Raw genomic sequence first — 1,153,433 nt, 5'->3', positions numbered from 1 at the left:
CCTTCCAATAAATCCTTCACATGGCAAACAGAGGGATCTCTATGCAAACTGCAGTTATGTTCTACAAGGACCAAAACTCATACTGTGGTAGGCAGAATTCTAAGATGGCCCCAAAGATTCTTGTCCCCAAGAATATATGCCATATAGAATCCCTGCCCTTCCACGGTGGGCAAGACAGTGAGTATGATGGATTCACTCCTGTGATTAAGTTATATTGTATGACAAAGGTAAAGGGATTTTGCAAATGACACTAAAGTCTCAAATTAGTTGATTCTGGGTTAATCAAAATGATGATTATCCTGAGTGGACCTGACTTAATCAGGTGACTCCTAAAAAGGGACTGGGCTCTTTCTAAGGGAACAGATTTGAAGCACGAGAGAAATTCCCCTGCTCATTATGAAGAAGTCAGCTGCCTTGTTGTGGAAAGGGTCATGTGACAGGGAATAGTGAGTGGCCTCTGGTTGTTGAGGGCCTTACTATAAAAACCTGAATTCTGCTAACAACCAATGAGGTTGGACAAGGATCTTATGCTTCAGGGGAGATCATAGTTCTAGATGATCCCTTGATTTCAGCTTTGTGAGATCTGAACAAAGCACTTGGCCATACAGTGCTTAGTAGAATAAGCGCTTAGTCAACTTAGTCTGTTGACCCACCAAAGCTGTGAGGTAATAAATTTGGGTTGTTAAGCTACTAAATTTCTTACACTGTGATAGGAAACTAATAGACATTCAAACCCCTTCACCACCCAAAAAGACACAAGTGCATTGGTAAGTAATCCATTGGAATAATTCTTGATTTGTACATTTGATTCAGCAATTTGTTCTTCACAGTGTTGCACCTGGATGTAATTTATCACTTTATCCTTACAATCTTCACACTAGACTGCTTATTGTATTCCAGGAACTACTGAAGTGCGAAATGTGCTAGAAATATTACCTCATTTAATCCTCTTAACAAGCCTAGGAGGTTGATACTATTATTATCCCCATCTTACAGATGAGGGAGCTATGGTACAAAGAGCCTTTACTCTCAACCACAAAGTGTTGGGGCTGACAAGAAACTAATTCATTAGGAGCCATCACCCAACATTCATTTAGGGACTAAAGATAACACTCCTTTCTGGTAGGGAGGATGTGGTTGAAAGAGTGAAATTAAGAAAATGGGAACACCTGGAAAATGTGAATCTGAATATTTTCTTGTTTGGAATATTTAAGTTTTGTTTTTTTTTTTTTTCCCAAGTATATTTTTGATAAAACCTGAAACCTTTACTTTACCTCTAAGCCAATGCATGATGTGGTCTTTTCCTCTCTTACCAGCTATATTTCATGCTATGTAATTGATAGTTTGTGAACTCATAATTCAACAGTCAACACACATAGCAATTGCATATGAGTTATTCAAACCCTAGTTATAGTGACAAATCTCTGTATGTGGAACAGACATATATTGAACTCTTACTATGTGCTAAGTCAAAGAAATTCAAGAATGATTATGACACGGCCCCCACTCTCAAGCTGTCAAGTAGAAAGGATGAACATGTAAGTGCTTAGAGTACAGATTGATAAGCACAGGCTAGAGAAATATAAATATTTATAGAAAGAACATTGGCATTTAGCCCACTTACCTGTTTTAATGCAGAAAGAATATATAATGTGTATGATAGTGTGATAGTGTGATAATGTATTGATAGTATGATAATGTATTGATATTGGTTCATTAATTGTAACAAATGTACCATACTAATATGAGATGTGAGTAATAGGGGCACTGTGTGGAGGAACTCTGTAGTATCTTGGAACTTTGTAGTATCTTTGCAATTTTTCTATAAATCTGGAACTGTTCTAAAATTTTAGAAAATATTTTTAAAAACAAGTCAGAAAAATACTTTGATGTTATTTTTATTTCCTCCACTTTGAAGCTGTGAAAACAGAGACTCTGAAAAGCTTGAGGCTTACCAAGGTCAAATAGCAATTGAGAAGCAAGACTATGACCCGAGTCCGGTCTCATTGTACTTTAATGCTGACATTTGAGTTATTTTCCTAAAAAGAATCTCCCTTGAGAATCCACAAGTTCTAATAGAACAGCGAGAGTGCCCAATGGATGAGCTCATTTCTCTTGGATGCTGCCCCTCGTGTTTTAGGTGACAAAAGACATACGCTGAGCCTTAGGAATAGATGCTAGGAAATGCTAGGAAAGCCCAGCCAGAATAATTTATAAAAGAAATAAACATTTACAACAACAAAGCTCAGAGCATTTAAAGCATACTTCTTGCTATTAGCTGTTTGCAAAGACCATAAACTCCACGAGAACTCTGAAATGCAGACTGTGACTTATAACCCTGATAGTATTCCACACTGATTACATATTGGAGGTACTTAAGAATATTCATTGATTGAATACATCCATCCTAAGTACCATAATTGGTAAATCAAAGACTCAAACGGACAGCGAGAAAAAACAGACTGAAGTCCACAGATCACTTTTTCTATCAGCGATAACTCATGCTTCAATTCCGTTGGCCTCCTTGTCCCTTTCTCATACACTGAGGCAGTTTGCTGCCACATTATAAATAAAATCCACTTATAATTTTTCAGAAAATAATGCTTTTTTATTTTCTGTAAAAAGCCAGGAAATCAATTTTATTTTGTGCTTCAGAGCATCAAGGGCTCCTCTTGGGACACTGCCTGCTTGAAGTAGCTGCCCTCTCGATGCCTCTCTGGCCATTCCTGTAAAAAGGAGTAGCTTTTTCTGTGGATTCTATGAACAATCATTTTCTGATTGACCATTCTGTGCCAGGCTCCAGGGTGGGTACCAGAAATATAATGGTGAAAAAGACACAGCTTCTCCTTCACAAAAGGCAGCTTTTTGTAGGAAAAAAAGGGAAGTTGTGGGACAAACAGATAATCACAGGTGATGCACAAATAATGATATAAGTATCATCCTGACCAATGCCCTGGGGGGTGGGGGTCCTCTCTCTTCTGTGCCTGCGATGAAATGCAACTGAGAGACATAAGAGTCAGAAAAATGAAGAATTTTAAAAACTCATGTTTAATAATAAAAAAAGTCCTAAAACTGTAGGCCTACACCCATGTTTACAGTGGAGGAGGGAGCAGAACAGACATGTGGCTTCTGCAGAGAAGTAAACCCTGAAAAGACAGAGGGCAAAAGAATGATTGACCCACACACGTTCTGTTTCTTCTCTCTTCTTCACCAATCACGTCAGTACACGCTTCTCTCCTAGGACAGCGTGAGTGAGGCAATAGAGAGATGAGAACACCATTCCAGTGAGTGGAGAGTGAGGAGAGGACACGGAAGGGAAGATTAAGCAGAGCAAGCCACAGTGACATTGTGCTGAGAATGATGAATGGTAGTTAGAGAGGGGGATGGGGAGTAAGACCTCATCATACAATGCTTTTCGGTCATGTTAAGAATGTTTTCCCCTCATTTCCTAAATGTAACTATAACTTATGATTTGGGAACAGGGTGTACATCTATCTGATTTGCATTTTAAAAGTAGTTCTTTGATAAAAGAATAGAAAAATTTGACTTTTTCCCGTGGCCCAGTGAGAAATCATGGTGGTTTGTATCAGAGTGATGACTGTCAAGAGCAAGAACATTTGTCATATTTAAAAATTGGTTGTGGGGGAAATAGGAAGACTAGTTTATTGAATGTGGGAAGGGCAGTGAGGTCAAGGAAAGTACTGAGGATGACACCCAGGATTCTAGTCTACACAACAAGGTGCATGGGAGTTCCACTTACCAAAAGAGGGACCCTGGATGAGGAGTGGGCAGAAAGGTATGAACTTTGTTTCAAACTGTTTCATTGTAAGTGCCTTATAATATCCAGGGAAGATGGGAGGCAGGCAATGGGGTTATATGTATGCATCAGGATCTTGGAGGAGTGACTGTTGCTTCTTGTTATGACTAATTTTGGGTTTGCCTTGCCATCCCCTATATGGCTTCCCTGCTTTTTCATCACCTGTGTAACCAATCAATATATTGCATTTTCTTTGACCTGAGTATCTACAGTGGTATCTGTTTTCATGACTGGACCCTGACTGAGGGTCTAGTTTGAGCACAGTGGTGTCCCCACAAAAAAATGGAGAAAGCTGGAAAAAAAGACACTGAGAAAGTTCAAGAAGAGAATGAAAACCTGAAGTGTTTGGTGTCATAGGAAGCAAGAGAAAGTGCTATTTCACTATGGCAGTATACAAATATATTAAATGCTGATGAGGTATGAAAGTCTCCTGAACTTGATAACTTGGACACCACGTTAGCATTGACAGATCTGGTATAATGGTGAGTGTGGAAGTCAAACTTAGAGTGGGTAGAAGAAGGGCATGAAGAGAAGGCAAGAGGATGAACATATTCCTTCAACTATTGAGTAGTTTAATTATAAAAGGAGAGAAGGAGAGAGACTGAGATTGAGGGAGAGATGATGGAGAGAGAGAGAGAGGGAGAATGAGCAGGCTATGGTGTCTGTGAGGGTTTGTTTGGCTATTTGTGTTCAGTTTATTTCATTTAGTTTCGTTTATTGGTTTGATGGCTGATTCGTTTTGTTTGCTGCTGTGAAAAATTACCACAAACTAAATTAATTAATTACCAAACACTTAAACTAACAAACTACCACAAGTGTAAACAACACAAATTTATTTACATCTGACAAGGGTATCACCAGGCTAAGATCAAGGTGTCTACAGGGCTCTGCTTCTTTCTGGAGGCTCTAGGCAGAATTTGTTTCTTGCTTTTTCCAGCTTCAAGAGGCCACCCATATTCTCTGGCTCACAGTTCCCTTTCTCCATCTTCAAAGCCAGCAAATCCAAATGGAGTCCTTCTCACAATGTATCACCCTGGCCTCTTCTTCTGCCTTCCTTGTCCACTTTCAAGAACACTTGCAACACAGCATGCCTACCTGGATAATCCAGGACAAACTTTCTATTTCAAGGTGAGCTAATTACTAACTTGAATTCCAGTTGCCATGTAAACTAATACATTCACAGGTTTCAGAGATTAGAGTGTGAATATTTTGGGGGGACATTATTCTGCCTCTTACAAAAAAAAAAAAATATATGGGCCAGATATAAATGCTGCTGAGTTCTTAAAAGGAAGAGATTAGAAATACAAGAAAGAAGGTAATAACAGGGCGAGGTCCCCTTCATCTAAAAAGTAATCCAGTACCTACTAGGATACAATTTCTGAGCATAAGGTGTGAGGGGCAGGAATGCTCTCATTTGAAGCTTTCTCTTTTCTTCATGAAATGTGGAGTTAAGCCATTGCTTGAAGGAGAGAAGGTAGAGGGGTAGACTCTGGCCATCTGAGGGGAGTGGAGAAGGTACGGGGCCACCATGAGAAGTGAGAGAGACGGATACAGAAGCAGAAGTGTTCTGAATGTCAAATAGCAGATTCCAAACATCACAACCAGAATGATAATTTTCCATGATCCCTTTTAAGTTCAACATTTACTTTTTACATAAATCAACCTAAGTTATATTAAAGTTCATCTTAACTTTGTGAGTGGCTGATACGACAGTTACCTTTCTAGAGAAAGTTCAGTGGCATTGGAGGGACATAAATGATGCCACGTAATTATAAAAACTGAAATGAACAAAAGAAAGAAAGAAACAAATGTGCAGGAGAAGGAAGCCTAGAAAAAGGAAGACTGGAGTTTCATTTTTAATTTTTACTCTAAGCAACTCAGGTTCCAGAGATCTGAGCATCCTGAAATAGTACAGAAATGCTTTCTTTGGGAATCCAAGAGAAGGTGTCAGAATGGAAGCTTCCCTGGGGTCTCTCCTTATTTGTTCCCCAGCACTCTCCCTCCTCCCCCCGCTGAACTTTCCTGTTCTACCCTTCACTTTCAGAAGCGGTGAGGCCCCCACTGGCTGTGCTGGCTTGAAAGCTGTTACTGCAGTTCTTAATCATGGACATGAAATTTACCTAAAAACCCAAATCCGTAAAACAGGCTTGGCCTGCAATCCTCATAAATAGCACTGAACAATATAAGCTGCACGCTACTGAATCTTTCATCTAAGGGAGAATAAATTGTTTCAGTACCAGGACCCTGGAAAGAGAAGGGAGAAAAGAAGGTATTTGAACAGAAAGCTGACAAAAGTTCCTTTGATACAGTTCCCGCTGACACCCTGGGCAAGATGTTCCTTGTGTAAGATAGATCACAAAATGCATTAAGAGATATTATGCTGTACCCTCCAATTAGTATCACTGGACTCCCTTTGCTAGCTCACTGTCCAAAAAATTAATTTCATTGTTTCCAGAACTTTGAACAAACTCATATAATCCTTTAAGCAGATGTATGAGGCATTAAAAACCATAATCACATTACTTCAAAGCCATAATTTAAAAGTTTGGTCCTCGTTCTAGGTCTACCATTGATTTCTAAGAGAAACACACTTCAGATCTGATATAAGCCCTAATAAATTACCAGCTTTAAGCAAAATAAGTTTAGCTTCCCATAAAGAATAAAATGGGGTTTTATTGTGAGAAAAGGGGAAGACTAAATGATTGTAAATTTGTATTGTGTTTTTATAACCACTTGGGTTTGAAGTCAAATATAATTTGACATTTTATTGATATTTCCAGTGTTTAAAGCTGACAAGAAGTACATTAAATTTTACCATGTAAATCTGATATGACAATAAAAAGCCTTCCACACTTCTCCTTGGAATTGTTGCAGTAAAATGAAATAAGGAGTACTATCAAGAAAATGATTTTTTTTTCCCCTTCTGGAAAACTTTTTTTAAGAAAAGATGTCAGGGGGAGCAAGACAGCAGAGGAGTAGGAGACCTGGATTTCGTCTCCTCTCAGGAATTCAGCTGGATAGGGATCAAACCATTCTGAACACCTACGAACTCAACAGGAGATCGAAGAAAAGAAGAGCAACAATTCTCTGAACAGAAAACCGACCACTTTCTGGAAGGTAGGACGTGCGGAGAAGTGAATCTGAGGCGATATTCAGGAGGATAGACGGCGGGGGAGGGGGCCTACGTCAGCCGCTTCTGGCAAGTGATAGAGCTGCGGAGCACAAAATCGGAACTTTTAGAAGTTGGCTCCGCTGAGGGACGTCACTCTGGTAGCTAAGCTGGGGGTGGAAACCTCGTGGGACAGTGTGGTCTCGGGACCCTCGGAGTCACAGAAAGACCGGGGGTGCCTGAGTGTGGCAGAGCTCCCAGGTACCGGAGTGGGGAAGCGGGCTGCAGAGACAGAGCTGAGGCGCGGGCTCTCAGCTGGGGTTGCCATAAACTGTGATCCACGGCACAGTCGGGCCACTGCTCCTCCAGCAGGGACCCAACAAGCGGCAGATCTGGGGAGACTCCCCTTCCTCCCCCAGGAGGAGCGGCGTGGGAGCCCACTGCAGGGATCTGCTGGGTTTGGAGACTCCACACTGAGTCGGGTGCCAGAGATAGAAATGCGCGATCACAGGCCGGGTGAGCACGGAGTGTGGCTGGAGACCAGGGAGAAGGGAGTGACTGACTGCTTTTCTCTGGGGGCTCACTGAGGAGCGGGACCCCGAGTTCTCGGCTCCTCCAGGGCGGAGATTGGGAGACCACCATTTACACTCTCCGCCGCCAAAGCTGTACCAAAAGCTTGCAGGGAACAAAAGCTCCTGAGAGCAAACCCAAGCAGATTACTTAGCCTGGACCGGGCAAGGGCGGGGCAATTCTGCCTCTGGCAAAGACATTTGGGAACCACAGCAACAGGCCCCTCCCCCAGAAAATCAGCGAGAACAGCCAGCCAAGACCAAGTCTACCGATCAATGAGAACGGCAGAACTCCAGCGCTAGGGGAATACTGCACATAGAATCCATGGCTTTTTTACCATGATTCTGTAGTCTTTCAAAGTTAATTTTTTTTAACTGTCTTTTTTTTTTTTTAATTTTTCTTTTTCCCTTTTTCAACAAAAAGTACAAGAGGTAGTACTGACTGCCAGGGACCTACTCAATACGGACATTAGTACGATGTCGGATCTAGAGTTCAGAATCATCACTTTAAAGATACTAGCTGGTCTTGAAAAAAGCATGGAAGTTATTAGAGAACCCTCTCTGGAGAAATAAAAGAACTAAAATCTAACCCAGTCAAAATCAAAAAGGCTATTAATGAGGTGCAATCAAATATGGGGGTGCTAACTGCTAAGATAAATGAGGCAGAAGAGAGAATCAGTCATATAGAAGACCAAATGATGGAAAATAAAGAAGCTGAGAAAAAGAGAGATAAACAACTACTGGATCACGAGGGCAGAATTCAAGAGATAAGCGATACCATAAGATGAAACAACATTAGAATAATTGGGATCCCAGAAGAAGAAGAAAGAGAGAGAAGGGCAGAAGGTATATTGGAGCAAATTATAGCAGAGAACTTCCCTAATTTGGCGAAGGAAACAGGCATCAAAATCCAAGAAACACAGAGAACCCCGCACAAAATCAATAAAAATAGGTCAACACCCCAACATCTAATAGTAAAACTTACAAGTCTCAAAGACAAAGAGAAAATCCTGAAAGCAGCCCAGGAGGAGATCTGTAACCTACAATGGTAGAAACATTAGATTGGCAACAGACCTATCCACAGAGACATGGCAGGCCAGAAAGGGATGGCATGATATATTCAGAGCACTAAATAAGAAAAATATGCAGCCAAGAATACTATATCCAGCTAGGCTGTCACTGAAAATAGAAGGAGAGATAAAAAGCTTCCAGGACAAACAAACACTAAAGGAATTTGCAAAGACAAAACCAGCCCTACAAGAAATCTTGAAAGGGGTCCTCTAAGCAAAGAGAGAGCCTAAAAGTAACATAGACCAGAAAGGAACACACACAATATACAGTAATGATCACCTTACAGGCAATACAATGGCACTAAATTCACATCTTTCAATAGTTACCCTGAATGTAAATGGGCTAAATGCCCCAATCAAAAGACACAGGCTATCAGATTGGATTAAAAAACAAGACCCATTGATATGCTGTCTGCAAGAGACTCATTTTAGAACCAAAGACACCCCCAGATTGAAAGTGAGGGGGTGGAAAACCATTTACCATGCTAATGGACACCAAAAGAAAGCTGGGGTGGTAATTCTTATATCAGACAAATTAGATTTTAAACTGAAGACTGTAATAAGAGATGAGGAAGGACACTATATCCTACTTAAAGGGTCTATCCAACAAGAAGATCTAACAATTGTAAATATCTATGCCCCTAACATGGGAGCAGCCAATTATATAAGGCAATTAATAACAAAAGCAAAGAAACACATCGACAACAATACAATAAGAGTGGGGGATTTAACACCCTCCTCACTGAAATGGACAGATCGTCTAAGCAAAAGATCAACAAGGAAATAAAGACTTTAAAAGACACACTGGACCAAATGGACTTCACAGACATATTCAGAACATTCCATCCCAAAGCAACGGAATACACATTCTTCTCTAGTGCCCATGGAACATTCTCCAGAATCAATCACATCCTAGGTCATAAATCATGTCTCAACCAGTACCACAAGATTGGGATCATTCCCTGCCTATTTTCAGACCACAATGCTTTGAAACTAGAACTCAATCACAAGAGGAAAGTTGGAAAGGACTCAAATACATGGAAGCTAAAGAGCATCCTACTAAAGAATGAATGGGTCAACCAGGAAATTAAAGAAGAATTTAAAAAATTCATGGAAACCAATGAAAATGAAAGCATAACTATTCAAAATCTTGGGGATGCAGCCAAGGCAGTCCTAAGAGGAAAGTATATAGCAATACAAGGCTTTCTCAAGAAACAAGAAAGGTCTCAAGTACACAACCTAACCCTACACCTAAAGGAGCTGGAGAAAGAACAGCAAATAAAGCCTAAACCCAGCAGGAGAAGAGAAATAATAAAGATCAGAGCAGAAATCAATGAAATAGAAACCAAAAGAACAGTAGAACAGATCAACGAAACTAGGAGGTGGTTCTTTGAAAGAATTAACAAGATTGATAAACCCCTGGCCAGACTTATCAAAAATAAAAGAGAAATGGCCCAATCAACAAAATCATGAATGAAAGAGGAGAGATCACAACCAAACCAAAGAAATACAAACAATTATAAGAACATATTAGGAGCAACTCTATGCCAGCAAATTAGATAACCTGGAAGAAATGGATACATTCCTAGAGATGTATCAACGACCAAAACTGAACCAGGAAGAAATAGAAAACCTGAACAGACCTATAACCACTAAGGAAATTGAAGCAGTCATCAAAATCTCCCAACAAATGAAAGCCCAGGACCAGATGGCTTCCCAGGGGAATTCTACCAAACATTTAAAGAAGAATTAATACCTATTCTTCTGAAACTGTTCCAAAAAATAGAAATGGAAGGAATACTTCTGAACTCATTTTATGAGGCCAGCATTACCTTGATCCCAAAACCAGACAAAGACCCCATTAAGAAGGAGAATTACAGACCAATATCCCTGATGAACATGGATGCAAAAATTCTCACCAAAATACTAGCCAGATGGATCCAACAGTACATTAAAAGGATTATTCACCACGACCAAGTGGGATTTATCCCTGGGCTGCAAGGTTGGTTCAACATCCGCAAATCAATCAAAGTGATACAATACATTAACAAAAGAAAGAACAAAAACCATATGATCCTCTCAATAGATGCAGAAAAAGCATTTGATAAAGTACAGCATCCTTTCTTGATCAAAACTCTTCAGAGTATAGGCATAGAGGGTACATACCTCAATATCATAAAAGCCATCTATGAAAAACCCACAGCAAATATCATTCTCAATGGGGAAAAACTGAGAGCTTTCCCCCTAAGGTCAGGAACGTGGCAGGGATGTCCACTATCACCACTGCTATACAACATAGTATTAGAAGTCCTAGCCACAGCAATCAGACAACAAAAAGAAATAAAAGGCATCCAAATCGGCAAAGAAGAAGTCAAACTCTCACTCTTTGCAGATGATATGATACTTTATGTGGAAAACCCAAAAGACTCCACCGCAAAACTGCTAGAACTCATACAGGAATTCAGTAAAGTGGCAGGATATAAAATCAATGCACAGAAGTCAGTGGCATTCCTATACACCAACAACAAGACAGAAGAAAGAGAAATTAAGGAGTCGATCCCATTTACAATTGCCCCCCAAACCATAAGATACCTAGGAATAAATCTAACCAAAGAGACAAAGGATCTGTACTCAGAAAACTATAAAATACTCATGAAAGAAATTGAGGAAGACACAAAGAAATGGAAAAATGTTCCATGCTCATGGATTGGAAGAACAAATATTGTGAAGATGTCAATGCTACCTAGAGCAATCTACACATTCAATGCAATCCCCATCAAAATTCCACCAACTTTTTTCAAAGAAATGGAACAAATCATCCTAAAATTTCTATGGAACCAGAAAAGACCCCGAATAGCCAGAGGAATGTTGAAAAAGAAAAGCAAAGCTGGCGTCATCACAATTCCGGACTTCCAGCTCTATTACAAAGCTGTCATCATCAAGACAGTATGGTACTGGCACAAAAACAGACACATAGATCAATGGAACAGAATAGAAAGCCCAGAAATGGACCCTCAACTCTATGGTCAACTCATCTTTGACAAAGCAGGAAAGAATCTCCAATGGAAAAAAGACAGTCTCTTCAACAAATGGTGTTGGGAAAATTGGACAGCCACATGCAGAAGAATGAAACTGGACCATTTCCTTACACCACACACAGAAATAGACTCCAAATGGTTGAAAGACCTCAATGTGAGACAGGAGTCCATCAAAATCCTAAAGGAGAACACAGGCAGCAACCTCTTCGACCTCAGCCACAGCAACTTCTTCCTAGAAACATCGCCAAAGGCAAGGGAAGCAAGGGCAAAAATGAACTATTGGGACTTCATCAAGATAAAAAGCTTTTGCAAAGCAAAGGAAACAGTCAACAAAACCAAAAGACAACCGACAGAATGGGAGAAGATATTTGCAAATGACATATCAGATAAAGGGCTAGTATCCAAAATCTATAAAGAACTCATCAAACTCAACACCCAAAGAACAAAGAATCCAATCAAGAAATGGGCAGAAGACATGAACAGACATTTTTCCAAAGAAGACATCCAAATGGCCAACAGACACATGAAAAAGTGTTCAATATCGCTCGGCATCAGGGAAATCCAAATCAAAACCTCCATGAGATACCACCTCACACCAGTCAGAATGGCTAAAATTAACAAGTCAGGAAACGACAGATGTTGGCGGGGATGCGGAGAAAGGGGAACCCTCCTACACTGTTGGTGGGAATGCAAGCTGGTGCAGCCACTCTGAAAAACAGTATGGAGGTTCCTCAAAAAGTTGAAAATCGAGCTACCATATGATCCAGCAATTGCACTACTGGGTATTTACCCCAAAGATACAAAAGTAGTGATCCCAAAGGGTACGTGTACCCCGATGTTTATAGCAGCAATGTCCACAGTCACCAAACTGTGGAAAGAGCCAAGATGTCCATCGACAGATGAATGGATAAAGAAGAGGTGGTATATATATACAATGGAATATTATGCAGCCATCAAAAGGAATGAGTTCTTGCCATTTGCAATGAGGTGGATGGAACTGGAGGGTATTATGCTGAGCGAAATAAGTCAGAGAAAGACATGTATCATATGATCTCACTGATATGAGGAATTCTTAATCTCAGGAAACAAACTGAGGGTTGCTGGAGTGGGGGGTGGGGTGGGAGGGATGGGGTGACTGGGTGATAGACACTGGGGAGGGTATGTGCTCTGGTAAGCGCTGTGAATCGTGCAAGACTGTTGAATCTCAGATCTGTACCTCTGAAACAAATAATGCAATATATGTTAAGGGGAAAAAAAAAAAAAGAAGAAGATAGCAGGAGGGGAAGAATGAAGGGGGGGAAATGAAGGGGTAGACGAACCATGAGAGACAATGGACTCTGAAAAACAAACTGAGGGTTCTAGAGGGGAGGGGGGTGGGAGGATGGGTTAGCCTGGTGATGGGTATTGAGGAGGGCACGTTCTGCATGGAGCACTGGGTGTTATGCACAAACAATGAATCATGGAACACTACATCTAAAACTAATGATGTAATGTATGGGGATTAACATAACAATAAAAAATTAAAAAAAAAAAGAAAAGAAAAGATGTCAGGAGTGAAGATATCCTCTTTTTCTATTGGATTAGACTTTTCCTCCCAAGTGGTAACTCTCCTAACACTTTTGAGTAGGCCCCAAGATGGGCCTTATGCCTCTGATTCTATGGCTCTTCTGACAATAATGGTAAGTGATTCTAACAGTCTGTACCATTTTCCTAGGGCTGCTGTAACAAAGTAGCACAAACTGGGTGGGTTAAAACAACAGAGACTTCCAGCACAGTTCTGGAGCTAGAAGTCCAAAATAAAGATGTCATTTCCCATATTTTCACCATAAGCATCTTTGCTGTAGACATCTTTGCTGTAAGAATTTGTGCAGCAAACATGTTCATTGTATAACTAATTGGCCATAATGCAATTTTGCTACAGAAGATAAAAAAAATGACTGGTTGACTATTGGATTTGACAGTTTAGCTTCATCAACTGGTAACAATCTGTTTCATGTCTCCATTGGAATAGTGCTCCCGTTTTTCTATTATATAAATCTTAGCCCTTGTGATGGTCTATACAATGGCCTAGTTTTGAGCCTACATTTCCCACAGAACTTTGGAATGTCCATCAGTGGATATGTGGCCAAGAACAAACAACACCGTGGAAGGCTTTCACAACACAACACCAAGCCCAGTTACAAATATGAACCCTAATATTTGGAAAAGGAGACCTATCTTAATTAAGGAAGAAATTTCAGCAATAAATAAATAAATAAAGTGTGATGCCAAATAAGGAGACAAATGAACAGGTAAAAAAGAATGTATCATACTGAACAGAATAATGAGGGAAATACTTTGCAGACAAGTGCTTAGGTGCAATATACAAAATAAAGTCAGTTATTTGCACAGTATTGCCATGAATCTGTACTATACATTTTGAATGTACTCAAGTATTTTATACTTTGCAATAAAGTCTTTTTAATTTTGTTATTCATTTATGTCTCATTGTGTCATTTTTAGTGAATGCCCCCCTCTTATTTTTCATAATTTTATCTGTTTCAGCAAAATTGCCTTTTGGTCAATTAGTGACGTGGCAAAAAAAGTAAAGTAAAAAATAAAAAATAGAATAGAATAGAATAGAATAATTGCATCAGAAAATGCTTGTGGAGAAAATGCTTGTAGCAGAGATGCTTGAAGGAACACTATAGCCATGCTCTCTGCAAGCCCTGAATAGACCCTTCCTTGACTACTTTCAGCTTCTGATGGTTTGCTAGTAGTCTCTGGTGTTCCTCGGCTAGTAGCCACACAACTCCAATCTCTGCCTTGCTTGTCACATGGCACTCTCCCAGTGTGTGTCTGTCCTCACTCGGACATCTTTTTATGAGGACACCAGTCACACTGGAGTAGGGGTCCACCTTCATCTACTATGAGTTCACTTCAACTCATCACATCTGCAAAGATGCTTTTTCCAAACAAGACCACGTTCTGAGGTTCCAGGTATTGGGACCTCCAATCTTTCTTGGGGGGAAGGGGAGATGTAATTCAACGCTATCACAATCTTTATTTGACATTAACAACACGAAGGCATGCACTGTCACGGAGCACACAGATCTGGCTCACACAGTGGTCTCTACACTAAACATGTTATCATCAAGATGTTTCCAGTAAGTTATACATATTAAAAGCAGAATCTGGGTCTTATTGCACATGGTGTTCACATTCTATCTCACAACCACTCATTTGTTGCCACAGCAAAAATATCATTTGACATTGATGAAATTAAACATAAAGGCAGAATACAATATAATATAGTTACAGCAGAATCAGTCAGGACGTAAGACCTAGAAGGACTGAGCAGGATCAAAAATTGCACTTATGTCTAACTAAGTACAAAAGTCTTACTACAGCCTTTCCATCAAGAACAATAAATCCTCCATCCTGGATAGAGGACCCCCCCCCCAGTGAAATCTGATTTCTAGGCGAGTAACAAATTATCTTTCAGTATAAGTGTATTTCATGCAATATTTGTTTATCTGAACTCAACATTTAATTGGCTTCCTGTATTTGACCTTGCTAAATCTGGCAACACTATCCATGATGCTCTTACTGCCTATTAAGTGTTTTTCCAGCTATTTTTCTGGTGTCATGGTGAATTGTGGGTGACACAGTAAAGGGGCACATAGAAGAATAAGCATACACTAGGTTCACTCATCTTTTCCAATGTTTCACTACAAAAGTCTCACATTTACCAAGGTTGAGAATAGAAATACAAAAGTGTGTCTGTGTGAGCATGTGTGTGCATATATATATACACACACACACATTTATAATATGTGTATATGTATATGTATAATATGTGTATATTATGAATTTATACATTTACATAAATGTATGGCATGTGTATGTATATTGTACTGAACTGTGTCCGCCAAAATTCGTAAGTTGATTTGCCCCAGTGTGACTGTATATGGAGACAGGGCCTTTAAGGGGGTAATTCAGGCTAAATGAGATGTAAAGGTTGGGGCTCAAAAAAAAAAAATGGTTTGGGGCTCTAATCCCACAGGACTGGTATCCTTAGAGGAAGAGACCCTAGCGAGCTTTCTCTCCACACACACAGAAAGGAAAGACCATGTGCAAACGCAAAGAGAAGACAACCATGTGCAACTAGGAAGAAAAGTTTTCCCAGAAACCAACTTTGGTAGCACCTGATCTTGGACTTTCAGCTTCCAGATCTATAAGAAAGTAAACAACTGTGTTTAAGCTGCCCAGTCTGTAGTATTTTATTATGGCAGCCCAAGCAGACTAGCACTATATATAATTTTATACACACACACACATACATATAAATGTGTGTATGAGTAGATGGTTGTGTATGACCAAGAAAAAGTTCAGTATTGCTCTGAAACAAATGGATATTACCTATTTTATTTTCAACATTAGTAGTGGCCATCAGAAAGACTTCTGGGAATTTTTCAAAAAATTAGGTCTACATGCAATGTTTTAAGCTTAAAAAGTGCTTATTGATAATCAACAACATCAGTTTCTAATGTTTACTTGGAATTACCCATTTTCTGTATGGGTATTTCTTACAGTTGAGGACATGCCTTTTTGAATGCATTGCAAAATGTGAACATCATGATTTTGTCACCTTACTATGAATTTTGTGTTTACTTCACATGTGAAATCTATAATAATATACATTCAGTAGAGCCTTCACTGGAATAAATTGAAGAAGGATTCATTTGCACGTTTAACTGGAAGGACAAGATATAGAAATTTGATTCAGCAGCTCTATAGTGGTGGCTTAGGACCTACTTTCCTTCTGCTAGCCTCCCCCTGGTCATCAAAAAGTGGCTCTCCACAACACCTTGTAAGCATAGGCTTCTTGTTCTACAACCCAAGAGAGAGAGACATGGTGAGAAAAATCCCAAAGAATGAAAAAATCTTCCCTCCCCAGAAAACTTGAACAAACGTCACTCAAATCTTGATAGTCCATGTCTGTATACACTTCTGTGACTGAACCAACAACTATGGCTTAAGGATTGGATCATCTGATTAGTTTCAACCTGAGTCTAGTTCCTTGACTCATAGCCCTAGACACAGAAAAACATTCAGCTTTGCCCAAATGCAAGAGCTACATGGGTAAATAATGTGCCCTGGTAACCCACAGCTTTCCTGAGGAGACATACTGAATTGCTTTTATTTCCCAAGATTTTCTTATGAGATATGTCAAACAAAAAAAAATTGAGAGTTACATTATGAACATCTGTATACCCATCATGTAGACTGTACAACTGAAAATTTGTTATATTTGCTTTATGACATATCTAGCCATCTCTCCATTGCATTAGGTTTTGATGATCATATAAAGGTATTGGTGCTTACAAAATCCAACATATTTCTAAAGTCAATTACATTTGTATGAGCTTAGAATGCATTTGTTCTCAAACTCCTCTCACAAGCTAAGTGAAGTTTGATCATCAAGCCACACATTTTGCATTCAAAGCTCAGAATTTTAAACCTCTGGAGGAGTAGTTTTGGGCACTGAAGTTCTGATTCTAGTGAATCATGTTTGGATAATTCTCCTACAAATGGAAAGATTCACTGTAGATCTTGCCATTTACATCAATTTTCTTTGATTGTCAATTCAACATACCCGTGCTTTAAAAGGTGTCTAAACTTATTACAGCTTCCAATTTCTCAAAGTTCTACTTCTACAAAACTTGATCACTTTTACTGATTCCAATGGGTTTCGTACATTTGTTCTTCCAAAGCACAATTCAATTATCCCCTCCCTTCATAGTGCTCCCAGACTCCCACATTTAGCCCTAGGCTAATCTGTCCACCTTAGTGTAATTGTACATTTCTTTATGATAATATTTATCATGTCATAATTGCAATTATCTGCTTATGAGCCTGTCACCCTGACCACAGTATTTTTATTATCAAGCTCCAATTTTGTGGTTTCTGTCCCATAGTGGGAGATCTATAAAGATTTGTAGAATTCAGTTTAAATCAAGAGATATATCGGGGTGCCTGGGTGGCTCAATTGTTAAGCGTCTGCCTTGGGCTCAGGTCATGATCCCAGGGTCCTGGGATCGAGCCCAGTATTGGGCTCCCTGCTCCGCGGGAAGCCTGTTTCCCCCTCTCACTCTCCCCCTGCTTGTGTTCCTGCTCTCGCTGTGTCTCTCTCTATCAAATAAATAAAATAAAATCTTTAAAAAAAATAAAAAATAAAAATAAATAAATCAAGAGATATAAGTCGGACCTGGGATTTTTAAACACTAGAAAATAATAAGAACAATCACTTCACATGTAACTACTTCTAAAAACCCCCATTATATGCTTTAGAAATCAAAATCAGGGGGGTGCCTGGGCGGCTCAGTTGTTGGGTGTCTGCCTTTGGCTGGGGTCATGATCCCAGGGTCCTGAGATCAAGCCCTGCATTGGGCTCCCTACTCAGCGGGGAGACTGCTTCTCCCTCTCCCAATCCCCCTGCTTGTGTTCCCTCTCTCACTGTTTCTCTCTCTGTCAAATAAATAAATAAAATCTTAAAAAAAAAATCAAAATCAGTTCAGTAAGATATTAGGTTCTCTATTACAAATCACAATCTCCTTAGAATCATGTAAAAGAAAACCAACCTAGTTATTATAAGTTTTATTAAACCACAAATAGCATTGAGAATCATGGGTCAATATGGAAAAGTCTGGGCACTGAGCTAACATGCCAGGGTTCAAGTCCAGACTCTGCTCCCTTCTAGTTGTAAGACCTTGGGAAAATTTCTAAAACTTTCCCTGCTCAGTTTCCTCTTCTGTAAAATGGAGATAGTACGACTACCTATTTCCTTGGGTTGCTGTGAGTGTTAAATAAATTAATTCACATAAAATTTATAGTATCTTATACATAGTAAGTTCCTAGTGTGTTGTATTTTAAAAGATGTAGTAGACAGTATCTACTGTTTTAATAAAATCCAAACCTCCCCACTCTCATTTTTTTTTTCTTTTAACAAAATCCAGATTCATCCAAGTAGCTATAGAGATCCCTTGATCTCAGGATGGTAAGACTCCATCACAGCCCCAGGGACTAGACCATGCTGCTCTAATCTAGCCATGTTACTGTCCTAGTACTTTGTCTGTGATGGTATAGGAGTGGCCAGTGAAGGTTAAGTGGGAGACTCTGGATGGGGCATCTAGGACAAGTTTTTGTTTTGTTTCGTTTTGTTGTTGTTTTACTCATTAAAATGTATAGATATGACTAGCTTGGCCCTCTCTCTTTTTCCCCTTTTCTCTTCCTGTCTATATTGCCAAGGGAAGAAGCTACATGGTCACCAGGACAGAAGCCGACCCGCCAAGAAGGGCAGAGAAGACGGATGGAAAGAGTTTTCATTTGTGATGACATCACTGAGCTGCTGCAATAACATTAAATTATCTACCTCTAGACTTTTGAGTGAAGAATACCTGCTATGATTTAATTATCATCATTGAGGTTTTTGATACTCCTAGTTAAGACAATCCAATTGGCACCAACAATGCCATATAGCATACCGTGGTGTGGTACATAATAACAACACTCTCAGTGATGACAGAAAAACAATATAGCATACCATGGTATGGTACATGATAACAACACTCTCAGTGATGACAGAAAAACAATATAGCATACTGTGGTGTGGTACATAATAACAACACTCTCAGTGATGACAGAAAAAGCTAGAGTAGTAAATACCATGTTTTAAATGCTTTGTTAGAGGTTCATAGGCCACCATGAGTTTAGTCCCTGTACGAGTCCATTAACTTTCCCTCTTCTACAGATAAAAGTTGTATCATCGATCTTAAAAGACTGCTTTTTCTTAGCTTGGCCTTTAACTACAATGAACTAGGGAGGAGGAGAAAACAGATCACTTGGAACAGATTCCCACCCTCTACAGAAAAGATAAGTCTAACAGATAACCTTCTGTTTGAATATGCTACTTTAAACAATAGAAAATGTAGGGCATTGATATTTATGTTAGCCAATGACAGAGCCATAAAACAAATTTGAGGATATTCAACTTTGGAATTCATTCATTCATTCAACAAATGTTCATTAAATCTGTATCATTGCGAGGTACTATGAACAAGACAACACCATCTTTGTGCTCACTGGCCTTTTCTATTTGATGGGAGGAGAAATGCTTTTGAGGGTTTTTAATGTAAGGGAAAGGAAGATTAAGATTAGAGTGAATTATGTGGGAAGCCAAGGTAAGTTTGGAGATCATCTTTTTCCCACAGATGTGAAAGATGTGATCAGAAGACAAGTTGTTAGTATCAATGCCAATAGCAAGAAGGAAGTTTGAGTTTCTGGAAGGAATCAACTTTTGAACCAGGTTCCATTTATAGACTCAAAAGACCTTCACAGAATTTGCTTTCCACTCACCCCAATTATATACATTTGTCCTTTCTTTCAGTTCAGCTTCTTGAAGTGAGAAGTATAAATTCTAGCCAGATCCCCGGTCAAACCTTTAGAGAAGTCCCCTCTTGAAACCATAGGAGTTACTGAATATTGCATAGCTGCCATTCCCCTACATTGCCCCAAGGGGAGGGGGCTTTCCAATATCAGCATAAACCACAACTGTACGATTTATAGAATCTTTTCTTTCTTCAAATGCACTTATTCTAACATCACATTTTTAAAAGATTTTGTAAAAGAAAAATTGCACCCAATCAGTTTGAAAGCAAGGAAGACTTTATTCAAAACTATTGCCATGAGGGAGAGAGATGGAATTCACTTCTAAAGTTTATGCCTGGAGGCAAGCTGGTGGAAAAGTACGGGAGGTCATTAGCAGGGAGGTTGGGCTCTGTGATTAGGCCTGCTGTATTTGCTAATTGACCTTTATCAAAGTTAGGCTTCAACCCTTTCGAAAAGGCTGGAAAATAGGAGTGCTATCTCTCTAGATAATTACATTTCAAAGGAATGACTCCCTGGCTCCTGAGAAAGACATTTAGTAGAAGATTTACATCTCAAAGGGGCAAAGGAAGAATTTACAATTCTAAGTTTTCTAAAGTAAATGCTCTAGGAAATGGAGGGTTCAGTGGCCTACCATCAGAAAGAAAGCTGTCTAAAGTTGAGTCAGGCTGAGGGGAGCAACCATTAAGGATGTTTTTGTCAGTTTCTTGTCACCATCCCCTGAGATGGTAGCACCCAGCATTGCCCCATGGACGAACAGAAAGATACCTTTCACTGGGCAACTGCCCCAAATTGCTTTCAACCTTATGCATTTTTTGAAAACACTCACATCTCATCTTTTTTGCAAAGCTCCCACATCACTTTTTCCTTTTTTTAAAACAGAAATTTAAAGTGAAGTTGACTCAGAATGGAAGAAGAGATATCATTGCATATTTAAATATCCCAAAATAGTTGAAAACAGGTGGGGAAATCCATTAAAAGTCATCCCCTGAAGCCAGACTTCTCTCCAGCCTCCTCCTCCCATTCTCTCCAGTACTCTCCAATAGAAGTAACTTTCTCCCTTTTATCAACCCCTAGCGTTTAAAACAAACCGATGATTTTATGTTTAACAAGCTTTCTGCAGGATTAAATACTAAGCAGTTTCATATAGATTTCCTTGTTCACTATCCAGTCTCTTCATGCTTACTTTTCTTGTTGGCTAAAGACAAAGAATTCTGAAGGATCAGCACCCCTTGTTTTTCTATTAGGGCACACCCAAACTGTTGATTCCAACTTACCTTCTCATCTGTGGCTTCTGTCTTACTCTGCTTGCTCCCTTTTTATACCACTCGCTAATCCTCATTGTATTCTGATCTGGAAAGAATACGGAAATCTGTGCTTGACTCTAGTATGACTGACAGTTCTATGTGTAACTATTAGGAACCTCTCTATAAACTCAAGGAGCTGGAGTGTGTGATGAAAAGGAACTTCCACTAGTCCTAAAGAAATTTTCTGCTTCCCCTTTCAGAAAGGAGAAAAATCACAAATGTAACCTCTGGCAGGGTTAACATGCTACATACCCAGACTTTTTTCTTACAACATCTGCCTTCTGGCAATGCGATTCTCATCTGCATTTCTAAAGCAGCTCCTATTGGCTTTGACTACATTTCTAAAAATACTTAAGGTCTGTCTGCATTTATATTTGAATCCAGATAACTCTGTTTCTCCGAAGCCTTGCTTTCTGGAGGATAATGAAGGGCATATCCTCTTATAAAATAGTGGACAAAACATATATTAAGTTTCTGTAAAAACATACAAAAGTGCAGCCACAGCTGTTAGAGATCAGTATCTGGAGAAGGCTTTGATATGTTTGAGAAACATATTAACATGTTTCAAGGGGAACAGGTGTTAGTTTCACAAAGGATTCCTAAGAAATGAACTGATCAGAAGAAACAAAGCCATTTTCTTTTGGTCTCATAATGAGATGGATTTCACACACAGGCACACACACAATTGCTCAAGAACTATGGAACTGTTAAAGGAAATATACAAATAGAGTTGTAGCTAGGAACTTGTAAAAGAGAACATATGATAATGAAGATTTAACATGTGGCATGTCCTAGTCAGTTCTCCAGAGTATTCTCATCTAATCACAGACAGAGGTACTGAATCTTCTAGTACCCTCCAATGGAATTGCTCCAAAATGTAATTAAAGTATGCAGCATTAGCTTTCTGACAAAAGTCAGAATCTCTCCTTCAGGAAGAATGTGAAATCAATGCTGCCATTAGTTCTTGTGAGAGAATAATTGACATATATCTGTATCAATTAACATTGATGTATTGATGTGCGTATTATATAATCTAGGTACATAGATATATATTTACATATTCCAGCATGCCATAATCTCCCCTAAGCTTTTCTATCTCTTAGCTGATGTTTTGTGCATGTATTCTTTCCCCTAAGAAAAGATATTGAAGGTAAAGTGGCACCACATGCTGGGTTCACCTCAATGTGTTTCCATGTTCTCTATAATGACAACCCCGAGTCCTAACCATGTGAAGCCCTGGGCTCCAATTTTTCTCTCTCCAGCTGAAATTGTTGAAAGTTGTGTTGAGCTTTTCAGCATCTTGTTGCCTCCATCTTGATTTCTCAGCCTCTTGGTTCTATATCTGTTGGAGATCTTGGTCCTTTAAGCATTGGATTTCTTGTTGATTCTCTGATGCCTTCATACCTTCAGACATATTTTTTAAAATTCTATCCATAATTTATAGTTGATTTTGGCAGAGCACTTGCTCTGCTACAAGCTAATCTATCCTAGCTTAAAGCAGAGTTCATATGTTTGTTTTCACTGTAAAATTGCATAGCTCTAGTTTACATTTGATGTAAAGAAATATTCCTAGATCGCCCTTATTCATATACTCTAGGAATGGTCCCCTCAGCTTTGGTATCTTCTCTGATTGTTCCACACAGGGCCCAATTACATAATGCACTGGTTTCTTCCTAGAATCCCTATAGAATCATGGGAGAGAACCAAGCTTTTGGCCTGGCCCACTTCATTTCCAATTTAGTAGCAAGGGTCTAGATGTTCACATTGATCACAAAATGACCACACACACCCCCAACCTTCTTGCTTGGCCCTACACATGTACTGTTGTGATGTAGTCTTAAGGGAGGCTTCCGCAGATCTTATAAGAAGTTCTAAGCCTTATCCTTAAGAAGTCTTCTGAGTGAGGCAAGGGGACTAGACCTTATATTTCCATGTCACTCAGTCATTGAGTGTGGGCTGCCTCAGTAAGGAGGCAGGATCATGAGTGACCAGGTCCCTTCAGCAGAGGTAATCTCTTTAAGGGCTGGATCTGAAAATCCTTCTTTCCTGAAGAGAGATCTGGGTAGTGCATTGCAATATCAACCCACAAAAATACATGGCCAATGCCTCATGTTTCTTGGAACTCATAACCATCAAATTTTGAATTTTCAAAGTGACAGGGTGAAATGTTTTCAAGACCTATAGTCTCCTAAGACCATTAAGTATCTAGTACTCATTTCAGAAATGGAAGTTCCAGGGGCCTCAAGACCAACTGAATCCTACATTAACAATCAAATTCTTCCCTGCTGTGATTGATCTTTCCTATTACTCAGCATTTTTGAGTTGTTCATAAGATAATTCAATGGTCTTATTTGTAAACGGAATTCAGGAACTCATGCAGTTGTTTCCAGTGGGAGAACATCTGTTCTTCCTGGATTAAATTGTCCAGGTCTCTTATGAAATTTTGTTTTATACTTTCCCAATAGTTTCAAGGAGGTTTCTGGTACTTTATACATTTTCCTGCATAGAAATTTCAGAAATTGCTAGAGAATTTTGTATCCCCATTTGTAGTAACATTTACAGAGTGCATTCTTTTTTTTTTTTCTGTGTTCAAATGTTGCAAAATGCAACAACCTCATTACCTCATCACCTAATGAAGTTACTCATGTAAGCAATCCCTATGGCATGTTTTTTATTTATTTACTTTCTGCTATAGTGAAAAAGGGAAGAAGAGAAAGCCATGTGAATTTGGGAATGTAATTAGTCTTGGCATAGCCCTGGGTCATAGCCCTGGCTCACTGTGCATGCAATTAGAGATGTATAAATAAAGCTTGTATCCCCACACCCATGATAGTGCTATAAAACTAAGCCATCACATAAATTTGTCAAGACTGCTGTACATATAAACTACAAGCCTTGGCTTTACACCAACCAAATCACATCAGAAGTGTTTGCTTTAGTCTACTAATTAAGTTATATGGAAAGGCCAAATTCATCTGGGAGCAGCAAAACCAAAACCCCCCTAAGACATTATAAGGATGGCGTACAAGATAGCATAGCTTACATGCCTGTTTTCTCCTCTGCTCACATTCAACAAATCAAGGAGATTCCCATTGAGGCATGCAGAGAGCTCCCTCTAACAGATGTAGACAAGTGCATTAATAAATCATGGCCATCATTAAAATTCTTAAACCAATATTTTGTGATCAAACATGCTTCTTGTTATCGATTCTGGAGTTAGACAGAAATAGTGCATATACAGAACATTAACTAATGAAATCATTATAGTTGACTAGTTGCCAAAGATTACTAGGAACACAGTCATGGTTTAGAAGATAGGAGGGGAAGAATGAAGGGGGGAAAATCGGAGGGGGAGATGAACCATGAGAGACGATGGACTCTGAGAAACTAGCTGAGGGTTCTAGAGGGGAGGGGGGTAGGAGGATGGATTAGCCTGGTGATGGGTATTAAAGAGGGCACGTTCTGCATGGAGCACTGGGTGTTATACACAAACAATGAATCATGGAACACTACATCAAAAACTAATGATGTAATGTATGGTGATTAACATAACATAATAATAATTTAAAAAAAAGAAAACAGTCAAGAAATTTGACTTGCAAAGTGTCTGTGGAGCCATGTTGTGGCTAATAAATTTGTGCAGCTTCTGCTCACGTATGCTACCCTTAGGCACAGCAAGGTGGCCCTAATTGTTTTTCTGTTTGTGCATATGCTCTCTACTCTATCCCAACGTTTTTCAACTATGCCCACAAATTCATATGCTTGTATTTTCAGATTGTGCACAGCAAAGCCACTTAGGTATAAACTGGGATTTAAAGAGGCAGATGAAACTGTGTCATCCTAAGAGCTGCACAGTTTATAACAGATGCTGAGAGCTAAACTTTCCAACCAAACAGCATCAGAAAATTAGTAAGAGCCGCAAATATGATACCAATTACATCAGTGAGCTCTCCGATTCCAAGAGTAAATTTCCTGTAGGAGATGTTTAGGGATGTCACAGTGAAATCAATACTTAGCACCTTCTGAATCTTTTAGCTCACCAAATCCTTCTTAATTTTAATTGAGGTCAAAAATATTTTCTTTGTCTAGTCTAGCTTTAACTGCATTGGGGGGGCATATGTTTTAGAAAACTGTAAGGAAACATGATATGGACAAGAACTAAACACGCAGCACGTGCCAGCCACCTCTCCTCACTCATCCTATGCACACAGAAATTTTTTAAAACTCTGTTTAAATTAAAGATTTCCTGATACCTTTAAATATTTATGATGAGCACTTACAATATTAAGGGATTATTTGTCTCAATGCATTTTTTCCCTGGAAGGATGAGATCTTTGAAGGCTCTTAACAAAATGCTGTGATTCAGCCCCTCTCTGCCTCCACCTATTTGTCAAGTGAGCATGTAGTTAGAACCATGGCAAAGCAGGCATTATTTACTCAATAAACCTTAACAGCTTTATGGAAAAGCTCTAGATTCAGTTGTTATAAGAGAAAGGATGTTTATAGCATGACATCTTAGTGAATTCTGTCTTTGATGGACTTTGTTCTAACGGAATTCAAGTGTCCGTCTCCAGCAAAGGACTATTTCTGAAATAATGTGGTCATCAGTATAAACTGTCACTTTGTTTTCAAACTGCTTAAGGAAGTGAGGAAGAGATGATAGTTTTTGCTTTAATTTTAGAGTGACTTCTATGTCATGGTAGGCTAGATTTTGGCAGTTCTTTGATTAAGACATTACAAACCCTTTTAGAGCACCCCTTTCAAATTAAAAATTATACTCCTTTTCCAGGAACAAATAGAATCAGAAGAACATTAGGCCACAACGAAATGTACGCTCTTTTATCTTAAGCCAGCAGATGTTCAATACAGAAATGATCCTCTCCGTCTTTGTAAATGTCATCACAGTTACTATAGGCAAGTGCAGTCTTGCCCTAGCTGTGGGAAGACCAGTATATATTGTTCAGAGACCCAAGTTGGAGTAAATTAAAAAGATTGAAGTCTAAAGAGATTTCTTTTGTCTTGGATCTTAAAACTTATACCAGTCCCCTGTCTGAACAGATGTCAAATCTAGAATCACAGTCCATATCTCTATGCTAGATCACCTTGTCCTTATTCTGGAATCTGTCTAATTCTTATTTTTTTTCATTGCACAGAACAGGGGCTCTGTCTTTAAGTGAAAGTAGATAAAGTGTTGAGGCATCCCAACCTTGCTAACAAATTCTATCCTCTTCCTTTATTAGTTACCTCCTTAAAACAAATTGAAGGTGGGAGGGTATTGTGAGTAACTGAAGAGTATCAACAGGGAGAATTTGAATGTTGCAGAAAAGGGCAAGAAGTATGAGAAAGATGAGTGATCCCCCAAATAAAGCTAGGTGGCTAGTAGTAGATGCTTATTATAATTAGAACTTCATCATTTCACCCTTGCAATGAAACAGAGACAAAGAACATCTAAACCTTAATGTTGGGGAAAATTCAAAAAGATACATTTTCAGTGATGGGTGTTGGATTAATCATCTAATGGAAGAATTTTGACTCATATTATTAATGTTATACTTTGCTAGATAATAGAAAAATCTGAGTGTGAGCGTGATGCAGAAAATCTAGTTTTATCTCTTGCTAAGCAAATTTTTGATACAAGTCTTCCTTACAAATTCATTCATTATTCATTCACTGAAGAACATTTTTATTGAGTACTCGCCATGTGCCAACTGTTATTTGGGACACTGGGAATCATAATAGTGAACAGAGAATTTCCTGCCTTCTGTGAGTTTCTGGTTTTGTGGAGGAGAATAAAATAAACCCATATACAAATAGATTATTAAAAATTTTTGATACTGGTAAGTGCTGTGAAGGACCTCAAATGTGATTACTGATTAGAGCATAACTGGAAATGAGGCAGGGGAAATGCAATGTTATGTGACCAGGGAATATCTGTCTGAGGACGTGATCTTGGTGGTAAGACTGATAAGATAAAAAGATGAAGTCTTGGGGAAGAGTGTTCTAGGCACATGGAACAGCAAAGGACTTGATATAGGAATAAGGTCAGTGTGTTTGGAGGTGAGAAAAATGGCTAGTGTGGCTAGGCTATGATAGTATAGAAAGTGGCCTGAGAGAAACGTTAAGAGGCAGGTGGAAACCAAGGCATGAAAGGCCTTGTCTCCACAGTAAGGGTTGTAGATTTTATTCAAATGGGTTGCAGCTGAAACCCATTGGAGAATCTCACTTGCTCTTTAAAAAGAGCCTACTAGCAACTCTGTCCATAAATTATAGCGATATCAAGATTTGAAGCAGGAAGATCATTTATAACACTATTTTTGAAGTCCAGGAGAGATAACCAGGACGTGGACAAAAGTGATAGAAGAAATGGTTAAAAGCAGGCATATTCAAGATGTATGTTGGAATTAAAGCCATTGGGAAATTCTGGGTTTGAGGTGGGACATGTGGGAAAAGAGGAGCAATCAAATATAACTTATAGATTTTAGGTCTGCACGAAGCATCAGAGTTGGAAAGAAATATTACAAAGGAGAGATTGAAGGCCAGATGGCAAAGAAACTTGCTAAAAATCCCTTAGCTAGTTAATATTATAGCTGGGACTACTAGACCCCTCTGAGAACCTACTCCAGTCTACTTTCTGCCATGTCAGGTGGATGATTTCTCTCTCTTTCTTTTCCTTTAGGTAGATGGAAAACTCATTCCAGTAGGGTAAGTGAATGCGGCAATCATTTCATTTTCTTCTCTTTCTCTTGCACTTCGTTCATGTTTTATTCAATTTCCTATATTAAAATTAATCATTTTACAGCATCCAACTGTGACAATGTAAGAACAGAAAGTATTTACATCAACCTTGTGACAAAATACTGATTGATCTTGATTAAATTGATACCATAGAGCATCAGGGACACGGGAGTCTCATGTAGGGGGCTACTATATATAGTTATTTGCCCCAGAAGGGTGAGAATAAATTCTCCCTTAAAAAAATATATAGGGGCGCCTGGGTGACTCAGCTGGTTAAGCAATCGACTCTTAATTTCAGTTCAGGTCATGATCTCTGGGTTTTGAGATCCAGCCCTGCATCAGGCTCAGCACTGGGTATGGAGCCTCCTTGAGATTCTCTCTCTCCTTTTCCCTCTGTACCTCTCCTCTGCTTTGAAAATTATACATGGATATAGATATGCAACTTTAAAGTTGTTTACATTAATAAAACACAGTATTTTATCATTAAAACCTAAAATATATGAGTTTAATATATAGCCATTATATAATTTCCTTTTAGCCTTACTGAGATATAATTGACATACAACATTGTTTAAGTTTTAGGAGTATAATGTGATGCTTTTATACACATATATATTGCAAAATAATTACCACAATAAGTTTAGTTAAAACCTCTATCACTTCACATAATTACTGTGTGTGTATGTGTATGTGGTGAGAACATTTAAGTTCTACTCTCTTAGCAACTTTCAAGGATATAATACAGAATTGTCAGCTGTTTACCATACTGCACATTAGTTGCCCAGAAGTTATTTGCATTATAACTGGAAGTTTGTACCCTTTGGCCAACATTTCTCCATTTCCCGCATCTCCTTGCCACTGTAAACCACCATTCTACTCTCTATTTCCTTGGCTTTTTTAGATTCTACATGTCAGTGAGATCATATGGTATTTGCCATTCTCTGACTTATTTTACTTATCATTAATGCCTTCACGGTCCATCCTCTTACTGCAAATGTCAGAATTTCCTTCTCTTTAATGGCCAAATTATATACACACATACACACACACACATATATATGCTGATTAATATCACACACAATAAAATCTGCTCAACATAATATTTTCATTAATTGTCTGATACATATATGATAATTTCCCACTACCCTTTGGTTGCATTGTCTTTGATTATCTCTTCTCATATGGACATGATTGTAAAATATCATTTCTCTAGGAAGAATAGAAAGATAATTTAGTCTTTTCTCTCTCATGGTTTATCAAAACATTTTTTATTGTTATTGGTGGATTGAAAAAGGTGATTTTAGTTTCAAAACTCATGCCTTTTTTTAAGATTGTTATTAAACCTCTCCATATATGACTTATAAGATTTCAGATCACTTCAAATGTTCTTATGAGTGACTAAAATTAATCTTTAAAATGATCATAGTTGGGGGCACCTGGGTGGCTCAGTCACTTAAGTGTCTGCCTTAGGCTCAGGTCATGATCCTAGGGTCCTAGGATCGAGCCCCGCATCGGGCTCCCTGCTCAGCGGGGAGCTTGCTTCTCCCTCTCCCACTTCCCCTGCTTATGTTCTCTCTCTGGCTGTTCTCTCTCTGTCAAATAAATAAATAAAATCTTTAAAATAAATAAATAAATAAAATGATCATACTTATTAACCAGTTTGTCAATGACATTATTGTTGTCATAATATATTATACATTTTATTTAATCTTCATCTGTCAGTAATTTGCTTTAAATTAATAAGAAATGTAAGCCTTTTCCCAATGCATTTATATGATCTGCTCTTTTTTTTTTAATTTTATATTTATTTATTTTTTTAAAAGATTTTTACTTACTTATTTGACAGAGAAAGAGACAGCGAGAGGGGGAACACAAGCAGGGGGTTGTGAGAGGGAGAAGGCAGGCTCCCCACTGAGCAGGGAGCCCGATGTGGGGCTCGATCCCAGGACCCAGGGATCATGACCTGAGCTGAAGGCAGACACTTAATGACTGAGCCACCCAGGTGCCCCTTTATGAGCTACTCTTCTTCATTAACTAGATTATCAAAGAGTTCGAGAGCCTCTTCATTCATTTAATTATTCTGAACAATTTTTTTTTTTAAGATTTTATTTATTTATTTGAGACAGAGAGAATGAGAGAGACAGAGAGCACATGAGAGGGGGGAGGGTCAGAGGGAGAAGCAGGCTCCCTGCCGAGCAGGGAGCCCAATGCAGGACTCGATCCATGGACTCCAGGATCACGACCTGAGCGGAAGGCAGTCGCTTAACCAACTGAGCCACCCAGGCGCCCCTGTACAATTTTTCTAACTGAAAATACAGTATACACAAATGCAATGCAAACGCATTTGAAATTGTCATTATGTAGCAATGAACCATATAATTGCATAATGAAATAATTGTTATGCTACATACATTAATTTACTGATGAATATATGGACATTTTGTAAAGGTACACTTGTGTTTCCAGATCTTTCTCTGTGTTGCTAGTAATGTTGTGGGCTTTTTTGCCTCATCTACCAAAATTCTCTTCAGGACAAGATATGTCACATCAGCTTACTCAAGCTCTCATGTGTCGGGATGCACAAAACTTGTGAATACATACGAACATACTTACTTATATAGTATTTAGGTAGTTTCATGACTTATAAACACAACTGTTAATTATATTTCATGTGATTTCAATAAAAAGTATTAAGTAAGTTCTGCTTCTAATTACATGTTGTCTACCTTGTTGACTATGTCTTGTGATTATGAACTTTTGTTTTGATGGTCAATGAAAGGTCAGTCTATCACTTACACGTTAACATGTCTGAAGATTAGAAGAATGTTCCCCAGACTAGTTTCTGGCCTGTGTATTTCAAATCTTGTTTCTCTTTGACTGTGTATGTGCTTCTAGGGCCTGATATCAAAAAACATCATCGGGTGACGATAACCTCTGGCCTCTGGTGCACTCTAATGTCACACCAGAGGAACTGGTAGAATGGACAGTAGGAGTATTCCTGGAAGCCGTTCTTACATCAAGGCAGCAGTGTGATCTAGCACAATCTAATTAGCCGTAATGAAGCACAGGTAGCTGCAACCCTCCTCGATGTATCCACTAAACTAAAGCTAATTGTGTCTTCATCTCAACTTCCCTTGCTTAACCAGATCCCCAAAGGACTCATGAACACTCCAGAACCAACTGGTGGGAGCAGAAGGTAAAAGAGAGGGGAATCAGAGAGGAGAAAGACAGTGGTCTTAACCTATTATGGTTAAAATATCTTATCTTTGCAGATTTTATCAAAGAAGTATATGATCATGTAAATATGTGCCCAGTTCCCCTCCCAGGGTCTTGAAAAAAGTCCATGCAGTCAAAGACTCGCTTAAGCTCCGCTGGCTTCATGAGAAATTTAACTCTGCTTGTCTCAGCCACAATACTGAGAGCAAACACCTAGTGTTCTCAGACATAGAGCACATGCTTCCCAGCCCCTGCCTTAGAAAAGGCCATTACCTTCTCACAGTTTGGCCACAGGCTCTAGAACCTGCAATAGCCTCTTTCAATCCAAACTTGCCTCCCAAACTCCATTTCACTGCTACTAACATGACCATCCCAGGTCCTCAACTTAGAGACACTCAGAAACCCACAAAGGCTACATGTGTGTGTTTTCCATCTCTCTTCTACATGCGTTCTCGAAGTCTGTAAGTATGATAGCTACTAAGGACTCTTTTATGACATTTGAAAAAAGACCATTAAGAAGGCTATTAACTCATTGAACACATTTTCAGGACATTTTAAGTTGGTCTATATTGGAAAAATATGCTATTCAGCTTTTTTTAAAGATTTTATTTATATATTTGACAGAGAGAGAGAGAGCATGAGAGAGCACAAGCAGGGGGAGTGGGAGAGGGAGGAGCATGTGGGGCTCCCCCGAGCCAAAGGCAGATGCTTATCCGATGAGCCACCCAGGTGCCCCTGCTATTCAGTTTTTTTCAACAATGGTAAAGTATGGTAAATTATAAACTGCACTTAGACTTCCCCTTTCTTACAAACCTGTGTTTGTTAAAAGATACCATTAAAAAAAACAAAAAGGCAAGCCACATGCTGGGAAAAAATATTCACAATAAACATACCTGATAAAGCACATATATCCAAAATAGATGAAGACTATTAAAACTCAATAATAAGAATACAAACAACCCAATTGTTTAAAAGGAGAAAAAACATATTTGAACAAACACTTAACAAAAGCCGGTTTACAAATGGCCAATCAGCACATTAAAAAGACCAGTCAACTGGGAACTGCTAATTACAACCCCAATGAGATACTATACATACTTCACAGAATGGCTAACAGTAAAAATGATAATCAGTGCCAATAGGCAAGGATGTGGAGCAACTAGGACTCTCATACATTGTCACTGAGTGTGTAAAAGGATATAAACACTTTGGTCAAAAAAAATCTAGCAGTTCCCTATATACCTAAGCATGTCTATCCTATGGCCCAGCCATTCTCCTTCTAGGTATGTCCACACCAAGACTTTCACAAGGACATTCAAACAAAACAAAACCAAACCACCTTTGAAAATAACCAAAAGCTGCAAACAATCCAAATGCCTATCAGTGAGCGTAAACAAAGTATGATACATAATTGGTTACAATTCAGCAAGAAAAATCAATCAACTAATGATTCCTGCAATAACATGCATGAATCTGTTAAGCCAGTTTGTTGAGTGAATGAAGCCAGACACAAGAGTTGGCACACTAAGCTTCCATCTAAAGGAAGTTTAAGAACAGGCAGAATACTCAATTATGATAGAAATCAGAACAATAGTTGTCATGGAAGTGGTGGGTAGCAGTTGACTAAAAATGTGCATGAGGGAACTTTCGGGTGTGACAGGTATTTATTGCATTTTTATTTGGGTGGTGGTCACAAGGATGCATACATTTGTCACAACTTAAACTAAATGCCTAAGATCTGTGCTTTTTATTACATATGCAGTAATGCCTTAATACAGAACAAATGCATCTGGGGCTGGCCAGCCTAAAGAGGTCTTAGTCTCCTTGCATTCACCAACAAATGCATTGATGTCTTTGAGATAGGAGTCTGCTAGTAAGAGGAAAGACTTCAGTTTACATTTTCACAGGCACATAAATAGTAGGAAGTCTAGTATTTATTTTACAAGCTTAAATTTATAATGGTAAAATATTTGTCCTCTAAACTATGATATTTAGAGTGACACCTATCAACAATCCCGCAGTTCTGTTCTACTAGATTTTCTAATCTTCAAGGGGAAAAAAGGGAATAAATAACCACTAGGACACAGCATTATGAATCAGGACCTCATTATCTCTCCAGAAGGGATATCATGGGAAAGAACAAAAAAGAGAAAATGGCAGAGAAAAATTCACATCTTTAAAAATGTCACAAAAGACTAAAATACTCTTAAAGCCTTACACAACTATCTTACCTCAATAGCCAGGATTACTTTAATCAGAGGATTTCCTACTTTGTCATTATTATGAAGAATATATTAATGGAGGGGTCTCTGAGTTGCCAATCATATCCCCATTCCTTAAGAGATTTTACTTGTTATGGAATTGTCTTTACTTCTAGAAAAGCAATACTGGAGAATGCCATTTACAAATGCAAGTAAAATCAGACCTGCCCCTATAAAAATGGGAATTGATGGGCTCTAATTTTAAAAATTTATTTATTTATTTTGAGGGGGTCAGAGAGAGAGAGCTCAGCACAGGAGCAGGGGAAGGGGCAGAGGGAGAGAATTTCCAGCAGACTTCCCAACAGAGTGTGGAGCCTGACACAGGGCTCGATCTCACAACCCTGAGATCACGACCTGAGCCAAAACCGTCAGACGCTCAACCAGCTGAGCCACTCAGGCACCCCATGAGCTCTATATTTTAAAATTCCTCTCTGGACAGAAAAATCTAACTGAAATTAGTGATTCAGGCCTTGGTTTGCAAGCTGTTAACAAAACCATGAAAGAATAGAAGACTATTAACACTGATGTTTAGAGAAGCAATTCTAAGTTGCTTTTATATTTTGTTAGATTGATTAAAAAAATAAAAACGTTGGCATATATTCCCATATCTATTTCCAGAGAATTTCAGATCAATTTAAATTTATTTTATATTTTGCAAACATAACTTATATTTCTCTCTGACCACTAACCGAGAAACACAAAAATCTTGGTTTGTTTAATAGACAAAGACAACTGAAACCAGATCAGTGATTTATAAACTTCAGATTAAAAATTGTTACAAAAAGTCTCTTAAAATATTTATGAAAAAAAACTCTACATTCATCTGAGTTATTAATCAATATTTGTCATAAGAATTTGATTTTACTAGCCAAAACTTTGGAAATAGACTTCCATAATGTCATTGTCCAGTTCTAATGAGCTCAAACATATAGGAAAGACTGCGTAGTCCTTAAAAATGGGAGCATAGTTAAAGGCACTTTCTTCTTCTATAAATATATTTCATAAATAAATCTCAATAAATCTTTAAAATAAAATAAAACAGTGGGAAGGGGACTTACATTTATATTCTCTAAATGGGGATATTTGTGCATATTTTATTTATACTTATTTTGTAAATTATCTTTCATTTAAGGTCATCGTGTTGCTTTCCCCAGAAAATCAAAGTGCGCAGCAAACAAGAAAGCTTAAGACCATGCTGATTTAATATAAAATTTTTATGAAGCATCTACTAGGCAAAAAGAAAAAAAAGAATACTGACATTAGTGGAAAATATTAAATGATTCAAGATTATGCAAAATATCTCCTATATTCTTTTAAATCTTGCAAGTTAGATTCTTTTTGGTCATAGGATTCGGTCAAGAAATCACTGACTGTTCAAACAGCAACAAAGACCCCGTTGGTGTTGGTATTTAAGTATAACAGCTCCTGATGTGCGAGAAACAGATTCCTAAGACTGTCACCTGTGATGGATGGGCTGCAGTAGCACTGGAAGGTGAAGGACTCGCTTCCATAGTAATTTGGGGATGTAAACACCGTGAGGACACCGATAATTATAAGGATCGTGGAGAAGACGGACTTCATTCCAAAAGCAGTTGCTTTGTAAGTCGTAAAAACAAAGTGGTAAGCCACAAAAGGCAGAAGGTGCCCACAGTGGTGTTTAAAGAGATCCTTATCTCCTCCAGAAAGAGGGCAGATCAGGCTGCAATTCATGCGCAGGACACCAGGGGTCTGTGACAGCGTTGCGCAAGGACTAAGCATACAGTCTTAACAGGCCTCTTATGTTAAAGTTAGAGCTCTTAGAGTAGGTCACCGTACCCGAGGTCTGAGTTGAGGACACTGGAGGGACAAACCTGAGCACCTTGAATCCTACCTAGATGGTTCTGAACACAGGGAACTGGCAGAAGCAACCTTCATCTTCTTGCCTGCAGAAAACAGCCTTATTTCACCTGGAAGGTTTGCAAAAGACCACACATGAAGCAGCTTGCTTTCAAGATGATGCTTGTTCTACGCTGACACTACGCAAGGCCCTCAGATCAATAATCGTGGGCAGGTTTCGACATAATCTGAACAGGAAATTATAGTCCCTACTTGGAGCAAAAATCGCTTGCGCCCCAAAAGCACTGAAGAACCTGGCTGGTGTAGACAGGAAGGAACCAGAGGGACATGTGGGAGTGATCGAGGGTGAAGAGGGGAGAGTATTACATGGGAGCATTCTTCCGTGACTCGGGATTTCATGACACCTGGAGCCTGTGCTGTGGGAATGTTGGCTCGTATAGTAAATGAGTAGAGACCCTGAAACAGCCTTGGCAGAGTATGAGGAACGAAGGGGTCAGAAAGCATAGGGGGGTGGGATTAGAATGGATTACCATTACCCAAAAACAGAAACAAACACTTGGCAAAATTTTCTAGAACACTGACGTTTGTACCTATTCTCACTCACTGAAAGAAATCCAAAGAGGATTTTTGCTTTTAGAAAAAAAGCTGTTACCATACTAATATAGGTTTCTCATCAAAAAGAAGTAGTATAACATGAACTTTCAGAAAGTGGAGATACCTGTATATAAAAGGCAATTTATTATAGAAATTGGTTCCTGTGATTTGAGAGGCCAAAATGTCCCATACTGCAATTAGCAAACTGGAAAACCAGGAAAGCTGGTGGTAAAATTCAGTCTGAGTTCAAAGGCCTGAGAACCAGAAGCTCTGCTATCCTAGAGCAGGAAAAAGTGGACATCTCAGATCAAGAAGGAACAGAGAATTAGCCCTTCTTTTGCCTTCTCACTCCATTTGGGCTCTCAAAACAAAGTGGATGATGCCCACTCATTTTCGTTAGGGTGGATCTTTACTCAATCTACTGAATCAAATGCTCATGTCTTCCAGAAACACCGTTACAGACACACAGAAATAATGTGTTGCCAACTATCTGGGCATCCCTTAGCCAAATCAACATGACACATAAAATTAACCACCACAGTGGGGAAACACAGGCATCTAATATGGAAGATTTTAACAGATTGTGCATCTAGAATGTGTAAGAATTTAATGGGTAGAGATGAGAGGAGAATAGTCTAGTTGTTTCTCTCTTGCTTGGAGGCACAACAGAATGAACTCCACAATTCCAACATGGTTGTCATAAGTGATACAATTGATTAGTTCTTAAGTTAGAGAGCTGAATTTGGACCAAATTAGAAAGTGGTGGTGGTGGTTTTAGAAATTTATTCTCAAGCCGAAACAAATCTATCAAAGATTTTGGGGCAAGGAACAACAGTAGCAGAATGTTTGGGAAAATTCATTTGGCAATGATATATATTGAAAGGGTAGATCTTAGAGATAGGAAGAGTATAAAGTTAGCTTTTGGAAAAGTCCAGGCTTGAGGCATTCAGATCCTGAATTAGAATTGAAAGTGTGAAAAGTAGCAAAAAAAAAAAAAATTAAACCATACATTCATTTTAAATAAACTAGTTTCCAATGGACTATAACTATATTTAAGACACGGTGCAAGCTACTAAGGTACTGTAAGCTGTGCTCCAGATTTCACACAGATAAATCTATTTGTATCTAGATGTAGTTGGGTATATTGAGAGGTAATTTTTTTAAATGTATTTAGTGAGCTTTTATCCCTCATTGTGTAAAACAACCCTTCAAATTATATTTAGTGGTAAATGCATTATGACATTTATCCCTAATTCCCCTGCATTCATTCTCTAACCTTGAGGTAAATCCAATAGTGTCCTTCAATGCTCAGATCTGGAGATTTGGGATCCACTTAGAAACTGGAAATTCATGAAGCATTTTTATTCCGTGCTCATGGTAGTATATCAAGCAATTTTAAAGATCACCTTTCTGAAAGATGTATCAGTCTTAACATAAAGAAGCACCAAATAAGTGAAAATATACTAGCTCCAGGTTTTGAGAGTTCCTAAATTGCTCTGATTTTTTAGAGTAATTAATATTGGACCCAGACTACAAATGTTTGATAGGGGGTAAATGAATAGGCCAACTGATAAAAGGCAAGATAAGAAAACAAAGTATTATGGAATGGATGACCATGTTTTTTTAAGCCATGCCTTCCTTAAAACAATAAAGCAATTTGTTGTCTCGGAGTGCTCTGTGGTTCATTTTGATGGCATGAAATCTATAGTAATTGACACTTACTGATTTCAGGTCTGAAAGTCCTTATAAGCCAATGTCACCTCCGCTTCTTTTGTCATCTGCTCCTGTCTAAAAAGGAGTCCCCATACGTGGTCTGAGATCGTCATTCTTAGAAAGCCCTGCTTGTAAGGTTGGCCCTTGGCTGGACCTGAGAACTTGGCTTTGGGAGTTTTCCCCATCAAGAGCTAACTGATAAAAGTGGATCATATGCCAGGCTGTTTGTGGAAAAAATATGGGTTTTGATGAACACTTGCTTTATTTCTGGGAGTCTGGAATTTTGGTACATGCTAATCAAATGGTGCTTATGTGACCAGCCTCCAATAAAAAACAAAACATAACAACAACATCAACAAACAAAAACAAAAACAAAAAACCTTGGGTGCTTATTCTCTAATGGGATTTCCTGGGCAAAAACATCACACACATGTTGCTGTATTTTCACTGCTGGGGAGGAGTATGCTTTTGTGACCTTTCCCCAGGAGGGAAAGAACATAAGGAAGCCTGCACATGAATTTTTCCAGATTCTGCCTATGTTTTTTCCCTTTATGAAATGAATGCTTATACTGGCTACTACACTGTTATGATACATCTTAGCCATGAGTAAAACAATATGCTAAGTCCAAGAGTCCTTTCCAACCACTCTCCAAATGTGATTGTGGTCTGGTCTTAGAGACCCCCAACCCAGCCCCATTCTTCTCAAAGATTTCGTGAGTCTGGGCAAGAACATCCCATCATCTGTTTAAGTAAGAAATAGCACTTTTGCATCCAGTTGAAGATCAATTCCCCACTCCGCCTTTACCCCCCAGTGGAAAGATAGATACCTCCTAAAGAAAAATAAAACAACTTCAGCCAAAAGTACAGGATTTCTTTTTCTACCTATTTGGGAAGAATGCTATCATTGTTCGCACACAAATGTGTAATTGCTTCAATAATCTTCCTTGGCAATCTGCGGCCACGGTGTCTAGAGTTCATTATAGGCTGTGAAATTTCCTTTCATTTGTGTTCAGTGTGCTGCTTTTTGATTTCCCCTATTGAATGAGTGCCCTCTCGTTGTTCTGCGGCGGGAAAGGGTAAACAAAAATGCCACTGGCCTTCCTCAAACCATCCATCATGCTTTACCACCTGTATCATAATTTTTCCTTATGTTCAGTACTGCTGAATAGTACTCAGTTCCCTGCCCAGAGAAACCTACATTTCTCTTCTTCCCTGAATGGCATGACTCGAGATGTTATAAGCTTTTCTCAGGTCAGCGTTTGGGTGGCTTTAGCCTAAGCTTTTCGAACAAGTGTGAGTACTACCGGCAAACAAGCAAAGCATGAAACTTCCAAGGTTCCCTATTAAGGTTGAAACCACTTTCTACCTTTCTCTCTACCCCACATTGAACTGGAATCAATTTCTTTACCACAGACAACCTAAAACAGAGATCTCCCTCCAGAGCTCTCAGCACGAGTAACCAACAAAACACAGAAGTCCTTCATTTCTACTCCATTTTGCTACTCCCATGAGTAGAAGCTTATTACATTTTCTAAACAAAGGGTGGCTCTATTCAGTAATTGTCAAATGTCTATGTATCAGAAACTACTAGTAAATTTTAAAAATATACATTCTTAGGGGGTGCCTGGGTGGCTCATTTGGTTAAGTATCCAACTCTTGGTTTCAGCTCAGGTCATGATCAGGGTACTGAGATCAGGCTCCACACTCAGTGGGGAGTCTGCTTGAAGATTCTCTCCCTCTGCCCCTTCCTCCCCTCTCTCTCTGCCCCTTCCTCCCCTCTCTCTCTCTAATAAATAAATAAATCTTAAATATATATATATGTAATATATAAATATCTATATCTATTGATCTATCTATCTATCTATCTATCTCCACACACACACACACATTCTTAGGACACAGCCCCCTGAGATTCTGCCTTTGTAAATCTAAGGAGATCCAGGAATCCATATTTTTTAAGTTCCCCTGATAATGCTTTATACAGAGGGATATGATGAGAATATAAAAAATCTTAACTGTAATTTTGGAAAATGTCAGAAGAGCAACATTTCAATGTATTTTGCTCCCTATCACATGATTATCTAAAAGAGATAAATCAGAGAGACAGTGAGCAAGCTGATTGGCCATAGCTTTTAAACCCAAGAGCTTTCAACAATCTACATGCAGCAGAAAGACACAGGAAAAAGAAATGAACTGACCTTTTGGGGGAATTGTCTGTTCTTCTCCTTTCCCTCCCATTCTTCTGTGAATCTGCATAGATTTTCATAATCTTCTAGCCTCTAGAAGCAGTTTCTTTTTTTTCTTCCAAGCATCAGAGATAAACACAGTTTGGTGAGGCTTGGTGGTAAGAACCTGGAACAGCTGAGTCCTCTAAGGACTTAACCCAAGAAATAAAGAAGGGGCATAGAGAAATTAAATCTATTTGCCTGCTTGGTTGGTGGCTTTTATGATTAAGGAGAACATGCAATGCACAAAACTCTTAGGTAATTATCATGCGTAAAAATAGATCAGACTAATCCATCCTGGGCTACACATGATTTGATGAACATTTTTTATAAAATACTTCAGCTATATTGATTTGAGACCCTTAAAACACCAACACTTTATGAGTTGCTGGTGGTTCTTTAAATGGGGAGGAAGTCTGCTTTTTTCACTTTTCCACCTGGCCACCTAATGTGTCAAGACAGCTGCCCAGGATACACCTCATTTAATTGCAATTGTTGCGGATAAGTTTATGATTCTCTTGGAAATGGGGAGCCATCGTTTAGAGTCTTATTTGCTTCTCTCTCGGACACTCTTGGTAACTTTCACTTGTGCTTTGTTGTTTATTTTATTTTTCTCCTTATGCATGCCATAGTGGCACTTTTCTCTCTCATTCTCTCTAACATCTTTTTTTTTTTTTTTTCCCTTTCCCCACCAGCTAGCCTTCTGACTTTGCCTGCAGTATGAGGATAAGGGAAAGGGCTGGCTCGATCATTTGGTCCAGCTGCAGACCTGATTCAGATATTCATTGCATACTATCTGTGACATTGTGGTTTATAATAAATATATATTTGGTCTTTGTCTCCATTTCTGGCACAGATCTCCTGAAACTCTTGGAATTTCCCAAGGGCTGAGGGTGTTAAAGGTATCCTTTGCTATGTTAATGATGTGACTTTCAAAATGCACCTGAGGATGGGGGCCTGTTGCAGGGAGAACTAACCCTGTATTTAGAGGGTTGGAACTTTCAGTCCTACCCCCTGATTTCTGGGGGAGGGGAGAGAGGCTGAGGTTGAGTTTAATTACCAATGGCCAACGGTTTAATTAATCATGCCTATGAATGAAGCCTCCATAAAATCCCAGAAGGAAGAATTAGGAGAGCTTCATTAGGTGAACATGTGCAGAATCAGGGAGAGTGGAAACTTCAAGGAGAGCATGGTAACTGCCCCTCCCCATATATCTTGCCCTTGCATCTCTTCTATCTGGATGTTCCTGGGTTATATCCTTTTATGATAAACCAGTGATCTAGTAAGTAAAATGTTTCTGTGAGTTCTGTGGGAAACTCTAGCCAATTAAACAAACCCAAGGAGGTGGTTGTTGGAACCTCCAATCTATAACCAGTTGGTCAGAAGCACAGAGGACTTAACTGAACTTGCAACTGGTATCTGAAGTGGGGTGGGTAGGCAGTTTCCTAGGACTGAGCCCTAAACCCATGGGATTTGATGCTATGTCCAGGTAGATGGAGTCAGAATGGAATTCAGTTATAGGACACCCAGCTGACATTGGAGAATTGCTTGTTGGTGTGGGGAAACCCACCCCCACTCCCTCCTGCCACATGTTGGAATCCCTAAAGATTGTCTTCCAGCGTCTCTCTTTGCATTTCCAGGGTCAAGGAACTTAACTACTTCTCAGGTCACCAGGCACTACTAGTGGGCAAATCTAACTTTTTTTTTCTGTATGCTGAGCTCAAATATGCCTCATTAAAACTGCTGAGCTTTGGCCCTGGTTCTGCCCTATGCATAACAGAATTTGGGAGGATAATTAAATAAATGATTTGGCTAAGGTATAAAGTAATAAATTGGGGTTAAGATAAAGGATGGTGGGCACTTGGGTGAACTGAAATATGCATTTGCCTTTGAAAAGAGCTACCAGAACCAGTAATTATTGTGGAAATTGTGGTTCAGTGTCATCAGATCTTCCAATCCTTCCAAAAGACCAGGAGATTAGATCCTTATGTAAAAACTCCTAGCTTGTAAATAATGACAGTGACTCCAAATTTGAGACATTATGTAGGGTAACACTCTGAGCCAAATAAAATGAAATGGGTCTATTGGCTTTAACCAATGCCCTTTGCCCTAAATGCTCTACTTTTTTCATACAACGACTTTCACATTTTGGGAGAGAAAGCTCTTAGATTCTAACTTCTTTTTTTCCAAGCTAAATTTCTCTCTATTTCTTTAGATTATTCCTCTGTAATCTAATTTCTAGAACCCTCATTTTCACCGTGGTCCTTTTCAGTCCCTTTCCTGTTGACCAAAGTTTCTCAAAATGAACACGGGGACATTGAGTACTAGCAAGGGAATTGACATGTAACCTTCCCAACAGTGCATTAGACTTGACACCCATCTTGAAAGAATGTCTATTAAGTTGGCACTTCTCCCTTCTCCGAGTGGACATTTATAAGAATACATATACAGTTACACACACATTCATACATGCACACATACATAATGTGAGGCACACACACACCTCACAATTTCCAGTGAGATTATATCTTATAAGAATGACCTTAATTGTAATCTATTGAATTCATATTATCACTGATTATGTCATCTTCTGTTTGTACCTAACAAACCATCCATAACTTTAACAAGCATATCTCTATGTCTTTATTAAAGGCACGGTTAAAAGTTGACTATGCCAAATGCAAGGATAGAGGCTGGAGGCATAATATTAGTGACTAACTTACTTGCTGTTATTGTGCTATTAATCAGACACTTTCAAGGTGTTATAATGCAACCACATAACATAGGCCTAACTTGCCCAGCTCTTCTTTGAGGATACCATGGTTTGCTGAAGTCTGAATACTCATAATTTTTCTAGTCGTCTGGTCAGTATCTGCATCTTCAAAAGAAAACACAACTGCTCCCAGGACTATCCATCTCCTCTACCCATGGTCCTGCAGAGTCACATGCCACCATGGAGAAGCCCAGCCCAGGCTGTTTTCCAGCAGAACCTCATGCAAGAAGAAACACAATGTTTCCAAATGGCTTCAGTGGAATACATTGTGACGAACAAAGTCCCAGCAGTATCTCCACACTGGCCTTTCTGTCCCATAAGTAGGTCAAGGACATTCACTCTAAGAAAGCTGCAGTGGATATTTCCTTTGACTTCCATGGGTAGCTTCTTCTCTGCATTCTGGTCTCGGCTCAAATGTCACCTCCTCAAGAGACTGTTCCTATTATCCCATCTCTGCCACTTACAGGTCATGGGATCTTAGAAAGCTACCCAATGTCTCTGGGCTTTTGTTTCCTCCTCTGTAAGAGAAGGGCAAAAACACCACCTGCTTCACTGGATTTTTGTGGGGTTTAAATGATTTAATAAATGTAATTCCCTCAAAACAGTATCTTTGCATTTTGAACTCTATTACTATCATTATTGTTATTGTTATTTAAACACTTGCTGCCTTTCCTTACAGTCATTCTAACACATTTACCGATTTCCGTGTCTTCAAAGTATTATCCTGGTCACTGTTCACTTGGTAGTTTTCAGTAACCTTCAATCTGACAAGTAAATGCCATAAAAACACCCTTCCTGTCTCTGCATGAGTGCATCTCAGTTGGCTGGAATGGCGTCTGGCACAGAGTCATTACCGGACACTATCCACGGACAGAAGGAATGCCCACACAAAGGGATGAAAGGCAGTCTCCTCCAGAGTAGCCCCGGATCTCTCTTCCCTGGCGTAGGGAAACACCAAATACATTTCTAACTTTTTGTATTTGGGAAGCTTCTGGCCATTCTAGACTTTATGGGATCTCAGAGATGTATGTTACTAAATTTAGCCTCAGCACTCTTCATAATATTCATATCAGATCATAAGAGAGAGAAGGTACCAGAGTTACATTCAGAACTGAGGGCCATCAATCTAATTAACAGAGAAAAATCCAGAGAGTAGGACTTAGTGTATTGTAAAGCATTCAATAGCCCACAAAAGGAAACATGGAACGCCATTGTACTAACATAAACAGTGGGCTAGTTGAAGCCAGTGTGTCTGAAGAAAATCATCTAATGCTTGATTCACACACAAAAGGAAAGTAGGAAATAGGCTTTAAAGTATTCTAACTAAATTGTGTTATTTTATAAAATGGAGTGTTACGCAAATCTTAATAAAAGAATGTTAGATTCTTATGTATGTCTCCAGAAATATCCACTGGCATTTTTGAATAGGATATTCAGAATAGTTAATAAAATATATGGCTTTTTTGTGTAATGAAAATTACTAAAACATTAATATTTATTTTCTCCATTTGTCTGCATGCATGTATATTGCTTGTGTAAATAAATAGAAAAGGTCTTGAGGGTTACACAACAAGTTACAGTGGGGGTTATCTTTAGGGAGGAGCAGAGGAAATCAGAATTGCTTGAGGTGGTCTAAGTGGTCTCTGGTCTTATTTGTAATGTTAAGATGAAAATAAATGACAAATATATTCATGCCTTGTTTGATTGATAAATTTGATTTAAAAAGTAAAAACACACATTTTCCACATGTGGGGAAAATGCCCTCAAATACTGTTTGTGTATTAGACTTCGTATGGTTAATACAACTGTAATGCTTATCAATACTACTTAAATGAAGATAGTTTGGCACATATTATCCTGAATAAACTCATGCTGTATTGAAATGAGTGTGACTTACTTTTTCAAGGGCATATAAACATCTGTTTCTAAGTTATAAAATCTGCCAGTAAGCTGTTAGCACATTGAATGATGAGTATTTCTTCCCTATAGTCTATTTTTCTGCTCTTTCAAAAATGAACATCTTTTTGTTTTTCTACTGTCAGTTTGGGGGCTTCTCTCCCAGTGTCTAAAACCTCTCAAAGCTCATTCATGGTTTTGACATGAGCACTTCCATTAATTTTTGTCCAGAGCCTTGAGCCTTGAATTAACTTTGTATGGGTCTAAAGACATAAGTTCATTTGACTATGGCTGAAAAACAATGATTTCCTCTTATACCTTGGACTTATTTATTTATGTATTTAAGTAACGAGAAGCAATGCTTGTTCTATCTTTTCTAGATGGGACAAAAATATTTGGAGAAAACTGAAAAAATAGGAACTATAGGTTTGTCTCTTCTCTGTTAGGTGGCAAACACAGTTGCCTGACTTGTTGCAAAAGCCTCAGTTAATTTAGTCCTTTGGGCAACCCAGTTCTCTCTCAGATCTATACCTCTTTTTAGGTTTGGCCTTTTCTTCTATCTCATGCAGTTCCCATGTTTTTATTTTTATTTTTTTTAATCTTTAAAAATTTTTTTTTTAAAGATTTTATTTATTTTAGAGAGAGAGAATATGAGCATGAGTGGGGGGAGGGGCACAGGGAGAAGGAGAGAGAGGATCTTAAGTAGACTTCATGCTGAATGTGGAGCCTGATGCGGGGACTCAGTTTCACAACCCCGAGATCATGGCCTGAGCTGAAATCAAACATCGGCCAATTAATGGACTGAGTCACCCAGGCGCCCCTCTTCTGTTTTTAAATGGAGCTCACTGAGAGCGCCCTAAGATACCACATTGGTTTCCTTAGCTGACTTTCCCTTTCCTTGTTCATCTACTGGTGATGGCTTGTGTGGTCGGATTTTCAGTTTTTCAACTTCTATCCCTTTTGAGCCACATTCTTTCAGAGCCACTCATTACAAAACCCTTCCTTTTTTTTTTTTCTGTAAATTGTTTGAACTCTGGTCTACATTCCTTCGTTGCTATTATAAAATCCTCCTGATGTGGTCACTTTCTCCCAGGGTCCTCCTGCCCTCTAGAGCACCAGTGCCTTCTCCTTTGTTGGCCAGAATTCTATCCAGAGGGGCAGTGACGCTCACTGCTTCTTCCACCACTGACCTTGTCAGATGCTCAGCTCTGCGTCCAAAGAGACTTCTAGTTGGTGTCTGGATAATACCGGCACCACAGGATTTGGCAATGTTCGGGGTTCAGTTTTGTTTTGTTTTGTTTTTTTGGCCAGAAGCTCCCTTAGTAATCATCATCAGCGGTTTCATTCATCTCTCTACATTAAACCTCATCCAAACATCACACTATGTGTGGGGCCTGAGAATCCTGACTGCTACCTGTAAAGATTTTCCCTCCAACTGGAAAAAGCAAATGGGATTTTAAAAAGCTGGCTGTTTCTGTTCTTCTTAAGAAGAAGGATTTTTGTGTCTCTCCCAAGAGATAAGCTGCAATGTGTAAGAAAAACATGCAAAGCCTGAAAATTCCCTGTTAAGTGTCTCTTTTGCTTAGAAAGTATTTTTGCTATTTTCTCTATTTTTATTGAAAAATAAGGAAAAACAGCTGTAACAGAGACTGAGGTGTGTTCACTCTTCCTGTTATTTCCTTTTTAGTATTTAAAATTTTTTCCCAGCTTTATTGAGATATAATTGACATATAACATTGTATAAGGTTAAGGTATACAACATGTTGATTTTTTTTAACAATTTTACTTATTTATTTGAGAGGAAGTGAGAGCACCAGAGAGAGAGCAAGCATGAGTGGGGGGCAGAGGGAGAGGGGGAAGCGGGCTCCCCACTGAGCAGGGAACCAGATGCAGGGCTCCATCCCAGGACCCTGCAATCATGACCTGAGCTGAAGGCAGACGCTTAATGGACTGAGCCACCCAGGCGCCCCCAATGTGTTGACTTGATATACTTATATATTGCAAAATGATAACCACCACCATGTTAGCTATCCCCATTTCCTCTTGCTTCTAAGTGCATGGCTAGATCACATTTTCCAGGTGCCCTTGCAGTTAGGAGGGGTTGCGCAACTGGATTCTGGCCAATGGGGTGTAAGCAATGTGACCTGCATGATTTCAGGGTCTTGCTCCTATGAAACCTCCCACTTGGCCTTCGGCGCTCTCCTTTCTGTAGGCTTTGTCTGAATTCAGAGGATCATGTGGCTAGATCTCAGAGATGATGGTGGGGCAAAATGGGACCTGCCTCCCTGCAAGATGTCTGGAGCAGAATACTTACTCTGCCAGCTAACCCACTTCACTCCGGCACCCGCCTTCATAGTCCATGCAGACTGTACTTAGTGACTTTAAGCTATTAAATCCAGGTTGACCTTTTTAATCCGTGTGCTCTTGCTCTCTCTGTTGCATTTGTTCCCATTGACCACACCTTGCTTCATCAAGTTCTCCCCATCCTTGCATTTCCCTGCATTACCTTTTGTAGTTCTCATCTTGCCTCTCTAAAGGTTCTCTCCCTTCATTTTTCAGTGTGGATATTCATGAAGTTCCATCACCACCTACTTAGTACTCAGCACACTCTTCCCAGTATTTAATCCCATTTCTATCTTTCTCACTAACAATAACCCATTTCAAAATCTGGGGGCACCTGTGTGGCCCAGTTGGTTAAGTGACCGACTCTTGGTTTCAGCTCAGGTCAGGATCTCAGGGTTGTGAGATCAAGCCCTGCATCGGGCTCTGTGGCCCAGCAGGGAGTCTGCTCAAGATTCTCTCTATCCCTCTTCCCCTCCCCCACCTCTAAAATAAATAAATAAATCTTTTTAAAAAAAATGTGACCCCAGCTTCTCTCCACTTTATGTTTTTTCACAGCATGCTCTGTCTCCACCCTCTGTATTGACACGAGTGCTCTACCTACCCTTCTGCTCATGTGCTACATTAACACATGCTTCTCTCCTCACAGACTGGTTTCTCTGTCTTTGATTATCAATCTCCAGTTTTCCTCTCAAGGGAGTCAATCATCACTACTTCTCTGAAACCTTTCCTGTTCTTTCTGGGGCAGAACTGTGTGCATTCTCCTTTAGGATCTCACTGTAACTTCCACTTATCTCCATTATTAACATGTACCACAAATACTTTTCATGTTTACGTAGCCACCAAGGTTATAGATTCTTCAAAGGCAGGTTTCATGTCTTATTTATTTTTCTGTACCCCATTTTTCAGCAGAGCATCTGCCACATAACAAACAGCTAGAGAAGGCAAGTTGAAAAATCATGAAATGAGCCTATAATATACTACAACTTTTAGTATTTACTAAAATTTGGAGGGATTTCCTTTACTGGGCTACATGCAAGAATTACATAGACAACTCACCCAGCTTTTAGCCCTCTGTCATGAATGCTAAGGAGGAGTTGTTGTTGTTGTTGTTGTTGTTGTTGTTGTTGTTGTTGTTAGTCTGAAATGAGGTGGCTTGACTTAGTGGTTGTAGTCAATGGAGAGGGGTTTTACTTCTAGTCTGTACCATAGGCTTCAGTGGGACAATTGGGTTCACAGTGTTTGAGTGTTGAACCATTTATATTAACTTCCCAGGGACAGAGTTATTTTGGGTACATGGCTATATTCTATCTTTATAGTTCTCTTATCTCATTTGAGAATCACAGGCTGGTATATTGGTATATTCCTCAGAGGAGGGATGAATACAATAATCAACCAAGCAAACAAAGAGAAAACACTCAAAACAGCTTTATATGATAAAAGAAATCTATTTACCTTTAACTCACAGTAGAGACAAGAGGTCTGGAGAGCTCTATCTGGAGACTTGATAAGAGGAAATGTGACGTGCACACATGAGGCTGAATGAACAATAAAAGTAGAGAAATTTTAATTTATCCCGCTCCACAGCCACCCTCCTTGGTTTTAAGACAGGTAAAACACGAGCATGTTTCTTCTGTGTCTCTCTTTATAAAAAGAAGGAACAGAGCAAGAATGAATAGTTGAGGGAGATTCCAAAGTAAAAAATACAGTGATAACATCCATGTCATACAGTTGGTTAGCTTTGGATTGGAAGACACGCATCACAGTAGGAGATGGAAAGAGTTCAAGAACAGCATCTAATTGTACATCTTGATATGATCAATAACAGCAAAGATGGTGCCCCATGCATCCTGGTGTTCAACAAGCATTTACTGGATTCATAATAAGAACCATCTGTATGTTAGAATGAAGCCTATAAAGAAAATTACTCTCACTTCTTCCTCTACACTAAAATTTCCCAGCAAAATTTTAAGAGTATTTGTCATATGCACCTCTTTGTGGAATAACTTCCAACAGATTTCTGCTGGAATTCAACAAACATTTATTGAATGCCAGGTGCAAGTGAAGAATTTAAAAAGGCTGGGTTTGGAGTTGGCTTTTTGCAGCTTCAGAGACCTACCTCTGACAAGAATGAAATTCCTTTGGCATGTATCTCAAACCGCTTGTCAACGATAAAGAGAATTTCCTTGGTTAGGTGTGTCTGTATGTGTGTCCCAGGGAAATTCAGAGAGAAAAATGGATTCTTGGAAGATCTAGATTCAGTGGTCCAGGCTAAGATTTTCTATACAGGCAACTACTGTGCTTGCATCCTTGTTCTCCCCAGTTAATTCAAACAAATGTTGAGTAGAAACAGAGAGCTGGTTTGTTAACACTGAACATGGATGATAATGACTTCGGGATCAATACCTGCTGATTTTTTCTCTTTCTTCTCCCTAAACATACAGACGCTGCCCAATCAAAGGCAGGACAGTTACAAAAGGATTAATTTTCCATTTCCAAACACATGCGGCTGAACTTGAAACCAATTGTGTAAGCTACCTTAAACCCTTTTCTAGAAGGAAAAGGACAGTAAATTAATAAGTAAGGGGGCTGTATTTTCCTGCCTTCATGAGAATAGATTTCTGGGCTCCCTTCTTTCTGGAGAAATTGATGTGGTATGTTCTGCTGCTAACCCCATATTGTAAATAACATTTTGACTTTGAGCATCCTGGTGAAATATACTTAAAAATAAATCAGATGGGGCTCCAGGCAAAGATAAATTTGGAAGTGGGTACCTGCTATGGCTCTGCACTCTGTTGATATAGGGCTATGCTGCCCAAACTATATTCCTCTTTTGACCATAAAAAATAGAAATTTGTGTTTGCAAATTATTGCATGGACTTTTTCTTTTCCATTGCTACTTCATGCATGGCTTTCCTGGGGATGTCAATAGAATGGGTTAGCAAAATAAAGACAGATGGCAGGGAAATAATTCTGAAGTTTTTGCTTGTTTTTGTCTTTTTTTTTATTGCAATGCAACTATTATAGACACTCAAGTGCACTCATTCTTAACTAGAGACTTTGCCATTAGTTTTCTGCTCTCTCTAGAACCAGTTGCCTTTCCTTGCCCTAAGAAGAGCAAGATTTTTTATTAGGGAGTGGGTGAGCAGTCTGATTCTCTGTCACTCTTTCAGAATTTAAGGGAAATTAATGTAAACTGGGCATTCAAAGTGCAGGGGAGAAACCAAGGTGCCAGAGTATCTGGGTGTGGAAATGGATTACAAAAATGTCCTCACTTCTCTGTCCCTTTGCAAATGTGCACTTCCCAGCTCCTTTCACTGGGGGGTGGAGACTATTTCCCCAATCCTTGGGTCTGGGTTTTCTGACATACTTTGGTCCATAAAGTGCAATAGACAAGAGAGAGAGATAGTTATGAACCAGATCTCAACAGATCTTGTGGTCTAGGCTCTGCGCTGTACCAAAATGCTGCAACTACCATAAAAACATGTCAGAGCTACTCTGTTTAGAGTATGGGGTGATGTGGAAGAGAGCCCAGCTATGGCTGTCTCAGAGTAGCCAGAACAAGCCAACCTGAAAACATACGAGAGAACCCATCTAAGATCAGCAGAGCTGCCAGCAGTACTTACATGGCTGACAGCAGATGCCTGAGGGAGGGAGCCACAAACAGAAGAATCAGCACCTGAGCCAAGGCTGAAGCCCTAAGCTGTAGAATCAGGAGCTCATTAAATGTGGGTTGTTTGCAGCTATTGAGTTTTAGGGTATTTTGCTATGCAGGGATAGCTAACCAAAACATGTGCTATAATGAAAATCAAATTAGCTTTTGAGTTAGATCAGTTGGTGGTCAAATCCTGGCTACAGCATGCAAATGGTTAGCTTTGTTAAATTTTAACTTAGTTTCCTCATTTGAAAAGTAATAATAATACCTATATTTGTATTGTTTCTAAGGAACAGAAATTACACATGTAAAGCATTTGACTCTAAGCAGATGGTAGCTATTACAAGTAAAGAAAAATAATTAGGGGCGAGAAAGAAGAGAGAACAAGAGTCAGAGTGGTAAGAGAAGAGATGAGACAAGAATGAGAAGGGGAGAGGAAAGAGAGATGGGAGAAGGGGGAGAGGGAGGGAAATGGAAAGAGAAGTGGGGGAAGGGGGAGGGAGGTTGAAGAGTTTGGGATAATCTGGGGATAGAAAATTGAGATTGGAAGGCTGTCTTCAACTCCTTCCTTAAACCGAGCCCGTGGTTGTTGTCTGTATACATAGAAATTACACAGCCAGCACTATTGAGCCCATGGTCTCATTTAGGAACCATGCTAAGACCTTCAGAAACAATATTTCATTTCACCCTCAGTCTTCCCATTAGGTAGTTCTGATTGTTACCCCCATATTACAAATGAGCAAACCGAGGCTTGGAGGTTTAGGGACCTGTTCAAGTCCACACAGCTAGTGAGGGACAGGGCCACGCCACAAGGTGACACAGGGCTCTTACACTCCATGGAGTACACTTCTTTCCTAGGAAGGCTGCATTTAGTGGGTAATTTGAGTTTTACAAACCTATCATAAAGGACCAAGGAAAGACTCCCCTCTAATCAAAAAAGCTTTGTAAATCAGATATATCTTAAGTGCACATCAAGCTGTATAAACCAGATACATCCTTGAGAATGCATTCAGCAAGATGTTAGGTTCATCTTTTAAATATCTGGGAACCTAGGGGCTTTGTTGGTTCCCAATGACAATTCCTTTGTCTTCATCTTTCTCCCAGAATGAAAAAGAGACCCTTTTGTATTAGAAAGTTGGCAGGGTATAGATTTTGTAGCCATTAATTCAAGAACTAGAATTTTATATGAATCAGGTCAGGAGTCTGCATCAGATCTTAGAAACCAGTGACAAGATATTTTAACTAACAACACATTTGCTGTTTGACATCTTTCCTCAACTGGAAGAAGCATACTCTAAAATAAACTCAAGAGGCCCGAGGGATTTTGGGATTTTGCCTTCTCACATGTCGAATATGGAAGTAAGAGACGGAACATGTTATATTTCTAAGGCTTGACTTATTCCTGAGCTGTCATTGTCTTTACTGCACTGAACACATGACTCTCCTCATCATTACAGATTTCAGTGAAGAAATTTCTGACTCAAAATTTGTGTTGCAAAGGTCTACACATTGTTATAACACCAGACTGGCGAGGTTTTCAGGACATACATTTGCAAGTAATTTAAAAGCCAAGGTATCTCCCACTTTTTGAAAGTTTGTGCCACTTCGCTTTTACGAAAGACCTACATTAGTGGCTGATTTTGCTCACCATAAGAAATATGAAGAGTATTTTTGCTTTTATAAAAAAAGGTGAAATGCTTTTATAAAAAAAGGTGAAAATCAAAAATAGCATTTAGCATTGGTTTTGCAGTCAGCTCTTATGGAGGAGTTACCCCCACCCCCACCTGCAAGCAGCAGGAGTGGCCCCTTCAAGCTCCTTCCCCACAGAAAGACAGCATCTCAGAGTCCAGCCACCAGAGATTTGAACTGTGTCTGTGAGTGTCTGTGCTTTATCTCCAGATGTTTTGTGCTTCCATTAGCAAGATGTGTCCTAAGGAATCAGAAAAATCTAAGAGAGGTTATCTTTTTGGGTCTGGGAATATGCAAATATTTTTCCATATATATTACTGGTAATTTGTTTCCTCACTTTATGCCTCTTCAGCTTAGGAAAAGTTTCACAGGAACACTCTACTTTCAAAGAGCGGGGGAAACCTGCACACCTTTACCATGGAGTTTGATTTGTCAACTCAGGGAATGATTTGGGGGATCTCACATTTGGAAAATTGAGTCTTACTGCCTTCAAATGAGTTGTAATTCAGAATTGCAATGAAGCACCATGATTTCCAGCAGCTAAGAGAAATCTTGCGCTAGATAAAATTTCAAGTGACCCATCTTTGACAAAATCAAATGGGCTTACAAAATTATCTTCCAGAGCTTCTATGCATATTCCAGAGTATTCCCTCTGAGAGAAAGAGCTTCTAAGCATAGCAGGGTCTGAACTGATGGCAAAACCATTAAACCCACGATTGTAGTGGAACCAAAAGAGAAGGAAAAGTATTCTTCATGTTTTTTGGATACAACATTGAAATGTAGAAACTTAAGCTGTTGCAGTTACCTTTCTTATTTTTGTCTCAGGATGGTGTCCCCATTACTTACCTAAAAACTCTTCAACATTCAAAGTACCACAAACTTAAATACTTGATTTTTGTCTTTTAGGAAGATCTGACCAGCAGCTCCCTTTTTAAGCATTATTGATTTTTATACTCAACTTTACAACTAAGAAAATCTTTTAAAAATGAAGACACTCCTGAAAAGCCACAGTGAGACCTCTATTCATTTTGTTGACTTAAAGGCAGTACCCTGTTTAATAAAATGAGGAATCCTTTAAAGGGCAGTGACTGGGCCCAAACATATTAGACCACATGTCCCATTTAGAACAGAGGACATTTCTTGAGTCCCTACTATTCCCCAAGTTCTTTCACATCCATCTTATTCTCATTCAATTCTAATAACTGTCCACTGCAGTGGGTGTTCTCATCTCAGTCTCCATTTTACGCATGAGAAAATGGAAGGAAATGATTTGCATATGGATCTGTAGCCCGAAGGAAGTGCCAGTATAGAGATTCTGGCCCTTATCCATCTGAGCCTCAGTTTCCTGTTCCTTTCTGGGCAACAGGTTGCCTTTCTGAGAGTTTATGTTATTGAACATCCTCCTTCTCCCTGGAGAACTTAAGAAGTGATATGAATACTTGCTTGTTTCTTACAGGGCTACTTAAAAAATGTGTTTTATCCCCTCTATCTTCTACTTTTCTATCCTTTTGTCCTTGTTACTTCATCACCCAGATTTTCATACTGTCTGGATATGTGTTCTCCTATAAAAAAAAAACTGCATTCCCTCTATGCAAGCGATCTTCCCACCGCTCCCAGAAGCCCTAGGTTCTGCCTGTCACTTTTGAAGGCAGATAACAATCCAGAGACTATGTAAATAGTCCTGCACACAAAACAGGCCCAGGGAACCAGTGAACCATGAGTAAAATAAGAACAGCAATGAAGCTCAAAAATGCAGTTATTAATTCACGCCATCAGGATTATTGCTTTTTGTAAAGGTATTTTTAAAGATTTTATTTATTTATTTGAGAGAGAGAGAGAAACAGCATGAGAGGGGATAGGGTCAGAGGGAGAAGCAGACTCCCCGCTGAGCCTGGAGCCCAATGTGGGACTCGATCCCAGGACTCCGGGATCGTGACCTGAGCCGAAGGCAGCCGCTTAACCAACTGAGCCACCCAGACGCCCAACTTTTTGTAAAGGTATTTTTAATGAGCGGAGATAAACAAAGCTTTTAAAAATACACACCATTATAACTCTGGATCATTGATTTTTAGTGATTTCCCTGGGGCATATATTTGCTTATAAAAATTTTTTGGTAGGGGTGAGAAGTTTGTGTTACATAAACTGATAAGGGCAGAAAGGTCTTGGGCTTTCTTTGAGATAAGAGACATTTATAAGTTATGCATTTTTACTATGCAATTGTTATTACAAACTTTCCAAAGAAGACCTGAGCATAAGCATGAGTGTGTATTTTTTTATTTATTTATTTTTTATTTTAAAGATTTTATTTCTTTATTTGTGAGAGAGAATGAGAGAGAGCACATGAGAGGGGGGAGGGTCAGAGGGAGAAGCAGACTCCCTGCCGAGCAGGGAGCCCGATGCGGGACTCGATCCCGGGACTCCAGGATCATGACCTGAGCCGAAGGCAGTCGCTTAACCAACTGAACCACCCAGGCGCCCCGAGTGTGTATTTTTTTTTAACTACTCTAAATTCCCCAATGTGGGGAGAAGAAAACTGAATCCGAACATGGAAGACACAAGTCACTGTTGTGTCCGGCTGTGTGTATGCACACACATGCATGCAAAATGCTTGCTTGAAGACTTGCAATTCGATTTATACAAAACTCAATGTGGTTATCAGACCAGGTGAGTCCTCTGAGAGTTCAGGGAGAAATGTCTCATGGACATTAGTCTTGGATCTTTCTTGCAAAATGGTCTTTCAAGTGTATAGTCTTCCTGGTTTCCTTGTAGCATGTCTGTTCTAAAATATAACAACTTGCTTATAAACACAGCTTTTCATATTCTGCTAACCTTATCAGGACAACCAACATTTGTAACTAGAAGTTTGGACACCCTGTCTCAGGTCTCAAAGGGAATCAGACTCCTAAGGAGGTCTAACTCCAAATCTCATGATCTCTTTGTGCTCTGAACTAAAGTTTGAACAAGCACAATTGTGCAGGGTATGCATGAAGAGGTGCTTGAGAACCTGGATAAGACTTTCTATCTCTGGAGCAGAGAAAGTCCTTGATTCAGCATGTAAGCCCCGGCAAGACTGGGACCATATCCAGCTTATTCCCTACTGAATCTCCATTCCTTAGGACAATATCTAAGATACAGCCATTGTTTTAAAATGTTGGTTTTATTATTATTTGGGTATGGTGAGACCAAGACCGGGAGACAACTGCTACTGAAAATATGGTTTGTTACTCATAGTTGCAAGAGGAGTGGGCAAGCCATGCCATACAGGGCCGCAGGGCTGCTCAGGAAGCAGGAGGAGTGAGGGGGAAAGGGTGGGCAAAGCTTTATTATGGTTTTCATGGCAAGAAATGGGTGAGGCAAGGTAAGCTGGTTTAGGATTGACTAGTTTGAATAGTCAGCAGGTTCTAGGGCAGAGGTGCTGTCTGGAGTTGTCCGGTGTCTTGTACCTGGTTGACGAGGGGAGGGGAATATTGGCTTGGCTTGTGAGAGTTCGATAAAGGAGAAGATTGAGGAATATGGACTTTGGATCGGTCAGTTTGCATTTGAAGGGCACATTCTAAGGGCTGTAGTTTGCCATGTCTAGGAATCAGCTAGCCCTAGGAAAGGCTGTCCCTTCCTGGTCAGCAAGACCCTCAGAGGTCAAAGCATCATAAGATACAGAAAATAAAAAACAAGATTAGCACAGCCATACAATAAATATATATTCAGCGAATGCAAGAATAAATGAATGGCCGGTTGCTGCATCTCCGGGTTATAATCTTTGTTCACATCTTCTATGATCCCTCTGAAAATCAACAAATGATTGTGAAGAGAGCTGAGCACAGATTTGTCTCAAATTGTGCCACTCCAAATTTTACAGGGATCATTCAGGTGAGAGATCACATCCTGTCCAAGAGCAAATACGGAGCATATGGGTATGGCTGCCTCTAAAACTCAGAGTCCTTCCACTGCGTATTTTTTATATGTGCTGTGTTGACTTGGATGATTCATTTTTCTTCAAATCTCAGATCCCCATCTACTGAAGAACTTAGTCCCTTCTGCAAGTAAATGCTGGTGGTGTTGGGACAAAAACATAAGCAACCCACAATGTAAACTTTCAGGGAATGAATTTCAAGTAAATATTTCAAGAAATAAATGAAAGGGAAAGGTGCTTTAATTTTTGGAGGCCTTTAATGACTGCATGATACACAGTGAAACAACTAAATAGTTCCCTGTTAAGGGAACTTTATTCACATAAATAAATTCACAAGGACAGTTTAATAACATTTGCAATTAAAATTATTCTCCAGCGCTGGAAGGACGGCTTTCAATTACATGTAGATCATTGGATTCATTTAATTCATATGACTTGTAAATTTGAGAGTCTGTGCTTCTAAAAATAAAGCCATGAAATCCTTCCTGAATATACACAACTCCATTAACAACTTCCTTAATTAAAATTATCAACAGTAAATACATTTGATTACAGTTGCCTTATTTAATGTTCCATCTATTTTATATACTATCATATAGGAATTTCCAACTATTGCCTTCATCTTCATATATTTAGGTTTAATAGAACTTTATCCACGTTTAGCTTCTCTTTTTAATGGGAAAAAGTAATGCCCTGTATTTTACTCCCAAGCAATTACATCAAACAGAATCTTTCTCTTTTGTGATTGTTTCTCTACACCAAGTCAAGAGAGTCCATCAGATCTCTATGTCGGTTGTTTGGCGCCAAGCCTACACATAGAGAAAAGCTGTTCTGCCAGGACAAAAATACAGAAAGCCAGGGCTGGGGGGTCCTAGTGTGGTTGGATGATTTTACCCATTATCAAGGGTCAGAGATAGTGAACTCCATGAAATAGACAAGACAGAAAATTAATCCAGAAACAAAACCCAGGCAGTTGTGAAATCCACTTTAGTAGGTAGCTAAGGACAGGAAGGATGAAACAATGCCAGATGCCCAGGCAGACTTGCCCAGAGTCTGGGAGGAAGAATGAAGAGAGAATGGCACTAATGAATGAAAGCATGGTTTTGAAACTCTCAGCTGCATGGTTATAGTTGGATCTGCTATCAGAATGAGAGAGGAGATGTACAGTGGACAGCTTTGTTCTGACAGAGGCAGGGAAAAAAAAGGTTAATGTCACAGTGAAGTTTTTACCGCTATTTTGCAGCATTGCCAAAAAAGCAAAGTGACACATACCTGAGGTTGGAACAGCTAGGTTTGGTTTAAGAGTAATTTTATGTATAGTCCATTAGTCAAATTTGCGTATGTGGTCACGACCCATCAGCAGACACAGACTCCCTGGCATACTGGCAAGTGGAGACCTGAACTTTAAAATGACTAAAGTCATTAAAATGCTTTCCTAATTCTGTAAACAAACAAACAAACAAACAAAAACAAAACAAAAAACAAACAGAAAAACCTCCACAAAACCAAGTGAAAGTTTATGTATTCTCTATGTTTCTTTCAAGTAAATAATTTAATGTAATTAACAAGAGTCCTTCTTGAGATTAACCATGGGTGGTCCTGGGATTCTGGCATAGCTGGGCATATATGGATCAATTAGCACAAGTCCTTCTACATGAGGTCCAAGGAGCTTCCCAGAAAGAGATCCTCCTAGGAGCTACTATCTGAGGTTAATGACAGCAGGTGATGCTGAAGTAAGCTTAGTACTTGTCACATATACTGTTCTGTTTTCTAGCCACTGGGGAGATTTGCCAGGGGTAAAGAAAGAATAAAGAGAAAAGAGAAAATTCTAAAAGACTATCTCTCTAGATGTCCATGGGTCATTGATCTAAGTCCAACGTGAACAATACTGGTACTGCAGCTTCAGTAGCACTTTTGGGGGGTCCACATTCACACCAGAGCCTTTGGCATGCTGGTATAAGCAAGAGCGACTAAGGGTTAGGGGAAGACCTGATAAATGTGGTATTATAGACAACAAAAGAATTTTTCAGGGAGGAGTAGTTTTTAAACTTTATATAATCATAATACTATGTATATGTTGCATATAATTTATATAATATCACATACATGTGCCCACACACGCACATACACCACTAAAAGAGGTTAAATAAGAAGTGTGTATGCATGCAGGATTGCTATATTAGAGAGTAGGTGGAGAGGCATTTTCTCTACCATAACAGAAAAAAAGGTACAAGTAGATCATTCAGTGCCTGGAAAATTAGAATGTATAATAATAGAAGTATTCAGGTTTAATCAAATCTCAAATTATAAAAGGTAACAAGGAGACTCTAGAGGTCCTTGAGTTATAAAAACCTATTTTGAATTGGAGACAATATTTTTCTTTCAGGAAAATAAATGCCAAAATAAATTTACCTTCTTTGGGAAAATTTTTATTATTCTTATGATCTTGTTATCAGTTACCTTCCCTTCTTCCCACCTATAGAGCTAAAAGTCTTAGTGGACTCACTTCCTAAAATAGGCATTACATTTCACATTATCTAGTCAGGTAGGACATAAGTCTGAAAACTCATTGAGGAGTTTCTAGCCTCTGATACCAATGGAAATCAAGGTGTGTTAGGTCTATGATACAATAAATATAGCATCTGTTGTGAATCTAGAACTTAAGAGAAAATCTCTTGTGGGATGAGAGAAGTAGAACTTGATCATTTATGAAATATAGAACTTTTGGCCAAATTACCTCAAAATGGCATCAAGTATATCTTCTTCAAGGGAATTTCTTGATATTGTAATTACTAAGGGCAGATAATCAAAGTAAGTATGCCATAAATTTTTATCCCTTATTATTGAATTTCCTTTGAAGCAGTAAGAATATATTTTTTAAAGTTTAATGTTTATAGGATTCAATAGTAGTGTCAGGAAATAGTAAATTCATATAGAACTCACTTTCAAAGGGCTTATTACCCTAATTGAGTTAAGCTAATTAGACAGTTATAGATAGATGGTAGATAGATGGATAGATTGATAGATTAAAACAGAAATTAACATATAGTCTGTTCTAATAATTTTAAAGGCATTAGTATTTCAGGAATTAGTAAGTGGAAAAAATCTGAAAATCAAGGGTCCCTTATAATTCTATATGAATTTTCAAGTTAGCCAGTATTCAGAGATTTTGTTGAATCTATAGATCAGTTTGGGGACTATTCTTATCTTAACAATGCTAAGCTTTCTGATCCACAAACATGAATTATTTTCCCATTTATTTAGATTTTTTTATTTTTTCAACAATAGTTTTCAGAGTAAACTCCGGCTATTTTTTGCATTTTTTTGTTAAATTTATTGCTAAATATTTTATTCTATTTGATGCTATTTTGAATGGAAGTTTTTTCTCATTTTTTTCAAATTGTTCATTGTAAGTGCATAAAAATACAATTGAGTTTGGCATATTGATCTGGTATCCTGAAGTCTTGCTTAACTCACTTATTAGTTTTTGGAAAAAAACTTAGTGAATTCCTTAGGATTTCTTATATATAAGATCATGTCATCTGCAAATACAGATAGTTTTACTTCTTTCTTTCCAGCCTAGATGTGCTTTATTTCTTTTTCTTGCCTAATTGCCTAGAAAGAACCTTTAGTACAATTCTGAAAATTGTAGAAAAATGTTGAGAGCAGACATTCTTATCTTGTTTACTGATCTTAGGGAGAAAGCATCCAGTCTTTGACCATTAAATATGATGTTAGCTGTGGATTTTCATAGATGCCCTTCATCAGGTTAGGAAATTTCCTTCTATTCCTAGATTTTTATTATGAAGGGTGTTGGATTCCATCAGTTGCTTTTTATGCATCTATTGAGATGATCATGTGATTTATTGTTTGTTACTCTATAGATATGATGTATCATGTTAATTGATTTTCAGATGTTGAAATAATTTTGTGTTCCTGGGATAAATCCCACTTGGTCATTGTATATAATTCTTTTCATATGTTGCTGGATTCAGTTTGCTAAGATCTTGTTGTGGGATTTTGTATCCATATTCATAGGAGATATTGGTCTGCAATTTTCTTGTCATCTCTGTCTGGTTTTGCTATCAAGGAAATGCTGCCCTTATTAAATGAATTGGGAAGTGTTTATTCTCCTGCTATTTTTTTGGAAAAGTTTATGGAGAATTGGTGTTAATTCTTTGTTTGAAAGAATTTAGCAATCAAGCCATCTGGGCCTAGGCTTTTATTTGTGTGTAGTTTTTTTTTTTTTTAATACTAATTCAATCTCTTTATTTACTATAGATCTATTTTGTTGTTGTTGTTGTTGTTATAGATCTATTTAGATGGTCTTTTCTTGAGTAGGTTTTGGCAGTTTGTGTTATGTAGGAATTTGTTCATTTTATCTGAGTTCTATAATTTGTTTGCTTACAATGTTCATGGTATTTCTTTATAATCCTTTTTATTTTTGTAAGGTTGGTACTATTCTCTCCTCTTTTATTTCTGATTCTAGTAATTTGAGTCTTGTTTTTTGTTTGTTTGTTTTTTCTCCCCTTGGCCAATCTAAATAAGTTTGTCAATTTTGTTGATCTTTTCCAAGAATCAGCTTTTGGTTTCATTGATTTTTTTCAATTGTTTTTTCTATTCTCGGTTTCATTAATTTTTACGCTTTATTTCCTTTCTTTTGTAGATTTGAGCTTAGTTTTATTCCAACCCCCCCACACACTGTCTTAATGTAGAGGTTAGGTTACTTATTTAAAATCAGTTTTCTTCCTTAATATGGACATTTCCAACTCTAAATTTCCCTCTAGAAACTGCTTAGTTCTTAGTTCTTAGCTATATTCCGTAAGTTTTGGTATGTTGACTCTTCATTTCCATTTATCTCAAAATATTTTATGATTTCTCTTTTGATTTCTTCTATGACCCCTTGGTTAGTGAGGAGTGTGTTGTGTAATTTCTACATATTTCTGAGCCTCTCAATTTTCTTTCTCTGCTATTAATTTCTAATTTCATTCCACTGTAGTCTGAGAATGTACAGTTTAATATCCCTAGCCTTTTAAATTTATTGAGGTTTGTTTCATAGCCTAGTATATGGTCAATGTTCCATATGCATTTGAGAAGAATGGCTGTTGTTAGGTAAACTGTCCTATAGAGGTCTAAAAGGTCTAATCATGATATGGTTTAAGTCTAGCTTCTTGTTGACCCTCTATTTAGTTGTACTACCCATTATTGTAGGTGGGGTATTGAACTCTCCAGCTATTATTATTGTACTGTCTAGATCTCCCCTTATATAGGTCCTTTTTTGCTTCATGTATCTCAGTGCTCTTTTATTATACATTTATATTTAACCATTATTATAGCTTCTTGATTGGTTGACCCTTTTATCATTATGAAATGTCACTCTTTCTGTCCATCGACAGATGAATGGATAAAGAAGATGTGGTATATATATACAATGGAATATTATGCAGCCATCAAAAGGAATGAGATCTTGTCATTTACAACGATGTGGATGGAACTGGAGGGTATTATGTTGAGCAAAATAAGTCAGTCAGAGAAAGACATGTATCATATGACCTCACTGATATGAGGAATTCTTAATCTCAGGAAACAAACTGAGGATTGCTGGAGTGGGGGGTGGGGTGGGAGGGAGGGGGTGACTGGGTGATAGACACTGGGGAGGGTATGTGCTCTGGTAAGCACTGTGAATTGTGCAAGACTGTTGAATCTCAGATCTGTACCTCTGAAACAAATAATGCAATATATGTTAAGAAAAAAAAAGAAGAAGAAGAAGAAGGTAGCAGGAGGGGAAGAATGAAGGGGGAAAATCGGAGGGGTAGACGAACCATGAAAGACGATGGACTCTGAAAAACAAACTGAGGGTTCTAGAGGGGAGGGGGGTGGGAGGATGGGTTAGCCTGGTGATGGGTATTGAGGAGGGCACGTTCTGCATGGAGCACTGGGTGTTATGCACAAACAATGAATCATGGAACACTACATCTAAAACTAATGATGTAATGTAGGGGATTAACATAAGAATAAAAAAAATTTTAAATGAAATGTCACTCTTTCATCACTAATAACATTTTTTAAGTCTATGTTTTCTGACGTTAGTATAGCCACTGCACCTTTCTGTGGTTCTTGCTTCACGGTCTGATTCTGCTAGGGCTGCCATAAGGGAATACCATAGCCTGGGCAACTTAAACAGCAGAAATATATTTTCTCACAGTTCTGGAAGCTGGAAGTCCAAGATCAAGGTGCCAGAAGAGTTGGTTTCACAGGTAAGGCCTCTGTCCTTGGTTTACCGATGACCACCTTCTCATTGTACCCACATACAGCTATTCCTTTGTACATGCTCACTCCTGGTGTATCTTCTGATGTAAATAAACAGCCTTGCTTCCATAGAAATGGTGTCAGAATTCGGCATTCCCACTACATTTCTCTCCTTATCTCCACAAGGAGACACCAAGAGAGGAGGCATTTTAAGAAACCACAATGAATATGGGCCATTAGATGAGTTTAACAGTTGAAACAAGGGGGAGATGGGAACATGCATGAGACATTCATGGAAGATGATGAGATTACGGCAGCTGTATTTTTTTGGAGGGAGAACTTGAAGATAAGGGGAGAGTATGAGGGTCCTGAGTGTCAGGGTAAGAGCTTAGTTTGACATTCTGAAAGAAATACAAGAGCCTAAGCCCAGGAGTACAGTAATAAAGGAAGTTTTTTCAACTATCAAAATCCAGCTACTATAGCAATAGCTTGTGAACATTGTAACTATGGGCATCATTTCAACTTTTTATCCCAATCCTTCAATAATTAGCAGAGTATGGTGAAAGGTCATAGGTTAAGTGAATAATTTCCTGCACTCTTACATGTATAGACCAGATATCTCTATTATGTAGAGATATCTATAGAAATAATATACCTCTCATCCATGGCAGTGATCACAGATATAACTTCACATATATTGTGTGATTATTTGATTTCTATTTCCTCATAAGTAATAGCTCCACAGGTAGGAACTGTACATATGTTTGTTTGCCATTTATATCTCCAGTGTCTAACTCAGTGCCTGTGACATAGTACAAACTCAACAACATTCCTTGAATTAGTGGATGGATAGAGGAGGGACGGATGAATGCACAGAAGGTAGAAATTATTTTAAAGATAACCAATTATCTTAGTTTGGTACATGTCCAATTTGAGATATTTGTTACCTTTTTTCTATTGTCAAACTCAAAAAGGAAAAAAAAAATCCTGTATTCCTAGTCCATGAATTAAAAAAAAAAAAAAAAAAAAAAAAAAAACACCTGAAAAATATCTGTCTTCCTTTGCAGATAGTATAACTCTCTGGAGATTAGTGAAACTCACCAAATGAGAGCCCTTTGTGGGGACAGGTTGAGGTTCAAGTTATCAAATGAATTAACTATACTGGCTAGGGTCCTACAAAAACATTCTAAGGATGCTCACCTTTAAATAACCACTTTCATTCTAAATAAAATACAGATAACTTCCCCAGTGAAAAACTGCTGAGCACTGTTTTTCCAATTCATCAAAGCGTAAAGCTAGCCCATACACAAATCAATTCAGGGGGTGTGCAAAAGGGAGGAAAGAAGAATACCAAGACAAAAATATCCATTAAAAGTGCAAAGTGCAGTAATGATTAGGAGCCTATGCAAACTCAGCCTTCACAAATGGCAGCAACCAAATTTCTGAGTAATCCTCCTTAGAATAGGTCAAGGGAGAAAGGATTAGTTGAAGATGAATGGACAGTAATGTGGTCTGATCAATTGCCCTCAGTATGCTTCGGACATCCCACAGTGTCAAAGGAGCTTGGTCTGATTGGTTGTGCCAAGGGTTGTCTTGTCAGAAATTCAATTCACGTAAGTGAAGAAGCCAAACAAACTTATACTTCTCAAGGGCAAGCTTTGTTTGGAAACAGGAAGCAGGTACCCTGCAGTTTTCAAACAATGCATGGGATCTATCCCAATATCAATATTGCCAGTTTACTTGCATAAAATGGTCTCATTTAACAAGCCCCCACACTCTCCTGCTATCATTGGTCCAGTTTTAGGTGGGTTTTATCTTTTTTTTTTTTAAGATTTTATTTATTTATTTGACAGAGAGAGACACAGCGAGAGAGGGAACATAAGCAGGGGGAGTGGGAGAGGGAGCAGCAGGCTTCCCGCCAAGCAGGAGCCCATGCGGGGCTCGACCCCAGGACCCTGGGATCATGACCTGAGCTGAAGTAGGTGGGTTTTATCTTACTTAACATTGGCAGCCAAGTTAAGAAAAAAAAAATTGTCAGCCACGTTTTATGTCTCTTTTAAAATCTCATGGAGCCAATACCTCTTGTTAGAGAGGTATTAAAAATTTTTGAGACGCTGCTCACCACAGCCAGGTTGCTTCGGGCACAGACTCAGGGGACTAGTACTTAACAGGAGAAGAAGACATGCTTGGAAGGAGAGGGTTTCACTCCAGGGAGAGCAAATCCAGCTGCTGGTGTTGAGGGAGGTGTCACTCTGGCAGGCTAACCACAGAGCTCCAAGGTCATGGCACAAAATGAAGCAGTCCTGGCAGGAGTCATTTACCACAGAAGATGAGAGTAGGATCACAAAGAGGGATCCAACAGGAAAAGACACTCTTGAATCCCAAGAAACAGGCACTTAACCTTAAAGATGGGAGTCTTAACAAGCATTTTCCTTCCTTCCTCCATTCACTCATTCATTCAAAACTATTCTGTGACAGGCACCAGAGACATAATGAGTTAAATGGATATGGTTCTTGCTCTCACAGATCTTACTGTATCGTGAGAGAGACAGACATTTACATGATGAATACTCACATAGACACATTATCATGAACTGTGGTTTAATTCTAAGAATCGGAAGCTCATGGGACTAGAAATGTGAAATAAGAAGTCCAAAAGTAGCCTGGTGGTTCCAGTGAAGTCTCACTTTCCTGAGGAGACATGTGAACTAAGATCTGAAGAATTAGCAAGAGAATGGGGGTGAGGAAACATTCAAAGTTCTCAGGTGGGAGATAATTATATATTTGAGGAATTAAAAGAAGACCAGTACAGCTGAATCATAGAAAACAAGAGGGATATTGATAGAAGGGGATGAAAAGGAAGCAGAAACCAGTCACTGAAAATCTTGTGAATCCTGTTAAGAATTTGGTTTTTATTCTAAAAGCATTGGGAAGACATTGCATGCCTTAAATGAAATAACATAATTGGGTATATTTTTAAAAGAGGACTCTGATTGAGACATGGAGAAAGGATTGTGTGTCATGAAAGTGGAAGGAACAGGAATGAATGATGCTGGGGACCACTTGGGAAGATTTTTTAAAATTTGTTTTCTGGGGCGCCTGGGTGGCTCAGTTGTTTAAGCGACTGCCTTCGGCTCAGGTCATGATCCTGGAGTCCCGGGATCGAGTCCCGCATCGGGCTCCCTACTGAGCAGGGGGTCTGCTTCTCCCTCTGCCCTCTTCCCTCTCGTGCTCTCTGTCTCTCATTCTCTCTCTCTCAAATAAATAAATAAAATCTTTAAAAAAAAAAAAAAAGAAATGCAGACAGCTGCATTCAACCTCTCAGATTTTCATGTAATAAGTCTATAGTCGGGTAAGGGAACCCTCCATAGCAAGTAGTCTCCTTGCCCTCGAGGGTTCTCTCACACCGACTCTTGGCTTGTCCATTTGACTGGCTTTGCCTAATGAAGCATTAGTGTGAAGCAAACAAAGCCTTGAGAAGTGCTTACCACTGGGGCGTGCCATCTGGGAATGCTCCTTCTTGGAATACAGTTGCCAAAAATTAAAAAAACAGGAAACAACAAATGCTGGTGAGGATGCAGAGAAAGGGGAACCCTCTTATACTGTTGGTGGGAATGCAAGCTAGTACAGCCACTCTGGAAAATAGTATGGAGGTTCCTCAAGATGTTAAAAATAGAGCTACCCTATGACCCAGCAATTGCACTACTAGGTATTTACCCCAAGGATACAGATGTAGGGAAAAGAAGGGACACATGCACCCCAATGTTCATAGCAGCAAAGTCCACAATAGCTAAACTGTGGAAGGAGCCGAGATGTTTCATCCGTCAACAGGTGAATGGATAAAGAAGATGTGGTACATATATACGATGGAACACAATTCAGCCATCTGAAAGGATGAATACCCACCATTTGCATCGACATGTATGGCACTGGAGGGGATTATGCTAAGTGAAGTAAGTCAAGCAGAGAAAGACAATTATCATATGGTTTCACTCATATGTGGAACATAGGCAATAGCATGGAGGACCACAGAGGGAGGGAAATCTGAAGGGGGAGATATCAGAGAGGGAGATGAACCATGAGAGACTATGGGTACCAGGAAAAGAACTGAGGGTCTCAGAGGGGAGGGGGTTGGGGGAGGGGGGTAACAGGGTGATGGATATTAAGGAGGGCACATGTTGTGATATGCACTGGATGTTATACGTAACTAAAGAATCATTGAACTCTATATCAAAAACTAAATGATATACTATACAGTGGTTAACTGAACATAAAAAAAAAAAAAAAAAAAAAAGGAATACAGTTGCCAGTTGTAAAGAAGGCCAGGTAGCTATGTGGAGTTGTTCAAGGTAGAATGGAGACCCCTAGCTGGGGCTTTCAGCTAGCAGAGAATACCAGTGAGGGGGTCATTTTGGACCCATTAGACATCCCAGCACCTCTGCCAAGCCCACTTGAGACAGAACTGCCTGGTCAGCTCAGAGACTCATGAAAAAATAATGGGTTGTTTTTGTTTAAGCTACTAAGTTTTGGAGTGATGTGTTAGGCATTAACAGGGACTGTAAGATTCCCCATTTTAGTTTGCTCCTCTGGTGATTCTAACTCTACTGTTCCAGAATATATCAACCCATTTAACAATTGCCACCATCTTCTCCCCTTCTCTTCCCCCTCTTTGTTCTGCAACTCCCTACCTGGCAGCATCAGACATGAGAGGATCGAGCAGGAACCTGAAACCTTTCCTCACTCATGTGCGACGCTGGGTAACTGACTTAATTCTGGGAGCTTCAGAGGCCCCATCTCCACAGCCCAGGGACAAGAGTTCTATTGCAGGAAAAGGTGAGGTGATGTGTGTGGGATCTAGAATCTAGGAAAGGTTAGCTCCCTTTCTCCTGTCACTGGTTTATCGTTTTCCCTTGAAGTACTCCGCAGCACATTTATTTAAGCTACTCCTCATGTTTGGTAACATTCACTTTTATTGGCCTCATAGTCATCGACGCTCATACACAACAGGGTTTCTTATAGATTACTTACAAGGTGTGAAATAAGACTTCTGAGGTTTCTTCTTAGAAAACCATCTGTACTAAAATGCTATCTTGTAGTGAAGGGATCATTTTACTTTTTTTTAATTGTTTTAAATTTTATTGTTATGTTAATCATCATACATTACATCATTAGTTTTTGATGTAGGGTTCCATGATTCATTGTTTGCGTATAACACCCAGGGCTCCATTCAGTACATGCCCTCTTTAATACCCATCACCGTGAAGGGATCATTTTAGATGAAGGCAGGTGGGGTGGAGGACGCAGGGCGAGTGCTCTCCTACTCCCCTGCACCACCCCAGGAAAATTTCAAGCACTGTGGATTTTGCATAATAGAAAGCACTGGAAGACTTCTGGCTTCAGAGGCCCTGAGGGGAAGCCAAAGTTCCTATTATATTTCTAAGCTCTTCTTTTCTGCTTGAACAAGTAATGGCATCACTCACCTATACAAGCTATCAGTAGAAAATTCTGATACTCTCTCCCTCAGGACAAATCCAAAATAAACTGTCAGGAGCCTATAATGGTACCAGGCTCTGAAACAACTGGAGTCCCCAGGCATTTCTCAGGATGGATAAGGAACTTGTGAAACTCATTGTGTTCGCCTTCTCCTCTGAGCCCTCGGTGACCTGTTATTGGGGCCGATGGCTGGCTCCTCTGCTTCAGGGTTGCTCATGCAAGTGATTGGAGTTCAAGCACAAGCCACAACCTAATCAAGCCCAGGGCTGCTTGGCTGGGAATTCACTCTCCTAGCATGTGTGGCTGGCCTGGGTGATATGCATCATGGATATACTGGATGGCTCAGGGCCGATATTGGGGAATTTGGATTACTGGGAAAGTGGAGGAAATTTTTAGTCTTCGAAAAATCACTGGAAAGGAGCTCTGTGAAATCTGCTGGCAGCTTGCTACTTCATCATTTCACCCCATTCATTGGACCCATGCTCTTTTAATAGGCAAGAAGGCGACATGGCTGATATGAATTCCAGAAGGAGAAAGGTGTGCAAAATCGCCCTAGAGTCTGAACCACTTTTAAAATATTTTTTGTGTGTGTGAAATTTATTCTAGAGGTTGGTAAAGAAAAAAATTTTTTTCCAATAGTGCCTGGCTCCCAAATAGGCTAAAAGGTCCTATAGGATCAGAATTGCCACAATAGAGTAGAAATATTATCTATCGGGCACCTGGGTGGCTCAGTCGTTAAGCGTCTGCCTTCGGCTCAGGTCATGATCCCAGGGTCCTAGGATCGAGTCCCACATCGGGCTCCCTGCTCGGCGGGGTCCTGCTTCTCCCTCTCCCATTCCCCCTGCTTGTGTTCCTGCTCTCGCTATTTCTCTCTCTGTCAAATAAATAAATAAAATCTTTAAAAAAAAGAAAAAAGAAATATCTATCTTACCCAAAGTCTGTCTTTGGAATACTAAGGGATGGCTGCTAAGAGTAGTATCTTCTCTGCCTCCTCTGCTAACCCTTTAGTCACTGATTATTCATTCATTCATTCATTCATACAGCATCCACTATGTGTAGTGTAGACCCTGTTAGATGCTAGGATATAGAAATGAATATGCCATGGTCTCAATAAAATAAGCAACCTGGTAGCAAGTAAAGATACATAATAATGGACATTTATACAAGATAAGTGATCATTCCAAAAACAGAGTAATTCAGCCTGAAGGGGGTCAAAAGCATCCTCAGAGAGTGGATGACTCTTGATCTCAGTGCTGTAGGGTGAGTGGGAATTCCCTGGGAGGTAGTGATAGAGCTGGTCCTATCAGGAAAACATCCAAGTATCCTTTCTTTCTCTTCATAACCAGTGACGTGTCTCCATGGCTGATTCTCAGTCTGGAAGTGCATAGAATCTCCCATGGAGCCCAAATAAAACCAAACAAAACCAAATTCCTATTCTGCACAGGGGATGCTGTGATCCACTGTCCAAATCTGTCCTCAGGCTGCTGGTAGATGGTCTTCTCCTGCCAAGGTGAAAGATCCAGGTCTCATTTCCTCCCCAGGGCAGCATCGAATGACTGACCGACATGGGGGTATGAAGTCCCAGCTCCCTCACCCCAAATGTGTAGATCTCTGGGGGACATCTTAGCCTCATGACCCTTTAGATTAGCTGAGGCCTGTGCAGAAACTGAGGTGTAGTTTATCTTTCTCTGCCCAATCTCTCCCCTTTTCAGAAGTCATCTCTGCCTGAGAGTCAGCCTCCTGGGGAGCCCCACCTGTGACAAATGACCTCCTTCCACAGAAGTCTCAGTCCAGCAGGTCTCACAGAGCAGGGAGGTGTAGTTTCATGGAGGTCCACAGGCAGTTCTAATGCATATCTTTTGTTAAGAACCACAAACTTGCCTTCTTAAAATGAGATCTGAAGACCCCTTGCCACAGAATGGCTTTCAACAGCTTTATTAACTAGAGATTCCTAGACCTCCTTCCCGGGCCCTTTGAATTACAATTTCTGGGTAAAGGAGGACTGGGAATCTGCATTTTAACAAGTTCCTCCAAGTTCTTTATATGCACATTGCTTTAGAAAACACATAAGCTCATCTCAAGCATTTATGAATATATTTACCTTCTATTTTTTATTTTATTATTTTTAAGTAAGGCTTGAACGCACAACCCTGAGATCAAGACCTGAGCTGAGATCAAGAGTTGGACGCTTCACCACCCAGGTGCCCCATGTATTTATCTTTTAAGAATGTACTCACATACAGATGTGAGTACACATGAATCAGTAAGAGAAACACTGGTTACCCCTCAAGCTGCTTTACCCACCCATGCTCAGCATTTGGGTAATGACTGAGTGACCTCTGGCCACATGGCCAAAAAAAAAAGGACTTGCCCTTCAAGGAGATTCACTGGCATCTGAACATTTTTGTTTTATAACTCTAATGCACACTCTGACTTTGATCATTGCATTTCCCCGCCCTGGCATTCAGTCAATACCAAAGATAAGAGAACATCATTCAATGTATCCTAAACCTTTAAAATGGAAGCCTCCAGACATCATCAAGCATGATTTCTGGCAGCTCTTTCAGGCTGTCTTTCTGTCTCTCCTTTAATATGCTTTGCTAATCTAATTTAAAATTATTTCCAGCAATGTTGTCTCAATAGCCTGTCCTTGGTGGGCACTCCATGGTCTAAATGGGTTTTGAAGGTACTTTCCTCCTCACCTACATCTTTGCTCAATCTGTCGTCTTCTGAGCAGGGAGCCTGATGCAGGGCTCAATCCCAGGACCCTGAGATCATGACCTGAATCAAATGCTTAACCGATTGAACCACCCAGGCGCCCCTCGATAATCTGTCTTCTTTTTAAAAAGCAGACAAATGCTATTCTTTATGTTCCTTTCTCCTTCTAGTGTCGTTGTAAAGAAAGTACAGAAATAGTGACAATCTGGGGCTGTCGTCCTATAACCAAACAAAGGTGAATTAGCTCCTTGATGAGTTATAGATAGAGACCACGCTGAGTGGGGTTGTCACACAAAGGAAAATTTATTTGCAGCAGATAAGGAGATCACGGAATAACTTCTGAAGTCCTGACTCCCTGAGTGGGGGTGAGTCGGTTTCTTCTATTTAGGATTAGGATGAATATTCAGAAAGGGAAGCTTTGTCATCCCATGTAGAGGCAAGCATAAGGGTACACAGGAGTACTTAGAAAACAGGACTCAACAAGTATCCTATGTTATGCTAATGAAGTTTGTGTTCCTCCAACATTGTAATGAGGTAGAGGTCACTGTCAGACATCATGGTCCATCCCTGCAGGTATGAGTTGGTGGGCAAGCTCAAACTAATCTAGGCTGCAGAGCTCTTCCTGTTGTTTGCTTCTAAAAGAAAAGGTTAACTTCCTTGTGAAGACTGAGGGATTCAGTGGGGGGTCTTGCTGACAGTTTCAACCTCATTAACCCTATGGGGCCCGGTTTCAGTTAGGCATGCCCCTGGAATCAAACTTCCTGGATTCCAATCCTGGTTCTGCTCTTTGTTACCTGTATAATCTCGAGCTGGTTGCATCATCTCTCTTTGTCTAAGATAATATTACCTACCTCCTGGGGGTATTGTAAGAATCCAGTGAGTTAGGACAAAGAACTTTGGAACAGAGCCTAGTACTGAGAGGTGTGTTCAATCAGTTCCGGCTATCATTATCACAGATGTGGGCAAATGGGAACCAAGTTACACTTGACCACTTCCCATTCCTGGGCCCTGTTCTTATCTTTCAAAATTTACTCAAAATCAAACACATCAAATTAGTAAGAGGTGGGCAGAAAAGATTTGACCAGAGAGCTTTTTACAGAGACCAGTGGAGGCATGTCAGAGGAAAGTGCTTCACACCAAGAAGAGCCTGAGAACAAGTCAAAGTTAAGAGGTCTCATCCACCAAACTCAGATTTGACTCCCTTGCAGACAATTTTTTCACCTGAAGCACCACAGGTCAGGATAGATCTAGATCTGGATCCTCTTTTGCAAAAACTATCTGTGTGGCTGCTGGTAAGACATTTAACTTCCCTGAACCTCGGTTTTACCTTTAAATTCAAATTACTCATCCTCTCTTCACTGCATACTTGTAAAGGCAAATAAGAGGGAGTACACCAGTACTCGTCACAAAGTTGGTATTAATGAAGCATTAGGTAAATCCGGTGTATATTAAGATGGAGGGCATTGAAGACAGGGCAAGAAGCAGGGCACACTGACTAGGAATGCCAGGAAGTGGGGGCTTCCCGTTGGGCTGATGGGAGCCCTGGTGCTACAAAACCAGCATGGTCTATTTAACTTCTTTCCGTTTTGATACTCCCAGCAGTGGCTCCCTTAGGAGTAAATACTGATGGCTAAGAAATGTATTTGACAAGATGCAAGTCAGTGACAGTCACTCTTCCACACAGTAGGCAGCCCCAGGAACAAGCAACTATTCCCCAAGCCACAGTCCCTGGAAGGAATCATAGCAGATCTTATTTTTAAAGGTGAATTTCTGGGCGCCTGGGTGGCTCAGTCGTTAAGCGTCTGTCTTCGGCTCAGGTCATGATCCCAGGGTCCTGGGATCGAGTCCCACATCAGGCTCCCTGCTCGGCAGGAAGCCTGCGTCTCCCCCTCCCACTCCCCCTGCTTGTGTTCCTGCTCTCGCTATGTCTCTCTCTGTCAAATAAATAAATAAAATCTTTAAAAAAAAATAAAAAATAAAGGTGAATTTCTGACTGTTCACCCCTGCCTTGGATGCTATACACCATTGGGCTTTAATGAACAAAGGGAACCAGCCTCAAGGTCCCACGCACAGGACTCATTAAACAGACCCAAAGAGACACCAGAAGGTTGTTTTTTGCCCCCAGACATTTGCTCTCCTGGTTACCTATGGCCACAAGATGTTGGCATACCTTTCTCCTAGATCACTGATCTAGGAGATCTTTTGTCTTCAGAGATAAAGCAGCAAAGATAAAGAATGAACATATGTAAAAATAAAAGCAATAAAATATCACTAAATATCTGCTTTGTGTCAAGACCTTTACACTGTATCTTTACTTTTCACAATTTTATGTAGATCCTCTATTCCCAATTCCTCAGAGGAAGATGTTGTAAGTAGACTCAGAAATGTATAACAATTTGTCCTAGGTCACACAGCTAGTAAGTACTTGGCTGGGATTCAGAGGGTTTGGTCTTTTTTGCCTGGACTCAGGCTCATGTTCTTTCCATCCACCATGCTGCCCTTCCCCGAAAATCATTCAGGCTGATAATGATAATGGACAGGAAAGAGGGAGAATAGAGTTGCTCTCATTTCCAAGTAGCCCAAGAGTCTCGCTGCTTATGCTTACTTTGAGTTCACTGCTTCTGACTATAGATGCCCTGAGAATAAAAAAACAAATAAGGCCATTGCCCATGGACCATGTTTGGGATAGCGCTGCAGTGCTTCTGTGGTTACAAAGATTCAGAGAGATCTAGTAATGAAGTTGTCTCACTTGGCCCCTTGAGAGAAACAATTAACAACAATAAAAAAACCCAACAGATTTTAAGCCCCTCACTCCCTGTATATTTTAAGTCAAATATTTTCATCTTTTTTTTTCCAGAAAAAAGCAAGTCACCATTAAGCAAACATTTACTGAGCACATATTACATGCCAGTTACCATCCTAGCACTTGAGTTGTATCACTGAATGAAACAGATAAAGATATGTACCTTCAAAAAGCTTCTTTTGTCAAATACTCATAAATCCCAAGAAACGAGTCTTATGGAAGAGGCTACAGCAACTCATTCTCCTGAAGTGTGTTCCAGTTTTCAAGACATAGGGATAGCAAACATGTTCTATGTTTCCTCATTTCTGGGTGTCCACAGCAGAGTAAATCAGTACTTCGAGAGCTCTGCCAATGGAACCTTTTAACATCCAAATGTGACGTTTGGACCATTATGATGTGTTCAGCAAAAGAAGACAAAGAATAAAGTATGCTCAGAGGGAACTTTCTGGCAGCCAAGGTGAATTCAGTGGTACAAAATGACACCCACTCTGGGGTTCTTTTACACCTAGACCTGATGTGAGCGCACTTGTACACAGAGAACTGTGCTGTGATATAAAAAGGAACTGATGCAAGTTCGAGTTCCAACTCCGCCACTCTATGGTATGACCGTGGACAAATCAAGTGGCCTCTGTGAGCTTTTCTCATTTCCAAGGACAAATTGTGTCTACGTCATTGTGTATGTACATATGTGTATGTTTTGTGAATGTACATTTCTTTTTCTCTTAGAACCCAGTGAAAGAATGTATACAATTTCATACATTTGCATGTCTTTATATGCAAAGCAGTTATTATCACTAGCAATACCAGGATAAAGTTCCTCTCATCCTGCCATCTCTTTTTCTTCTCGTAATGAATTCAGTATTTTCTTTATATTCAGTTTCACATACTTGCCCTTTCTATTCCTGTTGCAGTAGTTCAGGTGCCCATAGTGTCATTCCTGAAATACTGTAAGAGCTGCCCAGCTCCCTAGTTTTACCTGGTCTAACTTCCAATCCTGTGTATTTCTGACAGATGAATCTACATTAAAATCATTCTTCCATTAGAAATCCAATTTTTCCAATGCTTCTTAATGTCCTGCACTATACATAAAATGAAGTCCAAATTGGCATTTTGGGTCTTAGTTTATTTTTCCAGGCTTATGTGTCTCTACTAGCCAGGCACTCCTATTCACTATTCTTGACTATGTCTCATAATCACTTACATCTCTTTGCTCAGACTACCTCCACTGAGCAGCATCCCACTTTCTCTCCACAGCTGTGAGTTATGCTTCGTCGAACATTCTCTGCTTACTCACCAACTGTCACTAGTGTCCACTACCGAGTCGGAGTTCATGAAAGTTTGTCAACTTGAAGACCAAATAAGATGCCCAGGCACAACTGACTGATGAGTGAATTGATTCACACCTCTCAGTGTAATTTCCTGGTGTTCTAGGAATTTCTGAGATTTTTGAGTGTTCCTAGAATTTCCAGTTCATTATTATGTCCACATAAAGAACTACAGTTCTACAACATTGTTAGCACCTGCCAAATTCTTTGGTGATATCATGAAACACACCAAGATGAATTCAATTTCCCGGACTCACAAATCTTTAGAATCCCCATCATTAAGCAACTAACTCTTTAGAAACCAGCAGTAATACTCAAAATTACCTAATTCTCTCATTTACTAAAACATAGTAATAAGGAATAAATACATTTATATATACCTTATCTTATTTTACTTTCACTCAAGCTCTGGGAATGGGGTATCATTTTGTCCTTACTTTGCAGGTAAGGAAATTGAGCCTTGTGATTAAAAATAAAAGTTATTCAAACTCACATAGCTTGTAGGAGTCAAGATTTGAACTCAAGTCTTTGTAATCCACAGCCTGTATAACTGTTCAACAAATGAGGTGATAAAAGGTGCATACCTAGGTATGATGACCTATTTAGGTTACACCGTCTCTTCCCTTGTCCCCTCTTATCAGCATTCTATAACACAATCAGAAATAATTTTCAAATACCAAACATTTTTCCTGCACTGATACCCCTTAGAGGCTTCCCATGGACTCCTGGATAATGTTCCAACTCCTTAGCGTGAGCTGTGGGGCCCTGGCTGGCATGAATACTGCCTGCCTGAACACCTCAGGACTCTCCCTCTTCAACCACTCATTCCACTAAATATGCACTGAAGATCCTGTCTTCCTCTGGATTCGGTTGCCCTTGGGGTTTACCCCAGGCTCAGTAGCTGGACAGTTTGTCATTATGGATCAGAAGAGTGGGCAACCTTGACCCCTCATCTTGTATTCAGGCCTAAGGGAGACTACTTTGAGACTGCAGCTTGGTCAGTGAGGTCAAACCCCTATTGTTTGAAAAAAAAAAAAATCACGGTTCAACAAAACACACCCTGAAAATACCTTCATCTATTCCTAAACTCTTCAGCTATTGGGGGAAAAAAAATGATTTTATTTGGCAGACATGCAGCACCTATCATGAAAGAAAAGCAAATGTGTGACAGGCTGTGAAATGGAAGGCAATATTGCCTCATTAGAGTTAATTTTAAGTTGGTTTTAAATGATGTTTTGTCATGCATCTAAATAACTTAAGTGGGTACCAGGAATGTGTTTACCATATGCTTGGAATACTTTTTCTTTTGCTCCCCTAAATATAACCCTTCTCAGGAATTGCAAAGGGGGGAAAAAAAGGCCTCCTTCCCTGTAGGAGGTTGTGAGTGTAATCAGGATTTTAATGACATTTCCCCCTGAGTCTGTCCTTGTCTATTTCCAGGAGCAACTCCGAGCCAGGGAACACTAGGAAAATCACTGTTTTGATGGTTTTTCTCTTCTTCTTTTAGGCTTGCCTCTCCCTTGGTACTGTTAGCTATCTTGCTGAAACCTCTACAAAAGATGCAATACGTGGAGTGGCCAAGAGTGGAGACACTTGGTGTCACACTGCTCTGGTTCTAATTCTGTCTCTGCCATCCAATAACCATGAAACCTTGGACAAGTCCAATGTTCTTTCTGTGATGCATTCTTTTTAAGCAGGTTCTGTGCCCAACGTGGGGTTCGAACTCATGACCCTGAGATTAAGAGTTGCATGCTCTACTGACTGAGCCCGCTAGGTGCCCCATATGATGTACTCTTTAATAACAACTTTATTAAGACAAAAGTCACATAGCATATAATTTTGGTTTTCAATATCTTGACAGAGCTATACAACCATCACCACAATCAATTTTGGAACATTTTTGTCACTTTCCCCCCAAAAAACCCTGTATCCACTTCCTGTTTCCTCCCACCTCTCCCTCTTGCCCCAGTATATTGGCAACCACCAATATACTGTTTCTGGAAATTTCACATAAATGAAATCAGACAATATGTAATCCTTTGTAATTGGCTTCATTCATTTATTTTCAAGGTCCATTTATGTTGTCATATTATCCGTACATCTTGCCTTTTTATTGCCAAAAAGTATTCCATTGTATGAGCACATTACATTTATTTATCCATTCATCAGTTTGGACATTTGGGTTGTTTCCACTTTTTGGCTGTTATGAATAATGCTGCTATGAATATTTATATGTAAGTTTTTGTGCGGACACATGTTTTCAGTTTTTGTGGGTCTATACCTAGGAGTGGAAATGCTGGGTCATATGGTAACCTTATGTTTAGTGTCCTGGGGAACTGCCAGACTGTTTTCTAAAACAATCACATCAATTCTCATCTGCAGTATGTGACCAAATAAGGTCACATTCACAGGTATTTGGGGTTAGGATTTCAACCTATCTTATTGTGGGACACAAACCCACAAAAAGTATATTTATGAACTAAATTAATGAACAAATATTGATACACTGTTATAACTAAGGTCCATCATTTGTTCAGATTTCTTATGCCCTAATATTCTAAGATGGTCCTCTGTTGGAATTTCTCTGATGTTGTTTTCATTATCAGACTTGGGTTATAGGTGTTAGGGAGAAGACCACTGAATATTCTGGGGTGGGAGAAAGACCATATAATGTCTTATTAAGGATACATACTATCAACATGATGACATCACTATTAATGTTAACCTTGATCACTTGATTGAAATAGTGTTTGGTTTCTACAACTATAAAGAAGGCACTCTTTTTCCCCCGCTTCTATACTGTACTCTTTGGAAGGAAGTCACTATGCAAAGCAGCCCACAGTTGACCTCAGGGAGTTTTTCTCACCTTTCATGCAAGAAATCTTTCAAATTTTCATCTGTAAATAGGGATAACAATACTAACTTACCAATTCAGAGTGGTGAGGTGAAGGTTTATGGATTAATTTATGTAGAGTCCTAAGAACAATTACTTGTACAGAGTAATCACTCAATAAACATCAACAATTATTACCATTATTATCATTATTGAAACCCTCACCCTTTGCCTTCTATTGTAATAGATTTGTACCTGTCTGTCCTCCCTTTGATACAATAATTTCCTTGCTTATAAATGCAACTCATTGTAATATTTCCATGATACCTAGCAATGGCACTATATTTCAAAGTCAATGCTCAGCTATAAAATATGTTTATATATAAAAAATATAAATATATAGATATAATTACTTAATAAATCCCTTTCTTGTCCCTACCCTCTTTAGCTTGGTGTAGGTATTCTGAAAGAGTATATCACATGGCTGACCTTGGATAGGTCATCATGCAGACTGAGGCAGCACTAGATGGGAGGGAGCCACTGTCCCAAAATATTCTGCATATGCCCACTGTTTCATCATTATAATTTATCTCCTTAGTGCCCTAAGAATTTTCATCTTCAGTTTCCAAGTTCGCTTTAATAAGGATTTCTTGGCTGAATAATCAGTCATAGGCACTCTGGGGATCATGAAGATGAGTTACAAATGGTCCTTGGTCCCTGCCCTCATTAACCTTACAATCTAATTGTGGAGACAGAAATAAATAACTCTAGGGGCACCTGGGTGGCTCAGTCGTTAAGCGTCTGCCTTCGTCTCAGGTCATGATACCAGGGTCCTGGGATCAAGCCCCGCATCGGGCTCCCTGCTCAACAGGGAGTCTGCTTTTCCCTCTCCCACTCCCCCTGCTTGTGTTCCCTGTCACACTGTCTCTCTCTCTGTCAAGTAAATAAAATCTTAAAAAAAAAGAAATATGTAATTGTAATGTGAGCCAGAACTGTCGCATAACTAAAGCTTTTTGACAATATGCAAAAGGAGTAATTAATTCTGATCGTGATTATCACAGAAGACTTCACAAATTCATTAACATTTGAGTTGACCTTCGAAAAATAAGTAAAATTTCAACAAGTAGAGAGAATATGAAAAGAAATCCTACCTTACAGAAACTGCATGAGCAGAAACATAAACATGAACCATGATAAGAGCAAATAATAGCTAGTATTTACTGATAAATCATTAATAAATGTTCTAATAACTTTTAGGCCCTTACATGGTTAAATCATTTAATCATCACTAAAGAAATTCCAAAAGATCAATACTATTCATATGATTATTCCTTAAGAGAGTAATAAACAGTGACTTGCTCTGACTATTCAATAGAATTTAGGGCATAGATGACAGGAGGTAAGATAGGGAGGATAGAGGGTAGGATGAGGCTGAAAGCTAAAGTGGAAACAGATTGTAAAGGGCTTTAAATGCCAGCTTATAAGGTCTGGGTTTTGGTTCTGAGGTCACTAAGGAGCCATTAAAAGATGTTGAATGACTTCATATGTTCCAACTGGTTTGTATTGTGAAGAAGAAAAATCCAAGGTTGGTGGAGAGAAACATGTCAGGTTTAGGTACTATAAATAAATTTAGAGGAACATATTATATCACAAAGACCTTGTTGAAAAGAAGACAAGGAAAGGAAAACTGAAAAGGTTTGTATTCTTATCACCTTAAGAATGAAATGAGCTCAACACTCAACATTTAAGCAAATAGAGCAAGTAGTGCAGAGGACCTACCCAACCCGGGGCTCACCTGCTTGCTGTTTTAGTCAAGGTGCTTTCTGCTTGTGTTACTGTTATAATGGGAAGAACAAAACAAAGCTACCATGTTCTGAAGGAAGAACAATGTGTGGTTCAGTTCAAACCACCATAGGGGAAGGACTAGAGGAGTTTGGAAGGAGTTGGTACCTTAAAAATGAATAAGAAATATCCTTTAGGTGTGGCTTAAAAATAAAAATGAACATATTAAACATGATTAGGAAGTTCTTGGTACTACAGACAAGTTGTGTCCTTTGCTGACTTGGTCATGGTCAGTTTATTTAACTATACCTCTGTAGGTCCGTGTGGCCTCATTTGTCCCCTGTGTAATGCCATTACACATTAAACAAGTTGATAAGGTAGAGAAATCCATGAAGGATGCAGGGTGGAAGAATTACTAGTTAGAAAGCTCATTTGGGCAGTAACATATAGAATAGACTGAAGGAGAGGATGGCCAAGTAAAGAAAATTTGGAGTGTTAGTCACTTATAAGAGATTAATAAACCAATGAGATTTTAAAGTCATCTCTTTGTAATTGTAGATATTACTGAAAGGAGTTTAGGCAATTTTCTCATTGCACTAGATAGACATAAATGTTTGATGTAGAAGACATCCCTTCTATTGAACAGCTAGTTCATTTATCTCCAGAACAGAGGGGAAACTGAGGCCCAGAGAGACAGATGGAATGTCAGGTCTGTAGGTGAGTTAGTGGAAGAATTGGGACCAAAACCAGTTCTACGATTTCCAAACTAGCCTGCTTTCCAAAACACCAGGTTCACCAGCTATCAGTCTGGAGGTCTGTGTGCCAGTTAAGGGAAGAATGAGGCAGGAAGGATCCAGGTACTTGAATAATGTGGAATCGAGACCCATAAAATAAATCAAAAGGAAGGGAGGAGATCACAGAAGATGAACTTGACTGACCTCACATTTTGTCAAGAGGTAGCCCCACTGAACCATCACTGAAACCAAGTTCAGCCTATGGGAAAGAATAAATGTAGATAGAATCATCTTTTTAAATAAAAACATATTTGTCTTGAGACCCTATCCTCTCCTAGCCACCAGGCATGGTCTAATATTTGAATTTTCTTTGAAGCCTTCTCTGAGCACCACTGATTTATATCCAGTCCCCTGAAGAAGAGTGAAATCTTCAGGGTGAACATTTTCCATAGATCAGACCTTAGAATCATTATCAAGATAAAAAACTATTCTGGACCAGTATGACACATATTATGTGGATAAGTAGGACGAAGAGGTAGATAAAATGTCTGTATCCATGATGATGATTTCTTTCTGTGTGAACTACAGATAGCTACATGACCTTTTTCTTTATCCATAAAATGCAAATGATGGTATAAACCTACTTTACTAGGCATTTATGAAGGCTTATGCCAACATGTTTCTAAAATTGAAAGCTCAATGTAAATAGCATTGCGCCGTGAGTTATTAATGTGCTCGAAAGTTCTTTCTGTAGATACATTAAAACATCTTTAATTCACCCTCAATTGATTTAAACTTTGTAAGAATTTCAGCAGAAGCTAGGCTGACGATTGTTTTATACTACTTGTTGTATTTTGCATATAAACATCATATATAGTTTTCGTAGAAAAACTGCAAAATTAGAGCCAGACTGTGCAAAGCGGGAAGGGGTAGTGGTTAAACAGCGTCCCCATCTCCCTCTCCTTCCACCCCCACCGACACTACCATTTATGAGCGGTTTTGCCCTGTATTTTAAGTGACACCTCTGTGCCTGGATCAGTTTTTTTTATTCCTGAAAAGAGAAAATCACAGCAGCCCATTCCCAAAGCTGTGCTGGGAATGAAAGTTCTCAGTTGCTGTAAGCTATAAAGTCCTGAGAATAATTCCTGGCCCAGAGTAAGTACTCAATAAACGTTAGTAACTGTTATTGCTACTTCTTTTTCTTACTGTAATGAGAGCCAATTTCTAGAAGTAAATTTCACATGTAACATATAAAGGATAACAATACAGTTTTAGAAATAAAAAAAATTAATTGGCACCTTTGAAGCCTTCTTCATCCCCCTGATTCCAGCCCTCTCTCTCCCAATGCCTGAGGGATAAGGGGCTATTCTGAGTTTTGGATCTGTTGTCTCCTTGTTACACTCCTTAACAGTCTTTCTTAACCACATTTGGTGTGTCCCAAAGCAGCATTCTATGACTAAAATCATATTGATATACTCGGTCACCAGTCTCCTCTTCCCACCCCCAACCCTATTGTTTTCCTTAAATCCATCTGTATTGATTTACAGAGGTGTAGACCATCCCTCCCCTCTGCCTTATCATATTCTATAGGAGACCCTTCAGATGGACAGTTTGATTGCTTCCAGTGTTTTGCTTCTTTTTTTCTCCTACATATGATGTTGCTATTAATATCCCAGTACATGTTTCCTTTTTACCAGTACAGAATTATTTCCAGGGTAAATTCCCGAGAGGATTGCTTTGCGGTAGCATATGTATCCAAACATGGACACTGGAATCACCTGGCATCGAAAGAGAGCACTGACCGTAGTTAGGCTTGGACAACAGTTAGAAACTGGAATTATCCCTGGGGTGTCTGTGTGACTCAATCCATTAAGCTTCTGCCTTTGGCTCAAGTCATGATCCCAGGGTCAGCACTGGGCTCCCTGCTCAGCGGGGAGCCTGCTTCTCCTTCTCCCTCTGCCCCCTCCTCCCCGCTCATGCTCTCTCTCTCTCTTTCTCTCAAATAAATACATATTGAAAAAAAGAAATTGGAACTATCCCAAGGAAAGCAGGAGATGTAGTCATGCCAACCCTTCTAGATAATGTCTTTTTAAAAACATTGCTTTCTGAAGTATTCCAATTTTCACTTCTATCTGCAAGATGCTTTTACTCTTAACCACACCTTGAATCAGCTTTGGTAAGTTAGTAAGAAAAACTTTTCTAGTAACTTGCTGATTTTCTAGGCTTTCAAATTTACTGGAATAAAATTGTTTTAAAAAATCACCTTACAATGCACAAACAATGAATCATGGAACACTACATCTAAAACTAATTATGTAATGTATGGGGATTAACATAACAATAAAAAATTTTTTAAAAATCACCTTACATTTTATTCCATTCAATTATCTTTAGATATGCCCTTTTTTTTTATTTCTGAAAAGAGAAAATCAGAGATTTTCTAATATTGTCTTCATGTCCAATTGTTTGGGGTTTTTTTGATCATTCACTTGCAAGAGATCAGTTCCTTGAGAGACAAACTGAAAATTTGACAAACATTTGTCTTTTTTTGATCTTCTCTATTGCAAGGCTATTTTTGAGGTTATTTGTTATTACTTATTTTCTTTTACTTTCTTTCAATTCATTTTGTTTTTATTCCAACTTTGTAAATTTAGTGCTTGGCTTATTAATTTAAATGTATCTTCTTTTCCAAAATACAGATTTAAGTGTTTAAGCCTATAAATTTCTCTCTAAGAACTGCTTTAATTTTATCTCATGATATTTTTTAGGTAGAGAATTCTTATTGTTCAGTTCTGAATTATCTAATTTATATTACTATTTTTTATTGGCTCATTAATTATTTAAGAATACCTTCTTTTAATTTTCAAAACTTTAGGGGCTCTACTACTATTTTTTATTACTGATTTTTAATCAGTAATGATTACATTTTTCATTTTTTTTTAACATACCACAATTTGGTGAGTCAGAAATTCAAAAAGGGCTCACAGGCAATTTTATGTTCCTAACAGCTTCCCTGTGATCACTGGGGTCATCCAATGGCTAAGTTAGGGAACTGCCTTCATGTGCCTGATGCGTTGCCATAATGTTCGTGAGTCTGGGTTCAGCCTGATCTCTATTTTCATGTAGTCTCAGAGCCTCTCCATGTGGTCTCTGCAGGAGCCTTGGGCTTCTCATAGCATGGTGGTCTCAGGGTGGTTGGACTTGTAAGGTGGCTCAGGGCTCTACAGACAAGTGCTCCAAGAGAATCTGTAAGACTTCTTATGACCTATTCTCAGAGGTCTAAGAACATCACTTCTAGATTCTATTGGTCAAGAACCTCACTAATGTCAGCCTAAATTCAGGAGGGAAGGGATTAAATTCTGCCTCCTGAATCCAAGAGTAGCAAAGAACTTTCGGCCATCCAAATTCTATCACACCTGTCACTGCATCCAACTCAAACTTCAAGACTTCTCAGAGACTTAGCATCAATACCATCAAATCTAATCATGACTTTTCATTTTCTGGTGGACAAACTAAAAAAGTAAGTCAGCTGATTCCCCCATACTGAAGATGCAGTGTGGCAGGTAGTAAATATAACCACAGAAAATGCTCCTCTTTGGGGAAAGGTAAGAATATGAGGCACAAAACAATCATGTGTCTAGTAATTCAGAAATCCTGCTGGGAAGGTATTGTGAATTGGAAATGGGAGAATTTCCTCCTTGTGGCTCCAGTTCTCTGCTCTGGGAGGGGTGCCTTGGCCAGTTTTTCTTCATGGCTTCATCTTTAGATCGGTGTTTCCTGATTCCTCATTTTTCATGATGACATTGACATGAATTTAGGAGAGCACGTCTACCTTCAAGACTTTATAGCTTTGTAGAGTCTGTCCTTGCTCATGAAAATATGGTGGTCTACAGGTGTTTTAACTCTTGATTAAATGTTTTTTTAGTCTGAGCTGTTTGGGGTGGGTTTTTTGTTGTTGTTGTTTTTGTTTTGTTTTGTTTTTTGTTTTTGGCAATGAAATCCCTCCAGCACTTAGATGGCTTCTGGTCTATTACATTCCAAGTTCTTGTGCCAATAACAAAATCCCAAGTTCTTTCTTAAATTCCCAGATAAGCTGTTTTTTCCTACTTCCTCATATCTTTGTTGAGTTTAGGGGTGGGTACTCATAGTGAAACTGAGTAGCTGACACTCTTAGGCCATACCATTAATCTGATATTTGCTGCAAGACTGGGTCTTAATAAGTATTTGTTGGACCAAGTTTCTGATCTACTGTCTATAAAGAGTAGGGTTGTTTGCTTGTTTGTCTGAAATGTAAAAGTCCCAAATTTCTGCATTTTTTTATATTCTTTCATATTTTTCCTTGCAAATATTTCCTGTGTTAATTTCTGTCTTAGAATACTTGGCCAAAAAGAAAAAGGAAAAAAAAAAAAAGGAAGTTGCCAACAGACACTAAAGATTTGGTTAACTCCAATCCCTTCTTCCGCTGGAGCTTTCAATTCCATAAGCATATGATCTGCTTCCCAAGTGTCAAAACCTCAGTTGTACCAAATGTTCTGCTACTGTAGTACATGGATCCAATTTTATAGCCTCTGATATGTTTCCTCCCTGTTCATGGAACAATCATTAAGCCAATGAGATCTACCCAAAGATCTCAATTTCTGTTAATACAGCATAAGTAATGGTAGGTACTGATATATGCAATTCCAAATACCCCAAAGCTAAATACAACAAAGGTTTAGGTCTCTCTTATACCTCAGTCTAATGCAGGTCAGTAGGTAAGTAGACTTTGCTTCACTCAATCATTCAGAGATCCTGAGGTCTAAGAACATCACTTTTAGATTCTACTGGTCAGGAACGTCTTCTATGCCATGGATCTGCCATTCTCAACATGAGCCTTCATCGTCATCCTGATATACTTTAGGTAACAGATGTATGTGTGTGTTTGGGGGCGTGGGTGGGTGAAGAATTTGGAGAGGGTACACCTAGTCATAACTGTCGTGGGCTGGATGTGACACATTCACTCACATTCCTCAGACAAGGACTACACAGGTCATCTCCTCTAGATAGATACAAGAGGGTTTGGGAAATTTGGTTTAGCTGTGTTCTTAGGGAAAGGAAACAGGGCGGTGAACATCTAGCCAATCTCCGCCATGAATTTGATGTGGGCATGTTAGTTGCCTATAGTAGAATAGTTCAGGGTACCAAGTCTGGCTCATAGCTAAAAATGAAAATGTATTTTACTTTCATCATTCTTTAAATAGTCTGAAATTATAGTTTTGACTCCCTCACGAATTAATGGTTTCATAAACTTTTTTTTTTTTTTTAAATCACCGGGTAGATTTTTTCCCTTTTCTTTTTATTAAATGATATTTTTATGTCATTGTGAGAAAAGAAAGTGACCTATATGATTTATGTTATTGGGAAATTAGTGAGGCCCACGTTTGGCCTAACATATGATCATCAAGAAATAAATATCACATGAACAATTGAAAACAAGGTAAATGAGAAAATGGGAAACTTAACAACCTCCAACTATTTTCCATCTCAGTTAAATTCAATTCAACCTCTCATAAAGCTCTGAGTAACCCAGTCTCTGTTCGCCTCCCCACACTCATCTCAGCCATTTTCCTCCTGCTTAACCATGAAGTTAGAGCCACACTGACCTCGTTTATTCCTGCCTTGGCTCTTTGCACTTGCTGTTCCTGTTGTCTCTAGATCTAGCCCCTGTTTGTCAGTTAGTTCTCACTCAAATGTCAGCCTCTGACAGCATCTCTTAGACCAACACTGGTGAACACATCACTGGCTTCATTCTTTCAGACCCTCCATCGCTGTCTGAAATTAAATTGTTAATTTGTTTGTACATTACTTGACCTCCCCAACTAAAATGTAATTCTGTGAGAGAGGGACTTTGCCTTTCTCCTTAAGGTTTTATTCCCCATGCTTACAAGAGTGCTGAGACTATAATAAACACTAAATACATATCTCTTAAATGAATGAACATGAATTATCTCACTTTCTCATTCATGCCTAACTCTAAGATGCAGAGGTTATGAAGTTGAATCATTCAGAAATTGCTATTATTCCCTTTCTCCCCTTCCCTGTCTCTCCTGTGCCTCTCTCTCTCCTTTTCCCCTCCTTCCCTTCCTTATTTGGGAAGGTTTTTCATGTTTAGGTGAGTTGTGCATTCAAAAATATATTTCTTAACATAAAACATTTGACTGGGATTTGGTGAATGACTTTCTTTATTCTTTATTTATGGTCCTTTTTCCAAATTTTATCTTCCTATGTATTTTTATTTTTTATTTTGGGAGGAGAATGGCAAGAAATGTCTCTGTTATAGTGAGTCATTTACTATGGTTTTCCAAAACTCTAGCAGAGGTTTTATCTGTGCCCTATCCTTCAAAAATGTTTTAAAAACAAAGAACAGTCTACATATGATCTTGGGGACAAATTGAAAGCTTTTTATGCAAATATATTTTTCAAGTGTTTTAGCCGCATTCATTTACATGGACTTGAAATCAGTCTTAATCTCTTTATGGAAGCTGAACTCAAGAATCTTCCCTCCATAACATAATATTGCATTTGCCTATGGTATTGGGTAAAAACAATTTGATTCACCCTAAAACCGACTTTTAAATTCAAGTTTCTATATCCTTAATTATCTCCCTGATTAGTTCAAGTGAATGTTTCGTTTTTATTAATTAAATTAATATGATACTAAATCCAGTTCACTCAGCATAGTATCTTTCAGAGAAGAGAGAGCTATAGTGTGTGTGTGTGTGTGTGTGTGTTTGTGTGTGATGGAGGTGGTGTAAGAGCTTTTTAGAGTGAAGAAAATAAAAATGAATCCAAACTATGAGCTGTGCTTTGTAAACATGTCTCATGAGCAAAGGCTGATGGCCCAGGGACATTATCTCGTTATTCTGGTCCCTTAGGAAACAGCAGGATTATTTTCAGGATAGTCTGTGCACAAAGGACCATGTACTGCCTTCAAACTGATGCTCATTAGGAATGAAAAGTGCCAAAGCAGTTTATGTATATCCCGAACCATGTCCTGGTTGGTCCCGCTTGCTCTGTCCCAGGCACACTCTCTTGAATTCTGGGAAAAGGTCAGTATACAAGCTCCCATGTGTTGCTCATAAAAAGCACCTCAGCTTAAGGAGTTGGTGGGTTGGGAGCTCCTAAGGATCTTTGTAGAACTCTCCTGCTTTCTGGAGAGAATAGCTATTCAATTAATGAGTGATTTCCTCTCATACCTATCCTGTGAAAAGTAATTAGGGAAGGGAGCTGGTCAGCTAGTACATAATTCAAATTTGAACAAAATAACAACCATTACTTTTAATACTAAGTGCTTAACTCTGTTCTTGACTCAGTGCTAGGAGTTTTAAACTCTTTAACTCCCTAATTCCCTATGAGGAATCTCTGGGGCTAAGTACTATTATTACCCCCGTTTTATACAAGGAAACTAAAGCTTAGGAAGGTTAAATCACTTGCCCACGTTTGTGTTGTTATTAAGTTGAAGCTCAAGATTCAGAAATCAGGCAGCATAACTCCAGGGACCATGCTTTTAAATGAGCAGTAATTGGATAGATGGATGGATGGGTGGATGGATGGATGGATGGATGGACAGTTGGATGGATGGATGATGAATGGTGATTGGATAGGTGGATAAATGGATGAGTTAGTTGTTAGATGGTGTCAAACAAAAGTAGGAGATTCAAATGCGTTTGCAAAGTTTTTGCATACTAAGCTGGTTTTAATGAAATTTAAAAAAATACTGATTTTTCTCTTAAGGGCCAGTTGAAACAATGTCTCCTACACAGCATCTGCATCTCATGGAAGTTTTGGACAGCCTAATCTCTCATTTGTATCTAGGAACTTGCTACACATGGAGTCACCTGTCCCAACTAAGAAGAGCTGGCGGTCTGTGCTGTTCATTCATTAGCACCATCTGAGTGCCAAATTGATATTTTACTTTATTTACTTGCCTCTCATTAGGAGCAAGGCCAGAGCACCATCCAGTTCTCAGATCAAAACACCCCAGAGTTTCCTCACATACAATTGCACATCATATAATGGTAAGGTTTGTTAAAATGCCACATGCTTGCAAAATTTTTCAATAATTGCTACAAATATTCACCAGAGGGGGGAATGTTTATTCATTTGCTTAATTTCTAATAACATTTTCTGCTATGGTAATATTTCCTTAGTCCCTCTTACATTTAATTTGGCATCTGAGCAGTTGAATTTATGCTTTTAAGCAAATGGTACGGGCGTTGAATGTTTAGCAGCTCATTCATGTTATTTGTTCATAGATTTGGTACCCATACAGCCTGTTGGCTGTGTTATTTTCTAATGAGAATTTTGGAAAATGCCTTGGAGGCTCATTACAATTTGAGCTTCTTTCTTTCCATTCAAATGAGCCCCATTTAAAAATATAGCATCTCTTACCACTGGTTGAGTGCTGGCTCTGGAGAACCCAGGCTCTTCTCTGGAGAACACAGGCTGCTGCTGGACCTGGGAATATCAGCCCTGTGTGTGATGCTAAAGCTCACCCTTCTAACCCAAGAAATTCTTTCTCCACTTTCTAGAGGTTCTTATGTAGCCACACATTTATATCTTGTATTTTTTAAATTTTACTGGGAAACTTCCTGATTTTCTTTTAGACCTTATTGAAGAATCATTAACAAATAAAAATGAAATATATTTAAGGTATTCATGTGATGATTTGATACACATATACATTGGGAAATGATTCCTAAAATTAAGTCGATTAATACATTCACCACCTCACACAGTTACCTTTTATTTATTTATTTATTTTTTTAATGAGAACGTTTACAATCTAATCTCTTAGTGAACTTCAAGTTAGTGAATTTCAAGTATGCAAAGTGTTAAGTATAGCCACCAGGCTGTACATGGGAGCCGCAGAACTTACTCCTCTTGGAACGATACACTGGTACCCTTCGAACAGCCTCTCCTCATTCCCCTCCCTGTATTTCATAATTCTTGTATGAACCGTGACAGTGTTTCCAGTATTCTAATGAAGGAACTGAGGCTCAGAGACATCAGGTGACATATCAACCATCATCCTGTTCAAAATGCTGGGCTCTACCTCCAAACACATATTCCCTGACTCAAATATCCCTTGCCCTCTCTCTACATCCTCCCAAGGCACACTAATATCTCTGGTATTATTCAACCTCACTCCATTGCACCCATGCAATAACTCTCACTAAACAGGTTTTACTGCTAAAAACGTGTCTCTCCAATGACTATCACCAGTTGTTTTTATTTCTGGGGGCTGTACCTTACAGGGTGAGTCTTAGCTATCTTCCACTTGAACTCCTTCAAGTATTAGGATATAAGATAAATAACATAATTTATTTCCTTTTTATCCCACAAATAAAACTCTTTCAATTCCTTCATCTGTGACTCTTCATCTAGCATAATTTATAGTTTGCCCAGCTGCCATGGCTACTCTTCTGTGATTAGAGTCCGATTTATGGGTAATCTGACCAGTATAGAGTAGAACAATATTAGCATCTTCCTATTTCTAGATACTCTGCTCTTGTTAATACTCCCCGAGGTGGAATTGTTTGTGTTTTGCTTTGTGTTTGTTCGGCAGAGCAGACGTGTGACATGGTTAACTCACATCACTTTCACTGTGGGCTGACTCCTCTAAGTCACTCTAATATCTTTTGCTAATGAGGCATTCCCCTCTCTACCTTGCATCTGTAAGGTTAGTGGCAATGGGGAGCCCAGGGCTTCCCCACGGACACAGAGGAATAGCGCACTGCAAGACATCACTCGGTTCCTCTGTGCAAGTCTGGAGTGTGAGGAAGTTATCACCTTATGGAATAAATTTTGACCAAGAAGATATGGGCACTGATGGACAAATCCCCACCCAAACTGTATGAGAAGCAGTTCATGCAGCTTTTCAGAAGATTGCTCTGCAATGCCAAGTAGTCAATTGCGCTGGTGCCCATTCAATAAATGGCTTCACCCTCCTGCCCTGTTCCCTCTCCTTTTGCTCACGTCTCCTTCTCTCTGATTTTGTTTCTTAATAAAATAAGGGTATATAAGCCTTGGACTCAGGCTTTATTTTCTGAGGAATCCAGGCACTCAGGCTAAGACCAATTAACAGAATGTTAATATCTCTCCCTTCAGTTGACTCTATTTTACGTTAAAAACACATTTTTAAGAGATTCTAATTCTTTTTTTAATTTTTTTTATTTTTTTAAAGATTTTATTTATTTATTTGAGAGAGACAAAGAGAGCGACAGAGAGCACAAGCAGGGAGGAGAGGAAGAAGCAGGCTCCCCACTGAGCAGGGAGCCCGATGTGGGACTCAGTCCCAGGATCCTGGGATCATGACCTGAGCTGAAGGCAGATGCTTAACCAAATGAGCCACCCAGGCACCCCAAGAGATTCCAGTTCTTTCATGGAGAATATCTGTTCTTATTCTTGTTGTCCTATTTTTCGTGCAGAAAGTAAAGCATTCTCAATTATATGGTAAGGCCTTGACCATAATGATACTAGCTGGAAGCTAAATAGTTTGGCTATTATTTTTAGTGTCAAGATGCCTTTCTAACCAAACCATACCTTTTTTGTGGAGGAAAGAGGAGAGTGGAGGGAAAGTAGTTCCGTAGAATTAGTACTTCTACTGAGTGAAGGTAGGAGGGAAATATTCTCACTGCAAGGATTCCGAATTAAAGAAGGTACATCCAGTAGGATTCAAAGACCCAAGGACTCTGCTCTGATAGGTATCATTTGTCATTCTTCTTCAGATTATACTTGCCAAACCCTCTCAACTTCCAGAAACTATTCTAATTTTCGTGAGAAAACTACATCATCAATGATCATTTGCAGTTTGAGAAAATGCATCTGATCAAAGACTGCTTAGTTATGTTAAAATTAAACTTTACAGCTTATGGAAACTAACCATTTGCCTAAAGAATGAAGGTGGAAGGAACCTTAAATATTTTCCAATTCTTGCTTCCCACTCACTTCTTAAATAAATGGAAATTGAGGTCCGGAGAGGTAGAACAGCCTGTTCTGGGTCACCAGGAAAAATTAACAGCAGAGCTTAGACCAGATTGCTAGACCCAAGGACTTTTTCACAACACTCATTTTTGAGCTTTAAAAGAGTAAGGGCTTTTTGTTCTATTCTGAGGAATTCCCACTGGGAATAGTCCATTAAACTGTGGAAATGTGGCTGAGAAGAAAACAGTTTGTAAAGCCTATTTTTTATATTTTCGCATTTTTTTAAGTCTCTTTTTAACCCTTGAATATAGGATTCCTCCCTTATTCTCAAATACCACAATCCATTTAACCCCCAGTCCTGACAAATGAAGCTTCAAGAATACATCCTGAACCTGAACACTCTCACCTTCTCCATCCCTAAACCATTGTCCAAAAACTTGTCATATCCTAAAATAGCTCTTAATTGGTCTCCTTTCTTTCTCTATTGCATCCTTCCTATACAGTATTATCTACACAGCCACCGGTGTGATCTTTCTAAACGTAAACCTGACCAGACCATTCGTTTTCTCAAAATCTCCCAATGGCTTCACATTGACATTCAAAGGTGGCCTCCGAGGCTCTAAATGGTCTGACCCTTGCTTACCTTTCCAATCTCGTTTTCTAGAACTTTCTCCTCACTCATTTTACAGTAGCCAGTTTGGCTGTTTAGTATTCCTCAAACAGACCAATCTTGTTCCCACTTCAGGATCGTTTTGCTTGGTGTTCCTTCTGCCCAGAATGGTCCTCTTCCAGATTTTCATTGTTTGTTCCCTTGCAACACTCAGGTATCTGCTCATGTCACTTCCATGTAGTCCTTTCCTGGCCACCTATCACCTCCTTCCTCCTCTCTATCTTCGGATGGTGCTCTTTATTATAGCAATTATCACTATCTGAAGTTAGATGGCAACATAGCTAAATACATACATTTTGTGTCTTGCTTACTGGAATGTAAACTCCAGAACTCAGGAAATTTGTATTGCTCATCTCAGTATCTGCAGCACCTAAAATGATGCCTAGTGCAGAGACGGTGCTGAATAAATGTTTATGGAATGAATGAATGCATGCATAAGGCTATAAATCTTTATTATCGAGAAGTCATTTTCTACAAACATATGCCATTATGATTTTACTTCCCATTCTCCAGCAGTTATCCTGTTAACTAACGAAGCAATTCACCATTAATAAAGAGTCAATCAAGAAAGCAAGTCTCCAGTTCAAGCTATTAGAGTGCATTGAATTATCCCATGCATTAGAATGCCTGGAACCTGAATGTCAAAGCCATTTGGCTGCTAGATATTTACTGCTTTTGGACTATAGAGATGGTTGTATTCAAATGATCTCATAATAGCAGAAGAGCTCCTAGATGGCCTATCATCAATTATGTTATTACTCTATACTCTGTGGGCAATATCTAATTGGTCCCTGCAGCATTGCTGGTTGAGAGCAGAGGCAACTGAAAAGACTTGGGGACAAACATCATCATGGGTGGTTTTAATGCACGAATGAAACCAGATTCAAAGAGCAAGCTTCCCTCTCTTTTAGAACTGCTGTGTCCAGCCTATTATATTCACTGGCCAAATACTACAGTGTATTCTCATCTATGTGTATTTTCTTCCTTAATTTAAGGAATTAGAATTTATCAGTAGGATGTTGAGTAATACACAGGTTTTCCAAATGTGCATTAAATGATACATTGTCAGAGGGTGGGCTTGGAAGAAATTTAGAGGTAATATAACATAGTGGATCATTGGAATCAGCCACAATAGGATTCAAGCCAAGGACCTGCACCTTCCTAGCTGTACATTTTGTGGGCAACTTAGTGAACTTGTCTGAGATTCACTGTCCTTATGTGGAAAATTGAGATGACAGTGGTACCCACCTCATAGAGTGCTGTGATGACTGGTAAAAGCAATGCACCAAAAGCAGTCAGTGCAATGCCTGAGAACACTGTATATATGTCATTTATCATTACCACTGCTTTGCTAAAGCGTCAATCAACAGGTATCTATTGAAGGACATACTGCATTCATATAATGTAATTGAGACTGCAGAGAATGAAACAGTGACTCTGCCTTATATGAGCTTATGATCACTTTGGTGAAACAAAGTGTGCCTTCTGTGTAAACGACAAAATGAAATGTCATGATTAAAAACTGCAGATATGGTAAAAGACCTAGTAATGGATGTACGGCGCAAGAGAAGATTTTTCAGCTAAGATGATCTGGTTTGCCTCACAATGAAGGATGAAATTCAAGGCGTACTGATAGAATGTGGAGATTCAGAAAGTTAAAAATGGAAGTAAAGAGATTTTTCTGTGGAAGAAATTATGCTATTTTCAAGTTCCCATTGTCTAGGTTCATTGCTGTTTATCTTGTGATAAATCCTGTCAAATACAGGCCCCCTAGAGACTTCCACTTTGGAAATACTTCGATAGCCTCATTCTGGTGCCAAAATATACCTGAGAACCAGGGAATTGTATTTATTCAAGGACATTATTTTACACCAATGTATCTAACTCCTTATTTTTACATAGCTCAAGATTCAAGTGTTCCCTACAGTTACTTGTTGTTCTTTGTATTATAGTCGTTAATTGAATGAATACAAAGAATGAAAAGTATTAGAGCCATGGGTAAGTAAGCTTATCTTCTGATGGGAAAAATGACCCTGCTTCTAGACAATGCAAAAGAAGTAAAAAGATGAGTGGATTAAATGCTTTCTCCCCAACATTTCTTCTATATGCACTTTTTTCCCTAGTTAAGGACACAAATTACATTGCATTATGATTGTTAAATATTTCGATAAAAAGTGGGACTCTGATACAAAATGACTGCTCTACACTGGAAATGGGACTTTTTACAGGGCTTTTATGGAGTGTGACCTCATTCCATTATTAATAATGCACTTTGTGAGTTTTCTTTCATCCATTGATCTTGCAGGAGCTTTGCTAACATTAATTAATCCTCTTGTCATCTCCATGAACAAGATAAGGCATTTCTTGAAAGGCTTGCTGAAGCCTTTGATGAACCTCAGGCAAAACTGCCTGATGCTGCTTGATGGATGTGTGGTGCCCAGGTGATGGTGAGGAGCGGACTTTCAAAAGAAAAGGGCTGCTTCAACTTTTCTGGCACAGGACCCTCCAACTCAGGAGCAATCTGACCACTTCCTCCATATACCCTTATTGGCTCAAATCTATCCCCATCTGTTTAGAGGGCACGGTGCCGAGGTAAGCCCTGGTCAGGTCCTTGTCGCTGATCTTGGGAGATGAGCACTTTCTGGGCAGTCTGTGTCCCCCTGCCACATTGCATCTGTTTTACCAGATGTCTCACCTCTGAGTCCATTGGTATGCCAGCCCTGTTGCTGTGTGTCTATTTACAGCACATCTGCTACTGTGTAAATGCCAAGCAACAAAGTAAATGGTAGGGCTCTATATGGGATGTGTGTGTGTGTGTGTGTGTATTTGTTGGGATGGGGGTTGGCAGACACCTAGAGAACAAGATGTGTAATGCACTTACAGAGCACTGCTCCCATCAGCTTTCTCATGGTGCTGTTTGCTGGAGGATACACCTGGGGAGCATTAAGACACCTGCCTTTAGCTGTCAAAATAGATGTCTCAAAGTATATTGCTTCCAGAATCAAATAGCACATAAGTCTTCTGCTCTAGAAGCGTGCACCACAAAGTTAAAAGGACTACAACATCTCCCCCAAATAGAAGAAATGCTAAGACATATTGGAGCTTTCCTTAATGGTTTCTCCATATCATCATTTACTCATTTATTCAACAAGTATGTGTCCCTGTAGTAGATGAATAAAGAGCTAGAGAGAGATCATACCGGGCCTTTCTCTACCAGGGAAAACTAGATGTCAGCATCTAAGATGAAAGAGTTGAGTGACCGCACAAGATGGTCAGTGGTAGGGGTCCAAGGGAGTGCTTTCTGTGGGTTCCAGGGCAAAGGCAATGACGCCTAATGGTGATGGGGAATTTCCATTCCACTTGCCCTACAAAGAAACAATGAAAGTAGTTTGGACATGGAGGAACGGTTCCAAAAATGGCACAAGGGAATGTAGGTCTGTGCTGTATTGTCTGTTTGGTAATTTATTTTAAAAACAAATGTGTAGGGGCGCCTGGGTGGCTCAGTTGGTTAAGCGACTGCCTTTGGCTCAGGTCATGATCCTGGAGTCCGGGGATCGAGTCCCGCATCAGGCTCCCTGCTCAGCGGGGAGTCTGGTTCTCCCTCTGATCCTCCCCCTCTCATGCTCTCTGTCTCCCATTCTCTCTCTCAGATAAATAAATAAAAAATCTTAAAAAATAAATAAATAAATAAAAATAAAAACAAATGTGTATAAACAGTGAAACATGTGTTTCACATTGTTCAACACTAGTCCTTACCCTAGGGTCAGTTAAATGAAACCTGCACTCTCAACAGAGATGTGTGTACCAGGGTACACCGGGGGGGGGGGGGGGGGTTTAACTAGCAAATGAACTACTGAAAGTGGGAACTGACACATCCAGATGTGGTTATTTGGCACTTCATATATCTTTGTCAAAATCCATACCAGAGAGTTTTTAAAATGAGCCAAGTGATGCCAGGAATTAAATTCTGTTAGAAAGATTACACCGGCTTTACCGACCTTTAAGAAGTTTAGGAAGCCAGCAACACTTGCAGTTCAGTGACAGAGTGTAACACTTGAGTTCTGAAGCCTTCTTGGCTTCACCTTCCCGTGCCTCCTCTATGGCCCTGCCACTTGACTCCATTACAATGCTAGCTGATTCTGCCGTCAGAGTTTATTGTATCCATGTTAGAAAAAGCTTTCTATGCAAGGTTCTTGTCAGGGTGCCTTGGGACAGAGGTAGGAATTTCCCCACCTATAGTACAAGTCATATTTTGTGCCAGTTTACTAATGCATGTTTGTACACTAGATTTGCTCTGTATCTTGCTTTCACTGTAATATACAAATTCAGACGAGGCATCTAGCCCTCCCAGCCCCACCCCAACTTTGAAGCTGAACTATAATTACTGAAATGACTTGATATTGGCTCCACAGTAAACTGGCTTACATGAGTTCTCTGATGTGAAGAAGGATTGGTCGTTGAATTTACAGCCAACAGGCAGAAGACATGAAGATGAACCTTAAAATATAAAACTCTATTACTCCCTACAAATCACGGTTTATAATTATTGACACTCAGGACAATTAAACAGCTATCATTAAATCAGCAGGCCTTGTGTACAATCCCTTTCTTCCTTCCCCCCATTAGATCTTGTTTATATGTCTGGTGTGAACATTTTATGCTATTCAGAGCCCTGAGTTCACTCTTTTCTTGATAAAAATTTATCTTCTAGCAAAGTCATGTCTGGTGTTCTGACATTTAGAATAGAAATGGACCGATTTCTGAAACAATAATGGTGCCCTTGTCCTTCTGATTCCTACCAACAGATAGTGTTTTAATAGATTCAGGCTACACTTGAGTTCTCCACACAACTCTTCCATTTAAATTTTAGTAATCTTTTATTTTTAAGAATGAAAAATTCAAATGAGGATCACAAGTGCTTCTAGCTTTATTTATAAGACTAAGTAAATTTGGTTTGGGATATATTGACTCCAGCTCATCAGTTCTAGGATTGTTTGTTTGTTTTCCTATTTCCCTCCCCATTTCACATGGGGCATTTTTAAATCCAAGGGAATTGGTGCAAAGGCTGAACCCAGGTGAAATGTTCCCATATACCAACTCCTCCAGTAATTCTCCTCATGTCTTAGAGAGTTCTGTGATCATACATTGATAACTTCATCTGTAGCGGAGATATTTAAATGAGTAAATGCATGAGAAACTGGTTTTCAATAATGTAAGTCATTTTTTTCTTTGTCTTGTTCACTTTTCACTTATTAAAAAAAAAAAAACCTGTGGCTCTTTTTCCATCACAAAATCATAGTACACACACACATTTACAAGACATTTTGTAGGGACATTAACTTTACGTGTATCATCACTGCAGTCTTGAACAAGACCTCATGGCTGTTATTAGCTATTTTGACAATAGGCCTGTTGAAAATGTCAATTTAGGTCCAGTTGAGGGACAACCATGATGATTTTTTGGTGTGTGGCATACAGTCTCAGAACATGTCACTTAAGAAAATCCCAAATTCACAGAAATGAGACACATCTAACACAGTTGTTGATTCCATTCTCAAAATGTTAATCTCTGAACAGTGGCTAATGTAGATGACAAATGTCTTTTTCAAGGTGACAATTTTGACAACTATCCTGGTCATGTTGAAATGGTAGTGGGAAGAAATATTAATAGAACATGCACTTAAGCTCCAGAAATGAAATGATCAGGACAAGTTAGCAGGGGAAAGCGAAAGAAACATGGGTCTTGGATTAAAAGACTTTCTCATTCCAGTCCCACCTGATGGAGCCTTAGTCTTCTCATCTCTAAAATAGGAATCAAAATAGCGGTCTTACAAAGTTGATCTGAGACAAAAATCAGACACAATATGTAGAGGACACTGTGGAATGGGTGCGCCTATTCTAAATCTTCTCTGGCAGGCTTCCTCGACTGTAGAGCTGGAAAACCCAAAGCTTTATTTCAGAGACTCCCTTGCATACAAGCGTCCAGCTGCAGTTTTGCATTCTGCCACATGGGCCCACGGGCATGAGATTTCGAAGGAAGAAGCAAGAAATGGGCATCAGCAGGCACACGGAAGAGACCGTGCAATAAGGAAGGAAATAGTGCGTGTTTCTTGTGGCCACAGTGATGAAGGCCCTCGTCATCTGATCTAGAGCACTGTAGGTTCCAAGAAGCAGCCTGGAGCCCAGTGGGGGCTTTCCAAGAACCCATTTCTTCTGGTTATTCTCCCTATCTGTGTCTCATCCAAGCATAATCACCTAATCCTCCTGGAAATTGTTAAGCTATTTAATGCCATCTGACAAATCCCTTCCTGTTTTAATTTATGGGAATTATTTATAAGGACTACAGATAAGATCTCTGAGACCATATCTGAAAAGTATTTTGAGAAAGATAAAGACATTAGCTGTTTCTGAAAGGAAGAATCATACCATACTTATATTTATTGATTAATTTCAAAATATAATAAGATCCTCTTAGGAAACAAAGCCTCTGAATCAGATTTTTTTTTTTTTAAGATTTTATTTATTTATTTGACAGAGAGAGAGAGCACAAGCAGGGTGAGTGGCAGGCAGAGGCAGAGGGAGAAGCAGGCTCCCCGCAAAGCAGGGGGAGCCCGATGCGGGACTCGATCCCAGGACCCTGGGATCATGACCTGAAGCAAAGGCAGTCGCTTAACCGACTGAGCCACCCAGGCGCCCTCTGAATCAGATTATTGAGCATCTATTATATGATCAGTACAGACATTTTAAGCATAAGGTCTATTTTCTGGGTAGACGCTAGAATAAAAATCTTACTAGGTATACCTGAAAGAGAATTCATAATTCATAGTAACTGTCATTTTTAGTTGTATGCCTTGTCAAGTGCCCTCACTCTCCTCCACCCTCCCTAATTCAGAGCTCATGTTTGGAGTTAAAATAAATATGTATGTACAAGATTATTTTAAAGTATCAATGTGCAAGAATTATAAAAGTGTACGTACTGACATTCAGTACAGATAATCTCTATAAGAAGTTGATTACTCAAGACTCTTTCAGTTGCAAGAGAGAGGATCAACTTGAAAGGAGATGAGAGTTAATTTGTTATTTTTTGCAACCAGGATATATAAGGGAAGATCTGGTTTCTGGCACAATGGGTATAGAAAACTCAGAGCTGATCTTCAGCCCTCTTCTTCCTATGTGTTTATTTCAATTCCGACTAATTATGGGGAAGATGATTTCTGCTAGTCTTTTATTCATATACTCCTAGAAACATAATCCTAAAAGCATGTTGCCTTTCCTTAAGCCCCAAACAAAATCTCCTTGGGAAAAGACCGCTTGCTAACCTGAAGCAGATGCCTACCCTGCAGCCGTCACTGTGGCCTGGATATGGCCTCTGGTACACCAGGTCTGCCTCCCACAGTGCTAGCAGCTTTGGGAACACTCATCGGGAGCCACATGATTGGAATGGGGCTAAAGAAATTCCCCAGAGAGAGAGAGTGCTAGACAGAAGAAAAACAAAAGTCCACTTTGGGGTGTTCTTTGATTTAAAAAAAAGCAAAAGGCATTCCTAGTGATCCTTTTTCTATAAATCGTAAAGTGCATCTCTAGTTGTTCCTGTATTCTGTGCCTTCTGTCTCTGTCTCCTATTCATCCTGACATGCAAATTTCCCTTCTCTGAATGAGATAGTCAAGATGCAACCATCTACTCTATTAAAAAAAAAATGTGTTTTATGAGGAACCACTACACAAAGGGACAACACACACTCTTAGATTGTATTCCAGCACCTTCGAAAGGCAGGGCAATATGACCTGGGAATATAGCTCTAGCATATAACATTGTCCAGCCCTTTACAATTGAAAGCAATTGAATGATCTCATTAAGTCTTCTTAATAACTCTTGCAGGTAGATGGTGATAATGATGGTGATGATTTTTAAGAATAGAGTATTATTATTTCTGTTTTACAGGTGAGACTGCACATAGCTAGCCGGACTCATATAGAGACTCTGAGTGGTAAAGAGAGGATTTTTATCGAGGTAAAGACATACCTCAATAACTTGGTATTTCCATTCTACTCAAAACAGAGCACTCAGGGGCTAAACTGTGGAAGATAAGTTGACTAGGTCATTTTAATGAATTCGGGAACGCCTTGAGAACTTCTGATGTGTGGCATGACTCTTTGGCGTAGGGCTTTGTGCTCAATCTAAAAAGGATGATATTGAGTGGAAAAATTCAAGGAACTACAAAACTGTTACATGAGACAGTATTGGAATTATCAGATTCCTAACGGTCGGGGGGTGGGGAGGAGGGAGGAGCCCTGAGTGTCTCTCTTCCTGGGTCTGCCATGTAAGAGCAATTACAGGAATCAACTCTTAAACACTGTCAGGGTCAGGAATCTGGAGCTCTTCACTGATGTCCCCGTCCTAGCTAGAAGCAGAACCTGCCCATTATCCTACTGAGAACGTCTTATCTTGTCCTTAGATCCCTGGAGGTAATTTTTCAGTGTAACACACAGTGTTATTTAGTGTGTGTATTTAGACATTATAATGCACCAAACTTGCAAAGTAAGTTGTTTTCCATTATTACTTTTTTAATGTCTAATGTCAGCTTTGCCACTAATAGCACTTTCCCTCTCCAGGGAGATCTAAGTGATTTTTGATCCCCTTAAAGCCTCTGTGTGGTAAGTCATGTTTACGACTTAAAAAAGAAAAAAGGCGGGGGGGGGGGGAGTCTTGCATTTGTGTTGTGCAAAATACTTTCAAACTGTCCCATTTCTGGGTTCTCACAACAACCCTGCAAGATATTCCGGGCAGGTATGGATATCTGAGTGGAAGAGATAGAGGAACTGAAACCCCATGGGGTAAATGATTTACTGAACTACCCCAATTCTTTAGGGCAAGTTAAGAGGGCAGTGAGATATCTCCCATCCCAGACCTAAGGGTTTTCTATAAGGCTAGTGGCTTTCAAATATATTTTTCTCATATATATATTTTTTAAAGATTTTATTTATTTATTTGAGAGAGAGAGAGACAGAGAGAGCAGGAGCAGGGCAGAGGGGGAGACGGAGAAGCAGACTCCCCGCTGAGCAGGGAGCCTGATGTGGGGCTCGATCCCAGGACCCTGGGATCATGATCTGAGCTGAAGGCAGAGGCTTAACAACTGAGACATCCAGGCACCCCTCAAATATATTTTTTAATCTTTTTTTTTTTTTTTCAGAGAAAATCAGGCATTTATATATTGATGCCCAAAATATAAAATAAACAATAGGGAATCTGCTTTATGGAAGTGAGCGGGCGGAGGCTAGCTTCATCATGGGAACCCCTGGAGCATCACAGCAAAAGGCCTGTCATGGACACAGTTTGAGAATCACAGAACTAACACAGGTTCCCATCTCCTCTTGTCTCTCCAGTCCTGTCCCGATGAGCATAGCTTCCCAAGTGGGGTGACACAAACACTTTTTAAAAATGTGCTAAAATACTGATTCCTTTCATCCACCAGAAGGGCCCAGGAAGCTTGAGCTGTCTGGGGCTGATCTTCTCTACCTCCAGATAATTTTCTAGGTGGGAAGCACTGCAGAAAGTTTAGTAGGAGTTTATTCATTTTATAACACCACAGGAAGGTCATCAGCCACACCCAGAACAGAGGAAATTTCAAAGAATTCAAGTCTTTCTACATAAAATTTGCAAGCAAAAAAGAAAAGTAAAGTGGGGAGGGGTTGTTACAGAGCAAAGCAAATAAATACAATGTTTAAATCCTCATTTGAGTAAGTTAGCTATAATACAAAGACATTATCAAAAACCAAAAGATAACAAGTGTTGGCAAGGATGTGGAGAAATTGAAACCCCTGTACGCTGTGGTTGGGATGTAACAGGCATGGGGTAGCCTCTTTAGAAAATGCTATGGAACGTCCTAAAGATACTAAATATAGAAAACCATAGACTCCAGTAATCCCACTTTGGGGTATAGATCCAAAAGAATTGAGAGCAGGATCTTAAAAAAGATGTCCTCTTCTGTGTTTACTGCAGCATTATTTACAATAGCCAAGATAGGGAAACAACCCAAGGATCCATCATTGGATGAGTGAATAAAGCAAATGTCACATATATGTACATGGAATACTATTCAGACTTAGGGAAGAAAAAAAAAAGAAATTCTGATGTATGTGACACCATGAATGAACCTGGAGGTTGATGCTTTGTGAAATAGGCCACATGCTAAGTGAAACAAGCCAGTCACAGACGAATGACTACTGCCCGATTCCACTTACAGGAGTTACTGAAAATAGTCAAACTCAGAGGCAGAACAGAATGGTGGTTGCTAAAGATTTAGGAGAGGAGAAAACGGTGAGTTGATGTTCGACAGGTATCAAGTTTCAGGTATACAAGATGAACAAGGTTTAGGTATCCTCTGTACAATGTAATTTTTACAGTTAACAATTTCGTATCATGCACTTAAACATTTAAGAGGGTAGATCTCATGTTAATGTTTCTACCACAATTTAAAGATCAAAAAGCTGCTTGATTCAGAGTATTAAAATGTTCATTTTTATTTAAAAAATGCTCTTATTAGATAATTGATGAAATGTGAACACAGTGCAGATATTAGTTGAAATATTTTCTAGTGAAAATAGTAATAATTAAAATTAAGTCAATGTTAGCAATTAGATAATGGTATTGGATTATTAGGAATCACTATCTCTTAGAACTATAATAAAGTTACATATCTGTATGATGACTATAATATATAATCTAAAATAGACAAAATAAGATTAGCTATATATTGTTAGTTGGTAAAGCTGGATAACAAACACATGAGGGTCTATTACATTAATCTCTATTTTTGAAATTTTCATCATAATATATTAAACAAAAATAAACACACTTTCTATGAAAAAGATAGGCACTGGGCACCTGGGTGGCTCAGTTGGTTAAGCGACTGCCTTGGGCTCAGGTCATGATCCTGGAGTCCTGGGATCGAGTCCCTCATTGGGCTCCCTGCTCAGCTGGGGGTCTGCTTTTCCCTCTGACCCTCTTCCCTCTCATGCTCTCTGTCTCTCATTCTCTCTCAAATAAATGAATAAAATCTTAAAAAAAAAAAGGCACCAATTGCCAACACAGCAATAGATCAATGAATTCACCAACAGTCAGCAAAGTATAATTTGCAGGTCCTAAGAAGACTCAGGATAGAGACCAGAAAGATATATATATATATATATATATACATACACACACATACCGAAGTAATAAACTACCTTTGTGACTGAAAACAAAGGTGGTAATGGCAGCAGAGTAGAGAGTTTTGGGAATCAAAGTTAATCAGAGAAAGTGCTTTGAAGAAATAAAATTGCAAATGGCTGTAAGTATAGTCTTATAATTAACAGTGCATACTCAGTTTGAAAGTTAACCATAAATTAAGAGGATTTTTTAAACCATTTTTTCCTCAAAAAGCAGTTTATCTTCCATGCTTTATTAAAATTATTCTCTATAGTCCCCCCACACACACACTTTAAGCGGTAACTTTGTTAGACAAGTCTCAGATTTTGCCCACTGTACCAAGAAATGAAAGCCATGATGCGGAATCAGAGCTGGGAGCAATGGTGTTGGGACAGGTTCAAATGAAGCCCATCACTTGAGTAAAAATTTATGGCCCTGTCTGTGCCGTGCTCTGCTGTGCATTTCAGTTCAGGGCCTAGAAGAGATTTGTCAAAGGAACCTAACAAGATGTATGGAAGTAGCAGGTAAGAGTTTTGAAAGCCTTTATAAACTAGAGTAAATCTTGAAACTTTGGGCTTAATCTCTGAAAGTTGGGCTTCTGGGTTTAAGTACAGGTTAACAGATGACATATTGTTCAGGGGAAATCAAAGTAAGGCACTTAGGAAAGCATGTCCCAAATAAAACTAAGAAGTCTCCATTACATGGTGCATGCACGCAGTGCCTCAGGGAAACAGACAGGTACATTTACTGGGATGCCAATCAGCACTGGGGATTGGAAAAAACTGGATCATGTGGGTTTTTTTTTTGTTGTGGTTGTTCCTGTTGTTGTTGTTGTTGTTTGTTTTTCAAGAAAGTGTCCTCTGTGGCTCACTCCCAGCCAATGGTTGCCGTGCTAAAAGCCAGGCTTTTGTGTACAGTTTTTCAGATTTTTTTAGGAAGAGCCAGAAATTTAAATGAGTATGTGAAATCTTCTGTTTACATAATGTTGGCAAGATGTCCAAATTTATTAAGTCTTTGTGGACATGCCTACCAAACAAAACCCAAATACAGGTCACGTTCTGTCTGAAGACAGCAGGTTATGCAAACTCTGGTCTATGTTCATTCATTTTTTAAATCCCTGTCCTCTGATTTTTTTCCCCATATTTAACTTGGTTCAGGACTAGCAGCAATATTTTTCCCACACTGCATTTGTTTTCTTGGACCTTTCCTGTTGTTTCAGACTTTTAAAAAAAGTCTCATTTCTGAATCCTTCTTCATTTTGTTTGTGGAATATTGTTGCAGAGAACATAAAAGAATGAAAATGAATGGGGAGGGAGTTGGTAGGAGAAACTGGGGACTAATCTGTAAGCTTCCTTTCCTTGGGCAGGTCAGAGCTTGGTGCTTAGGAAACCCACGTTAACAGTTTCACTTTTATGTGAACTGTCAAAGAATAAACAATAGGGTTCTCTAACCAGAGCTGAAAAAATTGTGAATCACTGTGTATAACTTAGACTTCTGACAAAAAAATAAATAAATAAACTAAACTGACTCTTCCATTGGTTAGCTATGCTGTACTCACAGATGATGGCACACAGGTATCTCTGATTTTATATTATTTTCATTGTTACTTTTTTTAGAGAATGAGTTTTTTGTTTTGTTTTGTTTTAAAGATTTTATTTATTTGACAGAGAGACACAGCGAGAGAGGGAACACAAGCAGGGGGCACAGGAGAGGGAGAAGCAGGCTTCCCGCCAAGCAGGGAGCCCGATACGGGGCTCGATTCCAGGACCCTGGGATCACGACCTGAGCCGAAGGCAGACACCCAACGACTGAGCCACCCAGGCGCCCCTTGTTTTGTTTTTTTAAGATTTTATTTATTTATTTGACAGAGAGAGGCACAGTGAGAGAGGGAACACAAGCAGGGGGAGTGGGAGAGGGAGAAGCAGGCTTCCCACGGAGCAGGGAGCCTGATGCGGGGCTCGATCCCAGGACCTTGGGACCATGACCTGAGCCGAAGGCAGACGCTCAACAACTGAGCCACCCAGGCGCCCCGGTATCTCTGATTTTAAACTGACCCAGTGAGGCAAGTAAGTGTAAGCATTTGGGAGGAAAGGTGGGAATACCATGGTGATTACTTATTGAGTCTTCCAGGCCACAGTGATATAAAGTGCGACACCCACAAATGCATAGGGGAGACAGGATGTTATGGAGAGACGGCTGGGCTGGGAGTTAGAAATTAGGATCCAGTCCCAGCTCCACTGCCAACAAGCTGTGAAAACCTCTTTCTGCTCCTGGTTCACTATTTATTTACTATTTATACCTTGCCAATTTCCAAAACAGATTAGAGGTGGCTTTCAATAAAAACCACTAATGTATCAGAACTCTTTTACAAGGTAATAACTTAAGATTTAAAAAAAGTACTTACTAAGCTAAGTGAATATAATGTAATGAGCACCCACTGCTGCTGTGAGCGCCACGGTAACAGAATAAAGCAGGAGACAAGTTACATCCCTGTCATCGTCTATGGGTCTCAGTTTTCTTACTTACAAAATGGGTGAGAAAAGAGAGTTGGATGAAATCACTTTTTAGGTCTTTCAATTGTTTCTGTTACAATGTGAAACATACATTTCCAAAAAGAATTCCTCACATTCTGCACAATCAAACACTAGCAGGGCTTATGGGAAAATTTGGGGTCAGGTACTTCACTCATACCTATGTAACTTTGTAACCAGAGAACAATAAGAATAAATAACAATGCTAATGAAAATACTGGTATGGTTTAAAAGAAATACAAAAATCCCAAGTGAACAGATATTGTAGTACTTAGAAGACTTTACCAGGGAGGGTCCTGAATATAGGTTCATGCAAAAAATTTCTATATAAAGAAAAGTTGGGACTTATGGGTTCAAGGACAGAATGCACACAGATCAGGTAAAATGTAAAAGTAGCATTTCAAGATGGAGCAGAAGCCATGGGACTCCATTCCTCAGCAGACTGCTCATGGACTTTCCGTTCAGTCACAGAGAAATCCATGACCAGGAACTGGTCAGTCTCCGATGACCTATATTTCTAAAAGGATGTCTGAGAATTTCTGTATTGGACAAGACATGACTGGAAAGCTTTAGTTACACAGAATATCAATTTGGGGAAGAGAAGGCCACAAAAGCCCATAAGGAAGGATATAGCCACAAGGAGGTTACAGTCTAAAATTGCAACCTAGAGGGCACCTGGGTGGTTCAGTCGTTAAGCGTCTGCCTTCGGCTCAGGTCATGGTCCCAGGGTCCTGGGATCGAGCCCCGCATCAGGCTCCCTGCTCCGTGGGAAGCCTGCTTCTCCCTCTCCCACTCCCCCTGCTGTGTTCCCTCTCTCGCTGTGTCTCTGTCAAATAAATAAATAAAATCTTTAAAAAATAAAATAAAATAAAATTGCAACCTAGAAAGGTTGTGAGAGAGAATGTAGGAGAATTTTGAAAAAAAATGGGGGGAGGCACGAAAAGACACTAGAATATGGAAGGGAAGATAGTGAATATGTGCACAGTGGATGTGGTAGCAAATTGAATCAGGAAATCTTGTTTGACCAAAAGAGAATTCATGGAAGCATTGAGAAAAGAAATGGACGGAATTATCCAGCCATCTCCATGTTGGGGGATAAAATTCCTTGAAATCAACCAGGGACAAATTTGCTCCCCAGGGGAATTTGGGAATGCCTGAAGTGGTTTTGGTTGCTCCAACCGGAGATGTGCTACCAGCATATCATGAAAAAATCCAGTTACACTACACACAGGATAGGCCCTGCCAACAATGAATTATCTGACCCAAAGTGTCAGGAGCGCCATCGTTGAGAATCCCTACTTTAAATAAAGATAGGGCCACTTTTGCAGTCTGGAATCAATGCTTTAAATATGATTAATAAGTTTTTTTTTTTAGGTAATTTTCCATACCCATTCTGCTTCCCATGACCTAAGTGGAAGTTGTACAGACTTTTTTCAATCCCTGGTGTGATGACCTTGAGACACATTATTCCCACCAACCTGATCCTTAAAGCCTTAAAATGAAGCTTGGCTCAACCCTGATCCATGTCTGAATGTCATTTAAAATGTTCCCATTTAGATTATTTTCTGCCCTATTCTATGATTTAGTTCTTTTGACTTTGAACAGATTGGTGTTTTGACATAGAGAAATGACCTTCCGGTCCTGATTATGACTCTTTCTCTTCCTTCAGTCTGAGCCTTTTCTGATGTCCTGAGTTTTATCACTCTCAAGTGGTATTCATGACAGTCAATTAAATAGGGGGGAAAACTCTCTAATTTTTGCATTTTCAGCATACAACCAAGTTTCTGAACATTTGATGGCCCCTTTGTGCTTCCTCAAGGTACTACCTTTATGCCGAACATAGTTTTAACTGCTAAAATTATGAAAATAGCCCTTAGGTTAGTAATACTTGGTTTGAAGAAGATGAAATGAATCAGAAGAAAACAAAGAACTAGAGTCAAAAGAATTGCTTCTATAAGAAAGCAGAAGAAATATGTTCTTACAATTATATGAGGAGAAAGATATCAGCACAAACAATTGACATTAACATTTATGTTTCTCTGGGATTTAGAACAAATTGCTGCATGGTTGAAGTTTAGTTAACCTAGAATCTTTAGTTTGGAAGTCAGTAGAGAACTCAATTGCACCTTTTGGGTGACCCTGTGTGCCCATAGTGGATCTGATTTGAATGGGACATTATTATAGAAAAATCTGCCCTTTTCCAACTGTTCCAAATGCCAGATGCATCTGAGGCTTCTCCTATAAGGGGACATTAATATCTTTTTCTGACATTTTTCCTCATGATTGACATTCACCAGAAATTTCTCCTCAGCCATTGGTTTCATTAACATTATTATTGCTTTTGGTTGGCACTCTTCCCTCTACCTAATCCTGTAAAAATCAGAAAGCATTTTTTAAAGATTTTATTTACTTATTTGAGAGAGAGAGAGCGAGTGAGAGCACAAGCTTGAGGGTGGGCTGGGAAGGGCAGAGGGAGAAGGAGAAGCAGGGAGCTAAGCAGGGAGCCTGACACGGGACTTGATCCCAGGACCACAGGATCATGACCTGAGCCAAAGGGCAGACGCTTAACTGACTGAGCCATCCAGGTGCCCCAGAAGGCATTTTTTTTTTTTTTTAAGATAAAACTCTCATTCTCATACACGTGCTTAACACACAAGAAGGCCATAGGAACACAGGCTACTGTAAATGGAACAGATGCCAAGAGAGTGTGTTCCCAGACTCTAGGCAGAGGAAGATGTTTACAGTTATAGACTATACTTCTCACTAATGTTCCAGAATAGGAGAGAAAGAGAACATGCTTCCACCTCTGTACAGTAAATGTCCCTCATTCTGAGGACAATAAAGGGCCATTTCATGGACATCATGTCTACCCTTTCTATAGCCTAAATGGAAAGCAGCAATACACAGTTAACTAAAGAGATGGCTAGAAAGTTTCACTAGAGCACAATGAAAGGAAATTATAGTAATTTCTTCACTGGTCTCTGAGAGTATGTGCATATGCGTGCAAACGCTTGCAAGTCCGTCTGTGTACAAAAATGAATGCATCTCACTTTTGTGTTCTTCACGGTGGATCCTGAATTTTAGGATTTATGAGCTGTCAGAATTTCAGTAAGTGAAAATGTCATCTTATTTCTAATGATATATTTGATTAAGCCATGCAGATATGTAATAGAGATTCTTCAGTTTATTGAGACCAATCAGTATGTCAAATTCTTTCTGTATTGGTAACTAGCATTTACAGAGCCTCCTATGGGCATCAGACACTATGCCAAGGGTTATACACATGTTATTTTATTTAATTCTCCTGTGGCCTAGAATTATGTGTTCACCAAATCATTCCTTTCAAGGGAAATATATTTTCCATCCCCCTTGAAGTTAGGTGGGGCCATGGGGACTGTTATGGTCAATAAAATGTGGGCAGGAGTAATGCACGCCATGTTCAGAGCTTTCCCTTCCTATCGGTCATGGACTCCTTTGCACGCATACTCTCTCTTTCTTTCCTCATTGGTTGACTGAATGGAGAAGGTCCAGGGGAGGATTCTGAGGCCTGTGAGAGCCACTAAGTGAAGACTGTGTGTACTCTGTGGAGGAAGGCCACTCAGGAAAGCTGGTGGGGATTAGAATAACTGATGAGTTTTTATGAGAAATAAATAAGGCTAAGCTATTAAGATTTCATTGCTGTTTCCGCAGCAGCTAAATTAGTTAACCTAATACAGTAATTGTTAACTGCAAAAAGAGTGCTGCTATAATAAAAAAACCTGAAATTTGTAGTTTTTGCCTTATAGGTCAGGTGATATGCAGAAAGGAGACGGATAAGAGAGGCTCAAAGGATGGGAACTCATGTCATTCATGGCAAAATATTTGGTATAACTATCTCCTGTCATAGCATAGAAGGTAAAGCACACACCTCCCAAGCCAGCAGCTAGTGTGTTGGATGCTATAACTGCTTTGGTAAGGCTTTGTAAGAAAGAGATGAACATGGGAAAAATCTGGCTGGTGTATGAGTAGAAATGAAATGGAATAGAGTCAGAAAGCAAGTGCCGTGTTTCTAGAAAAGCCACCTGCTTTAGACACAATAAGAGATGGGATATTAAAAGGTTTAAGTGTCAGTGGTCCACTAAAACTCAGATGAGTAAACTGTCTAAGGAAAACTATTAAATTAGGAACGTGGCTTCTCTTTCAAGTGTGGAAGCCACCATTTTCTTGAGAGAGAAAGGAATAATAATACACAAAGGACAAATAAAGGAAAATAAGTAAGGGAAAGGAAAAAATAGAAGAGACCTGAAACTAAGTCTAGAAGAGAATGTTAGTGGGGTTGTGGGCATGTGGAACTAATCGTAATCCAAAGACCTGTGTGGGCGACTAAAAACCACTAGTTTTTAGTAGAATGGCTAAATTTAGAAAGACTGACCATACTAAGTGCTGATGAAGATATGCAGGGACTAGAACTCTCATACACTGCTGTTGGTAATGTAAGATGGGCTAACTACCTTAGAAGTCACTTTGGAATTTCTTTAAAAAGTTAAACATAAACCTACCATCTGATCCAGCCATTCTGCCCCTAGGTATTTATCTAAGAGAAAAGAAGGCATGTGGCCATATAATGGCTTATAAGAAATGTTCATAAAAATGGAAACAACTTAAATGTCTATCAATGGATGAATGGATAAACAAGTATCAAATAAAAATGCTGAATAAAGAGGCTAGGTAATAAACAGTAAAAAAAAAAATCATATGCAGTATTATGGGTTGAATTGTGTCCTCCAAAATTCAGTAGTTGAAGTCCTACCGACAGTTAATTCAGAATGTGACCTTATTTGATACAGAAGTAATCAAGTTAAAGTAAGGTCATTAGGATGGATCCTAATCCAATATAGCCAGTATTCTTATAGGAAGAAAACACTTGGACACAGACTCAAATGGAAGAAAGACCACATGAAGACAAAGAGAAGACAAAGAGAAGATGGCAAAGTAAACCAGTGAATTCTCTGTGCTTTCCTTCTTTAAATTTTCCAAATGGCAGTATCACTGTGGTTAGCTTGTCTCTACTCTACCATCATATACCAGGTATGTGAAGAGGCAGGAAATAGCTTGTCTTTTAAAGTAATAGGGAGTAAACCAGGAACATCTGGGAGTAAACCAGGAACATCTATGATATGAAGAAAGTCACTCATCACCCAGAAATGCTGCTGGATGCAGTGACTTCATGGAGCTTTGGGGTGGTACTAAGAATGATCTAATGCATGGGAAGAGCACAGCTGAGACACTGTTCTAATCTCTCTACACCTTTAATCTCCTCTTGGGCTGAACTACCTTTGTACGTTGCCTTACAGGTAGTGAGACAATGTAACTCAGATATGGGTTAAGGAATATCAGTAAAATATTATATGGTCCTTCTAATAATGGCCTCCAAAAATCTCTTTTGGATCTCTTACAAAATTTCTCTCTTCTCCTCTCCTCCCTTCTCATCCCCTTCCCCTCTTCCACTTTGTCTAGACAGATAGGAGTTCTTCACCTGATCCCCTCTAGGACTCTGAGGGTGCCCAGAAGTTCTAGAATAGATGAAAGGAGCCCAGATCCCAGAGGCACTGCTTCAAAGAGCCAAGAAAAACTGCCCATTTGAATACATGCATACTGGAATTTATGGGAACAAGAAGTAAAATAACTTTCACTTGGGTTGGCCAAGAATTATCAGGGTTTGCTTGTTAATGAAGCAGCTGGTCTTACTCATACTGACTCACATGTTTCCAATCATCTACAAAAATGAATGAAGATTGAAGAAACTTTGATATTATGTCATTGTGCAAATACATAGAAAGGGGATCTTCCCGAGCCATGACAGAAATAGACATTTGATCTGTAAACAGGGTGTGCACACATGCACACACACATCCACAATTTGTATGAAATTCTTTCCGCAGCCATGTGACCCTGTGATGAATCACAGTGATTCAAATGAGTTGAGAATGAGGGAAAATCACCAACGTCAGAAAAACATTAGTTGACCCCTATCCTTGCCAATTTATAGCAAATATAATGGATTGTGAACATGAAAAAAAGGGGGAAAAGTCATCGTAATGTTAAATGGTAATTGCTATAGAATATGTCTGAATAGAAAAATTACTAATGAGGCAGCCCAGGTCTCAAACCAGCCATCCAAATGCCAAATATAACTGAAAGAGTGCTGCAGAGCGGGGACGCGGTGAAAACACAACCCCAGTGAACAGACTTGCAAGCCCATAAAGAGAGCTGAACGGGCGAAGTGGGTTACCTGGAGGCGGAAGCATTAGACAATCACAGTTCACAAAGTGCATTAACTTCTTAATGAGAAACCTAATACCGAGCTACTTGCCTAGTGATTATTTCCCAGGATGACTAATCACAGAGGGAATTAAAAAATGAAATACTTTAGAATTAGCATCATTTAGAAATCAAAGTGTACTTGTTGGGGGGGAGGTAACAACCAGACGATATTTTTTTTTTTTTGCCAGGAGTTTGCATAGATTTACAACTTTTCTTTGAATGTTGGAGTTGTATTCAATTTTACCGGCAGTATATTATGATCAGACAGGATTGGATTTTTTCTTTCTATTCAGGCATGATGAGGTGCTGACTATAGACACGAACAATAGGCAACTCATAACAAACAGGCCCCAACGTCACAGGAGAGAAGAAACAGAGGTCTATGATTGTACTTCTCATAAGTATTCAGCAAAGTCTGATTTAGTCATTGCAGAAGGACTAGTGTGTACGGTCTGTGCTTGCCTTTACAAGGTATTTCAGCCCTTACTAACGATATCATGAACAATCTTGTAGGGTTTTATTAGATCTTCCTCTCCCTCCCTCCCCACCCTCCCTCCCTCCCTTCCTTCTTTCCTTCTTAATAGATGCAGCATATATTGCAGTCGATCTTAAAAATACTTTACATGACTAGAGACATTGTGAACACTTTTTGTTTTGCAAAGATGAAAATCATCGTTTATATAGTTTATATAGTTCTAGAACAAGAGTAAACAACATATGACACACAGAAGCCCTAGAAAAAAAAACAAAACTTAAGAGACTTCTTCCCCCTCATCCCCAGTATCCTCCTCCCTTCCCACTCTCGTCCTCCATCCTGCCTTACTTTTCTCTACTCTCTCCTAACATGTCCTTTCTACTCCCATTCTCTGTCCTTGTCGTGCTTCCAGGGACACACCTAGGCAGTTTCTACTTCTTCTCATTAACTCCCAGAGAGATAGTAGGGGATTTTTTTTTCCTCTTTCAGTTTAACTCTTTTTTTGGATAAAGTTTTCTCAAAGCACCCCAGTCTAGGTCTCTCTTGACTTTCGATGGTCTTTTGATCATGTCTTCATAAGATACAGAGAACGTCTTCTCTTATACCCAGTATTGCTCTGTCTGCCCTCCTGGCCCTGCAGAGGTGACCAGTGTGGTAGATGGGCTTCGCTGTAGGCAAACCTGGGCTAAGTCCCAACTCTGCCATGAATTCCCTGTCCTCAGACAAATTCCCTCACCTCTGAACCTCCACTTACTCAGCTATACAACAAAGGCAATAATACCTCTTCCTCAACTAAATATCACATTACAGATCTCTCCATTACAGGATATAACACATGCAAATTACCTAATCACAGATTGTGGCATATTGTAGGCCCCCAATAAATATTAGCTTCTTGGCAACTCCAGCCTTTCTTCTTAATCTTGCTATTAAGAGCCAGCATACAGGTTTGTTCAATCTTTTTCTTTTTTTCTCCCTTAACTTCCTATTTAATCAGTTGGGGATTGTTCTCTCTGTGTTGTCGTAGATTTAGATAAAGACTCTTGCAGGCCCAGGATGGTTGGTAAAAACAACTTCCCTCTATTTGCCTAACAAGGATGAATGACTCTATCTTTGTGGTTTATGTTGAATGCCTGATAATGCATCTCCAAGAGAAGCACTTAGCAAGAATACTCATAAATATGGCTATAATGTTTATTCAAACTACTCTATTTGCAAGGCCAAGTATACAAATGAAGGATGAAAACAGACAAAATGTGTCACTAAACTTAGCCTGCACTGTTTGTGAGGTGGATAATAATAATACAGTGCGTTGTCTCTTACAGCCTGTGTTCCAAAGAGCTTTAGTTACAGAAGAAAGATTTATTGTAAGAATGAGAAATTTATTCTCTTCCATCTTAATGTGATATCTGCTGGTTGGGGAATGCAGGTCACAAAGATGTGTTGCTAAAAGTGCACTCTGTGGAAGGTCCTTTGCCTCTCCAACCTTGGTATTTGAATATTACATAAAGTCAATTTATATTCCTTAATCATACACAAACATTGCATCTCTTTCCCTTAGCACCATCACAATCATGTCCCATAGAAATGGAATAGAACTCAGAAGTTATTTACCATTAACAAGAGAAAATAAAAGAAGAGAATAGCTGTCTGATCACGAAAGAGCAACTCAACTTAATCTGTATCGATTACAGAGCTGGATGGAGGATAAATGGCTGAGACACAAGAAGGCTGATTTTGCCTCAACAGAAGGAAAGAAAGAAGGGAACGAACTAAAAATATTAACTACCCATTATGTATGAACAGCTGTATGTAAAATTTTCATATTTTATCTCATTTTTTTTTATCTTTAAAAGTTGCCATTTTACACTTGACAAAAAGAACAGACCAGAAATGGTTATGGGGCTTGTGGTGGCCACTCCGCTAGTCAAGAGCCTACCTTTATCTCCATTTATGATTGATTCTAAAACATTTCTCATTCTACCATTGTCTTTATAACCTCAGAGAACACTCTCACTCCTCGAGCTCCTGAAAAATTCAATCAGTGACTGAATGGATAAACACTCTCAATCACTAGAAACAGGTGCCTACAGCCTATAGGAGCAGAGCGTTGAAGAGAAGTTCCCCCAGTAGGTGGAGGCTGGACTTCCACTTCAGTTTAGTGTCTTTGAATATCTTTGTTTTTGTGTTCATCTCTCTTCTTGCTACCATTCTTGTAGTCAGCCTGTTGGATCTACCTCCCTTTTTAAACAGCAACAAGAGTAGTTGTTTTTACCCTGTTACTGATGTCTTGCAAAGTACTTTACAAACATGGCCGCATTTAGTCCTTAGCACTTACATCAAAGGTGGTTTCTTCGTCCCAATTTTTTTCAGTTAAGGAGAGTGGATTTCAGAGAAGGAAAGAAACTTGCTTGAGGACTTGCAGGTAAGACATTTGAAAGCTGGGATTCTAATCTAGATCTGTCAGACTTGAACAAAGGTTCACACTTTGACCGGCCTCAAAGATCTCAACATTCTTTGGAAAAAAAAAAATACAGTAGAAAAACAACAACATCAACATTTCCCATGTCAGGGATTTGCCTCAAAAAATTTCTTGTACAAGTTAACTTAGAGGATGACAGAAGTGCTGAACCTGGCCCTCCTGGTTTTCAGGCATGAGATTAGTTTCACATATTCTCCTAGTGCTTAGCTATCCACAAGAACTCTCCTTGTTCGTTTGTCAGCTTGCCCAGGCTTCTCTTTTTCTATTGGAAAATATAACAGGGAGTTAACACCCTGTATCTGTCCATCAAGCTAACAAATTGGTTAGAACTATCGAAGGAAAACAATGGACTTGTCTACCCCTATACACATCCTTATCACCCTCTTGATCTTTGAGGGAATGGGCATCATTGCTGCAATGCAACTTCATTTATATTTGGTTCCTTAATACATAAGTGAATGCATAAATACATGAATAAATAAATGAACAAATAAGTAAATAATCAGAACCCCAGAATATTTTCTTTGTTTTCATTCCAAAGCATGCATTGCAAAAAGGAAAGCCACAGGATGACTTGCATGCATGGAAACTTCGGCTTGATTCTTATACTCCCTAGGTTTGCAGAGAGAGGTGAGCCAACACACCACAGCTGGGGCTCAAGTAGGACAACATTTAAATAGGGATCTGGCTTTTTGCTGGGGGTCTTCATAGTCTGTTTCAACCCTCTTGCTGCCTTCATCTCATTTCAAACCAAAAAGTCTGGAAAGGGATCTTTCAGGTCTGCTCTTCTTGCTTTAGAAAAGAGTGGAGGTTGGTTCAAATCTAGCAAAGCTGTGCATCTGAAACATCTTTAAGACCTCATACTGGATGATTTTTCCATCTTACTTGTTGGCCTGCCAGTTAACCATTAACTATCTATTTGGGAATGAGCTAGTACTCTCTATTAAGTAAACTTGCTATAAATTAAATATATCTTCTCAGTTATTCCTATTGACTGATCTATCTACCCTCGCATCTCAGTCTATGTGTCCTAACTAGTAAACTAAAAAGTAACAGATGACACTCCTGCATTAGAATAATTCAAGGAGAATTCATTCACTAAAGAGACTATTTACAAATACATGGGTAGAGTTTAGGGAAATCACAGGGATAGTAACACCCTGCCCCACCTGTCACTTCTAGGCAAAAGGGGAGAAGGGAGGAAATGGTACTGAGAGCCCAACAGAGAGAGTGGGAAGGGAGTCCATGTGAGAAGCTGTGTTCTGCCAGAGGAAGGCTACCAACTACAGTCTCAAAAGAAGTGAGATGCATACCCAGTTTACACTCCCCTCTGATCTCCTCCTGAGCTCCTAATTGGACAGAAGACACAAGAGGCTGGAAGGCAAAGGAACTAGTTAATGTAATCCAAACAGATCAGCCTCTTGGAATAGAGTGGAAGATGAGGAAGACTGGAGAGTGAAGCCGGAGGGTCCAACAAGATGTGCATCACACCATGTCCTCAAACTCTACCCCCTAGTCCCACACACACCCCAGACACCTTTACTGAACTACTGTAACAAAGACATTTCTCCCCCCTCTACTACAGATTAGTATGATCTCACTCCCTAACTGCTTTTGTTTCACATGTGGCTGATTTCCCTATTAGATTATGCCCTCCTGCAAGGGCTGGAACTACATCTAATTTCTTGGAAAGTCTGGTGTTGGGATGGAGGAAGGCACGGACTGCTGAGGTCAGTGTAATGTAATGTGAGAAGCAAATCCCGTACCAACTTTACTTTGAGTGTGTAAATGAAATGTCAGTGGATTTAAGTAAACTGACTAAAGTCTCTCACAGGGAATGAAGTTGAGAAAACACTTAGACTTATTCCAGATTTTATGCATTTAGGTTTTGTGGCTTTAGTGTGCAATCAGGACATCTCTCTATAGATCTGTCTCTGAAACACACACAATTCGGGCATTCTCTCTCTGGGTTAAGATCATTTTGGAAAGGCAATGTTCATCTTCGACAAGAATTCACGTGGGGGAAATTTGATATTCTACACGAATGTAGCAGGACATAATACCCTGCCTTTTATTTTGAGTCTCCCTACCGTCTCACTCCCTCTAAATCACCGCGTAATCAATCTGAAGCAGCAACATGCAACAGCATTAAAATTAGGGATGTTTGGAGAGCGAATTAGTCTACTCACTCATTATTCTTGATTAATAGAAAATTATCCTAACATTTACTGTGCTAGTCATTTGTTATTTGGAAGTGATTAGCCACAAATAGCAGTTAAGAACGAGCCAGTTTTGTAGCTCCAGCCCCAGCTGTAATTATCCCCACAGAGCCTCTTCCTTCAAACAGGCCTTCCTCCCTCGAACAGAGCTCATACCCTTCCTGACGCCCCCCCTCCTCTCAGCCAGTGGGAAATCAGCGGCCTTGCTCCCATTCACCCCATTTATGAAGACCTGAAAATCGTCAGGGAAGGTTTCTGACCCGAAGCTGGGAAAGCTTGGGGTGCAAATGATTCTCTTTCCCAGATTTCCCCGTGACCTCTTTCCTACATCTTCAGCCTTCAGCCCATGTCGCATTCACTGACTTTGCTCCGAGAAGGAAGCTGAGGGCCCCAGGTCAGCCAGCCCCCCAGTAGCGCTGGTGGCCTCAGCAACTCCCACCCTCTTTCCTTACTTTCCCTTTGAAACACCCCTTACCTGGACATGTACTTTCTGTTCCTCAGGGTGTCCTCACAGTTACCAGTGCTCCTCTGGGCATTTCAGGTTCTTCACCTTGAATCTCCCACTTACACTTTCTTTCTCTGCACTTTGCTCCCATAGGGAACTAGCTTCACCTCCCTGGTGGTTACTTAAGAAAGAGCAAATGAACTACTTTGCCCTCAGGTGTTAACAATGACTGAAAATTGGCTTGCTATATCATCCTGATATATTTACATTTTGTCACTTTTAGGGCCCTACCACAGTAATTCTCAGTCCAACCCACTCATTAACATCATCTCAGGAGCTTTTTAAAACTTTCAATGCCCGGACCTCATGCCAGAGTTTCTCCCCATATGTAGGGTGGAGCCTGAACCTAAGAATGGGCTCTCTTGAAATTTCAGGGATTCGTTAACAAGATGATGAGAGAATTATTATTATCTGGTTCAGCTGGCCAACATAGTGCCCTTAAGGTCATTTTGTTAGGTGCTAGTTCTTTCTCCTCCTGAGTCTAACCCTCTTGCCTACTTTTACAACTCAACCAATTTTTAAAAACCTGTTCCAAAGGATCATTCAGAATAATGGTATTGCTGTACCCCATTCCAGAACTCTGCATTAGAATCTGCAGAGACCTGCATTTTAACAAATTCTTGTGACAGACCAACACACTCAAGTTTTAGAAGCATTCGTCGTGCTAGGCAGAGACAAGACCCAGACCTACCAAAATTAGAAGCGATTTGATACAGGGTTTGCCTTTTGTTGTTGTTGTTACTTTGCAGTGGATTATTGGTCCCAGGCATCAAAATATATACTCCAAATGCATCTTTGACTTACGTTAGAGGATATTTTAAGTAGGATACATTCCATGGATTGTTTGATATGACATTGTCCTACATCCAGTTATGTTTTATTCACCTCATCCTTTAACTCAGCATGCACCTAGCTCCATCTAACATGAGTCACTGCACAGCAATGAACACAGCCAGACTCACTTCCCTTAGGGAGCTTCGAGCTTAGTCTCCTCAGGGAGAATCAAGTGCACTCAACTACTGGGCAGAAGGTAATAGGTGATAAAGTCAAGACCTGGAACAAGAAGAAGCATGAGTGTATCCCAAAAGACCTCCCGTGAAGGAGATACTAGATAAATTGAGTTTGGAAGAATGGGCTAGTTTACCATGAGTGCTTTGGGCCCCAGACAGACTGATGATAACCGTGATGATCCTTGGCTCGTGCTGTTCCCTCCTGCCAAGGGACTTTAACATAGCCGGTCTTTCTAGTGAGTTCTTGTTTATCCTCCAGAGGCTTGCTCTCCTGCCATCTCTCCATGAAGTCTCCTTGCTGTCCTCGGGCTGAGCTCATCATCCTTCCTTTGTTCCACTACTGATTTTGTGGCTGGGGCTACGCTAGAAGCATCAGGCTCATCTTTTGGAGGAATGATTTATTCATATAACTGATTCCACTAGATCGTGACCTCTTGGTAGCAGAAAACATGACTTATTCACCTTTGACTGTCCAGCACTTAGCCGACCACCTGGCAGGTAGAAGGCATATAATACATGTTTGCTGATTTAACAATTATATTGCAGTGATTAACAGCCAAACTGACCAGTTTATATCCTGACTCTACAGCTTGATATATGTGAGACACTGGTAGTTATCTAATCTTTCTGTGTCTCAGTTGCCTTGTCAATAAAATGGGAAAAAAAATAATTTTCTAATACTATTTCAAATACTATTTTTAAGTAGTAAATATCACCAGTGCTGATATAAGGATACAATGAGTTAATACATGCAAAGTGTACAGGAGAGGGCCTGGGGCATTACTAACATTTTTATTAGTAGTAAAATTGAACAGATATCTCTTCCCTACATCATTCACCTTGGAATTCATTTTATTCTACTCTAGCAGGTAGAAGTGCTTGGGCAAGTGGCTAGTTATAAATGCATCTGTGACACCTTATTTTGATATAGGACTCCCATTCCCAGCACTTAAACCTTTTAGGGATATTGCCTTGCATCACTACGTGGCATTAGCAACTGACAGAGAGAGGTCCCAAGTATTGTTGCAAGTCACCCAGTGAGTCAACAGAACAGACAGACCAGACTTTACACGTTTAGATCAATGCCTCCTACTCCCCTACGAAGGACTGAGAGTTTTGCACAGCAGTTCCTAACTTCTAAACTACATGCTTCCCAAGCAGGTACAGCCCTGAGGTCAATTTCAACTTTCTACCCTAATGAATGCAGTTTCTCTCAACCTGGGATATTGTGCAAATTTTTACATTTTCCCTCTTCTATTGCTGAAGAAAAACTTTCAAGCAAACTATCCTAAGCTGTCTTGCGGAGGGTGCCAATCAGTCCACCAGCTTCAACATGTAGAGCAGTGGCCCTCCACCTGGGGTGGTTTTGCCCCAGTCTGGGGACTTTGGGCAATATCTGGAGACATGTTTTGTGATCACAGCTGGGGGATGCTACTGGCTTCTAGTGGGTACAAGCCAGGGATGCTGTTAAACAGCCTTCATGTACAGAACAGCCCTCACAACAAATAACTATGCTGCCCCAAATAGCAATAATGCCAAGCTCAAGAAACTGTGCTCCAGAGCCAGGTCACTACCTGAGCGTGGGTTTAAAGAAACGGTATACATTTTAAACGCCCCATATACTGGCTCGGTGTGTGGTAGTAAAACTCACAGGAAGAAAAGAGTAAACAGGGCGCCTGGGTGGCTCAGTTGGTTAAGCGACTGCCTTCGGCTCAGGTCATGATCCTGGAGTCCCGGGATCGAGTCCCGCATCAGGCTCCCTGCTTGGCAGGGAGCCTGCTTCTCCCTCTGACCCTCCTACCTCTCATGTGCTCTCTCTCTCATTCTCTCTGTCTCAAATAAATAAATAAAATCTTAAAAAAAAAAAAAAGAAAAGAGTAAACAAAGTGAAAGGTGAGGACGATACAGAAGGACAAAGAGACCTGCTTTGGACAATAGCATGGACTCCATTTTGTTTCTTCAAGATTTCTACATCCCAGCAACACATTTTGCTGTCTTTCTCTGGCAACGGAGAGGCTGCACAGTCATTTGACCGTTGGCTTCTATGGTAATGATACCCAGCAAGAACTGTGAGCCTTAAGAGCAGCTCTGTGGATTCTGTGGTCTGACCCACTGCCCTTCAATGAAGCTAAATTCCCTTTCTGACTCTCAGTTGGCAAGGATTGCGGTCCTGGGAGCAAAAGCCTCGTTTGGTTCATTTTACCTTCCAGTTTTCTTTAAAATTGCACACGTCATATTGGAGGGCGCCAGGTGAGAAGAAAAGGAGCAGGCATCAAATTGGATAAAATAATAAAGCAACTGGAGTCACAACCCCTCTCCTCCCCAGCTGCCTTCCTGCAATATTCACTTAGTTTTCTGTCTGTAAAGCAAAATCGTCAGATGGTCCCTAAACCATCCCAACTTAATATGCTTGTCACACTTTAGTAATTACTGGTGATAATTACAAATAAGCTATCCTATCTTTTTATGGGGAGATTATTTTAGCCTTCTGATCTCAGAGCCAATGAGTTGTACTAGAGTTATGTGGATACATTATTTGTGTTCATGCCTTGGTGCTTCAAAGGAGTTTGTCAAAAAGAAAAGATAGAATGTTTTATTTTTGCAGCTAATTCCTCCTCAATATCCCAAATGTATAATATTTAAGATTCGCCCAGTTTAAAAACTTATTCAACCTAAAATGAATTATTACTTCTCAGAGATATTCAAATTTGACTAGAATTTTGGTTTTAATACATCATTGAAGAAATGAATTTTCATAGATAAATTGTGATCTTTTTTCTATCAAGATATATTTTTGTCTTGTGATTTACCTAGTGTTCTTAATTCCACCTCATGGCTACATGTTCAGAGGTTTCATCTGCTGAAAGGTTTGCAGATGTTTAAATGTATTCCCTTCCTACAAGATCATTTTCCTGCCAAGTTACTGGGAGCAGCCTCAGTAGAGAGAACCATGAGCCAGCAGAGACTGGAGGCCATTGCAAATATTTCCCACTGTTATTAAAGGTTAACTCATTTGCTCCTCAATCTCTTTCAGATCCTAGGACCAAAAGCTGGAGCTGCTGAGTACCATCAGAGACACAAGACTAACAACCCTGCAACACACCAATTAAAAAAAGAAAGGCATTGTTTAAAACGTGGAGGCAACCTCTCTTTAGCAATGAATTTGGTTTGGGGTTCAAAAACCACTTAGACAAAGGATGCCTTAGTTAAAAATTTTGATGTATTATAAATGGAAAAGACCAGCTCATGTTTTCCTAATCAAAGAAACAAAATGATGGCTTCTAAAAGTGACCCTGTTAAAACTTAAACAGTTCATGTCTTCCTTTGCTCAAAATGATCCAGTAGCTTCCTAACACTTTCAGAGTAAGACAAAATAGGAGAGCTTATTGTGACCATCATCTCTCTGATCTCACAACCTACTAAACTTCCTCCTCACTTACTCCCTTCAGTGCTCACAGGTAGGCCCCTGCACTTATACCTGCTCTTCCCTCTGCCTAGAAGGCCCTTTCTCATTACCTGAAGTCCATTCCCTTCACTTTCCTGAAATTTCATCTTGTCACTGAGATTTTAACTAGACAACTAATCTTAAGTGAACCTCCAGCCATGACACTTCCTACCATACTTGACTCTTCTCTTAGCACTTATCACTATCATACTGTATATTTTAATTATTTATCTTGCTTATTTTATATTCCCCACATTTGCATATAAGCACTGTAAGGGCAACGGTCTGTGGGAATGGCTGGTGGAATGTATTCCAAGGACAGGGGAGGGGGTGTGTAGCCTCCAGCTGCCCCAGTCCAGCTCCTGAGTTAACTGGCGGTCAAGTCCTCTTGATGAAAGAAGTTCATCTAGAATGAACAAAGGACCAGGAAGCTGTTAAAAACTTTGATAGCTTCCCTTATCAATTCACAGATTCCCTTCCATGATCTTTTTTGTCTCTTTTGTGCCATTCATCTTACCACCTCTGCAACCTTACTTTCATTGATTCAATATGTAACCACTGGGTTCCCATTACCTCAGTTCCAGACAAGATGTCCATTAAATTATCTAGACCTTCATGTTATCTGAAAGAGAGAATTTGATGGGCCAACACTAGGATAAGGTGTCCCCTGTCTCTTGTGGCCAATCAATGGTAGCCAGAGGAAAGGGACCACGTAAGGCAATAACAGGGCTGCATGGGGTTCATGCCTACACATGTGGGGCAGAGTTTATTTCTTGGATTTTGAGGTATTTTCCAAACTCACCTTTATACTCTTTCATTAATATATAAACATAGAAGCAGCAAATAAAGACAAGTGTAATAGGAAACGGAGATGGCTCTTTCTACTCTGGCCTTGTTTAAATGAACAAAACCCTGTGTTACGAGAGAAAAATTCAATTCTGTATAGACACATCCTGCATGGTTACAATCTAAAGGAACCATAGCTATTACTGGCCACCAATTGTCAATGCCTTAAGAGAGTATTTTTCAACTTTTTATGTGTTCTCCCCTTCTCCTTTAACGCTCAGGAACTTCATGGACAGCCCCCATGGCATAGTAATAATTGTATTAGCCATCAAATGGGAAAATACATGGCAAGGAACTATTAAGATTTAAGTAAAATCTTTGAACAATTTTATGTTTCAGAAATCATAACAGTATCTATATACAGTTAAAAATATAGTATTTCTTTGTGTGAGACTTACTTCTTTTGTTAGCAGACATTGTTTTATAGATCTCTTACAATAGATCTGCTGGTCCTCAGGGTCCAGGGTGAATGGATTGGGAACTACAGGGCTATACCTACTACATTCAGACCTTCAAAAAATTTGTTCTATCCTTCATTGAACCAATTTAGTATTTGGTTCAATAAGTATTTACACACTTATTCTTTGCTGGGTACTAAGCTAGTGGCACACAAGATAGACACAGTCTCTGCCTCTAGTGACATATTTGGTTTGCCATCATTTGCTGGTCCTCTTAGGCCCTTGGGTGATAATAATAAGTAGTTGAGCACTTACTGAATAGCAAGTTCTGATTCCATCTCATTTAATCATTCACAAAATTGTTATGATGGGGAAACTATTATATTTCTGTTCTATAGAGAGGAGAGTGACGTGCAGAGCTGTCCAATAATTTGGTCAACATTTTAAATCTCATAAATGATGTAGTAGGGACTTAGACCTCCAGCACTCTTGAGGGAAGCAGGCAGTTATGTAAAGAGAATATTAAAATAGAATGTGATAAGTTTTCTAATACAGGATTTGACAAAGTTTTATGGGAGCTCATAGAATAGAGTGACAATCTGTCAGTATCTGCAATAGATAGGAGCAGGGAAAAGAGGACATTTGGAAACAGAAATGGGTTTGGGCTTAGTCCTTCCACAAATAATTTATACCAATTACTCAACCACTGAACTTTCTGTTGCTTTCATCAGAAAACTGGAAATAACAATACACACACCTTCATCTTTTGTTGTGGCAAGTACCTGATAAATGATCAATGTCAGATATATGCCAGGTACTATGTTTGAGAATTATAGAATCATATATGGAAGTTCTGCAACATAGTGCACACTCAATATTATTATTATCATTCTTTATTTTTTGTCTTTCCTAATCACCTCTGAATGTGTAGAAGTAAGAATTGGATAAAAACCTTCTCATCTATTTCAAGAACATGTATTTCATTTTGGTGTCTCTGAAAAAAGAGCAGTTTTGACTCATTTCTGTGTCATGGCTGTCTTTAGTTCACTGGTCTATAACAGTCATAAATATCACATTGGCTGGGTGCCCCAGAGTCATAAGAAGTAAGGGGCTAATTTTAGGTCTTGACTACTCTGTTGGCAACAGAAGTCTTAATTGGCAATCAATGTGTGTAAGGTCATTTAGGAAAGAATGAATGGGCTGTACGTGGACACTGGCAGCTCATACATTGGGATCATAGAGAACTTGTTCTGAGAATCTGGTCTAAGAGTATGTTTTACATTTCCTGCCACCTTGCTGAAAGGAGAGCTACATTTTTATAGAACAGGTGAACCACTCTGCCAATTGTGACATTGCCATCATCCCCAACTTTGTTATTTCTTACTAAAGGCATAGTGGGTTGAACCCTGAAAGAATTCTGGGTTCCAGGCTCAGCTCTGTGTGATTGGATAATTCATTAGCATCTCTGGGCTTCATTTTCTCTCTTCACAAATGGAAGAAATGTGTATTAGGGCTTACTTGATCTACGCTAGTTGAGAAAGCTTGTGTACAATGATGCATGGACAACTTTCTACATGTGGAAGATAGGCAGGACCTAGGCATACATTTATACTGGTATTTTCTTATTAATTAATTTTCCCTCATTTTCTATTTTTGGTCAGGGGGAGCTGCATTGTACTGAAGAAGAAGGGAAGGGGTTATAAACAAAAGGAGGCACATATAACTTGGTATGAAAATCTTTTAAGTGTTAGAGAAAATGAGAGGAGGGTACAGGACTTCAAGAGAACAAGGGATTTTGCTGATTGTGTTTTTGCTCCTATTTTTAATTAATTAATTGGCAAGTCTTCAAGAAACATATCTAGAGATCAAGACTAGGTGTTACAGGGAGGAAAACAGATCTCAGTCCCTTTCTTTCCTCAAGGGACTCAGATTCTATCTAGCTTGAGGAATGGAACAGAGCTGCCAAGGTAAACAAATAATTTCCTCCATGAGGCAGTGTATTCTCAAACCTGGTAAGTGACATGGACATTGAGTTCAGATGTAGGAGATATGGGGTGACAAGGGAAGGAGTCTGAGCAAGTCTAGACATTGGGGGAAAGTAAGTGTGATTTAATTTGTCAACACATGAGGAGAGGGAGCCTGCAGGCCTTCCAAGTTGAGGAGAAGATGAGCCAAGATGCACTATGAGATAATCATGACTGGATTCATAAGTCCTTGTTATGAAATAGTAGACAATGAGATGAAAAGGTGTGTATTAGTCACTTTGGGGATGATTTCTAACATCATATTGAAAGAAATTCAGCTGGAGGTCAATGAGAGTTATTTATGATTGTGGCTGCAACAGATGAGCCCTAGGTGTGAAGCCACAATGATGTGGCCTTCACCACGGACTCCTTCAACCCACCCTCTTTGCTCTCAATCGCCATCTAGACAAGGCTCATGAACATGACCAGAACTTGCCTTTAGGGGAGTTTGAAAGTAGGCCATTTGCCTTTGGCCCATTTACCAGGTCTACCAGATCGGTAGTGGCCTCTGAACACTGTCCCCTATCTCTGTCCTTTTTTACCTGTTGAGTTCCAACCAAACTTATCTGTCCTGAAGCTTCCATTTGGCCTCCCACTCTGTTTCTTAAGACTCTAGTTGGCTAAATTGTTAAAAAGATTGAGTGAATGGCTAGTAATAAATTGAAAAGCAAGAGACTCCCACACATTTTAGACACTGGATATCAGGTTTGATTCTGGTCACTATAGGTAGTTCCTTTGCACATATCCAAAGGAGTGATCCTAAGAGTGAGAAATTCCTGGAAGGCCAGGAGGAAATGAGAGAGTATACCATCTTTCAGCTTTACATGCAGCTGAACACAACTGGTGCTCTGATCATGTTGTATCAACTTGGAAATCTTTCCCACAAATGTCTCCCTATCAAAAATACTACTCTTTTTCAAAGGTCAACTAAAATATCACCACCCCTGAGAAACCTTCTCCAAACCTCCTTTATAAGAGTAACACCTAAAATTAATTGGCTGCTTGTTCTTCATACCATCTTTAATAAAAGTGTTTTTCTTATTATCTTCAATTTACAAATGAAAAAACCAAAGTTTAGAGCAGTTAAGGACTTGTTCAAAGTTACAGAATTAGTGAGTGGTTAGAGACATTAGGTCAAAACTCTTCACAACCAACTAATCCACTAAAATTTTATTTCTTCCCCCTCTATGCCTTCTTAAGCATTTTGTTTGTGTCTTTATTGTGATAACAACTAGCAGAGTCTGCTTTTGGTAAAGTGTATACTCCACAGTCTGCCTCAATAAATTATAAATTCCTTAAGTTTATTTATAAATTCCTCGTTTCATCATTTTATCACCCATAGCACCCAGTAAGTGTCTGATGAGAATAATGTGCTTAGCAAATTTTATTTGAATTATAGAAAACAAGTGAGAAGAAAGTGTGTTAGAAATGTCCTTAAAATTATTTGTGTTTTTATTTTGTCCACTTCTACCTGGTGTGTGTGTGTGTGTGTGTGTATTTATGTGAAGTTCAAGGAAAACTTGTCAGCCTAAGTTCATGTTGGATGTCTATTATTTTGCCTCTTGGGAATGGTGTAGAGGTGGGAAATATAGCAGAAATGGGTATAGGAAGCCACTCTTATTATTGTTCCCAGAGAACAAAGCCAATGAAATTTCTAATATGCATTCCTTACAGAAACCCCTCCACATTTATTATTTAGTGTAAATTGTTTGGTAATGATTTTTTTTTTCAGCTTTCTCCTTCCTGGCTTCAGCTTTTAGATAAAAAGCATTTCATATCCTTGGCTCTAGTAGCTCCCAGCAAGTGGTAGGGATTTTAGAGGAATTTTATCTTCTCTTTCTCTTTCACTAGTGGTGAGGACTATGCAGATGGGCTTTTTATGATCAAAAAATTCCTGGTCCAGGACCGAGGGAGTGGTGCTCTTCTTCAAAACTCAGTGAAGGAAAATCACCTTCAAAGGAGGTCTTAGGCCTTTTCTTGGCCCAAATTGCCAATACAGATAGGCACTTTGTAGGATCAAGCCCTGCGTCAGACACTATAGAGCAGACTCTTGGCTGGATGCTAAGGTGATTCCATGACATCCTTCAGCTGGAAAAGTTGTTCTGAATTTGCTTCTGGAAGTAAAATTTCCCCACTTGCCTTGGGAATTCTGACTCTTCTCTCCATTCCTTAAAAAACTATAGCATTATGCATGGCCCATTGTAGATTCTCAGATTAGTTGAAGCTACATTTTGTTTCTCCTTAGCAGGTAATCCATGTACCCAATGTGTGTCACCTTCCAGAGAGAGCAAAAGGGAGGCCAAACTCAGCTTTGTATTAGTGCTACACTCTGTCTCTGTCCAGTTCATGACTTATGCATCCTTGGCTCATGTATCATGGGCTAATAAGCAACAGGGAGATGGTTTAGTGCACAGATTTTTGGAAAAAATCCTAGCTCTGCAGTGTTAGCTCTATAGCATTAGACAAGTGCTCTGACCTCGTTGAGTCCACTTTCATAAGATGGGTATACAATAGTGCCTACCTCATGCAGTTTCTGTGAGGATTAAATGAAATGATAGCTATAAATCATGTAGCATAATACTTAGATAAATTTGAGTTGTTGCATAGTGTTTTTATTATAATAATCAAGTCTTCCCATTGCCATGTCCAAGTGAAGAGGTAGCATGGGCTGGATTCATTTCCTCATTTTACCACACATCAGATATGTAGGCTCAGACAAGTTTGCCAATATCAACAAAACTCAGTTTCCTCTCTTTCCATCTGTGAAATTAGGCTAATAATAGTAATTACTTCATTGGACAGTTGTAAGCATTTAGTACTAATGCAAATAAAATCCTTAGCACAGAGTTTGGCTCTCGTAATGCACTTAATAAATACTATCATTTAAAAATATAGTAGGAATATGAGCATTATTATTGTCATTGTTGTTATCAGTAAATTGTAGGCTTTCTGAAACAAGAATAAACTTCTCTGGAGCATTGATCCTCAGCTCTCCTTCACCATTCTAGCGGTTTCAGCCAACCCAGATGCTGAGCTCCTAAAGCAGCAAGACAGGTGGCATTATTTTGCCACTGGGAAAAAGACACCAATGCACCAGCAGAGTGGCCAGCCATTTGGCTACGAAGAATATTTTCATGGAAATTCACAACTGTGCTTCTCAGTCCTGGGACTTATTCTCCCTCCTCCCTTCCTCACTCACTGGGTACATGGGTATTCATTATTAGTAGTCAGAACTTTGATCCTAGGTTTAAATAATCTCCATTAATCTTTCTTCCCCAGAGTTTTTAGTTTCTCCTGGTGTCTTTCTCTACTTGAGTTTTGTTGGGGAGGACAGCTACCCTGCTCTGACTACAAGCCTGTTGTAGACCCCACTTGTTTGTTACATGCCACTTAGAAAGGAGAGGTTTGTACTCACTCTATCTGCTCCCTCCTATCCTGTTTGTCCCTCAACAAACTCCTGCTCCCAATGCACACACCCCCATATAACCCTCTTTTCTTAAATACCGTCTTCCCTGTATATTGTGACAGTAAGTTCTTTGGCTTTACATCCTGCCTCCTTGGTTGTTCCTTCTGTTTCTCTTGTGAGCTCCTCCTTCCAATCCTAGGGTGATTTCCTCAAAGTTCTACTTTTTTCTTCAAAAATATATGCCTTCTCCATGGTTCTGTAGGTCCACCCATTTTCTCCAGCCAGCATTCTGGGCAGTATCCCTGAATTCTTATTCTTGTTGATCAAAAATGAATCTCCCCACAAGAAATTATTAGGTTCTGTTGAGTTTCCAGTCTTATCATTTCTTGAATCCATAAACATTTCTCTTCCCTGCTTCCATGACCCCAGTTCAAGCCATCATATCACTTACTTGAATTACTGCAATAGCTTCTTAATGGGTCCCCTCATTGCCAAACTTGTTCCACATCCTTCATATTCATTGTCTGCATAGCTAAGATGATTGTTCTAGAATGTAAGTGTGATCATGTCAGAGCACCACATAAGACCTATAAATACTTTCCTTACCTCTCTAACCTTTATCTCTTCCAAACCCCATGCTCCAGCCATAATGGATGGTGTCCAGGTCCTAGCACACTAGGTAGTCTTTCCTATACATGCTATTTGCTCTTCTTGTAAAATATCCTTTTTCTCACCTTCACACAAAACATATCTACTCATCCTCTGAGTTTGGATGGAAAAGTGGCTTCCTCCAGAAAGCCTTCCCTATACACCCAAGTTTGGATCTGGTAACTCTCCTATGTGCTCATTGACTTGCCTCATGAGAACGTTGATCTATATTGTAATTGCCAATATACTTTCTGTGTCCTTCCCTATGTAATTATTCATGGCCAAAAGGCAAAGGAGAGCCATATCATTCATAGTCATCTACCCCCTCCCCCCACATTGTGACTGGTTCCTACTCAGTAAAGGAAGGAAAGAGGGAGAAAGAAAAGGAAGTGTTAGAAGGAACATAACCAACCTCACAAATAGGAAGAAGGGAGGGATGCTGAAACAACCTGCCAGCATGGAATACCTCCAAAGAAATAATTTATTGGAAGTAATTTATTGGTATCTAAGTGAGTTTTATGCCTGGAAATTCACTATTTCTTGGTTTACTTTATCACTGCCATGTTATGATTTTCTTTTTCCTGCTTGTGTTTAGTTGCCTATTGGCTTCTTTACTCCAAACAAATAAGTAGATTTGCAGTTGAAAAAGCTGAAATTTCAAAAGTACCCCTAAACAACATTAAATGCATTTTTGTTTACAGAAAGTAGCACGAGCCTTCCCCTGTCACAGTATTTGTATTCTTTGATGCTTTATTCAACACAACAGCACTGTCCAAACTCTAAACCAAATATTCCAATTATCCTGTGCTTATGTCTCAAAAAAACACTAACTCCTACCTGTTAAATTGCAATTATATCCTATTAGCATAAGTGTCTTAACTTTGAATCACTGTTTTCTCAGTCCCTAATTACAAAATTGGGGAGAAAAAAAATCCACCTAACAGAAAGCCGACAAGAAAATGAATTAGAATATAGCCATCCTCCAGAAATTAAAACAGATCATCACAAAGATGATCATTGACCAAAGTCAGTTGTTTTGGTATGTTTAATTTGAAAGAGGTTATGATGAATAGTGACCATTCTGATGATGACAATGATGACAACAAAGATGACGAGATTGGTGTCTGTGTTGTAAACTCCTGTAGCATGGGCAGCAGGCTCATAGGCCTTTTCATGGGGGTCATCTTATTTAATCACTATCATAAGCCCAAAGGGTAGATACTATTAGAATTATCATTTCTACTTTACAGGTAAGAAGACTAAGGTTTAAAAATGTTAATTCATTTGCCAAAGGCCCTGCAGTTAATTGAGTGGGTGGGCCAGAATTCAAGTTCAGACTCCTTAATACAAAAGACCTCTGCTTAACCTCATGCCAAGTGAGATTAATACTCCTAAGGCTTTACCACATTTTATTTAGGGTTCTCCACTTCAGCAGGCCATACTACTCACTTTCTGTTTGGGTATTTTGCCCACTATAAGAAAAGAAATTAGCAGTTTCCACTCATTGTTTTCTTTTTTATTATTATTATTATGTTATATTCATCACCATACATTACATCATTAGTTTTTGATGTAGTGTTCCATGATTCATTGTTTACGTATAACACCCAGTGCTCCATTCAGTACGTGCCCTCTTTAATACCCATCACCAGGCTAACCCATCCCCCCACCCCCTCCCCTCTAGAACCTTTAGTTTGTTTCTCAGAGTCCATCGTCTCTCATGGTTCATCTCCCCCTCTGATTTCCCGCCCTTCATTCTTCGCCTCCTGCTATCTTCTTCCTTTTTTTTAACATATAATGTATGATTTGTTTCAGAGGTACAGGTCTGTGATTCAACAGTCTTACACAATTCACAGTGCTCACCATAGCACATACCATCCCTGATGTCTATCATCCAGCCACCCCATCCCTCCCACTCCCCATCACTTCAGCAACTTTTTCCTGAGATTTTCTGAGATTTGTTTCCTGAGATTAAGAATTCCTCATATCAGTGAGATCATATGATACATGTCTTTCTCTGATTGACTTATTTCACTCAGCATAATACCCTCCAGTTCCATCCATGCCATTGTCAATGGCAAGATTTCATTCCTTTTGATGGCTTCATAATATTCCATTGTATACATATACCACATCTTCTTTATCCATTCATCTGTTGATGGGCATCTTGGCTCTTTCCACAGTTTGGCTATTGTGGACATTGCTGCTATAAACATCGGGTTGCATGTACCCCTTTGGATCACTACATTTGTATCTTTGGGGTAAATACCCAGTAGTGCAATTGCTGGGTCATACAGTAGCTCTATTTGCAACTTTTTGAGGAACCTCTGTACTGTTTTCCAGAGTGGCTGCACCAGCTTTGCAGGAGACTTTTAAGGCCCTGAGGACAGAGCCAATCCCATTTACAATTGCACCCAAATCCATAAGATACCTAGGAATAAATCTAACCAAAGAGGTAAAGAATCTGTACTCAGAAAACTATAAAATACTCATGAAAGATATTGAGGAAGACACAAAGAAATGGAAAACGTTCCATGCTCATAGATTGGAAGAACAAATATTGTGAAGATGTCAATGCTACCTAGAGCAATCTACACATTCAATGCAATCCCCATCAAAATACCATCCACTTTTTTCAAAAAAATGGAACAAATAATCCCAGAATTTGTATGGAACCAGAAAAGACCCTGAATAGCCAGAGGAATGTTGAAAAAGAAAAGCAAAGCTGGCGGCATCACAATTCCGGACTTCAAGCTCTATTACAAAGCTGTCATCATCAACACAGTATGGTACTGGCACAAAAACAGACACATAGATCAATGGAACAGAATAGAGAGCCCAGAAATGGACACTCAACTCTATGGTCAACTAATCTTCGGCAAAGCAGGAAAGAATGTCCAATGGAAAAAAGACGGTCTCTTCAACAAATGGTGTTGGGAAAACTGGACAGCCACATGCAGAAGAATGAAACCGGACCATTTCCTTACACTACACACAAAAATAGATTCAAAATGGTTGAAAGACCTCAATGTGAGACAGGAGTCCATCAAAATCCTAAAGGAGAACACAGGCAGCAACCTCTTCGACCTCAGCCACAGCAGCTTCTTCCTAGAAACGTCGCCAAAGGCAAGGGAAGCAAGGGCAAAAATGAACTATTGGGACTTCATCAAGATAAAAAGCTTTTGCACAGCAAAAGAAACAGTCAACAAAACCAAAAGACAACCGACAGAATGGGAGAAGATATTTGCAAATGACATATCAGATAAAGGGCTAGTATCCAAAATCTATAAAGAACTGATCAAACTCAACACCCAAAGAACAAAGAATCCAATCAAGAAATGGGCAGAAGACATGAACAGACATTTTTCCAAAGAAGACATCCAAATGGCCAACAGACACATGAAAAAGTGCTCAACATCGCTCGGCATCAGGGAAATCCAAATCAAAACCTCAATGAGATACCACCTCACACCAGTCAGAATGACTAGAATTAACAAGTCAGGAAATGACAAATGTTGGCGGGGATATGGAGAAAGGGGAACCCTCCTACACTGTTGGTGGGAATGCAAGCTGGTGCAGCCACTCTGGAAAACAGTATGGAGGTTCCTCAAAAAGTTGAAAATAGAGCTACCATACGATCCAGCAATTGCACTACTGGGTATTTACTCCATTCATTGTTTTCTTATCTCAAATATTAGAACTCTTCATTTAAAAATCCAAACATTATTTCTATCAGATGACATTTTTTTATTAAAAGCTTTTTTTTGAGAGAGAGAACACGCATGAGTGGGGGGAGGGGCAGAGGGAGAGGGAGAAGCAGATTCCTTGCTGAGCACTGAGCCTGACTCAGAGCTTGATCCCAGGACCCCAAGATCATGATCTGAAGTCAGATACTTAGCTGACTGAGCTTCCCAGGTGCCCCCAGATAGCATTTTTAATACATAATAAACATTCAGACTTTTAAAATATACTTCGGTATAATTTAGTGTTATGTACAAATTCTTAATTCGTATCAGCAAAGTCATAAATTCTCATCAGTCTTCTGCAAATTACATAAACTCTTTATGTCTCCTTATTCTGATTTGTGTAATACAATAATAATATCAAACTTATTGGGTTATTTTGAATGTTAACTGATACAATTTAAGTAAAGCATTTAGCACAGTTCCTAGAACATAGCAGGCACTCAGTAGAGGCCAACTGTTGTTATTATTAGAGTTTACAAACTAGGAACTCCTTTTACAATTTACCCTATATAGACTCAACCACTCCATAAAGTGACTTCAAAGCTAGAGAGCAGCTGTCGAAATAATTCCTTTTCGTAGCTTATCGTTTATCTCAACAAGCCACTGCAAGTTGTTTCTCTAGAAGATTAGTAAGTTTAAATAAAGGGTAAGTATGGCTTTGCTTTCCTAGTTTCTAATTAACTATAAAGGTCTACTTTTCTTTCTGCCTACCTTGCTTATTCACCCATATACCAGAGAGCAGAAAACCATGTGTAGACAAAAGCACCATGAATTCCATGACAATTTTTAAAGTTGAGTTTCTCAGTCATTTTTTTCTTTCTACATTTTTTATGCCTCATCTGCCAGAGGGTGCATGTCTATTTCTTATGCTTAATTTGCATAGTACTCACTCATGTTCCCACAAATACATAAGCTTCTGCCTTTTTGGATGCCTGGGGGTGCCAGAGTATGTCCAGGCTTCAGCATAGCTGGGTCCTGGCTTTAACTGATTTCATCAGAAAATGTGATGTACGAGTCCTGATTTCGGTAGCTGGTGCCCAGCTTCCCTGTTAGGCTGTTTTCACATGGATATTTGATGCCTACACAAAGTCAGAGGTGGTAATACTCATCTACGTTTTTCATACAGTGAGGCAGTTTGTGTCATCAGTCCTTGACAGTGTGCAACAAGAAGAGGTGGCGTGTCACTTCCAGGCTGGCGATGTGAGAAGCTCGTGCTCATACATCCCCGGCACTGTCTTACCTGCAACACTGAAAAAAGAGGCTGTGTACCCAGACGGCACAGCTCTTCTATGGGATATTTAATCAGATTGGGTGCATGAGTCACCACGTGGGGCATTGCTTGAAACGACAGTAGGCTTTGTGTGAGAGATGAATGCGGAATAAAATTTGTGATGTGCTATTCTAGTGATTTGGGGGATCTTGTTACTGTAACATAACCTTATCCTATCGTGCCTAAAACAAAGAATATCCGTCTTACGGTTTACAAATGCCGGAACAAGCAAGTGCTTCTCTCAGTATGTCTGGCAGTGTCTTAGCTAGGATTGTCACAGTCCCCTTTGAGTCACATGACCATTCCTGAAGCATCACAGTGACCGTTGATTGAGTAATCTGCTTGGCTCGTCCTGTGTCATGACCAACACCCTAGATGGAGAGGAGAGGAGCAGAATGTACCTGACATCATCACCTGGACTGAATAGGACTACTATGGAATGACAGAGGACTAGTTCTCTAAGGCATGCTCTATTGACAAAGTGGGGCACTGCTAGTTTCTGAGCCCCATCGCTGGCTGACATACCATAATCTTGCTATAATAATGTCATCGAGGGGAGCGATACATTTGCTTTTCCTAAAATGCTTACATGACAGACAGTTTGGCTTTTTACTTTTGTTGTCATCAAACACCTTACTAAAAAGGTAAACACACACAGTTGGGAGTGGAGAAAGTTGTTAAATAGGAGTTAGACCTAATCTTTTATTTCCTCCTATCAGCTTTATGTAATGTGTCACTTTCAATTTAGTTCAACAAACCCACACAGAGAACTTGCTGAGTAAAAGAGATTGTGCTAAATGCCATGGAGGATACAGGCCAGTGGGACAGAGCATGGGGATAGTCTGCCTAATATAAGGGGTAACCTTGGACAAGGAGTTCTGATTTTCAAAAGCAGGAAAAAGTGAAAGAATAAAGCAGCAATCAGAGTGGGCCTTGAGTGATTAGGAGGTTGTCTATAGTTAGAAAATGGATAAAATGGCATTGCAACGTCGGAGACCAGTATGAGGAAAGGAGAGAAAGTTTGTGTAGTTGCTGGGATGATGAATTCACAGTTCCAGAGGATTTAGGCATGGTCCTAACCATCCACATGGGGATGATTACGGAGAGTTTAATGAGAACTTTTGCAAGACACTAAGAAGGGCTAGCGAAATTCAGCAAAGGCTTGTGCAACATGCCATGGCTATCAATAGCAAGAAGCAGTTCAGACATGAGGAAGAAGTGGAAGAGGCAGTTACAAAACCTGGAGAAATTGACAGCTATAGGAGAAGGCCAACTGGCAGGAGTTTTGGCTTTTTGTAGGAGAATGGACCCTTGACAACATGAGTGGGAGGGGGCAAGAAGGGGCAAGAGGGGGCGAGAGGGGCCGAGAAGGGGGTGAGAGGGAGTGAGAGGGGGCGAGAGGCAGCAAGACAGAGTGAGACAGAGTGAGTGCCCAGGAAATAATGGAGCCAGCCTCCAGGCCACTTACCCTCTGATATTTTTCTGCTATCTCCTGTTGGCCAAATCCAGCTGGAAGTTCAGTTGAGATCAGCCTCTTGGGTCACAGAACAAGATGGCTAAGATGCAGATATGCAGGGACAAGCAGCACATTGCAGCCTGTAACGAGAGAAGGGAAGGCATTGGACTGAAATAAGGGGGCAGCCCGGGTATTCTAGGAGAGAAGCACGCTAGGTTTTATAACTCTGGAAAAAGCACAAGGGATTTATGCCACACAGTATTTCTGAAAAGCTCTCTTGGATGTCTAGTCACTTTCTGGAATATTATCAGCTGTAACACATTGAAAAAGACCCCAGAGTCGGGTGGTCTGTGTGGCAACCCTGGCATCCACCAACTTAAATTGGTGATTATAAGACAGAGTGTCTCGGTATGGACTCTGAGAAACAAACTGAGGGGTCTAGAGGGGAGGGGGTGGGGGATGGGCTAGCCCGGCGATGGGAATTAAGGAGGGCACGTTCTGCATGGAGCACTGGGTGTTCTGCGCAAACAATGAATCACGGAACACTACATCAAAAACTAATGTTGTAATGTATGGGGATTAACATAACATAATAAAAAAGAAAGAAAGAAAAAAAAAGACAGAGTGTCTCAGGTCTCTTAATACGCTAATGTACACCGGGAATCTGAAAACCTGAAGTATTTCCCAAATGCATTTGATTGTGCTACTTTTTTAATAAAATATCCCTTGGTACTATATAGAGCTCAGTGGTGCCAATTCAGGAATTATGACCTGGCATAAATTTGCTTATTCTGTTTTATTTCATGATGTATTTTATAGTTTTTCAACTGTATTTTAAATTACTGGACAGGAGGAAGGTACCTTCTAATCCTTTTCTCTTCTACAGCAAGTTGCTTATTGCTAGTGGATTGGAGGGGTGCTTGGTTGGCTCAGTGGGTAGAGCATGTGACTCTTGATCTCAGGGGTCATGAGTTTGAGCCCCACACTGGGTGTAGAGTTTACTTAAAAAAAAAAAAAAAGAAGAACCTACACATGTATATTATATAAGAATGTAGAGAGTCAAAGTAGGGAACTTAAACTCTCTGTAAGAGATACACAGGTATCTCTAGAGTGTAAGTAGGGGTGTTGTGGAAGAACAGTAGCCAGAGAGATGTGCTGTACTTTTGGAAAGATGGAGCCTCATGGAGGAATCAAGTTGGGAATAAAAGTTGAAAAGACCTTCAGAATGGTGTGGTAAGCAGACAGAGAAAATGTGGCCAGTTTGCCAAAGATGTAAGCAGTTCAATGGGACAAAGAATAAAAATGTCCCTGAGGATGAATGGAATTTATCCTCGCAAAGCCTGTGCCTTTTCATGTTTTACACTCCTCCTCCCATGGTCATTTATTTTTCATTCTTAAATGTGTATAAGTTGAGTGTTGTGTTCGGGGCATGTTTCCTGGAAAAAAAAAATCCCAACTGATGGAGATTCAATAATCATTTTCCACTGATTGAGGAGTGATGTAATAGTTGATCAGTACATCATTCAATTATTCAATGAAGAAATACTTAGGAAGTACCTCCTATTTACACGTTTTGTAAATGAAAAGAGTAAAACAGAATTTGCAGAAAGCCAGAAAAGTTCTCAAATGCATGATCCAGAAAGTCAGAGAGGAGAAAGACTTTTTGGAATATATATGGTTAAAAGAGGCCATGCATCTTCTGCATGCCCATGCCTTGTATGCGTATATATGCGGTGTGTGTGCATTGCACAAGCCAGCCTGTATCTCCTGTCCTCTTATCCCTCAGCCTGGTCCAACCCCAGCTATGGGCCAGTCAACAGCTCACCCAAAGGAGTCAGAGTTCTAGAAAGGCCATGTTAAGGGCAAAATGACAATGCATTTGGGTTATAGCAAAGAGTAAAATTCAGATTTGGAGAAGCTTTCTGCATTTTTTTTTTTTTTTTTTGGTAGGAGAGTGTAGGGGAGGATATTGCCTGGTGAGCATACAAGTTAAAAAATCATGTCATTGTTGGTGTATAGGAATGCCACTGATTTCTGTGCAAAAAAATCATGCCAATTTCACTAGAATTGCTTACAACCTTGACTCTGGTGAACTGTAAATGAGCATATTTTAAACTACCCTGTTAACATTATAGGTGGCTTCCTTAGAAACTGCACTGACCCTGAGATGACTGAAAATTTGGAGTAAAAGCTTTGATGTAGTTCATAAAATTGGATTCAAATGAAAAGGCTAATGTGTGGCCACTTGAGTATAACACAAAGAGCTTATCCCTGAATTCAGAAGATAAGGCAGGGGAAACGTGCCAGATGGAGTAACAACCAGGGCTATGGGCGGGAGAAGTGAAAGAGGAGGGTTTTGTTTTTCTTACGTCTGTTTTTCTCCTCACTAAGGAATAGAAGGTGGATGGCTTGATGTCTGAGGTAACGAAGTGTGTTTCATCAATTCAGAAATGGTCATCTGTTCATAGTTCAAATACAAACATCTCAGAAATCAGTGTGAGGTCTTACAATTCAGTAAGTAAATGGAAGGCCACAAAGTGGTGGTTGTCATTGCTTGGGTTTGTACAGACTTGGTCATAATTCCTGATGGCCTGACTAGATTCCCTGACACTTCGGTCAAAAAACCATTTAGGGATCATTTGAAGAAGGAATACATGGTTGTTATCTTCCTAACAACTAGTTATTGTCTGAAGACCTTCCACTGCTGCTTTCTGGTATTGCACCAGCACCTGAGTTTGCTGACTGGGCATTAGCAACATAGAAAAAATCTGGAAGATTTTAGTGGTGTGCTGTTAAGAAATGCTGAATCATCAACAGGATTAACACATTTAGGGTCACAAAGGAAGATACTGTATAGAAAAAAAATACAGATATTGATGACTCTGAGTCAGACAGTGATTCCTGGAGAGCTGGCAAAAATGGACAGACTTGCACAATGAGTTAATTTTGTTATTACTTGGAAGGTTTCAGGAAAAACAAGCTGGTATCTAGAAAGGAAGGCACGGGTCTGAAATTAATAGTGTTTAATGCTTTTGATAAAAAATGAGAAATTCAGCTGTTTAAGGTTATATCACTGGCAATGGTGAGCTTCAGACCCTTTGTGATAAATAATTTTTATGTGTTTGGTTATTTCTGCAACATATAGGTCAGCAATCTATCTTTTATTGCATGTCTCTTAGGGTAGAGTGATCTGAATAATTAAATCTTTACCTAACAGAAAAATAAAAACCTTTAAATATAGATGACCAATGGGAAATTAGTGAAAATGTATTAACATGACTCTAATTTAGTTAAGAGTGTAAATGGATCCTAATTTCACCTTTCAGTGATGACAACATCATTATGTACATAAGTTATTGTATATGCTTGGGGAAGCCACTCCTCTTCACTGGTCTTTAGTTTCCTCATCAGGGAAATAAGGAGAGGAAGAGTTCAATGGACAGTTTTAAGGTCATTTTATGTTTTGCGTGTCTAATGCTTTTACTGTGTTAAAAACATTAACACTTTAGGTTATAGGATAAAGCCATTACACTTCTGCCTCTACATGAAAACTCCAACCTAATGTGTATGGGTATTTTTTTTTTTTTTTTAAGATTTATTTGTTTATTTGAGAGAGAGGGAGAGAAAGAGATTGTGCAAGCGGGAGGGAGGGGAAAAGGGAGAGGGAAAGAGAGAATCTTAAGCAGGCTCCATGCCCAGCTCAGAGCTTGATGTGAGGCTCCATCTCAGGATCCTGAGATTATGACCTGAGCTGAAATCAAGAGCTGGAGACTTAACTGGTGAGTCACCCAGGCGCCCTCCAAAGTGTGTTTTTGGTGCAGTAGAAACAACAGCATAGCTAGGTTTGGCACCTAGGTGACCTTGGGCAATTCATCAGTTCTGGGTCAGGATTTCCTCATCTGTAAGAAGAGCATTCATGTGAAGGATCTGTGAAGCTCTAAACTACTATGATTTTTAATAACAGTAAGTTTAAGCACACAGGGTTTAGTGGTTCACTGGCAACAGGATCTCACAATCTTTGGCTTACTCTTATGGAAAACAATTCTAAAGTCAAATCTCAAGTGATTTTCTAAGCAAACTTCAACTGTAGCATACGTGTAGAGAGTTAAAACTTTTGCTATTGTGTAATCTACTGCCCTTTCAGTAGCTGCCCAACTGATGGACCTCTCCTACTGCCTGCATCAATAACCGGATCCGTTACTAACTACACATCAAGTGCCTGTTTTATGCAAGGTATGATTTTAGAAGCTGGCTTTCCTAACATAGAGGGACACAATCTGATCAATCTGTTCAAACTAAAGTTAGGGACTTCTACAAAATGTTGCAGGTTACTCTCTGTAGGGAAACAATTAGAAACAAAGATGACCCTTCTGGTAGCCTGATCTCCCCTTCCTCTGTGATTAGGAGTCCAATTAACAAGGCTAGTTTAGCAGTTATAGAATTACTTGCAGGTGCAAGTAATTGTGAAGATAATTATCAGCTGGCTCAGTTTTTTGCCTAGTCAGTAATAACCATATATATGTATTTTTAAGTTCCTCTTGTGGGACCATTTGAGGCAAAAAGTGTTATCTAAGTTCCCAGGATATTTGAAACCAACAAACAAAAAAGATTTAAATATAGATAGATAGATAGATAGATAGATAGATAGATAGATAGATAGATAACACCCAAACTTTCTATTGTGTTCAGATCAAAGGCACATTTAAAAAATTTCCACTAATTATCATTTCTCATTTTAAATTTTTTCTTCTCCAACCATATATAAATATTCTAAGTTATAATTCCATTAAATACCAATATTCCTGCTTCCATGTTTGAGTTTAATCATTTAGTATTCATGTGGCACATAGGATTTGTAAATCACTTAACAATAATTAATTTGTTGAAGAAAAACACAGATGGATATTTTGGTATTCAAATTATATTGCACCCTGGTATTTCCTTTAAATATGTATAAATATATATATAATGAAAATGTTTTTATAATTATGAAAATCACAGTGAGTTTTTTTTTTCAAACTGACTTCCTATTTCTGTCTTCCAAAACTCTATCATTCTACTCTTAATTGTGATGCATTTTGACAAATAAATATCAACAGTTCTTACTGTGTAAATTTCTTATTATCATAGACTTTGGTCTAAAAGCATTTTGATATAACCCTCCATCAAAGGGTTTAGTGTATATTTAAGCAAACTCTCTTGAATTAATAAATTAATAAATGAGTGCATTATTTTTTTCGAACACTTTCATTTCTATATTGCTTTATGTTCCTATGGGCTCTCCCTTCAAATCCCTGAACCACCCTTTCCTGATCAGTAATAATGTTATGTGTCCATCTGTTTCTGTCCCCTCCATCCTTTCTCTCTTTAAATACAGATATTTAGACTAAGAGAAAATAAATACTACTTAATGTTAGTTGATAAGATGCATAGAAGAAGAGAAAATACACACAAAATATTTGTTAAAAGACAAAAAGATTTTAAAAATTGAAGTAGATATCAGAGACATGGGGGGGGGTGCCCCTGGGTGGCACAGTCAATTAAGCACCTGACTCCTGATTTCGGCTCAGGTCATAATCTCAGGGTCCTGGGATCAGACCCCACATGGGGCTCCCCACTCAGTGCAGAGTCAGCTTGAGATTCTCTGCCTCTCCCTCTGCCCCTCTGGCTCCTACTCTTTCTCTCTCTCAAGTAAATAAATAAAATAAAATTAGTGGGGCCCCTGGGTGGCTCAGTCAGTTAAGCATCTGCCTTTGGCTCAGGTCATGATCCCAGCATCCTGGGATCGAGCCCCTAGTCGAGCTCCCTGCTCCTTACAGAGGAGCCTACTTCTCCCTCTCCCTCTGCCTGCAGCTCCCCCTGCTTGTGCTCTGTCTCTCTCTCTCTCTGTCAAATAAATAAATAAAAAATCTAAAAAAAAAAAAAAAAAAAAGAAATTACTGACGTGGGTTATATATTTCAAAATAAAGCCAGTAGATTTGATCAACCCTCCAAGACAATGGTTGAGAAAAAGGGAAAGGGATAACATTAGGAATATAAAAACGACATGACTGCTGATATATAAGCTACTTGAACAATTATAAATACTGAATGATATTTTATAAGGCTAAGCTAGGAAATCTAGAGGATCTATTCACAATAGAAGTTGGAAATCTAAATGGGTAAGTGTAAAGATAAATAAAGATGGTCATAGATTGAGCACAGTCCCCCAGAAGGAGCTAGACCCAGTTTGTGTTACCAGAGCCCTGCAACACACCTCCAATGATGACCTAATTGTTATATTATTTGAATTATAAGAACTAGGTAAAATACAAAAGTATCTCAATCAAAAACAAAATATGCCTGGAAACAAAATTAAACAAAGATAGTGTCTATGCATTCACACACATACACACATACACACACGCATGCACACGTAGGATGAATGGCAGAAAGTTTCACAGATTTTAGTAACATATGAATTCCTTTCAAGAAAAAAAAAAATCTTACAGAACCCCATTTTGATTTACATATTTTATATGTTGCTTATATATGTACAAAAAAAAGTAAAAGTCCATATTACTTACAGCTGTTTTACCTAAAACTCCAAAACAAATGCATACAAATTAAATGCATACTTTAAAAAAGAGTATAAAGTAATATATTCTTAGCCACTCAATGTCAGCCATTATATTAAGTGGGATAGTATTTGAAAGAAGAAATGTCTATTTTTTCTGTTTTTAAGTTGAATAAAACTGATAATGAGTATGCCTGTTCACATAAATATATCTTTTAAAGAATTACTAATTTCAGGGTTTGATTTACTAGTTACAAATCATCACAACTCATCATTTTCCAAAAACTGCTAATGAGCAATCTTGCACTCTTCAAACATGAATTTTAATTTTAATCAGGTGCCATATAGTAGATATGTCTAGTTCACTTGAAAATAAATTAGCATTGTGAAAATATTAAAGCAGGCATTAGCTATTTTACCTTTTATTGCTGAAATAGGAGTAGACAAAAACTTCATTACTTATTTATAATTTCATTTACTTTTACAAATCAATATCTATTAGGTAAAATTTACATGTTCTTTTCATTTCTGGTTGCATATCAGAATTATTTGTAAAGATTAAAAATATATATATATATTGATGTCCATACCCCAACTTTATAGACTCCAATTCATTTAATCTAGAGTGAGATCCAGAAATGTGTATAAAGTACCAAGGACTTCTAATCCCCACAGTGCACACACAGGTAACTTTAATAAATTATTAACAGGCACAGTTAAATTCTTCTGGGCTTCATCTGCCCATACTAATATGTTCTTTAAGAATGACCCAATTCTCTCACTTTTTTTTCTACCCCTTGTTGTCTGTGTACCTTGTGATTTTTTGCAATCAAATGCCCTACCACTGAACTAAACCCCCAAATCTTGTTATTCTTGTTTTTGACTTATCCTTGGTGAGAAATCCATCTTAAGCACAAAGACAAAGTAGGACATTGGACGCATATAAGTTCTCAGTTGTAGGGTGGTGACCCATATTTTCAAGATTATGCTTAGATGTGTATAAATTTAGAGTATCATCAAAATAGGACACAACATGCAAGTATTTTACCATGGAAATAAATCTACAGAATACTTGGGTCCTTGGATCTCAGTTTGAGAAATATGATTGGAAACCAAAATAATTTATAAATATGCACATAGTCTAGGTAACTAATATAAAATTGAATGCAACTATATTTCAAAAGATGAATGGCATATTATGATCAATAAGGATTTTTACCAGGAGGTACATATAGCTCACTATTAGGAAACCTATTAATATAATTCACAGTATTAATGATTTAAAAAGAAGGAACATAAGACAATCCAAATAATTTTAAAGCATTTTGATGAAATTCACCCATTCTTAGTAAACTAGCAATAGAAAAACTCCATTAACTTAATACAGAGTTTCTTCCTTAAATCTACAGCAAACCTCATATTTAATGGTGAAATATGAGAATCATTGAATTTAAATTAAATACAATATTTTAATTGCTTCAAACTATTATTAATAAAATAACAGTATTGTCGTTAAAATACAAACAAAAGGAAATGTGAGATAAGATTTTTGGAAATTAACAATATTTGTTTTCTACAAGTGATATTAACTATCACTCTAGAAAATCTAAGAGAATCATTTGAAAAGTTCTTTGAATAATGAAAGACTTGAATTTGGTAAGTTATCCAAATACAAGGGTAACACATGAAAATTAATAGTCTTCTTATATACCAGTAATAACAAATCAAGGAGCCTAATGGGGAAAAAAAGGAGTTCTTATTCATAATAAAACAAGAGCTATAAAATAACTAGACAGCTATAAAATAACTACTTAAAGAAATATTTAAGGTACCTAAAACAATAAAATGTAATCTTTGTTTCTGGCCAAGATAAAGTGGAACTGAACTTACCCAATTGCCTTAGCCAAATTAAAAACAAACAAACAAACAAAAAACAACTAGAAAACATATATAAAACAGATTTTTTTTTTAAGCATCGGAAAATAGGCAATGCAGGACAGAGACCTCCGGGAGAGGAACAACAGATGAGGTGAGAGCTACAATTGACCCTCAGCTTATACCTGGAGAGTGTTTCTAGGCTGAGGTGCTGGGAAGGGGAACCTGGGTGATTACTGGTGTCTTGGAGTTCAGTATGGATGCGGGTTTTCAAGGAGGCCTATACAGTGAAATTTATAAGGAAGAGTACTAGAGAGGAGAGAGAGAGAGCACTCCGAAGACACGCAGAGGCCTGACTTCCAAGTCTTCAGGTGAATACAGCTCAGAGCAGATGCATGGAGCAACCACTTAATGCTGGGGAAAGATCAGTAAAAAGCAGGCAATTGGGATTATGAGTATTAGAAACACGGATTGTTAGACACATGGTCTGCATTGACATTGATACTCATGATCCCCTGTTAGAGTAGGGAGCATACGGGATGCAGGTAATGAATGAAGTTCTGACCTAGGTCTGGTTCACAGTGGATCCACTGGGTCCACAGGCTAACTTGGTGAATATTTTCTTGGTCTCTTAATGTATATTTAGAATGGACATACTTGTAGTTGTCAGAATCCTAATGTCAGTTCCTAGACCTAGAATAAGAGCTATTGTATTGGGCTAGATTAAATAAATTTGAAATTCCCTCCCCATGAAAATAATAAATAAAAAACAATAATGCATTCTAAGTGAAATGACACATACAGTGTCACCTTTAAAGACAAAGAATGAAGGGTGATACTTCCTGTCAAATCTTCATTTAATTCACCATTCTGGCTCCTAAAATACGATATGGATCATACTATGGGATAGAAAGTTACTACAGAATTAACCAAGTATTAACTCCAATGGCAGACTGATCACAGCCTCCTGGATGTGGAATGTGGCCACTGACCTGGTGAATGCCTACTTCCCATTCCTATTAGCAAGGAGAATCAGAAGCAGCTTACCTTATGTGGGCATCATGCATTTATGATGTTAACAGGATTATGTTAACACTCTCAGCCTTTGTCATGATATTGTCAAAGATACTTGGATCATCTGCAAATTCTGCTGAACAGTACACTGCTCCACCATGTTGGGAACAGGACTCCAGTAAGACGAGAGGAGCAAGAAGTGGTAAATTGGAGGCTGTGGTCAAACATGCATGCTCTAGAGGCTGACATCAGTGGAGGTTTTAGGAATCTAGTGATCTAGGAGATGTGAGGACCTCCCCTTCACAGTAAGAGACAAGTTGTATTTTATAGCTCCCTATAGTTAAAAAAAAAAAAGGATAGGCTTCCTTAGGTTTTGAGGTAGCATATTCCACACTTGGAAACAACTTCCTCATTCATTTACTAGATGACATGTTAACTTTCCAGTGAGAATGAGGCTGAAAAAAATAAATGACTCCACACACACTGGCCCAGGTTATGATACAGGCAATCCTGCCATGTGGGCTGTATTATTACCCAGACCTTGATGTGTTAAGGGCAAAGATACCACTGGAGTTTATGGAAAGTCCAAAAAGAAGAATCACAACATAGATGTCTATGGTTTGAGAACAGGTCCACCTGCAGCAGAGAACTACACACTGTGGGAAAAGCATGAGGCATGCTATGAGTGCCCCACAGACATTGTTAGATCAATGATCTAACATGAGACATCAAGTGACACATGGCCAGAGCTGCCCATCAGATACTGGATTCTCCCAGACCAACCAATCATAGGTCAGGTGGGCCAAGCAGCAGTCTACTGTAATATGGAAAATAAAACTCCAGAATTAATAAGGTCACAGGATGTGACATCAATATACAAAAATTGTTTATTTCTGTGTACTGAAAATGAACATATAAGCACTGAAAAATTAAACAATTACAATCACTCAAAAGAAAGAAGTACTTGGGTGTAGATCTAACAAAATATGTACTTGTATGGTGAAAACAAAAACAAAAAAGATTGATCAAAGAAATCAAAGTTAAATAAATGGACAGACATACTGTATATATAACTTCTTCCGGGTTGCAATCCTCACACGGCAGAAAGAGGACTTACTAGCTTTCTGGCCTCTTCTTCAGAGAGCACTAATCCCATTCGTGAGGGCTGCACCCTCATGACCTAATTACCTCCTAAAGGCCCTACCCCCAAACACCATCATATTGGGATTAGGGTTTAAACATAATCTGGTGGGGGGGGAGCTCAAACATTCAATTCACTGCATGCATACATTCAAAACCACTTATACCTACTTCAATCATAAAAAAAAGTTGTTTGTGCATATATCTGAAGAAGGATGATGATTTACAGATTTGTTTATGTGCATTGTCCTTCTTCACATTTGGAAATTTTCTTCTGTCCCCAGGCCTGGCTTTCTGGGTATTTGGCAGGGAATCAGCTTCTAATGGACCACCTTTCTGTGACATAAACAGCATTGAATACGAGGTTTTACCAAAAGGAAAATAAAGATGGGGGAGAGAGGAAATCATTGTCTCATTAAGCAGATGATAACTGCAATTATTCACCAAGAATTATGAATCACAAATGAGGATTGCAAAGTCAATTGGGAAACAATTTGGTTATATATACTCTTATTAAACAGCCTAATGAAATCCGCTTTGCTTTAGAAACTTCCACTCTTGTTTTCATCAAATGCTTTGCAGAAGTGCAAATCTTGATAAATTATTCTTGTCTCCTGCAATGCAGGAAAAAGGAGCAATGTACTATAATAATCATGTTGATGTTGCAAGATCTTCTGATGGTAATAATATCACCACAGTTCAATTGCACAAGGTTTTTAGTTTTCTCACTCCAAACCATTATTTCATGTGGTTTCACAACACCATGTAATATCAGTCAAAGACAATATTCCATTGTAAATGTACAGCTAAGGAAAATGTAGTATAGAAAGGCATAATGATTACCCTAAGGTCATATATTCAGTTGCTGGAGTAGAATCTGGGTCTGCTTATTTCGTCTAAATCTTGCCCCTGAATCACAATACCTCCACCATCAACTTCAATGCCTTTAGTTTCACATAACTGGAAATTGAGCTCAAATTGACTTCAACATTAACAGAATTTACTGATTTATGTAAACAATAATTTCAAATGAAGGTAGGTAGATATGACAACTGGTTTGATCTAGGAGTTCAGAAATGTCACCTGATTTTTTTTCTCTCTTCACTCATTTCCTGCAGTGCCCTCCTCCATTTTCTGTCTTAAGAACGGCCCACACTGTCACAGCATAACTCTCAGCAGCTTCTCAGAGAGGAAGATAGTGGCAGGGAGAGAGAAGGAGACCCCATAACAAACATAAGCACAGACTTAATTCTGATGGGCCAACATAATTTAAATGCCCTCTCCATATCCAAGTGCTATGACTAAAGCAATATCATGTACTGAATGGCTTCAGTGTTTATGTCCATTTATTTACCTATTACCATGGCAAAGAGTTGAATTAATGCTGATTACAGGAGAACAATCAGAGCCCAGTTCTGAAGTCAGTATAGAATAAGTCATACCCAAATTCAAACCACATAGATGCTACGCAATGATGGGGGAGAGCATTCCCCAAAGGAAAATCTAAGTGATATTAGAAAATGCAAGTGGATGGAAACATGAGCTGGAAAGGGAATGAATGAATGTCTACTTTACCTCCAAATGTATCACTCACTGGACAAAATGAGCAGAGCCTGGAGGCTAATATACATGTATCTAGACCATGGAAGACACAGGCTAGAGCTGGGGATTAAGAGGGCTATAAATGTATATTAATTCTCATATAAACTTGAGATTTGAAATGGGATGGAGAATGGGAAGTTAGGCAAGAAGTAGCTTCAAATAAATCTATGAGGCCAGTGATACACGGTCAGTGATCATCCATGTTTTAACTACACCCACTTCCTCCTTATTTTGCTCCATTTTTGTGTCTCACAGCTTTCCCCTAATATTATGTTGTGTTGGTAGTTACAATGCTGACTACTGAACTTATCCAAAGCCACCTGGCTACAACCTCAGCTGTGTGATCTTATAAAAATAAATAGACTTCTCTGGGCCTCATTTTCCTCTTTTATAAAATTAGTGGTTTTCTAAAGTTAGTTATAAAACACTTCATCATTTCCAAGGTCCCTTCCAGTTTTAATAATCTAATAACCTCCCTGCTCTAGAGATGGGTTCACTAAGCTTGAACATTGTATTTGGTTCTGCATGTATTGGGGAGAAATGCAAGAAGGCTTGGGCTAGATATCTGTATTCCCCATTTTTTCATACTTTAGCCCCACTTGACTGGCTGGGGGGAAATTCAAGGATTCCTGTGCTTTTGAATTGACTGTGGTTTTCCTATTTCTATTGGTTGGAGGAAGATTCTTATAAATAGGTTTCCACTTTCTTACTTTCTTACAGGACTTTGTTTTCACGGCAGCATTTGGTAGCCGAACCCAACCATAGCTGCTGTTTTAACTGAAACTGCTTCGGGAATGATACCTGATGTTTACTTTAAAAAATTATTGGATTAACAATTAACTCATCACCTCCAACTTTGCATCTAATAATCCTTCGATAAATACAATTTGTATTTCTGTCCATGTAATGTTTGCAAAAGATTCCTAAAAATGGGATCAGCAGGTCAAAGAAAAAATAGAGATTTTATTTTGCTGGATGTTGCCACATTTCTGACCATAGGTATCACTTGGCATCCTTAGCAGCAAAGTATGAGAGTACCTGTTTCTCCAAAGCCTTGCAAACAGAGTATGCTGAAAATCTTTGGAATTCTGGTCAATAGGCAAGAAATTGCATGGCACTGAAGTTTTAATTTGCATTTCCTTATGTAAGTGAGGGTGAATGTACCTTCCTATGATTAAGAGTCATTTATGGGGCACCTGGGTGGCTCAGTTGTTAAGCATCTGTCTTCGGCTCAGGTCATGATCCCAGGGTCCTGAGATCGAGCCCCACATCAGGCTCCCTGCTCTGCCGGGAGCCTGCTTCTCCCTCTCCCACTCCCCCTGCTTGTGTTCCCTCTCTGTCTCTCTCTCTGTCAAATAAATAAATAAAATCTTTAAAAAAAAGTCATTTATAATTTTTCCTATGAATTCTATTCAGCTCTATAACCTGTCATGTTATGGTGTAGTTTAGGTTTTTCTTCTTTTTAGAAGGTCTTTAACTATTAACTTATGTCTGCAACAAAAGGTGCACCTATTTCCCCCAGAATGCCATTTGTCCTTCTGCTTTAATTATAGTGTATTTTTCTTGGAGATATTTTTTTTTCATTACAATGAAATCAAATTTACATTTACTTATTCAGAGAATACTTTAAATAAGGTGCTGAAGGAATGTCTCTCTTCAGAGGATATATTAAATCTGAGAAACTAGAAGGTAGGCTGACAAGACATCCAGGTTTACCCAGGACAAAGGGATTTCTTGGGAATGAGACTGTAAGTGCTAAAGTCATGGTAGTCCCAGGCAAGCCAAGGTGAGTTGGTCACTCTACCCAAAAGCCAAAATAAATTTTCCATCTGGGGAGGCCAGGAAAGAGTATTTGGGGTTCAGTGAACATCAAGAACAAAGCTTTAAAGCTGGAAAAAAAAAAAACAAAACAAAACTCAAATGTTTCCTAAGAAGTGCCATAGGGACACAGGAGAAGGAGCATAGCAGAGGGAGAGGACAGGAGCCTAATGAAATGATTAGATAGAAGGGTCTGATCATGAAAGATCATTACACCGTGGGCAAAGCGGGCGTAACTTGCATTTATTCTAAAAGCCTTGGGATGTTATTGACAGGCTTTAATACAAGAGTGGCATGATCTCTTCATGCCATTTGGAACTCATTCATCTGTCATTGATTGAGTGATGGCTTTTGGTTTAGTTTTTAATCTTGGCATCCCAATCTCTGTCTCAGAGAACCTTTATGTGCTGTACTGAATCTTTTCCTCCTCACTTCAACATACATGGGATCTCCCGCTGGGGTCTGCACAAAGAGTGATGAAAAATTCTTGCTGGATAAACAAACAGCAGAAGAATTGAAAAGGGGCCCATGTTCCCCTCATATCAATCCTCAAGGGAAACAACAGATGGGAAAGCTTTTAAAGGCCAGAAAAACCCTCTAATGTAATACATTGCCTTTAAATTTACAGTGCCTCTGTTTTCCTATGTCTCTTTTCTTAAGGCTCAAGGGGAAGTATTTTTAGGTTTACCTGATAACTAGATAGTTCCCATTTAATTGAACATTGTGAACTTTAAATATAAAAATAGAATGGTTTAATTATCCTTTTCCCATTCCTGTGTTCAAACATATTCTGTCAGACCACTCTTTTTGATCCCTTAACAATATATTAGGTAGATTCTGTGGCTTTACAATCGCTTTAGGTTATTAGAAAATGCACTCAGCCCAGACTGATTTAAGACTCCTGTCTCACATACAATTCAAATACCAACTCCTCCTTCCCTGCAACAGCCCCACTGCAGGGTATATGGGATGTGAATGGGATATGTCCTTTGTATCTTAGACCCTCACATTCCAACACCTTAGAGGGAAGGGAAGTTGCGTGGTCTGGTTCTCTGGTTCTGGAATACCTCATCTCTCTGTCTCTCCTCCCACCTCTAGGTCAAGCCCCTCTCTGTAGAGGCAGGGGAGTGAAGGGGATAGGAGAAAGGGAAGAGTGTCAGTGGCAGGAAGGTATCTATGGTCTTACTCCGAGTCAGGCTAATTCCATTTATTGCTGATGCTATCCACCCATATGGTGATTTTCTGCAAATATAGGAGTGGTTTTCATGAGGTGGAAGTTAAGTTTTACTCTGGCTCCTCCCTTGCTGACGACTCTAAGAGGAAGAGCTGTATCACCTTACAACCCTGAGATTTCCACACACCCAGTCCTCTCTTTCAGGAGCCACATGGGCAACCACATGGCTCTTGCCCTTACTCGATTCCAGGTTTTTTCACTTCCCTTGAAGGCACAAGTGACTGCCCAGATACTGTTTCACAGCCTACAGGTGCAGAGCTCTGGCATTCTCTCTGGCATCAACTCTCACCCATAGCCATTTGCTAACATCACTTAGGTTTCCCTTTGGAGAACAACCCCTCCTCCATCGTCATGCCGCACCTGTGGGGTTGGTTTGAATTTGGTAGGTTTTGCTCTACCTCTGCTCTAGACCTGAGATCTGACTGATCCAAGGCTATCAACCATAATTTAACTCTTTGCCATGAGAATTAGGTTGGGTGTGAGTCCCTATCCCCTTCTTCCTAAGCGCACCACCAAATGATTCCAGCTTGTTCTTGTTGATCCGAATAATTCTGCCTTCAAATATCTCCCGGTGAGAAGCAGTTCCTTATCTCTTTGAGGACTTGTCCCAACTCTAGGGAACAAGGGTCAGCCTCCAGCAAGAACCTAAGCCGCATTTCTACTCCTTCACAGTGCATGCAGACTCTGCACCTGAACAGCAGCAGGAAGGAAGCGACGTGCCAACGTACCCTTATGGTAGATACTCCAAGCTCTACTCCCTGGTAGAGTTTGGAGCCCCTCTCACTTGGCTTTGATAAAGAGAAATATCCCCATTCCCCATGGCGAAGAATCGTACTGTAGATTCTCTCTCCTCTTCTTAGTTCAGAGACAGGTATGGATGAAAAAGAGATGAGAAGCAACTAGGGCACAAAGGGATGGGGTGAAGTGAGATGCTAATGGAGATGATGCTAATCCATATGGCCCCTTCTCGTGAATCATGAGGATGGGAGGATGTAGCCCGTGTGCACACAGCCGGGCTAGCAGGGTGCAGGCTGGATTTCAGTCCTCATTAGCCTCTTGGCTGTGCACATTTGAATGATGAACAACCTATACAAAACAACTGTGGGCTGTGGTCCCAACACTTGCAGTGATAATCAGGGATAGCAGGGCTGGCTTGGCTACTGCTTAATAAATACTGAAGAAGGGGGCCTGCCCTCAACTGGTATTTGCTCTGTGTCAGCTCTGTCCTGAAAATGAAAGGCCAGAGAAAATTACCACCCAACTTCCTTCTGAATAAGTATAATTAAATCCTGTTGGACATTGTGCTCAGTGACTTGTACTGCTGCTGGAAAAACTGTTGTAAAATCATATCCAAGGGCAATTTGAAAGAGAAACTATTGCTTATAATGATTGAGAGGAACTACGCACTTAAGAAAACTAAACTATACTTTAAAGTTAAGTCACATTATCTTCATGTAACATACTCAAAACAGCAGGAACACATTTCAATTAAAAGAACCAAACTCCGGGAACCGAATATGAAATGCATTAAGAAAATCATGAAAAGAAAGAGTAGCTAGCCTTAAGCCTAATGAGAATTGGGATGTAGCCAAAATTCTCTTAGTATTTTTTGTTTGTTTGTTTGTTCATTTAAAAGAGGTTTTTTTTTTTTTTTTTCTTTTTCTTTTAAAAGAGCACAGATGGAAAGTTATTCGTATTCAGGACACTATCATTCAGGACACTCCATTGTTTACTTGTGTATATATTTATTCTTCCCATGTGTCTCCACTGTAAATAGCATTCTTCTCCCAGCCACAGGTCACTATTTTAACAGGTTCTAAATGTATCTGTGAATCTCTACATATTCTTGTAGAGCATGGCATTTGGGAGGTATCTTTAAGCTTTTGATTTTAATTATTTTTGAAATATTCTATTTATATAATTTTTATATTTTTCATTTCATGTATATTTTAAAACGTTCAATATATAATATTATAGAATTCTATTTATCAGTTTTTTAATTCTTAGCACCGTTTTTAAGATAATTCATTTTTATTATATGCATGATTGTGTGTATGTGATTTTTGCTTCTACTTGCAATACAATATTCCACATAATGATGGTCCTGTCTTTAAATAATGGGTTGCCTCCCACTCTAAATATTCTGATCCATGTCTCCTTATGAACCTGCATAAGACTTGGATTGCTCTGTCATAGGGTTCTGCACACTTAATTTGACTAAGCACTACCATCATGCTCTCTAGAATGGCCACACTGTTCTACACCCTCACCCCAGTGAATTATGGGCTCTCTCCTTTGCCAACAAATATCGCCTTTACACCTGGCTTGCCTCAACTCTGTCAAGGGGACATGCAGAAGACTGAACCTACTTAATGAATCTACTTACATGCATATTTCTGTGATCAGAGAGAAGAAACTGGGATGGAGATGGCTATAGGTGTGGATAGATACAGAGGGGATATTATAATTATTAATGAAGCTGTTGCAAATTGAATTGGCTAAATAGATGGTAAGTTGACAGCATGAAGAGAGCCCCATTGCCTTACTCCCTCTCTCTCTTTTTACATTCAAAGTAAGTTTCTGGGTTAACATTTAGAGGAGAAAATATCTCAAATGACTATGGAAAAAAAAACATTTTTATAATAACACAAAGACAGAAACCCCTCTGGAAAATTTGTTTTATATTTCTTTTCAGTTTTATATATATCTGCATCTTTATGTGGTGAGTTTTTTAAAAATTTTTATTATTGGGCACCTGGGTGGCTCAGTTAGTTAAGCGACTGCCTTCGGCTCAGGTCGTGATCCTGGAGTCCCGGGATTGAGTCCTGCATCGGGCTCCCTGCTCGGCAGGGAGTCTGCTTCTCCCTCTGACCCTCCCCCCTCTCATGCTCTCTCTCTCTCTCACTCACTTTCTCTCTCTCAAATAAATAAATAAAATCTAAAAAAAAATTTATTATTATTATGGTAAGAAAACATATAACATGAGATCTACCCTCTTAGCAATACCGCACTATACACTTAAAAATTGGTTAAGTGTAAGCACAGTGTTGTTGTACAGCAGCTTTCTAGAACTTTCTCATCTCACATGACTAAAATTTTACAGCAAGTGAACAGTAACTCCCCGTTCCCCACCACCCCAATCCTTAGCAACCCCCATTCCACTTTGTGCCTCCCTCTGACTCTTTTGAAACTCCTTTCTGAATATCACGGATATATATACACAGACTTCTTAATCTCAAAAGCACTTTTGAATTTATAATTTGAAGTTATGGTGATGATTATAAATCCCTGCAAATACAAATTTATTATAGTAGATTTAGAAACAAAAAAATAAAGAAGACTTATGTCACATATCACAACCTGATGTCTCCCTTGGTCCAAGAATAAGAATAACATGAATTCTTAACCTACATTCCAGCAATCCAGCTCAAATATTTGATATCGAGATGAATTTTTTTTTTTCCTAGGGAGAATATAATTTAAAATGGAAGATCAGGGAATCATGACAGGTCTTGGGGAGAAATCCTTAAATTTTACCTTATAGCATTGTTAGGAAACAGTCATTACAGAGGGGCAGGGGGGCAACTGAGAAAACCTACAAGGACTTGTACATTTTCCCTTTGGCATTACAAAGGGGAAAGGGATGTCAGCTAGTTTTAGTTTGAACTTCTCATGGAGAAAAACTAAATTATTTGTTTGTTTGTTTTAAAGATTTTACTTATTTGTCAGAGAGAGAGAGCTCATGTGCACACAGGAGCAGGGAAGTGGGGGAGGGGGGAGAGGGCAGAGGGAGAAGCAGGGTCCCCGCTGAGCAATGAGCCCAATGTGGGACTAGATCCCAGGACTCTGGGATCATGACCTGAGCCGAATGTAGATGCTTAACTGACTGAGCCACCTAGGCATTCCAAAAACTAAATTATTTGAACAACAACAAAAATTTGTTTTAGCTTTTTGAAGTCAGAGATCTATCGAGAAAGTGAGAATTTTTAGGGCCAACATTCCAGAAAGCAGGGAAGCCCAAAATGGTGAACCCAGCATTTGGTAATATTTCTCCCTTTGAACATATGCTGGTTTGAAAACAGCAAGTAAGTGGCTAAAAATCAAAGCATACAATGGGAGCTAAAATGATTGGCAGACTCATAGGTCTGGGTGTAAGAAGCCATCAAAAAGGAGGGGCTCTTGCTCACAAATTAGACTAACTGGGGACTTGAAAATCTGTGTTGTGAACTAGATACCAACTGGCTCCTGCAAAGACTGAAGTTTAGCTTTGAATCAGCTCAAATCCTGATTAAAAGGCCTCGCCTAGCAAAAGTCCTCCTTGTCTAGCATCCATTAAAAAAACAACAAAGAGTATCAGTGATAGTCCAGTCAGGAAGCAGAAACCATACAATGTAGGTTAATGGAAATGATTTCATATAAAGAACTTTTCAGTGGAAATTGAAGAACTGAAAGGCAAAAGGTAGGACACTAAAGTATCACAAGGTAGCAAATGCAGAAGCCGCTACCTTATTTACAACTGGAAGAACAAGAGAAAGAAGATGGAAATATTTCAGTGAAGCTTGGAAGAAAGGCCTCTTAGAGATAAAAATCAGGATATTAAGAAGGGATTGATGTGTGGCCGGTGGTGTCTCAGATCTTGCAGGAGGATTCTTGTCAGGCTAAGACCCAGACTTCTCTGATGGTAATCCTGCCTGGCTGGTGCTGGACTCTCTGAGCAGCCACATTAAGGCTGGTTCTTTGTTTGTCTGAAGAACTGGAAACTGGATTCCATCACTGCGAGTTTGTTTAACTCTGCTCTGGGGTAAAGAATCGCTGGGAAGATGATACTGATAGAAACAGGGAGCAGACAAGAAGCAAACTTGGAAGAAAAATCCCTTCTCCCTCCAACCTTCCAATTGCCCTCTCATGCCTTTATGGGCAAAGCCTCAGTGGAAGTCAGCAGGCAAATCAGAAATGTTTTTTGCAAATTCCCACCCTCAGAGCAGAGTACAGAATGGTGGGTTTGGGGCTTAGAAGAAAGAGCTCTTTAACGGTCATAGCAAGCATGTAAAGGAACATGACTGACCAAGAGAGGAGTGAAAAAAACAGACAATACAATAGAATCAGAAGGGATCCAGATATGTCAGTTGTCAAACAATTATTTTCAAATAATTGTGATTAATAATATGCTCAAGAAGTGAAAAGACAAGATGGCGAGAATTCTGGCCAAGAACTGGAAACTATAAAACCAAATCAAATGGAAGCTAAAAAGCATAATAACTGAAATTAAGAACTCAATGAGAGCTCAACTTATGATTAGCAAATAGAAGAATATAAAAGACCTTCACTTCCACCAAACGGTCAAGAAATAACAGAAAAAAAAATCACACTTTTCTTTAAAGCCATTGAGACCTGAGGGCAAAAATCATCTAAAAAACTGAACTCTAGAGTGACAAACCCTTCCTAGTGTTACCTAAGTGGTAGGTTCTTTCCCCACTCAGTATCATTCACCAAATAGCCAAATAACAAAATCTTGAGCTCATCTGGAGGGTTAGCACAGTGTCTGAACTGGATCAAATGGGTCAAAAACTGGGTCAGGAGGGCTTATTTGGAGCTTGTGGCTTCTGACATCTGGCCTTATTTTCTGATAGTAAGCAGCACCCCTAAGCTAGGTTATTTTGGCTTATTTGGAGCTTGTTGGTGAATCCCTGGAGACACTAGGTAAGTAATACAAAAGAGATTTTCATGCTTAGGGGCAGTTGCTAATGTTGGGGGAGGGCAGGGGAAAGGTAAGTCTATAACGAAATGAACTTTTTTTTTTTTAAGATTTTATTTGTTTATTTATTTATTTATTGAGCACAAGTTGGGGGAGGGGAAGACGGTGAGGAGAGAGAGAATCTCCAGCAGCCCGAATGTGGGGCTCAATCCCACTACCCCGAGGTCATGACCTGAGCCAAAATTAAGAGTCATATGCTTAACTGACTAAGCCACCCAGACACCCTACCAACTGAACTTTTAATGAACATGTATGTGTATTAGACTGTAGAATTTGAATCAAATGCAAAAATGATTCTGTCAAGTAATTCTCTTACAAGGAAACTTTTCAGGGGTAAGCAGATGTGGAGGCAAGGCTGCAAAGTAGAAATAGAACTTTTAATTTTCCAATCCAGAGTTTCAAATTCTCATAATCTCAAAATCTTGTTGCCATGTGGATTTACACTTGAATAACCTTAGAATCTCATGGTTCTGCAGTCCCACATTCCACAGTATTGCAGTATTAAAGTTTCAGGAATCACAGTCTTATGGTCTCACAATCTCCAAGCTTTGCAAGGTCATGGTCTCAAAATCAGGTGTCCTAAAGACCCTAAGGTCTAGACATCTAAAAATCTAGCAGTTTTGAAGTCTATCAAACTTGAAATCTCACAGTCTTGAGATCTAGAAAACTTAGAGTCTTTTGTCCCAAGGCACTTCTAGAAGTGTGCAACACATTTAAAGCACTTAATGCAGGGATAAAATTGGTCCAATGAGAAATGTAACCGGACCTCATTCAAATTCAATAATTTATAAGACTAACATTATCAGACTATGACAGTGCAACAAGTTGAGAGTTGGACTAATAAATAAAAGAGATATTTTTAGACTTACAATGCTCAACTTCTAAGACCTTGCAAAGGCTATTGGATGTTGAATGTAAAAGCTAAAAGCAATAAAAATCTATTATGGAGCTGATAACATATGGAATTTAAATATATGAAAACACGAGCATGAGGTATAGGAGCACTATCGTAGTACTGTTTACATATTATCTAAAGATAGGCTGAGAAAAGAAATATACATATAAACTCCAGAGAAACCACTAAAAATTAACACAAACTGTATAGTCAGAATGTTAATACACGAGATAAAGTGGAATTCAAAAACACACACAGCCAAAAATACACAGAACTTAAATAGAACAAATAGAAAACGAGTAACAAAATGGTAAACTTGAACCAATCATATCAATAATTATGTTAAATGCAAAGAGACTAATTATTTTATGTGAAAGGCAGAGATTATAAGACTGGAAGAAAAGACAAACTATAAAGGCAAAGATTCTTAGACTGCATAAAAAAGCAAATATACATAAAATATGACAGAAGTTGAAAGTGAATAAAAGAAAAAACATAAACTATGAAAGTACTAAGCATAAGAATTTGGATATACTTCAAGACAGAGTATTACCAGAGATAAAATGGAACATTTCAGAAAGCAGAAGTGTCAATTGATCAAGAAGGCATAACCAACTGAAGTGTGTATACATCTAATAGAGCTTTAAATACAAAAGGTAAAAGTTGCCAAACCAACAGAAGAAATAAGCCAATCTATATTATAAATAGAGCTGTAATATCTTTTCCTCTGTAATTGATAGAATAATAACTCAGTGAAAATACTGAAGTTTTGAATAACCCCATTAACTAAAATGAGGTAATTGCCATTCATAGATTACCTAACTCTGAAAAATAAACACTCTTTTTACATGGACATGAAATATTCACCTATAAAGACCAATAAAGAGCCATAAAACAAGTCTTAAAATTTTTCAGTTGATTAAACTACAATATTGAACATTGACTACAGTGAAATTAAATTAACACCCAAGAACAAAAGATCTCTAGAATATCTCCAAAACTGGAACGAAGCAACACACTCATACAAAGTCCATGAATAAAGAAGAAATAAAAAATAAAATTAGAAAGTGTTTTGGACTGAATGATGACAATACATCAAAATTTGTGAGATTCATTTGTAATAGTTCTTAGAGGAAAATTAGAGTTGTGATGATTATATCAGAAAATAGGAAAGAGCAGGATGCCTGGGTGGCTCAGTCGGTTAAGCGTCTGCCTTTGGCTCAGGTCATGATCTCAGGGTCCTGGGATTGAGTCCCGCATTGGGTTCCCTGCTCAGAGAGAAGTCTGCTTCTCCCTTTGCCCCTCCCACTGCTCATGCACACACACACTCTCTCTCTCTGATAAATAAATAAATAAATAAATAAATAAATAAATAAATAAATAAATAAATAAAATCTTTAAAAATAAAGAAAATAGGAAAGAGCTATGTTAAGTGATCTAAACTTCCACCTTAAGTTGGGGGAACAAGAAAAACAATTTAAACCTAAAATGAATAAATGAAAGGAAATACACTTTACAGCAGAAATCAATGATATGAGAGACAAACACCAGGTAAAATTAAAAAGCCAAGTTGTTTCTGTAAGAAGATGAATAAAATTGCTATCCTGTAGCTAACCTGGTTAACAAAAAAATAGAAAACATGAGTTAGTCAAAATCAGGAATAAAATATACATCACTACCCATTTTATAGCCATTTAAAGAAAAATAAGGTAATATTAAGAACAGCATTATGCCAATAAGTTTGACAACTCAGATGAAAGGAGAAAATGTCTTTCTTAAAAGCAGGTTTATTGACATATGACTGATACACAAAAAAACTGCACATCTTAAATATATAGGATTTGATGAGTTTGGACATATGCAAACACATGTGAAACTCTCTACAATCAAGGTATTAGACATACCCATCACTCAACGTTTTCCTGTGCTTCCTTGGGTTTTTTGTTTTTGTTGTTTTGTTTTTTGTAAGAATACAACATGAGATTTTCTCTTCAAAAGTGTTTTAGGTACACAACACAGTAATTTTAACTATACATGTTGTACAAGAGATCTCTAGAATTACTCATCTTGCATAACTGAAACTTTATATCCAGCATGTATGGATTTTTGGCATATTTTGCTTAGATTATCAGGCATTTTTGTAAGGTTTTATGCCTCCTAATATATTGACAGAAACGCTGAAACAGTAAACAAGTTTATTCATTTTTGTCTACAATCTCTCATTTATTCCTATGTCAAGTACAAGTTTGGCTCAAGAAAGCATTCAATAAAGATTTGAACTGGGTACCAAGTATTGAAATAGAAAGATATTTACATTTGTAGACTGGTCATAAGGGACATAGGGAAAGAGAGTTGACAGTTTTGAGGACCCAAAAAACATCTGGCACTGGGCAAGGTTGCTATGTCCGTCAAGTGTTTTGGAGTTTTGTAAGGATTGAAAGGCAACTGATTACTCACATCTGGAGTCAAAGGGGGAGTATAAACAGTACCAGGGCACTTGCATTGTAAAATGCTTTGTGGTTGTATCATGCACTCCCTGTTTCCTCTAATGATAGAAGGGTAACAGCATGGTAAAAAGGGTACCAGCATAACCTTTGAGATTTCCCTTCATCTGAATACCAATCCTCCCACAGACTGATGATGTAACCTCTCTCTACCTCTACTTCCTCGTCTATAAAACCATTACGTCATAGAGTGACAGGAAAAAATTGAGATAACATATATAAAATGCTTTTCACAGTGCTTGGCATCTAAAATATGCTCAAAATGTGCTATAGGTAAGTATCAGTACTAGATTAGTATTAGTATATCAAGTATAGCAGCAGAGGACACTAGTAGTGTGACCTCTAGCAAAGCATGTGACCCTCTCATGACACTGGCTTCCAGACAGAGTTGAGAAAGCTCATTAATGGGGAGCCTGGGTGGCTCAGTCAGTTAAGCATCTGCCTTTGGCTCAGATCATGATCTCAGGGTCCTGGGATCAAGCCAGGCATCTGGCTCCCTACTCAGTGGGGAGTCTTCTTCTCCCTCTGCCCCTTCCCCTCTTGTGCTCTCTCTCTCCCCCCGCCAAATAAATAAATACAATCTTAAAAAATTAAAAAAAGAAAGCTCATTAATATACACTGTAAAGTTTGGTTCACAAACCAAGATACTACTTTCTACTTTTGTCCATACTGCCTGCTGAGTAAAAGTAGCTTGCGTCAACTAGTATTCATCCATCCATCTGACCATTAATCCATTTTTTGAATAAGTATTTGCTGAATATTTGCTAAGGTAAATATCAAGAAGATAGGCATCAGCCAGAAGATAAAGCCTTTCTCTTATTTGGAAGAGAGGGAGAGGCTGTGGTCTCCTCAAGACCTTCAACAAATGGAAAAATGGATATAGCAGGTTGGAGACTATTTCACCTTCCTACTATTTATGATTATCAAAAAGTCAGAGAAGTTCATTGTAAGCATGAACATTAACAACAGCACTCTATCAAGGAAGGCAAGTGAAAATCTGTGAAATGACTGAATACCACTTGTCAAATGAGAAGTCAAAAACAAACAAACAAATTTTGGGCAGGTGCATAGGTTCTTTTTTTTCAGAGGAGGATTATTGGACAAAAATGCCAAGGTACATAAAATTCAAACTCAGGGATAGGTGGCATTTATTTTTAGATACTCTATGTAATTGATACTCTATATAATTGAGCTTCCTGATTCTTCTAAGTGTCTGAGCCATTGAAAACCCCGTAGATAGCACTAGGAGAGGCAGGCATAAATGTACTGACCACCAAGCACTCCTTGGTGCCCTGAGTATGTCTCCAACACATGGATCAGGAAAAATGCCTTCTTTTGTGATATCTTCCAGTCCTACTGATTTCAGATGACAACAACAAAAATCTATGAAATTTTTAATCTCAGAGGCTTACAGCTATTCCTGGTCCTCTTAGATAAAATAATCCAACGACCCAAGATTTTTGCTTGCCTCAGAGCTCTTCCATTATCTCTGAAGGCTTTCCTTGTAAGCACAAGAATTATGGTATCATATCAGGAATTATTTTCCCACATTGGTTCAGAATAAGGCTATGCAACTGCCCTGGGTTCTATGTTTTGCTAGTATTGATGATATTCCAGGAAAGCTTTTCTCTAGAATAGACTTTAAGCCACCTTTACACTCATTGTATTTACTGCCCAATTTGGGGCTTCAATATTTCCAGACTAAAAGATACTGAGATACCCAGAGGTATCAATTGAAGAGAAGATAGTGCCATAAATTCTTTATAAATGTGTAGCTGATTCTGCAATGCATACTTGGTCTTACCAGTTTTGAAAAAAAAATTTTCATCTTAACCTAGTTTTATTGAATAACTATTTTCAAAAAATAGGTAGAAGAGTAGCACTACTTTAAATTTTTCCCCTTTTCTTTTGTGCCCTGCTTAATAGAAGAGAGCTGTATTCTCATAATATCTGTTTCTGCATTCAATCTGTTGTGACTTATGTTATTTTGGCTGAAGTATATGAAGAAATTACAGCTTCACACAGATAAGTAACTGAGGATGAGAAGACCTTATAGGTCCTCCAAAAGATTTGAGGGACCCCAGGGTCCTCAGAGCACACTTGAGAGATGTTAATCTAACTTAACAGTGGGCAATGAGTCTTTACTAAGTTCAGAGATGAATTAAATAAACTCTGGCTGGGGAGGGAAATGAGTCAGAGAGAGAGAGTTAATTGTAAAATTCAGTTAATGTAAAAGCACTTTCCTCTTTATGGTGCTGTTTATAATCTGGGAGGAAAATGATGCCTCCATCTTGCCCCCTTCATCTAACCGTTTAGTGGTTTTCCTACTAAAGGTGCCAATGAACACACAACATCATTTATTGGACAACTATCCTTTTTAGGGCACAGTTTCCATAGTATCCTTTATAACACACTTTCCTCAGAGTGGGGCAAATCTGCTCTTTGATTATTTAGAGTCAAATACATTTGGTCATATTTTAAAATATATGTGAAACATTTTATCTGTTCCAACAGGTTGGTACATTTATGTGTGTGATACTTTAATTTTTAAAAAAATTATTTTTGCATTTTTTCATTAAGATACAATTGATGTAACATTTTATAAGTTTAGGGTATACAACATGCTGATTTGATACATTTATATATTGCACCTGATTACCACCATGGTGTTAGCTAACACCTCTATTATGTCACATACTTATCATTGCTTTTTTGTGGTGAGAAGAATTGACATCTAGTCTTTCAATAACTCCGAAGTTCATAATACAGTATTATTGACTATAACCACTTCACTGTGTATTAGATCTGCAAAGGTATTTATCTACCAGTTGTAAATTTGCACCCTTAAACATCTCCCAAATTCCTCCATTTCCCAGCCTCTGGTAACCACCATTCTACTCTCTGCTTCAAGGAGTTCAGCTTTTCTAATTCCACATAAGTGATATTACACAGTATTTGTCTCTCTGTCTGCCTTAGATCACCTGCATAATGCCCTCAAGTTCCATTCATGTTGTCACAAATGGCAAGATTTCCTTTTTTCTAATGGCTGAATAAAAGTTCATTATGTATGTGTGTGTGCACAAACACACACATACACACACACCCCATATTTTTATCCATTTATTTGTTGATAGGCACTCAGGTTGTTTCCATATATCTTGGCTATTGTGAATAATGCTGCAATAAGCATGGGAGTGCAGATATTCTTTTGATATCCTGTTTTCACTTCCTTTGGGTATACACCCAGAAGCGGGATTGCTGGATCTTACTGTAGTTGAATTTTTAATTTGATGCAGAATGTTCATACTGTTTTCTATAGTGGCTGAACCAATCTATATCCGTACAAACAGTGCATAAGTGTTCCCTTTTCTCCACATCGCCACTAATACTTAGCTCTTGTCTTCTTGAAGGTAGTCACTCTAACAGGTGTGAAGTGATATCTCATTGTGGGTTTTTTGTTTGTTTTTGTCAGCATTTTACTGATGATTAGTGATGTTAAGCACCTTTCCATGTATCTTTTAGTCATTTGAATGCCTTCTTTTGGAAAATGACTATTCAGTTCCTGTGCTCATTTTTTAAATGATTGGTTTTTTGTTATGAATTGTATGAGTTCTTTATATATTTGAGATATTAAATCCCTTATTGAATATATGGTTTGTAAATGTTTTCTTCCATTCTGTAGGTTGCCTTTTTATTTTATTGATTGTTTCTTTTGCTGTTCAGAAGCTTTTTAGTTTGATGAAGTCCCACTTGTTGATCTTTGCTTTTGTTGTCATATCCAAAAAATCATTGCCAAGACCAACGTCAGGGAGCTTCTCTATGTTTTCTTCTAGATATTTTATGGTATCAGGTCTTATGTCTAAAACTTTAATACATTTTAAGTTAATTTCTGTGAGTGTTGTGAGATAGGGATCCAATTTGATTTTTCTGCATGGGATTATCCCAGTTTTCCCAAAACCTTTTGTGAAAAGTTTAGTTGTTGGTTTGTTTGTTTGTTTATTACTTGTTGACATGGATGGAGTAGGGATGAGCTGTACTTTTCATCTACCCTCTGTTTCTACACCAAAGAAGAAGTTAGCATGGTAGAAATAAGCATAGTATTCAATAAGTATTGGTTGAATTGGAAGATTGAAGTGTTGGTTTGAGGATGAATCTACCCAAACATTCTTTCATGCCTAGTTTAAGCTTAAACCTTTGTCTGAAGTTTCCCTGTTATCTCTGAATGAGTCTAAATAATGTGGTGTCCAATCCTGCAACAGGGGTGAAGACTTCAGTTTCTGGTTCTTCTCTTTACACTCTGAAGTGTTGTGAGGTTTATTCTCTTTATATAGCCAGCAGCCTCAAGTTTGTGGATATAAAATAAATATAATAGTAACTCCCTAAGGACATCGGGAGCTAGAAATTTAGTATTTTGAAAATATTTGAAGGAGTTTTAAAAAGAGATATATGCAGAAAATATTAATAATAAAATTGAAAAAATAGATGAAACATTTCTAAATAGCACAGCTCCTTTGAGTGGGTTAGTTCAATCCCACTTCATTTAAAAATATATTTACCCTTTATTTTCAGAGCACTTAGTGGCAGTAAGTGCAACTTTCTTTATATAAAAGTAAAAATATTAACATAATTTCACTACATTTGAGGAGACCAAAGGACACTAATCAGTGCTACTGACTAGACTACAGGTAATACAAAATGATTTAGGGTATAGTGCTCCACAATACACCTGATGGCTTTTTTTGCTAAATGCATAAAAGGGTGCTAGTCTAAGTAAGACATATGTTCTAGCTTTTTAACTTGCTTATTTGTTAAAAATCCATTTATTGTTTTAAATTCACTGCTTCACTTAAAATCCTTGAATCTGTCTTTTCTGTATCTTCTTAATTGAATATTTGGACTATTACAATAATGATATTCTCATTTTTGGATTTCCTACCCACTATTATGGATGAAAGTTATAACCCATTCAGCTTCAAAACAAAATATCACACAAAATATCCTTCCAATGCATTTATTTACCTCTAGTAATAATGTTCCCCTACTCCCACAGTATCACTGATTTTTGAGGCAGAGGAATTGGCAAACATTTGGATAGATAAAATCTGGTTAAAAAAATATAAGGAAAGATCTGTTCACCCACAATGCCCCAAAAGGCATAAAATATAGGTAAATACAAATTTTGTTAATAGTATTCCAGATTTTCTGGAATCTTGACATATAATATGGAATTAACCTACTTAATCAGCCATCAACTATTTGCTGAGTTTCTACTATAGGTATGCCACTATATTGAAAATTGTAGAAATTATAATAAATCATAAGACTCTGTCCTTGAGGAACCTACAATATAGTAGAGGGGAAAAACACAATTTTTTTTCTTTTTTTTTTTTATTATGTTATGTTAATCACCATACAACATTAGTTTTTGATGTAGTGTTCCATGATTCATTGTTTGCATATAACACCCAGTGCTCCATTCAATACGTGCCCTCTTTAATACCCATCACTGGGCTAACCCATCCCCCCACCCCCCCTCCCCTCTAGAACCCTCAGCTTGTTTCTCAGAGTCCATAGTCTCTCATGGGAAATTGGAGGGGGAGACAAACCATGAGAGACTATGGACTCTGAGAAAAACATAAATATTTTAAAAGTTAAGAAAACAAAACAATATAAAAACCAAGAGTCACAAGACTACATTGCTTCTTTAAAGTACAAACTTGAAAAGGTGATATATTCCTTCCAATTCTTATCTCTATGATTAAGAATGAACAAATACAAGAGAAAATGCCTATTTCTGAGCTTTTAATTTTTTCTAAGGTTGTATTTCCTTGGACTTTTGTCTTCTCTAACTGTATAAAATTTAGATTCAATTACCACCTACATGCTAACAATTAATAAACATTTATTTTTACCTGTATTTCGGGCTTAATACAAGCCTCATCTCTTATCCATTTACAAAGTGCCAGCACCCAGTGGGGGCGTTTGGTGAATGAATTATCTTATAAATAAATGCATCAACTGCCATTTCCTTCATAATATTGATCAAAAAGAAAGAACTAGTGATGATTATGATGTAAGTATGATGTTTTGAGGAAGTCCCATAGAAGATCAAGAAAGAAACAAAAGAAGGGGACAAATCTATGTTAAACATTTGGGAAAAGCAGATTCAGGGAAAAGTTTAATACTACTCTATAGACAGATACCATTAAAGGAAAGGATTCTATGGAATGACTCAGAACTATATATACTGAGTGACTTTCATGTGCCATTGTGCTAGGCATGGGGACAATTTCTAAAGAATGAGCAGTCCTAAAAATGAATTTCTGATGAAAAGCTGATCATGAGAAAGATGATTACTCAGACACCTTCCTACTCTAAGATTATGTGACTTTCAAATCCTTCCTTGAATAAGAGGTCCTCATTACATGGAGAAAATGTTGTAGATGTCCAAGAACTAGAAATTCCACAACCCATCCTTCCTCAATAACCTATGACCTATACCAGAACAATGCCTCAAACAACATATAGATGTAAGACATGATCAATATCACTAAATTTCAATTGAGATAAATGTTATCTTACCGTAAGATTATTCACAATCAGTTCTTTCTTATCTGCATGAAGCTTCTCTGGAACAAAATGTTATCATTTTAAATCTTATATTTTGAATAAAATGAGTATTTATTGTGTAAAATTTGGAAAGTATAAAGAACGTAAACCATAAAAGGAAAAATATATAACATATATATTGAAAGGTTATGTGTAATTATAGCACCTCATTACAAACATATTTGTGTATTTTATTCATAAAATAAATAAAATGGTAATATTGCAATATATGTCATCTATCTTTGTGTAACAGGTTTTATGTATTGTTTCATACCTTTTTGGAAGTATAAATATTAATATTTTTCTACTCTATTAAGATTATTTACAAAATTACATCATATAGATATAACTTATTGACTCAATATAAGATAAAATATGACTTGTTCACTGAGACAACATTTAGGTTGTCTCATCATTTTCATAATGGAGAATAATGCTTGCATAAACATCTAAAAGCATTTAAACATATCTCTGTTGGTTTTATGATTAATTTCTAGATGGAGCATTGCAGGGTTAAAGGGTAGGAATGCTTCTAAGGATTTTGTCATGTCTTGGCAAATTGCTCTGGAAAAGAATAATCCTGTATTCCTTCCCACCCATTTTAAGATTGCTCCCTTCCTCATATCCCAAATAGGACTTTTTTTTTTCTCAAATTTGTCAGTGAAATGTTATTTTAGAATTTGTATTTGTCTAATTACCTGTATGGCTGACTAGATTTAAGTCTTGGCTAACTGATGCAGGCTTTGGTTTGTGATTTGTTTAGGACTTGTCTGTGATGTTCTATGCTCATTTTTAATCAGAGGATATTTCTCTTGCGTGTTTATAAGAGATATTGGAGGTTAAAGATATTAACTGTTTGCCTATCATGCAGACAGTGATTTTTCCCTTGTTGGCATTTGCTTTTCAATTTTATTCATAGCAATTTTAGATATCCTGACTTGTCATCATTTCACGAAGTGTGATGAAGATAGCAATATTTATTAATATTTACTATATGTAAGCCATCGTACCAGTTTAAAATATGCTCTATCTCTTTTACATTTTTTTTAAAGATTTTATTTATTTACTTGTCAGAGAGAGAGTGAGAAAGAGCACAAGCAGGGGGAGCGTCAGGCAGAGGGAGAAGCTGGCTCCTCCCTGAGCAAGGAGCCCAATGCGGGACTTGATCCCAGGACCCGGGGATCATGACCTGAGCTGAAGGCAGACACTTAACCGACTGAGCCACCAGGCGTCCCTATCTCTTTTATTCTTAAAAACTACATGAAATAAATATTAGTAGTGAAGAAACTAAGGTTTAGAAGGATTAAACAATCAACGTACAGTCAATAAGAGGCAGATCTGACTTTCTGAACAAGGTGTGTCTGAGGCTAGACCTCTTATTCTTGGACTCTACCTTCTAGCACCTCTCCTTATATATTACTGCAAAGACTTTCCCCACCCAGAAATCAGATAAACACTGATCTATATTTTCTTTTGGTTCTTTTGTGGCTTTATGTTTATTTTCAACTTCCAAAAATCTGGACTATGTTGTGAATTAGAGGTCTCCCTATTATTATGTGTATTTATAATTTGATAATCAGTATTTATTAGTTCCCTACTGATATGAAGTGATTTACCATTGTTTATTATCTGGTTAGTTGCCGTACTCCTACTAGGATCTGCAGCCTGGATATTGGTCTATGTTCTGGGAAAATAAAGTTTATCCAGAATGTGAACTAACAGCCATAATGACAGTGAAATATATTAATATATTAAAGTCCAAATCCCAAAAGAAATCAGTTGGAGACAGCCTGTTCTTTTAGAGACTGGCACCAACAATGAAGGGTTGACTCTATGGTTTTGGACTCTGAGAGGGTGAGTATAATCCCAGCATTTATTAGGTGCCTGGCATGGCATTGTTCCTCATAGTTCTATTCCTGATTTCTAAAGAACCTGACACCCAGTTTAACATGTTGAAAGAGAAATGCGGGGATTGGGTGAGCATGTGTTAGAACTCCTCTGATCCAGGGAGATAAAGTAAACTGGGAGAGATGAGGTTCTTCCATATTAACTAAATTATCTCAAGGGTCATTCTCACATGCTTACAGAAATCACCCATTTCTAAGGCAAGATCAAGTTCAACGGCTGTAACCAGAAGAGACAGAGGCAAGCCGGGCTTGTCAAAGGGAAGGCCAGAGTGTAAGGGGCTGGGGGGGTTCTGTGAGCCAGCCTGACCCATACTCTGACCCCTGCAAATAGCTCTTTTGCAGCTCCCTCAATTCCAGACCCTCCTTCAGGGATTGCTAACATAGAATGTGTTTATGCCCTTTTAACAAGCTATCGATTACTCCAAAAAAGCAGCAGATTTCAGAAGGAAAGCATGTTAATCTGAGTGGAGGGTGCATACATTTCATTGATCATTGTTCAGAGACGTACCTCGTTGGATAACAATTTAAGTCAAAAGTGTTATTTTATTCAATGGCTAAAATATGGCAGGGATATAACTGCAAGCTTATAGATAATAGACCAAACATGTTTAAGGGATTTAAATCATTGTCCTAATTAGGGAAGCAAGCATCTGTGAGGAGACAGACGGAAGAAGAGAGGGATGGATCCAGAGAAGGGCCGTCCTGTTCACAAGTGTAGGGCAAGCAGAGAGGATAAAAAAGAAGTGGCCGACGTCTGGGTAGCTACCGTCTGTGTAGCTAAGGGGCACACTGTGGAACTGGCCAAGCTGAGTCGGTAGAGCAAAAGGAAGGCATGGTTCCTGTTGAATGGATACCACTGACTTGGCTAATTCCTCCTCATTCTTGTATCTCAGTTTACTCATCATGGTTCTGGAAAGCTTGAGTTATGAATCATTCGTTCCTTCAGTGTTCTCATATGGAAACCTGACTGCCTACTTTTAGAAATGATCAGTAGAATGTAGTCTTTGAAGGGGGTAGCTCTGGAGCTCAATGATCCTCCGTTCAAATCTCAACATCATCATGTGCTAAATGCAACTTCGGCTCAAATACAATTGCTGTGTTTCAGTTTCTTCACCTGCACAATGAGGTTAGTAGTACTATAGTGCTAGTTCATCATGAGGACTAGATGAGTTAACATCATGAATACACATTAACACTTGGGGAAGCATCTGATAATTAATCATTGCTCAATAAATGTCGGCCACCATTATGACCATTCTTATAGCTCATTTTCTTGTTTGTATTCCCCACTAGCTCATGAAAGCCTGGTTTAGATGTTCATTACTGCAGGGCTTCTGAAACCTTAGCATGCATACAAATTCCTTGAGAACTTATTAAACACAGATTCTGTTTCAGCAGAAGCTGGGTAGGATCTAAGTTTCTGCTTTTCTAATATTTCTAATAAGCTCTCAGGCAATGAGCTGTCCATCTAGTTTGATTAACAACACAGTGAAAAAGAAAACCACTTAGCAGCTAGAAATGCAGGTCTTGGATGATTTGGTCAGCACCACAAACCAGTACACCCGTTTGCTTTGGTTCCCTGGAATAACTTTGTATCTATGTGAAGATGGAAGGATTGCCCATGTCACTTCCTCTCTTCATGCCTGAAATGGGTTCCAATAGATAGGTAAAGTTAGGGCCACTAGGAAAATAGAATCTTAAATCAGTTTATCTGTGCAGTGGATTTTTAGACTCCTGTTCCATCATCTACTTAAGCAATCAGGCTACCAGAGACCTTGGGGAAGATTGAGTTCACTCTACAAGGTGCATCCAGCCTGGTCTTTCTCATTTTTTTTTTTTCTGGTCTAGCAAATATATGGAGATTTGAGCAGTGGCTGAGAAGCTAGTTCTTTACCAGGGAAGTGGGACCCCTGCTTGCCATATATGTGGTCTTTTATGGGTCAAGGAGCATCTCCGGGCCTAGAGTCCATGTTTCTGCAGGCTCCTATTTGATGAGCTTGTATAAATGTATAGTTATATTGCTGTCTGCTTTATGGGACTAGGCAATACTGATTCTGCAATGATGGTAATCAAATCAGGTGTGTGCAGTACCTTACATAAATAGATACTTGCATTAATTGTACTTAAAAATAGCTGATTGGTTGCAATGGCAATGTACCATATAGGAACAGGAGTGAGTATAGCTGCCTTTGGCAAAGTCCTTCTGGAAGGTTTCCTTGATTGTTATAATCCTTAGCATCTTCTTTCTCTGAACTTATACCACAAAAATAATCTAAATAACTAAAATCTAGCATTTGATTACTTCTTTTTCATTGCTTTTTCCTACTGTTGTTTTCATTTTGTTGAAATCTGGTTTCCATGCCTGGACTGTAATTCCTGTGAATTAATAAGAGAGCCCTTGCCTATCTCACCCATCTATCAAAGTGCTCAGCATGGTGCTCGACACCCAAGGCATTCAGTGAAGAGCTGCTAAATCTTGGAAACTAGCTATTATCTTCCTTCTGGAAATTAACAGCAACTAGTTGATAAAGCAACTGAGACTGGAATCTCCAAATCTTTTCTGTCTTTAAATGAAAAGAAAGGCCTTCTAGAGTGTGCAGTGTAAATATTGAATCAGACCAACCTCAAAGGGAACTTTTCTGCCTAGGAAAGCCCAGCTACCTCAGGCTTCCTTCTCCAGAGATTCACAACTCTTTCTTAGCATATATGACATGTATAACATGACTGATGAAAAAGGAATTTTCATGGTCTTAGATGTTCGTTACTGCAGGGCTTCTGAAACCTTAGCATGCATACAAATTCCTTGAGAACTTATTAAACACAGATTCTGTTTCCCTGCAGTAATGAACATCTGAGAATTTGGTAAAACATACTGGACAAATTGCATGCTACGTGTGTGTGTGTGTGTGTGTGTGAGATAGAGAGAAAGAGAGAGAGAGAGGGAGAGAAGGAAGAAGGGGGGGGCAGAGAGTGAGAAAAGAGAAAGACAGTGGAAGAGACAGAAAGACAGTACCAGGAGTAGAAACTATATGTAGAAACTATATAACATGCATAGAAACTATATAAACTATATAACACATGTGGAAACTATTCTTACATGTATAATATAAATAGTTATATATCCATATATGATACATACATATATAACTTTTTTTCCCCTCATCCAAAGGGACCATATGTAAAGGTAGCGGTATGATTAATACATTCATTGATAGGAAGACTAGCCTGTACTTACAACACCAGTAAAGCAGGAATACCAAATAAATGAGGACAAAATGGAAACAATATGATAATACTTTCAAATGTCAAAATTGTCCTGGGGAAGCTTAAGTCTACATTGTTCTTATTTTAGTTTATTTTATAGATTAGTTTTATTTTTGTTTTGAATTACAAATGGCTGCATACCCTTCCCTGTACTTGAGGGGCCTGAAGATCTAAACAGAGTCCTGGGAAGGTGAGTGAATGTGGGTTAGCTGATGGGAGAAGTAAGAGGCATAAATATTTGTTCAGTCCCTGCATAATGAGTTTTCAGGCTGGGTCCCAATTTGTGATCTAATACTATCACATGTGATATGACACAAACCAGTTCATATTTTAGAGCCTTTTTAAAATTATCAGCACTTAAATGACAATAGCAGTTAAATGACAATAGCAAAAATGACAAAATCATCTATTTGCAAGAAAGTTTTGAGATCAAAACAGGGCAGAAGTCAAGAATTATGATTGTTCTGTACAAACAAAAGCCCTCGATGACTTGATGGAACGTGCGAGACTAGGGAAGGAGGCCATGAAAAGAACTTTGTGGTTTCCTACTTTAATTGTGGGAGGAGAACAATGTCATGACATTAAACAAAATAGAGGGCTCACTATAGAGAATTCAGAGAACTGTGCTGGGTTGCTGGTGATAGGTTATACCCAAGTAATAGTCTGAGCTCTCTACACAACACAAATCTTATATATCTTTATTCCTAGAAAACAGCCAATGATTACACACCATCCCTGCTACTTTGTAAAGCCTTTTGATTGCAGAGATTGTCTTATATGTATTTTTGTACTTGTCTAGGGGCAAGGCCTCAAAATGTGCAAGATTTGGTTGGGTTTGGGTATTTTCCCATTAGCTCAGATGCCAGTCCATTTTCACCTTTCTTTCTTCTTGATTCACTATCTTAGCATAGTGCTGGGGCTTCTCGTTTAGCCAAGAAGGAGCTATAGTCTCCTTTTCTAAAGGAGATCCTGTCTGTAAAACAGTTATATAATGCATAGTATATAGTAAGTGACATATTAACTATTACTACTTTTTTATAGAATCAAGTGCTAAAATTATAGGACTATGAATTTTCCTCTGAATAAGTTTTTGGCTGCTTATTATTTGGCGGCATTTTGAATCACATACTTTTGAATTTTTAGTATTGAGAGATTATATGGACCACCATGCTCACTTTTTAAGAGAAAAAAATATATAGCCAGAAAGTGATTTGACCAATATCACAGAGTAGTTTCCAAAGTATATATATGATTATGCTTGCTGAGAATAAACCAGGAAAAATAAATAAATCTTCTTTAAATTGTCCTTTGACTGTATTTTGCAGGATTGAATATGTAAATATCTGAAATTATAACCAACTTTACTGTTGCTATTTCTAAGGAAGTTCTTCATTAGCTAAATAAAAATTAAAAATCAAGCAAATGAAAAAGTGAATATGGAAAATCTCACCTCCATGATGTCCAAAAGGGTACTGATTTTGTAGATTCTCATTTAAAAAGCCAAAAATATTTTTAAAAGTTTAATTATCTGAATAATTATTGAATTTCCAAAACTATTTTGGAAGTGCAGATCTTAGTCTTCCTATGTTATATAAGCAAGGAAGACTTGGACAGTTTTAACTCTTTCATTCTTAAATGTCAATTATAAGGAGAGACTGCTGCCTGTTTGTAAATTCATAGCTAAAAATCGGTTTCAGTTTTGAAAAAACTTCAGCCACTCTATGGCAACTCCTTAGAGTTCCTTTTTTGTTATGTAATCATAATCATTATAATTAACATATTCAGGGTTTTCCCTTTGGAAAGCTAAAAGAAATCACAAAGAGACTAGCTATGTAGAGTTGACATGCCCTTAACAAAGTCACCATTAGGTGTTTTATTTGGAAAATGTGAATCAAATGAACAAAGTACAGGTTTAATTTTGTTTCATTAGATTGTGAAGAGACCAACATGAATTAATTAGTGTTAACTACAACACGCTTCACTAATATCCTGCCAAAACAAAGATTTCCTACAATGCCAAGATGAGAGACATGTTCGGGATGATAAGAGAGAAATGTAACCGGGTGGGTGCAATTATTATTACAATTATTGTTGCAAAGAGTTCTAATTGAAAGGGGATTTTGCATGGGGGGGGTGGTAATAAGCTCCCTTAAGATCCTGGGCTAGACATTTAATTTAGGTTTAATGGCATAATTTTATGTTAAATGGATGCAAATTAATTATTAAGGCATATTTATTGTGATTATTCATACAGGCAACAGCATTTCAAAATGACAAATAGGGACTTTTGAAGGGTAACCCAGCTACTCAGCCCCAGTTGGGTTGAAATGATAGCAAATTAAGAAGTTTTGGATATGGTAAGTGGCCATTTATGTGGTGAAGGAGAGCCTCTGTCCATATCAGAGATATGCCATTGGTAAGGCATTGCCTTCAGGTTATGGCTCTAGCCATTTAAACTTGAGCACCTCTTGTTAGTAGAACACCTATTGTATATATGATGAAATTTTTTAATGCTCTGAGGGTTGTTCTCACTCTCTGTATTGTAACATAAATCACAATAATGTTAGCAAATTAGTGGTAACATTTTGTCCTCCAGGCTTCCTAGAGAGCAAAGTACACATACCAGCGGAAGAAAGACAGGATGCAAACTACCCACAGTGCTAGACAATGTATACTTATGTGTATGCACAAACAGAAATTACACACTGCAGCGATTTCTAATGATTATCCTGTGCCTTGTAACTATATCCAACAAAGTAATGTCATTCAGCTCTTACATCTGGCAAGTGTTCTCTGTGATACGTCTAGCTGTCACTCAGAGCTGTCAATGACTTAAAATATTTAAGGTTGCAGAGAGAATTTATGCTCCCCCCACACACACACATCCCACACAAGTATACTAAACACACAAAGCTTTTAAATATTTCCTGATTGTTTTAGTATTTGTCTAACACATAACTCTTTGGGAGACATGGAAGATCTCCATGGCTTGGCCCCTGCTCTTGAGTTTCTAATGATAAATTCAGGGACACTTAAACACATTATTATAAAAAAAAATAATTGTATGCTAAGCATTTCCATGATGGGAGTTAACAGTCACCATTTACTTAGGCAGTTTGGAAAGTCATTAATGGAGCATTAAATTATAGGCATAGGAATTAGATAGGCAGAGGGATGAAAGGATGTTCCAGGGCAGGAAATGATAGCAAGGGTAGAGGGGAATCAAACATATTAATGAGACAGTGAATAGAAACAAATCTTCACATGGGGAAGTAATGGATAATAAGGTCAGATGGGTGGGGCTTAGACTTTGGAGATAGGAGGGACCAATGTATGAGGAATGATATTCATACTGTGACATTTTTTAAAAGGCTTTGTCCAATGTCTCATTTAGAGGAACAGCCACTTCCTAGGGGAAGTGAAGTTTTACTAAAGGTAAGGCATTGCCAAGACAGCTGAGCTTCCCAGGCACTGAGATCTCTTAAAATAAAATATCCAAAACAGTATGGAGGTTCCTCAAAAAGTTGAAAATAGAGCTACCACATGATCCAGCAATTGCACTACTGGGTATTTACCCCAAAGATACAAAAGTAGGGATCCGAAAGGGTACGTGCACCCCGATGTTTAGAGCAGCAATGTCCACAATAGCCAAACTGTGGAAAGAGCCAAGATGTCCATCGACAGATGAATGGATAAAGAAGAGGTGGTATATATATACAATGGAATATTATGCAGCCATCAAAAGGAATGAGATCTTGCCATTTGCAACGACGTGGATGGAACTGGAGGGTATTATGCTGAGTGAAATAAGTTAAACAGAGAAAGATATGTATCATATGACCTCACTGATATGAGGAATTCTTAATTTCAGTAAACAAACTGAGGGTTGCTGGAGTGGGGGGTGGGGTGGGAGGGATGGGGTGGCTGGGTGATAGACACTGGGGAGGGTATGTGCTCTAGTAAGCGCTGTGAATCGTGCAAGACTGTTGAATCTCAGATCTGTACCTCTGAAACAAATAATGCAATATATGTTAAAAAAAAAAAAGAAGAAGAAGACAAAGAAGGTAGCAGGAGGGGAAGAATGAAGGGGGGGAATCGGAGGGGTAGACGAACCATGAGAGATGATGGACTCTGAAAAACAAACTGAGGGGGTGCCTGGGTGGCTCAGTTGGTTAAGCGACTGCCTTCGGCTCAGGTCATGATCCTGGAGTCCCAGGATTGAGTCCCGCATCGGGCTCCCTGCTCGGCAGGGAGTCTGCTTCTCCCTCTGACCCTCCTCCCTCTCATGCTCTCTGTCTCTCATTCTCTCTCTCTCAAATAAATAAATAAAATCTTAAAAAAAAAAAACAAAAAACAAACTGAGGGTTCTAGAAGGGAGGGGGGTGGGAGGATGGGTTAGCCTGGTGATAGGTATTGAGGAGGGCACATTCTGCATGGAGCACTGGGTGTTATGCACAAACAATGAATCATGGAACACTACATCTAAAACTAACGATTTAATGTATGGGGATTAACATAACAATAATAATAACAATAAATAAATAAATAAATAATAAAATAAAATAAAATAAAATAAAAAATAAAATATAAAATAAAATAAAATAAAATAAAATAAATATCCAAGAGCTTTCCCTCTAAGCTTAGGAGTAAATTTCCAAACCTGAGCTCCCTAAAGAAGGTAGCAAAGTTATGCAAAATAAAAAGATTTTTTTTTCTTTTTAGCTACAAACCAATATAGTTTGTACCTCATTATAGAAAGAATTTATAAAGATCTGAGTTGATGCTGCTTGGATAATGGTAGGGAACTTCTAACATCACAGCACACCACCACCACTGCCCTTGCTTTACAAAACAATTATCAACATTGTAATTCTATCATTTGGACAATGGCCAACTGCATGAAACCATTTATGCCCACGGATGCTTATCATAATGAAACAAGTCTTTAGCACTAAGATCCTAAAAATTCTAAAAGATGAGATGGCCACCCTAAGGAAAGAGAACTCTATCTCCACAGCTGTGCACTCTTTAGAAAACTTTACAGAATGGGAAAATACTTTGCTTTACTCCTTTGGAAGTGTGAAAAAAATAATTAAACATTTATGGACATGTTAAATTCAGGGAAAAGTTAAAATATGTTAAAATAAATTTTAACATTCTGTTCTTTTTGTATGCTAAAATCCCATTCATTTTTACTTTGTTAGTTGAAGTAGTAGTTGTTGCTCTTTGCTTGCTTTCCCCCTACAAGGAAATAGGCAACATTAGACCAGTTTCAGATACTGAGTAGTATCTGACCTCTGTCACTTCAAACTTTGACAAACTTCAAGACTGTTCCTTTGTTCCACGTATACCTTCTTTCTTAGCTCAAACCTGTTTTCTATCTTCTTCCTCCGGTGGTCATGTTAGAAAAAAATATATTATTTTCTTTTTAAATAAAGGTTTACATTCCTTACTATCTGTTTGAAACTGATAAGTGGTTAACACTTTATGATCTCAAAAAGTGAAATAGGGGCACCTAGGTGGCTCAGTGGGTTAAGCATCTGTCTTTGGCTCAGGTCATGATCCCAGGGTCCTGGGATCCAGTCTCCTGTCCGGCTCCTTCCTCAGCAGGGAGTCTGTTTCTCACCTTCTGTCCCTCTGCCAGCTTGTGTGCTCTCTCTCTCACTCTCTCAAATAATAAAAATCCTTAATAAAAAAGTGAAATAATTGGCTATTTACCTCTGGAACTATCCACTTGTTTTGTTCCTCAGTTTCTCCCTCCTGGCTTACTTAGTTCTTAGTAGAAAAGGTATTTATTTCTGCCATTCTTATAACTAGCTTTTTAACCAAATGAATCATGGTTTAAGTATGTGCACCCCTGTGTGATATGTAAGCATGTTTCATATCCTCCTAGTCTTAAGACAGAAACTGACATCCACACACAGACTAGGTACCTGCCTAGAAACAATTCATTTTATTATTTATTATCACCCTTATTAAGAGGGGAAATGGGTTTTCCTATCCTCTGTTGTGCAAAGTGTAAGCTGACAGAGCCAGGAAATGGATGTGAATTCCCAGAATTGCCATGTGAAGGGCAGACAGGGGACACAGTCCCCATGTCTGCTGCTGTCCCCTTTCATTCTGGCTGTGGACTTCCTTTGGCTGTTTGCAGTCACAGAGGGTCAGAAGCTGAAGTTAGCTTTTCATTTCACTCACCATGACAAATGGGACCCGGTCAGGCTCACTGTATTCTGAATCCATTCCTGGTGGGTTTCTTCATTTTGTTCTTTGACCGAAAGCACAACTGGGAATATATATCTGTCAGGATACAATTCCACAGAGATGCTGAAAATTTAACCCTCAGTTAGAAATAGAACTGTAAGATAAATTAACAAAATCTATTTTATGATGTTAAAACCTGATTTTCCTCCTTTCAGAGAAATTGACCCGTCAGTCTATAAGCAGTATAGTTATGCCTAAAACCTCATGCCACTCAGATTGCTCTGGGTCTCTTCAACAGTAGTCCTCAGTCCATAATCCACTAATTTATACATGTTTTTTTTTCCTTCTGTGTATTCGCCATCCTTCTGCCTGTATTAGAAGCTATTCCAGGGGAAGTTGGGGTGCCTGGGTGGCTCTCAGTCGGTTAAGCATCTGCCTTTGGCTCAGGTCATGACCCCAGGGTCCTGAGATTGAGTCCCTGCATCAGACTCCCTGCTCATCAGGGAGTCTGCGTCTCCTTCACTTTCTCTCCCTCCCCCTGCTCATGCTCTCTCTCTCTCTCATGCTCTCTTTCTCTCTCAAATAAATAAAATCTTTAAAAAAACAGAAGCTATCCTAGAGTAAGTATTCTCTTAATTCACTGCCATATACCTTCTGATTCCCTCAGCCTTAACTCATTCCCCTTCATTCATCTTGTGAAAAACTTTTTTTTTTTTACTTCTCCATTCAATAAGCATCAATTGATCACCTCATTTCTTTTGTTTTCAAGTGACAGTATTTCTAGTTATTTACTTCTTCACATAACTGAAATTCACGGTATGGAATAATCTCATATATAGCTGCATCCAGGGTATTGGAGAGAGGGATAAAATAATCTTTTCTCTATCTCTCTCAATTCCATTTCTCCATGTGACTGCAGGCTCTGCTTGTTTGGGAGCATTGGCCTCAGTGTCTTATTAAAGATAGTTTTCTCCATTCAGGGAAGGAAAATAAACCCAAGACGTTCAGCTCCGGTGTTCTTAGAGCTTTGGACTCTAGAAGAAGAGAACATCTTTCCCAAAACTCAAGAGAGTTTGGAGCAGGCTTCTGATTAACCCGGCCTGGTTTTATGCCCATCACTAGATTTAAAAGTCCAAGATCAGACATACCAGAATCACATGCAACGATGCCTATGTGATTCTTGAAAGGCTTCTAGGCAATGCTCTGCAAATGAACCAGTCATTATATTAGTCACTGGCCATGCTGAGGTGAAAGATTCGTCTGGAAGGAAGTTGTAGCTAGCGAAGGAAACAGACCAAACCAAACCAAACCAAACACAATACAACAAAACACAGTTCTAACTTGGTGTGATAATTACTGAATATCCTTATACTCTGGGTGTTCTTAGAGCACAGATGTAGGCAAATCAGAGGAGGCATTACCTGAAGGAGTCCTGGGGGAGCTGAATCTTGCAGAATGCTTAGGGGTTGGGCAAGTAAAAACTGATGAGGGCATGTTGCAAATAATCATAAAAGCATGAAGAAAATACTGCAGGCAAGACTACCTGACACAGCCTAGGATCTGTTAGAAGTCCTGGGGATGAAGAGGAAGGAACAGGAGGAAAGAGAGGGAAATCATTAAAAGCTATAACATAACTCTATGCATACATTAGTAAATGTAAGTCTAGGAACAATAGGAAGAATGAACCCAGAGGTAGGGGAAGGGAGGGCAGGGAGAACTGTCTGAAGGCTGCTGTAGTGAGCTCAGTGAAGTCGCACAGGGAAGAAGAACAGCAGTAGGGAAGGGACCTGACCTGAAGAGCTATGCAGGACAAAACTGAAGGACAAATTGGATAGACTGGGAGAATGTTCAATATCATTTCCAGGTTTCTGCCCTAGATGAACAGAGGGATGACAGAATAGAATCAAGATCTGGAAGGCTGGAAAAGGAATAATATTAACCAATGATTTACTAGACATCTATCCTACAAGCCAGCTGGTCTTCCAGCAGTGTAGAAGTTCAAGGATCATTTGCTTGAGGTTAGTTATCTCATGTTTTCTTTTTTTTCTTTGTCTTCTGAAATGATGAAATTCCATGTTTCTGACCCACAAAAATCTCAGTTTCACCAGACCTAATTTAACCCAAAGGCCATGGTAAGGCCTCAAAATGCCATCTGAAATGGTGTGATCAGTAAGTGGATTGAATCCTGGGTCTGAGGGAGATCTTGGATTGAGACAGCCTGGCAAGGGGTTCCTGCTGACAAGAAAGAAGCAATGATATGCAGGAGCTCCAGGGTCTGACAAAAGAGCTCTGACGATATAGGTGAGCTTATACCCAAAGATGCAGAAGGGCACTGGTTGGCTACAAAAGCAATTAGAAAAATCTGGTTTCCCTTTAGATCCTACGAAGCTTTTGACTTTTACACAAGCAATTAGAAAATGTGAAGCCATCCACCTTTAAATTGTGGATTTACTTGTTAATTCACTCTACCCTGTCTACTATATATTCCTCTTTTCTCTCTTCAAAAACTCTTCTATCCAACTCAAAGCTTCTCAAAGCTTCAGTCTTCTGAAGGAAAAGTGAATATGAGGCATCCACCTCTAATTCAATTTTCTTTCAGAAATAAACACGCTTGAAATAAATATGCCAAGTCTATTGAACTTTTTTTCTCATTGTTTTTATCTCTGCCTCTCCCATTCTTCTATCTCCCTCTTGTTTTTTTTCTATATCAAGACATTTGCTTTCTTTACAGAATAAACAAACTGAAATCCTCACTGTCTGACATATTACTGACATTCTATAGAAAAAGCAGGCTGTAAGTCATGGAGCTGAGTTACCTCAAGGTAAGAGGAAAAGGAAACATTATAGGATGATATAGATCATTGTCACTGATTTCTGTCCATGGGGGCAGAGAATCATAAGGTTCACATGAAATACCATGTGAGCAAAGGCTGCACAGATAAGGCTAATCGTCAGGTGACATTCTCAGAGCTAAAACTAAGAACCGTAAGGCAAATCGGCATCCTTAGCCCCTACATCTAGGTAAAATCTCCCTCCAGACCTTGACTCCCTGATCCTCATTCTGACCTCTATTCTATTCATACTTAGTTCTTCTTGAGGTACCCACATGTGAGGCTCCTCAACCTTTCTCCCACTGATTATATCAACTGGTCCTTGCTTGACAATGTATATTCAGTAAGTTAAGTTCTAACGGGACATATGAAGAGAATGCTATGAGAGCACAGAGCAGAGAGATGCAGGGCTTTTAGGCCAGGGGAGACAAGGAAGATAAGGGACCTCAGCTAAGTTTGACAGAGACATGAAGTGTTACCTTGTTGGAAGATATGGTGGGACATCCCAGAACACTTGGAAAAACCCGGCATACTAAAGGAATTTAAGCAGGTTCATGCAGCTCCTGTAGAGAATGCCATCAGTGGTGGGAAACAGGCTGGAGAAAATCTCAAATAGAAGGTCTCAAATGTTGCTACCCATCAAAATCACCCTGGGAATTAACTAAGGGATCAATTCCTGGCGGGGTCCAGGAAATCTGATTCAGTGGGCCCAGTAATCTACATTTTTAACAAGCTCTTTCCCCATGGTATTGTTCTGGATTATGAGGAGTCTTGAATGTTGAGCAAAGACATTTGAAAGGGAACTTGAAAGATTCAGGGAGTCTTGTAGGGTCTTAAGTAGGAGAAGGACAGATCCAACTGATTGAGCACTTGACTAATTGGGGACTATTTAAAAGGCAATTGTAGTGATTCACTTATTGGATTATACACGATGGAGATTCTGTCATATCGTTGTTTTTTTTCAATCCCCCAAATCAGTGTTCTAAACTACATCATATCACAGCGACCCGAGATACTGACAAAAATTCCTGAGCTTTATTCCATACATACTAGATTATATCCTCAGGTTGGGACCCAGTGATCTACATTTTAATAAGTTCCTCAAGTGAGTTTTATGCACCACGCACAGCTAAGCATCTCCGGAGCATTTCAGAGTAACCTTGTGGGTACCTTTCAGACCAGCCCTTTAGGTGACTATGATGGGTTCTAATCTCAGTGCTTTCTAGCATCTCAAACACAGAAATCATAAAACACTGCATCATCCTTAAAGTAATATTTTGTCAGAGCAGGGGTTTTAGTATTTCCCAGAAGCACTTCCTTCCCATCTCCACAGCAGGTACAAAACAACACAAAACAAAAAGTCCTCACGCCAACTTTTCAGGTTCATACTGGAGGAAGAGCAGCTTCTAAAAGTCACATGGAAATAACCACAGATTAAGCTGTATCTTTGAAAAGAGTTGCCAATGCTTCTGTGAAGCTTAAAAAGCTTTTCCTTAAAAGAAATCAGGTAATTCGTTTTGAATTAAAGTTAAGCACTTGGCTTAGTTCTCTTTCATTTTTCTTCTTGTAAATCTCTGACTAAATTAATTAAGCTGGTGTTTAAATCTGGCAGCCAACCTGGCACAGGGTCAGGCAGCAAGAGGGGTGTCGGCAGTGAACTTAGAACAAAAGTCAGAATCTGCTGCTTGGAAAGAGGGGCCTGCTTTTCCCTTGTCCCTCTCCACGCCCCCAGTGAACACCTGACTGCCTGCCAAGAACCCCCATGCTGAATGCTCCAACCCTGAGTCCCACAGCTGACTTGTTTTCCCTTATATATAAGGGATGACAAATGCATGAACAATAAAAAGGAAGCTCAGAAATTTTCCACTCACAAGCTTGACAGCGTGAACAGTTGCCATTAATCCCATAATCCAAAACCGGACTAAGACAGAGCATTCAGGCCAAAGACAGCAGAGAGGTCTGCCCATAGCAGAAGTAGAGAAGTGGTCCTGAGATTTTATTCACACCAGGTATGATGGCTAATTTGTGTCAACCTGACTGGGCCAAGTGATGCCCAGAGAGATGGTAAACATGATTTCTGTGTGTGTATGTGAGGGTGTTTCAGGACGAGATTAGCATTTGAATCGGCAAACTGAGTAAAGAAGATTGCCCTCATCAGAGCAGGGTGGGCATCATCTAATCTGTTGAAGGATCGAATATAATAAAAAGGTAAAGGGAGGTAAATTTGCTCTTTTTGCTTAAGATGGAGCATCTATCTTCTGTCCTTGGACATTGGTGCTCCTGGTTCTTGGACCTTCAGACTGGGATTGGGAATATACCACCAACTCCCCTGGTTCTCGGGCCTTTGGACATGGACTGAATTACATTACCGGCATTTCTGGTTCTCCACGTCATGCAGGGCAAATTGTGGAACTTCTCAGTCTCTACAACATATAATAGTGCAAGCCAATTCTTATAATAAATCTCCTCTTGTGGATTTCTATCTATATATCCTTTTTAAAAGTTTTTATTTCAACTCCAGTTAGTTAACATACAGTGTAACTTTAGTTTCAAGTGTACAATATAGTGATTCAACATTTTCATATATCACCCAGTGCTCATAACAACAAGTGCATTCCTTAATCCCTATCACCTATTTAACCCATGCCCTCATCCACCTCCCCTCTGGTAACCATCAGTTTGTCTCTAGTTAAAAGTCTGTTTCTTGGTTTGTCTCTCTCTTTTTTCCCCCTATGCTAACTTGTTTTGTTTCTTAAATTCCACATGAGTGAAATCATATGGTATTTGTCTTTCTTTGACTAACTTATTGGCTTAACAATATTCTCTAGCTTTATCCATGTCATTGCAAATGGCAAGATTTCATTCTTTTTTTATCAGTCAAATTTTCTTTTTTATGGCTGAGTAAATGATATTATCTGATCAAGGGTTATTATCCAAAATATATAAAGAACTTATAAAACTCAAAACCTCCAAAATTAATAATCCAATCAAGAAATGGGCAGAAGATAAGAATAGACATTTTTCCAAAGAAGACATACAGATGGTTAACCACATGAAAACGTGTTCAACATCACTCATCATCAGGGAAATACAAATCAAAACTATAATGAGATATCACTTCACACCTATTAGAAATGGCTAAAAGCAACTATACAAAAAACAACAGGTGTGGGCAAGGATGTGGAGAAAGGGAAACCCTCATGCACTGTTGGTAGGAATGCAAGCTGGTGCAGCCACTCTGGAAAACAGTGTGGATGTTTGTCAAAAAGTTAAAAATAGAGCTACCCTGAGATTAAGAATTCCTCATATCAGTGAGAGAATATGAGGGTTGCGGGAGTGGTGGGGGGTGGGAGGGATGGGGTGGCTGGGTGACAGACATTGGGGAGAGTATGTGCTATGGTGAACGCTGTGAATTGTGCAAGACTGTTGAATCACAGATCTGTACCTCTGAAGCAAATAATACATTATATGTTAAAAAAAAAAAAAAAGAAGAAGATAGCAGGAGGGGAAGAATGAAGGGGGGAATCGGAGGGGGAGATGAACCATGAGAGGCTATGGACTCTGAGAAACAAACTGAGGGTTCTAGAGGGGAGGGGGGGGGATGGGTTAGCCTGGTGATGGGTATTAAAGAGGGCACGTTCTGCATGGAGCACTGGGTGTTATATGCAAACAATGAATCATGGAACACTACATCAAAAACTTATGATGTAATGTATGGTGATTAACATAAGATAATAAGACAAAAAATTAAAAAAAATAGAGCTACCCTACGACCCAGCAATTGTACTACTAGGTATTTACCCAAACACTACAAAAATACTAATTCAAAAGGATCGATGCACCCGATGTTTATAGCAGCATTAACTACAATAGCCAAATTATGGAAACAGCCCAAACGTCCATCGACTGAGAATAGATAAAGAAGAGGTGGTGTATATATATACACCAGATTTCTATATATATATCTTATTGGTGATCAAGTTAATTTCTCTTCCTTCCTACTTCCTCCCTTCTCATTGTCTTACAACTTTTCTCTCTCTCCCTTCCTCCTTTCTTCACTCTTGTCCTTCTATCCTTTCCTCCTTTCTTCCTCTTTACTTAAATTAGCCAAGCATCTACCCTGCAGGTGGCATGATAAATCAGTGGTGACAATAGAGGCAAAAATCCCTGCCCCCTTGGGGAGCTTGAATTCTAGTGAAGGAAATACATAAACCATTAGAAAATTAACAAACACAAATAATTAAAGATTGGGACACATGCTATAAAGTAACAGAACAGAATGCTGTGGGAGAGGATAACAGCGGGGACTTTCCATAGGGTGGAGATGGTGAGGAATATTTTCAAATGTTACCATGAGGCACCGGAAGGAGCCCAGAATGCAGAGGGGGTGTGTTCCTGGTGGAAAGGGGCAGTGGAAAAGGCTCCTGGGATGGTGCTCTGAAGATCTGAGTGCAACTTGTTTGTCTCTTGGAGGCCACGGTCTCCATCTTTTTTTCATTTCTTTTCAATAAGAAATCACATTTTTCTAAGAGTTCCAAGTGGAAATTTCACAGGGCTCTGTAAGGGAGAGGTTGCTTTCCAAATGAATTGTTTACGCTCTTTCCTTGTAAGTTTAAGACATGAGTGGCTTGAGCGCCTGAGGATCAAGGCACCAAACAACAACAACAACAAAATACCACTGGAAAAGGACTCAGTGTGAGCAAAGCTGTTCCCTTGTCATAATTAACCTTCATCATAAGCTCTCCGTTCAGCACAGTTCCTCCTAGAGTTCACTACTGGAGAGAGGAAGGCATCTTGTCATCTGCAGTAATTATATGGGTTCAGTTACTTGAGTCCCTGAAATTTGACCTGAAGATTAAAGCAATTTATTTTTTTATTTTTTTTTTAAAGATTTTATTTATTTGACAGAGAGAGAGAGAGAGCGAGAGCAGGAACACAAGCAGGGGGAGTAGGAGAGGGAGAAGCAGGCTTCCCGCCGAGCGGGGAGCCCGACGTGGGACTCGATCCCAGGACCCTGGGATCATGACCTGAGCCGAAGGCAGACGCTTAACGACTGAGCCACCCAGGCGCCCCGATTAAGGCAATTTAAAGCAAAATTTGTTTTGGTTCTAGAGTGGGACAGGCAGTGGGGGATGGGGGTGGGGGCTGCTCAATGTGAAACTGTGGCAGCTCTGAAATGCCAGATGGGCCCTGGTGGGGCAGAGACGGGGCTGACCCTTTGCCTGTCTGATTTGCGCCTGTCTCTGCAATGCAGGTGATGTGATTCGACACCAATTAGCAGGCATGCACAAAAGTCGTCCGTTTCCCCATTTCGCAGTAACCGTAGAGTATCATGCACCTCTTCAAATGTGACAAGCGGTACACAAGTCCTTGCCTTCGTTAATGCTCATCAGGGCTGACAGGCAGTGAGTTACGGAGAGATGCTGGAAAGGCAGAAAATGTGATTGGCCACACACAGCATCAGGGAGGACAAAAGCTCCTGATGTTTGGAGCAGGTGAAATAATCAGGCGCAATTTGAGTTTATCACTGCCCCGAAGCATGAACTCGGAAGGTGTCTGTAAACATCCTGTGCATCTCAGGGGACTTGTTGGACCAGGAAGAGGAAGATGCTTCCCAGAAGACTCCTGGCCTCCAGTTTCCTGTGTAAAGTCTGACATGTTAACTAATTTCCAGAGAACATGGAAGTTTGTAATCTTCCAGTGTTTCAAAAAATTGTGAGCATGCTCACAAACGAGAAACAAAAACTTAAGTGTGGCTTTGGTGGGCACCACTTTGTCATTTATATCTGTGTTTGTTTTAAATCATGACCCTCGATGCAAAAAAAAAAAATGAACTTGCCACATAGCAAATGTTCACCGTGCCCCTCACTGCCAGAACTGGCCTAAAACTCTGCTGTCTCATGCTTTTGCCAGCATAAGAACTAGGTGGATCCCATGTCCCCTAAGAGACCCAAAATTCTCAACCCAGAATTCTCTCGAATTCATATCTCTCTATGAAAATTTCTCTTTATGACTCGCATTTTATATTTACACTGGTCCTCTTTTTGTCCATGATCCAAAGAAAGAAAGAGACAAAGATCCACAGGATTTTTTAAGATACAGAAACCAGGTGTAAAAAAATATATATATATGATGTTTTTTTTTAAACTACATATCTGTATTTTCAGTTAAAGAAATGGGCTGAGAAATTATAGACCCAATGAGATCCTTCTCATTTTTCTTTTGTATACCTTGGAATTTGGGACTTTTTACAATTAGATTGGATATGCATGTATTGACAGTATAAACTTAGATGATACACATCAGTAGTATGGAGTACTCAGAAGCAGGAATGGGGCCTCCAAGTTTTTGTTAAGACTCCACGAAGATCCCAGAGAACCAACACCCAGGGGGACAAAGTGACTTACACATCTGACCAAAACCAGTTTGATGGTTTAAAATGATATAGGGGCTCCTGGGTGGCTCAGTCAAGTGTCTGCCTTCAGCTCAGGTCATGATCCCAGGGTCCTGGGATCGAGCCCCACATCGGACTCTCTGCTCGGCGGGAAGCCTGCTTCTCCCTCTCCTACTCCCCCTGCTTGTGATCCCTGAAATGCTGTGTCTCTCTCTGTCAAATAAATAAAAAATAAAATGATATAAATTAGTCAATGCATGTCTTCCTCAGTCCTTTCAATACTTACAGGAGAATGTCTAGCTCTTCTTCCAAGTAGGCTGAGAAATGACACGTCTCACCCGAGTCAGACCACAGCTGCATTCTGACTCTAAATTCAAACTCAGAAACTCAGTTGATACAGACAATATTTATGACCAATTGCCTAGAGGAAGTGCAATTCTGTCACCTCCCTCAATCAGCATTTCCTACGTGTGTGGGACATAATTTCCACAAGATGTCCTGTCCAGTGAAGAAGGAATTCTTTAGGGCGCCTGGGTGGCTCAGTTGTTAAGTGGCTGCCTTTGGCTCAGGTCATGATCCCAGAGTCCTGGGATCGAGGCCCACATCGGGCTCCCTGCTCAGCGGGAAGCCTGCTTCTCCCTCTCCCACTCCCCCTGCTTTTGTTCCTGCTCTTGCTATCTCTGTCTCTGTCAAATAAATAAATAAAATCTTAAAAAAAAAAAAAAAAAGGGAATTCTTTAGTCAACCAAGTTTGGCAAATGCTGCATACTCTATCCCCCCTCCGGAAATTCAGAACACACAACAAGGTACAAAGAGCTCTGAGAAGTCAAGAAGTTAAGAAAAATCTTTTCATTTATTAAACTAGAATTTTCCAAACTTCTTTGGTTAAAGAACCTGTTTTTGTGCAAAATCCAGTGTAACACACCCAGGGGGAACGCATGCCAGCTATTTCCAAATGTACTCCCCATTTACACCCAAAACCTTTTTCCCCAGACCCTGTGCTGTGCTCCATCCTCTGCAGCCCTGCAGTTCTTGATGTTTTCTATCACTTTCTAGCTATGCACTTTGAAACATGTTATTTCAATTAGTGGGGAAATCATCGTGAATTTTTTTTTTCTTACGTCAAGGATAGAAAGTCACTAAATTTGAGCTACAATTATGAACAAGCAGAATGCTGAATTCTTTCACGGACTACCTAAGATAAGCCTCAGAAGGATCCTATGAGGTGATCACTGTTATTCCCAATTAATGTTGAGGAAAAGAGCCCAAAGGAGCTCGTGCAGCCTCGCCCAAGATGGCACAGAGGGTAATTTCAGAGCTTGGATTCAAACCCAAGCAGCTTGACCCCTCAGGTCACACTTATAACCTCTGTATGATCACAATGTCTAAGAAAACCCACGAGGGACTGTCCTTAGTGTTTTCTCTACCAGAAATACTTTGATTCCTAAACACTCGTTATTTTAAATATTTTGTTGTTATAAAAAGGGTGTGTTTCCCTTTTCCCATTGGTGCCCAAATACCGACAGCCCCAGGTGTGGCTTAGCACATGTACAGAACTTCAAGGCATGTGTGTGTGGTGGACCAACCTTACACTGGCACCATATGATATTTTTACTCTTATTTTCCCCTTGCCTCATTTTACCTCATTTTGTTTCTTATCAGCTTTAATTCACTTTTTGTTATACTGCGCATATGTTATACAAATACAAGGTGACAAGACAGAAACATATTGCATCTCTAGCACTTCCTATATAACTTCTAAGTGCCACAGACCTTTTCTCTCCAGCTGCATCATCACAAAATATCATTATGAAAAGGAGCCAGGATTGAGTTTCAGTCATAAACATACTTTCTTTACTGGAGAGCTTTAACCCAGCCAGTCAATTAGCATACAGCGCATCACACAGGAGAAAATTTGTCAAGAGCCCAGTTTGTCATCCATAGGTAAGTAAAAGGTAGTTAATGTAAATTGCATTTCTAAAATTCATTCCACTTACAGTTCAGGAAGGACCTTGAGACTGCAATCTAAAGATTGCAATGAGAGTGAGTAACGTGGCAGCCACTCTCCATTTAAGTGAGCATCTTTCTCCAGAGAGCACTTCGCCGTTGTCCTATTTACTCCTCCTCGTTACGCTTGTTTGGTTGCTCTGGTGTGTTACAGGAGCACTGAAACCCGAGCAAACACTAGCGGCAGTTTCCCAGAGCACTGGCTTAAACTGTTAAGAGACCTGGCTCAAACCAAGCTCAAATATAAGTACTGATTGCCTGCGTGGGGAAAGGGCTCCATTTCAAAGATGGCTGACCCCGGGAGGAGCTGACTTCATACACCTGGGTAGTAGTGGTGTTGATGACCACCATGTGGCCCATCTGTTTCACTTACCGCGATAATGGAACGAAAGATCAGACTTAGTGTTCAAACATTTAACCAGGTGTTTTATCTTTTTTGAAGATTGTATTTATTTATTTATTTGAGAGAGAGAGAGCACAAGTGGGGTGAAGGGCGGAGGGAGAAGCAGACTCCCCGCTGAGCAGGGAGCCCCATGCAAGACTCAATCCTGGGACCCTGGGACCATGACCTGAGCCGAAGGCAGACACTTAACTGACTGAGCCACCCAGGCGCACCCCAGTTGTTTTAAAACAACAAAATAAGGGGCGCGCCTCGGTGGCTCAGTTAGACAACTGACTCTTGGTTTTGGCTCAGGTCATGATCTCAGGGTCGTGATCTCAGGGTCATTCAATCAAGCCCCCTTGCCGGGCTTTATGCTCAGCTTTGCTTGAGACTCTCCCTCTCCCTCTGCCCCTCCCCCCACGCTCTCTCTGTCTCTCTCTAAAATAAATGAATAAATCTTAAGAGAAACAAAATAACATTTTGTTTCATTGTAGAAAATTTAAAAATATAGAGATATACAAAATGAAGAAAATATACAGCACCAAAATGGTCTTCTGGGCCAGGGGAATGTGAGTGAATTATTTCTAGGCTTGGATTCATACACACATACAGGCACACTATACAATGTAGGCATGCGTGTATGTACACGTGTGTGTACACGTGTGTGCATGCATATGTGTGCATGTATATATGTGCGCACATGTGTGTATGGACACGTGTGTGCTTGTGTGTGCACGTATGTGTGTGCATGTGTGTATACATGTGTGTGCACGTGTATGTGTGTGCGTGTGTGTGTGTGCATGTGTGTGCGTGTGTGTGTGCATGTACTTTCACAAATCAAGCCCAGCAGCCAGGAAGGTAAACTCCCACTCAATTCCTATTTACCATCATCTGGTTTCTCGTTCTGCAGGAAAATTTTACTTTCCTGCCACCCTGCAGTCAGGGTTGACTGTGTCCCTTCTTGTCTTAGCCAATGAAACAGAAGGAAACTGAAATGAGAAAGGTAAGAGCCAGTGCACAATTCACCACATTCTCTCTTTTCTGTGTTCCATGACAGCTGCCTGTCAGCCTGCCCTTCAAAGTGACGACAGAGACAAAGCTGCCCCTCTGTGGACGTGTCACATAACTGGGAAATCAATCTTCTCGGGTAAAACCGCTATGGTTTGGGGACTGTTTGTTATCATAGCATAATCTAGCCTGTCCTGGTTGCCATACTACCTTCACAGAAACCAGTTGCAATCAACTTCAAATGCCCACGCCAAAGCTATAAAAGAGCACTTCTTAAGAAGATCAGACTAAAGACCACAAACATCTACACCAGAAATGGTGCTCAGTCATCAGTGCTTTAGATGGTTCTCTTAGAAGGACGTGGTTTAAGGTAGGATCTTGGTTTTTGCTTCACCTGTAATCTATCTTCGGGAGAGGTAAAGGTGATTCATTCTTATTACAGTACAGCAATATCCTGCCATGCATTAATAAGTGATATCACAAAAATTCATATAAGAGGTGATATTGCATTCTTGCAAGGGTAACTGAAATGATCAGGCCTCAGTCTGTCTTCCACGTTTCCCCTTTCCCACTCCATCATAAGAGAATATTTGACCTTTCCTGTCTGGGAATGGGCTGGGCAGCAGTTAGGACCTACTTGCCAATTAAATCTGATGTTGTACTATCATGAAGTTTGTGGGATTTCTTGTTTACTGAGATGCACCCAAGTTTATTCCAGATTGGGTTGTCTGACTTATTTGTCTCTGTTTCCCATTTTCTACCAGTCTACAATATTGTTGCTGGGAATTGTGCTATGGGAGAATTTATTAAGAGGCTCTCTGGGTATTCACATAATAAAACCCTCTTAAATAGAGCTTAAAGTTCGATAGTTTTATAGTGGACTTGATGCTGTTGTTATAATAAAATTTGACTGTAATGCACACCAAGTGGTTATAGGAATAAAAGTAACCCAGCCTAGGCTGATTATGTCATCCACCACCTGAGATCATTTTTAAGTGGAAACTGTAATACCAAGAATAATAATGATCATATAATAACATTTATTATGATGTGTTGTATTTGCTGTTAAAACATTATGTTCTGGTGAATGAGACGAGATGATGTTTTAGCGGCTAACTCAAAATCACACAGCTAGCATACGCTTTGAATACATATCTGTGTGACCCAGACCTGTCATCCTGTCTTAAACTGACCTTCAGCTATCCAAAGCAAGTTGAAATAACTCACAAATAAAAGAAGTATGTTTCTATGGTTTCAGAAAGCTCGTGGCATCTCCAGGCATAATAGTCTTTAACAAATACTTGATAAGATGGAAGAGAAGGGATAAGATGTTTCATTCACTTAATATACCAGTCAGAAAGTCATTAATTCCAAATCATTTCTTAAACACCTACTATATGCTAAAGACTATGCTAGGAACTGCAGATAAAATGCTTGACAGCAGATAGTATCCCTACGTGTATAGAATGTAGCCTCATGAAAGAGAAGCTAAATGTAAATAAATAAACGAACAAGCACATAGCTCAGTACTGCTTATGAGTTTGTAAAGGGAGTAAGCACAGCAGCGCCCGGGGCACCTCACATCGGGGTGGATGGATGTGGGTGAAGGCACACTTTAGGGAAGGTCCTGGCGAAACCTCTCCGAAGAGATGGCACTTGGACAGAGAGCTGAGGGAGAAAGAGCTAGCCACGAAGAGCCAGGTGAAATCAAACCTGCCAAAACAGCAGTCAGGGCCTGAAGCAGGAGGAAACCTTGAATGAGCATGAACCAGGGGGAGCAGGTGCATCAGATGAGTCAGAGGGGTCAACAGGACCCCATGATGTGGGGACTTCAGGCTGGTGGTATGAAGCATGATTTTCATTCTAAGGGCCATGGGCAGCTACTGACATTTTATGTGAATGTGAGATTAGTGTTCCCCAAGTTGAGAGGACAGCACCCAGCGGCATCCAGAGAACCTTCAGGAGTGTTTGACAAAGGCGCGGGGAAGCTAGTTATGGCCGATGAAATCAACCAGGTGATACCCGCCAGGTGTGTGGACAGGCCAGCGTTTCGAAGCTTCTTGCTCTATCCAAGTTCCCTCCCCTTCTCCCACCTCTTCTCACCAAGCAGATCTCTCCATGGTTTGCTGAATGCTCCCACGTGAGGCCTGTGCTAACTACCCCAGCCTTCAAATTGATCCCAAACACCCCAGAATGCTATCTTTGGATTCCTTGCTAGTCTAGTTTGCAGTTAATTTGAGTCACAGTGTTTGCATGCATCTGGCCTATATCAGTAATCTTTCATACAAACTAAAACTGTGTTAAATATTTAACAGTTGCACAGAAAAATATTTATAAGGATTCGTCCCCCTTAGCATAACTATTTACATCTCTCTATACACACATAAAATTTCACATTGTTGTAATCAGTGTTTACATAAAGTTGTGTGGCATTTTTTTATTTACATCTTTTGTAGGCATTTTTCATGCTTCTATAATTTTGATATTTATCATTTTTATGGGTGCATACTACTAACAGGTTCATGTATCATAGTTTAATTCTTGCTTAAGAAATAAATGTATTACCCATACATCTTCCTAGTCCAAATTGGTTCCTAGACCCTTCTCAGTATGTTTCTGGAGCACTTAGGACTTTTACAAACAAACGAAAAATTGAGGAAAAATGATATTTTAAAATGATTATATATTCATGACAGAGGTTTTTCTCCTTGATTTTTAAAATACTTTTTACAAAATGTGTCATACTCCATTAGCTTTTTTTTACAGATTTATTTATTTATTTATTTATTTATTTATTTGAGAGAGAGAGAAAGAGAGCACTAGTGGGAAGGGCAGAGGGAGGAGAGAGAATCTGAAAGAGACTGCATGCTGACCACAGAGCCCGACCTGAGCCAAAACCAAGAGTCGGACACTTAACTGACGGAGCCACCCAGCTGCCCCCCATTAATTTTTCTGACTTTATTTCTATAAACCACTACTCTGTCTTCGCCTATCTCTTTAATCTTAGCTTTTTCTTTGCTTCCATTTCCTTTAGACCGAAGGCCCAGGATGGTTAATACACTGTTTTACTCCCTCGTGCTTCTGTAATTTGAATCTTTTCCTCTAAGGCCTAGAGCTTGCTTAGACTTCTTCCTTCTGAAAAATAGACATGGTTTTTTGTTTTTGTTTTTTTGTTTGTTTTGGGGAGTTCCTTTGGGGGGATGGCTTGTACTTTAAAGAAAATGGAACATATGGAAAACTATAAAAAGGAAATATATACAAAGTTCTACCACTTCACTAAATTTATTTTTTCCATCTTTTATTTATTTAATTTTTTTTAAAGATTTCATTTATTTAATTCAATTAGCCAACATATAGTACATCATTAGTTTTTGATGTAGTGTTCAATGATTCATTAGTTGCATATAACTCCCAGTGTTCATCACATCACATGCCCTCCTTAATGCCTGTCAACCAACTTACCCCATCGCCCCACCCCCCTCCCTTTCCACAACCCTCAGTTTCTTTCCCGGAGTCGAGAGTCCCTCATGGTTTGTCTCCCTCTCTGAATTCTTCCCATTCAGTGTTCACTACACTAGACTTCATTTACTGGCAGAGATTCATCCTTTTCTCCGGACGTAAGTCCCACCTAGTTGTCATCATCGTAAGTTTACATCTCTCTCCCTCATGATGACTCAATAAGCATTGTTCCTATTATTACAATTTTTTCACAGCCAGCATTTTTAATGGCAACATAAATTTCCTTTGATCGGTGATGTTGTGGCTTTGTTAATCATTTTCCTTTTTTGTACTTTCTAAATTTGGGTAGCCTTCTTGTTAAAAATCAGTGCTTTGCCATGAAGTGGAGCTCATCCTTCAGGAGCCTTTGAACAGTGTTTCATCAACTGACGCTGTTTTCAGGTGTTTGCATTGAATTTATTAGACTGCATTTTCACCTTCTCCCAGCTCTTCCGTCTCTCCCATGCCCTTTCTACTTTCCCACATAGCTTGGAATTCCCTATGACAAGCATTTGATTTGATTTTCCCCTGGTTACAAGCACCTTCTAATCTGTCAGGAACGCTCATGCCTTACATTGCTTACCGCCGGAGTGATGCCTCGCAATGCATCAATGATTGTCAAATACATCACACACTCTCAAGATGAGCCCAGAGGGTGTTCATTCAGAGAGAGGGAGAGAGGGAGGAAGGCACACCTCCTCTGTGAGAGAGAGAAAGAACTATGGTAAAGGGACGTGGAAGGGCAGCTTTGGTTTCTAGGAGAAACAGTCTGCACTGAGAAATGCCTCCGAGGGAAATGGACTTCCATGATGGATCATTCCACGTTGATAAGGGAGACCTGGAAATGGCATTGGCTAAACACCAGGATCCGTTCAGTGCATTAATAAGGCAGCTTTCAGAATTCCCTTGTATAAAGAGGGCCATCAATACTGAAGAAGTCCAGAGGTACTGCGGCATTTTAGAGTAAGATGGATGCTCACCGAGGGGATGGGGTTTTTTTCATGCTGTTTCTCCTCTTCCTGCACACGACTGTCAAAACGTGGCAATACCCAGAAGTCTGAAATCCCACCTCACACTTGTAAATAATTGTATGATAATTTCATTGTGCTCAATGTGAAAAACATCAGTGGCTCATTCACACCAGTCAGCTTTCGAAGCTAACCTGACTTTGTGATGATAGAGCCTCCACGAAGCTCTTGAAGTCAAAACATTTTATTGCTTGAACAGATGTCCAAAGACCAACTGTATTGGATAGGAGATTTTTTTTTCTTGTTGCTGTACTATGTTAATAAACAACAGGCATTCATTTACTGTTCACTTATTTATTCATTTATATATACCCTACTACATATTCAACAAAGGATTTGAGGCAGTTTCTAGACTACTATTACAAAGCTTAGGAGGTGAAAAAATCAGTTTATTAATAGGGAAATTATATGTACTGTATAGAATATGAAATATTTCCTATAAGAACAATGCACATGTGACTGGCTAATTGTGTAACATCTGACAATTTAGAAGTAAGAAAAGTTTAAATACTTCCAATAACTGCCAGTGTCATGTATGAATTAATCTTTGTACCCTCATGAAACCCCATTAAAATATAAGAAAATAAATTTTAAAAATGCACTATAAATATGTAAAAGGAACAGACTAGGAGAGGAGAGTTCAACATGATTTTGGAATATAGGAAGCAGATGAAGGGATGAGATTTTGCTAAGAAACCTGAATGCTTGCACAGGGGGAAACCAGTAGAATGTAAGCCAATTGGAAGTCCAGAACTCTGGGCACCAACACCACTGAAGAAAACAGCGAAGCACTAGAGGGAAAATAAAGAGGGAGACGCTGATAGAAAAGTTGGAACCCTGGCCTATTACCAATTCCATCCAGCCAGGCAGCTATGCTTTCTCCACCCCAATGTGAGGTTTATTCTGTAAAACATGCAAGCCAGTGTGGTTCTGTTCTAGGGGACCCTTGACATGGGACATAATGGGAGAGCAATGATGTGATGAACACAACACTATTGAGTTGAAGTTACCCTAGCCACCACCCATAACTTTTTTTTAAACCCCCCCTCCGAGAATGCTGGCACTGACTCTCCCAACAATCACTACCTACCCTAAACTCTGGACCTGGACTTGGCTGCAGACAAAGCTTGTAGTTGTTCCATCTTTCCAAAAAAGAATCGGTAAGAGAAAAATTCAAAGATGCAGCCATTGGAATCCCCCCAGTGCAATTGTCAAGACTAACCAAATCACTCAACAATTTCTATTCATATAACAGAACTTCTAATCAGCTAGTTAGTGTCTGGTCTGCCATATAAATTGTAGAACCCCAGGGACAGAAGTAAGTTTCTAAAATATCCTAGAAAATAAACAAACAAGGTTACACACAAAAGAATAGGTATTAAAACAATATAGGATTTTTCAGTAGCAGTACTTGAAGCCAAATGAAAATGAAACAATACTTTCTTTTTTTAATTCAGTTAGTCAACATATAGTACCTCACTAGTTTTTGATGTAGTGTTCAATGATTATTTAGTTGCCTATAATACCTCATCACATCATGTGCCCTCCTCAGTGCCCATCACCCAGTTACCCCATCTCACCACCCACCTCCCTCAAAACTCTAAAGGAAAATTTATTTCTGATGTATGGCGCCATACCTGGCCAAATCATCAATCACATGTGAGAATAGCAAATTCCATTTTCAGAAATGCAAGGTCTCAAGATTCCCCCTCGTGTATCATTCTCAGAAAACCACTTGAAGTTGTGCCTCTCCAAAATGAGGGAATAGATCAAGAAAGACAAAATAGACCACTTCATCCGGGAAACATCAGATTAACCACAAGAAGGGTGAAAAACAATCTTAAGAGGCTAGATAGGCAGTTTAGAAAGCAACCAGTCTAGAGTAAAAGTGGAGGATGTCCTGGACACCAACAGTCTTACAAAACACCAACACCAGAAAAAGCCACCATGACACCAGCTAAAGTGAGACAAAACAGGGCCTCTTCATAACCTCCCATAAGCACAGACAAGACAAGCTCAAGGTGCAACCCACCAAATGCCAAAGCCCCCCCACCCCCAGCCTGTGGGAGTGACGTCTGCTTCTGTACCAACTACAGCTTTATCCTAGCCCTCATTTGCTTCCCTCAAAAATTACCTTGAGATACCAGATCATGGGATTGTCTCCACATCCAAAAAGCATCCCATTCAGAGTAAATATTTGCTTCCTTCAACTTGAAAAAAAAAAAAATCACCCAACCAAAGCCCAGATCCTTTAATAGATTCTTTGCAGCACCCTTTTACTGAGACTTCCCAGTTCCCCCGGTGCATGCTCTCCCTTGTTACAATGAGTAATAAACAAGACTCATTCAACTACCAGTGTGTTCAGGAGGAGCTTTGGCTGCAGGCATTGATATGATGGAGTTCTTTTGTCCACTGAAGCTTCCCAGACTGAATAGAGACATTCTCCATGTGAACAAGAATCACTTTTTTCTTAAAATAGGCATAGTGTGCCTTGGATGAGTTCTTCAGCTCCCATGACATGCCCAACACAGTTCAGGTACACTTGCTTCCTCCCCCATGACTAACAAGTGGGTTTTGGATTCAGATGATCAGATTTCAAATGTTGGCCCCACTGCTTACTGCTTCTCTAGTTACATAATCTCCCTGGGTCTCAGTTGCCAAAATCTCAGATAATTCCTGTTCCAGTTGCCATGAACACTGAAGAGACAAGGTTATACATAAAGGGCCAAACATAGTGCTTGACCCATTTCAGTTCTCAACAAACTGCTCATTACTTACATCACCCTTTTCCCCCAATGAAATTATTTTGCATGAAGGAATTTAAATTGTAGAAGAGAGCATTATTTTTTTTCTTGGGGTTTTTGTTTTTGTTTTTAAGATTTTATCCATTTATTTGACAGAGAGACACAGCAAGAGAGGGAAAACAAGCAGGGGGAGCGGGAGAGGGAGAAGAAGGCTTCCTGCCAAACAGGGAGCCCAAAGCGGGGCTCAATCCCATGACCCTGGGATCATGACCTGAGCCAAAGGCAGATGCTTAACAACTGAGCCAACCAGGCGCCCCGAAGAGAGCATTATTTTAAGGTCTTTTAAAAATGTCTAGCACAGGGGGGCGGAGCAAGATGGCGGAGGAGTAGGAGACCTGGATTTCGTCTCCTCTCAGGAATTCAGCTGGATAGGGATCAAACCATTCTGAACACCTACAAACTCAACAGGAGATCGAAGAAAAGAATAGCAACAACTCTCTCATCAGAAAAGCGACCACTTTCTGGAAGGTAGGACGTGCGGAGAAGTGAATCTGAGGCGATATTCGGGAGGATAGACGGCGGGGGAGGGGCCTTCGTAGGCCGCTTCTGGCAAGTGATAGAACCACGGAGCACAAAATCGGAACTTTTAAAAGTCTGCTCCGCCGAGGGACGTCACTCCGGTGGCTAAGCGGGGGGTAGAACCCTCCGGGACAGTGTGGTCTCAGGACCCTCGGGGTCACAGAAAGACCGGGGGTGCCTGAGTGTGGCAGAGCTCCCAGGTAACGGAGCAGGGAAGCCGGCTGCAGAGGCGGAGCCCAGGCGCGGGCTCTCAGCTCGGGGTGGCCATAAACCGTGATCCGCGGCACAGTCGGGCCCCTGCGCCTCCAGCAGGGACCCAACAAGCGGCAGATCCGGGGAGACTCACCTTCCTCCCCCGGGAGGAGCCGCTCAGGAGTGCACCACAGGGATCTGCTGGGTTTGCAGACTCCACCCGGGGTCGGGTGCCAGAGATAGAAACCCGCGGTCACAGGCCGGGTGAGCACGGAGTGTGGCCGGAGACCGGGGAGACGGGAGTGACTGACGGCTTTTCTCTGGGGGCTCACTGAGGAGCGGGGCCCCGAGTTCTCGGCTCCTCCAGGGCAGAGACTGGGAGGCCGCCATTTTCACTCTCTGCCTCCAAAGCTGTACGGAAAGCTCGCAGGGAACAAAAGCCCGGAGAGCAAACCCGAGCAGATTACTTAGCCGGGAGGGGGCAAGGGCGGGGCAATTCCGCCTCCAGCAGAGACATTTGGAAACCACGGCAACAGGCCCCTCCCCAGAAGATCAGCGAGAACAGCCAGCCAAGACCAAGTTTACCGATCAATGAGAACGGCAGAACGCCAGAGCTAGGGGAATAATGCACATAGAATTCATGGCTTTTTTACCATGATTCTTTAGTCTTTCAAAGTTAATTTTTTTTAACTTTTTTCTTTGTTTTTGAATTTTTCTTTTTCCCTTTTTCAACCAACATCTTATCAATCCCTTTTTTAAAAAACATTTTTATTTTTCATTTTTAGAGTCATATTCTATCCCTTCAGAGTAGTTACCCGTATTTTTGACATATATATATAAGTCCTCTCTTTAGAATTTTGAGATAGTTTCTTCTAACAGATTAAAATATACCCTAAATCTCTAGTATATGATTTTTTCTACTCCCCTGCCTGATCACATTCTCTCCCTTTTTTTTCCTTTTTTCTTTTTTTAAATCCTCTTCTTTCTTTTTTCAAACAACTTCTTATCAATTCCTTTTATAAAATTTTTTATAATTTCCATCTTTACAGTCATATTCCATCCATCATATCAACCCTTATTTTTGTAGATATATAAGTTTTTCTTTCTTTAACATTTTGGGAGGCACTTTCTTCTAACAGACCAAAATACACCCCAAATCTAGTGTGTGGCACTGATCTATATACCAGCCTGATCATATTTGATCACATTCTGGTTTTCTGTTGTTGTTGTTGTTTTGTTTTGTTTGTTTTTGTTTGTTTTTATCTTTATCTTTTTCTTTTTTTTCTTTTTCTTTTTTCTCTCTTTCCGTTTCTTTTTCCACTGCTTCAGGTCTTTTCTGATTGGTTTAGAGTATATTTTCTGGGGACGTGGTTACTCTGCTAGCATTTTGTTCTCTATTTAATCTATTCTCCTCTGCACAAAATGACAAGATGGAAAAAATCACCTCAACAAAAAGAACAAGAGGTAGTACCGACTGCCAGGGACCTACTCAATACGGACATTAGTACGATGACAGATCTAGAGTTCAGAATCATCACTTTAAAGATACTAGCTGGGCTTGAAAAAAATATGGAAGTTATTAGAGAAACCCTTTCTGGAGAAGTAAAAGAACTAAAATCTAACCAAGTAGAAATCAAAAAGGCTATTAATGAGGTGCAATCAAAAATGGGGGCGCTAACTGCTAGGATAAATGAGGCAGAAGAGAGAATCAGTCATATAGAAGACCAAATGATGGAAAATAAAGAAGCTGAGAAAAAGAGAGATAAACAACTACTGAATCACGAGGGCAGAATTCGAGAGATAAGCGATACCATAAGATGAAACAACATTAGAATAATTGGGATCCCAGAAGAAGAAAGAGAGAGAGGGGCAGAAGGTATAATGGAGCAAATTATAGCAGAGAACTTCCCTAATTTGGGGAAGGAAACAGGCATCAAAATCCAGGAAGCACAGAGAACCCCTCTCAAAATCAATAAAAATAGGTCAACACCCTGACATCTAATAGTAAAACTTACGAGTCTCAAAGACAAAGAGAAAATCCTGAAAGCAGCTTGGGAGAAGAGATGGCAGAAACATTAGATTGGCAACAGACCTATCCACAGAGACCTGGCAGGCCAGAAAGGATTGGCAGGATATATTCAGAGCACGAAATGAGAAAAATATGCAGCCAAGAATACTATATCCAGCTAGGCTGTCACTGAAAATTGAAGGAGAGATAAAAAGCTTCCAGGACAAACAAAAACTAAAGGAATTTGCAAACACAAAACCAGCCCTACAAGAAATATTGAAAGGGGTCCTCGAAGCAAAGAGAGACCCTAAAAGCAACATAGACCAGAAAGGAACACAGAAAATATACGGTAAAGTCACCTTACAGGCAATACAATGGCACTAAGTTCCTATCTTTCAATAGTTACCCTGAATGTAAATGGGTTAAATGTCCCAATCAAAAGACACAGGCTATCAGACTGGATTAAAAAACAAGACCCATAGATATGCTGTCTGCAAGAGACTCATTTTAGAACCAAAGACACCCCCAGATTGAAAGTGAGGGGGTGGAAAACCATTTACCATGCTAATGGACACCAAAAGAAAGCTGGGGTGGCAATCCTTATATCAGACAAATTAGATTTTAAACCAAAGACTGTAATAAGAGATGAGGAAGGACATTTAAAGGTTCTATCCAACAAGAAGATCTAACAATTGTAAATATCTATGCCCCTAACATGGGAGCAGCCAATTATATAAGGCAATTAACAAAAGCAAAGAAACACATCGACAACAATACAATAATAGTGGGGGACTTTAACACCGCCCTCACTGAAATGGACAGATCATCTAAGCAAAAGATCAACAAGGAAATAAAGACTTTAAAAGACACAATGGACCAAATGGACTTCACAGACATATTCAGAACATTCCATCCCAAAGCAACGGAATACACATTCTTCTCTAGTCCCCATGGAACATTCTCCAGAATCGATCACATCCTAGGTCATAAATCAGGTCTCAACCAGTACCAAAAGATTGGGATCATTCCCTGCCTATTTTCAGACCACAATGCTTTGAAACTAGAACTCAATCACAAGAGGAAAGTCGAAAAGAACTCAAATACATGGAGGCTAAAGAGCATCCTACTGAAGAATGAATGGGTCAACCAGAAAATTAAAGAAGAATTAAAAAAATACATGGAAACCAATGAAAATGAAAACACAACTATTCAAAATCTTTGGGATGCAGCAAAGGCAGTCCTAAGAGGAAAGTATATAGCAATACAAGCCTTTCTCAAGAAACAAGAAAGGTCTCAAGTACACAACCTAACCCTACACCTAAAGGAGCTGGAGAAAGAACAGCAAATAAAGCCTAAACCCAGCAGGAGAAGAGAAATAATAAAGACCAGAGCAGAAATCAATGAAATAGAAACTAAAAAAACAGTAGAACAGATCAACGAAACTTGGAGCTGGTTCTTTGAAAGAATTAACAAGATTGATAAACCCCTGGCCAGACTTATCAAAAATAAAAGAGAAATGACCCAAATCAACAAAATCATGAATGAAAGAGGAGAGATCACAACCAACAGCAAAGAAATACAATTATAAGAACATATTAGGAGCAACTCTATGCCAGCAAATTAGATAACCTGGAAGAAATGGATGCATTCCTAGAGATGTATCAATTACCAAAACTGAACCAGGAAGAAATAGAAAACCTGAACAGACCTATAACCACTAAGGAAATTCAAGCAGTCATCAAAAATCTCCCAAAAAACAAAAGCCCAGGGCCAGATGGCTTCCCAGGGGAATTCTACCAAACATTTCAAGAAGAATTTATACCTATTCTTCTGAAACTGTTCCAAAAAATAGAAATGGAAGGAAAACTCCCAAACTCATTTTATGAGGCCAGCATTACCTTGATCCCAAAACCAGACAAAGACCCCATCAAAAAGGAGAATTACAGACCAATATCCCTGATAAACATGGATGCAAAAATTCTCACCAAAATACTAGCCAATAGGATCCAACAGTACATTAAAAGGATTATTCACCACGACCAAGTGGGATTTATCCCTGGGCTGCAAGGTTGGTTCAACATCTGCAAATCAATCAATGTGATACAATACATTAACAAAAGAAAGAACAAGAATCATATGATCCTCTCAATAGATGCAGAAAAAGCTTTTGACAAAGTACAGCATCCTTTCTTGATCAAAACTTTTCAGAGTATAGGGATAGAGGGTACATACCTCAATATCATAAAAGCCATCTATGAAAAACCTACAGCGAATATCATTCTCAATGGGGAAAAACTGAGAGCTTTCCCCCTAAGGTCAGGAACGTGGCAGGGATGTCCACTATCACCACTGCTATACAACATAGTATAAGTCCTAGCCACAGCAATCAGACAACAAAAAGAAATAAAAGGCATCCAAATCGGCAAAGAAGAAGTCAAACTCTCACTCTTTGCAGATGATATGATACTTTATGTGGAAAACCCCAAAGACTCACCCCAAAACTGCTAGAACTCATACAGGAATTCAGTAAAGTGGCAGGATATAAAATCAATGCACAGAAATCAGTGGCATTCCTATACACCAACAAGACAAAAGAAAGAGAAATTAAGGAGTCGATCCATTTACAATTGCACCCAAAACCATAAGATACCTAGGAATAAATCTAACCAAAGAGACAAAGGATCTGTACTCAGAAAACTATAAAATACTCATGAAAGAAATTGAGGAAGACACAAAGAAATGGAAAAACGTTCCATGCTCATGGATTGGAAGAACAAATATTGTGAAGATGTCAATGCTACCTAGAGCAATCTACACATTCAATGCAATCCCCATCAAAATACCATCCACTTTTTTCAAAGAAATGGAACAAATCATCCTAAAATTTCTATGGAACCAGAAAAGACCCTGAATAGCCAGAGGAATGTTGAAAAAGAAAAGCAAAGCTGGCGGCATCACAATTCCGGACTTCCAGCTCTATTACAAAGCTGTCATCATCAAGACAGCATGGTACTGGCACAAAAACAGACACATAGATCAATGGAACAGAATAGAGAGTCCAGAAATGGACCCTCAACTCTATGGTCAACTCATCTTTGACAAAGCAGGAAAGAATGTCCAATGGAAAAAAGACAGTCTCTTCAACAAATGGTGTTGGGAAAATTGGATAGCCACATGCAGAAGAATGAAACTGGACCATTTCCTTACACCACACACAAAAATAGACTCCAAATGGTTGAAAGACCTCAATGTGAGACAGGAGTCCATCAAAATCCTAAAGGAGAACACAGGCAGCAACCTCTTTGACCTCAGCCACAGCAACTTCTTCCTAGAAACATCGCCAAAGGCAAGGGAAGCAAGAGCAAAAATGAACTATTGGGACTTCATCAAGATAAAAAGCTTTTGCAAAGCAAAGGAAACAGTCAACAAAACCAAAAGACAACCGACAGAATGGGAGAAGATATTTGCAAATGACATATCAGATAAAGGGCTAGTATCCAAAATCTATAAAGAACTCATCAAACTCAACACCCAAAGAACAAAGAATCCAATCAAGAAATGGGCAGAAGACATGAACAGACATTTTTCCAAAGAAGACATCCAAATGGCCAACAGACACATGAAAAAGTGCTCAATATCGCTCGGCATCAGGGAAATCCAAATCAAAACCTCAATGAGATACCACCTCACACCAGTCAGAATGGCTAAAATTAACCAGTCAGGAAACGACAGATGTTGGCGGGGATGCGGAGAAAGGGGAACCCTCCTACACTGTTGGTGGGAATGCAAGCTGGTGCAGCCACTCTGGAAAACAGTATGGAGGTTCCTCAAAAAGTTGAAAATAGAGCTACCATATGATCCAGCAATTGCACTACTGGGTATTTACCCCAAAGATACAAAAGTAGGGATCCGAAAGGGTACGTGCACCCCGATGTTTAGAGCAGCAATGTCCACAATAGCCAAACTGTGGAAAGAGCCAAGATGTCCATCGACAGATGAATGGATAAAGAAGAGGTGGTATATATATACAATGGAATATTATGCAGCCATCAAAAGGAATGAGATCTTGCCATTTGCAACGACGTGGATGGAACTGGAGGGTATTATGTTGAGCGAAATAAGTCAAACAGAGAAAGACATGTATCATATGATCTCACTGATATGAGGAATTCTTTTTTTTTTTTAAAGATTTTATTTATTTATTCATGAGAGACACAGAGAGAGAGGCAGAGGGAGAAGCAGGCTCCCAAGGAGCAGAGAGCCCGATGCGGGACTCGATCCCAGGACTCTGGGATCATGACCTGAGCCAAAGGCAGACGCTTAACCATCTGAGCCACCCAGGCGCCCTATGAGGAATTCTTAATCACAGGAAACAAACTGAGGGTTGCTGGAGTGGGGGGTGGGGTAGGAGGGATGGGGTGACTGGGTGATAGACACTGGGGAGGGTATGTGCTCTGGTAAGCGCTGTGAATTGTGCAAGACTGTTGAATCTCAGATCTGTACCTCTGAAACAAATAATGCAATATATGTTAAGAAAAAAAAAAAAAAGAAGAAGAAGGTAGCAGGAGGGGAAGAATGAAGTGGGGGAAATCGGAGGGCTAGAGGAACCATGAGAGATGATGGACTCTGAAAAACAAACTGAGGGTTCTAGAGGGGAGGGGGGTGGGAGGATTGGTTAGCCTAGTGGTGGGTATTTTGGAGGGCACATTCTGCATGGAGCACTGGGTGTTATGCACAATGAATCATGGAACACTACATCTAAAACTAATGATGTAATGTAGGGGATTAACATAAGAATAAAAAAAATGTCTAGCACATCGTAGGCTTTCAAACATGTTTTTGAATGAATGGGCTACAACTTATTTTGTATTTTTTTTCCCTGCAGAGTTGTCAATTCCATTTTTACAAAGTGAAAACGTACTAGACGTATTCAAAGTTTCCTTCTGGTGTATTTTTAGTTAGTGTGAATAAACATAATCTTGAGAGTGATTTTAAGTTCAGAATTTCTTTCACATGAAGGGCATATCTAGCATATCATCAACCACTGAGTTTTTTAGAGCAATGACATATCACTTAATAGTTTATATTGAAAAAACAGTGCTTTTGCCTAAGCCTGGAAAGATCTCCCACCCTGATGACATCCTAGAATCATTTTTTTTTAAAGATTTTATTTATTTATTTGAGACAGAGAGAATGAGAGAGACAGAGCACATGAGAGGGGGGAGGGTCAGAGGGAGAAGCAGGCTCCCTGCCGATCAGGGAGCCCGATGCGGGACTCGATCCAGGGACTCCAGGATCATGACCTGAGCCGAAGGCAGTCGCTTAACCAACTGAGCCACCCAGGCGCCCCCTAGAATCATTTTTAATGATGAAATTCCCAATGAGATTTTTCACAGGTCTTACCAGTAGGTGGAATATTTTCACACAAGCCCACCCACCAAAGTATCACTTGTTTCTAAATATATTTCTTATTTACTCTTTGAAAAGAATGCATCCATCTATCACTCTTTTGAGATTTGGGGAGGAAGATGCAAAAGTCAGCAAGATCCACCCCTGGCAACCATGATTTCGAACATATTGCAACAATCACATTTGACATTGCTAACAGTTTATCTGGCTCAACCTTAATTCTGATGTATTGACAAGTGAAAATCTGGCAATGCAAAGGCATGGTGGACAGATTCCCTAATGTTTCAAGAGCTCAGTAGAGCTTCCTTCAAACTATTTTAGCTTCAGTCTTTGCCTTCACTCTATCTTGGAACTCTACATTTCACAGGCTTTCAACTTTGTTTTGTTATTGTTATGCAACACCATGTCAGGAGGTAAAAGGATTTAAATTGATCTGTAGGTCTGTTTGTGTGTGTGTGTGTGTGTATATATATATATATATATGTATGTATATGTGTGTGTATGTGTTTACATTTTTATCTGTCAGAATAGCTCTAGTAAAATCTCAATGATGATTTTTTAAATCATGATTGATGTAATGTCTTGATTGAAATGTTACTTTTGATTTATGTATGAAAAAAAACAGCCAAATTAATCCACAGTGGTGGTTCTCAAACTTCTCCATGTATTAGAATAAGCTATTTAATTTTAGAAGTTCTGATGCTGAGGCTGCAGCCCATTCCAGTGAAATATCTGAGATTGGAAACTAGTCATCCATATTTTCTGAAACCCCTTGCCACATTGATTCCAATGTGTAGCCAAGTTTGGGGCCAGTCATCCAAACTGGCTACTTGTGGTACTGTGGGTTGACAGCACAGGTAATATCTGCAAGCTTGTCAGAAATGCAGTGTCCTTGGCTCCTTCCTAGACCTACGGATTCAGAATATGACCTGGACCAGTACTTCCCAAACTTTACTGTGCCTTCCAATAATCTTGGCATCTTTGTCAAAAGGAAGATTTGGATTCAGTTGTTAAGTTGTAGAGCCTGAGACTCTGCATTTCTAATAATCTAACAAGGATAATAATGCCTACAGCTATTGATCTGACAAGGATAATTATGGCTATGGCTATTAAGTAACTACTACGTACCAAACGATGAACTAAGAGGTGTTTTGGGTTTTTTTTTTTACAAGTTCTTTGTAGAACTATGATAATTTGTATTTAAAAAATAAATTGAGGTTTAGAGAGGTAAAAACATATGGCTCCAAGCTGCTCAGCTTACCCTATGTCAAAGACTCTCATCCTTCAGAGGGATTATAAGTCACCCAATGTGGTCACTATATGTATAAATTATGAAATATTCTGTTTCAGTGTGGTTGAGGTGAGGAGACCCAATAATCTGTTATCACCTCAAGAGACGGTCTGAGTCTCTTCCTAAGTTTCAAATAATGGCACCAAAGCAACAGGATAGAACTGTAAAGTGATCCTCCAAGAACATGCTAAATGAATCCAGAAGGATTTCTACTTAGTAACACTTTATTAGTATTGGTAATACACAGTTAACTGTATATACTTAAAGTAACAAGGCATTCTACTGAAATGAATTTTTCAAGGGATGAGCTTCTTAGATTTTTAATAAATGGCAAGACACCATCATTGTGCTTACCACTCTGAGACATTCAAAGTAAGTGTGATACACAGCACGTCCATGAAAACCACTTTTATAGGAGACAGATATAAACCCATAAAGTAGTTCAGTAATAACACAAGGTGGCATAGGGTAGATGCCAAATGAGCATAGAGGCAGTACTCATAATGATAGTAGCTACCACTTATTGAAGGACTATTTTGTGGCAGATGTTTTATATAAATTGCATCATTCAATCACTACAATCTATGTAAAGTTATAATTAATATTCCTATTTTACAGATAAGGTAAAGGAAGCTCAAGGAGTTATGTGATTTTTCCAAGGACTTACAGATAATAAATGCCAAACTGGGATTGTAAACCCAGGTCTGTGTGACTCCAAATGAAATTCTATTTCTTTTTTTTTTTTTAAAGATTTTATTTATTCATTTGACAGAGAGATACACAGTGAGAGAGGGAACACAAGCAGGGGGAGTGGGAGAGGGAGAAGCAGGCCTCCAGCTGAGCAGGGAGCCCGATGCGGGGCTCGATCCCAGGACCCTGGGGTCATGACCTGAGCTGAAGGCAGACGCCCAACCATCTGAGCCACCCAGGCGCCCCGAAATTCTATTTCTAGAATGCCTTATTGTCTCTCCTACACCATACTACCTCCTCCTATTCTTGGAGGTCAGTGAAGGAAAATATGCAGCAACAAAGAAAACTTTGTGGAGAGATTTTACATGAGCTGTTTTCATAAAGACTGCTGGGATTTAGATAAACAGAGAAGGGGCAGAAAGAGAAATTGAGCCAGGAAAAGAATGACCGGGGAGCAGTATCAGGAAGCAAGGGGGTATTCAAGTTTGATATGAATAGCCTGTTTGGGGAAGAAATATACGGGTGGAGTGCATAAGCTAAGTTCATTTTGAAGGACCTTAAAAATCAATCTCAAGGATATTGCAGTCAAATGCTCTACCACTGAGCTATACCCCCAATCTCAAGGATATTGGTCTAAGTACAATGTGGTCTCAGAAGTTTTCAGGAAAGGGAGAGAAATGACTGTGGAGTTTCCATAAAATGAATAAGGGAGGGGAGTGGGAGGATGGGTTAGCCTGGTGATGGGTATTAAAGAGGGCACGTTCTGCATTGAGCACTGGGTGTTATATGCAAACAATGAATCATGGAACACTACATCAAAAACTAATGATGTAATATATGGTGATTAACATAACAATAAAAAAGAAAAAAATGAATAAAATTCCAGTGTGATGGTTTATAGGGTGTGAAAGGAAGGAATTTGTGAAGTACTCTATTAAACCACATTGGAGCTTTGAGGAAATAGTAAGACAATCACATTTTCAGAGCAGAGGGCTTCTTTATGGAAATGGAAATATAAAACAGTAATGTCTCGATAGTTCCAAGTTGTAGAGATCAAAGGGATTTGGAATCTTCTCTAGTCAGTGGAAAACCATTATGAAAGTCAGTCTAGAAGAGACAGGAAGCAGAAAGACCTCTTAGAAAACAATGAAGTTTTAAATTGAGGTGTTGGCTGTGGAAATGAGAAGGAAGGTACAAATAATGGGAACCAAGGATCTATAGGAGATCAGGAGATAAAACGTGACTGACCGAACTTTGGTTTTTAGAGAGAGGTCCGAATGACCAGAAGATGATAATGCCTAGAGGACTGTGAGTTTTTTATCTATTTACTTGTATTTGAAATCTAGACTTTGAATTTGTAGTGTGGAGGAAACTCAATACCAAGTAGAATGTATTTTTCTTTCAAAAAATTCCATAGCAATAATAATAATAGTTTGTACATTTTCCTGTTTTTTTATTTATATATTTTATTTATTTTCATGTTCAAACAGCTCTTATATAAATCACCCCATTGAAATCTCACTTCTCTATAGAGAAAAGGTAGAAATTATCACCCACATTTTATTTGTGAGGAAAGTAAGGCAGAGAGGTTCAGGCATTCATTTGAGCTTACTTGGCATGTGAGTGGCCAAGCCAGGTCCCACATGTTGTGTCTTCAAGTCCAAGATCAGTCTCCTACAGCAAAGACAGCACATCTCAGCCAGGAGGAGGCAGGGCTAGATGGAATGAGCACACACATTTCTGTAGCGATGTGTCATTCCTTCAATTAGTCCATAAAACAGAAGACAATTCAGTAAAAGTAGGTAATGACTGTGCACATATAATTGTCATTAGATTTAAATTATAGAAGTACTGCTCATCAGTTTCCAGAAAAGGGAGAGGGCAGGAGAAGAGAAAGTTGGATAAAGGTGTGGGGTTTTTTCCTTTTCTTTTCGAAGTGCAAGCAATGTATGTCTAAATGTGGAATTGCTTTGCATGAATCACTGACCCTTTAATTACTGAGCTCCAAAGCTATTCATCTGTCTGATCAGAAGAAGTCCACTCCAAATGAAGGCTCTTGGAGTCAACAACTCTCAGATTCTGCTCAGGACCCATCTAAGGCACCCAGGCATGGAGGTCAATATCACTCAACACTTGAATTTTATTTAAACCTTCTCCAACTCCAACTGGGCAGGGAGGTGATGAACATTAAGACTGTATATGTCTCTGCTTACATCTAACATTGCTTTTCTGGAAGGAAACAAATAAACAAAACAATGGAATTCTGGAGACCTGGATACATCATCTATAAATTGCATACACCTGAGCAAATCATTTCATCATTCTGTTTCAGTTTCTCACCTGTCAATGGACAATGAAAGGCAATAATTTCTTAATCTATTTACTGATTTATTTCATGCACTAAAGACCTTACTGTATACCAAGGATTTTGTTTAGTGCTGAAGAGCAGCCGGGAATAACACAGATTCTAGCCTACACGAAGTTTAGAGATTATCAGGTGAAATTATTGTCAAGCTGATAATTATAAAAATAATCCTGTTTAATAATGCTAAGATCTCAATGCTTTAGTGAGGCTTTCTAGAGTGAAAGGATCTCTAAACATAGACAATATGATAAAAAATTAAGCAATTTTGTGGTGCCTGGGTGTTGCAGTCGGATAAGCACGTGACTCATGGTTTCTGCTCAGGTTGTGATCTCAGGGTTGTGAGATCAAGCCCAGAGTCAGGCTCTGCACTCAGCTCAGAGTCTGCTTAAGACTCTCTCTCCCTCTGCTCCTCCCCACTTCTCAAGTAAATAAATAAATCTTTAAAAAAATATATTAAAAATTAAGCAATTTTAAGGTCAGGGGAAGAAAGCTAAATTTTATTGAGCACTACTATTAGGTAGAATACTAGGATCTTTATATGTATATTCTGATTTAATTGTTTCCTCAAAGCACACATTATTTGCTATTATGTATGTTTTCCCATAAAAGAATAAAAGCTCAGAGAAATTAATTAACTTGCCCAGATTCATCATATTTTGGTACTTAAGAAGCCAAATTCTGGAGTTAGACTACATGGGTTCAAATCCTAGTTCTGTCTCTCTGTGAACCTGGAAAGTTATTTACATTTCCTATATCTCAGTTTTCTCATCCATAAATTGAGGATAATAACATTATCTGTATCATATGGCTGTTGTGAGAATTAAATGAGTTTGTTGTACCTGACAAAAAGAAAGTGTTATATAAATATTAACTTCTATATTATTTTTAATATTAGGTGGTTTGGCAGTTAATTTCATGCATCACCTTGGCAAGGCCATGGTGCCCATTTGCTTCATCAAACGTCAGACTAGATGTTGCTGTCTAGGTATTTTTTTAGATGTACTTAACATCTAAATCAGTAGACTTTCCATAAAGCAGATTACTCTCCATAATGTGGGTGGGCCTCACCCAATCAGTTCAAGGCCCTAACAGGAAACACTGAGTTTTCCTGATGGCAAAGGAATTCAGGCTCAAGACTGCAACATAGAAACCCTGCCTGAGTTTCCAGTCTGCTTGGCTTACTCCATGGATTTTGGACTTGCCAGTCCCCACAATAGGGACTATCTTCTTGGTTCGGTTTCTTTGGAGACCCTGATGAATACAGCCATACAGGCTGAATGTGAATCCCACTCAGATTGCCAAGGTTGGTGCAAAGTTTCAATGGACTTTCCTGTAGTTAAACCTGAAGATATTCAATTTGTGCTGCCCTCTTTTACCAATCTGGTTTTCAAAAAACGAACAAAGATTTTGATGAGTTTTCACTGAAAAAGGCAGTCAAGTCCAAAGAGACCTGACTATAGGTCTGTTCTCTTCATAGTCCAGAACGTTCCTTCCCCAAAGGCTTTGTACCGTGAATAGGGGCACATGTGACAAGTCGTATTTCTTTCATAATAGAGAGAAAAGTTTAAAATGAGATTCTAGACTTTCATTAGTTTTTCTGCTGCCCTAATTTCTTTTCCTCCTTTGCTTTCACACCAGCTGCAGACTTTAATTAAACTGTGGCAAGTCTGCTAAACTTGGCGGGCTTTCCAGAGAAAACAAGGGCATCTCCTCCCAGGGCAGATCTTTCCCTGAGTCCTCCAGCTTGCATTTATTTTCCCAACTGTCTGGATTGGTGGCTAGAAACCTTGCACGACCTCACATCTTGTTTCCTCCTCCCTTTGTTCTCTTCTACTTAGCGGATTTTGCAGAAGTTCCTAAGCTATGTATTACTGCCATGACTAAATCAAAGTAATATTTCATTGCTGTAATTATGGTAAATTACTACACTGGTTTGTCATTTTGATTCTTTATTTTAAAGCACCATTCATAGCCACAGGATAAAACCATCATATCTGTATTTATGGATTAAATTAATGCCTCTCTTTATTCCGGACAATGATAAAATGGAAGGTGAACAGGAAGCACAATCTTATTAGGCTGTAGACAATGACAAATATATTATGCCATCTCAAAATGCTCCTGAAACTCAGTGGCTATGTACACTGGGCTCTGCTTTCCACAACCGTCTTGGGATTACTAAACAGTGTGGTACAGATAGCTGAAACTCACGGGAAGCTCAGCACTGCTTATGTGGCAAGGTTTCTTAAATACACCAGTTTATTTATTTTTTATTTAAAAGACCAACATTTTCTTCTGCAAAGCTTATTTTGCAAGCTGCATCACTGGACTCTTTCCTTCCACCTTTATTTATATTTTATTTTATTTTATTTTATTTTATTTATTTTATTTTATTTTATTTATTTATTTATTGAAAGAGAGAGAGAGCCCAAGCAGAGGGGAAGGGAGAGAGAGAATCCCAAGTAGGCTCCACACCCAGCATGAGGCCCGACACGGGGCTCGATCTTACAACCTGAGCTGAAATCAAAAATCAGATGCTTAACTGAGCCATCCAGGTGCTCCAACTTCCACCTTTACATAATAGCAGACAGTTTATAGGAAAATTCTAGAAAATGTTTATGTAAAGATACTGCCACCTGAATAAATGAGAAGGTTCAATGACTAGACAAGTGACTCCTTCTGCTGAGGAGTGATAATACTGGAAACAGGGGTAAGGATACTGGGAAATGCTGAAGAAAAGGTTTTCAAACCCAAAGAGGTGAGATCAGGAGGTCCAGGAGGAAAGAATTGAATGAAACTTGAAATTAGTCTCATCCTAGCACCTAACCAGGATTTGCCTATCTCAAGTGATTGGGCATCAGCTTATCCATCCTGGTTAGGCACTGGATAGAAGTAATTTCAATAAATAGTCACTGGTATCTACCATGTGTCTGGCACTCAACTAGGCATCAGAATGTAGCTATAATTACACAAGAGAGAAATGGGGCCTGCCTGCATGATGTTTAAAGAAAGAAAAGAGACACATTAAATCAATACTTTAAATAGCTGATTGTATTTAGAATTTTTAGAAGTTCTATTAAAAAAATAAACAAAAAACCAACACAGGATATAGTTACCTGGCAAGGGAGATACCATGATCACAAAGGTGGTTTTTCAGGGTGAGTCTTATCCACTAGACTCCAAATGTGCTGACCTGTGATTTCCCCAAATGTGGGAAACTTCACTGCATAATTTGTGGTAGTAGGGGACTGCATTTTTGCTTTCCCCTGTTTAGTTCTGGCCAAGGAAAGAACGTTTCATTTTCTGTTTTGGTGTGGGTTTTTGTTTAAGCCTGAGCCCTTGTTGGGTCATTTTTGAAGAAAATTAATTTGTTTAGGAAGCTGAAAACAAACAAACACAGGATATTATGAGAGCACATCACAGGATGGGGGTTGTTTTGGCTGGTCAAAAAACTCAAAGAAAACCCCCCTGAGGAAGTGAATTTTCAAGCCTACAAATGAGTAAGGCTTCTCACAGACTGTTCCCTCTGCCTGGAACTCCTCCCTTCCCTACACATGGCCAAGGACCTAAGGTGGGAGGAAGCCTGATGAAAGCAAAGAGCAGTGAGCTTGGAGGACAGTGATGGAGGAGAACAGGGCCATGGGGTGAGGGGGTCAAGTGGGTCTTAGGAAGATTGTGCCAGGAACTCACACACCACATGAAGTTTGAATTTTATTTTCAGAACAAAGAGAAGCAACTTAAACATTTTAAGCCGAATGAATAACATGATGAATTTGCAATTTAAAAAGGTGCCCTCTTTTGAGAACAGGGCACTGGTAGAAGAGCAGGTTTGGGACAATTTGAAGATAACCTCATTGGCATCGAGAGCCTGCTATGTGACAAGCAGTGCAGTCTGTGTATAGTTAACTCTCTTAACCTTTGCCTCCACTCCGTGGGGCAAGGATTCAGGGCTGGTTTCATGGGCAAAGTCTCCACACTCAGCTCAGTCAAAAAGTGTCTGACACTCAGAAGGGCTCTGCACTGGGGGCTCAAGGCTCTGTGGTGTCTGTCTTGAAATTCCTAGTAATTTGATTATTAACTATATTTTGTAAGCAGAATTCAGTAGGACAATGGAGCATGCACGGGGCCTGGGAGCCTCAGCTCACAAATGGTCTTGCCACCCCAGCCTCTCTGCCTCAGCTGCCTGCTCCCAGCACCCTGGGCCCCACCAGACCTCCCCTACTCTATCCTGGCCCCATGACCACTGACATTCTCACCGCCCTGGGCAGTGACCCAATGGTGCTGGTCTGAAAAGACCTTCATCCCACCATCATCCATTGTCCGGGGCAGGGGCCGCCCCTCCTCCAGCATGTAGGATGGAGCTCAGGCTCATGGTGGCAGCCGTCCCTGCTCACTGCCTGGGGCTGGCAGCACCCCTGTGTGTTTGATGGATGACCTGTCAAGGACAATCTTCTCACTTACCCTGATTCAGGTAGCAGACATAGTTTAGATTTAGAACTCTGTCTAATGCCTGTTTATGAAATTCTGACCTATAGACAGATAGGATATATTCTAGATAGATAGATGGAGTTCTGAATCTAAATTATGTCTCATAAGAAAATCTGGAAGCCGATTCACGTGTCAAGGACCTTGGGGATCTTTTTGATGGGAATGATCACATTAATAACAAACATATGAACACTTTTTATATGGCAGACCTAAATCTAAGCTCATCACATGCACTATCTCAATATACTCTATAACTAACCTTAAAATCTGTTGTTACCTCCATTTGACAGATAAAGGGTCAAGTCCTAGAGAGTTAAGTAACTTGGCCGAGACAACATGGCTTCATTTGCAGAAATAAGATTTAATACAAATCAAGGTAAATTCCAGGCCACAGCTCATTACCAGCTTGGGCACCAGTTCCCAATCAGCCCAGCCTGCCCTTTTACCCAGTTGGGAAGAGCAAAGCCAGAGAGCCTAGAAATTTTCCTAAAGTTCTTAGAGGGTAATAATTGGACAATCAATACCAGAACCCTGTCTGTTTCTTAATGCAAAACTCTTTGCTTTATAAATGATAACATTGGAAGCCCTGCATAGCCATTGACCTCAGCTTTATCTGAGAGAATTTCTGCTAACAGGAGTTAAGAACCCACTTTGTCTGTGTCCACAGCATGTAGGGGTGCAAGGTGGAGCCCCTCTTCATTAGTTCACCTTGGGAGGAAGGAGGGCATCTGTAAACCGGCCAGTGAGTGGTACTTCCCAGAGTCCTCTGGGTCCAGAGCAAGTCCCCTGATGAGTGGGACAGCTGGGCTCTCCAGGAGTCTCGAGGCAATGCCCTGGCCCAGAAATTGCTGGATGAGTGTGATGTAGCTTTCCTTTCAAGGGCCATGTTGAGGTGAGTACACTGACGAGGAGCTTCTAACCTCTATGCCCTCGTATCGACCCCACCTTCATGTAGATAAGCAAGAATAAACACAAAACAAGTAAACATACAAAACAAATACAAAGGATATAGATCAGGGCTTATGGACCTGTAATAAGTTCCAAAAAGGCCCCATGAATACACCAACTCAACTTGTCATAATCATTCATTCATTCAGTGATTTTTAAAAATATGTATGTTTATGTATTGCCGTTCTACTAGGTATCACACCGTGTTCCGGGTGTTGAGGATTATAGCAGGAAACAGAGCAGAAAATGTAATGCTCTCCTGGATCTGATATTCTAGTTAGGAAGTGACATGATACTTAAATATATAATATGTCTATTGGTGATCAATATCATGGAGAAAAGTAAGCAGATAAACACAAAAAGGAATGCAGGGCAGCAAGCAAAGCACTATTTTCACAGGGGATCAGGGAAAGCTTATCTTTCTGTTCTATTTGGGCAAAACCCTGAAAGCAGTAAAGGGCCAAGCTACCTACTTAGCCAAGGGAAGAAAGCTCCAGAAAGCATTCCAGCAAAGGGCAAAACCCCTGAGGCAAAAGCTTGCTTATCATATGCAAGGAAGTGTAAGGAGGCCAGTGTGGCTGGAGCAGAATGAACAGGTGCAGGGGAAGAATGAGGCCAGACAGGTGATGGTTATGGGGCAGGGACATCACATAAAGCTTTGTAGGCCAAAGCAAGGACTTTGCCTTTAACTTCAAGATGGGAAACCACCTGAAGGTTTTGAACACAATGGTCGAGTGATCTGAACAGACTCACCCTGGCCACCGTGCTGGGGAGACACTGACCTAGGTTGGGAGGGGTGAAGGCAGAAGGTGGGGGATCCAGTTTAGAAATGAGGTGATGACCCAAATGAGAAATGACGGTCCACAGGGGTGGTGATGGAAGAGTTGAAAAGGAGGTAGGTTCGGGATCTATCTGAAGTCAGAGCCAACAGGATTTGCTATGGCTATGAGGAGTAGGAGGAAAAAGGTGATTGCCAGATTTTGGCGTGAGCCGTCAGTGGTGACAGGAATGGATTGTGAGAGTTCAGTGTCGGATGTGTTAAGCTTGAGGTGCCTATTAGATATCAAAAAGGAGATGTTGAGTAGACAAGTTTATATATAGTCTGTGGTTTGGGAGGGAACATCTTGGCTAGAAATAAAAATTTGTAGTTTTTAGCATATTGATGGTATTTAAAGTTGTACCACTGAATAAAATCACACAGGGAGAAATGTACTCAGAAAAAAAAACATAATTAAAATGTGAATACCATGCTGTATATATTATATACATTTAGGATATTATATGTATAATGTATATGATCTATGCATTAGTTTAAGAAATCGTATAATTATCTCTGCAAGGTAGGTAGTATTCATCTCATTTCACAAATGGGAAATGCAGGAAGGTCAAGTGGCTTACCTAAATTAATTCAAGTAGCAAATGACAAAATGGGACTCAGATCCAAGACACCACACTCCTTTAGTACAATGGCCTTGATGACTGTAGGCTCTGAACACCACAGTTTATCCTAAGTGTGTGTTCTTTTCTTTCCTGAGATTGGACGTATTCCTAGGCACCAGTCCCCTAAGGGCAAAGCATCCGAGAGAAGCTGCAAAAGGATAGTGATCATTGTTTTAACATCTTCAGCCCTCTTTACTGGCAGAATCTTCTCATTCAGTCTCCCGCCTGGCCAAGTATCCAGCAGGGACCTCAAGAAAGGAGGCCATCGGAACTGATTTTGTGGCAGAAGAAAAGGACCATAGAGTTTTATGCACAACCCAAACCTAAATGTTCCTACAGTTTGTAGCTGATGCCAAAAGGCCAGGCTTTGCCCTAGGGGCCTCTGTGAGCAGTGGGATGCAGGGCTGGTAGGAGAATGCCTCTGACCCCCTCAGGGCAGGGCCCCTTGGCAGCAGGGTGGCCTCCAGCCCAAGCTCTCCAAGGGTGGCTCCCTCTGCTTCCTAACCTGGACAGCCTGGTGGGATTCTTGTGTTTGGTTCAGTTCAACTTCCTCTCTCTCCTTCCTGAATGCACCAGTTTTTACAGTGTTCACAGATGTTAATTAATGTAGACCTCTCTTCCTGAACAGCCGGGGCATCTTTAGTGAAGTTATAGATTTTCTTTCTCAATTACTCTGGAGTCACCCCGAGGCTATTAATTTGTGCTATTAGCTGTGGGTGATTTCAAAATCCATATTGATAATGCTGAGGCTGTGGTGGCTGCCTGCTCCATGGGCTGTGAGTAAACAAGCCGTAGCCTCCTCTGTCACCTTTGTTGCAGCCCGAGTTTTCTGGGAGCCAAGCTGCTCGGGTCATTGTTACAGGAATCCTGTTCCACGGATGACTCGGAGACAACAGCTGGTTTTTATAATGTTTTAAAAAATAGCAATAGTCATAGTGACAATAATGATGTTAATATAATAAATTAACAATATTTTGTGGCTAATCAAATTAATTTGCATTGACTAATCATTGATTATTTATATCAGTTAGCAATAAAATAATTTTTTTTAAAGATTTTATTTATTTATTTGACAGAGAGATAGAGAACACAAGTAGGCAGAGAGAGAGGGAGAAGCAGACTCTCCACTGAGCAGGGAGCCTGACGTGGGGCTCGATCCCAGGACCCTGGGATCATGACCTGAGCCGAAGGCAGCCGCTTAACTGACTGAGCCACCCAGGCGCCCCAGCAATAAAATAATTTTAATAAACAACAATGACAGTCGCTTTTATGATAATTCACTTATGGAATAACTCCTACCTCCAAGGCATTGTACTAAGCAATTTTTTTTTTCATCAAATCCTCATACTTCTATAAGAGATGAGAGATGTGAAGTTAGAAAGTTTATGCAGTTTGTCCCATCACATAGTGGCCAGGGCTCCCACATGTGTCTAAGTCCCAAGCCAGCATTCTTGGGTTTAAATATTAGTCCTACAGACTGGCTGCTTCCCAAGAACTTGAAGGCACTTGTTAACATGCAGATGACCACACTCCTCTCTAGATTCATTCAGTCAGGACCTCTGTGGCAGGACCCCAAAATCTATAGTCGTAACAAGCTCTCCAAATGATACTCACATATGCGCACCTGGTAACCTCTGTTTAATGGCTTTTGGCCACCACATTTTATGAGTGGGGGACTCTTGGACCAGACTGCTTGACTATAAAGCACAAATTCATCACTTATTTCCTATACTTCATCGACAAAGTTACTTAATCTAAATTTTGCCTCAGTTTGTTCATCTCGTAAAGGAAGCATAATAATAGTACATATTTTAATATCTTGCTCAATACCCATGTTTTGAGCATTTACTGTGTGTTAGAATGAGATGAATTAACACGTATCATGTTTTTTTGACTGTGCCAGACTCACAGGGAGTATTCATTATCATCAATACACTAGTCTTTAGCATTGTGAATCAGAGACCACAGCTGCCTATGGGCTCAGAGCAAATGCCCTTGTATTTTTAATTCTTGAAGATAAAACTATAGTTTAAGTGTGGGCAGAGTAGATGCCTGTCACCTTGACAACTGAGCAGGATTGGCAATTCAAAGACCTCAGTTGGAACTTGTATTCTATCCCTTTCTCCTGTGACTATAATAAAGTCACATAACTCTTTTAACTCAGCTGTAAAATGGATTAATAGCACTTACCATGCACTACTGTGAGAAGACAGCAGACATGAAAGTGCCCATCTTGATCTTGATGGTGATTAAATGTGGCACGTGAGCAACTGTTGACTTCAAGAAGCACTAGACAGGGCTCCTCTCTCTGATAAATCTGTGCCTTCTCACCAAGCCAGGCCTGCTCTCCTCCTTAGGAATCCAGCATGAAGGATTTATTATTTGGGGTTAAGGTATTATTTCAGGTTAGAATGTAAATGCTACAGATATTTTACACAGAAGCACCTCCCCATTGAAATGAGCCAATAGCCAAGCATGGATATCAGGAAGGATCAGACATAGACTCTGCCTGATGTAGTTAACTAACATTAGAGAGGAATATCAGTGTAGACAGCATGCACAGCAGAGTGAGCGTAAACATGCTCCAACAGATGTTGCTCAGTAAATAAACATGCTCAAAGATTTTAAAGCAGAAATTTAAATGTCCTACTTTTCCCCTCCTTTGCTTCCTGAAGTTATCATTTTTATGTTTTTTTATTTATTTAAAGAATCCACATTTCAAGTGTTTGTGTTTTTCCTTTTGTTTTTTTGTTTTTAGGTTGGCATGGCTGGTGTGACGTTGACAAGTGAGACTAGAAAATCTAGAAGGAGGAAGTCAAAACCGCCCAGAAACTCTCCACATACAGATAAAAATACATCAGCCTGTTTCCTTCTGATTATTTTCTCTGATTGTATAATCTTTGCAATGTCAAGGTCTTTCTGATGTATAATGCTGCTTTCTTCTTTTTACACCCATTATTTGTATCATAAGCTTTCCTCATCTTTAGAAATCATTTAAACACAGCATTTTATTGACAGTCACAGGTTAGATGTGTCAAAATTTCCTCAAACAACCTACTCTTGTTTGAAATTTTAGTAACTTCAAATTTGCACTCATTGTAAAAATGGTTGCACTGAACATGATAATGTGTAAATCTTTGTCTTCATCTGCATTTCTAATTATAATATTTACTTCAGAAATCTTCCTCAAATAGGGCTCTCAAGTCCATTTCCTTAAGCCTACTGATACCCCAACATACTTTCCAAGAAGGTGGCCCCAATCTCTACTCCACCAGCAGTATGTTAAAGTGCCCAATTAATGAAACCTTCCAGAAACCGTCTTTTTACAAATGGTAAAAATGTTGAGATCATCATAAAACTCAAACCAGTCAATATGAAGTTAATCCAGCTTTACTATATATATACATATATATTTGCTGATTAGTAATCATGTACATTAACTGGTCTAATTTGAATCCCACCCACAGAATTTGGGATAGAAATAAATGACTAAGAATCAGACTGGAACAACTTCAAGTCCACATAGTGAGAGGATATCCAACCAACCTGATTTCTGTGTGTGTGTGTGTGTGATTCTCTGCTTCTCTCCTCATTCTCTATTCTGTTCACTATTCCACAAATATTTATTGAGCACCTACTAGAATCATCTGTTGATTCAATAAGTAATTACTGGACACAGGGCACCAACCAGATTATAAAACAACACAGGGCAAATAAGGCAAATAGGTCCTCAAGGAGCTTCCATCTAATTGAACAAATAATTACAAGTATCATAAATCCTAGGTGAGATAGAATGTCAAATCTATCTGGGATATGAAGGATGACTAGTCATGGGTTAGCTGCAATGTAGATATGAGGAAGGAACAGGACATACAAAGAACTTGAAAAAAGAAAGCAGGTGACATACTTGAGGGAACTAGAAGAATCCCAGTGTGGCTATAGCACTGAGGACAGGGGTGAAGCAGAGTGCCAGGTTTGGAGGAAGAGGATGTTGGCATAGGTCAGACTTCACAGACTATTTAAAACTCAACATTTTGGCTCCAGCACCAAACACGACAGAATGCTTGAAGTGTTTTATAAGAGAGAAATGAAATGATCAGATTTCAATCTCAAAAGACAACTCCAGCTTCTGTTTAGAGAATAAATTGAAGAAAGAAAAGAGTGCAAACCTAGTGGTCCTTTAGCAGGTTAATGCAATCCAGGAGAGAGATGATGATGGTTTGGACCCCAGGAGGTGGCAGCCATAATGGATGGAGATGGGTGATCTTAATATCAGTAATCATAGTGGCAAAGCTTTTTGCTATTTAATCCCTTACACAGCTGCTGAAAAATCTTTCCCCTTGTCCCTTCTCCCTTGCTCAGTGAGGATAAGGGATTGCTGATCACCGTTCATTCTGTAAGATCTTTTTCCACATAAGATCTACATTATAAAGTTTCTCTTGCTCTTTCTTTTCCTTAGGTCACATAATCACATTTCCTTTTATCTTAACTCTCAGGGTATACCAGTTCAAATTCTTTAAACTGTTTTTTAAAAAAAAAAAAAAAACTTTTAGGAGATGGTGGAAGGAAAGCCCCAAGCTTTAAAAGGTAAATGTGAATTTGTCATTTTCCCATACACAAGGGCACTCGTATGATATTTTCCTTGGTTACTGTAGAAACACTGCATATATTTAATAACCTAGTCATGAAATGCTAGAATTTTATGGTTTATAAAGCAATATTTCTATTCCACTTGCTACAATTCGATGAAAATATGATAGGACAGGACACAGTTGTCTACAAACGCACTTCCTCAGAGGCATGAATATAGGACTTTCCTCTGTTGGGCAAGGTGGGGAGCTCACAATGGTCACTTCTCTGGTGCATATCCAGTTGTAGCTATGGAGGTAGGAACAGTATTGAATCCTCACACACTTCCACTGGCTTGATCTTCAGTTTTTTGACCCATTTCTACTGATCACCTCATCTCACAGAAAGAGAAGTAAGGATTAAGGAGATACCTTATGTGACTTTATATAGCTCCTCAAAATAAAAGACCTATATATATTCAATGCATTATGAATCTGATTGTGTTTGCATTCATGATTTTTGCAAACATTGACTTAGCCCCTGAAGCTTCTTGTTTTCCAATTCTGCATTAGGACGGAATCCAGTATTAAACCCCTGAGCAAGATATTTTTGTTAGATCAGGAGAAATGGGAGACAGGTGGACTTCATTCATGATTTATCTTCCCAATGGTCAATTCCTTTCTCTTTTCCCAAATGGTCACTCTCTGAATCCTTTGCTGCATCTCATGCAGACACAGCCATACCTCTAAACAACTTCACAAATGGATTATGTTCCCCTTAGTTGCTTCTTGTTACCCTTCCATGACCTCCACCCAACAGCCATCTTTGCTTCTCTATTAATTGCATGCTCGCTTTGGGAGTTAGGAGAGAAGAATGCTACAGGAAAATCAAAGAGAGTGATGTATTTTCTGCTATTTGCCTCATGACCTTGTATGCTGCTCCCTTACTGGAGGCTTCTGTATTGTACTTCATGTTGCCTGTTATGTTACTTTTGATGGAAGTGCCAGGCTGAGAGTGACATTTTGCCTAAGTGTGTCAGCCAGTCAGGAGTAGCAAGAGGCTGCTTCCAGTAACTCCATGAAGACGCCTCAACCCTGACCTTTAATTGCTTTCACAGTCCTCAGCCCGGTCTCCCGTGATTTAAAACAATGATGAGATGGGTCCACGTTCAGGGAGGGTTTGTCAGGCTCAAGGAGTGCCCAGGCAAGTCTTATGTTCTCATTTCCTGATCTTGGCAATCTTTTCCAAGCTGAGCAATACAGGACGATGGAGCAGAAGTCAGATGGGGGTGGGGTGGGGGCGAGACCTGAGCTTCTCCAATATTCCTGCCTAGAGCATCCTTTATGCCTGTAATGATAAGGGGTGGGGGGCAGAGCGCTAGACCTGCAGCCATTTGTGCCACCTCTGGTGACCTGCATGAAAGCTTGAACTCTGCCTGGTCAGCCTCCCGGAGGAAACTCTTGTGTTTACTTATTTGTGATTTGTGAAATTGTACCCTTGGCAACCTGCTGGCTTTGGGGAGCAAGCGCACAATTGGAACAAGCCAGTAAGTCACTGTAAAGACCAGTATAGCAATCAACAGCTTCTGTCAGCAGGAACTGACTTAATGATCCCACTTCCTCCATAGCAATCAGGGCAGGGCTATTTACAAAGATGGGGCCTCCTCTGAGCCCCCAGAGGAGGGCAGTCAGGTTTTCTTCTCTTAAGACTCACAAATCCTCTTAGAGCAATTCTGTGCTCTTTGTCCTCCTGAGACTTCTTCCTGACAGCCTCGAGAGAAATTCCATTCCTGAGAATCTGGGAAAATCTCAGCAAAACCACTTTACTATAGAGCCTCCTGTGCCTAGCCCAGGGTGGTCATGGGGCAGGTGAACACATGAACCCTTTCTTGAATGAGGGTCTTCTGTGTAAAGGTAGAAATTATATCTCCTTTCGATCCTTGTCTCAAGGACTTTAAAAGGGCAGTCCCCATGGCCTTGTTAGCTGACAAGATGGAGCAGGGGAACCAGCCCCAATCAGGCCGTTGGCTTTGCAAATGAAGGAAAATAGCAAAGCTCTTGCCAGAGAAGGGTGGTTGGGGAATCTGTGACATTTTGAAAATGTGTCTTGCTGTGCTCTTTGTCTAAAAGACACTATGCAGAAGCTGCCTGATGATAAGTCCTCTTTATACTCTTAATACATAGTTTTTATTATGACTGTCGTTAGGGTTAAGGAACGGTAAAGACTCCTCTACTCTCTGCTTCAGCCTCCCCACCCTTTGCGCCCCCACCAGCCACAAACACATCTGGTCCCTTTCACTCTCCTTGTCAAAGTAGAGAACAAGGGGATCAAATATGTATTCATTTAGAATCGGGTCCACATTTAATTGAAATCTACACTTTCTACTTTATTGACTCTGTTACTTTAGGCATTTCATTGACATATGTGTTGGTCCTGGTGATTAATGAGTGGTGGCTCTCTGTTTTTGCTATTATAATTATGGATGCTACAGTCTCTGGGCCTCAGTTTCTTCATCTCTAAAACAGGTTAAAAATTTCCAAGAAGAACTAGTGTGAAGATTAAATGAAATAATACATTATGACTCTCTCTGACATCCCCACAGCTCAAGGCAAGGCATCCATCCCCTGTACCCTCATGGATCCCTCTACCCCAGTGGTAGCTTTCCGATTTTGACCAGAGTTGTCTGTATGTCTGTATACTTGTGAGCACGACCATGAGACTAAGCTCTTGAGGGCAGGTATATTAGTCAGTCTGGGCTTCTATAACAAAGATACCATAGACTGGGTGGCTTGAACAATATTTACCTCTCACAGTTCTGGAGGCTGAAAAATCTAAGATCATGGCACCAGTAGCTCTGATTCTGGTGAGAGCCCACCTCCTGGTTTGTGATGAGCATCTTGTCATTGTATCCTCACATGGCAGAGAGGAAACGCTCTGGTCCCTTCATCTCCCTGTAAAAGTACTAATCCCATTATGAGGGCTCCATCATCATGACCTAAACTAACTGTGATTGCCTCCCAAAGGCCCCGCTTCCAAATACCAACACTTTGGGGAATAGGTTTCAACATATGAATCCAGGGGGATACAACCATTCAGTCTATATCAGCAGGGAAATTGGCTTTTTCTAGATTGGACCCTCGGGGGTCAACAAAGTAATTAACAAGTATTCAAAAATACATATTGCATGGATGGGGGGGGATGGATGGACAGTTGGACAGATGGACAGGTGGAAGGGCCGGTAAGGTTTTGGGTGCTTAATATAATCTGAATAAAAACGGTAACATCCTTCCTCTTACTATTGCCCTCAGGATACTCTATTAGTATGCTCCTGACAGTGCTTCTTAGATAAGGCTCAATTTCTAGTCTCTTTTTTTCTCTTTCTTGTAGTCATCAGACTCAATATGTGTCTAATTCCTAATAGAAAGCTAATGGCAACTGGCTGACTAGGTAAGAAAAAAAAAAAAAGGCAATCTCACAGCCCCACTAGCACTAAATTGCTAATGACCAACACAGTTTAATATATTTTCCCATTTAGCGATATTTGCATTTTAATCAGTGACAGTTCCTTAACCAAAGGATGGGTATATAAAGTGGCTTTTCAGGATTCAGCATTTGCAAGCTGGATCTTTCTATAGTACCCACCAGTTACAACCACCACCCACCCAGCTATCCTAAGACATTTAAGTGTAATGTTAGTTATGAATGAGAATGCCCATGAATCTGCTTTATTCCCTCCTTGGTCAAAAAGAAGCCTGTCACCAAGCTGTAGTATATGCCCAACAACTTGAAATATACACTTATGAAGTGTATTTGGATTTCTTTTTTTCCATATAAGGTGAGGGCTGGAAGGAGAGCTCTTGCTGGCTGTTTTTTCCTGCAACCAAATAGCTGGTCCTCCTCTGATGGGTCCAGCCCCCAGCAGCACTGTCACTACAAACATGAGTGTAGCCAGACCCAGAATCAGACCATGGGGACTGACAACTAGAAGCTGACTTATGGGACATGAAGGTGGGATCATTGCAATCTAGACTTTCCTAGAAAGGGTGGCACATGGGTATCTCCTGCACCTGTATAGAGCTAAAAAGGCTGACTTTGCCCTCCAGAATTAGCCCCTCTAGAGACGAGTCTGGTCATGTGCAGCCAGCCATACATGAAGCTTAGGACACAAAGGCACTGTCCCATTCAGCAGACATCTCGGCAAAATCCACGTAACCAAGGGACGTTCCCGCTCCCAAGGATGTTGAGTAAGGGAAAGGGAGGTTTACTTTTGTGGCCACTAAAGTGATTTGCCCACAGTCACCCATTTATTAAAGACAGAGCAGCCCCATGTTCATGCCTTTAAAAATTGTATACACCATTTGTAAAAATCCTTTTTGAAAGGTATATTTGGTTACAACAAATCAATGTGGCAAGCAGGGTAGAGTCATCATTCCATCACATAGATAATGAAAATGAGGATCACAGTGGTTTAGTCACACAGAATTTTCTGGAGGACCTAGCACAAGAACTCAGTCATACCAACTCATACTCTGGTGGGCTCTTTATGTTTTTGCGTTTTCTTTGTTTTGTTGGCTGTTTGTTTTGGGGTATGATTTCACACAAAATACCCTCTCTCCCTTTTCTGTAGCAAGTGTAGGAGAGAGGCATGAGTCCCGAGCAGTCTCATCAGAACACATCCTTCCCTGCCAGCATGTAGCAGGTGATCTCGGGCATTCCAGGGGATGGCTCTGGGCCTTGGATTCTCCATCTTAAATATGGGGAGGGGATGTACTGCATAGTTTCTAAGAAACTTCCCAGCTGCCTTTGAAAAACGATCTTTCTTCGTATTTCTTGCCAGGCAATGGCCTGGCTGCCAATTCATTCACAGTCTGTCCACAGTCTTCCAGTTGCCCTGAGGTCCATTCCCACCTTTCTGTTCTCAGTGGTGAGGAGGACAGTCAGCTGTTCTGATCTCCTACCGTGATTTATGTTGATTTTTGCATCGGGTGATCACAGCCTCCTGTCAAGAAAATAGTGCAAGTGTCACGGTCCTTACCTGGAGGCCCTTTGGCACAATCATTTAGGATATGGGGTCTCGAGTGAGACAGACCCGAACCGCGTCCAAGGTTCACTAAAATCCCAGTAGTAGCCTATCAATAGTAGTCCTAGAGTGTACCAGTATTAGTATTCGGGAACTGGGACCTGGGGGGGGTTACCTGCTCCTCACCACCAGCCAGGGCTGGCTTGCTCTAACAGGACTACAGTATAGTGAGCCTGAAGCCAGAGGGCACCGGAAGAGGGACAGGAGGGGGCATATTCAACATTATAACTGTTACTAGATTGCATGATAATTTAGTATTGCAAATATACATTTTGTCTTTGTAATACACAAAAGAAGAGAAACAACTCTGCCAAATCGTTATGGCTTCTGGGGCTGCATTGCACACGCCAGATTTTGCAAAAGGGAAGGACTTCCCTGTGTTTCTCCTATGCAGATGTAGGGTTTCAAAACTGAGGAAGCCAAGTGGAGCTTTGGCACCGTGAGACCTGTACAAGTCCCTTAAACTCCCATGGCCCCAGTTTCCTCCCATCTGAAATGAAAACTTATCCTCCAGCCTCGGGGAACAGAGCAGGGGGTGGGAGAAGGGGGTCAGAGGGAAAGGGGTCCGCAGTGGTAGGCCCCACTGAATTGTCCCTCCTCCCTGTCCTGACTCCCCACCCAGCCTTCTGGCTGCCTTCACGCCCATCCCTGCCCAGGGAAGCCTCCCCGTTCCCTCTCCCCTAACGCTGGGCATTTGCTGTTGATAGCTGCCCTCACAGACCAGGCCCTGAGGATCTCGAGACCTGTTCCTTCTTCCCCAAAGGCAGGCGCCAGGGACGCCAGCCACTGAGCCTTGACCGGGCTCTCCCTGCATGTTTCTCTAGGCCTGGCTGCGAATAGCACACCTCATCTCCGAGATTTCTGACCTTTTCCCCATGTCTCCTTGCTGGCTGCCTCTGTCCTTTTTCAAAGCTTCCTATTGATGTTCGGCCCTAATAGAGAAAAGTAAACAAGAGATAGATAAAGGTTAACAATGCCCAATCAATGCTGCGGAGGGAGGCAGCCCAGGAAGGAACATATTGAAAGGCTAAATGTAAAGAGAGTTCTATTGACAATTTAATTGCATTTATTCTTTCCCCTTATATATTGAACTAATAACAGGGCTGCCTGATACCCTTTCATTTTAGCTACGGTGACTTCTTTTCTTTTTAACAGAAGAAAAGCTGACATGCAAATAGATGCAGTATCATTTTATTAATTTTTTTTTAAACTAATTCTTTCTCAGATATGCTTATAGACTGCCTATTTTCCATGGCATTCTAAGGATGGTATTCGAGGTGATTCTCCTAGCCCCTGTAATAAACTCCCCTACCTCTCATCGCTCCCTCTTTTTCTGTTAAAACTGACGTGCCTTGGGAAGCCCAATTCCCCTGCTGGCCTTCCTGGGAAGCATGTCCTGAGGCCCACCTTACAAGTGATGCCCCAGCCTCTGTCACCCCCTTCCCCCTGTCACGGCTCCCTCAGCGTCTGTGCTCCCTGAGTCCAGAACTTGCACCCAAACTCATGAGGTGAGCAAGGCAGATGTTAAATGGTCAATAGAAAAGTGAGGCTCAAAAGGATGATTTGCATTTCCTGGGGTCATACAAAATGTCACAAGGTTTGGAGTTAGATGTTCCTCTTCAGATCTACCTTCTATATTTTTCTACTGTATTATGCACTTCGTTTAGTTTCTTAAACAAAGAGCATGCAATGAACTAGTCGACAGTCAATAACTTAGCTATATCTAAAACACACACAGAGAAAGAGGGAGGAAAGGAAAGGAAAGGAAAGGAAAGGAAAGGAAAGGAAAGGAAAGGAAAGGAAAGGAAAGGAAAGGAAAGGAAAGGAAAGGAAAGGAAAGGAAAGGAAAGGAAAGGAAAGGAAAAGGAAAAGGAAAAGGAAAAGGAAAAGGAAAAGGAAAAGGAAAGGAGAGAAGATGAGAGGGAGGGAAGAAGGGAGAGAGGGAAGGAGGGACACCATGACAATAAATGAACCACTCATTGGCAGAATCCTATGGCTGAGGACAAACCTCTCTAATTGATTCCAATATTATTTTCTTCTTTATAATAATTTCTTTTGCCTCATTCCTTGTTTCCCACACTGCTGCATGTCTATAAAGCATTCTGAGAGTGAAAAATAAATATTATTTTTTTCTTCAGAAGACTCTAGTAGGAGGATGGCTCAACAACAACAACAAAGTCTATGATGATAATTCTTCCTTTACTACATCTTCGTATGATTGGGTTTCCTAACATTTGATTGACCAGTTTCAAATGACGAACACACATATGCGGCAAAAAATTAGGATGACGTGGACAGAAAACCTGTGCTTTTTAATACCTTTCCCATTATGAAGCTTGACCATCCATGTGGCTTGCAAATAGCACGAGTCATGTCTAGAACCCTCCTACCCCATGACGTGTATGGCATAAAGGCTGTATTTGAGCTGAGATGCTGCAGTCCAGCAACTGCATGGTTCTTTGCAAACATGGAGAGGAGGAAATCAAAGTCTTTCTTCCCTCCAGGGTAGGAAAGGAGGGCAGAGGGTGCCAACAACTGGGAACCGATCTATTCTCTAAGTTCTTCTCCATTTACATGCTGTAGGAAGAGAAACAGTAAAATACTGTTGCAGCAAAGAAAATTGCATCAATTTTTAATTATGCGCTTAATCATCCTCTTCCAGAAGGGCAAGCCGTCTTTCACGACAGTTTTACATATCTGAAGGCAGCACTGTGCACACACAGGGCAGGATGTTGGGTTTATTAGATGTCACAGATAATTCCAACTGACACTGATGGGCTGATTCAAGGGACAAGAGCCTTTTAAAGGGCGTGAGTGCCAGACGCCGAAGAGACACGCAATGCTTGGCCTCAGTATTTTTCTTCTTTTGTTGATTCACTCAGTTAATTTGCTAAGACTAATTCCATGAGGTATCACATTCCAAATGTCAGTGATACAGAGATGAAAGGTAGTACCTACTCTGTAAGAGCTCACAGTGTAATTATTGATGCAAACATCAATACATAACTTAAAAGTAAAAGCATTATTAATGGAGGCATGGGCCAGGCAGAGATGGTCTTGATCTAGAGCAAGTAACCATGAAGGTTTCTGCTTCCCAGAAAATATCTGGAAGGTTCTGAGCAGGGTTTGGAGGCACAGAGAGCAGTTGGGAAAATAGGCAATGTGGTATTGTGGGTTTGTGTGTGTGTGTCCCTTTAATGCATGCTTCGGAAGAAAAAGGGACGACCTCCAGTCAGAGAGAACAATTCCTACAGAAGCCTGTAGACATGTTTTAAAAAGGGAACATCACCATTCTAACTGGTGTGAGGTGGTATCTCAATGTGGGGTAGAATGGCAAAAATTTACAAGGCAAGAAACAACAAATGTTGGAGAGGATGTGGAGAAAGGGGAACCCTCTTACACTGTTGGTGAGAATGTAAGTTGGTTCAGCCACTCTGGAAAACAGTGTGGAGTTCCTCAAAAAATTAAAAATAGAGCTACCCTATGACCCAGCAATTGCACTACTGGGTATTTACCCCAAAGACACAGATGTAGTGAAAAGAAGGGCCATATGCACCCCAATGTTCATAGCAACAATGTCCGCAATAGCCAAACTGTGGAAAGAGCCGAGATGCCCTTCAACAGATGAATGGATAAAGAAGATGTGGTCCATATATACAATGGAATATTACTCAGCCATCAGAAAGGATGAATACCCAACTTTTACATCAACATGGATGGGACTGGAGGAGATTATGCTAAGTGAAATAAATCAAGCAGAGAAAGTCAATTATCATATGGCTTCACTTATTTGTGGAACATGAGGAATAGCAAGGAGGACATTAGGAGAAGGAAGGGAAAAATGAAGGGGGGGGATTCAGAGAGGGAGATGAATCACGAGAGATTATGGACTCAGAGAAACAAACTGAGAGTTTTGGAGGGGGGGTGGGGAAATGGGTTGGCCCATTGATGGGTATTAAGGAGGGCACATACTGCATGGAGCCCTGGGGGTTATACGCAGACAATGAATCATGGAACACTACATCAAAAACTAATGATGTCAAAAACTAATGATGTAATGCATGGTGATTAACATAACAAATAAAAAATTAAAAAAAAACAATGATGTACTGTATGGTGACTAACATAACATAATAAAAAAATTTTTAGTTTTTAAAATATTTTTGAAAATTAGAAAATAAAAATAAAAAATCAACAAGTATAAATAAATAAATAAATAAATAGGAACATTACACCTTTCCTGCTGGGGCTGACTGAAGGCAGATGTAATATGAAGATGCTGAATATTGTCCACAGTTCTTTCAACATAGAACATTTGTTTCTATAAAGCAGTGGAATGCAATAAGGTAAAATATAAGGAAAAGGCTGGGATCCTTGTGGTTAACTCTGGTCTGATTCCTGAAATGTGTCATTTTTTTTAAAAGCGCCTTAATCTTTTGTTGCTATTGCTCATAGGCTGGCTTTTTTTTTTTTTTCCATTGTGGCAAAATACATATAACACAAAATTACCATCTTGACTTCTTTTAAATGCAGAGTTCAGTGGCAGTAAGTACTTTCGTGGTATTGTGCTACCATCACAACCATCCATCCACTAAACTCTTTTCATCTTGCAAAACTTAAACTCTATCCGCTGAACAAAAGCCTGCCAAGTCCCTGGCAACCGCCATTCTAACCTCTTGCCTCTATGAACTTGACTATGGGACTCCTCTAATTACCTCACATAAGGGGATCATATACTAGTTGTCCTTTTGTGACTGACTTCTTTTGTTTAGCAGAGTGTCCTCAAGAGTCATCCATGTTGTAGCACATGTCAGAATCTCCTTCCTTATAAAGACAGGATGATATTTCAGTGTAAGGGGATACCACATCTTGTTTATCCATTGTTTATCCATCAGTGGATACTTGCACTGCTTCCACCTTTTGGTATTGTAAATAATGCCACTATAAACATGGGCGTACAAATATCTCTTTGAGACCATACGTTCCATTTTTTTTATATATATATGGAAGTGGAATTGGTGGATCTTAGGGGGTTTTGCTTTAACAGTGAAGGTTAGGGTGCAGCGAGGCAACTAATTCTGTCTTGTGGGGATCTTTGAACTCCAAGTGAGAAAGCATGGACTCTCATCAAATTTGTATCATTCACTTGATGTACAAGCTTGAGTAAGTCACTCTACCTTCTGTTAAAAAGGGAAGTTTGATTAAATATCATCGGAGCCCATCTTAGCGCTAACATTCCGCGGTTCCAGCCACGTGCCAGCTATGGCTCCAGTCTGACGGATGAAGGCAATGAACTTGGTTTACCCATGATGACCCACTGCACACCCACGCCCTGCCTTGTTCTTGGTGGGGAGGAAGGGCAGAGGCGACTGACTACTCATGAGGGTGGGGGCAGTGAGCAGTCCGGTTAGAAAAGCAAATTTAAATGTGCATCATTTAAATCACAATGCATTTTGTTTTCTGGTTATGGGCTAGTATTATGCACACGAGATCCTTCGCAGAGAGAGTTTATTAATTTGGAGTGAAGTTCTGGAGCAAAACCGCCTGGGTTTGAATCCTGGACTTCCACTTACTAGCTGTATGACCTTGGGAGAGTTGTTTAATGTCCCGTGCCTCAGTTTCCAGACTGTAAGTATAATATACATGCCATGGCATTGATGTGTTAAATAAAGCACCTAAAACAGAGCCTTTTCCTTGCCCATGATCTTTTCCTTGGCCTTGTTCATATTTATCTCCCTCCTTGGTAAATTTTGCTTCTTTACTTGGCAAATAGTAAGTGTTAGGAATTTATATTCTGGACCTCTCAGATTCTTTGCCCTCACTTTTATTTTGACCCTGTTTCTCATTCCTTTGCCCCCTTACACATGCCCCTCGTTCCTCCCATCCATGTTAATTTTCTTGATTTTATTCTTTTGCCCCCTCACCTCGCCACTCATTCTTCTCATTTATCCTAACACCTTCTGGTCTTTCTCTCATTTTCTTTAACTTTCTCTACTCCTGTATTGAGATAAGCTCCTCTCTGCAGGTAAAGCACTTAAGACTCTCAAACAAAATGAGGTCACAGATAAAAATGCTAGCTCCCATAAAGGCCCAGGGTACTCTGTGGGGCTCCTCTGGGGTCTTGAGGAAAGGAGAGGAGAAGCTTAATTTTAAATAGTTCCACCTGCTTCTCAAATCTCATATCAGTCAATTTTAGTTTATCAATTTATTCTCCTGAGTAAGAAATAAAATAAGGGTTTATTCAAGGATCCTTTCTTTTTTTCAAAAAGAATGATTTTATGACATAACAACAAGACCATTTTCAAACTTAAGAGCAATAGGTGTATTTTTCAAATAGCAGCTAACACCTATGATTATCCATGATCATCCACAAAATGTCTTTTTACGAGTGGTTTCTTCAATCAGTGTGTAAAGCAAAGGACCATTGTTACATTGGGTAGCTGTCTCTTAAGTCTCTTTAAGTCTAAAACAGAACCTCTTTTCCTTTCCTTTTTTTTTTAAACATTTCTTATATTTTGAATAAACTGGATTGTCTTGGAGAAAGTTGCACCTTCTGAATTTGCCTAATTATGTCCTCATAGTGTCATTCACTTGTCCCTCTATCCCCTGTGTTCCCTCCATGGCCTGCAGACTATTAGATCCCGGTTAAGCCATTTTGGCAAGAATGCCTCACAGGGAACGCTGTGTCTCGCAGGCTACAGCACGGGGAGGCACGCAACGTCCGTCTCCCTTCTGGTGACGCCAAGATTGATCGGTGGGTTCAGGTGGTGACAGCCGTATCTCTGCATTGTTCTGTGATTTGCCAGTGGAGCCTAGATTAGGTAATTTATTTCAAGTATCATGGGCAGTGCCTGTCTAACCTTCATGGAGACTCAATAAATACTAAATGACCAGGGTGGATAAACTAACACTCCCCTCCTGCCTGGAGCCCACTCTCCCGTTAGATATTAACAATGATGCTGTCATTTACCGAACAGGTGCACTTGCCAGGGACTACTCTAGACACTTTACAAATCTTAACCCATTTATTCTCACAACAGTCATCCACATTTTACAAATGAGAAACCTGAGGTACAAAGACGTTAATTAACTTGCCAAGTTCACATGGCTGAAACGTGAAAGCTCAAACTCACACAGGCTTCAAAAGCCCACTCTTAACCCCCCACCCAATTCCTGTCCAGGTCACGTCAAACCTCACTTTTCCCAAGAAGTCGTCCTTGACTGTTCCAGTCCTTTCTATACTTCATGTGACACAATGTAGCACCGAAATTATAGAATGTTCTAGAGTCTGTATTGCTATGCAGCGGATAACATACCCCACTTGAAAACATGATGTGTGGAGTCAGGAGGGGAAAGCTTATTTCAGGCTGTCACTTTCTAGCTCTTTCGAGCTCTTTGAAAGAGTTCTTGCTCTTTCTAGCAACTTAACTTCTGTGGGTCTAGTTTTCTGCCGTAACTGTATCTTTCTCTTGAAGTTCTTAAGAAGGTCCAATGAAGGACTATGTAACTTTAAGGCACTGTCCCAGTGTTTCAATCCTTTCATTAATTTGTTCATTCATTCATTCAATCCCTCTCTCCCTCCCTCTCTCTCTCTTTCATACACGTCCTCCCTATAATCAGACTGTAGAGTTATCAAACTCAGGGGCCACCTTGCCTCTTCCTTTTTTTCTCTCCAATAGCTTTCACAATTTTTCTTTGTTTACAACATTTGCTAGGACACCAATAGCTAAGCAGACTGTCTTTACCAACCACCAAAGCTTTATTTCCCAATGGACCCTCAGCCCACAGATGACTCAAGATTCCAACAGGTCTTCCAGCCCTGGAGAGCTGCCATGTCTGGCACTCCGAAGTGTTAAATAGAAGGCAAATAACACTATTTCTATCAAAGTCACATTGATTAAGATTCTACTGAGTTACATATTCAGACATGGGAAATGTGCTTCTCATTCAGAACCAGCATTGAGCAGCAGGATGAGGCTGGCAAGACCCTCTTTGGAGTCTACTTTTTTCACTCCTCTCCCCTCTGTATGTAGAATTCCCTTGATCCCTGGATATTCTTTGGGGTAAAACAACATTTTATTTGTGTATGTGCATGCATGTGTTACTGTAAAATGAGGTTTATGTTTTATTTATCTCTAGTGCAGATGAGCAATTTAATTGAGGTCTTCAGTTGACTATAATTTTACACAAGGCATTAACTCCAATAGGTGGAAGCCTTAGGCATGCCATTGGTGTTTGCGTCATATATGAAGAGAATTTGAGATAGACACATTCCAGAACTCATCAAAATGACTAAGAACCAGATAATGCCTATTCTACCTATCTATAAAGCAAGTCCATTCTTGATGTACAGATTGAGAAGTTCTGAGTAATTACTTCTCCGGTGAATCTTCAAGGATTGTCCATAAATTGAGCTCATTCTAGTCTGAAGTTTATTTGCTGCAGTGCAATCTGAATAAAGCTTATCAAGTTTATTATTTGGGTCTTCAGCTTGCCAAATGACACACCAAATTGTTGTGTCCACTAGAGACAATTTAATAAGATTTTATTGAGCATCTAGGCACAGTTGGTCATTTAAGCCAAGAAAGACACAAGCCACCTCTCTCTAGATGTTGCATATGCAGAACCATGAAGAAAAATGGGAATGGACAAATCTGAGTTCAAATCTCGGCACTGAAACTTACTAATTAAGAAATTATTTAACCTCTCCTACCTCAACTGTTTTCTCTGTAAAATAGAAATAATGAGTTGAATATCCCAGATACCCTGTTTTTTGAGTAACTTAAAAGACACAATATAAGAATCACTATGTTGTAACCTGAAACTAATTAACGTTGTGTGTCAAAAACACTAAAACAGAGAGAATGAGAGAGATGATGTAAGAAAGTGCGTGGCATATCATGGTCTCTCAACAAAGACAAATTTCCTTTTTGTCTATAATATACTGTACATTATGATAAGTTTCATAGCCTAAGTACAAAGTATCACAAGCCTATGGGAGGAGATTAATTTGGAGAGACATTTAATTGTCAGTCTATCATTACATCCAATGAGACCCTTATATATAATGCTTTTTAAAAATTTCACTTAACTTTATTTTCTAGAGTCCATTAACCTCTCAGTTTCAAATGTGTATAGAGTTTGATTTCAGAAAAATGCCTTCAAAGAAAAAAGTTTCTTTTTTTAACACAGAACTTTTTTTTTTTTTAAGATTTTATTTATTTATTTTTGTGTGAGAGAGAGAGCAGGAGTGGGGCAGGGGAGGGAGAAGCAGGCTCCCCACTGAGCAGGAAACCTGATGCTGGACTCAGTCCCAGGACCCTGAGATCAGGACCTGAGCTGAAGGCAGATGCTTAACCCACTGAGTCACCCATGCGCCCCAAGAAAAAAGTTTCTAATTGAGACTCTCGACCATGTCAAAGAATCTTATGTTTGCCCGTAAGATGGAGTTTTTCCTCTTGGCTTTCCATACCATTCTCTGTCCATTCCCTCTCTCAGCCAGATAGCCAGCTGTTGGGATCCATAGGCACTATTCCTAAACTTTACCATGTATCCCCCCATTCAAAACCTCTGCAACTTATTGGGCCAGCCATGTTTCAAAAAAAAAAAAATAAAAGAAAGAAACAAAAACAAAAACTCTCACTCAGAGATGCACACACACACAGTTCTCAGGTTTTTGTGGGGTGGGTTTGTTTCATTTTGGGAGCACTAACCATTAACTCAAACTCCTGGGCTCTTAGTTTCTGTTTACTATTTTGAAGAAAACATGGATCACCCCTATTTCCTTACTCATTCCTGCTTGTGTTTGGGGTTTTTTGTTGTTATTGCTTGATTTTTTTTTCTCTTCTGTTTTTCCTATTACTTTTGGATTAAATTCCCTCTCACTAAATACTTAAATACTCATTGTATGGTCTGAACTCTTCGGACATAACCAGACACTTTCCATATTCTCTTGTGTTTCAGCTAAGCTAATGGATGGCTGGTTGAAGTACACAGGAGCCCATACATCCAAGAAGAGGCTTCCACAAAGTCCACATGGATTCTCAGGGCCCAGACCACATTTCCAGAAAAAACCCACCCTCATCCTATCATGCACAACAATGTTTATTTGTTCCTTATAAAAAAAACAAGGTAAGTAAGTGAGAGAATATGTGGGTTCCCAGCAAATGCAAACATTCACTGGTCAACTGGGCAAGAAGAGAGATCCAAGCACATGGCTTATATAGGTTAAAAAATTTTGTTGGGCAGACCTGAATTGACACTTCAAATTGTATGCACTGAAGAACATATCTGTGTCTGAAGTAGGGTAACTTCGTTTCTCATTTAGCATGTAACCTGTGCTGCCTCCTATGTTTTCTTATCTTTTTATGACTATAAAACTTGCTTTTTGCATATAAGACCTTGTGACAAATAATTGAAAACACAAGTTTTTATGTTTTCCATTTTATATACTATTTGATTAGCTGTTGGTTTACAAACAGATACGCATTACAGGATTTAAAAATATCCTTCTTGGGTGCCCGGGTGGCTCTTGATTTTAGGTCAGATCATGATCTCAGGGTCCTGAGATTGCGTGGAACCTGCCTGGATTCTTTCTCTCCCTCTCCCTAACCCTCTGCCCTCTGCCCCCCATCCTCCTGCTTGTGCTTCCTCCCTTTCACTCACTCTAAAAAAAAAATCCTTCTTTGCCACTTTGTATATTGCTTGTATCCACCGGACTCTCAGCCAACAAGACCCTTGAGTATGGTCATCCCACCCCACACACCAGAAGAAACAACAAAGTACATAATTACCCAGAGAGTTATACATCTGCTTAGTGTATGTTGGTCTTCTCTCTGTGTCCATTCCTATCCATACAAAGACAGCCCAGATAAAGTAGGATTTCCTCGACATCCTTGAGCAGTAATATTCTGCTCTATAATTATTAGAATATTCTGCTCTATAATTATTAGAATAATTATCTGCAAACCTCAGGGGTAGAGTGAGGATTGAGGTAGAGTCTTTCTGTAAGCTAAAGATCACTATATAAATGTTAGAGTGTTGTCATTTTCTTTCCCACATTATTTTCACCTTTTTTTTTTATCAAACTCATGTCTTTTTTTTTTTTCTTTCAAAGGCTGAGATACTGAAGACTTATCCAATGCAGTTATGAATGCCTGCAAACACAGTCTATAGGCTTTGTAGTCTAAAAAATAAAATGTAGAGGCTTCTGGGGAAGATAGCAGAGTAGGAGGACCCTAGGCTCACTCCATTCCATAAATGCAACTAGATTACACTCACATCCATGTAAATAATCCAGAAAATGACCCAAAGATTGGCAGAATAAATTCCACAGATAAATGCAGAGAAGAAGCCACATCAAAATCAGTCAAGGGACTCACAAAATAAAAGGATGTAAAGTAGGACACCATATACCTAAAATGTGGGAAGGAGAGGAATAAAGAATGGGTTCAAACTTAAATGACCAACAACTGAAGATAGACTGCTATATACAGAAGATGTTATACGCAAACTGAATGGTAACCACAAATCAAAAATCAATGACAGATATGCAAAACAATAAAGAGAAAAGAATCCAGGTATATCACTAAAGAAAGCCAATTTATCGTGAGAGAAGAGAGCAAGGGAAGAAAGGAACAGAGAAGAATTTTAAAAACAACCACAAAACAAGTACCAAAATGGCAATAAATACATACCTATCAATAATTGCTTTGAATATAGGTGAACTAAATGCCCCCAATCAAAAGACATAGAGTGACAGAATGGATGAAAAAGAAAAAAAAAAAAAATAAGACCCACATATATGCGCTGTCTACAAGAGACTAATTTCATACATAAAGGCATATGCAGATTGAAAGTGAAGGGATAAAGAAGCATTTATCATGCAAGTGGATGTGAAAAGAATATTTATATCAAATATTTATCAAATATATCAAATATTATATCAAATATATCAAATATTTATATCAAACAGAATAGACTTTAAAACAAAGACTGTAACAACAGACAAAAAATGACACCATATAATCATTCAGGTGACAAGCCAAGGAGAAGATATAAACTGTAAATATTTATGCACCCAACATGAGTACCCAAATACTTAAGACAGTTAATAACAAACGTAAAGGAACTAATCACTAGTAATACAATAGTAGTAGTGGACTTAAACACCCCACTTATATCAATAGATCATCCAAACAGAAAATCAACAAGGAAACAGTGTCTTTGAATGACATATTAGACCAGATGGATTTAATAGATATATTCAGAACATTCCATCCTAAAATAGCAGAATACACATTGTTTTAAGTGCACAGGGAACATTCTCCAGAATAGATCACATATTAGGCCACAGAACAAGCCTCAACATAGTAAAAAATGTTGAAGTCATTCCATGTATCTTTTCTGACCACAGTGCTATGAAACTAGAAATCAACCACAAAAGAAACTCTGGGAAAAGCACAGATACATGGAGGTCAAATAACATGCTACTAAAGAATGAATGGGTCAACCAAGAAATCAGAAGTCAAAGAGTAAATAAAAAAATACATGGAGACAAATGAAAATGAAAACACAATGGTCCAAAATCTTTGGGATGAAGCAAAAGGTGTTCTAAGAGGGAAGTTTATAGCAAGACATGCCTACCTCAAGAAGCAAGAAAAATCTCAAATAAACAGTCTAACCTTATACATAAAGGAGCTAGAAAAAGAAGAACAACCAAACCAGAAACCAGTAGAAGGAAGGCAGTAATGAGGAGATTAGAGGAGAAATAAATGAAATAGAAACTAAAAAAAAAAAAACAAAAAACAAGTCAATAGAATCAGGAGCTAATTTACATAAGTTGCATTAGTGACCTCAGAAGTTGCCTTGTGCAAGTACATTCTCTTCTGTTGTATTTCATAATTGTGTTACCTTCCAGCAAGATTCTAAATGTGTACAGCACCATGTATGAAGAGTCAATAAGCCAAGAAGAAATACCCCTTTCTTACATATACTCTGCAATCACAGAAATGCAATGCTCATACTTGAGAAATATTTGATTGCTTAATAAAAAATGAGCATGCTGAAAAGACACATTGACATAGTCTATATAAAAGAAAACCAGAAAAAATATAAATATATATTGAATATTTCCATATACATGAAAATGTGTAACATATAAATATATAACTATATTACATGTGTTTTTATATATTTTTTAAACTTTTAATTTAAGCCAAGATCTAAGTGGAAGTAAACCATGACTTATCTACAATTCAGTATGTTGGGAAGAGGCAGTAAGGCTGAGATGAGTGTCCTTGGGGCCAGATGAAAAGGTCAAGGGAAACTCAGCTGATGATTATCCATCTTTCCCATGGACCATATCCGAGAGCCCTTACCTAACATGTTTAATCATGAAAAATGTATAGGCTGGAGAGAGTATAAGATGAATCGAAGCCTCTTTGTGAACATCCAAGATTGCTTCTACCTGGAAAAATGAGGAATCCTGAACTAAGGCAAAAGGGAGAAAAGGACTTGGGAGAGAGGACTAGGGGAAAAGTGTGCACGTTTCAGTTTTGCTATCCATTTCCATTGACTTGTGAATCTGTCATGGTGGATTTATGAGACCATTACAATACATGCCGTGAAGATGCATTATTATTTTTTAACCAACATTAAAGTTTAAGAACTGAATAAAAGCTTTGCTCCACGATCGACCAGATTCTCTCTCAGAACAAAGAAATGGAAGAACAAATCAGCAGCAAGATTTAGAGTCCATGGGGGACATATTTGACATTGTTTCTTTTGAGGGGGGCATTTTTATCTGTATGCTTCCCTGCACAGAGTTCAGAGAAGAAAGTGCTGCTCTAGATTTTATAGTTAACTGGTTTTAGGACATTTAAGTTCCAAACTGGGAAAATGACAAACTAAATCAGACTGCTAGTTAGCTGTCTTTGGATAGGATCCAGTTTGTACAGTACTGGCCTATTCAATGTCTTTAAAAATTGGAATTGTCAACTTTGAAAATCTGGCATTGTTATAGAAGTCTTTGGATTTTTTGTTTTATCCTAAAAATTCAAGAGATCTTTAATCCTGTGCAACAATTTGCTGAGTTGAGAAGAAGCTGTTTCCTTTAGCTCTCCTATGTTCTATGTTTATCATGGTCTGGTGGCTCTGTTGTCTCGTGGGCACTGAGATTTGCACACCAGCAGTCATTTAATATAGAGGAAGGTGTTTGGGCTCTTTTCCCAGGATTCTATTCAAAGAAACAAAACAAAACAAAGGACTGAGTGATCATATGTTTCAAGAAAAGTTGGAGACAGCTTATGTTTTCCTGGAAATATACAACACTCTTCCATATGTAGAGGTAGGCTAAAACATAATATAATTTAAGTCATCATTATATAATAAACCCAGACTGCTTCATTCATTTCTTGTTTAATAACAATAGGGACCAGGTATTCGACTCATGGATTTATGAAACATCTTCTAAGTTCTTATTTTTTTTGACATCTTCTAAGTTCTAATACTCCATTTATTCTACAGTAAATTCTAAGTGTGCTTTACCATTTTGACACAGGTAGCAAAATAATTCCCATGTGGGCTTACAGAAATGAAGAGCGGGAGAAGAGAAAATGGTGTTTTACACAGAGAAGAACACAAAACTACAGATAGAAAGCAAAGGCTAGAGCTCAGATCCCATAGGTTGAAGCCCAGGACTATTTCTGCTACAATTTCTCCCATTTCTGTTCTTTTCCAGATACATTAATCAATGGTGGAGTCATTACTGAGTGATTTAGATCTCCAAGCCTCCTTTCACTTAAAAAAAAAAAAAATACAAATTCTTAAAGTTCACAGGAAACTTCCCTTTCATTTTCTCAATGACTTTACAGTCTCCAATGATGGTGTAAAATTTTTCTCTCTTCTATAATCCCTTCTCAGATCCCTTTGGAATAGCCTTCTCTCTTCTAAGCTCTCAGAGTGTTAGTTTTTATTGTCACTGAAACTAGAAGTGAACATTTTCTCAGTTTAACAATAGGATATGCTTGCTTCCCAAGACACAAAGTAATTGTGTTTGGTGCAAAATTGCCTACTGCATTTTGACCATTAATGATTCATGATGCTTTCTATTCTACTGGCAAATGTTGAGTTTTATACTTCCCAGGGAAATCCAGGCTGGCTCCCTTTTTCCATCCTGGAGAAGTTACTTGAGCAAAACTCACAAGGGCTAGTGATTCATGAATTTCATAAGAGAGCAGAGGAGAGTGCATTTTAGGAGAGCAATATTTCAAGGAGCCCAAGGAAGACCCTCCAGAAAACATGTACCCACACTCACACACAGAGCAGAACTAAAGCTCAGAATGAGGCTCCCTTAAGAGAAGAAAACACAGAAAGTTTAGTGCTACAGGAACCAACTCTCAATCTTTTAATGTGTGTATTAAAGTGAAGTAATGCTTTATAAAACCAGGCAGAAGTGTTTTTGCTCTAAGAAACCCTTGTTTAAAGAACTCCTGACCCATAGATTCGATCTAGATGATCTGACTGTAATTATTCACACATTTCTCAAAAACCTAACACTAGGAATTAATGAATGCCAAATAGCCAGATTCATATCTGAATCTGCTAAAAGTCTGCCTTCATTTGGAGGAAGTCTGCAAGGTCAAATGGAGCCCAAAATGTTGGGATTTCTAAATAACAGAAAACATATGTTATCTTTTCTGGGAGGGGAAAATTAGCACAAGACCTGTGACTTCATTTACAACTTAAGTGGACAATTTCTGTTTCTTAAAATGAATATATTACCTACGTTAAGTAAATGATAGGTTTCAAAAGCTATGTGGAATGAAAAGAATGACTGTAATTATATGCAATGTATTTAGTAAATAAAAACCCATGAGTCCATAATAATAATAAAAAGAAAAAAATCATTTACTACCATTGGAGGTGACTATTATACCAATTCCATAATCTGAAAATTGGCAATTAAGAATGTGGAATAGGGGCGCCTGGGTGGCTCAGTCATTAAGCGTCTGCCTTTGGCTCAGGTCATGATCCCAGGGTCCTGGGATCGAGCCCCACATTGGGCTCCCTGCTCCGCGGGAAGCCTGCTTCTCCCTCCCCACTCCCCCTGTTTGTGTTCCCTCTCTCGCTGTGTCTCTCTCTGTCAAATAAATAAATAAAATCTTGAAAAAAAAAGAATGGAATAATTCATCAATCATATAAAGGGAACAAGATAATAATAAAATTGTTAGATAAAAAGTTGGTGGGGAATGGAATATTTGTACAGTTTCTAAGTATTACTCCAGAGATATATTTGATTTCTGTGGCTGCACAACAAATTACCACAAACTTAGTGGCTTTAAATGACACACAGTATGCAACATAGGGTCTCACAAGGCTGCAGTCGAGGTGAGAGCTGGGCCACGTTCCTCTGGAAGCCACCTGTAGTTCACTGTCAGGTGACCTTCTTAAAGACCTCTCACAACAAGGCAGCTTATTTCTTCAAAGACAGCAAAGAACTGGGGGGAGAGGGGGATGGGGGGTTGCTATTCAATGGCTATAGTCTCAGTTTTGCAAGATGAAAAATTTTTTAAAGATTTTATTTCTTTGACAGAGAGAGGGAACACAAGCAGGGGGAGAGGGAGAAGCAGGGACCCCCCCCCACCCTCACCTCCCAACACAGGACTCGATCCCAAGACCCTGGGATCATAACCTGAGCTGAGGGCAGCCGCTTAATGAGTGAGCCACCTAGGCACCCAGCAAGATGGAAATGTTGTAAAGATCTATTGTACAACAATGTGACTCCAGTTAACACTACTGAACTGAACACTTTAAAACAGTTAAGATGGTGAACTTATATCATCTGTTTTTTAGCATATTTTTAAACCCAAAAAGAAGGAAAACATAAAGCACCCTTTGATTCTGAGGATTAATACTGTAGAAGAAAACTACTACCTACCTTTATTAGATGTCCTGGCATTGTTAGCTCATACCAGTCTGGGTTGCAATCAACGGCTCAGGTTCTAAAATACTCTCAGTGGTGTTGACTCCATAGGGAGGGTTGTGGCTCCTACATTTTAAATAGTCAGAAATGCCAAGAGGTAGAAAAAGCTTCTCGGGGGAGGGATTTCTTAGCCACCGAGACTGTCCAAGAATAGGTGACACTATTTTAAACCAGTGCTTCTCGAAATTTCATACACAAAAGAATCACAGAGTCTTGCTAAGCGGCAGATTCCTATGCAGGACGTCTGGAGTGGGATCTGAGGTTCTGCAATTCTAACGCTCTCCCAGGTGATCTTGATGCTGCTGTTTGGAATCATGAGAGCTTAAAGAGATTCAAATAATTAACAAAGGTTAAACTGACTACGCAGTATTTATCAATTTCATGTAGTCATTAAAATCACCTGGTACTTCATTAATACCAATGTCCAGGCCCCAACCCTGGGGATGATGCTTTAGTTGCTCTTCAGTGGCAGTCTAGTATTTATGATTTTAATCTTCATTTTTATGACCAGCTAATTTGGGGAAATATTAGATGATCATTAAAATGGTTTTTGGTATTGGGGCGCCTGGGTGGCTCGGTCGCTTAAGCAACTGCCTTCGGCTCGGGTCTTGATCTCAGGGTCCTGGGATCGAGCCCCGCATTGGGCTCCCTGCTCCGCGGGAAGCCTGCTTCTCCCTCTCCCACTCCCCCTGCTTGTGTTCCCTCTCTCTCTGTCAAATAAATAAAATCTTTAAAAAAATAAAATAAAATAAAATAAATAATAAAATGAAATGGTTTTTGGTATTGACTTCCCCAAATTCTGCTTCTCCATATTTCTCCTACGGGCTAGCTGTCGACTAGGTTTTCAATAGATACCTCTCTCCACCACTGGCTTGGTGTGTTGTTTCAGCTGGGGACATTAGAATCTCTATTACATGGAATCACCCCCCCCACCTTTATTGCTAATAATCAAGAATAAGCACTCTACATATGAACCTGTTATCGTCATTTAGTTAGATGAGTTCATTAAGTGATAGACTTTCATTTTTATAACAACTCTGTGAGGTTTTCATTATTGTGCTCATTGTGTGGATTAGAAGACAGAAGTCTATAGAGATCAAGTGACTAGCTCAAGGTCATACAAAAGGACAAAGTTGTGGAGTGTGGATTAACTCTTATCTCAGTCCCGAACCTGGTCCCTCAGAAGCCAGAGGCCCCATCACCTCCGTGTGCTTGTAAGGTACAGAGCCTGCAGGTTGTTCACATCTTCGGCCCTTCTCTCCTTGATGTCTCCATTTACCTCGGCTTTCTGCATCCTGCTAGGACTTCACGCTCTGACTTTTGCATCTGCTCTCCCCAGTTCCCCTGGCACTGGACCCCTGATTGTATCCAGTGTCAGGTTCAGACTTGCTCTCTCCAGTATCTTCCACTGGTCTTCTTGAACATCCACATTCATCTCAGTCTGGAGGAAAAGCCAAACTGAGATGTAATGAGGCTCCTGATGCTAAGCTCTTCAGAACATCAGTCAACTATATTCCCTGAATTATTCTTCGCTCCAAACCAGCTGCTCTGTGCAGAGCCATGTGGGGGTTTGGTAGGGTAGGAAAATCTGCACTCATAGGTGGTTAATAGAGACTTCCTGATTCTTTTCTATTCCCCAGTGATAATTAGTATGAATTGTATGGAAATCATTTGCCTAACAGAACAGCAGTAGCCCAGAACAGTTCAGGGTACTTGCAGATGCAGGACTCCGCCCAAATAGCCATGAATTGTGTCATCATGGAGCTTCTGATTCTGTGAGGAAGATACTTTTATCTATTTTTTTAAAGATTTATGTATTGGGAACCTGGGTGGTTCAGTCCGTTAACCGTCTGCCTTCTGCTCAGGTCATGATCCCAAGCGTCCTGGGATCAAGTCCCGCATTCGAGCTCCTTGCTCAGCAGGGAGCCTGCTTCTTCCTCTCCCTCTGCTGCTTCCCCTGCTTGTGCTCTCTCTCAATGTCGCACTCTCTCTCAAATAAATAAATAAAATCTTTTAAAATTTTTTAAAAAATAAAGATTTATGTATTTATTTGAGAGAGAGAGCACTGTGCAAGTGGGGGAGGGGCAGAAGGAGAGGGAGAAGGAGAGAAGCAGACTCCCCTCTGAGCAGGGAGCATGAGGGGCTTGATCTCAGGACTCTGAGATCATGACCTGAGCCAAAATCAAGAGTCAGATGCTGAAGCAACTGAGCTACCCAAGCGCCCCAAGGAAGATACTTTTAATTAAATACTCAAAACAATCCATGTTTGACTACAAATAGTGATCAGGGCTGTGAAGAGAAGGAACACAAATGTTGGAATAAAGTCTCAGATGTGTGGTAGAAATCAGCAAAGATCTGATCAGGTTAATCTCATTTTCCCTTTTATTTTCTTTAATAGAGTTGTGGTGTTTATAGTTGTAAAAAGAGTTAACATTTATTGAGTACTTATTATGCACAACTGGTTTCTTATAAGTACTTGGTATGCTTTATCATATTATATCTGCACAGAAACCATATTAGCCTTCTAAAATAGCTACTCTCAATCCACTTGCATTTCTTCATTTGCGAGTTTGGGACAGAGTGCTTATGGAACCATAAACATCACACAGATAGGGAGCAATGGGTGCAGAATTGAACACAAGTCTATCTGACTCTAATGCTCAAGTTTTTAGCAATTGTTGATGGCTTACTGCCTCAGGAAAATACAGTAGATGTGGTGTACTGAGAGCTGGTCGTCTCGTGTCATAACCAGGTCCAGGATGTAGAGAGAGTGGCAAGAGCAATGTAAGAACAATCAGGTAGACTGCTAATTGGTTGAACACACAGACCCAAAGGAGATTTTTTGATGCGTGGCAAAAAGGAGGAAGGTTGGTAATAGCGTCTGCCTTGGGCTCTGTCCTTGGCCCTGTCTGAAACAGTTTGTCAGTTGACCTAGGAAAACATATGAAAGGGGAGGGTTCATCCCATGTGTGGACCAAAAATGCTGAATGGAGGAGAGAATAGTTTGGTTGACAAAATCAGTACTCACAAAAATTGCCACCAAGGTCTGCATCTCTTAATGTGAAATATAATGCGAATGAACGTGAAGTCTTGCCTTTTGCGTTCAGAGTATCAATGGTATAAATATAGAAATGGGGAAATGACACTCCACATTTTGACAGAGGAATTTTTCTGGGTGGGATACTCAAGATGTGGCAACAGTATAAGGTGACATGTAGAACCCTTAATGAGATCTGTGCTTCACTCTGAAATGTGTAAAATTTGGGAAAAGAATGTATAAAACAAAGGAAAGAGGAGACAGCATTGCTTTATCTGAGCTGACCATTTGGAAAGGGGAATTGCAGTATTCCACATGGTTTGGCACCTTTTAGTGAGGTTATATAGAGAACAATCGAGTCATCTAAAGGAGAGAAGCGGGATGTTAAATGCTTGGAGATAATTTCATATGAAGGGCAATCAAAACTTAAATTAATAAATAAAACTATGCTGTTGACTTCGGGGCAGATGAGACTCTGGGCTAGTTGACAAGCTGTCATTGGCACTTGGACCCTCCTGCAGACGTGGCGTGACTTCACGTTGGGGATTGTGGTGGGGGGGTTGATGAGACCACTGGGCACAAGAAGAGGAAACTATGAGAGAATAATTGTTCTTGGTCTCCATCTTACAGATGAGAAAACAGAGGTCTAGAGAGTTTCAGTAACCTTAGCCTGAGTTAAGGGCTTGACAAATATATCAAGAGAGAGGGAGAGCAGAGTAAGTGAAAGATTTTAGGGAAAGTTTCACAAAGCATATCAGAAGTTAGGATAGATAGGTACTCATTGACTTGGGGTGCCTGGGTGGCTCAGTTGGTTAAGCACTGGAATCTTGGTTTTGGTACAGGTCATGATCTCAGGGTTGTGAGATCAAACCCCACATCTGGCTCCGCACTGTGTGAGGAGTCTGGCTAAGATTCTCTCTCTCCCTCTGCCCCTCCCCACACTCATGTGCTCTCTCTCGCTCTCTCAAAAAAAAAAAAAAAAAAAAAAAGGCACTCATTGACAAAAATAATTATAGGTAAAAATGTATTGCTGCTATTTTACTGTGTCACCCACTTTCCATACTGGGTCTCATTTCATATTTCTAGCAATCCTTTCTCCATCTTAAAGACCAGAAGACCGAGTAACTTGTCTGTACATGGCTGAGACTCAGCCATATCTGGGTTAGACTCCAGAGCCCATGCTAAGAGCCAACCCCTCATTGCTCTAATAACAGAACAGGAGCATATCAGGAGGTTAGGGCAGAAAGGCAAGAGACACTGAGGCCAAGAAAAGAGAGGTATTTGCTCAAGGGAAGAAACCGGCAGACTCTAGTAAGGATTGGGCTGGAGACACAGTGGTCTGGATGGGGAGTGATAACATGGGGAATCATAAGTCACTAGAATAATCAGGAGTGTGGCAATTTCTGGAAAGCAATGGTTGTAACCAACTCCAGCTAATATTACCCTTCCCTGGGGTGGGGTCTTTAGCCATGACCTATCAATATCCTGAGACAAATGCCTCCTGGACAACCTCGTATCCATGCCCATTCAGGGCAATATCACTCTGCTTGAGAGGTGTTCTCACCTTCTTTTGCCTAAACACGTTGTCTACACTCAGTTTTTAATGAAAAAAGAAATCATTAAGGACTAACAGAGCACATAAAAAGTGCTTCCGACAGCAGGGCTATCATACCAATGTTGTGATTTGTATTGATGAAGTGTCTCCCTGCCCGAGCTTAACATAGTTTCTCCCTTGTAGACTTCACACATTTAGCACAAGAGACATTATCTTTCACCCTAGGTGATGGGGAAAGAAAAACCACCATGCATTCTAATGTGGGGCTTAGTTCTAGAGAAACTGAGCCTGACAGGATATAATCTGAGTCCTCAACATCAAAGACCAAACCCTGGAACAGATTCTGCTCCTCTAATCTTATATTCTACCCCCAACCTCCAGCTTGCAGCCTCTCTTACTTAAGCTGGAGGAATCATTTCGTTTTCCAAGTTCTTCATCCAGAAATGTAGTGAGGCCACTTCTGGAATGGGCCAGGGGCCTGTTAGTGGAAAAAGTGCCCCAAGCCTACCCTGATGGGTTCAGGCCACAGAGGTCTTTCTTCTCCTCTAAGCCCCAAGTGCCGCCTGAGTTCATTTCTTGCTCCTCGGCATCTTGCTGTGCACTGCTTTATTAAGAGGAATTTACTCTTCAATTTCCTGTAGTGACTTCAAATTCCCAAGGTTACCGCAGCCCCTTGCTTTATAGCAACAATTACACACCACTCCCTAAGGTCATAAAGGATTTGGAAATACATCCTCAGAGGAGCCTTCGGATGTCAGATGCCACCAGCTTGCAACAACATTAACTCTATCATTAGAAGCTCGGGTGTGAGAAGAGAAGGAGCCCAAAGAGAACAAGGAGAGGGTTCTTTAAATATCCTGGCCTGGTCTCCACACTCAGGGAGTGCTGTGAGTTGGGGGGAGCATGGTGCTGGTAATGAGCATTGGTTTTCTCTTGCAGGGGGCAGCTTGCCTGCAGGGGGTGGGGTTTCTCTCCCCTAGCCTCTGATCACAGAGCCACATAACTCTCCTCGCAGGGTGGTTATTTTAAATGTGTAACATTTTCAAAGTAACTTACTGTTGAGGCTCTTTTAATTTTCAGAGCCACTTGGCAGGGGGCCTGTATGGACCTTATTTTATGGTCTCCTAACAATGCGTACAGTGCAGCATCTCAAGGAATCACACCCTCCAAATGGGAGTTGAGGACAATGCTCCAGACCATCAGCAGCAAGTCCTGTGTTTTATAAAGAGGGAAACTGATGCTCAGAGAGAGTAATTTAGCTCACATGCTATCACACTGCAAGGAAACTGGGAGATACTTTTCTTATACTTTTATTGACCATAAATCCCACGTTCGTCACAGAAAGAAGAGCAATGCATTGACTCATCCCATAGGTTCTTTTTCTTTCTTTCTTTCTTTCTTTCTTTCTTTCTTTCTTTCTTTCTTTGAATCTGATGTATTCATTAATTCGGTTTGGCTTTATAACAACCCAAATTTGGGAGACTTATGAATAAAATAAATCTGGAGTGAGCAACCTCTGGTACTTGAATTAATTTAATTTAAGATGAAAATAAGATGTGTAATCCCCATTTATGACAATAGTTGGGGAAAAGCCAGGGCTCTGTTGAAGGGCTTAGTGGCAGCATCCCCAGAAAACATGAGATGAGAAAGTCACACCATGGATTGTAACATTCCACATGGCAACCTTGCTTTTCCCAGGCAAGAGGATTGAGAGAGAAAGGGAGCCCCCCTGATGACATGACTCAAAATCCCTACATACGTCTCTTTTGTTAGTATCAATTCCTCCTCTCAGTTTGGCTATGAAATAGTGGTTCCTAGAAATATCTATCAGTAGGTGAATACGTGTGTATTTCACATAGCTATTTTGTAAACAAGGAATATAATACTTTGTTTCTCTCCCTAGGTCTGATAATAATAGAGAACAAAGAGGGCCCAGCAATGAGTTGAGGTGTATATATCAGTGACTTTTGTATAAAAAAAGAGTCCCTTCTTGGGGCGCCTGGGTGGCTCAGTTGGTTAAGCGGCTGCCTTTGACTCAGGTCATGATCCCGGGGTCCTGGGATTGAGTCCCACATCGAGTCCCACATCGGGCTCCCCGCTCAGCAGGGAGTCTTCTTCTCCCTCTCCCTCTGCCTGCCTCTGCCCCTGCTTGTGCTCTCTGTCTCTGTGTCAAATAAAAATAAATAAAATCTTTAAAAAAAAAAAAAGAGTCCCTTCTGCAATCTAGATGAGGAAACTTTTGAAATCTAGATCCTGGTCAGAAACTTCACCAAAAAATTTACTTATTTATTTATTCAGCAAGAAGCTTTTAAGTAACTACTACAGGCATGGTATATGTATGTCTCAGTCTTTATGTCCAAATGGAAATGCAGAGACCCAAATCTGAGAGTGGTCATAAAAACACACAAGGGACATAGTCACAGCACAGTAGCTTCCAAGAAACTGAAGAATAAAAGTTTAGAAGAAGATAGGAAAAATGAACATCTGCTGAGCCCCTACTCTGACCAAGGTTTTGAACTGGATACTCTATTAACATCACACTATTTTCATTATGAATGGAATTTAAATTCAGTATGCCCTTTGATGCAGAAAAGTTTAATCACATAAAATAACTTTCCCATGGTCTCACCTCCAGAAGGTGGGTCTGGGGTTGGAATCCAGGTTTATCTGATTCCAAAGCCCAACACTTTCCATTATCTGCATGAATTGCTCATTGGTGCAAGACTATATATATATATATATATATACTAATACATTTCCCCAGAATGTCAAAATTACTTTTTATAAAGTCTGTCAAAGCAGGCTTAGTCTATAAGAGACAAGTTAAACTGAGTTCTGAATCAAGTGCATAGTAACTGATTTTATAGGGCAATGTCACATAGTGGTTACCAACCTGGGCTCTGAAATCCATCCTGTGATTTGGAGCCTGCTTTAACCCATTTGCGGTTGTGTGTAGCAAGCAAGCCTCTCCCCACTCTGAGTCTCAGGTTCTCCATTATATTAGTCAGAGTCCTGCTTAGAAACTTAATGGGAGTTCAATAAAGCGATTTTTTACAAAGGTGTAGGCAGGTTCCTGGAAACCACCAGGAAAGACTTGGTATCCCCAGCAAGTAACTACCAGGAGCTGCTACCTCCCCAGGGCTGCAGATGCTGATGGAGGGAGGATGTTTGAACCCTGGGAGCGAGAGAGAGCTGCGTGGAGAGGGCTGCCTGGCAGAAGATGCAGCCTTTGCATTCGAGATGTGCATCCATCCAAAGGCATGAGGGAGCTGGACAAGAAGTACCCCAACCTCGTTCTCACCCTTTCCTACAGTCATCTCCTAGTCCCTGCTGATGGAACTGAAATGGAAGGCAGAAAAAAAGGAATACCATTCACATTGGTTGCCCTCTCAAGTATTCCAGCAGGATGGGGAATAATGAATAGTGGATGCAAAAACAAGCAAGCACACATCCATCAAATGGGGATAATAGCAGAACTTACTCTGAAAGTTGTTGCCAAGACTACCTGAATTACCCCCAAGCTATATAGAAAGACTAACACTTGTCCCCATGTAGCTGCTAGAGACCAATATCTGTAACTTGTCTACCTTAAGGAGGGCCCAGACCCAATCTCAAGTCCAAAAAGGTGAACAAAATGGGCTCTATGATCTGCACAGCTCATATCTCCCTGGGACTTCCAGCACGTTCCCTGTAATGGTCTGCATTCGACAGAGTGGACTATGATTTCTTGAAATAATTGGTGCACTAGCTGACTTGAATTTTTCTCTCTCATGGGTTTCTCTGTGTAAATAAGAATCTACATGGTAAATCATAAAGGGCCAAAAAGCAAAGTGCAGGGACTCCCTATTTCAGACCCAGCTGTTTAAAGAACAGATCTCTTCTGGTTCACAGTGACCATCCCAGAGGAGGAGGCAGGGGCAGGACATTTTTAAAAGCAGCCTCCCCTTTCCAAGAACATGAATGCTGTGCAGGGGACAGCTTTAGCCAAAGGTCCTTCTGGATAACTTCAGCCAGTTATATGATGACCAAGCATCACAGTTTGCCTGGGATTGTCCTGTTTTATCACAGAAAGTCCCTCATCCTGCAACAGCTCCACCCATGCATCCCACCCCATCCCGCCCAGTCCAGGGCAAACCAGGACGCTTGGTCCCCCTAGATGATTTACGGAGTTCAGACTAGACCAGAGCCCTGTGCCTTGGTTCTTGCCTGGTGCTTAATTGCATCATTTGGGAATTTAAATGGTTGCATTTCTAAGCAATCATCTGTGTTTACCTCTGGGAATTCTGATGAGCGTATGCTAATAAATCAAAAAGTGGTCCCAAGGACAGAAACAAAAATTAAGAGGCAGCAAAAAACAAAACAGGGAGCGGATGCTATTACTCCTTTTAATTCATAAAGCACTGAATTCCTTCAAGAGACTGCTCAAAACACCAGTTTATCTGGTGAGCAAAGACTGGTATAGTGGCCACCAGAAGGCTGGGTGGGAAATATAGAGGATCTCAGACCCACTACTGACTGGGCCCAGTGACATCAAGGACTGCACATAATTGCTCAAGATGTTCCCATGGTATCTTGTAAGGAAGTTAGGCTTAATTCCTGGTGAATTAATGAATAAAGAATAAAGGAAAGAGAAAAGTACCTTCAATGGTACGACATTTTGAAAAGGGTCTTCAGAGTCATTATTTCTAGATGCTTCTGAACTTAAATTTAAGTAGGTTTTCTTGGCCAGCCTGCTCTCATCCAGACCCATCCAGAGCCTTGTCCCACATCTGCATCATCAGGCTGCATTGGATAGAGCTGTGTACTATGAGCATCGTACATCCAGTGTAAGCTCAGTGAAGCTCCAGTTATACTTATGATGTGGGGAAAAATCAAATATAGTCTATGATGATCCAAGCCTTTCCCCTTTCCTGAATTAGGTAAAGTATGGCTTCTTAGCCTTAATTTTTTTGAATTGCACCATCTGGAGGGGAACTCTGTCATGCCAGATCAATTATTGGGATTTTTATGGTTAGAAAATCAGGTGAAGGGGTGCCTGGGTGGCTCAGTCGTTAAGCGTCTGCCTTCGGCTCAGGTCATGATCTCAGGGTCCTGGGATCGAGCCCCACATCAGGCTCCCTGCTGGGCGGGAAGCCTGCTTCTCCCTCTCCCATTCCTCCTGCTTGTTCCCTCTCTTGCTGTCTCTCTCTCTCTCTCTTTCTTTCTCTCTCTCTCTGTCAATTAAATAAATAAATAAAATCTTAAAAAAAAAAAAAAAAGAAAAGAAAATCAGGTGAAAACTAAGAGGGTTGTTTTTTTGGAGAGTGATTCAGTAGAAGAGAGAGTGAAATGAGGAGTTTTCAGAGACCTGAAAGAAGCTATGCTTCACCTTCACAATATTCTAGAAATATAAATTAGAAAATGAATTAATTCATGATTAATTTTGTTGCATGAACTATGTTCTTTTAAACATGGCACCATTATGGGATAGAAGCATATGGGTCATGATCTTTAAATTCAAAATAATATTCTGTGTGATACTATTTTATACTACTGACAGAATATGGTAGGGGGCTGCCTGGGTGGCTCACTCAGTTAAGCCTCCGACTCTGTATTTTGCCTCAGGTCATGATCTCAGGGTCGTGAGATCGAGCCCCAGGCCAGGATCCACACCAGGCATGGAGCCTGCTTAAGATTTTCTCTCCCCCTCTCTCTCTGCCCTCCCTCTCTCTCTAAAAAAAATATGGCAGGAAAATAGGCTACTCCGGTGTATCAATAGCAATGCATAGCAGTTCTTTACATCAGTGAACACAACCTGCGCTAACACATATTCACATCTATGGAATGGCACACCATTGCGTTATATATTCTGCTCACATTCTAGCACCTAAAATTTTATATGCAATTACTGCATTGTCAAGCAAGTCTACAGTATAAACTAGTCTGGATAACAAAACAGTCTCATTAATTTAAAGTAAATTATGGCAATTTTGTTTAGTAGGAAATACAAAGAATAAAAAATCAGAAAGTCTGTGTGGAAATCCCAGCTGGGCCACTATTTTACTGTGTGAATTTGAGAACTTTCATTCACTGCTTTAGGCCTTAGCAACTGAGAGTTACAATACATCCAGTCTACACAGAGATTTGGGGGATAAGACTTGACCCAAACAAGCCCATTGAGAAAAATCTCAAAATCCTATATAAATGAACAGTTACTATTACATGCACTGCACGAATGGGGACTTGCTAAAAATCAGGAAGATACAAGTGTAATGTTTTAAACAGACTTTACTTTCAGTCTTCTCATGATGGTGCAGAAAGAACAGAGGTAAAGCAGGCCCTATAAACTGTAGGGGGGCAATTTGGTTCAATGGTAGTGCTTCTATTTTGGATTACCATCAAGGTGGTAAACATTAAATGCATTATTTGCATTTAAATTTCCTTGAAGCTTACCCTATAATGATTTAGAGACCATTTCCCGTGGCCTTTGTCAGCTTCTCCACACACCCTGGTCCAATCTTACCGGCACCCAAATACATTTACTGGAGCAACCGCTGCATGCAGTCTTGAGTCAGGCATGCCATGGCTCCCTATTTTTTGTGCCGTTAGCCTCAGAGTTAAACAGCCCTCGGAACACTGGCAGAGAACCCCAGCTGGTATCAGGAGGGAGCTGTCTCTTCTGCATTAAATCCCTGATTGCAAGATTTGTGGCTACCATGACAAGATGAAGGAGTTGCCGGCAGGAAGCTTTGGTGGTCCATGGGAGCACATTGTGGGATTAGGGATTAACTTCTTGAGCCTCTGGTTTTGCACCTATAATCGGAGGTATGGCTGTTTTGAGGACACCAAGAGATGCTTCATGTTTGGCATTTAGTATAACATGGAACACATAGCAACGTACCATGTACATATATCTTATCTATTATACTTTCTCATCCTTTAAGTCAGTTTCCACAGTTATAGAACTCTCAGAGAACTGGATTCCTTTCCTTCATGACTCTGACAATGCCTTGTCATTACACCTTCATGATTGTGATTACTTGCTTAAAAGCACGCTCATCACCTTATGTGCACAGCTTCCGAAGTTGCTTTTGTTTGGCTTTCGACTCCTGCCATCAGCACAATGCCTGGCACGTGGGAGATGCTCAATGCATATCTATTAAATAAACAAATACATGAGCTCCATGGGATTTATATTAATGATCACTGAGAAAATCGGCAAAAGTCATTATGAATCATCCACCAGGCCTAATTTTCCCATCCCAACATCTTCACCCACCCCACCATGTGGCTCTACACAGAACAGCTGGTTCTGATTGCAGAAGAGTTCAGGGAATATATTTTACTGCTGGCCCGAAGAGCCTGTCATCAGGAACCTCAATGCATCTTGATTTGCTTTTCCTCTGGACCGAGATGGCTGTGGATGTTCATAAAGACCAGAGGGAGAGACTGGAGCGAGTGAGTCTGACCTGACACTGGGCACATCATCTGCTCTTTTCTCCCCAACTTAACGTCTTCATTTGTCTTGGCTTCCCGTCTCCTGACCAGGACTTTACTTTTGCTACTACTCTCCCCAAGTCTTCTAGCCCTGAGCATCAACCCTGGTCCTGACCAGGGTGATGGATAGGTCGTCACATCTATACCAATGGTGTTGGAAGTCTAGTGGCTGAGGCAAAAGAATAAAGCAAAAACTAAAAAAAAAAAAAAAAAATCAGGAAAAATCAATAGCTAGTTTTATGGGAAATACAGAGAAGTAGCATGGTGGAAAACTGTGGAAGATCATCTAGTTACTGTTTCTCAAATTTGCCTGATCATAAATATTTCCTCATTAAAACACAGCTTCTAGACTTCCACCTAAGTCACAATGTCCAGAGAAAGATACTAGAGAGTTAGATTAATAAGAATACCAGGTGGTTCTTATAATCAGACAAAGTTGGGAAACCTTGCTTTATTTCGTTCAATATCTTCTAGTTACTTGAGAGCTCTTAGGTGTGTTCCATGGACCAACAACATCAACATTACCTGGGAACTTTTCAGAAATTCAGAATCTCAAGCCCCACCTCAGACCTCCTGAATCAGAATCTGCATTTTAAGATGACACTTAGGTGAGTCTGAGGGTCACTAATACGTGAGAAGCATTTGTCCAAGGTATCACACTTACTTATGGACGCTTTCAATGACAGAAAACACCCTACCTCTCAGGAAGGCTTTTTCCACCTCTTAGGACCTCTGACTGAAAATACAGGAGCCACTCCCATCTCTGAGAGTCTGCACCACTGACAACGTTTTAGGACCTGAGCCAAAGGTTGTAACACAGACTGGGTGGCCGCTGACATTTCCAGGATACCTAATGACAGTAGGTTATTTTTCCTCTTCTTGTGTTTCCTGTTATATTTCATGGGAGAAGCAGGACATGCCTGTATCATTTTATTATAAATTAAATGCATATTTCATATCCCAATATTATAACTTTACATAGACTTAAAAGTTACATGATAAACATATCACTTTTACTTTTCATAATTAAAAAATGAAATGTTTCAAAAATACAGGTAAGTTGAAGAATTTAAGTATAGTAAACACTCATACACCCCCACCCATTATATATTTTACTCACTTATCTTAAAATAAGTTACATTCATCAGACTAGTTAGCCCTTATACACTTGATCATGCATCTCCTCAAAGGGGACACTCTGCTACCTAGTACAGTGATTATACCTAAACAAAGTAAAGAGAATTCCCCAATATCATCATCGAGTACAGCACACGAATTTGTTTTCTTAATTTCCACAAAAACAAGTTTTTGTAGCTAAGTGTTTTTAACTAAGATCCAATTCAGTTTCACATATTGCATGTGGTTGTCTCCTATCTTTGGTCACATTAGATATAGAAAGGTGGTTCACAAGCTTTTAAGTCTAAGGACCCCTTTACACTCTTAAAAGTTATTGAGGACCCAAAGAGCCTTTTGTTTTAATGTTCGTTATATCTGCCATTGGTTAACATATTACAAATTTCAACTGAGGATTTTTAAATATTAATGCATTAATTCCCATAAAATAATAATAATAATCCCATTACACATCAACACAAATCATACTTTTTAATGAAAATCACTGTATTTTTCCAAGACAAAACAGAATGTAGTAAGAAGAGTGATATTACTTTACAGTTTACAAATCACTTCAAAGTTTGGAGTTTGGTCAAACAGAAGATGGCTAGATTCTCATATCTGCTTCTGTATTCTTTCTGTTGCAATATATTGTTTGGTTGAAATATAAAGAAGAAAACATGGCCTCATATAGACAATCATTTACAAAATGGAGAAGTCTTTTTTTTTTTTTTTAGAGAGAGAGAGAGCATGTGAGTGAGCAGGGGCAGGGAGGGGCAGGGGGGAGGGAAAGAGAGAATCTTAAACAGGCTCCATGTCCAACGTGAAGCCAGACTCGGGGCTTGATCTCATTACCCTGAGATCATGACCTGAGCCAAAATCAAGAGTTGGACACTTAATTGACTGAGCCACGTAGGCACCCCATGTATAAGTCTTTTAATAAATAGTCTTTTGAATAACTGTGGCTATTCTTCTTTGATATTATACCCAAACCAGAAAAGTAGTAGCTTATTATAGATTAGTTACAATGCAGAATCTGAAACCATATCAGTGAAATTTTACTGCTCTAGTATAATTGATTAGTCTATCTTGCATTTTATGCCTTTGAATAAAAAATATTGGTTCACTGGGTTATGCAGATATTCCAAATATTGAAACATTTCATTATAAAATATGAAACAAGTCACATATATTAATATCACCCCTGATCTCATCAGGAAAGTCTTCAAATTTTGTTAATATGTCAGGGTCATAGTGGCTTAAGCAAGTTTTCCAAATTTCAATATTCTTAAATTTTTCATTGGTAAAAAATACTATCCATTGCTTTCCATGAAGTGACATACTTACAACATTTACTTTTGAAAAGATGTCTGCCAAATACTCCAGCTGAATAATCTTAGTTTTTTTTTCTGCCAGTCATTCTTTCAAGTAAAAATAGTGTTCTTTGAAACAAGTGCCTAATTCAGATTGCAACTCAAACAATTGTACAAGTGTTTTTCCTGGAAGCAACCACAGTCTTTCACATGACAGTAGACATACTTTATGCGTTCCTAATATTTAGAAGTCATGTACTTGAGGTCTGAGATTTAATAAATTTATTATTTTTTCTGCTTTATCAGGACATTTTTAAATGAATGTCCCTCCTCCCTTTTGTTGACTATAATTGCATAGTAGTGGAACACATCATTATTCCAAGCATAGTCTGGTTCCACTGCCTGGATTTGTGTGACGGTGTTAAGAGTTTTATCCACTGTTGCTTTTTGCACTGGGAATGTAATATCAACAGAGTGAAAAAAAGCAAATAATGTCTTAGTAAAGTTGTGAAAATAGTTTTGACCTTGTGGACCCCAGAGGTCTACCAGCCACATCTTGAAAATTGCTATACTAATTTGTTCTCTGAGGAAATTTTTTCCCTTTCCCTGCCTCTTTCTCTCTCTTTTTCTCACTCTTATCATCTATCTATCTATCATTATCTATTTATCTTTTCATACAGTATAATTTTGTCTTGCCTTGATGTTCTGGCCTTCCTCCGTTCCTTCACAATGACCATTACAGGGTTTACTGAAAATATAAATCAGAATTAAATCATCTCTGTATCTGTAACAACCTGTAAGATCTCAATAATTCATTACACTTACGTCTGCTCTAAGGTAAAGTTTTACCAATAGTGATTCAATAATAGGAAATTTCTGTCAGTAACCTAAAATGAAAGACATGTTTGGAAACATAAAGTTTATACATTCTTATTATCTTTGTGTATCAGATCAGGTCCTTCTAAGAAAACAAAAGTACTATATATATTTAAAAGTGTATTTTAATTTAATAGAAGTAGATGGTGACTAAGGTTATGGAAAAACTGGAAAAAAAACCAACATATAAATCTGTAGGGAAATCCAGATTTTAGCCATGACAAAAAGCCATTGCCATTCCTAGGCTTAAGGGAAGAAGGAGGGTTACAGTGTTGTTCTGCCCCAGGGGCTGGAATAAGTTCAAGTCTTAAAAGTTAACGATCCAAAGCAGAAAGTACCTGTATAACCACCAAGAAAAAATGTTCAATAGATTGAATGGATCTGAGAGAAAACAGGCCAAGGATGGACACGCATTGACTTTGTTGTAATATTGCCACAGAAGAATTTAATTTTTTATTTTTTTTTCCCAAATCATTTTGTGGTAGTTGAGCAACTACTACTACGTGCTGACCCCTACTGTGGGCGGTGAGGATTAGTGGTGCACAAGAAAAAGGCATGACATGAAGCTGATGACCTAATGAGAAAAGACAGGCAAATAACCCTACAAATAAAAAGTAATATTAACCATGCAAAAATTTAAAATAAGATGATGTGACAGAGAGTGATTGTGTTGCCCTTATAGATCAGGCGTGGGGCAGGGGGTCACTGAGAAGGTGACACATCAACTGCAATATTGACAAGAGGGACCAGGCCTTGAAGACCTAAGGACATTATTTTTCAGGTCTTAAAGGCAGAAATAAGCTGGACATACCAGAACAGTAAGAAGGCCAATGTGGCTGTGAATCATGGATAGAATAGAAAGTAAGAATGAGAGTTGGGTGAAAGCCAGACTGGGTAGGGATTTATCAGTCTACAAACCTTTTCATTGCAAGGTTGTAGAGTTTCCTTTTATTCTAAATGCAATGAAATGTCATTGGAGGATTTTAACCACGGCCATCACATAATATGGCTTATTTTAAGAGTTTCTCTGGAGGGCAAGAATGGAAAGAGGGAGCTAAACTAGTCAGGGAACCAAGAGAAAATCCACTGAAATCATTAAGAATGGTCTCAAGAGTACAGATGGAAAAGAAGACAATGAGCCAGCCACAAAGAAGTTTATGAAGGAATGAGGGAATAAGGTAATTGAAGCAGGATATAGGGCAAGGTCTGATGGCATGAATTTCACAGAAGCAGTGGTTCTGAAGGAAGACAGAAGTGGTTTATAACTAGATGTCTTCATGCTCTGAGGTTCTTGGGTAAAAACATTGCTTCCCATGCAGCTTTCTCTAGAAGAGACTACTATTGCAATTTACAAGGGGACATCCAGATTTCTATTAGGGCAAGAAGGTGAAGAGAAAGTTTAGGGAAAGGGGGATGGTATAGGGTAATTCACAACTAATAGTTCTTAAATTAAAAGAGAATAGAAAGTTATTTTCTGGCAGAAATAAGAAGTAATTAGTAACTACAGAGAGCACTATGAGAAGGGGCTCCTCATGAATTAATAGTTTATTTGCTGTAAGGACAAAAGAGAACAGGGATATGAGGCATGATTAGATTAACCCCAGAAATGTCCTAGGAGGAGGTAGTAAGTAACCAGGTCAAGCTGGACAGCTAGTATTTCCTAATGCTCAGGGGGCATGACAAGCAAAAAGTGAGCCCAGGGCCTTTCGGGGTTGCTATATGGTGGCTGATATGGCAGAAAGCACAGTGTGGGCTGTGGGGTCTGATGTTGAGCATCGTCTCAACTCTGCAGGTCTCTGGTGGCCTTAATCACTGTCTCTCCTCACCAAGACATGTTCATGGGGCACAAGACTCTGAATGAGAATGCGCGTGTTTCAAACTCCTCGTGTGTAGACCCCTTTCTTAAGTGAAAGTTGATGTAAAGGCCCAAAACACGCTCAACCCTGAGACTCCAAGAGAGCTCAGGCCCACGGGGGTTGATGAGACATGCTTAGCACACCCCTGAACAGTGCAAACCCCAAACAAGTCACAAATACCAGATTCAGTGTTGGTGTTATTCACGCTGTTCTGGCTGACGTCTACAAACACGACGTACGTGGTAAAGCCTTACTAATTTGAATAATGAGACTAATATAACTCACTAACAAAACTAAATTACAGTCATTTTGTTAACAAAATGCAATTTTATTACTCTCAAGTAGGGAATGTGTTATAAACTGAGCTATAAATGGATATTATTAAGCTAAACAGGATAAGTTTATGTAAAATTACAACTCACAACAGGCCTACATAGCATGGTGATGTATCAGAAACATGTAAATCCTTTCGCATAAGGAAATCCTTGCTGTGGTTGAGAAATTGAAGGCAGAGCAAAAAATGTCTTTGATTGATTGAGGCCTTGGTTCTCAAAGCTAGTACTCGTAGTTTGAATTCTCCCTTATATATAAGACCCTGAAGAATCAAAGATAAAGAAATTATTTCAATATTTACTTGGAAAAAGTAAAGTGTACAAAATTATTGGAAATATCAAGTGAGTCTGGTTGGTAATAATCAGATGCCATTGTATATTTAGGTCTGGGCCCTTGATGATATTTGAACACAGATACTAAGTTAAACAGGTCAAGTAATTTATACGGGTGCAGGACTCCTCAAAAATTTAATATGCTAACCTAGAGCATCTGAACTTGAATATAATTAAAAAATAACCTGGCACATGATGTGATGAGCACCGGGTATTATACACAACTAATGAGTCATTGAACATAGTATCAAAAACAAATGATAGCCAACTATATGTTGGCTAACTGCATTTAAATTAAAAAAAATAATAACCTGGGGGATCATGCTAAGATCCAGATTCTGACTCTTTTGGTCTAAGGTGGGACCTGGGATTCTGAATTTTCCATGTGATGCCAGGGCTAAAGATTTGGGTACCATGTGTACCACTTTGAGAAGAAAAGTGCTACTGTGCACCCAGATCTTATGTGAGAAAATGGAATACCTATAGTGTAGCAGTTTTGATATGACATATTTTTTTTTTTGCAGGAAGACAGATTAGAGAGAAGCTAAAAGATTTTTTTTAGTCCCCAGTTTTCGTACATATGATTTACCTTTACTAAGTAGGAGGATCTTTTGATTTCAGCCCCTTCTCTGTTTTGCCATCTATACTTTTCCTAAGCACTCAGAAGGGGGACTTGCGTTATGGAGAATTAAGCAAGTTACACAGGAAAATCAAATGCAGAATTCTCCAAAAAAGTACTCCGATGTTGGCATGGGGGTCCTGTAATAGGCTTGTTTGACATTAGTTTTTAAAATAATGTATTTCGGGGCACCTGGGTGGCTGAGTTGGTTAAGCGCTGCCTTTGGCTCAGGTCATGATCCCGGAATCCTGGGATAGAGTTCCTCATCGGGCTCCTTCCTCAGAGGGGAGTCTGCTTCTCACCTGCCCCTCCGCCTGCTTGTGCACTCTCTCCCTCTCTCAAATAAATAAAATCATTAAAAAAATAAAATAGTGTATTTCCTTTAGGAAAATTAATTTTATTTCACTAATGCTGTTTAGTTAGTGACCTCATCTAAACATGTTCTTAGAAAATGACTTTGCTTCAGTTAAGAGTAAAGCCAGAAATTGCTCTTTGGATTCACAGACTTAGGGAATTTTAAGGTGAGCAGGTTATCAGAGTGCATATCATCTAAAATTCTTGCTTTTCAGATGAGGAAATAGAGATCCTGCTTTCACTCTGTGCCCAGTACCACCCAGGAAGGTTCTGGCAGAGTCAGGTTTAGTTCTCAGAACTTCAGTCTTTCTTTGAATTTTTAAAGGAACACGTGAGCCTCAGTGGCTCTGAATTTAAACTCAAATATTACTTATCTTGTGTACTTCTGGCTTATTAAAGTAGTTTCACTATGTTTGTAAGGGTGTCAGTCTAGAATACATGAGTCTTAACACTCCTACTCGTGACCTTTTCTTTAGTGTTTTTCAGAGGTTAGAAAATGTGTGCCTTTAACTGTGTTAGGATCAGTAGCTTTTTATTTTTTTTTAAGATTTTATTTATTTATTTGTCAGAGAGAGAGAAGCACAAGCAGGGGGGCAGCAGGCCAAGGAAGAAGCAGGCTCCCCGCTGAGCAGGGAGCCCGATGCGGAACTCGATTCCAGGACTCTGGGATCATGACCTGAGCTGAAGGCAGACGCTTAACCGACTGAGCCACCCAGGCGTCCTTAGGATAACTAGCTTGAAGGTTGAATGTCCAGTTGCTTCATCTTTCCTGGCCACGTTCATGTTTGGGATTTATAAGATCCTTCCTTTCCCAGATAGATTTAACCGAGTGGCCACTCCTTCCTAGAAAGAGATGTGTTTAGGGGAGTTGTAACACAGGTTCAGGACCAGAGACTTACACAGCCCCCAATTGTTGTCCACACAGGGGGCTGAATGTCCCCAGTAATCTGTGAAATATGCAGCAGGCACACTCTCCAGTTCCAGTCGCTCGCCACTTAGCCCCGGTGAGCTGGCTGGGCTCCCATTCAGGTAATTGCATCCTGTCTGCTCAAATTTCCTCTGCAATTTCAATCAGATATGTTATCCTCCTTAGCATGGCTGCCCAGAATGATAGTTCAGGATTCCCTTACAGCTGCTTAACAGCTGTTGTGTTCAACCCAAGAGGTGACTACGTTTCAGTAGTGGGCAAAATGATTCCTTGTTATTTCTTTTCGCCATCACAGAGGGATTCTGAGGCTTAATTAATTAAGATGTGTACAGCTTCCGAGATGCAAGGGACGATGGTAAAGAGGGCAGACATTCATTATTAAGCATTTTTAAAGAGTTCTGCACCTGCCTTCAGCTCGAAATGGAATCTGGAGATGATATGTTACTTGCACTACAATAACTCCTGTTTAAATTTAATAAGAAAATCATTATCAGAAACCGGCATTGGCTGAATTTAGAATTATACAACATATTTCCTCATCTTATCACTTTAAATGATTTTCAGTTCTGAAGAAGCAAACATCTTGGGGCACCTGGGTGGCTTAGTTGGTTAAGCATCTGCCTTGGGCTCAGGTCTGCTTCTCCCTCTCCCACTGCCTGCCACTCCCCCCTGCTTGTGTGCTCACTCTCTCTCTCTGACAAATAAATAAAATCTTTACAAAAATAAAAAAATAAAAACATCTCACTTAGAACTACATTAATAAACTTCCCATTGATGGTTCCACATTACTAACTGCAGATACTACAAAGGTATAGAAATTTTTTTTTTGTCCATATTTTCCCCAGTTTTGACACATGGCTTTCTATGCATGTACCTTGCTCATGAAAATATGCTGTATTTAACAAACTATCCCCAAACTTAAACCCATCATTTTATTACATCTCATGATTTTGTTGATCAGGAGTTTGGGAACAGCTCAGCTGGGGAATCCTTCTGCGCCACAGGATATTGACAAGGCTCACTTGTTAGTATTCAGCTGGTAGCTGGACTGCTCTGGACATCCCAGATTGCTTTATTTACATGCCCAGGTACTGGTCAGAGTCAGATGAAAGGCTAGGCTCTGCTGAGTCAATCTCCATTTAGTTTCTGGGCCTCTTCATTGGTCTCTCCAGAGGGGCAGTCAAGCTATTACATGGAGGCAAAGAACTTCAAGAGACTGAGACAGAGGCTGACAGTTCTCCCAAACGGTGGACCCAGAAAAGGTACAGTGTCACCTTAATTCTATTTTTTGGGTCAAAGCAGTCACAGTCCAGCCCAGATTCAAGAGGAGGGAAAATAGGTTTACCTCTTAATGAGAGGAATGTCAAAGAATTATGGTCATCTTGAATCTACCATACTGAACACACTGACAGTGCTCTTATCCATGGTAGTTTCAACAAAGAGACCGGAGTTTCCCACAAGGGACATCTTTACAATTCAACAACCAGATATAAGGACAGACTGGGTACCAACAACTTAGCTGTAACATTGGCCTAAAATACCTTTGGACATGTAGCAAAAGCAGATACTTTCTCAGCCTCGGCACCTAATAAAAGGTGCTAAGCACAATAATTCCTGTTTCTGCTCTCTAAAGGATACAGTAATGCCCCCCCCCAAACTATCATTTCAAATAAAATTGCAAATAGTTTTAATTATATCAAGTGCGTTTACACCTAGAATTCTCAAAAAGACTTGCAATGTAGATAGCTCAGATATGATTCCTTCTATTTTGTTGCTGAGGAACTTGAAGCAGAGAGAAGTAGTTGTGGTGCTGAAAAGTCTCCAGATACTGAGTGTAGAACCACTCAGTCCAGGACTTTATTGACTTCCCTCCAGTTCCTTCTCCCTGTTAAGATTTTGACTCACAATCGAAAAATCCTTAATGAGATTCAGGATTCCTGACTTCACTATAATGGAGATGTTTTTGCAAGAGGGTAAAGCAGTTCTCAAGTTAGAGCCACATGTTCACTGAGAAAGCTCTTAGTTGGAACTGCTGCCAGTGTACCAAGTTTCTTTCTTTCCCTGGGCATGGAGTACAAGAGTCTTCCATGGCTGAAGGATGTGTGGTTTGTTCCATTTGGCCAAAATGCAGCCAAAGATGTAAGACCATTCCAGTCCTCTGGATTTTCTCTTCCTTAAGGAAAATGCATCATCTGCCTTATTCTTGACCTTTTCTCTAATTCCTCAGATCTTTCTCAGTCTTGAAGACTCAACTCCGTTTTCCCAGCTGCTCTAGGGAGATGTCTCCCACTCTGAGTCCATATTTCACTCTTTCCCCTGAACTCAAAGAATTTTACAGTCCGATGTATGCATTATCAGAAATCAATTTCATGCATTCTTTCACTCATCAAAATGTTCTAAGCACCTTCTCTGTGTATTTTTCTAGGTTAGCTACCCTGGTAATATAAAACCAATCACATGTGGATCTTGCTTTAAAGAGCTAACAGCATTTCAGAGGAGGGTCCTAAAGAATCATGATATACCTTGCCCTGTGGTATAAGGGCGTCACATACATTATCTTATGGACACCTCACAACAATCTCTGAGGGCTTCATAGATGATGAAGCTGCAGCTCTGTGGTCCAAGATAATATTACTATTAAGCAGCAGAGACAGGACTTAAGCCCAGAACTGTCTAACTCCAGAAACAAAGCTCTTGGCCACTAGGCTCTAATGTCTTTGGATAATTGTATTATATACATGCACTTCCATGTATCTGTCTGTGTGTGTAGACATAGTTATTCAGGGAAATGTATGGTGACATTTATATTTCAAATGTCACATGAAGCATAAAAAATGCACAGGCAAGGTGCTATGAGACTTCAAATGGAAGCAAAATAATTTCATCTGAAATAAGATTTATGGCACTTGATCTGAACCTTATCAGGACAATAGTGAGTAGTTTGGTTTAACATGAGAAAGGGGTGGGTAAGCATGGTAGGTAAGAACACAGCAGGACAAACATATGAAAAATGTGCTAAGAAGTTTGAACTTAGTCATACAGTCATTGCTAAGTTTTTAAAGGTGTTTAATGTGGGTTGACAAGATCAGAGATGAACTCTTAGAGGATTAATCTGCCAGTCTGGGCAGCAGGATGCATTGGAGTAAGACCATGTCGGTGATATAAATTAAGCCTTGTCCTTTTAATTCCTTTTGAAAGTAATTATGAGTCTATTACAAAAGTCCAAGTAAACTAAAATTATAGCAGTCCGACTCTATTATATACCTAATCTTGGCTTGTTTGTTGATGGTTTTAAAAGTGCATTTCTTGAATTGTTAACTATGAATAATAAAAATAGTAACTGACATTTTTTCAGATACTTTCCTTCTTCCGTTAGACCTTCACATACATTATCCACTGAATTTTCTTTATTTTATTTTTTTTTAAGATTTTATTTATTTGTTTGACAGAGCGAGAGAGCACAAGCAGGGGGAGCTGGAGAAGGAGAGGGAGAAGCAAGCTCTCCGCTGAGCAGGGAGCCCGATGCGGGGCTCCATCCCAGGATGCTGGGATCATGACCTGAGCTGAAGGTAGACGCTTAACCATCTGAGCCACCCAGGCACCCTTATCCACTGAATTTTAAATGGGACACCGACTCCATAAAGCTCAGGATTGTAGGCTAGCAAAGTGCTGAAGATATAGTTGCTGTTCAAAATGTTTGGTTAATTTACTAATTAATCTGCAAGCAGCCATTCTCCCTCTATTCTCAGAGCAATTCTCCAAGATGCCTCCACTCGTAGTTATCAAAGCACAAATGATAATAGGCTCCAATAAACAAGGTATTATTAATATTCAAAACGAATCAAATTATTTAAGCACAATCATATAAGATATATGTTATTATGTGCAGTTTATACACAGGGAAACTGGAGGCAGATAAGGTTAAATATTTATCTGGGCTTATAAGGTTAAATATTATTGTCTGTTGGGGATGGATCTGGAATTCAAAGTCCAGCAGGCATGATGATTCTGGAGCCTGTGTATACTTACTCATCAAGCTCCCAAATCTAGATTTTCTAGTCTTGGTTCTTGAGTTTTAATGAGACAAGAGATCTTTTACTAAGGGCACAAGAAAGAAAAGCTATCTGCTTTCTAAAAATATTTTTGGACTCTCTAATCTAAATAGAGTTTGGCCATGCACATCTATATTTAGGATATAATTTAAAGACTGTCTACATTGCAAATCACAAGTTTAAACTTAACTGTGTTCTTCCAAGTTTAACATGTCTAATGGCAAAAGGGGAACTTGAAAACCAGTAGGTGGAAAGAATCCAAACTCCCTTATCCAAAATGAGACTCAATTTCTAAATCCCCAACAGGTTTTCCTCCTCCTAGCAGCTGGCTGCCAGGAACAGAGTGAGTTCACCACAGCCCTGCACAAGATTTAATGGGGTAATTAAAAAGTGCGCTGAGAATTTGGCCTGGGACTTGGTTCTGTTTTCGCTCTGCACATTTTGTGTTGGTGGAAGCAGTTTAGGCAATTCATCATTTGTGTTGGCAATGCCGGTGACATAAGTCAGTTCTTGGAATGCAGTAGGGGACAATGGTATGGTACTGAGTGGGTAGCCAAGGTTTGACAGCAACCTATAAAGGTTTTAGGGACCTTTTGGCTGTGGCTAGTGTTCCTCTCAAATAACTGTTAGCAGCAAGTGGCAGGGAAAAATGGTACCGCCATTCCCCAATCTGCCCAGACTTTGGGTTTTTGTTTTTGTTTTTTTGGCCTTTTTTTTTTTAACACATCCACATGTAGACTCTCACTTTAATAAGAAAGCTTCATATGATTTTACTGATCTGATAGAAGTGAGAAATAGTATCTTTAGAGTATGTGAATGAATAATTATGAGATAGATCTTCTTTTCAAATGTTGGACAGCATTTGTATTTCCTTTTCCATGAACTGTCTATTCATGCCATTGAGCAGAGATCCACAAACTGCTGTGCTGAGTTATGAAATGGGTGCCCACATATGATGATTGTGAAAGTATAAATGGGTTCGGCAATTTGTCAAGATTTGGTGAAAAATTTAAAGTGCTTGTTCCCAACAATGATACTCTTATGTATTCACCTTACAGATAAACTCACATATGTGCAACATGACATACTTCTAACATCTGCGTTGTAGCATTTTGGATAAGAATAAGATAGAAAACAACACAAATATTTGTTGATTCAACAGATGCCTGGTTGAGTAAATGATGGGAGGACCATCTACTTGCAGCCATGATGGTGTAATTAGCATAAGTTAGTTCCACAGTCATACTTATAGGACTGGACAAAATATATGAGGCGATATTCTTCATCAGTGGACCACAAACAGCACAAGACTGTGACCCCTGGAGAAGAGAGAGTAAATAGGCAAGGCCCACAGTGGTCCAGCCTTCTATTTGGGGAAAATTTCCTAACCATGGTACAGACAATGGGCATCCGTGCAGGCTGTGGCAATCCTTCTGAGTTGAGGGAACAGTGATCAGAATTTGGGGAACTGAAATGGCTGGAATTTGTATTGTGGGGTAGCATAAAACAGGGGAGCTATATTCACAGAAGGCCCCAAATAATCTACACAAAAGTTACATTTACATTTATACTGGCAAGGAACAATTGGGAATTGAAATTAAAATCAGTACTATTTACAAAAGCACACACACAAAAAAACAGGAAATACTTAAGTATTTCAATATGCCAAATATGTACAGTATTTTTATTCTGAGAACTACACAACACTGTTGAGACAAATCAGAGAATACATTAATAACATAGAGATCTACTGTATTAATGGATTGGATGGTTAATAGTGTTAAAGGGTCAATTCTTCCATAATTCATAAATAGATTCAATGTAACTCCAGTTATATAAACATGCTAAAATTTATGGGGAAAAACAAAGGACTAAAATAATCCAAACAGTTTTTATAATGAAGAATAAAGTTGGAAGTCTCACATTATCTGTTTACAAGATTGTTATAAAGATATGGTAATCAAGACAAAGATTAAAAAAACACGAAATAGTCCAGAAACAGACCACCACATATTGATTTTTGACAAAAGGGCTAAGACAGTTCAATCAAAAAATGGTTAAGTTTTTCAACAAATGATGCTGGAATAATTTGATATCCATATTTTTAAAAAGAAGAGAAAAACTGAGTCTGTAGCTCACACTAGTATAAAATTTAACTCAAAGTAAATTGTAGACCTAAATATAAAACCTAAATCCCTAAGACTTTTCACAATAACACAGGAGAAAATGCTTGTCACCTTGCATTAGACAAGTATTTCTTGGATAAGACACAAAGAGCATAAACCATAAGAGAAAAAATGTATATATTAAACCTCATCAAAATTAAAATTGAAGCTCTTGGAAAGACACTGTGAAGAAAATTAAAAGATAAGCTGTAGACTGGGAGAAAAATATTTGAAAAACACATTTGTATCCAATATACATAAAGAATGATCACACCTCAATAAATAGGCAAACAATCCAATTCAATTCAATGGGGAAAGGGAAGGATTTTCAGACAATAGTGCTAGATCAACTATACATCCATGATATAACAAGGGGGGAGTGGAATTGAATGTCATCTCATACCTTAGCAAAAATTAACTTGAAATGAGTCATAGACATAAAACCTCAATCAATAAAGCTTTTAGAAGAAAATATAGGAGGAAAATCTTTGCAACCTGAAGTAGGCAAAGATTTCTGAGAACACAAAAGAACAAACAAAAAACATTTTGATAGACTGAACTTCATCAAAATTAACATTCTTTGCTCTTTGAAAGACACTGTGGTAGACAGAATTATGACCCATGTACACACACACCAAAAAAGATCTCATGTCCAAATCTCCAGGATGATTGTGATATATTACTTTATAGGAAAAAGGGACTTTGTAGTTGCTAAATTGGATTACTATTAGATTACCAGCTAACCTTAAAATAAGTAGATTGACCTGGATGTCTGGGTAGACTGCCATGTAATCCCATGAACCCATAAAAGCTGAAGAGAAAGGCAGTAGGGAAAGTTGAAGAGATTTGAAGCATGAGAATGATTTAATGTTGCTGGCCAGAGGGAGCCACAGGTCCAGAAACAGGGACCTCAGTCCTACAACTACAAGGAACTGAATTCTGACAGCAACCTTAATGTGCTTAGAAGTACATTCTTCCCCTGAGCCTCTGGAAAGGAACACAGCCCTACTAACACCTTAGTTTTGGCCTCGAGAGACTGTGCAGAGAATCCAGCCACACAGCACCAGACTTATGCCCTACAGAGCAGTGAGATAATAAATAGGTGTTGTTTTCAGCCACTCTGTATATGATAATTTCTTACACAGCAATAGAAAACTTAACACAGACACCATTAAGAAAATGGAAAGGCAAGCCAGAGACTGGGAGAAAATATTTGCAACACATATATTAAGCAAAGGATTTGTATCAAGAATATATAAAGAACTCCTACAATTACATTAAAAAAAAACCAAATAACCCAATTTTAAACTTAGACAAGAGATTGGAACAGATAGTTCACAAAAGAAGATATATAAATGCCCAGTAAAACTGTGAAAACATATTCAACATCATGAGTCATTAAGATTCAAGTTATACACACATTGAGCTATTTTTGAACACCAATTAGAATGGCTATGATTTAAAAGATTAGCCATACCAAGAGTTGGAGATCATGGTGCAAGTGGAATACTTATATGTTATTGGTAGGAAAGCGAAGAAGTACACTTTGGAAAATTGCTTGGCAATTTCTTGAAAATGTGAACAGACAACTACCATGTGATTCTGCTATTCCATTTTTAGATATTTACCTCAGATAATTAAAAACATTTATCTATGCAAAGACTTGTATGCAAATATTCATGGCAGATTTATTTGTGATACCCAAAACTGGTGGAAAAAATACTGAATACCCGTGGAGAGTTGAATGGATTTCAATTTTGAAATTATGGTGTATCTATACAGTGGAATACTACTAAGCAATAAAAATGAATGGACTACTGGGGGCCTGGGTGGTTCACTTGATTAAGCATCTGACTTCAGCTCAGGTCATGATCTCAGGGTCCTGGGATTGATCCCCCAACAAGCTCCCCACTCATCAGGGAGTCTGCTTGTCTCTCTGCCCCTACTCCCACTCATATTCTCTCTCTCTCAAATAAATAAAATCTTTAAAATAAAAGGAATGGACTACTGATACATGCAGCAAAATGGTTTAGTCTCAAAGGCATGATGCTAAGTGAAAAAAGCCAGACAAAACATAGTACATAACATAAGATTATATTATATAAAATTATATAAAATGCAAATAAATCCATAGTGACAGAAGCAGGTCAGTGGTTGCCTGAGCATGGGGCTGGAGGGAGAGATGGTTGACAAACTGGCATGGGTTACAGAAAAATTTATTATCTTAATTGTAAAGTTGGTTTCATGGGTGTATACATATGTCAAAACTTATCAAGTTGTTCACTTTAAAATTTAAAATTTAAAATTATTGTACTTCAATTATGTCTCCATAAAGCTGTTTTAACAATGATATGGCCCACAAAGCCATCTTCCAGCCAGGGAGGCCTGGCTGTGGTCCAATGGTTTGAATTCTCAGATGTCATAATTATCATAAAAGTCAGAAGGACAGTCAGATAGTTAGGATTCTGTCCCAAAATGATCCAAGTCAGGGTACCTATGAGAGGCAGGTGGGGAAAGGAGGAATTTTCTTTCTCTGTCTCTATTGGTGATTTGAGGGAAATTGGCCTCCTGAAGAACCATATTGCTATGGTCAACTCCCTTAACCCATCTTGTTACAAGCCACTGAGTTATAATCAGTTTGCCAGCATTGGACCCAGCAAAGTCAAGGGGATTTCTCAGGTACAGGGCTCAGTTTCTTAGGATTCTAGAAGACTTTATATCTGGGCCCCCATTGTTATCAAGCATTGCATTTGAGTTTGTTAGTGGTGGCCAACAGGATTAACTATAGACAAATTTCAGGGACTCCTTTGGTTTAAAAGATAAAGGAAAACCCAGGAGAAATTTTCTAGCCAGTCCCAGAGCATCAGGATGACATTATCACATCTGTGAAAGAAAGAAAATTGTTCTAATCACATCTTTTGCATTTTTTATTCCTAGAGCCAACTTGGAGGCCTATCTATCTGGTGTTTCTGCCTTGTAGGGCTAGTTTCCAAGCTCAGGGCTCTCAGGAAGCATAGCTGATTGCTGGGCAGAAATCTAGGAATTGCCAGTAGGGGAGAATCTGGCTCCTCTTTGTAGAAGCACCCACAGCAGAGCAAAGCAGACTGACCTCCATCCCTCCTGCAATGTGCTTTGGCCCTAGCACAGACAACAGCCAGCTGCAGAGGCTTTGACCCTTTCTCCACTAGCAGAGTCAGTGCCCATTTGGGAAACAAGAAAGGATGTAATCTCTTCTCTGTCACAGGCAGCAAGATCAGTGAGCACCTCAGATGAGGGTCTTCACATGACGTCATTCCTGTTAGCCTCAAGACATCCCCCTTGCAATCCTTATTCTCCAGGAAAAGCATAGCATCTTGAGTAAGACAAGTCATTTAACCTTCCTTACAATGCAAGCTAGGTATCATCCTAAGTGTTTTATAGTTGGCAAAACAAAGGTTAAGGAATTCACCCAAGGCACCAGCCTAATAATTGTCCAATCTGTAATTTGAACACAGTTCTAGAAATATGTCAAACCCATGCACCTTCTACTCTATCAGCACCTTAGTAGATGACTCAACTTGTTTTAAGTGATTTTTATATGGTGATGCTTCCTTAGTTATAGAACTTCAGCAAACACGTTCACATTATTATCCCTGGCACCTTTGTAGGGCATTAGAATAGTAAAACGGCATCAAGGATTCACTATAGGAGTCCTTGGTGGATTCCTATAGTTTTGGGTTCTCAGTCCTTAGGTTAAGAACTCAATTTTTTTCCATCATCAGAAACTAATTTACTAGCTGCACAGGAATCTGATTGATATATAAGAGGTCTAATTCATTATTTAAAAGGCTAAGTAGTCCCAGAAGACAGATGGGAATGTTGGGCATAGCATCTCATCTATTCCACAAATATTGACTGTGCGTTAGGTGCTAGCAGGGTTCTAGATGCTTGGGATAAGACAGTACATATGATAAAGGCCTCCACTTTCATGGTGGTTACATCATCAGTCCTGATGATTTAAATTGCTAGTTGAGGGGGAAACAGTCATGCAAGCCATGGGATGTTCATCTTTGACTATGTAGAATTTGAAGTGTCTATGGGTTAATCAAGAGGACATTTTCAGCAGAGACAATGGCATGCTGGAGTTGGCTCATGCCAGGTCTGGAGAGCCAACTGTTAAATTTTCAGTTATTTTGTGAGCTGGTTGATGCCATGGTCCGTGTATTGATGCCATGGAAATTGGCAAACTTCAAATCAGAGTTCTTTCCTTTCTCTATGAGATCCAGTTGTTAAAGATTCGCTGGCACATCACTGGATAGAGAAGCAGAGGACTGGGTATGCAGACTGGGGGAAAGACTTTAACTTCCTTGGATTCTAGAGCCTGTAATTAAGTTCAGGGATTATTACCATACTACATACAGTAGTAAAAACCTTCAGGATAGATACAATAGCCTAGGGAAGAGTGATAAAAGCAGAAGATTGAGAAAAGTGCTTAAAACACAACCAGCAATGGTAAGGGTGGTGCAAAGAAAACAAATATCCCCAAAAGAGATTCATTAGGTTTGAAGCATCAGGAAGGAGATTCACAAGGGAAAGTGTACTAGGACATTTCCAGAAGGAAGCGTTCCACTTTGCTTTGTTAATCTTTTTAAACTGTTGTCCGAAGTTTAGCAAGTGTCCACTAGTTTTGGTAACTGAGTTGAGGTGAACTGGTGAAAAACTTGGACATTTTCAAGGAGGCATGGGGAATGAAGTCCAGTGCAGAAAGTGAATGTAGATGGGGACCAGGGTGGAGATAACAAGGAGACAGAACCAGAGAGCGCATGTCTGATAGTGGGGAGACCCTCCCTTCTGGAAAAAGGAGAGCCGAGTATTCTTTTCCAAGTTTCACCCCTTGGATATCATTTCCTCTTCCTAATGCAGGAAATGCCCTTCTGTTAGCACCTTCCTTCTTCACACAGAGGATGAAGAAGGTAACAGCTTTAGCTCTGTTAAGCAACCGCACTATCCTGAGATTGATGGCGCCCAAATCACTGAACCTGGAAGTTCAACTGCTTATCATTTAGGCTAGGTTTTTCTACAGATGGCTAATCTCATTTCCTGCATGTTGAATTTTTCCTAGCTTTCGGCTCAGAAGGTAATCTAAATTTCATGCTTAGGGAGTACCTTTCTCTTACCCATGAATATATGTTCCAAGAGGGAGTATTTTCTCTACTCATTTTTTTTAAATTTTATTATGTAATGTTAGTAATCATACAATACATCATTAGTTTTTGATGTGGTGAGCCACGATCCATTGTTTTTGTATAACACCCAGTGCTCCATGCAGTACGTGCCCTCCTTAATACCCATCACTGGGCTAACCAATTCCCCCTCCCACCTCCCCTCTAAAACCCTGTTTCTTTCTCAGAGTCCATAGTCTCTCATGGTTCATCTCTCCCTCCAATTCCCCCCCCCCATTTTTCCCTTCCTTCTCCTAGTGTCCTCCATGCTATTCCTTATGTTCCACAAATAAGTGAAACCATATGATAATTGACTTTCTCTGCTTGACTTATTTCACTTAACATAATCTCCTCCAGTCCCATCCATGTTGATGCAAAAGTTGGGTATGCATCCTTTCTGATAGCTGAGTAATATTCCATAGTATATATGGACCACATCTTCTTTATCCATTCATCTGCTGAAGGTCATCTCAGCTCTTTCCACAGTTTGGCTATTGCGGTCATTGCTGCTATGAACATTAGGGTGCATATGGCCCTTTTTTTCACTACATCTGTGTCTTTGTCGTAAATACCCAGGAGTGCAATTGCTGGGTCATAGGGTGGCTCTATTTTTAAATACTTGAGGAACATCCACACTGTTTTCCAAAGTGGCTGTACCAACTTGCATTCCCACCAATAGTGTAAGAGGGTTCCCCTTTCACTACAACCTCTCCAACATTTGTTGTTTCTTTCCCTGTCCATTTTTGCCATTCTAACTGCTGTAAGGTAGTATCTCAATGTGGTTTTGATTTGAATTTCCCTGATGGCTAACGATGATGAACATTTTTTCATGTGTCTGTTAGCCATTTGTATGTCTTCTTCAGAGAAGTGTCTGTTCATCTCTTCTGCCCACTTTTTGACTTGACTATTTGTTTTTTGGGTGTTGAGTTTGAGAAGTTCTTTATAGATCTTGGATACCAGCCCTTTATCTGTAGTGTCATTTGCAAATATCTTCTCCCATTCTGTGGGTTGCCTCTTTGTTTTGTTGACTGTTTCCTTTGCTGTGCAGAAGCTTTTTATCTTGATGAAGTCCCAAAAGTTCATTTTTGCTTTTGTTTCACTAGCTTTTGGAGATGTATCTTGAAAGAAATTGCTGTGGGCAATGTCAAAGAGGTTACTGCCTATGTTCTCCTCTAGGATTTTGATGGATTCCTGTCTCGCATTGAGGTCTTTCATCTACTTTGAGTTTATCTTTGTGAATGGTGTTAGAGAATGGTCGAGTTTCATTCTTCTGCATGTGGCTGTCCAATTTTCCCAGCACCATTTATTGAAGAGACTGTCTTTTTTCCACTGCATGTTTTTTCCTGCTTTGTCAAAGATTATTGGACCATAGAGTTGAGGGTCCATATCTGGGCTCTCTATTCTGTTCCATTGGTCTGTATGTCTGTTTTTGTGCCAGTACCATGCTGTCTTGGTGATCACTGCTTTGTAATATAGCTTGAAATCAGGCAACGTGATGCCCCCAGCTTTGTTTTTCTTTTTCAACATCTCCTTGGCAATTTGGGGTCTTTTCTGATTCCATACAAATTTTAGGATTGTTTGTTCCAGCACTTTGAAAAATGTCACTGGGATTTTGATCAGGATGGCATTGAAGGTATAGATTGCTCTGGGTAGCATAGACATTTTAACAATGCTTATTCTTCTGATCCATGAGCATGGAATATTTCTCCATCTTTTTGTGTCTTCTTCAATTTCTTTCATGAGTGTTTTGTAGTTCCTAGAGTATAGATCCTTTACCTCTTTGGTTAGGTTTATTCCCAGGTATCTTATGGTTTTTGGTGCTATTGTAAATGGAATCGTTTCTCTAATTTCTCTTTCTACAGTTGCATTGTTAGTGTATAAGAAAGCAATTGATTTCTGTGCATTGATTTTTGTATCCTGCCACATTACTGAATTGCTGTATGAGTTCTAGTAATTTGGGGGTGGAGTCTTTTGGGTTTTCCACATAAAGTATCATGTCGTCTGCAAAAAGAGAGAGTTTGACTTCTTCTTTGCCAATTTGAATACTTTTTATTTCTTTTTGTTGTTTGATTGCTGTTGCTAGGACTTCTAGTACTATGTTGAACAACAGTGGTGAGAGTGGGCATCCTTGACGTTTTTCTGATCTTAAGGGAAAGGCTCTCAGCTTTTCCCCATTGAGGATGATATTCGCTGTGGGTTTTTCATAGATGGATTTTATGAGCTTGAGGAATGTTCCCTCTATCCCTATACTCTGAAGAGTTTTAATCAGGAAAGTATGTTGTATTTTGTCAAATGCTTTTTCTGCATCAATTGAGAGGACCATATGGTTCTTCTCCCTCCTCTTATTAATGTGCTCTATCCCATTGATTGATTTGCGAATGTTGAACCACCCTTGCATCCCGGGGATAAATCCCACTTGGTCGTGGTGGATGATCCTTTTAATGTATTGTTGGATCCTATTAGCTAGGATTTTGTTGAGGATTTTGGAATCCATATTCATCAGGGATATCATTCTGAAATTCTCCTTTTTGATGGGGTCTTTGCCTGGTTTGGGGATTAAGGTAATGCTGGCCTCATAGAATGAGTTTGGAAGTTTTCCTTCTGTTTCTATTTTTTGAAACAGCTTCAGGAGAATAGGTATTATTTCTTCTTTGAATGTTCGGTAGAATTCCCCAGGGAATCCATCAGGCCCTGGACTCTTGTTTTTTGGGAGGTTTTTGATCACTGCTTCAATCTTGTTAGTGGTTATTGGCCTATTCAGATTGTCAATTTCTTCCTGTTTCAGAGTTGGCAGCTTATAGGTTTCCAGGAAGGCCTCCATTCCATCCAGATTGCTCAGTTTATTGGCATATAGTTGTTGATAATAATTTCTAATAATTGTTTCTATTTCCTTGGTGTTAGTCATGATCTCTCCCCTTTCATTCATAATTTTATTAATTTAGGTCCTTTCTCTTTTCTTTTGGATAAGTCTGGCCAGTGGTTTATCGATCTTATTAATTCTTTCAAAGAACCAACTTCTAGTTTCATTGATCTGATCTACTGTGTTTCTGGTTTCTAATTCATTGATCTCTGCTTTAATTTTAATTATTTCTCTTCTAATGCATGGTTTAGGCATCGTTTGTTGCTTTTTCTCTAGTTCTTTAAGGTGTAGAGTTAGTTGGTGAATTCGGGATTTTTCTATTTTTTTGAGTGAGGCTTGGATGGCTATGTATTTCCCCCTTAGGACCGCCTTTGCAGTATCCCATAGGTTTTGGACCGATGTGTTTTCATTCTCATTAGTTTCCATGAATTGTTTAAGTTCTTCTTTGATTTCCTAGTTGACCCAAACATTCTTGAGCAGAGTGGTCTTTAGCTTCCAAGTGTCTGAATTTCTGCCAAGCTTTTTCTTGTGATTGAGTTCCAGTTTTAAAGCATTGTGGTCTGAGAATATGCAGGGAATAATCTCAATCTTTTGGTATCAGTTGAGACCTGATTTGTGACCCAGTATGTGGTCTATTCTGGAGAAAGTTCCATGTGCGCTCGAGAAGAATGAGTATTCTGTTGTTTTAGGGTGGAATGTTCTGTAAATATCTATGAGGTCCATCTGGTCCAGTGTATCATTCAAAGCTCTTGTTTCCTTGTTGATTTTCTGCTTAGATGATCTGTCCATTGCTGAGAGTGGAGTATTGAGGTCTCCTACAATTAACATATTGTTATCAACATGACTCTTTATTTTGGTTAACATTTGCCTTATGTAGATGGCTGCTCCCATGTTGGGGGCATAGATATTTACAATTGTTAGATCTTCTTGTTGGATAGACCCTTTAAGAATGATATAGTGTCCTTCTGTGTTTCTAATTACAGACTTTAGTTTAAAATCTAATTTGTCTGATATAAGAATTGCTACCCCAGCTTTCTTTTGAGGTCCGCTGGCATGGAAGATAGATCTCCATCCCTTCACTTTCAGTCTGGATGTATCTTTAGGTTCAAAATGAGTCTCTTGTAGGCAGCATATGGATGGGTCCTGTCTTTTTATCCAATCTGCAACCCTGTGCCATTTTATGGGAGTGTTTAGGCCATTCACATTGGGAGTGATTATTGAAAGATATGAATTAATTGTCATCATGTTGCCTCTGAAGATGGTGTTTTTATAGATTGTCCCTGTAAATTTCTGTTGTAGATCACTCTTGGGGTCTTTCTCCTTTTATAGAACCCCCCTTAATATTTCTTGCAGGGCTGGCTTAGTGGTCACATATTCTTTCAGTTTCTGCCAGTCGTGGAAGCTCTGCATCTCTCCATCCATTCTAAATGAAAGCCTTGCTGGATAAAGTATTCTTAGCTGCATGTTCTTCTCATTTAGTACCCTGAATATGTCTTGCCAGGCCTTTCTGGCTTGCCAGGTCTCTGTGGATAGGTCTGACGTTATTCTGATGTTCCTCCCTCTGTACGTAAGGAATCTCTTCCCCCTAACTGCCGTTAAGATGGTTTCCTTGGTTCTAAGATTTGCAAGTTTTACTATTACATGCCGGGGCATTGGCCTGTGTTCCTTGATCTTGGGAGGGGTCCTCTCTGCCTCTAGGATGCGAATGTTTGTTTCATTCCCCAGATTAGGGAAGTTCTCAGATATGATTTGCTCAAATACATCTTCTAGTCCTCTCTCTCTCCACTCCCTCCGGGATTCCAATTATTCTGACATTGGAACGCTTCATGGTGTCACTTATTTCTCTGATTCTATTTTCATGGATTCTGAGTTGTTTTTACCTGGCCTCCTCTTTTCCCTTTTTATCTATTATATTGTCTTCCAGGTCTCTAATTCTTTCTTCTGCCTCAGTTACCTTAACTGTTAGATTAACTAGATTGGCTTGGATCTCATTGATAGCATTTTTTTTTTTACTTTTTTATTGTTAGGTTAATCACCATACATTACATCATTAGTTTTTGATGTAGTGTTCCATGATTCATTGTTTGTGCATAACACCCAGTGCTCCATGCAGAACATGCCCTCTTTAATACCCATCACCAGGCTAACCCATCCTCCCACCCCCTCCCCTCTAGAACCCTCAGTTTGTTTTTCAGAGGTCCATCGTTTCTCATGGTTTGTCTCCCCCTCCGATTTCCCCTCCCTTCATTCTTCCCCTCCTACTCATTGATAGCATTTTTAAGTTCTGCCAATTCAGCTTTCATTTCTGCCCTATGTTGCTATTAATTGATTTCTCCATTCTAGCCATTGTCTTCACAATTGTTAGCCTGAATTCCATCTCCGACATCTTGGTTATATCTGCATCCATTTGTAAATCTGCAGCATAAGTCATAATCTCTGAGTCTTTTCTGTTTTGGGGGCTCCTCCTCCTAGTCATTCTGTTGATGGGTGTTTGAGGGAATGTATAGAGTCCAAATTATTGACCAGAACCCAAGCAAGATGCACCTGTTTTCTTGGGACCTTAGGGTGCTGGCCTCTTGTTTTCCCAGCCTGTCTTCTGCAGGAGGGGCTTGCTGTGCTGTTACTCAGGCAACCCTGTTTGGGTGGAGTTGCCCTGCCCCCTGTGGCGGGGGATGGGCTCAGTGGGAATCAGTTTTGGGGGCTTTTGTTCTCTGGTGGCTTTCCACAGCTCTTCCGCGAGTCAGGGCAGAAGAGACCATTTCCAACCCTCTGTCTCAGAGCAGAGAGATTGCAGTCTATTCTTCAGTGAGCTCTCCAGGCCACCGTCTCCCTTTCTGTCCATGCTGCTATAAACTGCAGTGTCCTGGGTTGTGCGCCCCTCCGCAGCACCCCCAGTCCTGCCTCCAGGTCGGGGCACGTGTCTGCCCTTTGTGCTTCTAAAACCACCAGCCGCTTCCAGTTCGCGCACGCAACCCCACTGCTCCGGGTTTCCGCCCCAGGGGCTGCCCTAAAGTCCTTTCCTCACTGCTACTGGTCTGCAAGTCTGTGTCCTGTCCCCAGCGCACAAGGCTGTCACTCACCAGCGGTGTAGGATCCCCACGGCCAGGCACCCTCCTGCTGCCTTTTATCCTCTGATATCTGCCCGCAGAATCACTTCTCCCCGCTTCCTACCTCGAAACTAACTGCCTGCAATATTGTTTGTAGAGATCCAGATCTTCTTACATCTCAGGCTGGTTTCGTGGGTGCTCAGAGTGGTCTGGTAGATATCCAGCTCAATTCTGGGGAGCAGTTGAAATAGGGTCCCCTACTCATCTGCCATCTTTCCTTCCTCTCTACTCATTTTTAACTCATAAAAGATTCAAGTGGCTTGTGGGAGAGGAGGAAGAAGAAAAGAGCAGGAGACTTCCCTTGCCTGTTTTGTAACCGCCACGCTATCTGCATCTCTGAAAAGCTGCCTTATCTGCAGGTGCACTGAGAGGGAGGGTCAAACTCTGCACCAGGGTATCCCACATCTGGGTCTCAGCTGATGGGGTTGGGGATGGACAACTACTCAACACACGGTCATTTCAAAATCTGGACAGAGACAGGGACTTGCTGACTCAAAAAGATAAGCTGGAGTAATCAGATTCCCTTTCTCTGAAACTTCCCTAGGAGTCTTAGCTTGAATCCTTCCAGTTGCAGGAGCATAGGCTGGAAGAGAAAGTAAACACAGAGAAGCATTGGTGCAGGCAGGCCAAGGATATCAGAGGTGAGAGACCATGTGCTTCCTGAGAGACAGAGAGGGCGAGGCGACCACTGAGCCTCCTAAGAACTGGAGTTTAGAACTGGAAAGTCAGAAACCAAGAACAATGTCTGATTCAGAGATCATTTACCCAAGATCTCAGTTCATGACCAGAGTCCTAAATAACATAGATATGAGTTTTATCCAAGATACTATCTTTACATGATTGCCTCTTGATGCCCTCCACAAACATTTATTAAGAACTTCCTCTATTTTTAATTTTTAAATTTTTTGAGGAGCCTCCATACTGTTTTCCACAGTGGCTGCATGAGCTTGCGTTCCCACCAACAGTGCACGGGGTTCCTTTTGCTCCATATCTGCATCAACACTTGTTATTTCTTGTGTTTTTGATTTTAGCCATTCTGACAGGTGTGAGCTAGTATCTCATTGTGGTTTTAATTTGCATTTCCCTGATGATGAGTGATGTTGAGCATCTTTTCATGTGTCACTCATATGTGGAATTTAAGAAACAAAACAAATGAAAAAAGAAAAAAGAGACAAAAAAAAAAGAGAGAGAGACTCTTAAATACACAGAACAAACTGATGGTTACCAGAGGAGAGGAGGTGGGGGTGGATGGGTGAAATAGGTGAGGCGGAGTAAGAGTACACTTATCATGATGAGCACTGAGTAATGAATAGAATTGCTGAATCACTATCTTATACACCCAAAACTGACATAACACTGTATGTTAATTATACTCAAATAATAAAAAAGAACTTACTCGATAGCAAACATATAGAGCATTAGGCCCTAACTTCACTGGCCTCAAATAATTCTTAAAAATGGGAAAAAGGAAAAGAAAGCCTCTGTGCTAAGAGTTTTTTGGAAAAAGTAGAAAAGGAAAATTTGAAAAAGCAGCTGAAGTCACAATGTAAGGGTAGAACAAGACGGCAATAATTGAAGGTCAGTCTGATTTTCTATCAGCAAATTGAGGACAGCTCAGACTCCAAAAGCCAACCACAGGGTACCTGCAGCTTCTCTGTGTTTATAACCATTGGGTCATCATTTCAGACAGCACAGACCATTTAGTCCACTTGACAGACTGGTTAGTTTCTCTTTGGTACAAAACCATCATCTGAACACAACCAAGAGGAATATGTTGATTTGGCTTGGCTAATTCCTATAAAATGCAAACATTTTTTTCTTAATTGAGAGCCACAGTCCAAGACACAAGAATAATGCACAGGCCAGAGGCACCGAGATTAGCATTTGATAAATGGGAGCTAAGTGGGCTGCCATAATTAATTAGCTCCTACAATCCTCAAATAGTACCATGAAGTACATAGTTTATTATTTGCACTTTGAGATGAAAAGAAACAAAAGCTTAGTAATCTTAAGTCACTTGCTAAAGTCACCAGGCAGAGAAGGCCCAGTTTTGTTCCTGCAGTCCATTATTACACTGTGTAGAAGGTATCATCGACTTCTCACCCAAACGAACCCACACCATCAGCAATAGTGAGATGATCACAGTCTAAGTTACACATTCACCGATCACCCTCAGAGTAGCTATGGCCTACGGGAAGGACCGTTGTAAAGAATGACCTAGAAAAGGCTGGATGTAATTAAGCAAAAGATAACATATGAACAGCCCAGGAAATGTAGTCAATACTATTGTAATAATGACCGGTGGTCACTACACTTACCACGATGTGTTGTCTAATGCACAGAATATATGGAAGGAAATCACTGCTGTACACCTGAAACTAATATAACATTGTATGTCAACTATTTTCCAATAAAAAAAGACAATATATGAGTGGATATTCAGTTGTGTGAATGTATTCAGAGTTACTGAGCAAAAAATAGAAATACACCGAACTTCAAGCAATTGTTGGGAATGGTGAGATGGTCTTAATTAGGAATAATTGCACGAGGTAATATGGCAGTGTTTTCTCTGGCAAACAGAGTTGTTGGGAGACTTTTAATTAGCAAGAAAATCTCCCAAGTTGTGGCTTGTATCCCTTCCCGCCAGGCAAGTGCAATGTGAAAACAGTTTGTGCAGTGATGAAAGCACAGAGTTAAATAATGAACCAGGTCTCCAGTCCTTGGGAGGGAAGCAGGGCAGACATTCCAGGGATTCACTTAGTGTTGACTGGAGGGAGAGAAGAGAAAAAAACATAGAAGCCATTCACACACCAGATGTTCCCACTACACAATCACTTTCAAGAAAGCTCAGCTTGTATAGATGATAAGCATTCTTAAGTTTGGGGGCTCAGCAGCCACAGAAGAGAATTCCTTGTAGAGGGAGAGCTGCCCTCTGAGGCCCACTGCTGGGACAGGCCGTGGTACTCTAGTTTTGGGGCAGGAGGACTCCACTGTGCTGTGTATCCCCCTAGCCTCTGTGCTGGCTCACCGCTGGGGGCTGGGACTCTAGCACTCAGCTCTCCATGTTTGGTGGGGGAGGTCAGAGCACGTGCTTCTCCTGCTCCTTGAGATATTGAAGAAAGTCTAGGTGTCCTACATCTTATATCTGTGTGGGCACTTTGAATCCCAGGAATGGGGATGTCTTGTTTTGTGATCGGACCACCATAGGACAGTGTCTTAGGTTGGGTTTCCAAGAAGGAGAGCCTGAGACTGAGATTTGGGGCAGGTAATTTTTTAAGAGGGTGATCTAAGGCAATAGGATGAAAAGAGAAAAAGAATCAAGCAAGGATGTAGTCTCAGGTTGAGTTTAGTTTGGACTTGACCCCAGGGGGCTCAGGAGCATAAATGATACCATAGATGTGGCCCATCAATGTGGAGGGTTGGGGTGGTGCTTCCAGGAGGGCCGAGGATCCCTCTGGGGCAGGAGCAGCTGTGAGACATTAGCAGCCAACACTCACAGATGCTGGTACTCTACTGCAGGCAAAGAAATGCAAATACAGGTGTAGGGAGGAGCCAGGAAATTGCCTTCCAACTCATCTCATTGTGGTGGCAGCTCGGAGCCAGTATATTAAATTCATTACAGGATGAATGGGGTATCTCATTTGATACATACAATGACCTGATAAGATAAGCAGGGCAAACACAATTTCTCTTTGTCACCATCTCCTATTTCATAGAGGAGGAAATGTGCCCAGATAGACTGAATTACTAGCCTAAAGAAGCCAGATAATAGGAGATGAGTTGGAACTAGAATGTAAGACATCTGCCTTCAAGTTCTATGCCCTTTCTGCTGCGTCTGTCTCTTACCGCTCATGGGTAAAGGTGAGCAAAGTCAAATGGTGACAGCAAGCATAGCGGAGGTGTAGGAAGCAAATGCCATGGGGAGCAGGGACAGAGGAGCAGACCTGAGCTGGCTTCAGCAGGAAGCCTTGATGAGGGGGTCACATCTGGGCTGAGCCTTGTCTACGGTGGTTAGGATTTGGATGATGAAGGGACGAGAGCTTTGCAGGCTCAGGTAATCCAGAGACTAGAATGATCCAGGGGGCATCTGGAGTAGAGTATGTGAGTCCTTCTGGAGAGGGGCTGGATTTGCACAAGCAATGTTGGGCCCTGGGTGTGTGTGTGTGTGTGTGTGTGTGTGTGTGCTGGGAAGAGGGTCCTCAATCTCGGAAGCCCACCTTTGCTCTCATTCATCTCACAGTCTCTCCATGTACCATCCCACCCCTTCTCCAGCTTGTAAATTCAGTTGTAGTTTCTGAGTGTTCACTCCTGAATAACTGGCCCCAGACTGTGGAGAGTTGCATGAAATTGCTTTCCATGATCAGATGAAGCAGAAGAAAACTCTTTAAACTTAACACGCAGTTTCTATGAATTCATGATAGGATTTCATAGAATTAACATGGCCTAGAAGAGGTCAAAGTATCCAAATGCCCTGCTCTTACCTTAAATACTCCTACCCAAGAGTTCCCCAGAGTCTCAAGGAAAAATACAAAGGAAAACAAATTGCCACCTTCTTGTTCCTAAGGCCTGGGCCACAAACCTTAATGCAGAAGGTGTTGAGAAATCTGAATGATCCCTGTGGCCCAGCCTACACACTGAGGCGGCCTCCCCACCCATCTCCACGCCTGCTGCAAGCTCCTGGGAAATCCCAGGATAGAGTGGCTCAGTCTATTCCATGAAAATATGGAAAGCTGCAGGAATGCATAAAAAGAAAACTCTTTTTTGCTCTGGGATGGCCACATCATAGCAATACAATGACCCCAACAACTAGCAAAGGAGGCCTGCTCTGTGTCCTAGAATCTGAGCAATGGAATCACTCTCTCTCCTCCTTCAAAGAGAAGTGGGGATGCAGGTATTAGTGAAATGTCTTGTTAATAGACCACTAGGCTTGTGGGATTGAAGGACTTGTACAAGTTATGGTATCTAATAATAATAGCTTATAAAATGAAGACTAGAGAAACAAAGTCATAGAAGACAGCCCAGATTCACTTTAGAGAGCCAAAGGACTGGGACACTGGCCAGGTAAACTTTGATGGGGAAGGAAGAAATGGATCATGCGGCTTGGCATTGGATGCTGAGAGCCACTAGATGATGATCCCAACTTTTATTTTTTTCACTTAAACTGTGTGTGTGTGTGTGTGTGTGTTTAGGAATGGGCTTATGGTATGAGTTGAAATGATGACCCTTGAAAATATATATCCACCCAGAACCTGAGAACATGACAGGTCTCTCACTTGGAGAAGGGAATCTTTGCAGATAAAATTAAAAGTCTTTGGATGAAATAATCTTGGATTAACTGGGTATAGCCTAAATGTGATGACACGTCTCCTTATAGTAAAGAAGGGGAGATCACACAGAGGAGCCATATGAAGATGGGAGTAGGGGTCAGAGTGGTGCAGCTACAAGCTGAGGAACGCCAAGGATGACCAGCAGCCACCAGAATCTAGGAGAGAGGTTGGGAATGGAGTCTTCATTAGAACCTTCAGAAGGAACCAATGCTACCAACACCTTGATTTTGAACTTCTGGCCCTAGAACTGTGATGGAATAAATTTCAGCTGTTTTCAGCCCCCTGGTTTGTGGCAGTCTGTTCTAGCAACTCTAGGAGATTGTAACCTGTTAGGTGCTGTGCCCCAGGAGCCTCTTAGTAACAACATGTGGATGGATGAACCGCCAGACTGCTCCCAGCCCAGGGACCTCAGCTACCAGGGAGCAAGCCTATCAAGCAGCATTCTTTTTTTTTTTTTTTTAGCTTTTTTGGAACTATTTTATTTATTTTTTTAATTTTATTATGTTAGTCACCATACAATACATCATTAGTTTTTGATGTAGTGAGCCACGATCCATTGTTTTCGTATAACACCCAGTGCTCCATGCAGTACATGCCCTCCTTAATACCCATCACCGGGCTAACCAATCCCCCATCCCCCCTCCCCTCTAAAACCCTGTTTGTTTCTCAGGTCCATAGTCTCTCATGGTTCATCTCTCCCTCCAATTCCCCCCGCCCATTTTTCCCTTCCTTCTCCTAATGTCTTCCATGTTATTCCTTATGTTCCACAAATAAGTGAAACCATATGATAATTGACTTTCTCTGCTTGACTTATTTCACTTAAGCCAAGCAGCATTCTAATCTGCATTGAAACATGGGGGTTTCCAGAGTGCCCCAAGGCCAGGGACCCCACACAGATGCTTCTGCCTTTGGCCCATCAGCCAGCATCCCTGTTCAAAAACATCCCATTAAACCAGGCTTAAGCACATCTCAGGGCTCCTGGGAAATATGTTCAAATGACAAAGCTGTTCTTTTTGGCAAAGGTCTTTTATCAAGCGATACAGAGCATATTTTCAATCATTCCCATATCAAAATGAAGAGACAAACCCTGTTAGCGTGTGTTTGCTGAGAAAGAAAAAGCCAAACCAAAACAAACGTAAAATGCCACCGTTTGGTACACCCAGGACTAGCTGGGCTTCGAGCCTCCGTGAATCTGAGCAGTAGCTAGCGAAGTGTAATTCGATCTTTTTAACTTCATGATATATATTCATGTCAGTGGCTTTAAGATAAGGAAAAGACTTTGGTGAAAAATGAAACTTCTGATGAATAACTTGGAGGACATTGAGTAATATACAAATATTTCTTTCCCCTCAGTCAGAGAGATTCCAAATCCTGCTGGGCTTCCATCCCTGTCACTGCCATCCTTGTATAGGGAAAACAATAGGGAGGAGTAAAGAGAAGAAATCTGGGCACTTGGGGTAGGGAGGGGAGATGGAGAGACCAGGGAAAAGAAGGGGAGGAAAAACTCAGCATGTAGTAATTGAAAGATCCTGAAAGATGCAGGAAAATTGGCACATTGTTGATAATAACCATAATAACAAAGTTAATGATAGGCTGTCGGAAGGACCTCCTTGGTCTCAGATTTGTTAAAAAGAAAAGGAGCCGTTCAGCTGGCAAGCATGGCTGAGTTTAGCAATGCGACATTCATCCCCAGCAGCCCAGTCTGGGGCTGGCTGTTTGTCTCCCGCACCCTCCCAGCCTCCTTTCCCCCCTACAAAATTATTGGTATCGAGCCTCTTCTCTGAGACTTGACAAAAGAACAGGTGTAAACATTTATGGGATGGAGGGGGTGGTTTAGGGGTTGTGTTTTCTAAATTGTTTCCTGCAGAAGGGAGGAGAAGCAGCCCTGGCTTTGTCAGATGGGTTAGAGCAGGACACATCTGGCCCAGGGGGGCAAGGAGCATGCTTTGGTGGGTCTGAACCTTCCATTCCTGCTTCTGTCCTGGTAAGGAGTCTCTTTGCTCTGCCACACAGGTGTCCCAGGGAAACGCAGAGAAAGGGTGGGGTGGAGGAAATGCTCCTTTATGATGAACCTGTGATGCTCTAGATGTTTTCTATTTCACTTCCTTCACAAGAACAAAAGAGAAAATGAGGCTCAGGGAGGTTAGCGACTCACCCAAGACCACACAGCTAATAAATGAAGAAGCTAGCATTGAACCTGGATCCATAGCTCTTCAAAGCCAAGATCCTTGGGACAACATCGTGAGCCTGTGCCCACCAGTGGAGGCGGTGCCCTAGAGGAGTCTGGGATAGGATGGGAGCCCTTAATTCAGAGAGCTGAGTGGAAGAGACTCCATTCAAAAGAAGGACGTTTGTATGATACACCGATAAACACTCATAAAAAGCATATACTGTAAATGGAAAATTGTTTGGAGAACAAGACTCTTTTCCGAAGCTGGGGGATGGGGGATGGGGGGTGAGGGGTGGGGGGCGGGCATTTGAACCTGCTTGCCTTCCATTCCATGTCTTCTCCAGGTGATCTCACCCAGGCCCACAGCTTCCAGATTTCCAGTTCGGAGCCTCTAGCTAACCCCCTTATCAGAGCACCAGGTGGGTGCTAGAGGTCGGGCAAGAAATTGGGTCCTATGTTCCCTTCTGTTTAAAATGTTTTTCAGCAGCAGGCAATGCCTTCCCCAAGCTAAGTTCTTCATCCCACAGTTCATGCACAATCTCTTGCCATGTTTGATAACCACTCAGAACCTTAATTGGTGTTGTTTTGTTCCAACATTTGTTAACAACAGCAAATTATTTATGGATGGGACATTACCAGTAAAATTGCTAGGCAGAGAAGTTTCTCTACTTTTGTGAAAGAAATAAAAGAGTAGCAGAGAACAACATAAGAGCCATTTCCTTTGCCAAGAATCTTGAGTAATGATTTCCTGTATCTTTAATACTCATTGTGAAGGACCTAAGTAATTACAGTTTCTTTTTCCATTTATAAAGACCAATAAACCACGCTCGAGCAGATATTATGCCACCACAAGTCTCTTTTGAAGTTATTGTCCATCTTTGACCTATGAATGTTCCTATTTTAACTATGCTTAATAATTGGTATTGCAGAACATATCATTACATTTTTTAAAAGTTTATTTTAAGAGAACTTGAATAAAATACTCAGAAACCACTACATCTGGAAAACCGTTATGGACATTTAATGTGACTTTTACTTTCTTCTTTATTTTTTAAAAAATTATGAAATGAACATATACTCATCAGAAAAATTTGGAATAATATGGAAAATACAAACTTGTGTACAGATTAGAAGGTCCACATCTTTGTAAATCCAGATCTCTGATTTTTAAAAAAGAACTATTTATTTATTTTAGAGAGAGGGTGTGTGTGAGCTGGGGGAGGAGCAAAGGGAGGAGGAGAGAGAATCTCCAGCAGACTCCCCACTGAGCACAGAGCCCAGTGCAGGGCTGGATCCCAGGACCCCAAGATCATGACCTGAGCAGAAATCAAGAGTCAAACGCTTAACCGACTGAGCCACCCAGGCCCCCTACAAATCTCTAATATTTAAATTTGTTTTATAGTTGCCTTCCAAGTCCCTTTCCCACCATCCCTGCATTCCTATTCATCCTTCAGTTCTGCCATTTCCTCCACATTCAGAGTTCTATCAGTGTGCCAGGAGAACAGGGAAAGGAGGATTCTAGGTGGAAAAGAAAGGGTAAACCCCAACATTTGTAAATGTCATTTCCTTTGAGAATTCATCCTTCACTTTACCACCACCTTTCCTCTAGGGGGTGGTGATTATCCCACCCTACCTCTCTGTTACTTTTCTCTAAATGATCCAAGTACTCCCCCAAAGCATGACAGAAAATCAAATAAATACTTACAAGACTGTTCCTTAAATTGTAAGTTCCACCGGAGTAGGACGTGGCCCACAGATTCTTACCTGAAATTCCAGCACCTACAGCACCACGCACTTCATTCCTTGGTTTGTGCTCAATAAATGTTGGAAGAAGAGGGACTTTTAAAATGACTTGAAGGCTTATCCTCTGACCATCATCCATTCTGCCTTCATTCCCATCTTCTTATTTTCACGGGTGGCAGAGGAAGGAGGACTGTCTCCTAGTGTAGGGAGTCCCCGTGGGAGAGTAAATCCAAATGCCTCGAAATCTCACTTCAAAAGCCAGAGCAATACTTACAGGTTTATTTCCCCAGATAGTTTCCCTCACCTTTCGTTTTCTAAGACTGTCATAACAAGTACCCCAGGTGAGGTGGCTCACACAACAGAAATGTATTTTACCACAACTGTGGAGGCTAAAAGTCAGAGATCAGGGATCAGCTGTGTGGGTTTCTTCTGCGGCCCCTCTCCTTGCCTTATAGAAGGCTGCCTTCCCCCTGTGTCTTCACCTGGTCAGCTCTCTGTAAACTGTGTCCTAATTTCTTTTTCTTATAAGGATATCAATCAGATTGGACTTGTATATACCCAACAGCCTCATTTTAACTTACTCACTTCTTTAAGGCCCTACTTCCTAATATGGTCACATTCTGAGGTGCTAGAAGTTAGGGCTTATGAATTTCAGGGTGACACACTTCAGTCCATGGATCATGCAGTGAGCGTGTGACCTAAACTTTACCAATTGGGAAATTTATCTGGAACTTTGAATTTTCAGTAACATGAGGATAGAAGAGATAATTGGAGTTCATTCATTCCAGAGGAAACCTCTGGTAAGATACGATCTGCCAGGAACCCCTAGTAGGATACTGTCTGTGTTTCTTGCTCCCCACCCCTCCAAAGTTATCCTAGCTCCTGCCTCTTTCCAAGTTATGTTCTTCAAACTTGAGTTGATTCCATGGGCTTCTGATAACCTTCCCATAAATTCTTTTTGCTTGAATTAGCGAGGAGTGGTGACTATTTTCTGCAACCAAGAAACCTAATTGATATAATGTAATAAATATATTTTTAATTTTTTAAAAAATATTTATTTAAGAGAGAGAGTGTGTGTGTGCATGAGTGGGGGAAGGGACAGAGGGACAGGAAGAGAGAATCCCAAGCAGGCTCCCCACTTGAGCATGGAGCCCAACACGGGGCTTGATCCCAAGACCCTGAGATCATGACCTGAGCTGAAACCAACAGTTGGCCACCTGACTGAACTACCCAGGAGCCCCTTAGATAACTTTCTAAAAACCATCTAAGGCTTTGCTCACTGACCTCTGACTATGTGGGGGTTCACCACCCCAATGAGAGGCCCTCAGAAGACTACAAAGCTGATAGGGGGTCTCCATAAACAGTTTTCGGGCTCAGAGAATTGGGTTTCTATCCCTGGGTAAGGAATTAAAAAACAATTCAAGGGTGAATGGAATGTTGACACATCTCTGCCTTTATGCCCCCTCTGAATTTTAAGTTAGGGTGACCATACAACCTGGTTTGCTGAGACAGTCCTGCATCATGCTTGGTTTCCCAGAGTAATTATGACCAGTGCTCCATGCATGCCCAGCTATGTCCCAGTTTGTATAAAAACATGATATGGTCACCTCATATTAAGTGTGTTTTGAGTGTTAGCCTCAGTATCCAGAGCAGAATCTGTTGGAAAGCAAGTTCTCAATAAAAATTTTAATTTTTTTGAAGTTTTTATTTAAATTCTAGTTACATCAACATACAGTGTAATATTGGTTTTAGGAGTAGAATTCAGTGATCCATCACTTACATATAACACCCAGTGCTCATCACAAGTGCCCTCCTTAATACCCATCACCCATTTAACTTATACCCCTGCCCACCTCCACTCCAGGAACCATAAGAGACTATTAACTATAGAGCTCAATAAATACTTTTTAAATGAGTGAATGAACAAAAGGGATCTTGCCCCATTATCATCTATAGATGCACATTTAATTATTTATTTTTCTTCTACCTGATGTCACTTGTTGGATCTGTATCATTAAGCCAAGAAGTTTTGGAAGGACAGCAACTTGCTATGAGGAGCTCTTAGAGACACGTTTGGAAGCCTGCCATGTTCCTGTTAGCACCCATGGTAGTGGTGGCTGCCTCTTTAAAAGGAATGCATTGCAAGGCAAGGTGTGAAGCTCACCTGTTGTTGGAAAGTCTGCCAAGATCTAAGCTCCACTGGGCTCAGAATTCTTTCTCCCCCTACCTTCCCTCCCTACTGCCTAGATGAGGCTCCAACTTGATCAGTAGGCAACCAACATGCCACTAATTAGGAGGCACAAGGCATAGCAGAGGATGATTAGCTCATGATGAGCACACACTGCCTACAGTTGTCTTGTTACCATTATAAATAGATTAGAAATCTGGGGAGCATCTGTATTTTCCCCACACAGAGAAGAATCTGAAATTGACAGGTTGAAATGAGAATGTGTCAAGTAAAGCTTTGTAATTGACAAAGATTAACTTTATTTCTCTAGACTCATCTCTCTCATCTTCCTCCCTCAGTGCCCCTCCCACAAAATATCCCAGCTGCCAATGGAAGAAGCCCAGCAATTCTCTAATTGAACCACAAGATTTTGGAAGGTCAGTGCACGAAAACCAAGGAAGATAGATTAGTGACAAGAAAAACAATCCTGTTCTCTGTTGCTTCTTGTGTGGCCTCCTTTCTCTTTCCATCCACCATGTTTGGACATACTCTTAATTGCAGCCAGTTCCTGGAGTACTGACAGCAATAACCCTCTGCAAGGGAGAATAAGCAACAAAAGACTCTGCATCATAAGAAGGGGCTTCTGGGAGAGCCTCTGGGGAGGAGAAGTAGGACCTTAGTGGGGATAAATCCTTAGAGCCTAGCAGGCTTCAGCTCATCGGACACTTTGGGCACAGATATTTCAGCTCAAGAAGTCTCTATTCTTCCAGAAGCAGACCGCATACTTTCTCAGGAGCAAATTACTGAAGGCCCCACTTTATCTGGTTCATTTCTAATAGCTTCAAACAGTGCTGTCCCCCAGATACTGAGCCATAATGACAGATGGCATGCGTGCCTGTCATGATCTATTTTCTTGTCTTTGGGTGACATTTTGAAAAGAATCTGCATCTCATGCTCCCTCTCTGAAAGAGCTCTCCTTGAGCTGTGACCAGAGTTGAAGGCAAGAAACACATCCTTGGTACTTCAGATATATAAAATGTAGTGGCCAGACCCAAAAGTCGAAGGTACAGGAAAGGCTTTACTGGAGCTACGGCATCACCACCCCCCTTTATAATTTAAAAAAAAAAAAAAAAAAAAAGACACAAAGTCCTTAGACTAACCTCCCCAAGAATAGTGGAGGCCCCATTTATATACAGAAAGTCCCCGCCCAAGTTCTTACTCTGGTCCAATATGCTAATAAAGGGAAGAAAAAAAAACGCCTCCTCCTGATTGGCTGGAAGAGCCTCATCCTGATTAGTCGATATTGGCAGGCTTTGGTGGTTTTTGGAGTTAGGGTCTTCTGTTTTAAGTCCAGCTTGTATCTGGGGCAACATCTTGATTCTGCTCTGCAGGAGAAACTTTTTGACAATAACAGCCAATAGAAAGTGTTCCAGGTGCATGTTTTTCACCTGCGGATTGCTCCCATGGTCCCTAACTGTATCACAAGGAAAATTAGATCATTTATATTTAAAAAAAAAAAAAAGACAATAAAAGGAGCTGTGACCTTTGGGATTAAGGTGTAAATAGCTGATTTTAACCAAAATTCTCTTCTTTTTGAGGGGGAGTTGAGGAGGACGGTATGTCTCCCCAGGTAATTGTGATTCTTTCCCTGAAAGTACAGCCTTAGGTGAGAGTAGGTAAGAGACTGGTCAGATAATTTTTACAACTTGAGGCCAGGGGGTACAGAGAAAGGAGATCCAGCACAAAAGAACTTGGGCTTCTCAGGTTCAATTCATTATTTGTCAAGCCCTAGTTATTTTGTGTTTTTTTACCCAAATTATCTCATTTGATCTGGGTTCCAACCCTGTGAGGTAGATAGATGTCATTATTGTCAATTTATAGATAGGAAATTGGACCCTGATTATGTCATTATACCCCTCTGGGCCTCAGACAATGAAAAAGGAATGGAGTTTTATTGCAACTTTTCATCTCTGAAGAAATTGAACTCTAGCTGAGGCTCTCCTCCCATTTTTGTATACAACGTCCCATTGATGCCGCTCTGAATGAACCCCTATCTCATCATGATATATGGCCTGAGAACACAGAAGCAAAGAACATTTTAAAGGGCACTGTGCTACTGTAAAGTTAATGGCAATTAAACCAAGTTTAAGGGACATCAAGATGCAGTAGTACTCAGGAGGAAATTGTTGGGCTACATCTGGTCCCCTTTGGCAGTACCGTTGGATGAGACAAGAGAATTTGGCAGGATCTGGTGTGTGTGTCAGGATGAGGCATTCCCATTGCTTATGTTTGCTCTCTGGCCTTCTTCCCTCTGAACGAGGCCAGCTGCTTTAAAAGGCAAGCAGCATAGCATGGGAAGCTGGGGCCTGGCAGCTGTCTGTTGAGCAGCCTTCTTTCTGCCCAGTGAGGGAAGCAAGGGCATCAGGCCATGGGTTGCTAAACAAGTGGGTCAGCAGGGCAATGACATGTGGAGCGTGTGAGCCACTGGATGAGGAGGACACTTGGGAAGTTAGATTCTAAACCGCTCCAGACGCTCGAAATACAGGAGCCATCCTGGCATAAGCATCAGGCTGTCCACTGACGTTCTGTAACGTGTCGTTCAGTTTTGCCTTCATCAGGAGGGTATGTGGTGGGAAGAACACTGCCCTAATATCAATAAGATACGGGTTCCATCTTCAGCTCCCCACTCATTTGCTGTCTAACCTGAGGGAAGTCACTTCACTCTCTGCCTCTCAGTTGACCAGGCTATGGACAAAGAGAGGTCTCCTATGTACGCTCATCCTAGTCATCTAACAATTCTGGAATTGGCAATGTGCTCTTCGCACCTCTGTAAATCCAAAGTAGCCAGTGAGTCAGGCCATAAAGTGTTTGCCTTTTGCAAATAAGAAATCGTGGTCCAGAGTGACTGGCTGAAAGTCAGAGATCTCCTAATTCCTGGCTTAATATTCTTTCCAAGGCGCAATCCAACACCACCTTGACTCGCAGTGTGTTTTTGTTCCAGATAACTCAATCAGGTGGCTCTCTCAGAGCTGCAGCTGTTGCCCAGGAGGAAACGAGCCAATTTGGAAGTGGTTCTCATTTCTGCAGATGAAGGTGCCTTGTATCATGGTAACAGGAGCCAGGGGAGGTGCCCTTTCCCCAGTACTCTCCCTGAGTGATTTCAGTGGCGGATAGAGCAGTTATTCTCTAACTTCAACAGGAGAATCCTCAGAAGCTCTGCTTCAGGTGCTGATAGCTGGGCTCCACCCTGAGGACTTCTTCGGGCTTGCTTATTGGGTTTAGAATCTCCTGAGAGAAGACAATTCCGATGAGAAACCCCACAGAGAAATAACTACAAAGCCAGTCACACTCTCTGCCATCTGCCTTCGCCTGTCTGCTATGAGAAATCTGGCAGACCTGTGCTGGTGGAGGATGCCCAGGCTCTATTCCTAGCAAGGCTTAGCCCAAAGGAACCAGCTGACTAATGCTGTTTTACCACATATCTCACTTCCGTCCTTTTTAATCCGGTGGAGTGATTTTATCAACCCCGACATAAACGAACATGGGAAGGGCTCAGATCCCACTGGAAAGCAAAAACCATTGCATTTGGATAAATCACTTTTGATGTGGGATCAGAATATTAGACATATTACATTACTGGGGAAGCTCATTATAAACCCCTTCAAGATGTGCAGGCACTTTATGTTACGAACCACTAGTTAGATCAAAAAAAAAATGTTTCTTTTAGAGGTAACATAAATGACATCCTCAATATTTGAAGAAGTTAATTATATATTATAATTTTTAAAAGGTGAGTAGAACCCAAGAACAGTTACACCAAGAATAATACATAATTTTTAAATACATTCACAAATCAAAAGAAAAACCTTTGTTTCATCCTACATCTTAATCATTTGAGCTCAGAAAATATGATTCTGGAATGGTCAGCTAGCATCCAAAATATAGGAGTAAATTAATGACAAAAGTTCTCTTGTTTCTTGGGTTTCTGGGATCCATGGTAATTTATTACATAGTTTGAACACTAAAAAGATTAAAACATCTAACTTACAGCCCTTATTCTAAGTACTTAGTTCACGTTCCCTTATTATCTAATGTGAAGAGCCACTCACTCATTCTTCCAAATTCCTTACTCAGTGGTAGGCAAGAGAAGATCTTTTGCTGGTTTGATGCATCAAACAGCATTAAAAAAGTTAACAATAATAATAGTGAAAAAAAAATATACGTCTTCTTGGTTCCCTCTCCTCTTTTCATTTTCTCTGCTAAAGTCTTCAAGGCCTATATTGCAGTTCTATCTACCACTCAGTGCGATCTGATGCCACTCGAAGACCTTGTGGTTGCCAAACCTTCCACTCAGAAGTTCCTGGCCACAAATATTGGGGTGGGAAACTTGAATATGGGCCATCTAATGAAAGCTCCCCGCAGGACCACAGAAAATGAGTAAGTAGAGTAGACTGAACTATTGTTACTACTGTTCCCAACACATCATGCCCTCCCCTAGACCAGAATCCTATTGTCACACTGTTGTCATGTAACTTTGTGGTACCTTACACCAGAGGAGGCGGAGCCTATTTCCCTGGCCCACTGATGCTGGACGTGGCCACGTGGTTTCCTTTAGTCAACAGAATGGAGACAATGGTAAACAGGATGATCATTTTGAGCCAAGGCCTTACAGGCAAAGAGTATTCTGCTGGCCTCACTTGGAATTCTGTAATCCACCATGAAAGACCATGCCCTGGGTGGCATCTGGTCCCAGACTATGACAACTCATGAAGCAAGCCTGGACCCCCAACTGAAGCCAGCATCCCAACTAGTTCAGGAGAGCCAGGTCAGTTCAATGGAGTTCAAGCAAACCGCAACCAACCTGGAGATTCATGAGTAAAACATAAATATCTGGGTTATAAGCTATTTGTTCTGTTTCGGTTTTGGCCATGTAGCCTTATTGCCGCGATAGCTGACTGATAGCAATAGGTGAAGAAACCAGCCCAGAGAGAAAAATCTCAGCCAGGTATATAGCTTTGATGTACAAAAATACATTTATTTTCAACAATTTCAAAACCACTGTCTTTTTTTTTTTACAGTAGAAATATTCAAATGGAACAATAAAATCAAGAACAGTATATGTACATATACTGTATATATAGACATGACTCATGCATTTGTATTCCAGTATTTAGTACAAGTATTGCAACTGTCTGCCCCATTTAACCCTTGAAACAAAAAAGCAGGATCTCTAGAAGCACTCCTTTTCCTGATCTACGCTGTAGCCAGTCAGCCTTCTCTAGGTCACATTCTCTCAGGGTCTCACAAAGAAGGCGAACGATATCTCACAAAAATTAACAGGTACAAAATCCGGCCTTTCCTCCCATATATATATACAGTATATCATTTTGTAAAACAAGTGTACTCAGGCTGCGCCTGAAAAGAAAACAATGCTTACGGCATGGCTTAAAGTGACCCTAGGTAACAGAAGTGGTGTGTGCGAATGGGCGGAGGGGCCAGGGGGCTGGGAACGAGAAAGCTGGCTTGGAAAGCCGCTCACCCAGAGGCAAGAACTATCTTAAGGGAACTGAAGGCAGACATTTGACTTTAAGGAAGTTGTGTACATCTGACAAGCATATAGCACAGCTTTGCTAAAATCATCTTGGACTAATATCATGAAAGGCTAGCCCCTCTTTGGCCTGCAAGGGCTTACAGAGACTCATGATGTCGCAAATGCCCCATCCCTCCCAAGCGCTCTCACTCCTCCTGTGCCCAGATGCACTCACTAGGCCTCGCCCGAGGCCCAGGGGACTTTTCTGAGCTCAAAACAGCCCAAGAATTCTCCAGAAGGAATCCAACCAGAAAGCAGAAAAACGGTCCCTTTCTGACCCGCGGCCGAGCTTCTTTAGAGAAAACCCATTTTCTCAGGCTGATAAACATCCTCCACGCTTTCCTTTTGGAGGGGAAGCCTGTTGCCCCACCTGTGTCTCAGTTTGAAGTCTCTGGTGGGCTTCGTCTTGCAACTTCTTCCAGGTCACTGATGGCATAGAAAGCCCCCCATGTTCTAGGATGTCAGTCTACTCCTTCCTTAACGACTTGGCCCAAAGAAGCCCACCCCGCGCCCCTTTATATACATAAGTAGAAACCAGCTATGGCATGGACACAGAGATGCAAGAGTTAAGTGTGACAGACAACTGGAGAGCGTCCAGAACCCAACACGTCTAGCAGGCCTGGGGGTTGGTCAGCTCTGAGGGTGAGTGCATAAGCCAACACACACATCTTTCTTTTTTCTGTTTTCTTTTTTACTAAACATTAAATTATTTCTTAGGAAATAAAAAGCTATTTACATTGTAATTATATACAGTAAGCCATCTGTAGCCTCGCTATTGACATGCACGAGGCAGGGCCTCTTTCTCGTAAAGGTGTGCACGCTTTCTGCACCTACTTTCACTCCCCACCAACCCACCTCCTGTAGATCTAACTGGGAAATGGTCTGTGTTTTTTAGAGTGTGTGTGCTGGGGGGAGGGTGTGGGTGATGTTGCGGGGGCTGGAGGGGGGGACATGGGAGGTTAATGAGAAGCCAACTCAACTTAAAAAAAGAAAAAAAAATGAAGAGACCACGAGGAAAAGGAGTCCTCATATGGTCAGTGGCAGAATAAAGCAAGAAGGCCATGGGAAGATGCATCCTTTGCCCTTAGCACAAATACAGCCATTTATTCTTTTTGTCTCATTTTAATCAGCTAAGAATGCCTTTTGCCTCCCAAAGCTAAGCATCTGCCTGCTATTTATGAAGGGGCCCTTGGTAAACAAAAGGTAAAAAAGACATTTTCATTTTTTCCATAATAATAGTCATAGTAATCATCAAAAATAAAGTCAGAAAGATGGCTGACCACGTGGCTGGTTGGTATTAAACGCTAGTGCAGTTGGGGATCTCCTTTGTGCTTTCGCTGTTTGCAATGGTGGCAATGCCTCCTGCAGGGGAGAGAAGACAGACAGACAGACGGAACGAGGATGTCAGTTTCACAAGGGCAGGAATCTTGTCTATTTTATTCACTGCTACATACCAAGCCATCTTGAACGGGTGCTCGATAGGTATTTATTAAACGGGACACCTGGCTACTCTATACTACCAGCTCATTGGCTTCTGTCACCTATGTTTAAAGTGTCCGTTTCCCACAGCAGCACAGGAGGGGGGAGCAACGACTTGTCACCTTACACACCACTGATGACAACACTAAGAGCCAACATGCAGTGAACACGTCCTCTGCGGCAGGCACTGGGCTAATGACATACTCTCATTTCATTATCACCACAATTTTAGAAGGTAGGTACTATTATTCCCATTTCACAGATGAGGAATGTTCTAGAGCCCTCTTGCATGTGGTTATGAATTAGGACATCTAATGCTTTTGCTTCATAGAAGAAAGGAAAAATCCCAACGGTGATGGAGAGTTGGCTTCATCCCTCCCCCACTCTGACTCCAGCACTTTCCATCTTGGTCTATTTTTAAGGGAAGGGAAAAAAAAAAAAATCTGCCACTTTCATGTGGCCACAGGTGGCAGACAAATTTTAAAACTCGATTATGTCTCTGTAGCCAGCCGTTTCCCAACCCCCTCCAGTTTGACATGAGTTGACGGACAGGCCATGTGGGCTGACTGCCCTCACGTTTGGAGGATGGAGGACACAGGAGCTTGGTGATACCTGCACACATACCTATGACCCGGGTGTCCAGCTCTTTGTCCAGCAGTTCCTCGGGCTCGGTGAAGTCACTGAGTGTGATTTTGGGGGTGTTTTCACTTTGGCTCACTGACCCAATCATCTCCTGCTCCTTGTCGTGCTGGACTTGAGCATAGATGTTAATCCAGGGGATTTTCCTATAAAAATCAGATTATGATCACAGGGTATGCCAAACTTGGGCCACTGGGAGATTCTGGGCCATAAGGGGGAGGAATAAGCTATTTATAGGACAGGCCAAACGTCTGGGAAAGGGGTTGGTCACCCAGATATTGTAGCCGTGAGGCCAAGAAACACAAGGCCAAAGACCAGTTGTCCAGGGGAAGTGTAAACCACAGAACTCCCTGAAGAATGCACCTTCTTCTGGGGTAAACCAAACAGGTGTCAACAGAAGGGCAATGCTGCTAAGCAGGTATGCACTAAAACCCTTAAAATACTTATCCCTCACTAAGTTTTACAAGGAGCTGGACTTTGAGAGGCATAAGATTATATCACAGTGAAAAGACATCTTTTTCTAAGGTTGCATCAAGTTAATCAATTCACATTGGTTTCCTTTATGAAGAGCCAAGAAAAAAAAGGTTTCTAGCCATTGATCCTATCTTCAGAACACCACCTGTGGGCCAAAGATCTTAAATACTTGGATAGTCAGTTTCCTCATCTGCTCCATGGGAGTAACAATAGCTTCCTTGTAGGATTGTGTAAAGGATTAAGGCAAGGATTAAGAGAAGCTAAATAATCTCCTTCAAAGACACAAATGTTGTAGGTTTAGAAACAAGTCAGAAAGACTTAAGGTTGGACGAGCGGCTGGTTGAGACTGGAATTTTCTTAGAGGATTCATCTTCTGACCCCTCTCCATATCCCCTGACCCACTGGCTTCCAGGCCTGTAGCCTCCTGTGAATTCCTCTCACCGAATGCTTCTCAGATTTAATGTGCTTATTTCTCACCCGGGTTCTTGCTAATGTGCATTTGTGACTCGATAGGTCCAGACAGGATGGGGTGAAATAGTGCATTTCTGCCAAGCTCCCAGGTGACATTGAGGCTGCTGGTCTGAGCCTCAAACTTTGAGTTGCAAGAACCTAGTACATCAAACTCGTCCCCACCTTGGGGACTTGAAACCAGCTGTTCCCTCTAGAACACTCTTCTTTCTACTCTTCTAATGATGGTGTCCTTTTTGTCCTTCAGAACTTGGTTCTGAGAGACTTCTGACTACCCCACCTCTCCTGTGAAAAATATAGAATTATGGGACAGTGTTTATGAAATAAATGAATAGGGTGCTGGGTTTAGGGTGATGTAAGAGGCAAGTCTGCTGACTTTGTTTCCCATGTGTGCCGAATCTATATTCTCTGTCTTCTCTGCTGTAGATGCAATTTAGCACAGTGCTTGGCACATGGTTGATATTCAGTAAGTATTTGCTGAGTGAATGAACAGATGATCTCAAAACTTGTGCTCTTTCTACTTTCATATATTAGATTCTCAAACAAAAAGACCACAATTTTACCTCGGAATATTATCTCTAGAAGAGACCTCTCTTACCCCATTAAATGATGGGGAAATCAGATTAAAATCCAGACATTTCCTGAAGCTGATCACTGGCAATGATATTATTAAAACTTAAGGTATCTGACACTCACCCCAATCCAGAACATTCTGCGCATTTCTAAAGGAGAATCTCTCTGTTGCCCTACAACCAAGCAGTGGTGTTTTCAAGCTTCCACACTCCAACCCCAATGAGGTAGAGGATGGGAGCATTTAATGAGGTTTGCTTGTAGCTAATACATAAGATCCCAAAATAGGTAGGAAACATGGGTGGTTCCTACCACTCCTTTACATTCAGTTTTTGTTTCTTTAATGGTTTCTTTTCATACATTAAGAGAGGTGTCCTCGTGACTCCTACTGGTCTAAACCAGCTTAACATAATTTACAAGGACCCTACATGAATAGATTCTATGTGAGTCAGCAGACCGCAGGCTCTCTAAATATGTATAATTAAAAATTCATGCTGGCCCTTACTTTCCTCTTATCTAAATAGAAATGCAACCTAACGACTTAGATTTCTTCTAATCATAAAAGTACATATTACTCATGAGCGGTGGGATCAGCTGTAACATTTATTAGGTGCTGGAGGCGGTCAAATTCTCCTGATCCCACAAGTTTGTGTACTTCAGAACTGTAGCCAGAGTTCACGGCCTCCCCCTTGCTACCTCCCGAGTGATACCTGGGAGGATGTGGATAAATCTTCCCTTACAAAGATTGTTCACTTTATTTCAATCTCTAAACAACAGGCAGAAAATTCTTCAACATTTTTCAAAGATGGTTGGAAGGGATACAATTTTACGGCATCATGTGCACATTTTAAAAACTTGTCAAATTGCTTTTCATCTCTTAACACATGCACTCGAAGGATGGGAGAATATCAGACTAAGCCCCATTTTTGCAGGTAAGAAAGGTGGGAAAGAAAGAGATTTAGGGGCATCTCTTGGCTTACATATTCATATAGGTTTTAATAAGAGAAGGAAGATGGATCAACTGAGTCACCCATAAAAACTTCAGTTTCTGTTTGCTCCAGCTCTAAGTGTTAGGAGCCTGTGGGAGGAAATTTAGGTCTCTCTAAATTTCTCTGAAGCGAGTAGGCCTCAGACTGTGATGAAAGACTTGCTAAAAAAAAAAAAAAAAAAAAAAAAAAAAGGCTGGAAAAACATATAAAGGCTCAAAAGTTTTCTTGGATAGCCAGAAAAAAACCCAGATCTACAGTATAGAAAGAAAGTCTTGTTAGGCAGAATTTTCAGATAATAAAAGCCATATCATAATGATTTCTAATTACTTTGTCTAAAACTTCAGAAAATAACTATCCAAGAATAAGATCAAATGTGAGAAACAGGGTGATATTTACATAAAGGAAGCTTGGGGCTCACCATAGCTCTCTTCTCTTTTCCCTGTTAAGTGACCACTTGGGGCACTGAGATTGTTTTCAGTGCCTGGCACATAGTGGGCACTCAGTAAATGTTTGTTGGATGGATAAGTGGTTTAATGAGTTAATGCTGATGATTACACAGAGACAGTGTTGAGTCTGAAAACTCAGCGTGGCCAGTGATCTGGAAACAGATACACAACTGCCCTTTTTCTAGATGTACTGAATGTTTGCTAGCCAGGTGCAGGTATTTAAATTTAAATTAATTAAAGTTAAATACAATTTAAAATTCAGTTCCTCAGTCATACTAGTGGTTACTGCATTGGGCAGTATACATTACGGACATCGCAGAAAGTTCTATTGGTGATTAAAGAAACAAAGGAGCCTCTGGGAAGCACAGATAAGAACCTGACCTTTACTCATCAGCAAGCCCGGCACCCTCCAGAGAGCCATCAAGAGAGTTCCAGGTGATGGGGAGGGAAAAAAGACCAAAGAAATAAAAGAAGATCCAACAGGACCTCAACCAAAGGGCTTGAGCTTTGGGAAGAAAATTTCCAGAAACGGTAGCTAGAAAGGAAAAGGGAACGGATGATTGGTAAGTGTACTTAGCTGACTCTCCTGTTCATCCAGCCTGAGTGGTGTTTGTTCCCTGTGGGCCTTAGCTACACAGCTCACTGTCAGAGACACGGAAAGAGTTGGCTGATACTGGGGAACGACAGAGGTAGAATAATTCAGAGATGTCATTGCCTGGCAGAGATTCAAGAATTCCAATGTACACATTTAGAGATGCCTACATTAATAGGTTGACTGTCTAGGGAGTTTAGCAGCATTTATAAGAGAACAGAAAACTTCCTAAGTCACAGGATGTCTTGCCCTAGTTTGGAGATGCCTGACACAAATAGCTTTTTGCAGGACTTCTACTGCCCTTGTCCGGGGCAACCACGAGGTTCTAGAAGCCAAAAGGTGACAAATTTGGTTTAGTTTCTCTTCAAACTCCAGCAACCACTGGGCTTCCCCACAATCAAACCCTTGGATGAATGAAAGTGTGCTTTGCATGTAACTGCAGTATATCCACCAATGGGCCTTGCCTTGACTAGACCGTTTCTATATGGAATCTTTGTTCTCTACTTGTGATACAAAGGTTTGTGCCCATCTTCAAAGGCAACATGGGCAGGTGGGGTCGCATGTCTTGATCCAAAAGGATATGAATTCACACATTGGTCTATTAATTGAGTAGGAAGGTAAAACTCTGTCCTGATATGGAGGGTGTTGAAGGCTTCCCGCTAGTTTGGTGATGCTGAGATGAATATTGAGGAAAACCCATGTTCTGAAGCCTGAGCTACCCAAATAGAGGGCAGCGAATGAGGTCTGGGGGAGAGGGTGGAGCACAGCACCTTTACAACTGATGGCTTTCACAATCTAAAAGCATTACCTTCAGTATCTAGAAAGACTCCCAGGACCAAGTTTTGCTTTCAGAATGATTAATGATATTTTTACTTTAACCAGTCTTTGTATGAAGCACATTTCTGTGCCACTGATAGGATTTTTTGAGAGCCTACCATGTGCCGTGTTGGGACACAGAAGCCACCTTTGGACGTCATGTCCTCTGTTATCTAAAATAGCTTAGTGTTGTTGATTATTTAGTATGTACCAGGTATAGATGTTATTATATTTATGAGATGTTATTATATTTAAACTGCACAGTAAGAGGCGCCTGGGTGGCTCAGATGGTTAAGCGTCTGCCTTCAGCTCAGGTCATGATCCCAGGGTCCTGGGATCGAGCCCTGCATCGGGCTCCCTGCTCAGTGGGGAGTCTGCTTCTCCCTCTCCCTCTACTGTTCCCCCTGCTTGTGCTTTCTTGCTCTCTCTGTCAAATAAATAAATAAAATCTTAAAAAAAATAAATAAACTGCAAGTAAGCCTATTAAGTATTGTCTTCTCCATTTTACAGATAAAGAGATGAAGGCTTAGGGAGGCAGATTCAATTGCCCAAAGCTACAAATGCTAAGTTAAAACTGGGGGTCTGTCTCATTGCAGAGTTCATACTCTGCACTGGGACACCTCTTGGTAGAAGCTTATTCAAATAATGGTACAGAATTATTGACTTCAATTTCATGTTTTAATAAGAATGCTGTTGTGTCACCCCTCCTGTAGCCTTCAAACATAATTTCTGAATACATGTGAAGTTTAGTTTTCCTGATCAACTGCCCTTTAGAAACAGGAAAAAGAGGGAAAGGGTAAAGGTTGAATATTTTCAGCATGCAAATTTACACAGACCAGTAGCTGCAACACAAGATAGGAAAATGTGTGCGTGTGTGTGCGTGTGCGTGTGCGTGCATGCACGTGTGTGGGTCCATGTGTGCTCCAGATTTCAGCTGCATTTGGTCTACTTAACCACCCTAAATGGGTGGTAAGCTGTAGAAAAGATCTCCTGAATATCCAAGACCTTACTTTAGAAATTTAGGTGAGGTTTGAAAATTCTCTCCACTTCTCTTAAAGAGAATAAATTGATTTCATAGGCTATCCCTTATTTTCCTAACTCAATATACCTATAAATTGGATAGAGTTCAGATTCTTAAACCCATTTATTCCTTGACCCTCAACCATTCCTGCTTTCCCCCAATGCCAAACAGAGCTTCAAAGAGAATTAATTTCACCCATGTGGGATGAGTTTAGCAATGTTGGCTATAGGAAGAATCAGCTCCCAAGAATCCAGCTTCAATATCAAAATTGAGTGATAGTAGCACATACCTTTTAAACTTGTAGATTAGAAACACAGCCAGGCCAACAAACACCACTGACAAGAGCATAAGCATGGCCGAGCTGCTGTGCCCAGCACTGGAGTCCACCAACGGAGCTAGGAGGAAAAAGCAGATGGCTCACTTGGAAGCCACTAGATGGAGGGAGTTCCCATTGGAGAAAGGAGGCCGGCTGATGTCCCATCCTTATACCCAGTCTCCAACTGCCCTGTACTGTGTGCTCTCAGGAAGCTTGGTTTCAATGATGAAAATAGTATCCTCAATCACAGCTTCTTAGGACAAGTAAACTCCTCTGCTCTGCCTGGAGAAACTTACTGTTCTTGGTGTAAACTGAGTAATGTGTATCTAGCTAAGGGGAGTAGAGAAGAGGGGCTTGAGTGCTCTTTCTCTTAGAAGGCCTGAGTACCTGTCAACATAATTACAGGTGGCCCATTGGGAACTTTGGATTAAATACTGATGCAATGTTTCATTCTCTTCCTTTACACCATTCTGTGAAAACACTGCTGGGTGGGCACATTTAGAACCTCCCCAACTGAAAAGTCCTATATTAATAAGAGATATTTAGCAAATAGGCTCTCCTGGAGAGCCGATAGAGGATGCCCAATGGGACATACATTTTCAAATTCCTTTTACAAATCAATCACTAGAGCTGATCTCTGTATCAATTTAGATTTACCTGTTGTAAATCAAAAGGAGTTTTAAAGTTATCTCTTGTGGCCTCCCAACCAAGATTCATGGAATCGGAGAATTGTAGAAATTAAGACACCCTGAGGACTACCCACTATAATCCCGACTGTTGTGGATAAAAACAAATAAACAAACAAACAAACAAAAAACAATTAAGTCAAAGCCCAAGGAAATTGTAGATTTTCCCCCAAGGTCATCCAGAGATTCAATAGCAAAACCACTTCTAATGAAGTCTTCTTGCTACCTCAACAGGAAGCCCCAAGAAAGTTGTGATTAATCTTTCGTAACCATCACTACACACAAGAGCCCTGCCCACAAAGCTATTTTCAGGCCTTTGTGGAGAAGTGTCTGCTAATGATTTCCTCCCTTTTCTCCCCAGGATAATAGATCACCATCCCCATTTCCCCCTGGATCCCAGCAGGCACTCACCTAATGTCAGCTGTGTGACAAACACAATAACTTGAACCCCTGGCTTCAGCTCAAACTGCACCAAGTTTTGGTTTAGAGCATTAAACAGCATCTCTACAATCTGGAAAAAAAAAAAAGAGAGAGAGAGAGAGGTGCACAGGAAGACATGACATGAGACAGTCCTGCCTCGTGGAGCAAGAAACCAGGGTCAAGAGGCAAACAGTGACCAAGTTCAGTCAGGAGACAGGCTATTGGGACATCTTCATCAATCTGGTTCTCACAGGCCTCAGAGCCCTGCGAGGCCAAGGAAGTGGTTGGTGTTATTCGCTTACCCTGGAGAGCAGAGTGAGACAGAGAGAGGTATGTCCAAAGTCACTCAGTGAATTACAGTTGATAACAGACATCGATGTTTCATTCAATCCCTGGTTCAGTGCTTTTTCATCCATGCCTTTATAACTCACCGTAGCACAACCTATTGTGGTTTCCAATGAAAGGACATCAACCCATCATTAGTTCTTTAATCTAATGAAGTAACACACACAGGGTAGAGCGGCCCCTGCCAGGATGAAAGCCGGGATGTACATCCCCAACCCACTCCTCTGCTTTGTCTCTTTTGGAGACAATGGGAGGCAGACATCAAAGCGGCAGCGGCCTTCTTTTTATGGAATAATTTTTCCTCTTTACTTTACCCGTCAAGTCTCGGAACACATAACATCGATTTAATCACTCTGTAATTCCCACATGAAAGCTGGGGCCGACTTGGGCTATGGTCCCTAACTCTTATCTGGCTGTACGCGCCTTAATATCACAGCTGCTATTCATCACCGTAATTACCTATTTATCTAAACGGATGGATATTGTAGCTTCCAAATATAGTTCACACATGCCACTTGCTATTTCAGAATGAAGAGGTCTTGTAAAAGTGATGCGTGCATTGAGAAGCTGAATTTATTTCTGGCCAACTTGGGTGTGCAGCCCTGCACTGCGAGGATCGGCTTCATTTTCCAGAGGAATGGACTGTGATGGGTCTCTGCTGCCTAAGGATGACTGTGGACGGCCGTGGGGATGAGGTGGCAGCCAGGTGAGTATCGGAGGGACACGGAAGATGTCTGCACAATGACTGCCTTGTGTGGGAGCAGATGTGTGCTTCGTGTCGACGTTGAGAAGCCTCAAACTCACTTTTTTCTACCCCTCCTGACTTAGCGTCACAGGAAGGCAGGGAAGCGTGACGCAGAGCACAGCCCATGAGAGCCCAGCAGGAGCAGGGAGTGAGAGAGGGAGAACCAGCTCCTTGACTTCCGGGACGGCGTGCCCATCACAGGAACCACACGCCCATTCGATGAGGACGGTAAACCACAGTCCCTTTGGACATGCTGTTTCCTTAGCCAAAACGCAATGAAGCAATCCATCTCTCTCCACAGAAACACGTTTAAAAGCAGCTCATTTTCTCTCCTGAAGCAGAACTTAAATTGACCAGGATCTTTAAGGACAAGAAGCCTATTTTCCCAGAAACATACAGGGACACTCAGATCCCTCCTTCTCTCTCTCCTGTGTCCCCTTCCCCCTCACCCCCCAGGGGCAGGTCACTGGGCAGGAGACCTGAGGAAGTTGCGGGAACGCCAACTGCTGGAATGAGTGCTTCTGGGATGCCTTCCCTTCTTGTGTGCCGAATGCTCCAGTCTGCGTGCACCTGGGCATCTTCTGGGCAAGCCTGTTGTTTCTCACAGCCCTGGGTGCTGGACAGACGGACAGGCCGCTGGGCCAATGGGAGGAAACTCCCCTCCCCTTGTAGCAGGAGGTGAGGTTGTGTGCCCTTGGACTGGGAGGTGCAGGCAAGCACCCCCACCAAGCATTCCCTCACTTACTTGTTCCAGGTCCTCTTCGTTGCCTTTCCTCCGCTCAGTCAAGTTCTTGGGGGGAAGGATGAAGAGCTCTGCTGAAGTGGGGAGGCCAGGGAACACGGCCACCAGGATCTGGTCTTCCGGGACACCAGTCACCTGCAGAGAACACAGAGTGAAGCTGTGGGGGAGCCAGCCTCCCCGAGTCCATGACAAGGAGCAGAATACGCCCGGGGGTAAGGCTCACTTACACAAATGTGCTGCCTTACACGACCTGGGAGGCACGGGGCCCAGTATATACCCAGGCTTCCTTTCTGTTTCCCCATAGAGGGACTAGGATTGGTCTCGCTACCTCCCCTGGCTCTTACATACATTTTTACTGAAACTAAAATACTACAGTGATTTTCAAAATAGCATTTGCTAGGAACACTGTCTAAAGCCCCTCCCATATTTTCCATTTTTTCTGCACGGAGAGGACTAGAGCTTCTGGCAAAAGCATGAACGTACTGGCTGCCAGCAAGGAATAAGAGGTTACAAGCAAACGTGGGGAAATGCAAATTTAAAAAAGAACAAGACAAGCAGCACGATTTTCACTTACTAAAGCAGGATTTTTGTATTAAGTTAAAATTGCTAATATTGGTGAGGCTTCAGTTAAGAGGCTCTCTCATTTGTGGCTGGGCTCACTAAAAATCAATGCACATTGCCAATTTGCTTTTCAAAAGACTTACTTTAAGGCCATAAAAATATTCAGAGCCTTCATTCAGTAACTGTGACTTGGAGTGTTTGTCCTAAGGAAACGATCCAAAATATAGAAAAAACCACATACAGGAAGAAAAACATTATTTATAATAGCAAATAAAGGGGGAAAAACTGAAATATGCAAAAACTTAAGTAAATAATGGTATAATCACCCGATAGAATGTTATTTTACCATTACGATGATAATTAGTACAGTCAGCCAACATGGAAAAACACTTATGATAGCTGCATTCTGATCTATTTTCTTACATTCCTTTGGTTACAACCCTATAAAAATAAAAATGTGTAAGAGTAAAAAAGCAAAATAAAACACTAAAAGTTGTGTTAAGATGCTGAGATCATGACTGAATTTTTTTCTATTCAAAGGATTATATTGCTTTTTGATAAAAACTTAAAGGAAGCTTCTGTCTGGAGGTAAATTCCTAAAGCAAACAAGAGTCTGAGTCACCCCCCCACCCCTTGTAAAGAGTATGGTTATTCTTCCTTATGTGTCTCCTGAAGGTCTTTTATCCAGAACCCCTCCTCTTCTTCTGCCAATTCAAATAGGGTAGCTTCTGATTTGGCGGAAATACCTGCTTCCTCCAAGAAGTCTCCCCTGACTATCTCCACTTGCAGTGACCTCCTCCATGTTAGTCTCTCACACCAAGCACTCCCAGATACCATGTCTACCACATTTCAGGGACTTAGATCATCTTGGCTGTGACATAAATGTATCTGGCTGATATAATCTTTTCTCTGATAGGTTCTTATGAATGTTTACCCAAACATTCCTGGGGGTCTTTGTGGCTATCTCACTGTTCTGAAGATGCTTGCACAGAGTAGAGACTCAATAAACAGTTGCTGGATTGAATAGAAGTTGGGGAGTTGTTTCCCATCCACTTAGCTCTGATTCCCATTTGGGACTAGGCTCACAGATTGGAGTCCATTCTCAGGGACATGATAACAGTGAGAGCACCAACTTGCAGAGAACTAACAAGTAGCATTCAGAAGCCTGAAAAGTCCCCAAACACAGAGGATCCCTGGGAACTGGCTTTGCCAGATGCCTTGGTTTCCTGATGGAAGGCATGATCCCAAGTAGCTGAAAGTCTTGGTGCTCAAGTCCATGGGGCTAGAAGGTCTCATCCCTCATCCTAACCAGCCAGGGGAAGCAAGTCTCTGGAGACCATTCTGAAGGGAAAAGCACAGAGAAGCACCCAGTGGAGTGAAGGGGGTAAGGCTGTGAGCACCATTGTTAGGCTGACCCTTCATCCCAGGGAATAGTGGTCTCGGGGTGGGGGGGGAGGGGTCAGTCAGTTAGCAACCTTGGAGGGACTCTGGAGCTGTCTAGATTCACTTAATCCCATCCAAAGGGACACTTGAGAGACAGGTCCTCATGAGATTTAAGGCCCAGGCATCAACCGACATGGCTGATTATTATTATTTATTAGAATTATTATTATAATTACCAAGTCATTTATTAAAAAGCTAGTATGTTTTTAATAAACACAATCATGCAAAATATACACAATTCTGGATGTTTCACAGTCACAGGGCATATTAAGAGCCGTCACATTTCCATCCCTTTCTATGAATAATCTTTTTGTAAAAAGATTTAAGATGAAGATCGTCTGGTAGACAACTCCCCACAGGAATGCTCTCTTGAATCACTCTCTTTTCCTTCTTCTTCTTCTTTTTCTTTTCTGTCAGCTCCTTTTCCAGGTCCTTCTCTGGATCATCCTCCTCTGCCTTAGGGAGCATCAGTGTTCGTGTCTGCCCTGCCCCCCACCCCCTGGGGGTGGTCTAATCGCCTCCACAGTCTCAGGTCCCACATCTCTGCCTTCGTTCAGGGAACATCCACTTGACCTTCAGATCCATATTTTCAATTCCCCTGATTTTCTTCCCAACTGTTCCTCATGTGCTCCAAACTCACATAAAAAAAAAATCACATCGTTGGGGCGCCTGGGTAGCTCAGTCAGCTAAATGTCCAACTCTGGATTTCAGCTCAGGTCATGATCTCAGGGTCATGAGATTGAGCCCTGCATCAGGCTCCATGCTCAGCGGGGAGTCTGCTTGTCCCTCTCCCTCTGCCCCTCCCCGCCATTCGCTTGCTCTCAATCCCTCTCTCTCAAATAAATAGACAGATAGATAGATAGATAGATAGATAGATAGATAGATAGATAGATAAATAAATAAATAATAATCACACCATCACTGCTCCTCAAGCATGTTTCTCTGACATGGTCCAACAAAGGGTGAGGCCATATCCTCCCTGCTCTGGAATCAGAAAGCTTCTCTTCTTCTCATTCCCACTACATACATACTATTAGTCACCAATTCTACCATTCAACTTCCCAAGTAACCTTGGACTCTTTCTTCTTCGAGATCTTGTTACCTCTGGTCTGGAGAACTGCAGTAGTCTTTCAACTGGTCACTTTTTGTGAAATTTCTCCCCCACTCTATTCACTTCCCACCTCAGCAGCCCATCCTCTGTACTGTTACCAGAATGGGTGTCTGAATATAAATCTATTGTCAGCATTTTTTCCTTAAATTAAGAAAGCATTTTTCCAATTCCCAGTGCTTACTGGGTGTCTGTCGGACTTCTGCGAGCTTCTCTGATGCTTCATGAGCTGACCATCCTAGCTCAAGTCCAGCTGCACCGGCCTTACAACTTATAGAATACCTACACTAGACTCTGCCATTTCCCCAATATGTTGTGTTCTTTCAGTAGTCCATGGCTTTGCACACACTGTTCGTTCTATATGAAAGACACCATCCTCTTTCTGTTAACTGTCATGTATCCTTTAAAACTGAGCTCAAGTATTCCCTGCAAAGACTATTGTAATAGCTCACAAATATTTAATGAATCACAAATAACGTGCTAAGCCTGCATTCCCTGGATAGAGTGAATCATACTTTTCTCCATACTCCATGCTGGCCATGCCTCTGCCATAGAACTAGTCACATGTTAGACTCACCTCTACATTTGAAAACCCATGCTGCATTTTTCATTATGTTCTAGTGCCTTGTTCTGAGCAAAGGGTTAATAAAACCCTTTCAAAGCTTTCTAAGGCCAATCTGACCATGGGTTAACCCTAGAACTCTACCACCCTGATGGCATGTTCTGTTTTCTGGCCTGTAGCCTTCGGATTGTCATGTATAGTCAATGGTGGTCTTGTGAGTCTGAATACCTGGTTAAGAAACCCCCTTGGTGGGCAAAGAACAAGCCTAGTGAATGAGATTTGTATAGACTCAATGAGTGCTCCCTCCATTAGTTCATTAAAGGGGTCCAGCTCTTGTCTTAGAAAAATTCAGTATAAAGATAGGGCTCATTCTCATCCCTAAACACTGGTTCCTGTCTGTCTGTCTCTCCCCCCACCCCCCTTCCCTCCATCCTTCCTTCACCCTCCTCATTCTTATCTCTCTTTTGACAGAGAGATAATCCTTATATAACTGTAGGATGGTGCTTTTAACCCATGAAAATTTATTCTGGATAGACCATTTGGTTCTTTCCTTTACCTAATAACATGTAAGCAAAGATAAAGCCGACTTACTTTAACCAAAGCTCTCTTGATGACACTGCCAATATCTTGCCTCCACTCAGGAATGTCAGGGTTGTGGTAATCCAGGTTTGGAGAGAATGACAAGAGTTGGGACTGGAAATATTCTGCAAGGACAGAGGGTGTGTGAGTGGGGCGGAGAGAGGGGTGGCGGACTAGCAGATGCCATAATCACTGTGCTTGAGGGAAAGGGTCCACTCTTCCATGTGGCCTCAGCTAAAATCCCTTCCTCTTGGCGTGTTTCTTGGCTTCTGAAAGAAGGTGGGATTTGGTGACTGGAAGGGGATTTATGCTCCTACCATGTAGGAGTTCCTTGCGTCTTAAGCCCTTCTTCTGGCAAAAGAATATTACTTGAAATGAAAGATAAGTATGAAACCCCAGAAGAAGGAGGTTATTTGCTACTCGTGATACTATCATGCGAAGCCAATGATAAAGCTTTGACAAGCTGGGCTTGGTTGGAAGGGGGCCTTGCCACTTGTCCTCCCCTTGGTTCCTCTGACCTTCCTCCTAGAAACTATCTCAGAGGATCAGATCGAAATCCTGTGTGTAGGGTGTGGGTAATGTTCAGTTTCTTGACCCGGCTGGTGGGTACACACATCTGTTTACTTTGTGGTAAGTCATGAAACTAAACACTTGTGATGTGTGCACTCTTCTGCATTAAATTTACACTTCAGTAAAAATGTTTGCTTGAAAAAAGGTCCTCCAGGTACCTGATGAGAGAGCCAGAGTATCAAATTTGCAGAAATGTAGGAAAAGGTGCTCACCTGATGTGAGGCTGAAGAAATATGTTCTGAGTCAGAGGATCACATACCTTAGTACAACTTTTTTAGAAAGCCCCAGGTATAGTGGCAGTCTTTAGGGGCCTGGGGGAGGTTGTGTGGGATGGTGCTGGGAGCAAAACTTGATTTAAAATAAATTTAATAATTAGGAGTGTTTTTCCGGATTGGAACAGGATAGCGGCCTTATCCACTCTTCTTTCTATTTCTGCCCTCATATTCTTAGCCTTACTCTTGAGCCTTTGCAGCCAAGGATGCTAGAATTTTCCAACAATCGGAATATGTACTTCATCTCAGTAACTCAGCCTTTAGTTCTGCAGGGTCAGGGAACCATGGCTCCTCTTTTGAAATCACTGGTCCCCATGGTCACAGAGGGTCGGTGCTGCATACATATCATAGATACCTCAGCAGGACATCGGATCTAGATGCTTCTATGATAGTCTTTCTAGTTTAGCAAACTTCAACTTATGATATGTGTTTGTCTAATGAGACCCCATCAGGATGTGATACAGATACATCTTAGGGAATAACAGATGCTTGTCTATGCCCATGTGTGCCAGTTTCTCTTACAGCCTCAGTGTCTATTCAGGAACAAGGTAGAAAGTATGTTTGGAAAATTCTGGTTGACCTACATAATTTTCCCCTAGCCTGGGGAATTGCCAAAGCAGTCAGGGGTTGCCATGAGGGTAGGCAAAGGGGATTGGTTGGGCCGGAGGGAACATCACAGAACAACTTTCAGAGCTTACCGTGCACAGCAATGTCTTTTGTGTCCTGGATAAGGGCATTCCCAGCAGCCACCTGGACAGTGATGGTGTTGGTGCCTTCGGCCAGGAACGTGAAGGAAATGCTGCTGTCCAAGGTGATGAGGGGCTAAAAGACAGAAGGAGAAATAACTCATTTAGTCCTCTGTGGGATATCAGATTTGCTTCCTTTCTTACAAATCTCAGACTGTCACAAATCTGCATGGTATTTGTGTGTCCCCAAGGGATCCTAACTTGAAACAAGAAAAAAGAAAATGGCTTTTCATAGCTTTCAAAAACTGTGATTATATCCAGTATCCAGGAAGAGTATTAATATCCTTGAAATACACTGTAAAATGTAATCCCAAAAGATGAAGATAAGACTGGACACTCTGGATTTTGCAAGTCACTCTGTTCCTTCTCCTGGGGCAAAGTAGAAGCAACATTTGTAACCTATTCCAGCTGGCTCTGGGAATAGATCATTTATTTTTCTTCTCCTCCAATATTCTGTGTCACTTACATTTCTTCCTATATTCCACTGGACTACAAGACCTTTCACAGAGGTGGCCACATTTTATTTACTTCTGTCTCATCCATCCTGGCACATTACTTTCATATAGTAGAATATATATGTTAGTTGGATGCATGGTCCAATAACTGGCATTTTGCTTTATTATATCTGTGTTTTCCATTGCAAAGCATTTCTAACATTTTAAATAGGTTGGAAAATAATAAACATACATATCTGTGACCGTTTTAATTCTTTTTTTCTTTTTCTGCTTTATTTTCCTGATCACAACATATACAGGTTTCCCCCAAGGATAGAGAGAAACAGAATATATTACTTTCCTGAGGAGTAGGACCTTGATAAAAGCAGGTGCTTCTGGGATAGAAGAATGCAGATCCTGAGGTTGAAGAGTCATTATTCAGGGGTCATCTTAAGGCCTGTGCCCTTCCAAGTTCCTGTTGTTTGCAAGGTACGACATAACAGTAGGAAGCTGCTCTAAGGCAGCTCTTAAAGAGATGTTACAAGCACAGATGAGCAGACTCCCTCTCCTCTTTGTGTGTCAGGACAGCCATGGGATGGAGACCAAGAAGGTAACCGTTAGGGGAGGCACAGAGCAGCTCTTGAAGGGCGTGGGTATGGGCCAGCACTCAGGCACTCCTGACTGAACATGGCCTAGACGTGTGTGCCAGAGTCCTGCAGAGGCTCAAAGGTGTGGCTTTCAGACAGCGTCCCTACTGCAAGACTAGAATTGCTTTCTAGCTCAGACTTTCCAACTGGGCCTCTGAAACCTAATTTGATTTCTTCTGCTTTAAAATGCCAGAGTTAGGCTACCATTGTACCACAAGTATTATGCCAAGTGAAATAAGTCAGTCAGAGAAAGACAAATACCATGTGATTTCATTCATATGTGGAATTTAAGAAACAAAGCAAATGAGCAAAGAGAGGAAAAAGGGAGAGAGAGAGAGGCAGACCAAGACACAGACTCTTACCTGCAGAGAACCAACTGATGGTGACCAGAAGGGAGTGGGGGTGGCGGGAGGGTTGGGTGAAATAGATGATGGGGATGAAGGAGGGCACTTGCGGTGATGAGCACCGGGTGATGTATAGAAGTGTTGAATCACTGTATTGTACACCTGACACTAATATTACACGGTATGTTAACTAACCGGAATTTATTTATTTATTTATTTATTTAGATTTATTTATTTACTTATTTGAGAGAGAACATGAGCAGAGGGGAGGGGCAGAGGGAGAGGGAGAAGCAGGGTCCCCGCTGAGCAGGAAGCCAGATGTGGGGCTCAATCCCAGGACCCAGAGATCATGACCTCAGCTGAAGGCAGACGCTTAACCCACTGAGCCACCCAGGTGTCCCTAACTAACTGGAATTTAAATAAAAACTTTAAAAAATAAAATAAAATAAAATTCTGTAGCTCCCTTATTTTATGACCAGGCTGATAGCTGGAGTTGGGCAAGATGAGAGATATTGCATGTGACATACCTTCTTCTCTGCTACATGAAAGAAAGCAGTGAGTATAGAAAGGAGGGCACTTGTGTTGAGCACTGGGTGTTACAGGTAAGGGATGAATCAGTAAGTTCTACTCCTGAAACCAATATTACACTATATGTTAACTAACTAGAATTTAAATAAAAATTTGAAGAAAAAAAAGAAGAAAGAGAAAACAGTCTTCCCTTTAACTAAGGGCAGAACCCAGAGTTCAAGTATTCTTAAAGCTCAGTGACAGTACACACAAGGGTGTGGCCTTCTGAATTCAACAACGAATGAGTTGCAAATAGGTTCTGTGATGTACATCAACTCCCATGGGCTGATAGTGGCTGTTCAGTGTCCTGTGTTGAGAAGGAAGCTGAAGTCAAGTTGGGTTCAGCATACCAATGTTGGCCATAGCAATGGAATAATGTGCCACAGAATTGCCATTTCTAGTGTAATAAGAACAAAGACTTGAAATGCTGGCTTTATTCAGTTGCTATTGTAATAAATTACCTTGGGCAAAGTAGACCCGATTTTTAGCCTTAGTTCTTTATCTGTTACATGAAGGGTTTGTGTTGAAAGAGCTGTGAGCACTTACTCAGCAATCGGAATATACAGGATTGATAAATGGCTTGAGGCAAACTTTCTAGTCCCTACTGGTCAACCCATTCAATCTTATCTATTAGGAGACCTTCAGTTGCTTCATTACCTAGTCATATTCTTTGGAATGAAAATGAGATACCACTTATACCCAACAGAATAGCTAAATTTTCTTTAAAAATGATAATATAAAAGATGATTAAGGATGCAGAGCAACTGGAACTCTCATACATTTTTTGGTGGGATATGAAATGATACCACCACTTAGGAAAAAGTTTAGTTTTACAAGAAATTGCAATAATTTTTCCAAAGTAGATGTACCATTTTATATTTTATGACTTAGCAATTGCAGTCTTGAGAATTTAGTCAAGAGAAAAGAAAACATATGTCCACAAACCAACAAAAATGTTCATGGAAGCTTATTTGTAACAGCCCGAAACTGAAAACAGCCCAGGAATTCATCAATAGGAAAATGAATAAACAAGCCATAGTATATCCATACAATGAACACAAAAGAAAAAAAAAAGATACATACAATAGTATGGATAAATCCCAAAACTATAAGAAGCAAAACAAGCCTTACATAAAATAATTCATATGGTATAATCATATATATGAAGTTCTAGAACAGGCAAATCTAATCTATGATAGAAAAAAAAGAGTGGCTGATTTTGGGGATTGGGGTAAGTATTGACTGAGAAAGGGAATGAGAGAACTTTCTGGAGTGATGGTAATAAATATTTTGGTGTATATATGTATATATATATAGAGAGAGAGAGAGGGAGAGAGACAGAGAGAGAGAGAGAGAGAGACAGGAGTTTAGGTTACATGTGAATGCCTTTGTCAAAACTCAGGAAGTGCACACTTTGGATTTGTGCATTTCATTATTGATACCACCATGGGGAAAAAAGTGTAAGCAAATACTGAATCCTAGTCAATAATTTGCAAGCTGAAGCATTTAGCACAGAGTATATTGGTGTCTAAAATTTGAAATGGGTGAAAAAATTAAGATTAACTGATGGGTGGACAGAACAGACAGATAACCAGACATTTGATAAAACAAAAATAGTAAATGTTAATGGTAGACTACAGATGGTGGGTATATAGATATGCACTATAGAATTATTTCAACTTTAGTGTATGTTTGAAGTTTTCCATAATAAAATGTTGGGACAGAAAACATGAAAGAAATAATCAATGTGATTTTATTTTTCCTGATTCTATGAGTGACTCTCTCTGACCATGGCTATATTCCATTGTCCTCCATTTTAGTTCCCTGCCCTCAGCTGTCATCTTCCCACCTCTCACCAGCAGGCAGTTTTCTCCCTTGACAGTTGTCTCTTCATGAAACCTTCACTACTTCCATGTCATCTTCTTCAGCTCTTAGTGGTCCATGTGCCCCCCCCTCCTTTCTCTGCACTCTTGTAGCCTTAGACTTGGGTATTGGTACTCTGCCAGTCAAAGGAATCACTTTTTTTTTTTAAGATTTATTTATTTATTTGAGAAAGAGAGAGAGAACAGGGTAGGGAGGGGCTGAGGGAGAGGGAGAGAGAATCTCAAGCAGACTCCCCACTGAGCATGGAGCCCAATGCGAGGCTCCATCTCACAACCCCGAGATCCTGACCTGGGCTGAAATCAAGAGTTGGACACTTAACCAACCGAGCCACCCAGGCGTCCCTAAAGGCATCTCTTTTGAGAGGAGTGGAATTCTTCTTGTCCCTGCAGATTTGCTCTTCCCTCCATCTGGCTGCTTCCCTAGGAGATCCAGGAGCCAAACAAGGGTGCAGGGCTGCAGGACAAAGGGGATGCCATCTGTGGTGGGAGGGAGCGTGCCATCCTATCAGCCAGTCAGGGCTCTGAGTCACAGTAAATGCTGAATGGGAACACTTGGTCCCCAGGTGGCAGACCACAGGCTTCCATGCAAGAGACAGGAGCTAATTTTGTTTTCCAAATTGCCTTTGTTGTTCATCAACTGATATGGCATCATGGCTGATTTCACCTTCCTTGTAAAGCTGGAACACTCAACAGTATTCCTGAATTCTTTGTTGGCCACCAATACCTAGTGCATAATGCTAAATTAAATCAAGTATTTTAAGGTTCATTTACTAAATCTATTAGGCAAGCAGACACATTTATTAAGCCAGACCTCTGTTAATTCAAGCAAATTGGCCTTTCAGAGCTTTATAAATCCAACAGGCAGCTGATTGACTTCTCTGTCTCTGTACTTTGTCCAAGCTGCAGGGCCAGCCCATGGTGAGACTCCTTGGAATAATACTTTATTCCCTGCCTAGGTTGTGGGTTACATTCCTGCCCACAGAGAATCCCTTATGTGCAACAGGTCACATATTATCCACTGAGCCCAGAAAGATACTGACAAAGCTCTGGGTGACTACTTAGTTATGGGATTTCCACTTGACTAATGGAACAAGGAGCTTCAGGGAAATCTCTGAATGCAGCCTACACCAGTTCCCAGACGCTGTAAGTCAAGTTAATACTGAACATTATAAAACCTCCACAATCTAATTGTATCCCTTGCTAAAAGCTGCCATTCCCAAATTGGACAGACTATGCTATCACTATGCTTGCCTTACTTAAAGCCTTCAGCAGATTATACAGTTACATGTAAAAAAAGTGGAAAAGGCAAGATACATAATGGTGGATATACTATGATTAGAACTATGTAAAACAACCTGAAATATATATACAAAGACCAGAATGAAACAAAGCAAAAGGGTATCTACAGATGGGTTATGGCTTTGGGATTAATGTGAAAATTCATAGTTATGGGAAAAAATCCCCTCAAACCTTCACACACACACACACACACACACACACACTCAGACATATATCCAAAAGCTCATCAAAAGTTTAAAGTATCACTGTCCATGAATCTGGTTCTATCTTCTGTCATCCTATAATAAATATGAACTTCAAACAAAAATCATCATTTATGCCACTCAAAGCCACCTGTTATGTATCCCCCCTACCTTTCAGTTTTTTCTCTAAATTTCTGCCCAAATGAATCCTCTGTTTTGTCTGAATCTGTCTATACAGAACACAACCATGCCTTACCTTTCCATACAAATATCTTTCCCTTCCTTTGCCTCAATTCTACTGTTTTTTCAAAGCCAGGGTAAGACCAACTTCATCCATGAGTCACTCCATGATCAGCAAGGTGTGCATCCATCACCATCTAGGCTGCTTGACTGGGCCAGTAACATTACATTCCTACCACCATATCTTAGAGTACCTATAACTTCATATTCTCAAATGGATTATTTCTTAAAGGAAACAGATGGAATTTGCACTGATTTGTATTCCTCACAACATCTAGCACAAAATATGGGCCCTTGAAAAAGAGCCACAGAGCTACTGATGCAATTTCACATCTCCCCTGATAGGTCTGTAGGCATATGAGACTATTATTGGATTAGGAATGCTTGCTCTCTTCTATTTACTTATAGATCACAGTTGTTCACCATCACTGCATTTGTGTCCATCATGCCTTCTCACTTGGACTATAATCTTCTTGAAGGTAGGGACAATGTTGTATGTGCTCCTCTATTCCAGAGAGCACCAACTGAAGGGCTAGATATAAAGGCAGGGGTGAATTAATTCTTCTTGAGAACTTGATTTAATTCAACCATCTGGGTGAACCTGCCCAATTCTCTTAGTCACAACACACACAACACACACGTGTGCGCGCACACACACACACACACCCCATAAAACATTACTTTCCAAGATTATTAGCCTAAGTGTTTTCTCTGAAAAATGGGATAATTTCTCCATCAGTAATGTCCTAATGATTATATTAAATAATGTGTATGAAGAGCCTCCTACAAAGCAGAAGTAGGAATAAATGCTCAAAATTAGCTTTTATAGATCAGTTTGCTACTCAAAGGGAACTAAAATAGCTCCAAAATCAGAGTGCTCACCAGAACACTCAAAGACACTCATTAATTTGCTAGTCAAATATGGTGCTCATTGGGGCGCCTGGGTGGTTCAGTTGGTTAAGCAACTGCCTTCGGCTCAGGTCATGATCCTGGAGTCCCTGGATCGAGTCCCGCGTCGGGCTCCCTGCTCCCTCTGACCCTCCCCCCTCTCATGTGCTCTCTGTCTCTCTCATTCTCTCTGTCTCAAATAAATAAATAAAATCTTTAAAAAAAAAATATGGTGCTCATTGGATCAATTATTGGGCAATGAGGTCATCTTGATGTGTTTCTGGTATGGTGCTGGTAAAAAGCACTGAAAATACACCTTGTTCAACTGGACCAAATAACCATTCTTCGAGGTGGGAGAGAAACCTATAGAACCAAGTCAGATACACCATCGAGATGTAGATGCCATTGATGTAAATGATGAGCACGACAGTGACTAATATTTTCAAGTGCTTAGATTCTAAGCACATCTAAGTTACTAATATTTACTATTACTAATTACTACTTGATTACTATTAGTTACTAATAGTTATTGATGTTATTATTCTGACATTATAATGACCAAAACTGAGGTTCAGAGAAATTGCATGATTTGATTAAAGGCACACTGCAAAAAGAATCTGAGTCTGGACTGCAACCCAGATTTATCTTATTTCAAAACTACTCTATGCTGGGTATTTGTGCAGCACTTCATGCTCAAGCTTATAGATGGGAATTCCTAACTGAAGCAATATGTCAGGTCATCATCAAACCAAACCAAAACAAAACAAAAACAAACTATAATGCCATTCTGTAATTTAAAATTTCCTCACTTAATATGACATATTATAGATAAGCTAGATAGATATTTCAAATAATAATTCAGTGATGTTCATGGATTAGATATTAGTATCCTTGCTCTACCCAAAGAAAAAACACTGAGATTTAGATCAGGTGATTTGTTCAAGTGAACACAGATAATCATTAGAGAAATAGAAACTTGACTCTGCAGTCATTTTATCTACTTCTGTATTTATCAAAATTTATTGGGTACTAATCTAGTAAGGGTCTTAAAATTCAGGTCTTAGAATACTAAAGAAAAACAAAACAAAACACGGAAAGGGGAAAAATGGCACTGTAGAGAAATGCTGTGTCTCTGGCTCCTCGTGGGTTCTGAGTAAATCACTGTGTTGACAATGGCCAATAACTGCCCTCCTTGTGCACAGGAGCCTCAGTAAAGTTCAACAGGTAAATGAACACTTAACAGAAAAAAATTCCCTGGCTGGACAGCCAAAAGTTCTCAGCAGAGAAATGAACTTAAAATCCTGTTTCTAATTTTCTCCTCCCAAATGATTTTCTCTTTTTTCATTCACCATGTATGCATGCAGGATTTTAGGGTCTGTAACCTCTAGAAGACAAACACAGTGATGCAGCTAAAGCATCCTTGGGCTGGGGGTGGAGCATGGTAGCTGGGAGTCAGGAGACTGGGTTATACAATTAACCAGATGTTTGACCTTGGGATGCTCATCTCACACAGGGAGCTTTACTTCTCTAATATACCAAATGGGGATCTTAATAACCAACCTCTGTATCTCTTGTCCTGGTGAATAATAAATTCAGAAATGCAAAAGCATTGTAGCCTATACTAAGAAACTGACTTGAAAGTATACAGCATCAACAATTCAAACAGAAAAGGGTCCCTTGGGTCCATAAGTGTAGTTCTTTTGTCAACCCATCCTAACTCCCAGTTTTTATATCAAAATTAAAAGCATCCATTTAGTGAGTACCTAGTATGTGCCAGGGAGATATATAGCATCTCACTAGATTTCACAACAGCCAAAATGATACAGGCATTATTCTCTCCAGTTTGTGTTGAGTGAATTAAATTTTAGGTCAAATGACTTCCTCAGGTTCACACAGCCAGCAATGTTACTGTGACCCCAAGGTCCATGTTTTCACCACCATATCATGCTGCCTCCCTAAGAAAGAGCAGGGGTGAATCTTCTCCCACTCTTATCATGCAGGGGCTGAAGTTCTTTTTGGTCATCTCTAAACAAACAAAACCATCATTGTTCATTCTTTTTTTTTGAAGGAATTACTACACCAGAACTGAGAATTTATTTCCCCTTTCTTGAGATGTCCAGCATTTCTAAGTCTGATATGATATCTTTATTAAATTATTTTTTTAAAATGGAAGATCTCAGGGTGCCTGGGTGGCTCAGTCGGTTAATCATCTGACTCTTGATTTCAGCTCAGGTCATGATCTCAGGGTCATGGGATCAAGCCCCATGTCAGGCTCCACATTCAGCACCAAGTCTGCTTGTCCCTCTCCCTCTGCTCCTCCTCCTGCACATGCTCTCTCTCTCATAAATAAATGAATAAATAAATAAATAAGTAAATAAATAAATAAATAAATAAATAAAATCTTTTTAAAAGATGAAAGGTCTCTCTAAGATGAGCAATGCCAATCACATCAAGAATGGCCAAGGAAAATGTAAAGACAAAATCAAGAATAGAGAAAAACATTAAGCCCTTGCATTTAGGGACCCTCCGCCCAACTGCTCCCAGCTCCTCATATATATAAGTGTGGTCATTGCTGACACAACTGTCACCATCACCAGTAGCTGGGAGCAGGGAGGATGTGCCAAGTTCAGAGTCTGGCCCTCTGAGTTCCCTTCTTAGAGACTTGTCAGCATCGCCACGGTTCCCACAATGAACCTTGACCTTCGTAGATCACCTAGTAGGTCTTGGAGAAGGGTTCTTTACATGCATTGCCCCACTTGATTTTCACAGCCCTGCATTTAGAGAGAGAATTCACATTTCCAGATGGAGTCACTGGATCTCAGAGATGCTAAGTGAGTCCTTTAACATTATCTATGTTGTGAGTGGAAAGCCCAGGATTAAAAAAAAAAAATAGGGCAAATGAAGTTTTAAAAATATTGATTATGGAAGCAAGTTTGTAGAGCTTCTCAAGGTACTCTTTCTTCCTTAGGATTGTTTGAACTTTCCCTATTATAATAATGAACCCTGGTATAGAGACGTATGTGATATTCAATTATGTGGATTCATAGCTTTACTAAGTACTCCCTATTGCTCCCATCCCCGGTGCCCCCAACATCAACATGGCAGCTGGAGCATAGGAGAATTCAGTACAGATCTACTCAAACATGCATCAGAAAGGGCCAAACCTTCGTGCTATTGCCAAACCACCAGAAATAGGTAAGGGTCCCCAGCTGACTGGGCCACACAACTGCACTGATGTTGACCTCCTTATTTCTTATGGCGACAAATGGCACTCGGAGATGAACATGTTCCACAGGACCTGGGGGAACATGGGAAACAATGTCAGTTTTTCTGTTCCTGGAATAAACAAACTTTATCATACTCCCAGATTCTTAATCTTAACCCCTATTACCATAAACCATAATAAAACAAGGATCACAAACTCAGAAATGTTGAGATGTGTGCGTGTGGTTGTGTGTGTGCATGCTTGAAACAAAGCACCTGGTATAATAGGGAACTCAAATCAGGCTTCAGAATTTTTGAGTGACATCTGAAATTCATTTACATCTGATGTGCCCAACCATGAATGCTTATGAACCTCCAATCCAAGGACAAAACTAGTTGACTAGACACTTAGCCAATAAATAGGAAGAGAAAGAGCAGTCTCTTTCATTTCTGACAATTAGCCTATATTGTGATGTGGGGTCAGTGCATCACATGAAGGGCTCTTCCATTATCCTTGATGGTTAATTGGTTCCATCCTTTTCAACAATCCGCCATTGTGCCAGTCATCTGCAATACTCAGTGGGTGTCATTCAGAAGCTGGCAAGGCTGTTTTACAAAAGGAAAACGTGTCTCTCCCTAAATCAAAGGAGAAACAAAGGCCACATTCCCAAAGAATAAAAAAAAAACTGCTTGCAGAAAGGTGACCAAATTTCTCTTCTTTCCCCTCAGACAACTGATATAGCAGCAAGAGAACATACACGAGCAAACCCTACCCATAATAAATGAGGACTGTAATTTAATTCATTTCCAAAATAAAATGAGAAGAGGAAAGAAAATGCTGATGAGAAATATTAATGTGTCAGTGTCGCACTCTGGGATGGGGATGTTATTTTTCAACTCTGGGAGGGTTTTCTCCTCCCCACTCCTTCCTCCCCTCCTTTCCTTTTTCTCTCTTTCCCTTCTTTCCTTCTTCCTCCTTTCCCTTCCTTATATCTCTCCTACTTAACCAAATCCAATTAAAGTATTCTGATTAGCTGTTTATACTCTGCTAGTGCATAGTTTCCTAGTTTCCACTATGATAGAACTGATGTGCAAATGTGGCTAAAGGTCAAGACTGCAGTCCAAATGTCTCCTTAGTCTGGGGGCCTTGAGTTCTTCTCACAGGTGAGGCATTTTCCTGATCACTCAGCCTTCACTATTTACATCGTGGGTCACTTTGGGGACAGCTCAGCTTAAAGGGAAGACAACAGATGGCTTCTTCTCATTTCTGGTCTGGTTTAAACGTAGCTGTGTGATCTTTTCCTCCATCTTCCAGAGCCTTGACCCTACACAGACTATTTCCGCGTCCCCTGCCTTCCTTATAGGAATAAGAACATATGAATAGGATGTGTGGATGTTAAAAGTACAATTGCATTAGTTATGGGTTGGCACAATTTCTACCACCATCATCACCACCATTACTGTCTCCGTGTATCATTGGGTAGATGTCCCTCGAAAACAGTGGGAGTTTGTCTGAGTCTCACGGTGTTGTAGGTAAATTTATGTTGGGGGAGAAGGTGTTGGGACAAAGACTGATGTTTAAGTGAGGGGAGCAGCCTGGTCAGCTTGTCCCCGTCCACACTGTACTTTCCAGAACAAGCAACAAGTGTTCAAGAATCTGTGTATCTACTGCCTGAGAATACTCTGCCTACAGATTGACCTGACCATAGACAGATGACCCTCAAGGTTTCTCCCAGCAAATAATTTCTTCTAGCAAATCATTTCAACCTTGCTGCTTCAGAAACACATTTGCCTGAAGGGTTAATTATTTTCAATAAGAAAGTCTGCTCGATTATTTTTGTATGGTTTGACTGTTGGTGAAAATAAAAAAAGAAAAACACAAGGTATGAGAAAACACTGGCTCTTTTTGTGACTTTATTTACTCATTTGTAGGACTTTATCTGATTTATCTTTCTTTGTTGGTGGTGTTTTACTGATCCGTGGGGAAGAGAACGAGGCAGTAGGAAGGAGTGCCCGGCCAGCCATGTCCTGGCAGGGAGGCGAGAACTCTATGTCTTATGCTAACACCTCAGAGTCTTTCTCGGTGCCCAGATGCCGAGCTCATTCCTCCCCTGCTGGGAAAAGGGCCCTTTACCCTTAAAGTCAATGCTCCTGTTATTTCTCTCCCTCAAAACGCATGAAGCTCATTCCTCTGCCAGCTCTTCAGAACCCCAGGCCTTTCCACAGTTAAGTGACAATACTGCTAACAGCTTCTGGCCCTGGAAATTCTTCTCAGCTTTCTGTCACTCAGGGGCCTTGGCCCAGCCACACACTGTCAGGTACCTATGCCTAAAAAAATAAAAGGAGATCTCTTTCTCCCTAAACTTATGCCAAACAAAGGGATATGGCTTCCATGAATTGGCACGCCATCAAACATAATCACATTTATTCCAGCTTTAAGACAAGCATGTTTGGCTAAATAGAATCTCAAGGAACAACAACATGTAACAGCTTTTTAGGGCAAAGAACCTGAGCCAGAAGCTCCAGGCTTCAGCCTAGGGATGGACAGACCATAAACCAGGGAGAAGAGAGCTGAAGGGAACACAGCAAACTCCTCTAAGATCCTGTCAAATAGTGCTCTCTTTGATAAAAATCTAATAATCTGTGTGAGATTGGTTATTATGGGTGGCTAACAGCTACTTTTGTTAGCTAATGGCCCAAGGTGAGGCCAAGAGCAGTTTCCACTATAATAACTGTCTGGTAAATGCAGCCATGATTGATGTGGAGGGAATTGTGAGCGTGATAAAAGTTTCAAGGAACATTTCCTCCTTCATGCACATAACCCACAGTATAAATCGGTTCCTTGCTGTTGTATTTTTTGCCACTAAGATACACTGGTCTTTGCACCCTTCAGGCAGGTCCACTATTGGTGGAATTAGGAATATGGGTGGGGCAGGGGGTTGGGATAGAGGAAAGTAAAATTTCTCTCTTTGTCTTCATTTTTAAATGCAATGGAAGTGCCAGGCAGAAAGTTAGTGGGTAGTATTTAGTAATTACTGGAACAGGTCACATTCATCATGGGCCAAGCTGGGTGGTAAGTGGCATTGTATACTATGCAGGGAAATGTTAACATAGACCTGAAATTGCCATCCTTAAAAAGACTTGTGTGCAAGATTGGTCCTTGCTAGCATCTGGAAACTTGGCTTTGAGACTGTTTCCAGTCAACATATAAGTGATAAGAGTGGTTCAATACGCCTAGACTGTTTATGCCAATAATATGGTTTAATCTAAATATGTATTTCCCTTAGGATGTCTGGAATTCTGGCATATGCTAGGCAGAGGATGCCTACTTGACCAGTCCCCAATAAAACCATGGGTACCCTATGACCCAGCAATTGCACTACTGGGTATTTACCCCAAAGATACAGATGTAGTGAAAAGAAGGGGCACATGCACCCCAATGTTCATAGCAGCAATGTCCACAAAAGCCAAACTGTGGAATGAGCCCAGATGTCCTTCAACAGATGAATGGATATAGAAGATGTGGTCCATATATGCAATGGAATATTACTCAGCCATCGGAAAGGATGAATACCTACCATTTATATCAATATGGATGGAATTGGAGGGTGGTATGCTAACTGAAATAAGTCAATCAGAGAAACACAATTATCATATGGTTTCACTCATAAGTAGAATATACGGAATAGTGCAGAGGACCATAGGGGAGGGGAGGGAAAACTGAATGGGAAGAAATCAAAGAGGGAGACAAACCACATGCGACTCTTGACTCTGGGAAACAAACTGAGGGTTGCAGAAAGGGAGATGGGTGGGGGGATGGGATAACTGGGTGATGGGCATTAAAGAGGGCACGTGATATGATGAGCACTGGGTGTTGTAATCAACTGATGAATCATTGGACATTACATCAAAAACTAATGATGTAGTATAACTTGGCTAATTGAATTCAAATAAAAAATAATTAAAAAACAAAACAAAACACGGCTACTGAGTCTCTAAGGAGTTTCTCTGGTAAACAGTCCTTCTCACATGTTGCTAAAACTCCTTGCTGGAGGAATTACACATGTCTTGTGTGACACCATCGGGGGAGGACTCTTTGGAGGTCACAACTGGTTTCCTCCAGACTTTGCCCCATGGCTCTTTTCCCTTTGATGATCTTGCTATTTCCCCTGTAATAAATCATATTCTGAGTATGATTATACGTTGAGTTCTATGAGTCCTTTGAGTGAATCAACAAACATGACGGAGTGATCTTGGGGACACCTGAACCATACACATAATCCAATCTGATTCTCATAGCTTCCCTATAACATAAGTATTCAAGGGGCCTCTGGGTGGCTCAGTTGTTAAGCATCTGCCTCTGCCTCAGGTCATGATCCCAGGGTCCTGGGATCGAGCCCCGCATCAGGCTCCCTGCTCTACGGGAAGCCTGCTTCTCCCTCTCCCACTCCCCCTGCTTGTGTTCCCTCTCTCGCTGTGTTTCTCCCTGTCAAATAAATAAATAAAATCTTTAAAAAAAAAAAAACATAAGTATTCAAGATGAGGAATCAGAAGTTTGTAAAGAGTATGAAAGTTGACCAATATTATATGTTTAACAAAGGGATATGATCAGATTTCAAACAGAGGTCCCTTTGCTCTAAACCCTGGCTTATGAATACCTTGCACACCACTTGCCTGGGTTTTTGACCTGGTGCTTCTGGTGCAGAATGAGTAGAATTGGTGGAGTGTGGCCCATTTCTAGCAGCCCCTGCCCTCCCCCACCAGAATGTAAACTCTGCCAGGCCGAGGCCATATCTGTATTGTTGCTTCCCCAGGTCCTTGCAGAACACCTTACATATATATATTAAGAACTCAACAGACATTTGTTGAATAAATTAGTAAATAATTGGATGTTTTCTTTATATTTCCTACTTGTTGTTATAAGAGCCCCATGAGGCAAAGTACCAGTTAGAATTAAGCCATTTTAAAGTTGGAGTTCAGAAGACCCACAGAAGAAATAATTTATCTCATGGCCATGTAGCCTGGCATCTTTAGGGACAGAACTGATCTATAATCCAGGTGTCCTCCCTTGCACACCCCCTATCACTGTTGGTCCTTACGCTACTATTAGGATCAAAATGCTAGGAGACTAGGTGGCTTACGGTTTTCCAGAAACCTTTTAAACGTGGGTTGTTTATATAGGGGAATTTGTCATCACTGAGTTGGAGGTACTCTTTGTATTCATTTAGACTCTTTTAAATATACATTTCACCATAAGTAGCATATTACTCCCAAAACATCGTGGGGTATATACATTAGAACTACAGAATCCCTTACGCCCATGAATATCACTGATAAAGGCATAGGAAATCCATACCAGACCCATAACCATATGTTTTGACCCAACATTCTAAAATCATACCATTTAAGTTTTAGTTTACATGAATTCAGTCCCAGGATAGCGGATACACAAAACATATCCCGGACAAAGTACTTTGGAAGTTCAGCTGTTGTTTGCTTTGTACCAAGCAACAGTCAATAGTAATGAAATACGTTCTAGAACAACAAAAAAAAACTGGAGAGTCTTTACAATTGTTCATAACAGCAATGAACTTGCAGTAACCTTGTATGTAAGAATTAAGTTCTTTTGTGTGTTCAGGACTACATTTTTAAAAATCCAAACGTGTCTCTTTAATCCTTCTTTGGCTCTTCCAACGGAGATTAGAAACTTACTTTGATTTGGGCTGCCTTCACTTATCATAGCAGCTTGAAAGTGAACCTGTGGCCATGAGTCAGATGAGTTTCTTCTTCCTAGATCCTTAAGAGTCTCCAAAGCAAAGGGAAGGGACTTTGACATGAATGTGTGTCTGCATGGGTACACTTCCATCAGAACACAGTGGAACTGAAAAGAAGGGGCCAGCCTTTTGTTATCCCAACTTGCAAAATAATCTACTTCAGTATCAGAAAACTGAAACACGGATGAGCACACATCTCAGTCTTTCAATTTGGGTCATTATTTGGGGTAGTAGTCACACCAAATCTAGTCTCAGCTCCGCATCCCAGAAGTCTGTGGACAGTGGGAGTTATGTGCCCCGGGAAGGTACATAAGAAAGGAGGCGGTTCAGGCTACTTACAAACCACGTGCAGGAATAGGACAGCTGTGTCCGAGCCCAGGTTGTTCTCCGCATAGGCCATCACCTGGAAGATCCCCGCACTCTTGTACACGTGCTTGATGCCATCCTCAATGGGGCTGAAGTTAGCATAGGACACCGCGATTCCATCCCCAAAGTCAAGCTGGATGTTTGTCCTTTGGAGATCACCCTGAAGGAGGCAGGGGTTGGGGGGAGAAGGAAGGGGGAATAGCAGTCGGCCGGGGCTCATTCACATAGTCCGGTCTGACTCCTATTGGATGCTTTGTCCTGTGCCTTCAGCATCACCCTCTTGGGGACCCAGAACCTCTCCCAGGGGGCTGAAGCACCCTCCACACAATCATCAGACTCTTATCAGATATCCACTGGGCACTATAGGCAGGTATTATGGACCTGTTATCCCCGCATGCCCAAGCTTGGGACAGCCTGAGCTGGTTGAATGGGTGCTAGGGGATAGCGTAAAGCCTCTAGGGAGCTCTGGAGTGGGAAGGCCGAGAAATTCCCTGGCTCCCTCACACACTTGGTTAAATTATTCCTCTCCTGTGTCAAAATCATAACAATAGCAATAATAGTTAACAGCTAACACTTATAAAGTTTCTTTCCAGTTCCAAGTAATTAATCTCCTCACAACTTTATAATGCAGAAAGCATTACTTTCCCATTTTACAAATGGGGACAAAAAGAAATTAACTAAGTAGACCCAAGTCTCACAGCTAGTAGTGGAAGAGACAAGTTTTGAACCCAGGCAGTTGGGTTTCAACACTGATGATCTCAACTACATTGCTATAATTATAATTGTTCCTATGTTTTGAGATTTATTATGTTATAAGCATTTATGCTAATCACTTAACACATACTCTGTACACTTTCAAAATAACTCTGTGAGGTAGGATGATTATTCCCAGTCTAGACATGAATCCTGCATACGAATCAGAATTACATCTGTGCTCTGTTGACCTTGGATTTCCCTAAACCTGCCGAAGCCCCTCTTCCCCGAAGCCTTTTCCAACCATCCCACCTCACAGATATCTCTGCCTCTTGGAAGGCCAAGAGCCCCCTGGGTGCTGCCTGCTGGTGTAAGGGCATATGGGTTCAGGTGAGTGCATCTTCCCATCCCAAGTTGATGCTCGGCTTCTTAAGAGCTGATGTTGAACCCCACCCTTCCTTGTTCTTCTTCCCACTACACTGGGTCAATGACTTTGGATAAATGCAATTGAACCTGACCACAAAACAAGGATCCTGGATGAAAAAAGAAGCATCGACTCTCTCTATTTACAAAGATAGTTGATGGAATAAAAAGGGATATACGTCATTTTGGAATTACGAGCCAATCCTTCTGTCCAGTGAACGTGCACTGCTCACAGTTTCGTGTTCTGCCTCTTCCCCTGTGGCAACCCAGATGTGAGTGAAATATTGATACGTGCTCCCTTGCCCCCCACACAATGGTGACTACTCTTGAGTTTATGAATATAAATTGAAGTGGAAATGAACTGGAGGCAATTCAAATGGATAAGATCATGGCTCTTCTCATCCATTCAAGAGAAGGTTTTTATAATGCTGGTCCTGGAAACTCCCTAGTGGAAATGTGATAATGACCTGCTCTGGATCTTAAAGTCCTTTAATTCAAGTGCCCAGTGTGGGTGACGGCTGAAGAACCTGTCAACCCAGGATAAGGAACCTTCACTGTCCTGTTCAGTATGGGCCAGGTTTTAAAGGTTTCTAAAGTATTCACATTTGGGAAAAAAAAACTCCTGGCCTGCTTTGGTCTCTTTCCAAGATCTTTAGAGCACAGAGCAATTTGCATACAAATTTAGAGGGCTTTGTAAATCAGGCAAGCTTTCTTGCCCCACCACCTCAGCAAGGAGTGCCTGAAAAGCTCCCTGGTTTGGGAAAGAGATGAAATAGCTCATATAGGGAGCAGGAAGCATATGACAGAGCTATTTCCATCCTGGAATGAATGAATGCAGGCTGATTTTACTGCCCCGATTGCAAAAGACACAAAAAAGTGAAATAATGGAGCAACTAGCTGATGGAAAAGCAACTAATGTGACATTCTTTATACAAATAAGTTTAAAGGATGGCAATAATCCTCCCCCACACTCACACTTATACTTTTAAGACCCTTTGAAAGCCTTGTGGGCTTTTTTAATCAGGGCGGTTTAAGGGTTAGAATAAAGCAAAAGAGGCTCCAGGGAGCAATAGAAAAAAATATGAATTCCCTTCTTCTGGTGAAGTTTAGAGTATATGGTCTTCTGGTGATAAACATTCCTTCAACAAACCAGACCCTAAAGGGGGACCTCAAAGAATATATCCAGATCTGCATCTGCCCAGAGACAAGTGGGCCCCCTGTAGCCTGGGTCTGTGGTGTGGGATGAAGGGAAGAGGGTCCCTAAATATCTAAGCCTTCTTTTACCCTTTGTGTCTTCTCAGCATTGACTCTGAGACAGGGACCTGTGGGGACACATGATCTTTTTCTTCCCTCTCTAGAAACAGTGAGTTATGACCTCAGAGACCCAGGACAACACATACCTCCTCCATGAGGATGATGAAAGTCGCATTATGCCCCTGCTCTGCCACCAGGCGTCCATCGGTTGTCACCACATGGAGGCCTCGAGGGGCTTTTCCGGGACACATCTGGGCCTTGGCTGTGTACTTCTCCCTCAGCCCGTCCGTGCAGTTGTTGGACACAATCCGCCGGTACCTGAGGAGTATTGACAGCTGTCGGTGGTGTGGGGTGAGTGTGAGTGAGTGTGTGCATGCGTACACACGCACAGATTAGAAAAAAGAGTGCAAGAAAGCCAGAGGGAGAGATGTTTCACACAGCTGCTCCTAAAAACTGAGTCTCAAAGAAGACAGCCGTTTAAGAAGCCAAACAAACGCCGAGGACCTGCTATCCCTCCATCTGAGGAAGAGCAGCTCTTTAAACATTATTATTGATCCTACCTGGTGAGCCACGGATCAGATCAGTGTCTAAACCAGCCAAGAAAAATCAATGTCTGACTCACATGCAAGACGGAAGGAGGCAGAGTCACTGGACTAGTAGAGCAAGAAAAGCAAGTGCTCCTTTCTGTGAGGGAGGGACTTGTTTGTACTTCCCTATGGCCGTCTCCAGTTCTCTCTGTAGCTAGATGCAGCTAGAAGATCAGACTCCTAACTCTGATTCATCAGGTAGCCTCTTCCTGCCTTCCCTCTACCCCCAGGATATCAATCCATCCTTTCCTACCTACTAGTCCTGGCTCTGGAGCCACTGGGCTATTTTACAGCACATTTTCTCTCCTTACTAATATTTCACTTCCCATTCAACACAAATGCCAGATCAGAAGCACACATTTGAAGCTCCTATGCAATCCTGCTGAGGGAAAATTAGCTCAGAGAACGCATGGGAAACCTCCCCACAAAGCACTGTAGCCTTTTAGGACAAGGGCATCTTTGGGCATAGTGATGCCATATCATGTCACTTGACCACTGATCTGAGCACAGGAAGCTGAGCCAACAGCTTGTCCACTGTCCTGACCTGTAGGATAGACATCATTTCCACTATCTATAAAGCTGCATACAATCAACCTTCTGGTAAATCCACGTAATATAAATGCACCACCACCATCATTTTATCACATCTTCTTTTACCCTGTATGTCAGGAGTAATTAACCCAACCATCCATGTTACCTTCTTCTGATGGCCCTTCAGTTGAAAGCAGATGAAACAAAATCCTTTATGAATGATATTTATCTTCCACTATACCTGATATTTACCCTGGTCCTTTCTCCACTTCCCACCCCCCAAACCCTGCTGAACTACCAGCCCAACATCTCCATCCAAAGATCTCAGGAGGATGTTAGGCAAATGTTGTGTGTAGTTACTACCTCAGACAGAATTACAATATACCCCCTTGCAGATACACATTATTTTTAATTGCCAGCTGAGCTCATAATGGGTCTAGAGCTATTGCTGTCCAATATGCTAACCATTTTTTACCTGTGGCTATTGAGCACTTAAAATGTGGTTAGTTTTGCACGTTGAAATGACACTATTTTGGACATATTAGGTTATATAAAATATATTATTAAAATTAACTTTGCCTTTAAATTTTTCTTAATGTAGCTACTAGAAAATTTTGAATTACATATGTGGCTCATATTATATAGTTCTTTTAGTCAGCACTAGTCTACGTAATCAAACTTCTGTAATCAACTTATACTTTTTTGCTGACTTTAAGTCATTTACAAGATATTGAATTTTTACTTATGGCAGATATTTTGGTAGGTACCATATCCTACTGTGAACTGGATATCCTCTACTCTTTCTCTTCAATCTCAACTGGCCAGCTGGTTAACAATTTGTAATCTAAGCCAACATTTAAGCAACCTAGAGATACATGCAGACATTTGTAGTAAATCTTTTGAAAAAATACAAACTGTCTTTCCTTTTCATCTCCCTGATTTATTTGGTTGGCTCTTTGGGGTTCTGTTATATGTAGGTTGCTTAAAATTGGGTGTGCCTATAGGAGATGTTGTAATGCAACTCTATTCCAATTCTGTCCAAGGTATGTTCTGGCTTGGAATCTGGAGGCTTAGCTGATCACTTGTGACCATCATATTCCTCTTCCTCAAACTTCATAGCACTATGCTCTCTGATGCCATATCTCTTTAAGTTCATGCTGCTGGATCTGTAGTGTGAATGGCTTCAATCCCTGAACCAGACACTTACAATAAAATAACATCAAAAGTGCTTAAGCCCCATCTCAAGCCCCAGCAACAGTCCCCTAGAACCAAATACTGAGCTAAAAATTCTTGTTTTCCAGTAGCTCACACAACTCAGCACATCTCTTCCATCACTTTTTTTCTCTCTGTAGACATCACTTGGGTTGATGGTACCTACCAGTATTTTATATCCAGAGAAGGTAAAAGTACTGAGATGGTGAGTAACTGGTATGAAATGGCAGAAGATCCACTGGAAGAGTTGAGACAGGAGTCCAGAACACCTTCATCCTCTGCTACTCAAAGAGTAGTCCTGGGACCAGCAATGACAGCATTGCCTGGGGGCTTCTCAGAAATGAAGAACCTCTCAGACCCACCCCAGATCTACCAAATTAGAAGCTGCATTTGAACAAGATCACCAGGTGATTCACAGCACATTACAATTTGAAAGGTGCTGTCTCAGACCACCAATCCATTTTCCAAATCTCTTCTGGGCCATCGAGGTGGCAAAGGAGAGGGGAAGACAACAAGTCTTTAAGGCAATATTTTTTCAAGCACCTGAGTAACTGTATGTGAGCAGAGAGAGAAACACACACATAATCTGACAATTAAAGAAAGTGTAGCTTGACCTTCTTATTTCAGGAAGCCCTAGAATGGGACTTCTGAATTTTCAGTTTCAGTTTCCAGCATCAGTCTAGGAGAGCTTCAGTCCATCCAACCCTGGAGGGCACTGTAACACGTGCATACCATTTGTATTAGTTTATTTTTTCAGGGTCCCCAAAATAAGGTGGCATCTCTTTCCAGAAGAGAAGGCCTGACCAAAATAATAGCTATGGTCTGTCAGAGGCAAATGGAAAAAGGTACTGAAATCTAGTAATCACAAATCTCTTCAGATGTTTCCAAAAAAGCTAAAGAACTCCTCAGCTTTCCTCAGAAGCCACTTGTAAACAAACTCTCTATGGTCCAGCTTGCTTCAGCAGAAATGCTACCTTTGATACCAACCTAGGGAAACAGAAGAATAGCGATTGGAGTTTCTTCCGTTGTTTTACTTACCCGGTGCTGTTAAGGTAGCTTTGACCAAGGCTGCAGTCCTTTGATGGGGAGGCTGGGTTGTACCAGAAAGCTGGGACACACTGGCTCTCTCCATGTCTCTCATAGCCATAGTCACTGTTCAGAAAATGAACATTGCACACTGGTATAGATGCACAAATGCTCAAACACTCCCCCATACACACAAACACAAATACATCCCTACAGCCTTCCAAACAGCCTCAATGCATTTTTTCAAATATTCCCAGCAAGAGCAAATATTCGTACTTTGTGAATGGAGTTTTAGATTTAGAAATAATCCCAAATCATTAGAAATCCAGTGTAAAGAAGGAAAGGTGCATTATCAAATGAAGATTCCAGGTAAAAAAAAGGTATGGAAGTACATCCTATAGCAGGTACCCTGGCTGGAGGTGGGTGTCAGGGATGCTAGAAGTTTAAAAGCATCCTCTGGATTGCAGTGGAATTACTGACAGAAGTAGGTGACAATGACAACCAAGAAGATGATATTAAAGGTCAAGATTCATTTCTGGGTAAGAGTCCACAGATGTTATTCCAAAATTAATTTCATAGATTTTATTTTAATTTTTCCTACAAATTCTTTCTCAAACAAATACAGACATTTGCATTCATATAATACAAACAGCCATTCAAACGGTCCCAAATACATATAACACAGGTCCCCTGTTTCCTTACAACCAACAACACAAAACTGTGGTTCTTTTCCACGTTTTCATGAAAGCCTAGCTATGATAAAATAAAGAAATGCAGGTATGATTCCCTTCTCCTTCCCTCCATTTCAAAATGAGTGTAGAGAGGAGGGCCCCCATCTGAAATGCAAATGGTGTTTCCTTACTTCTTGGAGTTTCATAAGGCTCCCATATGCATAAATGTCAGGGTAGAAAAAGAGCAATAAAGTATTATTGCTCTTGAAACCAACCAGAGGTCAGTGAGGGTGGCTTCACTTGGCAGGAGAATTCATGTTTCTAAGTTAAGCATCCTGAAACCCACAGACCAGGCAGAACAATCTGGACATTTGAATATTGATCCATTGAGTTAATGAAACATAAAATAGCAAGGAAAGTCACTCTCTCCAGACCTACCCCTCCTTTCTTTTTCTGCTCCCATGTTCTTTGAGCCAAGATTTAATCAAAGCCCAATGAAAATGGAGGCAAATTTTGGTCTATGTGTGTGACTAGGGCAGAAATGGAAGGAAGATAGGAATACAAGTTCAATTCCACGTTTATTTATTACTCAATATGTGCACTGTCCTGGGAAAGAAGAGCAACAATCCTTGCCCTCAAGGACTTTTGAGTCTTTGGAGAGAGGGATACAACATGCCTCAAATCCAACCAAAGGACACAGACCATGAAGCAGAACATGATAATACACTATGAAGTGGTACAGTTAGGAAAGCACCAACTGATTATAGAAAATGTCCTCCCAGCATTACCACACCCTATCTCCTCAGCGTCTTCCTCTACACCAAACTCCTACCTGACCAGTCCAGACCAACTTTTCAACCCTCTTTGTCTCTGCATGTGAAGCCCTCTACCTTACCTGTGTCTGATAGTTTGCTAAGTATCCTTCTTCAATATCCAGGTCAGATGAGGCCTTCCCTGACTCCCCAGACAAAATCTTTGTGACCACAGCATGTTGGCAACTCTGAAGCTACAGAGACCTCTGTTTGTTTTGTTTGCCAATATAAGAGTTCAGACCAGTACTTAGGATGTTGGAGGTACTAAATATTTACTGGGTGAATGAATACTCCACTAATGTTTTAAAAATCACACTAATTATCTCATTGCATTGGGTCTATCCGTGCAGGGAGATGTGAGCCCATAGTTGACCTTCCTGTGTGGACCACAGAAAGCATCCCAAGTGCTCCAGGTTCCTGAGCTAGGAAGGTGGAACTCAAGACCAGCCTTGATATATCATGGCCATGTTTATATGAAACTGGAAGAAAAAGAAAAAGGGACATGTCTGTCAAGTGAATTTTTAGCCATGCCTCCTGATCAATGATTGGAGATCTCCCAGCCTGCAAGTTCACTGTGGACTCACTGTTGTGGAGGGTTGTAACTGCTCATGAGAATGGACTTAAAATTTCTGGAATTTTGCAAGCTCATTAATGGTTGTTAAACACAGCCATTCTCAAAACTTAAGTTATTTCAAATTTTAATGAAATAAATTCTATTTGAAAGGTAACAAACACTCAAACACACAGATTCCTCATGATTTTGTTGCATTTATTATTATAAAAATATTATGTTATATATAAAGCATTATGTATTATGATTTTACCTACGCTCCTGAGGTTATTTACCTTTATGTGCCTGTGTGGTAAAAAGACTATATAATGTTGTGCTACTGCACATCTCTTCTCAATTCTGTATTCACTGATGTTATGTTGGTAGCTTGAAATCGGCCACATTTAGGGATATTTATAGCAATCAGCAAATGCTACTAATAAGGGCTTATTTATTTGTTCCAAGAGAGCTGGTAGTTAAATATTTACCAACACAGCACTGAATATCTGATTTCTAAGCAGTGCTTACCTGCAGAAACATTTGGGCTGTGGTGTGTCTGCACTGCTTCTAGAAAATTCCCCAACTGCTATATGAGTTAAATCTATTGAATGTTCTGCTAACCCTAAGAAATATTAGTAATCTTTGAAGGAAGGATGCCCTCCTAAACAGCTTTGGGAAGGAAGTCTTAATGCTCTTTCCTAAATGTAACCATCTTTAGCAGTTCTGTTCAGCTCTGCTACCTGTTAGCGATGTAGTAATTAAAAAAGGTGCATCAGGCATGCTGTTTTGCCCCAAGAGAAAAAGCACCTCATTAATATTTAATAACATTAACGGAAACATCACTGACTGCCCCTAAGCTGTGGGCTTCTTCATTAACTTCTGCTAAATGTATATTAAAATCTCATACTGCCCAACCTATCCCCCAGCTCTGGAGTTCTCATGATTTCAACAAACAAGCAGTTCCAGCAGCTGCTCCAACTTCCTGGGGGAAAGGTATTTTTCTGTTGAATTGTGACATTTGGAGAGAATGTGCCAGAAAGTCTGATTTGCCTCGGGGAAGTATGCTGCCATAGCTTCTGCAAACACACAAGCAGTTTCCTTCCAGAAATAAGTCACCTCTGCATCTTTCTTGACTATAAAAGGGTTTAGAACTTCTAAAAGTTTAGGGAGAAACTTCTCCATTTCCAGATGTATGGCCTCCAAATCCCATTCAGGGAGAAGCCTTAGACCATCTAAAGAAGGAATAGACAAACTTCAGAAATCACAAAGCTTCTTCATATTAGAACTGGAAGGGATGCTTGTATTCGCTGGGTCTAATCCTCTTAGTTGGTAGATTGGGAGGGAGAAGCAAAAGAGGAGAAGTGTTCAAGATTTTACACAGCTGACAATGGCACATGGAGTTGATAATGGAGACTCCTGACCCTTGAATCAGCATTAGTACAATCTCAGGGGGCACCCACTTAATCGTCATAAGGGAGGACCCCCTGATCCCCAGGAATGACATTCTGAGACTCTTGGAGTCTGCCCAGAAGTCTTGGTCTCTGCTGGTGCAGCTGCTGGGGCTGTCCTACTCTCAGGCCACACACAGCCCTATCATTGCTTCACGGACCCCCAGTTCCTCCGTTCTCCCATTTGGCAGCTGAGATTCCAGAAACAGTCCTCCACAGGTGTTTCTGTCCCATTTTAGGAGACAGAATCGCCTGCTGGTTTGGGATCGGGCAGATAGAACTTTTTGGCAGGCGCAGAGTGAACACTCAACAAACTGGAGCAACCATAACAAAAACATCAATACAAACAATGGAATAATAATTAACATTGTCAGCATTTCGCTAGGGCATAAGCCTAAATATAGGCATAGAGAAAGATGATTACATTCGAACTATTTCAGAAACTGTTTGAATAATCCAACAAGCATCCCTCAAATATTTCTCCTTATCAAACCCCATGCTAGCCATCTGTCCTCATCCCTCTACTCATCAACAACTCATCCCTCAACTCATCCCTCTACTCATCAACAGTCTCATACATCTGCTTTTTTCTGCAGTGCTGCCCTTATTCCTTGTACTCGACAGCAAGTCTACACAGCTCCATCACCACCTCCTACAGGAAGGCTTCCATCATTACTCCTGTCTTCAACACTCTTTGCTCTATCTCTGGCACTTACAGGTAGGACCAGTGCTGTCTGAAAGAACCTTCTGTTCTACATCTATGCTATCCAATATGGTAACCACTAGCCACCTGTGACTACTAAACACCCAAATGTGGCTAGTGCAACTGAAGAACTGAATTTTTAATTTTATTTATTTTTAATGCAAATAACCACGTGTGACTGGTGACTACTACATTAGACAGCATAGGTCTGGATTATAGAATTTAGTCCCTAGTAATATTATTATTTGCTGTTACGCTTTCATTGAGTTTGAAACTCTGGTTCATACATCTTTGCTTTTCTACAATGCTAGTCTACAGAAAAAACATACATAATTGTGCTCTATATGCAGGATACTTACCGCTGGATGGATTTCAGACACACCTGCACTTAGTACTATAGCATCCCCCTATCTCTTCCCTCTCTCTTCTGCATTACCACATGATAAACTCATTGTGTGGATCTGGAACCATACTGCCCATGGAAGGAAACACTAAAACACACCAAGACTTAGGACTCTGGGTCAGAATATTATTATTTTGAAGGAGTTACTTAACCTCTCTGTGTCTCCATGTCTTCATCTATAAAATGACTACAATAACATATTCTCCTCCCAGAAGCTGGTTGAGAAGATTAAGTAAAATAATCCATCTAAAGACTTGGTGCATAGTAGGTATTCAGCAAAAGTTACTGCTGAGTGAGTGGTTGGATGAATAAGAAAATAATTTCTGGTTCAACCTGGTTCTCGCCGAACAAAGGTATTTGCATCTCTCAGATGGCAACTCCTTTCAAGGAGCCTCATATGACTTTAGAGCAGGACACTTAGGCTCCTTTTTCTGACTACCCACTAGTCCTTGACAAACTTAATTCTCAGGGAGGATTTATTCCTGGCCCTTCACCAGTGCCACAATGGAAGTGGCTCTCTAGAATACACATGAAGCTACTGAGTAGAAACATCACTATTTATGCAAAATTCATGCTTATTACTGACATGCACTCTGGATGGAAGGGTGAATATTATTCTACAAAAACGCTTCTGAGAATCTATAAAACCTTCCCTCTTCAAAAAAGGAAAGATACAGTGTGAAAATACCCTCCCTTTCTGGATCCAGGCTACACTCCTTAACTTTTTCACCAAAATCAAGACATTTAATCCATCCTCCTCAACCTCGCTTTACCAATCTGATTAAACTAGGTTACTCCCTCTCCCTGCTGCCTCTGACACTTAAAAGTTGCCTGAACCAATCAAATGAACATGACCTGATTTGGCTTAGGCAAACAACTAGGCAGAATGCGTATTATAATTACTTATACTAACTAAGCTGGGCTTTTCAGATTCTTTAGCTAATAATACTTCCTAGTAGGAAGGACCACTGAGAAGGACACAAGGCTATAAAATTGTTGCCACGCACCGATTTCCAGCAAGGACATTGGAGACAAACCATATTTGATGGAAAAACTATATTTTTACATCAATACCTATGCTTATTGAAGTTCACTTAAAAACAAAACAATCTCAAATGCTCAGTTCTACTGTCTATAAACACCACTATAGAAAGACAACAGAAATCCCAGAAATGAAACTGTCTCTTCCATACTCAAAAGTAGTGTAAAAGTACTTTTTAGGTCACATGATTATTTTTTGCTCTTGCTCTCAGATTCTGACCACTAACCCAGCCTCAAGTCTTGTATATTTGTTTATCCTACCTCTGACTCAAGTGGTTTTTATTATTATTATTATTCAGGTATAATTAACACAGTGTTCTATTAGTTTCAGGTGTACAATATAATGATTCAACAATTCTATACACTTCTCAGTGCTCATCAAGATAAGGGTACTCTTAATCCCCATCACCTATTTCACCCATCCCCCCACCCTGCCCTATGGCAACCACCAGTTTTTTCTCTATTTTTAAGAGTCTGGTTTTGTTTTGTTTTGTTTTTTCTTTCTGTTTGTTCATTTGTTTTGTTTCTTAAATTCCACATATGAGTGAAATCATATGGTATCTGTCTTTTTCTGACTGACTTATTGCACTTAGCATTATACCTTCTAGGCCCATCCACGTTGTTGCAAATGGCAAGATTTTATTCTTTTTTATGGTTGAGTAATATTCAGCTATACATATAAATATAGATATCCCCTATCTCTCTCTATATAGATATAGATACAGATGTAGATATATTCCCTATCTTCTCTATCCATTTAGCTATTGATGGCCATATTTGGGCTGCTTCTATATTTTGGCTATTGTAAATAATGCTGCGATAAACATAGGGGTGAATATATATTTTCAAATTAGTGTTTCTATTTTCTTCAGGTAAATATCCAATAGTGAAATTACTGGATCATATAGTAATTCTATTTTTAATTTTTTGAGGAACCTCCATACTGTCTTCTATATTCTTGAGATACAACTGACAGTAGAAAGACCACCACATAATACTTCAAATACCAGTCCCCCCTCCCCAAATTCTATAAAGTCTTCTTGAACACCATATACCTACTACAATTCCAGTACCAATGGTCAAACTACTTCATCTGGAATTGGGTTAAAGTTAATGGAACATTCCAGATTAATCCATATCAACAGCAGTTAACCTAGATCATTTGAGGATGAATTTTAATTTTAGAATAACTAAACTTGGGGAACTGTTTCTTATGAAACATAAGGGGAATCTAATAACAAAGACTTGTTTGATTTCTTAAGAAATGGCATGATATATAGGAGAGAACATAGGATTTAGCTAGACTTGCATTTGAACTCCAGATTTCTCCCAGTTATATGATCTTAGTCAAGTAACTTACATTCCAGATGTTCATTTTCTTCCCATTAAAATGCCATAGTAACAATGTTTATATTACAGAATGCTAGGTCCAGGTGGTACCTCTACCAATGCAAGTGTGGGAACCAAAGAATACCTTGCAAAGGCTTTTTATTTTTCCCTGCTTTATTCACAGATGCATTCTTTAAAAAAAAAAAAAAAGATTTTATTTATTTATTTGACAGAGAGAGTGAGAGAAAGAGAGCAAAAGCAGGGGGAGTGACAGAGGGAGAGGGAGAAGCAGACTCCCCACTGAGCAAGGAGCCTGATGCAGGACTCGATCTGAGGACCCCAGGATCATGACCTGAACCAAAAGCAGACACTTAACTGACTGAGCCACCCAGACACCCCTCAAAGATGCATTCTGATAGCAGTTCCCAAAGAAAGGCTCAGAAATATTTTAGGCAATGCCGCCAATAATGAGTGAATGGATTACACCCAAAGGTACAACTTTGTAGTTAGGGCTCATTTGGATGTATAAGCTCTGGTTTACTTGCTAAAAATACCAGGGGGACCACTTAACTCTGGGGTACAAGATTAACAACAGCAGCAAGAACAGCTACCATATGGATGCTTACATCACTAGGATGAATGCCTTATCTACATTAATGATGTAGATTAATTCACTTATTCCTCCCTAGCACCAATGAGATACATGATCTCTATTTGTATTTTATAGCCAAGAAGGTGAAATCATAGAGATTAAGAAAATTTCCCAAGGTCAAAACCTGAATATCAGAGCTGGGATTTTTTTTTTTTCCCAGACTAGTAAATGTTAGTGGAATTACTAAAAGAAAAATATCTATGTTACAATTCTTCTTTCTCCATTGTGAGGTTTCCCAACAGCAGGTAAGGATCTATTACAGCTCAGAGAGACACAGGAGAAAATGTAGCATGGCATGCAAAGACGGTGTGCCTCCATGGAGTCAGTCTGCAGAGGGACACAAGGAAGACTGAAACTCATATTCTGAATATTCAAGCTGACATCCATATGTCATGCAGCATAATTCTCAGGGGCCTACTGTATACATTGCTCTGACAATTTTGCTGAATTGTGGTTAATAATTGGAAATTAGTCTTCCCAAGTATGAAAATATCCTCTGTCTCCAAAGGGTCAGAAGTGTCACAGATAGGATGCTAACATTCAAATTAAATTCCATTTAGCGTATCCCATTTGAATGACTCTCACTGAGGTCAAGCTTTCCAAGGCATGAGTTCAGGGATGAAGAGTAGCTAGGGAGCAGCCATAGTCCTCTAGCTGGCTTGCAGTTACCAGTTATAGTCCTAGTAGAAAGTGGGGAACCAAAGAGGGCTTCCAGCACAAAGCAAGCTTCAGAAACAGGCTAGATGAAGTTGTTGGGCAGGGGCAGCTGTTCTGCACCCATGTGGATTTACTTCTGTTATTCAACACCAGAAAAGCCCAAATGCAACTCTGTCACTGCCCTGCCATGTTTATAGGCTGATGCCAGAGCCCTTAGCTTTGTCTTTTAACCTGGAATGGGTTATGGAAATATCTATATTGAACTTCAACTTTTGACTGTGATGTAGGGGAGGAATTTACCCAGCTGGGATCAGAATGGGATCACCAATGGGATCACCCATGCCCAGACTTGGGACATTTGTTGACTCTCCTAAAAGTAACAACATTCAGGAACATGGTGCAACTATTTAATTTACTATGGGCGAGGCACTGAAGCAAGTCTAAAGTTCCCGCCCTCATGGCACTTGCATTCTGTTGGGGAAAGACAGGTGGTAATAAAGCAATTAGAAAACATGATCACTCCATATGGTGACTAATACCAAGACCATGAAATCTGTGAGGTGTCACAGTGACAGGATATAGGTGAGATCAGGTGGTCTCAGAAAGCATTTCTGAGAAGCTGCTATTTTTGCTGAGATGTGAGTTACCTAGAGGTGCCAGCCATGCTGAGATCTGGAAGAAATCCTTACAGTTGCTGTTGTCTCTGTTAGGAATGAGTCTGGATTAATTAAGATACAGAAAGAAGACAGTGATGTGACTGCAAAATGGTGAATGAGGGGAGAATAGTAAGAAATTAAGGCACAATGGTAGCAGGCCATATCATGTAGAGTGGAGAAAGCCAAGGAAGGAAGATGGCATGATATTTTAAGGGAGAGAGGAAGCCACTGGAGTGTTTTAAGTGCAGGAGTGACAATATCGGATTTGGGTTTTTACAGTCAAATTTTGGTTACTGTGAGGAGGAGAGGTTTTAGGGCAAGCGAGGGTGAAAACAGAGAGACAATAGACTGTTTTAGTGTCCAGGCTGCAGTAGACACGGGCAGAGGTGCTTTGGGTTAGAATGTATTCTGGAGGGGCCTCTAGGTGGCTCAGTCAGTTAAGTGTCTGACTCCTGGTTTGGGTTCAGGTCATGATTTCAGGACTGTGGGATCAAGCCCCGCTTTGGGCTCCATGCTCAGCAGGGAGCCTGCTGGAGATTCACTCTCCTTTTCCACCTCCCTCTACCCCATCCCCCTGCTTGCTCTCTCGCTCTCTCCCTCTCTCAAATAACTAAATAAATAAATCTAAATGAATGAATGAATGAATGTGTTCTGGAGGTAAAGACTCACAAGGACTTGTGGATGGACTGGACCTGGCGGTAAGGGAAAAATCAAGCTCTCCTGGGATTTTTAGTTAAGGAACCGTGTGTTTTATTGAGTTTGGAAAAACCAGTCTGAAGAAGAGCTGAAAAACTCCCAGCAGTAAAGATTCAGGAAGAGTTGGGCGCCTGGGTGGCTCAGTTGGTTAAGCGACTGCCTTCGGCTCAGGTCATGATCCTGGAGTCCCTGGATTGAGTCCCGCATCGGGCTCCCTGCTCAGCAGGGAGTCTGCTTCTCCCTCTGACCCTCCCCCCTCTCATGTGCTCTCTCTCATTCCCTCTCTCTCAAATAAATAAATAAAATCTTTAAAAAAAAAAAAAGATTCAGGAAGAGCTCCCCCTTGGCCATCCTGAATCTGAAATCCCTACTAGCAATTCTAGGGGAGATGGCGGCTGAGTATGTACATGGACACACATGTCTCCATCCTAGAGGTCAGTGAGGTCAGAGCTGGAGGTAAATATTTGGAAATTTGTGAATCACTGCTTAATAGGTGAGATTTAAAGTTGTTCTTTGTGGTTGTTGTTAGAGGGAGAAAAAAAAATGATGAAAAGAGAGTTCACATGGAAAATCATGGTTTGAGCAATTGTGTCTGGAGGTAGCTGTCCATGGCGGCAGGCAGCTCTCCGAGCTGTCAGTGCCCCACCCAACCTCTCTGGTACTTTCCCAGAGCTGCTAACTGAAAATGAGAAGGTTTCCTTGGACACGCTGCTCTGATAGAACAGTGAGCTTCCCTGTGAAAATGTCTCCTCCTGTCCTCCTTCCAGGGATGCAGCCTTCCCATCTGGCCCAGGGACTGGAGCCATCAGGCCCACAGGCCAGCAAATACACCTCCCATCTGAGGGTCATGACTTCCTCCCTTACCTCCATCTTCACCCCCATCCCCCAACAGGTAAATGTCTGACTGAAATTGACAATGAGATGCCAAGGGACTCACCATTCAAAGTCCCAGTCGGCACAGACACAGGGTTCTGAGACCACTGTCCCTGAAGAGTCTCGGCCCAGGGCACACTGAGCTCCTGGCTTGCGTTTCTTGAATATTTTCCTTTCTCCCATGACGCAGGGCTCCCCCTTAGAAAGAAAGTCCATAGTGAGAGAGGCAGAAAAACACAAAGGAGATGAAATAAACCAGCTTCTCGATAAGAAACATTAGCCTTTTCATTCTCTTTTAGTCACTCTGTGTAGCAATCTCTTTCCCAGTAACCATTCAGGAGTCTCAAGGGAAAAAGGGCCAGTGTGTTACTACCATACCAGAGGAACATCATAGAGCTGTCCCAACACTACCCTTCACCCCACCTAGCCAATGATGTCTGCTTCATCTTGTTTCTTTCCTACCTTCAGAGACAATGCACCTTCAAAGAGAGCTCACAGATCTCCAAATTGCCCAAATGACCTCGGCATAAATTCTAGTGGAAAAGAACCCACTTCTGGCACAGTTTTAACACCATCTTCAGAGTAAAATTGAAGCTGGCCCCAAAAGTTCCCTCTCTCTGATAAACAACCATGCCCAAGTCCTTATTCCCAAGCAAGGGCAAAAAGAGGAGAAGCTGATACAAATTACATGAACCCAATGGTTCTGAGAATGCAGAAGTCTGCTTACGTTGCACAGCAACAAATATCTGCCATTTCTACTAGAGCCACTCACCCCCATCCCTCACCCTTTCTCTATGGTCCTGTTTTCAGTGCTCTTGGGGCTCTTACTGCAGGCTGGCCTGACAAATGTTCTCACCCTCTCCATTGGAAGGTGAGATGATGAAACCGTTGAAAGGTCTCTTAACTGTCTGGGCTTATTTCTCCACAGATAGAGCTAAAGTCCCAGCTTATCATTGTCACCTCACCCCTAGGCTACTTGGTGACCTCAATGGGTAGATTGGAATCCCAGGGTGCAAAAGGGTCCTGAAATACCATTTGTCCACGCTGGACCTGGATGTGTGGACTCCAACCCTTCCCCCCAAATCTACTATTATCTTTGAATGGCTCGTTACCTTCCACCTCCAAATAGGAAGGCCCAGAGATGACCAAACAGGGCTTGTGGAAGCTCCACCTCCTAGAAGCCAGTGTGCCCCTACCCTATGGTGTACCTGATTGAGCAGGTGCCAGGTCTGATAGTCCTCCCTGGTGCAGCGCCGGCTGAAGATAGATTTGTAGTCCACTTTCACCAACTGCCATTCAGAACGGAGGCTGAAGTGGCCAAAAACTCTAAGTGTTTAGGGGAGGCATGGGAGAGACAAGCAGAGAGAGGCCCCTAGTCAGTCACTAATGCACAAAGACTGGAGGGAGAGAGACTGAATTGCAGCCTGGACTCAACAGATTCTTCCAAAATGACGTCTTTGAAGGTCACCAAGGACAAAGTGCACCATTTTATAACTCCAGCCAATTGACATGGTATTCACAGTGGGTTTAAAACTAACCACTTTTTCAGTTGCAAAAGTAATATATGTGCTTTATAGGAAGCACTGAAAACACAGAAAGATATGAGGGAAAAAATTCACCCAGTAGTTCAAAATATTCCACCCAGATAGAACTGTTGTGCATATTTTGACTTGTAGCCTTCTTGTTTCACCTTAATGCAAGCACAGTTATTTTATCTACTGATATCTACTAACAGGGACTCAGTTTTCTCACCTGTAAAGTAAATTGTATGTATGTATGTTGGAGGGGGGTGGATTAGCTAATCTAAAGTATGGCTGCCAGTTCCAATATTCTGACTAAATCTCAGTGTGTTTTAGTTGAAATCTTCATTGCTTAATTCACATGAATATCATTCCTTCCCCCTTCCCTGAAAAATCATAGTAGCCTCATAAAAAGAACTCATATTTATGTATAGTAAAGAACCATACCATCTGTGTGACTTAGATAATCAATACCACCCTTTTCAAAGCCCAGAAGTTGATGGCCCTGTAAATATGAATGATCAATCGTTTCTAGAAAAATAGAAAAAATGACTGATCATCCATACTCCACTCGGGTATGGCATGTCTTGTAATTACAACGCAAGACATCTATCATAGTGCTATAAATGGGAGACCAATCACTCTGGGAACCTAAACCAATGGAAGTCTTTCAAGGCACTGGATGTCTTCCATGTGAGCAAAACTTAATCATGCTCCCAGCCCTGGATTCTCCTCTCCCCACAGCCAGCTCTTCCTATGGTGACACCAGGAGACTAACTCTCCTCAAGGGACAGTCCCTGCTGCTATCTGAAGGATGAGTTCAGATGCTTTGGGAGGGGTGAGAGCGGACTAAAACTGTGAAATAGACACAGAAATAGGATCATTTTGTGGATCGTACAACTTATATTACATCTTGGGAAATGCCCTTTAATGTTCTATCAGTTTAAAAGTTAAATACAATTTTTTAGAGTCTTGTCTAAAAGAAGATTAAACAGACTTTGAGGTGAATAAGTCATGGGGATAAAAGGCACAGGCCAGGGAATACAGTCAATGATACCATAATCGCACTGTATGGTGACAGATGGTAGCTACACTTGTCATGAGCGTAGCATACCGTATGGAGATGCTGAATCACTATGTTATACACCTGAAACTCATGCAAACTGTGTGCCAACTATACTAAAAGAACAAAACCAAAAACGTATGGTCTTTATAAGAATCTTAGCTCAGCACTGAGTAGCAGAAGCCATGGGGCTAGAATATTTTGGGTTGTGTGGCCAATAGCGTGTGAAGCAGAGTGAATGTAAGCACCTCCCCCCGGGTTCTCTCTGTTCTTCTTCATTCATGCTGTATTCAGTGGTCTCCAAACCCAATTCATCCATGCCAGTTTACCACTGAACTACTTCCACCTTTTAGTCTCAATTCATTTCATGGAGAAGTCAGGAGTCAGTTGCTTTTAAATCAACAAAGCAGTTATATCTTAAAATTTTCTACTTGTTTGAAGAGTTATATTGAAAGATCGTTGGAAGAAACAAACAAACAAAAACCAGTGGGAGGAGACTTGGATGAATGCCTTCTGTCTTTATCCAGCCCACCTAAATCCTCCCACATTCAAATGTTATCTCCTCTAGTCAGTCTTCCTTGATTGGAGTACTCTGAGTAGAAGAATTTTAGTGATGCCAAACCAAACACTTCCACTTACTCCAAATAGCTTACAGTTAAATTTCATGGATCACAAAACACATCATGTCCGATTAATCCCATTCCCTTCTATGAAAGGGTTACAAGGCAGATAGAAGGAAATATGAGGCACATGATTTACCTGGATATTAGCAAAGCATCTGACAGTGTTTGCCATAATAGTCTTGAAGAAAAGATGAAAAAATATGAGCCAGGTGCCAGTAAAATTATGTGACTGAACAGTACCTAATTAAAGCATTAAAATCAACCAGAAGGGAGGGTGTGAGTAGTCAGCTACAAGGTTCTGCTGTCTGCTCTTTCCTGTTCATCATTTTTATTAATGACTTGAAGACATGAAAATAATGGTCATCATTGGAAATCACATTTTCTGATGACACAAAGCTGGAAGAAACCGTCAATATGCTTGATGGCAGAATCAGGACCCAAAAAGGTCTTTCCACACTGAAGGGAGAGGCTGAGTCTACTAACATGTGGAGTCACAGAGAGAGATGTCAGGTCCTCCTGCTCACAATCACGTAAGTATTGAATAAATGAAATAATGCTTGATGCAATTCAGGTTAAATAATAATAGTAGTAGTGATAATTAATAATAATAATAATAATAATGTGGCAGCTTAAGACTTGTCATACACAATGTGATTAATATAAGTGAATGCTCCAGAGAAACCAAAAATATTTAAGATGATCTTAGAATGTATTAATTACTGCATTTTGTTTATTACCTAGAATGAAAGAGGCAATATCTGGGTCAATTTTACATTACTTAGATCACAAAGAAAAATTGTAGTTAGTTTGGGATGTCACCATTCAATCCCCTGAAATCTTAAATAAAAATATGCATTTGTTGGCCCATGTGTATTTATTATGGAGAAATTACATTTATTTTATCAGATTTGCAAAGGAGTTCACAGTTCCCTAAGCTTAAGGACCACTGAAAAACAGAGAACTAAGATGATGTACTGGATGGAATAGTGGCTCCCCCAAGGGACATGAATGTGTTCTATTCCCTGTAACCTGTGAATGTGACCTTACCTGGACCTTTGCAGACATAAGTAAGTTAAAGATCTTGAGATGAAATCATCCTGGATTATCAAGTTGGGCCCTAAGGACAGCATCCTTATAAGAGATACAAGAAGAGAGACACACAGAGAGGAGGAGGCCATGCGAAGAGGAAGGGAAGACTGGAGTTCGGTGGCCACAAGCCAAGGAACACTTGGAGCCCCCATAAGATGGACGTCTTCCCTTCCCACTAGAGGCAGTGCTGCCCTGCTGCCATCTTGATCTTGGACTCTGGCCTCCAGAACTGTTAGAAAATTAATTTCTAATTGTTTAGCCACCTAATTTGTGGTGATTTGTTAAGTCTATCTAGCCATGAAGTGGTGTGAAAACACTGCCTGGTTTTTGATATGTTAATATTTTTATATGTTAATATTTTTACTTGGGAGAGTGCTAGTCTGCTCTCCCATGTGATCACTTTCACATGCCATTTAAGCATCTAGTGTTAGGATTATGAGCTTTGCTCATTTTCACATTGGACCCCAACTAAGATCAGGGGAGCCCAACTAAAACCCCTTGGCAACTTTCGGACATTAATGTATTCCCCATCTCTCCATCCATTATCAGTTCTGGGAAGAAAAATGTTCATCATGGGCCCCCTTCTGTGGGGCATAAGCAACTGATACATGGTCTCTCTTTTGCATGTATCTGGGTTCTCTAATTCCGCTCAATACTGCATTCATTCACAGCTCTTCTGATTAGAGCCCATGGAAGCCAAGGAAATGACAGAAACGCAGCAAACTTAGCAGGAGATAAAATAAGGACTAATTTAAATTCAAGAATTTCTCATCCCTTTTCATAACTACTCTTAGAACAGATGTTAACATTCACAATAGGATTTGTGAAAGTGAGAATCCAGCAGAGAAACCAGGGTGACCATCATGAGAAACCATGCCTGTCACTTTGGGGTGATAAGCACCCATGAGATGGATTAGGGATAGAGAAAGCCAGACTACTTCTAATTAATAATAAAAGAATTTCCCCCAAAATATTTTCTCATCCATTGGAAATGTTTCTCTAAAGTTACAAAGCTCATCACCAATAAAGTAGGCAGAGCATACTCCTCCCACTTGTGGTATATTTTTGGGGAACAACGTGGTTTATACATCAATTTAATATGAAACCCAAGAGAGGTAGGGTGGAGGAACCAAAGACATGGAATATCTCTAAAAGGATAATGCAATTCACAGATCAGGTGCTACTTCTTTCAGAAAGTTTTCTGTGACTGTTCTAGCAACATGAGCTCTTTCCTCAGAAGCTCAAATGGTCCTATTATGTCTCTTCCAGAGGTTCTCCACTGTCTGCATCAGAATCACCTAGAGGGCTTGTTAAGTATAGATTGTCTCATACCCAGACTTGTATGTTTTGAGTGACTGATTATTTGCATTTCTAACAACTCCCTAGGTGATGTCGATGCTGGTCCCAGGACCATCCTTTTAAGAAACACACCTCTAGACCACTTATCTAGAATTTAATTCTCCTATCTTTGGACAAATTTGTGTCAACCAATTAGAAAGCTCCTTAAGGCTGGGAATGCTCCTTGTACTTTTTTGTATGCCATATGGCCTTTCAATGGTAGATGATTGACAAAGAATAGGTAATTAATTATTGAGGAACAAGGAATTTTAGAGTGTGGTTTCTTTCTCAAGTCTTTGGCAAAAAAAGGTAATTTCTAGCATGCCCAAATCCACTATCATCCAGAGTTCCACTTTCTTGCAATTACCAGGAAAACTATTTTGAGCCTCTTCTATGAAAATGCATTCTAGCCCCTCTTCTTTACTTCAAGTGTATTTTCACCAACATAACAAAACCTTATCATGTGAGATAATGTATGGGAAATCTTGAAAATTCCAATGGACAACAAATGTTCATTACCATCACCACCATATTGCTGGAACCCCCATAGACTCATACCCAAGGGCCTCCTCGTCAAGAGCTTTTGATAGATTTGGCTCAATATCCCTTTTTCAAGGTACATACTAACTCAAATGCAGCATGTGTGTGTGTATGTGTGTGTGTGTGTGTGTGTGAATTTGATACAGAGCCTTGGAGAAAGTAGATGCTTCCTACATAAATACAAATGACTGTCTGGAAACAGGTAGCCTTCCCTTTAGTTCCCTTGAAGAAGTTGCTCCCAACCACAGAACAAAATTAGTGAATTCTCTAAGCCATTTCTCAATATATGGATTTTCAGGAAAAATCAATTAAAATTTATTACTTCTCTTTTTCTTTTTCTTTTTCCCTTGCCACCTGGATTTTTTCATGAGAGTTTTTGGCTCCACTTAAGATTCACCTTCTTGGGCTATATAAACCTAAGAGACCATCTCTTTCTTTCTTTAAACTCCCCTGGTGCCAATAGTCTACACTACAAATGTGACTCCGGTCAGATAGCGTCCTCCCATGCTCTTGTGCTATTACTTGACTTCTAGCATACAGATGGTCTGGGCGTGGTGGCAAGAGTATGAGGCAAAGATGTAGAAGACATCTTTCCCTAGTCCTGGTCTGCCACTAAATTAGCTAGGTGACCTTGAGCAAATCACTTCCTCTCTCAAGCCTTTAGCTTCCTTACAGAAGATGACTTTAATCAGTGACACGTATACTCCAAGGATGGGTGCAAGAAACAGTCTAGGTGGAATGTGGCCCTTTCAAGATAATTTCCAAGAGTTTATTTTCTTTCACTCCTTATGTCTAACTCCAGGTGTACAAGCCACCTATCTCTGGTGACCCCATACACAAAGGATTTATTTATTAGAGTCATTCATCTTTGTCTCTACTGGCACTTCTTCTATATAACAGATGCTCATTAAATAGTTCTGGGTTGATTAATGGATAGAATTAATCTATCAAAGTCATTCACTTCTTCTAAAATTGGGGTAATAGCTTTATCTGCCCTTATTTCTGGGCCAAAGAACATGGTTGAGCTGCGTGTCCTTTGGGGTTTAGAAAGACAAAAACAATCTCAAGAGGGAAATAGCAGTGGCTTCTCTGTCTTTGTTATCCTGGACTGTGATAGGATTTCCACAAACAACTATGATTTTCTGGGACCCTAACTAACATACCCTGTCTAATCCACCATCCAGACTTGAGTGAGCTTTTGGGGGAGGGGAGTGATTAATCTGAGGGAGGGAAGTGGTCCACAAAAATAAAAAAAACTTCATTAGAATTCCATACACACCAAGGGTTAGCTACTCATTAATTAAATGATTTCAAAGGGGATCTTGGTATATAATTGCTATAATTTAGGTGGAAACAATGCCACACTAAATGTAATTAGAGGAGCAGGCTCTGTAAAGATCTTTTTCTCTTTATAGGGAAGCAACTCTGGGTCACCTGATTCTCCCCTGCATAGTTCTTTTTCCCCACCTCCAATTATACCAACCTTCATACATAGTTGTAAAAGCTGAGAGAAGTTTCTAAGAGATAGTGGTTGGTCACAGTCCTTCAGAGAGGAAAAGGACAAGGATTCATTACTAGAAAGTGACTAGAAATGTGCAAAAGAAAGAACAAATGGTGTGTGGGGAGTCAGATTAGGACTTTACTGAGGACTAATTTTTGAGAGAACATATGATCGAACTCAACTAGGATGATACTGTGTTGCCATCAACCTGCCCCAGAACCACCCTCCCTTTCCCTTATTTTCCTCAGGGACTCCTGCACCTGCATCTCAAGCTCTACTAATCACCAATTCCCCCACTTCTATCTGCATGAATAAAATCTTAAGAGAACAAGGCCAAAGCTGACTATATCAGTTCCTTCCTGACTTTCCTCTCCTGTGGCTGACTCAACTGAGTTCTCAGTCATCAGACTAGAAACCGAATTCAACACCTTGTTCTTGCCATTCTTTCATTCCTTCATTCTCTGTCTATCCCAATCTCATTCTAAATGCCACCTCCTCTTAGAAGCATTCCTTAGATATTTCAAGTCTAAGTGATCTCTCCTTCTTCTAAACTTTTGACTTCCTTTGTGAGTAGATGGTGACCTTGTCCTACAGAGGCAGAGGATTTTCCTCAGTTTCTCTAGCCCTCTGTTTCAGTGACACCATATTCTCTTTGACTTCCTCCTACTTCTCTAAGTGTACTTCTCACCCACCTCTTCTTCCTCCCATGTCTGACTGTTGTAACTTAAGCCTTCTTTTTCTCAGTTCCTACACTTGACCTTGGCAATCCTATTCATTTCAGCAATTTCAACCTCTATGTAGAAAACTCCCAAGGTACCTACTCTTGTCCTTGAACTCTCATAAGATCTAGTCATGAATATCATGTTAAAACCTTTGAATTTGATTCAAAAGCCACCCTGCAGTAGCCTCCATCTACCTTTGTAGTATTACCTCCTGCTACTCTCCAATGCTGCTTGTGGTCAAACAGAATTCTATTCCTTCCACCAAAAGCGGCATGATTTCCTAGTGTCTGCTTTTCCTCTGCTTGGAATGCTGTTCTGACATCTTATCTTGTCCAATTCCTACTCATTCTGCAAGTCTCAAGTCAAATAATAGGCAGGTGATGGGGAAAAAAATGGGTTAGAGTGAAAGAAGGGGAGGGAGAGCTTTTCAAATCTAAATATTTCATAGTGGCCATTTTGATTTCCTCTTTAAAAAACAAAACTACTCCTAAATAACCCAGGGTTTTATTTCCAAACGTATGAGGTTTTTTCTTTTATTTTCCTTATCATCATTCTATTTTTTTAAGTTTTTATCTAATTATAACATTCAGAGGGAACATGATCTCAATCATATCAGCTCTTTGGAATTAGTCCAGAATTTCCATGTGGCCCAGTGTATAGTCAATTAAAAAAATTAAATGTTTGCTTAAAAAATATATATTCTCTATTTGTTGAGTTGTCATATACGGATTTTTAAATAAAGCTTACTAATAGTATTATTCATCCAAATCATACCAACTTTTTGACTGCTTGGTCTATTGGTTTCCATGTGAAATTTATTAAAATATTCCCCTATGATATTGCAAATCTTCTATTTCTCCTTGAGTTTTCGTATGTTTTTGAATTACGTAATCATAACACTATACAGGTTTTGAGATTATTCTATCTTCTTAATGGATTATTCTTTTTAGTTTTAACTCAAATGCTAACTTTTCTATTATGTTCCCCCTGGTCGTCCCTCTTCCTGCATTCCTTTCCTTAGGAAGAAAAAATAAATATCTCTTTCCTCTGAATTCTGGTAGCATTGTTTCTATATTTTGCATAATACCCTTAGTACTTCCAATAGGGATCAAAATTCATATACTACATACATAAGTGTCTTAACCTCCTTGCTAGATTTTAAACTCTTGAAAGTTTGCAACTTACATATGCTGTGCCTTCCACATCATAAATGTTTATCATATATTTATTGTCTGAGAGCCAGTAGAATGAAGTAGTCAAACACAAAGGTATTGGCATCATACAGGGCAAGATGTGAGTGCCAATCCCAGATCTATAGAAAGTTCCTTACATGTATTAATTAGACTTCAGTTTCCTCATGTGCAAAATATGGATAATAACAGAACCTAACAGAGTTCTGAGGTTTAAATGTTTTTCATAATTATAGTGTTTTGTATAAATTAAGAAGTAAATAATTTTAAACTATTAATATTTTTATATAAAGTACCGAATTATGATAATTTACTTTATATCCTTTGTCAGATGCCTGAGAACTTTGTGGGCAGATAGTATGCCATATGTGTTTATATCCCCATGATCTCTACAAGACAGCAAACAGTAGGTACCCTAGGACAGGCAATGAAATAACAATAATAATAATTATAAATGCTAATAATAGTGATAATTTATCATACACTTATAATTTATTAACCACTTTGTATGGATTACCTCATTTCATTTATTATTTCCATTTAATAGAAAGGGAAACTAAGGCTCAAAGAAGTTAAGTAACTCATCCAAAAAGAATTATAGAGCAAGTAGGTGTTGGAACCAGTCCAACTTAGGCAGTTGCTACTAATATTATAACACAGTTTTAGCACTATACTTTTAGCAAGGCCCATACGCCTTTTTAAGTGTTTCATGATTCATTAGAAATCATTTGACTGCACAGTTTGGCACTGAGGTATGGGCATGGGGGTCCTCTTAGTACCAGCTCATTATAGGCTGCCTGCACAAAAGGCAGAAACCCCATGAAATATATAAACCTGAAAGCACAGTTGGAGGAAGGAAGAAAAGAGAAATCTGCAGAGAAGATGTATCCAGAGAGCTTCAATTATGACCCAATTTGTCTCAAGGTCTAAGCATCTACTATGTAGGCAATTATGTATTTGAACCCGAACCATGACCACCTTTATTGGCTCCTTCTCTAGCTGGGAGTCCACGGGGCATGGAAAAGGACAAACAGAATTATAAAGTCTTAGTCATCCAAGTGTCCTTGGGATGAACCATTGACCCAACCTCTTCACACGTTGGCTGGAGAAACAAAGTAGTAGTCTGCACAAGAACACAAAGAACTAGGACCCAAGTCTCCAGAAACCTAACTCTTCCTCCCACACTGACTGCTTTTCACGGGAAACCATTGCAGCATGCAGGCTGAGTCATGCTGTGCCATATATAACAGTAGTGCTATAAGTCATTACTTGGTGGAACTCAGAGTAGACTAGAGATAGTATCTGGGGCTATGGCAAAAAACGGAAGTCTTCGGCCAAGACTCACCTTCTACATTTTGCTGGCTTTTCCTTCAGGCTTCTATGTCTAAAGGATGCTCTGGATTTTCCAAACTCTAGCATGCCAATCTAGAACTACAGATATGTGCTCCAGCTTCTTTTAGGAAAGAGGATTTTCTTTGATTTGTTAAGATGTAGAATTTTCCTCTATACACTTTACTGAATCATATGAATCATCAGATTGACAGAGATAATGATGTCCCTGGTTTCTGGGGAAGTGAGCCTGCTTCTCTCCAAAAACAGCTTGGCTGTTCTCACTAAGATAGGTGAAGGTCAGAGATGCTAGGGTGATGGAGTCTAAGTTGAGCTTCGCAGGGGGCTGGCAAGCTGGAGGGTAGGCATAAACCTTCAATTGATAAATGAGGGAGAACTCCTGTGGGTCCCAGGGAAGAAGAATTCTCCCACTGGCCCAGGTACTACCTCCACATTGACATGTAGATATATGTGCGCCACATCAAAGCTTCTGCAATGACCTCGTCTGGCTACCTGCAATTTCCCCTATTGACACACTGGATTTATTTCTCATTCCTCTAAGTAAACAGTTAAACCTGCTGTGGATTCCGGTGAGTCACACACCATCTTCTCTGCCACCTCCGTCCAGGACTCAGAATTAGCCATTGCTAGGAAACCGCAAATCCCAGCTCAATCCTTTTACCCAGCCTTGACTCCTTTCACTGGCTGGATGTCATTAATTTGAGAGCAAATTATTAGAAAGCTGGAAAACAGTTCTGAAATGCCTGCAGATTTATGATGAAGTCATTTCACAAAAGGTCACAGGCAACCCTGCTATAATTAAATCTTTCATTAATTTTTAAAATACACAATAACTTACAAATGCATCATAAATTAACCAGATGACCTTGAAGAAATTATTTAGAGCACTACTTCATCAGAAACCATCATCTAGCAATTTCCTGAATTTTTATTTTATGAGTGGGATTTGTCTATTTTCCATTCTGGTCTTTGATCAGATTCCAGTAGCCTGTTTATTTGAAATGATTTTGTATTAATTCACTCAGAGCATTAGTTAGCACTGGGAAGTGATGGTGGATAGTTAGGCCTCTCCCTTCCTTTAGGTCATAGCCCCAAAAGTAGAGTAAGTGTGACCCACACAATCACCCAAATATACTTAAATGCAGCTCCTCTTTTTCATTACCTAGGAGATACTTTTTTTCTCATGTGTACATTTTGATAAATGATTTCCCTTTTCTCATTATAGAAAGTTAGAAAACTATAAAAATGTATAGATGAGAAAATAAAAGCCCCATTGGAGGTAACCACTCTTACTATTCCGTGAGGTTCCCTTCTACTCATTCACAGTGTTGTTCTTTCTCAGACTAGGATGTAAGCAATAATCAGAAACCACAGCCGGGGTTGGAATTGTTGGAAGTTAGAGGTTCCCTGAGGTTTATGGCAATCTCTGTCTCAATCTCTCTCTCTTTCCCCCCTTCATTCCCCCCACCATGTGTACCCACCACTACTACCACACCAATAAAAGCTCATAATTGGATTATAGAAAACAGATTCCATGAACGCTAGCCTGAAATAAACCTCACACAAAACTGATCTTTTTTCTGTAGGGTGTGGAAGAGGGTTTAAAACACAAACTTCCCTTCGGCAGAGCCCTTGACTATCTTGTGTATGCCTTAGCCCAGCTCCTAGAACTCTTAGAACAGTGTCTATTTTGTAGTGGGCATGCAAGGCACCCTGTTGAATAAAGAAGTAATAAATGTTCTTGTAATAGGGGCTTGATACATGTGGATCCCTGAGTCCTTTTCTAAATATCTAGTTCTCTCTGGAAGGCCAAGGCTCCCCATGCCTCCTCTTGTCTCCTTCTCCATGAGCCTTCCTCTCTGCTTCCATGGAAGGAGGTGCTGAGGACTAAATTCAAACCAAAGCAGAAAGGCATGTTCTGGGAAGGCCAGCCATCAGCATCCCACAGTTGTTGGTCTCCAGAAATTCAGGCCGCATCCTTGGCTACTGGTGTGTGTCCATGCCACCTGATTGTTTTCTCATTAGGGTGTAGATGGCTTAGCACTAAAGGAGGTCAGCAGCTGCAGTGGGATTGCACTGAGTGAAAGTGAGACAGGAGCCAGACCTTAATAGAAATAGTCAGGGGACCAGCAGCAAGGGATCCTGGGAGCAGAGCCCATCCCCACAGCATGATGCTCCAACCCTTGAGATGGTGGACAGAGGCAGGGATTAGAAGGTTTGAAAACAAGACCTGGAAGAGGCAGAGAGTGGAGGGGAGAGTAAGAAAGAAACTAAAAGGCAGTGGAACCAACAAGGCAAAGGGAAGAAAGCTGGGTTTTTGCAATGAATTTTAAGAATCATTCTATGTCCAAACAACTTTAATTCCTTTCTCAAAACTTAATAGGTTCCTTCAATGGGTTAGAAAGTTTGAAGTCCATAATAGTGGTTTAGAAACTCTGGTCTGTGAACCTGTGAATATTGAGTCAGGAGTTGGTGGAAAAAGGGGAATCTAAGTGATGGACACAAGAGGGAGAAGGTGGGCATTCAAGACAGGAGGAAATAGATGGAAATCAAAAGAACTGGAAGAAAGGAAAAGGAGTGCCACCTGGTTTTTCCATGGCATTATATTTCTCAGTCTCTTTCTTCATGTCAAGTCCTGAAGCAAGAGATAAAAGGAATCCTAGAAAGCATAAAATTCAGCCCTTGCCCTTAAATGTTTGCAGGGCAGTCCAATAGTATTATTCACTCACCATGTATCTGCTGTGCACCAATCGTGCACAAGCCTCCATGTTCAGGGCTCTGAAAGATGACCAATAAGACAGTTGCAAACCCTGTGAATCTCACAGACTGAAAAAGACTTCACACTCCCACTGCAGAGATGACCAATACATGAAACACTCAGAAAACAGTGCAAAAATAAAGACAATGGCAATTTGCCATGACCCAGCCATCCTACTTGTAGGTACATGGTTACGAGAATTCTATGTAGGCACTTGGAGGCATATGCAGAGATAGAATAGTACTGCTGAAAATAGTCCAAAACTAGAAACAACCTAAATGTCCACTGATAAGAGAATGGAGAAATAAACTGTGTGTATTCCTATCATGACAGAGTGCCATATAACATTAAAAGTGTCTGGACGAGATGGATATGCCCCAAGATAGATAATGTTGAGTGACAGACCCATGTAGGAGAATGATAGCACTTAGATAAATTATACACTTTAAAAACACATAAATCCATACTACATATATTTCTGTGGATAATTAAATACGTACTAAATGTATCAACACATGCACTAGAAGGATATGCATCAAATTCACGGCAGACCCTGATCTGTGTAGGGAGTAAGGGAAAAGGATCTGAAACGAAGCAATAATGGGAAGACTGATTCTCCTGGGATTCCCTGTATATTCATTTAAAAAAATCTGAAGCCAAAGTCATAGTGTGTTAAAAGTTATTAATTCCAGGTGGTTGGTACACTGGTGCTTATGAGATTATTCTTTGTACTTCATTACTGCATGTTTGAAACCCTCAAAGAGAACTGCAAGAAACAATATAGGTATGAAATTGTGGCTGTAGGATCTATAGTGGAAATCACAAACTGAAAATTTTACAGAAGCCAGAAGGGCAGCTTAAATGGACCATGAGGGAGCTGAAGCATGGGAGCAGACTCTTATACATCAGATGAGAGGTGGGGCCCAGAAGAGCATGCCCAGCCCAAAGTAGGCAGCTGCCTTGCAGTCCAGAAAATTGTTAGACTACGGGCATTTGGGTTCAGTGCTGCCAGATGTTTCCAACTTTGCAAATTTGGGCTCCATTTAAAAAAGTGCAGACCAAACTAAATACACCTGTGAGCCAAACCCTGCAGCTTAAGAAAGAAATTCAGTGAAAGGGAATGAGTAAGTGCTGAAGGAATTGAGGAGGGCTTCCCGAGAAAGAGGTGCCCTGACTGTGTGGTTAGGATAAGAAAGGAGGAAACTTCTTTTTTTTAAAAAAAAAAAGATTTTATTTATTTATTTGACAGAGAGAGAGACAGTGAGAGAGAGAACACAAGCAGGGGGAGTGGGAGAGGGAGAAGGCTTCCCGTGGAGCAGGGAGCCCGATGCGGGGCTCGATCCCAGGACCCTGGGATCATGACCTGAGCTGAAGGCAGATGCTTAACGACTGAGCCACCCAGGCGCCCCAAGAAAGGAGGAAACTTCTAAGGCACTCCAAATGATGTGCCTATTCAATCTTTCATAAAGGAGTGCGACTGGGCATGTAGGTTGTGAGTGGGGGAAGTTTGTAGAAACTGGGTCAAAAATTCAAATTATATTTGTAACAAGTCACAATACATTAAGCTCCATGTGCCCTCTCATTCAGGGTCCACAAATTACAACCTGTGGGACAAATCTGGCCTGCTCTCCATTCTGGAAGGCCTACAAGCTAACAATGGTTTTACATCTTAAATGGTTGGGGAAAGAAAAGCAAATGAAGAATGGTACTTTGTGACATGTAAAAATCTCATGCAATTCAAATTTCAGTGTCCACTGGTAAAGTTTTATGGGAACACACTGATGACCATTGATTTGCATACTGTGAGTGCCTATGGCTCCTTTCACCGTAGATCAGGAGTCAAGTAGGTGCACTCGAAGACCCTGTGTGGCCAGCAAAGTCAAAAATCTCTAGGGAAGATCTTTGTCGACCCCTTTCTAGGGGGCCAAAGTTCTTCCCTGCAAGTGACCCATTTCTTGCTTATTAGATGACGGAGGCTGCAAACATCTCTAATGTCCCCCTGTGGAGATTATTTCACGGATGTGGGAATTCCACATCCATGCCAGGAAAGCCAAGCTCAGAGGGAGAGCAGGTGAGGCTTCTAAGGTCACAGGGATGGTAATGGTACCCTGAGCACCCTCCCCGGAGTATGGAGCTCCAACACCCAAGCTCTTGGCCACCGCTCCATCCCACACAGCAGTTTGCTGATCAAAATAAGTCTTTTCCTTCCAGGCTACTGCCAGCCCAATGACATCCAAAGGCCCCTATGCGGGCACACACGCTGCTTTTGTGTTCCTTGGCACCAACAGCAGTGTGCTTTTGGGATGATGGAAGTCGGCTGACAATGTGAAGGATGTGAACCCAGCAGCCAGCCTGAGAGGCAATGACTTCAGAATTCCACTGGATTTACCGATTACTCGAATGACTTACTTTGGGCAAAGTGAAATTGGGCTCTTCCAGCAAACAACAGAGAATTGAAAAACAGATCAATGGAAGCAGCACCGGTTCATTTCCAATGACTTTATCGGATGCAGTTACCGGAGGCTAAACAATGCATTTATGCTCAGGGTTGGGTCTCTGGGTGGCGCTGAGGCTACATTTGAGGGCACATTCCCTGCTAAGCATGTGGCCACAGTCTCTTAAGTGGAAAGAAGGTCTTCATTTTTTTTAACCTCTGTATCTCCAGGGTTGGCATAATTTTCTAGGCAAAATGTTATCTCCCCCTCTTTACTATGGCTATTAGTTCTGCTGGTGGAACAATGGATCAGAGATTTATGCCAATTAGAATTGGATTTATCCAGGGAGTCAGCAAGGCAATTGGCCCTAGACAATTTGCTGTAAGCATCTCTAGCCTTCCTACCGCTCACTCTCCCCTCCACAGGCCAGGCACGGTCTACTGCTCCATGTCTGCTCACAATGCTCCCTCTCTCCTTCTTCTCTGCAGAGCCACAAAGCCTTTTCTAGCTATTGTATCTTCAATCCCTTCTTTGATATCCAGTGGCAACTACAATTTGCCCCATACCTTCCAACTCCATTGTTCTCCAGGTCTAGCACATGTTCGTCATATCTTTTCAAATAGGTTGCGTTTGAATAGGTCTGCTGTGACTTGGTGTCTGGAGCACAGCGGCCACCGCTCAAGACTTAGTGAATAACTAGCATCCCCGCACTCTTGCCCCACATACCACGCTCCTTTACTGAACAAACCTTGGCGAACTCTACTACCTTTCCTCCAATTTCAGCTCTGAGCCTGATGTTTGAAATTCACATCCCTTGCTCTCAGTCTGCCTCTTCCTGAACGTGTGAGAGGAGCACTGAATTTCTCTTGAGCCTCCATGTCCACAACTGCCCAGTGATAATGATCTGATGTACTTGGCAGGGTTGTTGTGAGAAATCTATGAAATCAAATTTGAGAAAGTGCTCAGATACCCGGCACAAAAGCGGGTGTTGGACAGACACAGGTTGGTAAGAAGATACTTCTGACTCCTGGCAAGAAGTGTCCACTTTCTTCCAGGAGGCAGGACTTCCCTCTTGGTTTCATTGTTTTTTTCCTCTGAGAGGCTGCCAGGTTCTCCCTAGCTCCTGTAGAAGATCAGCTAAATCACAGCCAGTTGGTTCAAATATTTCATATCAAGAAAGAACTTCAAATGTAGCTTTGAGGATGCAGGAAAGCAGTGGTTTTCCATCTGATTCCACATCTGAGACACACAAGAAAAGAGCTTTCCATAAAGGCTAATTTGGGGGCAAATAATAGACCAAAGAGGCCCGAGTGCTCCAGCAGCCCAGGCATCTCAGCAGCTAGAGAGCTACTGCCTGAGATGGCAATAGGCCCCCTGGCTTATCAGTCATCCGGCCCTGTTCTCAGCCTTAAGTACTAAGAATGGTCACATTTCACAATGAATTAGGCTAGACTAGATGGTTCCTGTCAAGGTTACCAAGGAGATGTTGAAATAATAACATCTGAAAAGACAGTGGAAAAAAGGGCAATGAAAGTAAGCAAATCTCATGCCTACAAGCCGGGGACTGTCTCTCCCACACAAATTCCCCTGTCGAGCTAGTGTTGGAAGGTACCCTGCTGCCCAAGCACTGGCCTCCAGGAGAAGTGGAAGCTGGGGGACTCCTGTGAAAGGTGGAGGAAACCAGGGATCACTCCCAGGAGGGTCCCCATTCTCTAGCTGCCCCGTTGTGCCCATGCATCATTCCACCCCTTGCCTCGTCATCCTCCATAGACATCTCTGCACACAGAAGGCTCTGACTCCCACCCAACCCCTAGGTCCCCATAACTTGCAACTACTGGATTCTGATCATAGCACTTCAGAGTCCAGGGAAGTCACTATAATCACAACCGTGGAAAGATTATTGGGGACCAGGCACTGGGGTGGCTCAGTCGGTTGAGCATCTGCCTTCGGCTCAGGTCATGATCCCAGGGTCCTGGGATCAAGTCCCTAGTTGGGCTCCCTGATCTGCAGGGAGTCTGCTTCTCCCTTTGCCCCTCCTCCCACTCATTCTCTCTCCCTAACAAACAAACAAACAAACAAACAAACAAACAAATAAATAAATAAAATCTTTTAAAAAAAGATTATTGGGGGACCATAAAATATACTTAACTCATTCACATATTCATTTAATCATTCAATACATACATGCCATGAAATCCTGAGTGCAAGCACAAAACTGATAAACATATGGCACCCAAAGGACAAAATATACAAAGACCCTCCCTCATAAAACTTAAAAGTCATGTATGTGTTTACACACATACACACATATATCTGTCTGTCTTAAAGGCAGATGAAGCTGGAGGAGGAAGTTACAAAAAATGCCATATTCATTAATATTTATTGTTGAAAGCAGTGCAAAGGGAAACTACCTAGGGCTAAGACAGCATATGGCAAGGGGGTCCCCAGTGTGACCTGATGGGCTAAAGAAGGTGTGCTAGAATAGCTGATCCTTGAGCTGTGACCTGAAAGATACCTAGAAGTTTGGTTGTTCAAGTGTGGAGTGCAAGCACCTTCTAGGCAGATATGCAGACAAAAATCTCGGGGCAGGAAGGCACCATTGGATCAGAGAAAGGTGGTCAGAGTGTGGGGGCCAGAAATGAGGTCCCGGTCATGTGGTCAGTGTAGATATTTGTAGGCCATTCAATGAGTTTAGATTTTATCCTAAAGGCAATGGACAGCCTTCTAGGGGTTTTGAGAAGAGGAGTGGAATTACCATATTTTCAATTTCAAGAACATCACTTTGGATAAGGTAAATTCCTAAACATAACCTAAGAACCCTCATGGTATCAATCCCTTGACACCCAGCCATGCACTCTTCCATGGCTCTTTGTTTTGTTTGTGTTCTTTGTCTTCAAATCAGTCATTTCTTTCAACAAATAATTACTGACTTCCTACAATGTGGCAATTCCCCTTTCAGGAGGAGTACTGAGGTCACAGTACTCAATACAATGATTAAAAATTTGTGCTTTCTTTGAGCTTACATTCTATTACCTATTAATTGGCTTTTCACTGGTAAACTGCTATTGAAATTTCAAGACCAACTCAACTGAACTTTTGTGTGTGTGTGAAGTCTTCACTTCCTTTTACTCATATCCCGGTTATACAACTAGGGTTCGTTGATGATTGGTGTATCTCCCTCACCCAACACATTGGCCTGAGTGTTCCTTATAGGTAAAAAGAATTGTATTTACCTCTTTAGTTCCCTCTAAGAGAGTCTGAAACATATTAGAAGCTTATTACACAATTTTCAATAATGAACTGTATATATTATTCAGAGCTCTCCAGAGAAACAGAACCAATAAGATATGTATATAGATTGGACCCTTGAATAATGCAGGGGTTAGGGGCATCAAGCTTCTGCATGGTTAAAAATCTGTATATTAGGGTGCCTGGGTGGTTCAGGTGGTTAAGTGTCTGCCTTCAGCTCGGGTCATGATCCCAGGGTCCTGGGATCGAGTCCCTCATCGGGCTCCCTGCTCAGCCAGGAGCCTGCTTCTCCTTCTGTTCCTCCTCCCTGCTCATGATCTCTCTCTCTCTCTCTTTCTCTCTCATGCTCTCTCTCTCTCAAATAAATAAAATCTAAAAAAATAAAAATCTGTATATTACTTTTGACTCCCCCAAAACTTAATAGTCTACAGTTGACTGGAAGTCTTACCGATAACATAAAGTCAATTAACAAATATTTTGCACGTTTTATGTATTATATACCATATTCTTACAATAACATCAGCTAGAGAAAAAAAAGGTCATAAGAAAGAGAAAATACATTTATAGTGCTGTACTGTATTTATTGAAAAAAAAATCTACATATAAGTGGACCCGTGCAGTTCAAACCTGTGTTGTTCAAATGTCAACTGTATGTGTGTGTGTGTGTGTGCGTGTGTATACATAAATATATCTAGATAGATAGATAGATAGATAGATAGATAGATAGATAGATAGATAGATGAAAAAAAAAGAATTTACCATAAGCAATTGGCTTACACAATTATGGAGGCTGACAAGTCCCAAGATCTGTGAGATGAGTCAGCAAGCCAGAAACCCAGGAGAGCTGATAGAGTAGTTGTAGGCTTGAAACCCAAGAAGAGTGGATTTCTTTAGTTGGAGTTAAATGCCAGGAAAAGGCATGCCCCTGTTCAAAGGCAGGCAGGCAGGGGGAATTCTCTCTTGCTCATGGGAAGGTCAGCCTTTCTGTTCTATTCATATTTCTAACTGATGGGATAAGCCCCACCTCCATTAGGGAGGGCAATCTGCTTTATGAGGTCTCCCAATTTAAATGTTAATCTATTTTTTTTTAAGATTTTATTTATTCATTTGACAGAGAGAGACATAGCGAGAGAGGGAACAAAAACAGGGGGAGTGTGAAAGGGAGAAGCAGGCTTCCCACAGAGCAGGGAGCCCGAAGTGGGGCTCGATCCCAGGACCCTGGGATTAAAACCTGAGCCAAAGGCAGACGCTTAATGACTGAGCCATCCAGGCACCCCGATTTAAATGTTAGTCTTATCCAAAAACACACTGGGGAGGGTAAGTACTACGGCGAGCGCTGTGAATTGTGTAAAACTGATGAATCACAGACCTGTACCCCTGAAACAAATAATACATTATATGTTAATAAAAAATAAATAAATAAAAACAACCTCACAGAAACAAGCAGAATAATGTTTAATCAAATATCTAGGTACCCTGTGGCCCCGACAAGCTGACGTATAAAATTAACTATCCTAAACTGATAAATATTTAAATCCACCAAATGAAGGTAACAAGAGAAGCCAATAAAACCTTAGTGAGAATGAGCTAGCCTTTCTTCCTCTCTGACCACAGCTGAGCTAGAATCAGGGTTAACCGTGAGGAGAAAAATACAGCATCAAATAGCCTACATGATGAGTGAGTTTTTGGTTAAACGGCAAGAGTAAGCCCGCTTATCCCCAAATGGGCCCCTTGCCCTCACAGTGCTTAGGGGATATATCAAGATTTTTGAACTCCTACTTCAATCCATGTCATTGTCATTCCATGAGGGAAAAGCTCTGGCTGGCCTTTTGGGTCACCTGATTTTAAAGTTGTTTTCAAACCTAAGGCAGAGACAGAAATTTCCTCTTGGCCATCTTTCCAGGGCTCACACTTGTGGCTGTCTAAACAGCCCTGCCAACATCTGGATCGTTTTCATACTAGAGAAACTCTGAATTTAATAAAAAGTTAAAAACAGGCAGCCTGAATTGCTTATACTTGGTTGGACAACTGCTTCCAAACTCATCTTAATTTCATGAAAGAACAAATACCTGTCTGTCCCAAATCCCATGTAAGAAAACTGTGCTCTACCTTGTTCCTTTTCTACTTACTAGCATTTAAAGTATCTTGCTAAAGAAGGTAGAAGGGGGCAGAAGCTTTGCCACTCTTGCGGAGTCTTAGTGGGGAGGAAAGGAAAACAGGAGTGCTATCTCGTCTTTTCAATAAATGGTTTGGCCCTGAGGTCAAGCTCCCTCGTATCCAAGTGACCAGCTAAACTCCATCTGAAGCTGAGAAAAAAGTTATTACCATTTAGGATTAGATGAACACAGAATTTAAACTGTAGCCTTAGACTTGCTAGGGAATGCTCAGTCATGTAGAGTTTGGTGTACACGGGACATTGTTCAAAATAATGCCCAAGAGAAGCATGCAATGAGCTTAAAGAGGGCCCATACAAGAAAATGCAGAATAAATCACATTATGGGATGAGGAGAAAGCTAAAAAGAAGAGGGACCAGTATGTGTCCTTCATACAAAAGCAAGGAGCACCTGATTTTAGAACCATATATATCTTCACTGCCCAAGATTCGAGGACCATGTCAGGTTTGACTGTGATGAGGAGCCACATCTGGTTTAATAAATTCAGGCAAACTATACAACCTTCTTGAACGTGTGTACCTTTGCCTTATGGAATTTAGAATTCAATACTTTAACTCCTTGATGGCCGTATCAGAGGAAGTCCTAGAAAAGTGGAAGGTTTTCTTTTTATAGCTAGTGACTAAGTGAAGGATAGGACATAATCTGCAAAAGTTAGCGCACGTCAGAGATCCTCATGAACAAAGATGGTCGTATACCCAGTATTTCACATGCTTCCCAGAATCTGTAAGAAAACATCTTAATCTCCTGGCAGAGTATTCTGGGTAAAATGACAGAGTCATTTGTATGTCACATTTATTTAATGCACAAGCACGCAAACTTTATGAAGACAGGAATTTCTGATTTGCCCATCTAGAACAGTCTCCACCACATAGGTCCCAACAATTTTTTTAACTTTTATTATTATTATTTTTTTATAGTATAACCTTACAAAGGTCTTGCCAGGACCCTAAATCCTTGGGATTTCTCTCTCAGTGTATCTCTGTGACCTATCCCTCTCTGTATATACATACATGTATATGTGTGTATGCAACCGTCCACACATACACTTGCATATACATATTTGTGATATATGTATATCTATATATTTACCAAATCATTTGTATTTTAGAAATAATATTTATATTATAATACTTGCTTTAAACATCTAGAACTTAGGCTACACACACACTATTGCTGTGTATCCACCAAATGATGAAGCTTTAGACTCAAAGCATTAATGATAATATGCTGTATCTTAAATACTGTTTATGCTTTTACAACACTTGCACACAACATTGTTAACTCTTAATAAAGCAATTTTTCAGCTTAACAATAAGAGTCTATTTGTTTAGGAACTTTAATTAGAAATGTGGTTGGTGAGACAATTCTGTGGAGGGGTTACTTTAGGAAAATGGGAAGAAATTACTGGACAAAACTCAAATTATAGCCTTACATCCTGAGCAACAAATTCTACGGGAAATGCTTGCTCACATTTTACAACAGAACTGCCCAGAGAAGTCTTGCCATAACACAGGTTCACATCTACAGACATCAGTTACTAATGCAACCCCTTGGGAGGATCAGAGCAGTTCTTCCTCGGGTTTGATATCTTATCTTTCCATTTTCAACCAGAGAGCTCTGGGGCCCAACCCTGCACCTAAAACATATCAAATGCTCAAAAATGAGTGTTCAGTCTTTAAAAGACAAGTTCACCACCCTTGGAGTTGTTTGGTTTTTGTTTTTTAGATTTTATTTATTTGAGAGAGAGAGAGAGAATGAGAGAGAGTGAGAGAGAGAGAGAGAGAGAGCATGAGACGGGAGGGTCAGAGGGAGAAGCAGACTCCCCGCCAAGCAGACAGCCCAATGCAGGACTCGATCCCGGAACTCCAGGATCATGACCAGAGCCAAAGGCAGTCGCCCAAACAACTGAGCCACCCAGGCGCCCCCACCCTTAGATTTAAGAGAAAATATTTCCCTGACAATTTAGAAAATTCAGAGAGAATTAAAGAAGAGAATTTAAAATCACTCTTTGTTACACTTGTCCTAAATGTTCTAAAGGCATTCTTGTGGAACCACTCAGGTTTTCTATTATAAATCTCTTTTTTTTTTTTTTTTAATAATGAGGACACTGGGAATCCTAGACTTTTTCTCTAGACAAGTCCTGTAGACATGAGACCCTTGCAGTGTTTCTGCTAATTTGCTAAAAAGGTGAAGATTTTTAGGATTTCAACATTTTAAAAAGAAGCAGAAGGAGTGATTTGATCTTAGAAATGAAGAAAAGAATTACCAGACAGGTAAGCCACGGCTACCGGATTGTACAGAATCCTCAATCTGAGGTGCCCTAAATCTGAGATGAGATTTTTGTCCATTTGTTTTGTCTTCCCCAATGTGTGTACCAGTTTTCATCACAGCTGAGTATTTTCTGTCACTCGGAAAGCCCAGAGGCCTTGCCAGTCAACACTTTGGATGTGAGAATGGATGTAGAGAGGTGGGCCATGGCAAAGTAGTCCAGTTGGGCGCCAGATTATGACATTTGGACAAAACTGCACAGCTGCGGTTGTAACAGATTATTTTAACTGATACTCTCGGGAAAAAGTAAAGCACAGAACTAGCCATTCGCCCTGTATTTGCCTCTTCCTCAGAGCCCATAAGTCTCATCCTGGAAAAGACGGATTCAAACTATAAAGACATTCATGAACGCAAAGTTTCAAAGAACCGCAGTGTTCCCTAGGGGAAGAAGACCACACTCTTCCCCCAAACCAGCAGAGAAGCATTCTGTGAGCCCCATCTGTGCCAACCCCACAACATGGTAGATTCCCTTAATATTGTGGAGCAACTCCCTTCATTCCATTCAGCGAAGATGAAGGTGTACAATGTTCTAGTCACTTCAAAGTGCGGGAGGCGAGGGTGGTATTGGCTGGTGGAGGGTTACCATGACTATCCTCCCATATTCCCCTACATATCCATGTGCACACAAAAACACATAGGCGATCAGCTTTTCAGAAATTAGAATTAGGCAGACTTTTAAAAACTAGTACCAACTTATTAAAATTTTCTTTAATATTCAGAAAGTACTTTGGGGATTTTTACAACTTTAAGATCATCTATTCTCGGTGTAAAGGAACATAGAAAATGTTCACAGAAAATTAATCTGAAGTAGAATGACAACTCTGTGTGTGGTGTGTGTGTGTGTGTGTGTGTGTGGCACAGACTCCAGGATTTTCCCTTAAAATATTCTCTTATTTCAGTATGTTGGCTGTTTTATTTCCTGTGACTGTCCCTGTCCCTCGCCCCCTACTGGACCATTTTGGAAAGAAAGAAGACGTGTCTAAAGACGGAAGCTTTCTGTTTGCTTGGATTTTGAATAAATGGAAATTTGTTAGAATATCTTAAATGCTGTTAGAAGCAACTGGTCACTTAAGAGCCTAGCTTCTCAGATGCTGTCAGTGGCCTTCTGAATTGGTGGGTACAAGAACACATATTTCCACTTTACAGATGAGGAAACTAGGGACCAGATTGGAATGCTTTGGGGTTCCCCGGGAAAAACCCGTGGCCTCAGTGGAGACAGAACCCAGGTCTCGGGCTCTTATTGGCCACAGCAAAATAAGTACTCACGTCATGATTTGGGTCTCCACTCCTGCCTCCACCAGAGCCCCGTCAACAAAGAGAGGAACCGAAGTGAAGCCATACTTGTCCCAGGAGTGGCCCTCGTCAAAACTCACCCTGGGTTAGAAACAAGTACAGGGAAGAGACAGCTGAAAACCAAACCACACTCCTTTGCAACCATTTTTCAGGTTATTAAATTCTCCTCTGTATCTCACTTTCTGGCAGTTTGAATTATCAATAGGCATTCATCTTCAACATCTCCCCATATTATTATGAGATTTGATCAAAACTGCATTTCCTGGCCCAGGCAGAGACAGCACCAGAGCTGCAGAAATATTTCAACATATTAGAATCAAACAACAACAACAACAAAAAACAACCCAAGAAGTAGGGCTTAGTGGATGGAGTGTCACGTTTCAAGTACTCCGAATGGAAGCGGAGGCTCAATTTACAGCACAATCAATCCGGTCCGTGGAGTTTCTGACACAGATAAATTGAGTAGTGCGGCGGGGGGGGTACCCTATGGGCGGGGAGGTGTGTGTCTTTCAGATCAAACTTTAAAAGAAGCCATTTCCTATTTGCTCAGAATGAATGTTAGGATCGTTTTCCCTCCCCAGTGCCACTTTCAGAGCTTTTAGAGATGAGTGCTGAGTGTCTAAGATGAACTGGGCAATACTGTGCCATCTTTCATCCAATGGTAAGAAAAGGTCCGGCCCTTTCTGGTTATAGCACCTGAAACTCTTTAAAGGGAAGGTTACTAGTGGAGGAGGCTGGGGCAATTTTGAGTGCTTGCTTCTTTCCCTTTCTTGATATTATCAAGTACCTGACCCTCCTTCTTCCCCAAGGCGGCTTCATTTGCTTCATTCCCTGTGATCCTTCTTGGCTAAATTAATAATTTCTTCTCTGACTCCATAACTCAGGATTCTCTGAGTTCAACTGTAGGAACTCTGTAGGCTTCTCCTCTTATAATGCTGGAGTGATGACTTCTTAATGGACTCTAAATCCACCAATTCAAAACTATAATCTTGGGAGTTCACTGGTCATGTATGTCTGGTTTGTTGAATGACTCCTTAACACCACCCATACATCTTTATTATAATGTTTCTTACCTGATATTTAATAAATAGAGGTCTGATTTTTCCACTAAACTGTGAGTTTTTTTAGGTCAAAGGCCATACTATTCATTTTTGCATTCCTAGTACCTAGCAGAAAAATGGGCACCTAGTTGGCACTATTTAATGTTAAATGAATAAATTAACAAAAGAAATAAAGAATGATTTACCACACTCTTCCAATCCATCCATTTTTTTGAAGCATGCTTTACGCTGGCATCCATGAACTGGATGCAGGAGTCCCTCTGCCCATTACTAGTCAACCTATTCAGTCCATTCTCTACATATTTACTTCTTTGTCTCTCTCACCCTCTCTGGCTCTTTCTCTTTCTCTCTGTCTTATACTTTCTTAACATTTTTTTTTTTAATTTGTGGTATACCTAAGTCTATCTTCACAAAAAAAGGAAAGCAGATAGTCTGACATTAAGTTTTTATGAGTTCACAAATTATCAGTGTATGTCTTAACTTTTTAAAAACAATTTTATTGAGTTATTTTTGACATGTAAAAATTGTACGTATTTACAGTGTACAACTTGATATTTTGATATATGTATACATTGTGAAAAGATCGCCACAATCAAGCTGGTCTTGATCAAACAGGGGTGGCAGGGTGGGGGCAGGAGGGAGAAATGAAGACACGTTGGTCAAAGGGTTCAAAGTTGCAGTTACGCAAGAGGAATGAATTCCAGGGATCTAATGTTCAACATGATGATGACAGTTAACAATACTGTCTTGACTTTTAAGAACTTGGTTATTTCACACTTTTTTTTTTTTTTTTAATAGGCTGAAGGTTACATAACCATCAAGCTGACCCAGAGAATATTGGGCAGATCTGAACTGCTTTTCTTGAAAATGAGTTTCTTATTTCAAAAGGGAAAACAAGAGCGTGATTGGGAATGGACTTCACCTTTCTTAACATGGACCTGCTTGGTTCTTAAAATAATCATAGTTGTTTTCGAGTATGCTGGGGCCACTAACCATTTAACTAGGAGAGAAGTCTAGGAGATAAGAAATCATTTGTTTGGTTTTCTCTTTGGGTGACTTAGGATAAACTGATTATTGTATTGATAGGAAGAAGCCAAAGTGAGTTGAAGGACTCTGTCCTTCTCAGAATTTCCTGACCACTGAAGGTCATTATTAGCACTAGCAGAGTAAATAGCAGTGGGTGCTACCGGCGTCCCAGGGGAGGAGGAGCCTTCATACCACTGCCATTGAGAACAAGGCAGAAGACAGTCATTGCTACTATGTACAATATGAAGACGAAACACCCACAGAGTAGACAAGGAGGGGCCATTACAGCCTTCTAGCTCTGAGATGGAGATGTCAAGGAAAAGCCACGCCCAAGATGGAAAGAAAAAGCGGGAGATAAGAGGCCTGTGGTATGAACTGATTTCATATGGAAGGGGAAGAAGCATGAGTTAGAAGGAAGAATGAGATCAGAAGAAAAACTAAGAAATGCCAAAACCCAGGTGGGAAAGCTAGCATATACAATAACTGAAGTCCAAGGAAGCCATTATAATCCATGCTTCCAAGCATAAGCAAGGGGACAGCTCTACAGAGCCAGGGTGAGGAATGGATCCTGCGGTTTTCATTTATGGTCAACATACCACTTGGAAACTCAGGACTGTGCCATGCAGGTGACTTTATGAGATTAGTAATTTCTAATACATGAATATTGTGAGCTGAGGTAATTATTAAAAACTAAACAAAATAAACTCTCTAAACAAACTCCCAAAAATATGACATGAGAAAACTTAATCTCTTAGGTATCAGAAATTTGGGTCTGGACAGCCTGTCATTTGTGAGAGCTAGTCTTTTTTGATTGCTAGGAGTTTTCTTTAATGCTCTGAAGTAACGATAGTGAATGGTTTCCCCAAGGGATGCACCTTCTTTCCCCCACTCAGTTCAGTAGCTCCTTAATGGCCAAGACAAAGGAATTGGGAATTCTTTATTAGGTCCACAGCTGAAAGTGAAATTGGTACTCAGAGAGGTAGATGTAAATAAAGTTCCAATGGACCTCCAAATAGTGGCAAGACAGGACTATAAGATCAAAATAAAATAAATTTCCTCAGTCAAATATTTATTGACACCTCTTATGTGCCTGGTCTGACGGTGGCCTCTGTTCAAAGGATCTAGTGGTGAACAGGAAAGGGAAGGCTGTAGCTTAAGCAGAACTTACATTCTAACTTGAGGAGATAAACGATATTCAGACAAATGGGTTGAAAAATATGAGTTGTAAAAGAAATCTGAGTTATAAATACTTGTCATGAAGACAATTAAAACAGAGTGATGTGATAGAGGGTGACTGCATAGCTACTTTGTATTGAAAATCTAAGAAAGTCCTCTTTTAAGAGGTGACATTTAAACTATGCAAAGACCCAGGTGAGAGCCATTTCCAACAGAGGGCAGATCTAGTGTGAAAGGAAGGTGCTGTGTGGGAAGGACAGAAAGACGGTCAGTGGCCTTAGGTTAGTGGGGAAGTAGATTAGTAGAAGGAAATGGAATCAAAAATATGGCTGGGCAGACCATGAAGGACCTTGTTTCCAGCTGAAATGAGAGAGATAGGATTTGATTTAAACCTTAAAACATAATTTTCATTTCTTTATAGTGAATGGATTGTCAGGTCTCAACATGGATACAAGGAGATGAACTAGGAGAAAGAGTAACAATTGTGAGACCATGTAAGAAAAGTGGTCTGGATAAACGTTACAGTAGTCTAGAAAGAAAGAGATGGAAAGGGTAATTTTAGAGGTGAAGTCAATAGGATTTGGTGATAGAATGTATACAGGTTGCTTGAACAAAAGAAAGAAATCATGAACATAGATTTTTACGGTTAAGCAGTTGAGATTGGGAAATGGGAAGAACAGGAGAAGCAAAGCCTTCTGCTTGTTTCTGTTTGGTCCACTTCAAGGTTTAGATGCTTTTTGGACTTCCATGTTGTGATGTACTGTCAAGGAGACCTTTGGATGGATGGATCCAAATTTCCAGGAAGTAATCAAAGTTGGGAATATAGATCTGGAAGTCGCTTTTAAGGTAGGACCAACTTAAAGCAGAATGTTTAATTAGAAAGAAAAAAAAAAAAAAAGCCCCACAGCGAGAGAAAGGAAAAGAGTAACTAATGATAAGCTCAAACTGAAAACAACTGGGGTCACTGTCAATCATAAAATAAGTGTGTTCTAGAAATGACACTATAGTGAGAGGTGATCAAGCCACTGTGAGTCTAGTATGTGTTCACAGATAGAAAACATGCATAATAGAAGAAATTATCCTACTAAATCCTAAATACTATGTTTAGTTACAATCCTTGTAGAGAAACTGACAATCAATGTGATTAAAGTTAAAAAAAAGGTTGTTCTAGAAACAGGTTATATGAATTGAAGATAGCTTAGGGAAAAGAAGAATAGAACTGAACTCATTACCACTGCCTTTTAATTTTTTTTAGTAAGAAAGCTATAGTTAAACAAATAAAAACAAACCTATTTGTTGACTACTGAAAAGGGGAAATGTCTGTGAAAGAAATCAGTCATTGGATGCATAAAAATATTAATTAAAAATACAGATAAAATAAAGGAGAAAATATTTCCATTCTTATAACTGTTCCAAAGAGAACAGTCAAATATTTTTGCACAAGAATTTAAGCTCCCAAGTATTTTGTCTTGTTCACTTTTATAACCCAGCCCTTAAACGAACGCTGGATAGATAGTATATGCTCAGTGAATGTGTGAGGAATGAATGCATAAATGCATAAAATCTGTTTTGAATTGCATCTCTGATCATTTTCCAGAACTTAAAAAGGTTAGACAAAGAGATCTCTTGAGGTCCTTTCTAGCTCTATGATTCTAAATATCATGTGCAATTCTGGATCAGACTTACTCAGCATAGCTCTGGGCAGCAGAACAGATACTAATGGACATTAATTCTAAGTAGATTCACTATTGCTCGGCATAAAAACAATCTTTTAACAGCTAAAGCCATTACACAAGATGGGAACTCTGCCTTGGGTATATGTGAGTTGTTTAGCTCTGTGGCATTGTGGTGAAGTAGGGTGATCCTCTGGGGTGTCCCACAGGTATATGCCACACTAGGTGTGAACCCAAACTACATATTCTCTAAAACCCTTCCTTATTTAAGCAGCTATGACTTTATGATATTGAGATGAGATCCACTAAAAGGAACAGACTCTTCCAAGAATAACCAAGTCCTCCAGAAGTCCCTAGCACAGAAATAGCGTTATAATGGTTATTGAGAATCAGTGTTCCTCCCTTTGGTCAGTTGCATTGCTCTTGATCACAAACACATGAGGAGGTGGCAGTTTAGTGACCGGGAAGTTCTTCACAATAGCTCGTGCACTTTCGCTTTTCAGAAGTGCCTATTGGTTAGGACTATTGTTTGCATGGCAACGTGCCTCTGGACAAGACACCAGTGCTCACAACCATTTATAGAAGAACAAAGGAACACAAAGGGCCAGGTGATGTTTCGTTTCCTGTTTCCAAGAACATCCCATTGGAAGGAGACGCTGACAGCTTGTCCGGGCTAAGCAAACAGTAGGACCCCCGTCTACCTGCCAATTAGTAGCTCTGTCTATTGTGAGTTTTTATTAGAGCACTGTCTTCCATAGGGCCCCATTATTCATTTCACCTGTCCATGGTCTAAAGATAATACTGGATGGAGGGCTTACCTGAAACAGCACTTAGGTTCTAATCTCTATGCATCCAAATGTACATGGTCACAAACAGATGGGTTCATTTTATGCTGTTTTGTCTTCATGCATATCTAGCTACCTATCATTTCAATTTATGGGAAACAGCATGCCTTATTAGTCTAGCTAAAGTTTCCTCAGCTTTTCAATTATGACTCCTCTTTTCTCTGAAAGGCAATATAGCTATTATTTAAATTTGAGAACCACCCTACCCTTGTGTAAGAGTGGGTCAGCCGGGGGCGCCTGGGTGGCTCAGATGGTTAAGCGTCTGCCTTCGGCTCAGGTCATGATCCCAGGGTCCTGGGATCGAGTCCCGCATCGGGCTCCCTGCTCAGCAAGGAGCCTGCTTCTCCCTCTGCCTCTCTCTCTCTCTCTCTCTCTGTCTCTCATGAATAAATAAATAAAATCTTTAAAAAAATAAAATAAAATAAAGAGTGGGTCAGCCGGTGTGGGGTTTTTTTCCTATGCAAATATATATACATCTGTGTACAAAATAACGTCAGTTTGAGGCCTCCACAGAAAATAGCAATGAAGTGATAACTTTTCTTTCATTTAAAATGAGCTATTTGTTTACCCTGAAGGTTGTGACTTCATTAGAAGCTACTGGTGACGAAGAAACTGCTTAAGTTTCACAAGTTTGCAATTCATAAGCATGAGACAAAAATCAGTCAAGAATTTCATAAAGAAACACTGGTGATAATGGTATTAGACAAGTCCTCCCAAAACACTCACTTAGCCTTTGGAAGGGAAGTGCAAAGGAAAATTCTTGAATGGGTTATTTCTTGTTGTCTTCTAACACACGTCCTCAAGGGCTGCCATTTAACCAGTGCAGAGATTATTATAGAGAATGGCATTCACAGGTAGGCAAGTAAGCAGAAATCACGGGTGGTGTTCAAGTTCAAGGAAACATTTGTAGCATTTATGACAAATGGTAGTGTCGACATCCTTTAAATGGAGAAAATTCTATCTCAAAAGCTTAGCGTGAAAAATCATGTTTAATACTTTGTAAGTTGGAGTAGGCAGACATAGGGAGGGTGGTATTATCATTATAATAAGAGGAAGTTGAATGGGAATGAGGCTATTTTCTTTCTGAGTTTTGCAAACATTTTCTACCAACAAAACAGATATTTCATGGAGCAAGGGAAAATGCAAACTTTGTACTGGTGACTTTGAGAGGCACGATTTTATCCTACTTGCATATCCCTGAGAGAATATTAAACAATTTTCCCAGCTTGGATGGTTTCCCTCCAGAAATTCCCAGACAAATGCCCCTTTTGGAAGTGATCAGGTCTTGGGTGAGAAACCACTGCAGAATAGACTGGTCAGATGTAAGGATGGAAGATGAACCAAAACCAAAACTCTCTAGTCCCTCCGTTCCACACCAGATACACTCGCTTCTCCTAACCCCAAAAGGAAATAACACCACCAAATTCCTCTTTTCCTTAAAACAAGGTAACTTTTGTACATAAGGCTCTAGAAATCAACCACTAAGTAAGTACTAAGTTCCTACCATAATGAAGGAGAAAGAGCAGGAGGGTGATGGTCAAGTGTGAGATGGGGTTGCCACCCCTTCTCTCAAGACTTAAGTGGAAGAAATCTGCTCAGCTATATCTGTGCAGGGCATTTACTGATTTTCTTATTGAGACCTCAGTGGAAGTTCTTAGAACATCATGATAGGGGCTTTAAAAACGTTGCCTTTCTTGGTTAAAAAGCAAATAAGCAAATGAACTTGTTTTAAGAATTAAGTAATCCTCTCTGAGAGTACAAGTGCTCTTCAGTCCTCAACAGACAAGCTCTTCCCTCCACAAGGAGGCAGGTCTTTGCAGTAGAAGGAATTACCTACAGGGTCAACCTGGCATTTAAGTTCTTCTGAGTCCTACCCACTCTACTTACTCCCATGTTTTATTCTAATCAAATATATTTTCTGAACACTCCCTACTTTTCCTGAATCCCAGGCTTTGGTCACAGTTTCTCTTCCCTTGGCTTGCCTTTCATCAGTCCTCTGACACAGGGCATCCTTTTTTCAAGAATTAACTCTCATGTCAGCAACTACATGAAGACCCCCTTACACACTAGGCAGGACTCCATCCTGTGCTAAGATCGCAGCAATACACATGGCCAGCATGCTTAAGCAGGCATTGCTTGGATTTCTGGTGATATGTGGATTAAGCTCCTTATCTTGACTATGATCTCCCAGAGAGCCGGGGCCATGTGATAAGCCTCTGTGTACTCATTAAAGTATCTGGAAAATTCAGTTAAAACAGAAGAGCAGCCATAACAGAGACCTAATTTAGTGCTGCCAGGTACTAGCTGTGTAGACTTGAGCAAAGAACTTAATATGTCTGCATTCCAATGTCATAAATATGTGATAAAAAGAGTACCCACATACATAGGGTTGTTAACGAACTCATGTAAAGGGTTTAGAATGGTGCCTGGAATATAATTCCTCAAAAACTCCTGACTATCATTAGTATTAAGTAATTCCATGCTTCTAATTTATCCAAAAAGTATATAATCAGTAGTAAAGGGATGATAAAGAATTACAATGGGAACTTGTACAAGCTTATTCTTGAGTTGGTAGAGTACTTTTCCTTACAAATGGCTCCATGCATCTTTTCAAAATTTAATCTCATAATCTCTCTGTATGAAGACAGAGTGGTAGATAAAACCACTGGACTTTGTTAGCTCGAGTTCTAAGAAACTGATGATATTTGACCAGTTTTGACCAACAAAAATGGCAAGATGATACGGTTTAACTTAATAACTGAGAGAAACCTTCTTAAGTCCTTGCCAGGGTGACTTAAGCTTGAATTTGGCACCTGGAAGTCCTATATCTTTTACTGATTACAATCTGATGTTTCCCAGTAAAACTCTTACTTTAAAGGGTTAGTCTCCCAAAATCAAGGATCTGGGAGTTAAGCCAGAGTCCATCCTCCAGCTCATGGCTCATCCCAACAACTGTACTCTAGATAGCATACCCTCTACTGACAAATTTTCACTCTCAAATATTCACTCTGCTGCATCTGAAGCCTGAAATTCTTCCCCTTCAGCATATAAACACACGATACTTATTCATCCCCTGCCAAAAGCCAAAACAAACAACAGAATCATCATCATCATCATCAAAATATATTCTCACAGATCTTTCTCATCATCATCATCAAAATATATTCTCACAGATCTTTGTCCTCACTGGAGGGTCATGCATATACACACTCAGCCTCATTCCATAATTGACTTTATTGAGAGTTATCTACACTGTCTCCACTTCACTCCATTGCTTATCATTCATTCATTCATTCATTCATTCATCATTCATTTCATTCATAAATCTACTGTAATCTACCTTTCAATCCCACTTCTCTTTTGAATCTACTCTGACACAGATCACAATGACTTCCTTTACTCCTCTATATTGCTTTATCTTAGATTGTTTTTCATTCCATAACTAATTTGGTCTGATTATAGAATTTGGTGCTACTGATCACCCCTTTCTTCAGCATCCATGAAAATAATTCTCCTGGGGCACCTGGGTGGCTCAGTCGTTAAGTGGCTGCCTTCGGCTCAGGTCATGATCTCGGGGTCCTGGGATCAAGCCCCGCATCAGGCTCCCTGCTCAGTGGGAAGGCTGCTCCTCCCTCTCCCACTCCCCTGCTTGTGTTCCCTCTCTCGCTGTGTCTATCTGTGTCAAATAGATAAAATCTTTTTTTAATTTTATTTTATTATGTTATGTTAGTCACCATACAATACATCATTAGCTTTTGATATTTTTGAAGTCATACAACCATCCATTGTTTTCGTATAACACCCAGTGCTCCATGCAATACGTACCCTCCTTAATCCCATCACCGGGCTAACCCATCCCCCCACCCCCTCCCCTCTAAAACCCTGTTTGTTTCTCAGAGTCCATAGTCTCTCATGGTTCATCTCTCCCTCCAATTTCCCCCCCTTCATTTTTCCCTTCCTTCCCCTAATGTCCTCCATGCTATTCCTTATGTTCCACAAGTAAGTGAAACCATATGATAATTGACTTTCTCTGCTTGACTTATTTCACTTAGCATAATCTCCTCCAGTCCCATCCATGTTGATGTAAAAGTTGGGTATTCATCCTTTCTGATGGATAAAATCTTAAAAAAAAAAGAAAACATTTGTCCTGTGTTTTTATTGTTTTGTCTACTTCTTCTTGGCCTGTTCCATAATTTATTTTCTGCTCTGTGTGTTGGTATTTAACAGTGTTCTGCAGGAATCCCTGGTTTCTCCTTGTTGTACCCACTCTTCTGAGGCATTGGGCCCACTGCCATGGCTTCACCTACCATCTAATGGCTAATGTCTCCAAATCTAGAGTGTCAGCCCAGACCTCTGTCCTGACCTTCAGATGAATGTATTTGAAAAATCATCATCTCTGCTTAATATTCACAGACATTTAAACTCAAATTATCTAGAACTGAATTTCATATCTACTACATGAACCTAACATTCTTCTTGCAGCAATTTCCATTTCCTATATTTTAGATTCTTAATCTTGGCTGCTTGAACTCACAGGTCCTTTCTGGTCTTTTCTGCTTATCCAAGCCCCCATTCCTACCACCCTGTTCTAATCATCATACTTCCCCATCTAAATTTCTGGCCTACCACTGCTACCTAAGGGTTAGATGATGAGATGTGTAATAAATGGATGGATGGATGAATAAATGGTAGAGGAAATGGGTAAATGGGTATAAAGTCATGCAGAAAAACTGGTCCCAACACTTCCCACTAAAAAAAAAAAAAAAAAAAATTGCTTATTAATAGGGTAGGGAGCTGTCCTTACCACAAATGTCTGACTGGTAGAGGTGTGTGTTTCATGGCCACGAGGGCGCCACCCCAGTCTAGGAACCAGACATTGTACTCTTCATCAAAGATCTGGAACAACAACAACAACAACAACAATCTTAGCAACACCTTACATTTGCATAGTGCTTACAGTTTACAAAGTCTTTCACAAATATGGTTTCATCTAGGTTCTGAGCCTTCCAACAACCCTATCAGGTAGTTTGGCAAATACTATTATCCCCACTTAATAGATGAGGACATGGGCTTTGGAGAGAACAAATAATTCTCCCAAGGCCACTCAAATGGTATTTCCAGGGCTCCCTCCACTGGTACTGTGAACCAGTGTGCTACAAGAAGCTGAGACAACAAGATGCTCAGCTAGATAACCCAAAGGAAAAATATGACTTCAAAAATGCTTCCCCGTCTTGGCATCCGAGTAAGTTACTACTCAGCTCTGTCTTCTTTCTCATCTATGCAGATTTTTGCCAATTTATAAATGGTCTGTATCTTACAGTGTTGTTCATAAACTGTCTAGGAGTGTAAAGACAATTTCTCTAGACATTATGATATACATGATGACCGACTTCTTAGACTGAGCCACCACTTCCTAGGTTTCCATGCAAACTGGATGAAGGCCTAAGTTGGGCCCTTGCAGATCTTTACTCTGAATGTGCATTGGAACACAGTGCTTCCAAGGATCCAGAGTTATTCATTCTTTGATTCATCCCTTTGTCCATTACCTATTCATCTGTCCACTCATTCATTCATGCATTCAGTGATCCATTCATCCATCTACCCATACGCATTTCCTAAGCACCTATTATGATGCCAGGCTCTGAGCTATGAGAATGTCAGATGTAATCCCACATGTATCAGTGCTTTTATTATATATAACTATCGTATCTCCAACCTGAAACAGGAAAAAACATTTCTGCAGCTGAAAACCAACCTCCTACTTTAGATCTTCTAGAAGAAAGTGGAATTGGACAATTCCTGTAGCTCTTAACCACTACTGGTTGTTCTGACAGCCTAGATGGAGAGGTTGGGATGGTGGATTAAGTGAACCATAGTAGAAAAGGTCAGGGGGTATAAACATATTTAAAAGGGAGGGAATAGGAGGAATGGGGTCTCCTGTATATATGCCCCAGGGAACACCATAGAGAAAAAGTAAATGGATTCTCAGGCTTAACCTCTCAATTGGTTTCCTTTCTCACATTTGCCTTTTAAGGAAATAAAAATGTCCACACTAATGGTAGTCTCAATGCAAAAAGGACCTCAGGGTGACTCATTTCTGTATCAGATAGAAATGGACTCTGAGCCTATCATGCCAGTGTTTTCTCTGCAGAGCTCAAAGGTGGGCTCTGTGCTAAGCCACATAATGGAGAGGCTGAAATGAAGTCTAAGGATGAGGGGTACAAGATTCTTGGCATGGGGGAGAGAGAGACACCATTATCTTTTCACTTTCTTCTCTATCACTCTGGCCACTGCTAACAATTGCCCTGTCCAACACTGGAGTGGAAACTGGAATCCTTAGCTATTTGGAAAAAGAAAGAGAAAACCAAAGTAGTAACAACACAAGGAAGGAATGTTGCAGTGGCCACCCAGCCAGGTGAGCTATTTCTTGAGTTGGAGGGACAATGGTTTGTTGCTAGGAGTTTCTGTCCCAGAAGAGTTGAAGTTCTAGTTTCCATCCTCATTTGACACTTAAAAGAGATTATCTTTTATTCTGAAGATATGTTCTGAATTATGTATCTGCTTCTCATCTACCTAATTATGGCCTTGTGGGTAGGAACCTTATTCTTTGTTGTATGCCTTATAGTACTTAATTAAAATAGCTGGTTGCATCTGGTGGGTTCTTGGTAAATTTTTCTTTTGATAGTGGTAGTGGTGACCGTGGTGGCAATGGGGGTGGTGATGGTGATGCTGGTGATGGTGATGACAGCTTCATATAGGGATCCAAGTTGGAACTTGTCCAACTAGATTGCAGATGGTGGCTGCACCTACATCAAGACGTTCAGTGTTCCTCCTTCATCTTCCTCAGGTGAAAACCTTTCACCTTTAAGACTTAGTAAAATGTCAACTCTTCTTGTGAAATCTTTCCCAGTTTCTCCCAGTAGAAGCAATTCCTCCCTTTGCCCTGCAGGCTAAAAATGCTACTAAAATACAATCAGGGGCACCTGGGTGGCTCAGTTAAGCATCTGACTCTTGATTCCGTCTCAGGTCACCATCTCAGGGTCGTGAGATCAAGCCCCATGTAAGATTCTCTTACAATTCTTAAGATTCTCTCCCTCTCCCTCTGCCCCTGCCCACTACTCATGGGTGCTTTCTCTCTCTCTTAAAAAAAAATCACTCTAAACTACAGTTAGTTATTTATGAAGCTGTTTTCTCTACTTAATTTTGAACTCCTTGAGGAAAAGGACTCCAAAATATTCAACTGCCTCCTCAGGTTTGTACTTGACACCTAGCTGACATTGTATCCATCTGTGTTGTTCAATACAGTGGCCACATGAGACGATTTAAATTGATTAAAATAAAATAAAAAATTCAGTTCCTCTGTCACACTAGCCACATTTCAAGTATTCAATAGCCACATGGGATGGCACAGACAGAGAACATTTCCATCTTTGCAGAAAGTTCTATTGGACAGTGTGCTACAAATGTTTGTAAAATTGAATTAATTTTTCATGTAGTGATGTATCTATTAATCTGCTTCATACTTACTTAAGGCTGGGCCTACATAATACTTAACCCACCAGAGACTTCCACAGCTTTGTGCTTTTAGTATTCTAACCTGCTCATCTTGTAGATAAAGAAACAGATCCAGCAAGGTAAAGAGACCTATCTGCCCAGATCCCATGGCACATTAATGATAAGAACAATTTCATCAGTTGTATCCCCAGAAACCAGCAGAGTACTTAGCATCCAGTGGCCGTCCCATACTTACTGCTGAATGAAAGAATGGAAAAAATGGGAAAATTCTGGTTCTTCCTATTCCTTACCCAATGCTTCCATTTTACCCCACTGCTCATCTGTCAGCCAAAATGGACCAAACTGAACAGTTGCTTCCACGTTTTTTTTTGCAACCACTCATACTGAGCCTGAGAATCTATAGGAAAAAGAGAGGGCAGAAATGGCCCTAAATGCCTCTTCCCTGTCCCCGATTTTCCCAGTTACCTGTCTCCATGTGTTGCCCCCATCAGAAGAGATGAACACACCAATATCAGTATATGAGAGCTCCGGGCCAATGTTGCCTGAAACATAAGCAGATCGTTTGTAATTGTTTGCAGATTTGGGACTGGGGGGGAAGGCAGCAGAGAGTAAAGGTTTTCCAAGTTATGTTTAAAGTTGACGTGGAGTGCCTGGTTGGCTCAGTCAGAAGAGCATGCGACTCTTGATCTCGGGGTCATGAGTTTGAGCCCCCCATTGGGGGCAGAGATTACTAAAAACAATGATTAATTAACTTTTAAAAATTCCTTTAAAAATAAATAAAAATAAAGTTGATGTGTGTAGTACTTTCTTGGTATCATATCAAAAACCCAGCAAGAAGAAAAAAACAATACGGGAACCAAAGTAAATAATATGACAGGAATGCATCTTTAAATGGTAAGAATCAAAGACTCGATATTAATGAGCTTGGATCTCTTGAAGTATTCATGCTGTTACCAACAGTCTCCTAAAATTGATCATGATAGGTGCTCCTGAAGGTGGCAAAGAGTGGAACAGTAGACATTCGTGCAGAAGCTGGGCCTAAGGACAACTTCCTCCTCATGTATAATTGTAGCCTAAGGAAAACCTGTGTGTGTGTGTGTGTGTGTGTGTCCATGTGTATACATGTGAGTGTGCATCCAACTTAAACATGTCCACTTGTCCCTTGAATGCCAAGCAGCTGAATGACCCAATATTATAGACTACGTAACCAAGTTTACAGGGTGCCCAGAATAAAATGACCGTACTCAGCAGATCATGGCCATCAAGTAGGGCAGGAAAAGAAGGCATCTGGTTTGTGCCACTCTTAACTGCCTCTATCCCATCACCCCTTCATTCTTTCTTTCCCATTCTTTTTCTTCCCCTTGCACATCATCACCTTGTGGTTATGTTCATTAAAAAAGGCAGTGATCAAGATTTTCTATTCTACCTATGTTGCCCAAGGATCCCCAATGGGTACCCCCCACCTCAGAGCCCAGAAGAGTGCCCCAAATGTAGTAGTTAATTGCTCAATAAATAATTGTGGAATGGATGAATGAGTCAACAAATGATTAAGTCATGTTCCGATGTTGATGTGCATCTGGGGAGGTATCAAGAACCAGGAAAGTACCCTAAAGATGTAAGAATTTATCATTTTGGCTGATATTTTTTTCTTTAAAAATAGCAAGAAGGGAATGTTAGCTCCCACACATCTGTAGCCTAAATAAGAGCACAATAAAAATGCAATAATGAAAATGTTAATTGAGCTCCTGACATTTAATGCTTCAAAATGAGAAATTAAAGCCAGGATACAGCTTGTCAAGCTCCCATCAGCACCAGGGCATACACAGCTAGCCAACTTGTTTTGACACTCAGGCTTCCAAAAATAACCCTGGGACTCACAGCTCAGGCAGTAGGTGCGAGAGGGGTAGGGAGAGGCACAGTGAGCAGCTCTGTGGAGATCTTTCTGGAATCTGGAATTCAACTCTCCAGATAGGGTTTTTGGAAGACACAGATGAAGAAAGAAAAGAGGGATGGGACAGAGAATGTCAACTCCAATCATTTGGTGATGGTTGCCTGCTAAGAAGGATTCTGAAGCCAGATTTGGTTTCAAAAGAACAGAGCATGGTAATCAATCAGTCATGTCTACCAAGGTGGTCGAGAGCGAGAGACGGAGGCAGGTGCAGAGTCACCCTTGACCTGGAATCTGCTGTCCCCGTCATGGCTTCTTAGGGTCTCTCTCATCATCTCATACCCTCTGTAGGAGCTGGTTCTGTCAACTATCTAAGCCCCTCTTTCAAAGTTCCACCAGACTGATTTTAGAGGTGTTGTGGTGATGAGAATCCAAGGCTCATAAGCGAAGTCTGTTTTTGGAAATATCTTAGGTCAACTGAAAGGAGTCCTGAAAGAAATGCTGCTGACAGCAGGAACCAGAAAGTTCATTCCCAGAGGAAGGGACGGGAAAAGCTGTATCCAGGACAGTTGGATCTAAGAACATGGGCAGTTCCTAAGTGGCCCCATGGGGAATCTCTGATAGGAATAATTTGGTTCTGGTGTCAGAAAAGGAAGACTTGAAGAAAATGCCTCACTGGCAAAGTGAAACCAGGAGGCTCCCCAAAGTGGTCTCTGGTCAGGTTGGAAGAAGATGTAGCTATTCCCTACTGATGTTCCCCACTGAAGTGGTGCAATGGGAGAGAGGAAGGAGAGACACACAGAGGAACACAGAGTTTCTCTCACCAATGGCTTAGCTGGTAAATCCTGAAGGTTCCACTGCCCTTTTTGGCAGCTTTAAACAACTTGTAAAAACTCCCATTTCCTCCCAGGGCTACCTTTCTTTACTTCTTAAACACTTGTGCAAAAAAAAGAAAGAAAAAAAAAAAAGACATAAAGAGAGGGAGAGAATTCTGTAGTCCTCTGGAGTAAGAGATGCTTCTCTCACCAGCCCAGATGCCCATTCAGAGGATTAAGGGCTCAGTGAAAAAGGAAGCAGACAGTGCACAATGCACTGCAGGGAGGAACGTGCCTCCATGGAGCTTCAGTTTCTAGGAAGCCTGGTACGGAGCCGGGGGGTAGCATGCAGCCAGCACGTGAGGGGGCTCAGGACTAGTTCTGGCTGGACAGAAGAGAACTAGAGCCAGAGTGCGTGTCGGTGTGGGCCTGAGACCTCTTCCTCTTCCTCCTGCATCACCTCATCTGTAAACTGAGGAGAAGACGCATCACCTTTTCCGCATCACAGAGCTGCCGTGCAGTTGAAGCACGAGAATGCTTTGCACACCGTGAGGCACCGTGAAGACCGGGGGTCTTGACGCGTAGGCTTGAAAGCACAGTGGTAAGAATATTTAGGACCCTGGCGTACCTGCTGGCTACGGGCAATTGTCAAACTCTCCAGACTGGAATGCCATCTGCCTTCTGAGACGGCTTCCACTGGAGTTAGAGATGGCTCCTGGCCTCCACACAGCTCCCCTGAGCCCACACCTCAGAGCGAAGGGGAAGAGGCGGTGAGCAGCGGGAGCAGACGGGAGGGAGCCCAGGGTCACAGACACCCAGAGGCAGGTGAAATGACAGGATGTGCAAAAGAGCCCTGGAGAGACAGGCTCCATGCCAGCCACTGAAGACATCCATGGCTGACTTCGTAATTATTTTCCTGACAGCCAACAACCTCCCAGGGATAGCAGACAAGCACAGTAAGGAGAAGCTGGGCATGAGGAGGCATGTGTCCATGACCCAGGGCTGGCTTTCTGTCGGGATCTGTTCAGCTGTGTTACATCCCTCCCAACGTCCCAGGGCCATTTGTATGGCAAGGAGCCATACAAAGTTATAAATGTTACAAAGGGGAGAGGAAAAGAGCATTAGTAAATTCTGATATTCAGTTGACCCTTGAACAACATGAATTTGAACTGTGCAGGTCCACTTGTGATTTTTTTTTTTTTTCCAGTAAACACAGTATAGCACTGTAAATGTATTTTCTCTTCCTCATGATTTTCTTAATAACATTTTCTTTCCTCTAGCCTACTTGATTGTAAGAATACAGAATACAGTACATATAACATATAAAATACATGTTAATCGACTATTTATATTATTGGTAAGGCTTCTGGTCAACAGTAGGTTATTAGTAGTAGAGTTTCAGGGACTCACATGTTATATGTGGATTTTCGACTATGTGGGGATCGGTACCCTTAAGCCCCATGTTGTTCAAGGGTCAAGTGTCTACGGACAAAACCCTTTCAAAAACAAATCTTTGGGGCGCCTGGGTGGCTCAGTTGGTTAAGTGTCTGACTTTGGCTCAGGTCATGATCCCGGGGTCCTGGGATCGAGCCCCACGTCGGGCTTCCTGTTCAGTGGGGAGTCTGATTCTCCCTCTCCCTCTGCCCCTCCTCCTTGCTCTTGCTCTCTCTCTCTAATAAATAAATAAAATAAAATAAAAACCATCTTTAATGTGTCCATGTTTGTTAATTTATAAAGGCTTAACATGCGACTAATTTAGCGGCACACAATGGTCACAGGCAAAATCTACAACTAATCCCACCTCACTATGCTCTGAGCACCCTGCTGGATCTTGTGGACATACTCTTCTAGCCCTAATTTTTACAAACTCCCACAAGGTAGGAAAAAAAGAAACCTGTTTTATAAATGAAAACAAAGCCCAGTGGTTGAAGAACTAAGCCAAATTCACAAGGCTAGTGTCAGAGCTCAGCTCAGAAAGCAGGACACCAGCATTCCTGAGTATATTCATTCAGTCATCGTAGGCCTAGTGTATGCATATGATTTATGGATTCTGTTGAAGGAGATGCACAAATCACAGTCTTCTGATACAAGACCAGGGTTAAATTTCTGTAATATTACTGATGATAAGAGCTAATGTGTATTGAGCATTCAGTATGTCCCAGGCACTGTCCGAGCACCTTAAATCTAGTTCTTCATTTAATCCTTCAATTCTGTTATGTCAATACTGTCAACCCCACTTTGCCAATAAAAATACTGAAGTTCAGAGTGGTTAAGTCACATAGGACAATGCCTGGCTATGTAGTTGGCATACTAAATAATATTAACTTTTATTATTGATTACTGTTTTCTTTTCTTTCTTTCTTTTCTTTTTTTTTTTTTGATTACTGTTTTCCATGTTGCTTCTATTCCAAGCCAGGGTGTCCAGCAGGCCTGGAGGAGAGGCAGAGAGTGCTGCAGTCCCTGAGTTGGGAGGTCTAACCCACAAGGCTTAGGGAGTGTGGGGATCACTCCCCAAGCCAGAACAGCAACAGAGCCTCGTCGCTCGCTAACCTGGACTGAAGCCTGTCCTGAAGCCAGTGGTGTTCCATACAGGGATTCAATCCCTACGGGGTTGAGAGAAATGGCCTGGAATGCTCGAGAACTACTCTCGCTGCAAATCTGATCCACGTGGTCAGTCACCGATGGTGTTTCAAAGTTCCTGCAGCTGGGGGCATGGAGAAGGAAGTCGTGTCTAGGAGAGCAGTGACCAGGAGCCAGAGGTTCAGGTTGATGAGACAAGACAAAATGTGCCATCTCAGGAAGTCACTGTGAATTTATCTGCTTTCATTAGAGAAAAGCCTAACACCAGAACTCTAACTTCGGAGATTAGAAGCCTGCCTTGCTTTATGGCATCAATGTATTCCTGAAAGGTACATGTAAATCAAACGCATGCTAATCAGAGCACATTCCCCAGAGACTTTCATTTTCATTTCAGAGTTGCTTTATCTTCATTTCTGATTGATGATCAGTGGACAGTGGTTCCAACAATGCAACCTTAGGGGTTTTTTTGCCCTTTCCCCCAGACTCTCGGCCAAGTGGTTAATCATGTGTAAACAAACCTTTACATGCACCAGAGACCTCCTGATTAAAAACAGCTCTGGGGTGAAAGCCTTTGCAAAGAATTCTCTGTGTAAAGAGAAAATTGCCCCAACTTATATTTGGTGAGCTGGGAAGTTCATATATCAAAGGTGTCTTAAAGTGAGAATTCCCTATGACAAACAAGCTTTCTGATCAGTCAGTTTACTTTGAGAGGAACTCTGGCCTCTTGCTAAGCACAGGGAACAGCTCTGTGACTGTGTGGGATGCGCAGTAACCTAGAAGTTACAAGTGTCTGGAGCTCTTTTCCTGGGTCATGAGACTGGTTCCATAACCCTGCCTATTTTCTGGGGGGAGTGCCCATCACTTTCATCCAAATGCTCAAATGAGTCCAAAAAGGTGATAAATATTCCAGAAGCTGTCAGGGACGAAGAAGCACAGGGAATGTCTTTCTTACCTGTAGCCACCACGAGTCCCGGGGCTGTCTCTTTGCTAGAAATTCTTCCTGAGGAATACGGATTTTCAGAGATCTGCAAGTGCAGGTGTAAGGAGCAGAAGGGCTAAAATGGAGAAGAAAACAGCTTCATTCCGGCAAACTTCTGACACATACCCCTGCCCCACCAGAGATAAGGCTTCCAGAAACAGTCGCACCCTAAGATTTGGGCAGGAGACATTTCTGCCTGAGGCAGCTAGTATGTTCATATCAGAAGGTGCCCCCATCACAACTGCAGGCCTCCCCTCCCTTCCTCATCCATGTCCCATCCATCAAAGTCCAGTCCACGGTCAGCCTTAGGAAGCCTCCCCGACCATTCCCTCCCACAGAATGATCCTGACCTCCCCCTGTTTCTGATCTTGACCATCACATCCTGCTTTTTAGAGCTGGAGGCAGCCACCGGGAGGGATGCAGAGGGGAAGCTAAGTGAAGCAGTCTCCAGGCCCTCTACCCTCTTCTTCAACCAGATTGTTTCTGTTTCTCCTTCACATTATTTGATTCCTGTTTATAATGTTACTTCAGTTTTACCTAAAATGTTTGAAGACACTGTCTAAAACTAATGGAAAGTTATTTACTCATTTGTCCTTTTTTAGGTGTTCTGAAAAAGGATGAGGGATTTATAGATAGGTATCCTATATAATAAATAAAAACAAGAGAATGATGAAATTGGGGAAAGGAGAAAATTAGGTTAGGAAAATAAGATAAAGCCATGGGTAAGGCTTAGGAAAAAAGAAAACTCACACTATGACCAGCTCCTAGGTGGGTGCGCATTTGACTCTGATCTGCCTGGAACCCCAGCTGAAAAGAGGGGGTTAGACTGAAATCTACAAAAAAAAAAGGAAAGTCCCTGTCCGCCCCCATATCCTCAGTTATTATTAACATAATGTCTACAATGTGGAAAGTTGGTAATAAACCTTTTTAACAATGGCAAAAGGCAACTTTTTGCTGAGAGAAACATAACCATTTCCGAGGCCTTGGAAGAGTTGCTCACACAGGTCCTTCCTAAGACACCACAGAGGGTCCATGAATTTCACTGTTAATGATCTGCCTTCCCTCCCCACCTAGAGCTGACACATCTGAGGGCAGAGAAAACTTCTTATGCATCATGTCCTCCAGAGTGCCTACCCCAATATTCCATACACCTGGCACACCCTGGGAATGCTGACAGAGTAACCACTGTCCCATGTGGACACACCAGCCTGACCTCTCCTGGGCTGGCAAGGCAACTTTTGCTTACCTTGATATCTATCAAGCACTTATCAAACTGAATCATATCAGTAGCAGTTAGCAGGTGTGTTTCTACTCCTGAGCCCTGTCTGGGACCCTGGAATGCAGGCACTGTCTCTTAAACATGTCTTTATCTTACTAAGAGTTGGAGTACATAATGTATTCTCAGTACAAGCCCGTGAGTTTCAACTGAGCTTTCCATCCAAGTGGTATGGCAGTCTGAGCCCGGAGATCATCGCCCTGGGGGTTGTGGGAAATGCCTGCCCGGCACCAGCCAAGTTCCTAAGACCCCTTACTGGAAGAAAGCCCCTGATGGGACATCCCCAGGTGACCAGCTTGCCCTGTGGACTTCATGTGAGATGGGGTGACTGACCAGCAAGCAGTGTACTGGACTTCCACGCAGGTCCACATCTGGGGCTTGAAGTAGGCGCCAGTCTCTGCCCTTGTTGTAAGTGATGTATGTCTTCACCTGGTCATCCACTTTCTTGTTTGCCAAGAATATCCCTTTGATACCTGCTACCTAGGAAAAAGGGCAAGAGATGGAGAACCATGTTGGGCCAAATGCTGATAATCTTGGAGAAGCCCTGGGAGAAGCCCCAGCACCTCCCACAGGGTGTTGGGGGTATAAAAGAAGAGAAGAGGAGGAACATAGTGAGAAATGCCATATACCATGTGGTCTTTGGGAGAACTTTAAGTTCATCTCTTCACCCTCTACCACCTGCCCCTGACCCAGATATCCCACTGCCCTTTTACCCATGTGCTTTTCCCACTTTACGTGTTTCTGCATTCTGTTCATAGGATCTTATCCTTGATTAACAATTAACATTCCCTCTGAGGTGGCAGTGGTTGATAACAACCAAAGGGGTTACCCCTTCTGTGGAACATGTACTTTGGCTCAGGAGGAGCTTGTAGGCAGATTTTGAAAGCATTAAGGTATAGTCCTTAAGGCTGGAAGTTTAGCCTCCTGATTAGTAGTGAGGCAGATATTTTCAGGCAGACGACCCAGCTTGGTGACCTGGCATCCATCTTTGTGTGATCCTGCATAATTTCCATGTCACCTTTGGGTCTCAGCCAATGGTCACTTTGAAATAGACAAAATCAACTCTGCCCTTCCTCTTTTTCCTCAGCTGGCTAAGCATGGATACATGAGATAATGCAGAGCACTCTTGCCAGAGTTCCTGATCTACTGGAATTTGCATACCCTTGATATTAAGAAGGGAGAAGATCATCGCCACAAAACAAGAAACTAGAGAATTAAAAGAAATTTATGATTCAGAAATGTTCTAGAGTAAGTCAGATTCAACTCAAACTTTTATTCCTTCCATGTCTACATTTTGGGCAATAAGAACAGATATTCTGAATGACAACAGTATCTCAAAGAAAGATTCCCTAACTTCCTGTACAATCTCAGCATGTTCCAAAGCCAAAGGGCAAGTCAACTCATTTAAATGTATATAAACATGAGGTTGAATGATAGGTTTTCTGGAAAGAGATAGCTCAGAATTTTAAGTGTATTTATTCCCCATTCTTTGAGGATCATGGTTAACTGAGAGAATACCAGTGGGAAAGAATTTCATAGAAGTGAGCTCTTTTATTTTTTTAATGACATAATTTAGTAGGTGAAATAAGTTTGTTTTTGCTTTTTTTTTTTTTTAAAGTAACCGGACTGCCCTTGAAAAAGAATGCCAATGCAGATAAAAACAAACAAAAAATGGACAAAGAATGTCAAGAGGAGAACAGAATTTATCTGGGAAGGACACCACCAGGGGAATTTGACAAATGGCCAAAAAAGGAATGATTAAATTCCTAACCTGAACAGAGGGTGGGTACGGACAGAAGCCAAGGTGGGAGGAGGGACACTGGTGTCAGAGTTCTGTCCTTACCGGACAAACCCTCCCTGCCCTAGCTGCTTAAAGTCACTGCCATTTTGGGAAGACTGGCATCTTCTATGCTCATCTAGGGGCTCTGAGGCTCTCCTATCACCTCAGTCTTTAAAAACCAACAGCAAAAGTGTTTCTCTTAAACCTGACTACCAATTTATTCCTCACAGAGAATGGATAGAACCATCTGTCTGATGGAGGCCTTTTGGTATTTTCTTTAGCCATGGAGCTGGTACTTTTTCTGTTGGACCACCAGATAATGATTCTAGAGAACTCTCTCCTGTAAGCCAGCTGGTCCCCTCCAACATGTGCCCAGGGCCTTGGTGTCTACCTCCCTGGAGAAATTTACAAGTCCGACTTAGATTTCTGAGCCTGCTCCTGTGGAGCTCTTGTCACCCCCATCCACTGCCTCCTAGCTGAATGCATCACAGCATGAATTACTAGCCATTCAGTTGCCTCTTGGGTTCTTCTGGATGAGTGTCTTTGGAAAACGGAATGGTCACTACCACATTTTCTCACTGAGCACCCCACCACTCGAATGGGCATTTTTTGCATTCCCTACATATTCTGAGAGCAGAATCTGGAGAATGGGGTCTGAAAAGACACAGGAAGGAGAGATTTCCAGGGAAGCCATCTGCAGCTCTGAAGGACTTTCTCCTATAGTTGAATATGAGCTATCTCCCTCCAGTCTGAAAGAATCAGAACACTTCTGATTTTTATTTGGATTGCTCAAAACCCTTACATTAATCCTGAATTGCTTCTTGGCTCTAAATCGTGTATAAATAGCCTATAAGTTTAGAGGGCACTTTGCTTCTGTGTGCCCTAGGCCAACAGCTTTCAAACTTTTTGACTGCAACCCCAGTACAAAATGCATGTATGCTACAGCCTAGGACTCATACCCATGTACACATGCATGTGCGCACATGTAGGCACATGTATGTCTCTGACGCAAAAGTATCACGAAACACTACTGAGCCTCACTACATACGATATAAAGGAATGAGAGAATGAGACACCCAAGGAGGTACTTGGCATCTGATAAACTCTGACCATGTTTCCTCCCACTGTTGTTTAAAATCAGAAGCATGGCTTGCAGCTGCCGGTCCCAGAATTCAAAGAGAAGGGCACCAGCTTGGGATGATGTCCACAGAAGATGGCAGTACACGTACAAGCCTGTGTGGCCCACTTTCCTTCTGGGAATCAATTTGAGGTACGAAGGGGAACTGACAGCAGCCTCTTGGCAGAGCACTGAGTCCAGGTGCTATGGGCATCTGTTGCTCACCTCCCTGGGCCCTTAGGACAAGGAAACCAGGGCTCTGCTGAGAAAAGCAATTACCATGGTCTGCCTTGGGCTGTCCCTAGAGTGGGACTGGTGGTGAGGGACCGATGAAGGTAAGGCGGGGAAAGATGTGCCTGTGGAGTCTATAAGCAGCTGTCCATCTGGCCAAAGATGGGTCACTCAAGTTCATGATAAAGCAATGGTGGGGAGCAGGCACAAGGGACAGGGAAAGCAAGGGAACATCAATAAGATGGGCAAAGAAAGCAGAACACTTAAGATGACTCAGAGAGTCTCATTTTATCCATCCTAGTGAGTTCCACATAGTCATTAGGAAATTCAAATAAAACCCACACTAAGGTACTACTAGGCTCCTCTCACAGTGCCCCCCCCCACCCCCCACACACACCTGATCATGCCAAGTGTCAGTGAAGATGTGAAGCAACCAGAACTCTTACATCTCAGGTGGGGATGCAAAATGAGAATACCACTTTAGAAACAGGTTGGTGGCTTTTTATAATCATATTCTATCACATTCAACCCAGCAATCCTACTCCTAGGTATTCACCCATGAGAAAGAAAAACTTATGTTTACATGAATGTTTATAGAAGTTTTATTCATTACCACATAGAACTGGAAACAACTTTAATGTCTTTCAACTGGTGAATGAATAAACAAACTAGGGCACATCCACATAATGGAATACTACTCAGAAATTAAAAAAAAAAAAAAAAGGAACGTCTACTGATATTCAACAACATTGGTGATTCTCAAATGCATGATTCTAAGTAAAAGAGGCCAAACTCAAAAGACTATCTACTGTATAATTCCAATCACATGAAAATCCAGAAAAGGCAAAACAGGAGAGAGAAAGAAATCAGACTGGTCTGCCAGTGATTTGGGGTGGGAGAATGGTTGGCTACAAAAAGGCCATCAAGGAAATATTTTGGGGTGACAGTCCTCTATCTTGATTATGGTGGTAGTTACACAACCGCATACCCCTATCAAAACTCACAGAACTGCATACCAAAACGGGTAAATTTTACTATACATAAATTAGACCTCAATAAAAAAAATAATAAATGTGAAAAAAATGCATAGTGGGGAGAGCCTGGCCTTTTTATTCAAATATACATGGACTGGTTCAAACATAGCTCTACCATTTTACTATCTGTGTGATCTGAGCCAAGTTACTAAATTCTCTGCACCTCTGTACTCTCATAGGCACCAGGGGGAATGATACCTACCACAAAGAGATATAGCAATAGATAGATAGATAGATAAATCAATTAATTAATTAATTATATATATATATATATAATTTAGGGTTATGCAAACCAGTACTATGGCCACTAGCCACATATGGCTACTGAGCACTTGAAATGTGGCCAGTAGGACTAAGGAGCTGAAGTTTAACTGTATTTTATTTGAACCAAGTTGAACTTCAATTTAAAAACCAACACCCGGGCGCCTGGGTGGCTCAGTTGGTTAAGCAACTGCTTTCGGCTCAGGTCATGATCCTGGAGTCCCTGGATCGAGTCCCGCATCGGGCTCCCTGCTCGGCAGGGAGCCTGCTTCTCCCTCTGACCCTCCCCCCTCTCATGTGCTCTCTCTCTCTCTCATTCTCTGTCTCAAATAAATAAATAAAATCTTTAAAAACCAACACCCAATTCTGTTATTGGCAAACTTTTAAGTATGTTTGGAATAACTTGGGTATGTGAATCTACTTTTTCGACTGCACATTTTATGAAATGTAAATACTGATCAAGTATCTCTGGTGAAAATTTAGCATATGAATTGAGATATGGGGGAAGTGTAAAATACACTCAGAATTTTGGAGATTTAGTATGGAAAAATATAAAATATCTCATTAGTAATCTTTCAAATGGTGCACATACTAAAATGATAATATTTTAGGTATTTTGGTTAAATAAAATATATTATTATAATTAATTTCACCTGTTTCTTTTACTTTAAAAAATGTGGGTGGCAGAACATTTAGAAGTGCATCTGTAGCCGACATAATATATTCTTCAACAATACCGGTTTTAGAAATTACCTGGTATGCTGTTGTTATTATTATAATGAGGTATGAGTTGGATGTTTTACATCCAGGAAAATATTGAAGAAAATGCATCCAACCCGCAGCTCAGAGCAATGTTTCCATAATATAACTGAGGGTGTTGGAAAGAATATTTGTTTCTTGATTTATCAGTGGAAAGCAACTAAGAAGAAATGTAGTTTGGAGTTAGTGATGTGAAGAAACCACAACAAAGCTCTACGTGAAAAGAGTATCACAGAATAATGGTGAACACACATAATAGATTATATTCATTGTCATCATCAGACTTGTTTTGATGGAACAGGCTCTGACACCTTAAAAAAGAAATTGTTATTTGGCCTTTAAGAATTACTTTCTCACCTGATTATGTAATTACAGCCATGACAATATTGTACTTGGAAGCATGGATTAAAGGAAGAATGAGAAGAGACTCTCTACAGAGGGAGACTGCTCCAACAGACCAAGAAAAAAACAATGTCTCTGCTTTATTCAGTTTTAGGGAGTTCAGAGGGGGTGGATTCCCACCCACTGGCTTCCAAGGTCTTTTAGTGCCAAGACCTACAGGGTGAATTCTCAAGTAAGTTCTCATTTTCTTTGTCCCCTTCCCATGGTCAAGAAGAAGCCTGAGAGGAGTGCAAAATGCAAGATGGAGTGATACACTAGTAAATAGATGTAAGTGGCTATGCTCATCCCAAGCCAACTCACAGCTGTGTTACCTAAAGGCATCTCTGACATTTCAGACAAGGTTAAATAGGTGTAATATCCTAACACATCATAATATAAAGTTATACATTAACTTGGCATAGGAGACTGCATCATACATCCAAATATCATTTTTAGGTATGTAGATGTAGGGGAAAAACAGAGAGAAAAATTTGCCCATCAAATAAATGCCCAACTCTTCAATTCAGCTCTTTACTAGTATCTTTGCAATATTTATCCCCACTGTTCCCCAAAGTCACTCAACATTCCATGAAAATGGGCATCTACTCATCAGACTCTGGTTCTCATCTCATGCTGGAATTCCACCAGACATGCCTTTCTTCCAAGCTCCAGTAATTCATCCTTTAAGCCAACTCATCTCCAAGTCCCCCCAAATTCCTCAAGTTAGATTTAACCTTCCTCTTTAGTGATTCTACAACATGGAAAATCACAGCTTTAATACAAGTTAGTTTGTGATCACTAACTACCCTAATAGGGTCATGTATCTTTCCAGTAGATTGTGAGTCTCATGCACCACCTTCATCTCATCAAACAAAATATACTGTATGAAAGTGCATTAATTTAGTTGAATTGAATGTGAAAGCCTCCTAGTTTTCCCAGATGCATTACTCAAGGGCATTCAGAGTCCAGAAAAATTATAGTCTCTTTGCTAACTGGCCATATGGCACACAATCTCAGTTTCTATGAGAATCTCCAGTGAAGGAGGTTAAAAACTAATGACCCCTAGAGACCAATTAAATTCAGCTTTATCTCCAAATCACAGAATGCATCTCCAGGTACAAAACAGCAACACCCTCTAAAAGCCTTCAATATGGTCATGGTCTAGATAGTGTCCGGATACGATTTATTCTCTTGGTATTAAATGCCTTCTAGAATCTAAACTCCAACCACCTATCTGGCACTAATTCTTGTACCTGATGAGCATCTATTTGATGCAATTAGATTGGCTAGCTCATGGTCTTATAAATCTACACCATCCACCTAGTTATTGACTCATGCAGGTCTTAAAATATGGAATGTCTTCCACTTCTTCCTCTGCAGGGCAAAAAGATGATAATCAGATTGGTAACATTGCAAAAAAAGAACTGGGCATATACAGCTCATCCCCAGGTCCACTATTTTGGGGATTTGCCTGCAAAGATCACATTCTCTGTACCTCACTGCCGTGGTGTTCTAGGAAGAGGCTTCCACAAGAGAGCTTCTGATTTACTATTTGTGCATGTGACTAGATGGGTGCATCCAGGTCTGGCAGGCAGTATTAGCAAGCCCACTTGCTCCTACATAACTTTTAAAAGCAATAAAGCTGACATTTGATCTCCACTTGTCTCACCCTTTGTCTCTGTTTCAACTGACTACAGTCTGGGCAGGTAAAAAAAGGAACTTTGTTCACAGACTTCTTCAGAGCCCAACAAACTAGGTTGCAAGCTTCCAGAGGGTAAGAATCGGTATCTCTTCTGCCTTCCTCATGGACTTTAACACAAAGCAGGATCCCAATGAACCCGGATAAAATTAAATGAGAACAAACTCAACACAACTGGTTTTAGAGAAGTTGCCTGGCCTTGTATGTCTTGCTTCTGTATACATGGAATGACACCATGCATTTTCCCCCCAAAAGACCAAAAATGCATGACTGACTTCAGCAAGACCAAAAAATACATATATCTAGGCATATTCTTCATTTTGATCCATGCTCCACTTCAGATCAGAGTGTCTCACTATTCACAATGACCAAGGTGCTCTTTATTACAAAAAGAACAGCACAGTACCAAACTCACCTGCCTTATCGATAGGGTCAGAGACACAGGGATTTCTCAATTGGAAGGTCATCTGCAGCAATGTCTACCCTGTCCTACTGAGGTCTGACCACAGGAGTATGAATAATCGTCCCATCTCTATAGCCTCACTTATGCGAACAGGAACCTGGTTCCAATGGCCTCAGTCCTAGGAATATTTCATCTAAACCTTCCCACCAGAGATGACTTACTGCCCAATAACAAAGGGTATTTTTGCCTCCAGGTATGATTAGAGGCATGTAAAGGTAAGCTTCCCAAAGCCCTTTACACACCTTAGTCATCTTTTCCAATTTTTGTAATTCTAAGAAAAAATCTGGGCCATTTCTCAAACGGGGAACTTGTTGTTAAGGGAATCAGCACTCGTCAACAATGTCCTAGAAAATCACGGTATTTCTACTGATTCTGTTTTACACCCAGTGCCATTCACTTCTCTCTCTCTCTCTTTTTTAGTGTACTTCTATTCACCCCCAGATCTTCGTGCAGTCCTCTTACCTAATAAAATAACTAGAATCTTTTACCACTCTCAGTAACTTCGATACCAGCGTAGGGATGCTAGAACTTTGCCAAGCACTGCTCAGAAGACACCACAATAAACCAGGAGCCCCTACACTGATCTCTCTATTCTGAAAGCCGCTCCCATGCCTCAAAGATGAAAACTCGTAAGGGAGCAGCTCACCCACACCATCTTAAGCTACTGCTCATGACAGACAACTCCTCCCTCCATGAATGAATGACCTCCACTAGCATAGCAGGTGTAGGTTTGACCACCAGTCACTAGTGAATGCTGGATAATGAAATACACCCCTTTACTCAAATCAATCCATCATACCAACAAGGTGAGCACTGTGGCCAGGACCATCAAAGGTCATACGCGGCCATTAGAGACATAAAAAGTGACCCAGGCTTAAGGTCACTGAAACAACTCATTTTTCTCTAGTTCCTCTGTGGAGTCACTTGGTTTCCTAGATAAATTGATTCTTTAACTGGTGATCACATTTAAAAACAAAATCTCAATATAACTGAAAACTCAGTAAGGTGATCATATTAAATAACAACTCAAAGTAAGTCAAGGTCAGTTCTTCACCATACTCCGATGTTGGCATCTGGTGGCATTTTAGGGAAACCCTTATCCCCAGCACTGATATTCACTTTTCTTTTCCTGTAAAACTTGTTCATAAGATGTTATTTTCCAAATAATTTAAGATATACTAATAGATACGTGCCTCCACTCAGAGTCCGTAGAGTTGAAAAAGGGACTTAAGCGAGCCCACGTAGGTCAAATACTTGGGCATCTGGCTCATAATCGTGCTCATCCACAAAAGAACATTCACTTCAGCCACCATCTATTCAAGTTTGCTGAGTCAACCACCACTCTAGATGCTTTACTTATGTTCTCTCTCATTCTCACAACCATCTCATTAGGCAAATATTTTATCCCTGTTTCACAGGTGAGGAGATGGAGGCACAGGGAAGCTAAGTTCCTTGCCCGAAGTCACACAATTGCAAGGATACAGCTGCCATCTGAACCCAGGACTGGCTGACTGCAATGCTCGTGTTTATCCCATTAAAACTCCTCCAAAAGAGAGGCAGACCCAGGTGCAGGATCATCTTGGCTACATACCTCATACAATTCAATAATAATGTTTCCCATTAGACCTCGGCTACTCTTAATGTTCTCCATGGCCAGGGTGAAGTAGATGCCACGCATGTCTGAGATGTAGAGGTTGTACGTGTCGTTCTGGTTCCATTCTTGGACGGCTGCGAACACTTGGTTCTCATCGGTACTGATGATGTGCATGTCCTGGAAGAAGACAGAACACCTGTAAGGCAGCAGATCTCCATATCCCTCTGCCCATGGGGACCCAGAGTAATTACCATGACTTATGAATGGTGGAGAAAAAGCCTGAGTTACAGGCGATGTTAAACAATTCTGTGTCGGACCAAGGCTATAAATTAAGAGCTTCGTGATTTCTGTTCCTTGCTAAATGACAGTAAGATGGGTGTAAGGGGCTTTGGTGGGTATCATTTTCCATGGCTTCAAGGGATTCATCCACTTTCATTTTTTATTTTTATATCTGAAAGTTAGTGTTAGCGCGGACGGAGACAGACAGCCTTGCCAGAGGAAACTCACACACGCAAAGACAGGGCTTATCCCTTCTTTAGATCTTCATTTACATTTCCAAACTTTTTAGTGTAGTGGTTGTGAAACTTCTCTTCAGGATCTTCAGAGTCATAGGGATTTCGAGAAGGGTGGCAGGGAGGCAGAGCCAGTGGGCGGGGCTCTGGGCTTCCAGCTCTCTTTCAACCAGAGCGGCACCCCTTGAATCTGTTTTATCCTGGAGTTCTGCGTGATATTTGGGGAGTAAAAAGTGAGGGAGGTTCTGCCGCTAATAAAATAATATTTGAAAATCACTGATAATAGCAGAAAGGATACTCAACCTGGAATTTAGTGTTCTGGGTCCTAGTAGGAACTCTGCTAGAAGTTAGCTATATGATGCAGGATGTATCTGTGTCCCTGAGCTTCAATTTTCTCACCAAAATACTGAAGAGGTTGGGCTACTGCTAAAAATAGCTAACATCTGAGCACTATTCTAAGTCATCTAAATGTATTATTTCAGTAAAAATCCAAATAATTCTACAACAGAGGTAGTAGTATTCCCATTTTACTGAGGAATAAACTAAGGTACGCAGAGGTTTGCCAACTTGCTTCATATTACATAACCAGTTAGTGGCAGAACCAAGTGTTGAACCTCTGTTGTAGGGCTCTAACCTAATTGTGAGCTTCTAACCATTTGGACATAGAGCCTCCGGATCAGAAGTTGCAATCCTATGACCCATGTGATGAATGTGAATCACAAATGTTTGGTCTGACCACAGCCTCTACTGAATACCTGATGGTGTAGTCTTTTAGGTGAAGTCAGCACTCAGGAAGACTCAGCCTTAAGTACCCAAATGTTCTTATAACCTGCCTCTTACATATTCATGTTAACTTCCTGGTCCCTGAAGTCACTTTAGTTTGTATACTTGGACTAGAACATTTCTAAAATCAAATCTAATCAGTTCACAATTCAAAAGAGTTTATAAAAGCCAGTTTTCGTATGTGGCTAGGCGCTGTACAAAGATGATCACAAACTCAAGTCCTTCCCTAAGGAATTCATGCTGTCAGGAGGAAATGTTGACACAGATAAACACTGGACATAATGGACGCAGTTAAAAAATTCATAACTACACAGGTATATATGGCAAAGAGTAATGGCATCCTGAGAAGGCAGGAGAGGACCCTGGTCACCGTGGTGGCAAGCATTCATAGTAGGGGCATGGGCAATTGGAGCTGACAGTGAGTAAATCACCAGGCTGGGTCTAGCTTTTACCTTGTTTGACCAACCTTTCCCAGAAATGATTTCAGCAATAAAAGGAGGTAGCAATGTTTATAATATCACAACTGTGGAGTGCTACTCCAAGACATTTTTCAAAAGGAGCAAGCTCATTCAAGTTGGGCAACGAAGAGGTGGGAAAAGTGAGAAGCGATCTGGATCTTTTTATTGGAGAATTTGTCAGATCTCAGCGTCTGGCCTTGAACTCCCTAGGTCACCTTGACAGACCTCACTAGCTCATTCGTGCTTACACACCTTTTAGAATTGCAGGATCCCCCACTGAGCTGCTTGAAAACGGAAATAAGGCTTCCTCTTAAAAACCCTGTGATGAAATTGTGTTGTGTTGGTGTGGAATGAAAGCCCGAGAACCCAGCAGGAGGGGAAACAGCAGCTGCAGGAAATACAGATTAAATTCATTTACCCTGTTAAAAATGCAGTAGAAATGCTGGGCTTTTCCCAGATGTTTTGGTTATAAAAATGAATGAGCTAAGTTATTTTAGACTAAACTACTGTAAAAGAAGTGGAAACAACAACTTAAAACACGGGGGCATGGTCGGGATGAAAGGTAGCCAGCTTAGCCGTGAGTGTGGGGTGTATCGCCTGGCATGCAGGCACTGTAGGCTCTGGGGGACAGGGTGCTCTGTAGCAGCCAGGACTCCGCGAAGTCGGCTTGAAAAGTTCTTAATTTCCCTAAGTCACTTAGCTAATAAATGGTATTACTAATATTTAAACCCAAGACTATCTGAATCAAGAAGCTAAACTCCATTATCAGTGGGAGTATAACTCTATATGCATCAAAATGACCTGGAGATCTTAAGAGCACACAGACTCCCATGTCCCACTGCCTGAGGTTCTGAGTCAGTGTGTCTGGTTGTGAAGGCTTAAATCCTACCATCTGAACCAGCCTTCCAGACAAGTCAGGTGCATGCAGTCTGGGTCATCACTCTTTGAAAAAGCTCTGAACTACGTGTCCTCTCTCCAAATAGATCTTCTAGTTGAATAGGGATCAACACATAATAACCAGAATACTAAATGTTCAAGAAGAAATAAAAGCATTTTCAGTAACATTGATCAAATAGGGATCTGAATGATAATTAAGTGTATTTCTTGAATCCTGTGATCTCAATCTAACCCCAAAGCATGTGCCACCTCCTTCCAAAAAAAAAAAAAAAATCAAAGACATTCTTCCTACTCCTGAGAACATTCAGGGTGAGATCTGACTGGTGATGAAGAGAGACACCAAAGTGGGGGAAAAGCAGTAAGTAAATTCTGATTGGGACTTTACTAAACTGGAACTTGGACAGCATCAGACATAACCACATTCATGTTTTTATTTGGAGAACAATTATAAATAACACTCCCCCTATGCCCTCCCATTAATCTGGAGGAATCATAGTTGCCTTTCGCAAACCTAAACATGAGACTTCGTAGGTAAACAATGGTGAAAACACTTCCCCGTGATTGAAACATTTTCGTGTAATCTGGGCTGAATGTAACTGTATTCATTATAAAAACACATATGCTATTCAGCATCAGCCATGCACCAGACGTTATAACAGAAATGCAGAGAGGACCAAGATGTAGAACCTGACCTCAAGCAGATGCCCAGTGGTGGTGGGAATGTCATACACTCTTGGCCTTCTCTGAAGCTGATTAAGGTCCCCGGTACAGGTACTGATAGGAATACAAAGGCTTATAGATGGGGGTGGGGGGGACAATCCATGGAAATGTGTGGAACCTGAGTGGCTTGAAAGCAGTTTTTCCCTGAGGAAGGTGAGGACAGACAGTGGCCACACTTACGGGGCTCTGCATGGCACACCTAAGTTTTACCCAGAAGGAAATACAAAACTAGCACAAGATTTTAAGCAGGAAAAAGGGAGAATTAGAACTGACCAGTGCAGAGATTTGGTTGGGGAAGACCAGCTTCATTGTGTGATCACATTTGTCACAGAGGCAGTGTGAAAGGTGGATTTTGGTGGGGCAGGAGGAAGGTTTACGAGGTGGCTGTAACAATCTCAGGGAGGGCCTAAACTAATGAAGCAGGTCTTCCATGAGAACCCTATGAAATGGACTGGTGAGATATCAGGGAGGCAGAACCCATAGGGGATAAAGGAAAAGGGCATATCTTTAATATGTCAGATATCTGACTTACAAAATCCTCTGCTTCTTATTAGTGTGCTCATACAATCATAATCAAATACTCATAATTAAATATGTGTGTAATTATTTATTCTATGCCAGTCTTTCTCATTAGAGCCCGTAAGCTCCCAGAGGGCAGACACTGTGTCTTTCTTATGTATCACTTCATTTCTAGCACTTACTAAGTATCGATAGCACATGGTAGCTATCCAATAAAAGTTTCTGTATGAATGAATAGATGGAATAAGTAAACATAGGAGAAGGATGGAATTTTAGGGATATAATATAAGGTAGAGAGGCTGAGCTCAGTTCTAGAGGGTTTTTTTTATTTTTTTTTTTAAAGATTTATTTATTTGAAAGAGAGAGAATGAGAGAGAGCACATGAGAGGGGGGAGGGTCAGAGGGAGAAGCAGACTCCCTGCTGAGCAAGGAGCCTGATGCAGGACTCGATCCCAGGACTCCAGGATCATGACCTGAGCCGAAGGCAGTCGCTTAACCAACTGAGCCACCCAGGCGCCCCTCAGTTATAGAGTTTTAAAATGGGATCTTTCAGGGGAGGTACTTCAAAAAGCAGTCCAGGGTTCAGTGAGTATGGGATGGGACTATGGATATAGACATCACCAATATGAAGAGAAGGGATAAGGTTACCAGGAACCATGCAGAATGCCAGGAGAACTTAGGATCATCAACATTTAAGGGTGGCAGGAGAAGGAGATCCAGAAAAGTGAATCAGGATAAAATACTCCACAGGGAAGAGTATCAGGTATGGATTCTTTTCCAACAGTGTCAAAAGCTCCAGAAAGGTTTAAAAAAAAAAAAACAAGATAAAGTTGTAGAAATGTCTATTGGATTTGGCATGGAGGTGCTCCCTGGTAACAATGGTTAGAGGATTTTTGGTGGAATAGTGGAGAGAGGGGTGTGGGAAAGCAGAAGGCAGCTGACAGTGGGTTGAAGAGAGGATAGGAAGCGACAAAAGAAATTAGAATTACAGATAACATTTTAAGAGTGTGACTGCGACACAGCAAAGAAGGATAAATCAGTATTTGGGGAAATGTAAAAATTAAGGAAAACTGTCCTAAGGAAATTAAGGAAAAGGTTAATATCACTGTCATTATCATTATAATAAATTTTCTCAAGCATATTTCCCTCTCCTCCCTTTTATTATTCAAAGTGGGATTAAACATTCTACTTTCAACTAAAAGCAAACCCAGACTTAGGTAGGGAGAGCCTTTATTTGCAAGACTATTGCAATAGGGAGAACACTCTGGCTATCATATCTGCAAGCCCCTCAGAGTGAAGGCACGAAAGAATTATTTTTATGTAGAGAAAGTAAAACAAGGCTAGAGAGAACTGGGTGTGGGGAGCAGGGTGAGCAGGTGGCGCAAGAGGGGGCCATTGAACAGGAAACCGTCCTCCTTACAGTCAGGTGACTTTCAGGAGTATGGTTAACAGGGGTTGTTCTGAGTTCTAGTGCCTGCTTGAGCGCCCAGGAGTGGGTCAAAATTCAGGCGCTAGGCAGGGAAGGTGAAAAGCCAGACTAAGTCTGGTCAAGTCAAATTAGCCAGCATTTTGTCCAGATTGTCCCCCAGTGGGGACAAAGAGTTCAGTTAACCATTTATAAATAAAGAGTGAGGATTTGGTCCCGTCAAAGGTAAATAGGCAGGTTTCTGCATCATAGCGAGGCGCATGGGGGAAGAGTGGTTTTTTGCAGTGAGCCACTTCCAGGAACACAAAAGAGTTGGGTATTTCTTATACCTCACTGTTCTCCAGAAGCACTGGGCTCAGTGAAGTTCAATGGTACTACGATGCCCATTTCACAGATAAGAAGACCTGGGCTCCTGGATAAACAAGTGGCAGAGAGGGAAAGAAAGCTAAGGGCTTCTTGCTCAGAAGCTCCATTGCCTTTAGGCCAGGCTACCATGGCTCCCTATCATCTGCCTCCTTGCCCCCTGCTGGTATGTGCCTTCCATGTCCCACCCTTCCTCCCCCCAACCCATGCTCAGGGACTGGTTATGGAGGACTCAGCACAAGGTTGCCGCTCCTAATAATGCCACTCATTATTAATGGTGTTCATTTCATTCTCTGCAAAACACTCCAAGCCACGGAGTGCCCCAGGGGAGCATGTTCGGAACAGACAGGCTGGGAGGAGAGGTGTGAGGGCAGTGATGACAGGGAGCTTCTCCTTGTTCTTGTTTTTAAGCAAGATGCCCAACAGCAGCCGCAGCTCCTGGAACAGCAACAACTTGCTCAAAAGCCATTTCCATTTTTAAACACTCCCACCCACTCTGTCCTCACCTCCTCGGCCTAGGCTAGGAAAATCTGAGCCAATGCTGGCTAATAAAGGGGATCGATAACCATCCAGCTATTTTCACAGCAGCCCTCATATTAATGAAGCTGCTCTGGATGGACTTCTATAAAAGGGGCCGCATGGATGGTACTCCACCACGATAAATTGCCATGGGGTTGCTGATCATTAATGGAGTGTTCCAGGGTTGTGATCAATCCCAGGCTTCATTTGTCCCCACCTGCAGCCACACTGCCCAGGGGAGCAAACTGTTTGTTTTCCTCGGAAGGTTAAAAATACATAAGATATGCACACAATGCAGAGACAGAACAGACCTTACACAGGGGATATGGTTTGGAAAGTTCCCGAAATGCTTCTCCTGAGCCAATACATGGAAATCATCAAGTTACTGCAAGGGGTCTTTCTCCTTCAGAAAGAACATGATTACGAACTTCCCTTTCCTCATCTTTTTCAAGCAAGGATACTCCTTTCCTGCTTGGGTTTAGAATATCTGATGGGTACATCCTGTAATCACAATGCTATATAATGGTCTCATACCAACCAGTCACAGAGAGGGTAGAGAAAATGAGAAATTGATCCCATGGCCCCCGAGGCTACTTAATACAGTCCCTGCTCATCCCATCAGCCTCCTTTCTCTCTCTTTGCAACCCAGTCTCTTGAGATGATGTTTCATTTTGTTGAATGAACCATATTCTCTCTCTTAAAATAGGGCCTGTTTGTGTCTTTTCTATTGGTTTTCCAACCCTTGTTTGCAGGGTTAACTCCTTAATCCTCTTATATCATCTTAAACCTTACTTTCTTAGGAAACTTGTCCTCAGTATCCATATAGGTAAGCTCCACCTATTATGTCACAATGGTCCTTGAACTTCTATCCCTATAACACTCCCTACACCTACAATTGTTTGTTCAATGTCTCTCTTCTCAACCAGAATATAAGCTCCATGAAGGCAGAGACCATTTGTGGCTTCTTTTCTACTCTCTCCATAGAGCTTAATTTAGTGCCTGGCACAGAGTAAAAGCCTAAATGGGAGAAAGAACAGTTCAATGGATGAATAAAAGAAGGATCAAACAAATGAATGGATTCATGCATGCTTATATGAATGAATGAATTAATGAATGAATGAATAAAACAACCAGGGGTAGACAGTTACCCACCTTCTTGTCCCATAATCCCTCCCACCTTGGTACTCATTTAGCCTTTCATGATGTTTCCCAGCACAAGCTTACAGGCCCAAATCTTTGCAACATTACATTTGAGATGTGTCCAACCAGAGACTTGACTTTTTTTTTGCAGCCTCATTAGGTGATGCAATTATATCCTGTCCATGTTCAGACTGAGGTTTTAAGATCCAGCTCCTCCAAGAAGTCATTGTTCACAAGGGATGGAGTCCACAGGGTAAGTTTTATGATTTTCCAATAGAGGAGTTAAAATGCCATCATTTGATATTAACGTTATAGTAAATTATTCCTTTTTAATTACTCATAGTGGCAGAAAGGAGCAGAAACATAGGCAGTGCATTTACATTTGGCTTTAAAATGTGGAGAGAAGCATGAACTCCACAAGACTCACCTGTGCACCTTTATGCACACATACAATAAAGTGTCTGGGCTCCCTCTGGGCCCTTCTGAGCCTGTCCCTCTATTTGGCAGTCAGGCCCTTGCAAGAGGGAGGAACTCCCAGAAGGGACTGAAGTGATACAGGATGTATGAGATACAGGGAATCAAAGCTCTTGCCTGTATACCCTGCTGAGAGAGGAATAGAGAACCCAGGTTCAGGGCCATCAGCAGAGGCCAGAGTCCCACAGTGGCAAGTCAGGTTCAATGCCAGCTTGTCTCCCAGGCGGAAGTCAAACTTCCCTGCCATCCAATGTGGTGGCCTCTCCCTGCTGCTTTGTCGGACAGGACCCAGGGCAGCAGGTTGGACATACCTTGGGCAGGGAGTACTTGGGCAGCTTTATCTGGGTGAAGGCCTCTCTCCGATAGGACACATAGTAGCTGGCTCTTCCACCAGTTGTCACCTGGATCATAAGAGAAACACAGAGAAGTCAGATGGCACCAGGGATCATGGCCAAGTTGGAAAGTATTAGCTTCTCCAACAACAGCCACAATAGGTTTGTGATAACCTTTCGGAGAGTATCCCTTGCTGGCCCTGAGCCTCCAGTCCCACAGCACTGAGTTGCTCCCATGTCATGACACTTAGACAACAAATGAACAATGACAACAGTCTTTCCCAGTGGTTGGCATTTTTGGTGAGAGCAGAGACTCTGTATTTGGTCACTGTGCTCTGCATATGTACACACCTAATAAATAGTTTCAACTGCAAACAGAAGCTACTGATGTGGGTGGGATGTACCGAAGATTGATTTATTCTGCCTTAAAAGAAGTTTCTAATCCATTGTCATCATGACATGATTGTGAAATGGATTTTTTTTCTGAATCTAAATAACTACTATTGCTCAAAAGCTCTTGTTACTTTGAAATTAATTTCATTTCTGATCTGAGCACAATTTTTTTTCCTTCATATTTACAAATCCATGCATTGAGTGGTGCTTTTTGGTACTTTCCATGTGCAAGTTATTGAAAGGAATCGAGGGTCAGAGGAAGAACTCTGGATCGGGAAGTGAGAAATGCTGGGTCTGAGTCCCAGCTCCGCCATCTGATGGCTGGGGGAGTCAAGCTCTGTAATCTCACTTGGGAAGGATGGATTCTTATAGGAACCTGGAAGCCACTCCAAGAAATGGTCCTCTGGCCTGGGCTTGTTGAAAAGTCCCACCAACATGGCACAGCCCTGCAGATGGCTGCTCTCAGCCCAATCGTCCTAACTCGGGGGGACATTAATATTCACCAGAGAAGACACCAGAGGCTGTTCAGAGAAAATAGCAGGACGACAATAGCAACCCGGCTGCTGTGCCGAGGAGGCAATTACTGGAGGCCTCTGCTCTGTTCTCACCAAGCACTTGCTGGAGGCGGGCCGGTCCTCCCACTCCAGTCCAAACCTGGCGCCCATCCACAGCGGCTGTGGGGAACAGGCGAGGTGTCACATCTCTATTGAAAACCACCCATTGCTCCTCACTCCAAGAGATGGCATCTCCCATGGCTCTCCCGAGCTCTGCACAGATTGGAAGCACACAGACTGCCAGGCAGAGCAAATGTTAAGAGTCCACATGAAGGCAGAACCTTGGAAAAAACTTGGTGCAAAGACTTAAGCTATGAATCAAGAGGAGAGACTGGTTTGGTCCCTAGCGTTCAGCTTTATCCCCACATCTCTATTTCCTAATTAGAGCCATTCATCTCTTGTATTCCAGAACTTTTGTTTTTCTGTTTTTTCTTAAGATTTTATTTATTTATTTGAAAGAGAGATCACACAAGCAAGGAGAGGGGCAACGGGAGAGGGAGAAGCAGACTCCCCACCGAGCAGGGAGCCTGACACAGAGCTCGATCCCAGGACCCTGGGATCATGACCTGAGCCAAGGGCAAACAGTTACCAGACTGAGCCACCCAGGTGCCCCTGGTTTTTGTTTTTTTGATAAGGCATCTGTTCTGAATCTCTATCGTTCTGCACTGGCTTAGAAGTGGGGCATTCACATATTAAGATCAATGAGTTGCTAAGAAGTCTTTTTCTTTTTAAAATAAATTTCAACTGCATAGAATCAGATTAAAATATAATCTTTGGTACTAAATACACAATCACCACTAGTCCTTGTTTGATCCTATTTGTTTGTTTATTTTTCTTTCTCCCTCCCTTCCTTCCTTTCCTTCCTTCCTTCTTTCCTTCCTTCCTTTCCCTCTCTCTTTCTTATTTTTTTAAGTCCAGTCTAGCTAACATACAGTGTTATGTTAGTTTCAGGTATACAATATAGTGATTCAACAATTCTATATATTGCTCAGTGCTCATCAAGATAAGTATCCTCTTAATCCCCATCACCTATTTCACCATTCCCCCCACTCAGCTCCCCTCTGGCAACCATCTGTTTGTTCTTTGTAGTTAAGAGTCTGTTTTATGGTTTGTCTTTTCTTCTTTGTTCATTTGTTTGTTTCTTAAATTCCACATATGGATGAAATCATATGGTATTTGTTTTTCTCTAACTGACTTATTTCACTGAGCATAATACTCTCTAGATCCATCCATGTTGTTGCAGATGGTTAGATCGCATTATTTTTTATGGCCGAGTAATGTTCCATTGTATATATATACCACATCTTCTTTATCCACTCATCTATTGATGGACACTTGGGCTGCTTCCATAATTTGGCTCTTTTAAGTGATGCTGCAATAAACATAGGCATGCATATCATCTTTTTGAATTAGTGTTTTAATCATAAATTATAAAACCAACACATGTACGCCTCTCAACCCAAGAACTGGAAGAGTAGTTTTTAAACTTGAGCTGCATCAGAATCACTTGGAAAGCTATTTAAAACTCAGACTTCTGGGCCCCACCTACAGAGTCTTTGAGTTGATCAATCTGGGGTGAGGTCCAAGAATTGTCTTGTCTTTTTTTTTTTTTAATTTTATTTATTTATTTGAGAGAGAGAGAATGCGAGAGAGAGAGAGAGCACATGAGAGGGGGGAGGGTCAGAGGGAGAAGCAGGCTTCCCGCCAAGCAGGGAGACCCATGCGGGACTCCAGGATCATGACCTGAGCCGAAGGCAGTCGCTTAACCAACTGAGCCACTCAAGTGCCCCAAGAATTGTCTTTTCTAATGAGTTTCCAGATAATGTTGATACTGCTGGTCTGGGGACCCCACTCCGAGCAGCTCAGAACTAGAACTTTAAAGACAATTGACATACACTTCTAAAGTGCTTCCATGACCTACACCTGTCCTGACCCTGGCCTCCTTTTCGGATATAGCTATTTTCCTGATTTTGTGTTGACGATGATAACTTTTTTTTTAATTGGGGTGAAATTCCTATTACATAAAAATAACCATCTGAAGATGTACAATTCAGTGACATTTAGCACATTTGCAGTGTTACACAACCTCTACCCAATTCTAAATGATTTTCATCACCCCCAAAGGAGATCTCATACCCAGTGATGAAGTTTTTAAACCCCAAAGTATACGCTCTGGTCACTTATTATATGCTTAAAAAACAGCTCTCTACAGGACACTGTAAATGTCACCAAGCTTGCCTTGGGGAAGAAAAGCAGCATCAGAGAAGGCTAGTCCTGTCACTGAATGCTGGCCAGAGCATAGCAATTAAAAGAAGTTTCTCCTGAGAAGATCCAGTTGGCTCCATAGAGAATAAGGTGAGAGCATCGCCAAGCATCTGATCAGTGCCATAGAACAAAACTGGGTCCCTTTGGGTTTCCAAATCACCAAGAGCCAAAGGAGAACAGAGTGTTCTCCTTAACAGGGTGATGGACCCCACCAACTCGGGAAGTCAGCCCAGCCATGCCTGATACAGGCCTGCACAGGCACAGACCCTCTCCCTCACAAGCTCACACACATAACCTGAGGGACTTTGTGTTTGAGTAATCAAGATGGAGATTACACTTCAGATACATGATGGGATGAACCAAACCACTAAGGGGCTGATGAAGCCCCAGGAGCCCAGAGGTTCTTCCAGTACCTATGATACCAGAGTATCTGCCAGTGATACCAAGCCGGCTCCTATAGCTCTGCTTTGTCCTGGTTGTATGCTTCTCTGTACCTGCTACCATCTAATTCATGGTTTAACCTCACTGTAAGACTCATGGGTTCATGGAAGGGTTTTGGATGCCACCAATTCATTACAATTTCTCTCTCCTCTCAACTCTGTTCTCTCTATTCCTACAGCCCTTTCAACATTTACTCTTATGGGACACATAGTCCTTCAATCTTTCCTCCATGTCTTCTTATAAGATTTCAACCTCCCTGATTCCTAGGCAGTGCTGGTCTCGTGGCAAGTGATTGGTGAATACATAATAATAAAAGTAATGACACAATGGTCATTGATGGAGTTCATCTACTATGCTCCAGAACTGCATGTAGCCATTATATAAATTATCCAGTTTAATCCTCATATCAACCCTTCAGAGACTATAAGGTACTGAGTGACTTGCCCATGATAAGACGAATTTGAACCTAGCAAAGTTTGGCTCTAGACCTGTTATCCCTCCTCCTATGACTAAGAAGGGTCTCCATTCACCTCACTCGTCTCCCTATAACAACAATACATTTTCTTGACTCGAAGATGTTTTTTTAAAAACATACAAAAATCTCCGTAACTGGCTTGTGTATATATGTTTATCTTTCTTCAAATTCCAGAAAATCTGTTATGACATTGATGACGTATCTTAAAAATGATGTCTTCATAGAAGAGAGGATGCGAGGTAATAAGAACAAGATTCATAATAACTACCATGCAATGAAAGCTTATTACACAGAAAATGGGACAATAAGCAGTTTATACACCACACTTTATTTGATTCTAATTATATCTGATGTAATATATAGTACCTCTACAGGTCAGGAAATTGAGGCTCAGAGTGGTCAACTAACCTGCTCGACATCACACAGCTTTTCATTGTTACAGCCAATCTGTGACCCTCCCCTGTGCCCAAGCCCTTAACTAGGAATAAGTGCACCCCCAAAATATCAGGTACAGAGCAGGGGTTCAATACTCATCGACGAACTGAATAATAAATTGCGGGGATTAATCCACTCAACCAGAAACACTTTGGGTGTGATTTCCTCTGTTGTTTAGTGACTAAACCATGGACTCACAGAGGAGCTCTCCATTCCCACCCAGTCCCTCAGTGGTCACAGGAACTTATCTCCAGCACTCCCCACTTTGGCAGCCAGATCCTCAGGGTGTTGGGAGGATACCAAGCTGATGCATTTGCTGCCTCTCCACTATTATTTGCATGATTCTCTGGCAAACACACAAGGAAAGAATGAAGTTTAGCGACTATTAATCTATTTTGATGAACTTTTCTCTTCCTCACAAGCAAATCTGCTGGCATTGTAAATCCCAGAGATTATTACCATTTTCCCTTTCAGTGACACCTTTTATTTTACATATGATGAATATCATCCAATTATTTGCTCTGGGCCCATCCGTCATGCTAAACACTGAATTAGCTGGGTCTTTTCCTCACTAATGACTGGCTCGTTAATCTGATTTTCTGGATTTCCATTTTACAGGTTTAATTGGGCTCCTGGCCAGTGAAAATGATTCCTTTGGACAAATGCACTGACCATTAAACACATCTGTCTCTTCTGACTTGTTCCCATTCTTGCCGTAGCCAAGTCTAACCTGACATATCTTTTATTTTTTCATTTCTCCTTGATTCTGGAAGATAGCTTGCCCTGGAGGAGAGAGAGAAATCTGCAAAAAAAAAAAAAAAAGAACCAAAGCGCCTGGAGTCATGTTGAGCCTGTTTCTGCCATAGATAGAAGAAAACTTGTAATATCTCTAGAACTCATAAGTGGGCATAGGTAATCTGAAAAGAGAAGCAAAAAATAACATTTTCAGGTGTCCACTCTGTTGAGTGCTTTATATTCATGATATTATTTAATAGCCACACTAGTAATAATTACTATTATTATTGTTAGTAATATTAGTAGTACCCTACAAGGTATAAATATTAATAACATTCTCTAAGTATTTAGTATATGCCAAGCCCTGTTCCTCTGAACATATTAGCCTTCTATTTTATGTTCAGGTGAGAAACTGAGCCATGGGGAAGTTACACAACATACTCAAAGACACAGAGCAAGTAAATGGTGAAGCTGGAATTTGAACCCACGTTTATCTGACTGCAAAGCTTATGCTGGTCCCTCAGGCTTGGTCAGGTTTTCAAACCTCTGTGGAGGGGAATGGATCCCAAGTCACTCAACTTCCCACTTCCCAGGTAAGATGCCTACCAACAAGGCAGATCTTTTTATGTGAGGGGTCATATCAGTGTCTCAGCCCTGAGAAATCAACGCTCTATTGTTGCACGGGAGTGAACAGTGTTGCTACCAGAATTCGTGAATAAGAGGGATCAGAGTGGAAAGAATTTCGGCTGCACAAGAAATGTAGGAAATGACATTTAGAAGGTTTCTCAGCTAGAGGACCTTGCTGGGCCCAATATGATGTGACTGATCTGCCTAAGCAAGAGAAGTGACCATGTGTACAGGCCTCCATCAGTGATTCCCACACAGCCTCTGCAGCACGCCCTCCTCCTCCAAGGAACAAAAGGGAACAGCACAGTTGTTAGGACGCACAATTAACTTTTCTAATTTCTTTGCTCATTAATTCTATTCAGATTATCTAAAATAAATCTTGACGTTGTTAGGCCTTTCTCTTCCTCTCCACCTACATAATTCCTTCCAAGATCACATTTCTTTTTCAAGAACAAAGGAGCAGGATTTGAATGCTGGACCACAAAGTCGATAAATAGCCACAGGTCTCATCAGGAAGTTGCCCTAAGTGTTGGGAGGTCCTGGGGCCTTCTGCACGGCATGTTGCATTGCCCTTGCCAACTTAAGCTCATTTTCCAAAAATGTTTTGCTAAGGCACCACACTAGAGGTCTGAATCTAAATTTGTGGGATGGCATTTGGAACAACATGACTTCTTACCAGCAAGCCATCTCCTCTGCTAGACTCTTTGATGTTGAATTTAGTGTTTGTCAAACTGGTGTTTGCTCATTTTATGTCCTGGAGGCTGTGTGATATTAATGTAATATGCAGTTTTATCTGCCTGTTTCTAGAAAGAGTGGGTCTATTACCTACCATGCATATACTGTGCTTTCCCAATAGTGGGAAAGCCCTCCTTTGAAACAGATTTGCACATAAAATCTTTTACTGGGGCCCTAACACAATAACATCTTTTACTGGGGCCCTAACATAACAACCCCAAAATAACCTCACCAAGAATAGATTTGGAGTAAGATAGTCGACACTGAAGCTAATATAATGCTCTCAATTTGTAGTGTGTGTGTGTGTGTGTGTCTAAGGGCGGTGTTGGAGGGAAGGTGAATACTGAGGTTGGCCAAAACATACTGACAAAGAACTGCCACCTTCACCAACCCTTACCAGGGCTTCTTGGAACCTTCACTGCTAGCTGGGAATGGTAGGAAGGGAGAGAAAAGGTGGTGAGTTAGAAAAGCATGGGGGAAAGACTTATGTCCAGACCATCCACAGCACTAGAAGAGGAATCGGTCCGTCTGACCCTGAGTCTCTTTTTTCAAATACAATCAAGGTCTGGACTTGATAAGTTTCCAATTACATTTTTTTCAAAGAGGACTCTTCCTCTGATTTTTTAGCATTATAGTACATTGGTTGGGATCCCAGACTTGTGCTTAAATCCTGCGTCTGCCACTTGCTGGTTTGGTGATCTTAGACAGGTAATTACTTTAACCTTTCTTCTGGAAAGTGGAGACATCAGTACTACCCGTCAACATGTTGTCATGAGGAGTAAACACAGTACAGCACGTAAAAAGCGTGAGCCCTGAAGCCGGCGCATACTAAGTGCTCACTGCATAGAACTTGCCTCTGCTGAGCTAGAGGGCAGTTGCCTGCAGCAATGTAACATCTTGGGGCCAGCTGGGGGTTGACCATGGTGGCAGTTTACATATGCCAACTGGAGCTTTAGGAAGTGCTGGCGTAGCCACATGGGCTACCTGGTCAGAAGTGACCAGGGACAGAGGACTGAAATTCTTCTTGGGGCCTTAAGGAAGGATGACTTCATGGATAAGACACCTACGCAGACCATGAAGCCAATGTGTTTTTTTGCCAGAGACTGAACCATTAATGGCTGTAGCACTTACCTTCTTTTTTTAAGATTTTTATTTATTTATTTGAGAAAGAGAGAGAGCGAGCAAGAGAGCACAAGCTGGGGGAGCTGCAGGAAGAGAAAAAAGCAGGCTCCCCACTGAGCAGGGAGCCTGACACGGGGCTCGATCCCAGGACCCTGAGATCATGACCTGAACCAAAGGCAGCTGCTTAACCGACTGAGTCGCCCAGGTGCCCCCAAGACTTATCTTTGTGTTCTGGCTTTCATGACTTAGAGGGAGGGAAAGAAGTTCTTGGAATGTGCATCTGACCCTTCAGGATGGTTGGAAGTCCTTTGCCTTCCCTCTCCTAGTTTCCTAGTTTTTTTCTTTTTGGGGGGCGGGAGTGGGACAGATAAAAAGCAAAGGTAAGTGCAAAAATAAAAAAGAACAGATAAGGACTTGAATTGTCATCTTGGAGCACAAAAGTTGGGAACACCTTGATTAATTATATACATATATATATGCATATATAATTAATATAATAATAGCTAAAAAGCCAAAAACTAAACAGTTTACTTTGAGTGTTCTAGATCAGGATACCAGAGCTGCCTTAAAAAAAAGAAAGCACTACCATGGAAACCCTAAAGTGACATGTTAAAACTCTTTACCAAAACATCTCCCTCTTCCTTTCTCAGAAATGGCCCTGTTTCTGGCAGACTGTGAGCTTCATGTGGATCCGGGAAAGATGGGACCAAGGAGGCCGGGGCAGGTATTGTAAGGAATCTAGCTCTATAGTCTTCTTACACTTACATAAGTTTTCTCTTCGACTTGAGACCTCACATAGCCTTTTTCCTTTCTACAGGTGGATGTTATGAGCTCAATTCATTGACTGAAATCTTCCCAAGCCAGCCTCTGTCTTTTCTCTAGCATTCAAGAATTTCAGAAAATAAGTACGAAATAGTGGGAAAGGAGAAGGAAGAAGGGCGTAAGGTCCTGGTATACCTAATGTTTTGTTTCTAGTTTCAGCTTAACCGGTTAACAGATACGCAATTTTGGCATGGTAACTAATCTCTTGGAGCTTCAGGGCTATTGTTCTATAAAAAGGGAGCAAACAATTACCCTTCTCTTACAGAACAGTAAATGAGATAATAAAATGCTTTCATGGAACTGTAAAGTGTTCTATAATGTAATGATTAGAATGTTATCATTGACCTGTGGTATGTACCTAAAAACGCAAAGATGTTAGAAGTATTTTCACTGGAAAATTGCTGTGGACAGAAAGTTTGTGTTCCCCACAAATTCCTATGTTGAAACCTAATCCCCAGTGTGATGGTATCTGGAGGTGGGGCCTTTGGGAGGTGATTAGGTCATGAGGGTGGGGCCCTCACGATGGGATTAGTGCCCTTATTAAAGAGCTCCATTGCCCCTTCTACCACGTGTTTATGAACCAGGAAATGGGCTCTCTTCAGCCACCAAATCCACCAGTACCTTGATCTTGGACTTCCACCATCCAGAACGGTGGGACAGACATAAGACTGTTATACAGCAGTATGAACAGACTAAGACAGAAATCAAGCTGATGATACAGATAGGCCCACTCCATTGATCGTGGGGGCACTGAAATTCGCCAGGGAGGCTACAGCTATCCACCGACTGGTGGGCAATAAGGAATGTCACAAGAGAAGCAGGAAAGGGATGGGCAGAGATAAAGAACAGAAGTGCATTCAGCCACACAAGATGAATGGCAGGCATATATAGCCACTTAGAGAATGATTGATTTTATCGATATGTTCAAGATATTTTACATATCCTAAAAGGGCAAGGCAAACAAAGTCATTAATTTTCTAGAGAAGCAGGGACGATGCTTCTTTGGGACACGGGATTTCCAGGTGGCCTTGGAAACATGTGTGGGCTGCTAGATATGACAGCAAAACTTCGCCAACATGGGATCTGCATGCCTCATGAGTGAATTTGGGGACAGCAGTGGACAGATTTAAACCATCTGTCAAGCTGGTTCTCAGGAAACACTACCGCTTCCCCAAGAGAGCCATGAATATTGGTGAAATGCCAACTGCTACTTGGAGCCTCCCCACTGTACTTCCCATGTCATGCCTTTCCTGTCCTCCATCAGCAGATGCACCGCTGGGAGAGTCAAGCTCTGTGCTCACGCTTTGTATGCGCTGCCTGCTCTCATGCGCAATGAGCACAATGACCACACGGAAGAGACCCTTTGCAGTCCCACTCTACTGGTAAGTTAACTGACATGCATGGGATCATGCAGCTCTAAAGTGGCAGCGTCTGGATTGGAACTTGGCTCTCAAAATCCTGACCACATCCACTACACTGTGCAACCCTGAACAAGCCTAAAGTGTCTCCTGCAGAGCCTTTCCAAAGAATGGCTAATTTAGGACCAATTACCTGGAGGGATTTACCATGACCCAGATCATGAGAAGCCTCCAGCATCAATGAAATCATAGTGACTCGCATCACAAACTACCTCCCTAAGGAAGCTTCCCCACCCCAATTTCCCAGTGGGAATTCATCTTTTCTTCCTCTGATTTTTAGGGCTCTTTTTTTTGTGGCCTTCTTGCTGCACTTACCAGTTGCTGTTCTAAATTATGGGAAACTGGTACCTTTTAGTTCTCTGGTTGTATTATCTTCTATGGTAGATAATGTGCTACATTCCCATTTTACCCTCTCTTAGTACCTGGCACCCACGTCATAACAACTAATATTTGTAGAGGACTCTACTGTCTGCCATTAGTTTTTATTATTGGACTGAATCTCATTTGGTCAGGGCACAACCCTGTGAGGGAGGTCTAATTACATCCCCATTTCAGAATTAAGGGGCCTGACTTTAGGGCACCTTGTTACTAAAAGGTGAGGCTCAAAGCCAACCACAGAATGTCTGCCTTGAATCCCCAGGCTCTTTTCATGTTGCCAGGCTGCTTCAGTCTGTGTCTGCTGAGTCAAGATCAGAAAAAGACAAAGTGGAGATAATTGCATGGGTTTTCACAAGTGGGTCATGATTTTACATCAAATACTCCTTTGCGTGTTTGGCAACACAACATGGTGATAAGAGAGTGTGCTTTCCTGGGGGAAACAGAGAAGCACATTACAAGATGTTCTTCTCTACCTACTGCTGAATCCACATGTTAATTAAGGGTCTGGCCAAATTTCCATCATTCCTTAAACACTGCTCACGTTTGGACATTTCATGATGGATACTGGTCCCAATTCTACTATATGTTGCATATATTAATCAGTGAGCAAAAACTTATTCAGCCCTCTTGTGCCCAGGCTGTATCAGGTACCATGGGAGTCATAGGACTGCAACCTCGTGGAGTTTACCATTTCTTTGAAAAAGTAAGCCTAACATATAAGATGTACAAATGACAACATAACACCAGTGATGATGCTCTGGTACCCTGGGCAGGGTAAAGGCTAGGCGCTGGAGAAATACCCCCCAGAACCATAGTACTTCACTCCACTTATTTTCATGCTCCTTCCAGAATCACCATAAAATCAGTGCACACACAACACACACACACACACACACCCTGTAATATAGAGTACATACATATATATACGCATGTGTGTGTTATACATACATATAATGTACTATATTATACATATTATACATATATATGTATGTAATGTTATTGACACTCCCACTGCCTTTGGAGAAGAATGGGTTCTCAACACTGAAAGACTTTGTTTGTTGAATGGGATGACGGATTTGAAGGTGGATTAAAGTGTTCTACATAACCAAGGGAGGGATGGAGAGAAAAGGTGGGGATAAGGTGGGGATGGATCTTGAAAGAAGAAAAAGATCATAGCAAATCTGGAGAGACTGCAGGAAGCGAGATCCAAGAGGGTGGGTGCTTCAGAGGAATGCCAAGAAACAGTGGGTGTGTGTAGGTTTTATTAAGTGTTTTTGCCGTGCAGTATCTGACATAAACACTGTGCTTTGTTTTTGCTTGACCATTTCCAATAAAAAGTTTACACCACACTGCTCAATAATCTTATTAAGATTTTATTTATTTATTTGTTTCTCTTTGCAGAGGTGTTTCATATCAAGAACATAGATCTGCTTCAAGAAAATGCCCAAGAGTTATAACTGGGTTACCAGAAATTTATCTTTCTGAGCCTTTTTGGTTACTTATTTAGTTCTTTGTTGTGAAAATTCACAAAGAGCCTTGCATCAGAAGCCTAGACATGGATTCTATACCTCCCTCACCCGTACTGGCTATTAGGGGTCTTTGGGAAAAGCAGTTAACTGCTTCCAGATCTCAATTCCATCCTAAAACGGGTGGGCATACTCACAACATATTGGTCCAACTTGTGCCAGACACAAAGTAGGGACTCAAGAATCTCATGCCCCTGTGCTTCTCATTCCTTCACATCCGGGATCCTGGTTTCCTCAGCACAAGGGTTTTCTTCAACTCCTATCCTAAGATTCTCTGCTGCCATTTCTTCTGTAGTCATTCAATGACTCCACAAAGTTTTGTGTTAAAGGTTTCTGCTCCTACTTACTGCCCCTTACATATGTCTTGACCCAATTGGCTCAAAACATAAGAACATTTAGGCTCTGAGTCTCATTTAAAAAGCAGAACGAGTGTACTGGTATCAGGAAGCACAGGTCAAAATCTCTGCTCCACTATTTACTGGCTGTGTGATCTTAGGAAAAGGACTTTACCTCTCTGTGCCTCTTCTATGAAATGGAGGTAAGAGTAGGACTTCCCTCACAGGATGTCATAACAACAAATTGCCTTAGTACTATGCCTTGCTCACACCAGCCACTCAGTGAGTGTTAGCTATTACCATTATATGTAAATGACTCCACAAGAACTACAGATTATTCAATAAGAAAATTAGCCAGGAGGTAAAAATCACAGACGAACGCAGAGGACAAATCTTAAATAAGAAAATGCTGAGAATTATAGTGTTTCTTATACGGAAGGGTTTTGTTAATCAACTTCCCAAGGACTCCCATCAGACATTTCAGAGGAAGTAAGGAAGCCGCCACTCCCATGCTTTCCGTCCCGTGCACACACAGAATACCTAAGAAGCAATTACATCGCAGAATGAAATAATAAACACAATCATATTAAGAGCACTTTGATTATCTCTCCCTACTGCAATCTGGAAGCAATCGCCACCCATGGCAGGCAGTAAAACCGCACACGTTTATTCCGGAGAATCGGACAGAAGGCCTTGGGGGCTGCAGACTCCCCATTCTAACTGCGTTCGTAGGAATCACCACTGCGCATTATAACAAGGTGTGCGTCCCTTCCAGAAACATTTCTCAGGGGAGAAGACGAAAGCAATCTGGCCTGGCCTCTAGAGGTCACAAGGCCAGAGGGAGAGGGGAAGTGGCTAATTCATGGTCCTGTCACATACACACTGGATTAGAGGAAACAAGGAAGGAGAGAATACAGATGAAAGAATCAGACAACTTTAAATCAGACAACATAAAGCCTAAGAAGCATGGAGAGGAAAAGAGCCAATCAGCTTTTTTTTTTTTTCTATTTTGCAACAGATGTTTCACTGGCAGACCCAAATCTAATAGCAGTTGGTGTAGTAAAGATGAAATAGTTGGAGGAAGAAAAAGAGAGAGCTAAAAAGGAAAGGAGGGAGGGAGACAGGCTGGCAAAGGGAAGGTGAATCCCCAGTGCCTCTGTCCTTCCCTACTTCCTGCCGCTCCCTTCTGCCCACTGGGGAGAGGCGGGAGGTGTCCCATTGTCTCCCAGCCCTGCAGCCCCCTGCCTGCAGGCACTCCTCACAGGAAGGCAGGGGTAATCAGGCCCATCCTTCAAACATCTTCATTCTATTACTTCCATAATCGGCTTCTAATGTTCTGTTCGATAGATGTGGGGCCGACCAGACCCAGCGCTTGAACAGCTGCTCGGGCCATGAAGCTATTCTCTGTGCCATTGATCACAAAGACAAAAATCAATCCTGGCTAAGGAGAAAGAAGTTAAAAATAAATTGCTGGGATTGATTTCTGTTCAGACCTTCTGACTCCCAGTTTAGAAAGGGGGAGGGAAGAGTGTGCGCGGATCCACCTGTCACGAAATCACTTCATATGTCCCCATCTCAAAAGCAAAATCGGGAGGTATTTTACAGGCACATACACATGTGTGTTTGCACACAAACACACAGGCACACATGCTCATAGTTTTCTCTTAATTTATGCTCTTATTTTATTGTTGCCTCCTAATAACTATCAGAGATGAGAATCCATGTGAATTGTAAACTCCCATGAGAAGAGGACTGGGGTTTGTCTCGTTCACTACCAAAGCTCCAAAGCAGGGTTCCGTGCTTTGTGGATAGCAGTAACTCCAAAAATACTTGTTAATGGACGATAGAGTAAATGAATTAATGAAGTCCCTTCTTTGCTATCATCAGCTCTCGCAATTATGTTTATTTCTTCACTGATGGATCACAGCATGTAATTATTTTTCTTCTTCATTGTTCTGCATATGTATGATCTCTCTCTCACTAGACTAACCCCCCCCCCCATAGCAGGAACCTTTACTTTTTTGCTTTTTAATTTTTCATCTATGGCACTATCTCTACCTTGTGCCCTCAGTAGATGTATGTGAAAGGAAAGGAGGAAAGAATGGTTCAGCAACTCTCCTAAGGGATTAGCTACATCCTAAATATCTTTTGTTTTGCTTCTGACACTGCAGAAATAAGTTGGGAAATACTTCTGAATAAAAGTCCCCTGCCCATCCATGTTTAACTAAATGGAGCATCCTGGAGAGTGAGTAGACTTGCGGAACGGTAGCGTTGGAAGGAAACTCTGGAGTCATACACCCCACTGCCTTCCAAACTGGATTCCATGGAGTTCTGGAATCCCACAGTGATGCCTTGGAGGTATCCACAATGGGTGACGAAGAGGCTGAGTGTGTGGGAGAGTTCAAACAGTCCCTCATGCTCCTTTAACTAGATCCATTCCACCTGTATCTGTTTTGCAAAGGTGATGATCACGTCCAGGGTCACTGAGTGAGTTAATGGTAAGGCCAGACTTAAACCCAGGAATGCTGTACTGCCCACCCCCATCCCTCCACTGACCTGCCCAGCCCATCCTGTGGCACACTGTCTCTTGCCACGGAAGGGTCTCTTCCTTAGAACACTGGCTGGTCCTAAATTTAGACTCCTCAAGTCAATTCTCCACTTGAAGACCTAACTTGGACCTTGCCTTCTCCAGAAAAGCATCCCTGATCATATCATGCCTCATGGGTCTCCCTCCTGAGAAAAAGCCTAGCACTTTCTCAAGAGTTTTTGAACATTGCTCAGGGCAAGTGTCAGGCCATAGAGTCCTACCCCCTCACCGACAACAAATTGTCGGTCTTGTCTACCATTATATTCCCTTCTTTAGAATAACAGAGACACATTAAATGCTCAACAAATGTTTGTTGAATGGATGAATGAACAGACGGTCAATCCTTCTGTCTCAGACAGAACCTATCACAGCCAGGAGCACATAGTAGGTGCTCAATCAAATTAAGCTGATTGACCAGTCACTGGCTCTGCCACTATTAAACTCCAAAAAGACTTTAGTTCTGACTGATCACCAGGGCTTTTAGAATCAGATTCGTAAAATTTGCTTGCAGAAATCCAAAGCATTTGTTTACCCCATTAGCTAGATAGAGAGTTAAAGGCAGAGCGATTAAAATTTTTAAAAGCTGAAACTCTGAAATAAATAGATCTGTATCCTAGTTAGAATGGTAATGCGGAGAGGAGTGGATTTAATAGTCTTCTCAGTCCACAGCCCAACTGCCTTTATTATTAGCACTGTCGTTTTTACAATACAATTATCTTTAATAGGGGAAGGCCCCAGGAAAGGCATCCTCCTGGGAGCTTTGCTTAGAAGAGAGGGTGTGGGGAACTTACTGGGACTTGGAAGGGAAGGACAATGGGGAGACCCAGCTGGGTCATGATTCAGTAGCTCCTCTGCACCCAGGGATGGGACTCAAGAGAAGCTGTGCCCAGAAGCACATGATGGAAACTGGATAATTCACAGCAAGAGGTACAAGGTAAGTGGGGAAAGCTGAAGAAAGTGGAGCCGGGGATGGTAATGATGATTAACCATGCTGCCACTCACCCCCCTCTGCACCCTAGTGATGAGTGTTTGAATAATCTTCTAAGTGTATCCGAGGGACCACTCAGAGGGGCGGGCATGATTACATTGTACTGAATCCCATTAAGCCCTCCTTGGGTTAATCGTGCAGAAAGTTTCTGATCTGAAACAAAATTGAAACAGATCCTGACAAACAGTGCACTGAACAAGGAGGGAGTAAGCCTTCCCTGCCCCTGGTGTCCACCACGACGGGGGCAACAGCTGCCTCTTTTTCACTTTTACAGCATCCAGAAAAGTTTCTGGGAAAACCAGCTATGCAGGGTTAATGTAAAGATCTTTAGATTGGGGAAACGAAATGAGAAATAGATTACTGTCCTCTTTTGCCATCCCTTATGAGCCCAGGCAGCTCTGATGTCATATCCTGACCCTGCCATCCACTGAGCTCTAGGACAAAGGGGGATTCTCTAAACCTCTCTGAAATTCTCCATTAAACAATAACGAGAATAATAACCAGCACACCCAGATCCTATGAAGATTAAAGTAGAATAAAAAAAATAAAATACACACTTAGCAGTCATACATTTGGCAGGAAATAAATCACACAAATCAGACACCACAAATCAGTCGTGGCAACCATTCTTTCAGCTGGCTGATGGGTGGGTAAAAACTGGTGGTGAGGTTACATGGAAAGAGCATTCTGATGCATCGCTGCTTTGAAACCAGGAAATTGCAGATTTTCAAATCGTGGAATAGACTGAGTGTGGCTGATCTCACTCTTTTGGGCTGAATTACAGAAACCCTTGTGGTCCCCCGGACAACATACCACTTTTCAGACCAGAATGCACAGGCTGCATTGAATCATACAAGGCTCCTGGATAATTAAACATGACGAGCGCCACCCTCCCTATAAAATATACTGCACACAGCATCCATGCCACGACTCTTCCTTCTCATGCCCATGGAGACACTACTAATTAACAGCAGCAGTCTTTCCTACTGAACTACAACAACACAGCCTTCTATGCAGCTATTACTAATTACCCAAAGGTGATACACAAAATGAAAACAATTTGACACCCAGGAGCTAGACATATCCCATTCATGTACTACCAGAAAGCAAATACTTGTGTTATAATATGGGGCAGATGACAGAACAATTCTCTCAGAGTAAGGGAAAAGAGTCCTTGCTGTGCTGGCCTAGCGAGTAACAAGGATTGTAACTTTCATGGAGCTTCCGCAGATCTCTTGGGGAAAAACAAGTCTTCATCATTCATTAGGGACGTGCACAGCAAAGCCCTGAATGGAGCAAAGAGATCACCAAGCCTCGAGGATTGGTGGGCTTTCTGTAAATAAAGAGCCCCTCCTGGAGCCTCTGTGTCTCAGCAGGAGACACTGGGGAATCGTCAGCATCTGGATGGTAATTGATGCCATGCTGGAAGGATCAAGGAGATAGATGGGATTGCTCAGAGAGAGCAGAGAAAGGGAACCTACAAAAAGCTCTGAGAACAGCCTATATTTAAAGGGTGGGCAGAGGAAGAGGCCCCGGTGTAGGAGAGGAAGAAGAAGATGCCAGAGAGGAAGGAGGAGAAGCTGAGGCACACACTGTGAAAGGAGCAAAGCTGGGTGTGCTCAGGGAAGCACAGCAGGCAAGAGACCCCAGGGCTGCAGACGGGTCAACTAAGTGAATGATGGAGAGGTGTTGTCTGGATAGAATTCAAAGACATCGTTGATGAACTTGGCAGAAGTAATTTCAATGGAGTGGACAAGGCAGAAGTCAGCCTCAAGTGGTTTAAAGAGAAGGAAATGAGAAAATGGGATAATAAATATGGACAGCTCTTAAGAAATCTGGTTGTGAACGAAAGATGGAATATTTATAGAGAGGAACATGGGGTTCAAAGAAAGTTTTGTTTTCTTTTTTAATTTAAGGAGAGTAGATATTTTGAATATTTCAGTACTGATGGGAAGTCTGAAATAAGAATGAATACACTAAAGAGACAGGGGAAGAAGGATAATAGGTAAAGCCAGGTCCCTGAGAAGTTAGAAGGGATGGGATTGGGTGTTTGGATTAAGAAATTTTATATGGGCATGAAGATGATTCTTTCTACTTTTCTTGGATAGTTCAATCTATTCACAATACTGGATACTCAGTAGGGGTTCAATAAATTTAAGAGTCTCTTAGTTTCCTTGAGTTGGGTTCCCTCTGCCTGGAAATGTAGAGCCCGAGACAATGGCTGTTACACAGGTAATTTTATTTTGTTTTGTTTTGTTTTCAGTGGGGGGCTATTTTGTTTGTGGTTGAGAAATGATCCTAGGGAACAGAAGTGGCAGAACTAGAAAGTAGGAAACAAGGAGGGAGGAAAAGCAGTTAAAATCCCAAGGAGTGTTACTGAACTGGTTATTACTATGAGTAACTGGGGCTCCATCCCTCTGGGGACCCTATGAAGACCCACAGAGAATGAGGCTCCATATTGCCCTCCTGACAGGAAGAGAGGAGTATTTATCCACTGGCTCCCGACTCCCGGTCTAATTGGCCCACAGGATTCTGCCACCTTTGTACTGCAAGGTTTGTATCTCCACCAGGATGGCTAAGGGGTCTCTCGCGAGCATCCCATTTGGGGGAGAAATCAGCCCAGAACAAAAAGCAAGAGGCTCACAGTGCAGCGGAGGCAAGGTGACACTAGGTCACCTCTGCACACGGCTAGCTGCTGAGCAAACATGAGTCAGAAGGGCGTGAGGTAGCACCTCTTCAACACCAAGATCAACTAAACATCGTAACTTCCCAATCAGTTCACTAATTTGTGTTTATTCATGGAAATATTTCAAATACCAGCAGTAACTTTTACATCAAGCCACCGAAATCACTGTCTGTATAGACACATCCCAGCAACGTGCTATTTAAAGAACCTCCATTAGTGCCGGCTGTTGAAAACACCTCACTTAAGATTCTGAAAGTGCTTCACGAATATTCACCTGAAGATGTCTTTACTGAATTTCTTTTGAAGACTGTCTCTGGAACTCTTCCATTTTCCTTTAAACTCCTGTGTTGTAAATGTGTCCCTAATGATGAAATTGCTATTTATTTAACATTCAAATCTCTCCCATTAAGGCCAAAATAACATCATTTAAAATATTGCTAAACAGTTTTTCTTTGAATAATTACACTCTATTAATTTCTGCCTCAGGGCTTTTTTTTCTGTCAGAAAGGGAACTATTCGGGATACAGAAGCCATGCCAGAGAGGCTTTGCTACCTCCCACACTGGTGCCTAAACCAGGAACCTAAACCATCAACACCCAGGGGAGTTGGGGACCAACGTGCTACAAGAAGGTACAAGAGTCTTGAAAGAGAATTAAATCCCAGCATATCTACAGTCACATATCTATCATGAGAAGTTGGTTTCTTTGATAACTGGCACTATGGAAGGTATGTGGGAAGATTTTATCATGCACATATGTCAATACATGAGCTGAATCCATGAATAATTACAAAATGAATTTGGGGGAAAGATTTAGAAATCTTTTCCATGACCGGCTTATAAAAACTCTTATTTTTTTTAAAGGTTTTTATTTATTTACTTATTTGACGGAGAGGGAGCAGAAGTAGGGGGTACAGCAGAGGGAGAGGGAGAAGCAGGCTCTCTGCTGAGCAGGGAGCCCGAGGCAGGACTCGATCCCAGGACCCTGGGATCATGACCTGACCCGAAGGCAGATGCTTAACCAACTGAGCCACCCAGGTGCCCCTAAAAACTCTTAGAAGAGAATGTGCATACACAAAAGTAGGGAGGCTGATTTTTGCATGTGGATTAATCTCTTGATTCTAGCATTTGATAGGGCTCTATAGCTTTCAGAGCATTTCAAAGCCATTAGTATCTCCCTTGATCCTCACAAAAACCTTTCAATTTAGGAAGGGCAAGGGGCATCCTTCCATTCTACGGAGATGAGAAAATTAGTGTTCTCAAGGTCCAAGTGAGCAGCCCCATGTTCCCCAGCTGGTAGGTGGCAGAACCCTGACTATAACCCCGAGTTCAGGGTCCTCTGCCCCACATCAGACCACCGGCTACTTGAACCATAAACTGCCTGAGAGCAGGGACAATGTCTTCTATTCCAGCCCTGTCATGCTCAATTGCACCTGGCATACTTCTAGGACCTCAAGAAATATCTCTTAACTAGCTACTAGTACTTACTAGTTGCTAATACTTCTACAACACCTTTCAACTCTGAACAACAGCAACTTGTATCCAAATTACTGACTGGCTCCACTTACTGGAATTATGCCAGGACCCCTCTTCTGTATCCCATTGCTCCGCCCACAAGATTCCTTGCTACAGAGGGGACTTTTTTGCCTACATCGACACAACATTACCAGGAGTTGAAAGTTGGATCTATACACTGATACTGGTCTAGCTGTGGATGTTGAGAAGGATTTGGCAGAGTGGGGATGGCCTTCCCTTTGAATTTTCTGCTTTCTCTATGCCTCTGGAGTATTTTGTTCATATCTTAATTACGGATCTGTGTTTGTCTCTTGTGTTTTAGATATCTATATCAGACCTGTTTTTTTTTTTTTTTTAATACAATTGCACTCACAATGAAACTCTGTTCAGTGAGTGAATGAATCTTTATTACATTGAAGGCCACCTCATGTGCCATGAAGAGGGATGAGGCCAGGCTCCATGTAGTTCAGTGAAGACACAATTCTCTTAAGATGGCTTATTAAGGCTCTGTTCTCATTTCTTCATCACACTCCCTAACAGCCAGGGCATGAATCCTATCACTGAAGGGATTGTAAAGCTACCACTGCTGAACCACCTACTCTCCAGGATAATCACTAGAAAAGCTACTCCATAAGGAGAAAAGGCAGGATTTCCAACCTTCTTGGCTCAGAACATAGAAACCAACTTATCTGTATTCCCCCCCGCCCCTACAGAGGAAAGCCGATTTTCTCTTTTATCCATGTGGAACGGAGACATTTCAGGCAGACACTTTCCCATTAAAACAAGGGCTCTTCTGGGAAGGATTAGCTCCTTTTGATTTCACTATGAAACCCCAGGCCTGGGGCACCCTGCACAGAAAAGGCATTGACAGATTAACAAATTTCACAGTGTTCTGTACGTCTTCAGCTCAGCTGAAAGCAGGAGACCAAACACTAGGTCCCCTCAAGCAAAACCATCAAGATGACTACCTTTACCTCTTTGTCAACAGAACAATAAAAGGTGAGGCAGAACCTTGGGGTCTCTCCTAAACTGTAGGAGCCATGTGAGTAGTATGTGGACCCTTCAACCACATACAAGATACAGAATCAAAACTCATCATGTTTAGAAAAAAGAAATAACTGGGCATGAGGAGCTTTCCTTCAGAAGGGCAAATGTTTTTGAGGGTGAATATTTATGCAAAATGAATGTTATGGGAAGTTTATTATGAAGAGGTTACCTGGGTTTTTGGTTATTTAAACTTTACTCTCAAACACATATACATTTGTGTACGACTCACTCATGGGTAAATAAGTATGCCTTACACACATACGTATTATTTATTAATTTGCAGAGAAAGGAAATGGGACTGTGTGTCACCTGAATCCCTGGTGGTTCAGTTGTCCACACACAAAAACATCTGACCTTTGACCCATGGAGCCAACGGTGCTACAGAAAGTCAGTGGTTTTCAAACATGTCTTAGCGGCAGATGGCTTTTGTTAAATGAAAAAGGTATTAAGAACCCTGACATGCAGAGCAAACAAAAGCTAAGTGACTCCATTCAAGTTGGGGTTAAGAGGGCCAGAGACCTTCTTCCATTTTTCGGTAGCTCCTGAGACAAGTTCCCTAATAATCAATGTAAAAACTGCCAAAAAACACATTTGGCAAAAAAGGCTAGAAAGACTGAGGGGATCAACTGGCATCCTTTTCTATAAGATTTTTCCTCAGTTGTAGATGTCTGATGGCACTAAAACAAAATAAGGGATATCAATACTCCACAAAACCAGAAAATTCAAGTGGATAAATCCCTTAAAATTACGAAAAACCAAAGCCACCAGAGCCCTTTATGCCCACCCAGCTATTATTCAGCTGCTCAGACTGTAGGCAAAGAAGAAAATCAAGTGGCTCTACAAGGTTCCCATTTAAAAGCCAAACCCTGGAGCCACTGCAAGCATCCTTCAGAAAACACACAGTCCTCAGCGACCAGCTCTGCCTTAGCGGAGCTCCCTGGAGATGTCACCCACGAGGGGCAGGCTGGACCTGAGCCTTGACACATGACAGCTTCTTCTCTTGAGATCATTCTTTAGTAAATTGCTGGCAGGGGAGGGAAATACCAGCTACCCAGATGCCCTGGTACCTTCCTTGCACAGATATAAATCTGTGGGTCTAAACCCTGGAGGAGAAGCTACTATTGGTCTGAGGATTTTCTACCCTCACAAAAGCCTTCTGAGGCAGCTTTATTTCAATGAACAGAATGAGGAATCCCTGCCTTTTCCTTGCTTCTGAGATAGATATTAATCGTTGCAGTACAAATCTGACCTTCTCCATAAAGCCTTTCCTGATCCCCATTTCAATTTTCAAAACTTAGACCCTCCAAAAAAGATTAAAAATTCACACTGATTTCAGAAATTTCTCTGAGATGGCTTCCAATGATTTAAAAAAAAGCAATAACAACAAAAAATAAATAGGTAAAAGAAAGCAGCCATGTGATCACAAATGGCCAATAGGAGAAAGGAAGAATAATACCACACAGCTAGCTGCAGGGAAGCTGCTATAATGGACAAAAAATTAGTTCTGAGCTTCTTAGCACTGTAAAGAGAGAAACACGAAGTTACCCAGATTTCATGAAAGGAAATAGAAAAGGTTCACCTCACCTGGACAACCTTCTACTTGATTTTCCTGCCACTTCACTCCCTCCCACAACTACACCTGTCCTTGGATAAAGGTCCCAGTACATTATGTTCTCTCACTTTTTTAACTTTATGTCTGCCTCCCTTCTGCCTGGAATGCTCTTTCTCCTTCACCTACCTAACTGGTACTCCTAGTCTCCCTTGTCGGGAAGCTTGTACTAACCCTCCTCCCGAAGCTCTTCTTGCTTACTCCAAGAGCAACATGTGCTTTGCACTAATACAGCTCTCATCACGCCACATTATAATTGTTTAGCTGTCTGTGTTCCCCACTGGGCTGATTGTATTTTAATATATTTAAATGAATGAATATAAAAACGGTACTGAATAGCATAATGGATAATTGTTGGACAGCAGTTTTATAAAAATGCAGAGACATTCTACATATGGTCATTTCTTATGCGGTGAACAATTGCCAATTACCCTAAGTTGTCTTATATTGTTAGTTGGAGAAACAAGATTCCCTTGCTTTAAAAAGATAACTAACTGCATTCCCTGAGAAAAAGGATGGTGTCTTATCTTCTCCGTTCAGTTCAGTTCAACAAACATTTATTGAGTACCAGTCATTATGCTAAGTGCAGGAGAAACAATGATAGATAAGACATAGTCCTGTTCCTCTTAAAGTTTACAGACCTGGCTGGGGAGACATAATACCTATGGGTAAGTAGTCAGCAAAGAAGCTTCGTGCAACCCCTATTGAGGATGTCAGGGAAGACTTTCTACAGATAGCAATGCCTAAATTGAATCTAAGGATGAGTTTATCTAGTAAAGGGACATTCCAAGCAGGTTTTTCATGTAAGAAAGGCATGTTAGGCAACAAATGACATCGTGTGTGTATGGACACTGAACAGGTTTAGTGTTTATGGAAGGTTAAAATATAACAAGAGAGGTATACAGGGAGCCACAGTGGCTAAGGAATTCCCATGAGGGTGATGGAGTATGCAGGACCCAGATCATGAAGGACCTTGTAGGCAATGTTAAGGAAATTAGATTTTAACCTATAGGTGATGAGCAGCCGCTGAAGGCAGGGACATTGATTTTTGTTTTAAATAAATTACTTTGGAAGTAGTGCTGCAAATGGATTGGGGGTGGGGGTTGCAGGTCTAGGAACAAGAAAATCAGTTAGCAAGCTATTGCGACATTTCAGAAAATATATGATAAAGGTTTATAAATGGTTTTAAATAGCCGAGTAATAATGGTGCTTCCTTTTTCCTCTCATAAATCACCTTGGAGCAACAAGAAAAACAAGAAATAAAAGTACAAACTCTATACTCAATGAAAATATAACCCTGAAACACAATATATATGGAAAGGAAGCCAAATTCAGTGAAGAACAAACAGGTTACAGACAGGCACCAGGGCAAAAATGCCTACAGCTATAAACCTTGGATCAAGCCACAGAAATAGCATTCTCTAAAGATGACATTTCCCAAGGAGCAAAACTAACAATCTATTATTTGGACTGGAGGGCTATCTACACAAGGAAGGTATCAGGGCATCTGGGTAGGTGGTATTTCCCTCCAATCTATTATTTGGCCAAGGGACTGTGGCCCAGGAATTGGCAGTGGGTCTATTCTGGGACCTGAGCAGTTTCAAGAAGCTGGAGAGGTGTGGCTGGATAAAGAAGCCACCAGGCAGTTTTACCTTATGCGAAGAACCCATTTACAGACAAACTATCTGAGTTATATGGAACCTCACTGAGAAACAAAGAAGATTCTTGTTATGCTGAAACAGAGCTCTGGTCTATCACCAAGAGGAACCTCCTCAGTCTGTCCAGGAAGAGCTCATGTCATGAAAAAAACAAATAATAATTAAAAACATAAAGATAAAAGAAAACAGCACAGGAATTATAAAATAATACAGCAAAATAAGAGGGGGAAAGGAACAGAAAAATAAAAACTGCTCCCATGAAGCAAATGAAAACTGTGACCACACTGCTAGGATTAAGAATAATCTGTATGATGAGGAGATCACCTCTGTATGAGAAGAATTCAAAGTAGAAATACAAGAGCTAAGGGTAGATATGTTGAGACAACAAAAAGTCATAAAATATAAGCTGGCAAAGTTCAGGAAAGAAGTTCAACAATAATAGCAAAAAATGTAAAAAGGAGCCTGGACATTGCTAACTACTCGTTCATGAACAATGTGGGTAAGACTTTTTTTTTTTTTTTTTAATATCACTTTGCTCAGGGAGTCAAAACTGATTAGAAGGGAAGAAATGATGACTCCCCTTTGCTTTTTCTGCCTATTGTACACATCCTAAGTGTCCTGGAGGATGAGAACCAAAATAATGAAACTGAAATACAATACATATTTCAAAATATAAATCAGAAACTTTTGAGAAATTAGAAAGGAAGGGGAAATTGAACCAACTGAATGAGACTTACATTTCAGGAAAAAGAACTGACACAGTATGACCAACTGCAAAACATCTACTAACAAAGTAAACAGTATTCAAATATATATTTTTAAAAGGACTTTTAGGTTTCAAAGGCAAAAAAAAAAAAAAATAGGACACCTAAAAGGGAAAATATCAGGCTGGCCTGACACAGTAAGATTCAATAAATTAATAGAGCAAAGGTCTCATGGAAAGCAAATGACACACATTTTATAGCCTAGAGGGAGAGACAAACATATTTTCAACATTCAAGAACTCACCTTTCTTGAAAACTTTACTAAAGGACAAACTGAAGACAACCGAGAAACAAATAGGAAACCTATAGCAAAGGACCTAGATTTACCTGTAAAACTAAAATCAAAATAAATGCAGGAATAACGGTTCACAGAAGAATGTGAATGCTCTGAACGATTTAATTAACAAAACTGGAGTTGGATACAGGTCATAAACACAGGCTATTTTTTTCTACCTTTGTTCAGCCATGCTTCATAAAATATTTAAGTCTAACAGAATTATATTTTAAGATAGAAAAGCAAATAAAGAGATAATACAACCATCCAAAACCAGGGGACGAATTTAAGAGAGAGGGGAGGAAAGAGAAATGTGGGGAAATCCATAAATTGTATCATTGCGCACAAGAGGAAATCAATAGATATAATCCAAAAATAGAAGATTCTCTGTTAAATTCATCAAGTTAAGTAGCTAGAACAAATATTCAAAATTATCAATGAAATACAGCATCAGGAAAGCAAGGAAATCACCATATAATGAGTTTTTTTAAAGAAGCAATTTTAACTGAAGACTAGGCATACACTGTCAGAACTAAGCCATGGCTATCATACTGATCAATGCCGAAGGCCAATCTCACCTATGAGAAGGAAAGAACTCATTAGCTACTGCTGGCCGAATGACACACATCGGTACCTGCTGTAGGCACAGTTGTTCACGTGTAACCCACTGCCATGCTTTTACTGTGTTTTAAACTTAGCCAAATTATAGTTGCAAATAATAGCATTTCATCTGTGTTTATTTGGTGGTTGATGAAATTCCATGTTTTTCTCAAGAGTATTGGCCTTTTGCATTATTTGGAGCATTGTTATTCCATGCTTCCCATCGCTCTCATGGTTACAAAAAACAATCTTAAAACAGCCTTCAGGGTCCTGTGGGATCTAGTGCCCTAGGTCTATCCTGTGGCTATCTCTAAACTCTGGGACAAGGTCTCGTTTACTCCTTCCTTCTCATCTCCCTAATATTAGAGTGCCCTGTGCCCTAGTCTTCGCATTGTTTCTCTTTTCTGTCTGTACTTACTCCCTTGGTGACTTCAATTTTGCAATTCAAAAATAACATCAATATGCTGACGTCCTTCCAACCTATATCCTCAGCCCTGGCCTCCCCACCACCTCTGCTCCAAAAGTCAGTCTCAAATCTCTACCTGTTCACCCCACATCCTCATACGGGGCTCAAGAAAGTACAAGGCCCAACACACCTGGCTTTATGTCCCCCTCTGACTGCTGACTTCTGCCACCCACTCCTGGTTTGCCACTCCCCGAATGAGGCCTTTTCAGGTCATCCTAAATAAAACAACACCTACAGGTACCTAACATTCACATTCCTCAGGAATTTTCAGCCAGAGCATTATCATTGCCTGATATATTTTGTAAAAAGATAAATAGATGATAGCACAAGATAGATAGAAAGATAGAGAGCAAGATTTAAATAGCATTGTTTTGGCACTTTACAGATGTAATTAACAAATAGAATCTGCCCAGCAACCCATGAAGTGAGTACTGTAGTTACCCTCTTTTCATAGATGAGTCAAATGAAGCACAGCTCAAGGTCACCCAGCTAAAGTGTAGCCTGCAGAGGTCAGAATAAATGTTGGCCATCGGATTTCAAACTTTAGGATCTCAATCACTACTCTTTTTTTTTTTTTTTAAGATTTTATTTATTTATTTGACAGAGAGAGACATAGTGAGAGCAGGAACACAAGCAGGGGGAGTGGGAGAGGGAAAAGCAGGCTTCCCACGGAGCAGGGAGCCCGATGTGGGACTCGATCCCAAGACCCTGGGATCATGACCTGAGCCGAAGGCAGACGCTTAACGACTGAGCCACCCAGGCACCCTCAATCACTACTCTTTACAGTCTTTCACATCTACTTATGTGTATATATATATATATACATATATATACATGTTTTTCCTGTCTCCCACTAGAATTTAAACACGACTTGAGCAGGAAATTTATTATGTTCACTGTCTTATCCCCAGCTCTTAGAACAAGGGCCTGAAATGTAGCAGGCAATCAATAAAACTTTATTGATTAATGGGAACTCATATCTCTTTGAAACAAAATAAAAATGGATGCTTATGAAAGAAAAAACTTCTACTGGCTTCCAGTCTAATAATAATAAAAGATATCTCAGAATAGTTAGAAAAAAAAACCTGGATGTCTGCCATCAGAGTTACAGAAAACTTTATGCAATAAAAGGAAAAATGAATTTTAAAAAATCTGAACATTTTAAATTCTAAGTCATGTTTCCCAGAAACGATTCTGCCATGTTCATCATTATGTGCAGTATTAGCATTAAGGAAACGGCAATCAGATTGGTAAATTCACAAATCATCTCTGTGCTTCTATCTTGAAAACAATTAAATAGAGATAAAGAAATAATAAAGCCTCAAACTGGGACCATGCAATGGGAATGGAATGAAAGGAAACATCTGAGAAATAACTAAGGGTGATAAGAGCAGGAGCTTGAATTCCCTGAATTTGGGGACATAGACAAACCTGTAGTTTTCTACCTCGAGTGACCTGGTAGAGGGTAGTGCCACCAGTGTGTCAGGTTCAAGGGGGACACGTTGATTTTATTTTAGCTGTGCAACACCCAAGTTGAGATACCAGGATGACTATTAGACATAAAGATCTGCAGTATAGGGCAGAGGTTACAACGCCCTGACTTGAGAGTCATCAGGACATGGAGGCAGTACTTAAGACCACAGGATCTCCCAGACAGCGAGTACCAGGTGCAGAGAGAAGAAGGCCAAGGGCCAAAGCTAGAGAAAACCAAGAGTTATGCCTAATACTGTTTATTTTGCATTGTAGGTGTTCAATACATACTCATGATTAAGGAAATAATAGCACCAATGACCTGCCAAGATGTAGAAAAAAAAATTCTGAAGATTTTGGCTTTTACTCAAACTAAGAAACAGGGATTTTCTTGAGCCACAAAGACCTCTCTTTCCCTCCCTTTTTCAAGCTGGTTTTTGAATGGCTGGCTACTTTTCCTATATTTTACAAGGCCTCAAAAGTCTACACAACTAATTTTTTAAAAGAAGCAGCTCCTCCGTCTACAATTTATCAATACAACAAGTAGTCAGTGAGCACCCTGCATTTGCAAAGGCTTCTTGTTAGGGCCAAGGATGAGGAGTAATTCTCCCTATCCTCAGAGGGTATAAAATGCAATTTAGAAAGAAGACAAATCCACTAAGATTTAAGTAACAATTCCTAGTGGCCCATGTGCTAGAGGACTGGTAGACAAGAAGAGCTGCAAGGGTTCAGAGGAAGAGAGGCATCCCCAGCTAAAGGGAAGTGGGGCTGAGCTGGACTAAGAGACCAGGAGTAGGGCAGAGAAAGTCATTCAGGTGCTTAGGTCTGACCAAACTCCAGAAGATTCCAAAGATCAAGGTTCCTATAGAAAACAGTTTGCAAAGGAATGGACAGCATAAGGGTGGGAAGGCAGAGTGGGGGAAATCAAAGCTGCTGTCAAAGGTCAAGTTCGATTTCACACACACACACACACACACACACACAGAGTAAGTCACTTGGTGGAACATCACCTTTTACCTTTTGTTTTTCCTCATTTTCGCTCTTTGCATTTCCTTCCAGGGAAACTCAACACCTAACACAAGGCTTCCCTTGCCTGTCTATAAATGTGAATCACACCTAGCTTTCTCTGTGAGTCAGAGTTCTTGGGAGTGTAGGATTTTGGACTCGGGACATATCAGGGAGTAGTCAGAACTGGAAAGGGAGGGCAAAATTCATTGAGTTCTAGATTGTTCTAGAAAGAAAATCCTAGAGATGCTTCAGTTCTTAGAGATTCTCGTTCCCAAGTTAGACAGGTCACTTTGGACAGAGATGGAATGGAGCTTTGATAAACTACTTAAAGTCAGATCCCATGGGAGATGTGGCTCTAAGTAACCTCCAAACCCTAGACCACATCCTAGTCATTTCCAGACCCATTTTGGTATAATAAAACAGCAATCCAACTGAGGATTCAGTTGGGCCACTGAAGACCTCTGTACATGATACTGACCCATAACACCTTTCTCTTTCACCAGAAGTCTTGGATCCCCCCAGAGAACGGGTCGCCAGAGCAGCAAAGGAGGGACCGCACCCCAGCTCCACATCTTCATAACCGCACGAAAGCCACCCTCATTTTCCTGACATCACCTGAGCATCCCCTCTCTACCACTGACTGCATTTTCTGGACTCACCTGAATGAAGATATATTCATCCTGAACAACCAGGGAACTGATGTCAATGGAGCGGGCAAAAGGCCCACTGCGAGTGGTCTCGGCACATTCCTGGATCCTGCAGGTGAGGTAGTGAGCATCTGAAAAGGGAGAGCAGCACTTAGACACAAAGGCAAATATGGTGACAAAGCTCTCAACAGTACCCAAGGCTCTACCTCATGGGAAATCAATGATGCAGTTTAAAACAACAAGATTGCACTCACTTTCACAAGAGTTGTAATAATTTTAAAAATGGCAATATCTAGATGAGGCAAGGGAGTGGGGAAAGAGTTAATCTTACATCCTACTGGCAAAAGGGTAAACTGGTGTAGCTTTTTGGAAGAACAAACTGGAAATATCTATCAGAATTTCAAATGCGCATACCTCAAACCAGCAATTTTAATGCAAGCAATGTCTTCTAAAGAAATACTCATATATTTTCCCAAAGAGTCAAGAGCAAAGATGCTCACTGTGGCATTGTTCACAGCAGTGAAAAATCAGAAAGAGACTAAATGTCCCTGAACATTTCAATAAACCAAGGTGCACACATTACAGAGGGCTAGCTGCAATTAAAAGAATTAAATAGAGAAACATTCAAATGCTGATTTCTCTAAGGTCCCTGTTCCTTTCCAAATAACCTTTGACAAAATATTTGCCAATATGATAGCATGATACAATTCAAGTCCCCAAAAGCTTTGTCTTTATAAATGTATAGGTTTGTGCCACAGTGCATAGAAAAAAGGTTTTTTTTAAGATTTTACTTATTTACTTACTTATTTACTTATCTATCTATTTATTTGAAAGTAGAGAGAGCAGGGGAAAGGCAGAGGGAAAGGGAGAGAATCTCAAGCTGACTCCACACTGAGCACGGAGCCCAACTCGGGGCTCAATCCCACAACCCCAAGATCATGATCTGAGCTAAAATCAAGAGTCAGACGCCTAACCGACTGAGCCACCCAGGTGCCCCTGTGCATAGAAAAAAGTTTTAAAGGAACCCATAAAAAATTAGCTATGATTACTTGTGGAGGAAAAGAATGGACTCGAAGAGGTAGTGTTGAAGTGGGACCTTTGCTTTTTATATTATATACATCTTTATTATTTTTACAATTAGAATGTATTCACCTATTACTTATATAAAATCTATAAAACTTGTATGATTACTTGTCAGATCTTCTGAAGATCTCAGCAGGTGAACAGCCCCTCAAGCAACCCAGGAACATGATGGCAGAAGCTGTAGCTGAATGGGAAAAATTTTTGACTATAAAATGCATTCTCATTCTGATCACAGGGTCATCCAAGAAAGACAATCCACTCAGTTATTTGCTCCTTAAGGAAAAACTACAGGTAAGTCTCTGTGAAGAAACCTGTATGTACATTGGCTTTTAAAATGGTTTTTATTGGGGCACGTGGGTGGCTCAGTCGGTTAAGCATCTGGTCATGATCCCGGGGTCCTGGGATCGAGCCCCACATCGGGCTCTCTGCTCATCGGGGAGTCTGCTTCTCTCTCTCCCTGCCCCCCACCCCCGTTCTCTCTCGTGATCTCTCTCTCTCAAATAAAAATCTTTTAAAAATTAAAAATAAAATAAAATAAAATGGTTTTAATTGAACAGTATTTAAAAATAGTGAAAAGTTAGGAATCATTTTAGTATAAAAAGCAGAGAAGTCTCTGTTATCACCTAAAACCACGTTCATCACTATATGCATCTCATGCGATTGTTCCTTGGAATGTGTGCCCAGGTGTGCACAGGTATCATGTGCAGCTCGCAGGCAGCAAAGATAAAGGCAAAAGCCTTAACTAAGCAAAAATTTATAACAATTGAGTTTAAACCACGAGTACTTTAAATTATCCCCTTTTATCTTTAATTAATTAATTTACTGGTGGCTGCACCGAGCCCTTCTTGTACACACACAATGTACCGGGCACTGCTCAGGTACTAGGAATAGAGCAGGGAGCAAGACAAGTGTACCTGCTGACTAGGAGGGGGCTGATCACATTATTTGTAGCCAGCTATTCCACACATTTATTTATACACATGAGACTAATTTAACAAAGAAACACATTTGGGTAAGAAATGAATTCATTATGGGCTATATTCCAACTTCCTGAGTGTCCAGAGCTGAACACAGTCTATTTTTGTTGGTATTCTTACTCGGAACACGTCAAACATCCACTTCCTTCTCTCCGTTAGCGGTCGCTCGCATCATATGCCCACGAGCGCAAGCCTCTTCCCTTTTCTTTCCTCCATGTGCCATATAATCCAGGTGGTTCCTAGCCCTGATAATTCTGCCCCTGAAGTGCTTCCAGAGTCTCTCCCCTTCTCTCCACAAGCCCTGCTGATTGCCTGGGGCGAGGCCTTCTCACCCGTGTGGCCTGTTGCATCTATCTCACGACTAGCCTACACACGCGTGATGGACTGGACACTGCATGGGCCCGAGGCAAGGAACAGAGTCATTTCTAAAACCCAAACCTGAGCTCATCTCTCCTGGCTTTCAAACAGCTCTGAGGGCCCTGGGACAAAGCCCAAATGTCTTTCTATAGAACGGAAGGCTTTTTACAAGAAGCCTAATAAAATCAAATGCCTAAGGAGCCAGACAAATTCTGTGTAGGAGTAAAATGAGCTGGATGAATATGACAAATGGTAGCTGGTGCATAGCCTCGGTGTCAGGGATCTCCTAGGAGTGCTGGGGACTGCAGCAAAATGGCCAACACTGGACTCTTCAAGGAGAAGCTGCTCCTCAGTGTCCACTGATCGTTGACATGCAGGAATAAGACGTTCTGTGTTTTATAAATCTAACTGTCCCTATTTTTTTAAGGTGAAGTTGCCTGATTTTTTAAAAAATGGACAGCTAGGGGCGCCTGGGTGGCTCAATTGGTTAAGTGTCTGACTCTTGATTTTGGCTCAGGTCATGATCTCAGGGTTGAGGGATCGAACCCCACATCGTGCTCAGTGCGGAGTTGGCTTGTCCCTTTCCCTCTGCCGCTCCCTGGGTCATGTGCGTGCACTCTCTCTCTCTCAAACAAATAAATAACATCTTAAAAAAATGGACAGCTATTTTAAATTTAAAACAGGGTGCAGGCCAAACACTGTATAGCCAAACAAAACAAGCCTACATCCAAATACCCCCTAGGAGCTGCTCATTCCCTATCTCTACTCTGTAATTTGGTTCCTACCTACCTTTCCAGAGGAGACAGACCCTCGTCCCCCTCTTCCCTGACCCATTAGCAAGACCAGATTGTTTGCCATTCTGTAAGTACAGCCTGCCCGTGCCTTCCTCTTTGTCTCTGTTCGCAGAGAGAGTCAGGAGTGGCCTATCTCTCCACTTCTGGCCGAGAGGGCGAGGGTAGGCAAGGAGCCCAGCTGGGCCGGGCAGCCCATGGCCTGCCCACCAGGAATACTCTTGGACCCACAAAGCCTTAGCAATTTTCTCCGAGAATAAGGCACTAAAACCCAGCGAAAAGCTGTAGTAAACACATAGGAAGAAACCACAAGTGTTGACATGACAACCTGCTTCCTTCTTGCCAGTCAGGGTCTCAGAAAGCTCCTTACACTGCGAATCAAAGGTACACACAGGAGGACATCTGCTTGTACTCCCCCCGCCAAGGCTCATTTTCCCCTGTCTATTTACTATTCACTCTCAAATTTGGACACTTTGGAAAAAAAAAAAAAAAAAAAGAACCAAGAGTACTCAAGGCCACCCCAAACAAAATAAAAACCTACCTAAACCTTGGCCCACAGCAGGTAAGCTATTGTGCCAAACTCATCCTACTTCTTGGCTCTCCCCCTGCTTGCTGCTGCCCAGCATGGAACGAAAGGTCCAATTTAACAGGAAAGCAACTCTAAAATGAATTTTTCAAATCTACTTTAAAATTCAAGGGCCTTGGGGCGCCTGGGTGGCTCAGTTGGTTAAGCGACTGCCTTCGGCTCAGGTCATGATCCTGGAGTCCCTGGATCGAGTCCCGCATAGGGCTCCCTGCTCGGCGGGGAGTCTGCTTCTCCCTCTGACCCTCTCCCCTCTCATGTGCTCTCTGTCTCTCTCATTCTCTCTGTCTCAAATAAATAAAAATCTTTAAAAATAAATAAATAAAATAAATAAAATTCAAGGGCCTTGCAGTCTTTAGCTGGACTCATACATTAGAAGTCTCAATGTTTTTATTTTTCAAAACACAGAGACATGATAGTAAGTGCTATGGCGCCCAATGTCTGGTGAGAACCTAGAACGGGGGGAATGGGGAGAATAAATTACCAGGTAGGCCTGGCCACCAGATGGAAGTGACTGAGGGTGACAACGGACTCTGGGTGTCAAAGGTGAGCAGGGGACACCAAGAACCTCACATTTGTGAAAGTTCGCAAATTCGGGCTTTGGACATTATCCTAAAATGAGGCCGGATACAGTCATGGAGATTCAAAGATGAAACTGAAAGATATTTGTCATTTAACTTGAATCCCAAACTAGGCTTCCAACACCTGTGGCCCTTTCATTTGCTTTTAATAATAACTCCAGATGCCTGAAGGTCAGATCTCTTGAGCGTAGCATGGTGTTTGAGAGCGAGGCCTCTGAAGCTAGAATGGGCTGAGTTCAAATCCTGAACCTGCTACTTGCTGATCACCCTTGACTAAGTAGCACAGCTCTTCATCTGTGAGATGCCCATAAGTCAGCATTTGCCTCCAAGGACTGTCGTCAGGATTAGATGAGATCATGTATGAAAACGCTTAACACATTGTTGGATCCATTTTAAAAGATAAATAAACGCTATCTCTTTGTTATGAAAATAGAAGGAAATTTAACACTCAGCCTCTCTCATATCTTCAAATAATAACAGGTAATGTTCTGTTTGACTGTGGAGAATCAAAAGGCCGTATTACAGGTTCTCTTAGTAGTCATATTCCAAAATTATATCACTGTTTAATTTCTTGAAGTACTTTGGGTGTGCAGACAAGAAAAAGACAAAAACAAAAACATGTCTGAGCTCGAATAACCAAGAAGGACTTAAAGGAGGAGGCAGCCTTTGTGTTCAGCTAAGATGGAGAAGGGAATTCCTGGAAAGGGAGTAAAAACTATACATGGTCTTTTAGGTAGGCAAAGCTCATGGAAAGCACTATATAATCACATGTTAATGGATTAACTTTGATTAATCCATATCCTTGAACTTGTATTTTCTATCCTTTCCTTTGAAATGTTCTCAAATGAAAAACTAGGAAGACCAGATTGAATGAAGAACTCATTTGGATAACTCTGTAAGAAAATTAGAGAGTGATTTCCCCAGTGGTTGAGAGTCAATCATTACCCTGATGATTAAAGTATTTCTAAATGTCAAATGTCTTCCTAGTGTATTTCGAAGACCCGGTGTAGTCACTGCTTCACTTAGAAAAGTTAAAAGTCAAAGGCTTTGTTCCCTGCATGTGAATAGAGGGATCTACTCAGTAACTTTAGAAATATCTGGCCCTGTTGGAATTAGCTCTAGCACTGGAAGACCCTTTAGGGAAGGTGCAAACATCTCCCTAGTGCATCCAGCCTTCACGCCTTCCCACGTAGCAGATGTTGGGCCAAAGGTCTCATATAGCAAGAAGGGGTGGTCTTAGACTGACTGATTCATTCCTTTTTGTAGTGGGTCAGGGTGCACATGAAGCTGCAAGTGTCAGGCACTCCCTGAAGTTCCAGGAAGTGGAGAACAAAAACCTAAACTTTTTTGTTATGTTGAATAATATTGTGACTTATGGTAATGGTTTGCCTTTGAGATTACTAAATATTCAAACTATCCTAGCCATCTTGCCTCTTGCCACCTCAGAGAAAGAAACTTCCCATGATTCACTCAACTTCCATCCCTTTGGGTAATATACATGTTGCCAAATTTGAAAAAGTGCATTAAAATCGTGAACAAAAAGCAAATCAGCTCCTCAGGCCTTCTCTTAGAGAAATACCCAGGAGCTATTTATTTTGAATAATAACATTAAATCTCTGATGCAAATAAGTAAAAACAAGCAGATTCCAGGAAACTTTGAAAAGTTATTTAGCTTCCATAAGCCGCCTTTTCCTTGATTGAGGAGTGGGGCTAACCCGTGTGCGGGACATCCACACTGCTGCAAATGCCTGTAAGGCTCTCGAGACATGGTAAGTACCAAAAACAAAATCAACGAATTGAAAAAGGTAGCTTCCATTCCTGCCTGTTGTGGTTATGGTTCTAGAGGTTTTTTCTTTAAGATTTTATTTATTTATTTGACAGAGAGAGACACAGCGAGAGAGGGAACACAAGCAGGGGGAGCGTGAGAGGGAGAAGCAGGCTTCCCGCTGAGCAAGGAGCCCGATGTGGGGCTCGATGTGGGGCTCGATCCCAGGACACTGGGATCATGACCTGAGCCGAAGGCAGACGCTTAACGACTGAGCCACCCAGGTGCCCCTATGGTTCTAGAGTTTTTGTGAAACTTCTAATGGCCCAAAGGAGAACTCTAGTGTCGCCTGCTTTCTTAAGGCACAGGAGGCATCCGGCAGTTACAGATTATTTACAAATCACAGTGATCTTGAACACCTTAGGACTCCGGATACTGCATTCAGGACTCTTTCTACTCCGATTGCCAAATAAACTCACCCTGACTGAATATGGTGACTAGATGATGATCACAGCAATGATGACAATGACAATGATGACTAGATGATGATAATGATGACAATAATGATGAGTGACGATAGTGATGATGATAATGACAGTGATGATGATGATGACAATGATGACTGAGATGATGCCAATGGTGACAATAATAAAGATGACGATGACAGTGACAATGATGACGATGATGAGGACAGTGATGATGACGATGATGCTGACGATGAGAACGATGATGACAAAGAAAACCACAAGAAGTAACATTTTTGAATGCTCACTCTGTCTTCCAGTATTACAGGAACTACATGTATTAACTGATTTAATTCTGGCAACAATCCAATAAGGAGTTAAAATTGTTATCATCCCCGTTTCATAGATGAGGAAACTGAGGCACAACAATTAAGTGATTTGCCTGAGTTCCACAGCTTCTAGGAAATGACAGAGCTGGGATTGATACACAGCATACTGACAGCAGAACCAATGATCCCAACCATTATATATTTGAAACATGGAAAAAAAATCATTCTGGGATGCTGGGTGGCTCAGTCCAGTAAGTGTCTGCCTTCAGCTCAGGTCATGATCCGGGGTTCTGGGATGGAGCCCCACATCAGGCTCCCTGCCCAGGGGGGAGCCTGCTTCTCCCTCTGCCTGTCACTCCCCCTGCTTGTGCTTGCTCTCTCTCTCTCTCTCTCTCTCACACACACACAAATAAATTTAAAAACATAAAAATAAAAATAAAAGAGAACGAAAAATCAGTCTGAGAATTAGACCAGAATCCATGTTCTGGTTCAGTCATCATCCCTGGTTATCTATGTGACCTTGGGAATGTTGTTGTACATTTTAGTGCTTTTCTGAAAGTGATGCAATTTTTTCTATTTCAACTTAAAAAAAAAAACAAACCCTGAACCCTTTTATCAAAGACAATCCTATGTTCTCAATACAGAAAGTGTATTTTAGTGTACCTGCTCTGGGTGAATAGAAGTCAAGAGTTCTGCAATCCCACTGACTTAACCCCACACCTCACCCCCATCTGGGCCTCTGAGTTCTTAGAACACTGCTAGAGCTTGGAGTTACATAGTTTAAAATTACTGAACTAGTCAATAATCGAAGGTTGCTTAAGAGCCAATATTCTGTGTGTCTAGAACCCAAAGTTTAGGCTGCAGAGTTAATAGTTTTGCCTTGTGTGCCAAGCCCGTTTGATTACTTACGACTCCCTGGAGTCCGTTAAGAAATACTGGGCTTTAGGGCGCCTGGGTGGCTCAGTCGTTAAGCATCTGCCTTCGGCTCAGGTCATGATCTCAGGGTCCTGGGATCGAGCTCCACGTCGGCTCCCTGCTCTGCGGGAAGCTGCTTCTCCCTCTCCCCTCCCCCTGCTTGTGTCTCTCTCTGTCAAATAAATAAATAAAATCTTTAAAAAAAAAAAATACTGGGCTTTATCTTGGCTCAGCGAGAAAGTGCAGGGATTGATTAATGACAGGTGATGGTGACACCAGGACAAGAAATGGTGGCATATGTGCTACAAGCTTTGATTCTAGAAATTTACAGGGTGCCTAAATGTCAAAAGCTTTCTGCCTATATCCAGGTTCACTTATTATAGTGTCCCAATGAAATGTCCAAATGGTTTATGCTTGAGACTTTCTAATGAAGAGAAACTTATTACTTCACATAGTAACCCTTGCCATTCTGGGGTACTCTTTTTTTTAAAGATTTTATTAACTTACTAATTAATTAAATTATTTATAGAGAGCAAGCAGGGGCAGGGGCAGGGGCAGAGGGAGACAGAGGATCTCCAGAAGACTCCACACTGAGGGCAGAGCCTGAGGCAGGGCTTGATCTCACCACCCTGAGATCATGACCTGAGCCGAAATCAAGAGTGGGATACTTAACGGACGGAGCCAACCAGGTGCCCCTTGGGGTACTCTTAATTGTTGCTCTTATGTTCACTGAACTGAGATCTGCCTCACTGTAAATTTTACTCTTCAGTAACACCTTTATTAGCCCATCGATGAAAAAACTAATACCTAATAAAAATACTTCTTATATTTGTTAGGATTTTTTTCAAATATATAAAGCACTGGAAGACAAAGGATCACAGAAAGGTTAAGAAAGTTCTCCAAGATCAAACAGCTTCTAAATGACCAAATTAATTCTTCAGCTCAACTCTTATGGCACCAAGGTGATGCCCTTTTATTTTATTTTATTTTATTTTATTTTTTAAAGATTTTATTTATTTAATCATGAGAGATAGAGAGAGAGAGAGGCAGAGGCAGAGGGAGAAGCAGGCTCCCCGCGGAGCAGGGAGCCCGACGCGGGACTCCATCCCAGGACCCTGGGATCATGACCTGAGCTGAAGGCAGACGCTTAACCAACTGAGCCACCCAGGCATCCCAGTGATGCCCTTTTAGTGACACCCAATTGTCTTTTGGATGGAGGATACAGAGTGTGTGTGTGTGTGTGTGTGTGTGCATGTGTCTGAGGGTATATTGAGGATGGTAAGGAGAATTCACGGGGGACATTCTGAGGAAAATGACTTCTAGAAGACAATGGGAGAAAAAGTCATTTGAATCCTGAATTGCATGGCAGAAATAGGTTTCACGCTGCCGTTAACCAAACTGGCTGGCTTTGCCTTGTTTAAGCCCTGCCAGGACAAGAGAGAATTCAATGGCTTCAGCATCATCTGGAAGTCTGACTCCCAAAAAGAAGGGGCAGGACTGGGCTGGAGTGGAGATTCCTACATCAAAACAAGAACAGGGACCAGTTTACATTGGGTGTTCTCTGGCCTGTGGGAGCCAGGCTGAGAGAGAGGATGGTCAATGTCACACACAATACAGAAGAGCCACCCTCTGTGCTGTCCACCTGCAGTCCCTCCAGCCTAGAGCAGGGCTGTCCAACACACATACAATGTGAGTCACAAATACCCTTTATTACAAAGTCAATCGAAAAGTGAAATTAATTGTAACATAGTTTATTTAACCCCAAATAGCCAAAATATTACGATTTCATCATGTAATCAATATAAAAATTATTAATGGGTTATTTTCCATCCTTGAATTCATAGTACATCTTTGAAACCTGGTGCGTGTTTTGCACACACGCCACATCTCAATCCAGACAGCACGTTTCAAGTGCTCAGCAACCCCATGTGATGATGTGGCTGCCATGCTGGACAGCACAGGTCCCCGCCCCCCTTTCTACCATCCTCCTGGGAAAATCCAAGTCATCTCCCGAGATGCAGCCTCTTCTGTGTGGCCCGTGGTTACTCCTCAGCAGTGGGGGTAACCTTCCTTTTGGTTCCTGTAGCACTTTCTTCAGGAGACTTAAGTCAGACGATCGGTGGCTTTCAGCGCATTAAATCGCAATAACAATCTGTGTATCTACCTGCCTTTCCCCTCCCCTGTGCGCTTCTCAGTCCCAGTTGTGTCCTATTCATCTGTAAACCCCCCACAGCTTAGCACAGCGCAGTGCTGATCAGAGTAGGGTCCACAGACCATCAGCAGCACCGGGGAGCTTGTCAGACTACAGAATGTATGTTTTAACAAGCTCTCCAGATGGTTCATATATGCATGTTACATCTGGGGATGCTCAGATCTAGTGCAGTGGTTTTCAGTCCTGCTTGCATTTTAGAATCACCAGGACAATTTTATAAAGGGCCAATGCCCAGGACCTTCCGTGTGTGTGTATGTATGTGTGTGTGTGTGTGTGTGTGTGTAAGTTCTCCAGGTGATTATAATTAATGCTAGGCTTTGAGAACCACTGTCTTCTACACATGGGAAAGTGCTCCATTTCAGTGAACTGAATGTGAGAGGGTGAATAAACAGGAAACACACATTTCTACATTGCTCTGAGTATGAATGCCTGCATCCCCGTCTTGCTCTGGGAACTACGCAGAGTAACATTTAATTGTTTCATAGCCATATCTTGTTTCTATTCTCTGAACATTCTTATGGGTTTTAAACCATTTCTACTACTACTTATGAATCTCTCCCTCTCACCCCAACAAGTGATACGGCTTTAGACACATGAAAGTTATCTTGACTTGGAAAGTGCTTATAGTGAGTTATGATTTATTGTGATTTTATCTTGAGAGACAAAAGGGAAAGAAAGAAGGCAAAGAAAGACATGTCTGCCCTCTCTGTATGTTCTCACTTCCAGCCCTGTGAGCCCATGCATTTTCCACAACAGGGTAATTCCAGACTCCAACATCAAGGCTCTTTCTTCATGCTTATGAGGATAGAACTGTGCCGTGCTGTAATCCCAGCATCAACCGAGGTCAGGGATCCTCAAAGCAGTGTTCCTGAATGGGCCACCTGCATCAGAATCCTATCCGGACCGTGCCTAGCAATACACAGACTCCCTACAGCAGACCATCTAAACCAAAACCTCTGGGGTGGGATCGATCCCAGGAACCAGGGAACCAGGTTGCCAGAGGAGCATGAATATTAGAAGCTGAGAGAAACGGCCATAGGAACTGTGCTGCAGGAAGAAACAGAGAATGGAATTTTACTGCTCAAGTCACCCTTGAGGGTAATTTGCTAAATAGTAATTGGCAAATCCAGAACATGGGGAAAATGGTCTGAAGGGGGCTGATAAAGGAACAGGCTCTCCAACATGGAAAAAAAAAAGGAGAATAACGAAGGAAAAATAGCAATTATCTAACATCTACTAGTTCTTTTGATTTAAGATTTTCAGAGAATTATTTTCCTTTTAAACATATGAATCACGAAACAAAAGGGCTAGAAAAATCTAAGTTTCAACTGACTTCAAATATACCAAGTATAAAGAAGTAACCTCTCCTGTGAGCTCCTAACGTGTCCTGTGTGTAATTATTACAAGGCAATCAGCTATTCAGGAACTGCTGGGATATCTGTCTGCCTACTCCCTTTTAGAATACAGACTTTGGGGGCAGAGACCATGTCTTATTCCCTCTTTTTATCTCTAGAAATCCATGTCATGACTAGCATCCAGTAGATACCCAGTAAGTATCCTATGAACAAATTAGACAGAAAAATGAAAAAATTATTAATTCTGTTTCATTTTACAATGAAGGAACAGGAACCTCAAGAATTTTAGTTGCTTCCTGGAAACACAGCCTCTCAGTGGAAAAACTGAAATTAAGATCTAGGTTTCTATTCTCCCAGGCTGCTTGCCTATAAATATCTGAAAGACTATTTCTCCCTGCTCCTCAAAAGGATAAACATAAATTGCAAACATGGCCTCCATGGAGACAGAACTGGAGGGATGATAGTGTTTCTGGTGTCTCCCCCGTTCCCCGTTCCCTGCCCCCCGCCCCCCGGTCCAGGACTGTCCAACCCTCTGCCAGGGAGTGGAGACTGTACTCATTCCAGCAGTCTGCCCAGCTCCACCTGCTTCTCTTGGCAGGTAGAAAGCACAGGCTATCTCAGCAAGCACAGTGTCACCAGACAAGAAAGGACCTGGACACAGAGCCGGGAGTGACTAAGAAGCCTCTCTGACCAATGCACCATCCCTGAGAAGCAGGGCGCAGGATGCCACCTGGTCTCATCACAGACACCACTCTCTCTCTGTTCCTTTCCCCTGTCCCGGTCAAGGAGATCAGACACAAGCCAGCCCCCTTCTCTATCTCCCAGCACCATTCCTGAGTTAGGAGCCAAGTTAGGCAGGATGGGGAACTAGGGAAGCATGGCAAAGCTGCCTTGTGCACCAGAGATGGGGACATAGCAGTGTCAGGAGAAACTTCTCAGAGCTGCAGTCTGAATAAGCTGGAATGGGTGCTTGCCTTTTACCTGTCAGCTGTTATGGCTTAAACATTAAACATGCAAACAGAAGAGGCAGAGAAAAAGGAACTTGAAACAACCAGATGGGACTGTCTAGTATAATCCATATCTAAGGTCACAGCTAGGAAATTACAATGGTAACATGAAAGCTTTCTCATTATAAAGGTAAAAATGGCCTTTGATGCTTGGTGTCTTAATGTGGATCATGGCTCAGGAAGCTACCTACCCATTCCTTCCCAGGACGTCCCCAGCATACCTTTACTGGCCTTTTCTCCCTCCATCTCTAACAGCCACAGACCATAATCCGCAGCCTTGCACACATCACTCTTTATGGGTGAACTCTGGGAACATGTGAGGCTCTCCTCTCTATCCAGAATGTTCTGATAAATTCCTACTAATCTCTGAAGTGCCAGATCAAACACTTTGTCTTTTTAAGAAGTTTCCCCCAACTTTCTCAGACTATCAGCCATACTCCCATTTCTAGCTCAACATATGTCCAGCTCTGTGAATATTCCTGTCAGCTTGTGCTAGAATTACTCAAATCCTTACGTTTCCCTAGCCAGTCTACAAGCTCCTTGAGGTGAAGATAATATTACATTCACCTCTATGTCCCCTCAGTGACCAGATTATGCAGATTTTAAATAAACACTGAATAAAAGAAGAAATAAGTGGATCAAGAAACTGATTAATTAATCAGAAAAGGTAGGAAGTTCCATAAAACTAGAAGCCAAGAACTGTGTTCTCTAGTTTTTCCTCAATATAGGTTATATTAGTATTATTTTTAAATATTTATTTAAGTAACCTCAATATCCAATGTGGGGCTCGAACTCATGACCCCGAGATCATAAATGGCATGCTCTTCCAACTAAGCCAGTCAGGCGCCCTCCCTTTTTTCCTTACATATTTATTTTAGTATTATTTTTTAATACAAACTTCTTTCAATTTATACACAGTAATTTTTTTGGCATACAGTTCTAAAGTTTCAACAGATATATCGATTTATGTGACCACCACCACAGTCAGGTTGCCAAATATTTATATCACCCTGAAAAATTCCCTCATGCTTCTTTCTTGGGAAATACTTCCCCCACCCTGGAAATGACTGATCTATTTCTCCATCATTACAGTTTTGCCTTTTCCATATGATCATATAAATGGAATCATACAGTATGTAACCTTTTGAGATTGTCTTATTTTACCCAGTATAATGCCTCTGAAATTCATCTATTTTCTTTTACAGATGTACGACAGCTCGCTTATCCATCCATCCATTCAAGGATATTTAAAGATATTTAGGTTGTTTCCAGTTTTGGGTGATTATTAAGTCTGCTACAGACATTTGTGTACAGGTTTTTGTGTGATTATAACATTTCTCTAGGGTAAATATGCAGGAGTGAGATTGCTGAATCATAAGGTGTGTGTAACTTTATAAGAAATTGCCAAAATGTTTTTCCAGAGTGACTGTACTATTTAGTATCCCCACCAGTAATATATGAGAGTTCCAATAGTTTTTAATCCTTGCCAGCACTTGGTATTACCAGTTTTGTTATTTTAGCAATTCCAATAGGTATTTATGTAATGATATCGCATTATGGTTTTAATTTGCATTTCCCTAATGTCTAATGATGTTGAGCATCATTTCATCTGCTTACTTGTCATTCTTAGATCTTCTCTGATAAGTGATCTGTTCAAACTTTTGCCTATTTTTAAAAAATTGGGTTGTTTCTTATTGCTATGTCTTGAAAGTCCCTTCTATGTTCTGACCATAAGTCCCTTGTTAAATGTGTGATCTGCAAATATTTTCTCCTAGTGTCTTCATTGTGTCTTCAGCAGAGCAAATGTTTTTTAATTTTGATGAAGTCCATTTATCAATTCTTTATTTTGTCAATCTTGCTCTTGATGCCAACCCACGGTTGTGGAGATTTTCTTCTATGTTTTTTCCTATATGTTTTATAATTTTATATTTAACATTTAAGAATATCCATTTTTGAGTTAAATTTGTTTAAGTTGCAAATCATAGGTTGAAGTTCACTTTTCTCCCATATGGCTGCCCAATTTTTTTCAATACCATTTGTTAAAAATTACATCCTTTCTCCACTGAATTTGTTGTCTCCTGCAACTTTGCTCAACCTACTTATTGGTTCTAGGAGTTTTTTATTTTTGTAGATTTCTTGGGATATTCTACATTCACAATTGTGTCAATGAGGATAATAATAGTTTTAATTTTTCCTTTGCAATCTGTATGAAGTGCATTTGCATTTCATTTTTCTTCCTTTATTGCGCAGGCTAGGACTTTCAGCATGATGTTGAATATGTGTGGTGAAGCTAAATAAACATCCCTTCCTTCTTCCTCCTCTTACACGGAAAGTATTCGGTATCTCATCATTAAATATGATGTTAATTGCATGTCTTTTGTAGACATCTTTTGTTAGAGGTTCCCTTCTATTTTTAGTGTATTAAGAGTTTTGTGCTTTAGTTTTTATTCTGTCACTAGCTAGCTGCGTGAATTTGGGCAAATTTTAGTTCAGACTACCATGTCAGAAAAAAAAAGGAAATAAAATACATGCTGTGCCTTTTTGTGATGATTAAAACATGAAGATGTGTGTGTATGTGTGATTTTATAAGTAAGAAAGCTCTTACCACATAGCACAAAAGAAAGGCATCATGCATTTCATTAAGAGACGTAAAATACAATCTCTCCAGGTTAATGCAGTCTTGTTATATGCGTCTTCTAAATAAATGTGAGCCAATCTAAGTTGAGAGAAGATTAACTACTGAGAAACTAATTTTTAAAAACCTAGAAAATGGAACATAACTAATATATACTATACTTTAACCTAAGCGAGGCACATGACATTTATTCCTGTTATAGTCCTGTCTGCTTTCTTTGATTCTTGACAGTAGGCCAGAAACTATTCTATGTGTTTTACATTTTTTAATCTCATAAAATTTTGCAGCAGTCCTGCACCACAGGCCTTATCCAAATTTGGATCAGAATTCTTAAACTTTCATAAAATAGGTTTAAGCTTAATGTAAGAAATTAGCTTAATAAAACAAAACATGGGAGCTGTCCAGCAGTAGAAAAGGATGTGTCTAATTAAGCCTGAAGTCAGGGAACCTGAGGACACACTGTCAGAAGTTTTCAGGGAAGGGATTCCTACACTAGGTAGGAGGTCAGAAAATCCCATCAAGTTTTACCAACTCTAAAATACTAGAGCCAGCCTAGATCACATATAAGGCATAAAAAGGTTGACATGGGAAGCCATGCCAAGGCAGGAATCATACCAAAAACTGGCCTGTGGGTCATCTGAGAGCTACTATCTGCCCACCTGCTGCAGCCCTGGTTTGCTCCTTCATCCCCCTACATCTCACTCTTCCCCTAGTTTCTTTCTCAGCAGTAAGAGTCAGATCATATAATTTTAGATCCAAGCTTTACCACCCTTCTGATCAGTGAATTTGAATATGTGGTATTATTTTCCTAAGTCTTTTTTTTTAAAGATTTATTTATTTATTTTAAAGAGAGAGAGAGAGCACAAGTGGGAAGGGCAGAGGGAAAAGGAGAGAGAGAATCTCAAGCAGACTCCATGCTAAGTGCAGAGCCCGATGCAGGGCTTGATCTCACGACCCTGAGATCAAGACCTGAACCAAAACCAAGAGTTGGACACAGAACTGACTGAGCCACCCAGGTGCCCCTATTTTCCTAAATCTTAAATAGCTCTTCTGTTAAAAAACTTTTTTTTAAGAGTGTGGACCATCCCTCATCCTTGCCTGCTTCAGAGACTTAAATTTATTCAAGGACGAAATAAGACCAATTAAAACACATACACACACACACGCAGAAAAAGAAAGACAAAAATTAAGTATTCAGCAGAATGTCAGACATATAGTAACAAATGTGGCTATCTTCTAAGTCTTTTAAAAATTAAAAAAAAGCAAATGAAATATTCCCCAAAATGCATGTTTCTGGCATGTACCTGTGTTTGGTATCAAAAACAGTAGACTCCTCACGGACAAAGCACATGTAGTTTTACTTAATGTATTCTGAATGATACTCCAACACCCACAGCCAGGTCAAAACTGTACCTATACATTTTGTAATTTCTATAACATCCTTCTCCACTTGGTTAGCCTGTAACTCTCTGATGTGGGCAGGGCAAGGATGAGTACTCTCAGACAATGGAGGAATTTAGCACAGAGATCAGAGGGAGCTTCCCCAGATCCCATCACTAGTGGGTGGCAGAACCCAAGACCCCAACTCACAAACAGGTGGCTGTTCTGCTGCATTCCTCCATCACTACTATTTCCATAGACTTTGGCTCTATTGTTGACTTATGCTAATTATATTTTTATCTATTTCATAGAGATCATATATTTTCAGATATTTTATATATGTTTAAGTTGACTTTCAGCTGATTTTTCCTGGGTAGAGAAGAGCCTTATAATAATATGATCAACTCCGGGAAGAGTAAAATGCTTAAAGCAGTACAAAATGATATGTTATCAGTCAAATTCAGTGTAAGATGTACGCAGGTGCACAATGTACAAAGGGGTCACGTGTTCAAGATCCTGGGATTCTACTGCTTGTTTGTAGGGACAATATAGTTTTGCTCACCACTGTATCTCCAGGGCCTAGAACAATGCCTGGTATACAGTAGTCTGTCCTTACATATTTGTGGAACGAATGAATAAACAGTTTGGAAAAAATTTCCCAGTGACTTTTTTTGGTAAGCTTGACTATATGAAGGGTTCATTTTTAAAGCTGGCAGCCCCTGTAATTTGCTGTGTGAATGCAAAGTACTGTGATGAGCTATGGACACCCCTATCTGAATTACACTGAAGATGCCAGGAAATTACTAACAGGAGCCTCAAAATTCATCACATTAACTCACATCCCCAGAAAATTCATTCCTGAGGGTTTATTTCAATGAAATAGCTCCCTCGGGACCAGAGGCCTCTCCCCCTACTCGGAAATAGGATGGATCTGGCAGTAATGGAGCTCAGGGCTTTTCATCTTCTCAAGCTATTAAAATGCAAATTGGGGGAGGAGAAGAACCTGCTGGCAGATCTCCCCTGGCCTCACCCACGGCCTCAGCACTCACATCCATCGGCGGTCCGCACCTCCATGTGCACCAGGTCCGCTTCCTTATCCAATCCGGCCACCGACCTGGGGAAGGAAGGAGACACAGAAGCTTAGTGACCACATGGACGGCAGACGACAAAAGTGGGAAAGCATTTCAGGGCTATTACTCAGAAAGCCACTTTCTCCAGAGGGGATCCACAGAGTATGGCCACTGGTGAGCCTGGCAGATACAGCTGTCACCTGTAATGCTCACAACTAAGGAGTCCTGGAATGGTACCAGGGAGTCAGTGACTCTCAAAAACAAAACAAAACAAAACAAAAAAAATGACAAAAAAACATGAAAGAGGACAGAGTCTACAGAAATCCAGGTCCAAACCTCTGTCCTTGCCTCTTCTCTACCACCTGGCACCTAAGAAGTTCTCTCTTCCCCACCATCTTCCTTCTTCCCACAACTCCCACCACCCACACCCCCTCCCCTGGGTCTTGCCATGCCTGATTCTTTCCAGCACTTTGCGCCCCTCTGTCCTCCCGCTGGGAGTGTGCTATTCCCCACCTGTCCTGTCCTCTGGGGAGGGTGGTTTAGCCTCGCTCTGGCTGTTTGCTCCAGGGCATTGTTGCCCTTCCGAGTTTGATGCTGTCTGCCCTTCTTTCCTCCTGCCCCAGAAACAATGAACGTCTGATGACAAACATTTAAAATCTGGTCTAACAAGAACAAAATTCTCCTAGGGATCAGGGTGGGAGAGCTTAAAAAGTCTATGGCCAATAGCCAAAAGAAGACAGGCTGAGAATCCTTACAGACTAATTCCTGTGGGCCTCCGACCTTGCGCACGTAAAGCCCAGTCAGCCATCCCCCATGTGAGATATCCAGCCTGGAGGATGACCCAAAAAGTCAGCTAAAAGAGGCAACACAGACATTAAAACATCCATGCACTAGAGAGATCACATAATCCACTCTCTTAGCAAGCTCTTACTCACAGTCTATTTACTTTTATTTTAAATATCATTCTAAGATGGGCTTTCTGGCTTTCCTGTCTTCAGCAGGTAAGAAGTGGCAAGTCAGAAAGAGTAGAATTTAAAAGAATGAGCATCAACAGCTGATACCCAGATAGCAAGAACATAGAAAAACCTATGAAAAACAGACCTAAGAACTCAAAACCCAATCCTCCACACCATAAATCTCTACACTTCTCACTGGCCCTGAGGCCATTACCAAATTAGAGCAGAGTTCAGTATCTGACACCTGTGCCGAGGGGAGGGAGGCAGAGAAAACAGGAAGCATGGGGCAAGAGACATCCCACATCAAAATGGCTAGAAAAGGCTGAGATGCGTTCTGACCATGAACCGACCCATCCAGCATAGTGCCACACAACCAGGAGAGAACCTCCAACTCCCAGCTTCTCACCCAGGAGCAAAGGGTATGGTCTCCACATCTAGAATCTCAACTTTTAAGGCTTGCACTAGAGGGAAGGGCCCCCAAAACACCTAGCTCTGAAAGGCAATGGGGCTTATGTCCACTAGACGATAGCCAACAAAGAAGCAAATCTTCATGGGTGCACAAGCAAACACTGCAGCAATTGCCCTAGGGCTCAGTGCACCTTCTCCCCATCTTTCCCTGAAAGTGGTTTATCTGCATACTTTAAAAGCTGCTGCTTAAGGGCTACGATTCTAATTTAGCAGGCTTCAAGGGGCTGATTGTGATCCTCCCCAGAGACAGAGGAAGCCCACTGACACCTTTTGCATCTTCTCTCTGTAGCCCACTCCAAGTTGTCAGTAGCTCTCTGGAAGGAGTTGTGCACATGACCACACCCCAGCTTTCAGGGCTGCTCCTCAGAGGATGGGTCCCCAGATCACCGGGCTCTGATAACCAACAGGGCTTCACTCATGAGTCCCAGAGGACTGCAGCAAACAAAGAAGCAGTTCTTAACCATCTACTTCCCCAAGGTTCGGTGCAGAGGCAGCAGGCTAAGAACACCCATCTCCGAGTCTTTTTGAAAGGGGTTTATCTGCATACAATAAAGCTACCGCCTGAGGGCCTGGCTTCTAATTTAGCAGATATCTGGGGGCTATCTGTAATCCTCCTCATGGACTGGGGAAGCTGGCAGACACTTCCCCCACCAGCCTGCTCCAATAATAAAATCAAGTCACCAATATCTCCCTGAAAGCAAGTTATACACATATCCGACACCCCAGCTCTTGTAGCTATCACTTGAGGGATGGGTCCCTGGATCACCTGGTGCTAGCAGTCAATGGGCCTTGCATTAATGAGGCAGTAGCAAGACTGCAGCGAGCAAAGAAACAGTTATTAATGGGCACAAGAGCACCCCCACCCCCCGACAGCTACCCACCTGGGCCCAGGACTGAGGGAACTGGCAAAAAAAGTTTCTCCCTGAAAGCTTAACTACATATTTTCCCAGCTTGTACCTGAGGATACAGCTTCTCATCAGCCTGTATCTAGACGCTGACTGCAATCCTCACTGACAGGTCTTGGGACATTCATAACTACTAAAAGCCACCAAGAACAAAGAAAGACACCTGGACAATCACCAATGACAGAGTTGAGAGACAGCTAAGAACTCAGTCAGGCTGGTCTACGAGGTTCTTCTCCTATATGAGATCACTCTGTCAAGACTGAAAGGGGTGGCTATTTAACTAATGTTCAGAAACCAACACGAAGAGTCAAGGAAAGTGGAAAATAAACAAACAAAACAACACAGAAAAAATATGTTCCAAACAGAAGAACAAGATAGATCTCTAGGAACTGATCTTAAAGAAATGGAGGTAATAATCTACCTGATAAAGAGTTCAAAATAATGGTCATAAAGATGCTTAACTGAGGTCAGAAGAACAATGCATGAGAACAATGAGAATTTCAACAGAGATAGAAATATTAAAAAGTACCAAACAGAAATCATGGATCTGAAGAGGACAATAATTGAACTGAAAAATTCAATAGAGGGGTTCAATAACAGACTAGATCAAGTGGGAGAAAGAATCAGTGAACTCTAAGATGGAAGTGGAATTCCTCCAGAGGAGTGAAAGAAAAAAGAATAAAAAACGAGTGAAGATAGTTTAAGGGATTTACGGGAAAACATCAAGTGGACTAATATTCTCATTGTAGGGGTCCCAGAAGAAGAGAGAAAGGACAGAAAACTTATTTGAAGAAATAATGGCTGAAAACTTCCCTAACTTGGGGAAGGTAACAGACACCCAGACTCAACAAGCCTGGAGAGTTCCAAAAAAGATGAGTCCAAAGAGAACCACATAAGACACATTATTATTAAATTATCAAAAGTTAAATACGAGTAGAAAATCTTAAAAACAGCAAGAGAAAAACCACTTGTTATATACAACAGAATCCCCATAAGATTATCAGCAGGTTTTTCAGCAGCAACTTAACAGGCCAGAAGGGTGTGGGATGATATATGCAAGTACTAAACAAACAAACAAAACCCTGCTAATCAACCAAGAATACTCTACCCAGCAAAACCGTGCTTCAGAAGTGATGGAGAGATAAAGAGTTTTCTAGACAAACAAAAGCTAAAGGAGGTCATCACATAGATCAGTCTTACAAGAAATGTTAAAGAAAGTTCTTCAAGCTGAAACAAAACAATGCTAATTAGTAACAGTAACATCTTCTAGGATGTTTCTGGAAAAATTAACATCTAAATCAGCAGACTGAGTAAAACAGATTGTCCTTCCAATGTGGGTGGGCCTCCTCCAATCTGCTGGAGGCCTGAATGGCACAAAAGAAGGAGTGAAGGAGAATTCACTTACTCTACCTAATATTTTCTAGCTGGGAAATTGGTCTTCTCCTGCACTCAGATAGGAATTTACAGCATCGATGCTCCTAATTCTTAGGCCTTCAGACTCATACTAGAACTACACCACTAACCGTTGAATCTCCACTTGCAGATGGCGAACTCTGGGCCTTCTCAGCCTCCATAATCACATGAGCCAATTCCTCCTAATAAATCTCTCTCTCTCCCAGTCTCCTCCCCCACCCTCCTATTGGTCTGTTTGCATATGCTATTGTCTCTTCCATATCCCACTGGTCTGTTCCTCTGGAGAGCCCTGATCTTCGTCCCATTCTAACATTACAGCCTGTTTATCCATGTAAGCCCATAGCATACTTGTGTGAGTGTGTTTCTGTATTTGCTTAAGCCATGAATTACAAAGAGAATGATTCTTACTAACATACAACCTATCAGACAGTGAGTTTCCTAAGGACAGAGACTCTAATTATCTTTCTCTAATATTTACTACTACACACAGTTCAAGATTAGGTGTACCTTCAGATTAAATGATAGGGATAAGAAATTTGTACTTCAAAGCTGCTCTGTCTCTGGATCCACAGGAGAAGAGATTAAGTGGCTCAACTGGCCAGAGGTAGAGCAGGGGAACTTGGGTGCTCCTGCCCTTTTCCAGCACATAGGAGAAGGCCACTGCCTACTTTCAGCCATAGTGCTGACATTAGCCTGGGCTTTCTCAACACTGACACTGCTGACATTTTGGCCTTGATAATTCTTTGTTGTGGGGGCCATCCTATACATTGCAAGATATTTAGCAGAATCCCTGACCTTTACTAGATGCAGTAGCATCCCTGCAGGCCTGACAACCAGAACTGTCTCTAGATGTTGCCTACTATCCCCTGGGGTCAAAACTGCCCCCAGTTGAGAACCAGTGCATACCTGGACACACTTAATTGATGCCTGGACTCTATGTCTCCCCTCCTAACAAGGCAGCAAAAATAAGCACACACAGATTTCACCTCCTCCCTTAGTCCTAACACTGCTGAGATGCCCACGAACTACTGCTATTCAGGGCCATACCACCTCATCAGGAAACTCTCTGACAATCGTCAGGTTCCTAATCTTAAAGCCTCCCAAAGCCCCCACTTTTAAAAATCTAATGTAAGAAAGTGCACACAGATACAGCAAGCAAAGAAATATGAGATGTAGATATTTTGTGATTTTTCTGAGGGTAGGCAGAAGTTGTAAGGGATAAACCTGTGGAAATTTTGGGGAAAGCGCATACGGTAATAAGGATAAATGTTAATGGGCATTGAGACCATTCATATGTCAGGTATCGTGTTTTGTGTTTTATTTTTTTTTAATTTTTTTTTATTTTATTATGTTACGTTAGTCACCATATAATACACATCACTAGTTTTTGATGTGCTGAGCCACGATCTATTGTTTTCATATAATACCCAGTGCTCCATGAAGTACGTGCCCTTAATACCTATCACCAGGCTAACCAATCCCCCCTCCCCCCTCCCCTCTAAAACCCTGTTTCTTTCTCAGAGTCCATAGTCTCTCATGATTCACCTCTCCCTCCAATTCCCCCCCCCATTTTTCCCTTCTTTCTCCTAATGTCCTCTATGCTATTCCTATGTTCCACAAATAAGTGAAACCATATGATAACTGACTTTCTCTGCTTGACTTATTTCACTTAACATAATCTCCTCCAATCCCATCCATGTTGATATAAAAGTTGGGTATTCATCCCTTCTGATGCCTGAGTAATATTCCATTGTATATATGGACCACATCTTCTTTATCCATTCATCTGTTGAAGGGCATCTCGGCTCTTTCCACAGTTTGGCTATTGTGGACATTGCTGCTATGAACATTGGCGTGCATATGGCCTTTCTTTTCACTACAATGTGTCTTTGAGGTAAATATCCAGTAGTGCAATTGCTGGGTCATAGGGTAGCTCTATTTTTAAATTAAAATGTCTATGCTACCCAGAGTAATCTATACCTTCAATGCCATCCCAATCAAAATTCCAATGACGTTTTTCAAAGTGCTGGAACAAACAATCCTAAAATTTGTATGGAAACAGAAAAGACCCCAAATCGCCAAGGAAAGGTTGAAAAAGAAAAACAAAGCTGGGGGCATCACGTTGCCCGATTTCAAGCTATATTACAAAGCTGTGATCACCAAGACAGCATGGTACTGGCACAAAAACAGACATACAGACCAATGGAACAGAAGAGAGAGCCCAGATATGGACCCTCAACTCTATGGTCAAATAATCTTTGACAAAGCAGGAAAAAACATGCAGTGGAAAAAAGACAGTCTCTTCAATAAATGGTGCTGGGAAAATTGGACAGCCACATGCAGAAGAATGAAACTCGACCATTCTCTAACACCATTCACAAAGATAAACTCAAAGTGGATGAAAGACCTCAATGTGAGACAGGAATCCATCAAAATCCTAGACGAGAACATGTAACCTCTTTGACATTGGCCACAGCAACTTCTTTCAAGATACATCTCCAAAAGCTAGTGAAACAAAAGCAAAAATGAACTTTTGGGACTTCATCAAGATAAAAAGCTTCTGCACAGCAAAGGAAACAGTCAACAAAACAAAGAGGCAACCCACAGAATGGGAGAAGATATTTGCAAATGACACTACAGATAAAGGGCTGGTATCCAAGATCTATAAAGAACTTCTCAAACTCAACACCCAAAAAACAAATAATCAAGTCAAAAAGTGGGCAGAAGAGATGAACAGACACTTCTCTGAAGAAGACATACAAATGGCTAACAGACACATGAAAAAATGTTCATCATCGTTAGCCATCAGGGAAATTCAAATCAAAACCACATTGAGATACTACCTTACAGCAGTTAGAATGGCAAAAATGGACAGGGAAAGAAACAACAAATGTTGGAGAGGTTGTGGAGAAAGGGGAACCCTCTTACACTGTTGGTGGGAATGCAAGTTGGTACAGCCACTTTGGAAAACAGTGTGGAGTTTCCTTAAAAATTTAAAAAAGTGTTTTGTGTTTTAAATGCATTATTGTAATAAATCCTCAAAATGACTCTTTAAGGAAGGTACCATTCATCGAACTTTCATCCTTGTCAAAATGGGGATAATAAGAGAGATTAAGCAAGGTGCTTAAAGTCACAGGATAATAACAACTGATAGACCTAATACTGTGTGTCAGGCCTTGTTTTAAATGCAAATGCTGATCTTGAATCTTCACATCAATCCTAAGAGTCCTGAACCATTCTTTCTCCATAGTTTCCATATTAAAAGGATGCAGTTAGGCATTGAGAGATTAAGCAACGTGCCAAAAGGCACACAGTATAGTAAACAGCAAAACCCCAGGGGTCAACCAGGCAGGTAGCTTTGAGCCAGGAACTTAACCTCCCAGGTACCCTGCCTCTCCTGGCTGGTGAGAGGTTTGCATGTAGCCATCTCTCTCAGAATCAAGGACCAGAACCATCTTGCCCCATTGCCTCCTCTCCTCCCACCTGAAGTCCTTTATGGCAGCATTGGAGGAGATATACATGCACTCTACGTACATTTTCAATACAGTGTCTCAGAAAATTTTGATTCGAGACGACATGAACCGGGAGTCCCTCCTATTGATGATAATTATTAAGAAGGATATGCTGGGAACAGAACAAGGAGGCTGGGCCAATAATAGAGAAGTAATAAATGGAGATCCTTGAAGAAGTCTGAGAAGGATAAATAGAGTTGAGGAAAAGAAAATGTGGGGTTTGGGCTTGAGTCTCCTTCGGGTCTATGAGGATGGAATGAGCCAAGACATATATAAGAGGTACCATGAAGCTGCCATGAGTATAGGGAGGGGCTGAGAGGCTTGCCTGCTCAGGTAGGCCAAGAAGGTTAATCATCGCCCCTGACACCTCTTCCATTGCAACCATACAAGCTCCTTCACATTTCCAGGACCCAGTGTGAGGCCAAGGTGGGCTGGAAGGCCAGGAGCTGTACCCAGTGCAGAACTAGCATGGCAGGGGCACCTGGGTGGCTCAGTTGGCTAAGCGGCTGCCTTCAGCTTAGGTCATGATCCCAGAGTCCCGGGATCGAGCCCCGCATCGGGCTTCCTGCTCAGCGGGGAGCCTGCTTCTCCCTCTGACCCTCCCCCCTCTTGTGCTCTCTCTCTCACTTTCTCTCAAATAAATGAGTAAGATCTTTAACAACAACAAAAAAAAGAACCGGCATGGGACACATCAAGCTCCCTGTGCTTAATGCCTGCAACAAAGTAAAAATGAATTTGCAAGCATCCCATTGAAGTTACATGGAGGGAAACTATCAAAGTTTCTAAAATGTATCAGGTAGTAAAGAGAACTTACCTACATGGGGATTACTACTAATGCCAAATAAAACAAGTCATCAGTAGTGCCTTTATTTGGTGATGTGTACTCCTGGTTTTAAGGAAGTGATTATAAAACAGAATGTAAAAGAACAAACCAGTATCAAGAACAGGTAAGAATCTATGAGAACCCTTATAAATATGTAAAAATTCCTCAACAGTTAATTCTCCTATCACAAGGTTTTCCTGAAACTTACCCATGATTGGGGAAAAACTAATCTTTTCCAGGGGATCTTCCCATTCTTCCTCAAGAGGAGAAGTAAGAACAGGCCCCTTTCTGCAGGCCCCCCATCACATGTTGCACATATGTGCCAATAAATGACTTTTAGTTTCTGTATCTGTGAAATGGGAAGATCATAACACTGACTTCACACAGTTATGGGATTAAATGAGCTAAGTAATAAACACTTAGAACAGTGCACCTGACACAAAAAGCATTCTTCACAGTTTGGCTGTTATTATTTTTCATTAGAAGGGTGGGATAAACTAATCTGCTTTCCTGCCTGCCCTCAGACCTCAGCTCCACATTTGTAGAGCGCTGAATAACACAGCCCTGTTCCAGGCACTAGATCTGAAAAGGCCCTGCTAGGGAGATTCAGTGTAAGTACCTCTCCCCCACATCAGATGGATTATATACCACAAACCTGGGGACCAAGCATTGCTCAGGGTCCCTTTAACAGCCTGCTCTCCTTTCCAGGGTTGAAACCATCACGTTGAACTGCAATCACCTCTTTCTGCCTAGGGGACACAATCCTTGACTTCACGGGCTTCTGCTGGATCTTCTCTTGACATTTTCCATCACAGTGCTTAGCACATGGTAGATCATCAATATGCATTTGATGAATGAATGATTACGACACTGTCAGTCAGACAAACTTCGTAAGGCCCTCTGTAAGCCTGGAGATCACATTTGGGTCTCAAAGACAAACCTCTTCAAGCAAAAGAGATCTCACTTTCCTGTCTGTGCCCCAGATAATGGTTATCATGTGGATTGCTCAACAGGTGTTAAAAAAGGGGGGGGGAAGTCTATAGAGGCATGAATAATGCGTGAGGTGGTTTCCTCCTGAGGATATTTAATTTTCTAACAATTAACAATTAACAAGCCCAACGTCAGCACACAAGGATCATGTGAAACTCTGAGAGGGACACGGTTATTCTCCAAAACTGATGGTCTTCTGAGTTCTGAGCCAGGACCAAGGTCACAGGAAACAAAGGCAATAAGGAGCCAAACCAGAGCCACACCTCCAGGGAAGGAACCCACATCGGCGCCTAGGACTATATACTCACAGGTGTTACTGAGGAAAACACTTGAGAAAGGTCAAGTAGCTTTCAAACATATTTCTGGCAACGACACCATCTGTTCAGAAGCAGTCTCCAAGTCCTAACATATAAGTAGGTCAAACAGGGACTTATCAGGAACCGTTAGCTGCTCACCCAGATGCAACTGTGCCCGAGACAGCTGAATGCAGCCACCTTTGAAACACTCTGATCTCATCCAACCCCTTCACAGAAAACTGACCCTCCCCCACCGTCTAAAGACAGCAAGTTTGCATCCTGTGGCCTTAGATTCCAATTTGGAACTTCATTCAGCCCAGCCTCTCCTAACACTCTGCTGCCAGGGGGGAGCGGCGGGGCTAGGCTTCTGTGTTTCTCTCCTTGCGGATATGAATCCCAGAGCAAAGTCTTCACCAGAAAGAAGAAAACTGGACACTGAGGATGCATGAGGATGGTACCGAGGGTAAAACAGTGGTAAGGCCAAAGCTCAAATGCTTTTATGAACTTATCAGCTATACCTTTAAATTTACAAAAACAATCTTATCTCAACAGATTTCTCCAATTCACATCACAGTCTCCCCCTTTACGTCTTTGCTCAGGCCACCCCTCCACTGGAATGTTCCCTCCATCCCACTCTGCATATTCCCTGTGCATGGTCCAGCTCAATACCTACTTTCCATGAAAGCTCCTGACCCTGGTGGAATAGTGTAATCCCTTGGGAAACTCTCTAAAAATACTAAATACCAGTGGACGGGCCCTATCCCAGGAATTCTGCTTTAAATTGGTCTGGAGCTCCTTGTTAGGAGTATCTCCAAACAGTATCTCCTTGTTAAAACAGATGTTGGGGCTCTACCCTCAGAGCTTCTGATTCGAGAGGTCTGGAGTGGGGCCCAAGAATCTGGATTCTTAGGAAATACAGAGATGATATCATTATATGGTCAGGGATCACACTCTGAGAAATACTAGCCTGGAGAATAGTTCAGGAATCAATAGCTTTTAGATGTTCCCAGGTGATAAAAATGTGCGGTCAGAGCTGAGAATCACTCATTAGAGCTCAAAACACAGCCTCCATGAACTCAACCTGAAACAGCCGCTTCCTTTGATATGTCAGAGCAGGAATCTGGACTCAGACTCTGAGATGAAATCTTGGCTCTACCAGGTACTAACTGTGGAATCATAGGCCATTTACTTAACCTTTTTGTGCCTCAATTTGTCTCATCTGCACAACGGGGAGATAATAATAGCACCCTTCTCATTATTTTTATGAGGACCAAATGAATTAAATGCACATAATACATTTTGAAGAGAGAGAGGCACGTGTTAACATTTAACACCATATATAATGCTTACTATTATAGTGCTCCCATTATCTTAAGTACAATTAATATTTATTGATCGCCTAATGGACCAAGAATGTACTACCAGTTTAATGTTATCTCAATCCTTAAATAAACTTTTAAGACTGGTTACATATATTTATATATCTATATATTTTATATATTTCCCCCCCCTCCCCAGATGAGGAAATGGAGATTCTGAGATGTCAAATCACCTAGCCATTGATACAGGGTGAGAAAGAGATGGAGCCTGGATTCAAACATGGTCTGTCTTACTCCATCTTCAGTTATTTGTGGGCCTGAATTTTTTCTCTGATTGTGCTATCCTCAAAGACAGGCTCTAGAGCTGATTAAATCATGTTTTCCACCAGTGCCCAGCACTGTGCCTTGCTCTTTACTTTTTAAATATCAGCTGAGTAGATGAATAAATACACAAATCAGAACAACAAGAACTCCAGCAGGGTGTATAAGATAAATGTTGAAAATAGCTCCATAATATGGTGAAGCAGATGTCATTCATTTAATTAATCTCTAGGCAATTAAGTGAATAAAGTCTTCATCTTATATTATTATGCTGCTATTTTTTACCATTTATCCTCAAAGCAATATCGGATCTGTCAAACACAGTCATCTGTGATTTGCTTGACAAATGTGATCGTCCTGTGAAAATGCTGGGGCAGCGAAAAGAGGGATCTCACCCAGCTCAAATGAACATGGCCCCCCTAGTGGGCACTTTTGGAGTTTTCTGCCCAAATCACCAATAATCCCCACCTCCCCCAATATTCAGATTTCTAGGTGCAAACCCCCATGCCTATCCCTGTACTGTATATGGCCCCATCCCTTCTCTACAGCTGAGTACAATAGGGATGGACCCCAAGCCCAAGCTGGGTCAGACACAGTTGTTTCCCAAACTGTGGGATTGGTTTGAGAGACTGTACGTGAGACTTGGAGCAATCTGTCTTGGACACTTTTATCTGTTCTGCCAGAAAGGAGAGAGGAACAGAGATAAAAGACAGCGGAAGAGCACTCTGTGAGATCTGGAATAGAGTCCCTTCTAAGATCTGAATGCATTTGTTTTCTTGGATCCCAGTAATTCGTTTATTGTCATTCTCTCTCTCTCTCTCTGCTGGTCTGTCTGTCTGTCTCTCATTAAGCTACCTCAAGTTAGTTACTGTTTCTTGCAACCCTAGAGTCATTACAAATACACCTGATAAAAGTTGTTCAGCATACACTGGGCCTTGTCATAACACGTGGATTCACCGCTGTCTCTTCAGCTTTCTGGCCCTCCAGCAGAAAGGGCCCCTGACTACTAGACCAGTATCTTTCAACCTATGGGCCATGACCCATTAGTGGGTCATAAAATGTATTTGGTGGATCATGGCCCCAATTTTTTTATCAAATAGAATGAAATGGGATAGAAAATATCAGAGAATCTCGTGTGGCAGACTATTTTTTATGCAAATTTAAGAGACATATAAAGACATAGGGTTATAATGGATCATAAGCATAACACTGCCTACTAGAGAAACAGTTTTTAAAAAGGAAGAAAAAACCAATATGGTCTAATTCTATATATTTTATAAGTTCTATAAATGTTTGGAACCAAATACAGTAGTCACATGAAGTAGTTTCAGGACAAGGCAAACACACACCAAGAGGTCATTCTGAGCAGACAAGGAGGTTGAACTTAACTGGAGAGGCTCAGCGAAGCATAGCCAACCCCCTGCTACATGCTGGCGGGAGCAATCTGAAGCTGAGCTTTGGTCATCTGGGGCAGGATTCTGCTAATGCAGGGACAATTCATGAGGCTTTATCGAAATATAACTGAAACAACTAGGAATATGACCAATAATCCCATGGCAAGTACCGAATACCTACTATATACGAGCGTTCAGGGAGTTGCCAGACAGCCCACCGCTGGGCCCATGTGTTTGCTGCCTATGCGCGGCTAGAGTCTGGCATAGCTCTAGTGAACAGCCGTGTATTTCCAGACAAGATGGTTCTACATGACACAGTCCAAAGAAGACAACTATTGCTCATAGAAGACCTATTAATCCTATAAAACAGTCCAAGTGTATTGCAACATTTGCAGTGGGTCAAGTCCTTTATCCTAGACATTTGATTTTGGAATTGCCATTCTCAGACCCCACTACCTATCTCCTGAGAGTATACTACTCTTTTAATAGGTGTTAATGGGCTGATATATAAAGGAACCTTTGGAATAGCATGGTAGATCCTGAAGGGTTTCATAGAGATGGGGAGACAAGGGCTAGGCTTGACGAATGTGTGGATTGGAAAGTCAGGGAAAAGAAAGGGGTGACATGATGCCAGGCACCATGGGGCAAATGGACATGCTGTAGGAGTGGAATGTTGGGCAGAGGTTACGAAAGATCACTCTGGAGACACAGGAAGAAAGAACTTGAAGGCCATGAAAAGCCATCATCCCAGAATTATGGATCAGTTCCTACAAACTAAAGTCTGTAACATTCCCTCCATTTTGATTGTATCATTGAAAAAATTCCTGTTTCTGAAGGTATATTCAATTCTAGTTCTTTAGAAATGAATTCATACAAATATAACCTTTGCAAACTGGCTTATTTAGAAAAGACTAGGCTTTTTAAAATTTTGCTTTCTCTCTCTTTTTTTTTTTTTTCAGTTTTTGGGTTGTGCTTAAAATATTACAACTTGGAGCAAGTGTGATCCCCAAATAGTGGTGTTTGTGGTGACCCTCTCACTCCATCCTTCACCAAGGGCCTGAGTCAACACCCATGGCCACTCGGTGGGATACAAGCCAAAGAACAAGAAATGCAAACTCAGAGTGAAAGTAGTGCACACCAAACTATCCCAAAACACCCAAACTCTGCCATGTGAGAAGAGTGGAAGGGGGCATTTTGACAGGCAGGAATTTGGATTAAGAAGGAACACTTCTCTATCATCCCCAGGGTCACATGACAGGGTCTCTTCTGGGCAGAGCACCAAACTAAGTTATTCATTCTACTACTCACACACAAATACTGAGCACTAACTAAGTCCAGTACCAAAAAGACGATGGGGGGGAAGATGCCAAGGTAAGATAAGGTTCCAGCTCTCTGGAAGTCCAGGCTGATGTGTGAAAAGAGATAGGCAGATAGAATGTATATGAAATGTTAGCAGAGTGGTGTGGGAGTCCACAAAGGAGTAGGTTTTTAAAAGTGAGTAGAAGAGAGAGGCACAAATAGAGGAGGTAAAAATAGAACCTACTGGTCCACCAGTGTGGCCCTGTGGCTCCCAAAACAAGTATTTCTCAAGAGCTTCCTGTGTATCCAGCATGGAGACTGAAGGTAAGATGAGGATCAGGGGGCCAGAGGCAGTGGAGGGATTGGTAAGGTGGGGCAGGACGTAACTTCAGAGAAATAGATTTGTGAAGGTTTAGAGATCAGTTAAACAAAAACAATTAGAAATGAACAAAACACTCAGTGCCCCGCATTTCCCAAGCTGCAGTTTGGGATAACCTAGTTAGTGCTTATGGGCATTCCACTGACCAAATTGAGTACTATTTTCAACTCATAATGTGTTCTGGGGACAAGAACTTGTCCCTTGATAGTCCAGTGGTTAAGACAGGAGCTTTGGAGTCATAGGTTCTAGATCCTAATTCTGGTTCTACACCTATTACCTGTGTGACTTTGGGCAAATTAGTTAACTTCCCTAAACCTCCTATTCTCCAAAACCATCAAAACTTCCTCATCTGGTCTCAATGAGGGTGAACTAAAATGACAGACGCAGACATTTAGTGAATGTGCACACTCGGTTCCAGGCATCTTACAAAGCATCCAGGGATGGACACACACGTGCACATACATGCATGACAGAGATGCACACATACACTCCTTTCGACACCTACCGACTACGTGGAAAGTGTCTAATAAAAATTCGCACTGGAATGTATCAGAAAGACCACTGGACTGAATCAAGGACAAAGACCTGGATTCTGGTCCTAGTCTATTCACTGACCCAATACATCACTTGACTCCCTGGGTAGTTTCTTGCTCTGCAAATTGAAAGGGCTGCCAGGGCTGTGGGGCACCCAGGGATCCTCTCAGTCTCTGGTCTCTCGGGTTGGGTTAAGAGGGGGACTCGAGTTCCTTCCTTACATGGACAGCTCTTCCACTCCTGACTGTCAGGTTCCTCTTTGTTCCACCCCACCCTGACCCCTGCTCTGAGGGAGACCTTTTTTCTTTTTAGAGAGGGAGAGAGAAGAAAAGAGCGAGCAGGTGGGGGAGGGGCAGAGGGAGACAGAGAGAGAGAATCCTAAGCAGGCTTGACGGTCAGCACGGAGCCCAATGCGGGGCTCGATCTCACGACCCTGAGATCATGACCTGAGCGGAAATCAAGGGTTGGATGTTTCACTGACTGAGCCACCCAGGCGCCCCCAAAGGAGAACTTCTATAATCAGCTGAGTGCCCTGCAAGGCAGAGAAATGTGCCGCTCACCCCTGGCAGGGCCCACAGCCTGCTGGGGAGGGCTTCTGTGAACATGCTCCTGCTACCAGAGACAGCCTGCCTCCACACCTCCACGGGGACGTAAAGGCTGAGCAGGGCCTGGCAGCTTCCAGAGCCTCAGGTGCGCAGGAGGTTCCCCACTCTGGACAGTTTGCAGAGCACTTTCACATCATCACCTAATTTTAGTGGCTTAATCTCGAGAGGGAGATGTCATGGTCCCCAGTGCACAGATGACAGACTCAGAAGACTGAGGTCACCGAAAATCAGCAGCCCGAGCTGGGGTTCCTGGCCAGACCTACAGACTCAGCGCCCAGAGCCCCCAGCACGGTGGGCTTCCCTGGCGCCCCTCAGGTGAACCCCGAGACCACACAGCCTTAGACGCCAGATGATGTGTTGCCCACTGGCAGTGCGGGAGGCATTCAGAGAGTTAATTAAAAAAGGCAAAGGGCATGAAGGAGATGGCTTGGGAGGATGTTGTGTGGAAGTTCTGGAGAAGAACAAGAAAGGAACCAGGTGTATTTATAGACTAATAATGTGCAGAAGAGGGGGAAATATGTGGCGCCTCTGACAGTTCTCATCGAGTTAATGGATGTTGCCAATTATTGTGGTAACATTTTTAATTGTATCTTAGCTCTGAAGAGAACAAAACCAGAATCTCCTAGTCTTTGCCTCAGGACTGTTAGGGGTACACATTCTGGGACATTAGACCAGTGCAGACATGCCTGCTCAGAGTCTGCTCGGGAAGGCCCTACTCGCAGCTGTCCCCAGCCTAACAGGGGTTGAAAGTAGTTAGGAAAAGGGCATCTGCTTCATGAGTTTGGGAGTACAGATGGGTCTGGAGGGCAACAGGCAAGTGTGCAAGGGGACAGGCTGTAGTCTCGTGCAGACCCCGCGAAGAGAACGGTGAGCACACAGCACCCCCAGTGAGGACGGGACGAGAGCTAGGGTTGATGCACTATGCTGTCTTACCGCCGCCGGCTGGTCCCTGTTATACTTGCTTTGTGTGTGTGATCTTATTTAATACTTAGAATAATCGGTGTGACTATTTGAATAATGTCCGCCTCCCTTCTGGTTTGTAAGCTTCTTGAAGGAAGGGGGCCTTGCCTGCCCAAGATGGTAATTTTACTTTCTAGCACAAAGCTGGTGCTCAATCATGTTAGTTGAACAAATGATCAAACTCCTACAAGGGAGGGGCGCCTGGGTGGCTCAGTCGGTTAAGCATCTGCCTTCAGCTCAGGTCATGATCCCAGGGTCCTGGGATGGAGCCCTGCATCATCGGGTTCCCTGTTCAGTGGGGAGCCTGCTTCTCCCTCTCCCTCTGCCCCCATGCCCTCTGTGCCCTCTCTTTTTCTCTGTCAAAAATAAAATCTTTAAAAAAAAAAACAAAACCCATAAAACAAACAAACAAGACTCCTACAAGGGAGGTACAATATTTATCTGCGTTATACTAACAGGGGATTACAGGCTCAGAGCAGCCAAGTGGCTTGTCAAAGTCATGCAGCTAATAAATGGTAGTCCTGGGATTCAAACCCAGGTCAGATGGGCCCAACTCTGGAGCACATCCTGTGATGCACCATGGAGGCCACCTTTCTCGATGAGAGAAAGGGAGGAAGGTGAGAACATGACCAACATGTGTTAATCAGCTACTCTGCACAGGGACCTTATTTCTTTACATCATTTAATCCTGAGAAGGAACCTATGAAGCATGCATTGCCCACAGACTGTAAAGGCAGAAACAGAGGCCCCGGCTATCTTAGTGACTTGTCCAAGATGACTCATGGAGTCAAGTGACTCCATAACTTAACCTTCACAGAGTTTCCCTTTATTTCACGGCTTCCCAGAGAGCAACACCACACAGACGAAACTACATCCGAGAAACACCAGGCATTGAGGGGAAGAAAATAAAATTGTATGGCTTCCTGTTCCTTCAAACAAATCCTCCAGGACAAACTGGGGACCATCTGCGATGCAGATCATACTCTGATGACCCCTCCATCCCTGACTCAGCCCCTTTTCAGTTCTTGGATTTCTACAGCCAGTAGCCTCGTGCTTCTCACCCTCATATGCCCCTCTCCTGCCCCAGGACCCAAGACAGTCCCCCCCACGTAGGCCTACCCTTCCTGGGTAATATTCTGGGCTCTAAGATCAGCCACCAGTAGCCCATGGATACGCCCAGGCCCTCAGCCAACAGCAGCCAAAGGAAAGCAATTGAACGAATGTAAAGATCTCCTTCAGTAACAAGCAAGGTCTTCCTGGGAGGGGCAGAACAACAAACCAGCAATAACGAGTTCTGTTTACTAGGCCAATGGCAGACATTGAACACCTTCGGCTCAGCATCACTCTCTACGCAGGGGACACAAGAGTGAAATGCCCCCTCTGTCTGCACTGGGAAGGGATCACAGTCCAGGTGCACACGCATATGCTAACACCCCACGATCTCCACATCTGGGACCTGCACAAGACTTCATGCCACAGGTTTTGAGGACTAAGCCTGGCTAATCTGAGGATCAGCCGTCCTCAATTCAAAGTTAGCACTGGTCCCTTCCTGCCTCTGTCTCTTTCTCACTCTGACCTTGTTCAGTACATCTTACTATGTACTGAACAAGGCTGACAAGGGTACTGGGGTAAAGCATGGCCCTTCATGCTCAGAGAGACCTGGGTTCAAACCCAGCCCCACTGCCCACCAGCTAAGTGACCTTGACATGCACTTGACTTCTCTGAGCCTCAGAATCCTCATCTCTGAAAGGGAAATAGTAACAATCCCTACCTCAAAGTGTTGTCATAAGAATTAAACTCGGTAATAGAATGAAACTTCTATTACAGGCTTAGGAATACTCCACACCTGGCAGCCTTGAGTGTTTCTGGTCTTCCTAATGGATGATCAGTCTTTGACCCCCACTACTGTCATGAACCCCCCATCCCCACATTATACCTGCATTGACACTGCTGTGGCCACATCTCCTGGCTAAGAGGAGAAGCAGGGGAAAATCAGCAGAAATAATCTTCGGGTAGAGCTATTTAATCTGTCCCCCAAAAGAATTCTTTCTCCCTGGGGCCCCAGCACATTTCAGAGGCAACATGTGAACACTCTCAGGCCCTGGAAATCGCAGTCCAAGATGACAGCATTGTCCTCTGAGATCCTGCTCACACATGCATCCTTGCACCTGGAGAAGGGCTGCCCAGGCGAAGAGCAAGAAGTCAGACCCTCCAGGACAATTAAAATTCAACTGAACCAGACACTCTGAAAACCTCTCTTGGGAATCATTCTGCCAAGCCTAGGGCAGGGGCAAGACCACTTAATGGGCCCTTTTTCATCTTTAATTTCTCTGATTCAGAAAGTTTACAAGATCAATTGCTAAGCAGGCTAATGTGAGGAGATGAGGCAGCAAGTTGCTCTGGGCCCAGTGTCAGCTAATTCCTTAGTTTCTAACTAGAGCCCCCAGGGACCCACTTATATAAAGCCTAAGAACTTGCCTTGCTCAATCACCCCCATCCCAAATCCTCCTCTATATAAAGAATTTGAACTGCAACCCAGCAGGAATAGCAGATCAGCCCCAAGCCAGCCTGCACTTCCTAGGAACCTCGGGAAGATCCTACTTCATACACTTCGGCTTCTGCCTAGGATGGGGCTTCATGAGTCCAGAGCCTGCTCCTCTCAGTCTTCACACCAAAGACCCCAGGGACCTTGCACCTTCAAAGGCTCTCTGTTGCAATACGACATCATAATCTAGTCACTGAGCTCTCAAAGTGCACGGCCTTAAATCCCATTTCTAGTCTTCCTAAGCCTTGGTTTCCTCATCTGTAGATGGGAGTCCCAACAGAGCTTTGTAGGCCCACAAGTAAATAATGCTGGTTAGGTGCTTAGCATGGCTTCTGCACTTAATAAATGCTAGCGGCCACTGGCTGTCCATTATGCTGGGGCCACCTGGGGCCAGTCTCCCGTGCTCATTCGGAGAGTAAGTAAAATCAGACAGCACGAGGATGTTCCTGTGTTTCACAGGAAAAACTGGACTGTAATCAGACTTCATTTTTGCTAGCTCCCTAGTAGCTGCTGCTTCCCCAGAGAGAAGTGACAGCCTTTTTATTCCTTTTATTATTTTCCCTATCTCCTTTATTCCTGTAGTAAGTTAAACCCTCCCTCCTCCAATATCTCCCCACAGGAAGCCACATATGGGAACAATGCTGGCTGATGACAATGTTGCCAAATGATGCCTGGAAACAGCATGGAAGAAGCAATAGCTGCCTCCCATTCAGGAGACCTACATTCTCTGAAAGGAAAACAACCCAGAAGGGGAAGAGCTCATACCAATTGTTCCAGAGGATCCATCCTCAAGGACCCTTCAATTTCCCTCATCATTGTCTGCATATTTTCCTTAATAATGGCAGAATTAAACTGAACTTTTTCTGCACAACTGGCTCTGGGGGATTCTAGAAAGCCTGGGAAAGAAGTTTCAATTTGTTCACTTGCTGAGAATGAATTCTGCCTCATATAACTCCTGACAAATTGCCATTTTTAAAGGGTTTGTTAATTTCCAATGAGCAAATGGAACATCAGATATCTTGTTTATTCAACAGATGCTCCTGAGCTAAATAAATGGTTCTTGTTTAACAAACATGGAAACATCTTGTCAGCTTTGCGGAGATCATCCTGCTTAACTATCAAGGGAGGGTCTCATGGCCTGTGGAGAAATTATGAGCTGCCTCCCTCCCATGGAGGGTTCACAAAAGGGCTGGGGATAGTGGATGCACTGAAAGAGATGATGTAAAGCTCCTTGATCACAAGCTGGGAAGTGGCTCTTTGACAAAGGACCTGGGATCTCTCCCTTTCTCTAAGGATGTGGATATTTCTGATTTGGTCTATTTAATCCAGCAATCTCCTTGGTGATGAATCTGAAAACAGCCTTGAAAGAGATACTCATTTGACACAAGGAGGTGGTAGAGCATTGTATGTAGATCTCAGCTTTGGAGTAAGCCTAGCTTGGATCCCAGCTCTGTCGCTTACTAACTGTGTGAACCTGGACTACTATTGTAACCTCCGTCGATGTCAGTTTCCTCATCTGTGAAATAGGTCTAATGATGACATGAAAACCAAAGATGCTGACAACACTGATAAATGTTCACACTATTTATCCTAATCACACTTTTGAGAAAGTTTTAAATGAAACGGAACCCAGGAATGAGTGTGAGGGGCAAAGAGAATGTTGGGAAGAGCTGAACTCCTATGTTCTCCACTGTTTGGAAGGAGTATATGTAGCATGTTGGACAATGTGATGGCTCAATGACTCCAGCCAGAAACGAAATCTAAACAGACGGTGGAGTCTTTCCAAGCCTCAAAACTCCAGCCTGATATCATAATTATGCTCAGCCAGTGAGCTAAGGATCTGGCTAGACTAGGAGGCAGGCTAGGATGGGGAGGGCTAGGGAAGAAGGGAAAGGAAGAGGCCAGCTTGCCAGGGGCACACAAGGACACATGGAGAGAGATGATGGCTGACCTCTGTCAAGTCCAAATGTGCAAGGAGAAATCCATCTGCTGATGGGTGCAGCACAGTACAACGTATTAATTATATGAGGGATGGCATTTCAAAGCCTCCCTGCTGGGAAGTATCACAGAGAATTACCTTGGGACAACATCTAACTTGTTGAAAATTAATTTACTCCACAGTTTAGATGCTTTGGAGAGATGAAAAGTGAGGTTGACCCCAGCTGAGCGTGGCATTACCGTGTGCTGTCTGAATGAGCTGCAGATATTAGCCAACCCGAATGCATGGAAGGGCCACAGAAGAAGCCCCCAGGCAGCGTTCATTTCCTGACAGACTCTCCACAGCAACTCTCTGAGGTGACAGTGTTCTTATCGGCATTAGGTTGATGAAGAAACTGACGCTTAGAAAATTGGCCCAAAATACTAGAGCCTCTAATGCAGGAGCCAAGATGTCTGTTGCAGGGAACATCCACTCAACAACTCAGTGTGAGAGAGGGTACAGGTCATTTCAAAAGTAAGGTAACTCCAGAGCAAAACTTTAGAAGATATTAACTAGTTTGCCTGGAGCTCCATGCTCTGTCTCCATCCTCCTGGCAAAGGGGAGGCGTGACTGAAGACCCGCAGGGAAACATCAGAACGTGTTCGCAGAACAGTGATGGGTGCCGAGAGTAGGTGGGAGGTGAGGAGCAGTAATGACTGTGAATTTGGAAACAGTTCTGGAAAGTGTCAGGTGTCAGAATGCACTCTACGGCATGCTAAAGGGTTTGGAATTTAATGTCTAGGGTAGTTCTTCTCAATCTTGATTCCCTGAAAAATCTGTGGTGGATGCCATTCACATAAGACACAATCAGATGATGATGGGTGCCTGGGTGGCTCAGTCAGTTAAGCATCTGCCTTTGGCTCAGGTCATGATATCAGGGTCCTAGGATCGAGTCCCCCATTGAGCTCCCTGCTCAGTGGGGAGCCTGCTTCTCCCTCTGCCCCTACCCCAGCTCATGCACTCTCTCTCTCTCTCTCACAAAAATAAAATCTTAAAAAAAAAAAAGACACAATCAGGTGAGCATACTGTGATTTTGAGAAAATCTCAAATCATCTTTAGTGAAACATTGAGCAGCAGTGATGGACATTCACTACCTCTCTTCATGGCCTGCGCAGAAAGACAGCTTACTACAGTGAGGAAGAGAGGCAGAAGAGGTCAGGGACACATTAGCTGTCTTTCAATTAATTTCTGTTCATTTAGGAATGTAAAGTATGTAAGAATGACATAATTTTATTGATAACCTTGAATTGCCTCAAATTTCCAAAAAAAAAAAAAAAAAAAAAAAATCAGAGGAGAGAGTGCTCATCAACATCAGTTATTTATTATTGGCCACAAAATTTTTGTGACACACTTCACAAGTAATCATGACTCACCAGTGTGTCATTACACTTTTATTTAAAGTTCTTTTATAGTTCTCTCTTGACTTCAACAGCAGCTTTTAACCAGAAGATAACATCATTTTGTCTGCATTTGAGACAACTTACAGGGCAATACAAAGGACTGACTCAAGGGGCAGCAAAGCTGACGGCAGAGAAGAAACTGGCCCAAGCAAAAGATGATGAGCACCTGGTGTAAGAAAATGCCAGCAGGAACAAAAAAGGGCAAAAGGTCTTGCAGATGTCAGAAAATGGCATGGGGATCAAGTGGGTGGGATGGCTGCGAGAATGCATGAATGGGGTGCATGGTGATTTGAGATTTCTAAGTTAGACAAGTAGATGGAGAGAGAGATCGTCACTGAGATAATCTGTGAAATCAGGAAGAATAATTTAACCACGCTGAGGTAGGCAGGAGATTTTGGTGTCTTTGGGAAATGCAAAATGTTCTGTTATGGATACTTGGGGCTTTAAGTTATATGAGAAATACCACAGTAGAGCTGTCCAGCAGTGGCTGAGCAATACTGGAGTAGAGATGTCTAGCAGGGTATGGGAAGTGTGAGTCTGAATTTCTAGGGAGAGTAGAGTGGGGGAAGGGTTTGGTGGTCTTTACAGGAACTAAGAGTAGCAATGACTAGTAGTGGGTACACTTCTCTGGGAAAATGGGCCTTTTCAAAACCAACAAGGATGTGCGCATCCTGGAAACACTGACATTTACAGGGTCCCCAAATCAGGAGGAGCCAGTGAAGGATGCAGCAAAGGAATGGTCAGGAAGACAGAAAGGAAAACAAGAAAATCACAGTGGTCAAGGAAGGACAACTCTGGAAGGAAGCAGACAATAGTGAGAACATCTTGCTGAAGTCAGGCAGAATGAGGAATGAACAGAAAGTACAGGATTTGGCAGGAGGAGGTCCCTGATGATCACAGTCCAGGCGAGCAGTGGTGCAGAGACCAGATGGAGGGGGTTTAAAGGTGGTTTGAAGGGAAGGAAGCATATTCATTATAATGATTTCATTAAATTTGGCAATAGAAAAAAGGAGACAAATAGGGAAGTCACTTGGGTGGAAGACCAGACGGCTTCCTTTCCTTTTTTCCTTTTGTTTTCAGGATGGATGAGAACTAATGATGTGTTAGGTGGAAAGGAATAAAGAATTTGAATTTACTGGGCAGAAATGGTAACTGATGAAGCAAAGCCCCTAAAAGGGAGGAAGAGACAGGGTGAAAGTACAACTGGGAATTTAAGTTGACTAGGAAGGGACAGCTAATTTTCCAACACAGCAGAGAAATAGGGCCAAGCAGAGAGAACTCTGGGGAGGGAGGGACAAAGGAAAGTAGGGTGTGTTTAAATGTTGCAGCCTCTTGTTTTTGTGAGACAGAAGGCTCAGTGATCAGTGAAAGAAAGGGACAGAGAAGAGAGGGGCAAAGTGAGTGGTGAGGGTCCAGTAAAGATTGGGACAAACCCACCAAAGGATAGGAGGTGAGCCAATTAGAGAAAAACACTGTGGCAAGAGCAAGGGCCATTTGGCTCATCACATAAGAGAGTGGAAGGAAGCAGGTCATGGCTGGTATTGGGCAATATGTTATGATACTCTTTCTTCAAGCATGGAGTGATACGCGTAGGTGCCCATAAATATAAGTGGCAGAGAAGGATGACAAATTCAATTAGATCTTTGGATGTAATGATCCAAATTCAATGTGGCAAATCCCCAATCCCATACTGTCTCTGCTTCTGGCAAGGAAAAAGCAGCAGCCTTTTGTGGCCAGTGAGGTGGCAGCCCCAATCTGTCCCTAATTTTTTTTTTAAAGATTTTATTTATTTTTCAACAGAGAGAGAGAGACAGTGAGAGAGGGAACACAAGCAGGGGGAGGGGGAGAGGGAGAAGCAGGCTTCCCACGGAGCAGGCAGCCCGATGCGGGGCTCGATCCCAGGACCCTGGGATCATGACCTGAGCCGAAGGCAGATGCTTAACGACTGAGCCACCCAGGTGCCCCCCAATCTGTCCCTAATTTATCTCCAGCTCTTCCAACCTATAAACCCAGACCCTTCTTCTCCTGCCATCTCCACCTCCTGAAGTTCACTGTTTCCTAGCAAGATCAAGTCCAGAATAGATCCTCCTGCCTTGAACACTGAAGAAGGGGAAGCCAAGTTCATAGGAAAAGATTTCAGCTGGGACAGGATGGGGTGGGGGGGCGGGCTGCTTCTTAGTATTAACTCAGGTCTTTTGTGCAACACGATCACAAAATGTCAGCCATGAATTGTTCCACCAGATGAGCCCATGAAATGAATATTAATTTTTTTTTAAGATTTTATTTATTTATTTGACAGAGAGAGACACAGCGAGAGAGGGAACACAAGCAGAGGGAGTGGGAGAGGGAGAAGCAAGCTCCCCGCAGAGCAGGGAGCCCGATGTGGGACCCCATCCCAGGACCCTGGGATCATGACCTGAGCCGAAGGCAGTCGCTCAACTGACTGAGCCACCCAGGCGCCCATGAATATTAATTTTTTAAAAAACCCTTTTGAGTACTAGCCTTTTTTTTTTTTAAAAGATTTTACTTATTTATTTGACAGAGACAGAGAGAGAGGGAACACAAGCAGAGGGAGTGGGAAAGGGAGAAGCAGGCTTCCCGCAGAGCAGGGAGCCCGATGCAGGGCTCGATCCCAGGGCCCTGGGATCATGACCTGAGCCGAAGGCAGACGCTTAACCATCTGAGCCACCCAGGTGCCCCGAGTACTAGCTTTTTTATAAAGCACAATATTTACCCAGGGGACCATCCATAATGGCAGTTAAACAGAGACACTTAAATTCACTGTATTCTAGGATCTTGGGAAATAGAAATCTCTTAAGTACCTTTACTCTGCTTCATGGGAGCTACTTTTCAAAGTTTAAATTACTTATATTGCACACTACTCACTTCCTAAATTCCATTTATAAATCAAAGTAGCTTTTGAGCAATTTGATGGGAGTGAAATGGATTAAGAAGAACAACAAGTACATATATATGTGGTCATTTGAGTTTATAAGATTTTTCTATCTTTTGTCTTTAACCTCTTTTATGGAGAATGCTCTGAGCTAGGTTTGGTGTGTTCATCTTTGGCCTGGAGATCAGCTGTTCTGCCAGAAAAGGACATGGGGCTATCTTCTTAGAATGACCAACATTTGACTCTGATGAGACAATGACTTCCGGGTTCTATCACTGCACCAGAGTTGACCTGCCTAAGGTCTCAGAGACCCAGGCTGAAGAAGAGTTTTTTCCAGAATAATACCTTGTCATTCACAATCACTCAACTCCAGGTTCTAGATCTCACCTTGGGTATTTTATAATGCTGACCTAAAAGTTTCCATCCCACCCAATTAGACACAAAGGCTCTTCGTGCTGGAAGAGTTCTCAGAGGGCATCTTGTGTGGCTGATTTTCAAACTATGTGGAGGAATATATTTTCCCAAACTACTGCAAACTGATATTTTTGTAAGTGCAATAAAAATATCACAGAATGTCAAACTGCTATACAAGTTTCTAAAAAATTCTCAGTGGATGTACTTATCTGTACTTATCTCATCACAGGTCGGTAGCAGTTTGCAGATCAGCACTGGTCCCTGGACCACACTTAGAGTAGCAGTGATGCTGGTACCAACTCCTCATTCTTCAGGTAAGGAAGCGGACGTGAATGAGGAGATGGCAATTAACCACAAACACACAGTTTCTTAACTGGAGAATTGGGTTAGTATCAGGACTACTGATACATCCACAACTACTGAACCTCATCATAGTCCCTCATGTATAGATTAAGACCGATGGACCCAGCAGGAAGATTTCCTACCTGCACTCTACAGGTTGTGATTTTGCTGAGTTTGTGTCTCTGACTAGGTTAGGTTACACACACACACACACACACACACACACACACACTGTGAAGGCAGGCCTTTCAGACCCCAGATTATGCCGAGTCTGTCCCTTTGACATTCATATGGCAACTTTTAATTGTCCTTTATTGCTTTTAGCACAGTTAAGCAATCCCGTCTTTAATTCTCCGATTATTTGGTTACCGTCTGTTTTCCCTACTGGACTGTACTCAGGGAGCAGAGACCACGCAGGCCTGGCTTACCATTACATTCCGGGGCTTAGTACAATGCCTGACTCCTAGTAGACATTCAACACGTGTTTGTTGAAAGAACGAATTAGTGAGTGGAGAAGTCCTGTGGGGCACCACTCTGGGGCCATCTGCAGGTGCTGGGGAAGCTGGCAGCCTGCCCAGAGCTGCCACCCTGAGGGAGACGACCCCAGCAAAGTCACAGAGCTGAGGCTGGCTCTTCTAGCGACTGGCTGACTTGCTTCCCTCCCTGCCCTGCCTCCCGTCCTGTCTCCCCCTACTTCCTTCCTTTTGGCCTTCTTGCCTCTAACTACTCCTATAGCTAACACTGCGGGAGGCAATGTATACAAAGACAACCTAGCAGGACTGCTGCCTAGAAAAGGTTTCTAACCTAGTAGCAGAGATAAGTACCGTGGATAGGTCATGAGAGAAGTCAGCAAAAATAAACATTGACACAACATGAGCTCCAGAAGGTTCAACTCCTCTGCCCGGATGGCAAGCCCTTCACAGTCAGACCATATCTGGTCTGGTCAAGGAGCTGGCGTGTTTCAGAAAGCCGGAAGTTCCCAGCACCTCCAGACATCACAGGGACTTCTGTCTCCGAACCTCGGGCTCCTACTGCTGTCCCGCCTGAAATGTTCCTCTCGCCTTCTTTTGGCTCTGCTAGGTCTCACCTGGCCAGACTTAGCTCAAGTGCCGTCACCCGGGACGCGTGCACGCCGCTTCGGCCTCGGGGGGCACAAGCAGGTGCACCCCAGGGCGTCTGACACTTGTGGTCAGGCCTCCCAGCTGGACTATAGACTCTCGGAAGGAAGGGAATGTGCTGGTACGTATTCAGTGACCCCGCAGTGTTCTGAGCATGAAGCTCTGAACCCTTCCGTGGAAACATGCTGCTAGGCCAAAACAATTTCGTTTGAGGCCATTTCCCGCTCTACGCCACCTGGAACATGTAAAAGCAAATTCAGGGCAACGGATACAAACAGCGTCACCGAAAGACATCGCGCCTTGCCCCGGCACTGGTTACGCTGAGGTCACACGCAAGACAGGTTTCCAAGATTTAGTTTGTAAACTGTTCGTGAAATGTAAAAAGTCTGTAAGATGGGGAATGGGGACAATAAGACCAGCTGGAAACAAGAGAAAAACTACATAATTACTAGGAATAGCAGCACCACAGATAGTGTCTACACAGTGATTCTGGGTGAGTTACTTTACCTCCTGGCCTCGGTTTGCTTATCCGTGAAATGAGAGTGCTAGGCCTGCTTTCCCTAGTCTCCTGTCCCTCTAATCATCCAGGTGTCTCTTAGAAACCAGCCTGTCTCTCCTGGGCTCCCAAGGTCAATGGCTGTTCCAGAAACGGCTGCTGATTTCTTCCAAGCAGCCGGAAGGAAAAGGTTCCTATTCATTACACAGCCCCATAAATCATCTGGAGTCCATAGGATGTTTAATATGGAATCACTTAATTTAATAGTCATTTTGACATAAGGAATTGTTTTCTTAAAGCTAGAACTGGCTGTAAAACCTCAAGTGATATTTTATGGCTGCCATATAATAAAATCATTCAGCAATTAGTGATTAATGACATACAACAGTAAGTTTCTCTGTGGCCACCTCCCCCGCTGCTGTTTCTCTCTGCTCTCACCCACTTGCCAGTGCAGCGATCGTACCTGGAGTGATGAGTTTTTATAATTGGGGTAGATTTCTGAGCCTAAAACACCATCACCTCCATCAGAGTGTCCAACAGAGCCTGGTGCTGTGGTGGGGCTGAACGGAACCACCGAAATAGACACAATCCACAGCATGGAGCAAAGTCAAAGCATGGAGCTTCCCTGGACAAACTGCCAAGGGTGGGTGTTCAGTACCACGTGTTGACGCCCTAGGTTCTGTCATTTGTATGACAGCGTCACCCTTGCCAGGGAGAGGCATGCCAACACTCTGAGCTTAAGAGTCTTCTGCACCCTCTTGCCTATCACACTTCTGCCCTTCACTGCACTTTTAGCCCTGACTCTCCCACCCCCAAAGTACCTGACACCCCCTTGCTGAGGGGGGTTCGGTTACAGCGTGCTTCTCCGGCCTACCCTCCCACAAACACCAAAAACCAAACTTGATGGTACCAGCTCCGAATGAGGAAAGACCAGTCCCCCTATTTTCTGGTTCACATGAACACTAATTACAACCCTAGGGAGCAGACGATTGGTATTAATCCCATTGGTGTTAATCCCATTGTTTTGTGAACAAAGAAACTGAGGCCCTGGGCCCAAGATCGCACAGCTAACGAGCAGTACGAGTATGAGTCCAACCCAAGTGGTCTGTGGCCAACCCAACACTGGGCCGCTACGTTGTTCTGCCTGCGTGCTTGTTAAAAAGAGTTGTAGTAACGGGCGCCATGAACTTAGCACAATGTTAAATGGTAAGTTGTTATAGTCATGTTTACATGCATATTTATTATTCTCTGACCTTGTTTTTTAGTATTGCACTGTTATTTATTACTGTTATTATCAAAACTCACTTCCCTCTTCGGAACAGGAGAAGGACGGGAGCATACCTCGCTCTTGCCGCCGAAGTGGACACAGTGATGTGCCGTCCACAGCCTGCTCTGTCCTAGGCATTCCCTCCCCAGTGTTGGAAACCGACGTGTGGCTGATGACTCCCAGCTCAGCTGCCCCCTGGGAATTTTCCGCAGCTGATGACAACCACCTCACCAAGGTCACACCCCTTCCTGAGTGGCAGCCCTCATCTTATGGCCGGTCAATGCGGAGGTATGGAGGCCCAATCCCTTGGCACAAGACTGGCTGTGTCTGAAGGGCCATCCCAGCTACGTAGCCCCCTGGGATCAGCTGTGGCAACTGCATGGCAGCCCCACCTCTTCCCTGCCTGCCACGTTCCCTCATCCCTCAAAGGGAACGTTGTACCTCAGAGCTCCCAGTAAACCTCCTACACACCACAAACCTCTGTCGTAAAGTCTACTTACCAAGGGAACACCACCTACAACATACACCCATGCCAAAAACAAAAATCAAAAAATTAAAAAAAAAAAAAAACCCACAGAAACAAACAAACAAAACCACTCAGAGAACATTGTTTTGGTGCCTTTTTACATTGGGGGAAATCATACCTAAGTCCAGAACGTGACTTTCTACAAAGTGTATAAACGTCATGCCAAATTTGAATATCCATTAAAAGATTTATTTCTAATGTCCCCAAATCTGTGGTCATCATAACTTGTCCATTTACTTCTAAGTAGGAGTTGAGTTTTTAGATATTAAGAAACCATTAAACAATATTCTAGGACCGAAGAAGGATTTGGATTTATTTTCTATTCTTCAGGAGGTTCTTTTCCTCATTTATTTATTTTTCCTTTCATTTCCTCTTTTAATTGCAAAGCACATTTTCTGGAATTTCCTAGAGTTCTGTCTCTTCTTTCCAGTGCTCCCTGCTCCAAATAATAGCCTTTTACCAGGTCACCTGGTCTCCAGTGACTTGCCCTTCATCCCACTGCAAGAATGACCTTCCTAAGGGCCAGTCCTGAGCATTCCCTGGCCCTGAGCAGAACCCTTCAAGGTGTAGAGTATTAACTGCAAAATCTTCCACCTGGCATTTAGGGCCTCTCAGCGATCACTTTAATCTTCTTTTCCAGCCGTATCAGCATCTCTTCTCCCATAAGCACAGAAGGTGAACTTCCTGACAATCTCAACTATTAACAATTTTCTAAACACATCCCATGCTCCCCCACTTTTGAAGCTCTCCCCCTGCTCCTTCCTCTGCCTGAAATTTCTGCCATCACATCACACAAGCAGGCTCAGGAGCCCACACACAAGCTCTGCCTTTTGGAACGGAACCTATCTTTCCAGGTTCCTCCCAAATGCCGCCTCCTCTGTGAAGACTTCACTGCTGCCACCCTCTGTCACAAGCTGTACCTCCCTCTGCCACTTCACCATTGTCCTTTGTATAAGATATTTGTCCCTTTGTCTCAACTTTCCTTTGTCCTACTGTATCAGTTAGCGTTTGCTGCATAATAAGCCATCCCCAAATTCAGTGGCTCACAACAGTTGTTCTTTATTGTGTTCATGCATCTAGAGGCCAGTTGAGGATTGGCTTCTCTCAGCTGGGCTCCATGGGAGGCTCTGCTCCATGCTATGAATCCAGGAGAGACTGGCTCTTTTCAGAGGCAGGGGTTTCAGCATACATCCTGTGTTCATGATAGAGCCTGGGGGGGGGGGGGGTGGAAGCCACAGCGACCATGCCACAGCCCACGTAACAGGTACTTTAAACCTTCCACTAATGTCACGTCTACTAAATTGGAGAAAGCAAGTCACATGGATGAAGCCACAATCAAGGGGTGAGGAAGTACCTGCCGTGTATTGTTGAAAGGTACCACAAAATTACATGGCAGCAGGTTTGGATGTATAATTCTATTACTTCAGAGAGCTCAGAACTGGAACAACCCACATCAACTGCCCTTTATTTCCCTTTAGATGGATACACAGTTCACAGAGTAGGTACTCAAAACCATGTCTTGAACAGAATTGCTCAGTAAGTACATCTAAATGGTCACAGAGAAAAATCAATAACCTCATTCGTGCCATAGTGTTTATAAAAACTAGAGGCATTATTTTTATAATGACTAACATCAAGACAGCATTTTGCAGTTACAAGGCATTTCAATAATGTCTTACAGCTTTCAAAGCACGCCTAAATATATTATCTCATTTAGCATGGAGCGCGTGTGTTTCCAAAGATGCCCGGAGGTGGCCGTGTCTCCACTGGCTGCAACTAGTCTCTAACTGGGGCTGGCAAGTACTGCAGAGAAAGGGGAAGACTTTTGGTAAGGGGGACCCAGTCTGTACTACTCGAAGCACAACACCTGGTAGTCCATTAACTGGCCTCCCTGGTTTTCAAAACCATTTCCTAAAGACCTTCGCTGGTTTCGAAAACCTAAGGTACAAAGGAGTTGCCAGGAGACAGTACTAATGTGGAGATTCCTGAAGTCCAGGTCTAGAGACTCAGATCAAGAGTTCTGAGGTGAGACCCAAACATTTGCATTTTAATAAGCACCTCAGGTCAATCCACTGCAGGTTCTCCCTTGACCATCAGCTGAGAAACAAAATTCTCCCTGACGGTCAAAGGAGTGGACAGGATTTCCTCTTATGCTACCACCTAATGCCGGAGATCAATACCCAGGCTCTAAGGGGATCATGGACTCCTAGTGGGGAAGCACTGAGCCAAGCCTCCAAGACCTTCTGGTCAGCCCTTTGAATTATACAGCCCTTTGAAGACACAGAAGGCCTGAGCAATCTCTGAGCACCCCCAAGGACTGGTTCCATTCCAGGGGTAGAAGCAGAATTTGCACCCAGAAGCCCTAACTCCTACTCAAACTGTCTTCCCACTATGTATCACAAGTCACAGATTTTTCTCTACCCAATTTACTGAGTTTCTCCCTGCTCTGGAAAAATCCTAAGAAAGGAAAGGAAAAAGGAAAAAGGAAAGGGAAAGGGAAAGGAAAGGAGGGAGGAAGGAGGGTAGGAGGGAGGGAGGGAGGGAAGGAAAGAAGGAAGGAGGGAGGCATGGCTCCCCCAATTATGCAATCCATGTTCAAAATCTCCTCTTCCATGAAAGTACAAAATAGTCATAAAACCAAATTCCATTTGTTCTATTTCACTGTTGCTTTTTTAAATGACACTTGTTAAATGGGGCAATAATGCTAAGAAATGCATGAAGCAGGATCTTGAACCTCTCGTTCTCAGAGTCACGTGGACAAGTACATGGCCATCCCATTTCAACCCCACAATGCTTTTGGCCTGGCTCCCTGGCAATTCTTGCATACTTTGGTGCTTTTTATAGATCAGCCTGGTTCCAGGGTCTGACCTTTTTAACACTTGAGTCTCCTTGCATCCATCCAAAATGCTGAGTGGGCAGAGCAGGGATTCCCCCAGGGGCATTCTCTCTGCCTCCACTGTGCATGGTTCTGCCCAAATTACTTGACAGCTTCCCTTCAACACTGCTGGAGGAAAAGGTTGGAGAGCATCTGAATAGGACAGGGCTGGCCAGTGGGGAGATGAGAAGGGGCGGGGCCTGCCCCTAATCCATCATCCAGGCTGTCTTCCCGAAGAGCAAACGTGAGTGAGATGCCTGAGGCAGGATAACATACCGAGTGTGGGAATTGGAGGAGAAACAGCATAGATTCTTGAATCAGGATTTTGTCCCTCATTGTAAGCAAAGGGGATCAAGGTGGTAGAATTCGCCAGTTGCTAGATTCAGAAATGCACAAACGTACACAGGCAGAAAACTGCTGTCTTTGAAAGGCCCTATGCTGACAGTACCGCCTAAAAGAATTGCCTGTTTTAGGCATCCCTTTGAGAACAAAACAAGTTAGGGTGTGACTGAATGAAAGATCCTCAGTGCCATTTGCCACCAGAGACGAAAGCGTCCATCTCTTCCAATCCAGTCCCCACAGTCTTCTATCCACCTAGCTGTGTGAATTAGCACTTCACTTGTCAAAACCATGTTTAGGGCACCTGGGTGGCTCAGTTGGTTAAGCATCTGCCTTCCGCTCAAGTCACGATCCCAGGGTCCTGGGATCGAGTCCCACATCGGGCTCCCGGCTCAGCGGGGAGCCTGCTTCTCCCTCTCCCACGCTCCCTGCTTGTGTTCCCTCTCTCTGTGTATGTCAAAAAAATAAATAAAATCTTTTAAAAAAATAAATTAAAAAAAAACATGTTTATGTGACTGTGGGCAATTGTCTCTTCACCAAACATGGTAAGCCCATGGATAGAGAAGAGGGTCACCAGGTAGTGTCCTCACTAATACAATGGTTTATGTCATTTGCCACCATTGAAACAGTGTCTACGCTATGAAGCTGGACTTGTCAGGATGTTATAAGCACCGAGGAAAGATATCCAGAAGAGTTCCATCCATATGTAGCTTGTGTAAAATGAAAAGACCAGTCTAGATTGATGATTTTGTAAACATTTTTGTTTCTTTAATAAATGGTCTTCTATCTTCAAAGGAAATTGTATGCAGAAGCCTAGTGTATAAAAGTAATTAAGAAGCTGAGTAGTTCTGGGGGCGCCTGGGTGGCTCAGTCAGTTAAGCGTCTGCCTTTGGCTCAGGTCATGATCCCAGAGTCCTGGGATCGAGCCCCGCATCGGGCTCCCTGCTCAGTGGAGAGCCTGCTTCTCCCTCTCCCTCTGCTGCTCCCCTTGCTTGTGCTCTCTCTTGTGTGTGTTTCTCAAATAAATAAATAAAATCTTAAAAAAAAAAGAAGACGCTGAGTAGTTCTGGCTGAAGCAAAAAAGGGTGGGCCAAGGAACTGATCACCAAGCACCTTATAGACTTTTCTGTGAATCATGTAGTCCCTGGGGCAAATTATCCGAACCCCCATAGAGCTTTCAAGAGCACTGTCAGAGAAATCAGCAAACCTCATAACATGACAGGGTCCTTTCCACTCTAACTTTTCCATAATTCCTTAGTCTAAATGAGAGTATATCAATTCAGGGGAATATTTTGCCACCATCAAAATGATCTTTATGAAATTATGTATACATACAGAAAATTGTTCAGGTTAGGTATAAGTAAAAAAAGAGGAAGATCCAAAATGGGCACATATTAGAACTATAATTTTGTGAGAAATTGCTTTCATGTGTACAATAATTATAAGATGACAAGAATAAAAAATGTCATGTTAAAATGATTAAATCCTTAGTTTAATAAAAATTTTAATGCCATTGTATCAACTGAAATGCACATAAAAATGTGTTATTTTTTAAAAAATCATATATTAGATATGCATATTTTTTAAAGTCTACAATTCCATAATTTTTCATTGGAGAATGGAACTCAGAAGCAGGATACTTGAGAAGATTTGCATCTGTCCCGAAAAACCAGTAGCTTATCTACTGACAGTGAGTTGCACAGAAATGCACTTAAGCATCTCAAAAAAAGTACCATATGTTAATAAATCTTCATAAAACATGTATGCATGCCATTCACCTCCACAAAAGATGAATGCTCTCCATTAGCCAGAGTGACAAGTCTAAATCACTTCCCCGGTATGTGAGGCCCTACACAAACCGAATCAAGTCTACTTCCAGTTTAATTTCTCATTGCCTCTCAATGCAAATCCTATTGTTCTGGCACAGTGGTTCTCCCTGGCAGGGGCTAGCCCAGAAAGGTGGTTCTGCTTCTCAGAGAACATTTGGCAATATCAGAATAGCTGGAGACATTTCTGGTTGTCACAACTTGGGGAGGGGTAATGTAGCATTTATGGAGCAGAGATCAGGAATCCAGCTAAACCTCTGACAATGTACAGGACAATCATCCAGACCAAAATACCCACAGGGCTGAGGTTGAGAAACCCTATTCTAGCAGATCCACTAACTGCTCTCCAAACATGACCTCCGCTTTGTTCCAATTATTCTCCCTTCCCAGGAAAACCTGCCTCCCTTTCTTCCTCACCAGTTCAACCCACTCTTGAAGATTCCTCAATCCCAACTCCTCCAAGAAGGCTTTGCTGAACATACCAGGCTATTCCGAGCCCTGCAGGCTCTGAGGGACAACATTTGCTCTAATATTCTTCTGGTGTTTCCCGTTTCTGGCCATGGTCCCTGGGCAATCCGCATGGACTTGTCTCAACATCTGCATCACATCTGTTAAAGCACACATCATCTGATACAACACAATCTTTAATTTATGGTCTTATAAATTTTATTTAATTTTATTAACATCAAGCCAGAAATAATTTTTCTAAAAATAGTTTTAACACGTATAATAATAGACATATGCTGACAGCCAGAAAAACAGATCAGAAGTGCAAACACCAACTATTAGGCAATGGAATTTGAATGTGGGGAAAAAAAAAAAAAAGAAAAAGATATTCAGACACACCCAACCTTGTTTAGTTACAAAGAGATGCTAAGTGCTATTTGCTGCCGAATTAATGAGGATGGTCACTTCTTCCAATTATCTGCTTATCTTATAAGTTGTTTCATTATTAAAATTATAGCTAATATTTATTAAGTACTTATTATGTGCCAGGCTGAGAAGACTGGCATTCAGCCAGGAGGCAACAGTAGGGTCTACCAGCTGGTGCCCCTTCTGACTAATGGGGCATTGGTCAGAGATCAAGTACAATTGTCAACAGCTTTTAAGAGCAGAGCTCTCCTCTTAGGTAGATCCCAAAACCCCCAAAAGAATTAATCTCTAGTCCCATTGTACTCTCCTAATCACTTAAAGTTTAAAAGACATATTTTCTTTGTAGTGTAAAGAATGGCACCAACTCTATACGCATGCAGGCAAATTACAGCCACACATCATGGTTACCCAGTCCAATCATGCCAATCTGAAGAGAAATGGTGTGTGCCAAACAGCTTTACTTACTATAGCACCAGAAGTGAAAAGTCCAGAAAAAAACATCAACTAGAAATGTGTAGGACCCATATGAAGAAAATGATACAGCTCTCCTGAAGAACACACAGAAGTGGAATAAAAGAAGAGACAAACCATGTGGCCAAAAATGAAAACCAGATATTGGAAAAGATCCAGTTCTCTCCAAATGAATTCATAGCTTTGCTGCAATTCCAATCAATAGTCTAATTAGTTGCTTTGGTGGGGAGCAGGGGGGGAGTAGGAGATTTTGGAACCTAACAAAGTGATTCCAAATTCATTTGGATAGATAAATGAATAAGATAAGCCAAGAATATTTTGAAAAAGAAGTCAGGGGTCTATTTTTGTTTTATTTTGTTAGGTCTTGCAGGAGAGGAGACTTGCTCCTCTTGCTAGGCACTATGCTGTGTTATAAACAATAATTAAACACAGTAAGGTCCAGTTCAGGGCACAGAGGACCAACCAATCCAGCAAAATAAAAGCTGACTAATGCCACCAACATCAAAGTACCTAACATGGACTAGAGCTTCTCTTGCGAGAAATCATCAGAGGAAATAGTTCATGTGCACAGAACTAAGTGGGAACATGTTCATTGGATTTTATTTTACTTAAAAAAAATAGAAATCCCATAAATTCTAAAAATACCCATCAGTATGAATAAAATGATTAACTTATTAAACTGATTATAATATGGTCACAAGATGATATGGACAACTATTAATATGAGATTTCTGAAGCATAATATCAGAGAGTACTCAGTATTTTTATGCTACATATTACCTAATTTATATACTATATACATAGTATATAGTATATACAGTATATATCTAATATATAAAAATATATCATGCATATTATTTAATAAAGCTGCATTACAAATCAGAAAACTTCAGATAATGTTCACATGGTCACAGGTTGAGGACACTATCTGAACATGAAGTAAAAGAAGACATTATAATGGGAAAAATAAAAAGATTTGATCAATTTTTTTAACTGAAAAGTATGTTAAAAATCATAAGGCAATTAAAACCCAAAGAACAAACTGGGAACAATATTGAAACAAAATGAGAGACCATATAAAGAACTCATAATAAAGAAGAAGAAAAAACAGATGGCCACATAAAAGAAATACAATGGCTAATAAATACTTAAAAACATGTCTAAACTCACCGGTCTGATAAGAAATGCAAATTAAAACAAGGAAAATCCATTTTTGCATACTGAATTAGATTACTTTTTTAAATTAAATTTTTATGAGGTGTAGTGAAGTGGTATTTTACTAGTTGGAGTGGAAACTGGCATAAACTTTCTGGGGAATAATTTGGCATGATAATATTAGATATATATATATTGTTTTGGTATTCTATCCTTAAAAATTCTAATCATCAGACTTTAGACAAACAATTACTTAAAGGTTTTCAAAACAACATTCCAATGCCTTTTTTAATAGTAAAAGTTTAGAAGCAAGATCAATGTTAAATGATGAATGAATGATGAAATTATTATATATCCACCAATTAGAATACAATGCAAATAATACAAGGTTTAAGTTATGTTTAGAAAGTGTAAAGGATGGTACAGGAAAATATTGAAGTACATTTTTAAAAGATACAAAATCTTATAAACAGCATGATCTCACTTATGAAAACTTAAATATTAATGTTCAAAATTATAATAGGGAAAAAAGTCTATGAAGAAGTACTTGATTTTTTTAAGTGGTATTCTCTGAGCAATGAAATTACAGGTACTTATTTTCTTTTTATTTTCCTGCCTTTCCTTAAATATTTACAATGAGCTTTCATTGTATCTATAATCAAAAAAAAAAAAAGTAAAAAGTGTTTGTTTCTTTTTAAAATTATTTGTGTGGTTTTGGCATTGCCTCTCCATCTTTCCCCATATGTCTAGCCCTTTGTGCTCCAGAATTCTTGTTGGTAAGAGGTTCTCTACAAAGTTCACATTCCTTTCCAAGCTGTTTCCGGCTTGACACCCTGCTATGGACTGATCTGAATCGTGCCCACCCCCCAAATTCAGATGTTGAAGCTCTAACCCCTAAGGGTTAGTGTCCTTATAAAAAGAGCCACCAGAGTTTGCTCTCCCTCTCCACCATGTGAGGGCACAGCAAGAAGGTGACCATCTACATGCCAGGAAGAGAGCTCTCGTCAGAAACTGAGCATCTGGCACCCTAATCTCAGACTTCCGGCCTCCAGGAATGTGAGAAAATAAATTTCTGTTGTTTCTACTGCCAGGGCTATGGTATTTCATTAAGACAGCCCCAGCAGACTAATACACACCCCTAGCCCAAGCTGGAACAGAACATTCCTCCATTTCCTCAGTGAGAAAAAGGGTGACTCCTCCTGTTCGCAACCCTGCATCCAACCTGCATTTTAAACAGCCTCCAAGCCTTCAATTTGGTGTTTTCTCCTTGGGCTGCTCGGCTCACCATTCTTCTCTTCCTTTTCTCCCTAAGCCTCTTCCTGACCCACCAATTCTCATACTCCCTATTCATGAGGCTGCAGAACAATACATTACTATCCATATGTACACTCTCCCCACTTCTTCACGTAAGGAGGAAGTCCTGCATGAGCAATCTGGGCTTCAGGAAGACTAGTGGTCAAGATGCTCTACTCTACGTGGGGGCTCTCCCGACCCAGCCCTCACAGGACAGTAACTGACTCGAATCTCACCCACTGTGAGGACAATCAAACTTGCTCTCCTCTGAAAGTTTATTTATCAGTGAGATTCCCAGTCTCTGAGCTGAATGGATATTCTCATGTCCTCCACGTAATCATATGGGTGGAATAAGCATTTGGAAGTCATGTATCTCTCATTCCAGAGACACTAGCCAAGGTTAGGGAAAGAAGGAGGAATGGTATTTCCATCGTGTCCTGGAATTTTTCTTACACTGGATTAGGTGAGTAATGTGGCTAATTTTTGAATTCTGTTTAACATATAAAAGTATTTTCAGATATCCCAAGGCCTGGTCAAATAATGATGTCTTCTCCTCATAATAGAAGTCATTAAGTATATAGCTCCATATGTCCCCTTATCTCCTGTTGCTCATAGAACACATATGTGCTAAGCATAATTATCACATGAGTCCAACACATCTTGATTTCATTCAAAGTGGTGAGCATTCTGTCTTCCTCAGTGCCCTGGCTGACTACTATGGATAGCTTTTGAGCATTGCATTTGCTCTTAGCATTAACATAGCTCTTCCAAGGCCAGGATGCAACCAGACATACAGCATGGGCAGCCCCCACCAGCAAAGTAGAAACTGATTTCTGCTTGCAAGCTGGGTTTTCACATCTCCCCTCCTGACCTTGCATGTATTATTTTGAATGTAATGCATTTATAAATTGCTGCACCATTTTAAAAATGTAAGGGAGAGCTGAATTAAATATTATTTGTGGCATACCCTGGTTTGCAAAGGGCCTCTAAATCTGATCTCTTATATCAGGTCGATGCCTAAATCCCATTACTTGAGATTGCAAATGACTGTGTTTGCAAAACTATAGATGCACATTTAGAGGAAGCTTCAAAAATTCAGCCCATAATGTTAACTCTGTTTGAAAAGATCTTGATTTTCCAGGAAGCAATCTCAAGCCATTCTGCTTGTTCCTTAACTCTGTCTCTGTCATGGATAATGTATTAAGAGCCTAAAGATGAATCGTCGTGTAGTTCTTCAGGACTCGTACTTTAGGGTCTAAATGAGTTCCTGGATGAATAAAAGGAGCCCATTTTTTGAAGCAAAACACAGGATACAATTCCAGAACAGCTGAGATCTACAGAGTTCAAAATTGAGGTGAAGGTGTAAGAGGGTTCACACCAACCATGTTATCTCAAGGTAATTACTCCCCATTTTTAACTCCTGCTTCTCTGCCCAATGTCTTCTACACCCACAACTGCTACTCTGCTGAGATGGGTAGGTCTATGACTCAGACATGTGGGAGCTTTTGCCTTAAGTGAAATTAACACTTCTCCAAAAGGGCAAGTGCACACTTGTGGTATGACAGATTACCATAAAACATAGCAGCTAAAAGCAGCAAATATTTATTATCTTCCTGTTTCTATGGGTCAGGAATCAGGACGTGACTCAAGTGGGTGCCTCTGCCTCAAGCTTCCTCACAAGGCTTCAATCAACGTGTTGGCCAGGGCTGCAGTCTCAGCTGAAGGATGAATAGAGAAGGAACTCCTTCCAAGTACGCTCATGCAGTTGTTGGCAGGGTTCAGTTGTTCTTTGTTGGAACTGAGTGGCTGGACTGAGGCTGTCCTGTTCCTCACTGACTACTGGCTAGAGACCTCCCCCAGGTACTTGCCACATGGGCCTCTCCACAGTGCAGCTCCCAACATGGCAGCCTGCTTTGGCCAAGCAAGCAAGAGAGCACACCTAAGATGAAAACCACTGTCTTTTTGAATCCAAATTTCTGAAGTGACACCTCATCACCTCCGCCACATTCTATTCACTAGAATCAAGTCATTAAATTCAGCCCAAACTCAAAGGGAGGGGACTACACAATGGCATGGTCCCCGACCAACAGAGACCATTGGGGGCCATTTTGGAGGCTGCTTGCCACAAGGAGGAAATATTAACTATAAATAAAGTTATTTTTTTAACATATGTTATAGTGGGAATGTATGTTAGCACACAACTTTGATTTTTTTTTTTTTTTTTTGAGAGAGAGAGAGTGAGCATGAGCAGAGGGTGGGGCAGAGGGAGAGGTTGAGAGAGAATCTTAAGCAGGCTCCACACCTGCATGGAGCCCAATGCAGGGCTCAATCTCACGACACTGAGATCATGACCTGAGCGGAAATCAAGAGTCAGATGCTTAACTGACTGAGTTACCCAGGCGCCCCAACGTTGATAATATTTTTAATGACAGGTTTTAAAGATATTCAAAATGTGTGTATTTTGGAAGTAATTATTTCCCTTCTGGTGACGATCAAACCAAAAATATTAAACCCTAACAATTACCAATCCCCCTCTTCCATGTTCTAAGGGATGTGTGCCTAACAATTATTACATTGATTTGCTAGAGGACTGGGGTGAGAGTGATGGGTGGAGAAGTAAAGACAGAGGGTAGGTCACCATACATAAGAAAGCCTGTGATACTTGGGGAGGAAGGGAGGGGAAGGGGAGGAGCTCTGGAAGGGCACTACTCGGACAGTAAGCCTCTGTGACTGAGAGCCTATAGAAAGAGAAGGAAAAGATGAGAAAGTAACCCAGATGATCAGGACTTTTGGAGACAAGTACAGGCAAAGGAATTTTAGAAAGACTCACTGTGTGCTGTGTGATATAATGCTTCCTTGCAACCCATTTAAGAAAATGTTCAGTAAAAAGCAGCATTGCTCTGAAATGTTTTCTGTATTGAATTTGGGTCATAATCACTTAAATGTGACACTCTGCTGAGAATGGGAAAAACACAATCAAAGTTCTTACTTGGGCTACCCAGACACTGGTGCAAGAAAACAATCCTAGATATTAAAGATATATGCACAAAATATTAATGAAACTCTTATTTACGGTAATCAAAAATGTGAAAATTTCCAATGTCCAATAAAAAGAAAACATGGTAATAAAACACGTATCTTTATATAATGAAGTACTGCATAGACAATTAAAAATGATGGTTATAAAGATTTTATACTAACATAAAAATTGCTATAATAGAACATTAAGAGGAGCAAAAGTAGATTGTAGAAATTCACATGTAATGTGTGTAGGCTACAAATGAATGAGCATATGCAGACAAAAAGAAACTGGGGAAAACAAGAAGAAAAGAAGCTTTGAAAGGCAAGATTGTAATGAGAAGTCTTTTAGTCCGTTGTCTTTTTCCATGCCATCCCTTTCTCCTTTAAAAGGCATTTTCCTAGGACCTCCTCTGTACTTTCCCATTTTCCTTACCCTCCTCGTCATGGCCTTTCTGAAAACCAGAAGAGAGAAGCTGCTGGCACAAACGATCACTAGAAATCTACAGTGAGTACACTGACCTTATCAAAGTACAATAGAGGCGTGGAGCCCACCCTGCCTGTCCCTACACACCAGCCACTAATTAGCCTACAACCAGGCATCATAACAGCTCAAAAGAGCAGTCCTCTAGGGAACTTCTTCCTGCCCCTCTAAAGAGGGCTGATCTAAAAACCAGTACTACACGTGGAGAAAGGGGAACCCTCTTACACTGTTGGTGGAAATGCAAGCTGGTACAGCCACTCTAGAAAATAGTATGGAGGGTCCTCAAAAAGTTAAAAATAGAGCTACCCTATGACCCAGCAATTGCACTACTGGGTATTTTCCCCAAAGATACAGATGTAGGGAAAAGAAGGGGCACATGCACCACAAGGTTCATAGCAGCAATGTCCACAATAGCCAAACTGTGGAAGGAGCCATGATGTCCTTCAACAGATGAATGAATAAAGGAGATGTGGTCCATATACACAATGGGATATTACTCAGCCATCAGAAAGGATGAACACCTACCATTTACATTGACATGGATGGAACTGGAGGGTATGTTCTCAGGGAAATAAAACACATGTAAAAATACTCATCAGCTTATATGGTTTCACTCATATAAGAAATAGTGCAGAGGATCATAGGGGAAGGGAGGGAGAACAGAATGGGAAGAAATCAGAGAGGGAGACAAACCATGAGAGACTCCTGACTCCAGGAAACAAACTGAGGGTTGTGGAAGGGGAGGTTGGTGGGGGGGTTGGGGTAACTGGGTGATGGGCATTAAGGAGGGCACGTGATGTGATGAGCACTGGGTATTAGATACAACTAATGAATCAATGAACACTACATCAAAAACTAATGATGTACTACATGTTGGCTAATTGCATTTAAATAAAAATAATACTAAAATAAATTAAACCAGCACTACATCTACTGACTTCTTATAGGGTTTCTTACTCTCAAGACCAGTCATTGTTGCAACCCAAACATCCCAGGAAAGGATTAAGAGTTTAAAGTCCCTGACACCTTAGGGTGTATTACTTTATCAGAACACACTCCTGCAGTGATGGCAAGAAATAGGAACAAAAAAGACCCCGACCTTTCAGGAGACAGAATAATGAAGGGGAAGTTAATAAGAAGAGATACTGGAGACATTCTTTCTCTCTTTCTCAAGGCTATACAAGCAAATTTCATCAGAGCAGAGGCACGTAGAGGCCAACCAAGTTATACCAGAAGAAGGCAACACCTAGGGAGGGTGAGAGGCCATAAAGGCAAAGCTGTGAGCCGCAAGTATTCACATTGGATGTGCAAAGAAAACAATTTTCCCACTGCAGAATGCGCCTGCCTCTTAAATATCTCCCACTGGAAGAGTGGAAATACTATTCATTTGCAGCTCAGTAGGATATTAAAAAACAAAAACAAAAACAAAACAAAAGAAAACACATACTTTTTCCCCATGATAGCTTTGCCCAAGCAGACAAGAAAGGGATTATGTTAAGACATACATTCCACTTTTGTGCTCCGCTTGAAAATTATAATTGCTAAAGCAGCTGGGGTGATAAATGGAAACATAAGACAGGCCTGGTAATCTGCCTGTTAACCAGGTATCAAATGAGTGAAAGGGTCACATATAAAGAAGGAGTTTTCAGGTCAGTCGGTACTATTCTTTGGGCATGCACTGGATAGCTGAATCACTCTATAATGTAAGATTCCTAGGTGACCTCTCTTGATGGGGTTAGAGCATCTGGAATTCACAAAGAAAATTTTACCTCCAGATGAAGCTTTTATAATTGCTGCTAATAAATATTATGTCCCATGCCCTGCCTAACTCAAAGGCACTGTGGGGCACTAAGGAGGAAATGGAAAATAAAGGCAGCCCCTGGCTATTCCCAATACACGTTCATGGCCATTACAGCAAATACGAGGCATGTGTGGTCGGTTCTTCCTCCTGCACCCTTGGCAAAGATGACTTCTGGATCACAGTGTTTTTCCCACAAATCCCCTCCAGGTGCTATTTTCCATCAACTGAAGGCAGAATGAAGAAGAAAATTTACATTCACGAAGGATCTATCCCTAGACAACTGCAAATCTCCAAATTATAGATAACAATATCTGGGCGATATTACTCGTGAACTGCACGTACACTCTCTGTCTACGTACAAGGTAAAAGTATTAACATCATCCTTCATCTCAATGTCTTGTTTTTAGCATGCCTACACTCCCTCCAGTGTGTCCCCACTGTCCCTAACACTCCACTGTACCATCTCTCCCAGAGAAGTAGTTTTAGGGCTTTCTGTTGTTGATTTGTTTTGGATGTACCACTGCACAAGAATTATGACTCAATAAAGAGGAGAGGGCAGTAGAGGTTAGGCTGAGAAGTGGATCTTCCCGAGTAAATCAGATCCAATCAATTGTTATAAGATGTCCACAGGTATACAAATCTCATCATGCATGGGATACAAATTTGTGTCCCAGAAAAATGATGAATCACTTAGGTGTCATGGTCTTTGGAAATGCTAAAAAGCATAATTCTTAATGACTTACAACATACAAATGATAAATCTGATATGAAATTGAAGAGATGAAAGTGACAAATGTCCAATGGATCATATCTGGTCCTTTATAGAACCTTATGAAATTGACAAGAAGAATCTTGTTCCCATTATACAGATGAGGGAACCACAGCTTGAAGAGTCCTTGTGTCAGCCAGAGCAGGGCTCTACACCAGACAGAGGCACAATTTGTCTTTTCTCAAGGAGGTTCCGAGTGAATGTTTCTACTCCCAACCCATACAGGTCATGTCTCTTCAACACAAATGGTTTAGAGCTTTAGACAGACATGGATTTTGTCACTGGGGGAAGAAAATGTCTGTATAAAGTGAGCTCTTCCACTGCAACTCCTATGACACCTAGAAGAATAATCATGGCAATTATACATCAGAAACGAAGAAGTGATAATTACGAAGATGGGATTGCCAGCTACCACTTGGCTAGCCAGCATGGACACTAACTTTTATATTTCCCCATGGGGGCGTATATGAAAGAATCACAGAGTGCAGGAGAGATGAAACACAATTATCAGGACCTGGGGATTTATTTTTTCCACTACACAAAGGAAGAGGGAGGGCAGACTGCAGCTGGAACCTTCTCTTCTTGCTCTTTGCCAAACATAGGAAAATGCTGCCCCTCGTCCACTTACTTTAATTTCCCTCATAAACGATGACAAGGCTTATCCAGTCTATTGCACTTTCCTTTTCCATCAACTTGACTTCCTAGTCAGCCAACAGCCTCACCATCTCAAGAGTTTGTTCCAGAAATAGCAGAGGGCTTTTTTTTTTTCTTTTTGAAGGACCTGTGAGTGATGGCACACCAAGAAACTGGTCCCTCTTGGCTGAGCAAAAGGCTCTAGTCACATAGCTAGTATATCAGAGAAAGAAACACTTCCTTTTTCTGCCTTAGTCTATTAAAAAATCTTAATAGTTTTAAATACAGACCCAATAATAAGTGTAATAACAGTACAGACCCAATAACAGTTGCTCTGAAAAGGGCAAAATAAGTGGGGATAGTCCAGGTGTTGAGTCAAGAGCACTACCCCCCACTCACTGTGTGCAGTCAGTAGGTTGGTACACACTGGGTACTCACGGAATGCTTCTGCAGTTACCTTTCTGAATTTTGGTCACAGTTTTGTGCATACACAGGGGACTGGGTGGAGCCATTGCTTCCAAAGATGTTGGTGTGACTATATATATATGTATGTACAAAGTACTCATCACCATCCACACTACACACACACACACACACACACATCACCTCCACCTTATATAAGACAAAAATGGCCATCTTGTGACTTTTTAAGGGCATTGAACTAAGGTGCTTAAAAAGAGATAGAAAGGGCACCTGGGTAGCTCAGTTGGTTAAGCCACTGCCTTCGGCTCAGGTCATGATCCTGGAGTCCCGGGATCGAGTCCTGCATCGGGCTCCCTGCTCGGCAGGGAGTCTGCTTCTCCCTCTGACCCTCCCCCTTCTCATGCTCTCTCTCTCATTCTCTCTCTCAAATAAATAAATAAAATCTTTAAAAAAAAAAAAAGAGATAGAAAATAGGGACTACTTTCAAAGATTAATTTTGGTTTTGTTTTAATTAAGCATATAATTAAGCATATTAAACACTTGGGTGCATGCTTCTTAATCTCTATTCCTTTGGCTATACCTCTGCTGAAATGAAAGCAAGATACAAGTAAGAAGCCTTTTCACATTGCAGCAGGGAAGAATAAAATATAAAATTATACCAAACCACGTTTAGCTTGCTACAACCAAGGTAAAAATAGCACACACGTATAAAGGAACACCAATTAATAAAAACACTTTCTGATAGGGGGAGGGCTAATTTTCCACTTGGAACATATACTCACTCTTAAAAAAGGCTTTTCAGAATGTGCTCCACAGAAGCTGTTCTGAAGGATTTATCATGTGTGACATAGGAAAAGGATTCTTTAGCGAAATAAGTTTAGGAGGCCTCTTCAGTCTCTGGGTTTCTCCAGAGTCTTAATTATCCTAACATGAACCCTGCATCTTCAGTAAGGCAGAGTTAAATAATCATTACTTAAAATTGCTTAACCATAGAAACACTTAAGAAAGGAGAAGCATTTTGTGGAACTAGTTTTCTTCAGAGTACACTTCAGCAAATACTGCTTTTAGTAATAGGTACACAAAATATATACTTTTCCCAAACAAAGGGAGATTAGCACCCAGCTAAGAGCACCTGGTCATGACCTTCTCATGGAGCACCCTAGCCCAGTGCTTCTCAAACTTTAACGTACACCTGAATCACTAGGAACTGTGTTACGTGCAGACTCCTACTCAGAAGTCTTGCCTGAGACTCTGTATTTCTAACAAGTTCCCAGGTGATGCTGATGCTGCCAGTCTGTGAACCACACCGAGTAGCAAAGGGCTAGAACACATGTGTCTTCAAGTGCTGAAGGTGTCTCCAGTATTATCCTGAGTGCTATGCTCTCTGATAATTCTGTATCCAAGAGGGTAATGGGTCTGCGGCTGGGGCTTACCAGTAAAACCTGTTGGGTGTGATGCGTTCATGCATGAGTTGCCACCGTCTTCCAAAGTCCATGGAGCTATAGAGCTGCAAAACAATGAAGTGAGAAAAGCATAAGCATCAAGGACACTCACTGGTCAACAGAAATACACGTGGCATCCCCCTGGATAAGGACATTCTAGTGTACCAGAGTGCCGACCTGAGTTGGCATCCATTTTATCTAGATAAAAGCTATGAATATGACCATGTCATGCTTATCATGGTGACTTCTGCATCAAGTAGGTGCTCAACATATATCCAATTGACCGATGATTTTGAGCTGAGTGTAAATCCTTTCTGATGCCAACCATCATTCTCTCCTTCAGGGGTAAAGCCTTTCATAAAATTCTCATTTTTCTTCAAATTCCTTGATATCTTTAGCTCCATTCAAAACAATTCAGCAAAATTTATTTAAAATTTATTTACTGAATAGCTCCTACATGTAAGGCACTCTGGTGGACATGAAGATAAAGAAGAGGTAGATTCTGTGTTCTCAGGGAAATAAAACACATGTAAAAATACTCATCAGCTGGCATCTGAGCCAATATTACGTATAAAATATTGCGCTGTTCAAGTTTTATCACTCACTGCTCCTATATATAATCTAAATGAAATGGACTCTTCACTGCCAATAAGGATACCATGCTTGTTTATAGTCCTAGGTCTTCACAGAGATAAGGCCATGCTTACTCCTAAGTAAGCATTACACAAGCGTGGGTGGCTCCCCCCACGCAACCTTTTCCAACCACTTCAAGCCACTCATCTTTCTCCCTTCTCAATTCACTGCACTCATCTTTGGTTTCCACTGAGCACTTATCATGAGGTAATACGTGGTTATGTCTTTCAGATTCATCTGTATTATTTAGTTGTATTTATATTCCCTCAATATATATAAAGAGTTCAACAAATATCTGTTGAATAAATCAATAATTAAAATAGGCACGTAAGAATGGATAGTAACTCATGGAATGAGAAAAAAATTCTAGAAGAGCCTCAAGACTTTGGAAAAATAAAGAAGAACCCCCAGCATGGCTAATAAAGTCAGATTCCACATTCACTTACTTTATGGATGTAGAATCTGACCCCTTTGTAACACATAAGAGAAAGGCCAACATTCCTATCACAGACTAGCCAAAAGTATGGAGTTTATTTTTAATTGTATGCCTGGAAGTATAATAGCTCTGACTGATAATGGAAATAATAATAATAATAGGTGGACTACAGTGCTCTTTCACATATATTTGAGCCTTACAAGGACACTGAAAGGCAAGGCAGTTATGACTACTTGAATCCTTGCTCTCAAGCATTTTCTGATCTGCCAGGGAGAGTCAACCACTCCCTTCAGGTACCATCACCATTTTTACTGTCTGCCTCTAAGAAGCTGTTCACACCAAGGCAATACTGGTTGGCATGTCCCTCCTGCCATTAGGCTATGAGTCATAAGAGAGGCAGGAATCATGCCCAATTCACCTCTGTGTATCAGTGGTTACAGAATACATATACAGGTGAGCACACAAACCTCCTGTTTCATAGTTAATGAACTCAGTCTTGGGGAAGTTAAGTTTTGGTCAAAAGAACTAGGATTTAAGTTTTCTGATGCCTGGCTCCCGTCTTCTTCCATGGAATCATGGTGCCTAGTTTATAATGAAAATTCTATTATTTATGTTCTTCACACTTTCACAGGTGGGGAAATTGGGAAAGGCAAAAGTAGATGGGCCTTAAGTTTATAGAAATGGGGTCAGATGAAGTATCTTCCCATTATCACATCCCCAGTACTGTTCCCCTAGGGAGTGCTGTCTGGCATACCACACCCAGGTAACGCTGCCACCTGTAACGTTCTGAGTCCATAATCTTGCAACTCATACAGAAATAATTTTTGAATGAACTCCTGGTAATCTCAAGTAAGCCTTGGGGGGCTTAAAGAAGTTTTAGCCCATTTAGCCCATATTGCCCATCTCTCAACTTATAAACAGATGACTCTCCTAATATACATACACCACACCAAAGGGGAAAATGGGCCAGAGGTTAGAGCTCTAGAAGTTGAGAAATGGGCAAGATTAACAGGAATGGAAACGGAACAATGAGCCTTCCTAGAGTAACATAACTTGAGCTAGGCCTTTGGAGATAGGTGGTATAGACAGGAGAGAAGGTGGGTAGAGATTTTATAGGGTGAAGAAAACAATAAGAACAAAGGTGTCAATACGGTTAAGATCTTGAACTTGGCTTATGGGGAAGCTTTTAAGAGGAAGCAGAGATGTGATGACTGTCACTGGCTAAAAGGAGGTAGAGGTTGTCTGTCTGCCCATTTTCCTGTCTGTCTCTCTTTCTATATACCCAACTATTTGTGGCTGATCCTATATTTATCTGTATGTATATTTATATTGGGGAGGGTGTTGGGAGGAAGGAGAGAGTTGGTAAGGACCAGACCATTGCATTGGAAAGAATATACCCTTATATTTTTTTTGCAAGGACTGAGATTTCCATGCAGAGTTTTAAGAAATGGGTCACTCTCCTTCCCATGGCAGGTGTCTGAGAGACAGATGCTCAGACTTAAGACACATTTCCCAATTAAACACAGAAGAGACTTCAGTTGGAACCTTCTATAACCCAAAGATACCAGACTCTCTGTCAGCCCAGATTCCAATCATAGAAGCAGAGCTCCAAATCCCTTCAAATAAAACCCAGCATGATTATGTCTTTCTCTGGTGCAAACTCTAGAGACAAGCCAGGAAGAACCATGAGGGTCACACTGACACAGCTGGAGTCTCAATCCTCCAGAGAAATTATCAGTCCTTCCATCATGGAGGATCCGGTAGCAGCAGAATGCCTCCACCACAGCTCCTGCTAGGACTCACCCTTGGGAGAAGCATGACTCCTCTCATCTCATGCTCTTCCTAACAGAGAAAGAACAAGAGATCAGCTGCTGATCTCCTCATCCAAGCCTGTTCCACCTCCTGCCTCCCTTGTCTCTGGTTTTGCTTTTTCAGCTCTTCTGCTTGACTGATGGGAGAAAAATTAAATTGAATTCTCTGCCTAGAGGCTGATTCAGATGAACAGAAAGAGCAGGCTCCTATTCATTAAGAGCTTTTGGTTAGCTACCTTGTCTCTCCATCCACATAAGTTGCTGAGTCTGGAATGAATTTTATTCTACTGCAAGCTGGATCCTTGCAGCCTCTCCATTCACCTACTAAAAGTGTATCAAGAAACCACTATACTTTAAGCACTGAACTAAGGGCTGGAATTACAAAGGTTAAAAACGCCATGAACAGTGGAAGACAGAAATTCAGACAATTACACTGCCATGCAATATATGTCATAATATCATTACTAGTTATCTCCGCAAGGGTTAGACTGAAGGCCATCGGTAGTTTTTCTTTTGGTTATTTGGGTCTTTAAAATTATTAGGACCATGCATTACTTTAGTAATTAAAAAAGCTCTAATACTCAAAGAGAAATAAAGAAATTTAAGCAACCGTTCAATAGTAAGTGTTATAAGATCATTTAATGATATGAAAATGCTTATGATATATTATTTATTTTAAAATATATTGCAAAACATGCATACATTGACACTAATTTTATTTAAGTATTGCAAAAACTTGAAACACATCAGAAGGAGATAGGCCAAAATATTAGCAGTGGTTATTTCTGAATTGTGGGACTATGGGTAACACATATTTTTTAAAGCTTTCTATCATTTTCAGATTTCTTTACAATGGATAATATTTCAGTAGTAATATAAGCCACTGTTCTATTCTACTTTTTTATAATAATAATTTCTAATCATAATGTATACATTATATTTACCTTTAAAACTACCTTTTAAAAGGCCAAAAATTAAAATTCCAACATTTTCCATGAGGGACCTGGAATCAGACAAAGCAATGTGGGATTTTCCACAAAATGGTATTACACAGAGATCATCATGGATAGTGGTGAATCCTTCCTAGGACAAGTAACACATTAGCTCACGTGCTGTTTAAATAGCCCTGCATGGCTTCAACCCAACGTGCTGCATGCAACACTAAAATAGATTTTCTGAACAATAAACATCTTTAGGAACATTTCTTGTCTAGGGGTGCTTGGGTGGCTCAGTTGGTTTTAATCCTCTGACTCTTGATTTCGGCTTGGGTCATGATCTCAGGGATGTGGTATCAAGCCCTGTGTCAGGCTCTGTGCTCAGCACAAAGTCTGCTTGGCCCTCTCCCCTCGCTCTCTCACTCACTCTTGCTCAAATAAATAAAACCTTAAAAAAAAAATTCTTATTTATACAGAATTACATATATGAGACTGTTCTCCACATCCTGCCTCCTGATGCCCCCCGCTGCAAGGATGACATTCCTGAACCTTTAGCAGAGAACAGTCCAGATCCTCTCCCTTCCCTTCTTCCCTTATGTGTCATGGTCTCATATATCATAACAACCACATATTCAGTGGCAACACACACACACACACATACACACACACACAGAAAGCCCTAAATGAATCACTGGAACAGATGGAAAATATGAAAGAAAATGCTCTTTTCCTTATTGATCCAGTTATTAGTTCCCTAATTACATCAGCCTGCCAGGGAAAAGCATCTGATAGCCGAAGAACTAGAGGCAATTTAATCAATGTAATATTCCACAAGAGGAACAACAAGTTGTATCTGGAAAGCTTAAGTCCAAAGAATGATATAATTGCATTAGGAGGTTATTGCTTGAACTGTGTTCCCCCAAAAAGATATGTTGAAGTCCTAGCCTCTAGCATCTCAGAATGTGACCTTATTTGGAAATAAGGTCTTTGCAGATGTAACCACATTAAAATGGGGCCAGGGTGGGCCCTAACCCAATATGACTGATACCCTCATAAGGATAAATTTGGACACACAGACAGGAACAGAGGGAAGACAATATGAAGACACATAGAGAGAAGGCCATGTGAAGACAGAGGATTGAAGTGAGGTATCCACAAGCCAAGGGATGTCAAAGACTAATGACAAATCACCAGAAGCAAGGAAGATGCGAAGAAGGGCTCCCCTTTAAATTCTAAAGGGAATGTGGCCCTGCCAACACCTTGATTTTGGACCTCTAGCCTCCAGAATTGTAGGACAATGAATTTCTATTGTTCTAAGTCACCTAAATCGAGGTACTCTGTTACAGCGGCCCATGTGAAACTAATATAATTGACCCTTGAACAACATGGGTTTGGACTGTGTGCATTCACTTATACACAAATTCTTTTTTCGATAAATGTAGTTCAGTGCTGTCAGCGTATTTTCTCTTCCTTATGGTATTCTTTTTTTTTAAAGATTTTATTTATTTATTTGAGAGAGAGAGAGAGACAGCGAGAGAGGGAACACAAGCAGGGGGGAGAGGGAGAAGCAGGCTTCCCGTGGAGCAGGGAGCCCGATGCGGGGCTCGATCCCAGGACCCTGAGATCATGACCTGAGCCGAAGGCAGACGCTTAACGACTGAGCCACCCAGGCGCCCCTCCTTATGGTATTCTTAATAACATTTTCTTTTCTCTAGATTGCTTTATTGTAAGAATACAGTATCTAATACATGTCACATACAAAGTATGTGTTCATTGACTGTTTATGTCATCAGTAAGGTTTCCAGTCTACAATAGGCTAATAGTAGTTAAGCTTTTAAGGAGTCAAAAGTTATACATGGATTTTCAACTGCACAGGGAGTCAGTGTCCCTAACTCTTGTGTTGCTCAAAGGTCAACTGTACAGACATCTTACACCTACCACGAATAATAATGACAGGGACACCTGGGTGGCTCAGTCGTTAAGCATCTGCCTTTGGCTCAGGTCATGATCCCGGGGTCCTGGGATCGAGCCCCGCATCAGGCTCCCTGCTCCACGGGAAGCCTGCTTCTCCCTCTCCCACTCCCCCTGCTTGTGTTCCCTCTCTCGCTGTGTCTCTCTCTGTCAAATAAATAAATAAAATCTTAAAAAAAAAAAAAAAGAGTAATAATGACAGATCTTGCTACATTTCTCTGGGGTTTTTTTGTGGGGTTTTTGTTTTGTTTTGTTTTTTTGTTTTTTATTTCTATTCCTGACATTTAGTTGTAAGACCAGAAGTCTGGTGTATGACCAGATTGTTGAATCTGTGATTAAAAGCAAAATCTCATTTGCCTATATTTTTCTCTCCTATACATTTTTACCACACCCCTAAGGATAGTATTTTCTACGAATAAATATGAATTAATAATGACCATATGGCGGTAACCAGACATACTCAGAACAGGCAACAAACTATGCATTTTACGGGAGCTTTTGGTGATTCAGCCAGATTCCCTAGAGCCAGCATATCGTCCATAAAGAGGGAAGAATGGTTTGGAACACATTTATATAAAAGCTCTCCTCTGTAGCAAATTCAAACTTAGTGTACAGCTGTCCTGATTGTTTTTTTCTCAAAGCCTATGGAATTTTGGTAGCATTCTGCTGAATCGTGGTCATGATGGTCTTAGACTTTCAAATAAAATGAGGCTGGTTTCTGATAAAAATAAGGTTTCTGCACTTATTTCCTTGGTAGCCACAGAGGGATGGTAGGGCTTGGCTGGGCTATGAAGGACTAAAGGGAGAATCCCCTGGGTTGTGGTAGTATTTATGGTAGGCAGGAGAGAAACCAGGGTCACACAGTAGCAAAGAGTCCTTTCCAACATGTGCCTCTGGTTCCTTCTCAGATGTTCTCGAAAACACCCCTCCCTTGATAACTGGTGGGGACAACCCCATCCAATGTCCCTTGAAGCTCTGGGTACAGATAAGAGCTTCTGTCCTCAGCAGCCTTTTTCCTTTGCCCTTGACAGATTAAGGCATCTCTGCCATAAATATATTTATTTTTTAAAAAGGCATTCACCTAGTATGCCATTCTTTTGTAGAAGGCAACATTTTTCTTCTCTTCTTGAAGATTTCTAAGATGGCTTATATCAGTCATTCCTTTGTTTAACACATATTGATCAAATGTCTATTAACAACCAAGCACTGTGCTACAGGTTTAGGATACATCAATGAACCAGACAAAAGTCTCTGCCCACAGGGATCTTACTTTCCAGTGGAGATCAGGAACTCAAATGCCCTCAAGTCTGTAGTGTGAATGTGCGAGGGAGGTACAAGAAAAATGGTACCATTGTTTGTATTCTTTAGACACATGATCATTTTGCTAGCACTTCACACACAAAGAAACTTTCTTTACTTACTCAAAAAGATGATTTTCCCCATTTTTATTGAAACGCTTGACACTTTAGGGTTATCTTTTGTTTTCCTGCTTTTGATAGAGACACAAGCTCAAAAAACATGTTGCTTTCCTCTCAACTCTAAGGAAAACAGGTGCAAGTGTGATAAACTATCTAGCAGATGACATTTCCCCACAACACTGGGGAGAAACAGGGAATCCAGAAAGCTCATGCTCCATCTAAAAACGGGCTTAACTGTTCCTTAGCTGGACAAAGAGAGCTAATCTAGTGTGATCAGGCTTTGATATTTTTCAAGGGGACTGAAAGTTGAGATCTCTATGAGAAATCTCTGTATTTTTCAGTTTTGGCAAAAAAAAATTTAAAATTTAAAATGTACTGCAGGGTAAATAAGATGTCTTGATCCAGTTGACCAGGGCTTGCCTGAGGACCACCCATTTGTGACATGAATCTTAGCATAGTAGATGTACGAATGTCTGAAGGAGAGAGTATGACTATTTGACCTTGAAATAGGGTTACCAGACTTAGCAAATAAAATATAGAATGCCCAGGTAATTTGAGTTCAGATGAAAAACAAATAATTTTTTGTGTAGGTATGTCCCATGTAACAATAGGGATCTGCTTGTGTTTTTTAAAACATTGTTATTTACCTGAAATTCGAAGTTAGCTGTGTTTTATCCATGTGACCTGTATTTTACCTGGAAACCCTCCCTTGAAGTCTCCTCCATTCCATTTCTAAGCATCTGGATCATAAGATACATCCCCTTATGCTATGTGTCTCTATTTTTTGACACTGGATGTCCCAAAGTAAAGAATTGTAAATACTCCCTGTAGTCTATTAACTCACATCACTTTACTCAACTTATTTAGTATTCCTTAAGCACCTAGCATGTGCTAGGCTCAGTGCCAGGTGTGATGATCCAAAGATGAATAACACCAGGTTCCCTGATCTCCAGAAACTCAGAACTTCAGTGGGAAGACAGACATGTCAACAGATAAGTGCCACACAACACAACGAGGCCCATGCCCACAGAGGTGGCCAACAGTGAGGGAAACACACAGAAAGGGTGGTCAGTGCTGTTGGGTCAGGCACTGAGCCATGGACTGAGTCATAATGAATGAGTAGGAGCTGGCCTGAATGATAAGTTCCCCCCAAACATTGCAGCTAACAAAGGTGAAAAATTCTGGTCATTAGGAAAGATGTTGGAAATAAAACAGAAACGTTATCTCATCCTCCTCCAAAAGTATCATTTGTTTGGCCCTGGATCAGTGCACATTGGTCTAAGTGCCACATCAAAAAGGAGAAAGAACAGAGAAGGAAAAGGAGCCAAACAAGGTCGTCTAAAGGGTTTAAGAGGAAGAGGAGGAAATAAGTGCATCAGAGTGTGGGGTGCAGGTAAAATGAAGACTTCAAGATGAGCAGCAAGAGTGAGGTCTGTAAGATCAGGGAGTGGAGGCAGATACACACCCATTCCTCAAATTTGGAAACACTCTCCCTCAAAACCTAAAAGAGGCAAGATTAAACACTGAACATGAAGAACTACTTCTAAAAGCAAGTTCATAAAATTCACTACTGTAGGAAGGTGTTGAGAAAGGCACAGGATATCCTAAAACAGCATCAAATACAAATTAAGACTCCATGCTTCTCAAAGTTGTTCATCAAAACATCTCCCACAGCCAAAGAGAACACAGCATCCCACCAGGAATCTGGGGGTTTGGCCTTAAGCAGTCTGATAGAAGGACAAAGATCTTCAACTCTCTTAACTCTTACCTTGAACTTCCATGGATGTTTTGTAGTCTATGCTACCACATATCTGTGCTTAGAATACAAGATAAATTTTTTCACAAATCTTCAGGTGAAGTGGACCCTCTAGAAAGACACTCTATACCTATCATACTTACTCCCTTTTACCACTGACCCCCAGGGGTGCACTGTTGAGCCAAATGTGAAGAAGGGAAGAAGGGATGCCAAGAATGTCTGGTGCATATGTATGACTCCTCAGATTTATCCTCCTAAGTAGGACTCCAATGCCATAGGCCATGTGTACATTTGAATAACCAGAGCCTTCTATATTTCCCAAGTCAGTACCCTACTCTCTGATGGAAGTGCTACCAACTTAAAGGTCCATTTGAGAACACAAAGCACAGATCATGCTCACCCCCATTCTCCCAGAGGCCCCCCACCCCTCAGTATACAGTGTTTTCCTCCACTGGGCATGCAGAAACTAGCTCATAATGGGACTGATGTCTACACTCTGTCAAAGAAGTGACACCATGCTCATATTCCCCCTGCCTATTTCTCCAGGATTCTCTTCTCCCCCTTATTTTCCAAGTTTCAGCCACACTGGTTTTCATTCGGCTTCTTAAACATGTTGTGGGCTCTCCAGTCTCAGCGCTTTTGCACATGCTGTCCCCTTCTACCTAAAATGCTCTCTTCCCACTCTGCCTTTCTCCCTCTTTCCATTCATGTACTGAACTGCTATTCACATGTCAGGTATCAGCAGAAATAACACTTACTAAAGGAAACCCTCTTTGGTTATCCTGCTCATGTCCCTCCTGCCCCCATGGCCCTCTAGTCTCTTATTTCATAACACTCATCAAAATATGAAATTACAGGGGTGCCTGGGCCACTCACTCAGTTGAGCGTCCGACTCTTGGTTTTGGCTCAGGTCATGATCTCAGGGTCATGAGACTGAACCCCATGTCAGGCTCTGGGCTCAGTTGCAGAGTTGGCTTGTCCCTTTCTGTCCCCCTCTGCCTTCCCCCAACTCAAATAAATAATGAATAAAATATTTTTAAAAATACTAAAAAATATATGGAATTACATATCCATGTAATTATATGACTGATGTCTGTCTTCCTTTGTAGGTAGTGGGGATTGCTACCTTAATAATTCCAAGTGTTTAACACCATGCCAAGTACAGGAGGATAGATGCTCACATAAATATTCACTGAATTAGTACATAAATATTCTTTTCCAAGTCTTTTAAAGTTCTATTCTTTCCACCCAAAAGCCCCACACTTCCCTTCCCAAATTTGTCTAAAGTCTACCCTTCTTTCCATATTAATTCAAACTGTCTCCCTTCCATGATGCCATCTGTGGCCATAGTTGGCCAAAAGAGGCAAGATTACAATAGGAAAACTGAAAAACTACTTTTAAAAGCAAATTCATACAACTCATTACTATAAGATTCTGGGGAGAAAGGAAAAATACCCTATAAACAGTATCTCTTGCCTCATATTTAACACCCAGTGTCCTACCAGATTCTAATAGCAGGTTTCTCTTTTAAGTTCTAGAATTGTTTTTACTTAATTCCATCAAACAGTGATCTAGTCACGCATTCACTTACACATCAAAACTTCAGGTGATCTCTTCAAACTGATCATTGATTAGAGGCTCCTGGATGACAGGAATTCCCTCTGAAATCTTGATCTGCCCTCCCCCACTTCAAAGAAACTGGCTCTGGGCTGCTTAACAACACAGAATCAGAAAATAGTAAACTTTTGTAGCTGAGACTGAATCATCTGGACAAGTGTTTTTACACACGGGGAAGCTACATTTCAGAGAACCTCGGTGTCCTGCCTGTGATCCTACACCTCCTCATCTGTGGAGCTGGGATTCAAACCCAGGGTCCTGACTCCCATCTCAATGCTCTTTTTACTGCATGTGCTATTTTTTAAAAATTAACTGCATAACTTTAAAAGAAAAACAAACTAATATTACTTCACCGGAACAATGGCTCACTTGAGTATGCCATGCATGACACCGTACCTTGAATCTATCTAGCATTTTTATTTACAAGTCATTCTCGCAATTCACTTTATCCTCTTTTATACTGAAGAGTATTTTCTGAGCCAACAGTCATATAAAACAATCTTATAAATAATTTACATAGTATTTACCCAAATCCATTCTTTTGTCTCCAGAAGCCTATTCTCTTGACCATTTTCCTTTGCAATCAGATTCTATTCATTTTTATACATTACGATTCAGAAACATCTCATATTAAGCAGTGCCCTTTGAACACAAATGTTGATATTCCTCTGTGAGCTGACTTTTTGGTTCGGACTCACATCCCTCCACCCTTACCTGTGTTTTCTCTTTCCTTAATGATTTTGGTTTCACACCACATCATTATTAAATCCACTTTCCTGGCCTTTTCACTGCATCCAATTTGTCCTTAACTCCTTTCCAAATTCAGATTTGTTTTTCCTTCCTAAAAGCCTGAATCCAAAAGAGGCATGAAGAACTTAAATCTCTTAGTTTTTGGTCATTTATTTAATTTAAATTACCTTCTCTAAGTATCAAAACAATAATACCTGCCTTCAGTTTGGAAGAAATGAATACTTCACTCTCCCTAACATATGAAACACCATTTAAAACATATCTCCAGGTAGACATTTCAACATGTGCATGATTTTAGTATTAATATATAGCCAGAAATTCTTAAAGTTCATTCAAACTCAAGATATTAAAGGAAAAACAGTGTGTACTTCAAAGGCTATTCTTTCAGAAGAATAAGGAGGGAAAAGAAACTAACATTTCTAGAGGATTTGCCCCAACAGGCATTTTTGTATATGCTTTCTAGTTTAAATGACACAAAATAAACAGTTTGATGGTTATTTCTGTCCACTCGTCTGGGAGGAGAACACGGAGGCCTCACGAGTATTATAAATTTGATCAAGATCTCAAAGCAAATTCTAGAACATCTGATTCCAAAACCACTATTTATTCTTTTTTTTCAAGATTTTATTTATTTATTTACTGGGGTGGGGGGTGGCAGAGAGGAGAGAGATCTCAAGCAGACTCCCTGTTGAGGGCAGAACCTGGCATGGGTTTCAATTTCACGACTCTGAGATCACAACCTGAGCCAAAACTAAGAGTCGGATGCTTAACCAACTGAGCCACCCAGGGGCTCCAAACCACTATTCATTCTATTCTATTCAAAATTCTATTCTATTCAAATTCATTCTATTCAAAACACCTGGCTGTCATTGAGAAATGAGTGAGTGCTTGCAAGGAAACATCCTGAAGTGTGATGGAGCTCAAACTATGTCCTAGGAGAAGTTGTAGAAATTTGGGATTGTTGGCACAGAAAATTGACCAATGAGCAAAGAGGTTTCATAACTGTTTCAAAAGTGGAAAAATATTCTTCCATGGAAGGACAATGGAACTTTCTTCTGTGCTGCTTCAGAGGGAAGAAGTAGGACCAAAAGTTCAAATCTAAGTGGAAGTAAATTTTGGCTGGAGGGTAGAAAAGCAAGTTCTCCAGGGCCTTACGGGATATGTTTGAGTAGAAGATGGATGAGCACTTTGATTAAGGTGATACTATCAGGAAATTAAAGTGCCAGATGGGGTTTAAGCCAATGACTTCTTAGGTTCCTTAAGATACAGGATTTTTCATTCCTCATCCAACAACAGTAATCCTAGGAATAGAACCCAACAGAATATTATTACTCATGTTCCCTAAACATTTGTAAAAGCTTCCAGTCAAATGTGATGAAAAAGGCCCAGGACTCTGTGTGGATTCATTCAGGCTTTGGTGGATTCATTCAGCCTCCCTATATCTACCGTTTTTATAAAGCAACTCTCAGCCCTTCCCCTCAAGAGCTAGAATTTACTTCCTCACCCTTTGAATCAAGGCTGTCCTTGTTCCTTGTCTTGGCATCAGAATGCCGTGGAAGTGGCAGTGTCCCAGTTTTGAGGGTGGTCTCTAAGAAGCCATGAATATTTCCAATCTTTCAGAGTGGTGTCATTCCCCAAGTGACATTAGCCCGATGGGGGTTGAAAGATCACACAGAAGAGAATCTAGGTATCCCACTGGAGGCCATCTCAAATCACCACTCAGCCATCTGCCCTCTAAACATTAAGAGAGAGTGAGCCAACATCAGTATACTTGCCTACTCAACCATGGGTGACCACAGACACTTGAATGGATCTAGCCGAGACAATAAAAACCACCCACTAACCCACAGAGTTGTGATCAATAATGAATGTTTACTGTTTTTAAGCCTGTAAGCTAGGGAGAGTTGGTTACACAGCATTAGCTAGCTGATACACAGAGCAAGATTCAAGTCTTAGCTCTATCAATGACCTCACTGGACTGTTTTAAATTCCCAAGCTCAGTCTTCTTATGTAAGTATGAGGAAGGGCTTCTCTCTCTTACATAAGTAGAAGGAAGGGTTCTCAAATTTCAAAGGCACCCAGGTATCTTGTTTAAAAATTCATTATCCAAGCACCCCTCCAGAAATTCTAGAATCAGGAGGTCAAGAGTAGAGCCTGAAATCTGCATTTCAACAAGTAACGGATGACTCTGATGTACATGCTAAGGAGCCACACATTAAGAAACCCTGCTCCAGATAATTCTCAGGAAAGCTTAGACATTTATAACTAAGCTCACCCCTGTCTTCAGCCAAGCTCTACCCCATCACAGGTAGACAATGTCCAGCTGAAAATTCAGAGCTTCTTAGAGACAGAAATATCATAAGCTTGCTCTGGGGCCTATTAGAGAAGAGTGACTTGACCTTAAGTCAGATATCTCTTGACTCCTGGGAACTCACTCCTAGCTCCATTACAGAAGCCATGGCCTTGACAAAGGAAATGGCAGAGTGTTTCCACTCAAATACCATTCTGCCCAACTGCCAATGCTGGAATACAATTAAATAGCAAAAAGCATAGCTTCAGCTAAAATGCACAGTAACAGCTGGTCTGTGTTCCCTGAAAGTACAATGCACTTATTACACAGATAATTAGACTTCCCTCTAGATACAAAAGTGATATGGCCTATGCAAAACCTTACCACAGCCTGGCCACCTGTCGCCCAAAGCTCTCAAACAGTGCTGATCCCTGGGTTCTGAAACAGGGTGAAGAGGGTGAGAGGGTAGGGGCAGGAAGACAGCAACTGCTTTGAGGATCTTCTGTTCATGGCTTTAACAATCCAAATCAGTGGTTCTCATCTCTGCAGTGGAGTCACCCAGGAGTTTTAAGCAATACTGATGCCTATGCCCCACCTCAGAAAAATAAAATCAGAATCTCTGGGAATATACCACCAGGGCACAGGTCTGTTTGAAGCTCCCCAGGTGATTCTAATGTGCAGACAAGGTTAAGTACCATTGGCCTAAAGCAGAGATTGGCAAACTATGATCCACCTGCTTTTGTAAAGAAAGGTTGATTGGAACACTCATTTATTTAGAGTTGAGTTGTTGCAACAGAGATCACATGGCCAGCAAAACCTAAAATATTTACTATTTAGTCCTTTACAGAAAGTTTGCCAACCTTGCTCTTAGGTACTGATCTTTAATACTGGTTAAGGGGTCCTGACAGGAGTTTTATCTTGAGTGCCTCCTATCTTGGTTTCACATCCCTTTGACCTATTTTTCCAACATCAGGAGCTCAAACTCTATAATAGTTTCAACAGGCACTTAGTATGTATCAGGCTCTAGGTTAAGTGGTGTGCATCATCCTACCTAATCCCTACAACTACCCAGTAGAAAAATTCTGGTTATTTTCATTTAAAAAACAGAAAACAAGGATTTGGACAAAACTAAGTCACTTGCCTGAAAACAGAGCAAGTGTGGAGGCCATATTCAGACCAAGTTGTCTGGTTCTCTGGCCCATGTGCCCAGTAACCGTACAAGCCAAGATTTACAACATGGAGACAGAGCTTCTGAGCCACACTGTAGTGGGAGCTTGGGCAGGCCACTTCAAGGGGTGGAGGGAGGGGGTTCTAAGATGCCTACCTTATAGGGCTATGATAAGATCAGAGGTAGCACGATGCCTAATAAAATGAGAATATCTGGCACAATGAAACTATTCTTTTGTCGAATGTTTTCTTGAGACATTCCTGACTATATTTCACTAATTCTTTGCATCCATTTAATGAACTCAGTAATTTAGTGAGCACCATCCATAAACCACATGTGGTTCCATGTGCTAAACATAAAGTAGAGAACAAGATGCTGGAAAACACAGTTTGCCAATCCCTGACTTCATGGAGTTTACACGAAAGTGGGGGACAGATATTTATATATACATAAAAAGCAAATATATATATATTTATATATATTATTATATTATTAATTTATAAATTAAATATTATATACTTCTCATTATCCATAGTAGTCATGTTCTAAATTGAATTTAAATAAAATAGTAAAATAATAATACTTAACTCATAGAATTGTTTTGGGGATTAAATTAGAGAACGTAAGCACTTAGTAAAATATCTGGCACATAGTAAATACTCAATAAAAACTTTTATAGCTGTAAAAAAAATGTCATCACAAACACTGATGTAGCAACTATTAAACCATTGCTCCTAGGGGAATCTCTGGTCACATTAACATCAATCAAAATGTAACCTTGTTTTAGGTGTGTCTCTATTTAAAGACACATTTTTTTTTTTAAAGATTTTATTTATTTATTTGAGAGAGAGAATGAGAGACAGAGAGCACGAGCGGGAAGAAGGTCAGAGGGAGAAGCAGACCCCCCGCTGAGCAGGGAGCCCGATGTGGGACTCGATCCCGGGACTCCAGGATCATGACCTGAGCTGAAGGCAGTCGCTTAACCAACTGAGCCACCCAGGCGCCCTAAAGACACATTATTAAATGCATATTGTTAATCCACTAACATTAGACTCACAGCCATCCCATCACCGGAAGGCACATCACAGCCACCTTCTGCTTAGAAACACCAGCCAGACACTCAGCACACTTGTGGGTCATTTTAAATAGTGGAACCACTGCAGAAGAGCACAAAAATTACCAAAACCATGACACACAAAAAGAAAACTACAGAAAGGACAACTGCTTGCAGTGTAAGAACTAGAAGGGGGAAGAGGGTCTCCTCAGCTCAGAACATGTACATGGGGCAACTCACCTTTTCTGCCACTCTGCTCATGTCCACAGATGACCATGAAAACAATCTGAGGGTCGATTTGGGGATTACAATATATTTTAGCGAGTAAGTAAATTCACAAATACAGAATGGGCACATCATGAAGGTTTGCTGTATAATGTCATGCAGAGGTAAAGCTAAGGAGAAAACTAAAGCATGACAAGTAGTGCCATTTTTGTTAAAGTGGTCAGAAAAGACTTCTCTGAAGGGTAAACATTTGAGCAGAAAGCTGAATGAAGTGACAGAGCAGGTGAAGTGAACATCGGACGGAGAGTGGCCGAACGCAGCAGAAGAGCAAGGATGAAGACCGTGAAGTGGTGGCATGGGTGGTGTATCTGAGGAGCGGCCAGGCCAGTGGAGCTGGAGTGTGTCCATGAGGGAGAAGCAGGGGGATATGAAGTGAGAGAGAAAATCAGGGATAGCATCATGTTCCCTGGCGCGTCTGCCTAAGATAGGACCCAGGGCGCCCTTCCGTGCATGACGGAAACTACCAGAGGTGTTTGAGGGGAAGGCGGCTGTGATCTAAGTTTTCAAGCTCCCCAGCTGCTCAGCGGAGAGCAGGAACTGGGGAGGCAATGGGAAAGCTGGGAGACTAAAGGGGTGGTTGAGGTGCTCCAGGGAGGAGAGGAGGCTTGGAAGAACGTTAGAGGTCTTGCTGGGAAGGTGGAGGCGATGCCAGGCAGGTCTGGTCACGGCTTGACTCTGACGTCTGAGAGTAAAAGAAGAGTCACAGATAACTGAGATTTGGCACTAGGTCCACTGAGTTGTAGAGGAAGATGAGGCAACTGATAATACTCAGGATATACTTTGAAGGTTGATTTGCTGCCGTCTTGGAGGTTTGAGAGAAAGAGACAACTCCAAGACCTGGAGCGCATGCCAAGCGGTGTCATTTCCTGCACTTCAAATCTGAGAAGGAAATGAGGCTATGGGGGTGTCAGGAGTTGCATGCATTAATGTATTCCTCAGGTTGTGTGTGTGAGACAAAGGGAGAAAATTATAAAGAAGTAATAGGTACTCACCAAATATTTATAACTACCTATTGTGCATGTTCTGCTAAGTGCTCAGGATTAGACAGAAACAAAACACAGCCACCCGGGAGGAGCCTGAAGTTTAATGCGGGAAACAGACAAGTCAACAGGTGATTATTTAAAAAAAAAAAAAAAGAAAGAAAAAGCCACACCTCAATACAGGTTTTGAAGCCAGAGCATGTCAGGCAATGCCCAACGCTGCACAGAAAGAACACTGGACAGAGATCCCCAAATCCTAATGTGCAGGAACTCCAATTTCTCCAAAGGAAGACCTGAGGCAGGCTGATTTTGCTGGTCACGGAAACACAGCATTAGAAGTTTTCAGCCCAAGGGGGCGCCTGGGTGGCTCAGTCAGTTAAGAAGTTTTCAGCCCAGGGGGCTCAGCTGACGATTACCTGGGAAGAGTTTATGAGAAACCCAGCTGCGTGGGCCAAGAGCCACAACAGTAAGTGCCACAGAAATGTCTCCTCATTCAGACAAAAGCCAACAGCCATGAGGACCGGCATCCCCATAGTCCTTCCTTCAACCAGCTGGATATATCTCCAGATGTGGTTGTTGCTTTTAACGTGTAACCAAGAGTAATTCTTGGGGAGAGCCGCCAACAAAACGAAAAGCCTTTAAGCAAGGGAACCGAAACACAAATTCCTCCAAGGTTTGAGCCAGGGAGAAATAGCTCTCTTGGGGAAAACCCTGTTGAAGGCAGGATACTTTTTTCTGAGTTTGCTTCTGCCTTTCTCTCTGGTCCCAGCACCAACAGAGACAAAACTGAAAAAAAAAAGACAACAGTCCTTTCCCTTAGTCCCCTCAGGATAGCTGTTAAAGACCAGCATTTTCAAAAAGAACTTACTCTAGAAATCCAAAAGGGAAATAGAGAAAGAAAATATGAGAACTGTGAAAGCACTGCGATCAGCAAGCGGAGGTTCCCAACCCTACAAGAGCTGTTCCTTACCAGGCACACAGGCCCCGTTTTGTTGCACATTGTGTTTGAAAGCTCCGGGTCCAGAAAACACCTGTAAAATTCTTAAGAAGGCAGCTCATGCACGCACAGACATGTAGACACATTCCTTGGCTGCCTCTTTTCTAGATAAATGCCTGGAGTGGAAACTCCAATCCAGTGGCAGTTTGGGGGGAAAACGTATGGGTATTGGGGTTACTGAAGCCCCTCTCTCCCCAGGCAAACAATGCAAAACTCATATTCCTTCGGGCATATAACAAGAAAGACATGGGTTGGGCCAAGATCTGATCTCCTCTCCTTTTCCCCTGCTCCAACTGCATCCCTATTTCATGAAAATTTTGCAATCCAGGGCTGGGTTGAGATCAATGCTAACTAGCATCCCCTTTGAAACCAGTAACCCTGACAGACAGGCTTTGTATCTTCGTCTGATCATAAAGTGGCCCTACAACCCTCCCATGTTGGCATTCCACACTCCAAAAACAGGGAAAGACAACAGTCCAAGGCACTCCCAGCTCCGTTAATGGTTACAAGAACAGAGAAGTATGCACAGCCCTTTGAGAAAGACCAGGAAGATGACTGACACAATTACACAGAGTCTATTCAATGCGCTCTCTCCCCACGCTTCATCTGTGCTACAGCATATCACTTGTGGAGTGTGAGTTACACACGGATACACACGCCCCTTCTGCCATTTTGCTTTCCATTTGTACTTTCACATTATTGTACAAAGAACACTACTGTTCTGACAGTGTTGCCATGCCAGAGTCAAATTACAGAGACGAAAGTACTTAGACTGGGAAAGGAAATGCTGTCTTCTCCTCGAAATGGAGCCTCCCAGCCCCTTGCCTGCCCAGGGAGGTGCACTGGAACTGCTCCTCATGTGAGCTGGCCCTCCCATTTTCAACTGAATTCAAGGAGTTGATAATTTCTTGCTATTTTTCTCCCCCCAGCCTATCCCTGTGCACAGCTCATAATTTGCCAGGAAATGTAGAATTTATTTTCCACTTCTTCCTCGCTGCATTGCTCAGCAACTACTGAGGTGCCCCAGACTGATTTTCCAACACCCCCCACCACTGTCCCCAGGCAAGGGACAAAAGTTCCTATTGGACTCATCACTTGGATGTGCTCACTCTCTGTGGCATGATTTATAGAAAGGCGGCCTCAATTACAATTTCTCTTACTCCTTGCATTGACAAAATGCTGAAAATACAGAATTGCCATGATGGCATGGTACACAGCCTCCGACTCAAACAGCTTTCTGCCGACAGCCCCAGGCACAAAAAAAAAAAAAAAAAAAAAAAAAAAACCTGCTGTACCAAGAACAATGACTTAATCCATCAGTGCCAAAGAAGGCAAAACTGGGAGTTGTTCTCCTAACTCCGAAAAGTGGCCTCCCCGCTGCAACTTTCCTCTCCAACCAACACCGGGAACTCTCTGCTCATTTTCTTCTAAGGCTGGGAGCTGAGAGGCAGCCACTGTTGTGGACCAAGCAATTTCAGGAGCAGTCAGCAGACAGGAATTGGGAGATTAAACATTAAATCTGCATATGTGCTTCCATTGCCAGCCCTTGTTTATTCATAGTAAAAACACGAAACCAGTAACTGAAATGAAAACAAATAGACCCATTTATATACTGGCCTTGGTTTCACTTTTATTCTGTTGATTTGAGACTGGTGGGAACTCCAAAATTGTGTTTCTGATTCTGACCCTCTGATCAGGAGTGAGCCTGGGGTAACCTCACACATGTCATTGGTGGGTAAAAGGGGAAGCAGGTCGTTCTTGGACAATCTTCTACAGACGCTCCAATCTTTTTTTTTTTATCCTATCTCTTCTAAAGTCTCTTTATTATAGACTTAGTAATCTTGATGGCACCTTAGAAATTATTGTTTTAAAAGCTCCTTGTTTGGTAAAAGTGAGCAGAGGAATAAACTGTCATTTCTGGCTTGCCCAGTGTACTTTCAAACCACTTAACCATAGTCCTACTGGACATGGCCTTTCACCAACCTCCCAAAATGTCCAAGATGGTTTTCTGGGTAAAATATCCAAGAAGTCATCTCTTGACAACTGGGCTGTATTTTACTGTGTTAATTACTTAAATGAAAAAAAAATTTAATACACTTTATTATGAGGAGAGTAGTTGGTGGTTTACAGAAAAATGAAAGTACAGATAGAAAGTTGCCATACATCCTGTCACCTTCCCCTGGTATTAAGGTCTTGCATTAGTGTGGTACATATGTTACAATTCATGAGCCAATATTGATACATTATTATTAACAAAGTCCATGGTTTACATTAGGATTCACTCTTTGTGTACATTCTATGGGTTTTGACAAATGACTAATGTCTGACATTTATATGATATATAATGACATGTATCCACAATTGTGGTATAATATTCAATAGTTTCACTACCCCAAAAGCATCCTCTGTGCCCCAACTACCCATCTCTCCTTTTCCCCCAGTTCCTGGCAACCACTGATCTTTTTACTATCACCAGAGTTTTGCCTTTCCAGAATGCCATATACTTGGAAACATATATAATGTAGCTTTTACAAACTGGCCTCTTTCACTTAGCAACATACATTTTAAGTTTCTTCCAGGTCTTTTTGTGGAAGAATTGCTTTTTGTTTTTCACTGATTGTTTGTTTGCTAGAACTAGTGACTTTTAAACCCAGGCCCGAAACTAGTTACTTATAAAACATCTCCCAAGGTTCTCCTCTCTTAATTGTAATCTCTGAAGCAGATTGGGGACATCATGAAAAAACAGTCAAACAAAAGCTTGGTACTTCCTAATACTTCTAAGGGTAAAACCACAGAGATTCATTTTATACTCTCTGGTGGATATTTATAAATATGTCAAGTGAACCAACCCAAATTATCCTGTGTCAGGGAACACTATTATAATTACTAGTTATTAGAATTATTCATTATTAAAATGAAAATATGCCAGAGTTCAGGTAGAAAAAAAAAGTGTTTGAACTCTGTAAAACAGCACAGAAGAGATATTCATTCAACTAATTGGTTAATTCCATTTTAGTGTATGTACATGCTGATGGATCAAGTACCAGCCAGTGGATACTATCTGATAATGTAGTAATGACAAGGCTTTGTGCAATGCACTTTGGGCATGAGGATATCTTGGATACGCACCATGCGCATTAGCAGCATATGACCTGGAGAAGTGTGATGTTTGCAGTAATTACTACAGTGTTAGACATCAAGTGCTGGAGCTGGGGGAGGTACAGATCACAGCTGTCAGAGGAACTCAGACAAGGAAATCCTTTCTGACTGGGTGATGTGGGAGCTCATAGCCCTTCAGGAAGGGCAAAAAGTTATACATAAACAATGGCACAATGACAGAACAGCATAAGAAGGATGAAGGTGATGGTAAAGATCAGGTGCCTGGGTTTTTTTGTTTGTTTGTTTGTGTTTTTCTCTTTTGGACGGGGTTTGGTGCAGGGTCTCAACTTTGTGACTTAAATCCAGCTTTTGTTACTTGCCTTTTTTTTACAGGAGAGTTGCTTTTGCTTTCTTCTCCCCCCCCCTTTTTTAACTAAAATAGCATTTTTAGTGAATTTGAGTATCTTTAGGCAGGGCATGTACACACCGATGTATTAGTCTAAAATCATCCTTATATATAATCTGCCTCTCACTAACATGCATCTGAGATAAACCGGGGGTACAGGATTTGCACAGAGAATCAGAGGGTGATGCATCTATGATACAAACTGTAGAAAGGCTGAATTCCCTGTTTACAAGCTTGTAGTTCACCCTGATAGCAAGGGAGAGCCACTGAAGATTTGACAACTTTGGAAGAAACTATCTTATATGGTCAATATTTATGAGGCCCTTGCTTTAAAAGATTCTCTTTCCATAAAGATATCCAGTAACAGGTAAGTATGGGCAGCCCCATGGATGCCAATGACAGAGCCAAGAAGGTTTCTGATGCAGCAACAAGAGCATGCTACAAGGTCTTGGAAACCAGACACGAGAATTCTCAGAGGGCAAACTCGGGCTCTGGTTTAGTCAGTTGAGGTAAGTGGAGTCATAAAGTATTAGAGCTCTAAGGCCTCAAAATTCAAATGTTGGTAGTTAGTGTTTTGGCAAAATTCAGGGAAGAGAAGGAAAGAGAAAGGAATGTATTTCTATGGTAACCAGTATCTGGACATAGAACAAAAAAATAAGCTGCTACTTCAGTCAGAAAAAGTGGGCCCCTATATCAAGTTGATCTTTAATTCAGAAATAAGTACATTCCTTCATTTATTCAATTTTTTACCCATTCAACAAATGCCTATTGATGGTCTTCTGTGTGCAGGGTATTGTTCTGGATGCCCAAAGAATAGCAAAGATGATGAGATGGATTCATTCCAAGCATTCGTGGTTCTTAGATGCAAAAAGGGAGTGCACATCATTGAGCAAGGTAGAGTAAGTGCTGAACACAGGATGTGGCACATAGTACACACTTGATAAATAGTTACTCTTAGCATTCAGTGAAAGGAAGAAAGAAATGTCAAGCCTCAGAGGAAGTGTGGTCACTTTTAGTTGGATGACTATAGAAAGCTTCATGGAAAAGTGGCATGATCACAGAAGTATGTTAGCATGGGGGTTGGAGAGGTAAGAGAAGCGGGAAAAAGAGGCAGAACGATAAATGTTCATAGAAATGAACACGCCTCAAACAAGTATAGAACATGAAGCATGAAAAGAGGAGAAGTAGAAATGGTAGAAGTAGAAATTCCTTCTAATACAGAAGACCCAAATGCTAACTCTAAGTACGAGCAATGGAAAACAACCGGTTACTCCTCCGTGTGAGGATGACATACTACATCACGTAGAGTTCCACAGACTGACTGAACGACAGTCAGCAGTTATCTCAATCTCTCTTCAGTCATATCATCTATAAAATAAGGAAAGGGATGACATCTGGAGAATGATCAAACATGTCACTCTTAGGAATGTTAACTTGGCATGGGATGCTTAGAGAAGGAAGAGACTTGAAACGACATCTAAAGCATGTTTAGGAAGGCGATACAAGTGTTGTACAATAAACACAAAAACTGAGGTGGTAACAGTGGGAATGGAAAGAAGGTGAAGTCAGTGACAGTCCACCAAGGTACAATGATTTCAACATGGGTGAGAAGGGAGAGGAGAAGATAAAGCTTAAGTGGCAGGAAGAATGGATGGGTCTTTGGTAGAACGAGGGAGGATGAGAGAAAAAAAATCAGGTTGGAGTTTGACAGATGAGATGGAAGAGTTTTAATATTTCTTCCATGTCCCCATGAACATAAGTTTGAGAGAGAAACTAACTTTAGAGTAAGTTACTATAATTAATCAAGGGAGAATCTGGATGAGCAGCTAGGGCTTCTTCTAGACTCTCCTGAGGGAAACAATTTAATTTGATCACGTTAAGTCTGTCTCAGATCATTACTGTACATTCTGTTTTAAAAGTTAGGAGAGAAACAAATGAAAATATAGCCTCACATGTAATAACCTTAAAATGCAGCTGAAAAAAATGTCAAACCCATGTTTCTACATAAGACAACATAAGAACTTCTTTGTTGAATGTCTGTTTCCTACTCCCTACATTTTGATGTTTCCCAGTAACTTTGAACTTCCCTGGGACCACTCCTCCTTGAACCAGTTCATGAGATTTGTGTAGAACCTCCCCGACTTTTACCCTCATATCAGGTCCAGCATACGATCCAGATCTACACCAACTGCAGTGGCCTTGGTAATTAGTTGAAAAGGAGGGCAGGTAGTGCAATCAAAGGCAATAAGAACCAATCCCATGACTTTCTGCTAAAGGATCGCCCTTTCCACCAAGGTCACTAACACACTAGGACAGAAGCCTGGAGTTACCAGCAGCCACCCTGCCACTCTGAGGGGCAAGTTTCCTGAGAACAAAGACAATGTCTGAACAAAAATAGAGCTGAAAGATACCAGAAAAGAAACAACTGCTGGCATGGTCTGAGCTCTCAGACCCAACCACGCGTGAAGCCAAGTCTTCCCTTAAATGCCACAGCTATTTTCACCCAAAAACTCCCCTTCACTTAATGCCACTTTGAGATAGGATTTTGTCGCTTCCATCCAAAATACTACTACCATACACAGCACATAACCAGATGTCCCACTGCACCACAGAGAACTAAGTCCAGAGAGGAGCACGTGCTGTACGGTGACCGAAGCCAGCGAACACTCCGTGCCACCGGCCAGGTCCTGGAGGCTGGTTCATTGTGCTTTGACTAATGAAGTTTTTACTGGGCACTGCGGGGAATATAAAAAGTGATCTCAGTGCAGCTCCTGCTAGTCAGGGACCTCATGATTTCATGTAGAAACAGCTGAATGCCAAACACAACAAACAAGTGAACCAAGTTGAAGGGGATGAAGAGTGGAGCCTAAGAGGGAAGGATCCATCCTTGTGAAACAAATGAAATTAGGAAGCACTGTTTTCTTTCTTTAAGGGTGCACTTAGTGAGCAACATTCTATGTGCTAGAACTTCTCACATTTACTATCTCTGTAGTTGTGTTCTCAAAAGCAATTGTAATAATAATAAAAGCCATAAAGCCCATGACAGCTTCCCCCATTTCTTTTAGACTGCACTGTATAATCTAAAAGTCCATGCCACAACCTAGCAGCCTCTCGCTGCCTGGCTGATCCACTGGACTTTCTTGTTACCTGATCTTTTTACTCATCCCTGAATCTGCAGAGAAGATTCTTTATTTGCTCGACACCAGTTGGAAGTGGAAAACTACCTTCTTATTCTTTGATTGCCTCTTGGGTCCTATGCATCAGTTGAACAGGACTGTCCATCGAAGATAAGGCCTTTCTACCACACTCACCAGGACCACTTCTGTGTTGGGCCCCCCCAGCCCACCCCCGGCTACACATCCCCTAGCAGTATAACCATTTATGTAGAGACTTGTAGAAGAAGCAGATGGCCCCCTCAAAAAAAAACCCCTCATTACAACAACAAATAACCTTGATAATTACCCAGAAGTGGCAGGAAAAAAATATTACCAGCATGGGAGAACAAGCAAAACTTAATCTTTAAATGAGAAGTAATGGAGTCTCTTGCACTGCATCAAAGTCGTTGTTAAAAATGCTGTCCTCCAAATGAAAACACGGCTCTCCTGATTCCAAGAGTCAAACCAGCTTCAACACATCTTTCCTCCGAGGCAGTGTTCAAGATGAATAATACGGTATATGTTGTTTTAGGAAACTTTTTTTCCCTGCAACTCAGAATAACATTGATTCCATGAGCTTTGCCAGCCATCCGTTCCCCACACACACGCTGAGTGTAGAGACATGGCAACTCTGGCCCCAGGACCGCACGCAATTGGGGTGGTGGGCAGGGTAACACTGACTTCCATCAGGGTCCGCCTTCCAGCAACATCACAGAGCCCTCAGCAGCCTCCATCCTTTAAGGTAACAATTTATACAAGGGGGAACATGAAAAACATGATCCCCACTTGAAAAAAGAGTTACCACTACAACAGGGATGGCTATTTTTTTCTTCTTCAGTGACTGGATCGTAGACAGCATGCTGAGTTTTTTAGCTCTACACTTTCTCCAATGTTGGGTTTCAGCTTTTTAAAAAAATCCTGTAATAAGTTTGATTCTTATAATATGTATGTGATATCTGTAATACGTAATAGGTAACATAAATTGATGAAGCACCACAAAACACACACCTGTGCTCCTAGCACCAAAAGTTAACAAGCAGAATCTCATCTATTCTCCTGAAGCTCTCTGTGTGCTTCCCCTGAGCCCTCAAGGTGAGCACTCACCAGAATTGGCCTTTTATGGACCCCTTGCTTTTAAAAATAATTCTGCTCCATAGGTCTATAACCCTAAACACAATATTGCTAGGCCTTGTTTCTGAAATTTATAAAAATGGTGTATTGGTATAAAGCCCTACTTGGGATATGTTCTACCCAGAATTATTTTTCCAAGATCCATCCACGTTCAATGCAATTTTTGTTTGTTAATTTTCATGGCTGAGTAATATTCCACTGTGTCAATATAACACAATTTATTCATCCACTCATCTATTTACTTCCAGCTTTTTTGATGTAATAAGAAATTATGTATGAATATTCATGTATATGTCTCCTGGCAAGCTTTCCCCAGGATTTATACCCAGGAGTAGACTTTCCAGTTGTAGGATTTGCACTTAGTTGGAGTGAAAGGTACTGTCAGATTGGTCTCTAAAGTGATTGTTTAAATTTAAACTGCTGTCCAGGATGTACTAAGATTCCCATTAAACCTCAACCTCCCTCATACTTGAAATCACATGGTCCTAATTTTGTCTGATGTGTATTAAATGGTACCTTATTATTCTAATTTGCATTGCAGTGATTACTAATGAGGCTAAGTATTTTTCTCATATTGGGTTGCTATAATTTCATGTTTTCTCTTAAATTTTATGCTTTTCATTTATTTTGGCAATTATTTTGCTAACTTGACTGTATTTTCTTTATAAGTTTGTAATATGTCTTTATACAAAACAGATCCTTATCCTTTGATAGAGATATGTATTGCAAATATCTTCTCCAAGTCTGTGGCTTATATTTGCACATACCATTTATGGTATCTTTTTTTAAAGATTTTATTTATTTTATGAGAGAGAGAGAAGGGGGAGGGGCAAAGGGAGAGGGAGAAAGAGAGAGAATCTTGAGCAGACTCTGCGCTGAGCAAAGAGCAAAACAAGGGGCTTGATCCCACAACCTTGAGATCATGACCTGAGCCAAAATCAAGAGTCAGACCCTCAACTGACTGAGCCAATCAGGCACCCCTATGGTATCTTTTAATGAACAACTAGTCTTCATTATTATGAACTTTAATTAATATAACTTGAATGTATTCAATTTTTGGCTAGCATTTTTTGTGTCTTAATTAAGAAATCCTTCCCTATCATAGGGTATAAAAGATAGTTTCCAAAATTTTCTTCTTAAAAGTTAATTATTTTTGGAGTGCCTGGGTGGCTCAGTTGGTTAAGTGTCTGCCAATGGCTCAGGTCATGATCCTGGGGTCTGGGAACGGAGCCCCATGCAGGGCTTCCTGCTCAGTGGGGAACCTGCTTCTCCCTTTCCCTCTACAACTCATTCCCACCCCCACTCTCTTTCTCAAACAAATAAATAAAATCTTTTAACAAAAAGGTAATATTTTTCTTTACATTTTAAGTCTTAAAATACATCGGGAATTTTACTTTTATGTATCTTAAATGTATTTTGTCCCTAAGCATAAATAATTGTCTCAACATAATAATTAGAGTCTATCCTATGTCCACTATTCTGCTATGGCAACTTTGTTATTATCAAGTTCCCATACATGTTTTGTCTGGATCTGTTCTGAGCTCTCTATTCTGTACCAATTGCCAATCTGCCTATGTCTGTGTGTGTGTGTGTGTGTATGTGTAAATTTAACTACAACTTTTGACATCTGGTAAGTTCTCCACCCTAGCCCAGCAACACACACTTTCTCCCATTCAGATCAATCTGCCTTATTCTTGGACCTTTGCTGTCTTTTATGCATTAGAAAATCAGGTTGGTCAAGCTCATAAAAACACTTGTTGCTATTTGATTGAATTGTACTGAAACAGAGCAAGTGACATTTCTATGCTTTTGAGGCTTCCAGTAAATATGCATGGTATATTTCTTTTTATGTCTTCTTTTTTATGTTCAGTTAGCCACTGTATAGTATATAATTAGTTTTGGATGTAGTGTTCAATGATTCATTAGTTAAGTATAACACCCAGCTCATCACAGCACATGCCCTCCTCAATATCCATTACCCTGTTACACCCTCTCCTCCCCTCTGAAACCCCCAGATTGTTTCTCAGGGTCCATAGACTCTCATGGTTCAACTCCCTCTCTGATATCTCCCCCTTTGGATTTCTCTCCTTTCCCCTATGGTCCTCCGTGCTATTGCTTATGTTCCACGTATGAGTGAAACCGTATGATAATTGTCTTTCTCTACTTAACTTACTTCACTTAACATAATCCCCTCCAGTTCCATCCATGTCAATGCAAATGGTGGGTATTCATCATTTCTGATGGCTGAATAATATTCCATTGTGTATATGTACCCCATCTTCTTTATCCATTCATCTGTCGAAGGGCATCTCAGCTCCTTCCACAGTTCGGCTATTGTGGACATTGCTGCTATGAACATTGCAGTGCATGTGCCCCTTCTTTTCCCTACATCTTTATCTTTGAGGTAAATACCTAGCAGTGCAATTGCTGGGTCGTAGGGTAGCTCTATTTTCAACTTTTTTTAGGAACCTCCAAATTGTTCTCCAGAGTGGCTGCACCAGTTTGCATTCCCACCAACAGTGTAAGAGGGTTCTCCTTTCTCCACATCCTCACCAACATTCGTTGTTTCCTCTTTTGTTAATTTTTGCCATTCTAACTGGTGTAAGGTAGTATCTCAATGTGGTTTTGATTTGAATTTCCCTGATGGCTAATGATGATGAACACTTTTTCACGTGTTTGTTAGCCATTTGTATGTCTTTTTTGGAGAAGTGTCTGTTCATATCTTCTGCTCATTTTTTGACTGGGTTATTAGTTTTTTGAGTGTTGAGTTTGAGAAGTTCTTTATAGATCTTGGATATCACCCCTTTATCTGTAGGGTCATTTGCAAATATCTTCTCCAATTCTGTGGGTTGCCTCTTTGTTCTGTTGACTGTTTCCTTTGCTGTGCAGAAGCTTTTTATCTTGATGAAGTCCCAAAGTACATTTTTGCTTTTGTTTCACTTGTCTTTGGAGACATGTCTTGAAAGAAGTTGCTGTGGCCAATGATGAAGAGGTAACTGCCTTTGTTCTCCCCTAGGATTTTGATGGATTCCTGTCTCACATTGAGGTCTTTCATCCATTTTGAGTTTATCTTTGTGTGTGGTATAAGGAAATGGTCCAGTTTCACTCTTCTGCATGTGGCTGTCCAATTTTCCCAGCACCCATTATTGAAGAGACTTTTTTCCATTGGATATTTTTCCTTATTTGTCAAAGATTAATTAACCACAGAGTTGAGGGTCCATTTCTGGAGTCTCTATTCTGTACCATTGGTCTATGTGTCTGTTTTTGTGCCAATACCATGCTGCCTTGGTGATCACAGCTTTGTAATATAGCTTGAAGTCAGGCAACGTGATGCCCCCAGCTTTGTTTTTCTTTTTCATCATTCCCTTGGTGATTTGGGGTCTTCTCTGGTTCTATACAAATTTTAGGATTTTTTGTTCCAGCTTTTGAAAAATGCCAATGGTACTTTAATAGGGATGGCACTGAAGGTGTAAATTTCTCTGGGGAGCATAGACACTTTAACAATGTTTATTCTTCCAATAGATGAGCATGGAATATTTTTCCATTTTTTGTGTCTTCCTCAATTTCTTTCTAAGTGTTCTGTAGTTTCTAGAGTATAGATCCTTTACCTCTTTAGTTAGGTTTATTCCTAAATATCTATGGTTTTTGTTGCTATTGTGAATGGAATTGATTCCTTAATTTCTCTTTCTACAGTTACATTGTTAGTGTATAGAAAAGCAACTGATTTCTGTGCATTGATTTTGTATCCTGCCACATTGCTGAATTGCTATATGAGTTCTAGTAATTTGGGGGTGGAGTCTTGAGATTATTCCCTGCATGATATCAGACCACAATGCCTTGAAACTGGAATTCAATCACAAGAAAAAATTTGGAAGGAATTCAAACACTTGGAAGTTAAAGAGCATCCTGCTAAAGAATGAATGGGTCAACCAGGAAATTAAAGAAGAACTTAAATAATTCATGGAAACCAATGAGAATGAAAACACATTGGTCCAGAACCTATGGGATACTGCAAAGGCAGTTCTAAGGGGGAAATACATAGCCATCCAAGCCTCTCTCAAAAAATTAAAAAAATCCCAAATGCGCAAGCTAACCCTACACCTAAAGGAGCTGGAGAAAGAACAGCAATTAAAACCTACACCAAGCAGGAGAAGAGAAATAATAAAGATTAGAGCAGAGATCAATTAAATAGAAACCAGAAAAACAGTAGAACTGATCAATGAAACTAGAAGCTGGTTCTTTGAAAGAATGAATACAATTGATAAACCACTGGCCAAACTTATCCAAAAGAAAAGAGAAAGGACCCAAATTAATGAAATCATGAATGAAAAGGGGAGAGATCATGACTAACACCAAGGAAATAGAAACAATTATTAGAAATATTTACCAGCAACTGTATGCCAACAAATTCAGCAACCTGGAGGAAATGGATGCCTTCCTGGAAACTAACAAACTACCAAGACTGAAACAGGAAGAAATAGAAAATCTGAATAGACCAATAACCAGTAACAAAATTGAAGCAGTAATCAAAAACCTCCCAAAAAACAGAAGTCCAGGGTGATGGCTTCCCGGGGGAATTCTACCAAACATTTAAAGAAGAAATAATACCTATTCTACTGAAGCTGTTCCAAAAAATAGAGATAGAAGGAAAACTTCCAAACTCCTTCTATGAGGCCAGCATTACCCTGATCCCAAAACCAGGCAAAGACTCCACCAAAAAGGAGAACTACAGACCAATACCCCTGATGAACATGGATGCCAAAATACTCAACAAGATCCTAGCTAATAGGATCCAACAGTACATTAAAAGGATTATTCACCACGACCAAGTGGTTTTTATGCCTGGGATGCAAGGGTGGTTCAACATTCACAAATCAATCAGTGTGGTAGAGCACATCAATAAAAGAAAAGACAAGAACCATGTGATCCTCTCAACTGATACAGAAAAAGCATTTGACAAAATAGAATATCCGATCCTGATTAAAACTCTTCAGAGTATAGGGATAGAGGAAAGATTCCTCAATATTATAAAATCCATCTATGAAAAGCCCACAGCAAATATCACTATCAATGGGGAAAAGCTCTCCTTAAGATCAGGAACATGACAGGGATGTCCACTCTCATCACTATTGTTCAACATAGTACTAGAAGTCCTAGCCTCAGCAATCAGACAACAAAAAGAAATAAAAGGCATCCAAATTGGCAAAGAAGAAGTCAAAGTCTCCCTCTTTGCAGATGACATGATACTTTATGTGGGAAATCTTTTTATGTCTTTTTAAAAAGTTTTAAAGTTTTCTCCATAAAGGTCTTACACAACTTTATTCCTTTTAGATAGTAGAAAAGGTTACATTTTAAATTGTTGGCTAACTCATTATTGCTGAGGAATAAAAATCCAGTTGACTTTCCCAAGCTTTATTAAGTTTAATAATTTGTAGTTTCTTTTGAATCATATGTAGAGAATCGTATCTATCTACAGAGAATGATTTTCTTTTACTTATTATGATAATTAAGACTCCAAGCACAATGTTGACTTGAAGCTACAGTATGTATCCTTGTCTCACTCCTGATTTTAAAAGAAATGCTTCTAATATTTTATAATTACACTCACTAGTGTTTGTTCTATTTTTATTAATAATCTTTATCAGGTTAAAGAAGCACTCCTCTTTCACTTGTTTGTTAAGGTTTTTTTGTTTGTTTTCTTAGGTTTTTTTGCAAATCACTAATGGGTGTTGAATAATTTTTTATGAGTCAGTTGTCAGAGTACAGATGTTACTGTAGTTTTTCTCTGTAAGCCTTTAATACAGCGAATCACATTTTTAGATTTTTCTAACATTAAGTGATTTGCATTCTAGAAATAAACCAAACTCAATCTTAATATATTCCCTTGTGCATACATGGCTGGGTTCAGTTTATCTCTTTGAATCTTCACATTATAAAATAGGTGCTTTATAATCCCTGTATAGAGTGTCATTTACTAGTGGTGTGACCACGGGTAAAGGTAAAACCGGACCTTAGGCCTGTATGACTCCAAGCTCCAAGATTTTAATCATTTGCCATAGCTCTCCGGGTGCTTTGAAATTGACAACTCATGATAACATCTCAACATACAACATTTTTGCAGTGTCTACTATGCATCTAGTCCAGTTTTTTACTCTTAGAAGAATAAAATTCCCACCAGTTAATTTAATTACACTTGACTGGTGGACCTTGAAAGTCATGTTTGCAGACGTGTGTGCGTGTGAAGGGAAGAAAAGAGGCTAGAACTGCTGGCACTGAAATGCTCAAAGACAGAGGGCATGGGTGTCAATGAAGAGCGACACGTCTTTTAGGGCTGTTATGGGGAATGGCTAGAACTTGTCAGGTTCCTATCTTAATGGGAATGGGCCTCCTTACCTCCTTCCCATCTAGACTTATGAATGTATCAAATCTGTTTACCCAGTCCCACCTCTACAGAATTTCACACTTCCTTCATTCCAGCCTTCACTACTGTTGATCATTCGATACTTCACTTTAGGTTGCAATTACATTCACCAGAAAATACTGGCAAGCTCTCCCCAAACCATCCAATGTCCAAAAGTCCATCTGATTGCCTCCCAAGTATGTTTTTCATATTGAACATGTATGTTTTCTCAGCCTGCTCTCGTTTCTCCATATCCTTTTTTTAAAAGATTTTATTTATTTATTTGAGAGAGAGAGAGAGAACATGAGTGGGGACAGGAGCAGAGGGACAGGGACAAGCAGACTCCATGCTGAATGCAGAGCCCGATGAGGGGCTCTATCTCACAACCCTAAGATCATGACTTGAGCTAAAATCAACAGACACTTAACCAACTGAGCCACCCAGGTGCCCCTCTCCCCTATCTTTTTCTAACTTTAGCCACCAGAACCAAACACCATAGAGAACTTAAATAAAGTAGGAAGAATACCTAACTCTAGGGAAGCAAAAGCCTTGGGAAACTCAAGAATTGGTGTCATGAGGTTTCATCCCTTATGTGCTGTTAAAAAGCCTGCCCACCTTCAAGAGATCATGTTCTAAATATTCATGTTACACTGAAGACCCACAGCACTGGCTCTGGATCTTTGGTCCTCTCAGACAACAGTCTAGATGAGCCCTTCCCGGCCACCCTAAGCTGCTATTCTCCCACCCTGGCTCTCCCTACTCCCTTCCTCGTGCTATTTTCCTTATAGCAGTTATGACCAACTAACAATATATGTTATTGTTAGACCAGCTATAGCAATAGTTGGCCAACTACATAAAACCAGTTATAATGATAAATGTTACAATTTTATTTTTAATTTGACAAATACGGCAAGCTTCATGATGAGAGAGATTCTGGCTGTCTGTGATTTTGTTTGGTTTGTTTCCTGGTATATCCAGGTGCCTCGGGCAGTGCTTGGGACATAGTCAGTGTACAATAAATATTGATGGGAAAAGGAAGGGAAATTGGAAGGGAGGGAGGTAAGGAGGGGATACTGGCCTCAATCTTTCACTGCACAACCCACATTAGAAAATGATGATCACCCCTGTTGGTCACTAGAGCAGTCCCCCTACCCCTAAAATGTGGTGACAAATGACCTCAGCTCAGATATGCATAGAGAATTTCCCAGGTACGGAACTAGCAATTATAGCCATGTAATAAAGGTAAGAACTGTGTTAACCTTAAAACGCCATAATCAATAGAAAGGAATGAACTACAGATATGCACAACCACAAGGAGGAATGTGAGAGTCCTTGTACTTTAGTGAAAGAAGCCAGGCACATACAAAAAGCAAATACTGTATGACTCCATTTGTATAAAGTGCCAACTCATCAACAGTGATAAAAAGCAGAGTAGTGTTGGCCTGGGGCCAGAGGTGAGGGAAGAATGGTGTGCAAAGGGGCATGAGAAATCTCTAGTGGAGGAGAGAGATATGTTCTGTATCTTGGTGGTGGTTTTGCAAGAGCTTACAACTGTCAAAACTCATTGAACTATATAATTTAAATAAATGTGGTTTATTACACATAAATTATTTTTTAATAAAGTTGATAAGGAAAAATGCCATAATGGGCACAGGGAGAGGCAGATGGCTCTTTCATTCAGTCTCCCATCCAAGCAATACAAGCACTCAGATTTTGTAGTCATCGGGCCAGACATCTACAACGTGCGATGGCAATCCTGCTTTCTCTCACTCACCCTCCCTCTTTCTCCAGCCATGGCTCCTCCCCCTGAAATGAAGATATCCTCTAACAGGATCCCATGCATGCAACAGCTCCACTCGCTCAACCATCCCGTTAACTGTGTGGCCACAACAGACATTGCACCATTTGTCACTGCCTAAGATTGACCTAACACTATTTGGGCAAAGGCAGCCGAAACCCCCAACATCTCTGTGGAGAATCTCACTTTGACCCTAGCCTGCCCTTCCTGTTCTCTTAGAAGTGTTTAAACATCAGAAAAGTACCACAGAAAGAAAAAAAAATAAGAAGTATACTTCCAACAGAAAGATTTTTCATTTAAATGCACTTTATTGTGTGATGTATTCCTTTAATTAAAGTGTGTGTCTGGGTGCATTGGTTGCTATTACAGTGCAATCCCTCATGTTTATTGAATGCAAGAGTAGCTGGGGCAATGCGGTGGAAACTCACATATTAGCTGGAGTGGAACTTAAAGTGGTAGTTCCCTGATCTTTTGAGCTTCTAAGTAGATAATCTTCAAGGTGATTTTGGTTAATGGCCAAGTATGATGAGATGCCCTCTATCAATCTGAATAGGTCTGGTCTGAAAAACCAATTCCTTTTTCCAAATACCTTGCTTGGTTCTGTCTTGTTGTCTATCTCAGATTGCATCCTTCATTTCCAGAAAGAAACACTGAACCCCAGGCTGAGGAACAGCAGGTGCTGGATGGTTTCTACAATCTTCAAAAGCTGGTGCAGGGAAGTGCAATTAACAATCTTGGACATTGATATGATACTCTATGGTTTATAAAACACCTTTGTGTTTCTTCTTGGACTCCTCTTAAGGAGCTTTTGAAGTCAGGATTATAACCTCCCCTAGAAACTTAAGAACCGAGACTCAGAGGATAAATGAGGCCCCCAGTTGCACAGAAACCCACAGAGATGCATTGCATCTACGCCTCTGAGTCTGAGTCTGGTGCTCTTTCCACCAGCACGGAGCTGACACACAGGACTGTTCTGCTTCTGCCAAGAGTTACAACTGACTTAGGGAATACTCTCTGGGTTTCAGTCTCATCACACGTAAACAGAGCTACTTCAACATCCCTTCAGTTCTTAAATTCCAAGAATCTTTTATATATGCTTCCATAAACTGAAAAATGGGAAACCAGAGGAAAGGGGGTTTCATACCCTGATCACCTGGAAGGCTGGTTAATTTTCTTCCTAGCCAGGGCCCTGTTATACCATGAAGAAAAGCTCACCCTTTCCTTTAGCATCATTTCTGGTTTTTCTCTCAAACTTACTGAGAAAAAAAATGTCCTCATAAAAGTATCAGACTTAAAAAAATCAATCATTAACCAATAACTCCAATAGATCACTGTTTTCATTTCCCCATAATCTCTGTCAGGCCTTGCCAACCTTCGTCTATACATTTCCATGCCAATATGTCATCTCACTGCTGTTTCACAGGGAATAAGATCTATCCTTGTGTTCTTCTTTCTGGTTAAAATTGTACCTCCTGCTAAACTTTTTCTCTCCACTTGCATTGTAAGCCTCTTGAGAACAGACACCCTAAACATCACCTCTTTGGATGTACCTTGGCATTTACTGTTTACTGCTAGAAGCATAGAAGGACTCAACACACATTTATAGTATGTTTCTCTCCTTCTTGAATTTGTCCTTCCACAATTAAAACTGTGCTTTCTTTTTCAGATTCTCCTAATAGAATTACTTTCTCATTTAGGCTCTGTCCTCTCTCTCAGTATAGTGGCAAGTTACTTATTTCTCCATGCCATATATTTAATTCTTCAGTATCCAAAAAAAAAAAAACACCAAGCTTAACAGGTTATCGTGAGATACAAAGCACATAGAAGCACTTAACACCATATCTGGAATATAGAAGGTGCTCAATAAATACGTGCCAGATGTGAGAATATGAACAATACGTGTCTCTGTTTATAGTCTCATAAAATTAAAGGGGTAAGGGAAAGAAGAAAAAAAAATATGTAGTCAAAACTTGCTTCAGTGCTACCTTCTTGAAACCCCCCAACATTGTTCTGTCAGTAACATTCAGTAAAATGGGCAGCGTCCTCTAAAAATATCCTGGCTATGAAGTATCTCACCACCACCTCTTCTGATAACACAGATGCAACAAAAACCATAACTCAAGCATCAAATCCTAGCTTAAAGCCATATCAGAGAGCTAGATGCATCCAGAATGGGGTGACAGCCTTCACATTCAGCCAGGTTTAAATATATTTCCTTGATCAGGGGCTGTTGATGGGAATAAGGTCCTTTCATGGAGAATTACTACTAGATATCAGTGAAATGTGGACCTTCATCCAAGAACTGGTTATTGGGTATTTAGTATGTGCCAGGCACTAGGGGATTCATACAAGAAAAGACAAGGTGTCTTCTCCACTGTTGCTCACAGAGCAAAAAGTAGTGGTTATAACATGAAGTGGTAGATGCTATGTGTGCATGCATGTGTATGCAACAACTGGAAGGGACCTAGGACAGCCTGGTAGATATCAGAAAGGCTTCCCAGATACTTCAGCTGAGAGAGAATCTGCTAAACAGAAACTATACTATGAAACCAGAATCATGCTTTGCCAATGACTTTTCTATTTTTCCTTCCCCATCCCTCTCTAGCTAAACGGTTTTTTTTTTCTATTTTCTAGGCCAGCCTAAAATCTCTCCTTCTCTGTGACACAGCCAATCATCTCAGCACAGAGGGCCTTCTTCCCTGGAAGGAGATCTCCATACTTCTAGATTTCTAGCTGTTGTCCTGAGTTCAAATTTATGTCCTTCTACCTTCTGAGCTCTTGGGGGCAAGGTCATCGTCTGGGGTTGCTCATCATTTTATGTCCTGCACAAAGCACCTGTCTGGTAGCACTCCTATAAATAGACAACCAATGAAAAATCATCCCAACAATGGCTCTTGTTATGAAATGATCTTATGCCATGATTGTTTTTGGTTCAGAAAGCACGTGTGCAAATATACCAGACAGGCAGCCAGGTGGTTTTGAATCCAGCTTCTGCTGCTTCACTCACTGCCCCTTCTTCATATATTATACTCCAACACTCACCTTGGAAAAGTTACTCATGCCTTCTAGGCATCCATTCGTTCACCGGTTTTGTGTCTTTCTTGGGGGGCTGGAGTGGCAGGTGTAGGGATAACAATGGTACTTTTCTCACAGTGTTATAAAAATTAAATGATATTCTGAATGTAAGATTTTGATACAGTACCTGGAACATAGCTATTAATATTTACTGGCACCACCTGGTATCATTCATTACTGCTATGTGTGTGTGTTATAGTCAATTAGACTATAAAGATCCTTGAGAATCTTTTTAATATCTCTCATAGCACCCAACAAAGGGCTGCACAGAAAGTTGATTACAAATAATTATTAATTAGAACCCTCAGTTCCAGACTAGAATAATTTCCCTTTCTTTCTTGGGGGACAAGCTGTCAAGGATGGCTCCTCACTATAGTGAGGATCTTATATAGGACTTTCTCAGGCTCACTCATGCAGTTGGTCAACAGGTGAATCTAAGGCACTTGTCCTATACCAAGCCTTATTCAAGTTACTGAAGTCCCATCCTGGGACCGATGAGCCCAAGTCCCTGCCTTTCCGGAACTTTAATTTTAGTGAGAGAGACAAACATGCTACCCAAGAATTAACATGCTGAATGGTGACAACTTGTAATGAAGCAAAACAAAGCAGGATAAATGGTGCCAGGAATGGGTCAGAAAGAACTTGAACTTTACATAGGGTGGTTGGGGAAGGCATTGCTAAGAAGATGGTGTTTGAGCAGAAACATGAAGGCAGTGAGAACCCAAGGCAAGTGAGTAACTTGCATCCCAATGAGCATGCTAGAGAAGGGGACTGGGGCAGTGCTGTGTTTGGTGACTGCAGCCAGAGTGGCTGGGACACAGTGAGTACACAGGAGGGCAGTGGGAGGCGGGGTCCAAGCAGCACTGAGGCAGGCACACAGGAAAGATGATGGAGGATCTCATGGGCCATGGAAAAGAGTGAAGGTTTTACTCTGAGCAAGATGGGATCTACTGGTGGCTTTGAAAACAGGAATGACATAATCCTCACATTTTAGTAGATCATTTGGTATGCTTTATGGAGAATCGAGAGTAGGTGGACAGGGGAGGAAGAGGTTGTAACCCCAACCCATAGGAGGGAGGGTGATGGCGGCAGGACCCACCAGATCAGTGGGAGAGGGAATGATGAGTAGTGGGCTTCTGGATGTGTTTTAAAAATAGAGCCAAAATGATTTGCGTAGGGACTGTCAGTAGAGTGTGAAATAGAGAGACGAGCAAACATTCCACAAAGTATTTTTCCTGAAAAACCAGAAGAACAAATCTGTGAGAGGAGTAAATTTGCAAAGAAGAGGAACAGAAACCAGGTGTTTGATTTTAGAATGGAGTATGTGGCATATTTAGGAGACATCCATGTTGAGAGTCAAGTAGGCATTTGGAGATGAACAAGCGTGGGGTACAGAGGAGAGATGTGGGATACTAATTAGGGCAAATGAATGGCATTTACAACCACAAGCCTAGATGAGATAATGATAATAATAACAGGAATAAATGAGCAGGGACAGAGATGGAAGGGGCCCAAGAACAGTGCCCATGGGCTCTTTAATATTCGGAGATGTCAGGAAGATGAGGCAGAGTCATGAGAGGGTTCTGAGAAGGAGCACCCAGTGAGGGGGAGATATGAAGGTGAATAGTGTTCCCTCCTTCACATAATTCCCCTCCCCTTCCCCCCTCCTCCCTTTCCTCCCCCTCCTCCTCCTCCCCCTCCTCCCTCTCTTCCTCTCCCCCCTCCTCTTCCTCCTCCTGAACACATTTCACCGGCTTTGCTGGACAGCTTCTATTCATCTTCTAAATCTCAGCCTTTGTACTCATTTTTCAGAGAGGACTTCCCCAATCCCTAATATAGAAACTACCCCCACCCCACCGTCATATCACATTGGTCTTTGCCTCCTTAACACTTTGGATACGAATCTCTGCAGATACTGCTACACGACACATGGCCATTATTATCATCGCCTGTTTGTTCACATGTACACACACTGAATACCTGTCTTTAGCAAGCCAGTTGCTACCTGCACACAAGGGCCCCGTGGATTTCCGTGCACCCACGGTGCACCCGGCCCTGGGCTGCATGTCCTGCATTCATTACCTAACTGTAACTGAAGAACCATACTGTGATGTTTGTATAATCCATCCCGCTTTACAGATATGAAAACTGAAGCTGAGAAAGTTGAGTGAGTGGTCAAAAGAAAAGCCATGTCTAAGTTAAAGCAGACATCCTTTCCATCCTCGCTGTTAACAGCTCAGTAAATATTGGATGCTGGGCTGCTTAAAGGGCAGCTGATTACAAATAGTGGAAGAAGAAGGAGACTTGATAAGCTGGAGCCTCACATTCCCAGGCACCCCCCTACCTTTCCCCACTCTCCCTGCCGACTCCATTACTTTGCACTCACACCACAGAGCTGTCCGCGTCTGCCTATGCTGCTTATTCTCCACATGTCCTCACTCCCAGCCACTGTTGGCCCCTCTCTAACCTGTCCTTCACCCCTGCAGGGCTCATCCGCCTGGGCTGCATCAGCCCACCTGGCTGCCTCCCTGGTGGGTTCAGGCAAACGCGGGCACAGGTAGGAGCTTGGCAGGTGAGAAGAAAGAGAGGTCACCACCTGCCTTTCCACCTCCCCACTCCCTGCCTGCCTGCAGGGGCCCCACACTTTTGCCCTGGGCTCCCTCTGTGCGGATTTCAGCAGCTGGGTGCACGCACCTCCACTCAGCCCCCAGGCTCCCTCCAGGAATGCATGGAGCCCTTTCCTGCACTGGGTCCTTCAGGCGCCAGGTCCTCACAGCTTCCTACCGCCGCCTCCTGCTGCTGCCGGCCTGGGTGTCTGGCCGTGCTGTGTTGGTGGCCTTAACCCTGCCTGTCCCTCTGAAAAAGAGTCCCTTCACTCAGTTCTCACCAAAATTCTCAGGAGCACCAATCTTCTCTGGATACTAGGTCAAAGCGCATCCCTTCTTGGCGCCATCCTGCTCGGGCCCGCGGCTCCCCCCGCCCATCCTGCACAATCCAGGCCATCAGGCCGCCCGCAGCCTCGTGCCTGCCCCGACTTTATAGCCATCCACAGCCCCATAAAAATCAATGGAACAAAAACCCAGAGAATCTTTATCACACCTGAAAAATTTCCCGTAAGTGCCCTGAAATTGTCCTGATCACCTGTGGTAAAACTTCAGGAAGGTGCAGGGGGGGCAGCGGCGGGGAAGCGGGGGAGGTCTGACATCCATGGGTACAATGGCGGTCATTCCCCTCTTTTCCCTGACGGGATGAAAAATGAAGTGCCCACGAGGAGCGCAGCCTGTCTGAGGACAGAGATGACACCCGCCTGTGCTTCCAGTTCTGAGGGCTGCGCTGTTGGCATAAACATTTTCAAAACCCCAGCTCCCAAGTGCGCAGGCGGGAGCCCCACGGCATAAATCAGAGGCTGGTCAGAAGGGCAAGGTAGGGGGCCAGGTGCCCAGGCCACGCTCCCGCCTCCACACACTCGCGCAAGGATGCTGGGTAAGCACAGTTAACGACAAAGTGGTTTGTACAGTGAATGTAAACACACTAAACACCTTGCTCTGCACATTTATCTGACGTTAAGTGATTAACCAGTTGCATAAGCTAATATTTATACATGACTTGCAATGTGCCATGCAAATTAGGCCCCATTTATCATGGAATCAAAGAATTTGGAAAAGGAGGCAGAGTCCAGGGACATTCTGGCTGGACCCCCACATGCGGTAGATGAGGAAACTAAAGCCCAGAAGGGGACACTTGCAAGGCAAGACAGAGCAAGGGGGCTCCGGGCCTGCCTCCCACAACAGTCCTTTTTCTGCCACATTTTTTTTCTAATTATGTTATGTTAATCACCATACATCACATCATTAGTTTTTGATGTAGTGTTCCATGATTCATTGTTTGTGCATAACACCCAGTGCTCCATGCAGAACGTGCCCTCTTTAATACCCATCACCAGGCTAACCCATCCTCCCACTCCCCTCCCCTCCAGAACCCTCAGTTTGTTTCTCAGAGTCCATCATCTCTCATGGTTCATCTCCCCCTCCAATTTCCCCCCCTTCATTCTTCCCCTCCTGCTATCTTCTTCTTCTTTTCTGCCACAATTTGTTACTCTCTACAAACAAGGGAGAACAAGGTGTCCACCCTTCTTGGATTCTTGAAGAAAATAAGAATTTCTTCAACTTCCTTGAATTATTCCAGTATAATCACAGCTAACATTTCCTGAGTTCCCACTCCACGCCAGGAAGATACTAAGATCTTAATGGAGTAAATGATTTAATTCTCCCAACATCACTGTGAGATTGATGCCATTATTAAGGAACTGTGATAAAGATTGAGAGCATTGATTCTGGATCGTGACTGTCTGGGTTCTTATCCAGCTCCATCATCGACAAGCTGCATGAGATTTCTGCCCCTGTCTCTGCATCTTTGAAATGAAGATCACAATAGCATTTATCTCATGGGGGTGGTTGTAAATTAATTAATACACATACTGCAGTTATGATGATGCCTAGAACATAGTGAGTGCTCTACAAGATATTCCCTAGTTTGTTGTTGTACTATGTTCTCTATTTTGCAGATAAGGGCAGAAAGGCAGGCAGATATTTTTTAAACCTACTCAAGAACTCACACAAATACACAGCTGCGAAGCGACAGAGTCAGGTTCCAACCCAGGCCTTCTGATTCCAGAACCAAGTCTTGTTCTCATGGATGCTGTCCAATAGAACTTTCTGCAATGATGGACATGGTTCTGTAGCCGTTCTAACCAGTACAGTAGACATCAGCCACATGTGGCTCCTGAGCACTTGAACTGTGGCTAGTGCAACTAAGAAATGGAATTGTTTTGGGCGCTTGGGTGGCTCAGTGGGGTGAGCATCTGACTCTTGATTTCAGCTCAGGTCATGATCTCAGGGTTATGAGATCGAGCCCCACATCAGGCTCCATGCTTATTGGGGAGTTTGCCTGAGATTCTCTCTCTCTGCCTCTCCCCCCACTCACATGCATACTCTCTCTAAAATAAATAAATAAATAAATAAATAAATAAATAAATAAATAAATCTTTTTAAAAAAAGAAATGGAATTGTTTTATTTATTTGGGATTAATTTTATCTTATTTGTGGCTAGTAGTTACTACATTAGACAGCTCGCCTCTTTACTACCTTATTTATTTTACTGTCCTTATACCCTAGCTCAGTGCCCGACATATGGTAGGCACTCTTGTGTCACTCTGTAGGATATAAACCCTCATTCCCATCTTTCTGATTTTGTTGCCTTCATAAGTCTGTCCTCAATAAAGGGTTATTCACCTCAGATGAATTCATAAATGCCTGTAGGATGAATGAATAAATAGATGAATGAAACTCTGACCTCAGCTCAGTTGAGAAATGGCTCCATGTGAAGCAGCTGGATCTCCCAATGTCCCCTCCTCTATCATGATGCAGACACCACTCCACAGCCTGCAGCCTTCTGGCTTCTGTCTACTCTTAAGGAGAGACCAGTGAGCCAAACTCGGAGGTCATAAAGGTCCTGAATCACCTGTGACCTAAGTTCCACCTGGGCACACATCTTAGTGTCTAGAAGATAATTTGGAACCTGCTGATCTCTCACTTTGATTCTGGCAGTCACAGTCCCCCATGTGCCTCTGGAAATTTCAAGAACCACTTGAAACAGATCCTGCTCTGGTACCTGAAGCATTAAAGATGCCTTACCACGGAGTCTGATCAGTCTCTGTTTGAACCCCAACTCATTTCTGGCTCTTGTACCTTGGGCCACATCAATGTTCTAAAACCTAAGCCGCCTCATCTTTAAAATGGGACTAACATGAATACTCAAATTGGTGCTTTAAAGGATCTCTCTTTCCTTTAGCGATTGCTTTAAATTCTGGGACTAGAGGAAAATTATCAAAGGTCAACCATCACAGGTCTTTTATTCAGACTCCTCTTTCTCGTTATAATATTAACCTTATTTTGTCGTGATTTCCAGTGTCTCCCTGCCTGGTGCCAAGACTCCTTCGCTGCCATACCTTCCAGCTGACAGATGATCCTTTCTGCCCAAGGAGGTTCATCTATGTTGTCCACGCTGGATTCAGCTGCCTCCACCTTTTCTAACTCCCCTATATGTTCCCCAACTGACCAATATCGATCTATAGGTAGGGACATCTCTATACCCCTGTTTAGCAGGAAGAGCTTACAGAAAATAAGACCTTCCACCTTCAACAACCTTAAAGGTTTAAGGGTCAAAATTGTTCAGGGGGTAGATGATGAGGGAGGACAAGGCTAGCTGAGGAAAAAGCACAAGCTGACACCCTGCAAACCACCACCCCCCCACTTCACTCCTGGGTGAGAAATGTGTGGGCGCCTGGGTGGCTCAGTTGGTTAAGCGACTGCCTTCAGCTCAGGTCATGATCCTGGAGTCCCTGGATCGAGTCCCGCATCGGGCTCCCTGCTCGGCAGGGAGTCTGCTTCTCCCTCTGACCCTCCCCCCTCTCATGTGCTCTCTCTCATTCTCTCTCTCTCAAATAAATAAATAAAATCTTTAAAAAAAGAAATGTGTGACATTCCTCCAGGAAGCTCCCAACCATCTTAATGTTAATGCCTTACTAGAGGGAAAAACAACCTTAACTTGATAATGGCAAAGACTTCCAGTATCTTGTAGGTCCTCTTTAGCATCTGAAAGTTCTTTTGAAAACCTCCCTTTTTCCCTACCCCCAACTCCCAAGTATATAATCAGCCATCCCTCACAACCCTGGTGCAGCAGCTCTTTCTGACCACAGGTCTGCCCGTGCTTTAATAAAACCAGCATTTTGCACCAAAAAAATAATAGACAGACAGATAGATAGATAGATAGGATTAACAGTGCCCTTTTCCAAAGGGTTGAGACATTAAGTATGAAGAACTTCGTGCAGTGCCCAGTGTGTTGTTTGTGTTCCTGAAAGAATGTCCTGCCTCCCCCTACAAGGCTACAATGACCTCATCCGCCTCCTCTAATTGGCCTGTCCTAACTGAGCCTTCCTTTCAGTGATTTTGCCCTGAAGGAGTTCGATAGGCAATTCCCAAAGAAAACGTGTAGTCAAAGGGTGAGCATAAAGCCGGACCTGATCCCATATTTTTGCATAAATTTTTCAAATGGGAAGAGCAATTTCAAGGAAATTTTTGGATAATCACCATCACCATCAAAAAGCACTTAAGTGGGGCGCCTGGGTGGCTCAGTTGGTTAAGCGACTGCCTTCGGCTCAGGTCATGATCCTGGAGTCCTGGGATCAAGTCCTGCATTGGGCTCTCTGCTCGGCGGGGAGTCTGCTTCTCCCTCTGGCCCTCCCCCTCTCATGCTCTCTGTCTCTCATTCTCTCTCTCTCGCAAATAAATAAAATCTTTAAAAAAAAAAAAAAAAAAGCACTTAAGTGCCTATTTGCTAGTGGTGTTGAAGGAAGAGGATAGAACTACAGTTCTGCCCTCCAGGTCTACTTCAGGGAGTCACTTAAACACAATCTGTTCTCTTTAGAAAATTGCTAACCCCAATGATTTTCTTAGTCCTTACCCCTGTAATAGCATTTGATTCTTCTCCAAATCTTGAACCACTCTCCTTCCCTAAATTCCATGGCACTGCTCTTTCCTAGTTTTCTTCCTACTTCTACCAACATCCTTCCTTTGTCTTCTTTGCTGGCGGCTGTACATCTCTGTTCTGTCACTTATTGGCCGTGTAACCTCTGAAAACTCACCTAACCATCCTGAACCTCAGTACCATCCATGAAATCAAGGTAATGATACCTAGCTCATAGTGTTAGCTTGAAAATTATATAGGAGGGGGGGGCCACAATTGAATGGAACCTCATCTCTTAACAAACATTTTGACATAGTAAATAAAGAAAAATTCAAAATCTTAAATAATTTCTGAGTTTGAAAGTAAATTCCTGCATGTCAAAATCAAACTGAGAACTCAAAATCAAAGTGGTAAATTGCAATCGTGATCTGTGGTGTTTTGTGAAACAAATATAGGCTCTGGGAACCAAGGGGAGGGTTCTAATATCTACACAAGGAAAAGATTCTTGTCTTTATGCCCTACAAGGTAAATAGCTAGAAACAGTGCATATATCAATTTATTTTATTTTTTTAAAGATTTTATTTATTTATTTGACAGAGAGAGACACAGCAAGAGCAGGAACACAGGGGGGGAGTGGGAGAGGGAGAAGCAGGCTTCCCGCCGAGTAGGGAGCCCGATGCGGGGCTCGATCCCAGGACCCTGGGATCATGACCTGAGCCGAAGGCCGACGCTTAACGACTGAGCCACCCAGGCGCCCAGTGCATATATAAATGTTGAAGTGTTATCAGATACATGACATGGAAATACGTTAGCCACTATCCAGGGAAGCAGAAATAAACTGCCTTTTGATTAGAGCCTTTAATTAGGGTGGGGGAGATGGTAAGAGTCACTTGAGGGAAAACAAAACCCAAGGCTAGCTACAGCTCTGAATGTGAAGTTTGAATGCATATGACCTGCATGATGCAGAAATCTACCAGAGACAAATATGTATAAATTTGTCTATGTCCACTGATACTCCTAGAGCTCAAGCAAAAACAAAACCACCCAGAGGATATTTTATAATCCAGAGCATCTTGTAACAAAACAGACTAGGAAAGATGAACTAACCCTTAAAAGACACACACAACCACACACACACACAAACCACTATGAGGTTTGAAATTAATGGAACTAAGAATGAGTCAGAAAGAGGCTGGAAGAGTAAAACTAGCCTAAGTAAAATATTTAGCACCTTAGCACAATGCTTAGTATATATTAAGTATTCACTAGTTCCTATTCTTAGTTTTAGACATTTATTTTTGGCTTTGCTATATATCATTCACTGATTGATTCATCAATTCATTGATTGATTGATTCATTCATTCATTCATTCAGCAGGGGAGTGCAGGACCAGAACTGAGTTTTAGGATGACTGGACTATATGCTACCACCATATTGATTCACTACTGCAAAAAATGATTTAAAAAATCAGAAGCGATAATGGAGGACCAGGGACCAAACAAGAGGCAGGGAGGTCCAAGGGAAAGGAAATTCTTCTGCCTACCACAGGAGGGTGGCCATGTGGTTAAAAAAATTTAAAAAAGGATGAGAGAAGAAGCATAGTGGGAAAGAGCTGGGAACCACTTAGGAATGCCCAGCTCTACCAGTGGACTCTGATGGGCTAGATCCATGACCTGAAGCCAAAGCATAAAAGGCATTCTTCCAAACTTTCTGTCTGTGCTTTTTAAAAGGCCAACAGTTGGACCACTGGGACATGACCCCTCCAGCCTTACACCAATAGGGCCACAGTTCAGCATGTTCAGATGTTACCACGTGGAACAAAAGACAATAGTTCTGGAGAGGATAGCAGTAAGACAACAAGTCCTGAGGCTCTGTCACCTACTTGAAGGGCTTTCTTCAGGAGACTGGGGGGACTTGTGGGTTTCAAAGAACAGTGTCTGAACAAGGTAGAACATAAAGAGAAACTACTTCCAGTGGAAACTAAAAGAGAGAAAATTTTCATTTTTTTAAAGATTTACTTATTTGAGAGAGAGACAGAGAAAGAGAATACAGTGGGGAGAGGCAGAGGTAGAAGGAGAGAAACCCAAGCAGAGTCTGTGCTGAGCATGGAGTCGGATGTGGGGCTTGATCCCACGACTCCAAGACCACGACCTGAGCTGAAACTAAGAGTCAAACTCTCAACCAAATGTGCCACGCAGGCGCCCTGAGAAAATTTTAATTTTACACGTAAGGCCTTTGCTAGTAATCAGAACTCTCCAAAACCAGAACCGGCTGCTTTGAGGGACTGAGCTCCCTGAAACTGGAGGTGTGTAAACAGACGCTGTGTGGCTGCTAGCCAGAGCTAAAATATGAAGGATTGGGGAGTTGGACTCAAGACCTGTTCAGCTCAAAATTCTATAAGAATTAATTAAGAAAATAAAAAGCGGAGAGGTTAAAAGAAGCAAAACAACTACAAAATCATTTACCAGTGAGATTATGTACAATGAACTCCATACCTAGAAGTATTAATAAAAACAAAGGAGTTTAATTAAAGAAACAATAAGTATGGTTTTTATTCTCTCCCCTTTTCATTCTGTAGCAGAGTGTGAGTTCATGCACACACACATAAGCCATCCAAGGAACACCACCAAGAGACACTGGCACAATTGAAATGCTAAAAATGTCATAGTTCGCACATTGTCATAAATTTCCTCCTCTGTGTGGGTCTCCATGATAAAGAGAAAGAGTTGGATAATCTGAGCACTGCTGTCTTCAACTCTGTAATTAGAGAACATGGACCCTGATGAATTGCAAATGGAGTCAGAAGCCCAGCTTGTGGCTTAATGAGCAAAGACAGCCCAGTCAAAGACGTCCACACTCCATATTAATCAATGACTGACAATTTCTGCTGGGAAAATGTCCTCAATGATATATGGTCCAATTAGCCAACTTATTACCCGGTCGGCCTCTTCTGCCTGAGACCTCTGGCCTTTCAAGTTCTGAGTCTGGACAACTAGGCATTAAGGGGACTGAAGTTCCAAAGAATCTTGGCAGATAACTTCACCCAAGAGAACATACCTCCTGAAGTCTTAGAGAAGTTAAAATTCAAAGTAGCAAAAGAAGAGGTGATTTAAAAGGAAGCAAATAACTGCCCTAAGGAGAAGAAAATCAAAGTTAGCTCAGTCAGTTCAGACACCAAATCATATGAAAAGTGGTGTCATCTACTTAGCTGTGGAGCCTGGCAGCAGGCAGAACTGATTTCTGCCAAGCAGAGATGTCACATTGAGGAGGGACTTAGCATATCCATAACACCTTCTCCCACAGGATTCTCACAACACACCTATGAGCTCTCCATCGTTATTCTCATTCTACAGAAAATGAAGCAGGCTCAGAGAGGCTAAGGCATCCACTCAAGGTAACACATCTGGAAGAAGAGAAGCATAGGATGAAATCTAGGATTTTTGAGTCCAAGTCCAATTCTCTTCCCAGAGCCTAGTACTACTTTTCTCTCAAGGAGGCCCATTCTCAGCTGCATATTAACTATGAGGTGTTCTCTAAAGTACTGATTCTTCTCAACTGAGCCTCTTTCTTCATAACTGACCTGTCACCAAGTATGCATTGGGCATACTTGTACATAAGTACACTTAGCAGGTTCCTTTTTTTGGTGAAATCCCCTCATCCTCTAAACTCAGATCCCTCCCTCCGCCAATATTCTTCAGTCTTCAAAGACCCTTCCCCGCTGGTGACTTCAGATAGTTCCTAAGGTTCCAATGGCACCGGATGCAATAAACAGTTCATGACTTTTTACCTCACACCAGACTGAGCTACTTCAGGGAAGGTCTGAGTCTAATTCATCATTATAGCCACACAAACACTGCATACAATTATTTAAACCCTTCAAGTCCTCAATGAAGGTTTGCAGAATGGAAAGGTAGGCTCTGGCATGAAGAAATCAGGGTCTCACTACAGAGTCAAGATGTACACATGAAACAAATGTGGAAGAATGGGAAATGATTAAAGGCTAAACTGTGTCCCGGATTTTAACTGCTATAGAGCTAATCTCCAAGGGACAGTCCCCAGAAAACAAAAAACACACATCTATATCTCCCGCGTCCTCAATCTCTGATGTGCCTTCTCCTTTCAAGGACTGGAAGCATCCACAAAGGGCTGTTTCCAATGACTACAATAGAGGGGTGTTTGAGTCAGGTTATCACCTGGTCTGAAATGGACTTCTTTATTGGGATAAGACCATTGATGGGAAGGTCAAGTCTCATACCAGAGAAACAGAGTCAGAGAAAAATGTTCGCATCTGAAATTCTGAAACAAATTGGAGGTTCACATGAAATTGATTAAAGACAAAATTGAAGTTCTCTTTAGTTTTTTTAATGGTTAGTTCATGGTCAAGAAATGACTTATTCATATAACCATTGTTATTTTAAATAGACAGTGCACCACCCTCTACATGGACTGTGTTAAAAAGAAAAGAAATAGGGTGCCTGGGTAGCTCAGTTGTTAAGCGTCTGCCTTCGGCTCAGGACACGATCCCAGGGTCCTGGGATCAAGCCCCACGTCAGGCTCCTTGCTCAGCGGGAAGTCTGCTTCTCCCTCTCTCACTCCCCCTGCTTGTGTTCCCTCTCTCACTGTGTCTCTCTCTGTCGAATAAAATCTTAAAAAAAAAAAAAAAGAATTTCTCATCTGTAACACAATAAAGCACAAACTCCCTAGGTTAATACCAAATCCACCTCCCACCCAGGCTGACCACAGATTCATTTTCTGACCATACTTCCTATTACTCCCCATCATGCACTCTGTGCCCCAGCCAAATTAAAGTACTCGCTAATCTTAGCTATACTCCCCTTTCCCTGCCTTCGTATATTTACTTAGGCCGCCTTTTGCACTGTGGAGATTATCTTCTCCATGTACTAATCTGACAACTTTCCCAGGAACCATGCCCCCAAAAGCCACTTTTTTTCATCTTCCACTGTACTGTCTCAATCTCTCCACACTGAACTAAAGTACACAATGAGATGTGAGGGCAGAGGTTTGTACTTATTTGACATTTTAAAATCACACTTTAGTAGTAAGAATTTTTTTCTACTATTAATTCTTGATTCTCAAAGTCTCTCTAATGGTTTCAAAATACTTTTTCACACATTAGGTAATTTTCATACTTCCCTGAAACTAGTCAAAATAGTTCCATTTTATGAGTGAAGAGTTACAATAAATGTAGTCAGTCACAAAGGACCAGAATATGGCCGATTTTGGTAAGTGCTCCATATGCACTTAAGAATGTGTGTTCTGCTTTTTTTGGGTGAAGTGTTCTATCAGAATCGATTAGGTCAAGTTAGTTGATTTGTGTTGTTCGATTCTTCCACATCCTTACTGATTTTTCCTTCTACTTGTTCTAAAAGTACCAACAAAGATTAAAGTACTGAATTTTGAATATCATTTTTTTCAAATCACACTTATAATGTTTAGGGATAGGTCTGGAAAAAGAAGTATAAGATCTAGAAACTAAAAACTATAAAATATCACTGAGTTACATTAAAGGAAACCTAAATAAATGGAGAGATATAATGTGGCCATGAAATAGAAGACTCAACATTTGTAAAATGTCATTGTTCTCTGATTGATCTATTGACTTGACCTAATCTCAATAAAAATTCCAGAAGGCTTTTCTGGAGGGTAGAAATTGACAAGTTGATTCTCAAATTCATATGGGAATGCAAATTACCTAGAATGATGAAGAGAACTTTCATAAAGAAAAACTGGGAAGACTTAACACTCCTGGACATCAAGACTTTTATAAACTACGATAATCAAGATGAAGTAGTATTGGTGTCAAGACAGAACACTAGATGAATGGAACAGAACAGAGTCCAGGAAAATACCTGCATGTATATGGACAATTGATTTCTGACAAAAATGCAGATACGTAATAATAATAAACTTTGTCTCATACCTCACACCATATATAAATTTAACTCAAAATAGATCGTAGTTCTGAATATAAAACATCTAGAAATGAGCAGTAGAAAAAAAAATCCTTGTGACCTTGACTTAGGCAAAGATTTCTTAGATAGGACACCAAAAGCATGATCCAAAAATAAATAATTGACAAATTACACTTCATCAAAATTACAAACTTCTCTTCATTGAAAGACACTGTTAAGAGAATTAAAAGACAAGCTATGGTAGCAGAGAAAATATCTGCAAACCACATATATGATAAAGGACTTTTTATCCAGAATATAGAAGAGCTTTCAACACTCAATAATAACACAAAAACAATTTTTCAGTGGGCAAAATATTTACCCAGAGACTTCACTAAAGAAAATATATAGATAGTAATTAAGCACATGAAAAAATGCTCATAACAGCTAAGTTACTAAGAGAATGAAAATTAAACTCACAATGAGATACAACTCCACGCTTATTAGAATCTAGGCTAAAACTGAAAAGACAGACCATAATGAGTATTAATAAGGATGTACAGCACCTGCACATCTCATGTATTCCTTGTGGAAGTGTAAAATGGTACAACCACTTTGGAATATAGTTTGCCATTTTCATAAAAATTGGAAGCTACCTGTACCATATGACTCAGTCACTTCACCACTCGGTATTTGCCCAACAGAAGTCAGAGCATATAGCCATAGAAACACTTGCACAAGAATGGTCACAGCAGCTTTATGTGTAATAGCCAAAACCTAAATTCAAACCAAAGTCCATTCATGGGCGAATAAATAAACCAATGTTGGTATATCCATAAAATGGAATGTTACGCAGCAAATAAATACTCATAGAGCAACATGGATGAATGTCAAAATAATTATGGTAAGAGAAAAAAGCCATGCAAAAAATTGAGTATACTTTTATAAAATCTCTACAGAATGCAAACTCTTTTATAGTGATCATGCGCAAATCCCCAACTATGACTATGGTGGCAGTGGGGTAATGAAGAAGGGTGGGAAGAAGGAATTATGAAGGGGCACAAGGAAACTCTGGAGTGGGGGTGGGTGATGGATATGCTCATTTTCTTGACTGTAGTTATGGCTGCATGGGTATATTCATGTCAACACTTGTCCAATGTGTACATTTTAACTTGAGCAGTTATTGAATGTCAATTATGCTTTGATACAGTTTTTACAGAACTCTGAAAGCAACTAGGGGCACCTGGATGGCTCAGTGGGTTGAGCATCTGACTCTTGATTTTGGCTCAGGTCATGATCTCAGGGTTGTGAGATTAAGCCCTGTGGCAAGCTCCAGGCAGGGCATGGAGCCTGCTTAAGATTCTCTCTCTCCCTCTCCCTCTGCCCTTCCCCATCACTCTCTCTCTCTCTCTCTTGCTCTTAAAAAAAAAGAAACAAATCTGAAGACAACTCTTAATAGTGGCCTTAGCTTTATTTTAAATAATGTTTATGAGCACTTAAAAATGTTTAACCTCAAAAGAATATCTTAACTCTTTGAGTATAGCAATAATGTCAAACATTTCTGAGGCTAGGTCAGACCTCCTCCCCAGTACATGCTCTTGTAACAATCAATACTTCCATTTTGTAGCACTTGTCAGAACTGCCACCAATTACTAATTTGATCAATGGTTCTCCTTCCATGACCACAGAGCTAGTATCAGTACCCTTCATTACTGAATCCCTAGGTCCTTGCACCTAGTAAGTTCTCAGCAAATACTTGTTGAATATAATATCCTTGACCTGGGATCTGTGTGATAGAAAGCAGGTTGTTGATATTTTCAATAACATACACTTAAAGCAAAGAAATGGTTTTTGCTCTCTATGCTTTTCATTTTCCCATTTATCTTACCATTTTTTCACTTGAGAAAAAGTGTTTTTCAGTATTTTAAAAACATGAATCTATTGGGGTTTGTTAGACTCTGGCCTCTGTTAGTAAGTTACCGGGAAGTAAAAAAGCCAAACATTGTGGCATAATTTCAGTGATTTTTAATGACTGATGGTGTGATACCACCCATGGAGATCACACAATAATATCAGCTTTTTACCTGACGATTAAACTGGCACAGTCAGCATCAAAAAAGGGAAAGAGACCATATAAACCTAAGGGTAGACAGATTATATCACAAGTAATGATCTACTCGTGAAACCTGAAAGCTCCCTCCGGGGCTTGGAGCCTCTGGGCTAGAAGGTTTCCGAGATCATCGGGCCTGATAGACGCAGGAGAGTGGATTCCTCAGCCACCTTCCCACATCTTAATTATGAAAACATTCAAGCTCAATATCAGTACAACAGTATTTGAAGAAAGGAAAGTTAATATATCTTTTTACCCTCACTCATTCCCCAGCTGCCTATTCCAAAGCTTCTAGATTACAACCTCTGGTATCTCTACCAAGCACTTTAAATTAAAAAGTCTCCATTTTAAAGAGCCTTGTTTCAATTACTTAGACAGCTACTGCTGGCCTCCGGCACTCTGAGCAGCCGAGGGAGGCAATGGGGTAAAATGTCAGAAAAGCAGCTAACGGGAAAAGCGACCACAAAGGAAGGTCATTATTGCCTCCATGGTACACCTTGGCAGGCATGCCTACTGGGGCCTCCCCTCTACCACTCTGTGCTTTTGAGAAACAGGCATCTCCTTTGTCAGGAAGGAAACATGCTGTGGGCATAGCTCTCGGCCTTAGATATTTTTTCAGGCAATCAGACTATCAGATGGATGGTGTCCTTTGGGCTCTTGTCATGGTCAGAGTCATCAGGCACTCTTCCTCCCTGTGACCTGATGCAGTCACAAAGTCTGCTTCTATTTTCAAATCACTCTATCATTTGTCCCCTTTCTTTTCAACCCCACAATTATTACCTTAATCTAAGTCCTATTTATCTCTTGTCCAGGGACAATTTAAGATCGTTGCATGTTGTAAACACTGAGAAAAACATTAGTCCCTCCATCTCTTAGGTATTCATAAAACGTAGAACCATAAAATAAAAAGCTTTCCATATGCTGAAGTGAATAGCTTCTTTCCAGACTTTTCTCAAAAATCTAAGTAAGTTAATTACTTTTTCACAGACAATCTTGGCCAGGGAAAGCTTTCTCTAGAAAGTCATATCTGTACCAGGTTTTAGGACTAGCTAGATGAAGAAGGGGAATAGGTCTCCCAGAGGGAAGCGCATGTGCCAAGGCATTCTGGTATGAAAGAGGAGGGTGCTTTCCATGTGGCATGAGTTAAGGAAAGAGGGGTAGGAAGTCAGACAGGAAACTGTGATGGTCTATGTACTAAGCTAAATTTATCCTCCAAACCACAGGGAAGTCAACGATAAATTTTAAGAACAAACTGATGGTTGCCAAAGGGGAGGAGGGGGAGGGAGTTGGGTAAAATGGGTGAAGAGGAGAGGGAGATACAGGTCTCCAGTTATAAAATGAGTAAGTCACAGAAATAAACACACAGCATAAGGAATACAGTCAATGATATTGTGATAGCGATGTAATGGGACAGATGGTAGCTACACTTGTGGTGAACATGGCATAATGTATAAACTTGTCAAATCACAAAGTTGTACACCTGAAACTAATGTAATGTCATTTGTCAACTATACTCAAAAAAGAAGAAGAAAAAGGAAGAGGAGGAGGTGGTGGAGGAGAGGAAGGAGAAGGAGGAGGAGAAGGAGAGGAAGAGGAGGAGGAAGAGGAAGATCTGTAACACATTAAGGTCAACCAAACCTCTTTCTGTAACTTCTGGCAAATCTGAGATCTACTGACATTTTCAAGTGCAAAGAAAGAATAAAAATAAAATACCAAAATAAAACCAAACTAAACAAATCTAGATTACACAAGCACATAGCCATGATTCTAAAGGATAAGTTTCCATCTCAGACTTCTTTCAGACTCTGTTCCCTCAAAGTTCTTCTCAGTGGTCTCCTTGGCCTGGGCACCATCTTTTCTGTTATGCCCTCTATGATTTCCTAACTTGATCCAGAGTCAAGCCCAAAGGTCAATTTGAAACCTTCCTGACCAGTCTCAGGACCTCTCATGTGGCTCTGATTTCCATCTTAGGGATAAGTCCCACCCTCACTTCATTATCCCCCCACCCCCATTGCAAATCCTTCCTGGTGGATGGTTCCATTCCACATGTCTCAGGAACATCTCAGGCTACAAAGCAGGAAGGGACTCCTACTCTCCCCTCATACAGGACAGTAGAGACCCAAAGCTCAATAAGATTTCCATCACTCACCAACCTTGACATATGTATAGGTTATGGGTGGACTGTGTTCCCTCCAAATTCATATGTTGAAGTCCTCACCCCCAGTACCTTAGGATGTAACTGTATTTGGAGACAGGCCATTTAAAGAGTTAGTTAAGTTAAAATGAGGTTATTAGGGTGGGCCCTAATACACTATGACTGGTCATAAGTAGCACTTAAGAAGTGGAGATTAGGACATAGATACACACAGAGGGAAGACCATGTAAAGAAGCAGAAAGAAGATGGCCATCCATAAGGCAAGGAGAGAGACCTCAGAAGAAACCAATCCTGCTGACAACTTGATCTCAAACTTCTAGCTTCCAGAACCATGAGACCTTATATTTCTATTGTTTAATCCACCTAGTCTATGATACTCATTAGTATCCCCCTAATGAGGGCAGGCCTAGCAAAATAATACAATATGTGACAAGACAAAGAACTTTTCTTTTTTTCCACCAGAATTCCTCTGAGAAGGACCTCTTCTTACTTCAGGACTTCATGGATCAATGTAAAGAGGAGTCAAAGTATAGCCTGGATGGCCTGAGTCTGGGTCTGTATGCCTGGGCATCCAAGAAGTAGGTGCAGACAAGCTGAGGATTTTGTCTGCTGTGGGACAGAAGACCTACTGAGGCTGCGGGCAGGGTCAGTGAAGGTATCAGTTTCCTAACACTGCTATAACAAATTACCACAAACCTAGTGGCTGAAGACAACACAAATTTATTATTTTTTAATAATTTATAGAATATAAATTTAATTTATAAATATAAATAGAATTTATAGAATATAAATTACAATATTTTCTGGAGGTCAGAAATCTGAAATCAGTCTCAGGTTAAAATCAAGGTATCCATGTGGCTGTAATTCCTTTCGGAGGCTCCAGGGGAGAATCCATTTCCTTGTCTTTTCCAGCTTCTAGAGGCCGCCTGCATTCCCTGCCCTCCTGGCACCATCTTTAAAGAACATCACTCCAATTTCTGTTTCCACTGTCATATTTCTTTGACTCTCCCTTTTCTGTCCTCCTCTTATAAGAATAACCCTTGTGATTACCCTGGGTTCACCTGGGTAATCCAGGATTCTCTCTCCATCTCAAGGTCTTTGACTTAATCACATATGCCCAGCCCCTCCTGCCCTGTAGGGAATTGTTCTGGGGATTCAGAAGTGGACATCATTGGGGGAGGGGGCATCATTCAGCTTCTGGTTTTCCTCACCAGAGGGTGGTATGACAGAGGAGAGACTAGGGACATAGAAATGTTCAAGGGAATTTCCTGAGTGGAAACCTATGTGCTACCATCCTTGACACCAGAATTCTTCAGCTACCATCACCTAATCACAAAATGCTTAGCAGAGTTGGTTCTAGATTCCCCCCCCCCACACACCCCAGGAGCAGTCAATGACCCAAGAATTAAGTAGTTATTTTGGGAGATGGTATGGGAATAGAGAAATTATCCAGGCAATGGAAGGCAGTCAATACATGGTATATTATAAAGCCAGCTAATTCTGTGGGCAACTAAAGCTTACCTGCAATGGAAAATTCTGGAAAAAAAGTGTATAACACTTGGCTCAGAGTTGTCCCATGGGAGAGGTGAGGGAACAAGAGGATCTATACACCACATTCTGTTGGTCACTGGCTGAGGGCCGCTCCCACATGTTGGCTCCCTGGCCCTTCTACTGCATAATGGGCAGAGGAGTGGGGTAGGCTCTAGAGGGTCTGGAGACAGGCTTCCAGCAAAGAAATGCAAATCCTAGCAATCAGACATCAGTGGGAGCACACTACAGTGGAAATACCAAATGCATATGGACAGGACATCAACAGTGTCTGTTAAAATTAAATTAGACCAATGACAAGGCTGAGTTTTGCATCCTCATTGATGTGGGGTTGAAACAGTCCATAAACATGAGGTAACAGCTGACATCTGGAATACATGGAGAATAAATATCAACAGAGCAGTGGCATATCCGTGCTTGTCTTATACCTGATGCATCCAGGACCGCCATTATGGCAACTCATTCTGTAAACTTCTACACAAAATCCAGCCTCGAACTCCTTGCTATCTGGCTCCAGCTCAGGACTTCTGCAGAGTCCTGTTTCCAGCATTTTCCTGGTCTCCAGCCAGTTTCCCCCCTCCTCTCCCACTCCCACCACATTTGGCTTAGACAGAACATCAATCTGCACTGCCACACATCTCTATTGCTCTTTTGAGTAGATGAAAATATATTGGATAGAGTTTCGCTCCACCTACTACTTCCTCCCTTGATTAAAAAAGAAAATTAAAAAAGAAATGACAAAAAGGAAAATCTCCAACTGTTATTTGCTCCTTTCATTTCACTCCTAGTCCTCAGCCCTTCTTCTCCACCCCCAGCCAGAAATCAGGCACTTTGGGAGTTTCCATGGCCATGTGCATGAGGACAATATGCATGTGGGTACTTTTAAGTAAGAAGTCAATGTTCTAGAATTTAATTTTCTCCTCTCACATTAAACCTGCCATTCTTCACATAATCGGAGTGATGAATGCAGAGTCTGACTTCGTCTTCCTGACATTAATACCCATCAGGACTTCAAATGCAAACAATTGTGACATTCGACTTTATAAAAATTACCAAGTGCACCAACTCCGCTTAATTAAACCATTTAAAAGTTGCTTTTGTTACATTTAATGAATGATATATTATACTGCAATGAAACATGCAGCAATACAAATACTTCACAATGCTTCCAATTAAGACTCACTTCACTTATGCCAATTGACAACACAAGTGTTCCACACTTCATTCAGTTTGTGCATTTTAAATGAACTGGTTAGTGAGAAGGGTGCTTCTGCGCTAATGAGTTTTGTAATCAAGGCATCTATTTTAATTTCAAATTGACTAGATTGGGGGAAATTGCTAGACTAAATGACTGGTACTAATTAGGATTATAAAAATATTCATCATGCCATGGAATTAACATGGGGGTCTGATTTTCCTACATTTGCATATTGCTTGAGTTTTGGGGGAAAAAATCTTGACAAATTGTCTTCTCTTTAGTAAATTGAACAAACACTATATCTGTTTTAGCCCTTCTTTTCATTTAAAGCATAATACATATTCATGATTTGTAAATGAAGTTAAATGATTTCAACTTCTATCTTCATTACCATATTAAAGATGCTGTCTCCATAAACTTCCTTAAAAAACTTCAAATCATAGTATTACCTACTTAAATGGCAAACTCTTTGGTTTAATCTACATATTAACCCACATGTTGGAACAAATTGATGGGCAAAGAGAGCAAAAATAGACAAAACCTGAAAAGAAAACACAACTGCCTTCTTTATTTTTCTGCTGGAGGCAGAATTAATTAGTCCTTTGGCCTAACATCAGTAAGCAGTTTGATGGCTTCTGGCCTCAAGGTCCCATCCTGGAAAGTGCCATCAGGTGAGGGATGTGACAGAAGAACCACTGGATTCATCCAAAGGTCAAGTCTTGGCATGGCTGATTTTGTGGTCTCATTATTACAGCGTTTTCTGGGGCTGGGATTCAGTGTGAAGTGGCCTATATGTGTTTCTGCCCAGATGTGGTGGTAAGTCTGTTTATCCACTAGGGAGAGTGAGGTGTGGTGGTGACTCGTAGTGGGGGATCTCAGGAAAGCCTAGGATAGAGAACAGGCCAAGCCCCCAACTGGCTACGTGACCTTGGGCAAGTTAACATTGCTCTCAAGAGTCATACGCTCACATGTATCTTGGAAATAATACTATCCACCTTGCAGACTCCTACGAGAATTCAATATAATAATGTACATAAAAGCATTTTTCTCCATTTCTGAGAAGCACCTATATGTCCAGTGCTGAATAATATAACATGGGCATGTAAGAGTTACTCAGCACAGACCTTAATTCACTGCATATATCTCCACCCCTTGGCTCCAGAGTATCTGCTTCCATTACAGCTGTCAAATCAAATAACCAAATACTAATTCAATTTTGGGGTATAGTCGCAAAATTCATCTGAAAAACTACCAGAATAAATCACTTCCTTAACATCTATGTATAGTGGATGCTTCTACATAATAAAACCTATATCTATCACTGAGTTGTAAATAATATAGATTGAGATTATATCCAACAAGAGTACAATTTTTGTTAGGAGAACATACATAATTTCTAGAGTTTCCCGCCTTAAAAGGGACCAGAGTGAAAAACAAAGCTGAAGAAAAGAGAAATCTCAGATTCAATGTCCTCCGAGTTCAGGGCAATTTCCCTCTGCACCACACTGCCTCTTGAAAAGGTATATAAATAATGATTTGAGACAATTTTACCTAAAGTGACCCTAATCACACCTAAAATGTTTTTTAAGAGCACTATCTTGTACCTAGGGATGAACATAAGCTATTTAAAGTAGATTACTTTGGGGCACCTGGGTGGCTCAGTTGGTTGAGGGACTGCCTTCGGCTCAGGTCATGATCCTGGAGTTCCGGGATCAAGTCCCGCATCGGGCTTCCTGCTCGGCAGGGAGTCTGCTTCTCCCTCTGACCCTCCTCCCTCTCATGCTCTCTCTCTCTCATTCTCTGTCTCTCAAGTAAATAAATAAAAAATCTTAAAAAATAAAATAAAATAAAGTAGATTACTTTTCAGAATTTTTTCAGTTATAAAAGTAATCTAATGAAATAGAAAACTTAGAAAACAAATGGTATGGGAAAAAACCCATAAACATAATTCCATCATCTGAAGAGAACCCAGGAAATATTTGGCAATATTCCAGACTCCATTCCTTTTAACGTTTTTCTCCTTCCCTCCCTCTTTGCTTCCTTTCTTCCTCCCTTTGTCTTATTTTTTGCATATCTGTATTCAAACAGCACTACTTTACTTAACATGTCTCATGCATGTGTGTGTGTATATGTATATATATAATGCATGTAATATGAGATATACATGTATCAAATAGGAACTAATGTGTATTCATGTTGTCACCTGGTCATCACAACCACCATTTTGTTGGCTGCATAATATTCTGGCATAAAGTCTCTTAATGTTAGACATTAAGTTTCTACGCAGTTTTTCCCATTATGAATGACTGTGATAAACATCATCATACCTAAAACTTTGTGGCATTTGGTATTATTCTCTTGGTACAGTCTCAGAACTGGAGTAACTGAATCGCTGGATCAAAGTTATGATATGTATGTCTCCTTTTTTTAATATTTATTTATTTATTTATTTGAGAGAGAGAGCACATGTACACACACGTGCCAGGTGGGGGGAGGGGCAGAGGGAGAAGGAGAATCTCCAGCAGACTCCCAGCTGAACGAGGAGCCCAGTATAGGGCTCGATCCCACAACTTTGAGATCATTACCTGAGCTAAAATCCAGAGTCAGACGCTTAACTGACAGAGCCACCCAGGCACCCCTGTGTATGTCTCCTAATACACATTGCCGAGGTATCTTCCAGGAAGGCAAACTCATTTGCATGGCTATAAATATTATGTCAGAATATGGGTTTTGCCTCAATTTTGCCCCAGTCAGGGTCATTTGTAATGGCATGCAGCTGATTTCTGGCTAAACTGGTAAAGGAATAGACAAAGATGAATTCCTTAGAAGAAAAGTTAGAAGTCAGCAGGTTAGGGAAATGACAGAGAAGGAGAATTTAAAAATATTAACTTTAGAGAATTAGATTGAACCAAAGGCAATAATTCAATGATGTTGAGTAAGCCCGATTCATCCAGACCTTTTGTAAGGGAACTTTCAAAAAAATGTCCCTTTAAAATTAATTTCACAGGTTTCATTTTCAAAAATGTGTTCCTTTCTGTGTCATAAGGAGAATACCCAGTTTTAGGCAAAGTTGAGGAGAAACCCATATTCTGACATAGTTTTGATGGTCATGCAAATGAGTTTGCCTTCCTGGACGACACCTCAGCAATGTGTATCAGGAGACATACACAGGGGCACCTGGGTGGCTCAGTCGGTTAAGCATCCAACTCTTGATTTTGGCTCAGGTCATGCTCTGCATTCAGTGGGGAGTCTGCTTAAGGATTCTCTCTCCCTCTTCCTCTACCCGTCTCCCTGCTCGTTCTCTCTCTAAGTAAATAAATAAATCTTTAAAAAAATGACCCTGATTGATAGTGGCCCCATGAGGGTGGAGGATAATGACTGCACAGTGAAAAAGGGGATTCTGGGAAGCCAGTCATGTGCTCCTTTAATCAGAGTGCTAGTTTCACAGGTGAACTCAGTTTATGAAAATTCATCGAGCTCATGAGATGCACACTTTCCTATATGTATGTTACACCTTGCCTTAAAAGGTTTAGAGACTGACCCTGACTTTAAAAGGCCAGGTGCTGTCATACCAGGGTGAGTGGTCAAGATGGGGGCAGAGAATGGAGGCAAGATAGAAGGTATGGTCAGGTCAGGTAGACAGGTTCCTAAGTCTAGAGAGGCTTGTCAAGGAAGGGATAAGCAGAAGAAGTCCTGAGTCCAACAGGAAAACTAGAAATATAGGGTCAGAATTAGGGACACTAGGCAGCAGTATGAACACAAAGGATCAGGGCATGCGTGAAGACACGGTCACTCCATACAGGAAATGGGTGGAAGAAGGAAGAAAAGGCTCTGAAGCTGCTCCATGTCCTTCCCACCTGTGGCTACAGTCACCTCCTTCACCAAAATACTGTTTTGGCTGAATTTCTACCATGAGAGCATAATGGCTTTGGGAAAGGTATTGGGAAAAGGACACGAGTACCCTAGCTAATACATATATACGCTGCACCTTACATTAATTATTTTAACAAATGTTCTTTTCCCTGACAGAAATGTGTTAGCTTACCAAAATGGACACCTAGAAGGTAGAGATAGAGCACAGAAACTCTGGGACATGATACAGAGAAGCAGGTTTGGGAAGACAAAGGCCACCAGATCCATAATTTTGTTGAAGGTTGTTCCTTTGAGCTAATGTTCTCGTGAGCAAAGTTGCCATGGGTGGAGATTTTTACTGCATGACCCTCACTGAATGCAAGTTAATATTATATGTTCAACTAGTTTTGTCATTCAGAACTCAGCTCAGGTAGATTAAGGGTAATATCTGAATAACACAGAGGTTGCTCCACCTCCTTGATAAAAAATAGGCCATTCTTGGCCCACTGTTTCTGTTTTCACCTCCATGAAAGTGGCCTCATGGAAACCAGGTTTCTATGGTGATGGAGATAGCACATCCCCCCTGTACTGACGAGATCTCTGGAAGAGCACAGTCAGCTTGCCATAGGTGAGTGGGGCTCTCAATTTTCTTTCTCTTAAATGATACACAAATGGTTTTATAGGCATGGAAGGGACCTAATGAAATTGCAATGTTTTTCTTTATTTTTAAAAAAGAGTTTATTTATTTATTTGACAGAGAGAGACACAAGCAGGGGGAGTGGGAGAGGGACAAGCAGGCTTCCTGCCCAGAAGGGAGCCCGATGCGGGGCTCGATCCCAGGACCTTGGAACCCTGACCTGAGCCGAAGGCAGACGCTTAACAACTGAGCCACACAGGTGCCTCTGCAATGTTTTTCTTTAAATAGAAAGTGCCCTTCAGTAGTACTCTCATTCCATGGAGGATATGCTTCAAAACCACAGTCATCCCTGGTTAATCCCCAGCAGCTTTATCCCCACCAGGTGGGAGCTATAAAGCCTGTTTCTGCCAATGGCTACTGAGGAACGTTGTCATCACCTGCTAATCCTGGAGCTCTGAATACAATTACATTTCTAATCTGAGGGTTTACAGAAGAATATAAATGAAAGGAACAGCGTCATTTGTATCCAGCATTCCCGAAGTACGGGTTTAAACTTCCTTCTGAATTTTCAGGCCCTCCACAGTCCAGATACTCTAATTCGCCAGTACCTTGTTCATGCAGGACACAGCAGCCCCAGATAGGATTCAACCAGCAAAGCCTGCATGGAAGCACCATCACCTCTTCAGCTGTGGACTCTATTTGGCCAGTGACCATGCCCAAAACTGCATCAGCTCCTTAACCAGCCTGTCAATCTGTCAGCTACTGTTGAACTTGGCTGGTAGCAGGTGATCAAAAACAAAAAAACAAATCAACAAAAAAACACACATAGCGGCCCACTCCACCCAACTACTAGAACAGAAACCCTTCATTATGTGTGCTAGTGTTTCAGAAAGTGTTTTTTTACGTTGAAAATACTGTTAATTCTAGACCAGTCTAGGCTGGAAGTGTCTGAAAAACAAGAGAATCTGAAATCCCATGGAGTTCCTCATCTCTGATCTCCAAAGCCAGCTGTATCTGTTAAAGTTTCATGTTGCCAAGAAGATAAATGATAATAGAGAGTTTTGTAACTCTACCTCTTCTGCAGAAAAATAGCTGTTTTCAACTGTCTCCTGCGGAAGACCCCTGTGCCAGGATGTATGCATCTGTGAATACATGAGCATGTACCCACTTTAAAAAAAACAAAAACAAATAAAAAATCAAACCAAGTCTCTTGTCAAAATAAGAAATGTTTAAAAATCCAGCTCTCTACAGGGATGAGAACAACACCTATCCATTTAGAGGACTGTAATATCCTCAAAACCTATCTCAAAGTCTTTTTTTAAGAATCTCAGTTTGAATAATAGTATTGAGCCCTCCAGCTAATCCAAAACATCACAGTGTAGTTTCAGTCATCAGTGAGGCCACAGCCTGATGGAAACAAAAGAGAATCCGGCCTCTTAAATAACTGTAAATATACAGCCCTCCAAAGACATTCTGGGGCTTTGATTCAGACAGAAGAGAGGCGTAGCTTTTCTTTTATTATTCCAATTTGATCAACCATAACCTATTACTTTTGCCAGTTGTTTCACAAAGATTCTTATAAAGCATTTCCCAAGATTCATATACCCAAGAAAGAATCTCTCATCTTCAGTAAGTACTGAGTTCTTTTATATTAAAATGAAAAGTGCCAGGAGAATCTATAGGACAGAAGAGGAGCAGGAATCAGGAAGCTCCTAGGATGGCCAGAATGGAAGGACTTGCTCAAAAGCCCAGGTCAAGCTGAACAGGAAACAGAATAACTTTGCTATACTGTGACACATCAAAATTGGAGAGCCATGGCCCTCCAAAGGGTCAAGTGCAAGGTGCATTTGTCCCTACCTCCCCACCGGTTTGCAGCTTTGGAAGTTGGGAGGCTTGGGTGATCTCCCACAGCCTGGCCTTGACCAGTACAAGGTAGGCACATTTCCTAGCTGACTCACAACCTGCCATCCAGGGTCTCAACTAACACAAAGTTATGAGCATGTCTCAATTTCTAGCTGCAATTTTGTTCTATCCAGAATTCTCCAGCAGCGGCTTTACCGAGTGAGATCTCTTGGCAAGTCTCCTACAGCTTTGAGGTAGCAATTTGGAAGGTAAAGCAATTGGATATTGTCCCTTTAAAATATCATTCAATTAGGTCTTTTGTAATACATACAACATAACGAGATAGCCTTACCAATTCTAAAGAAATTGCTAGTGCATTTCATCAAAGGCACAATAATGGAAACATCAATTCACTCCTCACCACAAACATCTCCCTTCGATGCTGCAGTTACCTTCCTACTCACACTTTTCATTTTCTCTAGAAGAAACCAGATGCCTCAATGCATGCACATCAGAGAAGGTTTCAGTCTGAAATAAGACATTTGTCTATCAATCTCAACTCTCCATCCGCTGCTGCATAGCATCCCTCTCCTTGACTCTAAACCAATAAATTAAAGAAAAACTCCTCTAAACCCTGGATGATGGAGGCTAGGTGTTTTATGCCAGTTCTGCAAAAGTTGCCAGGGGCATCGTCTGCCTCCTCACACCATTTATTTAGAAGAATGGCAGGGTACCAGTTAGAAACTTTATGGGCCTGAAGAACATTCAGCCACTTTATGCAAAAGATGTTAACAAGAAAGAGTACCTAAGGAATAATACATCCAGAAATGTGCAGTGTGATTAGGAAAATCCATCAACACCTACTGCCACATTTCCAAATATTTTTACTATGTAAAAAAGCAGCCACCAAGCCTGAAAGTATTTTGAATGCATTAAATCCACAAGACTACTTCATGAGCAATGCCCCAGATGTTCTCAGTGCCATGGAGATGAGGGAAAAGGATCCTCCTTCTGGATACACCCAAGGCATTCCGCATTTGGTTTATCAACCTCTTGGCATGAGATGTCTAATCTAGCTTGTCTCTGTATAAATAAAAACATAGTTTAGGTTTTCTGAGTGTCATCTAAACAAATTACCATCCAGCCTTTAACAATAGCCAAAAAATTTATTTTTCAATATAGCTTCAAAATTCATAGCAATACGAAGCATCCAAACTCACAGACTACCTGACATTTGGCTAAGTCTTTCATACAATAGCCACTTGATGCCATGAAAGAAATGTATTTGCAATGGCTTTCGCTTTGCAAATGTCATGTGGCTGTCCTTAGGGGATTGCATTAAGCACCTGGCACCCACCATGAGGCTCCATTAATGAGAGATATAAAGGTTATGCTGAAATTATTGTTTAAAGGTGCTGACATCTCTCTCTCTCTCTCTCTCTCTCTCACACACACACACACACACACTCACATTTAAAATCACATATTCAAATATATACTGAGGAACAACTGTATCAGGATTTAAGAGAGAAGAGAAGAAGCGAAGCTATTTCAATTAAGGTTAATCTGTGGATATCTCTACACAAGGCAGTGCTTATAATTATCTATTTTATCTATTTGCTTTCACTGATTGATTCCACAACATGATTACCTAATAGTTTGGCATCAAGCACTATACTAAGGTTCTATACTAAGGAAATACAAAGAAGAATAATCTAAAGTCCCTTTTCTTAAGTATAAATTGATCAGCTACAGCAGGCTTACCATAGCATTTATGTATCCATCCACTAATTTGTCCACCTCACAGATATTTACTGAGCACCTTTTAAGTACCAGGCACTGTGCTGGCCCCGGTGCAACATCCATGAGCAAAACCGGACGTGGTCCTGCCCTCCTGGAGCTTGTAGTCCAGTGAGGAACACAGATAATCCAAAGATCACATAAGTCAATGTAAAATCTCACCCGTGACAGGCCCTCTGGAGGGGAAGTGGATGGCACTATGGGAAAGAACACCACGGAGCATCTAACTTTGTCAGGGAGTTTAGGGGAAGACGTCCTGAGGAAGTGATACTAGATCTGAGATCTGACAGTGACAAAGTTGACTTCACGGAAGAAGATTTAGGCCCAGGAATGGAGCCAGGAAGACAGCTGGGATGAAGAACTGAAAGAAGGACATTCAAGGGAACGTGGTAACGGTGAGTCAAGTCAGAGGAGGGACCAGCTAAGGAGGCCCTAGTAGATTCTACAGAGGACTGTGGTCTTTTTTCTGTGAACACGGAGAAAATGCAGAAATCCTAAGATCTACATTTGGGAAATAGATTGTTCAGGTTATAGTATAAACACTGGAAGAGGCTCTGGTCAACCCTCGAATGACAGATATAACCTAGATTTCAGTGGTGGTGGTAACAGAAGTCCATGGAATTACGAGATGGAGATAGAATGATAGGTTAGAGATGCTAGGTTAGGAATGAGGAAGTATTAAGGATACCTCCTAGGTCTCTGACTTTTGCAACCAAATGGATACAATTAGGGAAGACTGGAAGAGAACCAGCTATGTTGGAGGGAGAGCAGATGTCCATTTTTGGAATCCACTGAATCAAGAGGCTTCTGAGACATACAAGAGACAGAGTCAAGTACACAGCTGGATAAATGGATCTTGAGCTCGAAGAGGAGGACTTATTGGGTCATTATATCTTGAAGGTACTTTTAGAAAACAACAAAATGGACGAGTTTGAGACTTCCCTTCCTTTGCTAAACTACAAAAATGGTATATTCAAATTTTACCAAATCAACGCAGCATGGTATGCTGGAATATTCCCTAGACTTGGAATCTGACAACATTCATTCCAGCTGTGGCTCTTCCAACTACCAGCTGGGCAGGCTTGAACAAACACCTTAGCCCTTCGGCACCTTCGTTTACTACAATCACTATAAAATTACTATGAATACACTTTTCCTACTTGCTTCACAGGGTTGTTTTAAAGGTCAAATGAGTAAAATTATAGAGGAAACCATCTTAAGCCTATGAAATGATGCACAGCACTGCCAATAATAGAGCTGCTTGCATAGTTTGATACTAAAGAGCAGAAAAGATAGTTCGTTGCTACAGACAAAATGAACCCGGCTGGAATGATGAAACGTCACTGAATCCCCTCCAACATCTGGACTAAGTAAACAAGTGCTTTTCACCAGGTGGTACCTGGGTGACAAGATGTGAATAAAGACAGTGTTTGTTCACCTTTTGATCCAGACTGTAGGCCAGCACCCAGTCCTCCTGCTTGGGATGGAAGAGCAGACTCTGGATGTAGAAAGTGAGCCGGTATTTCTGATAGGTGGCCCCCTCATCTGAGCTGATTAATATGCTGCTCTCCATTTCAGGATCACTAAGAAGCATGATCTAAAGAAAGGAGAGGAGAGAAAATACAGATGGAGTTAGCATGAGAGAATAAATACAAGAAATTAAAGCATAAATATAAAGTCATCTGTATTTGTATATCACAGCACAGAAAGGGGCATGTGGGTCTCTATATGAAATATTGGCATTTTTTCCCTGATTTAGCCCTTCGTTGCTGAATGGAGCTAAAATATTATGCATGGTTAGGTGTGCATACAAATGAGGCTTCATTTTGTGATGTCCATCTTATAGGTAGTTTCATTGTTGATGTTCATCTTTTAAGTAGGGAGAGCATATTCTTATGCTCCTCTGTCCCCTGACCTTGAGACCATCACACAAGCCCTCTGCCCCTCCCCCTCCCTCAATTCTCCAGGGCACTCTTCATCACACCATTGTTCTTACGTGCCCTTTAGTCTTGAAAAGGATCTCCCTCTTATCCCACTGTTTGTTTTGTTCTTTCTGAATGAATTGTTTGAGTGATTTAATTGACTTAAGTGGTTTCAATGATCACTTTGTTCTAGATACTTTCCAAAGCCCACATCCCCAAAGGCCCCTGGGGCAAAGACTGCTGCTCAATAAAGTGCATCATCCCTAAGCCAAAGGGACAGAATGGTGTAGTAGAAAGGCTTTGGCATCCAAGGGAGCAGATTCAAACTCAACGCTTCTCTGTTCATCTTGGGTCACCTTGGAAACCTACTTAACTCTAGAGGCCTCAGTTTCCACAATAATTTCAGTAGCACGATATCCGAACATGGCTTTGACAGTGGGCATAACATACAGTCTTACAAGTGATCGCTCTAATTATCATTGACCTTTCAGTACTTAACGTAAAAGCCCCCTCCCATCAGCGCAGATTGGCTTCTACTTATAGTACCTCAAAGACATTGATCTCACTAACCCTGTGACTGACTTTCCAGTATTTAATCCAACAGACACTTAGACGCTCAGACCTTTCCCGCAGTTGAACTCCTGACAGTCTTCGATACCAATGGCAATTCCATCCTCCTTTCAGCATTCCCTTCCAGGGGCTTCCATAACATCAAGTTCATCTTGTCTTCCTTTTCATCTGTTTTGAATACTCAACCTTCTCTGATCTCCTTATAATAATGACCATTGCTAAACCCTCAGCGTAGACCCCTTTTCTTTTTATTCAATGCACTGTTCCTCAGTGACTTCTTCCAAGCTTTATTTTTTTCAATTGCCATCTTTCTGGGACAACTCAAAAATTCAGTCTGGACCTGAGGTCTCCTCTCAGTCTCAGACTCAGCTTCCTGGCAGAATCTTCTATTTGGATGTCCACAAACACCTCAAACTCACCATGCCCCACAATGTACCTGATCCCAGTCCTATCCCTTTCCCACCATGTCCTGCCTGGCTCAGTTCGTGTTTCCACCAACGGTTCAATATAAAGCCAAAAACCCGAGATTCATCCTTGACTCTGCTTTCCCACTCGCCTCTCAAAATACCCATGTATTTTACCGATTAATTAGCTCTAAAACCAAATCCATTCTCTTCCTGCTATTGTAACTGCCCTAGTCCAAAACGTGATAATCTCTACACTGGATTACTGTAAAATACCCCTAGCCAATCACAGTGCTGTCCCCACTTGCCCCCCATCCACTTTGTCACACTGTGGCCAGAACAACTATCCTATAATACAAATCTGATTCCAACATCCCCCTACATAAAACCACCCGATGGCTTATCATTGATCTTCCTATATTCTAAAACCCTTGAAACGGCCTAGCAAACTCTGCCCCCTGCTTTTGTCTCTGGCTTCATCAGCACCACAGCCCTTTTGACCTTTATTATCCAGAGAGACCCAGCTTCTTTGAGTTCCTCATGTTTGCTGAGTGACTGAGCACATGAGCTTATTCCCTCTTCAGAGTTATTTCCTGTCTTTCGCTCTACTCCCACCAGTCAATAGGGCTACTTCGACACGTGGTCTGAGCCGCAGGGCCCAAAGCACAAAACGAAGCCAAAACCATTCCCAAACCTTATAAAATAAAATCATTAAATAGCAGGATTTTAAAAATGTTACCCATAGCATATATTACTATTACAAAGTAAACTTTAAAACAGATTCAATCCCTTTAGCTGCAAAGATTCATAGTCCTTTTCCTCTTTTACTCCTTTATAGCTTCCAAGACAAGCTTACTTTCTTTTTCTCAAATATTTGCTTTGGCTTCATTGAAGTAAGTTATTACTAGTTATCAGCAAATTTTTAAGGAATGGATGCAGTATAATTTTTTTTTTTCATTCATACGTGAATAATCTAGGGGAAACGTTCTGAGGTGGATTTTTCATAGACAAAATAGCTTCACCTCCCTTGGCAACGTGAAGGGGTAGGGGCGGCAGATAAAAGCCCCCCTGCTGCCCTTGAGAACACCTCAGAGGCTGCATCCATGCTCCTCGTGAAGTCTGAGAGGACAAATACATTGAGGAAGAATGAAGCTTTCCTCACCACCCTGACTTGCTTCCCACCACGGGCTGATGGGCTACGAAACAGGCAATGAAATCATTTTTCCCCTAGTACAGAGAAATTAAACTGCTTATTTTATGCAGGTATAAAGAAGCTTCATGCCTATGATTTTAATTAGAAGATAAGACCAACATCATAAATGGACTTTATTTTATATACCGTGAGTTACTATATACTGAATAAGGGTTCCCATCAAATATCTAGTGCAATGTAGTCTCTTCCCCCAGCAGTTTCCTTCTGGGTGCGCACACACACACACACACTTGCACACACACATTTATCCACACACACATACAGCGATGCTGCATACAGGAGCACACACACGTACATTAATGAATTCATACACGAGGCATATTGACACTGCATGGTGGTTTTAGAGAGCTTTTGTTGGAAGAGCACATTTTTATTGCAACCTTTCTCCGACATTCTCATCAGAAACCCTTTCATATACTTTGATATCACTGGCAGTGTCTGTATTCAATCCCAGTTTCTGAGAAGAATGAAATGAAGGGAAACAGAAACCTGTACGTTCTGGATCTCGCTTCTGTGCTGGGCACCTCACCAGATACTTTATCGAACCCTCACACAAATTAGTTGAGGTATCGTCAGTTGTGTTTTATAGATAAGGAAACTGAGGCCCAGAGGAGGAAAGCAACTTGCCTGCCACGTCCTCTGAGCAGCCCAGATGCCACTACCTGCCCCAACACTACCACTTCCTGCACCTTCGGCCACAGCGCTTGGCTCTCTTTGCCAAGGGACAAGAAGGAGTCAGAGAAGCAAGCCTGCAGCCTTTTCTTAAGCAGCTCTAAGAAATCTACCAAAAAAAAAGCAGCTCCAAGAAAGCCCCTTTCCTCCTCTCATTCATAGCCACCTCTGGCCTAGAGGCCATGAAGAATTAAGTAAGTAGGAATCCAAAGAGGAAATAAAATGTTAGGGAAGGAAGGAAGGAAGGAAGGAAGGAAGGAAGGAAGGAAGGAAGGAAGGAAGGAAGGACCATAATATTAAGATAAATATGAGAGCAAATGCCTCACCAGAAGTTGTCACAAGATAAAATATGGGTATTGTATTTTAATATATGACATATGTAACTAAAACCATCCCAATTTTTACTATTAAGCAGGGATTTCAAACGCAAATGCGTAAGAGGGCAAAGCAAGTAAAGTAAGTAAATGAAGGGAAAAAAGCAAGACAAGGAGTGGTGAAGAATCTGCCAACATGAAAGGCGCACATCTTTCCTTAAAATATCTAAAATTAGATTTTTTTTTTAAATTGTACGCAAATTGAATATGTCTGTGGACAGAATTTATGAACTAGGCAGGTGACTCTTATGACGTTATGATAGTTTATTTGTACTGAAACAAAGAAATGTACAACGCCCACCCCTTAATTTTTAGTTACAGGTATGTAAGTGTAAAACCTTCAGGGATGCCTTAGATGTCTGTGCATTCTGCATTCATGCAATTTGGACAATATGAACGGGGAAGAGTTTCCATTGGAGACTTTTGTTCTGTTTTGCTTTTGCTTCGATTCTTTATCCAGTTTTTCCTGATGTAAGATCTGCAGTGGGGGTGTATGTGTGTACTGGAAGGGGAAAAGGATATTTCAAATATGGTTTAGGAGAGTTATTAATGCTATAGGCTCTGGGGGCAGGTGGCTTAAGTTCAAATCCTCAGTCTACTACTTGGTGTGTAAATGTGAGGCTATTACTCAATTTTTTCCAAGTCTCTTACCTCATCTATAAAAAAAAAAAAAAAAAAAGAGAGAGAGAGAGAAGAGAATAATTGTATCTAACTCACAATGCTGTTGAGAGGATTAAATGAGATAATGATTCAAAGAGCTTAGCACAGGTGCATAACTGCTAAATAAACATTAACCTTTATCTTTAAATCACTCAGGGTAAGAGCACAACTGAAGTCAGAAGCGATGCCAAGCAGGCTGGATACAAATTGAAGCAATTTGGGGATTATATTGCCTCCCTTCTTGGCTCCCATCATTCCCGAGCTTTGTGGATAAAAATGAAAGGGATCCATCGTGAGGGAAAGGGGAGTTGCTGTTCAGTGAACAGAGTTGCAGACAAAGTTCCAGATTATTGTGTACAACAATCGCGCTCAGTTAATAATGCTGTATTGTAGCATTTGAAGAGTTTGATGAGAGTGCAGATCTCCTATTAGATGTTTTGTTTCTTTTGATTTTTGTTTTGTTCTGTTTTGTTTTAACCACAGTTAGAAAAACCATGAAAGGGTAAAAGAGAAAAAAACTACATTTTACATGCATTTTACATTGCTGGTAATATTCTTTTAAAAATGCACTCTATTAGCACACAGCAACTCTGCCACCATGAACACCCATCGGTAGGTAATTGTGAATGTGCTAAATTTATTTGTGACTTTGAATGACCACTCTCCTCTCTTCAAAGGAAGATTCTTGGAGGAATTCAACACATCACCGAGCTAGGTGTGAGAACCTCATACAACCAGTCTCTATGGATTTGGCTGTTTACTGTATGTGAACTGTCTGTATCTCAGATTAGAATTGGACAAGCTTTAGAGTTTACCAACATTTGGAATATCTTTTGTGTGTGCGTGTGTAATGTTTTTTTGCAGGAAATTCCTCAGAAAGTTGAATAACAGCAGCCCTAATTGTAATAGGGTTTTGCAAATTGCAAGGAACTCGCATGGAATCCAGGAATCAGGCAGGGGCTGTGCTTAGCCAACTTAGGATTTCAAAAGCCTGTTAAGTTTATTTGTACCTAAACCAGTCAAAATTAGTTTAGAAGAGGTCAAAATCCTCCCCACAAATCTTTCCTCAACACGCCCTTTCCTGTTACTTGGCATAGCTTACAGTACCACTGATGAATATGTTATTTTAGTCGATTATATCCTCTCTGTTCTTCTGCCATCTATAAAATGGATGAAAGCTAAAGGTTCCTCAGACTCTCCCTCTGCCAGAAAGCTCGGAAATGCAAAGGAACAAATTGTAGTTCAATGCTTTGAAAATGGTCTCAGAATACAAGTAGACTCCCACTGACTAGAAAAGGAGAAATACTATAATTTACTGTATAATTGAGTCTTAATAGGAGACGCTTAGCACAGTTAGTGCTCAATAAGAAATAACAATAATATCAACACAAGCTCACAAAAAATGTAAGAAAGATGCTCTTTAAGCTGACCCCCAAACCAACTCATAATTGATATGTTGTTGAGTATTGACTTACACATAAATAGAGCCTGTTATAGATAAGGCTTTTAATCACTATATAGCAACATACCAGCATTCACCACCACCCCCACCCAACCATCTATCTATCCATCTGTCCATCTATCTATCTATCCATCCATCCACCATCTAACACCTCTTCTATCAGTGGTTCTCAACTGGGGCAGGAGTGGAGGCCTTTCTGTCCCCAGGGGACATTTAGCAATGTATAGAGACATTTTAATTGTCACCATTGGGGGCAGGGGAGGGAGTTACTGGCATCTCATGATGAAGGCCAGATATGTTACTAAACACATTACAATATACAAGACAGTACCCCACAACAAATAATTATCCAACACAAAATGTCAACAGTACTGCTGTTGAGAAACCTTATCATAATATATACATTACATATATATATATATACACACACATATACACACACACATACACACACATATACATATAGATCCTCTTTTGAGAAAAATATATAAACTATGTATACATTTTACAGATATACATCAATGAATATTTATGCTTCTACACGTCTCTTTCACTTAATACCATTTATACATGACACTCACTTTGCCAAGATTAGACTCCCTATCTTTCTACCCCCACCCATTGTATTGAGCATGTTTCTCCTTGTCCTTCAGGATTTATTTTTTTTTTAAAGATTTTATTTATTTATTTGAGAGAGAGAGAATGAGAGAAAGCACATGAGAGGGGGGAGGGTCAGAGGGAGAAGCAGGCTCCCCGCGGAGCAGGGAGCCCGATGCGGGACTTGATCCCGGGACTCCAGGATCATGACCTGAGCTGAAGGCAGTCGCTTAACCAACTGAGCCACCCAAGCACTCTCCTTCAGGATTTAATATAAGCATCACCAATAAAGCAATAATCATTGAGGCCAGTCGGGAGGGAAAAGCACAGAAACAACAACTCAACAACATAAAACAAACAACTGGATTAAAAAATGTGCAAAGAACTTGAATAGACATTTTCCCTAAAAAACATACAAAAATTGGCCAAAAAGCACATGAAAACATGTTCATCATCAGTAATCATTAGGGAAATACAAATAAAAACCACAAATGGGACAGCACACCTAGCATCCACTGGGATGGCTATGATCAAAAAAGATTAAAACTAAAACCTGAAAATAACAAGTGTTGGTGAAGATATAAAGAAATTGAAGCCTTGTGCATTTTTGGTGGGAATGTAACACAGTACAGTTACAATGGAAAACAGTATGGTGGTTCCTCAAAACATTAAAAATGGAATTTCATGCAAACCAGCATTTTCACTTCTGGATATATACCCCAAAGAATCGAAAGCAGGGTCTCAAAGAGATGTTTGTACACCCATGTTCGTTAAAGCATTATTCATAATACACGCTACAACATGTATGAAATTCAAGGACATTATGTTAAGCAAATCAAGCCAGTCACAAATAGACAAATACTGTATGATTCCACTTACATGTGGTACCTAGAGTAGTCAAGTTCATAGAGACTGAGAGTGGAATGATGGGTGGCTAGGGGAATGAAGAATGAGGAGTTGCTTAATGGGTCGAGACTTTTAGTTTTGCAAAATGATTGGAGTCTGGAGACTGGTTGCACAACAATGGGAAGGTACTTAACTGAATGTACCCTTAAAAATGGTTTATGACAGTCAATTTTATGTTATGAGCATTTTACCACAATTTTTTTAAAAACACAGAAATAGAGGTCCCTGGGTGGCACAGTCAATTAAGCGTCCGACTCTTGGTTTCGGCTCAGTTCATGATCTAGAGGTCATGGGATCAAGCCCCACGTGGGGCTCAGTGCAGTCTGCTTCAGATTCTTTCTCCCACTCCCTCTGCCCCTCCCCACTCACACGGGCTCACTCTCTCTCAAATAAATAAATAAAACCTTTTTTAAAAAACCCACAAAAATAAAAATACACAATTAGGCACGAAATGATATAAAACAATGTGTTGAGGAAAATTTAAAACTAATCAAACAAACACATAAACACTATTTACTCAACCATAATTTACTGAGTCTTTACACCAGGCTCTATTATAAGAACTGGAATAAGAGCAATAATCAAACCAAACGAGAATCCCTGCCCTCAAAAAGCAAACACGCTAGTGGGGGAAGAAGAGGCAATAAGCTAACAAATAAGTAAAATATGTCGCTTATCAGATGGTGATAAGTCCTTCAGAGCAAAATAAAGCAGGAATGGAGACAGGAAGTGCTGAAGAAGAAGGTCTACAGTTCTACCAGTCAGGAAAGGCTCACTGAGAAGGTGACATGAGAAAAAGGGTGTAGGAGTCCAGCGAGCTAGAACAGAGGGAAGGAGATAGAACGTTGGAGACAGGGTCTGTAGGTGATAGAAGCACCCTGGCTTTATCCCAAGTGATATGGAAAGCACTGGCAGGCTTTGAGCGAGGCACTGACAGGCCATGGTTTGTATCTTGATCTTGTCGGTCCAGCTGCCACTCTGACTGCACAGAGCAACACAGGAGGGGGGAGCACAGAGAGGATGGGGTCAGCGTCCAGGTGGAGGCCATGGTAATGATCCAGAGGCACAGGCTGTTGGCCTGGGCTAAGGTGAGTGCTGAGGTACTGAGATGTGCTCCATCTCCGGTTATTCTTTTTTTAAAGATTGATTGATTGATTGATTAACTGATTTGAGAGAGAGACAGCATGAGGTGGGAGAGGAGGGGCAGAGGGAGAGGAAGAAGCAGGCTCCCTGCTGAGCAGGGAGCCCGATGCGGGGCTTGATCCCAGAACCCCGGGATTATGACTTGAGCCGAAGGCAGATGCCCAACAGCCTCAGCCACCCAGGCATCCCTCTTGTTATATTTTAAAGGAAAAGTCAAAAAGGTCTGCTTATAGATAAGAAGGGGGGTGGGGTTAAGAGAAAGTGAGGAGATCCATTACAAAGTTTTCTACCTGTATGTTCATCTCGATATTGCTTATCATAATCAAAAGTTGGAAATAACTCAAATTGTCTGATAGGGTTTGGGACTGAACAACTGGGAAGACGAAATTAGCATTTATGAGATAGGAAAGCCTATAGAAGGGCAGGCTGGGAGCTTGGGAAATAAGAAACATGGCTGTGGAAAGGCTAGGTTTAAGATGCCTAACAGACATCCAAAAGGGGCCATTAAGTAGACAATGGGTAGACAAGGCTCATTTTCAGAGTGGGCTGGCCTGCAGATAGGAATTTACAAGGTATCCGTGTTTGAATAGCATTTAAAGATAGGAATCTGCAGATCAACAAGACAGCAAATGGAAAAATGAGCTCTCGTGCCCTGTTGAAGGGTCAAAGAGATAAGGGGGCACCAGAAAAGGAGTGTGAGAAGGGAAGGAAAACCCCAAAGAGTACAGTGTCCTCAAAACCTTGAACCCAAGGATAGAGAGGCTCTCAGAGAAGAGAGTATTCAACTGTGGCAAATGCAGTTGATGGTTAAGTGGGATGAGCACCGAGAATTGACATTGAACCCAGCAACCTGGAGGACACTGGTGACCATGGCAAAGGCAGTGGAGTAAAGTAAGCAGATAATCGGTGTGGATGCAAGTAGAAGTTGGCATGACCATTCTGGAAAGCATAGTGGCAATATGGAACCAGACTCTTGTAAATGTTCATACCTTTGATCCTGTCATTACTCTTCTAGGATTCTGTCCAAGGAAACCATCAGGGACCCAATAAAAAGCTAATGCACCTATAAGATCATCTCAGGGTTATTTATAATAATAAAAAACTGGAAACAACACAAGTATCTGATAGAATGATTAAATAAAGTAGGCCAAACCCATTCAATGGAATATCATGCAGCCATTCAGTATGAATTCAAATAGTTTTATGACATGTGAAAAATAATCAGATGCTTAAGCAGTGTGTATAAAAGCACACTGAAAACACATAAGGCATAATCTCAATTTTGTTAAATGTTGTTTATATCTCATGCCTATATTTATGCATAAACAACTCGAAGGAAAATTCACTACATGTTGGTAGTTACAACTGTGTGGCAAGATCATAAGTAATTTTCATTTTTTCTTTACACTTTCCTATTCTTCCCAAATATTCTGTAATGAGCTGATATTATCTTCATAATAATGATTTTCCCTCTCTCTCTTCACACACATACACTTTTTCCCATTACAGCCCTTTCAAGAATCTCAACAGGATTATGCTACCCACTGCCTGCTCTTGGAAAAACTGGGGAGCTGGATAAGTATCTGTGCACATTGTAAGCACTGCTCTGAGCACAGGAAAAGTGGGGGGGGGACCATAAGATAGTAAGGGGATGTCAATGGAGATGGCAATGAGAGTACCTCCCAACTCAGGACTGGTATTCCTGACCTGCTCTCTGGAGCAGGAACCCCTGGTGCCCACCTACTCTCCATGCTTTAAACCATCTAGCCCACCTTGCACTGCAGGTTGGATCCGCCCCAGTCTAGCTCTGAACATGGTGTTTCCTCTCTAGAAGAAACTCCAGTACCCTTTACAGGTCATGAAAACTAAGCTTGGCACCTGAGACACTTCACAACAGAGTTCCCATATTGCTCTCAGGCTTGACCATGACAACACAACCATGTGCTCCACCAAATACTCCCGAAAGTTTTGTTCAAATCACTATGCCTTACCCTACACTCCTATCTTGGCTAATGCTACTCTTGAGCCTGGACAGCCCAGCATCCTCTCTGCCCATTCTTTCCTTCAAGGCCCATTTTCATTCCTTCCCTTCCGTGAAGTGTCCTGAATACACCAACAGAATAATCTCTGCATTCCATGAACTCCGTTGGTCAATTTGTTATCACACTGAACTACGATTTCATGTTTAAAATATCTGAAAATTTCAGGGTGCCTGGGTGGCACAGTTGCTTGAGTGTCTGACACTTGGTTTCTGCTCAGATCGTGATCTCAGGGCCATGAGATCGAGTCCCATGTCGGTCTCCAGGCTCAGCATAGAGTCTGCTTGAGATTCTCTCCCTCCCTCTCCCTCTGCTCCTCCTGCTCATGCTTGCGTGTGCTCTCTAAAATAAATAAATAAATCTTTAAAAAATAAAATATCTGAAAATTTCTAAGTATTTTTATATATTTAAAAACATTAGCTACATTTTGTTTCCCTTGTATTCATCTCACTTGACCACCTAGATATTCCGTTCCTCAAAGGCATAGAGCGTCACTCATTTCACGCTCCAGTTTTCTTTGCTGGGCTCAGGAAAGCACACGCTCAATAAACATCTGATGCATGGCTGAGGGAAGGTCACTCAAGGGTCTCTGAGTTTGCTTGACCAACTATTCAATGCACTGTATTTGTGGCTTACCTGCGCCCTAGCCAGAGAAGCTCGCTCCAACTGAATAAAAGTAGTCAGCAAAACCTTTACTGGAAGTGCTGTGGGCAGCCCGGGCATTACCAGACCCACCTACAGTACTCAGGGCAGCAAACCCCTCTCCACTGCAGTACCTCTTTTGTGGAAATACAGACAAATTTAACACATCGATAGCCATATACTTTTTCAGCAAGGTATTTACTTCCCATATTTTAAAAAAGCAAGTCCAGGGGTGCCTGGGTGGCTCAGACGGTTAAGCGTCTGCCTTCGGCTCAGGTCATGATCCCAGGGTCCTGGGATCGAGTCCCGCATCGGGCTCCCTGCTCAGCGGGAAGCCTGCTTCTGCCTCTGCTTCTCTCTCTCTCTCTCTCTCTCTCTCTCTGTCTCTCATGAATAAATAAATAAGATCTTAAAAAATAAATAAATAAAATAAAAAAGCAAGTCCACCCCGGGGGGAGAGAAGGAAAAAGAAGTTTCACAATTAAATAATAATAGTAATAATAAAACAAGTCTATAGCGTTTGGGTTAGAAGTAATTTTCATTACTTCTGTTGAATTATTTTTCATGTTTTGTTTTGGTTCCATGCAGGGGCTTTGATTTGCTCCTGTTGTCTTTGCCACATTAGGAGCACTAAAGAAAGACGCAAACCCGGCTGTGGACTCCTGCCCTCAGAAGGAGCGTGCGGCGACAGGGCTTAGATGGGCAGCAGACGTGGGATCTGGCACAATGTTGTCACAGGCACAGATAATAACCAGGGCCTTTAGGAGAGGTTTGATAAATATCGAAACAGGTGCATCAAGATCACCCAAAGTGTTTGATGTTGCAAGCAACCGAGTCGCTACTGTGCATGTCTGAGAAGGGGTGGAACCCCAGACTGAAGAGTCACTGCTTCAAATCCCCAAATCACAAAGGCAGAGGCTACAGGAAGAGAGAGAGAAAACAATGCTCACCAGCATGCCTACCGTCTGCCACAGAACAAACCCTAATTCATACGCATTTTGTTACATCTGTGTGGGAAGGACACCCTGAAAGATTCCAGGGTACAAAGGACGGTAAGTGGAAATTAATTGCACAGTACCCATTATGACTAATTTAAGAATTGCAGATTGTCACTGATATACTGTTTATTTATTTATTTATTTATTTATTTATTTTATTTTTTTATTTTTTTATTTGAGAGAGAGAATGAGAGACAGAGAGCATGAGAGGGAGGAGGGTCAGAGGGAGAAGCAGACTCCCCGCCGAGCAGGGAGCCCGATGCGGGACTCGATCCCGGGACTCCAGGATCATGACCTGAGCCGAAAGCAGCCGCTTAACCAACTGAGCCACCCAGGCGCCCAAGATTTTATTTATTTATTTGAGAGAATGAGAGAGAGAGCACATGAGAGGGGGGAGGGTCAGAGGGAGAAGCAGGGTCCCCGCCGAGCAGGGAGCCCGATGCGGGACTCGATCCCGGGACTCCAGGATCATGACCGGAACCGAAGGCAGTCGCTTAACCAACTGAACCACCCAGGCGCCCTCTTTTTTTTTTTTAAAGATTCTATTTATTTATTTGAGAGAGAGAATGAGAGACAGCACAAGAGGGAAGAGGGTCAGAGGGAGAAGCAGACCCCCCGGCCGAGCAGGGAGCCCGATGCGGGACTCGATCCCGGGACTCCAGGATCATGACCTGAGCCGAAAGCAGCCGCTTAACCAACTGAGCCACCCAGGCGCCCAAGATTTTATTTATTTATTTGAGAGAATGAGAGAGAGAGCACATGAGAGGGGGGAGGGTCAGAGGGAGAAGCAGACTCCCCGCCGAGCAGGGAGCCCGATGCGGGACTCGATCCTGGGACTCCAGGAACATGACCTGAGCCGAAGGCAGTCGCTTAACCGACTGAGCCACCCAGGCGCCCCGATATACTATTTATTTAGTGTGCTGCCTTTACTGTTTAATTCAGTGACCATTAAAAAAGTGGGGGGGGGGGACAAGGGCTTTTGTAAATTCACCTGCTAATCGTATTTTTCCCTTTGGACCTTATTCTTCGTATGAGAAGCCACTGACCTAGGCAATTTTCAGGGACCTAACCCTGGATATTTGGGAAAGATCATTTTAGTTAAGAGGGAAGATGACCCTTAGGTGTGTTATAGGCAGTATCCCATGTCCTGGTCGGGCTGACTCTTCAGTCAAGGGCATCACTGGTAATGCAAGGTCACTGCATTCAGGGAGCACCACCTTGCCCAGTAAGGATGCTGCTCATGTGAACACACGTTAGAGCTCAACTCCCCACGCCCAACTCACTGCCCATACTTCGGAGGGGCAGGAAGGAACTCACATGCAGCTAGATGCTAGATGTGATCAACAATGAACAAGGCAACTTCCCAAGGGAACTTTGGGGCCACTGACCCACATAAGAGCCAGGCTATAATAACTGAGGGCACCTCACAGTCCTTCCCCAGTCCGGGAATTGGCCCAAGGAAAGCGAAAGGGGGTACCAATCCCATCCTCCCAGGAGGGAGACATTCCGCTACGAGAAAGAGAAAACAAAATGGAGCCAGACCACGCAAGGAGCTGCGAGACCCTTGAAGCACTTGGTCTGTGGTTTCTACCCCCATCTCAAGACACCTGTTCTGCATCCCTTCACCGCAGGACAGGCTAAACAGTATCACAGCTCTGAGCTGCATTGAGTTTTATCATTTGCCAAGTCCTTCTACAGATACTCTCTCCTTGATCCTCTCTCTCTCCTCCCTGGGGAAGCCAGGCCAGGTACTATTGCCTACTGTATTCACCTCCTAGTGCCTGGGACAGGTCACCACAAACTTAGTGGCTTAAAACAATATAATTTCGTATCTCACAATTTAGATGTCAAAAGCCCCAAATAGGTCTTGCTGGGAGAATCTGTTTTCACGCCTGTTCCAGCCTCTAGAAGCTGGCTGCCCACATTCCTTGGCTCCTGGCCCCTTTTCATCTTCAAAGCCAGCAACGGCCAGGCCAGTCTTTCTCCTGAGGCTTCCCTCTGACTGCTCTCTCCTTCTCTCCCAGGAGCCAAAGACTCCTGTGAGTACAATCATCCATCAGGAGAATCCAGAGTACTCTCCTTATTTTAATGTCTGCTGACTCAACTTCAGCTTGAAGATTTAATTTAAGATCTAATTCATCAGCCGTAATTCCATCTAGACTTTAATCCCCCCATTTGCCATGTGACCTAACACATTCTCAGATTCTGGGGGTGAGGACATCTTTGGGAGGCCAGGATCCTGCCTCTCACCCCCTATCCTATAGGCAAGGAACCACCACAGCAGGCGCTGAGTGACTTACTGGAGGTCACAGCTAGTTACCAAGTGGGAAAACTGGGCTCAAAGTCGGAACTTTACCTCCGGAGTTGAATGCTTCTTGCCGCACTGCCCTTTTCAGGAAGCTCAGTACAAGTGAGCAAGAGGACACAGCAAGGGAATGACAAAGAGTGCGGGCGAGCAAAGGCAGAAAACAGTCAAAGCGTTTAGGGGAAAGGTTTTCCTCCACTGTCCTCTTCCTTTTGTTTTCGTCCTTTCAGCTGCAAATCTGACCCTTTTCTCCCCAAACAAAAGAAACTGTGGCAGTAGGTGTGCTTATTTGCTTCCCGGAGGGGTTTTAAGAGTTCCTGTCGGTTGTTTGGTGACGCTTCCTCTCTTTCCCGACGTGAAGCAGGAGGGGAGGGGGCAGACAGGTAGCAATTTCACCAGGCAGGTCCTCTCCTCTCCGTAATGACCCCTCATCCTGTGCCAGGCGGTCCCCAGGCAGGCAGGAAATGAGAAAGCCACAATCACAGTAATAAACAGAGCGGAGGGCCTCGCAGGGAACAACATAATGAGGAGCCCCAGCTCCTAGGTCGGGGAGGGTGGGCCGAGGCAGGAGAGGAGGAGAGTTGGCGGGGAAGAGGTGGAGGAGCCCGACGGTGGCCGTCCTCTTCCCTCTGTGACTGCTCTGTGTGAGTGTGTGTGTGTGTGTGTGTTTTCTTTCCTCAGCGCTCCAAGGAAGAAAACAAACACCACACATCCCCTCACCAACTTCTGTTGTGGTTCAGGATAGCGCAGCACATTTGTCAAAAGGTCCAACTGCCACTTCTAATTCCAAGGCTTCGCAAAGGATCCACCCCTATGGTGATTGAGATTAATTGCTTCTCATTAAGAGCCAATAAACAAACTGCATTCAGGAGCTCGGCTCCTCCTCAGCCCACTGTTGCAGGGTATAATTGCCCAGAGGGAAAGCAGAGGCACCAGAGAGTTGTCAAACGTAATTTATAGGGTTTTAAGATCTAATCATTTTCTATAATATTAGATTAAATGACAGTCTATATTAAAGAGGAAATTACATTTCACCTTGCTTTCTTCACTTTTCCCTCCTTTTCTAGCTAGGGTTTTCAAAAAGCTCTCATCCCACAGCAAAGGGCCAGAAAACGTCCTTGACAATGTACTTGAAAAGGATCAGCCAAGGGATTTTCCTGCACCCAGCAGTCTGTCTAGAGAAGCCGGACAAGAGATAAATGGGAACACACCCTTAGCTAAGCCCTCTCTATCCAGGAACTCACAGAGTCCCTCCCTCCTTCCTTCAGCCAGAGCTGTGTCATCTTAGCCCCTGACCACATTCATCACAGCTCCAGGAGTATTTATTTTGGTGTTTATGAGGTAAAAAGAGTCCCGGAACGAACATCTTACAAAATCTCATCCCCTTTAGATTTGGAATCCAACAGAACTTGTTTTTGTTTTTGTTTTTTATTTAGTCAGTCAGCCATGGTGCCAATCAGTTCATCACATTCACTTATGGAGACTCTATGTGCCAGATTCTAGAACAGGTATGGGGGACACAAGAGTGAGTAAGAGTCATAGCCCCTCTCCATTTATTAGCTCATTTATTAGGCAAACCTTCAGTTTTTCTCTGGGGGAAAAAATATGGAATTATGCCCACCCTCAACACGGTGGTGGGTTTAGAAAAGATGAGAGAGCAGTAATGTGTGGAAACCTCCTGACATATATTGGCATTTGGCAAATGTCAGGGCCTTTCTTTCCCACCTGCTCCCCAAGACATTTGAGAACAGATGTTCTCATCTGAGATGGGGGGCAAAAACAGACAATCCATTTCGGGAAGGAGAGGGGTCACTTAGGTTGCACAGCTGAGATGTGTGAAGCAAAAACCAAAAATGTAAAAATCGATGGCCACTGTGGTAGAAGGAGGTGTCCAACCTCCGAAGCGCCAGGAAGGAACAGGGGGGCAGCCATGCTTGGCATCTTCAGTGGCAGAGTACAGAGAACCAGTTCTTGAGCCTGGAGTTCACAGTGCTTCACTCACCAGTTCCAACGGAACTTTCCAAGCCCATGCCCCCAGAGTGCCTAACTCTTGAAAAGGATTGCCCCAGTTCACTGCTCCTCAGGCATTCTGCTGCCCCACCCCGAAGCCACAGCTGAGGCCATCCCTCTTCCTGGAATGTTCTTCTTTGCACTCTGTACACCTAAACCCGATCTGTCGTTTAAGGCCATACCAAAAGTCCTCTAAGAAAGCTCTTAGAGGACTAAGAAAGCTCTAGATTCCTCCCTCTTCACTCTGTAGTGCTTTGTAGAGCTTGCGACTAGCTGCTTAAATTACAGTAAAACTGTAAGCTTTTTCATGCAGAGAGAGATTTCCCCTCATCCACTTTAGTCCCCCACAGAGTCCAATTTAGTATCTTACAAAGTGAGCTCAGAAGACCTACTGCTCTACCCCATGAGGCCTGCATTCATGACCTGCCTGAAGAAGCAGCCCTTGCTGCACCTACAGAACTCTCAAATGAGGGAAAGGAGTCTGGCAGAGCCCCAAAATGGCTCGTAAGATTTCTCCTCACAGGGGGCGCTAGTCACCTCTGTTCTCACCGCACTTACTGGCCCAAGCAAGCCATACAGACAAGCCTGCTCCTATTGAGGGGAGGTGTACCATCCTCCCACAGAAGAACCCTGATGGCAGGGCAGAGGCAAGGGATATTTTATACAAACAATATACTCAAATTCCACCCCTACATATGCATTCAAATGAATTGAAAACAGATATTCAAATACACGTACATTCATGTTCACAGTAGCACTACTCAAAATGTGGCCAAAACACGTGGAAACAGCCCAAACATTCATCAACAGATCAATGGATCAATGAATTATGGGACATACACATGGAGCATTATTCAGCCACAGAAAAGAACAAAATACGGATACATGCTACAATATGGAGGGACTTGGGAAACATGCTAAGACAAAGAAGCCAGTCACAAAGGTCACATATTCTATGACTGCATCTATATGAAATGCCCAGAAGAGGTAAAGCCATAGAGACAGAAAGCAGACTGGTGGCTGCCAGGAGCTGGGAGAGGTGACTGCTTAATGGTTCTGGGCTCTCTCTTTAGGGTGATGACCGTGTTCTGGAACTAGACAGAGGTGGTAGTTGTACAACGTTGTTAATGGACTAAATGCCACTGAATCGTTCCCTTAAAGTGACTAATTTTACATTATGTGAATTATACCTCAATAAAAAAAGAAAATAAGAGAGTTGTGGCCAGAACTGGTCAGCTTCTGCCTCTCCCTTGCTTGCCAAGAAAAACTAGGATGACAATATCAAGCTAAAGATGTTAGTAAGAACCAGACTAATTCCCACCTTGCTTGCACAGTGATACTGCTGTAAATCTCTCTGCTGAATGGAAAATGATAATAATACAGTTGGTCTAAACAGGTACCACAGACCACCACCATCAGGATAGCCGGAACAGCTGCACGAACCTCACAGTCAGCTACTGGCTAGTTGAGTCTCCTTACTGATCTGCGTGGCTCCCACGACGCCCACATTCCAGCTGGGCTGCAATCCACATGTCCTGCTGATGGAAGCCACCGTTCCAGGTGGATTCCCCTTCCCAGCAACAAATCCTATTCTAATTGCCTCAAGCCTCCTCTTCTTATTTCTTAAAAATTAGCATTACCAACAGGTTTAATCCCCAAGCAGAGGCGCCTCGTGCCTAAACGCCATGCTTGGATGCTCTCATTTTAAAAGATGGTATACAGGCACTTGCTTTATCTACAGCTTCATGAAGCATGTGTGATAAAAGTACCTCACCCATATGGCTTTTTAATACCATGGCAGTCCATTCAATTCAATCTCATAAAATCCAAGCAATATTTAAGTGTTAAAGGTGACTTTCACTATGATATTTATTATTGGATAATGAAAAATGGGACACGTAGCCTTCAAAACTCCAGGCAATGAAGTGAACCACATCTCCTCTAAGCTTTTAATAATAAGACCACCATATTTTTTGGAAGTGACACAAATCCCCAGAGTCCCTTTTGAGATTCCCTCTTGGCAACATGAGTTTTCTTAAGAGTTTTTTGTGTGTTTTTGCTTCTTAGTGACCAAATCCCTTATCAGTTGGGGGAAAATCACTTAGTTAAATATCTGGACCTGTCTCCTCTATCAGACTGGAATTTTTTTTTTTTTTTAAGATTTTATTTATTTGCAAGAGAGAGAATGAGAGAGAGCATGAGAGGGAGGAGGGTCAGAGGGAGAAGCAGACTCCCTGCCGAGCAGGGAGCCCGATGCAGGACTCGATCCAGGGACTCCAGGATCATGACCTGAGCCGAAAGCAGTCGCCCAACCAACTGAGCCACCCAGGCGCCCCAGACTGGAAATTTTTAAGGGCAACCTTGCCCTTCCCATATGACCAAGAGTTAGTTCCCCAAGATTCTTGGTCTCCCCTTGTGATAGATATTCCTAGAGAACCCAATATAGAAAGCTACCAGAACACAGTAGAAATTTACTCTGTCACTATTCCTAACTCTGGATCTTCTTGGGTCCAACGTCTTCTTGTTAGTATCCAGCTACTGTGCTTGGTGCCACTCACTGCTGAGTGTGTCTGTGTCCTTAGCAGACTGTGACATCTCTGAGAACATGGACTGTATCTGATTCATCACTCTTACCCCCGGCATTCAGCACAGTATCTGGTACACTGCACGTGTTAACAGATATGTCGGAGGGAAATAATAGCTAGCTAACTCTGAGAAAACTAGTACAGAGCAAGCTCATCCATCCCAACGATTTCAATATGGCACAGGAGAAATCCGGCCATCTTCCTAAAATCCCACAGTTATCATTGATCTCACTGTTAGTCAGTAGCGGCACCTCGGAAAAGACCATCGGAATCACCTGAAAAGCTTGCTAACCACTGTGCCTTCCTACCTCAGACATCTTGGCTTGGAATTTCTGCCTCAGGGAGAAGGAACCGTTGCCTCTAACAAGCACTGAGATTATTCTAACAAATACCCGAGTGCGAGCATCACGCCTGTGAGGTATTTGCAGCAAGAAAACAATTCTTCTCTAGTTCCTTGCAGACTGGAAATAAAACTGTTAGTGCCTGATAGTCCTCCATCAAGGATGTGGCCGTGGAGGGTTTGAAGGACTCATACAAGTAAAATGGACTGTGAAATGTAGATGCAGCCTTCGCCATGATGGGTCCGTTTCCTTGGGCTCAAGAGGAAATCAAGGACTGCAGGAGAGAATATTGGGTCCCGCGTGCCACTGGGACAGAACTAATTACAAGGGAATCAGGGCACCATTTGTTAATATCCTTCTTTGAATCACCTTTAACCCCTCTGCCATCAGAGGTGGGGTCCCCAAATACTCCTTTTGTAAAACTTGCATAACTACACACTAAGTCCCCAGAAGGTGTGTGTCTTTCCCCCTAAAGAGCTACATTTTAGGCTTTCTGAACATCACCTATTTACTCGTACCATGGTTGGAAAGTAATTAGCATCAACCGTGGAGCAACGAGCTGCTGCTTTCAGATTCTACATTTAGATTCCAGAACAGAAATGAGCAGGAATTAGCCATTCTCTTTCCTCATTAATAGGCAAGCGTTGCCATTCCTGCTAGTTTACAACATGTTAACATCACTCTAGCTACTCCCCGGCTGTTGTGCCTAGCTTAAGGTGATATCAAAGGGAAGTAAGTAAAAGTATTTGTTGTCAGTGTGTGCATGCATTTAGGCTAGGGAGGTAAGCATGTGCAGAAGGAAACTTGAATCTGCTCAGAAAAGAACACGCACAGCTCTCCACTGAGTCCCACAGTGGAAAATGGAAGGCCCCTCAGCATTTGGTCCTGTACGATGAGTGAATGCAAACCCCAAGGATCCTAGACATCTAGACCAGGGAGGGCTAATTTAAGACTAAAGGGAGCAAAGATACAGTTTCGAGCAGTGTGTCTCAAACTCCTATACGTTCATCAATCACCAAAAATCTTACTAAAATACAGATTCTGATTCTACAGGTGTGGTGAGAGGTGTGAGATTCTGCGCTTGTAACAAGCTCCTAAGTTAAGCCCATGCGGTCCCCTGCAGACCACACTTTGAGTAACAAGGCCTTAGAGTGATACAGACTATGAGACATGGCTCTTGTCCTACCGTGGTTCCCAAACTTTCATGGGCATCAAAACCACCACCAAAGGGGCTTATTTAACCACAGATTTCTGGGCCCTACCCTACAGTGTCTGATTCAAGAAATCTGGGGTGGGTCTGAGAATTCACGTTTTTAATGAGTTCTTAAGTGATGTATGAGCTGCTGGTTCAGGAACCACATCTGAGAAACACTGGTGTAGTAGAAGGACACCAGACATGGCACCAGGCAGAAGTGGATTCAGATCTCACAGTGGGCTAACCTGCGCAGCTCTCTGAACCTGGTGTAAATGGAGATAATAAAATCTACTGGTTGGTTGGTTGGTTGGGTTAGGTACAGGTTAAATAAGATAATGTATATACAGGGGGCACCTGGGTGGCTCAGTTGGTTAGGCATCTGACTCTTGTTTTTGGTTCAGGTTGTGACCTTGGGGTTGTGGAATCGAGCCCTGTGTGGGGTGCCACACTCAGCAGGGAGTCTGCTTCTCTCCCTCTCCCTCTGCCACTCCCTCCGATCAAGTGCTCACTCCTCTCACTCTCTCTCTCAAATAAATAAATCTTTAAAAAGAGATATGTATATGAAGTATTTAGCACAACTTCTTAGGATCTCAAAAATGGACAATAATGAGCTTCCTTGCTATTATCAAGATTAGCCAAAATGAAGAATGGCTGAATTACAAGAATACCTGTCCAGGATTCCATAATCATGAATCTGTGTGTTGTGTCTGCTTTGATTTGCCCATCTCTGACCTCCACCTTTGATACATGGACTGGCAGGTAAACCTGACTGCCCAGTACTTACTTGAGTCTTACATGTGCAAGGCAGTGTGAAAGGTTAATCTGAAACTGGGAACTGATCAAGATGGCTTCTGCCCTCGAGAAACTTACAATCTTCAAAGGAAGTTATGTGCTCGACACTTCATAGGGAACATATAAACAGCATTAGTGAAGACAAAGAAATTATCTGTAAGTAGTAAAGATAACCAGAAAATATAAATATATTGGCAGTGCCCACTAAAGATATCTGAAGGGCTCTGTAATAGGAATGATCATTCCTCTAGAAACAGGAAGGTCAAAAAGTTGTCTTTCTTCAAAAAAAAAAAAAAAAGTATTCAACTTGAGATGGTCCTGTTATAACACTGCTTTGCTGAAATCATTTATATTCAGAACTCAGATTTTTAGTTACAAGACCACTGAGAGAATAAGGTTTCACATTTAGTGTGCATAAGATCACCTGGAAATCTTGACAGAACACTCAAAATCCATGCTCCTTGCTCTGGAGATGCTGAATCTGGAATTCTGTGCTGCAGATCTCTACCTCCTTCCCCCACCACCGCCCCCCGCCCCACCCCGCCACTGCCCTTTTCTTCTAAGACAGCATTTCTCCAGTCTGAGCCAAAGAAAAATGTTGCTTTTCCCCAAGCCACTTGGACTAGCCCTCCTATTCAAATGGAAATTTCTAGCAGGTTTTCTCCAAAACCAATTTATGAAACATGTTTATAACTAAACCAGATCTATAAAAATAGCCTTAAAATCATAATTACAATCCTATAATAGCTAATATTCCTAGCTCTTGCTATGACCCAAGCTGTATGCTAAGAACTGTTTACACGCAGCGCTTCATTTAACCCTCACAAGGACCCCATGCATTAGGACTCTTTATTTTAACCAATGGTTCAGAGGAAGGTCCCGCGAGGCAGAGAAACATAACCCAAGATCTAGTAAGTAATATCACAGGAACTAAAATCCGTTATTTCTAACCCCCAAAACTCACTATTGTGTACTATCCTAAAATTAGCAATTTCTTCTTCTTTTTTTTTTTTTTTCATCAAAACAGGCAATTGGCAGTATCTCATTGGTTGTGGGTAGTGATCACACATGGTTTCATTCCAGAGGGTGACATTTTATAAAGGACCTTGAATGGGGTAGAAAGTTCACAGGAAAGCAGCAGAAGGGGGTGACATAGAGGGGAACAGAGCTGTAAAGGTGGACGTGCTCAGAGGAGTCCTACTCTGCCCGCTGCTACCCTTTATTTTTGCTCAGCCGTCACCTGATCCTGGTTTCTACCTCTGCATCTTAGATGGATGTTTCCTGTGACTCACCAGACACCTGCACCAGTGGGCACGTGCAGCTTGAACAAAAACTGAAGAAATTGAACTCGTGTAAATCGAATCTTATTCCTCTACTGACTCATTACCGTTTCACTTCAAATTGATATTCAATGTGCAATTTAAAGTTTCTCTCCTTTTAGTTCTCCGCCAAGTAGCTAATGATCTGCAAATGAACAGTGAAATACACCAAGGAACTGACCAATAAATTCACTATTCTCTCCACCTTGCCCTCCTCAGTAGGCCTAGGAATTCAAAGCCTACATATTTTACAATTCAAATGTTTATGGAGTGGGTTTTCTTAAAGGGAATACAAATTTAAACATGCACTTAGCTCTATTCAACAAGCCACAATGAACAAAGATCCAAAACCTGGACCAAGCCAGATCGCTGCCCTAAGATCTCTTTATTACCTACCTATGCAAAGGAAAATAGAATATATTTATGAAATGCTGCAAAGAGGTTCCAAGAGACAGCATCGAATTTCCTAAGAAGTAAAAGATGGAAGCCACATTTAACTTCTTTTTCTTAATACTCCACATGCTGAACTCATAAGAGAAAGCCTTCTCTGTTAAAGCGTTTCACTCTCTTACTGAGAGAAATAATTCAGCGTGTCTATCATTCTCCTGAACTGCCAATTCGAACTAAAAGCCTAACTTGCCAGGCTTCAGCTACATTCAAAACTATTCTGCTTCCCCTATGGCATATAAGCAAAAAAGCTCCTTCCACCACCTGGGTCTCCCCACTGATGCCCAAACACAAACATAGTATCTGTGGAGAACATAGCAATTTAAAGACAAAGTGAACATAGCAATTTTAAATAAAGCCAACTCTCAATTTTCTGCCTCTGGAGTGAGGCAAAGATTATGTATGCTAAAGGGATCTACTGATTTCTGTAAACACGGGAGAAAAAATAAACTGGGCTTCTACTGTCAAAGCTTGGTTATTCATACCATAGAGATGACCTGGAGGGCTGTGGAATCCCAAATAGTGACTAACCAAAGCAATTCTTTCCTTTATATCCTGGATGGTGGTCTTTTCTGCAACAAATTAGCTTGAATTAGGTTGGGCTACAATTCACATGATTTCACAGTCCTTGACAAAGTAAGTAATATTTAATGATGGCTGGGAGGGATGAGGGTGGTTCTCCCATGGGGCTGGGAGAACAGTGGCCAATAACTAGATACTTCCCCCAGAGACGCCATCGTGATCCATCAACATTGGGATAAACAGCGTGCTGGGTTTACAGTTGTCTATCCAGTTTGATAACCCCTAAGAAGAGGAACATCCCATCTTCACTCCTTCACATCCTGTGTGTTCTCCCTCTTGAGGAGCTCCCTTTCATTTAGGACTCTTCCTTTGAGCACATAAGGCATGTCAGGGTCAAAGAAAAGGGAGCCGCTGATAGACTTCAAATCAGAAAGCCAACAACATGAGGGCAGGGCTCTATCTGGGTTTTAGCTACTGTGTCCCCAGGGCCTGGCACCCTGAAGATGCCATGAAATGAATTGCTCCATGTACAAACTCAGTTCCCAGCTGGACCACTTCTCTCATGAGAAGTTCCTCATTTCATTCCTTTCCACCTACCCCGCCCCACTGCCCATTTCTCTATAATCACCCCTATATTCCACCCAGTCTTTCATGCCCAACTAGATGCCTATGTTATATGTGAGGCTGGTTTCCCAGCTCCCTGATATTGGTTTCTCCATTCTTGCAGGAAGCACCCACATCAGAATTTATTGGTAATAACTCACTAATTTGGTAAAGCCCTCATTTCTGTGCTTTGTAGGCTATTCTCTGCAACCTCTGTCAGGCTCAGTGGAACCCTGTGGCCAAGCTACCAACCCTCTGGGGGAAAGCAAAACCCAGGGGCACTCAAGATACGGCCCAGCAGGGATCAGTATCCCGAAACAGTCGGAGAAGTAGACGTGTAGTTGAGAAAAGCATGAAGGTTGTATATATGTTGTCTGTTCTTCAATGCCAAGCCCATTCTTAGCCCTGCTGGGAGTCCTCTATAAAGAGTCCCTTAAACATCCTCATTCATTTTTACAGTGACAAAAATAGCTCTGGTGTCCTGACAAAGGTGATTTTGTTATTTGAGTGCTTATGTCCAAGGTTGATAAAAGCCATACAAGCCAGTACTGGGTCAGGAGGTGGGCCCTTGGAAGCATTGCCTTTCTCTGAGTCCATAGGGATGGCGTATTACTGCCACAGAGGTCGGCCTCAACATCCACAAAGGGGTCACATCTGTGTGTTGGCAGAGTCTTTGTGCTTTTGAACATATTGAGCGTCCCTCAAGAGGAAAGAGAATGAGCCTCTTCTCTCTAAACCCCAGCATTTTCTGAGTTTCCCTCCATCCTAAATGGAGTATGGGATTCCTAATGGTATTAGCCCTTCTTTCTAGTATCCATGGAGACAAAGCTATTGTTGCCCAACCTGCATGAACTACAGCAGGCATGGATCTTACTGCTGATCTCTGCCATAGAACCTTCTTTGGTCAAAGTGCACCTCTTTCCAACAGAGTCCTTCCTTGGTCAATCACATTTTCCCTCCTGCAAGGAGAAACAGGAAAAGTATGGGGCAATGAGGATGGGGGTAATAGATTAGAACAGGCAACAGTGCTAATTTTTATAGGACACATGACTGCTTTTTCTGGGACGGGAGCTGTCATGCCTGGGATTGCAAACAACCCCATCTTGCTACTCCCAGAGGTAAGTTTAGCTTTAGCACAGACTCACCCCCTGCTGTCCCCACTGCTGGTACATGTGCCTTCCTATAAGCCCACCCCAAGGAACAGACTGGGAGCTCAGAGGGAATGAGGGCTCCTGGTTTTTTGTTGTTGTTGTTTTTTGTTGTTGTTTTTGTTTTTGATGTTGCTGTTCTGTTTTGTTTTTTGTTTTTTTAGTAGGACTTAAAAATTGGTTCCCATGAAGAAGGAGAAGAGGAAAGAGAATGTCTCAGTTAAGTTGGTACCCACTAGGGAGGGTGGGGAGCAGGTGAGAAGCACAGAACTGGGCACTCCCTGAACACTCTCTACCAGTAGGAATGGGGCTTCTGATTTCTTTTGAAACCATGGAGTCAGCAAGTCAGCAAGGCTACCAACCGGTAGGCAACTTCATGTCAAAGCAAAAGATGGGTCCTAGCATTTGTAGAGTTTTGGAAAGAGAAATATCAAAGCCCCTGCAATGGTCTGATGACGACAAAGCGTTATCAAACAGTTTTGGTTTCTGCTGATAAAGTGTATACAGCTACCTCCACAATAACTACACACAACCCTGGGAGAGAGAGAGAGAGACAGCGTGAGCCAGACAGGGAGCAATGTGGCTGGAGCTCACTGAGAGACTGTGAAAATGGGACCCCAAAGGAAGAGACAGGAAACTGAGCACTGCAAGAAGGAAGATCTGTATTTGTGACTCTACCGTCAGTCCCCTACAGGTATCATCAACAGCTCCACAGCCCCTCCTTAGCCAGTACTCATAGCTGTGAGATATTCTATGTGTTTGTCACTATGCAAAGCACTTTCATGGATTATCTTGTTTGATACTCAATAACACCCTAGAGGGCAAGCATTAATATTACTCCCATTTTAGAGATAAGAAAAGTGTAGAGGCCAAGGGCAGGCACCCCAAGACAGGCTACTTTAGCATGCAGATATGCTGAGCTGAAAACAATCAAGGACCAAAAGACTCAGGAAGAAACTTTGACCCACCCCCACAAATGCCTGAAAGAATTTAGACAGAGGACCTGCTCTAGGAAGAAAGCTATCACCACAACTAAATACATTCTAATATGAACTAGATGTGCCAGGGAGGAACCTAGGAAGGCCTGCTTGATCAAAGTCCTCCCAATGTCCTATTGTTTCTGAGTGGCACAGCAAACATTCATTTACCAAACAATTACTCTTTTTCATCTTCCTGTAAATCGCATTTCTTCTCTTTGAAGTCCCAGACCCCTACCTCCTTCTCCTTAATTCAAAATGACATATATATGTCATTAAGCCTGTCTTTGGAATCTCACGTCTATGTGGATTCCCCCTATATACAAAACTAAATTTTACTTTCTTCTGTTAATCTGTCTCATATCAATTTCATTCCTAGTCCAGTTAGAAGAATCTCAGAAGGCAGAGGGAAATTACTTCCTCCTCCACAATACTAAAGTTTTCAGAACTCAACCCACTCACTCTAAATAACACTGTTAATAAGTAGTAGAGCCTAGAACTCAGGTCTGCCTGAAGCCAATGTGGGGGCTCTTAAAAACCACAGAAATGGGTGCCTGGTGGCTCAGCACGTTGAGTGTCAGACTCTTTGATTTCATCTCAGGTCATGATCTCAGGGTCGTGAAACAGCTCCGCACTGGGCTCCAGGCTCAGCTCGAAGTCTGCTTGAGTTTCTCTCTCTCTCTGCCCTTCCCCCTACTCGTGCATGCTATAAATAAATTAATAAACAAACAAATAAATAAAACCTTAAAACACACACATCAACAGCCACAAGATGGCAACCACCTAAGTCAAAATCCATTCCCATAGTACCCTGAAGGGTCAACCATGTCATCCCTACTTCCCCAACATGACTGAGGACATGCTGGTCTGAAGACAGAGCACAGCATAGAGCAAACACTTTTTTTTTTTTTTTTAGTGTGTGTACATGTGTGTGGTTATTTTTGTGAAACAACTATGTGAGGCTTGAATACAGCAGTCATGGCCCCCTTTTAAATCAAGGCACTTTCTTATCTTTACAAAATAATGTAAACAATGCATGAAAGTCAAAATACATAAAGTTCACAAATCATAAAGACACAGCCTCATATATTTTTACAGGTGAGTGTGCCTGTGCATCCACTTTTGACATAAAGAAAAAGGACATTAAGCAGCATCTCAGAAACCTACTTTGCGTCCCTTTTCTCCCAAAAGTAACCACTATTCTTTCTTCTTTCAACATTGACTAGTTCTGACTATTCTAAAATGCAGTATCAACAGAGCCATACAGCATATTACTTTTTTGTCTTGCCTGTATAGCTCCACATTCTATGAGATTAATCCATCTTGTCACTTGCTTTAGCAGTGATTCATTCTTTTTCTTTAATGTATGGTATTCTGTCGTATGAACAGTCTACAATTTATTTATCCATTTTACTACTGATAGACATTTAGGTTGGTTCCAGATTGTGGCTTTTACTGTTATGAACATTCTTATGCATGCCATGTGGTGCACATACACATGCATTTCTGTATGATACATACCTCAGAGTAGAATTGGTGGGTTATGGGCCCTGTGTATGCTCAGTTTTAGTAGATATTGCCAGTTTTTCAAAATGGTTATAATAGTTTACATCCCTTTCAGCAGTGTATGGAAGTTCCAGTTGCTTCACATCCTAGCCAACACTCAATATTGTCTTTTTCATTTTAGCTAACATGTTGGTTATATAAAGGCATCTCAGAGTGGTTTTATGTTGCGTTTCCCAATGACTCATCAGCATGTTTTCATGTGTTTATGAACATTTATATATCTTCTTTGGTGAAAAGTCAGTTCAAATCTTTTGCCCATTTTTCTATTAAGTTGTCAGTCTTTTTTAAATGACTTTAGGAGTTCTTTATATATTTTATATACAAGTCCTTTGTCATATATATGTATTACAAATATCATCTCTTATCAAGTAGCTTGTTGTTTTACTCTTATAATGCTTTTGTTGAATAGAGCCTATGTAAGAAATCTTTGCCAATCCAGAAGACTATTTCTGATGTTCTTTTGGGGAAGCTTTATGGTTTTCACTTTCATGTATCTATCTGTAATACATCAGGAATGCTTTTGTGTAGAGAGTGAAACAAGAGTTGAGAATCTTTTTAAAAAATATATAAGGATATTCAGTAGATTAAGTTATATTTTTTAAAAGATCACCTTTTTATCACCACATTTCAATGTTACTTTTGTTATAAATCAAGCAAGCATATATATGTTGTGTGTGTGTGTGTACATACACACATCTACTCTGGGCTTTATTCCACTGCTCTATTTTTCTAGCTTTGTGCTAATACCATGCTATCTTAATTATTGCAGTTTGAAATAAGTCTGGATATCTGGTGGTGTAATTCTTTTTTTTTTTTTTTCAAGATTGTCTTATATATTCTTGGCCCTTCATATTTTTCAATAAATTTTAGAATCAACTTGTCAAATTCCACAGAAAATATCTGCTGAAATTTTTATTGGGATTGTTTGACTTAGTGTGGGAGAGAATTAACATGTTTACAATATTGTTTCTATCCATAAGCATTGTTTTCTCTCCAATTTATTTAGGCCTTCTTTAATTTCTCTCAGCAATGTTTTGTAGTCTTCTGTACTGGGGCCTTCCTCACTGTTTATTACTGTATTTATTATGTTATTATATTGCCTATATATTTATCACATATTATCTGATGCCATTATAAGAATAATTTCATATCTTTTTAATTTTATATTTGCTCATTACAACCACAGAGACATATTTTTTTATATATTGACATTGTATCCAATGACCTTGTTATAATCACTTACTAATTCTACTGGTTTGCAGACTCTCTTGAATTTTCCACATAATTATGTTATCATTTCTCTCCGATCCTTATACATTTTATTTCTTCCATGCATTTTGCACACTGCCTAGAACCTTCATTATAATGCTGAATAAAAGAGAAGATAGTAGACATCTTCATCCAGTTCCCAATCTTAGAGAAAAACATTCAAAATTTCACCATTAAGTGTGATGTCTGTTGTAGGTATTTTTCAAAACTGTATTTTGTCATAGTAAGGAAGGTCTGTTCTTTTCTGATTAACTAACAATTATTACCACAACGGATGTTGAGTATTATCAAATATTTGTTCTGTATCAGTTGAGATTATCATGATTTTCTCCTTTATTTTGTAACTGTGTTAAATTATATCTGTTTTTTAATATTAAAGTAACCTTGCAATAACCTTCCTGAAATAAACCCAATTTAGTTATGACGTATTATCCTTTTTATATTTTGCTGGCTTGAATTATTTAATGTTCTGTTAAGGATTTCTGCATCTATGTTCATGGCAGGAATTAACAGGTAATTTTTATTTCTTTTAATGTCATTCTCAGGCTTTGGTATCAAGGTTATGCTGTCCTCATAATGAGTTGGAAAGTCTTCCCCTCTTTTTTATTCTCTGAAGAATTCTCTAAGACATGTGTTATTTTTTTTCTCCCTAACATTTGGAAGAATTCACTGGTAAGACCATCTGGGCCTGGTGACTTCCTTGTAGGAAGATTTTTAAATACAAATTCAGTTTCTCTAATAGATACTGGACTCTTCAAATTTTCAGTATTCAAAATATTTCAACAGTTGCTCTAGAAGCTACGGCATTAGCCTCATAGCAGTCCTTGGGAAATGCTATAACTTGCTCCACTGGGAAGGTTCCACCCATGATTCTCCTGCCACAGTTCTCATCTTTGAGACAGATCTCCTTAATCCTCATCCTTTATCCACATTGCCTCTCTGATGAATGCAAGATTTTTTTCATTGAAAAAAAGACAACCCCTGTCCCTATAGCAGAGTGATTTATTGAGAATTTAACACAGCAGAATACACTATTAAGACATAAAATTTTGTCTTCTTTCTCAATGCTTCAGACTAATCAGCCTGAAACAAAAGTAAGGTCCCAATTCCCCACACAAGCCCTGCCAGACAGGCAGCTAGGTCTTTGTTTGCAAGGACTAGACTCTCCTCTCTCCCAGTGGGAATATTACAACTTTTTTTGCTACTTTGTTTCAGAGCCAGAGAAAGAAAAGAAAAAAGCTTGTACTTGGAAACCAACCCTAAAATCATCTTTGCTTTCTTCTCCAAAGTCTATACCAGTCCAGGGAAGTTAGCCAGATTGTCTAAGTTTTGGTGCTCTGGCTGAAAAGAGCAGAGTCCAAGTCCTTAGAGTCTTATTCAATAGCAGTAAGAAGGGTTGAGGTTCTCTGAGTCTGATCAGTGTCATCCGGAGTGGCAGAAATGCAAATGAGGGTGGTTATGAGTGCCCATGTAAACTGTGAACAAAGTTGGTGGCCTTAAGAACCCTAGAGAAGGTGGGTACAGCCCAACTCAACACGGAGGGAGTAGAGATGTTCTTCAAAGTTAGCTACTTCTGCATGGATCAGACAGACACTTGTCCAGGGCCAAGTGTAGTGAAGAGCATCACCATATGAGGTCAAAGATGTTCTCATTCTTCCCTGGATTATCTAAAATCCAGCATTTTTGCATGATCTGAGAGAGACAGTCAGAAAGAATAACCGCTATGTATTGGGTCAGTAAGTCCAGTGATGAAGGGCTTGATCTCCCAGTATCTTTTTTCATTTTCAACAGGAAAAAATAAGATTTTTTTTTTTTAAATGTGGCTTACAATCCACCCTCTGAGTGTTGTGAAGCAAGAGAAATCCGTGTCCACATCTCTTTGGACATTCTAGAATAGGGTCAGGATGAAACCCCACAAGGAAATTAGGTTTTAAGGAGATGAGGGCAGGCACTCCACAGAACCTCAAAGACAGTTTGGCTTGCCTTAATGTCCCTCTTTCTGCCATGATACTTCCACCCAGAGAACAGAAAATAGCCCCATAAAACTCCAATATGCAGGAGTATCAAGTCCAAGGGGATACTCTTAAGGATTTTAGGAGAAGTAGTGGCAGGAACATAATATGGAGTTCAGATAGTTCACTGCTTTGATTGGGTATTTTCTGGGCCATTGTCAGTTAATAATTGCTTCTTGATTTTAGCTTTGTTGAAATGAATGTCAACCCGGCGCCAAGCACTGTGTTAGGTACCAGGAAGCCTGAACAGATAATGCATGGTTCTAGCCCTAGGACATCCAATGTTTAGCAGGGGAGACAGAAACATAAATGGCTGAGCTGCAGGGAGATACATGCTAGACAGAAGATAAACAGAATGCTGTAAAAGCACCAAGGAGGGAGCCATCAATTCCACCATAAATGTCCCCCTTCCTCGGCTCTCTCCTCCTAGCAGAAGGTGCTAGGCTCTGGATTCTGGCAGAGGATGCTGGAGGAAGACTATAAGCTATTACAGCTGGAAGCCATTAGTCCTGTTGCAATGACAGGAGAAGCCAGCAGAATGCTGAACACAGAAGGTGAGTCCAGGATGGAACAGCCAAACTCAGGTGCCATCTGGACCAGGAAAGCAGAGCTAGGAAGCTGGGATAAAACCTGAAGCAAAAGCCCTCTTCGTTCATTAGCCCTCCACAGGCCTTGCCCAGGGACAGCCTGAGAACCATCGACAGGTGGCTAAGATCCAACTACCCTGGAATAGCCTTGAACACCTGCACCATGGTTTCCCTCCAAAAAAGCAACAAGGATATTGTGCTCCGAAAGCCTGCAACACGGTGCACCAGGCACGACAATGGGTACAAGAATGGGAAAAACTCAGTGCCTGTCCCAAGAGAGCAAGCCATATTTCTACTGACAGAAATGTCAAAAGATAATATGCAAGGTGGGAGAAAACGCTGAGCCGAGTTGATCAGTAAAAGCCTCTTAGAGGAGATGACCTCTGCATGGGAACCCCAAGATGGTTAGAATTCAGGTAGCAGAGAGAGAATGGGAAGGACCATTGCAAGAAGTCACCATGAGTATAAGCACAGGAGCTGCCTGGGAGCAGAAAGGGAACTTGGTGTGTCTGAATCCTATAAAGATACGGGAGTATAAGGGAGATGAGGCAGGAGAAAATATCTGGTGCAGTTTACAGGGGAGCTTTAGCCTTCTGCTATGGCGTCTGGCCTGAATCCTGAAGACAATAGGCACTTGCCGGCAGATTTTGAGCAGGGTAGGGACTGCATACAAGCAAATTATCTCATATAACACTTCTCCCCAAAAAAACACTCCTCCCCAACCAATAAAGCCCATTCAATTGGAAGATGTCAAAGCACAGACTAGTCTCGGGTTATAAATCTACCTGCCAACTAAGTGAGGGCCAGATCAGCCTGAGAAAGTTTGGGTCTCTGTACTCTACTTGTTTTCCAGGCAAAAACTGAAGTCACGAACAACAGTAGACAGAGAGGCAGGCTGAGGTTGAATGGGCTCCCGATGCAGAGAAAGCCCTGGAAGTACAGAAAACACATTAGACTGCAGCGAAATGAAAGGGAGAGACCGGAGTCCAAACTCTGCCAACCAGTCATCCTTCACCGGGTCAAGCGTCTACCGCTTGGCTGGCTTCCATCCCCACTGGCACCTGAATGCAAACCACTACTCGCTACTGTGCCTTGTAATCAAAGGTAAGAATACACACAAGCACTGTCAAAGGACAGCAGCCAACATGTGGGGAAGTATCATTTGGAAGTGCCCAGCATCGTGGCAAGGTGCGTACGGCAGTGGGATTCTGCCACCACTCTGCTGGGTGACCTTCAGGAAGGCCCCTTGTGGTGAGCAAGAACTGGTTCACCAGTTCCTATTTAAGCAGCCATGGGGAATGGGCATCAGCCTAGAGCTTGAAGAAGGGTTGTCCTTCCGAGACCCAAGCTTGACTTGGCTAGTAGGGACTGGAGGAAAACATACCAGATACCCAATGTCACTTTGCCTCGTGGTTGAGTGCAAGTGATAGGAGCTTTCAGCCAAACTGAGAGAGAACTTAAAATGGTCTACAAAACACAGTCGGTGTTTGCTATCCTCTTAGAAAGGAACTTCTTGAATTTTATAGTGGACTCTTCTAATGGATTTAATATTCCTCTTCCTGGCATTCAAATTAATGAATGCAAATTCAAAAATGCTTAATTTCTAAAGTGAAATTCAACTGCAGTGGCAATGCATAAAACACTGATCCACTTGGCAAACTCGAACTCATCTTTTCAGGCCTCGTCAAATATGACCTCTGCTCTGTCTCCTCCTCTAACTACTCATGGTAGAATTAATTGCCCACTCCTCTGTGTTACCAACGCACTTGATACATCTCTCTCTATTATAATATGTTTCTTGGACAGAGACCAAGTCCCATTCATCTTGGTGATCCCAGTGCCTGGCATTGTGCTGAGCACAGAGTAAGTTTTCAATAAATGTTTGCTGAATTGATGGCTAGCCGGGCTGATAGGCACTCAATACTAGGTTCAACAACAAGAATCGCAAACAGACTGTATCATTGACTTTATATTTGTTTGCCAAGACTTATGGGTGCTCTTAAGCATAAGCCTGTCTCCTAGGATCTGGACCCATCAATACAACTGCCTAAAAGCCTTCTTCTCTGGATATCCCACAGTATCAAACTCAACGTACCCCAACCAAACTATCTGTGGTCCAAAGCCTCTTGCTCTGTAGTCCATGCATGGCTTATGAATACCCCAGCCCTAACACATTTACCCAGCCACTCAGCTAAAATCCTGAGACCTACCCTACAATCTTCTCTGGCACCCCCACATCTAAGCAAGCACTAAGCTGGGCTGAACTTACCTCTCTAGCACTTCTCATGGCCAACTCCCAGGGCATCCTTCCACCACTGCTAGAGTCCATGCCCACGTCAGCCCTTGCCTAGAACATCGGGGCAGCCTTTCTTTCTTTTTTTTTTTTGGGGGGGGGGTGGGGGGGTCCTGTTCTAATTCTAACATTATCATTCTATCACATTTTTAAAATTTATATATAGCAAATAGCTTTCCATATCAACAAAAATAATCTTTAATCTCTATATAGTATTCCATCATACTGATGTTTTTAATTTACTAATAAATCTCTCATGGTTGGGCATTCAGGTGGCTTCTAATCTTCTTTTTAGCTTTTGTAAGGCAATGTCATACTAGACTCCTGTCAGTCTAGTATCTACAGGATGCTCCCCATCCTCTTAAGTCACTGCGCCCCCAGTGATCTTTCTAAGACACCAATCAGATCCAATGACTCCCTATTCCGTCAAGGTAAACAATAACAACGAAACAAACAACAACAACAAAAAACTTCCCTTGCCCAGTATAGGAGACCCTTAATCATGTGGCCCCTTACCATAGCTCCTTCCCCTCTGGCACCTCCCCCTGTGTGCTTTCACCCTACCTCACCCACGTTCCTGGGCAGTCCTGAACACATTTCCCTCCCACACACATCTGTGTCACTGTACATGTTACTTCCTCTGCCCAGAAAGCCCTTGCACCCACCCCACCATCAGTCCTCAGTAAAGCCCTACTACTGTGCTCACTCAGCTTAAATACTAGCTTCACTCAGAGCCTTCCCGACCCTGTTGGGCAGAATCAGCGTCTCCTTCCTCTGTGCCCCACAGCCCTTCTCACCCTCCTGGGGATGCCTCCATGAAAGCAAAGGCCCAGGGCATAAGACATACTCCCCAAGAGTCCACGGATAAAAATGTCCTTCACTCCAACTAAACCAGCAGTTCTTGATGCTAGCAGCACACTGGAATTATCTAGAAAACTGTATCTGTAAAATCCAGGGCCTCACCCTACCCAAATCTACTCACAGTCCCTGAAGTGATGCCTGGGCGTGGGTGGCTTTACAGCTCCTCAGGAAGTCTGAAGGGCAGCCAGAAGTCAGAATCAATGGCGTAACTCCAGACCCTTTGAAAGCAGCTATGTGTATCTTCTAGAACTCAGGACAGGGAGTGGGTCAGAGTATGGAATCTAGGTCAATCAAACCTGAGTTTAAAACTCAGGTCATCAACTTCTTAGTGGGGCAGATTTCTCAACCCCCCTCAGGCTCCGTTCCCAGAGCTGCCAAATGGGGGTCATTGCGGCGCCTAACTCACAAGGGTCAAAGGGCTGTTTTAAGGATTAATCATATCATGCCTGTAAAGACAGTCCCGACTCCAGCACCCAGTGAGTATGCTATGGGCTGGTATCGTCTCTTCCTTCATAGTCCCCCTCAGTGCTCAAAGCAAGCCAGCATGCACCCCAGTTACGGGGAGGACGCTCATGGAGCAGACAGCTCTGCTGCTCAGGATCCCCATCAGCTCCCTGGAACTCCAACCCGAAACGCCATCACACGCTGCAGAGATTATTACTGGTGACAAGGAAGCAGTGCAAAGTGCCCCTTCCCAGCACCGGCTGTTTCCAGAGATAATGTGAAGTCAATTTTGACTTCTTCCGCCTCTGCTGCTGTGAAGGAAAGCACAGCCAGACCTTCTCAATTGGTTATGATTCTGAAAGGAGGAGAGGAGCACTGAGCGGGGAGACTGGAACTGGGCGTGAGCCGGCACATCCACCTATCCCTCAGGCAGGGAGGGCAGAGGGACACATCAGCAAGCCTCTTCTGGTTGTGAGTCTTGGAATACTAGAGGTAGAGATGAAATGAGTATGCTTACCCACACATCTAGAACAACTCTGGAATTTTTTTTTAAAACTCCTCTCACTCAAAACGCTCTGTGAAAACACACTTTAAAAACTACTCAAAGCACACATGTGCCCAGGCTGTGTGTTAAGCAGCACCCAAAAAATATATGAGATAGGGTTCCCTCTCTCCGTCCGGGGACAAGACTTGAAAACTTACCCACCACCTTCACAGTGGGTGATGAAGTGCTGATGTTAAGTTCCAGAAATTATTTCCAAACCTGGCTTTCCATCAAGAATGCCTAGGAGACTTTTTTTGTTTAATACATATCCCCAAAATTCCGCAGACCTATAGAATCAGAATCTCCAGAAGGAAGTGCAGTGGGTTTCAGTATTTTTCAAGGTTCCTCAAGTTATATAATGCAGACCATCCACAGATCACCTACAGAGTTTCAAGAATGGGAGGTAAAAGTTCTATGTGGGGAAAAAAAGGAAGTGAGATATTGGGGTGTCAGGGAAAACCTCACAGAGGAAGGAAGGTACAAGCTGAACTTTATAAGAGGAGTTAAGATTTTGGTAGGTGGAGTAGACACGCATCACTGAGAGCCAGGACATAAAGATGGGAAGGATGGTGAGCAGGAAGGGTGCTAATGTCTATATGACATTATGACCCACGTCTCTCCTTCTCTCCTCCTAACAAATTCTGTTGCGGTGCCTCCTGCGCATGGGCATGTGCTCAGAGGCGGCTGGCTGCATGCTGGCTGCCCCGGTCTGCCCAGTCCTGGCGAGGGATGCGCTGCTGGGAGCTGGGAGGGTCTGGCAGCATGTCCCTCATTCGGAAAATGTGCTGTCTCCTATTCTTCCTCTGGACATTTTCATGTCTGGATGTGATTCTAGAACTGCAACCGTCTTCCCCCCGAGATGAGGAAAGCAGCCTGAGGACAAACACTCTAGATGGCAAAGCAGAAATAGTAAAAGGAGCTGGCCCTTGACGATGTCACGGCACTGGTGCATTAACAACCTGGAAAGTACCCTACCTTAGACGTCATCACAGGAAGCAATAAATCCCCCACACTTTAGCGGGGCAAGACAGGGCTTTCTGTGCCTCCTGGAGCCCAAGCATCCTAACTGATCCAGGCAGGTGTGATAATTTCCATTTTAGGGACAAGCGCCTGAGGCCTGGAGCATTTAAAACTTGTCCAAGGTCACAGAACTGACACAGTTGAGAGGGACCCAGCGGCGGTAAGGGAGAAGGAGGTGGGGAGGAAGCAGACCGTTACCACACCCATCCTCTCCAAAAGTGATAGAACTTTGCACTTATTGTCAGGCATCACCACTTTGATCTGGCCCATCCTTACTCAGAAACTTTCAAGAGCTCCCTGGTGCCTATGGGAGAAAATCTGTACAAAGGTGTGTTACAGCAAGTGGTGCTGAGCTTAACCATCCACTCTTCTCTGAGTCCCAAGTACCTGCTCTAAGACTCCAGGGGGAAACTCGGCATGCAGAAGTTCATAAGCAAGCATCTGTGAGACCAAAGAGAAATGATTGTTATAGCTGCTCCAGAGAAGAGGGAGACAGGGAGTACTCGAAACCATTTACACTTGGCTTAGGGTCCAGCTGAGGCAAGACCGCTCCTCCAGACAGCCACACCACACTGCCATTAATGCTGAGGGAGTCTTCCAGAAAAATAACTTTTTACAACCTTGCGTCTGCGAGGCTGGTCTGCTCTGAGCTAGCGAATGCGGATGCTCCATGATTCGGGATCAAGGTGGGGCAGCTGAGACCAGGATACCAGCAGTTTATGATTCTAAGCCAGCTTTGCAGGGCTAGCCTGTGTGCAAGATGCTGTTCTGACATCAACCCACTCCTCTGCGAAGGTCTAGAGCAGAGTCAGGAAAGCTTCCATGCATATCTCTGCTGTCACTGCCTCCCCCGGGATGATTGAAGATGGGAGGTTCAGGCCAAAGACCACTTTGGATAATTGCATCCTATCTCTCTGCTACTCTTCTTATGTGACTGTCCTTGTCTGGCCCAGGCTGACTTCTTTAATCAGTCAAGTGCCTCCCCTTTTACCATCCCCTGACAAGCGAAAGGTACCCTATAAAAATGGGCTGCCAATAACCTCACAGTCTCAATACAGGTCCCTGGGCCAAGCCCACCTTGTACTCCATGGCCTGTCTTCTCCCTGCTCTCATCCCTTCTGCCTGGTCCTCCCATCTGGAGCCTTTTCTCACCCTTTGGACTTTAACAGACCTTCTCCAATTTCAACTTTTTCTCTCCTTGTCTAGTCGTGACTCAGATTCTTCTTTCATTTTGCTGCCTTTGGCTGCTCTGGATCCACCTGAGCCTTGGGGGCCTTATCTATGACCACATGGCTCCCCACTGGTCTGAAAGATTGACCTGGCCTCTTCTAATCCCAGTGCCCTGGAAACTCCAGGTTTATTGGACAAGGACAGAGAGAGTCACAAAGCTCCTAGTTATCAGCGTCCTCCATAACTATGTGTCTTTCCAGGTCTGCCTGCATGATGCAATGTCTTTCTGTGGAACTTCACAGGAAGAGCACTGGGCTTGGAGCCAGAAATCTGATTTCAAAAACCACAGTTCTGCCATTAAGTACCTGTATAACCTTGAATAAGTGCCTCCCCTAACTGGGACTTGGTTTCTTCAGCAGTTTAACGAGAGGCTTGGACCAGACAAACTTTGAGTCACTGACCAGCTTCATCTCCAAACAGAGCACCCGAAGTCCGAGAGAGAGAGAGAGGCCAAGAGTGCCCAGCTAGGCTGAGGGCCCATTCATAAATGGGCAGACACAACATGAAACTATCCCATAGGAGCCAGTTGTCTTGAAATTAGGGCAGTGATAAAGAGTAATAATAAGCAGTATTTACAAACTGGGGACCAGGGCTCAGTCACTGGCAAAGCATTTGCAAACAGTTCTCATTTAATACTTCTATCAGCCTCTGAGCTGGGTACGAAAATTACTCTGGTTGCAACAAGGAAACAAAAGCTTGCAGTATTTAATAATGTGCGCAAGCCACCAGCTGCTAAGAGGTAGAGTCAGGATCTGAACAAAATGGCTCCTTGCCCAAGTGGAAGGAGACCTTCAGGAACCCGGCCAGCCCCTGCCCTGTGGGGGCTTCCAAATGGGAATGCCGGAGCTTGGTCCTGCTGCCTGCTCTTGTGAATTATTGAATGCTAAGGCACTTTCCACAGGCTATTTACTGCCCCCATCCACCCCAGCCTCTCATTTGTCTTATGTTTAAGAAAACTCAGCAACCCTACACTCCTCTGACTTCTCCCCTCAGCAGAGAACATTCTTTAGAACCTCTTAGCACAGAACCATGGCATTGTTGAACTAGAAGGAAACACATCCTCTGCATATCTACACTCCTTTGTAGATAGCAAAGGGAGGTTCTAGAAGATCATGGTGCCCATCTAAGCCCAGAAAGGCCAATAAAACACTGTCTTAAGACCTTGTGTTTTAAAGTTGGATAATGTGGGTTCAAAACCTGGCTTGACCACTGTCCACCTAGGAGAACCTAGTGTTTTTGCCTCAGTGCGCTCATCCTCTCTCTCACCCTCTCTCTCCCCTTGCCCCCCCATTGCTTCTTCTCTCTCCCTCTCCCTCCTGCTCACTCGTAAAACAGTCATTCTCACCGTCTCCCCATGCCCTCCTCCCAAAACAGAGAGAATAACTGCGTTACCTTATATATTTGTGTGTGTGAGAAAAATGTTCATGTAAAACCATCAGCCTGGCACACAGTAAGTGCTCAATAAACATCAGCATTTTTTGTCTTTCTAATGCCCGAGTCCGACCAAGACCCTGTCCCTGACGTCGAGCAGCAGGCTAAGCATCCCCGGGTGTCCACGGGCACCCGGCACCGCTGCCGTAACTGCAGTCTCTGAGGGGCCAACCACCGGCTCCTCTCCCAGCTCAGTCCCAAAGGAGTGTCCCACTTAAACACAATGTCTGCCAGTGTGGGCTCCAGGCCTGCAGTGCCCGCATGCTTCCTGGGCCTGGCACCACACAGCAAGGAGATCCGCAGTCGTCAGGAAGGATCACCTCTACACAACCAACAGGAAGCAATGCATCCGGATGTGCGTCTGCATAGACGGCGGTGGTGTTTCGTGGGGGTACAATGCTGGAAGGGCTGTGCGGGGCTCTGAGGTCAGGCAGCCCTGGAACCGAATCCCAGCTCCACCAGCTTCATCTGCCTAATGGGGCTTGGGTGATAAGGGGTGGAGACTTGCTTTGCACACACTGCCCAGGGCTGGCAACCATCACTTTTAATTTAGACTTCATTAAGTGAGGTAGAAACAGTCAGTACATCGGTAAGAAGACACGGCAGGCAGGTGGCCAGAGAGAGAAAAACAGGAGGGATGCAGAGGGGGAAAGTTTTTGTTTTAGAAGTTGGAAGGACCTTGCCTCATGCTAGTTGGAGGAAAACAGATGCCCTTTCACAGGATAGTGAAGTCAGCCAGACGGACACAGGGTCCTCGGGGGGTGAGAAGCATCATGGAGCAGGGGACAAAGCCAAAGAGGTTCATTTAAGCGGGGGAAAGAAAGGCACACTGTTAAGCACCTGTGCACGGCATGCAGATGTTATTTAATCCTTAAAATTGAACAAAATAAAATTGGGAGCCCCGTTTACCAATGAGAAAACGAAGGTACAGAGAAGGGAGATGACACGTGCGAGATCACCCAGCTAGTCAGGCTCAGGCTGTGCTGTGAAGCTCTCCCTTCTGCAGTCACACTGCTCTGCTGGGCCCTAGGGAGGAAGCAGGATTAGGTGGCAAGGTCCTAAACTGAACACATCTTCCTCTCTGTCTGGAAGGCAGGAGATACTCATGCACATTTCTCGTGGCTGCTTCCTCTCTGGCTCATTTCTTTCCTCTATCTGGTCATCCTCAGACAGCCCGAGCCATTTCTCAGAGTTAGACTCGTGCTGCGCAATGGCACGGCAGACTGCCTGCATCTCCCCCACCCCAGGGGGGGGGGGGGGGGGGGAGGGGCTCCACACGGAGCTGCCAGCACCAAGCGAGGCTTCCATTTGTCACTGAGGTCAGCAGCTCACTCCGCACTGCCTGCTTAGACCCCCAGCGGGCGGGGACGGGGGCTTCCTTGCTGCAGACCTGCCCCCGAGCCATTTGGCAAACCCGAGGATCCCAGGATGCTCGCCCCTCACGCCCCGGACATGCTAACCAACCGAGTGTGCGCTGAGTACGGACGTCTGTCATTCTGACCTTGGGCCGGGAATGGGGGCCGGGCCGGGAGCGAGCCATGCATGCCAGTAGCAATCACTCTGCTTGGCTGAGCTCACCAAGGAAGAAAAAAACAGAGTGATTTCTTTCACTGGTGGTGGTGGTAGTTGTTTTTGTTACAGGTATCTCTACCTCAGGGGCAGTGAGATCCATTTGCTATATAACTGTGCATCAGAACATTAGGAAGAACACATCACCCTACATCCCAAGCTCTTTGTTAAAATTGCTCTTGCCTGTGATGCTCAGAAAATACACCCAGAGGTCTGGGGAGGGCAGGGCAAGGATGGAGAGCTGGTGTGCGATGTTTAACACGGGCACCTCATCCACCGATCAGCTCTCGCCAGCCCTCCGGTACACACACAGACAGCTCTCACCCTGTTGGCCCCTGCTCAAACGTCTGCTGGGGCTCCCCATGCCCCCGCCCTGAGTCCTACCTCCATCCCTGAGATTTCGGGGGGTCTACAATATTTAATCCCACTCTCTCTCAGTCTTGCAACTGCTAAACCCAATATGTCTGTTAAAACCCCCACAGCCTGCTTCCCCTAATAGATTGTCCTTGTTCTCCCTTTCTTCTCCAAATTGCAAGCTTTCTTCCAAAGGCGGCCCGTTTTTGCCTCTACTCTTCACTGGTTCTAATTATGCCACAGGATGATATCTTCCTCAAAGCTTGGTGCTTTATTAAGCCCTTCAGACTGGGAGATAGGGATATCTCCTGTTTTTTAACAGCCTTTCATATGTAAAATCCCCACCATCTCCACAGGTCATCCCGGCCTGGTGTGGAAGCTCTTTTCAGCCCATCATGTTATTTTCTTGTACCCAGCCTGACTCCTACATGCGCCAGTTCAATGCCCTCTCCTTTGGGTTGAGTCCTTAGACTTTCCATTCCTATTGCTGGCTCTGCCTTCGCCTGTACCCTGAGTTAGGTGAGCACACTAGACCAAGTGACCCCCTGCAAGGAATCCCTCCTCAGAGGCTTCGCTGAGTAACTTTGGTGGTCAGCCAGGGTCCCTGGGATAAGCCAGGCAGCAAAACAGAACCATCATCTCCTATGACCACCCGGGAACACAGGCTTTCCTTTGATCCTTAGTTCATGCCAAACCAGAGTTTGCCCAGAAGAGGAAGAGGGTTTTATTTTTCTTATTTCTTAACTCTGAAGTTTCCTTAATGCTCTTTGTTGATACCTTCTGAACACACAGATGCACAAGTACACACACACATACACATAAAATGCAAATCCAATAAAAATCAAATTTTAAAAAATAGGCTAGGCAAACACAAGCCACTAAAAAGTGCAGTTAAGTGGTTAATTTTTATTATTCCTCTTAAATGCCTGAACAATCTTACTGCAAATCATATCTTTATTAAAAAAAAAATATGATATACTCAGTGCAAACCCCAAAGGGCACTTTGGAAAGAAGCCAGGCTATAGGTTTATATTCTTCCCATTTTCAAATAAAATGCAAAAGAAAAAACTAGTAATCATTTTAATGAGCCTTTAAATAAATTATTGGCTAGAGCACACTGCAGTAATTTATATGGGGAACCACATACATGTATTTGCTGAGAAAGGGACTTTGTGACTAAAGAGTGAATTTCCAAGAATTACTTTAGATTCTCTTTCCTTTAAGTGATTAGTTTGAGTTGAACCACACTTCACATCCACTCCATCACCAGTCACACTTGCAAAGACAGGTGGACACCTGTAAACTAGGGTCTGTCCCCTCATGCATCCACCCTCTTCTGACATCTTAGTTCTCCTTTGTTTGCATTCCTCAGCCCGCAATGGAGTTTGATGCTTTCATTCTCGGGGGGGGGGGGGGGCGGTTACTCTCTGGATCACTTTCTGGGTATACAAGAGGAAAAAGGTTTGGACATGGAATCCATAAAGGAAGAAGGTTTGGTCCAAGATCTGTTCTTTTTCCTTTTTTCACTCCTTCCTTTCACACATTTTCCCATAAACACTGCTCTATCCTCTTGGTAACTGTTAATTTATGAGGCAAGAAAAATGAGGTGGTTGTGAATTAACAAGAGTGGGACCATTTCTCTCCATCAGCAGAAAAATCCATCTCCCTCAGGCTGTCAGCAAGCTTGGTTTTAAGAGACAGGGAAGAAGACTATGGGGGCAGGGGGAAAGGTGGCAGTGTGCCTCCTGGACAGGGCAGGATGTGGGGCCCTTGAAAACCCAGGGTTCTGGGGGCTGCAGCCTCTCCCCCAGGAAGCAGAGAAGTAGGCAGCCCAGCAGGGGAGGCTTGGCAGCCCCGATGGTCAGCAGGGCATAGCCAAGGAACCGGTACGCAGGGAGGCTGATTCCAGTCTGTGATCATAATGCCCGCTCCATCTGAGCAGATACAATCCTCTCTCCCCTTTCTGTAGCTCATTTCCTCCAAGTCAATGTCATGTTTCTCATTTTATCCTCATTTTGCTCCCAACGGAGGGCATATGTAAATGATCTTTTATGCCCATTTTACAGATGGAATAACAGAGGCTTAGAGAATTCAAATGATTTTCCCAATCTCCGTAACTAAGAGAAAGGCCTAGACCAGAAACCCTAGTTCCTTCCCCGATATCTCTTCTCCAGGGGCACCAGCCCCTCGTTTCCTGGATAGCCATGTAGCCGTGAGCACGCTACTCAAACATCCTGTCTTCCAACATGCAAAAGGCAGTTTGGGTTTCAGGCCCTTGGTTTCTCAGGTAGGTTCATCTGAAATGGGATTCCAGCAGGAACTACCCTTTGGACTTTGAGACCAGAGAACTGAGAAGCTAAGGATGTTTGTATGACCCTACAGCTACAACACACATTCAGTGAGACAGGTGGGGAGCATACTTCCAGCTGTTCCCTACTTGCACCCACTCGCAGCCAGGGTTCGCCATCAGACCCACCAGATTAGGAGTCAGTAGACCCAGCTGCAGCCCTGGTTCTGCCGCCCTTGACTCCATGACCTGAGACAAGCCCCCAAGGGGCCTCTTCTGCTGAGAGCCTGCACAGACAGCCTTGGAGGGCCCTTTTCACTCCAACATTCAGTGAGTCTAAAATAAAACAGGAGCAATAGTTAAGTGAGCACACTAGACCAAGTGACCATCAACAACCGAACCCAAGTGGGTCATGGACCTCTTCACGCCAGACTTTCGCCATTTGTAAATGGAAGAATGATACGACCGATACCCCAGGGTTGCTGGTGAAGTAGTAATGAGTCAATTCATGGAGCAATTTGCGGCACATAGTTAACGCTCAAAAAACCACTAGCTGCTCATCGTTGTCATTGTGTTATCAATGCCACCATCATCAGTATCTCAGACATTTGTCACCGCTGGAAACGGAAATGAGTATCAGCCCAAGGAGGGACTTGTCTTACTTGCTCTTGGACACCTGGTGATTATGCGCATTGTGTGAAGGGAGAAAGCAGGGCGCACGGTGAGGAGAGGCCTGGCAGGGGATGCAGCCGAGCTGGGGCACAGCCCGCGATCACCGTCGTGTCCTCACACCCGGGCTGCCTGCGGAGCACATTCATTCCAACAGCTCCTCTAGTTCCCTCTCCTGCAAGAGGAGGGCATGCATGCCTGGGACAGGGACAGGGACCCTCGTGTGAGGTTGCGCCATCTCATGCTGCTGGAAGCCAGCCCACGGAAGTTAAACCGGCAGAGCTGGGGGGTTACAGGAAAGCATCCACCTTCTGACCAAGGAACTGTAACTTCAGAAAAGAAGCTTCTAGCCTGGATGGAAGAGCTTAGCTGGCCAACCTGTGTCCATATAGCCAAGAGCTATGGGGATCACACCTTCCAAGGACTACCCAAATGGCTGTGCATGGAGCCCAAAGTCCACGCATTGTCACCTATGACGATGTAGCCCTCTGAGAGGCACTGTCCGAATGGTGGCCATCCAGACAACCTGAGCTGGAAGGAACCTCCAAGAAGCCAACCTTGCCATTATACAGACAGGGAAATGGAGACCCTGAGTGGGGTCTGGCTTATTCAAGAACGCACAGTTATCCAGGGGTAGAACCAGGACCAGAAAGCAGAGATCTCCCTTCTATTCCTACTCTAAAGGTCTTTCCCTTCAGTGACCCCAAAGGTCCCTTTGCATAGCAGGACCTACTATGCGATTCCTTGGAGTCAAAAGGGAAGTCTTTGTGAGCCACATTTCACTTAGTTGATATCCCACACAGGCCATGAAGGCATCACTGTGGGCCCTCAGTAGGAGCACCTACTGTTATCCTTATCCTGTCACCCCCAAAGGCCACATACAAATACCAATTTTTTGGCTGGAGAACAACTTGGTACTCAGAATATGGTGCAGGAAGCCACGTGGATGCAAGGAAGCAAAATGAGTTTGGGACAGCCTGCCAGGCCCCACACTCCAAACTCCACATCTTAGCCCATCTGAAACATTTCAAAATATGAAAGTTTCATATGGAAATATGCAGAGCAAATCAGGAATTGACGACGGTGATGTCACAGCCGCAACAGGCCCTCATTCCCACAGGCCCACGGTCATCTGGAGCACATTCATAGAAGCTCCTTCCCGGAACGGCCGCCGCAGTCCCCGCCTGGCCCACATCACTCACTGGCAGTCCCTGCCCCAGCAGACTGCGCATCTCTAAATGAAGGAAACTCCCCTCCAAAAGACTTTGCTCAGAGCTAGACACTTAACAGATTGCTTAACAGCCTGAAATCAGCTCTCCACATTCTCCTTCTTCTCATGATTGCTACTGCTTTGCTTCAGTGTAAGAGATTTTACGATCTGTGGATTGAAAGTGGACTTTCCCTGATCCTCCAACAATCGCAGGAGACATGGTCAGGGAACACGGGAGGCCAGTAGTTTAAAATGCTCTGTTTTGTTTCGTTTCAGGGTGTTCCCGAGTGTCACGGAGCTCAGGGTTATGCTGCTGTATGAAGAGAATGATATGCAAATAACCCACATTCGACCACATTCACTACGCCTCTTCAACAGCCTGACAGAGGTGGCTTGCTTGTCAGAGAAATCCGACTGGTGGTTCCCACTGTATTTCTGCAGGGGAGCCTGGAAGTAATTATCCTCCTCAATGGTAAATCAATTAGGAAGGGAAGATCTAAAACTCCCCTCCTCTTCTAAGAAACAGTGAATTCTCTACCACTAATGGACAGAAAACCCCAAGCAGCAGGTACTATTAGGGTGCTGACTGCACCCACCTGGTCTTTCTATCTGTGCAAGGGCAGCCAGCCTAGGGATCAGAGCAGACGGCATGGTCTGTGTGGTCACAAAGAGGTGAGTGGGGGATCCTGGGCTGCTCTTGCTAGCTACTTGACAAAAAGCAAGTGGCTCAGCTGTCTGAGCCTCAGTTTCCTCACCTGTCAGATGGGAATAAAAGTACCAGGCTCAGGGGATTAGGACTGAAACTTAGAATAGGGTATAGAAGTCCCAGCCCAGGACTTGGGAACTGCGAGGAGCTCAGTAAGAAGAAGGAATTACCCTATTCTGGTATCAGACTGTACAGCCTCCCCACACACCGCACGCACACACGCACGCATGCACACACACACACAGAGGCACACCCACCTCTACTCTGCAGTAATTTAGCCACCTTCCCTGGCAGACCTTCCTATGCTCTCTGCCATTTCCAAAGCACTCTTTCCAAATCTGCAGGTGGCAGCCACTTTTGAGCCAGAGCAATTTGGGCATAGCATGCCTGCATTTCCCTATCCACCTAAAGAATTGTTCTCAAATAGGCACAGGTAGGAGCCAAACCCCTCTTGTTGGGGCACAAAGCCTTCAGCATGTTTGTATTGTACAAAGCACAGATCTGCTAAATGCAAGATTGACCTTGGCGCGGGCCATTCTGCATGGACCAGAGAGGGCAAGCACTGGCTGACAGTGAGTTCTAGGAACCCAGGGACATTTGTCTCCTGTGAGCAGAAGAAGCTGTGAGAGGGAACTCAGACCCCCGCCCCCACCCCCAGCAGAGCTCCTCCTCAGGGACACAAACCTCACACACGCCTGCTTCAAGAAGGAACACACTGCTCTTCATGTGCAAATTGCCAGGCTCAGACATCACCTGGGTAATGAACTATTTGGCCAATGGCTGGAGAAAGGCAAACAGGGAGGGATGTAAAATTCACATCAAATACAGTCAGGGCAGGCCAAGGTCTTTAAAATATTGCTGATGCCACCACGTCATAGGAGAGTCTAGAACAACTTCAGCTGGAGTAGCTCCCAGCATTTCATATCAATACTCTCATTTAGGAAAGACCAGTAAATACAGCTAGTGCAAATCTCAACTTCCTTTAGGGAGTCCAGCATCACTGGATGTATCCTGACGAATTTGTCATTCATTTCCCTCACCTAGGAAGACGGGAAAGTTGTTGCAGACTCACATTTACAAGTAATACAGCCTTGGGGTGATCGACATAGAGCCATTTCCTTATCTCACCTGCCTTCTAATGGCTGGGAGGTTTGGAGGTTAAATAGATTAAGCTCCTAAAAGGCAGCTTAGCATAGTAGGTGTTCAATTAATGCTAAGACCTACTGGTAGAAGGATATACACATGTTAACACTTCTACTTTGAACCTAATGGCTTATTGGCTATCCGCATTTGAAGATTTTATGTTGTCAAAAAAGCATTAGAAAACCAGCTACTATATAAATGCAAGCACAATTTACTGTTTTGCCAGGGGCCACAGATCTCTGACGTTCTCACAGCCTACAAGGAAAGTAGTAGCCATCTGTTAAATAAATAACTCATTAAGTAAAAAGCAAGTGTTTCCACAAGATTAACTGAAAATCTGCTGGATTTTTCACTGGCTGTCAATGAACATGGGCAGCTACAGATAATTTGGGTGCTGGAGGATCAGAAGATCTTGCATAATGCAAGCGGAGATGAGAATCCAGAGACCACAGGTTTAAACTTTAAGACATAGTTAAGAAGGAAACAAAAAAGTTGAATTACAAGGTCATAATGACCCAGAGCACTAAGCAATAAAGAAACCAACCAGAGTATTTTCATTTATCTCTAAATGTCATTTTGCCTACGGGGCTGGATAAGGGTAGTTCTAGTAAACTGAATATTCTGGTTAAAAGAAAAGTCACCATGTAGAGTATTTGTGAATTGTCAGCATCCAGAGGCTCAGAAGACCATCAAAAACATCTACCATAAAATGAAACAGAATCTAATTTCATTTTTACTTGGATGATTCAGAAAGCACTTCAGGATCACACAGTCTCCTTATGAATTTCTACTGCTATTAAAGAAAATAAATAAAACCATGGCAATACCTGTCATTTGTCTTTCCCCAATCTGAGTGAGGAAAAAAAAACTGTCTATGCTTTTAACTTTCTGGGAAGCAGTGACTCTTAAGTGGGAGTTAACTGTGCTTTGATGGTGTTTCTCAGAGAAGACAAAATAGGCTTAACTTTTGTTAAGTGGGGATTAATTCCCATGAGGAACTGCTCCAGAGAGCCCATGGGGTGGATATTACTTCTAGGAAGGAGAAATGGAGACAGAATTTCTGCACCAGTGGTCTCTAAATCCCAGCTTTCTGTTCTTTCTGACCCTCAGCATCTGCGTTAACCAACCCTGTTTCTGCACTTTTTAAGACTTCATTTATTTATTTTAGAAAGACATAGAAAGTGTGGCGGGGTGGCAGAGAGAGAGGGACAAGCAGACTCTGTACTGAGTGGGGAGCCTGATGTCGGGCTCAATGTCATGACCCCTGAGATCAGGACCTGAAACGAAGAGTCAGACGCTTAACGGACTGAGCCACCCGAACAACCCTCCTGCATTTCTAATCACCTCTAGGTTATACCAAGGAGAGATAAAGAGGTCAGGGGTAAAGAAAAAGAGCAAAAGACCAAAGGAGACATCATTATGAGTAGAAGCCCAACAGGAAACAGACATGACAGATGACCACCAAAATGGATGCCAACTGGTGTGACCCTTTATATCTACCACTTGGGAGAAAGACAGCTGACCTATCATCTACAAGAAAATACAATTAACTTTGTTGTGGTCAAAGGTCAAAGATCAGCGCTGAAGGGTGTCTGCCACATGTCAAAAACCTGCTTCTCCCACAGTGCATACACCCCAAGACATGATTCCATCCGACCCCAAGTCACTTGCATAGGATGGAAAAAGCTTTATACTGAGAGTCATGAGACCAACTGGCAATGCTGCCACCAACCAGCTCAGTGACATGGGTGGACCCATCTGTCCTCTGTGGACCTCAGCTTCCTTCTTAATGAAGTGGGCAGGGCAGAGGAAGGATTGTGATAGACCATTGCTGATTGCATTCAGTCCAGGTTTATCATGGGTCCATCATGGACGTGGCACCTAAGCTTTCCTCTGGGTCAAGAAGCAACTGCCTCAAGCTTCCAAGACAGGACTAGACTGTACATTGTAAACTACTAGGCTGTGATTGTATAGGAGGAAAAGATGCAAAGTGTGGTCTGGAGCCAAGAAATCTGGACTGAGAACCAAGAGTCCTGACCTCTCACCTCTCTGGCTCTCTGGGCTTTTTTTGTCTTCTGTTTTCTCCTCTGTAAAATGAGGTTATTGGTACAGATAAAGGATTCTTAACTGAGACTCCATGGACATCCTGGATCTGTGCGTGGGATTCCAGCTGTTGACAAGCTGCTAAAAACTGTTTTCCAGTTCTGTGGGCAGGGGCATGTTTCCAGAGAAGAGATCTAGAGCTTTACTCACTTCTACAAAAGCACTGAAGTTCAAGAACTAATAATAACTGCTATTATAGATAAAATCTATGATCCCTTCCAGCTCTGACATCCAACTAGTCACATGACAATACTGAAAACTATGGAGATGACAGCAGTTTGGAACAAAGCAAAGAGAAACTACTGCACCTGAGTAACAGGTATCCAAACAGCCATCCTGATGATCATCCGGGTTCTGGCACTTGACTGGTGGGTATAGTCTCAGGTCTGGAGCCTCATAGCTAGATCACTGGGCATCCATCACCAATACTAAACCAGGAGTCACCCATTCTGCTTTCTCCCTTTGCTGGGGAGCGGGGTGACAGAGGTGGGAATGAGAAGACAGGGGGCTGTGAGCACTCCTGCTATGGGTCTGAGTCAAAGCTGTTCTGCTTTGAGTGGCATAAATAATCATCATCCCAGCTTGGACTCCACCAGGTTGGACTCAGAGGTCAGGGACATCTGCACAGTGGGTTGAAGCTCACTCCTGCACTTATTCTCACAAAAGAAGTGGCTAGAAACCTATAGGGGAATGCAAATCAGATCACAAGAGGAAAGCTAGGGAATGCCATTGTCAGACTCTGAGAAACAAGAACATGGCCTTTTAGATTCCTGGTTTGTTTCTAGGGGCTAGGCATGCCTAAGTTTCTAAATAGCCATGCCTTCTTGGCTGCAGATAGATCACCCCACCCCAGAGCCCACATACTATACGGTATTCATTTTCTAAAACAGTCCATCGTTCTATGGACTCCTGGGCCCCTCCTCCCAGCGGGCATCCATGACCACGGTCTGGCCTTCTATGATTTCCTCTACATCCTGGCTATCAAGTCAGTTGGAAAGTCAGAGAGCAGAGGGGCCAGAAGCATCCTTCCCTTGACAGAAACAGACTCCCTGTTTACAAGGAGCTCTCAGAAAACAGACCAGCAAAAAGAATGAGGCTGTGGAAGAACTCAACTCCAGAGACAAGCAGAGCTACTCTCAAATCACGGATCTGTTACTTACCACTGTCTGCCTTTGGGTTAGAAACCTACTATCTCTCTGACCTTGAGTTTCCTCACCTGTAAAATGGGGACAACAGTAACTTCTAGCCCACAGATACCCTGTGAGGATAAGGCATCCCTAGCACAGAGGAACACCTTACTAGGTACATCATTTTACTGTTGTTGTCAAAATTATTATTATTATTGCTACTACTAGTGTCGAGGCAGTTGTTACAATGACAAACAGTGTCTGTGACGTTCCTGGCCTAGAAAGAAGGCCTGTCACTGTTCTTCTCACCTGGCCCCTGGCAGCCCTGCTACCCCACGGGGAGTGCTCAGGACCCCTGACCCTTAGTCTTACCTTCCTTTTGTTGGTGGGATTGACGTAGAGGTAACTGAGGACAGTCTTCAAACCCACTTTGTCATTCAGCTTCTCGTAGGTGGTGCCATAATCCGTTGATCTGCAGGTAAGAGAGAAAGAAAGGGAGAGATTGTTTTACCAAATGGGGGATTGTGTTCAGAGGGGAGCCAAGCCCTCCTTCAACGTGCACCTTTGTTCCCAAATCACAGGAGTGATTCAGAGATAAAAGGCCCCATTAATTTCTGAAGAGCAATTAGACTAGCGCACCTGCTTACTACCTAAGCTCACTCCCCTTTGCTCCCGGCCTTTCCCGGAGCCCTGCTTTTTCACCCTTTGGGAGGCTGTCTGTCTGTGAAAGCTGTTGCTGGGGACCGCCTGCCTGGGGTTCAGCCCAGGGGCCTCGGCGTGCTACCGTGAAGGGACCCGAGTCCCAGCCGGGAGCTGTGCGAGAGGCCAGACTGTCTCCGGAGGTCGCCGGAGTCCAGCCAACCTCACGCCGCCTCCACTGCCTCCGAGGCTGGGGACCCCCGGGGTGGAAGGAAGCCCCATAGGCAGGAGCTTGGAGGGTCTGGCCTGTCAGGCCACAGCGGGGAGAGGGTGGGATGCTTTACAGAGCAGCCATGGTGTGTCAGGGCCAAAAGCTGGTGCTAGGAAGTGCCGCTAACAGTTCATCATCCCAGTTATCCTGCTGGCTACCTGCTTGTCCTCTGGGCCTAATTTCCAGGGTTCTGACCTTATACCAAAACCACAAGTCAGGACTCAGAGAGCAAAGTCAGGTGAAGCCATAGGCCCCTTCCTCTCCATCCCACCTTTCCATGGTGGAGGAAGGAGAGCGGGTGGCTCACAGGTAGACCCCAGCCTCGCTGCCACGCTTTGTGCCTCACTCCCCAACCCCACTCCACACCTACCCCCCTCCCTTTTCAAACCACCAGTATCAACCGCTCCGCACCCCATCTTTCCCCCATTGCCTTCTCTGGCTAGATCTTGAAACTTCTCCCACCCAGGCTTTAGAAAGTCCAAGGTCAGCGTAGTTTCTCTGTGGTCACCCGACCTCATGGGTGTCTGCGTTCTGCCTCAGATCTCAGGGTCCGGCTCTGCCTGGGTGCTCCCCTAGTAACTAAATGCCTGCCTACTCCTACCTTTTCCCAGATTCTTCATCCACCTTCTCCCCAGAATCTGCTCCCACCCTGGCCCACAGTTTAGTTTTACAAGCTTGGTTGCCAAAGCCTGTAGTGTGTGATGACCTTTAAGAGTTATCCCCACACCATCTGATCGAGCAAATTCCATGTCCCCACGCCAGCTGAGATGCCCATGCTCACCTCTGTGAAAGCTCCACTAGCCCTCTTCCCAATCACCCTCACCCCCTCTCTGCCCTGAAACAAGCCTCCCCAGCCCACAGTGCACCCAAAGTACACTGCACATGCCTCATTTTGGCCCTGTGATATCATCGTGATGAGTTTCTTTAAGTTCTGGTCCCCCTAGCATAACATCAGCTCCCGAAGGACAAGGGAGCTCAGAGAACACTACAGTGAGACCAAAGAACATGAACTTTGGGATGTAGCAAAATCTCTATTTTTTTTTTAAGATTTTATTTATTTATTTAACAGAGAGAGAGAGCGTGAAAAAGCACAAGCAGGGGGAGGGGCAGAAGGACAGGGAGAAGCAGACTCCCCGCTGAGCAAGGAGCCCGATGAGGGACTCGAGCCCAGAACCCTGGGATTATGACCTGAGCCAAAGGCAGACACTTAACCAACTGTGCCACCCAGGCACCCCACAAAATCTCTATTTCATTGCTAGATCCGCAGCTCTCTGGTTGCATAACCAGGTGCAAATTACTTAACCTGTTAGAGCCTCAGGTTTCTTGACTGAAAAAATCAGGGAAATTTAATCTCACAAGGCATTTATTTGTAAGGATGCAAAAATATGACACATGAGAAACCTCCTGACAGGATGTAGGTATAATGAAATGTTAAAAATATATATATATATATATATGTATATATATACATATATATATATATATATATAAAGGACATTCACTTCTCCTTTCCCCAAAATGTACAAAACCAGGCTGTACACATCATACACAATCGGCATGTTTACTGAATAAACAAACATCGGTATTTCAAATCTCTCCCTAGGCTACTGGCTCCACATGGTCAGTGTCTATGGTAACTTTTATAACCAGCCCCCCAAAATTGACTTCTTATCTTCAGTCTCCTCTCTACCTTTCAGCACAGGGAATCACTCCCAATCTTGCTTGTTGCCTTTATCTCTCCAACCCAGCTCAGTCTCCCAAGACTTAATGATTCTATCTCCTAAATAACTTGGACCCCTGGTCTTTCCATCTTCACGCCAATGCTGTGGCTCATGCATCATTATTTTTTGCAATAGTCCCCCAACTGGATGCTCTTCTTCCACCCTTCTCCTCCTCCTGCCATCCTCCACGCTGTCATCAGGCCATATTTCAACCTCTGGGTCTCTCTACCTCATCCCTCGTAGTAATTACCCACTGCCTACACACAATGAGGTTGTAGCTTCCAAGCTTAGTCTTGCCAAATATGGCTTCAGTCTTCCCCACTAGACTCATTTCCAGCCACCTATTCCCTGCCCCTTTCTCTCCAGCCTCACCAAACTTTCCTGAATGTCCTGTGTTTTCACTGCCCTCATTTCTACAAGTATCATTCCTTTGTCTGAACTATCCCTGTGCTATTTCCTCTGCTTGGGACATTTCTCTTCAACCTTGACAGCACCAATATCACCCTCCCCCCAGCTTCCCCACTGGGAAATTAATCATGATTTCCTTTGCATTCCCTTATATATATTTCTATGTTAGCATTTATCCTATTGTTTCTCATACTATTTTTATTCTGGGATCTCCTCTTTGACTATAGTTCCCTAAGGGCAAGAGCCATTTCTTCTAACAGCCCCAATGCCTTGCACCATGTCTGATGCAAAGCAAGTGCTGAATGTACTGGTTTGTGTATTATTCCACTTTGCTTTGTCTTCATTTGTAAGAAGGAATGAATGGTCATTCATGTTCTTGGCTGGTCAAGAACTGATGGAACATTACTAGAGGGTAGAGTAATTCCTTTATAAACTGACCTAATGGGATTCTTACTGAAGGCAGGTCAGGGTGATGAGACATCACCTAAGGGCATGGTAGGGGATGAGGAGGTCGGTCAGATATTGAGGGAAGGGGATTCTGGCTAAACTGACTTAGCAGGACTCTTGGTAAAACTGTGCTTTTGAGGACACACCTAAGGGCAGAGCCTACTTGACAAAGAGCTCAGAGGGTCCCGACTAGAGTTTGGCCAAGAAGAGAGTCTGTCAAGCCCTATTCTATCATCAACACAAGAGGCTTACCTCCCAAAATCATAAGGCCCCGTCTGGACCTTAAATATCCTTATGCCACCAACATGGAGCTAAGCTGTTTTCCAACCAGTGAATTTTCCTCACTCTATACATAGCAAACATCCTACTTTTATAAAGAGCTAAATTCTCAGGGCTCCCTGCATGACTGATGTCACAACAAACTTCCTTCCAGAATCCAAATAAGCCTTATCAAAGGTAGTCTGCTTATCACCACACATGGTTTCTCTTTCTACAGGCTGCACTAAAGATTCACAGCAACTCTGCTCTTCCCCAAGAGTGGCTGCTTCTCCCAGAGCAGGGACTTCCCTACAAAGGCTTCTCCACATGTTAGCTTCCTCTGCTCATTCAGGCTGACTGAAAAGGTCTTGCTCACTGAAGACACCTCACGGAGCTAGGACACCTGTGGGACGAAAGGTGCCCCGGACTCTGTCCTTTCCAGCATGGATGCTGCACACCACATTGACCACAGAGCTCTGGGGGCCCCCTTTGCCTGGGGTGAGGGGCAGCTTGCAGAGAGGGTTCAGCCCCATTGCCAGAGACAGCTGCACCTGCAGAACTCATTTTTAAAAGAACCACCTTGTCACTCCAGACCTCTCCAGTGGGGTCACTTGGAGGAAACAGGCTCCTTTCTCCTATTTCAAAGCGAGCCTCTCAAATCTTGGCACTAGGCTCCCAACACCAAAATGTCCAGAAATCCAGGAACATCACACATATGTATCGAGCACCTGCCATGAGCGTGGCACGAGGACGGTTACCATTTTGAATCACTCCGAACACACAGCTAACCTGGAAGGCAAGAGGTGAGAGGCGCAAGGCCACAGGCTTTTGGCTTCTGTGCTTTGGCTTAGGTTACCCACGTCCAGCAGGCTATTCCACTATGTTCTCTGGATCTTTCTTCCTGTCTTTTTAATGCATCATCTCCAGCACACAGAAAAATACGAGATGCCAATCATATGCCCACTACTATATTTAACAGGTATTTGTGTTCATAAACAACACAGAATCTTTAGGAGTTTTTCACATTTACATAAGCCTCATACAGGACGTTTGTCCTGCAGCTTGCTTATTTTGCCCGACATTCAAGTTTCGGGATTTATCCATGTTGACACACCTAGCCATAATTCATCCTTTAAAAAAAAGATTTGTTTATTTGAGAGAGAGAGCATACAAGCAGGGGAGGGAGCAGAAGGAAAGGGAGAGAGAGAATCCCAAAGGGCAGAGGGAGAGGGAGAGAGAAAATCCCAAGCCCCCGAAACAGGGCTCCATCTCATGACCCTGAGATCTTGACCTGAGCTAAAATCAAGAGTCAGATACTTAACCAACTGAGCCACCCAGGTGCCCCAAATTCATCCATTTTTAACTGCTGTAGAGCATTATAGCATATGAACAAACTACTGTTTATCCTTTCAACCACTAATAAATATTTTGGGTTTTTTTTTCCTTTAAAATCTGCAATAGTAAGCAATGTCTCAGCGAACATTCTTATCCATGGCTTCTCACGTATTTATGAAGAAAAGTTTCAGGGGAGACATCCTAATGTGCAATTACTGCTACATACTCTATGCATAACTTCTACTTTGCTGGTTATTGACAAAATTTTCTCCAAAAAGGCCATAGACACTGCCTTACTCTCCAGCCCCAACAATTTCATTCCCAGGGCCTAAGTCCAGAGCTTCTGACCAGTCTTGTCCCAGCTATCTCTGATTCCAAAGTCCTGAATTCCAGAGCATCTGAACTCAGTTAGCATCTGGGGCCCTGAATCCTGGCCCCACTAATGCTAACTGGTTTTCCCATATGTACCACTGTGGGTCACACGCTCCATGGCTCCCCCACCTGCCCAGGGACCCACTTGTTGTCTAGCTAAGAATCCCAGCTGCCAACCACTCATGCTACTCCCCAGGTACCCAATGCTGACTGGCAGGCTGGATACCCTCCATCTTCAACTTCTAAGATGTAGCTGGGTCTATGTCTGGACCTGACTCCTGGTCTGAGCCCCTCAACTACACAGGGGCTCTTGTCCTATCCTGATAGTCGTCCAGAAGAGCTCCGTGTGGGCCAGCACGTCCAGAACACCCCATCTTCATCTGCTATAACCCTGGTTGTTCTCCTGGGCCACTCTCTCCATGACAACTTCCAGAGTTGAGTTGAGAATACGGTATACTTTTATGCACCCAGCAAGCTCCCACTCCTCTAGTGAGCTTCTGGGGGAGAGGCTGGTGGCAACAAGCATATGGGCTACTATTTTAAAAGTAAAAGAACAGAAAAGAAAAACGTGCAGCCAATGCAGCCAAGTCAGCCTCCCGGTAGAGCCGAGCTGCAAGTCAACACCTCCCGTGCCAATGCCACGTTCCTGCCAGAGGTGAGAGGACTCTGGAAGGCACTGTGCCAGTTCTCTGCAGTCCGCCAGATGTTCGGGATCCGGTGGGCACCCCTCTTCCCTTACCCAGCCAGCTGCCTTCCCTGGTTTACCACCCAGGACCTCAGCCCCCTCCTCCTTCCCTCTGCAACCCTTGCCCCAGATTCTGCAAAGCGAAGTTGGGGGGAGGCCACAAGTCTTTCACTCCTGGATTCTCTTCTCAGTCTCTCAGCTCCTCCACAGACTCCTTTCTCTGTGAGGTCATCCAAATTCAGCAATCACAGGCTTGATTGTTCCTTTTCATGTTAGCAAGTTTATTTTATTTTGTTCATTTCTTAACATATACCTATCCATTATCCATTGTGGCACCTGCCGTGTGCCAATCACTGGACTTTGCTTCTCCTTTCAGACACTTACGAGTCGTTCCAGCTCAGGTTAGCAAACTTTTTTTTTTTTTTTTTTTCTGTAAAAGGGCCAGAGAGTAAATATTTCAGGTTTCCCTGATCTCTGTCACAACCACTCAACTCCGCCTTTAGCTTCGAAACAGCCAAACACAGTGTGTCCATGCGTGGGTGTGGCTGGGTCCCAATACCGCCGAATGCACAAAAGCAGGTGGTGCATAATTTGGTGGCCCCTGCTGCAGCTGATCGAAGCATCAGCCCCTACCATCCCCACCACCAGCCTGACTCCCACCGCGTTTCAGTCTCCGAGACAACTTCCCAAGATTCTTGCCAGGGCCGCTGATGCCCTAACTCACCCTTCCCGGCCCGGCTGCCACATCGGGTCAAAATGCCTGCCCGAGCCCCGCGTTCAAGCCCTCATGGTCTGCCCCTCCTACCTTCCATCCCCCACTCTCCCAGTGAGGGACGACTGGCAACTGTCCAGACTTTCCCCTTTTCTCTCAGCTCTCCTCATACTGATTACATGGTGGGGACTTTTCCTACAGTTTCAGCCCACACCCTCCTCTTCATTTGTATCAACAGCACCTTAGAATTACCTATTTATTCTCCGAACGGGCAAATTTTCTTTTCAGCAATTGCTAAAAGCTCCTTAAAAGAGAAATAACAAATGAAATGTCTTTTGAATCTCTGAACGTGCAGTGCACAGCTCCAAGCAGAGAAAACAAGGGAGAAGGGCTGAGGGCAAAGACAGCTAGACGCAGAGCCGGAAGAACTAGTTGTGTTCTGCTCCGCTAAAGCTCAGCTCAGACCATACAGCGGTGGTCGTGTCAATGAATAGGAGTGAGATACTTAGTCTAGGATCTGACAAAAGCCCTTGTTCCATAAATGCTTATGACTCAGTTTTACGAATGCCCCAGACTGTATTTTCCTCAAGGGCAAATCACCTTGTTTTCTTTTCCTTGATTTACACTCCTTACACTAACAGGGGATAAGGTGGATGAATGCCCAATAAATCATTCAAGAATCTTTGGCCACTGTTTCAATTCGCTACCATGAAAGTACAAGATGGCCCAGCGGCCTGGAAAATCAGAAGACAGAACCAAGCTTCAGAGTGGCATGCCTTGGGGAAGCACCCACCAGCCACTCTCCCCGAGTACGTTCCAGTGAACTACACTGAGGATAGTCAACAATCAAAAGCCATGGGCAGTTAGGGGCTCTGGTGTGTGGTGAACCACAGAGCATTCTAGGGTCAAGGTCAGGGATTTCCACAGCACAGCTCCAGACCAATGGCTGCCCAGAGAGTCTTTATGACTGAAATGGGGAAAACAGTGATGCTCTCCTCTGGCCTGTTCCACTTCTCATCGTAAGGCCCGTGCTCCAGACCATATTAATTTGTATCTTTGCAATGGCAAGAGCCTAGCCTGACCACAAGTAACTAGCCATATAGCTAATTTCAGACCTCAAGCCAAGAGCAAGTGATTTAAATAGCTTCATTCTCCAAGTGAGTATTGGTCCCATCCTCTGTTTAAAAAAAACAAACAAACAAACAAACAAAAAACACAGGCAGGCTGATGCCAAGGCAGAAGCTCACAAAGCTCTTGGTGACCTCTTTGTGTTATCTGACTCCTCAGCTGCATTATCTAGTCTCAAAGAGAGAGGCACCATGACACAGAATAATTAATTCATCTTTGTGTCCTCCTGCCCCAGCTATTTCAATGAGAGCCACCACTGGGTTTCAAATACAGAAAACTGGGGGCTAGCCGACCCTGAAGACCAGATCATGCAGAATTCATGGTTTGTATCAGTTAAAATGGAAATCTAACAGCAGCACCATCCCAGCACAGATCTAGGAGGGACGGTTAGGGGGTGTGGGCTTGGCCAAACATTCAGATCCTTGGTCATTCTCACTGTGTGAGCACTTTGGTGCTCACTGAAGAACCTCAGTTCAGACACTAAGGTTGTTGGGTTGTTATTCTGAGGATTCAAAAGGACAGTCTCAATCCTTTCAGCCAAGAGGCCTGTTTGTGTCACACAGGTAAGGAGAGGAAAGAAACCCTCCAGAGAAAAGAAAAAGCATGAGCAGACCCCCACAAAGGTGTGACATCCCATAATTCACTGCACCTTTGTTCATGTGACCATAATGAAATGGCAATCATTAGGAGAAAGACTCAATAAGATAGTGTGTTTAACAATGTACACACCCTCACACTCACACACACACACACAAACACACACTATGTAACGACATTAAGGAATACGGTAGAACTGAAAGTTATTGACCTAGAAAAGTCCCTAACATATATGACTACATGCAAAGGGCTGCTGAATAATAATATATTAAATACACAAATGGTACATCCAGATGAAAAAAAAACAATATATTTCCATTAAGTTTACAGGTGTGTACACAGTGCATTCTAAAAATTCTAGAGCAAACCACAAATAACTGGTAATAGAAGTTAACTCTGGGTGAAAGACTGGGGTGGGGTCCTTGGCTACTGGGACATGAGTCTTTTTGTAATGTTGCAATGTTTTAAAATAAAAAGGTATCCATGTATCACTCTTAGAGGTAAAAATAACGGCAATAAAGTGATTTGTTACTGAGCGGTTACAATGTAGATAGTAAATTGACACATTTATAGAGGGACCCTATTCTAGATAATCATTTGCATTCAAAAAGACAGCCCAACATAATCATAAGAGGATTCATTTCAGAGTCAAGCAGATTTGGTTTCAAATCCAGCCTGTGGAACCTCGGGCTAATTACATAAGTCTCGTGTTTCCTATCCACTCAGTGAGAATATAAATATCGCCTTCATAGGATTACTGTGAAGCTTTAATAGACCTAATATCACAGAGCTCACTTCGCCGCCAGTTGTTGGGAGACCCACGGTAGAGCAATAATCACTGGAGGAGAAACTGTCCCGTCCAGTTCTGAGCAAACAGCAGCCGAGTTATGGTTACAGAGTCATCAGCGGACGGGTGAACGCCATCCCATTCCCACCAAATCCGTAGGAAGCTACCAAAAGGCACATGGGAAGATGGAGGGGTTGCTACACATAATCAGAAATAGCCTCCAGCAGGTGGCCAACACTTGCAAATTAAAGTCTAGGGAAAACAGAATCAACTTTTTTTTTTACTAAGTTTTCCTGGGAAAAAAATAATGAGGCATGAACTAGAAGGTGCTGGACAGTTTTAGCAAGGCATCTCTGTCTGGGGAGTAGACAGTTACCATTTCCCTTTAAAATTACATGCAGCCAGTTGGGTCCCTATGACATGCGAGCAATTATGTCTGTCTGTGCACATCCAGAAACCCCCAGGATAAAATGTGTAGCTGCCTAATGAAGAAATGTGAACTGATGGAGAGCCTCTGGACCACCGCGCTGCCCTAGAAAAGTCCAATTCTGGGTGCCCTTCATTTGTAAATCTTTTTCTTCTCAGGGATAAGCACAATGCCTTGTATGTGGTGGACATTCAGTGCAGTAATTAGTTACTGTCAATTAACGTGAGTCTTTTCCTCCCAGGAGCAGCCAGCCCTGTAAAGAAGAGACCCTGTCCCTTTGCTGGATCCTCCTCCAAGCCTCTCATCTCTCCTGGCTCTGGTTTCCTAGCACCCTGCATCTGGTGTCACTCTCCAAGAACACTGCACCTGCTCTCTGGGGACATACATCTCTTCTGCTGTTGCTTTATGTCATTATTTAACTTTTTCTGCATGAAGCTTTGTTCTCCAGACAGAATAAGTTCTCTGGGGTCAAGGAACTGCTTTGGATGTCTCTTTTAAACCCTAAAGCAGGCTGAATAATGCCATGCAGGGTAGATACTCAAACTGAGCAAACATGTTCCAGGAACTGAAATAGTCACATTCAAACAGATTCCATTTTGACTGTGAAAATGTTCTGCTCTCAGAGACTAGCAACAAAGCAGATGTTCCCTCACTCAGGGCTGGCTCTACCAGTGATCCTGCTGGTCATTCAGGGGAGAAAGGAGACTGAAGTCTTCCAACACCAGACATCTCCCAACATAGGAAAGAAGAGGAAATTCTCAGATACCAAGGAGTGAATCCCAGCTCTTCTATTTGAGGCTATATCTTAATCACCTCATCTCCTCATGGGCCCCAAAACTTCTTCCTTTACAAGAATATACATTGATCGCCACACTCCCTCCATTGTGCCAGCTACGCAACATTATTTAAACATTTGTCCTGTTGGGACCTACATTCTACACACTAAATGCTCAAAATGAGAGACCAGAGCACCGTAGGGCATGAAAAACAGCCCAGGGTTTTTTGTTTGTTTGTTTTTTAAGATTTCCTTTGAAAGTCTAAGTAAAAAAAGGCAGCCCAGCTAGAAGTTAGTTGGGTTTATCCTCAGGTCAGAGTCTTCCTTAAACCATCTCTGTGGGCCCTTGCAAAATGCCCCCTCCACGATCTGAGCTAGCACTCACCTAAAGCCCGGGCGGCATGGGCTGACTCAGGAGACTGGTTCCCATTGCCTTACATAAAAGGCATGCCACACTCTCTGCTCTTCTTAAAAGATAAAAGTACTGAAAATTTATGGTAGAATATAAAATACAGAAAAGAATAATGCACAACATAGACATCAATTATAGCTGCACCATACAGAGAAAACCTCAGTGAACATCTGGTGTGCTTTTTTTCTCTAGTTTATGTGCACATGTACATTCATAAAAATCGGGGATCATTCTTTGTATACGGTTTGGTGTCCTCCTTTTTCACTTAACATAATACTTCAAGCATTTCCCCGTGTTGTTAAATATTCTTCAAAAATCATTTTAAAAGCCTCACAACATTCCAATATATAAATGTACCACAATTTATGTTAACTCTCTGCTTGGCCAGTTGGTCAGTTTCTGGCCAAATTTTTACATTATAGAACTTTAATGTGTATCATTGTACATAAATCCTTGTGTGCATCTTTATTTGTTTCCTTAGAATAGATTCATGTAAGTGCAATTATTAGTTCAAAGGGTACAAATTATCATTAAGGTTCTTGTTATAAACTGCCCTACAGAAACATTCTGGCCAATCTGCACTTCCACTAGTAATATATGGGAGGACCAGTTTCACTGCATAGTTGCCAACACTGGGCATTACCATTTTAAATTTTCCAGACGTACGTGTTCTAAGATACTAGACGACCTACATCTTGACACCAAAGGACTGTGAAAGTCTGAGACCTTGACTGCGTCTTCACGCCAGAATACCATGTCCTTAACAATGGCTCTCCAATGTTTATTACTCAGGATTCCTTCAGACTTTTGAACATTACTGAGAACTGGACCCGAAGAGATTTAAGTCACACATTATATCAATATGTACTATATTAGAAATGACATCTGATAAAACTTTACACTTATTAACTCATTTTAAAATAACAACAATAAAACAGAAATACCACACTTTTATGGAAAACAACTACAGTTTCCAGAACAAAAACAATTTAGTGAAGAAGAGTGGCATTTTACACTTTTTTTGCAAAACTCTTCAATATTTGGCTTAATGGAAGACAACTGGATTCTCCTATTTATGTCTGCATTTAACCCGTTACGGTATCACGTAGCTTCTAGGAAACTCCACAGCACACCAATGAGAAAATGAGAATAAATTAAGGGCAAATCGCATTTTATTATTCGAGAAGAGTTTGATGTCATTAATCCCCTGGAAGGTCACAGATATTCCCCAGGGGCTCCACGGCCACCCTTGGAGAGCCACGGCCCTATGCCAAAGGACGGCAGCAACCCAAGAGGACCACAACACACAAAAAGATAGTTTTATTGTTTGTTTGTTTTTTAACTAAAGCTGTGGACTTCTTGAAAATCTCCTCTTCACACATTCTTCTTCTCTAGACCCTTTAAAGTTCAGCTCCAGCCTCCTGCATAAAGCTTTCTCTTCCACGCTGCCCCGTGATCTTTCCCTTCTCTGAGGCTCTACTGTTTCTAGATGACTAGAGCACTGCCTGGCCTATCCCCTCTGATTTTCACAGTAACTTGTCCCCATCCAAACTAGGAGCTTCTTGAGGTCACAGATCAAGCCTCTGGCACACACTTGGTATCAGTAATTGATTTCTCGGAAGAGGGCCGCCCTAAATCACTACAGCGTTTAGGTAACCTGTACACAGGGCCTTAGGCAGTACACTTCCTCTTGAAATATTTCATTCAATCCTCATGAAGTTCCTTTGACATGGGTTTTTTATCTTTGTCATAAAATGAGGAAATAGAAACTCAGAGAGGTGAAGTGACTCAGCAAACAACAATGTTGCAACGGGGATAAGGTCAACTGATCCCAAATCCCCTGGGCTCTACATCAGTGCTTGGCTAGTTACTTAATGCTTTACGAAGTCTCACGTGGTAGGGGGTTCACTGATCCAGGCTTTCAGGGGATCTCCAAAGGCATTGCCTACTAGAAGGCATTACAGGTATTAAAGAGGAGAGTGTTTGGAGTCAAAATTAGGCTAGAGGCCTTGTTTTCCCACTTATTCCAATATGACACTGTGCACATTGCCTTATCTCTCTGGGCCTCAGTTTCCCCATCTCCAATACTGGCATAACAAATGCCACCAGGCAGAGTTGTTGGCAACCCGCTGTAGAAAGTGAGAAATCTGCATAAAGCACAGTGCGAGAATCAGCTGAGTTCCCTGAAATCCTTCCATTCCTTCCTAAGGCCATCTTTCCACCACTCCCTATTTCCCCTCTCAAAAACAAAGAATGACTTCATGAAATGAAAGCAGGAACTTCCTATAGTCTGAGCAATTTATTGAACAGAAAAATATTTTATCCCAAACACCTGGAAAAGTATCGCTGGAAAGAGAGGAGAGTGGTTTTTATCAAAAGACCTTCACTGCCAATTCCTGCGGCAGCCTGCAGGGGTCTTGGCTCTGGAAGCCTGCCACCACAGCCCACCCCCATCAACAGGCACGAACATTTGTCAGGCCCATGTCCACTCCAAGTCACTGGAAGTCAGCACCTTTGCTGAGATGGGTTGCTCCCATGGAGGGAAGGGTAGTACTCAACTGGGCTAGTCAAGATGTGGGGAGGAGCCAGTGCCCTGATTAGGAACAGAGTGTCTCTCAGCACATTAACAGACCAGGACTGGCAGCAACATGATGCTATTGTCTCCAGTGGCTTAAACTTAAGCATTCAGCCAGCACCGTAAGTTCTGGTCTATTGGGTTTCCAGAATCTTGTTGTTACAGACACTCCCCTTGTTTCTAACCCAAAACAATGCTTCACAGTTTGATTACTCTTCTCTTTTGTAAAATGAGAGGGTTGGAATCAATGATCTCAAAAGTCCCTGCCATCTCCAACCTTCTGTGCATCTGATCAAGCTCCAAATGGCTTCTGATTGCTTCCAAAATGCAGATCTATGCTCTAAGGATGCAAATGTGCCATGGAGGTCCTGCAAAATCTGCCTGAGTCAAAGCATGTGCCTGAAGTTAAGTGTTCAGCTTCCCAAAGGTCTATCAACCTATGGATCCCCTATTCTAGGGCATTACCTACAGGACAGCAGTCTGAAAAAATCATACGGTCTTGGGACAGCAAGACCATCTCTCATTAAATAACTAGAAATCAGGGCATGAATGAGTCCTGAAGGCCAAGGAATAAAGCCCAACACCTGAACCACCAGAAAATGATAGGCAAAATGACACCGCACATGGGTGAAATTCTGATAAACTCCTCTCCTGCAGAGATTAGAGGAGAAGGAGAAGCTTGGGGAGGGGAATGGTGAATAAGAAAAGGGCTCAAGAATGCAATTAGATAAAACTCTGTGAGGACAAGGGCCCTACTAAGTTCTTAGTGTCTACTCCCTGGTACTCGATCACTATTTTATTTTTTTTAAGATTTTATTTATTTATTTGAGAGAGAGAGAGAGAAAGACAGAGAGAAAACATGAGCAGGAGGGAAAACCGAAGTTGACTCCGTGCCGAGCGCAGAGCCAAATGCAGGGCTTGATCTCATAACCGGGTGATCATGACCTGAGCCGAAACCAAGGATCAGACACTCAGCCAACTGAGCCACTCGGGCGCGCCTCTGTTTTAATAAATAATAAGAGATAAATGGGTAGGAAGCAGTTCGGACAAATGCAATGGGATAGCAGTGTGGTTAAATGCAAGTTCTGGAGTCAGAGACATGATGGTTTCAAAGCCTGGATCCACACTCCTGACGGAGCAGGTGATCTTCAGCAGGTCACTTAACCTCTGTGCATTTCGGTTTTCTCATCTATAAAAGAGGCAAAACTATCTGAGGCAACTACCACACAGTGTTGTTGTTTGAGAGCTCAATGAGGAAATGCACATAAAGCACTTATCACGATGTCGGTATTACAGGTTCTCAATAAAAGGTGGCCATTATTAATACAATGATGAGGACTACAATGTTGAAGACAGAGACATTTATTAGTGCTAGAGGATCTCAGTGGAAAGGAAGAGGGAGAGGGAAGCCTTGAGGAAAAGGTGAACTGTGGAAAGCCAAAGCAAGATAAAGAGCATGTCCAAGGGCTTCGAACCTGCAACAGATGGGCCAGGCCTAAAAGAAATATTCTTACATAGGCATAAAGGGGGTAAGTTTAGATTAGTAGAATAAGACCCTGTGAAGGGTCTTGAATATCTGCTGAAGAGCTTGAACTTTATCTACAAGCAATGGGGGCCCCCAAGGCTTTTGAATAGGGCAGAGGGACGATAGAAGCCTGTTTGGGAAGACTAATCTTTTGGTGATGTATATGATGGATCAGTGAAGCATGTCCTCCTAGACGCAGAAATACTTATTAGCAATCCGTCTCACTAGCCTGATGGCAGTAGGTTGTAAGAAATGAAAGAGGGATACAGAGAGGAAACATAATCTGTTTTCTGGACAGGGGGCAGAGATGAAGGAGAAGGAGCTGGTGGTGGTGACTTAAAGATTCCAAGCCACCTGAGAGCCTAAGAGAATCGTGTTGCCATTGGCAGAAATAAGAGTGAAGCTAACACCTCTGATGCAGATTATGAATGGATTTTGAGAAAGAAGAAAATCATTCTAGGCTGAGTTCCTTAAAATCAGAGCCTGCATCTAGGATTTGCAAGCTCAGAAAGTATTGAAGGAATGCTTTAGGCAAAACCTATCAGAAGAGAAGAAGGCAAGAGAGGCAAGGAGTGGCAGACCAGCAAGGATGTGGTTCTAGGTAAAGCCCGATCCAGGTAAAGCCTTGCCCCTGCAGATGGTAACCACTTCTCCCACAGCAGCTGATGGATGGGTAAAGGGAATGTCAGCCTAAGGCTTGGCATATAACACTCAACAAATGTCTTCTGTTATTATCATAAATTTTAGCATGAAGAAGATGGCAAGATGTCCAACGTAGCTCATGGATGAAAGAGAACAACTCTGGGCAACTCCAATTCTCTGCCCCTGTGCAACCTCTGTCCAGGAGTGTAATTCACTTCCCCTCCATTTCTTGATCTGTTTTGTGTAAGCAGCAGAAAGCTAAGTAGTTGTCATTTTCTGAGTTTTCAACATTGGCCATGCAATGCATCAGAGGTGCAAAAGCAAAGTCAGGTGAGGCTTTCTAAAAAGGTGGGAGAGATAGGCTGTTTCTATTTTAAACATCTGAATATGGATGGAAAAACCTGGCATGGATGCTCTATTTCTTTGGGCCCCTACCATTCACTGCTAATTCATATATTCTGGTCTAAGAGCCTCTTTCCTGGCCAGAGCCTATCTGTGAGGCTACTCTAACACTTCCGGGATTTTCTATGAGAAAACCTCTATGGCTGTATTTTCCTTTTATATGGCAGGAATCTCCCTGAAAGGGTTGTGTAACTTCAATGTTAGTTTTAATGTTCCAAGTAAGCTGAGCCCTTTTTAAGAGCTGCATACTAAATCCTACAGTAGAGATTCACACCTAAATGCATATTTTCTCTGAAATATCAGATCTAACATAAAACATGCTTTCAGTGTATAGGAAGCTGCTATTTTATTCTTTGACCCAGAAATCAATCAACAGATATTTATTATTGAGTGCTGATGGTGTGAAGGGCACTATGCTAGATGCTGGAAAAACACCCCATATCTTGGGAATAATAAATAGACATTCTGGCTAGAGCAAAGGTAATGTAGGAGGAAAATAAGTGGATAAGCATTTCAGAGACTGTGTGCATCAAGGTCTAGCTGTAGTAACAAACACCATCAACATTTAGTCACATTTCAGTGCCTTAACACTATGTTGGTGCATTTCTCACTCACATCATAGTGCAATATGGACCGACAGGGAGGGAAGGGGCTGGAAGGGGCTCTGACTCAGGGCAGTGATTCAGAGACCCAGGCTCCTTTCAGATCAAGGTTCTGCTGTCTTACAGATCTTAGGAATTCTCAACTGAACTGGTGGAAGGAGAAATGAGTGAGCACGGAGAATGATGTAAGAAGTGTTTTTATGAAGTATGGAAGAGACATCTATCACTTCCAGCCTCTTTGGGCCAGAATTCAGTCCTATGGTACATTTACATGAAAGAATACAGTCTAGTTGTTTTTCCTGGACGAAGATAAAATAGGTGTAGTGAATATCTATCTATTCAGTACCTGCCCCAGGAATATGACAGTGAAGTTTCGGAATTTTGAAATTAGTATTTTGTCTTTTTACATAAAAGACTGACCAATTCATGACTTCTTTCTACTAAGGAGATTCTGAGCTCACTTAAAACACCCAGAAACATGGGCGCCTGGGTGGCTCAGTTGGTTAAGCGACTGCCTTCAGCTCAGGTCATGATCCCAGGGTCCTGGGATCGAGTCCCGCATCAGGCTGCCTGCTCTGCAGGGAGCCTGCTTCTCCCTCTCCCACTCCCCCTGCTTGTGTTCCCTCTCTCGCTGTGTCTCTCTCTGTCAAATAAATAAATAAAATCTTTAAAAAAAAAACACCCAGAAACACATCCTACTCACCAAAGGAACAGGAATATAACTTGTTGATTACTCTTCATTTGCCAAATACTTATGCAGTGTCTATAACTTGCCTGATGCTATTGTAGGTGCTCAAAACACTCCATTAAAGGAAAAACAAACCAGGCAAGTATCAGGCACTTCATATGAAGACAGGAATTTTTACTTTTATCCCAATATTCCAGATGAAGAAACTAGGTCCTTTCAACATCCCTTCATGATTTAAAAAAAAAAAAAAAATGGTCAACAAATTGAGTATAGAAGGAATGTACCCCAACATAATAAAGCCATATATGACAATCCCAGAGCTAATGACATTACAGATTATTACTCAGTGGTAAAAAGCTAAAAGCTTTTCCTCTAAGATCAGAAACAAGACAGAAATAGCCACTCTCACAACTCTTACTCAAAATGGTACTGGAAGTCCTAGCCAGAGCAATAAAGCAAGAAGGAGAAATAAAAGGCATCCAAATTAGAAAAGAAAAAGTAAAACTGTCTGTTTTTGTAGATGACATGATCTTATATATAGAAAACTCTAAAGACTCCACCAAAACACTGTTAGAAATGCTAAATGAATTCAGTAAAGTTGAGGATACAAAATCAATATACAAAAATCAGGCGTGTTTCTATAAACCAACAACAAACTATCAGAAAGAAAAATTAAGAAAGCAACCCACATAAAATACTTAGGGCTAAATTTAACTAAGGAGGTGAAAGATCTGTGCACTGAAAACTATAACACCTTGATGAAAGACACTGAAGACAACACTAAATACATAGAAGAATATTCTGTGTTCATGGATCGGAAGAATTAATATTGTTAAAATGTCCATACTACCCAAAGTAATCTATAGATCCAATGCAATCACTATCAAAATTCCAACAGCACTTAAAACAGAAATTAAAAAAAAAAAAAAACTAAACTAAAATTTGTGCAGAACCACAAAAGGCCTTACGTAGCCAAAGCAATCTTAAGAAAAACAAAGATGGAGGCATCACAGTTCCTGATTTCAAACTATATTACAAAGCTATAGCAATCAAAACAGTGTGGTATTGGCATAAAATGAGACACATAGATCCATGGAACAGAAGTAATCCTGCGCATATATGGTCAATTAATTTTCTTTTTTTAAAAGATTTTATTTATTTATTTGACAGAGAGAGAGACAGAGCCAGAGAGTACAAGCGGGGCAGGAGAGGGAGAAGCAGGCTTCTGGCTGAGCAGGGAGCCCAGTGCAGGGCTTGATCTCAGGACCCTGGGATCATGACCTGAGCCAAAGGCAGATGCTTAACGGACTGAGCCACCCAGGCATCCGAGTCAATTAATTTTCAACAAAGGAACCAAGAATATACAATGAAGGAAAGAACAGTCTTCACTAAATAGTGTTGGGGAAATTGGATATCCACATGTAAGAGAATGAAACTGAATCCCTATCTTAAAACACACACACAAATCAAATGCAAATGGATTAAAGACTTGAATGTAAGACCTGAAGTCATAAAATTCCTAAAAGAAAATATAGGGGTATGTGCCTTGACATCATCTTGGCAATGGTGTTTTTAATGTGATACTAAAAGTGAAGTCAACAAAAGCAAAAATAAACAAGTAGGACTACATCAGGCTGAAAAATGTCTGCACAGCAAAGGAAACCAACAACAAAATGAAAAGGAAATTTATGAAAGGGTAAAAGATATACAAAGTATAAGAGGTTAATATCCAAATATATACAGGGAACTCATACAACTCAGTAGCACCTAAGTCAATAAATAAATAACCCAATAAAAATTAAGCAAAGGACCTGATTAAACATTTTTCCAAAGAAGACCTACAAATGGCCAACACATACATGGAAAGGTACTGTCATCAATGCAGATCAGAACCACAATGAGATATCAGCTCACACCTGCGAGGATGTCTATTATCAAAATGACAAGAGATAAACAAACACTGGTGGGGATGTGGAGAAAGGGAAACCCGTCTGCGCCACTGGCAAGCATAAAACTGGTGCAGTCACTATGGAAAACAGTATGGCGGTTCCTTAAAAAATTAAAAATAGAACTACCATAGGATCTAGCATTCCACTTTTGGGTATATGCAAAGAATTGAAATCAGGATCCCAAAGGGGTATTCATTGTAGTATTATTTACATAGCCAAGATATGGAAACAATCCAAATGCCCAACGAACGATAAAGAAAATGTGGTCTCTATATACAATGGAATATTATTCAGTTTTAAACAAGAAGGAAATCCTGCCATTTGTGACAACAAGGATGAACCTGGAGGGCATCATGCTAAGTGATATAAGCCAATCAGAGAAAGACAAAGACTGCACGGTATCACTTACATGGAGAAACAAACAAACAAATGAAAATTTAATGTCAAACTCACAGAAACAGAATGGAGGAGTGGTTACCAGGGGCTGTAGGGTAGGGAAAATAGGGAGAAGCTGGTAATAGGATACAAACTTTCAATTTGAAGATGAATAAAATCTGAAGATCTAATATATATTATGGTGACTACAGTTGATAATACTGTGCTGTGTAACTGAAATTTGCTAGAAGAGTACAATTTAAGAATTCTCACCACAAAATTAAAAATTTTTTAAATGATAAAAGTGTTGAACAAATTCAATCACCCAAGTAGAGGTTAAAAACCTCTACTTAAAATCTATATACATTTTAGAAATGGATAGTGGTGATTATTATACAACATTGTGAAAGTCCTTAATGCCAATGATTTATGGCCTTAAATGGTTAAACTGATAAATTTTGTATTATGTATATTTTTCCACAATAAAACAAATGTTAATTAGAAAGAAGAAAGGAAAAAGAAAAGAAAAGAAACAGGAAGGAAGCGAACTAGGCTGAGAGAGGCCAAGTGACTTGCTCAAATTCACATATCTGGTAAGTGGCAAAGCAAGTGTTTGAAACCAGGTCTACTTTACTTCAGAACTCAAGTTCTCCTCCAGATTCCATACTAGCTCTCAATTAAACACTTCTCTGAGCCAAAGAGACGGGTAGATGCCTTCAATACAGGCCAGCGCAACCCAGTTCTAAATCAGCTTCTCAATGGTGCTAAGGAGGAGATGTGCAAACAAGATTCTCCACCTCCACTAGAATGAACCAGCCGGACTGAGTATCTGAAGTCAGTATGGGCTGCAGCTATCTGGGTGTGCTGGCTGGCAGGCATGAGTGGGACTACCCCAGGCAACCCATTCCAACGCATGGGGACCAGAGTAGGACTTGCTCAAAGCATTGCATTCCCAGGACCACCCAACAATGGCTTCACCTGCAAGGAAGACTATGTTCTGCACTCACAAGGCACAGATGAAATAGTTTTCTCCCTAGCTTTGATCACTGACCCCTATCATCTCATAGTTTACCAGACTATAAAATAACAGTGAGAGAAGCCATTAAGTCAGTTGTAGGGGAACAACACCAAAGAAATTAAAATCTTGGAATTTTATAAAGCTTTCCAGAGTGAAAAATATATTTCCCTTAAAGAAAATAAAGGAATAACTTCAACTACCTATGAATTACCTTTTGAAAAATCTTACAGATTTTAGTAGAACTGATCTTAATGGCTGGATATGTTATGATGTTGAAGTCTCCCCATCTCAAAAATGTCCCCCAACAGCCTTTCCAGTGCTTCTAATTCCATGTTTAGATATTCATTTGTTTGGGTTAAGCAAAATGCATTCACTGAGATCGTTGATGGAAAAGGCAAAATCCTGGACAAGGTACTGGATAGCCAATGCCTTTATGTGAGTTATGTTATTTGAAATTGTTTGGTATGATACCAAACGATTCAAATAAAACAAGGACCAAGTTTGAAGTGAAATATGATGGACTCACAGACCTCTACCTCTTAGACAAACTCTGTCTGAAATTAACCCTAGTCTCCCAAAGCCCAACAAAGCTGGAACTGCCATCGCTTTGACATCCTCAGAGGATGGGTCTTTGTCTCAGGTTTGCATGGAAAATAAGCTGACCTGCCTCCAATCAACATGTTTTATGGGCAGCACCCAACGGGGCACGCCCAGCAGGCCAGAGTTCAGAGCCACTGCCTCCCCTAAACGTGCTCTCCACCATTCCGATCGTAATTCCTAGCGCCTGAGGCCAGGGGATGGTAGACTTTCTCTGTTCAGGGCCAGACAGCAAGTACAGTAGACTTTGGGGGGCAGCTGTTCACCTCTGTCATGGTAGCACCACAGCAGGCTTGGGCAGCACATGAACAACTGGGCATGGTTACGTCCCAGTAATACTTGGTGTACAGACACTAAAATTTGAATTCCTCTTATTCTTAACGTGTCACAGTGTAGTATTGCTTTTTTTTGTTTTTCAACTATTTAAAAATGTGAAAGCTGCTCTTAGCACACAGGCTCTACAAAAACAGGAGACAGTGTGGTCTGGCCTAGGGGTCACAGTCTGCTGACTTCCGCCCGTGGCAGCTGCCTACCTGCCCCCTCCCAACTAGAAGCTCCCACTACCCTTGGCTGCCCTAGCAGCACCAACACTCAGATCTCTTCCTAGACCAAGATTGCACTCACACTTTGAGCCATGTCTTCTTTGAGCTGTCCCTTGCCTGAACCACCCCAGTCCCAGGATGCTATCCTAGCATTTGTCCCTGGTGGTTGGCATGCCCATCTGATTCTCTGTAGCTTTAGTACTAGGAAAGCAAACAAAAGGGCTGCCAAATGTTGTGGTTCTTCATGCCTTAAAAAGATCTGCAGCTTCAGAGTGGCCAAGCTGCAGCTTACCCAAGGGACAGACATGCAAGATGCCCAAGCTGGGCTTCTTCCAGAAGAGAATGGAAAGCTTCTACCACTTCCTTTTTTTTTTTTTTTTTCCCCACAAGACCAGTGAGGAAGTATGTGTCCCATAAAGAAGGAAACTGACGTTTCCAGCAGGGGAAAAAGATGCACCAAACCCATCTGGTCAGTGCAATCTGGCCAGGCCCATGTGGCTATATTCATGTTGCCTAAAGCAACAGTTTACCTCCAGGTTGGAAAATGGCAGCAATAAAAAATAAATGGAATCCAGCCAAAAAGATGACTCTCGGTAAAAAGAGACTCTGTGTAAGAAATGGGGTGGAGGGAATATTTATATACATAGAGCAAGAGAAAGACATTATCTTCTCCTCCAACACATTTTTCTGAAGTTACAAATCTATGGTTTCTATTTATTCCCATTGGAGGGAAAAACAAAAACCCTGCGATTTATGAGCAGTGTTGTTTATTTATAATCCAAGAACTCTCCTCATACCATATGGTTGGGAAATTTACAGAGAGACAAAGTGAGAGGAAACTGCCTGCTTAATTCAATAGCTTTGGCAAAGCTCGCAGGCAGAGAGAGCATCCCAAAGTCTACCTCCAACACATGTGTGAGCGTGTACAGGAGTGGAGGCAGGCATGCAGGGAGCAGAGGCCAGGGGAGCCCTTGGCTTGCCAGCAAAGCCACAACTCAGGGCAGCGGGAATGAGAACAGCTGATGAGACCAGCGGAGGAAGGGGACTCATTTCTCCATTCTAGCACAGATGGAGACACAGACACGGGGAATCAGACAGGAAAGGAGAGCGAGGGCCCAGAGATGCTGGAGCAACCAGTTCTCTGGACAAGGAAAGCGGACACGCAGCGCCTGAGAGTTCTTAGGAAGGCAAAGTGCACCCAGGACTCTACAACACTTTTGTTTAATTCCTTTCCTTCTTGGTGCTAATGGGAAATAAGCAGAATTTCTGATTCCATTTCCACTGCCCAGCATGCTTTGCAAAGAAAGGCAATCACTCACTGCCTTTAAGGAAAAGATACAAGTTTGCACCTGATGGTTTTCCTTTACGCTCTACCTTGCACTTTCAGACTCAATGACAGATGGAAAGAAAGGAAAACACTGTGGTTGAAGACTACTAATACCAATGAAAATAGCATCCAGATCTGGGAAAGCACTGAAAAGGGAGAAAAAATAAATAAATACAAATGACACGATAGGCGAGGACAGAGGAAAGCCCAGCTCTTTGAGAAAGTCCCCGCTGACAGTGCCTGGCCACGGCTCTCCATCCACCTGAGTGTCCACAGCCCACAGGACCCGTCCAGTCCACACCGGGGTTCCATACCTGCCACCTGCACTGTTAGCTGCCTCTTCATATGCATACGGCCACTGCTCTGGTTCACCTCCCACTTCTGTTTGGATGACTCCCAAAACTTCCTCTGCACCAGTCCCTCCTGTGGGCTCCAGTCCCACGTTCCAAATGCTGTGCAACGTACCCATGCCCCTGCAATCCTAGGAGGCTAGAACCAAGCCAGGCACTTCCCCCACCATAGCACTCCTGCACCCACTTCTCCCCCCCACCCACCTCCTTGTCCTCCTCCCCTCCCCACTTCTGCAACAGGACCAAACCCACTGACTCACCCAGGTCTGAAGCATTACAATAATCGAGAATGTTCTCTCCCTCACTTTTAATCCTGGCCAGGTCCCGTCAACTGTGCCTCAGAAATACCTCTTGCATTGGTCCTTCCTTCTTTCCTTCTGAACAACCCAAGTTCCACATCATGGGCTGCCTGGAATGCTGGAATGCTCCTCGAGCCTGCTGTCCACCTCTGGACAGCCTCCTCCTCAGTCCAGAGGCCAAACGTGGTATCTAATCCAACCTCCTAAAGCCTAGCTGTGAGCACAAAGTCACTTTCCAGCTCAAGAACCAGCACGGTTCCATACTGACTGTAAATGGAATTCTGGTACTCTCTACCCCATCTGCACTCACCTCTGCCATGGCTCACCCCCGGCCCAGGGGGCTGCACGCAGTCCAATCCCAGTAATTGCTTGAGGCTGAAATGGTTGGTAGGCTTTTTTTTTTTCTTTCCCTCTTTGGCTATCCGGGAGGAACGCTGCCATTGAGAGAACCTGTAGGCTTATAAAACTGAACTAATTTGACAGTTACAAGTGTGTAAAACAATGATAAGAACGCAGAGCGTGGCGAGAAGAAAGGAGATTACACCGGAGTTCATGACAAATAACAGGGAGGAAGCCCAGTCAGTGAGCAGCCAGAATAATTAAGAGGATGACCCCAAAAGGGCTGTGAATAAAACAGAGGGGCCTGCGTGAGCCAGGGAAAAGCAATTTATGGACAAGGAGTAGAACCATAGCTAAACAATGGAATGAATTTGTCGGTTAGGAGCACTGCAGAAAGGTAGCAGGGAACAGGTGCTGGAGAGAGGCATAAATTTGCCACAGGAGAAAACCCGAGGTCCTTATCAGAATGGATGAAGGAGAGTCTCAGAAGAGCGGCAGGCTGACCAGACTACTAAGTGTGACAGGGCTTGCCTGAGAAGGAAATAATTGGAAAAGCAAGGAGCCGTTGTTCATCCTGCCATTAAGACTGCTGGCTGCCTCTCAAGATGCGGAACAGGGACAGCAAGGAGACTTGGGCACCTGGAACGAAATAAGCCCTAATTCATTGAAACAGACCCCACAGAAGCACCAGTTAAAGGTCCCATACCAGGGGACTGAGTGACCAAAAGTCAGACAAGGGATAAAAGAGGACAGGAGGGCCAAAAGGCATTGAAAAGAACCAGTACCTACCACTGATGGAGTTTGAAAGCCAGGAAATCACACTTCAAGTGACATCAAATTAGGGTGAACTGTGTCCTCCCTTGTTGTAAATGCCAAAGCCGACAAGGCAGACAGCGTGGGGACTGGACGGAAGAGGCCACTGTCATCAGTTGCTTTATACTCCGAATGAGGTTATGCTTTGTACTTGGCGATGCCTGGAGGACTGACTCACCGCCCTTGGAGATTCAACTCCCCAAGTACCTACCGAGTATCTCCATCAGCTTTCTATCGTGGTCCTATTTCACAAAAACAAAGTGTGAGCTGTACGCCTTCCCATTGTTCTTGGCCCAAATCAGCCGCTCCATGAGTGATAAAGCAAACAAAATTGCAGCTCACATGAAGCTCACAATCAGGGGTGGGGGGGAGATGCATCGTGAACTGGTGGGCTAATAAGTAAATTCAAAATTAATTAAGCAGCACGCCGAAGGAAATAAAAAGGAACTATGGCAGAGGCTAGTGGGGACAAGTGTCTTCTAACAGGAGATGCCACTGAGGCTTGATCTAAAGAGCAGAGGCATGTGGGGCACCTGAGCACTGCAGTGGGAAAGGCAGGTGTCAGGGCCCTGAAGCAGGAAAGAGGTTGCCCAGTTTAAGAAAGGCAGTGAACAAGGGAGAGAAAGACACATGGTAGGAACACATTATGTGGCCCAGGTTCACGTTTCACACCAAGGACACAAAGTGGGAGGAAGGAACTAACACAGACTGATTGTGTCCTATGTCTTAAGCAGGGAGAGAGATCTTCCAACCATAGCCTTTGCTTTTGCCTGTAGAAGCTTACAGAAAGAACTAACATACACGGAACGGAATGGTCAGTCATGAGGGTGCCCGGCTGGTTCCATTGGTAGAGCATGTGACTTCTGATCTTGGGGTTATAAGTTTGAGCCCCATGTTGGGTATAGAGATTAATTAAAAATAAAATATTTTTTAAAAAAGAATGGTCAGTCATGTTGGAGATATTTTTATTGATCTTGATTTGGTAAGAGTTTGCATGTAAGACATGTCATTTTGCACTGTCCCTCAGCCAAAATAACACTTAATCCCAACAAGCCTGATTCATCTCCCTCAGCATGGTGCTGAGCTAGTCCATTATTACTAAGTTTTTTTTTCCACTTAAAATCCAGGTATCCTCACACTAGAGATGGATAGAACCCTGAATGGACATCCTAACCATCAAACTAGAATTTTTTAAAGGGACACATCAACAACCAAGTACATATTTTTACAACATCAAACAATATAAAGTTGTAAAACTTAAAACGAGAATCCTCACAGAATATTCATGCCGACACACAGTTTACATCTTCTTCCCAGGGGTCACAACCCTGTCTACAGAACAATGCATTTAATAAATAAGGAGCAAGAAAGAAGCAGGGAGATTCCAGGAGCCTCGCTCTGTTTGTGATTTAAATCCTGTCACTGAAGACCCAGAAGCCAAGCCATTGCCTTTGGAGTCAGCAATTACAGGGTGTGAAATGACCAAAAGAGCACAAACATGGAAGAAAGAAGTCTGGGGACCAACGCCAGTTCTGCCTCAAAACCGGCTGAGTAAACCTCAGGTGAGCACTCACCTCTTTTGACCTCGGTTCTATCATGTATAAAATAAGGTAAAGGCACTTCCGGTTCTGGACGTAATAGAGTAACCAGGACTGAATCTACCCTCCCACATGAAACAACTAAAAAATACATAAATAAAATATATAAAAACAATCATTTTCAAGTCAGTGGACATCAGGCAATGAAGACCAGTGAAGCCTGACAGAGAAGGAGCAAATGAGGCAAGCCCCTCAGTTGTCCCAGACCACAGCAGAGACAGAGTTTCCAGGACACATGCAGGGAAAGAAACTGAGGTGAAGCCCAGTGATCTCCTTGAGATGAGGTGATGCCATGGGGAGTGTGGGCAAAGATGGCTCGAGTTTGCAAGAAACGGGACTGGAGAAGAGCCAGTACATAAGTAGACAGACCTCATGGGAAATGCAGAGGAACCCCCTCAGGTCTTCAGCTGAGTATTACATGCATGTGAAGAAACCACCCAAGGTTGGAGAAAGAACCACCTGAAAGGATTAGGGAACAACCCCAGAAGGTCACACAGGGTCAACACTGGTTAGTGTTCCCACCAGCCAGAGGGGTAACCTTCACGGAGTATCAGGGAGAATAACTCAGAAACGTTCTGCCTCAGTAGCAGGGTAAAATCAGCCTTAAATAAACTGCCATCTGATGCCACCTTATAAAGCTTAAAATCAACACCTGAAAGAATTCAACCATTTCCAAGTGACTTGAGTGTGTCCCAGAACAGAGCTCAACAATATTTATAGGAATTCAAAAACATCTAGCAGCCAGTAAGATAAGAATCATAATAGCTGGCATCAAATAAAAAATTATTTGGCATGACAAAAGCAGAAAAATGCAACCCATAATGAGAAGAAAAAAATCAATCAATCTAAACTATTAGTTCTCAACTAGGGGTGATTTCTCACCCCTTCCAACCTGGGAACATTAGTCAACATCTGGAGAAATTTCTAATTGTCATGACTGAAGATGCTTGTGGCAGCTAGTGGGTGGAGAATAAGGATTCCACTAAATATCCTACAATGCACAGAATATCCCCCTCATAACTAAAAATTAGCCAAACCAAGATGCCAATATTGTCACTGTTGAGAAATCAACACCATCTCAGAAATGACACAAATGAAAGAATTAGTAAAAAGGACATTAAAACAGTTATTATAACTTTATTCCATATGTTCAAGAAGCCAGGAAAAAGGTGTACATGTTAATTATATATTTGAAAGATATAAAAATCAAACACAAATCAAATTTCCAGAGATGAAAACTACAATGTCTGAGCTAAAGGAGATTTATGGCAAATTCGACACTGCAGAAGGCAAGTGAAATTGAAACCATAATAATAGCAACTGTACAAATGAAACTAAAAAAAAAACTGGAAAAACATAAATAGAACATCAGTGTGCTGTGGGACAACATCAAATGTAATTTGAGTCCCCAAAGGAAACGGGGGGCAGGGGGGAGGGGAGAGGCAAATATATTTGAAGAAATAACGGCTGAAAATTTTCAAAATTTAATGAAAACTATAAACCAACATCCAAAAAGCACAAAAATTCCCAAGCACAAGAATCATGAATAAAACAACATCAAAGATCATAATCAAATTGCTTAATACCAGTAATAAAGACATAAAAATACAGAGACAAAAAGATATATCACAAAGACTGGAGCAAAGATATATATGACAGCAGACAAGAACGTGAAGCAATATTTTTAAGTACTGAATGAAAAAGAAACAAACAAAAAAACAAAACAAAACAAAATGATGCCAGATAGAAATCTGGATCTATACAAAGGAATGAAGACCAAAGAAATGGCAGCTATGTGGATAAATGTAAGTCTTTCCTCTGATTTGAATCTCTTTTAAAAAGTCTTTTTGTTAAGGGGTGCCTCAGTGGCTCAGTGGGTTAAGCGGCTGCCTTTGGCTCAGGTCATGATCTCAGGGTTCTGAGATCGAGTCCTGCAGTGGGCTCTGCGCTCAGCGGGGAATCTGCTTATCACTCTTCCACTCCCACTGCCCCTCTCCCCACTCATGCTCTCTCTGTTTCTATCTCAAATAAATAAATAAAATCTTTTTAAAAAATCTCTTTGTTAAAGCAAAAATAATAGCAAGGTGTTGTGAGGTTTATAACATATGTAGAGGTAAAACACGTGGCTACAATGGTCCCCAGGGCTAGAATGGGAGAAATAGGAGTATACCGTCATAAGGTTCTTATGCCATATGTGAAATGGTAAAATGTCACTTGAGTCTAGACTGCGAACATTTCAAGGTATGAACTATAAACCCAAAAGCAATCACTAAAATAACACAATTGAAGAGTTATGTCCAATAAGCCAAAAAAAAAAAAAGAAGGTACAATGAAATAGCAAAAAATACTCAATCCAGAGGAGGAAGAAAAAGGAAAAATGGAACAAGGGGAAAGGGGGACAAATAGAAAATAAAGAATAAGGTGATAGTCTTAAATCCAAACGTATCAATAATCACATTAAAAGTAAATGGTGATGAGCACTGGGTGCTATATAAAACAGATAAATTATTGAACACTACCTCTGAAACTAATGACGTATTATAAGTTGGCTAATTAAATTTAAATTTTTTTTTAAAAAAAGGAAATGGTCTAAATATTCCAAAAGGCAGGGACTGTCAGATTGGATAAAAAAGCAAGACCCAACTATGATGTCTACAAGAAATATGCTTTAAATATAAAGACACAAATAGATTAAAAGCAAAAAGATGTACCAATCAAGAAAAATCTGGAGTGGCTACACTAACATCAGGTAATGTGAGTTTCAGAGCAAAGTATATTACCATGGATTAAGAAGACCATTTCATAATGATAGAGTATTCAATCTTTCCAGCAGACACAACATTCCTAATGTTTACATCTGCTAATAGAATTGCAAAATATATGAAGTATAATAAGGCACAGGCAGGGCTGGTATTCAACCATAATAATGTTAAAATAATGGAATTTGGTAAATTGCTGATGCTCCAGGCCCCCAAACATCTCCCAGCCATCCCTGCGTCTCCCCTCAGATCTTCCCCAACTCAGAAACTAAAAGGGTAACATCTGTGCACCATGGCATCTCCTTACCCTATTCCAACCCTATCACCTCTATCTACACCAAATGGTTGCTATCCACTCTTCAGTATTTTAAATATAACCTCTGGGCTTGGATAAAGGTAATCTCAAATTTCTTGCCATTTACAAGGTTTTATCATTGCATTTATTCAAGCCGACTGGACACAGAGAAAACATTAAGTGGTGGAGGGGTATTTAAGAGCAAAGAGACAAGAATGGACAACATCTTCACTGGGCACGGGTAGTACGTGTAGAGCACGTGTTCGGAAAACACAGAAAACAAGGGCTTCTTCCATGGAGCCCTTTTGCATTTCTCGGTGAACACCACAAGGTTTGATGCTCTGCAGGGAAACACAAGTAAGTGCAATCTTTGGGCTCAACCAGCCCATGAGGCTCTTGGCCCAACCGCTCGGTCAGTCACTTTTCTCTGGTGGTACCTAGGGATTTATGGATTTGATTTCAACATTTAATTTTCAGTTTTATTCTCAGTAGCAGGGGGATAAAAGAGTAAAATCGTTTAAAAGAGGTTAACTGTTACAATTGTATGCGACTCTAAAAAGTGAAAGGAAGGGGAATGGTTTTACAATGCTCACTAAAAGAAATCTATGATGTCTCAATGCTGCAAGCAAGAGGAAAAGAGGTCCTGGGGGAAAGCACAGCTTCCCAGGCACCTTCAAAAAAGCAGACCATAAACTCAGGCTCTTAGAAGCACTCTCATTGGTCTCCCGCTGTGTCCATGGGCTTGCCACTCCCCATGCTGCTGGGAAGGTACGGGAGATAAGAGAGGAGGCCCGCCTGGCATTAAATGTGCAGCCTGCGTGCTTGGACAGCCCTTGTGGGTCTGGCCACGGCAAATCCTGACAGATACAGCAGAACTTAAAACATCCACAGACACGTGAGGAAAACAAGAAAGTAACAAAGATGCAGAGGAGGTAAGCATGATTCTCAAAAGTGGTACCGTTCCCCAGTTCACATGGGATCCAATAAAATTCTGGGTAGGAACCACACACCATCAATATCACCACCTGGAGATCTTGGGACAGAGGGCAAGTCCTCAGGTAAGCACCCAACAACCTGACCCTGAGTGGTAATTCTATCCCTTCCTACAACTGGACTCCTGTCTAGGAGTGGCATTCTATGTAACAAGCCCACAGGGGCATACTAACTCGTCACTGGAAATTTGAAAGCCCTCTAAAGTCTCCATCTTCCCACCCTCCCACCCTCCGCGTCCGTGACTATATGTCTGGTAATTCCTCTGCACTCCCTCTCCACACCAGCAGAACGGAATGAGCCCAAGTCTCCCACAAGGCTCCCTTGCTTCTTTCTAGAATGTTTTCCATGACTCCTCTCTGCCCAGCTCTTCCCTACCTATCCTTTCAGCCCTCACCCAAGCTGCTTGCACCTGGGGAGCCTTTCCCAACAGCCCAGCATGAATGTTTTCTATTCTGAAGTCCTTCGGCATTACTATAAACAGTGAAATGTCTACGCCATTTGCTCAAATAGGGCTTTAAATTCTCCTATAATTACTGCTTATGTGAGTCCTTTATCTCCCCAACTAAATCATAAATTCCTATAAAACAGACACTCTAGAATAAATATTTTCCCTACTATGCTTAGTGAGGTATTCATTAAATTACTTGCTAAATGAAGAAATTTGAATCGCTAGGGTTACCCAGATCTTCCACCCAAATATTCCTTTTGGGAAACTCTGTAAACCAGCACTGCCACAGAACTCACAGACAGGAAAGTGATAACCTGCTTGTGTCCCAGTCAGATTACTCAAAAAACTGGATGAAAATGGGTGGGTAAACTGTGAAAAAAAAAAAAAAGGAAGAAAGAAAGAAACTCTCTAAGCAAGCCTGAAAGCCGTCACCATAGATAAAAGTAAACATTTTATTCAGGAAATCTAGGGAAAAAATTTTCTCCACTATGTTACAAATTTTACATATTAATTTAAAAAATAGCACAATGGCAAATAGGTTCTAAATCCCATGCCATTTCTAGTTGACACCTAGTGACCATCTTGGGCTCTTACCTAAAGGATTATAATTCCAAATCTATGTTTAGGGAAAAAATATATGTATACACACACATACATATATATGTAATATTTTCATATATTGTATACATTATTGTATATATAATGTTAGACACATATAAATATATATATATAATTTATTACTTACATGGCCTTAGGGCATATTCTATGTATGTGCCTATTCTAAACAAATGGAAATACATAGAAAATTAAGGCCATAAAGTAAATGGAATAAATTCATTCCTTTTAACAAAGGTATTCAAATTCAATTTCCAGGAATACTGAAAAGAGAGAAGTGGCACTTGAATAAGAATTTTAGAGCTGCTGATGAGAAAGGGATCCAAAGAGATTTTGCTGCCTCCATACAGGAAGGCCCCCAAGTAAAAGCTTCCCACCCCAACTCCATTGTATAAAACTATGGACCAAGTTACCTTTACTGGGAAAAAAAAAATATTAAAGATACATTTAAAGAGTATGGAATACGGAGCAAAGAGACATAAACTCTAGTCCTCACACAACTGCTATCTAGCTGGGGTGTCTGTGAGACCATCGTCTGATATTCCCAGACCCTCAGTTTTTTAATCTGTTAAATGGGAGGAATACCTACTATGTCTTCTCTGGCTCTGAGGTTCTTGCTTTACTTTGAACATTACCAAATAACCTGTCACAGAGAATAGGTGTAACTATGTTCTCTTTTTTTTTAAGATTTATTTATTTGAGAGGGAGAGAGAGCATGTTGGGGGGGAGGGCAGGAGGAGAGGGAGCACAGAGCCCAACACAGGGCTGGATCTCACAACCCAGAACATGACCTGAGCTGAAATCAAGAGTCAGATGCTTAACCCCCCTAGGTGCCCCTGCTCTCTCTTTTCTAACCATTGTGTTGACAATGTTGTTGTTGCTGTTCAGCTTCAGATCATATGAGCCAAGAGAAATTCTTGGAACTATTAAGAATGAAAGTAGAAATCAGAAAACACTATGGTGCACCCGAGACTTCCCCAAGATGATGGGATATTCATCCTACCTATGTTCTGGCTAGTTTGATGCGGCCATCTGCTTTACATCATACACCTCATATAAGCAGGGTAGCATGGGAATGGGAGAGAAGTAAAAAGAAACAGAAAAAAATCATAAACTGAATTTTATATTTGAAGGAGAACCTTTTTCTCCTGAGCCTTCATACCCTGAAAGCATTTTTAAAAAAATGGTGGCCATTAACATTTTTTCTAATCCTAACAAAATTAAAGTACATAAAAATATACTTTAAAAGTCCTGATGAGTCCTTAAGACTATATTGCCACAAGGACCACCTACACAGCAGAGTCTGTGGAATAGAAAGGAATGTTTTTGAACATCGTGAAAGTGCTTCTTGTGCACTTGAAATTCAAATGTGTGTGCCCTCAGAAAGCTACTAAGTCTCCCCGGCAGCATAAACCAAAATCTGCTGTCCTTGAGATCTTTGTTAACATGACCCTGATAGAGGCCAAAACTCATGATTCCAGAACACGCAGTGAAGAGACACCACTGACATGGGGGACTGCAGCCCACTTGGCCGTAACTATAAGCATCTGTAAGGGGACATGGAGATGATGCTTCTTGCGTGGGTGAGCCGCACATCAGTCAGTCTCCTTTGCATCAGCCTGGCTCTGGAGCAGACAGAGATCAGCCTAGTCACTGCATTCCAGCTCCTGGCATGGTGCCTGGCACTTAGTGGATTCTCAGGAACTCTTTGTCAAAAATACTGACTTAGAAATGTATTACTAGTCCACCCACAATTTCCCAACCTCCTACCAACTTCAATGAAGCAGAAGAAATGGGGTAAGAAAACAATCTATAAGTAAAAAATACAAGGGATACCTTGGGCAAAGAAGCCAGTCTAGGTCTACTATGATTGGTAGCAAGCATGCCTGGAGGAACATGGAAGAAAGAAAAGCTAGAGAGGTACATGGGACCAGATTCTGGAGAGCTCTGCTGATGGGCACCATTTTTTTCACCCAAATTACTACTTATGGAAGTTCAATACTGGATTTTGGAAATATCTACTTTTCTTTACACCAGGATGTTCTATGAAGTATGACAGATTTTATAACCATATTACTTCTTGAAAAAGGTCACCTTCTGTCTATACCCAATGGAAACTCGTCCCTCTTTTCTAAGACCAACCCATCACATACATCTCATACAGTATCACCTGATTATTCTTCCCAGCTTTCATATCTAATCCTCATACAGCCAGCTCAAAACCTTTGACAGCTCCCCAAAGTCTGCTGACCGCTTCCTTAACCTGGTGTCCAAAGTCCACTGTCCTACCTTCTCTCTGGACTTCACAGTATTATATTTCAAGGTCTCTCATAGAACATATTGATTTTTACGTCACAGATCCTAGATGCTGGATTGTTTTACATCACTTGTTAGGTCTTATTTATCTTTTTATCTCCTCCAGCATAACCCAGTAGGTAGTAATCCCTCCATGTTTGAGGAATGAATGAATGAAGTGATCAAAACATACATGCAGTAAATTATATCTTCTCTAAAGATCCACATCTGTAGGGTTGAAAACTGGAAGCTTATGAGCTAAGTCTTCCTGAATAAGTACGTAAAAATATGAACTTGAATGACTTTGGAGGGGATACAAATGCTTCTGTTGACCATAGGCCCAACCCCCCACCCCAGTACCTGTCCTGCTTTACCCATTTGTTCTTCTCTGTATATTTGACTCTATAATCCTTGACTTCCAATTCATATGCATTTTAATCATAATAATAATATTTATTGAGTATTTACTTGCCAGAACGTGTTCTAGGTGCTTTTCACGTATTACTGCATTTTACACAATCCAGCAGTCAAAAGCAAGGGCCTGATGCTATGCATTTCATAGTTCAGTAACGTCAGCCATTATCCCCAATCAGAGAGTAGAATCTACAAAAGAAGAGAGAAGCTGGTCCCCAGGGTTCACACACAGAAGGAACTGAAGGTGTAGCTACCGGCTACCTGAAGAAAAGGGGCCATGCCTTCTATAGGAAGTCCAGGAACTCTTGGGGGAGGTAGAGTATCAGTCTCAGGGGCCACTCTAACAAACCCACCTCCCAGCCTCCTTGGAATCAAACAAGTTGAGTTGCCCCAATCTGGCCCTGTAATACCTAAGAGGCTCCAACTAAAAAGACCCCCACCTCTTTTCAGAGCCCTGAAATGCTCAGTAGGATCACCAGTAAGAAATAAGACATTCCCCAGTTCGCTGTTCCGTACAACATCCCTGAAAGACTTGACCCAAAAAGCTATTTTTCTTAGCTCAGACTCTCCACCAAGCTTTTCATGATGCTAATAAATGAGGTAAAGTCTAAGGTTCTGCCTTTAAAAATACATATTTCAGAATTTTCTTTATCTTTCCTTCATTGCCAGTGAATCACTCACAGTCTCCTCATAGCCTCTGCACAAAGGCACTTAATCTTCTCATCTAATGACACCATCTATGGAAAGAAGCCGCAGTGTCTCCATTCACCAATAGCCAGATCAATCATGTGTCTCTAAGAAAATGAAGTCATACCAAGCTGGTTTTTAACATTACTGAGGGGTGTCATTAAGACTCAGAGACTCTTTCTGCCGATGGGCTCTGATAGCTTGTGATTAATTAGGTAGCTCTTTCCCATAGATGCCCTCCCCGCCTCTGCTGTCAAACCTACTCACCCCCATGTGGAGACTCCTGGGCTCCCCAGACCTTGTGGCAACCAGATTGAGTGAGGTCCAGGAAAGTTCCCCACACCCACCCTTCTACTCTGGAATACAAAAATGAAACCCCTATGCTGGCTACGGAGAACTAACCAAGCAGATGGTACAACCACCTGTAACCTAATGTGTGCCCTTCCTCCATGTAATTCTGTGATGTTGGTCTCCTGAGGACCAGGACACCTTCTTCTATACTTCACTGGACATCAGCAGCATTCTCTTTGAAGTGGAAGAGAGGGGTCAAGAGGAGATAAACACTGGGTGACAATGAAATAGCGAATTAGCATTCTTTTTTTCCAGCCCAACTGTTCACTAGCTCTTATGATATGTGCCAAGATCCCCTCATCCCAAAGCTGCGGCTGGGAGAGGGCCATGGCTGGAGAGATTAGAATAGGCAGCGATAATATGGTGCGGGGCCGCACCAAAATGGAAGGTTGTCCAAGGAAATATACAAATCACAGGGTATGTTGTGAGCAAGGGAGTGGCCATCTGGATGCTTCCTCCCTAAACAGAATGTGCTTTCTTTCTTTAGGCCTCAGTTTCTTTATTTGTAAAAGGATTCTGTTGAATTCCATAGGTCTAGGAGATCATGTTCCTTCCTCATCACAAACATGGAGACCATATTTACCAGGATTTCCTTTCAAAACCTTAGGTATTCTGAGGATACTTGGTTCATAAGCTGATGCTCTAATTGTCATTTTTTTTTTCTTTCTTACTCCAAATAATAGGTTCTGTTCTAAAAGCCAGGAGGTTTCTTTTGACCCAGGAGATAGTCCTACTTTTGATCATGGATTGAAACAAACAAACAAACAAAAAAGTAACTTGGGAACCACCTTTATAATAAATCTGGGCATTTCACAGTTGGATTGAGAATAAAGGAGAGGTAGAAAGCAAATCAGGTGGATCTCTATCCACAATTTGTTGCAAAGGAACAACAATTTCAGATTTTTCTCCTCTGCTCTAAAAAAACTGGTATACTGATCAGTGAGTATGATCTGTTAAAACCCTTCAAAGGAGAATCTACGATTTCAAAGGAGAATCTTCCTTCTAAATTGCACTGTGCATCCACTGAGCAGCTCAGCACCTCTGGCTTCAGCTTCCATTCGGGGACTGACTTTTTCCCATCTGGGAACAGAGATGGCAGCCAGCTGCTGAGGATGCAAACAGCTTTTATCCCATTCGGTCCCATGAAAAACATGTGAATTCCTTAGGGTAAGTATTGTTGTTCCCATTTTACCAGCAAGAAAAACTGAGCCTCAGTGAGGTGCTTTGGCCAACACTGTAGCAGCTCCTTTGGAATGGAGGCAAACCTAACATCCAAATCTGGTAACACACCACATTCCAGGGTCTTTCTGCTCAGTCACTCTGCTTGGTCCTTGATAAAACTACTATACAGTTTTCAATCATCAGTAAATCAAAGACTTTGCCTTTAGAGTTGCCATTGTGTGTACTTATCTATATTTAAATAGAAGCAATTGAAAAATGAACACTGCCCGCCCTTCTATTCTTAATGCGAAGTTCTTTAGATTGTTACTCTTTTCTCTATTAAAAGAATTCACTTTAATCAAGAAAAAAGGCACAAACTCTGTCTGCATGGTGTAGGTTCCCTCCCAAGTTTGGTTTGCAATTGAATATTTCCATTTAAATGCTCCATCAATTCAATCAAAATGTTAATATTCTGATTACAAAGTATTGCTCTATGCATTTCTAACACATTTCTTTTCCACTTCTTTTCCCCAGCAAGGCACAGAGCTGGAGTTCACAAAGAGGAGGGCCATTTTGTTTTAAAGGGGACAATTGCACACCACTATGCTGCAGTAATTGATCAGTAGAAATATTCCAGGAGATTAAACTACAATCTATATACGCTCACTCTTCTTCGTATCTCTTTTGTACTCTGCACATAGCTATTGCACAGCTGCTAACCTCCGTGTGTTTGTAATGATCAGGAAGACCAGTAAACTAGCAGCTGTCCTTTTAAACCTGCATTAAACGTGGGTTTAGTGATGTTATCAAAGAGTGTAGTTCTTTTTTCATACTTTGCTGCATAAGTAATGCTGAAGTTGGAGCAAATAAATAATCATGGTTTCAACTTCAAGGCATTATCTTTCGGACTACAGAGAATGTATATTTTAACAAATCAGATTCACAGAACCATCCTGGGAATTTTGAAATATTAATCTCTTTCTCCCTTGCATGTAGAGTGACAAACATGTGGTTTTGAAATCCAAGTGTGGCTCACATCATGACATTCTCACTGCAGAGTGAATTGTCTGTGATGGTGATCTTTTCAGTAATGACCCCATTGATACGGGCCACCTCCCTGCTTATCTGCATTTATAACGTTACAGAGCAAGGCAGGGAGGCCTGGCTGGGGGAAAGCAGGATTTCTAATCTGGGGTTGGAGAATGTGCTCGAATGTTCTGCAAGATGCCTACTCCCCATGGGCGAGGGCTAGAGGGTGGCTGCTAGAGGCAATAGTGAAGGAGGTGAAAACCTATGTGATAGGATGCTTGAGGCACCAAGGAAGCCCCTGACCTCAAGAAGTTTCTCCCACCTGCCCTGACAGTGATTTTAACACAAAGTAAAGACTTTCATTCTGTAATTAAGCATTGAAGGCATGTATCACTGAAAGGCAGACAACAGTCATAAACTCAGTCATACTTGAGCATCAATACCAGCCAGCAGATTTGGACAGAGGAAAGGCAAGGCAGAGAGTCAGGAGCAGCCACAGGGGAGGGAGGGAGAGAGGTCCCACGGAAGAAAGAAGAGCTCGGGGAAGGAAGATAAATTTTGATGTCTGATACTTTTTCTCCGTGTGACCATAGGAAGAAGAGCATGGCAGCATGTGTTGGTAAGCCTTGAAGATCTTTTACAACCCCCATCACATTTTATTTCAGTCACTGGCTCATTTAGGTCACACATGTCATTAAACATGTAATAATCAGGTTGGGCTAATAAGGAATGTAAGAAGACAAGGTAGGCTTGCTGTCCCCCAGGAACTTATAGTCTGGCTGAGGGGGCAATTTGTAATTATTTAAAAGTATAGATGAAAGTATGAGGAAGTGAATCCAGGATAGCTTGAGCCCTGGGGAGAAGGATTTGAGCTGTGGAATCCTCACGTGCCCCAGGGTATCAGCCAGGTTGACCACCACCATCTCCACCATCCTGAGAAAGAAGTGGCAGGTGAAATTCAACAGACTTCAAAACCCTTCTTCTAGATGTTTCTACTCCTTGCCCTTGCCCAGGGCCTCTGTATAGTGTTGTATAGGTTAAGGACATCCTGCCAAGGGAAAAACTGGTCTGAAACCCAATCTGTGCTCTGCTAGACAGGCTGGGAGGCCCAGCTCAGGGCCACATCTGTTCAGTAGAAGGGGTAAATTCTCAAATTCACACGCAGGCTCCATCTTCTCATCAAGGGACCATGTACAACTAGTGGAGGTGCCTTTTGCAAATTAGACAAATGCATGTGTTAGACAGGGGCTAGTGGTGGCCTGGCTCACCATCGTTTTCATGTACATTGCGATGCAGAATAATGGTCCCCAAAGATGTCCACACCCTACTTGCTAGAATCTGGGAATATGTCACCAGCAAAAGGGACTTTGTAGATGCAGTTCACTACAGATCTTGAGATAGGAAGATTCTCCTGGATTACCAGGTGGGCCCAATCTAATCAGATGAGTCCTCGAAAGTGTAGAACTTTTCCCAGCCGTGGTAGATTCAGAGATACAACATGGGAAAGGCTTGGCCACCATTGCTGCCTTTAAAATTGAAGGAAGGGAATCATGAGCCAAGGAATACAAGCAGCCTTAGCAGCTGGAAAAGGCAAGGCAACAGATTCCCCCAGAGCCTCCGGAAAAGCACACAGCCTGCTGTCACCTTGATTTTAGACTCATGAGACCTGTGTCTAACTTCTCTCATACAGAACTGTAAAATAATAAACTTGTGTTAAGCCACTAAATTTGGGGTAATTTGTTACAGCAGCAATAGGAAATTAACATGATGGATATGATGATTATCCATCATAGTCTGTCCATCCTAAAACTCTCCAAAATTGAGCCCTCACACATGGCAAAAGTCTCAGGAAAAACGTGTTCAGAACAGTCTCTTGTAACATGAAGCCGTCGTTGAAAACCACTGATTCTGATGGAAACTGATTGAATAGGCTGGCGCTTCCCAGAGGTTCCTGGAGATTTGTCATAGCTTCAGGCTGAGCCCTTAAAAGAGATCCATTAGGACGCTGCAGGCTGCCCTCAGTGGTGGCATCCCCCACCTCTGTTCCTGGTCCTTCCAGCACATTATGCAATTCTCTCTAATCCCTTTATGAAAACCCTCCATATCTGGAGTACAGAGAGTGTATTCCCTGAGACTGAAGCATGACTGACAATATATAATCCTATGTACTTACATTCCAACCTACATAATTGTACTCACTTCTTCACACAAGTATTTCATCACGTTATTTTAAAACCTTTGTAAAAATCACTTGAATGGTAACATAGTATTTCATCCTATAAGACAAATTACTTAACCATTCTCTGAACTGAGGAGTTCATTTTTTTTCTCTTGTGAACATCTCCTAGTATAGACATGCACATACATGTGTGCACACATACATACATTTATAGTTAAAGACAAGAAACACTGGAGAAGAGAGTTCAAAGTCTTTGAAGGTTTTGAGTAAATCTTCTCAAACATCAAGTACTTTCCATGACAAACCAAGCCCTTTGCCCAAAATGCTCATCTAATGGAGTTCTCCACAGCCCCTGCCCCCAACACTCTCCTTTCCCAATCATGGCACTTATTTATTTCCTTCACAGGATTTACTACCAACTATAATTATACTGCTTATTAACTAATCTGGTTGTTAGCTGCTTCTCCCATTAGCATGTCAGCTTGCCAAGGGCAGAGACCATGCATGTCTTGTCCACATGTGGACACCCAAGGGCACAGCACAGTTCCCAGATAGAGTACAGGTACAACATCTCTGTAGAGTAAGTGGACACACATAGTTCTCCATGAAGATCTCCATGGCTATACCCTTGTCCCCAAGCTAATGCTCCATAAAGACCAAAGAATTTCATAAACAAATACAGTGGAAAAAAAATTAGGGGTATTTCCTGAAAGCTGGAGTTAACATAGGCACTGGGATGACAGTTAAGATACTATCAAGCCACCTAAAATCCTTTCTGGAAAACAGCAAGGCATGTATAAATAAATAAAAATATTCAAAATAGAAATGTTGTTATCCAAAAGACCTCTTAAGAAAACAAACCATATAACACAGAGATTAAAGAAGATTTTCAAAGTCAAAATATTAAAAATACAATCTATATGTTTTGGAACTTTGGAAAATTACAGATAACGACACAGCAAAGACATCCTTTGTGGTATCTGATCCTTCCCCAGGACCCTCCCTCTCATCACCCTATAAAACTAGCCTTCCTCTCCTCTCTTAGTCTATTTTCTGTCTCTCCTGTGGCATTCCTTTACAAGGCCTTGCCTTGGAAATTATTAATGGACATCTTTCTTTTTTAAATTCCAAGCCCCTTAGGGCACCTGGGTGGCTCAGATGGTTAAGTGCCTGCCTTCGGCTCGGGTCATGGTCCCAGGGTCCTGGGATTGAGCCCCATATTGGGGTCCTGGCTCAGCAGGGAGCCTGCTTCTCCCTCTCCCTCTGCCTCTCTAAAATCTTAAAAAAAAAAATTTCAAGCCCCTTGAGAGTGTGGCCAATCTCTACCCTGTTTATCCCCAGTGCCTGGTCCAGGTCCCCACACACAGGCTTGAAGGGATAATGATACACTAAATCCTGGTGGGAAATTATATTTCTTGAACATCTTTTATGGGTCAAATACCTGTGCACTAACTACTGACTTATTTAATCCTCATCAGACATTTGATACAGCTCTATCCATTTTATAGATGAGCAAACGGGTTCTAAGGGGTAAATAAAATCGCTCATGGTCACACAGATCACTGTGGGCTGAAATTGCTAGGGCTGAGCTTTGAAAGATGGAAAGTAGAAAAGGCAAAAAGAGGAATGGGGAGAGAGACATCTCAGGGGAAACAGCAATGTGGGGGACTTTAGGGCATGCTGGATGGCAGTGGGCAGACCAGCTGAAGCAGGGCTGGAAGTTACCAAGGAATAGTAGGTGTAGTGATGGAAACGGGGGGAGCCTGCCCAGGCGTGGGGCCATGTGGTGCGTCAGCACGGAACCATTGCACTGCATGTGCGGGAGACATCCCTTCCACTCTACGGTCACCAAGTGTAGGAGCCATGAAAAGCTCTATCCAAGACTCCTCACCTCCAAGTCAGGCTCTCTTTTAGATCACACTGAGGTATGATCATTTCCTACAAGGACCAGAAGTTCTTTTGGGGTCTCTGGTATCGAGCCCATGGAAACAGACCTTTAATTGATCTACAATTTCTGTGCTTCCACAGATAAATCTGGAGATTACATAAGTATAAAATATCTTGGAACCTGACGTTAACAGCTAAAAGAAAGGACAGAAACCCAAAGATAAAGGGTAACAGTATTAAAAATAAGCACCACCCTCCAATAGCCAGAAAAATCAAAGCAAGTAATTAACATCGGATGACACAGTTATCCAAGACAAACTGGCTACAAAACAAGATGATTACAATCCTCAGAACACAATCCCTTTCAGGCATGTTTATTGCCCTTAGTGACTTACAGCTGAAGGCTCAGTCCCCCTTTGTCAGCAGGCTTTGCTATTTTTCTCGAGAAAAATCAGGTCTAACAACCAGGCCAAGGTGAGAAATACGATTTGCTACTTATTGGCATCTAACCTTGACATCCAGAATAATACTAACTAGCGAGAAAAGACATGGTTCAAAACTCCCAAATAAACTTTAGGAGCCTGTGGGCTTCTGTTTGCAATGTTATATGGAAAAGAGCCACCTTCTTTTTGCCATGGAAGTCTATTTAGCCATTCTGAGGCCTTCCCGTCAGTGTTATAGTGTCTAGAGATTCAAAAACACTAATAATTATGTCCACTGTAGAGCTCTGCATTGACCATCAGCCTACCACTTATTCACTCAGACAGGCGTGCAGGTTTTACAATATAGAAACATTTCTAATATGCACCGTTGAGCCCGTGAGACCATCTATTTTCTCATGGATGTGGGCAGGCCAGCGGCAATAACTAACTAGGAATTTCATTAGAGCAACTGGGTCTCAGCCACAATTTATAGACTTAAATTTCTCCAACACTTCAGAGCTGAACCTGAAATTTCAGAGGTTCATCTTAAGCAAACACAGGCTTGAAACTTTGGCAGATCAATGACTCCTAGTAATAATCAGTATCATTTTTTTAAGAGTTCACTAAATTCCAGGAATTATGCGAACCATTTTACGAACATTAATTAATGTAATTATCACGGTGACTTTATAAGGTGGGCCCTACCATTATGCCCCATTTTGCAGGTGAAAAAATTAAAGTTAGGAGAAGTAACTTGCCCAAGGTCACACAACTATTTAATGAGAGCAAGAACTTGAAGTCAGAACTGACGGTTCATATAAATCATTTTTGTGAAACAAAAGTGCAAATAATGGTATTGTGTCAAGATAGAATCCTTGATCCAATGCCTATCCCAAAATAGAAGTCAGAGTGTAATTTTCTTATTGATCAGTCAAACACTCTTGACTTGAAAATATCTACCACTTGGCAAACATTCATAGAGCATCTATCTATTCCAAGCAAAGTACTGTCTATAGAAGGCTTGATCCCTGCCTTTGAAAAAGATAGTCTTTTAAGGAAGAGAAGACATGTGACCTCAGAACTTGAAGATAAGGAGCAGTTGAGAAGATGGAAGACATCGTAGACTCAAAAACAAATAAGAGTGTGAGAAAACTGAAGAAATAAGAGAATGTAATCACAAAGGGGAATTTCAAGGTTCAAGTTATCATAGATCAGGCAGGGAAAATGAGGGGAGGACCAAGATTTGATGATGCTAGCAGGTGGTTGAAGAAGAGAGCTGAAGACAGTGAGGCCAGAGTACTGAAGGTGTCTTCTAACATGGATGGAGAAGTCCTCGCAGAAGGTGTTAAAGGACATAATGATGAAGACAGATGTAAGCTAGGGACACGGTTAGGAACATGGTGAGGTATTTCTGAGGTCAAGCACTATAATCTGAAGGAACAAGAGCAGGCAGGATGGTAGTCGCCCTCCGTGAAGACACCTTCACAGAGCTGAAAAACACAGTAAAGCCATTCCTAATTTCACCCATCCCGATTGCATATAAGGTTTCCTTCCATTTATTAAGAAAATTCATCTTGGGAGTTTTCAGAAGGCCCCCATAGTTTAAATGTCCTGAAACTTTGGTGAACCTGTCAGTCTACAAAAACCAGGAAGTATTAGTGGCAAATGCTGGACAGGGAACAGCACAGGGAAATTTGAGTCTATAATTCAGGGGACAATAAGGCCTTTTACAATGTTTCTCCTAACAGAATAGCTCTTGGCAGCAGATATTCCTAACATCAGCCAGAACGGCAACGTGGGGTAGCGACGAGATAGCAAAGGGAAAAGGAAGTAAGAGAGAAACCCAGCTGAATGTATGTGTCTCTTAGTAGCAGATCTGAATGGCAGATACCTAAAACCAAACCAAGCACTATCTGAAAATGCCTGGTGTTTTATCATTTATCAGAATTTGTCAGCATGACCAAATCCTTTCACTCAAACAAAGAACGGGGTTATGAAGGAAGCAAACAAGATAAGCAGGCTACACTCTCACCCCTATTAATGTGATTTCTCTGCTTGGCCATGTTCAGGATAAACTCCCTTCACTGTGTCAGCCTCGCCGTGGCAGTGAATTTTTAATGCAAATCAACTAATAGTATTTGTATTACAATAATAACCTGGAAGAACTTGTTTAATATCAGAAGACTTAGTGGAGCAGATGAATAGTTCCAACATGATATCCATGGGATAGAAATTCAATTAAAAACTGCAAGTAGAGCTGGAGAGAGGTAGTTATAGTTCAACACAGACCACAGGGCCCTTCGCCGAAGCACAGCTATTAGATGAACTGGTTGAGAAATTCTGTTTTCCTTTATGGCAATCTGTTAGCTTGTATAAAGTTAAATTAATAAAAACACCAAGCTGCCTCTGTGGTGGGAGAGCAGAATGAGGCCAAGGGCTAGTGGCATATTTTATAATTATGGATTAAGTGCATTAGGCCACGCAAATTAAAGATATGCCACAATTATAATAAAAATGAGAGATCGTGCATCTGCAAATGGTGATTGTATGACTTCTGCATCCAAAAGAGAACACTGGGGCTCCACCCACCAAAGACAATCGTTTCTGCTACTAAAGAGAGGGAGGAATTACCTTGGATGCACACTTTTCTTCCCAATAGGTGGGACGGCGCTTCTGAAGATGTTCAAGTAAAAGACAAATGGGGCTGCTGACTGACTCTGCTCTATGCTCAGAACTAGGCCCCGCTGCTCAAAAGCCTGCTCACTGCAGTGGGGAGCACTCTGGAGTGAGTACAGGCTGTCCACCCCATTTAGGAATGAGTGCATTCCCAGTAAGGAGGAATCTGGCCAGCAACGAAGGAAAAGCAAAGAACCAGGGGTCTCATCCCACTGAGGGAACATAGGTCCAGGACGAGGAAATCCAGAATTCAACACCCCTGACTGCATTTTTGTCTCCAAGGCCCTCGCTCTGTTTCTATTTTCTGCTAGTTTTGAAAACAAGAAGCAAAAGCTCTTCTTGTGAGAATGACTGACACACGGGCGTCCCCTGCCCGCTGATGCAGAGAGGGCAAGGATTCTTTGGATCTTTCTTTGCTCTTTGCTCTCTTCTTAACACATTTGTTGTGTGGGAGCATACTCGAGTGTGTGTGTGTGTGTGTGTGCACACACACGTGATTATAAATCACATTTTGCAAATGGAGTATCAGTCCTTCTAGCCATAAGCTTTCACGCATGGCAAATGATAATGCTTTCAGCACATAACACAATTTTCCTTCTGCCAAGACTCCAGCATATTGTGCTTTTCAGAAAACAAACTTTTCAACCCATATTATTTGTAATGGCGTGTGGCATGGGCGCGCCTGTGCATATTTGGGCAAGCACACGAGACACACACATGAGGACCTGGGGCTCAAGAAAGAAAGCTCATCAGAAACCCAGACACCCCAAAAAGAGTTTCGGTGCAAGTAGCCTTCTGCTTCACTCTCCCTTGCTTTTCTTCCTGTGCTGCAGGAATTCCCCAGGGATGGCTGGTAGAGTAACAGCATCAGAATCCCTTGGGATGGCTGCAAAAAAAAAAAAAAAAAAGGAGAGAGAGAGAGGGAGGATCCCATACTCCTATCCCTTATTACTGGACCAGAGTCCCAGGAGGGTGAGCGCCCCAAAGCTGGTTGTAGCAGGATCGTGTTCTGTTGTGACCACCGTAATGTGGATGCCCACTCAGTCTGAGAGTCTTGCTTCCCCAGGACAAAGGCCCTGCATGCAAATAGATTCTCAAAAATACTTAATCAGGAGTATCATCAGTCACCACCCTCTCATTTTCCTGACAATGAAATAAAAGCCCAGGAAGGAAACCCAACTTGCCAAAGGTCACGCAGGAGTCACTGCCAGAATTCAGTCCAGTAACAATAGCCACCGTTTATAATTTAATGTATCATTTAAAAGTACTTTGCCAACTATTATCACATGCATTGCTCACAGCATCTTATGAGTTTTATGCGGCAGTTATTATTATATTTATATTATGGACATGGGTATAGAGGATTGGAGTAGGATTTGGTCGACTAGGGAGTAAAGTTTGTGGGGTTTATTCAGTCGGCTAGATGAGTGTTGCGTAAATCTGTGAATCAATGGGTCAGAGTGAGCAGAGCGGCCTAAGAATGCGAGACAGAGCAGAAGTCACCTCCTTGACTAAAGAAAGCACAACTGTTCCAATCAGTTAAGACTATAATCAGAACTAGAAGGCAAAGGGGCAAAATGAAGACCTCTCAGCAGGGTTTGAGAGTACTAAGCAAGCATATCCCACAGAGCGGGGTCTGCCCATCACCCCGGGGACTCCTGCCCTCCCTCTGCAGGTTTCCAGGAAGGGCAGAAACAAGATCAACGCTAAGCTGTGTCTCAGAGGCAGGAGCGCTTTGGCCTCACGTCACAAACATCGAGAGGAAGGATTCCAGCAAGGCGGCTCAAATAAGAACGGATCAAGGATTCAAAACCAATCACCAAAGCATAATCTCATTCAGATGGGCATGCTAAGAATAATTACTCTCTGTAAGAAAAATGTCTGTTGTAGACACATTGCAGAAGACTGCATAATTAAATACAGCTGCCAATTCTCATTTATCTTTCTGGAAATTTGCATCTGAAGGTCCACCTGGATTGCCAAAGGCCCAGAGCTAGTGCTCACAATGGGGCAGTGGGCAGGAGCTCCATATTTCCAAGGAGAACTCTAAACACGACACTGGACCACTGATGAATGCTGACCCTTAAAAGATTGGTTTGCACCAATTAGTTATAGGGACCCTGCAGATAAGACTGCATTCCTTCCCTCCTCCCCTCCTGGAAAAGCTCCCTCCTTTCTCTTTGCATAATTAAACCCTAGCCATCCTTCAAGGCCTAATCCACAATGGAGTTCTCTGTGAAGCTTTCCCTGCGCCTCTATTTCTTCATCTGCAAAATGGGGGTCATTGTAGTATCCATCTCCTCAGACTGCTGCGAGAATTTAAGAAGTTAATTTATGTATCATTTTTGAACGGTGCATGGCATGTAGTGATCTTTTAATGTATATGACAACTACAGGCTCGTTTCTTCTCAAACTGGCCATATCTTCACATCCAAACATGAGGGATCACACATGAGCATGTAGAGCTGTTCCGCCCACTGTGGTTTCTGCTCACTCTTGTGGTTTGTGTTGGTTTCTAAGCTCCTGGAGAGCCGACAGCCTTAATGCCTTCGGCCTTCCCCTCTACAAACGTTCAGGAGACTGGTGGACAAGAGAGGCAGATGGATACCTCAGAGTTGGGCTCACTGCAAGATTCCTTCCAAGACAGATGTCTAAGGGAAGGGAGAGGAGAAACGGCTGGAGAAGAGGGGAGTGTGGGACAGGCCTGTCCCATCCAAACCAAGCTGGACACAGGCCCAGTGGGGTCACTCTCAACATGGCAGAATGCTGCCTTCACCATGGCTAGCCTCTCCCTCTCCAGCGTGAATTTGTTTCTCATTCCCTTCACACCTTGGCCACCCCGGGGTCTGCCTTCCTGGCCAGCTCCCTATGCCCTCTGTTGTCCTCAGGCCCAAGGCAACCTGAACCTTCACCCTTTCCCCAGACCCCTGTCCAAAGTCCCTCTCAAAACCATTCTCACGCTGATGGGCCAGGTGCTGATGGCAGTTCTAGATGTTACTTTTCTTTGAAGAGTTACAACAGTGTTTCACAAGAACAAAAACACTGATGACGTCTAATAATGATGTGTCACTTTCATCGAGAGGCTGGCCTAGAGCCTGGCACACAGTGGGGCTCAGAAAATGCCTGCCGAATAAATGCGCACACGCGTGAATGAATGAACGCATGATTCCCACTCACTGCCACTTACTAAAGGGGTCTCGATGTTTCTCTTTCCCAAGGATTTAGATTGGCCAAGGACAGTTCCAGAACATAGGACCAATGACAGAAACAATAAATGTTAACTTAATTGTGTCCTTTTTGTTTATATGTTTCAGCTGCAAGATAAAAATAGGGTAAAATGTGTCATCTGTTAAGAGCTGTTGACAATCAGAATACACATCAACTTTGTGATAAAATAGTAATGATAATAGTAATAATAATAATGATAGAGAGCATTTCTAGAGCTCTTACAATATACCGGCACTGTTTGAAGAACTCTCTATGTAACGCTTCCTTTTCTCCACACAACAACTCTATGTAGTATGTGCCACCATGTCATGCCCATTCTGCAGATGAGGACACTGATGTGCAGCTAATAATGATGGAGCCAGCAAGAGGACACAGGCAGTGGGCACCACACAACGTGTGCAGTGACACTGCTTCCTGAGATGCCAAATGAGTGCTGAGTTCCAACCCTCAAGGCAACACATTTAAACAGGGCACAGGGCATGTTCTGCTTTGGGTTGGAGAAGACATGGCTGGTGGCAGTGCCTAGAGGGTTCCATCGGAGAGGTGCATCAGGAAAGCAGGGGCAGGAGAAAGTTCGCTGGACAGGCAGGCAGTCCCGTGCACAGCTTTGCAATAGTACAAGGTTCTGTGAGGGACGCACTCCTTCAGACCATGTCAGAAGGAGCGATGCATCAGACACAGTTTAGGAGTTAGAACTTTGCTCACAGTTTTGGAACTTTGCAATGTGGCATTTCGCAATGACGGGTTAATATCATGGATGTGCTTTTAATTAATGATCTCTAGTTGTGCATGTCATTGATAAAGAGACATTTCCCCAAGAAGGCAGCCAAGACACCATCCCTCAGTCAGAGAACAAACCCCATAGCACTGCGATGTCAGAGCAGAGGAGGAAATGGATGGAGCCACCTGGGCTGAGCCACAAGGCTCTTCAGCCATTAAAAACAACCGTACATGAAAATATGAGGAAGGACGGGGGCGCGTGCTTCTAAGAACCATGCGCAGCCAGATTCCTGCGTGCTAATGAATACAGAGGAGCTCGGGGTTGTAAAACAAGATGAATACCACCCCTCATTAGTGCTGCATTTGATGGCTGTGTAAAAGGAAGAAAATGATCCACTTACAAAGGGTCTTTAACACTGATGGGTCAATTTTGGCAATTAGGATTTACGTGGATATCTTTGCACCACATTGAAATGAGCCACAGCAAAGGCAATCTTCACTCTCTTGTTTAAGTTGATGACCACACAGCTCAGTTATCACCTCCTGGGCAGAGCTGGGACTAGCATGAGACAGGCAAGCAGGGTGTCTAGTCCCCAAATGTTAAGGAGGCCCTTGTGCGATCCTCAGAGGGAGCACCTCCTTACGCATTGTACCCCAGGCACCCCACGGGCCTCCCTGGCCTCCCCCAGCCCCTGCTCCCAGGTGCGGTCTCCCCTGACCATGCTAATAAAGGTGCCCCTCACCTTGCCCATGCCCAATCAGTGCCTATCACACAACCCTGCGGCCCTCTCCATATTGGTTATCACCTGCTTACCTGGCTATTCATCGGCTGTCTATCACATTCTGTCAGCTGCATGAGAGCAGGAATGTGATCCATCTCCCTCCACCCCCGCCCGCAGTCCCCACTGTCTCCCACGGTGTCAGCACACACCGGCTCCCAGGAGATGGTGTGCTGAGTGGGAATAAAACCAGCATGTGAAAACCCCCATGGAGAATGATGTCCAGTGACCCTGGACAACCCAACAGAATCCTCCCAAGCCCTCATTCTTCCTACTTACATTAAAGTATACAGAGCGAACCAGTGTCATGGATACATGTTCAAGAGTGAGATACTCTAAAAGAAATTTGGGGCCAAAAAAGACCCTGATGTAGGAAAGAGCAGTTCAGAAAATATGAACTCCACAAGCATTAGAACCACCTTCTCCAAATCGTTGAGAGAGAAAATGGAAATAAATAATGAATGAACCCCTCTCACAACAGGCACTTTAAGATTATTCCAGTTAATGCTCGCGGGAACCCTCGGAAGTCAACTCCATCCCCAGTTTCCAGATGAAGACATTGACTCGAAGCCTGAAGAGGTTCTAGAGTCTGTCCATGATTTCACAGCGAATAACCGAGGCAGCCGGCGTTCACACTCCGGTTTCTGCCAGCACCAGAATTCCTCTCACATGTGACCTAACAAAGCACCTACACGGCCTTCACTTCAGTGACTCGGGCTATAAACCTAACAATGACTGACAGTCACGACTCATTGTTCCCAACTCTGGCTATTCTCAAGAATTCCTAGACCAACACACCCAACAAGTCTATCCTTGAAGAGTAGTCAACATAATTAGACAATTTGCTTTTCAGAAATATGTCTTCTTACGTATTTTACAGAACCACTCTGCTCCTTTTGCACCCTGCGAGTCCTTAACTTCTGTTACATAAAACCCTGTTGCCCTCGCCTGAATTTGTCTCTTCTTGTTCAGACCTTGACGCCTCAAGTCCCTGACTGTGACCAGAAAGCCATGCCTCAGCACACATCCTCGAAGGAACCACCATCATGGGCTCCCTTTTCCCTCTGAGACCTTTGTCCGGACTCACTGTTTACTGCTAAAGCTAGGTTCTACCTGTCTTTCCTTGCTCCCTCCCCTTTCAAGTTCCAGGGACAGTACCTAGAAGGAAGGTGTCAGCCGCAAGCGGATGAGTGTGAGAAGTGAACAGAGGACTCTTGTCTGATCCCTTACACATCCCCCTCCCCGGGAGACCCGTGGCTGAGGACTGCCATCCCGCCGTCAGCCTCCACGCGGGAAGCCCTGCCCTGCACAGAAGGCCAAAGATGAACGAGCCTTCTGCCCCCAGGGACTGTTCTGAAGCAGAGCCTGACTCATTGTCAAGTACATTGTGCACAGCTTGTAGGTTCCCTGTAGGGAACAGAAAAAAGCCCTGTTCTTTCAAGGTCCCTCTCAGAGAACGGCTTTTCAGACTCAGTGATTGCTTCTGGGTAAAAGCCCAGCATTTGATTGTCTTTGTGTCTTAAGTTTCCCACGATTTCTATTGTTCCTCTAAAAGGCAAAAGGTTGAGGTCACAAATCCTGAAAGACGGGGCTCCCGAGATCTTTCAGGGATGCCTGCCTTCCTGTCTGAAGTGTGCGGGTTTTACTTTTGGTCAAACCTCTTGCCTTAACTAAGTGATATGGAGCAAGTCTTCTCCCCTCTGTGAGTCTCACTGTCCTCATCCCTACAGTCTGTAGGGAAGGCTTGATGAAATATGTCTCTTTTAGCATGAAGTATCAGCAATCTAAGTGAGAGAACGTATAAAGGAAGGGATGGCCAAGGGGTTCATCCATTCATTCCATGCCACCCAGGGAACTGGAAATCACACGTCTACCTGTCTGCTCTGGCTGGTGGAACAGTAGTGAAATAAGGAAACATTCCTTCAGAAAACATAAAATGAAATGACTACAAGTGGTATAATATCTTGTGCTGTGAGAGACAGAGATGGACTAGCGCAGAGACCTCAGTTAGAAAGCACGGCTAGACAACAGCTCTCTGGGGCAGAGATGCTGAGACTGAAGAAATTTTTTCAATAAGAGAATAAAATTAAAAAGAGTGAGGCTTGTGAAAAATAAGATTGGGGGCAGGCTTTTGGAAAGGGGGAGGTAGGGAGAGAAGAATATTCCAGACACATGTGAAGACCGCAGGCAGGAAAAAGTGTGGTTTGTTCTAAAGAGACTGAAAGAACACCAGCTTGCCTTTGGTGACTTGGGGCGGCATGCACCATCACCCCACAATTTGCTCCTACGGGCCTCTATGAACTTGGTGTGTCCATCCTATCACTGATGCTTTCAGAGTAGACAATAGGGAGCATAGTGGCAGGTCTAATGACATCGCTGATGCAAAGATGTGGGGTACGTTCTGGTCCAGCACTCACTGACAGACGCCACCCAACACAACACACCAAAGGGCCATGAAAAGAAGGTGGTATCACCCAGGGAGACCCTTGTGGACAAACCTCCTGAAGCTTGATACTGGGTACCACTCTAGGGGTGCACTGGTGACAGGAGGGAACCCTAAAAGGACTGAGTGTGGCTTTGGGGCCAGTGTGTATGAAGAGGTTAGTGAGGTGTCCTAAGATGTCTAGAAGGCTGGACGGGTCCTTCTGGGACTGCACTCACCCAGTGATACCAAGGAGGCCAAACTCTGGGCTCTGGGGCTGGGGCTACAATGACAGAAAGCTCTCCCCCACTCCTATGGGTTCCTAACACAGGAAAATCTCTCCAAGTTTTTTTTTTGTTTTTGTTTTTGTTTTCTTTTCCCTCTTTAATCTTAAGGCTTTTATAAACATGTAACAATTCCTGACGTCTCTGGGCAAGACAGCAAAGCCAGAGGCCATATAATAGCCCCACACATGTGTCATCCTGCACCACTCGTTCGATACCCAGCACTTCCCGAAACATCTGGCCAGCAGGGTGTTTTGATTAGAGATAATATCAGGAACCACCTATTCCTGGCACACGGCGGCCATTCAGGATGTGCTAACAATTATAACTGCCCCCAAGCACATACTGCCCCCACTTATCCCCCCATCTCTTGGCAATGTTCCTTTTGTCAACCCTGATAAGCAATCTGGCAAATGCCACACAACAACCAGTGAATTTCGATAACTGTGGCATTCCTTGTGCGCCATTCTCAGTTATCAGCTGGCTGCCTTCCAACACACGCTGTCACTCCAAAATATCCATTTAACCCATCCTATACCATCTAACTGTGACAGAGGACAAGCTACAGTGCAGAAAACACTGTTATTGTGAGGCTGGTGACAGGAGCAAAGGGGGCACTAAGGACCAAGTATCCAGAGGAGGCTGCCTGGCGCTTGGGGTACCCGCAGGACCCAAGGCTGCTAGACCCAGGCAGGCTTTCTACGCACTCCGAACATGAAGACCCAAGATGCTCAGGTGGATCATGTTCTTCCTCTACTCAAAAGACATTCATGGAGCATATGTAATGTCCCGAGCACACAGCCAGGTGCTGTGAGTGATCTCAAGAAGCTAGACATGGTAAGACCAAGTAGCAGATGCGTGGGTGGGAGAAGAGATTCTAAGGGACTCCCGAGAAAAAAGAGAGAGGGTGCTTGAGAAAGTCTCCGGGAGAAATCAGAACCTAAATCCCAAAAGTGAATAGGAGGGGAGAAGAGGGAATTCCAAAATGGGAAGTGGCATAAGGAAAGGCAGGGGTGTTGGGAAGTGAGGCACAGCCTAGCTGGGAACTTAGCATTTGCTCTGCTGGGAACTTTCTCGTTTCCGTCTGCAAAGTAGGTACTAAGGTCCAGAGTGATCGGGTGGAGTGGAACAACTCAGAGCTTCCAGCTGAGAAGTTTCGTGTTTGTGAAGAAGTCATGAGTCTGCCTATCTGAGGTGAACAGTCCAAATCCACCTGTGTGAACTTTAGCAGATTACCCATTTTATTAAAAACTCAGTTTCCCCATCTGAAAAAAGGAAAAGTACAATAGTACCTACTTCATAAGGTTTGGGGGAGGACTTGATGAGATAATTGAGCACAAAACAAGCAGATGTTCCCTCAAATGAATGTCACAGCTTATTCAACAATTTTTAGCACACATTTCCCACCTAAGGGATGGGTTTGCTGTTGTGTGAGAATACATGAAGAAGGTGAGAGCTCTTCAATCTTAACAAATAAAAGTAAGAAGGAATGTGATTTTAAATAAAGATTAGCAGACTTGATTATTTACAAAATGTGAAACTCCTGCTTTATGAAAAATAAAACTATGATAACGGGAAAAAATAGAATGGGGGAATACTGGCATCAGATTCCATGTTTTCAGTTTATGTATTACATTAAAAAAAAATGTACAGAATGATAAAGAAAACAAGTCACCAGTAGATAATCATACAAAATGCATGGAAAGAAAATGCACTAAGGAGCTAGAAGTAGATAACAAGAAAAAAAAAAGTTCCATTCATGCTAATACACAATCAGTAATAAAAATTTAAGGTTCAATAATAATAAATCTTTAAAACATTCATTACAAGATGAAATACCCCTGCTTAAAGCCTTTTAATAGTCTCCCATCATGCCCCAAGTAAAACCCAAACTATTTAAAACGGCTAACGAGACACCACAGGGCATGCCCTCTGCTCCTACAGCACATCTTAGAGACCACTCACCCCACACCGCTGGCTTACTCCTCTCACTCCAGCTCCTTGAAAAGGCAAACTCCTCCCCACCCCCTCTACCACAGGATCTTTGCACAGACCTGCCTGGAATATTTCCCCCTTTCTCTTCCTTAACCCTCAGCTCTTAATTCTGCCTCATATTTCACCCCCAGTGAAACACCCCCTGTCTTAGAAACAAGGTTTTGCAGGGGCTCCTGGGTGGCTCAGTCAGTTAAGCGGCTGCCTTCGGCTCAGGTCATGATCCCAGGGTCCTGGGATCAAGCCCCACATCCAGCTCCCTGTTCAGTGGAGAACCTGCTTCTCCCTCTCCCTCTGCCTGCCACTCTGCCTACTTGTGCTCTCTCTCTGTCAAATAAATAAATAAAATATTAAAAAAAAATACATTAAAAAAAGAAACAAGATTTTACAGATGTAATTAGTTAAGATGAAGTCATACTGGAAGAGAGTGGGCCCCTAATCCAGATGACTGATGGCCTTATAGAACGGGGGAACTTGGACACAGACATGCACACAGGGAGAACACCCCGGGAACATGAAGGCAGAGATGGCGTGATGCTTCCACAAGCCAAGGATGCCAAGGATTGCCCACAAACCACCAAAAGCTAGGAGAGAGGCATGGGACAGATCCTTCCTCCCAGCAGAAAGGTCCAGCAGTGCTGACACCTTGATCTCGGACTTCCAGCTCCAGAGCTGTGAGTCAATACATATTTGTGGTTTAAGCCACTCAGTTTGTGGTACTTTGTTAGAGCGGCCATAGGAACTAATACACCCAGGAAAGCCCGCCCTGATCCCTCCACGGGGTATCTGCTGCCTTCTCATGGTGACTGTGCTTTCCTTCAACCCCTGTAGAGATTACTTGATGTCTGCCTCCACTTCAGAAGGGAGCAATGAAGACTCAGGCAGTATGTCTGTTTGCTTCCCCACCATACCTGTGGCTTCGAGCAGGTGGGCGTGCTCCGTAAGCCTGTGTTGATTATGTCTGGGGAACATGGGAATAAGCCCTGGCAGGCATGAGCCCTCACTGGAGCCTTGAGGAATTAGGACAAAAGGCAGAGCAGTCCCAACAGGAATGGAAGCCAATACAAAGCATATGCACTGTTCTAAACACTTTACCATTATTAACTCAGGATCCTCTCAGCTGCCCAGGGAGGTGGGGACTGTTGTCACTCCTTTCGAGATTAAAAAGTGGGGCCCAGAGAAGTGTCTGAAGCTCACAGCTGGGAAGCAACTGAGCTGGGATTCGAACCCAGGGAGTATGTGCCAGTGTCTGTGCTTTGAACCCATCTGCACAGTGACTCTCAGGAGTGTACGGGTAAGCAGGTGCAGGTAACAGGTAAGCGCTGCTCAACAAGTCCTTTAGGGGTTATTAAGAGAAGAAGCTGAGGTGCGCCTGGGTGGCTCAGTTGGTTAAGCCTCTGTCTTTGGCTCCAGTCGTGATCTCAGGGTCCTGGGATTGAGTCCCATGTCAGGCTCCCTGCTCAGCGGAGAGCCTGCTTCTCCCTCTCCTTCTGTACTTTCTCCTTCTCCTTTTCCCTCTCCTTCTCCCCAACCTGCCGCTTGTGCTCTATCTCAAATAAATAAAGTCTTATTAAAAAGAGAGAGAGAGAGAAGAAGTTGAACACTATTTCAAACCCTCATAGAAGGAAGACTAGACCCTCCCATGCTCCCCCTGACAATTCCATTCAGACAGTGTCCTGGGTCTAATCCAGGAGGTAGTCTTCCTTCATGTGAGACTTGCACTCAGTGGGCTGTAAATCTAGACTGCTGGGAACCCCCAAAACAGCTTCCAACCTTGGTCAGATCTAAGTGAATGTCTATCTACAGTAGGGTTACAGGCTCTAGAATCTGAGGGCCTGGATCCAAATCCCTGCTCTTTGACCTACCAAGAGCACAGCCTGGGGCAAAATTATCTCCACTCCCCGGCTCTCAGGTTCCTCGGCTATAAATGGGGATGACAGCAGTATTCACCTCACTGCTTATTATAAGGCTACGTTAAACACATGGAAAGCACTGCAGCCAGTGCCTGGCACATAATTAGTGCTCAGTAAATGTGAGCAGCTGTTAGTATTGATGTGGTTATTACTGCTTCAGTTTGATCCGTTCAGAATGGCCTTGATATGTTCCGTCAGCAGGAGACATGCATGTTCTTCTTGGACTCTAGGGATACATCATTTTAAGGATCTCCTTACCAAGTCTTATTCCAATAATTTCACAATAATTTGAGGCCTACTAATTACCCTAAAGCATGTAAACACATGTGTTCACACCACACACACACACGTATGCACACTGCAGTGTGTTAACTTCTCTCTTTTAATTTCAGAGTTGTTGTGTTTTTTTCCCAGCATGAGACTTTCAGAAAAAGCAACTTTCTCATCACCAACTTGACAATGTATACTAAAGTCTCAAAATTTCTCCTCCAGAAGTCTATCCTAAGGAAATAATATAAAAGGCAGGCGAAAACAAAGATTTATGTATCTAGATATTCATTACAACATTTTTAAAATAGTGGAAAACTGTAAAACAATCTGAATCTCCAAAAATAGATGAATGAATATAGTTAAGTAAATTACAGAACACTGTATATATAATATAATACACTATTTTGCAAACATTATAATTATGTTTGCAAAACATTTTGAGTAACATAGAAAAATGCTTACTCAAATGTTATATGAAAATAAGAAACAAAATCGTTGATACAATAGGATCTCTGCGAAAATGGATAGGTAAAACAGGGATAGGTATACATATCCTGAAACGACAATGTTTTTGAACATGATTATAGATGGTGACTATTTCTTTAGAGTACTCTTCATTTTTCAAGTTTTGGAAAATTATTTTTATTAGTGAAATTATTGCCTGAAAATTTAAATATGCAAAAATGAGAAGAAAAGTAGAAGCTTAGGAAACTCACTGTTTCTTCCCTGTTGGCTAGAAGCAATCTTGTATAACATTCAATTCTCAAATCTTAGGGAATTCGGGCAGATAAGTTTAAAGAGAATGACACTATAAGGTATCAAAGTATCAAAGTAAATCAGATTTAATTCTTCTCAGGCTGCCTTGTTACTTCCCCACCCCACCCCCCATCCTCACAGTGAGCACATGTTAAGGAATGAAATGGAATAATCGTATGAAGTCAGGCCACTTTATCCTCTGCCCCACGCCTTCAGAATACTGAAGTCTGACCTTAGTCTGAGTACAGGGAAGCCAATGAAGCAAGCCGCGTCCCTCATGGGCCCCTCACCAGGTCCAATGTGTAAGCCAATAGCGTAGAATCCACGTTTCTACATCTGAAAGCCAGTCAGAGATTCAGGGGTGTGGGGAGGAAGTTTCTGGTTTCCCTCAAGCAAGGGGGCATGGAGCTTACAAACCTCCCACCTTCCTCATTCCTGACCCATTAAACAGATTCATCAGATCACTGAGAGTCTACACGGGTAAGAAGATAAACACACAATCAAACACATAGGTGGGTTCATAGATAAAAAGACAAAGAGGAAAAAAACAATACAAATGTCCTAACCATATCAAAACTGATCCCCCAGCGGGGGGGCACCTGGGTGGCTCAGTCGGTTGAGCGGCTGCCTTCGGCTCGGGTCGTGATCCCAGAGTCCTGGGATTGAGCCCCACATCGGGCTCCCTGCTCAGTGGAGAGCCTGCTTCTCCCTCTCCCTCTGCCTGCCTCTCTGCCTACTTGTGCTTTCTCTCTCTCTCTCTCTCTGTCAAATAAATAAATAAAATCTTTAAAAAAAAAAAAACAAAACTGATCCCCTGGGGCTACAACTTTTCCCACACTAAAGCACCCTTTCTAAAGCACAGCTATTATTTACAGTTGCTGTTCATAAACCTGTGCTCTTTCCTCTTGACCCCACAGAAAAGGTTCCAAACTGCTCAATCAGGCACGGAAGTCTTCCCCAATGTGACATCCACTTCCTGTCCAGCCTCCTCCTCAGTTTCTTTCCCTGCCCTGCATCAACACTTTAACTCCCCGGTCTCCTGAACATTCTCCAAACCTGTCCTGGTCATTTTCTCCCCCTGGATTTTAATGTATTTATTTATCTAACATGCCCATCCCCTCACATTACCCATCAGAGTCCTTCTCTCCTCCAAGACCCACTTCATATACTGCTCTTTACATTAAGCTTCCTCTGATCTCCCAAAGCTAGAAATAATATCTTCCTTTCTCAGGCCTCTGTTTTAAACTTCTATTTACTTCTAACAATAAATAATAATATGAAAGGCTTGTATTCTCTATCTCTATCTTGCTCTGTCTCTCTCGATTGGAGATTCCTAAAAGGGAAAATCTCTTCTACATCTTTGCATGGTCCACAGTGCTTAGCACAGAAATTACACATAGTAAGTCTCATTAAATGGACTGATCTAATACATGGTATAGAAGAAACAAATCTCCTGGACTCAAAGCCCTCATTGGAGAACTTCACCCTGAACCATGATGTATGTATTCCATGATGTAGAAAAGGCATCGAGCAGAGTGCTGAGTCCACAAAAAGCATTCAACAGCAAATACTAAATGAGTTGGTCAAGGTCACAGGATACAAGATCAACAGACAAAACACAAATGCATTTCTATTTCTATTCACTAACAATACACATGTGGAAGCTGAAATTAAAAACACAATACCTTTTATAATCACTCCAAAGAAAATGAAATACTTAAGTACACACTTAAACAAAGCATATGCAGGTAAAAACTTTAAAATGCTGATGAAAACAACCAGAGAATTAAATAAATGAAGAGGTATACCATGTTCATGTATTAAAAGACTCAACATACAAAAGATGTCATAAATATGAAAACAAAAATCTCAATGGCCAAGAAAATATATACAGAATAATTCAATACTATAATGGTGGTGTATGAATCACTTTTAACCCTAGTATAAGAGTTAAAAGACAAAAGTATTAAGAATAACTATAACCACAGCATTTTGTTAATGGATATATAAAATGTAAAAAAAAGTAAATTCTGGGGCACCTGGGTGGCTCAGTCGATTAAGCATCCAACTCTTGATTTCTGCTCAGGTCATGATCTCAGGGTCCTGAGAAGGAGCCCCACGTCAGGCTTGGTGCTGGGCAGGGAGCCTGCTTTAGGTCCTCTCTCTCCCTCTCCCTCTGCCCCTCCCTGCCCCATTGTGCACTCTCCCTCTCTCTCGCTCTCAAATAAATAAATAAATATTAAAAATTTTTTTAAAAGTAAATTTTGACATCACTGACATAAAGTGTTGGGAGAGAGAATAAATATTGAGTTTTTGTATGCAACTGAAGTTAACTTGTTGTCAGCTTAAAATAGGCTATTACAACTATAAAAAGTATTATGCAAGCACCAAAATAACCACAATGAAAAAACCCTTTAGTAAATACAAAAATAAAATAAAAGAATCAAAGGATACTTTGATTCTACAAAGCACAAACAATCATCAAATAAGAAAGGAAGACAGCAAGAGAACAGAAAGAACTACAAAACAAAAAATTAACAAAATAACAATAGTAAGTCTCTATTTATCAATGATTACTTTAAATGTAATGTTTTAAACTCACTCACTGTCAAAAGATAAAGAGTAGTTGAACGTATTTCTTAAAAAAAAGATCTAACTATATGTTCTCTGGGAGACACTGACTTTATACTTAAGAACACACCCAGGTGGGACACCTGGGTGGCTCAGTCGGTTGGGCAGCAGCCTTCGGCTCAGGTCATGATCCCAGGGTCCTGGGATGGAGTCCCGCATTGGGCTCCCTTCTCAGCGGGGAGTCTGCTTCTCCCCCTGCTTGTGCTCTCTCTCTCTGACAAATAAATTTTTAAAAATTAAAAAAAAAAGGGACGCCTGGGTGGCTCAGTTGGTTAAGCAACTGCCTTCGGCTCAGGTCATGATCCTGGAGTCCCGGGATCGAGTCCCACATCAGGCTCCCTGCTCGGCAGGGAGTCTGCTTCTCCCTCTGACCCTCCCCCATCTCATGCTCTCTCTCTCTCATTCTCTCTCTCAAATAAATAAATAAAAATATTTTTTAAAAAAATTAAAAAAAAACACTCAGGCTGAATATGGAGGATGAAAAATGATACTGCATGCAAATGGCAGCCAAAATACAGTATCGGGGTGGCTATATTTACACCAGCCCAAACTGTCACAAGAAAAAAAGAATGTCATTACATAATTTTAAATGGGCTAATTCAATAGGAAGATACAGAAATTATATATACATATATTATATATATATGCATGCACCCAACATTAGAGCACCTAAATATATAAAGCAAATATTGACAGACCTGAAGGAATAGACAGCAATACAATAATAGTAAGAATCTTCAATCTCCCACTTTCAATAGCTGATAGATCATCCAGACAGAAAATCAATAAGGAAACAGACCTGCACAATACTACAGACCAAATAAACCTAATGGACATATAGAGAACATTCCACCCAACAGCAGCATACAGAACGTTCAGAACAAATCACGGGCTAAGTCACAAAACAAGTCTTAACAAGTTTAAGAAGATTTAAATCATTCCAATTATCTTTTCCGACCACAACAGAATAAAATTAGCAATCAATAACAAAAGGAAAACTGAAAATTCACAAATACATCAATGGGTTAAATAAAAAAGGAAATTAGAAAATATCTTGAGATGGGGCATCTGGGTGGCTCAGTCAGTTAAGCATCTGATTCTTGATTTGGGCTCAGGTCATGATCTCAGGGTGGTGAGATTGAGCCCTGCATCAGGCTCCACGCTGGGTGTGGAGCCTGCTTGGGATTCTCTCCCTCTCCTTCTGCCCCCACCTCTGCTCCCACATGAATTCTCTCTCTAAAAAAAAGAAAAAGAAAATATCTTGAGAAAAGCAAAAACAGAACATACCAAAACTTATGGAATGAAGCAAATGTAGCACTGAGAGAGAAGTTTATAGCAGTGGGTGCCTACATAAAAAAGATCTCAAACAAGCTAACATTACACCTCAAGAACTAGAAAAAGAAGAACAAACTAGGCCCAAAGTTGGCAGAAGCAAGAAAATTATAAAGTTTAGAGCAGAAATCAATGAAATATAGAAAAATAATTGAATGATTGACAAAACTAAGAGCTGGTTTTTTTGAAAACATAAAAAGAAAATATCTTCAGTTAGACTAAGAAATAAAGAAGGCTCAAATAAATAAAATCTAAACTGGAAGAGGAAACATTACAACTGATACCACAGAAATAAAAAAGATTATGAGACAATTATGAACAATTACAGGCCAACAAATTGGAAAAAACAGAAAGAATGGATAAATTCCTAAAACATACGACTTACCAAGCCTGAACCCCCTAAAAAGAGAAAACTTGAACAGACCAATAACAAATAGTTTGAATCAATAATCAAAAAACTCCCAACAAAGAAAAGCCGAGAACCAGATGGCCTCACAGGTAAACTCTATCAAACACTGAAAGATGAATCAATACCAATCATTCTTGAACTTTTTCAAAAAAGAGGAGAGGAAGAAACACTTCCAAACTCATTTTATGAGGCCAGCATCACTCTGATACCAAACCCAGGCACAGACAGCACAACAGGAAAAAAAAAACCACAGGCTGATATCTCTGATGAACATAAACACAAAAATCTCCAACAAGATATGAACAAAAGCCTAATTCACAACACATTAAAAGGATCACATACCACAACCAAGTGGGACTTATCCCTGGGACTCAAAGATGGTTTATCATACACAAATCAATCAGTATGATAGACCACAGTAACAGAATAAAAGATAAAAATTGCATGATCGTCTCAATAAATGCAGAAAAGGCATTTGTTACAACTCAGCATCCTTTCACAAAAAAAAAAAAAAAAAAAAAACAACAATTCTCAACAAATTAGGCATAGAAGGAACTTAGCTCAACACAATAAAGGCCATATATAGCTAATCTTGCACTCAATGGTGAAAAAGCACTCTCACCACTACCATTCAGCATGGTACTGGAAGTCCTAGCCAGAACAATTAGGGGGGGAAAAGGGAATAAAAGGCATTCGAATCCCAAAGGAAAAGGCAAAATTATCTGCTTGCAGATGACATGCTGTTATAATGTTATATATAAGAAAACCCTAAAGTCTCAAGAAAAACAAAACTACTGGAATAAACAAATTCAGTAAAGTTGAAGGATACAAAGTCAATATACAAAAACCAGTTGCATTTCTCTCTTCTTTATTGAGATCTAATGGACATATAACGTTTTCTTGGTGTGCAACATAATGATTTGATATTGTATATACTATAAAATGATCACCACAGTAAGTCTAGTGAACATTCATCATCACTACACAGTTACCAACTATTTTTCTTATGACAACTTTTAAGATCTACAGTCTTAGCAACTTTCAAACATTCAATAGAGTATTATTAACTACAGTCACCATGATGTACATTATATCCCCAGTTCTTATTAATTTTATAACTGCAAGATTGTACCTTTTGAACACCTTCACGCATTTTGCCCACCCCCTCACACTCCCTACCTCTGGCAGCCACTAATCTATTCTCTGTCTCTGTGAGTTTGGCTTCTTTGTTTGTTTTTAAATTCCATATATAAGAACTTTCCTACAGTATTTCTCTTTCTCTGTCTTATTTCACTTAGCATAATGCCCTCAAGGTTCATCCACACACTAGCAATGAACTATCCACCAAGGAAATTAACAGAACAATCTCATTTACAGTAACATCAAAAAGAATAAAATATTTAGGAGGAAACTTGACCAAAGAAGTAAAAGAACTATACACTGAAAATTATAAAACATTGATGAAAGAAATAAAAGGAAATACCAATAAGTGGAAAGGCAGCCCTGTTGAGACTGGAAAAATTAACACTGTCAAAATGTCATACTACTCAAAGTGATCTATAGATTCAATGTAATCCCTATCAAAGTCCCAATAGAATTTTACACAGAAATTGAAACAATAATCCTAAAATTCATGTGAAACCACAAAAGACCCCAAGTAGCCAAATCAACTGTAAGCAAAAACAAAAAAGTTAGGGGCATCACACTTCCTAATTTCAAAATACGTTGCAAAGCTACAACATTCAAAACAATACAGTGCTGGTGTAAAAACAGACATGTAGAGACCAGAAATAGATCCATTCATATATGGTCAACTAATCTTCAACAAAGATGCCAAAAATACAGGATGAAGAAAGGCTCGTTTTTTAAATAAACAATGTAGAGGAAACTTGATCTCTACATGTGAAAGAATGAAACTAGACCCTTATCTTACACCATACACAAAAATCAACTCAAAATAGATTGAAGACTAAAACCTAAGACTTAACACCATAAAACTGCTGGAAGAAAAGAAGTAGGCAACAAGTTTCTTGACATTGGCTTTGGCAATGATTTATTGCATATGATACCAAAAGCACAGTCAACAAGAACAAAAATCAGCAAGTGGGATTACATCAAACTCAAAAGCTTCTGCACAGCAAAGGTAACCATCAAAAGGAAAAGGCAATCTATGGAATGGGAGAAAATACTTGTAAATCATGTAACATCATGATAAAGGGTTAATATTCAAAATATATTAAGAAGCCCTACAACCCAATAGCAAAAAAAAAAAAATAGCCCAATTCAAAATATGGGCAAAAAAACTGAATAGACATATAGATAAAACATACAAGAAAACATGCAAAATGGCCAACAGGTATATGAAAAGGTGCTTAACATCACTAATTATCAGGCAAATGCAAATCACAACCACAATGAAATATCACTTTATATCTATTAGGATGCAGATTAAGAAAAAAACAAGAGATAATAAATGCTGGTGAGTATGTGGTGTAAAGGGAACCCCTGTGTACTGTCAGTGGGAATGTAAACTGGTACAGTCACTATGGAAAACAGTATGGTCCTTTTACTACCATATAATCCAACAATACCACTTCCAGGTACACGTCCATAGGAATTTAAATCGCAATTTGAAAGAGATATCTGCACTCCCATGTTCACTGCATCACTATTCACAACAGCCAAGACAAGGAAGCAACATAAATGTTCACTGATGAATGAATGAATAAAGAAAATGTGGTATATACATACAATGGAATAATACTAAGTCTTAAAAAAGCAGGAAATCCTGTCATTTGCAACAACATGAAACTGGTGGGCATTATGCTAAGTGAAATAAACCAGATACAGAAGGAAAATGCATGATGCCACTTAAATAAGGAATCTAAAATAGTCAAACGCATAGAAACAGAATGGAATGGTGGTTTGCCAGGGGCTGGGGGGTGGGGTGGGAGAGGAAATGTGTAGGTATTAATCAAATGGTACAAAGTTCTAAGTTATACAAGATAATTGTGTCCTAGAGATCTGCTGTACAACGTAAAGCTATAGTTAACAATACTGTATTGCAGACTCAAAAATGTGCTAAGATGTAGATCTTATGTTGAGTTATCACAAAAAATAATAATAATGAATAAAGAGGGCAGCAGGAAACTTAGAGGTGATGGATAAGTTTAGGGCATAGACCGTGGTGACAGTTTCACTTATTTCCAAACTCACCAAGTTGTATATATTATATATGTACAGCTTCTAGTATTTCTATAATATTTGTAAAGCATTTTTTTAAATGGGCCAAAGACATAAACAGACATTTCACCAAAGACAATACACAGATGCCAAGTAAGCACATAAAAAGATGTTCAACATCACTACCTATCAAGGATGCAACTTCAAACCACAATGAGATATTACGGCCTCCCTCCTATCAGGGTTAAAATTGAAAATAGTGAAAACATAGTTGCTGGCAACGCTATAAAAAAAATTGGATCACTCATACATTGCTGGTAGCAATATAAAAAGCCACTCTGAAAAAGTTTGTCAGTTTCTTCTAAAACTAAACACACAACTACAAAATGACCCAGAAATCACACTCTTACACATTTATCCCAGAGGGAAGAAAACACATTTGCACAAAGACCTGTACTCATATGTTCATAACAGCACTATTTGCAATAACCTAAAATGGGGAACAACCCAAATGTCCTCCAACAGGTAAAAGGCTAAACCACATGAGGAACATACATACATGGAATACTACTCAGCAATAAATAGAAACAAACAGCAATCTGGGTGAGTCTCCAGGGAATTACACTAAGTGAAAAGAGTAACCCTGGAAGGTTACATACTGTATGACTCAATTTCTTTAGCCTTTTTGAAATGAAACATTTTATAAATGGAGAACAGATTAGTGGTTGCCAAGGTTTAGTAATTAGGGGTCTGGGGAAAGGGAGGTGGTTGTGATTATAAAAGGGGAACACGAGAGATTCTTGTGAGAGAAATGTTCAGTATCTTCACTGCGGTGGTGGATAGACAAACCTACACACACACACACAAATGAGAACAATAAAACTGAAGGAATCTTAGAAGATTGGTGGATTGTAACAATGTCAATAAACTATTGTGATATTATATTATAGTTTGAAAAATATTACCATTAGGGAGACTGGATATAGAGTATACAAGTTCTCTCTGTATTATTTCTTCAAGGTGCATATGAATCTTCAATTATCTCAGTAAAAATTTCAATCAAAAATGTGTGTGACTGCAAATGGCACACTCATCCCAAATAATATTCTATAATCAACAACCATCCTTCATAAAAGGAACAGGTGAGAATTTGCAGATGATTAAGAGCATTTTATCTGCATCTCTGGGTGAGATGGTGGGAAGGAGGAATTCCAAAAATTAAGAATTTTAGACAAGATATCTAATCAATCATAATGCCATCATTTCTGAAGACTACTGGGACTATGTTTTGGAAATGTGGTATCAAGTTTTGGAGAACAGATATGGAAATGTGGTATCAAAAACTGAGAAAGTGCTCACTAACTACATCCTAGGTTTAAAACTATTTGGGGAGGCACTATGGCCAACTGAGACTAGCGTGGACTTCAGTTTTACAGACATAAAGTCAAACTTCATCTCTGTTATCTGCTGATTATAAAAACCTCAGATTTGGGGCGCCTGGGTGGCTCAGTCGTTAAGCGTCTGCCTTCGGCTCAGGTCATGATCCCAGGGTCCTGTGATCGAGCCCCGCATTGGGCTCCCTGCTCAGCCAGGAGCCTGCTTCTCCCTCTCCCACTCCCCCTGCTTGTTTTCCCTCTCTAGCTGTCTCTCTCTCTCTCTGTCAAATAAATAAAATAAAATCTTTAAAAAAAAAAACACAAAAAAAACCTCAGATTCATCTCTACCAAAGTGGGATAAAATCCTTGCAAGGTTGCTACAGTTGATATCTTTATACATAAAGCTCCTAGCACATTCCCTGACACATTATAAATGAGTCTTTTAAATCAGTAGTAAAAGTAAAGGGATGCTCTTTAAAATTTAGTGTATTTTAAGTCTTCTTTACATTAGAATTCATCAGAAAACATGTGATACCCTTGAAGGCTATTGGTCTAGTATTCCCAAAACACTTCCCTAGCTTTTTCCTGGTGATCCCAATCTCCCTATGCATAGGAATGAACAAGAAAGACAGCCTAGGCCAGGAAATTCTCACCCTCAAACATAGTTAAAGTTTCGACTACTTGACTCAAGTGGTCCTTTCAATTCTCTCTCAGGACTTTAAATCACCTAGAGAGTAGAGCCATGACATCCAGCTGCTGTGGTCCCTGGAGATAAAGAGAGTCGAGCCATGACATACCATGGTCCCTAGAGATGCCTAGAATTTTGTCCTTCCTGGAGTCTCATTGTTATCTCTTCCCACAAATGCTGAGTGATCCCAGTATCCTTCCAATAAGCCCTATATCTTACCTAAATTAGTGATTACATCCATGGCTTGCAACCAAAAATTATGAATAGAAAGCCTTCCAAAGTCACCTGGAAACCATTTCCCATTTGTTGTGCTTTCCGATTCCCCAGGGAAGCTGGATTCCCAGCTGCCAACTCACCCTCATAGAGTTCATCTCAAGCACAACTCCATGGATAGCAGCACCTTATAACCATTCTCTTGTGGTGCCACTCTCTAAAATCAATGTTAATTGCCAATTAAACAAGCTTGATACTGACAGAATGTGAGCTAATTAGTAAGTGCCAGAGCTCATTCCAATTATTAACCTTTATGATTGTCATTTATAAAGACAAGGGTGCAACTATGGATTTTTGCATGAATGACTGTATTTCTCATTCTGAACCAGCCATAAAGACAACAGATAACAGGGAAAGGTGCTATGCTGGGGGCAAATTCCCCAAAAGAAGGTGTCACGCACCTTTCAGAAGCAAAGATGGCCATGATGTCTCTTAGGTTGGCAGTTACATCAGAATCAAGTGGGGAGCACCTTCAAACTATAAGCAACTAGATCTTGACCCCAGAAACTGGCTCAATAGGTTTGGAATAAGGCCCAGGAAACTGGCTTTTCTTGTATTTCCCAGGTGATCCTCATGATCCACCAGAATTAAAAATCACCTAGACAAATATCCAAGAAACCCATTCCCAGTCCCCAGTGCATCACTTGGCTGTAGATCTCTTATGAAATATGAACGGTGGCTGAGCTAGAAAGGCCAGGAAAGAATGATTACTAATGTAACATCAAGAGCAGGGGGCTGCTGAGAATGGAGAGACCTAGATTTGGGTCCCAGATCTGAAATCACTGAGCACCAACCCATTCGGGACCTTAGTTCATCCATCCATAAAATGGAATGTTCAATGCACACGCTTCACATTCCTCCCAGAAATATGAGACGTGCCAGGCATGCATATGAGCAGTGACTATACATATTATACCAGTTTAAGAGATAAGTACCACTGAAAGGGGGAGCTTTTGTAAGATAAACTCTATGTATTGCATTTTAAGATTTGACTTTAGCTTTAACTTGGGCACAAAGCATTTAGAAGCAATAGCAAAATGTGAAATGCTTCCTTTGTAAGTTCAGCAATTCCTGAAAAGAAACCTCACAGAAAGGCAAGAGAAAAGAAGAGGGCTTTTTACCAGTTTATTGCTTCCCAAATAATATTTAGGGCAGTGGTCTTTGTGGAGAAGTTGCCAAAAGCCTCCTAAAGACATTTACAGCATATATCCAACAAAGTAATTGACTACCAAATGATGAGAAAGTAACTATGAAGCTTGCCTAGCTTATCTTTATAGGCATTTTATACATATATATGTATGTACATATGTGTGTATGTGTATATATATATATATATATATATATATATATAAAAGCAGGAATGGGGTATGTAAAAATCCACTCTCCTACAAACTTGGAAATAATAGGCTCTGTGCGAACTAAAAATTTTCCTTTTTTTTTTTTCTTTTTTGGCTTCAAAGCAAATTCCAAAGGCCCACCTATCATAGTTTTACACATGTGAACATCTGGCAGGGAAATAAATTAAGGCTTACCTTAGAGAATAGGGAAATATATCCCTTTATAAATGTTATTTTAGAAGGGACTGTCTGATCCTGTTTACTTATTAACTTCATTAGAAGGCTAATGAATCTACTGCTGAGAAAATGAGAGGGAGCTCAGGCTGGGGAAAGGGATGGGCAGAATTTCACACCCCTTCTCCAAATGGTGAGGTTATTTATGATCACGATAAAGTTGCACTGCATTTGGATGAAAGCGAAAACAACATAAAATAACAATCAACAGACACAATTCATACAAAAGGGTTACATTCTCTCAGCCACTGGACAAAAATCAAGATTTATACATGTCTGGGTCCTGCCTCATAGAAGAAAAAAAAAAAAACTAGGCCATAAAAAGAACCCCTCTTTCCCATAATAAATAGGAAAACAGTAAATCTGTAATCCAGACCCCCTTCTCCAGTGTTCTCATTTCTCTATTCTCTAATAAAGGAAGATGTTTGAGGGCTCAATATTTAGGGCAAAGCCCTTTCTCATTCTGTTTTTTGAAACAAAGACTTTCATAGATTTAATGATGCTCCCTTTGTTTAATGAATTTAAATGAAGTCGTTTGGAGAGGTATTCTCGCTAACACCTGCCAACTGGCCACTATCCATCAGTGAGCAGCACGTTAGAAGAGCTGTGTCTGTGTTGTTGTGACTACCCGATTTTTGACAGAAGGTGGACGTGCTCAGGACTGAGGCTGTTACCTGCTGCACATCATAAATCCCAATGTGGCGTGCTTCTTGTCTGATTTCCCAGGTTGGAAGAATCAGTGGACTTGGGAGTTAAAAGAGACTTGAGAGATCATTTTATCTCACACCTCTATTTATGAGGAAACAGAAGGATGGCAAGAGTAATCCAATTTACTGGTAACGGAGATGCGCCCAGAGCCCCAGCTTCCTCTGAGCTCACTGGTCCCTGGTCCTATCTGATGACAAGAAGCCACTAAGGTGCGCTGAAAATTATACATCCTGAGTAATCTGCAGCCTTACTAAATTGGAATCGCGGGTAGGGCCCAGGAATCTAGATTTTTAACACATTCCACAAGCAATTCTGAGGATGTGCCATGTGTGAGGCTTACACACGATCCCACCTTTGTTGATTACTTGGGAGGTAACAAAACTTTTCAATGGACTTAGATTCCCTTACGGTTGCATTAAGAAGAAAATCACCAGTAATAGATGATTTAACTCAACACTATGCTAGGGGAACTTAAATCAGATTGTGCTTTGTATCCTGTATCATTATCAGCATCTGGTGTAGAAAAACCAAGAAAGGTGTTAACCTTCCCCTTTTGCCAAGCACAGATGAGTAGCCAAAGGAGAAGACTCCAGAATATTCTCTCAATAGAAGTGTATCATTGTCTAGGGGTACCTGGGTGGCTCAGTCGATTAAGTGCCTGCCTTTGGCTCAGGTCATGATCCCAGGGTCCTGGTGTCCAGCCCTGCATTGGGCTCCCTGCTCAGTGAGGAGCCTGCTTCTCCCTCGGCCCTCTCCCTTCTCGCTCTCTCTCTCTCAAATAAATAAAATCTTGTTGTTGTTGTTGTTTTAAGAAAAAAAAAAAGAAGCGTATCATGTCCAGGCATTATGCCCTTAGGATTCTGCACCCGCCCTCCTAGAGATATTAGTACAACACTCATGTAGAACCTGGTAGAAGCTGCTGGGCTAGGAGAATGTGGACCTATGAACAAATAATAATGATTCTATTAAGTAATAACTAGATTGAAGGCACTTTGCATTCCATTTTCCATCTCACTAACTTCTCACAAAGCTCCCTTATCGTCATCCCATTATATTGTAAATGAGGCTTAGAAAATTAAACACTGCTCAAGGTGGTGCAGCTAATAAGCATTAGAGCTAGGATTTACATCCAGGCAATTTGAATCCAGGACCCACTCCTGTAACCACTACCCATATTCAATCCCACCTATTACTGGGTGTTTCTGAGAACCATGGGAAGCACTAGTATATGAAACAGTCTTTCCTCTTAGGAGTTTCACACCCTAACAGAGAAATAAGATGTTTTATTTTAAACAGCAAAACAAAAAAATAGGTGTCATATTGATCCCTTCTCTAATTCCTTCCTAGAATTGTTTTGCATCCTTTATAGAATGAGGTGGGTGATAATAATAAAAACATAGAAGTATTTCTATAGCAAGACCACTCATTGCAGAGTACACTGTTATTTTGTATATACATATTATTCTTGCATATGCCTGATGTTGTTTCCTAGTACATTAATCTTACCTCTCAACCAAATGAAACATTCCTTGAGGATAACAAGCATGACATAATTATCCTGCATCCCCCAGCAATGAGCACAGGGCTGCTTATATAATTGATGCTCAATTAATATCTGTTCAATTGAATGCTCTGGAACCCATTCAGGAGTTTTCACTAGATTTATTACTACCAAAAGCAAATAGAAGGAGGCCCCAGTTCTAGAGAGAGGATTTCACAGCCTGTATCATCAGGCCAGCCTTCAGGATTTCACATATGAAGAGCCTAGCGAATAGGACGGAAAGTTTTTAATTAACAGCCTAACAAAAAAATGTCATTCCAATCTGCAGTTTTGTTTCCATTAATTCACTCAGATTCAGCAGGAATTCCACTAAAGAATTGGGGTGAGCAGCTGTAGAGGGAGGGAAACACATAAATAAATCATGAGTGTCATTAAAATTTGTAAACTAATAACTTCTGGGAAGTCTTAGAAATTATTATCAGGGTTTTCTTGGCAAACAAAAAATTAATAAATCCAAAGGTCTCCATTTTCTATTAAAAAAAAAAAAAAACAGCATCCCCCAGAAAGGTCACTGACAGAACAATTAGGGGAGGGAATAAATAGTCCAGTCAACAGCTTGCAGACCAGATGAAAAGTCACGGGATTCCCCAGTGGCAGAACAATGAGACAACTCAATACAAGGAAAGTGACGGGCTGAGGCAGGCTGATGCTGCAATTGATCTGGGGCCACTGTGCTTTAGTTCCGATCACCAAGCCCTTCTTTAGTGCAGACCAAGGGCTAGGCATTGTAGATCTAGAAACAAAGGCTCACGGGCCCTGCTCTTGAGAGGCTCCCAGGCTGGAAACAAATCACAACACAGCGTAAGTGATGCTAGTGGTGAGCAGAGGAGGGGTACCCACTCAGGGAGGACGGGCAGGGAAGCTGCTCAGGAGGATGTGTGCAGGAAGTGGTAAGCTCCAGAAACACCTTAACCAGGAGCCCCTGCATCAGCTCTGCAGGCCCCAGGAGAAATGGTTGAGCAACCTGGTTGCTTTTCTTTTTCTTTTATTTTATTTAAAGATTTTATTTATTTGAGGGGGAGGAGCAAAGGGAGAGGGACGAGCAGACTCTGTGCCCAGCGCAGAGTAGAGCTTGATGCGGGGCTCAATCTCACAACCCTGAGATCATGACCTGAGCCGAAAGCAAGAGTCGGACGATCAACCCACTGAGCCACCCAGGTGCCCCACGCCAGTTGCTTTTCTAAGAGCACAGTGTGTCTCCTGTTGTTGTCAGGTAGGGGAGCTAGCAGAGAGAAGCAGCTCAACTACCAGGTGACACGATGATGACCAACTCTCCCTGCGTGTTTTCCACGGGTAGGCACTGTGTGCCAGGCGCTTCTCTAGGCAGCTTATGCATTTTATTTCATGCGAAACCTTGTCCCCATGCTGTGAGGTGGGAGCTCATGGTACAGCAAGGACACGGAGGCACAGAGCGCTGAAGAAACGTGTTCTAGGTCACTCAGTGGCTAAGCGGAGGAGCGTGGACTTGAACCTAGGCCATCAGTCCCGGAGCTTCCATTCATAATTACTTTGATGAGGAGGAAACCGATCCATTGATGCTGGGTCCCCTGCTTTTATCGCACCTCTCCTCCTTGGGTCAGGCTTCTATAAACTCTAACGGTGCTAGGTGTCAGCACCCCTCCTCACTGATGGGTAGCCTCCAGACTTGACACATTATGGACTGAAAACGCCCTGAGCGTGAAGCCCTGGGTCTTTTAAAAAATGTCAGTTCCCAACCTCATTAGTCTATAAGCTTGAATCCTATATGGAAAATGTCCTTTGGCTAAGGGATACCAACAGATGGTTGTGCTAATAACCAGCTTACACAGCCATCTTGTGGTGGCAGAGAACAAAGTCTGACCCCCTTCAGGGTAACAGCACTGAGGAGTTTCTGAAAGAATGTCACGGGAGCCAAGCTACTGGCCCCCTATTGAATGCTTTTAAACAGTCTTTTGTCTATTTAGAAGTAGATGGCCTCTGAATTATTAATCCAGTGAGGCGAATAATTCTATCACACTGTAACTTGGCAGGGAATGTCATCTTGTCATGACAGAGGCTACTCCTCTACAGAAAACTGAAGAAGAATTCCTAAATTCAATTTCAACTTGGTTAAGCATGTTGGGCCAAATCATGAAACTGAAAGGGTGTGTGTTTAATTTAGTTTCTTTTCTCTGCACACTGTATTAGTGAGGGAGATCACAGTGCTCTAGGCTCGAACTGCAAAATACATAATCATTATCAGGACAGAAAAGAGAATGGGAGACACAGATCTTTAGGGGATGAGTAGGGCAGACAATGAAAGGTTTGAAGAAACTCTGTGAGGCCCCAGCACATTGGAAAATTCCCCTGAAGTTTAGAAGCGGCCCCTTTTCTCACTCCAGTCCTCTCCAGGGGTTGCTAAGTGGGGTTTTATCAGACCTGTGGACCCCTGGAAACACAGCACAGAAATGCATTCGTATAGAACATCTACCCAGAGGGAAAGCCTATATTATCCACCAGCTTTCCAAATCCCAAATCACACTCTGCATTACCCTCTTTGGTTTGGCCCCTTCTGTGCACATGATGAGACCCCAAACCCTTCCTCCCTGGTCCAAGGCGAGCTGCTCTCTCTGCCTCCTGCTTGGCTCCTTTCTCTCCTGCAGCCCAGGCTTACCTGGCCATTGCCCTCTGCTAGAGACATTTTTCCACTTCTCATTTGCCAAATCATAACCCATTCGTCAGTCTAACACCCAGCTCAGAGAATCTTATCTACAAAAGAACATCCTTGTGTCGCTAGAAATTGATGCTTCAGTTCCCTCCAATCAGCACAAGGAACAACAATCTAAATCACTCTTCTCCCCTCCCTGATCCCCTGAAGATCTCTGCTAATTCATCCACAACACAGAATACATCCTGTTGGTGCCCTATAATTTCCACCACATGGACCCTGGCATCAGTGGATCCTTATAAACAAAGTCAATAATGGAATTAACACTACACAAACACAGAGGGGTACAGTAATCATTAGTCATTACAATTAAGTGAACACTTCCTAAATGTGAGTCACTGTCTTAAGGGTTTGTACATTTATTATTTCATTTAATCCTTGCAATCCATCCATTAATTCATTCACTGAGCAAACATTAAAGGATCTCCTGTGTGCCAGATACTCTTCTAGGTGCTGAGAGTACAGCCCTGAATTAAAACAGACGAAAATTCTGCCTCCACAAGCTTAGATGTTAGTGGGTGTAGGCAGACAATAAATCAATCCATAAGTAAAATATTTAGCATGCCAGATGGTGATAAGTACTAAGGAGGAAAATGCAAGCTGAGTGATGGAATGTGAAGTCCGAGGGAAAGGCCTCCCTGATTAGGTGAACAGAGAGGGTAAGAAGCGAAGTGCTGTCCGGCCCTGTGGCCCCGCCGAGGGGAGTGGAGAGAGCCAAGGGTAAGGGCTGTGGCGGGGAGAAGGTGGCGTGTCTCAGCAACAAGGACGATGTGGTTGGAGCAAAGGGAGCTTCTGCACTATCTCCAACTTACATTCAGGGAAAGAGAAATGGGTTGAATGGTGACCACCCAGAAAAAATACGTTCAACATCCTCATCCCCAGAACCTGTGATGAACCTTGTGTGAAAGAAGGATCTCTGCAGGTGTAATTAAGGATCTCAAAATGAGATCATCCTGGATGATGCCGGGGGTCTAACTGCCATGGCTGAGTGTCCTCATAAGGAACAGGAGAGGAGAGGGCGCAGAGGAGGGGCTGTGGGGACTGATGGAGGCGGAGAGGGAGTACCGCACCCACAGGGAATGTCAGCAGCCCCCGAGCCTGGAAGAGGCAAGGGTGCTCCCTAGAGCCTCCCGATGGAGTGTGGCCCTAAAGATACCTTGATTCCAGACTTTGAGTTTCCAGACCTGAGAGAGAACACATTTCTGCTGCTTTGGGCACCCAGTCCGGGGTACTTTGCTACAGAAGCCCCAGGAAACTGATACTGAGAGGTTAAGTAAGGTTCCTGCAGTTACAGAGCTCTTTGGGCGGGCGAGGTGCCACCCGAATCCTGGCAAGTAGACATCAGGGTGTTCTCAGGGCCACTCGGCAACCTGCAGTCTCTGCTACACCCCAGGGAATATACTGGCTATTATGACCAAGGGCCACACACTTCATTACACCAGGGTCTCGAGCTGCAAGCACCTGGCCTGGATTCCCTGGTTTTGCCTGGCCCTCCCCTAGAACTAGCCAAACATGGGCTTCCAGGTAGAGCTCTTGCCCATTCTATGGACAGGATTTTCTGGCTTGTTTCATTATTTGCCCCCAGAAGACAGCATGGGAGTCAGGCTTAAGGTATCAGCACGGTATCACTGGGATTAGATCTGAGGGGAAGGTTTTTGAGGCTCTAATTCCCTGGGAGTCCTGTGTGAGTGGAAATAGGCATGCTCTCATCTATTAGACAAACCCCGGTTACTTATATCTCTGCCAATTTTCACTGAGCAGCAAAAATTAGGTTTTGGACATCCTGTGCAAATGGAGGCAGGCCTGAGTCGATATGAGCAATTAACCCCTAAATATTTAGTAGATGCTCTAACTGCTCCCCCTCCCTGGGAAACAGACTCTGGCTAGTCCTCCGCAAACAAACAGGTCAGATGAAGAAGAAGCAAGGCACACAGATACTCAAGCCCCAGCCTCGTCTGGTTCCAAGACCACAGGAAACCCTCAGGACAAGGCTCTGGGGATGATGACGCAGCCAAGTGAATGGCCTTTGGGGACAGTGTCCTCTCCAGGGTTTACCAATGATGAAGCAAAAGGGATGGACACACACAGCCTTGCCAGAGTGTGAAGTGCCGACTCATGGTGACTGATGCAATTTTCTGTTGCCCCGTGTGGCTGTCGGCAGTGAGTACGTGCGTGTGTGTGCGCGCACGCGTGGGATGTACAGAAGGGCGAGTGCGCCGATGCTCCCTATCCAGAGCAACGCCTCAGGTCATGGCTTCATTCAGGCTCTCTCCGACCGAACCCACATACATCCTCCCTCTCCTCATCCCCTGCGACCAGCATCCCATCGGAGCAGACTTACCCAGTAGGCACAATGGGCACAAGGCTTAGTATTAGTCTCAGGGGTAGAATTTAGTGATTCATCAGTTGCATACAACGCCCAGTGCTCATCACATCACATGCCCTCAATGTCCATCAGCCAGTTACCCTATCCCCCCACCCACCTCCCCTCCAGCAACCCTCAGTTTGTTTCCTATAGTTAAGAGTCTCTTATGGTTTGCCTCCCTTTCTGTCTTTATCTTATTTTATTTTTCCTTCCCTTCCCCTATGTTCCTGTTTTGTCTCTTAAATTCCACATATGAATGAAATCATATGATACTTGTCTTTCTCTGACTGATGTATTTCACTTAGCATAATACCCCCTAGTTCCATCCATATCATTGCAAATGGCAAGATTTCAATGAACTTTTAGGCTGAAAAAAGTTTTCATATACTATATGAATACATTTATCTTCATACCAATGCTGTCGTAAAATATACATTTCTCTCTATATTAAAATATATGTATTACCAATATACATTTTAATATATGTGAAGTTAAATATATAGTAAATGGTTATTAAATATATAAACTTGTTAAATATATAGTATTTATTAAATATATACATTAAATTTACTAACATACATATGTGTGTGTATATATATATACACATATATACGTTGATTTTTTTTTTTAAGGAGCCCACGAAGGCCACTGTGTGGACCTGATCCCCACGTGTCTATTCTCACAAGTACAGGTAAGAACCACCGAGCTCACAGATGCAAAGGACTAGAAACTGTCCGTGGGCCAAGACTCACACCCAAGGCAAGAATCCCCCCTCCAGCAGGCTCTCCTTGTTCTGGGCAGGCTCTTCTGCTCTCTCTAACCAGAGGTGTGTTCGTCAAGCAGAATGAGACACGGCGGGAACACAAGAGCAACAATGGTGCCAAGCAGAAGGTGTGACAGGCCCCCCAAAAGATAAGCAGAGTGCCAGGGGAATTCACAGGTGGGGCCATCCATTCTACCCCGGGCATTAAAGAGGTCTCCCATGAGGAGGACTGTTTTCTGTCTCTTCCCAACCGTGTGGCTGGCATTCTTTTCGTGAGCCAGGCCAGAGTAGCTTGTTAAGAACCTCTAATCCACTTACCTCCACAGCGAGCTCTCAGTCACGCTCCCCAGATTGAAGTCATATAGCTTGGTCAGGATAAGTATCACCTGCAATGGGGAAGGGGAGGAGGGCAGAGGAGAGGAACAAAAGGGGAGAAAAAAGGAAGCTTACTTTAGTTTGTGTAACAATATACAGTTCATCTCAAATCACCCAGAGGAGGGCTTAGTATTTATCCATTGAGTGGAGGGGTATTATAGGATCAAGCAAGGGAAAACAGTTATTAATTAAATGCATCCCGTAACTGGTAGCATTTATTTTAATCCTGACGATGCTTTGCATTTGAAATAAAACATGCCAACAGGAATTAACTGGGTATCGACAGTTGTTTCTCTACATCTGTCCTCCTTGAAAGCGAGGTACCAGCCGGCTGGGTCTGAGGGCTCCTCCAGCCACCCGGGGATCAGAGGCTGGGCTCGCTTTTGATCTGAAGATGACTCTGACTTACAGACTTGGACCTAAAAGGGTAAGAAGGAATTGGGCCTAATTCTATCCATCTACAGAGAGGTTCAAAGAGATTTTGTGTTTCCATCACTAAGGCCTCGGCAGCCACAGAGACTTGAATGGCAGGCAGGCCCAGACCCCAACATCCTCTGATGTCATCTGCCATCTACCATCCGGCATCTGTCCTCGTCATGGAGTAAGTAGGGCATTGGACTCCCCTGGACTCCAGGACCACTTTCCTGACTCAGTTGAAATGAAGAAACCCAGAAGGAAGCTGTACGTGAAAGAGAGTGGGACTTTCTGTTACCGTTAGCAGTTTCCTAAAATGGTCTTGGGCTGCTCAGTCTGGTCCTATGCCCTTTACACCTCTCCAGCAGGAGACCAGGATACCAGACGTTCCCCCTGGCTGCCCCGTGTGTGCCCGGGCAGTGGCTCAGGCACAACTCTGAACCGACAAGGATTTCAAGCGCGTGCACCTAAATTGATTTTAATCAAGACACAGGTGCCTAATAGACAGCGCCTGCCAGCACATGTGATAATCCAGTTACACATAATTGTGTTTATCTAAATTTAATGCACAACTCATTTCACTTTTCTCAGCTCCTTCCCATTCCACAATTTAACTTCCTTCAGTTCATTTGCACAGCAGCCATTAAACTCTTTCCAAGATAATGAATTTCTGCTACCAAGATGGAACTTTCCCATTCTAGGTATCTATTTAAGATTAAAGAAAAATAATCAGCCATTATATTGGACATTTTTATGGCATTTCAATGACAACAGAACACTCACTTTGAGATGTATTCTCATCCAGCACCCCATGGGGTCGGTCAGCACAATTTCCATTCCCTTTATGTAAGCTAAGAAGAAATTAGATGCAAGGATGTGACCCATTATAGGTCAGACAGAGTCCATGGCAAAGTTGGTTTGGGATGTTCAACTTCCCTGCGGTGCCATGACTGGAGGACTCTTCTCAGAGTGCGTTCTTCGGTGGAGAGTGGTGGGTGGGCGAGAAAGAGCCAAGCCAAGAAAAACATCAATGACATGGCTATTGGCAGAACAGGAAAATCTACCAACTACCTGTCCTATTAACACAGCACAACAGCAAGGAGTGTGCATCCAGTGCAGAGAATTTCTCCCCACAGGCACTCAGTGGCCCTTGCCTCTCCCACTCAGAGAGAGTTCCCTCATTTATAAAATTCATGGGCTAATGAAAGCAAGGGATTTATCCTCACCCTCCCCAACCACATGCCTAGGAATGCACTGGTAATTCCCGTTCGCTGGATTAACACACACACCTACACACACACAGCAGACTTCATTTCCCCTTCATTTTACCTTCTTTCATCGACAAAGGCATTCACACCATCACTGTGTAAAACCGTGGGCTGGCTGTGTGCTGGCCAACCCAAATTCTGGACAAACAAACTCCAAATGGCTCTTCTAGAAATAGGTCAGAACACCCATCCAGAGCTCTGCAGGAGCAAATCAGGCCATTTCATTTTCTCCCAATATCAAGCCTTCATGGACATCAAACAATCTCCAAAAAGGACAAAGTCCACATAGAGAGAAGAAAGAGGTGTACGGGGTAAGAGTTCCACTTAACCAATAGAGCTTCTAACAAACAACTGGGTCTGGAAAGCCCTGGATAGAACCCAGAGCTGTTCTCATTCTATCAGTCTCCTTACTCAAAGTTTAGACCCTCTTCTTCCCTCCCTCCATCTTCTCTCTGTCCTTAATGTTTCTTGTTTATCTAATCTCATGTTGGTGTCGGCTTCTTGGGGGCTCCAGACAGACACATCCTTCCATACCTCTATGACTATTATTTCTGCCTTCATGGTAGATAGTTCCAATTCTGGCTCTTGATTTGTGCACTTTGTTGGTTAGAAATCCTTGCTGGTTCCCTCTGCCTAAGGATGAACTCCAGACTCCTGAGCCTGTTACATAAGGCACACGCACATATGTACACACACACACACACACACTCCTCCAACCACTTTTCCACAGTTCTCAAGACACTGTCTTCTGCTTTAACAATCCAAGTTTCTCAAGGGGCTGCAAATAAACCAAACCTGTTCTCACATCTCTGCCTGCTTGCTTTCATGCTGCGTTCTATCGTCTATGTCTCAGCCTTTTATTATCACCTGCACGTGCCTGCCTGTTGTTCAAGAAACAACTTAAAGCCCACCTTCTCCAGGCAGCCTCCCAGGACCAGCCCAGCCATCAGAGTGCTCGCTCTTCTGAAGTCCTATTGCACTTAAAACGGAATTACATAACTTGGCACTTAGTCAAACACTATCCTGATCCCTTCTGGATCTCACAGGATTTGCCTTCTCAACTAGATTGAGGCGGGGTTTGTGGTTTGTTCTTCTGTCTCCCTAACAGGTAAGCTCATCATGTCAAAGGTTCCTAAAAATAATCATTTTTGAGTCAATCAATGAAGGATAATGCTGTTTTAGTGATAAATCACAGGCTTGAGACGGGGATGGTATTAATCGAGTCTATTTCCCTCATTGTACAAATGAGGAAACTGATGCTCAGAGAGAGGCCAGGACTCCAGTTAATGTCTCGATAGTGTGTGACCTTGACCAAGTGCCCAGAGCACTGTTCTTCCACTCCATGAGTAGAGCTAGAGCTTCACCGTGACTGGAAAGCCTTGTAAATGCAGATTCTCTGGTCCCACTCCCAGCAAGTTTGACTTGGTAGGTCCTGGGTAGGGTTCAGAAATCTTCCTGTGGTAACCAGAGAACCACACTCGGGAAAGACTCCATCCTACCATGATTCCTCTCCCAACTCTGTGCTGTGGTGACCCCACCCTTCCACCATGCTGAGATCCTCATCTAGAGAAGCATCCCTTCCTTTAAGTGGAGTTGAACCTTACAAAGAAAGCACGCAGTAAGAGATGTAGGAGGAAGATGTCTCAGCCAAATCACCCCTGCATTCCTCAGAAGAAAGGTCCAAACACTGAGAACTGGGGGCTGGAAGCTTCCTTTCCCCAGGAGCCAGACAGAAGGACAATAATAGAGCTATGAAGAGATGATAATGTAACCTTTAGCCTTAAGATATTCTGTGCCAAGCAAACAAAACCAAGAGTGAAACAAAGCCTGCCCATCCCTGGCTTCTCTTACCACTCAGAGCCTTCCAAAGGCCTCCAGAGAGGAGGGAATTAGCAGGGAAGAAAACTGAAAGCAGAGGCAGTAAACCCACTAAGCCCCAGACTGCTGGGCAAGTACACACATCAGAAGGGGAAGACACGGGTGTACCTTGGGAATCACCAGTGGGTGGGATGTGGCACAGGAAGGGTAGCAGGGCTAGTCCGGGATCCATAGCAAAGCCTGACTTGACTCCTCTTCAGCAGATGCCCCCAGAGAAGGGCGGACAGTCAAAGTCAACAAAGGAAAAGCAGTGAGCAAACGTTAATTGAACCCCTACCATGTAATAAACACTACACTAGGTGCTTCTCAATCCTCACAACAAACTTTTGAAACTGAGCAAGTGTAACATAATACCCCCATTTCACAGATATGAAACCTGAGTTCCGAGAGCTAAGCAAGTTGCCCCCCACCAAGGCACACAACTAGCAGGAGACAGAGCCAGCATTCCCATCCATGGGACACGCCATGCTTGCCCTGCTCGAATGCAACCTCCTCCATTCTGCAAATGTGATGTGAGCTGGTTGTATGTGAGGCAATGAGTAGTCATACACATAGGAGAAAAGCATATCCCTGACCTCAAGGAGTTGAGCATTTACTCATGAATTTCACAAATATTTACTGGGCTCTCCTTGGGTGAATTAGAAAGGCACCTGCTAAACTCTGGGACTCAGGGAGAGAGCCAGCGCTCAAGGCCCAAGGGTGAAGGTAACTTTTGTTGTCTTTGTTCTTGGAGAAGGTAATAGGAAACAGATATGGAATGAGAAAAGAGCTATACAAACTTCTGGGAGACCGGGTTTGTCAAATAAGCTCATTTTTTACCTAACTGGCTACAATCCTGGGAGCTTTTAGACAGCAGGAGAAATGAAAATAAATTGGAATAATTCATGAGTAAATAGTATCTCTCTTAATATAGGCTATATACCTACAGACACATACATATAGAGTGTGGAGAGAAGTCCCTAGACATGTATGTGGGTGTATATATAAATATAGTTAGAAAGGCCCATGGTATATAGAATGAGTACACATACACACACAACCTTAAATTGGCATCTGACCTCTTCTCTGGAATTACACTCCGGTTATTCATCTCTCATAAGCTTCCATCACACAGGGTCAGTGTGACTTTTCCATATGTCTGACTTGTCTGTTAGATTGTGGCCTCACTGAGGTTAGAAATCAGGTCTCATTCAACTCTGCATCCCCAATGCATAGCACATCACTTGGCAGGCACTACACAGGGTCCATTGAATGAATTATGGATACAGGACAATAAAAGAAGAGATGAGATGATAAATGTATTTGAGAGGTACAGATAACGTGCTATAAGAGTTGAAGAGAAGAAGCAATTAAGTCCATAGAATGTGACCAGAAAAGTCTCCACGAAGGAAAGATTACATGAGCTGGAACTTAAAGTATGGTAAGAATTTGGCCATACTAAAATGGAGCTCATTCACTTTCTTTCAGTTTTTAATTGAACAGAGATAGATGGGGGAAAAGAAGGGGGAGGGTGCCTTTGGAAAGGAGTAACGGAGCTACAAGGAGCAGCATGGTAGAGTAGAGTAGCATGGGTCATCCGGGGCAGGAGCAGTCATGTGTTGAATGCAATGTCATGTGTACACGAGCCACTTGGAGACACGGGCCATGCCAGGTCGGGAAAGAAGGCACAAAGGACAACGGGATCATGCAGGAAAGACAGAGGAAGCCCAACCTGTGGTCAGCTATGGGTAGATAAAAAGTTTTATAAGAGTGAAGAGGGCGATAACAAGGGAGGACTATATTAAACCAAGAGACTTACTATGTGTGTATATATAATATATACATAATATAGCTAATAAATAATATATAAGGGGGCTAATTATAATAGGAGACTTACTATATATAATATATACATAATATAAGTAATACATATATTTAGGGACTATATTATAATAAGGGACTTATATAATAAGGTGACAATAAAGGACATGGCTAGCCTCTTACAAAATCAGCTGGTGCTATCTTTGATGACCATCCACCTCCACTTTTCTTGTCCCCAGGCATCTAGTGTCTTCTGCTACCCCCAGATGCTCAGGCCAGCCCTCAGCTAACTGCCTGCTCTTTAGACACACACTGAGCAGTAACTAATGTCTTTATTTCCCATTTCCCTTTTCTCTTCCATTCATCTATTCCTGACTTATGCCAAGCACAGCCTAAGATTCTTGGTGATAAAGTGATCAAAAGAGAAATGGCGGCTGTCCTCATGAAAGGCAAAGTCATCCTCAACCTGCTGCTTCCAGGATTATCTATTTGAACTCAGGAGTCCAAGTCTCTGGCAGAGTTGGGGCAAGTATTATGTGGGGGCAAGGGAGCTTTCTATACCCTTCCCACCCACTTCCTATGAGAGAGGAGGCACACACACTCAGAACTGCAGACAAAGAAAGAAGTCTCTGCCCCATTCCACCTCAGAACCTTCCAAATGTCCCTGTGTCTAGAATCACTTACCCCCCTGGATCTAGCCATCAGTCTCCTGGATGGGGTTTGCATGGCAGCCTGGAAATAACAGAACACATGCAACCTGAGGGCTGCGTCAAAACCCAGTCTCGCCATATGCTACTGCGTGAGACTGAGCAACTTATTCATGTTTCCAGAATCTGCTCCAATTTCCTTAAAGGTGTATCCTTAATGATACACTTGCCCCCGCCAACCTCAAGGAGTTGTTGATTCAAATCAAGTAAGGAAAGCTGACCTGCTTTAGAAGCTGTACTATGGCAATATGAGTTATTAGTATGATAATTATTCTTCAGGAGAGAAGGATTCCAAGTGATTTTTATTTGGTGGGGGAAAAAGGGTAGTTCAGATTCTAGAGTTGCTAAGCTCCTCCTAAAAACGACTCATCTACTCTAGACCCCAACTGCAATACAGGAGGCCACAGATCAGAGCCTGTGCATTCACCTGCCCACTCCCCACACCCGACTCAGCTTCAGAAGGAAGGCAGGCAGCCTGGGGGGGATTCCTGTCCTCTGAAAGGATAATGCATAATATGTAAATTCATAAATCACTAGGACGCTCTCGCCCGTGAGCATATTCAGTGAAGGGAGGACCTTTAATGCCTGTAAAATTTTACTCTGAAGGAAAATTACTTTGGTTCATTAAACCTTCCTGAAATCTTGGTTCCTTTAAATCCATGGGGTTCTCTGCATATCCCCCTCACAACCTACCACTTTATTCCTGCCCTTACCTGATAGCCCGATAGTTCTCTGTTTCCAGCTAACTAGAAGGACGGTGGCTTTCTTTACCAGAAGTAGTTGGTATGTTATGATAAGATAACAAGAATGCCAAAATGTACCCCTCTGGGACTACCTACAAGAGCGTACTTTTCAGTTCCAGCAGAGTCTGAGTCCCAAGGTTCTCCTCACACCTCCGGGAGTATTCCACCCCCCAACCAGGGAAGAGAAATTGAGCACTTGCAGCCCAAACTCTGACTGATCTCCACTACCAGGATGTCTGGCACCAAGTGGGTGGCCTGAACTATGCTAGAAGTGTGCCAAATTCAGAAGGACATAAAGAGTGCTCCCTGCCTGCTATGAGTTTACAATCTAGTTAAGAGGCAAGGAAATAGTACAAAATATATAAGGTATGGAATTCCACAAAGCTGTCATCCCCTTCCCTGCTTTTTATAACGGCCTTTAAACAACTCTGTGGCTCAAGACAGAACCTCAGCATGACCCCTGGTTCCTCTCTGATTCCACACATAGCAGGATAAACACTGAGTCTTCTGAAATATGTTTCAGTCCACTCTATTGCCTAACTTCAGGTCCCCATAATTGTTGTACTCATTCACTAACCAAACACATACAGAATGCTTCCTATTTGCCAGGTAGTGTGGATTCAGCACTGAAGAAAATAAGCCAGCTTCTTTGCGCTCATAAAGTTGACATTCTGGCGGGGGAGATAAACAAACAAGTTGGTAAAGGACATAGTCAGATGATGGTGAGTGCTATGGAGGGGAGGGGGAGGTAATTAAAGAAAAGGAGAAGATAAAGGAGCCTAGGAATGCCCTCTATGAAAAACTGGCTCTCCTGCAAAACCTTGAATGAGGCGAGAGGTTAAGTCATGTGGCTATCTGAGTAATCAACATTACAGGCGGGGGGAGCAGCAAATGCAAAGATCCTGAGGCAGGAGCACCCCCGGCATATTCAAGAAAGAGCAAAGAGACCAATGAAGCTAGAGCAGAGAGGAGCAGGAGATGAGGTCAGGGAGTTATTGGGAGACTTAGATATTGCTGGAACCTGTGAACCATTATAAGGACTCCAGTTCTTACTGAGTGAGATGTGGGCCTGCTGGAGGATTTTAATAGAGGGTGCTTCTTTTAACAGGATCACTCTGGTTGCTGTGTCGAGAAAGGCAGGAAGGGACAAAAGTGAATTAGGATCCTGTTGTAAATCATCCAGGTGAGCCATGGTGTGTGTTAGAGCAGAGCAACAGCACAGGAAAAGGGGCATGAGGGACGTGATGTTTATATATATTGAAGGTAGGGTCAGGCAGAAGAGCTGACAAATTGGCTATGGGGTATGAATGAAAGCGAAGAATTGAGGACGACCCTCAGAGTTCAGGACTAAGCAGTGGGAAGCACAGAGTTGCCATTTTATGAGATGAAGACTATAGAAGAAGGAGATTTGGAGGAAAGATTAGAAGTTTAGCTTTGAACATGAAGTTTGAGGTGCCTAAGAGAATTCAAATGGAGAAGTCCAATAGTCAGCTGAATAAATCAGTCTGAAGTTGAGGGAAGAGAATCTAGGACAGAAATATCCGTTTGGGAATTGTCTATAATTAGATGGTATTTAAAGACACAAGACTAGATTAGATCACCAGGAGACAGAGTTCGAATGGAGTAAAGACATGAGGATTGAAAGCTGGGGTGTTCCAGCATCCAGAGGTCAGGAGAGTGAGAAAGAGAAAACCAGCATGTGTTCAGACCTTTCAAAATTGGCACACTGGGTATTTGTGTCCTGCATGAATGCTCACCAAGTGGTATTTACTACAGGGCAGACTCTCAGTAATCAAATGAATAAGATGGCCTTCAGTTGAGGCCAGTAAGCCCCTTTCCCCAGATCCCCAGTGTATGCTCTGTGGACTCCTCTGTGGCAAAGATGGAGGCTTTGCCTGGGCCTGACATGGACTTCCTCTCGCCAAGATGACGTGGATATTCCCACGGCTACGTTCTCCACCTGCCAACAACAAAAACCAAGGCTGAGCCTCACTAGGGCACCTGGTGGTTGATTACATTGCATCCTTCCCATCACACACACAGAGCAATTTCTTCTCTGCAATTGCTTTCCCCACCTGCAGTGCTTATGCTAGAATCAAAATCTTTCCATTTCAGAAGCCCTATTCACTGTCATGGTATCCCACACTACTCCAACAAAGGAACTCATTTCACAGCAAATGAAGTGCAGTAATGGGCACGTCCCCGGAATTCACTGGTCTTACCACAAACTTCATCACCCAGAAGCAGCTAGCCAGGTACAATGGTTGAATGGACTTTCAAAGATTCAGTGACAACCCTAGCTGGGAGCCAACGCTGCGGTGTTGTCTTCCATGATGTGCATTTGACCAATACATGGTCAAAATACAACAGTCTGAGAATCAAGGGGCAAACATGGTGGTGGGCCTCTCATTATGGTCCCCAGTAAGCCACCACACAGTATCTTCTTCATGTCCCCACAACTTTCGGCTCTGTTGAGAGAGAACTCTTGGTTCCTAAGGAGGGAATTGTCAAAAAGGGGACAAAGCCCCTGATCCACTGAACTGGAAGCAGAAACTAATATCCGTCTACTTTGAGCCTTCCATGCTACCATTGAAAAGAAGAAAAAGAGGGGTTATTTAAGAATAGGGGATAGAGAGGCACTTGGGTGGCTCAGTCGGTTAAGCATCTGCCTTTGGTTCAGGTCATGATCCCACAGTCCTCGGGACTGAGACAGCCCCGTGTCAGGCTCCCAGCTCAGTGGGAAGCCTGCTTCTCCCTCTGCCCCTACCCCCACTCATGGCATGCGCGTGCTCTCTCTCTCTCTCTCTAATAAATCAATAAAAGCTTTAAAAAAAAATAGGAGTTAGAAATGGATGCTCACAGTAGCCAAAGAGGGGGGATTGTTCTGTGTACTCCCCGTTCTCTTTCCTGCCTATGTATTATGGGTAACTGGGACCCTGAGAATTGTATTTCTAAGCCTCTCCTGTCATCTGGCTTCCAGTTTGACCCAATGGGGGAGGTGGCATACTAGCAGGGACCAGCAGAAAAGGGAAAAGCTACTCTCTTCCCCCTTCTGTTTTGCAGTCACACACAGCAGGAGCCCGGGATGGGGACAGACTCCTTGTAGGGGCCTGTAAAGTTTTCTGTAGTCACCAATCTTTAAGCCACTCTACCTTTCTCTTCCTCACTCCTCCAGCCTTGTAAACAATTCCTGCCTTCAGCGTCTTCCCTTAGAAATCCTGGAGTCAGAGACTCTCACAGACACAGAATGGTCTGCAACGTGAAAGAACCCAGGAGAGTGTGTTCACCGGGAGCCAAGTAAAGAAAGCGTTTCAAGGGGGAAGGAGGGATCAGCTGTGTGAAGTGCCGCTGACAGTTCATAGATGAGGAACGGGCCAGTGGATTTCGCTAATGGATGACTGCAGAGGCCTCCGAAATCACTAGTTTACTTAATTTTTGATCTTCACCCCTCTTCCACCCTTACCCCAGAACGACCCGTCTAAAGCAGAGAACCAGTCCTGTGACCGACTGCCAAATAATCTCCACAGGCTTTGCACTGCCTTTAAAATCAAATCCAAATTCCTCAGCATGGCACAGAAGGTCTTTCTCCACCTGGCCCCTCTTGACATGTTAACCTCTTTCTAGAGCCACTTTCCCAAATGACCTCTAAATTCTAGCCACACCAGAACCCCCATTTTCCTCCCTGTTCCCTGCTCCCAGGCTTTGGCGCAAGCTCTCTTCTCTCCTTGAAAGTCCTTCCCCCACTCTTTACCTGCCGATCTCCTTCTGGTTCCTCAAGGCCCAGCTCAAGCGTCATCAACACTCTGATGTCTCACCTGTCCTCTAAGACAGAATGGATTCCCCCTCAGTCCATGTTCCCCTAACTTGTTGCACATACTTCCAATGATGCACTCGCCAGATTATATTGTAATTTTCTATTTGCATATGTATATCCACCATTAGGCTATGTGCTCCTTCGGGACAAGGACCCTGCTTTACTCGTTATTACGCTGTAAGGGTATTATTATGCTGTGCCTTGACATGGTGCCTATAACCAACAGAGATACAAAACATTCACTGCATTGAAACTGTTGCCATAGGTGTTCAAAGGAGGAGAGGGGTCTGGAGTGGGGTAATCAAGGTCCTCAGAGAGGAAGAGAGGTATAAGTGCAGATCTTAAGAAATGGGAGGAAAATGGAAATTTCCTGCCTTTTCTCTGGAGTGTTTTGTAAACTCCTTCAAGGGTGTCTTTTCTTTAAATAACCTAGTCTGCCAGAAGGGAGAATTCAAGGTGGTTTAGGAGAGAACTTCATCAATGTCCACAAGAGGGTAAGAGAAAGGAGACACAGGGGCAAGAAGGGAAGATAGTGAAAACAATCTTCTAAATATGACTGTATTAAGTTTTCAAGAGCTGTTATTCTATAGGGACTTCTAGAAAAGACAAAGGTATATGCCTATACCTGATGAGATGTAGGTTAATGAAAATACTAGATCTAAGCACAAAAGCATGACTTGATCAAGTAGAGTAGCTTAGACAAGAACAGAACAAATACAGAAAAAGCAGAGATGGGACATGAATATATATTGAGCACCTACTAAGTGCCTAGCACTGTGCTTGGTGCTCCATGTGCATTACACAGATAAGGGAAATAACCACAGTGAAACATAGATACCATTATCCACATTGTCCAAATGAGGAAACTGTCCAGGTCAGCGCCCAACACAGGTTTGTCTATTCCGCATGATCCAAGTAAGGGATAAGAGATTCAAAAATTAACAAGCATTAGGCATCCCTATTTAAAACAGGGCTATTATTAAGAAAGTACTTTGCAGAATTTGGTTGCTGAATAAGGTAAGTGACAGATCAAGGAAATGGAAATATAGTGTTGTTGAAACAAGGAGCTTGTGAAAATGGCTATTGAAAAGAAGGGGGTTGTTCTGGTTTTATATAACGAGTCATTAAAAATTAATTAAAAATCCATTCACTCTTATTCCCGAAGGGACTGTGAAAATGAGAGAGACAGCCATCTCCTGGAAATGATTTAGGTAAGCATGCAGCCCAGTAAGAGGGGTGGGGCCCAATGACCCCAAAATTCCCTGCCAATGTCTCTATTCCATGACGATATTCACCAGAACTAGAGTTCATTAGCTCAAGGTCTGCCATTAACTAGGAGCCTGAGTTCAGACCTTTCTATGTGCCCATCACCCCCTCCATCCAAACACCACCAGCTCCCCCTGAGGAGGAGGCTGAGGACAGGAACAGATGTGAGCAGATGAAAGACGAAATGCTCCAGAGTGAAGCTTTCAGAGATAATCAGCAACATAAAGGAAAAGGTAAGAAATTTATTTCCTTGGGAAAGAAGCAAAAGCTCTAAACCAGTCTTGGTGTGGGATCCACGCTCTGCCACTTACTCTCTGTGTGGCCTTAGAGAAGAGGCTGAGCCTATGGAGCCTCAGTGTCCTTATCTGGAAAATGAAGCCAATATCATTTCTTCCACTAGATTGTTTTGAGAATTAGATGAAAGGTATCTTCTGCCAGGTGCACAGAAAGCCCTCAGCATGCATGAGGTCATTTCCATCCTGGTTTGTTTCTGAGCAAACCAGGTCATTTGCCACCAGAGTAGGAAAATGCCATGTCCCGAGAGGGAGCATGTCACTTTTTTAGTGATGACAACTTGAAGCTTACAAAATAAAGGGCAACCTCACCAGGTCTCTCACTGATGTAGAGATGAAAGCCCAGAGCATTCCCTGAGTGCTGGTCTTGCTTTATGTGGACACGCATTGACAGCCTCAGCAATGGAAAGATCACAGGTCCATCAAGTCCATTTTGCCTGGTGTGTGATCCTATCCACTTGTCTCTTTTCATTTCAGGGTCTGTCTCTGCCGGTCCCGCCTGCAGGCGCATGCACTCCCCCTTCCTTCTGCCACTTCTGTCAGGGGCATCATCCCCTCTTGGTCTCAGGAGCTGAAAGAGCTCTCAGCCAAACCATTTTAGCTGCTGATCCCAGTGGATTTTCCCCAGATTGGAAGTAGCTACCAGCCCGAGGTGCTTCAAATGAGACCAAGGACAGGGACTCAACTAGATAGTAAGATGCCTCAGGGCAAATGGGACAGCTATAGCGTCAGCACCTGAGAGAGTTCCTGGAACCCCCCACCCCCATTCCGGGTACACAATGGTGGAGCGTATGATCAATCACCCAATCCATGATCTGGCATTTATCACAACTTGTCTCCTATCCAACCCTCCAGATTACTCTCTCATGGGCTTTGCACTGTGCTAAATATTGTGAGAGATGGAAAGACAAGAGATACAAAGTTCCTGACCTAAGGCACTTTCAGGGCAAGAAGAGAAATTAATATTTATACAACTACCTTTGGTGAAAATTGGAAATGGTCTGACTTAACACCAGGATGGACACATTCTACCTAATGTTTCATGTGAGTCTCGCAGTAACCCTGCAAGGTTGACATATAATAGTAATAAGTGATTTCCAAACTGGGATGAACTAGAGGATTACCCTCCATGAAAATTTTTAGAAGAGGTGATATTTGAGCTGGCTTATTTTAGTAGATACATTGTATCAGTCTCTTACTCTTTCTGCCTTCCTCTTTCCTATTTAAGGATCCTTCTGATTACATTGCATCCAGCCAGATAACTCCAAGATAATCTCTTTATCTTCAGCTCAGCTGATTACAACCTTATTTCCATTTATGCTGTCTTAATTCCCCTGCATCATGTAACATACCATAGTCACAAGCTCCAGGAATTAGTAGATGGACGTCTTTGGGAGGTCACTACTCTGCCTACCACTCCAGGGTAAAGAGTTTCTACTCTACTCAGCAAATAGCACAGAGATGTCTAAGTGCTTGAGCAGGTGAATGATTTGTTGGCACCCGTTTTCTAGAAACAAAATTGTCCAGAATATGAAGGGGTGGATTAGTGAAGAGGAAAAACAGGGAGGCCAGTGAAAAGGATGCTGCAATAGTCGAAACCTAAGAGATAAAAGATCTGAACAGAGGCAATGACAATGGGAAAGAAAAGAAAGAGAAAAAAAAAAAAAAAACTATGAAAATTGTTGCTAAGAATTGCAAATGGGGCACAATAGAAAAGAATGGAGTCAAAGATGCCTCTGAGGTCTCCCAGAAGTTAGTGTGCTTCATTGTAATTTGAAGGTGTGCACTTGAATCCAGCTCCAACACTTACAAGAGGACCATCTTGAATGCTTCCATAACCTAACACCCATTTCATGCCCCAGGTTGGTTGTATGAGTTTCCAACTTAATTACCTGAATCTATGCATCCTCCCTTTCTTTGGATACATGCTCATGGCCAAAGTTCTCCCTCCACCCACTCTTGCTCTTGTCCCTCTACCTAAGAGATGGATGGTCATGTTTGTTATTGCCTGACCAACTGCCTGAACTTCTAAGAACTTCCCTCCCAAGATGAACATTTCTTGGCCTCACCCATGTATCTGGTCACCTCTTGAGCACATTCACAAACCACATGCTTGGATCTCACTTGTGGGTTGCCCAGATTCCCATGTTCTTCCTGAGTTGATTTTGTTCTAGATCCTGACCCAGAAAGGCTGAGAATTGGGCCATGGCAGCCACATCTCAAGACATAACAGATGAAGGGCTGCCCCATTCATGTGGTAGGGAGTGGGGAGGGGGAATAGATTTTAATCTGTTCAAGCTCTTAGACAAGCGCTTAGTCAGTGTCCAGAGGTCTGTACCATATATCCTAGCAAAAGGACCATCCGTTCAAGCAAGAGAGTGCTCATAAGTCCCAGACATTCTAATGTAGAGGTAGAGAATATTGAGTGTGTAATCAGGACCACACCATACCTAGAGAACTGCTCCCCTCTGGTCTTTTGTAGTTGCCAGCATTCCCCTAGCAGCCAAACCAATGCTCCCACTAGAAAGTTATCTGGATTGCCTAAAATAACACAAGCCTAGACTTTGTCTCCATATAACTCCTTGGAAAGGAGCAGAACCTCCAGCGGCTGATGGTGGATGATTTAAGAGCCCTCTCTCATGTAGCCTAGGACACAATAACAAAGAACACATAATTTATTTGTATTGATCCACCAGCACACATTTGATCATATCTCCTTATCCTTCCTTTTGCTAAGAATCCATGGCCACAGTCCTGAGAAATTTATCTTTTGCAAAGTATCTCTGTAAAAAATAAGTTCCTCACATATCTTAGCTACAGCAAAAGAGTCCAGCCAGGGAGACTTGCCAAGGAAAAGGGGAAAGGGAGCCGGCAGCCCTTCTTATATACTGACTCTGGTCTAAACAATCTCCCTCCATGATATGAAGCAGAAAAGTGTGCATGGGAACTGAAGCCTCAGTTTTCAGACAGGGACTGTCAGATACAGAAACAGAAATTGGGGACAGATCAGATTCCTGCTCTAGAGGAATAAAGAGCACAGAGGAGCTGGTCAGATTCTGAGACAAAGAGAAGAAATAGAAAGTGGGGAACAGAAATAAGTTTGGACCTCATGACAGACCGAGATGGCATTAAAATGCCCAGGTGTTCTCTACTGTTTCCATTTAACCTTGAATGAATAACCTTCTTGTATTGAGCATCTACTATGTACTTGGCTCTGCTCCAGAAGCTAGAATAGGTTAGACATAGTTTCTTCTCTCCAGAGATTCTCAATCTAATTGCGGCAGGCAGCGGGGGGGGGGGGGGGGGGGGGGGGGTTCAGACAGATAAACAAATATTTAATGTGATTTCTGAACTAACAAGGGTTCTTAACTGCACTAACTCAAAGACTCTGGTGACACTTATAATCCCATGGTGTAGTGTCCAGAACAGAACAGAAAACAGTGGAGAATAAGAAATGGCTTTGCATTTTGACAAGGCTGATCAACTTGGGTCAGCACAGGGAACTTTAAACCTGATGTGCTGAATGTGCTGACTGATCACGCAGAACAGAGCCATTGGCTTTAAAACAGCTGTATCCCTTAGTGTCCCACAAAGATGTGGTAGTAACAGGATCCCCACCTTTAGCCTGTTTAGTGGCCCTTGGCATTAAGGAGACTGATCTAGAAGACCCCAAAAGGAACATAAACCCTCCCTTCTGTCATATATTCTCCGCTCCCTGTTTCTCTCTGCCTGCCAGAATCCCCTCACCCACTCTTCAAGTATCAGCTCAAGCCTGCCACCCCTGGCAGAATCATCCATTACCCCAGTCCACACGCATCTCTCCATCTGTGGCCAAGTTATTTCTCATTATCTCCCATCTCACATGCTTATCTCACAACTTGACCTTGATACTCCTTCCATTGAGTGGTGGAGTTCCTATCCCTCCCTTTGAAAGTGGACAGATCTTTGTTACTGCCCCAACCAATAGCAGGTGGGGAAGTGGTACTAAGTGACTTCCAAGGCTATATTGTGTGCCCTTGGGATTGTCAATCTCAGGTCCAAATGCCACACATGAGGAAGCCAACGCAGCCCACAACAGGACAGACCACATGCAGGGGCCACAGTGTTGCAGCCCACAGCCCAGCTGAGGACCCAGCCAAGAGGAAGCATCAGTCACCGGACATGAGGGAAGACAGCCTCCGCTGACTACAGCCCCAGCCAATGAGTTAAGTCTCAGCTTTGACTCATTCAGCTGAGGCTCCAGACATTGCATACTTCATGCCCTATCAAACTCCTTGACCCACAAAGAATCCAAGAACATAATAAAATGTTCTTCTTTTGCATCACCAAGTTTTGGAGGGGTTTGTTATGCAGAAAAGCTACCTAGAACACCATCCAAAAAACACATGCAGCATTTAAGGCAGACAGTCATTAGGCATATGGAATTATTCTTATAATGATTTGATTCATGAAGCCTTAACCTCCACAGGTGGAATGTATACTCCTTGAAAGAACGCATTAGAACTTCACAGGCATCTTCCCACGGGTGTCCTAAATACCACATGCCCTGCAGAGTATTCATCAAGGAACCCCTCTGATCTACACCCTCCTTGAGGAATGCCACATCCCAAAGACAGCATGATCAGCCCCTCAGCTGTCCAAGCCAAACATCCAGGAATCCTGCTATATCCCCCCCCCCCCCGCACCACATACAACCCCACCCTACTCTTCCACCCCTGATGTTCATCTCCCACCCTTCTATGCAGGCCCACCCTTCCTCCCCAAGTTTCAAACCCCCATCCTCTCTCATGAGCACTATTGCAACTGCCTCCTTCTGGTTTCCCTGCCTCTAGTCCACAAGCCTCTGTTCTGCAAAGGGCCAGGCTGCTTTCCTAACATCCAAATATGATACGCCATTCTCAAACTCCTCCCTGACTCCCTACTGCGTCCAGGGTAGAATCTACAGTGACTGGCAAGGCACGAGGGCCTTGTCCACCTGGCCCTGACCCAGGTCTCTATGTCTCTATCCTTATTTCCTGTCACCAGCCCTTCCCCTTGGGTTCTATTTTCTGGGTTACTCATCTGAACCAAAGAACAGAGAACCTGATTTGAGTGACTTTTTTCAATTCTCCTCACAATGATGCATAACCAGAGCATTCAGGCTTAATTTATTCATTCTCATATTCTCTGTTTCTCTCTCTCTCTCTGTCTCTGTCTTTTCTCTTGGCTGAATGATCTTGTAGAAGCCTCTCTAGAGTCTAGAGCTGTGCTTTCCAATGCCATACCCATTAGCTACACATGCCTATTTAAATTTAAATAATTAAATAAATAAATAAAATTAAGTAAATAAAAATTAATAACTCAGTTCCTCAGTCACACTAGTCACATTCCACACACTCAGCAGTCACATGTGGCTGGCGACTAACATGCTGGACACAGCAGATCATAGAACACTTCTATCCTTGCACAAAATTCTATTGAATAGTGCTGATCCCAAGATTCTCAACTAAGAGTTATTCTTGAAATATAGTTCCCTATTTTATCACCAAAAAGGCAGACTTTAAATCCCCATTACTTGTGTAGTGGAGAGCTAGCTTCTCCGTGCTGCCCAGAATCCTTGCCCTCTCCTTCTGGGAACAATATCCCTTTGGGGAACTAGTTTCTCCCCATGATGAGCCATATGGTTCAGGTGGCATGAACCACAGAACTGACCCTATCCTCAGCTTGAGGAGCTGGCTCTATTTATCCCAAGCCAATCATCCACCCCAGCCCTATAGTATAGTGATGGGTTCAGGGAAAAACGTGTTACCAAAATGGAATCAATGACAACCAAGATGAGTCTTGCTGGGGCTTCTGGGAAATCAAAACATCCCCTTCCTTCCTCAGGAAACATCAGAAGAGACCGATGTCTTCTAAATAATATGGACTGAGGGTGTGAGTTCTAGGATACTCTGACCATTTTGCTATCTTGAAAGGAGAGCCTGAAGTTGCTGAGGGAACACAATGTGGAACCTGAGGGTGCAGCCAACACTGCATAAACCAGACTAGAAATACTACAGAAATGTAAGTTCTTGATGATAGCATTTGAGCTGCTGGAGCAAGCCTGACCTGAAGCTACTAACCTCTAGTCTTTTACGTCAAATCAGCCAATAAATTCTTTCTGTCTCAGTTCATCCATGTTCTTAACTGTTACACCTGAGCTACTCCAGCCACCCTCTAGGCCTTGGGTCAAAGTCAGCTCCTCCACAAGGCCCACCCTGACTTCTCCGGACAGACTGCCACTCCTTCTTTGATACGACCTGGATGCATCCTAGCATTACAGCAACTTCTTACTGAATTGGGATGTTAATATTTTTTATCTTCTTATGACACTGTGGAATCCTTGACAGCAAGTTTTGAGCCTCTTGATCTTTCTTACAAAGTAGTAAATAAGCAAACACAACCCTACCTGATACATACTAGATTCTTCTAAGTATCTGTTAATAAGTAAATATTTATAGGATAAATAGTAGCCAATTGATAAATTTCAGTTAATGACAGTAATTATAGTAGGACTACAAGTCAACATCTACCTCCACTACCTCATTTCACCCTCAGAGCAATCCTGTGAAATGTCCCAACCATTATTCCCTTTTCTTTTAGCGATCAACCAGAGTCTTGGGAAGATTATGTAACTAAGCAAAGTCCCACGACACATAAATGACAGCACTTGTTATATTCGAACTAAAAAATGTGGCTGTTCCCTCCCAGTGTTTCTTTTTCTTTTTTTTAAGAATTTATTTATTTATTTGACAGAGCGAGACACAGCCTGAGAGGGAACACAAGCAGGGGGAGTGGGAGAGAGAGAAGCAGGCTTCCCGCGGAGCAAGGAGCCTGATGTGGGATTCGATCCCAGGACCCTGAGATCATGACCTGAGCCAAAGGCAGACGCTTAACGACTGAGCCACCCAGGCGCCCTCCCTCCCAGTGTTTCATATCCTACCTCCCCCCTGATTAAGGGTATCAACGAATTCAGCAATTTCGGCATCACGGCAGCTTGGTGTATACTAAATTCTCTGCTGGCTAAGCCTCTGTAACGTTAAGTTCAAAGTCACCCGAACAAAATCTTCAAGATGGAACGACAAACTCAACCTCAAGCCAACTGCTCTTGTAAGCTCAGTGGTTAAGGAGGACACAGGAAACTGCAGGTCGGGCATGATGGCGGCCGCACGAGTGAGGTCAGCTCTCTGGGAGCGAGGACCTTGACACCTCCTTCTACAGTCTCCTCCCACCTCTCTGCTTTCCTGACACCCAGGCTCCACCTCCATAGTTTGAGTCACACTCCACTTTCAGTTTCTGCCTCCAGGCCACCTACCTGCCAGGGCTTAGATGGCAGGCTCTAGTTTTTCTTCTAAAATTGGAACTTTGACTCAAAAGAGTAGGTTCCGTGTGGGTCGCAGGTGATCTGGGGAAAGGGAAGGAACACACACACCCCATCTCCCACCACCCAGGACATGAAGGGTCCAGGTAGACAGTACAGGGTACGCTTCTACTCCATACAGTTAAGCCCAGAATTATAGGAGAGGGATCATTCAACCAACCAGCACATACCCAGTACCTAAAATATGGGGCACCTGGCTGGCTCAGTCGTTAAGCGTCTGCCTTCAGCTCAGGTCATGATCCCAGGGTCCTGGGATCGAGCCCCACATCGGGCTCCCTGCTCAGTGGGAAGCCTGCTTCTCCTCTCCCACTCCCCCTGCTTGTGTTCCCTCTGTGTCTCTCTCTGTCAAATAAATAAATAAAATCTTTTAAAAAAAATCATTTAAAAAAATAATAATTAAAAAATAAAATGTGCCAAGGGCTTCTCGGGTATTGTGGACATATGAGGGGGGTTAGATGGAGCACCTACTGAGATAGGTAAGTGAGGGGGAGGCTGAGGGCAGGAGGATATGGTGGGGTAGGGTCAGAGAGAGAAAGTGAGATGGAGATACAGTTGTATACAGTGTGTGTGTGTGTGTGTGTACATATATACAACATACCCATGCAACAGGTAAGAACCTCTCTAAGTGTGGTTCGTGGAATACAGGAATCAGACTCGTTTAAGGAATTTATTAAAAAATGCAGATTCTAGTTCCTCCCCTTTGTGCACTGAAAGCTGAGCCCAGAGGTGGTCTGCCCTCCGAAACTGCACTGAGCCCACCGGCTGTTCAAGACCCCTGTTCCCGAGAGACCAGAATCATCTGCAGGAACCTCCAGAGGAGGCCGGATGGCGCAACCGCCTCCTGGAAAGCTAGGTTTACTTCCACAACTCCGGCGACTCCAGCTAATCAAGAACTCCACGAGCAGCCCCTCCAGGAGTATTGTCTGCAGGGAGGTGGCAGGGGACACAGGACACGCAGGACTAGGGCTAAGGTAACGGGAGCCACAGAGCATCTGCTGATGACTCCCAGATGTTTATTCCCAGCTGACCCAGAACAAGAATGAACCCCCACTTTAAGGGCCTTTTGCAATGAGACCTCTGGGTCAGCAGGAGCCCAGCTTCCTTTTTACTTGTGAGCATCACTCCAATTCTCCAGTAGCCTCTGATGATCCCAGCCCCGAGCAGCATGAGGTACAGCATGAATAACATCACATCCAAGGTGGGACACCCAGCTGCCTGGTACGGCATGATACAGACACTGGGGCCTACAGGCCACCACGGACAGGACATTCTTGTGCAAGACCTGTGTAGGAGAGCCCCCACTGGATGCTGAGGACGGCAGGGCTCCAGGCACGTGGGAGATTCTCAGCAAACCTTTGTTGGCTGGATGCATGCAAGAACAAAGCAACCTTTTAAAAAAAGAAAAGAGCAAAGCACCCCTGAGCTCCTGGGGTATATCCCAGTGTATATACTATTTAACAGAGAAATGCCCTAGAGACTAAATGTCTAGTAGTTAAAGCCCAAATCCTGAAAGCAAACAGCCCTGAATTCACATTCCAACACCATTTCCTATGTGGTGCCCCCAAAGCCCCTCTCTCTACCTCTGTCCACAGGCACCATGACCTCACAGGCCCACAGTAAGAAACAAAAAAGAAAACCATCTATCAAGAACTCAGTGGCTGGCACATAGAAAGAAACTGGGCAACATTAGAATTAGCTGGTATTAGAATTAGCTCTGGAAGGTTCCACTTCTCTTAAAAGATAGAGAGAAGGATGAGAGGTAAGTGGCAGGAGGTGGAAAGTAGAGAGGCCACTCTAAGTAGTACCAATCTGATGGTCCCAACAACCCCCCAAAACCAGGTTCTGTTTTCCCCAGCATGCAGCTGTGGAAGCTCAGGCTCAGAGAGGCCAAGAAACCTCCATGAGTCACACAGTGCAGAGCTAGGATTCAAGTCCAGTTGGACCTCAAAGCCTCACTCTTTCCTCAACACAAGGTGATTTATAAAAGCCTCTGGTGGGTCTGGAAGGTGACCGAGCAGAAGTCAATCCCTTCCTGGCCCATGGGCACAGCTAAGAATCCACTAAGCTCACAAACTTCCTGCACACGGGACCTGGGACAGGTATCATGAGTGTAATGTGGAAATTCGCTGGGAGGGAAAGGACAAATAAAAGAGAAACAATTAGCAAAGTGATGCAGCTCAGTTCTATTCTTCCTTATACAGGAAAGGATAACACCTGGGTCTAAGACCCAAAGCTGTGCTTGTAGGTACCAGAGCAAGGATATCTGAAAGCAAAAGACAGGTAGTTTATCCATGAAGAAACACAGAGTGAACCAAGGCGGGACAACTACCCCGCGGCCCAACTTCAACAGAATATAGAAGAGCAAATTAACTCCTTTCTGAAATGCCAGGATGCAATTTGAATTAGTGAAAATTAATTCTGAAGTTATGAAGTCTAAAGAAACAAGTATCCTCTCTACTGTATGCTGGCCCAGGCCTACCAGGGAATATTCTAGCAGAATGACAAAGCTATTTATGCCCATTACTCTGCTAATTCCACTTTGGGTAATATACTTTTATATTCCAAAGAAATCATTCAGAAGTAGAAAAGAAAAAAGCGATTTGTATGGAAATGTTCCTAACATTGCCATCCCTCACCGGGGGGGCGGGGGGCAATTAAACAACCTAAATACCCAACAGCACAGACATATTCCAGCAACTAATAGGGTATTCTATGATGGATTCCACATTGTTCCTACAAATTGAACACTGAAGCTACATGTCTATATTAATACAGGGGGAAAATGTAGAAACATACTTAAGTCACAAATTAGAGCAAAGAGTATGCTGATGCTTATTATAGCTACATATAAATATGTATATCCACTGAGAAACCTGTTTGGTATTAATGAGATTATATTCTTTGAACTTATATACATAATGAAAAACTGTTTTTGTTTTAGGTATTGACTTAGCCTAAGGCCTACCTTTTAAAAAGTATGACTGTTAAATATGTAATTGTAGCAATGCAAATATATATGCCTTTATATATGGCCATAAATGACAAGAGAGAATAATATTTTTAAATGAATGATCATGACGAATCTGCTTTGTGTATCAGTTCCAAATCTTTAATTATTTATATTTAAATGTATCCAAGAATGTTATGTTACAGGATCCCCAACGGCTGGCTTTCACATTGTTCTTCACTACTGTGGCTGGCCATTACTAATCGCTGTGTGGTTTACATGACGTATCAGCAATCATCCTGCACATACATCCTTCTTCTGCTAATACTGTTTGTCTGTCCTGCCTCTTCCTTGAGTCTGCAAGCTTTTTGAAAATAGGGACTGTGTCTTCCCATTTCTTCCAAGTGTATCCACAGAGAGTATCTTTGAACTTATCATTCACAGACTGGGGCTCAATTAGGATTTAATGATGAAGATAAAGAGAAAAGGAAAAATAATTATCAACCATATTTACAAGATATAATAATGCTGAAAGACTAAAAATAGGAGCTAGGTATGAATAATTAACTTGCTGTGTTTTATTTTGGCAAAGGTCTTGGAGCAAATGAAATATTCTCCATATTCACTAATTGATACGTCAGATCTACTATGGGTGCTAGTGATACCAAAATGAATTAAACCCGGTCCCGTGCTTCCCCCAGAGTATTTCACATTTAGTGAGTTACATAGAGGAACATACAGTAGCCATATAAAGAGAGTGCTTTTGATAGGCGTCAGCATGAAGTGCCGTCAGTAAAGAGAAGGCTCTCTCGGCAGGCTTCCGGGAGGAGGACTCATCCCTGAGTTGAGTCCTAAGAAGATGAAGCCATAAGGAGACAGTGGTTGGGGCGCCTGGGAGGCTCAGTTGGTTAAGCAACTGCCTTCGGCTCGGGTCATGATCCTGGAGTCCCAGGATCGAGTCCCGCATCGCGCACCCTGCTCGGCAGGGAGTCTGCTTCTCCCTCTGACTCTCCCCCCTCTCATGTGCTCTCTCTCATTCTCTCTCTCTCAAATAAATAAATAAAATCTAAAAAAAAAAAAAAAAAAAAGGAGACAGTGGTTGGTGGAGGGACAGGAAGGGGGCTGCATTCCAGGCAAAGGGAACAATATCTACAAAGACAGAGGCATGACGATCAGGAACAGCAAGAAGATCCCACACACAGGATTTGAGTGAGGGACAGCTGAGCCTGGGTCACCATCAAAGCCTAGCTTTGGACGAGGGTCTCCCTCAATTACTTTGGGTGGCATGTGTCCTTGGAATGGGAAAGGAGGGCAGGAAGATGGGAGGGAAGAAACAGAAAAGGCCAGAGACACCTATCACTGCAGGTCGCATCTGAACACCGGCTCCAACATAAAAGGAAAGCTAGTTTCGCTTCCTCAATACACCTTGAGACTCCAAACACCACCACTCCCACTGCATTGAGTGACTAGCAACTTGGAAGCTATTCAGACGAGAGAGATTCTAGCAGAATGTTACGTGATTGAGAGAGAACACAGACCGATTTCTACTTGGTAAATTGCAAAGTTACTCTGGAATAGGGCTAGAAAAAAATCATAGTTTTCCTAAACTACTCATAGAAACCTCCCCCCAAAAAATTTAACTCACCCAGATAAACTTTATCAATGAAAGAATTATTTTTTCCTGCTGGAAGAAACAGGTTTTACAATGTCTAAAATGTGGACAATGATAGAAGGAAAATGGTCTCTTTTTTTCCTCAACAAACCCATGAAAACGTTGTCGTCCTGGTTCCAAATTTTGTTTCATGGCGGAGATGGATTATTTCCCTTTAACATAATTCTTTGCCAGCCCGAAGGGTCTTCAGTGGAATATTCTCATCTGGGCCATCAGTGTCACCCACCCACAGAGAGAGACCAAGGGGTAGAGGAAGGACCAATCCAATGTGCCCAACCTTGAAGAAAAGAAAGCCTCCCTGCTCTGAGGGTGTATACTATGCTCACACCCAGTCATACGGGAAATGAGCTGATGCGGCCACAGAAACAGAGTATCTCAGGTTCAATCATTCCACAAATCACGCTCACACCCATCAAAGGCACTCTCTTTATATTGCTACTTTTATGTTGCAGCCACTGAGCCAGGTATGTATATTACTATATATGTTATACAGTGTGTGTGTATATATATATATATATTAGTGCATAAATAAGCTGTCCCCATTCTCAGGGAGTATTAAATCTGTAATAAAAATGAGACTTGTAGACTAAACAAAGAAATGAACGTATAATTACAAATTACAATGAAGTTTTCTGAATTAAAAAAAAAATAGTAAAGGGGATATCTGCCACATCCAGAGATCAAACTGCTGTTTCTAAATAGGGAACGGATCATGAGAAGTAGCTGGAGGCTTAAAGAACTACAGGAAAAAAAAAAAAAAATGGTCTCTCTCTTTTCAGCTGCACAAGAGGCTGAAAAGACCTTGGCACATTTATGAAACCAAAGGAAAGTCAGTGGGGCTGGAGGGTGGCAGATCAAAGTGAGATGAAACTGGGAAGGGGTCGTGAAGCAGGCAGGAGCCTTGTAGAACATGAAAACAAAAAGTCTCCTAAGGATGATTCTGGAGCTCAAGACCAGCTGCCGGTGTCCTGGAGTTAGGGGTGGAGGCAAACCATGGCACTAGAGAAAAGAAAGAGGTGGGTCCTTCCAACTGTTGCTTAAAAAAAAAGAAAAAAAAAGAAAAGACTTAAAATTCAGATTCCCACCACCCACCTGTAACACCTTCATCAACAGGGAAATGGAGGTGAAACTGGCCCACATTTCCTCCCAACAGCCAGCTACTCTGGCTATCCTTTGGGAGGCTCTGCGTGTTCCTCTTTCCCAGCTGAGACTCCTGGGGAGCCGCACAACATCACCCTGTTATGTCCTCCCCCAACCCTGCCACAGGGCACCCACCGGCCCAGCTTCCCCGAGACCATCTGACAGGAAGAATCTGGTTCCGGCCTGAATGGCTTCTGCCGGGAGCCGGGATGCTCAGGCCCCAGTCTCTGCCATCCTTACGCACTCGGGGCCCCATATTCATGACTCCCTGGAGTATTTCAACCTTGTGTGTTGTTATTAGTTAAGAAAATAAAACTTTTTATTTTTGGAATCATGAGCCAGGAATGGAGATGGAAAACAGAAAGGAAATCATATTTGAGTGGAAGAGGTTTTGTTTAGTTGCTATTTTAACTGAGATAATACAACAAAATCTAGGTCACACTTTTGTTTACTGTTTTAAGTAAATTAATAAAAGAATCCTATAGCAAACAAAATCCTGGAAGAGGTGGGGACTGAGCTTGGGCTAGGATGCACCACCTTCCCCAGCCTAGCACAGATCTGCAGGATGAGAAGTCTCCACTCGCCCTCATCTAACCCTTGAGGCTGCTACCAGATTCATCTGTTCTGACACACACCTCTCAGGCAGGCAGATTCCTTGTTCTCAAAGTATCAATCGCTTCCCTACCTACCATCTAAGGCCTGTAGCCCTCTGCCTAGAATGCAAGGCCCTCCGAGGTCTAGCTCCGCCATCACCTCCCCGTACTACTCCCCTAATTGAACCTCTGTTCTCCATGGACTCCCGGCTTCTGAGCCCCTTCCAGCTCTAACTCTTTCTTCCCTGTTCCACAAGGCTCATCCTCAAGCCCAGTCCTCTGTCTCTCCAGGGTCCTGGTGACTAGGACAGAGAGGATGAATCTAGGTGAATGTGTGGCTCTACCACTTTAAGCTCGGTGACTTTGGGCAAGTCACTTAACCTCTGTAATAAGCCTCAGTTTCTTCCTCTGTAAACCAAGTCGGAGGCCCCTGCCTTTCAGGCAATTGTGAGCAGGAAATGAAGCAAGGCACGATTCTCCCTCTGTGTCTCCCTCTCTTCTCAGAAGCCAGCCTCCACTGCCCCAGATGGACCCTTTCCCCGTGCAAGCGCACCTGCTACAATAACCATCCCGTGTTGGTGATGACTGTCTGAGTCTGACCCCAGGAAGCTGGGGCATCTCTGTGTTCCCAGGAAAGGAGCAAATAAAGGAATGTGCCAAACACCTGGCCCAGCCCCTAGCACACAAAACGTACCTTTGCCCTTCTTATATGGGATTTTAATATGTTGTCTTGTGTTGGAATTATTGTGTGCATGTCTTATGTCTTTCACTGCATTTTAAGTTCCTTGGAGTGCTGGACAGGTCTCGGTCATTTTTTTAAATTTATTTTTTAAATTCACGTCTAGTAAAACTTACTTGTTTTTGGTGCACAGTTCTTCGAGTTTTGACAAATGCATCAAGTTGTATAATGACCCATCTTCGATACTTTTAGTTCTCTCTACTTATTTTCTCTCTCTATAAATGTGTACTGGAGAAGTGAACAGAAACTGAAGGAAGGAAACGATAGACAAATACTTGCTGGGAAAGTTTACACAACGTCCACCCAGAGAGTTCCTGAACCACGGCAAATCCAGAGGCTGAGACTGTAGCTGCTCCACCACCTCTCTACAAAGCAATCCCTTAATATCGATCGAAAATCTTTTAAAAAAATGCTTGTAGCCTCTGGCCCAGTACATCCATTTCTAGGACAATGTCTGGACAAAACAATCAGATGCCCACAATGGTTTAGGTACCAGGAAGGACACAACAGCATTGTTTATAACAGCAAACTACCAGAAACAACATAAACACTAACAATCAAGGAAAGGTTAATTCTGGTACTTCCAGATGACGAGGTAAAATCGTATGCTCACAGGGGCGCCTGGGTGGCTCAGTCGTTAAGCGGCTGCCTTTGGCTCAGGTCATGATCCCGGGGTGCTGGGATCGAGCCCCGCATTGGGCTCCCTGCTCGGCAGGAAGCCTGCTTCTCCCTCTCCCACTCCCCCTGCTTGTGTTCCCTCTCTCACTGTGTCTCTGTCAAATAAATAAATAAAATCTTTAAAAAAAATCATATGCTCACATTTTTATTTTAAAGTATTGAATATAATGTATAATTGTGCCATGTCAAGTGTAAAATGCAATTTATAAAACACGATATATAATACTAACAAATGCTTTTAAATACATATGCATATATGTATATTCTGCATAAAGACAATGTTAAACAAAATTTTTTTATCTAAAGTAGTAACCTAATTTTACAAAATAAATGTTCATGTAAGTTCACATAACACATCAGTGCATGATCATGTATTTTTATTTTCATTACGTGGTTTTTTTTTTAAGATTTTTATTTATTTATTGAGAGAGAGAGAGAGAGCATGAGAGGGAGGAGGGTCAGAGGGAGAAGCAGACTCCCCGCCGAGCAGGGAGCCCGATGCGGGACTCAATCCCAGGACTCCAGGATCATGACCTGAGCCCAAGGCAGTCGCTTAACCAACTGAGCCACCCAGGCGCCCTCATTACGTGTTTTTACATTTTCTAATTTCTTACAATAGAAACTCCTATTTCTTTTACAATCAGAAATGTTATAAAAATAGAGGCCTTCTTCTGCCTTAAAACTCTCATAACCTTTATTTCATCTCTAGATGATTCAGTGGTGGCTAAATTTTCACATTCAAGATGTGGCATATGGCTCTGCTTCCATGAGAATGTGCTTTCTGTCTGAAGCCTATTCAGAAATAAGCCAGCCCACTGGTGGGTGACACATTTCCTGCACCCCCCACAGGAAGCAGACCCTGTGCCAGGGGGCCGAGGCTGCCACAGCGGTGACATCAGGGGAACGTCCGATAAAGGACATTGGGACACGCGGATCGGCTTCGCCTTCACCACGAACAGGTACCCGACTGCCCTGAGCCTCAAGGGCTGAGACCATGCTTCCTTCCCTTCTGCATCCCCAGCAGCTCACAGCGTGGCCAGTCCACACAACAGCCAGCCACAGAACACCTGTTAGAGGAGGGTGGGTGAGATGTGAGGAAGAGCTGGAAGGTGGAAGAGGGAAGAGGTGCTCTCAAAGTACAGAGGGGTCTTGCTTTCCTGGAGGACACAGGTGGCCGGACGTGTCACACGTCCCAGCACCCATGTACATTTCCAGTTGTAACTCGCAGCTTCTGTCATCGAGAGCCAGAAATGATGACCCCGTCATTTGAGTCTGGGTTGGTTTGGACTTGTTTTCCCCCAAAGAATATGACAGAAGCAATGGTACCCCCGGTTCTGGGCCCAGGCCCCCAGAGACTCTGCACTTCGATGTGCTCTTTAAGGGCCCTGCCTGTCTCGCCACCAGGAGCACAGTCCTGGGTTAGGCTGTTGGGCGGGAGGGGCAGTGTGGAGAAACCCGGCTGACTGCCACCCAGGAGGCCAGCCGACACGGGCAGGAGAGTAGATGCATGAGGAAGCCTGGCCAAGACCACCCCAACAACTGACCAGCTGGGCCCAGCCCAAACTACTGACTCACACAGTCCTAAGTGAATTTCATGGTTTTTTAAGCTGCTGAGTCATGGGGCATGTGTGACACATAGACCTTTATTTCAGCTTTTAAGTCGCTATTTATGTATCTTAAAGGTATCTAAAACCCAGCACACTTAAAATGGAACTCTTGTGCTCCCTCCCAGAACCTCTAGTATTCTGGGAGTGACAGGCTTCCCATTGCGTGTGACAAAAATCTAGAAATCATCTTCAAATCCCCGCTCGTCTTCTCCCACGTGTTTCTACATCCAATGCATCCAGTTCTGTTAATTTTTCCACCTAAATATTCTCCAATCCATTTACTTCTCAGTCTTTATCACCAACAGTTCCCTAAGTTACGATCAATCCATTTCCGTTGTGTGACCTCTGACAAACTGCTTTACTTCTCCGAGACTCTGTCTCCTTGACTGTAAAAGAGAGAGAATACTAGTACCTGCTTCATAGAGTTGTGTACAACAATGACATAATCCATCTGAAGGGCTCCATAGAAGATCTAGTATAAAGTAAGCATTCAGTAAATGTTAGTTTGTTTTCCTTAATAATAGAGCACACCAAGCCCATTTATGAGGGGCTTGTCACATGCCAACAGTTCCTACCATCTCACTTAATCTGACGGCAATGCAAACCACCTTCACCCAATGCCCCATTCTCTCTTTTGCCTCCAGGCCTTTACACGTGCTTTTTCCTCCACTTGGAATGTCCTTCCCAGCCACCCATTACAGGTGAACTCCTATCCATCCTTCAAAACCCAAGTCATATTTTTGCCTTCATACTTTCACCTCTCCTGAGCCCTCCATACAGAACTAAGCACTCCTCTAATCAGTCCCTCTTTCACACTATCTTCATGTTCCATACATGCTTCCACTGATTTGCACATTATTGTAACTTATTTCTTTCCATTCATCTCTATTTACTGTTAGCTAGTTGAAGGCAGAAGCCATGTCCTCATAACCCAGGCATGTAAAATAGTGCCTAGTACACAGTACGTGCTAAATAAATGCTTCACGAACGGCAAAATAAAGGAAGATCCACCCTCCTGTCCTCCACCACCTCATAGAAGCAGAACATACCCTGAATCAATGAAACCAACTTCATCTAGAAGCTTTCGGAGTCTTAGTTCTTTCGGTGCCAAAGTAACTGGCACCCATGTGGAAAATATTTGCTGTCACTCCCCCACCCAGATTCCAAATTCTAGTTCAAAGCCAAGTGCCTGTCTCCCCGCCAGGGCAGCCCACAGCTTTACTGAAAATGTTTCCCTCAGCTCTCCTCTGTGCATAACCTTAGCTATATTATTTACTACCGTGAACACCATAATATGTATTTAAATACGCTGTAAAGGTCAGACAACTGAGCCTTACCCCTTCCCGGGAATCCATTTCACACCATGGCAGAGTCAGGCCACCCAGCACTCACTCAAACCCAGATTTGAAGGTAAATTATGAAGGCTTTTTTTTTCTGGTGTGAGGACGACCTCATCATGCATAATATTCTATGGAATAATAGCGATAAATCCATCTGGTACAAGCTGGGAGAACAGCAAGTGTTGGAAGCCACAGAATGATTTTAACTTCTGGGCTGTCACCCTCACATTCACAAAGTTCAGCTATAAAAATCAAGCTCAAGTTTAAAAAAAAAAAAAAATAAGGATCAGAGAGATGGAGAAGGCTCTCAGTGGAGAGACGCTGTTCCCCACCACCACCAAAGGGAGATGCCCTGAACATGTAATTGCTAAACTTTTAAAAGGCCACTCATGTGGCCTCCTTCTGGTCTAGTTCTCTCTTTACTTTTCCTTGCCCTGAGCCTTCAGTTCAGTTCTCCTTAATTCAGAGGTTCAAAGAGTTCTTACAGAAAATGATGACATGATGGATCCTCTCTCCACAGAAACATACACTTAACGTACAATTTTCCACTCAGTATCAGGGTGTTCATGGATCCCCTACAGCCTCTCCATGGATCAAGAAGCCCCAAACCTAATTTGTTCTACTTTATCCCTCAACAAAGACTGAAAAAATAAGCAGTGGTAGGTTGAAGCCTCCAAAAACAAAACAGAACCTCCCCAACACACACACACACACACACACACACTACAGGGAACTTAGTGAAGAGAGTTTTAGGATGAGAGCTTCCTAAGATCAATAGTTCAGATTGTATGTCAACTATACCTCAATTAAAAATGTAGAAGTTTCTTAAAAAGAGCAACAGTCCAGAAATGTCTGTAAATGCTCCCTGGGTGCACATCCTGGGATGTTTTCTCAGAAGCATTCAGAATGCTGGGAAGAAAAGAGTCAGGTTACAAGCTCTATGGAAACTGGCTCTGCCCCCAGAGCCCCAGGATCCAGGGAGTTTTCCAGAGTTTGTCATCAACTAAGGTGAAAAGGTCTCAACAGCTCAGGGCAAACCCTACTCTGGTGAACATCTGTTAGTTCTCTTCCATATGCTTTCATTATGAAAACCACAGAACACCAAAGACAACTCTGGGAAGAAAAAAAAACGTCATCCATCATCACATTACCTCTCCAAGCTTTATGATTCCTTTCTGGTCAGATGAAATGTAGATCTTTGTACAGACTTGTGACCAAGGACATATGCCATTTTGAGCTACCTTTTTATTTTCACCTAATTTATCATAAATGTATTCTCATTTTTCCACAAAGACTTCATAATGATCATTATTGTTATGATGGAGAATATACCTTATCATTCTTCCTTTTCATTTTAAATGTGATTTTTTTTTTGCCATGGTTGTAGCCTCTTTTCATTTTAGGGCAAGTTCTTCGGATAAATTCCTAGGTGTGGTATTACTGAATCAAAAGCCATGATCAATGCTATAAAAGCTTTGGGTTCAACCTGTCATACTGCTTTCTAAAACAATTGTTCTGATTTATAATGCCACCAGAGTAATTATTCCAGTTTCATCCCAACTGAAGAAGGTTCTAGGGCTTCCTTATTAGTCATAATCAAGTGTTGTGCTGCTTTTATTTGAGGGCAATATCCATACTCCTACTGTGTCGCCTGTAACTAAGCTCCCAACCTCTCTACTCCTAGACTTAACCTCTGGGCACACAGAAAATCAACTCAGAGGAGACAACCTAGAATGGCGGAATGACTTGGACTTTAGTCATAAATACTCTGTTTAGAATCCTAGCTCTACTCTTCCTCTATTTGAGAGTACAAAATGGAAGCACAGGGACCATGGTATGTGGCCCCCAATGACTCAAACAGAACAGGTGCTCATTAGATTTGGGTGGGCTGTATTGGAAAGCCAAATTATTCCTATGCAGCACCTAAGAATCAGCTACAGGTAACAACTCAAGGTTTGCCTTCCCTTATTTATCTACTTATCTCAATCCTCCTTATTTGAATGAATTAATGAAACTTGAGAGTGTTTAGAGTTGATCTTTTCATAAAGCACACAGGAAGCTCACACCTACCAGCCAGTCCATCTCTAGCACTTGTGGCAGAAATCAAATAAGTTTGCCCAATTCATATCATGTGGCATCTATTCTGGCTTCCTGATTGGTATCAATTTTCTAAATTTTATCCTACCTCTACCAGGAGTTCTGTTAACTTCTAAATATCAAATATCAACTTTTTTAAATAAATGCATTAGGGGCACCGGGGTGGCTCAGTAGGTAGAATGTCTGTCTCTTGGTTTCGGCTCAGGTCATGATCTCAGGGTCCTGGGATTCAGCCCTGAGTCAGGCTCCGCACTCAGCGAGGAGTCTGCTGAAGGACTCTCTCTCTCTGCCTCTCCCCCCACTCTCTAAAATAAATAAATAAATATTTAGTCACCATACAGTACATCATTAGTTTTTGATGTAGTGTTCCATGACTAACATAACATAATAAATAAATAAATAAATATGATTTCCTAAGATATATCTAATAAAAAATATATTGAAAAAAATAAAAAATAAAAATATCTTTAAAAAAATAAAATAAAATAAGTGCATTAGGATCCCATTTCCCTGATGCAGCTAAGCTCATGCAAAGGGACTACATTAAGCCTCAGCTGGCGGATTTTGCTGCTAATTATGTGACAGTGGTAGAGCCACTTCATCTATTTTAGCCTCTGTATCTATATGATGGACATAACCATGCTCACCCCGCCTATTTCCAGGGCTATAAGAGTATATGAAATACTGCAAATGAGGGCACCTTTATAAAAGTACCAGGTATGGTAAAGAAGGAAGGAAACTAATCTTCACTTTGTGCCCCTCCCATGAAGCAAGAACCATGAAAAAACTTTCAACAACCTATTTCATCCTCTCTACAGTCCATATAAACAAGAATTTATGCACAGGAAGGGAGAGCCTGAAGAAGAACTGAGTCCAAATCCTGATTCTGTCATTTAGCAGCTGTGTTGCTTTGGGCCAAGTACCTTAACCTTTGATTATCAACTGTCTCCTCAACTTTAAAATAGGAATGAGGAAAATCCCTGCCCCCAAGTGCTTGTTAGAATCAAATGAGATGCTCCATGTGAAAAAGCTATGAAAACCATAGAGCACTAAACAATTTCACGGTATTATTACTAAGATAACAGAATGCTTTATCTCAACAAGGTAATTACATCGCTGGAGGCAAATGGGAGATGTACACCCACCAACTGGGGGACTGACATCCAAAAACAGTTCCTCAGGTTTGATCTGGGTCCTAGCATTATGTGGTAAGCAAGGACAGATGGCCCTTTCCCTGAGGTTTGAAACCGGCTTTAGGAGACAGTTGAAGATCTCTGTGACAGCAGTAAATTTAGTCAGGGAGGGAGACCTTGAGCCCTGGAGGAGGGCCCTCCAAGGAAGAGCTAAAAGAGAAAACGATCAGGAACAAAATACTGCCTTTCATGAGAATTCAGAAGCAATAATGGGGTCACTCACCTGCAGTAAGAGCCTGAGTGAGTAAATGAGCCTGGGGAACTCACGCAAGAACATTAAATGCATTCCTTATAAACAGCAATGCAGAGATACCCAGAAAGGGAGAAAGGTGATAAGGTAAAAGGAAAAAAAGTGCCAGTGATGGGTAGTATGGAGGATTACTGAAAGTGCTTACAGCAGTGGTTTATAAAAATATTTTAGCCCATTCTTTCTTTAAAGGAAATCGATGTGGAAATCCAATGCATAAAACAAAGTAAAATCAAGGTGAGTTAAGTGAGGAAAGGTTTGGAGCCTGAATGCTCAGCCCCACAGCCCCTCCATCCCCCAAAGGCAGCCTCACTGAGGAATGTGAGGAAGCCTTTGGGATCTGACAGTAGAATCAGAGGGCTGCTGACTTAAGGGCTGGGATCTGTGACAAAGACGACCAACTCCCATTTCTCTCTCTCTCTTTTAGAGCCGAAACCCCCTCCCACCATCTTTTCGTCTCCATCCAGTTAGAGATTTCATTTCCCAGCCTCCCTTGCAGCTAGAAGTGACCATGAGACCTGGGTTTTGCAAGTGGAATGTGAGTAGAAGTGGCGCATGCAGTTTCTGAGTCACTTCCTTAGAACGAAATTGACTGCTCCCTTTCTCACTCACTCCGGCATGGACATGACACTGACTAGCTTCAACCATGGGGGAAGGACAAACTTAGAAGCTAACAGAGCAACAAGATGGAAGAAGCCTGGGCCTCTGAATGAGCTTGTGGAGCAGAGTCCCCTCCCTCTCTGGACCACCCACCTACACCTGGACATGGGAGAAAAACAAATCTCCATCCTGTTCAAGCTCCAGACTCTGAGTGTCATGGTTACAGATCCCCCATGACCTAACTAATCAAGTGTGTACGAGGGAAGGAGAAAAAGTGGAGGAGGGGACCCTTGATTTGGTGCCTCCTACCCCACCTCCAAGATCTTCTCTGAGCCCATGACTTGGCCCCAACACCAAAATGACAACCTATTTGAAAGACCAGAAGTTATTCATGGTTTTGAATGGTAACAAATTCTGTTTATGCTTCATTTTTTTTAGGGAAAGCCATTCTGTAGATGCTCTGTAGGTCCCAACTGGATCCTGGGGCTAGACTATGGCAGCACAGAGTTCCTTCCCTCTCTTTGACTTTGCTACATCTGGCCTTCAGATGTGGAGCTGGGATGTCACAGTCCTACCCATTTTCCATTTTTCAGCATTGCTGCCACCAGGCCTCTCCCAGAATGAGCCCACTGCTTTCTGGAGGAAACCTCAGCCTAGTATCTCGTTCTTTAAATCCGAAAGAGACCTATCAGCTCAGGCTGAAAGTGGTATCTCAATCCCAAGAACTATTACAAGATGTTGAAGAACAACCGTTGTATAAACCCCGTAAGTCCTAACTCAGTTGCAAGTGCTACTCAGTTTCTGTTCTCTTCTATTCTCTCATCTTAGATGATTCACTTGTTAAATATAGCCAGAATCAGGAGATTTTTGGTCCTCTGTTCCCATCACCTGACAAGCTCACCCTCTCTTGGCTTCAGAGATCCAGAATCTTCGTGAAACCACTGTTAAATACTAGATCATTACTGAAAATGATGATGTTGAGGTGTATAAAAGAAACTTAATGCCTTGGAATATAAAAGCTATTCTAATCACTACATCTAATTACCAAGAAGAATGACTCACCAAAATATTTAAAATGTCTTAAAATATAATAAAGTGAAAAGAGAGAATGTGAGCAATTGCTTAGCGAGCTGGCAATGGGAAGTAGATCTCAGAGAATACAAGTCCCATTTTAGCATCAAAGAAGCCAGGATCTTTCAAAATCATTGTACGTTCTATTCTCATCCGTGTTTAAACTTAAGACCTTCAGAAGTGAAACTTTCAAATTTTTTTAACAGGATCTGAAGCTTGCCCTTGCCATATACTACAATGACACTATAAGCTTTTACATATCTGTAAATTCATGTACAAATCTGGTGTTAGAACTAAACGTATGCCTCAGCATGTTAGTTCCTCCTTTCAGGCTCTGCTTCAAAACATACATGCCCAGATGAAAGTCCTCAGATGTAAAAATTATCTTCGCAGCAGATTCGTATCTTACCCTCAAAGACTCCATTTCTACTGCACCATAATATGTATTTCATTCATTCACACACTCACTGTTTTTATGACAGCATGAGTGACAGGAACAAAATTAGCACAGACTGAGCCAATCACAGAGCTGGGCCTTTAACAGCGTATTTTTTTACTCTCAAAAATATACCCAGAGGGGCGCCTGAGTGGTGCAGCTGGTTAAGCATCCGACTCCTGGTTTCAGCTCAGGTCATGATCTCAGGGTCGTGAGATCAAGCCCCCTGTCAGGCTCCGTGCTCAGTGAGAAGTCTGCTTGGGATTCTCTCTCCCTCTCCCTCTGCCCTTCCTGCTCATGTTCTCTCTCTCTCTCTCTCTCTCAAGGTGAGATAGGCATTTTTATTCCCATTTTACAAATGAGGAAATTATGGTTTGAAAAGGTTAACAAATTTTTCTGAAGTCAGAATCAAAGATCTGTCTGGCTGTGGAGGCTGTCCATTCCCCCACACTATCTCCCTCCAGGGGAGGAGGAAAAATGGAAAAACAATAATAAAAGCTATGGCTTTTATTAACCTAGTAGCCCTAAGCTCCAAATGAGACAGGCCTTTTTAATTTCCCCGTGTTTACAGATGAGGAAGCATGGGTATGGACAGATGAAGTGACTTCCCCAGATGATACCAACAATAAGTGGCGAAAATGCGATTTGAACCCAAGGCCATCTGGCTATGCCCCTTGCCACTACATTAAAGCTGACTCCCTCTACTAAAAGAAGTGAAAATACACAAATTGAAAATGAGCAATGATGGGGGTTAGCCTCACCATCAAAGTAACCAGGAGTGAGGAAGGAAATATATATGCACAGGTTTTTTCAACAACGGACTCAGTCTAACCCGAAAGCCCATGGTTTACGTTCACTCTTGGTGTCATACAGTCAGTGGGTTGTGAAAAGTGCATGGTCGCACCCCTTGTGCTCTACCTGTTCCCTACCCACTCACCACTGGCAAACGCTCATCTCTTTACTGTCTCCATGGTTTTGTCTTTTCCAGAAATGTCATAGAGTCGAAATCATACAGTATGTAGCCTTTCAGATTGGGTTCTTTTACTTAATAATATGCCTTTTAGGTTCCTCCATGTATTTTCACAGCTTGGCAGCTCATTTCTTTTTAACACCAAGTATTATTCCATTGTATGGATGTACCACCATTTTTTTTATTATGTTAACCACCATTTATTTTTCCATTCACCTACTGAAGGACATTTTGGGTGCTTCCAAGTTGTGGCAATTATGAACAAAGCTGCTATAAACATCCATATGCAGGTTTTTGTGGGGACATATGTTTTCAACTCATTTGGTTAAATACCAAATTTTGCTAAATTGGATGGTGAGAGTATGTTTAGTTTTCTAAGAAACTGCCAAACTGTCTTTCAAAGTGGAGGTACCATTTTGCATTCCCACCAGCAGTGAGCAAGAGTTCCTGCTGCTCCACACCTTCACCAGTACCTGGTGTTGTCAGTGTTCTGGATTTTCACCATTCTGATAGGTGTGTCATAGTACCAAAGTTGCATTTTTAAAAAGAGCTTCCCTGTGATTCTTCTGCAGATGGCTCGAGGTTGAGAAATAGGAACCTTGGGAAAAAGAAGCCTTTACCACCAGCTTGCAGTTTCTCATGTGAGGGTTACCAGGACTGATACTCAGCTGGTACTCACTGGTACAGCCCTGCCAGTTAGAATATTGACACAGTCCTAAGCCCATTAGTAAAGCACTATTGCTGCAAGCCCTCCCTATGTCCCACCACCCAAGTAGCCCCAACCCCACTGCTAAGACCTGCCAGCATTTCTCACATCCTGTACCCAAGGAGCTAAGGCTTGGCCCTGAGAAGACCTCTAAAACTCTGCTCCAGTGACAGCCAGGGTCCTTGCTTATTGATTGAGCCCAGTCTCTTCAAGGTTATTAAATATTTCAAATATCACCCCTGGAATTACCCTATGAGATTATGCACCGTTTCCCAAACTTTCCTGATAATTGTAAACAGCTGCTGGACTTGTTAGATAATCAGGCCCCACCCTCAGAATCACTGATTCAGTTAGATCTGGGTTGGGGCCCAGAAACCCGTATGTGTGTTTTGTCCTTCTTCTTTTATTCAAATATCCAAGGTGTTGGGTTTTTGGTTTTGTTTTTATTTTTCAATCTCCCAGGGTGATTATTATCTTTGGGAGAAAAAGCAGTGGTAAGAAATATTTCCACCCAGGCTAGAAAAATTCTTCTAAGAAAAAGGCAGCTAACATAAAAAAAAAGAAAAGAAAAGAAAAGAAAAGAAATCTTGGCATTTGCAATGACATAGATGGAACTAGAGGGTATTATGCTAAGCGAAATAAGTCAATCAGAGAAAGACAAGTATCACATGATCTCACTGATATGAGGAATTCTTAATCTCAGGAAACAAATTGAGGGTTGCTGGAGTGGTGGGGGTTGGGAGGGATGGGGTGGCTGAGTGATGGACATTGGGGAGGGTATGTGCTATGGTGAGCGCTGTGAATTGTGTAAGACTGATGAATCACAGACCTGTACCTCTGAAACAAATAATACATTATATGTTAAAAAAAAAAAAAAAAGGTAGTAGGGAGGGAAAAATGAAGGGGGGGGAATCAGAGGGGGAGACGAACCATGAGAGACTATGGACTCTGAGAAACAAACTGAGGGTTTTAGAGGGGAGGGGAGTGGGGGGATGGGTTAGCCTGGTGATGGGTATTAAAGAGGGCACATACTGCATGGAGCACTGGGTGTTATACTCAAACAATGAATCATGGAACACTATTTCAAAAACTAATGATGTAATGTATTATGACTAACATAACATAATAAAATAAAATTTAAAAAAAAAGAAAAAGGCAGTTAAGTCCCAAAAGCATGGATTTTGATTTTAGAGACATTAATGAGAGATGTGAAATTCAAATCCTAGTCCTACCTTGCCTGCTATGTGACTTTGGGCAATTGATTTAACCTGTATGAAGCCTTGCCTCTCTGAAGCTACAGTCCACTATAAAGATTAGGTGAAATAAATGTATATGGCCCATAGGAGTTAGACAAACAATTACAGCCAACATCATAAGTACCCAGCACACTTGTGGACTGTCTCTCAATTAAAAAAAAAAAAAATCAGCCTTGATTCAGACTCAAGGTTTTGCTACCTTTTTCATAGCCACAAAACTGGCCAAGATTGGCTTAGCAAACAGTATGGTTCCATCAAGCCAATGTCAAATGTGGCTCCTTTGATCTTATTTATTCAGTGGACATGAAACCTACATCTGTGTTTGTTTTAAAATATGCATTTAGAAGAAAAAACTTTGACTCCATTTTGAGTTAGAAAACATTTAACTCAAGCAGTGTCATTGGTCCCTAAAAGTTTCATTGTACAGCCTTCTTACCTATGCTATTTATTTTTCTTTCTATTTTTACAGCAGCAAATATTCTTGGCCCAGCTTCTTGCTTTGTCCTAAACTGAGAAATGAAAAAAGGGGGAATGCCTCTTTCAAAGAATTTCACCCCTCCTAAAGACAAAATGATTCTTGGGAAGCCCAGCCCAGCCCATATCATTAGGGATGAATGCCACCTCATAAGTGCTCGGCTGCAAAAAGTAGAGAAATGGGCAGATAATGAAATTACTGAACACTCAAAGTGTCAGGGACTGACAGGCTGGGGCCATCCATCACCAACTATATGAGGCATTAACATGCTGCTTTCCTATCCAGGGACAAAGACAGCAACAAGAATAGTAAATAGCCTGGAGTGGGTCTGTGCAAGAAACCAATAATTTAATGACCTGACAACCAGCCAATACCCTCAAAGTGTGGCCTGCCTCTGCCCTAGAACTTGTTTTACACCCAGCACCTGCTCCTTGAGTGATACAAAATGTCACTGTTTCCTAAACTTCAATCTTTCCTGCCCTACCTTTTTGCAAGCTAAATCTGTGTAACAGTTGTACTAAATGCAATGTATTTCTTTATTTTTTTTTAAGATTTTATTTATTTATTTGACAGAGAAAGACAGAGTGAGAGAGGGAACACAAGCAGGGGGAGTGGGAGAGGGAGAAGCAGGCTTCCCGTGGAGCAGGGAGCCCGATGCGGGGCTCGATCCCAGGACCCTAGGATCATGACCTGAGCCGAAGGCAGACGCTTAATGACTGAACCACCCAGGCGCCCCGCAATGTATTTCTTTAAATTGGCTCTTCTTGGGGGGGAAATCAAAGGGGGAGACAAACCATGAGAGACTATGGAATTTTTAATCTCAGGAAACAAACTGAGGGTTGCTGGAGTGGGGGGTGGGGTGGGAGGGAAGGGGTGGCTGGGTGATAGACACTGGGGAGGGTATGTGCTATGGTGAGCGCTGTGAATTGTGCAAGACTGTTGAATCTCAGATCTGTACCTCTGAAACAAATAATGCAATATATGTTAAGAAAAAAAAAGAAGAAGAAGATAGCAGAAGGGGAAGAATGAAGGGGGGAAATCAGAGGGGGAGATGAACCATGAGAGAGGATGGACTCTGAGAAACAAACTGAGGGTTCTAGCGGGGAGAGGGGTGGGAGGGTGGGTTAGCCTGGTGATGGGTATTAAAGAGGGCATGTACCGCATGGAGTATTGGGTGTTATATGCAAACAATGAATCATGGAACACTACATCAAAAACTAATGATGTAATGTATGGTGATTAACATAACATAAAAAAACTTAAAAAAATAAATAAATTGGCTCTTCTTACTAAAATTAATTGATTTCAAAAAAACTTGGTATTACTACAAAAATGGAAAATCTGTATCACCTGCCATAAATGCAGAGGAATCGTGAAAATAACTGCAAAGCAAGGAAAACAAGGCCATTAAAATCTAGTCAATACTGTCTCCTGCTGTAGGCTCTGAGACTGAAGCCACCTTTTTTTGTTAAAATAGGAGATTATCAAGTGTTAGAAAGGTGTTAAGACACACTAGCCCCAAACTGAGATTCTCTCCTTGATGTCCTAAAGGGATCAAAAGCACACTGAAAAGAATTAAGTATCTCACCAAATGAGCCAATGCTACTCACAGCCACATCCATGCACTAGATGAACTCCCACAAGTCTCACACTTCAGAAAATACTACTAAGAGCTCCGGCTACAGAAGGTATGGCACTGAAAGGCTGTTCACAAATACAGAACAAACTATGGGAATCTCAGGCCCTGCTAAATCCAAATGTGAGAAAACAACAATACTCCACTCAGCTGAAAGGTAGACAACTCCCCAAGAACATTACTAGGAAATATCTTAGTTTGTGATCCTTTCCTCCTTTGGATCCAACCAAAAAGGTTCAGCCAAAGCCACACCACCACTCAGGATGGTTCTCAGTCCGAAGTAGGGCAAGGAGGCCTGACTGATGACCTGGCCATTAGGCACATAACTTACATTATGGAGAAAGCTAAAGCTGGTAACTAGATCCTTGAATCAGGGAGCCAAGATCAAAGAAGTGTTATGGTGGCAGGTGAGACTTGGAATTGGTCTAAGAGGCAGGAATTGAAAAGGAGCTGTCCCTGGTGCTGCACTTGAAAAGGAGCTGTCCCTGGTGCTGCACAGCACCTTGGTCCCAAGGATTGATTACAGAAGATAACTGGAGGTTTTCAGTTCCCAGTAGAACTGGTGTTTTCTGGCTACCACCAAGTCTTTATATACATATAAATATATTTATATATATAATGTAATATATTATATATATGTTTTATTATTTTTTTTTTTTTACTGGACACCTCATATGGGTATCAGCAGGGCAGCTACTGGCCCTTAGCATTTTGAAAACTGGGGGAAATGAGGCAATCAATACTGGATTTAGTGGTCAGAGGCAGGAATGCTGATTATTCTACATTGGGTTGTACCATGGAAAATCATCTCACACAGCTTGAAACAGCCATCAGACATTCTTATAGGGAAGAACCTATTTGTCATTAACCAAGCCTAGAAACTGATTTCATTTTACATACAAGCAGAAAGTATTTTGCACAGTATTAATAGACTGAATTTTCTAAGCACATAAGTACCATGTAGGTTATAAGAAGACTGCCTTTTGTTTTATGAAGGATTTTACAAAAAAGTACTGGCCATTTTTAAAAAATCATGTAGTAAATGGCAACACCATTCAAGTGTTTGTATTGCCAATACCACACACCTGTATCAGTCTGCTTTTGTAAATGCCTCTCCGTGATTCTAGGTATAGAAGCAAGCAGCTGATGACTTCACTACATCTCCAGTGTAGTCATACCCGAGCATTTATTGAAATACATCCTATTTTGTTATAAATTACTCTCCGTTTATTTCTCCTTCATATTAGAGTTAGGGCATTATGTTGATTTTAATTATGTGTGTAGGCAGGTTACATTATCTCTGAATTTCATTTCAGTACTGTAAAGTGAGTGTTTCAAAATATTTGTTATAAAAAGGGGGAAGCGGGTCTGATATGCCTGAGAATACTGTTTTCAGTGATCAGCCCCATTGTGGTTTGTCCTCATCATCTCTGTAACCCCCACTGAGTCGATGGAGGACCCTCCTTAGAGCAGAAAGAAACAGGCTCCTCATCCTCTCCAAGCCTTATGTCGGTGTTAGGCTATGACATCCAGAGGGACAGGGTACTTAGGCAAGGAGTTTAATTCTAGTATGGCTCCTCCTGAATCCCACAGCAACCTTCTTGTCCTGGCAGCAAAATCTCTAAGGTATGTAGATAGGTGTTGTCTATTGAAGTAACTTTCCAAATCTCCTCCTCTTCAACTATATGCTATATAATAATATCAATCTCTCTCTCTCCCTCTCTCTCTCTCTCTCTCTCTCTCACACACACACACACACACACACACACGATATACCCTGATATCCCTCCTTGATCTTTTGTTTATATCCTAATAGAGGCCCTTTTGGCCAATTTCCCCTAGATTCCTGTAGCTATTTTACCTTGGAGCTCCCAAGCCTCTCCACCCCAGACCACAGCATCTGTTCTGAGCCCCAGAGCCCCCTTTATCACTGTTTGTCTTTCCCATCAGCAGCAGCCATTTGGCTCTTCACCACTCTGGCCTCAGGATAGAAAACGTCCCAACCATCAACCTTTGAAGGAAAACAGGTGCCAGGGGAATACCCCATATTCCAGAGAGCTGATGAGCAATACATGTATGACATTTTCCAAGCCAATATCCCGGACACAACACCTGATGAAAATATGGGCATGAAGTCTGACAGCAGAACAAAGTATTGAGAATCACAACTGTTCCAGAAATTCAGGGATGAATGATCCCAACAGGAAGATCTTAGAAGTCTTCAGAGGTAGCTGCCAAGACCAGCAGCAGCTGCATATTACTCTTCCTGGCCTGGAAACAGAGGCAAAAGGTCCAGTCCTGACCCTCCCAACACTCTGCCAGCATCTTCTCCAGCTTTGCCATTGCTGCCCTGCCTCACTCCAGCCCTAAGATTTTGGCCACTGCCAGAGTCAACTGTCAGCTCCCCTCTCTCTCTCCACATTCCATTCCTGGGAAATTTAATCCACTATGACAGTTTCATTACCACCTAAGTGCCAATGGATCCAAACCTTCCCTCTCCCATCCAGACCTCCTTCCTGCTCTTTAGTCCTATAAATCCAACTGCCTCCTAGAAAAATCCAACCTTGTGGACCACTGGTACTTCAACCACAGTATGTCAAAATCATACACATTCTCCTCTCCTCTCTCTCCTGCTAAATCAGATCCCTGTTCCTGTCTGTATTCCTGTCTCAATTAATGGTTATCACTGTCTTCCCAGCACCCATAACAGAAACCTAACAGCCATATTACTAACCTAACTGTTCCCCAAACTCATGGCTAAGTCCTGAGAACATTATCTTTGCAATGATAATGTGTTACTGCATCCTCGGTTCCCACGATGTCAGTCCAGATGTTTCTCATCTTTCACCTGGAATATGGTGATACCATGGACTTGCACTGATGGCTCTTCCTCCTCAGAGCCTCCCATCCATCCCCCAACCTCCTAGCACTATGGTCCTATTAGAGCATCTAGTCAAACCTCACACTTCGCTCCCCACCAAGCTTTCAACAGTCACCCGTGGTGCAGAATCCAAGTTCCTCAACACAGCCCTCCATGACTGTTTCCTTCAGTCAGGAAGGACTAGAAGCAGTTGAATCAGGCAGACCTGAGGTTGAATTACAGGTTCACAGATTTCTGCTGTGTGACCTTGGATAAGAACAAGAGTGTGGACTCATTATTTTAATTACCCTAATTGTAGAGTCTGTGTTTATTGTATATAAAGTTCAACTTACTATTCAGCCATTTTTTGGCAAAAAAAAAAAAATGTATCTATAGGAAATGGGGTTATGCTATCTGGCATTCAAAATGACTCACTTCTAAAGTGATAAATATCTCTTTTTTTATCAAAAATGGAGACAATAATGATCCTTATCCCAGGTTTGTTGTGAGGATTAAAAGAAAAATATATGCCTGTTACATATACATATACATGTGTACATTTATATATAATTATATATACATTTTGCATATATACACATATACATTTATAATTATATACATATTAAATATGCATATAATTTACATATAATTATATATACATATTACAGATGTACACAAACATTTTAGAATTATATATATACACTGTGTATATACACATATATATACATATGCATTTCTACATATGTACATATATTGTATGTGTATCTATTCCAGCACAAATTCCAAGGTTCCTCTCCTCCTTTGCCCAACCATGATACTGATGTGGGAAAACTCATTAAGAGACAAACTTGGGAAATCAATGACCCAAAAATCACTCATTCTCAAAGTAGGGACACAGCTGTTGTGAAAGACCCAAGTCTCCTACCTGAGGGTAGAAGAACAAAAACAAAAACAGAAACAAAAACAAAACCAAAACAAAGGATAACACACAACCTACAAAAATGTAGGAATTCTGAAAGGTAGGCCATGTAAGTCACAGTCATTAGAAGTTTCATGAAGGAGGCTGCTTCTAAATTACCTTCTTTTGAAGGAAATAATAACTATGAAGAAGAATGTAGCTACCTTGATACCAAGAACTCTGGGAAGTTCACTTTCTAAAGCCAGAAATATTGCCAAGACCATCAGGACAAACGTTCACTGCATTTCTTCTCACTGCCAGGAACGGCACAAATGCCATGAGGAACCCCCAGGGAACAAAACACTCGCTGCCTTCACAACCCAAATGGTCTTATAAAGCCGTTAGCATGTTTAACTAGTGAAGCAAAGCAGAACGGGATGCAGTGGAAAAGAGAAACCAACCACGTGCCACAGGAGGATGAGACTTGAAGTGGCATAAAGGTCTCACCTGACAACTGGGCAGCGGCCCCCAAGGTCAGTGTGGAAACGCCATCACACGTTCTCCACCTTCTTCCCGCCACACCTGTTGCCTCCATACCTCTAACATGATAGGCCTATGATGTTTGAGGGTAACTCTGACTTTCTTGGGCCCTGTGTTCTAAATTCAGACCAGAACTATCACTAAAACATGAGCTTCTCTTTGCAAGGAACATAGACACTGATCCAGGTTTCCTCTCTACACTTATGCCTCTAATCTATTCCCCCCATTTTTTCTGATTTGATTCCAAAGCAGAAATATGACAACTCTGCAGAAGATTATAATCTCTGGCTTTGTTATGGAAAGAGATGTAGAAAATATGAACATCTGCTCTGACCACAGCCACCTAAAGACTACCAACTTGGAGAGCTCCAATTTTCCCAGAGTTGCAGAGAACTCTAGATGATCCATTATGCATCAACAGAAGAGCTTTTCTGCTTATGAATGATGAGAGAAGGGCTAAGGGAGACACCCTGGCATGAGATCCTGTGTGTCTGTAGCTGCCCCAGCTCCTGACCACATCAGAGCAGCATGAATGCCCTTCCAAGTCTTCCTATGTCACCAAAGCACAGCAGCCAGAATGCAAAATCTTAGACACCAAGACTCCTGTGTTCCAAGTTGAGGGCCAAAGGGGTGGCTTAGAGTCCATCCTTGAGGAGCCTGGATTTCAAAAGTACTTATTCCACCCAAATCCATCCCAAAAAGAATGTTCACAAAATGGCCACTCACATACCATTGATCACCACTGGATTACCACTGGGCTCTCTCCTGGGTAGTTTGAGACCCTTAAACTCCACTGAGCCTCTCTTAAGTCATCTGTTAATGGAGGCAATATCCTAACTGGCATAAAGGCAGAGGGCTAGATCAGATGGCTTCTGGAGTTATCTTCCAGCTCCAACTCGTCTGCATAGCAACCAGGAAAAGGGAAGACTATTTTCCAGTTTGATGAGGGACTATTTTATGCCAAGTTGGATAGATATATGTTTGTTTACAGGGCTCTAAGTCCATATTGCCTCTAGTCCTCTACAAACACCTGCAAAGTGACCAGTTAAAGAGGAAGATGTCTGTGTCATTGAGTCCAGGGTCTGCCTGCAGCCCTCCAATCCACCACAGCTTCCCCCTTAATTCAGGAAGTCCTGTCTTAGCCTTTCTCAGACACACCCACTACTTCACTGACCTTGCTTTGAATAGCTCATGCATATTCTTGCTGTAGATCTCAGCATTTTATTCCCAGCTGTGGGGGCTAGGGCTACCTCCAGACTCTCCCAGTTCTACCTTTCATCTGTCACACAGCTGGCCAGGAGAATGATGCTGTTTGTAGACTACAGAATAGATCAAGGACAGAGTTACCTGAATCTCCATCTTTATGCAAACCAGAAGTCTCAACTTATGAAGATCAAGTAGCCATGGACTTCAATTTCCTCATCCTTAAAACAGGAACGAGAGGGTTGAATTTGCTTCATTCAGTAGAGATCCCACATGCATTATGCAAAGAACCAGACTGATTCTGCTAAAGCTAAATGCCACTAGTGCTAAGAACACATTTTGCTCAGCTAAGTAGCTCCCTCTAGCACTGGGAGTAGTATATAGTAAGCAATCAGCAAAACAGTTGCTAAACTGTCAACCACCAAGTTATAATCTCTGCCTTCAGAGTACTTATACTTTTGTAGAAAAAAAAAATGGAGTCAAATAACCAACACAGAATAGAAAGTTAGCACTAAGAGAGAGATGAGCAATGAAACAGAGTTCAATCCTAAGAGGGAAAACTGTTTTCATCTGGAACATCAGGGAAAGCTTAAGGGAGGAGGTGGTACATGAGGCACTAGATGGGTAAACTATTAAACTCAGAGACAGGGAAGGTCTGTCCCAACAGTGGGAACAAGGGGACCTTTCAATGGCAATCAGTCCACCTGGGGATTCCAACTCAAGACCAGAGATTTTTCTCCCCCACCGTCTTAAAAAGAATCTCTGTCCTTTTTTCTTTTCCTTTTTTCTGGCCTCCTTTCCAATATAGCTTATTTTTTGTTCCCCCTTCACCTACTTCCCCAGCCACTGCAAACTCCTACCAGGAAGTGGTTTGTTAATGTTCTTCCTTTCTTTTTGTCAGCCCTAAGTTAATGGGCTTCTGGCTAAATACTTGAATTTATGCACCCTACATTGTCTTTTCAGCACCATTTTCAGTAATTTATAGGAACTGCTGTCTGCTGCATTGTGTTATTTAATACTGTGGATGGCTTTTGAATATAGTCTGCACAGTGGTGCTTCTATGGAGGACAGAGCAGTGTTATATGGAACCTGGATGGGCTCTCGCACTCCTGTTCTGGGGAAGAAACTCCTGTAAGGGTGAGTTACTGAGGAGAGTTATGGCAGCGTTGGCATAGAATCCCCTGAGTCATGCCAACCCATTAAAAAGAGACAGGATGAGGGAGAAAGTCCTGAATTATCCAACAAAGTTAGGCACTGGGATCGCCAAGACCCCTACTAGCCAGAGAAAGCCAGACAGAGGAAACATCACTCCACAAGTCACACAACCATATATTCTTTTTATGGGGGCGGGGGGAGCAGAGGGCTCAGAGCAGGACTGACCACCTGTTCACTTCCACATACAGCTACACTTTCAAAGGGCAACCATTTTCTTCTTAATGCTTAGCAAGTTCTTGTTCTGAATTCACACCGTGCTAAGAATGATTCTATTCATTTATTTAATTTTCTCAGCAAATCTGTTCTAGTTTCTTCATTTTCTGACAGAGAGATAGGCCCCGGGAAGAGAGCCTCCCAGTTGCAACACCATATCCCAATAATACCTTGCTTGACCCGGGTTTTTGAAAAGCCGAAGGCAAGATGCATTAGCCTCTGTGCTGAGTAAAATGAACAAGTCCTCACCCTCCAGGAATCTGATATCCAAGAGAAAAGAGAAGATGCATTTTTCAATAGCTTGCGGCAGAATGCATGGAGATGTAAAAAGTCAGGCTACCTCCAGGCTACCTAGCCAACTTTTCCCCACAGACTCTCAAGGTCATCAATGCCCAGGGGGATACTTTGACAACCGAATGTGCAGGCCCAGGCATTTCTGAAGGAGGAAGATGGGACATGAGAGAAAGGTTCAGGAAAGGGATTGTAGAACCCCCCAGACCTTGAACAAGGTGTGACCTACAGATTATTTTCAAGCTGTATTTAATTTTTTTTTCCCAAGTGGAGCATGCCACTCTAGGTGCCAAAGGCCTCACCACTTTCACTTCCTCCCTTCCTTGGCCATTTCAAACACTTATGTTACCTCTTTGACCCCTGAGATTCACAGGAAATTCTGAGAGCCCTGAGAAACAGACTGTCCATGCCAACCTTGCTGAAGAATAACAAGACACTGGCAGAAAAGGCAGGGAGCCCAGGTGGTGGAAACAATGATGTCATTGGGAGGGAAGTTCAAGTTTCTAATAGATGGCACATAACAAATCGGTGTGGTATAAATGCAATTTATGTGGACCATAATGTACTCAATTCGTCCCCATAAATGAAGGTAAAATCGTACCTCACCTGACAGGTTCTAGTTCTTACTTATCATTAGCAGTGATAAATCCCACACAATAATGGGAGTTCCTGGAGACAACTTTTCATTTCTGGGTAACTTTGGTTAATCACATTCAAACCACAATTTGCTCATCCTTCCAAAAGCAAACCTTGCTAGGCATTATTAGATTTCAAATTCATTTTTTTAGCCTTAAATGATTTTTGAGAAAGTAATACAAGCACATGGAAAAAAAAATCCAGTAGCACAAAATGTCTTCTACAAAAAACCTTTCCCGCCTTCCCTGTCCCTCAATCAAGTCCTTCCCTAGGAGTAAATAATATTACAGATTTCTTGGGAGTCCTCCCAGAGATCACACTTCTAGACACTATGTACATACTCATAGATCACGCATACTTTTAAACAACTGGAAGCACACTATCTACACTTCACTGCACTTCTTTTTTCTCATTTCACATTATACCATGGAGATCAGTCCTCATCAGTGGAAATAATTCCTCCTCACTCCTTTTAACAGCTGCATAGTATTCTATTTTGTGGCTGGACTATAATTAACTTAACCAGTTCCCAGCTGATGGATATTACGGTTACTGTTCCAGTCTTCTGCTCCCACAATGCGGCAATAAGTGGTCCTTTGGCTCCATTTTCATTTTCTTTCAATGCAGCCACTGCCTGATTTAATTTCCCCACCCTCTTCACATAAATTCAGGAGCCTACCCTGAGAGACAGAACAAACATCTCTGCAGAGCCATGGTTCTCAGCAAAATGAAACAAAATAAAATCCTCCCTCCATAGGCCCATCTGGAGGGTGCTGTTATGAGTAGAGTCTGTAAGAATAATAAATCTCTCTTGACACAGGAGCTGGGAGGAGGCTGCCCAAGCCACAGTGATGGGCTTCTCAGTTTGAGATGTCGACAGGCTATATTGAAAGCAAAGAACAGAGCCATATAAATCTGTAATTGCAACCCCATTCTCATGATGGAATGCTGCCTGCTTGTAGTTGGTTCTCATTACCTGCTTACAACTGTAATTTCTGTGTGGTCTTTTTCTTTTCCTACACTGCAGTTTTCTGGGGATTCAGAGCTGGAGAGCGGTGCTAGTCATTTCTAAAAGGATAATGGAAAGGTACCAATTACAGAAAAGTGATTTCTTCTTTTGAATCCAACTGCTACAAACTTCATTGTCCCTCTTCAGGTGAGAACATCACAACCTGGTGCAAGCAGAAATTGTTTTGGGGAAAAAGAAATCCCACCTGCCCATCCTGCCCAGGAGCATCATAGCTGAATTCAAAGCACTCCCCAGCTCAAACAAACAGATCAGCTTGTCCTCTACATAGGCTGCCCAAAGTATGTGTCCTAGCCAAAAATGAGGAGTCTAGTTGTTTTATTGGATTCATTACAATTCATTATGGAGCCCAAACAATGCAGACCAAACAGAGGTAACCATGGCATTAATAGGATTCATTGCAAAGGTGTTCATCATTCTGCAAAGTTCTTTCTCTACGGAGACTCCCACATCAGTGAGCCCCACCAATAAGGATACTGAGATCAGAGAAGTCAGCCTTATCCCTTACCATGCTCAGTTGGGGCTGTGGGGGCTGTGGACCATAACTGGTGAGACAAGTTCTAAAACCCCAAGGTGGAGACCCTGTGTCCTCTGTTCTTGCCTATAACAGCTATGGAAAGTTACAAAAGTGGCCCCAGCTCTGCAGAGGGTGCTGAAAAGGGGAAGTGGGCAGTGGTCTCTTGGAGCACTGGAAAGTTCTGGTTGACTTCTGAGTGCTTTTCAGGCCAAGCTTGAGTCTAGGAGCAAGTGCCAGGCACCAAGGCAGACCCTGCCTGATGCTGCACAACTCTTCAATCCCAGCAGGTGGATCTTAGACCAGGAGAGCCAGTGCCCACTGAATGGAAGCACTGGTCTCATATGGCTTGCTCTCACCCAGCTCACAGTCTCCTTCCTAGCCTGAAGCCACTCCCCCCCAGCTTCTGTCTTCAAGTTTCAATTTTCTTTATTTTTTGTCATTTAATTCCTATATCCTCTATTTTTGAGAGAAAGATTATTTTTTCATCTTTGATTCCCCAGTAGTTAATACTGTACTTAACATATAGGAACTAAAAAATATGTGCTGAATGAATGAATGAATGAATGAGCTAAAATACAAGGAGTCACTAACTCGCAGTGGCCATTTTGATTCCCCCAGAACCTTGTCCTCGCCAATGATAATGCTCAACACAGAGCCACAGAGCAGCCATACTCTCCAAGAAGTGTCTTGTAAATTATGCATGTCAGCTTCTGAGTTCACGAACACAGCAGTCCATGCGCCACCTCAAATCACATGCAAAACTGTGTGCATGTATCTATATGCACTCTTCTGCAAGAAGATCCTTTACTTCCATCAGATTCTGAAAGAGGTCTATGGCCCCCCCAAATCTCTACATTCACAGACTTAAAGAATCAGAAAACCTGAGACCTGGAAAGGTCTCCTCTGCCCTCCCTGATGCCGAGTAGGACTGAGGGGGGCGGGGGCACTGCAGGTGTGAGTTCTGCTGACTAACAAGCATCATTGCTCTGCTTTATGGGAACAGATAAATCACCAGGATTTAAAGAATCTCAGTCCCCGGAACGTTCTTGCACTTGACAGCAAGCACATTTTTTTCCACCAAGTCAACATCTCCAGAAGGAGCAGCAAGCCCTGTCAAAGAAAAAGGAAAGAGGCTTGGAGCAAGATTAAAGAAATAAATAAAGCACAGTCTGCAAGCTGGGAAAACAGGCTCATCCTATAATGGTGCTAAACTGCTTGATTCTGGGAAGGGAAGAAAAGAAAAAGGTGATGCACCTTGTCAGCCCTGATCCCAGATGCTCTGCTGTGAGAAGGGGCCTTTCATCCCAACCCACACAGGGGGATTCAGGGAAGCTGGGTGCTGCCTCTGAGCATGAAGGAGCACTTCGCTCTGGGTTTCTGTTCAGGGAAGTACCACCTGCATGCATGTCCTTCAGCACTGTCCAGAAAATATTCCTCATCATAAAAGGCCTGGCTTGAGTACTTGATTTTGCAACGCCTTGCCCCACATTTAAACCAACCCCCTGGGCGCCTGGGTGGCTCAGTCCTTAAGCGTCTGCCTTCGGCTCAGGTCATGATCCTGGGGTCCTGGGATCGAGTCCCACATCGGGCTCCCTGCTCAGCAGGAAGCCTGCCTCTCCCTCTCCCATTCCCCCTGCTTGTGTTCCTGCTCTAGCTATCTCTCTCTCTGTCAAATAAATAAAATAAAATAAAATAAATCTTTAAAAAAAAAAAAAAAAACCAACCCCCAACCCTGTCCCTGCCTGTCTCCAGAACAGAATTTCTCTACCTCAGCATTATTGACATTTGGGGACAGGTAATTCTTTAAAAAAAAAAAAAAAAGATTTTATTTGTTTATCTGATAGAGAGAGAGCATGAGGGCGAGCATGAAAAGGGGGAAGGGGCAGAGGGAGAGGGAGAAGCAGGCTTCCCCCTGAGCAGGGAGCCCTTTGAGGGGCTTAATCCCAGGACCACTGGGATCATGACCTGAGCCAAAGGCGGATGCTTAACTGAGCCACCCAGGTGTGAGGCCAGATAATTCTTTGTTGTGGATGGCTGTCCTCTGCATTTAGGATATGTAGCAGCATCCTCAATAAAGGAGCCTTTATTCACCAGATGCCAGGAGCACTCCCTGTCCCACCCCAAGTTGTGACAACCAAAAATGTCTCCAGCCTTTGTGAAGGGTCCCCTGGAGAACAACAAAACTGCCCTGAGAATGGATGCTCTAGAATCTGCCAACTGTGTCTCAGGGAACACTAAGGGATGTTAGAAGGTGTTACTTAGAGGAAAATAGGATACTGTCAATAGTTTGGGAAACACCATATCGAACAAAGATAAACAGGACCCTTCCCTGGTGGATTTCTCAGAGTCTGAAACAGATCAGGGTGTACCAAGAATCTCTGAGTGGAAAACATAATACCCAGCATTTCCCCAAAGGCACTTGGCTGCACAGTCCTTTTATCTCAGAGCATTTAGGATTAGTATTCCAAGGGATTTACTTTTGGAAACACTTCTGTAAGGCAAAACTGGAAATGTACCTCTGGGGCAAACATGCCCAGAGGAAGGGATGGAGAAGCCAGGAGCAGACTATGGACACACAACTTCCTGCAACACAATTTATCTCACAACCCCAGACTTGATCATTAGAGATTAATTTTTTTTATTTAATTTTATTTTATTATGTTGTTAGTCACCATACAATACATCATTAGTTTTTGATGTAGTGTTCCATGATTCATTGTTTGCATATAACCCCCAGCACTCCATGCAGTACGTGCCCTTCTTAATACCCATCACGGGGCTAACCCATCCCCCCAACACCCTCCCCTCTAGAACCCTCAGTTTGTTTCTCAGAGTCCATAGTCTCTCATGGTTCGTCTCCCCCTCCGATTCCCCCCCCTTCATTTTTCCCTTCCTTCTCCTAATGTCCTCCATGCTATTCCTTATGTTCCACAAATAAGCGAAACCATATGATAATTGACTTTCTCTGCCTGACTTATTTCACCAGATTCAGACCTTCAGTCTTCAAAAGTTCCCAAATATTTTGGAAGATATTAAAACTTTAAATCACCATCAGCTAACACTTCATAACCAGGGTAAGGTTATCAGAGAATTTCCCCACAGTGACAGCAGACCAGGTCCGATGGTCTATGGAGAATGGGAAACCACAGAGGCTCTTGGGCTGGAAAGAGAGTAACAGAGGAAAGAAACAAGGGAAGAGGACACCAAAACAAACCTCTCCTACTTCACCATTCTGGCCAGGGCTGCCACTGAGGTAAAATTCACATTCACAGCCTCCACGTACAGCCTTCAGAAAGGTTGGAGACAGTAGGAAGGCTGTCTTATAAGAGGGGTCAGATTTGTGTTGTATAAAATAAATTTAAAATACTATTATTCTACTAAACAGACTTCCTTGTGATTTCCACATATTTAAAAGATCATGAAACATTAAAACTGAAAAGGACCTTGAATTATCTAACCCTATTCTTTTTTCTTTTTTAAGTAGGCTCCATGCCCAGCATGCAGCCCATTGTGGGGCCTGAACTCATGACCCTGAGATCGAGACCAGGAGTCAGATGCTTAACCAACTGAGCCACCCAGGTGCCCCTGGTCCTATTCTTTTTTAAACGTGCTTATCTATAAAAGTCATTTACTCAAAGTCCAATACATAAAACATAAAATGGTAAATATTCTCATTTAGTAATGGCTAGAATCCCACCCAACCTTTAACCCCCACCTCAACCTCCCTTGCAGAACCTTCTAGAAAGCCCAAGCTTCTCAGAGCAAACATTGGAAACCCAGTCCCCACACTTCACAGGTCAAGGGAAGTGAGGCCCAGACAGATTACGTGACTTGCCTGGGACCCCAAGGCTTCTCAGTAAGAGTCAAGAGAAGAACCTGACTCTTAGCCCCGCGCTCTCCTCATTTCACCAAGTGTTGACTAAATATAAGAAAGACAGCACTAACCCTACAACAGAATGAGCTGCCTTGGAATGGAGCGATTGCCTATCTGCAGGTTGCCAGAACAGCCTGGTGGCCACATGTAAGGTCTGCTGGCCACACTGCTGTGAGGAGCTAGACATTTGTGCGGTCTCTTCTCAAAGGCTCCCACGCACTGCCCCGTCCTGCCTCACTGTAGCCACAGGATGCTTGGGGAAGCCTGCTCTTGAGAAGTGACGCAGCCCCAAAGGGGAGCCCCATGCCCTTCCTCACCGGTCCCCGAGCCGCTGCCTTCTCCTATGGAAGCAGGCTAGCTGAAATGAACAGTGGGTGCAGCGTGAGTGAGCAATGGTGCACCACCAGGTAACACATCCCTAAGCCAAGTCAACAACTCCAGGCTCAGTGCGTATCAGGCTGAGATATGACAGTGACTGTCAGTCACAGGAAATATCATCAGGGAGGTTTAAAATAATAAAGCTGCTTCAGAACTCGTAATACAGATGATCCATGCACAAGATGGCAGCCCCTGCTCCAGATTACTGAGCTGTGGGAGGGCAGGTCAGCCCGGGTGTGCTCGTGAGTGTGTGTCCACCTGCAGAAACAACACCAGCGGTGTGTCTTCTTTAACTGAAGGAGGAAACCCCACCGTGCAAATGCTGGGAGGGGAAGGAGGCAGACCGGGGAGAGCCAGGGAAGAGGAGCAGGAAGGATCCGCCCCGAGACCAGAGACCAGCCCAACTACACACGCCCAGACCTGGTGGTCAGCAGAAGGAGCTGGAGGCACTGGATGAACTCTACCCATTCTCTGCTGCTTCCTGATACTGGGCAAGTAGCAAGTGACAGTGACACAGCCAAATGTTCTTAGTGGTTATGGCTTTTTAGGACTATGTTTTGGTTCACTCTGTGTGCTGGTCTTCTTTTTTTCATGGTGTGTGTGTGTGTGTTTTCTCCTAACATAAGCTAGTGGGTACCTCAAAGCCATGTCCTCTGAAAAGCCCATTAATACAGCCAGCTCCACATCAGGCACTCCCTCCCTGTGAGCCTCAGAGATGGCTCCTGGCAAAGGCCTCTGAAATGTCAAGCATGGGGACACACGTACCACATACCAACACATAACATTCTGTGGGGTGGGCAGCTGTGCTAGAGGGGACGAGTCCCTTCCCCCAGCATCACAAGGGGTTCAAACCCCAGCTCTTCCACTTAGCAGCCGTGTGATATAAGCAAGTTACTTAACATCTCTGAAGATCCCATGACACACAGACGTGCGCATGAGCTCTGGAACCTTTTGCAGATGGCAGATGTCAGTACTATGGCTGCACGTGCCTACGGAGTTTCCTACTACCTGTAATCTCCAGATTACTGTACTACCTGCAGAACACATCTATGTTGGTACAACAGTGCTCTCCATGATATTACTATCAGTGCTAATAAAGCTATGCACTCTCTCTCCTAACAATTACGTTGCTCCCCGATACTAGAGGATATTTTGTCCAGTAGTTCTGGCAACAGTATTCATCATAATATTCCCATGTGTTGCTATTCTCTCCCTAAGAAGACAGTGATCTCCTGAGGAGAGATCTCATCTGACACTTCTGTGTCCCCTGTAAGATGAGCATCATCCGACAGGCACTCAGCAAACGTTTGATTGACAAAAGACCCAGGGAACTCCCGGTAGATGCCACCTGGCTGGCCACGGGCCTGGCCCCTGGAAGGGAACTGGTCCGAGAGCCTCCATTCAGCATATTCCGGCCGAGAGTCCTCATGTCCCATCCCACCCAGAGAGCCAGGTCCACAGCCCATTACCCCACAAAAGGAAAACTGGCTTTTGGATCAGAAGCCCCTCCAGATCCAAAGAGGGAAAAGAACAAGACATGGCCATCTCATCGAACTACCTGGTCCATCCGGAAACAAGAGCAGCTCCCCAGGGCTCCTGACACCACATGCCATGGGCTCGTACGTCTTTCAGGTTTGGGCAAAGCCGAGCACGGATGGGTTCAGGGTTGGGGTTGGGGGGGTGAGAGAGCTGAGCGTCACGCCCTCAGCTTCCTTGTCCACCTCTTCCTCATCACCTTGTCAACTCCACAAGTCACAGCAGGAGAGAACATTTATTATTATTGCTATGATAATTACAGTTTGTGTGCTCACAGAGGCCTCTGGACCTGTGACTTGCTGCTTCTCTTGCGTTTGCAACTCAGTGTCTCCAGCCAAAAATACTCCCGTTATCAAATTACGCCCAGCTTTTTCTCCCCTCTGCCTCTGTACTCAGGGCAACTCTTCCCCATCCTCCAGCACGCAGCCAGTTCTTCATACCCCCCTCCCCCCATCCCACCACCCGCCTCCCTCCTCCTTCCCACAAGCAAAATAGCAATGTGCTTAAGGTTAATACACCCGCCAAGCCCCCGTCTGATGAATGACAGCTTAATGATGTGCACATCTCCTGAAATAATTCCTACTTCTAATAAGCGTGTTAGTCAGCACTTACACCGCCCTCGTCAACTGGCACAGGGTAGTAGTGCAGGGTGCGGTTTGTGTGCGGGGGATGTGAAGGGGCCTCCCTGCCATCCTCTCTGATCAGAGATACCCGGGAGCAAAAAGCTGCTCAGGAACATGACAACCAGCAGCAGGGGTCACTGTGCCGCCTGGGAAAGGAGAAGGCAGAGGCCAGCCGGAAGGATCAACATCTCAGGGGTCGGCTGATGACTAGGCAAGAGAGAAGTCATTTCCAAGATCCCTAAGAGACAGCAGTTGGACACCGCAGGGGCCGGCAGCCTCCCCACGCCCTCGGGGGTGCTCCCCTGGATAGATAGTATCAGTTAGGAGGGTCCTTAAGTTCTTCTTCTCCCACATGTTCTCATTTGCTCCTTTGATGCAAATTCTCCCAGCTTTTTCAGCTGCGCGCGTCTCCTCTATCTGCTTAGACAACAGACGTCTGACCCCCCTTCTAGCATGGAGAGTTTCTGGATATGAGACCACAGTAAATGTATTAGTATCTGACGGCTGCTTTAACAAATGACCACAACTTGGTGGCTTAAAAACAACACAAATTGTATTTTATTTTTTTGGGTGGGGGGAAAGGCAGAGGGAGAAACAATCTCAAGCAGGCCCCACGCCCAGCATGGAACCCGACGCAGGCTCAATCTCACAACCCTGAGATCATGACCTAAGCCAAAACCAAGAGTCAGAGGCTTAACCGAGTCACCCAGACGCTACCCCTCCCCTAATTTATTTTCTTACAGTTCTGAAAGTCAGAGGTCCAAAATGGGTCTTACTGAGCATAAGTCAAGGTGTCAGCCGGGCTTGCTCCTTCTGGAGGGTCCAGGGGAGAATCCGAGTTCTTGCCTGTTTAACCTTCTGGAGGTCGGCAGCATTCTTTAGCCAGTGACCCCTTCTTCCAATCATTCCAGCCTCTGGCCTCCACTGTCCCGTCTCCTACTCCCCCCCACCCTGTTATAAGGACCCCTGTGATGATGTCTGGCCCATCCAGATAATCCAGGATAATCTCCCCATCTCGAGACCCTTCACTAAATCAGCTCTGCAAAGTCCCTTCTGCCACGTAGGATAATACATACATGTTCCAGAGACAAGGATGTGGACACCCTGGGGGGCCAGGCTCCAGCCCACCACAGTCAGAGTAAAATGTGCCCCAGCTATAAAACAAGGTTGCTGTGGAGCTTAAGTGGAAAAGATACTGTAAAAACACTTAACAGGGCGCCTGGTGTGTAAGTGGCCGATGACTGGTCGGCGTCCTCGTTACCAAACACAGGGAACTCATGTGACAGGTCTGAACACCTACTGTTGACCAGGAGCTCTGATGCAGATTACCGCCCCGTATGCTCACTGCCAGCCATGAGATGGATGTGGTCGTCCCTCTTTTGAGGATGGGAAAACAGGCTCAGAGAGTATGTGGCTTGTCTAAGGTCACACATATTGACAAAGGGCCAGGCTGAGGTTAAGATCCAGACTGATCTGAATGGGCAAATAACAAACGTTCAAGCAGCACTGTTACCTGACCCATTCTTTTACCAAATCAGGCTCCGTGGCAGAGTAGTAAAACAGATTCCTGCTCCCCACCCCCACTGGCGATTCTGATTCTGTATACGGGGAGCAGGGCCTGGAAAGACAGCTCACCCTTGAACAATGTGGGGGATGCCAATGCCCCAAGCAGTCAAATTTAACTTTTGATTCCCCCCAAAACTACTAACAGCTAACAGTTAATTGGAAGTAGCTAAAACTACTAACAGTTAATTGGAAGCCTTATGGATAACATAGTCTATTAACACATACCTTGTATGCTACATGTATTATATACTATACTCTCACAACAGAGGAAGCTAGAGAAAAGAAAATGTTACTGAGGAAATCATAAGGAAAAGAAAGCGTGTCCATAGCACCGTACTGCATTTACCGAAAAAAAAAATCCACATATAAGTGGACCCATGCAGTTCAAACCCATGCTGTTCAACGGTCAACTGTGTGTGTGTTTTTAACAAGCTAACCGTATTCACTAGGATGCTTGGGCAAGTTTATAAAACAAGAGCCTAATCCACCCCCAAAATAGTAACAGTATCCTCTCTGCAGTCACACTCAACTCTCATCCCTTTCAAACACACACACCCACATACACACGCACACACATAAACACACACACACAAAATCAGACGGTTTCTCAACAGCAGTACTACAGACATTTGGGGCCAGGTAACTCGGTATCAGGGGCTCTCCCGTGCATCGAGGGATATGGGACGGCCTCCGCGGCCTCCACCCGCTAGATGCCAGGAGCGCCCTCCCTGCCCCCGGGGGCTCCCAGGAGGAGGGCAGGGCTGCAGACATCTGCAAACCCACAGCTCCACTGTGGCCTGGGCGTGTGCAATGAGCCAAAAGTCTCTGCTCCCCAACACCCCCATTTGCTTCCCTCGCTCCATGACCACCTCCATCTCTCCCTCCCTGTAGGTTTTTCTTTGTCTCTCTGGTGCCATAGAACATGGAGGAACTAATCAAGACTTTGTGGGGCTTTTTTTCCCCACTGCTGAATAAACCCAGGTACTTTTATTTTGATTAAAGCTGATACCTTCAGTGAAGACAGTACAGAAAAGTTCTCTGAGTCCTGAGATATAAGATATAAGATTATTACAATTTTGCCTGACCCAGGTTCTCGGAGAAGGATGAGCTGATACAGCGATCTTAGGTAAAGACCCAAGAACAGGCTGGTTCTCAGAGGTAGGCAAGGTGCATGTTTGGATTCCAGACTGCCCTTTAGGAAAAGATAAAAAGACAACCTTCCATGCAAACTGTATTTGATGTAATTAATTGGCAAGGGTGTCCTACACAGAACACGCACTTAATTCCATTTCAAATTAATCTTATTTCACTAGCAGAGTGTAATCTGAAAAAGAAAATGTTTTAAAAAGCCAACAACAAAAATACCCAAATATTAAGCATAAATGTCTTGTCCCATTTTCACAAGGTAAATGCAACTGACTTTCAGATGAGGGCTTCATGCCAACGCTAACTACCCATGCAAGGGCTTGGCAACATTCAAGCTGGCCCAGCAGAAAGAACTCAAAACAGACCTAAGAATTCCCCAACCCAGGAGAGTACCAGAGAAGTCCACAGAGTGTGAGGAGGACTGCAGGAGACCTGAGGAAATGGTGCAGAGCTCACTCCCTCCAGAAAACCTCCCCTGGCCACTACGGACTCCCACGATCCCCCTCTTTACATGCTCTGGCGCAACCACATGCCCCTCACATCCAGGTAGACGCTTGCCTTATACCCTCCCCCCACCCGGCCCCCAACTCTGTCCCAACATCCTTGGCACCTGTAATACTTTGCTGAGCATACCTGTTTATGTATCTGTCTCCCAGTCAGACCGGAGTGTTCCAGAGGAAAGTACTAGGTTCGCTCACTCCAGGACCCTTAGCACTTGACACCAACAAGTGTTCAATACCTGCTTATTTAATGAAAGAAAAGGAGAGAAGGGCAGGAGGGAAAGGGCTACATTATCATGTACTTGCCAGGGTCAGAAGCAACAACTCAGCTCTGCCTCCAGCTTCTTGCTATTCAAGAGAACACACCTTGTCTCCAAGCTAAGTGAGAATTCTTGGCTTCAGGGATGCGTCTTTTCATCTGCAGAAGCCCATCCTGCTCCCATGGTACTAACCCGGCACTGGAAACATAAACGCCAGTGCCCTTCAGTCCAAGAGGGAGGCAGTCTAAATGTCATGCCCAAGGCCGAGGCAGCCCTGCAGTCTGCCATTCCGTCCTTACAGAACTGGTCCCAGCTATAGATGGGGCTACATCTCCTTGTTGTCACCAGGAGCACGCCGACCACTGGCTTGCTAGGTCGTGACTCTACAAGCTGAACCTCTCTGTGCCCCCGATCAGTACACGCCCACATCAAGTGCTGACGGATGCCTCATCACGGACTGGGTGTCCGTCTGCCTGAGGCTCAGTGGGGAATCTTGCAGAATCCCCAGACTTACAGGCATCTTTGTATTCCTAACACCTAATCAAGGCCTTGCACCTCACAGGGAAAGGAGAAACCTTTATCAAGCATTTCCATGCCTCAAGCCTTGTGCTAGCCGCTTTTGACATATTCTCTCATTTATTCCTCAGTGACGAAGGGGCTCTCGCTTATCCCCATTTTACAGATGGAGAAACTGAGACTCAGAGGGTTTACATGTATGCTCAAGGCCACAGCTAAATAAATAGCAAATCAGAGATCAAGACCCAGGCTTTTAGCTCTAAATTCCACATTGCTTCCAGGGCACCATACTTCATCTCCAGAGTGGACATACGATAAAAGCTGGTTGAGTTAAACTGAATGCCCGGAACACTCTAGAATTGAATGCACACACAGACCGGGCTCCTCAGAGCTTACTGCTGCTTGTTAAAATTATTCTTGGCTAACAAGAAATAATTAGAGTCTCTGGAGTACAGTCCACTAGAAATATGTCCTTGGGAATCAGAACACAAAACAAGCCTAAATAGGAATGTCTCTGCTGGCTGGTGAAGTTCCTAAAATCATACGCTTTCCGTGCTGAGAGGGATGCTAGACATCATGGAGTTCCCGTCCATGCTGCACAGAGAGGCCAACGCAGGTGTAGATGGATGATGACTTGTTCAAGGTCACCCATCAAGTTGCAGCCATGACAGGACCAGAATCCATGATGGTCCCTCCTTGCTCCGTGTCCCAGGATCCCGATTCTGAACACCCTGGCTGCTATTTCTTGCTGCCCACAGCCCTGAACCCAGGCTCGCAGAAGGACGGCTGGCCAAATCTTTCTTGTCAGGTAGTTGGGACTCGTGGCCACAGACGGAAGCTGCCACATCATCTCAGCATTTAATCACCCGCAAAAGCCATTTCCCGCCTCATTTGCTCCACTGCCAGAAATATTATCCTTAAATAATCAATACACGGCAGACACCCCGCGAGGGACAACACTGTCTTCCCTTTTCCTGGGGAAATGGTCACATCAACACAGGCTGATTTCAGAAAGAGACGGGGAGGCTGCTCAGCCTTTGAGGCCTGGGGGTTAACAATGCAGCCTTGCAAAATCGAGTCATAAACCCCAGAGAGCCTCCGAGGACAAGGAGAGCCTCCTTCCTGCTGTCACGGGAAGGGCTGGGACAGTCCGTTCAGTCCAAAGTAAAGGCGGATCTCCCACCGAGAGCTGTGAGCACAGGGGTGGCAAGCTGGGTAGCAGAGGGGCTGGCGGGAGGGCAGGGACTGTAAGGGCACCGAACAATTATTCGGGCAGTTTCCGCTTCACCTGGAGGCACAGACCCCACCTTTTCCCAAAACGGATGGGAACTGGCTTGCGAAATTAAACACGACATAGAATATTATCTTTTATAAGGTCAAACTTAAAACTATAATCAAAAAACAATTCGAAAGGAGCAGAGAACAGGTATTTCCAGTTCTTGAGGATGCTCAGGTCATTGAGAGATGGAGGAAATCAGCACCGTCTGGTTTGTGTGACCTGGGCTGACACCTGCAGTTTGAGCTGTTCGTCTCACTGATCTCTCCAATCTGTCTCAATATCCCCATGTGAAAAATGAGGAACCTGAAGCTCAGAGGGGCGAAAGACCTTGACCGGCAACACACAGCTAGTGTCGGGCTCCCAGTTCTGAGCCCCTGCTCCCCGCCCCCGTATCCGCTGGCAGGGATGCGCCGGGAAATATTTTAAACACCAGCTCTCGGAAAGAAAAAATAAAAGAGCCCTGATTTATAGCATTCACCAATTTCCATAGTGTAAATATTGTCATTATGGCCAATTTCAAGCAACTCATGTGCATTACCCAGTTCAAAAAATTCCTGAAAAGGTATCAGTCAGTCCTCAAAGTCCTCAAAGTCCCCACCACTGCTGGGGAGGGACAGGAGGTTTCTCAGTGCACCGCCTGCCTACCTGCAGGAGCTCACAGCCTGATGATGTCCTGCGAGAGCACGGCATGCTGGGATAAAGGGCCAGGCCTCAGTCACCCTGAGAGAGCTGACCCCCTGCCAGCCACCTTTCCAGTCTCCTGACCTCCTCTGGAAGCCTCGGGGCTCACACCTGTGTTGTTCCACTGCCTAGATATCTATTCCTTCATTTCCCATCCTAAACGTTGCTTCTCCAGGGAAGTCTTCTCTGAGGTTAGGTCTCTCTGTAAGACACTCCTACAACACCAAGACTGAAATTACAATTCAGTATTATGTGATGTGTCCATCCTCTGTCCAGGGATCTCAAGGACCTTTTACAGGGTCAGGGGTCAAGCAGCCATTCCATGAGTCAAACCCCCCTACCTTTGCACACAGAGGCTCCCATTTCCCATGTGAGCTGAACCTATTAGTTAACTGCATCCACACGGAATCTGAAGAACAGGAAATCTTTGAATTGGAAGGCAGGTCATCCAACACACCTTCTCACACTTGAAGGTGCACAGAATCCCAAGATAGTGCTAAATGCAAATTCCAGTTCAGTAGATCAGGGGTGGCACCTGAGATTCTGCTTTTCTACCAAGCTCCCAGGTGACGCTGATGCTGCTGATCTTTGGACCACACAGTGAGTAGCAAAGATCTCATAGATCTGCACTGTCCAGTACCATACCCATCCAAGCACTGTGGCTACTGAGCACTTGGCTCATGGCCAGTCCCAAGTCAGATGGGTTACAAGTACAAACTCTCCACCAGATTTCAAAGGCTTAGTAGGAAAAAGGATACAAAACACCACATTAATAATTTTATGTATTGAAATAGTATTTGGGGGGCACCTGGGTGGCTCAATCAGTTAAATGTCCTGGACCAAGCCCTGCATCAGGCTCCCTGCTCAGCAGGGAGTCTGCTTCTCCCTCTCCCTCTGCCCCTTCCCCCTGCTCATGCACGTTCTCTCTCTCTTTCCCACTCTCTCTCTGGAATAAATAACGCCTTTAAAAAATTTTTTTAGGGCGCCTGGGTGGCTCAGTTGGTTAAGCAACTGCCTTCGGCTCAGGTCATGATCCTGGAGTCCCGGGATCGAGTCCCGCATCGGGCTCCCTGCTCAGCAGGGAGTCTGCTTCTCCCTCTCCCGCTCCCCCCTCTTGTGCTCTCTCTCTCTCTCAAATAAATAAATAAAATCTTAAAAAAAAAAAAATTAAAAAAAATTTTTTTAAAGAAACAATATTTTGAATATACTAGGTTAAATAAAATAAATCATGCAAAATATTTCATGAGTTTTTTTTTTTTTTTTACTTTTTAAAATATGGTTACTAGAAAATTTTAAATTTCCTATGGAGCTAAAGTTGTATTTCTACCGGACAGTGCTATCACAGATCTTCCCGTGAAACAAAGTAAACTCCACAAAAGCAGCATCCCCGCAGAGTCCCATGGAACTGTACCGCAGCCTCATCATAGGAGTCCCTGTTCCTCTTATATACAATGAGGACCCACACTCAACTCTGGAAACGCTGAGTTCATCAAAATCAAATAGATTCCTTCTCTATCAGATTTCTCAGAACCTTTATCTGGCTCCTGCCCCTTGTGAACTTCCAACAAAGGCTACAGTGTAGTTTGGGGTTTCTCAAACTGCTTTGACCTCTCTATGGCAGCAAACTGTTCCAGACTTGCTTTTCAGGCAAATTCCCATGTCCTATCCCAAGCTTGCCAAATTGGAGTTTCTGGGGGTGGGGTCCAGGAATCTAATTTTTTTAATGATCAGATGATTCTGATGAAGTTTTCTTGGAACCACTCAAAAGTATACTTTGACTGCTGCTTGAATACCCCTCAAAACAAGGAGATCATCACCTCTCAAGGCAGCCTGTTCGACTACTGGGCCGCTAACGCTGGTGTAACAGCTATTACCCATTGGTGGTATTATATCACCAGCATCATTACCCTAAATGGCCCCCAAAAGAAGAGTCATCTGATCAATATCACCAGCATCATTACCCTAAATGGCCCCCAAAAGAAGAGTCATCTGACCAAAGGTCATAACTTATAAGATCAAGTCAGGACTTAGGGCTTGCCAAGCCAAATCCTTCACTTTACAGCTAAGGAACTAAGACACACAGAATGGGAAATCATACTCAAGGTCACACATGCAGACAGAAGTAGACATCAGACTCCAAGTCAGTGCTCACCCCCGACAGCCCTGCCTCAGACCTTGGCAGCAAAATGCCCCTCTGGCTCTGACCAGACAGATGTCCTAGACCACCCAGAGGCCAGGTGCCAATTCCTGGTGGGCATCCATTAGCTCTAACAAGACATCCTGAAGACCCCTCCCACCCCCTCTAAGTACCAGAATGAGACCCTGGTTATGCCTGCCATCTCTTCCACCTGACACTGAATCTCGCACCTGGGCCCCCAGCTCCTGGCAGGCATCTCACCCACCTGGGCACATTCCCCAGAGCTCGGACAGCAGCTGATCTTGCCTCAAGGGGTGGGAATGTCCACTGCAGCATGCCAAATACCTGACCAGATACTTATGTTCCAAAACTGCTCCCAGAAATGGAAACAGCCAGCAGTACCCCTGTGAGCACAGTGCCTGGGGCAGCCTCCAGACCCAACCTCTGCGAAGTGGCCTCACCCTGGCTTTCCCTCTGGCTGTAAGCTAACAGAAGCCCAACACACAGCAGTCTAGAAGCTCCCTGGGGGGTGCCTCATTTCTCCCTCTCAGCGTTCCCCCTGGGGAGCTGTGAGGAGCCCACCATCTGTGAGCCCCTCACACATAGATCCAATTCCTTACGTGGGAGTAAACTGGTGGCTCTCTGACCCTCTCTTCTGACTCTCATGAACACAGGGGAGGCGGGAGGTTTGAGAGAGGCCCAAGCAAGGAGACACAGTGGTGGGGAAAGAACAGAGTGAAGCCTGATGTCAGTCTATGCAGACAGAATGCTCAAGAGTGGAGCTACTCTCCGGACATTCAGATTCCATCTGCAGAGGGAGGAGGACTCCGTGAGCTGCCCTTGCCCCAGAACCTCCCTCCATGTCCAGGCCTTTCCACACTTGTCCATACGCTCACTCTACACACTCACAGTGTGCTTCCAACGTCAGGTTACTCCGCTGTCACTCGGGAGGAGGAAGGCCTCCAATTAGGCAGAGAAGCAGATGCTTCTTGAATAGACAATTGGGCTGGAGGGAGCAAGGGGTGATGTGTGAAGCTCCTGAATAGCAAATTCTCCATCAGGAGAAGCTCAACAAGCACTGAATGACTAATAAGCACCATGGAGAATGAAACTTCACCATCGCCTTCAAGCGCCTCAGTGGCTTATTATAGGTGCTCTGTGTGGTGTCCATGGATACCACACAGTCGAGGAAAACAAAAAATCAGATTAGCAAAATGATGGGTTTTTTCTTTCCTGTGTATCAAGACTTCTCCTCCTCCACCCACTTCCCCTGGCCCCATCTCGAGCACAACCTCCCATCAAATATTCCTTGCATTACAGAACGCAATTTACAGATAGAAAAAGTAGGGCTCTGGGTTTTTTTTTAATCTAACAAGTTCTCAGATTTCTCAAAAAGATGCCTTGTTCACCACCTCCTCCCTACTGAACGCCAATCGATGTGCCTACTTATCTCCTCCTGAAGGAGGAAGAGTGCCTACACCAAATGATTCTCAAACTTTGGTGCACAGAAGAATCACCTGAGAGCTCACAGAACAGCAAATTCCTGGTGCCTTCCCTACGACTCGGATTCTGCGCATCTACTCTGGAGCTCAGGAAACCATCCTGATAACAAGTCAGGCACACCTTAAAAAGCTCTGCTCTAACGGTTTTAAGCGACCCAGGTCATGAGAATGTACTTAGAGGTTTCTTTTCAGAAAATATGTGACTCGAGTGTTAATTCTGCTTTATCCAGTTAAAGCCCTGGGTTCTCCTTCCCTGCATCTGTCCTGCCCTGGACCCCCGTGAGCTTTGATGCCTTCACCTGCAGTAAAACAATTCAGTGAGCGGCACCTACTGGCCGTCTTTGACATTACAGCTAAGCTCTAAAAGACATGTAAATGCCGAAGAATTAAAGGAAAGAGGGGAGGGCCACAGTTCTAAAGAAAGTGGTGACACTTAGCCTAAGGGCTTGCCACAATCAAGTCCTCTGGAGTCAGCAGTACAAAAAGGCATTATTTCTACAGGCCTGGGAGCTAGGTTTGCGCCTATTATCTTAAGGTGAAATTTATTTTAGCATATAGGCCAGAGATTCCAGGTCTCCTTAGAGCTTTTCATTTAATCAGTGATCCAGAAAGCAGACCTTGCCAACTTTCTTGAGAAGGTCATTTTCTCAGCTGCTCCAGCACACAGTAGGTGTACCAACATTGACCACTAACTCAATAAGTATTTACTGATCATCTTCTCTATGAAAATCATGGGCTGTATCAGAACAAGTCATAGAACAAGCTCTTGGAAGGCTTACACTTGAACTGGGAAAATAAGACCTTGAGAATCAGAACCACATCTTATGAGGGTGAGGACGACTGGACATGAAGCTATCCACCAAAAAAAAAAAAAAAAAAGACAAAAAACTGGAGGAATGTGCGCCCAAAGAATGGCCACTTTCCTATCCTTCCTCTAAAACCAGAAAAACTAGAAATCTGACATCTGTTACCTAAGCAATAATGAGTCTTACCCACCATAATGGAGTACAGGTAATATTTATGTTAAATTAAACCCCACAGGCAGTCATGACCGAGAAAATGATGGAAGAACATGTCACACTGTGACATCTGGGGAGGGGACAGGAAGAAGGTATCATTCAAGTTATAATGCAGAGTTATGCCCTTTATGTATTATGGCCCCACATCTCCTTGAGCCCAGGGGGTAGCATTTGCTCCTCCTTCCACTTACAACTTCCCCAAATCCTGTCTTTGTCATGGTCCCTACACCATCAGCAAGAGAAAGCCAAGGTGAAGGCCCAACTTGCCGCCAGGTTGGAGGCCAGCCTCCTCCAACCATCAGCAGTATGAAGGGCCCTTCCTTTAATAAGTCATCCATCCACATTCATCTACCCACTGCATACCCAGCACTGTGTCTGTGCTTAGGATGCAAGACACAGCCCCTACTCCTCCCACAGAGCCCACACAGGACACAGACAAGCCAACAAGCCCTATGAATGCAATGTACTAGGAGGAAGGTATACAAGGATGTCACTTGACTCACTTCCCACAGTGCTCCCCTCACTCACCGCATGGGAGTCGGGGTGGGGCTCCAGCACCAGGACAAGGAGGCAAATGTCAACCAGATCTGGTGAAGGGTTCCACTCCACCAAGGCTCTGTGACCCACCTCCTCTGCTCCTCTCATGGATAGCAACAAAGTCAGACCACTGCCTTACCCTCTTGGTGTTCTCTAGCCTCATTTTATAGCTTCCGGGGGTCTGCACCAGACTTTGTCTCACTCACTCTCTCCCATGCTGACTGTCTCCTGGGTCATTTCTCCTGAAAGCAGCAGGATCATACATATCAGAGTCAGAGAGAAGAGCTGCTTCCAGATACTCCGTAAGATAAGGGATTCTCCAGGAAACAAGGCAAATCTCCACCATCTGTGGCCCCAAAAGGCAGGTTGGTGGCTGTGGATACCAGGATGTCCCCCACCCCGGGCCTAGATGAGGTAGCACGTGCAGTGGCTAAAACCACAGGCTCTGCAGCCAGACTCCCCGGGTGAGGACCCCAGCTCTGACACTGACTAGCTGGGTGACCTTGGACGACGCATTTGACTTCTCGGGAGCTTGGTCTCCTCATCTGTGAAACAGTGCCTGACTCACAAAGTTACGATGAAAATTAAGTGAGTTAATATAATGTACTTCAAATTACGCCTGAAACAGAGCAAGAGCCTTGGAAATTTTTGTTAAAATAACTGTTCTTCTTCCTTCCCCTCAAACAGCAGATACGAAGGTCATCTAGATTCTACGTCAAGTCAGGTCACAACTCCCACCCAATGTCAACACTGCTGAAACAATACACACCATGTGCAGAGGACCAGCTGCAAGAGGGAACCAACCCTGACTGCCTGCCTACCGGAGCCCAGCACTGGTATGAGTATTTTCATATACATTATACATCACTTAATCTCTCAGCAACTCTGGGATGTCAAAATCATGATCTCAAATTTTACAGATAAGGAAACAGAGCCTCCGACATTCCTCTGACCTGGTTAGGAACTAGAAACCAGCTCCAAGACTATAAAGCTTTGGGAGGGTCCATAAACCTCTTAAATTCTCCATGCTGGTATTTGTCTGTTTCCATAGAAAGATCAGAAATTGAGCCCAAAAGGGAATGGGGTTTATGAGGAAGAGTGGAGGGGCTATTTTCATAGATATTTTGGGGGAGACATCCCTCCTCTCAGTTCAGATCTGTGGAGAGAGAAATCACAGGGAACAGAGGGTGTGTGTGTATGTGTGGTAGAGGAAAAAACAAGGTTCCATGTGAGGAGAAGAAAGGTAAAGCTGGGGGCGCTGACGTGGACCTAGAAAGAGGTTCTAGAGCTTAATGAGAGAAGTTTCTGGCAGGGTCTGATTCTTGGTAGAGATTCAAACCTAAGTCAACCTAGTTCTAACGACAAGCCCATCACATCTCCTGTCTTCTGTCAAAGGCAGACATCAATAATCTATCACAGCGCTCATGCCCTCAGGTCTGGAAGCAGTCCCAGCCTCCAGACTCCAGGAAGCCCCGCCAATCAACCAGAGTTGACTACTAGATAAAATCTATTTGCCATCCCTTCTCTTCACCATGCTGTCAAAAGGAAATTAAGAAGCCCCCAGTCTTCAAAGGATGGGGAATCTACTTAAGGAAATGATTGGGACACAGGAAACAAGTGATAGTATATGTTCTTAGAGCTTGCTGGGTGAATCTTAGTTAAGAATTCTGAAAAAAAAAAAAAAAATCAACGGACTAGGCAATGCAGTACAATTAACCATGCTTTCAGACACTAATAATTCATTGCTTTCTTACCTGAAACTTCTAGGACACTTTATGATTAACAAATTACCATCACTTGACTCTCACAACCACCTCACCAGGCAGGCCGGTGCCTTGTCATGTGTAAAGCATAAATTCCTTATTAGTTTTCATGGTTTGTCAATTTTTTAAGTAGGCGATCACCTCTGCAAATAATTTCCTTTGCAATTCTCATCCCCCTCATTTCTTCTCCTATTGTTGCATCAGCCAGATGCAACTGAGATGCTGCTCAGCGTGCGGTCCATGATGCAGCTGGCGGAAAATGCAGACTCTCAGGCCCCGCCTCAGACCGCTCAGAATCTGCATTGTAACAGGATCCCCAGGTGGTTCGCGCGCACTTAAAGTTTGAGAAACACTGCTCTACTACCTGTTGCGAAATAAAAATAGTAAAAAGCATCCTGATTCTTGTTCTGATTATAATGAGAACGTGTCTCTTCTTTCGACATCATTTATGATGCTTATTATAAGTTTTTGACAGATATCCTATGTCAGTTAAGGCAGACAATTCTATGTGAATACTAATAACTATGAAAAAATTAAAGGTCTAGGGAAGTTAAGTGTCTGCCATGAGATCAGCCAGCTTGTAAGTAACAGATCAAGCACAAAAGTCCATGCTTGTGCTGCCCTCGTGCTGGCCGGCCATCACAGGTGAAGATGAACTGAGAACAAATTGTTCGTGCCTAGCGTGAGGCTCCCAGCCAACACATATTTGATGGATGGATGAATAAATGAATGATTGAGTGAATTTCACTGTACTTTGCCCGAGGTTCCCGTCATCAACACACATTTGCTGAATGAACGGATGAATGTCATTGTATTTAGTTTTATGTAAGAAGTTTGTTTCTGCAGAGCTGAATGAACATTAAATTTTAGATCCTTGAATATTTGTGAACCACATGATTCAGTGTGCAAAAAGAAATCTCTATTTTAAGGTACTCTGCACTAAATCCTTTCACAAAGAGAGGAGGAAAAAAAGCTTGCTTCATGAAAATGTACTCTCCTTGATAGATTTTAATCAACAAGTGTTGATTGGGCACAGCTGTGTGCCTATAACTGTTTTTAGTTCTAATAAGGATTCAGAAGACATAGACAGTAGCTTTCATATTTAGCGTACACCAGAATCACCTGGAGGGTTTAGGAAACCACAGATTGCAGATCTAACCCTCTTTCCCCAAGTCTCTCATCCAGTAGGTCTGGAGTATGGACCAAAAATTAGCATTTCTAACAAGTCCCAGGATGATGTGTCCAGGGATCATACTTTGGGAAGAACTGACCTAAAGTATCCTCCCTGCATCTAGGACAGTGGTTCTCACCTCAGCTGTACATCTGAATCACCTGGGAAGCTTTTAAAAATACTGATGCCTGGTTCCTTCCAATGACCAGGCGAATCAGAATCTCTGGGAGTGGAGCCTGGGCACTGGAATTTTTTGTAGGTTCCCCAGGTGTTTCTAATGTGAAGTGAGGGTTGGGCACCCCTGAGCCTTAGAGTTTAGCTGGGAAGGTAAGAGAGATATGCAAGAGGGGTCCCAGGGCACCGGGTGCCGGAAGCAGCTGGTACCAGCTGGAGAAAGCCAAGCGCTCACACCTCTTCCCAGCTCTGAATTGAGTCACATCACGTCACTGGCGTGCAACTGACCTCTGCAAGGGTATTTACACTGCAGAAATTGGCAAGTGCTACACATCAGGGCTCTCCCCCTTTCCCTAGAGAACCAGTTCTTTTTTTTAAACTGTTTAATGATTTTATTTATTTGACAGAGAGAGAGAGCACAAATAGGCAGAGAGGCAGGCAGAGGGAGAAGGAGAAGCAGACTCCCCACCAAGCAGGGAGCCCGACGTGGGGCTCGATCCCAGGACCCTGGGATCATGACCTGAGCTGAAGGCAGCCGCTTAACCAACTGAGCTACCCAGGCGCCTCTAGAGAACAAGTTCTTAAACGTCTACCAGCACACCACTGACAAGAAGGTAGATGGGATAGGTACCAGATCAACAGTCAGGCAACAATACCAGAAAGATGAGAAGAAGAAGAAATGCCACTGGGCTGGAGTGGTCATGGAGAACTTCATGGAGGTGGTGAGGCCAGGGGTGGACCATAAAGGATGGATAGGATCTGTGTGGAAAGAAGGCCATCTGCCTGGGGAGGGAAACAGGAGTATATGTTTGGATGTGGGACAGGGCAAGGTGCCTCTGGGCAGAGTGAGGATTCTTGTTGTAGAAAAGTGTTTCTCTGAAAATCTGACTTCAGAAGTTTAGAATTTCGTAGCATGGGTTTCCATAGAAAAGTGCATACATGCTGTATAGGATCGGAGACTGGTCACACTTTCTGCAAGGATCATTGACAAAAGCCAGCCACAGAGTAATTATCCAGCTCTACCAATGATTCCTGGGGACCTCCTGACTTTGTACCAGTCAACAGCTTGCAGGCAGTGCCTGAGAAACACCCTCCATATTCTCCCGTTGATGATACTAGGCTATTTGATTCCATGCACCTCCTCCCAGAAGCCTTTAGGGGAAAAATTTGCATCTTCAAAATCCTGCGCTCATTCTCAAGGGGAGCTAGAACTGTCAATACCCATTCAGGATCCTGGAGCCTCTGTAAGAAGCAGGTGCATCTCAGTTTATTAGAAAACCAAAATGTCAGAATGAGAAAAAAAGTTGGCACTGGAGAGGAAGAGCTTCGTCTCTCCCTCCCTCCCTCTAGAGGTCAAAGACAGGCCTGCAGGAGCCCTCCCTTCTGCCTGATTCCTGGACTCAGAACTCTTGCCCTGGAAGGTTTCCACTCCTGTGTCTGGAGAGGGAAGAGGCGAGAACAAGAAAAATACCCATGAATATTTCATGCAGTGCCTCTGCTGACTTTTTAGTTCCCTGAACACCCATTAAAGTGCCACTATAATAATGTCATTGTTTGCTCGTCATTTTCTACCTGGCTCTTCGGGAGGAAAAAAACAGAAATAATAATTCCTTGCTCTGATTGGGAGGTCACAGAAAATCATCTACCACTTGCACGAAGGTTTTTGAAGATCAAAAGGCTAAACAATCACATTTTCATTTATTTGGCATCCTTCAAGCAGGTCAAATTCCGCAGACATACATTTTCCAGATAAATGAAGCTTACCCTTAAGCACCAGATTTATTTTTGAATTTGAACCATTTCAAATGGAACTTATTCTAGAATGGTACTCACTTCCCCTATTTACTTAGACAAAATACATGGAGTAAAATGTAACCTTTTTTGTAGTGCTTCAGAACCCTCATTGTGAACAGCCTGCATTTTTACCATGCTGGAATACAGGGTGTCTCAGCTTATTGTGATGCATAGGGCTATTTGCCCTGAATTAATAGCCTCACACGGATGAGCATTCTGGATTCGTGGTTCTGCTTTTTTTTTCTTCACACCTGTCCACCTTCCTGCAGCCAGTCTGCCCACCATCACGTCATGCCCACATCATGCTCTTTGCCTCGAGTGTGCATTCTCCAACCTACTTGCTTCCCAATTATAATTTGTTGCTCTAAATGTGCTAGAACTTGGGAAACTTTCACAACCAACATCATTATAACAGTATGTAGAGAGAGAATTAATAGGCTCTGAACAAGGGCCAAAGGCAGTGCTGGTTAAGAAAACCGTGTGACCTTGAGCACATTAAAACTCTCAACATCTTGCCTTCGCATCTCTAAACCGTATTTATTTCTTTATTTATTGTCTCTTGATACATCCTGGATAGCAGTTTGCGTGAGAAGCAATCCTTAATAAATGTCTAGTGACTTCTGGCGTTTAGTGATTTTTAATTAGCATGTGTACATATGGGTATTTACGGCTATTCATAAACACACACACAAATATGTAACACTGAAAATGCGCTAGGTGCTCTGGTTATGAAATCCTTTACACGATCAGCTCAGTCTGGCAGGGAGGCAAAGCTCACACAACCCCAGTCCTGCCCCATCTCTCCAACCCCATTCCCCCTCTCCTGCTGAGCTGCCATTCTCCAACCACTTCAGCAAGAGTGTGCTGGGCCTGCTGTCCCCTTTGGTGTTGTGCACTTTGCACTCCCCCCACCCCAGATCTTTGCCTGGCTGACTCCTTCTGCTCTTTCAGGTCTCAGCTCAGCTATACCAACTCTGAGAAGCCTCCCTATGTCCAACGTTCCCCACTCCCCTTCTACTGCATTACTTCGGTTTATCTTCTTTATACAACCCTCCATGATCTGACATTATCCCCTCACATACTTATCATCTACTTGCCCCACCGCCCATACACTCCCTGAGCACCAGGGCCTCCTGTGTGTCAGCCACCAGCCCCGACTCCCCCAGGACAGCACCAGGTCCTCTGCGGAGCACCTGCTGAGCTGGAAAAGCAGCACAAAGCATTAGAATACAAGGCAAGTTACGGGGGTGGGGGGGAGCGCAGAGAACATGCACCCAAGCCTAGGAGTACAAAAAGATCTCAAGAAGGTGAGTTCTAGGCTGGATCTCACAAAGTGCCTTTAGCATGTGGGCAAGGGAAGTCCAGTGGTATTCCAGATAAAAGGTCACATGTAACAGACCAAAAATATCTATGAAGATAACCCCTCCACAAAATCTCAGCCCAATGATTTCATGGCCAAGAATCGCTGCACTGCGGGGATGGCAGTAAGATGACACACGCCCCTCCATTGTCCTTGCCCTCCCCAGGCGATGATTTTCCCCTCCACAAATCTAAGAGAGCACTCTCACTCTGTGTGGAGCCTGTGTGGGTTTCTAGAGCTACCAAAACCAAGTACCGTAAGCGGGGTAGCTTCAACAACAGAAACTGTCTGTGTCCGAGTTCTGGGGTTGGAACCCAAGATCCAGGTGTGGACAGGTTGGCTCCTTCTGAGGGTTCTGAGAGAGTCTGTTCCATGCCTCTTCCCTAGCGTCTGGTGTTTGCTAGCAACCTCTGGTGTCCCTTGGCTGGTAGATGCATCACCCCGATCTCTGCCTTTATCTTCACAGGGTGTCCTTTCTGTCTCTGTGTGCAAATTTCCCTTTAATAGGGACCCTAGTCACATTGTTTTAGGGGCCCACCCGACTCCAATATGAACTCAACTAATCAGAGACACAATGACCATATTTCCAAATAAGGCCACATTCTGAGGTCCTGGGCATTAAGACTTCAACATACGAATTTTAGGAGAACACAACTCAATCCATAACAGAGCCTCAGATTAAAATCCATTTCCCCTGGGGTGGCTGGCTGGCTCAGTCAGAGGAGCATGCGACTCTTGATCTTGGGGCCATGAGTTTGAGCCCCCACAAAGGGTGTAGAGATTACTTAAAAATAAATAAACTTTAAAAAAGTAAAAATAAGCTAAAATCAGTTTCCTTAGCCGGGGCTGCCTCACCAGGGTGAAGGCATGTGAGGGGTCACCCTGGGGAACCCGTGGAGGCAGATGGGCCTTATCAGGTCACTAAGAGGGAAATACAGAAAGAACAGCCCCCTGACCCCAGGTGTAAGAAGCAGCCTTGGAGAAGAACCACAAGAAGGATGGGAGCTCTACTTGTTCTCATAGAGGGCCACCTGACCAAGAGTGCCCTACAGATCACATGATCAGCTCAGAAGTCCGCTAAAGTCCTAGCTGTCATTTTAAAGTGATGAGGCACAGGGCATTCCGAAAACAGGATATCCTGGCCTGGGCCTTGAAGAGAGCCTGGACAGATGGGGAAATGGGAGATTAAGCTTCTTGTCTGCAAAATGAGATGCTGGACAATGGCACCTATGGACCCTTCCTGTCATGGTGATCCACACCATCAGGTCCAGCTGTGGCACAGTTCACACCTGGTAGTCATCATCAAATAGCTGAAGAAAGGAAGGAATAAATGAATGAGCCCATAATCAGAAGGATAAAATGCAGTAACCCTCATTCTAGCTAACATCCCTAAAAAGAAAAAAAAAAAAAAAAAGACCGGGAATGAATCTGGGTTAAAGATCATTACCCTCTGGAAGCAGTTAAAATCAAGTAATATTGTAGCCACTGCAACAGAGTAGGGCAAACACACTGAGGGCCTAATTAGACTTCTGAATACATATGCACACAGGCCCTGTCGGAATTTTCTCTGCCTCCAACACAGATCTCAGACCTTTTCTCCCCCCGCCAGAATGTAGCAGTTGCTGGGGTTCAGTCTAAATCCATTCTTTGGCGTGAGGGTTCCCCAGCAATCTGCCCTGAGAAGCATTTATTTCGGGGGCTAAGAATTCTCCTGTTTCCACGTCCCAGCCTGACAGGAGTTCTGCCCGCAAAGCGCTGAGAAGCTACAGCCGAGAATACAATTAAGAGAAGGACAGCCTGTAATCCCGACTTTCCCTTTGTACCTCAGACAACGGCGACCAGCATCAAGGTGGGGGGCGGGGGGGGCGGGGGGGCGGAGAAACCGCAAATGCAAGCATCAAGCACACGCCTGTGCGCTGAGCCATCCCCCAAGGGGGGGTGGGGAATGAAAACTCCTCCCTTTAATGCCAGAGACTAAGAAGAGAAATCTCTTCAGAAAGGAAAGGAAGGGAAAGAGAAAGAAATAGGGAGAGAAAGTGCACGCCCCCCAAACTGAATTGCAAACCACCACCACAGGGAAATATCCAGCTGAGAAAAAGCAAGAGGATAACCTATCCCCTCTCACTGCCACCCCCCTACCCGGCCGGACAATAAAACCCCAGCCCGCCAGACGAACAGGAACACAGACACGCAGGTGGGGGACCTGGAGCTGACGCATGAAGGAGAGCACAAAACTCAGGGTGCCATCTCTAAGAGCAAAACTCAGCCTGAGGAAAGGGCCCCCGGGGGGCCAGCTCTGCTGCTTCACCTGCCTGGTGTCTGAAGGACAAGCATTCCCAGCCCTGCCTTGGAGAGCTCTACAAATGAGATGGAAATGAGCTTGCAGTGAGACCTGGGATGCACTGCGATCAGGCACTAACGGCAATTATTTAGTTTTAATAACTGGGTAATTGCTGACCAGACCAGGAGAGGCCAATGCCTTTGCTTTGCCAAGGAAACCAAGGGTTAGGTGTTAACTGCATAAAATTAAGTGGGTTGCTACCCTGGTCACTTGTAATTGGGCTGTGTTGCCACATGATGTGGGGACAGACCATTTGGGTCATCGGGACTCTGGCAGACCCACCTGGACAAAGCAGGCACAAACTTTTGCGAGCTGTAACTGGGCCAAAGAAAGAAAGAAAGAAACCCTTAACTTGGACAACAGCAGCTGTTCAATGCTGGAGTGGATTAGGTGTCTGAAGATAATGGTTGATCTTGAATGTGGATACAGACCTTCCAGTTTCAGGAAAAGCCAAGTGACTATCTCAGAGGGTCCTAAAAGCAGGTGGAACTGTTAAGGGGTCACATCCTTAGCATTCAGTCCCAGAAATCACTAATCTGAAATTCGGGGAGATTTCCCCATGCACCAGCACCGAGCATGAACATTCAGGATCCCAGTCGGATGTGCTGCCAGCCACTGGTTAAGGGAGGTACTTAATGTCCTAAAGGATTTGTATGGAAAATATCACCCTGACCCATGCCAGAGGGTCGATGCCCTGTGAGGTCCACTCTGATTCCACAGGCAGCCTCCACTCTGCATGCTCACTCCAGCCTCTGACTTTTCGCTCTGGCTTCTTCCACTCTCCGGATGATTTCTCCTCTCCCACTCAAACCCCACCTGGTACCTGCCAAGCTCCACCTGACCCCACCCTTACCCTGCCAAGAAAGGCCATTTATGAAGAAGGTGCGTGAGTGAGCATTACCTGTCCTGGACAGTTATCTACCCCACCTGCACTCTTCAAGCCCTCAATCAATTGCAAGCTCAAAGGGTACTTAGAGACCATCTAGTCCAACATTATAGATAAAAATAAACCAAGGCCCAGGCAGGTTACTTAGCTTATCCAGACATTCTTTTGCTAACTTCTGTTTCACATACTGGACTCTCATCTAGCCAATAGGCTGTATGTTTCTGAAAGACAGAGCTCCTCTATTATTCTGTATGTTAATCTTCTATATACCCCCATAGTAGTTAAAATAGGACCAGACAGAAGTAGATCCTAAATAAATATCTGTCCATCATTGGACACTTTCCTCTCTGGTTTATTAATGACCTAACTCCAATAATAGTACTGTGGAGCTCAGAATAACTTTGACTTCCTCTAACCACACTGATGAGGAGCCATATCATAACCTAATAATTTTATAGAAGAGCACACCACTCTGGCTGGCATCCTGCATGTAGCAGGCATCAAGGAAGGGAGAAGGGACTGGTCCTTCACCCTTATGCAGACAGATCACAATTCAGTCCCCACACACTAACTGGGTGCATATTATTAGCCGGTTTTGTGTAGGGATGGCACTTGAGAGTCAAAAAAAAAAAAAAAAAGACAGTCCTTGCTCTTGAGGAGTTTCAATCTAACAGGACAGATAGAATCACAGAACATGATGACTCCATGTGACAAGTGTAATGACAGAGAAAAGGCAAAGTAGTATCATTCTCCATCATTAAAGGAAACTCCATCTCTCTCTCGACTCACCACCATGTTCCCCATGAACACACCATGACTGGCTTGACGATTCACCAAAGCCCCCAAAACACCTCTGCACACACTCTCCCTGCCCAAAATGTCCTCCTTTCCATGTAAATCTCACTCATCTTTGCAACTCAAGTTTCAAGTTCAATTCTAAATCATTTAGGATTATTCCTATTTCCTATCCAGGCTCTTCCTTAACTACTTGACCACTCGCTTTCTGCAACAACATTTACTTGGTCTCTTGTGATATTTCTTGTCCAATTCTTATGCTCTTACTTAACTTTCATGCACTCTTGTTATTGATCTAAATTTTTAAATTACTTAATGGTGGGTCCCGAGTTCTCTTATCTAGAAAATTCACACATGGACAAGTCTCAGGTGCACAGCAGGTGGTCAATATATCTCCTTGCAGAATGACTGCGTGAATGAGTGAATGAATGAATGTGCCCTATCAGTAGTCAGGTTTCAGCTGTTGTTCAACAATTCCAGATAAATCTGTCCTCTGGGTGTCTCTTCCCCATTAAACACTAAAACAGACACATGATACTATTTTCAGTCAAACAGAATGAGTTCACCTGGAATGCATTAGCCACAGATCTCTGCTAAGATTAGCTAGGTTACTTCAATAGCACCTTTTCTAATTTAATTTTTTCTCTGGCATCCCCCCTCCAACCCACCCTGACTCCATCTGGACTTTTTTAGTGCTTGGGGAAAAGGAGAAAATGAGTAAAGCGAGCTGGCAGGAATGGGATATAATTCTACGGTTCACACTGCCATCCACTAATGAGTGGAATAACTCTTTACTGATGCTAATAAATGAGATGCCGATACATGGGCATGGAGGTCAGGGCCCAGCCTGGTGGGGGCCCAGCAGGGACTGACTTCTGTAATTGGTTTTCATTCCTCTATGGATATCCCAAGCTACAAGCGGGCTGGATGGAAATCATTTCCTGGGTAAATTTCCATGTCATAGCACAGCAAGCAAGGCCAAGGGCCCAAACATTGTGCTCAACCACCAAGCCCAGGGAAGCTTATATTTCAGGGTCTCTCTTAACTTCTCCCATCCCAGCACCTAAAACCAGAAATGCCAGTGGATAATGGGATTTTTCCCCACTGTTTTGGACTTTGTCTCTAACATCTGCTGGTAGGCGTAAGTGCATAGCAGAAGTCCCTCCCTCTACAAGGTTACAGTCAAAGGCAAGCATTAAGGCAGAAGAGCCCATGACCCAAATCTGGCCACACATCCAAATCACCTGCAGAGCTGACCAACAACAGCTGGAGAGATGACGACTTAGCGGGTCTTGGGAGGGACCTGACAGTCTGATTTTTAACATGGGCCCCAGATGGTTCGGATGTAGCCGGCCTATATGACATATTGATAAACAACATGGAAGCACTGCATCATATAAACCGAATTTAAATTAAAAACAAAACAAAAATAAAGACAGTTTCTATATAAAAAAGCAAAAACTAAAAAAATAAATAAATAAACCGCATGTGCTCTTCATTGAGGAAGGCCTCAGTGGAAATCCCAGCGCCATTATTTACGGCAAACTGGGGCAAGTCACCTCATCTCTGGCTAAGAATAGCTTCTTCAAAGAGCAGTTGTAGGAATTTAAGCACATAACCCAAAATTAGTAGCACAGGGCCTGGCACATGGTGGAAGTTTAGTAAACAGAAAATGCCCACAAATACAGTCTTTGAACTCCTACCTCTCAGACTGCCTGGCCCAGTCCACATTTCACTAAATCATATCAAGTCTATCAAATTAAGGCTCTATTTCAGGATGTAAATTTGATTTAGTCATTCCCCATATATAAATAATTAGAAAAAGTATACTTAGGGCTTCTGAAAATATGGTCACCATAACGGTGGCACAGAATTCCCTAGTTCTAGGTCAGCCTTGAACTTTTAGGTCACTGATCTCTGAGGAGTATCATGATAATGCTGCCTCAGTCATAACACGGGGCCACAACATAAAGCCCAAGGACAATGTCATACTAGAAAATAAGATCATGGATGAGGAAGTCCTTTGAAAACTCTACCCTAGAATAACGAAAGTATCTTTTAAAACCACATTTACAGGGAACAGAGGGAAAAGCTGTCATCAAGGTCACACATTATGATCCTTCTTATGCTTCCATTACCAAAGTTAATCATTCGTATAGTATTAGGAAATGGGCTTTGGGTTAAAGTTAAGTGTTGTTATCAGCAAATACTTGCATTCTTTCCGTTCTTGTTTTTACACCCATTTTATAGTCCGAGCATCCTTCGGAAGCCAGTCTTAATGGAAGCCAAGGCAGGACATCAGCGCACAAGTCCCCTGACATGACCTGGCCCATCACTCTACATGGATGTAGATCACTTTTCCTTTTAGATTTCTTGGCAAGAAAATTTGCTAGTAAATATCATTTAACCTTTCTCAAACAGTGAAGGTGGCCCCGGTTCCATCCATCAAATGGATTCCTCACTCTTAATTTAAAATATTAGAAGGTGCCCTAAACCTTTTTCTGTGGGGGAGACCCACGCAAATCTTATTTGGATAGATTGCCCATGGTTGTCTAAAGTTAATACCAGATTCTTAAAAGATGCCTAGCCAGGTATAGCATTTAATTAAAAGGAGGTCACTCAAAAGAGTAGACATACTCCTACTCGAGTAGTTAATTGTTAGAGTTTAATGAATTATTTTTGAGGCCAAAGTCCCTGTTTCCATGAGTGTTTTTTATTTTTTCTTCAAACTCTCACTGAATTCCACCAGCAAACTCTTTCCAAGGTCGCCAAAGAGACAAAAACAAGCAGCTGTCCATAGTCATTCAAGATACATGGGAAATATTTAAACTTTCTATTTTAAGTCCACAGTAACCATCTGAAACCCAAAAGTGAGTCCATTATTATATACTGCCTCAGACCACTCTTTGATCTTGATTTTTTTTAAGATTATTTATTTGAGAGAGAGAGAGAGAGAGCACGAGTGGGGGGAGAGGCAGAGGAAGAGGGAAAAGCAGGACCCTGAGATCGTGACCTGAGTCGAACTTGGACGTTTAACTGACTGAGCCACCCAGGCATGCCTGATCTTTGATTTTTAACAGGAAATATTCAGATGAGAGTGATTAGATCCAAGTCAGACTCAAGTGCTGGTAAGAGGAAGTGGTATTTCAGTGACTGACCAGACAGAACAACCACCACAATGCATCACAATGGAACACACCTAACATCCTCGAGAGCTTGTTCTCAAGAAAATGGAAGGAGCTAAATGAATCTGTGACCCAGCCAGAGAGCTGGCAAACCCATGGCAAAACTAAACTGATTTCAGTGTGCCCTTGAATTCCTACCACTTTTACCCCCAGCAGTGACTCCCCACCACCCTACGTCGGCCAACCATAGCATCACACTCAACCCTGCAATCCAGACACTGCCCCTGCCCCACAATGGTCTTTCCTTTCCCTAACAATGAAAGTTCCTTAAGAGCCTGTGTTTAAGCCGGAGCTTTTAGAGAAAATGAACCAAAAACCTAATTCCTGCTAGAATTCAACCATTAACCATGGTTTAGCATGTGGTCCTTCCGTGAGCATTTCTTCAGCTTTTAAGAGAGAAGATGAGGTCTTAATTCAATTGAATAAAAACCTAAATGATGAAATTTCAGTCACTATATAAAGTCATTCCAGGAAAAAATGAGAAAATATATCTGGGTAGGAGCCACCTCCACTTCCTTCCTCATAGCATATTAAATAAGTGGGCAGCCACACAGCCATTAATGTACTTTTCCGAAAAAGTGATTCTTAGAGCTTGTTTTCATCCCAGAATGTCATGAATGAAAGGGATCCTGATTCTAGCCTCTCATTTCACAGATGAGGAGGCTAAAGACCTCGGCCATTTAATGACTTGGCCCAAATCACAGAGCAAGCTAAAGCCACATCAGATTCACTCACTGTGCTTTACAAGGACTTTGGAACAATGGATATATCCTAGACTCTTCTGCATCTACTTAACCTTTACATCCAAACAGTTGCCAAGCTTCATTTCACCTCGACAATAGCAAGAGCCTCTTAACTACTCTCCCTGACTTCAGGCTAGCATACCTCTTGCAGAACAGTGAGAACCCAGGTCACTCAAAAGCTTAGTCCCCGCCCATTGCAGGATACACCAGCAATCTACAGGAATGTCTGTTGAGAGTCAACCTACTTGGTGTTCCAGCCAAGGATTAACTTCCCATAATAGAAACTTCAATACCTCTTTTTAAGAAAACTCAGCTCATGACCAGGCATTTATTCCCTATTTTGAACCCCAATCTGTCTCTCTGTGGCTGGCACAGAAGAGCACCAGTTCTCCAATTTGAGACTACATTAAGCAGTCCTAATATTTCTTGTACTTGACACCCCTTCCTGTATCTACAGGCTGCTATTATGTCTCTTCTCTGTCTTCCCTTTCTCTTTTCATATTAGGAAGTCCCCATTTCTTCAAGCATCCCCTACAGGACATGGCTTGAAGTCTTCTCATCATCAGATTCTCTTTCTCCTACATGTCTTCCAACGTGTCCGTATCCTACCAAGTATTTACCCAAACAGAAAAATTAGTCCACACCAAAATATTACAAACACAATATTCCAAACTAAAAAGTGTGGAGTACAAAGAAGTCATCCCCACTCTCATTCTACATCATGCATGTATCAACATAGGTTATGGTTTTGCAGTCTTTTTTGGCTTATTATATCAGATTGACTCATAGGGATCCTTGAGCTTACTGTCTCCCCAACCATTTAGTAATATTTCACTCATGATACTAATTCTCTGAAACAGGAGGGAGCTCATCTGATTTTGTGCAGTTTAATTTTGGGATTTGTAGAACTTTACATTTATCCCTGCTACATTTTGTTCTGTTAGACTTGGCCCAGATCTCTGGTCTATAAATATCATTTTATATCCTGTTTCTGTCTTAGTATTCACTGTCCCTCCTATCTTTGTATTATTCGCACACTGGATGAATTGGGAAGTATCTTTCCTAAACCGAGAGAAACAATGTCAGCATCTCTTAGGTAGACAGGAGGGTGGGGCCAAGGACAGCCCCTAACAGCAAGCTACTAGAAGACTACCTCCAGATTAACTTTCAAACATGGGTCAGGATCCTTTGAGAATGATTTGTGACCAGTTAGTCATCCATCAGTTTCCCTTACATACAAATACATATCCATACTGATCACAAAGATCTCACAAGGACGTTGTTCAGGTATGTTGCCAAGATTGTTTTGCTCATGTTATTTTTTTTCTCACCTAGTAGATCAGTGACCCTTACAAAAAAAGGCAAGATTTATGCTAGCATGAATTGCTCACATCAAATCCTCACAACATCCAGTGATCATCACCACCTCCTCATTAAGCCCACTGACTGCTTCAGGGTTGTGATACCCACCATCTGACATCTGTCTATCTCATTCTTGAGATTTCTCAGTCTTTAACAGTGGTCTCCTATGTAATGTCTTTCAGAGCCTTGGCATAAGTCTCCTCCATGATAGAGGACTTAAATTTATTTAGATCAATATGATATTCTGTAAGTCTCTTTTTTTTTTTTTTTTTTTTGCGAGAGTATGAAGAAGATGGGGGAAGAGGGAGAAGGAGAGAGAGAATCCCAAGCAGGCTCCATGCCCAATGCAGAAACCAACACAGGGCTCAATCTCATGACGTTGAGATCATGACCTGAGCCGAAATCAAGAGTCAGATGCTCAATCAACTGAGCCACCCAGATGCCCCTTCTCTAAGTCTCTTCACACACCTTGTGGCTTTTCTCATGTATCCATGTTCATCTACACATGTTCATTCTACACTGTTCATTCAGTCCAGAAATAATTTTCCTTAACACAGAAGACAAAATTGAAGTGGGAACTGAAGTGCTCTGCTTCCTCCCTGTAATGCATCATTCTAAAGGACCTTCCCCCGGGGTGCCTGGGTGGCTCAGTTGGTTAAGCATCTACCTTTGACTCAGGTCATGATCTCAGGGTCCTGGGATCAAGCCCTGTGTCGGGCTCCCAGCTCAGAGGGGAGCCTGCTTCTCCCTCTCTCTCTGCCCCTCCCCCCAGCTTGCACTCTTCTGCATGCACACTCTCTCTCTCAAATAAATAAATAAAATCTTTAAAAAACTAAATAAACAAATAAATAAAGGACCTTCCCCAATATCCATGCTCCAAATGTTACAAAAATCTCATTCTTGTCCTTGAGTTTCTTTTTTTTTTTAAACACAAAATATTCTAAATTTTTCCCCTCCAAAGTGTTCTTTTAGGTCAATGCTACCTACTAGTTTATATTACACACACCTTGCCTTTGAACATATTTTCAAACAGACCTGCTTAAAAACTGCGTCTGATGCAGATTAAGACAAAATAAAATTGTATCTAATGCTGATTAAGGCAAAATAAATTTAATCATTGTTTTCTTGTGTTGATTTTCAAAGAACAATATTCGATTCCATTATTTTGCAAGGAACCTACAACTAGACAGGCTCAAGAAACACCAATGAGATTATGGTTTTAAAAAAAAAAAAAGGGGAAATCTTTCCATGTGGAAATGTAAGGAAAAAAATGGAAAATATCAAACATGTGAAAAGTAAGCAAAATAATTGACTAAATCCTATAAACACTAAAAGCTAGGAGAGTACAGTAGTGAGGAGTGCTGGCTTTGTGTTTTGCAAAGTTGAAACTTGTTCAAATGCTTTCTTCCAGCTCACACTAGGTACATCATCTTGAGAAGCATACCTACTCTGAGGCCTCATCCCCCTCATCTGTGAGACATGCATAATCTTAGTGCCCGCTGCTTAGGGGGTTGAGGGGATTTTATGAGAAAAGAGAAATAATGAATTTGCACAGTTATTGACATACAACAAGCACTCATTAAACTCTATGGTATTTTTTATGCTCTCATTTGAAATCCATCCTTAATACTGAACACTTGGGGCCAAAAATGCCCCAGTTTGTAAGGAGCACAAAATATGGGGTAGATATAAATAGCTCAGGAGAAAAAGAACCAGGAAAACAACTGGTCACAATCATGCCCAAATCGATAAAACCATCTCAGCCTGGTTCTGGCCTTGCACTGTAAACTCCTTAAGGACAAGGTTCCCAAAGTAGGCTTCTTTGTGGCCATCATGCACAGGCACACGTGTGCTCGCACACTCACACAAACACCATTCCTTGAGTGAGATACGTGGTAGGTGCTCAGTAACCACACCTGACTTGGCAGTGATCTCCCCAGAATTGGAAAACAAGAAGTAAAATCACAATTCTCCAGGTTATATGGAAATTAACTGCAGTAAATACACTGTCTACCATTCCCTGGGTACTGCCTGGCCCACATAAAGTGGTGGCCTCCACGCACCCTGTTTTTACTTCATGACCCTCGGCCCCCCTGGCCACAGCAGATGGTTTAATGGTGGACAACTGGCCATAGCTGGGAAAACTGGATTCTTTCTCCTGGGGATCTGTTAAGCATCTTGTCACACTATTGGTAGAGATCCATAAGAAAGGTCTACAGACTCCGGCCCCTAAGGCTGTGGAATTTCCCTGGGCCCCACACTTTTCTGAGGCCTGGTTGTTCCCTGAAATGCCTACAGTACTACAGTATCTTTCCAACAAATTTCCTTTTCTTGCTTAAGTGAATTCTAGCTGGTTTCTGTTGCCTTTAACTCCAAAGGGGGAGGGGTGCCTGGGTAGCACTAAGTGTCCCACTCTTGGTTCTCTTGGTTTGGGCTCAGGTCACGAACTCAGGGTCTTGGGATCGAATCCCACGTCAGGCTCCGTGCTCTGCAGGAGTCTGCTTAAGACTTTCTCTCTCTCCCCCTCTGCCCCTCCCTCCTGTGCATTCATGCACACTCTCTCTCTCTCTCATATAAATAAATCTTTAAAAACAACAACAACAACAACAACAGCCTGAACTAAAACACTGAGAAAAACGAGAGAGACCATTAGTTTCAGCAGCCCGGCCCTCTCCACAGCTGCACATGCTCTGGCTGATAGCAACAGCCAAAACAAGATCTCGTTGTTTACTAGGTGTAAAATCAGACTCAGTGGGACTCAGTAAAGTTATTTAGAAAAGAAACCATGGAATCACGTCATCAAAAGTATCATCAAACTCCATGAGATTACAGACTTTGGCATCAGACCACATGATATCAGAGAAAAGCCAGAATTTGCCAGAAGAGAGAGCTGTCTGAGAAGAGGAATCACGATGTCATGGCAAAGTGAAGAGCCAATGTTGGCTCGCTATGTGTCAGCAATTGCTCTGTGGGCTTTTTCACACATTAGCTCATTTAATCTTCACAATAACCAAGTGATATGGAGCTATTATCAGTCCCATTTAAAGATGAGGAAACTCAGAGGCAAGGGGTGAGCTACTTTCCCAAGGTCTCATGGCTCCCAGGCAACAGGTCCAGGCTTCAGACCCACGGCTCTTAACAATGTGCAGTAAGTGGTGTTCCTCCAGATGCTGGCATATTCAGTGCAGAAGTGGAAAGGACAAGAGAGGAAACCGTCTTGGGGGAATTGTTTTGCAATTTCTATGTGCACTTATTCATTCATTCAACAGACACTTACTGAAACCTCCTACTGTCAGGCACTGTGCTAGGCACTGAGAACAGTCCCAGCGGTGCCCTTCCTGTAGATCATGAATCCCCAGGCTTACAGGATCCATACAGAGTGCAGCACAGTAGCTTACACCAAGAAAGCATTTGATCATCTTCAAGGCTCAACCTACACACCACATATGGGAAGCATTTCTTGCCGCCTACAATCTACAGGTTAGGTTAGCACTCCTCATTGATTCTCCAGGAACCTCATGTACCTAACACAGACTTGTCACAGCACTTTGCAAGTATCTGTGTGTCTATTTACTCCCCTATAATATAAGCTATTTATGTGTGTGACCGTGCTGTTCATCTGTCTCACTAGGGCTGGGAAGAATTCCCAGCATATGTAGGTGATCAACAAATGTTTGTTAAACAGGTTCCTCCATATGACCTATTTCTTCTTCAAAAGCCCATCCTCTGAAAATAAAAGTCTCAGTAGGACAAACACTTTGAGCAGCTGCTCCATTGACAGAGTTGGGTTTGTCCTAAAGCAACCATTCTCTTTCCTCCTGAACCAACCATTCTCTTTCCTCCTGTCTTCTTTATGACCAGCTCTATCCACCTGAGAGGTGAACTGGCAGATGAGGGGTCCAGACAGAGGAAGCCTGCCACTCTCAGTGAAGCAAGCATGGATTTGAACTCACGCGGACCAGACGTCGAATCCCTGCTTCTCCACTCAGCAGTCCAGTAACCTGGAGCAAGTCGACTTCTCTGAGCCTTAGTCTTCTCACTTTAATATGTGCCTCAGAGTCATTGTGAGGATGAGATGGGGATTACACAAAGGTGCGAGACCATCACAGATGTCAACGAATATGAACAGCCCACCCAGCCAACACAGCATATCTTTTAAAAGTATACACTGATCCTTTTCGATGTTTTATAGGCTACTTTTCTATCTCTTCCATTTGCATCTGTGTTGGTAGGTTTTTTAATATAGGTATGACAACAGGGAGCAGCTGTGAGATACAAGTGATTCAAAAAGATAACTACAGCATTAATTGAAGATGATAGCCTCAATTAACTCAGTTTTCTGTAAAATCTTGCATGGGGAGCCCCCCTGAAACCTCTCTTCTCGCAAAAACCCAAGGCTCGCAGCCATGTTCACTGTGAAAATGAAACATCACTCCTCAAACCTCAACTAATTTTATGTTTAACTTTTTTAAACAAACCGTAACAAATACTAAGTGTAGCTAATCATTCCCTGATTCCTTTGGTATTCATTGTAATAGCATTAATTACGATAAACACATTTGGAATTAATGTGCATGTCATATGCATATATCAATTCCATTCTAATTTGCCATTGATTAACGCCCGTGAAGTGAACAATGAGTCTCCAGTTTTAATACACCACTCACGTCTTGGGCAGCACAGCCTTAAAATGGGGCCCAGGCAGGCGACACCAAACCAGCAGCCTGCAGAGAGGCAAAAGGCAAGAGAGAAATTGCAGGGAGAAGATGCTGCTTGTCCTTCATTTCGCGGCGTTCATGATGCATTCTGGGGCCGCAGGTGGAGTCCAGATTCTGCAAACCCAGCATTAGAAAACATTCATGAGGGAGAAAAATCAGGCTTGGGAGCCAAAGCATGGGCTTTGGAATCAGACAGACCTGGTTCAAATGCTGGCTCTGCTCCTCACTAGCCATACTGTTTTAGGCAAGTCACTCCACTTCTCTAAACTTCAGCTCCTCTGTCTGGAACAGCAGAGATAATAACGTGTTCCTCACAGGACTTGTAAGAGGATTACAGAAGAAAAAGCAAACACTGCACTATTCTCGGCACATGTTTTGTGTTTTAATAAAAAAAAACGGCATCACCATAATTAATAACCATCATCATCATTACTGCAATAGAAAAATTACTATTACAAGCTAGGACTCTCATCCAACAGGAAGCACTGGATAAATATCACCCAAGCAGGCCCAATGTGTCAAGGGGTCCTGGGGCAGGAAGGAGAGGAGGGAAGGCAAAGATACCTCTGATGGTCTACTCATTTCCAATTTTTTGTTTTGTTTTGTTGAAGAAATGGTCTCAGAAGATGGCGTATGAAGGGCAGAGTGATGATGGGGCCAGAGAGAGCCCCGGAGTGACCACCAGACAGCATGCACAGGCCCATCAAGCTTTTAAGAGTCGGTTTCTCCACTTGCAATATGAAGATGAGAGGGTCCATGTCGCGGCATTGTGAGGGGCAGCTGAACGGAGTGAAGTTGAAAGCGTCATTATGGGAGCTTACAGCGGTTATTATTAGCATAATTAGCAGCAGCAACGTCATTATTAATGATCCTGAAGGTTTAGGGAAGCTCACTCTGAAATCCTTTTCCTGAAGCCCTAGCCTTTCCACGTATGCCTGAATCAAGGGCACTTTTCATTCTCCTGTTCCGAACCTGTCTTCCAAGTTTCCATGTCCACATCTGTACAGACCAGGCAGATGGCCTATGTTTTCTGGCCCCGGCCTTTAATCTCACAGAATCATGCTCATGCACACAGAGGGGCTTAGGGGGCATGTGGATGGCTCAAAACAAACTCATCTGCTCCCCAGAAGAAAGAACTCAGTCCACAGTCTGTCCTGAGAGCCCACTCTCCAGAACACTGACTTATAGAGAAAATTTCTATAACTGGGCACAGTTCTAGAGCACCCAACTCCTAACACCCCTCAACCCCATGATGATCCATCCACTCAAGGACCTCTGGCACAGGGGAATGCCTGCCACAGCACCCCTCCCACCTTGTCTTCTACTACACCATTCCAGCATTAAACTTAACCTCCCTAGAGCTTAATGGAGCCTCCCTGGAGCTTCTGTTAAGTCTAACACTAGACCATGAGACCCTGGAGGGGGGAGACCATTTGAACAAAGATTTTTGCATCCCCAACATGGTACTAGCATATGGTGGATGCTTAGTTAAAAAATAAAATCAGAAGTCTGGATACATAACAAGATGAATTTGACCGCCAGGAACCCCAGAGGGCAAGTGCGCTACTATGATGGCTGGATAGTAAATACCGGTACTGCTTTCTAATGATTAAAGGAAAGGCTTTAGCTTACTTTTTGGAACCAAGACTGTCAAGATGAGCAGCTAATATTGTATGGATGGAAAGGTATACTTTGTCCTGACTTAATGAGGCCAAGCAGTTGGAAAGATCCTAGAAGAAAGTTAAGCCTCAAATCACAGAACCTCACCCTTTTTACATGATTTCTCCAAACAAACCACTTTCCTTGCCTTGAGACACACAGAAACAATGAACTAAAGAACAGTAGGTATCCTTCCTTTATAAATACTCTGTGTGATGCACATTAATCCACTGATCGTCCAGGGAGCAATGCACCTGTGTGACCTGGTGCAGGCATCCACTCCTGACAAGGAAACGGGGATCCATACCATTATGAAAGTTACCTGGGAGACAGACCCTAAGCAAGTAACAAGAGGATGTAGAAAACCAGGTTGAGGCTATAAGAACATAAACAAGGGGACCCTTCATCTGGGAGATCAGCTAAGACTTCCCAGAGCAGGTGGCATCGAGGCAGAATGAGGAGGTGAGACAAAGAAGAAGGTTGGTATTCAATGTATTTTGATCACTGTCTGATCTAGTGATCAGACCTAGACCTGCTCTTACGAAGCCTTCATTGTATCAAGGGACACAAACTTATGAATCAAGTATTTGATTCAGTGATATATGAGTGAGGAAAGGAGGTCCCACAGATTTCTAAGACTATTTGGTACAGGCAGATATTTTTTAAGGAGTTCGCTATAATTAATGTTGATTATTTCAGTTTTATGTAATGAAAATACTACTCAGTGTGTCTTTGTTAGTACATGTTGCAAAATTTTAAACACATACCTTTTTATATTTTTTAATCATGCTAACAAAGAAATTCTATACACAAATTAAATACTTTCCATCTTGTCAAATACTTTCCATCCATCTACCATTTTGTGGTCCAAGTTTTTCCTCTTCACCACATACACACTGCATCTCCTTACATACTTCCTACACAAAGGAGGTACCAAGTGGAATGCTGTTTGATAGTTGAATAAACACAAAACCTGCAAATTACCATCCAGGAATCCTGGAGTCCTACAGAGGTGCCGCCTAAACTCTGTGTTTTATTCTGATTGGCTTTTAGTGGAAATGCAATCAAAGGAGAGAAATAGGTGTGGCAGGATGGGGGAGGAAAGTGTGATCTCACTTGTCCCAATAAAAGGGGATCCAGATCCCTCCAGATCCCTCCAGATGCACTGGGAGTGACTCCAGATCCCTCCAGATGCACTGGGAGCCTTTGGCATTGAGGCATGAGGAAAGGACCTCATTGAAGAGCACCTACAGCTGTGACTCCAGAAAGCACTGACCTGCCCCTGCTTCGGGGACAACTCTGAGATCCCTTCTCTATGAAGTACAGACACTGTGTATGTCTAAGGTGCCTTTCCTTTTTTGGTACTGGACACTGATAAAAGGCTTTTCACCTGCCCAGAGTGCTTTCAGTCCTCCTAGAAGAAGAAAAAATCCAGGAAAACCTGGCACTGGGCAATTTGATCAGCCTCATCAGAGTGGAGCCAATAATAAGCCCAGGCCTGAGAATTTACCCTGGGATGTGGAACTTCCATGGGACCGTGGCAGCAAAACTCAAAAGAGACTGTCTCCATTTGCCTGAAGTATTCTAAAGAGCCCTGCTAGCTGTTCTGCAAACACAGCCTCTGCTTCACCTGTCTCAGGCATTCAGAGAGAGAACCAACACGGTCTTTTCAGTTGTCCCCCGTGTTCTGACATCTCTCAGATACAGAGGATCCAGGTCAACATGGCCGTGCGGCAGCTGGTAACTTAGAGTAGGCCTGTACTGAGCATACACGGCTGGATGCTCAACTTCTCTATTAATATAAGCCTGGATCCAGTCATGGCCAGTGGCTTCCTCATATCTCCTAATAATTTTCAGAGGGTCTGATATGGGAATGCCCCCTAGAGCCCGCCTCCACCAGGGAACCCCGAGACACCCTGCATGTGTGGGCAGCACGTGTCCTGGGTTTGGCTGGCTTCACTTCCAGCCACCACTACTGGAAGGTAGAAGCCGGAGAGTCAGCGGACTAGGCTGTGGGCATTTGCAGGGCATCTGCGTATCGTCGGGGAACTCTCTCTGTATCTTCAGACCATGGGTGCTGGGTTGTGAGTCTCCCGGGAAGACTTCAAGTTGTTGTGAGTTCTGAACTGTATACTGTTATCCGTGTGAATCAAAATTCACACAAAGTGAGCATTTGCCCAGACTATGACCTAAAAGCCATTTCATTTTTCAATGCTTCTGATAGTTTCCATTTATGTGCATTCACAAATGTGTCTGCCTCAGAGTCTTTACATACACTCTTCTGCTTTGGGATCCCAAAAGAGAGAGAGAGAGGGAGGGAGGGAGGGAGGGAGAGAGATATGAAACCCATGAAAACCTGTCACTGGGAAGCAAATATTGCAATTTGGCCAGGGGCCCCTCAAGAAGATTTGTTACCTCTGTCCAGAAAGAAAGAGCAAGCAGGAGAAAACTTCTGGTTCAAATATTCCCAAGTTCTTCTGATATTACCAGGTGTTTATAAGAGGCTACATCTGTGAATTGCTGCTTGAAAATGCATCGAGAACCTGTTTCAGGCGAGTGCCTGGGTTGGATCGGTGTAAAATGTCATTCATGATGAGTGGGTGAGTTGTGAACAAAGAAAAAGTCATCACATTAAAAGTCTGACACCAAGCAAGAAAAATGACAAATAATTGAATCAAGTTTCCAATTGAAGAAGTCAAAGGAGGACTCAGACATGGAAACATTTTGAAAAGAAAAGAAGAGGTTCACTTGCAAAGGGTACAAGGGAAACAGACTTCACAAGGGCTCATTCTCCAGAGAACATAACAACTGTTTCATCGAATAATATGCATAATTATCATAGTCATTAAAAATGACTCTAATACCACAGTGTTGTGTGCAGGTCTCAGCCTATCAATTAGGGATGCTTTGGTCAGACCAACCCTTCTGGTTCTTATGACTGCAAGATGCCCTTCAGCAACAACTATCAGGAAACTTGGAAAAAATAAAAATTTATTACTTAACAAGACCTGGAAATTACACAACACATATGGGGCTATGGAGTGAGATTGCAGGTAGAGAGAGAGAGAGAGCACGCTGGCCGGGCATGCTGCTTTCACTGGAGTTGGAGGTGGGGGCCTGGGGTGTCAGGGGCTCACCCTCTATTGATGAATTTAAAACATTAAGAGTGGGGAGAAAAAAGCAAGTGGCCCAAATGGTCAGTTACAGAAATCAACCACTATTTCTAAAACAAAGCAGCCTCAGTGAGGGGGCGGTGGCCCGTGGCTGCCAATGTGTTTACTTGAGAGAGCCATCTTTGAAGTCGATGCCACTTTAAATGGATATCCCGTGATCCAAACTTAAGTGAGGCACTCATATTACAAAAAAAAACAAAAACAAAACTGTCAGGGCTCACACTATGCATAGCTCTTTGGGGATGCCAACCACAATATCCAAAACCATGACTATTAAATTCATCAATGTCAATTTAAAATCTATATATATATTTTTTTTAACAAGAGGGAGGAATCTTCCTGCTGAGCAGGAAGCCCGATGCAGGGCTCAATCCCAGGACCCTGGGATCATGACCTGAGCCAAAGGCAGAGGCCCAAAGACTGAGCCACCCAGGGGCCCCGGGAGAGATAATCTTAAGCAGGCTCTATGCCCAGCGCAGAGCCCAACACAAGGCTCGTTCTCACAACCCTGAAATCAGGACCTGAGCCAAAATTAAGAGTTAGATGCTTGGGCGCCTGGGTGGCTCAGATGGTTAAGCGTCTGCCTTCGGCTCAGGTCATGATCCCAGGGTCCTGGGATCGAGTCCCACATCGGGCTCCCGGCTCAGTGGGGAGCCTGCTTCTCCCTCTGACCCTCTCCCCTCTCATGCTGTTTCCCTCTCGCTCGCTCTCTAAAAAATAAATAAAATCTTTAAAAAAAAAAAAAAAAGAGTTAGATGCTTAACTGACTGAGCCACCCAAGTGCCCCTGAAATAGATTTCTAAATTGACAGAATAATGGTCACTGTGCTCTCTAAAACACAGCCCTCCCATGCAACAAAACACACACGTATGTGTGCATGACACACCGTGATTCGGCACACACATGTTCCCCCAGAGGGTCCCTTCCACTTGAGTGTTTATTTCTCCTGGGAAGATAATGGAACGGTGAGAAGAAAGCATCCCTTGCACATGAACAAAAACCCACTTTGTTTTTAACAAGCTCACACCCCTTCCACAGCTTTATTCCTTTTTGACCATCCTTGTTTGAAGTCAAACCCCAACCACTAGGCTTCTGCATTCCATCCAATCGATTCACGTCCGGCTGAGGACAAATGATGGGCCGCGTTCTGTGATGACACCTGAGGCCCAGGAACTCAAGCGTTCAAAAATTAGGATGACAAATTTAGTGCAGTCACAGGAGGACAATTAAGAAGGCTGGATGGTTTGTTTCATAAGTGGGTTCCTGGGCAGCCCAAGTATGACAGCTAACAACACCGGCCCGAAGGGGATGTGCCAAGATGAAAGGGACAGGGAGTTCCACCAAGCCTCATCCCAGTATCAAAAGGAAGAAAAAGAAGAAGAAAAGAGACACAGACGGCTGACTTCACCTTGCGCGACGACCGACCGTATTGTATTTGGAGGGCTGCATTTTTTTTCTGGGGGAGGTGGTGGTCAGATGCGAGGGAGAAAAGGTTACATTTTGAAAGAAAAGAACACTGGTTATTAGAGAGCAAATCGGAACTAGTTCCAAGAAAGCTCAGGCCTGGCTGGAGCCCATGCATGTGTAATAATCATATCCCAGACAGAAATCCTTATCGGAATGCTCATCGCCAAAGCCGGCTTCCACGGCTGCCTTTTCATCTCTGAAGCCTCCAGCGGGCCAGTGGCTCAGCAGCAGCTTTCATTAATTTCTGCTCTCACTGCTGATCTTGAAGCTTTAGCCAGGAAGGGAGCCATGGGCTTTGTCTTTTTCATAGGTAATTTACAATTACAAGGGCCAGTTTCCTTGAACCCTACCATGGGGCAGAGGGGATTGGGGAGCAAGCTTCTTTCTCTCCCAAAGAAACAAAGGGATTGGTAAAAAAAAAAAAAACCCAGACGGTGAGAGCTCATGAATACCCCGGCTCTGGCTCCAGCCAGAAACAAACATGAAAAATAATGAAAGTCCTGAAAGTGAACAGCTGAGGATGCATCTCTGGCTGCATTTGGGGACAGCTCTCAGAAGCCACCTGGGGTTTGCTGAATCCCAAGTAATAACTTTCAAACTATTTCCTAAGCCAATTTTTGGAGAGCCCTGAATGGCTGGCAAAAGTGCCAGGAACAATGCAGGGGCATAGCTCCGAGGAGGGGCAGCCCAGCCCCCTGCCCACAGACATTCACCAGGCAGGAGAACCACTTGAAAGATGAGCGGCAGGGGACAGCACCCCCTGCCCCGGGAGCCCTTCTCTTTCTTGATGTTCTTCACCAACTCTAGAATGTGTATGCCACCCCTTCCAGGGAAAGAATTTCTAAACTGAACACCTAAAAGTGTATATTCTTTTATTAACTATAAAAAAGATTTTTTTTTTTTTTTAAGGAAAAGAGACCTCACTTGCCAGGCCTATTAATACTAAGCTAGTTACCAGCCCTGCATACATACACGTCACGCCATTTATACTCCCATCGCATACACAAGGTCAGTGCTGTTTTTATCTCTGGTGACCAGAGAGGTTAAATCATTCAGTCAAGGTCACAGAGGTACGATGTGCCCGAGGTGGGGTCGAACCCAGGTCTGGCCAGCTCCATCAAAAGCCTGCAGAAAAGTCCCTCCTGTCAAGTGGTTCTGAGCATTACCAGCACAGGCTATGGAGGAGGATATCAGAGGTGCGCCTCTCTGCCCACAAGTGGACCCCCCATGATTCATTCTCAAAGTGACAGTGGCTAAGGCCATCACGCCTGTGTGATCCATTATGCTGCAACCCACCTTTCCTGAGGTCCTGTGCACAGGCACAGTGTCGTCTGTGATCTGACTGCTTAGTTAATGATTCTCAGGAAGAAATGCAAAATCTGCCCCCGAAGCTCTTTCAATCTACTTGGGAAGACGGGGCCAAGGTGAGCTCTCAGCTAGATTACAAAAGCAGCAGTTTGTGTTTGGTGCCTGGGCTCTCGCTACCGTCTCTGCTTCATGCCCTCGTTTGTCTCCTCTTCGTCTCCAGGAGCTCCAGACTACCTCTGGCTACTATCATTTCTCCTAGAGCTAAAAGAAAAGGCCACTAATTCATACTGAAGTGTACAGGACTACAGATATTCATCCTTATAATAAAGAAGGGCGTTTCTCATGATAAAAATTAGCATTGCCCACTAAAGTAGGAAATGGGACTTATTTCTAGGGAAGAGATTTTTCTTGCATCCCTGAAAACAAACCACAAAAGCAGACAATTTTTTCACATTTTAGATTACAGCAACCTAACACATACATACAACACACAACAAACATGCATGTAGGCACACAGACAACTTAAAAATTGTAATATTTCCACCAACTCAATCCAATTATTATATGCTGAGTGCTTCCTGTTGTGGTGAGAGAGTGAGGGCAGACTGGCAAGATAAGCAGGACACCAGGTGCGTTAAGAAGCTTACCATTTGTCTGGGGACAGACATGCATCTAAAGACACTGCTGGGGAATATCACAACCTCAGTTTTTTGGTTTCAGGGGGATGCTGAACAAAGAGCAGCCCCATGTCAATGGCATTAGGTTTGCAAGCCTGCTCAACACGGGGGCTCCCATCTTCCTCCCCCACCACAAAATAGGGACTGAGGAAATTTTAAAAAAGGGAAACCTTTGGACACTGCAGCAAAGTACCAAACCTGGTGCTTCCTGAGAGAAATTGAAGGGGAAACACTGCAAAGCTGCTTTATTTAAACACATAAGCTACTGGGATTATTTGAAGGCAAGTCTCCAAGATCTCCTTATATCTTAAACCGAACTCAACGCCTGACACAAAAAAAATGAGCCCAAAGAGTTGGTGAAAAGTGAATGAAGGAACGAACAAGTTCATAACCTAACAGAAATTAGGGTAGGCATCAGGTCCACCACTTTTGTGTCTACGTGGTGGCCTTGTCCAGGTCCTTCAGCCCCTCTGCATCCCCCCTACCCAGGGGAGAGCGGTGCCAGCCCTCCCTTCCCCACCTCTCAGGGCTCCTGGGGGCGTCAGAGAAGCTTATGAACTCCAGAGCATTTTCAGAAGCATAAAGCATTCTGCAAGTTCAAGGGTTGTTATTATTCTTTTGTAGACACCCATGACAATCCGCAGCAGTTCCTGTAGGGAAATTGAATCCATCCCTGATTAATCAGCCTGTTTACTGCAGGCTGATTGTAGCCTAACTTGCCCCCACTCTGGCTCTGGAACTCCCTCCTCCACTGTTTGCTGCTCAGACCCTCAACTTTCAGATACCAGGGCCAGGAATGGGGCCTGGAGGAGGCCTTCCTTCTCCCCAGCAGCCCCCGCCTATACGGGGTCTGGTCACCCCTACCCCTATACCCCCCTCCATTCTGGGTACTCCCAGCTGCACCCAGAACACCTACACCAAGCTCCCCCAGCTAAACAGCCCCTCTATGACCCCGCCCCACCCCCTGGGCAATCCTGATTGTTCGCATGGCTATTTCTTTCCAGGGAAGGGGTGACACATCTCTGCTCCACAATATGCACGCTAGCCCAAGACAAAGGCGTCTGGACAGGCGGCAGCATGCAGGCAGATGTAGAGGCTGCTCTGAGCTAAGGAGACTGAGACTGGAGTTCATCCTTCTAATAATTTGATACTGACAACCCCCACCCACCCCCTTGGGGGACCGAACGGCAAAGGCATTTGGCATTTTGGCATCTGGCATTTTTAACTTCCTGCAGCAGAGCCTGGCTCTGAGTGTTCCTCGCTCACCAGGATCTACCATAATCTCTACGAGCAGTGTCATGCTGGAGTGGCTCGCCTCCCCAGTACAAGCACCACAGTTTAGGAACATTGTGTCCAGAGACAACAGAGAACACTGATGTAACAATGGCCCTGGCCTCATGGTTCTCTATTTTTCTCTGTTCCCATAATGTCTGCTATTAAGCCTCCGAACTAGCACAACTCTGTGAAAGTAAAACGATACCGTGTTTTATTATAAATGTGTCAGACTCCTTTGCTGAGTCCTTTCTTGCTTCCTTTGTATGTCGGGGTCTTTATCCAATAAGCACTCAAGATGGATTTATTGAGGGTCAATTAAACACCAGATCAACAGTAGTCCTGCCCTCCTGATACATGCACTGGAGCCAGCGAGGATTTCTTGAGCACTTGCTGTGACTAATAAGAATATTATGTCCAGGGGCGCCTGGGTGGCTCAGGCGGTTAAGTGTCTGCCTTCGGCTCAGGTCATGATCCCAGGGTCCTGGGATTGAGCCCCATGTCGGGCTCCCTGCTCAGTGGGGAGTCTGCTTCTCTCTCTGCCTGCAGCTCCCCCTGCTCATGCTCAATTCTCTATCTCTATCTCTCTTTCAAATAAATAAATAAAATCTTAAAAAAATAGAAGAATATGTCCATCATCTCATTTCAACCTCTCAACAAACCAATGAGATATCTCCCTGTGTTAAAGAGAGGTTTAGAGAATTGAACTAATGTGCCCAAGTTAGTGGAAAGGCTGAGATTGGAACACAGGCCTCTGACTTCTGAGACCATAACTTGAAGATAGTGTCAATTAATCACCCATATGAAACCACCAGAGAATCCTGAAGGGCCAAATGGTGCCCACCTGTATTCCTCCCTTCCTTTGTTCTCATTCTATCAACGGGTCTACTGAGCATCTTCAGAAGGCCAGGCACATTCTAGGTACAGGAATCAGTGTCCGTGCCCTTCAGTTACTCAGTCCAGTCAATCTGCGTGGGATTAATAACCTGGGCCGAGCCACGGAGGAGGCAGACTGTAGAGGAAAACTTGGAAAAATACATGGGGCATAAGGCACTCATCACAGCAGGAGAAAGAGTGGGAGCCAAGTCCTACAGCCTGGCATTTAGCATCAGGGTGACAGGGAAACTGAGGCTCCCAGAATCAGAGTGGAGGAAGAGTCAGCAATCAGGCAGCCCTTTCTGGAAGAATCCTGAGTAGTGACTCCTGGGAGGGAGATGATTTACAGTTAGTCCCCAAGCCCGACTCTTTGTCACAGAAGGAACATGACTCAGTAAATGTGAAGATGCAGACTAAGAAGACACATCAATTTGCATCTCTGCCTCTGGCTGGGACCCAAGAAAACCCTTTGAAAAGGTCACCATGATATTCCTATGGATCATTTGTTATGTTCCATCACAGAGAAGTAGCTGTCTGTCGCAGATGTGAATGTATGGAGGGTGATGTTGTTTCTCAAAGGCCCCTCCAGGTCTCCTCACCCAGCAGTTGGCTCATCAGGAGCCAGGGTAGGGGGTGAGACCAGATAAGCAGACAGCTTCTGGCTGTCTTGGGAATTCATTCACCCATAGTGAAACCCCACTGAGTCCCTGCCCTCCCAACCATACTAAACACACTCCGTGGCCCTGCGTCATCCACAGGATAGAATGGCAAGCCTGGACTCCCTACTTTTTTCACTCCAGGAGGGATATTGGTGATCACCCAGAAAAATGCCTAAAGGGCTCAACTGAGGAAAATATGGTGGAAAAGTGGGAGGCAGATGGGGGAGGCCGGGGGCGGGGGGGATATGGTTGCTCTTTCTTGGTGCCCAATCTAGATGGATCTCTCCATTTACCCCGAAATACTTTCCCTTAATACTTTGTCAATTTTTAGTATTCTAGAATGCAAGAGATATGACACAGTAGTTTAGACAGGGAGGCAGATGGACCAACTCGGGCCATGACTAGCTGCAGAGCCTTGGTCTAAACACATCTTGCGGGCGCCTGGGTGGCTCAGTCGTTAAGCGTCTGCCTTCGGCTCAGGTCATGATCCCAGGGTCCTGGGATCGAGTCCCACATCAGGCTCCCTGCTCGGCAGGAAGCCTGCTTCTCCCTCTCCCACTCCCCCTGCTTGTGTTCCTGCTCTGGCTATCTCTCTCTTGTCAAATAAATAAATAAAATCTTTAAAAAAAATAAAAAATAAAATAAAATAAACACATCTTGCCTGATCCTCACTTTCCTGGTCTGTAAAATGCCAACAAAACAGTATGTACTTCACAGGCCTACCAGAAAGGTAAATGAAATAATCCAAGCAAAGCACTCATGAGCGAACAGTGTTTGGCACATAACACACATCCATCTCACATGCCTCCAAGTCGATTCTCCTCCAGACTACATCTCTTCACTTGACATGACTTTCAACTCTTCTTAGAATCGTGTTCTCTCTGTTAGCAGGGACAAGAAAAATAAATCCAAGATTTGCTGAAGCACCAAGTCTGAACAAAGTCCTCTTCTAAGGGATGTTCACAAATTATATATTCGCACACAACTTAATAAAGTAACTATTATTGCTCCATTTGACTGACAAGGAAACTGAGGCTCAGAGAGATTCAGCACCTGCCTCAAGGTACACACAGCCTGTCACTGGCAGATTTGGAGGTTGCCATGTTTTTCCTCTCTAGCACACCAACTGCCTTCTGTTGTGTCCCTCTCAAAGTGCCATGCCCAGAACAAGTCACCTCATTCCAGGTGTGGCAGAACCAGTGCCAAGGGAGAAGGACTTTCTCCAGCCTCACCAGAGGCTCTGTATTTGCACTCACATAAGCTGACACATCCCGAACTTGACACTTCACATCATCTGAAATATGAGTCTGCCAAGCCTCTCCATCCTGTACTTGAGCAGTTGTTTTACTTTTTTAATGCAAGGATAAAACCTAACATATGACCCTATTAACCATCATTTTGATAAATTAAGTTCATTTTTTCAAGCCTGAACTAATCATTTTGGATCTGAATCTTTTTATCCAACATATCCATTATCTCTCCCATCTTCATGTCACCTACATATTTCTTTCTCTGTCATTGATTAAAGGAAATGTTAACAATGCAAGATCAAGAATAGAACCTTGTAGCTCTAGAAACCTGTCTCTGGCTTAAGAATGCTTCGTTAAAAAGTACTCTGAGTATATTCCATGAATAACTGATCCAGCCCAAAGCTCTCTGCCTTGAGCCCAAGGTTATCTGAGAGGCTTTTCTAATACCTTGCTCAAATTAGGATACACCATGTTTACTGCAAAGAAGGGAATGAGGTTAGCCAAATAAAACTTGCTCCTTGTTTAGCATATGATGATTCCTAGCAATTACTATTTGCTTTTCCGAGGTTACACAAACCATCTTTTGAATATTCTATTTTAGAATCATGCCCAGGATTTTAAACCAGCTCATGAATCTATATATTAGCTCATACAGACCACTTTGAAAACAGGAATAACTGTCTCCAACCTTCTAGAACATTCCCACTCTGCAATGTTTTCCTCAAATATCATCAGCAATATGATATTACACCAAAGTCTGACATCTAACCTGGGATGTAATTGTCGAGATCAAGAGGCTTGAGCCCATTTAAGGCAGATGGAGTTCTCTACTAATTGGATCACCAGAGCTGGTCATCCACACTTATTAGTGCTGATCTACCCCAGGCTTGTGACCTGCAGGACTAGCCTCCTAGGGAGCCTGGACTTCCACTCTCACTTGCTAAGCTCAGACAAGCTGGGGCTAGGAAAGATCAGCCAGATAGTATTTTCCAGGGCTTATACTGAGATGCTATTTGAGCCTGCAGGCCCCGGGAGAGCCCCATCACAGAAATTAGTCCTCAATTTCCAGTAGAACAGGTGTAAAAGGCTTCCTGCCTAAGGCAAGACTCACTGCAGTATCCAGGTCCTCTGGTTTACTGCACTACATCCCCAAAGTCAAGGGTCTCTGACCTGATTTGACCTAATCGGACCACGTGCACTGCCCTGACCTAGTTCCCAAACCCTTTCCTGGCTTCTACCACTTCTTATTACTATCTCGGGCACACTCAGACTCCCAGAATCCAGACGCACCAGGAACACAATTTATTCTCAGCCTCACCCATTCTCTCAGCCCTGCAACAGAACTCTGTCTCAGCCCTGCAACAGAACTCTGTCCACCACTCAGGTCTTCGAACAGCACAGAAGGGCAAGGGTGCAACCAAAGTTGAGATCTAAGCAAGGTTTAACCTCTAGAACTCATTTCCTCTAGCAAGGGTAACCTGCAAACGACAAGCTGCACCCTGACTAAATTTTAAAATCACTCAGAAGGCTCTGACCTAGAAATTCTACCTCTAAGAATTTACCCTTGGGGCACCTGGGTGGCTCAGTCAGTAAGCGGCTGCCTTCAGCTCAGGTCATGATCCCGGGGTCCTGGGATCGAGCCCCACATCTGGCTCCCTGCTCAGCAGAGAGCCTGCTTCTCCCTCTCCCTCTGCCTGCCATTCTGCCTACTTGTGTTCTCTGTCAAATAAATAAATAAAATCTTTAAAAAAAAAAAAAAAGAATTTACCCTTAAGGAAATAATCAGGAATGATAAAAAGAGGCACAAGAGCAAAATTTCTGAAAAAATTCTAAATAATATGTACCATAAGATCCAAGTATTTTTAAAAAGATATATAAGCAGATAAATGATGATTTGATAAACAGATGAAAATGGGGGAGGAACGATATTAGAGAGAGAGATAGTAGTAGTAGTTATTTCTGGGTAGTGGGTTTTCAAGCAATATATGTGTGCTTTTCTATTGTTTTCCACATTTTCTGTAAAAACACAATGAATATCTATTATTTGGTAATTGATAAAACTAAAAATCAATGTAGTTATGATACTTCAAGGATAGAATTCATTCTCTCATTTATGCATCAGAAAAGATCTAAAGACCTACCACGTGAAAGGCCCTGCGCCAGGTGCTCCAAAGGGTGGAAAGAACGAGACATGATGTTGTCCTCAAATTACTTACACTTAGCTGGGGAGACAATAAGGGAGCACAAACACCTATGACAAAAGACAACAGAAACAGCCTGTTTCATATGAATGTGCAGACAATGAGGGCCAGCAAGGAACTGATTAGCACCCTGGAAGTGGGTGGAATTTCAATAGGTGGAGATGGTGTGGGAAGGGGGTGACCTCCTGGTCCTGGTTCACCCACGACTTTACCAGCTTGAGCACTGAAAGTCTCGCATCCCAGGAATCCCCAGTCCCAGGTCAACAGAGACTACTGGTCACCCTCTTTGGGCGGTACACTCTGGCTGAGCAAAGCTGAAGGCATTAAGATAGGATCAGGCAAGGCTTGTTCCCTGAAAGGAAGGCAGTCGACCTTGAGAAAACATAACTAGGACCCAAACCACAATGGGGCTCTGAAGTCTAGCCACAGGGAATGTATTTAATTCCGTGGCTACTGAGCGCTATTGAAGATTTTAGAGGAGGAGCAACTTTGGAAGAATAACCTGGCAGCAGTCTACCTGGCAAACTAGAGGAGGAGATGAGGAATAAAGGTGAGATCGAAGAAAGATACCCAAGAGACTCCCTCCGGGGGAACAGCATGGTGGGATGGCAGTAATGCCATTTACCTGCAAATGTGCAAAACAGATGAGTGGGGAGAGGCTCCTCAAGGTTTACACCCTGGCTCTGGGCTCCACCCGCCACCTCAGCTGCCATTCCGTTTGCCCACAGCAAGAGCTCAAATGAATAATCACAGTGTTAACTCCAAGCAAGAACACACTGTCTAACAAAGTAAAACACCTTCTGCAAGCAAGCGCCTTCATAGCGATGGAGAAACGCCAGGCTCCAGCACGTCCGTGAGGATGACCAGATGTGTGCCGCATCTCCTGAGGGTGAGGTGCTCTTTTAAGCACAGGATGGTAACCCAATGCAGGGGGTCCCTGGAATTCGGAGCCACTGAACATTAAGGCAAATTTGCCCCTGGTGGCTTAAACTGCCCGACTTGTTCACTTGAAAGACCTCCCGGAGCAGAAAGCTCAGCTGGCTGTTTAGCTTCCCGACGTGGTCTTACATACAAGCAGAAGGAGAGGGAGGCACGAGTTCCTCAATCCTAAAAACCAATTCCATCTATTTCCTTCACCCCAACACATACACAGAGAAACTGCTCCAATATCAACATGAGTATAATTCCCACGGTTTCTTGCTACCAACAAGGTTACCTTCATGCAAAGACAGAGAGAGGACCCAGCTAATTTCAATGACCTTAAAAAAATAATAATATACCTCTGAAGCAAATAATACATTATATGTTAAAAAAAAGAAGAAGATAGCAGGAGGGGAAGAATGAAGGGGGGGAATCGGAGGGGGAGACGAACCATGAGAGACTATGGACTCTGAAAAACAAACTGAGGGTTATAGAGGGGAGGGGGGTGGGAGGATGGATTAGCCTGGTGATGGGTATTAAAGAGGGCACGTTCTGCATGGAGCACTGGATGTTATACGCAAACAATGAATCATGGAACACTACATCAAAAAAAATAATAATAATAATAAAAACACCCTGTCTTATGGGCATGTGATGTTTGTACCCTTTCAAGTGTCCTCTAATCCCGTGTTCCTTTATCCTCATCACAGTCCTGCAGGCAGGTATAAATGACCCCACCATCCCCATCTAATGGGGAAGGAAACAGAGAAATGGAGAGGTGACGTGATTTAGCCTAAGATCAGACAGTGACACACAAACTTCTCTCTCTCTGTGCGGCATCCACCATCCAGTCTCCACAAATGCCCCGTTCCCTTAGGGCCTGAGTCAAGAAATAGAGAAGTGAAGGGAGATATTTCATCCCCCTTATGTTCCATCCTTACATTTACTTTGCTAATGAAACCTAAAGACCTGAATTAACCCAACCCACTCGTGAGCACATATCCAGTAGACACTCTTGTGCCAAAGGGCAGGCAAGACAGGGAATGTTTATAATGATGAAGAAATAAAAGAACAGAGATTTTAGAGAAAGAAAAAGGGTTTTCTAGATCTGTGTGGCCTAATATAGTAGCCATCAGCCATGTGTAACAACTGAGCACTAGAAATGAGGCTCGTCAGAATGGAGATGGACTGCAGTGTATAATACATACCTGATCTCAAACACTTCACATGGAAAAATAATAATAAAACATCATTAATATTTTAGATTGATTACCTGTTGAAATTAGACTTTTTGGAGATATTGGTAAAATAAAATATATTACTAAAAGCAATTTCACCTCTTTTTTACTTTTTTTTTTATTTGGCTATTAGAAAATTTTAAATTATAGGGGCACCTGGCTGGCTTAAACAATAGTGCATGTGACTCCTGATCTCAGGGTCATGAGTTCAAGCCTCATGTTGGATGTGAAGCCTACTTTAAAAAAAGAAAAAGAAAATCTTAAATTATATGTGTGGCTCACATTATATTTCTATGAGTCAGCACTGTTCTAGAAAGTTTTCTTCATTATTTAATGAAATAAAACCAGAATGTACTGCTTTTCCAACATTCTTAATAGCAGGTAAACAGATGTTCCATAATGCCATATTCCTAATGTTGTCCCACTTTCCTGGACTTCTCCCAGCACCGCTGGCCTAGTTTGTCCATCATGTTGACTCACTTCTCAGGAACAATCAGAGTTTTCTGTGTTACAGTCTTTGATGGAACTGCCACACTCAACATACCTGATTCCTCAGAGCAGGAGTCTGCTGCTGGAGAGTCCCTCCCTTGCTGGCCTCCAGATTTCTTTCCCAGAGTAGAAGTCACCGAGAGAGGGTCAGGGTACAATCAAATCTGGGAGACTCTAATTGTACTTCAGAGTCACCTCTGGAAGCTTTCCTCTATAGTAACAAAATTCACCAACCCAAGGCTCTTGGGATGCCTTACATCTCATCACGCTGCCCAGCTCCGGCCTCCTGTTTTCCCGCTGAAATTGCTTCCAGTTGACAATGTGACCATTTCACAGGCATATTATGCAGGTGATGCCCTCAAGGGCCTCCAAAATTGTCACCATCCCTGGGTTTTATAAGTGATCATCAATGAGAAGATGCTCATAAGCAAAGGCAACAACCAAAAGGGAGGAAGAGAAAGAAAGACACCTGGTCCCTTTCACTCAGTAGAAAGGACCAGATCACAGACAGCAGGCAACAAAGCAGGATTGGTGACAGGCTGGAAGGGCAGAAACGATGCTCTGGGTGGAGAAAGGGACTGGAGAACAGAGGGAAACAGACCTCTATTTCCTTTCGTTTTACTGTGTGCTGCCATCTTTAAGGCCAGAACATACTTCCTTTCTGGTGGGAAAGGGGATCAGGATGCGGATGATGGCTCCTCTTCCAATGGCAGAGAAGCCCTTCGAGTGCCTTCTCCCTTCCCTAGTCAGGCAGAACTGCAGTGTCAACTGGCATCTAACTCATTAAGGACAGCCCTCCAAATAAAGATAACAATGGTCCACCATGGGGGTTAGGGGGAGGGGAGGAGAGGAACCAGAGGATCTGTCTCCACTGACCTGAGACTCAACCTCAGAGGACTCAGGTAGGATAAAAGGACCACATTCCCGCTCCAAACACATTCCAGAGGCCAGATATCAAGGGCCTGGAGGAACGAAGACAATCTCTTGTCCCAAAAGAACTGCCTGGACATGGCTAATGTTTGCTCTCCTTGGTTCTGATCATTTCTCATATTTATGTTCAATTCTCATTCTCTCTCTCTTTACCTCTTTCCCTCCCTCCATCCCCCCCAACCCTCTCTTCTCTCCGCAACCCCCCCCCTTCCTGAAAAGCAACTTGGGGAAGTCTGGGCTTTGGCCTCAGAAAGCCCTGGATTTGACACTCGGCTCTGCTTCTTCCTAGTGGCATGACTCACCTCCCTTCTCTGAGGATATAGGTTTTCACTCTGTACCCCAACAGTCAACAAAATTTAACACCCCCTGAAATATTCATTCTTTCATGCATTCAACAGGTATTTCCTGAGAACCTTCCATGTTTGTGTTGAACATGGAAGATAGAGCATTACCTAAACTGACCAAAACCTTGAACTTGTGCATTTTAAATTCTAGTTGGAGGAAGATTATTAGGAAACAAATGAACAAATAAATTATAAGTCTGACAGTTATAAATTTTGTGAAGAAAAAAATGAAGCAGGGAGGAGGAATGGGAAATGCAGTGGGTACAAATTTAAAGGACTTGAAACAGAGGAAGCAGGTCAAGCAGACTTGGGGAAGAGCACCCAGGCTGAGCGCAGAGCGCAGCAAAACCATGAGGCCAGAGCAGCAAGGGGCCTTGTACCTGGGTGGCTGTACGTGAGATGAGAGGCAGGAGAGAAGGTAAGTGGTAAGGACTTTGGAGTTGCTTGAAATGAGACAGGAAGTCAGAGCTGTGGGTGCTCAGAGGGGGGGGGGAGGGGAGCGCTGATCTGTGTGTGTAACAGGATCACCTGATATGAACACACAGGGAGAAGGACAGAAACAAGGAAACTGGATCTGAGACCTGAGGCTATTGCCATGATCCTAATGAGAGATCATGATGGCTCAGAGCAGGGTTTTAGCTGTGGTGGTGGTGAGAAGCAGACTTTATCTACTTTTTAGCTCTTCACTAATGTGTGACATACATTTAAAAATACACCCCAAAATAGAAATAGTAAAAGGAAAATGTTCAAAAATAAAAATAGAAGATCTACTATTTTGTTCCAACCACTCAATGGAATACTTTGTCCACTCCCTGGATATACCCCACTTTAGAGAGCACCGCTATAGATGATGCAAAATAATGTGTGTAAAGTACCAAGCACAGGTGTAAGAACATGGGACAAGCTTAATTATACTGGTCCTTCCTGCCCCGACCCCTAGTTGACTCCCTGCACTACCATCCTCTTGGCCTCTAGCCCTCCTGATGCTGCCTATGACCTGGATGCTTGCCTGACTAAGGTCACCCTAGTTTAACTCTCAGCTCTCCCAAAAGCTTCCCTCCTGGAAAGGCACCCTCTTCTAGGCTAGGAGGAAAGGTGGGGAACCCTGGAGTTTTGGCCTAAGTCTAAAACTGACATCATACTCTATCCAACAGCAGAATGCCCATCCTTCCCAAGGAAGCATGGAATTTTCACCAAAGAGGGACCACATTCTGAGCAAACAAACACACCTTATCAAGTTTAAAAGAATAGAAATCATACAAAGTATGTTCTTAGGCCACAGTGAAATTAGACGAGACGTCAATAACATAAAGATAGTTGTGAAATACCCCAATATTTGGAAATTAAACAACACATTTCTATTCTAAATGACACTGGATTAAAAATGAAGTTTCAAGAGAAATTTTTAAATATTTTGAACTAAATTAAAATACAGCTGATCCAAAGTCATCAGATGGAGCAAAAGCAGTGCTAAGAGGTAAGTTTACAACATTTACAGCATATTAAATGCATACATTAAAAAAAAAAAAGAAAGATCTAAAACCAATAACCTAAGCTTCCACCTTAGAAAACTAGAGGAAGAAGTTCCAGCCAGAAGTGAAGAAATAAGAAAAATAAGAACAGTAGTCAAAGAACTTGAAACCAGGAAAATAATAGAGAAAAATTAACTAAACCTAATGCTGCTTCTTTGAAAAGATCTCTAATATTGACAAACTTCTAGTGAGGATTGCCAAGAAAAAAAGAAAAGACACAAAATACCCATATCGGAAATGAAAGAGTAATCATCACTAGTGGTCCCACTGATAATAAAAAGATAATAATAATGGGGGCGCCTGGGCGGCTCAGTTGGTTAAGCGTCCTACTCTTGATTTCAGCTCAGGTCATGATCTCAGGATCATGGGATCCAGCCCTGAGAGGGGCTTGGCCCTCAGGGCGGAGTCTGCCTGTCTTTCTTCCTCTGCTCCTCCCCCTCTCTTTCTCTCTCTAAAATAAATAAAACCTTTATAAAAAGATAATAAATAAGTATACATAAATTTAATACTTTATATAAAATGGACCAGTTCCCTGAAAGGCACAAACTACCAAGACTCACACAAGGATAAAGAGATAAGCTAAAGAGCCCTGTATCTATTAAAGAAACAGAATCAATAATTAACAATCTTCCAAAAAAGAGAAATCACCAGGTCCATATATTTCACCTGAGAATTCTACCAATTTTTTAAGATAGAAAGTATACCAATTCTTGGCAACCTCTTCCATAAAACAGAAGGAGAGAGTGCACTTCCTAATTCATTCCATGGGGCCAAAATTACCCTAATGCCAAAACCAGGAAAAAAAAAAAATTACAAGAAAACTACAGACAAATCTCTCTCATGAACATAGACGTAAGAATCCTCAACCAATATTAGCAAATCAAGCCCAACAATGCATAAAAAGAATTCTACAACACAACCAAATGAGATTATCTCAGGTATGCAAGGCTGGTTCAACATTTGAAAACCAACCAACTTAAAGTCATCACATTAACAGACTTAAGAAGAGGGGCACCTGGGTGGCTCAGTTGGTTAAGCATCTGACTCTTGATCTCAGCTCGGGTCTTAATCTCAGGGTCGTGAGTTCAAGCCCCCCGCCCAGCAAGGAGCCTACTTAGAAGGGAAAAAATAAAAAGAGTGGACTTAAGAAGACCAACTGCATGGTAATATCAATTGGTGCAGAAAACCCAACAGCCATTCATAATAAAAACTCTCAGCAAACTGGAAATAGAGGGGAAATTTCCTCACTTTGATGAAGCTTATCTACCCAAAAAACCAACTGCTAATAGGATGCCATGAGCTAAGGAGAAAACAGGAAAGAATCCCATGGACAAGGACAAACAGTGAAAGCAGACGTTTTTCCTGAGGTTTAGGGCAAGCCAAGGAGGGCTGGGGCTCCTTCCCTGTTCCCATCACCCCACTTACAATTGGGACGATGACCTCATTGTGTGGGGAGGCGACTGAGATGAGGCGAGGTGACACAGCAGGGCCCCTGATGCCAACCCACAGCACGTCCTCTACTCTGTCTGCTCTCCACAGCACTTAGCACCTGCCACTGTGTTGTGTAATCTATTTTTTCGACTCTCACCTACTAGATTGGGTGGCAGGAGGTTTTGCTGTTTCATTAACCGCCCCATCACCACCACACAGTGGGTGTGGGCTTATTTTTGTTGAGTGAATGAACCAGTTCAGGCCTCTGTGATCTTTTAGGTTATTCAGGGGCCAAGAACACTGAGAAAGAGGGTCACAGGGTTGGGACGGAAAGGGCAACAGCCATCCTGCCGCCGTGGGCATCTTCTTAGAGAGAGGGGCACCACACCGCGGAAGCCTCCCTGTCTCCTCCTCCCCCGGACCCACCCACCCTGCAGGGAGATGGCTGCCGTGCTCTGCAATAGTTGACTGGCTCACCTGTAACAAGGACAGCCCATCCTTCCTCAGCCTCTGCAGCCCTCCCCAAACCTGGAGTGGCTCCCTGAGCCAAGAGAACCATATGTGAGGGTGGCCTAGAAAATAGCATCGTGCGAATGTTTTCATTCAACAGCAAAATTGTTTTATTTCATTCAAGCTTGTCTTTGCAAGGGCAAGTGAAGCCAGCTTGATAGACAACCGTTAAATAGACTAATTAGGAAATGATCTGGAGAGGTGGTATGGCCGGGGTAGGGAGGAGTCAAGCAACGAGGATCGGGTTCTGGCACAGTTACTCCCTGTGTGGCTTCTGGCAGGAAGAGACCCTCTCTGAACATCCGCTTCCTCCTCTTTGTTAAGTAGGAAGTACTACTGAAATCTATTTGTTACTCTCACTTTATTGTTGTTACTCCTGGAAGAATCACAAGAGAAGGAAAGTGGAGGGTCTTCCAGGTTCTGGAGATGCATTTCAGGGAGAACAAAAACCTCACAACGAACGGGAACGTGGTTGTGTGAACTGCACCACGGACACATCACAAGAAGCCGGAGAAAGCAGGAAAGCCAGGGGAACCTGGGCACCTCCTGCCTCCCTCCGCATCTCCACTGGTTACAGAACTCACAGCGTACCACCTTAGCTCAAACATCCCTATCTGTGAACTATCCTCAAGGTATCCCAGAGCCAAACCTAGAGGCCCAGCCTGAAAAGAGATTCCCTGAACTCAGTAACCCATGATGTTTCCAAAAATCTTTACAGTACAACTCCACCATCATGCCCAGAGGCTGGTTCTCACCTGGATCCTAATTCCTGAAGAAATGCTGGGCTCAGGAGAGGGCACAGCTTGGTGCTTGCAAACTGACCCAGGCTGGCGCAAGCCTTGGTCCTCTCTGAACTCCAGAAAGTGAGTGTGGCCTGAGCTGGGCTGCCATGGGAAGGGCAGCTTAGCAAAGCCATTAACAACACAGCCTTGTGGGGTCAGAAAGACCCACGTTAGAGTCTAGCCTCTGCACAACTACCCAACTATGTAACCTTGAGTAAGAATGCTTGACCTCTGTGAGCCTCAGTTTTCTTATATAAGGATGATAGGAGCACTTAGCTTATAGCTCTGACCACAGTGTCTGGCCCACAGTAAGCTAGAGATGTCCACTCAGACTACCCAGGTTCCCAGGTTTGAAACCTGGATGAGATACTTAGCTAATGTGCAGCCCTGGGCAAATGGCCAACTTCTCTGTGCTTCTGTTTTCTCAATCATAAAATGTGGACAATAAAAGAACCTATTTCTTAGACTTATTGTGAGGATTAAATTAATTAATCCCTATAAAGTGTTTAAAAAAGTGTCCACCATATTGTAAGTGCCCAATAACGAGAGCTAATACTTGTTTTAAAAAAGCAAATAATAAGAAATTATTGCTGAAGGAGCTTGAAAACCAAAGCAGTCCCACTCCGTCCCATAGCCTCTTGCACATAATAGAAAATGGACAAACACATCCAGTGAAGGATCCTGGTGACCTGCACCTAATCTCCCATCACTGCTATGTTCCATCTGCTCGTAAGTTGTGTTTCTTAGCCAAGAAAGGCAGAAAGTGTAAACCTGTGTTACTGTCAACTTAGCCTGATGCTTCATCTACTGCCTTTTGGTGGGGATGCTGCTTACTTCTCCAACAGATTTCTTCATGAGTGAGAGACAGGGATGTTATAAGCATTCTCTGAAGGAGCTGGTCTGGAGGAAGCCACAAGGAGCCACATAGAAGGGCTGCCACAGAAGATCTAGTTCAGGTCAATTCATTGCTCTGAATAGAGTGGCAGTGGGGTAATCTGGTCTAACGATGAGCATACACCTCATAGATTTGCTGTTCCTTCTGGCTGTGATGCTCTTCCTCCCTTCATTCCGGCTCTTCTCAATTATCACCTCCTGGGAGGTGTCCTCTGGAACAGCTCCCTCAACATCATGTATCTGTTATCCTGCTTTGCTTTCTCTTCATAGGATTTTATGGACACTTATTCATTAGTTTATCATCTGCTTCCAAAAACCAGCAGAGACTTGCCTGTTCTGTTCACTACTGAGCCTCGAACAGTGCCTCTTACATATATTAGCAGGCACTCAAGAAATAGCTGATAAATGAATGAATGAAGTAAAGGTCTTCCCTGGCAGAGGTGACTGCCAACCGTCTGGCTAGATTACACAGTAGACACCCTTCTGCCAAATGACTTTTCTCAACCCCAGGAGGATGGGCCAGGCTGGGCTGCAGGGCAAAGGGAAACTTCAAACCTGGGTCCCAATCCTGTTCCTTCTGGTGGACGGTAAGACTTTAACTGCCTTTTATCTTAGAAAACACACTCAGAGACAGTCCATCATTCAATTAGAATGTTAAAGAGTTGCAACAAAATTAATTTGCTTATCACCAGGGAAATTAAAATGTCTGCAAATAAATTCTACCCCTTCAGCCCAGTTTCAGGTGGTTGATACATCTGATGTGCTGGCAGCAATGAGAACCAAGAGGAGAGTACTGGGAAAACTAGTTTCTAGTTGGAAGGGAAAATTCAGCAAAGGTATGAAAACACACACACACACACATCACCAAGCACTGCTGTGTGAGTCTGTGTTTTTAATGTCTTCTCCAAAATGGACAAGTGATTTAAGGAACTAAAATGTAGGCTATACAGTTAACATCTCACTCTCAAGCAGAGGAGGCTTCAGACATCAATTGTAGCCCCCAATGACTTGAGTCCTGCTACCTAGCACAGTGCTTAAGAATATGAGCTTTGACTACTGGGTATTTACCCCAAAGATACAAATGTAGGGATCTGAAGGGGTACGTGCACCCCGATGTTTAGAGCAGCAATGTCCACAATAGCCAAACTGTGGAAAGAGCCTAGATGTCCATCGACAGATGAACGGATAAAGAAGATGTGGTATATATATACAATGGAATATTAAGCAGCCATCAAAAGGAATGAGATCTTGCCATTTGCAACGACGTGGATGAAACTGGAGGGTGTTATGCTGAGCGAAATAAGTCAATCAGAGAAAGACATGTATCATATGACCTCACTGATATGAGGAATTCTTAATCTCAGGAAACAAACTGAGGGTTGCTAGAGTGGTGGGAGGTGGGAGGGATGGGGTGGCTGGGTGATAGACACTGGGGAGGCTATGTGCTTTGGTGAGCGTTGTGAAGTATGCAAGACTGTTGAATCACAGATCTGTACCTCTGAAGCAAATAATACATTATATGTTAAAAAAAAAAAAAAAGAAGAAGAAGATAGCAGGAGGGGAAGAATGAAGGGGGGGAAATCAGAGGGGGAGACAAACCATGAGAGACTATGGACTCTGAGAAACAAACTGAGGGTTCTAGAGGGGAGGGGGTGGGAGGATGGGTTAGCCTGGTGATGGGTATTAAAGAGGGCACGTTCTGCATGGAGCACTGGGTGTTATGTACAAACAATGACTCATGGAACACTACATCAAAAACTAATGATGTAATGTATGGTGATCAACATAATAAAAAAAAAAAAGAATATGGGCTTTGAAATTAGACAAGCCTGGGTCTGGACTCCATCCCTGCCACTTACTAGCTGTGTGACCTTGAGATACTGACTAACCTCCCTGAACTCTGAGTTCCTCGTCTATAAAATAAGGATAATAAAATTAATCTCATGGATTGTTGAAATAATGTGGGTGCTCCATATCAGAAATATACTTTCATTATTATATGAATTACATCAAATATTAGCAATGTTAGGAAAACAATGGCAATAAGAAGCATAAAAGATAATGTACCCCAAGTTTATAAAGGGGGATGGTACATATCAAAACACAGAGTAGGATGGCAACAAATCCCACCAGGATTGCTGCCTCTTCTGGAGTTTTCTTCACAGCCCTTCTGTTCCAAACCCATATGGCATTCCTGTTCTAAGCAGGGACAGAGTGAGATGGCCTGGAATGATCCCCAGGAGATGAATGAATTCCATGTGATTTATTCATAGACCCAAACACCTAGCCCAAATCTCCCCACTACCCTGCTACATCCAAATCCCACTGCAGCCCCCTCCTTCCAAACACACAGAAGGTATATGCAATACAAAAGGAAAGCAGTGACTTGGGAAAGCATAGGGGTGGGTAGGGTTGCTAGCCTGCAGAATGAGAATGAGAACGAGAGACTGGAGGTCTATGGGGAATTGCTCTCCAACCAAAATCGAGAGTGAGGGGACAGGCAAGACAAGGTGGGGACAGAGGAGGATGAAGGGGTGAACTCCACTGTGCCGTAATGAGCCTCCATCATATTGAGATGGAGAAGCCCTCTTGCCACTCTCCCCTTTGTAAGAGGACTCAGTTTCCCTGGAGTCACTAGCAATTAAAAAAAAAAGGGGGGGGGCAGCTTAGCTACCTCAAAAGGGTTATGTGATTGCCTGAGGGGCAGGAGTAAAGAATGAGCTGGAAAAGTCATCCTATTCAGCCTGGGAGCAATAGAATCCCAAGGGAAGAAAGATGAAAATATGACAGTGGAAAGGGAACTCAAATCAATGTCAGAGTCCAAACAATGATGGGATGAAAAAAAAAAAAAAAAAAATGACCAGCCCAAAGCCAGCAAGTTTGGAGAGAGTTCCAGAAAAACAGGAGTTATAACCCAACCTCTTTTCTCCCCAACCCAGAATGCAAGCATGAATTTTTGCTGTCTGTATGCACCAAACAAGTTACCATAAGCAATTTACCAATCAGTCAAGCAAAGAGAAATGGACCTACTCTCCTTTTTTTTTTTTTTAAACTAAATTCTCCCTAGCATCTACTCTTTCAATGTACAATGATTCACATGGACAAGGAACCTGCCTTACTTTACAACGTGGGTCTCTTAGGAGGAAGGATGGCCAGGGCATGGGCTGGTAAACTTCTATACTTAATTGCAAGCCTGTGGTGGCATGCAGTGCCATTGGGAAGCTGTACCAGGTGACACTGAGTGCAGTCCATATTCATTCACAGCTGCGGGTGGGTTTATCCAGGGCACCGATTATCTAATTGCTGCTAATGTTCCGTATATTTACTCAGCTGCAAATTTGCAAGATGGGGCCTGACTCACAAGAAGGGGATAATAATGGGAGATACATTTCCATTTGAAAATTCATGAATAAGCAGCAAGAGCCCTGTTTATTAAAATTCAGATGCAGATAAACAATGAGTATAGTTCCAGGAATAATTGCAGGTTTTTCACAGTTACAGAAAACCAGCTCCTTTGTCAACACTCCATTGTTCTATTTATACCTTGGGAGATATTGCACTGAGTTTCTATAAATACAATGGAAACTCATTCATCTCAACCTCTCTCATGTGTAAAGTCCCAACCTTCTCAGTAATAAAAGAACTGCATCCCAAGTGTATCTGACATTAGGTCTCAAGACTGTCATAGGCGAATCTTTCCCAATATAAGAGATAAAGAAGAACAGGCTTGGATTGGACCGGGGAGGGGAGGGGAAGCAACAGGCATTCTATTCTGGTTTCTGAAATAGACATGAAGCAGATACATTCTTGCCAGCTCTCAGTCCCCCTGAGTGTTAATATGGGAGATTAAAAGCAGAGGAAACAAAATGCCCAAGGTAACTTGACCCCTGCATGGGTTGGGAGCTCATCAGTGATACTCATTTATACATTTTCTTTGAATGTGATTCTGCCCTTCTCTATGGATATTAGGCCCCTCTCCTATTATATTGCAAATCTATATCGTGCAATCTTGAAATCTACTTCTTTGATCCCCTACCTCCAAAATACCTATCACTACACTTTGTACCATACAGTGTTAATCAGATAAAGTCTGGTTCAGTGAAGGTCTCCTGATCCCAAGCAGCCCAAAAAAGTGTCCTGATAGCAGGACATAATTGTGCTGTCTCCAAATACAACTAATATTTATAAGAATATCACATTTTTAAATGTTTAACTGTGGAGCAGACATTGTGTGAATTACTTTCCATATAAAAAAATCTAATCATCCCACCAGCTCTGTGAAGATGGTCTTATCACTCTCCTTTTGATAAGACTAAAACACAACGCAATAAGGTAAGTGATCCAGCCACATAGCTAGCAAGTAGCAGATCTAGAACTTGAACCCAGAACTATCTGAAAGCAGCATATATGCTCTTAGCCACCACATTGCCACATTTTTCTGCTTCTTGGATCTAATATATACCGCTCCATTTTGTGGATAAGCCCTGGAGTGTTCTATCTCTATGCCATGGTTCAGACAGATGTTGCTTCTTTCTGTTAATTTAACCACTACACACACACACACACACACACACACACACACACACACACTCACACTCTAAAACCTTTAGCCTGTGTCTCTCCACGATCCCTGGTTGGCAAGAGGTGACCCCTATCTCCATAGCAATCTTCCATGTACGCATACTTACCTGTTCCATGTTTAAGGGAAAAATCATTTTACATAGATATATATATGTGTGTGTACAATGCATATATATGGGGGGGGTCGGGATGCATATGTATCACACATATACATTAGCTTCTTGTCAGTGTCTCCTAACAGGTAAGGTAAAATTATCCACAGGGAAGTGGGACTATACCAGAAATAGGACCCTGATGTACATGCAACCTCCCTCACCAGCTGATGTTCCATACGCTGCAGTGAAACCAGGTTCATTAAAAGGGTTTACAACACACAGAATTTTAATACAAAGGCTTCCTTCAGTGGTATCTCTCTCTAGAAACTCTGGTCCCTGAACATTTCACAGGTTTCTGAGCCAAAGTAGAAGGGGCTGAAATAAGAAGTAACAGCACAGAGAGTATCCAGGGAGCAAAGGAGACACTTCATTCATCAGCAAGACAGCAGTTGTGTTGGAAGGTGGGGCAGGGGTTTGGGGAACCAGCTGGAAGGCTCACCCAGAAATCTGTGCCCTGTTCACTGGAGATAGATTTCTGTTCACCTCTTCATTTCAAATTGGTGGGGAAAGTTCTAGCCTTTTGATATGGGTTCAGCACTCCTATAAATATAGATGGCCAATTATGAGTTCAAATACCAGTGGCCCTATAAAAGTCTTATCCCCAAAAGTTCTCTCCTTCACTTACTGGATCGTTCATGCATTCATTTAACAAATTATCAAACACCTACTTGAACAGGCACCATACTAGCTCAATCAAGAACATGCTCCCTAAACCAAACTTTGCTTACCCGCCCTGCTGGATTAACTGATTATGGTACTGACACAAAAACAGACACACAGATCAGTGGAACAGAATAGAGAGCCCAGAAATGGACCCTAAACTCTATGGTCAACTAATCTTCGACAAAGTAGGAAAGAATGTCCAATGGAAAAAAGACAGTCTCTTCAACAAATGGTGTTGGAAAAATTGGACAGCCACATGCGGAAGAATGAAACTGGACCATTTCCTTACACCACACACAAAAATAGACTCAAAATGGTTGAAAGACCTAAATGTGAGACAGGAGTCCATCAAAATCCTAAAGGAGAACAAAGGCAGCAACCTCTTCGACCTCAGCCGCAGCAAATTCGTCCTAGAAACATCGCCAAAGGCAAGGGAAGCAAGGGCAAAAATGAACTATTGGGACTTCATCAAGATAAAAAGCTCTCATTGTTTCTGATGCCCACCTCATTCAAGTCCTGCCACCTGAATCACATGTTATGCCTCTCTTGTGTACCCAGGCGTTACTTCTCCTACCAGCTGCATCATGTGTTCACGAGAGCTAACTGCATTTATTCTCAAAACTATGTATAGCTGTCATTATGACTGATTATTAAACAGTGTGTAAATCAACAGAAAATGAATACCAAAAAACCTATGTTTCTATAAAAGCTTATTTGGATGTTTTGCAAAGACTTGATAATGGTGAGTCATTTAAAAATGTGGTTGAATCAGCTGTGAACAGGAAAAGTATAAAATACTCAGCGTGGGGAAGACTCCAGAACCTTTGAATTGTTTTCCCAATGTCTTCTTACTCCATAAAAAAAAAAAAAAAGAAAGCAGGAACCAGAAATTAGAGATGATGTTTCAATAACCAGCAACTGGTCTCCATCACAATACAAGCAACTACAATCCCATGAGTCACGGGGCAGTAATGGAGGCACACGGAATGGGAAAAGGGAGGCAGAGGGGGTAAGGTGGAGCATCTGAACCAGGCTTGTGGTGAAGGAGGTGGGAAAGGGGAAGAGAAAAAACCTTCAGCAAGAAGAAACATTGTGTAGAGTCTTGAAGAAGAAGAAGAGCCGGCCTGGCAAAGTCGGGGTGAAGGGAATCCCAAACACACAGAGCTGCATCTATAAAAGCACATGGTACAAAAACAATGAATTGTGGATCACCACATCAAAAACTAACGATGTATTGTATGGTGACTAACATAACACAATAAAATAAAATTAAAAAAAAAAAAAGCACATGGTACATCTGTGAATCTCCAAATAAATTGGCATGACTGGAAGACCAAACATACGGTGGCATTCTTCCCACAATGATTTGCACACTCTTGGTTTTGCCAGGCGCTCGTCCTGGGATCTGCACTCATGAGGCCTACTTCCTTGCTGCTCTAGGGAAAAGGTGATCCATCATACCTTACAAAGCCTCTTCATATATGTTCCCCAGAGCGCTGATCCTCAGACGGCTGGAACCAGGGTCTTCCTGTGCTTAGGTACCCACCCCCACCTCCACCCCACCCTCAGTTTCCAAACCCATGCAGGGTCCAAAGTTATTTCTCAGAAAATATCACAGAAGTGAACTGGAACAGGCTATCAGCTCTGACTGACAAGAAATCCACACAGCCCAAGATGACCCAGAGTTGAAAATAACCGCATCATTTTCTCTCCTGTTGGGTGCTATTTCCTTCGAAACTGAAATGCTTACCCAACCACCCAAATGCCACTGAAATAGGTAACAGATTAGATTACCTGATAAACACCTCTACACCCTCCAAGAAATTTCCTAGTAATCCCAGCAACTGCTCTTTTCCAGCTGGTTGCTGACAACGTTTCAAAATGAATCCTCCTACACTCTTATTTTTACCCTCCACGAGCTGACTTTAATGGTAATCTCCTTAGGTTGAGAGCCCAGATAGAGTTGAAAACTTCTTTGATTTCTTTCAGAAGGGAACTTTGGTAGGAAGCAGCTCCACCAGGCCACTCTAACATGTTTTGCTTTCATTTTCTCTCTGCCCTTATCCCCAACCCTTATAATTTTATCTTAACTACCCTCCCACTGGCTTTCTTTAGAGTTCAGCTTCTAAACAAGGAGCCCAAAATCTCCTTTGGTCTTTGGGATGATTTTTGTTTAAAGGGATCAGGAAAATTTAAACTCTTGTGTAATCAATCAATTTGAAGTTTTGCCTCCTCTAACATTAATGAATTTGATCACATGAAGGTAACCTTGGTTAAAGTGTTCTGTTCACCCGTATATCCCCAATGCCTAGCAAAAGCAATGGCAGAAAGTAGGTGCTCAGTAAAGAGAAATGGAATGAATGAGTAATCCTTACAAATGCCCCATGGGGTGAGCAATGTGGATATTCTTAAAATTGGTGACAGACTCATGAAGGTTAGGTAGTTTGCTGAGGGTCACACAACCTGGGACTCATCAACGTTGGTCTAGAGCCATTTTACTAGACCACGTACCTGAACTCCAGCATTAGAACTGGAAGACTTTTCTTTGCTTCTACAGAGCTAAGATCAGGCCCCTGAATCCAGTCCAAGGTCCAAAGCTCTTAAGATAGAAATGCAGAGGCTGGAAAAGGGGCTTTAGGAAACACCGCTTAAAACTGAATGCTGTAACACACCTGCGCAGGAAACAGAAAGGGAGTGGGATGGAGGCTGCAGAAACACTTCAGGTGTGCTCAGGCAGAGGAGTCCACATGGACTCCAGCAGACTGTGCACACCAGCGATCTGCAAACTACTGTCTGTGGGCCGAATCTGGCCCTCCATCTGTTCTTGTAAATAAAGTTTTATTAGAGCGTAAGCTCACCCCTCCATGTACATATTGTGCACAGCAGCTTTATTCTACAACAGCAGAGTCGAGTAGTTCACCCTGTGGCCCACAAACCCAAAAATACTGACTGCCCTTTTACACAAACAGTCGGCCAACGCCTGGGATATTAGACTCACTTAGCAACAACCACCCCAGCAGCAGCTGCTGCTGCAGAAATGAAACAAAGTACTACAAATGTACTACCAAGTTCAATGAGCTGGGAAGGATCATTTTCCACCCAATACCAAAAAAAAAAAAGACCCCACAAACCAATTACTTCAGCACTTGATACCTGCTTAGAAGCCTTTTGTCAATAATATCTACTCTTGCCTGAACTTTTGAACTAGACATCCACTCCCTTCATTACCACTCCATTGAGGATTAGCACTCATTGGAAAAGCTACAGAACACAAACTTTTTAGTTTATTTTAAAAGAAAAATCAGAGAAGGGCACATTTAATGCAGTGCTACAAATAAATGGAAACTCAGCATGCCTCGTAAAATGTCTAGATCTCATTAAATGATTTCTTGGCTATTATCCTCTGGGCTCACCAATGGATCTGAATGGGCTCTCCGGTGAAACCAAATGCACGAGATGCTATTCTTTTGAAAGGAAATAGCATACTGAAATCAGAAAAGATGACGACCAATTGTTAGAAAAACGGATTTCAAATGAGGAGTGTGATTTTCCATCTTTAGGCTTTGCCACTGATATTCCCTTGCAAATCTCTTAGCCCATCCTATGTCTTACTTTCCTAACCTACCAAATGGAGAAAATCTTATCCATCTCCTACCCCTTACCTCCCTCCTCCCAACCAGTGATGTGAAAAGGATGCACAAAACAGTTTGTTGCGAGCTTTTTAAAAGGCCCTCACAGGGAAAGGCTAAATGTTATGTGTATGTTCTCTAAGCTCAGATTGTTCTCCAGGGAGGGGGAGCTCAGTAAATATGAACATGACACAGTAGAACAAAAGCAAATGACCTATTAATTAATCTCCTACAAGAGCCTTATTCCAAGTAGGGCTATGCACAATAGAAAACTCTCTATGGATTATATTCTGGTAACTTCTAAGAGAAGAACTTCAGGGCACCTGGGTGGCTCAGTCGTTAAGCGTCTGCCTTCGGCTCAGGTCATGATCCCAGGGTCCTGGGATCAAGCCCCACATTGGGCTCCTTGCTCAGCGGGAAGCCTGTTTCTCCCTCTCCCACTCCCCCTGCTTGTGTTCCCTCTCTCGCTGTCTCTCTCTCTGTCAAAAAATAAATAAAATCTTTAAAAAAAAAAAAAAAGAAGAAGAAGAACTTCAACATCTTCGTCCTCTAAGCAAGTATTGCTTTCTATCAGTATGAATAGCTTTTTCTGGAATTTGGGGTGGAAATTCAAAGAGCTAAGTCACTTTCTCCAGCCAAAGAGCTTGGCTGTGAGATCCACTAGGTCCCTGCCTCTGATAGCCACTTCCTTTGCTGCAGTTGAGATCTAAGGCAAAGTCCCCAGGTATGGGACTGATGGTGTGGAGCAGAGAGCACCTAAGGCCATAGGACCATAGGGCCCCACCCCATGACAGCAAGCATCAGCTGGTATCACCTTGATCTGAGCCTCTCTTCTCTCTCTCTCTCTCCCTCTCCCTCTCTCTCTCTCTCTGTCTCTCTCACTCTCTCTCTCTCTCCTTGGTCTGGTCCATACACCTACCTTTGGGAAACTGCTTCTCCCCACTCCATTTTAATATGATGAGGCTGCCAATCAGAGAGTGCTGTCTCCTCGAGCTGACCAATGATTGGTCCAGTGGTACGATGGACCCATGAATCAAGCAGGAACAACTTTTTCAGAAACAAAAATAAAGAAAGGGAGAGGAGGATGAGGAGGGCAATGAGAAGAGAGACTGACTCTCTTTTCATCAACGCAAGCTCTGAATTACTACCTTACCCACCACATGAAGAGCGCCTATTGGAAAATGAAGGCTGACAATGAGGAAAGCAGAGTTAGAAGTAGAGACAGAAAAAGACAGACTCACCCAACTGAGCCTCTAGGTCCCACCACAACTGAAGCTACATCTACCCTGGACTTCTTAGTTGAGTTTCAGTTGATTTTTTAGGTTTGGTTAAACACTTGAGTTGAGTTTCCATCACTTGCCACCCAAAGCTTCCTGACCAGTACAGTGAATGCATTTACCTTCATGAAGTGATCAAGGGACAGAAGGTGGATGGCTCAGGGCAAACTATCCCACCCCTAAAATCACAGCTCGATGCCTGCCCACACACTCACGCATCTGAGGCACAGCCTTAGGCGGTACTTTGACTTCGTTCTGTTCTGTGGCATGATATGTTTGCAATATGTCAACAGCCTCTTGAATGGTTATTTATTATGATTTTATTTAGCACTGGGTGAGAAAATAATTTCTAAGAATCTCAGAATATATTATTTCTAGAGGAAAGCTCACACTGCACCCCAGATGCAATTATCCTAATGAGTAACTGTAAATCATCTTTTAAAATCTTGCATATTTTAAAAAAATCTATTAGCTCCATTAACATAACAATAAAAAATAAAAAATCTATTAGCTCCTATTATGTTCTGACAATCAAGAATTTCTTGATTATATTTTTATCTATTTTTCCCAATAACTTTTAATACTTTGTACCCAAATTCTTAAATCTTTTAAGCTGATATTAAAGACTCCCACATTAGAGTGACTTTCTCCTTCTCCTAATATCCCACAAGTACCCTACCCTCCAGAAAAACGGGCCCACTCTTTCCCAAACAGACCATCACATTGCTGCCCCAGCATTTATGCACGTGGCTCTTCTGGCCCTGAGTGGTCTTCCCACCCATATCCTACTCACCCATCCATCCACCCTAATCCCAGCCCCTCTTCAAGGGCCAATTCCCACCTCCTCTTTGAAATAAGACTAGACATCCCAGCCTAAAGCTAACTCTCTCTTCTCAGAGTTTCGACCTGTTTGCTACCTGGCATATATTTGGTAGAACTGTGATCTATATGTAGGATTGGTTTTATATTCTTGAGGAGGCTCCCTGAGGACAAGTCTTCCCTACACAAGCATGATCCCCCTTCAAGAGCTCTGCCCCCATATCCAAGGATGATAACGATAAAGTGAGGACATAGGGATGATGACCCAGTCATCAGGGACACCAAAGCTAAAGCCCAAAGTACTCAGTCTGCAAGATATTTTGGTAGTCCAAAACATTTATTCTTTTACGCGTATACCCTTGGGCCTTTTCTGTGCAAATAAGTCCTGGGAATCAGTGATTCAGGCACTTCTGTCAGCTGCCCTGGAGGCTAACAGACATGATCCAAAGCCACATGATGCATCATCTCTGCTATGAGTCTCTGACATTTCCTCACTGACCCTCAAACTCCAGGAGCTTGTAGGGTGCTAGAATGCCCTTCCTTTTCCCATTCCCTTCATCTAAGTGCTATTTAGCCTCTGAGACCCTTCTATTGTGAGACTGTAGGGACCCATGCTGCTTCCCTGACTGCTCCATTGCACAGGGACCCCACTTCCTCCAAAATCCTAGGGAAGGGAAGAATTCCATGGCTCATGATGGACAACTGGTTACACGCTTCCCTGTGTTATTTAATTGTCTTCACTTCTCCTCACCTGGATTGCAAGTTCCTGGGGGTAGGGACAATTCTTTGCACAGCTTGGTTTCCTTCCCTGTGTCAAGGCCAGAATTACACAGGGTGGGCATTCAATAGCCATTTGTTCTGTGAGGGGTCTAATTAAGTTTCCTTATAATGACACCACTCGTCTTTCTCCCTAAATGACTTTATATTTAATTTGTGAGAGCTGATACACATGTGTTATATGCACCTGTGCTAAAGGTCAGCAATACAGTGAACCATGAGGGTGGTAGTAAAAGGCCTGCTGAATATCGAAAGTAAATGAAACCCTAAAAATTCCCACCGAGGAATCTGAACACACTGAATCCATTTTGTGCTCAAAGTGATGTGTATCTGTGCACACAGTCTTTGTGCACAACTTAGATATATCCAGCGGGCTGTCGTTTGCAGAAGGAGTCCAAGGACTTCAAAACAAGAAGCCTGGTCTTAGGTCCTGGCCGTATCAGTGATCCCGTGGGACCTTGCCTGAGCCGGTGAACTCTGAACCTCAGGTTTCACACCTGTAAAATGGGGCTGCTAATGTCCACCCTGATCCACAAGAGTGTTGTGCGGAGAAAATGAGGTAATGCTTTGACACAATGATAGTGCTGCATACTGGATTTGCACGGTCCATGACTTCCTGGAGAGATGCTCCAATTAGGGGCCCTCATGAAAACCTCCTTCGCTGAACTTGAGGTAATACAGCACAAAAACACCTTAAAAAGTCGCCCTTTGCTAAAGCACGATGGGGCAGGCAGCATCAGGTGCACTAGGCTTGCGTGGGCTCCTGGGTGATCGAATTAAACCCCAGACAGGACCATGAATAAGCTGAATGGCATCATTAAACTTAGACCCTTCACTTAGATGCATTAATGGGGCTATAGATCAACTATTATGTCATAGAGTATGTTCTGGATGCATTTTAAAATTAACTATTCATAGGGGATCATTTTCGAAGTGTATTTACATGTTGGAGGCCTAGCACCTGCGTGATGCACCTGTTCCCTTTGAACAGCCCTCTCGTCATGTAAAACTTAAAGCACCTGTGAACATTTTAACTGGCGTGGGTGACAGCCCTGTGATCATCAGCATATGTGCTCAGATCAAAGCCCAGACCCTAAAACTGCAAAGGAAGGAAATACCAGCTATCCCAACATCAGCATACAGGCAAAGCCCACTGTACAGGAAAGGTTCTCTGTGACATAAAAACAAATGGCTGGCAGGACCAGGGCCTGGACAATCAGGCCAAAACAAACTTTCACCAAGGAAGCCTTTGGTGCACCATATTCTTTCTTGCCCAAGTCTATATCTGATGGTCAATGTCTCCCGAAAAATCAGTGCCTTGTTGTGTACTAAAGAGATCCTGGCCTTTGAATCTCTCCTCGAGCTGCACCGAACCCTGAAATTAATTCAACAATTACTGATTCAACTACTATTGTGCATCCAACCCTATGAGAGCTGAGGGTCCTTTATTTAAATGGTAGAATGGATGTATGAACAAAGATGTTCACTGCAGCTTGGTTCACTATATTGAAAATATGGAAACAACTTCAATACCTACCAATGGTAGTCTTAAATAAATGTTAGTGCAGCCATTCAATGGAGTATTGTGCACAAACATCAGAAAGAATGGAGGAGGGCGCCTGGGTGGCTCAGTTGGTTAAGCGACTGCCTTCGGCTCAGGTCATGATCCTGGAGTCCCGGGATCGAGTCCCGCATCGGGCTCCCTGCTCGGCAGGGAGTCTGCTTCTCCCTCTGACCCTCCTCCCTCTCGTGCTCTCTGTCTCTCATTCTCTCTCTCGCAAATAAATAAATAAAATCTTTAAAAAAAAAAAAAAAAAAAAAAAGAAAGAATGGAGGAGGTTTATATATACAGATCTGGAAAGATGCCCAATTAGAGGAAGTGAAAAAGTAAGTTAAACAGGAGAATCTATGACGGAACCTCATTAGAAAATACACACACACACACACAGACATATATGTGCATCTGTATGTTCACACATATATCATTATAAGTCTATATGAATATGATCATACACATATAGAGAAAATCCAAGGGAGACATGTGCTAAATTTATGATGGTGGTTACTTCTAGGGAATGCAATTTGTGTTGAGAGGCAGGGATGGAAAAAGGCCTTTCACTGTTAATGTTACACATTTCAGTAATGCATGAGTTTCTTTCCACTCCTTTCCAGTCCTTTTCTACTTCTTCTGTTATAATCATCTGCAAAAGGTTATTTCAAAACAATATACTAGACCCTCTTCCCTCAATGGGGCCTCCAGCACCCGAATAACCACTCTCACTGATGACCATCAGCTAAGTTCCCTAATGCTCCAGCAAATAAGGAACCACAAATATACTCTTAGGGACACAGACGCAGGCACACAAACTGGGAAGACTGAAAGAGCAGGTGCAGATGATAACACATTCCCTCTTCCCCTACTGGATTTACAGCACTTCTTTTCCTCATTAATTCCCCACTAAAAGATTGAGTTTGGTTAAGCTCTTCCTAAAAGCGAAAATATCTTTGGGAAGATCCTTCAGAGAGCATAATACTTCTAGTAAAATTAAAAAAAAAAATCACCATGACAAAATTCCATTACACAGAGCTGATCCAAATGTCCCAAACCACTTCTTATAATGAAGTTCGACATGAATCAATAGGAAGGCTTCCTTCATAGCTCCAAAGAATTCCTACTTTCACTGAAATTTATTAAGCCCTGACCACAACTGCATATTCAGTATTTTCCAAAATACAGAAAAGGGGCTTGAAATTGTATAGCTATAAATTTTATGAAATGCTAAAGCTAGTAACATGAAAGGTACATTTACAGAGGACCTACTGCTTTTCAAGCACCACACTAGGCACTTAGATCAACGATCCCATTTAATTATCACAAAACAGAAGGGTCTTAGGTTGGGTACTTGGAACTCTGGAACAGAGATTTGCATACAGGAGGGTTTTTTCAGGGGAGAGGCTCAAGACAAAAGCCCAGGGAGAAGTAAAGTCTGAGGACTGGGCAGAAGGACATGAAGTCTCCCTCTTTGTGAAGACAGAGGAATGATGCAGCCACAGCAGAGGCCTCAGCCCATCCACAGGAATCTGGTCATCCAGCCTTAGGTCAAGATGCCAGGCCATTACACCTTTGACGTGGACTCAGGCTCCCCGCAGGAACAGGTGTGACCTTGGGCTAGGCAGCTCTCTTAGGCTGAGGGCAATTCCTGGGGAGGACTCGGCTGCCCACACTCATGGCAGAAGTGGGCGAACACAGAGAAACAGAGGCTCATCCAGAAGGGGGGCATCTTGGTGATACAGCACAGCATCCACTGCATTCACTTATAATAACCATGTTCACAGCAACCAAGAGAAATTAACTAGCCCAAGGCCAACAGAAAGGCAGGATTTGAACCATCTGCTTCCAAAACTCCTTCCTAATGCCCTGCTGCCTCCCCAAACCAAGTACCCCCGTGGGGCATCTGCCTCAGAGAACGATAGTTTCAGGTTCTATATCTGACCCTTACAATTTGGACTTCTATGCTGATAAGCATATCCATCTGCCCACCAAGAGGACAGGGGGGGGAAAGTCCTGAATCTATCAGGCTGAGCATACCAGTCACAAGCACAGAAGAGGGGCTTTACTAACAACCACATGGATAATCAAGGCCCTGTTCCTCTGTAATCACTTCAAATCCACATCACCTCCCACAGAATCTGTGCTCATCCTACTTGCACACCTACCGTGTGTCTCACTGAAATGTTTTGTTCCAAATGCACACTTAAAAAATCCATTTATTCTATTCCATTGCCACTCTCCGTGTTCCATAACAAACCACCAAGACTAGAAGCTATATGGGATAAACTGGATGAGAGGAGAAAGCATGTTTTGCCACATGAGGGGAATAGGTAATAAGAGAGGAGAGAAGAGGGGTGCCTGGGTGGCTCAGTTAGCTGAGCATCCGACTCTTGGTCTCAGCTCAGGTCATGATCTCATAGATAGTGAGATCAAGCCCCAAGTCAGGCTCCACACTCAGCAGGGAGTCTGCCTGGGGATTCTCTCCCTCTGCCCCTCCCCCCACTTGTGTGCACGTGTTCTCCCTCTCACATAAATAAATCTTTAAAAAAAAAATGACTCCCCTTGCATACTGCTTCCAATGGAGGGACAGGCATCAAACCTCAGCTTCATCCATCACCAGCTGTAAATCATGGGGCAAGATATTCTGGCAGCCTCAGTTTCCTCCACTGTTAAGTGGAAAGTGATGATGCACAGACCTCATAGGGTCAATGTGGAGATTAAATGGGATGATGAACATTAAGTGCTTAGCACTATGCATGTACAGGAAGCACTTAGCAAATGTTAGCTCTTGGTTATTACTGTCAGGGTTGTTAACATAATCATCAGCACCCTCCCAATAACCAACTGCAGCAGGAAAAGTCAGAATGAATGAAAGTGTGGTGGATGGGTTGGGTTTTTCTGAACCTTCTGTGAAGTAGGTTGACTTATAAATGGCTTTGCTTTCCTATTTAGAGATACCCCCTAAAACAGCAAGTCCTCCCCCGAAATTCTCTATCCTCTCCTGCATTTCACAGCTCCCACAGTGTGGCCCATGAAACGACAGGCACTCACCCTCACTCCCTGCGTGTGAAGCTCACACACCCAGCGAGGGCTGCATCCCTTCCCAATCCATACACTGGAGCTCAGCCCACCCGCCTTTGCCTCCTGGCTTCACCAGTGAAAGATAAAGACTGAATTGATGCTTTCTCCTCTACTGGAGAAGGCAAGGTTCCCAGATCTGCCATCACCACAGAAGCTATCTGTTGTTAAACCTATTTGCAAATAGGGGCCCCTAAGAAGAGTAAGCCTTGAAGCTCATGTGGCTCAAAGAGGCTTTGCTGTATAAGGAGTGCCCTTGAGCTAGACCAGTGTTTCTAAGTGTGTGGTCCCCAGCTGACCTCCAACAGAGTCACCTCAGTACCTCGTTAAAAATGCAGATTCCCTCTTAATCGCAGGAAACAAACTGAGGGTTGCTGGAGTGGGGGGTGGGGTGGGAGGGAGGGGGTGACTGGGTGATAGACACTGGGGAGGGTATGTGCTCTGGTAAGTGCTGTGAATTGTGTAAGACTGTTGAATCTCAGATCTCTACCTCTGAAACAAATAATGCAATATATGTTAAGAAAAAAAAAAAGAAGAAGAAGGTAGCAGGAGGGGAGGAATGAAGCAGGGGAAATCGGAGGGGGAGACGAACCATGAGAGACGATGGACTCTGAAAAACAAACTGAGGGTTCTAGAGGGGAGGGGGGTGGGAGGGTGGGTTGGCCTGGTGATGGGTATTGAGGAGGGCACGTTCTGCATGGAGCACTGGGTGTTATGCACAAACAATGAATCATGGAACCCTACATCTAAAACTAATGATATAATGTATGGGGATTAACATAAGAATTTGAAAAAAATGCAGATTCCCAGGACTCCTGAACCAGACTCTTTGTAGCAGGGCCCTGGAAGCTGCATATTCAAACAGATTTCCAGATGATTCTGATTCAACTGAAGTTTGAGGCCCCCTGGGATACATGGATGTTTTCCTTCACAGCCTAGATCACCAGCCTTGGTGATCACGATCTTTCTATTGAACTTCCCCAATCTCTAAATCTCTAACCCCTGCCCCTATATGTTCCAAACATTCACTCAGTGGTCAGCAAATCCTTATTCTACACTTGAAAATGTGTAGTCTATTAATGTCCCCGGGATTTGGTAATCCATAGAGAGATGTTCCATTTTCTCAGGTAAAATGTAAGCTTGACAAGGACAAGAACAAGAGCTCATTCAACAAATACAAGGCACCACTCTGCAGGTGGCATGGGGGATAGAGAAGTCTAAGCCATGGCCTAACCTTACAGGAGCTCACTGTATGTACACAGAAACTCGACCCATCACACCCAAAGGCCTCAGAGACACTGCATCTTAACTGCCGAGGCACCTGTAATCCAGACTTACCGCTGGAAGGTCACAGACCACATGCTTCCCCCTGTTTTTTTCTCCCCAAGGCTTCCTGTATCCTCCATTCTCCCTACCCTCCGAAACTGATGAGGAAGGAGAATGAAGGCTCCAATCCTTCCTCGGATCCATACTGAGACGGTCCCATCTCAAAAAGACTGCCAGGTTACTAAAAGATCCCAGCACCAGAGGCTGCACACAATCACCTGACCCCAAATCAGATCCTGATCAACTCACAAAAGGTTGTGCCTGTGTCCACACTGCCCAGTAAGAACCCAGACGCTTGTCTGGGGTCAGGGGTCAAGTACCACAGTCCTTGCAATTGGGCCAAAACAGACAAATCACAAGCTACACAGTGAGGGACAGAACAGCCAATGAGTGTTATTACAGAATCTACTCCACATCCTGAGTAATCAAAAGGAACAGAGAAAAACAATGTTACGAGAGAGAGAGAGAAGGAGAACCGGAAATGAGTGTTGTCTCCAATGCCAGGGTCAAATGCTCCAGACCAGACATGAACCGGAACAACGAAATGGCCCGAGTGCAGAGGGGGATGAATCGGGACACACTTCCCAGAGTATGTCATGTAAATCCAGGCCTGATTTCTTTCTCGTTTATTGATACTTATCCAACAGAGCTTTCTTTATTTCTGTTTCTCTTAATAATTTTTTTTTAGTTTTCTAAACCCACACACAAAACAACTTCTTCCAACCTTCCCACCCTAGTGGTTCTCACCCTCCTCCCACCTAGCTCCCATCACAGAAGGCCACAGCCTGGTGGCTAATGCAGCGGGCCAGCCGAGTGTGAGGGGTCCAGGGGTCCCTCTGTCACAATGTGGATGGAATTCCTCTCTTTGGTTGCCATGACACCGTGGCGTGAGGGCTCTCCAGCCTCGTTACCATGGAATCCTCCCTTCCCCATCCCTTACCGCGTGTCAGGAGGGCAACGGCACTGCCAGCAAGCTGCCTACAGGCTGCTGGCCAAGCCCATCCCCTGGACAGTGGCCTAGAAGAACGCAGTGGTCAGAGCCAGCTTCAAGCACACACCTGAACCAAAGCAGTCTGCAGAAGAGTTTTCCAGCAGACCCCGCAGAGGCAGAAGGTTAGCTACATAGAAACAGGCTTTTAAAATCTGTATCTGAAAAAAAGAAGAGCTCTGAACACACGTAGGTGCTCTCTTCCATCAAGAAACCATGGGATCGTTGCTAACAGAGGGGAGCCCTCAGCACTGTCTGTCTGGTCCCCAGAGGCACAGCCAGGGTTCAGGCACAGCCTGTTTGGATCATGGATCACAGGGAAACACCTGTTGCCTGCCCACTACCCTCAAACCCAAGCCTGCGCCTTCATCTGCTCAGTGTGCTCGAGCTGCTGAACAGGAGAGAGAGGAGGAACGCGAAAGAAGAAAAATTTGTGTTTGTACAATGAAAAAATGTAAAGCTCCCTGATGCAGAGAAATGCTCATCTCTGAATTAACCTCCTGTGTCACATGAGGATCTAGCTAGAGGAGGGTGAGGTGCCCCAGATGAAGTGACATAAAACCTGGGTTCTAGTCCTGCCTCAGCTCTGTGACTCTGGGCGAAGCATTTCTTCTCCATGAGCCTTGGTTTCCTCCTGCACAAAGCGTGGGGCTCTGACAGAGAATCTCTCAGGTCCCTTCCAGGTGGCCGGGCTTCACTCTTAGCAGGGGCTCCAGGGACTGGACTTCTGGATCCCCAAATCCACTCCCAATCCCCTTGCCAGGAGGACTTCCAGGGTCCAGAGAACAGCTTCACCACCAAGAACGGGCTTTTGTAAATGCTGCCACCCAGGGCCAGATATATTTATAAGGGAGTCTCCCACCTGCAGGTAAGGGACAAAGGACACTACAGCCCCTCAGTGTGGACAGTTACAGAGAAATCGGCCCCCATGTCACTTTTCCATTAACCACATCTAGGGAATCCTGACCTGGAACTCCTTTTCTCCTGGCCTTCAGTGCTTCTGCTCCACATGCCTCTCACTCTCCAGCCTATCAACAAATGGCGCTGGGTTAAGATGTGGGGACACACTGGTGAACTGGCTAACGGGACCTTGCCCTCCTAGGTGCTAACCTCTAGTGGTGAAGGCTGACAAAATAATCATCTAGAGGTAAGGGGAGTCAGGGCAGGCCTCTCTGACAAGGTGACATTTAAGCTGAGACCTGAGAGTTGATATGGGGACTGTTGAATGAACAGTGACAGGATGAGGGTGTTTCATGAAGATCCAATAGTACATGCAAAGGCCCCGAGGCAGGAATAATTAAAAGACATGATTCAAGGAACTTTCAATGTGGATGAAGAAACAGATATGCAAACAATCACAATTTCACAAGGTAACAAGCACTTCATTGGCCCTATGGACAAAGCAGACCATAGAAGCAGCCCTCAAGGTGTCTGCCAGAGGTTGGTCAGGAGGGCTTCTCAGAGGAAGAGGTACCCGAGTTGAATTTTGAAGGATGAGATCTAGCCAAGACAGGAAAAAAACACAGACTGACAAAGGCCTCAAAGTATGAGGGGCACAGAGCTTTCTTAGAACTAAAAGCACTTCCTTTTACTTGGAACTTCAGGTGAGAGGAGTGATGGGAGAAACAGCAAGAAAGAGATAAAGTGGGCAAGTCATGAAGGGTCTTTTGTGCCAAGGCAAAAAGAATGGGGGCCAGAGTTTTGAGCCCCCAAAAAGATGCAACAACAGAATGTTAACCCGATAAAAGGACATCCCCCAGTTATACGAAAAATGATGGCCCCTCTGCATGCCACACCTTTGCATCCTGGGCATGCCTGCCCACCTGGAGGGGTGGGGACAGGGCTCATCCCCCCCACCCAGGTCACACAGAACCTGCCCTTGGGTGCTCCCTTGTTGCTGGGGGCTCAGGCCATGCTGCCAAGGGAGGTTCCGGGAGTCACATGTGGAGGGACAGAAGCCTGTGGGTGTGGAACAGCAGGTAACCAAGAATGCGTCAGAATCCCACCCACACCAGCTCACTCAAAAAGACTGCTATGGGGGGGATGAGGTGGGGAGACAGGGGAGGAGATGGGGAGGGGGAGGGGGCAAGAAAAGAGGACAGAGAAGAAGAAAAAGAGCAGGAACAGGAGAAAAGTGGCGTGAGATGCGCTACACACCCACTGGGGTGGGAAAACTCTAAGCTCTGCTGGCTGCTTCTTTCAAGAAGAAAACAGGAGGGGTCCTCACGGTTGTGTTGCTGCCACTGGGATCCGGCGAGGAGCCCCTCCACACGCCTGCTACTCCGTCTGCCCACAGCCTGCTGGCGGGCGCTAGAGTCTCCGCGCGCTGATTCACAACGCCCTCTGCATCCACCAAGCACGCAGCGCTGCGTCACGGCTGAGTCCCCCCCCACACACACACACACAGCCTCTGCCCGGCAGCCCCTCACCCCCGTCACCCCTCCTGCCCCAGCCTCCAGGGGCTGCTGGCAGGATGGACAGTGCTGCCCCCCACTTCCTCCCTGACCACGTCTGTGCCCAATCCTGGTTGGGACCAAGATGCGGGAGGAGATCCAGACCCAGCTTCTGAGAGGCTTGATTGATTAGGGTTCCCAGATAAAATACAGGACATTCAGTGGAATCTGAATTTCAGATAAATAACAAATAAATGTATTTGGACTTTTATTTGCTAAACCTAGCAAATGCTATGACTGATGGTTCAAGTATGTGAGTTCCTCTTACTTTTGCTCCAAATTCCTATCCCAAAGCTAAGGAGGATGATGATGATGGAGACTCATGTTTTGAGATGCTATGTGCCAGGCGCTGTGCAAAGTGAAGTACATACCTTATTTCATCAAATCTTCATGAAGACCCTATGAGATCAGTATTATTACTATCCCCATTGTACAGATGAAGAACCTCAGGCTTGAATTTTTCTGAGGGCACACAGCTAGGAAGTGGGAACTAAGATTGGAACCAGGCGAGTCAGACTCCAAAGCCTATGACCTCCAGCCCTAAGCTCCCCAACCCCCCACCCCCCACTGTAGACACGCAGTGGATCCAGAGATACCAGTGAGCCAAATCACTGATCTGCTGAAATTACTACCTTTCAGTTTGAAATCACTGTCCCAGGAGAATCCTGAAGGGCTTCTCCCCTGCCTCACCCCTGCGTGGGTCCCTGCCACCCACACTCCAGGCTCTCTCTCTCTCTCTCTGAGTCCCTGCTCCCAGTGCACAAGTACACTCCAAGGAGAACTTCCCATCAGTCATTTACACCTTGATGTGAATTTCTGTTTGCTGTGACTTCTCCCAGACATATGAACCTGGGTTGTCTCGTGTTAGAGAATAAAGATGTGCACCATTAAAAAAAAGCTCAGTCACTGGTGACAGTTGGTATTAGGAAAGGGCTTCTCTACTCACTCAGCCACTCCTTACTTGGAGGCACCAGGAAGAGGCAAGAGACCCAGATAGCTCCCAAGTGTCTCAAACAGCACTTCATTCCCCAGGCCAGACAGGTTGGGTGATTTTTAAAAGTGTTAGTCATGTGCTCTGATTGACGGAGCTTACTGCCCAGCTGGGAAAGAGAGTCCACCTTGGTGGAGGGAAGATTTTAAGCAGGACTGGGATGGATGGATGGATGGATGGATGGATGGATGGATGGATGGATGGACAGAAGGGTGGGTGGGTGGATGGATGAATGCAGAGCCTGAGAGGGATGGGTTTATGGTTCTAGAAAGACCACTGACTACATGGGGCTCCGCCCAGGTGCCTGGTCTTTTCCATCAGGTACGGCGAAAGGTTTTAAACACAAGGAGAAAGGAAGAAGGGATGGGAACAGCATAGCTAGGAAAGGGTAGGGAGGGAGAAAGCAAGGCAGGAAAACAGGGCAGAAGGAAAAACCATGTCATTCTGAATTTATCTGGTTCTTTCCCAAGGTTCCTGAACCTTCCAGGCTTATTACACCAGGGTAGAGCCAGCCCCGTGGGGACCCCAGCTTTTCATCTCTGTAATTTACTAAGTGTGGGTGTTCTAGAGCTCACGATGATCAGCTTTTTGTCACTTTATTTGTCCAGGAGGCTGGCTGTAGGGGTAAGGCGGGCGTTCTACCGCCTGAATCTGTAGCAGTTGGCAGTTCCTGCAGCCCCACCCCCAGCCCCAAGCTGGTCACCACTGCTCCTGCACACCCCCACGCCTGTCTACCATCCCCTCCCCCAGAACTGAGACCTGGAGAGCACTCCTACAGAGCCCCTGTGGCCTCTGGAAAAGACAGACGCCTGTCAGAGCTTCATTTCCAGAGACCCACTGCCCTTCTCCCTGACCTCTCACCACAGAGAAGCTGACAAGTGGGGTCTGCAAGAGAAATCAGAACCAGACGCCCCTCCAGGGATGCCCCGTGCCGCTGCCCCCCTGCGCTCGCCTACTTCCATTCCATTTGCATTCACTTCGCTGCCCCAGCTGCGCTTCTCCCTGGCGCCGCCTCCCTCCCACCCCAGGGCTGCAGGACCCCACTGCCACCACACAATGAGGAGCAGACAAAGGGTCAGGAGGGGGGCCAGCCAACGCCAAAGAGGAAGGAAGGTCAGCAAAGAAGCACCTATCTCACCTCCACACTAGTGGGGCTCACTGGGCTAGGTGCTAGCCTCCGAGGACACATGTGGAAGGGGGAGGGGAGAATGCCCCTCACCGCTGGGGAGGGGAGCAGGGATGCTAAGTCCTTCAATGCACAGGACGGTCGGCACCAGAAGAAATATTTTCTTGCCCAAAAATTCAATGTGCCTCCTAATGAAAAAACACTACATGGAGTCATGCCTTGTTTCCTTGTTTTTGGGGAGGGCTCAGAGGTGCGGAAGGCGGGCCAGGGCAGGAGTCAGCAGCATAAGGAATTCCAATAAACTGGGGGAAGCCGTGCTGGGCTTCGGGGCTTCAGAGCTGAAGATCAAACAGAAGGAAGATGTCACGTGGGTCTGGATGTATGGGGTACGGTGTGGTGTGCAGGTGACCCTTGCAGCTGCTGCCTCCCACTCCTTGTGGGGCCAGGAGGGCCGAGTACAGGCCCATGGCCCTGTGATTTCACTCCAGAAGGGCAGTGGTGGCTGGCCCAGCAGCCTCTGCCCACTAAGCGGATTCCCTTGGGGCTGGGAAGCAGCAGGGTTGCTGTAAGAGGTGACGCCAGGGATGAGCAGTGAGCTCATGCTTGGACATGACGGGTGCGCCCTTTCTCTGCCTCGCAGAGACCGTCTGGGCCTCCCCCACATTTCGGCAATGCCCAATTCAGTCTTCCTTCAGAGCCGCCCTCACCGCATGGCTATTACGTACCCTGTCCGTCTCTCGAACTCGTAATCCACACCAACGTTTCCTGAGCACTTTCTAAAGAAATGCCTGGTACCGTATGCGTCCATGATGATGGCTCGTTTAATCCCCACAAAACCCACATGAGATAGGTATTCCCATCATCCCCATTTTACGGATGAGCTGCCAAGTGAGTCAAAACTGTCCAGAGGTCCCACAGGCGGTCAGTGTGGAGCGTGGCTGGCCAGCACGAAGTCTGGTGAGGGAGCACCGTGGCACGCTGCCACACGGCAGACCACGCCCGTGTGTAAGGGCCAGTCTACAGGATCCGTTCAGGCTGTCCAAGCTAAGACAGGCCCATTCCAGGTCTTGCTGGCCACTGGTGAGGCTGAGCCAGACACTTCCAGTGCTGATCTACCCCAGAATTACCAGGCCTATATAACTGGCTTCGCCATCCCTCTCCAAGTTGCTGGTTGGTTGGGGTAAGAGTCAGGTGATACACACCAGCTGGTACCAGAAGTTACCCACAGCACCAGGACAATGAGCCATCACAAAAGCACCAAGGCAAAAGAGTAAAAAGACCTTTCTCTCCCATTTTCAGTCATCCCTCCCTCAGGGCTTCATGCTGATAGCAAAATCATCCTGGAAGTTTCCCTGACATATCAGGTAGGTCTCGGCTGGCCCCTTCTCTTCCACCTCTCCATAAATAATCAAGCGAGAAGACCAGCAAGGGTCAAACAGTTGGGGCTCCCCTCCAAGCATCTGCTATTTCTGAATCAAGGGCTCTGAGACTCTTGGGCATTCTGGCTCTGAGTACTTCTCTAAGACCACGGGGCAAACACAAGCCCATGCTCAAGCTTCCTGTTTGATCACCGTGCCCAAACAAAAAAAAGGCTTTCTCTTTCCAAGTCTTCCCCAGTTTTCTGGACCCATCAAGACCCAGCTCTAAGGTCACCTTGATTTGAATGGTCCATTGTGAGGAATGCGGTCGACAGGGCGAGAGTCACTATCCCTACCCCTGGGACATTCAGGGTCTTCCCCTCTGAGCTCTGTAAGGACTTGAGCCAAAGCACACTTAGATGTCATGGGTAAGCACAGTCCCTAGAACACTGGCTAAAAGCCAGTGATCCCCAGACTGGCGGTGATTCCAGGGAGGATCTGAATAGGGAAAATCCCAAAGAAGACTGAGCAAGAGCCTGGAGCAGAAAGCAGACCAGAGGCTGCCCGCATCTGCCCTCGAGAGAAGCTCCCAGCTTTGCTCCAGGGCCCAGAACCAAGTCCCTCCATCCCAACCTCCCTCCAGGTACTGAATTCAGGGCATCCAAGTTTCTTAACCAGGCGTCACTTTAGAGTTCTCTTCTGTCTGGGTGTCCATTCTCCAAAGACTTCAGCAACATAAAAGCATTGGATGAAGTTTCGCCCAATCTGCAACCTGCCCAGCAGCACCCCCTCTCTCCTCGGGCGGTATGAGAGGCAGGATGCACTCACCATGTCAGTGCCTACAGGAGTCCGTTCCTGAGGCCTGAACCAAGATCCTTAACCCAAGAGAAAGCATCCCTCCGCCTACAACTGGAATGGGAGAGCTGAAAGTACTGTGAAAAGTAATAGCTGACCTGCTAAGCATGGACAAGATGCAGGCATTCTTCAGACTTACATGGACTGCTCCCAACAACCCCACAAAGTAGTTACCTCATTATCCCCTTTTGTACAAGAAAGGAAACCAAAGTCAGCGAGGCTAAGGAACTGGTCCAAGCTCACAGAGCTGGTAAGTGGAGGGATCCAGGCCACACGGCCCCAGGCTTGGCCTCATATTCACTCATTCAGCAAATATCTATTAGGCACTGAATAGAATCAGGAATTGAATCAGCACGAAGATTTTGTTTTCCAAGCAAACAAACTGCTTTCTGGAGAGGCCATTTCTTTTCACAGCTCAGGAGATAAAGAAAAGCCAGAAAGCTTGCAATCACAAAGTGTTTCTACCATCTTGCTTTGCTCAGTTTCCCCATCTCTGTCATTACCCACCCCCTACCCTCACCCCCACTGGCAATACCACATGGGAGCTGGAAACAAAAGAGACAAATTCTCCATCTTCATGGAGCTTGCATTCCCAAGGGAGGGACAGACAATAAGTAAGATACATTATAAAAATGTGTAATATGCAAGATGGTTACCAAGGAAAACTAAAGCAGGGAAAGAAGGTAAATGTGAGGAGATACACAATTTTAAATTGGGGGGAAGGGCAGGCCTCACTGAGAAAGTAGTTTTCAGTAAAAACCAGAAGGAGGTGAGAGAATTATGCAGCTAGCTAGGGACAGAGCATTCCAGAGAGAGAGAAGAGTCAGTACAAAGGTCCTAGGGCAGGAGCACTGAGGCTCTCTTGGGGAACAAAGAGGCCAGTGCAGCCAGACTGAGTGAACCAGGGGAACAAGCAAACAGTAAGGTAAGGGTACTGACGAGGGCCAATCATACAGCCTGGAAGGTTATAGTAAGGGCTCCGGCTTTGATTCTGATCAATCCCATTGTGATGGATGAAGAAATTAGGCTCAGAGAGGGCTGGTGATTTGTTAAAAACCACACAGAGCTAGTGTTTAAACCAAGGCTCTGAAACAAAATCAACCCTAACAGGTCATCCCATCAGACAGAAACTCCAGGGCCTTTTCCTCATGCCCACAACCTCTTTGACCTGGCAACCCCATCTAACTTAAATCAGCCACAGGATGAATTGACACAAAAAGACAAGCTGGGTGGTATCCAGTGGGAGGGCTGACAGTGCAGTCAGGGGTTGGGGAGGATGGCCGAGATGGGCCTCCCAGAGCCAAGGAAGGGACGCCAAGGTGCTGGAAACTCCCTGGCAATGGTGAGCTTTCCCCAGCTCCTTTATCTCTCCAGCTGTAAAAAGAAACCGCCTCTCCAGAAAGTGGGTTTGTTTACTTGGAGAAAATCCCCAGGCTGGTTCATGAGCATCTCCCCATGTGTGTGCTACAAATAAATAACTCACATTTCCCCTTTTAAAGCAGGAAAACACGACCCACGGAGTACAGCATGTGTCACCCCCACGCGTGAGCACGTCTTCCTCCCCAGAGAGAGAAGGTTCCACAGGAAGGCGTGCTACTTGCCCCTTGCACTGTCCCCCCTGCTCTCGGACCCACAAGGTGCTCACTGGGGCCCCCACTGTATCTCTGAGGGAACATTCTGGAAGGTGTTTGTGAAGGCCCTGCCTTTGCCTTCCCGGTGCTGGCTCCCAAGGTGGGCTCTCAGGAGCATTTCAGAACTCTCAACAATGGCTCACCTGTGGTTTTCCTGCCTCCTCAAGGAGACAGACCTCAGAAGGGGCCTCTAGAGAACCTCAAAGCCCTACAGCATAACCCTTACAACAGCCCTGTGAGGTAGGTTCTTTGATAATTCCCATATTACAGACAAGAAAACTGAGGTCAGGGAGGCTAAATGACCCACCCAGAGTCCTATTCACCCACTGGAAGTGCCAGAGCTCCAGTGTGAACCCACAGAGTCCCACTTCCAAGTCCACACCCTATAGAGCCTCTCTAGAGAAAGGTAGGTAGCCCACCCTCTTCTGGGACATGGCCAAAGATGAGACTCAGGGGGCCGAGGAGAGAAGCACTGAACGTGGGACCAACTAATAAGTCCTGATGGGGATCAACCACCTCTATGCTACTTCATCGACCACCCCAGGCAGCTACACTCTGCCCCGCTGTTCATGCTTTCCCCTTACACTTACTAAGCAGCTCCAGCGTGGCTGGTCTGTGGGCCTCTCTCTTCCAGGACCAGACCATGAGCTTCTTGAGGTCCCTGTTCTAGTCTGTTTGCATCCCACTGAGAGCCACTATAAGGGCTCATGGCAGTAAATATGTGCTGAGTGAATTAATGAAACAATGTGTGAATGAATGAATGGACCTGGCCACATCCAGATATTTTAGGGGTCTCCTTTAGAAACTTTAAGACAGAACATCACAACACCCAGGTCAAAGCTTCCTATCTGCCTCCCACACAGTCCCACAGCAGGACTGAAATAGATACACACATATGCTCTCTCTTTTTTTCCCTTTATTGCATTTAATTCCATGTTTCAGTTTAATTAAAAAAACACAATAGCTTAAAGTGTTGGATCCTGATGCACTGTGATACTCATGAATATTTATCACTCTGGGCTATATAAAATTGAATAATTATTAGCAATTAAAAGAAGGTCAACATAAGGCTTTCTGGAACTCTCCACCAAGGGGAAGGGGGAGAAATGGGACACTATGATCAAGAGCCTTGGGCAAGGACTCTGTAGGAAAAAGAGTCTTAGCTGACAAGGCAAAAATGCATGCTTACAGGGCCATCCAAACCCCTAAAGAAAGTTCCAGAAGGGTTAGAAGCAGGTCTGTTCTACCTGCAAATCATGTATTTAGATGAGAATAAGGTGGGCTTAGCATAAAAAAGGCTCAAGTTAACAGCACAGGGTTTCAGGAGATGATTAGGAAAGGAAAATGTGAGCCTTGGCCAACTTACTCTACCTGAGTGCTTCCTTCTCACCTGTGTTTCCAGACAAGCAAGTCATGGAAAGAAAGCACCTGGCAATGTTCCTGCTACATACGAAGTGCTCAGTAAATGGTGGGTCCCCTCATTTCTCCTTCAAGATGGACGAGGTTCTCACCAACCCTGATTGGCTCAAATGAGCCAGCCCAACAGCTTTCACTTCTCCACAAGGAAAACAAGCCAGTTCTCATCCCGCTTAATTTCTACATTGGAAGGAAATTTGAAGGTAGATTCCAAAGTCCTCCATACACCCCAGGACAGCTACCTGAAAAGCTCCCCTGAGACTCTGCTAACCACTTCTCCTCAGGGCCAAGTTCCTCCTTACAGAGCAACAAAAACAGCTTCTTTGCAGTTTCTCATTTCCTGTCTAACTTTTATCCATAAGGCTATAAAGAACAATACTTCTTCTTCTGCCCAGAAGCCCTTCAAATATTAAGAGCTCCGGACCCCCAGGTCTTCTCTTCTCCAGGCTAAATGAGCCTTTGTCATAGTTTGTTTCACAGTAAGATTCCAACATCCTTCCCTGTCCTGGTCTCTCAGGGCATGATGCTCTGTCTTGAGCCTCCAGACCTGAGGATAACACTGCAGACGCGCCCCAGGTGGGGAGAGCAGAGCAGGACCTCACTGTGGACACGATGCTGCTATTTCAGAGTATGTACACTTTGGGGGCTACCACAGCTCACTGTTGAATCATTGTCAGCACATCATCCATTTTTCCAACAACATATTTTGAGCACGTGCTCCAGGTCAGAGACTGCTACAGTGGACATGGCCCCTGCCTTCAGAAGGCTAACTGTGGGGGGCACATTCCAGAGTGCACATGACCCCACTAGGCTAAACCCAGCAGAGGGATCAGAAGCAGGTAGAACACTAAGTCTCCCTCATTCGCCAGCGCTGAATACTCTCTTTCATCCTAAATGGAGGTCTTGCCCCCAAGCCCTGACTCTCCCTGTCTTTTACCAGGTCCAGATGGCTGGTAAGCATCACCTCCTTTTTAACAATAACACTCGTGTTCACTAATATTGATGGAGGGCTTACTCTGTGCCAGATACAGCCAAGAGTTTTACATGTATGAACTCATTCAACAGCGGCCTCTGTAGGTCTAGACTCTGCCTCTCGAAGTCCCTGGTGCGGAGTAGGTCTAGTCCACCCAACCAGTCAACCTCACATGACAGAGTCTCCTCACTTCAATAGGGTTCACTACCCTAAAGCCTCATGCCATTGTCATACATCACCACCCTGAACTCACCACCCTGAGGGCAGAACGTAGGAAGGCATGAAATGTTGAGGCTCACTCAACATTTTGTTCTTAAAGTACACTCCAGGGGTCTATCAATGCCCAGGTAAGAAATTTAATTTTGACATCCTCACATTTTTCTGTTCTAAGACCACGCACATTTGTCTACAACTGACATCAATTATATCACTACTGGAATGTTCCTATGAAGTAAGAGTGTCTACTGCTTTAAACAAATGTCTGGTCATGCACCATCCTACTTTAAAATGCTGCACTTAAGAGAAAAAGTTAGAAAAATCTCAGAGTCGGAAACAATTTCAATGGTTCTCTTCGCTAAGTATGCACACGTACGCGTGCACACACACACACACACAAACACACACATCCTGAATGCTTTGTCTCCAGGAATGGGAAATGGACAACACTGACTCATCCACACTTTCTCCAGAAGGTCATACTCAGAGGATATTGGCTGTAGCCCTGGGATGGGATAAAGGTTACTGCCTTCACAGAACAACAGGATAATGTCAGATAATGGCATCATTCTCAACACACTTTGCCCCCTGAACCTCTGCTCCAATGGCCAGTCCTAGGGACCATCAGGTATTTAATGTTTCAGTAATGAAAATGATGACTCAGGAGGCTTCAGGCAGGCACCTTCTCACCCCAACCCTCAGCCTCTTCCTCAACAGACTTTTCTGCAATATAATAAACGTACCAGGTTCCCAGGCAGGCTATGATAGATTGGCTAATGTTAGGGGAGCATCTCGAATATATTAAAACACTGCAAAAACACATTTGCATTCATCTTTCAAAGAGTAAAAAACACTTCTTTATTCTGTTTCTTCTTTGGTGCTTTTTTGTGGTTGTTTTATATTGTTTTCACCTTAAATGGAACCATCGTAATTCAGTCAGGACTAGAAAACCAAACAATAGCCTCAGGATAGACTTTGCAAAAGAGAAAGCAAAACCGACAGGAGAACTGGGCCAGCTATGGAAAGCTCGGGAAGCACAGCAGCAGCCTGGCTTGCAAACACAGCTAGGGCAGGTCCAAGACAGATGCCTTAGCCACCACAGATAAGCTTGGCTTGTCATCACAAAAGGTTGGGCTTGTCTGGGGTGTGGAATGGTGGGTGCAGCCTTCACTCCAGGCTGAAGCTTGCTCATTCCTCTTATTCCACGTGTACCAAAGAATGTTGGATGGCCATACTTGCAGAGCATGGACACCGAAACATCAAGGAGGTACCAACCATGTGCATTAATCTCATTCCCCAGCCATTGTGATCTGAGTGACGGGTCAACTAGCATATGTAAAAGCTGAATTAAAATAAGAGGTAGCCCAGAGCAGAGGCACCTCATATGATCTGGATGGAAAGGGAAAGAAGATACATACCACCATTCCTCACTGTAGAGAGCATAAGTTTGAGCTGTAGTCCATGATTAAGATCATGACTGAGATAGAGACACAGACTGAGAAAGAGATAGGAAGAAAGAAACAGAGATGGAGAGATGCAGGGAAGACCAATGTCCTAAACCCATAGGAGGACTTTACAATAGCTGCTCTCTTGCTTTACAGGTCTTCCTTTGGTTTACTCTCTCTCTGGGTGCAGCAGAAAGAATAAGCCCTGGTTCCCAGAAGACCTGAGTTCTCACCCAACCTCCAGTCCTCCTTGGCCAGGTGACCTATCGATCACAACTCACCTGAGCTCTCACGGTGCCTGAAACATAGGAGGCATCTAGAAAATTCTTCTTTTACTCTTCTTGTCAGCATACGTCATCTCCTTCTTCTCTCTCTTGCCTCTCTGATTCTTACTCATGTTATCACCATTATTACTCCCTCCTATAGATTAGCTTTTACATTTCTTGTATATTCAGAGATAATCATCAAATGTTAAACTTGAAAAAGAGACTTTTATTCCTAACCTGATAAAGATATCTATAACCACCTACAGCAAACATGATGATTCACTGTGAAATATTAAATGTGTTCCACGGAACTCAGGAACAAGAGAAAGATGTCTGCCATCACTGCTTCCACTCCACACTGTAGGGAGATTACAAACTGTGTAATAAGGCAAGAAAGTGAAATAAAAGGTACAAAGAAAAGACCCTTTCATTATTCACAGATGACATGATGGAATGCAAAGAAAATTTAAAAGAACCTAATATAATACTAGTAGCAAACAATTTGAAAATTGAATTTTTTAGATTCCACTTAAAATAGCATCAAAAAACATGAAATTCCTAGGAATAAACCTACTGAAAGATTTCAAGACCTTGCCACTAAAATCTGTGGAACACTGCTGAAAGAAATTAAGAAAACCCAAATAGTGTCAATTTTCCCCAAATTGACCAATTGATATAATGTAATCCTAGCCAAAAAATCCTACCAGGCTTTTTTTGTAGGAACTGGCAAGTTGACTCTAAAGCAAATGTGGATTTTATATATATAATGTAAAGGGCCAAGAGCCAAGACAGTCATGAAGAAAACACAAAAAGTTAATGAGCTTAAATTACCAAATAATAAAATGGATTATAAAACTATAGTATTAAGACAGGCAACATTGGTGTTACAATAGCAAAAAAGAAAAAAAGGGGGTGGGGGGCAATGGAACCAAATAGAGAACTCAAAAACTGACATACACAAGTAAAGACCCCTAATTTGCAACAAAGATACCCTTTCAATGAATGACATTGGGTCATTTGGGGTTACATATGAAAAAAGGAAATAAATTTGACCCCCTTTTCATATCAGATACTCAGCACATAAAAAAAGAAATTACAGGTCGATCACTGACCTAAATATAAATATTAAAACAAAGCATGTCTGGAAGAAAACATCTTCCTGACACAGGAACAAGCAAAGATTTTATAACCTTAAAAGAAAAAACTAAGAAATTTAACTTCATTTAAATTAAGAGCATTTCTTTATAAAAATATATCATTAATAGAATAATAAAGCAAGCCACTGACCAGAAGAAGGTATCTATAATAAATATATCAGACAAAGAACTTAAATCCAGCATATAAAGAACTCCTACAAATCCATTTTTAAAAAGTAGACAATTTAATATAAAATGGGCAAAATATTTGAACAGGTGTTTCAATAAAGAAGATATCCAAATAACCATTAAGCATATGAAAAATGGTCAACATCCATAGTCATCAAATTAAAAACCACATGGGCTATACCACTATTCATCCACCAGAATTGCTAAAATGATTACAAATATCAGACCTTAGCAAGGAAGGGGCAAAGTTGGAAATATCATACATTGTGAGAGGGAGTATAATCAGTGTAACCATTTTGAAAAATTGGTAGTATTTACTGAAGTCTATACTATGATCCAGTTATTCTACCCTTGGATATATATCAAGAGAAAGTAGAGCATACATACTTACATACACACACACACACACACACAAACGTAAAAAAGTGTTCATATAGCCCAAAAACTGAAACAATCCAGATGTCCATCAATTATTGAATGGATAAAAAATTGGGGTATATCCCTACACTGTAATACTTTACAGAAATAGAAGAGAACAAATTAAAGCTATCTACATCAGACACAAAGTTCAGTGAAAAAGGCCAGACACGAAACAGAACATACTCTACATATTAGTTATCTATTACTAATGAATTACACCAACACTTAGTGGCTTAAAACAAGAGACATTTATTGTCTCAACCATTTCTGTGGGTCAGGAATCCCAGTGCACCTTAGTGGAGGTCCTCCAGCGCAGGGCTGCTCACAAGGCTCTGATCAAGGTGTCGGCTAGACTCTGGTGATCTCAAGGCTTAGCCAGGGGAAGATTTGCTTCCAGGATCAGCCATAGGGCTGTTGGGCCAAGGGCCTCCATTCACCAGCTGTTACCCAGAAAGCAGCTCGCAGCATGGCAGCCAGCTTTATCAGAGCAAGAGCCAGAGAAGGACCAGAGAGAATGCAAGCAGCATTCACATCAGAGTCTTTTGTAACTTCATCTTAGAAGTGATATCCGATCATGTTTGCCATACCTTATTCATTAGAAGCAGGTTACAGGGGCCAGACCACACCCAAGGGGAGGATATTACACAAGGGCATGAATATCAGGAGGCAGAGATTGCTGGAAGCCATCTCAGAAGCTGCCTACAACACTGTATTATTCCATCTATGTGAATTTCAAGAGCAGGCAAAATTTGATAGAAATCAAAATACTGATAACTTCTAGGGAGAAAGGCTATCGATGTGAAGGGGTAATGAAGGAGCTTTCTGGGGTGCTATAAATGTAGAGTTCTATAGCTTGATCTCATTTACCTGGTGGGGTAACATCAGTGTAACCATATGTAAAAAAATTGAGATGTGTGGTTAAAATCTGTGCACTCAGTGCATGTATATTACACATCAATAAACACATGGAAGGATCTAGTAGCCCCTACCTTCTCCACTTTTATATCTAAGGATATGGAAAGATGAATTGAATTCCTGAAGGTCAGCGTAACCTCTCTCACCTGGTCAGTGTGTGCATGTCAATCCACATACACATCCAGCTGAACTTCCCCTCTGGCAGCACCATGTGAAGAGAACCTTTTGCTCTTGGAGGCAGAGGACTACACCTGTTTAATTTGCTCTTACAGCCCTAAGGTCAGGGTCACACTTGGGAAAGCATCTCCAGTATATGACACAGTTCTCAGAAATCAGTTCCATACCAGAAGTTACACTTTCTGGGCTCCTTTCACCTATGGAGCCTGTTAATGATGAAAAAAAAAAAATGCCAATTATTCTGATCCTTCTAATTCAAAATTTAAAAAATCTAGATGTGATCTAGGTTATAGTCAAAGTTTTACACTGAGTTCAAAAGTGTTAACAAATTATTGGAGAAAATACAAATAGTACATTTAACCCACTTAATTATAGTCAACTTTGACAAGACAGGCATGCGGTAAGACTTTGCAGGTGTATCTCATGGAATCTGAACATCAATCCCATGAGGTAGGTACTAAGATTCATGCCCATTTTGTAAATGGAGACATTTACACCTAGAGAATCTAATTGCCCAAGATCACTTTGCAAGTAAGAGGTCCAATCGGGATCCAAAACCATGTCTATCTCACTCCCAAGCCTGGGATTTTAACTAATTCATTATATGAATCTTCATGCATCACTTAAAAAAAATAACCCACTTACTCATTCTGTTACGTGCCAGTCATAAATGGTTCTGATAGAATCAATAAAGGGCCCCCTTATCAGTCAGACTGAGATATTCTAGGTCCTAGAAAGAACAAACCTAGGTTATAAATGCATTTAATATAGTTTACTAATTAAAAACTGTTTATGCGCGCACGCACACACACACACACACACACACCTGTCACAGTAAAGTATAACAGCAGAGCTCCAATCAGTGAGATGCTCAGCTAAGACAGGTAGCCTGGACTTTGGAAACCAAACAAAGACCGACAGACCCTAAGTCCTAGGAAAGCAATGATGAGGACTTGAACTCAAGCAGCAAATACTCCTAAAAGCTCAGCAAGGTGGCACAAATGGAGAGCAATGGGCTTCCTTAGACTCATCTATTGCCCAAGTGGGGCACGAGGATAGGAGTGCCCAGAGGTGGCCCGTGGCAAACCACCTACAGCTCGTAGAAACCTGGAGAGCATTACATTACCTGCCACCATCTTACAGACTAGGACCAATTTTACTAACAGAAGATGTTGCTGGACGACATGAATACAATATGAAATCACAATCAGCCTGAACCATGCAAACAACAACAAACAAGCTATTGAAGTAAACAGGATGTGGGGGGGGGGCAAGCTACTGAACTAAACAGGATTGGGGAGGGGGTGCCTGGCTGGCTCGGTTGGGCTCTTGGTTTTGGCTCACATCATGATCTCAGAGTCCTGGGATCAAGCCCCATGTTGGGCTCCACGTTCAGTGGTAGTCGGCTTGAGGATTCTCTCTCTCCCTCTCCCTCTGCTCTTGCATGCTCTCTCTCTCTCTCTCTCTCTCTCAAATAAATAAATCTTGAACTAAACATGACTGGCCATTTCACTGGGGGAGGGGGGAGTTCCCTTTTAATGCTCATTTGTTACTTATCCATTCATTAAGTAGCCAAAATTTGATAAGTCTTTAAGAATATTTTTTAACCATGTAAAACCTAGCCATATTTTTTTTTCCAATAAAAAGAGCCACTGCTCATTTATTTTTGCAACAGACCTTCTAGCCTGATTCTTGGGCAAACCAAGGATCTTTTATATCAGATGAGGATATCTTCTCTCTCGAGGAGTTTACAGTCTAGAGAAAGAGAAGGTGGGGGAATTGGTAGGGAACACAGAATCAAGGGAGGAGGGCTGGCAGGCATAGTTCAGGAAAAGTGAGCAGACAAGTGGAGAAGCAGGGTATAGGCAGAGGAAGAGGGTAATAGCCACAGGGCTCAGGAGACAAGCTCAGGCAGGTCAGAGCCTCTGTAAGCATAGTGCCCTGTGTGTTTAAGCACACACCTACTAGACGCAGAGCCACGTTCCAAATTTAACAATATTCAAGAGTTAATTCCCACTCACTCTCCAATACCTCCTCACTCAAGCACCATGTCTATTCTCTCCACATCTACCACACAGTTTTAACTATAGTTTATTTACTTAATAATTGTCTACGTGCACACACGCATAAAGTTGCAAGCCATGTGAGAGCACAGACTAGAGCTTCTACCTCCAACTCTTGGCTCTGCCTTTTCCAGCTGTGTGACCTTAGACAGGTTATTTAATCTCTCTGGTCCAAGAGTTCACGAACATTTTTATGAGGATCAAATGAGAAATACATATAAAATCTAGGATAGCTCTCATTAAAATTATTTAATTTTCCCTAATACTGAGCAAGAACGAAGAGTCCAGGGGCCGCATTCCCTAACAGCTCCCCTTCCTTCTATTAGAGAGGTTTACCCTGGCAAGCCCTGGTCAGACCCGCCATTCAAGACTCCAAACAGGAAAGTCCTACATTCCTGCCAATGCATTGTATTTTATTGGAATTTCATCCCACTGGGCAGTCTCAATCCTCTTCTCTCCTCTCCCCCTCCTCCTGCCTGATGCCATGATGCCACAATCCAGTCTCTGTGACTCGGGGGATGTTTCCATGGTGACGAGCAGTGATGTCATAAAGGGGTGATTGTTACAGGGTTGAATGAAATCTGGCACCAGATGCACCCTGCCTCCTTATATAAGGGGGGGGCTGGGAGACAAACCCTGTGGACACGTCCCAGAAAATGGGCAACCGAATCACCCAAGGGATGGCGAGGGGTGACCAGAGGGAGAAAAAGTTCCAATCCCTTCCACACACTAGCAGCCCCATCTGGAAAAGAACGGATTTCACAGACCTCACCAAGACAAGAGTCATTTTTCACCAAAGAAAATCAAAGGAACGAACAAGAGGCAGTGACTACCGGAGACTCCACCTTCTGGTTTAGGAAGATCCAAGCAGATAGTGGCTTCATCCAACAAAGCCCCAATGAATCAAATATTTATTGAGTAAAAAGCCACAGACTCTTCCCTACCAAAGCCTTAGATTGCCATGTGCGTCCGATTGCTCCAAAGACAAACCAATGTGATTTTCAGCCCAGCATGCCTTTTATGATGACAAGTCTTCCCAGAAAAATAGCAGTCACCCCCAGCTTAATTCCTAGAGGAATTCAAACCACTGTGTTAAGAAAATTCCCAGGGGAGATTTTATACGGAAGAACATCCCATAATGCTGTCTGCCATCTCTAAGTTCTCTAAAAGCAAGACCAGCCTTGGGGGAAAAAAAAAAAAGAGTGCCTGACACCAGGGGAATGTGGTTGGATGGCGGAAGGAAGGAGACCTTGACCTTGATGAGCAATGCTTGGAAGCACAGAAGCACTTGTTGAATGGAAGAACCTAGTCGAGGTGACCATCGTCCACAGCTGGTTCCTTTGCTGACTAGCTCTTGAAATTGCAGACTGAGTGATTGCCATAATTGTGAGTGCCAAGGAACAGGTCCTTCTCCATAAAAGTTTCCCTTGGTCCAGCAGGAGGCTCTGGGAGCCAGTGCTTGAGACAATGCATAGTTCTTTCTTTCTCTAGGCGGCTCCTTTTCCTGAACACTCTACTCCTGGCGAGTTGGGTCCACAGCGGTAGCTAAATATGTGTGCAGTGTGTGTGTACTTTTATGGCCTTTGTCATTATTTATGAACTAACTTCAAGGGGAAGTCATTCCCATCCAGAAAGCCTGAGATACGCTTTTACATCCCCACCCATGCATAGAGATAAGATAACTGTGCTTTCTCACTATTCCGGCGAGCAGGAGATGTTTTCTGGATGCCCTTCTGGGCAGCACCAAGCCATCTACCGTGTATCCCAGAAAAGCCAAATGGCCCAGAGGCTCCATTCCTAAGCCACTCTCCCGTCCCCGCACATGTCACAATCTCTCATACCTCCTGACCTTGGCCCATGCTGCCTCTAGGTGGAGAACAGCCCGACCCCCATCCTCCCTCCCACAGCCCCTTCAACCATAAGATCTGGGTCCAGGTCAAACAGCCCAGATCCTCTCTAAATACTTCCTTCTAAGAAGGAGTCCCTCCTCCCTCTCCTGTACCTCCCCTCCACTATAGTGGGGGGGCTCTCTGAGGGCGAGGACTGGTCCTATTCATATTGAATCCTGGGCTAGATCGCATGCCCTGGCATCGGCGGTAGACACAGGCCAAGGTGAACGGTGGGACAGATGCCAAGATCCTTGTGCCCTGCAGATCTTCAGCTCTTCCAAAATAAAAATTGACTTTGAAAAGAAAGTTTCAGTGACTCCAGTGACTAATGTTATGGACAAGGGTCCCTTAATAAGATGGAAGACAAGCAGTGTGGTCAATTGAGAAGGCCTGGGACTCGGGAGACCCAGGCGCTGGCTCTGGGCAAACGGTTTATCCTCCCGAAGCTAGGATGTTCTCACCTATAGAAGCAGGGAAGGGCGGACGTTTGGGCCCAAAGTCCAGCTCTGACATTCTAACTCACTGAAGCAGTACGTGGTATTTTCACACCCTGAAACAGGGGCACGTTCTACTTCAAGGATGACTCCTCAAGGCACATCACTGCCCTCCTAGGTTGAGATTGTCCCTTTCGGCCTCCGTTAACACCCCCCCAAACCCCCCCACCCCCCTGGTCCTGTTTACTGCTCACCGTGCATTCCCAGCTGGGAAGGGATGACAATATCCCATGAAGACAGCCTGCAAAACCAAGTGAACAGCTGCTTATTCAGGCTAGCCTTGTTTATGCGCGGTGCCCCAAAGGCAGTTGGCCCCTCCTCTTCCCAAACACCTCAGCCTCACCATGGCCAGGGCCCCCTCCCCACCAGCCCCCAGGCACCAGCCCAGGCCCTCCTGGGCCCTCCCTGAGCCAGGCTAATAACATTATTTTGCAAACGCATCTCTGTGTACCTATATATTCTGTCATTCTCCTTGTCCATGACAAATGCCTGGTATAAAAATTACCTTCAGAAATGTGTTAAGTCGGGGAGCAAACACATCCAGAGGCCTGGGGAAGGTGAGAAGGCTGGAGATTGGTGGAGATGGTCTTCATTACTGTGCATCAGAAAAATAAAAGGAGAAAAGAGGGGCGGGGGGTGCCGGGGGAAAAAGAAACTAGTGGTTCATTCAGCAGCATGCATGGGCTCAAAGTCTATCCTGGTTGCTCAGCAACCAAGAAAAAGCATTTCAGAGAGCAAGGGGCTAATTGGATAAATGAATTAATTAGACATTTCCGGAGTCAGGCCGTAAATGACAATAGGCGTGGGTGGCCAGTTTTTTGCTAAAGTGTCTTCCTCTCCCTACCTGAGCTTTGGTCCAACAAATTTGGGGAACCCGGGGAGAGTAGGAGCCAGGTTAACAATGTATCAGAGATGCTGTCCTGGGAGGGGCAGGGGATGGAGAGAAGGCCTCCTAGGGAGAGAAGTTGCACTAAATGACCTTCGAGGTCTCTTTCAACACTAACCTTCAATGAGGTTTGCCCTGCAGGGTAGGGAGGGCAGAAAAAAAAGGAGTAAAACCTCACTCTGGCAGCCTGAAGGTATCTTAACAACCTGCTTTCCCACAGCATCCTGTGGGGTTTCCCCTTGCTGTATTTAAAGCAAGCAGGTTCCTATGAAAGCCAGTAGACGCTAGTTGTGGGGAGTTTGCGTGGAAAATAAGATGTTTTGTTGGTGATTGTTTTTTTTTTCCCTTGCTCTGCTTTGCTTCTTCCTATTGGCTTCCTTTAATTACAGCAGAACCCCACTGGTTGTTCTAATGATGGAGAGGGCCACGACTGTGCAGAGCTCATGGTGGTGAGGAGGGAGTGGGCCCAGGCACAGCTGGTGGGAAGGGAGGAGGCTGGGGGGAGAAAAGGGGAGCATCTGCTGCCAGAGCCCCCATCTCCTATCTCCCGGAAGGAGAGACCGCAGCGTGGGTTTCCGGTTTCGCTGTGCCTGAAACAATTTCCTGGGAGCCTCCAGACAACCTGCCACGCCTCTCTGAGCCTTTGTTTTCCCTCCTACCAAGGAGGGAGGATGGGTTTTGTGGTGGAATGAGACGGATTGATGCCCTTGCTAATTGCATCTCGTCCTTGCTCAAAATTACTAAGGGTTGCCTATTGCCGCCAAAAAAGCCAAGGCACATGCAATGGCTCCATAATCTAACTTCACCTCTTCCCTCTCTCTCCGGGTTCCCACACACACACTTCTTACCTCTGAGTCTTTATTCCTCCTGCTCCTGACCTAGAAACACCAGAATTTAAGAACAAATGCTCAGCTTAGAGAAGAAGAGCATGGTCGAATCAGGGAAAGGTTCAGGAGTTGGAAATGCATCCCAGCCCTGCTGGGATCCGTGGTTGAACCTCATGGTCCTGAGCCCTCGCCCTCCTTGCTGGGAGCAGGTGAAGAAGAGGACTATGGCGAGGCTCTCTGGCCCCACCTGTAAGAAGCTCTCAAGTCAGCTGGGCCCATGCAGGAGTTGTGGCTCTATTATTCAGCAGCTGTGTGACCTGGGCCAGGAACGTAACCTCTCTGTGCCTTTATTTCCCCATCCTTACAAGGAGGCTCATAATAGTAGACACTCGGAAAGGTGAGGATTAAATGAAATGCTGAATGCAGAGCTTACAGCTCAACATCTGGTGCACGATGAGAATACACTAAATGTTGTCTGTGATTTCATAAAGTTATATCATTCTAGAATGAAATAAAAGTTCCCCCCCTCCTCTCTGTCCAGCCATTCGCTCTGGTTCTCTCAGCCCTTCCTTACACCCAAACTCTGCAACCCCCTCATTTCCATGTCAATAATACAGCAGACTCAGTGGCCTATCATTTTCCAAAGGCATGTTCTATTTTACTACCTACTCTGTAGCTTATTAGCTGTGTGACCCTGGCAATCTATGCAACCTCTCTTCATCACGGTTTCCTTACCTGTAAGGGAACAGTACAATAGTAACCCCAACTTGTCGTTCACCGGCACAAGGAAAGGAGACGGCACATATAAAGCACCCAAGACAGACACCTGACACATAGTAGGTCTTCAGTAAATGTTAGATTGCCTCCCCAAACTCATCACTTTGGGCGCCAGTGTTGGTTTAACATTTCCATCTGCCTCTATTTACATGTCCTTATCTTAGGTTTCAAGTTCCCAGAAGACCAGATCAAAGCTGAATTGTTCTCTGTTCAGCATCTGCCACAGTGCAGAAGCACAATTCGGAATTTGCTCACAATGGGTTCTGAACTATTGCAGGATGATATACGTTATTTGTAAACACATAAAAATGCCCAAACCACAATGCATTGTTCATCGTCATTCACTCCTTATAATGATGAAGATGATAACGAATACAGGTGATAACAACTCAACTATGGAGTGTGTTTGTTTCCAATCTCAGCTACAGAGAAACAAGTCTCCCATAAAAAAGGCTTCGCTGACACAAAGTCCCAAGTACAAAACTGCACTGGACAGAGTGGCCAGCCTGTCAGTGATTTGGCATAATGCACCTATGCCAAGAACAAGTTGAGGATGGAACAAGGCACAGATCGCTGGGTGCAAGAACTGTGATGATTTTCATAAATAAAGAACACAGAACATGACAGGGGGGAGATGGAAATACTGCCCATCTCTCAGCCCTGAATATTACAAGTTTTATCCTCATCCCCAACAACATGGGTCCCTGTGGTGGAAGAAAGGAGAAGAGGGGGAGAGATAAGGGATGGGGTAGGAGAAGGCAGAATCGAGGAACGAACTAGAAGCCCCCATACCTGCTCAGATACTGACAAAAAGAATGCAGAGCCATGGGAAGTCCCTGATCCGTATTTACGGAGTTTCTGGCTAGGCGGTGAGAGAGCTCGGGAAGCGGACAGCAGTGATGGGTGCTCAGCAATGGCAGCATAATCAATGCCACTTCGAAATGGTTCACGTGGCCAATTGTTATGTTGCATAGATGTTTTTAAATAAATAAGATTTGAGGAGGGGTGGGGGAAGACAGTAGAGCTCTCCCCCATTCCCTGCTTCCTTAACCAAAGAAAACCCAGTATTAGAAGCATGTGACCAAAGGGCACCTGGGTTGCTCAGTTGCTTGAGTATCTGCCTTTGGCTCAGATCATCATCTCAGGATCCTGGGATCCAGTCCCGCTTTGGGCTCCCTGATCAGTGGGGAGTCTGCTCTCTCTCCCTCTGCCACACCCCACCCCCCACACCCCGCCCTGGCTCATGCTCTCTCCTCTCTCTCTCTCTCAAATAAATAAAATCTTAAAAAAAAAAAAAAAAAGGCAGCATGTAACCAACAGAGAGATGAAAGAGAGCCTTTGGTCAGAGCCCTCACTCTCAGTTCCTAGTGGTGTTCCGAGGCTCAGGAGGGTCAGAAAAGAAACAAGCATTTCTCTGGCTAGAAATGGCACTGCCTCCCTCTCTCCCCGAGGCCAGCCCTGAAGGTGGAAAAGTTAGACAAATAGTACAGGCTAGGATTTCAGGAGCCCCTATCCCTAAAATGCCTTCCAGGTGTACCGAAGGAAATAAAATTAGTATCTCAAAGAGAGATGTGCACTCCTATGTTCATTGCAGCAGTATCCACAAGATCTATGATACAGAGTCAACCTAAGTGTCCATCAAAGGATTATGGATAAAGGAAATGTGGTATATACAATGAAATATTATTCGGCCTTAAGAAGGAAGAAACTCCTGTCATTGGTGAAATGTGGGTGAAACTGGAGGCCATGATGCTAAGTAAAATAAGGCAGGCACAGAAAGAAATACTGTGTGATCTCACTTACGTGCAGCATCTCAAAAAGCCAAACTCATAGAGTAGAAAGAGGGCTGCTGGGGACTAGAAGGTAGGAGAAATCGGGAGAGCCTGGTCAAAGAGTACAAAGTTTCAATTATGCAGCATGAATAAGTTCTGGATATCTAATATACAGTGCCATGACTGTAGTTAATAATACTATATTACATACTTGAAATTTTTAAGAGGATAGATCTTAAATGTTCTCACTACCATAAAAAAAAAATGGTAACTCTACAAGGTGATGATACATTAGCTTGATTTCGCTGATCATTTCACGATGTATACATATGTCAAAATATCACATTATATACCTTAAATATATGCAATTTTTATTCTTCGATTATACCTCAGTAAAGCTGGAAAAAAGTCTAATAAAACACAAAGGCCTAAGGAAAGGGAACTGAAGCAGTGCAGGACTGATGTTAGGACATTTTCCCAGTGCAGAGAGAAGGAAGACAGTGGATGGTACTGGGCAGAGGGGAGGGAAACAGCCAGGAAGGGGAAATGAACACATTTCCCTGGTCCCTTTCTTTTCTTATTTTACTTGAGGTAAACGCCGGCCCAGCCCCAAGGCTTGAGAGCAGACACAGTCTCTGGGTTGTTTCAGATGTCCTTCTGTCTCTGGAAATTCCATCCTCTGCCCAAGTGCTAACCCATGGGTGGCCCTGCTTGACTTGCCATAAATGCACAAGAAACAGTGGGTCCTACCCAGCTCACAAAGGATTCAGGATGGACTTGTTAGAAGCAAGATAAACTCTTAGTTTAAAAAAAAAGTTCAGGAAACCCATTTTCAGGAAACCCCATTAGTAACTTAAACCGAGGAGAGGAGCCCCATATGACACAGAATCATGCAGAATTTGGATGCAAGCCCTTTTGTCTCTTCTTCAGAGTCACCTGCTGATCTTTGAAGATGCTCATCCTCACCTCTTGCCATCCCCACTCCTTTTTAGGGGACATTTAAATGGGGTTGGATCTGTGCTGCCTGAGATGAAAGAGAAAAGGAGGGCTGTTGGTAAGTCTCGGCACATCCCTCTGGCCATTACAGGCTTTCCTCCCCTGGACACTCGACGGGCCCCTCCACCCCACCCCACCACCCCGGGTAGGGGCAATGGCAGTATTGAAAAGTGCTACTTTCCTCTCCCCTTCACACACTCCCTCACAGTGTGCAAAATGGCTCTCAGGAGGTGACCGACTAGGAGGTAGACCGTGCTAATCTTCAGGGCCTATCACCATCTAAAAATCACCTTCCAGTATCCTCCACCGCAGGGCAGGAACTGTACCACTCAAATCTCAGTTCACTAATCCCTCACAACAACTGTGTAAAATAGGGATGATAATCCCAGTTTTATAAAGGAGAGAAGCGGGTTGCAGAAGAGTAACCTGCACAACATGACAGCCAGTCAGAGGTGGAGCGAGGTCCCCACCTGACCCAAGCACCACTATGCCACCTAGAGCATCCCTTCCCCTGTGTCTCCCCGGAGTCACTGAATGTGTTGGTTCTGCCCAAGGCTCCCTTCTGGGAGAAAAAGCCCTAGACTGTATTGAGAACTTCATGGAAAATGGAAGAGCATCAGGGTGTTGTAGGAAGAGCACTAGACGAGGAGTCAGGGAGATGGACACGGGTATGGTTGCTTCTGCCATCTTGGTGAATTTGATCACTCCACAACTTCACCTGGTCACACTTTCCGTATCTGGAAAAGGATGTGGTTAGATGATTATTTGTTCTTTCCAGCCCTCAAATATTGTCTCTCAAATACCAGTATTTCAAGAGGACCTTACAGAGGATAATGTTTAACCCAAAGGAATGACTCTTGAATTGTGAAGTTTCTAGCAAAAACAAAAGCAAAAATCAAGAAGAGAATACTTCTACTGCCCCTCAGAAATCACACCACAAGTACAAGCAACTTCTCCTATGATTTAATAACAAGGGCAATTTAAGAGAATAACAAATATTCCCTTAAATATGTCTGGAAATGCATAGTTTATAACACCCTTTCAAATATATGATTGCATTTTGATTCCTGCACCTATGAAACAGATAAGGAAACTTGAGTCTGGGTTATTGACTGACTTGGGCCATTTTGTAAAGCTGGGAGATGGTGATGTGAAGGCTGGTCTTCCAATGTCAAAATAATCACAACCCAAGGGATACTCCTATATGTGCCTTGCGCTTGGATCTGGAGTCCTACCACACCATGAGCCCATCCACACACCTAAGCTATCACCATCATCATCATTACCATCATCATCCACAATGATCTTACTGGAGAACATAACAGACACTAAGTAAGAGTTGCTGAGACAATTAATAAAGGAGGCTAATGCTGTTTCCACCCTTATACCCAAACACCTGCCAACTCCACCTACAAATGTGCCCTGCTTGGAGACATGCACACATAACACGTGTGCACACACATGCCTCCCTGCTATCTCCTCTCCTCGTCTCAGCTCCTAAAAAGGCACACTGATGAGTCCTTTCTTCCCAGACGTGGCCCTTTCCGCATCCCTCAGTCTGGTACTGCTGACAGGCTTGGCTGGGACCAGAGACCAAGAGGAAACCACAGACTTTCTCCCCTGCCTGCCTACGTTCAGTTATGGGGTGTGACAATGGTGTTTCACACCATATAATCCACCCTGCCCCTCCAACTCCATTTCTTAAAAAATTCACAAGTGTACAAGAAAGAGAAGAAAACACAAAACAGAACCAGAGGGGGAAAAGGCAATGGTGAAATGAATTTGACTGCAGAAGCTTATGTTCCTGCAGGCGTAGTAGATATTAATAATTCAACAAAATACTACAGTAATTACTATACTTTGCAAAATCACAACAGTGCACTTTAGCACAACTCCTACCAATCTCCCTGCAACTGCAATGAATAAATAAAACACAATTCCCTATATTGAATTTGTTGTTTAAAAGCTAAATATTTTATCAGAACTAATATATTTTAAATGATCAGTCAAGACCAAGAAAAATCCCCGGCCCCTCATCTCTCCCAACTTGATGCGAGATCCTATCTTCACAGTGAGAGCAGAAACTGACTTCAGCTAACAAGACACCGAGTGTTAGGGCTTGAAGGCCCCTGTTGAGGGATCTGAGAACTGCTGGGCTCCAATGCTCTGCTGGAATCCGAGTAGGCTGCTGGAAAGAGAGAGAAGGGAAAAAGGGGGGAAGATTAATTCTTTTGGACCATGAATTCTGACCTACTTCACTGGGCTCTGGGAAAAGCCATGAATTATAAAGAGAGGTGAGGGGCAGGAAACCACCAAAGACACACCTATCTATAGCCCCGAGCACATATGAGGCTAATGACCTCGAAATATAGGTGAGCCTTGCTTTATACTCTAGTTATGTTCCCACAAATTTGCTACATCCAATCTATCAAGTTTTGTTGATTTTACCTGCTGTATCAGTAACTTTTGCACACAAATGCTGTAGAACAAACCACTCAAATCTCAGCCGCTTATTCTCACAAGAATCATTTCTGCTCGTACCTATATAGGGCAGCTGGAAGTTGGCGGACACAGCTGGGCCCAGCTGGGCGATTCTGCAGCTCTGGGCTGGGCTGGGCTGGGCTAACATAGGGGAGGCTTGGCTGGGAGTGGCTATATACAATTTGTCCCATTCTTCTCCCAGGACCAGCAAGCTAGCCCAGGCATGTTTGCTCACAGCTACTGCAGAGGCACGAGAGAGCAGGCAGATGCATGATGCCTCTTGCTAACTAAGCTTAGAACTGGCACTTCTTCCATGGACCAAAGCAAGAAACAAGGCCAAACCCAAAGTTAGGAGGTGGAGAAGGAAGGCCCCACCCCTAGAGAAAGGACACTCCCAGGGCCCAATACAAAGCGGGTTATAGAGAGGAGTGAAGAATTATACAGAGAAGCCAACAATACCATCAACTGCACCTGCTAAATACTTCTTCAGTTGGCTTCTCCTCACCCACCTCCACGGCTACCATGCCAGCCATCACCTTCTCTAGCCAAAATGACAGTCTGGTCTCCTTTTCCCCATCCAATCCACAGGGTGATCAGAGTGGTTTTATTTAATGCAAATTTAATGATATGACTATCCTACTTTAAACCCTCCCAATGGCTTATCCCTTTGCTCTCAGGCTACAGAATAAATTCCTTCCCCTGGACCCATAAGGCCCTACCCATGCCTGCCTGTCTAGCTTCATCTCTCGCCAGCCTCCAGGCCACAAATCCTCTGCTCCAGCCACAACGTCCTTCTCCCTGTCCCTTTCATATACCTTCTTCCCTCATGTCCCAGAAGCTGTGTGCCCAGAACATCCTGCCCTCTCCTCTTCACCTAATTAACCCAGTGCATTTTTGAGATCTTACCTCATCTGCTCCTGCCTCTCTGCCCTCTCCAAGTTAAATGTGCCTCGTGTAATCTTTGGTAATATCATGAACCTCTCCTCAGAGCACTGATCACCATTACATACTCAGCGCCCAGCAGCACCGGGCAGAGAGCAGGTACTCCACAAATACTTGTTGAATACTGATGAAGTTTTTAAAAGCTAGCCTACATTTTTAAAATGAAAAGTAGCTAACACTACTCTTTTGGGGGCTGAGTTTTATATTAAAGGTATTCAGATAATAAGTGTCTATGGCAAATTGCTCTGTAGTGTTTCATCCCCCACACCGTGTTGCCAATTCTATATAAATCTGATTGTAATGCATCAGGTCTCCTTAAAGGGTTGTGCATCCCTAAACTGAACAAAGCCACAGGTGGCCCATGCTAGACACCTTCTTTCCCTACCCTCATCCAACCTGAGTGGGAGAGGGACACATGTAATCCAAAATTAGCAGATGATGCAAAACCAGCAAGTAATCTAAGTCCTTCAAAGATCCAACAGAAATTTTTTTGACCCTAGATTTCTATCTAGATAAACCTAGATAAACCATCAAGCCAACGTGAGAGCCAAATAAATTTTTGACATGTCAAGAATGAGGAAAAAAAAAAGAAAAAAACCATGGCTCAAGCACTGGGTGGCCATATAATTTATCATCCAAGCTAGGATCTTTTGAGAATTAAAAGCAATCTATCAATATTTATATGAGGACACAGGAATAAGCCAGGACATTCCTATACCCTCTCTACAAAAGAATACTTGAGGATAAACCTCAGGAAAATGAAAATCAGCCCCCCCCCCCCAAAAAAAGGAATGGAGCCCAAGAAACAGAAGTTCTAACCTAGGAGTAGAATAAATAGAAAGAGTAAGGTGACAACAGGAAGGCAGACCAAGAAAGAAATCGGTACAAATTAGAACATCCAATAATACAACTAAGAAGCTGGAATATCTTAATATAATGATGAAGGAACAGCTGTTTCTTCTGTCTAGGAGGAAGATAAAACAATTAGAAACTCAAGACAAAAACAAAAACTGTATGAGAAAGCTACAGCCCAAACTCCTGTGGCAGAATCCTGAGCAACTGCCAGAGCATAAAACAATCTACCTGATCTCAAAGCTCAGACCACTTCTCATCACGTCACACAGATTTAGTCGTGAGGATTGTCAACCAGGCTAGTGGATTCTGTTGTAGATAATCAAAGAAGCGTAATATTCTCAACATTTTATTGGTTTTAATTCACTGTGGTCTAGATTACATCTGATGCATTTCTTAATATTTCATGCTGTTCTCTGTTCTCTAATACTTTCCTAATATGGGTATCCCACACAGAAGACTATATGCTTTTTGGGTGTCCAGTCTGCATCACTAGACATCATAGCAGATGCTCCCCAAATCCTTCATATTATCTGAAAGGAATAAGGCTGAGCAATCAATACAGGTCAAGTCCTGGAACAAATGTTTTTTTAAACATCCAAATTACACTCCCATCTGAGAATTTTATTATATCAGATGTGACTTGAAATAAATTGTACATTGTGCCTGGAAGAAGAAGCCTGAGGTTTTTAACACCATGGTATGTGGGCTAATGGAAATGTTTCACTTCCGCTGGGAGAAGGCAAAACAAGGTGGTTGCTGGACGTGGTCTCAAATCTGTTGTGGAAGGACCTCTAGCTGCTTAGTAAAGGAGAGGTAAGGTGAACTAACACCTTGAATTCATATCGCCCCATTCATATTGCTTTGAGAAGTGTTCTTTTCAAAATGCTTCCAGGTGCATTATGTCATTATTTAATGGTGACATAAAGGGAGCAAAGAGGACTGTCCCCATTTCACATGTAAAGAAATGATTGACCTAATATCACATCTAGTTTGTGCTGAGATGGGCCTGCATCAATTTGCACAACTCTTCCATTTTATAGATAAAGAAACTGAATCCCAGAAAATTCAATGACTTTATTAGCATCACACTATGCAAAGAAATGAGTGACTGAATGAATGAATGAATGCACATCTGCTTGGGTAAGACCAAATTTATGCATGCTTAAAAGAAGCATTTTCCAGTATTTTTATCATCATTCTAGACCCTTTCCTTACTAATGCACCCATTAAAAAAAAAAAGAAAAAACCTCTTATTCATGGAAATATACTGAAGAGTCTTCATTCCCTTACACCTAAGAAATGGTGACCTGCTGAAGACCGTTAGTGTACGTTAGAAACCCAAATCTAGGGGTCTCAGCTCCCAAGCCAATATTCTTTCCAAAACATTATGATGCCCCTCATTGATGAGATCTTAAAAAGGAACATACCAATGGCAAGCCCAGCTGCTCCCTGCCCAAATCCTGATGATGTCTAAGAAAAAGAGGAATTGCACCCATTCCCAAGCAGGAGATCATCTGCCAACAGGCAGAGGGAGCCTCTGTGTATTCTGAAGACCCCACACAGGCCCTGGAGTAAGGTGAGGCTACTCAGCCTTGACAAATGATAGGGAACACTAATTTGGAGGTGTCATCCCTTCCTCAAAGCCCCAGCACCATGTTCCTGCCACTCAGTATAACCCCAGAGTGGGCTCCTTTCTTCTGGTAGGGGCCAACTCAAAAGGAGGACCCTCTCAGAAGTAGGGTCAGTGACTTCATCTCCCTTCCCACACCCAATATATACCACAGGAGAGCTCTGAGCAGGCTTTTAAAAGAGTCTGAGGGAAATTCCTGGCTTGGTGTGATGGTTAATTTTATGTGTCAGTTTGACTGAGCAGTGGGGTACCCAGATATTTGGCCAAACATGCTCTGGGTTTATCTGTGAGGGTGTTTCTTGATGAGATTAATATTTGAATCAGTAGACTGAGTAAAGCACATTGCTCTCCCAATGTGAGTGTCCTCGTCCAAGCCATGAAGGAGTGATTAGAACAAAAAAGCTGAGTGAGAAATAATTCTTTCTCTCTGCTTGACTATCTTCAAGCTGGGACACTGGTCTTCTCCTGCCCTCAGACTCAGACTCAGCCTGGAACTACAACATCAACTCTCCTGGGTCTCCGGCTTCCCACCTACAGATTTAGGACTTCTTAGCCTCTCATTATATTGTCTGCTAATTCCTTATAGTAACTTCCTTTACATATATATACATCATATCCTATTGCTACATATCCTACATATATATATATACACATATGTATATATATATATATATATATGTACATATGTGTGTATATATATATATATATCCTATTGCTTTTCTTTCTCTAGAAAGCCCAGACTAACACACTTGGAAATAACCAAGGTATCTTAGTTTCCGTTCCTCCAGACACATACCCTGAAACAAAGACTTGAACTCAAGTAGCTTTTTTGGGAGGTGATCCCAAGAAATACTGTTAGGGGAGTGGGGACATGAGAGAAGGATGGGAAGGTAGCTGATAAAGCAAACAAGTTACCACAGTAGGCAAGTGGGGCTTAATCCCAATGACTCTGGGAGATAGTGTGGAAAACAAGTCTCAGATTTACTCCACGCCAAATGTAAGGGAGCTGGGGCATTTATCCACCAACTTCCACGGGTCATTGATAAGTGGCTGCTCCCTATTATTTGATGGGAATTAATTCCCTGATACTTCCAACCCGTGCCTTGTGTGATCCAAGTGAGTTCCAGTGGGCAAACAGCCCCTGGTGCTGGTGGTTAGAAGTCAGACCAGCATGCAGAGAAACGCCAAGTGCCAAGGGGATATGGGCAGGGAACCAACAGATCTGCTAGTAATGGATAGACACTCAACCTACCCCATTTCCTGCCTAGGCCAATAATGAGAACATTCTTAACCAACATAACAGCCTACGATGCTAGACCCTTTATATGCACTGTCTCTAAGCTTACCAACAATCCAATAGTTCACCATTATCCCAATTTCACAGCCAGTGAAACAGAGGCTCAGAGATCTGTTCAAAGTCACTGTTGCTTGGGGACCTTCTCATAACCCAAAAGACATTTCAGAGTTTTGAGAAATCCTCCAGTCAAAAGTTTGCTTTCAAGTATGAGTAACACTGACAGTAACACAGTGAGATGAGCAACTCTTTTGCCTCTAAAAATGGCTTCCTTCTACCTACCACCACCCTGGAAAACACATTTCTCTGAATCCCCAGTTTTATGGTCTCGAAACTCTTATTGTAACATGTTCCTCCACTACATGTAATCACATTCAGATATGGCAGCTTGAGCTACTTCCCTGGCCCTGGAAAAAAATGTTCCACTCAGTAATTGTTCTCCATCTCCCACTGAGAACAGATTTGAAAAAGAGAAAGTTCATTTCTGATGCAGCAGTGTAATCTTTAACCTGACTCTAACCATCTGGCAGAGAAACTGCCTACCTCACCATAGATGCCAAAACGACTTGGGAAGTACTGAATCGGGCACATGGGATCTGAGCGCCAGTGAGAGAGAACGAAGATGGCCGGGGGTGCAGGGCCGAGGCCTGGGGGGGGGGGGGCAGCATAAAGAGGCCTTCCTACACCTTCAAGACACTCATTCTTTACCCAGGCAGCTTTAAGTATTTAAGAAAGGGTTGATTCCATTCAACTCAGTAGGCTTCTATTGACTGACCACCGTGTGCACACAGGAAGTGAAGGGGCACAAAGGGGAGAAAACGCCCAAGAGACGGGGGAACCACCCTGGAGCATCACTTCCTGCCAAATTTACTTCGAGTCTTAATTGGGTCATTAATGGGTCGAAGGGACTGCAGAATGGATGCATTTGAACAAATACCCATTTCCTTTTTTCTGCAGGAAGAGGCTGAATGATCAACTACCCTGTTGCCAATCAGTATGCATCTAAGGGTCACCAAACAAGCCCTCCCACAATGTACCTGCAGGACGCTGTTTCTCTTCTTCTCTCCTTTGGAACAATTCCTTGTGCAGCATTTTTTTTTTTTTTTAATTTCATCCTATTTATTTTCACTTCTTTCCCAAGGCAACACTCCCCCTAGTGTCTGTGCAGGGATCTTGGGTTCCATTCTTGGTGCATAGGGTGCAGGCAGAAAGGGAATACAAGCCAGTATCTTGATGAGTATAAGTCACTACAAAGTAACTAGTGGGTTTGGTCAGTGTGATATTTCTGGAAAAGAGGCTGCAGATATTCTGCAGATAGTTCTAGTCATGGATATTCCCACTTTACACCAGGCACAAAGCAGAGAGAGCTAGGCGATCAAGAGGAGGAGCAAAGCTGGGACATCAAGGTCCATCCTATGGCTTCCATGTAGATGACTCTTTGGCCCTGCAGGCTCTATTTGCCACCCAGCCCCAGCAGCCCACTGTTCTTTCCTGAAGCTACACATCTCACTCACTTCCTTCAAGAAGTCTTCCGAGGTTAGCTGTTAGGTCTAATTACGGATGCCCAAGCCAAGAGAAGCTACTCTTCACCTTTCTGGGTACCTTCCTTAACCCTTCAGTAAAGTCCCCCCCCCAAAATCTCCAACATATAAGCTGTTCATTAGTGTGGTATTTAACCTTGTTCTAACTATGTGATTCTAACCATTTCTATTATAAATTCTGAGTATGAATTTCAAAGGCCCCAGTCATTCACTTCTCTATCTCTTCCACTGTCTATCTCAGCACAACACAGACAGACATCACAGAGACTCAACAGGCTGAGGACCCCAGGACAGGAGGTGCCTGAAGTGAGCATCTCCCGAGGGTTCTGGCCAAGGCTTTACCATCGGCTCACTGGAAAACCTGGAGCAAGTACCTCCTTCCTCTGCTTCAATGTTTCTATCTGAAAACGAAGGGAAAGCCCTAGAGTACCCAGAGGGCTTACCACAGGTCCAGCACTTCTTTTAAGCACTTTGCCATGTACATGATCTCACTGAATCCTTCCAACAGCCCAATGTGAGAGGAATTATCATTACCGCTCTCTTTTTGTAGATGAACAAACAGCAAAGAAAGAATAACAACTTGCCCGATGCTACACAGCTATTAAAAGACAGAGGCAGGATTTGAACCCAGGCACCTGGTTCCAGAACCCAGGCTCCTATTTACCATATGGCTGTTGCCAAGAAGTTCTGAAGAAGATTGCATTCGTGATGAATACACTCCACAAGTATGAATTCACACCCAAACCAAGTAATCCCACAGTCCGCCTACCTAACAGGATCCTTGATTACCCTAGCTAGCTCTATTTCCAGTTTTCCCCCTAAACTAAGTTCTCACCCAGTGGGTGCCACGTAACGAGCCCCCACATAGCAGCGGGCAGGGTTACTGGCAACAGTCCTGCGTGGCTAGCCCCACTAGTTCCAAGTTCCTCTCATCTCAACCCAGTGGGGGTGGTTTCCTCTGCTCCCCAGCAAGGAGTTAACAGCAGAAAGTTGTATGTGCAATCCTGAAGTTCTTAGACTCCATTACTTTTTCCAAATTTACTACAGCATATTTATTAGCGTACTCTAAAGAAAGGCATTTCCATAAATAATTAAACCCCAACTACACTGATCAAAATAAATGAGCAGAATAACGAGGTGACTCACAAGAGGCCCCCATTAACAACAGTTAGTAAGATACAGCTTGTCGGACACTGAGGAACTTGGTATTTACGGTATGCAGCCACCTCAGTGGGTGGGCGGGGTGGATGTAGGATGTGGCCAGGGAACCAGAGAGACGAACCTAATCCTAAGCCTCTTTGGTTAGCCTCATGTATATTCGTCCAAGGCCTCAGTCTATCCTACCTATAAAATGGGCAGCATCCTACCTCCCCTGAGTGAAAACACATAAATCCCCTTGGAAAAAAAATGGTCTGTAAACCCGAAAAGAAAAAAAAAAAAGAGAGAAAAGAGAAACCCGGGAGTGAGTAGGGATGACTATACAGAGAAAAGGAACAGTAGAGAGTCCAGACCATAGGATGCCATGTTTCTGTCTGAGCCTCAAACCCCTCATCTCTATGCAGAGTGAGTTGATGAAGACAATTACCCACGTGCGCTTCCAACCCTGACATTCTGTGAGTCTCAATGCTGTAATCTCCCCCAGGGGCCCTCTCTCCTTCGAGCTCATAGCCTAAAATGACTGCTTGACAATTAACCACACATCACCCCATGGCTTCTATCTTGGCGTCATGTGTTATTTAACTTTACTGATAGCAGTCTCATATCCAAAGCATATTGGAAGGACCTTGAGGCAAATCCTGTCTTATCCTTGTTTGTCTCTCCCTCCATCACACCCATACCAACCCCACAGTGCCCAGAACACTGCAACACGTGTAGGAAACACTCAGCGAATGTCTGGGTATCTTCTGTAAGTTCATCCATTTTCTGACGTCCAAGAGAAAGAAGCCAGGATTATTGCGTAGTCCATATTACTATCTTCTTACTAAGTGGCGTAGAGATGCCTCCAAATCTTGTGCTAAAATTCATACATGGAATAATCAACCAGGTATATAAACTCAGTACTATTAAGAGACAGTGTTTCCTGTCCTTTCCACACAGCTAAGGCATTGCCCAGTTCCCCAAGATCAGTTCAGTGAGTATGTACTGAGCCATAGGACTAGCCCTGTGCCACACGCCACAAGGAGAAGAGCAAAACTCACACTGAGGGGTGGGGAAGGTACGGTTGTAATGATTTCAACCCTCACCTCTCATCCCTCACCTTGAAAACACTTACAAAACAATACAAAATTAAAATAAACAAGTACTGAACTAAATCATGATCACATGTGTGGTGCAGTCTTTAAATTCTCTGATCAGGAAAAAGAGAAACAAATGCTCTTAAGGAAAATTCTATAGAGACACTGCATTTGAATCTTGAGCAAAGCTGTGAATAACAGGTGCATCTCAATAGAGGAAGAAGGGTAATCCAAGTGGAGAAGACCTCAAGTGCAAAGCCTCAGAGTCAATGGGGCTTGGGACAATGAAGGGGCTTTCTTGGCTACAGGGAAGGAACCCATCAGGGAAGCATCAAACAGAGAGGTAAAGAAGTAGACCCAGGACATAAGCAGTGAAGGGCCCTGAACGCCAGGCTAAAGGACTTTGGATTTGAATCCAAGAAGGTGAAGGTACTCGAGCCAGAAGGTAGACATACTTGCTGAAATACACCTGGTTACAGTAACTGTCAAGTGATGAAGAACCCGAGAAAGAAATCACTGGCATCCCAAGGGACAAGGACTTCTAATTCCTTCGTAGCTTCTGCTCAAGAAGACTTGAGGCTGTCACTCTTCACCTATTTGGTGGAACATGCCTGAGTCCCTCCTGCATGTGAGGCAGAGCCCTCTCATCTTCACTCACTGCTGGCAAAACCAGAGCACCATGCAGACCCTTTTCTCCATCACCCTCCACACCAGGGTGTGGGCATGGCTAGCCAGCTTGCACCCAGCCCCTTCCCCACATGCCGGTTCCGCCCATCCAAGGTGGCCGGCTGATGCTCACATCCCCTATGTTCCACCTCCAAATCCATAAGACCTCTTTTCCCCCAAACTTTTTTTTTTATAGATTCTTTTTTTTTTTTTAAGATTTTATTTATTCATAAGAGACAGAGAGAGAGAGGCAGAGGGAGAAGCAGGCTCCCCGCTGAGCAGGGAGCCCGATGCGGGACTCGATCCCAGGACCCTGGGACCATGACCTGAGCTGAAGGCAGACCCTTAACCATCTGAGCCACCCAGGCGCCCATCTTTTCCCCCAAACTTGCTGAAAAATTATCCTTCGACGTTTTCCCACTGTAAGGAAGTGTCTCAAGCCTGCCAAGAGGCCCAAGAAAGCAGGAAATCAACAAGTGAGTCAAGCCACCAGGCCTCAGGTATACCCAGCCTTGGATAAACCCCGGGTGCATCTTCTTATCTCAGCTGGTCTGGCTTTTCGCACCTCTGTGCTCCTTACCGGATGATTCAGGGCCAGCCTATCATCCAGTTCCAAAAATCCTCAGTGACAATAACAGATGTACACGGCCCAAGGAAAACGCAGTTCTCCCTTGTGCCCCCCCCCCCCCCCCCGGCCCGAGTCTTCTTGTCACTGGAGCCACAATCCACCCCCTCCCCCACCGCCCTTAAATCCAACACAACTGGGGAAGCCACTTCCCAGCACTCCTCCTTTGCCAACTATGAAGCAAGTTCCAACCACTGCATTTCTGCAATCAGGCCTCCCAATGAAGAGTTTGCAAATTCTGCTCACCTTGGAAAGCACTGCTGGATCTGAGAAGCAAATCACACCCTGTAACCCAGCCATCAGAAGAAACGCAGAGCAGACAAATAGAGACAAATAGCCTCCTGTCCTGCCCCCTCCTCTCCCCACCCCACCCCCAGCCCCAGGCCAACAGTGACCAGGAGCAATTAGTCCTGTTCTGTCCCGCATTTCCCAGCTCTATCTCAAAGGAGAGGCTCCCCCTTGTAATATTAATTAAAAACAGATTCTTTTTGTCAAACCCCTGAAGAACGGCTTCGGCGGCAGGCTTCTTTATTAAGCCTCTGAGAAGGCAAAAATGCATTAAGATATTGTGACACAAGGATTGTGAGCAGGGACGATGAAGGCGAGACAATCCAGCCAAAAGCTATTTGAAAAATCTGTTTGAGAACCACAATTAGCTGCTTCAGTGAGTGAAATACATTAATCTGATCAAAGCTGTCACTATTTTGCACACTGGAAGTAAATATTTTAGAACACAGTCCAGCTGAATTAGTTAAAGGTATGAAATCCTGCCTGGGAGCATCTGTGTGTTCTACCTCCTCGCGTGCTAGGGAAGGGTGATCTGGAGGGGACCCGGAATTTGCAGCATTCCCTGCTTCTCTTCACCAAGGTGCATTGTTGGGCACATTAATTGAAGTCCTTCCAACCAGACACAAACTGCAGGGGTTGCAGCCTGCAAATCACTCTCCACCGCCAGTGAGCTGTTGGAAAGGGAAGGGGTCCTCCAAGGGAGAACGCAGCATTCTCAACTCAGCACCAGGAAGGGGGGGGGTCCCTGGCCAGGGTTACTCCAAGGAGGAGGGGGCATGGAAAAGTGGACCGTCTCCTTCACAACTTTGCAGTCTCCAGAGCCATTTGCTTTGCCAATTCACTGAGCAAGCAGAAGGCATCTTCCTTCATTGGAAGGAGAAGGGCAGAATGATGTGGCTTTTTTTCTGTTTCCCTACAAGCCCTGGGGATGGAGCTCCCTCGGGGTGTGTGAAACACTCTCTTGCCCATTAATCACCAGGAACCCAGCTGGAGACTGGCATTTACCAGCCCTCCGGAGTAGAGGCTCTGAGCCCAAGTCCCCTCACCTCTCACCCGGGACCACCTGGCCGGGTAGTAATGGTCAGAGAGGGACCCAGTCTCCAGCCCCTTCTTGACAGCTTCTGGCTCAAGCCTTCCGGGCACTTCCTCCTTTGCCCCCAAGCTATCTGACCACAGTCCCTGAACCAAAGGGAATCCATGACCCCAGCCTTGGACAAGGATTTCCCTCTGCCTCCTGCAGTCCCCGGGGCACAGCTGGACAAATGGAGCCGAGCATGTCCAGCCCTACGTGCCTGACTGCGAACCGTCAGAGTGGACTTTGATTTCAGTTATATGGGCTGACTGAAAACCCTCCCCCAAAGGGAATTCATGTCAAGTAATGAGGTCCACCAAAGGCACCTGGTAGGAGGCCAGGAAACCCCAAAGTGTTCACAATTAAGCTAGTGGCCTTCCCAGAAAAGGACATGTTTAGTACTGTGGAAGTCAGAAGAGACGATGGAACTCTTTTCATGCCAAAGGAGCCTGGTGCTAGGACATCTCCCTCCACGTTGAAACCAATGATGAGGGAAGCTTCTGGAAAGTTCATCATCCCCATCACTCCTCACCCTGGCTTTTATCTACAGCATCTTCCTTTCCTGTCTTCAGGAAAGGGGGACCAGGAACAAAACCAACCTAGTCATGTTGCAGACACTGGTTTCCCCATTCCTCTCACAGGGATGTTTCCTTAAAGTCCATCAAAGACAGGGCCCCGTGAACATGTTCCCTCCTCTTTCTCTCAGAGCAGCACAGACCTGATACTCAGTGAAGACTTTCCCACTGATACTGCCTGCACAGTATGGTCGGAAGAGGCAGATCCAGCCCAGGTGCTCAGGAGGCAGTCGCTCTCCACCAGAAAGAAAGGACAGGACGACAGGATGGGGTCCCTGCACCCATGTGTGTTACCTTGTCCTTTGCTTGGACAGTTAAGATTGGCCAAGAACACAACCAATAAGCATCCTGAGGGCTGTTCCTGGATTTCCCAAATCTCACTGCTGTCACTAAGGGCTCCAAGGCCAACTAGTCCACTCCCCAGGCGCTTCTGCCCCTCTTTCAACTACAAGCCATTTCCCCCGGGGGGGGGTGCCCTAGGGCTAGACTTGCCCCCTCACTTCCTCTGCTGCACCTCTGCATGGAAGATGGGCAGAGAAGGCCATTCACACGTTTTGCAAAAAGCATCCTCTCCAAAGTCCCACCGGTAAGTCAACACACAAAAAAAACAATCCTTAAAATAAAAGCACAGACATAAGAAAACTAAGTAGAGTGAATTTATATTGTCCAAATGTGACAGTAATAAAGTCATAGATATGTGAGGACAGCACCTCCTCCTCCTAGGGATACATTCACTCCCACCCATCCTCTTCATCCTTCTCACCCAGTATGAACGTGAACAAACACACACATACACAATTCCTCATTCTCAAACTAAAACGAAGTTGAGATTCACAGGCCCTGCTGTCAGAGAATTACCTCTCCCTCTCTCCCTCTCTCCTCTGGGGACTTGCAAGTCTTCACCCATCCCTGCCAAGGCACTCCATACCCATCCCCTCCCCATGCCCAGAGTTGTGCATTCCGAAGCTACGGAGGTCTTCACTGGAGGCAGATGAAGCCAGCCACCGCGCCGGTGGGCAAACAGACCTCGCAAATCCTTCCAAGCCAGCATCTGTACCCGGGCTGGGCTGCCCGATCTGTGCTGTGTGTCATTAAGAACCAGGAAATCTGTACTCAGCAGCGCCGATGTGGTACACTCTGCGGACTCCTGGCTTTCCTGTTATTCACTCTTTACCCCTGTGACACCCCCGGGCCCCTTTAAAATAAGGCCAGAATTTTCCAGGGAAATCTTTAATGCCAGTCATAAAGAGAAACACAAAGGGGAGGGGCGGTGCTTTCCGATCAAATGAGCAAAGCTGCCTATACGGACATCCATCATCCTCCAGACTCTGCCCAACGCCGGGTTCTGATTTGATCCGGAGAGCCAGAGAAGAGGAAAGGATTTTTGCAAGACTGGCTGAAAGTGGGGGGCCGTGGACGGGAGGGGAGTGAGAGAGATCGCGGGAGGCCGCCCCCCCACCTCCGTCGGAGATAGCGTTCCCCGCGGTTTCTCGGCGTGGCCGCACGGCTCCGGGCCCCGGCGGGCGGCGGGGTTGAGGAAGCCTCTCCGAGAACGCTCTGCGGGCTGCAGTAGCCGCCCGGGCCGCCCGGGCTGCGAGCCCGACGCCGGAGTGGACTCAAGGGCGCCACCTGTCGGTACAGCTGCTCTCAGGGGAACCTGGCCGCGGAGAGGGGAGAGGTGCGCAGAAAGCATGGGGACCCAACTCCACTCCGGGAGCCGTTTGTGATGCGGGACACAGCGGCCGAGGCGGGGGTTTTTTGTTCAGACTTAGTGTACTTATTCTTGCGTAAGGGTGAGGGGTGCGGAATGGGTGCTGAATTTCACTTCACGCTTTAAACTTTTTTTTACTGCCTCTCCTGTAGCTTTCCAGACAGCTGCCTGGGTTTTGAAGGGGGACTCAGTGTGACCTGAAGGCCCGGCCGGGCTCGGGCGGACTAGGCGCAGCCTTCCCCCGGGCTGGGAGAAAGCGCCCCTGGAGCAGACAGCAGCGACCCTAAGGCCGACAGGAGTCTGGAAGTCCGAGTGGCCTCCAGCTCCCGGGTTCCCTTTCGCGTGATTGGAGGGGAGAAGGGGGGGAGGCTCGGCAGTCGCAGGAATCCGTCAGCTTGCCAATTCAGGCCGCGTCCTCACCCACGAATTCAAGCGCCGGACGGGAAAACCCACTCTCCAAGCTGAGTACCAGGGAAAGGGACCACAGATCCCTTCCCTGCTCATCTTTAAGACACTTCTTCCCCTCCCCTCCGGGCGGCCCCAAACCTAGGGTCTCCAGCAAACAAACGTACACACCATCTTACAACAAACTCCGCTAACCTGTTGGGGGCGTGGGGGAAGCCGGATGAACCTGTTCTCTCTACAAGTCAGGGCGCCCCCGCCTCTGCCTCGACCCTCCAGCAACTATCTGTCCCCCGTTCCCGCCCTCCATTCAGCCCTGCTGTCAGGAGACAGGCAGATCCGCCGCCGGGCAGGTACTCACGCTGCTGTTGTGTCCCGACCAGTGCACCATGGCTTGATTGTGGGCCGAGTCCCCGGTCAGCGCGAACGAGGTGCTGGGCAGCCGGAGCTCTTCGGCCGCCGCCCCCCCGGCCCGCGGCGCCTTCACCTCCTCCCGGAGACCCTTGGCCAGAGGGCGGCTTCCTCTGGAACCATCGGCCAAGGCAGTGGCCCGGGCGTCCCCGCGTTCCAGGGCACGGGAGGGCTGCGCCCGGCGACTCCTCCTCGCGCCGCCAGGCTTGCCCGGAACCGGGGTGCCTTGGCCCCACCGCGCGCCTGCCGGCGACGGTCCCCCGGCTTCTCCCTGCTTCGTTCCAACGCTGCCGCTGCCGCCTCCTGGCTGGGGCAGCGGCTCAGGTCCGGGCCGGCGCCCCAGTGCGGCGCCTCTCCGCGCCGTCGCCAGCTCCTCTGGCCACTGGCTTACCACTGCCCGCGGGAAGAGAGGAAGCAGCACCGGGGGCCGCGAAGCCGCGGCCGCGGGGCGCCCAGGACCGCCCGTCGCGCCCCAAGTGATCTCGGCGCCGGCCAAGACCCACGTCGACAGGAGCAGGAGCCCCGTCCGGGCGAGAGGCGCCCCGGGCCAGCCTGCGGGGCGCTCCGTGCGCGCTGCCTCCATCCCGCTGCGGCTGCCGCGGCTCGGGCTGCCGAGAGTGTGGCGCCCGCCGAGGTGCGGGTCCGGCGCGGGGGGTGTGCGCGCGCCGGCGAGCCAGCGAGCGAGTGTGTGTCGGGGGGAGTGGGGAGGGGGCGGCCGGGAAGGAGGTGGCTCGGGCTGGCGCGCCTCGCGGGTCCTCTCCGCTCTTCCCTCCTCGCTCTGGATCGCTCGCTCTCTCGTCCAAAGGGTGATTCCAAAACCCAAGAAAATTAATAAATACCCCCTCGGTGCTTTTCCCCCCTTAAAATAAGATCCCCCCAAATATTCCTCACCGAGCTCCTCCAAAAATTTTTGTTAAGAGGAGTGTTCAAAGGTAATGAGAAAAATCCTCTTTTTTAAAACATGAGAATCAAGCCGGATCCAGGAGGAGGGGCTGGCGACGGACCCCAATCCAGAGTCTCTCCGAAATCCAGCCTCCAACCTGCTCCCGCCGAAGAGTTGGGAGCGGCTTCTGGCCGCGTTTGGGGGGTTACTCTTCGGGCCTGTTGTGGGGAACGGGAGATGGCGCGCGGGGAGGGTGGGGGGTCTCGAAGGAGGAGGAGTAAAGTGTTTTCAGCGCCAACTGTTCGGGTTCGGAAGCCGAGGGGGAGACCAGAGCCTTCGCGTGGGAAGGCAGCGCGCGGAAGCCGAGCGCGGGATGGACCCGGGACTCCGCTCGCTACTCCCGGGCCCGCCCCTCCCGCCGCCCCCCGCCCCTCACGGCCTGCGCCCCCGCCCGGTGCGGGGGCGCGGGGACTGCGTGCGTGCGCGTGCGTGCGTGCGCGCAGGCGGGAGAGGGTGAAGCGAGGGGTGTGCCAGGGCTGGCGGGCGCCGCGGGGTGGGGGCACCTGGCGGAGCCCGGGGCTGCTTTGGTGTGCGGGGGCGCGCGGTCCCGTGCGTGCGCGTTTGCACGCGTATGTGTGCGTGTTAGTGTGAGCCACGGGGTGGGGGGCGGGGAGGGGTCCGCTCGGGCTGTGGGCGCGCGCGGATCACGCATGGGCTGTGTTTGCATTTCCTGAGCTTGCGAGTCCTCAGAAAGGCGATATTGAGAGCGAGGCAGGCCGCCCTGGATAGCCCCCTCCTCCTGGCGCCCCGCGCACCCATGCTCCCCCACCGCCCGCGGATGCAACCTGGTTATTCCTTAAACCTCCTGGAGGGCGAGGGGAGAGAAAAGGGAGGCGCCGGCGGCAGGGCCAGGGGTTTGCCAGCTCTCCCGGATCCCCGGCTCTCCTTCCTGGGACCCCTGGTCGGAGCTTAGGAAAGACAGTGGAGCTCGTTCGTTCCCACGGGGGGCGGGGGTGGGGGGAATCCAGCCCCCATCTTCTAGCCTGGGATTGAGGTCGCGCCCTCACTCTTCCTAGATTCGTTTCTGAGCGGGCTTAGTTGTTCCTTCAAAGCGCCGACTGCCAGTGAGAGGACCCCGGTGCGGCGCAGCGCAGCGCGGGCTGATCAGATCCCCGGCCCCAGCACCTCGTACCCCGCTGCAGAAGCGCAGCCTGGGCGCGTGGGACGCAATCTGGGCTAGGACCCTTGGCGCCCTGTAGGAAAAGGGAGACTTCGGAGAGAGGGAAGCTAAACTCGAGGACGAGGAGGAAATGTGGTTTACAGGCCCCGGCACATAGTGCCGCCCGCCGCCTCCGAGAAGCTCCCGTGATTTCTAGAGGGTGGGAAGGCGAGAAGCGCGGAGCTGGAGGAGGGGTTGTTCAGAAAGGAGTGGGATGGAGAGAGGGGGCTCGGAGAGCGTGACGGCCTGAAGGCCCTTCCTCTCCTCGGGATTAGAGGAAGAGTTCATAGCCAGAGGGAGGAAAACCCGGGAAGAGGGGAGAGGAGAAAGGCGGGGCGAAGGGAAGAGAAGCGAACGGAGGGGAAGAGCGAAAAGGGAAAGGGAGAAGAGAGGAGAAATGAGGTGGAGGAGGGAAGGCGAGATAATGGTGCGAAAGGAAAGGCGAAAGAAAGAAGAGGTGGAAGAGCGCCCGGGGAGGGCCAAGAGGGATGGAGGAGGCAGAGGCGGCCTGGGAATCTGAGCCGGCCACGGAGGGAGGCAACCAGCGGTTCCCGGGAGCCCACACCCTGGCGAACATGCTTTTCCAACCGCAGCTGAACTCGGAAATTGGGAACCGAGGAGGCTGGGCCGGAGAACCAAGCCGGAGACAGCCCAGAATGAGCCGGGTCTTGGAGTCGGGGTTTCCCAAGCCCGCGGGCGGCGGAACACCCCAAGAAAAGTTGCGGCACCGGAGGCTGAGTTGGGCGCGGGATCGGGCGCTGGACCGGAGGCGGCCATCCGCGGGTTCCCAGCGCCCCTGCCGGGGAAGGCCGGGCGCTGCAGCTCGAGCCCAAGCTCGGGATTCGGGAGGGACGCGAGGCCTCTCTTCTGCGTGGGCTCTGGGCAGAGGTGCTAGATGTCGGAGTAGAAGTGGTCTGGGCTTGCAGGCAGGCCTTCCGGAGTGGACGTTCACAGAGCCCGCGAGCGGGAGGTCTCCCAAGCCGCAGGCCCACAGGGGAGGTGTACTGTCCAAGCCCGTGGGGGACAGTTGTCTGCAAGAGCAATGCTGCAAACTCCCTGCTCCCTCCCCCATCTGCCCTGGACCTGGACCGAGCCTGCGGAAAGGTCAGATCCTCGAGTGGACTTTGGGAGATGTGGCTATTAAGTATTTATTTGGAAAAAAAATAGATGAAAGACTAACAGATGTGATATTTTCACACATCTGCCCCCAATTCATCCTCTTGGCCTTGCTTTATCAATTATTGCCCCTCCTTCTATCCTCACTCTCTCCCTCCTTCACCCTTCGCCTAACAATCCTTGTCCGCAGCCCTGTGCTGGCTCCCCCTCCGCAGCCTCCCAGTCCCCACCAGCCTTCTCCAGTGTCCAGACCTCTTCAAGGAGTTCTCCCCTCCACCAGTAGTCTCCCCTTCCTCACCTGCCACTCCCCTGCTGGACATTTGGCAACCTAACCTTTGCCTTCAGGTGACTCATCAAAGCCTTAACTCCCAACAAACACCACCTGGTGGCTTCCTTGAGACAGCCTGGCCAACAGCCTCCACTTCCTGCATTTGTAAACCTGTTCCATCTGGAAAGATCTCCCTTGGTCTATGTGGTACCAGGGTCTCCTGGGTCCTCCCTGACTAGCCTCAGTCAAGCTCAGCCAACCTCTCTTCTCCCGCCCACATCTTAAATTCTGAGCCCTAACCTCCATCATGACCCCAGTTTTCTGTGCTTCATTCTCATTCCACTCTCCCTCTGTGAGTGAGCTCAAAGATCTCACCCGTATCTGTGCTTCCGCTGTCACCTCTTGCTTGTTGACTCCTGAATCTACTCTGTTCTCTCTCTCGAGCTTCTCATCTGAATTCCCCATTGCTTCCTACACATGCAGGTCCACACTGAAACCCACATGCATCAAGTTCTAAAAACCCTCCTCCTCATCTTCTCCATCACCCAGACGAGACACTTAACATGCAACCTTGTCTACTCCCTCTTTCTAATCCCCATATCCAGAAAAATCATTGCCAAGTCCTATTTTTTTTTTAAGATTTTATTTATTGGGGCACCTGGGTGGCTCAGTCGTTAAGCATCTGCCTTCGGCTCAGGTCATGATCCCGGGGTCCTGGGATCGAGCCCCACATCGGGCTCCCTGCTCGGCGGGAAGCCTGCATCTCCCTCTCCCACTCCCCCTGCTTGTGTTCCCTCTCTCGCTATATCTCTCTCTGTCAAATAAATAAATAAAAATCTTAAAAAAAAAAAAAGATTTTATTTATTTATTTGACACAGGGAGAGACAGCACACACACAAGCAGGGGGAGTGGCAGGCAGAGGGAGAGAGAGAAGCAGGCTCCCCGCTGTGCAGGGAGCCCCATGTGAGACTCAATCCCAGGACCCCGGAATCATGACCCAGGCGGAAGGCAGTTGCTTAACCAATTGAGCCACCCAGGCGCCCGCCAAGTCCTATTTTAAAAGCCTTTTTACCTGTTGTCTCCTGTTTATTCCCAGGGTCACTGCCTTAGATCTAACCCTCATCCTCCCTTGTCTTAGGGTTTCACTATAACTTCCTGTCTTCTCCTGGTCTTCAGTTCTTTCTTTCCTCAAGCCAGCCTCCACACCAGCGCAGTCCATTGAAAGTATAAAGTCAGCCACGTAGGTAATTTTAAATTTTCTAGTAGCTTCATTAAAAATTAAAAAGAAACTAATGAAATTAATTTTAATGATATATTTTATTGAGTTGAATGTATCCAAAATATTTTCAACTCATAACATAAAAATTATTGAAGTATTTTTACATATTTTTGTGCTAGGTCTTCAAAATCCAGTGTATATTTTACACTTACTTACATTTCAACTACTAGCTACATTTCAAGAGCTCAATAACCACATGTGACTAGTGACTACTGTTTTAGAGAGCACAGTTCCACAGATGCCCTTTTTTTTTAAGATTTTATTTATTTGTCAGAGAGCAAGCACAAGCAGGGTAGAAGCAGGCTCCCTGCTGAGCAAGGAGCCCGATGCAGAACTGGATCCCAGGACTCTGGGATCATGACCTGAGCCGAAGGCTGACGCTTAACCAACTGAGCCACCCAAGTGTTCCCATAGATGCCTTTTAAAGATTATGTCATGGATTGCCCTCCTCAAAATTCTTCACGACCAACCATTGTCCATAAAGTCCAAGCTTCTCAGAATGGCTCCATGCACTGCCTTACCTCCATGAACTTTCTTACCATATTCCTTAAGTCTGTAATCTGCCCTCTGCCACAATTTCCATGATGATCTGCTCTAAATGCTAGCTCTTCCATGAAATCTGCCCCCCACTATCCCATGGCACCTGACGCTGAATCCGTTATTGTCACCACCTCCATCGTCATCACCATCACCAAATTTTACCGCTGTAAGATGGGAGCTGTCCAATGTCCATCTGGAATTTAAAAGAGAGGCTAGGGTTAGAATGGACTGTCATTTCCCTTGCTGGCATAATGCCTACTTCAGCTGGGAAAGGCATGTTGGGAGTCAGGATTAGCCCTCACACCCACATCCACAATGGGGAGAGCAAAGAGGGCCCTCCTGAGAATGCATTTTCCCTCCAGGCTCCTGTCCCTGTTACAAACAACTGGAGAAAGCAAACAGTATCCTGTAAGTTATCCATGAGATTACACTTCTGCCACCCTAATATGACTTCTTTCCCATTTGTTTGGTTTTTTTAACCATCACAATGAAATAACACTTTGGGAAACTATTCTCGCTGACATCACAAATACATTCTCACTCATATTCATTCTCTCTCTGTCCTCCCCCCCCCCAAACCTTTACTATTTTAATAGATCTTGTCATCAGCACCCAGGGACAGCACATAGAGAGATGCATTCCAATTATGCCTGTTTCTCATATTTTATAACATGTTCAGCACTCCTTATATGAGGATCTAAAGACAAATTCCTCATAAAACTTAGAGCCAGGAAAAAGTGGATTTCTCCTGTGAAACTGACATCTTTTTTTTTATTTTTTATTGTTGTTAATCACCATACATTACATCATTAGTTTCTGATGTAGGGTTCCATGATTCATTGTGTATAACACCCAGTGCTCCATGCAGAGCGTGCCCTCTTTAATACCCATCACCAGGCTAACCCATCCTCCCACCCCCCCTCCCCTCTAGAACCCTCAGTTTGTTTTTCAGAGTCCATAGTCTCTCATGGTTCGTCTCCCCCTCCAATTTTCCCCCCTTCATTCTTCCCCTCCTGTTATCTTCTTTTTTTTTAAAACATATAATGTATTATTTGCTTCAGAGGTACAGAGCTGTGATTCAACAGTCTTGCACAATTCACAGCACTCACCATAGCACATACCCTCCCCATTGTCTATCACCCAGCCACCCCATCCCTTCCCCTCCAACTCCAGCAACCCTCAGTTTATTTCCTGAGATTAAGAACTCTTCATATCAGTGAGGTCATATGATACATGTCTTTCTCTGATTGACTTATTTCGCTCAGCATAACACCCTCCAGTTCCATCCACGTCGTCTGACATCCTTTTTTAAAGGCTTTCTTAAAGTGGCTTGGTCTTCCTCTTGTCTCCACAGTCAAGCTGAGTACCAGGTTCACTTGCTCTGTCTTCAGAACAAGATCTTTATCCTCTGTTCCCCTTTTACTACATACTGTTTGCTTTTATTGTCTGATACTCTTCGGTCTTATTATATCTGTGCAGTGTTGATAAGCCACTTCACATCCTTTTTGGAACTAAATAGGAAATTAATTGATTAACATCAAAACAGCAGTTCACATTGTAACGCTCTGAATTTCTACAGAGGTAAATGATTATAAAACAAACCCTGAAATGCAGATGAAAGCAGTCAGAAGACCACTGGAATCAGGACTCCCTACCACTGTGTGTCTGCGAAGGCAGGAAGTGTCTGTTTCGTTCCATGCTATAACCTCCGCACCTGCCCAGTCCCAGGCACAGCACTGACCCTCAATAAATGTGCAGTCACAGGTGAAACAGAGGAGTGTAAATAATAACATTTCTGCTTGCAGCTTCTAGTCATCTGTTCTTTTTAGCACGTGTACACTTTCTAAAGGGGCAAAAGCTCTACGATTTGATTGATGCTCTTCCCTACCACAGATGACCATATGCCCGGCAGTCACAGGTATAAGTAGTAACATTTTTTTAAATTTTATTTACTTATTTATTCATTCATTTGAGACAGAGAGCACACAAGAGAAGAAAGGGGCAGAGGGAGTGGGACAAGCAGACTCCCCATTGAGCATAAAGCTTGATGAAGGGCTCAACAAGGGGCTGGATCCCAGGACCTTGAGATCATGACCAGAGCCAAAGTCAGATATTTAACCGACAGAGCCACCCAGGTGCCCCACTATAGGAAGTAATATTAAGAAGGTTGGCCATTGTTTACAAAAAATTTTTAATTAAAAATTAAAAAAACAAAAAAAGAACCTTGGCCATAAAGGCACCAAAGACTTTATGATGAGGAAAAGCAGAAGAGAAAGAGGAAAGAAGGGAGGAGCAGGAAAGAACAGCTTCAACACTGACTTTTATTAAGGACCTTAAGTCCCACTCTGTGGCTTCTGTGCCGTTGCTTTACTTAATTCTGCCAAAGTAGGTTTTCTTGGTTCCACTCCATAGACTGAGGAACATGCAGGTGAAGCTGTGATGATAACAGCCATCACGTGGATGTTAATGATGAGTGTTAACATTCCCCAAGCACTAACTCTAGACCAGATGTGTAGTAATGAGTGATTAAGAGCCCAAACTTTGGAGCTAAATTATCTGTGTTCAAATGCCAAGCATCCCAACCCCAGCTGTGTGACCTTGGGCAAATTACTTAACCTCTCTGTGCTTCCATTCCTCATCTGTAAATGGGGATGGTGAAAATACTTATGATTCAGAGTCATAGTAAAGATTAAATAATGCACAGTTGAACAAAGTGTGGCACAGATAAAGTGCCAGGTAAATTTGACTGTGAATGGTCTTACTCTTCTTAACAGTCCTGTGGAGGTCAGTACTTTGTCCCCATTTTACAGATGAGGAAACCCTGATGCAGAGAGGTTGGGTTGCACAGCTTATAGGTGACAGAACTAGGGGTTTGAGTCCAGATCTGTCTGATGTTAGAGCTAAGTTCTTACACAATGGTTTATACTATCTTCCTGCTCCAGATCATACAACATAACCTAGGCAATATTTGCATTCAGGTCTCTTTGGCTCTAAAGCCAGGGTTCTTTCTGCTGTCCCCACACAGGGACACACCAGGAGGGCTGATGCTGGTGGCTGGTACTCATGGAGCACATGGTTCCCGCAACATGACTAGCAATTGAGAAGAGGGTGGTGATTTAGTTGGTGACATCCTTATCTTTAAATGACACCCCTAGTAAGGAAGAGAAAATTGTGGTCAGTGAATTCCAGGCCTGTGTTCACGTAGTAAGTTCAGGCTGAGGAATTAAAGTCAACAACGGAAACGTAACCTTAAGGAAAGGACATACTCATTAAGCTGCTGAAAGTCATCAACAACTTTGTCAACACTTGCCCCTACTCATGTCTCCAAAAGAAAAGGGGATCAATCTAATGAGGTGGGTACAATGAAAAAGAAGGTTGGAGGAAACAGGTTCTTATTTTACTCTTCTCCCCAATGACTCTAAACGCAATGCTACGTTTCCAGAGAAAAGGTGTTCTCTTCAAGACAGCATGGGAAATGAAAGCATCCAGCTGAGACCCTGGACGTTGGTAAGAGGGTGAGCCAGGAGGACACACAGATGGGCCTGAGAAGGGGCAGCATGAGCAGTAGGAGAGGAACCCATGGATAGTGGTATCTCCTGAGTGCAAGTGATACAAGAGAAGCAAGAATGAGGAGCCTGGATGGAGAAAGAGGGGGCAGGGATTAGCTTCCAAAGGAGCAAGAATGGCCAAGTAAAGACCATGCTGAAGCTCAGAAGAAGCATCCCACTGGGGAGAAGGATGGACTCCCTCAAGAATGGCCTGAGGCCATTTAGCTGCAGCCAGAGGAGAAGGAGCTGATGTATCATGGATGCCCTGTGGCCCTCCCAGCCCCACGCTTGGGCCATGACTCTTTCACCCATCCACACTCAGAATCAGGAGCATCACGGGGGACGTAAGAGAGCTGGCAGTTCTTGGAAAATTGTTCAAGCGCAGCAGAGAGAGCAAAGCAGGGAACTAAATATAGCCTGGAAACAAACATGTGGTTTACACCCAAGTTCAGCATCAGGAAGGCAGAAGGAAGGAGGAGTGCTACTCAGGTCACAAGAGCCAGAGCCCAGATGAGGCTTCTCCTGCCAAAAACCATGCAGGGATTTGCCAGTACTCCTGGGAGCACCCTGGGTGTTTCTGCTCCCACAGGTGCAGGCGCTCCTGCTGTGGGGTCTTTTCCTATGTTGCCTTTCCCCTCCCCACCGGCCTAATTCACTCTCAATCTTCCTTCAGACCTTAGGTCTAGTTTCACCTCCCTCAGGGAGCCTCCCCTGACCTCAGGACCCCCACTATTATTAGGGTGACCATGAGCCCCAACTTAGGCTTACTTCCCCAGCCTAATTAATAATAGCACCTCCTTTCACTCTCAAAAGTGTCCCAGTTTGAGCAATAAATTATGTGGTCATCCATCCTACCATGTTCTCCTGGGACTAGTCGCCTCTTCTTTAAAGCATTATTACAATTGAATTGTTATGTGTTTACAGAGAGATTTAATTAAGGACTCTCTCTTCCCAGAGTACTATAAATCCCATCAGCAAAGGGGTCATACCTATTTTTTAATTAAACTTTTAATTTTGAGGTAATTGTAGATTCACATACCATTATAAGAAGTAACACAAAGACATCCCATGTACCCTTTGCCCAGTTCCCCCCAATGGGAACATGTTACAAAATTACAATACAGTATCAACAGTATATTGACACTGAAACAGACAAACTACAGGACGTGTCCATCACTCAAGGATCTTCATGTTGCCATATTATAGCCACACTCGCTTTCATCCTGTCTCCAACCTCCCCTGAACCCTTAGCAACCAGTAGTCTGTTCTCCCTTACTGTAACTCTCATTTCAAGAATGTTCTACGTGGAATCATATAGCATATAACCTTTGGGATTGGCTTTTCTCACTCAGCCTGATTCTCTGGAGATTCATCCACATTGTTACTTGTATCAATAATTATTCTTTTCTGTTGCTGTGTAATATTCCATAGAATGGGTGTATCACAGTTTGTTTCATCCATTGAAGGACATGTGAACTATTTCCAGTTTGGGATTATAATGAATCAAACTGCCATAAACATTCATGTCCAGGTTTTTCTGTGAATATAAGTCTTCATCTTTCTGGGATAAATGCCTAGGAGTGCCATTGCTTGGTTCCATGGTAGGCTTATATTTAGTGTTTTAACAAACTGCTACACTGTTTTCCAGAGTGGCTGTACTGTTCTACATTCCTGCCAACAGTGTGTGAGTGATCCAGTTTCTCTGAATCCCCTCCAGCATTTAGTGTTATCACTATTTTTTATTTCAGTCGATCTGGTTGAAACCTAATGATATCTCACTATGGCTTTAATTCGCATTTCCCTAAGGCTAAGGATGTGAAACATCTTCTTTTTCTATTTTTTCCTACATTTATGTTTATTAAAAGCTGGCACAAACAAACAAAACCTGTACAAAAAGTTCATCACTTTGAAATAATAATCTTGAGAGACATGATTGCCTAGGACATCCTTTTCCTCTTCCTGGGCTTTGGCCTCTTCCTGCAACAGCTTCCCTTTTCTTAGAGTTCCCCTTCGGTTCAACATCCACAAGTAGTGTATCCAGAGGTAAGCTGTCTGGCAGAATAAAATATCGAATGTTATTCCCTCGAATACTCAGTGTTTCTAGCTGTCCTGGTTCTCTGTTCTTCAAGGTCATTTTCACAGCTTTGAGATGCATATTCATGCCGACATCCATACCTGATTGTGCCGTGGATCTGTGTTCCATTCTTTAATTCAACGGTTATGGTTTTGTGACTCAATTTCATCAAAAATCTCACTAGCTTCATCCTAGCAGCATCATCAGTCCTTTCCATCGGATAGTACACAAAACCCCGCAACCCAGGTCTCAAAGACAAGGAGTATGAATGCCTGGAAATGGAACATCTTTTTATGTACTATTTGCCAACCATATGTCCACGTAGGTGAAATATCTCTTCATGTCTTAGACCCATTTTCTACTTGGGTTGGTTTGTTTTTCTGTTGAGTTTCGAGAGTTCTTTATATATTCTAGATACTGGTGCTTGTTGAATATGTGGTTTAAAAATATTTTCTCAGGGGCGCCTGGGTGGCTCAGTCAGTTAAGCGTCTGCCTTCAGCTCAGGTCATGATCCAGGGGTCCTGGGATCGAGCCCCGCATCGGGCTCCCTGCTCAGCGGGAAGCCTGCTTCTCCCTCTCCCACTCCCCCTGCTTGTGTTCCCTCTCTCGCTGTGTCTCTCTCTGTCAAATAAATAAAATCTTAAAAAAAAAAATTTTCTCAGTCTATAGCATGTCTTTTCATCCTCTTAACAAGATTTTTCACAGAGCAGCATTTTTAAATTGTGATGAAGTCCAGTTTATCAATTTTTTTATTAATCATATTTTTGGTGTCAATAACACTTTTTACCTAGCCCTGGGTCTTGACGATTTCTTCCTATGATTTTTTCTATAAGTTTTATAGTTTACATTTTACATTGTAGCTGATGATCCATTTCAATTTCATTTTTGTATAGAGTATGAAACAAGTTGAGGTTCACTTTTATGACTATAGATGTCCAGTTGCTCCAACACCGTTTGTTGAAAAGCTGTCTTTCCTCCAATGAATTGCTTTTGTACCTTCATCAAAAATAAGTTGGGTATATTGTTATTCCATGTCTGAGTTCTCTGTTCTGTTCCACTCATCCATCAAATGTGCCAGTATCATACAGATTTCATTATTGCTGCTATATATTAAGTCTTGAAATCAGGTAGATTGATTTCTTCTCCTTTATTCCTCTTTTCAAAATTGTTTTAGCTATTTTAATACTTTTGATAAAAAGCTTTAGTTTTTTGGTATAAATTTTAGAATAATCTTATCTATATTTTAAAAAATCTTGCTGGGGGGTGCCTGGGTGGCTCAGTTAAGCATCCAACTCTTGATTTCAGCTCAGGTCATGATCTCAGGGTCATGAGATGGAGCCACACATTGGGATCCATGATGGACATGGAGCCTGCTTATGATTCCCTCTCCCTCTCCCTCTGCCCCCCCCACTCTCTCTCTAGAAAGAAAGAAAGAAAGAAAGAAAGAAAGAAAGAAAGAAAGAAAGAAAGAAAGAAAGAAAGAAAGGAAACCTCCCTGGCATTTTGATAGAAATTATATTAACCTGTACATTAATTTGGGGAGAACTTTTTTTTTACAGTATCAACTCTTCCAATCCATGAACACAGTATGTCTCTTTATTTATCTGGTATTATATTTTAAATTTGGTACCATGAATTCATTACTGGCACATAGAAGTACAATTGATGTTTGTATGTTTATCTTTTTTTCTGTTCTAGAACTCATTCTAGGATTTTTGTAAATTTCTTGGCATTTTCTATGTAAATAATTATGTCATATGCAAACAGGGACAGTTTTATTTCTTCCTTTTCAGTCCATATGCCTTTTGTTTGCTTTTCTTGCCTTACTGCACTAGCTTGAACTTCCAGTTGAATGCAACTATGTTGAAGAAAAATGGTAAGACTGTGCATCCTTGGGGAAAGAGCATTCAGTATTTCACCATTAAGTACAATGTTCCCTGTTTTTTTGTAGCACTCTTTATCCAGAAAGTTTCCCCCATTCCTGTTACTGTTTTTATCATAAATAGGTGCTAAATTTCAAATGCTTTTTCTGCATCGATTGATATGATCAGTTGATTTTTCTTCTTTAGCCTATTAATATGGATTGATGTTCTTACATTAAACCAGTCTTGCATCCCTGCAATAAACCCCAGTTGGTCATGTATAAAATTCATTTTATGGGCTGCTGGATTTTATATGCTAATATTTTGTTACAGATTTTTGTGTCTATATTTATGAATGATATTGGACTGTGGTGCCTTTTTTGTACTATCCATCTGGTTTTTGTATCAGGGTAATATTAACTTCATAAAATGAACCAGGAAGTGTTCCCTCCTCTTCTATTATTTGACAGAGAGTATGTAGAATTGCTTTTAATTCTTCCTTAATCTTGATAGAATTCTCCAGTAAAATCACCTGGGCTTGGAAATTTATTTGGAGGGAATTTTTAAAATTATGAATTCAATTTCCTTAATAGTTATAGAGCTATTCAAACAATCTATTTCATACTGAATAAGTTGTGGTAGTTGGTGTTTCTCAAAAATTTGCTCTGTTTTGTTTGAGTTGTCAAATTTGTGTGCATAGAGTAGTAGTATTCCTTTATTATCCTTTGATGTCTGCATAAAAAGTAGTGCTGTCCTCCATTCCTGATTACTAACTTCTTCCTTTTTACTTTGTCAATCTTCTCTAAGGTTCTTGAAGTGAGAGGTTAAATTATTGACTTGAGGCTTTTCTATTTCTCTAATATATGCATTTAGTGCTATACATTGCCCTCTCAGCATTACTTTAGCTGTATCCCACAAATCTCGATATGTTGTGTTTTTATTTTCATTAAGTTTATTATTTTTTTTTTAATTTCTCATGAGACTTCTTTGATGCATGGATTATTTAGGAGCGTGTTCTTTTATTTTCATGGTTTTCTGGAGATTTTCCTAGTATCTTTCTACTATTGATTTATAGTGTGATTCCATTGTGGCAGGAGAACACATTCTATATTTCAATTTTTTGATAATTAAAATATTAAATAATTTTATTAAAATAATAAAATATGAAAATATTGAGGTTTGTTTTATAGCTCAGGATATGGTCTATCTTATCTATGTTCTGTATGTACTTGAAAACAAAGTATACTCTACTGTGGAGTATTTTATAAATATTGACTAGATCCTGTTGGTCGACAGTGTTGTTGAGTTTTTCTATGTCCTTGCTGATATTCTATCTAGTTTTATCAATTGGACAATTACAAGGGGTGCTGAATTCTCTAATTACAGTTGTGTATTAGTCTATTTCCCCCTTCAGTTCTGTCAGTTTGTGCTTCACACATTTTGCAGCTTTATTGTTTGATACACATTTAAGATTGCTATATCTTCTTGTTAGACTGACCCTTTTGTCATTATAGAATGTCTCTGTCTCTGGTAATTTTTTTTTGTCCTGAAGTCTACTTTATCTGTCATTAATATAGCTAATGTCTTTTAATTAATTTTCTTTTAATTAATGTATTCATGATATATCTTTTCCATCCTTTCATAGTTATATTTGAAGTATGATTCTTGTAGACAGCATATATGTGGGTCATGTTTGTTAATCCACTCTGCCTTTTATTTTGTATATTTAGGCCATTTACAGTTTATGTGATTAGTGATATATTAGTGCTTAATGCTGCCATTTTATTTTTTGTTTTCTGTTTGTTCTGTTTTTAATTTATCTGTTTGGATTTTCCTGCCTTCCTGTGAGTTACTTGAACATTGTTTAAATTCCAGTTTGGTTTCATCTATAACATTTTTGAATATATCTCTGTACAAATTTTTTAGTGCTCACTCTGGGTATTGCATTAAACATACACAATTTATCATAGCCTGTCGGTTTTTCCTTTTGCCCGTTTGAATGAAGTATAAATATCTTATTTTTCTTTATAATTTTTATTTATAATTGCCTTAAATTTCCTATACATACATTTGGAACCATATGAGACAGTGTCATAATCTTTGCTTCAAGCATCAAAAAATTTTAGAAAACTCAAGAGGAAAAGGAAAGCTTATTTTATTTACCAATATTTTGGCTTACCACGTTCTTTCTTCCTTCCTGAAGTTTCAAAGTTCCTTCTTTTATCATTTCCTTCCTTTCTTTTTTAGGATACTTCCTGTAGTCATTCATTTAGGGTAGGTCTGCTGGTGACAAATTCTGTTTTTCTTCATCTGAGAATGTCTTCATTTCCCCTTCATTCTTGAAGGATATTTTCACTGGCTAAGGGATTCTGAGTTGGTATTTATTTTCAGCACTTGAAAAATGTTGTGTCACTTCTTTCTGACCTCTCTGGTTTCTGATGAGAAATACATTGTCATTTGAATTATTTTCCCCTATAGGTAATGTGTCATTTCTCTCTTGCTGCTTTCAAGATTTTTCTTTGTCTCTAGTTTTCAGAAGTTTGATTGTAATGTGTCTTGCTGTGGGTTTCTTTGTTTGAGGTTCACTCAGCTTCTTGAATATGTAGGTATGTCTTTTGACAAATTTGAGAAGTTTTCGGCCATTATCTCTTTTAGCACTTTTCTTTCCCCATCTTTTTTCTCCTCTCCTGTGAGTCCCAGGATGTGAATGTTAGATCTTTTGTTACAGTCCCACAAACCCCGGAGACTTTGTTCTTTTTTATTTTTTCAATCTATTTTCTGTTGTTCAGATTGGATGATTTCTACTTTTCTATCTTCTTCAAGTTACATTATTTTTTTCTGTTCCCTCTATTCTATTGAATTGGTCCTTTGAGATTTTTATTTTTAGTTACTGTTTTTCAGTTCTAAAATTTCCATTCAGTTCTTCTTTATATCTTTTATTTCCTTGCTGAAACTTTCTATATTTCCATTTGTTTCCAACTTGTTTTTAATTGATTACTGAAGTATTTTTATAATGGCTGCTCTAAAATTTTTATCAGATAATTCTGATTTATCTGCCACCTCTATGCTGGTATCTGTTGTCTTTGTACATTCAGTATAAGATTTCCTGGTTCTTTGTATGACGAGTGGTTTTTTACTGAAACCTGGATATTGTATTATGTTTTGGGACTCTGGACCTCCTCTGAACCTCTATTTTAGCTGGCTTCTGATATAGCCCTGGTGGGGGAAAAGGTGGGGGTATTACCTTGGTGCTGCCAGGTAGAGGTTTAAGTTCACATTCCCTACTTGGCCTCCATTGGTACCTGAGCGGTGGGGCTGGGGCAAGGGTGGGAGCTTCTGTTCCCCCCAAACCTCCACTGATACCTCTCTAGCTGGAAGGGTTAGAGCTTGTCTCATTACCGCTTCCCATGTGGCTTCCACTGATAAAAAAGCATGGGGGAGGGGGCTGGCTTCATTACCATGGGCAGAGTTAAAAATCCTGACTCTCCACTAGGCCTCTTCTGATACCACTCAAGCAGGACGCCACAGGGGTGCCTTATGGCTGCTGTGTGGGGGGCAGAAGTGGTTTCCACTGACATCACAGGTAGAGATGGGGGAGCCTCATGACCACCTAGAGCAGATGGAAGTCTTGGCTTCCTACATGGCCTTTTCTGACACTATTCCTGCAGGGGTTGGAACACCTTGTTACAGCCTCAAGAGGGTAGGAGTCTAGGGTCCCCATTGAGCATTTGCAGGCATGGGTGGAAGTGAGGCCAGAGTTTTTTCTGTGGTATTTGGCTGGAGTAAAGCTGTTATAGTCTAAAAGTTCTCTGTCTTGCCAAGCTGCCCCTTTTCTAGTCCTGTGGCTAGGGATAGCAGGATTTGTATTGTCTGTGTGTACATAGGCATTTCCAAGTAGATGGCTTCTTCATCTCCAAGTCTGGGATACCTGAGGCAAAACAAAACAAAACAAAAACAAAAAAATAAAACCAAGAACCAGAAACAAAAACAGAATTCACATGTTATTCCTTGGGTCCCAAGGTCTCTAACTGATCTGTCATCTTCTTCCCACCTTTCAGAATCTTCTTATGTTTGTTTTACATACAATGTTTAGGGGTTTTGTTGTACATAGCAGCAGGAGGTGTGAGGAAAAAAGTACATCTGCTCCATCTTCTCAGAAGTTGATCACACCTTCTTTTTTGTTCATCATTATATCTTCAACACCAAACTCAGTTTCTGGCACCTTGTAGTTGTTTAATGATTGTATGAATACAACCCAATCCACATTCTCCAGAGTTTTAAGTAAGCCCCTCCCACATGGAAGCTTCTGGTGGGTCTACACTCTCTCAGGCTGTAAGGAAACCTCTTTAAGTAGGTGACCTTTCATTTTCTGTAGTAAGCACATCTCTGAAGGGTTGTGTGTCTGTAAAACTGAGATAATCATAGAACCAACCTTATAGGTTATGGTAAGGATTAAATAAGGAATCCACATAAATGCCTCTGTCAAACTGTAAGCTCTCAATAAATACTATTATTGTGCGAAAAACTGAATTTTTGTCAGTTAGATTGCATTTTTTTTACTGATTTGCCTTATCGTTTTAGAGGTGATGTCATTTCATTTCTGCTTCATTTTCAACCCGGGAATGGTCCCCAATGCTTAGTTTCCCAGCCTTCCTCCCAGCCTTTGCGACATGCCATCGGTAATCTACAAATGGACTGTTTCTGTTGCCAGGGGTCTTTAGAATTCATTGAATTCTGGTGTTCCTTCTTTCATCCATCCCTTACATCACCCCCTAATTGTTCCATTTCATAACCTCACATATTGGTGTCTTTAAATTCTGCATGTTTGGAGTTGAGCGTAATTAGCTCTTCACATGCCAGCTTTTATAAAGGTTTTCCACTGGGTCATCATAGGTGGCCCCATTATAATAATACCCAGTTTTTCTGTTGATAACAATAATAACAATAGTTGCTGCTTATGGAACATTGATTATATCCCAGGACCTTTTTTTCAGAGCTTTACCAGCATTTTCTCAATTCATCCTCATGAAAGAATGGGGATATAAGCTCTCTTAAAATGAGAAAACTGAGGTTTAGAGAGGTAAGTAACTTGCCTAAGTTTAGAGGGCTGCTAAGTGCTAGAACCAGCACCCAGCCCAGGTCTGCCTGTGGCCCAGCCCAGGTGTTCTTGCCTGGAAAGCAGGGCCACCTTCTCAAGCAACAACCACCACTGTACAAATCAATGATGTTTCCTTAGAGGCTCCCTTTCCCAGAGGTAAAGCAGTTTAAATCCTGAGCAAACCTGACTCAAAGAAATAAAAAATTCAAACAGGCTAACAGGAGGAGGTCTGAGTTCTGCTTAATTGACCCAGTATAATTATTTCCATTGAATTGCTCTACATCTGGGGATGCATATTTACTAAGCAGACTGGCCCAGTGGTTCCCTTCAGCACCTGCTTTAAGATGGAAGAAGTTAATTGCATGGAAAGTTCTCATCTAAATCACTGAGTTCCTTATTCCCGCCAATGCCAGAAATACACGTGCGTGCACACAAACAGTGCCTTGTGCCGAAAGGACTTTGCTAGAACATGGACTTGCCCGTTAGCTCAGATGCTGCTTCTGAATGACACAGCTCAGCCCACTTTGAGGCTCTCATAGCACAGTTATTCCAAACAGCTGTAACAGGGCCCTCTGCATCGCAGAGAGAAGAGACCAGTAAGTGGTATGGTCTCTGGACCCCCCAAAACAAAGACATCCCCCCTTCCCCACCACCAAACCAGCAACAGGATGCAGGGAAAATGTGCTTGGCCAAAGTTGCCATTTTTTCCCTCTTTGTAAACACAGGGAGAAGATAAATTACAGCTTCTGTTAGTAACATAATTACTTTAATTAAAATTTAGGGGGTTGGAAAAGCCAATTCTGAATGTCAGATTTCCAGTGATGTGTGTTAAGCCAGGGAGAATGGAAATACAGCCCTGTAAATAATTAGCATATTATAACCAGAGCAGTGTGTGTGTTCTATTCACTGGAACAGCAATTAGATGATAACCAGGATTCCATTCCCTTGCCTCTCCCTCATTGCACACACAGATAATAAGACTATGGTGGCTTTTCCCTTCCTTCATCCAAGCAATAGTCAACCTCCAAGGCCCTTCGCAGATTCTTCCTGCAACTCTTTGCTGAAGACTGTCCCACAGAGATCCATCCTTCCTAATCAGCCCTGTATTTGTTTTCTGCGCCATACCTTTTTCCTCTTAATTGGGCCGATTTCAGCTTTGTACTATAGCCTGTCATATACAGCCCTCTAATTGTGTCGTGTTTCCCTAACAAGATTATAAGCTCTCAGGATGTTCAAATGAACATGTCATTTGAAAGCACAGACATTTAGGGCGCCTGGGTGGCTCAGTTGGTTGGGCGACTGCCTTCGGCTCAGGTCATGATCCCGGAGTCCCGGGATCAAGTCCGCATCAGGCTCCCTGCTCGGCGGGGGGTCTGCTCCTCCCTCTGACCCTCCCCCCTCTCATGTGCTCTCTCGTTCTCTCTGTCTCAAATAAATAAATAAAATCTTTAAAAAAAAAAAAGAAAGCACAGACATTTAGAGCTGGAAGGATCTCAGAGACTACACTGCACATGAAAAAAACAGGTCACAGAGCTATCTGGGGGCTGAGCTAGGTTCAAGAAGTCTAACTCCAGTTCCATGTGGGTTCCAACTCCTCCCGGGCTCAGTGGCATGTCGGTTCCATCCAGTATCACCCTGGTCAGGGTGTAATGGAAAGGGGGGGAGGCCTTTCTTTAGACAACCACCACCCCTTTAAGCTGCATTCTAGGGGGCTTGTCCCATTGAATGGGGTGTAAAAAGGCAAGTTAGACAGGGGGCGGCGGGAGACGGATTCCTGGTCCAGAACATTATGCTTATGGCTGTCAGACTGCACGGCTCCTGTCCTTTGGCTAAGGGGGAGAGTCTACTCCCTTATGGACAAGAGACAGGCCAGGCTGGCCCAAATTCTCTGTAACTCTCTGATCTGGCAAAGGACTGGGCTTGTCCTGAAGAAGCTTCCCCAGCTCCTTCCCCTTCTCCTTTCCTATTTGAGATGTCAGGTTTCCCAGAAGCAGATGGAGTGGTTTCCAAAGGCAGTACTTCCAGGAAAGTGGGGAAAACGAGAGAAGCGGGGAGAAGCCAAGGGTGCAATTTCACGAAAGTCCCATGGAGGATAGCTTCGCCCTGATCCCTCAGGGGTGCTATGGAGTGTAAGTTACCCCTCAGGGTTGTCCCAACCAGAGAACAGAGGGTTTGGCCCTCATGATCCCAATTCTTTAGGCATTGGCCAAGGACCAACTGGAGGGGACATAAGTTCTCTTCTCTTTCCTCATATGATTGGGCAGAGCAAGCTCCGGGTGGGCAAGGGCAGGTCTCTGAAAAGCCACAGGTGCTGACTGTTAGAAGCTCAGGAACACTAACAGGGGGACCTGGGCAGAGCACCAACATTGTTAGTAGTACTGGGACATTTTTATTCCATCAACAAAAACTCAAAAACATAATAATTTGACCTTTTGTTTTCTGGTTCCATAAAGGGAGGACTTGTATGTAGTTATTGGACCAGAGGTGGTGAGGAGCAGGCAGGGTTTCCATGAGGGGAAGACCCTCGGGGCACAGGTAAAGGAATGTGGTAGTTTAAGGAGGAGGGCATTCTGATCAACATGTTGAAATATCCTGCCACCTACACTTAGCATGCATAGTGAGGTAGGAGTCACTAGGAAGGCTGACTGACAGACTGCCAGGAACTTCCTCAGGTGCCATTTACCTTGGTTCACCAGGAGGTGGTGGAGCGTATTGTTTAAGAACGCACACTGGTTTCAACACCCAGCCCTACGACTAACCAGCTATAGGTCCCTGGACAAATTACTTTACCTGTGTAAAAATGGGGAATGATAAGAATTATCTTGTGGATTTGTTGTGGGGAATAAATGAGGGGTGTGTGTGTGTGAGAGAGAGAGAGAGATTTAGCAAAGCCATTGAATATAGTAAGTCCTTGCATCAAAGGAAACTTTTCCTTTTCCAAAGGAAACCACAACATTATCTCCCACCCCACATGCTCTTTAAAACCGTGACATTTTCCCTTCTAGACTTTCCCAACTAGACTCCCCTTTGGGAAGTCTGGATGGGCCTGTAACTCTCCTGTAACAAACAGCAGGTAAATGAAACTGATGTGATTTCTGAAGCAAGATCAGGAAAGTTGAGAGCACTTCCAACCGGTTCACTGAGAATCTTGCTTTTGGAGCCCTGAGGATGCCATATTGTGAGGAAGCTCCAAACAGCTCACATGGGAGAACAAATGGAGAAGTCCTGAGTCTACATGAAGACCGAGAGATGCCAGTCAACCCCCAGTTGTTCTAGTCATTGACCACAATCCAAGCCAGAACTGCTCAGCTAAGTCTTCCCAAATTCCTGATCCACAGAAACAATCGGGGGCGGGGGGGGGGCAAAATGATTGTTTTTGATTTAAGCCACTAGGTGGTTATTTGTTACACAGCAACAGCTAACTGAAATGGTGCCTTGTAAATGCTAGGCATTGATACTGTCCTTCACCATAGCACTAGGATATCATCCACAGCCTTGTAGGTTCTGAAATGTGATTTTGTTTTATTCCAGGGAGAGGGACTCACCATCTCAGGGATGGACTGTCACTAATCAAGGTGACAAGGGACGGAGGTACAGCCCAGATTGCCAATTTACCACCATCACAGAACTGCAAGGTGTTTAAATATTCTGCCCTCAGGCCAGATTATTTCTTTCATGTAAGAAATTTACTTTGGAAACTAAATAATCAGATTGTCTGATGAGCATAAGGTGAGAGTAAGGGAAATTAGTTGTCCAACTCAAATGATCCTACAATATCAGGTCAAGGTGACACATGGTGTTATCTCCCTGGAAAGAACCCACCAGCTGCAGGATGCAACAGCCCAGACTCTGGGCCAAGATACCATCTCCTTCAAATGTCCTTGGATGGACACTGATAGCATTGATCCTTCTGTTTTTCTTTTTTCCAGCTTCAATATAGACCAGTTCCCCTTCTGAGTGGTACATCACTTCTTTAGTCCAGCATATAGTAATAGTATTCTGTGAAAAAATGTTTCATAATGTTGTATGAAAAATGTCATATAAATTCAAGAAATACTATATCCAACAAAGTGAAAAAAGGGCTCATTAGTATGACTTCTCAGAACCTTAATATGCTCATTTATGATGCAAACCATCCAGAGGAAGATATAATAAGACAGTGGATTCTTCCATGCACACAATGCTTCCCCACCAGCCCCAGATTACAGTGTGATTAATGCTATTTTAAAAACAGCTTCCATCTATATATAGATATATATATGATGGAATATTATGCAGCCATCAAAAGGAATGAAATCTTGCCATTTGCAACAACGTGGATGGAACTGGAGGGTATTATGCTGAGCGAAATAAGTCGATCAGAGAAAGACATGTATCATATGACCTCACTGATATGAGGAATTCTTAATCTCAGGAAACAAACTGAGGGTTGCTGGAGTGGTGGGGGGTGGGAGGGATGGGTGGCTGGGTGATAGACATTGGGGAGGGTATGTGCTATGGTGAGCACTGTGAATTGTGTAAGACTGTTGAATCACAGACCTGTACCTCTGAAACAAATAATTATATGTTAAAAAAAAAGAAGATAGCAGGAAGGGAAGAATGAAGGGGGAGGAAATTGGAGGGGGAGATGAACCATGAGAGACTATGGACTCTGAGAAACAAACTGAGGGTTCTAGAGGGGAGAGGGGTGGGGGGATGGGTTAGCCTGCTGATGGGTATTGAGGAGGGCACATACTGCATGGAGCACTGGGTGTTATACGCAAACAATGAATCATGGAACACTACATCAAAAACTAATGATGTAATGTATGGTGATTAACATAACATAATAATAATTAAAAAAAAAAAAAAACAGCTTCCATCAAGTTACGCTTTGAACCAGGAATCATTCTGACCACTTAAGTTGTCTTTATATGTGACTTTGCTGGCCCATTAGGTTGGTTTTGTAATTTAATTATCAGAAGATTCTTCTCATTTGCCTTTTGTCCAAATTCTCCTGAGGGGTGTTACTCTGCTGCTCTTAAAGAGTTCTGGATATCGGATGGGGGGAGCAGGGGTAGGGGTTATATACACAGTAATTTAGGGAAGGTGCGAGGATAGAGATCCAAAGCATTGTGATACCTATTGGAAATAACAGAAATTACTTTGGAGAGAGGCAGCATTCAAGGTGGGTTCTGAAGATAGAATAGGAAGTTCAAAGGTTCAAAGGCAGAGGTAAAGAAAAGGACACCTCAGGCTGAAGGAGCAGGTTGAGCTGAAGCCTGGAGAGAAGCAGGGAATGGATATTTGGGAAGTTTGGTGGAGCACATGATGGTGGAGGGATGAAGCTGGTGATGCAGAAGGGGTCTAGAAAGCTCTATTAAAGAAACTGGGCTTTATATGAAGGTGTAGGGATCCAGAGATGGACTGTAAAAAAACTGAGTATGAACAGGTTAGTCTCCCAGGAGCTGGGAAAAGAATTGAGACTAGTGTATGGAATGCACTGGAAAAGTAAAATATGGAAAGTCACTTAGGAAGTTACCACAATATCCCGTAGGAACATCAGCTGATGCTCAGATATATGTGGTGGCTCCATAATGTTCTTTATACTTCTCCATGCAACGGAGACAGACTATTAGAACATCTGCTGTTAAGAAAAAAAACATCCTGATCCCTGTGCTTAGGGCTTTTTGAAAAATCATCACCAGATCATTTTAGGCATGCAACTTCACACAATGACAAAACAAAGAGAAAGTGCTCCTTGGTGACAGCACATAAGCAAACCAAATAAATCCAGCTCTGCAGGTAGAAGAATGGGATTCATTCCAGCTCTTGATACAGGGAGATGTGAAGATACAGCCAGACAGCCCCAAGGCTAATATATAACACTTGATGTCTCGTCTCTTAATCAATACTCTGTTCTGAACTCTCGCCCATATCACCAGAGGATATTCAGTTCTGTAATCCTAGGGGCCTTCCTTTATGTGCTGTTCAGAAGTTCCAGGGTTCTTGTACATCTTAAATTTTCAGGTGAAAATCCCCTTGTCTTCAGTCCTCACAATTACAACTGGGTGATCCTGGTCTAAGCTAGTCTGGTCATCTGGGTGACAGATCCAAGACTGAGCCCAGGGCTCTTCCAACACGATGACCAAGGGCACAGTCTCCAGTCTTCCAGGCATCCCTAAGCTACCTCGCAGCAGTCCTAATGCGAGGAGTCAGCCTCTTCCCCTCACAAGACCCACAGAAGCCAGTCCTCTCCAAGGCTCAGAGAATCTCAACTCAGCTTCCCCTCCAGCTGCCTCTGCCTCTCCCCTTCAGAAACCCTGATCTAGCCCAGGAGTCAGAGACTCAACTACCTAGGAAGCCCAGCAGGTAGTGAAATGAATGGTACCTACCAGATGGAAGATGACAAAACAGCAGAGGATACAAGTCTGGGTCAGGAAGACAAGGAGTGGTAGGGACCGTGGCCAACGAGACACACATGCCTTCTGAAGGGGACACACCCATTGCAGCAACTGCAGATGTGGAGCTAATATTGACTAAGCACTCAATTCTCTGGAAAATGCCTGAAATCTGGGTTTAGATGTAGAATCTCTCCATTTAAAAGATTTTAACAACCATCAAACTTAAAAACTCTGTACTGACTAATCCTGTTCAGACTCTACCAGACACATCACTGAGTTGGCCCTTGGCTGTGCTTCTTTGAGGAACAACTGGTCTGGTGTTTCCCATTCACAAAGCCTAGGCTTTCAGAAGCAAAGGAAAAGTCTGCTGTAGCCTGGCAACACAGAAGTTCCTGAGGCAAAGGAGTTCAGAGGTTTGTCTGTGTTCTATATTCTTGGACAAGCTTTTGAAACCTATGTTGTAGCTTATAACGACAACATAAAGCACAAATTGAAATCTCAATATGGATTCCCACCACAACTGCCTTTCCAGAGCAGCCATGGATCTGGTAAAATGCCTGTGGGTGGCCATAACCTCGCAAGGCTTCCTGGTGGAGGGAGGATTATGGCCAGCACTGACATTCAGTTAGAACACAGGAGTTTGATTATGTCAGCTGTTAAAATACTAAAATACAGGATTCTCTCTCTTGTCCCAAACCCTCACTATCCAAAGCTCTGAAACCACAGACATTCAGACAATTCAGTTCTCATTATCTGAACTTACTACCTAAATGCACACTGTTCAAACTCTGTACCCAAACTAAGTACTCAGAGCTGTAGCTTTGAGCTTTATTTTCTTGGGCTTACCCATCAGGTGGCAACGCACACATAGGGTGAGTAGAAAGGAGAGCAAGGTCTGGTGATACTGTTGAGCAGCTTCCCCATAGGGTAGCCCTAGTGAGAGGCAAATCCAGTAGGATCCTCAACAGAATAATAGAAAGGTCAGCCACTATGATCTGCCCTTGAGCTTACGGAGAATGACTCTAACCCCTCCAAAGATTCCCTTCTTAGTTGTCTTCTGTTGATCTCATGCCATGCTTGGGGCTCAGGGGGCTTTTGTAAGGCACACTGTGGTCCCAACAGTACAGATACACCCCCCAGATCTTCACTCTCCAGGCAGAAGGGCTGGGAAGTAGCAAGCAGAACTCATCTGATTAAGGAACAATTGACAATACTCTCTCTCCCTACCTTTCCAGTTTGGAGGGAAATCTCCACACTCCCCACTGCTTCTCTAAGATATGTCACACCAGTGAATCATCCCATTTTCTTTTAATTCCCTCCTTTGCAAACTCCTTCTCCCCATCCCTCCCCGCCATTCTTTGGTTCCTGGTAGTCTAGTAGACCTATGATCAGAATTAGCAAATATGAGTTTCCTTTTCCTCAAAGCAGAAAGGCATCAATTCCTCTTACTGCAACAAAGAAAAGGACTAATAACAAAGCTGTTAATGTGTCACGTGGAAACAGCCCCAGTCTTCACATCTCGCTACAAGCAGTGTGTCACTCATTTGCTGCATTGGTCTCAGATACATTCCTTTCCTTTGCCCTGAAAGCTGCACTTCCCTGACTGCCTAGCTAGCTGCCTTCTGGTTTAGCCAGTGAGAGATCATGTTGGGAGATTGGAGGGCAAAAGAGAGGGGGAAATTAAGGTATTGCTCCCCTTCTTTCTGCTTTGATTGGCATCCCTTCTCTGGTTACAGTTCACATCAGACAGTCTTTTTCATAGATCCAGTTCCTGCGGGGCAGCCCCTGGTGCTCTAAGTCCGGCTAGATGGCCCCAGCATCCCGAATCTGATCACACCATCTCCTCCCTTTATTCCCTGTACCTTAGAGCTTGTAGAGGCTTCCTACTTTGTTAGTATCTGGGCTGCCTCATGGTCCCATTTGGCTCCCGAGTTCTCCCAACATCTTTGTAATCAATTCCTCATATTAAATTCCTTCTATGGGACTACCTAGCATGTGCTCTGTTTTTCTGACTGGATACTGACTGTTTCAAAGAGGCCATCTCATCATCAGAGCACCAGCCTCTGGACTCCTATTCTCGGTTGCACTTTAGGAGGGCAGAATCAAACCACTGAGAGAAGGACCACAATGCATTAGCGGGATGTCATCCTTAAGATTCCAACTCTGCCAAGGCCACCACAACCTAGGAGCCCATCTTTTCTAATGTGTATCAGAGTCCTATTGTAACAAATGTATTTTAGTTGAAAGTAAAAAAATCTCCTTTTGTTTAAAGGGCAGATGAGACGAAGTGTTGTATTTGCTTTCAGGAAATTCACAAGATGAAAAATAACTCACATACTCTGGAGGAAAAGAAATTGGTCAAATATTAGAACGCAATTCCAATCCCTTACCAGTCATGAAGGTACAGGTTGGACCTAAAGGTCTTCATCCTGAGGTATCTCTCAGTTTGGAGATTAAAAATAAATTTTTTCAGGGCGCCTGGGTGGCTCAGTTGGTTAAGCGACTGCCTTCGGCTCAGGTCGTGATCCTGGAGTCCCGGGATCGAGTCCCGCATCGGGCTCCCTGCTCAGCAGGGGGTCTGCTTCTCCCTCTGCCCTCCTCCCTCTCGTGCTCTCTGTGTCTCATTCTCTCTCTCTCAAATAAATAAATAAAATCTTAAAAAAATAAATAAATAAATTTTTTCAGACTAAGTTTTTTATTATTATTGTTTCTCTTTGTCAACCGCTGGTAAAAAAAAAATGGAAATAGTTAATTTCTTCAAAAAATACTTAATTAAAAACTTCTCATGATTATGTGTTTTTCTGCTCATCCAGCATCCTTCCTTAATTCTCCTGATAATGAAACTCTGACTTTACTCTGGAGGAGTAAGTCCCTTAGGTAGAGCTGATTACGCCCCAAGCACCGTGGGTAGTCACATGACTCAGGTAAGTCCAATTGGAGCACCACATGCTCATGGCCAGGGTGATCGATTGGCTCAGGAATAGGCACATGACCTAATCCAAGCCAATCAGGTCAAACAGAGCTAACCCTGAGACTTTTTGCTTGAGCAACCAAGAAAGGAATGTCCTTTTTCTCACAGCTCAGGGCTGTGAAGATGCAGACTTTGAGCTCCCACGTGGAGGGAGACTGCCACAGAGTGAAATCAGAGAGAAATGCAATGAGGAGAGATGGGAGAGAAAGAATCCAGGTCCTGAAGGCATAATTTAGATCTTTTTATCTAGCTGTATCTGAAGTTTGCCTGCTGTTGGATCGTCTATATATATTTTATGGGTTTTTTTGGTTTAAGGATGTTTAAGTTTTATTTCTATCCCTTGCAACCAAGAGTTCTGATTAATATACCTATAACAAGTAAAGCATTGCATTAGGCAGTGTGGAGGATCATAAGATGAGCAAGCTATCAGGTAGTTTACAAAGGAAAGAAATGGATCCATTACTTGAAGCAGATGATGTAATGAGAACAGCAGATAGAAAGCACAACTAGCCCACTTCTCTTTTGCCTCCTTTATTTCAGGAAAACTAATCTTCATACGGAGAGGATAGAACAAATGTTTTTTCAGGGTTCAGAAATCTGAGATAAATGAGGAGAAAGAAGAAAGCTCATCACTGCTTTGATGAGTCCAAATCACTTTTCCCAACTGAGACATGGTGAAGTTGCTTCCAGGACTTAAAGATGAGAATGCTGAGCCACTGAGGGTACTCTCTGAAGGACTGTGGGGAACTGCAAAGTAATCTGGATTTTTAAAAATGGATTTTATTATTTACAGTCTAATGAGTTGTATTTAATCCTTGGAAAATTAAATAGTTGGTTTTTGAACACAGAAAAATGTGTTCATTTTTCAATTAAATATTTTTTGAAGGAACTAATTAATCCCATTTTTTCCCACCAGCAATTGCATATGACAGAGAGAAACAACAGTAACAAAAAAAAAAAAACAAAAAAACTAAATCTGAAAAAGAAATTATTTTTAATCTCCAAATTGAGAGATATCTCAAGATGAGACCTTTAGGTCCAACCCATACACTCATGAATTGTAAGAGATTTGAACTGGATTTTAGTAGTTGATGAATTTCTTTTTCTCCAGAATAACATGGGCTCTATGAACAAGTTACACCAAACCACTCCAATCTCCTTTCTTTAATAAAATGATAATATGGGCATAAACAGGACCATAGCAGACATAATTAACCCAAATGGTAAAGTGGTTGGCAGTCTTTTTTTTTTTTTTGTCTGTTTTTGAAAATTCTTCTTTTCAAATGAGGAAACAAGCCATATGATAGTACAGATAAAATGATTAATTATCAAAGCCAGAGAGTGTTTGATCAATGGAGTAATGGAAATGTAGAGAGTGGCCTCCAAGGGAATGCTCTGAGGATCTATCCTATTTAAAATGATATATCAGTGATTTTCATATTATTGATTTTAAAATCATATAAACCTGTGAGAGATTGGTTGATAAAATCAGGACTTAAAAGATTATAACAGGCTACAATAATTTACCCTAAAAGCGACAAGATAACTTTTAATAAAAAAGGTAGTCCTACACTTAAGTTTTAAAAAAAAGAACAGAATTACACAAGTACAGAATGGAGAAGACCTGGCTTAACTTCATTTCATTCAAAAAAAGATGTAGGTGACTCACAAAGTACAGTATGTCACCATCACTATAGTTGATAATATTGAAGGAATTCCCTGACATGGCGAAAATCCTCGTAACATTTTCTTCAGTGGATAAAAGCCAGTTTACTGAAAAGACACACACACACACAGATATTAATAGAAAAAGGATTCAAAAGGTAGTAGCAGTTAACTCCCAGTGGTGAAAATATAGGTGATCTTATTTTCTTCTTTGTGTTGTTTCAGATTTTATACATTTGCTGCAATTACTTTTTATAATAAAAATGTCATTTTAGTTCAATATGGATCAACAATGTAACATGGCTGATAAAAAGGAATGCAGTCTTAAGTTGCATACATAGAATTACATTTCCCAGAAGAGAGATATTGATCAGTTCCCTGCACTCTGTATGGGGACAGCCGTATCTGGGATAATGAATCAAGTCCTGGACGTCATGTCTGAAAGGAGCACTTTGACAATTTGGATTCACATGGGGTTTGGGAAGGGTGTAAGTGACCTGAAGGTTAAAGAGACTTGCAAGGATGGCCTATAAAGAAAAAAGGTAATGGAGATATGTGTGCTTTCATTATAAAAATGAAGTGTTCCCATATGGAAGGAATAGCAGATTTGTGGCAGATTAAAGATGGCCCCGAACTCTTCGATCCTTGTGCCATTGAGAGATGGGAATCTATGTCCCCTCCCTTTAAATGCAGATGGTTTCTGTGACTGCTTTGATCAACAGAAAATGGCAGAGTGACACTATGCCTGTTTCCAGGCCCAGACCTTAAGAGATTGGCAGCTTCCGGGGCACCTGGGTGGCTCAGTCGGTTAAGCGTCTGCCTTCGGCTCAGGTCACGATCCCAGGGTCCTGGGATCGAGCCCCGCGTCGGGCTCCCTGGTCAGTGGGGAGCCTGCTTCTCCCTCTGCCCCTCCCCCTGCTTGTGCTTGCTCTCTCCCTCTCTCCCCCTCTCTCTCTGTGTCAAATAAATAAAAAATCTTAAAAAAAAAAAAAAAAGAGATTGGCAGCTTCTTCTTCCTGTCTTCTGGCGAAGCCGGGAGCCTTGTGAGAAGTATGCCTTCACTATGACCACCAGGCACGAGGAAGCCCAAGCTAGCCATGAGGAGAGGCCTTGTAAAGGGAGAGATGTCTGACTAGACCCCAGCTGATCCAGCCATCCCAGTCCAGGCACCAGACATACAGGTGAAGAAGCCTTTGGACAACTTCTGGCTGCAACTATATGAAGGATGCCAAGCAAGAATCGCCCCACCGAGCCCATCAATCCCAGAATCATGAGAGGTGATAATAGTTATTTGAAGTTACTGTGTTTGGGGATAGTTTGTTACAAAGCAATAGAAAATTGGAATGCTTGCTATGTCTAGCTTGATCTTAGTATAACGTTCAATAGGGAAAGATTAAGGATTTTTGAGCAAGAGAAGTTACCTTGCCCTTCATGGTAAGTGTTCTGCTGATACAGCATAGGATAGAGGGGGGTGTGGCCCCAAGACAAGCTCAGGGGTGACTTCTCCAGCTCTGTGATAAGCTGCTAGATAACCCCCACCTGTCAGGAAGACCTGACCACAAAGATAACGAAAGGTGGTTCCATCCTCAAGAATTCTCATGTGGAGGGGCACCAGCGTTGCTCAGTTGGTTAAGCGTCCAACTCTTGATTTCAGCTCAGGTTGTGATCTCAGAGTTATGAAATCAAGCTACGCGTTGGACTCCCACTCAGTGGGGAGTCTGCTTGAGATTATCCCTCTTCCTCTGCCCCTCCCTCCACTTATGCTCACTCTTTCTCTCTCAAATAAATAAATCTTAAAAAAAAAAAAAAAAAAAAAGAATTCTCATGTGGAAAAGGGACCACAGGCAGAAATAGGGGGCACAAGCAAATGGGGGTGTTGTTTACTCGTGAACTGGGATTATCGTCCCTTGGGCTGATACACACGCTAAGCTAAGTGGTGGGGGTACTTGTCCCTAATTTGCCAGTAGTTTGCTCTCCTGGTTTCTGGCTTTTTCTCTTGGCACCACCTTCATTTCTATTTTCTCCACCTCTCTACCCCTTTACTCACAGTCCCTGCTTTTCCTTCCAATTCCTTCTCGGCATGAGCCACCTGGATTTTGGACCTAACAGACCCTGGGTCCAGAGTTTAGGGCCTCTTCTGTTCAATGCATGGGAGTGAACTTCACCCAAGAATTCTGAGTTAGTCTGGAAGGAGAGGGAAGAACTCATTCTTCCACAGCATCCTGCCCTTAGCAATGCAAAAAAGAGGAATACCAGAATGCTTTCTAGCATTTCCCCAGAAATGTGTTAACAATATATACTTACATGTCCTTGAGATAAATCCTCCTAGAAAACTCATCACAAGAAGATGGTGCACTTCACCAGAGATCTAACAGTCTCTCTTCTGAGAGGCCGTAGCTCTCTTTCGCTGAGGATCTGCCAGAAGTCACTTGTATAGGATGGGGGGAAATTACTCATCCCTGACTTTTCTCATCTGCAAAATGAGGTCTTTGGGTTCGGTGATCAGAAAGCACTCCCTACCTGAGTTTTTCCTTCCATGTTTTTCTTTCACAATACCCACACTTGTTTCACCCTGAGAATTCATCCCAGTGTGTAAAATGTCTATTTGCTCTTCCATCAACTTGTGTTCCGCTAGCCAGTAAGCTCGTGAGGACAGACACTGACCTTGTTCATTACTGTCCCCAGCTCCTCATACAGTACCTGACACAAGGAAGACATGCCATAAATATTTACTAAATAAATGAGTAACTCAGGCTTTATTTTAATTTATGTCACTGTGCCTATCTTTATATATAGGTTTCATTTACTGGATGCATACCTGGGAAACTTTCCACACACATCAGACTCAGAGGAAAAGGAGAAATAATGGAACTGTAAGAAACCAATTATCAAAATTTCAAAATTTGGGCTACGTATTCACAAATAACTAGGGGCAGCCTGCAGTGTGGTGGATTAAAAATAAATCACTACCATGTGATTAATGTTGCTATCTTTCCAAACATTGTCATTTAGTCTCTGTTGACAGGACATCCGCAAGCAGAAAAGAAGAAGACAACTGTTGTGATGGAGCAAAGTTTAACAAAGTTACAGTTCTGAGTGCTGAGGGTTTGTGTTCCATGGATTCACATTTAAGCCAGTTCAGAGCAGATGCAAGGAAATGTGCCATAAGTGGACGTGAAGAGAAAGACAGGAGCATGCGCCCCTGTGGAAGACAGCTGGGCCTTCAGCGGATGCCAGGATTTGGGGGTTTGGGGTGGGGGGGACAAGACTGGGAGGGAAGGAGCTGCAGTCTCTGTCCCACTTCCAGTCACCAGTAAGTTCAGCTCTGTAGGTTTCTTACAGCTGGGGTGGGGGGGCGGGGGCATGGCTCCAGGTAAAGATTTCCATATGGTGATGCAAATTAGGGCCCCTCTGCAGGGGTGTCTGAAAAGAGCCAATAACCTGGGGAAATGCTTGGAAGCAGCTTGGAGAAAGGAAAAGTGGGGTGGGAGGAAGGAGATGGAATGTCTTTGGCTAAAAGAACATTTTTGTCCATGAGGATGCTTTATTCACATCGGGTTCTCTGAGCCAGGGTCCCAGGTAACAAGGGCCAAACTGTTGGCCGTAACACTTAGCCCCAGAGGGGAAATGCTCTGCTCCTGCACCCCTTCTGGTCTCAAGAGCCCCTCACACCTCACACCTGTACTGCCCAACCTGCTCACTGCAAATGTGTGGGTCTCTTCTCTGCAGCCTCTGCCTTGAGGCTCCTCCCTCCGCTTGCCCTCTAGCCCCCAGACCTAGTTGACTAATGGCTGGTGGGGTGCTTTACAGTTGTCTAAAGCCACCTACCTACCTTGTCTCACCTGATCTTTTTTTTTTTTTTAAAGATTTTATTTATTTATTTGAGAGAGAGAATGAGATAGAGAACATGAGAGGGGGGAGGGTCAGAGGGAGAAACAGACTCCCTGCCGAGCAGGGAGCCCGATGCAGGACTTGATCCCGGGACTCCAGGATCATGACCTGAGCCAAAGGCAGTCGCTTAACCAACTGAGCCACCCAGGCGCCCGTCTCACCTGATCTTTATGACAATCCTTTTAAGGAACCCAACTTGGAAAGAGGAAAAGCATGAGTAACTGCTAAGAGGCTCTGGAGCTAGACAAAGCTGACTGAGTTTGAGTTCTGGTCTCACTTCCTAGCTGTGTGACTTCAGCAAGTTACCTAACCCTTCTGTGCCTCAGTTTCCTAATCCCAGGCTGACTTTCAGCCCAGGAGGTAAAATAGAGTTTGGTTAAGAGCTTAGACTCCGGAGCCTGACTGCCTAGGTAGAATCTCTGCCACTGGTTGGCCATTTGACCTTGGGCAAGTTACTTAACATTTCGGAGCCTCAGTTGCCACACCTGGAAACTGGGGATAATGAAAATCTCTCCAACTCAGAGGTTGTGAGGACTAAACAAGTAAGTATGATGTAGGAAAAGATGTTAGGGTTCAAAGGCAATGGCCAAGAAAGAATTCTGGAGACGTCTTTGGTGCAAAAAGTGGTTTTAGTAAAGCCCAGGGGACAGGACCTGTGGGCATAAAGAGCTGCACTGGGGCTATGAGGAGTGGCCCATTATATACTTTCAAGTTGGGAGGGGGTTAGGGATAGCGTGAGCCTCCCAGGTATTTTGGAAACAAGGTTTCCACAATACTGAGGGGGCCAGCTATTGTTGGGAAAAGGTCATTTATTACCATCTAATAAAACCTTAGTCATGAGACCTTTCAGATGTATATCGGTGGCTCATTTGCTTTGAAGATGATTGCCAACATGTGTGTGGGGGGTAGTGATAAAGGAAGTTTCCAAAGGAATTTTTGTATATTAAAGTAGACTTACAGGTCGGGCTAAGATTGCCCTTTTGCCCTCAGCAAAGTATCAACATCCAGGCAGCTGAGTCCCTGGAGGAATGTCACTCTGCCTGTTTCAAGGATTTGTCAAGGGGCTGTAGGTAGTCAGGAAATTTAATAATTTTTCTTCTGCCCTTGTTTCCCACATCAAAATGCTCATGAAACACTTAGGGGGAAAAAAAGCCTGACATGAGTAACCACTACGTGAGCTTTACTATTAGTCTTATCATTCTTTACAAAATACAGTTTTTCCTGCTACTAAAAGTAACACATCAGCGTTGTTGAAACCCTGGGACACCTCTATTTTGCTATTTATACTTATTTTTTAATAAGAGTGAGTGAACACTCCAAAATATTCAGCCAATGCCTCCTCCCCGTTGTACCATGTCCTCCCTCCGGGCTGTCCCGGTAACTGAGCGAGGACACGGGGGTAGGAACCCAGGCTCAGGGGCGCACTGCTCACCCTCCACTTTGCCCCTCCCCCAATGACAACCCGAACTCCGAGAAACAACAGGATTCAAATCAAGGCCGGGAGGGTCTTCCTGCAGCCTGGCTGCTTGTTCCTTTCGCTTGGAGTGTTGTTGCTCAGTTGTCATTTTAATTTGGCCTCTCTGCCTTGTCGCACTCTGGCAAGTAGCCACTCCCCTGCAGAATCTAGGAGCATGACAAAGTTCCTAGAGTGTGTACTGACCTGGAAAAAGAGAGGAAAGAAAATAAACATCCCTACCTTTTCCAGGAGAGGGAAGGAGAGGTCTTGTCCACGGTTCTCTGCTCCTGTGGCCTCCCTGACAACACAAGAGAAGCCCCCTCGCCTTTTCAATCCTTCCGGAAGGCCAGAGGCGGCCAAGTGGTACTTCCAACCACACTCCTTTGAGCTGGAATGAGGTGTTTTTCTTAATTAGATCAGGAATGGAGAACCACTCACGTACTGTCTAGCTCAGGACAGTTTGCAGGTGGAAGGGAGTGCAGTTAACAGTAACATCAGGAAGGCAGGCAGAGACCCGGATGAGCGGCCACCCCATTAATGCCCACGTGTACTTACGCTGTCAGTTCCAGTCCCAGGTCCCAGGGGTACAACCGCTTTGTAGCTGGGGTCTCCTCATGAGAGGTCCAACTGCCAGAGCCAAGTCACCCCTTGGGGGTTCAAATGGCCCCACCTTAGTTTCTCCTCCAGACTTTTTTATACAAGATTACAGTGTCCTGACTAGGGTCGAGGAAGGAAATATTCCTCCGAAATAGAAGAGATATGCGTGCTTCCTCATTAAGGAAGGACGAAACTTTATTCCATTACCGAGCTCACACTTAGCACAGGCTTTCCTAATATTTGTTGAGTGAATGGTGTTAAATTAGGGGAGTTCTCAAGATAATAAAATAGAAAACACTGACTGTGTTTTCTTGACAACAGGCATGATGCTAAGTGCTTTACACATCTTGTTTGTAATAACCCCAGGAGATAAAAGACACCCCGAAAGAAGAGAGGAGGACACGGAGGCTTAGGAAGGTTGAATAATTATCCAAGGTCATGGAGGGGGTAAGTGGCAGAGCCAAGACTCAAACCCAAATCTTTCTGCCCCCAAATCCATTCTTTTAACCACTAACAACAATAATAAAGGTAATAATATTGACAAACACAGTGTACCAGGCACGCTCAGCATTTTACATGTATTCATATTACGTGTATATATGATCACTAGAACGTCAATGTTACTGCATCCTTCTGACAGGTGAAGAGATTGAAGCACAGAGGCTAAATGACACATCCAAAGTCACAGAGCTCTTAAATGGCCTGAGCTGAGACACAAACCCAAGCAATCAAGCTTCAAAGACCCTGAGCACCCCTTTGCTCTCCCCCCCACCTTGCTGCCCTATTACTCACGATGACCGAAGACAACACTGTTTGAGTGGAAACTGTTCTCTGGCAGGACTCTGATAAAATAAATACCCAGGCAGACAGTTGCACCCAATGTAATAAATCTGTATTATATTCTTATTTATTTGGCCCAGAACTTCTTAGGAACTGTCAGGGACACAGCAGAAGACACATACATTTGTCCTTTAGAACGCTGAAGTTCTTTCAAGGCTGAGATTCTGGAAGTAGTAAGTATTTACTGAGTACCAACTAGACACTAGCCCTGTGCTAGGTCTTTTTGCATCCCCTGCTTCCTTTGATCTGCACAACCAGCCCAATATGGGATATCCCCGTTGGGGATATATCCCAATAATGGGGGAGTATTATTCTCCCCCATTTTGCAGGTAAGCAAACAGTGGCTTTCAGGAGAGAAAGAGGTTTCTCGGCTATCGACTCTGGCCCACCTGACCAGGAATTCTGCCAGGCCCATCTCCAGGTCAACCAGCCTCACACATAGCAGCAGTCAGTACTCACACATAATCTTTTTGCTTAATATTCAGCGTGCACACACACACATACACACACACAGGAAAATCCTAGCTGTTTAAGAGCTAAATATAAAACTGATTGCTGGCTTCAGTGTTTATTCTAATCCGTGCAGGTTCATAAAATCCACTTAAGACCAAGGCTGACTCACATATGTAAAAGAAAATCAGTTCATATTTACAAGCTTCTTAAAACCTGCTACAAATAACTTAGGCAGAAAGATACAGCAAATGCATTTACAACTTTTTCCAAATGTCTCACTAGCAGTGGTCTGGAGGAGGCTCAGAGGGGACTGAAAACCAAAGAAGTATAAGGTTCAAGTAATCTGTGAGAGTGATATATTCTAATTACTAAATGAACCAGACAATCCAAGAATATTGCATTAAAATGTTCAAAAACACTGCAGAACACTCCATTAATGGGGCTTATGACATGTTTAGAGGACCAGACTCATGGACACACACACACACACACACACACACGCTCTCTGGGGGAACAGAGGTGATACCTTTCTGCCTGAAATGTTTGGACAATTGTTGACATTTCCAGGGGCAAACACACTCCCTGTGCCCAGCCTAGTGCTACCCAGGCTCATCATTCATTAAACCAACAACTACTATGCCACCATCTCTTACTTGCCCTGCCCTATATGGTGCATTGAGGGAAAGATGAGAACAGAAATGCCCCAGGGCGCCTGGGTGGCTCAGTCAGTTAAGGTTAGGCATCTGACTCTTGATTTTGGCTCAGATCATCTCAGGGTCGTGGGATCAGCTCCATGCTGGGTGTGGGTGTGGAGCCTCCTTGGGATTCTCTTTCTCTCTCTCCCTCTGCTCCCCCACCCCTCCAACTCTCTCTCTTAAAAAAAAAAAAAGAGAGAATAGAAATGCCCTCAAGAAACCTACCATATGACCCCCGTGGCTTTTTTAAAGAAGAAATTACTTGGGATTTATTTGTTGAGGGGGATCAAAGCCCAAGTGACCCAAGGAAATTACCCAAGTTAAAAAGGGAGATTTGTTGGCAGGAAGAGCAGCTTCATAAGGAAGCAGGTGCGGGGAGCTGGCTCCAGTCCCTTTCTCCTCCCTGGGACCCCCTGGTTCACTCTCTAATCTCCATTCTCAAGGCTCCTCTCACCTCATCTTTCCCCACCAGCCACTCTGCCTCCACATGGCCAGGCATGTGGAGCATGGTTGATGTGACAACCAAACCCAGCTGTGAGGGCATCAGGAGACTGCTCGAGAGAAACACTCAGAGCCACTCAAAATCATGGCTCCCGAGGGGAAGGGGTGCCACCTTGAAGACTTCATGCCCACGGGGAAGGAGCGGGCCAGCTCATTTCACATGGGCTTTGAAGCTGACTCCCTGAATCTGATTCTGTCTTGGGAGAAGGACTCTCTGCCATGGGGCCACTTTCCAAAGAGGGGTCGTAACTTACAGAGATACTCCACCTTTGTGGATGTCCAAGCTTCAGTAACTACATCTCCTAGGATACAGAGAAGAGGAACAGGCCTGTGTCCCTGAGCCTGGGGGTGACAACATAGCCTTTGCAAGCTGCATCAACAAAACTTAGTGACTTACAATAGTCTCCACTCTGCAGGCATGAATGGAGAGCCTGCAAGTCTATGCTCGGTACAGGGGGACCCAGAATCAGCAAACACAGTCACTGACCTCAAGGACTCTGAATCCTACCAAAGAGCACAGACATGCCCTTAATCAACCATAATCTACAGTGAAGATGGAATGTGCCTCTAAGTGCAGGGATGAAACTAGATTTTGTTGAAAGACAACTCTGCGGGCACTTAGGCCTCACATTCTGCCTGAGAGACACAAGGGGTAATCCAGGCTCAGAGCCTACAGTCACACTGTTTGTTGCAGGATTTGGACACTGCTCTTTGCTGCTCCTGGAACCGTGCATTGCCCGAGAGGGTGCAGAGGGCCCAGGGAATGGAGAGAAGGAAGAGGGATGAGACAAGATTGCATTGCTGAGATTTCCCCCAGCCATGCTGGGAGAATCATTATGCAAAATTGAATTACTAATGTACTTTCACAGTCAACAGTGTGTGGGGAAATAGATTTTAGAAGATTTGTTTGAAGCAGGCACAATAAGAGATTGACGATGATGAAGAGAGACCTAAGGAGTACCAGAAGCAGACAGCAAAGTAACATTCAATGAGCCTGTTGAGTGTAAGAGTAAACGGACCCACACACCTCAGCCAGCCCTGCACTGCAATGTTACAGGGTAATTAGTGTTCCTAATGATTGCCCTGGGTTATCCAGAAATGGATAAATGACATTGACACGTTGTCTATGGTGAGTAGAAGGTGCAGGCAGGATTCCATTGCCTTTGTCTTGGTCTTGGGCTGGCTGTGTGATCTCGGAAAAGTCAGTTAACTCTTCTGGACCTGAGTCCTCTCCCTGGTGAAATGAGGGTTATGGCAATTCTGAAAGTCGGAAAAGCAAAGTCTAGAAGCAAACCAAGGAATCCTGGAGAGAGAGAGATTATCCCAGCACGCCGCAGTGTCACCAGCCCTTGTGGAGGGCGGCCAGTTCTCCTGCTGGACCAGCCGATCTGTATCTAGACGTTTATTCTACAGATGCTCTCTTGCTGCTCCCTCTTTGCTCCTGCTCCCCAGAAGCCCTACTCCACAGCAATTCCACGTTTGCCCAGGTCTTCGATAACTGTTTTAAAATCAGGGACACGTTGCTACTTATGGCAAAGGAAAAACATATGAATATGGCAAAATTATTTCTACTTAGGGCACAAGTCATGCTGTTTAGATGCTAAGTGACTTTTGCCATTTTTAGGCAACAAAAAAGAAAACGTGTGGCCAAGAAACCATTGGCAACTCCTGTTTCTACACTGGAGGATGCTGAGGCGGAATGCATAGCTGGGTGAGCTGCTTCTGCTCTTCTGGAAGCCTGCACAGTGCTGAGGGCTTGGGGGATTTTCTGCTGTCTGTCCTACTTGCCCTGTCTTGGACTCAACGGTCGGAGCCAGTCAGGGCATGAGATTTGAAACGATCCCCACCCCCACTTCCTTCCAAGTCCAGTACCAGAGGTTAACTGCCTTAGAGGTCTAGTCCTGGGAGCCTTGTTCTTTACCTTCCAGAGCACACTGTTTAAAAGCAAATACCCTGGGCGCCTGGGTGGCTCAGTCGGTTAAGCGACTGCCTTCGGCTCAGGTCATGATCCTGGAGTCCCGGGATCGAGTCCCGCATCGGGCTCCCTGCTCGGCGGGGAGTCTGCTTCTGCCTCTGACCCTCCTCCCTCTCATGCTCTCTCTCTCTCATTCTCGCTCTCAAATAAATAAATAAAATCTTTAAAAAAAAAAAAATACCCTTGGGGAAGCAAGACCTTAATCCACAGATGGTAAATAAGTTTCATCTAAACTACCAACAGTTGATCAATTGGTAATGACTGCCTGGAGCATTGTACTGAGAAAAACCTTTAAGCTGTTCCCCAGGGTGATATTCAAAGGATTTGACAACCCACCAATCAGCACAGACATCAGCTGCAGAGCTAGCCTGCTCTCCCCGCCCACCAACCTAACCCTAACCCTAAGGCTTCTGGGCTCTTCCAGGTCCCCTGCCGGTTTGGACGCTCACTCTTCCGTGGCTGGTTCAGTGCGGAGAGGAGCAAGGGGAGCTCTGCAGGCAGAGCTACTGACCAGTGGCTGCAGGAGACGTTTAAACCACCTGATTCCAGGTAGCCTATCAGCTCCGTCTGTCCCCCAGGCTCATGGGAAGTGGGCAATGACGGGTTAGCCTCGTCCGCCTTACATGGAGACAAAGGAGAGTACAGCATCATGTTAAGCATTTTCTCTCCCTGCCTGCAGCCCTGACCTAACAAATCTTCGCTTTCCTCGGTGGGTCATCTGTTGTCGGCACTATCAATTTTGACTGGGTACAAAGAGAAACTTGAGAGGGTGCACCGCAGACACACTCATACTGGATGTGGTTACACTGATGTGTTTTGCATTGTCAGTGACCTGTTGACGTGAAACCAGATGTCATTTTACTGGCATTAACCTTGGACAGCTAAAGATGATGGAATTGCTTCTATTCAGCTTCAGTTAAAATGATGGATGGGGGCAAGCCTATTGGTCTGACACAGGTGGTGGCTTTCAGACCCTAGGAGTCGCAGAAAGGTGGTCGAGTTCTCCTGGCCCTTCTGGAGTGCTCACGAATTAGAAGCTATTGCTCAAAATCTTAGGCAGAGGGCAGCTCAGGGTTGGCTCGCCGTTGGGACACCTGGCCTGGCAGGCAGAGCAGATCGCTATCTACCCTTGAAGGACATCGGGGGCCAAGGACCTAAGGCTCTCATACCTCAGGGTGCATCACTGGGAGTGTGTTAAAAAGGACTCAGGGGGCTGCCCCACAGGATTCTAGTTCAGCAGAAATCTGCATTTTAACAACTTTCCAAACTGACTCTGCTGCAGGTTATGGATCGCATTTTGAGAAACTTTAGTCAGTGGGGATGAGAACCCAAGGGGCTTCTGGAGAGATAGAAGCAGATAGTAAAATGGATGAAGACAGTGCAGGGGGATCATAGGGTAACTCACATAAACTCCACCCACTCTGGCTTTCCTAATGGGGGACCGGCTGCTGTCTTCATCAGAATAATGAATCAGGTCCATTAATTGATGCAGAGTAACAAGTGCTTAGTGTGCATTCAGTGACTCACAGCAGAAGCCGCCTGGAAGGTGGACGCTCATTTTTAGGTGAAGAAACTGGGGCCAACACCACACAACTTGAAGGTGGTAAAACCAGGACTTGAAACCAGACAGCCTGACTCCAGAGCCTGAGCACTCACCACCAGCCTGGGCTGCCCGTGTTCGAGAACAATTCTGATATACCTGAGCTAATAGCTCATAATATCCTCATGGATTAGCTAGAATGTAAATACAACCATCAGTTTTTCTCAGTTTATTTTTTTAATTTAAGAGAGAGCATATGAGCAGGGCGGGGGGGGGGGCAGTGGGAAGAGGGAAAAGGAGAGAGAATTCCAAGCAGACTCCCTGCTGAGCCTAGAGCCCCACATGGGGCTTAATCTCAGAACCCTGAGATCATGACCTGAGCTGAAATCAAGGGTCAAACGCTCAACTGACTGAGGCACCCAGGTGCCCCTGCTTCTCTCAGTTTATAATGAATACTTCTAGTAGAAAATACAGAATGGGAAATAGAACTGACAGTGGCTAAAACTGTACATAATAAATTTCATTATAATGAGAATATAACTAAAGAACCTTATTTCCTTGACACAATTTAGATTTGCAAAACTGAGCCCGAGAAAAGTGGACCTGAAAAAAGTAAAATCAGTCATCATGGCAAAAGCTACAATGGTCAAAAAAAATGAAAAATAAAAACCCTGAGTGACAAACCAAATATTCATTGTACAGTATCTATGGAACAGAATTTCTCCTAATAAAAATGGAAATGAAAACCAAAATGATTGGAAATTTTCAGATTCATCACATAGCAGAAGATGATCAAGAAATGAAATGTACTTACTGGAGTTTGCTCTTGAAAATAATTTTTTGACAAAAATTAATGTTAACATGACTTTATCCACAAGGAATCAAAATGTCCTCAGGGGGTCTAAACAGCAAGGAACAAGCTTTCAGGAGGTCACACTGGGTTGTATTTATAAATGTTGCCCATCACTTGGGCAGCCACCCCAGGCCCTCACTGACAGTTAGGATTTGTGTAGTAATCAGGACACAAAATCATGTGGCAGTTGGTGGGATGCTGGAGTAGGGCCTGCCCCCGTGTCCTTCCCCAATGCTGTGCTCTTACCAGATCCAGGTGGTTCCCAACTGACAATCACTGCTGTATTGACACACTGATTTTTGTTTTCGTTTTTGTTCTTTTTAAGTAGACTCCATACCAGTGTGGGGCTTGAACTCGTGGCCTTGAGATCAAGAGTTGCACGCTCTCCTGGCTGAGTCAGCCAGGTGCCCCAGCTGCACTGTTTCCGATGCAAATGCACAACACCTCCCACAAAGGCAGGAAAAAGATGTTTGAGAAACATTGTTTCAACTATTGAGAATGTGTCCTACCTGCTTGTGTTTCTCTACCCCACTCTCTCTGCCCTGGGTACTTAAAATCTCCTCTCGTCTACCCCATCACCACTGCTCATCTGGACCATGACAATAAGCTCCCCAGGCATCCTGTTTCTGCTCTGCCTCCTTAGAATCATCCTTCATTCTGAAGCCAGAGAGATCTCTCAAAAGCATAAGTCAAATTATGCTCCTCTGCTTAAAGCCATTCAATGGTTCCCTATTGCACTTAGAATAAAGCATAAAGTCCTTATCCTGGTTTATAAAACCCTTTACGTTCTGACCCCTGCCTACTTCACCAGATATATCGTGTACCACCCTCCAATCTCTCACCCTAGTCCTCCTGCACTGCCTTGTTTTTGTTCCTGTTCATTTCTACCTCACATCCTTTGCACCTGCAGCTCCCTCTGCCTCAAGTCCTCTGTGCGGATCTTGTCCTGGTTGGTTCCTTCTTGACTTTCAGATCTCCGCTTACATGTCATGTCCTCGGGGAGCCCTTTCCTGAGCCCTGTCCCAAGTCAAGATGCCATGTGGTCACTAATATGTCATCCTGTTTTAATTCTCTGCAAAACACTACATCTCCTATTCTAATTGATTTGTGTGTTCGTTTCTTATCCGATCCTTCCGGTACATAGTGAACCTCCATAAGGGCAGAGACTAATTTTACCTTGTTTACTCTATGTCAGCACCCAATATCTGTTGATGGATATAATGAATGGATAGAGGGGTGAATGAATGAGCAAGTGAATGAATGAAGTACCTTAAGGCTGCTGAAATGTTAGGAGCCAGTGTGCTGGGAATACCAAAGAGAAATAAAGATAAGGTACCTCTTCCTTCTCTCAACCCAAGACCCTCCTCAAAGTCCCCCTTTCCAGTAGGAAGCCTACCATGTCCACCATGTCTTCACCCTCCATTTACAGTTGCGGTTAGCCCTTCGTTCCTCAGTGCTGCTTTATTGCATTACCTTCCATACCTTAATGCTCCACCCCACTGCCCTGGATTAGATCTCCCCCACTAGAGTAATCTTCTTGCAGGTGGGGCTATATTTTTTGTAACCTTCAGCTCCTAGTGGGCACCTAATAAATATTTCATAAACCATATGAGTTCAGGGTTGGAAGGTGATCTGAGAGATCACCTTCTGGAAACTCCCATCAAGGAGGTTAGAGAGCAGAGGACTGGAGACAGAGAGTGTGACTTGTCCAAGGTTGCGTAGCCAGCCAGACATAGGACACTCCCCGATCTGTGTCCTATTTCTGAGGCCAGTATTCTTTCCAATGTGTCAGTGGAGACCTTATTAGAAATACAGACTTCTGGGCACCCTCCACCAGACCTGGGTCAGGCCCTAGCAGCAGGTGTTCAACATGGCGGTGGCCAAAGATGGTGGGCCCAAAGATGGTGCTGCTTGGGTAACCCGCTGTTAGATTGAACCATATGAAATCGCTGGCATTCAGCAGTTTTTGATACATAAACTGGCAATTTCATATGGTTCAATCTAATGATATTTTCTTGAGTGACAGGTGTTAAGGGTAAGACGGGAAAAGACACAGAGAAGAAATAATACTCTCTGAAAAAAAAAAAAAAGAAGAAAGAAAGAAAGAAAGAAAGAAAGAAAGAAAGCAAGCAAGCTTGAGAAGGATAATAAATAGACTCCCAAGTGGAAATTTCCCGAAGACAGGGAGAGCCTCCTTTGCTGGACACAAAGCTGCCTGAGGTGTCAGGAAGGATACAGGGTATAACTGGCCATAGGAAGTTCCTCATCACAGAGAAAGTTATGCACAATAAGGACAGCTTTTGGTTTTTTATTTTTAAGTAATCTCTATGCCCCACGCGGGGCTCACCACCCTGAGATCAAGTTGCAGGCTCTTCCGACTGAACCAGACAGGCGCCCCGTGGAAAGCTTTTAAAGCTGGCATTTATTGAGGGGATTCTCTTGCCAAAGACTGCTTAAAGTACTTTTACATCTATCACCTCGTCCTAGCAGCAATCTCGCTAGGTCGGTATTATCATTGTCCTACTTTACAGATAAGGAAACTGAGCCTGGAAGAGGGTGAGAAACTAGACCAAGGTTGTGGATCATAAGAGACCCGCTGACATTCCTGGGAAAGTCGTGTGTCCAGTCAGCACAGGCTTTGGGAAGATGTCTCCAGCATGCGGAGGGCAGTTGGAGGAAAGACCTTTCAGGAAGCCCCCCGACTTGGGATTTTAGGGTTCTAGGACGCTGAGTGAGCAGTTCTGGTAGACGAGTGTCTCACCACTGTGCCTTCCCCTCCCAGTACACACTCCCCACTTCCCTCCTCCCCATTGTGGTCAGGTACACACCGTGGCTGGGGGATGTGCAGGGTGTGGGTCCAGGAGTTTGGGGTTATGAACGCCTATTTATTATGCACCTGATACGCACCAGGCACTGGTCGGTCTATCCACAGAAGACACTGTATCTCATACATTCCTCTTAACACCAGCAAAGATGTATATTCCTTCATTTTACAGACGAGACTAAGGCCTGGCCTTAGCTGGTTAGCTGGTCGGTAACAGAGCCACGACTGGAAACAGGGTCTGTCTGATTCCAGCATCTTGTGCTCTTCCTACAAAACCACAGAATACCTAGGGAATATTTCCAGATAGCAGTGGGGCCTGAGAGTTGAGAGGAGCTAAAGGGAAGAAAAGGAGTTTCTAAATTCCTGGTTCTGACTGCAAATGCCCTGTGTCTCCTGCAGCTTCGGTCCCCATGTCAGAGAACCTGGCCGCCCAGCCACGCCTATCCCTTATGACATAGGACACCCCATCCAAAGGCAAGACCTGGGATAAGCGACGAGCCATTTCCAACTTTAACTGACCAACAAAATTGGGAAATCTCGAGAGTCTATCAAGACAGTCTGACAACAAACAAAAGGAAGTCAGGTTGCTCGTTAACCATTTAAATCTGGACCACCCGGCCCTCCCAAAGTGTAGTTCTCTTCAGGTGAGATCAGTAGGAGCACGTGTTGAGCAGCCAGCTCCCCGGCAGCCCCTCCAGTTCCCACCACGGCAGGGGACAGATGCTGTTTCCCGGAGGCGCCTGATAATGCTGTCCTTTACCCTGCGGGCTCCTCGGGCTGGCTTTTGCTTCATACGCTCCAGGAGCTCTCAGTTAGCCTCTCCCCCACCATCTGCCCAAGACGGGATGGCCTTCCTGGTGGCAAATACTGTGGCTCCTCTTAGTCACAGTCTGCCCCTCCCCCCCCCCCCAGGAGAGAGCAGAGACAGCCGAGAGCACGGCCAGGGGCCGAGTTTACTACCACGCGAGAGAGACGCTGCCGCGGTTCTAAGGCTGATGCACGAGGGTCACACGTTCACCCTCTGGAAGGTCTGCCGGGCAGGGGCCCTGGTGCTAGGGACCTCGGCCCAGCCTTCAAGTGAGCATGAGCTGTGTTTCCGAAACGGTTCTTCAGAACATTTATTCACAGATGTTCAATTTAAATGCCCCTTGATCAAATACAATGGCACGAGTTCACTCGCAGCTGTTTACCCAAGAGAAGTGACAATCTCTGTCCCCAGAAGCACTTACACACAAATACCCAAGTAGTTTTACTCTGCATCACTTAACGTCCATCAGCTGGTGGCTGGGGCGGCAACTGGGGGTGCTCCAGACAAGGGGGTGCTCCTTGGCAGTGGAAAGGAACCAACTGCTAATGTACACAGCATGCCTGAACCTCGAGAAACACTGTGCGAAGGGGAAGAAGCCAGAGACACAAAAGACTACTTGCTGTAGGATTCCATTTATGGGAAGCTTTAGAAAAGGCAAAACTCGGGCGCCTGGGTGCTCAGTCGTTAAGCGTCTGCCTTCGGCTCAGGTCATGATCCCAGGGTCCTGGGATCGAGTCCCACATGGGGCTCCCTGCTCAGCGGGGAGCCTGCTTCTCCCTCCTCCACTCCCCCTGCTTGTGTTCCTGCTCTCGCTATGTCTCTCTCTGTCAAAAAAATAAATAAAATCTTAAAAAAAAAAAAAAAAGAAAGAAAGAAAGAAAAGGCAAAACTCTAGCTATAGAAAACAGATTGGAATTGCCAAGGCTTGGGAGTTGGGGGAGAATGACCACGAAGGGTCATGAGTGAACTTCCCAGGCACCTGGAAACATCCTCTATCTTGATCATGGACTTAGTTACCTGAGTGTATATATTTGTCAAAATTCGTTGAACAGCACTCTTTTTTTTTTTAAAGATTTTATTAATTTATTTGACAGAGAAACACAGAGAGGGAACACAAGCAGGGGGAGTGGGAGAGGAAGAAGCAGGCTTCCCGCTGAGCAGGAAGCCCGATGCGGGGCTGGATCCCAGGACCCTGGGATCATGACCTGAGCCGAAGGCAGACACTCAACGACTGAGCCACCCAGGCACCCCGAACAGCACTCTTAAAATGAGTGAATTCCATTGTTTGTAAGCCATCCCTCAGTAAGACTAATTATTGCTTTAAAAAATCAAACTGGTCGTTTTAAACCACAGGAAATTTTGGAGTCCTGGATACGTTTTAAATCTTCAAGACGGAGCTAAAATGTCCAAGACTTGGCAAATTCACTTGACAAAGGACTTAATAAAAAGTTTTACAGATGGGGAGCCTGGGTGGCTCAGTCGTTAAGCATCTGCCTTCGGCTCAGGTCATGATCCCAGGGTTCTGGGATCGAGCCCCACATCGGGCTCCCTGCTCTGCGGGAAGCCTGCTTCTCCCTCTCCCACTCCTGCTGCTTGTGTTCCCTCTCTCGCTGTATCTCTCTTGTCAAATAAATTTAAAAAAAAAATCTTTAAAAAAAAAAAAAGTTTTACAGAACACCAATTAAAATCTTGAGGAAACAGGTAGAGATCACATTCGAGAATTACCAGTCTGGATAAAGCATTGCCCTCTCGTTGTTTCCTTTTAAAACTCAGACCCTCTTGAGAAAAGCAGCACATTGAACAGGACATCTTCATGGAGGTGGGTTAGCAGTAGAAGCTCCCTGCAGATGGAAGAGCTGGGGCTCTGCAGGAGCGCACTGCGTGGGCAGAGGGCGCTGAGCAGGGAAGCAGACACCTGGAGCCTGACCTCGACCCCTGTAAGCTTTGGCCATTTGTCCCTCCATCCAACTGTCATTGGTCCCGCAAGGCACTCTGCCCAGTGCCAGGGAAACAAGCCACCTATGGTGCCCGCCCTCCAGTAGCTCACAACCTCGCTCGCTCTCATCAACGAGCTGCTGTCGCAGGGTCCCACCCCCTCCTCCAGGATTTTCTCCTCTGACATCTCATTGCCTTTTCCCAGAGGGAAAGCGGGATGGGTCCCTGAGGCTTGGCCTGGCACATTCCCAGGTACCTCCTGCCAGCGTGGTCCCCAGCTCTAACCAGCAGGTCGTCCCAGGCTCACGGACCATGAGAAGGAGCTCGGCACTGGCCCTGGAGTTCTGGCAGGTGGCAGCAAAAGGAGAGAGTCTTCCACCTCATTTCATCTCCTGCCCCTTCCAACTTCTCCCCAGCCCTCGCTGGGCCTGCCTGTTGCTCCGAGTCGGGGCGGGGAGGGAAACCAGACAAGAGAGAAGATCACAGAGATGGCTGTGGGCAACATGCCTGCTTTGTTAAGTGGAGGAGCCTGGGGTCCAGCTCGCTCTGCTCTCCCTGCCTGTTTCCCTTCTGCCTCTCTCTCGGTTCTCCCTGACGCGGCCACCTGGCTCCTATCCAGGGAAGCAGAGCACAGGTCCCAGCTGGGACCCTGGTCGGTTTCCAGAAACTGAGCTCTTAATAGCTGCACTATGCTGTTAAGTCCGTTCCCTGCCCTGTACCTAGGAAAGGAGGCAGCCCCAGAAGCCTAACAGGCTCTCCTCACCCTCTGTCTGTATTCCGTGCACCTTGACCAGCATCCAGCCACAAAAAGATCCCTAGCCTTATTTAACACGTCTATTTAACACGAATAAAATGCATGTGTGCGCACATATATTTGAAAGAATCTATTTAAAATGCTTGAAATTCTTTCAAGGGGAGAAATTTAAAAAGGAAAGCCTATATGCCTTAGGTGATAAGTCACATGCGAGCATCTCCTTGCAGCGGAGTGTGTGAGGAAACCAGGGAATTACGTAGTCCAGTCATTTGCAGTCTCTTTCTTCACAATGGAATCACTGTTCCAAATGGAATCTTCCACCACACACCGCAAGAGAAAGTGGGGTTGCTCCGGATGAGGCGGGAAGGGAACCAGAGCTCCCTGGAATCAACCTCTTCAGCCCTCCTCCAGCCACGCTCCAGCCCCCTCCCCTCATGGACCCACCCTGCACGCCTAGGAGAGAGGGGTGTCCACCCTGCACGCCCAGGAGAGAGGGGTGTCGGGAGCACAGAGCCCCAGCGTCCAGGTGGACAAACGTCCTGCCCCGTTCCCAGCCCTAGGCTCTGTGAACCACACCCCTATATCCGGCAAGAGTTCCCACATTGTTGCATAAGCCACTTTGAGGAAGGTGTTGGTCACTGGAGGCTATAGTGGCCTTAAAAAATTTAGGTGACCTGTTGTGGACACTCTCCCAGGTCCCCCTAAGCCTTTGTTTTTCCCAGCATTTGAAACATTTGCCCAGACCAGCCCTGATTGAAACCCATGGGCCTAAGCTGAGGATGAAGAAGCAGCCAGCCTAACACCCATGACCTTCTAGCTGATCAGCGTGGTTCCAGCCTGCGGGGCTGGGGCCCTTCACATTCCATGAAGTCAAAGTTAACCCCCTTACCTCTCTTCTAGCAGAGAGGGAGAAAGAGAGAGAAAAAGAGAGAGAGAGATTGGAGGGAAAAAATACTCTTTCATTTTTGGCAAGATCTAAATGCAATTCTAACTCAGTAGATCCATGAGAAAATTGACAAGACCCAATCCTTCACGCAAGGCATGCTCTGATTTCATGCCGACAAATTATTTTTTAAAGGACATTAATATCACAAGCCGATAACTTTTAGCCCTGAGCAAATGATGCATTTTAATGTTTCTTTACACATAGCTCTCAGCCCAAGTGAAGCTGTCTTCGGGAAAACATTAGCAAACATTTACATTTCAAAATTCAACAGAGGGTTGTTGTTGGGTCTTTCTTTCTTTCTTTCTTTCTTTTCATATATGCCCGGACAGAGAGATCATATTTCACACGTTACGGGGTGTGGAGCATCCATTTCTAACCCCTGGCATGCTGTTAGAAGACAGCGGCGCCTGGTTTTCAGGTCTACAATCGGAAGATTGATTTTGAAAGGGAGAGATACAGTGGCTTCATCAAACACCATTACTTTGGTGGCGGGAGGGCTGTTTGTGAAACGGCCGTGTGTGTGTGTGTGTGTGTGTGTGAGTATGTGTGTGCAGGTGCCTTTACTCCTCAGCACAGGGGTAGGCACCCGGCCTTTGATGCCTTCTCCTGTCTGGGAGTCAGAGCAGGAGCCTCAGAGAGCAAACAAACCCAGCCGTCGGTGGTTGTTTTCCCAGGTACAGTCAAAGCCGAAAGGATGGTGAACCCAGTGAGAATGTGAGAATAAGAATCAATCAGGGGTAGGGATTCATTTTCCATTTTCCATAAACTCAAACTGGTTAAGAGTAAAATTAGAGGGCTGCAGCATGCCGTCAGGATCTGTTGCATTTAAGGTCATCTGACTGGGGCGCCTGGGTGGCCCAGTCGTTAAGCGTCTGCCTTCGGCTCAGGTCATGATCCCAGAGTCCTGGGATCGAGTCCTGCATCGGGCTCCTCCCTCAGCAGGGAGCCTGCTTCTCCCTCTGCCTCTCTCTCCATCTTGTGCACTCTCTCTCTCTCTCAAATAAATAAAATCTTAAAAACAATAAAAATTAAAAAAATAAAGTCATCCAACTGTGGCTCACTCTAGACCAAAGCCTCCAGATGCCCCACACTACACTGGTTGGAGCATGCCGACTCTGTGCGTTCAAATCCCAGATCAGCCACCTTTTGGCAGTGAGACCTGGTCCAGGTGGCTCGACCTCTGTTAGCTTCATTTCTCCATCTGTGAAATGGGAATAAGAGGGTTGCCCATCTCCCTGGGCTCCTGTTAAAAGCAAACGTAATAATCCACATGATGAGGTCAGCATGGCCCCTGGCTGCCTGGACCTACACAGTAAGAACTGTGGCTCTTGTCAGCATTCCCTCGGTAAGGAAACCTGCCCTCCTAGCCACTCCAACACCTCCATTTCTTACCGGGCCTCTCCTCCCATAACCATCCAGGCTAATCATCTAGAGAAACAAGATAATAAAAAAAACACATCGTCCTAAAACAGGATCGCGGTTAACAGTGGTACAACTCCACACATTTACTAAAACCCCTGGGACGTGGCCAGTGAGGGAATTTTACGGTATGGGAATTCATACTTCAATACAAATAAACAAATAACCAAGACGAGAAAGTTACCAAGGTTCTGAAAGGTTGGTTGACAAGGATTCACACATGGGCTGGAATCTCCGGAAAGTCTGAGAGTTAGGGTCTGGGCCAAACACGCCTGACTCCTCCTCTCCTGTCCTTCAGTAAAGAAGGCTGCCCACTCCTCTGCCCTGTGTCCCAAGGTAGGGACCGCTGATTGTGAGCCCTGAAGACAGGGTTGTCAGCTCCTCTCCCTGGAGGAAATCCGCACCACCCACCCTCCTCTGTGCTCACCTTTCCTTGCTCAGGTGACATTAATCAGAAAGAACTCAAAGAATATGAATGGCACAGGGAGCGGGGAGGCTCAACCCTGGAGCGATCTCGTTACTGAGCTAGGGGAAAGCTACCAAGACAACGCAATCCATTCCACCTAACGTTCACTCACCATGACAGCGCATCTCTCCCACACACTCATTCCCCCAAATATCTATCTAGCTTGCTTCCTCTCTGGGTACACAGTGGGCCCTAGCTGGCTGTAAGGGAGATGGCATTCTCCTGAAAAACGTCTTTCTCGGTGCTGTGTGCACTCTGTTATTTGTTGAGAGGCAGACCTCTGGAGGGGGCCGCAGGATGGCTCCTTAGAGTCCCCAGGGCATCTTTCAGGTGCTTCCTTTCCTTCTCCATCTCTGTCCAGCTGGGCTGGGCGCAATCCAGCCTGCCTCAGTGTGACCATAAAAGGAGGGAGGGGACAGCCCTCCCAGGTGCTTGCAGAGGACAAACCAGCTTTTCCATCTCTTCAGAAGCTGCTGGTGGCTCTGCTCTCTATTCGGGACCCCCTCCCCCAGTCCCTCTTGCCCTGGCCTCCACTTCCCATCTCCCAAGGGTTCTGTTCCTTGCTTCCATCCTACTGAGCGTTCTCCAGATAAACCAAGTATAGTTCCTGGCTGTGGTCTCTCCAACAGCCTCTCTCTCAGCAATAACATAAGGCAAAGGGAAAATACAAGTGAGAATCCCCACGGCCACCCCCAGGAGAGGGGCTAAGATGGGCAGACAGTAACTGCCCTTGCTGCAGTCAGGCCCACCTGGGGCCAGCGCCACCAGCGTGGTTGACCAAGCCAGCCAAGAGCCCAGGAGGCGGCAGGCTTCCACAGAAGTGGAGAGCAACAGGGAGTCCACAGAGGACAGGGCATCAGACACAGAGGATGAGCCCAGGGCAGCCCGTGGACGTGTCCTACCTGCAGACTGGTTAGGTCTTAGGGGAGTTTGGTTTAAAGATGCCCTGACCTGCCCATACCCAGAAACCCCCAAGCCTCTGTTCTTTTCACAATTCTCCTCTGAACAGACCAGTCCTGTGTCAGGGTTTTCTGAAGCCACTCTGCAAAGCTCAAGGCCCTGAAATAACTCTGGCTTCCCACTCTCGGGTCTCAGATGTTCTCCCATCCTGTTCTTCTGGAGCTTGGGCAGGCTCCTGCTCTTAGTACCTCCCTGGGCATCCCTGCCAGCTCCATCATCACAACTCCCCACCAGCACAGAGGCTCCCTCATCCTTCAGAAGGTGTCTGGGTGGCCGTCCAAGGCTTGGCTTCCTCGTTCCCCAACAAGCACTCACACGTTACATTACTCTGCCCCAGAAGGCCAGTTTCTGAAGAAGGCAGAGAAGGGGGTGTGCAATACTGCAAACAGAGAGGGCCCAGGAAGCTTTCCCTAGATTCCGCCTATCTGTACTTTCCTTCCCTGGGTGGCTTCTCTGTAAGTCTACAGTTCTCCCTCCAGCCAGATCTTTCCTCTCAATAAAACCCCTTACTCATTCTCTGGATTGTCAGCCCTTAATGAGATTTAGCACCAAATGAGTCCCTCTGACCAGGCCTGTCCTGCCTTCTTGGATACCCCAACCCCGACCCCTGCACCTCCACCACCCTGAACCCTCTAGCCAGGAAACATGGCAGCCATCTCTGGCATCCCAGGGGCCAGCCTTAGACCTCCTGCTTTCTCCTAACTGGTGAAGATCCGCCACCCGGCATCCAGGCATTTAGCTCCTCCCCTTGAGGGTGCCAATTATCCCGTTAATCAAGTGCCTCTCACTGGAACTCTCACTTGTAAATCCAACTGCCCACTGGGCATGTCCATGTGGGAATGTGGTAGCATTACACACTCCCCGTGACCGAAGAGAATGCTGACCCCTCCCTCTGGTGTTCCCAAAGCCCTTCTCCCCAATAAATCTCACCACCACCCACCCGGGACCCAGACCTTTCTCTCTCACACCCCTGGTGGCAATCTGCCAAAAAACCCTACCAGTCCTGACTCCAACAGCTATCCTGGGTCTCTTTGCTTTTCTCCATCCTCACCAATGCCACCCTGGTGCCTCCCATGTGTCCATGCTCTGCGCTCTGCCGTCTGTTCCTCACAGGGCAACCAGAGGTAAAGCACCCCCTGGCACTTGGAATAAAATCCAGACTCCCTTCCATGATCCACGTGGTCCTACTAATCCGCAGCCTACCTTTCAGACTTCATGTCCCACCCACACTCAGTGAACGACTGACCGAACAAACAAACAGCTGTTTCATCCACCTTACCTACCTTTGCTTCTGAAAGAGAAACTGAAACATCCAAAGGGCTTCTCCCTGGTCCTGAGAGCGCTAGAACCTCACCCCACCCAGGAGCATTCCCCGACCTCTCCGACCACAGTAAAAACTAGAACCATCACCTCAGTTGTCTAGCCACAGTTTACTAGCTGGGGCTTAAGCTTTACCTTCCAACATCATCCCTTCTGAGTTCACCCTATTACCGATTCCCTACACTACGCAGCAGAAAAGGCAGAAAAGGCCAGAGCGGAAGTAATGGAAACTCTTTGGTGCCCCCTCGTGGTCATGTCTAGTCAGTGGGCTGAGGAGTGCCCCTAGGAATGCGGGGTCCTTTTGCAGCTTGGGAGGTGGAGAAAGCCGCTCTGGGGACTTAGCAAAGGGGAGCCTGAAGCTGGAAAAGGAAGTACTCCCAGATGCCGATCCTAGAGGAATCCAGAAGATGCTTGCCAGTCAATTTCTCTGTGCCTCGGATTCCTGTTTGGTAAAATAGATATAATTCCTGCCCAACATTCTGCTAAGTGTGTTGTGAAGCTACCATGAGATCATCTGTACTTTTTTGTTGCTTAAAAAGGCAGAGATACAGATATTATACATACCTGTATATTCTAGTACTCAATCTTGATCAATTCTAAACCACCCTCCTGCGCCGGCACACTTGCCTATTCATATAAACTTTCTGTAATCGCCAAATGAATCAGGCAGAATGGGAATGAGGATGTACTCGAGATAATGTGTGTCCGACAAAGAAGCGCCCATATGCCACCACACCGTCATACAAAAATGTCCTGGACAAAATGCCAGTGGGAAGTCTTCACAAGCGGTGAAGCGGAGAGGCAGGGAGGGTGGTGGTGGTATCTCCCCCACGAAGACCCAAGGGCAGAATGTTGGCTTCTGGCATTTGCAAAGGAAAGGGAGCCCAGGTGAAAAGCCACGTGTCTATGATTAAGGAAACTAACCCTAATCTCTGTGTTTCCAATCCTTTTAGAGTTCCTATCTTAAAGATATTCCTCTTTGTAGCCTGGAGCCTATTAAAGTGTTTGACACCAAACAGTACCTAATAAGTAGGCAGTGCACACGTGCACACATGAATGAATGAATGAATGAATGAATGCATGAATGAATGAATGCATGAATGAAATAACTTGATTGTGGAAATATTTGCAACACGTATAGCCTCTAGCTTTGAAGCTGCTTACTTTCTAGTCCTATCCAAGCCCTGGGGAGCCTTTTCAGAGCCTTCTCATACTTACTATTTTAAGTATAGTGAAAAGGATATGTGGCTAATTTTGTCATAAATGCCTAGAGTCTCTAATTCCCTCTCTCTGCACAGCTAATTTTGCATTGTCTGCCTATCACATTGTCTTAGTCTGATTAAAAAAAAAAAAAATCTGCCTAATTCTGACAGTGAAAATGGATAACTTTTTCTTCCAAACCAGTAGTTCTTAACTCTGACTGAACGTTAGAATAAGCTAAGAAGCATGTACACAAACACACCATACGCCCAATACCCAGGCCCCATCCCAGACCAATTAAATTAAAATCTCTAGGGGTCAGGGCCTGGGCACAGTGTTTTTCCAAAGCTCCCAGCTTGTTCTAACATGCATCCAGAGTTAAGAACCACTGTGAACGAGCTGGCCAGAGAGCAGAGACTCACCAATTATGCATGAGATAAAAGCAGGCTGTAATGTTGCCGTCCACCCACCCTGAGACCCAGGCCAGGAAGAAAGGATCTTGAGCCAAGGGCTGGTAAAGAGTTCCAGCCTTCACTCCTCCTTGGGCACCTCTCTTGTTGATGGCAGAGGGGAAGGGGGACCCCAAGCGAGATCTGCCTCCTCCAGGTTGGGCAGGGACAGCAATCCAGGAGCAGGTTTCCACGGGTGTAATGCATCAGCAGGCTCTAGGGTGGTCCTGCCCACTCAAGGAAGCCTGGAAGGCAAGCCATGGCCATGGTGAAGGTGGTGGGGAGGGAGCACTCCCTTTTATGGCGCTGAGTGGAAACTGGGTTTCCAGTGCAAATAACCAGACATTCAAGGGGATTCTGCATAAGGAATCCTCATTTTAAATTAGGTCTCCAGCAGCCACTCATATATTTCAAACGCAGCACATGAACGTAAATTCAATCTGCTGCATTGTATTTTCTTGCTTTTAATTTATAGCCTCAGGCTTCAACTAATTGAAGGGACAAGCTAGTGACAAAAAGGAGACCATCTTCTTACAAAAATTGTTATAAGCATAAGGCACTGCTTCCCAAATCGGCAGTGTCTTTGAGACTTTCCGAGCCTTAGCTACAGGTTAGGAGTCTTTTTAAGCCATGCACCTGAGCCATATAAAATAAAGTTTGTCTATTAAGGAGCAAATCATGGCTGTATCCATGTCTTCTACTCTCCACCAAACTGTTCATCTAATGTCTCCATGGTCTTAAATATTAGACGGCTGCCTTTGAAAGCACGGAATAAATATGAGCGCGATTCATCACTTTGCCACATTCAAACAGTGATTTGACCATGTCCTGCTGGCTCTCAGTGAGAACAGCCATCATCAGCTCATCAACAAGCTGTAAGCCGAGATCAGAAGTCCCACCCCAGGGTACCAGTTGCTTGTCACTGGGAGCATCGCCAGAAGGGCCCTTCGTGTCTGGAGGGAAACACGGGGGAGAGGGCCATGTTTCAGGGCTCTCTGCAGGCAGCACTGACTGGCAGGGCAGAGACCGGGAGGCACCTGCTCAAAGGGCAGAAGGCAGACTGGCATTTATCTTGATGGCATCAGCTAGCTCCAAGCAGGTACTCTGAGCTTGCCACCCTGGGGCGTCCTGCGCAGGGCGGAGGCCTTCAAGAGGCACTTCAGTCCACAGTGGAAAGAAGGAAAAATTCTCCCTCTACTCTGAAGGTCTTCCAGCTGGACTAAGAATTAAATTTACATGTGCAGATGAATGGGAGAAGAAAACCCAAAGTTGTATTAAGTGCACAAGGAGGACCAATAACACCTAAACAAGTGACCGAGGCAGGCGGTTTTTATACTTTTTAGACAAAGAGGCAATAAATCTTTGAGGAATTGATGACAAGGAAAGCTTAACTCTGGGAGCTTCAATTAAGAAATTTCAAGCAGAATTTGGGCTGTGGTAATGAATTAGTAAAAAGTAGCAAGTGTTGCTTATACAGCGTTCTGTGCCCTGAATTTCCCATCACTGGTGACAAGGAGATCTTTATCTCCTGCTACAGGCAGGGGACCTTTCACAGGGGAGATTTATTTCCTGCCCTCAAGGGGACAGAGGAGGGTTTGAGTGCCCCTCTTGCACAGACTGTAACTTCTATTAAAATAATTAAAAGTAACTTTTATTTAAAATAATCAATATGCCAAAGTGGCCATTTTGGGGCGACCTGCCCTTGGCCCTTTCATGGAAAATGAGTTAGAACCACTAACTTTAGTTTTCAGAGGGCTCATCCCCTGGGACCTGCAGGAAAGTAGTCTAGGTTTTTTAAAAGCCTTGAGTTCCCCCTTGCCTCCTCATCCTCACTCCCCACCCTGCCCTCCAAATGTGCTTGCCACAGAAAGAACCTTCAGTAAATATTTGTAATAAAATTCCCAAACACCAAATAAGCAATCCTCCACTCAAGAGCTGACCCATGAGACAAGAGAGAAGGAAATCTAGGATAGATTGTCCTCTTCTATAGAATTTTTGTTCAGAACTCTCATTCATTACAAGCTCATAATCTGAGACATCGCTGTCTTGGTGGGGGCTTTTCCCGCTCCCTAAAATGTGAACAGAAGGTCACAGAAGGTGTTGCTAGGAGGAGTCTCAGAGATTTCTTAAATGAACCATGTTCTTTGGTGGAAGAGGGACTGGAAAGGCAGAGAATTACAGAGACCTACACATAGAAAACTTCCGATAAATGTTGTTCGGTGAATAACGGAACAGCGTGTTGCATGGAATGTGCCAAGAATTCGGTCTTTGAGCTCCCTCTGCAGTGCCCCATGCTTGGCACCACCCACAGGGAGGCAGGTCAGGACACATGCTACACTACCTTCCTGCTCCCTTGCACCTGTAGGTTTCCCCTGGAACCCACTCCAGCCAGTGCGCCCCACCTTGGTGAGGTGATGTTTCCAGGGAGCTGGAGACACAGTAAGTCCAACCCAGCTTTGGAACAGATCACCGATTCTTTGATGGAGCCCCAGATTATGTAGTTAACTGTGATTAGGGGGAGAATGTTATAAGAAATGGATTTGATAAGATATGGCCAAAAAGAGAGATGATAGAAAATAGCAGACAGAAAATCTTCAAATACTCACTGCACATCCAGCCTGAGGAGATGCTCACACCCCTGGAAGCCTGAGGAACTGAGCCTGAGTTCACTCTTCTGACCTCACACTCCCTCCAGGATACGCTCACCGTGAGTGTATCAGGCTGCTCAGTGCTCTAACAAAATGCCACAGATCAGGTGACCTAACAGAAATTTACTTTCTCAAAGTTCTGGAAGCTGGAAGTCCAAAATCAAGGTGTGGGCAGAAGCCTGAAGCCTCTGTCCTTGGCTTACACATGCTGCCTTCTTGCTGTGTCTTCACATGGTCTTCCTCCGTGTATGCATGTCCCCGGTGGCCATTTATGTATCTTACTGTCCTCTTCCTACAAAGACCCCAGTCAGACTGGATTACAGCCCACCTTGACGGCCTCATTTTAATTTAATCACCTCTTTAAGCACCCAATCTCCTGTTAAAAAGCAAAATTCAACCAAGTAAATTTGAAGATCTAATTGACTTTATTAAACAATTCATGAATCCGACAGCATCCTATCTAGCAAGTAGAGGGGAGCTCAGCTGAGCTAAACAAAAGAAAGGTTTTTAAAGGCAGAGAGAGAGAGAGAGAAAGAAAAGAAAGAAAAGAAAAAGAAAGAAAGAAAGAAAGAAAGAAAGAAAGAAAGAAAGAAAGAAAGAAAGAAAGAAAGAGAGAGAGAAAGGGAAAGAAAGAAATTAGAGAGACATTTATTGTTTAGGCAAGTTTGGCCTCCCAAGGGGAGCAGAAAGGGTCTATCAATAAATTTCCTAGTGTTGACCAGGAAATCCCACATTGACTGGTTGAAGTTTACATTTGTGGGGTTGCAACTGCAATTAGGTTAGGTATCAAGTCTTGGTTTCCTGACTTGGGGGCCTTGACCTAAATGACACCATTTTGGGCCTGTGGTTTTCTTTTTAACACTCCAAATATAGTCACATTCTGCAGTACTGGAGGTTAGGGCTTCAATATATGAATTTGGGAGGGGGGGAAATGGATGACATCTCTCTCTCTCCCTCTTTTCCCTTCCTTCTCCCTCTCCAGCAGGTAGAGTTGAATTTTTATAAGGTCAATGCACATGCCATCAGTATGAGAGGTTTCTAGGTTCAAGATCCATGCTGAGTGGATGGCAGGCAGAGTAAACATATCAAGCTCAGAGGATGGTGAGCTCATGGAGAACTGAGAAGGTCCACTGGTGGGCAAGATGGGGGTTGTGACTTCTGAGAGTACCTTTGGACAGATACCCAGGAAAAGAGGAAACATTTTAACAGAAGGAACAGGGCAAGGGGAAGCACAAATGCTGAGTGGCCAGGATGTGTGCAGATGTGTGCTGAGCAGCTAGAGGGACTGAAGATGGCAGAAGGTTCACACCATGGAGGCAGGAGGGAGATCAGTCTAGCAGTCAAGTCAGATTGGGTCATATCTCAGAGGAATTGCTAGAACAATGAGTATAAAATTTATGTGTAGATGTAAGTCCATTCAGAACTTTAAAGTCTAGGAATGTCACAGTGAGGGGAAGGAAGGTTCTGCTTGCTGCAAAAGACCAATCAAAAAGGTATCATGAGGTTGCAAATAGCTGGAGACCTGGGGTGACATAAGACTTCCCGCAATATTCTGCTCAAAGTCAAGGTTAGAAATAGCTATTATGATCTCAGTCTGAATACCCTCCCCCAAAATACCAGAACCATCACATGACTCATCAGCTTCAAGCCACTAATCAAAGTATAAAAACCAACCTCATGCCAACAAAAATCAATTTCTGTTTTGCCCTTTGCTTTACAAATGGTCTAGATTTTCCGAGTGCAGTAAAAGAAATAAGGTAACTTTTCCAATAAGATTATTTCATGCAAGAAACAGTCTCCTTTTCAATAAATAGTTTTAAAGCATTCTCCCTGGTTTCTGAATTACACTACTCTCTGAAGATATATAAATATCAGGTAGCAGTTTTATTTCCTGTGAGTGGAGAGCTTTGGTTTAATAAGGAGGAGAGAGGCAGGGTGATAGACTTCTGGAGATGAGGCAAGATCTATTAGATCATCTCGGCCATTTCACTGGGCCCGCCCAAGATTGCTCCCAGCTGCATTGACATATTCACTGCTGCTCAGGCTAGTCCAGTTTTAAATGATTTAAGGGTCATATATTAAATGCTCATGACCAGCTATAAAGAGGTGCCTCTTCCTGAGACACTAGCAGAGGGTTGGCTCTAATTGTAGACGGATGCTCACCCTATAAGAGGTCTGAGGGCACCTTGCTGCCCTTCAGGCAGTACCACACCAGAGCTGTGGAGTCACACTCTTCTGGGCTGTGGTCATCATCCAAGGAGAAGGACAAATGCCATGCGCATTTATCACAACCTGAGAGCGACCATGGGTTGTGCTGCTGATAGAAAGAATTGCATTCTTACTATCCATGGCAAGGAGATATGTCATTCTGTTCCTTTCTGAACCTGATTTGTATACAAGAAGGGATGCATACCTCAAGCAGCTGGTCTTGGGATATAGGGTGGAGTGGTGCAGACATGGTCACCTCCTCCTCCTCCCCACTAAGAGTGACAATTGCAGGACTGGGAGCTCCAGAACTAGGAACATCCTGACTTGAACACCCTTAGCACCCCTTAGGTCCATAGGATCAAATGCTTTGAGTACAGTTTAACTATTTGAAAGCCTTGCTGGCATGGTCCAGAGCTTAGAAATAGAGGAACAGGTAAAAAGAAATGGAGTGACTCAACCAAGGGACTAAAGGTCATCAGTAGTCTCAAAACAAGTCTTTAGAATTAACAATAAACAAAAATCTCTCTCTTTCATAAACAAAGTCACTAGATTTAGCAAGCACTTACTACACACCAGACACATATATAATTTCTCCTTTTCTGGTATATACTTGGATACTATTATTATTCTTATTTTACAGCTAGGGAAACTGAAACTTAGGGCAGTTAATTCACCGCCCCCACCTTATTTCCATAGCTCTCTCCCCCTCCCTTCCAATCAGCAGAATTTGGGCCCCTCATTGGCTTGCTCTCATTACTCTGCACTTGGGTCACTGTGGTGTTGGCATCCCTGCTGTGTATATATAGGAAGGCCTGGGATCAGGGCTGTGGGGTTTATTTACTGTAGGAGATACTAAGGGTCACACATCTGACTAATTCCATCAAGGTCTTCTTAATAGTAACTCCAGGAGAGATTTCTACCAGCCTTGGGACCTGATACAGCTGCATGTCTACTGATCCACTAGCTTGTTTTTACCCTCAGACTTTGCAAAATCTACAAGTGATGGCATTTGGCTTTTTGCATCCCCAACTGGCAACTCAGGGACCAATTTCTATCCTGCCTCTCTTAAGTGTGTGAGACATGATTCCAGGTGCTTGTGGTAACGTTTTACTCCTGGTTTTATTTTCCTCCTTCTTTCATTACTTCTCCTGCCTCCACTTTCCTCACTTAAGATTATTTTTTTCTCTCATTGACACTATGTGCATCTTTATAAGTTACCGTAAGCAATTTTTGAAATGAGAGGAGATATAAACAAGTTTTAAAACACAGAAAGATCTGGAGGTGAATATAGAGGTGTGTTCAAAACTTCATCCAGCTGTATACTATGAATTTGTTTATTAAGAAGCAGAATGGTGGAATACATAATTCTAAGAGCCCATCCTTCCACAGAAACATTAAAAAAAAAAAAAAAGGCAAGGAAAGGCTGTCAGAATCAACTTTGTCAGAACTCTGGAAAACAAGCCAAAGTTGACAGCAATCAAGTGAGCTCTGAAACAACTAAAAGGCAACTTTAAAATGATAAGAAAGCTTTGTGACTTTTTAGTTACCCTTTGACCCAGCCCCTCTGCACCTTGACAGTGATCTTAAAGACATTAGCCTGTGTTACCCATAGGGGACCCTGGTTCTGAGGGGGGTGGGGAGCCGGGCTTGTTCACATGGAACTGTGTTTGTCTTTTGTAAGGTACAGGGAGCTCCTGCAGGGCTGCTGCAAGCTGTGTGTCCTTGGTTAGCCTAACACAGAACCCACTCAGGGTAGAAAAGGCAGTGTGCGTTCCTTAGAGATAGTGTGAAGCAAATGAGAAAATCTGAAGCCACCTAAGGCAAAAGGTTATAGTTGAGGCATAAACAAGGTACCTAAAGCCAGGGAACTAAAGCTGAGGAGGAAGTTTCTTTGAGAAATTAGGGCATTTGAAAGTCCCCTTATATACTGGGGATTTAAGAAAGCCATGCACATATATGCTCAGGGTAGAATGCATGCCCAGCAAAGACCTAAGAAGACCTTACTTACACTTTCACCTGTGGCTGATCTCTAAGCTCAATGCAGGTAGGAAATGAAGGCTAAGGCAAATTTTTAAATGGTCTAATTGAGCATTAAAGGAATACTCCTGTACAGAACAAATCTCCATAGACTGGGACACATTTTTAATATTTGATTCTTTGAGGTTTTTTTCCTTTTTCCTCTCTCTCCCTCCCTCCCACCCTCTCTCTCACTCCTTCTCCTACTCCCTCTCTTTTTGGCTCCTAGAATTCAGGAAAATCTTTGTCAAAACACTAGTTGAACTCAAAAGGAATAGAAACATCAGACCACACATTAAAAGAATGTAAAAATAGTTTATAAAAATTTCTAAGCAAATAGTTAAAGTCTACAGCAAGCAATAAAAATAAACCCTGAAGATGAATATGATTTACAGAGTTACCACATTATAATGTTCAATGTCCATTTTTCAACAAAAATTTAGGAGGTATGCAAAGAAAGAAGTATGCTCCATTCACACACATACACACACATGAATAGACACTCTCCCTGAGGAAAACAAAGACGTTGGACTTACTAGACAAAGACTTTGAACAAACTGTTTTAAATATGTTCAAAGAGCTCAAGGAAACCAGGAGAATAACGTATGAATAAATAGAGAATATCCATAAAGAGACAGGAGTTATAAAAAGGAAGCAAGCAAATTCTGGAGCTGAAAAATCTAACAAATGAAAAACTTCAGTGAACTTGAAGATAAGTCCATTGAAATTATTCAGTCTAAGGAAACAGGAGAAAACAAGAATGAAGAAAAATGAACTTAGCCATAACCATAAAACTCTTAGAAGAAAACTTAGGAGCAAATCTTCATGACCTTGGATTGAGAAATGGATTCTTAACTCTGACAACAAGAGCACAATCAACCAAAGAAAAAATAGATTGGACTTCATCAAAATTAAAAACCTTTGTACCTCAAAGAACATCATCAAGATAGCATAAAGACAAGCTACATGGTAGGGAAAAAATATTTGTGAATAATGTATCTGATAGCAGTCTGGTTGCCAGAATAGACAAAGAACTGTCAGAGCTCAATAACAGAAAGACAAACAACCCAATTTAAAAACAGGCAAAGGACTGGGCGCCTGGGTGGCTCAGATGGTTAAGCGTCTGCCTTCAGCTCACGTCATGATCTCAGGGTCCTGGGATCGAGTCCCGCATCAGGCTCCCTGCTCCTTGGGAGCCTGCTTCTCCCTCTGCCTTTCTCTCTCGCTCTGTCTCTCATGAATAAAAAATAAATTAAAATAAATTAAAAAAATAAAAACAGGCAAAGGACATGAACATACATTTCTCTAAAGAAGATGTACAAATGGGGGCACCTGGGTGGCTCAGTCATTAAGCATCTGCCTTCGGCTCAGGTCATGATCCCAGGGTCCTGGGATCGAGCCCCACATCGGGCTCCCTGTTCAGTGGGGAGTCTGCTTCTCCCTCTCCCACTCCCCCTGCTTGTGTTCCCTCTCTCGCTGTCTCTCTCTCTGTCAAATAAATAAATAAAATCTTTAAAAAAAAAAAAGAAGATGTACAAATGGCAACAAGCACATGAAAGGATGAGCAACGTTATTAGTCTTTAAAGAAATACAAATAAAAGCCACAATGAGATACTACTTCATATCCACTTAGGATGACTATTAAAAAATAGTACAAGTGTTGGTGAAGATGTGGAGAAACTGGAACCTTCATACATTGCTGGTGGGAATGTAAAATATTCAGCTGCTGTTGTTCCTCAAACCACTAAATATAGCTACAATATTTACCAGCAATTCCATCCTAGGTACATACCCAAAATAATTGAAAACAGGTACTGAAATAAATATATGGACACACATGTTCATAGCAGCACAATACCCAAAAGGTTGAACCCCAAATGTTCTTCCACAAATGAATGGATTAAATGAATGGATATATACTGGAAAATTAGGAATTCCAAATAAAGGAATGGAGTACTGATACATTCTACAACCAGGATGAAACTTGAAAATAGGCTAAGTGAAAGAAGCCAGACACAGGAGTTCATACTGTAAAAATTTCATTTATATGAAGTAGTCAGAAGAGGTGGTAAATCCACAGAAACAGATTGGTGGCTGCCAGGGGCTAGAGAGGAGAAGGAATTGGGAGGTAACTGCCCTCTTTTGGGGATGATGAAAATGTTTTAGAGGTGGTGGTTGCACAATATTGTAAATGTCCTAAATGCTGCTGAATTACTCACTCTAAAATGGTTAATTTTATGTGATGTGACTTTCACCTCAATTAAAGAGGGAATAAATCAGGTAAACCAATAAAAAACAGTTTATTAAAAAACAAAGCTACCAAAAGTAGAAATCCAGTCCATTCATTTTCATGCGCCTCATCCCTGTGATCTTTAGCACAAGCTGACACATAAAGACAATGAACAGTGTCTGCGTGGATGAAGGGATAATTTGAAGAAAAGCTATAAACTTTGGAGACTCAGAAGTCTCACCTTTCATTCACCCTTTTTATTTGTCTGTTAAAATGTTTCCTTCGATGTTCTTTTTTCAACTATAAAAGCAGTACTCACTTGTTACTATAAGCCAAACAGACAAGTATACTGAATATTCCTACCACCTGCCCACCTCACCCCCCAACACTGCCACCCTACACTCTTCAAAAACACCAGGTTTCTGACTTTAACAGATTGACAGTCTGGGATGTATCTTTCCACCGTTTTCCTCATGCTCATTCAAATGTCCCCCAAATGATGCGTGCAATCCATCTCTCAGTTATTATCCTGGTATTAGTATTCCAAGGATGAATTCCTCCTGGTGCTTTTATTCCTTCATCTTCTCTTCCGAGATGCTGGGGGCCAAGAGGGAATGATCAGGAGGCATTTTCCCCGGTCAAAGGAATGACACTTCCACTGCTACATGGATTGTCTAATTACACAAAGTAGGAATTTGATTTGAAACTTGAAGCGAGAAAGCTTAAGTGGGTGAGACATTTGGCAACACCCATTCTCCCACCCCTAATAGGAGCTACCTGTTATTTTATAACCATTCCCACTTGTCAGCCTCCCAGCATGGGTTTTATACAAAAGCATTTCGACTTTTTATCAATTCAAAGATGGATTTTCATCACTTTCTAATATTTACTTATTTATTTCACTTACTGTCTGCCTCCCCCACTAACATGTGACCTCCACAGGGCAGAGATTTTAGTCTGTTTTGTTCAGTGCCATATGCCCAGCACCTAGCATACCTCCCTGGCACACAGTAGATGATGAAAAGTATTCATTGAAATAAATTCTACATCTCCTCTTACAAAGCTTACCTTCTTCTAGAAAAAGTTGGGACATTTCCTCTTCTCTCCTTCCTGGTTTCCCTCAAACATTACAGCTAACAAGGAGGGTGGGGGAGTTGATTGACCAACAAAGCTCAAGCTCCCAGCTTCTCACCTTGCTGGGTGCCAGTGAAGTTTAGAGAGGATAAGGCCCTCCATGCACATCACCCTGGAGAATCAAAAAGGCCCTCCATGTGATCCCATTGGATTCTGAGGCCGTACTTTGGGAGAGGTAGAGAAGAGCCATCACCATTTCAGAGAAAGACATCTGGGAGGCATCTGACTGTAAGGAGAGAGCTGAGACCAGAATCCATGGCTCCAACCACTTGTTCAGGATTATCTCCATCACCCAAGAGAAGACCCACTGCTCCCTCACAAGGTTGCATGTTAAAACTCCGACAGAGTGTCCTATTTTTCTACCCCAGGGAGCAATGTCCCCAAACCTATTTTGAGATCAACAGAGTATAAAAGCAGAGGCTCAAGTTTATTTCAAAAAAGTACCAGTTGACCAGCTATTTTGTTAAACGCCCCTCAACTTGGGTTTGTCTGATGTTTTCTCTTGATTGGACTGAGGTTATATAGTTTGGGCAAAAATACCATAGAAGTGGTATTTTTCCACAAAGTGAAGCTGTGCCCTCAGTGCTATATTCTTTGAAAGGGTCAAGGTCATAAAAGGCAAGGAAAGACTAAGGAATTGTTAGAGGCTGCAGAAGATGAAAGAGAAATAGCAACTAAATGCAATGTGGGATGCTTTAAAGGGTCCTGGAATAGACAAGGGACAGTAATAATAGAACATTCAAAGCCTGTAGTTTTGTTAATAGATTGGATCAGTGTTAATTTCCTCATCTTGACAATTGCTTATAGTTATGGAAGTTGTTAACATTAGGGGACACTTGGAGAAGGGTACAGGGAAACTGGACTATTTTGCAAATTTTTCTGTAAGTGTAAAATTAATTCAAAATAAAAGATTTTTAAAAGTGGTTGTTCCTTGTGGGAACTTTCTCAGGCATTTCTTACAAGGGCACCAATCCCATTCATGAGGCTGTGCCCTCATGACCTAATCACTTCACAAAGACCCCTACCTCCTAATACCTTCACCTTGGAGTTAGGATTTCAATATATGAATGTTGAAGCATTCAGACCATAGCACCAACAGCTTCTGTCCCTATTTCTTTCTGTAATTAACTCCTAGACTCATCCTTATAGGTGGAAATGAAAAATAGGAATGATTTGGGTCCAACCTGACATGAACTTGACTTTTGAGGTTCTGGACAATTGTAGGGAAGTGGAGTGAGGAACATGTTCATTTTGGGAACAGACCCAAAGATCCAGAGAAAGATTTTAGAGTCTGCCTCACTTTTGTGCATATAATGATATAACCATGGATTTCAAAGGCCACTGAGTACACCCGTTAGTCCCACTCCTCATCATGTCCAGGCTGTTTGGGTCGCTGAGCTGGAAAGGTGATGAGTGAGATGCTCAGAGCCACCTCCCCTGAATGCGGAGAGGAGCCAGTTTTCACTCAACTCCTTCAGTGTCTCTCAGCATGAGATACAACCAGCTACCTTATTGCCCAACATAGCAGGGAAGGGTGGCTGTCCCACATCTGCTTAGCCCATATTTTTAATTGCTTAATAATAGTGAGTGGGCACCCCTCCTCCCCTCCAGCATAGCCACGTGGGGGGGCTTTGACATTCAGGGCCGGTGCGTGGGCAGGAAGCACAGATGAGGCTGGGAAATGTCAACCTCCTACAGCTTCTCTCCCAATTAATCACAGTGTCATATGACAGGGCACACCTCCAGTGGGGAGCACTGGGCTGGCAGTCCCCAGAGCTCAGCCCCAGCTCCAGCTCTGGCCCCACAGCTCAATTAGCTGTGTGATGTAGGGGAAGGGGCTCACCCTCTGGGACAGTGATTGAAAGCACAGGCTCAGGATCCAGACCACCCAAGTCCACCCCTGACTCCCTCACTCACCAATAGTGGGATCCCAAGTAAATGATTTAACCGACCCACCCCACAATTCCCTCAACTGCAAAACAAGCAGGATGACACCTGTGCTGCCAGGTGGCTGGAAGGACGCAGAGCCGAGCACAGCGTGAGGTCTACATTAATAAGTGTTAGTTGCTGTTATCCCAATTCTAGTCACCTGATTCCATTGGCTATCTCCAAAGTTCCACAGGAAATATTTTCAAAGATGAAGAACACATGGAATTTGCCCCCAGCTACCCAGTCTTATGAGGACGACAAACGCAGGCATAAAACATTTCGGGGTGAGGGGGGCAGGCTGCCTGGGGCGTGCCCTGTACCAGAAGCAGGTGCAGGAACCGCACACGGGCTCTGCCGGCATCCTCCCATTCAACCCTCACAACCGCCTGGTCAGCTTTATCCCATTGTACCAAGCGGGAGGCAGAGAAGTGAAGTAATTTGCCTTAGATCACATAGCTTCTTTGTGTCAAAGATGGGATGCAAACTCCAGTCTTAAGTCCCTCGCTCTTAAACTCCACGTCACCAGGGATCGGATGGGATTTGGGGAACGCCTCACAAAGGAAGTGGCATTTGAACAGATGAAGCCTCCACATTTTTATTATGGAAAGGCAGGATTTCTGGAGCATCTCCCAGCAATGAATCTTAGCAGCATGGGTGAGTTTTTTTAAACTCTGAGCCCTGGTTTCTTTGTTGCTGAATAATTATAGTGCCCACCATGGAGCTGACAGAAGGAGCGAGTGCGTTTATGGATGTGACGTTCTTAATAGCACCTGGCACGTGGCAAGTGCATCATAGATGTTGACTTGCCATCATCGTGTCATCTTCCTCGTCATTACGACAGTCCCCCGTGGGGGTTCAGTTCCCCTCAGCTGACAGGGCCACCTGTTGGTGAAAAGGGAACCTCTGTTTTCACAAGGGCTCTCAAGAGCATCCTAGCAGTTCCCTGAAATGTGACAATCAGCCATTTGCTCCTTAGGTGACATATTTGTTCTATGCCTGGGATCTCCGTGTGAACAGCAAAGCCACCAAGAGGAATGAATAACACGGACAATCCTGAATAGCACTGAGTTAGTCATTTGAGAGGGGAGTCCATGCCCAGGAAGGATAAATGAGAAGGTGAAGCAGAGGCAGCGATGAAAAAGGCCCCTACAAGTGGAGACCACCTAGAAAGTAGGAAGGGTAGAGTGAGATGTCGTCTACTTTACAATTCCACCAAGGGCTGACCTTTCTAGGTCTGCCAAGAGGCCAAGCCCCCTGCCCATGCCAGCTTTCAGGCAGGGATGGTACATGAGCTGGGCCCTCATTAGCATGTGCTGCTAGAGTTCAGAGGGGTGAGTGATGGCTCCCCCAGAACGGAGGCATGTTTGATGTAGGCTTGTCTGACCCGCCATCCTTCAGCGGGACCTGGGGCCAAGATTCATGTCCTCTGTCAGAGGCTCATCCAACACCCTAAGCTGGCCTCCACTGGAGTCCAATTTGTATACTCTCTCCCTGAGAATGGCAGGCAATTTTTCAGGACCTAGAGATGGGGAGACACACAGCAATGCTCCATTTTTCCTGGGAATAGCTTCGGGTCTGGGGTGAGAATAAACTAAGACAAGGAAAAAGGAGGGGAGGACCCAGAAGGAATGTTATTATTTTTTTTTAAAGATTTTATTTATTTATTTGACAGAGAGAGAGACAGCGAGAGCAGGAACACAAGCAGGGGGAGTGGGAGAGGGAGAAGCAGGCTCCCCGCTGAGCAGGGAGCCCGATGCGGGACTCGATCCCAGGACCCTGGGATCATGACCTGAGCCGAAGCAGACGCTTAACGACTGAGCCACCCAGGCGCCCTCAGAGGAATGTTATTAACCATGGATTTTTGCCTGTTTTCTGCCATTACTGCCTCCCTCCCCCAGCCCCGTCTCAGGTTTTCCAGGCAATACCACTTTGAAGAATGGTATATTATTCCATATCAGTTCGAGATTCTAGTCCATCACAAGAGACTATTGCTCACCAGGAGAAAACAATGCCATGACATGCAAGATCATATTCATGAGAAATAAAATCCCCAAATCAAGATGAAACAGTTTGGCTAGTTTAGTTTGAAGCTTTGTTTTGCCTCTCCTCCATTTTATCTCTCACTTGGGTTGCCTTGTCTTCAATTCATTAAGTCCCTATTGTGTGCTAAGGGCTGGGAGACCTGCAGTGAGGGGTGAGGCGGAGTCCTGGGCCTAGAAGCCCGCCTACCAGCGGCAGGAACCAGGTCTGGGTGGCTCACTCTGCCCTGCGGCTTCCCCAGTCTCTGACCCACAGGAGGGACCCCGCAGTGCCTCTTCAGTGCTAAATTTCAATAGTGCCTTTCCCACAAAAAATGATGTAGAAACCAACAGGAGCAAGAGTTGAATGTCAGAGCAGGGGCTTCCCTCGCAGCTCCTTTTATCTAATCCATTCCAGGGGAGTGTTTTCCTCATTTTTCATTAAAATTGGACGACAGCAAAGATGTTACAAAATTGCCACCGCACATCAGACGACATTACCACTGGTTTGTGTGGTACCAGCAGAGGGGATTCTGGCCTGAAGGCCACCGGTTAACGCCGGCGCTGCCCTCAGGTCCCTGTGTGATTGTGGAGCCCCTACAGCCCTGAGCCTGGTCTGTGTAGGGCTGGCTCTCCTGCCCCATCTGTCAGGATACCAGAGGCAGCAGGAGCTCAAAGATGCTTTAAAACAGAGGTTCTGACCTGGGATCTGTGCGGTCTGCTCTCAAAGCCTGAGGCTGAGGAAACAAAATGGTGGCCCCCAGGTGTGGGTTTGGGGCCCACACAGGGTTTTAAAGAAAATTGAATTCGTTGCACATTTTAAAATAAGGAGATCTTACATTTTCAGCTGCTCTTAAAAAATAGAAAATCTGATAACACCAGAGCAGAAACTCAATCTGAAAATAGTCTTCTGTAAGACTGGTTTGAAGAGTGGTTTGTGTCCTTTAGACTGAGTGTGGCCTCTGCAGGTCACCACACTTCTCACCACCATCAGCTTCCTTCTTTTTTTTTTTTTTTTTTAAGATTTTATTTATTTGACAGAGAGAGAGAGAGAGAGAGCAGGAACACAAGCAGGGCAGCTGGGAGAGGGAGAAGCAGGCTTCCCGCTGAGCAGGGAGCCCGATGTGGGATTCGATCCCAGGACCCTGGGATCATGACCTGAGCCGAAGGCAGACGCTTAATGACTGAGCCACCCAGGCGCCCTCAGCTTCCCTCTTTTAAGCCACCTCCCTGGACCATGTAGGTGTCTGAGTGGGTAAAAAGTCTGGCCAGATGACCTAGTGGCCTGTGGCAGCCTATGGCCACCACCAGCTAGGAATTTACACTGACGGGCAAAAGCTGACCCCCATGAAGTCAGAGGAAAGCAAACTCCAGGCTGTGGGGATGGGCAGGGGTCAAGGAAAGGAGCTAGAAATGTGTGTGGTCCTTCTTCCAGTCCATGGGTAAACCATTTTGGCCAGCGCAGGGGAGAGCTGGGGGAGTCAAGCAGGGAGTGGTAAGGTGAGCTCATACTGTTGGAACGAGGACCCTGAATGCCAAGTACTATTATTCTCAGCTGTTCATGCCACAAACTCCACATACGATGTGGGGTTTAGGGACTAAGGCTGCCAAGCTCACCCCTACACGCATTTCCACCCCCCACCTTCACGAGTGGAGGGAGGGGTCTAGGCCTCAGGAAATACAGGGCTACATACCAGGTTCTAGAAACCACCCTCCACCTTCACGAACTCGTCATCTGTAGGTTTTCTAAAGTATCCAGAGGCATCCCACAAAGACCTTGCAGCAGCAGGGGGCAAACTTCTGGGTTGAATTCTCCCGAAGTAGCTCAGGGGGAATAACAGAAGAAAGAAAGAAGGGAATAAACCTCCTTTCAGCTTCATTAGAGCTCTTGCTTAACCAAGCTAAAAATAAAACTAATTGCTTTTGCTATTCTAATGTGAAAAATCAGTTTTTAAAGGATCAAAATTCTCTCCCTGGCTGGAGAAATCATTGAATCGGTAATAGGCTGACTGCCAATGAATTATGAATGTCGTAATCAAGCCTTCTTGGAAGGCCAAAGTCTTGGTTACAAATGGGCACTATAATTAGCATGATGCTGAAGCTGTCTAAAGCGGACTCCCTTTTGTCTTTTTTTTTTTTTTTTTTTTTTTAAGATGGAAGAGGTGCTGCTCTTCTTCAGGTGTCTGGCTTATTCCAAACAATGCCTGTTCTCACCATTAGAGGAGACATGGAAAAGCATGGGACACCATTCCTTGCCCTCTAAAAAGCCCAGACAATCTCCCCCAACGGTTATGGGGAAAGTGCTTCCGTTTTCTTAATCTATTGCGTGGAATTCTAGAAACTAAAGGTATTCTAGGACAGCAAGCAGCCTCTTTTCAAATCCAAGAAGGCTGAGGTATGGGCAGGGCTCAGTCCCCTACACCTTAGTGGGAGTCAGTCTGATCCAGTTGTTGCACTTGAACAAATAGCTGAGCTCTGCAGGACCGCGGGCGGAGGATATGGGCATGCGCATCAGGGAGGAAAATGAGAAGAGAAGGGCAGCCTGGCAGTGAGGGGGATGGGAATAAAACTGCCTCTCTGAGCCAAGCCCCAGTCAGGAAGAGGTCCCCTCACAACACACTGACAAGAAAAGCCAATCTAGATCAACAGGGCCAATAATAACAACAACATCCCGCCAAGAGAGAATCTTCTCAGGAGGGATAACCTTACCTTGTCTTCTGGTTTTCTGGAGGATGGATCCATTTTAAGCAAGCAAGCAAGCCAAAAGAAAAAGAAAAAGAAAAAAGCTAGGAGTTGCTGCTTTTCCCTCAAATCCTTTACCTTTGACTTGGCCTCTGAGATGGGATCCGTTCTAACCAGAAAGCCTTTTAACCAGAGCTACTTCCAAGAGCTTATCTTAGCGCAGCCCTGAAAATGACCAGTTGGGAGAAGGAGCTCAGGGCTCTCGTTCGCTCGAGCCCACAATTGAAGTTTGAGCCCAGCTCCTCAATCTTTAGCCACTTGCTGAGCACCACCATATGGGCTTAATCAGTGGTTCTCAGCCCTGACTGCACATTAGATTCACCTGGGAGACTTTTCCATGTTGCTGCCCAGGTCATGTCCCAGACCAATTAAATGTAATATCTAGGAGTCGCTCCAGGCATCACTATGGGTTAAGGCTTTCTAGTGATTCTAATGTGCAGTCATGGTTGAGAACCACTAACTTAATCATCCCCTTCCAGCACCTGTTTTATGTCTTCCTGCCCCTCCTCTCAGTTCCCAGACCAGCACTGAGGGGGAGAGACTCCAGAGGCAGCAACGCTTTCATCTCTTAGGGTAGGCACCAGGTCCTGAGGCATCTGTGTATGGTCCCCAGGACAACTTCCGCACACACCCCAAATCATTCCATTAGAAAAGACCTTAAGGCACATCTTATCCAGGGTTGTGAATAGGATTCATCCTCAAGCCAACTTTGTTGGACCAGAAGTCATTCTCTAGGACACTACATGAAGTTCTTCTCAACAGGACATGTTGAGAAAAAAATGCCATCTTCAGTGATCAATGCCAGCCAAGAAAGCAGGAGAGAGAAATGTTGGTACCAAAACTGAGCATTTGTCAAGCCTCAAAAAATTTCCTCATCTGGCTTATAGGAAAAAGAGAGCCAGCAAAAAGAAGTGACATGGACATTAGCCAGTTCAGTAAATCAACAAGTTAGCTTGAAAAATTTGGTCTGTGTCTAATACTCTAGAACCTAGCTCCTCAAAGTGAGGTCCATAGAGCTATCAGGATCAGTATCAGCTGGGAACTTGTTAGAATTGTAGGATCTTGGGCTCCACACAAGACTTACTGTGTCCAAATATACAGTTTAACAAGTGCCCCAGATGATTCTACCTGACAATGAATTTTGAAAAGTCCTATTGGAGAGAAGATGGGAATCACAGCAGGGTCTGCCATGGTCCAGATGAGAAATACAAGGAAAACTCAAGAAAAGAACAATATCAAGTAGCATAAGAGCACAGAAATGTTGTCTGGTCCCAGAAAGGATGGAGATCCATGTAAATGCAAGAGCCCAGAAGCTTTGGAGAGAAGGAGGTCTTCGGGCTGGGTGCTAAAGGATGGATGGAGTTTAAATAGGCAGAAAGGGCCCCTGCCACTGTCCAGCAGCTCTCCTCCTCTCACCTCTGGGAGCCCTCTGTCACCTCTGCGCCTTAGCTCCAGATGTAGACCAGTTGTTTCCGGTGGGAGTTTTCTTTCCCCAAGAGGCTTGGGAACTCCTTGAGGCCAGGGACAGTCTCCTCTCCCTGCCCTGTCTCCTGTACATATCCACACAGGACCAGGCCAGAATGATCACTCAAAACATTTTTGAATGAATAAATGAGTGACTGAATGAACAAGGAAAGACTAAAGCCAGACCTGTAAAACCACAGAGTCCAGCTCCCTTCCGCCCTTCTTCATCACCACCACCCCAAATTGACCCAATGAAATTTAGGCTTGTGCCCACAATTACCAGGACATGACTTTAAAAAAAGAAAACTTAATCTATTACCCCCAAATTCACCCAAGTCTCATTGGCTGCTAACCAGTTAGGGTCCCTTTATTCTAAAGAGAACCCCATGCTCTGTGGCCCCAACATTCGTGGATGAATCCCAGGAAGAGTAGCAGAAATTAAGGCTTGAAGAGAGGGTGTCGGAAACCCTGCCTAAAATTTTGTGGGGCGGGGTAACAGTCACTCTAGAGGGTCAATTCTCCCCTAGTCAAGATGTTCCCTCTTATTCACATTCAAAGGCCCTGACCAGCCAGTCTGCAGACCCTTCCCACCTCCATCTCTTCCCACAAAATTAATATATGTGGAAGTACTTTGTAGAGAGTAAAGAGATGTGCAGTGTGAAGATCATCATTGCTGTATGATAAGAAAACCTCAAATAGAATCTTAAAAGACATAGATATTTTCTGTACATTTCATAGCCTTACTTTGCAAAAAAAAGAAAAGAGAGAGAGAGAGAGTATGAGCACTGGAGTGATACTATCTGTTTTCAGATCCTGGATCTGGCACATTTTAGTTGTGTGACCTTGAGCAGATTATTTAACTTCTCTATGCCTTGGGATCCTCGTCAATAAAAGGAAACTCATAATAATAACACCTATTTCACAAGAGTGCTCCAGGGATAAATGGGCTAATGCATATGTGAGTTCCTAGAACATACTACATATTCAACAAATGTTAGCAATTAGTATCTGCTTTTGGCTCCTGCCCACCTTACCTTCCAGAGCCCACCCAGCTATACATGTCTCATTCTATGCCCACTCAATGGATGCTGCCCCTGGTCACCCAGATCCTCCCATGTACATCACCCAGACCTGGCATAAGGCAGCATCTCGTGCTTCAGAGAAAACAGTGCCCTCTGACATTTTACTCTTTACACCTACCATCCTCTTCAGGTATATCCTCAGGAAACTGGAAGGAGAGTATTTGATAAACTTATATGGAGGTGTTACAGAGTTATAGATGTCTATATTCTTTTAAAGGCACAGAATATCTGCTTTAAAAAGGAACCTAAAGATAGCAATGCCTCAACAAAAAGGGACTAAGCATTAGCAATGGTATTTCGGGCACAGTCCCAGATGAGGCAGGTAGGTGTTTTTAAAATAAATGAGGGGAGAAACCTGAATGCCCAACTTGGGGACGACCCTCCTCCTGCAATACCAGAGGACAAGTAGGCTCCAGAAGGAATTTCAAGGCAGATGTATGATTTGGTTAGTTCCCTATTCCTGAACTTAGAGTTCACCTTTGGGTAACAACATAAAGGAGCATCTCTGTCTCGGTCATCCCACCAACAAGTAGTCCTCCTACAGTTATAGACTGCAGATACCACCTCAGCCACTAAGGGTAAAATGCCCATTGGCATAGTGAGCTCCATGAGCTGACCCTCCCTGAGAAATCTTCAAGCACCAGCCAAATCGCCACCTCTATCCAAGGAAAACAGGCTCCCTCCGTGTGCAGGGGAACATGGTACTAACAGCAGGAAGGCCTAATGGTGTTAGCCATGCTTTCTCTAGGGCAGAACACATGTGTAGGGGAAAGCCTTGGGGGAAAGAAAGGAATACAGGGATGGCTGGAGCAATGGGAGGCTGCCTCTAAGCAGGATCTCGGGCCCCACTCAAGGGTGGTTCAGGAGTCCAGAAAGAAGAGGTGCAAATTTATTTCCTATCTCTCCTTACTCGTTTGGCTACCTAGAGTTCTGACATCACCTCGCTGTCCTATCCTATAACTGCACACACATGTGCCTTACACGACCAAGACAACCACAGTAGACACAAAAAATACACCAGAGGGCAGCAGAAGCAGCTGTGGCCCCTGAGTGGTATGGATGTCACCTTTGTGGTGAAAGGGCGTGAGCAGGAAAGGACCAGCTGACCCAACTCTTTTTTTTCACAAAGTAAAAAGACACCGGCTCTCAGTAAGAGGATCTCTCTTGCCTTAGATCACAGTGAGCCTGCAGCTGAGTTAGGACCAAACCCCAATTCTTTTTTACTCTCTCCTGCTGAGAACTCTTCTACTGGGTGACCTCACACAGGTCATTTCTGGTGGTGGCTGACAATAGGTACTGGAAAGATTGGTGAGCCTGCACTTTGACGGTTCTTCTTCCCTCATCTTGACTTTACGCTGAGGCTCTGGAGTCATGAAGCCTTGGTTATGTGCATGTTCCCCATCTGTCTGGATACCATTACCAATGTGTTTCCTGCTATAATGCAGCCTTTGTCCCCTCCTCTGACAACGGGTGGGTTCTCATGGCTACATCTTCTCCCCAGAAGCAAAGGCTTATTTGCCATGTGGAGATGTTCCTGGTTGAAGAGCCTCTATTCCAATATCAATAGCATCTGAAACCTCTGGCCAGAACAGGGCTAGCAGTTCTTAGGGAAGAAGCTCAAAATAGTCATACCTAACTTCAGAGAAGATATGGCATATAGGGGAGGAGACAGATCTCTAGGCCCTCAGCCTATCCAGAAATAGTAGCCAGAAACCTCTCCGTCTCCCCATGCTTACACGCTCATTCCCTCTCCACGCTCTACAAAAATGCAAGACTGATCAGGGGAAAGAATCAGTGATGTTGGAAGAAAAACAATGGATTCTTATCTCAAAATAGTGTCTCATTCATATCCCCTATTAGCACCAGCTACATTCTTGATGAATGTGTCACTTTTATGTGCTGCTCATTTTCTTTTCTACAGAACAGGAGAGTCTTGTACTCAGGAGGGAGATGAGGATGGAGAGGGTAGGGCTGAGAGAGTGAGCCAGAAGGAACTGCTGCAGTCTAGTTTTTAAATGCTACCGAAGAAACAAAAGGAGGGGTCTTCTTCAAACTAGAGGCACATGAGATGCAGAGGAAGGTTGGAATAACCCTGGGCAGCTGGCTGTGGAAGAGACTAGATGACGTGAAAGCTGGGGGTGATGAAATCAGAAAGACCTTAGTCTGAAATCTAATTCCTCCCCCTTATTTGCTGTGTATCTTAGACAAGGGTCTTAAATTGTACAGTACTCAGTCTCCCCTACTTAAAATAGGATCATAATATTTGCCTCATGGAATGTTATTAAGCTTCAATGAACCACTGCGTGTCAAGTACCTGGAATGCAATAGACATTCAGTAAATGGAAGCCAATTGTATAATGACTTTTCAGTTTTCCTTTAAGGGTTTTTAATCCCCCAAACCAAGAGTCAGCATGTTTTGCAGCAGTGACTTTCAAATCTTTTTAGGGAGCAAAATATTTTCCTCAAAATAAATCACACAGATAAAATTAGTTCCATCATCCCCTTCTCTCCCGAAGGGTCTCCTGACTGCCTCTGAACCCTTAGGGGCCTGTTGGTGCAGGATGAATCGGAAGACCTGAGTTCTAACGTCTGTCATGTCACTACCTTCCAGGAAGACCCCGGACCAGCTACTCTACACTCTTGAGTCTCAGCTCTCTCACGGTTACATTGAGGAGCTTGGGGTGTGTGACCTCTAATGACACTCTGACTTCTATAGCTTCAGGAAAACTCTGGTTACTGGATCTGATGATTGGCTTTTCTGTCTTTTCTCCACGCCTACCCCAACCGATCATGCTGAATGACTATTTATGGGTACTCCATGAGGTCACTATAACCCCACCAGTAGGATGCAATTGCTTCTATTACATGAAGCAATATCATCATGTGCTACCTTGGGCCACCCCGGGGCACTTGCATGCAACAGAATGGCACACGCTACAAATCAGTCATTCCCTAGCGTCCTGGGAATGAAGCCATGGCTTTGGTCAGAGGGTGAAAGAAGCAAAAGTGACATATCTACCTTAGTGCAAAAGACCCTGAAGTATCCTCCAAAATGGAAAGTCAGGAGCTGGAGTTTCATGGGATTTTAAAGACCACATCATGTCTCTTTAGAAGTAAATATCCTTAACCTCAGGACTACCTATTATGAAAAAAGATGAACACTTACCAACTGCCTGAAGGCTTTAATTTGTGTCCAGAGAATGTATTAATAGGGGGCAAGTTGTCTGATACTGAGCAAATGGCAGGAACTTGAGCAGCAAGCACGAGAAAGCAAATTCTTGAGGAGAGGGTAGACAGGGGAAGAGGTAGGGGAGGGGCCTGGCCCAGGACTTAAGGAGTTTAAGGAGTCAAGTGTAGGTCTGGGCAAGATGAACACCAAAATAAAAGCCAAAGATCTTGTCATTCCAGCAAAGCCTATCTGTCAAGATCTGCAGGCAAGGCAGGATGAGGCTTAATGAGAGGTTGAAAATGAAGTTGTAATTGTGAAAATATAGCTAAGGCATGCTGTAGAAGGAGTCTGAACTCTTCCACGTCCTACCATTAGCATATACAAAACTCTGTTTTCTATATCTCCCCAGAAATGATAGCAGAATTGAGTGAAAACACATTTTAGAGTCCTTTGAAGACAATTAAATGTCTAACAAACATAAGATGCTACTTATTAAGGTACTGGACTCAATCAGTGCTTGAGATCAGCATCAAGGTCATCTGGCAGCTGAATTAACTGCTTTCTGGGTCTTCCTTCAGTGGGTAGGGTCTTCCAGGATAGGCCTTATCCTGGAAATGAATCTTGAGATCGAAAGAATTTGTCAGGATAGGTCCAAATTGCCTAAAATTCACATGAAACATATGTCATGTGGCACCCAGGTCACATATATGTTTTGCATGTAAGCAATGTTTTCCCAGTAAATGACTGGCTCAGCTGGGGAGCTTGCCTAGTGGATTGCATGGAGTTAATTCCTCAGTGTTCCCTTGGAGCTGAGGCAGGACCCTTGAAACAAACCAGCAGATGATCTAGAGTAGGGGCTGGCAAAATTTGTCCGCAAGTAAATATTTTAGGCTTTGCAGGCTCAGTGCTGTCCTTGTAGAGCCAAAGCATCCATAGTTAATCTGTAAATAAATGAGCACGGCTGTATTCCAATAACATTTTATTTACAAAAACAGATGGTGGAATGGATTTGTCCCATAGGCTGTAGTTTACCGACCCCTGATCTAAAGGGTCAGTTGCAAATCATTTTAGGCAGGACTAGGCAATACTTCACTATTATATACCCAATACATGACCCCATTTGGTTGCATATAAGGGATGTTTAAAAAGTATGAACCATCCTTTCATTATCCTGAACCTCCACTCTGGCCTTTATGCCAGATATCCATCTGGGAGAGCTCGGGTAGTCCAAGCCAACAAGTGGAGAATGTAGAAAAGATCAAGAGAAGGCCAAAAAGAGAAGAAAAATGTTTTAATGTTTCCAAAACATATATGGAAAAGAGAACCATGGACATGTGGTGTCTTAGAGTTGGCTTTGCAGGAGACCTAGCGCTTCAACAGTCAGAAGTATTTCCAATAATCATGAACAAGAGTAGACCACTGAGAACTGAATGAGGGGGAAACTATGCCCCAGAAGCAGCTTGAGTCTAGGACGAGAAGGCCCGGCCCCACATCAATCAGGCATGCACTTCATGCTCGGACCAGCACTGGGAGACCCACCGATGTTACTGTACTTACTCCTCACCTCTCCCTCCAGCGGAATATTACTCCTCCTCAAACATGAGAGATCCAAGGAGCAGAGAAATTAAGTCCTCGCCTGTGGACATGAAGCCAATGAGTGGGGAAATCAAGACGAAAATAGAGAAGAGTTGAATGTCAGAGCAGGGGCTTCCCTCGCAGCTCCCTGGCTGCCATCATATTCTAAGGCCTGAGTCACTTAGTGGGGCTGGGGGTTTGTTCCTGTGAGAGTCAAGTCCAGAGAGCAGCCCCTCTCCTCCCGACAAACTCCATTTCAACTGGGGCTACTCTGGCCAGTCTCCAACTCTCTCTCGAATCTTCTGCTTGCAGCTACCCAAATTGGGAACCACTGGGAACCACTCTCCTACCCCGAGGATGCTCTTTCTTCCTTCCATGCAAGTGGCCCCATGACCTTCATGCAGGGCCCTGGAGGAGGCTTGGCTCGGCCAAGTGGGAACTCTGGGGTGAGTGAGCCTGGAGCAGACGAGTCTGTCTGAGAGGCTCCCAGAGTGACTCCCCACCACCCTCCTTGCTCAAAGGGGGCCTGGATAGCAGCTGCAAATTGCCTATGAAATCCATCCTTCAGTGCTGCCAAATGTGGGGGCGGGGGGAGGCAGTGTTTTGAAGTAAAGCTATAATATGCCGGCAATAAAAGTTTACCGGCTTTTATATAGGTTCCCAATAATGAGGGGAGATATTTCAGCAGCTCTGAGAATGCCGTGAGAGGAAAAGCAATTCCTGGCACCACCTCTTTAAGGCGAGAATCTGCCTCACCCACATGGTTCATAACTGGGAGGTTTTCCCATTTAAAGGGGATTGCATCAAGTTCCGTGTCTCTTTCATTCCTCATCAGAGCTTGTAATGATTCCTCAGGCTTCCGAATGAAGAGTCATAAAGTGCAACTTTGCACTGGAGATGGGTGGTGAATTTTTATGCCCACAAACCTTGGAAGAGTCAAGAGTTACAGCAACAGAGAGGTAAGGCAGTGAGGAATTCTGGAGTGTGCCAGGAGTTCAGAGCTGGGGGTGGGGGCATGAAGAGAAAGTGTGTGTCCCCAGGGCGTAGACCTTGAGAAACACACTGGGGCTGGATCAAAGTGTTGCTCCTCTCGATCAGGGCTCTAAGAGGTGGGCTTTCCGTGAGCTGGTCAGAAACCTAAGAGGAAGTGTAGACATGAGAGTGCCTGGGAAGAGGGTACAAATGGGCAGCCCGAGCGAATGGCCACCTGGAAGCAGAGGGAATGCCCTCCAAGATGCTGGGGAGGGGGGCAGCAGAGGGGTGGAGGCTAAGGCAAGGGGATGGCAGGAGGGAGCCAGGCCAAAGGCAGGTGTACCCACTGTGTGACCAGGAGGGATCGTGGTCGCCGCTCTCCCACACCACGCAGACAGTGAAGGCTCTTTTTGCTATGCGGGAACCTGATGGCAGCTGAGATGCCCGTGGGATGAGCCGCAGCCCTGTGGGGCCAGTGGTATTCACTGGCTAATGGGCATATGTCAAACCTCATTAACAGAAACATGCCTGATTTCAAATCTGTGATCATTTGGACACAGATGAGACTCAAGTTGACATATGAGCTTTCAATGAAAACAGAGTTTGTTACACGAATCAAGAGTGTGAAAGGGTGATGGGCAAGAGGGATAATTAACCTACTTGGAAAAAAACCACCGATTTCAAGAACTTGGAATGACATTAGCTCTTTTCTCTTTGCATCCAAACAAAGTCACTAACAAATGCTTGCTGTCTCATCTCAGCACAGACCCAGCAGACCCTCCGCCTCCTAACACGTTGTCGATTGCTAATCGGTGCTGCTGTAAGTGCTTAAAATAGCAATGGCCACTCTCCCTCCTTCCAAGGTCCAGCCCGAACCACCCTCCTCTCCCCCTACATCGGGCCCTCCAGGACCTCTCTGCCTATGCAACTTCCCCTAAAGCATCTAGAGCCTGGGCCACTGTGTGCCATGCGCAGGCTCCCTTGAACCATGAGTTCTGTCCCACGCCCACTCTTACAGCCCTGACTAGACTAGAAGTACTCGATGACCAAATACAAGTCGTATTTATGGCGATTTGACCCATTAGGTCACCAAGAACTCTATGTTGGCTAATTGGAAGAGAAGTGCAATTTTCTAGCAAAATCTTTATATATGGGTATTATGAAATATTAGGAAGCAATTTAAAAAGATGAGTTGGGGCTAAATATATCGATTTATCTGGAAAGATATCCATTTCAATTTTAATGGGAAAAAATTGATTGCAGGGTTATGCACATTGTGTGATCCCACGTTTGAAGAAAAATACTTGCCGGGGTATTCTGTGAACATTTAAATGTGTTTGAGTGCAGGGGCACCTGGGTGGCTCAGTCATTAAGCATCTGCCTTCGGCTCAGGTCATGATCCCAGGGTCCTGGGATCGAGTCCCATATCAGGCTCCCTGCTCGGCTGGAAGCCTGCTTCTCCCTCTCCCACTCCCCCTGCTTGTGTTCCTGCTCTTGCTATCTCTCTCTCTGTCAAATAAATAAATAAAATCTTAAAAAAAAAAAAAACTTAAATGTGTTTGAGTGCAGAGAAGATAGACACCAAACCGTTAACTTTTGTTTTCTTGGTTTGGGGAATGGAGGAAGGAGTACGCCTTTCCCCTTGCAGGGCTCTGTGCTGTTTGGTGTGTTGAAATGAGCTTTCATTACTTTCTATTCTGAGGGGGAGTCAGTAAGCAGTACAAATAGTGCAAAGTCCAGCTACGTCAGACTTTGCACTAACACCACATTGCATTGCCTCTTTTCCGTGAGGCTGAAGGCCAAGGCCGGGGTACGGAGGGGCCGGGCAGATGGTGTGCTCCTCCCGCCACCTCATGCAGCATCCACACAGTCTCCCTAGGGAGCTTTATAAGAGATCTTCTTATGACCTCCACAGCCCCCTGCACTGCTACCTTTGAGGTTCCATCCATCCCTCGCTTCTCCCGGGGGTGACCATGAGCAGATCTGGCTCTTGCATCCAGAGAGCCCTGTATGAAATGGGAGAGAGAGCTGTTTTTCTTTCCAGGTGCACTCTCCACCCCCTCCAGTTTGCTCAGTGCCCCCAGAGGCTGGCATCCATGGACTGCATCAGTAAGACTTCCTCAGCCACTGGATTGGGCTCAGCCAACAGGAGAGCAGAGAGCAAGAGGACAGAGCAGCCCAGCCCAGACTGACAACAGCAGTATTGCTCTACTGAAAACCCCAGATCCTTCTGCAGCTATCACTCTCGCAGGGTGTGGTTTTTGCCTCATGCTGCGTGGGGGACAAGGGTAGGAACAGTTTCTCCCTATTCTTAATCTCAAGGTGCTTTACATCCCTTGCTTGTTCCTTTAAGCCTGCACCCTTATGACCTGTCCCTTCACTATACTCCCTTCCATGCCCCTCTTGTGGGTATGTCATCTGCCTCCTGCCTGGACCCTGAGCAGCTTCCCGGCTCTCTGCCACTAGCAAAGGGCTGTGGGGTGCTCTGACACCGAGCAAGGGCTATCTGCAAACCCAGTCTCCACTGTGAGAAGCTTCTCCATGCCATAGACACGTATACCTTGGAAACTCCTCTCTCCAGCAGACTGTTCTGAACCTGGGGGGGCGGGGGAAAGGGGGTTCTAACAGTGATGCCTCCCATTTCTCTGATCCGCTAGCCAAAGAGAGGTGGTAAACAAGCCCAGTTTACCTCCTGGCAGTCCATTTGAACAAAAGAATCTAAGCGAGCTAAAAGAGATGGCAATCTCCATGCCCCCTCACAGGCTAGAAACAGGGGTGCTGTGAAGCCAGCCACTGTAGCCAAATCGCTCCCAGAGCAAAGTTCTGCTCCTGTGCCTCTTACCCAGCAGGTGTCAATCAGGCTGGGAACAGGGAGAGAACAGATGCAAACAAGCCAACTAAAAATACACCCGTTGCAGACTTCGTTAAATGTGCAGGAACATTCTCAGTCCCTGGGGCAATGATGGGACTCAGGATCTCAAGAGGCAGAAAAGGGATGGCAACTCAAGTAAAACCCAGTGTAAAAACAATCGCAGTAATGACAAAAATATACACCCAATACAAAAAGTAACCCCAAACTGTTCACACTCAAATCCTATGGGATACGAACACCTAATTATTAATCAAGATAAACCAGAATGAGCCTCTGAATCAGCTTCCTTCCGCTGTCCAGAGCCCATCTTGCCTCCTGGGTGTGCTACTAATCCCATGCTCTCCAGAAGCCGTGGAAGGGGCCCAGGCCAGGCCCCTTTCTAGACAAAGCAGGAGGCTCCAACCAAGTGAGGCCTGAAGGCCAGGCACAGAGGAGGACACATAAGCGAACCCCTCCACCAGCACCCACTTCTCTCCTGGCAGCAAGAAAGCAAAGGATGTTCTAGACCCAGGTTTAGAACAGCCAGGAGAATAAAGGACTGGTTTTCACATCCATGAAGGCCAACGTGTTACCTTTATTTGAATGAGAACACTGGACACCTTTTGTAGAAGTCCAGATTAAACTGGCTGAGACAGGACTGATTGGCTCATAGAACTGAGAAGTCTAGGGGTATTTCAGGCATAGCTGGATCTAGGTACTCAATGGATGTCACCAGGAGTCTCCAGCTCTCTGCCTTTCAGATCTGCTTTCCTTGCTGGGACTTGATTCTCACTTCTCATGGATGGTCCTCAGAAGCTCCAGGCTGATACCTGTTATTAAACAACTCCAGAGGGAAGTACGAGCTGCTTCCCCAAGAGTGCCCTCAGCAGCGTTAGATTTGAGTTTCAATGGCATGACTTGTGTTATCTGCCCACCTGTATGCAACCAATCTCTGTGGCTAGGAGAATGGAATGCTCCGACTGGCCAGGTCTGAGTCACGTGCTCACCCCCTGAGTCTTGGAAGTGGAAGAGTCTGGCATGTAGTTGGCACTCCAGAAATGCATGTCCAGTGCATGAATGAATGAGTGGCCCAGAGATGTGAGAGTTCACAGTACGTTGGTAATCAGTAACTTGGCTACTGTGAGTCAAAGAATGTGATGGGAAAGCCAAGAATGAAGAGATAGTGTGTGATGGTACCAAGGTGGCCCAGATGGTGCCAAGGTGGCCAAGGTACTTGGCCAACTGGTCTACACACTACAGGACACATGGAGAAGCCCAGATGCGCCATCTGCCTTCTGGAGCTTACAACCTAGTAGGAGTCCTGTTACAACCACCCACATGTTATGGCACAAGGGAGACGCTCCTGCAGGAGCAGAGGATGCCTTCCCACCTGGGGAGGAGTAGGGCGCCAGAAATCTTCCAGAGGAGTATGTGTTCCATGTGGAGTTGGCGAGTGAGAAGAGTTTGGACAGGTGAAAACAAGGACGAGCCTTTAGGCAGAAACACTGCACCACGGGTGGGGGTGGGGTGGGTAGGTCCTCCGAGGACAGGCCCATGAGGGGCCCCAGGAAGTGGGACTCTAAATGGGCTCAGGAGGCCCCAGGGAAGTTGGGGGAAGCTAAGGCTTCTGGGCCAAGGATTCAGAGCTTTATTCTGTTGGTCGTGGGTCATTGCTGTTGCCCATTGAGCCAGTTCCTCAGTCACTATCCTGAAAATAGCATCTGCCTGTTCTTGGGGTGCAGCAACTCAAATTCATGGTTTTAGGAAATTGGCAGGATCTCTCCTCCCCGGCTGCTGCTGTAGGAGCCGTGGTTCCTCTCTGAGGGGCAGCCTCTTCAGGCTGCAAATCGCCCTCCCTCTGACTTCCAACCACTTGCAGCGACAACGGCGTAGCTCATCTTAAAGAGCCAGGTTTCGCAGCATGCGTGATAAACTCAGCTGTAAACTGATGTTTGAAATCCACAAGCTGTTAATCCAGTGGCTGCCAGCAAAGCCACATTCTCTCCACTGTTTAGTCTTCACGTACAATGGCACAATTCCTATGTTCCCTCAGCTGCTCTCGGCAGCCCCCACCGAGCCTCCTTCCCCAGACCTCTCCTGCAGTCCCTCGCCCAGCGGATACGTTCACAGTGTCCTCTTTCCCTCCGCCCCCCACCTATAGCTCTCTCCAGCTGAGGCATGCTGGACAATCTTGTCAAAGCAAGCAAGGAAATCACTTGGCAGGGGTAAACTCTGCTCGGGTGAAAGGATGGATACTCAAGGATCCTTATTGGGATTTGCCCACTCTGCCAGCGATTGGTCCAGGAGGCTCAGGGAATGGCTCAGTCTTGTGGACAAACTTCCCCGATTCCTTAGCTGCTCTTCGATCCTCCACCATCCTGGCCCCACCACCTCTTGAGAAGCCCAGAGTTTGTCCCCCTCCCCCCCTCACTCCATGGGGGACTCCCAGAATCAAACCAGCCAAAACCCCGGACAGGGGCCTGTCCCCTCTGTGGACTCACTCACCTTCCGTAGCACAGGCTATGGCTGAATTTGTGCTGAATCCAGTCAGCTTAGCCTTCTGAATTTCTCTGAAGCTTGGCTTTGTCTGAGCCAGTGGTTCTTAAATCTTTGAGTGTTAGACCCTCTGGAGGGTTCTCCTCTCCTTTAGAAGGTGAGCCCACAAGCAAATGTGTCATCACTTCCCAGGGTTTATGGGCTCCCTCAACCCACCTGTGGGTACCCTCTTCCCACGCAGCTTTGGACACCCTGCCCTAGGCCTCCACTTGCAACATGAGAGCAGGCTTTGGACCCCTGGAAACCCTCTAAGACAGCTCCTCCTGCCCTATCCCTGAGGCAGAAGGTTCTTTCCTTCTCCCTCCACACTTCCTAGAACCCAGACCTACATTTTCAAATCTACAACCAGAGATTCCAATGGAGGAGTCTTAGGAAAATCCCAACTGTGAAAATCCCAGAAGTACCCCCAAAGTGAATCTTTGCTTTGGTGAATCTCTGGCCTTTGCCCAAACCAACATATAAAAATCCTTCTGTAGGATTTTAATATGGATTGCGCAAGAAAAAAAGAAAAAGAAAAAGAAAATGGGGGAGAACTTTGGGAAATAGGTTTGGAAAACAGTGGATTTAACAAGGTTAATTCTGTTGCTTTGCTTTAGTACTTCTCAGAGCCTTTAATATGCTAATATGTTACTTCGCCTATTTGACAACAGAACCCTTTTCACAGAGCTTCTCAGTGGTGCACAGAAATAAATTAAGAACTGCCATCCCCAACCCCTTCCAATACCAGCACAGACTGATAGTTCCTCAAAAGTGCTCCTACCCTCCCTCTGGGGATCTGGGAGCAGAGTTTTGAAACAAATGCATTGGTTGATGGAGAGCAGTGATTTTTCATCCTTGACTACCCATCAGAATTGCCTGGAGGAGATTTAAAAACGTACTTCTGCCCAGACTCTACCTCCACAAGTTCTAGGTCTTTTGGTCTGGGATGGGGCTTTTTTTTTTTTAATTGTCCTCTAGGTGATTAAAATATGTAGCTAGGGATAAGAATGTGTTGAGTTTCTTAATAGATTGGTTTTCACTAGGTTCAGCTATGAGGCTAAGATGAGATGAGATGGCTTAAATAAGAGTTTATTTCTCCTTTACATAAAAGTTGAGAGGTAAGTAATCTAAGGCTGGTATGGGAGTTCTGCTCCATAAAACCCTCACACACTAAAGCTCCTGCCATCTCACTGCTCTACCATCCCTAGAGTGTGGTCCTCATCCTCATGGTCCAATGTGGCAGCTAGAGCTCCAGCCATCACATCTATGTCTTCCAGGCGGCAAGAAAGAGAAAGAAAAAAGAAGGGGCAATGAGCGTGTGCCCACCTCCTTAATGAAGGCGCTCCTACACTGACAAATGGCCCTTACACTTATATCTCGTTGACCAGAACTTTGTCATATGGTCAGTCACACCTATACACAAAGGGCTGGGAAATATGATCTGTATGTGGTTGGCCACATGCCCAGAGGAAAATCAGATGTTCCACAGAAGACAGAAAAAAATACGTATTAGAGGACAACCTGTCACCTCTGCCATGAGTTACAAGAAGTTTAAATAGACAGTGCCCTTACACTTGCCAATTATCCTCTCTGGCTATGCACAGGTGACCACAAAGAGGCTAGGCTAGTCCGAGAGAGTGGAACAGGAAAGGATTCACTTGGCAAGAAGGATCATCCAGGAAGAAGTCTCTCCTGGGACCCTGCTTTCATAAATGGACAAAATGCACCCCCACAGGGGCTTTGTGACATCTCAGGAGCAGCAGAGCTGGGATTCAAACTCGGGGCTGTCTGAGTATGACATCTGACATTTCGGTGCCTGACAGAGGGAAGGGAAATTACGACAACCTTTGCCCAGAGTAAAGAGCATCCGGACACACACAACCCAGAGCCCCCAAAGGCCTTGCGTTAATGTGAAGATGTAGCCCTTGCATGGTTTTCTAGAGCAGGGGCTCTGGAAAGGACCTCCAGGTGCTCAGTGCCCCCCACCCAGTGTCCATCCTGCTGAGTGAAGGCTTTGCCTTCTGCAGTCCTCTGGGAATGACCAGTGGCCAACACCTGGGCTACTCAGTACATGGCAGCTTCTTCACCCCCTTCCTTGGTAGGGAAGGGGGGCAGGGCTAGAGAACCTAGAAATGAAGTCATCACGCAGAGTGGAATGGGGAGAATTGGCAGAGAAAAGGATCACCAGGGAAGGGCTCTCTCTGGGAATGGGGCAAACGTGGGCCCCTGCTTGCTTTCTTCGTCAAATCTGATCCAATTGCTCTACTCCGTGCTGGGCTCTCTTCACTCAGAGGGTCCCCAGGATTAATGCTCAGCCAGGTTCAAAACACATCAGTGGGCGACACCTGCTTCCATCAGTCAGGCAATCAAGAGCCTGTGGAATATTGCAGACTGAGGACATGCAGAGCCCTGGGCTTGACCCTGGGTGGGAGACAGGGGGCATGACATAGAAGCGGTATTCCTTTCCCTGAGAGCTACTAACTCATTAGATAGACAGAAGTAATCCTAATAAACCTCCCAGACAACGATTAAACTACCACTGAGGGCGTGTACCAGCTCTCTTAAGGCAGATTCTCAGAAACCAGCATATGACACCTCCGTTTACATCTCATCTGCCAGATATGAATGCACCTGCACTGAACTGGGTCAGCTGGGCTGGAGCAGGTGGGTGGAGATGGGTGGTCCCAGAAGGCTTCCTAAAACACCCAGACTCGGCAACTACATGTGCATGTGGGAAGGTGTGCCTACATGGGCCTGAGCGCGTGCGTGCGTGTGCATATGCATGAGCATCTTCAGACTGGCCTTTGCCCAAATTGTCCAGCTGCAGGCTTGTCCCTGCCTCCATTTTAAGTACCCTTCTCCCCCTCTCTTCAACACCCCATGCCTCCCTACCCCCACCTCCTCTACTGCCCACCCACAACACACAGAAGATCCAGGGCCCCCTTCCAGCCCCAGAGATAACTGATTTATTATGATTAAAGGCATAAGCTCTTACCTTACAGGGGCATTTTTCTCTACATTTTGAAAGGGGGCAATGCTTAACCCCTAGGACTAGATCTCTAAAGGGGGGATATAACAGCGAAGGGCACAGGTTTTCTAACAGTTTTTAAAAGTCTCCTTTAGTTCATGCACTGTGCCAGGCAAATCATGTCCATCATCTTGTTCAGCCCTCCTAACAATTCTGCAAAAGACACATTCTCAGCCTGATTTCTCAGAAAGAGAAACTGAGGCAAGGAGACAGGAATAGGGCTTGCCCCAGGTGACCCAGTGGTGGAGCGGAGGCATTTTTCAATACTCTGTGCCTCGATGGGGACAAAATATGGGAGTGGGGATGGGGACATATGACCAGACAGCCTCCTTAGAACCCCTCCGGGCACAGACACACAGAGAACTACTCCTCTGTCCAGGCTGGCCCCACATCCATCAGACCCAAGGTCCCTCTAGAGCCCCACAGCCCTTCTCCTTCCCACATTCCCCTCGATCCCCCCTCCCTCTTTCCTCTCATGCTTTCATTTTGGGAAGTAATCGACAAGGTGGGGTTATTTGCCCTTGCATTCACACGTCCCAAAATGAGGTGCTGGTCTGGGGCTATCTCTAAGCAGTTTTTAAGAAAGCAATCTAAACGGAATCAAGTGTATTTCTCAGCCTCAAAATTTAGCTACAAAGTCATTTCTCTAGGTAATAATGATAATGAAAAATGGCCTGCAATTATTCAAAGCCTGTTTCCGTGAATAATTCAGGAGCAAAGAAGCTGGGGCTCCTTACCTGCTTGCCATAGCACCCCTCCTCCACTCCCACTCTTTTCTTGCTCCTGGAGCGCTTCTTAATTTCCAAAAGAAGACCATAACTCTACACACTGAAGTACCCAGGCTCTCGTCACCTGGAAATGCCAGTTAAGATAACCACCAGCAGACCCCATGTCAGGTGCCTGACAGTGGGCTGAGCATGCTGTGAGCATTCCCTCATGCAATTCTTTCAGGAGCTGGTATTTTCCACATTGTACACGTGAGGAAGCAGAGGCTCAGAAAATGAAAGAAATTATTCCAAGCTCCTACAACGAAAAAGTGGTAGAGCAAGGATCCGACCCCAGGAAATGCCAGAGCCTGGGCTCCACGCCACCACTGTCCATTTGCAGCAAGGAGACAGGGCCATTTCCTGGGTTGCATTCCTGACCACCCCTCTTCTTGCCCCCACTCCCAAGTCCAAAGCAGGAGAGCTTTCTCAGCTCATCCTAGGGCTTCAGGATTTGCACAGAATCATTCCTCCTCCAGGAATGTTGCCGGACTCTCCAGTTTACAGCACTGGCTTCTTGCAAGACCTGTTTGGTGGACAGAAACCTGGGCAATCTTTTCAAGCCCTTGGGCATCCGGAGGCAGGTTTTGCCTTATGCCAAGTCCAGCTCCTTGGAGGAAACTTTTACAAAGTTTTATGTGTAGGTGAAAGCAACCTCAGCACCCCAATCCCCTCCCTCATCTTCCCATCACTATAGCAACCTATATCCCTTCATAACTAAGAGGACAGGTGGGAGGAGCAAGTTTGAAATAGCACTTTTAGCTTCCTGATCTAAGATGTTCATGCTTGGCTCCATTCTGGTTCTTTACCATCTCCCTTGAGACCGGGCACATGGTCCCCTGCTCTCCACTCAGCACAGGGAAGGGGCCAAGTCAGCCAAAGAAGACCAAAGCCTAGACACCTGATCCTGGGAGAAGAAAGAAGGCCCAGTCGACTCTGTCCACCCCAGTCCCGAAGGGTCTTTAACAGCCCCATGGCAAAGCCAGCCAGTGGACCTCCTGTATCCCTTCCCCCCTTCTTCCTTAGAAACAGAAGCCTGACATTTATTCCCATACACTGTCTCCAGGAGTAAAGACTCCTTACACAGCTGAGTTCTGACCACAGGAAATGTAGCAGGAGAGTGGTGGGAAACTTCCAGTAAGCCTTCTTCTCCTTCTCTTCTTCCCATTTGCTGCCGAGTACTCAGATATGCCCGCAGTACATGACCAGATCCACTGCCAAACAGGCAGGAAGAGGCTCCCTGACTTCATTCTTCTCTTGCCTGCCTACCACCTGCTCATCTCTCCTATTGGCCAGACGCATCTGGAGAGAAGACTTGAGCTGAGTGGTCCTTAGTAGTCAACCTCTGGGACTCAAGTAGGGAACTTCCCACCAAGGCAGGCGTGACTCCAGAAGACCCCTCACCCACTTCCCCCTTAGGTGGGATCCAAATAGCTCATAACATTTCTGCTAGAACCCCCACCCTTTGCCTTTGAAACCCACCTCAGCACTCGCAACCAAAGACAATTGAGCCTGCAGCCAATTCGTATATAGACTATTATTTGTACTTGCTGATTCTTTTCGTTGTTGTTGTTGTTATTCCCTTTTTTCATTGTGGTGAAATATGCATAACATAAAATCTACCAATTTAACCATTTCCAAGCGTACAGTTCAGGGTCATAAGGTATATTTACATTGTTGTGTAACCATCTCCAGTACTATCCATCTCCAGAACTTTCTCATCATCTCAAACTGAAACTCTGCCCCCATTAAACACTAACACTCCCTTCAGCCTGTCCCCCACTTCTCCCCCCTCCAGACCCTAACAACCACCACGCTACTTTCTGTTTCTATTAGTTGGACAACTCCAGGTACCACATATAAGTGGAATCATAGAATATTTATTCTTTTGTGACTGGCTTATTTCACTTAACGTAAAGTCTTCAAGATGCATGTAGCTTGTAGTATATATCAGAATTTCCTTTTTTTTTTTTTAAGATGGACTCTATTCCTTTGTATGTATAAACCACACTTTGGCTTTGCGTTCATCCATAAATGGACACTTGGGTCACTTCCACCTTTTGGCTATTGGGAATGACAGTGCTATGAACAAGGGTATAGAACATAGTTCAAGTCTCCACTTTCAATTCTTTTGGATATGTGTCCAGAAGTGGGATTCCTGGGCCATATGATAATTCTCTGTTTAAGTTTTTGAGGAATTGCCAGACTGTTTTCCATAGTGGCTACAGCCTTTGACATTCCCACCATTGCTGACTCATTGTGTTCATGACTTTTCATGTTCCCATGATGTTTCCTCATCCAGACAATCAGTACCTCCAGGGCAAGGACAACACCTTCTCTGGCCTACAGATTTGACAGCAATAACTGTTCATGGAGGACCCACTGTAGAGAGATGCTGCCAATCACCAAGCACATTAACAACGATGACTAAGAGCCTTTCCTAGACCTTGAGGAATCAAGGTTTTCAACCTAGAAAGAAAAACAGCCAGGAAAAGAAATGTGGGGACATCGGCTGTCACACAGAAGCAACATGCTAATTCTCATAGGGGGATTTAAGGAAGGCTTCCTAGTAAAGACAGCATTTGAATCGAGCTGTGAAAGGAAAGAAGTATGTCTCCAGCCAGCACGGAGAAAGGGAACCCCCACGTGAGAGACACAGGGAGAGCAAAGGCACAGCAGTATAAAAGCTGCTGGTGTGTTTGGGGAACAACAGGAGCTCCAGGGTCCAGCACCAAGAATGCAGGGGCAGTGAAATGAAATGGAAAGTCGGTGAGGTGAGTTGGGGCCAGGAGTAAAGACCTTGTTAGCCGCCATGTTGAAAAGTTTGGGCTTAATTAGGAGGTAGTGAAGAGCTGCTAAAAGTTTTTGAGTAGGAGGTGTTATAACCAGAGCTTTGTTTTATGATAAGGAAAGTGACAGCAGTATGGAATCCTGGGTTAGGAGGGAGGAGATTAGAAGCAGGAAGCCAGGTCAGGAGGCCATTACAAGTTGGACATGCACCACATTAGGACTTTGAAAGCAATGTTGCGGACTGAGCGGGTTTGCGTGGGGGATGCAGGTAAGAGAAAACTGTGCAGGGAACCCTGTAGAATGCAGGAGCATTCTCTCTGAGCTGAGGGAACCTGCTGGGTGCAGCCCTCCCAAGCCTCTCAGTTTGCATGTGGTTTAGACCCAAGTCAAGAATGATTTGGCTTTCTGTGGGGTCTACTGAGGCAGAGGTGAAAGGCTGCAAAGGCTAGAAATAGACCAGCTGGGCTGGGGCAGTTGGAGGGCTTGGCAGGGACACAGGATGCCCTTGTAGGAAGAGCTAAGGGGAGGTCAAGTCAGGATCTCTACTGACTCCAAAACCTGGGAATTCTACCAGCCTCTGCCCTCCGCCTCCTTGAGTGCCAGCAAGATGAGCTATGATCAGGTGGGCTAGCGACATCACTGTGGAAACAATGAAGGTCTGAAAATGCCTATACCCTGATCCTTTAAGAGGCCCCCCACATTTCCCAGCATCAATTTGGACAGGGCAGGAAGAAGAGAAATGAGCAAGAGCCCGGATCAGACAACATAAAGTATGGTTTCTACTCATCAGAAGGCCGGATCTATTATAGTCATAATGGAAAAGCTTCAAGTTCTGTACCAGAGAAGGTGATGCTCTTACCATGTTATCTTGTATCCCTTGCACTTGGAACAGAACTCCACCCCAGGTGCCTAACACTTGAGGCTCAGTATGCCCTGGCCACACGAGGCAGGGAGGCTGGTCCAGACCCGCACCTCAGAGCTGTGGCAGCAAGGCTGTGGATTGAGGACAAACGGAGGATGGGGCTGAGCGGTAGGACCGCTCTGCACACTCCTGTGGGTTGTTCACCATGCAAGGGCTTCTGGGAGCCAGGAAGTCTTTTCCTAATTTTCACAATGGCTTCATATGGAGTAGCTAGGACCTAGATAAGACAAAGATTTTTAAACTGCTTCAGAAATCATCTCCCATCTCTGATGTTCCCAAGTCAAATACTTCTATTATTAGCTCTCATAGCCTGAGTAGCTCCCATGTGTAGCACCTATCACATTTACAAATTTACATCTATTTGTATGAATATGTATCAATGTCGGTCTTCCCTCTGGATCATAATCTCCAAGAGAGCAGGGAGCAAGCGGTTGCTTTGGTGAAAAGTGAAAACTACTGTCCCAGCTGTGGGTCACCACGAAGCTCTGCAGGATGACTTTTGGACCCCCATCCCTTTCTCCAGCACTGGGCTCCAGTTCCTTGGAGGCCTGCTGTGGATGAGAAGTGGATGAGAAGTTTGGCTGTAGCTACACTCCAGCACCTCCAAATTTTGAAGATAGCTCATCATGTGAAAACCCTTAAGCCACAGGCAAGGGTAGAAACCAGATTAGGCTTCCTCACCTCTTGTGTTCCATCCCTTATGCTGCTGGTAATGCAATAAACCAGCCAGGGAACCCCGTGACAGAATGATGGAGCAGTCCAATTTTCTAAAAGGCATTGAAGTCAGACTTTGTCTGAAATCCACACCCTCGTGCACACACGTGGACATCACTTCAGGCTGCAGAGTTACTCACAGAAGTCAGCAATGGTAAACAACACCTTTTGTAACTCTGGGGGAAATGTGCCACTTTTCAAAGAAGCGAATTTCTTTTTTTTCACCCACAAAAGCTGTCATCATTCAGGTTTTAAGAGCAACAGGCTTGGTTTAGAAAGGAAGATGTTTGGGGGAAATCTTACCCCTCCTCCACCTCCCTTCAAGTCTTCCACTGGGGGAATAACCAACCGGTTCTTCAAGTCGCTACTGGATGTTCCATTTTTTTTCCCTAAAAAGTCCATGCCATCCCTTAAAAACAACTAACACCTCAAGGTCTTCTACGTTCCTCAGCCCGTATTTTAGGTTAGCAGTTGTATTAAAAAGCTGTTGCTGCATAACAAACATCCTCTGAATCCCAGTGGCAACAACAACGTGGATCTTTCACTCACAGGTTTGCGGGTTGGCTGGGCAGCTCTGCTCCATGCGTTTCCCATCCTCATCGTGGGGCCCGGCGCCTGTCAGGCGATGGTCAAAGCATAAGAGGGCAACTCCACTGCGCAGCAACACATCCCAAGCCGCTGCTCACACCCCACTGGCAAGCACATCCCATGGCCAAACCTAACATGGAAGGGCAGGGACAGGCGATCCAGCTTTGTGAAAGGAACGGCAAAGTGACACAGCACAGGGCATGGATCTAGAGAGGAGTAAGCCCATCCCTTGTCATAAGGAACCATCTGCTTTCCTGCTACTCACCAGGTCTCCCATTTGCTGAGTTTCTGCTACATGCAAAGCACTATGGGATACCAAGTTGAATTGGATCCAGTCTCCACCCTCCAGGAATTTACAATAAAGGAAATAAGTGAGTCCATAAAAATTTGACATTTGAATGTGAAGCAAAAGCTGGGGAAGAGGGGAGGAAGTAACACATTGTGCCAGTGAAGATCAAGGAATACTTTGCGGGGGAGGGAACACTTTATGTACTAGAATGCTTTTGATGGGTAAAAAAGGAAAGAACCCTTAGCTCTCAAGCCAAGGGCAAGAAATTCAAGATCAGCGATGATGTCTAATGTTGTATTCTTTTATATTGTAAACTGCTTTCATAATACTGGATCCCAAAGACACAGAGAGTGCTAGACTGCCAGCAGGATAGTGCTGTAGAGGATTCGAGAGGTCACTTAATCGGGACCGTCATGCTGCGAAGCCCTAAGAACACCAGGATGAACAAGAGCCAGTTCTTGGCCTTCAGTTGGGCAGTTCTCCCCTCAGCACAGAGGTGGACAAATGCATGGCTTGTGATTGTGAGAAATCAACAGGACCAGTTTGTGGCACCCAACCACACAAAACAGGGAGAGGATGAATGTGGCAGCCTTAGGGACCAGAGAAATGCCAATGGACTTCTGGTCAAGGTCCACACTCTGAGACTTTTCCTGGAAGAGGAATTCTCTTTGCATGCAGGTGTCTGGAATAGAATTTCTCTTGAGGCCCCTGGGCCCCAAAGCATTTAGGTGAACCCTGTTTGTCTTCCCAGAACTTCGAAATTAAGAGTAGGGGACCTGGGTGGCTCAGTTGGTTAAGCATCTGCCTTCGGCTCAGGTCATGATCCCAACGTCCTGGGATGGAACCCTGTGTCCGGCTCCCTGTTCAGTGGGGAGTCTGCTTCTCCCTCTCCTTCCTCCTCTCCCCCGACCAGTACTCACTCTCTCTCATGCGTGTGTGCTCTCTCTCTCTCAAATAAATAAAATCTTTAAAAAAAATTAAGAGTAAAATTGTCTTTTCGGATCTACCTATTTTCAGTTACATTGGGGAAACCAAGGCAGCCCAGTAGACCCTTCTCTCACTGATGATCCAACCTAACAAAGGCTCAAGGGCACCTAGAGGTTAATGTGGCCAGGAATTCTCTCTGTGGAGTCTAGGGATGGCAATGAGTGAGTCTGTAAGCACCCTGAAATGACATATGAGATGTATGTTTCCATGAGTATAATTTTGGAGTAAGAATTCATAGCTTTCGTTATATTTACATCCTCAGTACAATTAGAACCACCCCCAAGAAGTTAAAAACTTGATCCACCCCCTTCCTTCATTTCTTCAATGAATACTTATTGATGCTGACCACCCAGAGACCATGTGCCCAGCACTAGGGATCCAAGGAAAGCGAGACATCCCCCCAGCCTTCAGGTAGGATGATCTAGACATCATCTACCTCTTCCAAGAAGTCTGTTAGACACGTAAGCAACACTTTATACCCTTTCATAATGTGAGACATCATGCCCAATGTCATTCCTCACTGTTCCCCAAATCCTTGCCCCCCAACCCCCTTCCCTCCCTCCCTCCTTCCCTTCATGCCTTCAATGAATATTTAAGGAGCACAAGTTTTATGCCTGGCCCTGGCTGTGTCTTGTTTAATTACTGAAACCATGGTTTGGACTGAGCTAATTTTGAGGCAATTCATCTCTATGACAAGAAAAAAAAAAATTTAAAGCCTTTCGTCATCTCCTCTCCGCCCCTCTCCCTGCCACCCTGCCCTGCCCCAGTCAGGGAAAGCTTTGTTTTCTCCTTGAAGAAGCCGTAATGGAGACTCCTCCTATGTTTATGGTTTATGGAATGAGAACGTTAGAGAATTGCCATGGTTACAGGCCCCATTCTGCCTGCATCTGAGGACCAGAGGGAGCTGGAGGAAAGCACCGAGCAGCAACCCTGGGTGCCGCTCAGCCCAGAATCATCATAAAAAAAAAAAAAAAATGTTTACATCAGAGGAGAAATTGCTTCTCAAACAGCAAAGGGAAAACACCAGGCTTGATGAGATTGTTACGCAGCCTCTTGGCTGGGCTCTTTCTTCCGCATCCCCCCACCCTTACCCCCTGCCCCATTATTATTTAAGGTTGTATTAAATCAGGCGAAGGGAACAGACGACAAAATGCAAGTGGGTGTCGGTGGCTCTGGCAGGATGCCCGGGCTCGGTGCCAGGCCCCTCATCTCAGCCCCTCTGTTTTCAGCTGCAGCAGCTTTGGCCATCAGGGTCGGCCCCTCCCTGCAGGCCCTGCAGGACAGATAGCCCAGCACTCCATCTCCCTGGGGGCGGGTGGACTCCAGGAGACCATTCTGATTCTGAAACAGAACCAGGCCACACTAGAAACGGGCAAGCAGGGTCCTGATGCAGCTCTGTGTCCTTGGGAAGGTGTCTTTGCCTCTCTCAACTATGATTTCCCTTCCTTAAAAACCAGGGCATCGGTAAGCATCCTGAAAGCAAAGCAGTGGGATACTATTGTAAAGGGTCAGACTGCCTGGGTCCAAATCCTGACTCTCTGGTTGGCTAGTGGGAGGAATCCGGCAAGATGCTCAGTTAACCTCTCTGCGCTTCAGTTCCCAGCCCTGCGGAACAGGAACGACAAGATCGCTGACTGCATGGAGCTGTGGGGATAGACAGAGTCACTCGGAAGCAGGGAGACTGTACGATGTCCCCTGTCATCTCTGTGGCCACAACCTTTGAGTCTCCTTCCTTTCAGAGAACTCAGAAACGAATACATTTCTTCAACAAGATGGCAGACGAAGCTGTTGGCCTTCTAATAGAATGATTTTTCACCCATCTTTCTTCGCCTTCTTCCACCCCTTGCCCCTCCCTCTGAATGACCCTACAGATGGGGGGCTCATCCTGACACCACCTGCAGGGGCCTGAGGGAGAGCTCACCGGCTGTCCATTACAGAGCAGGAGGCCTGGATTTCTGCACTCCAAGCTCCTGGAGGCAGAGATGTCTTTGGGTGGGGTTCCTTGGAGAGGTAAAGTGGGAGCTAACTGAGGGGGTCCCAGTGCAGGGAGCCATAGCATAGAGGAGTAACCAAATCGCGTCTGTTAACAACAATGGATGCGATCCTTACCGCCTGCACTCCCTGGGCAGGCACCACGTTAAGCAAGCACTGTGCTTGTCCCATTTTGTCACAGTCCCAGAACAATCCTTGGAGGCACACACTATCACACGTGGCACCCTGCCCGACCCCATACAGCTCCCCTGTGGCCGAGCCCAGCTTTGATGGTTGGGGCCTGACCCTCAGCCTCTCCACACAGTTTCCAAACACGAGCCCACGAAGAAAAGGTCTGTGGCTGGCATGGAAAATGCTGTGGGCCTTGGACCCCAAACCTTTTGCTCTTTCTTATCACTCCTCTGTTCCCTGTGGTCTTGTTGACACTCCTGAGAACTTAGTTAAGTATAACCAGAAAATCCAAGTGCCTCCACTCTGCAGAAACCAGGAAGGACAGTTTGGAGGGCAAATGGCAGCTGTGTGAGTGTGAGGCCCAGCAACCCCCTCCCACATCCACACGGAGACCCTTCCCGCAGAGATGGCCCTGGAAGAAGCAGACTTCCATTTACGAGGGTAGACTCCTTTCCCCAGGGGCTGTGTGGGTACGTTAGTTGGTTGTATTAATCAGTCCAAGCAGCACGTCCAGCCCTCAGGGCCAGCAGGAGGATCCCAGGGGGATCAGAGACCATCTGCCTTTCTTCCCGAGCCTCATACTCGGGGCTGGGTGCAGTATTAAGTACTCCTCACAACTACGTGATTCGATAATTACTAGAGTTGTTCCCATTATATGGAAGGAAAAGGAGTCTTAGAAAGGTTAAGGGCCCCCTCCACATTCCAAGTGGAAAGTGGCAGAACCAAGATTTAAACTCAGAGCTGTCCAAGTTCAGAATGCAAACCCCATGCTCTGTGCCCACTAAACCCCTCCTCAAGGCCGGAAGAACTCTCATAGAAGCACAAGGCAGGTCTGTCTAAACCGAGAGCCCATGCCCTCAGCCCCTAGGATACCTTCCCTCTCCCCACGGAAGCACAAATGAGTAAAAGGACAGGGCAGGTACCAAATGCACTCAGCAGCACCCTGTGAACACCCATCAGTGAGGGATGGAGCAGGAGGTGTAGACGCTCACAGAAAGAGCTATCCCTGAGGGCTCCCGGCTGGATGCCTGGGAGGGGGTGAGCCTGGCCACAGCAGAGGAGCTGGGCCCAAGCAAAGGCAGAGGGAGGAGGGCAAGTCGGGCACCTGAGAAGCTAGAGAGAGGCCTCCCCCTCCAGTGGGCTGTGAGGAGTGGTGGGGTCTGTGTGTTGAGTGTAAGACGGACTTCGGGCCTCCCAGAGGGGCTGCAGGCACAGAGCCCCTGTCCTGCCCCTTGGACCAGGAAGCCCGAGCCCTCGTGCCCCACACACCCCCAGCCCCCACTCAGAAGGAAAAGGAATTTTCCATATTAATGTATCTGAGTCCCAAACCTGCTGACCTGTGAAAAACCCTTCCTAGTGATTTGTCTCTTCTCGCTAAGACAACTGCCATTATTTTAAGTTCACGCACGTAGCAGAGACACTCTCTCCCTTCTGGGGTCAGACTGGGCTTGTCACAGAGGCCAGAGAAGGCTCAGAGCGGTTCCCGGGCCCCCAGCCCCAGGAAAGCATTGCTTGGCAGGGTCACTTACACCCCAGTGGGCAGGGATTGGGCCAGGAGGGGCCAGATGGAGAGAAAATCTGGGCTCAGGCCAACAGCCAGTAGAATAACCCCTGGAAGACTCAGTTTACCTACCTATGAAACCAGGGCACCTGGGTCACGGCTGACATCCTAGAGGAGTTCTCACGGGTTCCCCAGGGGACTCAGCTGTGGGAAGGATGACTGTCTTGTACTTAAAGGACCCTACTTTCTCTCGGAGCGCAATAGAAATAATGATATCCCCAGTGTCTCACCCCGCCCCATTTCCTCTTTGCTGCCAAAGGGTAGGTTTTAGGAAATGGATATTAGAGATTGGTCAGATCACAAACAACTCAGAAACAGCAACTTAGTCCACAATGGAACAAACACTCGGCCCCTGCTGCGTGGCCATGGGGCCCTCTGATGGGCATGGAGAGGGAGAGAATTGCCCCGGGGGGTGGCCAGAGGGCCAGAGTGGCGGACAGAACAGGAGCTCTGCAGTCGGAGTACCTGGGCCCCAAACCAGTCCCTGTGGCCTGGGGCATGTTGTTCACCTCTCACTGGGCCTCCCCTTCCTCATCTGTAAAATGCGGCTATTAACAGCCACAGCAGAACATGCTTTCTCTCCCTTCTTATGTCTCACTCATTCCACCTCATGAATATTTCGCGGCTCATATCTGCATAGAGAGCTGAGCGGTCTACCCCTCTACCTCCCATGCTCTGCTACCCCTGCTCACCGTGTACAAACCTTTATTGTGCCATCAAATATTTCCATCTTCTTTTCAGAGTGGATGCGCTGTCTCCTTAATTATAGGGACAATGTCCGGAGGGCGGAGCTGCCTTTATGCTTACTGTTGATCCCCTCTGGGATCTGGTACAGGACCCGCACAGGATGGGAACTCAAGCAAGAGGTGTCTAACCAGCTGACCATGGAGGTGGGAGGGGCTTTTGGGTCAGAGAAGTCAGTCCACTGGATTGGCCAAGGGAGGACTGGCTCAGTGTGTACTGAGGATGTGGCCTGCCATGGCCTACACATACAGGGATAAAGGATGGATGGATGGATGGATGGATGGATGGATGGACGGACGGACGGACGGTGGGTAGATGGGTAGATGGTGGGTGGATGGTGGATAGATGAATGGATGGATTGTGGATGGATGAATGGATGGGTGGATGGATGGATGGATGGATGGTGGGTAGATGGGTGGATGGTGGGTGGATGGTGGATAGATGAATGGATGGATGGTGGATGGATGAATGGGTGGGTGGATGGATGGATGAATGGATAATGGATGGCTGGAGGATGGGTGAACTGATGGTTGGCCTGGCTGGTTGGCTGGATGCACGGACACATGGATGCATGGACACATGGATGCATGGACGGAATGACCTTATTCTGGGGAGGTTTCTCTGGCCTCTTGGTCCCTTCAAGTTTACACTGAATCTTTACCTCCTTTCCTCCTCCACAGGCTCAGTTATTCCTGCCAAGCTGCAGCCGAAATCTCAAGGGGAAGGTTGGTTAGTTTTCTCACTTGCTTATGTTGTGTAATTAAATAATATAAAAACAAATCAGTGTCATGTCCCAAACATTTCTGCCGTGCTATCAGCCTCCTAATTAATACCATTGCTTGGCGGGCACTGGGAAGCCTGTCTCCCTGAGCTCCCTCTGAGCCCCCAACAGGTCATGCCAGGCCTGGTGCAGCCTACATCGAGCCCCAGCCAGCGACCTCCTCTCCTGCCCACCCTGGAGACACACACTTCTGCCAAGTTCAGTGTGAGGCAGCCCAATGCCATCATATGCCCAAGAACGTGGTTACCAAGATCATGTAGGGAAACAGGCTCTGTCTTTGAGTAAATGCTGGCATGGTCCTTTTAGAGCTTCCTTCCACCGCCTTAACTCTGTCCTGACCCACAGCCTGCCTCCCCTACCCCCGTAAGCCTTCCCTGATTCCTCAGCCCGCCGCCCTGTCCGTTCCCTCCTCTGGCCTTCACAATCTTCTGACTACTCTGTGGGTAAGGTAAACCTGTCTCTTTCCTCCATTCATATCTCAGCCTCAGCCCATCAGAGAGGGCATCTTTCACTAGTTTCTCCCCCAAGGGACATTCTACGAAACACCTGAATGGTACACCTTAAAACTGTCAAAGTTATCAAAAACAACAAAAGTCTGAGTAACTGTCACAACCAAGAGGAGCTAAGGAGACACAATGACTAAATGGGATGAGGTATCCTCAATGGGATCCTGGATCAGAACAAGGACATTGGGCAAAAAATAAGGAAATCTGAATAAAGTCTGGGTATCAACACTGGTTCATTCTCAGGACAAACACACCACACTAATGCAAGATGTAGCAATAGGAAAACTGTGTGGGGTCTACAGGAACTCTCTCTTGCTATCTCTGCAGTTTTTTTGTAAATCTGAAACTGTTCTAAAACCAGATTATTTTTTTAAAAGTTAATGGAAGGATTTGGGCCCCCCAACCCCACCCACCCTGAACCACTAACACATATATCCCCCAGGGCAGAACGTGTTCACACACTGTCTCCCTGCCATTTGGTGTCCCAGGAAGTTCAAGTTCCTTTAAGGCAAGAACCAAGTCTTCCCTTACTCTTACTTCATGGATAGATTCTCAACACAGGGCCAAGCATGTGATAGGTGCTTAATAAATGCCCGATGATTGTTTAAAACACCTCAGGACCTCAGAAAGCTATGGAGGTGGGAAGAGATGGTAAGTGGCCCAATTTTGCTTTTTAACGTAATATACATTTTCCACAAGGAAACCAGCTGATGGTGGTACATTAAGTGAGGCAAATTATTGCAACTTCACAATTAGCTGACCAGTCAAAATAATAATAAGTCACTCTTAATAAATAATCATACTACCTAATACATATAGTGGGCACTCATAATGGGCCAGGTGTCGTGCACAGTCTCATTTAACCCTCAGAACAATGCTAAGTAGCAAGTAGTTAGGATTGTTACAATCCCCATTTTACAGCTGAGGAACGTAGCTCAGTGAGATTATGGGACTTACTCAAGGTCAGAGGGCTAGCGATCAAAGGAGTTAGATTTTACCCCAGGCAGAGCAGTCTGGCTCTGAATCCACCTTAAGCCAGTACATTTCTACTTGTGCCAACTACCTACCAACCGGTGTTACTTATCTCAACCTGTTTCTCAACAAGGTCTATGGGTTCCATGTCCACATGATAGCAAATTCCCAATAAACAGGTCAAAATAAACAAAGGTATCTGAAAGTGTCTGTCCAAACTAACAGAGAGAGTTTGCCCAGAGCTTCCATAAGCCCAGAGGACTTCCTGTCCTCCACGGCAGCTAGCCTGTCTTCCTTCTGCTGCTACGTGCTTGGTTTTGGTCCTGCCTCTGCCATCGGGTGGCTGGGTCCGCTCAGGTCAGGCCCATCGTGTCTGAAGAGCCCAGGACCGTTCAAGTTGGAAAAGGCCTCAGAAGTCTGCTGGTCCAGCCCTTTCATTACACAGGCCTCATGATACCGGCTCCCTGGTTATGGAAGACTGTCGAGCCTGGAAGGCAAGGGCAAAGCCCTCTTTGGTCCATTACGTTCCATGCAACTCATCAACGGGCCTATGCTCCAGAGGAAGAACTCTGAGTGGCTAAGGAAGGTACTCAAACATCCTGTGATCCCAGGGATTTGAACAGCCAGCTCTAGAGCTCCCCACCTATGGCTTAGGGGACCTACCACTCACCTCCAGATGTGTTTGGGTACCCCATGCCCAGATGTGTTCAGAGACCACAGAGCAGAAAATGTGGGTACCTTTGGTGGAAGAGGGGGTCTGAAGGAGTTTAGGGAGGCCTTGCGAGATGCCAGTGACCCCCCCATTCTCACCCCACCCCCAGTGGAAACACACAGCAGGGGTTCTGCCGAGCAGCTCATTCCCTTATAATCAGGAGTGATCTTGTTCACAGACCTGCACTGTCCACAGTGGTGACAGTAGCCACACGTGGCTTTTTCTAATTTTAACTAAAAGTAAATAAAGTTTATAATTCAGCCCTTCAGTTGCACAAGCCATATTTCAAGTGCTCACCTGTGGCTAGCAGCTGCGGTATTAGAGAGCATAGACACAGAACATTTCAGCGTTTGGGGCAGTGCTGTTCGTAGATAAAAGTGCCTTTGTCAACAGAGAGAGAAATGGGACTGCATAATACAAATTAACCAATTGCATTTTAACAACCAAACGTTCTCCCAGCTACCTGTGTGACCAAGAGATGATTGCATTTTTAAGCAGAAATGGCTTTTAGTTGTACCAGCTGAGGGTTCAGGCAGAGCGGAAGAGGCAGAGATGATTTTCTAATGCCTCTTCCGAAGACACATGAATTGAGAGCTGATAGGATAAATGCCAGGAGGCAAACCCACCCAGGTGAGGAGCTTTTTAGAAATGAAAGAGAGATATTTACTTAACTGGAAAAAAGAAGAAATAACATGTTTACTCTTTACTTGGTTCTTTTAAGAAAAGAAACAAAAGTGCACCAGCTAAAACATATCTAACTAGAGCCCGAGTGTAGCAGGCCAGGCGATGCTGGTGGTGGGCGAATGAGACAGGATATTTAAACTGTCTGCTCTGACAAGAAAATTAAAGACAATTGAGCACAGCACTAAGCCTGGAGAAACCGAGATGGTTTCGTTGCATTGTACCTTCTCTTGCTCCGAGCTAGCAAGAAACAGCTCTATTTCCAGTTCATTCAGAACCTACAGCAGTCCCCCCTTATCCACAGAGGAGACCTCCCAAGACCCCCGGGGGCTGTCTGAGACCACAGACAGTACAGAACACTATATATACTATGAGCATGCTGCATTTTATTGCATTCACTTTATTGCACTACACAGATGCTGCATTTTTTACAGATTGAAGGTTTGTGGCAACATGCATCAAGCAAGTCTTTCGGCACCATTTTTCCAAAAGAATTTGCTCACTTCGTGTCTCTGTGTCACATTTTGAAATATTTCAAACCTTTCATTATTATTATATTGGTCATGGTGATCTGTGATCAGTGATCTTTGATGTTACTATTATAATTGTTTCAGGGCACCATGAACCGTGCCCATACAAGAATGAGAACTTAACCGATAAAGTATGCATTCTGACTCCAGCCATGGCCCTGTCTCTCCTTCACCTCAGGCCTCCCTATTCCTTGAGATACAACAATATTGAAATTAGGTCAGTTAATAACCCTATAAGGGCCTCTACTTGTTCAGGTAAGAGGAAGAGTTGCAGGTCTCTTACTTTAAATCAAAATCTAGAAATGATTAGACTGAGTAAAGAAGGCCTGTCGAAAGCTGAGACAGGCTGGAAGCGAGATCTCTTGGACCAAACAGTTGACCGAGCTGTGAACATAAAAGAAAAGGTCTTGAAGGAAATTAAAAGTGCTACTCCAGTGAACACACGAATGATAAGAAAGAGAAACAGTCTTATTGCTGATATGGAGACAGTTTGACTAGTCTGGATAGATGATCAAACCAGCCACAACATTCCCTTAAACCAAAGCCTGATCCAGAGCAAGGCCCTGACTCTTCAATGCTGTGAATGCTGAGGGAGGTGAGGAAGCTGGAGAAGAAAAGCCTGAAGCTAGCAGAGGTGGGTTCATGAGGGTTGAAGAGAGAAGCCGTCGCCACAACATAAACGTGCAAGGTGAAGCAGCAGGTGCTGCTGTAGAAGCCGCAGCAAGGAATCCAGAAGATCCAGCTAAGATCATCCTCGAAGGTGGCTACACGCAACAGCAGATTTTCCATGTAGACGAAAGAGCCTTCTATTAGAGAAGATGCCATCTAGGATTTTCATAGCTAGAGAGGAGAAGTCAGTGCCTGGTTTCAAAGCTCCAAAGGACAGGCTGACTCTCTTATTAGGGACTAATGCAACTGGAGGCTTTAAGCTGAAGCCAATGCCCATTGACCATTCTGAAAATCCTAGGCCCCTCAAGAATTATGCTAAATCTATTCTGCCCGTGTGCTATAAATGGAGCAACGAAGCCTGGATGACAGCACATCTGCTTACAACATGGTTTACTAAATATTTTAAGTTTATTATTGAGAACTACTGCTCAGCAAAGATTTATTTCAAAGTGTTACTGCTCATGGACAATGCACCTGGTCACCCAAGAGCTCTGAGGAAGAAATACCACAAAATTAATGTTGATTTCATGCCTGCTAACACAGCAGCCATTCTGCAGCCCATGGATCAAGGGGTCATTTGGACTTTCAAGTTTTATTATTCTAGAAATATATTTTGTAAGACTAGAGCTGCCATCTATAGTGATTCCCCTGATGAATCTGGGCAAAATCAATTGAAAACCTTCTGGAAAGGATTTACCATTCTAGATACCATGATTTATAGGAAAAGGTCAAAATATCAACATTAACAGGAATTTGGAAGAAGTTGATGAATCATAACAAACAACTCTTAGAACCAAGGAAAGGTAATCGATAACATTAATTTAACATTTACCATTTGCTAGGCACACTCTACCCACATTGTCTCATTTGATCTTTGTATCAAATCTGGGGATGGAGGCACTGCTAGACTTTCTATTTCACACATGAGAAACACTGGGTACAAAAAGGCGTATCTGTCCAAAGTCTCAAAGGTAGTAAAGGAGAGATCCTAGAGTCCAACTTGGACAGCCTGCTTCCAGAGGCTGTACCTACCATCACTACACCACACATGAAAGGTCCCAGATTCAGCAGATGCCCACGACATCTGTATTAATTACATATGCCACACAAAGAAACAAAGATATCTCCAATTCCTCCAAAGCCTGATTGCACACCTACTATGCATGGGCGCTGGCTAAGATTTAGACACTTCGGTTGCAGTTCTAGTCCTCCAAGATTGTATGTATGTACCTCTTTCAGGCACACAGAGAGGCTGGTCCTTCATGGATAATGCCCAGATCATTTTTCTTTCAAAAAAGCATAGAAAAAAATAATGACATATTTTTAGCAAGAAAGGAGATGCCAGAAGGTAATTGCTTTCCAAATTACTGTAAGTTATAAATGGATCAATGATTTTCTCTAGAGTTGGAATCAACAGTAATTAGCAATATGCAAATCCCACCCTGAGCCCTTTGCTACCCACAATGAAGGGGGAGGAGCCCTAAGCAGTCATTTGCATTCATCTGGAGGAGGCCCAGATGGGCAAACACCAATTGGGGTTTGCAGGCTATGAACTGAAGGAAAGTGGAGGGGAGCAAAGTAAATCTGTGCCCTAGAGAAGTTGGGGGCCTGGGCCTGAGGGTGCTCCTCTGAGCTGTCCCCAGCTTGGGCCTAAGTGGGATAGCAAAGAAGAATCTGGATCAGATGTACAGTGAGATTGGAAGAAAGGTAGGGAAACTGTCAGGATTGATTTCTGAGTGGAACCGATAGGTCTGTCCCCTGAAGGAAGAAGTTGGCCTGGGTAGGAGAAATGAGCACAGGATGAGAAGTCTGGGAGCCTAAGCATTAGTCCTAGCTCTGCTCTATTAGCCTGTGGCTGGAGCCAGTCGCCTCACCCCACAGGTACTTGTAAGAGGAGAGGATTGGACTAGGCACTCCTTGCATTTCCCTCCGTTCAGTTATTCATTCACTACAAGCCCTTACTCTACCTACCGTGTGCCAGGCACTGTGCCAAGCACTAAGGACAGAAACCCAAATAAAACTTGTTCCCACCATCAGGAGCTCTCAGTTTGCCAAGAGCAAAGAATGTATAACCAGATCATCTTTTTTTTTTTAATTTTTATTTATTTATTTGACAGAGGGAGAGAGAGGGAACACACAAGCAGGGGGAAGGGCAGAGGGAGAAGGAGAAGCAGGCTCCCTGAACAGGGAGCCCCACTCAGGGTTCGATCCCAGGACCCTGAGATCATGGCCTAAGCCGAAGGCAGATGCCCAACTGACTGAGCCACCCAGGCGGCCCAACCAGATCATCTTAACAATGTATTCTAAGTACCCCAGGACACATATGAAAGGGTTCATTCCAAGGGAACCTGGACAGCTTTCTTGGAGGAGGTGACATTTGAGCTGGACCTCAAAGAATGATTCTATACTTCATTTCCAAGCAATTCAGTTGTAACTCCACCTGGGGCCACAGAAGGTTTAAGGCAGTGCTTCTTGAGCTTTTACGAACACACGAATCATTGGGGAGCACCTATAAAATGTCCATTCTTGGGGCCCCTCTCTCACAGAGTCCCATCAGTCCATCTGGGACTGAGACGGAGAGTCCTCATTTTAGCAAGCTCACCAGTGACTCTGGGGCAGTTGGTCTATGGACCACATTCTGAGAAAGGACTGGTGCAATCCTTCTTGATTCTATCTATATTGTTACAAAAAAAGAAAGAAAGAAAAAAGAAAGAAACAAAAGAAAAAGAAGAAAATCCTAAGGGCTGTTTTCAGATACTTGACAAGACACTTGACATTTGACAACAACTCCTGCAACCTCTACATGAGTGTCCCCTCCCAAGAAGCAAACTAACGGCTACCAACCACAGTGGTGCCACCAAGAGCAGACAAAGAGCCTCTTCAGACTTGAAACCCCATATTCCATTCATTCCGCGCACGGAGCCAGGGACTCGGCATCTGTCCTCCAGAGGTGCCCCTGAAGCAGCCTGGGAAAAGGTCCCCAAGCCGTTCACCTGGTCCCTCCCTGCTGAGTGCTGACCGGCTCTCTGAGCTAGAGGCACCTGGTTTCCTCCACCCCTGTCCAACAGGGGGTTTGCATCTAGCTCCCGCCTGGGAAGCAGAAGGCACAAAGGGCATTGTGGTAGAGAAAGTCAGACTGTCCCGAACAGAATGCTCACCCCCAGATCTTTACCTGGCTGGCTCTGCACGGTCAGGCGGGCCTCAGGGCAGGTGTCATTTCTTCCGAGAGGCCTCCCCCCAACCAGCCCACCTAACACCTTGTCAGGCCAGCCTCATCTAGCGTATCTGGGATGGCCCTTAAGTGGTGATCCCCGATCCGTCAGGTCCAGGTCCTCACACCTCACACGGTCTTCTCCCCTTGGTTCTAGGCTGCTCCTGAGACCAGTTCTAACCACAGAATGTGGCAGAGGGGATGCTGTGTCTTAGGAAGTTCTGGCAGCTTCCACTTCTGTGCTTGTGGACGCCTGGGGCCCTGATTTAGGAAGTCCAGCTCTCCTCCTGGACAGAGTAAGTGCAGGCACTGCAGGGAGAGTGAGAGACCCTGAGACAACATGGAAAGAGGGAGAATCCGCCAACCTGCTGCCACGCAGCCCCACAGGTGACCATCAGCAAGATTTGCAAAAGAACCCATCCTGCTGAGTCCAACCCTGAATGTAGAATTGTAAGCAAATTGAATAGGTGTGGTGTTTTATTTTTTTAAGATTTTATTTATTTATTTATTTGAAAGAAAGAGAGAGAGAGATTGAGACAAAGCATGAGCTGAGGTGGGAAGCGGCAGAAGGAGAAGCAGGCTCCCCGCTGAGCAGGGACCCCCCCCCATGTGGGGCTCAAACCCAGGACCCCAAGATCATGACCTAAGCCAAAGGCAGATGCTTAACCGACTGAGCCCCCCAGGCGCCCCAGGTGTGGTATTTTAAACCACTGAGTTTTAGGATGGTGTATTAGGCACCAATTGATACCTGATACCATATCACACTGCTTCACCTTCTTCATACCATTATTACAAAGAAACAAAAAGTCTCCTACCACCTCCTCTAAGAAGGGAAGGTCCCCGAGGGGAGGGGCTGTTTGCTCAATGCAGCATCCCCCCCCCACCCCCCACCCCCCCGGACCTGAGCCTTGCCTGGCCCAGAGTGAGAGCTCCCCCGTATGGAATGAATTCACCACCGCTCATCTGAACCTCAGGCTGCACCAGGGGCAGAATGTAAGCTAAGAATCCAAAGCCCAGAAGCCTCTGACACTACAAAGTGTCAGAAAGCCGTGTTGATTTTCCATTAACAAACCTCACACTCATCAGAGCAAACTTTAAAGGCTAAAGAAGAACAGTTAGTGAGGAATTCAGGCTCCTTTGGAGGCACCAGAGACAGCTGGCTCCCGAGCATCGAACACAGCAACTCCCCGGGGGTCATGGGACCCAGTGGCCCGGGCGCCGATCTCTGCACAGCCCCGGAGCCCACAGCTGGCCTTCTGTGCGCCGCCCTCCGAGCTCGCCCACCCTGAGTAATGACATTTCCCCGGCAGACCCTCAGTGGCCACCTCCTGCAGGGCACAGCCAGCTGCTGATGCCAGGGGAAGCCAGGGGTCCCCTGGTGGGGAAGGGGGAGGCAAGCTGGCTATATACGGATCAAAGGGAAATGGTGCAGAAAGATGCTTCCTGGCTACTTCTTGCACAAATGGCCCCCTGACACCAAGCCCCTTACTCCCATTTGCATGCTCTTCTGGTCTGTCTTTCCCTCCCTGTCTATGTTGATGAGTACCTGAGGAAACTTTCTCTCTAGGCAGCATCTGGCTCCTAGAAAGGCAAGGGAGTGCACAAGATTGCCATCTGCCAGGATCTTCGGAGTCCCTAAATCAGTTGACAACAGGATTTGGGGGGGACCTGGTCCACCCCCTTATCTTGAATTTTTCTAAGTTCCCTTGTCTTCTCTTTATGGGGGTTCTCTCAGCACTTTTGTGAAAGTTAAATTAGACAATGTATTTCAAGGAGTAGGTTTTCACACCTTGCTGCACATCAGAATCATTTGGAGGACTTGCTAAATCACAGATTTCTGGGGCTCATCCCAGAGTTTCAGTAGGTCAGGCATGAGGCCCCCAAATTTCCACTTCTAACATGTTCCCAGATGATGCTGATGCTGCTGGCCCAGGGCCCACACCTTGAGAACCATTCACTTAACATAGGAGAAACCTAAATAAGAACATCTACACACACACACACACACACACACACACACACACACACGGAGCTCAGAATTTTCTGAAATTGTCCCAGTTTTTAGTCAATGGAAATATATAAATCATTTTAAACTGTCCCTACTACAGCCCTCAGGGGCTGTCAAGAAAGCAGCCTTGCAGCAGAGTGATTGTAAAGGAAGCAGAGAGGAGAGGATAAATATTTCAAAGGCTCAGAAGTTGGTGTTCCTCATATGTCCAGAAAGAAGCTGGGGAGTGTCTGGAGAAAAGAAGAGGAACCACGCATCTTCTGAATCCATTAGCCAGGCAGGAGTTTGAGGCGGAGGTGAGCTTTGTGGGCCGGTGGGGCGTGGCGGGGTGTTGGTGTACCAGGCTTGAAAGAACCTCTTCCTCCAGCTCTATGATCCGTGGACCATGTATCTGTGTATCCGTGTCTCACAACCACAGCAGGCTCAGGCCCCCAGACCTGCGGAATCAGGATCTGCAAAGGGGCGCTCTATGACTGGTTATACACAATCCCAGGTCAGACTGCTACACACTTGAGTTCCTTCCTGGGGTGACTCGAGTGTCCTTAAGGATGCAAGGGGCAGGGAAAGGACAAGTGGGGCAGTTAGTGTTCCATGCAGACAGAGTTTCAGTTTGGGAAGATGAAGACGTTCTGGAGATGGATGGGGGTGATGAAGGCAGAACAATGGGAATGTACTTCATGCCACAGATCTGTACCCATGAAAATAGTACATTTTCTGTTACGTATACTGGACCACGATAAAAAAAAAAAAATAGACCCATCAAGGAGATAAACGTGCAATCAATGAGGTAAGTTGTATCTGATTAGTTACAAATTACCTTCATAAAGTTGTCAAAAGGTACTGGATGGAGTGCAGAAAGGCAAAAGAGAATGTTTTGAGGTATCTCTGCCTAATTGTATGGGTGGTCTGATTCTAATAACATATACTTCTGAATAAGGCAAAAAGATCTTCAGGATAAATAGGAAGCAATATTCCTGGTGAACATCCAACACCCTTTGCTTCTTTTCTGGGCTCTCAGACAGTATTCTGATCTACAATGGGGGCTTTCTCAAGCACCACCCTTTACCCCCCACCCCGAGGAGGCCATGTTTCCCACAGGTGCAGGTGGCTGGGAGGGCTTCTGTTGTAAATTTCCACACCAGCACTCCACAGTCCACTACACGCCCCATTCCTCTGGGAGCAGAGTCCTATTCGGCCACAGCAGATCTGTTTCCCAGAACCTCAATGCCAAGCCAATTGAAAAAGCTGAAGTTCTAAACTTGCAAAGCAGAAGATGCAAATGACCCCCTAGAGGATCACAAATTCCAGGATGCCCCAGCCTGGCAAGTAAATCGTCAACGCCATCCACCGCCTTCCCCCAACACACACCTGTTTATAATGAAAGTATAACTCAAACATAGGAAATGCTCTCATTTTGCCCAGAAATGGAGAAAGCATTGTCTGCTTATGATTTCCAAGCTTATCCAGGGGATCTGTCAGGTCCCACTTTAATCTAACCTCCTCAGCAGAGTAATGGTTGAGTTCTCCCAATGCCACCCCTCTCACCCTCTCCCTTCTAAATGCCTATTGGACCGACCAAATCAAGGAGCTGGCACTCAATTATACATGGCCTGTGTCTTTTCCTGGCATAAATCACTTGACAGGGTGCAAAAGGTGTGGGTTTCATAGCCAGAGCGCTTCGGGTTGGAGATGCGCCCTGCACTTGCAGGCTGTGTAACTTTGATTCTGAGTCTTGGAATCAGTATCTATGCTTAGAATTTAAGAAACCTGAGCAATTAAGGTACAGAACTGAGAAGGTGAACTACCATGGTTGTGAAAGTGCTCGGCCCTATTCATGAACACGGCAGTTACCCTCTGAACACACTGCTGAGCTTCCAGATGCTGAGGAGCACCTGCTCTCCCCTGCTCCCCGTGCACTCCCCTGGCACCTAGTTCTCAACCTTGGCTGCACAGGAGAGTCTGGTGGACAGCTTCGGATGCCCAGAGATGCTGGAGTGAGGCTCAAGTATCTATCCTTCTAAAGCTCCCCCAGCCACTTCCCTGGAGCAAACAGCACAACATGGAGTTCAACAAATGTTCAAGAAGGACTTAATCAATTGATGGAGATGGAGAGTTCTGTGATCGATATGATTGACAGGGGGGGACTATTCCTTGCTGGCATCATTATTATTAGGTTCCATTTTAATCGCAAAAAAACTCCATAGAATATTAGATGCCTCCAGATGAGCATTAACTGAGCTGCCAAACACTCGGTCTTAAGGCCAAGGGTCCCAACAAAGTTGTTGTTAATTATTCGACAGCAGTGTCTCTTCACATAGAGACTCCTTGTTAGAGAAATAACCATCTTTGCCAAGACATACCTTGTTTGCTGCAGTTGTGAAAAAAATAAAGGGGTCATGGAAGAATTTGGGGAGGAGAGCTGAGAAGCCCAGTGGTGTATAAATAGATAGCTGGATGGTTACTAAAGCTGATGGCAGAGTCACGTAAGTCAAGAACAGCGAGGAGGGGGAACCTCGTTAACTACAAAAATCATTAGCAGAGAAAGAAAGGTGAGGGCTGAAAGTAGAGGTGTTGAGCTGCCAAGGGAAGGCTATTCTGGAGGAAACTGAGGTCAAAGCTGGAGCAGGTTCTGTGGGTCAGGTCACAAGGGAGGAGCAGAGAGCTGGTCATCTCCCACATCCATCCATGGTTTTCCACAAAAATAAGGCAAGAGGTTGGAATGTTCAGGGCATTTAAATGGCCACAGTCTCTGTCTTCCATACCTATGCTCAGGGTTGTGTGGCAGCATTTCCTGTAGGCAGAGAGGTCTGCAGAGGAGACCCTGACCCTCTCCATGCCATCCATGGATATGAGGGGTCCTCCGTGATCTGAGTGGTAGTCCAGGCCAGACTCAGAATGGAGCCAGGGACCTAGATGAGCCCAGACTCCAGATAGCCATCCCTAGCTGATGCCTGCTCCCCAAATCCCAGCTCCTTCTTGGACTCTCCCAAGTTCTCCTGGGTCTTTGAGTAGGGACAGCACTGACTCTTGCCATGTCCCATGACCTCAGGAGGAATTCATTCCCTTTGACTTGATTCATTCAGCTAACACATGCCATGCTCCTACTCTGTGTCAGTGAATAGGGAGTTACAGACACAGAGGATAATGCCAGATGAATGAATGAATGAATGAATGCTAAATAGCTTAATAACAACACTAATAATAACTAGCATTAGCTAAACCCATGTCAGATGTGAGGCTCTGTGCTAAGTGCTGTATATTACCACTTTGTCTTTAGCCCATGAAGAAGGCATTATTATTCCAGCTTTACACATCAGAAAACTGAAGTTCGGAGAATTTAAACAGCCAGGCCATATATCATATAGGGACTGGTGGAGCCGAAACTGAAGGCCACAGCTGCCTGCTCCAGCATTTGAAGGGCTCAAAACCTAACTGAACAACGAGGTAAAGGTGCAGGATGATAGGACGAAAGAACCAGACCATGCAGACACCAGCACGAGTGGAGCAAAGGAGGGAGAGATTACGGGCGGGAGAGGCCCGGGGGTGCCCTGCAGTGGGGCGAGGTGGGGGTCCAGGAACATGGCTTTTTCTCGCTCAGAAGAACCCATACACATTGGGCCAGCAGTTTTTTAGGGTTTGATTCTGACTGCCTTTACCTGTGGAATGTGTACCATCCCTGGTGTCTGATCACAGTCTGATTCATACAGTAGTCATTTGCTCAACTCCTATCAATTTGGGGGTCCTGGGAGAAGATTATGGGCCCCCAGATAAAAACCAACCCCATGGTGAATTTACATTCCAATATTCTGCTTTATTTAAAAACTACGAAGGGACTACTTTCCCTTAATTTATTTGAAGATGTGTGTGCATGCTCATGTGTGTACTCGTATAAAAATTCGCCTAAACATGAGGCCCCAAGCACAGGGTGTGTAGAAGTTCTACATTCTCCCTCAAAGCAGATATGCATCTAACTTAGAGGATGCAGTGGCCTCAGGCTACCTTGTGTAAGAACAGTGGCCATAATTTATTAGAATATGCGATACCCTTTAGAAAGGGAAGAATCCGTCACATGGCCATTGCCAGGGATCTCAAATCCTTTATAGGATTTTCCCAAGGATCCTTCATAACACCTACCCATGTGCTTCCTTGAGGAGGAAAGAATAGCAGTAATGTAGGGTCAAAGGAAATGGGTACATGCCATAGCCCATCGAATCTAGAATGCCTGTAGGGGAGTATCAGGCACCCATACCTCACCAACATCGATTGGTTCTCGGGACCAGTCCTGACTCAGATCAGACCTCACTCAGAACCGTCAGCCTCTGTAGGTAGAATGCATCTGAACTTCAGGCAAGGATTGAGCAGAAGGTGCAGAAAGAAATTCAAGGCAGTGTTTACCTCCCATACCCGAGTACTGTTGACTGTGAGCCCAAGGAGGTACCAAATCCCACACCCCAAACCAAGTTCTATCCCATCTGAGTTCATTATTAACCTGAACAGACTTTCTTCAATAGCATCACAGGACATGAAGATGGCAGAAAGTCCTGTCATATGGCAGAAGAGGTGGGGGATGCAAAGAAATAGAATATGTACTCACTGCTAGGAAAGTTGGAGCCAAGTGGGTCTGCTGGAGACTCCTGCTTCCAGAGAACATCAGTGTATTCACAGTGGCTCTTGCAGATTGCTCTTATCATGCTTTTGTTATCAGACTAGGCCTTCCAGGAGGCAAGTCCGCCGTTCTCTGATGCCCCATTCAGATAATCTTCTTGAGTGTGGGGAACCATGACAAGTTCCTTCCACCTTCACGGTAGAGCCTACTACACAACTCTGCTCACAGGGGAGATTTTAAAAGCACAGCATCAAAGAACTGAGTGGCTGTAATTAAATGTGTGTGTGTGTGTGTGTGTTTGTACAGCAAGTGCTACACACACACACACACAAATACAGCAAATGGCAACATGTAAATACCCATTTGCTTAGGTGCATAGATCAAAAGATACAATCAGATGAATGGGGAACATGGCCCCATGTTGAGCCTAAGCTGTACCACCTGTGGGACTCATATTATGTTTCTGAAATATCTGACAAATTGGTCATTAGGAGGACTGAGGGGTTTACAGCAGTGAAAGTTCCTGAGGGAAGAGGGAGATAAGGAAAATCTTGACCCAAGGTCAAATGCTCAAGGTGAGAGAGGAGACGTGATTCGGCTGATAGCGCAGAATCTGTCCCTTGGCCCTGTCCTTGACTAGCCCCTGAGCTGTACCGCTTGGGTCCTATTAGCTAATATCAGCCAGCATTATAGAGCATTATGGCATACATGTATTCGCTCATTTTGCCTCTAAACAATCCTGTTTTAGTCCTATTTCACAAATAAAGGTATTAAAGCTTAAAGAAGTAAAGAACTTTCTGCAGCACAGACAACTGCCAAGTGGGAGAACCAGGCTTCAGACCCTAATCAGTTTGAACCCATTACCCAGATTCTAACCTCACACTACCCTGATCCCCCGGGGAGAGAGGACCCTCAATGCAAAATAAAAGAGCCCTGTGCCCGACCACTCTTTAAGGCAGCAGCTGCAGGCAAGGCTGCTTTGGGAAGCACAAAGCCGAGACAGCTATTCCCTCCAACTCTGCCACGGACTGCCATGCTTTAGCGCCTCGAAAGTTCTGGGGCATTACTGATGCCTCCCTGGCAGGGCAGGTGTTCACAGAGGGAGACTGTGCTGCTCTGTGGCGGAAGGTGGTGGAGGTGGGGAGAAGGCAGATTGCCCTGTGGCCACGGCCGTGTCCAGCAGAGGTAGACATGCACAGTTGGCCCAGGAGCAGCAATGCCCAGCGGAAACCTGCAGCAGCTGACCAGACTTGCTTATGAAACTTCCTGGATACACCCGGGAACACTTGAGGGGCACTGGCAAGGATTGGGGTCCTGCATTAGCAAGAGGGGGTGTGAGCCAAGAAAGCACAGGAGATCACTGGTGACATGACCCACCTTTAACATATAGGAAACCCAAGAGAGAGGAAGAGAGAACTATCTGATCCTCTGCCTGACCTTTTTTTGACTGATCCTGATTTCTTTCAAACCAAAAGGCCAAGTTAGATGGTAAAAAAATATATATATTAATAAAATGTGCATCGAAATGAGGATACTAGTTTCAGTTACCTGATGCCACTCTCCCCCTTAATCATCCTCAATATTGACGAGAATCTTTGGTTTAAGTCTTTGCAAATGTTCTGACCATCTCTGACCATGCGGGGAAATATTGACTGGCTCTAGGAGCAGAACCCACAGCCCCTGTGCCTCAAGCCATGGGGGTGTGCACCCACATCCACCTCCATGCGAGCTCATGCATACCCATACAATGTAGACGAGACAGGGTTAAAGGTTCAGCCCTGCTTTTTCTCAGCAGATGCCATGTGGAAAAGTGCTGGCCTGGCAAAGCCCTGTGGCTTCAGCAATCAGGCAGGGGAGGCTAATTTGTCAGTCTGAGATCTATGGGGGAAATGCTGACAAACTCCAGAAGCAGCAAGCCCCTGGCCCCCCGGCTGGGGGGTGGAACCACATCAAAATGGGGGAATGGAGGGCAGCAGGTCTGGGCAGGGGAAGGGCAAACAGGTGTTCTCCAAGGAGCCCTTTACCTACTGACCTCTTCAGCCTTTATTCCAGAAATTAGTTTCAAGCAACATTAAAGAGGTCCTACCCAGAAACGGACCCATAAATACGGAGAACACACAGGTGGTTGCCAGCAAGGAGGGATGGGCAAAAAGGAGTGAAGGGAAGTGGGAGGTGCAGGCTTCCAGTTACAGAATGAATAAGTCGGGGAGATGAAAGGTACGGCGTGGGGAATAGAGTCAATGGTATTGTCCTGGTGCTATATGCTGACAGCTGGTGGTACATTGTGGGGAGCACAGCATTCTAGAACATATAGAATTGTCCAGTCACTACGTCGTACGCCTGAAACTAATGCAACATTGTGGGTCAACTATACTTCAATTAAAAAAAAAAAAAGCACAATTTTAAAACCTGAATTATATGATTTAAAAATAAATTGAAAAATAAAGAGGTCTTACCAAGCACCAGGCACGGTGGTCATGCTTTCTCAGACACCCGTGCCTTTGAAATAGGGGAGGAGTGGTGACAGGCAGATGATGCCAAAGGTCCTAGAGCATTGCAGGATGCACACAATACACTATTAACCATGGAACGTTGATTCTCTATCCAATGATGTGGGAGCAGAGAGTACCATTTTCTATCAAAACAAGCATGGGCATGTTACGGAATACAATGCAAACTCTGCAGGAATGTTTTAAATTCTTTTTTTTCCATGCCCAGTGTGGAACCCAATGGAGGGCTTGAACTCATGACCCTGAGATCAAGACCTGAGCTGAAATCAAAAGTCAGAAGCTTAAACGACAAAGCCATCCAGGCGCCCCAGGACTGTTTAAAATAGAACAGATGGCTATAGGATTAGAGCTATACTCCCAGACACCATCCCCCGGCCCAGGGGCACATGCTCAGTATCGTCTGGAGTTGGGGTTCATCAATGGACAAGCAGAATATATCTTTACGCTTTGTCTTTATGTAGCAATTCTAAGGGTTACATTTCAGGATCTTCTCAAAATAAAAATAATAATGGCTTAATGACTTGCCCAAGTTCACCCAGCTCATGACCGAGCTAGAAGTGTAAACTAAGTGTGTCTGCTTCCGCCACCCGATTCAAGAAGACAGCTGAGAGAACCTAAAACCCCATTCAGACCACAAGGAAAGCAATGAGGCGCCTCAGCTATTTCCCAGATTCGTCAAGAGCACAGAGAATACCCTGGCAGGCAGGGAGAAATGGCTATCTGGAAAAAGAACTGGACAGACCCAGAGGGAGCAGGTCCCCTGATGTCCAAACCACCACTGACAGAGCCTCGGGAAACCCTGAAACAAGCAACAATTGCCCCTTCCCTTACAGGTGGGGGGGGGTGGGCACTGGGGGATTCCGAGAACAAAATGTTTCTTCTTCATTTCGGGTAATACACCTTTCTTTTGATGTGTTGTGACTGAGGACATCACAGAAGCCCACCAGTTGTGAAAACCTGATTTCAATTTGATCTATTCGCACACTTTCTGGACCTTGGCGGAAACATTAAGTTATAGTGGTTGCCAAGTATTTCTAAAGGTTAAAATTCATAAAGCTTGGGTGAGTTTTTATTGTATTGGCATATCTTTATTTCACTTATTCCCTTGCATGTCTTCCAAATTGAACGATATGCCTCAGGCAGTGAAAGGCAGGTCTGCAGGCTGGCCCGGGAGCAGAACCTTGCCGGTGCTGGGGCCAGCACCCCCCAGAGCACCGGAGCCTTCCTACCCACACAGCCCTGCCCACAGCTCACAGGAATTCACACACTCAACAGGGAGTTGTTGGGCCAACTGCCCTCGGCCACAACAGCGAACTGAACAGCGACCGCGGTGCTTTCAGTGAGTAGCAGAAACTGAGGCAAATTCACACTCTCCGATGCGTATTGATACCCCCTGAGTAATCGCAGCAGGAGCCCAGTAACTGTATTCTGCACCTGCTACTGATTTAGTTCACCTTCCTGGGCTTTACCGCGTGTCCCAGCCTGTAAATGGAGATGGTGGTAACAGCCTTAAGTGTGAGGGCCAGGACAACTAAGGAGTTTAAAATCCATAAAGTTAAAAAAAATACATAAAATAGAAAACACGGTGTAGCACGTGATATGATAATGACGGGGGCTTGGATCAGAGACCTGAGTTCAGGATGGGACTCTGAAGTCAGTTATCCTGTGAATTGCAAAGGTACTTAGAACAATGTCTGGCACATAGAACCACTCCATCAGTATGAGCTTTGATTAGGAACAGTGATACACACGGGAAGGTCTGGAAGTGACTGCTCACTGAGTAGTACTTCCTAAGCATTCGAGACATGAACCTCAGTTACCTTTCCTCTCGCCTCTTCTTTCTGTCCTCGGCTAGGTGACCGAAGCGTGCTGGGGACATAGTGAGTGTTGATGAACCTGTGTGTCCAATCTCTGACTTCACTTCGGACCAAAGAAACGGATGATTTCGAACTCCCTTTGGTTTGTGGATCCGTTGTCCCCGAGAAGAGCAGAGTGGTACTTATATCTGAATGAACCATGCTGGCCTCGGGCACCCAGGCACATGAGGGGTTTTATTCAAAGTTTGTAGCGCTTATCACCCTTAATAATCCAGACCGTGGCCTTGAGTTCCCCATTGGATGGGGCAATAGATGGAGCTCTCCTTGCAGGATAAAAATAAATATATGGGGCCAGGGGAAGAGGAGGGATACAGCAGAATTGTGTCAACTGATTTAAAAGAAAATCAGCTCTGCGTGCTATCTTCAAATGGAAATGAAACCAACTCCAGCACAGGTAGTTGTTGAGTAAAAAGCCCAGGCCTGGGAAGCACATACAGAAGGAGAAAATCTCTCACCACAGGTCCCCCTGACCACCCTCCCTCCTTCCCTCCCACGGGTCTTCAGCTGGGAGGATGGGACCCATGCTTACAAAGAAGCAACAAAGGAGCCAGTTGATGATCAGAGGAGAACAGGTGTCTCCACTTCCTCCCTGGTACCTTCATGCTGCTTTCAGCTCAATTAGCCACCTGTGCTCCCCTCACACCTGGATGGGAACCAGGATGGGCTTCTGGATGGGAAACTGGAAAGCTGAGCAAATACCCACTTGGCCGGTAAAGGGCAGTCCACACCCTCTCCACCCTCCAGGCTCCGTCCGAGCCCCAAGAGCCAGCCACCTCTCCAAGGACGAGGACGCTGGGCTCTAGCGGGACCCTGGGCTACCAGTAGGGGCAGGCTCCTGAGAAAGGCACTTACTTCCCAGCCCTTCCCCGCAGCACCCAACCCGCGCCGGCCTTCGGAGGGGAAGAGCAGGATCCCAAAGCACCCAGTGCCTTTCTCAGTACCTTACATGTATGAATTCATTCACCCCTGGCAAGATGCTAAAAAGTGAAGATGCCACTTTTTTTTTAACTGATGAAGAAACAAAAGAAAGAGATTAAATTGTATGACTCAGGTGATAGAGCTACTCAGTAGCAGAACCGGGATTAAGACCCAGGCATTCCAGGGGCACCTGGATGGCTCAGTTGGTTAAGCTCAGGTCATGATCTCAGTGTCCTGGGATCGAGCCCCGGCTCGAGGGGTCCCTGCTCAATGGGGAGTCTGCTTCTCCCTCTCCCTCTGCCACTCTCTCGAGCTCCCTCCAGCTCTCAAATTAATTAATTAATCAATAAAATCTTAAAAAAAAAAAGACCCAGGCATTCCAACTCTAGAATCTGGGTTCCTTACCATGACACTAGAAGCTTAATGGGTGAGCTCACCAGTGAGCTAGAGACGGGTGAATGTATTTGAGGTCTGAAGACAAACAGATGGATGTCATTCAGCCCATCAGGCCAGAGAGCCCATGTGGAGCCAAGCTGAGCTAGAGAGATCAGCTGAGGAAAGAGACGTGGTTTCTGCTCTGGAGAGGCTTACTGGTTAATAATAATGGCTGATGTTTGTTGTGCACTTACCAGCACCCCAACCTTATGTTACTATTGCCATTTTACAGATGAGGGAAACTGAGATGCAGAGGGGAACATGCACAAGGTCATGCAGATAATTCGAGGTAGAGCTGAGATTGGAGTGTAGCTGTCTGACTCCAATGGAGGTATGCTTATCCTTCCCTGGGCTGGTCATTCAGGTACAGGGGCCAATCAGGAATGGGAGGACCTCTTCTCCAACCCCTGCTCTGTGCTACAGAAACCTCGGGGCTAGAAGAGCTAGACCTGGCCCTTGTCCCCATCAGGCCCACTTTGGCTCCCTTGGCTCCTCCTGGAAATAAAGAAGAACCCTGGGCTCAGCCCTGACTCCTGCCAGTTCAGCCCTTCTCCACCAGGGAGCTGGGATTCCCAGCAGCTTGTCTTCCTGAAGGCATCTATCTTCTCCAAGCTCCTAGGAGAGTGGGCAGATGCCTGGAGGGATCTGATCCTCCTGGCCTGGAACACCCCTGAGACTTCCATGGAAACCTGCCAGCATGCTCGGTCCCCACACCCCCTGTCCTCTTGCCCCAAGAGACAGTCAAGTTGGCCCGACAGCCTCCCGGGGATGCTCTTTGTGATTTCAGATTTTTGTAAAATGGCTCTTTTGGACTTTTTCAGAAGACTCTTTTGAAGCTCTGTGTTTGGAGACACACTGAGGGTTTTCAAACTCACAATCATTACCCATCGCTATCCCTGATAACCTTCCTTAGTTTGAAATCTGCTCTGAGATTAATGTGCCTACTCCTGCTTTCTTTTGATTAGTGTCAGCCTCGTATATTTTCTTCTATCCATTTTTAATCGATAGATGTCTTTTTTTTTTTACAATGAGCTTGTAGACAACACATAGTCAGGTGGTGTTTTTTCATTCACTGGGACAATCTCTGTCTTTTCATTGGTTCTTTCAGCCCATTGACATCCAAGGTGATTATTGATATAGGTGGGTTAATATCTAGCACATTTGTTACTGTTTCCTATTTGTTGTCCTCGTTCTTTGTTCCTGTTTTTGTTTTCTACTCTTTTTCTTGTCTCTTGTGGTTTTAACTGAGCATTTAATATGGTTCCACTTTCTCTTCTTAGCATATCAGTTATACTCACTCGTGTTTTTTCAAAGCTACCATGGTCATTCCTTTCCAGCTTTCTTTCTGCCAATCTAGACTCTCTGTTCTTCACCAAGTCCATTCCACACAAGCCACTTTCTGCTCTCCATGGGCCACGGTGGGTTGTCAGTTACTCTGTTAACAATTTTATTTTGCACTCAGTCCCCCGTCATTGCCGAGCTCTGCCTTTGGGGGTCGATGATCATAGTTACCATTTACTGAACATCTTATTATGTGCCAGTCACTGTCTTGGATGTTCTTGACTACTTCAGTGCAGGGGCATCACTATTCCAGTTTTGGTGACTGGCTGCAAAAATGTCCCTCATTCTACATTGTTTTCATCTTTATTTTCCAAAAGAAATTAGGATGGTCCAGCGTCTGAGTTGACACCTAAACCCTGATGTCCCCTGTTCTTGGCAGGTTAGAGCCCTGACTTCCTGCCCTCTGATTTCCTCTTTTTTTTTTTTTTTTTTTTTGCCCCATGGAGGAAGGATCACTTGGCTTTTGAACCAGCAACTGCATATTGTAATTTTTTTAATTAAATGTTTTTTAATTTTAAAAATTTACAGCAGAGGCATTTGAGGATAAGTATTGAAAAGGATGACTTCACCTCTTCTGGGCATTCTGATCTCATCTTCACTGTAATAATAATATTGCAGTAAAATGATAGGGGCACAAAACATTTTGGGGACACCCTGTCCACAGCTGATTCCATTGGTGATGGCCATCTCGCCCAGGTGACAGCCTTTGGCTTGTCACTTCTGGGAATTTGAAATGGAAACTTTGAGATTGAGCTGCAGATGGGAGCAGGTCAGAAGTGGAGCTTAGCTGAATCACGCTAATGGTGAAGCACTAATGTGAGGTCAGGGCTTTCTGCTGCCACTGTTGGCCTGGGAATAGCCTGGTTCCCACCTTCCCTGAGGCCCCAAATTCTACTTGGATTCCAGCAGGCCCATAGCCCTTCCTTAAGCTAACTCCAGGGACTTCTATTCCTAGCAAATATATGATCTCTAAGATAAATTGATTTTGCTTAAGAAAAAAACAAACACACGTCCTTCACAGGAATATGAGTCTCTTCTGAGCTTCAAATCATACACTCACTATAATCAAACTCCCAGGGCAGGTGGGTGCCGAGTTCCCAGCATGCACCAGACACTGTGGCCGAGGCTGAAGAAGGGACAGAGAGCTGGGGGGCAGCAGCCTGGTCCTATTCCATCGTGGAGGGAAGGGCCAGGAGTGAGAGCAGAAAGCCTGGCTTAGCCCCAAAGGGAATGGGAAGAAAGGCAAAGGAGCCGACTTCTGTTCAGTGCTTACTCCTCGCCTGCTGCCAGCTTTCTGGCTGCCACAAAGATGGGCTGGGTTGTCTCCCGGGCTGAGCGCTTCTCCAGGAGCTGGGACATAAACCACAACCAAACCCTCCCTGAAACCTTTGCCAAGCCAATAAACCGCAGTTCGTGGGAAAGGTAAGCTCATCCAAAGACAGTTTTCACTAATGAAAAACTGTGCAAGATACAAAAGTCACTTTTTTAATAGGAGCCTTAGAATGACTTTCAAAATTTCATGTGTCTGTATCTAGACTGGGGGTGCTTACGTGCACATGTGCATGGGCTTTGGGGGACGGGGAGAACTCTCTGGTAGGGAAAGCAGAGTGCTAGAGACAGCCACTTACTGTGTGTCCTTGAGCAAGTTACTTAAACTCTTTGAGCTTCAATTTCTTCACCCATTAAAAATAGATAGAGAAATCACCCCATATGGTCACCATGAGGATTAAATAAATGACCTAACACGTAATACCTGGCACATAGTAAGCACTCACTGGCAGCTTTTTTTTTTTTTAATTCAACTGGACTTGGGAGTTCAATCAGTTCCTACAACAAGATCCCCTCCCCCCAACTCCTCGTTGTCTGCATAGGATAGAAATTTCCACCTGCATTAACCTTAGCCTTCTACTCGTACAACAGAAACTCCACAACATTCTTCTGCTATAATTTCTTTCCCTGTCTAAGGAAGTTGTTCAAGGAAAGCGGCAGCAAAGAAAGTGCTAGGCAATGGGCCAGTGTTCATCAATGTTCATCTCGACACTTGGAATACTTTGCCTCTACCCCCGGCCCCCTGTCAAATCCCCCAGGTCCAGCGATGTGCCTAGAACAGGGGCTGCCCTCAGTCCACATAAGAATAGCCTGAACTCAGGTCATACGAGACTTTTTGTCTGACTGACTCCAGGTTTCCTATTTTAATACAGCCAATCAGATTATCTATTTTAAAAAGTCCAGAATTCTGGTGCCTCCTGAGAAGTCAGACATCAGGCCACACTGGGCTCTCCTTCCTCTTTTAGTTGAGGCAAGTAGTTTCCAGTCTTCCACAGTCCTCACCACTCCCTGTTGCTTTGCAACCCTGGCTTGGCCCCAGGGCATCTGCCGTGTCTGGTCCAGAGCCACATACTTAACCCTCCCTCAGCCTTATGTTCTGTAAGAAGACAAACAGCATGGGATTCGAGGAAGTCCCTACCACAGTGCCACAAGAAAAAGGGCAGTGTTTTGCCTTCCAGACTTTTCCAGTAGGAAAAGAGCACTGGGTGGGGAGTCTGGCACCTAGGCTGTGTGTGAATTATCCTCCCCGCTCACCTCTCTGGACGTCAGTCCCTCCTCCTACAACCTGGGACACCTAGGAGGAGTGGGACTCAGAGATTCATGTTGGAACTGCCTTGTCATGATGTAGAGCCCCCGATTGTCTGGTTCAGCTTGGATAGAACCGCATGATGTCCCTGAGCACCTGGCTCATAGTTCAGAGCTCGTCCTATCAGAAAGAGGCTGAGCGATGGTGGGAGGGCAAACTCGTGCAGCCACTCTGGAAAGTCAAAAATGGAACTACCCTGTGATCCAGCAATTGCACTACTAGGTATTTACCCAAAGAATACAAAACTACTAATTCAAAGGGATACATGCACCCGATGTGTATAGCACTGTTGTCTACAATAGCCAAACTATGGAAGCAGCTTCAGTGTTCATCAACTGATGAATGGATAAAGAAGAAGTGGTATGGGCGCCTGGGTGGCTCAGTGGGTTAAGCGACTGCCTTCGGCTCAGGTCATGATCCTGGAGTCCCGGGATCGAGCCCCGCATCGGGCTCCCTGCTCAGCGGGGGGTCTGCTTCTCCCTCTGACCCTCCCCCTTCTCATGCTCTCTCTCTCTCATTCTCTCTCAAATAAATAAAGTCTTTAAAAAAAAAAGAGGTGGTATATGTATACAATACAATGGATTATTACTCAGCCATAAAAGAGTGAAATCTTGCCATTTGCAATGACATTTTTGCTAAGTAAAATAAGTCAGAGAAAGACAAATACCATATGATTTCACTCATATGTGGAATTTAAGAAACAAAACAAACGAGCAAAAGGGAAAAAAAGAGAGAGAGAGGTAAACCAAGAAACAGACACTTAACCACAGAGAGCAAACTGATGATGACCAGAGGGGAGGTGGGGGGGGAGGGGGAAATCGGGGATGGGGACTAAAGAGCACGCTTATTGTGATGAGCACCAGGTGTTGTATGGAGGTGCTGAACTAAATTGTAGTTCACCTGAAACTGATAACTATGCTGTGTGTTACTAACCGGAATTTAAATAAAAACTTAAAAAAAGAAAGAAAGAAACAGGCTGAGCTGAAAAATCCCAGCCACGGAGCCTCAGCAGGAAGAAGGAGAAGAGCTAGAAATCTCTGTCTCCTGCTGGGGCGGTTCATTTACCACCAAAGACGCATTGTGGGTGGGTGTCAGAGGAAGTGGAGGCTCTGGTTGGGGATAGGCACGCGGTAAAAACTCGAAGTAGAGAAAAAAAAAACAAAACCATGAAAAGCAAGAGGATGGGAAGATAAAAGGAGGGAGAGAGGGACAGAGGCTCCTGGCTGAAGGGCTGCATAATTCTGGACTAAAATAAGAATTAAATCCCAGGGGGATAAAAACACTATAAAGGGTCATCAATTTGTGTCGTTGACTTACTCTGGTGCCACCCCAGCTCCTAGAGACAGTTATATCCTCTGCTCCGCCCTCCCTGCTCTGCCCAGAATGTGCTGTCTGCTCCCTCGCCCCCCCTGTCCCCCCAAACCCTGGCTGCTTCCAAATGAGCCCTCGGTTCTATAAGCTGTTTTCTTAGATTGCATCTAACATAAAATGTTCCACTAGAATAATTTTGTTTTCATTTCACCAAGCAAGAGAAAAGACCTGAGATGCTTTCAAAAAGCAACCAAGCCCAGGCAGTTTTAATAGGCTAGCAGGTGGGGTAATAAGAGTACTTTAACAGAGATTTAAAACAAAGTAGAAGCGCCAGAGATACAGAGAGAGAGAGAGAGAGAGAGAATGACAGAGAGATGGAGAGGCAGAGAGACAGAAGCACAGAGAAGCAGGTTTCGGAGCATCCTTCTCAAACCCACACCTCACCTGAAATCCAAGGCAGGCTCCGGGGCAATGGGTGCCGACAACCAGAACCTCCCCTGTCAACAGTACCCATCTAACAGCCCTGGCCTGGCATGCTGTCCCTACAGCTGAAGCTTTAGGCCAATCGCATGAGACACAGCCTCAGTCCTGTATTCATTCAACCCACATTTGCAGGGCTCTAAAGACTGCGGAAGACCCTCAAGGTCAGAACTATGTCTCTTTTGTCCACTAATGTCCGCCCAGTGCCCGACATGGTCCTGGCACATAGTGAGTTGCTAATAAGCATTTGTTGACCAAACAATTACTTTGTGCCAGGCACTGATCTAACCACAAGGGGACATGATGGAGAGTAAAAGAGGCATAGCCTCTGTCCCATGGGGCTTACAATCTGGCTGGAGAGATAAAGACCTTAAGAGACCATTACACTCTGGCATGCTGAGTGGGGGGTGGGGGAAGTTCAGAGTGCTATGAATTCACCCAGGAGGAACATCCGACCCAGACTCAGGGAGACAGGGAAGGCTTCCTGGAGGCAGGGACCTTCAATCTTTAATCCTTAGACAAAAAGGATGAAAAAGAGTCATCCAGGAGAAGTGGTGGGGGGTGGGGAGGGGACTGCAGGCAGAGGGAAGAGTGTTGTGAAGGTTCAGTGACGAGACGGGATGGGACATCTAAGGAACAGAAAGAGACCTGGGGAACCAGATGGTTGGAGACAAGGAGGTGAACGTTTAAAGGGATCCTGGTGAAGCGGAGCAGGCCACTTTACATAGGGCCTGAGAAGCCACGCTGAGGCGTGTAGACTTCATCCTAAAGGAGTGGAGAGCATTCAACAGACATTTATTAAGCACCTTGTATGTGTCAAGACTGGTCTTCAGGGACGCCTGCGTGGCTCAGTCGTTAAGCGTCTGCCTTCCGCTCAGGTCATGAGCCCGGGGTCCCGGGATGGAGCCCCGTGTCGGGCTCCCTGCTGGGCGGGGAATCTGCTTCTCCCTCTCCCCCTGCTGCTCCCCCTGCTTGTTCTCTCTCTCTCTCTCTCTGTCAAATAAATAAATAAAACCTTTAAAAAAAAAAAAAAAGACTGGCCTTGACATTGGCATTGGGGATATGGAGGGAAGCAAATCAGTGGTGATCCTTGCCCTCGTGGACTTCAATTTAGTGCAGGGAACAGACATGAATCAAAAAATAACTGAATAAACCAACGTGTAATCATGAAGGGAGATAAACAATCCAAAATAGCCTGCTAGCCCTTCCTGTGCTGATGGGTATCTGTAAATACAGCGTGGCCACACGTGGCTAGGGTGCACTGAAGATGTCACTAATGTGACTGAAAAACCAAATGTGTCATTTTATTTAATTTGTATTATCTTAAATTCAAATTTAAATAACCATAAGTGGGTGCAGCTACTGTATTGGACGGTATGGAGAAAAACGAATTCAGATCTGAGAGCACAAAACAAAGGAGCTGGTCTCAGGTAGGGGATCGGGTGAGCATTCCTGGGGGTGTGACATGAGGTGGCAGATACTGCTGATGGTCCTGTCTCAAAACCCCTAATACAGGGTGGAAAGAACACTATAGCCAGAATACACGAAATCTGGGTTCTGGCCCTGGCTCAGGGACACACACACTGGGCAATACGTTATTCAAGCCTTCCATTTGCTCTCAGTCTCAGTTTCCTTATCTGTAAAACAGAAACAAGGGTTCTATCTAATTCACAGAACTGTTATGAGGGTCAAATGAAAGTATGTCTGTAGAAAACTTTGAAACCTATAAATACTATATGAATGTAAGGTATAATTTTAGTATCTCTTTGGCTCATTTCCAGGAGAAATGCATGCCCGTTGCAGAAAAATTGGAAAATGTAGAAAGATTCAAAGCCAAAAACAATTTGTAAATAACGTACTATCTTAGCTGTCTCTTGTCATTTTTCTTTGCATGTGGGTGCATATCTATAATTTTTAAAACAAACACCTGCATGCTGTTTTGTAGTCTACTTTTTTCCCCTAGCAATACATCCTGAACATTCCCCCGAGTCCTTATTGTTTTCAGTGGCTGCAAAGTATTCCATAAGAAGTTGTTTTACCTTCAGAGCCCATTACTTCCTTCATTAGCAGGTTGAGCGTGAGTCAAGGGCAGTCTCCCGCCTGCTTCCTCTCCACAGTGGCGCTGGCATTGGGCCCAAGGATGCTGGCAGCACATTCTGAATTCACAGAGCCCGGTTCCTAGAGTCCATTGCCTCCATGCCCCCTAACAAACCGAATTATGAGGGAGGGAGTCCCCCAGGGCACTCAGCTGATACCACCCCTCTCTGTGCAATCATATCTCCATGCCTGCCCTGCCAGGTCCACCAGGGATCACACGTCGGCACTTGGCCCCCAGCGCTGTGTGGGTGGAATTCTCCAGGGGGTGACCATCAAGCTCCCCTCAGCAACCCACCCCTCTACCAGGCTACGTGGGGAAAGCGCGCTTTCTTTGTTACCGGTAAACCTCACTGGACTTCACTATTTTCAAAGTTCAGGTGGCCCCGGACCCCCGGAGTGGCCCTCCTGCCGAATTGGTTTTCAGGCTGTGCCACTTTAAACATGATTCAAGAAAAATTACCAGAGCCTCCACTCCATCTGTCTCTGGAAATGGTCTTTGTGCTTAGATCATTTGCCAGCGACACTCCATCTCCACAATTACCTCGGCTGTTTTATCTTTATCTGTCTGCAACACTGAAGGGGAAGCAGCAGATAACACCATTATTTAAGTGACTTGTTCAGCTTCAATACTTTTGCATCTCAGAGTGTGAAATACCCCACTGCTGCACTGGCCTTTCCCCGGGGACGAGCCCCTGCACTGTGTGTAGGTTTTAAGCATGATAAAGAGAGGTTGCTGAAGGAAGAGTTTCATCATAACCGGGCTGCATCCTTAGGAGCACAGGAATGGGACTGAACCCCTGGTCACAGCTCGAACTGCTTCTCCACGCTCCCTAACCCCCAGGTGGCCTCATGGCAGAGGCCGGGACTCTAACAATCCTCTAGCACCAGTGTGTCTTCTACGCAACTGGAAGTTTCTGCGGTGGATAAAGCTGCGGCATGCCTGAGAGGTCAGGAGGAAAAAGCAAGGATCAGACAGTTAGGATGTGACCCTAGCTGGTCCCTACACATGTATCTTTTTACATATTTACTACATACACATCCTATAGACACCAAGAGGAAGAAAGATGCTCCCGCACGCCTCCCACCTGCAGGGAGATAAAATATCAAAAGATAATGAACAAAGCCAGGCAGTACATGCCAGGTTAATAAGAACAGCTAGCATTTACGGAGCTCTCAACTACATGCCAGGCATTCCACTAAGCACTTCATCACATTTTCTTATTTACTCCTTGCAACTATCCTATGAGGTGTGCATGATGAGCCTCATTTTTCAGATGAAGACACTGAGCTATGGTGAGATTAAACAACTTGCCCAGCGTCACACAAACTGGTTGCAGCCGAGAGGTTGCTGCTTTGTGAGCAAGACACTTCTGCTTCCAAAGGAAACACTTACGAGAAAGGAAATAGAGGGCACAGCCCCATTTCTAATAAAGCCAATCCATCGGCCGTTTCAAGTGTTAGGACCAGAGACTGACACAGCCAGTGGGTGGTGAATACAGCTCTCCATCCACCCTGTTCTTCTCTAGGGACACATCCCTACATTTCATACACAGGGTGTGGTCCTTTCAGGATTTCTTTCTTTCTTTCTATTCTTTTCTCCCTTAAGAATGAGATTCCGTCCTTTCCACTCAAGGACTGGGTCAAAACCAACATGAATACCAGCCACATGAACCAGGGGAGTGTCCTGGCAGTCAAGCCAGGTCATGGACTGGAGGAATGGGAGACAGAGATGATCTGAGAAGTCGTATGACTTCAAGGTAAGGAGAGGAGCAAGAAGACCCCGGGACAGTAGGGGACAAGGCACATCGGATCTTCGACCCAGAGGGAGAGAGTCAGAGCAGACAGGAAACAAGATATGAGGTCTGGCTTAGGGTATGAGCCCCAGCGCCAGGCTCTGAGACAAGGTGAGTCTGAGTGTTATTTGGGAACTGACTCTGAGAAACGGTAGTAGCCGAGTGAGGGCTGAGGCAAGGAGAGGAAGGAAGCAAATACAGGGCGTTAATAGGAAGTTTACCATTTGGGGAAATTGAAGCTCAGTTGCACCAGGAAATTCCAGGAGAAGATGTGGAATGTACCTCAAAATTGTTCCACCTAAGAGGCTAGGGAGCTGGGGTATTAGTCCACCAACATGTTCTCATGAATAGTTGAGGGCTGCTCCCATGTGATGTGACTCCCAGCCTTTCGGCCTGCCCCACCTGCTCAGGCTAAGCAAGCTCCTCCTACAACCAGAGGAAGCCCACAGGCAGAAAGTTGCAGAGGCTTGCAGAAAAAAGCCCTGGTTGGGTACACAGGGAGCATATGACAAGGTCAGAGCCGGAACAAACAGGAACTGGGAGGAAAAGAGAATGAGAACACAGCAAAAGTCCTCAAGCTACAGGGGACAGAAGGACTGTGAGCTCCTGAGTGCAGCCTGGCTAATGACCACGCAACACAGGGACAGGCAGGGCTGGGGTTTCAAGGGTGAGGGCTGGACTGATGGGAACGCCCTCAGGCCCCTTCCGCGTCCTAGAGATGAGCTGGGCAGCCAACGTGCAGATCAGACCCTGAGCAATGAAAGGACCCCTCGCAAGTCTTTGGTCCTCTTGCCACCATCAACTCTCTCTGTACCCCCACTCTGCTCTTCAGAGCCTCCGTCCCCAGTGCACTTGATCCCCAGGCCAGGGCAAAGTGAGTTTGCAGAAATGGCACCTCCTCTCTCTCAGCCCAGCCTGACTCTGTGATAATGACCCCAGAACTGTCACTCTGCAAATAACTGTGGCCAGGGCAAGAGGGGCAGAAGCCAACGTGAGGATCTGAGACAGACATCTGTAGTCATACATTTGGAACAATGCAAACCGTCGAGCAGAAGCTCTATTTCAATTTTCTCACTTTGGTCTTCCTTAACCTCAGACTGAGGGGAATAAACGCTTTTTGATTTGTAGACTGAATTCTTTAAAGAGCCAGTTTGTCCTCTTTTAAATTTATTTTTTCCTTTTGCTTGGGGTAGTCGCCAGGGGCCCAAAATGAGAATTTGGTACCTTGGTCAGATGGCTCAAATGTCAAAAGTTACTATAGGGGATATCATGCTACCAATCCATCTTTCCTGCTAATCCAAAAGTCAAGTAAGTCCATGGAGGGCTTTTTTTTTTTTTTTTCTAGAATTTCAGGCTCCCTGAGGACTAATTTCTCTGAAAGCTGCATTAAACTAATAGCACCATAAAAGGCCCATTGTGAGATGTAATTGGTTTGCAGGACTTTCCTATAAAAATAATAAAACAACTGACAAAGGCAGTTTCCAAAGGTCAATTATCTTTGTGTTGCTTGAGTTGAGTGGAGGTCAGTCCCAGAATTCCATTTTATAGGCATATTAATCAAAACTGGGCCTGCCTTCCCCATCTGACCCCATCAGCTGTCAGAGAAGTCACAGGTCCCACCTTATGCTGATTGCCAAAAGGATGCTTTGGACTCCTCTTTTCCCCAGAAGAGACTGGCCCATCACCACCATGAAAGCAGAGCTGGAAGCTGAAGTCTTCAAGGGTGGAAAAACTATACCCTGAACACAAGAAAGAAGAGATAACTCAGCGAGTCGGGCAGGTGTGTGCTAGGCATGTGCTTAGAGAGAAGGCCCCTGTCCCCAAGGAGCTGGTGAAATATGTTAGTCATGACTCTTGGTTATATTTACCCAAAACCAACTAAAACTAGCTTAAGTAAAAGTGAAAATCTAGTTAGCTTATATAACGGAATTTTAAGGATGGCTGGATCCAAGGGCTCAAAGAATGTCAGCTCATTGATGACAGAAAGTTCTCATTATTCTCTCTCTCTCTCATCTATCTATCAATCATCCATCCATCTCTCATCTATCTATCTATCTATCTATCTATCTATCTATCTATCATCTATCTTTCTACCTATGATCTTTGTCTATCTGTCTCTGCACTGCTGGTCCCTGCTCTTGAATAAGCTCTTTGCCACATGGTGGCAAGAAGGCATCAGGCAGCCCTTGTTGCCCATTTTCTCCAGTGAGCCACTTCACTATAAAGAGACTTTTTCTCCTAATGTTCATATATCAATTCCAGGAAAACAAAACAAAACAAAACTCTGGTTAGCCCTGTTTGGATCACATGCCCACCCCTGAGCCAATCACTGTATCCATGAGGTTGCAATAATATGATTTCTCAGATTGAGTCACACGCTGCCCCATCTGGCTAGGAGGTCCAGAGAGAGGGCATAACAACACATTTGACAATTAACCAGATCACATCAAGTAGAGAGAAAGGAGGTTCCCCCAAGGGTAGGATGCTGGCAGACAAAATCTGCCCACCCAAAGAAAGCAACCCAACCTTGAAATGCACTCGACCAGTTAATTTAAGGTGTCTTCATTCCAAATATTCTATTACTCTATTCATCTCTCCTTTCTCCTGCCCATCCATCCATTTATCTGGCAAGAGTTGGTTTTATAGGAACAAGATCTTTTCCTTCTTTCCCCTGCTCAAAATAAAATCTAAAAAAACAATTGCTATTTCTGGGACCTAAGTCTCCAAAAGGATGAATTATCCTCAAACCCTAGAGGGTGTGCAAAACTCAATTAGGATGCACAAAAAAGTATGGAAGACTACACAACAGAATGTTAACATTGGTTGTCTCTAAGTGGTATGTGTGGCTCCTTTTTTTTATTTGTTGTATATCATGTTTTCCAATCTTTCTGTAATGAAAATGTATTGCTTACATAATTCTAAAAAGGAAAAGGTACTGCTAAAAACCTCTCAGTCTCATTCCTCTGATTCTATATGCACCAAGCCACCCTTTGAGACTTAGACTAGTTTTCCAAGTCAACTTTGCTACAAAAGAGAGAACAGTATGACCACCCAATGCACCCAGTAGCTACGTCCTTCCATAATACTACTACTCAGCCATGCTAATTTAACAAGTCTTTCCTGAGTCTCAGACTGCTCACAAGATGCTGAACCGACACCCAGCCTCTTCTTGGCAAAACCTGAAGGCAGCACCCAAGACCCTGGAGGATAAAAGTGTTTGCCTTCTCACAATAGCCCCCACGGGGCCATTACTCATTAGCTGCTAAGTAAAAGACAGTGTACTTTCTATCATCTACACAAGGGGGGTAGTCTTTTGATGCAATCAGCAATTGTCCACACTGAGCATGAAAGGAATGCTCCCTTCCTGCGAAGAGCAGCAGAAATGTTCCCGCTGGGGTCGGGGGCTCCATAGAGAGTCATTTCTGTGTTGGGAAAGAGTGGAAATTATCAGACCTTTGAAATAGCTTAAACTTAGATCTTAATATTTTGAATAGGATCAAAGTGCCTTGGTATGGTACAATACTTTTCATGGAGTGCTTTGTCACCCAGGTATAGAAATATACATATATGCCAGTCAAAAGTATTTTAAACTTTTATACGCAGACCCATCTTGGAAGAAGTAGGATTGGTGACCAAATAAGAAATACAATTTTTAAAGTATGTTGGTGTTTCTCAGATGTGAAACCATTAAATGATTGAACACCAAGCTACATATGTAATATTCACATGGGCTCTGAATCTGATATTAATTCCCAAGGAAAACAACTATCAGTCAGAAATAAACTAACATTTACTATTCGTCTCCTGTGATTTATACATATATTTTAAGAAGTCCCTTATAACCACCCTCCAAGGTTTGGAAGGTGGGAAATCGATGAATAATACTAGTAACTGGTAGAACCAGAGCTCAGTCCAAGTGTCTCAACTCCGTCCTGTGCTCTTCTTCTTTCTGTGACACCTGTGTGACCTTCCCAGCAAGCCCCCCAGCTATCCCTGCACACAGCGAGCATACCCGTGGGCGTCATGTGTAGGATACACTCGTGCAATGCTCAGGTGCCACATTTTCTGCATTGACTATGTATTAATATACGGGCAAGGATGCCAACTGAGAATAACTCAAATGAAAAAGGAAAATAGATGGTAGAGTTAACTCTGAACGAGTAAAATCAATTTAACTTAAAGAGTCCTTCTTCCGCTGCATAGAAAGTAGCAGTTGAGTGGTGGGTTCTGGACGAGCATGGCCATTTCTGGCTTAAATACAACCTCTTCAGAGGAAATTTCCTGAAGTGTCAGGTGGGCATAATTCTAAAATGCAATGCTACACGTCAGCAGGGAAATAACCCTACTGGTCATAAATCCCATGAGCAATAATAAAAATCTCTGACTAGATAACAGCAAGACACGCCAATGTTCCAGAAAGACAAACATAAACATAAGCTGCTGCCCAGTTTAAAAAAAGAAGCGTTAGTGACAAATTCACTTTAGCTACTTTGCCGAGTCCTTGCTATTAGTGCCTGCAAAGTTACAGGGCCCCGGGGACTGTTCTCAAATGCTGCGTTCCAGGAGGGGTGCTGGCCAAACTGGGTTCTTTTCTTCTAAAGCTAAGACTGGGGAAAGGACAAATCTTTCTTTAGAGGTTTAGAGAAAACAAGACTGGCTTATTCAGAGGATGGCTTTTTTGCTGTCGTTCTTTATAATAACAAGAGGATTTGGATACACACTTGGGCTCCTGAAGTATAAATCCTGCTTAAATCTATAGAAGTTAAGAAGACGTGTGGTTGGCCCCGTGGAGCAGGAAGCAGCATCTGTGTCAAATTGTATCGAGCAATGTTCTTTGTTGTTGTGAGATGTTGATAAATCCCTGGGTCCTCAACAAGGGGAGTCAGGAATAGGAAACTCATTTCAAATCATATCTCAGGTAGACGTCTGAGTCAAAATAAGATGAAAGTCATTAATTTTTTTTTTCTATTAAGCCACCAAAACACAAGTGGAATAGTTCTTTCCTTTCCTTATTTCGACCTGAATTCTGTTAAGAACAAGGGCCAAGATGCTTGTTCTAAATCTTCAGAGAACAACACAGAATTGTTCTTTTCCTTTTTCTTTAGCCAAACAACAAGGTGTGAACAAAACTGTCACTTAACATGGTAATTAACACAGGGAGGTATAATTAGCTGCCACAAGCATTTCTTTCTCATCTCAAACACCCCTGATGCCAAGGAGATTAATGTCTGTATCACCGTTAGGGTAATAAGCCCACCTGATGGATAGGTGCGCTCCGCTTGTCTTGATCTGGTAACACCACGCCCCAGATTAATTTCTGAGTGATTTCCTTAGCAATGGGAAGAGTCACAGAGGCAAAATGCTTCCTCAGGCAAATCTTCACATCTGTAAACATTAATAGCCTTATAACAAGCCACGTAAACATGGGTGATGGCAACTCCAGACAACACTGAAACAATCTCTAATGGTAACAAACTAGATAGTGAGCACCCCCCTATTTAACCACCTAAACCAAAACCTGCTCTGCCATCAGTCTGCATAAGACCATACAACAAAAAAAAAGACTGAAACACTATCTTTGGCAGGGTGTGTTTAGATGGGGTTGTGCAAATTATTTATACTACATCTGGTTTTCCTTTTATTTCAAGAAAGCCAAAACTGCTCAATCAGAAAATAAAATCCAGCATGCAGCTTGCCTAGTGATAAGCACGGTGCTCCTTTGACTGTATCATTCCATCACGTCTTCAACCCTCTTTTTCTATCTACAACAAAACACAATCTGCTGCTGGTCCCTTTACCTTGTGCCCCTGCCTGATTTTCTCCCTACATCTCTGTCCTGCTCACCATCCCCTGTGGCTTATATATGTGAGTCAGTTCACTGTAGCCTTTGCTGACCCTGAGATCCAGAGTCACATGCTCTACTGACTGAGCCAACCAGGTGCCCCATATTTTTTTTAATAAGTGGGAGATTTAATGTGGTCTTCCCTGTATAATCAGTTATAAGGTATGCTACTTCTTTATGAGTAAAATTGCCATTCCATCAACTTTATTAATTCTTCAGGAGAACAGGGTTGCATTATATTTGAGTTGTGCTTCTTCCAGTATGCCTGCTCCAAACTTTCTCCAGGACACAAACCCTGTCTTTGATAGCCCTGAGTCCTGATCTTCTCCCCTTTGCTTAAACACTTCGGGTGAAAAGGAAGTCAGCATATTTGGGGCCACCTGCTACATTGCCAGATTGCAGACACCTGTAGACCATTCTACCTTACACTCCCTGGAGACTGTCTCCTACAGCTTGGGTGGTTTACTCTGGTTCCATTCTCAGGAGCTCCACAGAAGATGTCAACTCCCCTTCTATCTTGGTAACCCCTCAATCAACTAGAGAATGAGATTTGGTCTCTCGTAGGAGTGTTGGGCTCAGACAGCTGCAAAAGCCTAAAGTCACACTGGGTAGCTACATGGGACCCTGGGGAACCAGAGAGAAAATCATCCAAGGGGACCAGCAGTGACTTGGCACCTCATGACCCTTGTCATACATAAGTGAAGATCCAATGCTGCCAAATCTTTCAAATTTCCAAGAGAAGTGTGAAATCTGTATTTGTATGTGAAATTTCCCAGTTTTCCCAATTTTTGAAAGTTGACAACCGAGAGAAAAAAATAATTTTAAATATCATGCAGGCCAAATGAAACACATATGTAAGCCAGATCCAAACCACAACACAAGTTGCAATCACTTCTCTGAAATGTTCTCTTCTCTGAATTAGGGATATGGAGGTTTAGCTGACAATGGCAAATTTTGTTTGGTATCCCTTTTTATTTTTGTTGTACACACTGGCCTGCAGAAATGATTAAATGTCTTACTGAGCACATTTATTTGCAATTACTTGGAGGTTTTTGTTTTTTTAAAAAAAAAACAATTTCAACCAAACTAACCTTCATGCAAGCCTGTCTGCATAAATACAAGTTGGATAGCTTTAAGTTATTTAGATAATTAGCCAACATCATTCATCATCCACTCATGTGTGGCCTTAGGACATTCATTTAGCCTTCCTGTGCCTCAATTTCCTCATCTGAAAACTGGGATGAATGTATTTTTCTTAGTGAAACTTAATTATTACCATCCCTTCACAGGTTGAGGTTGCATTAGGATTAGTGACTCTCTTCCAAAGAACATTGTGTGGAAAGGGAAAAATAGTAATTTTGAAGTGGAGAAGCCTGGCAAACACTACCTTAACCAAATAATAAATGTGAACCTTGCCCGTGATGCCAAGTGGCTAACATGTACCAGCTGATATGAGGGGATTAGAAGGGCACTGCACCTCTATGATACTCTTCTTCCAAAACCATAATTCCCACCTTATCGTGAGAAAAACATCAGACAATTCCATATTGGAATTGTGTTTAAGTAGGAGGAAGTAGTCAGTTGGGTGGAATGTTGTTGAGGGACTGTTTAAGTAGGAGGAAGTAGTCAGTTGGGTGGAATGTTGTTGAGGGACTGTTTAAGATTAGGACAGGAAAGGTTTGCTGACTTGACTGTTTCCAGAGGTGTAGTTGAAGACTGAAACTAGATTGGATTTAAGTGTTGAAGGGTTGAAGAGTGAATGGAACCAAGGATAGATAATGGGTTCAAGAAGATGTTCTGGAAAAGAAAGAGGAGAAATTGTGATACAAGCTAAAGGGAGATGTAAATTCAAGTAGAATTGTTTATTGGTCTTTAATGGGCCAGGTGGGTAAATATCTATATGCTATCATTGAGAATGATCCTACAAAGTCGGACACACCAATGATGCAGCAGAAGGGTAATAAAACGTTCTGAAACAACAAGTCCTTGAGGAAGTAAGGAGATGGGATTCAGAGCACAAAAAGAGAGGTTGGCCTTGGTTGAAGTGGAGAGACTTTTTACCTCTTAATAGGAGAGAACTGAAGACCAGCAAAACTCCAAGTAGATGTCCAGATTTGTTGGTGGAGAGATTATGGCTTCTATACTCTCAGTTAAGTATGAAGCAATCCATGAGTTTAAAGTAAGAAGGTAAGGAGTGAGAAAGGGTAGTAAAAAGAAGGCAAGGGGTACACACATGCACTAGGAGACTTGCCAGGCCATTGCAGCAGAGAGAGGGTCAAGGGAGCTGAAAGTGTTTGCAAGGAAGCAATGGTAACTGTGGGCCATAAAATCTAAGCCACATAAGGAAGGAAAGGAAGAAAAGAGATGAATAGTGACAAAGCAATGGAGTCTAAGTTTGAAAGGGCTCAATGATGTTGGGAAACTATCTGCATTGGCTATTCTAGAGCATATTATCAGGAAGAATAGGAAGCTGCTGTCAGAGGACAGAATATTTAAAATCAAGATTTCAAGACTGGGGGGCGCCTGGGTGGCTCAGTCAGTTAAGTGGCTGCCTTCGGCTCAGGTCATGATCCTAGGGTACTGGGATCGAGCCCCACATTGGGGTCCCTGCTCAGCAGAGAGTCTGCTTCTCCCTCTGCCTGCAGCTCCCCCTGCTGTGCTCTCTCTCTCTCTGTCTGTCAAATAAATAAATAAAATCTTTAAAAAAAAAAATATTTCAAGACTGGTGGAATAATTGGATAGTGACCTGAGGTGGAAGGAAAGAAAAGTTGCTGGAAGTGAGGAACTCAAGCTGAGGTCCCAGGGCATTGTGTCAGTCACGCACATAGTTACCGAAGTCACCAGAAGCAATGAGAGGAGTAGGCATTAAAAACCACACAATGAGACTCAAGCTAAGGCCTTTGGGGCACAAGGAGAGTGCCCAGAAGGTGAGAAGGTAGTGAATGAAAGTTGAAGGGTTGGTGGGTGATATAGTATGATGGCCCAAATTCAAACACACCGATATTTTGAAGGAGAAAAAAATAGGAATTAAAATAGAAATGCAGAGCAAGGATAATACGTATTCCATATCCTTAACCTGAAGAGCACAGACGTCTGTGAGATTTAAGAAAAAAGTTTCCACTTAAGAGGACTGCAAAGGAAGCAAGGGTGAGTCAGGACAAGGGAAAGAAGAGAGCTTCCATTCAGAAGAAAAGGTTGAGGATGTAGGAAGTTTGCAGACCATAGGTCAGAGTTTAGAGGGTGTGATGAAGGAGAGAAAGGATAGGGGATTGGGTCAGTTTGAGCAGTATGAAAATGGAATGGCCAGGTGCTTGTGCTTTCATCAGAGACTGAGGAAACCTCAATGTCATGATGTGGGACATGATAGAATTAGTCAAACTTATCAGTTTGAGTCTTGCCTCTGAAAGCAAGTACCATGTCCCAGGAGGTTGCTTCCTTTCTCATGAGGTCTGAAGTCGGGCTTCTCTTGAGGAGGAGATACTGTATATAAAGCAGCCATCCTCAAGTCTGGCTACATCAGAACCAACTCGGAGCTTTAAAAAATGTCAATGTCCACAATACACCAGGGCCAGTGAAATCAGAGTCTCTGGGGAAGGACCCAGATCTCAGTACTTTTGTAAGTTCCCCAAGTGATTCCCATGTGCAACCAGGTTTGAGAATATGGATTCCTCTCCCAAAGAGTCAGGGGTGTGGCCTCAGCATTAGGGTTCTTAAAAGCCTTTGTGATGGCAGCTATTACAATTATTGTTACACTTAATAAGTTCCCATGCATCATCAAAATGGGAAGGAGGAAAAGAAATTGTCTTTGTTTAAATAGAAAAGAACAGTGTTATTATGGAACTAGAGGAAAGAGTTCCTGGCATTCTGTCTCAGATTAAGTGTAAGAAAGACTAATCACTTATGTGAAAGAGACAGAATTGGCACAATATACTTTAATAGCCATTCAATCTTCTAATACCTATTTAAAGAGCATAATAGAAGACTTCACAATCCAGGGAGGATTCTTGACCATATCCATTCTGACAGCAGTTAAGCAGTTTTCACAATTATTATCCATTCACCTGACCACATAGAACAATATTTTAAAACTCTCCAGGCTATTATGAGGGCAAGGAGATGATTTTTAGATAATAATAATTAAAGCTGACATTTACTGAGCACTTACTATGTGCCAGGCACTGTGCAAATATCACATGTGATCTCCTGTAATCCTCATAATAATTCTGAGATGGGTTATTATCCTCATTTTGCAAATGAGAGTCCAAAGACTGGGGACTTATTTAACCTGCCTGAGATCAAAAAGCTATACTTGGAAGAATATGGATTCAAATTAAAAAGTTAGTCTGGTCCCAAAATCTGTGTGCTTTTAAACACTATGCCATCTTGTCTACTTACAAGATTCTATAAGACATAAAAGGGAACAGGATTGTGGGCAAAAATGGAGGAATCAGCCTTAGAGAAAAAGTAGAGACATGGTCTCTTGCTTGATAGAATAAAATAGAGAACAGGTATCTGGGGGAAAGGATATAAAGGAATTTGGAAGTGAAGAGAAAACTCAAAAATTCTAAAATTTACAAGGACACCTTTACATTTCCTAAAGCAGTTAGCATAATAAGTTATATAAAATAGAAACTCAAAACATACTGTTGACTGAATATTCTTTCAATTGTCATTGTATCATTAAATGAGAAATCTTAATGCAAATAGTTGATTTGCCAAAGGGCTCACATTCTGAAAGCTTTTGTTCATCTTAAAAATTCTCATATTTGGGGTGCCTGGGTGGCTCAGTCGTTAAGCGTCTGCCTTCGGCTCAGATCATGATCCCAGAGTCCTGGGATCAAGCCCCACATTGGGCTCCCTGCTCCACGGGAAGCCTGCTTCTCCCTCTCCCACTCCCCCTGCTTGTGTTCCCTCTCTCACTGTGTCTCTCTCTGCAAATAAATAAATAAAATCTTTTTAAAAATTCTCATATTTATTGCAATCATATTGTTTATACAAATAACTTAGGAAATATAAGTACTAAAAGAAAGGACGGAAAGAAGGAAGGAGAGAAGGAAGGAAGGAAGGAAGGAAGGAAGGGAGGGGTCATTCTTCCTACCAGTAAAAAGCCAGCTAATAAGTAGAGAAGGAATGATAGAATAAGAATATCACCATTTGACAAAATATTATAATTGCTATTGATTAAGGAAAGAGTCATCAATGGTGCTAAAAATAGTAGGTACAGTTTAAGGAGGAATAGAATATTAACATGGTCTCAGATTATTTATCTACCAGATATTTATTGGTCACAAGAGTTGAAGAGTAAATTTATAGTAGAGAAACATGGTGATGCCATCTCAAGCCAACCGTCAAACTTAACACGGTCAGTAATGAGACCACTCATCAGCCTCCTGAAATGATGCGTTGAAAAGAACTCAGCATCACTTCTGTGATATTCTGGCCAAAAGTATATGACCTAAATGGAGCCATCAGAAAACGTAAACATGGGGCACCTGGGTAGCATAGTCAATTGGGCATCCAACTCTTGATTTCAGCTCAGGTCATGATCTCAGGATGGTGAGATAGAGCCCCGCTTTGGGGGACTCAAGCATTGGCTCAGTGCGGAGTCTGCTTGAGTTTCTCTCTCCCTCTCCCTCTGCTCCTCCCCCCATTCAAATAAATAAGTAAATCTTAAAAAAAAAAAAGAAATCATTAAACAAAATCAAACTGAGTTTGAAAAATAACCTTCAGTGTCATGAAATACAAAGAAAGACTAAAGATCTCCTCTAGATTAAAGGAGTTTAAAGAGATATGATACTGAATTTTCATTTGCTATAAAGAACATAAATATGACAACTTGTAAAAATCTCAATAAAGTCTATAGATTAGAAAATAGTGTTATATCAGTGTTAATTTTTGAGGTTGATTTTAATTAGCGTTATGTAACAGAGTTCCTCATTTTTAGGAAATACACTCTGACATATTTAGAAATAAAGAGACATCATCTCTACAATTTACTCTTAAATGGTTCAGAAAAAAACATAGATAAATGAATAAAGCAAATATAATAAAATGATAAAAATTGGATAATCTGGGTGAATGATATCAATGAATTCTTTGAATTATTCTTACAACTTCTCTGTAAGTCTAAAAATAAGTCAGAAGTGGGGCACGGGGGTGGCTCAGATGGTTAAGCATCTGCCTTTAGCTCAGGTCATGATTCCAGGACCTAGGATTGAGTCCCGTGTCTGGTTCCCCGCTCAGCCGGGGAGTCTGCTTCTCCCTCTCCCTCTGCTTCTCCCTCTGCTTGTGCTCTCTCTCTCTCTCTCAAATGAATAAATAAAATCTTTTTAAAAATAAAAATAAGTCAGAATAAAAAATTGTTTGGGAGCACCTGGGTGACTCAGTTGATTAAGCATCTGGCTTCAGCTCAGGTCATGATCCCAAGGTCCTGGGATGGAGTCCTGCATCAGGATCCCCACTCAGTGGGGAGCCTGCTTCTCCCTTTGCCCCTCCCCTGTCTCATGCACTCTCTCTCCCTCTCTCTCTCAAAAAGAAATAAATAAAATCTTAAAAAAAATTGTTTGGATAACCTTAAAGTAATCCACAAGCAATTTATCTACCAAAACAAACTTGCCCACTTTTTAAAGGAAGACAACAAACTCTAGACACTCAATGGTGTAACACTCACATTATCCTAGCACCTAATAAAAAATTACCAGACATGCAAAGATGCAGGAAAATATGATGCAAACCAAGAGAAAATTTAGTCAATAGAAATAATCACAAATTAAAGAGATGATATATTAGTAGATAAGAATTTCAAAACAGCTATGATAAATATGCTCATGGATGTAAAGGAAGCATGAACATAAAGAAGAGAGAGAGGAAAGATATAAAAATAACCAAATGAAACTTCTAAAGCTGAAAAATATAATATCTAAAATAAGAAATGTATTAAAGGTGGTTTAACCACAGAGTATGCACTGCCCAAGGAAGTATTAGTGAAACTTTAATACATTGCAAAAGAAATTATCCAAAGTGAATAACAAAACAAAAAAGGAGGAAAAATAGAGAATTTAATGCCTACTCAATACTATCAAACTGTCTAACATAAAAATAATAGTAATCCCAGGAAGAGTGTGCACAAAAAAAATCTGAGAAATAATGGCCAAATTTTTTCTAAATTTTATGAAAACTATAACCTATAGTTCCAAGAGTCTCAATAACCCCCAAGCAGGATAAACATAAAGAAAACCACACCAAAGCATATCATAATCAAATCCTAAAAATCAATTATAAAGACAAATTTTGTAAAGCAAAAGACATATTACATTCAGGGGAACAAAGATAAGAATACTTGCAGTCTAATACATACCAGAAAACAATATAACAACAAGCAAAAGGAGAAGTTGGCAAAAGGATACAGACTTTCAGTTATAAGGTGAATAAGGTCTAAGAATCTCATGTATAACATGGTAACTGTAATTGATAACACTGCATTGTATAATTGAAATTTACAGAGAGTAGAACTTAAATGTTGTCATCCTCTCCAAAAAAAAAAAAAAGGTAAATATATGAGGTGTTGGATGTATCAATTAACTCAATGGGGGAATCCCTTTACAATGTATACATGTCAAATAATCATGTTGTATACTTCAAATATCTTACAATTTTATTTGTCAATTATGCCTCAGTAAAGTTGAAAACTCAATACAAAGCAAAGAGGAAAAGAGAAACAATAAATAAATGGGACTACAAAACAAATAGTAAGATGGTAGACCTAAACAATACTAATAATTACATTAAATCTAATGGGTCTAATTCCTCTAATTAAAAGGCAAGATTGTCACACTGAACTTGAAAAAAAGCAATATTCCACTATATTCTATCTATAATGAGCATACTTTAATATTAGGATATCAATACCTTAAAAGTAAAAGGATATGGGGGCGCCTGGGTGGCACAGTCAGTTGAGCGTCCAACTCTTTTGTTTTCTGCTCAGGTCATGATCTCAGTGTTGTGAGATCAAGCCCCGCATCAGGCTCTGCGCTCAGTGTGGAGTCTGCTTGAGATTCTCTCTCCCTCTAGCTCTGCCCTTCCTGCTTGTGCTCTCTAAAGTAAATAAATAAATCTTAAAAAAAAAAAAAAGGATATAAAAAATATAATATGAAAACACTACAAATAATAAAACTGGAGTGACTATATTAATATTACACAAGGTAGACTTCTAGACAAGCAATATTATCAGAAATAGAGATATTTTGTAATAAAAAGTTCAATTTATCAAGAAGACATAATCCTAAATATTTATGTACTATTAAAGCTTCAAAATCCACACAGCAAAAACTAACAGTGAGAGGATAGACAAAGCCACAACCACATTTGGAGATTTGACACTCCACTCTCAGTAATCAATAAAACAAGTACGAAAATCAGTAAAAAATTTAGAGTAGCAACAAGTTTACAAAATTGACATTTATACAACACTCCACCCAACAGAAGCAAAATACATATCCTTTTGAGGTGCACATAGAACAAGAAACAAGATAATCCATATTCTGGTCCATAAATTTGAAATGATTCAAAGTATTCAGGGAATGATGAAATAGGTGAGGGAATGGTGAAATAGGTCATGGGGATTAAGGAGTGCACTTGTCATGAGGAGCACTGGGTGATATATGGAATTGTTGAATCACTATATTGTACACCTGAAATTAATATAACAGTGTATGTTAACTATACAGGAATTAAAATAAAATAAATAAAATAAAATAGTAAAATGAAATAAACAAAGTATACAGAACATGTTCTTTGATAACTACAGAAAAAATTAAAAATCAGTAACAAAAGCTATCTGGAAAAGTACCTAAATGTTTGCAAATTTAAAAACATGATTCTAAACACCTCATGAGTAAAACAAATAGTCATAAAAGAAGGTAGAAACTAATTAAACTGAATAATAATGAAAACATAACATTAAAATATATTTATTATTTATAAATTATTTATAAATAAATTAAAATATTTATATAAAAATATATAACATATATAGAATAAAATATATTTTATATAAGATAATATATATAACATATAAAATGAATATATATTTAACATAACACATTAAAATAGCCAAACTGTGGAAAGAGCCGAGATACCCTTCAACAGATGAATGGATATAGAAGATGTGGTCAATATATACAATGGAATATTACTCAGCCATCAGAAAGGATGAATACCCAACTTTTACATCAACATGGATGGGACTGGAGGAGATTATGCTAAGTGAAATAAGGCAAGCAGAGAAAGTCAATTATCATATGGTTTCACTTATTTGTGGAATCTAAGGAATAGCATGGAAGACATTAGGAGAAGGAAGGGAAAAATGAAGGGGGGAAATCGGAGGGGGAAATGAACTATGAGAGACTATGGACTCTGGGAATCAAACTGAGGACTTTAGAGGGGAGGGGGTGGGGGGATGGGTTAGCTCAGTGATGGGTATTAAGGAGGGCACATACTGCATGGAGCACTGGGTGTTAGACGCAAACAATGAATCATGGAACACTACATCAAAAACTAATGATGTACTGTATGGTGACTAATATAACATAATAAAATTAAATTAAATTTAAAAATTAAAATTTAATTAAAATTTAATTAAAATTTAATTAAAATTAAAACTGGATGCATTTAAAGCAGAGTTTCGAGGAAAATGTATAGCTTTAAAGGCTATTTTTTTAAAGGAAAGGGCTAAAATCAATTACAGTAAGAAGCTATAAGAACAAGAGAAAATTAAACCCAAAGTAAGTGGAAGAAAATACTAAGTATTAGAGCAGAAGTTAATGAAATAAAAAGCTGACATTAGAGAATAATTAAAGAAATAAAGAGCTGGTTCTTTAGAAATATTAATAAAATTTTTTGATAAACTGCTAGCTAGACTCTCATAAAGAAAAAAGGAGAGGGACGCTTGGGTGGCTCAGTCAGTTAAGCGTCTGCCTTCGGCTCAGGTCATGATCCCAGGGTCCCGGGACTGAGTCCCACATTGGACTTCTTGCTCAGTGGGGAGCCTGCATCCCCCTCTGCCTGTCTCTCTCTCTCTCTCTATCTGATAGATGATAGATAGATAACATAAAATAAGAAAAAAGGAGAGAAGATTCAAATTACCAATATCCAGAATGAAACAGGAAACATTTGTTCAGATCTTACCAATGTTTGGGGTAGTATAAGAATATTATGAATAGGGGCGCCTGGGTGGCTCAGTCGTTAAGCGTCTGCCTTCGGCTCAGGTCATGATCTCAGAGTCCTGGGATCAAGCCCCGCATCGGGCTCCTCGCTCTGCGGGAGGCCTGCTTCTCCCTCTCCCACTCCCCCTGCTTGTGTTCCCTCTCTCGCTGTGTCTATCTCTGTCAAATGAATAAATAAAATCTTTAAAAAAAAAAAAAAAGAATATTATGAACAATTTTATGTCAATAAACTCAACAACTTATATGAAATATATGAATTCCTTCAAAGACACAAATTATATAAAGTGACACAAGATAAAACAGAAAAACTGAATAGCCTTATATCTATTTAAAAACCTTTACACAAGAGGGCGCCTGGGTGGTTCAGTTGGTTAAGCGACTGCTTTCGGCTCAGGTCATGATCCTGGAGTCCCTGGATCGAGTCCCGCATCGGGCTCCCTGCTCAGCAGGGAGTCTGCTTCTCCCTCTGGCCTTCCTCCCTCTCATGCTCTCTGTCTCTCATTCTCTCTCTCTCAAATAAATAAATAAAATTTTAAAAAAAAATTTTAAAAAACCTTTACACAAGAAAAATTATAATTTCAGATGGCTTTACTGACAAATTATATTAAATATTTATGGAAGAAATAATATCCATTCTACAATTCTATCTATTTCAGGAAATAAAGAAGGAGCATTTCCCAATTCAGCTTATGAGATCAGCAAAATCTTAACACCAAAACCATAGAAAGATACCACAGGAAATCTATAGACCAATAAACCTCATAAATATAGTTGTAAAAATCCTTAACAAAATATTAGTAAGTCTAATTCAACAACATATAAATACATTAAAATGACAATATGACAAAGAAGAGTTTACCCAAAAAAAAGGCAAAATTGGTTTAACATTTGAAAATTAAAGTGATAGACCATGTTAACAAAATATAAAAGAAAAAAACATGATTATCTCAGTACATGCAAAAAAAAAAAGAACACTGATGAAATTCAATATACATGCATGATTAAAATATCTTAGCAAACAAGAAATAAAAGGGGACTTCCTCAACCCAATAAAAGGCATCTATGAAAATCCTACAGCTAACATCATACTTCATGATGAAGGGTTCCTCTGACATCAAGAACAAGGCAGAGATGTTGCTCTCACCACTTCAATTCAACATTGTACTAAAATTCCTGGCCAGTATAAGTATAGTAATTGTGAATAAAAAAGAAGAAAAAAAGAGAAACTACCTTTATTTGTAGAAAACATGATTATGTTCATAGAAAATTTTACATAATCCCCCAAAGCTATAAAACTAATTAATTTAGCAACATCCTAGAATACAAAATAATATATTAAAAAAGTTGCATTTCTACATACTAATAACAAATGGAAAGTAAAAATGTAAATACCATTTATAGTAACATCAGAAAATGCAAAATATTTAGACAAATGTAATAAAATATGTGCAATATCTGTACACTGAAAACTACAAGTTGCTGAGAGAAATTTCAAACTAAGTAAATGAGAACATGTACCATATTCGTGGATTGAAAGCCTCAATATTGTTAAGACGACAATACTCCCCAAATCCATCCATAGATTCAATGCAATCCCAACCAAATTCCCAGCAAACTTTGTTGTAGAAATCGACAAGCTGATTCTAAGCTGTATATAGATATGCAAGGGATCTAGAGTAACAAAAATAATTCTAAAGAAGAAAAAAGTTGAAGATCTTACACCATCTAATTTTAAGAGTTACCATAAAGCTATTGTTATCAAGAGAGATAGATATGGAACTACAAAACAGAACAGAGAGTTCATAAATAGAACTAGTCAAATAGTCAATTGATTTTCTACAAGTGTTCCAAGGCAATGCAATGGGAAAATGGTGCTGAACAACTGGATATCCATATGGAACAAAAATAAACCTCTACTCTAACCTCACACCATACATAAAATTAACTCTAAATGGATCATAAATACAAACATAAAATCTAAAACTTCTAAAGAAAAACACAGATTAAAAAAATCATTACTGTCTTGGAATAGGCACAAATTACTTAGAACAAGAAAAGTATAAACCACATAAGAAAATAAAAATAAATTGGACCTTATTAAAATTTTAAATGTCTGCTCTTCAAAATACACTGTTAAGAAAATGGAAAGGCATTTGCAATCCATCTATCTGACAAAGGTTTTGTATCCAGAATATACAAAAAACTTCTACAATCTATATGATAAAAAAAAATAGGCAAAAGATTTGAAGACACTACACATATGAATGACCAAAAGCACATGAAAAAATGCTTGACATTATTATCAGGAGATATAAATTTAAATATGAGATATCACTATATATCCAAAAGAATGACTTAAAAAATACTGACAATACTGAATATTGTTGACAAGGATTGGAGTAATCGCAGTTGATGCACATTGTTCATAGGAATGTAAAATGGTCCGATCAGTTGGGAAAACAGTCCAGCAGTTTCTTATCATGTTAAATGTACACTTACCTTTCGATCCAGCAGGTTCATTCCTCAGCATTTACCCAAGAGAAATGAAATATTTGTTCACATAAAGATTGGTACATAAATGTTCCTAGCAACTTGATTCATGATAACTAAACAACTTGATTCAAGAAACAATCTGAATTCCCAGCAACAGGTAAATCAATAGACAAATTGTATTATGTCAATGTAATGGAATATTACTCAGCAATAAAAATGAATAAATTATTGATATACACAACAACATAAGTGAATCTCAAAAACATACTACATTAAAAAAGCCAGGCACTAAAGAGTATATAGCATATGATTCCACTTATATGAAATTCTAAGAAAGACATAACTAACATACAATGATGAAAAACAGATCCATCGTTGCTTAGGCAGGATGGGGGCTGTGAATATTGACTGCCAAGGGATATAAGGGCATTCTTGGAAGATGATGATTATAGTTATTTGGGTATATGCTTTTGTCAAAACCTACTAAACTTTACACTTAAAATATGTGTTTTTGTTATATGTAAATTGTATCTCCATTTTATCTTTGATTTTTAAAAACAAAATATATTTATATATACTTATTTTAAAAGTCGAAGAAGATACACTCAAGATAATAAAACAGTAATATTTCAAAGGTCATATTCAAAACATTTAACAACTGGGAATTATAAGCACCAATCGGTCAGAACAAATGGTGGGCATGAACAATTGGAACAACCAACCCGTGTGAATGAGAGGAGTGTTGGCCCCAGGAAACACCATTTATCAATAGATCGTGGAATTGTTGGTGCCCTTTTCTTCTTTTTGCTCATTCATATCTTCTAACATTCTATCCACATTTTCAATCAGGTACTTCAAAATAAAGGGGGAAAAAATCTATCTTTAATTATAAAAAAGAAAAATGGTACCCTGCTGATACCACATTTCATACTGCTATAAAATTCTAATGGGTCTCAAAATCCTAATGGAACTTTTAAATAATAGATATGAGAAATGGTGTACTAAAACAGCATTGAATTAGGAGTTAAAAATGGATAATGTCATAAAAATATTTCCCATCCACTACAAAGAAAATAGTGAGATATATTTTTAAACTATTTTACCATTTTAATATTTTAAAATGCCCTCCCTTTGCTCCTATTCCAGCTAGATCTCCATATAATTGATTATGTTTACTAAGAGACCTAGCATTTTTCCTCAAATGGTCCAGGCTCTGAAATGCCACATTGCTCAAAATTCATTATATAGCATTTTCCAGTGGGTATCTTGGCATAGGTCAAACTTCAGAATCTGACTGAGAGAGCCAGGAGATCAAACGATAATTATCAACCCTGGATAAATTTTTATAGCAAAATGACAGGCCATGACCAGAGATTTGCTACTGCCTCCTCTTAGCATAACTACATCTGTCTCTACGGCTTTATCACAGCAACAAACCTTTGCTCTGGGCAACTTCTTTAGAGGTAAGCACAATGAAAACCTGTCTATGAGAGCAGTCGCTGAGAAGCTATGATCAGCAAATAATGACCAGGGAGTCCCTTTTATCATGTCTCTCTCCATCTACAGAGAAACCATACCAGCTCCCCCATCAGCCCAGTGGAGAGTCAATGGCTGGTTTAGCAACAGGACTTCTTTCTGAAACTCTGAAAACCCCAGGGTAAAATGATGCTACTGTACAATTTCCTAATGTTGCTTTACAATGCAGCTCAAATTTGTGATTTTAAAAGCACCTCAGCCCACTGTGAGTTCACAGTTACCTTTAATGATTTGCAAATCTCAGTGTTTTTAACAACTCACTTTTATATGGCTATGGTGGTAACACCCACACCTAATAGTTATTGCTTCTAATACCCTGGGCTGTCAGGGTGTACAGCAAATGAGAAGCAGTGGCAGTATCTTCCAGCTTTTCAAGTCTTAATTTACTCCTCCTACGTTTGAACATAAGCATACTGAGCCATCCTGAGCTGCCCTGTCATCTACCGGAGCCCGCGCCATCTTGGCTCATGGGACCTCTGTCATCCACAGAGGCTGACTGCCCTGCTCCATTCCAGGGAGGAAAAACAAGAAGATGGCAGCTAGAGGCCACCAGGGTCTTTCCCTCTGGAAGCTCTGATTTCTGAAGGTGAAAAATCTGTCCCCAGATTACAAAAAACATATACAGAATTTTTCGTGAGGTACCCAATGTGGCATTTCTGCAAGATATTCAACCCTAAATCACACTACAAAATCCAATTTCATCCCTCCTTGTAGTGTCATAAACATTCTTTATTCTCTAATTTCAAAACACAAGTTATCTCTATGTAATAATAATAATGGCAGGTATTTATTAAACAGTCACTATGTGCCTGATACTGTTCTAACCTTACCTCTGCATTAATTCATTTAATCCTCAAACAACTCATTGTTACGATATGCCAGAACTCGAACCCAGCATCTGCCTCCAAAGTCTTTATCATACTGAGATAGATCAAGAATCATAGATGTCTTTTTCCCTAGAGAAGTGAACCTCTTATAAAGCCATCCAAGGACTCAGAAAGAAGTTGGCTATAGATACCCTGCAAAATGTCCCGAAATGGACTGGAAAATCTCCAAAGTTGTACATGTGTAATAACTTTGCCTTGCTTTACCTTACCTGCAAAAGTCATTTATCTGAAAAAATACGGCCCTGAGGTCAGATGTCACCAGTGATTTTCAAAAATGGAAATGGTCCCACTGTGATTCTTTAGGTTTAAGGTGCTCTTGGCAAATTCTCTAGGGTATATCCCTATCCTCCACCCTCCTATACGGTACACAAAGAGTTGATGACCACACCTCAGCACAGGGTCACCAGCTACAGTGCAGGGTGATTTCCATCTGTCCTTTTCCTCCTGGGACCATGCGGGAAAAGCAAGAGGATGCTACTGCCCAGCCCACTTCCCCCAGCCCTTAGCATTTTCACTGCTGACAGTCAGCAAACGCCATTTCTGTCTCGTGGCTGCCCCCAGGCTGCCAGACCCTGCTTTGCCTGCAGGCAGAAGGACCCCTGCAGAGTGGTCCTTGACCAACACCGGCCAGCATGGGGCTTATAAATACTCCAGCTCCCTTGCCCCTGACAGGGACAACTCTGAGCTGTGATTACATTGTCTCCAGAGCCCCCTGCAAAATGTAGCCAAAGTCTCCCACCATGGAACTTGACTTAAAAGTGCAAACTAGCTTGATTGCCTTCCCTTCTCTGACCTACTTCCCCACTATTAGTGGGTTTCCTGGGATCACTTCATAATAAATCACTTCACGGTCATCATTGTCTTGGATCTGCTTCTGGGGGTGAACTGAGAAAGACAGCAGAACATGCAGGTGATCCCTCTAAAATCCCACCTCTCTGTATAATCTCAACAAGCATCTTGGGGTCATTAAGTCTTCTGCTCCTTGCAGTGGGAAACTTGGTCCCATAGGACAACTGGAATGATCCACTTATATTGTCCTTGTCCTTGAGCTGCTTACTCCTCTATAATTTAAAAAATTGCAGAGGTCAAGTTCTTGTGAGAGAAATGACCAAAGTGTCCTCACATAATATTCCTGAATGAACTCACTTAATGAGGAAACTTTGAACTGAAGTCCACATAACTGTGCCTTCAACAGAAAGATAATACAATGGATTCAATGACTCTAAATGTTGGCCTGAAGCCTGAAAGCCACACAGATCCTTGTCCGACATAACCCCATTCTCCAAGCGGGAGGTCTAAGAAATACAAGGCCTTCAGAGGACACCAGCCCAAATCCCTCATTTTAAAGTCTTGGTTCCACTGAATCAGATCCTTATGTTAGACATTTCTCAAAGTAGTTTTAAACTTTAATTACATACTCTACCAAAGCAAAGATCAAAATCTCTACAAAGGTTCTTTTTTATTATTTATGGTGAAGTATTTATTAGTTTATCTCTTTGGAATAGATTTTCATACCCCAGGCCTGAAAAGAAATTCCACATAGAAATCATTCTCAAAACACGTTTTAAATACTTGGGAGTTTGTCTTTTCTTTTCTCACCTCATGCAGTGACTTGTTAATGAGGAATAATTTAAAAAGATTCTAATTAATAAGAAACACACTGCATTTCAAAAATATTTTTAAATGTAAAACCTATACACCGATGTTTATAATAGATAAATTCAGACCCAAAATTTCATCTCTACAGAGTGTCTAGATATGTGGTGCATTTCAAATCAATCAATGTGGTAGTAACAAAAGATTTGCTTTATGCAACGTGTCAGCCTAATTGAATGATATAATTACAATCTGTTAATATCCATGAGGACCAAGTAGGATGTCATCACTCTTATATGTACATGACGATGATAGTTTTGTATTTCTTTTCATCCTGGAATTTGAGCACTGATTTCTCTAAATACTTAGGATCCAAGGGATTTGAAAGAGATTCCTCCAAAATGTTTCAAAGCGAATTTCATGAGCTATTCAAATGCACCCAGCCAGGAGCTTCAGGTTAGGACTTCACTTTGGATGGCCTGTTGAGGGGAAATCCACCCCCAGTAAAACGAGGGCCAGTTGGCTTGGCCGTTGAGAAGGTGTTATCCATGGGTACTCTGTCCTTATTTCTGTAAGACAGGAGGTGAAAGTTAACTTCCTTAACATATTTTTCCTCTTCTAGGTGTGGTGTTCTCTAAGTTCCTAGGGTGAGTTAGCCACTGAAAACTGCTTTGATTAAAGCTTCCAGTTTTAGACAAGGTAGTTGTTTAAATCTAATTAGGTGTTCACTGATAACACACAGAATTAGGGAAAGACACAATTAAATGTACCTTCTTAATGGTGATCTAAATGTGGACATAAAACCTCATTATAACTCAATCACTATAGACCTGACACTTCCGACCTGTAATCATCTTCCTGTTTTATAAAACATTTGTTTAGTTCCAAAGATCAGTCAGAAGAACCTTTCTCTTGGCTTAGTTATAATGACTAATTCATCATTTACCAACTTTTATATTCCAAAGTTTCAGTGGAAACTTATAAATATTTACCACACACACAAGATATCTTCACCAAACTTGGATATTTATAAAATACAAATTTTCCTATAACTTTAGACAAGCAGCAATTATTATTAGAAATAGTTTAAGATACAAGAAAATCTGAGAAAGATAAATAAGATAGCACCTTTGGCAATAGATAAAGGAAAATCTACAACATATCTCCTTTAAATACACACACATATACACACACGTTCACACACACACAAACACATTTGCACACAGACACATTCAGGTCTCCTGCAGAGGTAGCTTAAATTTACACAAATTCCCTATTGTGTATTTAGGGGTCTTACAGAAAACATCTTTGGAATCCCTTTTTAAAAATAAAAATTAAGCTAACAACTAAGACCAAACCCAATTAGACTTGACAACTAGAAGTGATTTACCTTAAGGGAAGGAATTCCACCTTTGGGGAAAGAATCTGGCTAGTTCTGCAAACTCGAGACCAGCCTGGGGGTCCGGGGCAGGAGAGTCAGTGGCAAGTGGGTGAGGGTGCAGGTCAGGATGGAAACATGATGAAAAGGGTGTTTGAGAAAAGTGAAAGAAGGCAAAAATAGCATGAGTTGCTATTTTATAAAGAGCAAGTATAGGGAAAACGTCCACAGAGATTATTCTAAATTATTCCATTTGGAAAGAACCTGTAGAGGATTGACTAATCAATCCAGCAGTCTCTTAGCAGGATTGATTTCATTATCATTAAAAAAAATAATCCTCCATAAGTAGGACAAAAGCTTTAGCCTTGAGTGGACCCAGTAAAGAGGATTCTTTCTAGTACTTGCAACCTGCATAACTGATGGCTGGTGGATGCAGGCAGCCCCCTCCCCATCCCTCTCTTGCCTTCAGTAATGTAACTTTCCCTCTCTGAAGGAACTTCAGCTTACCGCGGCTGGCTTGGTCTGAGGTGACTGATGGGAATGATGTCTCCTTTACACTGCCTTTGTAGTATATTCGTAGACCATCACATTGGTCCCCTTCAGCCTCCTCCCTTCCAGTCCACACCCTCTCCGCACCCTGTTCTTGCCTCAGCATACTTTCCTTCAGCACCTGAAACCTTTTGCTCTTCTCCCATGAACCCCTCTCTCTGTCTACCTCCAGTGTATGGATCCCCACCAAAATGGAAGCACCAATGACATCCTAACCAGGTCAGAGTGGCTACAAGTAATGAACATTTTAGGGCAAGAAGAGGACAGGTAAAAGCAAGGATTCTAGAGCTGTGCTGATAGAACTTTCCACGATGATGGCAAAGCTCTCTATCTAGAGCCTAATGCTGTGTCCTCTACCTCCATGTGGCTATTAAGCAGTTGAAATGCGACTAGTGCACCTAAGGAACTGAATTCGTAATTTGATTTAGCTGTAATTCATTTTAATTTAAATATCCACAAGTGGCCTATGGCTGGGGGCATTGCAGTTTTCGTGGATGTGCCACTGGGAGGGGCTGAGCCCACAGGGGCATTCCTGTTGGTTCCACAGGCTCTCTCTGTCCAGAAAACTGTGTGGAGGGTGTGCAGGAGGGGGATCAATAAGGTCAACAGGCCAAACTCCAGGGCCACGGTGGGGAGTTAGTCAGCTCTAGAAAGTTAACTAACTGCTTAGCTAAGCTGGCTGTTTGTAACTGTGTAAACTAGACTGCTGGTCTCCAAAATGGGTTGCATTTACTCTACAAGATGAGTAAGATGACCCACTGGGAAGTGCAAAGAAGGTATTTCAGATTCTATTCATATTTTGTCTTTCAAAAATAAAAAAAAAATCTCAGTTTACTAATTACTGACAAAGTGACAATAGTATTTTGCATGCAATTTAGATAAATTAAAATATATTGGAAGTAGAAAACTATTCTAAAAAATTTCATTTTAAAACTCAAAACAAATACATATTTAATATGCATGTATATATATGGGGGGCTACAAGTTCAAAAGTGTTTTACTGATAAGAGAGTGTAATCAAAATGCTTGAAGTCCACTGAACTGGACACATGCCTCACACTGGAACCAGCCATCAGCACGACCCTGGTGTCCTAAAAGAAAACCACCGTGTTTCCACCCAACATGCACTGATTCACACCATTAATATCAGTGGTTCTCCAGCTTCCGTGAGCATGGAAATCCCCTGAGGAGTGACTGACCTGCAAATTCATCCAGAGCCTGCAGAATCCAAACATCTGGAAATGGGGCCTGGAAACCTGCATGTTCACCAAATCCCACCAGTGATTCTGAATCAGATAGTTGCCAGACCCAGACATCAAGACAGACCCACCAAAATTAGCTCTAATTTTTCGCAGGATTTTATTCTACCAAGAAGCTGGCATCTGAATGTGGAATGAGGGAATATTCTGATTTACAAGAAGGGCAAATTTTTCCTGGCAAATCCATTTGCATCGAGTTACTTTAAATAGTTGTTTGTCACTGACAAATCACAGGCAGATGCCCCTTCTTCACCAGGTCCCTGCAGTGCCCACGTGGATGAAATACCCAACTTAATGTAAACCCACGATGTGAGCCACTACAGAATTAACTGGATAAGTTGGGTAATGCCACACAGCCAAGCCAAGGTTCAAACCCACTGATTCCCTCGGGCCCACTCTCTCACCCCAGCCTTAGGCAAATGATGATAACCAACTGAAGAGACATTTGTCAGTCCACATGTAGGTATCCTAAAACCCCAAATGTCAACCTGAGAGGGCATCATCCTCTCCTCAAAGAAGAGCTCACGTCACGCCCCCAGCAGATACTGAAGTCAGTTACTAGACATAAAGATGGTTCAGAGACCGATTATCTAAAACATAGGTAAAAAATGATCTGTGGGGGCACCTGGGTGGCTCAGTTGGTTGAGTGTCTGCCTTCGGCTCGAGTCATGATCCTGGGGTCCTGGGATCAAGTCCCATGTTGGGCTCCCTGCTCCGTGGGGAGCCTGCTTCTCCCTCTGCCTCTGCCCAGCCCCCCCAGTCTCTCATGAATAAATGAATTTAAAAAATCTTTAAAAAAATGATCTGTGAGCTACTCGTCATTACAGTGGTACAGCTGCATTCTTGGAAAGAACAGCTTTACCAAGCTTCCACCCCTTAGCAAAATTCCCTGTGTCTGTAAATGTTCTCAAACCATGAGAACAGTGTTGTGGGGGGTGGGGCGCTGCGCGGATCACACTGTTTCCTCTGCTCCATGTGAGGTCCACCAATGAGCAGATATTAATGGATCCTTGTTCGGGTCCTAAGGAGAGGCCTTAGTATCAGAGGAGACATGCATCTTGCTTTGACACAAACCAGTGGGGACCTGCAGAATGTCATTTGTTCACCCTGTGCCTTAGTTTACCCCCCATGGATTCCATGACTCCGTGACTGTCTGCCAATTATTTTCTTATCAGCAGGTAATAGGCACAACACAATTAGAAGAACATTTGACTAATTCTTACTTCTGAATGTATTCTTTACGCTTCTGAGCTAGGTATTTCTTCTTTAAGTTCATCAGTTCATTGGTAAGTTTCTCGATCTCATATTTATATTCTTGGCTCTGTGATTCATACATATTCAACTCTGAAGACAAAACCTAACAGGACAAATAAAGCAGCATTAGCAGAAGAGACTCAGTGAGACAATATCCTTTCCTGAGATTTTTTTCTAATCTGCTGCCATTTACCTCAGGGAGGCAAGTGATACAAAACCATGCCCAAGTTTAACAGCTAACCCACTCACTTCTGCCAGTTCTCAAGGTCTGCCTCTAGGTAAAAATCTGACTGAGGTCTGCAGACTCCTAATCCAGTGACAAATGTAGTGAAACCTCTGTTTAAAAGAACTCTCAGGCCACATTCAAGCAGGCTCACACATGAATGGTGTAAAGTGTTTCAGGTATATTGTGAGCACAGACAGAAAAACTCCCAGACATACAGTATCAAATTGCATTTAAAGTCTTTTTAAAGAACATTCAGGGAAGTCATCACTAGGGAGAGTGATTCATTCGAAGATTATGGTAAAATTTATTCTGGAATCATCCTGCCACCACCACCACTAAGTAGGCATCCAATTTATGTGTTTTCCTAGGTTGCTGTTCTGTTAAATGTCTGTCACCTCTTTATTGTGCTCTTTGGGACTCTGCACAGGTTCTTTCTTTCTCCCAGCACCACAGTACTCACCTCTGAGAAGCAGGAAGCTGATATGCGCATGGGAGAGTCTAAAGCATGCGTGATAGGAACCCTGATTATCTGCCTCTTCCACTCTGGTGTCCCATAGATGCTACTGGTCTCAGCTGAGCAGGAAGAGTGGGAATTTACTCACCTAAACAGGATGTGTAAAGCATGCCCAAGCTAGGGAACCAGAGGGAAGGAAGGAAGGTTACCATTCTAAGGGGCATGCAACAGACAGATTTGTTTTTCCTCTTGCTCACGATTTTAAAAATTTGCACAAAAGGGGGATCTTTGTCTTCTGAGTATTCATCTGCCTCTGAACACTTTCCCTTAATCGCTCTGAAAACGATTCTGACTATGCTATCATGAGCTAAAGAATAGGACTTTCATGTTGGGAGAAAACCTGCCTTAATAGTTAAACAATTAGGAACAAAGGCTCTGTTTCCAAACAATGAACATAGCATTTCCTAAAAGAGCCCAGATAATGAGGACAAACTGGCAGACCGGCTGAGGGCCACCACCTCTGAACCTCTTCCACCAGGGGTCACATTTCATCAGAGCAAAATTCTGGATTTCCTGAGTTAAAGGGTTAAAATACCAAAAAGCTCCTGTGAGCCATATAATGCAATCTAGTGCTGAGTGTGGCTATCTGACAGTAATGTGAAGACAGACATGTGCTTTTCTCATCTATACCCACTCCTGAGAAAATGAGCTTTTCTTTTGCTTGACATATACAATTGTTTAAAAGGATGAAAATAATCAAAAGATTATGCCTCATGCAAAATTTGAAGTACATCTCAGGATACTCATATGAAATAAACACGGTGAGTGATAAGGTGAAAATCAATGTTCTAATTATACTTCTGTTTCATCTGCCTCTTTTAAAGTAGAAGGATGTGATTTTACAATGTCCTATTTGTGGAAGGATTGGAATTAGACGAGGAGCATGGCATCTATATTACCCCAGGCAGAAAGGCAACGATTATTACCCCCGTTGCGCAGGTAAGTGCCAGAATTCAGCCAGCGTGTGTTACATTCTATGCATGCATGTGTGTGAGACTTCCCTGACATGCCAAGAATATCTAAGTACCTGCTGAGGAGGTAAAGCTCCAGATACAATGGGAACACACACTTTTTGAGAAAACTTTTAAAAGGCACATGTAATAATAAAACATTCCATCTCCCCAGCTGAGGTTCTGAAGTCACTTAGAAGGGAATTTATGCTAACAGAATTCTAGTGATTTTACTTTCCTTTCATAGTGACTGATTTGAGAGATGGTCACGAAGGCAGGCCCTGGGGGCTGGGGACCAACCTGTGCTTTCTGCACATTTATTGCAGGTGGAATGAAATAACAAACACCTGCTTGGGCACAGTGGTCTGCTTCCGGGGATGACGGTGTTAAAATGTTTCCTCTGTTCTTCCCCACCATCCAAGTCCTCTCACTCATCTTGAGATCATCCCTATACACACCACCCCCCAAATTTCCATTCTGGTGCCATCATTCTCTCTCCAACTCTTTCTTTACTTGCTCACCTCCTTCTTTCAGGAAGCAGAGAATCGTGGGGTCTATTAGTCTAGCTGCAGGGGGGGGTGGCTCTGAGATGTGTCCTGTTCCTCCTGGGACTGGAATTCTCAAAAAGCCAACCTCTGCGGCATGTGGCATTGGGAGACCGGCTCCTTGTACCGAGACAGTGGACTTGTCCAGGTCCCTCGCGTGGGGCCAGGAAAAGGCAGAGGCTCCCACTTACTTTCAGCTGCTTGGTCTTCTCCCGCAGCGTGTGGCGGTAGATCTGTAGCTGCTCTGCGGCCTCGGGACCGGGCTGCCGGGCCAGGATGTGCTTTAGTTCCACATACAGTTTCTCTTTTTCCTGGTGGTGAGCAAAACCACAAGGGAGATGAACAGCCCCTCCAAGACAGGGAAAGTGCCTTTACCAGCAAGGTCGGGAGAACTTGGGACCATCCTAAGATACTTCGGAGTGCCTCACTGAACACATTCACCGTAGATTCTATCAAGAGTGCGTCCAGGGGCGCCTGGGTGGCTCAGTGTCCGCTTTTGGCTCAGGTCATGATCCCAGCGTACTGGGATCGAGCCCCGCATCGGCCTCCCTGCTCCACGGGAAGCCTGCTTCTCCCTCTCCCACTCCCCCTGCTTGTGTTCCTGCTCTCGCTATCTCTCTATCAAATAAATAAATAAAATCTTTAAAAAAAAAAAAAAAAGAGTGCGTCCAAACAACCCCGGTCAAGGGCTTAGGATAGGTCCAGCATTTGGATACAAATAATATGACATATGAGGAAGGAAAAGTCTCTCTCTACCTAAACTTATGATCACATGACTGAGAGACAAGGGCAGTGATGGAAGATTTGGACAAGTGTTGTGGCCAGTAAAAGTAGGGAGTGTGGGAGTTTTTGCAAAAATATCATTTGCATTGTTGCTTGAAGAATGAGTAGGAGTTTTTCCCCAAGCAGAGAGAGAAAGGAAAGGTTTTTAGGCCAAGTTTCAGAGTCAGGACACAGGAGAAGTGAGTCTAGTTCAGTAGGTGCCCTGGGCCAAAGGAGGGAGTAGTGGAGAGAAAAGGCTGGGCTCATAGGTAGGTTCCAGGCTTTGTGGTTTGGGAGGAAAGGATGAGCCGTGCTTGGGTTTGTCTTCAGAGGAATAGCTCCAGCGGGAAGGCAGAGAACAGAGTGAGGAGACTGTTCAGGGGACCAGGATAAGCAGAAGATGAAAACAGATGGACCTAAGACAACTAGGATGGAAAGGAGGTAGATATGTGAAGACATTCCTGAGATAGAATCAGTGGGATTTGGGGAAAGATCAGACAAGTGAGGAAGGAAGGAGCAGGACCAAGAAGACTCTAAGGCTTTTAATATGGACACCTTGGGGGCTGGCAGGTGATGGTAATGGAGGCAGGGAGGCTAGGAAAGAAGGGGTGTGGGGAAGGGGGAAGGAACTGTTCCCACATTCTCTTCTGGTTATCAGTGGGGTCTGGATATGTTGAGTTTGAGGTGTTGTGGGATATTGAGAAGAAGAGTTGAAAATGAGGTCCCAAAGTTCGAACAAAAGAGCAAGTTGGAACTGGAGGTGGGTCATGGCTAGAGCCATAAGAATGGCTCCATCAACTAGGGATGGTGTTTGGGGTGGGCCAGAACAACGAGATCTTTAGGAGAGCCAGCATATCAGGGGGAGGCAAAGAAGAAAGACCCAGAGAAAAGGAACAAGGGAAAGTAACTGAATGTCCCCCAACCAGGAAATGGCAGTGTTTACAAAGAGAGGCATGATTTGAGTGGTCAGTGATATCCGATGGGCTAAGAAAAGAAACAGAAGGGGGACTGAAAATGGCCTTGGGGGAGGCCTATTAGGATGACACCACTGACCTTAGAGAGTTTACAATAACATTGGGGGAGCAAAACTCACAGAGGCTGGAAAACAAATCAGAAGTAGGAAGTAAAGAAAGCGAGTCTTTTAAGAAACATGACATGGAAAGAGCAGAGATCTGGAAGTAGTTTGAGAGAACAGGTAAAAAGCCAAGAAAACTAGGATGTATACATTTGTAGAACTAAAAGAAAGGGCTTGCTAGGAATCCACAGCAAATCATAATTTCATAAATGAATTTAACCAACAAACAATATAGAATTCCCATTTGTACCTTAAAGTTTAATTGCTTGTAATGTGTTTTCAGATTCTTGAACTAAAGAAATTACATACAAGGGAAGATTTGTTTCTTAGGCATCTCAGTTCTGGATTCCCATTTCTCTAAACTGCAATAATTTGAACAAACATTGATAAAGACTAGTGTGTCTATTCATTTGTCTCTGTACATATTTATTTCTTTAAAGTAATTATGTTAAAGAAAAAAATATAAGTAAAAGCCCTCTCAATAAATGACACATCCAAGCAAACTGAAACTAATTTTTACCTGGAGCTAAATATTCTTAGCATTGTCATCAAATAATCTGTTTTTGACAGAGAACATGAGAATCATTTTTTAAAAAATCAATAGAAGAAAATTCATTAACTACTACTCATTGTTAGCATTTGTTTTAGATTTTTCTTCCCCATGGCCAAATTATAGAAATTTTATCACAAATAACATGACTCTACTTTCAAAAGAATGTATGTAACTTAAGAATTAGTTGGTTGGAATAAAATTCTGGAGAAACATGTATCAAAAAACAATACTCACATTTAAGAAATAATTCCAGAAATAAGAAATCTAAAAGCCCATGCAAAAGAAGAAAACTTGAACAAATAGAATTACAAAGTGGTGGATTTTCTTTTGTTGTACAACACCTCCCATCACACCTTACAATATAAACTTCCCAGTAAATGGATGTAGCAAGCAATGGGAAAGATGTCAGGAGGTGAGTTTACTTTCTATAGCCACTTAATGCCTGCTCTGTTGGAGAAATAACACTTCTGACAAAGCTTCAAGATTGAATTTGGAGAGGGTAATAAATATGTGGAGAAGCCCATGAAACTGTTTTGTCCATTTCTTTTAGCTCCCTTACTCTCTACCGGAATACAGGTGGACTTGAAAAGTAAAGAACCCCACAAAGACAAGGGGGAAGCAATCTGGTTTGGGATATAATAACGTCTTAAACTGAAAAGATCATCTTACTCCAAGAACCTTCGAATGTTTCCCAGGCGGAACACTTTTCAGCAGCTCTTCGCAGGGAGGAAATAGACACAGAGGAGAGAGGCTAGAAGAAGCAAATATTGCTACCTCACTTCGTAAGTGAGAATCCCAAGGTCAACAGCAATGAATGTGTGTCCCAAAGTCCAAGATGTGACAAGTCAAAAACCCAGTCGTGATATACTCGAGAATCGCTTTTCCCATGCAATGCCCTCTCTGGGGCTTGAAGACCCTGAAAGAACTTGGAGGAAATCGTGCTACATAATTCCTAAAGGCTATATGATACTATCAGTAGAAGAATGGAACCAGAAGGTGAAATCGGGTTGGCAGCCAGGGGGGAGTACGCAGAGTTAAGAGCATGACTCAGCTCCCGGGACCGTGGCCAGCTGAATGGGCTCCACCCACACCCTCTAACAGGATGTGTGATCTTCACATACAGAGTGAACGAGGCCGCCATTTAGCCCATCTTCCCCTACCTCCACTTCCTGGCTTTTTTCCAAGGCTGTAAAAGGAATCAAAATGGATTTATTCTAAAGAATAACTGAGCGACTGAACAGCAAGGACCCACGAGTGTGGAGAAAAGTGAAGAAGCTGAGTGAATTACCATTAAAACTGCTGCAGTATTCAAAGTCAAAAAGTTCTAAGAGTTAAATCACCCAGGCCAAGTGATGCATGTGTGTTCATGGTGGGCAGAGAGAATACTAAATGAAACTTCAGGGACCAAGACAGTGGACATGGGAAGAGCAGAGGGCAAAAAGAGTTGGGTGGTAGTGGCTGAAATGCATTACCAGGCTTCATTGTGCATGAATTTTGGTCTGTGTTTACAAAAGAAAACCTAACTGATAAAACCAAAGTGAAGGCCAGTCAGCATTAACATTCCAGTTGTGTGTATAATACAAATTTATATTTTGGGAGAGCATTCTGGTAATTTAGATAAATATGGAGTGTTTGATGGATTGAAGGTCTTAAGTACGATTGTTTTCCAATGTATTTCTCTCCTAACCCTCTACAAGGGCCAACCAAGCTCTTCAAACATTGTGCAGTGGTGTGTATAATAACCCCATTTAGAGACGAAGCGTGCAATTCTATTATAAAGAGAATCTATCTTATGCAACAGAGAGACTCATTAGGCTGTCCAGCGTATATGGTCTCCATCAGCCAGCAGCAGCAGAACCAGCTGCCTTGTAATACATATCCTGTCCTTCGTTAAGCTGCATTCATTTCTTTTTAAACTAAGTCAATTAATTTGTCACTGGGCTAGAAGCACCAAAAGTCAATGAAACATCATAAGAAAATCATAAATAGGGCGCCTGGTTGGCTCAGTTGGTTGAGCGACTGCCTTCGGCTCAGGTCATGATCCTGGAGTCCCTGGATCGAGTCCCGCATCGGGCTCCCTGCTCAGCGGGGAGTCTGCTTCTCCCTCTGACCTTCCTCCTTCTCATGCTCTCTGTCTCTCATTCTCTCTCTCTCAAATAAATAAATAAAATCTTTAACAAAAAAAAAAAAAAAGAAAATCATAAATAGTTCATTATTTCCCCAACAACAAAAGATTGCATCTTCAGGTTGGCATTTCTTTATTTGTTCAGAGTTTGTTCACAATGCACATCAATATTACTTCGTAGCATGCCGCACTCTCTAAATTACTTTGTGAACAGCTATACTGGAAAAAAGCTAGATTCTTAACATCAGGAGACTAGCTCTCGCTTTGGCTGAGCACGACTTGTAAGCATAAAACATATTATGTCCATCTTCGGAATGATGCTCCCTTGCAGTTGGACAGACTGTCAGACATGGTTATGGATTCTTTGGCTGCAAGAGCCTCTGCTAAGTTATGCTGAATAACAGCATGGCTCATTATTAACATTGGCTGAGTATAGTGGTAAGAAATCAATTACGGTATTAGCTTCAAATAATGCTGTCATTACACGGTGACAGTCTGTAACCCCAGATTGGAAACTCCAGACACGAAGTCACTCAGACTTCAGGTGTTTGTATTTTATCTGACAATAAATTAAAAACCTACATTCTGAACAGTCTATGCAAATCGGAGTCAGTGCTATTCTGGGTACAATTCGGAGGAAGAAATGGAGTTGCTCACAGAATTCCTTTCCCCACCGAGCTACAATTTTATGTTCACTGTCTGTTTATATTCCCTGTCTTTTGCTCTGCATCTTCAACTGAAAACAGAAGGTAGTTCACATTCAACGTGCACCTTAACACCTCTTCTTCCTCAGCTCACCTACTTGAGGCAATAACTGACTAAGAGGAACTAATTTATTCTGTTTTAATCTGAATCTGTGTTTGGCAAATGCCAGTGCATTGATTCTGTTCACCCTGGATTCATCAATTTGCTTGGGCGAGCATTGCAAATAATCGCTTCACCCCGTGAACTAGCTAATTCATGTGAATCAGGCAGCTTGGCTCCTGATCCGAAGTCACATGCTTATCTATACCCACCAGGGCAAAAGCCACTCACTGAGATGCTTGGATACTGTTCACTCCAAAGAAAGAGACACCAGTTTATCTTCACTCTAGCTCACCCAATGGGTTCAAGATGAAGGTGGTTTAAAAAAAAAAATCCCCCAATCACTAGTTCTGGGAGAGCCAACTTCACAGATACACAGAAAATGTTTTTTTCCAAAATGTCAAGATACCACTTATATTACTTCAGTATTTAATCCTTATGAATTCATTCTTTCCAGTTGTAATGATGAGCCTTTAAGGTCAGAACTCTAATGGATCTTTCTATGTGTCCCTCATACCTGCTATTGCATTCTACTCATTCTAGATGCTCAATAATTTTCTTGCTTGCAATTATACTATCAGCAAACTATGCCCATCATATTTTAGTAATACACATCAACAGAGGTGAGATAGATTTGTTAAGAACTTTTACTTTAATTAGACCACTGTAACAACTCCCAGTTAGCAGAGCTTATATAATTCACCTTAATGAGCTGGTTGTTCCTATAAATCATATACATTTGAGTGAAACTTTTTCATCGTGCATATTTTGTATAATTCATGAAAACACTTGATATACAACCTTGATCTCTTAGTGAAATGTTTATAGTGGTTTCTGATAGTGCAAGTGGTTTTCAAATGCCTATTTTAATTCATAAGACTGGCAAGTGCCTTCACATTAATTGGCTCCAAAGCTCTGCTTGTATGTGCGTGTGCATACAGACACCTGACAATCCAAGCTTAACTTTTTTTTTTAAGCAATTCTTTTTTTTTTAAGATTTTATTTTCTTATTTGACAGAGAGAGACAGAGAGAGAGGGAACACAAACAGGGGGAGTGGGAGAGGGAGAAGCAGACTCCCCGCGGAGCAGGGAGCCCGATGTGGGACTCGATCCCAGGACGCTGGGATCACGACCTGAGCCGAAGGCAGACGCTTAACCAACTGAGCCACCCAGGTGTCCCTCAACTTAAGTCTTAAACTAAATAATGTGTGGACTTTTTAAACAGCCTCCTTAAACGCAAGAATTCTAATTGCACACATAACTCTTCTACAATGAAAAAAACGCATTACATTTTTGCCTGTTTGCCTGGTTTTAGTTTGCTTTCCACCTTCCCACCCCCATCCATAATCCTTAACAAAAGACTAAAGCCAAATTTAAAATTTTAAGCTAAACTGCTTCCCTCTTTATATGAAGGCAACTCCAGAGCACTGCCTAATTTATCTAGAAATGCCTCTTTTCGTTAGCAGGAAAATAAATTAGAAACCCTGTAAATATATTACATTTCTATCTAGCTTTAGAAAAGGGAAAATAATGGCTGATACCTTGGGGCTTTCTTGTTTATTAGCTTTATAACGAAAATGTCAGTAACCTGAACTCTGGACCTACCTTGTTTATGATGTCATGAAGTGGTAAAGCCCCCTGGAGAGGCTGAGAGATGCAGGATTTGGGGATGAAACAGAATTACACAGCTGAGTTCCTCAGGAGCAGGAAACTGCTTGGTTACGCAGTGGTTCTTGGCTCTGGATGTGGGTGATTGTTTTATGACGCACAGGAGAAATCTGCACACACTAACCTTCACCATTTTTGTAATAATAGGAAAAATGCTTCTGGTACTTTCTGATATAAACAACACAAACTTTCTTAAGAGATCTCTTTGCAATGGGTTTTATGTTCTCAAATGCAAATATATGTTTGTGAAGTCCTGGGCAGGGTATATAATTGCCTAGATCGGCCTGAACTTCATTACCAAGACTGCTGGCTGGTTTTACCCTTGCACCTTATCCCACAACTTAACGTATGTGAAGAATTTGCACATATTAAGTCGTGATGGTGTTGGCTTTTCTTAAAACCTACAATGAAACAGGTCTAGAAAAATTCAAGTCCACTAAGTTCTTATTTAGTGCCAGCACAACGCATATGATTGTGCTAGTTTCATACAAAGATAAATAAGGTCCAAATTTCAAGGAGCTCACTTTTCAGCAGAAGAAAAACAAATAACTAAGTCATGAAATAAGACAGAGTATTGCCAGGTCCCCAAAGAGGTGCTAGGAGTACTGTGCAGTGTGTGGGTAGGTTCGGAAGTAAAGATGATACTCATTTGGTGGACTGCAGAGAGGGAAATATTTCAGATGGATCTCAATGGGAATAGTAGTCATAGCAATAATATTTGTATTCATGAACTAGAGAGGGGTCTCACTACCAAAGGACAAACTGAATAGACAAAGCCACTCGAAGTCAATCCACTGAAAATGGGATCAATTTTCATAATAAATAGTACAGAAAAAAGTTTGAGTTTTTTCCCTTAAAAAACAGACCTACAATTCATTTTAAGAATTTAATTTTTTGAGTATTTTGTCTTATAATTTTAAAATTTGCACTTTAATTGTAATAATGTACAATTACTGGATCCATTAAAATTATTGGGTTTGGGGGACACCTGGCTGTCTCGTTTGGAAGAGCACCCAACTCTTGATCTCAGAGTTGTGAACTGAAGCCCCACTCTGGGTGTAGAAATTGCTTACATAAATAAACCTAAAAAAATTATTAGGTTTTTTTTTAAGATTTATTTACTTATTTGAGGGGTGGGGAAAAGGGGCAGAGGGAGAGAGAAAGAGAATCCCAAGCAGACTCTGCGCTGAGCATGGAGCCGACACAGGGCTCGATCTCACAACCCTGAGATCACGACCTGAGCCAAAACTGAGTCACATGCTTAACTGACTGTGCCACCAGGCACCCCAGGGCTTTTCTTTTACATAGCTAACTATATTATGGTGCAATTTGACTTCTTTCATATATCTAACTTCTGCAGTACAACAGTTTTTAAATTTTTTATTATGTAATAACCATACAAAAGAATATATAGCATGTATAACTATAAAGCATAATAATAAAATAAATGCTCATGATGAAGCCATCACCCAACTTATGAAATAGAACATCATCAATACCTAGTACCTGTGTATTCCTTTCTCCCTCCCATCCCTGTGCCTACACAACCGCCACCATCAGCCAATGTAAGCACCATCTGAATCCTGTTGTTGTCATTCCCTAGATTTTTCCAAATGGTTTTATCATACATCTATTATTTAATTTTGCTTTGCTTTGAGCTTTATAAAAATACATCCCAGCGTATGTAGTTTCTTTGCCTTGCTTGTTTTACTCAACATAATTGGTAAAAGATTTAATGATGTCATTAAATACATGCTTCTGTGCTTGTATTTAATCTGATATTCTGTTGGGTGAAAATTCCACAATTTACCCATTCTCCTGTCAGTGGGCATTTGGGTTGTTTCCAGGGTTTTGTTTATATCAACAATGTTGCCATGAACATTCTCATGCATGTTCCCTAGTCCCCAATTACAAGTCTTCCCAGCATGTAGACCTAGGAGTGGGATTGCTGCATCTTAAAGAATACAAATGTTCAACTTTGTAAGAGAACGTAAAATGATTTTCCGAAGTGCTATCTAAAAATCCCCACTGATCTGCATCTTTGCCATTGCTTAGTGTCACCAGGCATCCCTAAGCAGAGGACCCAACTAAGCCATACCTAGAGTCCTATCCACTGAAATTATGAAACAATGTGTATTAAGCTGCCAAGTGTGTGGTAATTTATAACAAAGCAAGAGATAACTAATACAGACATCGTAACTTTTGTCCCTCTAGAAATAGTAAAACAGTATCTTAATATGGTCATACATCTTATTTTCCTTTTTATAAAATAAGGTTAAGCAGTTTTTCAAGTTTATTCATCATTTGTGTTTCCTCTTCTGAGAAATGCCTGTTTCACACACATTGTTTTCCTATTTTTTACCATTGTCTTTTTCTTAGTGATTTGTAATTCTTTATAAATTCTGGATAAAGACATATAAAGTTTGTGCCTTACTTTTTTATGACTTCTTTGAGGAGCAGACATTCTTAATGATAATGTAGTAAGATTTATCTATAATTTCTTTGATGGTTAATGCTTTTTGTATTTTAGTTAAGTACTCAGGCCAATTATTTTTAAAAGACTTCCGTTAGCAGAAATATTCAAAGCCTTCATTAATTTCTCTCAAATCTCCTCTTAATCCTTTGATATTTAAAACATTCTGTTTTGAGGTACCTACACTTATAATTGTTTGATTTTCTCTTTTTCTACCAGATGCTGATTTGCCATTGCCTGTGATATGATTCTAGAATTTTTCTAATATCACTTGCATTGTTTCAAGTGATCTGGCATCTTTTACAAAGCTTACAATTGCTTTGCATTGCATTTGCATTTCTTGTTGGCTAATAATAACCCAGACAATCCTACTGAAAAAGAGAGACCAGTGATATCAAGATGGGCAGGAGTTAGTCACATGATGCTGGTAGGGATGTCTGAGTATAGATAACAGTCATATAAATGGCAAGCTCTTTAGTGAACATATTTATGTTATGAAAATATTCACTTTCCTGCACAATCTCAGAATTTGGGTGAACTGGACAAAAAATACTGGAAAAGAATAATAGAAGCAGTCACAGCAGCTCCCATCTATAGAACAGGTACTGTGGATACGCCAGGCATGGTGCTCAGCTCAAATGTGGCATTTCTCTTTGTTTAAGATTTTATTTGTTTATTTGAGAGAGAGAGTGAGAGAGAGAGAGAGCACTAGTGGGAGGGAGGGGCAGAGGGAGAGGGATAAGCAGACCCCCTGCTGAGCATGGGGCTGGATCCCAGAACCCTGAGATCATGACCTCAGCTGAAGGCAGACACTTAACTGACTGAGCCACCCAGGCACCCTTCAAATGTAGCATTTTAATAACTCATCACAACAAACCTGAGAATTGGTTATTATCCCTATTTTCCAGATGAGAAAGTTGAGGCTTGGAAGTGTCAGTGACTTACCTAAATAAAACTAGAAAGTGGCAGAACCAAGAGATTTGAATCTATATAAAATAGAACATTTCAAAGATTGAGATAAACGTATTATACCTATATAGATATATATATTATGTGTATATAAAGATACATAGGTAGATATAGATAGATATGTAAAAATATGTGTATATATATGTATGCATGTGTGTATATATCTCCATCCTTGTTCTTAAGCATTACTCACACTGCTTCCTATAGCATGTGGAAAGTAAAAGAAGGGGAAAAATAAACAAAATTATAAAGGTAAGAAGATGAAAGCATAAAAGCATCCAGCAAGCCTGCAGTATATGCAAGGAAAGTTGCAAGCGACTATCTTACTAGACTAGAAAAGAAGACTGTACATGTCTTGAATGATAGACAGATGAGTTTGTTTTCAAACATTTGAGCTGAGCACCATGCCTGGCGTATCCACAGTACCTGTTCTATAGATGGGAGCTGCTGTGACTGCTTCTATTATTCTTTTCCAGTATTTTCAGGAGGAAACCATGGAGGGTTTCTTGGTGAATAATAGGTTACTAACATTAATATATTATCGTATATTATATACATGTACTACTCTAATAATTTATAAGACACATGTAAAATAGAACATTTTAAAGACTGAGATTAAAATGCACATATATGTAGAAGTTCTGATATTTTCTTCAATAGTCAGTGGATTGTCTTAGGTGCTCTACATTGAAGAACACTGGCCTAAGATAATAGAATTGAGGCCCTACATCAGAAGAGTGGTTGGGGGACAAAACATATAAGGTTAGAAATAGATGTAAGAGCAGGGGGAGATGCAATTTACTTGACTCAGCAACTGGCCGGGGTGGGAGGTGGATGGGGGGGTCAGAAGTGACTCTGGCATTTCAAGCCTCTGGGTGTCTGGACAAGGGGCCATACCATGAACATGCATACCCAAGCCAAGGAAGGAGCTGGTGAGCTCCATTGTAAAGAGTCAGCAGGACATCTTTTTGACAAACTCATATTAAGGAAACTGAGGCTCAGCAAGGCTAAGGAATTTGTCCAAGATCACATACCTACAAATTGCAGATGCAGAGCCAGGATTCTAACCCACGCCAGTATGACTCCAAGCCTGAACCAGCACACTCTTGGCTTCTTCCAACCCGTTATCAAGCACCCCGCCTCCACCATTCTCAGTCACCAGCCAAACCAGAGGGACGGCCAAGGTAGAGAGGAATCAGGAGAGAAAAGAGCAGCTGTGTAACCATACATCAACAATGACAGCTGCATAAAGAAAGTGCCTTACACAATCAAGTTATTAAAACATGCAGTGGGGCCAATGAAAGGCAGCTGAGGGAAATCTTGCTAACTTAGAAAATGCTTTGGAGTAATACATAGTTTTAAAGAAGCCAAATTAAATTTTAAAACAAGAAATACTCTGAAGGAATTACATACTCAAGCTGAAATAACTCCAAGTAATTTGGATTTTGTGACTAAATCCTAAAAAGTTTCCAAGTAATCATAGGACCATGACATCACAGAACGGGCTCAGAGCACAAAGGGCTCTGTCCTGCTCTGCTCCTTCCTGTTTCCTGTGTGCCCATCACACTAAGTCATTCTCCCTCCCTAATCCACCAGATTCTTTTAAGCCTCCTTGCCTTTGCACTGGCCACCCATTCCGCCCTAATGCCCTTCCCCCACTCCCAGCTCTTGTCCAACACCTCTCGGCTTTCAGAATGTTGCTCAAAGTAACTTCTATTGGGGGGCTTTTCCAATTTCCTCAAATTAACTGGGTCTTTGTTGCTATCACAGTGTTGTTAGGGATTTTAATCTTGGGCGGATCTAGTCATAGAGCAGTTCCCACTTTCATGCAGAGGATATGTTCCAAGACCCCCAGTGGATGCCTAAAATTGCAGGTAATACTGAACGCTATACATTCTATGTTTTTTCCCATATATGCCTAGCCATGATAAATTAGGTCCAGTAAGAGATTAAAAACGAAAAAGAACAATTACAACAATATACTGTATAAAAGCTATGCGGATGTGGTCTCTCTCAAAACATCTTATTGTGCTGTCCTCACCTTCCTTGTGATGGTGTGAGATGAGACAAAGTGAGGTGAATGATGTAGGCATTGTGACATAACCTTAGGTTATTATGGACCTTCTGACTATATGTCAGAAAGAGGATCATTAGCTTCTAGACCAAGGTTGACCACAGGTAACTGAAACCACGCAAAGTGAAATTGCAGATAAGGGGAAACTACTATATTCTTCAGTTTATGGTGCATTATCATCACTGGTTCCCCTTTAACTTTATATATAGCATAAATAACACTACAATAAACATTTCAGTGTGGCAGAGTTATGCACAACTGAGTTTTTTTCTCTGATTAATTCCTAATGTAGAATTTCTGAGTCACATTAGAAGGCCTTTGACACATACTACCAAACTCTCTTCTAGAAAGTTGACATCAATGCAGGGGCACCTGGATGGCTCAGTCAGTTGAGCATCCAACTCTCGATTTTGGCTCAGGTCATGATCTCAGGGTTGCGAGACTGAGCCCCGCATCGGGCTCCACACTCAGCATGGAGTCTGCTTGTCCTTCTCCCCCACACCCTCTCCTTCTCTCTCAAATAAGTAAATAAATAAATAAAATCTTAAAAAAAAAAGAGAGAGAGTTGACATCAATGCAAATTCTACCCACAGTATATAGAAGTGTCTATTGCCCCCATGTTCTCACCAGCACTAGGTATCATCATTCTGTTTTTCATCTTTGCCAACTCCATAGGCCAAAAAAAGAGATAATTATTCTTTTAATTTTCATTCTTTTGATTACTAGTAATGTCAATTATATTTTTATATATTTATTAGCCATTTATATTTCTTCCTTTGTGAATTGTTTACATATGACCCCTACCACTGAGGTGGTCATCTTTTTCAAATCAATTTTGCAAAAATTCTTTATATATTAAGGATATTAACCCTTTCTCTGTCATATTTGTGGCAAATATTTTTTTGCCTTTCTATTTTTAAAATATTTTCTTCTGTACTGATGATGTTCTCAACTTTTTATGTAGACAAAACTATCCCTCCTTTCCTTTGTGACTTCTGCCTTTGATAGTATACTTAAAAAGTCTTTGCCCTTTCTCTAGATACATACCCTAGAGACATGCTTATATATGTGTACAAGGAAACTTGTACAGGAATGCCCACTGAAATACTTTTACAGTAGTGAGTTTGGGGAAAAATACCTAAATGTCCATCACTTAAAATATAGGTAAATATAGTAGAAATATACAGAAGGTGCCTGCGTGGCTCAGTCGGTTTGAGCTTCTGCCTTCAGCTCAGGTCATGATCCCAGGTGCTGGTATGGAGCCCCATATTGGGCTCCCTGCTCAGCAGGGCGTCTGCTTCTCCCTCTCCCTCTCCCTCTGCCCACTCATGCTCTCTCTCTCTCTCTCTCACTCACTCTCAAATAAATAAAATGTTAAAAAAAAAAAAAGAAATATACAAAAGAATTATCCACAGTATCTATGTATATCATCATGGATATTTCTCAAAATATAATGTTGAGTGTGGAAAAAGAACACTTGCATAAATGTAAAGTACACCAAGTAGTTCTCTATGTTGTTTGTGATGCATCAATTTGCAGTAAAAGCATAAAAATACACTGAAGGAATACACATCAAATTCCTGATAGTTGTTGCCCCTAGAAAAGTCAGGAAAGAAATAGAACTTCAAGGGGTCCACCCAAACTGAAAGAGCTACTCTATTTTTTTAGTCTAAAACAAATGTGACAAAACATTAATATTCACCATTCTGGATGGGTGGCAGGTTTATTTGTTCTATTATACTTCACTTTTCTGCATTATAATATTTCCCCAAATGAAAAGGGGGGGATTTCCTCCACCTTCCAAGAATATATAGAAATTCATTTTTATTTTATTCTATAACTTTCGTAATATGTCGTAAAATTTAGAGCTCTAACTTAATGAATGAATGAATGAATGAAAATGAATGAGTGAATGAGCAAATAAATGAAAAGAGGAACGAACGAACGAATGAATGAATGATTCTTAATGACTAAGTAATTCTCTGTCACTTCTATGAGTGCCATCATTCGGATTACATAAACATACTCAGCAAATCAGAGAGAATTTAGTAGCCACACTGATATTCAAGTAATCAGGGCCAAAAAGTAGATCTGCACCAGTCAGTATGGAAGCCACTTGCTGTATGTGGCTACCAAGCACTTGAAATGTGGAGAGTCTGAATTGGTATGTGCTCTAAGTGTAAAATACATACCAGATATTATAGACTTAGTACAAAAAAAGAATCTAAAATATCACATTAATAACTTAAAATTCATTTCATGTGAAAATAATAATTTTGGATAAATTCAGTTCAACAATGTATATTATCAAAGTTAACTTCATCTGATTCTTTTTGCCTTGTTACTGTGACAACTAGAAAATTTACAATTACAGATACGGCTTTTTATTTATTTTTTATTGGATAGCGCTAAAATAGAGCAACAGTGTTGCTTTAGATCTAAGATTACAGAAGAAAAAAACATGCCCAGTTTTCACATTTGCCTAATCTGAATGCAAACCAGCCACCTCTTTATATAAATAATGGTATGAAACTAGATGAAAAAGTATGAGGTCATTAGGCTGCACAGCTGACAACTTGGAAAATTAGACCTTACACAAATTGTTCCATAAAGCACTTAATAAAATTTTAGGGAAGTGGAAAATTTTGTATTAAGTTCTGTAATACAAAATAGGTTCATTTCCAAAAGTAGACCATAAGGCGAGAAGGTGACGTGAAATACACCAACCAGAAAGAAATGACATTCTGTTGTCAGTCTCTTCATGTTTCTGTTGCCCCATGGACTACCACGGAATCAGCTCGTGTTACTCAGTGGTCCTGGGGTTACTTTTTTTTTAATGCGGTCTCCTCATGTCTAGACAGTGACGATTCTAGTGTAGCCCTATGACACTAAGATCCAGATGTGGACCAGTCACAGAGAAGTATCATGGTCAAAGAAAGCTACCAAAAAGTAATTTCAGACTAACTTCAGTACTTCGTTGGCATCAATGACTATAAGGGGGTGTATTATCCACATAGATACTTAAACCCCTCCTCTCCCATAACCTGCAACTCCTCTCACATCCTCAGCTCCAAAATTCCTAGGAAAACTTTCATGCGCTGCCCACCTATTCCTTCCTTCATTGTTTTCATGACTATGTATCTCAAAAGCCAGGAGAACGGTTCTGATAAGGGCACACACACACCCCTCCCCCGGAGTGGGAAAGAGAATATATGGAAGTTCCTGTGGGGAAGAGAGCACAAAGCCAGAACCATCTCTAGCAGACAGAAGAGGGAAAAGCTTGGGGGGTTGGGGGGGACACTTTTACATTTGGTGTCCTGTCCAAACCAGCCAAAGCCAGAAGTTCTAAGTCTACGCGTAGGGGAAGGTTCAACATGGGGAGCGCAACTGATTAAAAGATCAGATTTTATAAAACAAAAGTTGAAGGGGAGGGGAAGTGAGCAGAGGTATAAAAATGTACCTTGAGTCTTGTTTTATTGAGGAGGAATTCAAGTGGGATCAGACACTGCAGTATGGAAGGATTTCACAAGTCAGAGAGCATCAGTAATAGTCTACATGAAAGAGGAATTAAGTCTTCAAATAGCTGCCATTTGGAGACATACTGATTTTCAGAAATGACACTTACAAAGGGACGGTAAATAACAAGGAAATTTTTTTATGAATTTGGGAAATAGAGTCAGCTATAGTACAATAGGCCCTGGGGTTTTTTGTTTGTTTGTTTTGGTTTTGGTTTTTTGTTTGGCTTTTATCTGATTGAAATAGGCTACCTGAAATTCCATGGCCAATTTACTATGAATGCCACTAATTCTGGTGGCTGGCTTTAAAATGCCCTAAGCCCACGTTCCACCTCTCTGAATGGAGGCTCCTAGCCCACCATCTCTCTCCCTCCTTCACTCTGCCCTCGCTGGGACCTGTAATCACTCAACCCTCCCACTCGGCTCAGCCCATTAGCCTCCTCCTGGCTTTATGGTTCTGTTTCCCCCACCTCTACCCCAGAGTCAAATACTCCTGAGTGCCCTCCACAACACTGTCAGCCCTCCTCCCCGGCATTCTGTTCCACCCACCAGGCATGTTCCCAGGGCTACCTCTCTCCTGCTGACCATTTCTCAGCTCCCAGGCCACCCAGCACTGTTGGAGGGCAATGCAGAAGGTACTGAGTGGGGCCATTACAAGTTCAAGTTAGGCACATTGATTTGTTCCCTCCCTCCTCTCACTCAGTTTCACTTCTTGTGAACACCCAGATATCATCTGCTCAGCAGCTTCTTCAGACCTCTCTCCTCTGGACCCCGGTTTCACCGTGGTCACACTCACTCTCAGCAGATGACCTGATCCGAACAGACAGAAAGCATCTTAAGGGACCCCAGTCTTCCTCACAGGACACCAGGGCTACAGAAGTTCTCTCTCCCTTCCTGTCCATACCAAGTGAAGAGCTGGAGGCCTTCACCTTCTTTCCTGGTTTGTGTATGTGAATGACATAGGTGGACATCGACCCATGCACAGAAATCCACACGTTCTATAACCCTGCACACACGCAAATACACATGCCTACCCTGAATCTCCTCCTCTCCTTCTGTGCTTCCTCTGTGCTCATGTCTGACATCGACATGAACTTTACCCTGTCTCTAAAATGTTTACCAAGCATTGGAAGAGCACATGTCACTCCATTCCACTTGGGGAGGGGAGCTGCAACAAAAAGGAACAGAAGTCTTGCCTACTTTATTTTATGTCTCTCAGTACCTTGAATCTTTTATAACAAAAACATATTTAAATTATGTGTGTTTAGTGTTTTTCCTCCGGTCTTACAGAGCTGCACATCTTACACCAGTAACCCAAGTCTACTGTCCCCTCTCACCATCTCTTCCCTTCGAGCCCCAGCAGTCAGGCTTCATGCCCAACAACCTCCCAGAACTGGACCCTCAAAGGGCACCAGTGAGTGACTTCCTTGTGGCCACATCCTCCCCTGAGTTCTACCTCTCTTGGCAGATGCCAAAAGTGATAACCTACTCCCTCGAAATTCTCTCCTTCCTTGGCCTCTGTGAGACTGCCCTCCGAGTTCCATTGCAAAATTGGACACATTTCACTGAAAGACCCTGCGAATAGCCAAACAAGCTTCTTTTTCTTCTAAAGTTGAGGGAAGTGACAGGCACTGCAGAATGGGGAGCCTCTAAATGTGTGTATGTGTATCTGTTTATGAAACATCATCCTCTAAAGAGCATACTACACACCTTCACACAGCCACCCTCCCCACTGTCCTCACTCTGGGGAGAAGTCAAAGATGAGAAGGTCACTCTAAAGTTCCCATAACCCTCAGAGCTGCCAAGGGGACCTCCTGTCAGCCACCTTCTACTACAGTCCCACCACATGGGCCATGGGGCGGGGTCCTCCCTTCCTGAGCTGATTCGCTCAGCCTCTCTCCACTCCACCTCTCTCTCTTTCTTCTCTCTTGTGAGGAGAGGGCAAAAACCATGTCCTACCTGACAGGATTTTTTTTTTTAAGATTTATTTACTTATTTAGAGAGGGGGAGTGAGGGATGGGACAGAGGGAGAGGGAAAGAATCTCCAGCAGACTTCCTGCTGAGTGTGGGGCTGGACTCGGGGCTCGATCCAATGGCCCTGAGATCATGACCTGGGCTGAAATCAAGAGTCAGACGTTTAACCGACTGAGCCACCCAGGTGCCCCCTAAAAAGGATTTTCAAAAACAAAGAGGGGTTCAGTGCATGGACAAAAAAATGACAGACATTCTCTGGGGAATTTTATTTTCAGAAATAGAAAAGAATATCTGTGTGTAGAGACAATTAGACAAACCTTTTGAGTGTATGTTAGAAATCAATGAGTGTAAGCATTAAATGAGGTGGTGCAGGTGGGAGCACTGTGCAAAACGTAACTCACTAGACAAATGTTAGATGCTTCCACCATCATCCATCTCGGAGTTGTTGAAGACAAAATTAGACAATATATGTAAAATTGCTTTGTCAACTGGAAAAAGCATTTTAAAATTGTAATTATTATGTGATATTTTGCCTCAGGCTAGATTAAGAGTCAGACCATGGCAATATTGAAGAAAATTAAAATACCTGCTAATTTATTTTATTTTTTTTTTAAGATTTTATTTATTTATTTGAGAGAGAGAATGAGAGAGAGAGAGAGAGCATGAGACAGGGGAGGGTCAGAGGGAGAAGCAGACTCCCCGCCGAGCAGGGAGCCCGATGCGGGACTCGATACGGGGACTCCAGGATCATGACCTGAGCCGAAGGCAGTCGCTTAACCAACTGAGCCACCCAGGCACCCCCTGCTAATTTCTTTTAAATCCACATTCCTGGAGCTGTTTATAAACTGAGAATTCTTATTAATTTCCATTTTCTCATTTCTTTTCAGATGAATTGATTACAATAAACAACAGAGTCAAAGTTCCTGGTGACTGTTTACTAGACCACGGAATTTGGAGTTGAGGCCTGAAAGTCATCTTTTGTGCCCTTTCCATTCCATTTTCTCCTGTGACTCTTTCAGTTTTCTTCATTTCAATCTCCTTGGACATCATAACAGCATGGTTCTACTGCAGTAGCTTCTGGGCCTTCCACTCTGTCTCAGCCTCTCTGATTCCCAATCCATCCTTCCTTCAGCTGCCCAACAACCCAACATCATTTTCATTATTCCAATTAATTTCTTAAAATAACTAATATTACAAAGTGATAAGTCAGGAAATAAAAACAAACTGAATATTTATTGGAAAGGAAGAGGAAAACCATCGCTTATTAGAGAAGACATGATTATATAACTAGAAACCCCAGAAAATTAGCTGAGAAGCTATGTAGTAGGATGGGCCGGATACAAATAAGCATGCAAAAATCAACAGCTTTCCAATATGGCAGCAGTAACCAACCGGAACACACAATGGGGGAAAGATTTCTTTCGCCTTAACTGCCAATCCCTACCAGGATGAGTGAACCAGGATTAAAGGGTTACTGAAGTCTTTAGTTTTTCTGTGATTGTGACCTTCGTGTGACATGGGTGTTCTTCCCTGTTTTATTTTCATCTTCTGTTTAAGGTTCAAAAAGTCTCCTGGTCCAAGTTTCAGCCTGGGCAACCTTGGGGTGGTGGTGGGGCGGGGAGGGAAGGGGGGCAGCAGGAGTAAGAGAAGCGGTGTGGTATACTACTCGGCCCCAAGGCAGTGGGTCACCGGCAGCACCCTGAGAGTCATCACTGACCAGGATGAAAACTGAAACCCACTTTTGACTCTTCTCCCTTGACCTTCACAGACATTCAATGGTCAAGTCCTTTAAGATGGTCTTTTTAAAGATCTCACTGATTTATTCCTTTCTCCTCACCATCAATGCCTGTCTCTTACCAATATCCTCCGTAACTTGGGCCCAAATTACAACTGTCTCTTGGCTGCTCCTTCACCCCAGTCCCTGACCCCCTGTCCCTTTCAGTCTTTCCTCCTGGTCACGTGTACTGTGCCACTCCTCTGACTAGTTAATATCCTGAGGAACACAGGCCTGGAAGGTTAACCAAGTAGGGCTAGAATACAGATTCACCTCTCACCAGAGACTGCGTGCGTTTGAGACCCAGTTCTGCCACTGGTTAGCTCTGTGACTTTGACTATATTACTTAATCATTCTGATCCTCAGTTTCCTCATTTTTAAAACTGGCCTAACATATAAATAGTAAAAATTATTGTGAGAATTAAAAATAATATATAACATAAAGGATCCATCACAGGATTGGACACATCATAATACAACAGGCATTTAAAACCTAGAACCTCCGCCGTGGGAGCTGGAGTCCATTATCACAATTAGCCCATACTTGTCTCTGGGAGCAAGCTGAACGCCTATCTTTGGTCTCTAAGACCATGTAATTGGTCCCCACCTAACATATCCAAAGGTACTCTCTGACACCAAATAGCTAGCTGTATGTCCCTGTTACTCCGCCCCATTACTACATCCCAAACATAGTCACCCCACCTTGGAACTTTGACTCTTCATTTTCCCTCCACCTAAAACACCCCTTTCACTTGTTTCCAAATATACCTTGTTCAAGAAAACTTTCCATTACAGGCCTTTCCTACACCAGTGCCATCACCATCACGTGCAGTTAGCTCTTACTAACCTGCATGACTAGCTCTGTCCAAGACAGTATGAATGAGTTATCTCATTCGGTCCTCACAACCACCCTATGAACCCGGTGCTATTACTCTGACCATTCTACAGCTGGGCCCTGAGAGTGTAAGTTGCTTGCTCAGGGTCATTCAAAGTTGGACACTGGTAAAACCAGGACTCAAAACTGGGGGGCGCCTGGGTGACTCAGTTGGTTAAGCGACTGCCTTCGGCTCAGGTCATGATCCTGGAGTCCTGGGATCGAGTCCCACATCGGGCTCCCTGCTCAGCAGGGAGTCTGCTTCTCCCTCTGACCCTCCCCCCTCTCATGTGCTCTCTCTCTCTCTCTCTCAAATAAATAAATAAAATCTTAAAAAAAAAAAAAACTGGGTCTGAGCTCACAATTGCTACCCCGTTCTTCTTCAACATGTATTTTTAGGCAATGGTTGGGTAAGTAATTTTAACATGTCAAAGTCCAGCCAATCACATCCTCTTTGTCCGTAGGAAGCCAGTTCTTATTCATCTCCCCTACTGCTACCCCTTTGGCACTCACAGCTGTTTTAAACAACAAACACCATATCATATTCTCTCCTAGACAGTGTCTCCGCTGCATAATTGGACACTCACTATTGTCAGTATCCAGTATAATGTAATGAGCATAATTGGGTATTGTTCACTAAGTGGAACCGTAAAGTGATAGTCTGGATTTTTTAGACACTGCTCATTGAGACCAGTCTCCTTTTTTTCTCAGATATACATCAGAAATCTTCTGAAACAGAATATAAATTTCTTGCAGGTAAGGACCATGTCTTATATTTCTTTGTATCTCACAAACTTCTGCAGACATTAGAAATACCCCAAAAACCTTTTGGTTCATTATTGATCTTCCAACCAGGCTATCTTAATTGTGGGGATGGTGGATCCCTGGACACATGCAGGACAAAAAGGATTTAAGAGGGAACGATTTTCTATTATCATCTCAGAACAGAGAGCACACTCGGTCCCTATACACGCTGGGAAAAATATTTCCAGTTGTCAGAAGCCAAAAGCAAACTTAGTTTGATGGCATCAATATAACACTTAATGTGCTACATATTTAGCGTCTGTTCCAGAGGAGACTGTGTCAGGAACTCAGAAAAGGTCTCCTGGGCATATAGGCAGCTCTCAGTCTGTCTCCTACACATTAAATACACTCAGGCTAGGGAATATACATTTTTAAATGCATGAAACATGAGCCAGACGTGACACCCATCTATCAGAGCTGCTTTAAGGATAATAAAATCAGTGCTGCCATTATAAGGAGAGGACACTTGATGACCCACTGGAGATTTCTTCCAATCTAAACGATTCTATAAATTCCCCTAAAATCATAAAAAAGCAGATTAAGGATTCATGTAGGTGTTTGGACTATAAATACAAATTAATTTCTGCTCCAGCTGCAATTTTTCTCAGGCTTGTAAGAAGCACCTCTATCTCTGAGGTATTTCTGGGTGAAACACCAACAGAGTAGCAAAAGATAGACAGGACTCCCCCAGGTGGGCGCCTGTTTTCTTCTAATTTCACAAATAAATCTGCATCTTGAAATGAACTGAATTGAATCTTGCTGCTGTCCAAAAACATTTATCGCTGAAAATCTGTTTTGTTTGGGGAATGAGATATAATTGTATACAGATTCAATATGAATCTAAATGTTCCACTGAGAAATTCTTTATTGAAAATGTTTTGTTTGGACTCTAAGTAATCTATTTATTTCCATTTTCAGTTACTAGTCATATTATTGCATTTATTTTTACTAAAAAAAAATTTCCTCCTTAAACACTTCTCTAATGAAAAGAATTGAATAGTTTCTGATACCAGTTCTCAATTGGTTTTGTGAAACTTCCAACTGACCCTTATAAAAGAAAGAAAATTAATTCTTTTTTTAATATCCCCATCACCTATTAGAGCTCAATAGAAATCAAAATCATAAATAACATTTTTTAGGGATTAATTTATCAACTAATACATTTTTAGCTCACATATTTGCTCTGATTCAATGTGAAGTCAGACACCAAAATAGAAATGAACAAATGGATTGTGGATCATTTTTCCAAATGCATGGGGATAAATGCATATCCCTAAGGAAATATGCTCAGTTATGACATCACAGCTGTTTCTCCTATAAAAAGAACTATGTCCTGCAGCAAACTATAATTTCCCAAATAAAGGGAATAAAAGATTAAAGAAAAGAAAAGCATGTCAGCAATAAAATCCAAGGATAGCAACCAGATGCCAGGCACATTAAAATACCATATCTGACAAAGGATTGAAAAAAAGAAATCTTGTACCACTTGAATGCTTAAATGCAAAGTATTTCCACTCAAACTCACCAAAGATAAGAAATTGGGGTATATTGTTGCAATAATGGCTGCATGTATCCATGATCTTAGAGAGTGGTCTCCCACATCTAACTTGGCCATGTGACTTGCTTTGGCCAATGGGGCATTAGCAAGTATGACACAAAATGGAGGCTCAAAGCCTGCGCTGAGGCTTGTCCTTTCTTGCTGCCCTTAGAAACCCTGAGACTGTCATCATGAGAATAAACCTGGGCTAGCCTAGTGGAGACGTGGTTCAGTTGCTGCCATCATCCGAGCCAACTCCCAGCACCAACTGCTGTACATGTGAATGATGCCATGTAGACCAACCAGCTCCCAGAAACCTGCTGCCTGCAGAAACATGAATGGGTCCAGGCAAGCCCAACAGAAGAACTGGCTAGGTAAGCCCAGTCCAAATTGTCAGCCAGACTCATGGCCTAATAAATGAGCATTGTGGGGGCGCCTGGGTGGCTCAGTTGGTTAAGCAGCTGCCTTCGGCTCAGGTCATGATCCCAGAGTCCTGGGATCGAGCCCCGCATCGGGCTCCCTGCTCGGCGGGGAGCCTGCTTCTCCCTCTCCCTCTGCCTGCCTCTCTGCCTACTTGTTCTCTCTCTCTATCTCTGTCAAATAAATAAATAAAATCTTAAAAAAAAAAATGTTAAAAAAAATAAATGAGCATTGTGTTAAGCTGCTAAGCTTTAGACTGGTTTGTTATATAGCAAGAGCTAACTGATAGCAAGGTCATCACAGAACGTATTCCAGAAGCACACCAACTGATGGCCTGCTTGCCATAGAGGTAAAGTGAAAGGCTGCCCTAAGGATAGATGGGTCTAGCAATTATTCCTGAAAGTGAGGTCACATATGAAATGCTGAGTTGTTATACTAAAGCTGCTTATAAGCCACTGTCGTGGAGATCCTTCCAAACTCCACATCCAAAGTGCAATACCATGACACTGGCAGCTAACATTTATTAAGTGCAAGCATTGGGCAATGGACTTGGTAAAGACAATCTCCTTTAATCTATACAAAACCTCATGTGAAAGGGATTATTATCATCTGTATTTTACAAATCAGACACTGAAGCTTAGGGAAGTTAAGTAACTTGCTTGGGGCCACACAGTATTAGGAGAGAGCTTGAACTCACAACCCTGATTTGCTCAACAGTCCGAGCTCTTAATCACTAGGCTTTTCTACATGATATTCCCCCCACCCCATCTCCCCTGAAAGGCCTCTCCAGTCCAGTGAGCTGAGACATTGTCTGCACCAAGAGACTTATTCTCTCCTTCTTGAATCCCAGAGGGCCAGACAGAAGAGACTCAATGAGGCTGACCCACCTAGTCAAAAATACAGAGGAGTTGGAATGGACAGTGGACATGGTGGGTCTTGCCCTGGCCCGCTGACCTCTGACACAGAGACTGGGAGAACAAGGGAGCTTCAGCACATGGGCAGGGGCTATGTAACGCACAGTGGCCTGGCCTGCCAGCACTATGTGGCCCAGGCCTCTTGTGATTATGTGCTGATCAGACTAGCAATGCCTCCCTTCCCAGTCTTGGGGGGATGTGGGTGGGAAGGGCTAGAAAAACAGGTCGACAGTTGGGCAGAAGTTCCTTGTTTCTTGTGGGCAGAGAAAATGTTCCCTTGAGAAGAGGGAAGAGGTTCGATGTCTGCTGCACATTTAATATCTGTCTGTCCTTTGTTAATGAAACCTCTGGAATCAGGCCTGCTATTTTTTGGATCCCTGACAATTTAAATGGCCTCAATCTTCTTAATACTGAGATGAAACCAAGAGTGAGGAGAAGGGTGTCCACCAACACAGCCCCTCTTGAAAACCACTTGTTTCAAAGCAAGTAACCCGAACAAAATCCTTCCTAAAGCAAATCAAAGATCTAGGGCACCAGTCAATTGAATATCTCCTTGGGGTGGCTGAAATCACAAGTGTTTAAGGGACGCATGGCTGAACGTATAAACTGGTTTTTTAACCTCTGTCTGCCTAATGGAGCCTACCAGAGCCAATCTCTTTTTAAGAAACTCCTATTGCTTGCGGGACTCTAACACCCTGGGAAGTTATTCCTGGCACACTGATAGAGAACTAGTGAGAAGGAATAGAAGGCAGGTGATAATTGAGCACATTAAGTACACCTAGGCAAGTGTGAAGGGACACAGGTTCAGAACTGTATTCACCTCAAATGCAGCTGAAACACAATTTCAAGAAAAGCCCCAAACATCTGCATATGAAAAGGCTGCTCCCGCCAAGGAGACCAGCAGGTCCTGCACAATTGCCCTTCTCCCCCTCCCCCCCAACCCCGAGGCTGGCAGACGATTTCTGAGGGTCCATAGACCTCTCTGGCCTTTAGCTCCTTCATCTGTTTTAAATGGGGCTGTTGCGAAGATGAAGAGATAAAGTCGGAGCTCCTTCATTTTAGACTTCTTAGATGTGAATAACTACCCCCCTACCCCACCCCGGCCAAGCTCTTGAAAGCACCAGCATAGTCTTACTAATTTCTTCTGTGGCTAAGTTTTAACATGAAATAGAAAGAGACTAACAGATAATACTAATGTAGTGTTTGCTCTGGTCCAGGAACTACTCCAAATGTTTTACATATATTAATATAATCCCTCCAGCAACCCCATGAGATAGCCATGATTATCCCTACTTGACAAATGAGGAAACCAAGTTACCATGGACAGGTTAAGTAACCCACCCAGGGGTTCAGAGCTCATGGCAGAGCCAAGATTCAAACCATAGTCATCTAGCAATAGGATCCACACTCTCAACAAATATGAAATTGTCAGGAGCACTCACCAATCGCTTCATAAAGGAAAGGAATGTACAAAAAATAAAAGAGAATGCCATTTCAAAAAATATGCAACATTTTACATCTCCAAAAAAGAAAGAACGTAGGGGGGATCAATGCAGTCCCCAAAATTAAAAAGTAAAATTAGCCTTATGCTACCCAGTCATTGTGCTCATACATTACAAACCAATGAAACACTTATGTTTGGGAACATACACATTCTCCCAGGGCCCAGATCAGCATTTGGGAACTGCTGAGATCCACGACGCACAGAAAGCACTTCCACAACGTGCCCAGCAGCCGTTCGTGGTTGCCGTGGTGCTAGAAGATCATACACAAGTTGCCCAGGAGCTCACCTCTTAGAGCGTTCACACTGAGCCCTTACACACACCAGACACAGACAGGCATATAGAGCCCCACAGGCAGGCCACACGGGTGTCTGCCCATCTCTGTTTATGGCCGGCATCAGCACTCTGTTTTCTGAACCACCCGTCTCCAGCAGCCCCTCCCAACCTCCCTGACACATGAGGAGCAAGTGCAGGGATGCAGACATCCCCCCAGGAAGTCCCAGGACGAGGGGACAGCGGAGAAGCAGGCCATAGGGAGCACGCTGGGGGAGAAGCCTCCTCAACCATCCCCGACAGTTTCAGTATTCTCTGGCGAGGACAGCAAGACTTTGCAGACGGTGTCTCCCCCTCTCCTCTCACTCTCCTTCCCCTTGATTTTGAAACAGAACAAAACCCTGCAGATGGGCTTCTAGCCAGCGGATTTCACTGTGCCTTTCTGTCCCTCGGTCTGTCTGGGGAGGGAGCATCTCCGACAACATCAACTCAGCTTTGCGGAGGATGAGCACTTAATTATCTGCCAACGGAGCAGGTGAGAATTATGTTTGGTGCAGGCTACACCACCAGCGACTGGGGACACGATATCAAAATTCTGCCTTCCATATCTTAAAGCGGTTCTTTCGTAATTGAGCAATTCCTTTGGAACTGGGGAAGAGAGAAGTAGTTGTAGAAATGAAATGCTCAGTGGCTTTACTGGGAGGCGCCACAGAACAATGGTGAATGGTTCCGGTCTGGCTTCTGATGACGAAGGTTTAGAGGTAGGGTCGACGAGTCTTTTCTGCAAAAGGCCAGAGTAACTTTCGTGGACTCTGGGCCACACGCTCTGTGCCGTAACTACTCGGCTCTGCTGCTCTAGGGGAGCCAGAGATGACACATAAATGGATGAGTGTGGTATGTGCCAATAAAACTTGATTTGTGGATGCAGAAATTTGAGGTGCATTTCATCTCATTTTTACATGTCATGAGATGGGGTCATTCTTTCCATTTTTTTTCCAACCCCTTACATGCAGAAATACCATTCTTGGTGTGAGCCTTGCTGGGTCATCGCTTACCAAACCCTGGTTTATAACTGCAGCTCTGGCATATCCTAGCCGTAAACTCTTGGGCAAGTTTTATTGTGAAGCCTCAGTTCCTGCCTCTGTAAAACAGAAACAATAACAGCATTGGCTCATCTGGGCTTCCTGTGGATACAGTGAAAGCAAAATGCTCTAGCGCAGGGCAGCTGGGCACATCCTCAGCGTGCTAGAAACATGAGCTGTGACTGCCATTCCCCTCCACTCTTCAAAACTCTCTGCAGCTTCTGCCAAATCCATCCACACTACCATCAAACAGGATCAAGGTTTTTCATGTCTCTATCAACAAAGAAACATTCTAGACTTTTCATACTAACAACACTAGCCACTGAGAATTAATGGGACCCTAAAACATGCCTCAAACCCTGGATGCACTCATTTGTCAGTTTCCCTCCTAGGTCTCAGTGCCTGGAGCTCAAGAGCTGGGGACCAGAGTGTGAGGTTATCCTGCTCTACACCATTAATCGTGATATTTTTTGAGCACTGGCCAATTCTCATGAGCACAGACATTCCTCTAAGGGCATCATGCAGTTCTTTCCCGTCATCTTCAGGAACCGAAAGATGCTGATAAGATGATGAATTCCAAGTTTCCGAGAAGTGTTTCAGGTTTCAGAGAAGATCTGAAGAGTTGGAAGGTTAGGCAAAAAGCAAGACCAAGCACCTAGTAACCAGGTGTCGTGGGGCTCCTTCCTGAACCATAGATAGCTCTTGCAAAGAACCAGTATACTGCACCCCTGGGGATCTTGTTTAAATGCAGATTCTGATTCATTAGGTCTGGCAAGGTCCTAAGAGTCTGCATTTCTAAAAAACTCTCCAATGATGCCAATGCCACTGGTCCTAGGACCAGGCTTAAAGTAGTCAGGCTCTACATGCAGTGAAAAATGTGAATTTTGCCCATTAATGACCAAAGCGATCTACAAGGGATGAATCGATGGGCCATGGTTTTCCACAGTGAAGAGTCTTTGGAGCTAGACTGCTGAAGTCCAACTCATAACTCCACCAGGTGCTAGGTGTGTGGCCCTGGGGGCAAGTCTCTCAACCTTTCTGTGCCTCACGTTTCCCACCTGTAAAGGGGCAAGGTGACAGCTTTCATCTCAGGGTGTGGGGATGATTAAATGAAATAATCCAGGGGCGCCTGGGTGGCTCAGTCAGTTAAGCGTCTGCCTTCAGCTCAGGTCATGATCCCAGAGTCCTGGGATCAAGCCCTGCATCAGGCTCCCTGCTCCGCGGGAAGCCTGCTTCTCCCTCTCCCACTCCCCCCTGCTTGTGTTCCCTCTCTCGCAGTGTCTCTCTCTGTCAAATAAATAAATAAAATCTTTAAAAAAATAAAAAATAAATGAAATAATCCATATATAAAGCATTTAGAAGAATGCCTAACACATTGTAAATGTCCAATAAATATAAGATAATCAGAAGATCAGGAAAAATAAAGATCCTTACCAAAGAATTATCTTAAAATGTGCTATAGGAGGTTTGTTCCCCTGTACAGCTAATGACTTGTGCTGATCCATTCAAACCTTCCTATCATTCAGGCCATTTTACAGTTAAGTAAACCAGACTTGCATCCAGTCAGTCATAAAATTAACTTAGGGAGAAAGTTCACCTTGAAAGAGCAGGACCCAGATGCCAACAAAGAACCAGCGATTTCCAGTTCAGTTCATTATTTATGTATCTGAGGGGCAGGCCCATTCCCTGGACTACTAGGCACAAGAAATAGTGAATGCATATGACAATTTCCTAAGCCACACAAACCTGAACTTCACCGAAGTATTTTTCTCACTTGGGTCATTTCAGTGTGTCACTTTGGTAGGTAGTGTGATCCCATGCATCATAACCCCCTGGAGTAATTAATTCTTCCAGTCTACATATCAAGGGAAATCTCAGTGTTCTCATCTGTACAATGAATGTTCTGGGTAAAATAATCCAGTGTTCATGGTGTGGGGGTCAAGTTTATTTCCTTTCCCCTAAACTGTGGCTCCTCCTTAGGTGAATCACCCTCTCTTCAAAAGCCAGCTATCGCTCACTGTGTGCTCACCACCACCCTCAAGGTCTGTGTGTGGGGAAAGCACAGAGCCCAGCACACAGGAATCATGCAATAAAGGATGACTGTGATCAGAGCAAAGTCAGGGTGCCATCTTTTAAATGAACCACAGTATGACCATGTCATCTGGTTACTGGATATCAACTGGAATGCCAGGAGGCTAGTGGAATGAGGGAAGGCCAAATGGGAACTTGGCTGGGAAAATGCCCACTGCCTTTTCTGAAGTTGGACTGGCAATTTACCACTCAAGTGAGAAGTTAAGTGAGTAAGGGACTGGGAGGAAGAGGATCTACTGGTTGCTGGTCCTCAAGACCTGTCAGGAAACCTCATCTCCTACGGCAGCCTGAGTCTCATCCTCTCAGTCCATCTCAAAATTTCAGCTATGGATGAAATGCCTGGCACACTGGCATGACCATCATTTCCTGGAACACTCTGGAAGCTTCTGCCTCAAGTGCCAGTGGAGTTAGCTTTTCTGCCTCAGGCCAGGGCTTCCTCAGATGTGGGCATAGATACAACTAAAGTATCTCAATCTGCTTTCAGAAGGAGGCCAATGCCCCCGATGGGGGGGGGGGGTGGCAGGCAATTTTCAACCAGTGGGGAATGGGAGTCAATGAACAATGTCCCAGTCTCCCCTCCTCTGACTAGACAATTCTGAAATAGTCTCAGTGTGGATCCTCAGAGAAATTCCAGTAGCACTGGAACTCAGATGTCCACAGGGTGACCAGCTGTCTCCCTCCCTCTACTGGCTTTTCTTCCTTCCTGGTCTTACTCTCCTGCTCCCTCACTCCAGCTTCCTGAGACCACCTCCCAAACCAGTGGAACCCAAGCCATGTCTCATTCTCTGATTTGGGGAAGCCACACTGACACCCCTGACCACACCAAAGTTTTTTTCAGAGTCTTATAGCATCCTGTACAGAATCACAGCCTTGTTACACTGCACTGTGGCTGCAGAGCCCCAAGGTCCTCCAAGGCCAAGATCAAGTGGAACCCTGGAACCCCAGGTGCCCTGGCACACAGACGGCCCTCAGTAACTATTAGTTGAGTGGATACCAGCAATATATCTGCTGCCTGTGCATCGGAGGGCCAGGAGGCAAACGTTGGTCTTTTTAACAATTCAGGGAATTCCTTTTCTGTTTTAGAAAAGCTTATAAAATGAAAATAAGACAGAGACGTCAGCAGCAGGGGAGAAGACATCTTAAGAAGGTCCATCTTTGGGCGCTGGGTGGCTCAGTTGGTTAAGCGTCTGCCTTTGGCTCAGGTCATGATCCCAAAGCCCTGGGATAGAGTCCTGCATCAGGCTCCCTGCTCAGTGGGGAGTCTGCTTCTCCATGTCCATCTGCCCCTCCTCCTCCCCTTGCTTGTGCATGCACTCTCTCTCTCTCTCTCAAATAAATAAATAAAATCTTAAAAAAAAAAAAAAGGAGGTACATTTTCTATTACGTCTACCCATGGCTGGCCCCACAAAACACACCCCAGGTTTCTCCACCTTTTTGCTTGCCTCCTCGGAAAGAATCCAGCTTCATTCACCTCTGACTGTCCATCACCACAAACCACCTGCAGCCTCTCCTTCTCCTCCCTCCTCATCTCCTCTTTCCCTTTTGATTTTTATGCTCGGTACTTCCATCAAGGAATCACAACAAAGGACTAGATCAAAGAAACTGAAACAACTAAAACTGATTGTGCCGCTGCTGTTCCTTTAAATCTCTTTCTCCCCCAGGCCTTGAAGCTAGAGGTGGCATACTGCCTCCTGTGGATCAAGGGTGGTTCGCAGATGTGTTTCTGGGAAGTCCATACAATGTTCTAAGGTCGCCAATATTTAAAATTCAGTACAGGAAACATAAACATCCACATTTCAAGGTATTCTTGAAAAATTAAAGATCTGATGACATGAGAGCACAATGAACTAGGATGGGGTTAGCTGCTTCCTAGAGATGGGACCCACAGCCCCCTGTGTACTGCAATCCCCAGCACTCGCTTTTGCCTCTGACGCAGAGGCCCCTGTCCATTTCATATTGCCATTTCTGATCGTGATACACAGTTTACTGTGGTCTCTCTTGTTACCTGCCTGGCCCTAAGGGTGGGTATATTTGAGCTTGCTACTCCATATTTAAACACTTAGAAAAACAAGTCCCAACTGCTATGTCTGTTTCTTGTGTATTTAAGTGCCTCTGGCAAAAGGTTAGGGCTTCCTACTCTAATGCTATCATGCCTTATGCCATTATTTGGAATCCCATCTTGATGATGATGATGGTGATGATGATGATGATGATGTGATGATACTTGGGTAATGGATGGTCGTCACTTATGGCACGTATGCCTGCCTAATCCTACAGATACTATTTTGTTTTTTAAAGAAGTCATTAACACAGAGGGATTCAGAAGAGATGAGGAATAAATGCATTAAAAACAGAAAGAAGAGACCACCAGGAGGCACGTCTCAGGTGTGCTTGCATTGCCCTTGCTCCCTTAAAGGGAAGAGTAGAGTGGACCGGTAGGCAAAAGAAAAGAAATCCTTCCCATCAACACCTTAGATTCCAATTCTCACAAGAATGCAGACTTCTTCGTCTTACCACTGAAGCTGTAAAGTCAAGCTCAAAAACCATTTTCACCTTAACCCTGATCAAGGGGAAAACTCTGAGTGCACCCCATGAATCAGCAGGCCTCGGCACACAAAAGGGACACTGACAGTTTGCATCAAGTTTATAGATCCATAAACCCACAGTAAGTACCAGACTCCTACAAAGTTAGAAGTTAGTAAAAAAATGCAAAGGCAATAGGAAGAATAATTCCCATAACCTCTCAGAGCTCAAAGATAGAACTTAAATGGCTATGAAACATACCACTTACTGAATGACCACCATTCTTCCAACATTTAATCAGTCACTAAACAAATATCTGTGGGCAAGAAACTAGGAATGAAATGATCATCAAGACAGACACAGGCACCGCTTTTGGTCTAGCAGGAGTCATTAAACACATAATTACACTTATTTTGTTAATTACAAGTATAAGGAGAGTATGAAAGAGAAGTCAAGATATGGGAACATGTACCAGGGGATCTAACCTAGGAACGGGGACCCCCTCTGAAGAAATAGCATTTAAGCTAAGTCCTAAAGGTTGAGTAGGAGTTGCCCAGGCAGACAGCCTGTCCATCATTATTGAGGACTTCCTACATGTCCTGCTACCGTATCAGGCATTGGCGTTAGAGAGAGATGAATTATCAAGTGCCTTTCCTCGAAGCACTCACAGTCTACTGGGGGTAAATAGGCTTCTATCTTACCTGCTGCAGAGAAATGATGGGGTCTCTTCATCACCAGGTAACAAATTAAATAGTCATTTAAAAAATGTTCTGATACTCAGAAAAATTCAACCAAAAATCTTCCTAATTGTAACATGTTCTAAATGCAGAGAATTTCTCAAATAACTTTAAAAAAACAAACAAACAGATGACATTGAGAAACTGTCAAATCCCATGGAGCACCTGGAGCTTCCCCAAGATAATAAGACATGTTGTGTGGGGATCTGCAAGCCATAGGAGGAAACTTGCTGCAGGTGCAGGGCGACCCAACCATCCCAAAGAAAGGTTAAATGAGGGACTGAATAAAGGGGAGTGAGGCTGGATGTTAAACTTTGGAGAACTATAAAACACTGTTTTGTGGTTAATAATGCTAACAATAATAATACAGTTAATTGTATCTGTATTAACTGATACAGATACAATAATTGTATCTGTATCTGTACATACAGAACATTGTTAAAGATAACCAAGCACACTGGCAAATTTCTATGTGGACTTAACACATTCAATTCTGTGGGTAAGTACTATCATCATCCCCATTTTATGGATGAGAAAACTAGGGATTAGAGAAGACAAGAAATGTCTGGGGGGAGTCAGAGCCTAAAGCCCAGACTACCGGCCAGACCCCAGTGCCCGTGCACTGATTGGTTATCCCCACAACAGGACTTCCAAGTTGTATACTCTGATGGGAGTAGCTTCCTCCCATAAAGAAACTGGGTATTACTGCCCCCATTGAACAGATGGAGGAAACTGAGGTTTGGAGAATTTATGTAAGTCTCCCTCAAGTCATGTAATATAAGGCATTGGAGCTGATTCAAGACCAGATCTTTCTGACTCCAGAGTCTGCCCTCCTAACCACCATGCTCATCTATAAGAGAAGAGGACTATCCCCATGGGCCATTCAGCAGAGCCCTGCTCTGGAAAGCTATTTCTTATATATACCCAACCTCAGGGACAATGTCTTCTGAAGGTAAAATGTAAAAGAGAAGGGGTAAAGGCATAGAAGTCCCTTGCTCAGGCATAGAAGTTCCTGCTCTTACTAATGGTAACCCAGCAGCTAAGATCATGGGCTTTGGAGTTAGAAATAATAAGAATGGTTGCTAATATTTATTAAATGCTACGTGCCAAGTATAATACGAAGCTTTTTCATCTTCGCAATCTCCCTTCCCACAGGTTCTGTTATTGTCCCCTAACACAGATTAAGAACCGCAGGTGCAGAGAAGTTAACGCCACGCAGCTATAAATTGGCAGAGGCAGGATGCCAACCCTGTCCACCTAACCCTGGAGCTTATGTTCTTATCCACACTGCACTCCTGGAGCCCAACTTACTCGTCCACTGATTGGGGGTGACAATAGCCACCCCCACCCCCTGAGCTGTGAAGAGGAACTGAGACAAGTAAGGAAAGCCACCAGCACAGTATCTGGCACGATGGCGGTAATGGTGGTGACAGCCTATACTTGCAAAGACACCGGCCTAGAAGGATGTTACCAGTCCCGATTGCTCCAGAAAAACTAAGTGCATAAGATCCACAAAAAGAAGTCTTGCCTTCCAGTTCATCTCACAAATCTTCAAGAGGACAGATCATCTGTGCTCTGTGAAAGCTTATTTTCAAAATCAAAATCATAGCATTTCCCATTATAAAAAGACATAAAGAAAAGTATTTAAAAGAATCTGACAAATAAAACTGTAGAGAAGTGGGGGATGAAGGCTCACATCACCCAATACAGTAAGTCTAGCCTTCAACTTAATTTTCCAGAATTCTTGAAATATCAGTGATGGCAGCGTGAAAGACCAATTAATCACGTTGTTTGTTCTCTGTGTGTGAGTCACTGTTGCCATCTACAGTTAAAGATGGGGCACGCAGTGCTGCCAAATAGCTGATTCTAAGGGCAGTCCTAGAGGTGGTGACTCAGCTCAGTGAGTCCAGAAAAGGAAAATGCTACCTGCAAGAGCAGCTCTTTCTCAACCACCTCTTCCGTCTTGCCGATGAGACGTTTCTGCAGGGTGTGAATCTTCTGTATCAGCTCAAAGGTACTGGGGTCACTGGCCTGTTCAAAGGGAACAAAATAAAGCAACTGAGATATCATCAGTTCCAAGCCCCAAAGTCTCTGTGTAAAATAATTATTGTCGTATTAAGATGTATTGTAAACCTGCAGACCCCATACAGAGAGAATTAAAGCCAAAAAAAGCATAACAGATTGCAATGGCCATCAAACAAGACTGAAGTTTGGCTAATGTCTTATCTATTGGCTCTAGTTAGCCAATAAGTGGAAAACGAGTATGTTTATTCCACCGGGGGGAACAAGGATAACACTAATAATAACAATAATGATAGCTACTTGCATTATACCTTATTCTTTGCCACCATCCTGACACCATGCTAAGTGTTTTTCATACAATATCAAATTTTAGGCCCACGACAGTCCTAAGACAAAGTGTTGGTCTTCCCCTTTTACGGAGAAGGCAACTGAGGCTCAGAGGATTAAGTCGTCCACCCACACTGGTAAGGGTCAGAGCTGGATTCAAGCCCAGATATGCCTGGCTTTAAAGCCTGCCCTTCTTCATTACTATGCTCTGAGGCTTTTCCTCCTATGCCTTCTGTTTCCAAATGAATGAGACAGGCTTCCCTAATTTATTCAAACTCAGGATTCTCCTTTGGTAATTGCCAACAAGAAGATTCATTATAGCCTATGATGGGGAAGGTTTCTAGGATGTGGACTGGCAGCAAAACACGACCATGGCATTTAGCTCTCAAATGGGGTTATCAATCCGTAAAGCTTTGAGGCACCTTCAATAACTATCTGTATACAATTCAAACAAATGCTAGTTATAAATTGATAATCTGTCCTCTCAACATTGAGCCAAAGTTCTGCTTTCAACTGTACTGACATTTTGAATTAATCTAGCAGCTAAATATTTTCATCTGCTTCCCCAATATTTTCTAATTTTTAAATAGAAATTGACACAGAATTGGAAACTTTAAAGATCTGCTTGAAAACACATGGAATAAACTAATGCGACAGTAAATGAATTTTAAGTCTTCAGCTCTACTTCCCCAGACACATCCATATTATTGTTAGTTTAGTAAATGACACCACTCTTGGCATTTAAGAGGAATAAATGAGGGGGGCGAGAAAACATTCCACTGACTTTGACTTTGCTTAAGAAATACTAAGCAGTGCCAACTGATACCCACATACTGGGACTAGATCTGGCATACATTCATCTGGCAAGACTGGACGCTGTTAAAATTCAGGTCTCATGTTTACATAACAATTTATAATGCATTATCCTTAATGCTTTCTTCATTAAAAGGAAAAAATAGAAATGAAAATCAAACACTAATTTGGCTGATGGCTCCTTCTATGTCATATAACTTTATCCTCCCCAAACCCTAATTGTTGGTGTAGTCGAAGCCCCTCCTGGCACCCACATGGCTGGTCACAACTCTGAGAGATGGCTGTCTTTTCCTTGACTAAACAGGGCTTGTCTCTAACTGTTATCTGCAGGGCTGGTGGTAACATCCATCAGGAAGTCATAAAATAAAGTATGAGAGTTGTTATCCATCACCTACCAGTGAGACGTTGGCTGTGTCCCCAGATCCTAAGAGAAAGGGTTTGGCTAACACAATGCTAGTAGTCCTTCGAAAAAACAGCTAGTTGACAAGAGCCTTGTTTCCTGAGCCAAAGTGAAGAATGCAGAGACCAGCTGAAAGGAGCTATAAATGCCGGTGGCCAATGTGGCTGAAGGCAATCAACAATCCGAGACAGGCAGCATTAGGATAACTGGTTGACCAAAAACTACCTAACAGGAAAAATGTCCATTGGTGAGGCCAGCTCACAACTCACCCTGGGTCTTCTTTAAACAGAAGGGATTTTGTCCAAGACTTTTTAAACAAAACCCAAGTAAACCATCTGGTTTGGGAACAACCCAATTTACATTTGATCCAGACTTACATTTTAGGTGACAATTTGCATAGCATTAAATAAAACCGAGCTTTTTCCTGTGCTTTAGGTAGGAGATCATGCAGGGTAGGAGAAGAGATCTGCGGAGGAGAGCAAGGCTCTGCCAGGTGTTACCTCAAGCTTCCTCCATCTGTGCACGTTCATGGGGTTCTCCAACTCCTCCTCCAGGGCTCGACATCGTGTCCTCTCCTTCAAGAATTCCCTTTGCATGTGGAAAAGCTCCTGCCTGAATAAGACAAACTTTCCTTTGCTAAGAAATTCTCCACCCATTTGAAAATCATGTCTTTATGTGGTTATGGACCCACTACATCTTACATAAAAAGTTGGCATTAGGGAGACTTCTGTGAACACAGACCAGCCTCCAACCTGGGCCAGACACAGATGTTATGAATCCTTGCAGAGCGCCAACTTTAGCGTTAGCTTTAATGAAAGTACCAGAGCTTCAGAATCATGATTCTGAACACCCAAGGAGTTGACAAGTATATGGAAAGAACAGGGAGGAAGTGAATTATGAGAATTTCAATATACTCTTCGATGCTTCTAAATATCTCTATCTAAAGAACAATCTATCTTTTATGTTCCACCACAAAATATGGCACCTGACTGTAGGACTGGAGGACACCGAGGCTCCGGTGGTAACCTGACACCAGTTAGGGCAGTGCATTTCACCCTGACCGTGCATTGCAGTCACCTGGGGAGCTGGCAACCCACTTTGCCTGGACCAATCCCCGCAGGGATTCCGCCTTAATTGGTCAAGCATGTTACTTGGGTTTCATCGGTTGTAAAGTCCTCCTGGTAATTCTAACGTGCAGCCAGGATGGAGAAAGCCCCAGTTAAAAGTGATATTTTATTTGATGTTCCACAACTAACTACCCAGATGGCTGCAAAAGTCCTGAAGACCTAGTTCTGGCTCCAACCTACTACTCCAGTCTGCAGGATTGCAGTTAACTAGTTAACTATCTAGTTAACGGGCACTGCCCTACAGCCATTCACAGGACCCTGGGAGCGGGCTGCCACCCTATGGAACAAGGCGCTTTGTTGGGGGGTGGAGAAGAGGCAAACGCTCACATTGACATGGGCAAGATATTATTATCTGTCCTCGTCTGCTGTGGGTGTGCAGATTACTAATACCAAGCCATCTCTTTTACTTAATTGCTTCATTTAAACCAATAATACAACTTCCCCTCATTAGCAAGACAAACCATTAGAATTAACTGCATGATGTTCACTCAACAGGGAGCTCAGCACAAGCTGCTTAGAATTAAAAGCATATTTTTAACACTTGGATTTTCTAGAGTGTTGTCAGAATAGGAGGGCGGGAGGGAGTATTAGCCTCTGTTATTGACAGTTTATTTTGTTCTGGACTCTGTGCTAGGCACATTGTGTTTGTTTTCGTGTTTAACTACAAGTCTAAGGCTCAGAGAAGTTAAGTCATTTGCCCAAGGTCACACAGCGTGTGGATGCCAAGGCAGAGATTGGAATTCATGCCAGCTTGCCTCCAATATCTTTAGTAAGTTGTCTTCCCATTGAAGAGAAAAATAAAATCTATTATCCACAAACCAGCGATACTGACTAGGAATGGGTAGAATTTCGCCTTTTGTGTCTATAATAAAAATAACTCATGGCTGGCAAGTTTAGTGATGATCTTCAAGATCATTCAATAGCCACTTAGAATGAATCTATTTGTCTTTGAAATGTCAGTGGTGGTATCTCTGGATACTAAACTTATGTGTGACTTTTTTAATCCCTTATTTATATTTTTCTGCATTCTCCACATTTTCTACAGTGAGTTTGTACTACTTTCATCATCTGAAATACAAGCAACTCTAAAAAAAATAAGTATTGATCCATCCTTGATAGTGGCAACTTCCCTTGATATTCCTGAATATATTCACTGCATCTAAATATCAAAACTATCCTCTAATTCAATTCATTTAAGAAGCAGATGCAGGGCGCCTGGGTGGCTCAGTTGGTTAAGAAGCAGATGCAGACCATGTCCTTGTCCCAAGGTGGTCAAGGATACTGTTCATCTACATGTCCGCGGGGAATAAGGACAGCTACGGAGACAACACCAGGCCGGTTATTTGGTTTCCTGCAATTGCCTATATAAAACATGGTGATGTTTTCCCAAAGGGGAAGTAGATCTTGTATAATGCAAGATTTAAAGCCAGAAGAAGGCCCACTAAAGCTAAAGTGAAAGCTGCAGAAGATAAATCAAGAGTGAGATATAAAATTTGGCCACCTTCTAAGGAAACAGAGTTTTCAAATAGTGATAAAATTAAATTTTTTCCCTTCTTTTCATTCTGTATATAATTCCAAGAAAAAGATGTGCAAATGTTACCAGGATTAAATTTAAATATTGCTGCTCGATCACTTGCAGCATTGCTACCTTCTTAAATTCTAAAAAGCTCATTGGGGGAGATGGTTTTCTGAATTATAACTAGCTTGTGTCTGTGATTTGTCTTGAAATTTCTGTTTTGAAAGCCAGAATAAGTTTCTAAAAAATCTTTCTGCACTCACTTATATTCCCTTGAGAGGAAACTAATTCACTTTTTTGGTGACATAGAATAGGCACAATGTAGATTCTGAATTATGGAAAATTGTTCTCATTATTTGCTCATAATTCCATCATATAAAAATTAATTTATACAGCTTGATAAAGAACTTCCACAACCAACAAGCAATGAATATAAGGCCATTTCAGGAGCTCCCCCCAGACCGTGGGGCCCTCACATCTGAAGGGGCTCCTATTACCTGAGTTCATCAACATTAGCCACACTCCTGGCAAGAATCCCCTTTTCTCTGCGAAGTTTCTTAATCTCAAGTTTGAGAATTCTCATGTCCTCCATCCTCTGGTTGTACTGGATCTCGCCTTTATTCAGCACAGACTGTTGGATCTTGATCTTCTCGTAGAGCAAAGCCAACTCATCATTGCGCCGGACAAGCTGAGACCCGAGGATATCTCTCTCGCTGATGACCTAGAAAGAGAGGGAAAGGCATGGCCATCTGGGAAACAGAAAGTCTCATTTTCATTATGGCAGCCTCTTTCATCCTGTCAAAGATCTCTCAAATGTCCATGTGTACTAGGCATCCAGTGGGCAGGGCACTAGAAAGATCCTACTAGACAGTCAACACAGCTCATCCCATGTGTTTGCAGTCCCATCAGAAAGAGAAAGAGTACAACAAATCATCCATCATCATCATCATCATCATCATCCTATATTTCTTTGCTGTGGGTGTTTGATTTTTTTCCCAACCCATTATTTTATAAATGTTAAATTTTGAATGACTTTATGGTAGGCTAGCTCTTGCCAGTTTCCACCACTCCTTACTGTCTCACACTGGCCAATTTCTCTTTTTTTCAACTTGCCAGATCTCTGAAAGCATTTAAGTTTCTAACTCCCTAATTAGCATTTGAGTTTCTAACTCCAGAATTATGTAATTATTCATTGCAATTACATGTGAGCAATTATATTATACTAGAATGTAAGCTCCCTGAGAACAGGGGCCTTATTTTCCCATTGGCCAGGGTAGCCCCAGTACCTAGAGGATAGTGAGTGCTTATAAATATGACTTGAATAATGAATGAATATTTCATAAGTAATCAACAGAAGATGGGCTTCTACTGCTGTTCTTCCAATAGATTGAATGCAAGAGCTTAGAGAAGAAGGAGGATTTGTGAAAAGTTGAATCAAACAGTTGTGTCTGCTGATGAGGTCTGCAGGTCTGGTGAGGAGATGTTCCTACCTGGTCTAATTCCTTCTTCTGTCTCAGCCTCTCCCCATCAGCCTCAGCAATGATTCGCAGGAGTTTTCTCTCTTCCACTTCCTGCTTTTCAATGAAGTGTTTGGTCTCCAGAGCTTGTTGTCTTAGCTTCTGCAGCTCAGCCTGACAAAGAATGAAAGACACAGAGAGATTTCACTCTGTGGCAGTACAAACCTGGACTGCAGGGCCCAGATTTAGATGCACAGTTGTTCTTCTTATACTTTCCTCTGATGTTTCGTTTAACATGGTTTGATCAAGCAAAACAAGCTTCTCACACACACACACATGCACACGCACAGGCCTATAAAGAAACAGCAGTGCACATTACGGTGGTCATGTTTATTCTATGAGTTGTGCCCTTGTGGGATTTCCATCATTTTTCTATGTACATGTAGCAGAGGCTTCATTGGTATTCAGCAGCTCTTCTCTTACCAGCTAAACAAGGTGAGAATTCACAAAGAATAGTGCAGAGGAGGATGTAGGGGTGAGGACGGGGGAGGGCCTTTGTGTGCACCAGCTCCTGTAATGGTCCTAATACCACCAGCACATCAACTACAAAGATAAAGCCTGTTGCAAGCAAAAATTAAATTAACAAAGATAACAACCCAGTGTCTATCTTACAAAATGTCTCGATGGAACAGAAGAGATGTCGTGGTATAAAAAGATATATAGATCCTATTCCTCAGATGCTTCCACTCTAGATGAGAAGATAAGATATACAAGTATTATGTGACTATTAACAAGGCCAGACAGTGATTTTTCAGTATCTTTATTAGCACACGGACAGAGAATTGATGTTACAGGAGGTCAGAGGACTATGGTTGTCAGGGAAGCTTCCTGGGAGAGCTCAGATCTTGAGGCTCTTGAGGTTACATGGAAATTGTAAAGACACGGTGCCATGGACTGGTCAGTTTCAGAAGGAAAATACCTCTCATTGAAGGACACATTCCCTCCAATTCCACAAGTATATTTGTGACCTACAGTATCTCAGGCATGATACGAGGACTTTTGCAGAGCTACTCTCATCCCCGTTTTACAAATTCAATGTGTAGGAGACAAGGAACAGCAAATTCGTTTGCCCAAGGTCACACAGCTAGTAAGGAACAGACTTTAGATGGCAACCCAGATCTTTTGATTCCAAAGCCTGTGCCCCTGCTGTTGTTACCACCCAATTGTTCCAGGTGAAATACAAAAAAGTAAGACTTGAAAGACTCATCGTCCACTAGAAATGACAAATATAACCAACCACATCACAGTGTGGACATGCTATCTACTGTGGGAAAAAGGCCAAGGGAGTACCCAGGGATGAGTTTCTAATTCCTGCCTGCCTGAGGGTTAGAGGGAAGAACCAGCGAGAGCCTTGGCAACTGACAGATATTTCCTAAGAGCAGAGGCTCGTGTTGGGGTAAGGCATGAGACAGTCAAGCGTGCAAACCGTGAAGTATGTGCACCACATAGCCTAGCATCCAGTGTGGCTGGATTCTTAGAGTGTGGGCTAGGGAATAGCAGGAGCTAAAACTGAGCCAGACTGGGAAAGGTTTATGTGCCACACACTGTACAGAGTATGCAATGAGGAGCCTTAGAGGTATTCACATTAAAGGAAAGAAGAGCGTGTCTTTGAGAGGTTCCATGCCCACATGGGAAGGACAGGTTTTTATCACAGACCAGGTCAGCAGAAAAAGAAACAAATGAGAGGAGAGCTCTGATTTCACCCACACCTGGAAACACAAGGGAGATGACAAGATGGTATTAAGGCTCCAACTTTTTCAATGGCTTGCAGGTTAGCAAGTGACAGTAAAAAAGTAATACATGTTTCCTTCAAGGAAGTATTGGGACCCCCCACCCACCCACCCAGAAAGTTGACCGAGATGATAGAAAACCTCATATTTGCAAGTGCCTGTGACCCAACCCAACTTGAGTTGGGTTGGACTTATGAAGACCAAGAGCCATTAATTCCATACCTCAAGTTTATCCAAACAGTAGAAGATACTGCACACCTAGTAATAGACGTGTACTGCCACAGACTAAATGCATCTGGCTACCGTGAAACCAAAGGGTTCTTTAATGACATTTGGTTAGTTCACTCATGAAATATGTTTTGGTTTAGGGATAAGCAAAAGGAAAGACTTAGTGAGAAAAGATCTGGTCTAGTATTTACCACTTTGGGGGATTGCCGGTTCAGAAAGAGAGCAAAGAACCAGCCTTTCTATTTCTATCATCAGTTAAGGTGACAGTGAAGACAGCCATAAAATACCTGTGTGGTTCACATTTTCTTTAATAAAACTTTTATTTTCCCAGATGTGCAACATTCACTTCCTTGTTCCTAAGTGCCAAGTGCTGATCAGAATCCATCAGCAGAACAAAATGAAACCCCTGTTATATTAAAATGCAATCAACGGTGTGTAAAAGTATCTGTCTGAAATGTAAAACCATTCACGCGTTTGGCATTGCTGTGTGTATGTGGATTTTTCATAATATATCAAAATTCTGAGTGGTCTCCTTATGTCATAAATTTATGGGCTGTAAACAAGATGTTTAGACATCTTAGGCATTAGACTATGGCAGCAAATGTTAACATCAACAAAATACCTTGAGTCTAATGCATTTAACAGCTATAAATCTGAGCTGTCTCACCCAGGAGAGATGGTAACTCCTGTGCTCCCAAAAGCCCATCAAGCAATGTTCTAGGTGGGACCTGAGGTATCCTTATCTCTCAAAGCGTTACCGGTGGTATGAAGTTGTAATACACTCACAGGACACACACTTTAGTCACTGCCTCCACAATTAATTTTGTGATAGGTGTTACAGAATATATATCATCCAATTTGGCTGCAGGTATACATCCTATCTCTCAAGAACCATACGCGCAGGTGTTTCACCCGTTCGTACATGATCCCGACATTCACTGGGTGTCACAGAAACCATCTGTTTACATCTAAGACGAATAGGACCACCTAAAGTTTTCCAGCCATGAGAATAAATGGGCTTTCCTTCTCTCTCTGTGGCAGCTCCCATCCAGGTCATCCCAGTAAAAGGATAAGGTGCCCTGAAGCCAGTCGCTAATGTGATGCTGGGCTCTGGACAGAGAGAATCTGCTGCTGAATTATTCACCAGGAAGCAAAGTGCTGTTACAATGATGTGGGATGATTTGGAGGTGATGAGGCAGAATTAGGGGCTTGTTAGGACATTCCAAATGAGACGGCTCCATCAGCACTGATGAAACAAGACTGGGACAGAATGGGCCGATGAATGTACATGCTGCAATAGCTAAGAGGACTATTGACATTCTGTCATAACCATAATGTGCTGACGATGTCTAGAATACTGAGAAGTCAATAGGGCCCGGTAGCAACTGAGAAAGGAAAAGAAACATGGAAGGAGCAAGACATTTCTTTTGAGGGGGATGAATGAGGATGATCTATTATGGACAACTGTTCGTCATCTTGGAGAAGTAGTAAATTGGGCTGTCCTGTCAAAAGGTGTCCCATGGTCTACCACACAGGAGGGGACTTGCCCTTCCAGGAGGGATTATGTGCCCACAGAGCTCTGTAGAACACAACAATAATAAGCTAAATGTCTCTTGGAGCATGGTTACTAGAAAATCTGCCCTTCCCTCCAGGGTTTTGGTTTGCAAACTTCAGATGCATGAAACCCAGAGACCTGTGTGAATCATGATTCAAATATGAGGCTAAAAAAGCCAAGAGGCTGAAACTCAACATTTGAGCTGTCATATTTTTCTAAAGAATGTCAAACAGGCTTCATGATAGGCCAAAATTATCCAATCGAAGCACAATTGCAAGTCACCCTTGGATAACTTCAAATAATAAATCAAGCAGGCATCCTTTTTCTGTTCCTCATTCTTCCCTCAATGGAAAATGCTGGGGGAAAAAAGTCATCTTGGTTTCACAATAAGTCCAAAGCAATCATCTTTCTGTAGTCAATGGCCCCAAGCTCTCCAGACCTAGGATTCCCCACTTAGAGCAGACTCTCTAGGGCAGAAGCCCTTTATACTGATCTTCCATGTTCACCCGCTACCAGCTCTGCTGGTCCAGGACCAAAAACAGAGCCCTTAGGCCTTTATATCCTTTTATTATGATGCTTCTTTGGAGCTATATATGTATGATGATGGAAGGCATAATTGAAACAAATATTAACCAAAGTCAAACTCTAGGAAATTAGGAATAATTGATCTTTTGCCTAGGACACTGCTTTTCCTAAAGCAGCATTTTGTAGAAGGCAGTTAGTTCCACCTTGGACCCCATTATGGGGTAATAATCTTTTGAAAAGAACACTAGTTGGAAAAGTAAGAGATGAGGATCGATGTCATCCTATAAAAAGAAAGAGATGATGTACCAAATAGAGTTACACTGAAGCCTTGTTAACATGGGTCCATGAGGCCCATGGTGAAGCAATGTTTATAATAAGATTCTTCTGATTCACTCAATGATAAATAAAACCATCCCACTACAGGCTCCAGGGTAGAACAAGCTACCATCTACAAAATTATTCTTTTGAACAAGGAAAACAGGGGCAAAGATGCAGGATATTTTCCAATTTAAAAAATATATATTTATATTTCTTTATGTGGAAATGAATTTTAATGCAGAATTTTTTATTCCTTTTTTATCACAAGCTAGAATGGGGAGATGAAAGTCTCAGGTAAATATCAATTATCATATCCTTTCTGTAAAGGCACTTTTGTTATATTTTAATCTTTCTCAAACCAAATGTGCCTTGATTTCATGCAGTAGTTTTATTTCCATGAAGACCTATCATTAAGTTGACAAAACCTATTATGAAATTGAGAGTGCATATTTCAATCTACGGCACCTTGGAATCAAGGAAATTTGGCATTGAAGCTGTCCAACACCAGCTACACATTTTCAAGATAGGAACTATCTTTGAAAACTACTATGTGCAGAAACCAAGACACCCCGTCTCTCATTTGCTATAGAGTTCCTCCATGTGGCTCATAAACATCCATGAGTATTCTGCATATACATTTTCAAAATGAAAGTGATACTTTCATACTCTTAGTTCCTTTTTAATTCCTTGGTCAAATGGATTAGAAGGGAAATCTATTGGATTGGGTAGGAAAAGAAAAATACATTAGGTTTCGTGAATGTGCATAATAAAATATATTTTGTTTGAGGATTTGAAATGGTATAATTATTTGGTATGTATTCTTGGAAAAAGTCTTTATATTATATTAGTAGACATATGATGTTCCAAGTTAGTAGATTTAAAAGGATATGTCTTAGTAATATATGAAGACAGAGGTGATTCCCTGGAGGAGTGGCTAAGGATAGTGCAGGCAGAAAAGTCAGGTGCACATAAAGCAAACACCTATCAGGAGAAGAGAGACAAAAGGTCTTGCCAGCACCACCTTATGGAAGGCCCAGGGAGGAGTGTGGGAGGGTTGGGTGTGGGTGTTGGACTCAGGTTGTAAATGCAAAGGGACTGTGGCAAGCCTGCAAGCCCCAGGACTTCTTGGTCACTAATGACCTGCTAGATTCTCTTCTGCTGATGTGATGACAGCAATTGGTGAACTAGGTGCTTATGCATCTCCACTGGCCTCCTCCCCCCTTCTACCTGGGAGCCCTGCCCAAAAGGAAGTCTGACCTGACCTGGAGGGGTTAGAGCTCATCCTCCTGGTTCCTCGGTTGTTCTCCCTGCCCCTTGTTCCTTCAGTGAGCATGGAGCCTGCCTCAAGGGGGGCAAACAGATTACTGCTCCATTGCTTTTATTATAAGTTCTGTACCTTCAAAGTTTCCTTCTCCTTCTCTATCCGCTGCTGTTCCAGATGTAGCTTCACAAGTGCTGACTCTTTGGCTGAGATTTCTTCTTTCAGCTGATCTACCTGATGGGTCATAATCTTTAATTTTCTCTTCATTTCTGTTATTTCATCCTAATAAAATGAAAGGAGAAATGTTTGAAAGCGAATTAAATAGACATCATCATCTGTATAGGAGTTCAATACATATTCAAGAGCTTTTAAGGGAGGTTCTCTCAGAACAATGGTCTCCTGAACAATTACCACTGGGCTATTCCTTTGGCTCTTGTGCCCATCAACCTCCAAATACTTTATAGCCTTAACTCTCAAAATATTCTCATGAGTTATACACAAACTATGCATAATGACTATGCCACACACACACAACACACACAACACACATACAACAAATACAACACACATACAAAACACACAACGCATACATACAACACACAACACACACAACACGTGCAACACATGTGACGTGCATAACAGCACACAGAGCACATGTACAACATACACGACATATACATACAACACATAGGACACACATACACAACAAACACACACAAGACACACCATATGTGACACATGCAACACATACAACAAACACACAGTGCACGATACACATACAACATACACAACATATACATACAACACATACGACACACAACACATACACAACAAACACACGCAACAAACACACACAAGACACACACAACAAACACACATATACAACACACACGCTTTATTCCTCGTTTTACAAGGGAGGAATTGGCCCCACAACAAACATTATAACTAAAAGATCACAAAGGAAAGATCTGCATGCTGCTCCCCTCTGAGTCATGGTAGCTATTAGCAGTTTTAAAAATTAGAAACAGGAGAATGGCAATTCTACATAATAATTAAAAGCAGGACCCTGATCTTCACATCCCATCAAGTTGTGTCATTTCCACTTCAAACAACCTGATAGTTCAGCACAAATCCCCACTGATCTTCTCTTTCAGGTGAATTCCATGAGATTTCTTGTTTGCCCTGTTCTAAATTCTGCCATTAGGAACACAGAAACTGCTTTAAACCCAGAAGTGGGGAGGAGTCAAAACGTAAAAACAAAAGTATATTCTTTACCTGGGCCTCAACCAGATTTTTGCTATACAGATTCCTGTCTGACCTCACAGCTTCATACAGGTTCTGTTGCTGTTTTAATTTAGTCTCTGATTCAGCAATTTTTTTCCTGTAGTCAAAAATCTCCATTTCACGGATTTTTATGTCTTCCATGTTCATGAGGACCTGGAGAAGAAAGAAGTTTACAAAATGGTTAAAGAGCCAATCTGTGGTTATCAGTTCAGGACAAACAGAGGTTTTGATATAAGGATAGCTGGTAGAAATGTTCACAATCAGAAAATCTCACTGTGGCTATAATCGCTGTAGGACAACAAAGAAATTCAGCCCAGCTAATTAGAGGCAAACATACATTTTATTTATGCTAGAGTTCTGCTCAAGCATGACAGCTTAGCAGTTATTTTGGGAGCACAAGAGGAAAAAAAAAGTAAAGAAATTCCTTCAATTCTGAAAACCTCTCCTGAACACCCACCCACCAAAAGACAAAATGCAAAGGCACAAGTTTAAACAGACCTTCACATGGAGCACTAAGAAAGATAAGAAATAATTTAGCTGTTTGGCCACACTCACAGCTTTGGAAGTTTAACCACGATAAAGAAAAGTGGCCTTTGGACATCGATAGCAATCAAAACACTGTCTTGCCAATGTCCAACTCACTCCATCAGGGAAACTCAAAGGACTTCATAAAAATGCATTCTGTTGTGTACAAAACAATTCTAGGCAAGATGAGATGTGAGGATAACTGCCTGTTTTTAGCAAGTATGAAAAACCGAGGCACAGAATTCCACCATGAGCCGATACTTCTCAACAAGCAATCCATCCCTCTGAAATTACATAATCATGACTCTCAGCTGCAGTGTCCACAGCAATTGATATTTTTAAGGACAAACTGACTTGAAAATTCCTTAAAAAGAAAAACTTTTGCAAGGAAGACTGATGGAATCAATGGAATTATGGTCTGGACAAAAGCTAGAACACATAAGGAGAAAATTCTTCAGAGTTTTGCTGCATCGCAACGGCATTCTCTTAATTAATGGTTTACAGCTGAAGGAGATAAACAGAGCAACGTGACAGAGAATAGAAGGCCGGGCACGTCCTTGCGGTAACATGGCCAGGGAAGGTTCCTCTGAAGAAGACGCATTGTATCTAGAACCGAACAGTCACAAAGTACTTAGACCTTTGCTGTGCTCCTATTCATTGTGACTCAAGTGTGGGCTACCTGTGAGCAGCATGTTCCCAAATCCCTGCACTACAGAATCCTTTTTTTCCACCTGTGGAATTAATATCCCAGAAAATACGCTCCAAGAAACCTTGTTCTAAAGTTTCCCCATCAGAAGTAATGATGGCTGGTGTTTAATATATTCATCCTTTATATCTTTAAATAAACACCTTTCAAAGTTTTCTCAGACACATATAAGGAGGGATGAGATTAAATGTTAGTAAATGCCTTTCCAGCATATATTATTTTGTACCACTGTTTCTATTCTTATTGGGTCTATTGATTTGATATACTTACTAATAAATGTTTCCCTTTAGAAGTATTTTAATTTTATTTCTTTATACATATGCCCATGTGCCGTAATTTTAAATAAATGCATCAGTGTGAAATATTTTTTTCTTTTTATTTGGACCTTCCTTCTCTCTTCTACCCATATTAGTCCCTCACCGACACATAAAACAGGTTAACAATTTAGTATGTGTTCATCCACATTTTCCTTTGAATTCTACATATTCTATTCAGGTCTTCTAGCATAGTAACAGCTAATATTTCTCAGACACATTCTATGTACCAGACTTTCTATACGTATTAACTCATTTACTCTTCACAAAAAACCTCTGAGATGTGCATCATTATCACCCTAATTTTACAAAGAAGGAAATTTCAGTCAAAGAAAGTAATATCATCCACAGCTACTCAAAGTAAACATAGAGACATGGGGATTTGTTTGTCTTCAATTGTCTTGTTCTTTAGGTTTTGTTTTTATTTTTTAGCAAAGTGTGATCTTCTTATAGATGTTTGTATGCACCTTGCTTTTTAATCACTCAATAATACTTTGGGATCATGTGGAGTAGCTCTAATTCGCTCTGTTGAAAGATGGTTTAACACTCCACAGTGTGGCTGAGCCATCATAGACTCAGCTCTTCACCTCTGATGGGCATTAGCTTGGTTTCCACTTTTTTGCCACTCTGAACCCTGCTGCACTAAACATTTTTGTACATGTGTCCTTATGCACTTGTGCATTCACTTCTGTTGGGATGGATTCCCAGGAGTGGAATATCTGGCTCAAAAGACATATATATTTTCAACTTTAATAGATATTGCTAGATTGCTTTCCAAAATGGCTGTAACACTTCACATTTCCATAGCACCAGCAATAGGTTTCTTAATAGAAAACTATCCTTGCCGTTTCAGGATAAACCCTCTTTGGTCATACTGGATGATTCTTTTAATGTACTGTTGATTTTGGTTTGCTAGAATTTCAATTAGGGTTCTGCATACATATTCACAAGTGATCGAAGTCTATAACTTTCTTTCCCGTTCTATTTTAATATCAAGGTTTCTGCTAGTTTCATAAAGTGAACAGAGTACCTTTCTGTCCACCCATTCAATCACTCATGTCAGACCCAAGCTCTCTCTCAGGCCTGGAGTCTTTACTAATTATCCCTGCAGAAGGCATAGGTTATATATATCAGCGCAGGAATGCCAATCGGTATTACCCCAAAAAATCAAAGTGCATGAGCAGCACTTTTTCTGAAGTTATATAGCCTGAGAATTATTTGATTCTCAAAAGTTTGAAGAAACTCAGTGCTAAAGTTATTGGGCCCTCTGTGAGTGTTGAAGCAAATTCTCCCTCAGCTTCTTTAGTGGTTTCCCTAGTTACTGATCTTCCTATGATTACTACTTCTCTGTAAGTCAAACCTTGATGTATGTACATATTTTCGAGAGAATTACCTATTCAGCCAATTTTTTAAATTTATGCCACTAGATTTGTACAAAGTATTTTTACATGCTTTTACTGTTTTATTGTTATTAAATGAGATCATCCACTTTGTGTGGAAAGAGAGTGGCCCAAAGTAAGAATAAATACAGACTGTGGGAATGGTTTGGATGATTGGTTGAGGGTCTAGAAAGAACAAAATTAGAAAATCTGAGACAAGGAGGTCTGAAGAAAAGGTAAGTGCATAGGTCTGAAATGAAAAGAAACCCCTTTCCTTTTCCCATCATTTCTTTGATCCATATCTGTAGAATCCTTAAAAATGAGTAGCAGGCACTCTTTTAAGGTACCACCACCAGTAACTAAAATGTATAAGTTAGAAATAAATGTAAAACCTAAATAAGATACCCATTACTAGATCTGTTATTTGTTTTATTTAAAAAAAAAAAAAAAGGAAAGGCACTATCTTAGACTAAACTTTAGCCTTTCTATGGACATGATCATCCTCTTTGGGGTCAGTGAAATGAATGGATTGAAAATACTTTGAACAGCATCATCAGCATTCAGAATATCAAGCAGCACATCAGAGAAAAGGAAAAATTTGCTTGTTCAATCACTTCGAGAGATGTTATAACAAGAATCATCCTTTGCACAGACAGAATAATGCTCCAGAGAAAGGATGCTGCCAAGGGCATTTCTGTTGGGAGCATCCAACTAGCAGGGTCCATCTTTCTGCACACAACAGCGCAGGAAATCACAGGGCACTTGCTTCTGGATTCTTGAAGCTGGGAGTAATAACGACTCATCATGATACCAAGAAGATCAAAGGTATTTTAGTTAAATGACAATGAAAAAAAAATATTGAAACTAAGGGAAAAGACAATTTACAAAGCAATTCAGTTCTAAGTGTCAGAACTCAATTTGTTTCGATGGAAATCATTCAAACCAATGTCAAATCCTGAAACTTCATAAAATGTGTGGGGTGTGAACTGGGAGCAAAACCTTTAGTCAGCAGAATGGCCCCTGTTGAAAATGGCATCTCAGAGAATGTGGGATGCCAGCTGTGGGGCTGGAGCTTAATTAATTGATTACACTTTAGATACCTCAAACCAACTCACACCCAAATATGAAAAGCTTTGTTACAGCCAGAGACTTGGAGATCCCAGCCTTTGGAAGCCCACTTCAGACTAGCCCAGAAAATGCTTACAGTGCAGTCTAAGGGTACAGTCCCATTTTATAATGGGACTTTTCTTTTTCTGTTAAAACAATGTGCCAATAGAAGTAAGAGTGAGATAAAAATCAATAATGCATGCTGGAAATCTGCAGCATAGTCAAAACATCACACAGACTAAGGTAGGATAAGAAAGTAGGTCACCGCATTTGGCGCCCTTTAACTTACATTTGATGAAATATCAGTATAATAAACTCCTCCAATAAGTTTATCTGACTCAATGTCAATGGTTTGAATGCTGACAATGCCTTTACCTACATAATGAAACTGAAAAACTCACTCTCTGGAAAAAAACAAAACAAAACAAAACAAAAAAACCTATGTGGCCGGGCACGTGAGATTTTAAGTCTTCTCTATTTTTCTTGCTTTCTTATTTTATTCTCTACCTTAAATTTAGAGAGGCATATCTGTGTTTCTGGGGTGTTTTTTAAGATTTTATTTTTTTAAGTAAGCTCTCCACCCAACATGGAGCTCAAATTCATGACTCCGAGATCAAGAGTCACACGCTCTACTGACGGAGCCAGCCAGGCGCCTCTATGTTTCTGTTCTTAATAACTTATTACATTGGGGCTCCCTGCTCAGTGGGGAGCCTCCTTCTCCCTCTCCCTCTGCCTGCCGCTCCCCCTGCTTATGCAATCACTGTCTCACGCTCTGTCAAATAAATAAATAAAATCTTTTAAAAAATAATAAATAGGGTGCCTGGGTGGCTCAGTCGTTAAGCGTCTGCCTTCGGCTCAGGTCATGGTCCCAGGGTCCTGGGATCGAGTCCCACGTCGGGCTCCCTGCTCGGCGGGAAGCCTGCTTCTCCCTCTCCCACTCCCCCTGCTTGTGTTCCTGCTCTCGCTATCTCTCTCTCTGTCAAATAAATAAATAAAATCTTTAAAAAAAAATAAAATAAAATAAAAAATAATAAATAATAAATAACATGTTACATTATATTATAAAATGAAGGATATAATCATATCTACCTCAGAGGGCTATTATGAGGATTTAAGTGAGAAAATACATGTATTTGTACCATCATATTAGTACCTAGCAGATCATAATTTAATCATTTAATAAATAATAGATTATCATAATGGATTAATAGTCTGTCATGTTAAATAATACTAGTACTTTAAAAATAAATTTGATTTTTCTATGGATCAAATTCTGTTTTGCAGGAAAATAGTAATACCTAGTACACTAATTTTATAACAACACAAAAAGCTTATAATTTGTCCAAGAAAGATGCTCTGTATAACCAAAGAAACAGGAATTTCATTTCATCATGAAGTACCTATTCAGTCAACAATATTTCTTTGATCAACTTTTGTTTTCCTCACTCACTTGTAAGCCCTTGAAAGCACATTATTATTCCTTTTATGGAAGCTTTGTCTAGGAGAGTTTTGCTTGACACTCTTATAAGCAAAGAAGCAGAGAGCTACGGAACATGGAGGTAAGGATTCATTATGAAAGAATGTTTTTGACATTTATAAAATGTCTGGAAAGGCAAAGGCCAAAAGTTTAATATTTAGAATGAGAAAGGAGGGGTTCTAAAATAAGCCAAGTGCATAATGTGCAACACGTGCCACAGATTTAATGATTAACCAGGAATGGTTTTAACCGGAATCTACAAAAGTTGAGTAAATATGGTGGACCGCAACTTATAATGCCATTCCTGATGCCTCTCAATCTAAGTAAAAGTTAGAGCCCAGCAGAGGAGGAAAGTATGAGGATAAAAAGTGCTGAATCACTCTACTAGATTATCTTATGGTTCTGCAAATATTCACTCCCTCTCCCTGTCCCTACCACTTCCATGGGAAGAGTCTTCCCCTTGCTATTGGGCGTGGACATGTGACTTGCCACTGCCAATGGGATGTCAGAGGAGAGAGCTAGGAAATGTGCTTGTGTGGTTGCTTTCCTTTCTTTCTCCATGAGAACACCATGCATCCTGGAGGATCAGAAACATGTAGAGCAAAAGCAGACCCAACTCACAGCCTCCAGCCAAGTGCAGGCAAGCCTAACCTAGACCACCTGAGTCCCACTCAACTGCAGATGTGTGAGAGGTAAGTGCTGGGGCGCCTGGGTGGCTCAATTGGTTAAGCGTCTGCCCTCGGCTCAGGTCGTGATCTTGGGGTCCTGGGATCGAGCCCCAGAGTCTCTTTTTCTCTCCCTCTCCCCCTCCTCACCATTTGCACTCTCTCTTGCACTTTCTCTCATATAAATAAGTAAAATCTTTAAAAAAAAAAAAACAAGTGCTTATTTCTGCATGCCAGTGACATTTGGTGGTTGTGTATTATGTAGCATTAGTATGGCAAGTGTTGACTGAGACAAGCACATAAAAGCCATCCAATTCTGGCACAGAAAAGGATCTTTCTCATTTGCAAATGCCAAGTTAAATTAATAAAATGTAATGTAGGGCTTTCAGTATCTAAGATTTCACCTTTCTTTCTCAGGAAGAACCAGAAGGCAAATGTTGACACTGTTTTTGCAGCCCAGAAGGCAGAAGAGACCACGCCGTAAGTCACTCACAGCTAAACTTACTGAGGATAATTCCGATAAGATTGTCCATTATGGCAACATGTTTCAGATGAATTTAAAATGGGGGAAGACCCATAAAGACAAATACATTAACGAAGAAGAATTTAACATAAATACCTAAAAGTATGTCTTTGAGTGGTTAATTCAGATCTCTAATTACACTTTCCATTCATTCTTTCAAGAAATATTTGGTACCTATTTAGGAAATAATATGAGGAGCTCAAAATCGAATACCAATCCTTCTATGCACAGCAATAAAACTAGGGCAAACCATGTAAGTAATTTTGCATTCTGTTTTTATCAGATTCATATTGTGAACATGTACCCCATTTTAAAAAATATTTTTCAAACACGTGGTTTTAATGCTACATAACATTGTATCAGATAAGTGTAGCACAATTTATTTTAAAGAATATCCTTTTATAAAACTCTTTGCATTTCTTATTTTTCCATAGATTGAGTTCTTACAAAAGAAATTGCTCGGTTAAAACGTGGAACAAAGTATTCTCACTCCAGAAGTTGATGAAAACATCAGTTTCGTGACATTATCCCCAGCCCCTGATATCAGTTGTCAACTCCCTAGAAATAGAACGCATGAAAGGGAATGTTCTATTTGTGAGAATGAGGTGTGTGTGTGTGTGCGTGTGTGTGTGTGTAGCAGAAAAGAAAGAAAGAAATATGGGAGGGGCATATTTCTTATATGTATTAAGGACATGCAGGTCCTTAATAAGAAGTTCACTGCATCAAAAACTAATGATGTATTGTATGGTGACTAACATAACATAATAAAATAATATTAAAAGAAAAAAAAAAAAGTCCAGGGGTGCCTGGGTGACTTAGTTAGTTAAGCATCAGACTCTTGATTTCAGCTCAGGTCATGATCTCAGGGTCGTGAGAATGAGACCTGTGTTGGGCTCTGCAGAGTCAGCTTGAGAGTCTCTGTTTCCCTCTCCTTCTGCCCCTCCCCCTGCTCACACATACACTCTCTCTCTCTCTAAAATAAATACATAAAATCTTTAAAAAAGAAAAAAAAAGGGTGCCTGGGTGGCTCAGTCAGTTAAGCGGCTGCCTTTAGCTCAGATCATGATCCTAGGGTCCTGGGATCAAGCCCCTCATCGGGCTCCCTGCTCGGCAGGGAGCCTGCTTCTCCCTCTCCCTCTGCCTGCCACTCCCCCTGCTTGTGCTTGCTCTCTGTCTCTCTCTGTCAAATAAATAAATAAAATATTTTAAAAAAAGAAGTCCAGAGATGACCCAAGTTGCTGTAGCAACTGATAAGAAATAGACAAATTGCTGTCGATAATTTGTTACGAACTTGTGCTTAAATGATTTAGTGATACATTATATAATCTTGTGAAGTTAAACATTAGAATTATGAAAAACAGGGCCGCCTGGGTGGCTCAGTTGGTTAAGCGACTGCCTTCGGCTCAGGTCATAATCCTGGAGTCCCTGGATGGAGTCCTGCATTGGGCTCCCTGCTCAGCAGGAAGTCTGCTTCTCCCTCTGATCCTAACTCCTCTCATGTGCTCTCTCTCTCAAATAAATAAATAAAATCTTTAAAAACAAAAGAATTATGAAAAACAGTTACCAGCAAAACTTGGTACATCTACACTTTTACAAGGAAACAGAAAAATAAATAATCCTATATTAAAATCAGTGATAGCATCCTTTTTATCACTCATCATCTATCCATTTGTTTAACAAACACTTTATTGGTGCCTACTATTTACCAGCACACTGGAAATGAAGAAATGAATGAGATAAAATCCTTGTTCCCAAGAGCTCACTGTAAAGTAGGAAAAACAAATGTGCAAAGAAAGTAATTAGTCTACAGGATGAGAAGTGCCATTCCAGAGATACCAACAAATCCAAAAGGAGAGAGTCAGAGCAGGCTTGAGCCCAGAGATGAGCATTTGAGCAGGCTATTGAAGGATAAAAGGAGTTTTCCAGGCAGAGAGGGGAAGGAAGGACTTCCCAGGGAGAACAAAGAGCTTGGACTCTGTCCCATAAATCACAGTATACCAACTGCTTTGTCTTGCGTGGGTTATAGGTATGTACCAAAATACTGACTCCCTCTCCCAGGTGGGATCAAGCAGCTAGCATCCCTAGGTTAGTCCCCTCCAGCCCTGAACAGTTTCCCCCTTATTCCCAAGGGCTATAGACATATTATTTTCTACATGTGCTAAGGATGCAAAAAAATGTTAGAAAGCACTGGCCCAGGTTACTGAGAAGTGACAGAAGTTTGTAAGGCCAGGAGTGATACCAAGATCACATTGGAATTTTTAACAGTTAACTTTGATAGTGTGATGGCAGCCAGGGGTGGAGAGAGACTGATTATTAGGTAGGTGAAGCAGAAAGTTGCAACAGATGATATGTTCAGATATATTTCCCGTCTCACCAAACAGCGCCTCTCCCTTAGGAGGATTATACTCCTACCCAGGGATGTTGGGCTTGGTCATGTGACTTGCTTTGGCCAAGGGAATATGAGTGGACAGGGCCTGTGCCCTTCCCTCCCCAGCAGAAGCTCTGAAAGCATCACAAGGTCCACTATTACACTGTTTTTGCTCTGAAAGAGGTCAGCACATCCCAACAGAATCAGCTTGGAGTGAAGAGGACACGAAGCAGGGCAGCAGATGACCCACAAAGGCCTTTGATTTGAGCTAAAAATGAATCTTTGTTGCTATAAACCACTGAAATTTGAGGGTTATTTGTTACAGCTGAAGCTGATGGATGTGGAGCCTGATGCGGAGCCTGATGGGTTAGCCCAGGCTGGAGAATACGATTGGAGGATACGAGTTCCTGAACTGACCATTGGTTTTCTGAGAGTCAGGAAATCAATCAACGATGCTTGTAAGATGATTAAGTCAGAAGAGAAACACACTATTCCAATGGCCCTCAGTCAGGACTCTAAGAATCATGGGGTTGGGGGGGGCGGATCTTTTACAAGGAAGAGGTGTCCAGCCTGGGCTAGAATGAGCATATGCATTCGTGTTCCTCCAAACTTAGGTTCTACAAACCTATCTGCTCGGCATTTATTTAGTCTAAGCGAGAAGAAGCTGATTTCCTAAAGCAAAGCTTATTTCCCACTTTCTTAATGTTTATAATTCAAATGTTGGCTGTCCTCCTTGTCATCTTCACTGAGATTCCACTCCAAAACAAAACAAAACAAAACATAAACACGCAAGAGCACTGGTAAACACTGTAGATTTCACTGAAGAGATGAAAGACAGGCTTACACTGCAGAGCAGATAACATTTTGCCGGGGGGAGAGGGGAATCTCGCTAAACGAGTCTTTTCTCCAAAACCCTCTTCTCAGCCTCATACTTAAAACTTTACTCCATTCCCCAATGCCCTTTCCTGGCACCATGAAACCCCCCTCATGAAACCCCCTGCTCTACACCATCTGGGAACGCACTGAAGACAGCACAGTCCACCCACTGCTGCTTAATGCTGGCAATGTGCTAAGACAACTGGTTAAACTAGATTTGAAATCCCTGAAGTCCTTCTTCAAGACGCTGCCGTGAGCACCCTCCCTCCTCCACGGTTTACAGGAAGTAGAGATCTGGGACTTAGCTACTCAAATGTGTGAATTTCTACCACTGGTGAGGTTTCAGGTTCACAATAGCTGGAAAATAAAATGCCCTTTGAATGTGTGAACATTTACCTGATGCCAGGAGTCACATCTTAATTTGAGGCCATTTAATTAGATGCCTTTCTCCTAACAACTAGTTGGAATCCTCCGTCTGAGGGGACAAGGGTTTCAGGGACAGAGGTGGGGGGTGAGAACAAAGGGTGCAGAGATGGTGATGCTGACAGCACCCCCCACCCCCAACCCAAGCGTCCAACCCAGGGAAACTGCACAGCAGGGTAACAGGGGAGGGGTCTCGAAGGAGAAACGGAGACCCCCGAAGCATTGGCCTTCTCCATTTCACAGTTTGACCCAGATCAGCCCTGGGACAGCTTTTCTTCTATCAACATCATTCCTCTTAAATTCTCATGCAAACCACCAGCTCAAATCTGAAGAAATCCTCTTTGCCACAGTGTGTGACCATCAGAAAGAATGTGCTTGTACTCCACCCACATCCTTGAGGAGTCACTTTACCTTTTGGGTCAGGTCACTGGCTTCATTGATGTACCGATCTCGCTCCTTTTCCAGCTGAAAGATGATCTTTCTCTGCTTCTGAGCCTCATCCTTATAGTTCTGGATTTCTTCCTCCAGGTTCTTCTTGGCTTGCTCATGGAGCTTTACCAGGTCTATCTGTTTCTGGGTCGCACTGACCGCCTTAAGCATATTCTAAAAATAAGGACAACAGAGCAGTCACGTTATTCAAAATATGTGGGAATTTTTGGATAAATTTACCCCCGTTTCATCCCTAAAATAATTAGATACATTGTTTTTTGGGTGAATAAAGATAATCATATTCTCTACAGCTTATTTAGAGCTTACTATGTTAATTTTGCACAAGGCAAACACATACATAAGTACACTAAGTGACCACAACATCCCAAGGAAGTGAGCACTATTTTGCTCCCATTTTAAGGGTAGGAAACTGACACTCAGAAGTTAAGGTGCTTGCCTACAAGTTCATACAACAGGGGAGTGGCAGAGCCAGGATTTGGGTCCAGGGCCAGCCAACCCCAAAGGTAAACCCCATCCCAGCTCTGGCCTTGTTCCTGTGAGCTTAGAGCAATTGAACCTAATCACGTAACAGGGCTTTGACTACAAAGTAAAATAAAATCAACTCGTTGAAAATGCAAATATCTAGAATTAACATATGATCCAATAATTTCACTCCTGAGTACATACACCCAGAAGAACTGAAAACAGGTGTTCAAACCAGAACTTGTACATGAATGTTCACAACAGCACTCGTCCGTCACAAAAGCCAAAAGGGGGAAACAACCCAAATGTCCATCAGCTGACGAAACAGGTCATCAAAATGTGGTATATCCACACAGTGGAATATTCATCAGCCACAAAAAGGAACAAAGTCCCGGTACAGGCTACAGCATGGTTGAAACCTGAAAACATTATTCTGAGTGAAAGAGGCCATACATAAGAGGTCACGTATAATGGGATTCCAGTTATATAAATATCCAAAATAGTCAAATCCACAGAGGAAGAAGGCAGTTTCTCTAGGGCTGGGAGAAGTAGGGAATGCGGGGGGGGGGGGGGGGGGGGGCAGGAGTAACTGCTTTACAGGTGCAGGGGTTCTATTTGGAGTGATGAGAATGTTCTGTAGCTAGAGCACCGTGATAGTGCACGACACCCCAAATGTACTCAAGGGCACTCACAGTAAATTCTGTCTTATGTGTATCTTACCACAATAACACAACAACTAACCCAGTTTCTTAAAAAATGCAGATGCCTGGGGCGCCTGGTGGCTCAGTTGGTTAAGCGACTGCCTTCGGCTCAGGTCATGATCCTGGAGTCCCGGGATCGAGTCCCGCATCGGGCTCCCTGCTCCGCAGGGAGTCTGCTTCTCCCTCTGACCCTCCTCCCTCTCGTGCTCTCTGTCTCTCATTCTCTCTGTCTCAAATAAATAAATAAAATCTTAAAAAAAAAAAAAATGAAGATGCCTGTGTCCCAACGCCAGAGATTCTGATTCAGTGGATCTGGGAGGGGACACACAGGCCAACATTCTTTTTTTAATACTGCACGAGTGATTTCGGCTGCTGCAATGGAAATTCCTAGGACTGGCTGCCCAAGAAGCCAGGTTGTGCCCCAAAAACGAGGAGTCAATAGTAGTTGCTGCTGAGCTCATGCAAAAGGGTTCACGTCTCCAGCCATAGGGGAACGGACCAGGGACTTTTGAAATAGGGCCTTTAGCTTTCTGCAATTCAATAGAGGACATAAACTTGGGAGCTATTGGTGATAGCCATTTTTTTGCCAAACAGACTGGGAAACAGGGAGGCATTCTTCCCCAAAAGAGAGGAACGAAAGCAAAAACTCAGCAGGAAATCCAGGGATGGCAGAAATCCAGTGGCTTTCTGTGTGTCCCAAGAATGTCAGGTCAGCTTCCTATCAGTTCCCGAGGCCCAACTGTATCCTTGGTCCCACAAGGCACCTGGTTGTCCCTTCCCAAATCTCTAAGCAGTACAGACCTGCAGCCAGGTCTGAAAACCACTAGAATATAAACACACTACACCTCAGATGGGTGATGATGCAGAAAAAAGAAAAGGTCAACTTGACTTTCAAACATTGAATTAAACAACCACTCTATAAAAGACAAAGCCACTTTAACATGACACTGAAAAACGAAAATATATTAACACTGCTGCCTGTCAAAAACATGTCACTCATTCATTCAATGAAAGGGGCATTTCAAATCAGTGGGGAAAGAATGCATTATTAGTAAAGGTTGCAGAGGGTTGGGCGCTATGCAAGGCTCTAAGGAGGGATGCACACGGGGCAGAAAGGAAAAAAAAAAAGTATACCCTGCCTTGGAAGAGGAACTGACGTTAGTCAAATCAAACAAATAAATGTGAAATTAATGTTGTGCTACATGTCCTATTGTGGTAGAAAATCTATTGGTTGTCTATCAATATACATAAAATATAAATGGGTTAAATGCATGTCTTAAAAACACGTTTAAAAATCTAAATCTAGGGGCACCTTGGTGGCTCAGTCATTAAGCGTCTGCCTTCGGCTCAGGTCATGATCCCAGGGCCCTGGGATCGAGCCCCGCGTCGGGCTCCCTGCTCTGCGGGAAGCCTGCTTCTCCCTCTCCCACTCCTCCTGCTTGTGTTCCCTCTCTCGCTGTCTCTCTCTCTGTCAAATAAATAAATAAAATCTTAAAAAAAAAAATCTAAATCCAACAACATTGTTTGCATGTGCAAATTTATTGAATAAAGGAACAGTTTCCAGGATCATCCAAAAAACAACGATTTTCTAAGGAGCGCTCAGCATGTAAAGATAGGTAAACTCCTATTTCCTGAGATCCCTTAAATAGTCTTCTTTAAGCTTCCAGAGTGGTCTATTTTGTCAATATTTGTTCAATTCTGGGAAGCCAAAAGAAATAATGAAAGTTGGAGTAAAAAAAATATAAGCTGTTTCTACTTGATGAGATGACTGTCTGGGCTTAAAGCCATACGCTGCTCTGGAAGCAGCCTCCCCACTCTCCACCTGGCCCTTTGATTTTTCCTCCCTGGAGGAAATCCCTGAGCAGGAAAGTTTACCCTAAATCCTTGGAACTAGTTAACCTCCTAAGAGTGACTATCAATGGAAGGAATCCTCTAAACTGGTTTGGAGAGGAAAGGGGTAGGGGTAGGTGTCCTCCCTTGATTGGAAGCTTTCTAGGCCTCAAGCTCCTGCAACCCCTCCCCCTCAGCCTTGGACCAGACTGAGCTCAAAGACTAGGAGATATAAAGGCTGAAAACAAAAACAAAAACCTACAACAGTCCCCAAAAGATGGCGGGAAGTTTTATGGCATCAACTAGCCTTTCTTATACCAAACTCCTCGAAGGTAAAATTGTATTAGCACTCATTTGTATCTTCTGGATTAGCAAAAGTTGCAGATTATAGATATTAAATTCAGAAATTTTGATCAACCGCTTAGGATGCCAAATAACACACCAGCAAGAGAATCAGAATCCGCAGAACGCTCTTAAGCCTCCTGCTCGTTTATATGATAATTCCCCAAAATCCCTTCTTGCTCACAGTGATAATGCAGTTTCAGTTCTCAGCCCGCGGATGGTGGACTGCGCCCGGCAGCTTGGAAGAAAACTGACCACGATGATTTATTTCTGATCTACTTTTGTTTGCTCCAGAGTTTTCTTTCCCCAGCACAACGGGTTAGAGGCAGATACCATAGCGTTAGAGGAAGACATTTATTTCCCAGGGCTATGGGAACACACTCACCTTATTTAATATGTCCCTTTCTCTCAGAAGCTCATCCATTGCTTTCTTATCAAGTTCTGCTTGTTTCTTTGAAGCCTCCACCTCTAAATGGCCAAGGAGAAGAAGAAGAAATATGGAGCCGACCCAAGAAAGAATCTGCCAAGGCCAAAGCCAATGCGACACAGAAACGGCTTCACGCGCTTATCTGCAGCTATAAAACTCCTATTTATTGAGTGTTCCATGATCTATATATTATCTATTATAACTCAGGGAAGGAGGTCTCCTGTCCCACTGAACACATGGAAACTGAGTCTCAGCAGGATTAAGCCACATGCCACCCATCTGCGACCAAGAGGTGACAGGGCTGAGGCTGCGAGCATGGTTTCTCGGACTCCAAAAGTCCTTGCTCTTTTTAAATCTTTTTAATTATACAAGTAATTAGGAAGACAGAAACAAATGAGACATCCAAATGGACAAAAGGGAAAAAAATTCAAGTCAAGCAGAATCTACTTAGGATTTTGATAGGTCTCTTTCCGGACTTTTTCCTATGCAAATATGTGTGTGTATAAAAATACAGATATACACACATTCCTATATATATATACACAAAAGTGAATTATACAACACATACTATTTTGTAGCTTGCTTTTATAATTAACTAACATAAAATAAATGCCTCTCTATATTATAAATGGGCATCTACAACAGAATTTTAATGGCTCTGTGATATTTCACTATACAAAAATGCATAATTTATTTCACCAATCCCCCACCTTAACATTTAAATTGCTTCCACTTTACTTATTTATTTGCAATTATAAGCCACATATTTGTGAAAGTTCTTATTCATTTGTTACTCTAGAACAGGAAGTCCTGGATCGAAGGCGATTAAAAAAAAAAAAAAAAAGGCATTTCTCTCCTACTTTCAAATTTTGCTCCAGAAAACTGATAGCAGTTTAAATCCACACCCAAACCACCACTGGATATCATGCTCTTTGATCTCTTTGACAATCCAATAGATTATTAAAACCCTATGTCTGTATTTAGTTTACATCTCTTTGATTAGTAGTAAAGTTGACTACTTTTTCATGTTTAATCACCATTTATTTGTATTTCTGTTTTTAAAATTGCCCACACTTTCCCTATGCCCATTTTCCTCATGAATTGTTTATCCTTTTTGTGGATTTGTAAGAACTCTTTATATATAACAAAAATACTAACTCTTTGGCAATATTTTGGTCAATTTGCCTTTATATAGAGAAACTTTGATACAGTAAAAAAAAAAAAAAAACAACCCTCAGCTTTTATTTCATTAAATCTTCTAGATCTTGGCTTTCTGGTTTCCACATCTGGTATTAACTTTCTTTTTTTAAAAGATTTTATTTATTTATTTGAGAGAGAGAGAATGAGAGACAGAGAGCATGAGAGGGAGGAGGGTCAGAGGGAGAAGCAGACTCCCCGCCGAGCAGGGAGCCCGATGCGGGACTCGATCCCGGGACTCCAGGATCATGACCTGAGCTGAAGGCAGTCGCTTAACCAACTGAGCCACCCAGGCGCCCTGGTATTAACTTTTTTTTCCCAAAAAATAACTTATTGTCATGCTACCATCTTCTCAACAATCCATACTGCACGCTGGTGTGAAATAACACCTTGATCTTGATGATAACCTTGGGTCTTTTTGTGCCTTTTCCAATCTCTTCCATTGATCTGTTTTATCAGGCATTTTCACTACACTCTTTGATTACTGAAGCTTTATAATATTAAACACCTAGTAAAGCAAGTGCTCCCTCATCACTCCTCTTTTCCAGAATTTTATGGCCATTGTCACCTGTTTATTCTTCTGGACGAACTCTAGAATCAATTCTCAAGTCCCAACAATATAACTTACTGAAATTTTTATTGGAAATATTAAATGTATAGATTAATTTAGGCAGATTTATATCCTTATCATATTGCGCTTTCTCCTCCAGGAACTTTGTATATCTCTCTATTTTTCAAGTCTTCTTACTTTATACCCCTCAATAGAATTCTGTAGCATGTTTTATATACATGTCTTGCAGATATCCCAGTAACTTTATTTATAGATATCTTATTACTTTAGTTGCTACTGTGAAAAGGGGTTTTTCCATCATATATTCTAACCAATTCTTTGTATGAGAGGAAGCTATCGATGTGTATATATTTATTTTATAACCTGCCACCCCAGTGAACTCTCATTAGTTCTGGTAGTTTATCATTAGTTCCTTGGGTTTTGTGATAGAAAATCATAACACATGGAGGACTTGTGCTCCTAAATATTATGTCCAATGCCACTCTTTGATCAGGCACATCAAAAGGAAGAGGACCCTAAGAAGAAATAATGATGTTAACGAGATCTATAAAATAACCAGAGGAGAGAGCATGATGAATTCTGTAAACATGATTTAAGAATGAAGAATTAGGTCCAACACTGAATGGATAATTTTTTTCAGAACTATTACAAGCAAAAATACAGAAATTTAAATGTGGGAGTGTTTTGAAAGTCACTAAACCAGTTACAAAATATGATCTAGTAATTCTGTTTTCCTTCCTGTCACTGAAGACATTAGATTGTAAACTCATGCAAGACTGTAAGCATTCTGAGGGCAGGGACCTCCATGCACCCAAAGCCAACCTTAGTGCCTGCACATAGTAGGTACTCAATCTATTGAAGGAATGGAGAAATTCTCAAGCCACAACTGTACCTCAACAAAAGATTATTTCCTGATGTCTTAGAGGGAAAAATATCTGCACTGTTCAAAGGCTTACACAACACACACAGTTGACCATTGAACAACATGAGAGTTAGGGATGCCAATCCCCCATGAAGGTGAAATCCACATATAACTCTGACTCCCCCAAAACTTAACTACCAATAGCCTACTGTTGACCAGAAGCTTTACTGATAACAGAAACGATCGACTAACACATCTTCTGTATGTTATATGTATTCTATACTATATTCTTACAATAAAGTAAGCTAGAGAAAAGAAAATGGTATTAAGAAAATCATAAAGAAGAGAAAATACATTTATCTGTAGTGTATTTATCGAAAAAAAATCCACACATAAGTGGACCCACACAGTTCAAACACATGTTGTTCAGAACCAACTGGATTTCTGATAACCTTACCTAGAGATTTAGGTTTTACCTAACTTTTAGTGAGGCGATGTATGTTTTTATGCTGTTACGTATGTTGCCTCATTTGGTGACCTACAACTCACGGTAGCGCACGTAAGGTCGACAACCTGTTCCTGCCTCACATACTCTGGTGTAGTTAAATTCAAACCCAGATCCTCCGTCTCTGAGTCCGGAGCTGTTTCTGCCACACCAAATTTGACTAGTAAATCCTATTTTCAATTCTATTCTTTTTCAGAATGAGATGGCATTCTATCTTACTACTTATATAAATAGTAATAAGCCTGGATAATAATAGATGCCATTTAGTAAGCATTTACTCTGTGTTAGGTACTAGCCACAATGTGTATTAGCTCATCTCCTCCCGCAACAGTAAATAGAGTGAAGGCAGGATCCGAGCCCAGGTAGACATGACTCCCTAGTTTGTATCCTTAATGGTTTTTCTGTGCTATAATGGCCTTCCATGGCACTTAAATTTTTCCCCCACAGGGCAATGTGATAGCTGGTAAAACAAGTGTCTACCACATGGTAAAGGACTAACAGAGAAAAGAATTTAGGAGCCTTTTATTTTTGCCCCACTGATTCTTGTCCCAAATACTGCTAGTGGGGGACGTTCATTTTAGTTTATGCCCTATCTTCCATGAGAAAAGGGACTAAAGCAGAAGGTCATGTAGAACCAAGACCTAAGAGTACATATGTTATTTAGTCCAGTGACAAGTATGGAGCAGTACTTTTGGCTGGATTTAAATTGTGCCAATATAGTCTGTTGAAGAATTTTTTAAGGTAAGAAAGTTTAAGATATTCAAAATGATGTCCCCTACATATTGGCTGCTTACCAGCTTGAAAGTTGTTTTACTGATTACATTTGGCATGGTTTGTGTTTGTACACACAGAGCCCTGGGTTACCAAATGACATTAGTCATCAATGAAATGTTTACAAAGGAATAAAACAAAGTGCAAAATGGTTCTTGGTTTACCTCTCTCTAATCCCAAGATCTGATTTTTTAGAGTTTCCTTGTTCTGTTCCACTTCTGACTTCTGATCTTCAATCTGGTGCAATTTCTTATGGATTTGTTCTCTGATTTTGTTGAGCTTCCCAATGTCAAGCCGCATCTGATGGACTTCTTCCTCTTTGGCCTGTAATTAATGAGACAGCATTAACCAGGGACACTCAGTAAATAAAGGACCAGTGACTTCATGATGGTAAACTCAGAACCAATAAAAGGAAATTGTTCCTGTGTCAGTCCAAAGTTGTTCTATGGGTTAAACAAAAACACACACTGTCTGGTTTTGAGAGAAATTGAAAAACTAGTCTCTGAATAAAACATGTGGCTATGTAAGCTAAAAAATAATGAAAAGACTGATTAAACCTGATGTCTCAAGGTACCACTGAATTGTTGAATCAAACAGGATGAGAATGCTGAGTCGTATGTATCATAAATGTGTGAACTTTGTGTACAAATGCTATATTCGATGGGCAATTTTTATGGACTCACGGAGTGATCTCTCTCAAAAGATTATTAACATGCTATAATATATTCAAATACTCTTGTGAACCCACGTGGCCACTTTAGTGTAATAACATACACTAGAGAAAGGGCCCTCCTGCCTCAGAGGATGTTAGTCAGTGAGTGTACATACAGATACGTGGACAGGGCAACATGAATAGGCAAGTCTACATAAAGGCAAAAAGTACTAAAATAATAACTCTTGAAAAAGAAAACACCAGATTTTTGTCAATGGACTTCAAGGTTTGTGAATTTTTTAAAATTTAAATTAAATTCATTTTTTTTTTAATTTGCCATTCTTAGAAATTACCGGAAAAGCAACCAGTGATTCGTCCGCAAATCAACATTAGCAATTATCCCCAGCTCTTGACAAGGAAGAAACTGCACTGAGCTGGGCATGTTATTCTCGGATTATTGCTAGAAGTAGAATCCCATAGGTCCAGAATCTGATAACAAAAATACTACATCTTTCAAGGTGCCCCATTCATGTTATCAAAGAAGAGAATTAATGGCGTAAGCATTTTTACCTTAATTTCACCTTAGGGGCTAATACATTATTTTGCCTTAAAGTAGCCATTTCATTTCTGCTTCAATTTACAGCTTTCTCATAAAGAATGGTTTCAAGTCAAACCATCCAGGACTGCTTTAAATGCTCCTCCACCTCAGATTTACATGAGCCAAATTAGCTGAACTAAGGCCCTTTCCAATTAGAACACTAGAATGTTCTAACTCAGTAGTTCTTAATCCAGACCCTGTGGTTAGACTTCAGAAAAATCCTGGAAACCTGAGACTGCATTCAAAATAAGATGCAAGATGTGCACATAAGTGTGTGTGTGTGTGTGTGTGTACATGTTGTCATCAGACTGTCAAAAGGGCCTATGATGCAAAAACTGTTGTACTTCACTGATCAAATCCATGTATCATTCTTGATCAGTCACTCATTTTGTGCCTAGTATCCTAAACGTAACCAGAGAAGGGTTTATGGATTTTTTCAGAATTCGTGATAAACACAAAGCTGCTCTGTTAAGCAGGTAGGTATACAATATGTACCCAAGTATACAACTTTTATCCAAACATAATTTGCAAGCATTCTTCACTGAGGACCGGGAGAAGAATGGAAAGACTGTCTTGCAATTTACAGTGGACAGAAGTAAAAATCATGGTTCTACAATCCTGGAAGTAGATACCCAGTAGTACCAGTCCATCCCCGACCCCTCCCATTCCACCTTCTCTAGACAAGTCGTAAAATATAATCTGACTTCTTTGCTACTCGCTCACATAAATGGTTTAACTAGTAAGTAGTTACTTCCAAGGCTAAGTTACAGAGATGAGCATTGGAGCCAGCTTTCAAAACCATCTGCACAACCATATGATCAATATTCAGGTTTGTGGTCTTAGAAGAATGGAAGTCATCAAAGTATCTCCTTCTAGGAAGAAAGCCATCACTGAAGGCTTGCACCTGCCTCTGACATATCAAGGCTAATACAGGTTACCAACCAAGGGCTCCAGCCACAAAGGTAAACCTAAATTAATAGGGAATGAAGGAAGGGGTGCTAGGGAATAGATAGGTCACTTGGTGTTTACTTTGAGCTCCAAAGACTTCTGCTGGTTTTCCTGGGATAGCTGCTCACAAACCAGACTGTGTTGTTCGTTCTCTTGCTGAAGTTTTGAATTTCTCATCTGAAACTGCTCCAGCTCCTTTGCTGCTCTTTCATTCAAGATCTGAAAGGCGCATCACGAGCTGGTTAATGCTTTTTAATCTGATTACAGTATCTGCATATCCACACAGGAGCCCCCCATCCCCCCCCCCCCCGCCCCGAACGCTGCAAACCTCCCGGGACAGTCACAGCAAGCACACTTTCTTTGTCTTTGTAGAAATTGTTCTTTATCCCCAGTGAAAGCACTAACACACTCAAATATGAGAAATCATACATGGCTGAGGAAAATGACGCCTTCTAATGAACAACACAGAGAGCATAATTTTTTTTTTTTCCAAGAGCCTTGGGAAGTCTTGTTCACAGGTGGCAGATAAATATTTTAATGCCTGTTTGCCATTTGGCAAGCTTCACATGCGCAACAATTGCTATAATCATTGCAAATGAGCTAGAGATTCGAACGGGTTTTATCAGCTGTGGGGCTGGGATGCTCCCTCTTCAGAAGCAAATCCTGCATTAACATGCCTAACGCATTTTCGTGAGCAGAACTATTCACAGACACCAACACAGAGACCATGCCCCTTAAGTCCAACTGAAGTCAAAACCGCTCAACAGCAGTGCAGGGATTTCTATCTGCCTGACTTCAGTGTCAGTAGGGTTTCTTCTTCCCTACCTTGACTATCCTGAGCAGACACAGTTTTATTAAAAAAAAAAAAAAAAAAGAGGAATATATTGGGGGTGGGGTGGAGTCATTTCTATCGGCAGACTAGTGGGAGGATGGGGGGATAGCAAATGTGCTGAAGGGAAAAGAGAGAAGATGCTTAAACAATTATTCCAAAATATAACTAGATGCGAGCAAAAGTTAAACATGGGAAGAATCCATCCAATTTCCCGTCAATAGGGACTAAATAAAATATAGCTGGCTATGCCAAAAAGGAAATTGTCTTTTACATGAGTCCTGGATATTGCTAAACAAAGCACTGTAGTTTGATCATGATGTTCAAAAACCTCTCAAATTTCATGCTCCAAGACGTCTCATGTTTTTCTTGTGGATACTTGCACATTGTGTATTACCTGTCTGATTTCTGGCTCTATGTAAAATTAATGAAGCAATTGGCCAAGGAATGTGTTCTCATATCTATTTTTTAAGTGGCAAAATGCTGTATGGCTTGACAATTCTTTGGAACCTTCCTAAGAGAAAATATTTTCAAGAAATGACTTTTCTCCATTACATGAATTGCTTCTTGAAGAAATGAGAGAAGAGGGGCGCCTGCTTAGTTCAGTCATTGGGCATCTCTTGATTTCGGCTCAGGTCATGATCTGAGGGTTGTGGGATCAAACCTGCCTAGGGATCTGCACTCAGCGGGGGGCCTGCTTCTCTTCCTCTCCCTCTGCCCCTCCCCCAGCTTGCACACACATGTTCTCTCTCTCTCTCCCTGTTCCATTCTCTCTCTCTAAAATAAATACATAAATTAAAAAAAAAAATGAGAAAAGACAGACCAGAATTACTACTATTTGAGTTACCTTAAACTGCTATTATAGGGGAAATGTTAAAAATAGTACCATATTTAAAAGGCATAAAGACTGAATATGGTTTCCTAAACTTGAAACTTAAAAATAAGCCTATTAAAAATTAAATCATGTAATGGTCACACAATGAATATTATGAGTCTGAATGGCCTATTGAGCTCTGTCCAATAGAACTTTCCACGATGATATGAATGTTCTCTAGCTGTGTTGTCCAATATGGTATCTACCAACCTTTGAGGCTAGTGAGCACTTGAAATGGTACTAGAGCAACTGAGGACTTAAAGTTTTCATTTTATTTAATTTTAAATAACTTAAATTTAAATCGCCACCCATAGCTAGGGGCTACCATACTGGACAATGCCACTCTATAACTACGTGGCAACATAAATGAATCCCGCAAACAGAATATTGAGCCAAAGAAGTTAAACACAAAAGAGTACACCCTGTATTGCATTTCTGTAAAGTACAGAAACAGACAAAACTAAACTCTGCTGAGAATTCAGAATAGAGGTGAAGTTTGGGGGAGAGAGTGACTGGGAGGGGACACAAGGGGACATCTGGGGTAGTGTTTATTGGGCTGGGTGCAGGTGACCAAGATGGGTTTAAAAGGGTTTTTTTTGTTTGTTTGTTTGTTTGTTGTTGTTGTTGTTTTTTAAAGATTTTATTTATTTATTTGAGAGAGAGAGAATGAGAGACAGAGAGCATGACAGGGAGGAGGGTCAGAGGGAGAAGCAGACTCCCCGCCGAGCAGGGAGCCCGATGCAGGACTCGATCCCGGGACTCCAGGATCATGACCTGAGCCGAAGGCAGTCGCTTAACCAACTGAGCCACCCAGGCGCCCCAAGATGGGTTTAAATGGAAAAAATTCATCAAGCTGTACACTTGTGAATCACACACTTTCCTATGTGTATATTATACATCAATAGAAGGTTCAAAAGAAATTAACCCATTGGAGCTGGGGGGAAAAACAAAACAAAAACAAAGAAGGTCATATCTACCTATGTGAACTGTTCAAAGAGCAATGTAATGCTAAGTGTTGTGTTATCCACATCTCCAGTGAAGAGAGTTTGCTGCTTTCCAAAGAAAATTCAAAGTGCTCCAAAGGCACCCTTCCTGGTTTTGCGGGGACTGCGGTGTCGCCCACACCCAGCGCACCTTCTGCTCCTTCAGCTGCTGCTCCAGCTTCTGAAGCTCCTCCTTGCTTTTCTGCACATACTGCTGGAGGGCCTTAATTTCTGTCTGCCTGGTGTCCATGTCCGTCTGAATCTGCTTGAGTTCTTTCTCTAGTTTTTCCTTCTTCCGAGACTCTCGTGAAGCTTCATTCTGACGTTGCTGGATTTCTTGCTGGAACTAGGGGCACAGAAAGGACAGGAAGGAAAGAGATGAAGCCCACGCCAGGACACGTCTCAACCATCTGAGATTCTCCCTTTCTCAAATCTTATATTTTCAGGGCAGCCACCTTGTAGTAGCCTTTCCCCTGCAGGACAGTCATCTTTGAGCCCCAATGTTTAAACTTCAAGAATATTCTGTATTGTTTTTCAGGGTCTTAACACCAAACATCCACCCAGATGGTGGGAACAAATCCACAAAGAATGGTATAAAATCCAGTTAAATATGGAAGCCCAGAATTCCACAGAAGCTAAGCATGGAAAGAATTCATCCAATTCTCTATCAATAGGATCTAAATAAAATGTCACCAGCTACCCTAAATATGAAATTATGTTTCACATGAGACCTGGGTATTACTAAACAAAGCATTCTAGTTTTATCATGATGGCCAAAGTCTATGAAAAATCTTTCTGTCATCTCATGCTCAAAGGAGTCTCATGTTTTTCTCCTGGAGATTGCACGTGTGAATCATCTAGTTGACTTCTGGATTTACATAAAAGCGTTCAAAAGGGGTCCTTACAAAGGAGAAGAGCCAAGGAAGCTACTTCTTCCACCATCCCCAAAGGCAGGGCATCTTGGCCTTTACCAGGGACACCTTCTTAGGCCAAAATTTTAAGCGGTGCCCTGTCTTAGTGACTTCTCAGACAAAGGATGTTGAGAGGAAATGCACAAAGCAAACTGCTCCTGCAAGAACAAACCAGAGAAACAAGCAACTGTGGATGCTTCGTTTGGGCACCAGGGAGTAGATCTAACAGAGGAACAAGATGGGAAGGACTTCTGGAAGGTAATGTTCTTTCATCTTGCCCTCTGTGGCAGAACAGACCTGACTGATGGCCTGCTCTGCCTCTTCTCTGCACCGCTCCGTTTCTTGCTGCTGTTCAGTGGTCTGAGCTAAGGACTCTCGTAATTTCACCACTTCAGACAAGAGCTGGTCTCGCTCCTTGGTCACTTCTTCTTTGAACTTCAGTAAATCTCGGATACTAAAAAAGAAGAACACAGGAATCAGGCTAAAAGGCCATCTGCTCAGGAGTCCTCCTTATCACCCTCTGAGCTTGTGTTCATGGGCAAGACTTCGGGTCAAGGACTAACACTATTCAGGTGTGAAAGAGAAAGATCGTTATGCCCTGACCATGGACATGGTAGCTGCTTGTGAGCTGTTAACTGAAAAGGAAGTTCCAATAATAATATACATAATATGATCCCTTTTCTTATCTTTAAATAATTATAGTGTCTGTGTATATGTGTGTGTATGTGTTTTACAGACATTTTTATAGCAGTCCAGAAAAACAGACTGAGGGGCGCCTGGGTGGCTCAGTTGGTTAAGCGACTGCCTTCGGCTCAGGTCATGATCCTGGAGTCCCGGGATCGAGTCCCGCATCGGGCTCCCTGCTCGGCAGGGAGTCTGCTTCTCCCTCTGACCCTCCTCCCTCTCATGCTCTCTGTCTCCCATTCTCTCTCTCAGATAAATAAATAAAATCTTTAAAAAAAAAAAAAAAAAGAAAAACAGACTGAAACTTGTAACTAGTTATCTCTGAAAAGTGGAAGATCAGGTTGGAAGAGTTGGAGGGATAATTTTTACTCCTTAGTTTCCATGCCTCTGCATTATTTGAATTTGTTACAGTAAGACTACACTGCTGTTGTCAACTCTTGTAATTAACCCTAAGGAGACGTTAATTTAAGACATTATTTGGTTAATATATCCAGTGGAGGGCTATGATCACAGCCATAAAGTCAAAATGAGGCACACTTAAGCAAATACTACACATCACCGGTTTTCTATCCAGTCACCCAGAGATTAGTTTCTCCCAAAGGGATGCAACCCAAATGAAATGTTCCCAAGAACAAAATTTGGAAAATCATTCATATGCCAGTTTTTAGAGAGTATGTGATAATATCTGTTGATTTGAATTGTAAACCAGTTACTTCCACATCTCAGAAACCATTATGTATGATTTGGTATGACTTTCCACAGAATTAGTGTTTTGAAAGTAGAAAGACGATGTCTGATCTGACCTGTGCTGCAGAATTGAGGTCTAGAGCAAGGCCGCTACGTGAGAGCCAAGAAAGCAGAGAACTTGCACTTGAAGCACTTGCCACTGACAGTCATCAAACAACTGTTGGAAGCACAGTAATCTGACAATATTTATTTACCAATAACTTTGCTAGAACATAACTGCTTAATAAGGAAACTTCAAGACCACATTCAGCTTCTTCTCCAGAAACAAACCCTTGAATTCTAAGGTTACTATGAAGACAGCTACACCTAAGTGCATTCTTGAAGATGAAATTCTGGCCTGGATAGTGTCTTCAGTTCTCTTCCTCACCGTGTTCCAATTGTCTTTAATGCTCCCCCTAACTGGGGTGCTGGGGTGTCTCAGTCAGTTAAGCTTCTCACTTTGGCTCAGATCATGATCTTGGGGTCCTGGGATCGAGCCCTGCATCAGGCTCCACACTCTGTGGGGACTCTGCTTCCTCCTCTGCCTCTCCTTCTGCCCCTCTCTCCACTTGTGCCCACTCTCTGTCTCTCTCTGTCTCTCTCAAATAAATAAATAAAAATCTTTCAAAAAAATACTCCCCCTAACTGATCAGTTCCCTCACATTGCTCTTCAGTAGTTGCTGTGATGATGCTTGACTTTGACTTTTTTAATGAGAAAATAGAGCTCGTTATTATGGACACTGCATGTGCCTGGCTAGCTCAGTCGGTAGAGCATGAGACTCTTATTATGGACACTGCATCTTCTGTTAGTTTTCCTTTTCTCTCCCCCAATGCCTGCACTTAGAACCATCTCTCAACGTTGGATAAAATGCACCTAGAAAGTATGAGAAACCTAGACACCAGTCAGATATGCTTAAAAATGGCTAACGAAGCGTGTGTGCTCATTCCTGACTCATTAATTAATGCAAGGTTTTGCATGCCCTGCACAGGGCTAGACTTCTAAAGGGAAAGTAAAGGTGTCTTCCTTCGAGGAGTTCACAGCCTAATGAGTAGCGAAGCATATCAACAAATAATTTCAATACAATGTGATCAGTGCCATACTTGAGATAGATGTTGTTTGGGTTCTATGGAAACAGAGAACACAGTGATTCTCATGCTTACATATTGGTTCTATGGGTGGGAAGGAGGTTGAAACAGAGATGCTGAGAGTGATGCAATTAAGATGGTGTTTGAGATAGGTCTCGAATGGTCCATAGTTGTTTACTGTGTGGCAAAAGGAAGCAAAAACATTCTTGGCATAGAAAACAGCATGTTCAAAGGTGTGGAGGCATAAGCAAGCATGGTGCTTCTGGACATGAATCTAGTGAGGTTGACAGGCAGATCTATGCAGGACCCTGAAAGACATGTTCAAGACTAGGCTGCATCCTTTGGGAATGGGAAGCTATTGAAGGTGTTTGGAACATGTACTGGAGATAGAAGCACACAGGTACATGTTTCAGAAGCCTAAATCTGATATATGGAAGATAGTGCAGAGGGGAGATGTCTCCTTGAAGGCAGGGAGACCAGTGAGATGTCCATCACCAAATCCAGCAGAAAATGTGGGGCCCAAAGCAAAGCACTAGTACTGCTGATAGGGAGCAGGGAAAGACAGAAGTGAGGCTTAAAAGAGAGAATCAACAAGATGAAGCTTTAAGGCAGCAATGTCCGCAATAGCCAAACTATAGAAAGAGCCTAGATGTCCATCAACAGATGAATGGATAAAGAAGATGTGGTGTATATATATGTGTATATATACACATATACGCAATGGAATATTATGCAGCCATCAGAAGGAATGAGATCTTGCCATTTGCAACGACATGGATGGAACTAGAGGGTATTATGCTAAACAAAATAAGTCAATCAGAGAAAGACAATTATCATACGATCTCACTGATATGTGGAATTTGAGAAACAAGACAGAGGATCATAGGGGAAGGGAGGGAAAAATGAAGCAAGATGAAACCAGACAGGGAGACAAACCATAAAAGACTCTTAATCTCAGGAAACAAACTGAGGGTTGCTGGAACAGAGGGGTGTGGGAGGGAAGGGGTGGCTGGGTGATGGACATTGGGGAGGGTATGTGCTATTGTGAGTGCTGTGAATTGTGTAAGACTGATGAATCACAGACCTGTACCCCTGAAACAAGTAATATATTATATGTTAATTTAAAAAAAAAAGATGAAGCTTTAAGGGATAAAGGCCTAGAACCTGTTTAATGGCCTAGAACCTGAGAAGTAGGAAGGATGGTGATGGGACTAATCATGGGAGTTGGGGGGGTTGGAGAAGAAGCTGGAAATCAGAGCAAAAAAGCAGCCAGTTCCATTCCTCACAAGTTTGAAAGAAAGAAGCCTAAAATATTTACTCATTTTGAAATTGTAGTACATATTTCTGCAGAGCCAGAAGTTTAATATAACCACAAATTAGGAGTTCTTGGGTATGGAGAAAGGGAGCATTAAAAACAAAAAATAGCAATAGATGGAAAACAATCTCCAGGAAATCACCACAGAAGGAGACTCTCGTATCACAAAGAACATTCCAGGTGACGCTGCAAGCCCCAGGTCATCTGCCCAAGAAGGGGGCCTCTACAAAAGCAAGTTCAACATCCATCAAGAAGTCATGACCTAGGGGCGCCTGGGTGGCTCAGTCGTTAAGTGTCTGCCTTTGGCTCAGGTCATGATCCCAGGGTCCTGGGATCGAGTCCCGCATCGGGCTCCCTGCTCAGCGGGAAGCCTGCTTTCCCCTCTCCCATTCCCCCTGCTTGTGTTCCCTCTCTCGCTGTGTCTCTCTGTCAAATAAATAAAATCTTTAAAAAAAAAAAAAAGTCATGACCTACTTGCTATCCTGGTCCATGGACAGTCCAGACCCCTGCTCCACTAGTTTGGTTAGGTTCACTATTTCCTCTTTCAGGGCAAGGATCGTCTCCTTTGCCTTCTGCTCTTTGTCATAGGCTGAGTCCACCATCTTCCAGGCCTTTTCGATTTCCTATATGGGCCACGGGACATCAGTGAGAAAAACCAAACTAGGATCCAGATGCAAGATAAACTGAGCAAATAGAATAATAAAACAACTCCAATATAGTAGTCATTTATGGGGAAAGAAGGTTACATATTATACATTATGCATTCCGTTTATATTGACTTACTGAATTGCTCAACATGAGCTAGTGGATCCTGAACAGCAGCTTTAGGGAGTTCCTGGCTCACATCCTGCAAGGGCTGCTGTAACTAGGGGGATATTTCTGATGTTGAGATAGGTTTACAAAATTAAAATTAAATTTAAATTTAAATTTAAAAGGAAAGTTTATGTGCTTTCCAAGCCAGATATTTTGGGAGGAAAAAAAAAAAAAAAGATCAGGAGTGGCCTTGGATCCAAGCCCTGAATGTGAAGGTCCTCATAGATTCCAAATTAAAAATAAAAATCTGTTTTGTCCTCAGGTCCCAAGTAAGTGGTCCTGGATGGCGATGTTGGCTTTAGAACAATTCAGAGCAAGGTGGTCTTCCCTGTCATGTAATTGCACACAACAGCCTTGGTCATTCCCATTCCAGAAACCCACGCCCAGGCCTTTGGGGAGGGGGAAAACAAAGTCCCTCGCTGGGAGTGGAAACAACTCAAGCATTTTGGGCTTTCTTGCTGTTATGAAATGCAATCTGGAATATTAACATAACTACTTAGAAGGGAATTACAGCGTTCAGATAAGCGAACATAGCATAGTAAGTGTTGCAACAGCCTTGAGTTTTCTTGCAAAGTTTTCTTGCAAAATTTTGTGCAGTAGAATGTGAGTCCTTTCTATAGGTAAGAACCTATAAACTCAAGGTGACAATACTCCACTTTCCTGTTGACAAGGCATAAAATGAGTGGAAGAGAGGATTTCCATAAATTCATGCCCACTCTTACATTAGAGAGAGAGAGGGGAGTCTTGGGTAACTTCACATAATTTAGTGATTCAAAACAATTATGGGGTATTTTTTTTTTTTGTAGCAACCATATGTACTATTTTCAGCAAAACAAATGAAGGATATTTAAGTGAAAACGTGATTATATGAAGCTTTGTCCCAATCAATCACCAATTATATTTTAATCTGTTCGCGACTTCCATTTCCAGTTTTTTAATTTACAATAAAAATGGTTTCTTTCTCATCATAAGAAGAATTAAAGCCTTCTTTTATTGGTTTTTCGGCAAAAAGAAGAAAATGACGACGGAGAGAAAATGGCACTTTAAAAAAGGTCATTTCTAAGAAAACAGATGTCATAACTTGCACTGGTCTTGGAAATTCATTTAAATTGGGTGATGTTTTATTGTATGATATGAAGGGACTTATCTAAAAATGTTCATGAGTTATTTCTCATCACTAGGGTTTTAATTATAAATTAAAATCTCTTTACCTTTTATCACCCTGAGGTCAACAAGTAACATTTACATTTTACCCTCAAAATAATGCAACACACTTGAGAGTGAAAAAATAAAGGGTAAAACGGAGCCATACTTTCTCAATATCCCCCAGACTGAATCCCTGGTCTCCCATTATGAGGAACTGGGAGGATTAAGGAGGAAGGAAGATCATGAAAATTACTATCCAGGAATTCTCAAGGTAATTTCCCCCAAAGCAGTGGGAAGAGCAAAAACATGAAAACATCCTTTTAAAAAAATCCTTAACAAGCTATCATCATGAGATATCTAATTACTCATCTTGTATCAAACAAGACATACTGAGGTCCCTAATATTACACTTACTTACCTCTAATTCTTTTTGCTAACCCAGTATTTCTTAGAAACCCAAGCCAGTAAGGTTCTACATTATTTTCTGCATAGTGAAATTCACCCAGGTTAATTATTTCCTTTGAAAATGAACATTATTCCCTAGGCTTAATGAATATATAAATCATGTAAATTTTTACTTAATAACTCATTTACTACCAGCCTAGAGCTGCCAATATAAGGCAAGAAAGACGTTTTAAATATAGGATGCGTTTATGGCCCCTCTGCCTCGGTTTGTTTCTACAAGATCACCGACCTTCTTCAGGGATGCAATGGTGGTCTGATCATCCTGGGAGAGCTTCAGGGCAGTGGCGACCTTCGCGGAATTAACCACAATCTCTGCATTTAGCTCTCTGCATTTGGCCATCAGACGCTTTTCATTGTCGTAAGACTTTTTCATGACAGCATGAAGCTTCTCATATTCTATTCTAAATTTCTCCAGACTTTTGTCCCCTGAAAGTTCATTGAGAACCTCCTGAAAATCCCTTTCCATTTCTTCAAATGCAGTTTCTTCCAGCGCTGGTTTGTCACTCTTTTCCTGTACAAAAGATCAGGAAGGGGAATGAGTATTGCAATGTGTATACCATTCCTATTCAGGGATTGCTGTTATTAGCTATAAAGACCTTCACCAACCCAAAATAAAAGGCCACTGACAAGACTATATGATGGAAAGACATCTTGTTCATCCTCTGATGCACGTATATATGTATACATGTGTCTTAGGGTAATAATATTTATAATATAATGATAATATATTATATCTATATAATAATAATATTTCCTACCACATGGTGTCAAAGAGCAGATTAAATAGGATCATTCATGTTAAACACTTGGCCACGTGCCTGGCAAACAGGAGGCACCCAATAAATTTTTATAGCTCTTATGATTATGCCAAGCCCTGATTTGTCTTCACTTCATTCTGCTTCTTACTGCCCCAGGGAATGCAGAGATAAGCCATCTCATGGTCAGTTATAAGGAGATTTTGGTGTCGATACCATGAAATCACACATACTCACAATGAACCCCATCTGAAATATGGAATAGTCTCCTAAAAGATATTCCATCTTTTTTATCTCCTAAAATAAATAGGTGAGGTCACCTCCACAAGTATATTGAGATACCCCTTGTGCCATGCTCACAGGCCTTCTCCAGATTCGCTTCCTATGCTCAGCTAGACAACAAATTATTTTTTTTAAAAACCCCAGACATACAAACGTAATTCAAACATATGACTTAGAGGAGAACCCGGGACTCGGTTATACAAGAATTCTCATTTCTTTAGTGTTAAGGGTTGAATCTGTACCCCAGAAAGGTATGTAGAAGTTCTACCCCCAGTACTGTAAATGTGACTTTGTTTGGAAGTAGAGTCATTATATACATATATCTAATCAGCTAACTTGAGGTCATACTGGAGTAGGATGGGCCCTAAGCCAATAGGACTGCTGTCCTTATAAAAAGAGGGAAAAGTGTAACTGTGTAGTGATGGATGTCTAAATTTATTGTGGTAATCATTTTGCAATACACACACACATATATGTGTGTGTATATAACAAATCATTATGTTGTACACCTAAAACTAATACAATGTCACATGTCAATTATATCTCAATTAAAAAAAAAAGTAGAGGGGAGGGATTTGGACAGAGACACAAACACAGGAAAACACCATGCAAAGACAGACACAGGGATTAGACTGAGGCAGCTGTAAGCCAAGGAAAGCTAAGGATGGCTGGCTACGGTCAGAAGCCAGGAGGAGGCAAGGAAGGGTTTTTACTTAGAGTCTCAGAGGAAGCAGGGTCCTGTCAACACTCTGATTGCAGACTTTTAGTCTCCAGAATTGAGAGATGATAAATCTCAACCGTTTAAAGCCACCCGGTTTACAGCACTCTGTTATGGCTTGCCTAGCAGACTAATACACCTTCTTCTTGTTGGACACAGCACAATAATAACAAAGAATGGGGATGGTTAATATACTCATGTATTTATTCAGCAAATGTTTATTGAACATTTGCTATGTGTAAGTTCGCATGAGGGAGCCTGCGGGAGGCAGTAAGGTAAGGAATAAACAGCCCTCCCACAGGGAATTTCGACATTAATAGCTGATGGGGTATGTTTTCCAATAATGAAAGTAAGGAATTTGATACCTGCCATAAAATGGATTCAAAATTCTACAAGAGACCTATAGGAAAATGGAAACTACTCCCAGCAGCAAGAATGAAAGCAAATTTCCTAAAGGAGGTGGTATTTGAGCAGGCCCAGAAGGGAAAGCGAAACGTTCACGGGTGAATATGGAGAGAAAAGGTATGCCTGGCCCACTGCAAAGCTTGAACAAATGCTCAGGGCCCAGCAGTATCCAGGATTTGAGATTGGTTAAGAAGCTCACGTTGGCTAAAGTGTAAGGAGTATGACAGGGAGAAGAAAAGAGAAGACTAGATAGGGAGTTAAGGACAGACTAGAGGCCTTGAGTGGAATTCTAAGGGCTATGGAGTGGATTAATCTGTAGGCCACACAGACCCACTCAAGACTTTGGAACTGATAAGGTTTGAAAGGCCTTATTTATGTATGCAACATTATGCTTTGGTACTCTACCCTAAAAAGAGCTTCAACATCAACACTCTATCGCTAATCAAAGAAATCAACTGAGATGATTTCTCTAATCCCCCAAAGAAAGTAAAATTTAAATACACCCTGCAGATTTAGGGTAAGCAATCTTGTTTACCTTCCCCCTTGACGAGCCCATCTTGCCCAATATAGAGAAAGTCTACATATTTTGGGTTTTCAAAAACACTTGTACTGCTCATTTCCAAAGATGACACCCAAGCAAAAGAATCCACATCTTAAAATAGATGTGGGGTAACAAGCATATCTATGACATTTTGCATAACAACATTACTGCTAATGTTAAACTCAACAGAGGTTTTCTTCCCGACTAAAAGCAGCTTATTGCCAACATCACAATACAGCAATTCCACAAAGGAGAGAAAAATCTTATTAAGAAAATATGGTGCTTCTGCTGCCCTGTGTTTTCCCCTTGTTGATGCTAAACATCAGCACATACCAAAATGTATCATGGCAATGTTCTCAATTCCATCCCTGTAAATGGTATTAATGTCAACACTTGATCACTAGCCTAATGATTTGTTTGCTGACTAGGTTTTCCCTGTACACCTGGCACTTAGCACAGGAATGGAAAAATATCAAAGAAAGCAAAGTTTTTAAAAAGTACTTTTATGAACAGATTTGTTCACATTGTCATTTTAAAAATATATCGCTACTAAAAGCACAGCAAAAATAGTCTCTGAGCTGTGACCAGTAACCAGTTGGTGTCTACACTCTCAGAGCATATAATGGTATCTGTTTTGGAAGCACCATTTTAACATGAACCAGTCAGAAAAGAACTGTGATGTTCCTTCATTCAATACCTATCTTTTGAGGGTTTACTATCTGCCAGGCACTGTTCTAGGTGCTGGGAATACCAATCAGCGGGAAAATGACAAGGAAAAAGGACAGGAGAGCTGCAGTGATAAATGAGGCCAGAGTGTTAATGGAGACTTGTGAAAGCAGAGGTAAGGAAAACCTGGCTGACATCGAGCGAGAAGAAAAATAGAAAAAGGGAAGAAATGAGAGGAGATCATGAAGGGGAAGGGAGACCAGGAAATAATTTGTTCATGGTGTTGGTATCTGGGGCTTATGTGTGGAGAACAAAGAAGAATGAAATGAACCAAGATGACCAGCGAGGGAGAAAAGGAGGGAATGCTCAAAAGCAAATAAAGGGACAAATAAAGGAGAGCTAGAAGGCACAGGAGGAGGAGATGGGGAGGAAAGGGACATGAACAAGTGAGGGTCACGGGGTGAGTATGGTGGACACCACTGTGTGGATGTGAGAGGGACATGAGAGTGAGGAGCCCAGGAGTGAAGAAGAGGAGGGTGGGAAGGGGATTGTATGCTAAGGGAAGGAGGGAGCTTTGCCCACAGGAAGATGGAGCTTATAAGGGGAGACTAGATGTGGAGGAGGAGATGGAATGATGAGGGATGTGAATGGTGTAGAGGAGGTAGAAGGAAGTAGAATAGAATGGGAGGGTGATGGTGATGAGAGAAGCGGGGATGAGGCTGGTTTCGTGGGCACACAAACTGCGAGGATGCACAGGGCCCCTTGCTCAATAAGCCCCACCCTTGGTTTAACAATTTGAAATTCTTAACAATTTGTTAACAAGGGGCTCTGCATTTTCATTTTTCATTGAGTCCCACCAATTATGTAACGGACCCTGGTTGGGACTGACCCTGTGACAGGTGACAGGTGAGATGAGGGAGGACTCTGATGGGGTGATGGAGGAATAGGGTAGGACCATGGTGAATGGGGACTGTGACCAGCAAGTGATGACAGGGACTCGAGATAGTCCAAATTACAAATGAGGGTGCTAATGGACAAAGGGTCAATAAAGGGCTGCCGAAATGACCCCTCATCAGTGAGGCTAAAGATGGGGTATACTGCAAAGTGCAGGGAGTGAATGACGCTACAAGATTTTAACACAGTGATCAATGACGACACAGGGCATTGGTGATGGGTGAAGAGCTTAATGGAGACGTGTCACAGCAGGTGATCAGATGGTAGGGAATAGTGGTGTGACAGGTGGACAAGGATCAGTGAATAAGGGTGACAGTGGGTATCTATGAAGCCTTCCTCCAGGTCCCCCCAGTCAGTGTGTATCTCTCCTGTGGTATCACCTTATGGCTCAAAATCTAGGTGTGGGTGCCTGTCATGTGCGAGTCTGGAAACTCATGAATTTCATACTATGTTTAACACAGCGCCAATTTTAAGACTGGGGGCGGGGTGTGTCTACCCAATTGAAGGAGAGACAGGAGGTAAAGGGGCCAGAACCATGGAGACAGGGGGATGGGGTGAGGCTGTGGGTGGGGATAAGATGTTGATGGCGGGAATGTCGGAATCAGTGGACGCAACAGGGGATAAGTCGACAGTAGGAGAGGGACGATGGGGAGGAGTTGAGCGAGAAACGACAGAGAGAGGGGCACTGACTCCTGACCTCGGCCATCCTGACGCTCTCTGGGGGTGGCCTCAGAGGCTGCTGTGGTGATCGCGGAACCTGGGCCCGAGTCTGAGGAAGGGGCTGTGCACTTCCCCCAGCGTCTAAAAGGGCGCCACGTTATTTGTATCCAGCGCAGGGGGCGGGCAGAAACCCAGTGCTCGGCGCGTCCTCCCGTCGCCTGGCAACCGCCGCGCCCTCTGGGGAAACTGGGGGAAGACCGAAAGGGGCGGGGCCTCTGGGGCCGGCGCTTGGGCAGTGTCCCTTAGAGGCATATGCAAATATCCCTGAATGGGGCGGGACCAAGGAGGCGAAGGGGCGGGGCCTCTGAGAGGCCAGGCGGAATCCCAAGGTGTGCGAGAGGTGCGGGGGAGAGAGGGCGGTGGGGCAGAGCCTGGAGGCCGGTAGGGCCTGCGGAGGACTAACGCTTAGATGGAAATGTGGATCAAAGGCTTCTAGAAGGACTGGCAGCCACCCTTTGCTCTCCGTGACGAAGATTCGGTGGCGGGAACAAGAAATAATCTCAGTTCGAGTCAAGTCAACTCTAATGAAGCAGCTACTGTGTGCAAGACACGGAGGGGAAAGTAAGGTAGAGAAAACACAGACCCTGCTGTCAAAGGGTTTAGTCACCAGTGGTGAGAAAAATAGGGTGCAGCGCTCGAAGCACCCTAGGAAAACGGATGTGGAGCCACATTGTGAAAAGCTACCTTTCAACTGGGGCTCCTTTCTCAAGACTGCTTCTTCTCCCTCTCCTCCACCATCCCCTTTAGCCTTCAGATACAGAGAGTTGGAGTAAACAACTTGGTTCATGAAATGTGCAAGACCCCTCTCTTGTTTTATCTTTTCCCTTTATCCGCATCCTTACTCCCATCTCTCCTCAGTCCCATAGCTATTCAGGCTACTGTGCATGGATATGTATTTTTGAAAAGTGTACACACTTTTATTAGTGTATTTTCTAAATGTTTGATAATGATATTGGACTTAGGGATCATCTTATTTTCTACTTTTTTTCACTCCATATTCTTTTTCTGGATCTGTCCTTTTGCAGTTGGTATTGCAATCCTAGTTCATCACTTCTGATTGCTGCATAGCATTCCATATTGGACATCCACACATGTGACTTCCATTCCCCAAATGGACACCAAGGCTACCTCCACCTCTCCCAATACCACGAACAATGCAGCGATAATAATCATCCTTGCGCCTGGTCTTTTATGGACCTATGTGCAACTCCTAGGAAATATATGCCTACGAATGAGACTGATAAAGTTACAGGGGATGCACAGGGCCATTGCACTGGGTTATGCAATTTGTCCTGTATAAAGACATCCAGCCATGGGGCGTGTGAGGTTAGAACACAGTCCCTACTCTTTCCTATGTCATGTGCCCTGCTGAAGGAAGATGTGCCCTTTTCTTCCCATAAAAGCTCTATCAAGTAATGAACTTAGAAGGTTACAACCATCCAGAGGGTATGCCTTTTTCAAATTCATCTGCCTCGTGGTGGAAACTATTCTCCAATGGCACAAAGGTGCCTAGTCGCCCAGAAAAAGCCCTGGGCTTGCATCACCAAGTACTGCTGGATTGCACCCCAGAATTACTGCCCTATACTATGCCCCACTGCATAGCCTTGTCCCCCACTCCCAGCCTGCCAGCACATGGTAGTTTGTTTATTCATAAACACTCACATAGTGTTTACTAAGTGTCAGATACTGTTCTAAGTGCCTTGCAAAACCTGACTCATCTAATTAGCCAATTTGATAAATTCCGTCAATTATCATGAAAGTGGTGTCAATATATTTTTGTTTTACTTTGCATCTCTCTCACTACTAGTGAAATTGAACATTTCTTCATACATCTATAAGCCACTTGGGTTCCCCTTCTGTGAAGTGTCTATTTATAGCCTTTGTCTATTTTTCAATTGCTCTTTTTCTTTTTGATTTGATTTGCAAGAGGTCTTTGTAAAGTCTGGACATTAATCTGCTTTCAAAGACTGGAAACTTTGCTTGTAATGTCCTTTGTAAGACCATAATCCTTCATTTTGTAGTCCTTCATCTTTTTTTTTTTTTTAATGCTCTTTCAGATGATTTAGCAAGTCTTTCTCAACTCTCCCCAAGGTCATAAAGGTATTCTCTGTCATTTTCTTCCATTAGTTTCACAGTTTTATTTTTTAGCATTCAGTTCTTGAGTCCATTTGGAGTTCACTTTTGCATACGGTGTGAGATAAGGATCCAATTTTTTTTTCTCAATGGAACATGCCCATTTTCAGCATCTCGGTTCCCACATATAGATGGGTCTGTTCTGATCTCTCTGGTTTGCTCCTGTGCCAGTACCACAAGGTTTTATTATGATGGTTTTGCAGCAAGTCATCATGATTGAAGGCATGATTGAAGTCCCCCACCCCTACTTCTGTCAAGACTGCATTGGCTTCTCGTGAACCTCCATCACTCCCTATAATTTTCAGGATGCTTTTCAAGTTCCTCATGAGAAATCTTAATTGGAACATTACTGAATTTATGAAAGAACTTGGGGAAAATTCACATTTGCACAATTATATCTCATTCATGAACAGAGACTGTATATCTGGTAGACAAACATGACATAATATGGCTGAGGCATAATGCACATGGAGGTGATGGGAGAGGTGGCAGATGAAGCTGGAGAAGCAGGCTGAACCAAACTGCCAGCAAAGCTAAGAGAAATGAGGTGAACATAGGACAGGCAACACGACTCGGGCTGCTTTGTGCGTTTACAAGAGACCTGATCATACACTGGGACTATCAGGTTGTGGGGACCACCGTGATCTAGAGAGACTCCATAACATTCCTGAAGGTACATAACAACAGAGAAAGATTTAGAGGGCCCTGGCCACCTATATGTTGTACTGGAGTCTGTTGTGGTGCTATATGTCTTCCCATTTCCCAAGAATCCCCTGAAGGATTATTTTACAAGCAGACAGCCTGCCAAGGTGACAGAAATTCAATCCAGAAAACACTTTTTTTTAAGCACTGGCTACATTGTAGGTACAAGGCTGGCCACAGGAACCACAGAGCTGACTAAAACAGAGACACTGCCTTTTGCATTCACAGTCTGGCTTTGGGGGAAAGAGAGAAAGGAAAATCTGCAATTAATTTTAACACTATATGATGGTCTAGATGGTCTAGAACATGCCATGTCACCAGCGAGCACTATGGGTGCTCTGGCAACCTAGATACTGATACGTGAGAGCCGCACTTACAATATGAGGACAAAAAGACCAGAACAAAGGAAATCAGGGATCCACGGGAGATGGAAAGGAACATGACACGCTGAACTCACAGGGAAGAGCTGCAGGTGGACATCAACGTGGATGGCTGAATGGATGACAAGATGGGTGGTTGGACAAATTAATTTATGCTGATGAAAGAAAGTGCTTCATTTCCAATTTTCCAGATTACTGAGGCCCCTGCTCCCCTTTGTTGTTGTAATAAAAAGGGGCACTAGGTGGCATCATACTACCAAAAGTCCTCACCTTTTAAAGTCTCAAGGAGAAACAGCCCACCAAGATTGAGTCAGCCCCTAATTTTAGACAAGAGTGCTTCTATCAATTCCATTTCTCATTACATTCACTTAATTTATTTATTGAGCATCTACTATATGCCCAGCCTATGCTGCATACTGTGGAGAATATAAAAGGAGCTGAAGAAAGGATCTCGTCCTATGGGAGCATAAGGAGAAGCAAAACATGTATGGCACCCCTCCCCCACACAAAAAAATATTAAACCAGTCCAAGGCCGGATGCGGTAAGCACTGAAATGAGGATGTCGGAATATAATATCAAGGGTAATCTGGCCCCTTTGACTTTCTGGTGCCTTCTCCCACAGCTCACTTCTTACCCCAATGGCTTCTTTCAATTCCTTGTATATGTCATGTTCTTTCCCACTGCTTGGAGTTCACAGAGACTGATCTTTCTGTCCGGTATACTCAAGCCTCCCTCTTCACCTGGCTGACTCCCATTCACCCTTCCTTCAGACCTCACTTTCTCAGGGAGATCTTTTGTGACCAGCCCTCAACACCAGATTACCTTTATAAGTATCATGTTTTCTACTTCTTGGACCCTCCCACAATGGTAATTAATCATGTATTCACAGAAATGGTTGCTTAATAACCATCTTCTCTACTAGACTATCAAACAACAAGAAGACAAAGATCATTTATATCTTGCTCAGCCCTATCTCCATTAGTATTACAGGCTGAACTATGTCCCCCTAAAATTCATATGTTGAAGCCCTAACCCTCACTTACCTCAGAATGTGACTATATTTGGAGATGGGGCCTTTAAAGAGGTGATTGAGTAAAAATAAGGCCATCAGAGTGGGCTGAAAACAATCTAAATTGTGTCCTTATAAAAAGAGGAAATTTGGACCACAAAGAGACACCAGGGATTCATGTACACAGAGGAAAAGATAGAGTGAGAAGGCCATCTGCAAGCCACGCAGAGAAACCAGACCCACTGACACCTTGATCTTGGTCTCCTAGCCTCCAGAACTGTGAGCAAATAAATTTCTTGTTGTTTAAGTCACCCAGTCAGTGTTGCTTTATTATGGCAGCCCAGCAAATTAATATAAATGACCATCACTCCTCTCAGTTTATAACTATTGAATGTCTATTGAAGTGACTAAGTGAATGTCTATTGAATGAATTCTAAAATAAGGAAGAACAGTGAAGGATGGCATATTAGGAAAAGCTACAGGGTAGATATGGTTCTTGAACTTGACCTTAAGTGATACAGATGGATTAGAGATATGGAAGAAAATAGAAGGAATCCCAAGTATGGGAAGGAGCATTGGGCAGGTAACAAGACAAGAATGCAAAAATCCTGCTACAGGGAGGGTGGGGTCCCTCTCAGGGGCCAGTGACACTAATGTTGATAAGAGGGTGTGGGTGAATGCAGAGAAGTGGCTACAAACGCAAAGACCAGGGACAGCCAAGGACACACCCATTCGCTCTAGCACATAACTTGAATAAACGATCATGAACTGTAATACCTCTGCAAAGCTCTTTGTTTAAACCTGGATGTAAGTGCCTCCCACGGTATCCTCCCAGGATTTCTAAGCTATGCGTTGTGACTCATTAATAAGGACCACATTATATACATAGCGCTCACCTCCTCCGTAGCACCCAGCGAGGATATAAAGTGAAACTCCAGAAAAGCAGAAAGAAACACTGAGATGTGGTCCTACATGGAAATTCCCAGCCTGCAATGCAAAGCAACTGTGTCCTAAAGGAAACCTACTCCTCTAAGGGATCAGACAGGTCCTGGAGGCAATTTAGAGGGGAGTCCTCACAGCCCACAACCCCCTTTTCTAAGACTAGTAACTCCCACCAGGAAGTATGTTCCTCCCGGAAGCCAACATGTTGTAGATGGCCCTATCCGACTCCCTGGGGCCATAGGGGAAAGCATCGGGGTGGAGACCTGACCCACATGAGGTCAATTCCATTATTTTTCCTGGGGATCTATAATTGGGGTCAAGAGTTGCAAGCCACTCATTGCTGGGGCCTGGAACTGAGCATGTGAAGCCTGGGAGAGGCATAGAAAGGTAGGCTGTGTAGAGGGAAGAATAACACAAATGAACGTGGAGGGGAATCCACGGGCCCAAGAGAAGAAGAGAGAGTCAGGTAAGGGGGCCTCCTTGGTGGTCGATGCCTCTTCAGAGCCTGGTAACAATCCTGAGGAGGCCCGGCCACACCTACACTCTTGAGTTCTGCCAGATACGACCTCCTAACAAATTCACCTCATTTCTTTAAGCTAGTTAGTTTCCATTGCTTATACCCCCCGAAAACCCAAAAGCCCTGACCAACACAAATGCTGTTTATGCAGGCATTCTTGTGACGTTGCTTGAATTTAGTATCCATGAAATCTAAAAACTGTATTTGGGGCCCCAGACAAGAGGGAAGAAACTCCTCCAGTCATCATATCTAACATTTCTCCTCCAGGCTGTTGAGAAGATTAAAAGCCCATGTGTTGCCGAAAATTGTTAGCATTTATCAGCCGACCCCCTGCTCACCTTGGATGACAGAACAGAGTCCCAGCTAGCCGGTGCTCTCCAAAACTGCGCGGGCCATATTTTAGTCCTTTAATCTGCTCTTTTTCCAGCCTGCTGCAGACCTAACTCCACAGAACATTTGTTGAGCATTTGACAGCCGTTCCCAAAGGGTCTCCATACAAACTCGCCTCTTGATACCAGAGGAGGCGACAAAGCTCAGGCAGATTTATCAGGAAGATTGAAGGATTGGCCATGGGGTAGGAGCTGTGGGCGATCTGCCCCTGCAGGAGATCATTTTTACCAGAAGGGGATGATAGTGTCACAACCACGCTGTCATCCAAGCTGCCTTGCATTTTCTTGGCTGAACAGCAACCATGCTTCTTCCAGTCAGATTGCTGTGGGGTCTCTGGTTCATTCAGTTGGTGCTCTTGCCAGAGAGGCCAGGCCAAGATGGCAGTTTGATGCCTTCCGAGAGCCAGCGAGGACTTTCGCAAACGAACTGGCTAACCAGATTAGTTACAAAAACTGAGGAGCTCCATACAACCTGTTCCCACTACAAATGAATAATTAAATTGAAGAAATAAATGAGTGAATAAATAATTTTTCAAAAAAGTCCAAGCACAATCCCTTTGATGATGGGCCAATGCTCTTATGTCTGCTATTCCCTGAAAACACCTCTAGACTTTACATATGCTGGTCTCTTTTCAGGAACATCCTACGTCTCCTTCTTTGTCCAGTTAGCCTTTTCAAAACTCAGCACAGTGTCACCTCCTCCAAGAAGTCTTCCCTAGTTAGGTACGCTTCCTCTGTGTTGCTAGAAAACCTCGGTGTCACTGTCAATACACAATATTGTAACCATGTGTTTATTTCTGTCTTTCCCACCAGACTAGAAGGACCAGTTTTTTCTTTAAATATATCTACGGTGCTGACCCAGAAGTCAAAATAGAAAGTTTGATGAAGAAAGGAAAAACACAATTCGCTTATACACTCAGGGACACAGCAGTTACTTTTAGGAGTGCCTAGTGACTAAGGGAAGTTAAAAGCCATTGGAACACAAACATTTGAGATCCTAAGGTAGTTAACCAAAATCATCCCCAGGTACACACCCAGGTCCCCCCAGCAGAAGTATTAAGGATTACAGTAAAATCCATTTATCTCCTTTCTTTCCCTATCCTTGATACAAGGGCCAAAGTTTGAACCAAATCTTTTTTCTTACCCACAGGGCCAGATGCACAGTAGGTACTCGATGGAAGTTGACGACTCACTTTTCACAGCAGAAGATAAGCATCTATAAAATGAAACTATTTGTTATGTTAAAGGAATAAACTCTCCTTTCTACCCTGTGAGTAGGTTTCTTTCTTTCCAATCTCTGCTGCCAGATCTACTGAATAATTTCAGCAGCAGAACATGACTGCTGAGCATCTACTGTGAACAGGTGTTCTCAGAGGCAACAATGGGAGGGAGGCAAAAAGCCTCGAGCCCTTCCTCCCACCCCCCAAGGAGCTTGAAACCCAGTTGAAGCTGAGTGGGACCATTCGAACCTCCAGGACAGCAGAGACCAGTCTAAATTGACACTGTACCTTTAGACTCTAGTACCAGAGTCTGCCAACTTTTTCTGTAAAGGACCAGAGTAAGAAATACTGCGGGCTTCATAGGCCACGTGGTCTCTGTGCTCAATTCTGCTGGTGTTAGTGCGGAGGCAGCCGCAGACAGTACAGAAATGAACGGGCATGGTTTGGATCCAGTAAAACTGCATTTACAGAGAGAGGTGGCACTCCGGAGTTGGCCTGCCAGCCATCGTTTGCCAACTCCTGATTTAGCACAATGCCCGGCATGTAGTAGTTGCTCAAATATTTATTGAATTAATAAATGGGTAAATGAATGAGTAAGTGGACAAGTAAAGGCAGGTTTTTTCTTAGGATTACAGCATGGTGATTTTAAAGTCCCAGTGTAGGGCGCCTGGGTGGCTCGGCTGAGCGTCTGCCTTCGGCTCAGGTCATGATCCCAGAGTTCTAGGATCGAGCCCCACATCAGGCTCCCTGCTCAGTGGGGAGTCTGCTTCTCCCTCTCCCTCTACTCTTCCCCTGCTCGTGCGTACTCTCTCTCTCTCTCTCAAATGAATAAAATCTTAAAAAAAAAAAAAAAAAAAGTCGGGCGCCTGGGTGGCTCAGTTGGTTAAGCGACTGCTTTCAGCTCAGGTCATGATCCTGGAGTCCCGGGATAGAGTCCCATATCAGGCTCCCTGCTCAGCAGGGGGTCTGCTTCTCCCTCTGCCCTCTTCCCTCTCGTGCTCTCTGTCTCTCATTCTCTCTGTGTCAAATAAATAAATAAAATCTTTAAAAAAAAAAAAAGTCACAGTGTACCATCTTTAGACATTAACTACAGGGAGAGCAATGCATACCTACAGACCGGAAACAAGTTTGATAGAAATTATCTGACAGTTTTCCCCACTCCAAGTGCTGTGTGTGGTTGGAAATTTGACATGTATAAACCACTAACAGCTTTCATAACAGAAATGTGAGCTAGAAGAGTGCTTTAAAGAAGCATTTTTGGGGGCGCCTGGCTGGCTTAGTCAGGGGAGCATGTGACTCTTGATCTTGGGGTTGTGAGTTCGAGTCCCACAGTGGTGTAGATGGAGTTTACTAAAGAATAAAAATCTTTTTTTTTTTTTTCAAGTAGGCTCCATGGCCAGCATGGAGCCCAGTTGCAGGGCTTGAACTCATGACCCTGAGATCAAGACCTGAGCTGAGATCAAGAGTTGGATGCTTAACTGACTGAGCCACCCAGGCATGCCAAGAATAAAAATCTTTAAAAAAATTAAAAAATAAAAAATCTTTTTTTTCTCCTACTCTGGATCATGACTCATAGTAAGTTGTGGCCTGCATTTTTATTTTCAAAAAAGGGTAAGAGATGGGTAGAGAAAGAAGAGGGAATATATCAGAGTATCTCACGTGTAGTAAGCATAAGGATTATTTTTAAGGAATCTGTCTTTCAATTATAACACACTTTTATGTGTGAGCATATTGGGTTCTGAGGTAGAGTGTATTTTCAAAAACGTTTGAAAAACATTTTAACCATTGTAATCTCATTCTTGGGGAAATTCAGTGTAGTTGTACACTTGAAGGGGATTTACTTTGAACAGAAAGGTATAGCATAGGAGTTAAGGTCAAGATTCTAGAGCCAAAGTGCCTGGTTCAAATCCTGGCTCCGCCACTTATTAGCTGTGTGACCTCAAGCAAGTTACTGAGCCTCTCTGGGCCTCATTTTCTCCATATGTTACATGGGAATGCTAATGATACCTTCTGTGTGGTGTTATTATGAGAATTAAATGAGTTGTTACGTGTAACGTGCTTAAAGCAATAGTATAACCACACGGTATAAGTTTTACCCGCTATGCTGTCACTAACAACAATGTGACCTTGAGTATGTGATCTAGTTTCTCTGGGCTTCACTTTTGTTGGTAAATAATCTCTAACCTGCTGGTTCCAAAATTCCTAGAAGAGGGAGGAATTCCCAGCACAGACCTTGAGGAAAGAAATAGCCAAATGTAAATCATCCGTCCTGTTCAACAGACACATCTGAGGTCTCAGCAAAGCAGCCTGTTCCAGTGAAATGCTCTGTAAGCCAGCTTGTTATTGGCTCTTGAAACTGCGCGCAAAGGTGACGTCATGATGGCAAGAGATTGACCAAATCAAGGAAAATGCTCTTTTTTTCCTATCCATCACTCTGTTCATGACTAGCATTGGCTTCCTGTGTCTCCCATTGTCCTGTATTTTATTCCATGTACTGGGATAATCACAGCTGGGGGTGAACAGGAAATCTGTCCCCTTGTTTGTTTGGGTTTATTTTTTTAATAGTCTTGACTGTGAAGTACGGTGTGAGGCTGCGCTACACTTGGTTCGATGTCGGTCACTAGTCACCTTTCACTGTGGAATTTGAAGTGACATCTAGCACCTGAGATTATGAGAAGAATTCCATTTACCTTCACACACACACACACACACACACACACACACGAGAAACAAGGCAACAGAAAAAATGGGTAAAGTTATAACTATCTACGAATGAAGAAAAAATAAAAATGGCCAATAATCTTGTTCCACTCAGCCTCACTTGTAATTAAAGAAGTACACATCAACACATTGAGATATCTTTTTTACCTATAAGAGAAGCACACTAGAAGAACCTGGACGGCTCAGTCAGTTAAGCATCTGACTCTTGATTTGGGTTCAGGTCATAATCTCAGGGTTGTGAGATCAAGCCCCACATCAGGCTCCAAGCTCAGCATGCAGTCTGCATGAGATTCTTTCCCTCTCCCTCTGCTCCCCCTGCTCATGTGCTCTCTCAAATAAATAAGTAAATAAAATCTTTAAAAAAAGAGAGAAGTTTATTTAAAAAAAAAAAAAAGAAGAAGAAGAAGAAGAAAAACAAAAACAAAAACAAAAGAAGCACCCTAGTTGAAGTTAAGTAATAGGCAGGGCTGGAAAGGATGTGGGGAAACAATCATTCTCATACTTTATCAATGAGAGCCTAAATTGGTGAAAACAGCTTTGGAGGATGCTTTTGCAATATGCACATCACCTTTGCCCTGACCCAAAACTATCAAAGCATTCACCTATATACAGACTTGTCAGTTGAGAAAAATAAACCCCCTATTTGTTTAAGTCTCTTGTAGTCTCAAACACATACAAAATTATAGTCAGGTATTCTATTACTTGTAACCAATCACATTCCAAATTGACAAGTTAAAAAAAAAAAGAGGTGAAAGAAGACATCCTTATCATCCTTATCTTGCACTAACTTGAACATGACGTTTCTAGTATTTCCTCATTAAGCATGATACTAGCTTTGGGACCAAACTCACCCTTTATTTTTATCATGCTACAGAAGTATTTAATTATATTTTGATATACTGCTGGAATTCAGTATTAATATTTTAATTAGGATTTCTGAAAGAGTATTTATAAATGAGATTAATATGTCACTTCTCTTTATTATTCCCTTTTATTAAGATTTTATTTATCTATTTATTTATTTATCTATGAGAGAGAGAGAGTGCGAGCAGGGAGAGGGCCAGCAGGAGTGGGAGAGGGATGCAGAGAAGCAGACTCCCCGCCGAGCAGGGAGCCCAACCTGGGGCTCCATCTCAGGACCCTGAGATCATGACCTGAGCCAAAACCAAGAGTCAGACACTTAACCGACTGAGGCACCCGGGTGCCCCTTCCCCTTTTTAATGAGTTATTGTTATTGGATTTTTGACTGATATATTATTACTGCCTAATAAGAAAAGAATTCCAACCATTGAGGTTTCTTGAGTGTAAATGACTAAACTTTTTATTTCTATATATTGTATTTGTACTTTCAAATTTGCCTATTCTTTTTTCACAGTGCTATTTCTATCATTTTATCTTCTTTTTATCATTTTATCTTTGTAATTATTTTGAAAATAACTATTTTATAGTCTTTTTCAAATTGTTCTATTGTGTCGAATTAAGAGGCTAATACTCTTGTTTATTATACCTACCAATCCCATCCCTCATGTGGTGCGCTCCCTAGTTTATAATTTCGTATTATAAGCTCATCTTCAATGGGGGTTGTTTATGCTGCAAGAGATCAGAAGAAACAACTGGGTTTTGCAATCACTTCTGACAGGACCAAGGAGAGTCATCACTTTGGAACCAGCTTTGATATTCTGTGTTGACTTCAGGATACCCTCACCACATGGGTTGTGTAAACTGGGGCCTCACACCTATGCATGCCATAGCCAGCCTAGTGGTTTCCATTTCTATAGCAGACAACTTCAGTTCATCCAGAGCCCCAGACAAACCACCAACTTCCTTGCTGGGACCCTGGACAAGTGGGAGAATTCTTTTCTCCATCCTCTATTCCCTAAGATCTTCAGCAGGGTCCCAGCTGTGGGCAGGGGCCCCTGGTCCAGATCTCTGCCTTTCTAGAACCCAAGGCCTGAGTGAGTCCTCACCTCCAGTCAGCCATTTGGGCTTATTTAAAAGAAGTCAACTCTCCCGAGGTGCTTCTGAGTTCTCTCTTCTTGCCTCATCCCTAGCATTCCCCCTTTCTTCCTTTCAATCATTGCTCTTTTTTTTTCAGCTTTTGTGTGTTTGAAGCAGAGGGTCCCTAACTTCTTGGTCCCTCCTGCTCCCAGAAGCTGAATCTTTGTTCTTCCCTGTCTTTAGAGTAAGCACAAGGCACTCTGGAAACTACATGGCCGGGAGGGGGAGTATAACCTAGGCATGGTGGTTGAAGGAAGAGTTCCTGGGAGAGAAACTGCCTATTTTGAAGATCGAGTGCACCTTAGCCAAGCCAAAAAAAAAAAAAAGTGTGCATGCATGGAGTGATAGTTTGGAGAAAGAGGTGGATGACAGTTGCAGGAAGAAGATAGAGCACATGTGAATATCTATGGGATGGGGGCAGGGGAAAATCCCATATCACATTCTGAGAAGCACAAGTTCCAAGAACTGCACGGACTTTGGTGTAGGACGCGTAGTGAGATATGAGGTTGGTGAGACAAGTCGAGGCCAATTCATGAACGGCCTATGTGCCAGGTTAGGACAGTGGACTCTGTGCTGAGAGCAGAGGGGAGCCAATACAGGTGACCACCAGGACACACAGAGTGAAATCATCGAGTTTAAAAGAAAGACAAATCTAATAAATGTTCTTATATAAATATACACAGCCCATGAGAAATTGCTGAAACAACTTTACACACAGGATGACAATCCCAGAGGGCATTTAAGTACTAGCCTTCACATTCCAGCATACATAACCCTGAACTCTTACCCTGAAGATTATAAGGCAGTGTAGGGGTGCTCAGGTCAGTGTCCCTACCCTCCAAGAATTTCTTCTGCCTGCTTTGGGGGGAAGGAGTACCGCACCCATACAACTTGCAGACATTCTGGCAATACACAGCTCTTTCACAAATGTTTCCCTCGATCACCCAGTCAAGAAGGAAGAATTTCCGGGTGCCTGGGTGGCTCAGTTGGTTAAGCAAGTGCCTTCGGCTCAGGTCATGATCCTGGAGTCCCGGGGATCGAGTCCCACATCGGGCTCCCTGCTCAGCGGGGGGTCTGCTTCTCCCTCTGACCCTCTTCCCTCTCCCCTCTCGTGCTCTCTGTCTTTCGTTCTCTCTCTCAAATAAATAAATAAAATCTTTAAAAAAAAGAAAAAAGAAGGAAGAATTTCCTCTGCCCCTTAAGGTCCTTCTACTAGCCAGACCAAGAATCAAACTGACATGAGACAGATTTTTTAACAGGAGAAAATCAAATTTAGGTTCCTATGTAAGGGGAACCCACACAGACACAGAAATTGCAAAGACAGTGCAGCAACAGGAGCTAATGTGAGCTGAGGAGGGGGTAGGGGCCTGAGGATACAAAGGGGAGAGGACTAGTAGCAGGATGGTGAAAGGAAAAGTTTGGAAAACAAAACTTGCTTAATATGCAGAGAAGCTTCTTAGGTAAAGAGGAATCTCTGTGAATAGCTCTCTTCCTAGTGCAGGCAGGCAGTTGAGGGGGAGGTAAAGAGCTTTTCCTGAATCTACCCCGGGTTTGATTGCTTTTAATTCAAAATAATGTTTCTGCCAAATTGGCCCAACTGGGGGCAGCCTGCCCTTGGCCCCTACAAGCCCATTCCCCATCCCTCCCCACCAGCTCTGCCATAACTGTCCCTGATGTAAGGAAAGAGCTACGCGCAACAGCAGAAGCTTGAAAACAAGAGTAACCTGGGCCAGGGGCCAGGGGGCTCTATTTTTAGCTCTTTGTCTCACTGCCTGTTTATCTTTGAGACTCAGCCTAATGTCTTCCAGGCGAGTGTTAAAGTTACTTGGCTGCCTCCAAGAGGAAAGGAAATAGGTGATGGACCGTGTGTTCTCATCATTTCCCCAAGGTGCCCTCAGTGGCGTTTGACCCCCAAAGCCACTTCATGCAGGATTTATTCAAGCTGTGGCCGGCCACTTCTACCGACTGTGACACTGGAGTAGGTCTCAGGGGGAAAAGAATAGGTTATGGATTTCAGAACCCATTAAGGACCGCCAGGGTGGTGCGGCCGCTGTCCCTCCCGTCCTCAGCTCGCTCGCGCCTAACTGCACAGAGCGCAGTCCCACAACTGTAAACACGCTCTGGACCCTACAGCGCCCTCTACAGATGGAAGCGGGCGGCCCCCCACGCTCCTTTGTGCCGGGTCACTCCGAGAGAAAGGCAACCAAGCATCGGCTTATCGTTCAGTTTGGCGAATTATTTCAATCCATTGAAACCGCAAAAAGAGAAAAGGGCCGGCGTCGTGTCTCGATTTATATTTCCCTCGCGGGGACAAAAGAGGTGGCCCCGGCAACTCCGCCGCTCGTAAAACGCGCCGCGGGAAAACGCACTGCCGACTGGCCGTGATTTAACCCCTTCCGTTCCGCCGGCCCAGACCGACTTTTAAGGTCGTCCCCCCCGACTCCCTGTCCACCCGCACCAGTTGACTCCGGTGGCCAGAGCCCGACTCGTCCGGTCACCCTCCAGTTCTGCTGGCCCCTCTGGAGTTTCTGGGGGTCAATCGGCCGACCTCTGCGGCGGCCCCGGCTCCGAGCTTCCGCAACCCGCCTGGTCCTCCTTAAGAAGCTTCCGCAGCCCGGGGTAGAGGCGGGTGTTTTGTTCTTATAAGGAGGAAAAAGTTTCTGTGACATCCAGGAAATGAGTGACTCCGCCGCCTTTAGGGCCGCGCTCATGGAGGCCTGGAGGCGGGAGCCGGCCGGGGTGTCGCCGCCCCCGTCCCCCTAAGTGCCCGGCGGGGCGCTCGGCCGAAGCCGCCCGCGAGCCGCGGCCTCCGGGCCCTGGGGACCCGCGCGCGCAGCCCGGCTGGCGCGGTCCCTGCCGCGAGCCGGAGCGGGACGAAGGCCAGCGTAAGTCCCGGGGCGTCCACCTCGCGTGGCGGGGGAGGAGGGGCGCGGGGCGGGGGGACCGCGGGTAGGCGGCGCTGCGCCCGCGGTGGGGGCGCGCAGCGGGGGCGCGGGGGGCGCGGGCGGCTGCTCGGCCGGGCGCTGGGGTGCCTGGGGAGACCCGCTGCGTGGTCCTCTGCGGCGCGCGCGTCCTGCGCCCCCGCGTCTCCGCTCCAGCCCCGGCCGCGGACCCCGGGGGCGCCTCGCGGCAGCCCCGCGCGGCGGGCAGCGCCTCCTCCGGGCGCCCGAAGCGGGGCCGCGACGTTGTCCCTTGTGCCCGGCGATCCGTTACTTCGGACCCGGAGTGCTCGGGCAGAAAGACAGACCGGGTCACTCGGCTCTTGGGCCAGCCTGCTTCCCCCCCCGGAAGCAGGCAGGGGGAGTGCAGCTTGTTTTTTCTCGGTTTAAGGTAGTGAAGCTGTGGGGTTATGGGGGCGGGATGAAGCCTCCACAGCTTCCTCTTTAGCGACTCTTAGTGGAGGAGACCCCGCGCTGTGCAGAACTTTCTCGCGGCTACACAGTCTCTGCCGCCTGAACCTTAACCCCATCCCCACCCCTCCCCAGTGGCTCTAGCTTTCTGGCTTCCAGGTGTAGGGACTCAGAAGCCCCAGGGCCAAGCTTCCCATCCGAAATGCTCCTCTTTAAAAACCAAAATGCTGCCGAGCAGGAAGCGAAAATGTTTTGCTGAGCGACTCAGGGACCGCATGTGGCCTATGGCATCCTCTGCCTGGTGTGCGAAGGAACCTTCTTCAAAACTAAAAGAGCTCCAGATACTGGCAGATCCTAGACCCCGGCCTTCGGGATCTAAATCAGTTTGAGAATCCTGTTCTATTTTGTCGTTACTCTTTTGGATTTGACCCAGGCGCTTCCCTTTTACAAACCAGTTCTGCCTCGGAGAGGCTGCCAGGTAAAGCTGACCTGAGCCTGGTGTAGTCCCAGGTCCAGGCTGGCTGTGAAAACGGCCTGGCAGACGCAGGGAGGATTGCTGCCGTTAGGCTATAACATGCTGGGCCGTGCTCTGGAGGCCTCCTCCCAGCCTACGTGCCTAAGTGGCTTTCATTGTTTGCTAATTCCCTGTGCCGGCCACCGCTGCAGGCCAGTCTGCCCTCGTGTCTGCACTGTGGGTAACCATAAAGTGGTTAGACTGACTCTGCTCTCTCTGGGTGGATGGAAAGCCTTCTTCAAATTGCCATACCCGCGCTCCGCAATTTTCAGAGATGCAGCCGATTCAGGCTCTGGCTTTCAGGGGGCAAGGGTCTGAACTTTTAACCCGATGCCATCATCCCAGAAGTTGTCACCTTACCAGCAATGGCTCCCAGCTCCTGCGGTGCTCAAAGGGAAACAAAGAAGAGGGTGTGGGGGCGAACTTTTTATCTGAGGGCAAGAACAGGGAAGAACTTCTGGTAGAGGCTTCTGGCAAAGTTGCCCACCGGAGAAAGTACTGTCTGGGAGAAAACTGGTTTTGGGGGCGCCTGGGTGGCTCAGTCGGTTAAGGGTCTGCCTTCTGCTCAGGTCATGATCCCCAGGGTCCTGGGCAGGGAGCCTGCTTCTCCCTCTCCCTCTGCCCCTGCGCGCATGCGCTCTCTCTCTCTCTCTCTCTCTCTCCCTCAAATAAATAAATTTTTTTTAAAAAAGAAAGGAAGGAAGGAAGACAAGAAAGAAAAACTGGTTTTGCATTTTTCCCTTCTTGAACCCCCTGGGGTCAATAAGAGAAAGACAGTGGGGGATTCTGTCTGCTGGAGGGGTACACATCTCAGTGGGAGGCAGTGACCAGCAGAGCCCCTGGAAGGGTAGCGTTGGGCCACTGGAGGGCATGAGCTCAGGGCGCCATGCCACCTCTTGGAAGGGGCGGCACTGCCAGAGGGAACTGGTCCAGAGGGGAGGGGATGGCAGGGAAAGGGGGCTCTGCAAAGCTCGTCTTATGAGGGAGAAGGGCGTGAACCGGCAATAGTTGTCTCCGGGATGAGAAGCCGAGGGGGATGAGGCTGTGGCCTTCAGAAATCTCCAGGACTGTCATTTGAGAAAAGGAGAAGACTTGCTCTGTCTGACCTCAGAGACTCAGTGAGTAGGAGAAGCAGGAAGACAGGTCTTACTCAGAAGTGAGGAGTAACTTGCCAACAACTAGAACTCCTCCGTTGGCAATGCACTGCCCATCCCTGACAGCAGAGACAGCTGGCCGTCAGCAATTAGGAAGGCCAGAGTCCCTTCAGAGGCCAAAACTGTGGCTCCGTATTTGGGGCTGAGAAGTCCCCCTAGTAGGGATGAGGTATTAGTGCAGCCTGTGGGGTTTTAACAGACTAGTGTCCTAGAGTGCTGGGGTGCTGAGGACCGGTGAACTTATTTATGACTGAGACCAGTTTATCCCAGATAGACTGATCTCAGCCTTGCAGGGGAGAGGGATATGTTTGAGAATGCCAAGGGTTGTTAATAATAACAGCCAAGGCTGTTGCTAGCATATTCCGCTCCTTATGTGAATTAGAATAAGATGTACCTCTCTGCAAGAGGATGACACCTTGGTGACATGTAGGATACCACCTTGGGGCCTCATCTTGATAGACATGGCCAAGGCACATAGCTGGACAAGTGCATGTGAGCTGGACTCATCCTCACCATATCCTGGCCAGATGTTCTTGAGCAGTACACCACCTGTGCAACCATACACAGCAGCCATGATAACCAAACATTATTGAGGGCTTAGCATTTATTTGCCAGGCTTTTTTTTTTTTTTCCCCCAAACCACTTCCCTTTCATTAAGTCATTTAATCTTCATAGGAGTCCTATGAAGTAGGCATTGTTATCCCCATATAGATGAGGAAGATAAGGCATAGAGCAATGACGTGTTCAGGAGCCTGGAAGCTGAGTCCCAATTACTGAACATTCACAGAACAAGAAGCAGGTTAAGCTTTTTAAAAACATTTTTTTTTAAAGATTTTATTTATTTATTTATTTGAGAGAGAGAGTGAGAGAGAGAGCGCAAGAGGGGGTAGGGTTAGAGGGAGAAGCAGACTCCCTGCCGAGCAGGGAGCCCGATGTGGGACTTGATTCCGGGACTCCGGGATAATGACCTGAGCCGAAGGCAGTCGCTTAACCAACTGAGCCACCCAGGCGCCCAAGAAGCAGGTTAAGCTTTAAAAGCTAGTTTGGGGGGCGCCTGGGTGGCTCAGTTGGTTGAGCGTCCAACTCTTGGTTTTGGCTCAGGTCATGCTCTCGGAAGTCATGGGATCTGCCCAGTGGCGGGCTCCACACTCAGCAGGGAGTCTGCTTGGGAGCTTGGGATCCTCTCCTTCTCTCTCTCCCTCTGCCCCTTCCACTGCTTACATGCTCTCTCTCATGCTCTCTCTCTCATAAATGGATAAATCTTAAAAAAAAAAAAAAAAAGAAAGAAAAGAAAGCTAGTTTGGTTGGGGCTCTTGTGGAAGAAGGGAAGAGCAATTGCTTTTTTCTTTGTCAAAGGAAGAAATACCCACTCCGCTCAGATGGAAGAAAGATGGAAAACTCATTTGGCAGCAGAAAGGCGAGGAAAAAGAGCTCGCTGAGCCTTGATGGCTCATGGGAGGCCTGGCCCAAGTATCAGCTGACTTTCCTTTTTAATTGCTGGGCAGTGTGAGGTGGCAAATCCAGTTTGGGGCCTGACATGAGGGTGATGAGTAAGTGCCACCTGGGTGTGGTGCAGAGGGAAAAGGCCACAGCTACTCGGGGCCCCTGACCTAGGCAGGAAATGCCCCCAGGAGTGGAACGAGGTGGCGAGTGTCCAAACATGCTGTCCCAGCACTTCCCACCCCCCAGTCCCCATCTATTCCCTCTTCCCTTCCCTGTCCAGGCCCTGTTCACCTGTAGACGTCCTTCCCAAGCTGGTTCAGGAAATCTTTCCCCAAATTCCATTTCACACCTTCGTTTATATATGATCACTTCTTTTCTGCACCATACATTTTAGCACTTAATTAGCTGGAGTTAAACATGTTACTACATACTATCTATAGACAGTATTTTAAATAAACTAGCTTCTCAGCCGATGAGGATGTCTCAAAGACTCTTGGGAAGAACCAGCTGGTACCCAGCAGATTTCCCATAAAGGGTGGTATTTATGTGGATCATGTCACCTATCCCAAGTCTAGCTCTTAGCTGTTCCTACTCAGAAACCCCATCTCCACAATTTTCCGAGTGGTTTGGACTTGGACAACTGAGTCACTTCGAGAAGCTCCCAGAAGTGGGGGTGCAAATTAGAATGCTAGTTTTTTTAATTTGGAAGACTTGTGGCCATCACCATCATGCAGACTAGATGGTATCTGATTCCTGCATCCTGGGTGAGCCACATGGGAATCCAAATTTCCAGGCAGCTCGTGCTTGGCAAAGCAGCACAGGGAGGGGGTTGTCTAATAGCATGGGGGCTCTCTTGACTTCTGTGGCCCGCTCATCAGTGGAGAGATACCTGCCCGGTAGACCAGTACTCCAGTCAGCCTGGCTGTGTAGGTCTCCTTGGCCAGAGTCTCAGGGGCAGTGTTTACCTGATAGGATGTCTCCATTTCCTCTTGCATAACTTAGCTATTTTGATTTTACTTACTTAATTTGTTTAGTGCTTTATAAGCATTAGCTCCCAGCCACACAGAGTTTCATTTGCATAAGTTAACCACTACACCTGGGGGTAAATGCTATATGCAAATTAAGAGGACTTGGTCAGGTGGCCTGGATGGGTCAACAGTAAGCCAAGCACAGAGCAAAGAACATGGTCCCTAATCCGCACAGGTGCTTGGGGAAGTGGAAGGCCCCAGACTGGCCACTTACTGCAGGCCCTGTGCAAGGCGAGCTTGCCTCGGGTCAGCTGGCCTGCCCAGATGGCCTCTCTGGATTTAAAGGGCTCTGTGTGATCTCTGTCCAGGCCCCCTCGTGGCTCATCTTTAGTGAGCCACAGTCTCCAGGTGCCTCGGCATCTTGGGCTTCGGAGTAGGGTGGACTTGGGTGAGTCCTGGCTCCGCTGATCAGTGGATGGATGTTCTCTGTATTTGGGCAAGTGCTTTGACTATCTCAAGCCTCAGTTTCATCATAGGTAAAATGGGGATAACCACTCACAGGACACGTGTAGAAAGCACTGCGCACTGTGCCTGGCACAGACCTCTAATCTGGCTAGTATGAGCTCTTAAAGGCAGTCGAGTTCAGTCGAGGATCCACATTCTCTGTTGAATTGGGCCCCCAGCATCCCCATTCGTGCCACTGATGTCTGGCCAAAGGACAAGGCTATAGGGACCCAGACTGTCCCAGAGGCTTAGAAGGAAGGAGCTCATCCCATCTGAGCCCTTGCTGTCGTTTGTTCAGAGCTGAGGACAAAGCTGCTAGTCCCCACCTTTCCACCTACTCTGGGGGAGGGAGAGTCAGGTTTGAGGCTGGGTCTGAACAGGCATCCATCCAGAGGGGAGAGAAGAGTGAGGTTTTCTGGGAGAGGAAGAAGGTCGCTTGGGGGTGCCTAAGAGGTCTGTAGGGCCCCCCTCAACAGTTTGGGACCTGTGATACTCCCCCTCTATCCAAGTGACCCACCCCCTGCCATCGGCTGAATGGAAGCACCTCCAGGTGACATCACTGTTGCCCATGGCAACACCTCACCTCCACCTTAAGGTAGACGGGGAGGAATAAGAACCGTCCCAACTGTAAGACACATGTTGAAGGGAGGGAGCACAGAAGGTGTGACATCCACAGGTGTGTTTCTCACGGGCTGGGCAAGGGGAAGAGGGAGGGGCTGCAGTTCAGAGGTCTAGGCTGGGAGCCAGTTGGGGGTAGGTCTCTGGGCCTTGGGCTTGGCCGAGGGACTAGAGCTCAGTGCTGAGGGCTGAAATCTTGTTTAGTTCTCTGAGCTGCAACTAGGAGCAAAGAGCGTGACTCCTTACAGTAGCTTCTGGCAGCTTCCATAGCCCCGGGTTTCCCTTCTACAGCCTGAATCTGGTAGGGAGAGTGGGAGGTAGGGGATCAGTGATGGGGAGATCAGGAAAATGGCTTTCCCTGCTTCTCCACCGTCACCCCCGAAGGACAGCAGGACACAGGGATGCCCATGCCCTCACTTAAGAGAGAACCTTCGTTCGTTGCTTGAGTACTGGTTATGCAGGTACAAGGTGCAAGGCGGTGAACGCGCTCGGGATTCATGGGCTTCGCGGCGCTTTATGATCAAAGGCACACAGAGAGCAGGAATGTCTGGGATGTGACCTGGGGGAGAGAGTAGGAGGAGCCCAAGATAGCTCCAAAGCTGAGCCCTCCTCCCAGGCAGCCAGTGCGTCCCACTATGTCATTCACCTGCAAATGAGTTGTCTGGAAATTGTGGGCTCTGTGTTGTTTCCAGGACTGCCATCTGAGGATCTGAAAGTGCTCTGTATATTCTCTGGTACTGCTGCTCCTATCCCCATTAAACAGGCAGAGAAACTGAGTCCAACTGCTAATATCAGCTCCAAGGGCTGGTACCAGCTGGGAACAGAAGCGAGGTTCGCAGCTCACCCCTCACCAGCTCTAGCGCACCCCATAGAGTTTCCAGTCGGCCTAAACGAAAGCCGCGGAATCCCTTCCTCCCCAGGAGTTCATACAGGGGTTCGGAGGCGGTGGAGATAGATCCGAGACTTGGGGAGTGGTGTTAGAGAGGACAGGCATGGGTGTCAGCTGTGTCCTGCCAAAGAACAGAGTCCCACAAAGTCCGAGTGTCAGAGGCGGGAAGACAGCAGGCAGACCCCCGACTCCAGGTCTCCTCCTGTGTGACTCTGTGATATTAGCAGTTGGACTCAGTTTCTCTGCCTGTTTAATGGGGATAGGAGCAGCAGTACCAGAGAATATACAGAGCACTTTCAGATCCTCAGATGGCAGTCCTGGAAACAACACAGAGCCCACAATTTCCAGACAACTCATTTGCAGGTGAATGACATAGTGGGACACACTGGCTGCCTGGGACGAGGGCTCAGCTTTGGAGCTATCTTGGGCTCCTCCTACTCTCTCCCCCAGGTCATTTCCCTGAAGTGGATACAGGAGTCTCCTAACCGGCACCAAACCATAGGGAGGGCGTTGTCATAATTCTAGTCCTGCTTGTTGGTATGAAACCATGCTCATAACAAACTGTCCTCCCAGGAGCCTCTTTCAATAGCCAAGAATTCTTCAAAGTAGTCAGGGAACCTGCCTGAAGTTCATGAAAAGGTCCTTTGTTTGCTGAGACTTTGTTCCAGAGTCGGTTAAGGGGCAGGACCACAGCGAGCCTGGGCTGGAGGGGAAGAGAATGGGGGATGCCTAGGCCCTACCCCTGCTTGCCACCCCAAAATGCCCCTTTCTCCCTGATGCCTCCCGGCAAAAGGCACTGTCCAGTGTCAGAAGGGCCCTCCCTCCCTTTTCCCAACGCACTGTCCTTTCAGCTACAAAGCCAGCTCTGACAGCTCAGCTCACACACCCAGAAGCTCCGGTGGGAGGGGCCTTGAAAGCCCATTAAGTCTGATTCCCTGCTTCGTGCCCTGATTTCACTTAAGTTGGCACCTGCCCTGCCCTAAACGGTACAGGAAAGCCCCTAGGTGCATGTAATATTTCACAGACAATCGGGTCACTGAGCAGCACAGCATGATGGGAAGATTGGAGGCTTGAAAGTCAGTCCTGAGTTCGAATCCCGTCGCTGATAATGAGTGAGGCCTCACCACACTGAGCCTCAGTTTCCTTATCTATAAAATGCAGATAGTGCCTCTTTCAGAGGTTTATTGTGCAGATGAGACCCGTAAAGCATTTTGCACAATGCCTAAATCTCTATAAATGTCCCACGTTGGCTGCTAGTTTTTAAGCTCTCCCATGGGATGTCAGGGCCAAGGGGCTGGTCTGTTCTTTTCTGGAAAGTGAGAACTGCTTGCCACTCCACCAAGGGTTGCTTCTCTGCTTCTTTTCCGGAATTTGCTTCAAATCCTGTATCCTCCATTTATCTTCTATTTCTGTAAGACTCTCAAGCAAGGAAGTGGGCGTCAAGGGGAGAGGCAGCTGGGGGTCAGATAAACTTGTGTCAGAGTTCATTCCTGGGTCGTTTTCTTGGTAAACATGGGCAGTAAGTCAGCCTACAGTTCGAAGGAGGCCATCCACACCTGAAGTAGCTGAGGTCTGTCTCCGGGCTGCATCTGGAAGGGTTTTTGCTCACATTCCCCAAGGCACTTACCACTGTTAGCGCTTTGCTTTTCTGACAGCAGAGCGCTCCCAGGAAGAAAAACCTTAGAAGTGACTTCGTCAGGGATCTCCCACTACACCCCCATTTCAAAAAGCAATGAGTTTTTTTCCCCCACTCCTGACTTCATTGATTCACTCAGCATGCATCGAGGAACCCCTGAACCTTTAATACCAGGCATCAGGGCACCATGGTGGTTTCTCCTTCTAGGTGCTCAGAAGGCCTGGAGGATCGGTCAGTGTTGATGCTGCCAGACTGGGGGTGGGGGGGAGGGTGGCAAGCTGCGAGCTCTCCAGGTGCCAAGTTTCCTGCTCTCCCTCTGTGGCAGCCCCTGGGGCCTTTTGAAGAAACAGGGAGGTGGAGGAGGCAACCAGGCCAAGTCCCCAGGCTTCTGGAATGCTGCAGGGATGTTGTTCACCCCCGTCTCCCCAGAGGAGTCCCTAAGGTGCAGGATTTAACAAATCAAAGGGGAGACCTGGCCTTATCACCCATACCGATAACCGTGTCCTTTACGGAGCACCAGCATGTATGGGACCACCATGCCAAGAAGGAAGTACTCTTGTCACCCCAAGTGAGAGACTTGGGATTCAAACCCAGGCCCTCTGATTGCAGAGCCTGGGCCCTTCGCTGCTGGACACTAAGCCTCCGCAAAGTGTTAAGCTCTTCTGAGCTGAAGATCTCGGGCTCTTTCTTTCTGGGTGGCCTTGGGGTGGAGTATGTCCCTGTGAACTTGGCAGGGTCAGGGGCTGCTTGCTGCCTGCCCCAGCCTGACCCACCCGTCCCTGTCGTTGGTTCAGGCGCCCCCACTATGCGCCAGGCGCAGCCTCGGGCACAAGCCAGGGCAGAGCGCGGGCATCATTCCCTCCCTGTGGCTGGCTGTAGCGGTCGTCATCATTTCGTCTAATTCACAGGGAAGAGAACTCTGTGCGGTCCTAGCCGAGTCTGGGGGTAGTTTTGCCAGCAGTTCTCTCAGACTTACGGTGGAGGCCCCCTGCTTTCCCGGACGGGGAGTGCTGGTTGGCCCTGACTGAGGCAGCCCTGGAGAGGGCGGGCGGCCGACCGTGTCGTTCAGCCCCGGTTCCTGCCACAGAGAGCACAAGCTGAGAGGCCCCCACTAGCTCTGAGGCGTTTTACAACTGGGTTGGCCTCCATCTTGCTTTTATTAATTCCCCTTGCTATTCCCCTTGATTAAGATGAAAGGGGTTTTAGATCTTTGCAGGCGCAGAGCGCGCGTGCGTGTGTGTGTGTGTGTGTGTGTGTTTGTACATACACGCAGGAGGCCCAGAGCTCTTCCCTTCTCACCCCCCCTCCCTCCCTCTTCTCCCCTCCCCCCGTCCCCCCTGCCCAGCTGGGGCGCAGGCATTGTGTCTAGTATGGCCCAAGCCCCAGGGGACCAGGGTGGGAGAACAGCCTGGGATTTCACTGTGTGGGGGCCAGAATCCCTCCAGCCAGGCCGTGAGGAAGAGGGGGCGGGTGGGGAAACTGTGGAAAAGTCCCGGGGGCCCCTGCGCTCCCTGGAGAGACCAGGTTGTCTTTGTGAGCTGGTCTGTCTTTGTTCTCCTCCAGGGATCACAAGGAAGGTGGTGCCCAGCAGCCTGTTTCATCCCATCCATCCCCAGCTCATCTGTGAGAGCGGGAGCAGGGTGGCCAAGGGAGGGCTTTGTCTCCACTTTGTTTTCCTTTGTATTTTCTCTCTGGTTCCTGCTCAGCCCCCTCGAAGACCCTCCCCACTGAGCCAGCGTGTTTGCTGTTGTCTGGAGCCTGCTTTCCGTCACTGCAGCCTGGCCTCCCTGCCCCACAGCCCAGGTGTGGCCCGTCCTGAGCATTCACCGCTCTGCTTGGAGGCCGGGAGTGGAGAGACCGCAGGGTGGAGGGAGGGAAGGGGGACGAGTCTGGGGAGCCTTGGCGTTCCTGCCGGAGGTGGGTGTTAATGTTCCCTCCCAGCCAGCTCTTGTGGGCGAGCTGGGGCCCAGAGGCGGAGGGAAATTCTGAGAAACACTAGCTCAAGCCGAGGCAACCTCTGACGGTATATGAGGGCTGCTTCACTGTGGGAAATGGTTACCTCTGTGTTTCCATTGTTAACACGCCCCTGTGATCTCAGGTCCAGAAATCTGAGGTGGGAATCCGGGGATCAAGGGGGACGCTTTGGTACACACCCTCTATAGGAAACGCATCCTTCCTGAGAACGGAGGACGCGTGTGGTGCCTTCTTTGGAAAGCGGGGGTCTCCAGAGGGCAGGATGTGAGCACCCTGGTGGGTCCCCAGGATCGCACGCGTCCTTGGTGCCCTGAGCAGGCATCGCTGCATGTGGGTCTCTGCCAGGCGCTTTGGGGACTGTCAAGACAAGCCTTCCAGGCCCTGGAAGTTGTGGGGTCAGGCCAGAACTCAGGCAGCTCACTATGCTAAAAGAGCAGGATGGGGTGAACTGGGGAGATGGCGGGGTCTGGAGCTGTGGGCCTGGCATGGCCTCGGCCCCTCTGCCCTTCCCCCTCCCGGCTCTGTGGGCTCCTGCCTGTGAAATGGGGCTGCCACACTGGTGAGCCGAGCTACCTAAGGGGAGAGGCGGGGGAGCAAGGACTGTGGGCTCCCTGCTCTGGGACATCTCCAGAGATGCCATCTGCACAAGGCACCAGGCCTACCTGCACTCAGAAGGGCTTAATACATATGCTGTCACCCCCTGTCCCCCCTGCCCCCACCCCCCTGCTTGTTCTTGTATCCCTTTCAAGAAAGAAGGATTTGTCTCAGGAGTTGGGGGTGGAGAGGGATGAGGAAGGCTCTTGGAGGCCGTTTCTGAGATGGGCTTGCTGTGAGGACCATCGGGTAGGGTTTGGGTCGTGTGGTGTGGACACGATGCAGGGAATTGGGGGCAGTACAGGAGATGTTCAGGGGACAGGCAGTAATCGGAAGTGGCCAGGGCAAGTGGGAAGAGAACTGAGGGGTCCCCCAAGGCTTGGTGGGGCCAGGCCCTGAACATCAATCTGAAAGCTCTGACCCGTGTCGCAGTGAGACGGAGAAGGGCGACCTCCAGAGGGGAGGAGGTGGTGGCTGGGGGTGACAGAGGGCTCCACCTCAGAGGTGGCAGGGGGGCAGGGTGGGGCCAGGAGGCTGTGTTAGTCTCCGGGGCTGCTTTGACAGAACACCACAAACCAGCTGGGTGGCCAAACGACAGAAACGACCCTTTCAGAGTTCTGGAGGCCTGAAGTCTGAAATCAAGGTACCTGCAGGGCCACCCTGCCTCCGAATGCTCCGGGGGATGGGGGAGGGGTACTTCCTGGCCCCATCCAGCGTGCGGGGGTGCTCCAGGCCTTCTGGGCGAGGGCAGGGCAGCTTCGCTTCAGCCTCTGCCCCCGGCTTCTGTCACCTTCTCCTCTCTGTCTGTTTGCTCCTTTTCTGTCTCTTTATAAAGACACTTGTCACTGGATTTAGGGCCCACCCAGGTAATGCAGGCTGAGCTCATCTCAAGGTCCTTAATTTAATTACATCTGTAAAGACGCTTCCTTCCAAGTAAAGTCACATTCACAGGGTCTGGGTGTTAGCATGTGGACTTATCTTTTTAAGGGTCACCGTTCAACCCACTGTAGCAACTGTTGGATTCAGGGTGGCCTGGGGGAGAATAGGTGAGAGAAAGCTGGATGTGGACCAGGACAAAAGGCTGCCAGGGGAGCCCCTTCCTGTCTCTGGGGCCTGCAAGCCTGCCTGCCATGCCTTAGCGTCTGAGACGCCAGGCCTCAGTCTGTCTGTCCCAGGACACTGTGATTTCCCATGACGTGCTGTGGGGACATCAGGCAGCATGACTGGACGGAAGGACACCCTGTCCTTCCTGGGAGATTGATGGCTTCCCTGCCTTCTCCATCTGTTGCTTGCCAAGGGATGTGCGTGAGCTGCTGATGGAAGAGCAGGACCAGGAAGGATGTGGGCTCTCCCACCCACATCAGTGGAGTCCAGGTCCCTGTCTTTCCTGCACTTGGGCTGACCAGCTGCATGACCCCAGACCAGAGGATGGGGTTGGCATCCTGGTGACTTTTTGGAAACCCCTCCCCTTCTGAAAGCGGGCCTTGAGGAAACTTAGTGCTTTGACCGGTGTGACTGGCCACCCTCTGTGCGTCCGGCCATCGTGGCCACGGGGCCATGACAGCAGAGCTCACCTTGACGAGAAGACCACTCCCTTCACAGCATAGACTTTGCCATGGCCTCTCCTCCACTGGGCATGGCGGGCAGGGTGGGGTGGGGGATTGTCTCTCTGCTCTCTCCCTCACCCCGACCAGCGTCCAGTCTTGGCCCCTGCTTCTTCTGAGCCCAGTGTGGAATCCCCCTGGGTTAGGGAGGGGTGGTGGGGGTCTGGTTCTCCAGTCCTGGGGACCACAGACCTTAGACAGTAACACCAAGTGCTCCTGAGTGCATACCCAGTAGGCTGCAGAGTCTCTGTTCTCTTCTAGTCCCTGGAGAGGCTGTGGAGAAGGCCTTTATGTAAATCCCTAGCACAGGCCTGGCCCATGGCCAGCCCTCATAAATGCCGGTTATGATTATTCTGGGGGTGGCTGCTGGGATGACAGGGAGACACTGGAATACAGTCAGGACTGGGTTTAGGGAGAAGGGTTGAGACAGGGGGGCTATTTCAGGGAATCCTGTTCACAGAGGAAATAGTAGGAGGTGGAATTGCTGAGGGGGAACAGTGAGGAGAGTCCCAGGGTCAAGGGCAGCCTTGAGGATGCTTCCTAGGGGATGGGGAGTGCCAGTGGACAGGAGAAAGGAGGCACGCAGAGGGGGCTGGGGACCAGGGCCCACAGGCTTTAGGTGGCCCACTGACATATTTTATTTGGCTTCCAATTTGGCTAATTCAAAGAATTTTTGAAATAGCACCCAACATTGTAAAATTGAGGGATATTGATAAAATCCAGATTTCTGGCTTCTCTTGGGAAAAAAAAAAAGATCATGTCATTCTCGGCACGCAGCACATGCAATGTGGTGGCTCTCCCCTTTAGACAAAGCATGTGGGACCAGTTGACCCCATGCCCATCACTTGGATCCCTAGCATCCGCAGCCTTGCCCATTTACTACAGGGCCCTGCCCCCATCCCTCTCCCCCACATTTGGTCTTACAACCCTTGCCTTCAGGAAGGTGACTGAAAGGAGGGAAGGGAAGGAGCCCAGTGGCCATGAAAGTGGCAGGTTGGAGGAAGGTGAGCCTGGCTGGAGGCCAAGACAGATGTTCTGCTGGGGGGGAGGGGTGGGGTGGAAGGTGTTGGGGGTGGCTGGAAGGACACGGAGAAGAAGAGACACGGGGGGCCCAGCACCTCACCCTTCAACCCATTTCTCAATTACGCTTTGTTGGTCTCTTCCTTCCTCTTTCCTCACTTCCTTTCTGTGCCTGCCCTCCCTCTCCTACCCAGGCTTGAGGCCACAGGACCCAGCCCCTCCCCAGTGCTGCTCAGCCCCTCCCCTGGCCCTACCCCCATTGGGGGTGCACACAAAAAGGAACCTCAGCAAGAGATGGCCTTGCTGGGGCGTGGGCCAGTCTGCAAGGCCTTTCTCCTCTCCTGCAGGGGACTTCCGTCCTGGAAGGGTGAGAGCCATCTATGCTGAGTCTGTTTACACCCCACCCACCCACCCCAGGCCCTGAGTTAGGTGAAGAGGAAGGAGCCTCTGGAGACATGTGACTCCCACAGCAACCATCTCTTCCCTAACACATGAGAAGTCAGCTCTCACTGAGATATTGGGCAGCCTGGTGCCCGGGAGGAGACAGGAAGACATTCAGCTTTTGGAACTTGCTGGAACTGTAGCTAGGAAGGCAGGGACTTGTGGGCGAAATGACACAAGGGAAGAGCAGCAAGGTGGCCTGACCTGCAAGAGTTCCGAGAAGGGCAAGGGAGGCCTGCACCGAGGGTCAGGCTCCCAGAGCTGGTCCTGAATGAAGGTGCCCCTGGGCTGGGCGGGGAAGCTGACGCCAGCGTGCAGCATGGGCTCCGCTAGAAAGAGGCATGGGATCGGGGTCAGACAGGCCAGACCGCAGGAGGAGAGCCTCACTAGGGCTGCAGACAGACGGCTTGCTCATGGGGCCCAAACTCCACCCCAAGACTCAGGGTCAAACTCAAGCTCTGCATTCAACCTATCCTTTCTTACAGTCCTGTTTCCTCGGGGCACAGCCAACCCGGACGATCTGGGTGGTCGCCCCTGGCCCTGATGCCTGGGAGGTGGCAGGGCTCACTCATCCCCTGGGTGGGTGGAGGGAGTACAGAGGGAAGGGGACAGCTCACTGCAGAGGGAGCCTTAGAAGCCACACAGTAGACCTTTCTGACTATCAGTCTCTTCACAAGGTAGGATGTTGCGAGTACCTAACTCATGCTCTGAGAATCGAACGACAGAATACACGGCAAGTACTTAGCTTTGTACATTCTGGCTGTTCATGGGAACACGAACGCCCGCCACCCCTTCTCTTCTGTCTGTCCGTCCAGGAATCCCTGGGAGGGCCTGCCTGCCTGGACCACTTTGACCCCACCCTCCTGCTCAGGCAAGTCTCCTCTTTAGGTCTCTTTAGTTTCATCTGTAAAATGGGCCTTAGATGAGTGCAACACTAAATTCTGACTTCCTTAAATGTGTGGCTTTATTGCCCCCAAACAGCCATGTACCTCGCCAGGTGGGCCTGGGAAACTCCAGCACGAGACCGGGCACACAGGAGGGGTGCAGCCCAAACTTACTGACAGCTCCGTTTCCTTTGGCCCCTTCTTCCTCAGAGGGTGCAGAGCCTAAGCAGTGGGAAAGGGACCCAAGGAACCCCCCCGGGGCCTGGGCTGCAAGTGGCTTCCCCTGCCATCAACCCACCTCCTTTATTCTAAATTTATAAGGAAACCACCTCAGCCGCTCCTTTCAGCTCTAGGATGACGCCAGGGCCGGGGCCACTCTTGCTGTTATAATTAGCAGAGCTAATTGCATCTGACAAGCTGGGTGTGGGGCAAAGCCCCCACGAGCTGCAAGATGGGGCTGCAGGGACACCGCGGGAACCACGCCCCCCTCCTCCCTGGAGGCCTGCCTGGCTTGGGCAGGGCTGGTTGCCAGACGTGAGTGGGTGCTGGAACCACCTGAAGGGCTCGTTACAACATAGGTGCTGGGCCCCAGCCCTGGGATTGCACCTGTGAGCCCTGTAGCATCCAGCATTTCCTTGTGCATAGTAGGTGCTCTGTAAACATGGCAGGATGGAAAGAACTTGGGCTTTCCAGGTGGAAGCAGAAAGGACAGGCTGTATCTCAACCCAGCTGTGCCTTTTCTAGTCGTGTGGCTAGAAAATTGCTTTTTGTCTCATACTTGGTTAACCCATCTGTAAAACAGGGATAACACCAGTTAGGTTATAGGGTGTCACTGTGCACCCAGCACTCCTAGTGAGGGCTTGATAAACGGAAGCATATCTCTATTAGACAACTCTTAGTGGCATTCATTGGATCAAGCTCTGATTGGGGTGCTGGGGGGCTCTGGGGGATGCAGGAGTGACAGACCCCAGGGAACAGAGAGGCCATCTAGGGTTTCTCCCCCAGAGTCTGAGGCTTCTGCACAGAATAAGGGTCTGAGGAAACCATTGGTCTAGGCCGACCACCTGCAGCCCTCTGCCCCAGCCCCTGCTGCCTCGTGACCCTGGCTCTTCGCCAGGCTAAGTTTAGCTGTGACCTGCATAGGCCACCACACTCTGTGGGCAGGGGCCGGGGGTGGAGAGGAACTCAGCAAGTTTCCTGCCAGCTTCCTGGCAAGCAGACAGACAAAAGCCCTCAGAGTGACCCAAGTTAATTTTTAAGCCCAACCCATCTGGATGTCTCAGGCCATGTATTAGGGCAGCCTCATAGGGGTAAGAGCCTTGGCCCAGGGCAGAAGTGGACAATTTTGAAATTGGGAAAAGGGGCCCTTTGGGAAGGGGTTGTGTGTGTGTGTGTGCGTGTGTGTACATGCATGTGTATTCCATGGTTTGGGGAGAGCCTCCCAGATACCTGTCTGTCCCTGTGGTCTCCAGTAAAAGTCACACCACTCTGGTTCCTTCTCATTGTTCTGGCCCCGTGGCCTCCTGGGCAGTATTCCCTGTGGCTTGGTTTGGGCAGAGGAAGTAGAGGTTCCAACTTGGCCCCCTCTAGTGAGCACTGAGCAGCCACAGTCCGTTCCCCATCCCTTAGGTTGCCATAGGCAGAGCCAGTCTGTCCAGACGTTAAAAGGAGCAAAAAGGCAACTGGGATCTCATCTGATCCCTGGGAGCGAGTTGATGGTTTAAGTAAGGAGTGAGTCAGAACTCCACCTCCAGGAGGATCCAAGGCTCCAAAGGCTTCTCCCCTTTGCTGAGGGGCAGGGTGGGCAGAATGGCATGCCAAGGGACAGCTACGCTAGGAGCATTTTGTGCTTTCAAAGCACTTTGGAGCATGCTTTCCTCCGCACCCCTAGGACTTGGCAGGGCTGGTGTGCTTAGCAGGTGAGAAAACAGAGGCCTGTGGAGGCCTAGAGGGAAGGAGCGAATATTGAAGGGCATCTATTCTGTGCCAGGCACTGTGCCAAGCACCTGAAAAGGATTATGTCCCGTAACTCAGGCTTCTAGGAAGGAGGGTCTGCTGTTAGCTCCATCTCAGAGGGAAAGCTGTGGAGCCCTGGAGAAGCTAGACCCCTTGGCAAGGAGCAGAGTCACGTTCAAACCCAGGCCTGTCTGCTTCTAGAGCCCAGGCTCCTCCCACTTTGTCAGCCCATCTCCCTCGTGCTCCCGTGAGTCTTGTAACCCTACTCCTGTCAGTGTTATTGTGGGCTGCTTGCATCCTGCCAGAGTACCTTGTAGGGGCATCTGTGTCGCCCCTCAAGAACCCCTATGGGCAGGGTCACTGCGTTTCCCCCATCCCATCACAGATACCCTTTCGTGAGAAATCGCACTTGGGGGCAGGCATTTTGCTAAGGACTTTATATGCATGATCTCGTTCAAGCTTTACAACATCAGGTATGATTATGACCATTTCACAGATGAAGAGACTTAAGGTTTAAGACGTTGAGTGATTTGTCCAAGGACACATAGCTAGTACGTGCCCACGTTGGCTTCTAGCCCTATCTTGTCTACTCCAGAATCCATCCTCTTAACCCCTTGCATACAGAGTCGATGGCTCCAGTTGGTTTGGAGCTTTGAATGTTGCCTGTCCCAGTACAAGGAGGCTGTTAGGAAGCTGTTACAGTCCTTGAACAAGGCATGAGGATGCCCACAGGTAGCCCCGTGGAAGCTGTTGGGGAGAGAGGAGGAAGATTCCCGGTCGTAAGGCTTGACAATGGCATCACTCCCCACTTGCTGGCATCCTACCCCGAGTTGGCATGGAGACTGGTCACGAGCTGCCCAGGACTATACTGACCTGTCGGGCTCTACTGGGCCCAAAGGGGGCTGCCCGTAGTACAGGGGCCTTCAAGGGCCTCAGAACCTCCGAATTCTCTACCAGCTGGTTGCTGCCTGGTGCTGTGCTTCTTAGCACTGCACGCCTTGATCTTAAAACCCTGATCCACGTCAAGAAGCCAGTCTCACGGCTTTGCCTCGGACCACCCTGGCAAAACTTTCCATTGAGGTTTCCGTCGCGTGGAAACCAGGGCTGACCCGCCGCTCCTTGTCTTGGGGAAGAAAAGCTGGCTAGCTTCCCCCCGGACTTCTTCTTCACCCACACCCCTTCCGGCCTGACTTCCTGCACTTTCTCCTGGCCTCCGTCTCCTCCTCACGTTCACCTCTGAGGCCTGATGTGTGTGCGCGCTGAACTCGGCTGCCGGCGGACCCCGCTTTCGGTTCCTGCTTGCGTGTCCAGCTGTGTATGGGATGAAATCACATCTGAGCAGCAGGCTTTACCCACGTGTGGCAACTCAGGTCACGTATGTCCTGGCCCTGCTGGCTAGAACCTGCAGACATGTCTTTACCTAATGCCACGTCCCTGTTCCTTGGCACCGTTAGGGTAAGAACCAGAATAAGTGGTTTGAAGGGTGCAAATTCAAGGATAGGGAATGGGGCTCAAGCAAAGTGGAGAAGCTCCTGTCAGCATGCGTTGGCATACAGGGGGCCAGGGGGCCCTCTGTGTTCTCTGTTGTCCAACAACGTCATTTGGCCATTTGCTCTCCTCTAGAAGTCCCAGGCAGAAAGGGGGCGGGGCAAGCATGGGAAACGACTGTTGTTAGTCCCCAAGGTTCCTGCCTGGGAGAGGTGAGGGTATAATGTAAGGCTTACCCTGTAAGACTGCGCCTCTCAGACTTTAATGTAGATGGTATTAAAATGCAGATTATGGTTCACTAGGTCTGGGGTGGGGCCGAGGTTCTGTGTATCTTAACTCCCAGGATTGTAAGGGGTTAGCCCTTCCCTAAAAATCACTTGAGATCTAAAAAATCCATTTGTCCTAGAGGAATGGAGTGTCTCCCTTCACAATTAAGAAGTCAGATGTAAAGTTTAGACGACTCAGGAGAGGAAATCCAATGACTCAGTCACTCTGGTTGTCTCCAAGATTGCCCTAGGGAGAGACCCAGGAGAAGGCCAGGAGGTCAGGGTCTGAATTTGGGCTGAGGTCTTACAGATCAGAAGGAGGTTTGCGGTAGGAGAACACAGGGGCCCAAAACTGCTTCAAAAACACTTGCTGTCACTCTGGAAAACAGTATGGAGGTTCCTCAAAAAGTTGAAAATAGAGCTACCATATGATCCAGCAATTGCACTACTGGGTATTTACCCCAAAGATACAAAAGTAGGGATCCGAAGGGGTACGTGCACCCCGATGTTTATAGCAGCAATGTCCACAATAGCCAAACTGTGGAAAGAGCCAAGATGTCCATCGACAGATGAATGGATAAAGAAGATGTGGTATATGTATACAATGGAATATTATGCAGCCATCAAAAGGAATGAGATCTTGCCATTTGCAACGACGTGGATGGAACTGGAGGGTATTATGTTGAGCGAAATAAGTCAAACAGAGAAAGACATGTATCATATGACCTCACTGATATGAGGAATTCTTAATCGCAGGAAACAAACTGAGGGTTGCTGGAGTGGGGGGTGGGGTGGGAGGGATGGGGTGACTGGGTGATAGACACTGGGGAGGGTATGTGCTCTGGTAAGCGCTGTGAATTGTGCAAGACTGTTGAATCTCAGATCTGTACCTCTGAAACAAATAATGCAATATATGTTAAGAAAAAAAAAGAAGAAGAAGAAGGTAGCAGGAGGGGAAGAATGAAGGGGGGGAAATCGGAGGGGTAGACGAACCATGAGAGACGATGGACTCTGAAAAACAAACTGAGGGTTCTAGAAGGGAGGGGGGTGGGAGGATGGGTTAGCCTGGTGATGGGTATTGAGGAGGGCACATTCTGCATGGAGCACTGGGTGTTATGCACAAACAATGAATCATGGAACACTACATCTAAAACTAATGATGTAATGTATGGGGGTTAACATAAGAATAAAAACAAAAAAACAAAAAAAAAAAACACTTGCTGTTCAGTGAATCTATGCTCTGCACCATCCACCGTGCCATGTACACCATCTGCATGGTTCGCCGCATCCCTAGGTACTGTGACCCTGTGGGTCCTATGGCCTTCCTCTTGTCCAGTAAGGAAACTGGGTCTCAGAGAGGTGTGTTAACATGCTCAAGGGCACACAGCTAATCAATGATAGGGCTGGCCTTGGAACTCAGCCTTCTTGTTCTTAACCACTAGGCTTAACTGCCTTGAGGAAAGTCACATTGGCCACAAGGCATTCGCTGGGGAGAGGTGGGTTGAAGTATATAGGAAAACAACACAAACCGACTTAAAGTGAAGATATTATTGACTTGTATGACTTTAAAAGTCCAGAGGCAATGGCTTCAGGCATAGCTGGGTCCAGGGAATCTGCTTTTGTCTACGTTGGCATCTTTCTCAAGCAGACCCCCACTTTGAGGTCTAGAGAGCCCCCCCGCAGCTGCGATTCTGTTCCCTGGCAAACCTAGTCTTTCTCACCATCAGCCCCAGCAAATCCCACCTCTGTGTCCTTCCCCTTGGCCGGAGGGAGGTCCTGTGCTCCTCACTGAATCCACAGTGTGGGGGTGGGGGTGTGGACTAGCTTGGGCCCCGGGTTATATGTTCACCACTGGAGCTGGGGGTGGAGTTATCCCCACCCAAGCCATAGGAAGGGGGCCAGAAAAGGGTTGGCTCCTGGGGAAAGTGGGTTGCTGCTTCCAGAAGGAGGAAAGCCTGGGCAGACAGAAACAGGACAGCCTCCACGAGTTGCTCAGCCAAGGATTGCTGGGTGCAGGGACTTTGCAGTTCTTTCTTCCAGGGCTCCACGGAGGCACGGGCTGGGGGGAGACTGTGGGCTGGGCGGGAGACAGTGAGACCTTCTTCAGCTCTGTGGGACAGAGGTCGGTGAGAGGGTCCGGGGAGGAAGTGGCCTGGAGGGCAGCTGGGTGTGACCCTTGATCTGTCTCTCTGTATGGCAGGCACGTTCCAGCCATGGCTCTGGGGCTCTTCCGGGTGTGTCTGGTGGTGGTGACGGCCATCATCAACCACCCGCTGCTGTTCCCGCGGGAGAACGCCACGGTCCCCGAGAGCGAGGAGGAGATCATCCGCAAGATGCAGGCGCACCAGGAGAAGATGCAGCTGGAGCAGCTCCGCCTGGAAGAGGAGGTGGCCTGGCTGGCGGCCGAGAGGGAGGCCCTGGAGCAGGTGGCCGACGAAGGCCAGCAGCAGAACGAGACCCGCACGGCCTGGGACCTGTGGAGCACCCTCTGCATGATCCTCTTCCTGGTGATCGAGGTGTGGCGGCAGGACCACCAGGATGGGCCTTCCGCGGACTGCCTGGGCGGGGAAGAGGACGAGCTGCCCGGCCTGGAGGGCGCCCCGCTCCGGGGCCTCACCCTGCCCAACAAGGCGACGCTCCAGCACTTCTACGAGCACTGCATCCGGGGCGCCACGGCCGACGCGGCCCGCACCCGGGAGCTCGTGGAAGGCTTCGTGGATGACTTGCTGGAGGCCCTGAGGAGCCTCTGCAGCCGGGACACGGACTTGGAGGTGGAGGACTTCATTGGCGTGGACAGCATGTATGAGAACTGGCAGGTGGACAGGCCGCTGCTGTGCGACCTCTTTGTGCCCTTCGTGCCCCCCGAGCCCTACCACTTCCGCCCGGAGCTCTGCTGCTCCCGCCGCTCCGTGCCCTTGGACCGCCAGGGCTACGGCCAGGTCAGGGTGGTCCGGGCCGACGAGGACGTGCCGGGCTGCGTGTGCGGCAAGAGCACGCTGGGGGAGGACATGCTGTGTCTCCTCCACGGCAGCCACAGCGCCGCACGGCCCGGCCGCGGGCTGGAGGCCCTGCTGTGCGCCGGGGACCCCCCGTACCTGGACACGGCGCAGGTCATGAAGTGGTTCCAGACGGCCCTCACCAGAGCCTGGCACCGCATCGCCCACAAATACGAGTTCGACCTGGCCTTCGGTCGGCTGGACTCCCCGGGCTCCCTCAAGATCAAGTTCCGCTCGGGGAAGTTCATGCCCTTCAACCTGATTCCCGTGATCCAGTGTGACGACTCGGACCTGTACTTTGTGTCCCACCTGCCCAGGGAGCCCTGCGGGGAGACCCCGGCCTCCAGCACCGACTGGCTCCTGTCCTTTGCCGTCTACGAGCGACACTTCCTCCGGATGACCTCGAAGGCACTGCCCGATGGGGCCTGTCACCTCAGCTGCTTGCAGATCGCCTCCTTCCTGCTGTGCAAGCAGAGCCGCCTGACCGGCCCCAGCGGCCTGGGCAACTACCACGTGAAGACCGCCCTGCTGCACCTCCTGCTGTCCCGGCGGCCGGCCGACTGGCAGGCGGGGCAGCTGGACGCCCGGCTGCGCGAGTTGCTCCGCTTCCTGGAGAAGAGCCTGCTGGAGAAGAAACTCCCTCACTTCTTCATCGGCAACCGCAAGGTGCCCGAGGGCATGGGACTCCCTGAGGCCGTGCGCAGGGCCGAGCCTCTCAACCTCTTCCGACCCTTCGTCCTGCAGCGAAGTCTCTACCGGAAGACAGTGGACTCCTTCTACGAGATGCTCAAGAACGCCCCGGTGCTCATTCGCGAGTATTCCCTGCATATCCCCTCAGACCAGGCCAGCCCGCCCCACAAAGCTGTTGTCTTGTAGAGCATCCAGGACCCAGGGGGCCAGGACGCGGGGCACCCCACATATCCACGCCTCGGGGGGCATCTGCAGGCCCCGGCCCGGGAGAGCGACGGGTGCTGTGCGGTGCCCGGGCTCAGCCCACCAGGGAAGCCAGGCCCTGTGGCCCGCGGAGGAAACAGAATTCCAAGCTGGAAAAGCTGGTTTGCTTTTACACCACTGGGGTCCTACTGGTGAGGTTATTGTCTGGGTTTGGTTGATCCTTTGCAGCTTACTTTTGGATCACCACAAATGGCCAAGATGATGACAAAATCCTCTCTGGACGCTGAGCTAAAGACAACGCAAACATTGATGCGGGTGTAATTTTTATATCCCAGGTCCAGGCTTTACTTAAATATCAACAGAGGATCTGCAGGAATGCTGACGGGGATGCATGTTAAGACCCTGCAGCCTGTTTCCAGTAATCCTTGGCCCCAGGCATCCGCGGCCAAGGCACCAGCAGGGACACTTGTGGGAATTTGCAACCTTCCATCCACAGCCTGCACATTAGGGGTCCTTTCAAACTATTTGTAGAAAAGACCTAGAAGAGATTCAAGGCCCCAAGAGGCCAATGTCTGTTGCACAGAAGTGGGTACTTGGTGGCAGAGGGAAGTTTCAGTCAGCCACTTTTTCAGCTCCGTGTCTCACTCAGGGTGCTCCCCCTTTCCCATCCCTTACCCCAGTGTGCTGTGCCCTGAGCCCCATAGGTACCTGTATACCGTGCTGGGGACAAGCTCCACAGCCGGTCTCTGACCATCCGTGTGGTGGGGGAGGGCGGATCCCGGAGGTGGAAGCTGCAAGAGACACAGGGTGACTGGGGCCAAGGGTAGCACCTGTTCCCAGGGCGCTGATGCGCAGTTCAGAGAAGATGGCAGAGCTGAGGAGGGAGGGAGGGAGGGAGGGATGCCACAGCCCTGAGTTTTCCTCGGCAGGGTCGCAGTCCTAGAACCAAGCATGCCTGGAGGCAAGAGGAGACCCAGCTCCATCCATTGGCCCCAAGACCTATTCACTGCAGTGGGGCACCCTCACGGCACAGAACCCCCCTTTCTGGATGGGCTTTGCCAGCCACACCAGATGACCAAGACCCGAAGAGACTTGGCCGACTGGAAACACGCAGGGATAACTGCCGACCCAGCCCCCAGGCCCCAGAGAGGTCACCCCAGCACTGCTGGGGGCTGTGGTCACTGGGCAGGCGCCAGAGCCTGCGGTGGGAGCTGGCCCGTCTCCAGGCCTGGGTCAGGGGTTGGGAAGCCACTCCTCCTCCACTTCTGGCTTCGCTGGCCCTTTGGGAGTTTCTCCCATGGTAGTGCCTCAGTAACCCTTGCAGCAAGCCAAGGGGGAGGCAAGAAGGAGCGCACCTGAACCAGCACCTGAGTTCCCCTCCAGGGTTTAAGCTGGCCAGGCCTGCCGAACAGCAGACCCCATTCTGTGGGGGTGTCGGGCTCACCACAAGCTGCGGAGGATTCTGTCCCTCACCCAGGGGTGCTCTCACCTGGCCCCAGTAGTTCCAGAAGATGGATGGTTTGCCTGGCAGGGTTCGCTTGGGGCAGGAGGCTCGGCTGTGATGGGGCACTGAGGCCTGTAGGAACCCTTCCATGTAAGCTGGAGTCGGACCACGCAGACCTGGGTCTGCTCTCCCCAGCGCCGGAGCAGGCAGCGTGGGGCCAGGAAGGGTGGTCATGCCCACGTGGCCCCCAGCAGTAGCCCCAAGCCCCCATTCAGTTGTGATTTGTTTCCAGAATCGGGGTGAATGTCCATATTTATTATTGCCCATGCCTTGCCTTCCCCCCCCACCCCATCCTTAGCTTGTGCTTGGAGGAAACCCCACAGCCGGGAACAAGGCTCCAGAAGCCAAGACCAAGCCTGAAGCTCCCTCAGCCTCGCCTTGGCTTCCAGGGAGAAGTTCACTGAAAAATGACCTTCTGGCCTCTTGTTTATCCAGAGAAGACAACTCAGCGGGGCAGTGGGGATCTTCTATGCACCAAAGCTGCTTCTGAAGCGGAAAATAGCCGAGCTCTCGGTGTTTCATGCTGCCTTATTTATATGAAAGGAAGAATTAAATTCTTGCAAGGAGTAGAAACTGGTCACAGTGTTTGTTTTACCTTCAGGAAGTCTGTGAGGTTCCCTGGGCCAAGTTGGGGAGCAGGGGGGGTTTCCTGTTGACCAGCGGAAGCTTTCACTCCCTTTTGATTCTTATGCTTTCAGGAAACTTTTTAGAAAAATCACAAAATAGAGTCTTTCTAGCCCATCTCTGAAGCAGCCTACAGAGTTCCAGAAGGGGAATGGGGGATGTCAGCCCAAGACCTTCTTTCCCCGAGCTCGATGTGCAGACAAGTGTGGGAGCTACGAGGAGCACGAAGCTTTTGGGTTTTGAGGAGAGAGATTGTCTTTTCAATGGAGGGTTTAGTCCATCAGGGCATTTGACAGCCCTTTCCACTAAGGACAGCCAGGCCTCTTTCTCTGAGGAAGCTCTCTCCTTTCCCAAGCAGGCTTGACCCCACCAGGCATCTGCTCGCTGGTTGGGTAAGATGCTCCAGAACTACATTTTGCCGCACGTCT

The 1,153,433-nt window shown here is 42.8% G+C and overlaps 3 protein-coding genes and 1 non-coding gene across 4 annotated transcripts; 2 read left to right on the top strand and 2 right to left on the bottom strand.

The window, feature by feature from the left end:
• Positions 1–213,612: 213,612 nt before the first annotated feature.
• On the top strand, positions 213,613–213,773 carry LOC123847286 (U1 spliceosomal RNA). Its single transcript, XR_006791523.1, has one exon. It is a non-coding gene; the product is annotated as a U1 spliceosomal RNA (small nuclear RNA).
• An 85,711-nt stretch (positions 213,774–299,484) lies between these two features.
• SORCS3 (sortilin related VPS10 domain containing receptor 3) lies at positions 299,485–872,322 on the bottom strand. The gene is made up of 27 exons (XM_045876297.2): positions 871,690–872,322; positions 698,996–699,063; positions 622,314–622,413; positions 571,109–571,267; positions 503,919–503,992; positions 457,352–457,416; positions 439,881–439,999; positions 410,270–410,359; positions 402,145–402,324; positions 393,162–393,308; positions 391,526–391,628; positions 385,756–385,832; positions 382,580–382,671; positions 371,968–372,075; positions 348,030–348,147; positions 346,886–347,019; positions 336,343–336,456; positions 333,121–333,292; positions 330,578–330,764; positions 324,425–324,558; positions 314,729–314,852; positions 313,201–313,313; positions 308,939–309,070; positions 307,095–307,194; positions 305,971–306,076; positions 300,291–300,451; positions 299,485–299,549 (listed from the first exon to the last, which is right to left on the bottom strand). Exons 1-27 carry the CDS (start codon positions 872,320–872,322, stop codon positions 299,485–299,487), a joined length of 3,675 nt encoding a protein of 1,224 aa, XP_045732253.1.
• A 152,381-nt stretch (positions 872,323–1,024,703) lies between these two features.
• Positions 1,024,704–1,109,113, bottom strand: CFAP58 (cilia and flagella associated protein 58). The gene is made up of 17 exons (XM_045879212.2): positions 1,108,862–1,109,113; positions 1,106,683–1,106,831; positions 1,102,695–1,102,851; positions 1,101,638–1,101,832; positions 1,098,882–1,099,019; positions 1,096,767–1,096,926; positions 1,092,655–1,092,737; positions 1,088,896–1,089,087; positions 1,078,113–1,078,274; positions 1,076,973–1,077,119; positions 1,071,194–1,071,334; positions 1,070,201–1,070,424; positions 1,067,561–1,067,672; positions 1,065,425–1,065,529; positions 1,031,167–1,031,286; positions 1,028,710–1,028,843; positions 1,024,704–1,024,869 (listed from the first exon to the last, which is right to left on the bottom strand). The coding sequence occupies exons 1-17, from the start codon at positions 1,109,096–1,109,098 to the stop codon at positions 1,024,758–1,024,760; spliced, it is 2,568 nt and encodes an 855-aa protein (XP_045735168.2). The 5' UTR covers positions 1,109,099–1,109,113; the 3' UTR covers positions 1,024,704–1,024,757.
• A 19,232-nt stretch (positions 1,109,114–1,128,345) lies between these two features.
• Positions 1,128,346–1,152,958, top strand: ITPRIP (inositol 1,4,5-trisphosphate receptor interacting protein). Its single transcript, XM_045878779.3, has 2 exons — positions 1,128,346–1,128,569; positions 1,149,188–1,152,958. The coding sequence occupies exon 2, from the start codon at positions 1,149,201–1,149,203 to the stop codon at positions 1,150,857–1,150,859; it is 1,659 nt and encodes a 552-aa protein (XP_045734735.2). The 5' UTR covers positions 1,128,346–1,128,569; positions 1,149,188–1,149,200; the 3' UTR covers positions 1,150,860–1,152,958.
• Positions 1,152,959–1,153,433: the final 475 nt, after the last annotated feature.

The sequence above is a fragment of the Mirounga angustirostris genome, unplaced genomic scaffold, assembly GCF_029215605.1.
Source record: "Mirounga angustirostris isolate CCGP_5_RB_7025 unplaced genomic scaffold, mMirAng1.0.hap1 SCAF_6, whole genome shotgun sequence".
NCBI classification, from domain to species: Eukaryota; Metazoa; Chordata; class Mammalia; order Carnivora; family Phocidae; genus Mirounga; species Mirounga angustirostris.
Note: the sequence above shows the minus strand (reverse complement) of the source record. Positions and strands in the feature narration are given on the sequence as shown.

Coding starts and splice junctions, on each gene's coding strand:
- SORCS3 (XM_045876297.2), bottom strand. CDS start 872,322: ATGGAGGCAGCGCGCACGGAGCGCCCCGCAGGCTGGCCCGGGGCGCCT. Junction 382,672..385,755: donor GGGGCAACACATGGAGACAG/GTAACTGGGAAA, acceptor TTGTTGTTCCAG/ATCTTTGATGAAGAGTACAA. Junction 336,457..346,885: donor GCCGACTGGGACTTTGAATG/GTGAGTCCCTTG, acceptor TTTTCTGAACAG/TGACTATGGCTATGAGAGAC.
- CFAP58 (XM_045879212.2), bottom strand. CDS start 1,109,098: ATGGAAAGGGATTTTCAGGAGGTTCTCAATGAACTTTCAGGGGACAAA. Junction 1,096,927..1,098,881: donor AGAAGTCTTTGGAGCTCAAA/GTAAACACCAAG, acceptor CATTAATTACAG/GCCAAAGAGGAAGAAGTCCA. Junction 1,067,673..1,070,200: donor GCTAATGTTGATGAACTCAG/GTAATAGGAGCC, acceptor TGTCTTATTCAG/GCAGGAGCTTTTCCACATGC.
- ITPRIP (XM_045878779.3), top strand. CDS start 1,149,201: ATGGCTCTGGGGCTCTTCCGGGTGTGTCTGGTGGTGGTGACGGCCATC.